The sequence below is a fragment of the Cynocephalus volans genome, chromosome X, assembly GCF_027409185.1.
Source record: "Cynocephalus volans isolate mCynVol1 chromosome X, mCynVol1.pri, whole genome shotgun sequence".
NCBI lineage: Eukaryota > Metazoa > Chordata > Mammalia > Dermoptera > Cynocephalidae > Cynocephalus > Cynocephalus volans.
Genome location: NC_084478.1, coordinates 92,601,398 through 93,754,830, shown reverse-complemented (window position 1 = coordinate 93,754,830; position 1,153,433 = coordinate 92,601,398). Strand labels below are relative to the sequence as shown.

Here is a 1,153,433-nt window from a genome sequence, read left to right as displayed (position 1 = left end):
ATTCCTTGGTTAAATGTATACCTAACCATTTAATTATTTTTGATGCTATTATAAAAGGAATGGTTTACTAATCTTATTTTCAGATTTTCCTTTGTAGTGTGTGGAAATACAGTTGGTTTTTGTATGTTAATCTTGTATACCACAACCTTGCTAAATTCATTTACTATTTTCTATAGTTTTATTTTCTGGATTCCTTAGGACTTTTAATACACAAAACAATTTTGTTTGAAATAGAGGTAGTTTTTCTTTTTTCTTTGCAATCTAGATGCATTTAATTTATTTTTCTTGTGTAATTTCCTTGGAGAACCTCGACTTAATGTTGTATAGAAATGGCAAGAACAGGTACCCTATTCTATTTACTTGTCTGATGGGAAAACCTCTCAATGTTTCACCATTAATTATGATGTTAGGGGTAGATCTTTTGTAGATACATTTTATTAGAGTAAGGAAGTTTTATACTGTCCTTAAATGGTTGGCTTTTCTTTTTTATCATGAATGGTATTGGACTTTGTTCAATAGATAAATCCCACTTGTCCACGCTGTATTACATGTGTATTATATAAATACATATACACATACACACCATATCTCTAAATACACACACAAATAAATATTTTATGGGGTCTTCAAAAAGTTCATGGAATTAAAAGATAATACAAATGTTTCCAGGAATTTTTTGAAGACCCCTTTCCATGAACTTTTGAAGACTCCTCATATACATATACCTATAAGGTGGATTCATTTTGCTAATATGTTGTTGAGGACATTTGTGCTTATATTAATAAAGAATATTGTTCTGCTGGGTTCTTTTTTCTCCTGATGTCCTTGTCTGGTTTTGGTATTAAAAGGTACTGTTCTCATAGAATGAGTTGGGCTGTGTTTCTCTCTTTTCTCCTTTCAAAGAATTTGTGAAAAAATTTTCCTTAAGTGGAAGAATTTATGAGTGAAGCCATATGATTTGGGGCTTTTCTTGGTGGGAAAATCTTTGTTTGTTTGATTGATTATTTTTCTAACTCAATCACTGTGCTTGTCACTATAATATTCAGAATTTTATTTCTTCTTAAATCAGTTTTGGTAGTGTCTTTCCAGGGACTTGTGGATCATCTGTAGGTTATCTAACAGTTTGGCATCCAATTCCCTTATAATTCTTTTTGTTTTTATAAGGTTAATAGTAATGTATTCTTTTTCATTACAGATTTTAGTGATGGGCATCTATTTTCTTGGTCCATCTAGCTGAAGCTTGGTCAGTTTGGTTGACCTTTTCAAACAGACAACTTTTGGTATTTTGCTTATTTTTCTATTGTTCTTATAATTATCTCCTTCATTTATTTTGGTCTTTATTATTTTCCTTCCTTTCTGTTTGCTTTGAAGTTAATTTGCTCTTCTTTTCTTAATTTCTTAAGTTGGAAGGTAGGTTATTTATTTTAAATCTTCTTCTTTAATATATGTATTTAGATCTGAAAATTTCCCACTAAGGACTGCTATATGTACATTCCATAAGGTTTGATATATTGTGTTTTCATTTTCATTTATCTCAAACTATTTTCTAAACAAAAGGAGAAAAAGGATCAAAAGATATTTAAAACATCTAAAAAAAAGAGCAATAAAATGACAGTAATAAAACAATACAGTCAATAGCAACCCTAAATGTGAATGGATTAAACTCCCCACTCAAAAGATACAGAATGACTGATTGGATTAAAAAGCTAGACCCACGTGTATGACGTCTTCAAGAGACTCACCTCACCTGTAAAGACACATACGGACTAAAAGGATGGAAAAAGATATACCATGCAAATGGAAGCCAAAATTGAGCATGAGTAACTATTCTATTACTTTGCAACATTAATCACTATCTAAATATCTATGAGAATTCCAAGGTAACAATACATGTGTATATACAAACTTAATTTAAAAACTGAAGATAATACTCAGCTATAGATTTCAAGCAAGATGGATCAGCACCAACTTTACCTGGTTTAAGACTAGAGGATGAATAATTACACGTTTTGAAAACAGCATTGTAACTATGCCAAGATGGTGCATCTTGACACATAAAGTTTTTGACCATAAATTTATAGCCTGAAGATAGGTCAGTGAACTCTACAAAGGTTCTTACCTGGATTTGATCATTTTCTTAATGAACATCCCTTCACTCTGCTCTTGAATAACTCCCATTTATCCCTCAAATCTCAGATCAAATGTTACTTCCTCAGGAATGTTTACCCTCACTCCAACCCCAATGCAAAATACATACCCATTCTTATTCTGTCCTATATCAGCCTGCTCCCTTTCTTCATGGCACTATCACAATTTGCAAATATATATTATTTGTATTTTTTAAGTATGTAATCCCTATTAGACTGTAAATCTTATAAAGAGCCCAGTATAGATTTATTTTACAAAGTACACCATTTCCTACCACAGTATAAGGCACAAATGTTTAATTATAGATTAATTAGATTAGTTCAATGAATATCTACTGAATAAATAAATTAGAAAATAAGTAATTGAGATAGAATGAAGTTTAATAACAATTAATAATACTATAATTGACTTTAAAATTGGAATAGCTATTCATATATCAGATAAAACAAACTTTAAAACAAAAACCATAAAAAGAGACAAAGAAGACCACTATATAGTGATAAAGGGATCTATCCAGCAAGAAAACACACAATCATAAATATGTATGCACCCAACACTGGAGCACCCAGATATATAAAACAAATACTCTTACACCTTAACAAAGAAATAGATCTCAATATGATAATAGTGAGTGACCTGATCATCCCTCTCTCAGCATTGGAAATAACCTCCAGGCAACAAATCAACAACAAAATGCAAGATTTAAATTACACCTTAGACCAGCTGGACCTGGTAGATATCTACAGAACATTTCATCCAGCAACTACAGAATTTACCATCTTCTCATCAGCACATGGAACATTTTCCAGGATAGACCACACGTTAGGTCACACAGAAATCAAGTCACAGCAAATTTTAAAAAATCAAAATCATTTCAAGTATCCTTTCAGATGACAATGGATTAAAACTGGAATTCAATAACAAGCAAAACTCTGGAAACTATACAAATACATGCAAACTGAACCACAGGCTCCTGAAGGACCTATGGGTAGAAGAAGAAATAAAGCAGGGAATTAAAAACTTTCTTGAAACTAATGAAAATGAAGGTACATTATACGAAAAACCTGTGAGGTACTGCAAAAGCAGTACTAAGAGGGAATTTTATTGCAATAAGCACTTACATAAAAAGAATAGTAAGACTTCAAATAAACAACCTAACTCTGCACCTCAAAGAAATAGAAATTTTGCCGAATGATTCTGCATCATTTGAGATAATCATATGGTTTTGTCCTTGATTTTGTTGATGTGATGTATCACATTTATGAACTTGGGCATGTTGAATCATCCTTGCATCCCCTGGGATGAATCCCACTTGATCATAGTGTATAATTTTTTAATGCACTGATGTATTCAGATTGCAAAGATTTTATTGAGAATTTTTGTGTCGAGGTTCATCAAGGATATGGGCCTGTAATTTTCTTTTTCTCTAGTATCTTTGTCTGGCCTTGGTATCAGGGTGATGCTGGCTTTATAGAATGAGGATAGCAGAAGGGCTTCTGTTTCAATTTTTCAGAATAGCTTGGAAAGAATCGGTACTAATTCTTCTTTAAAAGTTTGATAGAATTCAGCTGAAAAGCCATCTGATCCTGGACTTTTCTTTGTTGGAAGATTGCTGACTACTACTTCAATCTCATTGCTTGTTATTGGTCTGTTCAGGTTTTCTATTTCTTGGTCGTTCAGTCTTGGTAGTTAGTATATTTCCAGAAATTTATCCATTTCCTCCAAGTTTTCATATTTGTTGGCATACAGTTGTTTATAGTATTCTCTAATGATTCTTTGTATTTCTGTGGTACCAGTTGTAATGTCTCCCTTTTCATTTCTGATTTTTTTATTTGGGTCTTCTCTATTCTTCCTTTCTTTTTATTAACCTAGCCAATGGTTTGTCTATTTTATGTATCTTTTCACTAAAGAACAGTTTTTGTTTCACTGACCTTTTGTCTCATTTTTTGAGTCTCTATTTCATTTAATTTTGCTCTTATCTTAATCATTTCTTTCTGCCTATCATTTTTAAGATTGGATTGCTGTTGATTTTTTAGGTCGTTTATTTGAATCTTTTCTATTCTTTTGGTATAAATGTTTATTGCAATGCACTTCCCTCTTAGTACTACTTTTGCAATATCCCACAGATTTTTGGTATGATGTATCTTTATTTTCATTAGTTTCAAGAAATTTATTGATTTGCTGTTTTGTTTCTTCCTGGACCCACACGTCATTCAGGAGCCTTTTGTTCAGCTTCCATGCACTTATACACATTCCAGAGTTTCACTTGTTATTGATTTCCAGTTTTAACCATTGTGGTCTGAAAGGATACATGAAATGATTTTGATTTTTTAAAATTTGCTGTGACTTGATTTGCGACCTAACATGTAGTCTATCCTGGAGAACATTCCATGTGCTGATGAGAAGACCATATATTCTGTAGTTTCTGGATGAAATGTTCTATAGATATCTGTCAGGTCCAATTGGTAAGGTATAATTTAAATCTTGTTTTTCTTTGTTGACTTTTTGCCTGGAAGATCTGTCCAATGCTGAAAGAGGGTAGTTCAGGTCATGCAGTATTATTGTATTAAGGCCAATCTCTTTTTTTTTTTAGGTGTAAGAGTGTTTGCTTTATATATCTGGGTGCTCCAGTATTGGGGGCATATATATTTTTGATTATGTCTTCTTACTGAATAAATCCTGTTATCATTGTATAATGGCCTTTTTAGTCTCTTTTTCTACTCATTGGTTTAAATTCTATTTTATCTCATATAAGAATAGCTATTCCTGCTCATTTTTTTGCTTCCAATTCTTAAAGTATATCTTTTTCTATTTCTTCAGCTTTACTCTGTGTATATCATCATACCTAAGGTGAGTCTCTTGAAGACAGCATATATTTGTGTCTAGCTTTTTAATCCAATTAGTCAGTCTGTCTCTTGAACGGGGAGTTTAATCCATTTACATATAGGGTTGTTACTGATAGATATTGCTTTACTCCTGTCATTATATTGCTTTTTGTTTAGATGTTTTAAACATCTTTTGTTCCTTTCTTCCCCTTTTATTTTTCATCTTCAATGTTAGTTGGATTTTCGAGGTAGAACTATTCAGCTTCTTCCTCTTGTTCAATTTTTGTTTCCATATGAGGTTTTGCTCTTTCTTTTCTATCCATGATATTGATTATCATTTTTCAGATTCCAAATGCCGAACTTCTTTGAGACTTTCTTGCAGTGCTCGTCATGTGGTGATGAACTCCCACAATTTTTGTTTGTCTGGGAAATACACTATTTCACCCTCATTTCTGAAGGACAACCATGCTGGATAAAGTATTCTTTGCTGGCATTTTTTTCTTTTTGTGATTTGAATATTACACCATTTTGTTATGGCCTCTAAGGTTTCAGTTGAGAAGTTGGCTGCTAGTCTGATAGGGAGTCATTTATAGGTGACTTCAGGTTACTGGAAGCATAACACTTCCTGACTTCAAATAATGCCACAAAGTTATTGTAACCAAAACAGCATGGTACTGGCATAAAAACAGACACTTGAATTAATGAAACAGAAAAGAAAACCCAGGAATCAACCAACATATTTACAGCCAAATGAACTTTGACAAAGGCAACAAGAACATACATTGGAGAAAAGACTGCCTCAATAAATGGTGCAGAGAAAATTGGAAGTCCATATGCAGAAGAATGAAACTGGACCTGTACCTCTCACCACATACCAAAATCAACTCAAAACAGATTAAAGACTTTAACATGAAAACGAAAACCATAAAATTACTCAAAGAAAACATAGGGAAAACACTACAGGATGTAGGATGGAACAAAGATGTTATAAATAAGAGCTCAAAAGCACAGGCAACAAAAGAAAAAATAAACAAATGGGATTATATCAATCTGAAAAACTTCTGCCCAACAAAGGAAACAATCAACAGAATGGAAAGACAATCTATGGAATGGAAGAAAATAGTTGGAAACTCTATATTTGACATAGGATTAATATCCAGAATATGTAAGGAACTCAAACAGCTATATGGTAAAAAAAAAAAAAAAAAAAAGTAATCTAATTAAAAAATGGGCAAAGGAGCCAAACAGACATTTTTCAAAAGAAGACAAACAAATGGCCAACAGGTACATAAAGAAAATGCTCAGCATTACTAATCATCAGGGAAATGCAAATCAAAGCCAAACTGAGATATCATCTCACTACAGTTAGACTGGCCATTACTAAAAATACTGAGAGTAACAATGGCTGCCAAGCATGCAGGGAAAGGTGAACTCCTTTACACTGTTGATGGGACTGTAAATTACCACAGCTATTATGGAAAACAGTATGGAGGTTTCTCAAACAGCAGCAGATAGAACTACCACATGATCTAGCAATCCCACTACTGTGTATATATTTAAAGGAATGGAACTCATCATGTTGTAGGGATACCTGCACTCCCATGTTCAACACAGCTCTATTAACAATAGCCAAAATTTGGAACCAATCTAAATGTCTATTGACAGACAACTGGATAAGGAAAATGTGGTCTATATACACAATGGAATACTACTCAGCCATAAAAAAGAAAGAAATTCTGCCATTCACAGCAACGTGGATGAAACTTGAGATTACCTTAAGTGAAATAAGCCAGACACAGAAAGAGAAGTACTGCATGTTCTCACTCATAACTGGGTGCTAAGAAGGAAGGAAGGAAGGAAGGAAGGAAGGAAGGAAGGAAGGAAGGAAGGAAGGAAGGAAGGAAAGAAAGAAGGGAGGGAGGGAGGGAGGGAGGGAGGGAGGGAGGGAGGGAGGGAAAGAAAGAAAGAAAGAAAGAAAGAGAAAGAAAGAAAGAAAGAAAGAAAGAAAGAAAGAAAGAAAGAAAGAAAGAAAGAAAGAAAGAAAGAAAGAAAGAAAGAAAGAAAGAAAGAAAGAAAGAAAGAAAGAAAGCAAACTACCATAAAACACTGAACTTTCAGAAGGAGAGTACAAAGCTAAGGATACTAGAGATGGGGGTGAGAAAGGGAGGAGGGTTGGAGACCAATAGGTCAGATGGTGGGCATGGGGAATGATTATGATTTATAATGATGAATATGCTAAGAATAAGAATAAAAAATAAAAAAGAACTATAAATACAGCAACAATCCAATTCTAAAAGTAGTAGATGTAAAGAAATAATTAAGATCAGAGTAGAACTACATGAAATAGAGACCCAAAAATCAATTCAAAAGATCAATGAAATAAAAAGTTGTTTTTTTGAGAAAAGATACAAAAAATAGACAAACCATTAGCTAGATTATCAAAAAAATGTCAAGAGAAGACCCAAATAGAAAAAATCAGAAATGAAAAGGAGACATTACAGTCAATACCACAGAAATACAAAGATTCATTAGAGACCACTATGAACAACTATACAGAAGCAAATATGAAAACCTGGAAGAAATGGATAAATTTCTGGACACATACAGACTATCAGGACTGAACCAAGAAGACATAGAAACATGAACAGACCAATAACAAGCAATAGGATTGAAGCAGTAATCAGAAATCGTTCAAAAAAGAAAAGCCAAGGAGTCAATGGCTTTGGTGCTGAAGTCTACCAAACTCTTCATAAGGAATTAATACCAATTATCTTCAAAATGTTCCATAAAATAGAATCAGAAGGCATTCTTCCAAACTCATTCTGAGGCCAGCATCACCCTGATACCAAAGCCTGATGAAGATACAACAAAAGAAAAAGAAAATTACAGGCCAATATCCTTTATGAACACAGACACAAAAATCCTCAATTAAATATTAGCAATCACAATACAGCAACACAGCAAAAAAAACTTACACCATGATCTGATCATGTGGAATTCATCCTAGGGATGCAAGGATGGTTCAACATATGCAAGTCAATAAATACAATACAGCACATCAACAAAACCAAGCACAAAAAGCATATGATTATTTCAATAGACGCAGAAAAAGCATTCAACAAAGTTCATCTCCTCTTCATGATACTCTCAGCAAATTAGATGTAGAAGGGAATCATCTTAATACTAGAAAAACAAGTTGGACATCCATATACAGAACAATGAAACTAGACCTGTACCTCTCACTGTATACCAACATCAACTCGAAATGGATTAAAGACTTAAATATAAGGCCCTAAACCATAAAATTACTAAAAGAAAACATAGAAAAAATACTTCAGGAAGTAAGTCTGGGCAAAGACCTTATGAATAAGACCTCAAAAGCAAAAGCAACAACAAAAAAAACCAAACAAATCAGATTATATCAAACTAAGACCTTCTGCACAGCAAAGGAAACAATCAACAGAGTGGAAAGACAACCTACAGAATGGGAGAAAATAGTTGCAAACTCTCCATTCGACAAGGGATTAATATCCAGAATATATAAGGAACTCAAACACCTATATAGTATAAAAACAAATAATCCAATTAAAAAATGGGCAAAGGAGCTGAATAGACATTTTTCAAAGGAAGACATACAAATGGCCAACAGGTACATGACAAAATGCTCAACACCACTAATCATCAGAGAAATGAAAATCAAAACCACATTGAGTTATAATCTCACTACAGTTAGACTGGCCATTATTAAAATGACTGAGTATAACAAATGCTGGCAAGGATGCGGGGAAATGGCAACTTTTCTGTGCTGTTGGTAGAAATGTAAATTAGTACACCCATTATGGAGAACAGTATGGAGGTTTCTCAAACAACTATAGATAGAGCCACCATATGAGCCAGCTGTCTCACTACTGGGTATATAGCCAAAGGAATGGAAAACATCATGTCAAAAGAATACCTGCACTACCACATTCATCACAGCTGTTTACAACAGCCAAGATATGAAACCAACCTAAATGTCCATTGACTGATGACTGGATAAGGAAAATGTTGTCTATATACACAATGGAATACTACTCAGCCATAAAAAAATTCTGCCATTCGAAGCAACATGGGTAAGCCTGGAGAAAATTATTTTAAGTGAAATAAGCCAGACCCAGAAAGAGAAGTACCATATGTCTTCTCTCATAACTTGGTGCTAAGAAAAAGAAGGAAGGGAGGGAGGGAGGGAGGGAGGAAGGAAGGAAGGAAAGAAAAGAAAGAAGAAAGAATGAAAGAAAGAAAGAAAGTATGAAGGAAAGAAAAGACCACAATAATACATTTAATTTTCAGAAGGACAGAACAAACCTAAAGATATTAGAGATTCATGGGGAGAGAGAAGGGTTGCAGAGAGATTGGTAAGCTAAAGTGTATAAAGAATAGTTACAATTTGTAATAATGAGTGTACAAGTAAAAATAAATAATTTTAAAAAAAATTTTTCTAGTTTTCCATGTGATTTCTTCTTTGACCATTGGTTAAGATGATGTTGTTTAATTCCCACATATTTTGAATTTAAAACTTTTTTGTCTTTCTGTCTATCTCTTTCTTAGTACCTAGTTATGAGTGAGGACATGTGGTATTTCTCTTTCCTTGTCTGGCTTATCAATCCTTTTAAATTTATTGATATTTGTTTTACATCTAAGTTAATGGCACACTCTGGACAATATTCCATGTGCACCTGAGAAGAATGGATATTCTGCAGCTTTCGGATGGAGTTTTCTATAGATGTCTGTTAGATTTATTTTGTTTACACTGTTGTTCAAGACTTCTTATCTTTTTGATTTTCTGCATTGTTATTTTATCCATTGTTTAAAGAAGAAAAAATTATAAAATAAATACTAATTTTTATGATTACAGAATTACCCTTGCCAGTGCTCTTTTATTTTTTCATGTATATTTAAATTAGTTTTTAGTGTCCTTTCATTTCATCTTGAAGGACTTAAGTGTTTCATGTAGGCAGATTTGCTACTGACAGATTTTCTCTCTTTTATTATTCTGAAAACATTTTAATTTTGTCATTTTGGAAGGACTATTTTGCTGGACACAGAAATCTTTCTTTACAATCATTTTCTTTTACTGCTGTAAATATGTTATTCCACTGATTTATGAACTCCTAAATTTCTAATGAGAAATCAACTGTTAATATTATTGAAGGTAACTTGTACATGATGAGTTGTTTCTGCCTTGCTGCTTTAAAGATTCCTTCTTCGTAGTTTGTATTTTGATTTTGACAGTTTGATTATGATGTGTCTAGGTGTTATTCTCTTTAAGTTTATCCTCCTTGGACTTTTTGAGCTTTTTGGATGTAATGAAAATTTTTTAAATCAAATTTGGGAAGTTTTTGGTCATTATTTCTTCAAATTGTATTTCTGTTGCTTGCTCTTTCTCGTTTTCTGAAACTTCCACGTGTCTATATTGGTATGGTTAATTGTGTCCCACGTTACTCTGAGGCACTTCATTCTTTTTTAGTGCTTTTCTTCAACTGGAGAATCTCATTGAACTACCTTCACATTTGTAATTCATTCTTCTGCCTGGTAAAACCTGCTTTTGAGCCCCTTAGCAAATTTTTCACTTCAGTTATTGTAATTTTCAACTCCTCAATTTCTATATGACTCTTTTAAAAAAACAAATATCTGCCTCTTTATTGATATTTGCTACTTGTAGAGACAACATTCTCAAGCTTTCCTTCAGTATTTTATATATGGTTGCATTTAGTTATTTTAACATATGCAAAATGACTGACAATGTCTTTGTCTAGAAAGTACAATGTTGGAGTTTCATAAAGGGTATTTTTATTGATTTCTTCTTTCCTGAAAAAAATTGTATTTTGAAAAAATGTTCCTTGAAAAAATATTTCTTGTTTTTTTGCATGTCTCATAATTTTTTTTAATTGAAAACTGGATATTTTAAGTAACGTAAATGTGGCAACTTTAGAAATTGTAATTTACACTAATAAAACATTTAGATATAAATATAATAAAATATGTATAAGATCTGTATGAATAAAACTACAAAACTCTGATAGAATAACTCAAAGAAAATGTAATTAAATGGAGAAATATTTCATGTACATGGATAGGAAAAGTCAATATTATTAACGTGTTATTCCACCCAACTTGATCTATACATTTAACACAATCCCAATCAAAATCACAGCCACAGCCAGTTATTCTGTGGGTATTTATAAACACATCCTAAAGTTTATATAGAAAAGCAAAAGATCCAGAATAGCCACGAAAATACTGAAGGATAAGACACTACTCAACTTAAATACTTGCTCTAAAGCTACAGTAATGAGGACAGTCTAGTGTAAGCAAAAGAGCAGACAAATTAGATTAATGAAAAAGAATAAAGAGCCCAGAAATAGATTCACGCAAATGTAGTGAATTGATCTTTTACAAAGGAGCAAAGTCAATTAAATGGGGAAAGGATAACATTTCCAACAAATGGTGCTGGAGGAACTGCATATTCACATGCAAAAAAAAAAAAAAATGAGTCTAGACACAGACCTTACAACTTTCATAAAAATTAACTTTAAAAGGTCATGTATAAATATAAAATGCAAAACAATAAAAAAACTCTTGGATAACATAGGAGAAAATCTAGGTGACCTTCAGTTTGGTGATAACTTCTTAGATACAGCACCAAAAGTACAGTCTGTGAAAGAAAAATATGATAACTTGGACTCCATTAATATTAAAAACTTCTTTTCAACAAATGACACTGTTCAGAGAATGAAACAACAAGCATAAGACTAAAAACACTGTTTGCAAAACACATATCTAATAAGGGACTGTTACACAAGATATAAAATGAACTCTTAGAGCTTAAAAGTAAGAAAATGAACAACCCAATTTAAAAATGGATAAAATATTTGTTCATCTCATGAAATAGGATATACACATTGCTAATAATCATATGAAAATTTGTTCAATATTTTATATCAGTAAGGAATCGAAAATTAAAACAACAACAAGGTACCACCTCACTCCTATTAGAATGGCCAAACCCCCAAATACTGAGAACAGCAAATTCTGGTGAGGATGGGGAGCAACAGGAACTCTTACTCATTGCTGGTAGGAGTGCAAATAGTATAGCCACTTTGGAAGACAGTTTGGCGGTGTATTAGTCAGGGCTCTCCTGAGAAACTGAACAAATGGTATGTGTACATATAAAGAAATAAATTCTTTATAAAGAATTGGCTCACATGATTATGGAGGTTGACAAATCCCAATATCTATAGTCAGCAAGCTGGAGATCCAGAAGAGCCAATGGTGTAGATCCAGTAGAAGGGCTTATAGTCTCGAGACCCAGGAAGAGCCTATGTTTCAGTTCCAGCCTGAAAGCAGAAAAAAACTGATGTCTAACCTCAAAGACAACCAGGCAGGAGAACTCCCTCTTGTATTAGTCCACTCAAGCTGCTATAACAAAAATACCATAAGCTAGGTGGCTTAAAATAAACAGATAGTTATTTCTCAGAGTTCTAGAGGCTGCGATGTCCAAGATCAAGGTGCTGGCAGATTCTGGGTCTGGTCAGGGGCCAATCCTGACAGGTGGTGACTTCTTACTGTGTTTTCACGTAGTAAAAGGGGAAAGCTAGCTTCTTCAGTCCTCCATTCATGAGGGCTCCACTCTCATGATTTAATCACTGTCCAAAGGCCCCACCTCTTAAAACCATCATCTTTGGGGTTAGTATTTCAATGTATAAATTTGGGAGGCACACAAACATTCTTATTCACCCTTTTTATTCTATTCAAGCATTGAACTGATAAGACCCACCCACATTGGGGAGGGCAATCTGCTTTATTCAATCTACCATTTCAAATGTTAATATCACACAAAAACACTCTTACAGTCACACAAACATATTTGTTTGATCAAATATCTGGACAACCCATAGCCCTGTGAAGTTGACATATAAAATGAACCATCATGGGAAGTTTCTCACAAAGATAATCATACTCTTATCATATGATTCAGCAATTGTGTTCCTCTGTATTTTCCCAAATGAACTGAAAACAAGTCCACACCACAACTTGCACACAAATGTTTACAGCAGCTTCTTTTATAATTGCCAAAACTTGGAAGCAACCAAGATGCTCTTTAATAGGTGAATGGATAAACAAACTATGGTGTATTCGTACAGTGGAATATTGTTCAGTGATAAAGATAAATGAGCTATCAAGCCAGGAAAAGACATCGAGAAACTTTAAATGCATATCATTAATTGAAAAACTCAATCTGAAAAGGCTACATATTGTATAGTTCGAACAACTTGATATTCTGGAAAAGGCAAAATTATGGTAGTAAAAAGATCCATGATTTCCAAAGGTTCTGGGTGTATAGGTGGAACACAGGAATTTTTAGGTCAGTGAAACTATTATTCTATATGATACTATTTTGATAGATACATGTCATTATACATTTGTCAAATCCCATACAATATACAAGACCAAGGGTGAGCCCCAATGTAAACAATGGACTGTTAGTTAAAAATAATATATCACTATTGGCTCAATTGTAACAAATGAACCACACTAATGAAATATATTTAAAATAGGGAAAATTGTTGGAGAGGAGCTAAGAGAGCAGATGGAATACTTACTCAATTTTTTTTAATAAATCTAAGCCTACTCAAACAAAATAAAGTCTATTAACTAAAAAAAAAAAAAAAGAATGAATACATTTTTCCCATATTTCTACCAGCTTATTTTTTTGTTCCCAATCTACTCTTCGATCATGATAACTTACCTCTTTGCCTACCTTCAATGATGGGAATAAATATTCTTTGAATTGTGCTCCCCAACTCAGATAAAGACAGCCTTGGAAGTTGGGTCTTCCAGGGGACCACCAGATATTTCAAGTAATTATAATTCTCAAGGAATGAGGCTGTAATGCAATTCCAACCCTGTTCTCCCTCCTTCAGTGACTACCAGGCTACTGTTTTTACCATGATTGTGGGCTGTTTGTCTTCATGGCCACCATGGAGCTGGAAAGAGGACAAAGAAAATAAGGCAAGTTAAAAGACCACATAGGCTGCTATTCTTACCGAGATTATATATTTTTTCTTTAATAAATGCATCCCAGAATGCTTCATGCCCTTGGTTAATTTATAGTGTTCTAAAAAAATTCATTCTAGTATTTTTGCTAGTTTTTTCAGTGCTTTTATGGAAGAGAGAATTTTGGAAAGTCCTTACTCTGATATTTTCACAGATGTCACCTCCTAAAGTGCCTTTTAAATCCTGAAAGAATACAAAATAAATTATCACTAGAATTTTAGAAATATTTTTGGTTAATGAATTATCAATTCCAAATATGTAATTAATAGGAAAATTAATAGTTATTAATCATGACTCCAAAGTAGTTTTCTAAGCCTTAAAGTTTAAATTTTCCTGGTACTGTTGCATGTGTGAGTTATCAATCACTAGATTGTCTAACACTTTTCTGAATTCTAGCCAGTTGATAAAAGACTTATGGAGCCAGATGAGGACCAATATCATTTTTATTATTCAGGAGAAGAGTGTTGGAAGATATCTTTAGGCCTGAGGTCAAGTGGGGTTCCTCACACTTATGAAGAATTTGCAGAGCAGTGGCATGAAAGATTATTACTCACCTGACAAATTCAGTTGCCAAGAGAATGAAAAGGAAATAGGACAGGAAAGTCAAAGACAGAATACATTGCCTTTTGATAGAGAGATCCTTTTTCCTGGGCAGTATGGCCCAATTCATATCTCTGTCCCGAATTACAGAAGTTTCTCCTTTTACCATAGGGAGGAGTAAGTGAGGGAGAGAGAAGGACTGAAAATTTTCACTCTTAATACTGGTCTTTGCTGTAGAATAAAGCAAAAGTTCCATCCCTCTCTGAAATTTTTAGGGGAAGGCAGTAAATGTCCCTCCTCAACTCTTATGTTTATGTGATAATGATAGTGATCAAGGTAATAAGGTGATCACTATCTTAGTAGATAGTGATCAAGGTAAATTACCCTATTAAAAGTACTGGAAAGTCAGAAAACCAGACCATGGCAATGAAAAGTTTATGCCAGTTGAAAACAAAGAAAACCTGGAGTTTTTGCCACAACACCGTCACTTTCCTAATTATTCCATGTCAATTTTATGAGTCTTAGGAAATCAATTAAATTAGACTTTTTACACTTTTTCATTATTTGATTTACTCAATTATTTATTGAGTGACTACTATTTACCAGGCTCTATATTATGTTCTGGAACATAAGGAAAATAAGCAAAACACAATCCTTAACTTCAAAATATTTACGGTACACTTCATAATACAAGAGGAAATGGAATAGCATTCAACTACTTAAGGAATTGTTCTTCCTTCTCAATGACTACTGAGAACTACTCAAAAATTGGTTTTATAGGCACAAAGTTACTGATGGCCCCATTCTCGCAGAAGAGTTGGAGAGCTAAGAGTTGAATTGCTTAGTCTTTAAAAATTCAAAGTAGTTTCTTTTTTAAGAATGGAAATGTTGAAATTGAACATATTGCAACTTAAATGATTAACTTGTGTCTAATTTCCCTCTTTATTACAAGTTAAATAGAGTATTTTTTTTTCACTTTCTGCTGGGAGATGATAATACTGTTAGGGAGCTGCCATTTTCCAGATTCTAAGTCTATTAGTTTCTGCCCAAATTAAAAGGGACTTCCCCACTCTCACTTTCTGTTTGCCAGCTTTTTGGATCTAGAGACTTTTAAAATGCTAAATTATGCATGTATGCCAAGATATTTTCCTCTATGGGGTTGAAAGGAAAGCTCTAGAAACAATATCAAAGTAAAAATAAATAGACAATCAAATAGAGTTAGTGGGTATGTGTATAGGGGTGGGAAGTGTGATGGTAAGAAGAATTCACATTCAGGAAGCCATGCTAAAATTCACATTCAATGGCTTTGTTTTCTAAAATAATAAATCTGCTGTGGCTGCGTTTCCTGTTTCTGACTGATAATAACTAGGGTAAAAAAAACATTTTGGATGAGATTAATTTTCAATTTAACTTTATTGGCACCATTCCTTGACAGGGAAAGGATTCTTCAGATAAACATACACACCTGTGACAAAACAATAGATGCTGATTAATAACTAAATAAACAGACCCAAATTTATATTGGTTCCAGGAAGGCAATTGTCCATGAACTACTTGGTTCCAACAAAAGCTCTTTGATATTTACCTGCCATTCTTTACAGTGAAAGAGAGAGGAAGAATTCTTCTTGATTGAAATGGAATATATGTGTGTGGTGTGAATGCTGGATATGAAAGAAGATTAAATGGAATTTATAAAACATAGAATAATAAAGACATTGGCTTCAGGAAACAATCTGCACCAAAAACAAAGTGTGAATGGCAAAAGCAGAGGCAGAAATATTTTGTGAAATAAAGCATTTCCTGGTAGCCTAGAAAAAAATGTGTCAACTTTGCCACTGACTCACTAATATTAATGCTCTTCACTCCCTATTCCATATAGTGGATATAATTTATTCTTACCTAACTTATATTGATGCCGCTTTTAGTAACAGCAAGCTAATTATGTAATGTCTACTTGAATTACTGGAAAGGAAACCATCTTTCCATGGATCTCCTGAGCTAATACAATTTAAGTCGGGAGATGCCGAGAGCCATATTGTCATTCAGTGCAAAGAGTCAGCCTGAGAGTGATGCTAACACAGAGGACAGGACAGCCTTATGATAAGAGAGAAATTTATCATGACACTGTTTGAGAACCTGGATCTAGCATTTCCTGAAGTGAGAGATTCCTGGACTTTGCTGCTGCAGAACCAGATCAATCACTTAGAACTGAAAAATTTCCAATTACTATGGCTTCCTTATTCTTCACTTATCCTGGTTTTTCACCATGTCTGGTGCCAGCAAAAACTCAGCAGTCCAGCTCCAAAATCTCTATGAGTATATGGTCAAGTCCAAAACTTTAAGAATACACATGCATATGTATTACCTTCTCAAGAAATCAATTGGCCAAAATCTGAGTATGAACTAACTATTGCTAAAATTGTGAAGAGGATAATATGCATCCTAGTGTATATTTGCATCTTAATCTTAATGTTTTTCCATAAATTATTTTAATGTGTTAATTAAAAAAACACTAGAAATTACTCCTGAGTGGAAAGTAGGCTTAGAAGGATGGATTTCACTTATTGCATTGGAACGTCTAAAATTCTAACTACTCTTGTAGCTATGTGATCACCTACATCAGATATTAGGTTACACCTTTTTTCTGCCCTTAGTGATTCTCCCTATCTACGAGCTAAGGAAATGCCCCCAGAAGATATGCTCATGGAAGCTCTTACAAGAGTAATTCTTAACCCTGACTGCATATCAAAATCATCTGTGGTGCTTTTTAAAGTACAGATTTCTGAAACCCACTCCTAGAATTTCAATACATCTGAGGTAGGAACTAAGCAACTACCTTTAAACAATCTTCTCAGAAAACACTGCTGTCCACCCGTTGAAAATTTACTGATAAAGAAAATGATACGTCTAGTGGTGGAGAGAGTTCTAAGAGGCTTTACTATTAAAAAAAGAGAGAGAGAGAGAAAGAGGCGTGCAATGGTACATTCTATGCACTCTGACATTTCCTTCTACCTTCATTGCACTTGTGCTTTTCTTAGCTAGTTGTAAATTAGAAACGAGTTAGTATGCTAAAGATATGGAAGGATAACTGATTGATAATAACAAAGTTCCTCTCAGGGTATTTGTATATTAACACAGAATACTCCCTCAAAAGTAATGATTCTAATGTCAAACTTTTAGCATTGAAAGAATAAGTGGACTTTTAGGCCCCTTGCTAGGTCCTTCAAAACTATTCCATAAAGCAAGTCCTTTCCTCCATATTTTTCCATTCTGTAATTACGTAAACATTACTTTTTTTTCATATCTTAAGTGAGGTTTTCTATGGCATGTGGATATAGATTTGACACTTAAACGACTGGTTTCTTTAAGTATAAAACAAGATGTGATGATTTTAAAAAGATACAAAGATCAAGAACAGAGGCAGTTGCCTATTCTAAATACTCTAAATATTCTAAAGACCATTAAGAAATTTTCCAGACATTCTTTAACTTTGATTTTAATTGCATTGATTCAAGTGGCTTTCCATATAAAATAGCATCTGTTATGATGCTGTATATTTCTTAGTTGATGTGCTCCCTGTTTGTTATTTTGAATGTATTGCATTTTCATTGTTATTTACAAGGTAATATTTTAGATGACTTATTAAGATGACTCATAATATCAGATATTTTTTATGAATAAGATGATATTTTACAAATTACAGTATCATAATGTTGTTTTTGTTACTTATTTAGTAGGTCAAATCTTAAAGAAAAAACTTGATTTTCAAAAATTCCCCAAAACCCTTTTTAATTTTATACTTTTCTTGCATAAAGGAATATTTTTGAACAAAATATTTGACATAATTTTATCTTAGGTTTGAACATTATGGCATATATGGCTTATGCCAAGGGCCAGCAAACTTAAGGTTATGGGCCAAATATGGCATTCCGCCTGTTTTTGTTTGTAAAGTTTTATTGGAACACAACCATACTCATTCCTTTACACATAGTCTATGGCTCCTTTCATCTTCCAGTAGCACAGTTGAATAGTTGTGACAGAAAACTTATTGCATGCAAAGCCTCAAATATTTACTCTCTGGCCCTTTGCAGAATAAGTTTGCTGATCGACCCTGCTCCAAATAATTACAAAGTAATTGAGCTATTTATAGGGAAAATTTATTTGAGAAAAGTTAAATTAGAGTACTGAATGAATAGCTGCATATTGTTATTATCATTCAAATAATTAATAAACATTCTATTCCATTTGTCTCTGTAAAAGTGTTAAGTCTTCTCACACATTTTGAGTGTATATTCAAATGAAGCCTGCAACCACTTATTTCTAGCTGGATATTGGTATTTTGACATTCATAGCATGATAACTATTCTCCAGATCCTAAGCTAAGCCCCTTACCTGCATGAGATTATACTCATTTAATCTTTGTTAAAAACTGCACAAACGAACTAAAGTTCGATTATTGTTTCCTGTTGTTATGAGGAAACAATAGAGATCAGGAGCCCAATTCCCAAACCACTTAATCATTACATAGTAGAACTGGAAAAAAGCATTCAATATTTCTTCTCTAATGTAGTTTGTTCTCTAGAGAGGATATATAAACAATAAATAAAACAATAAATAAGATAAATAAGTAAAATTTATGCTGACTAATTGCTAAGGAAAAAAATATTTATTGTACATGGCTTATTTAACTTAGGAGAATTTTCTCTAACTTCATCCATGTTGCTACGAATGGCAATACTATTCTGCCATAAAAAAGAGGATGACATTTTATATAGGGTGATGTAATAGACACTATCAGTTCCCAACCCATATGCCCTCAGGTCTTATCATTTCATGCACTCTAGCTTGATTTCCAACTATGATCACCTGCATCTCAGTGCCAAATGAATTAACTTTCCCACAAACACAAAGCATCCCCACACTCTATTTAGTGGGATGAACTCTGTGTGCATGTTCTATACTGGCTCTCAGAGTTCTCCAGAGAGATTAAGATCCAATTGCCCATTGTAGTAAGTTGCCTGATAATTTTAATATTTACTCATATATATTTGTGGGGTGCAGTCTTGTTCAAATACATGCATATACTGCACAATGATTCACTTAGGGTAGATAGCAGATAGCATAGTTTTGTGCCCATTAGTCCACACTTCAGCACTCACCTCCTGCCTTCCCTCCCCTCCCAGCCTCTATTTCTATGAGAACCACTTTTTTTCTTTTCTTTGAGATTTTACACGTGAGTAAGATCATGTAGTATTTGCTTCTCTGTACCTGGCTTATTTCACTTAACATGATGATGTTTTGTTATATTTATACATTGTGAAGTGATCACCACAAACAGGCTAATATACATCACCTCACATATTTAAAGTCTTTTGTGTCTGTGTGGTAAGAACATTTAAGATATACTCTTGTAGCAAATTTCAATTATGTAATACATTATTGTTAACTGTAGTCACTTGCTATAGGTTAGATCTCCAGAATTTATTCACTTTGCATAATTAAAACTTTGTACACTTTGACCAACATTTCTCCGTTTCCACCAGCCCCTGGCAACCACCATTCTACTTCCTGGTTCTATGAGTTTTTTAATTTATTTTCCCTCCCTTTCTTCTCTTTCATACACATATCTCATATTCTCCTTTTCTGTCTACCCCTAGCTAAGTACGCATGATATGGAAAAAGTGTTTTGTCAGTTGAGCCTCTGGTAGGGGATGGGTAATGTTGGTTAAATCTGGATTTAAGTAGAGCAAAACTAATTCTGTGAAAACAAAACACTAACTGAACATGGTAAGGAGGAGAAAGGACTCATTACCATGCCTCTGAGTAGGATAATAATCATTTACATGATGATCATTTGTCTCAAGGCAATGGTATGAGAACCATAGGTGGTTTACCATTTTTTTGTAGGGTGAGGGCAAGTTCATTCATTCCTCTACCCATTAACTATTTAGTGATTATTTACTTGTCAAGAGCCGTCCTGCTATAGGGAACAGCTTGGGAGCCTGAGGAGTGACACCCCTTTTTCATTCATGTGAATGAACTTGCACTAGACATCTGTGGTCCGTGTCTTTCTTTTTCACTGAATCCACACCACCTATTCAGGTCCAAAGAATCCTGAGGAGCTGGTCTCCGGTATTTATTCAACAATACCTATGCATTCTATTTTAGATTCTACATTTAAGTGAGATGTGCAGTATTTTTTGTTCTGTGTCTTGCATATTTTAGCATAATGTCTTCCAGGCTCATCCATATTGTTTCAAATGACAGGACATCCTTTTTTCAGGATGAATAATATTCCATTTATAAATAACATTCTACTCATGAATAATATTTTATTCCATTGATGAAAATATTCCACATTTTCTTAATCCATTCATCCACTGACAGGCATTTAAGTTGTTTCTGTATCTCGGCTATTGTAAATAATGCTGTAATGAGTGTGGTATCTGATAAGGGGTTAATATTCAAAACATATAACTCGATTAAAATATGGGCAAAGGACTTGATAGACATTTTTCTAAACAAAATATATAAATGGCCAAGGTACTTAACTTTATTAATCATCAGGGATATGTAACTCAAAACCACTGTATTACCTCACATCTGTTAGAATGGCTATTATCAAAAAAAAAAAAGAAAGAAAGAAAGAAAGAAAGAAAGCAAAGCAAATTGTTGGTGACAATGTGGAGAAAAAGGAACTCTTCTACATTGTTGGTGGGAATGTAAATTGGTACAGGCATTATGGAAAATAGTATGGAGGTTCCTCAAAAAACTAATAGAACTACAATACGATCTAGCACGTCTACCTCTGGGCATATATCCAGAGGAAATTAAATCAGTATGTTGAAGAGATATCTGCAATCCCATGTTCATCACAGCATTATTTCAAAATGTGTCTAACTTTTAACCCAGCATATCTAGTTCTAGGGATTTATCAAATGTAAATAATTATGTATATGACCAAATGTTCTACATTCTCATTAGTAATGAGCAGGGATAACAAAAACCGCATTTGAACAATGGATGTTAGACTTTTTTCTAAGATTTTCAAAACTTAGAGAAGAAAATTATTTCAAAATTCAGTTGCAATTCACATTTCTATTATAACTAAGAGGGCTGAACTTTAAAAAAATTTTTGGCTACTCGTTTATCTTTTGCTCTTTCTTTAGTCATGTCTCATACATTTTCTATTTGGGTGATTAACTTTTATTAAATTTTTATGAATTTGTAAGAGCTATTTGTATACTAAAATTATTAGGCTTTATTTATATATGCCACAGGTATTAGATCCAGATTTTAAATTGCCTTTTGTATTTGTGCAAGTACTGGTTACCTTTTCTACATACCAGATCTATTGATCTATTACTTTGTTTTGACTTTAGTATTGTATTCAGAATGAACTACCTTAACTAGGATTATATAAGGTGAGATGTGTGCTTGTATATGTGTGTTTCTAGTAATTTTATTATTTCATCTTTTACATATGTATAGCATGTAGCAGAGATCTGACTTTTTTCCCCCAAATGATTTTATCACTTATGCAATAATCTGTACCTTACAATTTGATATAATTTCTTTTGATTAATGTTAGAACAAGGCCAAACTCAGCGTACGATCATTTCTTATGGGTTGGATAACCTCAAAATAATTCTTAAGAAATATAGAGCTGAGTCTCATCCAAATGTTCAAAAGTGTTTGTTATTGAATATGTGAGTCGTTGAATATGAGGAGCAGAAAGAATATGGATTCATTCCCATTACTCTGTCCTCAAAATAAAAAAGAAGTCAAATCTTTCCTATGATTTTTGTTTGTTTGTTTCCACAGACATTTTCTATCATTTTACTGCTACAGCAAAAATTACATTGAGGCAAACTGAAAGCAGATATTCAATAAATGTCAACAATTCAATCTATTTGAAAAACTTTTGTAGGAAAAAATGTCAATTTTTCTAAAATCAATTTCTTTGAGTAGTGAATGATTCAATGATCTATTTCCAGCAAAAGGAATCTTTTGTTATTAAAATTCTGCAATATATGATCCTAATAAATAACTCAAGTAGAGAACAGCTATTTTGACAGTTTACTTTAACATTATTCTAATCTTTCCACTTATCCAAATTAAAAGCCTTTATTATACTCTTTATTACCCCATTCGTTATTAATTAAGATAGCTTGTTATTCCATGTATGGAGAACAGAAGTCAGATGGGTAAAACAGGGGCAATGGCATTAAAAATAGTTTAAATATTATAAAAATTTGATTGGTATTTCAACATTATTAAAAAGCTGTGCTATGTGTGAGAGAATTAGTATACACTTTTGTATATACTACTTATTAATATAAGAGCATTACTAGTACTATCAAAGGAAACATAGTAAGATTGAAAACAATTTCATGGCCTAACAGTTTATTTTGAAATCTAATTTTTAAAAATGTGTGTAATTCAGAATTAAAAACTAGATGGTAAAATATGTTTTGTCTGATATTTCTTTACTTTTATTTCATTTTTGGCCTTTCTTATTGAAACATAATTGATTATGCATATTTGCTGGGTACAGAGTTGAATATCAATCCATGTGTACAATGGGTGATGATCAAACAGGATAATTAACAAGGTCATCATTACAAAACTTAATCATTCCTTGTGTACATTAACCTATTTCTCACTAACCCCCCCCCCACCTCGCCCTTTCCCATTTCTAGTAACCACAGTTCTGTGCTATCCTTCTGGAAGTTCAGCATATTATTGTGATTGCTGTTTCTTTCTTTCCCTTCTATTTATTTATTTATTTGTTTGTTTGTTTGTTTGTTTGTTTGTTTGTTCCCACTTACAAGTGAGGAAATGCAGTATTTCTCTTCTTGTGCCTTGATTATTTCACTTAACACAATTTTCTCCAATCTCATGCATGCTGCTGTAAATGGTAGAATTACATTCTTTTTCTATGGCTGAATAGTATTTTATTGTGTACATATTCCATATTTTTCGTATCCAGTCATCCTTTGATGGACATTTGGGTTGGTTTCATATCTTGGCTATTGAAAATAGAGCTACAATAATCATTAGAGTGCAGATATCCCTCCAACATGATGATTTCTAATCATTTGGGTATATAGCCAGTAGCGGTGTTGCTGGTAGTTATATCTGTAGTGGTATGGTAGTTCTGTCTGTAGTTGTTTGAGAAGATTTCATATAGTTTTCCATAATGGTTGCACTAACTTACAGTCCAACCAACAGTGTAGAAGAGTTCCCCTTTCTCCACATCCTTGCCAGCATTTGTAATTCTCTGTCTTTTAGGTAATAGGCATGAGATAACTCAATGTGGTTTTGATTTGCAATTCCCCCATGACTAGTGATGATGAGCATTTTTTCATGTACCTGTTGGCCATTTATATGCTTTCTTTGGGAAATGTCTATTCAGTTCCTCTAACCATTTTAGTAGGATTATTTGTGGGTTTTTTTTTTTAAGTTGTTTGAGTTCCTTGTTTATTCTCGATATTAATCCCTTGTCCAATATATAGTTTTTCAAATATTTTCTCACATTCTGTAAGTTGTCTTTTCATTCTGTTGATTGTTTCCTCTTCTGTTCAGAAAATTTTGATCGATATTATTTCATTTGTTTATTTTTTCTTCTGTTGTTTGTGCTTTTGGGGTCTTATTCATAAAGTCTTTGCCCTGTCCTACATCCTGAAGTGTTCCCCTTATGTTTTCTTCCTGGAGTTTTGTAGATTCAGGTCTTATATTTAAGTCTTTAACCATTTGGAGTTGATTTTGGTGTATGGTGAGATGTAAGGGTCTAGTTTCATTCTTCTGTGTATGGATATCCTGTTTGCCCAGCATCATTTGCTGAAAAGGCTGTCCTTTATCAAAGATCAGTTGGCTATAGTATGTTGGTTGATTCCTGGGATCTCTATTTTGTTCCATTTGTCCATGTGTCTGTTTTTATGCCAGTATCATACTGTTTTGGTTACTATTGCTCTGTAGTGTATTTGATGTTGGGTAGTGCAATGCCTCAGGCTTTATCTATTTTTTGCTCAGGATCACTTTGACAATTCGGGGTCTTTTGTTGTTCCATATACATGTTAACAAGGCAGTCGACAGATTCAGTTCAATCCCCATCAAAATACCAAAGGCATTGTTCACAGTAACAGAAAAATTTGAATTTACATTCTCTTTCCCTGCATCCTACAATATATACAGACCAAAACCAGGGCCACTGAGCCCCTTAATTTCATAGGTGTGTCATTTAGCTTTCCAGCTTCAAGGACTAGTTGAAAAGAGCAATGCATTTGGAAATCAAAATGTGTTGCTTTGTGAAGTGATTCAAATTGCCTTTCTTTAATTATTGAGAATTGAATGGATATAAAATCCAAACAAATCTCAATAGCCAAGAGAGAGAGACAGAGACAGAGAGAGACAGAGAAAAAGAGAGAAAGAGAGAGACTGAGTTTGGAAACAGGGATCTTAATGAAGTTCAATCTTAATTAAGCAATCCGTGCCTCTAGCCACTTGCCTGTGGTACAGGGTAAAATTGGTTGCAGAAATTCAAGCTGTGGAGGCTGATGACTTATTTCACACAGTAAGTGGTCAGACACCAAAGAGAGGACAGAAATCAAAAAAAGGAAACAAAAGTTCTTCTCAAAAACACTTAATGAAAGAATTGGAGACTTCCTTAACTCCCATACTGGTCTTCTCTCGACTTAAAGGGCTTGTAAGCAAAGAAGGCTGTTTTTTATATGCAATTTGCAGTTAGTTTTCCTAAGATTAAAGGGTTTTTATTTCTTCATTTTACAAATATGACATTTCTATGCTTATTGAATTTTTGAGAGATAACAGAATTATATCAGAACTATGTTTCTTTCATCAAAAATTTTCAGCCCCTCCCACTTACTTGGACACTGAGGGAGGCTCCAGGAACCTACAGCCCAGCCCACCCCACCAAAGGTGAGCTGAGGAGAGATGTACAGTGCAACTGACCCCTCACCTCTCCTTGGACCTGGAAGGAGGCACCAAGACTCATGGCCAGCCCTGCTCAAGTGAGCTGAGGAGACCTGCTGGGGGCTCTTTCTATGACCACAGATTCCAGAACAGGACCCAAGGTGGTATTATACAGCCACTACCACACTTACTTTAAAAAAAACCACAATTCACCAACACAGTAGCAGCCAGGGCCACTCCACAGGTAACCTACTGCTCACTCAGCAGCACTGATATAAGAAGAGTCACCAGCAAAACCTGAAAATAGAGGAAGAAATCTTTATCCTCATAGCCAAGCTCAGTATAATAGAAGAAGCAAACCCTCTACAAAATGACAAAACATCAATGAAAAAAATACTAGAACTACAAATAAACAAGAAGATATAACACCATTAAAAGATTAGAGTAAGGCTCAAATTTCAGACTGCATGGAACAGAGAATAATTGAAATAGCTGAAAAAGAATTCCAAGCAATGATCTTAAGGCTACTCAAAGGAAAAAAAAATAGACTCAATTACAGAACACAATGAAACAAGAAAAAATATCCAGAATATTAAGGAGGAAATTTACAAAGAGATTAATACCTTAAAAAAGAGTACAGCAGAACTCCTAGAAATGAAAGATTCACTCAAGGAAATAAAAAGACAACAGAGAGATTGAGCAGCAGGGTTGAGCAAGCAGAAGAATTCCAGATCTTGAAGATAGTCTTTTCAAAATAAGCCAGGCAGACAAAACAGAGAAAAAGGAAAAAATAATTGAAAATACTGAGGAAAATCTAAGAGAGATAGCAGACTATCTCAAGTGCTCTAACATCCGAATTGTGGGTATTCCAGAAGGGGAAGAGAAAGGAAAGGGTATTGAAAACATATTCTTGGAAATAGTAACAGAAAACTACCCAGGTGTGGAGAGAGAAACAGACCTTCAGATTAAGGAAGCTCAAAGGTCCCCAAACAGATTCAATCCAAAAAATATCATACACAAGACACATTATACTTAAATTTGCAAAACTCAAAGACAAAGAGAGAATCTTAAAAGCAGCAAGAGAAAAGCAGCAAGTTACCTATAGGGAAGTCCCCATCAGACTAACAGCAGACTTCTCAACTAAAACCCAGCAGAGCAGAAGAAAGTGGAATGATATACTCAAAATACTAAAAGAAAAAAATTGCCAGCCAATAATTCTTTACACAGCAAGGCTGTCCTTCAGAAATGAGGAAGAAACAGTATATTTCCCAGGAAAACAAAGTTGTGGAAGTTCACCACCACACAACCAGCCCTGCAAGAAATTCTCAAGGGAGTCCTTCATCTGGAGTCTGAATAATGGTGACCACTATCACAAATACACAAGAAAGGGCAAAACCCACAATTAAAACAAAAATGCCAGTGAGAAAGAGAAAGAAGCTAAATCACTCCACCTTAAATTCCCAACTAACATTGAAGAATAGAAATAAAAGGGGATTTAATGATCAAAAGATACTTAAATCATCTAAACAAGAAGCAATTAAATAACAGGAATTAAACAATATTTGTGAATAACTATCCTAAATGTGAATGGATTAAACACCCCATTCAAAAGACACAGACTGATTGATTGGATTAAAAAGCTAGACCCAAGTATATGCCATCTTCATGAGACCCACCTCACCTGTAGAGAAACACACAGACTAAAAGTGAAGGGATGGGAAAAGATATACCATGCAAATGGAAACTAAAAACAAGCAGGAGTAGCTATTCTTACATCAGACAAAAAAACTTTAGACAAAAAAACTTTAAACCAAAAAACATAAAAAAAACAAAGAAGGTCACTATACAATGATAAAAGGATCTATTCAGCTAGGAGACATAACAATCATAAATATATATGCACCCAACACTGGATCACCCAGATATATAAAGCAAACACTCTTTACCTAAAGAAAGAAATAGGCTGTAATACATTAATAGTGGGTGATCAGAGCACCTATCTCAGCATGGGACAGATCTTCCAGGAAATAAATCAACAAAGAGACATAGGATTTAATCTACACCTTTGACCAACTGGACCTGGCAGATATATACAGAACATTTCACCTTACAACTAAAGAATACACGTCTCATCAGCTCATGGAACATTCTCTATGACAGACCACATATTAGGTCACAAATCTAGTCTCAGCAAATTAAAAACAAATGAAATCATTCCAAATATCTTTTCAGACCACAAAGGACTAAAACTGAAAATTAATAATAAGCAGAACTCTGGAAACTATACAAGTACATGGAAACTGAACAATAGGCTCCTGAATGACCTATTGTTCTGTATTAGTCTGTTTTGTGTTGCTATAACAGAAATACCTGAGACTGGGTAATTTATGAAGAACAGATGTTTATTTGGCTTATGATTCTGGGACAGCTGTATTTGGCATGGGCCTCAGGCTGCTTCTATTCATGGTGGGAAGCAGGAGGCAACCGGTGGGTACAAGCAGATCACATGGTGAGAGGAAGCAACAGAGAGGAAGCAAGAGAGAGAGAGAGGGTGGGTTCCAGTGTGTATTTAAACAAAAAGCTCTTACAAGAACTAATAGAGTGAAAACTCAGTTTTTTAATCCCCCTTCCTCCAGGGAGAGCATTAATCCATTCATGAGCGATCCACACCCATGACTTAATCAGTTTCTAACCTTCCCACATTCAGGATTAAATTTCCACGAGTTTTGGAGGGGACAACAAATCCAAACTCTATCAGGGTCCAAGAAGAAATTAAACAGGAAATCAAAAAATTTTGTGAAACTAATGTAAATAAAGATACATCTTACCAAAACCTGTGGGATACTGCAAAAGCAATACTAAGAGAAAAATTCATTGCCATAAATGCTCATATCAAAAGAACAGAAGGACTTCAGATAAATGACCTAACACTATACCTCAAAGAACTTGAAAAAAAACCAAAAATGTAGTAGACAAACCTAAATGTAGTAGAGAGAAAGAAGTAATTAAGATCAGAGCAAACTAAATGAAATAGAGACCCAAAAAACAATAGAAAAGATCAACAAAACAAAAAGTTGGTTTTTTGAGAAGATAAATAAAATAGACAAACCATTAGGTAGGTTAACAAAAAAAAAAAAAAGCTAAGAAGACCCAAATAACAAAAATCAGAAATGAAAAGGGAGACATTTCAACTGAAACCACAAAAATATGAAGAATCATTAGACACTATTATAAACAATTGTATGACAATAAATATGAAAATCTGGAAGATATGGAAAACTTTCTAGACACATACAAACTACCCAGACTGAACCAAGGAGAGGTACAAAACCTGAACAGACCAATAATAAGCAATGAGATTGAAGTGGTAATAAGCAATCTTCCAACAAAAAAAGTCCAGGTCTGGATGGCTTTACAGCTGAATTCTATCAAACATTTAATGAGGAGCTGATACTAATTCTCCTCAAACTATTCCAAAAAATTGAAACAGATGCTACTCTCCCAAACACATTCTATGAGGCCAACATAACTCTGATACCAAAAAAAGATAAAGACACAACAAAAAAAGAAAATTACAGGCCAGTATCCTCAAAGAACATAGATGCAAAAATCCTCAACAAAATATTGGCAATCAGAATAAAGCAACAGGTTAAAAAATTATACACCATAATCAAGTGGGATTCATCCCAGGGATGTAGGGATGGTTCAAAATATGAAAGTCAATAAATGTGATACATCACATCAACAAACTCAAGGACAAAAACTATATGATTATCTCAATAGACGCAGAAAAAGCATTTGACAAAATTCAACAACTCCTTATGATCATGACTCTCAGAAAATTATGTAGAGAAGGAAAGTATCTCAACACAAGTAAAGCCATTTATGACAAGCCCACCACCAGTATCATTCTGAATGAGGAAAAACTGAGGGCATTTCCCTTAAGAACATGAACAAGACAAGGATGCCCACTCTCACCACTTCTATGGAACATAGTACTGGAAGTACTAGTCAGAGCAATCAGACAAGAAAAAGAAATAAAGGGAATCCAGACTGGAAAAGATGAACTCAAACTATCTCTATTTGCAGATGACAGTACTATATATAGAAAAAACAAACGACTCTATCAAAAACTCCTAGAGCTGGTTAATAATTTCAGTAACTTTTCAGGATACAAAATAAATGCCCCCAAATCAGCTGCATCTATATACTTAAATAATGACCTTACAGAAAGAGAAATAAGCCTCTTTAAAATTGTCACTAAAAAAATACAATACCTAGGGATCAATTTAAACAAGGAGGTGAAATATCTCTACAATAAGAAATACAAACCACTTCTGAAAAAAATTAAGGAAGACCTGAAAAGATGGAAAGATATTCCATGCTCTTGGATTAGAAAAATTAACATTGTGAAAATGTCAATACTACCCAAAGCAATCTACAGATTCAGTGCAATCCTCATCAAAATAACAATGTCATTCTTCAAAAATTGAAAAAAAATAATCTTAACTTTCATATGGAACAACAAAATACCCCAAATAGCAAAAGCAATCCTGAGGGGAAAAAAAAAATAAAACCAGAGGCATATCACCACCTAATTTCAAATTATACTACAAAGCTATTGTAACTAAAACAGCATGGTACTGGCATAAAAACAGACATGCAGACCAGTGGATCAGAATAGAGAACCCAGAAATTAACCCTCAGGCTTACAACCATCTGATATTGGACAATGGCAACATTGGGGAAAAGACTTCCTCTTCAAGAATTGGTGCTGGGAAAATTGGATATCCATATGCATAAGAATGAAACTAGATATGCGACTCTCACCATATCCTAAAATCAACTCAAAATGGATTAAAGACTTAAGGTTAAGACCTGAAACTGTAAACTTACTAAGGGAAAATACAGGTGAAATACTTCAGGGACTAGGTCTGGGCACAGACTTTATGAACATGAGCATGAAAGCACAATCAGCAAAAGAAAAAATAAACAAATGGGACTAAATCAAACAAAAAAGCTTTTGCTCAGCAAAGGAAACAATCAACAGTGTTAAACGACAACCTACAGAGCGGGAGAACATTTTTGCCAACTATGCATCCAACAAGGGACTAATGTACAGAATATACATAGAACTCAAGCAATTACACAATAAAAAAAACACAATTAAAAATGTGCAAAGGAATTGAATAGACATTTTTCAAAGGAAGACATACAAATGGCCAACAGGTTCATGAAAAAATGCTCAACATCACTAGTCATCAGGGAAATGCAAATTAAAACTGCACTGAGATACCACTTCACCCGGTTAGACTGGCAATAATCAAAAAGACAGTGAATGACAAATGCTGGTGAGGGTGTGGAGAGAAGGGAATGCTTTGGCACTATTGGTAGGACTGTAAATTAGTACAACCACTATGGAAACAGTATGGAGTTTTCTCAAACAACTACAGATTGATCTTCCATATGATCCAGCCATCCCACTTCTGGGCATATAACTAGAGGAATGGAAATCATCATGTCAAAGGGATACCTGCATTCCCATGTTCATGATAGCTCTGTTTACAATAGCCAAGACAAGGAACCAACCTAAATGTCAATCGATGGATGACTGGATAAGGAAACTGTGGTATATATACACCATGGAATAGTACTCTGCCATAAAAAAGAATGAAATTCTCCCATTTTCAATGACCTGGATGAACCTGGAGAAACTTATGTTGAGTAAAATAAGCAAAGCACAGAGATAAATACAGCAAATACTCACTCATAACTGGGAACTAAGAGAGAAAGAAGGAAGGAAAGACCACAGTGGTGCATTGGACTTACAGAGAGAGAAAACTTACCTTGGGATACAAAGTGGAGTAGGGGGACAAAGGGAGAGTAGGAGAGAGGTTGGGGATAATTGGGTGGGCTACACGCAGTACAAACACAGTTTGTGGTGATTGGCATGCTACCAGTATGAATCTGGCCTTCACATCTTGGGCACAAGTGGTGACAATCTCTCTGTATCTCATGAATATTCATAACCAATAAAAAAAAAAGAAAAAAGAAATTCAAAGGACAGAACTTCTACTTGATATTACACAGATGAATTTAAGGATGCTTTATTCACAGAAGACTGTGAATACAGTCTTCTCTGTGTCCAGACTAAATGTCTAACTTCAGGGCCTAGGTGCATATTCAGTATGAGAAATATGTGCAAATATAAGTGATACAAAGAGTAATTGCTATAGAAGTTAAAAAAAATGGTTACGTTAATGTAGACTGAAGTTATCATTGAAGATCTTATAAAAGAAGTAGGATTTAATGAGGACCTCAAGGTAATATACAGAAAGAGAAACATGAGTGAATAGTGTACGGGGAAAGAAAGTAGTGTAGGGTGGATAAGTTGGGCCACGTTTTGGAAGGTCTGCGTTCCAAGCAGAAGATTGTAAGATTGTGTGCTGCAATAAAAGAAAACTTAAATAAATAAATAAATAAAAAGACAAAGAAAACTAACCCAGTACCTAACATGTAAAAGTAAAAAGTTCATATGCATTATTACACTTGATATTCACAAAAACTCTCCCTATGAATTTGGAAATATTATTAACCTCATTTTGCAGCTAGTAGAACTGAGGCTCCAGGTCATCTAGCTAGTCAGTGGCAGAATCTGAATTTGAACCCAGATCTAATTAGATTTCTAATTCTATGCACAAAGCACTACACTAAGGCATCGAGGGGAAGACTTAGAGACATTTGAGAATATTTGATAAAAATCAATTTCTTACCTGGATTGTGTAGAGCTAGGGCTGGATCTGGAGCTCACAGACCCCTCAAGCCCATTGTCCAGACTGGGTCACAAACCCTTCACATGCAGGTCTATGAGCTAGGTAACTGGGAAAAAGGTCCTTGGAGCCTTAGTTGAAGAAAGAGTAGGCTTTATTTCTGCGCACACACATCTAGGAGCTAGGCAGTCTAAAGAGAAATGCAAAATTCAACTGCTACCAGCAAAGTCCAAAGAAAAACTGAGCAGCTGCCAGGAAAGCAAACATGCTCTATTTTTAGATGCGAGCTCTCTGCTGGCCAGCAGTTCAGGCTGCTCCACAGGACTCTCTAGAACACACAATAGCAACAAAACTAAGAAGATACATTGGTGCACACAAGCACTAACTCCACCTACACACACAATTTGTTTACAAGAATGCACTGCACCACACCCAATCAGACCTGAGGCAAGGGGGCCTGATTAAACTATTCTATTCTCCCAAAAGACTGGATGAAATAATAAAAGGTGGGGATAGAGACAACTATCAAGGCTCTTGCAATAAGTCTAGATCCTGAAGGTTTTCTTTAAAAGTTGTATAGTTTTGCCTTTTACAGTTAGGTACACAATCCATTTTGAGTCAATTTTTTATAGTGTGTGAGGTTTAGAATGACGTTTGTTTTCTGGTTTTGTCCCTATGGTTGTTCAATTACTCCATCACTATTTGTTGAAAAGGCTATTCTTACTTCATCAGATTACTTTTGCATACTTGTCAAAATTCAATTGATCGCATTTGTGTGGGTCTGCATCTCATCTGTTCATTTGGTTTCTTTAGTCTGTGTGCCTATTCCTTCTCCCATACACAGTTTTTATTACTGTAGATTTATTGTGAGTCCTGAAATCAAGAAGAGTGATTTATCCCATTGTAATCTACTTTTTCAACATTATTTTATCTATTTTAGTCTCATCTATTTTTATGAATTTTAGAAATAACTGTCCTACAAAAAATCTTGCTGGGATTTTGACAGGAATTACATTATAGTTTGAGTATATCAGTATAAAGAAAATTGGCATCTTTACTATGCTGTCTTCCAATTCATAAAAACAGTATGTGTTTATCTTTATTTAGATACCCTTCAATTTATTCCATCAGAATTTTTTTCTTTTTCATTATATGTGTTTTGTTTATTTTATATATAAGTATGTTTTAATTTGGGTTTAAATGTAAATGGTCTTGTATTTTTAACTTCAGTTTTTACATGTTTGTTGTTATTGTCTAGAAAGACACTTCTTTGTGTATGTTGAATTTTTATCATGCAACATCACTAAACTCAATTATAAATTCTTTCAATTTTTTTATTTAGATTTCTTAGAGATTTCTCCATACATCACTGTGTCTTCTGCAAATAAAGGCAGGTTCTTTCGTTCTTCCTTTTCCCCCTTATGCCTTGTATTTCCTTTTCTTACCTTATTGCACTGACTAGAATTACCAGAACTATGTTGAATAGTCATGATGAAGTGAACACCCTTGTCTTATTCTTCATGTTAGGGCTAATACCTTCAGCCTCTCACCAGTAAATTTTATTGTAATATATAAGTTCTTATAAATGTTCTTTATCAAATAAAGAAAATTCCCTTTTCTTCCTAGTTTGCTGAGTTTTTATCATGAATGGAGCTGACACATGTAAAGTGAAATTGCCTTTCTTATCCTTTTCAATGCTGTTATTCTTAGTTTTGTGCTCACTGGGGTACCACAACTTTTTACAGGATTCTGGACTTCTCATAAAGGCATTTTGGTTTGTAAGCCATTGTCAAATTAGTGTTTCTGTGGAAGGACAAGGACTGGGACTTCCTATTCTGCCATCTGGCTGATGTTACCCTTTAGTTCTTTGTCTAAGGTTTCCTTCAGCTCTTTGAGTATGTTAAAGACAGCTAATTTAAAGTCACTGTCTAGAAAGTCCAATGTTTGGGATTCATCAGGGATGGTTTGTATCAGTCCCTTTCTTTCCTGTGAATTGTCCATACTTTCCTGTTTCTTTGCATGTTTTATAAAGTTTGTTGAGAATTGGACATTCTGAGTATTATAATGTAACACTAGAAATATGTTTCTTCTTGTTGGAATGAGCAGGACTGAAGCCATGTTGGGACCTAAAGCTGCCAGGGCTGTAGAGGGGGCGAGGATTTTTAAAAGGACAGTTTTTTTCTCTCCACTTTTGCTTCCCATCCCCTGACTTTCTTATTTCGCTTGCTAAGTAGGAAAACAAGGCCGAGAAGCTAATTAGTACTTTGCAAAGCTAACAGTTCTTTCTTTGAGACCTGTAGAGTTTTGAGAAATGACCAAGGCCAAATGACTGAAGCTGACCTTGGGCACCGGCCAAGTACACTGGCGCAAATCAAAATCTTGCAGGGTCCTGAGATAACAGCAAAGATGAGAACAGAAACCAGATGAGGCCTTGGCAAGACCTTGTACCTGACCCATAGAAATGGACTCCTCATAACTCACATCTCCTGCTCTCCTGCTTTGCACCTCCCACATTCCATTCCCTCAACCCTTCCTTTAAAAACCCCTCAGTAAATGTAAATCTTTGAGATGGGCTAGCCTACCATCTCCTTCAGCTGAATACATCTGCTTTTCTCACACCAACCATTTGACTTCTGAGTTGTTTTTTTTTTTTTTTTTTCTTTCCTTCTCAAAGGGGCAGGAAGCCAGACCCGTGTCCGGTAACATTCTCCCTGCAACATTACTCTGTTAGGTAAAATGCAAAAATTCACCAAATTTATCATCTTCTTTCTTCATTGAGCACTACCCTGAAAGCTGCAGTTGTTCAACTAAACTCCCAAGTTTCAAAATAGTCAATTTAGACAATTCTTGTCAGCTCAATACTATTTTTAGGGGAGAAACAAAATCCTAGAGGGTACTACTCTATCATTTTCAGTGATATCATTTACATGACTTCTAAATACATTTGTAAATATGTTTAACCAATACTTTATTTTAAAAAATTACATGTGCAGTACAAACAAAATGTGCCTATACTTTCTGTTTTCTTACTACTGTTAATGACTTTGGGATTGACTTGCATTAACATCAATACGATAAGGTGAATGACTTCATTTTTTTATAATTTTTTTTAAAAAAATTCATAAGGAATGCCTGTAAAACTGAAGAATGCCAATAGAGGAGCTATAATTCCTGGTTTCAGATGAAATCTATGATACTTTCTCAGTGTTTAATAATGAACAATATTATCTTCTCTATTCTGCAGTTTCTTCATTTGAAAAAACAGAGAATAAAATAGTACCTTTTTTGTAGGAATTTTCTGATGATTAAATATGTTAGCATATGTACAGCTTTTAATAGAGTATTGGTTTAAACCCAACAATGTATAAAAGTAATTATAGCCCACCTCCAAGTGGGATTTACCAGAGTACACAAGGCTGGCTCAACATTATAAAATCAATTAATGTAAACCATCACATCAACTGGCAAAAGGAAAGAAAATCACATGATCATATCAATAGATTCAGAAAAAACATTCAACAAAATCCAACACCCATTTGTGATGAAAACTCTCAGCAATTAAGAATAGAGGGAGCTTTCTTAACTTTGAAAAGAGCATCAACAAAATTGTACAACTAATATTATACTCAATGATGAGAAACTAGAGGCTTTCCTGCTAAAATCAGAAGCAAAGTAAGAACATCCCCTCTCACCACTCTTCAACATCATACTGGAAAATCTACTAAATGCAATAAGATGATAAAAGTAAATAAAATATATACAGAAAGAAAAGAAGAAATAAAACTGCGTTTGCTTACATATGACACAATTTTCTATTTAGAAATCGGGAAATATTGACAAAAAAAAAACCCCTGCGACTAACAAGCAATTATAGCAAGGATGCAGTAGAAGATTAATATACAAAAATTAATCACTTTCCTATATAACAGCAATGAAAGAGAGGAATTTGAAACTAAAATCACACAACCATTGTTATGGAATAAATCCCTCCCCCCCCCAATTAATATGTTGAAGCTGGCTACCCTCCACTGTGACTGTATTTGGAGGTAAGTCCTTCAAACAAATAACTAAACTTAAATGAGATCATAGGGTCTTAGTCCACTATGACTAGTGACATTATAAAGAGATATAAAGACAGCAAGGATGTACACACACAGAGAAAAAGCTATGTAAGAAGACAGCCATCTGCAAGCCAGTAAGAGAGGCCTCAGAAGAAACCAACCCTGTAGGCACCTTGATCTTGAAGACTTTGATCTTGAAGACCTTCATCTTTTGGAGACTTCCAGTCTTCAAAGAAATCAGCAAATAAATTTCTGTTTTTTAAGCCACACAGCATGTGGTATTTTGTTATAACAGCTCTAGCAGCCTAATACAACCATTTACACTAGCATCCAAAAAAGTAAAATAAAATACTTAGGTATAAATCCAACAAAGTATGTGCAAGATATAGATGAAGAAAACTACAGAATTCTGATGAAAGAAATCAAAGAATTAAATAAATGGAGAGACATTCCATGTTCATGGATAGAAAGACTCAATACTATGAAGATGTCAGTTCTTCACAGCTTGACCCATAGATTCAATGCAATCCCAATTAAAATTCCAGCAAGTTATCCTGTGAATATTGACAAACTTTTTCTAAAGTTTATGTGGAGAATGAAAAGAAACAGAATGGTCAACAGAATATTGAATGAGAAGAACAAAGTTTTAGGACTGAAACTACCCAACTTCAAAAACTTACTGTAAAGCTGCAGTAATCAAGACACTGTGGCATTGGCAAAATAATAGATAAATAGATCAATGGAACAGAATAAGATGCCATAGATAGACCCACATAAGCATAGTTAACTGATCTTTCATAAAAGAGAAAATCAGTTCAATGGAAAAAGAATAGTCCTTTCAACAAACTGTGATAGAATAATTGGACATGCACATTAAAAAAAAAAGAATCTAGACACAAACCTTACATCCTTCACAAAAATTAACTCAAAATGTGTTATAGACCTAACTGTAAAATAAACAACCATAGAAATCCTACAAGATTACATAGGAGAAAATCTAGCTGATGTTGGGTATGGCAATCACTTTTTAAATGCAACACCAAAGTCATGATACATGAAAGAAATAATTTATAAGCTGGACTACATTAAAATTAAAAATGTCTGCTCTGTAAAAGACAATGTTAAGAGAATATGAAGACAAGCCACAGATGGAAAAAATATTTGCATATGACATATCTGATGAAGGACTTTACGAAGAACTCTTAAACCTCATAATAAGAAAATAAACTTACATTAAAATGGATAAAAGACCTGAGCAGACATCTCACCAAACAGATATACAGATAATAAGTAAGCTCATGAAAAGATGCTCAATATTAGATGCCATTAGTTAATTTCAAAGAAAAACAGCAATGAAGTACCCTTACAGGTCTATTAGAATGGCCAAAATCCAGAATACTGACAACACCAAATGGTAATAAGGATGTGGAGGAACAGGAACTCTCATTTATTGTTGGTGGGAATGCAAAATGGTACAGCCATTTTGGAAGATAGTTTGGTGGTTTCTTACAAAACTAAACACACTCTTTACCATACAACCCAGCAATTACACTCTTTATTATTTACCAAAATGAGTTAAAAACTTATGTTCACATAAAAACATACATACAGATGCTTATAGAAGCTTTATTCATAAATGTCAAAATATGGAAGCAACCAACATGTCCTTCAGTAAGTGAATGAATAAATAAACAATGGTGCATCCAGACAATAGAATATTGTTCAAGGCTAATAAGAAATGAGCTATGAAGCCATGAAAAGAAATGGAAAACCCTAAATTAATAATATTAACCAGAAGAAACCAATATGAAAAGGCTACATATCATGTGATTTCAACTACATGACATTCTGGAAAAGACAAAAAAAATGGAGACAGTAAAATGAACAGTGGTTACCAGGGTTTAGGGGTTAGACAGAGATGAATGGGTGTACAGAGGAATATTAGGGCAGTAAATCTATTCTGTATGATACAGTAATGATGAGCATGTGTCATTATGTATTTATCAAAACCCATAGAGTGTACAGCACTAGGAGTAAAGCCTAATGTAAACTATGTGCTTTGGGTGATAATGATGTGCCAATTTATGTCCAACAGCTGTAACAAATGGACCAGTCTGGTGTAGGATGTTGATAGTGGGGGAGTCTCTGAAAATGTGGGAGTGAACTTTTTGCTCACTGTTGTTTATTTCAGTGTATATAAAAATATTTGGCACCTGGTGAATATTCAAGATTTGTTAAATTCTTGAATAAATTAATGTGTCAATAAATTATTACACTGATAACTTAATTGTTTTATTATATTGATGAAAAACCCAGAGCTGTTTCAGGACTCACTTAGAAAGAGTTCCACTTAATTCTGGAGTTCTGGGAAATCTGTAATTTCCACTCAATTCACCTGTGAACATTTAACTTCTCCAAAAAAAAAAATTGTCTATTCTTTAAAAAATGAGTATTTCTTAGCTGAATCTCTGTAGCATGCAAATCAAGTAAATTTTAAAAACATTTTTTGTTATTGCTTTATCTATATTGTATTAAGTATCAAAAGCTCAGGACTGATCTAAATATTTAATCAGGTAATAATATGAATGTGTTTCTGCTTTTATTATTATTATTATTCATACATGTGGGGTGCAATGTTGATTTTCAATAACTGTGTAGAATGTGGTGGTTAGATCAGTATAGTTAGCTTATTCATCATTACAATACACAATCATTCATTATGTCCATTGACCAATTCCTCACTAGCCCCCTCCCTCTCACCCTCCTTTCCCCTTTTCCACCTCTAGTTTTCTGAAAGTTCAATGTATTACTGTGATTGCTGTTTCTTTCTCTATGTCTCTCTTTATTGTTTATTTATTTGTTTATGGATTCAGCTCCCAGTTATGAGTGAGAACATGTGGTATTTCTCTTTTTGTACTCAGGTTATTTCACTTAACGATATTTTTCTCCAGTCTCATCCATGTTGCTGCAAATGGTAGAATTTCTTTCTTTTCTTTATGGCTGAGTAGTATTCCATTGTGTATATAAACTACAATTTCCTTATCTAGTCATCCGTTGATGGACATTTAGGTTGGCTCCATCATCTAGCTATTGTAAAAAGAGCTACAATAAACATGGCCATGTAGGTATGCCTTCGACCTGATGATTTCCAATCCTCTAGATATATCCCCAGTAGTGGGACTGTTAGATCATATGCAAGTTCTATCTGTAGTTGTTTAAGGAACCTCCATACTGTTCTCCTTCATGGCTGTACTAATTTATAGTCCCACCAACAATGCAGGAGGGTTCCTCTCTCTACACATCCTTGTTAGCATTTGTTATTCTCTGTCGTTTGGGGGTCTGATTGGGGTGAGGTGATATCTCAGAGTGGTTTTGATTTGCACTTCCCTGATGATTAGTGATGTTGAGCATTTTTTTCATATACCTGTTGGCCATTTGTATGTCTTTCTTTGAGAAATGTCTATTCAGCTCCTTTGCCCATTTTTAATTGGATTTTTTGTTTTTTTACTTTGACATTGTCTGAGCTCTTTGCATATTCTGGTTGTTAATCCCTTGTCAGGTGAACTTTTTGCAAATATTTTCTCTGTAGGATGTCTTCACTCTATTGATTGTTTCCTTTGCTGTGCAGAAGCTTTTTAATTTGATATAATAACATTTGCTTATTTTTTCTTTTGCTGCCTGTACTTTTGGGGTGTTATTCATAAAGTCATTGCCCAATCCTAAATCCTGGAGTGTTTCCCCTATGCTTTCTTCTAAGAGTTTTAAAGTTTCAGGCCTTATATTTAGCTCTCTTATTCATTTTGAGTTGATTTTGGTATATGGTGAAAGATACAGATCAAGTTTCATTCTTCTACACATAGATATCCAGTTTTCCCAGCACCATTTATTGAAGAGGCAATCTTTTCCCCAATGTATATTCTTGGTGACTTTGTCGATGATCAGTTGGCTATAAATATGTGAGATGATTTCTGAGTTCTCTATTCTGTTCCATCGGTCCATGTGTCTGCTATTTTGATGGGAATCACATTGAATCCATAGATGGCTTTGGCTTGTACGGACATTTTTACTACATTGATTCTTCCAATCTACCAACAAGGAATGTCTTTCCATCTCTTAGTGTATTCTTTAATTTCTTTCAGAAGTTATTTGTAGTTCTCATTGTAGAGATCTTTCACCTCTTTGGTCAGATTTATTCCTAGGCATTTTATTTTTTTGGAGACTATTGTAAATGTGCTTCCTTTCTTGATCTCTTTTTCTTCTAGTTTGTTGTTGGAGTATAAAAATGCTACTGATTTTTGTATGTTGATTTTGTACCCTGCAACATTACTGAATTCTCGTATCAGCTCTAAGAGTTTTTTGGTAGAGTTTATTGGGTTTTCTATATATAGAATCATGTCATCTGAAAACAGGGACAATTTGATTCCCTCTTTACCTACTTGGATGTCCTTTATTTCTTTCTCTTGTTTAATTGCTCCAGCAAGTACTTCCACTACTATGTTCAAAAGGAGTGGAGAGAGCAGGCATCTTTGTCTTGTTCCTGATCTTAAAGGGAAAGCTTTCAGCTTTTCCCCATTCAAGATGATGCTGACAGTGGGTTTATTGTATATGGCTTTTATTATTTTGAGATACCTTCCCTCTATACATAATTTGTTGAGAGTCTGTATCATGAAGCACTGTTGAATTTTGTCAGATGCTTTTCCTGCATCTATTGAGATGATCATATGGTAATTGTTCTTCTCTTTGTTGATGGCGGAGTATCACATTTATTGACTTGCATATGTTGAACCGTCTTTGCATTCCTGGGATGAATCCCACTTGATCATGTATAATCGTTTTGGTATGTTGCTGTATTCTGTTTGCTAATATTTTGTTGAGAATTTCTGTTTTAATTTCTCTTGTTTGTAAAAGTATGCAAATACACCACCTAGTTTAACTTTGGTTTCTGCACTTTCCATGTCTTCATGGATAAAAAATAATTCAGTGTTTTTTTTAAACCAAAATACATATTGCCTAACACTTTTTAAAAAAATACGTACTTGGCACAAAACAAGCACCACTTATATATTAATTGTCATTAACCTAGAACAACCTAGATATAGTGGGTAGTGCTGGAGTTTGACTCCCAGTCTGTCATTTAGCAGCCTTGAAATCTCAGGAAAATTGCTTTATCTTTCTCTCCCTCAGTTTCCTAATCTGTAAAGTGGGGATAATTATACTGCTTACAACATTGGGTTATTTTGTGCATTATATTATATAACACATATAAAACCCCAAAATACTACATAGCTTATAGCAAGTCCTCAATTAAAGTTAGATAGGTTGTTGTTGTTTCTGTTGTCATTATCTTCCTCTGGCCCTTGTAGGCTCCCCTGATTTATTTTTCTTCGTTTGTACTTATTACAACCTCATACATATATTTTACTAATTTATATTGCTTCTTGTCTCTGTCCCCCCCTAGAACTTAAGATTTTCGAAGACACGGGTTTTTTTTTTAAATATTTGTTCATGGCTCATTTTAATATTTGTTCATGGCTCAATATCTGCAGCAACACTTGACATATAGTGGGTGATCAATAAATAATTTTTCAATAAATTGATGAAAAAATCTGACTATCTTCTCTTTGAGGCAAGAACATATCAGAAACTGTATCAGACATTTTGCCTTCTTTCTTTTGAATAGAGGTTATCAATTCTGGCTGTACATAAGAACCATTTGTAAAGCATTTACCAAATAGCAATGACCAATACTCTTCCCCAGAAATTCTGATTTAAATGTCTGTAGTGGGGATAAATGATGAGTATTTTTTCAAAGCTCATTAAGCCATGCTGATATGAAACTAACATTGAAAAACACCTCTCTGGAAAGCGATTTCAAGCATTTTACTGAGGGCAAAATTAGATGCGACCATAAGGAATACACACATGCTGAATAGGAAGGAGGTCATCTGTTTCATTATTGCCATTCCTTTTTGCCTAACCCTGTATATGTCAATGCACAGAAAAAATGTTTGGCATCTGGAAAATATTCAATTGCTAAATGCATGAATGAGTCAATGTGTCAATGAATTAATGTATTAATGAACCAATTATGTCAGTATATATTGATGGGCATTGGTATCCTTTCCATCCCTATTTTGATAGGGATTACACTGAATATATAAAAATTGAGAAATTATCATTTGAACCACTGTAAGTTGTGAACTGTCTGTATATACAACATTTTCTTTATCTATATATACATTGATGAACATTTAATTTTCTTCCCATATCTTGGCTATTGTGAGTAATGTTAAAATGAATGTGAAAGCACAGATACCTCCACAGTGGAATTGCTGGATCATATGGTAATTCTATTTTTAGTTTTTTTAGGAACTTCCATACTGTTTCCAAAATGGCTGTGCTAAACTACATTCCCAACAACAGGATATAAGTGTCCTCTTTTCTCCAAATCCTCACAAAAGCTTAACATTAGTCTTTTTGATAATAGACATGAAGTGATATCTCATTGTGATATTAATTTGCATTTCCTCAGTATTTAGAGATGTTGAGCTTTTTTATTATATTATTTGTGAAGGTTAATTCTAGGTGTCAACTTGGTTAGATGAAGGAATGCTGAGAAACCTGGTAGAGCCATCTTCTTAGGTTTGTCCATGAGGGTGTTTCCAGCAAAGATTAGTATGAGAGTCTGAGTGGACTGGGTGGGAAAGACCCACCCTCAAAGTGGGTGGGAACCATCCAATCTGCTGGGGGTCCAGAGAGAACAAATACAGAGGAAAGAGGTGAAGCTCTCTCTTGATCTGCTGGAGCTGGGATACACTCTTCTCTCCTGTCCATGGACATCAGAGCTTGAGACTCTTCAGCTTTTGGGTTCCAGAACTTACACCAAGGACACCATCAGCATCCCTGGTTCTGAGGCCTTTGGAATTGGACTGAGCCACACTACCGGCATCCAGTTTATAGACGGCCTATCGTGGGACTTTTCTTCATAGTCACGTGAGCTAATTCCCCTAATAAATCCCTCTCATATAATTATAACATACCCTATTGGTTTTGTCTCTCTGGAGAACCCTGACTAATACAATATTCAATGCAATCCTATTAAAATTCCCACGTCATTTTTTTAAAAAAAATTTGTATTATTTTTACTTATATATGTTTATGGGGCACAGAGTTGACTTTCAGTATTTGTGTAAAGTATGTGATGATCAAATCAATATTAGCATGTTCAACATTACAAATTGCAACTACTCTTTGTGTCCCTTATTCAGTTACTCCCTATCCCTTCTCCCCTTCCTCTTTCCCAACTCTAGTAACTATAGATCTGTTCTCTCCTTCTGAACGTTCAATGTTCCATTATGCTCTTTCTTTCTTTGTTTCTTAACTCCCACTTATGAGTGAGGACATATGGTATTTCTCTTTCTGTACCTGGATTATTTCACTTAACATAATTTTCACCAAGCTCGTCAATGTTGCTGTGAATGGCAGAATTTCTTAATGTTTTTATGGCTGAGTAGTATTCCATTGTGTATATAAACAACATTCTCCCTATTCTGTCATCAGTTGACAGACATTTCGGTTGTTCCATGTTTTAGCTATTGTAAACAGAGCTGCAATGAAAATGGGAGTGCAGGTATCCCTTCAGCATATTGATTTCCATTCCTTTGGGTATATACCCAGAAATGGGATTGCTGTATCATATGGCAGTTCTATATGTAATTGTTTGAGAAACCTCCAAACTATTTTCACACTGTCACATAATGGCTGTACTAATTTGCAGTCCCACCAACAGTGTAAAAGAGTTCCCTTTTCTCCACATCTTCCTCAGCATTTGCTACTCTCAGCCTTTTTGATAATAGCCCATCTAGCTGGGATGAGATAATACTTCAATGTGGCATTGATTTGCATTTCCCTAATGATTAGTGATGTTGAGCATTTTTTCATGCACCTGCTGGCCATTTGTATGTCTTCCTTTGAAAAATGTCTATTCAGCTCCTTTGCCCATTTTTTAATTGGATTATTTGTTTTTGTTTTTGTTTTTGTTTTTTACTGTGAAGTTGTTTGAGTTCCTTGTATATTTTGGATATTAATCCCTTTTCATATGTGTAGTTTGCAAATATTTTCTCCCATTCAGTGGGTTGTCTTTTAATTCTATTTATTGTTTCCTTTGCTGTGTGGAAGCCTTTTAGTTTGATATAATCCCATTTGTTTATTTGTTTCTTTCATCACTTGTGCTTTTGGGGTCTTATTCATAAAGTGTTTGCCCAGTCCTGCTTCCTGGAGTGTTCCCCTATGTTTTCCTTTAGTGATTGTACAGTTTTGAGTCTTATATTTAAATCCTTAATTGATTTTGAGTTGATTTTCATTTATGGTGAGAGATATGGGTCTAGATTTAATCTTTTACACATGGATATCCAGTTCTCCCAGCACCATTTACTGAAAAAGCTGTCTTTTCTCCAGTATATGTTCTTGGCACCTTTGTCAAAAATCAGTTGGCTGCAAAAACCTGGGTTAATTTCTGGGTTTTCTATTATATTCCATTGGCCCACGTGTCTGTTTTTATGCCAGTACCATGCTGTTTTGTTAACTATAGCTTTGTATAATAATTTGAAGCCAGGTAGTGTAATGCCTCTGGTTTTATTCATTTATTTGTTTATTGCTCAGGATTGCTTTGCTATTTGTTTGCTTTTGTTGTTCTATTTAAGTTTTACAATTGTTTTTTTCTATTTTTGAGAATATCGTTGGTATTTTGATACCAATTTCATAGAATCTGTAGATTGCTTAAGGTAGTATGGACATTTTCATAACATTAACTCTTTCAATCCATGAACAAGGAATGTCTTTCTGTCTTTTGATGTCCTCTTTGATTTCTTCCAGCAGAATTTTATACTTCAAATTGTGAATATCTTTCACTTCTTTGGTTAAAATTGTTCCTAGTATTTTATTCTTTGGTAGCATTGTAAACGGGATTGCTTTCTTGATTTCTCTTTCTGCATGTTCATTGTTGAATAAGAATTCTACTGACTTTTGTGTATTGGTTTTGTATGGTGCACTTTTACTAAATTTATTTACTAGCTCTAGGAGTTTTTTGGTAGAGGTTATGGTTTTTTTTCTGTATATAGGATCATGTTATTGGCAAACAGTGACAACTTGACTTCATCTTTTCCAGTTTGGATGCCCTTTATTTCTTTCTCTTGCCTGATTGCTCTAATACTTCCAATATTATGTTGAATAAAAGTAGTGAAAGTGTGCATCCTTGTCTTGTTTTTGTTCTTAAAGCGAATACTTTCAGTTTTTCCCCATTCAGGATAATGTTGGTGGTGGTTTTGTCATATATGGCCTTTATTATGTTGAGATACATTCCTTCTATCCCTAATTTGTTGAGAGTCTTTATCATGGTGGGATGCTGAATTTTGTAAGTTATATGCTGTTTTGATTACAATAGCTTTATAATAAATTTTGAAATCAATTTTGGTTCCTCTGTCTTTGTTCTTTCTGCTTTAGATTTCTATGGCTATTTGGGGCCTTTTCTGGTTCCCCAAGAATTTTAGGATTGTGCTTTCTATTTCTTGAAATTTTTCACAGAAATGGAAAGTCTAGTCCTAAAATTTGTATGGAACCAGAAAAGACCCCCATAGCAAAAGCAATCCTAAGCAAAAAGAACAAAGATAGAAGCATCACACTTCCTGATTTCAAAATTATAAAGCTATTTTAATCAAAACAACATAGAACTGGCATAAAAACAGATACATCGACCAGTGGAGCAGGAAAGAAAGCCCAGAAATAAATCCAAATATTTATGGTCAATTGATTTTTTACAATGGTGCCAAGAACACACAATGAGAAAAAGACAGTCTCTTCAATAAGTGGTGTTGAGAAAAATAGGTATCCACATACAGAAGAATTAAATTAGATGCTTATTTCACACCATATATAAAAATCAACTCAAAATGGATAAAACATTTAGATGTGTGACCTGAAACTGTAAAGCTACTAAAAGAAAACAGAGGAAGAGATCCACAACATTGTTCTGGTAAATTTCTTGATTAGGGTTCCAAAAGCACAGACAACAGAAGCAAAAATAGACAAATGGAATTTCGTCCAACTAAAAAACTTCTGCACAGCAAAGGAAACAATTAAAGAGTAAAGAGACAACCCAAGGATTTGGATAAAATATTTACCAACCATACATCTAATAAGGAGCTAATATCCAAACTGTTTGAGAATTCAAACAATTCGGTAGTAACAAAACAAATAATCTGATTAATAACAGGCAAAGGATATGAACATATATTTCTTAAAAGAAGACATACATAGGGCCAACATGTACATGACAAAATGCTCAACATCTCTAATCATCAGGTAAATGCAAATTAAAACTATAGTGAAATTTCCCCTTATGCCTGTGAGAATGGCTATTATCAAATAACAAGTGCTCACAAGGATGTAAAGAAAAGGGAACCCTTATGCATTATTGGTAGGAAGATAAATTTGTACAGCCACTTTGGAATATAGTATGAAGGTTCTTTAAAAAACTAAACATAGAATTACTGTATGATTCAGCCATCCCATTTCTGGGTATATATCCAAAGGAATTAAAATTGGTATTTCAAAGAGATATCTACACTCCCATGTTCATTTCAGTATCATTCACAATATCCAAGATATGAAAGCAACCTATGTGTCTATAAATAGATGAACGAATAAGAAAATGGGGTGTATATATATATATATATATATATATAATGAAATACTATACAGCGTTTAAAAATAAGAAAATTCTTTTATTTATGACATGAATGGAACTGGAGGACATTATGCTAAGAGAAATAAGTAAGGCACAGAAAGACAAATAACATATGATCACACTTATGGTGGAATCAAAAAAGTGAAACTCATAGAAAAAGAGAGTAGAAAGGTGGTTACCAGAGGCAGGGGTGGGAGCAGGGGTGGGAGGAAGAGGTGGGATGGGGAATGGATAGATTGTTGATCAAAGGGCACAAAGCTTCAGTTAGACTGCAGGAATAAGTCGTAGTGATCTATTGCATTGCACAGTGACCACAGTTGATAATATAGTACATATTTCAAAATTGGTAAAAATAGATTTTTGATGTCCTCAACACACACAAAAAGATTAATTGGTGAAGTAATGGATATATTCATTAGCTTGATTGAATCTTTCTATAATGTATACACAAATCAAAACCCCACACTGTACCCCATAAATATACACAATTATTATTTGTGAATTAAAAATAAAGAAAAATAAAGAAATTTTTAATAGCCTTAAAGTTTCGTTTGTAATCAAATGCAAGTTTACTTCAAAAAGTTTGTGGACAAATAGAATTAAAAGATAATAAGGATTTTTCAATGAACTTTGTGAAGCACCCTTGTATGTAACATTTTTTTAATAAATGGTCTATATGTATAGAAAAACAATTTGCACATGCTCTATCAAATAAAAATGTTTTCTATATATATTTGAATCAGGTCTATTTTTTTGCATTATGCAGTACTTCTGTGTCCACACACATTGTCATGTACTAGCTCTATCCCTTTCTGAAAGAAGTATATAATGCCTCGTTATAATTGTTTAAATCACCATCTCCTTTTGTTTCTGATTTTTTCTTTTTCTTTCTTTCTTTCTTCTTCTTTTTTTCTTTTTTTTTTTTTTGCTTTATTTACTTTACAGCTATATTCTTGGTATTTACCAGTTTATGACTATAATTTTATAAACAAATGCTGTTCATCATTACGTAATATCCATTTACAATTTACTACTTTTTACCTTAAACTCCACAGTGTGCAATACTAATACCACTACTTCTGCATTCTTCTTTTGATTATATTTGCCTAGTTTCTTTTTCCCATCCCATTATTTTCAACCTTTATTACATTTTAAAATTTGTTTATTGTAAACTACACGTTTCTTTTTACCCAAATCTAATATTATTTTTCATTTAGTTAGAATCTTCAGTCTGTTTATATTAGTATAGCTAATAAGAAATTTTCCATGACTCATTTCATATTTTTTAAATCTTGCAACAGTATAATTCTGTTTACCCTTACCATGGTTTGTACTTGTTACAGATTCTATTTTTGCCTGTGTTTTTTTTTTTTTTTTTTAATTTTATTTTGTCAATATACATTTTGGCTGATTATTGCTCCCCATCACCAAAACCTCCCTCCCTTCTCCCTCCCCCCTCCCCCCCAACAATGTCCTTTCTGTTTGCTTGTCGTATCACCTTCAAGTAATTGTGGTTGTTATATCTTCTTCCCTCCCCCCCCCCCGGTTTTGTGTGTGTGCGTGTGTGTGTGTGTGTGTGTGTGAATTTATACATTAATTTTTAGCTCCCACCAATAAGTGAGAACATGTGGTATTTCTCTTTCTGTGCCTGACTTGTTTCACTTAATATAATTCTCTCAAGGTCCATCCATGTTGTTGCAAATGGCAGTATTTCATTCGTTTTTATAGCTGAGTAGTATTCCATTGTGTAGATGTACCACATTTTCCGTATCCACTCATCTGATGATGGACATTTGGGCTGGTTCCAACTCTTGGCTATTGTAAAGAGTGCTGCGATGAACATTGGGGAACAGGTATACCTTCGACTTGATGATTTCCATTCCTCTGGGTATATTCCCAGCAGTGGGATAGCTGGGTGGTACGGTAGATCTATCTGCAATTGTTTGAGGAACCTCCATACTACAAAGCGATAATATCCAAAACAGTATGGTACTGGCATAAAAACAGACACACTGACCAATGGAATAGAATAGAGAATCCAGAAATCAACCCACACACTTACTGCCATCTGATCTTTGATAAAGGCACCAAGCCTATTCACTGGGGAAGGGACTGCCTCTTCAGCAAATGGTGCTGGGATAACTGGACATCCATATGCAGGAGAATGAAACTAGATCCATACCTCTCACCATATACTAAAATCAACTCAAAATGGATTAAGGATTTAAATATACACCCTGAAACAATAAAACTTCTTAAAGAAAACATAGGAGAAACACTTCGGGAAATAGGGCTGGACACAGACTTCATGAATACGACCCCAAAAGCACGGGCAACCAAAGGAAAAATAAACAAATGGGATTATATCAAACTAAAAAGCTTCTGCACAGCAAAAGAAACAATTAACAGAGTTAAAAGACAACCAACAGAGTTGCCTGTGTTTTAAATCCTACAATACATTATTATTTTTTCTTTAAATAAGAAAATGTTTGTCGTTTACTTTTTCTTCAGATTTATAAAGGCATGATTTACATGCAGTGAAATTCACCCTGTTATAGTGTACTATATGATGATTTGACAAACATACAGTAATGTAATCACCATCACAATCAGAAAGTCCTGTCATGCCCTTGTTCATTAAGGCCTTCTCACCACTCCCAAGCCCCCAAGCCCCTGATAACCATTGATCTGATTTCTGTCTCTATAGTCTTACCTTTTCCAGAATATCCAATAAATGCTGCTGCTCTGGTCTGAATGTGTGCCTGAGTCTTTTGGGATCATGATTAGGTCATGAGGGCAGAACCCTCATGAACGGGATTAGTGCCCTTATAAAAGAGGCCCGAGAGAGCTGCCCTGGCTCTTCTGCCATGTGAGGACACAGCTGGAATGTAAAGTGCCATCTATCAACCAGGAAATGCCCCTCACCAGACATTGAATCTGTCAGCACCTTGATTTTGGACTTTCCAGGTTCGAGAATTGTTAGAAATTATTTTCCACAGTTTATAAGCCACCCAGTCTATGCTACTGTTTTGGTTTTTTTTAATAGCAGCTTGAACGGACTAAAAGAGCAGCCATACAGTATGTGGTATTTCTATACGGTTTCTTTCATTTTGCATAATGCTTTTGAGATTCATCCATGCTGTTGTTTTCATCAATAGTACATTTGTTTTAATGCTGAGTAGAATTCCAATGTATAAATACAATACAGTTTGCTTCATTATTCACCACACATTAGGAATGTTTCCACTTTTTCAGTGTTGCTAATAAAGCTGCTACAAGCATCCACATGCAGTTTTTTGAGTAAACATGTTTTCATTTATTTTACTTAAATGCCTGAGTGTATGCTTAATTTTAAAAGAAACTACCACACTATTTCCCAGAATAACTTATCCATTTTATATTCCCACCAGCAACTACACAAAATTTTCAATGGTCAGTATCCTTGCAGTTTTTGCGTAACCATCCTAGTAGGCGTGAAGTGATATCGTATTGTAGTTTTAACTTGCATGTCTCTAATAACTAATGATATATTGAACATCTTTTGACATGCTTATTTGACATCTTTGTCTTTTTTTTCATAAAGTAGGTTTTGTCCATTTTTTGCTACATTTTTCATCTTTTTACTACTAAGTCATATGTAGTCTTTAGATATTCCAGCCACAAGCTCTTTCTTAGATAAATGCACTGGTTTGTGCTTTATGTTTCCTAACTAAGAAATATTTGCCACTGAGATCATTAAGATTTTTTCCTATGTTTTCTCTAAACAGTTTATAGCTTCAGAGTTATGCTAATCCTATGATCCACGTTTAGCTAATTTTTTAATTGTTCAAGGTGGGGCTTGAGGTCCTTTTTTAAATATATATGTCTAATTATTCCAGCTCCTGTTGTTTCAAACGCTGATCTTTTTTTTCCCACTGAACTACCTTGATAACTTTGTCAGAAATCAATTCACCATATGTGTAAAGGTCTATTTCTAGACTCTGTATGCTTCTCATTTCTTTAGGTATCTATACTTATGCTAATACCTCACATTTTTAATATTATACCTTTATAATATTAGATATCATATGGGTTGCACTCCTTTTCACTTCTTTTTCAAAACAGTGTTGGCTTTTTAAAATTTGTTTTTATATATTTATTTTTAGAACTATCTTGCCAAATTAGTTTTTAAAAAAGCCTCCTGATACTTTGACTGATATTGCCTTGAATGTACAGATCAGGTGGGGGAAAGTAGAGATCCTAACGTTATTAAGTCTTTCATTACATAAAGATGGCATATTTCTCTATTTATTTAGGTCTCTTTTAGTTTCTCTCATCGATGTTTGGTACTTTCCATCATACAAATCTTGAACACATATTCTTAGATTTGTCTCTAAGTATTACATGTGTTTTGGTTTTATTGTACATTGTCCTTTTTTAGCTTTTAATTTCCAGTTATTCTTTGCTAGTCTATAGAAATGCAATTAATTTTTGTATATTCACCTTGTATCCTGAGACCCTGCTAAACCAACTCATTACTTCAAGTAGGTTTTCAAGAATCTAAGAAAAGAAAGGAAAAAAGGCTTTTATAATTACCCACAAATTTACCATTTCCAGTGATCATAACTGATACCTGCAGATTTTAATTTCAATCTGGCATTTTTTTCCCTTATGCCTGAAGAAATTACTTAAGCATTTCTTTTAGCATAAGTGTGCTATTGATATATTTTCTCAGGTTTGTTTGTGTAAAAGTGTTTAATTATTGTCTGCTGACATGAAAGATATTTTTTTAGGTATAGAATCCTAAGTTGAAACTTACTTTTTAGCATTTTTAGTGTGTCATTCCATTGGCTTCTGGCTTCCACTCTTTCTACTAAAAATTATTAACAATTATTAATTTAAGAATTATTAAATAACATAATTATTACTGTTATTATTTCCCCCTACATAAATCATCCCATCATTCCTCTAGCAGATTTTAATGTTTCCTCTTTGTATTTGATTTTCAGAAATTTGACTAGTATCTAGATTCACCTTGTGTTCTGCTGAGCATTTTTTGAATACAATTTGAAAAAAAAAATTTTGGAGTCAAAATATTTCTTTATTACCTTTAGGGGCAAACTTGGAAGATGTGACCTCAGGTCTGTTAGCAACTTGGCTTTGCCATTATTTCCTCAAATAAATTTTAAGCCCCATTTCTCTCTCTTCTCCTTCTGGAATTCTGATCACAGGTATCTAAGGCTACTTGATATTGTTCCACAGATTTTTTTTTTTCTGTTAAACTTTTTAAATCTATTTTAACTATCCTTCAGTCAGATTAATTTCTAATGACCTGTCTTTATGTTTTCTAATTGTTTCTTGTGTGGCATCCAAACTTCCCTTAAGTCCATCTAATATTTTTTTAGATGTTATATAGGTTTCTATTTTAAGGTTTCCTTTCTTTCCTCAAATTCCCCATCTCTTGTTAATTATATCCACTTTTTCCTATAAATCATAGGAATAGTTTAAAAGCTATCTTAAAATATTTGGGCATAGTTTAAAAGCTATCTTAAAATATTTGTCTGTTAACGCCAACATCTGGCTTATCTTTTGGTCTCTTTGTATTAATCATTTCTATTGATTATAAGTCATATTTTCATGTGGATTAACATGTGTATTTCTTTATATTGTATAATGGACATTGTAGATGAATGGTTGTGGAGACTCTGATGGTCATTATCTCATTCTGAGCAGTACCGAATTTTTCTCCTTCCATATTTTTTCATTAATTTTGTATTGATTCTTTATTCTTTCTTATGTTTATTTTCATGGTTTAAGCAATGTCTTTTTTTATTCTTCTTTTATTTATGGAATATGTGCTTTAGTTTTTAATCCCAGTTATAAATATTGTACCTTTCCCTGAATAATTAGACACATATTTTCCAAAATATAAACTACAATTTTTTCCACTAATTTGTATTTTTCTATATCAAATTGTTGTATTTTCTATATACTTTCTCTTCCACTCTGAAGTGAAGGATCTTCTGGGCCACCTATTCCATATTGTTATTGTGCTCCTATGTGAAATATAGGTCAAAAGATGCAACTACTGAAAAAAAGTTTGAAAACTAACCATTTGGTCTATTATATTCCTTTTGTAAATGCTGAAACAGGCTCTGGATAATTAAATTATTTCATAAATCTATATGTTAGAGAAGTTAAGTTCTAGAACCTAGACCTAGTGATTTTCTAACCCTGTACTATATTTCTTTTAGTAAAGCACACTGCCAATAAAGTGAAATAAACTCAGGCAAGATATAAAGAGAACTTGATCATGCTTTATATAGAGTGAGATCAGTGAAAATCAAAAAACCACCTTTGCAGCATCCTAGGGTTTAGGTGACCATTTGTGACTGGAAAGCACTGCTAACAGTTACTTTCCCCTTCTTCCTCTCTGTCTTTTGGATCACTGGCCTTTAAAAGAAGTCCCCAGAATATGGTTACACTGTATTTGAATTGTATCAGCTCTTGAAGCACCCACACTACCTCCTTCTCTGTATGTGAAAGTCAGTGCCAATTGCAAAGCATGTTTTATAAAATAGTAACAAATGTTTTCAGGCTAAATTACATTTTTTTTTTTCTCTTCAGAGGCAGATGGGTAAGGAAGAGCTTTTTAATACAAGTAAATAGTAGTTATTTATGTGAACATAAAAAAGCAGTTGTTGCAATTGAGCAGTCGAGTATCAAAACTATTCACACAGCTGTCAAACTCCTTAAATAGTGTTTTTGAAAGAATTTGACTTTAGATGTCAGCTCCGTAAACCTGAATTTTCTGCTTATCTGCCTTTATTTCTCTCTTCTTTCTGTAAATGCATCCCCAGTTACCCAGCAGATTCAAACACAGATGGCTGCCTTATTGTGAGAGAAGCAAAGCATGCTACATTAATGTTTAACAGGATTAAAATTCCTCTTGGCAACAGTGACATATGTTACCAGTTAATTGTTGCACTGGAACCTGCCCTGCTGTTTTAAAACATGGACTCATTTTACATGCTTTCTACAGAGCAGTATGAAATGTCAAATTTGTTGACATAAATTTTAAATTTAGTTTGTCAAAAATTAGTCATAAAGAAGACAATGCTTCCATACTATCTGTTTGTGGGATTAAATAAAAGTTGATTGCAGTATCATTTCTAGTTAAAAGGAGCCTGAGTTTGCTCTGTATTCAGGCAGACTTATGTGAAGGGTGCTTCAGAGATGATCAATGATTTCAGCATTTTCTATATATGGTTTTATACTATTTTCACCATGACTACTGTAGCCTGGTGTATAATGGAAGTATTTCAGAATTCAAAACAAAATGATCTAAACCAGAAATTATGATAAAAGTGTCTTTAATGCCTTCCCAGCAATAACTGTTTGAAATATGGACTGAGGACATTCTACAATCCATATGGCCAGGTATTTAACATTGCAGTGAGTAACCTCATCCTTTAAAAATCTTTTTTCTCCTATTAGCTTTTCATAATAATTAGTGGTTTACAGGTGAGATATTGTCAACTCAATGAGATACTTCACACGGCCAAAATATAGGGAAATGTTTGGAAAGCTGAAAATTTGCTTTTAATCAACTCTGCTTCAATAGCCTGCATCTTTATTTCTCTCATTATTTCACCCACTTTATGTGGAATAGTTGCAGTCCCCATGCTCCTTTTCTTGGGTGCCAACTTTTTTTATGTACTTGTTATCTTAGGAAAGGAGAAGGCAGATTATTAAAATTTATAAGAATTCTGCTTCTGGCCAAGATAGACTAACAGGATAAACCTACCTACAAGCATTACAAAAACAGACAAAGTAATGCCATGAATGAACCAGATTGCTGGCTGGAAAAAGGTTCCAGTCAATCTCACAGGGAAGAAATATCAGGCCAATACTGGCAGCCTTTCTGAAATGCAAATAAAGAGCTGATAGTCTGAATAAGCCAAAGTGTCTAAAGTTAACAGAGTGGAGTATTAAAAGGAAAGAAATGCGCTGAGAGAAATCCAGAGATCTTCATAGATTTGCTGTATTCAGTTACATACTCACCAGTGCATGTAAGCAAGAAAGCTACCTAATTTCAAAGATGGAACCACTGTAAAAGTGTAGAGAAAGCTCTGCCTGGAGCTCACACAGGTCTTAAATTAGTGCCTGACAGCCAGAGTGGAAATCTTCATAATTCAGGGAACATGAGGTAAAATAACAAGAAAGATCTTTCCCCAGTAAGGGAGAAGAATTAATCCTAGATTAAATGAAACTCTGATTCTACATAACAAAGTTTAAAAGCAAGATCTGAAAGAATAAAACTATTTCCAAATGATTTAACTATGCCTCATAAAAAAGCTCAAGCATATATATGTGTATGCGTGTGTATGTATATGCACTGAAAAGAAAAAAGTTGTCAACCTGGAATTCTTTACCCAGCAAAAATATCTTTGAAAAATGAAGAGACAAAAACTTTTTCTGACATAAAACCTGGAAGAATTGATTACCAACAGACCTATATTACAAGAAATGTTAAAGAAAGTCCTTGAAGTGGAGGAAAAATGATACCAGAGAGAAATATGGATCTACACAAAAGAACAAAGAACACTGGAATGATAGTTACGTGGTGAAATATATAAAGCTTAGTATTTATATTTCACTTAATAAATTGTTCTTGGGTTTATTATATGTAAAATGTAAAACACAAAATCCGAGAAAAGAGGAAGTAGACTTTTGTAAGGTTGCTATACTGTAAGTGAAGTAGTATAATTTCACTTCCAAGTAGATTGCAATGAGTTTAAGAAGTATACCATTAACACTGAAGCAACCACTATAGTAACAGAATAAAGACTTGTAATTAATAACCCTACAGTGGATGTAAAAGCACAGAAAGTACTTAACTCTCCACAATCAAATGGAAATAAAAAAACAGACAAGACAAACAGAAAACTGACAAGATGACAGATTTAAAACCAATTATAACAATATTATTAAATGTAAATGGCCTAAGCACCTTCATTAAAAGTTATATATTATCAGCTTGGATTTAAAAAACAAGATTGGATTTCAAAAAGCGAATAAATTCTGCCTAGAAGGAATGTACCTCATATATACACAAAATTAAGTTAAAGTATAGAAAAAATACCTATCATGTTAATACTATTAAAATGAGAGCAGAAATGGCTATATTAATATCAATGTATAGTTCATAGGAAATAATATTACTGCAGACAAAGATGTTTATTTAATAGTGATAAAGGAGTCAATTCAACAGGGAGATATACCAATCGTATATGTTTATCCACTCAATATCATGGCTTTAAAAAACATAAAACAAAGTGATAGAACTACAAGTAGATATAGACAAATCCATAATTATAGTCCAAGATTTCAATCTTTCTCTCTCCATAATTGTTAGAACAAGTACACAAAAATTAAGAATATAGAAGTTATGAAAAAAAATTTAAGTAACTTGGCCTAATTGATAATTTATAGAACATTACACCCAACAACATCAATGTACACATTCTCTTCAAATGTACAAGAAATGTTTACCCAGACAGATCACATCATGGGCCATGAAACACTCTCAGTAAATTTTAAAGGATTCAAGTCATACAAAAAATATTTTCTTATTATCACAGAACTAAGTTACAAATCAACAAAGGAAAGATACCCAGAAAATGCCAAAATATTTGTAAACTAAAAAACACTTTTTAAAAAATTCCTGTCAAAGAAATCAACAGGAAATTAAAAATATTTTAAATAAGACCTGAAAAGCAGACAGTACTTATATTCTCTGTATCCTTCCAATTTTAGTACATATCCTGATTTGATCACCACATATTGTATACATGTATTTATATTCAATTCTATACCCCACATATATATATAATCAATTATGTTTCAATAAAAAACTAATTAATTAATTATTTAAAAACATATATTTTAACATTTATGTGTACATATTTGTGGGGTACAGTGTGTTTCAAATACATGCATATACTACACAATGATTCATGTCGGGTAGATAGCATAGCTTTGTATACTGTTTTTATGGCTGAATAGCATTGCATTTTATACATGCCTCACAGTTTTCTTCGTTGATTCATCCTTTGATGGAAAATTGGTGGTTGATTCTATCTTTTGGATATTGTGAATAGAAAAAAGTCCAAAAAGCACAAGCAACAAAAGAAAAAAATAAATAGATGGGATTTTATCAAACTAAAAAGCTCTGCACAGCAAAAGAAACAATTAACACAACAAAAAGACAATCTACAGAATGCATATGATAATAGATTAATATTCATAATATAAAAGGAACTCAAACAACTTAACAGTAAAAAAACAAGAAACCCAATTAGAAACTGGGCAAAGTGGCTGAATAGGCATTTCTCAAAGAAAGATATAAAAATGGCCAACAGATATGTAAAGATGTTCAATATCACTAATCATGAAGGGAATGCAAATCAAAACCACAGGGAGATATCATCTCACCCCAATAAGACTGGCTAGTATCAAAAAAACAAAGAATAACCAATGATGGTGAGGATGTGGAGAAAGTGGAATCCTTCTGCACTGTTGGTGGTACTGTAAAGTAGTGCAGCCATTATGGATAACAGTATGGAGTTTCCTCTAACAACTATAGGTTGAACTGCCATAAAATCCAGCACTCCCACTGTTGTGTATATATGCAAAGGAATGAAAATCATCATGTCAAAGGTATACCTGCACTCCTATGTTCCTCACAGCTCTAATTACAATAGCCGAAATATGGAATCAAATGAAATTTCTATTGATAAGTGACTGGATAAGTAAAATGTGTAATATATACACACTGGAATACTACTCAGCCATGACAAAGAAAGAAATTCTGCCATTTGCAGCAACATGGATGAATTTAGAGAAAATTATGAAAAGTGAAATAAACCAGGCACAGAAAGAGAAACACCACATGTCCTCACTCATACATGGGAGCTAAAAAATAAGAACAAAAGGAAGATAACAATAATCACAATAGTTTGTTGATCTTTCAAAAGTTGATAACATACATGATGCCAACAGAGGTGAGCAAGGAGGAGGAGGAGGGGGGATTAGAAAGAAATTGGTACAGGGCCACAAAAAAATGATTATAATCTGTAACATTGAATACACTAGTTATCCTGACTTGAGCCTCACATATTGTACACAGGTATTCATATTCAATGCTCTACCTCACAGATAAACCCAATCAATTATGTTCCAATAAAAAAAATCTAAAAAAAAAAAGTGACAGCATATATCAGAATTTATAGGGTGCTACTACTGTATTTCTAGGGAACTGCATAGCCCTAGAGTCCTATATTAGAAAAGGAGAAATGGTTGATATCAACTACCTCAGCCTCCACTATAAGAAACTACACAAGGCAGGACAAATTAAAACCAGTCAAAAGAAATGAAGTGGCGAAGATATGTCAAAGGGATACCTGCACTCCCATGTTTATCACAGCTCTATTTACCACAGATAAGAATTGGAACCAATCTAAATGTCCATCAGTGGAAGACTAGATAAGGAAAATGTGGTGGCCAAAGTGAGCTGAGCTCCATGCACCACTGGGGGCACAGAGTCCACGCCAGAGTGCCCCACCCACAGCCCCAGCAGGTGCCAAGGTGAGCTGAGCCTCATGCATGATCAGAGGCACAATCTCCAGCCTCAGAGGGCTCAGCCCACAGCCACTACAAGCACCAAGGTGAGACAAGCCCCATCTGCCAACAGGGGCACAGTTTCCAGCTCTGGAAAGCCCTGCCCACAGACCCAGCAGGTGCTGAGGTGACTGGAGCTCTGTGGGTCAAGAGGACACAGACTCAAGCCCCAGAAAGCCTCACCCAGAGCCCAAGCAACCACCAACGTGAGCAGAGTCCCACATGCCTTCAGGGGCTGTAGAGGGTTAGAAATCTTGATTCAGTGGGATTGCTGGATTTGATTTTTAGAATAGGGTTTTTAGGAATGCATATATGAAGCAAAAGTCACTGGCCAGGGGGCAAAAGCTCACAGCCACCTGGGCAACAGCCCATGTAACTCTAATACTTTATGATTTTAGAGCTAATAGGTGGTTGTCATACCGATCCTGTTAAGAGATTTTAAAGAATTACTGTAGGGAAAAATGTGAAAAAATGTAGTATGCTAAGAGCAAACTGTCTGTTGGTGGAAACTTTAGAGATAATTATACTTAGATTTAATCATAAAAATGTAATTTTGCTTCAATCATTTGAGGAGAGGTCATATTTTAGGTAATGATCGCAGTCTGACCTACTTAGCTTTTCACAAATTGTACTTTGGAATGAATGTCACATTGTTAATTTTACCAATGTTACTAGTTTCCATTGTTTAAGCTATACTTAGCCATAGATAACTTTTGTCACACTTCCCATGTCTTTGTGTTCTTTTGAGATGATTGAATAAACTTATTTTTCTTGTGAAACTTCCTTGTCTTGACAATAAAAAACAGAAGCTAACTTTGAATCAGGGCTGTACCCAGTTTTCTCCTTCCAACAGAGGAGTTGCTGAGGTGCAGTCCCTTCAGGCTTTTCATAGCATTCATAGTGCTTTGAATAATCCATTTTTCATCTCTGTTAAACAGTGAGAAGTGTAATGAGAGAGAGAGAGAGAGAGAGAAAGAGAGAGAAACCACAAAAATATGTTGAAATTTCAGAATGAGAGAACAAACCTAAGGATAATAGAGATGGGAAAGACAGAGGGGAGGGATGGGGATTAGGGAGTGATTGGTCAGGTAAGGGGCATAAAGAATAATTGTGATTTGTAATAATGAATATGCTAATTAACAAAATTTTTACAAAAGGAAAAACTGGTATATATACACAATGGAATAAAAAGAATGAAATTTTGCCATTCACATCAGCATGAACATTGAGAAAATTATGTTAAGTGAAATAAGCCAGGCACAGAAAGAGAAATACCACATGTCCTCACTTATGAGTGATAAAAAATAAATAAATAAATAAACACATAAAAAAGAAAGATGCAACAATCACAATAATTTGCAGAACTTTCAAAAGGACAGAATGGAACCAAAACCACCAGAGTAGGGAAAGAGGGAGGGGAAGGGGAGGTTAGTAAGATATTCGTAAAGGGCAACAAAAAAGGATGCAGTGTGCAAAAATAAATATATTAATATCCTGATTTGAACATCTCATAAGATACAAAGGTATTGATTTTAAATGCTGTTCACCACAGATATGTACAGTCAATTATTTTCAAATTAAAAGCCTAAAACTCTACAAAAAGAATTCTTAGAGTAAATAAACAATTTCAGCAAAATTGCAGGATATAAAATCAACACACAAAAATCAGTAGAATTTCTATACTCCATATATGAACTAGTAGAAAAAGAAAGAAGGAAGGCTAGCCCATTTACAATAGTCACCAAAAAAAATAAAATAAATAGGAATAAATTTAACAAAGGATGTGAAAAAATCTCTATGATAAGAACTACAAACCACTATTGAGAGAAATTAAAGAGGGTGCAAGAATATGGAAAGATATCCCATGCTGTTGGGTTGGAAAGAGTAACATAGTGAAAATGTCCATACTACCCAAAATGATCTACAGATTTAATGCAATCCCCATCAAAACTCCAAAGACATTTTTCTCAGAATGAGAAAAATCAATTCTAATTTTCATATGGAATAACAAAAGACCGCAAATAGCCAAAGCGATCCTGAGCAAAAAATAAATAAAGCTGGAGGCGTAATGCTACCTGACTTTAAACTATATTACAAGGCTATAGTAACCAAAACAGCATGGTACTGTAATAAAAACAGACACACTGGCTGATGGAACAGAATAGAGAATCCTGAAATCAAGCCATGCACCTACAGCCGCCTGATCTCTGACAACAGAACCAAGACTACACACAGGGGAGGAGACCACCTCATCAGTAAATGATGTTGTGAAGATTGGACATTCAGATGTAGGAGAATGAAACTAGACCCGTACCTCTCACCATCTCCAGAAATTAACTCAAAATGGATTAAAGAATTAAATATATGTCCTGAAACAATAAAACTCCTTAAAGAAAACATAGAGGAAACACTTCAGGAAGTAGGATTGTTACGGACTTTATGAATATAACCCCAAAAGCACAGGCAACAAAAACCAAAATAAACAAATGGGATTATATCAAACTAAAAAGTTTCTGCACAGCAAAAGAAACAATTAACAGGTGAAAAGACAACCAACAGAGTTGGAGAAAATATATGCAAAATATACATCAGACAAAAGATTAATAACCAGAACATACAGGGAACTCAGTCAACTTAACAGCAAAAAAAAAAAAAAAAAAAAAAAAATGTTACCCAATTAAAAAATGGGCAAAGGAGCTGAATAGGCATTTCTCAAAGGAAGATATATGGATGGCCAACAGACACACACAAAAAAATGCTCAACATCACTCAGCATTCAGGAATGCAAATCAAAACCACTTTGAGATAACATCTCTCTCCAGTTATGATGGCTAATATCTAAAAGACTGAGAATGACAAATGCTGATGAGGATACAGAGAAAAAGGAATCCTCCTACACTGTTGGTGGGACTGCAAAATGGTGCAGCCTTTATGGAAAATTGTATGGAGATTCCTCAAACAATTACAGACAGATCTACCATATGACCCAGACATTCCACTGTTGGGTATGTACCCAGAGGAATGGAAATCGTCATGTCGAAGGGATACCTGTACTCTCATGTTTATTTCAGCACTATTTACAATAGCCAAGAATTGGAACCAGCCCAAATGCCCATCATCAGATGAGTGGATACGGAAAATGTGATATATCTACACAATCGAATTCTACTCTGCTATAAAATAAAATGTAATAAAATACTACCAACCACAGCAACATGGATGGACTTAGAGAAAATTATATTAAGTGAAATAAGCCAGCACGGAAAAGGAATTACCGCATGCTTTCACTTATTTATGGGAGCTAATAAAAATAAATAAATAAATAAATAAATATACAAACAAATAAATGGGAGGGAGGAAAGGAAGGCACAACAATTACAAAAATTCCTTGAATCCTTGAACTTGTTAGGACAAGTAAACAGACATAAAGTTGATGGGGGGAAGGAGGGAGAGGGAGGGAGGAAAAAGAGGAATTGGTAAAGCGACATAAAAATCAACTTCATTGTACGTTGGTAAAATAAAATAAAAAATGAAATAAATTAGTCAACCACACAAAATTTTGTTCATAGCAAAAAAATAAAGAAAAAAAAGCTAAGTAATCATAACTCACATCAAAGTGACAGAAAAATGAAGCTGAAAAGTAGGAGCATACGTCAAAATTTTCATAGAAAAATGAAAGTAAAAGATAATGGAATCTTTCCATGAACTTTTGAAGGCCGCCCATATCTGTAAAATAAATACACATTTCATAGTTAAACAAAGCACAAACAAATATTGAGATCTATTTACTTTCCTCCCATGTTGGAATGAGTCTACTAGGGTAATTTTCTAAAACTAGAAAAAAATTCTTATTTCAAGGGGTTTCTATGGACCAATATTTGATCTTGTACTTTGTTTCTAATCACATCAAATCAAGTGAAGTGTTGGCTTGTCTGGATTCTGTGCATACACATCAAAGACACCTATTCTTCTACTCACAACTTCCTTGCCATGCCTAGCAGCTTGCTAAGATTAAATTGTCTAACCTTGATGAGCCACAGTTGTGGTTCTTGATGTTCACTTGCATATAAATCATTGATTTATTTGTGATGTTAGAAGAAAGAAAAGAAAACATCTAATTTCAAGGAACTATTATTTTCTGGGGTGATTTTGTAGATTTCTATCCAAGGAGTGAACTTGTAAAAGAAAAACTTGAGGTAGAAATGTATGAAGTCAAAGATGTTCAGAAGTGGCCCATTATCTAAACACATCACCTCTCAGAAGCTGTGACTCATGTGAATTCCATAAAGTGAGCTGAATGGCATGATAGCTTAAAGGGTACAAAGACTAGGCATCTAAGGAGACTTCTTGTTTCAAGGATATACCTAGCCTACTTTTAAAATATTCCTTGAATGGGGAGTTTAAAGGAAGTTTCTTCCTAATGTGAGGTCCATGGATCCTTAAGTGGATCTTTCCTTTGTCATTTTGGGTGACTTCAAATGGAATATTGTCATAATGTCTATAAACAGAAACTCTTTTCTTTGGCTTGCAAATAAATTAGAAGTTTATTACAATAAATGCTTACTTCAGAAGAATGGAAAGATGGCAAGTAAACAACCTAACACTTCACCTTAAAGAACTAGAAAAACAAGAAAAATCTGAACCAAAAGTTAGTAGATGAAAAGAAATAAGATCAGAGCAGAACTAAAAGTTGGTTTTTTGAGAAAATAAACCAAATTGACAAGCCATTAGCTAGGCTAACTAAAAAAAGAAGAGAGTGGACACAAATAACAAAGATTAGAAATGAAAAAGGAGATATTACAAACCAATACCTCAGAAGTAAAATGAATTGTTAGAGACTACTAAACAACAATATGCCAACAAATTTGAAAAACTGGAGAAAATGGATAAATTTCTGGACTCACACAAACTACAAAGACTGAGTCAAGAAGGCGTAGAAAATCTGAACAGACCAATAACCATCAAAGAGTTTGCAGTTATAATCAGCAGTCTCCCAACAAAGAAAAGCCCGGGACTGGATGGCTTCACTGCAGAATTCTACCAAATCTTTAAGGAAGAATTACTACCAATTCTCTACAAACTATTCCAGAAAATTTAAACATAGGCCATTCTACCAAACTCATTCTATGAGGCAAACATCACCATGATACCAAAAGCAGACAACCTACAACAAAAAAGAAAACTACAGGCCAATATCTTTGATGAATATAGAGGCAAAAATTCTCAATAAAATATTAAATAATAGAATACAGCAACACATACATAAAATTATACACCATGACCATGTGGGGTTCATCCTAGGGATGCAAGGTTGGTTCAACATATGCAGGTCAATAAATGTGATGTACCACATCAATAAGATCAAAGACAAAAACCATAAGATAGTTTCTATAGATGTTAAAACAGCATTTGACAAAATTCAACATTTCGTTCATGATAAAGACTCTCAGCAAATTAGGTACAGAAGGAAAGTATCTCAACACAATTAAAGCCATGTATGACAAACCCACCAACAATATCATCCTGAATGCGGAAAAGCTGAAAGCTTTTCCCTTAAGAACAGGAACTAGACAAGGATGACCACTCTCACCACTCCTATTCAACATAGTGCTGGAAGTAGTTGCCAGAGCAATCAGAGAAGAGAAGGAAATAAAGTGTATCCAGATTGGAAAAGATGAAGTCAAATTGTCCCTGTTTGCAGATGATACAATCCTATATATCAAACAGCCTAAAGCCTCTACAAAAAACCTCCTAGAGTTGGTAAATGATTTCAGCAAACTTTGAGGATACAAAATCAACACACAAAAATCAGTAGCATTTCTGTGAATAATGCTTCATTGAATGTGAGGATGCAGACATCTCTTCAAGATAGAGATTTTATTTACTTTGTATTTATACCAAGAAGTAGGATTGCTAGATCATATGGTAGTTCAATTTTTAGTTTTTTTGAGCAAACTTTATACTGTTTTCCATAAGACTGTACAAATATACATCCCCACCAACAGTGTGCAAAAGTTCCTTTTTCTCCATATCCTCAACAACACTTGTTATTTATTGACTTTTTGATATAGCCATCCTAACAGGTGCGAGGTGATATCTTACTATGATTTTAGTTTGCATTTCCCCACTGATTAGTGATACTGTACATCTTTTCACATGCTTGTCATTCAATATGTCTTCTTTGAGTAATGTCCGTCATGTCCTTTGAGCACTTTTAAATTGGGTTTTTTTTTTCATTTTTGCTCTTGAGTTGTAGGGGTTTCTTTTACTTTTTAGATTTTAACCCCTTATTAGATATACAAGGGTACTTCATAAAGTTCGTAGAAAAATAGAATTAAAGGATAATACAAACATTTCCATGAACCTTTTTTATGGGTGTTTATTGTATTATTAATTCTACTTTTATTGTATATTTGAGAATATTTTTTTAAATAGTTTTATTTATTTTTTTTTTACTTTAACATTTCTTTATCTGAAAACGTGTTGATCGTCTATTTATTTATTTATTTATTTATTTTTATTTTATTTTATTTTATTTTGTCAATATACAAAGTGGTTGATTATTGCGGCCCATTACCGAACCCTCCCTTCCTCCTACCTCCTCCCCCTCCCTCCCATCAACTTCATATCTGTTCGCTTGTCATATCAACTTCTTTTGAAGTATCCTCATACTGTTCAAAAATATTTTCTCTGATTCTGTAGGTTGCTTTTCCATTTTGCTCATTGTTTCCTTTGATGTGTAGAAACTTCTGTTTGATGCAGTCTGACTTGTTTGTTTTTGCTATTGTTGCCTGTGCTTTTGGTGTCAAATCCAAATCATTGGTGAGACCAATGCCAAGGAGATTTTCCACTACATCTTTTTTTAATGAGTTTTAGCTACAGGTCTTACATTTAAATTTTTAATTCACTTTGAATTAATTTTTATGTATGGTGTAAGAGAAGGGTTTGATTTGTTCCTTTTTGCATATGGGTATCCAGTTTTCCCATTACCAATTATTGAAGAGTATGTTGTTTCATCATTATGTATTCTTGGTTCCTTTGTCAAAAATTAGTTGACTATGTATGTGTGGGCTTATTTCTGGGTTCTCTATTGTGTTCTACTGGTCTATGTGCTTGGTTATGCCAATACTATACTGTTTTGATTACTACATCCTTACAAAATAGCTTGAAATCAAGAAGTGTGATGACTCCAGCTTTATTCTTTCTGCTCAAGATTTTTTAGCTATATGGAATTTTTATGGTTTGATACAAATTATAGGATTGCTTTTCATGTTTCCTTGAAAAATGTCATCTTTTAGTGATAGAAATATCATTATAACTGTAGATTGCTTTGGTTAGTGTTCTAGTTTGAATGTGTCCCCCAAAGTTTATGTGTTGGAAACTCAATCTTCAATGCAGCAGTATTGAGATGTAGGACTTTTAAGAAGTGAAAAAGAAAAGAAGGATCTGCCCTCATGAATGGACTAATGTTGTCATTGTGGGAGTGAATTAGTAATCCTAGGAGTGGGTTCCTTATAAAAAAGAAGAGAGTTTGACCCCTGACAAGTTGCTCTCTCTTGCCCTCTCTCACCTCACTTTCTGACATTGGCTGATGCAGCAAGAAGGCCTTCATAAGATGCTGGCACCTGTACATTGGACTTACCACCCTCCAGAAATGTGAGAAATATTTTTTTTCTTTCTAAATTATTCAGTCTGTATATTCTGCTATAGCAACACATAATGGACTAAACAGAAAATTTGTGCTGAGAAGTGGGAGTGTTGCTATAACAAATACATGAAAATGTGGAAGCAGCTTTGGAACTGGTTAATGGACAGAGGCTGGAAGAATATGGAAGAGCAGGATAGAAAAAGTCTAGATTGCCATAAATGGAGCATTAAGGGAAATTCTGGTAAGGGCGTAGAAGAAGAGAAGAAATGTAGGGAAAGTCTGAAAATTCTTAGAGATTACTTAAGTGATCGTGAACAAAATGTTGGTAGAAACATGGGTGGTTAAGGACATTCTGACAAGGTCTGAGATAGAACTGAGGAACAAAGTATTGAAAACTGGAGTAAAGCCCATCCATGTTGTACAGTTGCAGAGAACTTGGCTAAATTGTTTCCATGCTCAAGGGCTTTATGGAAGGCAGGGTTTAAGAACAATGAAGTAGAATATCTAGCAAAAGAAATTTTTAAGCAAAATACTGGAGGAGCTGTATAATTACTTTTCATTGCTCGTAAGATGCAAGAAGGAAGAAATAATTTAAACACAAATTTATAATTAAAAGGGAGGCATAATGTAAAAATTTGAAAAATCCTCAGACTGGCTACTTAAAGATTGAAAAGGTGTCTTTAGGAGAGTAAATCAAGGAGAGTAGCCAAGTGACCATTTGCTAAAGAGATGAGAATGAATAGAAGGGAGACAGGTGTTATTAATCAATATAATGGGAGAAATACCCAAAAGGCATTTTAGAGATCTTTGAGGATGTCCATCCAATCACAGGCTCAGAGAAATACCTTGAGGGCAAGCCTTCTAGAGAGGTATCTGTGGGACTTCAGTATTTGCTTCCCTGTGCTGTCTCAGGACTCTGCTCCCCAAATTCTGACCCAGTGCCTCTCAGCTGCCCCATCTATAGGTAAATTGGGTCGAGGTGTGGCTTAACTGCCAATCCAGAAGATACAAGCCACAAACCCTGGTGGTGTCCATGTCGTGCTAATTCTGCAGGCATGTAGAATGTAAGAAATGTGGGGTCATGGCAACCTCTTCCTAGATTTTAAAGGATATAGCAGACAGCCTGGGAGCCCAGGCAGAGACTTATCACAGCAGCAAAGCCAATGCCAAAAGCCCCCACTAGTACAATGCCCAGCAGAGCCATAGGGGCAATGCCACCCCAGAGAGTCCCCACTGAGGTAATGCCTAATGGAGCCATGGGAGTGGGGCAGCCCCTAGAACTCCAAAACTGTAGAGCTACCACTATGCAAATTCAGCCTGAGAAAGCTGCAGGAACAAGACTCCAACCCATAAGATCTGCTAGATGGACTATGCCCAGCAAAGCCATAAGAGTGTGGCTTCCTGAGGCCTTGGGGTCCACTCCTACCCCAGTGTGCCCAGGTTGTGGTACACAGAGTCAAAGGAGATTATGAACCAGTTTTAAGACTTAATATTGTTTTCTCTATTAGATTTTAGACTTACTTGGGATCAGTTACTCCTTTCTTCTTGTCTATTTCTCCCCTTTGGAATGGGAATGTTTATCTTATGCCACCTCCAACGTTGTGCTTTGGAAGTAGATAACATGTTTAATTTCACAGGCTCACAGCTGGAGAGGAATTTCCCTCAGGATGAATCTCTGCCTTCAGTCTCACCCATATCTGATTCAGATGAGACTCTGGACTTTAGATTTTTGAGTTGGTGCTTGAATGAGTTAAGACTTTTGGACTATTGAGATGGAATAAATGTATTTTGCATGTGAGAATTATATGAATTTGGGGATCCAAAATGGAATTCTATGGTTTGAATGTGTCTCCCAAAGTTTATGGGTTGGAAACTTAATTCCCAATGCAACAGTGTTGAGAGGTGAAACCTTTAAGAGGTGATTAGGTCATGAGGGCTCTGTTCTAATGAATGGATTTTTAGCATTATTATGGGAGTGAGTTCGTTTTCACAGGAGTGGATTCCTGATAAAAAGATGAAATCAGCCCCCTTCCCACTTGCTCTCTCACCCTATCTCACCCTCTCACCTTCCACTGTGGGATGACACAACATGAAGGTCCTTAACAGATGCTGGTGGCATGTTCTTAGATTTCCCAGCCTCCAGAACCATGAACCAAATAAATTTCTGTTCATTATAAATTACCCAGTATATGGTATTCTGCTATGGCAGCACAAAATGGACTAAGACAGCTAGTGTGGACATTGTAACATTATTAATTCTTCCAGTCCATGAACTTGGAATATGATTCCAATTATTTGAGTTTTCCTCAATTTCTTTCACCAACATTTTATAGTTTTCAGTGTCCATATCTTTCATCTCCTCAGTAAAATATATTTATAAGTATTTTATTATTTTTATGCTATTTTAAGTGGGATTATTTTCTTGATTTATTTTTGGATAGTTCATTGTTAATGTATAGAAATGCAACTGAATTTTGTTTGTTGATTTGTATTCTGCAATTTTACTCAATTCATATATTCTAAAAGTTTATTGAGCAGTCTACGTTTTTAGATATGCAAAATCATGTCATCTGAGAGTATTTTATTATAACAATGTTTAATTTTTTAAATGCTTTTACTGCATTTATTAAGATAATCACATTTTTGTTCTTTATTAATGTGGCTCATCACATTTATCAATTTTTGTTTATTGAAGCATATTTGCATCTCAGTGTTAAATCTCACTTGATCATGTTGTATGATCCTTTTAATGTGGTCTTAAATTTGGTTTTCCTGAATTTTGTTGAGGATATTTAAATCCATGTCCATAAGTCATATTGACCTGTAATTTTCCTATCTTATGGTGTTCTTTTCTGGCTTTGGTATCAAGGTAATGCTGGTCTTATTAAATAAGTTTGAAGTTTTTCCTTCCTCTTCAATTTTCAGAAGAGTTTGATAAGGATTGGTATTAATTCTTCTTCAGCCATGAAGCCATCAGGACATGGTCTCTCTTTGATGGGAGTTTTTTTTTATTAATTCAGTCTCTTAACTCATTATTGATCTGTTTATATTTTTGGTATTCATGATTCAATGTGGATTAGCTTGTATGCTTTTAGAAATTTATCCAATTCTTCTAGGTTATTCAATTTGTTGGCATCCAATTGTTCATAGTAGTATTCTGTGGTTCTTTAAATTTCTGTGATATCAGTTGTACTGGAGTCTCTTTCATTTCTGTTTTTATTAATTTCAGTATTCTTGCCTTCTCTCTTAGTCTAGTTAAAGGTTTGTTGATTTTGTTTACCTTTTCCAAAAATAAATTCTTAGTTTTGTTGACATTTTTTATTTTATTTTCTACTCTCTATTCCTTTATTTCTGCTCGAATCTTTATTATTTATTTTCTTCCTTTACTAACTTTGGGTTTAATTTATTTTTCTACAAGTTACTTGAGCTGTAATGTTAGGGTTTTTATTTCATATCCTTCTTTTTTGATACAGGCATTTATTAATATAAATTTATTTCTTAGAACTATTTTTGCTACATCCAATAAGTTTTGGTATGTTGTGTTTCCATTTTTGTTTGTCTTGAGATATTTTTAAATTTTCCTTCTTTTTATTGGTTATGAATATTCCTCTTAGAATGTATTGTTAATTTCTACATACTTGTGAATTTTCCAGGTTTCCTTTTTGTTACTGATTTCTAGTTTCATACCACTAATATCACAGAAGATAGTTAATATAATCTCAGTTTCTTAAATTTGATAGGATTTGTTTTGTGGCTTAACACATGATCTATTTCAAAGAATGTTTCATGTGCGCTTGAGAAGAATGCTGGTGAATGAAATCTTCTGTATAGGTCTGTTGTCTCCTTTTCCTCTAAAGTATAGTTCAATCCCAATGTTTCCTTACTGATTTTCTGTCTGAATGATCTGTTCATTGTTTAAAATGTGGTACCAAAGTGTTTTACTATTATCATATTTCAGTCTATTGTTCTTTTTACTTTATTTTTCATAGCTCTCCAGCTCAGGTAGGAAGGAAGAAGAGGGTGAGCCTGCAAGAACCAAGGCTCCCCTCTGCCTCTTGGTAAAGAACGGGTTCATTTCAGATGTCAGAATTCCGGCATTCCCCAAGGTGTGAGAGGCAGGTGTGGGGCTGTGGGTCAAAGCAAATTCTTGAATCCCAGCAAACTGAGGCTGGGTAAAATGGAGGATATAGAGGTGGACAGTAACTTCTGCTGAGGAATTGAGGGCTGTGGAGAAATAAGCCCTGGAAATTGCCAGAGGCCAGCAGAAACAGGGTTATTTAGATACAGAAGATCCAGTTCTCCAAAGGGAATCACCCAGACTCATACTCCAGAAGCCTCCTGGGACAATTCCCACCTACAAAGGAGCTTTCAGACTCTCCTGTATGGCCCTCTAAAATTTTTGGCCCAGGTGTGCTGTATATTGGCCTTTTACAGGAGATGGAATTCTTCCCTTAGCTATTCTTCCTGGAAATATTTAGAAGTTTATTTTTATTCATTTTTATTTGTTGAAACATAATTGGTTGAACATATCTGTGGAATGCTGAGTTGAATATCCATACCTATGTGCAATATGTATTTATCAAATCAAGATAATTAGTATATGCAACACTCCACAGAGCAATCATTCTCTGTGGACCATTACTAATTATGCACTAAGTCCCCCGCTCCACCTTTCCCATATCTTGCAAACTCAGTTCTGTTCTCCCTTTTTGAAAGTCCAACATATTATTGTGATTGCTATATCTTTCTTTCTTTTTAAAATTTTTATTTGTTTATTTAATTTTATTAGCTCCCACTTATGAGTGAGGGCATGCAGTATTTCTCTTTCTGTGCCTGGCTTATTTCACTTAATACCATTTTCTCAAAGTTCATACATGTTGCTGCAAATGGCAGAATTTCATTCTTTTTTATGACAGAGTAGTAATCCATTAAGGACGCATACAGCACTTTCTTTATCTAGTCATCCACTGATGAACATTTAAGTTGGTTCCAACTCTTGACTTATAAATAGACCTGTGGAAAATGTGGGAGTGCAGGTATCATTAATCATGCTGATAACCATTCTTTTGGGTATATAACCAGCAGTGGGATTACTGGATCATATGGCAGTTTTATCTATAGTTTCCTGATGAACCTCCAAACTGTTTCCCATAATGACTGTACTAATTTACACTCCCACCAACAGTGTAGAAGAGTTCCTGTTTCACCACATCCTCACCAGCATTTGTTATTCTCTGTATTTTTGGTAATGGCCAGGTAAACTGGTATGAGATGATATCTCAATGTGGTTTGATTTGCATTTTCCTGATGCTTAAAAATGTTGGGCATTTTATTTGTGTCTGTTGGCCATTTGTATATCTTCCTTTAGAAAATGCCCATTCAGATCCTCTGCTCAGTTTTACCAGGTTGCTTGTTTTTTTACTGTTAAGTTGTTTGAGTTCCTTGTATATTCTGGATATTAATCCCTGTTGGATGCATGGTTTGTAAATATGTTCTCCCATTCAGTAGGTTGCCTTCACTCTGTTAATTATTTCTTTGGCTGTGCAAAGGCTTTGTAGTTTGATGTACCCATTAATTTATTTCTTCTTTTGTTGTCTGTGCTTTTGGGGTCATATTCACAAAATCTTTGCACAGTCCTGCTTCCTGAAGTGATTCCCCTATGTTTTCTTTTGGTACTATTGTAGTTTCAGGTCTTACATCAAAGCCTTGAATCTATTTGGAGTTGATTTTGGTATATGGTGAGAGGTACAGGTCAGGTTTCATTCTTGTACTTATGGATTTCCAGTTTTTCCAGCACTGTCTATTGAAGAGACAGTTGTAATGGATTGAATGTCCCCCCTGAAACCCATCAAAGCTTGAATTGTTCCCCCAAGTTTTATGGATTGCAAACTTGACCCACACTGTGATTGTTGGGAAGGTGTGAAATGCTATTATGGTAGTTGAAAGGTGGTAGCTTAAAGAGGTGATTAGATTCTATAACCTTGTCGTAGTGAATGGATTAATAATGCTTCAGAGGTGCGGTTCGGAGGGCTTTAAAAGAAGAGTACATGAAAAGTTAGTTTCTCACTCCTCTGCCACTTTCTGCAGTGTGAGACAACTGAGTCACTGTTACCATCACCAAAGACTTCACCAGGTATGTTCCCTGAACTTTTGATTTCCCAACCAAAGAAACTGTAAACAGTAAATTTCATTTACTTTATAAACCACCTGGTTTTGAGTATTTTGTTACAATCAACAGAAACGGCCTAATATAGCAGTCTTTTCCCCACTGTGTGTTCTTGATGCCTTTGTCGAAGATCAGTTGACTGTAAGTAACTGGGTTAATTTCTGAGTTCTCTATTCTGTTCTATTGGTCTTGTGTCTGTTTTTATGCCAGTACCATGCTGTTTTGATTATTATAGCTTTATAGTATAAATTGATGTCAGGTAGTGTAATACCTCCAGATTTATTTTTTGTTTAATTTTAGATCTCTTCGGGTAGTTTGGACATTTTCACAATGTGGATTCTTCCAATAAAAGGGAATGGAATGTCATTCCATGTTTTTGTGTCCTCTTTAATTTCCTTCAGCAGTGATTTGTAGTTCTCATTGTAGAGATCTTTCTTTTCTTTTTCAGCTTATCTTTTTTATTATTATTTTAATTTATCAATATACAATATAGTTGATTTTCATGTCCCTTTAGCAATTCCTCCTTTTCCTCCCTCCCTTTCCCCCTTCCCCCATCAACATCATATCTGTTTACTTGTCTTAACAAGATCAAGGAATTTTTGTGATTGCTGTGTCTTCTTCTCTCCTCCCTTGTTCATTTGTATATTTACTTATTTATTGTTATTATGTCCAACAAATAACTGAGAACATGCAGTATATCTCTTTATGTGCCTAGCTTATATCACTTAGTATAATTTTCTCTAAATCCATCCATGTTGCTTTGAATGGGAGTATTTCATTTTTTTAGCAGTGGAGCAGTATTCCATTGTGTAGATGTACCAGAGTTTCCTTATCCACTTATCTGATGATGGGCATTTAGGCTGGTTCCAACTCTTGGCTATTGTAAATAGTGCTGCAATAAACATGGGAGTACAGATATCCCTTCGACATGATGATTTCTATTCCTCTGGGTACATACCCAACAGTGGAATATCTGGGTCATATGGTAGATCTGTCTGTAATTGTTTGAGGAACCTCCATACCATTTTCCATAAAGGCTTCACCATTTTGCAGCCCCACCAACAATGTAGGAGGGTTCCTTTTTCTCTGCATCCTCACCAGCATTTGTCATTCTCAGTCTTTTAGATATTAGCCATCCTAACTGGAGAGAGATGGTATCACAAAGTGGTTTTGATTTGCATTTCCTGAATGCTGAGTTATGCTGAGCAATTTTTCATGTTTCTGTTGGCCATTCACATATCTTCCTTTGAGAAATGCCTATTCAGCTCCTTTGCCCATTTTTTTAATTGGGTTATTTGTTTTTTGCTGTTAAGCTGATTGAGTCCCTTGTATATTCTGTTTATTAATCCTTCATCAGATGAATATTTTGCAAATATTTTCTCCCACTCTGTTCATTGTCTTTTCACTCTGTTGTTTCTTTTGCTCTGCAGAAACTTTTTAGTTTGATATAACCCCATTTTTTTGATTTTTCTTTTGGTTGCTTGTGCTTTGGGGGACATATTCATAAAGTCCATAATCAATCCTACTTCCTGGAGTGTTTCCCCTATGTTTTCTTTAAGGAGTTTTATTGTTTCGGGACATATATTTAATTCTTTAATCCATTTTGAGTTCATTTTGGTATATGATGAGGGGTACACGTCTAGTTTCATTCTACTACATAGAGATCTTTCATTTCCCTTGTTAAATTTATTCCAGGAACTTTTTGGGGTGGGGGCAGGGAGGCATTTTAAATGGGCTTGCTTTCTTCATTTCTTCTTGTGCTACTTCATTATCAGAGTATAAAAATGCTACTGAATTTTGCATTTTGATTTTGTACCTTGCAAATTTAATTAAATTGTTTATCAGCTCTAAGAGAATTTTTTGTATAGTCTTTAGATTTTCTATATATAAGATCATCTTATCTCCAAACAAGGACAGTTTGAGTTTGTCTTTTCCAATCTGGATGCCCTTTATTTCTTTCTCTTTCCTGATTGCTGTGGGTAGTACATCCAATACTATGTTATTAGTTTTGTTTGTTTGTTTCCAATACTATCTTAAATAGGAGTGGTAAGAGTGGTCATTCTTGTCTTGTCCCTGTTCTTAGGGGAAAAGCTTTCAGCTTTTCCTCATTCAGGATGATATTGGTGGTGGGTTTGTCATATATGGCTTTTATTGTGTTGAGGTGTTTTCCTTCTATACTTTATTTGCAGAGTGTTTTTATCATGAAGGTATGTTGAACTTTGTCAAATACTTTTTCTGCACCTATTGAAAAAATCATATGGTCTGTATCCTTGATTTTGTTGATGTGATGTATCGCATTAATCAATTTGCATATGTTAAACCATCTTTGCATCTCTGGGATAAATCCTAGTTGACCATGGTGTACAATTATTTGTGTGTTTCTGTATTCTGTTTGCTAATATTTTGTTTAGGATTTTTGTGTCCCTGCTAGTCAGAGACATTACCATGTAGGTTTCTTTTTTTTCTTTTCTTTTCTTTTTTTTTTTTTTGCTATATCTTTGTCAGATTTTTGTATCAGGGTGATGCTGGCCTCACAGAATGAGTTTGAGAGAATGGCCTCTGTTACAATGTTTTGGAATATTTTGAAAAAAAATTGTATGAATTCCTCTTTAAAGGTTTGGGAGAGTTCAGCAGTAAAGCTATCCATTCCTGGGCTTTTCTTTGTTGGGAGACTGCTGATTACTGCTTTAATCTCATCGCATTTTATTGGTATGTTCCAGTTTTCTAAGTCTTCTTGGTTCAGTCTTGGTAGTTTGAATGTGTTCAGATATATATTCCTTTCTTCCAGGTTTTCAAATTTGTTGGTGTATATTGTTGCTTATAGTAGTCTCTAATGTTTTTTTTGTATTTCTGTGGTGTCAATTGTAATGTCTCTGTTTTCATTTCTGATTTTTGTTTCTTGGGTCTCTCTCTCTCTCTCTCTCTCTCTCTCTCTCTCTCTCTCTCTCTCTCTCTCTTTCACCTAGCTACTGTCCATTATGGTTATCTTCTAAAACAAACTTTAACAGATATTTTGCACATTTTTTTGGTGGTCTCCATTTTAGTTAGTTCTGCTCTGTTTTTATTTCTCTCTATCTACTAATTTTGGGATTATATTGTTCATGTGTTTCTACTTCTTTGAGATGGAACATTAGGTTGTTTATTTGAAATATTTCTGTTCCTTTGATGTAAAAATAAATTTCCTTCATAGTACCATTTTTGTGGTATCCCAGATGTTTTGGTATGATGTGTCTTTATTTTCACTAGTTTCAAGAAATATTTTGATTTCCTGTTTAATTTCTTCTTGTACTGATTGGTCATTTGGGAGCTTGTTGTTTAATTTCCATGCATTTGCATTGTTTCCAGAGTTTCACTTTTTATTAATTTCTAGTTTTAAACCAATGTGGTCTGAAAGGATATTTGAAATGATTTCATTTTTTAAAAATTTGTTGAGACTTGTTTTGTTACACATGGTTCATCATGGAGATTCTTCCATCTGCTGGTGAGAATATATATACTGCAGTTGTTGGAAGAAATGTTCTGCAGATATCTGCCAGGTCCAATCGGTCTAAAGTGTAGTTTAAATCATGTGTTTCTCTGTTGATTTGTTGCCCAGATGTCTCTCCAGCATTGAGAGAAGATTGTTCATGTCCCCAACTATAATTGTATTGGGGTCTGTCTCTTTCTTTAGGTCTAGCAGTGTTTGCTTTACATACTTGGGTGCTCCAGTGTTGGATTCATGTTTATTTAAGATTGCTATGACTTCTTGCTGGATAGATCTCTTTATCATTATTGAATGGCCTTCTTTGTCTCTTTCTATGTTTTTAAAAATCTATTTTATCTGATATGAGTAGCTACTCCTGTTCATTTTTGGTTTTCATTTGTGTGGAATATCTTTTATATCTCTTCACTATTAGTCTGTGTATTAGTATGTCTTTACAGGTGAGGTAAGTATCTTGTAGACCGCTATAGTTGGGTATTGCTTTATAACCCAGTCAGTCTGTGTCTTTTGTTTGGGGAGTTTAATCCATTTACATTTAAGGTTATCATTGAAAGTTATTGTCTCATTCCTGGAATTTTATGAATTTTTGTTTGGATGTTTTAAGAATATTTTATTGATGGCAGACAGGGGCAAGGTGGCAGACTAGAGGTACCCAGCATGCAGTTCTCACAAAGAAGAGTTCCAGAATAGAGAGTGGACAGCAAAACCTGCAGCAGGAGAAATTTTCCTTTGAGACATGAAGAGTTGGAGCACTTCTTAGTGGTAACCCCCAATTACTCCTGCCTGAGCTCACCCTTTCCACTGCGGAGTTTGCCAGTGCCATTGTCTGGTGCCCAGCCAGGTATCCATCTTCCTCCATGGGAGTTCCTCTTGCTCCCTACAGCAGCCACTTGCACTCACTTCTGAGTGGCTTGCACCATCTAGAAGCCACAGCCCCAACCACTAGAACTGAGGGCCAGGCAAATCCAGCCACAGCCACTGCACAGCCCCTAACTCCCAACACTGGTGGGCCACCACAGTTTCTGGTGGGCCATCAGGGCTTCCCAACCCTGTGTGGCTTCCTTAGCAGCAGGCTGGAGGCAGTGGGTAGCAAACAATGCAGCCTCTCCCCTTTAGGCTTTTACTACTTGGAAATCAGAGCAGCTTGGCATCAACTGTGATTGCCCTGCTCCTTGTGGATCCCACCAAGAAGAACTACAACAGCTTTGCAGCAGACCCTAAAAGCCCCTTGATCATAGCTCCCACAGGGAATAACTTGAGCTCCTATTGACTTCATGCAGTCATTGTGAGTCCCACCCTCCTCACTTCTCCTGGGAGTAACTTGAGCTCCTACATGCTTACACTGTGAGTTTTGCCCTCCTCCCTTCTGCCAGGAGTGACTTGAGCTCTTTCACACAGGTGCCAGAAGCCCCACATTCCAGGACTCTGGCAAGGACAGGACTCAGCACCCAGGCAACAGCAATGGGAGCTTCACCACTTACAGTTTTCACTGGAAGAGGCCCTCACCTTACACCATCTCTGGGAGTTCCACCCCTTGGGATTCCTGCCAGGAGTGTCTTAAGCTCCTCCAAACTGACCCTGTGAGACCCACCCTCCACATTTATGCTGAGAGCAATATAAGCTCTTTCATGCTGTCCCTGTGATTCTCAATGTCCGTGCTTCTGCCGGGAGTGATTTGAGCTCTTTCTTACCAGCCCCAGAAGCCCCACATCCCATGGCTCTAGCAGGGAGAGGCCTCAGCACAATGGAAATAGCACTGGGAATTCTGCTTCTCATGGTTCTCACGTAGAGGGGCCCCAGCAGTCTGGCACCAAGCCCAAGAGCCCCGCTGCTTACTGTTCTCACTGGGAGTGATTTGGAAAACCCTTCACCAGCTCCAGGAACGCCACCTTCATGACTCCCACCAGGAACGACTTGAGCTCCTCCAAGCTGACCCCATGAGCCTCACCCTCTGTGCTTCTGGTGGGAGTGACTTCAGCTCATTCACACTGGCCCTAGAAGCCCCATATCCTTTGGCTCTTGCAGGGAGGGGACTCAGCACTGTGGCAACAGCACATGGAGCTCTGCCCCTTGCTGTCTTTGCAGGGAGAGGCACTAGCAGTTAGGCAGTGGGCGAAGAGCACCGTCACCCACTGCTCTCACTGGGACAGACTTGAGAGATTCCACATGAATTCCAGGAGCCCCTCCCCCTGCAGCTCTTGCCAGTAGAGTCTTGAGCACCTCTAGGCCACCCCCAGGACCCCACCCCCCACAGCTCTTGCAGGGAGAGGCCTCAGCACTCTGGCAATAGCACCTGAAGTCCCATTCTAAAAAAACTTTCATTGGGAGGGCCCCTAGCAGTCTGGCTCCAGCCCCAGAAGCCCTTCTTCTAGTGGCTCTTATTGGGAGTAACTTGATCACCTCTGTACTAGCCCTGGGAGTGACTTGAGCACCTCTACACCAGCCCTGGGAGTCCTGACTCCTATGGCTCGAGCTGGAAGAGGCCTCAGCACCCTGTCACAAGCCATGAGAGCTTCACTCCTCACAGCATTCACAAAGAGGGGCCTGAATGTTCCTACACCAGCTTTTGGAATCCCTCCCCTTGCAGCTTTCCCAGTGAGAGACCTCAGAGGCTCAGCACCAGCCCCAAGAATCTCACCTCTTGCAACTCCCATTCCAGGAAGTGTGAATCACCAGACAGCAGACCCATAAGTCTCCTCCCAACTGAAGTATATGTGGAATCAAAACAAAACCATCCTACCCAACAGGCAACATAAGACAAACCTTCAGGAGAGATTCTTTCCCTCCAAAAAAAACTCAAGTAACTAAAGAAGAAACTGCCTCACCAGATGACCAAACATCAATGTAGAGATACCAGAAATATGAAAAAAACAAGAAATTAGGACACCCCCAAAGGAATGTAATAACACTCAAACACAATATCTCAATCTACAAGAAGCCCTTGAATTGTATGAAAAAGAATTCTGAGCAACAATCATAAGGAAACTCATGAGATACAAGAAGAGACACATAGGCAACACAATGAAATGAGAAAAATAATCCAAGACATGAAGAAGAAAATCTGCAAAGAAATTAATGCCATAAAAAAGTATGTATCAGAACTCTTGGAACTGAAAGACTAATTCAATGAAATAAAAAAACATTTGCAAGCTCTAGCAACAGACTAGAGCAAGCAAAAGAAAGAATTTCTGACCTTAAAGCCACTGTTTTTGAAATAACCCAAGCAGACAAAAAGAAGAAAAAAGAATTTTTAAAAATGAGGGAAATCTCCAAGAACTATCAGACAGCTTCAATCATACCAATATCTGAATTATGGGTGTTCCAGAAGGGGAAGAAAAAGAAAAAAGCCATTGAGAACCTATTCAACAAGACAGAGCAGAAAATTTCCCTGGTATCTGTAAAGAAATGGATTTCCAGATACAAGAAGCACAAAGATCCCTGAACAAGTTCAATCCAAAAAGATCCTCTCCAAGACACACTGTAGTTAAACTAGCAAAAGTTACAGACAAATAGAGAATCCTAAAAATAGCAAGAGCAAAACATCAAGTCACCTATAAGGGAGTCCCCATCAGACTAATAGCAGACTTCTCAGCAGAAATACAATGGGCCAGAAGAGAATGGGATGGTGTATTTAAAGTGCTAAAAGAAAAAAACTGCCAACCAAGAATACTATACCCAGCAAGGCTATCCTTTAGATAACAAAGAGATATAATATATTTCCCAGATAAACAAAAAGTTTGGGAATTCTGTGCCACATGACCTGCCCTACAAGAACCCTCAAGGGAGTCCTACACCAGGAACACCCCCAAAAATAATCCCCACTCTGAACACACTGGGAAGAAAGAATTCCACTGATAAAAGACATAGGTAAGTGAAAAAAAGGAAGAAACAAAAAACAAAAAAAACTATACCATCCACTTCAGAAACCCAACAAACTGTGAAGTCAAAGAACAGCAGAGAAAGGAACAAAAGACACAAAACAACCACACAAAAGCAATTAAATGACAGGAATCAGACAATATCTTTCAATAGCAATGCTAAAGGTTAACAGATTGAACTCCCCACTCAAAAGACATCAGATGGATGGATTAAAAAACTAGACCCAACTATATGCTGCCTACAAGAAATCCACCTCACCTGTAAAGACTCTCACAGACTAAAAGTGAAAGGATGGAAAAAGATATACCACACAAATAGAAAACAAAAACAAGCAGGAGTAGCTATTCTTACATCAGATTAAAAAGACTTTAAACAAAAAACTATAAAAAGAGACAAAGAAAGCCATTATATAATGAAAAAAGTATCTATCCACCAAGAAGACATATTGTAAATATATAGGTTCCCAACTTTGGTGCAGCCAGATTTATAAAGCACACATTACTACACCTAGAGAGAGAGAGAGACCTCAGTGCTGTAATACGTGGGGACCTGAACATCACTCTCTGAACATTGGGCAGACCATCTAGGCAAAAAAACAATAGGGAAACATAGGATTTAAACTCCACCTTAGACCAATTGGACTTGGTGGATATATATATAGAACATTTCACCCAACAACCAGAGAATATACATTCTTCTCATCAGCACATGGAACATTCTCCAAGACAGATCACATATTAGGTCACAAATCAAGTATCAACAAATTGTGAAAAATTGAAATCACTCAATGCACCTTCTCAGACAACAATTGATTAAAACTAGTAATTAACTACAAAAGAAACTGGACATGATACAAATACTTGGAAATTAAACACCATGCTTCAAAAAGACATATGGGTTAAAAAAGAAATCAAACACAAAACCAAAAAATTTCTCAAATCAAATGATAAAAGAACACATCATACCAAAACCTATGAGATACTGCAAAAGCAGTACTAAGAGGAAACTTTATTGCAATAAATGCTTACATCAAGAGAATAGAAAAATTTCAAATAAACAGCCTAAATTTATACCTCAAGGAACTAGAGAAAAAAGAAAAATCCAATCCAAAAGTTAGTAGGCAGAAATAATTCAAATCAGAGCAGAACTAAATGAAATAGAGACTAAAAATATGATTAAAAAGATCAATGAAACAAAAACTTGGTTTTTTTGAGAAGATCAACAAAATAGACAAACTACTAGCCAGACTTACTAGAAAAAGAAGAGAGAAAACCCAAATAACAAAAATCAGAAATGGAAAAGGGTATATCACCACCAGTACTGCAGAAATACGAAGAATCATTAGAGATTACTGTGAACAACCATATACCAACAAATTTGAAAATCTCAGGAATTGGGAAAATTTCTTGATGCATACAAACTATCAAGATTGAAACAATAAGACATAGAAAAACTGAAAAGACCAATAACAATCAAAAAGATTGAAGCAGTAATCAGAAATTCTCCAAAAAAGAAAAGCCCAGGAGTGGATAGCTTCAATGCTGAATTCTACCAAATCTGTAAAGAAGAATTAATACTAGTTCTTTCAAAACTATTCCAAAAAAATTGAAACAGAAACAATTCTCACAAATTCATTCTATGAAGCCAGCATCACCCTGATACCAAGGCAAGAAAGAGATATAACAAGAAAAAAAAAAAACTACAGGCTGATATCCTTGATGAATTTAGATGCTGAAATCCTCAACAAAATGCTAGCAAACAATACAGCAACATATCAAAAAGATTATACATCATGATTAAGTGGGATTCATCCCAGGAATGCAAGTGTCCTGACCCGCAGGATATTCAACGCAGACCCTGGAGGGGGGAGTGGGAATTGGATGGGACAAGAGACATGAGAAATGGAGACAAGACAGTATTCTGATCAAGTCTCGTTTATTAGCCAGAAGGTCACAGCTTATATAGCCAGCAGGAGGGAATCAGCAGATAAGGAAGTATGCAGATGTTTTCTGGGAAAAATCACAGGGCAAATCGTTCTGGGAAATGGAACATTTCTCAGCTATCTAAAGCAAAGCAGCGGTGATCTACGCCTAGGGCTGTGCAAGCAGTAAGAAGTAGAAAAGGGCGGAAAGGTCACAGCATTTATATCTTTAGTGCCAGAGGGCTATTGGCAGGGCTTCATGACCCTGGGCAGGCTATGACCGGGCTCTTTGGCCCTGGACATGCAAGGATGGTTCAACATATGCAAGTCAATAAATGTGATACACCACATTAAAAAAAAGAACAAAAACCATATGATCATCTCAATAGATGCAGAAAAAGCATCTGACAAAATTCAACAGTGCTTCATGATGCAGACTCTCAACAAATCAGGTATAGAGGGAAGGTATCTCAAAATAATAAAAGGTATGTACAATAAACCCACTGCCAATATCATCCTGAATGGGGAAAAGCTGAAAGCTTGCACCTTAAAATCAGAAACAAGAGAAGAATGCCTCTTCTCCCCACTCCTTTTTAATATAGCATTGGAAGTACTTGCTGGAGCAATTAAACAAGAGAAAGAAATAAAGGGCATCCAAGTAGGTAAAGAAGAACTCAAATTATCACTATTTGCAGATGACATGATTCTATATATAGAAAACCCAAAAAACTCTTAGAGCTGATAAATGAATTCAGTAATGTTGCAGGATACAAAATCAATGTACAAAAATTGGTAGCATTTTTATACTAAAAGAAAAAGATCAATAAAGCAAGTGCACTTGCAATAGTCTCCAAAAAAATAAAATACCTAGGAATAAAACTAACCAAACAGGTGAAAGATCTCTACACTGAGAATTATAAATCACTTCTGAAAGAAATTAAAGAATACACTAAGAGATGGAAAGACATCCCTTGTTGGTGGACTGGAAGAATCAATGTAGTAAAAATGTCCATACTACCTGAACACATCTACAGATTCAATGCAATCCCCATCAAAATTACAATAAAATTCTTCACAGAAATAGAAAAGGTGATCCTAATATTCATACAGCACAACAAATGATCTCAAACAGCCAAAGCAATCCTGAGCAAAAAAAGTAAAGCTGGAGGCATTACAATTCCTGACTTCATACTATATTACAAATCTGTAGTAACAAAAACAGCATGGTACTGGCATAAAAACAGACACATAGACCGATGGAACAGAATAGAGAACTCAGACATCATCTGACATATTTACAGCCAACTGATCTTTGACAAATGCACCAAGAACATACATTGGGGAAAAGACTGCCTCTTCAATAAATGGTGCTGGGAAAACTGCATATCCATTTGTAGAAGAATGAAGCTTGATCTGTACCTTTCACCATATACCAAAATCAACTCAAAATGGATTAGAGAGCTAAATACAAGGCCTGAAACTTGAAAACTCCTATAAGAAAACATAGGGGAAGTGCTCCAGGATTTAGGATTGGACAATAACTTTATGAATAACACACCAAAAGCATAGGCAACAAAAGAAAAAATAAACAAATAGGATTATATCAAACTAGAAAGCTTCTGCACAGCAAAGGAAACAGTCAATAGAGTGAAAACACATCCTACAGAAGGAAAGAAACTATTGCTAACCTGCATCTGACAAGGGATTTATATTCAGAATATACAATGAGCTCAGACAACTTTACAGTAAATAAACTAAATAATCCAATTAAAAAATAGGCAAAGGAGCTGAATAGACATTTCTCAAAGGAAGACATACAAATGGCCAACAGGTACATGAAAAAATGTTCAACATCACTAATCGTCAGAGAAATGCAAATCAAAACCAGTCTGAGATATCACCTCACCCCAATCAGACTGCCTATTATAAAAAAGACAGAGAATAACAAATGCTGGTGAGGATGTGGAGAAAGAGGAACCCTCCTGCATTGTTGGTGGGACTGTAAATTAGTACAGCCATGAAGGAGAACAGTATGGAAGTTCCTCAAACAACTACAGATAGAACTTCCATATGATCCAGCAATCTCACTATTGGGGATATATCCAGAGAATTGGAAAACATTAGGCCAAATTCATACCTACACATCCATGTTTACTGCAGCTCTATTTACAATAGCTAGGTGATGGAACCTACCTAAATGTCCATCAGTGGATAACTGGATAAGGAAATTGTGGTACATATACACAATGGAATACTACTCAGCCATAAAAAAGAAAGAAATTCTACCATTTGCAACAGCATGGATGAGCCTGGAGAAAATTATCATAAGTGAAACAAGTCAGGTACAAAAAGAAAAATATCACGTGTTCTCACTCATAACTGGGAGCTGAATCCATAAATAAACAAATGAGCAATAACGAGAGATACAGAGAAAGAGAGAAAAAACCATCACAGTAATACGCTGAACTTTTAGAAAACTAGAGGTGGAAAAGTGGAGGGGAGAGGGGAGAGGGAGGGGGACTAATGAGGAATTGGTCAATGGACACAAAAAATGATTGCATATTATAATGATGAATAAGCTAACTATACTGATCTAACCACCATACATTCTACACAATTATTGAAAATCAATGTTGTACCCCACATATATGTATAATAAAAAATAAAAATTAAATTATTTTTTTTAAAAGATCTTTTGTTCCTTTCTTCTCTTTTCAGTGTTTGTCTTCATTGTTTGAATTTTTGTTGCATCAGTGGGTTTTGTTCTTTCTTGTGTGTTCATAATAGTGATTATCATTTTTTGGATTCCAGATTTCCAGATGCAAGACTCCCTTCATGATTTTTTGCAGGGCTAGTCAATTGGTGGTGAACTAATACAGGGTTTTTGTTGTTGTTGTTTGTTTGTTTGTTTTTACTGGGTAGAACACTATTTCTCCCTCGTCTCTGAAGGATAGCCTTGCAGGTTATAGTGTTCAGGTTTTTTGTGTGTGTGTTTGTGTTGGGGGTGGTGGGGGTATTTTTGTATTTTTAATTTATCATCCCATTCCCTTCTGCCCTGTAGAGTTTCTGTTGAAAAGTCTGCTGTTAATCTGGTGGGCTCTCCCTTATAGGTGTTTTGATGCTTGATGCTCTTCTTATGCTGTTTTTAAGATTCTCTCTTTGTCTTTGACGTTTGCCAGTTTGATTATAATGAATAAAAGAGGACCTTTTGGGACTGAATCTGTTTGGGTATCTTTGAGCCTCCTGGATCTGAATATCCATGTCTCTTTCTACACCTGGGAAGTTTTCCATTATTGTTTCATTAAATAAATTTACAAAACTTTTCCTTTCTCCTCTCCATAACGAAAACCCATGATTTGTATGTTTGTGCACTTAATGTTGTCTGCTGGCTCTCTTAGATCTCTTCTTTTTTTATTTTATTATTGCTTTGTCTGCCATGGATTTGTCACCCCTTTTCCCCTGGGTGATGGAGCTGCCAAAGATTATTCAAAGCCCATCTCTTCAGAGCAGTGAGAAGCCCTGAAAAGGGGTTAATTTCCTGGAACCCTCAAGATAAAGGCATTCCTTCCATTTGGGAAATTAACCACAAATTGGGGTTCTCTTCCCGCATAGCTATTTCTTCTCTCTCTCTCTCTCTCTCTCTTTTTTTTTTTTTTTGGTTCCATTTGCATGAAATACCTTTTTCTATCCCTTCACTTTCAGTCTATATGTGTCCTTAATGTTGAAGTGAGTCTCTTGCAGGCAACATATAGTAGAAGGTTTTTTTTTTTAGTTCATTCAGCCATTCTATGCCTTTGATTAAATTAGTCTATTTGTTGAGCATGCACAGTGTGGCTCTACCGGTTTTTCAGCAGCAATATTTGCTGAGGTTCTCTGTGGAGTAGGTTCTTGTAGAGTCCTCAGCAGTGAAAGCTTCAGGGGATACATGGCAGCTGTGAGGTCTGTTGTGGCATCTGAGAAGGCTGCTGTGGTCCTATGAAAAGCAGGCCCCTGCAGACAACAATGGTTCCCACCATAAGGCTAATACTAAGAGACCCAACCTTATGCTTTTTTCCCAACTGTCTCCATATTTTTCAGCTATGCCAGTCTCTTCAGAAGTCTGGGTGGGGTGAAACTGAAGTGGGTCTTTCAGGCAGTGCTCTGAAAGGCTGGGAAAGCCGGTTATTCACCATGCTCGCATTTTCCTAGTGACGGTGACTCACAAGCCAGAGATGATGCAGGCAAAATAAAACTGTTTTTCTCTACCTTTATGTGTGGTTATTCTTGGGTTTTTTCTTCCACTGCGTTGCTGGGGCTTCTTAAGTGGCTTCCGGTGCTCTCCTGAAGCTACTTTTTTGTTTGTGAATAACTATCCAATTGTTGTTCTTTGTGGTGGAAATAAAGGCTGGGATATTTTGCATCACCATCTTGCTGACTTTACTCCCATCTGCTTTCATCTTCCTTTTTCACTTGCTCTTTTGCTAGAACACTGCATATGACTTCTCCATATTGGTAAAATCAGCGTATAATACTTGACTATATCTCATTCAAAACTTGTAAGAAGTTGTTCGTACAATTTTAAATTTAAAACTGTTAGTAGAACAAGATGCTTTCAACTGTGATTCAAGAAATTTTTTATAATGCCAACTTGCTATTTGTCATCTATGTGATTTTTGACAAATCATGCAACCACTGGGACCTCAATTTTATTACTTGCATAATAATGAGACTCATTTAAACTTAATGATACTTCTGCTTATATATTATAGAAAATTATTTTCAGAATATAATGAATATATTACTATATTATCTGCATAATATTTTTAAAGTAAATACTCATATTTCATTAACTAGAAGAAATTATGTATATAAATCAAATTATTTTGAATCAAAATTGCTAAAAGAAAATTGTTCTCACTTTCTAATATTTCAAAGATGTGGCCTGTTCAGTGTATTACATAGAATATCTCTTTAAACATTGTTTTCCTATGAAGATAAAGATTTTGACATCCTTGATGACCTCATAGTCATCACTCTCTCCCCAATTCATGATGCTGTGTTTGCCATATAAAAGAGATGTATTTTATAAATGTTTGCCATGAACCTTTATCCACACTGACCAAGTTTGTTCTGGCAAAAAACATGGCACAAGAGAGAGGAAATACCATGCAGTAAACAAGTTAATCATGAATATCCTTTCAAAAGTATAAAATATGAATGGTTTTCGTTTAAGGAAAGGAAAATATACAGATAAACACTAGAAATGGTAGGTACTGAAAAGATGCCATCCCCTGAATGTGTTTCAGCCCCTGAATTTTTAGTTTTCATGACTCTATTTTTATCTTGTTGCTGTGACCTCCAGGAGTGCCCGGATAACTTTAATAAGTATAGCAACTACCTAATTTTGAAAATAATAGGTTATTTGTCAGATTATTTTTAGATTAGCTGTCCATGAAATGATCATACTGGATTATTATTAAGAAATGTGTAAAATGAATAGAAAGGAGTCTTGGAATAATCTTCAGGAAATTACATGAGAAACTGCATTTAGAACAGCTGTGTCAGTAACTCACTACATCCTTTCACATTTATTCTGAGCATAAAATAGTATAGTGTGTGTATTATGGATTAAATTGTGTTCCCTTAGAACTCATATGTTGAAACCTTAACCCTCAATGCAACTGTATTTAGACATATGGCTTTTAGGAGGTAATTAGGACTGAATGAAGTCACAAGGGTGGGGTCCTAATATGGTAAAATTGGTGGCTTTATAAGAGGAAGAGGGTGAGAGAAATCTCTTTCTCTCTCCACACAAATGCATTGAGGAAATGCCACGTGAGAACACAGTTCTCAGACATTGGCAACCCAGGAAGAGGGCCCTCATCAGAATGTGACTATGCTGGCATCCTGATCTCAGACTTCAAACCTCCAAAATTGTGAGACAATAAATTTCTGTTTTAAATAACCCAATCTGTGGTATTTTTTAGTGGCAGCCTGAACTACAACTGTGTGTGTGTATGAATGTACGTGCGTTAATGACTAAAAGAGGGAGCGTGAATACTTAGAGCAGAAATACAAGGCAATACTTCATGTGGCTGCTGACCCACAAATTGAGAATGCATGCACCTAAAATATAAATTACTAGCATATTTCACCTAAAAAGCAAGGTCTAGATCTATATTAACACTGAAGATAGGCTACAGTTTTAAAAAATAACAATAACAACCAGCATCAATATACATGCAACAAAGAATTGTCAAATACAAAGATTTATGAACAATCTCCAAATATTTGAATAAAACAAGCATTGTAAAAAATAGAGGCCTCCTACTGCCCTAGTCAAAAATCAAACATCTGAGGAAATGATAGGTTAATAAAAGCCACTTTTAAAATAAGTATACTGAATATCTTCAGTACAATTTGGATTTCACATTCATAAAAATTAGTATTTTGAAAATAAAGCAAATATGCAAAATTAAAAGCATATTAGATAGGCTTAATAGAAAGACACAGCTAAAATGTGAATTATTTTCTTGACAAATAAGTTTTAAAAGCTTTCATAGTACACTAAACAAGAGGGCCATAAGATGGAATATGTGAGAAAAAGTTAAGAGATATGTAGGATAAATACAAATGTTCCAACTGTCATTTGAAAAGTGTTTCAGAAAGAAAGGAGAGATCAGCAGAGCAACAATTTTTAAAACATATAGTAGAAGAAAATATACTTGAAGTGAAGTCTTTAAAATAAAGGGAATCACCTGGTGGTGAGCAACATAAAAGAAAAAAAGAAGCATTCTAAGAAGTAAGCAATTTCGAACAAACAAGGGTAACGAAAACATCTTTAAGCTTCTAAACATAGAGAATTTTTTTTAAAAAGGTTAATGATGAAAGGAAGTGAATTAGATGGACACCACACAATTAATTTACATCATTGTGTAGTTCCCCAAGCTCTGTCTACCTGAATTTTTCAAACAATTAAAACCTATTTGAATATTAGCAATGAGTGAACTACTTATGAAATCTTTGAGTGTATAATTAAAGAAGTATTCAGAGAAAAATAACTAAGCCAGTACCTAAAGAGGTTAGAAAATAAAAAAAATAAACCCAAAATGATTAGAAAAAATAAAAGTATAGAAAATATCAAAAATGCAGAATTGATCAGTGGAAAGAAAATACATTTCTTTGAAAAGGCCAATAAATAGACTAACTGCTGACAAATTTGATTAAAACAAAAAATAAACTAATGCAAGATAAGCAATCTGAAAAGAAGACACCACACAAGTTATGTAGAGGAAAACAAAAATAATGTTCTGTACAACTTTATGCCAAAAAGTTCAGAATCTAGACAAAAGTTAAGATTTTGTGGAAAATGGAAAGTATTACAATGGTTCAAAAAGAGGTAGTACATCTGAACATATTGATAATTATAAAGTAAATTGAAAGAAAAATTTTAAATCTATTTCAAAAAAAGTGAGCAGTGCTGGATACAAGGCCAATATACAAAAAAGATCAATTTTATTTATCTATACTCTCAACAAGCAAAGATAAATCAAAATTTTAAAAATATCATGTGCAATAGCATCAAAAATCTTCAAATTTCCAAGAATAAATCTAACAAAAAATGTGAAGGACATCTATATTGAAAACTATAAGACATTAGTGAGAGGAAATAAAAAGATGTAAAGAAATAGAGGGATATACCTTGCTTGTGTATTATAACACTTACTATTGTAAATATGCCAGTTCTCTTTAAGTTGATCTAAATACTCAGTACAAATCCAACCAAAATTCCAGGGTTATTTTCAGTGGTCATTAAGAAGGACAAAAATGGCCAAAACAAATATGAAGAGCAAAGCTGGACAATATAAACTACCAGTTATTAGGAAAGCCATGGTCATTAAGACTGTTTGTTGTAAGTGTAAGGTCACCAAGCAGGAAATGCTAAGGATGGAAAAAATCACATTTTATTAGCCAGGCTGAGCCAAAAAATGGTGTCAGCGTGAAGAAGAAGTTGAGTGTACTCTTTTACAGGGTTAAGATTAGCATATGGCCTAACCAAGGAAGATGGTTACAATGTTCCATTCCGGGTACAGCCTGCTCATGGGAACAGAGATTTAGGGAAACAGAAACTTAGAAAAATGACAATGAAGGGCAGGGACTTTCTAAAATTCAGGGTCTCAGTTCCAAGGACTTAACATTCCTCTTTGTTTTATGTTTGGGAAGGGGAAAATGATTCTCCTCTCTTCTTGTAACTACTACCTGCCGTACAGGTGCATCGTGATTATGGGGTGGGGGTAGGAGGAAGTGAATAGGGTCCCAGTAGGTTTTTGAGGTATTGATAGTCCCATTGCAGAAGAAGCATCTCATATACCATGTGGTCGGTGAATGCCAGTAGCCAGTCCTGGGCTGTAAAGGGTTAGAAATCTTGATTCTCATTTGATTTTTAGAATAGGGTTTTTAGGTAATGCATGTATGGGGTAAAAACCCTCGATTAAGAAACAAAAGTCTACAGCCAGCAGGCAAAAGCCTGTCTAATCAATTCTAATCAAGTTTATGTTGAGTCTCAGTTGATTTTTAGATAGGGTTTTTAGGTAATGCACCATGAGACAGAAGTCTCTGGCCAGGGGACAAAAGTCCACAGATACCGTGGCAAAAGCCTATCTAATCAATTCTAATCACTGTTTAGGGATGACATTGTGTACTTTGACTATTTAATGTACAGGTTGTTGTTAAAATATGTTGAAGGAATCACTGTAGGGAAAAAATATGAAAAAAATGTTTGCTAAGGGCAAGCTGTTTGTTGATGGAAACTTCAGAGTTTTTCAAACTTTTGCTTAAATCATGTGGGGAGAGGTTATATTTTGGGTTAAATAATGATTGCAGTCTTATCAATTTAGCTTTTCACAAATCATATTTTGGAATGTCACCTTGTTAATTTAAATGATGTTACTAGTTTCCATTGTTTAAGCTATACTTAGCCATAGATAACTTTTGTCACATTGCCCATGTCTTTGTGTCCTTTTGAAATGACTGAATCAACTGATTTTTCCTATGAAACTTTCTTGTCTTTACAATAAAAAACAGAAGCTAACTTTGAATTGGGCTGTACCCAGTTTTCTCCTTCTAACAGATGTCCCTTTGGGCTTCTCATTGCATTCGTGTTGCTTTGGGTAATCTTTTGTTCATCTCCGTTACACAGTGAGAAGTGTAACACTGGACAAAGTTTGAAAGAAGCTTAAGTAAACATGGGCCAAAAGATAAAATTACAAAAGGGCAGGTAAGGGGGTAAGAAATAGAAGAATCCATTGTGAAAACAAAGAAGAAAAGGGAGATGTACCTGTTCTGTCCAGGAGGTGTGTAGCCCTATCCCTCAGTCATGCCACTCCATCCTGAACCAAACCAGACTTATTGGTATGGAAGCAGTATTCCTCCTGGAGGAGAGCACAAGATCCCCCCTCTCCCCACTCCCCCGGGCTGCTGTGAGGAGGTCCAGTGCTCTGTGGTTTTGTAGGACTACTGCTGCCAGGGAGTTGACCTGATCTTGAAGATTATCTAGTTGATCCAAAATTTCTCTTAGGCTTTGGCTAGCTCCTGCTCATGAGTCATTGTCTGGATGGTCATGTAGAGAAGCCAGGAGAATTGTTATAGAAGTATATCCCGTGGATAGCAGAAGGAAAATTATTACAAAGGGAATTAGAATGTGGAGCAAAATGAGTAATAGTCATGAGCCCTTAGACCATTCAATTGGTGGAATTTTTAGGTTTGTAGCCTTTTCAAGAATATTTTGGATATTTTCTTGGATTTTGTCAGACTAGTTAATGTGGAAACAACAGCTTTCTGTAAGGCATAAACATGTGCTGCCTTCTACAGCAGTAAGTAGGTCTAAGACCCTCTATTCTGTCGGACCACCTCTGCAAGTGAGTCTAGCTGATGTTGTAGGATTTTTAAGGTTTCTCCAGTTGTTTGTAATATCTTAGCTATCTGTTGGGACAGTCTGTGTTGTATCCCAATTGACACTCCACCCGTGATGGCCACAGAGGTTCCTGCTAGTCATGTTTGGAAAAGGCCTAAGGGTACTAAGGGAGCAGCGCTTTTATGGAGTTTGCTTCAAGCCCTCATGGGAAAGGGGAAGCTTGTATTATCCCAAGCCATGGTGATGTCAAGAGTGATATAGCCCAGTGAACATGTGCCCACCCAATTGAGAGGTAAGTAAAGGTTTTCCCGATGCCTGCAATTCCAGAAAACTCCCAGTGTTGGTGGCAAGTAGACACCAATATTTGTTGAGATGAAATATTGAGGATTTGTTTCCTGGAAGGCATGGGGATCTTGTAGCGCCATTCTCTCTTTGTGTCTGTTTGTTGAATAAGGAGTCCCACCTCTGTTAAATTTAGTGTCTAGGATTTGAAAACCTTGGGCTGCAGAGGAAATCACCAGAAGAGATTTAATAGCATGCTGGGGACTAAAAAGGGGTCCTTTAAGAATCATAGTATCTAAGGATGATTAATCTTTTACTTCCAGCCATTGGGTTATTTGACTTCACAAGAAGTCCCTGAAGTCCTCTTGTAGGTAGCAGTTCCAAAGAAAAGATAGAAGTGTGCTCTAGGAGGCTATGACTCTGAGTGGGTTTGTAAGGAGATATAGAATGAGATCATAGAAATCTCCTGGAGCTGATATAGGCATCAGCCAGGAGCACTTCATGACCAGGCATATGCTGGCTGGAGTAGTTAGGTTTCTGTGGTTCTGGATTTTGACTCTGCCATGGGTTCTTTAGGTATCCTTGTCAGCCTTTTTTTAACCCTGGGTTCAGTCTTGCCAGTGGTCACAGTGGGGGCACCTGATCCCAGACAGTGTGTAGAAGGGGCCAGTGGTGGCTCCAAGGGGTTAATATCCTTGTGCCATCACCATCTTGATGTGGAATTGTTGTAGCCTGGAAGAAACAAGCTTTACTAACAAATTAAAAGACAGAGCTAGAATCTAATAACAAGTATACTAATTGTTTCCTCCTGAAACATAATTTTTTCTCTCCAAGTTTTCCAGTTTTACCAAAGATATTAAGACTAACTTATTTGCAAAATAAGTTTAGCTTTTGGCCAGATTATTTCCATAAAGTGCAGCAAGAATAATAGTTTATCATACAAGCTTTTTTTGAGTTAGCTTTGCTGGGATTTTTGTAAGGAATCTCAGGTTAGACCTTTAGAAGCCTCTCAGGCCTTAGGAAGCCAAGCCAAGAATTTAACTTACTCTGATTACCTGTATGAGTTGGGTGAATTCCTCTCTTCAGGAGGTCCCCAAAATATCTAAGTTCTGGCCTGTCAGAAAGTTACATTCTTTATTTACCGCAAGGCCAGGAACCTTGTAATCATGCAGGCAAGGCATCAGGCCAGTCTTTCCAAGGGGCTTTTTATTGGCTCCATAAAAAGGTAAACCTCAATTCCTTGACGGAGTCTGGTCATATCTGAAACCAAGACATTTTAGTCAAAGCCTTGGTAAAACAACCAGTGTGTCCTATTGTGTCTTGTTACAAGAAGAACAGATTCTTATTGAACTTATGCAAATAACTATATTGCCATAAAATAACAATACTCGTGAATAGTTTTAAAATCCTGGAGGGATCAAGTAGAGAGAAAAGTAAATGCTTCAATTTTTGCTCATAAATGTATTATTTCAGCAAGCAGTTATACCTTAAAAGATTTTCTTAAATCTGGAAAACAAAGTATTGAAAGAACCAGCATTGTTTCAAAATAAAGAAATTGTAAAAACCCATAATTGTTTATAAGTTTGGTTTTATGTGATTAGCTTTTGTTCTTTTGACCTTGGTTAGCAATTTTATAAACCCAACAGTTTTTCTTTTTCCTTAGAATTTTGGAAATTTAGTCCAATGGTATGAACTCAAAATTTTCAGGAACCTATAACTGTCAGTTTTTCCATGAAATTTTTTTGAAGACATAACACTGTAAAATTATAATTGTACCAAGATTATGACAGATAGCATTTACATCAAGAGGTAGATTTCTAAGAAGCTTACACAATTTTGGAACATGTATTAATAACATCTCAGTATAACACAATGGAGGTCAAACATTATTTCTTGTTTTGACAGTGCTTCCCATATAGTCTAATTTATCAAATAAGCCAATTGGTTTTGATACGTCTCTTTTATATATCCTTTCAAAAGCTCCAGGGCCATTGGAACCTTTCAAAGTTACTTCAAGTCAAAAGTTTGAGTTTTCAGAATTTGGTTTTATAAAGTTTGTTAAATAAGATCACAAATCACTATAAAAGAAAACCAAAATGACAAAGGTTTTCAAAGGCAGAGAGCACAAGGAATTGTCTTGGTAAAACACAGAATAAGTTTCCTAGGTCAATTATCTAAAAGATAAAAAAACCTTACCATTTTTTATTAAGAACAGTTAAGTGCTTTCAGGAAATCTGGTTGTTCCAACATCAGAGAGCCAACTCTAACCATGCATCAGAGTGTTACTGACAGACCAGGCTCGGCTTGCCCTCTCGCATTAAACAAATGACCTGAAAGTCCAAAAGTTGGTGCAAAGATTGGAAGGTTTATTCAGATTACCAGTACTCAACTAAATGTCTAACCAAGCAAACAAACAAAGAGAAAAGAGGAGCAGTGGGGTCCTGTTTATCCTAGTCCCAATCAGTAGGGCCAACCTATTCTACTGACAGTAAGAGCAATTCTCCCCACTGTTGTTGGCATAAAGAAGAAAATTATAGACTAGATTTAAATCAGAGAGACAAAGCAGAGCCAGGAGCCCTCCAAGGTGCACCTATACAGAACAGCAGAAGAGGGCTTGGAAAATCAGAAACAAAGCATAGCTGCAGGGAACTCTCCAGGGTGCACCTACATAGTAGTGGATACAATCCAACCAAACAGCAGAAGAGGGCTCAGAAAAACAGAGGAAGGTAAAGAGAATAAAGCATTGCCTTGTCAGAATTTAGGCCAGGGACTCCAGGAGAGATCTACCAGCAGCAGAGACGCGGGAACAAAATAGTCCCAGTGGCCACTTTCCTCCTGCAGCTAGAGTCTTCTCTGGTGGCCAAAGCTTTCCAATTTTCACCAGTGATTAAATTAGGCTCTCGGATTCCAATGAACAATGTACCCAGCAGTAAAGCAAGCAATGCTTTATTAAAAGAGAAGATAGACTTATGCATAAGGGGGTAGCAACAGTAAAGCTAGCCCCCCGAAGGGAGCTGTTCAGAGTCTTTTATAGGGAAAGGAGTTAAGGGGTACAGGCCAGCATCACTGGAGTTGGTCCATTCTGTTCTTCCTGGTTGCATCATGGGTGCATGTTCAGTAGGTCCAAAATGGTAGTGGTGTTCATCATTGTCACCCCAGGAGGGTCATTGTAGCAGTCACTGTGATGCTTTATGCACAGGTGGGAATTCCTAAAGGGGTCTTAAGGTTAATCTGTAGCTTTTACAACTATGGTAAAACAAGCCTTGGGGAGGGGTTTTGCAACTCAGTAAATATCTGTTTCCTCTCTTTAGGTCTATTTTGTCAGGGCAGCCCATCGGGTAATCATTTGCCCTGGGAGTCTCATGACTGAGGAGTGGAAAAGTAACAAAGTGTCCTCTGCAGGAAAAATGGGATCAGTTTGGTTCACAGGCCAAGCCTTACTCTGTTTCAAGAGTACTTTTGATATTAATGGTTAATTTTTAGAAAAATATATCTAATTTGGTTTTAATTATAGCCAATTTTTATAATTCCTTTCATAAATTTACCCTTTACAAACTATTATCATGACTCAGACTTTGTTTTTTTGTCCTATACTCCTAAATCCTAGATAGCCAGTTACTTTACTGTAGGACAAAAATAACACTGCATCAATTGCTTTCTCACACAAAAATTATTTTTTTTCCTGTATAGTCTTTCTAAACACAACTACATCCTGTATACATAGCTTTTTCATATCTCCTCTTCTCCTACATACTTGCTTATTTTTTATCAGTGTTAAATTGGCCTCATTTGACTAAGAATTGTATACAAATGATCTGTCTGTTTTTGGAGGGGTTCACAACTGTAACCTTAAAAGCCTTTAGCAAAGTGAAATGTAATTCTGTTTGATTAGTAAACCCAGGCAAAGATGTGTGCTGATAATTCTGAAAACATTTCTCATAGTGATATGATTTTAAACTTTGATCCCCTTTTTTTCTTTAGCAGTCTTCTGCTTTAACTTTTACAGAACTCTGTGCACAGATACATTTCATCCAGATATATAGCCAATTGTAATTTTGCAGATCAATTTCTGTTTCGCAAACTTGCCTAGAGAAACTCGGTGAGAAAACTTTTCGATCGCCAGATTTTAAATGACCAAAAGGCACAAACTTAGTTGCTCAAATCCAAGCATACAGACCATTTCCAAGTATACAAAATGTTGGCTTTTTTATCTTTAAGTCATTTTTCACACCCAAATGGTACTTTTTAAACAAACATTGTAAAAGAGTGTTATAGAAAGAGAAGACGCTTGAAGAGGGATACGACAGAAAAGCGAGGAAGAATGTAAAGCGCACAATGTTCAGCGTAAGTAGGTAGCAAAGCAAGTGGTGAAGGAACACAAAAAGGAGATGGTTGCCTGTTATGCCTGCACTAGTTTGGCTGCTGTAGTTACTCCTGTTAAGCCGTTAGGCTATGTCTTAGCTACTGAGATCCACTGTAAGCTAAAAGTTGAAACTTGCAGTCACTGCAGGAAATACTCCACATTCCACTTTTAGCTCAGAATGTTACACATACAATGTTGCTAAATGAGCCCTGCGGTTTCTAAACAAACCCTGCCAGACTGGCTCCTTTTAACTTTTTTTTTTTTTTTTTCCCTTTGCCTGTAAGACTGTGTGATGCGAGTATGTAGCCTAATTTGCTGTATATTCTTTGTATATCCTAGTAGCCTAATGCAAAGTGGCATGGTTTGTGATCCAGTGACAGAATGATCAGTTCTGCCATGGCCACATGGCATTATACCAAGACAGGGAGTGATATTGTATGATTAGCAAAGGGAGGGTGTAGAACAGAGAGTACAGAAAGCCTGAACATAGGGAATTTCTGACCATTTTCCATTTTGATGACAAAAATTGTCAAGATCCTGGGGAGTATTAAAATTGAAAGTGCCGTATTTAGGCCACTGAGAGTCGCTGTCTAATTTGTACTGTGGACAAACAGAATTGCAGTAGAAGTTAAGTTCTTTTGGCCATATGTCTGCCTTGAGACCCAAGGCGTCAAGACTTTAAGTAGGCACCCCAAAGGGGTGGTGTTTAGGGTGGTTGACTGATTATTCCACATTAAATGAGCTTTGAAAAGGTGAGGGCAAAAGAACCCAGGAGAAGGGCAGGGAGAAAGAGAATCTTGCGTCTCACTGTCAATCTCCATAGAGAAATATAGGATGCTGTCCCAAGAGGGCATTCCCAAACACGGAAGACCTGGGGCTGCAGCCGAGGAGATCTCTGACCTAGCGCTAGGATTTCAATGCCCAAGAGTGGCAGAAAGTCCCAGAGACATGGGAAACTCCTGCTTTACTCACCCTTATTGCAGCTCCTATGAAAAATTTTGTGGGATCCATGGAGAAATGGCAGGGAAAGTCGCTGAGGGCACCCTTCTTGGCAGGTTCCGGAGGAGGAGTCAGATGATGGATCAAAGTCCCAAGAAGGAATTGGCAAGGGAGTCCTGCCTGAGAGGTCCAGCCATTATAATTTTGGCTGCAGTTTCCCGAGGGGCACTGGGGAGGGTGCCGGATGCTCATGGTCACTTCTCCCCAGGGCGCACCTCGGTTAGGCTCAGAGAAGGAAGAAAGGGGTTGGCGGGGGGAAGGCTGATCCAACCACCTCTGAGAGCCTCCTCCAGGGTTTCAGCACCAAAATGTGAGGTTGCTGAGGAAGGAGATGCTAGCTGGGCAAAGGATAGAAGAAAAGATTTTATTAGCAAGCAGCAAGAAGACCTGCCAGGCTGAGCGGAAAAAATGATGTCAGCACTGAGAGGCAGTTGGGGGTCCTCTTTTATAGGGTTAAGATTAGCATCTGGCCTAACCGAGGAACACGGTTGCAATGTTTCATTCCAGGTACAGCCTGCTCATGGGAACAGAGACTTAGGGAAACAGAAACTTAAGGAAATGAAAATGAAGGGCAGGGACTTTCTAAAAGTCAGGCTGTCAGTTCCAGAGACCAACCAATTAGCACAAGAATATACAGAACAGTGCAACTAAAGTAAAAGTCTGCAAACAAACCCACACAAGTATGTTGGCTTGATTTTTTTTAAAAGTGACATTGCACAGTAGTAGGAGGAAAGGAATGGGATTTTCCATAATGGTGATTGGTCAGTTGGATGTTTATGTGGAACAAGATGAACCTTGACCCCTACATTATATCCTACACAAAAATTAATTCCAGATGAATTGTAGTTCTAAATGTGAAATGTAAACAAATGAAAACTTTAGAAGAAATTTTAAGAAAATATCATTATGACCTGAGGTGAAATATTTCTTAGGCAGACACCAAAGACATGTAGTATAAAGGTAAAAAATCATAATATGGACTATATTAATATTAGGACCCACTAAAATTAAAAAGATGGAAAATAGCCAGTATTTACAAGTGTATGCTGCAATTGGAACTCTTGCACACTGCTAGGAGAAGTGTAAATTGGTACAAAATACTTTGAAAAACTTATTATATCTACTAAAGTTGAATATATACAGACACTATGACACAAAAATCCATGTCTAGGTATATGCCTAATAGAAATGAATAGATAGATAAATAGATAGATTGATTTATTGATTGATGGATTTTATGCATCAAAAGACATGAAAAAGCTGTTTATCACAGCATTATTACTTGTATTTTTCGTTTTTACCATTCTGATAATTTTATAATGACATTTTATTGTGTTTTTTTCAGATTTTTAAAAATTTATTTTGATACATTGTAATTGTACATGCTTATGGGGTACAATCCAATGTTTTGATACATACATGTTGTATTATAATCCAGTCAGAGTGTTTAGTGTATCAATCACCGCATATTATTTATCGTTTCTTTGTGGCCAAAGCATTCAAATATCTATTATGTAATATATAAAACTTAACTGTTAACTATAGTCACCCAACCGTACAATGGAACACCAGGACTTTTTCCTCTTAATTCTAATTTTTTACCCACTGGCCAACCTCTCTCTGTTTTCCCTTCTCCCCTCCACTCCCCAGTCTCTGGTAACCACTGCTCTACTCTCCGCCTCTATAATATCAACCTTTTTTTTTTTTTAAGATTCCACATATGAGTGAGATCATGAGGTATCTGTCTGTGTCTGGATTATTCACTTGACATAATTTCCTCCAGGTCCATCCACATAGCTGCGAATGACAGGTTGAATAGTATTCCATTGTGCATATATACCACATTTTTTATCCATTCATCTACCTTTGAACACTTAGGTTGATTCCATACCTTGGCTATTGCAAATAGTGCTTCAATAAACATAGGAATGCACATATCTTTTTGACATACTGATTTCACTTCCTATAGGTACATACGCAGTAGTGGGATTGCTGGATCATATGGTATCTTTATTTTTAATTTTGTAAGGAATTTCCATACTGTTTTTCATAATGACGATACTAGTTTATACTCCCATCCACAGTGTGCAGGTGTTCCCTTTTCTCCACATCCTTATCAATGCTTATTTTTTTGTGTGTGTGTCTTTTTATTACCAACCACCATTCTAACTGGAGTGAAGTGGTACCTCATTGTTGCTTTGATTTGCATTCCTCTAATGATTAGTGATGTTGAGCACTTTTCCTTATGCCTATTGGTCATGTGTGTATCTTCTTTTGTGAAATATCTATTAAGATCCTTTGCCCATTACTTAATTGGGTTATTTGTCTTTCTGTTGTGTTGTCTAAATTCCTTACATGTTCTTGATATTAGCCCCTTGTCAAATGTATTGGTTGTAAATATTTCCTCTAGCTCTGTAGGTTGTCTCTTTGCTCTGTTAATGGTTTCCTCTGATGTACAAAAGCTTTTCAGTTTGAAGTAATCCCACTTGTCTATTTTTGCTTTAATTGTTTGTGTTTTGAAGTCTTATTTAAAAAATCCCTGCCCAGACCAATGTCATAAATCATTTTGTCTATGTTTCCTTCTAGTATTTCAGAATTTCAGATTTTACATTTAAATCTTTAGTCCATTCTGAGTTAATTTTTGTATGTGATGAGAGATAGGGATCTAGTCTCATTCTTTTGCATGTGGATATCTAGTTTTTCCAGCACCATTTTTTGAAGAGACTGTCTTTTCCTCAGTGTATGTTCTCAGCCCCTTTGTCAAAGATCAGTTGGCTGTAGGCGTTAATTTATTCCCAGGCTCTTTATTCTGTTCCATTGGTCTGTGTGTCTGTTTTTATGCCAGTACCATGCAGTTTTTCTTCCTATAGCTTTGTAGTCAAATTTCAAGTCAGGTAGCCTGATTCATCCATCTTTGTTCATTTTTCTCAGGATTGCTTTGTGTATTGGGGGTCATTTTTTATTTTACATGAATTTTAGGATTTTTTTTCCATTTTTTGGAAGAACATCACTGATATGGATTGTATCCCCCAAGTTGTATGTATTAGTAGCTTGATCCCCACTGTGACTGTTAAGAGGGTGGAAAATCCTATTATGGTAATTGAAAGGTGGAGCCTTGAAGAGCTGATTAGAATCTGAGGACCCTGCCTAATGAGTTGATTTAAAATGGTGATCATGGGTGTGGTTCTGAGGGCTTTAACTGGAGAGTGTATGAGAAACTCTTTCTCTCTCTTCATTCTGCTATTTTCTGCCATGTGAGAACCCTGGGTCACTGTTGCCGACACAAAGACCTTCACTAGATGTGTTCCCTCGACTTTGGACTTCCCAGCCTCAGAAACTATAAGCAATAAATTTTGTTTTCTTACAAATCACCCAGTTCCAGGTATTCAGTTATAAGCAACAGAAACGGACTAATATAGTCATTGATATTCTGGTAGGGATTGCTTAAATCTGTAGATAACATTGGGTAGAATGGCCATTTTTTTTTTTTAAGATACCATTTTTTACCTTTATTGGCAGTAATCCAAATTTTTTTTTTTTCAAACATTGTGCCTGTACATTTTTTTTTTTAATTTTATTTTCTCGATATACATTGTGGCTGATTATTGCTCCCCATCAACAAAACCTCCCTCCCTTCTCCCTCCCCACCTCCCCCCCAACAATGTCCTTTCTGTTTGCTTCTCGTATCAACTTCAAGTAATTGTGGTTGTTGTATCTTCTCCCCCCACCCCCGGTTTTCTGTGTGTGTGTGTGTGTGTGTGTGTGTGTGTGTGTGTGTGTGTGTGTGTGTGAATTTATATATTAATTTTTACCTCCCACCAATAAGTGAGAACATGTGGTGTTTCTCTTTCTGTGCCTGACTTGTTTCACTTAATATAATTCTCTCGAGGTCCATGAATGTTGTTGCAAATGGCAGTATTTCATTCGTTTTTATAGCTGAGTAGTATTCCATTCTGTAGATGTACCACATTTTCCGTATCCACTCATCTGATGATGGGCATTTGGGCTGGTTCCAACTCTTGGCTATTGTAAAGAGTGCTGCGATAAACATTGGGAAACAGGTATACCTTCGACTTGATGATTTCCATTCCTCTGGGTATATTCCCAACAGTGGGATAGCTGGGTCGTATGGTAGATCTATCTGCAGTTGTTTGAGGAATCTCCATACCATTTTCCATAGAGGCTGCACCATTTTGCAGTCCCACCAACAATGTATGAGAGTTCCTTTTTCTCTGCAACTTCGCCAGCATTTATCGTTCAGAGTCTTTTGGATTTTAGCCATCCTAACTGGGGTTAGGTGGTATCTCAGTGTGGTTTTGATTTGCATTTCCCGGATGCTGAGTGATGTTGAGAATTTTTTCATATGTCTGTTGGTCATTTGTATATCTTCCTTAGAGAAATGCCTACTTAGCTGTTTTGCCCATTTTTTAATTGGGTTGCTTGTTTTCTTCTTGTAAAGTTGTTTGAGTTCCTTGTATATTCTGGATATTAATCCTTTGTCAGATATATATTTTGCAAATATTTTCTCCCACTCTGTTGGTTGTCTTTTAACTCTGTTAATTGTTTCTTTTGCTGTGCAGAAGCTTTTTAGTTTGATATAATCCCATTTGTTTATTTTTCCTTTGGTTGCCCGTGCTTTTGGGGTCGTGTTCAAGAAGTCTGTGTCCAGTCCTATTTCCTGAAGTGTTTCTCCTATGTTTTCTTTAAGAAGTTTTATTGTTTCAGGGTGTATATTTAAATCCTTAATCCATTTTGAGTTGATTTTAGTATACGGTGAGAGGTATGGATCTAGATTCATTCTCCTGCATATGGATATCCAGTTATCCCAGCACCATTTGCTGAAGAGGCAGTCTCTTCCCCAGTGAATAGGCTTGGTGCCTTTGTCAAAGATCAGATGGCAGTAAGTGTGTGGGTTGATTTCTGGATGGTCTATTCTATTCCATTGATCAGTTTGTCTGTTTTTATGCCAGTACAATACTGTTTTGGTTATTATAGCTTTGTAGTATAGCTTAAAGTCCGGTAGTGTTATGCCTCCAGCTTTATTTTTTTTGCTCAGCATTGCTTTGGCTATGCGTGGTCTTTTATTGTTCCATATAAATGACTGGATAGTTTTTCCATTTCTGTGAAAAATGTCTTTGGAATTTTGATGGGGATTGCATTGAATTTGTATATCACTTTAGGTAGTATGGACATTTTCACTATGTTGATTCTTCCAATCCAAGAGCATGGGATATCTTTCCATCTTCTTGTATCCTCTCTAATTTCTCTCAGCAGTGGTTTGTAGTTCTCATTATAGAGATTTTTCACCTCTTTGGTTAACTCAATTCCTAAGTATTTTATTTTTTTGGTAGCTATTGTAAATGGGCAGGCTTTCTTGATTTCTCGTTCTGCATGTTCACTATTGGAGAAAAGAAATGCTATTGATTTTTGTGTGTTGATTTTGTATCCTGCTACTGTGCTGAAATCATTTATCAATTCCAAGAGTTTTTTTGTAGAGGTCTTAGGCTGTTCGATATATAGGATCATGTTATCTGCAAACAGGGACAGTTTGACTTCATCTTTTCCCATCTGGATGCCCTTTATTTCCTTCTCTTCTCTGATTGCTCTGGCTAGTACTTCCAACACTATGTTGAATAGGAGTGGTGAGAGTGGGCATCCTTGTCTAGTTCCTGTTCTTAAAGGAAAAGCTTTCAGCTTTTCCCCATTCAGGATGATATTGGCAGTGGGTTTGGCATATATGGCTTTAATTATGTTGAGATACTTTCCCTCTATACCTAACTTATAGAGGGTCTTTGTCAAGAATGAGTGCTGAACTTTATCAAATGCTTTTTCAGCATCTATAGAGATGATCATATGGTCCTTGTGTTTGAGTTTATTAATATGGTGTATCACATTTATTGATTTGCATATGTTGAACTAAACTTGCATCCCTGGAATGAATCCCACTTGATCGTGATGAATAATTTTTCGTATGTGTTGCTGTATTCTGTTTGCTAGTATTTTAGTGAGGATTTTTGCATCTATATTCATCAAGGATATCGGCCTGTAGTTTTCTTTTTTGGTTATATCTTTACCTGGTTTTGGTATCAGGATTATGTTTGCTTCATAGAATGAGTTTGGGAGATTTGCGTCCGTTTCAATCTTTTGGAATAGTTTGTAAAGAATCGGTGTCAATTCCTCTTTGAATGTTTGGTAAAATTCTGCTGTGAATCCAACTGGTCCTGGGCTTTTCTTTGTTGGGAGCCTTCTGATAACAGCTTCAATCTCCTTTATTGTTATTGGTCTGTTCAAATTTTCTACGTCTTCATGGTTCAGTTTTGGGAGCTTGTGTGTGTCCAGAAATTTATCCATTTCCTCCAGATTTTCAAATTTGTTGGCGTATAGTTGTTTATAGTAGTCTCGAATGATTCCTTGTATTTCAGATGAATCAGTTGTAATATCGCCTTTTTCATTTCTAATTTTTGTTATTTGAGTCTTCTCTCTTCTTTTTTTTGTTAGCCATGGTAATGGTTTGTCAATTTTATTTATCTTTTCAAAAAACCAACATTTTGATTCATTGGTCTTTTGAATTGTTTTTTGGGTTTCAATTTCATTTAGTTCTGCTCTGATCTTAATGATTTCTTTCCGTCTGCTAACTTTAGGTTTGGATTGTTCTTGTTTTTCTAGTTCTTTAAGGTGAAGTGTTAGGTTGTTCACTTGCCATCTTTCCATTCTTCTGAAGTGAGCGTTTAATGCAATAAATTTTCCCCTCAATACTGCTTTTGCAGTATCCCACAGGTTTTGGTATGATGTATCATTGTTTTCATTAGTTTCAATAAATTTTTTCATTTCCTGCTTGATTTCTTCTTGGACCCATATGTCATTAAGTAGAATGCTGTTTAATTTCCATGTGTTTGTATAGTTTCCAGAGTTTTGTTTGTTATTAATTTCTAGTTTTAATCCATTGTGGTCTGAGAAGATACATGGGATAATTCCAATTTTTTTGAATTTATTGAGACTTGATTTGTGACCTAATATGTGATCTATCCTGGAGAATGATCCAGGTGCTGATGAGAAGAATGAATATTCTGAGGTTGTTGGGTGGAATGTTCTGTAGATATCTGCCAATTCCAATTGGTCTAGAGTCTTGTTGAGATCTTGTGTTTCTCTACTGATTCTTTGCCTAGATGATCTGTCTAATATTGACAGTGGGGTGTTCAGGTCCCCTGCTATTATGGTATTAGTGTCTATTTCCTTCTTTAGGTCTAATAGAGTTTGTTTTATAAATCTGGCTGCTCCAACATTGGGTGCGTACATATTTATGATTGTTATGTCTTCTTGATGGATCAGTCCTTTTATCATTAAGTAGTGTCCCTCATTGTCTCTTTTTATGGTTTTTAGTTTAAAGTCTATTTTGTCAGATATAAGAATAGCTACTCCAGCTCGTTTTTCTTTTCTGTTTGCATGGTAAATCTTTTTCCATCCTTTCACTCTTAGTCTGTGTTAATCTTTATGGGTGAGGTGGGTCTCTTGTAGGCAGCATATAGTTGGGTCCTCCTTTTTGATCCAGTCAGCCAATCTGTGTCTTTTGATTGGGGAATTTAAGCCTTTTACATTAAGAGTTGTTATTGAAAGGTGTTGATTTGTTCCTAGCATTTTGTTGGTTGTTTGGTTGTCTTAGGTGTCTTTTGTTCCTTGCTTTCTGATTTACTGTTTGGTTTCTGTGTTTGTTGGTTCCTTAGGTTTTAGATAGCGTTTTTGTTTGCTTGTTTTCTCTTCATGAATGCCATTTTTATTATACTAGTGGGTTTTGATTTTTCTTAGGTTTTTAGTGCAGTGGTAGTTATTTTTCAGAAACCAAACCCAGTACTCCCTTGAGGATTTCTTGTAAGGGTGGTCGTGTGGTAGTGAACTCCCGCAGTTTATGTTTGTCTGAGAAATATACTATTTGCCCTTCATTTCGGAAGGATAGCCTTGCAGGGTAAAGTATTCTTGGCTGGCAATCTTTGTCTTTTAGTATTTTGAAAATATCATCCCATTCCTTTCTAGCTTTTAGGGTTTGTGATGAAAAGTCTGATGTTAGCCTGATTGGGGCTCCCTTATAGGTGGTTTGACGCTTCTCTCTTGCAGCTTTTAAGATTCTCTCTTTGTCTCTGAGTTTTGCCAATTTGACTATGACATGTCTTGGAGAAGGCCTTTTTGGGTTGAATACATTTGGAGATCATTGAGCCTCCTGTATCTGAAGATCTGTGACTTTTCCTATACCTGGGAAGTTTTCTGCCACTATTTCGTTGAATATGTTTTCAATGGAATCTCCATTTTCCTCCCCTTCTGGAATACCCATGACTCGGATATTTGAGCGCTTAAGGTTGTCTGATATCTCTCTCAGATTTTCATCCATGTCCTTGATTCTTTTTTCTTTCTTTTTGTCTGCTTGTGTTATTTGAAACAGCCCATCTTCAAGTTCAGAGGTTCTCTCTTCAACTTCGACGAGCCTGCTGGTTAAACTCTCCGTTGTGTTTTTTATTTCGCTGAATAACTTCTTCAGTTCAGCAAGTTCTGCTACATTTTTTTTCAGGACATTGATTTCTTTGTACATTTCCTCTTTCAGATCCTGTATACTTTTCCTCATTTCATCATGATGTCTAGCTGAGTTTTCTTGTATCTCATTCAGTTTCCTTAGAATTATCACTCGAAATTCCTTGTCAGTCATTTCAAGGGCTTCTTGTTCTATAGGATCTAGAGTTTGAGATTTATTAACTTTTGGTGGTGTACTTTCTTGATTTTTTGTATTTCTGGTATCTTTTTTTTTTTATGTTTATTCTTTGTGGCAGTGGGTTTCACAGTCCACCGGTTTGAGACTAATGAATAACTAGGATGTTGCTGTGGTTGCCAATTTCGTATGGCTACCTCCGTGGCTGCTCAGTTGGCCTCTAGTGCCTTGTGTGTGTGGTTGCCTCGCTTCTTGGGCTTCTCTGGGGAGCCACCTTTCTGGTCAGCTTGGACTCTGCTGGGCTGGTGGATCATGTACCACAGGGTGTGTGATCACTGTTGAGCTTTCACTTCCTGTGCAGGTCTTCTCCCTTTTCCATGTTCTCTGGCCCAGGCTGTTGGATCGTGGAGTGGCGACCCTACAGGGTGTGTGGTTTCTGTCTAGTCTCCGCCTCCCTGGCCGCACGTCTCCCCCCTCTGTGCGCACTGTGCTGGGCTGGGGCGTGTCTTCTGCAACCCTCGTCTATCAGCTGAGCCTTCAAGACCCTGCTCGGCACCGCCTCGCCCAGGAAGTCTGCCAGGTTTCTGCTAGGCACAGATGACCGGTCGCTCTGGGTGCCTTTGTAGCACTATGTAGATCTTTCTCGGGACTTGTTCACCTTTGTATTCCCCCGGTATAAACCACGTCTAGCGCCCGCCTGCAGCCAGCTCTCCGGCAGATTGAAGCGGACCTGGGAACTCTCCTACCACACTATTCCCAACCAGAAATTGGTTAGGCTTTTTTCCGAACTGGTGGCCGTAGAGATGGTATCTGCCTCCCAGTAACAGGAAGTTTACCGGGGGCCAGAGTCCAGGGTGCGGTGGAGTGAGAGTCGGCCCGCCCGTACTTCTTTGCCCTCCCAACACTGGCCGGGGACCCCCCACGCCAAAGCCCGGCCAGAGAACTGCTGAGGGAGTGAGAGGGGAGGCCGGCCCGCAGGCTCTGGAAAGCCCCGCGCCAGGCCAAGCAAGTGGGAGGGCTCAGTGGCGGCCGAGCCGGGCGGAGCTGCCCGGACTTGGGAAAATGGAGGGAGCCCCGGTGCGGTGAGTGGCCTGGTGATGCAGGCGGGAGTCGGTTGGGTGTCTGCCGCCCACAGAACTGGTCCAGGGGTCACTCACAGGGTTGTGCCAGGTCGGGCGCTCACTCTCTGTCTCTGGTTTGCTGCCTTTCCCGTTCTCAGCCGCTGCCGCCTCGGGCTGTTCAGTCGCGGCGCGGCTCGGGCGCTCCCAGAAATCTTCTTTAATGTCGGCCTGACACCTCGAATCCTGAATAGGGCAGCTGGCCACCTTCAGCGCGGCCCCGGCCTCCGGGATCCTGTTTGCATCCACAGCAGCCCTGGTGCCATGTTCCCTGTTTCGAGACTCGCTTTTGCAGCTAAGAAACAGTTCTTTTCCTGCTCCACACTTCAGAGCTGTTGCCTGTAAATGAGGCAGCCTCTCCTGCCGAGGGCACAGTGGCGGTCACCCCCCACGACCGGCCAGCAGCAGCGGTCCTCCCTTAAGAGATGGCAAGAGGAAGGTCCACAAGTTTCCCGGCTGCCTGAGGCCCAGTGGCCGCCTTTTCCACCTCAGCTACTCCGCGCCAGCCTCCGCAGCCACCGCCATCTTGAAAGTCTAGAATGGCCATTTTAACGATATGAATTTTTCCATTCCATAAACACCTGATATCTTTTGATTTATTTGTGTTCTCTTCAAATTTTTATAGATTTCGGTGTAGCAGTCTTTCACTTCCTTGGTTAAGTCTATTCCTAAGTAACTTTTTTGTAGTTATTGTAAAGGAATTGTTTTCTTGATTCCTTTTTAAGATAGTTTGCTATCAATATATAGAAATACTACTGACTTTTGTATGTTGATTTTGTATCCTGCAAATTTACTGAATTTGTTTATTAGTTCTAACAGTGTTTTGGTGGAGTATTTAGGGTTTTCTATATATAAAATCATATCTTTTGCAAACAGGGACATTTTGACTTCCTCCTTTCCAATTTGGGTGCCTTTTATTCCTTCCTCTTATCTAAGAGCTCTGGCTAGGACTTTCAGTACTGTGTTGAATAGAAGTGATGAAAGTGGGCATCCTTGTCTTGTGTCTGATCTAAAAGGAAAAGATTTCAGCTTTTCCCCATTCAGTATGATGTTAGCTGTAGGTTTGTCATATATGGCATTTATTGTGTTGAGGAACATACCTTCTATACCTCGTTTGTTAACAGTTTTTATCATGGGGCCGACCCCATGGCTCACTCAGGAGAGTGCAGCGCTGGGAGCGCAGCAGCCGCGGGTTCCGATCCTATATAGGGGTGGCCAGTGCACTCACTGGCTGAGTGCGGTGCAGCTGACACCAAGCCAAGGGTTACAATCCCCTTACCGGTCCCCAAAAAATAAATAAAAAAGAGTTTTTATCATGAAGGAATGTTGAATTTTGTCCAATGCTTTTTCTGCATCATTTGAAATGATCATATGTTTTTTCTCTTTCTTTCTGTTAATGAAGTGTATCATATTTCATTGTGGTTTAATTAGCAGCTTCCAAATAACTACTGAAATATACAGCTTTTTGTATTTGTATTATCCATTTGACTATTTACTTTTGTGAAGTGCCTTCTCATGACTTCTTCTTCTTCTTATTTTTTTTTTAATTTGGATTGTCTATCTTTTTCTTATTGATTTGTTGGCATTTTTTGCATATTCCAGATATGTCTTTTGTTTATTACATTGTTTACATCTATCTTGTAAGTTTGGCTTTTAAATCATTCTTGGGTTTTATTGAACAAAAGCTTTTATATTAATGGAGTCTAAATTATTCACTTGTTTCTCTTACAGTCATCATTATCTCGCTGTGATTGAAAAATCATTGCCTACACCAAGATAATAAAGATATTTTCCTATGTTATTGTTTTGACTTTGGATTGCTTTGTCCTGCATTATGTGAGTGAGAGTTTAATATTCATGTACTTAAACCACTTTATTGACATAGAAAAAACTGTAGTTATTTAATGTATACAACTTGATGTTTTTAGAGATAAGTGTACACCCTTGAAACCATCACCATAATGCGATAAACTTATCTATCACCTCCAAAAGTTTCCTCCCATCCACTTTGTTTTATCTTTTTTATTTTCCTTTTATGATAAGAGCACTCAACACAAGATTTACCCTCTTAGCAAATGGTTAGGTATACAATATAGTATTGTTAATCATAAACTCTGTGTTGTACAGTAGATTTCCAGAACTTATTTATCTTGCATAATTGACACCTTGTACTTTGTGACCAACCCTTTCCTATTTTTCCTTCCTTCCAGCCTCAGCAACCACCATTCTGCTCTCTGCTTCTATGAGTTTGACTATTTTATATATGTAGGTGAGACAATGTAGTGTTTGTCCTTCTCAGTCTGACTTATTTCACTGAGCGTAATGTCCTCCAGGTTTACCCATGTTGTCACAATCACAGGATTTCTTACCATTTTAAAGGCTGAATCATATTCCTTTTTACATCTATGCCACATTTTTATTATCCATTTACGCACTGATGGACATTTAGTTGTTTTCCGTATCTTGCCTATTTTGAGTAATGCTGCAATGAACATGAAAGTACAGATATCTTTTCAAGATCTGCATTTCAATTCCTGTTGATATGTATCCAGAAGTGCTATTAATGGATCAAATGGTAACTCTATTTTTAATTTTATGCGAACCCTCCATATTGTTTTTTATTGGTTGCACCAATTAACATTCCTGTCAACAGTGTAGATGAGTTTCCTTTCCTCCACATTCTGGCCAAGATATTTATTTTAAATATGGTCCTTTATCCACTTCTCTATAGGGCCACCTTTAAAATAAATCAAGTGTCCATCTATGTATTGTCTATTTCCAAATTATATTTTATTCAAATCATCTATTTGACTATCCACTCCTCAATCTCACACTCTCATACTTACTGCAGGTATATAATCAGTTTGATATCTGTTAATTCATCCTTCACAACTTTATTTCTAGTCCTTTGTGTTTCCACATAGATTCTAAAATTATCTTGTTAATTTTCACAAAAACCTAATAGGATTTTAATTGGCATTGCATGGAAATAACAGATCACTTTAGGAGAACCAACATCATCACAATATTTAGTCTTCTAATCCACAAATATGTCACATCCCTCCATTTATTTCATTTTTCAAAATATTTGCTGCTGTGATATAAAATGCAATTGATTTTTGTATATTGACCTTGCAACTAGCAGTGTTGCTTAATTTACTTATTTATTCTAAAAATTTTTCCGCAGATTGTTTTGAATTTTTACATACTCAGCCATGTCATCTCTGAATAATAAGTGTATTATTTCTCACTTTCTGATCCTTACTTTTCATTTTCTTTTTCTCACTTTATGGCGAGAAAACCACAAAGTTTTTCAGGCTAGAACCTGAAGTACAATGTTAAATAGAAGAATTTATAGTGGGCATCTTTGACTCATAGTAATTCAGGAAAAAACTTTTAATATTTCATCATTACAAAGGGTTAAGTTTTTTTAGAGAAACTCTTTTATATATTAATGAAAAATTCTAATTCCACCATTCAAATTCTAGTTCCTAAGCTTTTTGTTCACGAATGGATGTTAAATTTTATTACATGAATTTTCTGCATCTGTTGAGATTCTCATATGTTTTTCCTTTACTGTTAATGTAATGAGTTACACTGATTTTCTAATGTTAAATCAACCTTTTATTTGTAGTATGAACTACACTTGATCATGATGTATTTCTTTTATAAATGATTCCATTTGGTTTTCTAGTATATTTTGGATTTTTGCATCTATGTTCAAAAGAGAGATTTGCGTGTAATTTTCCTTTCTTTCAATGTCTCTATCAGGCTTTGGCATCATAAATTAATTATAAAATTCCCCATTTTACTTTTTATTCTCTGGAAATGTTTAGGTTATGATTGGCATTATTTCTTCCTTATGTGTTTGTGACTGATGAAGTCATCTAAGCCAGGAGTTTTCTTTGTACGAACCTATAATTTGATTTCTTTTATATACATGAAATTATGCAGACATCCTTTCTTCTGTGTCAGTCAGGTATATTGTACTTTCCTAGGCAATTGTTCATTTATCTAGATGTTTGAATTTATTGACAAAGTAGTTAATATTTTCCAGTCATTGTATTTTAAATGTTCCTGTGATCAGTCATATTCATAATATTGCCAATTTGTGCTTTTTACCTTATCAGTCTTGCGAGATGATTAAAAACTGTTGTCAAAGGAATAACATTTTTATTTTTCAACTTCTTAATGTGTGTTTTCTAGTTCAGTAATTTCTGATCTTAATTTTATTTCCTCATCTTTACTGGACTTTGCTTAAATCACTGTTCTCTTTATCACATTATTAAGATGAATACTTAATCTTTCCTAATATATTAATTTAAGCCTATAAATTTACCTCCAAGCATGACTATAGCTATATCTCACGAGTTTTGATATGTTTAATTTTTATTAATTTCAAAATATTTTCTAACTTTCATTATGATTTCTTCTTTAAAATTATTTAAGATAGTTCCTGGTTATATATCTGTGCACATGTCCTGTACAATGCAAGAAACTTAGAATCCTTATTGTCAACTTATACCCTCCTACCATTGGAGCTATTTTTATCATGTGTTTGCTTCACCCCATTTTCTGAAAGAAGAAACGTTATTTCATGGAGACACATAGCAAAGTTCCACACTCTAAGCAAATAGGTATTGAGCAATGATCAAGCAGTTACTTACAGGACTATGTACGGCCATTCTCCTATCACACTTTCACCCTCACCCACATGCAAAAACAACACTGTTAATGTCAGCATTGACATTTGTCTCTAGAGTAAACTCGAGATGTCGTCTCTAAAGAAAGGGAATGACTGGTATTTCTAATTTGACTGTGACATAAAAGGAAAGAAAAACAGAAAAAAGGCTGAGGTATAGCTCACTACCCACAATAGAAATGAAGTAGGAAAATAAATTGCAATTTTACTCAAGAGGTAAATAACGTAAAAACTGTCAGCACTCAAAATCTCCTTTTATGATTTTTGGAAACTTTTGAGTCTATCTAACTACTACCACACATCACACACCATAAAGTGAAGCCTACCTCTGAGAAAAATGCATATAACATGAAGTAAATTATGTTTAAATGTGTATTAATAATGTACATTTATTGAGATGCAAATGCTTATATAAATGGCTACAAAAAGTAATATCCTTAACTATTCACACTGGTGACTTCCGTGCAGAAAAGTAGGAGTTACTGGAAAGTGACAGAGAACCTTTATGTTTTACTCTATTTCTTTCTTCCTGAAATCTTTTGCAACCAAAATGACTTAATAGATCCATATGTTATTTGTCTAAAATAGCTTGGGAATAGCATGACAACTTTTCTAAAATTTACGGAGCAACTAGCATTTTCTAGCTACTGTTTTAGAAGCTAGATTGATTATCATTGTCATATTTTAGTTGGTTAAAAGAAAAAAAAATTGCTATATTTAATCCCAGAGATTGAGGCTGATCCCTGTTGAGTACAAATAAGCTGTTTCATCTTATAGATATGTTGTACTAACTCTTTCCTTCCAAAACATTTTGGCAAATTTTTATGTTACCAATCAGAAGGCTCTGTTTGTGAAGGATTTATTTGATCACTCTAACAAGAAATCCAACTTGAAATGCTTAAACAAAAAATAAATTAAATTTCATGATCTATGTAATCAGATTTTGCAAGTAGGTCACTGGCAGATCTCGTCTTAGGAAATTAGGGCCTTGAATGGTTTAAGGAATCTCTTTTGCCTGTGTGGAAAGGAGCATAGTCTTGGACAATTTCTAGACTAACCTTACAACCAGAGAGGCAAACATAGTTTCAAAAGTTCAGAAAATAAATGTTATGGACTACAGATCTATTGCTGTGGGGGGTGGGAGTAATTATTATCAGAAGAACTACAATTGCTGCTATAACGTATAAAAATAACATACACCCTTTAGAATATTTCTGTGAGTCAGAACAGCAAGAAACAGAAATCTAGCCCTATCTCAAGAAAACAAAGGGGTGTTATTCGATAGATACTGGTATAATTCACAGAATTGGGAAAGAAACTACTAAAACTACATGTCTGAAATGTGGACCTGACTTCAAACCATGAAATATACTGCTTTTAGGACACTGTCTATGATTATCTTTGTTCACTGCTCTATTTTAACCATTTTTTCCTCCACAGGGTAGCAGATATAGATGCTGCCAGGTCCTGGCTCTTACTTTTGAAGCTTTGTGGCCAGAAAGGAAGAGACTATTTTTTCCTAGACTCAGTGTGAAAACATCTCAGTAAATTACCCTTAATGTACTGGCTTCTGTTATACCTTTTGTGTCATCCACTTTGCATGAAAGTTTGGCAAGATCCTACAGTAAGTCTGTATTCAGTATTATGATTGCCCTGGTGATAAGAAATGTTGGGCCCATTTTTAGGAGCAAACATTATCTGTGAGCCACATGGTGCCTATGAGTGGAGGATGAAGATGGTGCCGGCGGGAAGGAGGGGAGGCGTAACCCAAGATAGCTCCAAAAGGTTTTTATTGGTCCTCAGTATTTCTGCACTCGTGAACCCTGTGTGATCGCTATGCTCAACATGTTAGTACAAAATGCATGCCCACGTGATCCTTTATTTGACTGGTTAGTTCTTGGAAAGCCCCTACTTGCTTGCTTATATAAATTGCAGTGTAACGGCAATAAAGTGGAGCTGCCCTGACAGAACCCCTGCAGCGTCTGAGTGTCTCTTTCACGGTGGGCAACGGGCTCACTTTTCCCCAAGATTCCTTGGTCCCAACACCGGGGGTAATCCTGTCGGCTCCTTCTCCTTCTGGGTCTGTGGGAGGACCCACAAAGAAAGAGTGAATAGGCATGTGTGAACAAAAATCAGTAGATGCACACTACACATATGCCAGTAAAGTTTAAGTCTTAAAATGTACAATAAATCAAAGTAAATGATTTAAATATAAAAACACTATTAGGATGATTTGAAACTAGTTGAAGTTTCCACCAAAATGTTTTTAGCTATCCTTAGAGATTATTGCCTCTAGGATGGAAATAAATATTTTGAGGCAGAAATCAAAGTTTCATTCTACATGCTATATTCATCATTTTAATTTTGTGACTTATGAGTAGAAGGCTATTAATTTGTTGCTTTATCAATTATTATTTTCCTTTTATAATGCCTAAATTATATTTTATTCTTAATTATTCCTTTTTATGTCTATTTGCCAACCCATATTCCTTGAGACTATATCTTTAGTTTTATAACTCAGTTACTGGTAAAATATTATCCTCTTGACCTAACAATGCTTCATAGCACCCTGCTAGAATTCATCTATTCTGTCAAGTAAGTATTATATGTAATTTGTTAAAAGACCTAGTTATTGACTCATCTTAACCCGACTAGGTTTCATATGGCCACCACTAAGTGGCAGCGTAGCAACATTCTTATGCATAGTATTGATACCACATATCCTACTTCATATTTGGTTTCCTTTAAGAGTTTCGAACTGTTCATTAATTCCATGTTTTAAATGGGTCGGGCAGTGGTATTGCTGTTCTTAATTTCTGTTTTTAGCTATGAAAAAAGGCATGGGGATTTCTGCAATCATGCAAGTAAAGTAACGTATCAATTTTATTTAGAGAAATAAACTGGTCAGTCTGGTCTGTCAACTGTTTTTCCCAACCTGATCATGACGATGAGATAATTAATTTTAAGCTGATTTTGTTGCTGTCTTAGGGTCATCGCCTAAGTTATTGCTCCAGTTAGTAGAACCCATATGCACGGTAGCCAGAAGCTTGGGTTCAAAGTTTTATTCATCACATGACATTACCCCTGGAAAAGCTTGCTGGTACACTTCACTAAATTAGAGTTTCTTTGCTAAAACATCGCCAAGTCTCCTCTCTGACACACTCCGCGTGCCAGAAGACACTCTACAGTTTGTCCAATAGTCCAATCACTTCCATTTATAATGAGATTTGATTTTCAAAAGATTCAGATTATTTGCGACATTCACATATTCATTTTGTGTCAAAACAAAAACTAGGGCTGAGATCCTTTCTTAGTCCAGATGTTTTTATAATTTTGATCTCTTTGAAACTCAGGCTATGATTATGTGATCCCAAATAACATAAAATTAACAAATGTAGTCAGCTATCTGAATTTGTACAATTAGTCATATATTTGTCATATTAACCATCAGATTAATTTTTGTCGTATTGACCTTCAGACTAATTTTTTCCCTATTGGAGTTATCAATGTTGTGTAAGCATATGCAGAAAGATCTAATTTGTCATCCAAGTTGAGTATAATTTATTCTTAAGTGACTATCATAATGTTCAAGCTTATCATTAGGCTTCACAAAGGTGCTTTTGTAAAGTGTTTAAATAGACTAAACTACAAATAAAGAGTAAATATAGTTGTCCTAAATGTGTTACTATTACAGTAAAAACAATTTGTCCTCTTCAACAGGTAGTGGTTAGATGCTCCCACTCCTATGTGGCAAGGGAGAGTGTTTCCATTCTGTTACACTGCTGCAGCTCTCACCTTGTCACAATTTCATCCCAGCAAACAATCAATGGGTTGAGTTTTCAGTTTTAAGGCCTTAAACTTGTAGAAAAAGCAATAGATATTTTAAACTAACAGCAAGTCTTAATGAAACTTAGATTGTTCCTCCTAACGTACCTATCTTGGTGTAAAATATATAAATTTATTTTCCAGACCCTTAAGGGAAAAATTCAAAAAAAGATTCTTTACCCCTTACTGCAAGATAGAAACTCCAGCAAAGGGATGAAGAATATGATTGTTTTTGTGAATCACTTCAGAGTAACAATAGCAAAATACCAAGAGGAAGAAAATTGCTTAAGGAAAAAAAAAATTGCAGTTTTATGTTTACTATATAATAATTCATACTGTAATGAATTCAATCTAACAAAATTTGTTGTATCATTGTTTGTAGTGATGAAGGAGTTTGATATATGTTACTCAAGTTTTTGAAAATTTCAAGGGTTTATATTGCTGTCTGTACTTCGTCACTGTTCATTTACCTTGAATTCAATTTCTGTACTATTTTAGATTCTTCTCCTTGCTTGGATCCAAACTGTCAATATATAAAAGTTAAATAGCTTCCAAAAAGTGATTGCATACAAATTCTACCAAAAAAAAATCAATCAAGTCGCAAGGATTTCTAAATTACTGACAGTATATTATGCACATAGCATAGTTCAAATTTTAAAAAATATTCTCTATATTAAATTTGCTTATAATTATGTTATGATTAAGTGTAGTTCCATGTCCACATAAGCCTAGCAGTATCTGTCATGTCCCAAATGAATAAAGTGGATGGTAGATGAAAACGTATGCAGAAAAATAAGCCACTTCAGGCTGAAGTGGACAAAGATGTCCTTCAAAATATTTTTTCTCTACCTACCTCTTACGTGTTGACATCCTCCTAGTTTCAACATGACCCTTTTTCCTCCTCATTCTACCTGTACTGCTCCACACAGTAGCCACTAGGCACAAGCATCTATTTAAATTTAACTTTTTATGAATTAAAAATAAATAAAAATAAGTATTCGACTCCAGTGACGCTAGTCATATTTCAAGTTCTCAATGATCGCATGTGACTAGTGACTTCTGTATAAGAAAATGCAGATTATAGAACTTTTCCGGTTTTGTAGAAAGTTCTATTAGATTTTTCTGTGAGTTCACCCACTTAGCTGAAGCAACCTCATCTACACATAGCTCACCTAACACTATTGACTATTCGGGAATCTCTGTCTCTATGCCTCAATTTCTTCACATATTAAATGGGGATAATAATAATACCAGGATTTGGTGGAAAATGAAATAAAATAATACATATAAATGTTTTGAAAAGAACTAGACCCATAGTAGGCCCTAAATTATTTTTAATAAACAAAAAATATGGTAAATGATAATATTCTCCTGATCTTTGGAACTGTATATTTAACAACCTATTGGACATTTACATTTGAATTTCACACAGAAACCACAAAATCAGTATAGCCAAAGCCAAACAACACAGTACAAGGCTATATTTTGCACAAAAACTATTTGCATATTTGAAGACAGTTGTCTTTTCCACATTTGGATTGCTCTGGGTGAAAATTACTTAGTCCCGGGTTTCAAGTTGGCGGTGGCTGCGGTAGCTGGCGTGGAGTAGCTGAGGTGGAAAAGGCAGCCACTGGGACTCAGGCAGCCGGGAAACTTGTGGACCTTCCTCTCGCCAGCTCTTAAGGGAGGACCGCTGCTGCTGGCCGGTCATGGGGGGTGACCGCCACTTTACCCCCGGCAGGAGAGGCTGCCTCACTTACAGGCAACAGCTTTGAAGTGTGGAGCAGGAAAAGAACTGTTTCTTAGCTGCAAAAGCGAGTCTCAAAACAGGGAACACGGCACCAGGGCTGCTGTGGATGCAGACAGGATACCGGAGGCCAGGGCCGCACTGAAGGCGGCCAGCTGCCCTATTCAGGATTCGAGGTTTCAGGCTGGCATTAAAGGAGATTCCTGGGAGCGCCCGAGCCATGCTGCGACTGAACAGCCCGAGGCGGCAGCGGCCGAGAATGGGGAAGGCGACAAACCAGAGACAGAGAGTGAGCACAGGACCTGGCACAGCACTGTGAGTGACCCCTGGCCCAGCTCTGTGCAGGGGGCTGACGCCCACCCGGCTCCCGCCAGCATCACCAGGCCACTCACCGCCCCAGGGCTGCCTCCATTTTCCCAGGTGCTGGCAGCTCCGCCTGGCTTGGCCGTCACTGAGCCTTCCCACTTGCTTGGCCCGGTGAGGGGCTTTCCAGAGCCTGTGGGCCAGCCTCCCCTTCCACTCCCTCCACGGTTCTCTGGCGGGGCTGGTGGCATGGGGAGTCCACGGCCAGTGTCAGAAGGGCAAGGAAGTACGGGTGGGCTGACTGTCACTCCACCACACCCTGGACTCTAACCCCCGGTAAACTTCCTGTTACTGGGAGGCAGATACCATCTCTGTGGCCACCAGTTTGGAAAAAATCCTAACCAATTTCTGGTTGGGAATAGTGTGGTAGGAGAGTTCCCAGGTCCGCTTGAACCTGCCAGAGAGCTGGCTGCAGGTGGGTGCTAGATTCGGTCTATGCCGGGGGGATACAAAGGTGCACAAAACCTGAGAAAGATCTACACAGTGCTACAAAGACACCCAGAGCGACTGGTCATCTGTGCCTAGCAGAAACCTGGCAGACTTCCTGGGTGAGGCGGTGCCGAGCAGGGTCTTGAAGGCCCAGCTGATAGACGAGGTTTGCAGAAGACACGCCCCAGCCCAGCACAGTGCACACAGAGTGGGGAGACTTGCGGCCAGGGAGGCGGAGACTCAACAGAAACCACACACCCTGTGGGGTCACCACTGCAAGATCCAACAGCCTGGGCCAGAGCACACGGAACAGGGAGAAGTCCTGCACAGGAAGTGAAAGCTCAACAGAGATCACACACCCCGTGTTATGTGATCCACCAGCCCAGCAGAGTCCAAGCTGACCAGAAAGGTGGCTCCCCGGAGAATCCGAAGACCCGAGGCAACCACACACACAAGGCACTAGAGGCCAACTGAGCAGTCACAGAGGGATCCATACGAAATTGGCAACCACAAGCAACATCCTAGTTATTCATTAGTATCAAACCGGTGGACTGTGAAACCCCCTGCCACAATGAATAAACACCAAAAAACAGATACCAGAAATACAAAAAATCAAGAAAGTACACCACCAAAAGTTAATAAATCTCAAACTCTAGATCCTATACAACAAGAAGCCCTTGAAATAACTGACAAGGAATTTCGAGTGATAATTCTAAGGAAACTGAATGAGATACAAGAAAACTCAGCTAGACATCATGACGAAATGAGGAAAAGTATACAGGATCTGAAAGAGGAAATGTACAAAGAAATCAATGTCCTGAAAAAAAAGGTAGCAGAACTTGCTGAACTGAAGAAGTTATTCAGCGAAATAAAAAACACAACGGAGAGTTTAACCAGCAGGCTTGTCGAAGTTGAAGAGAGAACCTCTGAACTTGAAGATGGGCTGTTTGAAATAACACAAGCAGACAAAAAGAAAGAAAAAAGAATCAAGGAAAATGAAGAAAATCTGAGAGAGATATCAGACAACCTTAAGCGCTCAAATATCCGAGTCATGGGTATTCCAGAAGGGGAGGAAAATGGAGATTCCATTGAAAACATATTCAACAAAATAGTGGCAGAAAACTTCCCAGGTATAGGAAAAATCACACATCTTCAGATACAGGAAGCTCAATGATCTCCAAATGTATTCAACCCAAAAAAGCCTTCTCCAAGACATGTCATAGTCAAATTGGCAAAACTCAGAGACAAAGAGAGAATCTTAAAAGCTGCAAGAGAGAAGTGTCAAATCACCTATAAGGGAGCCCCAATCAGGCTAACATCAGACTTTTCATCACAAACCCTAAAAGCTAGAAAGGAATGGGGTGAGATTTTCAAAATATTAAAAGACAAAGATTGCCAGCCAAGAATACTCTACCCTGCAAGGCTATCCTTCCGAAATGAAGGGCAAATAGTATATTTCTCAGACAAACAAAAACTGCGGGAGTTCACTACCACACGACCACCCTTACAAGAAATCCTCAAGGGAGTACTGGGTTTGGTTCCTGAAAAATAACTACCACTGCCATAAAAACCCAAGAAAAATCTATACCCGATAGTATAATAAAAATGGCATTCATGAAGAGAAAACAAGCTGACAAAAATGCTATCTAAAACCTAAGGAACCAACAAACACAGAAACCAAACAGTAAATCAGAAAGCAAGGAACAAAAGACACCTAGGACAACCAAACAACCAATAAAATGTTAGGAATAAATCAACACCTTTCAATAACAACTCTTAATGTAAAAGGCTTAAATTCCCTAATCAAAAGACACAGACTGGCTGACTGGATCAAAAAGGAGGACCCAACTATATGCTGCCTACAAGAGACCCACCTCACCCATAAAGATTCACACAGACTAAGAGTGAAAGGATGGAAAAAGATTTACCATGCAAATAGAAAAGAAAAACGAGCTGGAGTAGCTATTCTTATATCTGACAAAATAGACTTTAAACTAAAAACCATAAAAAGAGACAATGAGGGACACTACTTAATGATAAAAGGACTGATCCATCAAGAAGACATAACAATCATAAATATGTACGCACCCAATGTTGGAGCAGCCAGATTTATAAAACAAACTCTATTAGACCTAAAGAAGGAAATAGACACTAATACCATAATAGCAGGGGACCTGAACACCCCACTGTCGATATTAGACAGATCATCTAGGCAAAGAATCAGTAGAGAAACACAAGATCTAAACAAGACTCTAGACCAATTGGAATTGGCAGATATCTACAGAACATTCCACCCAACAACCTCAGAATATTCATTCTTCTCATCAGCACCTGGATCATTCTCCAGGATAGATCACATATTAGGTCACAAATCAAGTCTCAATAAATTCAAAAAAATTGGAATTATCCCATGTATCTTCTCAGACCGCAATGGATTAAAACTAGAAATTAATAACAAACGAAACTCTGGAAACTATACAAACACATGGAAATTAAACAGCATTCTACTTAATGACATATGGGTCCAAGAAGAAATCAAGCAGGAAATCAAAAAATTTATTGAAACTAATGAAAACAATGATACATCATACCAAAACCTGTGGGATACTGCAAAAGCAGTACTGCAGGGGAAATTTATTGCATTAAACGCTCACTTCAGAAGAATGGAAAGATGGCAAGTGAACAACCTAACACTTCACCTTAAAGAACTAGAAAAACAAGAACAATCCAAACCTAAAGTTAGCAGACGGAAAGAAATCATTAAGATCAGAGCAGAACTAAATGAAATTGAAACCCAAAAAACAATTCAAAAGATCAATGAATCAAAATGTTGGTTTTTTGAAAAGATAAATAAAATTGACAAACCATTAGCATGGCTAACAAAAAAAAGAAGAGAGAAGACTCAAATAACAAAAATTAGAAATGAAAAAGGCGATATTACAACTGATTCATCTGAAATACAAGGAATCATTCGAGACTACTATAAACAACTATACGCCAACAAATTTGAAAATCTGGAGGAAATGGATAAATTTCTGGACACACACAAGCTCCCAAAACTGAACCATGAAGACGTAGAAAATTTGAACAGACCAATAACAATAAAGGAGATTGAAGCTGTTATCAGAAGGCTCCCAACAAAGAAAAGCCCAGGACCAGTTGTATTCACAGCAGAATTTTACCAAACATTCAAAGAGGAATTGACACCGATTCTTTACAAACTATTCCAAAAGATTGAAACGGACGCAAATCTCCCAAACTCATTCTATGAAGCAAACATCATCCTGATACCAAAACCAGGTAAAGATATAACCAAAAAAGAAAACTACAGGCCGATATCCTTGATGAATATAGATGCAAAAATCCTCACTAAAATACTAGCAAACAGAATACAGCCACACATACTTAAAATTATTCATCACGATCAAGTGGGATTCATCCCAGGGATGCAAGGCTGGTTCAACATACGCAAATCAATAAATGTGATACACCATATTAATAAAGTCAAACACGAGGACCATATGATCATCTCTATAGATGCTGAAAAAGCATTTGATAAAGTTCAGCACTCATTCATGACAAAGACCCTCTATAAGTTAGGTATAGAGGGAAAGTATCTTAACATAATTAAAGCCATATATGCCAAACCCACTGCCAATATCATCCTGAATGGGGAAAAGCTGAAAGCTTTTCCTTTAAGAACAGGAACTAGACAAGGATGTCCACTCTCACCACTCCTATTCAACATAGTGTTGGAAGTACTAGGCAGAGCAATCAGAGAACAGAAGGAAATAAAGGGCATCCGGATTGGAAAAGATGAAGTCAAACTGTCCCTCTTTGCAAATGACATGATCCTATATATAGAAAAGCCTAAAACCTCTACAAAAATACTCTTGGAACTGATAAATGATTTCAGCACAGTAGCAGGATACAAAATCAACACACAAAAATCAGTAGCATTTCTTTTCTCCAATAGTGAACATGCAGAACGAGAAATGAAGAAAGCCTGCCCATTTACAATAACCACCGAAAATATAAAATATTCCTAGTATCTCTCCATTGGTTTTTAATCATCTGGTAGAGAAGTTGCTTTTTATCATACTCTGGAGTGTGGTTTGCATAGAAGGAGGTCTTCTTGTGGATCTGTTTTATAATGCCATTTGAATGGTGTGTTTTAGTATTGATTCCAGGTAGATGCAGTAGTGTAACCTCTGTGTAAGTACTTTGGTCGAATTCAGTGTTGGAGTTGTGTGAGAGTGCCTCTGTGACCTAGTCCCTGGAACACATTATATTTCCTTGCTGAGGTTAGTGACACTATGTTGGCTCATCAGGACACAGGCATACTCTCAAATTTTGGAGGGTAGTGCCTTGGAGTCTTGTGACTCTTAGGTTATTGTGGGTGTTCTTGGGCAGGACTGTTGGCACCATAACTAGCTTGCCCTGACCGTTAGGAGTGCACTTTGGTATACTAATGCTCCTTGATTTGAATGGGTGACTCTGGATGGGTTTTCTCTTTTTTCTTTCCTCTTTCCCCAGGCTGTGCTGGTGACTCTTCTGTCCATACCAATGAGTGGTCACCAGGTAACCTGTGAGGTAGTGGTGGCTGTTGTTATGGCAGCAAGCTGTCTTTGTGGCAGCAGTTGCTTTGGTGGTGGATGCCATGGCCCACGCATTCCTCACTGGTGTCTGCACCAGTGGCACAGAGTGTTGCTGATGGCTTCTGGGGCTCCAGCAGTGGCTGGGTGGGTCTCTCAGGGGAAGGGCTCACTTGCTTGGGTTCTGCATGGCTGCCTGTCTCTCCTGTGGGGCCTAGGCAGTGGCTGCATGGGTCTCTTGGGGACAGGGCTTGCTTGCCTGGGTTCTGCATGGCCACCTGTCACAATTGCATTCTTTTTGCTGCATGGGAAGTTTTGCCTTTCTGTTCATTTCTATCACTAGAACACAAGCTACTTAACCATGAGAGCTATTTCTTATCATTGCATTCCTAACTGATAGCACAGATTTTGGCACAGAGTAAGGACTAGCCAAACCCTGTCTGAATAAATATTTCACAGAAGAGAGGATCTTTGAACTATGGGCTAAAAGGTGAATAGAGTTTATATGGTGGAGAGAAGGGCAAAAACAGCAGTAGTGAAGCCATCAGGGTGTGTAAGTGCAAGATGCTTTTGGGCGGAGGGAGAGACCAGGCTAATTTGATTGAAGAAGAAAATTTATTTTCTGATAAATTGTAAGATGAGTATGAAAACATTTTCTGAATTTGAAAGACAGGACTACATTATTCTAAAAACGGTGGGGATATTGAGATGGGGAAAGGGATAGTATCAAAGCAAGATTTCAGCAAGATTAATCTGTAAATATCCCACGGGATAGACTAGGTTGGGGAAGAACTAGATGTGGTAAGATCTGTTAGGAGACTGTATTAGTCCATTTTTGTGAAGAATACCTGAAACTGGGTAACTTATAAAGAAAAGAGGTTTATTTGGCTCATGATTCTGGGACAGCTGCATCTGGTGCAGGCCTGAGGCTGCTTCTACTCATGGCAGAAAGTGGCAGGCAGCCAGCAGGTACAAGCAGATCACATGGTGAGAGGAAGCAGAAGAGAGAGGAGGGTAGGTGCCAGGGTCCTATAAGCAACCAGGTTTTGCAGGAACTAGTAAAGTGAGAACTCACTCACTACCCCCACTCCATAGGAAGAGCATTAATCCATTCATGAGGGATCTGCCCCTATGACCCAAAAAGCTCCTAACACTGCCACATTGGGGATCAGATTTCCACATGAGTTTTGGGGGGAAACACATCCAAACTCTGTCAGAGACTATTGCAGTAATTGAGGCATGAGGTCATGAAGTCCTAAAATAAGGTGATTGTGACGAGAAATGTGGAATGAGAAGAGAGATTGATAGACATAGTAAAAAGAGTCCAAGATAATGGAAATTGAAGTGCCTGATAAGGAATATGGTTGCAAAATGAAGGGAAATGTTTGGCTTTGCAAACACTTTGAGGTACCCAGTGGTAAGAGCTATGAAAAAAAAAAAATGTTCCACATGTTGGACATATGCTGGACTGAAGCTTGGAAAACAAATTTGGCCTAGAGATATGTATTTGAGAATAGATTGTCTGTGTTAAAAATTATTGAAACCATAAAAATATAGGTGAGATGTGAAGGTAAGAGCATGGAAAGAAAAATGGGCCTAGTAATGGATCTTGGAGAATGCCCATAGTTAGGATGTGGGGTTTAGAACATGAGTCAGTGGAAACTGAGAAGGAACATGAGAGGTAGGCACGACTTTGTGTTAAGTGTACTGCAGATGTTTCACTCTCCAAAGGCAATGATTCTCATTCTATTGTGCTTGATGAAAATCTTATGTTGTTGGCTTTGTTTTTTAACAATGAGAAAACTCTCCACAGAACTAGTTATAATACCTTTAGTAAGCTGACCAAAATATATCTGCTGTGTATGCATTTATCTTCCCACTTCCCTGTACTATTTGTTATCCATGCTATGATTTTTTCCTCTCAATGATTTTCTAGATTGCCGGGTTTTTCTTTCTTAACACTTTAAATATTTCACTCCACTGTCTTCTTGCTTGTGTGATTTCTGAGGAGTAAGATGTAACTCTTATCATTGTTCTTCCGTAGGTCAGGTATTTTACCCCCTCTGACTTTCAAGACTTTTTTATCTTGATTTCCTCAAGTTTGAATATAATATGTTTAAATGTAGGGTTATTTTCCCCATTCATTGTGTTTGGTTTTCTCTGAGCTTTTTAGATCTGTGGTTTAGTGTCTGACATTAATTTGGGGAAATTCTCAATCATTTTTGCTTCTGTTCCTGTTTTAGTCCATTTTGTGTTGCTATAACAGAACTACCTAAAACTGGGTAATTTATAAAGAAGAGAGGTTTATTTGGCTTACGATTCTGGGACAGCTGCATGTGGCATGGGCCTCAGGCTGCTTCTACTTATGTCAGAAAAGTAGCAGGCAGCCTGTGGGTACAAGCAGATCACATGGCGAGAGGAAGCAAGAGAGGGACAGAGTGGAGGTGCCAGGGTCCTATAAACAACAAGCTCTCATGGGAACTAATAGAGCAAGAACTCACTCACTACCCCTCCTCCCCCAGGGAGAGCATTAATCCATTTATGAGGGATCCTCCCCCATGACTCAATTTCCAACACTGCCACATTGGAGGTCAAATTTCCACATGAATTTTGGAGGGGAAAACACATCCAAACTCCATCATTCCACACCTGGCTCCCCAAAACTCATGTCACTCTCACATACAAAATACATTCATTCTGTCCCAATAGTCCCAAAAGTCTTAGCTTGCTCCAGCACCAACTTAAAAGTCCAAAGTCTCCTCTGAGACCAAAAGCATAAGTCCTTCCAGTTGTGAGCCTGTAAATGTCAAAACCAAATTTATCTACTGCCAAGATACAATGGTGGAACAGACATTGGGTATACATTCCCATTCCAAAAGGGAGGAATAGGCCAAAAGAAAGGAAAAACTGGTCCCAGACAAGTCCAAAACCCAGCAGGGCAGACATTATGTTTTCAAGCTCCAAAATAATGTTCTTTGACACCAAGTCCTGCATCCTGGGCACAATTGGGCATCTGGGTCCCCAAAGCATCAGGCAGCCTTGTTCCCACAGCTCTGCCAGGCAGAGCCCAGTGGGCCACGCTGGTGCCTGTGGCTTTTCCAGGCCTGCATTGCATGTTACCAGTGACCCTGAAGTTCTGGGGTCCTGGTGGCAGCCCTGCTGCATTGGCTCTACTAGACATTTCCCTGGTGGGGCTCTCTGTGGGGGATTGGACCGCACTTTCCTGCTTGGCATTGGTCTAGTAGATGGCCTCTGCAGTGGCTCCACCCCTGTGGCAGGTCTCTGCCTGGGCTTCCAGGCTTTTCCATACATCCTCTAGAATCTGGGTGGAGGCTGCCATGCCTCCACTGCTCTCACATCCTGCCAGCCTGCAGACTTAACACATCGTGAATACCACTGAGATTTCAGGCCTCTACTCTCCAGGGCTGCTGCATGAACCACACTTGGGGCCACTCCAACTGGAGCAGCTGGGATGCAGGGAGCAGGATCCCAAGGGCAGCTGTGCCCCAGGTCTATCCTCCAGGATAACTCAGTCCTTCTAGGCCTCAGGGTCTTTCATGGATGGGGAACCCTTCCAGACCTCTCAAATGCCTTTAGGGCATTTTTTCCATTGTCCTGGTTATTAGCATCTGGTGCCTCACTGTCAAGATATAATGTCTTTAGCAACAAGTTTATCTTCTTCACCCTTGCATTTTTCTCCTGCTCTCTACTTCTCTACCACAGGGCCAGGCTTCAAATTTTCCAAATCTTTACACTCTGCTTCCGTTTTAAATTCTGGCTTTACATCATGCCTTTGCCACCATAACTCAGATTAGGTTGTTAAAAGTAGCCATGCAGCTTCCTTAATGCTTTGCTGCTTAGAAATTTCTTCTGCCAGATACTCTGGTTCACATCTCTTAAGTTGCAACTTCCACAAATTCCTAAAGCATGGACACGATGCAGCCAAATTCTTTGCCTGTTCACAGAAAGGGTTATCTGTGCCCCAGTTTCTAATAAACTCCTTCTGATTTCTACCTAAGACCTCCTTAGAATGGTCTTTACTGTCCATATTTCTATCAGCATTTTGCTCACCAACACCATTTAACCAATCTCTAAAATGTTCCAAACATTCTCTCATCTTTTTGTCTTCTTCTAAGTCCTCCAAACTCCTCCAACCTTCTCCCATTACTCAGTTCCAAAGCTTCATCCACATTTTCAGATATCTGTATAGCAACACCCCACTCCTCAGTACCAATTTTCTGTTTTAGTCTGTTTTCTGTTGCTATAACAGAACTACCTGAAACTGAGTAATTTATGAAGAAGAGAGGTTTATTTGGCTTATGATTCTGGGACGGCTGCATGTGGCATGGGGCTCAGACTGCTTCTATGCATGGCGGAAAAGTGGCAGACAGCTGGCAAGTATGAGCACATCACATTGCAAGAGGAAGCAGGAGAGAGACAGAGAGGAGGTGCCAGAATCCTATAAACAACAAGCTCTCATGGGAACTAACGGAGCGAGAACTCACTCACTACCCCCCCTCACCCAGGGAGAGCATTACTCCATTCATGAGGGATCCGCCCCCATGACTCAATCAGTTTCCAACACTGCCACATTGGAGACCAAATTTCCACATGAGTTTTGGAGGGTACAATGCATCCAAACTCCGTAAGTTCCTTTCTCTCTGTGTTTTCCTTCTGATATTCCCATTTTCATAAATGGTTCACCTTTTGTAGTTGTTCCATGGTTCTTGGACATTCCATTCTGTTTCTTTCAGTCATTTTTCATTTTACTTTTCAGTTTTGAAAGTTTCTTTTAAAATATCCTCAAGCTCACTGATTCTTTTTTCAGTTGTGTCTATTCTACTAAAACACCCATCAAAGGTATTCTTCATTTTTGTTACAATGTTTTTGAACTCTAGCATTTATTTTTGATTCTTTCTTAGAATTTACATTTCTCTGCTTACATTATCCATTTGTTCTTCCATGTTGTCTACTTTTTCCATTAGAGCCTTTAGCATATTTATCATAGTTATTTTAAATCCCTGATCTGATAATTCCAGCATCTCTTCTATATCTAAATCTGTTTTTTATTATTGCTCTTCAAACTGTGCTTTTTGCTTTTTAGTATGCTTTCTAGTTTTTTGATGAAAGCCAGCCGTAATATACTGGGTAGAAGAATTGCAGTAAATAGGCCTTTAGTGGTGTGGTACTAAGGTGCTGGGGGAAAGGAAGAGTCCTATAGTCCTATGATTAGGTCTCTTAGTGAACCTGTGCCCACTGACTGTGACCTTCACAAATGCTTCTCAGTCCCTCCCTTAGGTGATACAAGAAGGTTAGAAAGGGCTAAAATTGGGTATTTCTGTTCCCTCAGATCATTTAGGTTCTGGAAGAATAGTGACTTTTGAGGGAAGTCTTTATTAAAAAGAACAGAATGCTCTTGGTATATTTCAAAATAGCCACTTTTGATTGCTCTGGCTAGTACTTCCAACACTATGTTGAATAGGAGTGGTGAGAGTGGGCATCCTTGTCTAGTTCCTGTTCTTAAAGGAAAAGCTTTCAGCTTTTCCCCATTCAGGATGATATTGGCAGTGGGTTTGGCATATATGGCTTTAATTATGTTGAGATACTTTCCCTCTATACCTAACTTATAGAGGGTCTTTGTCATGAATGAGTGCTGAACTTTATCAAATGCTTTTTAGGATCTATAGAGATGATCATATGGTCCTTGTGTTTGATTTTATTAATATGGTGTATCACATTTATTGATTTGCGTATGTTGAACCAACCTTGCATCCCTGGGATGAATCCTACTTGATCGTGGTGAACAATTTTACGTATCTGTTGCTGTATTCTGTTTGCTAGTATTTTAGTGAGGATTTTTGCATCTATATTCATCAAGGATATCGGCCTGTAGTTTTCTTTTTTGGTTATATCTTTACCTGGTTTTGGTATCAGGATGATGTTTGCTTCATAGAATGAGTTTGGGAGATTTGTGTCTGTTTCAATCTTTTGGAATAGTTTGTAAAGAATCGGTGTCAATTCCTCTTTGAATGTTTGGTAAAATTCTGCTGTGAATCCATCTGGTCCTGGGCTTTTCTTTGTTGGGAGCCTTCTGATAACAGCTTCAATCTCCTTTATTGTTATTGGTCTGTTCAAATTTTCTACGTCTTCATGGTTCAGTTTTGGGAGCTTGTGTGTGTCCAGAAATTTATCCATTTCCTCCAGATTTTCAAATTTGTTGGCGTATAGTTGTTTATAGTAGTCTCAAATGATTCCTTGTATTTCAGATGAATCAGTTGTAATATCGCCCTTTCCTTTTCTAATTTTTGTTAACAGAAGGAAATAAAGGGCATCCAGATTGGAAAAGATGAAATCAAACTGTCCCTGTTTGCACATGACATGATCCTATATATCAAAGAGCCTAAAACCTCTACAAAAAAACTCTTGGAATTGATAAATGATTTCAGCACAGTAGCAGGATACAAAATCAACACACAAAAATCAGTAGCATTTCTTTTCTCCAATAGTGAACATGCAGAACAAGAAATCAAGAAAGCCTGCCCACTTACAATAGCCACCAAAAAAATAAAATACTTAGGAATTAACCAAGGAGGTGAAAAATCTCTATAATGAGAACTACAAACCACTGCTGAGAGAAATTAGAGAGGATACAAGAAGATGGAAAGATATCCCATGCTCTTGGATTGGAAGAATCAACATAGTGAAAATGTCCATACTACCCAAAGTGATATACAAATTCAATGCAATCCCCATCAAAATTCCAAAGACATTTTTCTCAGAAATGGAAAGAACTATCCAGACATTTATGTGGAATAATAAAAGACCACACGTAGCCAAAGCAATGCTGAGCAAAAAAAATAAAGCTGGAGGCATAATACTACCTGAATATAAGCTATACTACAAAACTATAATAACCAAAACAGTATGCTAGTGGCATTAAAACAGACACACTGATCAATGGAATAGACTAGAGAATCCAGAAATCAACCCACACACTTACTGCCATCTGATCTTTGACAAAGGCACCAAGCCTATTCACTGGGGAAGGGACTGCCTCTTCAGCTAATGGTGCTGGGATAACTGGATATCCATATGCAGGAGAATGAATCTAGATCCATACTTCTCACCATATACTAAAATCAACTCAAAATGGATTAAGGATTTAAATATACGCCCTGAAACAATAAAACTTCTTAAAGAAAACATAGGAGAAACACTTCAGGAAATAGGACTGGACACAGACTTCATGAATACGACCCCAAAAGCACGGGCAACCAAAGAAAAAATAAACAAATGGGATTATATCAAACTAAAAAGCTTCTGCACAGCAAAAGAAACAATTAAAAGAGTTAAAAGACAACCAACAGAGTGGGAGAAAATATTTGCAAAATATACATCTGACAAAGGATTAATATCCAGAATATATAAGGAACTCAAACAACTTTACAAGAAAAAAACAAGCAACCCAATTAAAAAATGGGCAAAAGAGCTAAGTAGGCATTTCTCTAAGGAAGATATCCAAATGGCCAACAGACATATGAAAGAATGGTCAACACCACTCAGCATCCGGGAAATGCAAATCAAAACTACAGTGTGATACCATCTCCCCCCAGTTAGGATGGCTAATATCCAAAAGACTGTGAATGATAAATGCTGGCGAGGTTGCGGAGAAAAAGGCACTCTCATACATTGTTGGTGGGACTGCAAAATGGTGCAGCCTCTATGGAAAATGGTATGGAGGTTCCTCAAACAATTGCAGATAGATCTACCATACGACCCAGCTATCCCACTGTTGGGAATATACCCAGAGGAATGGAAATCACCAAGTCGAAGGTACACCTGTTCCCCAATGTTCATCGCAGCACTCTTTACAATAGCCAAGAGTTGGAGCCAGCCCAAATGCCCATCATCAGATGAGTGGATACGGAAAATATGGTACATCTACACAATGGGATACTACTCAGCTATAAAAACGAACGAAATACTGCCATTTGCCACAACATGGATGGACCTCAAGAGAATTATATTAAGTGAAACGAGTCAGGCACAGAAAGAGAAATACCACATGTTCTCACTTATTTGTGGGAGGTAAAAATTAATGTATAAATTCACACACACACACACACAAAAAAAAATGGGGGTGGGGGAAGAAGATACAACAACCACAATTACTTGAAGTTGATACGACAAGCAAACAGAGGAGACATCGGTGGGGGGATGGGGGAGGGAGGAGGGAGGGAGGTTTCGGTGATGGGCAACAATAATCAGCCACAATGTATATCGACAAAATAAAGTTTTTAAAAAAATAGAAAAAAAATAACATTTAAAATTTTTTTAAAAAATAGCCACTTTTCTCCTACCCTGCCAGAAGCACTAAGGAACTTTCCTTCAGTCTTCTCTGTGAAGATCTGGTAGGGGTCCCAGAGGTAAGACTGACAAAAGTATAAAGTCCTCCTAAGAATGACCCCCTCCCTCAGAGATTTTAATTCTCAGACTTGTCCACATTGAGCCTCCAGCAATTCATCAATTAAAGTTAGGTTTTCCCCCACAGGTGCTGGTTCCCATAAAGGAAGTTTCTCTTAGGAAGTTGCTGCTTATGAATTTCTGCTCCAGTAAGTTATGATTCTCTGTATCCACCTGTTTATCTCTCCAATTTTGGCAGCAGCCATTTGCCTTGTGATCACAATTCTCTGATGGATCTGGAAGAGTAATTTATTTTCAGTTTGTACAGCTTTTTACTGGTAGTTAGAATGGAGTGGTGACTTCCAAGGTCCTTAGGTGCTAAACCAGAAATCAGAAGTTCCTGTAAAGGTATTTTTTAGATGTCAATATTTGTAATAAATACGTGTACTTATAAAACATATACAATTTTCTATATGCTAATTCCTAAATGAGGTATTCAATAATTTTTATCATTTAATTTTACCAGTAAATTACTTCATGACCATCTTTGTGCAGGAAATTTTGAGAACAGAAAAGCATAGAAATTTGTGAAAAATCACCGTAGATTCTACTAAGCAAGAAAAAAATATTGTTAATGTTTTAGCATGTATGGTTGTCTTTTCTTCTATATTTAGAAATATAGTTGGAACCATACTGTACATACAATTTTTAAAATATATGGTTCTTTTTCTCAACCCAAAAGCAGTGCATATTCTTTGTAGACAATGTATAAACTACTTAAGAAGAATGAGAAAGTATAAATCACGATATTCTTTCCAAACAAGAAAAAATATGTAATTAGTATTTATGAATATGTATATCTTTCCAGGTGTGTAACTGTAATGGATGTATTATGTAACACACTTTCCCCCATACTATTGTACTTAATAATTTTTAGTGTAGGCAATACAAAAATATCTCTAAGTTCTGTGGGAAATAATGCAAAGAGAAGGTTGATTATCTATGACTGTGTAATCTATTAGTTTTTCTAACTAAATAAAAAAAAAAGACAATTCAGGTTGGAATTTTAAGATGCCAGAAATTATTATCCAATTTACTTGCCAATAAAATTGATTATTGCTTTGATCAGGATAGGGAGATATTTCTTTACTTTTAGCAATTCCACACATTATGTATCTCAATAATGAAAATTTTTAGCCACTGTAAAACAAGTGCCAACCATGTATCAAATTCAGTCTCTGGGCTCTCTATTATCCACTTGGATGAGACAAGTCTTGTGGGCATTAGGCCCAAAGCTTAGGGATCTCTCCAGCTCAGAGAAGTTTTTAAAACTAAACCCACAATGTCTCTCATTTCCATTTTTATCAGTGACTAAATCGAGCACCTACCCTCCACACTCTGGGCATTTCTAATTCCTACGGTGTACTTACTTATATCTGCTACTATGACTCCCATATCTCTCAGCTCCAAAGCTTTTGGAATACTTACTATGTCCCTGCAGTCTCAGTCTTTTCTCAGAAAGCATTGGTTTCTTTGAAGCTCTTGTTACCAGCACCAAAAGTTTGGCAGCTCTCCACTCAGAAACAAAAAATTCATCAGTCCTAAATTTTGTTGCAAAGCAAGAAGTTTATTATCAGATGTCTGAGAAGACAGCTAAACTACAACTGTCTTGGAGTCTTAGGGTTTCTGGGGGTAGGAGGGATTATATAAGAGAAAAGGACAAAGGGAGAAGTGTATTGAAAAATGCCACAAGAATAGGGTAGGTGACTATATGAAAATCAGGATGTTTTCATCTCTGTCCTTGTGCTCAATCCTGTGAAGCCTGGTGTCAAGCTTATTGGCTTGACTTTATCTTCTTTCTGGAACATCTGCAAGTTCAAACAAGACTGCTAGTTTTGCAAGTTGCTGAGTTATGGCCTTGCTTTATTACCTCTCCAAACTGTAGTTATTGTTCATTGTTCAAGCAGAATTCTTTTCCTCAGCATTAAGCTCTAACATGGCTGCCCTTATGCTAAGCTAATATTTGTGAGGCTCTATCACTCTCTTCAGAGGTGACTGTTCATTTTCTCTCAGCTCATGATGTCCTTCTTGATCCCTATTACAGTTTTCTCTGCATTTTATTAAAGCAAAAAACTTTGTCCCTTAAAGCCCTTGCCATTTGGCCAGACAATTTTCTCCCTCTTACAATCACTATGATCTACCATCTTGATCAATCATCTGCATTTATCTGAAGACTCGTTCATTTATTCAACAAAAGTTTGAACTCCATATTCTTGGTCAGCAACCATATTAGACACTAGGCATTCAGCAGAAAACAAAACAGATTAAATTGCTTTTCCTTTGATTTTCATAACAACACTTTCTTTCATTCCCTCCCTCCCTCACTTTTGTCATTAATGTTGAAATTATTTAAATCTGGTGCTAAGCCCTCTTTCTCTTCTCAGTTTTAACTCTTGCTCTATGTAGTCTTGCATGCTGTTCACTCCCAAATTAAAAAACTTCATTAAGAATTAAGTATTTTCAAGAAATTTGTGGGACTTAGTCTATGAATTTTGTGGTTTTCCAAAAACTAATAATTATATCTATCTTCCTTATAATGTTCACACCCACCTGTGTCATAAACAACATCTTCAGATTGACCCTGATGGGCACCACTTAATGTGTTCCCACTACTTCCCCTTGTATACATAAGACCACATTGTGGTCTTATCCATATGATAGAACTGGAATTAACCTGAGATTCATGCATTTTTCATATACTATTAATGAGTTTCTCACAATTAATGTTATTATTTATGCATAAATATTGATTATTCCTTAGAACATTAAAAAAAACTCAATTAAGTCAATGTTTTCTGAACATAGAAGCATGGGTTGACTCAGTAGAGGATGAAACCACCTTGGTTACCACCATGTTTTTTTTTTATATAAGAGACAATGTTTTATCAGACTTTCGAGAGGTACTGATGGCAGCTGGTCAAATATCCACGCTGCTCTGGAGTACATACAACATTATATCGTGAACAGATCAGAGTAGGAGTGGAAATCATTTTCAGGCTTATTCGCAGACCCTTGTCCAGCTCACATAACTCAGAGTGCATGGGAGATCTGGCTGAGTAGATAAGTTAATCTAGCTACCACCATTTTAAATTGACAAAGCATTTTTTTAATCATTCAATAATTAGATTACCCTGTTGATTTTTTTTAATTAATTTGGGTCTTCAGGAGAAAGATCATCCTTTCTCATTGTTTTTAATGAAAAGTGTTAAATTAGCTGTCTTCTTTACAACGTAATCCAGATCAAAGGGTAAATGCTAAAGTACCTATTGTATGAGTAATGTTGTATTAACAGTTAATGGTACCAAAACAAAACAAAGAATTATCTTGATAAGTTCAGTGAGGTAGAAGAGTTTAAATTTACCCTTATAATTATCTTTTAATTGTTAATCATTTTTTCAGCTACTGAAAAGCTATGACACTAAACTCATCTTGTGTTTTTCAACATTGAGAGCTGGAAAAGATATAGATCAAAAGTAAATCTCAGAGAACAGTTAAGAACAGTGATTTTGTGGAAATTTTCAATAATTTTATGTCCTTTTTCTTTAATTGCACCCTAGCTATCAAAATAACTTTTCATGAGCAATCTGAGGATATGTTTAGATCCTAATGTTGATGTGTGTTTAATCATATCCAGTAATTTGAACAGGTTTTATGTATAGAATTCTTGGCCTTCTCAGTTAGTCCACATATGACAGTTCCGACTCAAGCTATTATAATGTTTTTTAAATATAGGCAGGTCAATCAACACATTTGCCCTTTGATTACACAGTGAGATTATTTTCTGTTCTCTCATCATTTTGGGGCAAAATTTATGTGGGCTTAACAAAATACTCTTAAGCATCCTCAGTGACCCTTCTGATTATGCAAAAATTTTCCTCGAGGCTTTCATAGGACAGAATCTCATTTTAGGTTGTTTTTGTTTTTTACTGAATAAAATTACAATATTGAACTTAACATGGATAGGATTGCCACATATTTTTTTCATTAATTCAACTGCCTTTTATGATTGCCTTTAACCAATGAGGATTTTCTGAGATAAAAAGCAAGTTTTTATAAAATTGTGATATCTGTTCTAAATACACCTAAATATTTAGATACCCATATTTATTGTTTGGACATTTTGTTTATATTATGGGCTTCACTCATTTTTTCTTTTCATTTCCCCACAAATATTATTTTTATCAAATAATTTATTAACACACTGAACTGTCAGACTGTGCATTTGGCTTGCTTTATTGAATATTTGCACTCAAATAAATGTCTTAGCCTAATTTAAAACCCAGAACAAGATATACAAATATTAGTCTAAGCATAAGCTGATATGAAGTTGTAATAAATCTGTTAAATATTTAAGCAAAGCTATTTAAAAATTGTAACTTTGATTTTGTAATGTTATACTATAAATATGACTCAAACTTGATGGATGATTACTGTGCACTGAAATCATGTCTTAGGTATAAAATGTTTTTAATTAATTGTCTCCTGATCAATAATATCTTTGTTTCCAGAGAGTACAATGGTGCTTACCAGGGGCTTAGGATTGGGAGGGTGAGGTGTTGGGGGGTGCTGGTCAAAGTGTACAAAATTTCAGTTAGACAGAAGGAATCAGTTCTGGAGATCTATTACACAACATGGTGATTATAGTTAATAGTGTATTGTATACTAAACAATTGCTGAGAGTAGATTTTACATATTCTCATCACAAAAAAAATGATAAGTTTAGGTGATGATGATTACGTTAATTAGTTTGAATTAACCATTCCACAATGTATACATATATTAAAATACCACATTGGACACCATAAATATATCCAATGTTTATTTTTCAATTAAAAATTAGTTAATAAAAAAAGTAAATAAATAAAATGATTCCACAGTAAAGAAGCTTATTTAAAAAGAAACTGATTTGATAGAAAGAGAAAGGTAGGAGGGTAAAAGGAAAAGAAGAGAAAAGGTAAAAAAGGAAGAAATTAGAAAACAGCACAGAAAATCATTTAATTCGCACATTTCACAGGTGAGGAAATTGAAGCCTAAGGTCAGGGATGCCCAGTAAGATAGTGGCCTAGTTGGAACTAAAGCCCAAGTCAGTGCAACCAAATCACTTTCTGCATGCAGATGCAGATGCTTCAGAATGAGAGGAACAACAGACCATGGGACAGGGACACCTGCGACTGAGCTCTGGGTGGAGGTAATTGTTGCTGGGGCCATTCAGCTCTACGTTGTGCATCCTGGATGCTGGGTTTGGTTTTCTTCTCCTTTTCCTGCTTCTCAATTTTTCTTTTTTTTTTTTTTTTTATTTGAGGTGCTTGACCTCCTTGCACAGGTCGGAGATGACTTATGAACTGCACCATGCAATAGAAGACATTCAGTAAGTTGTGATTGACCTGGTGGAGTGGGACAAATGGCCCAGGTCAAATGTAGCTGAAACTGGCCCAAATGGAAAATTCTGAAAGGCAATGTAATTACACCACTAATACACAAACACACTTTTGCTATAAAAATTCAAATCAAATAAATACTATTCACCCTTAAAAAGTAAAGAAAGTCTGACATGCTAAAACATGGATGAACCTTGAGGACATTGTTAAGTGAAATAAAAAAAAGGACAAAAAGTGTGATTCTACTTTTATCAGTCAAGTTCATAGAGTCAGAAAGTACAATGGTGACAACCAGGGGCTGAGATAGAGGGAAATGAGGAGATAGTGTTTAATGGATACAGAGTTTCAGTTTGGGAAATTTAAAAATTTCCAAAGACGGATTGTGCTGATGGTTGCCCAATAATGTGAATGTACTTAATGCCACAAACTGCACGCTTAGAAATGGTTAAGATGGTAAATTTTATTTTATTCACACTTTTATCCCAGTAAAACAGTTCAAATAAAAAGAATATATTTGTTTCAGTTTCTACTTGAGCCGGAGACCAGCTCCGCAGGATTCGTTGGACCTGAATAGGTGGTGTGGCATCTGCGAGGAAAAAAGAGAAAGGCAGACCACAAATGTCTAGTGCAAGTGTGGACAACAACCACATGAATCTTGCTTTATTTATATTTTTTTACTTAATTTTTTACATGATGATTTATCTTTTAATCAAAACATTTTTATTTTGTTTCTATCGAAAAGGAAAGGTCAAAATGTTTTAAAGCACTAATGCTGTGACAAAAACACCTACTCATGCATCAGTACTTCACCCTAAAGCCTGTGGCTTGTGGCCAGGAAACTATACAATAGCAACATGCTTGGCTTTAAAACGTCAGACTTTCAGTCTGAATCATAAACCTTAACCTTCTTAGCTTACAATTTAACCCCTTTTTAATCTTACTTATACTTACTACACTTAATTTTAATAACATTCAGCAGTTATCGTTAACAATTTAATATTGCTTATACTCTATATTGATCATTTTAATTTATAATCAAAATCACAATACTTATACCTTTTATTTCCCTGCTAATAGACTCCAGGAACAGCACAGGGGACAAAGTGAAAAATTAAATGATCCTACTCAAACTAACAAAAACACACTATATCATTCTTATTATTACTAGGCAAACAACATGTTCTTGGTAAATCAAGTGAAACTGTGGGAATGGGAAAAAAACAAAGAAATCTGTAACTGGTTATTACTAATTAGTTGTAAACAAACAGGAAATTCCACGGAGCCATGTCAAACATACAGGACCCCCTGCAGCCTAGCTGAAAAAGGGGTATCACTCCTCAGGCTCCCATGCCCTTCCCTATAGCAGGATGGCTCATGGCATCACCCCCTTTTTTATTTTTTTAAAATAAAAGCAAAAGCTATTAATCAGGTTAGCACAGTTAAGACAAAAAGCATCTTGTTAAAACAAAATTAGTATCATTTAGCCTGGCAAGTCCTTTTAATTTACTTCAGGTGAGGCCTGGTGATCTCATCTTCTCAGGGTGGCTGCAGCGGCATCACTCCAGGTGCTGTGAATTGGATGTAATTACCAGTTGTTGAAACTCCAGAATGGGACTATTTGCTCCATATAGTAGTTGATTCAGAGTCCAAAGAGTTTGTTAATGTTAAAACTGTGCAGGACATTACCATCTCCAGAGCATCTAGTCTTTTGTAAAATTTTTGATCAATTACAAGTCTTTTGTTTAAGAACAGGATGTCTCATCCAAGTTACAAACACCCTCTTTAAGGCCAGGAAAATTTAGAGAACTGCTTTTGTAGAGAAGATGTTATTTCCCCCTTATGATCAAGGCATTCCTCATAAAAGCATTGATGATCAATATCTAGGTTGAAAAGGTCTTACTTTTCTTTGCATAAATCTCAGTGTTGGGAAGGCTCTTTCCCAGGTGGTGACTGAAAGAAGCATCTCGGCTCACTTTCTTTCAGTGATCTGTCCCACATTGCTGGGAAGACCGTTTCCCAGGTGAAGATCTGTCTGTCCCATGTTGGGGGGAAAGATGAACAGTAGGATGAAGCAGCAGTTTTGGCCACATATATGGCAAACATAAAGAAAGATCAGCAACATGGAAATGAGACATGCTATCCTGTATTCAAAGTTTTAAATTATATCCTGTTATAAAGAAAGAGAGAGTTAATTTTTATTGAACTTATAAAAATATAGCCATATTGCTGTAATAATCATGAGAATACTCAAAGTTACTAAATTTGGGGAGGGATCCAATAAAGAAAAACAGATGCTTTTATCTTTGTTTTAAATGACATTTTACCAAAGTGTTGTTAGTTATAGATAACTGAAAAAAGAGGGAGAGTTTTCTTACATTTGGAAAACATTAAAACCAGCAGTGTTTTACAAATAAGGAAATTGCAAAAACCCATAATATCTTTTAATTAATTTACCAATCACCTTTTTTGTTTTGACCTTTGTGAACAATATCACAAACCCATCAGTTTCTTCATTAGAATTTTGAAACTTCAATTTAAAGCTATGAACTTAAAGCTTGTCAGGAAACTGTATCAGAGATTTTTTATGAAATATTTGAAGACATAACATTTTAAAATTTTAATTAAACCAAAATTATGACTGGTAACATTTCTATTAAGACAAAGATATTTAAAAACCTTACAAAATTTTGGAACACATATCCATAACACCTTCGGTATTGACAATGCTTTCCAATATAGTCAAATTTATTAAATAAGCCAATTAGTTTTGATACATCTTTATATATCCTTTGAGAAACTCCAGGGCCCTTGGAATTTCCCAAAGTTATTTTAAAGTTTCAGAATTTAATGTTGGAAAGCTATGTTAAATAATAAAAGGCTTAAAACATTTAATTGAATAAAATCACAAATTACTACAAAAAATAAAACCAAACTGACAAAGGGTTTTAAAGGCAGAGAGCACAAGAACTTATTATGAAATAAGTTTTTTAAACCAATTATCTGAGGGACAAAACAAACAAGCAAAAAAACCTTTTACAGCTTTGCATCAAGAACAGTTAAGTGAAAAAACCTTTAGTAACCCAGTTTGATTAGTAAACCCAAGCAACAATGTGTGTTGAAAAGAACATCTTTATACATTTAGGTTAATAAATAGGCATCCAATTATCAAAGCAGATTACACAAAACCCAATTTTAGTTTTAACTAAATTAATCAAATATATATTCATGGTTTCTTAGCCAAAAACTTGGTGTATTAAATCTATACCCTTATCAATTAATGCTAACCAGGGCCTATGCGATATTCAGCATAGGTTTCTTTTCACTAGCCAGTTTAGGTCCCAGGTTTCCATGTGGCATTTAAAGCCAAGTGGAATCCAGAGAGGCAGAGGGCAGTATTTTCTTTTTATGTCTAAAAGATATTGTTTTTCCCAACATGGCCAGGAGGCAGAGTTGAGATAACGAGGAGACATATAGACCTAGAGACAAATTTAGGTAAAAGGTTTTAATTAAATTTTGAAAATATATTTATCAAAACTTTTTTTAAAATTAAGTCACGTGAACTTGAAAAGCATACTTATTTATTCAATGAGCACACATTAATTATAAGCCAGTTAGGTACTTGCATATAAAACAATTACGTAAACAGACATGAACATACAGACATAACATACAGCTCACACATGCATATATGCAGACATAAGCAACAAGAACAAACAAGGATCTTATAAGTTTTGTTTAAGATGTAAAAAAAGCACACTAATAAAAAGGACAGTCAGGTTTAGAATGTGTTTTTTCGAAAAAACTTATTGATGAAGCTTCACCTTGTCTTAAAGAAAGCAGGATAACAAATTTACATTGTAAAGCAAAGTTTGCAAGCCTTTTCAAGAAGATGCAGAGAAGATTTTCTTTCTTTAAGAAGACAGCATAGAATTCTACCATAGAATTTTGTGAAGAAATACATAGATGAAACTAGAAGAGAATCAGAAGTCTGTTTAAGATAACCAAGTGGATGTGAGAAAATTTGAGACCATCTAGTTAAACAGGTAGATCTTAGTCTAATTTTTGTTTCTCAAATGAGTTACCAAGCTCAAGAGCTGAGCCACCAATCAGAGATGAAACCATTGGACTCTTGACGTTTTTAGGAGAAGAGCAGTAGACCCAAAACAGGTCTGGTTGGTGCCATGGCTGCTTTTCTTCATAAAACTCTAGAGTCTTCAAAAAAAAAAAAGAGTAGCACATGCAGTTAGAAAAAGAACCACTGCTTTTAAGAGAGGAAAGAAGCATCGTGCAAATAAGAAAGAAAAACATGATCAAACTTAAATTTTCTCTGGAACCACCTTAACGCCAAAAAAACCCAGCAAATCAAAAATCAATTGAGTAAAAGCATCCTGTAAATAGGCCCTTGTCCTTCTAAAACAAAAGAATATGATCTATAAATGAATTAAATACATTGAGGGAAATTGTTCGAAAGCCAAATCTACAAATTTCTGACGCAATGTAGGACTATAATCTGTAACTGCATGTTTTAACTCTTTAAATAACTTGTAAGGTAGTGGCTCCCGTCTAGGCTCATCCCCGTCAAAGGACACAGGAAAATAAAAGAAATCGCCCTCCTTTTGAGCCTGCTTTATGGACCCTTGAAAACCAACCTCCTCAAGTTTTGGGGGATTCTTTCTTTTTAGGAAAAGGATGACAAAGAAAAAATTTACTAGGAGGCCATTCTTCTTGATGATATTTAGCTGCCTCCTCATCTACCTTCTCCTGCTCTTCAGGGGTTAAAGGACCATCATCAGACTCCTTAGTGCTTTCCTTATCCAATGGATTATTAGGTGTTAAATTGAGCTTTTGCTTAGAGGCTGCAACTGGGAATAAGCTGTCTTGGGACCCATAAGTTGGTCCCTTTTTGTCTGATAACAAAGGGATCTTCTTGGGGAGTCATTTCCCGGTGCAGAAAACTCATTTATATTTAACGCCTGTGTAATGCGCTCCAGATGGAAATGGTGGACACTGGCATATCAGCTCCCCCATGACTTTGATACCAACACTTCATGTTGTTTCCCACCTGATCCCAAGTTTCCAAATCTAATGTTCCTTCATCGGGAAACCATGGGCTCACTGTCTGAACAAACTGAACAAATTCCATCAACTGTTTCTTACTAACCTTAATGCCCTTCTTACATAAAGTATACTTAATAATATCTGCATAGAGACTCCAATCATTGGAGGTGGTCTGTCCCATTTTCCATGACAGATGAAATTTAACTTATTCAAGATAAGTTCTGCCTTGTAAGCACTCTGTCCTATTCTTTCCAGGACAGAGGGTACTAACTTCTCAAGTTACGACAGCTTCTCACCTTTCTTTTCCTGGTCTAACTACTGGGGGGTCTGCAGCACCCATGAGTGAGGGCCTATCCACACTGAATTCAAAGAAAAGAAGACTTACCTAATTCAGGTTCCTTGTTTGGGCACCACTTGCCAGAAAACAGCTCCACAGGATTCGTTGGACCTGAATAAGTGGTGTGGCATCAGCGAGGAAAAAAGAGAAAGGCAGACCACAAATGTCTAGTGCAAGTGTGGACAACAACCACATGAATCTTGCTTTATTTATATTTTTTTACTTAATTTTTTACATGATGATTTATCTTTTAATCAAAACATTTTTATTTTGTTTCTATCGAAAAGGAAAGGTCAAAATGTTTTAAAGCACTAATGCTGTGACAAAAACACCTACTCATGCATCAGTAGTTCACCCCAAAGCCTGTGGCTTGTGTCCAGGAAACTATACAATAACAACATGCTTGGCTTTAAAACATCAGACTTTCGGTCTGAATCATAAACCTTAACCTTCTTAGCTTACAATTTAACCCCCTTTTAATCTTACTTATACTTACTACACTTAATTTTAATAACATTCATCAGTTATGGTTAACAATTTAATATTGCTTATACTCTATATTGATCATTTTAATTTATAATCAAAATCACAATACTTATACCTTTTATTTCTCAGCCAATAGACTCCAGGAACAGCACAGGGGACAAAGTGAAAAGTTAAATGATCCTACTCAAACTAACAAAAACACACTATATCATTCTTATTATTACTAGGGAAACAACATGTTCTTGGTAAATCAAGTGAAACTGTGGGAATGGGGAAAAACAAAGAAATCTGTAACTGGTTATTATTAATTAGTTGTAAACAAACAGGAAATTCCACGGAGCCATGTCAAACATACAGGAACCCCTGCGGCCTAGCTGAAAAAGGGGTATCACTCCTCAGGCTCCCATGCCATTCCTTATAGCAGGATGGCTCACAGCATACTTGACCCTTATTTATTTTAACAAGATCTTCTCTTTTATCTAATGCCTGAACTTAATTTTGCCATTTACTTAATTGTTTGCTTGTATCTGCTATTCTATCTAGTCCACAATTATAAGGGAAAAATGCTCTGATTTTATATATGAAAAAATGTTTGTGTTTAAGTGGCTGCAGCATGCATGTATGCTTTCTTTCTCCAATTAAGTGTATTGTTTTTAAAAAGTATCTTCAAAAAATGTGTTTGTGTGTTTTGTCTTTTTTCTTTCTTTTCTTTCACACCATTGGTATCTCTCCTCTTTCCTCATGTTTTGTTTGTCTAGGAAACAATACCCCCATTTCAAGTAAGCATCTGGGAACGTACTAGGAGCCCCAGGAGCCCCCGGATGTTTCTGTTTGGGATGGATAGATAGGCTGGTTATGCCTGAGAGACTATTATAACTATTTTATTGCCAAATGCCCTATAGTTTAACACGTGAAGTGTGTATATACATTGACCTGAAAAGATCATACAGAGTACTGCTCTTCATGAGGATGCCTAATTGGTCTCATACACAAAAGAATGACTGAGGAACTGACCTCTCTCCTCTCAAATAAAAAGACTGTAGGGCAAGGATTGAAACAGGTAAATATCTTGTACCCAGCAAATTTTAAAATGTAACTCAAGAAGGTGAAAACTAGGTTGAGATGTTTTTTGAAGGATACATTAACCATCTGTCAAATGCAAATTAATGTGGGCACTAAAAAGCATATATTCTTAGCAAGCAGAAGATGATGAATTGAATTGTATAGCAACTGCAAATTAGAGTAACAAAAATGATGAGTAGACAAATGAATATTTTTAGTGAAGTTTTTTTTTTTTTAATCAGTTATTTTGGGTAAGCTGGCCAATTATAGAATCTTATTTGTTTATTTTTTATTTTTTTGTAATTTTAATTGACAATAATTGTATACATTATATATTTACGGGATACAATGTGATGTTTTTATATGTTTACACTGTGGAATGATTAAATCAAGCTAATTAACAAATCCATCACCTCACATACTTACCATTTTTTGTGATAAAATTATTTAAATTCTACTCTTTTAGTAGTTTTGAATTATATAACGCATTATTTTCATTATAATCACTATTCTATGCAGTGGATCACTAAAGCATATTCCTACTGTCTAACTAAAATTTTGTACCCTTTGACCAACATGTACCCTATCTCCATCTATACTGCTCCAACAGCCCCTACTAATCACCATTCTTTTCTCTATTTCTATGAGTTCTACTTTCTCATATTCTACATATAAGTAAGATCATGTGGTATTTGTCTTTCTGTGCCTAGCTTATTTCAATTAGCACAGAGTCTTTCAGATTCACCTATGTTGTCACAAATATTCACTATAAAGCAGAATTGTTAGTACAAGTGTCAGTAAACATTTTCTGTAATTGTCCAGATAGTTAATATTTTTGGCTTTGTGGACCGTGCAGTCTTTGTTACAACACAACTCTGCCATGGTAGTACAAAAGCCCACAGGTAGTATAAAAACACATGACTATATTCCAACATAAGTTTATTCACTGCAAGTATAGGCAATAGGCTGGATTTGGCCCACAGGCCATAGTTTGTAGAAAAACAATGGATGACTTAATAGGTGGCAAGTATATTTCTAACTTGCTAAAATATTGCTGTAGGTTAAGATTATGAGCAAACTAATTTCAGTGTTGATTTCTAGCATTGGCTCTTTGAAGTGTTATCATAAGAAATTTCATAAAATATACACTGTTAATTATATCAGTGTTACATTGTCTTTTCAATGTTGATTAAAACTAATATGATGTGTAAAACTATATAAAACTGAATTTTATGAAAGCAAATTATAAATATGTACCAAAAAGCAAATAGACTGCATAAGTTCAGTTCAAAGAGGTAGATTCTACTCTGTAAACTTCATTGTTAAACTCTAAGCATGGTTTTGGTCTTACTTAAAGGTAAACTACTAAGCAAAAATAGAGATATTTTCCTGTGGAACAGAATAGAGAACCCAAAAATCAACTCACAGACTTACAGCCAATTGATATTTGACAAGGACACCAAAAACATGGTTTGGAGAAAAGACTGCCTCTTCAGCAAGTGATGCTGGGAAAATTGGATATCCATATGCAGAAGAATGAAACTAGACCCGCACCTCTGACCATATACCAAAATCAACTCAAAATGGATTAAAGACTTAAGTATATGACCTGAGACTGTAAAAGTACTAAGGGAAAATATAGGGGAAACACTTCAGGAACTAGGACTGGGCATAGACTTTATGAACAAGAGCCCCAAAGCACAAGCAACCAAAGAAAAACCAAACAAATGGAACTATATAAAACTAAAAACTTTCTGCACAGCAAAGAAAACAATCAACAGAGTGAAATGACAGCCTACAGAGTGGGAGAAAATATTTGCAAGTTATACATCTAACAAGGGATTAATATCCAGAATATACAAGGAACTCAAGCAATTACACAGTAAAAAACTAAATAACCCAATTAAAAAATGGGCAAAGGATCTGAATAGACATTTTTCTAAATAAGACAAAAACAGACAACAGGCACTTAAAAAATGCTCACTATCACTAATCATCAGGGAAACACAAATTAAAACCACATTGAGGAATCAGTCCATCCCAGTTAGACTGGTTATAATAAAAAAGATGGAGAATAAGAAATGCTGACGAGGATGTGGAGAGAAGTGAACAATCCTACACTGTTGTTGAGACTGTAATTTAGTATAACTACTATGGAAAACAGTATGGAGGTTTTTCAAACTACAGATAGATCTACCATACGATCCAGCATTTCTACTTCTAAGTATATACCCAAAGAAATGGAAATCATCACGTTGAAGGGATATTTACCCTCCCATGTTCATCGCAGCTCTATTTACAATAGCCAAGATATGGAACCAACCTAAATGTCCATCGACAGACAGCTGGATAAGGAAAACGTGGTGTATATATACACCATGGACTACTCTGCCTTAAAAAAGAATGAAATTCTGCCATTCACAGCAGCATGGATGGGTTTGGAGAAAATTATGTTGAGTGAAATAAGCCAGGCACAGAAAGAGAAATACAGCATGTCCTCACTCATAAGTGGGAGCTAAGAGAGAAAGAAGGAAGGAAAGAAAGACCACAGTGGTGTGTTGGACTTGCAGAGGGAAAGAGCATACTTAAGGTAGCAAAGTGGGGTGGGGGGAGAAAGGGAGGGAAGTTGAGGATTAATCGGGTGGGGGACATGGGGAATAATCACAATTTGTGGTACTGGGCATGCTGATAGTATTGAGCTGGCCATCACATCTTGAGTACAAGTGGTGATGGTCAGCTTTGTACTTCATGAATATGCATAACCAATAAAATTTTTAAAAATAAAGATATTCTTTTTTAAAAAATGTCTTAGATAGGAATGTTTTGAAATTACATGATAATCACAGTTCTCTTTCCAGTTCCATCGGGTGCATAAGACTAGGAGCAAGGAAGGTAAAATAAAACCTGTTGTTATTCTTACTGTAACGAATTTGTAAAAAAAAATAAATAAAAGTAATAATAATATATAAATGTGAGAAGTTAGCTATCAGAAACAGACAACTTTGCTTTACAAAGATCTCTATTGTGTTGCTGAAGGATAGAGTGTTGAATAGCACTTTGCTAGAAGAATATTCTTCCTGGAGACATTGCCAGAAAACCTAGAAAAGAGCAAGAAAATGTATGGCAGTGATAATAATACACAGGCAGGGAAATGGAGTAGATAATCCAATAGATCTTTTCATACTCTAGTGTATTTATCATTATCTCTGTATTTTTTAATTTAAAGATGTTATAGGACTGATTTATTTTTTATTTCATTATAAAAGGAGACATAGGGACAAGTATAAAAAGAGGAAAAACAATTTGCACATTCTTGACTACTGAAAATATATATGACTATTAACAGTCTCCACATGATATAGAAGCAAATATTTCTTCTAGAAAATATTCTTCTAGAATGTCTTTATACTGAAAGAACTAGAATGGTCCTCTTGTAGGGTACATGGGGAATATAAATGACAGAGAAGAACAAAGATGACACATTGGACTTTATATCTTTTTATCAAATGAACTCCTTAGCTTTCCCCACCTACCAGTCTGCTTTTAGAGTAATTACAGTGATATCTATAGTCCTGAGCAGAAACTCAATGTAAATTATAGTCATTCTTAGAAATTTTTAATGTCAGAAATTTCATCTACTTCCTTTTTGTTTCTTACCTATGCAACATTAGAATTTGTTGAATTTTAACTTTTGAAAGACTTCATAATGTACATGGGTAATTCTTTCAAATAGTACAATAAAATTTTCTACTCTCTCTAGGGCTATTATAAAGACATTTTGAAATTACCTATGATTTGTCCAAGCCCTAAGATCATATTTCACGCTTTTACTACAGGTGCTCTTCACTGACAGGATTCAGAGAATGGTCCTTTTTTCTTTCTTTTTATGTGTAACTTATTAAATAATGTCGAGAACATAAAAGATTTTGTGGTACATGGCCTCGGGTGTAAAATAAAAAGGGATAAAGAGCTTTGCAAATAAGTCTACATTCTGCAAGATGTGCTCAATAAGCAATAATTTAATACTAAAGTAGTTTTTAAAAACTTAGTTTTTTTAATACTTTGATAAAAGTATGAAAAAGATGGGCATCTCTGACATATGCTTACATACACCACAAACTATATGTCAGATGGTTGTCCAAATGTGTAACTATATTGTAGATGACAGATCAACTGCTATGGCCTACTAATATTCATTCTGATATGTAAGAATCTATTAAAGAATTGTATATATAGTGCTATTCATTCACATATTAACATCTATGTGATCTTCAGCAAAAGAGCAAAGCATTAAAAATTCTTGTTTGCCTTCCTGTTCTCTTTAGTAACTATGAGTACATATACACTATAAACTTGCTTAGAGCAATAATATTTATGCTTCAGATGCACAAAACTCAACAAGAGGAAAAATATCTGATGCAAAAAGAAGGTACAGAAAATGTTGACTGTAGCTTTAAATAAGATTTCTCCAAATATTTTTTCTTTATGAAAGTAACAAGAGCTTAAGCATCTCCTGCTGTCTTGTTGTTCAATATCCACTATTGTTCATCTGCCGATTTGATTGGTAGGAAACTCCAAATGGGAATTTTATCTCATTAATCATGTCATAACACAAGGATTAGGACAAAAAAATTCATTTTATACCACATAGCAGACACCTACTGCCCAGTAAGACAAGTGAACAAATATAATATGGATAGAATAAATTCACACTAATTAAAGGTCATTTGCCATAAAATTGCTCATAAGAATTGCTTAGATTATGTTATAATCTGTTTCCACTCTCTCCATAATGAAAAATATGAAAACATTTCAGTCTTTACATTTTCTATTATTTTCTCATTACCCAGAACTGTGATTATTAAAAATCCATGCAAAAATAAATTCAACATGTATATTTTTAAGTATCACATCATCACATTAAGCTATACAACATTTTGAATAAAATTATGAAATGACATTATACTTTCTTTTGGAATTTGACTTTGCATGATTTTTCATATAAGAAGACATTCTAAACTCAGAAGATGAAAACCAAATTCAAGTGTACAAAACTAAAGTTATGATGATATATTTATATAATAATCAGTGGCACTTAGCATCTTTTTCATATGAAGTTTCAGTAATTTATACACCACAGTCTAAATTCAGACCCCAAGAAGAACACTTGTCAACCCAATGTTAATTATCTTGGTTATTGGAGGCCGCCGGGATTATGGACAGAGCTCCTATCAATCCTCCATTGGTATCTCAAAGACATTGCATCTATGAGATATAGTTACTGGTTTCACAACTACCTCTCAGCTGCCTCACAACTGCCTTTATTTCCTCTTTCACCTCCAGTGTCTTATTCAACAAGACTGTGGACAGAAATAATTGAATGTTCTCCCTTAATCAGCTGGTAATGTTATCAAACATGTCTGAAGATGAGAAGTTTTAAGTACAAAGAGTTATCTACAAAATACTAGTATTGTAAGTATAATTTAGACCCTATTCATTAATACTTTCTGACCACTAGTGTACCATTAAGCATGCTACAACATTTTTGCTGTGTGATACATTAAGTTGTATATGTGTCAATTCAAAAGTACTCTGTAAGAAAAAAATGACAGATGTAGTAAGAAATATATTGGCCTTAAAAAAGCTCAAAATGTCTGACAGAAAGCTGGAACACCTACAAAAATAATGTAAATATACCCTATAGTTTAACCATGCTTGTACATGCTTACACATATGCACACACACATGCACAACACATACACACACTGTGAAATGCAGAATTATAAGATGACCCCAAAGATGCCTGCTCCCATGTTGTACACACCCTGTGTAATCACCTTCTTCCTTTGAGTGTGAGTGGAAACTGTGAATGTAATGGAGTATAACTTCCGTGATTGTGTTACATTGTATGCAAAAGGGATTTTGGAAATGTTATTAACATCTCTGATCAGTTGACATTGAATTAATAAAAAGGAAAATTATATTGAGGGGGTATGACCTAATCAGGTGAACCCATAAAAAACAGAAGCAGCAGCAGGTGCTCTCTTGTCTTCAAGAAGAAAACTGCCACATTGTAGGGAGAGTCACATGGTAGGGAACAATGAGAAGCTCCTATGAGCTACAGGCCACAGTCTTACAACCAAAAAGAAGTAAATTCTGCTATCACCCAGTGAGCTTGGAAGAGAACTCCAAGCATCAAATGAGAACACACCCTCAACCAATATGTTTGCGATGGCTTGAAGGTGTCCTCCAAAAGTTTATGTGTTGGAAACTTACTCCCCTCTATAATAGTATTAATAGGTGGGGAGTTTAAGAAGCGATTAGGTCATAAGGGTTCTGCCTTCATGAATGGATTAATGCCATTGTAGTAGAAGTGGATTAGTTATCATGAGGCTGTTTGTTATAAAAGTAAGTTTGGAACAATTTCCTTTTCCTGTCTCATTTATCCATCCTCCATGTTATGACACAGTATGAAGGCCCTCCCCAGATGCTGGCACCATGCTCTTGAACTTCCCAGCCTCCAGAATTGTGAGCCAAATAAACTCCTTTTCTTTATATCTTCTTTTCTTTCTATATACCCATGCTCAGGTATTCTTTTATAGCAGAAGAAAAATGAACTAAGACAGAAGATTGGTGCCAAGGAGTGGAATTGTTCTTATAAAAAATACCAGAAAGCGTGGAAGTGACATTGGAACTGGATAATGGGTAGAGACTGGAAGAACTTGGAGGAGCAAGTGAGAAAGAGCCTGTATTGCCATACACAAAGAATTAGGGATGATTCTGATGAGGGCTCAGAAAAAGAGAAAACTAGAGAAAGTTGGAATCTTTTTAGAAATCATTTAAGTTGTTGTGACCAAACTCTTGATAGAAATATGGACAGTAAAGGCCATTCTGACAAAATCTCATGTGTAACTGAAGAACAAGGTATTGGAATCTGGATGAAAGGCCATTCTTCTTATAAAGTAGCAAAGAATTTAGCTGAACTATGTCCATGCCCAAAGGATTTATGGAATGTAAAATTTAAGAGTGAAAATTTAGGATGTCTGGCAAAAAAAAAAATATCTAAGCAGCGAAGCATCTAGGATGCTGCATGGCTACTTTCATTGTTTATAGTAAGATGTAAAAGGAAACAGAGAGGAAAAAAATTGGAAAATTTCCTACCTGACCATGTAAAGAGTGAAAATGCAAGTTTGAATGTGGCCCAGAAACCCTTTTTAAAAGAAATTTGTACATATAGAAAGAAGCCAGAGGGTGTTCATCAAGACAATGGGAGAAAGATGCCCAAAGGCATTTCAAAAATCTTTGAGACTGCTTCTCCCATCAGAGACCCAGAGCACTAGGAGGGCAGAATGGTTTCAGGGGATGGCCCTGGGGTACCCTCCATGGGCTCACTGCCCAGAGCCACTTTAGATCTCTGTTTTCCACATTCCAGAGCAGCACTCCTTGGCTGCCATAGTCATGGCTCAAGTGGGCTTAGGCGTGGCTCGACCCACCTATAGAATTGACTCCAACAAAATAGTAGGGGACATGAACACCACTCTCTCAGCACTTGACAGATCATTTAGGTAACATATCAACAGAGAAACACAGGAATTAAACTACACTTTAGACCAATTGGACCTGGCGGATATCTACACAACATTTCATGCAACAAGTACAGAACATATACTCTTCTCATCAGCACACGGAACACTCTCCAATAAAGACCACATATTAGGGCACAAATCAATTCTCAAGAAATTTTTTTAAATTGAAATCATTTCAAATATATTTTTGGACAATGGATTAAAACTAGAAATCAATAGCAAATGAAACTCTGAAACCTATACAAATACAAGGAAATTAAACAATGTGCTCCTGAATGACCTACAGGTCCAAGAAGAAATTAAACAGGAAATCAAGAAATTTCTTGAAACTAATGAAAATAAAGATACATCATACCAAAACCAGTGGATGGTATGAATCAGTACTAAGAGGGAAGTTTATTGCAATAAATACATCAAAAGAATGGAAAGACTTCATGTAAACAACCTCAAATGCTACACCTCAAAGAACTAGAACCACAAGAACAATCCAATCTCATAATTAGTAGATGGAAAGAAATAATTAAGATAGGAGCAGAACTAAATGAAATAGAGACACAAAAAAATGATAGAAATGATCAATGAAGGGCCGACCCCGTGGCTCACTCAGGAGAGTGCAGCACTGGGAGCACAGCGGCGCTCCGGCCGCGGGTTCGGATCCTATATAGGGATGGCCAGTGCACTCACCGGCTGAGCACAGTGCGGGCGACACCAAGCTAAGGGTTGCAATCCCCTTACTGGTCACAAAAAAAAAGGACAAAAAAAAAAAAAAAAAGAAATGATCAATGAAACAAAAAGACAGACAAAATAGACAAGCCATTAGCTAGGCAAACTACAAAAAAGAAGAGAGAAGACCCAAATAAAAAAATCAGAAATGTAAAAGGATGCAATATAACCAATATCACAGAAATCCAATGAATTATTAGAGACTATTATAAACAATTATATGCCAACAAATTTGAAAACCTGGAGGAAATGGATGAATTTTTGGAAGCATACAAACCACCAAGACTGAACCAAGAAGTAATAGAAAACCTGAACTGACCAATAATAAACAATGAGATTGAATTAGTAATCAGCAGTCTCCCAACAAAGAACAGCCCTGAACTGGATGGCTTCACTGCTGAATTCTACAAAACCTTTAAAGAGGAATTGATGCCAATTCTCTTGAAACTATTCCAAAAAATTGAAACAGAGGCCATTCCCACAAATTCATTCTACGAGGCCAGCATCACATTGATACCAAAACCAGACAAAGATGCAACATAAAAAGAAAACTACAGGCCAATATCTCTGATGCACAAAGATATAAAAATCTTTAATAAAATATTAGCAATCTTTTTTATTATTTATTATAAACATATTATTATTACAAATTATGATTTTTGTTTATGCCTTTGCTGAAGTATCCTTCCCAAATCCACACCCTGGCTGCCTCCCCCACATCTCTAGTATTAGGTTTGTTTTCCCTTTCTGAAAGTTCAACGTATTGTTTTGGTGTTTTCCTTCCTTCCTTCCTTCCTTCCTTCCTTCCTTCCTTCCTTCCTTCCTTCCTTCCTTCCTGCCTGCCTGCCTGCCTGCCTGCCTGCCTTCCTTCGCACCCAGCTATAAGTGACAAAATGTGGTATTTCTCTTTCTTTCTGTGGCTTATTTCGCTTAACCTATTTTTTTTTGACTCATCCATGTTGCTGCAAATGGTAGAATTTTATTCATTTTTATGGCTGAGTAGTATTCTATTGAGTATATATACCACATCTTCCTTATCCAGTTGTCTGTCAATGGCCATTTAGGTTGACCCAACTTTTGCCTACTGTAAATAGAGCTGCAACAAACATGGGAGTGCAGGTATCCCTTTGACATGATGATTTCCATTCCTTTGGGTATATACCCAGCAGTGCTATTGCTGAGTTGTATGGCAGTTCTCTCTGTAGTTGTTTGAGGAAACTCCAAACTGTTTTCTGTAATGGCTGCACTAATTTACAGTCCCAAACTGGTAAGAAAGTTCCCTTTTCTCCACAGTCTCGCCAAAATTTGTTATTCTCTGTTTTTTTGATAATTTCCAGTCTAACTGGGGTGAGATGATATCTCAATGTGATTTTGATTTGCATTTCCCTGACGACTAGTGATGTTGAGCATTATTTCATTGTCTGTTGGCTATTCATATATCTTCCTTTGAGAAATGCCTATTCAGCTCCTTTGCTAATTTTTTAAGTCGGTTACTTGTTCTCTTACTGTTGAGTTGCTTAGGTTTTTTTTTTTTTTTTTGTATATTCTGGATATTAATCCCTTGTTGGTTGCATAGTTTGCATTTTGTTTAAATGAAAGTGTATGGTTAAGAGAAGAAGAAAAAGGAAAAAATGAAAGAAAGAGATAAAGAGAGAAAGATAGTGAAGAAACAAAGACTGAGTGATCGTTGCTGTGTTGCTTACTTCAAGCAGCTGTCAGCTTCTCCACTTAGGTCATGGGAATGGTAAATTCAGAATCAAATCTCTTTTTCTTCCTACTTTCTGTGATTTTTTTTTTTTTTTATCTTCAGCTACATTTTTCAGCTTTATGAGAAACCTTATCATCAAACACAGTGACCAGCAATGTTACCAACAAGAAAGATTCTCTCTCAATGAACTCCTGTGTATTCATTGGGAATTTCAACACTAGTGTCAGGAAGTCTACTGTGAAGGCATTCTGCTCAAAGTATAGTAAAACTGTGGTTTGCTATGCTCATAAGAGTTTTTCATTAGTTCAGTATGTTGAGAGAAAAGCTCAAACTGCTGTAGCAGGAAAGGATGGCAGAATGATTGTTGGCCAGGTTTTAGATATTAATCTGGCTACATAGTCAAAATTGAACAGAGGAAAAACAGGTGTGAATGATCTGCAGAGATGTACGTCTCTTCTTTTGACTTGGTCTATGACTTTCAAGGGATTATTATGACAGGATATACAGTTACACAGCACATGGTCCTCTTCCTCCTCCTTTTGCTCAGTGCTTTGGAAATGCTGGCATGTATCAGGGAATACCTCAAGAAGGGGCAAAAGTGGCTTCAACTTTAAGAATGATCAGCAGGGATCTTCTTTCCAGTCTGGAAAATTGAAAAGAGATTACCTTCAGACCATTAAGAAAGAGTTGACCTAGATAAAACAAAAAGTGCATTCTTTACTGGAAAGCCAGGAAAAATCTAAAAGGAACAGAGCAAACAAGGAAAGATAGAGAATGACATATCAGAAAAGAAGCAGCACCCTGAAGAAAGATGAGACTAATGTGAAGATGGAGCCAAGGGGATGCAGATGACTCTGCTGAGAAGGGGAACCTACTGGATGATGATGATAATAAAGATAGGGAGATGACCAGCAGTTGATCAAGGATGATGAAAAAGAGGCTGAGGAAGGAGAGGATGACAGAGAGCACCAATGGCGAGGATGACTCTGAAGTACATAGTGGGGTTTAGAAACCTTATCCCATTACTTTTTTACCTAGGTACTTATCTAAGGTAAACATTTTCACCAGATCCTCCCCTCTATTATCTTCAGGAGTTGCTCACTGTTCTCCTCACCTTGTCCTTCCCATGTTCATTAATTCATATTGTCCTGAGCCTAGTGCCAATCTCACTTCCTTAGATGTTCCTAGTAGTTTTGTTATCTTAGCATGTAATTTTTGCTGTTAATTTTGATATCCTTTTATAACTTAATAATAAAAAGGATGTATGGTTTTAATCAACCGCCTCCAAAATAATCTCTTGTTATGCAGGGAGGATAGTTTTTTCTATTCATACAAGAGTTCAGTGGTGGTTTCCCTAACTGCAAAGGCAATCTCATTTAGTTGAGTAGAACCTGAGAGCAGCTTTGAATAGGAGAAATGCATGCTATACTGCACATAAGAGTGCTGTGTGGGGCTGTTCAACACAAATGTAACAATGCATTTTTGTGAATGATAGTTGGGATGTCAAATGTGTCCTCTAGAAAAATAGTGTAATATTCTTAAGATTTTTTTTCTAAAGTTAATATTGTAAGTTCTTTTTGTGAACAGCCTGATGTTTGGGACCTTTTTTCCTCAAAATTAGCAAATCTTTTTTAAACCAGGAATTTGGAGGGAAAAAAAGAAGGAAGATGAACTAAGAAAGGAAGGAAGGAAAGGAGAGGGAACTTCATTTAGAAATGGAACAGCAGAGGTTTCAGTAAAGATATTATAATGCGGCATTTGATGTCCTATTGGGATTAGAACAAGTTCTGAATGATCAAATTCCATTAAGAAGCTGGCCTTCTTTGAAGGATGTGTGTGTCTCTCTCATCTGCCATGGTGTCCTCACTGTAAGAAAGCCTCACTTCACCTGCTCAATCATAGCATGACATTTATAATTGCTTTCTTTTTGCTTATTAGCACCAAACTGGTCCAGATAAAATCAGAACTTTAAATACATTATTATTCATCACAAGTAGAGAGAAAAGTTAAAGGACAAAAAGCATAACTCTACCTTCTTTCAAGATAATAATAAATTAATATTTAATTATTATTATGTATTTCATTTCCCAATTAGAATGTGAATTATAAAGAAAGGATCAACGTATTCTTTTGATCTGAATAACCCACCGCACCTTGTCCACAGTAGTGTTTGTGATCTAAATAAATGAATTCTAATAATGCTGTAAATTCTGTACTTATTCTGACCTAGTTGCAAGTTACTGGCCAATGGTTTTTACTATATTTTCCTCTAATTTGGTCTGAGGTCTTTCTCAGGAGAGTGGTTATAAACTCTAGCCTGGCCCTGATAGCGCTCCAGGGGATTTGGTCGTGGATGTTTACAGTGTGCCTGTCCCTGGATGCTTCTTCAACCTGGTGCGTGGCCTAATGCCTAAGTGTCCAACCCGTGACTAGATATCCCTCTCACAAGAAACTTCTTTATACTGGCAGACTCCCTTGTGTTTCTTGTCTGACCTGTGTCCAGTTTATTTCTATCAAAATAGCCACTCTTAAGGACAGCCCTGACCAGGAGTCAAGTAAGGTTCAGGTGTGTTGGTCAGTTGAGTCACAGAAGAGGCAACACAACAAAACACATGAAATCACATAAGTAGTGTACTATTTACAGATATGGTAGAGAAGAGGGCAGCACATCTTGCAAGGACAGTGGGAAGTTGAGAGCTGTGCATGATATGCACTCTCAACCTGTGAGTGGGAAGCAAGAGACAGAAAGTGAAGGACAGTGGGCCAAAGTCTTTACTGGGATTCAGAGTGTTACCCAAGCAGGTTTTCTGCAAGGAAATCTAACTGGTAGATTTTGAGTAAGCACACATGAGTTCCATGGATTCACACTGTGACCAAGAGGCAGTCTCTGTGGCATACCTGCACAGTCCATAGGGTGGGGTGGGGGGTCAGTGGAGCGAATCAAGTGGGTTGTACGTAGCTGTCCCATAGCAAAGTGGCCACCAGAAGGTGGCTGTATCAGGCAGATACCTGGATCAACCACATTAGGGAACTGGGAGGAAACAGAGAACTAGAAACTGTCGAGGGTAACTAAACACTTCTTCTGGTATGAGAAAGTTAAATCTATATTCAAAATGGATGCTGAGGTAACATAAAATTATAAGAATTCACTATAGTTCTCAATCTGTTTCAGTTCCTGTATAATCAAGTTATACAATATACTTCCATCAATAACAGCTGCTCACTAGGCAGTAATTTACATGCATGAAGTGTGAAGAGTGAGGGCAGGTGTGCACAGGGCCTTTGTGGGTGCATCAGAATCTGGGGAAGAAAGGGTTATGCAGTTTGATAATTCACTCTTCTCAAGTGATTCTGATATGTTTCCCTACAACTCATCTGTACCCATTTTGGAATTATTGCTATGCCCATTTGCCTGTTTTTCCAAAGATAAACTTTAACAGGCAACCAACTTATTTTAAATTTTCATAAGCTGAAGACTTAAAATAAATTAGAGTATGTCAAATGATGATTTAAATAAATTCTCAAGCCAAAAAAGGAAGGAGTCAGTAGGAGGGAAGAAAGAGCAATAGACAGGTTTGGGTCAGGGACTGGGCCTTGTTCCTCTGGAATTGTAGCTAGCTGGCAATACTACTCAAGATTAGGGGCAGCAAGTTTAAGTTCAGGTTAGGCTATTAGAGAACTGCAGCAGTATGATGCAAAACCAGGGAAATAAGAAGCAGAGTGGAGACAAGGAAAGAAATTGACAGGTATCAAGAGGGAAAAGTGCTCTGAATATATGTTTGGATTCCTCCCAGACCCTAGAGTCCTTAGGCGATAGAGAAAGCCCTAATACCAAAGGTCACTAAAGTTAAAATTGCTAGTTAGGTAGATTTACCTCTTCATGAGCCGAGAAAAAAGAGAAAGCTAATTCCAAGTAATATGCTCCAAATGCACTAACCAGTCAAGAGAGAATGAATATTCTGCTTGAATGGGGTTGATTGGGTCACAGAAGAGCGTTGGAGTGCCTTTAGAAAGTTAGATTCTCATGCTGTGTAATGGGGTGGATAGTAGGTTCAGGACAGACAAGAGTTAATACCACAGGGTAGAGAAATTCATTTCCCAGAGCTAAACAATGATATAATCTCCACTTATACCCTGTATTCAGAAACAATTTTCAATGACATAACAGTATTATGTACAATATTTAACTTTTTCCCTTCATTCAATTAACTAAATACTCACTTCCTTTGCTGTAAAACATTTCCATGGAACTTATGAGACCTACACATTTTTCACTAGTATGAGCACTTTAATTTTCCCACTTCCTACCTATTTTTATATAGAAAAGTATAATAATAAAATATTTAGGTAACTCCACATTCTCTATAGACAAAAACAGCAAGCCTTCCCCAACTGGACCAAACCTTTGGCTGGCAACTATATATATAAAAGTCTGAATCTGATATATAAAAGGAAGATCAAAAGCATAACTTATTATACACAAACGTGAAATACATTTGAAAGTTGATTTCATGGAAGTTAAAAACTTTTCATACAAAAATACATAACATATGTGCAGAATATGCTTAGACGAACATTTCCCAAATTGTTTTCCTCAGAACACTAGCATTTTGTTTTGTTTTGTTCTGATTGCTTCTTTGTTAATAAAATATTAATAGTAGGTCTGAGATAAAAATATTTCTGCAGCCAGTTAAGTTTAACCAGCTACCCAGCATATCTCCCTCTTTGAGAGTTAGAATTTACATTACTATAATAGAATCTCTTAGAAATCTTCCCGTAAAGAAACCTGTTTATCTTTGAACTATTACTTCGCCAACTTCCGTGACCATAGAAACCTTTTTAACAGAAAACATATTGTGGCTGACATTTATGGAGACCTATCCAACAACAGGGCTCTGATCCCCTTTCTTCTATGCAAATAGAAGCCACCTTCAGTTAGCAAGATAGAAAATGCCAGTTATCACTGTTTCTGACTTTCCCTGCAACTAAGGCATGGGCTGATGGTTGTGATCCAATTCTGGACTACAGGATTTGAAGGGAAGTGTTCTGGTGGCTTCGGGGAAAAGTTTTTTCTCTCTAACAGATACAGTTGTATAAGAGTAACTGCTTCCCCCACTCTCTTTTCATTGATTATGTTGCTGTCTTCATATGACATCTAGACTTTCTGTAATCATTTTGTGATTATGAAGGGAAACATAACTAGTGTGTGGAAGATGGCAAGCCAGAATTGGAAAGAACTTAAGTCTTTCATGTCGTTGAACTCATTAACCATTTCAGGAGTTTCCTACCTTACGACTTCTAGTTACATATGATATTATCTTGGGCACAAGTGGTGACAGTCAGCTTTGTACCCCATGAATATGCATAACCAGTAAAATGTAAAAAATATGATATTAAATTCTTTCTTGTTTAAGTCATAGTTATTTGAGCCAGTCAGTTGATATTAATGGCCCAAAGCATTCCAACTAATGCACCTTTTGAAGTCCTAAGTATATTTTGGGAAATATTGGCTAGATGGAACTATAAGGCAGCCACAATTTTATGATATTATGTGTATTATTGCTCTCCACTGTTTACTAGGGGAAATTTTCCATGGAAGAATGTTAGTGTAAACACATCAATTTTAAGAATATTGTTAGATATGAAGGATGAAGAATAATATGAATACTCAGGATGAAAGACATATTCAATTTATTGGAAATAATGTAAAAAATAAATGGATTAGTATATCAGAGAGCAAATAAAGGTGTCCCCCCAAAAAGGAAAATATTTATTAAGATATATCAATTTACTTTTTACACTATACACAGGAAAGAAAATCTCTAAATGGAACAGCAATCAAAATGTAAAAATATGAAACCAAACTACTACTGGATGAAAACATGGGTGAATTCTTTTATAAACTGCATATATATAAAGAATTTCTATTTGTAACTATGACTCAAACTGTGTGGCTTGTGGGAGGAGGTCCAGGAAATTAGGGGTGATATACAGAAAACAATTATGTTGAGGTGTTTCTTGATGTTGTATTTGCTGGTGGAAATGGTGTTTTAAGAAAATCGATTTTGAAACCTGTCTGTGTTAGATGGTAAAAAAGTAAGAATAATGAAAAATGGGACAATAAAAAGAAGAAAAAAAGAGAAAGGAAAAGGAGGATAGATGATGATATAAAATTCAATTTAATATATGAGAACCTACTATCTGGAAAATACTATGTTGGGTGTATGTATTATTAAAGGATACACAAGTCACAGTCCCTGATTTGTACGGGCTTTTGTTCTGCTGAAGGAAACCAATACACAACATATTTTGAAAGGTAGACTTGATAAGTATTGTAGTGTAGTTGAGGTGCAAATAATTTAGTGATTAGGAAAGGGAGGGATTAGGCTATCAGAGGAAGAATTTATGGAAGATTTGTGGGTTTAGATGGGCCTTAAATACCTCAGAGATAGTTATGGGTTTGGGGGGAAGATATGATATCCTTCAAAAAAAGATTTTCTTAAGCAAAAGCACAGAAACAGAAAGTAGAGGATTTTTTTTTTTTTTAATGGCAAGATGATCAACATGACAGAAATGCTGTTCACTGAAAGGTAAAGCACATTTGGAATTGGGGGATGTAAAATTGGAAATACACATTCAGACCTACATATGGAAGCCATAATAGTATTAAAAGAAATCTTGGAAGAATTTATTTAAAACCTCGTAATGGAGAAAGCCTTCCAAATTATGACTCAAAATCTATGAGCCATGAAAGAAAAGATTCATAATTAAGCTATATTTTTAAAAATACTGTCATGGCTAAAAATACCATAACCAAACTTTAAATACAGGTGGCCCAGCTGGAAAACTACTTGCAGTTCTTAGGATCAAGAGCTAATTTCTAATTTCTCTAGTATATAAGTAGCTTCAAAAATAAAAAAATAAAAAGAACAATGACCTAATGGAACGTAGGCAAAGAATATGAATAAAGAGTTCCTGAAAAAGGAAATGCAGAAAATTCTCAAACTTAAGAATAGTTGCTCAACCAAACTTATGTACGTAAGAGAAAGGCAAATCAAACAATATTGGTCTAGCATTTTTTCCTTATAATATACCAAAAATTCATGAAGGTTTGATAACATACCCTGCTGTCCAGACTGTGAGGAAACTGATACTCTTTACTATTGGTAGGAATGTAAACTAGTATAAGACTTGATAATAATAATCAAAATTTCAAATTTATCTATCCTTTGATAAAGCTTTTTTATTTCTGGGAATTTAATGCACATCTCAATAGCACACATGCAAAATGGCATATATACAAAATTATTCATTGCAGCTTTGTTTCTTTTTTTTTTTTTTTTGCCAAATTACCTATTTTATTTGCTTTTTTTTTTTTTTTTTTTTTGATTTGGCACATAACTGATTATACATATTTATGAGGTACAGATTTGAATATCAGTATTTGTGTAAGGTATGTGATGATCAAATCAATATTATTAGCATGTACACCTTTACAGGTCATAATTATTCTTTGTGTCCCTTAACCAATTACTCCCTAATTCCCTTCCCCCTTTCCCACTTCCAGTAACTATAGGTCTATTCTCTCCCTCTGAACGTTCAACATTGTAATGTGGTCGGTCTTCCTTCCTCCCTCTCTCCCTTCTTCCTTCCTTCCTTCTTTCCTTTGCTCCCACTTATGCATAAGGACATGTGGTATTACTATTTATGTACCTGGCTTAATTCATTTAATATAATTTTCTCCAAGTTCATCCATGTTGCTGCGAATGGCAGAATTTCATTATTTTTTATGGCCATTGCAGCTTTGTTTCTAATAGGAAAACATCAGAAATAATCAAAATTCTGCCAAAGGAGTACCGTTTATGTTACAGTGCATGTGTAAAATGGAATATTATTCAGCTGTAATAAAAGAACGAAGATGTTCTCAATGTACTGCTTAGAAAATAATACCAAGATATATTATTAAGAGAAGAGCAAGCTACTAGTTAATGTATAGGTAAGCTATGTTTTCTTGTAAAAATTGAGGAAAATGAGAATAGATTTCCATATTTTCTTGTGTGCATAATGAAATTCTAGGAGAATATAGAATAAATTAATAAAAATGGTCACTTGTGTAGGATGGGATAAAGTAGAACTGGGAAGATGTGGGATGGAGATAGCAGGGAGACTTTTCACTGTATAACCTGAGTTTTTTATTTGAACTAAGTGTACTTATTAGTTATTCAAATTTTAAAATAAATAAAACTTCTGATAAATTCTATATAAAATTATAACGAGAGATTTGGAACTTATGTGCATAAAAGGATGATAATGCTGCTGACCAAGAGAGAAAATAAATTTGGTCAGCAAAATTTGGCCTGTTTGAAGAAAACCTGACTGAGTTCTGCTTTGGATATGTTGATCTGAGGTACCTAGGCTTATACGCACATGGAGATGCCCAGCAGACAGGGCAAGTGGAAATAGGTGTCTTAGGAGATTTTAATTTGAGGGAGGAAATATGAACATAAAATCAGAAAGAACACAATAACCGGTACTTATTATCTGTGTCAGTGTTGCCTGAGTAAGAGAAGTTGAAGAAGCCATTTGAAAGGATGAAGCTATTTGAATAAAACCTTTATTTGAATCCTATGAGATCTTACTATGAAATCAATGATTGCCTCAAGGGCATTTCTGTAGTTTCTCATATATGTGATTTACAGAATAGTTTGACTTAAAATTCCCGGTCAAATTTTAAATAATATTATGGAGAAAGTGAAGGTAATAGGGTACATTAGTGATTTCTCTAAATAAAGTATTCCCTTCACATACAAACAAACAAACAAACAAAGCAAAACAAAAATTGTTGGCTTTCCTCTTTGGTCCCATCTTTCGTGTATTTGAAGCAGATTTTAAAGGCCAAGGAAAGCATTCTGCAGATGTGTAAGAATGAACAATATGTACATTGTATCAATTCCCTTCAGAAATGGCTATTTAAGGATTAAGACACCTATCAAACACAGATACTCAGTAATATATCAGGTATAAAGCATGGAAAGCTCATAATAAAAGTGTATATGTGAGTGTATCTTAATTTTCTACTGCTACGTAACAAATTACTGCAATCTGAGCAGCTTGACATAACACAAATTTATTATCTTCTGTGGGTCTGGTGCCTGGGATGAGTTAGCTGGGCCCTCTGCATAGGATCTCATTAGGCTGCATTCAACATTGTCTTAGTCTGTCTTCCGCTCTTAGAATAGAATACCACAAACTGGATAATCTGTAAAGAATATGAGATTACTTGGCTCATGGTTCTGAAGGGTGGGAAGTCCAAGAGCATGGCACTAGCATCTGGCAGGGGTCATCCCAGAGTGGAAGGCAAACGGCAGAGGCAAGCACATGAGTCAGAGAGAAAGCCAGAGAGGCCAAGGTCACTTTGACCACAGCTTACTCTCATGATAACTGATCCACTCCTGTGATAACTTTGTTAATATGTTCACAAGGGCTTTGCCCTCATGACCCAATCACCTCTTATTAGGCCCCACCTCCCAGTACTGTTGCATTGAAGATTAAATTTCTAACACATAAACTTTGGAGGACACATTCAACCCATGGAGTTTTGTCCTTATCCCTTTCACAAAGAAAAATATATTTATTCCACCCCAATATTACCCAGTCTTAACTTGTTCCAGCATCAACTCAAAATTCCAAAGTTTGAAGTCTCATCTAAATCAGGCTCAAGGCCCAATTCACCTTGAGGAAAATTCCTTCCAGCTGTAAGCCTGTGAAATTCAACCAATTATCTAGTTCCAATATAAAATGGTGAGACAGGTATAGGACAGACATTCCTATTCCCAAAGGGGAAATAGGCAAGAAGAAAGGGGTAGCAGAACTTAAATAAGTACAAAATCCCACAGGGAAAACAACATTAAGTCTAAAAGCTGGAAAATAATTTTTGACTCCATGTCTGCCAACCTGGGCATAGTGGTGTGAGGTTAGAGTCTCATGCCTGTAGCTTTCCCAGGCTGATGCTGCAAGCTGGTAGCTCTACAATTTTCAGGTCTTGGTGGTAGCCCCACTCCCATGGCTGCACTAGGCATTGCCCTAGTAGAGACTCTCTGTGGTGGCTCAGACTGCACAATTCCACTGAGCACTGCTGTGGCAAGGATTCTCTGCAGTGGCTCTGCCCTTGCGACAAGTCTCTGTGTAGGCCCCCAGGTAGTCTGCAAAATCCTTTGAAGTCTAGGTAGAGGCAATAATGCCCCCACAGTTCTTGCATTCTGTGTGTCTTAACACCATTTAGGTGCCCCCAAAGCTTACTGCTTGTGCTCTCCTAAGTGGTGGGTCGAGCCACGCCTAAGCCCACTTGAGCCATGACTGCGGCAGCCAAGGAGTGCTGCTCTGGAATGTGGAAAACAGAGGTCTAATAATTGTTAGGTTTTCTTGCTGGATAGATCCCTTTATTATTGTAAATGGCTTTCTTTGTCGCTTTTTATGTTTTTTGGTTTAAAGTCCATTTTATTTGATATAAGAATATCGACTCCTGCTCATTTTTTGTTTCCATTTACATGGTATACCTTTTTTCATCCCTTCACTATTAGTCTGTGTGCATCATTATCTCTTGAAGATAGCATACAGTTGGGTCTAGGTTTTTAATCCAACCAGTTAGTCTGTGCCTTTTCAGTGAAGAGTTTAATCAATTTACATTTAGGATTGTTATTGAAAAGTAGTGTCTTAGTCTTGGCATTTTATTGATTTTGTTTGGATGTTTTTAATATCTTTTGTCTCTTTCTTCCCCCTTTATTGTTTATCTTAAATGTCTGTTGTTTTTTTAAGGTAGTAAAATTTAGATTTTTTCTCTATCACATTTGCACTTTTGTTCTACCATTGGGTTATGTTCTCTTGTGTATTCATGGTAGTGATTATTATTTTTCAGGTTCCAGATGCAGGACTTCCTTGAGGATTTCTTGTGGTGCTGATCACATAGTAGTGAACTCTCATAGTTTTTGTTTGACTGGGAAATACACTATTTCTCCTTCATTTCTGAAGTATAACCTTGCTGGGTATAGTATTCTTGGCTGGCAGGTTTTTTCTTTTAGTATTTTGAACAAATCATCTCATTTTGTTATTGTCCTATACAGTTTCTGTTGAGAAGTCTGCCGTTAGTCTATTGTGGGCACTCTCATACATACCTTGACACTTTTCTCTTGTTGTTTGTAACTTTGCCATTTTGACTATAATATGTTTCAGAGAGGATATTTTAGGATTGAAACAGTTTCGGGATCTGTGAGTCTCCTGGATCTGAAGGTCCATGTTTCTCCCCAAACTTAGGAAGTTTTCCATTTTATATTGTTTAATAAGTTTCCATTGCCTTTTCCTTTCTCTTCCTTTACTGAAGACTGATGATCCAGATGCTTGTGCACTTAAGGTTGTCTGCTGGCTCTCTTAGATTTTCTTTTTTTTAAAAAAAAATTCCTTTTTCCTTCTTTTTTATTTATTTTTTTTTTTTTCCTGCCTGGGTTATGTCAAAAAGATCATCTTTGAGACCAAAAATCTTTTCTTCTCCTTGCTCTAGCTTGCTGCTTAGGCTCTCAGTTGTGTTTTGTATTTCACTGAATAAATCCTTCAGTTCTAGGACTTCTGCTACTTTCTTTTTAAGGTATTCATCTCCTTATAAATTTCATCCTTCATGTCCTGGATATTTTTCCTCATTTCACTGTGCTGTCTAACTGAGTCTTCTTGTATCTAATTGAGCTTCTTTAAAATTGTTGCTTGGAATTCCTTTTCAGCCATTTCAGAGGTTTCCTGGTCTATGTGGTCTGGTACTTGAGAATGACTATATTCCTTTGTAATGTCATATCTTGGTTTTTCATATTTATGGTATCCCTACATTGGTATCTGGTCACCTGGTAGAGCAGACGCTTAGCTTCTATTACTCTGGAGTGGGCTTTGAGGAGAGAGATTTCCTCTTCTTTTTTCAATTATGCTGGTGACTCCCCTTGTGTCAATGCAGTCAAGTGGGCAGTGGACCTCCCTCACAGTGGCTGTTGCTGTCAGTGTAGTGGCAAGCTGCCCTTGTGGCAGCAGTGGCTGTACCAGTGGCTGTGGTGGTCCATCCATATGGAAGTGGTGTTTTTGGTATGCTCCTGCCTTCTTCCATGTGGTGGGGGCTGCCTGTGGCTCTTTCCCGGTTTTCTGGGCAGGTTTCTGCCTTCTGCTGTGTGGTGGGGACTGCTTGTGGTTCCTTCTTAGAACCCCGTGCATGTTCCTCCCTTCTGCTGGGTGGCATGGGCATATTTCTGCCTTTTTCAGGGTGGGGGGTGCTGCCCATGGCTCCTACCCAGGTTCCCAGGTGTGTTCCTGCCTTCTGCCTAGTTCAAACCATTTTAAATGTTGATATTGACAATAGAGAGAAGGGATAATGACCCCAAAACACTGATTTATTATGACCAAGCAAAAAGAAGAAGCCCAATTACCTGACTTCAGAAGATACCTGTTGCTACTTCCTCCTCTGCATACCAGCTCTATAAAATTATTTTCTAATTAGTATGATTTATATTTTGATGGTAGAATTTTATTATTACCCCATGTGAACCAAATTTTTTAGTAGTCTCTACTAAAAGATTTCCTTGCTTTTCTTAACTTTAATAAATCTGCTTTTGAAATATTTATATAATACATTAAACTATAGCGTATTCTTTCTTGCCATTAAAAACAAAGGAAAATATCATCACTTACTCATAATAATTACAAAGCTAAAGTTCTTCACATTTTGACCAATCAATATCATAAAATAATTGTATGCAGAAAGACAGCACTTAGTGAAACCTGAAGAGCTACATGGTAAATTCTTTGAGCTCAGATCTTAAAAAGACTTTTATACACACCTCAGATCTATCTAATCCGTTAGCAAGTCTTGTCAACTCTACCTCCTTCCTTAATGCAGTCTTTCTCCATATCAGCCAACATCACTCTACTCCAAGCCACCATTATCTCTCACTTGAACTACTACAACATCCTCCTAACTTGTCATCTCACATCTGATTTTAGTTCCTTCTAATCTATTCTCCAAAAAGCATCCAAAGTAATTTTAAAGAAAATGTAAATTAGGCCATATCACTCTCCAGTGGTTTCACACTTGAAAATCCGAAGTCTCTACTATGTCTTGCTCACAAAAGCCCTCCATGATATGGCACCTGCCAAACTCTGCCCTTGTCTTATGCCACTCTCTCTGTCATTTATTGTGGGCTAATGGCACCCATCTTCTTTCTCTTCCTCCAAAATGTCAATCTTTCTCCCTTCTTGAGGTTTATGTACTAACTTTTTCCTCTGCTTGGAACAAACTTACCCATGAATCTTTTTATAATTCACTGATCACAGGAAATATCACTTCCTCAGGGAGACCAACCCTCACCTAAAGTAGCCACCTAGGTACTCTCTATCTTATCACACATTTTAATTCTCTACACAGCACTTATATCTGTTACTTTTCTTGAATATGTATTTAACTATTTGTTTATCTTCTGTCCAGCCCCCATAGATTAAAATGTAAGCTTCATGAAATCAAGGATATTTTTCTCTCTTCTTTACCACTATGTAATCCTTAACATCTGAGATTTCCTGGCATCCAGTAGGTACTCAATCAATATTTCCTAAATGAAAGAATGTAATTAAAATATATAGGGATTACCAAAATTCAATAGGAGGTAGACAGACATTTTTGAGGCATCCTAAATAAACATAACTCCTCATTCCTCCCAATTCTTTTCTTCTCAGGCATCACCATTTCAATAAGTGGTGTCCTCAGCCATTGAGTTGCTCATAACCAAAAATAAAGCATACGTCATATCAAATTCATCAGCAAATCCTATCTAATATACCTTCAAAATATATCACATATACATCTACTTCCTTTGCTTTCTGCTTCTACACCCAGTTTATCCAAACTATCACTTAATCCTGACACAGAACACTGTAATTAGTTGCTGATGGGCTCCCTGCTTCTGCTCTTACTCTTGCCCGCCCTCTTTACCAATCTATCATTTACACAACCACCCAAATTATATTTTATAAAATACAAATCTGATCACATAATTCCCTTCCTGAAAATCAAGGTCTTTCATCCATACCTTAAATAAAATTAATTTTAAATTCTTTACCATGGCTTACAAGGTCCTACCTAATCAAGCCCTGACCTACTGTGATCCCATCTTGAACCAAGCTTCTCTGTAACTCCCTCTTCTTACAAGCAAACATGCATACACTATGTTATAGCTATACTGGTTTCCTTCTTTCTATTCTTTAATTTGACTCAGATAATTCTTCCTCTAGAGATCTAAGTTCCCCTCTCCCAGCATCACTTTGTGTCCTGTAATTCTGTTTAATTTTCTTCTTAGAATTTATGAATCATAAATTATCTTGTTAACTTTTTTTATTGTTTTATTAATTGTCACCACCATTATGATATATGCCCCAAGAGAAGAGTGTCAATGTCTGTCTTGTTCACTATCAAATCCCTAGCTCATAGGAAAGTGCCTAGCACATAAAAGTATTCAATAAATATTTTTTCAGAATAATTAATAAATTAAATGCTTTCAATATGTCAGTTGTCTTCTATCCTTAATTTTATTTAATCCTCACCACAATAGTAGTTACTATTATTATCTTCATTGTACATATGAGGAAATCATTGCTTAGAGAAGTTAAATAATTTTCCCAAGTTCACACAGTCAGTAAGTAGTGTAATTGGGATTCAGTCCTGAGCTGTTTGACTAAAAATTTCATATTTTTAACCACTCCACTCTACAATAAACATAAACCTAGTGTAATTTCACAGGGTTCTTTCCTAGTTTTTCCTCTCAATGAGTTAAAAGATTGTGTAAATGGATCACTTAACCTAATTTCAGCTAATAAAAATAGATAGTAGAAACTTCCAGTCCAAGCAATATGATGTAGGCTCATTTCTCTCTGATCCTCTCTGCTAAGTAAAATATATAAACCCCAAAAATAACACAATAAGTTACCCATAAAGAACTCTGAAAAGAGTAAGACAAAGGTGAACTCAAAGGTCCCAGGGCTGGAGAAACAGCACAGTGGCAGGGAGTCTGCCACTTGCCCCACCAAACAGAAAAAGATGACCTAGACTTGGCATTTACCTAACCCCAATTTAGCAACAAGAGTTGACCCTGGTAGTCTCATTTCTCACTTAGATCAATAAGAGTCCCTCTAAGAACAGTAAGCAAGTGTGGCAGATCTAGAAAGGAAGATCAGTTGGGAGCCCCAATAACTGTAAGTATACAGAGGTGTCTTCCTCCTCAGCTAGGCCTGAATTTCCTCTTTCTTTGACAGACTGGATTTTCTGGGTTGCACTGGAAAGAGGGACCTCACTACAACATGAAGTCTAACATGAAATGCCTCTTTGTCCCCCAGACCTGAAACTTCTTTTCCCCACCAAGAAACACCAGGTTGCCTGGCCTTGGGAAACTACCTAACACAGCACCATCACAGACCAGTTGAAGCTCCAGCAGCACCATATAAATTAAGCAGACCAAAATAACAACAAAAGTCTCTAAAAATGAAACTTTTGAAAACACAGCTCAAAAGTGTAGGCCAAGACCCAAAGCTAACCCTAAAAATAATGATTTTATCACTTATAACTAGAACACATAAGAGTGACATCAGGAAAATAGCACAGTTGGCAACTCCAAACTGTTGTTGCCCTAAAAAACATCAAAAACAACCAGAAACCATCAGACCTCTGGAAAGCAGTCAAAGGTTACAGCAACCAAGCAAAACTGAATCAATGAAAAAGTAAGTTCAAAATGGGAGGAAAGCTTTGTGGCATGTTTACTTGCCTTTGCCCCACTCCTTGTCTGGCACAGCAGCATTCCTGAAGATGGAAGCCCCCGTTTCCAATGTGGAACCCTGGTCCCTGGTTCAAGAGGGAATAGAGACAATTTTACTCACAAATTATTGTGTATGTCTCTTCTAAACTGTCTGGAGGTTACCCAGAGGACTGTTGAGAGGGACTCAACTTTGTTTTGTCTAACTTTGAAGTAGGCTAGAAAAGAAGCAATAATTAATTGCTCAAAACACTGCAAATAGGACTAACAACCTGCAGATAACTGAGACAAAATATTATGGCTAAAACATAAAATAAACTACCTAAGCCTGGGAGCTAAAGCTGGACCAATTGAGAAATTACAACACTCTAAAGCATCCATGTATATGAGGGGTTTTTGAAAGCCACACACATGCCTAGAGCAAGAAAAGACTTGAGAATTCCTTGCACTCTCACTGTGGGCTAATCCCTAGGCTCAGTACAAGTGCGGCTAAGTGGCGAAGTAGTGGTTCAGCAAAGACCCAATCTGCAAATAATGCAAGATGGTTTTTGTTTTGTTTTGTTTTTCTTTTTAACTCCTGGTTTTCAAAGACATTTCTGTCAAACCACTAAATGAGCACAAAATAAAGAACAGAGGCTTTAATGACCATACATGACAAGGAACACAGTCTTTGAAAAATACTTTGGGAAAGTAATGAAACACACATATTACTACAGGTTACAATAATCAAAAAAGGGAAATATAAAACAGCAAGCCCTAAGAAAATCAGAAATTCTGATTTCCAGAGATATCACATTATAATGTTCAAATATTCAGCTTTCAAACTGTGGAAAGCCAAAAGCAAAGAAAAATTTTGAAAGAAGTGAGAGAGAAGCAAACATTGACCAAATAGAAGGGAGAAATAAATAACTCAGAAATAACTCAATAAACCACCCTCAATAATAAATAAAACTTTTAGATAGACAATAAGGAAACAGAGATCTTGAACAAAAAATAAACCAACTAGATCTAACAAACATATACTAAACACTTCACCAGGGCCGGCCCGTGGCTCACTCGGGAGAGTGCGGTGCTGATAACACCAAGGCCCCGGGTTCGGATCCCATATACGGATGGCCGGTTTGCTCACTGGCTGAGCGTGGTGCTGACTAAACACTTCACCAAAAAGTAACAGAATACATATTTTTCTCAAGTGCACATGGAACATTCTCCAGGATAAGCCATATGTTAGGCTACAAACAAGTCTTTCCTAATAAACTTAAACAGAATAAAAATATATACTCATTTTCTCTGACCAAAACAGAAAAAAATAAGAATTCAATAATAGGATATTTTGAAAATTTACAAATACATGCAAAATAGACAATACATGAGTAACCAATGGGTCAAAGAAGGATTTAGAAGGGAAATTAAAAATACTTATAGGTGAATGAAAACTAAAACACAGCACATATAAACTTATGGGGTGCTGTGAAAGCAATGCTCAGAGAAAGATGTATAAATGTGAATACATATATAAACAAAAGAAAGATCTCAAATTAATAACCAAACTTTGTACCTTGAGGAACCCCCCATAAAAACCCAAGCAAAATCCAAAGCTAGCAAAAGAAAGAGAATAATAAAGATTAGAGCAGAAATAAATAAAATAGTTAAAAAACAAGAGAGAAAATCGATTAAACCAAATCTTGGCTCTTTAAAGAGATCAAAAGAATTTACAACACTTTAGAACCCATCTGGAGGGAGAAGGGAGGGAGGTTTTGGTGATGGGGAGCAATAATCAGCCACAATGTATATCGACAAAATAAAAAAAAATTAATTAATTAATTAATTTAAAAAAAAAAAAAAAGAACCCATCTGGACATCAGCAAGATGTCAGAATATGACTTTCCAGTGCTAATCTCCCCACAGAAACATCAATTTGAACGACTGTGCATGCCCCAAAATGTCTTCAAAATAGCTAAGGAAACCAGTTGGGAGATTACAGCATCTGGGTGTAGCACAGAGATAACAAAAGTTGCATTGAAGAGAGTATAATGAACAGTTTTACATTACCCAAGCAACCCCTCCCCAAGCACCAGACAGCATAGCATGGAGAGAGATACCCTCCACTTGGGGGAAGGAGAGGAAAGTGAGCACCGTACTTTGCCTTGGACCCCAACACTGGACCTTCCCTAATAAAACCTAGTACCAAGCAGGCCCACATGACCCCAGACTCCAGGCTAGTATCCTTGGAATGAGCCTCAGTTGCCAGTTTGGATTCCACACCCCTAGGCATGAAGCATGAAGTTTCCATCCCCACCTCTGGCACCAGGTTGGCACCTTCAGACAGAAACTTCAGGCCTACCAAGTACCAGGCCAGTTCCTGCAGCCTCGCAATCCAGCCCAGAGCCCAGGCTTGCCCCAGCAGATTCAGGGTCCAAATCTTGGCTCTTTAAAGGCCAATCCCAGTAGATCCCAGTACTGGACCAGCCCCCATAGACTCAGGCTCCCAGATCATCCCTGTGGAGCCAGGTTCCATGCTGGCCCCCATGGCTTCAGGACTCAAACCAAACCTCAAGTACCCAGCCTCCAGGCCAGCACCTGCCCACTCAGCCTCCAGGCCGGCCCCAAAGGACACGGGATCCCAGCCAGTATTCCTGGACCTAGGCTGTAGGCCAGCCTCTGTGGTTGTAGGCACCAGATGCATCCAGGCCCCAGAACAGACCTCACAGACTGCAGCTGTACACTTGCCCCAGAATCAGGCTAGTACCAGACTCCAGTGAAACCAGGGTCCAGGCATGCTCTAGCAGAACCAGTGTTGAGGCCCACCTAGTACACCCCAGTGCCAGGCCAGCCCCATTGGACCAAGGATGCAGGATCACCCTCACAGACCCAGGTTTCAGGCCAGCACCAGTGTCAATCCAGCTCCTGTGAACTCAGGCTTCAGCCCTGTGCCCATGGACTCAGGTTCCAGACTCTTCCCAACACCTTGTAAGCCCCTACAAAATCAGTCTCAAGGCCCCAGTGCCGGGTCACCAACTGTCAACCCAGGCTTTAGACCAACCCCTACAGAAACAAGCTCCAGGCTTACTCTTGTAAACACAGGCTCCAGGCCCACCCCCATGGACCTAATCAATGCGTCCACCCTAGTGGATCCTGGTTCCTGACTAACCCCACAGATCCAGGCACCAGGCACACCCACCTGCTGACCCAGGCACCACGCCAGTCTGCTCAAGGACTCCAGGAACAGGCCAACCCCCACACTATGCCAGGAAGACAGGCCAGAATCTCTGAACAGGTTGACTTGTGAAGAGTTTTCACAGACAAAGCCAGTTTACAGACTAAAATAATACCTTACTTTGTCAAATGGGCAGACAACAATGCATGGTCAAAGGGTCAAGAATAATCAAAGAAAAATGACATCACCAAAGGAACAAAATAAAGCACCAGTAACCAATTCTAAAGAAATGGATATTTATGAATTGCCTAAGATTTCAAAATAATTATTTTAAGGAAGCACAGAGATGAACAAAATACAGCCATCCACTGCACAACAAACTTTTAGTCAATGATGGACTACATATATGATGGTGGTCATAGCAATAGTCTACACCATGTAGCATGAGTGTATAGTAGGCTATAACATCTAGGTTTGCACATGAACTGATGTTAGAGCAACAACAAAATTGCCTAAGAGCGCATTTCTAAGAATGTATTCCTTTCATTAAGTGACGCATGACTGTACAGAGATACAATTTTAAAATATCAGGAAAATAATAAATGACTAAAAGTATAAATTAAAAAATAAATTGAAATTATAAAAAATAATTAAACAAATTCTGAAGCTAAAAGTACAATAAATGAAATGAAAAATGCAATGGAGTCAACAGAATAATTGATCATGCACAAGACAGAATCTGTGAACTCAAATGCAGGTTATTTGAAAATATACAATCCGAGGGAAAAAAAAGAAAAATACATGAAAAAATAAGAAAGCTTATGGGACTTATGTGACAGCATGAAAAAAACAAATATTTGAGTTATAGTAGTATGCAAAGGAGAAGAGAAAGTTAAATGGGATAGCAAGCTTTTATTTTTTAAAAAATAGCAGAACACTTTCCCAATTTAAGAAACATATAAATATCAAAGTAAGGAAAGGCAAAGGTCTCCAATCAGATTAAATATAAACAAGACACCAAGACATATTATAATCAAACTGTCAAAAATCAAAGACAAAGAAAGTATCCTGAAAGCAGCAAGAGAAAAGAAGTAAATAACATGTAAGGGAGCTCCAACAAGGTTAGCAGAGTTTTCAGCAAAGACCTTACAGGCCAGGAGAGGGAGGGATCACGTATTCAATGTGCTGAAGGAAAAGAAAATGCTAACCAAAGATACTGTACCCATCAAATCTGTCCTCCAGAAGTGAAGGAATGATAAAGACGTTCCCAGACAAAAAAACAAAAAAGCTGAGGGAGTTCAGCACCACTAGACTTGTCTTACAAAAAATGTTAAAGGAAGTTCTTCAGGTTAAAAGGAAAGGATGCTATCAAGTTAAACAAAAGCAATTGAAAGTGTAAACCTCATTAGTAAAAGTAATTACACAGTCAAATTCAGAATACTTTAATATGATAATTCTGGCATGTAAATCATTTACATCAATTAGCATAAAAATTAAAAGACAGAACTATTAAAATAATAATAGCCAAAATAATTTGTTAAGGGATATGCAATATAATAGAATGTAAATTGTGAGATTAAAAAATGTAAAATGTAGAAGGGGTATAGAAAATTGTAGAAACTTGTATGTGATCAAAGTCGTTATTATCAGCCTACTATAGCCTGTTATAACTATGAGATGTTTTATGTAAGCTTCATAGTAATCACAAAGCAAAAACCTATATTAGAGGCATAAAAGAAAAAAAGTAAAGAATCAAAAATACCTCTAGAGAAAATCACTCAGGAATACACTAAGAGTAAAAGAAATCACAAAGGAATACACCAAGAGAAAAGGAAATAATAAAAGAATCTCCAGAACAACCAGAAAACTATTAACAAAAGGAGAATAGTAAAGTTTATTTTTTAATTCTACATGTTTATGGGGTACAGTCTGTTGTTTCAATATATGTATAAATTGTTTAATTATTTAATCAGAACTGCTAGCATATCTATCGCCTAAACATTTATCATTTCTTTGTGGTTATAGCATTCAAGAATCTCTTTTCTAACTATCTTGAAAATATGCAGTACAATATCATTAACTATTGCCACTATAGAACACCAAAACCTATTCTTTCTATCTAACTGTAACTTTGTAACTTTGTACCCATCTACCAATCTTTCCCTCGCCAACCCTCCTTCCTCCTTTCTCTGCCTCTGGTAGCCATTATCCTACTATTTCTCTCTTTTTAATTTATTTTTCTTAATTGACCCATGATAATTCTGTATATTTGTGGAATAAATATATAATATTTGGGTAAATTCATACTGTGTGCAATGGTCATATCAAGGCACTTAGTATACCCATCACCTCAAATGTTTGTCACCTCTTTAGTTTGGAAACATCCAACATGATCTTGACTAGCTACTCAAATATACACAATACTCTGTTGTTGATTGTAGTCTCCCTACATTGCTATAGAACACTAGATCACATTCTTCCTATCTCTCTATATCTTCATATCCATTGACCAACCTCTTCTCAACCATCCCTTCCCCTCCCCCCCCCACCAGTCTCTAGTAACCACTATTCTACACTCTACTTCTATGAGATCAACTTTTTTAGTTTCCACATATTTCACTCTCTGTACCTGGTTTATTTCACTTAATATAATTTTCTCCAAGCTCATCCATGTTGCTGTGAATGGCAGAATATCATTTTTTTTATGACTGAGTAGTATTTCATCATGTATATATACCACATTTTATTAACTCATCCACTGAGAGACATTTAGGTCAGTTCCAAATCTTGGCTATTGTGAATAGAGCTGTTATAAAGATGGAGTGCAAATATCCATTTGACTTGTTGATTTCCATTCCTTTGGCTATATGCCCATCATTGTGATTGCTGGATCATATGGTAGTTTTATCTGTGGTTGTTTGAGAAATCTCATACTGTTTCCCATAATGGCTGTACTAAATTTACATTCTCACCAACAGTCTATAAGTGTTCCTCTTTCCCTGCAACCTTGCCAGCATCTGTTATTTTTCTCCCTTTTTGGTGATAGCCACTCTAACTGGGGTCAGATGACATCTCATTGTGGCTTTGATTTGTATTCTCTTATGGTTAGTGATGTTGAGTGTTATTTCATACCTGTTGGCCATTTGTGTTTCTTCATTGGAAAAATGTGTATTCAGCTCCTTTGCCCATTTCTTAATTAAATTATTTGTTATTTTTACTATTGAGTTGAGTTCTTTGTATATTCTGGATATTAATCCCTTGTCAGATATATAGTTTGCAAATATTTTCTCCCACTCTCCAGGCTGTCTTTTCATTCTGTTAATAGTTTCCTTTGCTGTGAAGAAACTTTTTAGTTTGATATAATCCCATTTGTTAATTATTGCATTTCTTTTCTGTGCTTCGGAATTATTATTCATAAAATCTTTTCTCAGTCCTATGTCCTGAAGTGTTCCCCCTATGTTTTCCTGTAGGAGTTTTATACTTATTGGCCTTACATTTAAGACTTTAATCAAGTTTGGCTTGATATTTAAGCATGGTGAGAGACAGGGGTCTAGTTTCATTTTCTGCATATGGATCTGTAATTTTCCCAGCAGCATTTATTGAAGAGGCAGTCTTTCCCACAATGTAAGTTCTTGGCTACTTTGTAAAAAATAAGTGGCTGTAGGTATGTGGATTTATTTCTGAATTTTCCATTTTGTTTCACTGGTCTATTTGTCTGTTTTGGTGCCAGTGCCATGCTGTTTTGATTACTATAGTTTTATAGTATATTTTGAAGTCAGAGTGTGTTACCCTTGCTTTGTTCCTTTTGCTCAGGACTGCTTTAGGTACATTGAGACTCTTGTTGTTTCATGTAATTTTTTTTGCATTTCTTTTCTATTTCTGTAAAGTATGTCATTGGTAGCTTAATGGGGATTCCATTGAACTGTAGATCGTTTTAAGTAATATGATCATTTTGGCAATATTGATTCTTCCAGTCCATGAACATGGGATGTCTTTCCATTTTTTGTGTGTCTTTAATTTTTTTAATGGGTGTTTTATAGTTTTCAATGTAAAGATCTTTCACCTCTTTGGTTAAATTTATTCTTAGGTACTTTATTTGTTGTTGTTATTGTAAACGGGAAAGCATTCTTTATTTCTTTTTCTTCAGGTTCATGGTTGGTGTATACAAAAGCTACTGATTTCTCTGTGTTGATTTGTATTATGCAACTTTACTGAATTTGTTTATCAGGCCCAGGAGTTTTTTTGGGAGAGTCTTTAGGATTCTCTCTACTTAAAATCATGTCATCTGGCAACAGAGACAACTTGACTTCCTCTTTTTCAATTTGTATGCCCTTTATTTCTTTCTCTTGCCTAATTGCTCTGACTAGGGCTTCCAGTACTATGTTGAATAAAAGTGGTAAGATGGGGCCTCTTTGTTTGTTCCAGTTCTTAGGGGAAAATCTTTCAGCTTTTCCCCATTCTGTATGAGGTTAGCTGTATGTTTGTGATCTATAGCCTTTATTAAATTAAGATATTTTCCTTCTAAAACTAATTTGTTGAGAATCTTTATCATGAAGGGAGGGATGGTGAATACATCAAATGCTTTTTCTGCATTTATCAAGATTATCATATGTTTTTAATTTCTTTCTTTATGTTGATGTGATAAATTGCATTTATTGATTTGCACTTGTTGAACCATCCTTGTATCCCTAGGGTAAATCCCACTTGATCATGGTGTGCAATCTTTTTGTTGTGCTGTTGGGTTTGGCTTGCTAGTATTTTATTGAGGATTTTTGCATCTGTGTTCATTAGGGATATTGGCCTGTAGTTTTCTTTTTTTGTTGTTGTTGTGAACTTGCCTGACTTTACTATCAGGGTGATACAGGCCTCAGAGTATGAGATTGGAAGAATTTCATGTACTTCAAATTTTTGAAATACTTTAAGAAATATTAGTATTAGTTCTTCTTAAATGTTTAATAGAATTCAAAATTAAAGCCATCTGCTCAAAGGCTTATGTTTGTTGGGAGATTTTTTTTTTTTTTGTCGCTTTTTTTTCGTGACCGGCACTCAGCCAGTGAGTGCACTGGTCATTCCTATATAGGATCCGAACCCGCGGCAGGAGCGTCGCCGCGCTCCCAGCGCCACACTCTACCGAGTGCGCCATGGGCTCGGCCCGGGAGATTTTTTTTTATTACTGATTCATTTCATTATTGTTACTGGTCAGTTTATGTTTTCTATTTATTCTTGGTTCAGTGTTGGTAGGTCATATTTGTTTAAGAATTTATCCATTTTTCCCTGGGTTTTCATAAATATTGGCATATAGTTGTTTGCAATATTATCTGACAATCCTTTGTATTTCGTTACTATCTGTTGTAATGTCTCCATTTGCATTTCTGATTTAATTTATTCAGGTTTTTCCACTTTTTATCTTGGTTAGTCTTACTAATGGTTTCTCAATTTTATCTTTTCAAAGAGCCAATTTTTTGTTTGATTGATCCTTTGTTATATTTTTAGCCTCAATTTTATTTCTTTCTACTCTACTTTTTATTATTTCTTTTTTTCTATTTATTTTGGGTTTAGCTTGCACTTGCTTTTCTAGTTCCTTGAGGTGCATTTTTAGGCTGTTTATTTGAAAATTGTCTGTTTTTTGTTTTGTTTTGTTTTATGTAGGTATTTATTGCTATAAATTTCCTTCTTAATTCTGCCTTGGCTGTATCCCATAGGTTTTGTTATGTTGTGTTTCTGTCCTCATTAGATTCAAGAAATCTTTTTATTTCCTTCTTTATTTATTTTTTTATTGAAACATAATTGATTTTACATATTTGTGGGGTAAAAAGTTGATTATCAATGCTTCTGTACAATATGCATGTGATGGTCAAATCAGAATAGTTAGCTTATTCATCATTACACTATGTAATCATTCTGTATATCTATTAACCAATTTCTCCTTCTTTTCTCATTATACCCCTCCCTCTTCCCTTCCCCATCACACTTTCCATATCTACTAACAACAATTCTGTTCTCTCCTAAAAGTTCAATGTATTATTGTGATTGTTACTTTGACACATTGGTCATTCAGGAACATGTTTTTTTATTTTTATTTTTATTTTTTTATTTTATTTTATTTTTTTTAATTTTATTTTGTCGATATACATTATGGCTGATTATTGCTCCCCATCACCAAAACCTCCCTCCCTTCTCCCTCCCCCCTCCCCCCCAACAATGTCCTTTCTGTTTTCTTGTCGTATCAACTTCAAATAATTGTGGTTGTTATATCTTCTCCCCCCCCCCAGTTTGTGTGTGTGTGTGTGTGTGCGTGTGTGTGTGTGTGAATTTATATATTAATTTTTAGCTCCCACCAATAAGTGTGAACATGTGGTATTTCTCTTTCTGTGCCTGACTTGTTTCACTTAATATAATTCTCTCAAGGTCCATCCATGTTGTTGCAAATGGCAGTATTTCATTTGTTTTTATAGCTGAGTAGTATTCCATTGTGTAGATGTACCACATTTTCCATATCCACTCATCTGATGATGGGCATTTGGGCTGGTTCCAACTCTTGGCTATTGTAAAGAGTGCTGCGATAAACATTGGGGAACAGGTATACCTTCGACTTGATGATTTCCATTACTCTGGGTATATTCTCAACAGTGGGATAGCTGGGTCGTATGGTAGATCTATCTGCAATTGTTTGAGGAACCTCCATACCATTTTCCATAGAGGCTGCACCATTTTGCAGTCCCACCAACAATGTATGAGAGTTCCTTTTTCTCCGCAGCCTCGCCAGCATTTATTGTTCAGAGTCTTTTGGATTTTAGCTATCCTAACTGGGGTTAGATGGTATCTCAATGTGGTTTTGATTTGCATTTCCCGGATGCTGAGTGATGTTGAGCATTTTTTCATATGTCTGTTGGCCATTTGGATATCTTCCTTAGAGAAATGCCTACTTAGCTCTTTTGCCCATTTTTTAATTGGGTTGCTTGTTTTCTTCTTGTAAAGTTGTTTGAGTTCCTTATATATTCTGGATATTAATCCTTTGTCGGATATATATTTTGCAAATATTTTCTCCCACTCTGTTGGTTGTCTTTTAACTCTATTAATTGTTTCTTTTGCTGTGCAGAGCTTTTTAGTTTGATATAATCCCATTTGTTTATTTTTCCTTTGGTTGAACGTGCTTTTGGGGTCGTATTCATGAAGTCTGTGCCCAGTCCTATTTCCTGAAGTGTTTCCAGGAGCATGTTTTTTAATTTCCATGTATTTCTGTAGTTTCACAAGTTCCCCTTGCTATTGATTTCAAGTTTTATTTCATTATGGTCAGAAAAAATATATCATAATATTTCAAGTTTTTTGAACCTGCTGAGACTTTTTGTGACCTAACATATGGTCTATTCTGGATAATGTTCAATATGCTGATGAAAATAATGTGTATTCTGCAGCTGTTGGAGGAAATGCTCTGTATATGTCCATTAGATCCATCTGGTCTACGGTGCCATTTAAATTTGATGTTTCCTTTTTGATTTTCTTTCTTAATGGTCAGATTATGAGAGTGGGGTTTTAAATTCCCCAACTATTATTGAATTGGTGTCTATCTCTCTGTCTATATCTGATAATATTTGCTTTATGTATCTGGGTGCTCTGGTGTTGGATGCATATATATTTATAATTGTTATATTCTCAAGAGACTTCTGATCAAAATGGCAGAATAGATGGTACTCAGCATCACCCTTTTCCACAATTGACCAATTTACAACTATTAAAAAGTGATGAGGAGCACTGGAGGGGCACACACAAGCCCACCTGCCCACCATTTGGAGGCCCATGTGAGCACACAGGACCAGCACCTCATGTGGGGATAGATACAGGAACAGGGCCCTGCCCACACCCAAGCACTGGAGGAGTGTATGCAGGCCCACACAGCCACCATGCGACAGCACAGGTGAGTGTGCATAGAACATAGAACATTCTCCAGGAAAAACCACGTACTAGTTCACAATTCAAGTCTTAACAAATTTTAGAAAGTTGAAATCATCTCAAGTATCTTCTAAGACCACAATGGATTAAAACTGGAAATCAATAACAAGCAAAATTCTTGTAACTACTCAAGTGCATGGAAACTTAATGACAGACTCCTGAATGACCTATAGGTCTAAGAAGAAATTAAACAGGAAATTGAAAAATTTCTTGAAAATAATGAAAATAAAGATAAATCATACCAAAACTTATGATAATGTTAGATCAGTACTAAGAGGGAAGTTTATTGCAATAAACACTTACATCAAAAGAATGGAAAGACTTCTAATAAATGACCTAAGACTCCACCTCAAAGAATTTAGAAAAACAACAACTATCAATCCCAAAAGTAGTAGACGTAAAGTAATACTTAAATGAAAAGGTAGATATTAGAACTGAAACCACAGAAATATGAAGAATCATCAGAGATTATTATAAACAACTGTATGCCAACAAATATGAAAACCTGGAGGAAATGGACAAATTTCTGGACACATACAAACTACCAAGATTGAACCAAGGAGAAACAGAAAACCTGAACAGTTCATAAAATCCAATGAGATTGAAGCAGAAATCAGCAATGTTCCAGCAAAGAAAAGCTCAGGACCAGATGGCTTTATAGCTGAATTCTATCAAACCTTTAACAAAGAATTAATACCACTTCTCTTTAAACTTTTCCAAAAAATTGAAACAGATGCAATTCTCTCAAACTCATTCTATTAGGCTTGGTTTATACCAAAACCAGATAAAGATACAACAGATATGAAAACTACAGGCCAATATCCTTGGTGAACACACATGCAAAAGTCCTCAACAAAATACTAGCAATCAGAATACTTCAACACATCAAAAATGTTATACAACATGATCAAGTGGGACTCATCCCAGGGATGCAAGGTTGGTTCAACATGCACACATAAATAAATGTGATACACCACATCAACAAAACCAAGGACAAAAACCATGTGATTATCTCAATTGATGCAGAAAAGACATTTGACAAAATTCAACATCCCTTCATGATTAAGACTCTCAGCAAATTGTACAGAAGGAAATTATCTCAATACAATAAATGCCATTTATCAAAAACCAATCACAAATATCCTGAATGGGGAAAAGCAGAAAGCTTTTCCCTTAAGAACAGGGACAAGACAAGGATGATGACTCTCACTACTCCTATTTAACAGAGTATTGGAAGTACTAGCCAGAGCAATAAGGCAAGAGAAAGGAATAAAGGACATCCAGATTACAAAAGAAGGAGTCAAACTGTCCCTGTTTGCAGATGGCATAATCTTATATATAGAAAAACATATAGACTCTAATTCAAAATTCTTGCAGCTAACAATTTCAGTAATGTTGTGAGATACAAAATCAACATCCAAAAATCAATAGTGATTTTACAGTCCAATAACAAACTAGCAGAAAATGAATTCAAGAAAGCAAGCCCATTTACAATAGTCATCAAAAAAATGAAATGCCTAGGTATGAATTTAACCAACGAAGTGAAAGAACTCTACAATGAGAATTACAAAACACTACTGAACAAAGTTAAAGAGGACAAGAAAAGGAAGAAAGACATACCACAATCTTTGATGGGAAGAATTAACATCAAGGAAAAAGTCCATTCTACCCAAAGCAATCTACAGATTTAATGTAATCCCCATCAAATTACTGATGACTTTTTTCACAGAATTAGATAAAGCAATCCTAGCATTCATATTGAACAACAAAAGACCTCGAATAGCCAAAGCTATCCTGAGCAAGAAAAAAAAATAAATAACACCAGAGGCATAATGCTACACAACTTCAAATTATATTACAAACCTATTGCAACCTAAACAGCATGGTACAGGCATAAAAACAGACATGCAGATCAATAGAAAAGAATAGAAATCCCAAGAATCAACTCACATAATTACAGCCAACTGATCTTTGACAAAGGTAGCAAAAACATACTTTGGGTAAAAACTGCTTCTTCAATATATGGTGCTTGGAAAATTGGACATCCATATACAGAACAATGAAACTGGACCTGTACCTCTCACCATATACCAAAATCAACAAAAATGGATTAGAGACTTAAAACCTAAGACCCAAAACCATTAAATTACTAAAGGAAAATATAGGGAAAATACTCCAGATAGTAGGACTGGGCAAATACTTTATGAACAAAACCCCAAAAGTACAAACAACAAAAGAAAAAAATAAATAAATGGGATTATATCAACTAAAGAGCTTCTGCAAAGCAAAGGAACCAATCAACAGAGTAGAAAGACAGCCTAAAGAATGGGAGAAAATATTTGCAAACTGTACATCTGAAAAGGGATTAATATCCAGAATATAAAAAGAACTCAAACAACTACACAGTAAGAAAACAAATAATACAATTAAAAAATGGGCAAAGGAGTTGAATGCACATTTCTCAAAGGAAAACTTACAAATGTCCAGCAAGTACATGAAAAAATGCTCAATATCACTAGTCATCAGAGAAATGCAAATCAAAACCACACTGAGATATCATCTCATTACAGTTAGACTGGCCATTATGAAAAAGACCGAGAATAACAAATGCTGGTGAGGATGCAGGGAAATGAGAACTCTTCTACACTGTTGGTGAGACTGTAAATTATTATAGCCATTATAGAAAACAGTATGGAGGTTTCTCAAACAACTACAGATAGAAGTACCATATGACCAGCAATCCCACTACTTGGCATATGTCCAAAGCAATGGAAATCATCATGTCAAAGGGCTACCTGCACTCCTATGTTCACAGCAGCTCTATTTACAATGGCCACAATATTGAGCCAACCTATGTGTCCATCGATGGATGAGTGGATAAAGAAAATGTGATATATATACACAATGGAATACTACTTATCCATAAAAATGAATGACATTCTGCCATTTGCAACAACATAGATGAGTCTGGAGAAAACTATTATAAGTGAAATAAGCCAGACAAAGAAACAGAAATACCACATATTCGCACTCATAACTGGCTTCTAAGAAGGAAAGAAGAGAGAGAGGGATGGATGAAGGGGGGTGAGGGAAGGAGGGAAGAAGGAAGGAATGAGGGAAAGAGAGAAAGAAAAGACCACAACAATATGTTGAACTTTCAGTAGGAAAAAACAAACCTAAGGATACTAGAGATGGTGGGGAGGGAGGGAGGAGGTTTGGGAAATGATAGATCAGGTAAAGGGCATAAAGAAAAAACACAATTTGTAAGAATGAATATGATAATAAATGAAAAAGCTTAATCTATAAAAAAAATTTAAAAGTCACTGACAAGAAAATACAAATAGTTCTTAAACATATGCAAAATATTCCACTTTATTCTTAATAAAATAAATGCAAATTAAAAATAAATAAAAGAAACAACTGAAAAAATACAAGAATAAAATTAAGAACTAAGAAATATAAGCAAAAAAGAAATAAAACTACCTTAACAAGATCTAAAACTAGGCACGCACATTATCATGGTGTTATACCAGAAATTTAACTGCCTGGGAGAAAAAAGAATTCCTTGCAGAAAGATAACAAAATCTACAAATACAGTGTATCATCTGCACATACAATGAAGTTTGGTCAATGTGAGATGAAAAGAAATACGATTTATATTCAACAAAGAAAAAAATCAATTGAAGCAGACTGAGGTATCCCAGATGCTGAAATTTGGAAAAATACTTTAAAATAGTTATTACAGAAATAGGAAATATTTACAAGAAAAGATGGACAGAATAAGTGAATGATGTGGAATCTGAGTAGAGGAAAGAAAGTATAAATAAAACAACCAAGTGGGAACACTTAACTAAAATGTAATATATCTAAATTTTTTTTAGGAAATTATTGAAGAGACTAAGCAGATTGGACACTGCTGAAGAAAGCTCAATGATGTGAATTTTCCCAATCTAAAACATGGAGGAAAAATTCAATAAAAAATGCATAATGCCTCTGACTTCTGGGACAATAAGAAATGAACTAATATATTTACAATTGGAGTACCAGAAAAAGAAGTGAAACAGAACTGGGCAAAAATTACTTGAAGAAATAATGTCCAAGATGTTTGGTGGAAAACATCAACCCAAAATTCCAAAATTTTAGTGAGCCATAAGCAAGACCACTATAGATTAACCACACCTAGGTTTGTTATAGTCAAACTGCTGAAAACCACAGATAAAAAGAAAATCTTATGTCAGAAAAAATGACACAATTCAGAGGAAAGATGTCAGAGTGATAACTAATTTTCATAGTAATCTATGGAAACTAGAAGAAAATGAAATGGCATCTTAAAGTGCTGAATGATAAGAAATGCCAACTTAGAATTCAACATCCAGCAAAATATCCTTCAAAAACAAAATCAAAATAATTTTTAGGTAAATAAAAATTGATGGAATGTGCTGCCAGCAAACCCTCATTACAAAATATACTAAAGGAAATTCATGAGATTAAAAGGAAATGATACCAGAATGAAATTTGAATCTACAAAAGGATTCTACAAAAGAGCACTAAAAATAGTAAATATGTAAGTAAATATAAAAGTTTATTTCATTTCTTTATTTTTAAAGATAGAACTTTGTGTTTAAGAGAAAAACAAGTATACTATAAATTTTTAATTTAGAGAGAAGTAAATTACCTGAAAACAACCCAAGAGATTGATGGCAATGAAATAATTACCCAGTTATAGATTCTTGCAGACATGAATTGATATAATTTTAATTCAAATATTCTATGATATGAATACATATTGTAATCCTTAGAGCAACCACAAAAAAGAATATAAAAATAGATTGCTGATCATCCAGTAAAGAAAATAAAATGGAAAAAGAGGGAGAGAATAAGAGCAAAAGAGAGACTTAACTAACATATTAAAAGAACAAGAAAACGAAGACAAAAAACAGACAACAAAAAGAACCATACCATGTATGGATGTAACAGTGCAATAAAAATGCAGAACTGACAGATTAAATAAAAACAAGACCCAACTATGTTATTTTAAAAAGATTCACTCTAAACATGAAGACACAAACAAGTTAACATAACAGGCCTGAGACTGCTATACTTTGAAATGTCTGATTGCAAGACTGGCCCTTGACTGCTGTCTGGGAGCTTGGATTTTTTAGTGTGCTTAAATTGTTTGTGCAAACAATGTGGTTTATACTGAACAGATGCTTCTCTTCTGGGAGTCTAAAATTTTGGTGCATGCTAGATAGAGGATGCCTGTGTGACAAGCCCCCAATAATAAATCTGGGCACTGAGTCTCTATTGAGCTTTCTCGGTAAACAATATTTCACATGTGCTATATGTATTCAGTGCTGAAAGAACTACACATTCTTTGGGATTCCATTGGACTCTCGGAAGCTTGTTCCAGGCTTCCTCTGGACTTCACCCCATGTGTTTTCTTTTTGCTAATTGTTCTCTATATCCTTTCACTGTAATAAATCATAGTCATAAGGACAACTATATGCTTCATCCCATGAATCCTCCTAGTAAATCACAGAATCTGGGGGTGGTCTTGGCGAACCATGACACACCATTAAAACAGAAATCCTGGGAGAGCTAGAGTGGATGCATTAACATCAGACAGCATAGACTTCAAGACATGTGTTTCTAGATAAAAAAGGGACAATTCATAATGATAAAAAGGTCAATTCGTCAGGAAAACAAGTGTTTGCAATGAAGAACAGAGCACCAAATTATATGCAGCAAGTAATGACAGAACTAAAGGATAAAATGGGCATATCCACAATAACAGTTGAACATAGAAGCACCCCTTAATTCAGTAATGGATAGAACAAGTTGACAAAATATTAGTAAAAATATAAAAGATTTGAACAACACTATTTATCAACATAACATTGATAGAGCACATCATGGAACAACTGCAAAGAATGCACTTTTTTAATTAACAAAAAAAATTGAATATATTTATGATATGCAACATGACGTTTTGATATATGTATACATTATGAAATAGCTAAATCAAGCTAATTGACATATCATTACCTCTAGCCAACATATGGAATCAACCTAAATGTCCATTAATGGATGAATGGATAAAGAAAATGTGGTATATATACACAGTGGAATGCTTATGATTCAGCCTTAAAATAAAAGGAAATTCTGTGCCAGGAACAGAAAGACAAATGCTTCATGCTCTCACTTATATATGAAATACATCCTTTTCAAGTACACATGAAATGCTCAAGTATACATGGAACAATTGCAGAAAGTACATCCTTTTAAGTGCACATGGAAGATAGACAATATGATGGGCTACAAAGCAAGTCATGGTGAATTTGAATGGAATAAAATCATACAGAGATGTGCTAAGAATATTTTTAAAAAATTTAGAAATCTATGAAAGTATGATATTTATGAAATTGTAAATATTTGGACTGTAAAAAATATTTCTCAACATGTCATGTGACAAGAACAATTCATAAGGAATTTTCTAAATATCTAGAATTGAAAAATAATAAAAATAAAACATCAACATTTAAGGGATTTTACTAAAGGAGAATTACAGTGTGAATACTCATATTAGATAAGAAGAAAGTTTTAAAACCCATTATCTAAGTAAGTAAAGGAAAAGAAATAGTAAAGATTAGAGCAAAATGAAAACTTAACAAAAAGGTAGAAAAATAAAAACAGCAAAGCCTAATGTTGATTCTTAAAGTGGTTAGTAAGACCAATACACACCTACTGAGACTGATTAAGAAAAAAGAGAGAAAACAAATTATCAGTCTCAAGAAGTAAATGGGGACATCTCTACAGACCTTGAAGACATTGAAAATATAAGAGGATATAATGGAAAATTTTAGGCCAATAAATTCAACAAAGTAGATGTGATGAGTAATTCTTAAAAAAACTAATTTGTCATCACAGAAACAAGTAGAAACAGAAAATGTGACTAGCCTTATACTTGTTACAGCATTTGAGTTTGTAATTTAACATCTTCTGACAAAATACCTTGAGGCCCGGAAGGCTTTACTAATGGGTTTTTTCAAACATTTATGGAAGAATCAATACCAATTTACACATTCTTTCAGAAAAGAGATTTCACCCAACTTATTTTGTGATGCCAGAATAAATCTGATACTAAAATCTGACATGAATAATATTTTTTTAAATGGAAAGTACTTGATAATACCTAATAGTACACACAAAATTCCCTCATGAACATAGACACAAAACAAATTTAACAAAAATATTAGCCAATCAAATCCAACATGTAAAAAGGATAACACATCAAAATCAAGTTAAATTTATTCCAGGCAATCAAGGTTGGCTTAAAAATTGAAAATCAAAACGATGTTTTTAGTAGAGTCTGACACCATTTGGGGTTAAGGAATTCTGGGGATCTCTTGTCTTACAGATATCTAAAATAAAATCAAGGTCACATATACATCTCTACACCTACAAGCCACAAAACAAGACCTCACCCATACTCTCCCATACCTTTTGTAATTCCAGACATCTTTGACACTCATTTCACTTCTGATCACACAAAATGCTGAGCTCTTGAACAAGACATTCAACAACACTTTCATTTACCTAAAGGCCTCAGGCTGGCCTCCTAGAGTGCCATAATGACCCAAACAAATTCAAATTTGATTACATGAAACATGGCACATTTCAGTCATCAGACCAACACCAGGGGTGAATTACAATGAAGAGTCTGACTCCATTTTTTTCAGGTATGACTGCTCACAGCTTGGCTTTTAAGTCTCACCCCTCCCTCTTTTGCCCTACAACTGGGAAAGCAAGTACAACAGCCTGGATGCTAACTCTGTTGGTGGTGCTGTTAAGAAGTGTAAATCACTAAGGGGAAGCCTCACACCAGCCCCATCCCCTAACTATTCTAAAATCCTCAAGCCAGTCTCTTTTCCTTGCTCTCTAAAACCGTTTTTAACCCTGCTTGGGAGCTACCCTGCTCTGCTCAGAAGGCTCCATTATGTGAATATGAAAACTTTTCATACCCTATTGATGTGAATGTGGCATCTTCAGTCTCAATATTTAACCTGAATGTTGGATAGTGGCCCATACTGATTCTGTGGAGGGACCACAATATTAACCACATTCACAGAATAAAGTAGAACAATTATATGATCATTCTCAGCAGATGAAATGAAAGCATTTAAAGAAAACTCAATACCAAATAACAATAAAACCTCTCAACAAACTAATAGAAGGAAACATTGTCAATCTGAAAAGGGCATCTATGAAAATCCTCTTGCTAATATCATACTTAGTGATAAAAGTTGTATGCTTTTCTCCTAAGTTCTGGAACAAGGCAAGGATATGTGCTCTCATCACTTTTATTCAATATTTTACTGGAAATCCTAACCTATAAAATAAGCAAAGAAAATATATAAGATTTAAAGATTGCAAAGGAAGAGTCTCTATTTGCAAATGACACGACTGATTACATAGAAAAGTCTAGAAACTTACAAAAGATCTACTAAAATTAATCAGCTAATTTATCAGGTTACTGGACACAAGGTTAACATAGAAATTTCCATTTTATTTTTATATTAGAGTAATAAAAATTTTAAAACAATATTTTATATTATGTTTTTAACATAATATTTTTAAATTATATAAAATGGCCATTAACAATAGCATGAAAAATTATTACATACTTAGGAATAAAGATAATAAAAGTGTGTAAACACACAAAACTGAAATATACATAATATTTCTGAAGGAATTTTAAAAACTATATTAATGGAGATATTCCCATGTTCATGGATTACAAGATTCAATATTGTTAAATCAATTTTACCCTAATTTATCTATATTCCATGCAGTACCAATTGGAATCCCAACAGGATTTTTGTGTGTGTGTGTATAAAATGACAAAAATTATTCAAAAGTTTATATACAAATAAAACGAAGCTAGAATAACCAATACTATCATGGAAAGAATAATAAAATTTCACAATTGAAATTACTAGATTTCAAGATACACAATACAACAATAATACTTAAGAAAGTGTGATGATGTCACAAAGAAAAACAGGTACAGTCATGTGTTGCTTAAGTACAGATATATGTTCTGAGAAATGTGCCATTAGGCAATTTCATCACTGAAGAAACATCATAGAGTGTATTTACAGAAACCTAGAAGGTATAGCCTATATACGTAGGCTATATGATATAGCCTATTGTTCCTATGCTATAAGCCTGTACAGCATGTTACTGTAGTGAATACCGTAGGCAATTGTAACACAATGGTAAGTATCTGTGTATCTAGACATATCTAAACACAGAAAAAGTAGTGTTTTGCACTAGGATGCTGCAATGGCCATGATATCACTACGTGATAGGAATTTTTCAGCTCCACTATAATCTTATGGAACCACTGTGATATATGCAGTCCATCATTGACCAAACATCATTATGCAACACATGACTGTAGATCAATAAACAAGTCCAAAAATATATTCATGCTTATACGGTCATTTTAACAGCTTTTTAGTTATTATCGACAGGTGACAAAATTCACGAAAATGTACAATTAAGTGATTTTTAGTATATTCACTGAATTATACGACCATCACCACCATCTAATTTTTGAACGTTATTGTGGTTTTACCCCCTCTCCTCCCCTTTTCCACCTCTAGTAACCACTGTCCTTTTCTTTTTCTAAAAGTTCTATGTATTACTATGATTGTTGTTTCTCTCTCTCTCTCTCTCTATTGTTGTTTTGTTTGTTTATGGATTCAGCTCCCAGTTATGAGTGAGAATATGCAATATTTCTCTTTCTGTACCTGGGTTGTTTCACTTAGGATAATTTTCTCCAGGCTCATCCACATTGCTGCAAATGGTAGAATTTCGTTATTTTTTATGGCTGAGTAGTATTCCATTGTGTATATATACCACAATTTCCTTTTCCAATCATGGACATTTAGGTTGGTTCCATCACCTGGCTATTGTAAACAGAGCTGCAATAAACATGGGAGTGCAGGTATCCCATCTACCTGATGTTTTCAAATCCTCTGGATATATCCCTAGTAGTGGGATTGCTGAATCATATGGTAGTTCTATCTGTACTTGTTTGAGGAACCTCCATACCGTTTTCCACAATGGCTGTACTAATTTACAGTCCCACCAACAGTGCAGAAGTGTTCCTCTCTCTCCACATCCTCGCCAGCATTCGTTATTCTCTGTCTTTTTTATAATAGCTAGTTTGATTGGGATGAGGTGATATCTCGAAGTGGTTTTGATTTGCATTTCCCTGCTGTTTAGTGATGTTGAGCATTTTTTCATATACCTGTTGGCAATTTGTATGTCTTCATTTGAGAAGTGTCTATTCAGTTCCTCTGACCATTTTTTAATTGGATTATTTGGGGGTTATTTTGCTGTAAAGTTGTCTGAGCTGTTTGTATATTCTGGATATTAATCCCTTTTCAGATGCGTAGTTTGCAAATATTTTCTCCCATTCTGTAGGTTGCCTTTTCACTCTATTGATTGTTTCCTTTGCTGTGCAGAAACTTTTTAGTTTGATATAATCCCATTTGTTTACTTTTCCTTTGGTTGCCCGTGCTTTTGGGGTCATATTCATGAGGTCTGTGTCCAGTCCTACTTCCTGAAGTGTTTCTCCTATGTATTCTTTAAGAAGTTTTATTGTTTCAGGGTGTATATTTAGATCTTTAATCCATTTTGAGTTGATTTTGGTATATAATGAGAGGTACAGATCAAGTTTCATTTTTCTACATATGGATATCCAGTTTTCCCAGTACCATTTATTGAAGAGGCAGTCTTTACCCCAATGTATGTTCTTGGTGACCTTGTCGAAGATCAGTTGGCTGTAAATAAACCTGGGTTGATTTCTGGGTTCTCTGTTATTTTCCATTGATCCATGTGTCTGTTTTTATGACAGTACCATGCTGTTTTTGTTAGTACAGATTTGTAATATAGTTTGAAGTCAGGAAGTGTAATGCCTCTTGCTTTACTTTTTTTGCTCAGGATTTCTTTGGCTATTTGGGAACTTTTGTTATTCCATATGAATGTTGGGATTGTTTATTCTATTTCTGTGAAGAATGACATAAGCATTTTAATGGGGATTGCATTGGATCTGTAGATGGCTTTGGGTAGTATGGACATTTTTCCTACATTTATTCTTCCAATCCAAGGACAAGGAATGTTTTTCCATCTTTTTATGCCTTCTTTAATTCCTTTCAGCAGTGATTTGTAGTTCTTATTGTAGAGGTCTTTCACCTCTTTGGTTAGATTTATTCCTAGGTATTTTATTATAACCATAAAATAAAGTCATACATAGTAGAAGTCACTTTCTACTAATGCAACATGCCAGAACTAGGCAACAACTAGTCTATTTTCTGTCTCCATATATTGCATATTCTGGGCATTTTATATAAATGGGATTGTACAATATATGGCCTAATATGACTGGTTTCTTTCATTCAGTATGATGTCTTCAAGGTTCATCCATGTTGTACCACATATCAGTATATCATTTCTTTTCATTGCCAAATAATATACCATTGTACAGATATACCAGATTTTATTTTTTCATTAATCAATTGATGGACATTGGGTGCTTGCTTTCACTTTTTGGCTATTATAATGTTATGATGAACATTTATGTACAAATTTTGTGTGCCCATATGTTTCATTTCTCTTGGATCTATAGCTAGTAATGGAATAGTGTGGTCAGATGGAAACTGTATGTTTTAACTTTTGAGGACATGCTGAAAAGTTTTCTAAAGTGGCTGCTTCATTGTACATTCCAACAGCAGAAAATGAGGCTTTCAATTTCTCTACATCCTCACCAACTCTGTTAATATGTCCATTTTAGCCATCCTAGGATTTGTGAAGTAATATCATATTGTGATTTTAATTTGCAGTTTGCTGATGGCTAATTGTGTCAAGCATCTTTTCCTGTGCTAATTGGCCATTTGCATATCTTTTTTGGAGACATGACTATTTATACTTTGACCATTTTAATTGGGTTATTTATATTTTTATTACTGAGCTATAAGAGTTGGTTATATTATGGATAGTAAATACTTATTAGATTTTTGATTTGAAAATATATTCTCTCATTTTATGGGCTATCTCTACACTGCCTTGATGGTATGATCTGAGGCACAAAGTTTTTTAATTTAATGAAGTTCTATTTACCTATATTTTTCTTTTGTCACTTGTGCTCTTTTTAAAATGGGGTAAAAATCACAGAAAGTAAAATGAACTATTTTAAGGAATACAATTCAGTGTCATTTAGTACATTCAAAATGTTGTGCAAAAATCACTGCTCTCTAAGTTCCAAAACATTTTCATCACCCCCAAACAAAACACCATATTCTTAGCAGTATCCACTCCTCCACTTTCCCCAGTCTCTGGGAAACATTAATATGCTTTCTGTTTCTATGTATTTATCTGTTCCGGATATTTCATATAAACATAATCATATGTGGCTTTTTGTGTCTGACTTCTTTCACTTATGATATTTTTGAGGTTCACTCATGTTGTAGCATATATCTGTACCTCATTTGTTTTTATGGCTAAATAATTTTTTGTTGCACATTTTTTAATACATTCATCATGATGGATATTTGGGTTGTTCCCCCTTTTGGTTATTGTGAATAATGTTGCTATGAATATCCAAGAACAAGTTTTTGTTTGAACACCTGTTTTTAACATCTTTGACTATATACCTAGCAGTAGAATTGTTCAGTCATATACTAATGCTATGTTTGACTTTTTAAGGAATGGCCATACTGTTTTCCACAGTGGCTGAACTATTTTATAGTGCTACCAGCAATGTAAAAATTTTCAAATTTCTCCATATCTTCACCAGAACTTTTCTATTTTTCTTACTAATTATAGTCATCTTAGTGTATGTGAAGTGGTAAGTCATTGCAATTTTAATTTACATTTTTCCAGTGACTAATGAGGTTGGGCATATTTTCATATGCTTATTGCCCCTTTGTGTTTTTGTTTTTGAGTTGAGAGATTTCTTTATATATTCTGGATACTAAGCTTTCATCTAATATATGCTTTGAAAATTTTTTCTCCCACTCCATAGGTTGTCTTTTCACTTTCTTGATAGTGTCCTTTGATGTACAAAAGTTTATCGTTTTGAGGATGTCCAATTTTTCTATTTTTTTTTATTTTTCTGCTAATGCTTTTGGTGTCATATCTAAGAATCTATTGCCAAATACAAGGTCATGAAAATTTACCTCTATATTTCCTTCTAAATTTTAGCTCATATTTAGAGTGTCAGTAGATTTTAATTTAATTTTTGTATATGGTGTCAGTTAGGAATCCAACTTCATTCTTTTTCATGTGGATATCTAATTGTCCCCACACCACTTGTTAAAGAGACTATTCTTTCCCCACTGAATGGACTTGGCACCCATGTTGAAAATCACTTGACTATAGATGTATGGGTATATTTCTGGATTCCCTATTTGCAGATGACATGATACTATATATAGAAAAACCTAAAGACTCTATCAAAAAACTTCTAGAGCTGGTTAACAACTTCAGTAACATTGCAGGAAACAAAATATTTCTGGATTCTCAATTCTCTTTAATGATCTATATACCTGTGCATATGCCAGTACCATACTGTTTTGATTATTGTAGCTTTATAATAAGTTTTAATTAGGGAACTTTGTTTTTCCTTTTCAAGATAGTTTTGTCTATTCAGGGTCCTCTACAATTCCATATGAATCTTAAAATCAGCCTTATTACTTGTGCAAAAAAAAAGCCATTGAGATTTTTATAGAGATTCCATTGAATCTATAGATTACTTTAGGTAGTATTGCCATCTCAAAAATAATGTCTCTCATCTGTGAACACGGGATATCTCTCCATTTACTTAGATGTTTTTAAAATAATTCCAACACTGTATTTTAGTTTTTAGTGTAAAGTATTGCACCTTCTTGATTAAATTGATTCCTATGTATTTTATTAGTTTTGATGAAATTGTAAATGGAATTTTTAAAAAATTTCATATTCATCACTTGTTCTTTGGTTTCATCTAAGAGGACTTTTTCTAGCCCAAGTCAGGAATATTTATTCCCATAATTTTCTTCTAAGAGTGCTGTAGTTTGAACTCTTATATACAGATCTAAGATCCATTTTGAGTTAGTAGTTTTGTATGCTGTGGGGAAGGAGTCCAAGTTCATTCTTCTGCATAGAGATATCCAGTTGCCCCAGTATCATTTGTTTAAAAGTCTATCCTTTCACAATTCTAATGTCTTGGCACCGTAGGTAAAAATCAATTGACCATAAATGTGAGGATTTATTTCTGAACTTTTAATTCTATTCCATGGACCTGTATGGATATTGTCATTCCATAGCAAACTGTCTTGATTACTTTAACCTTGCAGTAATTTTGAAATAAGGAAATGCTAGACCTTCTTCTTTGTAATTCTTTTAAAGATTGCTTTGGGTGTTCTGAGTCCCTTGAATTTCCATAAGAATTCTATAATTAGCTTGCTAATTTCTGCAATAAAGCCAGTTGAGATTTAATTAAATCTGTACATCATTTTTGGAAGCATTGCCATGTCACCAATATTAAGGCTTTCAATCTGTGAACATGAGATAAATTTCCCCTTAATCTATATACATCTTCCTTAAATTTTTTTCAGAAAAGCTTTGCAATTTTCATTTTCTAAATTTTGCACTTTTTTCTAAATGTATTACTGAATATTTCATTTTTGTGATGTTATTGTAAATTAAATGGTTTTCTTAATTTTTTGCATTATTTATTGGTATTGTGTAGAAATACATTTTTATTGTGTATTGATCTTGTATCCTGAAAACTTGCAAAACATTTAATAATTCTAATAAGGTATTTTTTTTTAATACCTGGCTCGCTTTTCAAAATTGGACTATTTGTCTTTTTACTGAGTTATTAGAGATTTTTTGATGAGTTCCTTAAGACTTTCTACATATTAGATCATGTCATCTGAAAATAGAGATAGTTTCACATCATCCTTTGTAATCTAGATTCATTTTATTGTATTTCTTAACTAATTCTCTGGCTAGAAACTCCAGCATAATGTTGTATAAAAGTGGAAGGGCAGACATACTTGTCTTCTTCCTGATGTTAGGGGGATAGTATTCAGTCTTTTGCCATTGAGTATGATGTGAGCTGTGGGTTTTTCATAGTTGCCTTTTTATCAGTGTCTGATTAAGGAGTTTTTTTAATTTTTGGCATCTATTTACATGACCATGTGATTTTAGTTCTTGATGTTATTGATATGGTGTACTACATTAATTTTTGTATGTTAAATCAACCTTAGGATAAACCCCACTTGATCATACTATATAACCACTTTTACATATTGTTAAATTTGGTTTGTTAGAGATTTCTTGAAGATTTTTACATTAGTATGTATAAGAAATATTGGTACTTTTTTCTTCTAAGACTTTTCTTCTGGTATTGGAGTTCCATTGGTCTCATAGAATGAGTTAAAAAATGGTGTTTCCTCTTCTATTTTTCAGAAGAGTCTGACAAACTGATATTAATTCTTCTTTAAATGCTTGGTAGATTCACCAGTGAAACCATCTAGACCTGGATTTTGGTTTTTGAAAGTTTTTTAAAATTTATTTTATTATGAATATTCATGAGATACAAAGATGATTGTTAACCCGTGTGGCATGATGTGAGGGCCAGATTCATACTGCCCGCATACACATTACCAGAAATTGCTTTTGTACCCCGTGTCCCCAACCCAATTATCCCCTCCGCCCTCCCCCTCCCCCTTTACCCCCAATATACTTTGTAGCCCAAGAAATGTTCTCTCCCTCTAAAATACCAGCACACTACTGTGGTCTTTCTTTCCTTTCTTCTTTTTCTCTTAGCTCCCACTTATGAGTGAGTACATGTGGTATTTATCCATCTGTGCTTTGCTTATTTCACTCAACATAAATTTCTCTAGGTTCATCCATGTTGTTGCAAATGGGAGTATTTCATTCTTTTTTATGGCATAGTAGTATACCATGGTATGCATATACCACAGTTTCCTTATCCAATCACCCAGCAATGGACATTTAGGTTGTTGGTTCCATGTCTTGGCTATATAAATAGAGTTGTAATGAACATGTGAGTGCAGGTGTCCCTTCGACATGATGATTTCCACTCCTCTGGGTATATACCCATAAGTGGGATTGCTAGATCACATGGAAGATCTATCTGTAGTTGTTTGACAAACCTCCATACTATTTTCCATAGTGGTTGTACTAAATTACCGTCTCACCAACAGTATAGGAGTGTTCCGTTCTCTCCACACCCTTGTCAGCATTTGTTATTCACCATCTTTTTGATTATAGCCAGTCTAACTGGGGTGAGGTATGATCTCAATATAGTCTTAATTTGCATTTCCCTGATGCCTAGTGATGTTGAGCATTTTTTCATGTACCTGTTGGCCATTTGTAGGTCTTTCTTTAAAGTATGTCTATTCAGTTCCTTTGCCCATTTTTTAATTGTATTATTTGTTTTGTTGTTGTTGTTGTCGTATAAGTGCTTGAGTTCTATGAATATTCTGGAAATTAATCCCTTGTCGGATGCATAGTTAGCAGACATTTTCTCCCATTCTTCAGGTTGTCATTTCACTCTGTTGATTGTTTCCTTTGCTGTGCAGAAGCATTTTAATTTGATATAGTCCCATTTGTTTAATTTTTCTTTTGCTGCTTGTGCTTTTGGACTCATGTTCATAAAGCCTGTGCCCCAACCTAATCGCTGAGGTGTTTTACCTATATTTTCCCTTAATAATGCTACAGTTTCAAGTCTTATATTTATGTCTTTTATCCGTTTTGAGTTGATTTTAGTGTATGGTGAGAGATGCACATCTAGCTTCGTTCTTCTGCATATGGGTATCCGGTTCTCCCAGCACCACTTGTTGAAGAGACAATCTTTTCCCCAATGTAGATTTTTTTTGCCTTTGTCCAATATCAGATGGATGTAAACATGAGGGGTGATTTCTGGTTTCTTAATTCCACTCCATTGCTCTGAATGTCTATTTTTAAACCAGTACCATGCTGTTTTGTTTACAATAGCTATGTAGTATAATTTGAAGTCAGGTAAAGTTATGCCACCGGGGTTATTTTATTTGCTCAGGATTGCTTTTGCTTTTCAAGGTCTTTTGTTGATTCTATTTCTATGAAGAATGTCATTGGTATTGGGATGGGCATTGCATTGAATGTGTAGATCACTTTGAGTAATATAGATATTTTTACAATGTTAATTCTTCCAGTCCAAGAGCATGGAATAATTTTCTATCTTTTTGTGTCTTCTTTAATTTCTTTCAGAAGTGATTTGTAGTTCTCATTGTACAGGTCTTTCACCTCCTTGGTTTAATTGATTCCTAGGTATTTTATTCTCTTTGTGACAATTGTAACTGGGCTTACTTTATTTCCCTTTCTGTTAGTTCATTATTTGAGTATATAAATGGAAATGAATTTGGGGCATTTATTTTGTATCCTGCAACATTACTGAAATTATTATCCAGCTCTAGGAGTTTTTTGATTGAGTCTTCCGGTTTTTCTATATATAGTGTCATGTAATCTGCAAATAGGTAAAGTTTGACTTCATCTTTTCAAATCTGGATTCCCTTAATTTCTTTCTCTTGCCTGAATGCTCTGGCTAGTACCTCTAGTACTGTGTTAAATACCAATGGTGAAAGTGGGCATCCTTGTCTTGTTCCTGGTTTTAAGGGAAAGGCCCTCAGTTTTTCCCCATTCATTATGATACTGGCAGTGGGCTTGCATAAATGGCTTTTATTGTGTTGAGATATTTTCCTTCTATACCTAATTTGCTGAGAGTGTCTATCATGAAGGAATGGTTAATTTTGTCAAATTCTTTTTCAGCATCTATTGAGATAATCATATGGTCTTTGTCCTTGAGTTTGTTTCTCTGAGGTATCACATTTATTGACTTTCATAAGTTGAACCATTCTTGCATCCCTGGGATGAATCCCACTTGATCATAGAGTATAATTTTTTTAATATGTTGTGATACTCTGATTGCTAATATTTTATTGAGGATTTTAGCATCTAGGTTCATCAAGGATATTGGCTGAGTGCACCGGCCATTCCTATATAGGATCCGAACCTGTGGCGGAAGCGTCGCAGCGCTCCCAGCGCCACACTCTCCCAAGTGCGCCATGGGCTCGGCCCTATCTGGTTTTGGTATGAGTTATGTTGGACTCATAGAATGAGTTTTGGAGAATAGTTTCTGTTTTAAGTGCTTGAATAGTCTGAGGAGAATTGATATTAATTCCTCTTTAAAAGTATAATAGAATTCATCTGTAAAATGATCTGGATGTAGACATTTTTTTGTTGGAAGATTGCTAATTACTGCTTCAATCTCCTTTCTTGATATTGGTCTGTTCAGGTTTTCTGTCTCTAATTGGTTCAGTCTGAGTAGTTTGTATGTGTCTAGAAACTTATCCATATCATCCAGATTTTCGTATTTGTTCTCATACAGTTGTTTATAATGGTCTCTAATGATTCTTTGCATTTCTGTGGTATCAGTTATAATGCCTCCCTTTTCATTTCTGATTTTTGTTATTTGGGTCTTCTCTCTACTTTTTTTTTTGTGAACATAGCTAATGGTTTGTCTATTTTTTTCATCTTCTCAAAAAACCAACTTTTTGGTTTTTTGATCTGTTCTATTGTTTGGGGGTCTCTATTTCATTTAGGTCTACTCTGATCTTAATTACTTCCTTCTGCCTATTACCTTTAGTTTGGATTGTTGTTGTTTTTCAAGTTCTTTGAGGCATAGCAATAGGTCATTTATGTGAAGTCTTTCCATTCTTTTGATGTAAGCATTTATTGCAATATATTTGCCTCTTATTACTGCTTTTGCCATATCCCACAGGTTTTGGTATGATGTACCTTTATTTTCATTATTTTCTAGAAATTTTTTGATTTCCTGTTTAATTTCTTCTTGGACCCATAGGTAATTCAGGAGCCTATTATTTAGTTTCCATGTATTTTTATAGCTTCCAGTGTTTTGCCTATTGTTTATTTCTAATTTTAGTTCACTGTGGTCTGAAAAGATACTTAGAATGATTTTGCTTTTTTTAAATTTGCTGATTCTAGATTTGTGGCCTAATATGTGGTCTATCCTGGAGAATATACCATGAGCTGATGAGAAGAAAGTGTGTTCTATAGTTGTTGGGTGAAATGTTCTGTAAATATCTGCCAGGTCCAGGTGGTCTAGGGTGTAGATCAAATCCTGTGTCTCTTGAATTGTTGCCTGGAAGATCTGTCCCATACAGAGAGAGGGGTGTTGAGATCACCCATTATTACTGTATTAGAGCCTATTTCTTTCTTTAGGTCTAAGGCAGTTTGCTTTATATATCTGGGTGCTCCAGTATTGGGTACATACATGTTTGTGCTTGTTATGTCTTCTAGGTGGATGGATCCCTTTATCATTACAGAAAGACCTTCTTTGTCTCTTTTTATGTTTTTTGGGTTAATAGCTACTCCTGCTCATTTTTGGTTTCCATTTTCATGGTATATCTCATTCACTTTTTGTCCATGTATGTCTACCGATGAGATGGGTCTCTTGAAGACAGCATAAATGTGTCTAGCTTTTTAATCCAATCAGTCTGTCAGTGTCTTTCGAATGGGGAGTTTAGTCTGTTCACATTATTTATTTATTTATTCATTCATTCATTCATTCATTCATTCATTCATTTTTATTTGTTAATTTTATTTTTTTGTCAGTATACTATGTGGTTGATTATTGTGGCCCATTACCAAAGCCTCCCTTCCTCCTCCCTCTCCCACCTCCCTCCCAACAAGCCTTTCCTCCATGTTATCATGTACTTAAATTTGCTTCTTATCTATACATGCTCAGTTCCTTGCTCTTTCTAGTTTATTTATTAATTATATAAATATGTTTTGACCCTTGATTTATTATTGTGTGCCAACCATCTCATTTTTTTTTCTCATCTTTTAGCTCTTTATTTTATTTAAGCTAAGTTTTTCCATAGTACAAAGAATTTGCATGGACTTCCTTTGTGTTCCTTTGGTTATATTTTCTTCTGTATAGTTTCTTTCTCTGTCCTTTATATTGAAAGCATATCACTTTTTTATCTTCTTTTGCTATAACCCACTAGCATAATTTTCATGCCAAATCTTTTTATTCTGTTCACATTATGAAAGCCTTACAGCTCTGTCCAGAACTTTTAATTTTTTTACTTTTATATAATATAGGTGATTTTAACTCTCTTGCCAATGCTTCAGAGACTTAAGCATTTTCCCCTAAGAACAGTTATTTTAGGCTGCTTTTTAAATGTTCTATTCACTTTTTCTGTAGCTTGCAGTCATAGAGAGAAGAAAAGACATTTCTGAGCTCTGCTTTTCTTTCACAGATTTTCTTATATCTGCTATATCAAGATGTACTCCACCTAGTTGTGAGGTATATTCCATCCCCTTGGCGTATCTTTTAATTTAAAATACATTCCACTGACTCATCATTTAGCCTTATAACCTTCACGTCTGTCAGAGAAATTCAGTCCCTTTGTTAACTTCTTCTGTCATATGTATATCTACCTAGCATCCATTTTTCCTATTACCTCTTCAGAGGAGTCAACTTAACAATACCAAATTAATTTTTTAATTCACATTTGGTAATAGTAGTTAAAATTCTCATGCTTTTCTCTTGAATAAATGGTGCTGGAAAAACTGGACATCCTTATGTTAAAGAATGAAATCAGACCCTTACCTCTTGCCATACACAAAAATCAACTCAAAATGGATTGAAAGCTTAAATATAAGATCTGAAACTATAAAACTCCTAGAAGAAAATATAGGAGAAACACAGCATGAAGTAGGAGTAGGCAAAAACTTTATGAATAATATACCAAAAGCACAGACATCAAAAGAAAAAAATAAACAAATGGGACTATATCAAACTAAAAAGCTTCTGCAAAGCAAATAATAATAATAATAATAATAATAATAATAATAATAATAATAATAACAGAACAGAAAGATAACCTGCAAAATGGGAGAAAATATTTGCAAACTATGCATCTGACAAGGGATTAATACCCAGAATATAAAAGGGATTCAAACAACTTAACAGTAAAAAAAGAAGTAACCCAATTAAAAATGGGCAAAGGAGACAAAAAGACATTTTTTGTTCAAAGGAAGATATACAAATGGCCATTAGACACATGAAAAAGTCCTCAACATCACTCAGCATCAGGGAAATACAAATCAAAACCATACTGAAATATCATCTCACACCAGTTAGACTGGCCAGTATCCAAAAAGACAGAGAATGACAAATGCTGGTGAGGATGTGGAGAAAGGGGAACCCTCCTACACTGTTGGTGGGACAGTGAATTAGTGCAGCCATATGGAAAGCAGTATGGAGGCTCCTCAAACAACTACAGATAGAACTTCAATCTGATACAGCAATCCCACTGCTGGGTGTACACCCAAAAGAATGGAAATCATCGTATTGAAGTGATACCTGCACTCCCAAGTTTATTGCAACTCTATTTACAATAGCCAAGAGTTGGAACCAACTCAAATGTCAACAAGTGGATGACTGGATAAGGAAAATGTGGTATATATACACAATGCCATGAATAGGAATTAAATTCTGCCATTCACAGCAACATAAATGAACTTAGAGAAAATTATGTTATGTGAAGTAAGCTAGGCACAGAAAGAGAAATACAGCATGTCCTCACTCATAAGTGGGAGCTAAAAAATTAAAGAAATAAATTTAAAAAGAAAGATAAAACAATCACAATAATTTGTTAAGCTTTCAAAAAGAGAGAACAGAACTGAGGCCACCAGTGGTGGGAAAGGGAGAGGTGGAGGGGTGTTAATGCAAAATTGGTAAACAGCCACAAAAAATGATTACATTGTATAATGTTGAATATACTAATTATCCTGATTTGAGCATCACATATTGCACACAGGTATTGATATTCACTACTGTGCCCCACAGATATGTACATTCAATTATGTTTCAATAAAATTTTTAAAAAATTTTTAAATTATCAGGCTTTTGTGGAATCACTATTATGGTTTCTAAAGGATAGGGGTTGGATGGGCCTTTTCAAGTTCCTCTCTAATATCTGCTCTGCCACATTATCATCAGTTCCTTTTCTTGGCTGCCATTTTTTAAGCTAATTACATTGTGCTCTGCCTTTTACATTGTTTGCATTTTTATATCTTTTGCTTTTTATTATTAATTTTCTGTTTTTTTCTAATTGTTTTTGCTGTTTTTCTTATTAACTTTTGCTTTTTAAAATTAGTTGTTCTTTTTATTAGGAATTACAGGAAAATTAGAGGAGAAATATAATGCTAAGCAATTTTTTTCTCTTCCTTTTAAAACTAAAACTCTGAAAATTTGCTTTTATGTGGCCCAAGTCTAGAATTATTGGGAAATGAGATAAGAACTTTATGTTCCCATGGCTGAGTAATTTTATATGTGCAAATATTGTTAGAAGTCTTATTTAAGGCCAAAAACCAAAAGAACTATAATGTCTTCCTTGAAATAATTTATATTTATTGTTTATTATAATTTCATTTTTTTCTCATCCACTGTATTACTCATATTAAAATATTAAAATTTCTTCATGTGGTATCATTTTTGGTCTTTTCATATAACCTAATATGACATTAATGTGAACAAAGATCTACCACATAACCATATAAATTAGAGATGAAAAAGACATGTTGGTCATCTTGTCCAGCCTCTATTTTTTCTAAATATACATTTTGTTTTAAGAAAAGTCATGATTTTGCTATGAAACAGGATACACATTCATTTAGTTTTATGCTGATGGTTTAAATGAAAATTTATCTTTAATGAGAGAGTACAAAATCCTGTTTTAAGTTCATGATCTTCAGATGATCTCATGCATTATTAGATTTTGTATTCCTAGGAGTCATGTGTACATTTTATCATTTTTTTCAGTGATAAAGTGCTGTATGTAAGTTACAAGTTATTTCAAAGTTATTTAAAGCTTGATTCAGTAAAAATTCTGGCAGGAAGAGAGTTGGGCCTAATTGCATTTGACATGACTCTTATAACTAATAACAAATTGTATTTTCGTGTTATAAATATAAATAAAACATATTCCTAAGGAGTGTTTTAATAACCAAAAATTTATAGTTTTTAAATTTATCTTTCACATTCTTTTTCATCCACTACCATTTCGTTTGCACATACCCAGCTCTATTAGTCTGTGTTCTGTTGCTTATAACAAAATACCTGAAACTGGGTCACTTATAAAGAAGTAAGATTAATTTCTTACAGTTTTGGAGGCTGGGAAATTCAGGGTCCTTGGGGCACACCTGGTGAGGGGTTTTCTTCTTGATGGGGCCTCTGTACAAAGTCCTCGGGTGACATAGGGTATCACATGGAGAGTATTGCGTGAACTCTTTAACATGCTCACTTGCTCTCCTTATAAATCCAAAACTGCCAGTCCTGTGACAGCCTACTGAACCATTAACCCATTACTCCATGAATGCATTAATCCATTCACAAGGCATAGTCATCACCATCCAATCACTTCTGGAAGTCCCCAACTTTCAACACTGCCATAGTCTGATTTCCCATCCTTTCACACTGTTAAATAATGGGGATCAAGTTTCAATGAGTATTAATTAGGTGGACATTCACGCCACAGCATCAGCTAACATTGAATATTCACTGGCATAAATAGAAGACCTTGAAATTGTGAAAACACATTATTTATAAATATAAAGTCAGAATTAAGAGCTTAAAAGTTCGTAGTTATATGTATATACATTAAATGCAGAAGCAAAAAGAGTTCAGAAATAATTGGGGATGTATAATATCACATAGGCAGTTAAAATTCAGGAAAAAATACTCACCAAATAAGACATAGATGGGGAACTAGAATAAATTATGTTAAAATGGAGTTGATAAAATCTGGAGGCAAAGAAATAGTGGTTGTAATAAACAGTATTACCCTATAGAACTAGATATAATCTGATGGGAAACTGGAGTTCTATGATTTTTACATTAAAATTACCTGTGGTTTAGTATAATAATAATTTAAAAATTTATGTTTTTAGCTTGTACATTGTTTTACTGTGTAAATTTTTATTCTTCACACATAGATACACAAAGGAATGTTTTATGAATTGGTCTCCTAAATAACAAATAAGTTGCTTACTTTATTTGACAAGTCTTTATGTTTCTTCATGCAGTGCACTGGAGAAGTATACAAATATTTTTATATGATGGAAAATCCTAATTTTTCTTTAAAAAATTGGCAACATTCTGAGTCAAAAACATAAAACATCACAGTCTATTTCTAAATGCTTTGCATTTTAATATGTTTGAAGTTAAAGCAAGTTAAAGCAGTAAGTAATTTCAGAGATTTTCCCTCGAGTTGCATAGCTCTTTTCATTTGTAATTATTCTCTGAGTGCATTAGATAAGTTCCCACAGCTGTATACACACCTATAAATCATTAATGAGGCAGTTAACTGAAACAAAACTATAAAAGATCTGCGTTACCCAGCAGAACCCTGCTTTAATCGACTTCTAGTTATTTACAATTAATTTTTCCTTTTGGAGTAATAATTGTTAAGTAATTAAGGGTTTTTTGTCTTTTTTTTGCACATAAATTAGATGTCTATTCATAGAAAGTTTTCCTTTTTTATTTTCCTCCCTCTGTGTAACAGAGAGTCTGTCAGTGACCAATATGAAGCCTGGGGTGCCAATGTTTTACTAGATGAAACCCCCTCCCTCTCTCTATTCCTAACCTCTCTGTTTGCCTCTCTCCCACCTAAAAGGGCAGGGACAGCTAGGAAAGTCCAGAAATGAAAGAAACATTGTTAAAAACCATGTTCTAAACACTTGCATACAGAGTTCGCTGTTTGGTAAACAGTTCAATTCACTGAAGTAAAGCAGGTAGCAACACATCTGTGAAGATACAGTTTTTGATTTTTATGGTTTTTTAAAATACTTTTTAAATTTTTTAATTCATAAAAATAATTCAATGTTAAAAAATAAAAACCAAATGAAAGTTTTTTCAATGTGTATGATATAAGTATAAATGAATCATAATACTATGTAAAAATGAGAGCTACCAACAAAAGAATTACTTTTCAGATATAGTAAAAATGCTTTGGCATTTATCATCTCATTTTATATTGCTCTATCTATATGTAATACTGTAATGATATTATTCATTTGCCACACTTTTATATTATCGTTTCTCTGTAAATAATCATCCCCGCAAACCACTGATATGCAATAAACAGTCTGTTCATTCCAAAAGGATTATTCTTCCCCTGTTCGATGCCCACTAATAATGGAAGCATCATGGAGAAAGAGAGAGAGAGAGACAGAGAGAGAGTTGATTATTGCTAAGAAACATCTAAGGAAATTAAATAATCAAAAGTTTTATTTCAATTTTAATATAAATTCTAAGAAAAACTATTTCCTCTTTTCAACTTTATTCTTAATGACTATCATTATGAATGAAACCTGACTCCCAGATTTCCATCCACTTGAAATTAAACTTTAATAGTCTGCCACTTGGCCTATGATATAGATTCTCATGTTATTGCCTCCAGCAGCTCAGAAAATTTTCTTAGGGAAGCAGAAGACTAGTTGGGCTGCATTTTAGTTTAAGTATAGTTATTATTGCATCCCATCTTGGAAATTCAAGTGAAACATGGAAACTTTAAGGGTTAACTAGAGGCCATCACAGATGCAAGGGATTTCCTGAGGTGGAGGGGGTGGAAAAGTGAACTGCTTCCTTTTATAAGTATCAGCATTCAACCACCGCAGTGAATGTCCAGATAGTAGGTATGTCTATTTCTTTTCCCTGGTATAATTTGCAATTCAGTTAACAGAAGAGTAAATATTTGGAACAATAGCAATTATCTTTGACAAGAAAATATTAAAACATCACTTTAAGTAGGGCTTCTCTAGAAAAAAGTGTGAAAAGAAATTTTTCTCATTATTTCCCCAATTTTCCCATTCTTTACCCTTCACTTGGACTCAATAGCGACCATGCCTTCATTATCTACATAATTGTCTCCTCATAAATTTTCTCTAAGAATTTTTCTTTCACTAAGAGTAACAACCAAAATAATTGCACTTCTTCATGGTAATTTTATTTTAACATAGATTGATACACTAAGCCTCCCTTCCTTGTCTCATTCCTGCTCCTTGGAACTGAACTACTTAATAAATTGTTAGCATTTTTATTTTTGTGCAATTTAAGCAAATGCAATTTTATTGTTTTAATAGATTTCAATTTTTCAAGCAGTTTAGGTTCACAGCAAAATTTAGTGGAAAGTACAGAGACAGATTTTTCATATATTCCCTACGCCAGCACATGCATAGCCTCTCATTATCAACATTACCCACTTCATGGTCTTGGACAAATGTACACTGATACGTATTCATGATTATAGTACCATACAGGGTAGTTTCACTGCCTGAAAATCTGTGCTCTGCCTATTCATCCTTCCCTCCCCCCGATCCCTTACAACTGATATTTTTACTGTCTTCATAATTTGCCTTTTCCAAAATGTCATATACTATAGTTGAAATCATACAGTATGTAGACTTTTAAGATCATCTTCTTTCACTTAGTAATACCTATTTAATTTTCCTCAATTTTTTTTTTTTTTTTTTTTTTTTTTTTTTTTTTTTTTTTGTGGCCTGACGGTTCATTCCTTTTTAGTGCTGAATAAAATTCCATTGTCTGGATATACTGCACATATGTTTTTGCCTCAAACACTACTTCCTGGAGTACACAAGCTAAGGAAAAAACTTAATAATATTAAGATCTATTTTAAATACAAAATCTTTTTATTTTTACTTTCTTATATGGAACTCAACATACAAATCACTGACTCTTTCTTAAAGGTAACCTGGATGGAAGCTAAATTATGCTACCCCAGGATATTGTGTATGTCCAAGATCTCCAGGTAAATAACAGGTGGTCTGCAAATGAGTAAATACCCAACCTTTTAGATTTGGGATCTGTTTCAATCTATACAGTAATTCACTCATTCATTCCACAAAAAAGTTTGAAACCTTAACAAGTGCCAGGCACTATTCCAGATGGTGGGAATTTAGCAGTTCACAGTAACACACAAAGTTCTTGCTCTCATGAAGTTTACATTTTTGTAGGGTATGTAGAAAATAAACATATGCATGCATATATATATATAATGTCAGCTACTTATAAGCTCCATGAACCAAATAAAGCAAAATAAAGGCATTGAGATGGGCAGTGTTATATTATTTATACAGGATAGTTAGGGTAGGTCTTTCTGATAAAGCTTCTCCCTCACGGTCTGTCATGCTCTCTCTCTCTGTGTGTGTCTTACTTCTGCATCCCCGTTGCAGAAGTGAGTGGTTTCTGGCCCCGGGATCAAAAGGTAGAGCACTGGGGAATTGAAAGTACTTGGGAAATACTGTAAAGGAAGAACATTATGGAAGTAACTCTATAAGGTTGTTTATTAATTCCTGGGTTCACCAACAACCTGTCCATGTGTGGATCGCAACCACATTGTATATTGACAAAATAAAATAAAATTTGGAAGAAAAAAATTTTTTTTAAATCTCTAGCTAAATTAATTACTGAAATAATAAATAATAAAAATAATAAATAATAATAAATAAATAATAAATAATAAATAAATTAGCACAGCAAAGTTCTTGAATAGTAAGCTAACAGATAGAATTCCACCTAAGTTCCAGAATGGCCACTAGGTGGTGCACATGCAGGCCAGATCCAAACAACACTGCAAAGACGGGAAATGGAACAGATTTTGAAACCACAGCCCACAATAGGCAGTTTGGAACTTTTCCCCCGAACTAAAAATCTCAATTCCCTATTAAAACAAAAATATTGGTTTGCTCCACATGATTCACACAAGACCCAAGGCAATGTAATGTAGTATTCAAAATGTACAAGATACAATCCAAAATTACTTGGCGTGCAATACCCCACAAAAATATCACTTAACATGGAATAAAAGAGACACCAACAATGAACTAGAAACAGATGGTCGATTTGTCTGATTAAGACTATAAAGCAGTTATTGTATAAATACTTGAATAACTAATCATGAAACAAATGGTAAAATAGGAAGTTTTAGTAAAGAAATAGAAGATATAAAAAGGAATCAAATTAAAATTTAGAATTGAAAAATACAATAACTGAAAAATATTCACTGGATGGACATAATAGCAGATGTATGTGACAGAAGAAAGAGTAAGTGAATTTGAAGGTAAGTGAATAGAATGTATCTAGTTTGAAGAACAGAGTGAAAAAATATTAAAATAAAAAGAAAGGTTCAGAAACATGTGGAACATCAACAGAAAGTCTAGTAGTTATGTTATTGGAGTTCCAGAAAGGGATTAAAAAGTATTTGAAGAGACAACGGCCAAGCCATCCCAAGTTTGACAAAAGACATAAATCTACATATAAAGGAAGCTACTAAGCAAACCCCAAAGAGGATTAACTTCCCTCCAAAAATACATCCATGCACAGACATATCACAATAAACTTGTTAAAAACAAACAAAAAGAAAAATTCTGGAATAAATTTGGAGAAAAAGATGCATTACCGCTAAGGAAATGATGACATGGATGACATAAGTTTTTTTTAAATCAAAGACTAGAGGTGATAAGAAAAAGGCTAAATATTTTTATATTGATAAAAGAAAAGAACTATCAACTGAAAATTCTACATCAAAGGAAAACAAACTTCAGGGAAAAGGTGAGATAAAGACAATCACAAATAAAGAAAATTAATAAAATTTGTTGTCAAAAGATCTGCTGTAATAGAATTACTAAAGGAAGTTCTTTAAACAGGAAAAAGAAAAGGACACCAGAAAAACAACTACAACAACAACAAAAAAACTTGGAACATCAGGAATAAAGGAAGAGCAACTGGAATGGTAAATATTTGAGTAAATAAAATAGATTATTATTCTTATTTTGACTTTTACTTTCAATTGAAATAAAAATTATAACACTGACTAATGTGATTTTCAAAGCATGTTTAAAAACTACAGATAGATCTTCCATATGATCCAGCAATCCCACTTCTGGGTATACACCCAGAGGAATGGAAATCATCATGTTGAAGGGATACCTGCACTCGCATGTTCATCACAGCTCTGTTTACAATAGCCAAGACATGGAACCAACCTAAATGTCCATCAATGGATGATTAGATAAGGAAACTGTGGTATACTTGCACCATGGAATATTACTCTGCCATAAAAAAGAATGAAATACTCCTATTTGCAACAACATGAATGAGTCTCAAGAAACTTATGTTGAATAAAATAAGCAAAGCACAGAGGGATAAATACCACATGTACTCACTCATATGTAAGAGCTAAGAGAGAAAGAATGACGGAAAGAAAGGCCACAGTAGAGCATTGGACTTGCAGAGGGAGAGAGCATCCTTTGGGCTACAAAGTGGAGTGGGGGGGAGAGGTTGCAGATAATTGGGTGGGGGACATGGGGTAAAAATGCAATTTGTAGTAATGGGTATACAGCCAGTATGAACCTGGCCCCCACGTCATGGCCACAAAGAGTGACAATCATTTTTGTATCTCATGAATATTCATAACCAATAAAAATAATAATAATGAAAAATAAATGAAATAAAAAACATATGAGAGAACTAAAATATAGAGGAAGAGTGTAAAAAAGACCTTATGATATTAATACTTCTATTGTCCAATTGAAGAGGTAGTGTGGAGTATACTATAAAGGAAATATATTTCACAGAGCCTAGTTTCTAGTAGTTTCAGGTTTAGCCTTACTTCTTAAAATTATGTATAGAAATGTTAACCTTGTAAAAGACAGGAAACTTCTTCAGGCTAGGGTCTCTGATGTGGATGGAGAGTTGTGGCACAGCAAGGTTGCTGGCTCAAGGACAGACAAGTTACTCATTGATATGTAAAGATACTGGGAAATTGCTGCAAGGAAAAACAGTGTTTGCTAAGATCAAGCTTTTATTGGTGGATTGACTTAACCTTTTGCAAACTACATTATGGAATATCTCTTTGCTTATTTCAGTAATGCTACTAGCTTTCCATTTGTTAGCCATAATTCTGATGATATCCTTGTGTCTTTGTAATGGTTAAATCAACTGAATTTTCTTGTAAAACCCCCTTGTCTTTGCAATAAAAGAGAGAGGCTTAATTTGGAGGAGGCTGCCACCTTCAGTTTTGCTCCTCCTAATGGAGAAATTACTAAAGTGCAGTCCATCTGGGCCTCAATGTGTACAGAGTGCTTAAGTATTCACATTATTCTTTTCTTTGTATCCGTTACACAGGGAAAAGAGGTGTAAAAAGGTACAATATTGTTTCAAATTAGACTATGAAAATTAAGCAAGCATATTTTAATCCCTAATACAACCACTAAAATCTATACAAAGATTCATAGAAACACAATAGACAAATGAAAAATTATTATTTAAAAACTATTCAAATTAACCAAAAGAAGACAGAAAAAGGAAATAGCATAAATATGTGTATAATTATTATGTGTCAATTAAAAATAAAAATATTTAACAAGAAGAAAAAAACAGAGAGCAAAGAAAATACAAATAATAAAACAGTAAAACTAAATACAAACATATCAATAATTACATTAAATTGAAATAGTCTAAATATGTCAATGATGTTACAGAGATTACCAGAATGGATGAATAAACATGACCCAATTCTATGTCCTCTACAAGAAACTCACTTGAAATATAATAATATAGGAAGGCTGAAATTAAAAGAGTGGGAAAGATATACTATGCTTACATTCATCAAAAGAAAGCTGGAGTGGTTATATTAACATCAAAGTAGACTTCAAAGCATAGAAAATTACCAGAGATAACAAGGGACATTACAAAATTATTAAACAGTCAATTCACCAAGAAAACATAATAATCCTAAGTGTGTATCTACCTAACAACAGAGTTTTAAATTATAAGAAGCATTTGATTTTTGACAATGTTGCAAAAGAAATTCAATGGAAAGAGAATGTTCTTTTCAACAAATGCTGGAAAAAATAAACTTCAATCTAAAATCCATGCCTTATACAAAAATTAACTCAAAATGGATTGTAGAATCATACAGTATTTTCTACTTATATGAGGTACCCAGAGTAGTCAAAATCAGACAGAAAGTAGAATTATATCAGGGGCTGACAGGAGGGTGGAGTTGTTTAATGGTACAGCATTTCACTTTTGTAAGATAAAGAATTCTGGGAATTGTTTGCACAACAATGTGAATATACTTACAACAGAACTGTACACTTAAAAATCATTTTAAGATGGTAAATTTTATTTTATATGTATTTTATCACAATTAAAAAATGTTTAAAACCACAAAAAAAAGGATTGTAGATAGAAATGTAATACATAAAACTAAAATATTTTATAAGAATGGGGCTGGCCTGTTAGCTCAGTTGGTTAGAGCACAGCCCTCTAATACCAAGGTCAAGGGTTCAGATCCTCATATGGGCCAGCTGCCAAAAAATAAAAGATAAATAAAAACTTTTATAAGAAAATATGGGAGAAAATCTTTATTGCACCAAAATCTCAATCCCTGAAAGAAAAGATAGATAATGTGGACTTAATAAAATTTTAAAAATTTGCTCTGAGAAATACATTGTAAAGAAGAGGGACAGACAAGTCACAGACATAGGAGAAAATTTTACAAATTACGCATCCAATAAAGTAAATCTACCCAGAATAAATAAAAAATGCCCAAAATTCAACAACAAAAAAATAAACAATCTAATTAAAAATTGACAAAGAACTTAAACAGACACTTTATCAAACAGGAAATAAGGATGACAAATAAGCATAACGTAAAACAGTGTTGAACAGCATTAGGCATTCATTAAATCCATGAAAGAATACACTACACACCTACTAAAATGCCTAAAAAGTAATTGACAATACCAAGTGTCACTAAGCATGCAGAGTAAATTGATCTCTCATTAATTACTGGTGGGAATGCAAAATGTCAATGCCCCTCTGTAAAATAGTTTGGCAGTTTATTATAAAGTTAAAGATTCACAATTGTTAGTCTCTGTCTTGGATATTTACACTAGAAAAGACTAACGCTTACACAAAAGCCTGTACATAAATGATTACAGCAGCTTTATTCATATTGTCCAAAAACTATAAAAATCCGAATGTCCTTCAACTATTCAATGAATAAATCAACTGCAGTACATCCATACAATGGAATATAGCTTAGCAATAAAAATAAAGGAACAATTGATACAATGAAATAACTTTCTTGAAACTCAAAGTCATTATGCTGAGTGGAAAAAAAGCCATTCTCAAAAAGATAACATACTCTGTGATTCAAATTGTTTGGTGTATTAGTTATGGTTCTCCAGAGAAACAGAACCAATGAGATGTGTTTGTGTGTGTTTGTATGTGTGTCAGTGGGTAGTTGTGCATATTACAAGATTTTTTTTATGAGGAATTGGCTTAACATGGTTATGGAGGTGAGCAAGTTCCAAAATCTACAGGGTGAGTTAGCAAACTAGAGATCCCGGAAAGCCATCAGCTTTGTTTCAGTCTAAGTCTGAAGGTCTGAGACCCAGGGGAGCTGATGATGTAGTTCCTGTCTGATATTTGTCAGGCTTGAGACTCAGGAAGAGCTGATGTTCCAGTTTGAAAGCAATCTGGCAAGAAAGAATTATCTCTAACTCAGGGGAAGGTCAGCCTTTGTGTTCTATTCAGACCTTTAATTGAATCTGTCTGAATAGACTTAGTAAAGCATATTTCCCTCCCTAACGTGGGTGATGAAACACTCCCATAATAGGGAAGGCAATCTGCTTTATTTGGTCTATAAATTTAGATATTAAAATCATCCAAAAACATCCACACAGAAACACCCTAAATAATGTTTGATCAAATATCTGAGCACTGTATGGCCGAGTCAAGTTGACACAAAGTTAACTATCATAAGTCTGCCCCTCGTCAACTTTGTACTTACATACATCTGTTTAACCCATAGTTAATCTCTGAATAAAGGCAATATGAATACATCCATTCTATTGTGCATTCTGGAACTGAGGAAATAACAAGATTAGTTCAGAAACTCACTGGATCTACTGTGAGATAGCCCCAGACTAAAACTCCATTGATCTCCTGACCTGTTTCAGCCCCTTCTCTGACTGGTGGACCACAGTAACATTTTGGGTCTCCTGGAATTAGTGTCAGTTTAGAACTAGTGTCTAGTTATCCCTGAAAATTCTGATTATTACCTCTCCACAAATGTACAGTAACCATGGTAAAAGGCCACAGGTCTCTATGGGGTAGCCTGGAAAAGAGATTAAGGGTATAATTTTTTGGCAATGTAGCAGTGTCCATCCTCAAGTTTACTTATCTTCCCTTTCATTCAAGGGATTCTTGGTCTATAAACTAGATCAAGTCTGGGAATTAATTGAGGGGCTATGATTCTGTTTTTATGGCTCAAGTTAGACTTTTGTTTACCTGACCTCAACGCTTCTGATTAAAGAGATAGACCAAGTAACAATTTAAGGTTTCACATCTATTTCTGTTCTAGCAACACCATGGTCAACTAGCCATTGCCATACATCTATGTTGTTCAGACTATTCCTTTTATTTACTTTTTAAATAAATGAATAGCATTATAAAATTTTATTTTGAAATTCAAGTTGACAAAACACTATCCTTTATTTTTTGTTTTATTTATTTTTTAATTGAAATATAATTGATTATACATATGTATGGGGTACAGAATTGACTATCAGTATTGTGTACAATATGTGATGGTCAAATCAGTATTATTAGCATGTTCATCATTAAAAATAGTAATTATTCATTGTGTCCATTAAATTTCTCCCTAACCTCCTCCCCCTCCACCTTTCCCACCTCCAGTAACCACAGTTCTGTTCTCTCCTTCTGAAAGTTCAAAGTATTTTGTGGTTGTTTCTTTCTTTCTTTCTATTCTTTCTTTCTTTCTTTCTTTCTTTCCTTTCCTTTTCTCTTTCTCTCTCTCTTTCTCTCTCTCTTTCTCTCTCTTTCTCTCTCTCTTTCTATCTTTCTTTCTTTCTTATCCTTCCTTCCTTTCTTCTTTCCATCCTTCTTTCTTAGCTCCCACTTATGAGTGAGGATATGTGCTATTTCTCTTTCTGTGCCTTACTTATTTCACTTATCATAATTTTATCCAAGCTCATCCATGTTGCTGTGAATGGCAGAATTTCATGCTTTTGATGACTGAGTACTATTCCACTGTATATGTATACCACATTTTCCTTATCCACTCGTCATTGATGGACATTTAGGTTGGTTCCATATCTTAGCTAGGAGTTTTATAGTTTCAGGTCTTATACTTAAGTCTTTAATCCATTTTGAGTTGATTTTGGTATAAAGTGGGATATATGGGTCTAGTTTTAATCTTCTACACATAGATATCCAGTTTTCCCAGCACAATTTACTGAAGAGGTTGTCTTTCCCCAATGTATGTTCTTGGTGCCTTTGTTGAAGATCAGTTGACTGTTAGTACATGGGTTGATTTCTGGGTTGTATTTGGATTCTGGTTGTCTAATGGATTCTGTTCCATTGTTGCATGTGTCCATTTTTAAGCCAGTGCCACACTGTTTGGGTTACATAACTTTGTAGTATAGTTTGAAGTCAGATTGTGCAATGCCTCCAGTTTTATTTGTTGCTCAGAATTACGTTGCCTATTTGGGATCTTTTTTGTTCCATATAAATGTTAGGTTTGTTTTTCGTATTTCTGTGAAGAATGTTATTGGTATTTTGGCTACTTTGGACATTTTCACAACATTAATTCTTCCAGTCTATGAACATGGAACGTCTTCCCATCATTTAGTGTCCTCTTTAACTTTTTTCAGCAGTGTCTTTCAGTTCTCACTGTAGAGATGTTTTACCTCTTTAGTTAAATTTATTCCTAGGTATTTTATTCTTTTGGTAGATATTGTAAATGGGTTTGATTTCTTGACTTCTTTTTCTGCATGTTCATTGTTTGTGTATAAGAATGCTGCTGCTTTTTGTGTATTGATTTTGTATCCTGCACCTTTAGTGAATTTGTTTATCAGCTCTAGGAGCTCTCTGTGGAGGTTATGGGTTCTTATGTATATAGGATCATGTCATCTGCAAACAAGGACAATTAGACTTTGTATTTTCGAATTTGGATGCCCTTTATTTCTCTTGCCTGATTGCTGTGGCTAATACTTCTAGTACTATGTTGAATAGGAGTGGTGTAGTGAGCATCCTTGTCTTGTTATTTATCTTAAAGGAAAAGCTGCAAGCTTTTCCCAATTCAGGATGATGTTGGTGGTGGGTTTGTCATAGATGGCTTTTATTTTGTTGAGATACTTTCCTTCCACACCTATTTGTTGAGAGTCTTTATCATAAAGAGATGCTGAATCTTTTCAAATGCTTTTCCTGTGTCTATTGAAATAACCATACTGTTTTTGTCTTTACTTTTGTTGATGTGGTGTGTCACAATTATTGATTTGCATACATTGACCCATCCTTTCATCCCTGGGATGAATCCCCCTTGATCATGGTGTATAATCTTTTTGATGTGCTGTTTTATTATTTTGCTAATATCTTGTTGAGTATTTTTGCATCTATGTTCATCAAGGATATTTACCTGTAGCTTTCTTTTTTTGTTGTTGTGTCTTTGTCTGATTTTGGTATCAGTCTGATGCTGGCCTCACAGAATGAGTTTGGAAGAACGGTCTGTGTTTCAATTTTTTGAAATAGTTCAAAAAGTGTTATTGTTAATTCTTCTTTCAAGGTTTGGTAGAATTCAGCAGTGAAGCTATCTGGTCCTGGGCTTTTCTTTGTTGGGAGACAGCTTATTACTGCTTCAATCTCATTGTTCATTATTGTTCTATTCAGGTTTTCTATTCCTTCTTGGCTCAGTCTTGGTAGTTTGTATGTGTCCAGAAGCTTATCCATTTGCTCTAGATTTTCAAATTTGTTGGGGTATAGTTGCTCATAATAGTCTCCAATGATTCTTTCTATTTCTGTGGTATCAGTTGTAATGTCTTCTTTTTCATTTCTGATTTTTGTTATTTGGATCATCTCTCTTCTTTTTTAGTTAGTTTGGTCAGACTATGCTGATTCGTGCTTTGACTCTGCTGTTCATTATGATAACCAAGCCCACCTTGCTCCTGGCAGTTGAGTGCTGCCACATCAGGATTTAATTATTCCCATTACATTAGGGTTTTCCAATTTATCATGGCTGTTTCCACTGTAATTTCTGACCTACAGAGAAGAGTGATCACAAAGTTTTTCAAAGATGCTGAGACTCCCCTCACAGATTAACTTCTCCTAGTCATGGTGAAAGGTATGTCACCTGGACCCTCTCAGGGTAGATGAGCAGGTTTTAAGTAATAAATCCACTCTAAAATTACAATGTCTTTAAGCCTTTGGATCTCTTTCCCTATAATATACCAAGGCAGTTCTGATATTTCAACTTCATTTACTGTAGACCAATTTTTGGTCCGAGTTTCAAGTAGCCAAACAAACAAACTACTATAGTGCTTTCTAATATGCTGAGTTAACAAGACCCATTGAAATGTCCAATATGTTATTGTGTGTGTGTGTGTCTGTGTGTGTGTATGTATTACATATTTGTAGGAGTCAGTATGTTATTATATCAACTGGCCTAGTACCTGACATTCTCATGATGAATATATAGACAAGAGTGACACATTTTGGTGGGAATGTTTGGTTTGTAAAGGGAACATTTCAAAGCAAGAGAGACAATCTCAGAATTGTAGGCACAAGTGAAGTACTACAGTAGAGTTTTCTGGAACACCAGGAAGTAGCTTGAGAAAACAGAGTGTTGAGGGTAGAATGTGTATAAGGGACAGTAAAACAGTAATGTTAAAGCAAAAAGAATTGTAAAGTAGATTAAGTTTTTTAGTATACCTTCTTTTCCTTTTCTTTGTTTTTCTTCCCTTCCTCATTCCTCTTTCTTCTTACCCATTTCAATGCATTATGATGCTCATGATTCCATATTTCTGTCTCTGTATGTAGCTTTCTTCCATGGCCTTAAGTGGGATCTAAAGAAGTCACCTTTCTTTTTACTTTAGACACAATTGACTATACATATTTGTGGGGTACTGAGTTGACTTGTGTGAAATATTTGATGATCAAATCAGGATAATTAGCATATTCATCATTGCGACCCATAATCATTCTTTGTGTCCACTAACCAATTTCTCTCTAATCTCCCTCCCCTTCACCCTTTCCCACCTCTGGTAACCACAGTTCTATTCTTTCCTTCTGGAAGTTCGATGTATTATTGTTAATGTTGTTTGTTTGTTTGTTTCTCTCTCTCTTCTTTGTATATTTTTTTATTCTTTAGCTCCCACTTATATGAGAGGACAAGCAGTATTTCTTTTTCTGTGAATTGCTTATTTCTTTTTTAAAACGTATTTTTTAATTGAAACATAATTTATTATACATATTTATGGGATACAGTGTTGAATATCAGTATTTGTATGCAATATGTGATGATCGAATCAATATTAATAATCAATCAATATTAAGTCTGTTCTCTCCTTCTGAAAATTCAACATATTGTGGTTTTCTTTCTTTCCTTCTTCCTTAGCCCTTACTTATGAGTGACAACGTGGTATTTCTCTTTCTGTGCCTGGCTTACATCACTTAACATAATTTTCTCAAAGCTCAGCCATGTTGCTGTGGTCAGAACGTCATTCTATTTTATGGCAGAGTGGTATTCCATATATATACCATATTTTCTTTATCCAGTCATCCACTGATGGACATTTGGGTTGATTCCATATCCTGGCTATTGTAAAGAGCTATGATAAGCAATTAGAGGGCAGGTATCCCTTCAACAAGATGATTTCCATTCCTCTATATGGAAGTGGGACTGTTGGATAGTATGGTAGTTTTATCTGTAATTGTTTGAGACACCTCCATACTGTTTTCCACAATGGCTGTACTAATTTACAGTCTCATCAACAGTGTAGAAGGGTTCACCTTTCTTTGTATCTTCACCAGAATATGTTATTCTCTGTTTTTTTGATAATAGCCAGTCTAACTGGGGTGAGATGATATTTCACTGTGGTTTTGATTTCCACTTCCCTGATGATTAGTGATGTTGAGCACTTTTTTCATGTACTTTTTGACCATACGTACGTCTTCCTTTGAGAAATGTCTATTCAGTTCCTTTGTGCATTTTTTAAATGGATTATTTGCTTTTTACTAAGTTGTTTGAGTTTCTTGTATATTCTGGATATTACTCCTTTATCGGATGTATAATTTGCAAATATTTTCTCCCATTCTGTAGGCTGTCTTTTCACTCTGTTGATTGTTTCATTTACTGTGCAGAAGCTTTTCAGTTTGGTATAATCCTACTTGTTTATTTTGTTGTTGTTTTTGCCTGTACTTTTGGGGTCTTATTTTTAAACTCTTTGCCCAATACTACATCCTGATGTCTTTCCCCTATGATTCTAAGAGTTTTATAGTTCAAAGTCTTATATTTAAGTATTTAATCCATTTTGAGTTGATTTTGGTATATGATGAGAAGAGGTACAAGTCTAGTTTCATTCTTCTACATGTGGATATCTAGTTTTCCCAGCACCATTTATTGAAGAGGTTTTCCTTTATCCGTGTATGTTCTAGGTTCCTTTTCCAAAGATCAATTGGCTGTAAGTACATGGATTGATTTCTTGGTTATCTGTTATGTTCCACTGGTCCATGTGTCTGTTTTTAAGCCAGTACTATGGTGTTTTGGTTACCATAGCTGGGTAGTAGCTTGAAGTCAGGTAGTGTGATGCCTCTGGCTTTATTTGTTTGCTCAGAATTGCTTTGCCCATTTGGGGATCTTTTGTTATATATGAATGTTATGATTGTGTTTTCTGTTTCTGTGAAGAAAGTCATTGGCATTTTTTTTATTTTTTTATTTCTTATTAATATATTCATTCTTAAAAATCATGATATTTATTTATGCCCTTTGCCCGACCTGTCACGTCCCAAACCCCCTCCCTCCCTGTCCCCCATCTCTAGTATTCTAGCTTTGTTCTCTCCTTCTGAAAGTTCAATGTATTGTTGTGGTCTTATCTTTCTTTCTTTCCTTCATTCCTTCCTTCTTCTCTCCTTCCCCCCCTTCCTTCCCAGGAACTAGATGGGGACTGCATTGAATCATTTTGTGTAGTATGGACATTTTCACATTAATTCTTCCAATCGAGGAACACGGGATGTTTTTCCAGATTTTTCTGTCCTCTTTAATTTCCTTCAGCAGTAATTTGTAGTTCTTATTGTAGAGATCTTTCACTTAGTTAAATTAATTCCAAGTTGTTGTATTTTTGTGTAGCTGTTGTGAATAGGTCTTCTTACTTGATTTCTTTTCCAACTAATTCATTGTTGGAATATAAAAAAGATTCTGATTTTTGTGTATTGATTTTGGATCCTGCAACTTTAGTGAACTTGTTTATAAGTTCCAGAAGTTTTCTGGTATTCTTTAGGTTTTTTAAAGAATTAATCTTTCTGTATAATGATATATTTTCTTTCCGTGGCATGTGTTCTTGCCATTTGTTTTTACAATATACATACATTCATTTTTAATTAAAAAAGCATGCAACTTAAAATGGCAACAACAATAAAGGGCAATTTCTAATGATAAAATTTGAGATAATTTGAGACTAAGAGGTAGGATCTCCTGGTAGCCTTCCTGTCATTTCATTTAGTCAACTGTTTACTTTGCCAGCATATGGAGCATTGGAAACAAACTTCACCTACATCACATTTTCACCTCATGCCAAATTTTTTAGACATAACGGATGACAGATTTTCTAATTCCGAATCACAATTTTAATATAGATACTTTAAAAGGAAAATATCATATCTTTCATTATAAGAGGTTTAGAAATACTGTTAACTTTGAAAAGTGTATTTCAATTTCTGAATAAGTTAATTTCATTAAGTGGTCTTTTTTTGGCATGTAGTTGGCTGTACGTATCTGTGGGAAACAGCATTGAATATCAATGCCTGTGTGCAATATGTGGTGATGAAATCAGGATAATTAATATATTCTACATTATACAATGTAATTGATTTTTGTGGCCCTTTACCAGTTCTTCCCTATCCCCTCCTTCTCCACTTTTCTCACCACAGTTCTATTTTACTCTCTTAATAGTTCAACATATTATTGTGATTGCTGTATCTTTCTATTTACTAGTTTATTTATTTTTTATTAGCTCCCACATATATGCAAGGACATGTGGTATTTCTCTTTCTCTGGCTTATTTCATTCAACATAATTTTTTCTGAGTTCATCCACGTTGCTGCAAATGGAAGTATTTCATTCTTTTTTATGGCAGTGTAGTATTCCATTGTATAAATATCCCACATTTTCCTTTTCCAGTCATTTGATAATGGACATTTAGGTTGGTTCCTACTCTTGGATATTGTAAAAGAGCTGCAATAAACATGAGAGTACAGATGTCTCTTTGACATGATGATTTCCAATCCTTTGTGTATATAAACAGCAGTGGGATTACTGGGTCATATGACAATACCATCTGTAGTTGTTTGAGGAAGCTCCATACCATTTTCCATAATAGCTGCACTATTTTGCAGTCCCATAGGAGTGCCCACCATTCTCTGCATCTTTACCAACATTTGTTATTCAGTGTCTTTCTGATAAGAGGCAGACAACCTGGAATGAGATGATATCTCAATGTGGTTTCGATTTGCATTTCCTGGATGCTAAGTGAAGTTGAACGTTTTTTCATGTGTCTATTGGCCATTCATATATCTTCCTTTGAGAAATGCCTATTCAGCACCTTAGCCCAATTTTAATCAGGTTACTTGTTTTCTTACTGTTAAGTTATTTGAGTTCCTTGTATATTCTGGATATTGATCCCTTTACAGATGCAAAGTTTGCAAGTATTTTCTCCTACTCTGTAGGGTTGTCTTTTTGCTCTGTTGTTTCTTTTCCTTTGCAGAAGCTTTGTAGTTGGATATAATCCCATTTGCTTATTTTCCTTTGATAGCCTGTGCTTTTGGTATTACATTCATAAAGTTTTTGTCCAGTCCTACCTCTTGAAGTATTTCCCCTACGCTTTCTTTTAGGAGACTTAGTTTCAGGTATTATATTCAAGTATTTAATCCATTTGGAATTGATTTTGGTTGTTGTGTAAATGATAATTATATATATTTAAAGTAATTTCAAAAAATTTGTTGAAAAGCAATTTTTTTTGCATATTAATTCCATATTGATCATTAAATATAAATTCTTACAGAAGGAGTATTTTCAATATTCATAGGATTATTTATAATCAAGTATGTCTGGGGTAGTTGTGATTGGTTATCAAGCATCATGGAATTTTTAAAAATAAAGTAAAATTGCTCCTTGACTTTTATCAACTGTGGGTTTTTTTGGATGTCTGATATTTTGAGGCTGATGATACACTCAGATTATGTCTTTTCAACTATATAACAATAAATAAACCTTTGCTCAATTCACATTTCCAAAGTGGCTAGAATCAAAAGAAACTAAGTTTTCATATGGTCCTTGTGTTTCACTTTATTAAAATGCTGTATCACATTTATTGGTTTGCGTATGTTGAACCAAACTTGCATCCCTGGGATGAATCCCACTTGATCGTGGTGAATAATTTTCCGTATGTGTTGCTGTATTCTGTTTGCTAGTATTTTCGTGAGGATTTTTGCATCTATATTCATCAAGGATATCGGCCTGTAGTTTTCTTTTTTGGTTATATCTTTACCTGGTTTTGGTATCAGGATGATGTTTGCTTCATAGAATGAGATTGGGAGAATTGCCTCTGTTTCAATCTTTTTGAATAGTTTGTAAAGAATCGGTGTCAATTCCTGTTTGAATGTTTGGTAAAATTCTGCTGTGAATCCATCTGGTCCTGGGATTTTCTTTGTTGGGAGCCTTCTGATAACAGCTTCAATCTCCTTTATTGTTATTGGTCTGTTTAAATTTTCTACGTCTTCATGGTTCAGTTTTGGGAGCTTGTGTGTGTCCAGAAATTTATCCATTTCCTCCAGATTTTCAAATTTGTTGACGAATAGTTGTTTATAGTAGACTCGAATGATTCCTTGTATTTCAGATAAATCAGATGCAATATCGACTTTCTCATTTCTAAATTTGTTATTTGAATCTTCCCCCTTCTTTTTTTTTTTTTTGTTAGCCATGCTAATGGTTTGTTAATTTTATTCATCTTTTCAAAAAACCAACTTTTTAATTCATTGATCTTTGTATTGTTTTTTTGGGTTTCAATTTCATTAAGTTCTGCTCTGATATTAAGGATTTCTTTCCGTCTGCTAGCTTTAGGTTTGGATTGTTCTTGTTTTTCTAGTTCTTTAAGGTGAAGTGTTAGGTTGTTCACTTGCCATCTTTCCATTCTTCTGAGGTGAGCATTTAATGCAATAAATTTCCCCCTTAATACTGCTTTTACAGTATCTCACAGGTTTGGGTATGATGTATCATTATTTTCATTAGTTTCAAGAAATTTTTGATTTCCTGCTTGATTTCTTCTTGGACCCATATGTCATTAAGTAGAATGCTGTTTAATTTCCATGTGTTTGGATAGTTTCCAGAGTTTCGTTTGTTATTCATTTCTAGTTTTAATCCATTGTGGTCTGAGAAGATACATGGGATAATTCCAATTTTTTTGAATTTATTGAGACTTGATTTGTGACCTAATATGTGATCTATCCTGGAGAATGATCCATGTGCTGATGAGAAGAATGAATATTCTGAGATTGTTGGATGGAATGTTCTGTAGATATCTGCCAAGTCAAATTGGTCTAAAGTATTGTTTAGATCTTGTGTTTCTCTATGGATGCTGAAAAAGCATTTGATAAAATTCAGCACTCATTCATGACAAACACCCTCTATAAGTTAGGTATCGATGGAAATTATCTCAACATAATTAAAGTCATATATGATAAACCCACTGCCAATATCATCCTGAATTGGGAAAAGCTGAAAGCGATTCCTTTAAGAACAGGAACTAGACAAGGATGCCCACTCTCACCACTCCTATTCAACATAATGTTGGAAGTACTAGCCAGAGCAATCACAGAAGAGAAGGAAATAAAGGGCATCCAGATTGGAAAAGATGAAGTCAAACTGTCCCTGTTTGCAGATGACATAATCCTATATATCAAACAACCTAAAGCCTCTACGAAAAAAATCTTGGAGTTGATAAATGATTTCAGCACAGTAGCAGGATACAAAATTAACACACAAAAATCAATAGCATTTCTTTTCTACAATAGTGAACATGCAGAACGAGAAATCAAGAAAGCCTGCCCATTTACAATAGCCACCAAAAAAATAAAATACTTAGGAATTGAGTTAACCAAGGATGTGAAAAAATCTCTATAATGAGAACTACAAACGTCTGCTGAGAGAAATTAGAGACGAAACAAGAAGATGGAAAGTAATCCCATGATCTTGGATTGGAAGAATTAACATAGTGAAAATGTCCATACTACCCAAAGTGATATACAAATTCAATGCAATCCCCATCAAAATTCCAATGACATTTTTTTCAGAAAAGGAAAGAACTATCCAGACATTTATATGGAATAATAAAAGATCACGCATAGCCAAAGCAATGCCGAGCAAAAAAAATAAAGCTGGAGGCATAACACTACCTGACTTTAAACTATACTACAAAGCTATAATAAACAAAACAGTATGGTACTGGCATAAAAGCAGACACACTGATCAAGGGAATGGAACAAAGAATCCAGATATCAACCCACACACCTACTGCCATCTGATCTTTGACAAAGGCACCAAGCCTATACACCAGGGAAGAGACTGCCTCTTCAGCAAATGGTGCTGGGATAACTGGATATCCATATGCAGGAGAATGAAACTAGACCCATACCTCTCACCATATACTAAAATCAACTCAAAATGGATTAAGGATTTAAATATACACCCTGAAACAATAAAACGTCTTCTTCTTTTTTTTTTTTTTGTCTCTTTGTGACTGGCCGCACCATGCTCAGCCAGTGAGCACACTGGCCATCCTTCTATAGGATCCAAACCCACAGCGGGAACACTGCTGAGCTCCCAGCACTGCACTCTCCTGAGTGCGCCACGGGGTCGGCCCAACAATAAAACTTCTTAAAGAAAACATAGGAGAAACACTTCAGGTAATAGGACTGGACATAGACTTCATGAATACAATCTCAAAACATGGGCAACCAAAGGAAAAATAAACAAATGGGATTATATCAAACTAAAAAGCTTCTGCACAAGAAAAGAAACAATTAGCAGAGTTAAAAGACAACCAACAGAGTGGGAGAAAATATTTGCAAAATATACATCTGACAAACGATTAATATCCAGAGTATACAAGGAATTCAAACAACTTCACAAGAAAAAAACAAGCAACCCAATTAAAAAATGGGCTAAAGAGCTAACTAGGCATTTCTCTAAGGAAGTTATACAAATGGCCAACAGACATTTGAAAAAATGCTCAACATCACTCAGTATCCGGGAAATGCAAATCAAAACTACACTGAGATACCATCTCACCCCAGTTAGGATGGCTAAAATCCAAAAGACTCTGAATGATAAATGCTGGCGAGGTTGCGGAGAAAAGGGAACTCTCAGACATTGTTGGTGGGACTGCAAAATGGTGCAGCCTCTATGGAAAATGGTATGGAGGTTCCTCAAACAGTTGCAGATAGATCTACCATACGACCCAGCTGTCCAACTGTTGGGAATATACCCAGAGGAATGGAAATCATCAAGTCGAAGGTATACCTGTTCCCCAATGTTTATCGCAGCACTCTTTACAATAGCCAAGAGTTGGAACCAGCCCAAATGCCCATCATCAGATGAGTGGATACGGAAAATGTGGTACATCTACACAATGGAATACTACTCAGCTATAAAAACGAATGAAATACTGCCATTTGCAACAACATGGATGGACCTTGAGAGAATTATATTAAGTGAAACAAGTCAGGCACAGGAAGAGAAATACCACATGTTCTCACTTATTGGTGGGAGCTAAAAATAAATAAATAAATTCACACACACACACACACAAAAAACGGGGGGGTGGGGGAAGAAGACATAACAACTACAATTCCTTGAAGTTGATATGACAAGCAAACAGAAAGGACATTGTTGGGTGGGAGGGAGGAGAGGGAGGAGGGAGGGAGGTTTCAGTAATGGGCCACAATAATCAACCACATTGTATATTGACAAAATAAAATTTTAAAGAAAATAAATTTTAAAAAAAGAAACTAAGTTTTCAAATTGTCAGAATATAAAACATTTTTATTACATGTCACTACAGTATACAAAGTACCCTGAAATGGAATTACTCGTAATTTCTGTCTCCTGGAATTCAAAGGAGAGAAATGAATACTTGAGGCCATCTTATTGCATAAGAGTTATTTTAAAGTGCGTTTCTAAATAAAGCAAACACACATTTGGGAAATCCCATTAAGCCATGAGAAACATCACAAACTAAACTAATACAACATCATAAAGGGAAAAACCTATGTATATGAATGGTCTTCAAAAAATTCATGGAAATCTTCATATTGTCTTTTTTTTTTTCTTTTTTTCAAAGTGTAATCCTTTATTTTTATTTTTAATTTTATTTTACGATATACAATGTGGCTGACTGTTGCTCCCCATCACCAAAACCTCCCTCCCTTCTCCCTCCCCCCCTCCCCCCCAACAATGTCCTTTCTGTTTGCTTGTCGTATCAACTTCAAGTAATTGTGGTTGTTATATCTTCTTCCCCCGCCCCGGTTATTTGTGTGTGTGTGTGTGTGTGTGTGTGTGTGTGTGTGTGTGTGTGTGTGTGTGTGTGTGTGTGAATTTATATATCAATTTTTAGCTCCCACCAATAAGTGAGAACATGTGGTATTTCTCTTTCTGTGCCTGACTTGTTTCACTTAATATAATTCTCTCAAGGTCCATCCATGTTGTTGCAAATGGCAGTATTTCATTCGTTTTTATAGCTGAGTAGTATTCCATTGTGTAGATGTACCACATTTTCCGTATCCACTCATCTGATGATGGACATTTGGGCTGGTTCCAACTCTTGGCTATTGTAAAGAGTGCTGCAATGAACATTGGGGAACAGGTATACCTTCGACTTGATGATTTCCATTCCTCTGGGTATATTCCCAACAGTGGGATAGCTGGGTCTTAGGGTAGATCTATCTGCAATTGTTTGAGGAACCTCCATATCATTTTCCATAGAGGCTGCACCATTTTGCAGTCCAACCAACAATGTATGAGAGTTCCTTTTTCTCCGCAACCTCGCCAGCATTTATCGTTCAGAGTCTTTTGGATTTTAGCCATCCTAACTGGGGTTAGATGGTATCTCAGTGTGGTTTTGATTTGCATTTCCCGGATGATGAGTGATGTTGAGCATTTTTTCATATGTCTGTTGGCCATTTGTATATCTTCCTAAGAGAAATGCCTAGTTAGCTCTTTAGCCCATTTTTTAATTGGGTTGCTTGTTTTCTTCTTGTAAAGTTGAGTTCCTTATATATTCTGGATATTAATCCTTTGTCAGATGTATATTTTGCAAATATTTTCTCCCACTCTGTTGGTTGTCTTTTAACTCTGATAATTGTTTCTTTTCTTGTGCAGAAGCTTTTTAGTTTGATATAATCCCATTTGTTTATTTTTCCTTTGGTTGCCCGTGCTTTTGGGGTCGTATTCATGAAGTCTGTGTCCAGTCCTATTTCCTGAAGTGTTTCTCCTATGTTTTCTTTAAGAAGTTTTATTGTTTCAGGGTGTATATTTAAATCCTTAATCAATTTTGAGTTGATTTTAGTATACGGTGAGAGGTATGGATCTAGTTTCATTCTCCTGCATATGGATATCCAGTTATCCCAGCACCATTTGCTGAAGAGGCAGTCCCTTCCCCAGTAAATAGGCTTGGTTCCATTGTCAAAGATCAGATGGAAGTAAGCGTGTGGGTTGATTTCTGGATTCCCTATTCTATTCCATTGGTCAGTGTGTCTGTTTTTATGCCAGTTCCATACTGTTTTGGTTATTATAGCTTTGTAGTATAGCTTAAAGTCAGGTAGTGTTATGCCTCCAGCTTTATTTTTTTTGCTCGGCATTGCTTTGGCTATGTGTGGTCTTTTTTTGTTCCATAAAAATGTCTGGATAGTTTTTTCCATTTCTGAGAAAAATGTCTTTGGAATTTTGATGGGGATTGCATTGAATTTGTATATCACTTTGGGTAGTATGGACATTTTCACTATGTTGATTCTTCCAATCCAAGAGCATGGAATATCTTTACATCTTCTTGTATACTCTCTAAATTCTCTCAGCAGTGGTTTGTAGTTCTCATTATAGAGATTTTTCACCTCCTTGGTTAACTCAATTCCTAAGTATTTTATTTTTTTGGTGGCTATTGTATATGGGCAGGCTTTCTTGATTTCTCATTCTGCATGTTCACTCTTGGAGAAAAGAAATGCTACTGATTTTTGTGTGTTGATTTTGTATCCTGCTACTGTGCTGAAGTCATTTATCAATTCCAACAGTTTTTTTGTAGAGGTTTTAGGCTGTTCGATATATAGGATCATGTCATCTGCAAACAGGGACAGTATGACTTCATCTTTTCCAATCTTGATGCCCTTTATTTCCTTCTCTTCTGTGATTGCTCTGGCTAGTTCTTCCAACATTATGTTGAATAGGAGTGCTGAGAGTGGGCATCCTTGTCTAGTTCCTGTTCTTAAAGGAAAAGTTTTCAGCTTTTCCTCATTCAGGATGATATTGGCAGTGTGTTTGTCATATATGGCTTTAATTATGTTGAGATACTTTCCCTCTATACCTAACTTATAGAGGGTCTTTGTCATGAATGAGTGCTGAACTTTATCAAATGCTTTTTCAGCATCTATAGAGATGATCATATGGTCCTTGTGTTTGAGTTTATTAATATGGTGTATCACATTTATTGATTTGCATATGTTGAACAAACCTTGCATCCATGGGATGAATCCCACTTGATCGTGGTGAATAATTTTACGTATGTGTTGCTGTATTATGTTTGCTAGTATTTTCGTGAGGATTTTTGTATCTATATTCATCTAGGATATCGGCCTGTAGTTTTCTTTTTTGGTTATATCTTTACCTGGTTTTGGTGTCAGGATGATGTTTGCTTCATAGAATGAGTTTGGGAGATTTGCGTCAGTTTCAGTCTTTTGAAATAGTTTGTAAAGAATTGGTGTCAATTCCTCTTCGAATGTTTGGTAAAATTCTGCTGTGAATCCATCTGGTCCTGGGATTTTCTTTGTTGGGAGCCTTCTGATAACAGCTTCAATCTCCTTTATTGTTATTGGTCTGTTCAAATTTTCTACGTCTTCATGGTTCAGTTTTGGGAGCTTGTGTGTTTCCAGAAATTTATCCATTTCCTCCAGATTTTCAAATTTGTTGGCATATAGTTGTTTATAGGAGTCTCGAATGATTCCTTGTATTTCAGATGAATCAGTTGTAATGTCACCTTTTTCATTTCTAATTTTTGTTATTTGAGTCTTCTCTCTTCTTTTTTTTGTTAGCCATGCTAATGGTTTGTCAATTTTATTTATCTTTTCAAAAAACCAACTTTTTGATTCATTGATCTTTTGAATTGTTTTTTGGTTTTCAATTTCATTCAGTTCTGCTCTGATCTTAATGATTTCTTTCCATCTGCTAACTTTAGGTTTGGATTGTTCATGTGTTTGTAGTTCTTTAAGGTGAAGTGTTAGGTTGTTCACTTGCCATCTTTCCATTCTTCTGAAGTGAGCATTTAATGCAATAAATTTCCCCCTTAATACTGCTTTTGCAGTATCCCACAGGTTTTGGTATGATGTATCATTGTTTTCATTAGTTTCAATAAATTTTTTGATTTCCTGCTTGATTTCTTCTTGGACCCATATGTCATTAAGTAGAATGCTGTTTAATTTCCATGTGTTTGTATACTGTCCAGAGTTTCATTTGTTATTAATTTCTAGTTTTAATCCATTGTGGTCTGAGAAAATACATGGGATAATTCCAATTTTTTTGAATTTATTGAGACTTGATTTGTGACCTAATATGTGATCTATCCTGGAGAATGATCCAGGTGCTGATGAGAAGAATGAATATTCTGAGGTTGTTGGGTGGAATGTTCTGTATATATCTGCCAATTCCAATTGGTCTAGAGTCTTGTTTAGATCTTGTGTTTCTCTACTGATTCTTTGCCTAGATGATCTGTCTAATATTGACAGTGGGGTGTTCAGGTCCCCTACTATTATGGTATTAGTGTCTATTCCCTTCTTTAGGTCTAATAGAGTTTGTTTTATAAATCTGGCTGCTCCAACATTGGGTGCGTACGTATTTTTGATTGTTATGTCTTCTTGATGGATCAGTCCTTTTATCATTAAGTAGTGTCCCTCATTGTCTCTTTTTATGGTTTTTAGTTTAAAGTCTATTTTGTCAGATATAAGAATAGCTACTCCAGCTCGTTTTTCTTTTCTGTTTGCATGGTAAATCTTTTTCCATCCTTTCACTCTTAGTCAATGTGAATCTTTATGGGTGAGGTGGGTCTCTTGTAGGCAGCATATAGTTGGGTCCTGCTTTTTGATCCAGTCAGCCAGTCTGTGTCTTTTAATTGGGGAATTTAAGCCTTTAACATTAAGAGTTGTTATTGAAAGGTGTTGATTTATTCTTAGCATTTTATTGGTTGTTTGGTTGTCTTAGGTGTCTTTTGTTCCTTGCTTTCTGATTTACTGTTTGGTTTCTGTGTTTGTTGGTTCCTTAAGTTTTAGATAGCATTTTGGTTTGCTTGTTTTCTCTTCATGAATGCCATTTTTATTATACTAGTGGGTATTGATTTTTCTTGGGTTTTTAGTGCAGTGGTAGTTATTTTTCAGGAACCAAACCCAGTACTCCCTTGAGGATTTCTTGTAAGGGTGGTCGTGTGGTAGTGAACTCCCGCAGTTTTTGTTTGTCTGAGAAATATACTATTTGCCCTTCATTTCGGAAGGATAGCCTTGCAGGGTAGAATATTCTTGGCTGGCAATCTTTGTCTTTTAGTATTTTGAATAAATGATCCCATTCCTTTCTAGCTTTTAGGGTTTGTGATGAAAAGTCTGATGTTAGCCTGATTGGGGCTCCCTTATAGGTGATTTGATGCTTCTCTCTTGCAGCTTTTAAGATGCTCTCTTTGTCTCTGAGTTTTTCTAATTTGACTGTAACATGTCTTGGAGAAGGCCTTTTTGGGTTGAATACATTTGGAAATCATTGAGCTTCCTGAATCTGATGATCTGTGATTTTTCCTATACCTGGGAAGTTTTCTGCCACTATTTTTTTGAATATGTTTTCAATGGAATCTCCATTTTCCTCCCCTTCTGGAATACCCATGATTCGGATATTTGATCGCTTAAGGTTATCTGACATCTCTCTCAGATTTTCTTCAATGTCTTTGATTCTTTTTTCTTTCTTTTTGTCTGCTTGTGTTATTTCAAACAGCCCATCTTCAAGTTCAGAGGTTCTCTCTCCAACTTCGACGAGCCTGCTGGTTAAACTCTCCATTGTGTTTTTTATTTCGCTGAATAACTTCTTCAGTTCAGCAAGTTCTGCTACATTTTCTTTCAGGACATTGATTTCCTTGTACATTTCCTCTTTCAGATCCTGTATACTTTTCCTCATTTCATCATGATGTCTAGCTGAGTTTTCTTGTATCTCATTCAGTTTCCTTAGAATTATCACTCAAAATTCCTTGTCAGTCATTTCAAGGGCTTCTTGTTCTATAGGATCTAGAGTTTGAGATTTATTAACTTTTGGTGGTGTACTTTCTTGATTTTTTGTATTTCTGGTATCTTTTTTTGATGTTTATTCATTGTGGCAGGGGGTTTCACAGTCCCCCGGTTTGAGACTAATGACTAACTAGTTTGTTGCTGTGGTTGCCAATTTCGTATGGCTACCTCCGTGACTGCTCAGTTTGCCTCTAGTGCCTTGTGTGTATGGTTGCCTTGGGTCTTGGGCCCAGAGACAGGCTTGTAGAAGGCAGAATTGTATGGTCCAATGTTTGGTTTTGCCTTGTGCCTATGAGTTAGAGTGGATATAAGTCTTTTTTGAAGGGGAATCCTGGTCCTGTTAGCTGTTACTTCCTTACCCCAGCTCTGCAGAGCTGGGATGTCTCTCCATGCAAGCAGGTGTGATTGTTAAATTACTCTATTTTCACAAGTGCTGATGAATTTTGTCTTTGTTCAGAAGTCTATAAAGTTGATTTCTTAATCTCTCTGGATTTGTTTGCCCATAGTTTCAGAGGCCGATAGTCCAAAGTCTGGGGAACACATCCGGGGAAGGCTTTCCTTGTTGGTGACTTCAGTGATCGCAGGGAATCACAATGCAAAATGGCAGAAGCAGAGAGCCATATTGTCTTTTAATTCTATTTTTTTTATTTTTTTATTTTAACTTCACAATATACATTGTAGTTGATTTTCATGACCGTTTACCTATTTCTCTTTCCCGCTCCCTCTCTCCCCTCCCCCACATCATATATATTCACTTGTCTTAAAAAATTCAACGATTCATGAAGTCTGTGCCCAGTCCTATTTCCTGAAGTGTTTCTTCTATGTTTTCTTTAAGAAGTTTTATTGTTTCAGGGTGTATATTTAAATCCTTAATCCATTTTGAGTTGATTTTAGAATACGGTGAGAGGTATGGATCTAGTTTCATTCTCCTGCATATGGATATCCAGTTATCCCAGCACCATTTGCTGAAGAGGCAGTCCCTTCCCCAGTGAATAGGCTTGGTGCCTTTGTCAAAGATCAGATGGCAGTAAGTGTGTGGGTTGATTTCTGGATTCTCTATTCTATTCCATTGGTCTGTGTGTCTGTTTTTATGCCAGTACCATACTGTTTTGGTTATTATAGCTTTGTAGTATAGCTTAAAGTCAGGTAGTGTTATGCTTCCAGCTTTGTTTTTTTTGCCCAGGATTGCTTTGGCTATTCATGGACTTTTGTTATTCCATATAAATATCTGGGTAGCTTTTTCCCTTACTAAGAAAAATGTCATTGGAATTTTGTTGGGGATTGCATTGAACCTGTAGATCACTTTGAGTAATATGGACATTTTCACAATGTTAATTCTTCCAATCCAACAGCATGAGATATCTTTCCATTTTCTTCTGTCCTCCTTAATTCCTCTCAGCAATTGTTTATAGTTCTCTTCATAGAGATATTTCACATCCGTGGTTAACTTTATTCCTAAGTATTTTATCTTTTGGGTGGCTATTGTAAATGCGCTAGCTACTTGATTTCTTTTTCTGCATGTTCACTGTTGGAGTATAGAAATGCTACCGATTTTTGTGTGTTGATATGGTATCCTGCAACACTGCTGACATCATTTATCAACTCTAGGAGTTTTTTTGTATAGGCTTTAGGCTGTTCAGTGTATAAGATCATATCATCTGCAAACACAGACAGTAAGACTTTATCTTTTCCAACCTGGATGCCCTTTATTTCCTTCTCTTCTCTGATTGCTCTGGCTAATACTTCCAACACTATGTTGAATAGGAGTGGTGAGAGTGGGCATCCTTGTCTAGTTCCTGTTCTTAAAGGAAAAGCTTGCAGGTTTTCTGCATTCAGAAAGGTATTAGCAGAGGGATTATCATCCATGGCTTTAATTGTGTTAAGTTGCTTTCCATCTATACCTAACTTGTAGATAGTCTTTATTACCAAAGAATGTTGAATTTTGCCAAATTCTTTTTCAGCATCTGTAGAGATGATCGTACGGCTTTTCACTTTGCTTTTATTGATATGGTGTATCACATTTATGGATTTGAGTATGTTGAACCAACTTTGCATCCCTGGGATGAATCTCACTTGATCATGGTGTATAATTTTCCGTACATGTTGCTCTATTCTATTAGTTAGTATTGTGTTGAGGAGTTTTGCATCTATATTCTTCAAGGACATTGGTGTTGATTTGCCTCCCATGGATTTGTCACCCCTCTTCACCTGGGTGATAGGGCCTCAAAGGATTACTCAAAGCCCATCTCTTCCGAGCGGTGAGAGACCCTGAAGGGGATAATCTCCTGGAACCCTCAAAAGTGAAGCATTCTTTCCTTGGGAAATTAACCAAGAACTGGGATTCTCACCCCACATTTATTCTCCAGACCAGGAAGTTACAGGAAAAGAACATAGGTGGAGTTATAGTTCAACAATATAGGCTGGTAACATCAGTCAAACAAGTAAAGTGACATTCCATAATGTAATTAGCAAGAGGTTAATTTGATCCACCAACAAAAGCTTGATCTTAGCAAACATTCTCTCTCCCTACAAAAATTTCCCAGTATCTTTACATATTAATCAGTAAACTGCCTGTCCTTGAGCCAGCAAAGTTCCTGTGGTCCAATTCTTTATCTTACAACATTGTTTTAGTCCATTTTGTGTTGCTATAACAGAAATACCTCACCCTGGTAATTTATAAGGAAAAGAGCTTTATTTGGCTTACAATTCTGGGACAGCTGCATCTTCCATGGGCCTCAGGCTGCTTCTACTCATGGCAGAAAGTGGCAGTCTGCCAGTGGGTACAAGCAGATCACATGGTGAGAGAGTAAGCAAGAGAGAGAGAGGAGGTACCAGTGTCCTTTAAACAACCAGCTCTCATGGGAACTAATAGAGTGAGAACTCACTCTCTAACCCTCCTCCCCCAGGGAGATCATGAATCCATTCATGAAGGATCCGCTCCCATTACTCAATCCGTTTCCAACACTGCCACATTGGATCAAATTTCCAGATGAGTTTTGGAAGGGAAAACACATCCAAACTCTATCATTCTGTCCCTGCCCCCCCCAAAAAAAACTCATGTCACTCTCACATACAGAATACAATCATTCTATCCCAACAGTCCCAAAAGTCTTAGCTTACTCCAGCACCAACTTAAATGTCCAAAGCACAAAGTCTCATTTGAGACCAAAAGCAAAAGGCCTTCCAGCTGTAAACCTGTAAAAGTTAAAACCAAATTAATCTACTGCCAAGATGGAATGGTGGAAAAGTCATTGGGTACACATTTCCATTCCAAAAGGGAGGAATAGGCCAGAAGAAAAGAAAAACAGGCCTCAAACAAGTCCAAAACCTAGCAGGGCAGACATTATGTCTTAAAGCTCCAAAATAATCTTCTTTGGCTCCAAGTCCTGCATCCTGGGCACAATTGGGCATCTGGACCCCAAAAGTTTCAGGCAGCCTCACTTCCACAGCTCTTCCAGGCATAGCCCACTGAGCTGCGCTGGTGCCTGCAGCTTTTCCAGACCTGTGTTGCATGTTGCCAGTGGGCCTGCAGTTCTGGGTTCCTGGCGGCAGCCCTGCTGCCGTGGCTCTACTAGACATTTCCCTGCTGGGGGCTCCCTGTGGGTGCTCTGACCCCACATTCCTGCTTGGCATTTCTCTAGTAGATGACCTCTGCAGTGGCCCTGCCCCTTTGGTAGGTCTCTGCCTGGGCCCCCAGGCTTTTTCATACATCCTCTGGAATCTGGGTGGAGGCTGCCATGCCTCCACTGCTCTCACATCCTGCCAGCCTGCAGACTTAATACAATGTGGATGCCACCAAGGTTTCAGGCTTCTACTCTCCAGGGCTGCTGCATGAGCCACACTTGAGGCCACTCTAGCCAGGACAGCTGGCATGTAGGGAACAGGTTCCTGAGGGCAGCTGCACCCCAGATCTGTCCTCTGGGACTACTTAGTCCTTCTAGACCTCAGGACCTGTGATGGGTGGGGCACCCTTCCAGACTTCTCCAATGCCTTTAGGGCATTTATTCCATTGTTCTGGTTCTTGGCATCTGGCTGCCTCACTGCCAAGATAATATCTTTAGCAACCAGTTTATGTGCTTAACCCTTGTGTTTTTCTCCTGCTCTCTGCTTCTCTACTGCATGGCCAGGCTGCAAATATTCCAAAACTTTACTCTATGCATCGCTCTTAATTTCTAGCTTTATTTACATCATGCCTTTGCTGCCATAACTCAGAGTAGGCTGTTAGAAGCAGCCATGCAGTGTCCTTAATGCTTTGCTGCTTAGAAATTTCTTCTGCCAGATACTCTGTTTCACAGCTCCTAAGTTCCAACTTCCACAAAGTCCAAGGGCATGGACACAATGCAGCCAGTTTCCTTGCTATGGTGTAGCAAGGGTTATTTTTTGTCAAATTCCCAATAAGTACCTCATTTCTATCTGAGACCTCATCATCCACATGGCCTTTACTGTCCATATTTCAATCAGAATTCTGCTCACCACCACATAAGTCTCTAAAGCATTCCAAATTTTCTCTTGTCTTTTTCTCTTCTTCGAAGTCCTCCAAACTCCTCCAACCTTTACCCATTACCCAGTTCCAAGGCTGCATCCATATTTTCAAGTATCTGTATATCAAAACCCTACTCCTCATTGCCAATTTTCTCTATTAGTCCACTTTGTGTTGCTAAAACAGAAAAAACCTGAAACTGGTAACTTATCAGGAAGAGAGGTTTATTTGGCTTATGATTCTGGGACAGCTGCATCTGGCAAGAGCCTCAGGCTACTTCTACTCATGGTGGAAATTGGCAGGCAGCTGGCAGGTACAAACAGATCACATGGTGAGAGGAAGCAAGAGAGAGAGAGAAGAGGTGCTAGGGTCTATTAAACAACAAGCTCTCATGGGAACTAATAGACCAGGAACTCACTCATTCATCCTTCCTACCCCAGGGAGAACATGAATCCATGCATGAGGGATCTGCCCCATGATTCAATCAGTTTCCAACACTACCACATTGGGGATCAAATTTACACATGAGTTTTGGTGGGGACAACACATCCAAACTCCATCAAACAGAGACTAGCCTGGGGAAAGTTTCCTGTCTTTTGCAAGGTCATCACCTCCATATGTACCATATGTACTTTTGGGAGGCTAAACCTGAAACTGCAGGGCTCTGGAGGCCCTGTGAAATACGTTTGCTTCATAAATATTGGTATACACCAAATCTCCCCAATTTTATTTAATTAAAAGAAAAAGCAGAGGCTATAGATCAGGTTTTCACAGTTAAGACAAAGGCATTTTGTTAAAGCAAAGTTAGTATCATTTAGCATGGCAAGTCCTTTTAATTTATTTCAGGTGAGGACTGATGATGTCATCATCTCTCAGGGTGGTTGCATTGGCATCATCCCCGGTGCTGTGAATTGGGTGTAATTACAAATTGTTGAAACTCTGGAATGGGATTCTACTCCATAGCGTAATTGATTTTGAGTCCAGATAGTTTGTTGATATACACCCACCAGTACATCACTGTTTCCAAAGCATCAAGTCTTTGTAAAATTTTTGATTAATTACAAGTCTTTTTTTTTTAAGAACAAGATGTCTCATCCAAGTTACAAACACCCTCTTTAAGGCCAAGAAAATTTAGAGAACTGCTTCTGTAAACAAGATATTATTTCCTCCTTTATGATCAAGGCATTCCTCATAAAGCATTGATGATCAATATTTTGATTGAAAAGGTCTTATTTTTCTTTGTATAAATCCCATGGAGCTGGGAGAGTTGATTCCCAGGTTATCTGGTCCCATGTCAGGGGGAAAGATGAAGCAGCAAGATGAAGCAACAGTTACGTCAAATTAAGGTAACATGAAGGAGGAGTCAGCAACTTAGAAGTGAGACATGCTATTTTATATCCAGAGTATTAAATTATATCCTGTTATAAAGAGAGAGAGTTAATTTTTATTGAACTTATAAAAATAGCCATATTGTCATAATAAACATAAGGATACTTTAAGTTATTAAATTTGGGGGGATCAAATAGGGAGAAAACAAATGCTTTAATTTCTGTTTTTAAATGACATTTTATCAAACTCTTGTCAGTTATAGATAGCTTAAAAGAGAGAGTTTTCTTAAATCTGGAAAACAAAACATTAAGAGAAACAGCAGTGTTTCAAAATAAGGAAATTGTAAAAACCCATAAATTTTTTAATTAGTTCATTAATTAACTTTTGTTGTTTTTGCCTTGGTGAGCAATTCCACAAACCCATCAGTTTCTTCATTAGAATTCTGCAAATTTAGTTTAAAGGTATGAACTCAAAGTTTGTCAGGAAACTGTACCTATCAGAGTTTTTTTAATGAAATATTTGAAGACATAACCTTTTAAAATTATAATTGAACCAAGATTATGACCAGTAGCATTTATATCAAGATGCAGATTTTTTAAGAACCTTACAAGATTTTGGAACACATATCCATAACACCTTCAGTACTGACAATGTTTTCCCAAATAGTCTAATTTATGAAATAAGCCGATTAGTTTTAATACATCTTTTATATATCTTTTGAGAAGTTCCAGGGCCCTTGGAACTCCTCAAAGTTAATTTAAGTCAAAATGTTGAGTTTTTAGAATTTCGTTTTGGAAAATTTGTTAAATAACAAAGGCTTAAAACACTTAGTTGAATAAGATCACAAATTACTACAAAAAATAAAACCAAGTTGACAAAGGATTTCAAAGGCAGAGAGCACAAGAACTTATCATGCACAACTTAAAAGACCTCTAGAAAAGACAAATGTATTCCTGTTTGAGTAGTAAACCCAGGCAAAGATGTGTGCTAATAAGAACAATTTTAAACATTCAGGTTAGTAAATAGGCATCCATTTGTCAGAGCAAATTACACAAAGCCCAGTTTGAGTTTTAGCTGTTTCTACCAAATAAATATTTATGGTGCTCCAGCCAAAACTTTGCGCATTAAATCTATACCCTTATCAGTTAATGTTAACTAGGGCCTATGTGATATTGGGCACAGGTTTCTTTTCACTAGCCATTTCGGGCCCCAGGTTTCCATGTGGCATTTAGGGCCATGTGGAATCCAGCAAGGCAGAGGGCAGTATTCACAAAGATAATGTCTATGAGATATTGTTTCTCCCAGCAAGGCCAGGAGGTAGAGCTGATGTAAGGAAGAGGCATATTGACCTTTAGCCAAATTTAGATAGAAGGTTTAAATCAAATTTTGAAGATTTATTTATTTTATCAAAACTTTAGAAAATTTGTCACGTGAACTTGAAAAGTATACTTATTCATTTAATGACTGAACATTAATTATAAGCCAATTTGGTACCATGTAGACAATACAAATATACATACAGACATGCACAGGCAGACATAACATACAGCTTACACACGCATATATGCAGACATAAACAACAAGAACAAATAAGGATCTTATAGTTTTTGTTCAAAATGTAATAAAAAAGCTCACTAGTAAAAAGTACAGTCAGATTTAGGCTGGGGATTTTTTAAAGACTTATCAGGTGAAGCCTCACCCTGTTTTAAAGAAAGCAAGATAACGAATTTACATTGCAAAGCAAAGTATGCAAGACTTTTCAAGAAGATGCAGAGAAGATTTTCTTCCTTTTAAGAAAATAACATAGCATTCTACCATAGGATTTTGTGAAGTACATGGATGAGACTAGAAGAGAATTTAGAAGTCTGTTTAAGAAAACCAGCTGGGTATCAGAAAATTTGAGACCACCTAGTTAAACAGGTAGATTTTAGCCTAGCTTTTGTTTCCCAAATGAGTTAGTGAGTATAAGAGTTGAGCCACCAATCAGAGATGAAACCATTTGACTCAGGGCTTCAAGAGAAAAACAGCACACCCAAAGGAGGTGTGGTTGGTGCGCCATGGCTGTGTTTCTCACATAGCATCAGAGCTGAGATAAGAACCACTGCTTTAAAAAGAGAAGAGAAGCATTGTGGCGATAAGAAAGAAAAGCATGTGTTTCTTTTAAAAGTAAAGCTTTTAAACGTAAAGAAAAGGGATACATACCTTTGGGATTGAAAAGACCTAACTTTGACCTGCCACAGGTGTGGACCCCTTACTGAGCTCAGCCTGTGACCCCCCATTTACTCAGGTGACTCTTCCTTACCAGGGCCTCCCTTTTGTTGGGATGAGTGGTGGATGTCCTTTTCTTTTCTTTCCTTTCCAAGGCTTGGCAGGTCAGTCTCCAATCTGTGGAGCAAGAAGTCCTCACATGGGGCACAATTTTGTTGCTTTTCCTCCCACGGATTTGTCACCCCTCTTCCCCTGGGTGATGGAGCTTCAAAGGATTACTCAAAGCCCATCTTCCAAGCAGTGAGAGACCCCGAGGGGGTTAATCTCCCGGAACTCTCAAGAGTGAGGCCTTGCTTCCTTGGGAAATTAACCAAGAACTGGGGTTTGCACAAAACATTTATTCTCCAGACCAGGAAGTTACAGGATAAGAACATAAGTGGGGTTATAGTTTAACAATATAGACTGGAAACAACAGTCAAACAAGCAAAGTGACATTCCATAATGCAATTTCAAGAGTATAAGTTAATCCACCAACAAAAGCTTGATCTTAGCAAACATTTGCTCTCCTTACAGCAATTTCCCATTATCTTTACATATCAATCAGTAACCTGTCTGTCCTTGAGTCAGCAACCTTGCTGTGTTACAATTCTTTATCTTACAACAGAGACTAGCCTGGGGAAAGTTTCCTGTCTTCTGCAAGGTCAACACCTCTATATGTACTTTGGGAGGCTAAACCTGAAACTGCAGGGCTCTGGAGGCCCTGTGAAATACATTTGCCTCATAAATATTGATATACTCCACATATTGGCCTGTAGTTTTCTATTCTAGATGTATCTTTGTCTGGTTTTGGTATCAGGGTGATGTTTCCCTCATCAAATGAGTTTGGGACAATGGCCTCTGTATCAATCTTTTGGAACAGTTTGTAGAGAATTGGTATCAGTTCCTCTTTGAAGGTTTGGTAGAACTCGGCAGTGAACCCATCCAGTCCTGGGCGCTTTTCTTTGTTGGGAGCCTTCTGATAACAGCTTCAATCTCTTTTATTGTTATAGCTCTGTTCAGATTTCCTATATCTTCTTGCCTCCGTCTTGGTAGTTTGTATGTGTCCAGAAATTTATCCATCTCTTCCAGATTTTCAAATTTGTTGGTATATAGTTGTTTATAGTAGTCTCTAATGATTTCTTGTATTTCTGAGGTATCAGTTGTAATATTATCTTTTCATTTCTAATTTTTGTTATTTGGGTCTTCTCTCTTCTTTTCTTAGTTAGCCTTGCAAAAAGTTTGTCAATTTTATTTATCTTTTCAAAAACCCAAACTTTTGTTTCATTGATCTTTTGTATTGTTTTTTCAGGTTTCTATTTCATTTAGTTGTGCTCTGATCTTAATTATTTCTTTCTATTTACTAACTATGGGTTTGGATTGTTCTTGTTTTTCTAGATCGTTAAGGTGAATTGTTAGGTTGTTTATTTGCCATCATTCCATTCTTCTGAAGTAAGCATTTAATGCAATAAATTTCCTCCTTACTACTGCTTTTGCAGTACTTTATTGTTAGCATTTTTGTTTTGCCCGTAGGTTTTGTTCTTTCTTGAGTATTCATGGCAGTGATGGTTGTTTTGGGGGTATCGAAACCAGTACTTTCTTGAGAAATTCTTGTAAGTCTGGTCATGTGTTAGTGAACTCCTGCAGTTTTCATTTGTCTGAGGAATATACTATTTGACCTTCATTTTGGAAGAATAGCCTTGCTGGGTAAAGGATTCTTGGCTGGCAATTTTTGTCCCGTAGTATTTTGAATATATCATCCTATTCTTTTCTGGCTTTTGGGGTTTCTGATGAAAAGTCTGATGTTCTTCTGATTGGGGCTCACTTATAGGTGACTTGCCACTTCTCTCTTGCAGCTTTTAAGATTCTCTCTTTGTCTTTGAGTTTTGCCAGGTTGACTATCAGATGTCTTGGAGAGTACCTTTTTGGGCTGAATATGTTAGTGGATCTTTGGACCTCCTGAATCTGGAGATCTGTGACTTTCCCTATACCTGGGAAGTTTTCTGCTATTATTTTATTGAATATGCTTTCAATGCCATTTCCTTTAGCCACTCCTTCTAGAATACCCTGATTTGGATACTTGAGTGACTAAGGTTGTCTATTATCTCTCTTAGATTTTCTTCAATTTTTTAAAATTCTTTTTTCTTTTTTCTGGTCTGCCTGCATTAATTCAAACAGCTTGTCTTCAAGGTCAGAAATTCTCTCTTCTGCTTCTTCCAGGCTGCTGGTTAGACTCTCTGTTGTGTTTTTTATTTCGGTGAATGAATCCTTCAGCTCTACAAGCTCTGCTACATTTTTTTCAAGGCATTGATTTCTTTGTACATTTCTTTTTTCAGATCCTGTATATTTTTTCTTATTTCATTGCGTTGTCTAACTGAGTTTTTTTATATCTCATTTAGTTTCCTTAGAATTGTTGCTCTAAATTCTTTGTCAGTCATTTCAAATATTTCCTGATCTATAGGATCTAGAGCTTGAGAGTTATTATTTTCCTTTGGTGGTGATGTACTTTCTTGATTTTGCCTATTTCTGTTATCTTTCCTTCGGTGTTTTGTCATTGTGGCAGGAGGTATCACAGTCCACTTGTTTCACCTTGATGTCTGGCTTGGATCCTGAAGCAACTGCCAATTTTGGGCAGCAGGAACTAGCTTGGGATGGGGGGTCCCATGACACCTGTCTTTTCCAGCATGGCTGTTATGGGGAGTGTAGGCCCAGAGGCTCTTAATTCTCTCTAAGTGGTGGGGATTGACCTGGGCTGGAGGTCCCATAGCACCTGCCTTTTTCAGCATGGCTGTCTCTGGGTGTGTGAGCCCAGAGGCTCTTAAATCTCTCTTAGTGGCAGGGACCAATCTGGGCTGGATGTCCTGCAGCACCTGCCTTTTCCAGTGCTGCTGTCTCAGGGCATGAGGGCCCCACAATTCTTATGTCTCTCTCTTTTAATTTTATTTTTCCATGAACTTTTGAAGTACCCTCATATTAGGTTCCATATAGATATATCAAAATAAACTTATGGACATACGTTATTTGAAATAATCCACTACAAATACTTTATCAGGCAGGAAGGTATATGTAAACTGCAAAGGAAGAGAGGACTCTAGAGAGGTTTAATTTCAGTATAAACTTTACTTAAAATGTTAATACAATATACTTTTAATGTGAAAAACACACAATTATTACTTTTCTTTTGAAACAAAAGGAAAGGAGAAATTGAGCTTTCTGAAAAATTAAAACATTGAGTCAATAAGACTTAATTCATTAGAATAAGCTTAATATTATTTAGATGAATGTGTATACTTGATGTCCTGAGACAAAATTGAATTATATTTTCAAAATCATGTAAAATATTTCTTGAAATATTTACTTAATGTGTCCAAAATTATATGTTTTTCTAATCACAGCCATTTTTCCCTTTATTGGTAAAATGTATCAGTGTTTGTTATTGAACAGAGAGCCAGAGAAGAAATCTTAGGAGAAAAAGACCCTCAGCTTAAATCAAGAAAATCATGGTACATAAAAAAGGCATATTATAACATTAAGCCACATAATTTATGGTCTTCGTTTTATTCTTCTTAATTAGATCCCTGAAGGGAAAATGTTACAGGCCCACTAAATGAGTATGAAGTGAATTTTCTAGAGATATTAAACACAGAGTGAGAGTTCCATACTGAAAGATACATCAAATTCCACATAGTAAATAACAATAGAAAAAAGACTGAAATTAACTTCTAAGAGACACATATCCATTTATAACCCAATTCAAAATCAAATTCAAGATCACTTCACTTGAATCACTGATATTTTTACTCCCAAATGAACAAAAATACCTCTGTCTTCTAACAACAAATGAATCAGCCATGAAGTAATCAAAGTTATTTTCCTTTTAAATCCAGTGGTGTAATAATAGTGGCATATATAAGTGGAGTTACAACTCAAATTAACAGTTTAGAAAGGACACACCTGGAAGTGGTGTTATTTAATAGGTAGCAATTAAGTAATTGTAGAATTCTTATCGAACATCTACCAGGTATTAGGAGGTGAATTAATCCATAACTACTTATTGAGAACCTACAATGATTATGATATGTACCTTGAAGTATACAAAAGAAGTAAGTGAACTTCTATTCTCTAAAGAAATTTCTATCTTGATAGTGACATAGGAATTAGTTAGTGATCAAGACCTGGTTAAACTGTTTAATGGAAACAAATGTGATAAGAATATTAAGGCCTTCTCTTCCATTAGATCTGCACATTAAATTGTTTGACCTTCCCTTTTCTAGAGCTTAATTCTGTCTTTTCTTTTTTAAAAAAGTCTCATTTAGTGGGCATAAGAAAACGAGGATACCAAGCAAATCTAAAATTGTTTTATTGCAAAATTCTGATTTCTAGATTTTGATTTTATTATTTTACTGTTTGGGAATGATATGAGATGGTTGAGCAGTAGTTTCCGCCCTCAAGCAACCCTTTCTCCCACTTGGCAGCTCTGATTAGCACTGCTGCTGCAGCATAAGGGTGAGGGAGAGGAGGTAGAAGTGTTAGAAGGAATGAGAAGAGATAGGGAGAGAGAGAGAAAAAAATGTAAAATTGAACAAGTATACAGGTATAAAGACAAATCTTATCCAAGAATGACAACAGAACTTAGTCTTTGAAATCCAGAGCTATAAAGGAAAATGAAGCAGTATATATCTCAAACTAATGAAAATGTCATCAAAAGTTATTTTAAATGTGAGGGAGTTGACTAAAATATGTGAATTAAAGGGAGGATTAGTTGAGGCTTTAAAAGTAGACAATTTGACTTTCAAGATAGCGGTGGCTGCGGTGGCTGCGGTGGCTGGCGCGGAGAAGCTGAGGTGGAAAAGGCGGCCACTGGGCCTCAGGCAGCCAGGAAACTTGTGGACCTTCCTCTTGCCATCTCTTAAGGGAGGACCGCAGCTGGTGGCCGGTCGTGGGGGGTGACCGCCACTTTGCCCCCGGCAGGAGAGGCTGCCTCAATTACAGGCAACAGCTTTGAAGTGTGGAGCAGGAAAAGAACTGTTTCTTAGCTGCAAAAGCGAGTCTCGAAACAGGGAACAGGGCGCCAGGGCTGCTGTGGATGCAGCCAGGATCCCGGAGGCCGGGGCCGCGCTGAAGGCGGCCAGCTGCCCTATTCAGGATTCGAGGTTTCAGGCCGGCATTAAAGAAGATTCCTGGGAGCGCCCGAGCCACGCCGCGACTGAACAGCCCGAGGCGGCAGTGGCCGAGAACAGGGAAGGCGGCAAACCAGAGGCAGAGAGTGAGCACCCGACCTGGCACAACCCTGTGAGTGACACCTGGACCAGTCCTGTGGGCGGCAGACACCCACCCAGCTCCCGCCTGCATCACCAGGCCACTTACTGCCCCGGGGTTGCCTCCATTTTCCCAGGTCCGGGCAGCTCCGCCCGGCTCGGCAGCCACTGAGCCCTCCCACTTGCTTGGCCCGGCACAGGGCTTTCTGGAGCCTGCAGGCCGGCCTCCCCTCCCACTCCCTCCGCGGTTCTCTGGCGGGTTGGTGGCGTGGGGCGTCCCCAGCCAGTGTTAGGAGGGCAAGGAAGTACGGGCGGGCCGACTGTCAGTCCACCGCACCCTGGACTCCGGCCCCCAGTAAACTTCCTGTTACTGGGAGGCAGATACCATCTCTGCGGCCACCAGTTCAGAAAAAAAGCCTAACCAATTTCTGGTTGGGAATAGTGTGGTAGGAGAGTTCCCAAGTCCACTTGAACCTGCCGGAGAGCTGGCTGCAGGCGGGCGCAAGACTTGGTTTATACCGGGGGGATACAAAGGTGAACAAGTCCCGAGAAAGATCTACACAGTGCTACAAAGGCACCCAGAGAGACCGGTCGTCTGTGCCTAGCAGAAACCTGGTAGACTTTCCGGGCGAGGTGGTGCCGAGCAGGGTCTTGAAAACCCAGCTGATAGACAAGGGTTGCATAAGACACGCCCCAGCCCAGCACAGTGCGCACAGAGTGGGGAGAGGTGCAGCCAGGGAGGCGGAGACTCAACAGAAACCACACACCCTGTGGGGTCGCCACTGCATGATCCAACAGCCTGGGCCAGAGCACACGGAACAGGGAGAAGTCCTGCACAGGAAGTAAAAGCTCAACAGTGATCACACACCCTGTGGTACATGATCAACTACCCAGCAGAGTCCAAGCTGACCAGAAAGGTGGCTCCCCAGAGAAGCCCAAGACCCGAGGCAACCACACACACAAGGCAATAGAGGCCAACTGAGCAGCCACGGAGGTAGCCATATGAAATTGGCAATCACAGCAACATCCTAGTTATTCATGAGTCTCAAACCGGTGGACTGTGAAACCCCCTGCCACAATGAATAAACATCAAAAAAAAGATACCAGAAATACAAAAAATCAAGAAAGTACACCACCAAAAGTTAATAAATCTCAAACTCTAGATCCTATAGAACAAGAAGCCCTTGAAATGACTGACAAGGAATTTCGACTGATAATTCTAAGGAAACTGAATGAGATACAAGAAAACTCAGCTAGACATCATGATGAAATGAGGAAAAGTATACAGGATCCGAAAGAGGAAATGTACAAAGAAATCAATGTCCTGAAAAAAAATGTAGCAGAACTTGCTGAACTGAAGAAGTTATTCAGCGAAATAAAAAACACAACGGAGAGTTTAACCAGCAGGCTTGTCAAAGTTGAAGAGAGAACCTCTGAACTTGAAGATGGGCTGTTTGAAATAACACAAGCAGACAAAAAGAAAGAAAAAAGAATCAAGGACATGGAAGAAAATCTGAGAGAGATATCAGACAACCTTAAGCACTCAAATATCCGAATCATGGGTATTCCAGAAGGGGAGGAAAATGGAGATTCCATTGAAAACATATTCAACAAAATAGTGGCAGAAAACTTCCCAGGTATAGGAAAACTCACAGATCTTCAGATACAGGAAGCTCAATGATCTCCAAATGTATTCAACCCAAAAAGGCCTTCTCCAAGTCATGTCATAGTCAAATTGGCAAAACTCAGAGACAAAGAGAGAATCTTAAAAGCTGCAAGAGAGAAGCGTCAAACCACCTATAAGGGAGCACCAATCAGGCTAACATCAGACTTTCATCACAAACCCTAAAAGCTAGAAAGGAATGGGATGATATTTCCAAAATACTAAAAGACAAAGATTGCCAGTGAAGAATACTTTACCCTGCAAGGCTATCCTTCCGAAATGAGGGGCAAATAGAATATTTCTCAGACAACAAAAACTGCGGGAGTTCACTACCACACAACCACCCTTACAAGAAATCCTCAAGGGAGTACTGGGTTTGCTTCCTGAAAAATAACTACCACTGCACTAAAAACCCAAGAAAAATCAATACCCACTAGTATAATAAAAATGGCATTCATGAAGAGAAAACAAGCAAACCAAAATGCTATGTACAACCTAAGGAACCAACAAACACAGAAACCAAACAGTAAATCAGAAATCAAGGAACAAAAGACACCTAAGACAACCAAACAACCTATAAAATGCTAGGAATAAATCAACACCTTTCAATAACAACTCGTAATGTAAAAGGCTTAAATTCCCCAATCAAAAGACACAGACTGGCTGACTGGATCAAAAAGGAGGACCCAACTATATGCTGCCTACAAGAGACCCACCTCACCCATAAAGATTCACACAGACTAAGAGTGAAAGGATGGAAAAAGATTTACCATGCAAACAAAAAAGAAAAACGAGCTGAAGTAGCTATTCTTACATCTGACAAAATAGACTTTAAACTAAAAACCATAAAAAGAGACAATGAGGGACACTACTTAATGATAAAAGGACTGATCCATCAAGAAGACATAACAATCATGAATACGTACGCACCCAATGTTGGAGCAGCCAGATTTATAAAACAAACTCTATTAGACCTAAAGAAGGAAATAGACACTAATACCATAATAGTAGGGGACCTGAACACCCCACTGTCAATATTAGACAGATCATCTAGGCAAAGAATCAGTAGAGAAACACAAGATCTAAACAAGACTCTAGACCAATTGGAATTGGCAGATATCTACAGAACATTCCACCCAACAACCTCAGAATATTCATTCTTCTCATCAGCACATGGATCATTCTCCAGGATAGATCACATATTAGGTCACAAATCAAGTCTCAACAAATTCAAAAGAATTGGAATTATCCCATGTATCTTCTCAGACCACAATGGATTAAAACTAGAAATTAATAACAAACGAAACTCTGGAAACTATACAAACACATGGAAATTAAACAGCATTCTACTCAATGACATATGGGTCCAAGAAGAAATCAAGCAGGAAATCAAAAAATTTATTGAAACTAATGAAAACAATGATACATCATATCAAAACCTGTGGGATACTGCAAAAGCAGTATTGAGGGGGAAATTTATTGCATTAAACGCTCACTTCAGAAGAATGGAAAGACGGCAAGTGAACAACCTAACACTTCACCTTAAAGAACTAGAAAAACAAGAACAATCCAAACCTAAAGTTAGCAGACAGAAAGAAATCATTAAGATCAGAGCAGAATTAAATGAAATTGAAAACCAAAAAACAATTCAAAAGATCAATGAATCAAAAAGTTGGTTTTTTGAAAAGATAAATAAAATTGACAAACCATTAGCATGGCTAACAAAAAAAAGAAGAGAGAAGACTCAAATAACAAAAATTAGAAATGAAAAAGGTGACATTACAACTGATTCATCTGAAATACAAGGAATCATTCGAGACTACTATAAACAACTATATGCCAACAAATTTGAAAATCTTGAGGAAATGGATAAATTTCTGGACACACACAACCTCCCAAAACTGAACCATGAAGATGTAGAAAATTTGAACAGGCCAATAACAATAAAGGAGATTGAAGCTGTTATCAAAAGGCTCCCAACAAAGAAAAGCCCAGGACTAGATGGATTCACAGCAGAATTTTACCAAACATTTAAAGAGGAATTGACACCAATTCTTTACAAACTATTCCAAAAGATTGAAACGGACGCAAATCTCCCAAACTCATTCTATGAAGCAAACATCATCCTGATACCAAAACCAGGTAAAGATATAACCAAAAAAGAAAACTACAGGCCGATATCCTTGATGAATATAGATGCAAAAATCCTCACTAAAATACTAGCAAACAGAATACAGCAACACATACGAAAAATTATTCATCACGATCAAGTGGGATTCATCCCAGGGATGCAAGGTTGGTTCAACATACGCAAATCAATAAATGTGATACACCATATTAATAAACTCAAACACAAGGACCATATGATCATCTCTATAGATGCTGAAAAAGCATTTGATAAAGTTCAGCACTCATTCATGACAAAGACCCTCTATAAGTTAGGTATAGAGGGAAAGTATCTCAACATAATTAAAGCCATATATGACAAACCCACTGCCAATATCATCCTGAATGGGGAAAAGCTGAAAGCTTTTCCTTTAAGAACAGGAACTAGACAAGGATGCCCACTCTCACCACTCCTATTCAACATAGTGTTGGAAGTACTAGCCAGAGCAATCAGAGAAGAGAAGGAAATAAAGGGCATCCAGATTGGAAAAGATGAAGTCAAACTGTCCCTGTTTGCAGATGACATGATCCTATATATCGAACAGCCTAAAACCTCTACAAAAAAACTGCTGGAATTGATAAATGATTTCAGCACAGTAGCAGGATACAAAATCAACACACAAAAATCAGTAGTATTTCTTTTCTCCAATAGTGAACATGCAGAACGAGAAATCAAGAAAGCCTGCCCATTTACAATAGCCACCAAAAAATAAAATACTTAGGAATTGAGTTAACCAAGGAGGTGAAAAATCTCTATAATGAGAACTACAAACCACTGCTGAGAGAAATTAGAGAGGATACAAGAAGATGGAAAGATATCCCATGCTCTTGGATTGGAAGAATCAACATAGTGAAAATGTCCATACTACCCAAAGTGATATACAAATTCAATGCAATCCCCATCAAAATTCCAAAGACATTTTTCTCAGAAATGGAAAAATCTATCCAGACATTTATATGGAACACAAAAAACCACGCATAGCCAAAGCAATGCTGAGCAAAAAAAATAAAGCTGGAGGCATAACACTACCTGACTTTAAGCTATAGTACAAAGCTATAATAACCAAAACAGTATGGTACTGGCATAAAAACAGACACACTGACCAATGGAATAGAATAGAGAATCCAGAAATCAACCCACACACTTACTGCCATCTGATCTTTGACAAAGGCACCAAGCCTATTCACTGGGGAAGGGACTGCCTCTTCAGCAAATGGTGCTGGGATAAGTGGATATACATATGCAGGAGAATGAAACTAGATCCATACCTCTCACCATATACTAAAATCAACTCAAAATGGATTAAGGATTTAAATATACACCCTGAAACAATAAAACTTCTTAAAGAAAACATAGGAGAAACACTTCAGGAAATAGGACTGGACACAGACTTCATGAACACGACCCCCAAAGCACGGGCAACCAAAGGAAAAATAAACAAATGAGATTATATCAAACTAAAAAGCTTCTGCACAGCAAAAGAAACAATTAACAGAGTTAAAAGACAACCAAGAGAGTGGGAGAAAATATTTGCAAAATATACATCTGACAAAGGATTAATATCCAGAATATACAAGGAACTCAAACAACTTTACAAGAAGAAAACAAGAAACCCAATTAAAAAATGGGGAAAAGAGCTAAGCAGGCATTTCTCTAAGGAAGATATCCAAATGGCCAACAGACATATGAAAAAATGCTCAACATCACTCAGCATCCGGGAAATGCAAATCAAAACCACATTGAGATACCATCTAACTCCAGTTAGGATGGCTAAAATCCAAAAGACTGTGAACGATAAATGCTGGCGAGGCTGTGGAGAAAAAGGAACTCTCATACATTGTTGGTGGGACTGCAAAATGGTGCAGCCTCTATGGAAAATGGTATGGAGGTTCCTCAAACAATTGCAGATAGATCTACCATACGACCCAGCTATCCCACTGCTGGGAATATACCCAGAGGAATGGAAATCATCAAGTCGAAGGTATACCTGTTTCCCAATGTTTATCGCAGCACTCTTTACAATAGCCAAGAGTTGGAACCAGCCCAAATGCCCATCATCAGATGAGTGGATACGGAAAATGTGGTACATCTACACAATGGAATACTACTCAGCTATAAAAACAAATGAAATACTGCCATTTGCAACAACATGGATGGACCTTGAGAGAATTATATGAAGTGAAACAAGTCAGGCACAGAAAGAGAAATACCACATGTTCTCACTTATTGGTGGGAGCTAAAAATTAAGATATAAATTCACACACACACACACACACACACACACACAAAACCGGGGGGGGGGAAGAAGATATAACAACCACAATTATTTGAAGTTGATACGACAAGCAAACAGAAAGGACATTGTTGGGGGGGAGGGGTGGAGGGAGAAGGGAGGGAGATTTTGGTGATGGGGAGCAATAATCAGCCACAATGTATATCGAGAAAATAAAATTTAAAAAAAAAAAATACGAAAAAAGTCAAAAAAAAAGTAGACAATTTGTTTTCTATTTTCATTTTCTAATATTTGCATTTCCATGTTGTCTGTCTTTGTTTTAATATACTTAATGAATTTGTAGGGAAATATATTTTTGACAAAACATTTTTTGTTTCAGTGTTTTTACTTCCAGTATTTGTAAATGTACCTTTTAATCCAAACATCTATCAACCTGGAGTAATTTATATTATCCACCTAATATACCTTCAAGCACCAGTGTGCTTAGAGCCTTCTAGTTTTCATAGTATAATTCCAAACGGGTCAACCCATAAAGGGTGTTTTTTATGCAATTTCAATGAAATTTTTCTTTTCAAGTGACCTGAACATAATGTCTTGAAAATGGGACATAAAAAGATTCAATCACTCAAACATCACTAATTTTTATGAGTTGAAAATTGTCAAAACATACAAAAAAATCCTCCCAGCGCAATGCCATGTGCGTTTGGAAAAGTGCATAGCTAATAAATGTGGCAAACATTAATTGATCTAGAACTAGTCATCAGCATGAGATGATTCACAAGATAAATGTACTTTTTTATATTAGGAAGAATCCATGAGTCACCACAGTTCTGAAGAAAATTAGTGTCTTGGTGTAGTGGTCCGTTTCTCTTGCTTATAACAAAATACTTGGAACTGGGTGATTTATAAGGAAATAAAATTTATTGCTTACAGTTTCAGAGGTTGGAAGTCCCAAGTCCACGGAACACATCTGGTGAAGGCTTTCTTTAGTGGTGACTTCAGTGATGGCAGTGTATCACATCGCAAAAGTGGCATAGCAGAGAGCAGAAGAGAGCATATTCAGAAGAAAAATACAATGGTGCTAAGAAGATTAGTACAAAAGAAAGGGATTATCAAGAGAAGGCAGGAAAGGCTCTGAAGATATTGCAGAAGTTTCTTAGGCAAACCGTTCTATTTCAGGCTTTAAGGCCTAGGGAGACAATGGTCTTGGGGAACAGGCCTGAGAAGCCCTCCATGGGCTCACTACCCAGGGCCACCTTGGGAAGCTGCTTCCAACACCAGCACCCCAGCTGCTTTGGCTGCTCCAGGCATGGCTAAATTAGTCCCAGGTGTGGCTGGACCTGCAGCTTTGGAAAATACAAGCCAGAAGCCTTGGCAACTTCCACATGGTGTTAGGTCTGCAGGCTTTTAGAATGACAGAACTGTGAAGGCTTGGGAGCCTCTGCCCCAATTTCAAAGGATGTATGGAAACATCTGGGGGCCCAAGAAGAGATCTGATGCAGGGACAGAGTCACCACAGACAGTCTTTGCTAGAGCAATGCCCAGTGGAAATGTGGAGTCAGAGCAGCAGCAGAGAAACCCCATCAGTGCCATGCCCAGTGCAGCCATGAGAGTGGGATCGCCATGGAAAACCCAGACTTATGTAGCTACCAGAGTAGAACCCTGGCCTGTGAGAGCTGAAGCGTGGCCTGAGACCATGAAAGCCATAAGAGTGAAGATGCACCTGACGACTATGTACCCTACCCCCACACCAGCATGCAGATGACATCTAACATGGAGTCAAGGCACATGATTTGCCAGCTTTGAGATTTAATGCCTGCCCTGCTGGGTTTTGGACTTGTTTGGGACCTGTTACCCCTTTCGGTTGGCCTGTTTCTCCCTTTTTGTATGGGAATATGTACCCTATACTTGTCCCACCATTGTATCTTAAAGGTAGATAATTTGTGTTGTTCTCACATGGGCCTTCGAACTTTGGACTTTTGAGTTGAAATAAACTGAGACTTTGGGGATGAAATGAATGTATTTGCACGTGAAAAGGATATGAGTTTTGGGGAGGCTGAGGCAGAATGTAGTGGATCAAATGTCCTCCCCAAACTCATTGAAGCTTGAATTGTGTCCCCCAAGTTTTATGTATTAGAAACTCGGCCCCCGCTGTAACTGTTAAGAGGGTAGGAAATCTTATTATGGTCACTGAGAAGTGGGGCCTTGAAGAGGTGATTAGATTGTAGGACCGTGGCATAGTGAATGGATTAAAAATGGGGGCATAGGTGTGGTTTGTAGGGCTTTAAAACGAGAGTGAATGAGGAGGTTACTCTCTGTCTGCTCCACCACTTTTCACAATGTGATACTCTGCCATTACTGTCACCACCACCAAGGCTCTCACCAAATGTGTTCCCTGGACTTTGGACTTCCCAGACTCAGAAACTGTAAGCAATAAATTTCATTTTCTTTATAAATCACCCAGTTCCAGGTATTTTGTTATAAGCAACATAAACAGACTAATAGACTTGGGGACAGATATTCTTACATATAAATAATAAAGACTTCATTTGATGCAGCATAAATAACACCAGAAGCTTTGTGTTAAAAAATATCTCTTTAGCTCTATATTATGCAAATATATGCTTATGGAAGATGCAACATAGGTGAGCTTTTATACACATGGCGATGGTGAACTGGACTGCCAAAAATGCTCCTAACATTCAGAATTCATAAAAAAGTGCTGGATAATATATAACAACAACAAAATTTTAATACAGTTGCGAGTTTGGAAAAAGAAAGATAAATTCCTAGTGTTTAAAAACAACGAGGAGATTCAGAGTCAGGAAATCAGATACACTAACAGATACTACAGCAATTCAAAAAATAATCAACATAATCGAAGACATTAATGGCTAAGGGTTTATCTTTTAACAACCACAAAGGACCAGGATATGTGATCTTCAGTACAGGAGAGAAGGAGAGCTGAACTGAAACCTTCGCATAAAGACTGGAATCTGGAAGATCTGAACTTTCTGTAAAAAGTGACCGCAAAATCTCTACCTACTGGGCCAGGGAAGCAGCAAGAAATTTGTCTTCCCTAGGTCTAAATGGAGAAATGGAATTGTTTATAAAAAATTGTAAATCAAAACCTGTATCACATACAATTACAAGGTTGAAAATCATACTGCTACATGAGTTTGAAATCTTGAGCCATGAAATTATAAAGTCTGGTCCCAGATCAGAGCAACCCCTAGAACCCCTGGCAAAAGCAAATGAAATGCCAAGCTGTAGAGACACTTCTACAACTGGGAGTAAAGAAAATGCCCAGAAGGGAAAATATCCCTACAACAGAATAACTTATGATAAAATATTACTGTGATCATGATTAGAGCATTTTGACATATATTTTTGATTCTCAGGCACATGACAGAATTTTTTATTGAAACATAGTTAACTGTACATATCTGTGGGATACAGAATTAAATATCAATACCTGTGTGCAATATGTGATGCTCAAATTGGGATAATTAGTATATTCAACATTATACAATGTAATCATTTTTTATAGCCCTTTACCAATTCCTCCCTTATCACATGACAGAATTGCAGTTCCTTGTCCCCTTGGATAGAAGTGTGCCTATATAACTTGCTTTGACCAATTAAATGTGATCAGAAGTATCACGTTTAGCTGGAAGATTTAAAAACTGGCCTTCAATTGCCATGCTTTGTCTTTCTTTTTTACCTATTTATGGTTATACATAAGTCCCTAAATAATAGACACTCCGTCAGCCTGAGTGCCAAGGAAGAGCCTCCAGTTCAACTGCAAAGGAAATGCAAAGTGAGCAAGAAAGAAACCTTTGTTGTTTTAAGCCAGTGAGACAGTAGGATTGTTCATTATTGCAAAATAATAGTCTGAAGTAGAAATTATGGGAAGCTTCTTAAGAAAAGCCCAAAATATCTGGCATTAAGTTAGTCATTGGTCAGTGGGCAACAAAGGAGTTATTAGCAGAGGCTGGAAAGGTGGTTACCTCTGTTCTGCAGGAGAAAAACATGTAAATATCTTCCCTGCAATAACATGAATGATGGAAGAACTGTGATTCCTGAGGAAGAGGTCAGAAAACAGAATATTAGTAGCATGTGTTACTTGTTGTTGGCTGTATTTAGAAAGAAAGAGATAAGCTCAGAAAAAAATTGGCCAAATTGAAAACTGAAGTGAAAAGGATTAGAAAGAACATTCAAGGTATTTATAGGATTAGAGGAGATAACTACTTCTCAAACTCAAAGAATAAAAGAGTAAAACCAAAATTGAGAAATGCTCTAAGCTGGTTAAAACTTTTCTTTTCAGTAAGAATCAAATCAAATGTATGGTCTTCACTCCCATTGTTAAAAATCCTCTGATGAGATTAGCGTGGCTAGAAAGCAATTATATATATGCATATATAATATATATGTGTATATGTAAATATATTTTATATATACACATACATACACACATACATGTATATTTGTGTGTGTATACATGTGTATATGTATGTATATATGTATTCTGGTGTTCAATTTGCCATAGTTTGTCATTGTTCTTTTCTTACTGTAACAAAGTTGATTGTACATATCTGTGGGGTATAGAGTTGAACATCAATACTCGTGTGCAATACATGATGCTCACATCAGAATGATTATTATATTCAATAATATGCACAATCACTGCTATTTGTGACACTTTACCCATTCCTCCCTCCCCCCTCCCTTCCTGCTTCTAGTAACCTCAGTTGTGCGTTTGAAAGTTCAATGTGTTATTCTGAATGTTGCATCTTTTTTTATTTCTTTTATTTATATATTATTTTAGTTCCAACTTATGAGTGAAAACATATGGTATTTCTCTTTCCATGCCTGGCTTATTTCACCTAATACGATTTTCTCTAAGTTCATCCATGTTGCAGCGAATGGCAATATTTCATTCTTTTTTATAGCTGAGTAATATTCCATTGTGTACATATACCACATTTTCCTCATCCAGTCATCTGTCGATGGGCATTTACACTGGTTCCAACTCTTGGCTACTATAAATAGAACTGCAATAAACATGTGAGTGCAGATATCACTTCGACTTAATTTCCATTCCTTTGGGTATATACCCAGCAGGGGAATTGCTGGATCATATGGCAGTTCTATCTGAAGTTGTTTAAGGAATATCCATACCATTTTCCATAATGGTTGCACCAATTTACAGTCCCACCAACAGTGTAGGAAGGTTCCCTTTTCTCCAGGTCCTCATAAGCATTTCTTGTTCTCCATCTTTTTGATGACAGTCAGTCTAACTGGGGTGAGATGGTCTCTTAATGTGGTTTTGATTTGTATTTCCCAGATGCTGAGTGATGTTGAGCATTTTTTCATGTGTCTGTTGGCTACTTGTATGTCTTCCTTTGAGAAATGCCTATTCAGCTCTTTTGACCATTTCATAATCAGGTTATTTGATTTTTTTTTACTGTTAAGTGGTTTGAGTTCCTTGTATATTCTGGATATTAGTCCTTTGTCAGATGTGTAGTTTGCAAATGTTTTCTCCCATTCTGTAGGTTGTCTTTTTGCTCTCTTAATTGTTTCCTTTGCTGTGCAGAAGCTTTGTAGTTTGATATAATCCCATTTGTTTATTTTTCCTTTTGTTGTCTGTGCTTTGGGGGTCATATTCAGGAATTCTTTGGCCAGTCCTACTTCCTGAAGTGCTTCTCCTGTGTTTTCTTTTAAGGGCTTTAGAGTTTCAGGTCTTATGTTTAGATCTTTAATCCATTTTGAGTTGATTTTGGTATATGATGAGAGGTACAGGTCTAGTTTCATTTTTCTACACATGGATGTCCAGTTTTCCCAGCACCATTTATTGAAGAGGCAGTCTTTTCCCCAATGTATGTTCTTGTTGCCTTTGTGGGTTGATTTCTGGGCTCTCTATTCTGTTCCATTGGTCTGAGTGTCTGTTTTTAAGCTAGTATCATACAGTTTTGGTAACTATAGCTATGAGTATAGTTTGAATTCAGGTAGTGTTATGCTTCTGACTTTATTTTTCTTAGTAGAGACTACTTTGGCTATTCAGGGTCTTTTGTTAATCCTTATGAGTGTTAAGATTGTTTTTTTCTGTTTCTGTGAAGAATGTCATTGATATTTTGGTAGGTATTGAATTGAACTTGTAGATTGCTTTGGGAATTATGGACATTTTCACAATGTTAATTCTTCCAATCCAGGACCAAGGAACGTCTTTCAATCTGTTTGTGTACTCTTTACTTTCTTTCAACAATGATTTGTAGCATTCATTTTACAGATCTCTCACCTCCTTGGTTAAGTTGATTCCTAGGGGTTTTATGTGCATGACTATTGTAAATGGGCTTGCTTCCTTGATTTCTTTTTCTGCTACTTTGTTGTTGGTGCAGTATAACAATGCTGCCAATTTCTGAGTGCTGATTTTGTATCTTGCTCCTTTACTAAAGTTGTGTATCAACTCTAAGAGGTTTTTGTAGAGTTTTGGGCCATTCTGCATACAGGATCATGTCATCTGCAAACAGGGACAATTTGATTTCATCTTCTCCAATCTGGATTCCCTTTATTTGTCTTGCCTGATTGCTCTGGCTAGTACTTCCAATACTATGCTGAATAGGACTGGTGAGAGTGGGCATCCTTGTCTTATTCCCATTCTCAAGGGAAAAGCTTTCAACTTTTCCTCATTCAGGATGATATAGGCAGAGGGTTTGTCATATATGGCTTTTGGTATGTGGAGATACTTTCCTTCAATACGTAATATGCTGAGAGTCTTTATCATGAAAAGAAGTTGAATTTTGTCAAATGCTATTTCTGCATCTATTGAGATAATCATATGGTTTTTGTTCTTGATTTTGTTGATGTGGTGTATCACATTTATTGATTTCTGTATGTTGAACCATCCTTAAATCCCTGGGATTAATCCCAAATATCATAGTGTATAATTTTTTGATGTGTTGCTATATTCTGCTTGCTAATATTTTGTTGAGAATTTTTGTGTCCATGTTCATTAAGGATATTGGTTTGCAGTTTTCTTTTTTTGTTGAATCTTTGTCTGGCTTTCATATTAAGGTGATACTGGCCTCATTATAGAATGAGTAGGGGAGAAATGCCTCTGTTTCAATTTTTTGGAATAGTTTGAAAAGAATTGGTATTAATTCCTCCTTAAATGTTTGGGAGAATTCAGCAGTAAAATCATCTGGTCCTGGGCTTTTCTTTGTTGGAAGACTTCTGATTACTGCTTCAATGTCTTTGCTTGTTATTGGTCTGTTCAGGTTTCCCAGTTCTTCTTGGTTTAGTCTTGGTAGCTTGTTTATGTCCAGAAATTTATCCATTTCCTCTGTTTTCAAATCTGTTGTTGTATAGTTATTCATGGTAGTGTCTAATGATTCTTTGTATTTCTGTGGTTGTTATCTCTCTTTTTCACCTCTTATTTCTGTTATTTGGGTCTTCTCTCTTCTTTTTTAGTTAGTCTGGCTAATGGCTTTTCTATTTTATTTATCTTATTGAAAAAAACAGCTTTTTGTTTGATTGATCTTTTGCATTGTTTTGGGGGGTTTCTATTTCATTTAGTTCTGCTCTGATCTTAATTGTTTCATTCCCTTTGCTACATTTGGGATTGGATTGTTCTTGTTTTTCTCATTGTTTGAGGTGCAGTGTTAGGTTGCTTTTCTGAAAACTTTCCATTCTTTTGATGTAAGCATTTAATACAACAAATTTTCCTGTTAGAACTCCTTTTACAGCATCCCACATGTTTTGGTGTCTCACTCTTGTCTGCAGTGGTCCCAGTGACTTCAGGGTGAATTTGCTGCAGGGCAGTGGAAATGGGGTCTGCCCCTTCTTTGCTTACTCCTTCGGGGGCCATGGCAGTTGTGGGGTTAGTTTGCTGCAGGAGCTGAGTGTGGTTCTGGGGATTTCAGCTGTCTCACTAACTCCTTCTGGGTCTTTGGAAGTTGGAGGGTTAATTCATGGAGGGATCAGCAGTGCTGGGTTCTGCCATTTCCTCACTCACTCTCTCAATCAACAGCAGGTCCTGCTGGTGCAATGGTAATGGCAGCAGCAGCTGCACTGCATGCAACTATGGCAGGGGGACCCACAAGAAGATGAGCTGGCTGTTGAGGCTGCTTGGGCAGGGGTCCCAAGAATGGTTGATCTGGCTGGTGCAGGAGTGTAGCTGGTAGCAAAGGCTGTTGAACTGCAGGAGGCTGTGGCAGGGGATCCTCACACAGCCGGGCTGACTGGTATAGCAGTGTGAGCAGGGATCCTATGCATGTCTGGCCTGGTTAGAGCTGTAGTGTTGGTTGTGTGGCTTCCAGCAACAGCAGAGGCTGGAGCCACATTGCAGGCAACAGTAGTGTGGATGCAGTGAAACTCTCAGTGGGAAGACAGGTGAAGATCTCGGTTTCTGACAATTTCACTGGCAAGTGCAGTGCTGGCAGTGTAGGGCCTGTTCTGGTCTTCTTCTGTGGGAGAAACATGTCCTAGATTTCTGTAGTCTGCCGTCTTCCCTCATTTCTTGTTCTTTCAAAAAGTATTTTTTACAAAGTATTGCTTTGGAAGAACTACTTACATTTATAGGTAGAAAGGGATCTAAGTAAATTGTTGAGTCCCCAAGTGTGAAAATTACTCTAAGTGCTTCAGATGCATTCAAGCACATAATGGAAAAGAAAAAGTTCCCCAAAGAATAGAGCTACAGGCCATGGAGGAAAATGAAAAAAGGAACCACTTCCAGGAAATAGTTTTAGGAGTGAATCATAGAACATTTCCTACCTGTAGAGGGTTAGAAATCTTGATTCTTATTTGATTTTTAGAATAGGGTTTTTAGGTAATGCATGTATGGGGCAAAAGCCTCCAGCCAGGGGGCGAAAGACCACAGATACTGTGGCAACAGCCCTTCTAATCAACTCTATTCCCTGCTTAGGTATGGGATTGTATACTTTGATGATTTTAGAGCTAACAGGTGGTTAACATACCAAACGTTAAGAGATTTTAAAGAATTTCTGTAGGGGAAAATGTGAAAAAATGTTTGCTAAGGGCAAGCAGTTTACTGGCAGAAACTTTAGAGACAATTATACATAGATTTAATAATAAGAATGTAACTTTTGCTTAAATCATTTAAAGAGAGGTTATATTTTAGATAATGATCACAGTTTGACCAACTTAGCTTTTAACAAATTGTACTTTGGAATCTCACATTGTTAATTTTACTGATGTTACTAGTTTCCATTGTTTAAGCTATACGTAGCTATAGATAACTTTTGTCACACTAACCATGTCTTTGTGTCCTTTTGAAATGATTGAATCCACTGATTTTTCTTGTGAAACTTCCTTGTCTTTATAATAAAAAATAGAAGCTAACTTTGAATTGGGGCTGTACCCAGTTTTCTCCTTCTAACAGAGGAGTTGCTGAGGTGCAGTCCCTTTGGGGTTCTCAAACCATTCATATTGCTTTGGGAAATCCTTTTTTGCCTCTCTGTTACACAAAAAGAAGTGTAACACCTACCCACAAAGTAGAGAGTACTCACAACATCTGTCTAGCAGGATTTCAGAATCACTATAAACCACCAACTGCTATGTAATTTCCATTCTTCCTCTTGATGAATGTGAGGGGTGATGTAGCTATTCTGTTCCCGTTTTGCTATTATGCATCGAGTGGATAGTAGGCAAATAATCTAGTCAAATTAAAACTTAGACTTGTGTAAAACCTTAAATCAAGAGTGTACTTTGCATTTTTTTGTAAACTTCTGAATGAATTAAGTTTCTTAGAATAAAAGTCTAACAAAGGGTGTCATGCTCAGAAAATCATTCAAAATATACAAAGTGGTTCCCCAGTCCTACATCCTAAAGTGTTTCCCCTGTGTTATCTTGTAGCAATTTTATAGTTTCGGATCTTGAAGTTAAGTTTTTAATCAATTTTGAGTTGATTTGGGTATATGGCAAGAGGTAAGGGTCTAGTTTCTTCTTCTACACATGGATATCCAGTTTTCCCAGCACTATTTACTGAAGAGGCTATCTTTTATCCAATTTGTGTTCTTGGCATCTTTGTTGAAGATTAACTCAACAAAGTACATGGTTATAAGTACATAGATTGATATTTGGGTTCTATATTATGTTCCATTTGTCCATGTGCCTGTTCTTATGCCAGCACCATGCTGTTTTGGCTATTATGGCCTTGTAGCATAATTTAAAGCCAGGTAGTGTGATGCCTTTGGCTTTTTTTAAATTTTTTACTCAGGATTGTTTTGGCTATTTAAGGTCTTTTGTGGTTGCGTATAAATTTTAGGATTGTTTTTTCTATATCTGTAAAGTATGTCATTCATATCTTGATGGGTATTGCACTGAATCTGTAAATTGCTTTAGATAATATGGACATTTCCATGACATTAATTCTTCCAATTAATGCACATGGAATGTCTTTCCAACTTTAGGTGTCTTATTTAATTTATTTCATCAGTGTTTTGTGGTTTTTGTTATACAAATCTTTTACTTCTTTGGTTAAATTAAATCCTAGGTATTTTGTTTTCTGGGTAGCTATTGTAAATAGGATCCCTTTCTTGATTTCTTTTTCTGCTAGTTTGCTGTTGGTGTATAATAATGCTACTGACTTTTGTATACCGATTTTGTATCCTGAAACTTTACTGAATTCATTTAACAGATCTAGGAGTTTTGGGGGGAGTCTTTAGGTTTTATATATATATAGGATAATGTCATCTGCAAAGAGTGACAATTTCTTTATTCCAATTTGAATACCCTTTATTTCTTTCTTTTGACTGAATTCTCTCTGTAGTACTTCAAATACTATGTCAAATAGAAGTAGTGAAAGAGGGCATCCTTGTGTTTTTACTGTTGTTAAAGGAAAGCTTTCAGCTTTTCCCCATTCAGCATAATGTTGGCAGTGTGTTTGTCATACATGGCTTTTATTGTGCTAAGATACCTAATTGGTTGAGAGTCTTTATCATGAAGGGATGCTGAATTTTGTCAAATGCTTTCCCTGCATCAATTGAGATAACCATATTATTTTTGTCCCTGCTTTTGTTGATGTGGTGTATCACATTTATTGATTTGCTTATGTTGACCCATCCTTTCATCTCTGGGATTAATCCCACTTTATTATGGTGTATAATCTTTTTGATGTCCAGTTGGATGCTATTTGCTAGTAATTTTTTTTAAATTTATTTCAAAAATTCATGACATACAAAGCTGATTGTCCCTACTCCTGCCCGTGATGTGAGGGCCAGATTCATATTGGGGGAATACCCATTACCAGAAATTACTTTTGTACCCTTTGCCCCCTTCCAATTATACCCCTACCTCTCTTTTCTTCCCCCTCTCTCCTCAACTCCAATTTGTAGCCCTAGGAATGTTCCCTCCCTCTGTTGGACCATGAGACTATGGTGGTCTTCCTTTCCTGCCTTTCTTTCTCTCTTAGCTCCCACATATGAGTGAGCACATGCGGTATTTATCCCTCGGTGCTTTGCTTGTTTCGCTCAATGTAATTTTCTCCAGGTTCATCCATGTTGTTGCAAATGGGAGTATTTCATTCTTTTTTATGGCAGAGTAGAATTCCATAGAGCATATATACCACAGTTTCCTTATATAATCATCTATTAATGGACATTTAGGTTCGTTCCATATCTTGGCGATTGTAAACAGAGCTGCAATAAATATAGGAGTGGAGGGATCTCTTCAACATGATGATTTCCATTCATCTGGATATATACTCAGAAGAGGGATTGCTGGATCATATGGAAGATGTATCTGTAGTTGTTTGACCTCCAAATTTTTTTCCAAAGTGGTTGTACTAATTTACATTCCCACCAATAGTGCAGTAGTGTTTCCTTCTCTCCACACCTTTGCCAGCATTTGTTATTCACCGTCATTTTGATCATAGCCAGTCTAACTGGGGTGAGGTGGTATCTCAATGTAGTTTTAATTTGCATTTTCCTGATAACTAGTGATGTCAAGCATTTTTTTCATGCACCTGTTGGCCATTTGTCTGTCTTCCTTTGAAAAATTTCTATTCATCTCCTTTGCCCATTTTTTAATTGGGTCATTTATTTTTTTACTGTATAATTGCTTGAGTTGTACGCATACTGTGGATATTAGTCCCTTGTTGGATGTATAGTTGGCAAAAATTTTCTCCCGCTATGTAGGTTGTCTCTTCACTCTGTTGACTGTTTCTTTTGCTCTGCAGAGATTTTTAGTTTGATATAGTCCCATTTGTTTATTTTTTCTTTTGCTGCTTGTGCTTTAGGTCTCATGTTCATAAAGACCGTGCCCTGACCTAAATGCTAAAGTGCTTCAACTATATTTTCCCTTAGTAATTTTACAGTTTCAGGTCTTATACCTAGGTCTTTAATCCATTTTCAGTTGATTTTAGTGTATGGTAAGAGATGCATATCTAGTTTCATTCTTCTGCATATGGATATCCAGTTTTCTGAGCTTCACATGTTGAAGAGGCAATCTTTTCCCCAATGCAGATTTTTGTTGCCTTTGTCTAATATCAGATGGCTATAAGCCTGACAAGTGATTTCTGGGTTCTCAATTCTACTCCACTGGTCTGAATGTCTATTTTTATACCAGTACCATGCTGTTTTGGTTACAACAGCTTTGTAGTATAATTTGAAGTCAGGCACAGTTATGCCTCTGGCTTTGTTTTCTTTTTCCTCAGGATTGCTTTGGCCATTTGGGGTCTTTTGTTTTTCCATATGAAAGGTAAGATTGTTTTTTTTTTTTTTTTTTCCATTTCTGTGAAGAATGTCATTGATAGTTTGACGGGGATTGCATTGTATCTGTAGATCACTTTGGGAAGTATAGACATTTTCACAATGCTAATTCTTCCTATCGAAAAGCAAGGAATATCTTCCCATATTTTTATGTCCTCTTTAATTTCTTTCAGAACTGGTTTGTAGTTCTCATTGTAGAGGTCTTTAACCTCCTTGGTTAAATTAATCCCTAAGTATCATGTTTTTCTTTTTTTGGTGACTATTGTCAATGGGCTTACTTTCTTTATTTATCTTTCTGTTAATTCATTATTTGAGTATTTAAATGCTACTGATTTGGGGGCAGTTATTTTGTACCCTGCAACATTGCTGAAGTTATTAACCAGCTCTAGGAGTTTTTTGATAGAGTCTTTAGGCTTTTCTGTTTATAGTACATCTCATCTACAAATAGGTAAAGTTAGGCTTGATCTTTTTCAATCTGGATTCCCTTTATTTCTTTCTCTTGCCTTACTGCTCTGGCTGGTACCTCCAGTACTATGTTAAGTAGAAGTGGTGCACTGGGTATCCTTGTCTTGTTTCTGTTCTTAAGAGAAAGGCCCTCAGTCTTTCCCCATTCAGAATGATACTGGTGGTGGGCTTGTCATAAATGGCTTTTATTGTGTTGAGATATTTTCCTTCTATACCTGATTTGTTGAGAGACTTTATCTTGAAGGGATGCTGAATTTTGTCAAATGCTTTTTCAGCATCTATTGAGATAATCATATGGTCTTTGTCCTTGAGTTTGTTGATGTGATGTATGACATTTATTGACTTTCTTATGTTGAACCATCCTTGCATCCCTGGGATGAATCCTACTTGATCACAGTGTATAATTTTTTAATATGTTGCTGTATTCTAATTACTAACACTTTGTTGAAGATTTTAGCATTTAGGTTCGTCAAGGATTTTCACCTATAATTTTCTTTTTTTTTTTTTTTTGTTGGGTCTTTATATTGTTTTGGTATCAGAGCTATGTTGGCCTCACAGAATAATTTTGGGAGAGGAGAGTCTGTTTCACTTGTTTGCAACAGTTTCATGAAAATTGGCATTAAATCCTCTTTAAAAGTTTAATAGAATTCAGCTGTAAAACCATCTGAACCTGGACATTTTTTTGATGGAAGATGGCTAATTATTGCTTCAATCTCCTTGCTTGTTATTGGTCTGTTCAGGTTTTCTATCTCTTTTTGGTTCAATCTTGGTAATTTATATGTGTCTAGAAACTTATCCATGTGTTCCAGATTTTCAAATTTGTTGTCATACAGTTGTTTATAATATTCTCTATTGGTTCTTTGTATTTATGTGGTGTCAGTGGTAATGTCTCCCTTTTCATTTCTGATTTTTGTTATTTGGGTCTTTGTGCTTCTTCTTCTTCTTTTTTTTTTTTTTTTTTTTTTTAGTTAATCTAGCTAATAGTGTGTCTATTTTGTTTATCTTCTCAAAATACCAACTTTTAGTTTTGTTAATCTATTCTATTGTTTTTTGGGTCTCTATTTCATTGAGGTCTGCTCTGATATTAATTATTTCTTTCCATCTACTGCCTTTAGGTTTGGATTGTGGTTGTTTTTCAAGTTCTTTGAGGTGTAGCCTTAGGTCGTTTATTTGGAGTCTTTCCATTTTTTTGATATAAGCATTTACTGTAATAAATTTTCCTCTTAGTACTGCTTTTTCAGTATCCCACAAGTTATGATATGATGTATCTTTGTTTTCATTACTTTCTAGAATTTTTTTATTTCCTGTTTAATTTCTTCTTGGACCCATAGGTCATTCTGGAGCCTATTATTTATTTTCCATGTATTTGTATATCTTCCAGTGATTTGCTTATTGTTTATCTCCAGTTTTATTCTATTGTGGTCTGAAAAGACTGTTGGAATGATTTCAATTATTTTAAATTTGATGAGACTAGATTTGTGGCCTGATATGTGATCTATCCTGGAGAATGTACCATGAGCTGATGAGAAGAAAGTGTATTCTTTATCTGTTGGGTGAAATGTTCTTTTTATATCTGCCAGGTTGATTTGGTCTAGGGTGTAGATTAAATCCTGTGTCTCTTGAATTGTTGCCTGGAAGATCTGTCCTGTACAGAGAGGGGAGTTCAGATCACCCATTATTAATATATTAGGACCTATCTCCTTCTTTAGGTCTAAGAGTGTTTGCTTGATATATCTGGGTGCTCCAGTATTGGTTGCATACATGTTTATGATAGTTATGTCTTCTAGCTGGATAGTTCCCTTTATCACTATATAATGGCCTTCTTTTTCTTTTTTAATGTTTTGTGTTTTAAAGTCTATTTTGTCCAATATAAGAATAGCTACTCCTGCTTGTTTTTGGTTCCCATTTGCATGGCATATCATTTTCCATCCCTTCACTTTTAGTCTATGTGTGTCATTACAGGTCAGGTGCATCTCTTGATGACAGCATACACTTGGGTCTATCTTTTTAATCCAGTCAGTTAGTCTGTGTCTTTTGAATGGGGAGTTTAGTCCATTCACATGTAGCATAGTTAGTGAGAAGTGTTGTTTAATTCCTGTCATTTAATTGCTATTTAGGTAGTTTAAATATCTTTTGATCATTAATTCCCCTTTTATTTCTCTTCTTCAATGTGAGTTGGGGATTTAAGGTGGAATGGTTTAGGTTCTTTCTCTTTCTTCCTGGCATTTTTGTTTTAACTGTGGGTTTTGCTCTTTCTTGTGTATTCATAATGATGGTCACCATTATTCAGATTCCAGATGAATGACTCCCTTGAGAATTTCTTGCAAGGCTGGTCATGTGGTGGTGAACTCCCACAACTTTTGTTTGTCTGGGAAATACACTATTTCTCCCTCATTTCTGAAGGAGAGGCTTGCTGGGTAAATAATACTTGGCTGGCAGTTTTTTTCATTCCACTTTCTTATGGCCTTTAGGGTTTTAGTTGAGAAATCTGCTGTTAATTTGATGGGGGTTCCCCTCTAAGTGACCTTTTCTCTTGCTGCTAGTAGAATTCTCTCTTGGTCTTTGAGCTTTGCAGATTTAACTATAATATGTCTTGTGGGATCTTTTTGGGTTGAATCTGTTTGGGGACTTTTGAGCTTCTTGGATCTGAAGGTCTGGATCTGGTCCTACACCTGGGAAGTTTTCTGTTACTATTTCCATGCATAGGTTTTTGATACATTTTCCCTTCTCCTGTCCTTCAAGAATACCCACAATTTAGATGTCAGAGCACTTGAGTTTGTCTGCTATCTCTCTTAGGTTTTCCTCATTATTTTAAATTCTTTTTTTCCTTTTTTATTCTGCCTGACTTATTTCAAAAAGACCATCTTCAAGCTCTGAAATTCGTTCTTCCACTTGCTCTACTCTGCTGCTCAAGCTCTTAATCATTTTTTTTATTTTGTTGAGTGAGTCTTTCATTTCTAGAAGTTCTGCTGCACTCTTTTTTATGGTATTAATCTCTTTATGGATTTCCTCCTTCATATTCGTCCAGAATATGAAGAACATTCCTCTAGATGTTTTTTTCTTATTTCATTGTGTTCTCTAATTCAGTCTTCCTTTATTTCTTCAAGTTTTCTTAAGATCAGTATTCAAATTTCTTTTTCAGACATATCAAGTATTCCCTATTCCATGGAGTCTGACTTTGGGGCATTACTGTATCCTTTCAGTGGTGTTGTTTCTTCTTTATTGTTTTTACTTCTAGTTTTTTGTTTGTTTGTTTGTTTGTTTGTTTGTTTGTTTGCTTATGCTTGGTCATTTGGTTGGGGTTTGCTGCTTCTGTTACACTGAGGTGACTGTGGAGTGGTATTGGTTGTTAGAGCAGGCAGTGAACTGTCTTACTTGACAGTAGGTGTGATGGTGGTTATGTTAAATCAACTTAGTTCCTGCTCAAGACTCTGTGGATATAGAATGAGCCCCTAACATGTGGAGTTCTGCTGAGTCAAACTCAGTGTGTCAGATCCATAGGCTGGTTCTCCCCCCTGGGTCTGAGATGGGATGAGGGGCCACGTGGAGCCACACGGTTCTGTTGGCTGGCTGGTACTGATGCTGTTCTGGTTCAGGGCAGTGGGGTGGGGCCTGGAGCTCCCCCCATGCATGGATTCAATGTGGCAGGGTGGGGGGGGACTGCATGGAGCCGTGCAGTTTCACTAGCTGGCTGGCACTGGCAGAGTCACCTTGCTAATACTTTTTTGATAATTTTTGCATCTAGGATATTAGCCTGTAGTTTTCTTTCTTTTTTTTCCATTATGTCTTTGATTTTGTATCAGGGTGGTACTGGCCTCATAGAATGAGTTTGGGAGAATGGCTTCTGTTTCAATTTTTTGGAATAGTTTGAAAAATATTGGTATTAATTACTCTTAAAAGATTTGGTAGAATTCAGCAGTGAAGCCATCTGGTCCTGGGCTTTTCTTTGTTGGGAGACTGCTGATTACTGCTTCAATCTCATTGCTCATTATCGGTCTGTTCAGGTTTTCTATTTCTTCTTGGCTCAGTCTTGGTAATATGTATGGGCCCAGAAATTTGTTCATTTGCTCTAAATTTTCAAATTTGTTGGCATACAGTTGTTCATAATAGTCTCTAATGATTGTATTTCTGTGTTATCAGTTGTAAAGTCGTCTTTTTCACTTTTGATTTTTGTTGATTGTGTCTTCTTTTTTTAGTTAGTCTAGCTAATGGTTTATCTGTTTTTATAATCTGAAATAATTAACCTACTGTTCCATTGATTTTTTTTTTTTGGTTTCTATTTTATTTATGAATAAGACCTAAAAAGCACAGGTAACAAAAGAAACAGTAAACAAATAGAATTATGTCAAACTAAAAATCTTCTGCAGAGCAAAGGAAACAATCAACAGAGTAAATATACAACCTACAAAATGGGAGAAAATATTTCCAAATTTTATCTGATAAGGGATTAATATCCAGAATGCACAAGGAACTCAAACAACTTAACAGTAAAAAAATGAAAATTAAAAAATAATCTGATTAGAAAATGATGAGAGCAAAATACACATTTCTCAAAAGAAGACATGCAAATGGCCAACAGGCACTTGAAAAACCACGCTCAACATCAGTAATTATCAGGAAAGTGCAAATCAAAACCACATTGACATATCATTTCACCCCAGTTAGACTGGCTATTACTAAAAAGACAGAAGATAACAAATTCTGGAGAATGCTGAGAAAGGGGAACCCCGATTTACTGTTGGTGGGATGTAAATTAGGATTGTCATTATGGAAAACAATATGGGTATTTCTCAAAGAACTGAAGATACACTACTCTATGATCCAGCAACAGCACTTCTTGGTACAAACCCAAAAGAATGGAAATCATTGTGTTGAAGGGATACATGCCCCCCCTTGTTTATTGCAGATCTATTTAAAATAGCCAAGACATGTAACAAACCTCAGTGTCCACTGACAGATGACGGGATAAGGAAAACATGGTCTATATACAAAATGGAGTAGTACTCAGCAACAGAGAAGGATGAAATTCTGTCATTCACTGCAGCATAGATGGGCTTGGAGAAAATTTTGTTACATGAAATAAGCCAGGGTCAGAAAGAAAAGTACCACACATTCTCACTCTTAAGTGGGAGCTAATAAATAAATCAAAAAGAGAGAAAGAAAGAATAAACATAATATGTCAAATTTTCAGAAGGAGAGAACAGAACTGTGTTATAAGAGGTTAGAAAGAGGGAAGTGGAAGGGGAATAATAAGAAGTGGGTTAATAGACACAAAACAGTTAGTAAAAGTAAGTTTTATGGATATTCCATTGAGCTAGGCACCTATAATAAACATTAATTTACTGCATGTTATCAAATAACTAGAAGGGAGGCGAATGAATGTCCTTAACATAAAGAAATGATTGTTTATTGTAATTATGAATATGCTAATTATCCTGACTTGATCATTACACAGTGTACACAGATATTGATATTCGACTCTGTACCCCACAAATATGTATAACACATTACATTTCAATAAAAGAGAAAAATCTAAAAAAAAAAACAACTCACAAATACACAAAGTGGTTGAGGAAAGAAGGTCTAAGGGTATGAATCAACCATCAAATCACTGATAAGCCCAAGGTACCCGTAATTATGTTGGAGATATGCAAAGACACGGGAGTGAGAAAACTGAAGGATGTATATAAGTAAGATGGAAATTGTGTTTAAAGATATTTGGGATGCAAGAAATAATGGTAAGCTAAAAAAATTAGTACACATGAGAATAATTTGTAAAGGCATTGACTATAAAATAATTCAAAGTAATAAAGAGTAACAGGAGAGTAAAAAACTTGATAAAACTAAATAGTCGGTAATAATAACATAGAAATTGGTGAAAGATAATCAGAATTAGAGAGTTTTAAGAAGGACTGACATGTTTACTAACTTTATTGACTTTTTAAGCATGCAAAATTTCAAGGTTTATCACTAGAAAGATAGAAATCATAACTATCACATAGTGAGCCTTGATATTCTAAATGTTTCATACAATTGTTTAATTCCTACAATCACCCTAATATGTAGATATCACCAAAATCTAAATTTAATAGGAAGGAAACTGAGATAGAGTTTAATTAATTTGCCCAGGTTTTATAACTGTGAAATAGCCTAAATAGTTTCAAACTCAGGTAGTCTGACTTCAGAAATGATGCTCTTAGTTACTATTTTAAACTGCTTTTGCAACGCTGTACTTTCAAACCAATAAAAGGAAAAAAAATAGATCAAATTTATTCATCCAAAAGAAGCCATAAATAGAGAAAAATATCAATAAGGAGCCCAATAAGCAGAAAACACAAAATAATGGGTAGAAATGAGTCAAAATATACAATTAAACACAGTAAATTTGACAAGATTAAACTAATCTACTAAAGACAGAGATCCCAATTGGATAAATAACAAAAATTTAGTTATAAACTGTAAACAAGAGATATACCCATAACAAATGGATGAGGAAGTATGAATTAAGTGGCTAGGAAAAAATATACCAGGGAGATAATTATTAACTGAGAGACATCTGTCATGCAACACCACTATCAAACTATAGCAAAGGTTGTTGGCGTCCCTGCCAGATCCCCTTTACCAAATTGTAGCACTCCAGCTGCAATAGCATTGACTGCTAAAAGCTCTCACATGCATCCTTTTCCAGAAAATTGACCTTAACTGAAGAGAGATTATGAAAACTCTATGGTTTATTCTGGTGACTGACTAATATGTAGTTATAAAAGCCCACGCCCTTATTCAAGAAAATACAAACTCTGTGGTGCAATTTATACTCCAGAAATTCTCATGGAAATAGACTGAAACTAGACATCTCTGGGAAGTGTATTTTCCCTTGCTTCATCCACTGCCCAATTTTGATTCCTTCTCTCCATTTCAGATTCTACCTAAGAACACTCTTTCAAATAATTACTTGCACTGGAACCTCCATCTTAGGCTCTAGTTATAGAAAACCCAACTAAAACATACACAAATGAATTTTTAAAAAAGAAAAATATGACCGATGATAGAGATAATTATTAATTAGTGATAAATTAATCCTTTCAAGAGGAATATGACAATCTCAAAATTGTCATCCCAAAAATACAGAAAACTTTGGCACAAGTATAATGAAAATGTTTAAAAATCTATAAAGTTGAACATTTAAATACAAATTTGTTTAGAATTAAGAGTCAACAAAACATTGCTAAGGGAATAGAAGATTTGAACAACACAAGAAAATTGATCTAATGGACATGTATTGAATGCTGAAAAAAACAATTTAAAAATACATTTTCTGTTCAAAGAAATTATTGCAAAATTGACCATATACTAAGCTACAAAAGTTTTCACATATTCTTAAGAATAAAAACAGATTCCTGAACAAATAGCCAAAAAATAAAATCCATGAATTTGTAAATTTAAGAGTACATGTCTAAATAGTACTTGGTTGAGAAAAGAAATCTTGATGGATTATATTAATAACTTGAACTGAAGTTCAACCAAAATACTGCATATAAAAACTAGTGCAACACAGGAAAGACAGAACTCAGAAGGAAGTTTACAGTTTTAAGTTCATAAATACAATTTTAAAATTATTGAATAATTATTAAGCTATGTTTTTATTTCAAAACTTTGTAAAACGAACAGGTACAGCATTGTCTAGAACAAATTTAGAAAGTAGACTTACTCTATCAATATAAGATAGAGGCAAATGTGAGCACTCTGTCTTACATGTGACACATACATGATAAAAATAATAAAAACATCTCAACAATGTGAAAGCAAAAGAGTAGAATACACTAAAATAGAAGGAAATAAATAAGAGTAGAACCAATGAACTAGGAAACCAAAAAAAATAGACAATCAACACACTAAAGGTTGGTTCTTCGGATGAATAATAGGCACACCTATGTAAAATGTTGTGAGGGTAAAAAAAAAAAAGACACAAATAATATTAAGAATTGAAAAGGTACAAATACAGCATATATTTTCAGAAGAAGAAAATGCTGTGACAAATTTTCAAAAATAAGTTAGAGGAAATAAAAAAAAATTCTAGAAAAATATAACAAAAACTGAATCAAGAAAAATTAGATGTTCCTGAAAATATAGAAGAAAAGATATTCTGAAAGATTATCTCAGTGGAAAAAAACTAAAAATTTAATAAAATAATATCTAATGTTTTTCTGGACTGGCAGAGAATTGTCAGAGCACCGCATCTCTGCCGAAGTAAGCTCAAATCAAAGCAGGCAGCAGGAAGAAAACACGAGAGGTGATATTTTCCTGAGAGAAAATATCCAGGTCAATACTATAGATGATTTAGAGACTAACTGGCAATTTTATGAAAATAAACATAAGACACCCACAAAATCTGGGAAGTGAAGGAAGCTAAAGTGGTTCCAGGTCTGTAGCACCTTCTGTCTCCCAGCAGCTCAATGGAGAAAAACATCCTCCTAATGCAAGATATCACAGATTAAGAATAATGCAGTTATCAATAAAAATCACCAAACAGAAAAATAACTTATACATTTATATCCTCAGTGTTTCATTTATTGGTATTATCAACTAAACAACATAAAATATTTACATATTAAACATTTCAAGAATTAAGAAATAAATTTCCCGAAATGAGTGAGCAAAAATATACCGTACAAAAAGACAAAACAAATTAGGGGAACATTATTTCTTTTTTTTTTTTTTTTTTTTTTTTTTTTTTTTTTTAAGTTTTAATAAGATTTTATTGATAAAATTAGCTAAGTAATGGAGTAGGCAGTATTCTTAGAATATGTTTTTGATATAATCATAACTAAATTAAGTGAGATATAATATGTGGTGCAGCATGATCTCTATCACATAAATTAAAAATGCAACAGGAGAAATAAGGCCAAAAGAAAATATGACTCTCAAATAAAATAAAATATTTTATTTTATTTTATTTTATTATTTTTTTTTAATTTTATTTTGTCGATATACATTGTAGCTGATTAATGCTCCCCATCACCAAAACCTCCCTCCCTTCTCCCTCCCCCCTCCCCCCCAACAATGTCCTTTCTGTTTGTTTGTTGTATCAACTTCAAATAATTGTGGTTGTTATATCTTCTTCCCCCCCCCCCGGTTTGTGTGTGTGTGTGTGTATGTGTGTGTGTGAATTTATATATTAATTTTTAGCTCCCTCCAATAAGTGAGAACATGTGGTATTTCTCTTTCTGTGCCTGACTTGTTTCACTTAATATAATTCTCTCAAGGTCCATCCATGTTGTTGCAAATGGCAGTATTTCATTCGTTTTTATAGCTGAGTAGTATTCCATTGTGTAGATGTACCACATTTTCCGTATCCACTCATCTGATGATGGGCATTTGGGCTGGTTCCAACTCTTGGCTATTGTAAAGAGTGCTGTGATGAACATTGGGGAACAGGTATACCTTCGACTTGATGATTTCCATTCCTCTGGGTATATTCCCAACAGTGGGATGGCTGGGAGGGGAACATTATTTCTTGATATATATAAAAAAATCCTTTTTTAAAAAAATTGGTTGGTTAAACAATAAATTAGGTACATCTGAAGAATCAACTAGAAGATAGAACTAAAGAAATCATTCAGAATATAGATGTGAGTGTTAAGAAAATGGAAAATATGAAAAATATATGAAGAGTTATGAGGCTAGAATAAGATGTTTTAACAATTGTCTAATTATGGTTCCAGCAATAGATAATAATAATAATAATAAAAGTTCAGGGAAAGCAATATTTTTTTTAAAAATTGGAGGACAACCATCAAAAAAGCAAGAAAGAAGTATAATTGGAATGTTAAGAAAGGAGAGAAAATGGAATCATATTAAAAGCACAAGAAGTATGAAAAACAAGAAGGAACAAAAAATTATGGTAAAAAAAATCCCAGAAAAAAGTAACAAATATGGTAGATGTTACTCTAACTATTTCAATATTCACTTTAAACATCAATGGTCTAGACACACAAATTAATAGACAGAGATTGCCAGAGTGGATCAGAAAACAAGATCCATTTATGTCTACAGGAAAACCCACCTTAAATACAAAGACATATATATATTAAAAGTCAAAAAAAATAGAGAAAGTTATACTATGCCAACACTAATGAAAAGAAAGCTGGAGGGCTATATTAATTTCAGACACAGCAGATTTCAGAGCAAGGAAAGTTATCAGGGTTAAAGAGGGGCATTACACAATGATAAATGTGTCAATAATCTAAGAAGATAAAACAATCCTTTATATCTATGTGTGTATGTAAGCATAACAATGGAGAATTAAAATAAAAAAGGAAAATAATGATAGAAGAGCAAAGAGAAATAGACGAATCCACTATTAAAGTTTAAGACTTTAGGTGGCGGATATACTAAATATCCTCATATGATGATTGCACACTATATGAATGTACCCAAATATTTCATTGTACTCCATAAATATGTGCAACTATCATAGGTCAATTAAGAAAATATAAATTAAAAAGAAAAACAAAATTTCAGAGACAGAAGTAGATTAGAGGTTACCAGAAACTGGGGGTAAGAAATCATGAGAAGTTATTGCTTAATGGGTGTAGAGTTTATGTTTAGGATGACAAAAATATTTTGGAAATAGGTAGGGGTGATGGTCACATAGCATTAATTAATTCCATGCAATTGTATGTTTAAAAATGCTTAAAATGTCAATCTTTATGTAACATATATTTCACCACAGTAAAAATAAATAAATAAAATTTAAAAAATAAATACTTTAATACACTTCTATCAGAAATGAACAGATACAACAGGCAGAAAAATCAATAGGGAAAAATAAGTTGAACACAACAGCACCATCATTTGAGTAGATATAATTGACATCTATTGACTTCTTCATCCAATAAGAGTAGATTACATATTCTTAGCAAGCTCACACAGAACATTCACTAAGAAAGACTACATCCTTCACCATAAAACACACCTTAACATATTTAAATGAATGGAAACTATACAATGTTTGCTCTCGTATCACAGTGGAATTTAAATTCTGTTGTGCTTGCCTATACACCTACATCCCTGCCACTTCTACACTTTTATAATTAACATGGATTTCTAGTATGATTTTGAATTGCAGGAAAGGTATTCAATATTGTTCTTCTTTCTCAGGATTCTTTTGACTATTTAGGGCCTTTTGCAAATTCATATCAATTTGAGGATTGGATTTTCAATATCTGTAAAACTAAAAAGAGGGCTGTTTGGAATTTTGATAGGGATTGTGTTAAACCTATAGATTGCTTGGGTAGTATTAACACTTTAACAAAATTAAGCCTTCCAAGCCATGAATTTGGGCTTTCTTTCCATAAATTTAAGTCTTATTTTTTTAAAGCAATGTTTTCTAGTTTGAAGTGTACTGTCTTTCACCTCTTTGGTTAAATGTATACCTAGGTATTTTGATGATTTGAGTGCTATATTGCTTTCTTAACTTTCTTTTGGATTGTTCATTGCTGGTGTTTAGAAACACAACTGATTTTTGTATGTCCATATGGTACCATAAAAGTTTGTTGAATTTATTTATTAGCATGCTTTGGGATTTTTCTATATCTAGGATCAGGTCATCTGCAAATGAAGATAGATTTTCTTCTTTTTCAACTTAGATCACATTTACTTCTTTTTCTTGTCTTATTTCTCTTGCTAAAACTTAAATGGTACAATGTTAAATAGCAGTAGTGAAAGCAAGCATCTTTGTCTTCTTTCTGACATTAGAAGAGAAATATTTCCATTTTTTTCACCATTGAGTATGATGTTAGCCATGGGGTTTTCATAAATGCTTTTTGTCACATTGAAGAAGTACACTTCTATTGCTAGTGTTTTGAGTGTTTATATAATGAAAGGGTGTTGTACTGTGTCAAATAAATGCTTTTTCTCTGTCAATTGAGATAATCATGTGTTTTTTCCATTTGATCTCTTATGTGTTATATTACATTGATTTTCTTAAGTAGAGCCACCCTTCCATGTCTTGGCTGAACCTCACTTTGTCAGCGTATAATCCTTTTAATATGCTGTTGGATTCCATTTGCTAGTATTTTACTGAGGATTTTTGCTTCTGTATTATTAAGACATAGGTGTGCAATTTTTTTTTTTCTTGTGATGTCTTTATCTCGCTGTGGTATGAGGGTAATTCTGGCCTCACAGAATGAGTTGGGCAGTGTTTCCTCGTCTTCGACTTCTTGGAAGAGTTTGAGTAGAATTGGTGTTAATTATTTTTTTAAATGTGGGAGAATTCACTAGTAGAGCCTTCTCATACCAGAGTTTTCTTTACTGAGAGGTTTTTGATTACTGATTCAATTTCTTTACTTGGAAAAGTATTGTTGAAATTTTCTGGTTTTTCTTTTATTAATTTTATTATTTATTATTAGCATAATCATTTCTACAAATTGTGATTTTTTCTTTATGCACTTTAACTGACCTATCACTCCCCAAACCCCCTCCCTTCCTCCCTCCATCTCTGGTATCCTTAGGTTTGTTCTCTCCTTCTGCAAGTTCAATGTATTGTTGTGGCATTTTCTTTCTGACTTTCTTTCTCTCTTTCTCTCTTTCTCTCTTTCTCTCTCTCTTTCTTTCTTTCTTTCTTTCTTTCTTTCTTTCTTTCTTTCTTCCTCTCTTTCTTCATTAGCACTCAGTTATGAATGAGAACATGTGGTATTTCTCTTTCTTTGTCTGCCTTATATCACTTAACACAATCTTCTCCAGGCTCATAGTGCTGAAAATGGCAAAATTTCATTCTTTTTATGGCTGAGTAGTATTCATTTGTGTATATATACCACATTTTCCTTATCCAGTCATCCTTCAATGGACACTTTAGTTGATTCCAACATTTGGCTATTGTAAATACAGCTGCAATGAACATAGGAGTGCAGGTATCCCTTCGGCATGATGATTTCCATTACTTTGGATATATACCCTGTAGTAGAAATGCTGAATCATATGGTAGTTCTATCAGTATTTGAGGAAACTCCATACCATTTTCCATAATGACTGTGATAATTTACAGTCCCAGCAACAGTGCAGAAGAGTTCCCTTTCCCCCACATCCTTGCCAGCATTCATTATTTTTGGTTTCTTTAATAATGGCCAGGTTAACTGGAGTGAGATGGTATCTCAATGTAGTTTTGATTTGCATTTCTCTGACAACTAGTGATGCTGAGCATTTTTTCATATACCTGTTGGCCATTTGTATGTCTTCCTTTGAAAAATGTCTATTAAGCTCCTTTGCCCATTTTAATTGGATTATCTGCTTTTTAATGTAGAGTTTTTTGAGTTCACTGTACATTGTGGGTATTAATCCCTTGTTGGATGTATAGCTTTTATACTCCAGTAACAAACTAGCAGAAAATGAAATCAAGAAAGCAAACCCATTTACAATAGTCACCAAAAACATAAAATACCTAGGAATCAATTTAACCAAGGAGATGAAAGATCTCTATACTGAGAACTACAAAACACTCCTGAAAGAAATTAAAGAGGACACAAAAACATAGAAAAACATACCATGCTCTCCTATGGGAAGAATTAACATTGTGAGAATGTCCATTCTACCCAAAGCAATGTACACATTTGATGCAATCCCCATCAAAATACCAATGACATTCTTCATAGAAATAGAAAAAGCAATCCTAACATTTATATGGAATAACAAAAGACCCTGAATAGCCCAAAGCAACCCTGAGCAAAAAAATAAATAAATAAAGCTGGAGGCATAACACTACCTGACTTCAGATTATACTACAAAGATACAGTAACCAAAACAGCATGATACTGGCATAAAAATAGTCATTTGGACCAGTGGAGCAGAATAGAAAACACAGCAATCACCCTTCCTCTCAGGCTTACAGCCATCAGATATTTGACAAAGGGAACAAAAATACACATCAGACAAAAGACCGCCTCTTCAATAAGTGGTGCTGGGAAAATTGGATATCCATATGCATAAGAATGAACCTAGACATGCACCTCCCACCATATACTAAAGTCAACTCATAATGGATTAAAGACTTAAGTATAAGACCTGAAACTGTAAAATTTTTAAGGGAAAATATAGGTGAAACACTTCAAGAACTAGGTCTGAGAACAGACTTTATGCACATGAACCCCAAAGCACAAGCAACAACAGAAAAATAAATTGGACTTTATTAAAACCACAAATTTTTGTATGAAATAGCAGTACAAAGAAGTGAAATGATAATCCACAGAACAGGAGAAAATATTTGCATACCATATATATAATAATAAGCTAGTATTTAGAATGTGCAAAGAACCAATACAACTAAACAACAAAAAGGCAAAAAAATAATTAAAATTTGGGCAATGAATTTGATTAGAATTTCTCCAAAGAAGATATACAAATGCCTAATAAGCACATTTCACAACAATACTCAATATGATTAATTATTAGGGAATTGAAAATCAAAAATAGAGTGAGATACCAATTTACAATTATTAGATTGGGTACAATTAATAAAAGGAAATAAGTTTTGCCAAGGATATGTCAAAATTGTGACTCATATATTGCTGATGGAAAGGTAAAACGGTGCAGCCATTGTGGAAAGCAGTTTGTAGATTTCTCAAACCGTTAGAGTTATTATATGATACAACAATTTCACTCCTAGATATATAACAAAAGATTGAAAAAAAAGTGTTCAAAACAAAAAGTTGCCCACAAACATTTTTTGTGACATTACTCATAAATAGCCAAAATGTGGAAACAACACAAATGTCCATCAACTGATGAATAAAGTGTATATCCATAAAATAGCACATTATTCAGCAATAAAAAAGTACAAGGAAGTAATATATGCTACAAGTTGAATGAACATTGAAAACATTATGCTAAGTGAAAGAAGCTGGACACAAAAGGTCACATATTCAATATGCAGAAGAGGCAAATTAATAGAGACAAAAAGCGGATTGGTTATTGCCAGGGGCTGTGAAGAGGAGGAATTGGGAGTGAATGTTAAAATATATGGGGTTTTTTGGGGGGGAAGATGTATTAGTCCATTTCTGTTGCTTATAACAAAAATACTTGGAACTGGGTAATTTATAAAGAAAATGAAATTTATCGCTGACAATTTTGGAGGCTGGAAAGTCCAAAGTCCAGGGAACACATCCGGTGAAGGCCTTGGTGGTAGCGACAGTGACCCAGGAGTTTCATGTGGCACAAGTGATGGAGCGGAGAGAGAGAGAGAGAGATTCTTACATACTCTCCTTTTAAAACCGTTAGAACCACACCTTATTACCACCATTATTAATCCATTCGTTAGGGTATTTTCCTCAGAATCTAATCATTTTTTCAAGACCCCACCTTTCAATTACTGTAATAGGATTTCCCACCCTCTTAACACTGTCACGGTGGGGGTCAAGTTTTGGGGGCACATTCAATACAAGGCAGGGGATTAATGAAAATGTTATGGAATCAGATAGTGGTCATGGTTGCATAACATTGTGAGTATACTAAAACTCACTGAATTGTACCCTTTAAATTTGTTAAAATTGTGAATTTTAGTCATGCGTACTTTATCTCAAGCAAATATAAATAAACAATGTTCATAAATTTAATACAGTGATTACACTTCTAAGACTTTTTCTATAGATATGCACAGGGATTTACATTTATAGAATGATATCATTTTGCACAACCTAAGTGTATAACAATATGGGATTAGTTAAATTATTGTACCTCCATGGAATACAATGTATTTGTTAGAAAACATGTTGCAGAGCAAAAAAGTGATGTTACACATTGTTATGCACAATAGTTTTTACAAGGAGATTTCTTGTTTCTGGTCTGGCATATAAAGAGCTTACAAGTCATAACCGCTGTCCTTGCAACAACAACAACAACAAAAAAAAACTGAACTGAACATCAACAACTATTTTTAGATGCATCAGAGAATTGAGGTCAGAGAACAAACCACTGCTCCAAATACTAGAGAGAGAGGTGGATACTGAGAGTCGAAGCTTACCAGGACCAGAAACCCAGGAGCAGAAGCCTGTCACTGGTGCCAGTACTGGTAGGAACATGAACTCTGATGAATTGCTGGAGGCTTGAGGTGAACTAGCTTGAGAGTTAAAAGCTCTGCGGTGCCAATCTTAATGGGGCCTTCACAATTTTGTAAATTTTACCTACAGGAGCCCTACCAAATTCTAAGGATGAATATTAAAGAAAAATCCTTGTGTGCTTCTGGCAGGAGGAAGGGGAAAGTAATCAGCTTGAAATACAGTCAGAGCATTCTGTTCTCCTTAGCCACAGACCATCCTCAAAAGAAATTATTTACCAGAGACTAACTCACATGGTTTTAACCAGAGCCCAACTGGCTTGGGGGAAGGGAAATATCCAACTCCAACCCCCCAGCTATCCTGCCTTACCTGAGCGAGAAAAATCTAAGAAGCACTTATAAGGGTCACAGCCCAGGGACACGTGATCCTGAAAGACTGAGACCTAATCATAGACTTATAGAATGCTTCCTCTCCCCACACCTTGCTACCACATCAATAATTAGAGTAGATTATAACTTAAAGAACTACAAGGCTCAGACTCTATTTAAAAAGGCTCTCTATGGAAACCAACAACGGAAACAAAAACAAGGACACTAGAGAAAATTTTAGTATCTGACTACAGCTACAACAAACAGTAAACACAGACTAACTTTCAGCTAGAATAACATAAAACTTCACACTAATGTTTATTCACTTCTGTTATTTTTACCCAGTATATCACATCTGGCTTTCAAAAAAAATTACACAGTATGCTAAAAGGAAAAAAACACAGTATAAAGGGGCAATGCAGGTATAAGAATTAGACTAAGATGCGGCAGAGACTTAGAGATCACAACTGGATTTCAAATAATTATCATTAATATGCTAAGAATTTTAATGGAAAACGTGGACAACACGCAAGAGCACATGGGTAATGTCAGCAGATGGATGGAAACTGTAAGAAAGAATCAAAATGATATGCTAAAAATCAACAACACTGTAAAAAGAAATTTAAAAAATGCCTTTGATGGGCTCATCTGTAAAGTGGAGATAGCCAAGGAAAGAACTGGTGAGCTTGGAGATAGGGCTAAAAGAAAAGAAAAGAAAAGAACTTCCAAAACTGAAATGCAAAAAGAAAAATAATGGAACAGAATGTCCAAGAACTGTGGGACAATTACAAAAGGTATAATATATGCATAATGGAAATTCTAGAAGAAAGAAAGAACGGAAGAAATATTTGAAAGACAGAATTTTCCAAAACTAATGACAGACACCAGACTACAGATTCAGGAAGCTAAGGGAGGACCAAGCAAGATAAATACCAAAAAATATACACCTATGTATACAATATTCAACTGTAGAAAATCAAAGACAAAGAGAAAATCTTGAAAGAAGACAAAGGGGAAAAAGCACCTCACCAAGGATAAGAATTACATTGGACTTCTCTTTAGAAACCAGGCAAGAAAAGGAGAGTGGAGTAAAGTATTTAATGTGTTGAAAGAAAAAAACAACAACCTAAAACTCTGTCTGGTGAAATTATCCTTCAAAAGTGAAGGAGAAATAGGGACTTTCTCAGACAAGCAAAAATTGAGAGAATTTGTTGCCAATAGAACTATCTTACAAGAAATGTTGAAATTTCTTCAGAGAGAAGAAAAATCATATAGGTCAGAAACTCAGATCTATATAAAGAAAACAAGCTTGTTAGAAAAGGGATCAATAAAGATAAAATAATTTTTTAATTTTTTTTCGTAATTTATTTAATAGAATAAGTGATATGAATGACAAAACTATTATAAGGGATGGGAGAGAGAGGAATTGGGTTTATTCTGTTATAAGGTACTTGCACTACCCATGAATAGGTTTAGTGTTATTTGAAAGTGGTCTTAGATTAATTGTAAATGTAAATGAGGATACTTCAAAAAATTTGTGGAAAAATAAAAGATAATACAAATCTTTCCATAAACTTTTGCAGTATTGAAAACTCTACAGCATCCACTTAACATTTTAAAAAATAAGTTTAATTGAAATGCTAAGGAGGAAAAAGTGGAATCATATAAAATGCTCAATTAAAACCAGAAAGTAGAAAAAGAATAGAAGACAAAATGAGAAACAAATGACAAGGGCAATGAATTGAACATAGTTACAAATATGGTAGATACTAAACCAAGTACATTAATAATCACTTTAAATGGAAATAGTCCAAATGTACCAATTAAAAGACAGAGATTGTCAGAGCAAATTAAAAAGAAGACCCAACTATGTGTTTTCTTCAAAAAAAGTATGTACAATATCATTCCAATTTTGTAAAAGATTTAGTTCCCAATCCATATCCTTATTTTAATAAACAGAAACAGGATGAAAAGAGCATTTCAGAAGTTATCATTATTATGTACTGGTAATAAAATTGTAGGCAAAATTTTATTTTAGTTTTCCTTTTACATCTTTTAAAAAATACCTATAATGAGATTTTATTCTTTTTTTAACCAGGAAAGAACAATACATTTTATTGACAAAACAATGCAATTGGGAATCTTTGGGCATTTTATAAATTGATGTGTAACTTTTATGGGCGAAGTTATCTATAATTTAGTCAGGACCCAAGCTGAATAATAAAATATGGCTGACCCTAGTTCTCGATTTTTTCAGTCATAATGCTTTATTGTGTATTTTTGTTTTCAAAAAGCTTTAAATATGTATAATAACATTCCATATTTACGGTAGCTACTTAGAAAACCCAAGGAAACAAAAAATCAACTCTATTTACAGTATCACTTCCAATTTTCCAGTTTGTGTGTTTGCATGTGTGTGTGTGTATGTGTGTGATTGTCGTGTGATTATGGTACACATAATTTTGTTGCTTGATTTTTTTCCTCTTCTTAAGCCCCTTATCACATAGGATTAATAGCTACAGAGCAGCACCCTAAATGAAGATGCCATTTATTTAACTTATACCTACTATTGTACATTTAAAATGTATTCGGTTTTCTTTTGACACAAAAAAAATGCTGCTGTGAACAACCTTATAAGTTCATTTTTGTACAGTTATGGCAAGGATATTGCATAGTAGATTTATAAAAGAGGAATTACTAAGTCAAAGAATATGAACATTTATAAGGCTTTTGAAACATGTTGACAAATTGTCCTCCAAAAAGTTTGACAATAAACAGCATCAACTGCAGTGTGTGACTTTTCCACATACTTAGTTACTCTAGCCATAGTTATTATTTTTCATTCTTGTCAATATTATAGGGAAAAGAAGCTTTCTCATTTCAGTTTGCATTTTATTATAAGTAAAGTTTGATAAGTTTCAATTTTGCATCTCAGTAAATTGGTTAATCTGCCCATTTTTCATTAGACTGTTTCTTATTGATCAGCAATGACTCTCTCTATATTTAAATTATTAACCCTTGGTCAGTCTATATTGGAAAAATCTTACCTGTTGTTTTCCTTTAACTTTTGTTTAATGGTATTTTTAATATGCAGGTATGGTTGATTGGTAAGAGTCAAAGTCATCAGTCTTTTCCTTTATGGCTTCTGCCTCAAGGGTTGCTTCAACGGGCCTTCCTCTTCACATCACAATACGGATATTAATCTATTTTAGTTTAATTACTTTTATGGTTTCTTTCAAAAATTAGACTTTCAAATTAACAGTCATTACATTTGAAAATTCTGTCTAGGCACATTTTAACATATCTTCTAATAAAGCAAATTATTGTTAATTTTGAAGAGAATGTTTCATTAGTATATTTTTCTAATATTCTACAACTACAAACTTAAGATTCTGCAGAGATACAGATATGCATTTACATGTGCATATATGTAAACAAATCAACTCTTTTGTCTCTCCTTTAGAAGCATCTATATTGTCTGTGTAGTGATACGTGTACATGCATGTTAATGATGTGTGGGTTTATCAGATAATTGAATTTTTACTGTATCATCATGGCTATATCCTAAAACTACTTACAGCAGCTGTTTTTTAAAACATTCCTGGATTTGTACAGTATGGCATTAATCTTCTTACACACATTTGAGGACTGGTGATATAAAATCATATTAATACTTTTATGTATATTGTTATACTGCACAGTAGCCAAAATAGACCATGTGATTGGTGGGTGTACTCTTGTTAGCTGCCATATGTCTTTTGTATCAACTATCAACCAAAATTTCCTTTAGTACCTACTTTGGATCATTTGTAGTTCCAATAAGCCTGTCCTGATGATGACAATGATGCTGATGATTGCCTTTTAGTTAGAGAAACCTGATGTCAAGCAGGTGCTTATGTGTTTTAATCTTTATGAGGTAACTAGAATCACTTTAATTTTCAAAGTGGAATCACTTAGTATCAGTATTAGATAAGTGATTCTACTTTGTCCTCGGTTTTTTCAATGAAGATTGTTGCCCCGAGAAGAAACTCGTCTTTTTTAGAAAAATGCATCTAAATGCATTCAGTAGCACTACATTGTTGCAATTTGTCATTAGGCATCATGAGACAGGCCATGTTAAAAATGAATATTTTAAATATTAAATTGCATAATAAGTAATGCTGTGCAGATGGCCATTGGACTTACGCTTTTATGACATGAAAGTTGCTGTGATGCCTTACAGTTTCTACATATGATCTCTCTGGACTGCAATTACAGATATACACTTTACCTTTTCTATATTCATCACTGGGGACTCCCTTGATAGGGGGATTTTCACCCTGAAAGAAAACGCTGCTGAGAAATATTCCTATTCTGCAGCTCTTTGGCATCCCTGAAATGGAAGTACTATTCATCGTGTAGGGATGTTTTCCAGCAGCCTGATTCACATGGGAGATAGTATGTGGGCTCTTATTAATTAATTTGAATGTCATATTTTAGAATCAGTGGTTGCTCACTGATAATCCTAATTTGCTCATATTGAGACTATGGAAAACCTCAGCAAAACAAAGCATTAGTTACAAGCCATTTGATTAGGTAAAGCTGAGATATTTATACTTCATATCCTGGCCTTTCAGTATTTATCAGTAGCAAGTTAATAAAAACTTAGCAACAGATTTCTTCTGTAAAGCTTATCAATTCTCAGTTCCCTAAATTTTATTTGCCCGTAGTTTGACATTTAAAATTCTTCTTGGAAGGACAAATTAGAAATCAATGACATACTCACCAAGCTACTATCATCAGTGCAGTTTAAAGAAATATAAAGTAGGTTTTAAGGAAAAGTACTAAGTACTAAGATTACAGTTGTGGGATGTTAAAAAATGCAGGCACTTGGTTTTCAAAGTTCTCTTTGAAACATCTACCATTAAGCTTCGCTTTTAATCCTTACATTATGCCAGGGTAAATTCATTGGGCATTTAATCATAAGAGGAAATAGTATTGTTCCTTCTAATAATCAGCTCTGTGAGAACTGAGACACTTGTGCCTAGGAGCTTCATGCTAACAGTTTATGGAAGGATAATGATTCAGATGGTCCTGAACTGACATTCTAGGTGTGTTGAAAAAGTTGACCGCATCAGATCTTATCCCATCAGTATCGTCTTCTTCTATGGAATATAACAGGAACACTGATAATCTGGAATTCAAAATGATAATTTATACTGTCTATTTATTTTATTATGGAACTCAAAGAGCTAGCCTCAATAAGAGAAGAAAAGTCTTCCATAGGGCACCTGATGCTATGGTATGTATAAAAAACCTTGGCCCAAATCAGAAATACTTTTTAAAACTCCAGCATCCTCCAGGTCTAAGATAGGAATAACCAGAAACATTTGATAGGGAATCTCCTCTCCTTAATATTTTCCTTTTAAAAATTGGAATACAGAGTGAAATTTCTGCTTCTTGTTTCCCCCAACCTCGTCACTTTCTTTCTAATTTTGGCTGCAACCAAGAACTCTGATTTTAGCTAAGTCCAGGAGGTAAATGAATAACTACTTCCATGAGTTCTAGAAAATTATTTGTTTTGAGCAGAAGGGAACACAATTGGAATTTACTATGTACCTGCAGTAGTCAATATCAGCTTCAACTGGAATGCAAGTCAAGGTTGTTAAAACATTCAAACACTCCTTCACGCATAATACAACAAGCACTAAAAAAATGAGTACTGTGTACCAGGCACCATGCTAAGTGCTTCATAAAAGCATTAGTTCGTTCATTCACCATAATTTTATTCAGTGTGCTGGGTATTATGGTAGATATTGTGGGAGTTACAGAGTAATAAAGACAATCTGTAGACTAATGGAGAAACAAATACCACCAAAAATAATTCTAGTATAATGTCATTTGCTAATAATAATTATAAAAGTTACCATTTAGTGGATGCCTCCTCTGTGCTAGGCACTGTTCAAATTATTTAAGACTTTAACTCTTTTAAGCTTCATATCAGTCCTGGGAAGTGGGTACTATTATCTACATTTCAGACAAGGAAATTAAGGCTTACGGTGATTAAATATGTTTTCTGATGTCACAGAGACAGAGCCGGAATTCAAACATAAGTTTGTCTCTTTCCAAGGCCTGTGTTCATTCACAGGGAAAAATGCAAAGTGTTATGAAGCAGAAAAGAGAAATGGGCCTTGGGAAGAATTCATAGAAAGAAAAATAATTGTTCTGGGTCTCAAAGCATGAGGTAAGTGTTCACCAGGTAGAGAAAGAGGTGCCAGCAGGACTGGCTTTCACATTCAAAACTGATCTTACAAAAAATAAAATTGAATGGCAAGATCCACACTAAGAATTTATATTTTTTCAGAGAATGGCATTAAATAGCCCACGTGCCCCCCGAGGCACCCATGCTGGAGAACGTGGGCTCCACCATAGGACACCCCCAGCCCAAGCCAGTGTGTGCCACCCAAAGGGGGCCCCCAAAGAGGCCCAGAGTGCTACCAGGCCCATGTGCCCCCCAAGGCAACTGCGCTGGAGCAGGTGGGTACCACCATGGGGCACCCCCAGCCCAGGCCAGTGCACACTGCCCAGAGAGGCAGTAAAGCTGCCAGGCCCACAGGGCCCCAGGCTACCCACATCAGAACAGGTGGGCACCACTGCGGAAATTCAAGCCCAGGCCCATCCCTACAGCTCAGAGAGGCCTGAGCCTCCCACCCATAGGCACCAAGGCAGCTGTCCCAAATTGGCAGTCCCGGCAGGATCCTAGGCAGACATTAGAGCCTAAAAAGTGGACTGTGAAATCCTCTGCCACAATGACTAAACACCAAAGGAAAGATGCCAGAAATATGAAAAATCAAGAAAGTACACCACCAAAGGGTAATAATAACTCTCAAGTTCTAGATCCTATAGAACAGGAAATCCTTGAAAAAACTGACAAGTAATTTCGAGCAATAATTCTGAGGAAACTAAATGAGAAACAAGAAAACTCAAGTAAGACAATACAATGAAATGAGAAAAAGTAAACAGGACCTGAAAGAAGAAATGTACAAAGAAATCAATGCCCTGGAAAAGAATGTAGAACAGCTTGTGGAGCTAAAGAATTCACTCAACCAAATGAAAAACACAACAGAGAGTTTAACCAGCAGGCTAGAACAAGCAGAAGAGAGAATTTCTGACCTTGAAGATGGGCTGTTTCAAATAACACAGGTGGACAAGAAAAAAGATATTAAAACATCAAAGAAAATCTAAGAGAGATAACAGACAAAGTTAAGCGTTCAAATATCCGAACCATGGGTCCAAAAAGAAATTAAACAGGAAATCAAAAAATTTATTGAAACTAATGAAAATAATGATACATCATACCAAAACCTGTGGGATACTGCAAAAGCAGTAAAAGGGGGGAAATTATTGCACTAAATAGTTACTTCAGAAGAATGGAAAGATGGCAAGTAAACAACCTAACACTTCACCTTAATGAATTAGAAAAATAAGAACAATCCAAACCCAAAGTTAGCAGACGGAAAGAAATAATTAAGATCAGAGCAGAACTTAACCCCCAAAATGGCACAAAAATGACACAAAAGATCAATGAATCAAAAAGTTGGTTTTTTGAAAAGATAAATAAAATTGACAAACTGTTAGCAAGGCTAACTAAAAAAAGAATAGAGAAGACACAAATAACAAAAATTAGAAAAGAAAAAGGTAATTTTTTAAAATTTTATTTTATTTTATTAATATGCAATGTGGTTGACTTTTGTGGCCCATTACCGAAGCCTCCCTCCCCCCTTCTTTCCCCCTCCCTCCCAAAAACCTCATATCTGTTCACTTGTCATAACAGCTTCAAGGAATTGTGATTGTTGTGTCTGCTTCCCTCCCTCCCCAGCGTATTTGTGTACTTATTTATTTATTTTTAGCTCCCACAAATAAGTGAGAACATGTGATATTTCTCTTTCTCTGCCTGACTCATTTCACTTAACATAATTTTCTCTAGGTCCATCCATGTTGTTGCAAATGGCAGTATTTCATTCTTTTTTACAGCAGAGTAGTACTCCATTGTGTAGATGTACCACAGTTTCCTTATCCACTCATCTGATGATGAACATTTCAGCTGGTTCCAACTCTTGGCTATTGTAAATACTGCTGCAATGAACATTGGAGAACAGGTATACCTTCGACTTGAAGATTTCCATTCCTCTGGGTATATTCTCAGCAGTGGGATAGCTGGGTCATATGGTAGGTCTATCTGCAATTGTTTGAGGAACTTCCATACCATTTTCTGATGAGGCTGCACCATTTTGCAGTCCCACCAGCAGTGTTGGAAGGTTCCTTTTTCTCTGCAACCTCGCCAGCATTTATGATTCACAGACTTTTGGATATTAGCCATCTTACCTCGAGTGAGATGGTATCTCAGAGTGGTTTTGATTTGCATTTCCCGAATGCTGACTGATATTGAACATTTTCCCATGTGCCTCTTGGCCATTCCTATATCTTCCTTTGAGAAATGCCTATTTAGTTCCTTTGCCCATTTTTAAATTGGAAATTTGGTTACTTGTTTTTTGTTGTAAAGTTGTTTCAGTTCCTTGTATATTCTGGATACTAATCCTTTGTCAGACGTATGTTTTGCAAATATTTTCTCCCGCTCTGTTGCTGTCTTTTAACTCTGTTAATTTTTTCTTTTGCTGTGCAGCATCTGAACATGGTGATATTATAACTGATACCTCAGAAATACAAGAAATCATTAGAGACTACTGTAAAAAACTATATGCCAACAAATTTGAATATCTGGAGGAAATGGAAAAGTTTCTGGACACATACAAACTACCAAAACTAAGCCAAGAACATGCAGAAAATCTGAACAGACAAATAACAATAAAGAAGATTGAAGCTATTATCAGAAGCCTCCCAACAAAGAAAAGCCCAGGACCTGATGGGTTCACTGCAGAATTCTACCAAACCTTCAAAGAGAAATTGATACCAATTCTATACAAACTATTCTAAAAGACTGAGACAGAGGCCATTCTCCCAAACTCATTCTATGAAGCAAACATCACCCTGATACCAAAATCAGACAAAGATACAACAAAAAAAGAAATCCACAGGCCAATATTCTTGATGAATATAGATGCAAAGATCCTCAATAAAATACTAACCAACAGAATACAGCAACACATACACAAAATTATACACCATGTTCAAGTGGGATTCATCCCAGGGATGCAAGGTTTGTTCAATGTACGCAAATCAATAAATGTGATACACTACATCAATAAAATGAAAGACAAAGACCATATGATCATCTCTATAGATGCTGAAAAAGCATTTGACAAAATTCAACACATTCATCATAAAGACTCTCTACAAGTTAGGTATAGACAGAAAGAATCTCAACATAGTTAAAGCCATATATGATAAGCCCACTGCCAATATCATCCTGCCAATTTCAAAAGTTTCTGTTAAGAACAGAAACTAAACAAGGATGCCCACTCTCACCACTCCTATACAACATAGTGTTGGAATTGCTAGTCAGAGCAATCAGAGTAGAGAAGGAAATAAATGGCATCCAGATTGGAAAAGATGAAGTCAAACTGTCCCTATTTGCAGATGATATGATCCTATATATCAAACATCCTAAGGCCTCTGTAACAAAACTCTTAGAGTTGATAAATGGTTTCAGCTATGTTGCAAGATACAAAATCAACACACAAAAATCAGTAGCATTTCTATATTCCAACAGTGAACATGCAGAAAAAGAAATCAAGAAAGTTAGCCCATTTACAATAGCCACCAAAAAAATAAAATTCTTAGGAATAGAGTTAACCAAGGATGTGAAAATCTCTGTAATGAGAATTACAAACTACTGTTGAGAGAAATTAAAGAGGACACAAGAAGATGGAAAGATATACCATGCTCTTGCATTGGAAGAATTAAAATTGTGAAAACGTCCATACTACCCAAAGTGATCTACAAATTCAATGCAATCCCCATCAAAATTACAATGACATTTTTCTCTGAACTGGAAAAAACTATCCTAACATTTATATGAAATAACAAAAGACCATGAATAGCCAAAGCAATTCTGAGCCAAAAAAAAAAAAATAGAGCTGGAGGCATAACACTATTTGACTTTAAACTATGCTACAAAGCTATAATAACCAAAACAGCATGGTACTGGCATAAAAACAGACACATGGATGAATGGAATAGAATAGAGAATCCAGAAATCAATCCATACACCTATAGCCATCTGATCTTTGACAAAGGCACCAAGTCTACACATTAGGGAAGAGACTGCCTCTTTAGCTAACGATGCTTGGAAAACCGGATATTCATATGCAGAAGAATGAAACTAGACCCATACTACTCACCATTTACCAAAATCAACTCAAAATGGATTAAAGAATTAAATACACACCCTGAAACAATAAAACTCCTTAAAGAAAACATAGGGGAAACACTCCAGGAAGTAGGATTGGGCACAAACTTCAAGAATATGACCCCCAAATCATGGGCAGCCAAAGGAAAAATAAACAAATGGAATTATATCAAACTAAAAGTCTTCTGCACAGCAAAAGAAACAACAGAGTGAAAAGACAACCAACAGAGAGGGAGAGAATATTTGTAAAATATACATCTGACAAAGGATTAATTTCCAGGATATACGAGGAACTCAAACCACTTTACAGCAAAAAAATAAGTAACCACATTAAAAAATGGGCAAAGGAACTGAATAGGAATTTCTCAAAGGAAGATATACGAATTGCTAACAGACACATGAAAAAATGCTCAACATCACTCAGCATTCGGGAAATGCAAATCAAAACCACACTGAGATACCATCTCACTCCAGTTAGGATGGCTAATATACAAAAGTCTGTGAATGACAAATGCCGGCAAGGTTGCAGAGAAAAAGGAAACTTTCTACACTGTTGGTGGGACTCCAAAATGGTGCAGCCTTTATGGGAAATGGTATGGAGGTTCGTCAAACTATTACAGATAGATCTACTACATGACCCAGCTATCCCACTGCCTGGAATATACCCAGAGGAATGGAAATCATCATGCCAAAGGGATACCTGTACTCCAGTGTTTATTGAAGCATTATTTAGAACTGCCAAGACTTGGAACCATCCCAAATGTCCATCATCAGATGACTGGATAAGGAAACTGTGGTATATCTACACAATGGAATACTACTCTGCTATAAAAAATAATGAAATACTACCATTCGCAACAACTTGAATGGACTTAAAGAAAATTATATTAAGTGAAATAAGACAGTCACAGAAAGAAATGCCACTTGTTCTCACTTATTTGTGGGAGCTGAAAATAAATAAATAAATACAGAAACAATTGGGGGGTCAGGGAAGAAGACACAACTGTTACAATTCCTTGAACTTATTAAGACAAGCAAACAGATATAATATTGATGGAGGGGGGAGTGGGATGGGGGAGTGAGGATTTGGTAAAGGGACACGACAATCAACTACATTGCATATTGATAAATTTAAATTAAACTTTAAAAAGAGAGAGAATGACATTAAATAAATAAAAGAACTGTCACGTCAAGATGAGAAAGAGACAACAGAAGAAAGAAATACCTTTATGTATACCTTTAATGGCAATTCTTTTCTTCTTTTTGAGCAAGGCATCCAACATATTCATTTCGCACTAGGCCCCAGGAATTATGTACCTAGGCCTGGGTCCTGACCATTTTATGCAAAGAGAGCATGAAATATAAGGAAATGGAAACATGAAATGTTATGTATTGCTTAGGTTTTAGGTGTATGTTTGGAATGTAAGGAAATGTAGTAGGAATTGAGCTGGAGAAAGTAAGACTGCCTTGTATGCCATCCTCCATTATGGAGGAGGCACTGAAGGATTAAGAGAATAATGTGACCCAAATAGAATCCCAGAAAGATCCATCTAGTAGTTGGGTTTATGATGAAATACAGTTAGAGAGAAGTACCTGAGGGGGGTGGGGAAGAACCATAAAAACAAACAGGCTCTTAAATTCTCTAGGTAGGTAGGTAGGAGATAACAGGGGTTTGAACTAAGACTGGCAATTTGGAAGGGAAATGATTATGAAAGATATTTCTGAGGTAGAACTGACAGGATTTGATGACTGGGTAGATGGCAGTAAGAAAGAAAAGGAAAGATTCAGGATGTCTCTGGGGTTTGTATCTTGAGATATCCAATGATGGTTATGAATTAACTAAGAAGAGGATCGTACTAGAAGGAACATGTTTGAAAGAGAAGATAAAAAACATCTTTGGGAATATATTTCATGCCCTAGGTATGTTATTCCAAATGAATGTATCTAGCAGATACTTGAAAATATGAGACCAAAAATATTTGTGTTCCAGTAAGACCACACATATTGTTACTTTGTATTATTACTTTGGTAACAATTTTGAATTATCTGACTCTTTGATTTCTAGTCATACACATTCTTCAGAACTAGCATCTAAGTGCAGAAATAAGTAAATCAGCCTGAGGGTCTAAAATATTGTTCACAAAATCTCTAGACTAAAACCACATGATGTATTCCTTTAGTCTCTGACATAAGGTGTTACTTTTACTAATGTTTAATCAGCCTGAGTATCTATCCCTGAGACCCATGTTACTCATGCCATACTTCCTAGAGAAGGGTTCCGAGAAGCATCAAGGATATATTACAGAGGAATATATAAAAATGAAGTAAGGTATATCCCCTTAGGAACATATTGAAGAGTTTACATAAATAAAATGATTTATGGAAAGACAACTTGTTAAATTTAAATTGCTCCACAAATATCTGCTATGGTTTTAGTCGCTCAGTGTAAAACTGGTCCACAATGACCAACAACAGAACAAAGCATTTTTCCTTTCTCATATTTGCAGATATCAAAGGAACTAAAGATGGGTGGCTTAACCTGGAAGAGATGTTTGGGCCCTTAAAGGACTGGAAACTTGTAGGGGCTCAGAACCCCTCAAGTCCTATGCATTATGGAGTAAGCACCTTATACCTAGGGTCACTTTTAATCCTTTATTTTGTTTTATCTTATTTTATTTTATTTTATTTTATTTACTTTTTATTGGTTATGAATATTCATGAGATAAAGCTGATTGTCACCCCTCATGCCCATGATGTGGATGCCAGATTCATACTGGCAGTTTACCCATTACCAGAAATTGCATTTGTACCTCATGTCTCCCACCCAGTTGTACCCAACCTCCTTCGCCCACCCCCTTTCCCACCCACTCCACTTTGTAGCCTAAGGAATGTTCTCTTCCTCTGCCAGACCAATGCACTACTGTGTTCTTTCTTTCTTTCCTTTTCTTGCTCTTAGCTCCCTCATATGAGTGAGCACATGCGGTATTTATCCCTCTCTGCTTTGCTTATTTCACTCAACATAAGTTTCTCCAAGTTCATCCATGTTGTTGTAAATGGGAGTATTTCATTTTTTTTTTCTTTATGGCAGAGTAGTATTCCATAGTGTATATATACCAGTTTCTTTATCCAATCATTCATCAATGGACATTTAGGTTGGTTCCATATCTTGGCTATTGTAAACAGAGTATGATGAACATGGGAGTGCAGGTATCCCTTCAACATGATGGTTTCCATTCCTCTGTGTATATATGCAGAAGAGGGATTGCTGGATCATATGGAAGATCAGTCTGTAGTTGTTTGAAAAACCTCCATACTGATTTCCATAGTGGTTGTACTAACTGGGTGAGGTGGTATCTCAATGAAGTTTTGATTTGCATTTTCCTGATGACTAGTGATGTTGAGCATTTTTTCATGTATCTGTTGACAATTTGTATGTCACCCTTTGAGAAATGTCTATTCAGCTCCTTTGACCATTTTTTGATTGGGTTATTTTCTTTTCTTTTCTTTTTTTTTTTTTTTACTGCATAATTGCTTCAGTTCTATGTATATTCTGAATATTAATCCCTTATCGAACATGTAGTTACCAAATATTTTCTCCCACTCTGTAGGTTGTTGTTTTACTCTGTTGATTGTTTCCTTTGGTGTGTGAAAGCTTTTTAATTTAATATAGTCCCATTTGTTTATTTTTTCTTTTGCTGCTTGTGCTTTCAAGCTCATGTTCATAAGGCCTGTGCCCAGACCTAATTGCTGAAGTGTTTCACCTATATTTTCCCTTAGTAATTTTCAGGTCTTATACTTAATTCTTTAATCCATTTTGAGTTGATTTGAATGCAAGGTGAGAGATGCATATCTAGTTTCATTCTTCTGCATATGGATATCCAGTTTTCCCAGCACCACTTGTTGAAGAGGCAGTCTTTTCCCCAACGAAGATCTTTGTTGCCTTTGTCCAATATCAGATGGCTGTAAGCTTTGAGGAGTGATTTCTGGGTTCTCAATTCTACTTCACTGGTCTGAATGTCTATTTTTATACCAGTACCATGCTGTTTTGGTTACAACAGCTTTGTGATATAATTTGAAGTCAGGCACAGTTATGTCTCTGGCTTTGTTTTCTTTTTGCTCAAGATAGCTTTGGCTATTTGTGGTCTTTTGTTTTTCCATATGAAAGGTAAGATTGTTTTTTCCATTTCTGTGAAGAATGTCATTGGTATTTTGATGGGGATTGCATTGAATCTGTAGATCAATGGGAAGTATAGACATTTTCACAATGTTAATCCTTCTAAGCTTGGAGCATGGAATATCATTCTAACTTTTTGTGTTTTCTTTAATTTCTGTCAGAAGTGGTTTGTAGTTCTCATTGTAGAGGTCTTTCACCTCCTTGGTTAAATTGATCCCTAGGTACTTTAATTTTTGTGTGACAATTGCAAATAGGCTTACTTTCTCTATTTCTCTTTCTTTTAGTTCATTATTTGACTAAATAAATGCAACTGATTTGGGGGCACTTATTTGTATCCTGCAACATTACTGAAGTTATTAACCAGCTCTAGGAGTTATTTGATAGAGTCTTTAGATTTTTCTATATATATTATCATGCCATCTACAAATAGAGACACTTTGACTTCTATTTTTCCAATCTGGATTACCTTTAATTCTGTCTCTTGCCTGATTGCTCTGGCTAGTACCTACAGTACTATGTTAAATAGTGGTGGAGAGAGTGGGCACCCTTGTCTTGTTCCTGCTCTTAAGGAAAAGGCTCTCAGTTTTTCTCCATTCAGGATGATACTGGCAGTGGGTTGGTAATAAATGGCTTTTATTTTGTTGAGATACTTTCCTTCTACACCTAATTTGTTGAGAGTCTTTATCATGAAGGGATATTACATTTTGCCAAATGCTTAATGGAAACCAAAAATGAGCAGGAGTAGCTATTCTTATACCAGACAAAATAGACTTTAAACTGAAAGACATAAAAAGAGACAAAGAAGGCCACTATATAATGTTAAAAGGATCTATCCAGCTAAGAGACATAACAATTATAAATATATATGCACCCAATACTGGAGCACCCAGACATATAAAGCAAATAATCTTAGACCTAAAGAAAGAAATAGGCCCTGATACATTAGTAGTGGGTGATCAGAACACTCCTCTCTCAGTATGGGACAGATCTTCCAGGCAACAGGTCAGCAAAGAAACACAGGATTTAATCAACACCTTAGACCAACTGGACCTGGCAGATATATACGGAACATTTCACCCAAAACTAAAAAATATACTTCCTTCTTATCAGCTCAGGAACATTCTCCAGGATTGACCACATATTAGGTCCCAAATCTACTCTCAGCAAATTTTAAAAAATTGAAATCATTCCAAGTATCTTCTCAGACCACAATGGACTAAAATTCAGAATTAATAATAAGAGAAACTCTGGAAACTGTACAAATACATGGAAACTAAATAATAGGCTCCTGAATGACCTATGAGTCCAACAAGAAACAAAACAGGAAATAAAAAATTTCTTGAAACTACTGAAAATAAAGATACATCATATGAAAACCTGTGGGATACTGCAAAAGCAGTACTAAGAGGCAAATTTATTGCAATAAATATTTACTTGAAAAGAATGGAAAGACTTCAAATAAATGACCCAACACTACACCTCAAAGAACTTGATAAACAGCAATTATCCAAACCTAAAGGTAATAGATGGAAAGAAATAACTAAGATCAGAGCAGAAATAAATGAAATAGAGACCCAAAAAGCAATAGAAAGGATCAACCAAACAAAAAGTTTGTTTTTCGAGAAGATAAATAAAATAGACAAAACATTAGCTAGGCTAACAGAAAAAGAAGAGAGAAGACCTAAATAACAAAAATCACAAATGGAGAGGGAGACATAACAACTGATACCACAGAAATACAAGGAATCATTTGAGACTATTATGAACAACTGTATGACAACAAATATGAAAATCTGAAAGATATGGATAAGTTTCTAGACACCTACAAACTATCAAGACTGAACCAAGAGGAGATAGAAAACCTGAACAGAAAAATAACAGGCAAGGAGATTGAAGTGGTAATTATCAGTCCTCCAACAAAGAAAAGTCTGGGTCTGGATGGCTTTATAGCTGAATTCTATCAAACTTTTTTTTTTTTTTTTTTTTTTTTTGTCGTTTTTCGTGACCGTCACTCAGCCAGTGAGTGCACCGGTCATTCCTATATAGGATCCGAACCTATATAGGATCCGAACCTGCGGCGGGAGCGTCGCCGCGCTCCCAGCGCAGCACTCTACCAAGTGCGCCACGGGCTCGGCCTATCAAACTTTTAAAGAGGAGTTACTACCAGTTCTCTTCAAACTATTCCAAACAATTGAAACAGATGCTACTCTCCCAAACTCATTCTATGAGGCCAACATAACGCTCATACCAAAACCAGATAAAGACACAACAAAAAAAGAAAATTACAGGCCAATGTCCTTGATGAATATAGATGCAAAAATCTTCAGCAAAATATTAGGAATCAGAATACAGCAACACCTTAAAAAAATTATACACAATGATCAGTGGGATTAATTCCAGGGATGAAAGGATGGTTCAACATACGAAAGTCAATAAATGTGATACATCACAGTAACAAACTCAAGGACAAAGACCTTATGATTATCTCAATAGATGCTGAAAAAGCATTGGACAAATTTCTTTATTTTATTTTTAATTGGAAAATAATAATTATATATATTATGGGGTACGATGTAATGTTTTGATATGTGTATACATTGTGGAATGGCTAAATCAATCTGATTAACATATCCATCACCTCAGCTACTTATTTTTTTGTGGTGAGAGTATTTAACATTTACCATTTTAGAAATTTTATGACATACAATACATTATTAATTATCTATTGCTAGGCAATAGATAACTCAAACTTATTTTTCCTGTTTAACTGAAAGTCTGTACTCTTTGACCAACATCTCCCCTTTCCTCATCCCCTTGCCCCCAACACCCAGCCTCTGGTAATCACCTTTCTATTCTCTACTTCTATAAGTTCAAAATAGTGGATCAATGAGGAGGGGAAAATCAAGGAAGAAATTGAGATCACAGGATATCGTAGGTTTCTTGCTTCCTGCAGTTACTAAGATACTAAAAAATGAAAGATTTTAGGGGAATAAAGGTAGGGTTTTTCTGGAACTAAATTATAGCTTTGCTTGAAGGTGGAGTAATCTCTGTTCTCCTGGCTGTGCGTATCCCTCAAGTTGCAAGTGAAATGTCATTTTCTCCAGGAATCCTTCCTTGACTCCCAGGTCTTCATTAGGTGTTTCCCCTCTGTGCTCCCACAGAAACCCTTATTTCTCCCATAAAATCACAGAAAATAAGGCAATTATCTGTAAGTACTGTGAAGTCCCTGAAGACAAGATCCTTTATTTGTTGTATAAATGAATGAATAGATGAATGAAATTAATTAATTAATTAATGGTCTATTTGGGGGGCATCTGAGTCTTTATGTGAATGGGCATATTAGAGGATTAGGGACCCACAACAGGAGATTTTGAAGCCAACAGGAGAATGCAAATAGCAAACAAGTAGGTGAGGAACAGTGGACATTGTTAGCTGCTCAGCTATCTACTGGATGTATAAGGAATCTACTAGGCTGAAAAAATGACCTCAGAGCATGTTAGTCCATAGGAACAAAATTGAAATTATAATCCTGAATCATGAAGAAAATATAAATTAGTCATAAGAAGTTGTGGAAGTAGAGAATATATGGTATATATGTAGTTGGTATTTTTACCTCAAATAATTCCCCCTCACCCAATATTTTAGTTATTGGAAAAATTCACTTATGTGTCCCACCTTGTCCCCTGTCAAAGTCTAATTGTGTGGTATTACTATTAGGTAACCCCTGATTTCCAGCTGGAATGTGTTCAAGAGTTTCATTGTTGACCTGGTTGTTTAGAATAAAAATTACATTTTTCTACACCAACCCTGTCATTTACCTTCTTAAACCAAAACAAACAAACAAAAACTACCATTACACTCATAAGATAGCTCATCAATAGAATGATCTGCAATTTAAAACCCCCAACTGTCTATCAAATCTAACAATCTTGTCCATGGGGAAAAAAATCACCATCATTATGTGTTCTGTGTTAGACTCAAAAGATATAGCAACCAGTGTACATTTAGTAGCAGCATACAAAATGATTTCTTCCTCATTTCAGTCTGCTGGGCGGTGAGAGCAAGTTATTTCATGAGAATGTGAAATTGTAGGAGCACTGACTTTGGGGACAGTCTGGACAGGGACACATATGTGGTAAGGGTTGGGTAAGAGTTCAGCGGCAGCTTGTCCTCTCAGGTGGCTGAACAATGTGCATCTAACACACTAGGGCATGAAACCTCGGAGGGTAGGTAGAAGGGGAGATGAGGCCTATCTGGAGCCATGGTTTATATATAAAGGACGTTGCTTTGTCCTGCCATTAAAATTCATGGGTTGCCTGTATTAGTAAAGGTGAAAGAATTAGGTTGACTGAGTCTTCAACTGAAATATTTTATTTCAAATAAAATAAGTTTATGGCTTATGATTTTATTGATGTTTACAGAAGCTTAAATCCAAATACTAAACCTTGCTTGGAACATTTTCTTCATATTGATTGAACCACGGAATACGTAGTTAAGATTGTAATCATCTGTGAAAATTGATAGCATGTGTGCCATCCTGAGTTATAACAAATACTACTTTCAGATTGGAAATATGTAGAGGAAAATATGAAAGTGCTATTTTATGACATACAATTGTCCCTCTTCCTGCATCGTTTCCATTTAATCCATCCTACACTGCTCTCAGATTACTCTTCTAAATGGGTTTCTGTTATATGCTCATTGCTACTTAGTCAGGGTGCTCCATAATATAGTCCCATGTTAACTATTAAATGTTATCTGCCATTAAAGCTGGACAAGAATTCTGTGCTTCCTTACGGTGGATTCCTTTCTTTTCCGTGAACTGTACACACCACTGCACTTTCTTATTCTGGGGCTTGGTTGATGCTGGTCCCTTACCTTTGCCCTCCTCCCCTCCATCTTACTTGTTCTTTAGGGCTCTATTCAAGTTTCACAAAACCTACCCATTATCCTTGCATATAACATGTTCTTCCTTCTTTATCTTTGTATCATACATATTGGCATTTAATTATTTTTCATTTATAGTGACTTCTAATTGTTTGCAACGTAAACTCTGTTGTCTCAATTCTATTGAAATCTTCTTACTATATATAGTACCCTTTTTAATGCTAGACACTGAATTGTACCTAAATACTTACTTTTAATTTTAATTCTCCCCTTTGATAAATTAAGATAGATTTTTAGGTGTGGTCACGTTGCTCTGAAGCTTCTAAAATTTTCATATCCTGCTAATCTCATAAATGGCAAGGCAACCCGAGTCCAGCTCTACCATAGTTTTTTTAGCACAAATTTTATCAAAAAGATTATGGGTTTAACTAATTTTTAAAAAATTGTCATCCAAAGGTAAAGAAATATTCCCCTTATTAGAACACAATGAATAAATGAATAATTATGGCATCCCCTGAGAAGTTCATTAGTTTAGTTCAACTCCATTTTTGGTTATTGTAGCATTCTGATTTGAATAAGTGAGGAAGCTGACGATGGAGCTCAGGTCAATTTCAGAGATTTCAATGAATATGCTTAGGCGGTCTTACCATTGCTAAATTAGTACATTTGTCTTCTTGGCGATTCTACTTCCCATACTTCTAATGTATCAGGACTTAAAACAGGGTTCCAGGTTTGTGTACTCATCTCTACTAGAAACTGTACAGAAGGATTATAAGAAAACAGAGAAGCTGTAAGAAAGAGAACTCTTAAATGGCCAGTGTGGGGTTCAGAGAGTGGACTTTTTGTTTAATCAAAGAGCTGAACTTCAGAATTATCATAATGTAGACATTTATACTCAAAATGACTTACCGTCCCTCCCAATGATAGCCAACTATCTTCATACCTGACTTTTGTTTTATTTTCATTTCTTTTCATTTTGTTAGCTCTCAAATGTTTCAAGAGAGACTTGAACCAGGTGAAACCAGAAAAATGCCAGATTTGATTTCAGTAATTCATTGACAAAGAAAAGAAGGAGTGTTTTGTGTGTATATAGGTTGTGTGTGCACACATGCATGCACAAGAGTGCAAACAAATGAAAACTATGACAATTCATTTCGTATTACTTGTAACATCTGACAGATTTCTATAATTTTAAATAATGGACTCACTCAGCTATGTGTGTAATTGGGGATAGTTTTTCTCCAAGTTCAAGCTGAAGTGACAAAATTTTGGGCTTGATATATTTTGATCTTTATAATACTGAAAGCTAACAAAATAAGCAGCTCCTTGCCATTATAATTGTTCAAATAGTAATTGCATTCTTACCTTTGAGATATCAGACTTTTTACGGTCTTTGAAGACCCTCCCACTCACTCCTTAATCTCAGATGCTATTTTAAATTATTTTTGAGACACCATCCAGAAACACATTTCCCCGAGTAAGAAGGCAGAATGCTGGTGTTTGCTGGAGGAGAAAGCCCTTCATGACCAAAGCCATTGGAGTTCATTTATACATGAGTGGAACTGTATGTGAATGGCCTTATACATGAATGGCCTACATTGGGAAGAATGGCAACAGTTGAATCCCCCAAAAGGTTAGTCAACTTAAAAGGTATAAAAAGACACTCTTATACTAGGGTTGTATTATGGATGACAACGCCTTCAGTATGTCTGGCTGGTGGAAGCAGCTGTGTTCCCCCACCACAGCTCCACAAGCAGTGAAGTTAAAGTCAGAGACCCTGAAGTTTGTATGAGGCTGATCCAGCTCTTGCAGCTACACCCCCAGGGTGAATGTAAACTCTTTCTCCAAAAAGAGTGAGAAGGGAAATAATTTAACACTCATCCTCCCAACCCATTCTTATATTTGAGAAAGAATTGATATACATTGAAATCAATGCCCTGTACCCAGTTTATTTTCTTTCTTTTCTTTATTTGTTAAGCATATCATGGGGTTCAAAGTTGACCATCACCACCTGTGTCCAAGATGTGACAGTCAGATCAATACTATCACTAAGCCCATTACTACAAATTGCCATTATTCCCTGTTTTCCACAACCAACCCCTCTCCGACCTCCCTCCTTCTCCACTTCTCCACCCTTGGCAACCCTGGGTATGGTCTCTCCCTCTGCAAGTCCAAAGCACCACTGTGGTCTTTCTTTCCTTCTTTCTCTCTTAGCTCTGACTATGAGTGAGGACATGTGGTATTTTTTCCTCTGTGTCTCAACATAATTTTCTCCAAGCTCATCCATGTTTCTGCAAATGGCAGAATTCCCAGTTTCTTTTCTTAAGTCTAAGGTTTTTATGTTGTTTGGGGAGAGAGGTGGCGGTGAGGAGGGGGATATGGAAGGGTGGTCAACAGTTTGCTTTGAAATGGCAAGAAATCATATTCCAGGAAACATGGAGGAGCAGAGTAGGCCTCACTCCTGGTATCTTCCTGGCTCAGTCTCTTCAGATGGGCCAATGAAGTGGGCTTCAAATAATGAGTGTCCTATAGTTGCTTCCACTTCCCTAGAAGTTCTAACCATCCACAGGACCCAGAGTCAAATTACCCCCATCAATGCTAAGCCAGTGTGGATAACGGGTACAAGGTAAGGTTAAATCACAGACAGTATTGGGCACATGGACACCTGGGAGTTGGGCTGTCAATGGCATAGGCTTTTTCTGGTCATTATACTAACCCTTCAAATGATGCAAGTCTGCATATCATATGATTGACTCTTGGGATGCTGCTTCTTGTGTTATGGTGGGGTATAGTATACTACCAGAGCAGGCCTGCTTAACCAACAAAAACCCTTAGGGATCTTTCTCCTCTACAGCAGAGAAAGAGTTTTTAGTCCTATCAGGACTCTCAAGACTTCCGTAAATGAGGATGGTGAGGAGGTGATAGTGAGAGGAAAACATCTGTGAAAGTAGCAACATGGCTCTAAACTAGAAAATTTACAGTCACTAGGTGGCCAGCTAGAAGTACTGTGGGATACAACACATGTTTTACAAGGCAGGCAAGGAGTAGAAGTGTGCAGGAAAAACAGAGAGAGGTTCCTTGGTAAACCAGAATTTGGGTAGACTCTAGGATTTTACTAAAAATAAACCAAAGGAAAGGTGAAAAAAGAGATTAGATCAATTGTAGGGCAGGGCTATAATTGGTCTTGCTTTTTTACTAGGATCCGATGGACATTTGGACATACAGAGAGACCTGGAGTACTGAGAGACCTAGACACATACCCCTTTGATGTTTTTGTTCTCCACTGAAAGTGGCTCGAGAAGAAACCTTTTGAAAATAATAAATATTCAGTAAAGATTTTCTAGTTCTTGGTTTACCACATTTTTCTTGCTTCCAAGTGTAACTCTTCCTCCTGGAAGCAGGTTCAATAAGTATGCACAGCCAGGAAAAGGCAATACAGTGTGAATCAACAGAACAATTGAGGGCAAGAATATCCATCTCCTTAAACAGATTAACTGAAATAAGATTTATGTTCATATTTGTTTGGAAATAACAAAACTGGAGCAAGCTTTGCAAACACCTTCCTAGTTCCTCTATTTGTATTTTCACTGACTCTACAGGATATTTCAATAACTGTAGTAGTGAATTTGAAAATAAAAACTCAGTGACAATTGACAAAGTCAAAATGCTTTTATTTATACTGAAGTTTAGCAAGTACATTTTTATCAAAGAAGGTGTACCTTAACTTAATATATGGTAGAACAAAGAAACAATACATATAATTTTCTAGTCTCTAACACACTACTGCATTTTATTCCTTAAAACACAAAAAAGCCAAGCTGAAATGAACATAGAAAAGCATCCAATATGGTCAAGTTACTTTAGCCATTAGGATTTAACTCATATTCTTAAACTGGTCAATCTAATGCAAGGACAAAGTTTACATCATTGCTTTTAAAATGTACACAGGTTCTTTTTTTATTAACATCACATAGATTGAATAGCTGCTTCAGTAAACAAAGCTTTGCTGATAAACACAATTGAAATAACTCCATGTTGAATAGTTTCAGAGTTAAACTGGAATCACAAGCATCTTCATTTATGTAAAGCCAGCGAGGACCTTTCAGGCTGAATAAAACTGTTGTGCCATTGCTAAATAGTAATAGTTACCTCCTTTAAAAAAAAGAAAACAAGTTAGTTCTTCTGAGGAATAATTCTGATATGTGCTTCAAAATACTAAAACTTCTATCTTCAGGAAACTAAAATAATCTGATGTAACAGACTCAACTCAGTGTTGGTAAAATTTAATATTTCTTAACATTTCTATATGTTAATGTGTCAGTTTTCAAAGACCCTTCAAGTTTCATTGTACAGCTTCTGTTCTTCTTTCCACAGCACTGAAGACATCGAAGACTGATAAAGACTCTTTATGGACTATGCTATAAGGTACACAGCGATTTACTTTTTCCTTTTGTACATAATGGTACATTTGATGTCCCTATGGTTTACCAAAACAGGAGTAAAGGAGTATCTGATTATGATCCAAAGTAATGACAGCTTAGTACATTTAGAATGTCCTCTCCCCAGGGTAACCCTGAGACTGTGTATACTGCATGAAGGGAGACTAGTTCTGTAAATCATTTCAACCAGAGTGTTTGGTCAAACTAGTATCAATTTAAACACTGGTAATCAAGAGTCCATACCATCCTAGAGTTAGATTATATTTTGTTGGTGTGGGTAAAAGTTATAGTTGGAAAAACATCTTTTAAATCTCTTTTTGTCTGTCATTGCTCCTTTTCATAGCAATGGCTTATGACATGAATCTCTAACTGGCTGCATCAAAAAAGTTGGGCTTTGGCTACAAAAGAAGCAGAAGGAAAAAAATTGTGGATGAATCAGGACAAATCTGTCACCTGTGTTTGAGAAGCACTTAAAGTCCATATTTGTGAATCAAATGTATCATGTTCACATATAAAGGATTATTGGACTGATATGCCTAGTCTAAAATATTAACTCAGCCTGGCCAAAGCTTAGCATTGTCAAGTTTTTAAAACTTGTTCATAATATCTTTAAAATATTTATTCTTTCTGTATAGAAGGTTTCATGGTGAGTCCATGGAATTTTCTGGATAATACCTCAGAACCAAAGCTAAAGATGTGGTAAGGTAATAGAAGAATAAAAGAGTTTGGGTCTGTGTCAGTCAGACTACTTTGAGGGTCAGATGTCTTGACGAGGGCAATCAGACATTTCATTTCCCAAGAATACCATGAAATGCACCTGAACTTTTCCAAGGACCAGAAGAAAACAAAGCTTGAGTTTTTGGAAACTGTCTGGTAATCTGTCACCCCAGAGAATAGCTCAGACTCCTTTGTGGAGTATGAGAATATTTATTCTAATGAAATTGACCAGATAGATGCTCAGTTCTCCAGTCTACCTCATCCTCTGTATACACAGCCTAAATGTCAAAGGAAAGCTCCTCAACATCAAATGCAGACAGTTATTTTATCAGAATTGAAATTTATACAACATAGCTAAAGCTTAAATCATGCAATACAAATTGTGAACATTACAAACTTGAAAGTGTTGGCAAAACAAGTTATGTCCTCTAAAATAAGGTACATAAACACAGCAACGAATGACAAAAGATAATCACCATTTGTTTTTTTAGAAAAACATAGGTTCTGAAAAACCTCCTCATTTTTTGTGTTTAATTCTTGTTTTTATTAAAAGACAAACATATCTGTCCACATCCTTCATTAAATATGCCTGCTTACAAGGCCTATCAGGAACAGTTTCCACAGCAGCTGGAAAATCCAAAGAAAAACTAGGCTAGCAAGAAGAAGACAGTATTAATATGAATCAATTTTTCTACCCAGAATACAGTAAAGTTGATATGTAATAGCAGTAAAAATTTTTCTCCCAATTTTGAGGATAGTATCGAAATAGACTCCTGTGTAGCATGCTGTATAATGTTGACACATATTCTGTAACTGTTTTACATATGCCATTACTGAATGATCATAAGGAAGGGGTCAATATTGACCAGCTGACACTGATCCTTGGAGCAATCTCAAAGTTTGCCACATTTCAGTTTCAAAATGCATTTCAGCTATAATATGAGTGATTTATCATTTAGTAGTAGCTGTCAAAGTGAACTCCTAGATAAAACAAGAACATCTGGAACCGTAAACAGAGCAGAGCAGTGGTTGAATTTTAATCCAAACCTGGTGTGCTCACTTCATTAGGAACAGGAAACAACTAATTAGTAATTGAATGTTTCATGTTTTTAAGAGGGTTAGTACTTGAGCTCTAAACAAAGATGATGATCTCATATGCATTCTGGATGTAAACAAGATTAAAGATCAGGAAGAGCAATGAACGAAGCCTCTCAGGGGGAATGTTAGGGAGCTTGGGAGCTTACAAGGAGGGACACACACTGACACTCGGGGAGAGTTGACAGAGTTTATTGCTTTAAGATTTCTCAGATAGGTAAAAAGGAGAATTCGATATATACAAATGTAACCATTTTTAAAGTCAGAATGCAAGCCATGCAGTCCTTCCCTTAGCACAGCACTGCCCGACTTGGGCATACCCCGTGGTGTGGCCCCCTCCATACAGGAGACAAGTCTTTGCTATCAGAGTTATCTTCAACTCTGAGTTACCTCCGACAGCAGCCACAATTAGCTGCTCCAAACTCAAGTTAAGTGTGAGACTTGCCTTCTGCGGTATATATCGGGAGCTTATACAAAGCAGATATTGGGAAAAGGCCAGAAAAAAATGATTCCTTATAGTTCAACAACAGTAAGTTAAATATATCTATTTGTAAAAAAAGACACTATTTTGTTTTTATGTGACTTAAATTTGAAAATGCTTTAACCTATATTTCAATTTCCCTTATCGTTCAATATATATTGTTTGACCAAATAATGATGACATATTTTTGGATGTTGCATTTTTGGTCACACCTCATTGTTATTAGTTCAGATGTTTGATATTATTAAAAGTTTTGATTTGATTTACCTAAGTGCTTCTCCATGATTTATTTCTAATTTGTATTATTTCATGGAATTGGGCTCAAACAGCCTATATAAGCAGACTTCTACAGTCCGTGAGGAGCAACAGAAGCCAAATGCCCGCACCTTAGAAGAAATTCCTTTAGAACATGGAATGACTGAATTCTCACATTGATATGAATTAATGTAAAATTTTCAAGTGTGTAGGGTTGTGGCCATTCCAGCAGAAATTGCATATGCTATCACAGAGAATGGATAAAAACTCAGTTGGCCTTTGGCATAAGATGAGTGGTTTTTTAGGTCAGATCAGAAATAAAATCTAGAGCAGATGTGAAAATAACACCATGGATTAGATTTTGCTTGGTGTAAGGAGTGCACATTAAGAGGGACAATAAATATTTTTGATCACTAGAGTACCATTTAGTATATTGAAATACTGCTCTATTAGATTCTTAGGGGGCATGAAAATAATGGTGACAAGTATCTGCCATTAGCCTGTGGCCAGGTCTCCACTGAGTAAACACTTAAAAATATTTGAGGCCATTTCCTAGACAATTCAAGCCAAATGACCCACTTGTTTCTAATCACATGAACATGTTAGGCATCTGACCATGTCTAAACCAGAGGGTGAATAGTGAAAAATGTCCACGATGTGATTGATCCATCATATCTGCCTTTCTCTCTTTTCTTATGTCTATAGATTTTTCATTATTTGTTTGTTGATAGCTTAATAAAGAGAAAGCAAGATTGGGATTGAGTGAAAAGAATAAAGGGGGTACTTTTAGTAGCTTGGGTGTCTGATTTTATCGTTGCCTTGTTTACAGATAAGGAATGTACTAGTGACGGTCAGCTTTGTACCCCATGCATATTCATAACCAATAAAAAGAAAGAAAGAAAGAAAAAGGAATGTGCTAGTAGAAAGGGGTTAAGTGACTTCTTCTACCATCAACAGTTCAAGGAAAAATCAAAGTGTGGTAAAATCTAAAAACTAGAGCTCCCTACGTTCCCTTAGACAACACTACAGGCAAAGTGTTTCTTTTAGAAAGGTGAGTTCCAAAGCAGTGATAATGAATACTGATCACTCGCACAAATGAATTACCTCCTGATATAATTTCTGTTAAATCCCAGGTCAGACAGATATAAAGCTATATCATAGTAATCACAGCTTAAAGTGGGTGTGTCTACATTTTGATTTCTCTTACACCATTTTAATAGCATTTTCTCTGTCTTAAAAATTCTTCCACCTACTTACCCCACTAGGATGCTGTGTGGATTAATGTGATAATATTTGTGAAGCACTATGAACTCCTTGAAAGAAAGGAGTTAAAGTAGTGTAAAGTATCACGTTCATTCATCATTATGATTAACCTCTAAAATCTTGTGAAGCCCATTCTCTACCACATTTTTCCTGTACGTTCAAGGTTCTACTTCTCAGTACTGAACAAATAGTAATTGAAGGTTCCGTATTTTAAGAATTTGAACATGAATTTTAAAGAATTACAACACTAGATAAAGCAGGTAACTGCTACAGCACCCTAATTCGTGCCTATGATCAGTTGGAGTTCCGGCATCAGTGTTCAGGCTGCACAGAAAAAACAATAAGACCTGGTCAAAATTTTATTCCAACAAAAGAATATCCAAAGTCTAGTCAATGCACTTCACTGAAACCCACAGCGTCACTTTATAGTATTTTGCTGTACTGTATATGTTTAAGATTTGAATAAGTCTGTGTGCAATAGATGTATCATTTTACAATGTTTATCCCTTAATCAAATATTCATGTATATGTCTCATTCTATTAAAAATGAAATTATACAAAGGTGAGCAAAACTGTACATTTACAATAATTTAAAGCTTAATTTTATTCTCTAGGGGTGATATTGACAATATAAAAATGGTGTAAATGTTATTCCTTAACTCTAAAATATGCTTATGAGCCCCTTGTGCATGTTCTACTGCTTTACAACCTACAGCAAAATGCATGACTAGCTTAATAAGCAAGGCATTTAGGAAGGTTTTTTTTCCTCCACAGTCTAAAACATAAGTAAAGATCTGCACTATTTTCCGTGAGTCAAAATCTTTGTTAATGATTGCAATTTCTTCTCAGGATGAGAATTTCTTTTCTGACAGGGTGGTGATTTGAAAGAAACTGCTGACTTTTTATTTGTTAAGAACTACAAACAAGTGTGTCTATAATATATAATGTTTTTGGAGGTTTAATTTATATCTAGAATAAAATGCAGTTATGATTTTTCCTACCCATGGCTCATGTTTTCTTACAACTCTTTCCTCACCACTTGCTCACTTATGGAAACAATGGGACTTTCTTAAAATCTAATAGGCCTCATCACAGGCATACTTTAGGCTATCAAACCTTTCTTTGGGGGTAGCTAACTTATTCTTGAACTAATAGAAATATTTTATAAATGAATTATCGAGCTAAGTAGCAAGTTCCATGTTTTCTTTAAGTTGCTTAATTAGTGATGTGTTTCTTATTTTCAAATGAGCACCGTATTATTTGGCACCAAGTAATATCACCTCTAGAGGTCATGTTTTCCTACTGAATAATAGAGATAAAATAATGTGCTTGTTCACACTCCACTTCAGTATTAGATTTAATCCAAATTAAATGTTGAATTAATTATATGAACTGTACGTAGTCTTAGAAACATGTTTAGAATGTGGCATTCTCAAATCAAATCAGCAAGAGTAGTGAGGTTAGTTTGTGGTCCAGTTAGTTATTAGTGCGGTAGTATAAATATGGAGCTACTAATCTGAGAGTAGGAAAAGTAGACTATTGCAAGCTAGGGGTAAATAATAAAATAGTATAGCATTTGTTTCCTCTTTGTGTAGAGAAGAGCATTATTTTGAAGTCATTTTTTCAGAAGAGTCTGGTGCTTATTTTTAGAATGTGACACACACAAAAAAGAAGTTTCTTGAAAATAAAAACCACTTGACCTATCAATCCTAAAAATATTCTGACTTATAATTTAATCCAAAGACAAATACAGGTTGTCTTTTCTTTGAAAATGGTATCATAATGGTGTTATCAACCTCTCTCACTCACTTTCAATTCACACTGTTTTTGTGAATTAATTGTTTAATACACCCTTTTCCCCTTTATTGAATCTCTAGTTCTTATAAGACCCACTTTAAAAAGGGAGTATGAATATCCTTATGTTCTCACACGGAGATAAAATACAGAGATATATTTATCATAAATATATACTGAAAAACATCTATTTTAGATAAAGTTTTATATACCAATTATATGCCAAATACTTCATCCCTCCTGAAATTTACATTTATAAACACAAATGCTAACTTCATGTGCATTTTGTAGGGCATAGTAATAATGATATCTTGTACTTGTTACACTCTTCAGAGAGTATGGACCTAACTTTTTGAAGAGGAAGATTAAAAAAAGCATTATGATAACTATTTTACTAAAATTAAGGCAGAGAAGTTTAATGACTTCTCAAGGTTAGTAACTGAGTTAACCAGTTAATAACTGAGGAATCTTGGCTAATAGACCAGTGCTCTTTCTGCCTCTTCATTGTGCTTCCTATATACCTGTTATAAAGTGGCAATATAAGCACATGAGTCCAGTACAGAGACCTGCAACTTTTGAGCAGATTTTAAGAGATTTAGAAGTACTTGAATTCTACTTTTTGGCAGGGAATAGAAAGGAAAAGAAAGGAAAGTAAATGTAAGCTAGTATTTATGGAACACCGACTACCTCAGGAGCCACTCTAAGTACATGTCACATGTGAAATGCCATCTTCTTTCACTATTTTCTTGTTAATGTTAATAATGCTACAGTGAAAAGTGCTGCTTACGTTTCTATGCCATTCCCCTAAAGAATCTAAGGTAATATCCCCCACCTTCCATAAGTATGTAAGTTACAGAATGGTTCATAAATGTCAAATTTATTTGAATTCTGTAGAGGATGCATATTGGAAATATTTTCATGTAATATTTAAAAGCATAATTAAATTCTTTTTGTAATAACTTTTAACTACTTCTTTTGTCTGCTAAACTGATAGAAAAACACTATAATATGTGATTTCAAAGTAATCTAAATATGGGAAAAAATGAAAAATGGAAGTAATGGAAAAGCATTAAACGATAATTTGTCCAATGTTAACAATGACAACATCCAACATTCTCCCATAGAAGGCTGAAATACAGTTACCACGAGACCGTAATATTTGACTATTTATTAGCTCTCTCTGTTGCAGGTTTTGTCTCATTATTAAATGGTTGCTCGCAGATGCTGAGATCAGCATTGCATTTACTCATTTTTATTATTTTAAAGAAAATAAGAGCACAAACATTTGTCAGAGAATAGGAAGATAGGAAAAAAATGTTTGTAAAAAAAAATAATGCTTTCTTGAGAGCTATTAGAGGAATTAGTGAAGATGTTGCCCCAATATTCATTTGCATTATTGACAAAAAGCAGATTGCAGCTTAAGTATGTGGATAATTACTAATGTTAATTTTCAAACATTAATAAAGTAAAACATAATCTTGGAGGGGGTGTGGGTGTCAACAGATTAGGGGATTTCAAGAAAGTCTGCATAAAATTGCAAATTTTTTTCTTTAAATTCACTTTAATTTCTAAAATTGAATGTTATATGGCTATTATAAATGAAAAAGAACTTGCCCAGAGCAAACACATATAACTTTATGCTAATACCCTACAATAAGGAATTCCAACCTAAAATTAGATAATTGAGGATCTGTTAAAGTCTTTTTCTGACAGAGGGATGTGAGTTTAACTACAAATAAAAAAGTTTTTTTCTATTACTATTTCAGATGTTCTGCATAGTTTTAAATAGAAAAGAGAGATATATGGTATATATTTAATTTTTGTAAATATTTCTCCAATCTCTACAAGCTTTTAAGGCAGAAGTGCTTACTATAGTTGGTTTTAAACTATTTTGGTTAATTAACAACAAACTGGATAAGCCTTTTTCCTGACCCACCCCCCACCCCCCAACATGCATGTTTGCCTGGAATAATACTATAGTCTTATTAAATGTCCTAACTGGCTAGCTAACATATGAGAGATTCTTACAGATATGGATCGATAGTTATAAGTTAAGATTCCTGTGTTTTAGTTTCCACTGTCAATAGTAAGCCACTTAACTTCTCTTCAATTATTCTCATACTTACAAAACAGAGGTTAATCACACCTTTCCAAACTGCCACACAGGGATAATCCTGCTACAGAGTATTTGCTTAAGAATGACACGAAGTTCACCAAGCTATACATATACTGGTATTGCCTTTTATTTTTTCACTACTTCAGTTTTAGGCTACTCATTCCTTATTGCAAGAATGTTAAGTATCTTGGCACAGAACCACCACACATTCATATGGCTGCAATATAATAACTCTAACTTTTTTTAAAGTGGTGTGATGACAATGGCATATGATTACAACCTTCTATGAAAATGCTGTGTGTTTTATTTATTAAAACATAAATGTGAAAGTGAAAAATAAAATAACTTGAACTTTTAATCAGAGAAACACTTTTCCTTTTGCATGTTCCTCAGGTATATCTAGGTTGGGAGTTGGGTAGGGTGAATCCCACGCTTAAAAAATTGTATATGTAAACTGGATGGGGCATAAAGTAACTGGTTGAGAAGTTATCAGAGTTCAACCTTTCCTAGATTATAGTAAAAAAAGACCTGTTGATTAATGAATTATTCCTGTAGACTCAAAATCCTGAGTAGCAGAACAACCTATCTTGACTTGCAAGTCTCACTGTCTTGCTATCATTGCAATTTCATCTGTTATGTAAGTGAGATGTAGCTGGAATTGTAAGTCTTAGATCCACATATGAGATTTTATGCTATCTTCATAATTAGTGTGACAACCTTTCAGTCACTGCACATAATTCTGTTAGCAACGCAAGTAAGTGGTGCAAGCTACCCCATGACAACCAGGCCCTATATGATCAAGTAATGTAAGCTCTTCACATCCTCCTGAGGTAAAACTAGAAGCATGACGTGTGCTATGGTTTGACAGGTATTTCACAGCAGATAGGTATGATATGGTCTGTGAGGTACCACCAATCAAGATAAAAATCCTGTGGAGGATAAAGAAAATAAGAAACAAATGCTTCCTTAGGAAAAAGTAAAGACTCAAGATATCTAATGAACCTTATAGGAACAACAACAAAAAATTCGCTGCTTTAGAGAAAGATGCTGGGACCTCCTCTGTGAGGTGTGTGCTAGAGCCTTTTCCCACCCTATGATGGCACTTGTAGTAAAGTTTCTCTAGGTAGTAAAAGGCTCCTACTCTCAAAGGAAGCATATAATGGAAAATATTTAAGAAGACCTACTTTCCACAATCCCTCTAGCCTCTGATTTACTATATATCTTCACTTTACAAGAGAACATCTCTGCTTTACAAAGAGAACATTAGAGTGCCTGTGTATATCTTCCAACACATACAAGACATCAAAGGGAGGGAAATTAATGGCTGGTGAGGTTGGGGCAGTGGAACTCTAAGAAGAAGATGGAGACCACACTGTGGTGGAAGTCAGTAGAAAAACCAATAGAAAAATTCCATCTGCTTTCCTTTTAATTTTTCTTATCATATCATATACCTGGCCAGAAGTCATATGTGATTTACCTTTTCCTGTCCCCTTTCGTGCCCTTGCCATCATTTTCCTTACTATTCTTCCAAATTCTACAAAGATAATCCTGTCCCAAGGGTGTTTTTTCCAGTAAATATTGGCATGGAATCTTAAGATCTTTGAAGGAATGTTGTTCTAACTTAGTAAGCAAGCAGCAAAGAGAAAAGATAATAACGAGGTCTCAAGGATCAAGGAAGAACAGACACTGCTCAAACTGATTTTGAGAGAATGGATAAGAATATACATATTCATATAAATTTCATATTATAAATATATATTAAATGTTCTATACTATATGTATATTAAATTATGTTGTAAAATATAATGGGTTTTTTTAACATGTAAATGTTAAAATTGTATCTGCTGCTTTTAAAGTCAAGTGATTCTTTAGTCACTTTGCTTTTAATTCATCAGTGGTAACTTCTCCAGCTCCTGCATAGAGAAGATCATGAATTTTATATATTTGAGTGTCAACCTATACTCTGAATAAGCTCCCACATTTTTTTCTGAACAAAAATGGTTCAGAGAGAAGAAAAGTTTTAGTACATTTACTTTTATATCAAATTTTGGCTTACTTTGGCATGTAGGTTAGATTTAATATCCACTTTTAGCGTGTTAGTGGCAAAAAAAGGAAATATTATTTAAGATTACACCACATTTATGGACAAAATACCAGAGGAAAAATATATTCCAGTGTTAAATCACCTTGTGTCTTTGTGAAACATGTAGGCAAAAAAGCAAATGTAAAAATCATTCACAGAGTTCGACATTCCACTTGCAAAAAATCAGGTCCTACTTTTTGTTTGTTTGTTTGTTTTCCCAAAACAAATTCAGTGACAATAACAGGAGCAATGTGTCACTGTGACCTTGTACTTTATGATGTTATCTCCCCTGAACATTTTTTTCTATCATTTATTGTATTATTAGAAAGTCAGTCCATGGAGGCCGTTGTCTATTTTCTAAAATTTAGGAGCTTCACATTCTGCGCTTGTTTTACCTGTTGTTATTAATATGATGATGTCAATTTTTAAAAATTTAAGGAACATGCACTGTCAACTGTACCAGTAGACCCTAACAATGAAATATAGTCATACAAAAGTTAACTAAGGTATAAACATGCAAAAAGAGAAGTCTCCCTGCGATCATAAAATGATGTTATTTTCTGCTCAGCAGTTCATGTTACTGCTGTTCATGCTAATTAATTAAAGGAGCTGTTGCAGTAATGTGCAAGCAGGGAATCTGAGAAACTGAGAGGGCTTTTAGGTCTCCGAGTGAAGTTAAGTCAATCTGGGCGCAGGCAATCAAATGTAATGAAATCACTTGTCAGTGCTAAGCTTGCAAAAACTGTGAAGTTTGACTAGGGAGTAAAAGGATTATAATTAGATTTCCAATAGGATAATAACTAAATGGCAGAACGCAGTAAAGAGAAAATATTACTTTGTTAGCTAATGGTACTGCTGTTCGGTTTTAGTTTTTATCAGCGCACTTGTAGTTGTGCTAATTTAATTTGCTTTTATCAGCAAAAATGCACTACGCAAATGACACTTGAATGTCATTTGCAAAAATCATTGATCTGAAGGTGCACTTAATGACACCCAGTATGTTTATTTTATGTGAAATGGAGATTGGTTGGCAAGACAGTTGATGTGCTGTCTTGCAGGTCCCCATCCAAGTTATAGGAATCTGGATGGCACCATATTAGTGTATATGATCCATGGAATCCTTCACCTTCAGAGATAGTGGACACAGCCATGGGAGTGAATATGTATATTCATTGTGTGATCATCTGAAGATGTTCAGGAGGAGTTGCTATGGTAAACTGCTAAAGTATAAGGGATACAGATGTCCTTTAATTTGAAAGTGGTCTATGCATGATATCTTGTCTGTCAAACAACATTTAAAGCATAAAATACATGAAATAACAGAGCTGAAGAGTTTTAAAATATACATAAGAATCCTAGAGCATGAGCAGTTTGCTTGCACTAAAATCCACGCGGAAATCATCATAAAAGTGGATATGACTTTATTGCTTCTAAGGGTGGCCATCCAACATTTTTCCACGTCCCCTTTAAATTCTTTTAAGGAGATGTCACAGTGGAACTAATTGAATTTCAAAGGAAGAGCAGTAGGTGAACGATAGATTTCTATCCAACAGAGCTATTGGCAATAGGAAGAGAAAAGACTTCACTGACGCTGGAATTGTTTGATGTGATGGAGATGAGTTTTGGAAATGTCATTGTATTGGCATGCATGAATTGACCCTCACAAAACACTGGTGGGAAATAATCTTCCAAGTTAAAAAATGGCTAACTGCAGGAAGTGCAAAAGATTAAAACATTATCAAAATAAGTCACAAAAGAAAAGAACCATAACCCACAAAAGCTAAATTATTAGGAAGAATGAAAAAATAATGGTTAAGCTTGTATTTTTATGTTTTTTAAGCATTATAAACTTTCTGAGGTTCATAGATACATATACTCATAAAAGTAATCTTTCAATTCTGAGCAAATAATAGGCAAAATGATTGGAATTCTTTAGGTTAATTATTTAACCTGATTGATTTGGTGAACTATATTTAAGTTTAGTTGTGATAATATTTTCAGGCATCTATCCCCCTGGCAACAGAGTAAATAGTTTTTGCTCAAAAAGTAACCTGTTTTTGACAATGATCATAATTCCTTGAACTTGTTAAGACAAGTGAACAGATATGATGTTGATGGGTGGGACGGGGGAGGAGAGGGAGAGGGGGAGGGAGGAATTGGTAAAGGGACACGAAAATCAACTACAGTGTATATTGATAAATTAAAATAAAATTTAAAAAGGCAACCTCTTTATGATATTAAATTGTTATTCTACTGTCATATTAACACAAGACATTCACTCTATTTTTCCATAAAGTGATGATGGAAGCTTAAATGTTGTGCTAAGAGAGGGGAGAATGTATACTTTTCCATTTTTATCACATTCATCAAGGATATTTTTTAACATAATCTAAAAGACAGGCATTTAATAAGAAATTATTAACCCACCATATTTTACTATATATGGACAACATTAACCAAAAATACTAGTCAACCTAATTTTTAATTTGGAAAAACAAGCATGATAAAAATCAATTACCTTTCAAATATATCCCATCTCAACCCTTTTAAAGGTGTTTCTAATTCTCCAATGTTTAGCCAGCAAAAACTAGAAGAATTATTAGAAGTATGCTAAGTGAAAACAAATATTAAATGTGTCCTTCCCTAAGTACAGGTTAGCATGCAAAAGCCATTCTTTGCAGATTTCACAAAAAAAAAAAAAAAAAGGAGCCAAATGGAGAATGAATCTACCTTTTGCTTAGATCACCTAATTGACTGCCCATGAATAAGGTGTCTGTTGTTTGTTGTATGGAAATGAAGTACATAACTTTAGAACACTTCAAAAGCTGGTATTTATCTCAGAGATGGGAAAGATGCTACTACTGTGAACTAAAGGCATCATATAAATTAAATAAACAGCACCCACTGGCGATGTGTTTGGTTTACCCCTCCAGTTAAAAGCTGACCTTACATCCCACTCTAATCAGGGGTACAATCAAACTTAATGCTCCTTAAAGACTGTGTCTGTATTTGCGAGTCACTGATTCATAAGGGATCAAATGTTTCAGGCTATTCATCCCTACCATGGCCCTGGTATCTGATGGCAACCTCAAATACCAGGCCCACAATTAATGGGACTTTCTTCATGAATTTTGCTGTTGTGAATTGAATGGACAAATACTGAATCCCCTTAGAATTGACTTTGCTCTTATAGACGGAGTCTCTAAGTTGAGGGAAGAAAGCAGGAAAGCAAAAAAGGGTTAAGAAACAGCAAAAACTTCATTAAATGAGCTAAGCGTGCACGCTTTCTCATAACAGTTAATGCATTAGTTAGATCTACCCAGTTGCAGCAGAATCAGGCATTACCAGAAGATCCATGAGCTCTGACGCTCCTGGTTTCGTAAAGATGATTTGCAAAGCTACATGAATGGACATTTCCAAATTTTCTGAAAGGGTCATATAAAATGATGACCCTCAGATGAACCTAAATGTATTTTTTGGTCACATCCAATTCTGTTGCCTTTATGTAGCTGGAGTCAGCACACAGTCGAAAGGCATTGATTAGTTAAACCTCCAGCAAGCAACATATTCATGGTTGTCTTTGTTTTTTCAAAGTTAGGAAATAGTTTTCTCATGGAAATGTCTTTTTTTTTTTTTTTTATTAGAGTGAGGCATTTTTTTCACAATAAATAAGAAAATAAATGTGACCTGCATATAAAGAGCTAGAAAACTGCATTAGGATCACAGGGGAAAATTTCCAGTGGTCAGATTTAATTCTTATTTTTAGATGCTTTTGCATTCCTAACATTATATTGATTTGTTTCATCTGTTTTCTTACCACTAAATATTTTTAAATATTTTAAAGGATCTAAGCGTTTTGGGGAACCCTATAAATAATGAATTACAAGTTGTGCTCTTAATTCCATGTTTGGGTTGTTTCTAAAATTAGCATGGAAATTTAAAGATTGATTAAAAATGTTGTCTACAACACCTTTAAAATACAGGTAGGTTGCTATTACTGTATCTGTGGCCTTTATAAACAGTAATGAAGTTAAACAAAATTCATGGCATTATATACTTCTGAAAGGTAAATTACATTCACATTTATGCATTTTTAGAATATGCCTAACATAAATGTACAGCCTTTTAACAGCTAAACATACAAGAAATTTGCTCACGCTGTGATTAGTCCCTAAGTATCTGTACTATTATTCGGTTTTCAAAGACATATTAAGTATATACGTTTTCTTATAAAAACACGGAAAAGTGCTTTCTCTGTCATAAAGTAAGAAGAGTTAAACTTATTTACTTTACTTTTATGAAGAGTATCAACATAGGTGTTCATCCCCACCCCACCTCTAGGGTCACATATTAAGCAGTTGTGGAAAGAACTATGCTGTTGTTTACTATACCTTGCATAGCAGCACTATCATGAGGAGTCCCATTGTTTTCTGTTTCAATATCTGGCATTCCAGTATCTGAAAGAAGTGACATTCGAGATTAAGGTACAATTCTGTGTTTCCTGATTACACTTAAAGGGAAAACTCCAGTAAGCCAGTACTTTGGTCCTATAGATAACACAAGATCTCTTGTATGTCTGCTTTTTTTAATGGTAGGAGGGAGGATTATAAATGATAGCTGAACTTTACAATTGGGCATATATTTCTAGGTACATAGTAAATACTTCTTTATTCATTTCATTCTCTAAAGAGAAATCTCTGTCCATAAAAATCCCCTAAGACTGTCAGGTTAGCCTGCCCTGACTGCGGAACAAGAAAAAGATGAAAGACACAATTGCATAAGTGGAAATGTCCCATCTTTATGGTGTATTTTCCACTTGTAAGAAGTGATATATGATGACATTATCTCTATGCTAAGTGCAAACGAAGACCAAAATACACATTATGGTTTGTGGTCTATAGTACTGGCTCTAGGGGCAAATGTTTTACTATTGTGCTCTTTAGATGAGTTCCAAAGGCTAATAATTGTGATGTAAAAACGTTGTGTGTGTGTGTGTGTGTGTGTGTGTGTGTGTGTGTGTGTGTGTGTGTGTGTGTGTGTGTGTGTGTACTGCAAATTGGCTCTAAATGAGATGAAACAATGTTATGGGGTTTCAAAATTTAAAATGGAATCAGAAAAGTTAGGAATTAAGAGATTCCGTGATGTAAGCATCTCTTCCCACAGGATCTCCAGGGATTTACTTAGGATACTCTTTTTCAACCAGGCATTCCTTAAACATCTCAACACAAATGCAATCTGCATAAAAGGAACCAGCATAATATAGTTGATCAAAGCAGAGTTCACCAAACATTGGCATATTCTAACATGAATAAAGCACTTACATTTTAGGTGCAGGAAGGTTATCAGAGCTCCTACTTCTATGCAAAAATCAGTGGGATTTCCTGTCACTGCTAGGCTATTTGTATCTCCCACAATAGAGATTACTTTGGTTTAATTCATGAACTAAAATACTTGGTCTCAATTGATTTTTTAATTACTCCTAGACAAAGTCCATCTTTCTTCTTCTTCTTTTTTTTTTTTCTTCTCTTTTTCTTTCTTTTAAAATCGGGTTTTGCTTTGTTTACCTTGAGTGTGAAAATCCAAATCAGACGTTACCTTTCAACATCCTCAGGCCACTGTCACTACTGGCTTGCTTAAGTGCCTGCTCCACTTGCTCCCGGCGCTTTGATTCAAATTCCAAGGCTTCCTGCAGTTTTCTCTTGGCTTTTTTCTCTTTTTTCAGGCGCTTTTGCATGGTAGCTGAAATGTGAAGAGGTAATTTGCAAAGGCCTGGTCAATGCAATAGGGTTACCAGTTTTTATTAATTATAAGCCATAGATGTAGGTATACAGAGAGGCATATAAATGTCTCAGTTGACACTTGATTAGCTTCTTTTGGTCCCAATTCTCATTAGGCTCATCTAAAGTGTGCTTTGTTTACTGTAGTTCAATCACACAACCAGCTTCTTTTGATTTTCTCATTTCCAGTGTGTATTCTCTTTAATATACATGCATTTGTATGGTGGTGGCAGTGGGGGTTGAGAATTGTTTTCTATTTTGACTCAACTACATGCATTTAATGATAGCATTAAATAATTTATGCCTTTCTTAAGAAAGATATTATTATTATTAATCAAGGTATTGCTATTTATATTTCAAAAGGCAAAAAAAAAAAAAAACCATTCAAAATATCTAATGTTTTGCAAGACAAAATCTTTCAAACCGAAACTGGCAAGTGTTTCTCTGAAATGTTACCAGTTGTAAAGGCAAATATCTATTCAATCTGCTTAAATAATGCAGAAATCAGTTTCTCTCTCTTTCTCTCTCTCTCTCTCTCTCTTTCTCGATGTGTGTGTGTATACATATATATGCATACATTTTAAAGAGAATAAATTTCAACAATGATTATAAAAGCAAGCTATACAAACACAACCACGACAATGTTTCTTTGCTATGCGGAAAAGGTAAAGAAAAGCTAAAGAATAGCTACACTTCAACTCTCAGGGCTTCATGTCTCAACTAGAAACTTTAACTGCCCTGTTGCGCAATTGCTTCTAAACTCTGAAATCTTGAAATCTGTGATAGTTTCGCAAATAGTATTATTGGGCTCCAGCAGTATATTGGTTCATAGCAGAGTTGTAAAAAGATTGACCTTCACATTTTTCCTAAATCAGTTTTTGAAAATTAAGATATTGATGTTGTGGCAATAAAAAAACACTCAAGGAACATTAAGCAAAGTAATAAATCATGTGACATTTAAAAAATGTTAAATGCATTCATATATAATTAAAATATTTCTACTGAACTGAATACGATGCTAATTTGAGTTTCAAGTGTATTCATTTCACAGTTCAATGTCTTTTCATATAAATGACCTTGAGCAACTTAAAGAGAATCAATTGCCCAGGTAAATTTCTGTTCACTTAAGACAAAAATTCAGAGGTCTATGGTAATAACAAAATGGAATTCTTTGTACAAAGATACCGAGAATGTGTGGTTTTTGTTATTTTTGATGAAAGACTGTTGAATAAGTTTTAATGTAAAAGTATTTTACTATCATAATTGTACTTATCATTCAAATAAAGCAATAAACAAATTATTTAAATCAGAAATCTAAATTTATTCAAATTAGTGCATAACTTAATGTCCTTGATAAAACAAAATTTTGCTTTCCACTCTTTACCTCTTTCCGTATTTTGGGCTTTGCGACCCTTCCATCAAAGGGTAAGGAGGGAAAGGAAAGAAGCTGAAATTCACAAAAATCACTTTTGCTGCTGTTTAGGATTTTATGGTAAATGTGGGGAAGATGTGGAAATTATTGACTAAAATGAGGTTATAAATTTTCTCTGATTTTGATATGAGCTAGCCTCACTTATTCATTACTGTGGGTAATCTAATGGCTACCCACAATTGGAAAGTTAGTTCTATTTTTGAACAATCAATAGTTCTCCATTCTCTCCCCTTTGTCTCCATGCCTACTCCCACTACCCTAATTCAGTACTTATCGCCACTGCCCGGTGATCTCATTTTGCATAGATTTTTTGTTTTCAGTCTTACACCAACCCCTCCCCCCCCAATCTATTCCTAACACCAGACTGATCTATCCGGTTGAAATCAGGCTCTCATCCCTCGGCATATCTTTTAAGATCTCCTATCACCTATAGGATAAAGTCCAAGCTAACCTTTTACATAGTTAAAAACATCCTTCATAATTTAGCTTTTATTCCCAACTTTCTGCATCATCTCCCCCCATTCACTTCATAAAACCCAAAGTCATTGTAATAACAAACCATATATAATCGCCCATGTATGAAGTTTCTTGTCCTTATGCCTATGCTGATACCTCTGTCTAGAATGCCCAAATCACTCAGGTACCTGCATTCCCTTTTCCAGCCTATTGATTCTTTAAGACACAGATTCAGGTCAGGAAGTCTTCCTTAAGCACCTCACCACCACCAGCAAACTAAGCTAACTACCCCCTTTCTATATAATCATATAGACTGTGCATGACTGTCACTTTGTTGTGAAATTAACTGGTTGTGCTAGCCCTCTAAAATGTAAATCCCTCAAGGACAGGGGCTGAGTTTTATTCATTTTATATTCCCAGAATCTAGCACTGTGCCTGGCAAAGAGTAAGCATTTCATATATTAGGAATTGTTAGATTATTTATATCCAGATGTATTTCATGAAATTGGGAGAGAACTATGAATATTCATGTTTCCAAATCTGCCACTGGTCCAAAGTGCAGATTTAGTGCATTATTTTTTAGTATACTAAGAGAAATAGTATACATTTCTTACCTTGTAGCTTACACACAGTATTTCATTCTTAGCTTGTCATCTGTTCTCAGCAATTCCAAACTACCACTGAGAATATTTCTACTACTATTGAAAATATCTCCAAAACAATATTCACTCTGTAATTGAACTTATTAAACTTACTTCTGCTCTGCAGCTCAACTGCAAGTTGTCTTTCAAGGTTTTCTCTAATTTCTCTCTCTCTATAGAGCTCTATTCGCAGTTCCTTCTTTTCTTGTTGAATCTGCTTCTCCTGGATGCGAGCATTATCCAAAGCCACTTTCAGTAGACCCTGTCAAAGTACAGCAAATGACATGCAGTTCATATTATCTGTTTTAATTTCCCAAATATGAAATAATTTATGTAGGTGCTAATGTCTTGTATTACATTTATTTTGTTTATAGAAATATTGTTGACCTGAATGTTGGTCAACAGAGTCTCCACGGAGGATAGACTATCAGCAAAAATGAATGGTCCTGGGAATCCAGGGGGCAATGCCTGCCCCTGAGTCAATTGGATCTTGTCCAAGGGTGACTTCATCATTGGAATTTGAACTGGTACCTCTTCTGCAAAAACAAAATTAATATAAGAATGTTCACAAATTAACTGCTCAAAAGTTTCACTAAGTCATCTCTAATAGGCCTGTAAAAAGATTTTGTTTCTAAAACTAAATGATGGACAAATAATTAAAAGTCATACCTATTCTCCAGCTACCTCTAATTTCTCTTAATAAATGTTTAAGAACCCATGAAACTGAAACAACATTTACTGTTAAAGAGACACGAAATCTAAAGAAACAAATTTAAGATACATACACTTGACATATACGTTTATGAATATCTATAAATTGAATAATCAGATCACTTCCTGGAAAAGCATATGCTGCCTTTTATTTTTTTTCTCTGCAAATCTATCTATCATCCATCTATTTTCATTATTTTTAACAGCTTTATTGAGGTATAATTTACATACAATAAAATTCACCTATTTTTAAGTGTACACGTTTTTTTGGTAAATTTACAGATTTGTCTCACCATCACCATAAATTTATTTTAGAATATCTCAATTCCCGCCCCCCCAAGACTCCTTATGCTCATTTACAGTTAATCTCCTTTCCCATCCCAGCCCCAGCCCCTGGCAACCACGAATCTACTTTCTGTCTCTAAAGATTTTCCTTTTCTGGATATTTCATATAAACAGAATCATACAATGCGTGCAGTCTTTTGTGTCTGGCTTCTTTCACTTAGCATAATGTTTTTGAGGTTTATACATGCCATGGCATATATCAGTAGTTTCTTTCTTTTTACTGCTGAATAGTATTCCATTGCATTAATATACCACCTTTTGTTTAAACATTACCTAGCTGATGGGCATTTAGATTGCTTCCAGTGCTACTTTTTATTTTGAGGAATATTTCTTATGAAAAAAAAAAAAATCACCTGTGACATAAAAACACGATCTATTTTGTATGTATTTTCCCCCTTTATTTTTACATTACGATCTCTCACATTCACATTACTTTAATGAGATTCTCTCTTAGTGTCAGATAGAGACACCAATACAATTTTTGTCTATTAAGATGCTTCAGATTTGTTTTGGACAGATACATCTAATTAAAAAGGGAATCTCCTCTTACTTTGAGAAGCCTAACTACTTGGCTATCCACTTGAATTCTACCTGACAATATTTTATGTGAAATGTATGAAATAGATAGCAAAGTTTCCTCTGCATCTAGGAAAGGGGGCATTTTATGACATACGTGAAAAGAAACTGCTACAGAGAGGTAATCTTGAGATGTAACCGAACATGCTCAGTTACTCTCAATTGTGGTGAATCATAGTACTTCAAACAGTTATTCTATTCACCAACAGTCTTTCAATTTCAGTAACAGGGCACAAGAAAAATTTGAAAAACATGCATCTCTAGCGAGAAAAATTTTCAGAGACTCCATATATTCTTATGCGACTCATGCAAGAAAAAGACTAGGCTTGAATCTAGACCTTACCAATTTTCACGTAGTTTGGAAACAAAAGAACCCCCCAAAATCTAGCTATTGGCTCTAGTTCCTGTAGGGATGCAAATACGAATTTGTCATATAGTTAGACTTCATTTTTCAATTGCAAGCAGCAATATACATGTAGTGTGCAGAATCTTGAACCCCATTGATTTCACAGTCATCATGGTTTGCTGTGGGATTTCTTTTGTGGGAAGTAGTGACATACAGTTGCGGGAAACGTCAGTGAGATTACTTAATGCGATAGCATTATCTCTGAAAAAAAATGCTCTTAACATAGATCACTTTTACATTTCCTATTTTCCCAAAACAAATAGGGATGAAACAAGCTAAATGATTATTTTAGACAATCAACAGTTTCACATTATTTGAATCCAAATGTTAAAAAGAGTATTTGTTTATTGGTCTTTAAAATTTCAATAAAATGCATAAAACATCCCATTAATTTTCTTTGGCACAGGAAGCTATGATGAATATCTTCCTAGGAATTATTTTTTAGTAAAATTTTAAAAAATAGTATTTTAATCATAGGTGCATGATGTATGTGTTTTCTACAACTTTGTTGTAGTTTTATTTCCATAATATTGTTATAATAATTTGGATATTTTAAATTGACTCTAACCTCTTATAGAACATTTCTCTTTTTTTTTTTTTTTTTTTTAAGTCAGTGATAGGTCTGGAAGTGAAGTATTCCAGAGGGAATCAGCACATTATCACAAATTCTGTGACCTTATTCAACTATATGGTTTCATTTGAAATATCTCATAAAAAAGCTGAATCCTAAAACATGTCTTAGCTAGAAGCTCTTATGTTTCTAAAGTATATTTCTCAATAACCAAGCAATGGTATGCTTTATTTGTATTGTTTGGTGTCTGTATGTAAACATCTAGTATTCTGTCTTCTCCACATTAAGTGGATGGAATGACTTCATAATGATCCATCAACATTAATAGTAGCTGGAGAGGTTCTACACCTTTATATTGATGTTTTTAATCTTAAAATATAAATTTATGTAGCCTGAAAGATCTATTTTTACAAAATGAACTGCTATGGAGTTAGAATATTGACTTCCTGCTCATTCAAAGACAATATAATATTTCCCTGAATAAATATTTTGTATCAGAAACAGATTTCTCAAAATTAATGGATTCTTTATTATGTATCACTCTACACACACATGTAATCTCAGTGGTGAGAATATGAGGGGCACTTTACAAACAAGATACCTGAAAAGAAAGCAATACATTCAGTATGCATAAAATAAAATTATAACTACGTTAAAATCCCTGCTAGGAGTCTTCTATTCAGAGATTAAAGAAATGCCATTAAATTGGATGAAAGGAAAATTACTATTGACTATGAAGACAGGTTGCATGGTCTATGGTTTGTAATGTTGCCGTACAGTAGATTGAAGTTTCAAAATAGTATTACTCTTCTTTAAAGAGATAGACACAGCTGAATTAGGTGTTGCTTGTTGCAGTGAGGATCAAATGCAAAAAGAATCATATTTCACCAGACCTAGTCAACACCAGGAAAATAAATAGAAATATAAGAGGTATGCAGGCAATGATTCATTTTGATAATCTGGCCCAAGAGAGACACATAGAGACAGCACACAGATCTAAGCTTCTATCAAAAGACAAATAGGACACAGAGGGTGGGAACTGGGATGACAGTGTAGCAGAGGTCACATCGATTTTCAGCAGCAGTTTTCACACAGATGAGATAACCCTGGACTCTATTTGGCCCATTGTTCATATCCTACCTGTCCTGCAAGCAATAAATTTCCTAGTCCTAGAAAAAGGGCAGTAAAGAAGAAGGATTCTACTTATGACTTCTCATGATTAAGTTTCTGTGCTAACCAAACATGCTTTTCAGACCAAGGTCACATTGCATGTTAAGGTCCATAATAGCCCAAAACTAGTAGAAGTGTAATTTTAGTGTATATGAGTGGAAACTGCCAAACTATTCATCAGGGTTTTTTTTCTGATTTAAATCACATGGCACAAAAATAAATGATAACTGCATTAGAAATTGATTTCAATCTTGTAATAGGTCTTCACATCTGAATGGCATCTACATTTTGCTCAGCATTTGAATAAATGCACTGTTACATGGGAATTTATTAGGCAGGCTTGAGAAATCCTAACTGGCAATGAAATTAAAAATGGGCAAGTACTAGAAACATAGATTGTCAGTTAAATGAGAGCATCTCCTTTTAAACCTGGGAGAAAGGGTTTGTTTCAGTATTCTATTTTGATTTAAAAGTCTGGTGCTCAGAGTGTACATGTTAAAACTTTTATTAGCACATATTACACAATGGTATAATCTAAAAAATATAGGACAATTGCTATCTAGTCAAGGACAGGAACAACCTCTCCATTTATTTAAGCAAAGTGGAGACCGCTTTTATTGAGCCTGTTTGTTAAACCTGCCATACTTTGTAACAGCACTTAGAGGAATAAGCTCTTTATTTTAATTTCTTGCGTAGGAGCCAGATGAATAGATGTAAAAGTTGACAAGAATTTTATTTGTAGAAAAAGATAAATATAAGGTAAATGCTCCGAATGGAAAAGTTCCCCTGAAAATTAACATCAAGGCTGCTAGAGACTTTCTATATGCCTCTAGTGCTTATTCTCTAACTTTTTCATGGAGTTAAGTGTTTCCTTTTTTCTCTGGGTTTTGAGGATCGTGATACAGGAATAGAAACCGAACACAGCTGACTCACCCAGCGATGGAAAAATGCAGCTACCTACAGGTCATTAGTTTTATTCTTTAACAAGTAAATTATATTCCATTATTTGATTTGAGAGCTTTCCCCTAAATACAGCTGGCCCAGGGGACTCTCCTTTGTCGATGTCATTAGTATTACATTCAGCACAAGCAAGACACCTGCTTCCCTCCTCCAAACTGAGGAACAATAACAAGATGACCAACTACTGTGTAATGATGTGACCTGCATGAACAAAGGAAGTATCCATAGTCTCAGTTGAACAATGACTCCTCAACTGTTGCCATCATCAAATGTGAAAAGGAAAAACTTGATCCCAAATTGTTACATTTCCTTAGGAAGATGAAATATAAACAATGCAGACAAATGGAAACAGAAAGCTAGTAGCAAAGGAACGAAGGGCCCCAGTCTGAGAAAGTGAGGTAGAATACTGCTAAAACCAATTATATGTCTCTGTTTTGCTCTGAATCCTTAGATTAGTAATTTGGCATAGTAGTCTCTCATATAAAGTATGAATTAGAATTAAATTACCTTTAAGATAAAATATTATGCCCAAAACAAATATTATGTCCAGTGGAAGAAGTGTGTGTAAGGAAAATATAGGAAAATGGTCAGGGCCCCTCGGATGTTCAGAATCTTGCCAAGCATTTGATGTAAACATGCACGTGCACCCAGTTGTTCATTGGCTATTGACTAATATAATTGTGCATGTGCATCCAGCTGTCCTGGGTTATGGACTTCAGTATAAAGGACAAGCAGCTCTGATCCACAGGGACCGCCGCCCACGAGATGCCCCTCCGGTGGGGGGGGGGTACCATGGGGAGGCTGCTACTGCTGCTGCAGGCTGTTGCTGCCAGGGTCCCCAAGATGCCCCAAGAGGCAACCACTGCTGAGGACTGAGCTCGTGTCGTCTGCCAATGACTCCCAGAATCTTTCTCAATTATCTAGCATGGACCTGTGTGTGAGGGGTCTCTATGATCCAGCCTGGCTTGTGAGGGGTCTGGTGACCCAGTCTGTACAATGGGTCTGAAGGGTCTGTGGGCCCTAACCTCATAGCCTGGACAAGTGGAAACTTAGTATAACTAAAATAATGAAACATTTTGGCTTTAGCGTTATTGCCTCAACCCAACAAGTGGTGTAGTCATGTAGGTTTACACTAGGTTTGCCAGATATATTATAGGGGGTCTCTGCAATTTGAATTTCAGACAAATAGCAAATCATTTTTTTAAATATAAGTATGTCCAAAATACTCTGAGACATCTTTTTTTAAAATTTATTTTATTGAGTCAAAATCGATTATACATATTTTGGGTGTTGAACATTGAGATATGTTGATTAAATCAATATTACTAGCATATATATTGTTACAAATCATAATTATTCTTTATGCTCCTTGTCTAATCTCTCCCCTTCCCCATTCTCTCCCCCTCCCCCCTCTAATTACCCTAGATTTCTTCTCTCCTTCTGAAAGAATAATGGTTACTCTGTTAACTTGTTGCCTAGATGATCTGTCCAATGCTGAGAGCTGTGATCAGTTCCCCCAATATTATCATAGAGCAGATGCTTCTTCTGTCACTCTGAAATGGGTTTTGTGGAAAGAGACATCCTCTTCTTTTCTTTGTCTCTGCTGGTGACTCTTCTTCTATGAATGCACTCCAGTGGTTGGCGGACCATCTGCACCGTGGTTGTGGTGTCTAGCCGCTTTTGTGGCAGCCATGGTTATTGTGGTGGTGGTGGTGGGCCACCCATGTGGAGGTGCTGTTTTGGGTATGCTCCTTGGCACTGGCGGTGTGCCTGGTTGTGGGGTGTGTTTGGTCCCCTTCTTCATGCCTCTGGTCCCTGGGCAGGCCCCAAGGTGCTGGCGCCATGTGCCTGGTTGTGAGAAGGGTGGCCAGTCCCTTTTTCCATGCCTCAGGTCACCGGGTGAGACCCAAGGAGTTGGCTTGGTGTGGCTGCTTGTGAGAGAGGGATCCAGTCCCCTTCTCCATGCTCTGGGTCCCTGGGCAGGCCCCAAGGTGCTGGCGCGATGTGTCTGATTGAGGGAGGGCGGTCTGGTCCCCTTCTCCATGCCCCGAGTCTCTGGGCAGGCCCCAAGGCACTGGTGCCATGTGCCTGGTTGTGGAAGGAGGGTCTGGTTCCCTTCTCCATGCCTCGGGTACCCAGGTGAGCCCCAAGGTGCTGGCGTTTCGTGCCTGGTGTGGGAGGAGGGTCTGGTCCCTGGCTCCATACCTCAGGTCACTGAGCAGGACCTGAGGCACTGGCTTGATGTGCCTGGTTGTGGGAGAGAGGTTCGGTCCACTTCTCCATACCTTGGGTGCCCAGGTGGACCCCGAGACACTGTTGTCATGTGCCTGGTTGTGGGAGGGAGGTCCAGTCCCCTTCTGCATGCCTCTGGACTGGGTGGACCCTGAGGTGCTGGCACAATGTGCCTGGTTGTGGGAGAGAGGTCTGGTCCCCTTCTCCTTGCCTCGGGTCCCTAGGTGGGCCCGGAGGTGTTGGTGTGGTGTGTCTTGTTGTGGGAGGAGGGTCCAGTTCCTGGCTCTGTTCTTCAGGTCACTGGGCAGGACCCAAGGTGCTGGTTTGGTGTGCCTGGTTGTGGGAAGGGGGTCCAGTCCCCTTCTCCGTTCCTCAGGTCCCCAGGCAGGGCCCAAGGCCCTGGCGTGGTGTGCCTGGTTGTGGGAGAAAGGTCCCCTTCTCCATGCCCTGGGCCCCTGGGTGGGCTCTGAGGTGCTGGCATGGTGTGCCTGGTTTGGGAGGGTGGTCTGGTCCCCTTCTCCATGCCTCGGGTCCCTGGATGGGCCTTGAATTGCTGGCATGGTGTGCCTGGTTGTGGGAGAGAGGTCCATTCCCCTTCTCCTTGCCTCGGGTCCCCAGGCAGGCCCCAATGAGCTGGCATCATGTGCCTGGTTGTGGGAGGGGGGTCCAGTCCCCTTCTCCATGCCTGGGGTCCCTGGGCTGGCCCCTAGGCATTGGCATAGTTTGCCTGGAAATGGTAGTGGGGTCTGGTCCCCAGATCCAAGCCTCCAGTTCCCAGGCAGGCCCCAAGGTGCTGGTGGTGTGCCTAGGCCAGAACTAATTTTTTGTCCTTTGCTTCTAACACGGGGGTACTTCCTGTGTGAACCATTACTTGAGCTGTGTGGTTGTTTAAATTGCTGCTTTGCTGCTGTTTCCCTAGGGAAGGCTTTCTGTGCAGCTCAGGGTTTAATGGTTGACCTTATAGGTACTTCCGGCTCTCCAGAGACCCGGTGGATCTGTGTTCTGTAGAATCTCTGATCTGGGCCTGAGTTTTTTTATCAAACTGCACCCCATGCAATTCTGCATTCCTGACCAGTCTCCTCTGAGTGGTCCTGTGCTGATTGGGGGGCAGTTCGGCTGTCCTTGCTGTGTCCCAGTGTTCTCATCTCGCCCACCGCCCATGCTCCAAACACTTCCCATGGGATGGGCCCTGCACTGGTCCCTTGCAATGACTCACCGGCCTCTGAATAGCTCCCTTTTTTCAGTTGTTCTGGCTCCTTGCTCCTGCGTGGGTCCATGGGAAACCTATTAGTGGTCTTGCTATCCTGGGGGTCGCCAAGACCCTCTTCTCTCCTGCTGCCTCCAAGTAACTCCATCTGAAGGACACAGCTGTGTCTTCTGCCGTCTCCTGCTCCATGGACTCATCAGCTTGAGCCTTAAAGCAGCTGCGGCCTGAAATGCTCAGAACAGCTTTTTCTTTCTCTCATCATAGTTTCTCCCACCTTCATGAACTCTGTAGGTCTCTCTTCCTCTTGCATGAGCTCCAGCAGCCCCAGCTTGGCTGATGTTACATTTTTATAGTTGTAAATTTGGTTGATTTGTGGGAGAGAGTGACGCTGGGAACCATCCATTCTGCCATCTTGACCGGAACCTATGAGACATCTTTGTACTAAAAGAATGATTTGTCATTCACCTGACATGCAAATTTCACAGGGCACACTTTTCTTTTTTTTCTTATTTGCTAAATCTTTTAAAGCAAAACATCTCAGTGCCTTTAAAATGCTAATGCTAAATAATAGCATATGCTACATGTTAAGATAAACAGCAGAGAACATGGTGATGAAGAGGGAAAGACACTGGAGCCAGACAGCCTGGGTTTGGATCCCTGCTCTGTGTTTTGAAAGCCCTTGGGAAATTTACCGAAACTTTCCGTACCTCAGTCTCCTCATCTGTAAAGTTAAGATAATTATAATAATACCTACCTCCTAGGGTTGTTATAAAGATTAATGAACTACTATTTGTAAAGTTCATAGAACAATGCTTGGCCCAAAGTAAACGCAATATAAGTGTTTGTGAAATAAATTAAATGGTAATTGAAAATATCCAGAAGTGGGAGAGGGGAATATAGTAATGTATTTTACCACCTAAGTGCCTATTAACACCTCGTGATATACCATGTTTGGAAAGATCCTTTTCTAGGTTTAATTGGATGAAGTCAAATCAGTGATTTAGAACTAACAAAGTACTTTACAAGGTATGTTTTAGAGTTCTTATGCATTTTACTTGAGGTCACTGCCTTCATTCTTTGCTCAGATGTCACATTCTTAGTGAAACCTATACTGACCACCCTATTTGACATTGCAACTGCACTCCTATTCCCAGTCCTTTAACATACTTTTTTTTATCACCATTTTATATACAATCTAACTTACTTATTTATTATTTTCATTAAATATTTCATCCTACTACAATATAATCTCCATGAGACCAGGGACATTTGTCTGGTTTTAATTTTCTTACTGCTGTCTCCTCAGTATCTAGAACAGTAACTGTCTTGAGTCCATAATCAAGAGTCCATAACTTGAGTCCATGACTTTGGATATGCAGACTGGTAATCTTAAAGCCATGTAAAATTTCTAATCATCAGATTGATTCTGTTTTTTTCTATTCAATTCTTGTCAAAAGACAAGATTGTACATGAATATATAATTTTAAAAGTTTTTTACAAGTATGTGGTGGGAAGAAGGAAGAAAGAGGTGATGGAGGTGAAGAATTTATGGCCAACCCTCAGTCTTCTTAATAAGATCAATAATTACTATAATCCACAAATATTGTTACAAATTGAAATATTACAATCTTGAAAAATAGCATATATAGTTGTCACAAACTGCCTAGAGTGCACTAATCGAACTTGTCTACATATCATAGAGCTTTGAGCAAAAAAGAGCAAAATATAAATCTTTCTGGACCACTCACATACTTTCCCATTATCTCTGAGATGATTTATTATTACATCAGAGATAAAGCAAACCTGACTATTATTGAAGTACCTCTATATTCTCTAGAGCCTAGAAATAGAAGAAAGGTGAGGTTCCAGATTAGAAAGAAGTTTCATACAGAGACTAGAATTTGATCTAAAAACTGAAAGGAGAACAAGAATTTCTGATATAAACGACCAAACAACACCAGAGGCAGTACAAGTCCCTGCTCCAGAAAACCAGCCTGGCTACCTCTACGTAAAAGGCTGCAAAGAGAAGAACATTTCATGACTGGGAAGTAATAATATAACAGTATGCATCATAAACTGGCAAAGAAGAGGCAGAATTGGGAGTAGGAGTAAAGTGAGAATGAAGCTGATGTTTAAAAGAGGTGCATTTAGAATAAATGGGGGAGGGGCACACATTTCCATCAATTAACTGACCCTTCCAGGTTTTGTCATCCTGGGTTATCTGTAAAATGGCCTCAGAGTTCCAATACAGGCCTGCTGTTAGCATTATCGGGGATTCAGTCATCTGGCTGACTGCAGATGCTGTCAAGCAGATTTCTCATTTCGCTTCCCTGCCAGAAGATAGGTAGTCCTTTCCATCCACCAAAGGAAAAAAACCTCTTCTTAATCTGGCGCAAATCAGAAGGAGAAATTTACTGCTTTGCTCTGGCAATTCAGGTGACAACTTTAAAACCACGGCTTGTTTTTTCTTTGCTTAGTCAACATATCTGAGTAGAGAGGGTCAGTCGAAGGTACAAAGGAGCAGGTTATTAATCGAGTACCTGAGAGCAGTGGTTCTCAAACTTTCTAATGCATAAGAATGTCCTGGAGGTCTTTAAAAAACATTCCCCAATCCCAGAGTTTCTGATTAAGTAGGTCTAGAGCAGGGCCTGGTAATTTGAATTTCTAATAAATGCCCAATTGATGCTGATGTTGCTGGTGGGGGAATCACACTTTGCGAAACCACTAGGTGATATGAAAATCAATGAGATGATTAGTATTGTTTCCTATCACAATATCTTTTCAACTAGTTGTCTCATATTTCAAGAGTCATTTCAAAATGATAATTAGTTTTAAGTATGTATTGTCAAAGCTTCAAGAAATTGCATAAAATTAAAGAGGCACATCAACCAGCCTGTTCTATAGATTTGGAGATTCTAAATATCAATATACATTGCCAAAAAAGAATGAACAATGGGCCTATTTATAACACAGAATTACGAAACAAAATAGTAAATACACGAGACTACACAGGTAAAGGCAAAATATTTTTCCCAAAATGAATTTAACCTAAGCAATTGCTTAATAAAAAGAAAAAAAAAAAAAAACAGTTATGTGGATTAATCCTTAGATACTATTTACTTGTATAAAGAAAGGTGGAAAAGAGGTATTTTGGCAGGATTAAGATTAAAGATTAAAGATGATTCAAAATCAGAATGACACTGTCATAGAAAATTTGGCAAGAACAGCCTATATAATACTTTACAATTTTTCACCTATAAACTCTTTAATGAGGAAGGTGCAGATAATTATACAATTTTGCATTTGTATGAATATGCTTACTAATAACTCTATGCAATGATGAAAGTGTGCTTTCTACTAAGAAAACAGGAAAAATCCACATTAAAATTTTTCTTGGCAAATTCGGCCTTATTTTATAAATGTTGAAATTCCTTCACCCTCTATTTGTTACAAATATTTATGGATCCATATGAAATGGCAGATGTTAAAGCAGAGACACTGCAGACATTTTTCACTTTTGCTAATAATGCTAGTATTTGAGGATTTTTCCCTCATCTTTACCATAAGAGTTTTGGTTTAAAAGGAGATTCTAAAATGTTCACAAACTTTAAAATTTAGAATTATTTTGTCTTTGCTGAGGCTGGGTCTATGCAGACAGTGTAGAGTTTGATGCTTTTATTAACCTTCAGATATAAATATATATATATATGTATTACATATCATATGATGTATAAAAACAAATATATATTTATACAACACGTTTAATATGTTTCAAAGCTTGAAACATAAAGGGAAAAATTGTTTGGTCACTTCTTAACTTCCAGTCACATTTTAGATCACTAAGATTTTCTCTTTTCTTTCCCTATCTGATCCTATCCTCATACATATAGTAGTGTCCCCTTATTCACAGTTTTACATTCCATGGTTTTAGTTACCCTTGGTCAACTGTGGTCCAAAAATAGGTGAGTATAGTACAATAAGATTTTGAGAAAGGGTGGGAAGGAGGGAGAGAGAGAGACACTACATTCACATAACTTTTATTACAGTACATTGTTATAATTGTTCTAATTTATTATGTTGTTTTTGTTCATCTCCTATTTATGCTTATTTATAAATTAAATGTTATCACAGGTATGTATGTACAGGAAAATCATAGTTTGTATCGGTTTCAGTACTATCTGCAGTTTCAGGTATCCACTGGGGGTCTTAGAAAGTATCCCTCACAGATAAGGGGAGAAGAAAGGAAGATAAAGAGGAAATTAATAACAAATATCTTTCAATACTAATATCTCGTAATCAGACTTTTAAACTCACCCAAGCTTTTTGTCCTATATTCCAATTATGTGAAATTGGTATATTTTTATGATTCACTTACTTGGATAAAGTGCTTTAAGAATCAACATAACGTTTGATTCCAATGAAGTTATTTTCACGTAGTATCATATGTGCTTTGGATGGACCCTTAAGGAACATGCCTCCATCACCTGAGAAGCCATAGCTATCCAGATCCCTGAAAGATTGTCATTTTCCTAAGCCTATTTGATCACTGGGGAGGGTCACTTTGCTTACTGCTTTTGTGTCCACTGTCACCTCCCTTCCATTATTCATTTCCCCTTTGGCATTTTTTCAGTGTGAATGTCTAAATACCACATACTTTACACAACATTGAAATTACCTCCTGTTCTTGGTTACTGATAATGGATTCCACCTTACCTTCAGCAAAAATACCTGTAATAACAGATGGTGAAATGTGCCACAGTTAACCTATGATTCTCAAGCACAATTAGTATCACGGTTTCTTGGGAGAATTTACTAATAACCCATGTAACCATCTAACCTTACCTACCACTGTCTCTGAGACAGACTGCATGTTTTAAGAAAAATTATCTGAGTAAAAGGCAATACAACAAGCTATTCAAGTTTGGACACTGAAGTGTATTGCTTTATTGCTCACCTATAACCTTCCAGAAGATACTTTCTTTTTTTGTTGTTTTGGGTGTTTTGTTGTTGTTGTTGTTGTTGTTTGGCAGCTGGCAGGTAGAGGGACCCGAATCCTTGACTTTGGTGTTATAACACTGCACTCTAACCAGCCGGGCTAAACTGCTAGCCCACTCAGAAGATACTTTCTTATAATATGTGTTATCTTCCCCCATTTGCCTAAAAAGTGGGCTCTTTGGTTAGCAAAATTCTACTATTGACACGTCATAGCTATTTAAAATTTGTCAGCTGTTTCAAACCTTTGGAGCACACAGAGGCAGCATTTTCAGGTCCTAGGTAACTATTTGTTATTTACTTTTCAATGGAATAAAATGTATTATAAAAGAATATTTTGCTATGTCTTCCCCTGCTTAGACTCCACAAATATCATATCCCACACCACCACTAAAGCCAAAGGGTGCACACACAATAGTGGTAGTACCTCACAGATGTAAAATATCCCCTAATAAAATAAAGATATAAAATATGAACAATTACTCAGGTCTACTTTAATATAAGGGTGGTCTTAAAACTGTATTACTTTTGTGATACTGACATTCCCATTGGTACTTTGTGTATAGCTTTCTGAGCTGTATACCCTGTTCAAATGGCATTGTGTCTTTTTCCAGTACAGTACTGTTTGTATGCAAGCAGATACAAGGTTTGTAGAGAATGCATCTAGGGAGCCATAAAACTGGTGGAAAACATATTTCTCCTTGGTATTTTAGTACTTTGAAAAATTCAATCACAGGGAAAAATGTTTTGCTGTAAACATTTTAAAAGCCATATAAAGTCAATGGCTTCCCACTGCACCCGTTTAAATAATATTAAGAGCTAGAATAGGTCTTCTTATTTACCCAAGCTCAAATTCTTTTAATTTCCTTGATTTTCACAGGCCTTGTTCTTGAAATTTAAAAAAGGATTTAAGTGCAATGCAATCTGTGTGCTAGTATAATAATAAATAATCTGGTTGCCAATTTGCAATACTACAATGTTTTCCAAAAGGAAGCCAGAAAACGCATTTTTCCTTCAGCATAGGTTTTACTCTTTCTGTAAAAGGTATTGTTTGATTACCATAATTCAGCAAAGAAAGATGACATTTTACATGCTTAATGTGCTGTATACGTTTGTGTAAGTTTAGAATAAGCAGAGTGGGAACAAATGCCCTCAAGGTAGAGAACATTAGGATTTAAATTAGAAGCAAAAGCAGTTGAATCCTAAATTCAGGATTTTTGGTGTTGAAATGTGGGAATATTTGTTTTTGTTTTTATGCTTTTTCAATTTTTCAGAAAATCTTAGGAATTAAGGATTAAATTCCTTACTACTATACATTGTCTTTTACTCAGTCAGTCCCTATAAATCCCATTTCTATGTTTGTGAATGAGAAGCATGTGTGGGGTTTGTGTGTGTGTTCTTCCTTCCTACCACTCAAAATAGAGTAAAAGGATACGTCCAGCATCTCTGCTTCATCCCAAACAGGGTATTCTGTTTTATGCATTGTAATAATTAATTTGATTAACGAGCATCTTTCCTCAAAATTTACTAGCAGTTTCCAAATGTCCAAAGAATACAATTATGATAATAGAATGTAAAATCTCTACCAACTACTTGTTATCCAGCTGTCTTTTTTTTCTCAATTATATTATATGCCTGCCAAAATATTGAAGTCTGTTAAACATCGCATAAACATTAATTATTCTTTCCTGCCTCTTAAAGATATCCACACTTTTTTAAAAAGCAAAAGTATAGCACAATTTTTGTTTTTCTTTGTAAGATAAAGAGTTAATAAGGAAAGTCTACTCTAATCTATGTTTTTAGCAATTACTTTCACTCTTAGCTCCAGTCTTGCACCTCTGACTCTTTACTTCCACCGGACATTCCCTCACGACATGAAACTACTGAGAAAGCAAGCCTAACACTTTATTCAGGCCACTTACCATCTAACGATAGGCCTCAACCAATGTGACTTCATATTGTGATTCTTATTTTTGTCATTTTCATCTCTTACCAAGGTTGAATCTTCACTTTGACTCTTTTCTCTCTTTTGCCTCGCTCGTATCTTATCTGTAAACAGGTCCTCTTAATACTTCCATTACAATATCTCAACTTCCAACCACCTCATACCCGACTATAGTTAAAATAGCTTCATTAACTGGAGTCTGTAGCTTTGGTCTTTCCCTGGACTATTTCATTTTGGACAATAATGATAGATTAAGTTGCCCAAAATCAATGTCATCCCTGTGAACAAATCGAAACGCCCTCAAGCAACTTTAGAGTTATACCCCATCTTTTGTGCTTTATCCACAAATACTCCACTATAAAAGTTTCAGCTGTTGTGAACCCGTTTGACTCCCTGGCATCTATTACTCATAAATCTTTCTCATTTCTATATTTTTTTTATTCAACACACATTTCTAAACACCCAACCCTTTTAAGATCTTAAATTAATTTTTAATTAATCCTTTAAGAACTTAATGTTCTCCAGTCAAGCTTTTGCTGACTACCTTAGCCCACAATAACTTTTGACTTCTCTGAAAAATTACACAGAATAAATTTACTGACCACTAATATAGAATATTGTACTATCTACTAAAATATGTTTATCAGTAATTAAATTTTCAGATGGTAAAGTCTTAAATCCCTATTTAAGCATTCAATTATTTGAGGGTGGGGACTATTTGTAGTTTGTTTCCTAAATTACGTAGGACAAAAAGCCATAAGAACATTTAAAAGAGGCTAGACGTGCCTAGAGAGCACATATAAAGTCTTAAAACACAGAAGCATAAAAGTAAATAGATCCCTAAACTCTGAATCTTTGGAAATTTCCCATGATGCCCAATTCAGGGAAAGAGCACTCAACAATATAACATCCACTCTGTGGCTGGAGTGGGATTGTTACAAATTGTGTACATGTTTACTGGTCAAAAAGTCAGCAATGAGAATGAGATTTTGGTTCTTCCCTGATCAAATCCCTATTCCCTAAATCCAGAATGAATGAGTTTCTATAGGAGGAAAAGAAAATATGTGATTATCCTATCATTATTATTTGAAAACATTTCTTTAAGTAGATGTCTATGCTTGGTGTGAGATAGATTCTTGTTCTCTTAGAATTAATTACCTAAGTGTCTTCCATCCTCAGTAACAACATACTATTTATAATTTAAGTGACGGTTATTCTTCAATTTAATTTTTAACATTTGGAAAAACTGAATTTTAAATTTGTGGATCCTAAGCTCTTGTGTACTTGTTCTTTATTACGTACAACAAATGCAATTTAATCTTAAATGCTGTACTTTCAAAAGAGACCAGCCATAGCAGTATACAACTTGAGCTGTGCCTACACATAAAACTATGTTGATCCTTTTTCGTTGAAACATTTTGGTATAAAACTTTTAGTAAATTCAGAGAAAAAGAAACGAAATCAATTACCTTGCAGAGTTGACATGTTTTCAGGTTGAATTGATTGTCCAGTTCAATTTTAATAACCAAACTCTGTGTGCATATGTGTGGTATGTGATAGTCAAGTGCATGTAAAACTTAAAACTACCCTCTACATTTCTACCAAGAAATATAGCACACGTGTAAAATATTTTTTCTTTGCAAAATGGAAGAATTTCTGTAGCACTGAAGTATTATACAAAATTAAACTACAACTAGGAAATTCAATTATTTTTGGCTGTTTTCCTTTGGTTAATTCTACCTCTCTACCTTTGTCAAATTGTACATCATTTGGAAAATTGATGATATCTATTTCTAGTATTTTATGAAAAAAGTAGCTTTGTGAGTCCTTTTGGCATCGTATTTTATATGCATAAGTAAATGTTAATTCTATGCTGCAATATCTCTATAAATAAACAAGGCATTTACACAAAAATGTATAGTATTTAACTGCCTTTTGTCTCCTTATCTCTTTTCAGTGTTGTGCATTTGGCAATATCATATACCTTGTTCAAAATAATTTAGAAGAACCAGAATAGAGCTGTACACTGTTATTTAAGGCTTCATAGATATCTGACTGTTTTTTACACCATCTGAATAAACACACTAACTTTCAACATTTTAATTGAAGATAATCAAAAGGCAGGGATACGTTTTCTAAATTGTACACAGCATTTTATTTTATTTTATTTTATTTTATTTTATTTTATTTTATTTTTATTTTTTTTATTTTTTTTTAAATTTTATTTTGTCTATATACATTGTGGTTGATTATTGCTCCCCATCACCAAAACCTCCCTCCCTCCTCCCTCTCCTCCCTCCCCCCCAACAATGTCCTTTCTGTTTGCTTGTCGTATCAACTTCAAGTAGTTGTAGTTGTTATATTTTCTCCCCCCCCCGTTTTTTTTTGTGTGTGTGTGTGTGTGTGAATTTATATACTAATTTTTAGCTCCCACCAATAAGTGAGAACATGGTACACAGCATTTTAAATCGGCTCCATCTATTGTCTTTTAGATTAAAAGAATTATTGATACCAGCTGTAACCTTTTGGACTTCAACAGTTTTCAAGACGTTTTTGCAACCTAAAAGTTAGAGTAAATGTACCTGTGTTAGCCATGCTAACAAAACACAATCCGAATAGTCAATCATTCTTTAAAGACCTAACCCACAATTAAATACTGAAAGCTGGAAAGACACATAAAAATATCTATCAGACATGAGGGTGATTCTCTGCTTTCATGAGGAAGATAAAATTACTTCATGGAACCCACTGTCCTTTTCCATGAAAGAAACCACAGAGAAGCCTCTAAAATGCAACCACCCATTTACAATAACAATATCAACTTTGTGCTTGTTTCATGAATCATTAATCATAGTTAATACATATTTTTACATACATGGTAAAAATGATCTAGAGTAATTGAGAAGAAATATTTAGCTAAAGAAAAAAAAACCTCCTAAAAATAGATATATGATTGATTTTTCAAAAAGATCTCTTGAAATTATCATAAGGTAGATGGCTAACCCCACACGTAAGGACAAATCAGAAAGGGGAAAGTGTAATTAGACTTACCTTCGGATTAGAGCCTCCTATGTTAAAAAGCGAGTAACTTCTAGATATTATTAGAGCCTCAATCAACTTTAAATTTAAAATGATGTCTTATCAGGTGGGTAAAAAGAACAAAGGAGAAACTTAAAGTGAGTCTCCAATGACTTAAAGTTGCCTTCTGTGTAATGTGAATATAAATACGTTTCCTTTACTGACTGATTGTTTCTAAGCTATTTTCCCCTCACCTCTGTAATTTAGCCATTGGTGTGAGGGAAATCTCCATTAATTAACAGTAAGAGAAAAGGGAAATCATCATTATCTTAATAAAATAAATCATCATGGAGAAGATGAAAATGGGAAAGTGGTATAATTACAAATAATGTTTTGCATATCATTGCAGTCCAACAATTGTGACGAGGCATGCAACATGTAAAAGCAAATTCAATTCCATTGACTAGGGTCTCAAATAACATGTTTTACTACAGTGACGTGCTTTGGATCAAAAAATACTACTTGTTATGTATCACATTTTAGCTAGTGCATCTATATTTATTTTACTTTGTAAAATAAACACTAACTCATTTCCTAGCCCTGACAGAGTAAACTGAATCTTTTAATTTTCACTCAAAAGTGTCAGATCACAAAATTATTTTTTCCCAGTTAAATCTCTAGAGACATATTTCTATATTGGCACCAGATTTTGGTGAAGGAAAATTATTTTTAGAGGGAAATATTATTTATTGCATTAGTCTTAAATTTGTTCACAGCTCCAGTTCACTAATTTAAAAAAAAAAAAATGTTACGTTGGAATTGGCACATGAAGTACTAACAGGAAAATGTTACTTGAAAATCTTTATAAGTGGTTTGTAAACAATTAACCAACACTACTGTGAATGTTTGAGATGCCACCTTTTTTTGTTTGTTTTCTTTTATCATAAGATCAGTAAGAATTTTCATCAAACCAATTTGGACATGCTGTTTCCATCCACATCCTCATCCATCACTAGAGTAATTAGTTTGGCTGCCTCCTTATCATTATGACAACCACGACACCAGCACTGACTGCTCGTGGCTTGGTCCCTGCAGGTTGCACATGTATCAGCTATGATATAATCACTACCAAGCACTCACAACCTAATGGGCAGCAGCTGGCTCTTTAGGTCATATATGCATGTGCATCTCCACTCTCCTTCTTACTGTTCAGAAACTTCTGGTATTGTTCTCTGTGCTCCAGTTTGAAGAGAGAGGAAATAGAGCCAACATGCATGTTTTGTTGATTTCAGTTCTGTCACACTGCTTCCAAATGGTTATCTATCTGCCTCTCTTTTACTCTGTCTCTTCTCTCCTACCTTTCTTCAGGGTTTATATGGTGGGGGTGGTGTTAGAGAGTAGCTACGGTCTGTATTTGAGATTATGGAAGGAGGAAGGGTTGTTCCAATTTCTTCTCTCTATGGTTCCTCCTGTATATTCTTAAAAATACTCCTCGAATATGTCTATGAAGAGTTGCTTTTTGTGAAGTGACAGCCAAATTTTGAGATAGAAATCATTGGATCTTGTTCATAGCCATGTTTGTGACCTAGTTATCTTAGCTTGTCTTCTTAAAACTTATGAGAAGAACATTCTCTGAATTATAATTTAGGAAAGCATATATGAAGCATACGTGGCATATATGTAGCATATATGAAGCAAAGCCTTTGGAATTTACAGTTTTTCAAACTCAATCTCTACAATTCTAGCTGTTGTCCTCTTGTCTTTAAATTATAAATTGTGCTTTTAAAATTTTCACGTATTAAAAAGGACCTTCTCTTGACCATACTCCCTCCAACTACCACATCACCCCTCTCACCACTCGTAGCACAACTCCTTGGAAGAGTTACCTATTTTTGCTTGACTCTCTCATGAATTTAACTTCAGTTAAGATTTTGCTCCCATCTGTCCACAGACAGTACTCTTATAAAGGTGGCAAATTATTCACATTGCTAAATCAAAAGGACAATTCTCAGTTTTGATATTACTTGGATTCTCAGCAATTTTTGACACAATAGATCATGCTCTCTTTCTTAAAATACTTCCTTCATTTAAGCCCCAGGACCCCTCTTTCTCTTAGTTTTCTTCCCACTTTATTTACTCCTCCTTCTGATTTTCCTCCACAATTTTCTCTTCATCTCCCAAACCTATTTTGGAAAGCTTGAGGGTTCAGTCCTTGGACCTCTTGTGTTTTCTCTTTAATCATTTTCTTGGTGATTTGTCCAATTTTATGGCTTTAAACACCATCTAGAAGCTGATTATTCCCAAATTTATATTTCTAGCCTGTATCTTTCTCCTAAATTCCAGGCTGTATATCCCACTACTTTACTTTTTTACCGGGTGTCTAATAGGTAGCTCAAAATTTACATGATTACCTCCTTCTTAAATGCTTCTTCTGGAGACTTTCCATGTTAGGTCATAACAATGCCATCCTTCCAAATGCTCAGAACAAAAAACTTTGGAGTCATTCTTGACTCCTGTCTTTTTCTCACACCAAATAACAAATCTATCAGCAAATGTTTTTGTCTTTACTTTCAAAATATATCCAGAATCAGGCCATTTTTTTACCACTTCCATTGCTACCACCCTGGTCCTAGCCATTACAGTCTTGCATCACAACGTTGCAGTTGGGTCCTGACTATTTTTTCTGGCTCAGCCCTTCATTTCCTTGAGATTATTCTTAACCAGTATTCAAGGTGATCCTTTAAAACAGAAGTCAAGTTGTGTCTATTCTCCGTTCAAAACCCTCCAGTGGCTTCCCATCTCAGAGGAAAGGCCAAGATCCTTAACATATCCTATAAGGTTTTCCATGGTCTGGCCCTCTTTACCTCTTTGGCTTATCTCCCACTCACTCGCTCTGCTTCAGCCACACTCCATCATCATGGTCCTTACATTTACTCTTCTCTGGCTACAATGATCTTCCCTCAAATATCAGCATGGCTAGCTCCTCACCTGCTCCAGCTCTTTATTCAAATGTTACCTTTTGTGATGCTTTTTATGGCCATCTTATTTTGAATGAAATGGCTTTTGTCTCTTCCAACACAAACCACCCCTCTTTTCTGGTTTATTTTTTCCATAGCACTTATCACCACGTAACATTAAGTAAACAGATGATAGATAGATAGACATAAATATGCATATGTTATATATACATGTATATACATATGAGGGGTCTTCAGAAAGTTTATGGAAAGATTTGTATTTTCTTTTAATTCCATTTTTCACACTTTTTAAAGTATCCTTAAATTATTTAACATTACCTATCTCCTCTAACTAAAATAATCTCCACAGGAGTAGGGAATTTTGCCTCTTACTTATTGCTGTATATTTAGCACCTAGAATATTGCCTGGTACATAGTAGGAAGTCAATAAATGTATGTTAAATGAACAAAAGAAAAATAAAAACATTACTATGGTTCTAGTCAATTTGGGCATAATGAAGCTCTGTGGCATTTACACAGAGTATTATTCATTTTTATAATTCATATGTTGGGTTGTGACTTTCTTTTCTATATTCTTAAACCAGTAGTTAGTTCTTTCATTATTACTTAACATTGTGTTTGAATTATTTCCTTTAAAAAGCTGTAAATTTATTGAAGAAAAAGACTGTTTCTTCCACTTTTTTGCATTACACTTTTGGTGTCTTTATACAGCATGCTTAATGACTATTTGATGATGCATATAACTTAAAGGCAACTCAAATTCACATGCCTGTCTGAGTTTTACTCCTCTTTTAAAAAGCTTGAATTTTGAATGAAATTTCTATATGTTATCTGAGGCATCCTTATAGATATTGTCCATTTGTATGTTCATACGAAAATAGGCATTATTGTCATTGGAGTTACAGAGCAGACTTCAGACACTCAAAGGAATGTGGCAAGGGCTGACAGCAGAAAATGGGTTTGACAAGCTATTTATTTCAAAACTGAAAACTGAAAATTCTCTAAGTAACCCATTTTAATATGCCATTTTTATTTAGAGAGACACAAAATAACATCTCACGGGATTTATTTAAGCTATTTAAAAGACATAAACGTAAATATTATAAATGTGTATGCGCGTAGGCAAATCTATATTTATATCTATATTTTCATGCATTTTTCATCTAAACACTGATATTTAAGGAAATAGGACATATCTGAAATAGAAAACAGAAACTGGAGAGTCCCTTAATATCAGGAAATGTCTTTCAATAAATTATCAAATTGTGGCAATGCTTTTTCCCATGGACCAGTGAGAACCCTCTCCTCTAGGAATTTTTTAATGTACAGAAACAGGTATGAAGGTATACGCAAGAACTTTATTTCCATATGTTTTCCTTCACTAAAGGGAAAAGTCTAAGAAGATGTACTTGTTCAAGATAAACCAGAGAATTTCCATTCATGTACCATTCTCCGTTGTTTTAAAGTATATGCCATGCTATCAACTAAACGTTTGTGTCCCCCCCAAAATAATATGTTAATGTCTTAATTCCTAATGTGAGTGTATTTGGAGTTGGGGCCTTTTGAAGGTAATTAGGTTTGACTGAGGTCATGTGGGTGAAGCCCCTATGATGGGGTTGGTGCCCTTATAATACGTGGGTGAAATAACCTGAGCTCTCTCTCTCTACTACTGCATGAGGAAATCTGAAACCAGGCCCTCAGCAGACACTGAATCTGCCAGCACCTTGATCATGGACTTGCCAGCCTCCAGAACTGTGAGAAACAAATGTTTGCTGTTTAAGTCACCCAGTTTATGGTATTCTTGTTACAACAGCCTGAACTAAGACATGCTATTTGTATCAGTCCGTTTTGTGTTGCTATAACAGAATACCTGAGACTGGGTGATTTATAAGGAAAAACAAAATTTATTCCTTACAGTTTCTGAGGCTGGGAAGTCCAAGGTCCATCTGGTGGTGGCAACAGTGACCCAGGGATCTCATATTGCAAGAGAGTGGAAGCAGAGAGAGCAGAGAGAGAGAGAGAGACAGACTCTCCTTTTAAAGCCCTCAGAACCACACCCCTGACGACCGTTTTTAATGCATTCACTACAGCACAGTCCTACAATCCAATCACCTCTTCAAGGCTCCACCTTTCTTTCAATTACCAGAATAGGATTTCCCACCCTCTTAACAGTCACAGAGGGGGCCAAGTTTCTGATATGTAAAACTTGGGGGACATGACTCAAGTTTCAGTGAGTTTTGAGGGGACATAATTCAATCCACTACACTATTTTGGTATTTTTATGAAAGTAGTATATGATTTCCTTTCCCTCTTAAGTTTGGTGCCTAGGCCAGACAGTCTAGAAAGAAGCATGTTATAGTTATTAAGTATACAGACTTTAAAATCGGATGGCCCAGGATCAAATTAAGGTCCCACCACTTACCAAGTGACCTTGGGCAATTTCTTTCTCTCTGTGCCTCAGTTTTATCATCTGCAAAATGGGGATAAAAATAGTACCTACTTCATAAGGTGGACTTGAAGTTTAAATGAGTTAATACTTATACAGCCCTTAGAGCCATACCTGGCCCAGGGTCAGATTTCATTAGGTTTTTGTAGTTATTAATCATATTTTAAAAAATACTTTGGAAGGGAGAGTACATAAGAAGAACAAAGTCTAAATACAAATTCAGCATTTCCCTGTAGCAGCACTGTACTTTAGAAGTTTTCTATTGCCATTAATTTTTTTTTAAGTTATGGATTCAAAATTATTTTTTAATTACATTGTCTAATATTTTTGTAGTACTTTACAGATTTTAAACCATTTCTCATTGTTCTTAATTTTTTTTCATTGTATGTTTCTATGGGGTACAGTTTGCTGTTTCAATACATGCATATATTATATAATAATCCAATCAGAATAGTTAGCATATCTATCACTAAACATTTATCATTTCTTTGTGATTATAAAGGATCTTGAATGCTATTACCATTACATTTCTATTGTTCTATTCTGCTTAATCACAATATGAACTCAGCAGATTACTATCTACTCTACATTTATTCTTGTCACCTGGAACACCTCATAGATTCACTCTGCTTAATCAAAATATACTCTTCCTTCAATACTTAACTCAAGTCCCACCTCTTCTATAAAGCCTTTTGGGACTATTCCACCTGCACACACAGCATTAATTGCCTATACTAGTCATTTGCAAAGTAATGCTTTACTGCCTTGTGATATTCCCTTTTCCGCTGTTCTTATTGTTTCTAAATATACTGCAAGGTGCCTATAGGGAGGGCCCTGTATTAAACCTCTTTACATTCCTATTGCACCTAGAACACTGCTTTGCATAAATGGTGGATTCACAATGATTATTTGTTGATTATGTTTTAACTCATTCTCTTTTGTACATGGTAATAATGCAATAAGATTGATTTGTATGAGGTTCATATACAAAAATGTTTTATAAGCTTACAATCATCACAGACACATATGCATATGGTCATTTGTGTGCATTTAAGTATGCGTGCACACATACTTAAAAATAATGTCATGAATATAGTTGCTTTTATCAATGAACTTCCATGAAATAGAACACTACTAATGCCTCCCACTTACCATTTCCACTGAAAATATAGTTTGCAGCTTGTTAGTGAGAAAGTACGATGTAAAGGATTCAAACTACTGTGTTCAGAAATGCCACTGATTGTCTTTATTACTGAATAACAAACCCCCCAAAATATAATAGCAAGTAATGTGATTATTGCCCTTGGCAGCACCATTAAACTGGGCAGTGAACTACTTCAAATAGCTGTGAGTGTTAAACATTAGTTCAGCCTTAAGTAACTGGCTGATTTTAACAGCCAAATGTGCACTGCAGTCTATCTGAACATTAAAAGCACCTTTCAAACTTAATTTTACAAAAATGTTAATGATCAGAACAAACTATTGAAGGCAAAAAGAAAAGTAATTATTTCAATAGATGAAAGGAAACAATAAATGAAGTTTCATGTTTTAAAAGGGAGGCAGTAATTTATCTTTTTTTAAGGAAATATTCTAAGCTCAAAACACCATGAAGATATTTAAGCTGTTGTTTACGTAGAGATTATTTTCATTTGCAAATACAATTGTTGGGTGGAAAATTAACAGCTTTTCTAAATGAAAGTTATTAAGTGAAACACCATAGGAATATTTGCTTTTAAAATGGAACTTAATTAGTTCCTAAATGCCTAAGTTACACATTTTCTACAATGACGAGGAATAGGAATAAATCACAAAGAAATAAATGAGCACGATAAGAAAGGGAAAAGAAAATTATAAAAGGTGATGTGAAAAGGCTCTGATGTGTGGTGGTGGAGTGGTAGTAAAGGTGGTGATTGTACATTTTAAGTCTAATGAATTTTATTGTCTTTTCCTGAAGCCACCTATGGGTGACTCTGAGAATGTGTTGAAATATTAAACAGATAGACAAAGAACATAAATATTGGAAAAAAATCACATTCTTAAAATTGTTCTCATTAATACTATGTTGATATTTACAAGTTCAAGGTGTAATTTAAATCATAAAACTGTCAAAATAATCAAATCATGATGTTGAAAAAAGACTTCTAAAGAAAAGGAAGAATTATTTGCTAATAAAATACGCTTGGTCAAAATCAGATCTGTGGCAAACCAAGCCTCAAGCATATGCATTATATATAAACAAAATAATTTCAGCACTTAATTCTATAAGAATTATTTTCCTTCAGGAACAATGTAATTTTGCTGCACTAAAACCAATATCTAAATTTGATTCAACATTCCATACAGAAATGCAAGCAATGAAAACTAAGCTAATACATAGGTGTTCTTGTCTCCCAGGCATTCTTATCTCCAGCCGAGATTTATGATTCTTTGTTAAACAGGATGAGAAACTTTTTCAGTTCCTACTAAGTTGCCAGTAAAAAAAAGAAAGAACCTTATTTATAGAGCATTAAATGGGTTCTAGTTGCTTAAAAAAATTAAAATAAGGCAAGCTGACCACAATTTAATCAGGTCCTTTGTGTTAGGAAGAATCACCACCATAGTTACAAATAATTTAAGTTTGGATATGTGGAGGAAACTTTCGTTTTCTCAGTTGGATTTTACGCTCCTGGAAAGTTGGAGATAGACCTGTGTAGTTCATGTACGTCCACAGAAGCACGTGGAATGTTCAATGTCTATAAGCTCACAGGATATTTTCCTTAAAACAATAGCACAAATATGACTATCTTATATAGTAGACAAGAAAATCTGTCCTCAAGGGGCTTAAGAATTTTATAAATGTCTTTTACTGATTATGGTGTGACTCCCCTAAGGCAATTCAGCCCAGGATTTCATTTCACACTGTGTGTTTAGTGAAGCCATTTCAGAACACTACTTCTATACAGTGGGCATAGAAATATGTCCTGCCATACTTCTAGCAATTAAAGAGGGAAAAAATAAGTCTGACAGTGTCTTTTCTTTTATGTTTTCCACACTTCCCAAATATAGTATTCTATTTCCACTCTTCTCAGATGAAGGGAAAATCACCCATGCCTTCTTTTTAACGATTTCAAAATCTCCATGTTTCCATGATTTCATCAATTATATATAATGAAGATGACATATGATCTTTGCACTTTGCTTCTACAACATGGATATGTCTATAAGGTTGAAACTGGGAACATCAAAAAATAAACTAGGCTTGTAAACTCAGCAGAAGTAATTTAGGCTGACCTCTATCTTCTTATTTGTAGGACAACTAAGCAACCTAAGAAAAATAGTTATTCTACTAATTCAAAAAGTCTCCAAGCATTCTTGGCTGGTTTTGGTGAGCAAAAAAATTGTATTAAGCACAATAGTAATAATAATGACTGAGGTGCCAAGTCTTGTGCTAAGCACTCTACATTCATTGTTTCATTTCATCCTCATACCTACAGAATAAGATAGGTACCACTATTCCTCCATTTTCTAGCTAAGGGAGGAAACAGGCTTTGAGAAATTAAAGATACTTGCCCAAACCTCACAGCAAAGCTCAGAAGGGAACCCCGTTCAGTCTGACTCTAGATTCTGAGCTCTTAAAAACTGTCTCTTAACTACACAGCATAATGCCTGGATATTGGCGCACTGAACTAATATGTCAACATTTCACAAACATATCAAGTCGTATTCCGAAAAAGATAAGACACTAAAACGATGCAGCTTTGGTTTTTGAATTTTCTTTGCAGCAAAGATTTTCAGTTGTGGTTGCTAATAGGAATATACCTAAACCACGTGTGTAAGGAGGTGAACGGAATTCAGGAAGCCAATAGACAAAAACCATAAGGTTTCGTCGTATCTAGCAGTGTATACATTTATTTAAAAACAATGTAAAATGCAGTCTTCCACAGAAGAAGCAGTGTCATGAGAAAACTTAGGTTTCAAGTTTTGTAAACGCTGCAGTTTCAATATTATGGTGTCAGTCTTCATTCACTGTTTGACAAGGTTGTCAATCAAATAGCAATCTAGTCTTGTAAGACTTTAAACAAAGATCAAAGCAATGATACTGCTGAGTTAACAATATCTTCCCATTTAAGCACTTTCATACTTGAGCATCAATATTAACTTCGAACTCTTTTTTCAAAGCAAACAAATGGTAAAAATCTTAGTATCTCTCTTGCCCACAGAAACCATAATTTCTCTCTCTACTTCAAATATTTTTGAAACACTGGTTTCAATTTATATTTTTAAGGAATTGTAATGTAGAAAGCCTTTGAGTCTCTTTCTTTAAATATTTTGTGTATTTTGTTTAGCAGTAAGATATGATGCAGCTAAACATGGAATATTATTATTTTAATTCTCATTTAGAACAGTGGCAAATGAAAGGAATTAAAAGTCAATTTAATCAGTAAAGAAACTCAGCAAACACAGTGGAAACACAACTTTTGCAGTCTCATCATCAAGCTGCCTTATAAGCAAAACTTGATACTATGTTATCACAGACCTCAATTCTAAGCAAGCCATGTGACATTTCTATGATGCTCATATGAAAAGGCTATGAATATTTTTGCCCTGATTTTCAAAAGTGTGACCTGGTAAATGTCACCATAAGCCCAAAAATCTATCACAAAAATAAAATAGATAAAATGTGGGATGTAAACATGCACTGTTATGTAACATCCTTTTCCTGGGAATTACGCACTGAATGCTTTACAAGGTTCTCTTTACTTAATAGCATTCGGTGAGTACCATCAGGGGACATAACATTGTATTAGGTGTTACTACGTCAACTGAAAAAAAGGACATAGTTCTCAAGTAATTTGTATTTTAACTGTGCTTGTTATTAGGGCCTGAGAATATTTCAGAACTAAAACAAACAAAAAAAATGTCAAATTGAGTCTTTGGTTGCGGTTAAAATATGCCCCCAATGTGTTATTTTTCCTCTGAAAAATAAGGCATGTATATGGTTATATTTGAGAATTTGACCTTGTCACCTGACCAACTAGTGATAGAAACTGGCAGGTGAGACACACCCTCTGGCTATCTCTGAGTAAAAAACTGATAGATTTATAAATGTCTCATTTGTCCTCATGTACCATCTGGAAGTAAGAGTTGGGTAAGGAGGAAAGGCAGAATTTTGTTTTATGTTTGAAATTGACTAGGAAAAATGAGCTAATCTGAGGCGGAGAAACCAGAGGCATTTCAAGTAAATTGCTTACAACTACATCAAGTCAAAATCAGCCAAGAGCTTGTCCATGATTCTTCAAAAGATTTTCTGAAGCTGAGGGGCTAGCATGTGAGTATCTTTTAACACCTTGAACTTAGGGTGCTTCCTTGGGCTCCAGTTTTCATAGAGTCAGGGATGACTTACCACAATAATCTTGCTGGGACAATGTAGCCACCCAAATGAATATATTGGCACATTAGTGCCTGAATAAAAATAAGACATGACTGGCTCATATTCAGTCACTGATGAGTGTGCATTTGTGAATGTATGTGTGCTTTAAAATTCCTGGTGACAGTACTGAGCATTCTTCATATGAAATGACAGTAGACTCGGGACCATTGTAATTATAGTTTTCTACCATTGGAATACCAGAGGAATCTCACAGAGCTTCTGTATCATTTTGGGTGACAAAATCAATAACAGCATTGTGTCATAAATTAATGTGTGATCTTTAAGGTGAAATGACTTTACCCCAACCTACTCTGATACAGCCAAGAATAAGAGAATGTCTATGTCTTTGATTCTTAAATGATTATATGTCTATCTGCCTATATGACTACAGATACATGCTCCTAGAATTTAAAAAAAAAATCATAAAGTAAAATTATAATGCTCCAAGTCACCTCATAAATAAGCTAGTAATATACATACCTTGGCACTTTTCCAAAAGTTACTTGGAAAATATTCAAAATAATATGATTTTCAGATCTATAAATTTATCATCCAAGTACATTTTATCATAAGGCTACTGAAGCTTCTGCAATATAAATTCTTTCAAATAATTGCAAGAAAAGTCTTTTTAGATTCTACTGAAGTTTTCTTCCACATAGAAGCAATTTGAAAAACATGGACTCTACTTCAATTTAAATACAATTGGCAGTTTTCAGTGTTTTAACTGGAATGAATTTGAGAAACTTGTGGCCTTAAAAGGGAAATGTAAATATGATTCCTTTGCGAACTTGACATTACTAATCATGAAATTCCTCTGAACATACACACCGTTCTCTTTGCTGCTATATTGATAATTTAGTGATTCTACAAAAAAAATCCATTAATCACTTTAGAAATATTAAACATGATAAGAGAATTCATGCCTAAGTTTGGACTGAAGCTCTGTGAATGATCTGTTACTTAGAAATACTATCCCATATACTACCCTACAGGGATAATATTTGTTATGATATACAAGGGTACTTCAAAATGTTCATGGGAAAAAAAATGAAATTTTCCCGTTTGCAACAACATGGATGAGCTTGAAGAAACTTACGTTGAGTGAAACAAGCAAAGCACAGAGGGATAATTGTTGCATGTATTCACTCCTAAGTGGGAGTTGAGAGAGAAAGAAGGAAAGAAAGACCACAGTGGTACATTGGACTTGTAGAGAGAGAAAGCATACCTAGGGATACAAAGTGGAGTGGGGGAAAGGGTGATGGGGAGTGAGGTCAAGGATAACTGGGTGTAGGACACGGGGTATAATCATCATTTGTGGCAATGGGCATGCTGCCAGTATGTATCTGGCCATCACACCTTGGGCATAAGTGGTGAAAATCAGCTTTGTATCCCACGAGTATTCATAACCAGTAAAAAATAATGTTCATGGAAAAATATTATTAAAAGATAATATGAATTTTTTCATGAACTTTCTGAAGTACCCTTGTATTACAGAGCTGATTCTTAATTATCCATACAAAGGGACAACACCAAAGAAGAAAAAATCCAACACGAGGAATTACCCAAAGCAGTAAATTCTTTTGATTTTGGAATATATGATTTCAAGAGAATTTTCTTTTTCTTAAACATGCCCCCAAATCTCAATTTTCTGAGCAAACACAGGCTTAGGTTTTAACTCTTCTAATCCATCCTGCTAATGGCCAAAACATTTCTCTTCCAAAAGCAGTGTTTTGATCACATTACGCTAAGACCTGGAAAATAAAATATTAATCCTTTATACTGACCATCTTGACACTCTACTGAATCCCCCTGACTCTTCCTGCCATTTCACCTAGAAGTCACTAATGGATGAATTCTTTTTAACACAGAAAAGTTGCAGGCCCACTGTCCAAAACATACTTTAGGAAGATAGGCAGTGTGGTATAGGGGAAAGAACATGGCACACCTGGGTTCAAATTCTGGTTTTATGCTTATTAGTTGTGTCAAGTTGGTAAATTCCCTAACCTTTCTGTTCCCCAATTTCCTCACCTAGTTCTTTGAACAAAATCTACCTATTAAGCATTTTATATGTATTTGTTGATTGCTTAATTTATTCAATGTAGGTAAAGATAGACTAGACCACCTGAGATAGCCTGAGGTTTAAATTTGACCAAGAGAATTCAGAGTGGCAAATAACAGAAAAGGACAAATTAAGAGTTGACAACAGTGCCTCACTCTATAATTCAGTTAAGAGTACCTGGAGGAGAAAACTCTAAAAGCCTGCACTCTAATTATTTACGAAAATAGATTCTCAGAGTACCCACTCACCCACATTTCTGGCAGCTGCCTTGCTTCCTTGATACTTTTTTAAAAAAATGCAAATATTGTTGGAATACTTAAGGGACATTTCTTTCTTTGTGATATTTTGCTTAAACTAGGGAGAAAAGAGAGAAACATATGTTTAAATAGTTGTACAAGTAAAATCCAAATTAGCAGCATTATAGAAAATAAATACTGCTTCAGAGATTCTTGCCAATGAATTAACACCCTATTCCTAACTTATGCAGACCATAAATAGATGAAGTAGAGGGGTTCAAGCCTCACTGATATTGATTTTCCCACAATAGTGAAATTCTATGGTCAACTAAATCTGTCATTCTTAATTAATTATTAAAGACTTCACTGCAATGATTTGTTGGATAGATGTCAGGTCTACACAAGATTTAACAACTGGTTCATTTGGATGTGAGTGATGGTTCCAGAAAAACTTGTTTCTGCAACTTTATAAAATGGGGAGGGGGGAGGCTTAAATGTACCACTAGACTACATCAAAACATAATGGCCAGCTACAAGTGAGGGGTAAGTTTGCTCTTTGGCTATCAATTTGCTTCAACTGTGGGTATCAAGGATCTAAGCAAGACTCTAGACTGAGTGCTGCTGGGAGGAAGAACAAATCCCTAGATTCAAAATGTTTAGAATCTAGTTGGTGGAAAAAGATAGGGAGATTTGGAATTAGTAAGAGCAACTCACAGAAGGATATAGCCTGGAGTAAGTTAGTGTGGATACCAGGAAAATCTCCAAGTAATTGGGCCTTGAAAAGCTGATTAGACTTCCAAAAGTAAAGGTGGGGTATGAGGCTTTTCCAAATTTAATCAATAGCAAGAACAAAATAGCAATCTATAAGACATAAACGTGTCGTGCACATTCAGCAAACAGTTTTTAATCTAATTTGGTGCAGGAAGAAAGCATAAGACTGAATATAGAATTTGAAGACATGGCAAAAACAGTGTTGGAACTGGCTCACATCAGCTTGTGAGAGCTAATTAATAGCATTTTTCCCATATCCGCATTCAGTGACATCATGCTATTAGCTTGAAATTGGTCATGATAAGAGAATTAACATCACAGAATTCATCAGACCCTACAAATCAGGACTATTTATTTATTTATTTATTTACTGGGAGGAGAGAGAGTTCATAAATACTTTTCAGTATACTACTGTGTTTAAGAATTTGAATGCCAAGGTCACAAAAATATTTATCTCAGGAGACAATTAGAAGCTATTGAAGAACATTTAACAGAGAAATAATGTGTTTTGAAAGTCATCTACCTAGAGTTGAAAGTTAAAGCCATGGTCATGGACAGGATTTGCAAGAAAGAAAATATTTAGTGATGGAAGAGTTTTGAGGAAAGAATGTTGGGAAACATCTAGACTTGGAGAAGGAGGAAAAGAAGCCTACCAATGAAATATAGAAAATTAGTAGCCAGAAAGAAAGGGGGGAAATTAGAACTGATACAAGTCATAGTAGAAAGAAATAAGTTTCAAGAATGAAGTATTGGTGGTGAAAGATATTAGATTGCAAGCACTGTTAAGATTCAAAAAAGGCCCAAGAAAAAATATAAGCAAAATGATATGCTATGCGTCACATGGGTCACATAGGCCACTTCGTTTCTGTACATTTGGTATATAACACATAGCTATGCACATATTTTACATATTGAAAACCTAAAGATTATTGTGAACTAAATATAAAATGGATTTTTTTAGAATGTGTGGTGTATACATAAAACAAATGTATTTCACAGGGCCTGGTTTTCCAAAGCCTTGCAGTTTCAAATGTTAACCTTGCAAAAGACAGGAAATATTCCCCAGGCTATAGTCTCTGTTGTAAGATAAAGAATTGTAACATAGCAATGTTTCTGGTTCAAGGATATACAAGTTACTGATTTATATGCAAAAATACTGGGAAATTGCTGTTAAGAAGAGAATGTTTACTAAGATCAAGCTATTGTGGATGGATCGACTTAACTTCTTGCAAATTGCATTATGGAATGTCACCTTGTTTGATTTACTGAATGTTACCAGCTTCTATTGTTAAACTTGTTAAACTATACTTAGCAAAAACCCCACCTGTGTTCTCTTCCTATAACTTCCTGGTCTGGAGAATAAATGCAGGAAGAAAACTCCAATTTGGGGTTAATTTCCCAAATGGAAGGAATGCCTTGCTCTCAAGGGTTCTGGGAGATTAACCCCTTTTGGGGTTTCTCACTGCTCAGAAGAGATGGGCTTTGAGTAATCTTTTGCAGCTCCATCACCCAGGGAAAAGGGGTGACAAATCCATGGGAGGCAAAGCAACAGAATGTGATTAAGGTCTAGAATAATCTCATTTTAAATAGTAATTCATATATCAAAGTATGGGAAAAAGAAAGGAAAAAACTCAATGGCTTAGTGCCATAACTTTAAATACCATGCATTTAATATGGTGTCACTGTGGATTTATCCTGGAATAAATTCTCTGACGGAGTTTGGATGTATCGTCTTCCCAGAACTCATGTGGAAACCTGATCCCCAATGTGGCAGTGTTGGAAGCTGTTTGAGTCATAGGGGTTAATCCAGCATGAGTGGATTCATGCTCTCCCTGGGGGGTAGGAGTAGTGAGTGAGTTCTCACTCTATTAGTTCCCATGAGAGCTGGATGTTTAAAAGACCATGGAATCTCCTCTCTCTCTCTCTTGCTTCCTCTTGCCACGTGATTTGCATGTACCCACTGGCTGTCTGCCACTTTCCACGAGGAGTAGATGCTACCTGAGGCCTGCACCAGATGCAGCTGTCCCAGAATCGTGAGTCAAATAAACCTCTGTTCTTTATAAATTACCCAACTTTAGGTATTCTGTTATAGCAACACAAAACGGAATAATACATACTCTGATAGTGACAATGAGCCTCCACCCAACATTTTTACAGGTTCATAATTGATATCTAATATGTGTATCATGCAAAGTACTTTCATCTGCATCATTTCATTTAACATTCCTAGCAACACAGTGAGGTAGGTATTACTCCCATTTTATCAATGAGGTAACCAAGACTATGATATATTAAGTGATTTATCCAAGGTTACACATCTGGCAAGGGAAGAATATGAGACTGGAACCCAAACCTTTTGATTCCAAGACTAGAATTATTTCCCCTACAATATGCTGTTTCATATCTTCCCCTTTGTCTTAGCACTTATTAAACTGTGGGGCCATTCTCTTTAATCTAATCAACACCTAAATCTGATGATTTCATACAGTTCCTTGATATATTAGGAGTGACTGACATACTGTTGCATAGTACCTAAGAATGAGTCCGTTGACCTGAGAATGAAACCTGACTCTTCTTGTATGTGACTTTGGGCAAGAAATTTGACCTCTCTGGACCTCATTTCTCTCATATGTAATTGGGAGTAGTAATTGTTCCTACCTCAAAAAGTTATTGTGAATATCTAATGAAATAATCTATGTAAAGCACATAGAACAACGCATGGCACATTGTAAGTTTTTAATATATATTAGATATGTTTATTGCATCATGGAAAGCAAAGAACATTTGCTGATATGCAACAGTTAACTACGTTTGTGGTGTGGGGCTGAGATCTTTCTGGACTGATGGCAGTCTGAGACTGATGGTGCTAGAATTACACAAAACCATTCCTTGTAAAGTAAATTAGTGATCTATGGTCATCTTACTATATTCTCCCTCTATTTATGTTGGGCCAGCGGAACCGGACGACCGGAAAGCGGCAACAAAGTAGTGAGGGAGCCTCCATCTTGTGACTTCCACCCCTCCCCACCATCTTGTTAAACTCCATCCCCCTTCCCTCTCCCTCTCCCTTCCTGGAAGGTAGGAACCAGAAACTGAACCCTGCTCAATTCCTTACCATATATGAGCAAAAAACTCACCAACAGCCCTCCCCTATACATACCCGCTTGTATCCACCCTGGGCGCGACTTCCCTGGCTTCACTCCCTTGTGGGCCACGGAACCTCACCCGAGAGCGCTTCCATTAACGCTTGCCTTGAACCATTTGCCTGGATCCTCTTGTTACTTGCCACCACCGATTCAAACCGGACAATTTACACTTTATCTAAGTGTAAATAATCCCCCTTTTTAAAGGCCTGTCATTTAAAAAGTAGAGTCTACACGTTTTTGAAACAGCTATAACAGATGTCTTGCTATTCTAAATTATAATTAGAAACCACAATAACAAGGAATAAAGTTTCAAATAAAATTAGGAGGAGTATTTTATGGGCATATACTTTAGAATGATTAAAAACTGTTTTAAAAATGCAAGCAGAGCTATTTTTACATACATATAATACATTTTCAATAACTTAAATGTAGCCGTTGAAAGAGACAAAAAAGATCCAGTCTTTTAAAATTATTTTCAGCAAAATCATTTTTATAGGAAACATCATTATTGATTATTTTTGAAAATAGATCAACTGCTAACACTGGAAAGGCACAAATCTTGGCACACAATATAGAGAATGTTAATCTCTCCCCATTTCAAAAACAGTTTTCCATCAATTTTACACATTTGTCAAGTTCTTATCTCAAAGCCCACGTAATCTTAACCATGTCTTTCAGAAATTATACACTATTACTATCCTGCAACCTTACGGAGTTCATTTATCAGCTCTAAGAGTTTTATAGTAGAGTCTCTTGGGGTTTCTACATATAGAATCATGTCATCTGTGAACAGGGACAATTTGATTTCCTCTTTACCTGTTCGGATGCCCTTTATTTCTTTCTCTTATCTAATTGTTCTGGAAAGTACTTCCAATACTATGTTAAACAGGAGTGGAGAGAGTGGGCATCCTTGTCTAGTTCCTGATCTGAAAGGGAAAGCTTTCAGCTTTTCCCCATTCAGGATGATACTGGCAGTGGATTTATTGTATATGGCTTTTTATTATGTTGAGATACCGGCCTTCTATACCTAATTTGTTGAGAGTTTTTATCATGAAGTACTGTTGAATTTTGTCAAATGTTTTTTTCATCATCTATTGAGATGATCACATGGTGTTTGTTCTCCACTTTGTTGATGTGGTATATCAAATTTATTGACTTGCATATGTTTATACATCCTTGCATTCCTGGGATGAATCCCACTTGATCATGATGTATATAATCTTTTTGATATGGTGTTGTATTCTGTTTGCTAGCATTTTGCTGAGGATTTTAGTGACTAAATTCATCAAGACAAGGGATTAATATCCAGAATATACAAAGAGCTCAGACAACTTTACAGCAAAAAAACAAATAATCCAATTAAAAAATGGGCAAAGGAGCTGAACAGACATTTCTCAAAGGAAGATGCACAAATGGCCAATAGGTACATGAAAAACTCCTCAACATCACTAATCATCAGGGAAATGCAAATCAAAAGCACTTTGAGATATCATCTCACCCCAATCAGACTGTCTATTACAAAAAAGACAAAGAATATCAAATGCTGGTGAGAATGTGGAGAAAGAAGAACGTTCCTACACTGTTGGTGGGACTGTAAATTAGTACAGCCATTATGGAGAACAGTACGGAGGTTCCTTAAACAACTACAGATAGAACTTCCATATGATCCAACAATCCCACTACTGGGAATATATCTAGAGGATTGGAAAACATCAGGTTGAAGGGATACCTGCACTCCCATGTTTATTGCAGCTCTGTTTACAACAGCTAGCTGATGGAACCAACATAAATCTCCATGAATGGAGGACTGGATAAGGAAATTGTGATATATATACACAATGGAATACTACTCAGCCATAAAAAAGAATGAAATTCTACCATTTGCAGCAACATGGATGAGCCTGGTGAAAATTATTCTAAGTGAAATACCCAGGTATAGAAAGAGAAATACCACATGTTCTCACTCAAAACTGGAAGCTGAATCCATAAATAAACAAATGAACAATAAAGAGAGACAGAGAGAAAGAAAGAAATTATACACTATTTCTAATAATTTCCTGGTAACTGATTTGGTAACAGAAAATAAAACATTAATTGCTACCAGATGCTGCTACTTATTACCTAAGTATCACACACAAAAATGGACCCAAGGGATTGAAAAAAAAACTATAGCTATTACATTTTTTTTCCATTTTCTGTTCTCGCCCTTACATTGTGGCATCATTTGTCTGTTTTTAGATGTCCAATCTAATGTTAGGAAGTGGTTGCTCGTTTTTACTCTATCTTTGGAAAAAGAATCAATCTCTCTCTCTTTCTCTCTCTCTCAGAATAATGCCTCTACCCCAAACATGCCTAGATCGTAATTTCTGAAACCTGTGAATATGTTACATTACATGGTAAAAGGGACATAAGTATGATTAAGTTTAAGGATTTGAGATGGGGAGGTTATCCTGGATTATCAGGATGTGCCCAGTGTAATTATATGAGACTTTAAATAGGAAGGCAGAAGAGTGGGTCAGGGAGATGTAATGTGAGGCCTATTCCCACCACTGCTGGCTTTGAAGATGAAGGAACTGGGACATGAGCCTAGAAATGCTGGTGGTCTCTAGAGACTTGGAACAGCCCTCAGTTAACAGCAAACAAGAACACATGGATATTAGTCCTACAACCACACACAACTGAATTCTGCCAGTGATCTGAATGAAAAGGAAACGGAATCTCTCCCAGAGCCTCCAGAAAGGAAGACAGACTGCCAATGTCTTGATTTTCATCTACTGAGATTGTACCAGATTTCTGATCTACAGAAGTCTAAGATAATAAATTTGTATTATTTCAAACCACTAAGTTTGAGGTGATTTGTTATGGCAGCAGTAGAAAACGAACATGCTCTTTATTATAAATTATTTTATTCAAAAGTTAATCAAAGGTTTCGCTTTAATTTTCCTTAAAAATATGAATAAAGAGAAATAACGCTCGGGCCTATTAAGGATTATCTCTCTGCTGTATGTGACTGTAAAAAATTGCAGCTATTCGTACTTGCTATGTGCTTCACTGAGGAAACTATCATATATAATTATCTGAGATGGGTCAATTAAAATATATGAACAATAGATATTTCAAAACAAGCTGGAATCTAACCCACAGGCTTAAATATAAAGGTTTTCCTGTTTTCTGAAATTCAGCTTCAAAGGGTATCATAGTATTTCTAAGTACTCAAAATACTTAAGTGTCCTGGTATTATACTAGAATGCTAGTATCCTAGTATTGAAAACACCTAAGTATTTTTCAAACAGAAACAGCTAAACTGGCCAGACATTGTGGATATCTATCTACTTGGACTGATGTAAGGCAGTGGAAAGGAGACCTTAAGGGATATAAATCTATTTCTATTTGTTTCTTAGGGCTCAAAAATCAGATTTTAATAGTTTATTTTATTTTACTAATAATTATGAAATAATTCTAATAATAATAATTATGGAAAATCCTATCTTTATGTTTCATCTTTAAAACGAAAAGAACAATACTATTCCACATATATATAATCATAAATTGACAATTTAAAAAATAGTCTCATATGCATCATTGCAACTGATTTTCAGACAAAGTCTGAGAGGCCACATATTATTATCATTTTACACATAAGGAAACTAAGGCTCAGAGAGATTAAAGAACTTGTCTAATGTGTCATTAACTACTTAACTAACTCATTCTATATCATCAAGGGCCAAATATGTATCAAATAAAATAGCTCATAGTTAGGAGAGCTGTGAGAAGGACTTAGAGCTTTTATGCCCAATGTTAGTTTCCCACTCTAGTTTGTTTCTGATAATATTTTAAAAGTAGGAGGTTGACATCTTAAAAAAGATTATGCCCTCCTTACTCTGGATTAGCAACATGTAGAAGGATCTCTAATATTTCTACTCATTACAGAAAACAGAAAATATGCAATTTTCCCAATTACCTGGGAGCTGGCTGCCCAATTCCAGGGACTAGCAAAGCACCTTACAAATGGAAAGCATTCAAAAACAGAATTTGTAGGGATGGTGAATAAAATTGCTTTTCTCTCCTCATTTTCACATCCATTGATTAGCACAGATTATGGGAATTTATATAAAAAGAAACTGTAATTATTTGAAAATAACTGCTTGAATGAGTAGATACCAGTTTAGAGAGATAAGGTCTCTTGGTTCTAATTTTGTTCACTAATCTAAGGAATGACTTTTAGGGTACAGTTGTTTGAGAGAGCTTTGGCAGGGAGTTCATGAGCTGACTTAGTCACTTCTCCCTCTTGATCCATTTGCAGTTAAATATTCATGATCATTTGAAAGTTCTGTCCATCTGTTTTTACCTTTAACAAGTGTGTGTTCAACAAAAAAAGCCTTCAAAATAATTTCCTATATTTCCCTTCCACCTAAATCCCTTTTAATCTGTAAATCCTGAGTCATGATGACAAGTGTGTCAAAAGATCAATAATAACTTACATTCATCTTTTAGTATGTGTGGTTTGCCTTTCTTTTCCTAAGAAGGCAGGATATTAGACATACAGATATAAATGTACATAAAAAGATACCAGGCTTAGCACAGATTTATAATGTATACCTACAAAAATATATCTATATGAACATTCTTTTCTTATAACATCCTTTATTTTAAATAGAGTTGTCGGTTTAACCCCATATTTAAAGCTGTTAATGTCTTTATTAACATTTATTTAACTACCACCTGTTTTCTATGAGAGGAAATGTACTCCATCAAACAAAAAAATTGGTGCTAAAATCCTGTATAGACTAAAACAGTAAAAGAAGTAAACAAATTAGTGTTTTCAGGGCAGCATACTGAATACAAATTTGATCAAATGAGAGTGTCAGAGATTAAATTAGTTGAAATAGTAATTGGCATTTTAGCTTCTCTCTTCAGTAGCTCTTAATTTCTACATCTTTTTCAGAACAGTAAAGATTAGTTTTCCGTATACGGTTCTATTTTGTAACATTCTCTGTATTTGTCTGTTTTGTGGAAGTCTCATAAATAAATCCAACAGAATAGCTGTCTAACAACATGTGTTCTCAGAAGTAAATCATTAGCCACGTTAAGGTTACTGAATTCACCCAAGATAAACATTCTAAATGTAGAGGAGAGTTAATACACAGATGTAAAAATATTGGATTCTCACTTTATGTGGCCTAATCTGGCTAGGCTATTAGGAAATTGTGGGATTCCTTTTACCTAGGATTTGGGTACACCAAACATTTACTGGGCACAGATACATTAGCTAGATAACTTTGATGTATACTATTTCTTTACAGTGGCTTCCATCCCTCAATCAAGACCCAGAGGAATGGAAATTATCATGTTGAAGGGATACCTGCACTCCCCTGTTCATCGCAGCTCTATTTACAATAGCCAAGATATGGAACCAACCTAAATGCCCATCAACGGACAACTGGATGGAAAATGTGGCATATATACCCAATGGAATACTACTGAGCCATAAAAAATAATGAAATTCTGCCATTCGCAGCAACATGGATGACCTTGGAGAAAATTATGTTAAGTGAAATAAGCCAGTCACAGAAAGAGAAATGCCACATATTCTCACTCATAAGTGGGAGATGGATGGATGGAAGGAAGGAAGGAAGGAAGGAAGGAAGGAAGGAAGGAAGGAAGGAAGGAAGGAAGGACCACAATAAAATATTGAACTTTCAAAGAAGGAGAGAACAGATCTATTGTTCTAGAGGTGGGAAAGGGGGAGGGGGAAGGGATTAGGGAGTAATTGGGTAAGGGACACAAAGAATAATTACAATTTGTAATGATGAACATGCTAATAATATTGATATGATCATCACATACTGTACACAAATACTGAAAGTCGACTCTGTACCCCATAAATATGCATAATGAAAAATAAAGAAATAAAAATAAAAATAAGAAATGTTAAGATTCTCTATTCCAGGAAATAAAAAAGCATTCTCTGAAGTTTATTAGTCCCTCATGACACTATTCATTCTCTCCTTCCCATAACTGCAAAACTTTTTGAATTGTAGCCTACATATGCTACTTCCACTTGCAGACAACACAGTTATTCGATTACTTTCATTCTGGATCCAGAGACACTAGAAATTCTGGAAAATTTCTTAGCCATTTTCTCTTCCAATATTACTTTTCTTATATATGCTCTCTATACCCTTTTAGGACACCACCTAGACAGATGTTAAAACTTCTTGCCCTATCCTCGTCTATCTTCAACGCTCATATTTTCCATCTCCTTGTCTATCTGTACTGCATCCTAGATAATTTCCTCAGATCTATCTTCCAGTTCACTATTTCTCTCTTTAGTTTTGTCTCATCTGTTGTTTAACCCATTCATCAAGCTTTTAATTTTAAGGTTTATATTATTTTATTTCTAACAGTTATAATTGGTACTTTAAAAAATCTTTCTGGCAATTTTGGTAATCTAGTTTCTTGTTTGTTAAGTTTAATCACATCTTTTAATTCTCTAAGCAGATCATAAAAAGTATAAAATCACTATATTTCTAAAGTCTTTAAGGGTTCAAATCTATGGTTTCTTGTTTCTGTGATTCTCTCATGGTGGCTGATTTCTTGGGTGTTTGGAGATTTTTTTTCTTTCTTATGAGCTCATATTTACTTAAATTTAATTGTAAGAATCACAAGGGCTTAAAACAGAGATGCTTTCCTTCAGAGAAAAGTTGTGTTTGTTTATGCTAGAAACTAGGTGGTGCTATGACCTGAGTATCCTGGCTCCATGCAGGAGTATCAAGTTCAGCATCTTCATCTTGCTGTGGGCTCAAGGCTTTATCACTTGATCTCACTGCCATTCTGGGTATTTATCTCTGCAGCAACCTAACTTTCCAACTCATCTATTACTTACTGTTTATAGCAGCTTTCTTGAACTCTTGGTTTTCAATTCCAGGCATACTTTCTTTTATTATTTCCTTTTTTCCTTTCTTCCTCCTTTCCTCCCTCCCTTCCTTCCTCCCTGTAGACTTATTTTCTTTCTGTCAGTGTTTTTCTCTTATTTTAGTTCGCCAACATTTTGTGAGTCCAACAATGCACTAAAAGGTATGTTAATTTAGCTAGGATCTAATTATATTGTAGCAGGATGGCACTTCAGTGAATCTAATTCGACATAATGTTGAAAGCAGCATTCTCAATATATGTTTACCAATAAATGAATATATGCTGTGTCATTGTGTTTGAGTTTACTATACATTTTAATACATTTATGCAAAATATTACTTTAGAAGATAACTACCAAAATTCTGGGGAAACGGTTTTAAGTATTCCAGAAATAAACACTATTAAACTATGTATTAGAAATGGTCACGTGAATGGACAGACTCTTATACTAAATACTAAAACAACAATCTCTATTTGAAGAATATGCCACTTAACTTCAATAGGAATACAGCATTATCTGTGAGTTCCTTGAGGGCAGGAATAACATCCTTCATTATTACATTCCTAGTACCTGAAATAATGTAGGGCACAAAAAACATTATTTACAAAAGTAATTAATTGAAATTATAGTAAGGACCCAAATTATGGCCCTTAAAAAATGTCCATGTAAAAACTGTTCTTGTTATTCTACCACTGCCATATAAAATGCTAATTAGATTTTTATAACATTTACTATCATAGTACAGCTCTAACCTATTGTTATCATTGAAATCAACTATATTACTCTGTTTATGATAATCTACACAGTAAATAAATACATTTAACTGTAATTTCATACATAATAAGAAATTTTTAAATACTCATTTTTTATTTGTTTTACCTGGGGACTTATATAGAGCAGTTATCCAAATATTTCCAGAATAAATAAATAAATAAATACATATCTTGACAAAAGTAATTATTAGAAGACTAGACATAAAACATGAAGTTTTGAGTTTAAAAATGCATATGATCATTCTATGATTATAATAATTACTATGGATGTTATTCTCTTCACAAACAAATTTTAAAGGACCAGGATAACTAAATTATAATACTTAGAATAACGTGACTATGACTATTTGATTTGTCACTAGAATCACAGATAAATTATTTTGGGACAGAACATATCAGTTTTTTAAATACTAACTGAAGATTATATATTTGCATAACAAATATTGCTAGATTGATGGGCAACTATGGAAGTCTAAAATAAAGAAAGATAGTAAATTGTATTTTAAAAGTGCAATGTTTTATAATAAGGAACAATCACATAAATTGATTTTTTTTGCACTTACATTCAAATGACTATATTTTCAATTAGCTTAATCCTGAATATAAACCATGAAATCACTATACTAATAACATCACAGGAAGTTTATTGGACCAATTTTATAAATATGACTGTGGTACTATTAATATAAAATTAGCAATAAGTAAGTTTATCTTATTTGAGCTTTCATATTTTAATTCAATACTATCTCAAATGTTGCTTTTAGAATTTAGCTCTCTTAGAAATACACACATATACATACACATCATAGCTCATTCATTGTTTTAAAGAGGCTGTTGATTCAAAGAACAGAAAACACTGATTATTTCCAGTTTGTTGTATGTGTTATTAAAAGTGAAATCCTGCATGTTGATTAAAACAGTTCAGATAGATTAAAAGTGTTGTAGCTGGTCTTGATAAGTTTCGATATCATGTTTTAAAAAGACCCAAAATAGAAGATATAAACCACTAGATTGGTCTGTCTCATTTGGGATTGTCAAGTTATTCCCAGAGGTTTTCTTCATAGGGCCACATCCTTATCAACAGCATCAGACCCTGTTCTAACATAAATTTCAGGTACAGGTAATAGAAATTGAGGTAAAGTTAGTTTTAAGTTATTTTAAAATTCCTTGTCATTTCAATCAGTAATGCTAAAATAGTAATATTAAAGGCTTTACTTTGCCATGACCTTACAGCATGGGGGGGGGGGGAAATGGTTGATTTTTAATTGGGATATATGATTATAATGGAAATACAGATAAAGATATATATATAGAATAAAAACATCATTGAGGACAAATATAAAACCATGCCTTAAGCTATTTACCTCAAAAATGGCATGGTAAAAGTCTAACTCATAATTCATGACTGATCCAGAATAACAGTAGGCTAAACTGCAGGTGTTTTGAAATAACATTGCATTTTAAAATCTTTAAATTTAACGTATGCTTTGGTTTCTTAGCTCATTGCTTGCACTTTGTTCACCCATCTGAATGCTTTCAGTTTAATTGTCAGAAAACTTCTGGAGAATTAATCCCCATATCACATTTGCCTATTGCTGTCTCAGGTGTTGTGCACCTGCTTCATCTATCTTTTTTTCTTCACTGTAAAAAAATTTATTTTCTTTTCTCAAAGTAATACCTCAAATAGTAGAATATGTTTCCACTAATGAAATCTGTTAGACTAAAATAAAGGCAAAGAACACTTCTCAACTAATGCTATGAGACCAGTATTTCACTGATAGCAAAACCAGACAAAGACATCAAAAGAAAACTATTGACCAATATATATTATGAATATATATGCAAAAATATTCTTAAAATACAATCAATCAAATTTCAGCAACAAATAAAAAGGATTACACATTATGACTAAGATGGATTTATCAAAAAACTCCACAAAGTTAGTTCAATATAAAAAACAGTAAGATTATGTTCACAAAAATACTACTAAAATTAATAAATGAATTCAGTAATGTCGCAGAGTACAAAGTCAACATACAAAAATCAGTTGCAAACTATGTAAAAGGGATATTGAGAACACAATCTAATTTATAATAGCAACAAAAATGAATAAAACACTTAGGAATAAACTTAACCAAGGAGATGTAAGACTTGTACACTGGAGACTACAAAACGTTGAGGAAAGAAATTAAAGAAGACACAAATAAATGGAAAGACATCCCACGTTAAAGTGTCCATGCTACCCAAAGTGATCTACAGATTCATTTCAATCCCTACCAAAATTCCCATGACATTTTTTTCCAAAAATATAAAAAATATTCAAAGGTTCATATGGAACCACAAAAGACTTGGTATAGCCACAGCAATCTTGAGAAAGAAAAACAAAGCTGGAGGGATCAAACATCCTAATTTCAAAACATATTACAAAGTTACAGTAATTAAAACAGTATTGTACGGCCATAAAAATAGAATTATAATCTAATGGAACAGAATAGAGAGCCCAAAAATAAACCAATGTATATACAATCAACTGAGTTTTGACAATGGTTCCAAGAATACACAATGGGGAAAGGATAGTTTCATAACAAATGGTATTGGTAAAACTAGATATCCACATGCAAAAGAATGAAAATGGACCCTTTTCTTACACTACACACAAAAATTGACTGCAGATTTAAACATAAGACCTGAAAGGTAAAACTCCTAGGAAAAAACATAAAAGTTTCATGATGCTGATCTTGGCAATAATTTCTTAAATGTGACACCAAGAGCACAAGCAGCAAAAGCAAAAACAGACAATTGGGACAACATCAAACTAAAAAGCTCTGCAGTGAAAAGAAAATGATCAATATAGTTAAAAAGCAACTGATGAAATGGGAAAAAAATGTTTTCAAATCTGGTAAGGAGTTAATTTCCATAATATTTAAGAAAAACCTACAACTCCATAGCAAAAAAGAACAAAAGAAAGAAAAGAAAATCGAAAAAAAATGATTTTAAAAATAGCAAAGGACTTGAATAGAAATTTTGTGAAAGAAGACATATAAACAGCCAATAGATATGTAAAACGATGCTCAACATTACTAATCATCAAGGAAATGCAAATAAAAATCACAATGAAATATTAACTCACATCTGCTAGGATAACTTTACCAAAAAAATTAAAAAGATAACAAGTGTTGGCAAGGATGTGTGTAGAGAAATTAGAACCCTTGTACACTGTAGGTGGGACTGTAAAATAGTGCAGTTGCTGTGGAAAACACTATGGAGGTTCCTCAAAATATTAAACATAGAATTATCATATGATCTAACAATTCCACTTCTGGTTATATATCCAAAAGATTTGAAAGCAGGAACTTAAACTGGTATTTGTACACCTATGTTCATAGTAGTATTATACAGCAGCGAAGAAATGGAAACAACCTAAATGTCCGTCAGTGGATGAATAGATAAAGATTACTTGATATATGTGACAACATGGGTGAACCAGGGGGACAAATAATGCATCATTCTACTCATATGTGGTATCTAAAATAGTCGAAGTCCATTCTTCACAAAAAATGGAAAAAACAATATTACCTTTCACATGGAACAACAAAAGACCCTGAATAGCCAAAGCAATCTTGAGCAAAAAAAATAAAGCTGGAGGCACAACTCTACCTGACTTCAAATTACACTACAAAGCTATTGTAACCAAAACAGCATGGTATTGGTTTAAAAATAGACATTCAGAAAAGTGGAGTAGAGTTTAGACACCAGAAAGCACCCCTCAGGCTTACAGCCATCTGATATTGGACAAAGGCAACAAAAATCTACATTATGGAAAAGACTGCCTTTTCAACAAGTGGTGCTTGGAAAACTGGATATCCATATGCAGAAGAATGAAACTAGATATGCATCTCTCACCATACACTAAAATCAACGAAAAATTGACTAAAGACTTAACTATAAGACCTGAAACTGTAAAACTACTCAGGGAAAATATCAGTGAAACACTTCAGGAACTAGGTCTGGGCACAGGCTTTATGAACATGAGCCTGAAAGCACAAGCAGCAAAAGAAAAAATAAACAAATGGGACTATATCAAACTAAAAAGCTTCTGCACAGCAAAGGAAACAATCAACAGAGTGAAACGACAACCTACAGAGTGGGAGAAAATTTTTGCAAACTATGCATCTGGGATTAATATCCAGAATATACAAAGAACTCAAGCAATTATACACTAAAAAAAAACAACAAATAACTCAATTAAAAAATGGGCAAAGGAACTGAATAGACATTTTTCAAAAGAAGACATACAAATGGCCAACAGGTACATGAAAAAATGCTCAACATCACTAGTCATCAGAGAAATGCATATTAATTTTTTTTTTTTTTTTGGGGGGGCTTTAAGTACTTTTATTAGAATTTATCTTTGTTTTTTTTTTTTTTTTAATTTTATTTTGTCGATATACATTGTAGCTGATTAATGCTCCCCATCACCAAAACCTCCCTCCCTTCTCCCTCCCCCCCTCCCCCCCCAACCATGTCCTTTCTGTTTGTTTGTTGTATCAACTTCAAATAATTGTGGTTGTTATATCTTCTTCCCCCCCCCCCCCGGTTTGTGTGCGTGTATGTGTGTGTGTGTGTCTGTGTGTGTGTGTGTGTGTGTGTGTGTGAATTTATATATTAATTTTTAGCTCCCACCAATAAGTGAGAACACGTGGTATTTCTCTTTCTGTGCCTGACTTGTCTCACTTAATATAATTCTCTCGAGGTCCATCCATGTTGTTGCAAATGGCAGTAGAGAAATGCATATTAAAATGACACTGAGATACCACCTCACCCCAGTTAGACTGGCTATAATAAACAAAACAAAACAAACAAACAAAAAAAAACAGTGAGTAAGTGAGTAACAAATGCTGGTGAGGGTGTGGAAAGAAGGGAGCACTCCTACACTGTTGGTGGGACTGTAAATTAGTACAACCATGATGGAAAACAGTATGGAGGTTTCTCAAACAGCTACAGATAGATGTTCCATACGATCCAGCAATCCCACTTCTGGCTACATACCCAGAGGACTGGAAATGATCATGTCGAAGTGATACCTGCACTCCCATGTTCATCACAGTTCTGTTTACAATAGCCAGGACATGGAACCAAGCTAAATGTCCATCAGTGGATGGTTGGATAAGGAAACTGTGGTTTATATACACCATGCATTACTACTCTGCCATAAAAAAGAATGAAATTCTTCCATTCGCAACAACATGGACGAGCCTCGGTGAAATAAGCAAAGCACAGAGGGATAAATGCTGCATGTACTCACTCATAAGTGGGAGCTAAGAGAGAAAGAACTAAGGAAAGAAAGACCACAGTAGTGCATCGGACTTGCAGAGGGAGAGAACATACCTTGGGCTACAATGTGCAGGGGGGAAAGGAGAGGGGGAGGGAGGTGGAGATAATTGGGTGGGGGACACGGGGTACAAAAGCAATTTCTGGTAATGGCTATGCTGCCAGTATGAATATGCCCCCCGCATCATGCCACGAGGGGTGACACTCAGCTTTGTATCTCATGAATATTCATAATAAAAATATATTTATTGAGTCTGCACTGTTGTAGGCTAAGTATGTGTATCAGGTGTCTTTTTTGGCATTTAAATTCATCATAAGATGTCTTCAGTTTTAACGAGAGAATACAAGGAAATAAAAATATGAAATGCCCCCAAAATAAATAAATAATAAAATAAAATAAAATTGTCAAAGTCATAAAAACAGGGTAGAATAGCAATTGGGAGGGGATAGGGGAAGAGGGAAATGGGGAGTTGATGTTCAACTGATATAAAGTTTCAGTTAAGGAAGATGAATACTTTCTAGAGATCTACTGTACAACACTGTGCCTACAGTTAACAATACTGTGCACTTAAACATTTCTTAAGAGCGTAGATCTCACATTAAGTTTTCTTACCACTATAAAAATAATAATAAAAAATAGAACTTACTTTAAAAATTTTAAAGATTTAATATAATGCAATGAAATAATAAGGGACAAATTTCATAGGATCATCTAAATATATGCAGAAAAAAATGTGACAAATCTAACATGTTTTCATGGTAGAAACACAAAACAAACTAGCTGTAGAATGGGACTTCCTCAACCTAATAAAGGGCATCTGTGAAAAACCCACTGATAACATCATATTTAATGGTGAAACCTGAAATCTTTCCTCCTACGATCCAGAATAAGACAGGGATGCCCACTCTCACCACTTCTATTCAACATTGTACTGGAGGATCTAGCCACAGAATTGAGCAAGAAATGGAAATAAGAGGCATAGAGAATAAAGAAAAAAAATCTCTATTTGCAGATGACATCTTATTCGTAGATATATCATAAAGTAACTACAGAAAAATATCTTAAACAATCTTCAGAAAAACCATTAAAACTAATAAATAAGTTCAATAAGGTTGAAGACTATAAATATATAGAAAAATTAATTGTATTTCTGTACATTATTAGTGAACACCCCTAACAAAACAATTCCATTTAAAATTGAATTTGAAAGCATTAAAAATAGGGCCGAGCCCGTGGCGCACTCGGTAGAGTGCTGCGCTGGGAGCGCGGCGACGCTCCCGCCGCGGGTTCGGATCCTATATAGGAATGACCGGTGCACTCACTGGCTGAGTGCCGGTCACGAAAAACCGACAAAAAAAAAAAAAAAAAGAAAGCATTAAAAATACATACGAATGTGTGGAATATGTACTTCACACAGGGCCTGGTTTTCCAAAGCCTTGCAGTTTCAAATATTGACCTTGCAAGGACAGGAAATTTCCCTCAGGCTATAAGTCTCTGTTGCAAGATAAGGATTGTGGCACAGCAGGTTGCTGGCTCAAAGACAGACTAGTTACTGATTGTTTTGTAAAGATACTGAGAAAGTGCTGTTAAGAAGGAATGTTTGCTAAGATCAAACTGTTGTTGATAGGGCCACTTAATTGTCTACTGGAATGTCATCTGACTTGTTTCACTGAAAGTTACCAGCCTATATTGTTAAACTATAACCCCACCTATGTTCTCTTCCTGTAACTTCCTGGTCTGGAAAATAAATGCAGGAAGAGAACCCCAATTTGGCATTAATTTCCCAAGGAAGGGATGGCTCTCGCTTGAGCATCCCAAAGGGAGGTTAAGCACTTTGGGGCCTCTCACTGCTCAGAAGAGATGGGCTTTGAGTAATCCTTTACATCTCCATCACCCAGGGGAAGTGGGGTGACAAATCCGTGGGGGGCAAAGCAACGCAAAGCAACAGGAATAAACTTAAAAGAAGTGCAAAACATATATAGATATACCTTGTTTCTTTGTGCTTCGTTTTATTTTGCCTCGCAGATGTTGCATTTTTTACAAATTGAAGATTTCTGTCAGCCCTGTGTGAAACAAGTCTTTTGGCACCACTTTTCATATAGTATATGCACACTTCATGTCTCTGTGTCAAATTTTGGTAATTTCTCACAATACTACAATCATTATTATTATTATTGCATTATTTCATTATTATTATATCTGTTATGTTGATCTGTGGTCAGTAATCTTTGTTGTTACTATTGTAATTGTTTTGGGGTACCACAAACCATGCCCACATAAGGCAACAACTTAATAAACATTGTGCATGTTCTGACTGCTCTGTCAAACAGCTGCTCCCCTTCTCTCTTTCTCTCCTCAGGTCACCCTATTCCCTGAGACACAACCATATTGAAATTAGGCCAATTAATAACCCTATAATGGTCTCTGAGTGTTCAAGTGAAAAAAAAAAGAGTTCCCGAGTGGATACTGGAAAATCTGGCAAGCCAAAAACACCAATGGACACAGACCAAAACAAACAAACAAACAAACAAACAAAAAACCCCAAACCCTAATAAAGTATGTTCTCTCTAGCTAAAGGACAAGGAATGGGTAACTTAGGAAGACCAAAATCTTATAGACAATAAATAATTCCTCTACTTCACCCAAACATCACAGAAAAATCTTCAGTCCAAACCCTACCCAACTAGCAAAAGCCAAGTGGGAAGCCTAAATTTCACCCTTGCCAGGCTGTGGCGAGGTATGCCAAATCCCTTCACTGGCCCTCTCTTTGCCCCCACGAGCTACGGTGGTGTCAGATAAGAAGGCTTAATGGAGTTTCAGGATTTTAATCAGTGCTCAGCAGTAATGAGGCCACCCCCCTCAAGTGAGGTGTCAATAGAGAGAACATGGCAAGTCTGGACTGCAACTCCCCCATTCAGTATTCTTGACCTCACCTGAGGTGGTGCCAGAGAGGGGATTTTGGAAAGTCAGGACTTTCACCACTGCTCAGGGGGAAGGAGGTCACACACCCCACCACTACAGTGTAAGGAATACCACATGGAGAAAACATGTCCCTTCCAGACAGAGTGGTATCAACAGAAAAGAGAGCCCAGACTCTTATCCACACTGAGCACTAATATGAAACCACTATACCCCTGGGTGTCAATAAAGGCAGACTGGAGAATCTAGACTCCCAAACACATCTGGTAGACATGAGGCAGTGCCCCCCCCCCCTTACCCCACTGGAGCTATGTTAGAAGAGGCCAGAGACAACATAATGTGTAAATAAAATCCAAAGTCTCAAAATATTTAAAATGTCCAGGTTTCAATAAAAAGTCACCTGTCAAACCAGGAATCAGAAATTTCTCAATCTGAATGACAGAAGACAATGAGCAGTCACCAACAGCAAGATTCCAGATGTTGGAATTATTTGAAAAAGATTTTAGACAACCATCATAAAAATTTTTCAATGAGCAATGAAAAAGATACATGAAACGAATAAAAGAATAGAAAATCTCAGCAAAGAAACAGAAAATCACAGTAAAGATCAAGAAGCAAATGGAAATTTTAGAACTGAAAACTACGATATGCAAAATAAAAAAAAACCTCAGTGGATGGGCTCAACATCAGACTGGAGAGAGCAAAAAAAAAAAAAAAAAAAAAAAAAAATAGAATTGGTGAACTTAAAGATAGAAAAATAGAAATTACCCAAACAGGGACTAAATGTACTTATAAAAAAAAAAAAAGCACAGTGAAAGAGTCACACAGGCATGAGGTACTTTGTCACATGATATGACATTTGTGTTACCAGAGTCCCAGAAAAAGAAGAGAAAAATGACAAGGCTGAAAAGGTACTTAAAAATAAGGTATGAAATCTTCCCAAATTTGTCAAAAAACATAACCTACAAATTCAAGAAACTGAGAAAACCCCAGTATGTAGAATATATCCAAAGAAATCTTCACCAAGACAGCACAGCCAAACTTTTCAAACTAAAAGGAAAGAAAAATCTTAAAAGTAGCTAGAGAAAAAACCCATTACCTATCACAGGAAAAGCTGCTCAAGTAGCAGTGGATTTCTCTTCAGAAACCATGAACAACTGAAAGAAAAGCTACATTTTTTTCAAGTGCTGAAAAAGATAACTGCAAACCCAATATTGTGTATCCAGTGAAAATGTGCTTCAGGAATGAAGGGTCAATGAAGATATTCACCCTCATGCTTCAGTTTAGAAATTAAAATTCTCCAAGGGCTCTCACAACTTCATGGGATACCCTGGATATCTTATAAGATTTTGGACTTGAATTTCAATTATTTAAAATCTATCCAAATGCCTTTTCCCTGCTGACAGCTCCACACTGCCAACTTATATAAAAAGACTCACTAAGAATAAATTATTTCTTCCCTTCTCAAAAAAAAAAAAAAAAAAGGATATTCTCAGATGAAGGAAAACTAAGAGAATGTGTTACCAGCAGACCTACCATAAATGAATGGCTAAAAAAGTCTCTAAACGGAAAGGAAATGATAAAAGAAGGAAACTTTGAATATCTGGAAAAAATATAAGTTAATACTTATGAAATACCTTGAATTAAATTTAAATGAAAATTTAACATATCAAAACTAGTGGAACTCAGCTAAACAGTGCTGAAAAGAAATATTATGGCACTAAATAATTACATTAGAAAAAAGCAGTAAAATCAATTATCTAAGCTCCCACCTTAAGAAAGCAGAAAAAAGGAGAGCAAAATTAAACTAAAGCAAGCAGGAAAAAAGAAAATCATGAAGATAAGGGTAGAAATCAATGAAATTATAAACAGAGGAACAATACAGAAAATCAAAAACAAAGGAGATTCTTTGAAAAAATCTGTAAAATTTAAACCTCTAACTAGCATGGCAAAGAAAAAAGAGAAAATAAAAATTACGAATATTAGGATTTAAACAGGAGATGCTACTACACACCCTGAAGACATGAAAAGGATAATAAGAAAATATCACAAGTAATACTAAGCACACAAATTCAACAGGTCAGATAAAACAGAGCAATTTCTCAAAAAGCACAAACTACCAAAACTTACCCACCATGACAAAAATAATCTTAATATTCCTAAAACTATTAAGGAAATCGAATCCATAATTTCAGAAATTCTAAAAATAAAATATCTGTACAAAGATGTTTTCTTGAATAATTCTACCAAGCATTTTAAAAAGAACTGACAATAAAATAGATGAAACATTTCCCAATTCATTTTATGAGGCCAGTGTTACTCTGATACTAATAAACACCATTACAAAAATAAGACTGCAGGCCAATAACCCTTCTTTTTTTAATAGCAAATTCATTATTACAAATCATGATTATTCCTTATGTCCCTTACCTGACCTAGCACTCCCTAACCCCTCTCACTCCCTTTGTTCTCTCCTTTAGAAAGTTTAATGTATTATTGTGGTTCTTTCTTTTCTTTTCTTGTTTCTTTTTTTCTCTTTTCTTTTCTTTTCTTTCCTCCCTCCCTCCCTTTCTTTCTTTTCTTTCTTTCCTTTCCTTCCCTTCCTCCTTCTCTCCTCCTCTCTCCCCCCTTCTCTCTCTCTCTCTCTCTCTCTCTCTCTGCACCCAGTTATGAATGAGAACATGTGGTATTTTTCTTTCTGTGCCTGGCTTATTTCCCTTAACATAATTTTCCCCTGGCTCATCCATGTTGCTGCAAATGGCAGAATTTCATTCTTTTTTATGGCTGAGTAGTATTCCATGGTACGTATGTACCACATTTTCTTTATCTAGTCATCCGTTGATGGACATTTATGTTGGTTCAATATTTTGGCTCCTGTAAATAGAGCTGAGATGAACATCAGAGTGCAGGTATCCCTTCAACATGATGATATCCATTCCTTTGGATATATACCCAGTAGTGGGATTGCTGGATCATATGGTCATTCTATCTGTAGTTGTTTGAGGAACCTCCATACTGTTTTCCATAATGGCTGTACTAATTTACAGTCCCACCAACAGTGTAGAAAAGTTCTCCTTTCCCCACATCCTTGCCACCATTTGTTATTCTCAATCATTTTAATAATGGTCAGTCTAACTGGGGTGAGGTGATATCTCAATGTGATTTTGATTTGCATTTCCCTGATGATTAGTGATGTTGAGCATTTTTTATGTACCTGTTGGCCATTTGTATGTCTTCCTTTGAAAAATGACTTTTTATCCCTTTGCCCATTTTTTAATTGGATTATTTGTTTGAGTTCCTTATATATTCTGAATATCCCTTCTGAACATAGATGCACAATTCCCAACAAAATGTTAGCAAACTAAATCCAACAATGTATAAAAATAGTTATACCCAGTGACCAAGTGTGATTTACTCCAGGTATGCATGGCTGGCTTAGCATTGGAAAATCAATCACCATACCAACATGCTAAAAACAAAAAATCATGTGATCCTATAAACATATACAAAAAATGCATTTGGCAAAATCCAATAGCCAGTCAGGAAAAAAACTCAGCAAGTTAGCAATAGGGGTAAATTACCCAAATATGATAAAAGATTATCTACAAAAAACTTACTGCTAACATCGTACATAATTTTGAAAGACTGAAAGCTCTCCTCCTAAAATCAGGAAGAAGTCAAGAAAAGATGTTCATTTTTGCCACTCTTATTAAACTTAGTACTGAAAGTCCTAGATAGCACAATAAGGCAAGAAAATGAAATAAAAGGCATACAAATCCAAAGGCAGAAATAAAATTGTCTGTATTTGCAGATGGTATATGGTCTGATTATGTAGAAAATCCCAAGGATTAAAAAAAAAAACTCACAAGGATCTAGAGAAGCCTAACTACTCATATATGGATAGTGGGAATATAAAATGTACAGCCACTCTGGGAAATAGTTTGGCAGTTTGTTATCAAACTAAACATAAACTTACCACATGACCCAGGAATTGCACTCTTGGGCATTTGTCCCAGACAAATTAAAAGTTAAATCCACACAAAAACTTGTACATGAGTGTTTATAGAAGCTTTATTCATAATAGCCAAAACCTGGAAACAATGAGATGTCCTACAGTGGATGAATGGTTACACACTGTGGTACATCCATACTATCAAACACTATTCAGCAATAAAAAGGAAAAATTACATGCAACAATTTGGATGGAATGGTAGAATTAAAGAGATATATAGCAGATTAGTGGCTCTCAGGGATTAGGGATTTTGGACGGAGCAGGTGGGTGAGAAAATTAAGGAATAGTAGGAGACATACCCTTTGGTTATGGAACCATTTTATATCTTTTTTGTGATGGTAGTTACACAAATCTACACATGTGATGAAATTCCATAGAAGAATACACACATACACCAGTGAGTACATGTAAAACTTATGAGGTCTGCATGAGGCCCGTCAATCATACCAATGCAAATTCTCTGATTTTGATATTGTATTATAGGTATATAAGATACTGCCATTGTAAGAAACTGAGTGAAGGGCGCATAGAGCAGGGAGAAGTCCAGAAAGGTAGGCGGAAGCTCTGCAGAAACCACACACCCTGTGGTGCCACTGCCGTGTGATCGAGCAGGTAGGCCTCACCACCGCCAAGCGTCTCCATCCCCAGCCTGGCCCAGAGCTCACAGAGCAGGGAGACATCCAGCAGGGGAGGCTGAAGCTCTGCAGAGACCATACACCCTGCGGTGTTGGTGCCACGTGAGCCAGCAGGTAGGCCTCACTGCCACCACCCATCTCCATCCCCAGCCCAGCCCAGTGTGCATGGAGCAGGGAGAAGTCCAGCAGGGGAGACAAAAGCTCCGCAGAGACCACACGCTCTGTGGTGCCACCATGAGACCCAGCAGCCCGGCTCAGTGCATGCAGAGCAGGGAAAAGTCTAGCAGGGGAGGGAGAAGCTCTGCAGAGACCACACGCCCTGCGGTGCCACTGCAGCGCAATCCAGCAGGTAGGCCTCACTGCTGCCACCCATCTCCATAGCCAGATCAGCCCAGTGTGCACGGAGCAGGGAGATGTCCAGCAGGGGAGGTGTAAGCTCCGCAGAGATCACACGCCCTGTGGTGCCACAGCACAACCCAACAGCCCGGCCAAGGGTGCACACAGCAGGGAGACATCCAGCAGGGGAGGTGGAAGCTTGGCAGAGACCACACACCCTGCAGTGCTGCCAAATGACCCAGCAGCCCAACCGAGTGCATGCTGACAAGAGAGGTGGCTCCCCGGAGAGGCCCAAGACCTGAGGAAACCACATATGCAAGGCACTTGTGGCCAACTGAGCAGACACTGAGGTAGCCATACCAAATTGGCAACCCCAGCAACATCCTAGCCAGACAATAGTGTCAAACCTGTGGACTGTGAAACCCCCTGCCACCATTACTAAACACCAAAGAAAAGATCCCAGAAATATGAAAAATCAAGAAAGTACACCACCAAAGGGTAGTAACTCTCAAGATCTAGATCCTATAGAACAAGAAGCCCTTGAAATGTCTGACAAAGAATTTCAAGTAATAATTGTAAGGAAACTGAATGAGATACAAGAAAACTCAGCTATACAACATGATAAAACAAGGAAAAGTATACAGGACCTGAACAAAGAAATGTACAAGGAAATCAATGCCCTGAAAAAGAATGTAGCAGAGCTTGCCAAACTGAAGAATTCATTCAATGAAATAAAAAACACAACAGAGAGTTTAACCAGCAGGCTGGCAGAAGTAGAAGAGAGAACTTCTGACTTGAAGATGGGCTGTCTGAAATAACAAAGGCAGATAAAAAAAAAAAGAAAAGAAAAAAGAATTAAAGGCATTGAAGAAAATCTGAGAGAGATATCATACAACCTTAAGCGCTCAAATATCTGAGTCATGGATATTCCAGAAGGGGAGGAAAAAGGAGATTTCATTGAAAACATATTCAACAAATTAGTGGCAGAAGACTTCCCAGGTATAGGAAAAGTCACAGATCTTCAGATTCAGGAAGCTCAAAGATCCCCAAACGTATTCAACCCAAAAAGGTCTTCTCCAAGACATGTTATAGTCAAATTGGCAAAACTCAAAGACAAGGAGTGAATCTTAAAAGCTGCAAGACAGAAGCATCAAATCACCTATAAGGGAGCCCCAATCAGACTAACATCAGACTTTTCATCACAAACCCTAAAAGCCAGCAAGGAATGGGATGATATAGTCAAAATACTAAACGACAGAGATTGCCAGGCAAGAATACTCTACCCTGCAAGGCTATGCTTCTGAACTGAAGGGCAAATAGCATATTTCAACAACAACAAAAAAAAACTGTGGGAGTTCACTACCACACAACCACCCTTACAAGAAATTCTCAAGTGAGTACTGGGTTTGGTACCTGAAAAATAACTACCACTGCCATAAAACCCCCCAAAATCAAAACCGACTAGTATAATAAAAATGGCATTCATGAAGAGAAAACAAACAAAAAGGCTATCTACAACCCAGAAAACCAACAAATGCAGAAAACAGTAAATAAGAAAGAAAGAACAAAACACTCCTAAGACATCCAAACAATAATCAATAAAATGCTAGGATTAAATCAACACTTTTCAATAACAACTCTTAACGGAAAAGGCTTCAATTCCCCAATCAAAAGACACAGACTGGCTGACTGGATTAAAAAGGAGGACCCAACCATATGCTGCCTTCAAGAGATCCACCTCACCCATAAAGACTCACATAGACTAAGAGTGAAAGGATGGAAAAAGATTTACCACACAAACAGAAATGAAAAACGAGCTGGAGAAGCTATTCTTATATCAGATAAAATAGACTTTAAACTAAAAACCACAAAAAGAGATAATGAGGGACATTACATACCGATAAAAGGATTGATCCATCAAGAAGACATAGCAATCATAAACATATACGAACCTAATGTCGGAGCAGCCAGATTTATAAAACAAACTCTATTAGACCTAAAGAAGGAAATAGACACTAATACCATAATAGCAGGGGACCTGAACACCCCACTGTCAATATTGGACAGATTATCTAGGCAAAGAATCAGCAGAGAAACACAAGATCTAAACAACATACTAGACCAATTAGACTTGGCAGATATCTACAGAACATTCCATCCAACAACCTCAGAATATTCATTCCTCTCAGCAGCACATGGATCATTCTCCAGGATAGATCACATATTAGGTCACAAATCAAGTCTCAACAAATTCAAAATAATTGGAATTATCCCATGTGTTTTTTCAGACCATAATGGATTAAAGTTAGAAATCAATAACAAATGAAATTCTGGAAACTATACAAACACATGGAAATTAAACAGCATTCTACTTAATGACATATGGGTCCAAGAATAAATCAAACAGGAAATCAAAAAATTTACTGAAACTAATGAAAATAATGATACATCATACCAAAACCTGTGGGATACTGCAAAAGCAGTACTAAGGGGAAAATTTATCGCATTAAATACTTACTTCAGAAGAATGGAAAGATGGCAAGTGAACAACCTAACACTTCACCTTAAAGAACTAGAAAAACAAGAACAATCCAAACCTAAAGTTAGCAGACGGAAAGAAATCATTAAGATCAGAGCAGAACTTAATAAAATTGAAACCCCAAAAAACAATACAAAAGATCGATGAGTCAAAAAGTTGGTTTTTTGAAAAGATAAATAAAATTGACAAACCGTTAGCATGGCTAACTATAAAAAGAAGAGAGAAGATTCAAATAACACAAAATAGAAATGAAAAAGGTGATATTACAACTGATACATCTGAAATACAAGGAATCATTCAAGACTACTATAAACAATTATATGCCAACAAATTTGAAAATCTGGATGAAATTGATAAATTTCTGGACACACACAAGCTCCCAAAACTGAGCCAAGAAGACGCAGAAAATCTGAACAGACCAATAAAAATAAAGGAGATTGAAGCTGTTATCAGAAGGCTCCCAACAAAGAAAAGCCTAGGACCAGACAGACTCACAGCAGAATTTTACCAAATACTCAAAGAGGGATTGACACCAGTTCTTTACAAAGTATTCCAAAAGATTGAAACAGAGGCAAATCTCCCAAACTCATTCTTTGAAGCAAACATCATCCTGATACCAAAACCAAGTAAAGATTCAACTAAAAAAGAAAACTACAGGACAATAACCTTGATGAATATACATGCAAAAATCCTCAATAAAATAAATAGCTAACAGAATACAGCAGCACATACGTAAAATTATTCACCACGGTCATGTGGGATTCATCCCAGGGACGCAAGGTTGGTTCAACATACGCAAATCAATAAATGTGATACACCATATTAATAAAATCAAACAGAAGGACCATATGATCATCTCTATAGATGCTGAAAAAGCATTTGATAAAATTCATCATTCATTCATGACAAAGACCCTCTATAAGTTAGGTATAGATGGAAGTTATCTCAACATAATTAAAGCCATATATGATAAATCCACTGCCAATATCATCCTGAATGGGGAAAAGATGAAAGCTTTTCTTTTAAGAACAGGAACTAGACAAGGATGCCCACTCTCACCACTCCTATTCAACATAGTGTTGGAAGTACTAGCCAGAGCAATCAGAGAAGAGAAAGAAATAAAGGGCATCCAGATTGGAAAAGATGAAGTCAAACTGTCCCTCTTTGAAGATGACATGATCCTATATATTGAACAGCCTAAATCCTCTACAAAAAAACTCTTGGAATTGATAAATGATTTCAGCACAGTAGCAGGATACAAAATCAACACATAAAAATCAGTAGCATTTCTATTCTCCAATAGTGAACATGCAGAAACAGTAATAAAGAATGCTTGCCCATTTACAATAGCCACCAAAAAAATAAAATACTTAGGAATTGAGTTAACCAAGGATGTGAAAAATCTCTATAATGAGAAATACAAACCACTGCTGAGAGAAATTAGAGAGGATACAAGAAGATAGAAAGATATCCCATCCTCTTGGATTTGAAGAATCAACATTGTGAAAATGTCCATACTACCCAATGTGACATACAAATTCAATACAATCCCCACCAAAACTCCAATGATATTTTTCTCAGAAATGGAGAAAATTATCCAGACATTTATATGGAATAACAAAAGACCACACATAGCCAAAGCAATGCTGAGCAAAAAAAATTAAGCTGGAGGCATAACACTACCTGACTTTAAACTGTACTACAAAGCTATAATAACCAAAACAGCATGGTACTGGCATAAAAACAGACATACTGATCAATTGAATAGAATAGAGAATCCAGAAATCAACCCACACACCTACAGCCATCTTATGTTTTTCAAAGGCACCAAGCCTATACACTGGGGAAGAGACTGCCTCTTCAGCAAATGATGCTGGGATAACTGGATATCCATATGCAGGAGAATGAAACTAGACCCATACCTGTCACCATATACTAAAGTCATCTCAAAATGGATTAACGAATTAAATATAGACCCTGAAACAATAAATCCTCTTAGAGAAAACATAGGAGAAACACTTCAGGAAGTAGGACTGGACATAGACTTCATGAATATGACCCCAAAAGCACGGGCAACCAAAGGAAAAATAAACAAATGGGATTTTATCAAACTAAAAAGCTTCTGCACAGCAAAAGAAACAATTAACAGATTTAAAAGACCACCCACAGAGTGGGAGAAAATATTTGCAAAATATACATCTGACAAAGGATTAATATCCAGAATATACAAGGAACTCAAACAGCCTTACAAAAAAAAACAAGCAACCCAATTAAAAATGGGCAAAAGCGCTAAATAGGCATTTCTCAAAAGAAAATATGAATGGCCAACTCACATATGGAAAAATGCTGAACATCACTCAGAATTCAGGAAATGCAAGTCAAAAACCACACTGAGATACCATCTCACCCCAGTTAGGATGGCTAATATCCAAAAGTCTCTGAATGATAAATGCTGGTGAGGTTGCAGGGAAAAAGGAACTCTCATACGTTGTTGGTGGGACTGCAAAATGGTGCAGCCTCTATGGAAAATGGTATGGAGCTTCCTCAAACAATTGCAGATAGATCTACCATGTGACCCAGGTATGCCACTGCTGGGAATATACCCAGAGGAATGGAAATCTTCAAGTCAAAGGTACACGTGTTCTCCATTGTTAATCGCAGCACTCTTTACAATAGCTAAGAGTTGGAACCAGCCCAAATGTCCATCATCAGATGAGTGGATATGGAAAATGTGGTATATCTACACAATGGAATACTACTCAGCTATAAAAAAGAATGAAATACTGCCGTTTGCAATGACATGGATGGACCTAGAGAGAATTATATTAAGTGAAACAAGTCAGGCATAGAAAGAGAAATATCACATGTTCTCGCGTATTTGTGGGAGCTAAAAATAAATAAATAAATACACAGAAAAACCGGGGGTTTGGGGAGGGAAGAAGACACAACAATTACAATTCCTTGAAATTGATACTACAAGCATACAGAAAGGACATTGTTAGGAGGGAGGGGGGAGAGAGAGAGGTTTAGGTAATTGGCCTCAATCATCAACCATATTGTATATTGACAAAGTAAACTAAACTAAACTAAACTAAAATAAAATAAAATAAAAAAGAAGAGTAGTAATAAAAAAAAAGAAAAAGGAATTGAGTGAAGGGTACAAGGGGTCCCTCTGTATTATTTTTGCAACTTATTGTGAATCTACAATTGTTTCTAAATAAAAAGTTTTTTAAAAAAAATGCAATTCAAAGAAAATCTCCAGTAAGATATATTCTTTGTTTCTCTCATTTTAATTAAGAATCAGTGAATAGCATAAAATGCACAAAATTGTTCTTTCACATTCTTGTATATATTTCAAGTTCACCATAATGAGTATTTGTAACGATCTTTGTATTTTAGTTGGTCCAATACGTAAGTCTCTCTTATTTGAGAAAACACAATATTCAGAACACACATTTTCCATTGTAAGTAGGGTCAATAATCATTCCCAAACACCTAAATAGTTTAAAGCACCACTAGGTCTGAAAGATTTATTGCCAATATAAGATTGTCTCAGGAATAAAAAAAGAGAAACATTTGACTGAACAGAGAATACTTACACTACTACTGTGCCAATATATAGCCCCCCCAAACCAAAATTCATTACTGTTTGCATAAACAGAAATATGATGATACTTTTATTCTAGGTGAGATATACTTTAGATTCTTATGATGTTAAATGTTAAAACTATTAGTCCTTCATCTGCCTCTAGATTGATTTAAAATGTAATATTTCTTCAGCAAGCTCAAGTCGTGGGCCAGATGATAATTTTATTGTTCCACTCTTTCTATAGCACACCAGATTTGATCATCGGTGTGTTTCAGTATATTGCACATAGAAAGTTTTCGATAAATACATTTGATACCAAATGAAAAATATCAAAAATCCCCTATTCCTGCTAGCAGTCTTGGAAATCAGTGGATGTCAAGTAAAAAGTGTTTTGGTTTGTGCCTTTGCTTCCACAAGGGCAAACTAGAGTGGATTTACATTTCCAAATACTCTATTCTAAAGATTTCAAGAAATGACTATTAAAGACCATGTAACACAATATCATAATATGCAATTGATTTGGTCAATTTATTTGACAAAGTCTTTGGAAAAAAATAAAAGGCTTAATTTAACTGACCAGTCAGTTTAGTAAAAATACTTGATTCAAAACTAAAATACCAATTTTGGTAAGTTATTTTTGACACAGTCTAAATGGACATAACTGCCAGGGAAACCCAGATAATATAGACTTTTACATGTCTACATATTAAATTCAATGCAAAGTGTAAATTATCAGTTGAGACATGTATTACACTAACTGTCACCCATTTTTACAAGGTGTGGTAAGGGGCAGGCTACATGAAGCATACTGTAATGGTATTTCTTCATTTTCTGAAAATTTCTTCATAACAGCAAAGCTGGCATTTTATAATTTCCAGAGCTATAAATCATTTTTAAAATCATGATGATATTACCCAAAACAGATGTGAAAACATATGTTTGCCCCAGTTGTATAAACTGCTTACTTGTCATACTTAATAAATGTTGAGACTTCTACTTTAACTAGCTTCCTTTTAATAACTAAAATCTATTTGAGGAAAATATATTTTGTCTTACTATCTACAAATATAACTGGTAGAACTCAACATAGAAAATCCCATTTAAAAGAAAGCCTTCTACTCTAACTGGGGTGCAGTATAGTATGTCACTCCTGTTTATTAATGTCCTCATCAGAATGTGTGATCAACCTATTTGATTGAAATGAGTAAAACTGTGCCATTCCACAGCAAGAGATTCAGAAATGCCAGTATATACCACTGTGTATTTTATGAAAATCAGTTACTGTACATCTGTACTAGTGCTCCAGCTGATTTTTCATAAGACACAGCAGTGTGTACTTGAGTGCTACAGCACACAAGCCAGCCCTAAATGCCATTTTGACTTATGGGGTTTGCAGTTCTGATGGAATCATATGTGTCATGTACAGCTTGAGATTTTCCTAGAAAAGCTGCTTTACTACCAAGTTATCCTTCAAATAGTCATGACTTGGTGGGAAAGAGGTCTCAGGAACAATTGTTGCTTGGTTATGAATGAAGTTTCATCTTTAACTAGAATTTCATTACCTGAATTAGAGTTTGGGTAGTTTAATATACTGAACCTAACTTCTTCCATTCTGATGACTACTCTGGAAATCAATCATTTGCATCTTGGAGCCCCATGGTGTATAGAGTTTCAGTGTCTGGCTAAAAAGGAGACTAAACATGTGGCAAGGAAACCAACCATGGATCAACGTAATTAAAATCATACATTATTCCAAATTCCAAATAATATGCTCATCTAGGTAATTATGAAGCAAGTTCAGTCTAGAGAACAAAGAAAAAATTCTCCATTAACTTTTCAGCTTATGGAGTCTTTTTTCTATATACTATGAGCATCTTTAGTAGAGATAGAACAATGCACCCTATGGTGAACTAAAAACAGACCATGTGATGATCTTATAAATTACATATTAGCTATCATCGAATTCAAGGTGACATCAACGATGCATAGCCTATAACATATGATTATACATTTTCCTTTTCTCTTAACTTTTCAGCCTTTTTTATTGAAATATAATTGTACGTATCTGTAGGGTATAGCATTAAATATCAATACCTGTGTGCAATATGTGATGCTCAGCTCAGGATATTTACTGTATTTATAAACAATGTATTGAATACACAATATATTCATTTTTTGTGGCCCTTAACCAATTTCTTGCTAACCCTTTCCCTCCTCTGGTGACTTCAGTTTTGTTCTCAGCCTTTTTCAGCCTTTTAAACAAAAAGTTGTACTCAGCTTTCATATCAGGAGAGCATCACTTTGAAATTCTTATTTACACTACTGTCTTCAAACAGATATCCTAACACAAAACTGGGTGCTGTGCAGAGGTGACACATGTCCCTCAGCAGATCAAAAGCCAGACTCAGGTCATATCTACCAGTATTCCTGGTAAATACTTGATGGATTAACTTGCTAAGCTTTCATTTGTAATGTTCAACTTAGCATATATTTTTAAATTGCTCTAGAGGGTTAAGGGGAGCATCTCTCCCCCATGACAGCAATCAGTTTTTTCAAATATAAACAATCAAATTGTAAGTCATTTAAATGTAGTTAATAAAATACATACATGATACAAAGAAAGTCAGATGTTTCTGAGCAGGCATAATAAAAGAGCTGAGGGTGAAGTTTCCAACCACATGCACAGACAAATTTCAGACTGATATGTAATTTATAACACCAAATAAATAAGCTCCAGGTAAACATCGTTTTTATTTTACTAATAAAAGGATTTATCCAAAGCCAGTATGAATCTATTCCAACTTAAGGAAATTTGGATGCAACATAAAACACTTGGATGTTAATTGAGTTAGTATCTGATCTTTATGTATACATCAAATAAGCAAAAATCATTTTACCTTTATGATCCCTTTGGAATTTTTTGATGGTTGGTCCATTATCCTGATCAACAATAAGTTCCTCTCTATTGTTGGGCATCATAACTATAAATAAAAGATGTAACTGAGTAAATTTCCATGCAAAACATCCAAAAGAAAGGCAGAAAAGCATCACATAAGTGGCTAATATTCTCCAATAACGAAACATGAATTATATATACTTCTACTTCTGAAACAGTGAAAGATTTTTGTTGGTCTGACGATCACATAATTTAAAAATCAATAAGCTGCTTAATTATGTGAACTTTAAAGTATAATTAACATATAGTACATGTATAATTGCCAACATATTTTCTTTAAAGCATTTTAATTATTTCCTCTTTTTAAATCCATATGCAAATTATTTGCCTCCATTATTAAGAATATATTTTTCAAAATGCTTCTGAAAATAATTTATCACTTGATAAATCATGAATTTAAAATAATAATGCATTTTAGTCACTTTGTGGAAGTTTTTGCAAATATATATAGCAATATTAATAGATAAAATATAATTTTCTGTTAATTATTGTGATTATTCATGAAACATTTATACTGAAAGAGGAAAAACATGCTAATTTTCAGAATTTATCATATCATTCATTTTAGTCATATTTTATTGAAACATTAGATAGCTCTATATATAAAATATCTTCACTTTAAAGCTAAGAACCATCAACTCTTTTTATTCATTCATAGACAATCTCACTATTGTGCTTGGACAACTGTGGAATGTACATATAGAGCCTAATTACCACCAGTGGAATTAGAAATATACTGTGTTGTCAAGATTTTTTTCCTAGGATATTACATTGCTTTGGAAATATTTGATTTTACTTCCAAGTGTAAGTCACCCATTCTCTTATGATGTATATATCACTGAGTATATTTCCTTATGTGCTCTGCTTTTAGCCAGCATTCAATAAATAATTTTCTCTATATATCCCTTTCCCCCTTCTCTCTCCCTTCCCTTACCCTCATCAATACAAAGACTACCCCAACAGAAGAATGTGTGCTTTCGTTTCTTGATTCATTAATGAACATATAACTGTAGCCTCTTGCCTTGCTCAGACTCCCTTGAATCAGTTGCACACAATGTTGTAACAACCAGGTAGTCTGTGTCCATAGAACAGAGTGAAGCTAGAAAACCTCTGTTACTTCTTCCAGAAATTAAGTTTACTCCTTCAGGGCCATTAGCCTCAAGCTCTAATTCATTGGTTCTTAACCCTTGCTGCACATTAGAATCTCCTGAGGAGATACTGAAAACAAACCAAAATACTGCTGTATTCCAGACCAAGTGACTCAAACTCTGATTGTATGTCCTGGGCATCCATATTTGTAAAAACTCCACAGGTGATTACAATGGGGAGCAGGGTTTGAAGAACCACTGAGATCACTGGTAAGTTAAAGAGTCATAAACAATATACAACATTGACAAGCTAAGTGAGACTTGGGCAATTTTCCACAAGGGAAAAATCACCTTTACCCTTCCCTGACACAAATTCCCCACATCCCCCTCCTCACCCCCAAAACACATTTTTTTGAAGAGGCTGGAAGTAAGCACTATTATGAGCTATAAAAATTAAGAGTCACAAAAAGGAAGTCCCTATAGTAACAATAAAAGAATAGCAGAAATTATTTTCACTGAAGAAAATGGATACATAGAAAATGGGATTGTGTAGGTACAGAAGGTTAAGGAAGATTTAATCTAGCTCAATTGATCCATAACTATTATATACTAAATGATAATTTGTGACAGCTGAATGCACCTGGTAACTTCTGTATAGCTGAGTAGGATCAGAGAGCCGGAGATGATAAGCAAGGAAGGTAAAGTTACAGAGAGAAAAGTCATGTTTATCCTTCACAGTTCCTTAGCACTTTAAACTCCTGAAGTGTTTTTTTCAAATATTATTTCATTTGACCTCAAAATAACACAGTGTATTTGGCAAGGCGGTAATGAGTTCCATATAATAGATAATGTGACATACCCAAGATATTAGAGCTAGTTAGTGCAGGACCTATGGCTAGATTCAAGTCTCCAATATGCCACATCACTGCCAACTTTTGGAATAGTGTCCATAGTGTAAGACTTCTGAGACAATACATGTAGGAAAAACCATTTTAAATATTTGTGATCCAAGTTGTTGAGATTGTGGCAAATCATATAATGATTCACTTTTTAACCGCTTTCAAATGTCAGCTACCTGCAAGATATTTTATCGTCCAATATTCTAAAGGATGCTGTGAATGCAACAAGTGTATTGTATCACATTATCTGTTTATATACCAACATATCAAACTAACACATTCTCTACAGAAATTCCATCATATCATTCCCATGAGATTGTCTTATACAATAAAGGAAGGCCTTCGCAGAGAACAAACTTCTAACATTAAGTTTCATGCCATTGTTCATATTGCTTGAGCAATAAAAATTGACCACTTCAAAAAGCCATATATATTAATCAGGTGTCAGCTCCCCCAGCTTCTTTCTCCCCTCTCTGTTGCCTAATGAGGACTTTCCTGAAAGAGTATATTCGAATTACTTGTTTCAGGGAAGATACTCACCCATTCTCTCCGAATGATGATCCATCTGAGAGGGAGAGCTGGACACACTGCTGCTGGGGTGGGAGGAAGTCTGGCTCCCAGGGCGATGACTTTCTTCCAGAGAGGGAGCAGGAGAAGGACTCTCCGGGATCCGCTCCTGACACAAAGGAAACACAAAAGGAAATGCCATCTGTGTGCATCTTTCATGTTGATTTAGTCCATAACATTTGAATGTTGACCTCTCATCCGTAAAGCGTACATATTCACAATATCTGGTCTTAAATACATATCTTTAGGCAAAAACATATATTTGGTTCTTGTGAAATTAATGTGATATTGTGAGGGTTAAATAAGAAAAAAAAGGTGAAAGGGCCCAGTGTCATGCTGGATACATGGCAGAGGCTCAAAAATGGTAGTTACCATTTTCTTTCCCAGAAAATTCATAAATGATTATAAACATAGTTGTGTAGTGAAACTTATTGTTACTGCGAGCTTCTAGATTGATGTAAAGTTCATGCTAAGGCCTGGAGGATGATACTACTATCTGATTGAGAAGATCTCTCAAATGTAAGACTTGAGAGCCCTGGAATAAAACTCACAAATAGTGGCACCTGGTACATATTAAGGTTTTCTACACAAAAAGTATGGAAATAGTAGACCTGTAACCTATTACACCTTAGGAACTTACGTTAAATTCTGACAACAAAACATTTTGATAGTCCCAGGGCACAATGACGGGTTTTTCAAACTGACACTAAGATCTATCAATGCCAATTCTTTAGTATTGCTTAGATTGCTATAGTTTAAATAATGAATTTGAATAAAAATCAAAAATTTTTACATATCTCTACAGTAATTATTATGGCTCTCAAGACTCCTGTGATTATGAAAATTGCTATAAAACACCAAACTTATTCACAATGTTTATGCATCACAAATTGATGAATAAATCTGAATCATTCAGTTAATTTGATCAATAAAAGAACCAAATTGCAGTGTTTATGCACATATGCAATAAATATGACTGGATGATAGACATACTGGGACAGAAAATGTTTGTCCTATAAAATGTTTCACTCATCCATAATAAAATTTCTTAAATTAAATATTATGTCTAATTATCTGTAATCACATCAGTATTCTAATCATCATAACATTAAGAATTAGATTGTCAAATATGTGCTTGTATATTTTTACATTGATTTTGCATGAGAAGTCCAAAATTTATAAACCCCTAAAAAAAACTGTGTTTGCCTAATGCCCAAAAGTGATAGCATGAGAGTTAAAAGTTATTATTTCATTAGTAGTAGTTAATATTTTGCAATGTCCATCATTGCGCAGACAGAAAGATGCCTCCCCCACTCCAGAGACGTCCAGTTCACATCCTAATTGCTGGAGCCTGTGAATACATTATCTTGCATGGCCAAAAGGGCTTTGAAGATGTGATTGAGAACCCTGAGATAGTGAGATTATACTGGATTCTCTTGGTGGGTCCAATCTGATCACAAGGTTCTTAAAAGTGGAAGACAGAGGCAGAAAAGAATATTGGAGGGAGATACGACTGCAGAATAACGGTCAGAGAGATGCAACATTTCTGGCTTTGACAATGGAGAAAGGGAGCCATAAGCGAAGAAATGTGTTTGGCCTCTGGAAGCTTGAAAAGTCAAGGAAACAGATTCTTTCCTGGAACCAACAGAAAACTTTGCTTTTAGCCCTGTGGACCCATGTCTGACTTCTGACCTACAGAACTGTAAGATAATAAATTAGCATGTTTAAAGCCACCAAATGTGTGTTAATTTGTTACAGCAGCATTAGAACACTAATACAATCATCAATGTACTATGCTAATTTTTAAATGGTGTTTTACATTATCACTTAGCATTTAATTAACATTCAATAACTTTACTGAAATGAATAGAAGACTTTGAGTATATTAGCTGCAGTATTATATACTAATTAAATTCCAGTAATTGTAAATATATATTACATTTTAAAGACTTTATAGCTGTTGTCATGCCTCAAAAATGTTTTATTTATTCATTTATTTTTTAAATTTTATTTGTGTATTTATTTATTATTATTATTTACATTCTAAGATGTTGTGGAACAGTTGGGGGAGAAGGGAAAGGGGAGGAGGTTAGGGTGGGAGAAGGAAGAAGGAGGGAGGGGAGCATGGTTGAGGCCCGCGGCAATGCTTTAAAACAGAGTGATGTACTGATACATTTCATTTATATTTAGTATGCAAGAAAATATCTACTTGTAGCACAGTGAATGCAAGGCAAAATCTAAGGAAATATATAAGTAAAGCAAAAGAAAATAATCAAGTTTTTTTCCTCCAGTAATTCTGCTTGTATTTTGGAGGGATGGTACGGGGATGGACAGCAAGATCTATCATATGGCCCTTGTACCACATCCTTTTGCTTTTAGAAAAGTCTAGTATAGTAGTCAATCGGTTGTGAAATTCAACCTAAACTATCATGTTTGAAATATATTCTCTAAGTAGTATGTGTGCATGCGCATGCACGCACACACACACACACACACACACACACAAATGAAAAAAATTTCATATATGAGGCCAAAATTATTTTTGCCTCTTACTGTTGTGTAGTTTCATTGATTCTATGCCAAAATATGTGCAGAAAGCGTAAAACATTCAGTATTTGTCTTTGAATTCTAACATTGGAAGTTTGCTGAAAAAAATGTGCAATTCAATGAACTACATTTATCCCTAATGGACCTCTGAATGAAAGCACAGTGACAAAGTATAGCAGTTACTGTGCAAAAATAGAACTGCAGAAACAAAAATCACTGTATAGTGGCAAACAGGAATCACATACAGCAATACATCCTGTCATAATAATGGAAAAATTTTGAGTGATTCCTACAGCTGATGGTTTGGAAAAACAAGAGAATCCAACTGACAATGATACTTGGTCTTGCTCATTCTGTCTAACAAAAAATGAAAACTTATTCTGAATAAAAATTTGGAAGAATTTCTACACAAATGGAGAATGCTATAAATAATGAGAATACAATTCTATGATAACGGATTCCCCCAATATATCTTGAATTAATATGTGATCACACAATTTAACTCGAATAATTTACCTTATACTCCTTCTCTACCATCTTCAACAGCATATAAGGTGAACAATAAACTAACTTGGAGAACATGATTGAGAGAGTAAATATTGAGTGACAGTAACATTTTGCATGAAGCAATATTTCTGCTTTAAGATTTTGTAGCTTGCACTTACCATATTTAATCAAGGTTCAATTCATCGTTATTATTTTCCTAAGGCAGCACCGAAGTCAGATTTTTTCACCATGTAAGCCATGTTAGATGAGTCCAGTATCTTATATTGACTAAGAATTAGGTGTGTTAAAAAAAAATACCTGTGTGGAACTGAAATTTTTAATTTCTCCTAAAATAATGAATAGTTCTATGAACAATTTCTTCTTTGCAAGTAAACAGATCCATTTTTCAGCCCTGTAATCAGTATGCATCTATTTAGCTACTTAACTGCAATGTGCTTTGGTTCATTAGGTGGCTACTGTTGTGTCTCAGCCTAGTTAAAATTTCACAGCAAGTTAATCTGTTTTATTACAAATGAGAACACAAGTGATTATGTCCTCACCATTTGCCAAATACAGGGTTAACAGTATTCGCAACAAATTAATAAGCGCATTTAAAAAAGAAAATTGCAAATCTAAAACCCCAATCATTTTTATTCATTGATGACTTCATTTTATGTGGCATTTATGACTTTTACAACCCTGTTACTGTTCATGTATTTCATTCCTGCCCCATCAAAAACAGCTGCAGCTCTTCTGAAATACTATAGAAGTCTTCTTCAGATTCAATGTAGTAAAGGAAGGAAATTTCCAAAATGTATACATTCTAACACACCTAAATCCCTGTTTTCTTCAAAATTTGTAAAATTATTTTCAATAATATCTCAAATTCTAACATGTACTTATACAGTTCAGAGTTTATGCCTAAAGAGTCATTAAAGAAAATGTTACTAATTGATACAAACTATTCCCTCCTCTATCATACAATTTTTTCTCAGAAATATCACAAATGTTCAAAGGATACATTCATCACATTAAATTATCAGAAAGTACATTTGAACCTTCATAAAAAGCAGGGGCAACGCTTAGAAAATTCAGTTTTTTACAGCGTTTAACACAGTCAATTTGGTTTAGTATTTTTATTGGCACTAGATTATCAACTCTGACCATTTTCATGGAGATCATTTATTTTATCTCACTATATTCCTTTATATCCTTGAAAATATGGTAGTATACACAGAATTTATGAAGTATTAATATGTGTTTATTACACATCTTTACCATGTGGTTATATGTATATGTACATGTGTTTTGTTGCCTTTTAACAACAGCCATCTTAATGTTGACTTGTTGCCTCTGAAATTTTATTTTATTGATTCTTATCAAGCATTCATTGGGATTATGTATTATACAATTTGTCTTTTATTTTTATTTAATTTCAATTCAACTCCCACTGTAATTACTTTTTGAAATGTTTTCTATTAATGAGTTCCTAAAGGATTTAATGGCATTTCACTGCTGAGGAGTGGCTTTTGGAAGTTTATCTGAATACTGGATATTTTATTCATGTTTTTGTCTTGCTATTTCATATTTAATTGATGTGCTCTTTCTGTACTGTCACTAGAGTTCTGCAGAAGCAGAACAGATTGTAACTTGACAGACTTTAATAATAAAACCAGGGATGGGAAAATAAAAAGTTTGTTCATTATTGCTACTAACTTGGCTTACCACTAACTAAAGGGAAGAATTTGATACCCAAACTTGGTATCTCTGAATACCATTAGAAGCATGACACTTCATGGATCTTTATGAACCAATTTAAGAATTATTTTGTGTTTCACAATCACCGATTTACCATTTTATTTAAGTTAACATAGATGAAGATAGCAGAGTTTTTATGAACTAAGAAAAAAAAACAAATAAGGAGGCTCTCAAGGTTAAAAAAAAATTTAATGCAATTTAGTAATTGTTAAATTCCTTATTCCAGGCTAAGAGTTATAGCCATATATGTATTTCAGGAATCTATGAAACAGTGATTCCACAAGACTCTTATATTTTCTCTCCAAGAGTGATTATGTAATTTATCACTTGGAGAAAATATTCTAAATAATGGGAGTTTTCACTCTGCAGTAGTTTTGGAGGCATGTTATCAATCCTGAATTACAAGAGGAGGCAATATAATATTGTGCATAAGAAATGAGGCCAGATTGGGAATTCAGTTGGAACATGTTACCATGAAAGAGTACAAATTCATAGGCACACCCTACGTGTGACCTATGTGATTGGACAGAGGAAACTTTCACCTCTTCAGTGTGATCAACTTGTGCTGGAAGAAGCTGACAGATTAAGGAAATCAGCCATAATATCTGCTCATAGCATGTAAATGCCCTCAAGCGAGAAAATGGATAGTTCAGTGGGAAAATGCATGCTTTCTAAATTATGTTGTGGGTTTGGAACTATGCCATCCACCCACCCAAACAAACACACACAAGCAACCCTCAATTCTCACTTAATGCATCTTCATCTCATGTTATAATAGACAGTAATAGCTTTGTCTTTCCTTAGAGCAGTTAAAATAAGACTTAAGAAGTGATTTTTCAGTGAATTTGAATTATCACGAAAAAACCCTCTTTGTGTTGACTAATTTTAATACCAGATGTTCACATGCTAATGCCACTGCCTTGTGACCATTTCCTATCAATTCATTAATTGCCAGCTGCTCAGCCAAACAAGAAACACAGCTAATCAGATGATATTGGTAAACAGCCAAATAACAGCTTCCTACTTAAATTTCTTAAATTTGTTATCAGAGAAAACTATGGCATACTGGCATTACAAAATTTCTCAAAAATACAGAATAAACATATATTACAAAATACTTAACTGCCAAATACAAAATAGACTTTCATACCAGTCAGGTATTTTACCTATTTTTGCCTTCAGGATTTTGCCACATTTCGTGATATAACTGAAGGATGAATAGTCCTGCAAGCCTAATGATCATAATGCAATTTCCAATTCAAGTTATGGCTATATTAGTTATTAGCTACAAATGCTAGTAGCTGAGCCAATACTAAAGGGATCTGAGCCAGAACTAAAAGCTACTATGTGCCTGGAGTAGCAATATCCTCAAACTAGTTTCTGGCAAAACAACAACAACAACAACCATTTGTTTGCAATTTTAATGTCTTTTCCACTTTTGGAATTAAAGCCTGTATTACTAATGATCATTTGTGCTGGAAACACTCCCCAAAGTTTAATATCCAGTGAATCCTTAGCTTTCATTCATTCATGCAACAAATATTCTATTGAATGCCTAATGTACCCCAATGGGGATGGAAGGAAGGCCTATGGGTGTTTTCATAGAGCATATAGATCCCATACTCAAATTAGACTAAATAATCCACATGTAAACATTCAAACATAATATTTTATTTTAAATAATTTATTTAAAATACTAATAATTATTATTTATTTAAAATGATTTTCTTTTTAAATACTTATTTAAAATATTAAATTATTTAAATAATTATTTAAAATAAAATACAGATCAGATCGACTTTGATATTATAATGGGCACCCCTCTCCAGCCCCCACCAGCCCCTAATCCTTCCTTTGTGGCATCAAGATCAAAGCAGCCATAATAAGTGAACGAATCCTCTCTAGAGAAAAAAGAGAGAAAAGCCAATACCTGTAGGTGAATCTAATGGTGGGGGCATCCTTGGTCCTGGTACTGATAAGAGAGTATGCAGAAGAACCTATATAGAGGAAGCTACTTCTGTTTCAGGCTAGCTCTTTGCCATTATATTGGTTACTACTTATTACTATTTCTATATGGATTCTTTTGTTGTTGTTGTTGTTGTTGTTTTGTATTTATTTTATTTTTTATTATACATACATGTGGGGTACAACATTGATTTTTTCAATAATTGCCTTGAGTGTAAAACATAAATAAAATATTAGCTAATATACACTGAGTACTTACTTGGTGCCAAACATTGCTCTAAGTGTGTTAACATGCTTTATCTCATTTAGCCTCATGCTAATACTATGAGGGAGGTACAAACATCCCCATTTCATTGGGAGGTGAGGCAAACTGAGACACAGGTAGGTTAATTAATTTACCTAAGGTCACAGAAAAAGGAATGGTGAAACCAGGATTCAAATATACCACATATTCTACACATGTATTGATATCTGATTCTGTACCTGACAAATGTATATAATCAATTATCTTTCAATAAAAAACTGTCCAAAAAAAGCCCACAGACAAACAGCCATTATGCCATACCGCCTGCACTGAAATCTGCTTCTGAATGTATCTATCTTACTTAGCTGACAAATTAGGATGGCTCTAGCCAGAAATGGTGCATAATTTTATAAATCCTTTTGGGGGTGGGGCCTATGTCTGTTTCATTTTTGCGCTTTTTGACAGGGCAATGTAACATAGTCCTTTGTACACATTAAACATTTCCTAAATCAGTGAATTTCATGTTCTCTGTCTCTGTTTTATAACAAAATGATGACAATGATAATAATGTAAGCCAATATTCAGCATAATTATCCTTTCTGGGCACTGCAAGAATAATTGCAGTACACTTACCGATTGTTTAATCTGTATTATCTTTTTTTACTTTCAAATATTACTGATGGTTCTGGACCTTTCATCAACCCTACTTAATGCCATGCTTTCTAACAGAACTTTCTGCAATGATGGAAATGTTCTGTAACTGTGCTGTCTAATATAGTAGCCACAAGTAACATGTGGCTATTCAGCACTTCAAATGTGAACAATTGCAGGAACTGGAGAAACTAGAGTTTTAATTTTATTTAATTAATTTAAATTGAAATAGCCACACATGGCTGATGGCTAAAATACTGGGCAGTGTTGCTGTAGCAGGTAAGTTCTATGCATGTAAGATTCATTGTTAATTGTTTAAATCCATGGAGATGGGGAAATCTGTCAAACTATAAGAAATATATATTTTCTTTAGAAGTCAAAGCTTCTAAAAGTCATATCACTTCTTAGAGCCCTAAACAGCATATGGTTTTCTCTCCTACCTGTGAAAATAAAATAAATAATAATAATGAAAAAAAGACAACATCAGTTGTGACTACGCTAGCCAGGTCTGTTTTCACTTGTGATAGCTTTCACTATTTAAGGAAATTCAGAGGTGTAAATATCTCTAATCATCAAACTTTTTTCAAACTTGGGTGGAAATATTTACACATTGATCAAAGAAAGTGGCCGAAGTGCAATTATGCTCAACTACCTTCCAATTTGACATCGTTCTGTGTTAAAGTGGTATAATTTAAATTGGAAAATAAACTCCATATTATTTCATTTTTGTAGAGATTCCTCAAACTTTTAGTTCACTTATTACAATTTTATGAAGGAATATAAATTGATAGGTAAACTGGTAGGAAATTTTATGTTCTTTGTCTTGTTTAAAGAATATGAGACGAGATCGGCATGTAGAGTTTGATCTGATAAACATTTTACGTTTGGTGTAATGCTCTAAAGGGAGAGTATTGTCTTGGAGTTTGCTCAAACCAGAGACAATTGTTAAATATTACATAATTTTGTAAGCCACCTATTAAACTGCTGGTAACTTGAAATCAGCCAAGGTGGGAACATTTACACCAAGGAAATTGGTGAAGGTTATAAAACAGAGGTTTTCTTTTTTATTTTGATTTATCTTGGTTTTGAAGAGCTGGTTGGTGTACAGGCACATCACTGGATGCTGGCCCAAATATAAAATCTTTTTTTTTTTTTTTTTTGGTGGCTGGCTGGTATGGGGATCCAATCCCTTGACTTTGGCAATACAACACCATGCTCTAACCAAGTGAGCTAACCAGCCAGCCCCCAAATATAAAATCTAAAACACTGGACATGTAAGTCCATTATAAGAATTTGAGGTTTTTATTTCATTCTGATGTTCAACATTATCTGACTAAGCAAATACTAAGTTCATGAATAAGCACAGTAAGTGCTGTGTACATTTGAGTCTATGAGCATTCAAACAAACACAATCAGACTGTCAGATTATAAAAAATACATATATTCTGTTAGTATGCACACAATCACAGTTGTCTGCCTTCCACAATGGGTACACGAAAAAATGCTCAGCATCACTCATCATCAGGGAAATGCAAATTAAAACTACATTGAGATACCACCTCACCCCAGTTAGACTGGCTATAATCAAAAAGTCAGTGAATAACAAATGCTGGTGAGGGTGTGGAGAGAAGGAAACACTCCTACACTGTTGGGACTGTAAATTAGTGCAACCACTATGGAAAACAGTATGGAGGTTACTCAAACAACTACAGATAGATCTTCCATATGATCCAGCAATTCCACTTCTGGTTATACACCCAGAGGAATGGAAAATCATCATGTCAAAGGGATACCTGCACTGCCATGTTCATCACAGCTCTATTTACAATAGCCAAGATATGGAACCAACCTAAATGTCCATCGATGGATGTTTGGATAAGGAAACTGGTATATATACACTATGGAATATTACTCTGCCATAAAAAAGAATGAAATTCTCCCATTTGCAACAACGTGGATGAGCTTGGAGAAACATGTTGAGTGAATTAAGCAAAGCACAGAGGGATAAATACTGCATGTCCTCACTCTTAAGTGGGAGCTAAGAGAGAAAGAAAGAAGGAAAGAAAGAGTGCAGTGGTGTGTTAGACTTGCAGAGGGAGAGACCATACCTAGGTATACAAAGTGGAGTAGGGGAAAGGGGGAGGGGGAGGGAGATTGGTGATAATTGGGTGGAGGACACGGGGTACAATGGCAATTTGTGGTAATGGGCATGCTGCTAGTACGGATCTGGGCTTCACATCTTGGGCACGAAGGGTGACGATCACCTTTGTATCTCATGAATATTCATAACCAAGAAAAAAAAATTCTTTCTTTTTTTTTTTTAAAGATGACCGGTAAGGGGATCTTAACCCTTGACTTGGTGTTGTCAGCACCATGCTCACCCAGTGAGCCAACCAGCCATCCCTATGTGGGATCCGAACCCGTGGCCTTGGTGTTATCAGCACCACACTCTCCCGAGTGAGCCACGGGCCTGCCCGTAAATATAAATTCTATATGTTAATATAGACAGAAAGTATTAAAGAATGTAAGATCTATTTTGCAGAAAGGAAAACTGAAGCACAGAAAGAGGAAAACAGTTGTTCTCGGGCCATTTGATTAGAAATGCTAAATATTGGAAATAAGTATGGTTTGTATAGCCAGTCATTCACTAACTTGATATCCTCAGTGTATCATGTAATCCTAATGTTCAGAGCATGTACTGCAAGAGCAGTTTCTAATGGAAATTGTGATTAGAGCGTCATGATCATCAGTGACAGCATTAGCACAAATATCAGCTTAACACAAACCATACTCAAGAAGAGGGGCAAGTGTTTAGAAGGACTCTGAAAATTTGGTTCAACACTACATTTCTTTTTAATCCAGGGACTTTGTTTAATGATATGGGAAAAACAAGGAAAGTTTTACCTGAAAGTTATATTTATTTATTTTTATATATACATATATATAAACAATAATTTAAACACACCGATAAGTTTAGTAACTCTTTTTTTGAATTTTCACAAATTTTAATATAACTAAACATGTATTTTGGACTTGTTTTTTAATGTGTATTAGTCTCTTACTGTGTATATCAACTTGTTGTTTGGTTTTTTTTGTAGCTGTGTTTTAAATTGATTATATTTATGCACAGCAAGGGGGCTTTGTAAATCAGGCCATTGTGACTTTTCCTAATTTATAGTGGACTTGTCAAAAATAAATCAAATTGACATTTCTTTCTAAATATTAAATATTAAATTTTCTGACCATGCATACTTTGGAAGGACAGTTTACTTCTAAATGGTAAATACAAGATAAAAGATCCGATGACTTCAAGTCAGATATTTTGTAAAACAATGAGTAATGCTAATTTAAATATTTGTGTTTTCTGTCAAAATTCTAGGATAAAAACTTTTTTTAATATAAACAAACTAAATGTGTTTTTGTTTGAATAGTTCCTATATCCCCCAAGTAGTATTACATAAAAAATTTTCAATACATAGGTTTACCCAATGCTTACGGGATTCTAATAGGTTAACTTTGAAACTATGCTTTACCAAGAAGCACACTGAAAGCAAATTCTGTTGAAATATATGAGATCAACAGAGGTATGAAATTTATGTCCTTATAATTTGGTATCTCATGGCTGGTAACTGATACTGATAACTGTTCTTGAAAGGAGAGTCAAGTTTTAACATATAATCACCTTTTTATCAATTACTTGGAATATTTTTACTACGGTATTTCCTATGAATTACTATTTAAAAGCTAATAATGTTATTATTGTACAATAGCACTTTTGCAAAAACAAACAAAACTTGACAACTTTATTAAAACCTCTCACTATTTACTGAAATCAACTGTTTTTATAATTTTTTCTTTATTTCCCTATCATCCTCCAATGGCGATGTACTTCTGATAGATCTGTAAAGAAATTTTATCAAAGGGCATTTGAATTAAATCAAATCTCTTTCAACTTACTTTAATCAAAATAACTACCTATGAAAGTATATTTAATTTCTCCTCAGCATAAAATGGTTTCTGTGCATAGGAAAGCATGTGATCTCATGTTAACTTTTAAAAAGCAGTGTAAAATTGTATGTTTGTGACAGTTCCTACTTTCTTTTCAAAGAGGTTGCATATAAAATAGATTAATAAGCAATAAACAAAATGATAGTTATATTACTTTAATAAATTAACAATAAAACAATATTTGTATTAAGGATAAGATAATTATCCTTTCCATTTTCAAGGCCATAATCATCACCGCCAATGACCAATGGTAGTCATAAGCCCCATTCCCAAGTGTTCTTAACTCCAAACTTTTCACAAAACTACCCAAAGTCCCAAACATTCAATTAAAGTGTAACCAATTCAGTCTGAGTAATGGTCCTTATGAAAAGGTACTTTTGAAGAGCCGTATGCTTGCCTCTATTAAGAGTATACTTCAATCATTTCAGAGCAAGTGTGACAATACCATTACTTTGAAGTGTGTGTTTTGATTCTTAATAGAATTTCTCAATTTGTGTATGACTATTTTCTTAGTAGCAATCCAGTTTCAAAATTATGAGAAACTTATTCCATCTTTTAATGTTCATGGGTGATTTTGTCCTCCGAGACAACTCTAATTCCCGGTTTACACTCTGATAAAATATTCAAATATCAGGGCTCTGATTAACTAGGGTAGAATAATCCATTAAGAGCCACAATTTTTACAGGAAGCACACTTCCACTTGGCCATTGAAATATACGTGGAATTTTATAAAAACCATCACTTTTTCCTTTCCTACAAAGGTTATGTTTAAAATTTTCTTCAGTGTTTTAAAAGCCCCCAAAACTGGAAGCTAATTTTAAAATGGAACAGAATGTCTGGTTTCCTCTGCCTTCAATTCTCTCACTCCCATACATATCTATTACAATTGTATCAGTATTGCAAGGCTCAGTTCAAATCCTTCAACTCTAATGCCTTTTTTGATCCCTGTCCTCTCTCTTCTCCAAGCTAGGTATGATTCTCTCCCTTCTCTAAATTCCTGTAATACTTGGTGGTTCTCTTATGTTATCCATCACAGTCTGTCTTGTTGCTACAAGTTAAATGGGTACTTTTCTTTCTCACATTTAGTTTGTGAGTTCCTGGTAGTCCAGGAGTATGGCTTATTTATCAGTTTCCCATATTGCCCAATACAAATACATATCTCAAGGGTACAATGTTTGTTAAATAAATGAAGAATCAAAGGAAAAAATCAATGTGCTGTTGCAATCAATTATACTCTTAGGATTCTATATATCATTATATCACCTCCTCATCAAAAGGAAAAAATATTCAAAAGCCTAGATCTTACAATGCTTGGAAGGAGGGCAGAGAGGCCATGTGCCAACCGAATAGGAAACAGAAGATAAAATTATAAAATATCCTTTGTGTTTCATTATCCAATGGCCATAAACTTTGAAAAACAGTACTCAATTAATGATAATGATAATGTAATAAATTATTGTAAATATGTGTTTAATGTGTCACAGGTTTTAACATATATTTTACTCACATTATCTCCAGACAGCCAATGAAAGAAGTGGCATAGATTATCTCTGTGATCTTCATTTTACAGTTGAGGAAACACATTCAGGTGGAATAAGTATCATACCCAAGGTCATTCAGCTAAAAAGTGCCAAATTAGGATTGGAACCCAAGTGTGTCTGACTGTAAGTCCTGTATGGTATGTCATACCTCACAACTGCCTCTCAAACTCCAAAAGGATGCAGCATGTAGGTTGTTTTACCCCAGCAATGGGAACGGTTTTTGCACATTCTTCTACTCTGTCATTAGTCTGGCCATGCCTCCCAAACACTGTGCACATGATTGCAAAATAGGAAGCTAGAATTAAAAGTGGATCTGTGCTCATGGAATGAAAACAAATCAACAAAAGCAACAATAAGTCTGGCAGGTCTAGTCAGAAACCAAACTCATCAATACTGTATGCTAACCAACTGAGTCAATGAACTGTGTGTTACTACTGAAGTTTCAGTGGTATTGTTAATAGTTTATCAAAATTTACACGTAATTAACACCTTTGTCCTCTTCTAAATCATGATTCTTACCTTTATAACAGAGGCACCAGCTCTGGAGAGTGGACTGTGAATCTGGGCTGCAGCAGCCATATTGGCAATAGTATTGAGATGGTTCATCTGATTCATTGCCATGGCAACTGATGCAGGAGGTAAGCTGACTGGAATTAGGGGATGAGGCATCATCATAAATGGCAGATCCAGTCCTAAAAGAAACAGTGCCTGTTAAACTTGTTACATTATGGTGTTATGACCTAGATTTTTAAAAAGTATCTAAATTCAATGCATTTAAGTAATAAGAAGTAACTTTCTTTTTAAAATTTATTTTTAATCATTGTAATATGTTGATGTGTTGATAATTTCTAGTTTAACACTTCTTTAAGAGACTTAACAGGGATACTGGCAAGGTAGGATGTAGATTCTCTAAGCTTCAGAACTATTGAAGAAAATAACACTTGGAGTATACTATACCTTCTTAGATATAAAACTCCAGAATGAATGCTTATAGCTCTAATTTGAAGTCTTTGTCAAAAAAGAATAACTTCTCTATCCAACTGTTTTCCAGTTTAATAACAAATAGCAATATTGTTGAACAGTATCAGTAATTCCATTTGTTTTCATATGCAAATTGAAATAATTTTTACACATTTTAATATCTTAAAGTCTATCTCTCAAGTATTATCCACATTCCATTCGTGCCAGCCACAGATATGTCATCATGTAAAAGGTAGCGAATTGAGATAGTTGTCTACTTACACCTTATCAGGTTGGGATTTGTGAGAGGAAATGGCTTTGAGCAGAGACTAGGGAAAGTTACCCTAATGTTATGAATGTTAACACTTTACAATGTATTTTAAATTAAACTATTGCCTCTGCAGTAATCTTGCCTTATTTTGGACAGAAGCCCAGAAACCAGTAATTTTTAACAGATGTTCCAAAACATCCTGGCCTATAATTTTCCTAAATTATTACAAACTACAGAAGTTCTATGATGGGCAACATATACATTAACCCTACACACAAATATCAACTATTTATAACATCCCGTTTTCCTCTTTGCCATCCCTTCCCTTCACTTTTTCTTTCTTCCCATATCACAACAGAGAAAAACAGTGAATCTATAAAAAGTATATATACTTTGGCCCCCTAAATCCCATCGCTCAAAACAACAGTGGCAGTAATACAAACACTCCAGACACATTTTTTTTAGGACAAAGATATTCTCCCATTTGGTGGCTTGTTTTTTTTTTTCTTCTCTTAACACTGTGTTTTACAAATCAGTTTTTAATTTTAATAAAGTCCAATTTTAATAAAGACTAGAAGGAAGAAGTGATGTTAATTTATTTGAGGCCCATCTCCTGATTTTAACTATGATGGTTGATTTAAAGCTGTTAACAAGAAAGTGCAAAGGCAGCCCAATAAAATAAAATATACTTCCAGATAGGACAGGTCTCATACAATACCGAAGTGATCACCTCAGTTAAAGGAATTCCTAAATCAAAAACACATCAGTCACCAATGTTTCTGATAAAGACAGCCACAAAATGCACTGTGATTAGAAACACACAAGGATCCAAACAAACTTAGAAACTTAAATTCTGTATGGAACTCAAGCAAAGGAACATTCTATGTACTATCTATGATTCCATATCCCAGAGAATATTATAAAATATTTTAAACTTTTCCCTTATCAGTGTTCACTTATGGCTCATTGTCTCTAAATCCTTTTCACGAGCAATGTGCCAAACCAATCTTACCAGCTACGAAACATTTTTCCTGGGATTATTAATTCATCAGAGTAGTCTCAACACAAGGCTTACAACACTGAATTCAAAATGGCCTTCCCCACTCCATTTTATTTGTTTTTATTCATATATATTTTTAAAATTTTACTGTAAATTGACAACTTATAATTGTATATATTTATGAGACATAAAGTGATGTTATGATATATACATACAATCTGGAATGATTAAATAAAGCTAATTAACATATCCATCACCACAAATACATTCTGAAGGACATATGTTAAGTAAAATAAGCCAGGCACAGAAAGACAAATACTGCATGAGTTCCCCAATATGTGGAACCCATCCCCTTTTAAACTAGAATTTTTTTTCAGTTAGCCTTCCAAAATTACTTAGATACATATGCATTTTAATGCTTTATTCATCATATAGCTTATGCTATAATGATGGAATATTTTATAATGTATATTAAATTAATCACTGTTTATCTTTCCCCCAAAACCTTCACATTATGCTCAACATAATAGCAACCATCAAGGACCTAAATAGGTTTCTATATAAGGCTCATTTACCACAAACCCAAGATAGTTATTGACTGCAATTTTTTGTGCACACAGTGTTTTAGTCGTGAATTGATCAAACTGTACATAAAAAGTAGCCATCAGTGCCTCCCTTCACCTTTCAAATGCTGAAATAAGCCTTTGTTCATTTTACACTTTCCTTAACAGTGTAATAATCTTTCCTCATTCTCCAAAGATTTTCAGCATCACCCAAACACCATCTGGCCATATCAAGAAATATGCCTACTTAAAGTCCAATTGACATGCAAACTAAATGCAAACTAAAAACAGAATTTAGCAGCCCATTGACAGTTTTAAAATAAAATTCATCAAACGCTTCAAATAACCATGAAGGACTTACAAGTCACACTTTCAGGTCATGACCTGCAATATCTAACCATCAATTAATACAATGCCCTAGACTCTAAGGTAATATTTACATTATAGGCCAGTTTAACAGTGACCCCACATGAGCTCCACATGCAAAGCATATGCAAATACTGAATTATGTAAGTCAACCTTTTCCCAAAGCTGAAAACATTAAATGAAAAGCCATCAATAGAACACAACACTCCAGCAATCCGGCTCATTCACATGCCAGATAAGTATGTAGACTTTTAATAGTATGGTAATGAAGACAAATCCTTTTTAAAAAATCACCAAAATGGATCATCTCTTTTCTGTCAACCTCAAGGACATTATGCAAGCTACCATAAGCATCACTTCTACTGCATGCTGGTATTCCAGCAACTCCTATAATTTTTATGAAAGTGCATGGCATCACCTCCTCATAGCCATAAAGGGTATGAACTTCTGTAATCCTCTAGTTCTCCCTCTAAATCCCACAGTGATTTGATTCCCAAGTCACGTTGACCTCTGTAATATCTTGCCATTTCTACAATGATTTCCAGGCACTAATTTCCTTATGCCAGTGCCCTGTCTTCCTGTTTGGTCTTCCTATGCCTTTTCATTTGCCTTTCTACTCAAATTTTGAAAGTACTCAGCCATAAAAAAGAATGAAATTCTGCCATTTGCAGCAACATGGATGAGCCTGGAGAAAATTATGGTAAGTGAAATAAGCCAGACACAGAAAGAAATACCGCATGTTCTCCCTCATACCTGGGTGCTAAGAAAGAAAGAAAGAAAGAAAGATAGTAAAAGAGAAAGAAAGAAAAAAGATAATAAGGGGAGGAGGGAGGGAGAGGGAGGGAAGGAAGGGTAGAGAGTGAGAGAGTGAGAGAGAGAGAGAGAGAGAGACAGAGAGAGAAACCACAAAACTTTCAGAAAGAGATAAACCTAAGGATACTAGAGATGGAGGCGAGGGAGGTAGGGGGTTTGGAGAGTGGTAGGTCGGGTGGAGGGCGTGGTGAAAGACTGATTTGTAATGATGAGTATGCTAATAATAAAATAAAATAAAATGTCCAGTGACTACTTACTACCTCTAGAAACAAATAATCAAATAAAATCTCTTTGATTTAATACAGAATTGCCTTTCTAGTTTTGATATCTAGTATTTTTCTATGTATGTTCTCCTCTAGCCAGATCCACGGGACTATTTGCAGTTCCCCACAGTTTTAATTCACCTTAGCCTTCACTCATATTGATGCCTCTCTCTGGAATCTGCCCCTCTAAATCAAATTATTTGCCTACACTAAAGTCCACTCCCTTCTGTTTTAAATTAACAGACTTTGTTTTTAGAGAAGTTTTACGTTTACTGAAAAAAAATGAGCAGAAATAACAGAGAATTTTCTTTTGCCTTCACTCTGCCAGCAAACAGTTGCCCCTCTTATTAATATTTTACATTAATATTAATGTGTTATATTGTTACAATTGACAAATCAATATTGGTATCGTATTAAATATAGTCCATAGTTTGCATGAGAATTCACTTTTTGTGTTGTACAATACATGGATTTTCATAAATGCATAATATTATGTATCTACCAGTATGGTATCATACAGAATAGTTTCACTACCCTAAAAATTCTTTGTGCTCTGCCTGTTCATCCCTCCCTCCCCCCAACTTCTGGCAACCACTGATCTGTCAACTGTCTCTGCAGATTTGCCTTTTCCTGAATGCCACATAGTTGGAATCAAACAGTATTTAACCTTTTCAGACTGGCTTTTTCACTTACCAATATGCACTTAAAATTATTACAACTCTTTTCAAGGTTTGATAGCTCATTTGTCCTTATTGCTAAAAATTGTTCCATGCTTTCAATGTACCACAGCTGGTTTATGAATTCACCTATTGAAGGAAACATTGGTTTCTTCTAATTTCTAGCAAATATGAATAATGCTGCTATGAACATTGGTGTGTAGGTTGTTGTGTGGACATAAAGCTTTAAATTAATAGGGAAGACATTGATTAGCTTTATAAAAAATAGCCTAAATTTCTTCAAAAGTGGCTATACCATTTTGCATTCCCACCAGCAGTGAGTTGAAAGTTCCTGTTGCTCTACATCCTTGACAGTAATTGATATTGACAGAGTTTCAGATTTTAGCTATTCCAATAGGTGTGTAGGAGTATCACACTGTTTTAATTTACAATTTCTTGAAGACATACAATGTTGAGAATGTTTTCATATGCTTATTTGCCATCTGTATATCTTATCTGGTGAGGCATTTGTTCAAGTCTTTTCCCCACTATTAACTGGATTTTTTATTTCTTAATGTTGAGTTTTAAGAGTTCTCTGTATATATTCTCTCTGTTTTTATCATACATGTGTTTTGCAAAGATTTTCTCCCACTCTATGCCTTCTCTTTTCATTCTCTTGTCAGTATGTTTCACAGAACAGTTTTAATTTTATCAAATTCCAACTTATTATTTATTTTTTTCTTTTAAAGGATCATGCTTTTGGTTTTGTATCTTAAAATGCATTGTTAATCCCAAGAGCACCTAGAGTTTCTCTGATGTTATCTTATTAGTTTTGGAGATTTGCAATTTACATTTAAGTTTGTGACACATTTTGAGTTAATTTTTGTGAAAGGCATAAGATCTGTGTCTAGGTTCATTTTTTTTGCATGTGGATTTCTGTTTGTTCCAGTGAGATTTGTTGAAAAGACTATCATCTCTCCTTTGAATTGTCTTTGCTCCTTCGTCAAATATTAATTCATTATATTTCTGTGGATCTATTTCTAGGCTCTCTATTCTATTTTATTGATCTATTTGTCTATTCTTTTGACAATATCACACTCTTTGGATTACTGTAGTTTTATAGTAAATCATAAAATATGGTAGTATCACTACAGTGATTTTGTTCTTCTTCAATATTGTGTTCGCTATTTGGGGTCTTTTGCTTTCCATATAAATGCTAGGATCGGTTTGTCAATATCCACAAAATAATGTCCTTGGATTTTGATTGAGATTGCATTAAATCTATAGATCAAGTTGGGAAGAACTGACATCTTAGTGATATTGAGTCTTCCCATCCATGAACATGGAATCTCTCTCCATTGACTAAAATATTCATTAATTTCTTTCCTCAGAGCTTTGTAGTATTCCTTTTATACATCCTATACATATTTTGTTAGGTTTAGACATAAGTAATTCAATTTCTTTGTTGCTGATGTAAATAATGCTTTTTAATTTCAAATTGTAATTTTTCATTGCTGCTACATAGAAAATCAATTGATTTTTGTATATTAATTTTGTATCATGCAACCTTGCTATAATCCCTTATTAGTTCTAGGAAAATTTTTTTGAGAAATCTTTGGAATTTTTTAAAAGGACAAAAATGTCATTTTTAAACAAAGACAATTTCTTCTTTCTCAATCTGTGTAACTTTTATTTAATTTTCTTGTCATATTGTATTAGCTAGAACTTCCAGTACAATGATAAATATGAGTGGTAAGAAGGGGCATCCTTGTCTTGTCCTGATCTTAGGGAAAAAGGATCTAACTTCTCAACATAAAGAATGATGTTAGCAGTAGGTTTTTGTAGATGTTCTTTATCAAGTCAAGGCAGTACCCCTGTATTATTTCTGAGAGTGTTTATTATGAATGAGTATTGTATTTTGTCAGATGTTTTTTTCTGATCTATATTTAGGATCATATATTTTTTCTTCATTAGCCTGCTGATATAAATGATTACTTTAATTGATTTTCAGATGTTGAACTAGCCTTGAATATCTGGAATAAATCTTACTTTGTCATGGTGTGCAATTCTTTTTATACATTGCAGGATTCATATGTTAATATTTTATTGAAGATTTTTGAATTACATTCATGAAAGACATTGGTCTGTAGTTTCCCTTTCTTCTGATGTTTTTGTCTGGTTTTCATATTTGAGCAATGCTGGCATCATAGAATTAGTTGGGACATATTCCCTCTGCTTCGATGTTCTTGTAGAGATTATACATAATTGGTATAATCTTCCTAAAATGTTTGGTAAAATTCAGCCATGAATCCATCTGGACCTGGTACTGTTTGGGAAGGTTATTAATTATAGATTTATTATATATATATATATATATACACACACACTAATATATATATATATACATATGTCTATTTCTTCTTGTATGAGTATTGGTAGATGATATCTGTCAATAAATTGGCCTATTTCATTTAGGTTATCAAATTTGTGGGCATGAATTTGTTCAGAATATTCCTCTGTTATCCTTTTAATGTCCATGGGATCAGTGCTGATGGCCCCTCTTTCATTACTGATATTTGTAATTTGTGTCTTCTCCCTTTTTCTTAGTTAGTTTTACTAGAGGTATATCAATTTCATTGATTTTTGTCAAAGATCAGCTTTGGGGTTCATTGTTTTTCTCTATCAATTCCCTGTTTTCTATTTCATTGGTTTCTGCACTAATTTCTGCTATATCTTCTGCTTACTTTAGATTTAATTTGCTCATCTTTTTAGTTTCCTAAAGTAGAGGCTGATTTTATCTCTTTCTTCTTTTAATACACTAATTCAGTGCTATAATTTCCCTCCAAGCACTGCTTTTGCTGCATCCCACAAATTTTGATAAGTTGTATTTTCACTTTCATTTACTTTAAAATATTTTAAAATTTCTCTTGAGAGTTATTTTTTTACCCATATGTTATTTAGATGTGTGCTATTTAATCTCCAAGTATTTTTGGATGTTATAGCTATCCTGCTGTTATTGATTTCTATTAATGCCATTATGGCCAAAAGCATACTTTATATGTGTCCATTCTTTTAAATTTGTTAAAGTGTGTTTGACACTTTTTAACACAAGGTAGGCCCAGAATGGGCTTTACCTTGTTTAATTTTTTATATAATTTTGAGAAGAATATGTATTATTCTGCTGTTGGATGAAGTATTCTAAAATGCCCATTAGATCCAGTTGATTGATGGCGATGTTAGTTCAACTATCCCCCTTTTGATTTTCTCCCTGCTGTATTTATCAATTACTGATAGATCGGCATTAAAGTCTCCAACTATAATAGTGGATTCATATATTTTTCCTTGCAGTCCTATCAGATTTTGCCTCACATTTTTTAATAAAGGAATTTCTTTTTAATTGAAATGTATTGATTGTGCAATTTTATGGAAGCCAAAGCTATATTTTAATATGTGTCTGCAATATGTGATGATCAAATCAGGGTAACTTCTTTGTGATAAGAACATTTGATTTCCTCTCCTTTAGACATTTGAGAACATACAATAAATTATTGTTAATTATAGATGCCTAGCACAACTGTACACATATTTTGACACTCAGGTGCAAACATTTTAAGGTTTGTCATCTCTTCTTGGAGAATTGGCCCCTGTATCATCATGTAATGCCCCTCTTTATTCCTGATAATTTTTGTTGCTCTGAAGTGTGCTTTTTCTGAAATTAATATTGGTACTCCACTTTCTATTGATTAGTTAGTATACTATATATTTCTCTATCCCTTTACTTTTGATCAGTGTGTGTCTTTATATTTAAACTCAGCTTCTCATAGACAACATATTGCTGGGTCTTGTTTTGTTATCCACTATTACAGTATCTGGGGTTTTCCTGTTATTGTTTTGTTTTGTTTTTATTTTTATTGTGCTCAACACAAAATTTTATAGAAAGTGTGTTCACAGTTAAGTAAAGACAAAAAAATGTTTTTTGACATTTGTGGTTACTAGAACACACAAGCCAATATCTGTCTTTTAATTGGTGTATTTAGACCATTCACATTTAAAGTTATTATTGATATAGTTGGATAAATAGCTCCCATATTGTTACTATTTTTTTATTTGTTGCCCTGTTTATTTTTTCTTTTTCTTTCTCCTTGTCTTCCACACTTTTGTTGCCTTTTCTGGTATTAATTGAGCATTTTAGGTGATTCTATTTTCTCTCTTTTTTTTAGCATATCAATTACGCTTAATTTTAAAATTAGTTAGAGGTTGTCTTAGAGTTTTCAATACAAATTTACAACTAATCTAAGTTCACTTTTACAAATATCACTATACCCCTTCATGGGTAATGCAAGTACCATGTAAGACAGTATTTTCAATTCCTCCTTATCATCCCTTGCACCATATTGCTGTCATTTTTAAAATTATCCTTAAGATATAATCACCAACACATTGCTGCTATTATTTTGAATGGACTATTAGATTAATTAACAATAAGAAGATAGTATTTTAATTTACCTTAATTTATTCCTTCTTTAATGCTTGTCCTTTCTTTATGCAGATTGAAGTTTCTAATCTATATAATTTTCCTTCTCTCTGGGACCTTTCAGCATTTTTGGCAAGACACAGCTACTGGTATGGTAACAAATTCCCTCAATTTTTGTTTGCCTGAGGAAGTCTTCTTTCTTTTTCACTTTTAAAGGGAAATTTCACTGGATACAAAATTCTAGGTTGGTGAAGGGTATTTTTTCAACATTCTAAATATTTCACACCACTGTCTTCTTGCTTGCCTGGTTTCTGAAGAGAAGCCCACTGTAATTCTTGTCTTTGATCCTGTATGGAAAGGAAGCATTTTTTTTTTTTAACCTTTGTCCTTTTTCAAGATTTTCTCTTTGTCTTTGATTTTCTGCAGTTTCTATATGATATGCCTAGTTGCAGTTTTTTGGTATTTATCCTGCTTAGTGTTCTCTGAGCTTCTTGAATCTGTGATTTGGTGTCTCACATTAATTTTGGAAAATTCTCAGTCATTGTTACTCCAAATATTTCTGTTACTCTTTTCTATTTTTCTAGTATTCCCATTACTCCATTACATTAGTATTCCCATTACCCCATTAATGTCTCACATTAATTTTGGAAAATTCTCAGTCGTTGTTACTTCAAATATTTCTATTACTCCTTTCTATTTTTCTAGTATTCCCATTACCCCATTACATGTTCACTGTACCTTTTGTAATTGTCATGTGTTTCTTAGATAGTCCGTTCTTTTTTTTTTTTCCTCCACCCTTTCTTCACTTTGGTTTTCAGTTTGGGAAGATTTTCTTGACATATCTTCAAACTCACTTATTCATCCCTGGGCTGTGTTCATTTTATAGATGATCCCATAAAAGGAATTCTTCATTTTGTTAGAGCGTTTATTTCTAGCATTTCCTTTTGATTCTTTCTTAGAGTTTCCATTTCTCTGCTTAAATCTCCCATGTGTTCTTGTATACTATATACTTTTTTTATTCCCTTAGTATCAGTTATTTTAAATTCCCAGTCTAAGAATACTAAAATATTTGCTATGCCTGAATGTGATTCTGATGCTTGATCTGCCCCTTTGGACTGTGTTTTGTTTGTCTTTTATGCCTTGTAATTTTTTGTTTAAAGCCACAAATAATGCATCAGGTAAAAGGGACTGAGATAAATAGGCCATTAGTGGTAAGTTTAGGTTGATGTGGCTGAGAGTTAACCTGTCTTAACTGTTTTCCATATCTGTGGTTTTTGAGGTTAAATTTTCCTCTAGTGTTCTTATTTCCATCCCCCTTATATTTGGCTCTCTCTAGAGTAAACATCTTAAATAGGATCTGAGGCTTGCAGTTCTTTTAGCTGTAATCCCCTTTTATTGTATTGCCATATTGTGGTGGTGGTAAAATGTGAAGAGAGAAGCATTCTATAACCCTATGATTAAGTCTCACTCCCTTAGCAAGCCTGTATCCCTGGGCTGTGACTTTCACTAGTGTTTTTCAGTTTGCACCCACCTTAAGTGAGACTGGAAGGCTCAAGGGGGCTAGAATTGTATGTCCCTCCAGCTTTTGGAGTGGTGCTGCCCTGTGTGTGATCTCAGTCTCTAATCAGTCTAAAAAAGAGTTGGTGATTTTCAGATTGTTCAGTTTTTTTCTTGTTTCAGGGATGGGAGAAATTACTTCTAAGGTCTTTGTACGTCAGACTGAAAACCAGAAGTCCTCTAAGTCACTCTCCTTTATGACATACCTTAATCACTCTTTTTCTAATTTCTCATAACATAATATTTACAACTTTTCTGACATTCATTTTATTTGCTGTTGCTTAATATTTCACTTTGTTAAGATTTTACCCTTATAACTTCTTTAAAGTAAAACATCATAACTTATTTTTGTATGCTTAATAACTGATGAATTTCATTAAGATTTGGGACATCACAATAAAATATCTCAGATTTCCTTTGTTGTTGTAATCCCAGGGTTTAATGGAAGAATGAAAGTCTCAGGGAAAGGAGTAATGGGACTCTTCTCCCAGATTTTCTGTTTGTAAGAAAAGTATGATTTTAGCCAAATAATATATACAAGACCCACTTTGCTGCAGAAAGACTTCTGAGTCTTTGAAGCCACTAAAAACATCATCTAAACCTGAATTTGTATACATTAGCCATAGTTTGATTATTAAGTAATAATAATACTTATAATTTATACAGTATCTACTATATGCAACTCACTGTCTAAGTATTTTATCACTTTTAGCCCTCACAATAATCTTAAGTGCGTGTATTTTTATCCCCATTTTGTAGCTCTGGAAACTGAGACTGAAAAGTTAGGTGACTTCTCCAAAGCCAAACAGTGATGTGGAATTCAAAAGATGTGGAATTCAAACCCAAGTTCATGTGATTCCAGCTAACATTCTTAACAATTATGCTACGTAGCCTCCCATGTACCTTTACTCTGCTATATGACCTCCCAAGCTACCTTTGCCCTCTGAGTCCTACACGTTTAAATGAGTCCCTTTTTACTTCCCTTTTTGAATTCAAAATGTTAAATCTTATTAAATAAAAATAGACTAAGTCCTGCCAGCCCAAGGTCTACAGTGGCTCTTATATGGTATTTTTCTCAACATACCCAGTTTTGAGAGAACAGTATACATACTATTGGTTAGCAGGTGGTTCTGCTGCAGTGGATTGAGGGTAGGGCCACCCCCAAGGCCAGGCTGACTAGCCAGGGCTGCATGAGCAATTCCATGTTGGGGTCCAGGAGCAGTAAGAGGAGACTGCATCTTATCCTTATCCCAAGAGGATTCACTTCCACCTGAAAAATATTCATATAAACAGATTGTGATTTGATTACTTTTTATGAGAAGGCTTTCTAAATTTCTTTTTAGGGTTGTAATCATTAATACTACCTCTTAGAAAATTATTATTGAACACAGGTAACTCATTTGTTATGATGGCTTCAAAACCTTTTGATAGTCTAGGGATTTAAGCTACCTCTGGGAAGTCTAAATAAACCATTCTCACTAATAATATTGGCTCTCTTGCTTTAATGGTAATCTCAACAAACCTGGAATCATAATGAATAGCTTTTGGAAGCACTCATATGTTGAAGACCACTAACTGATCACCTCTGCCTTTTATTCCAAACTTCTAACATGCATAGGCTACATTTTAAAGAAAAACAGTTACGGTACACTCAAAAAGAAAACACTCATTTTTAAGAGCATGGTAACATGTAAAACACATGGTAAGAAACAGAATTATCACTTATTTTGTTCTCATATTCATGTCAAAGAAGCAAATCTATTTATATTATACACAGAAGACTTTTGTACAGAAGTTGGATAAAACATGAAACCATGGCTTCCAATTGGAAATTGTACTTTACTTGGATCGTCCACACTAGAGAGTGAAGTGTGCTTTGGTGCAGACTACTATATCACCATAATCTATAATGCCATAGCTATTTCATCTGGCACTTAGCATACTCGAGGGGCAGAACCATTGCTTAAAACCACACAGGAAGCAACCACAGAATGATTTCCAGGGCATTCTTTTAAAGAGAATACTTTAAACTGACGAGTGAGAGGTTGAATTCTAATCACTGTAATAGCAGATAGTCTGGCTTTAGAAAACAAAATGGTTGTGTGGGCAGCTCTATCTACTTGCTTGATGTGCTTCATTCGTTCAGGGGTCAGTGTTTCCTCCCTCATTGCCATGGTGGGACTGTGACATTAGCATCTCCACTGGGTTGAAACTATCCTATCTGCTGCCAAAAACTCTGACCCTGTTTTGTGTGGGGTTTAGGCCTTAGGATTCTTGAGCACTCTGTAAAATATGTACATCTACTGGTTTGAAAAAATAAGTAGGAAAAAATCAACATGCTCATATTCCCAACATTCAGCACTGTTCTCTTCTTTAAATTCCCTGCCAGACCTTGCTCATATGGATACCCATTTTTACATTGTAAATAAACACTCTGCCATGTTGCTTCAGGTATCATATTTACAAAGCTATCATGGCTACATGGAAGTCGTCTGAGTTAATATATTATAATTTATCAAACATCAGACTTTCAGTTTGTTTCAAATTTGTCACTATTGTAAATTACTTTGTAATAAAAACATTCATTTGAATTATTTCCTTAGAATCAATTAATTCCCTGAAGTAGGATTTCTGGGTCAAAGGGGACAAGCATTTTCATACTTTTTCTTTCAAATACCACATTTGCAAAAGTAGTTTTATGAGTTGTAGACTTTGCAAGGAAATGTTTTCAAGCCCAATTGGTATTTCCCTTCAAGATTTAAAAATTACTTAATTAAACTGCCTGCTAGAATCTTTGAGATGATTTTTTAACCTTTCTACACATTCATTCACTCTTACCCAAGGTCTGAGAATCTACCTCCTCCTCGGGACTCTTCCAAGCTCTTTTGTGGCCAATGTTAATCTCTAATCCAAAAGTGGGAGTCTTGACCAGTCAACTAGACGATTTCAGAAAAGGAAAAACCAAATTCTCTAGTAGTATACGTAAAGTTTGAGGGGTACCTGGCCCTGACTATATGAACAAAGTTTTTCCAATAAAATGGAGAAGAAATAAGTAGCTAAGTGTTCAGATCCTGCTATAAGCCATTCAGTTAACATGCATGGAATCTTAGAAGGTAGGAGATTTGGTTGAATTTGATAGACTGCCTTAATGGACCAGAAATCATTCCCTTGATCATGTTGAAGTTTGGTATGTTCATAGAGAACATGCAATACTCCTATGATTACACCAATTGTTCTCTTTTCATCCAGATGTTTGCTGTTGTACAGTCACTGCCTAAGAACAAGGAGGTAATTTATGGTTTGGAGCATTGACATAATTTAGCATTCACAAATTTGAAATTCGAATTAAAATCAATAAGACATTGTTATGCTGTAATGAAGAAGGATGGTGGGGGGAAGGGAGTACCTTAATAAAAGACGAAAATAACCACATTGCAACATTGAGAATTCTTTATAGTAACATTGGGCCAATAAACATGATTAATACCAGAAAATGCAAAATTTTGAAAGATCAATTGCTGAGCAAAAATGGAACCACTCCATCATCTTAGCACTATGTTCAGGATATAAATTACTTCACCATTACAGAACTGTAATTTGTAAAATGATAAGCAAAACATTGACAAAGAAAGATACATTTAGAAGACACTAAATTATACCATATAATATTAGTATAGTATTGCACTGTCACAGTAGCAATAGCACACAGCAATACTAGGACTGAGACTATGTCAATATTTATTTTATAAATTGAAAACCTGTTAGTCTACATTCAATATTAAATAGTACATTAAGTATTTGTCTAATGTTTTATGCATCACATATTCCAAATAAACTTGAGTAGAAATAGAAACTTGAATAGAAATAGAAATCCTCATTAAAGGATTCCAAAGTGTTTCTGTGTATACTTTGACGAGAGCTTTGGATGAACTTTTCCCAACAACTCTCATCTTTGTTAACTACTGTGTTAATGACAGAATGAAGGTGGATTCTGGCTGCTCCCATCTTCACTGAATATGGATATAAGATGCTGTTCTACCCTCTGAAGACAACTGTATATGAAGCAAGTGACTGAGGAGCATGGGACATTCTTGATATTTGGATTAGAAGGTGTTAATGCTCTGGACACACTTTTGTCTTTTGACCTAAAACTCTTACCATTTTTAAGTGTAAACATATTGATTTATGACTCTATCTGGAGTGTGTGATGGCCCCAAACTTTGTATTGCCCTATGTCCCTTTGCCAAGATCCACTGCCATTAAAGCTAACAAAGCATTTTTATTAATCTAATCTAGGGTCAGCCTTTTTTAACCACTACATGGAAGGCTTGGAGTATCCACCTTTCTTACCCTATCGATCTTTCTATTTCTCAATGTATTAGTTTACCAGGACTGCCATAAAAATATATCATAGACGGGATAGCTTAAACAACAAGAATTTTATTTTCTCAGTTTTCGAGGTTAGAAGTCCAAGATCATGGTTTTGGCAGGTTTGGTTTCTCCTGAGACCTCTGTCCTTGGTTTGCAGATGGCTGCCTTCTCCCTGTGTCCTCACATGGTCTTTTTTCTGTGAGAGCTCACCCTAGTGTCTCTTTGCGTGTTCTAATTTCTTATAATGACTCCAGTCAGATTAGATTAGGACCCACCCTAGGTCTCATTTTAACTTAATTACCTTAAAGTTCTTATCTCCAAATACAATCACATTCTCAAGTAAGTGGGGGTGAAGACTTCAATTTATGAATTTTAGGGGAACATAATTCAGCCCATAACACTAGAGAGTGCACCGGTCACTGAACTAGACAATACTAGCTTTGTGAGGGAATTCCTCCAGTAAAGAAGAGAGAACCTGGATAGCATTTTCAACAAGGCATGTCTAAGAGCCCAAGAACACAGTGGGTTTGGGAAAATAGAGAAACCTCATTAAATCTTTACTTCGTGAAACTTTGTATTAAGTATAAACCTAACCCAACACAGTCCTAAGGATATAAAGCTAGTGTAGAAAATGCAGCATATCCTCAAGAATTAAATAATTTGAGCTTTATATATCAGCTATTTATCACTATTTTAGCTTAATGTTTAGTGAAACTAAAGCTATGACAATAAACAGAATATGATGATAAAGAGTATAACAATAAACTATCACTACATTAATACTGTAGTTGATTAGTTAATTCCAACCCAACCTTACCAATGTGAAAGCTAGAGAGATTTCCATTTTTGATAAGCCCCTAACTAGTAGAAATATGTATTCTTACTTCAAATCAGTGTAAGAACAATGAAATGATAAACTATGGGGAAATATTAATTTGACAAAGCATCCTACAGACTTTTATTGCCTTCGTTAAAAACTCTTAAGTTCACAGTTTAGAATTTTTCTTCAAAACTCATTCTAAAATGTTAAAGTTCCCAGAAGTTTGTTTATTTTTGCTGCATTTGTTTTTGTGGGATAAGTGGGCAGAAGGCAGAGACCTGTAAATCATGGGAAGTCTACAATAGAAACATGGAATTTCAGAGATGAAGAGAACCTTTATACTGATTTACATATAAATAATAATTTAGAAAAGGAGCAGGAGCATAATATAGGGAGGAACCGAAGCAATTTTTTATGTTTTAATTCACCAAAATTTTGCCTAAGTAGCAATCCTCAAACTCCCATTCTTCTGAAACATCTCTTAACAGAATGCTAACTATGGTCAGGTTTGTGAAAAGTAATGGCAAATATAATTATGATGTGCTTCAAGCAAATCAACATGAGCCTACAAGCCAAAATGCCAAGTAATTCAAATGGATATAAAAGAAAGCCAATAGAAAGGCTCTAAATATAAATACCCAACATCATTCTTAACCTCAGCACTCTCATTTTATCAGACTACCGGCCCTCTCTTTCTTAATGTACTTTGCTGTTAAGAATGAGTGAAGAGAGCTAATAAAACATTGGCTGAAATCACAGTGAAGGGTATCAGTATAATTTAGTAATCAGTCTTCATCATCCACCTGTAGGGGTCAGTGATCCTCTTTGTAAATGCATAAACTACAATTTCTGTGGGTTTGAGTTTCTGAGAACTAGGTATAAGTGAGTCATATGCAAGGGTATCATAATTAAAAAGGATCTCTCTTTTCTGAACTCAAGTTGAATGTATCTTTTGAAGTTAGCAGGAGTTTCTATTATAGATTGGAAAGCACAAATTTCAAAGCCACCTATGAGAAAAAAATATAAGGTAAGTATTAAATTCAATATCAAAAATATAAATGTTTCTAATAGCTGTCCTTATTTTGAATCTTTTGTAGCTACAACAAAACACATAAGTCAGATTATTTGAAAATATGGATCTAAATTGATCATGTCTCTAGTAATTGCATACATATAAGGCAAAGAGCAAGCAGCCAAATGGGAAACAGTCTATGTAGCATATGGCCTAAATCAAGTTTGTTCTCGCAGTCATAGAATATGTGGTTTAGCTAGAATCCTAGATAAACATGCATTGTTTGATGAGTCTAAACAGCATGTAGCCTTCTGCAGCAGGAAAATATTTTAAGTCATAATTAAATTGTTAAAGTGTTTATTGATTTTTCTAAAAAATAATATGGTATGTGTATGTGTGTGGAGGGGTGTATACACATCCACATACATATAGAGTCATGCATTTAGGGTTTAGAACATTCTAAAGTGCCAATATATGAATTGAAAACTAAGGATGTGTGTGAGGAGGTGCAATAATCTACAAACTTTATCACATTATGCTTTAATTTGATTTTCCTATATGCATTCACAAAATAGAATTTTTAGCAACTTTCCAGATGGTACAGACAGATCAGTAATGCAATACGTGCACTGTATCTAAAATTTGAGCTGATATCTATAGAAAATAGATAACGATTAATCTAAAAATGTTGAAGAGGTCTTCTAGCCAGTTTGTCTTCTCTTTTGCTTTAAAATGTTGCCTAGGAACAGCCGCATCCTACAGTAATGGGCTAGCAGTTTCAGGTTTAATCAAAGGCACAATAGTAGCTCATTGATGAGCCTCTAGGGCTGCACTCTACAATACAGTAGTCGCTAATCACATGTCGCTATTTAATTTTAATTTTAATTAATTAAAATGGAATAAAATGAAAAATTCAGCTTCTCAGTTGCACTAGTCACATTTCAAGTGCTCAAAAGCAACATATCGCTAGTGACTACCATATTGGGCAGTGCAGATATTGATCATTTTCTTTGCAGGAAGTTATATTACTGCTACTTTACAGTACAATAAGTCACAAATTAGTATATTTAAAACAATTTAAAAATAAAGATATCTATAGCATTTTCAATTCAGCATATCCCAAACTGAATAAACATAATTAAATGGAAGAAATCTTCTTTTTTTAATTTATTTTTTTACTATGAGTATTCATGAGATACAAAGCTGATTGTCACCCCTTGTGCCCATGATGCGAGCGCCATGTCCCCCACCCAATTATCCCCAACCTCCCTCCCCCTCCCCCTTTCCTTCCCCACTCCACTTTGTAGCCAAAAATCTTGCTCCTTTATTACATATATCTGTTAGTAGCATAATTCAATTATTTCAACTAAAAATTTTTGAGTTCTTAACATGTGTCAGGTGCTATTCTCAGGTACTGAGAATACAGAGACAAGTGACAGAGCCCTTGCTCTCAAAGATCTCTCAGTCTAAGTATTGCCATCTCTTTACCCTTCACTGCCTGCTAAAGTGGCCAGATTCTCTGGAATGAACTTTACATTGGTTTCCATTCCATTCCCACTGTCACTGCCTTCATTGGGACCTTCATTAATTTCTCACTTATACTATCCCAAGAGCCTCTTAACTGAATTTCCTGCCACTAGGTTCTACTACTCCAATTGACCCTTGTCGTTGCTGTCAAAATAAACTATCAAAATCAAAAATAATGAAGGTGGAGTATCAGAAAGGACAATTGGAAAGTAGGGGAAAAAAAAACTGAGATGAGGAGTATCTAGGAAGCAAAAAGAGAATATCTTGGTTCCATGACCAAAATGTTTACATAAAATAAACACTGCTCAAAGGATTCCAAAGAGTGTTCTTAGACCCTGAGAGAGTGTGGTGAATGGACCAAAATACTGTATGTACAACTGCTGTTGTATTGATGTATGAGCATCACTCTAATAGCCAAACAAACAAACAAACAAGCAAACAAAAAACCTAAACAAACTACACTTTTATCATTACCATCATCCTACAGGACCTGGAGTCAAGCCCAAAGTTTCAAAAATTAATTGTGAAAAATTCAGTTTCTGGATTTACTAGGAACTCATTGATTAAAAGTATACTTAATAATTAAAAATTAAGTATCCACCATAGGCTTACTCAAATAAGTTGCACCTGACTCATACATCTTTCTAAGAATTATGCTGACATGTTTCACTAAGTAAATGTAAAACTCAAACAAAGTCCCAGTACATTTGTTGCTAAATTAAAATGCAGCATGACGTAAGTATTCCCTGCATGTAATTTTAAGGCACAGTGGCTAAAATATGAACATTGCATTATTGAGTGTCAAAGATTAGTTTATATGTATAGAGAATTAAATCACATATAATGAAGGCACAGTGCAATCCTAAATGACCTGCTGAGTGTGATGACAGGGTTGAATAAACTCTTGCAAACTGTTAGTTTGCATAACTTGAAAAATACTCTGGTTAAAAGGAAATTTTCTCTGAACAAGAAGAAAATGGGGTTTTATCTGCCATTATTTTGCAATTCCAAATGATAAACTTATCTTAATCACTCTCCTATGAACCCCACAGATTTTAAAACAGTCTTCATATTTACCTCGTTATTATGTTGTGTTTTCTGGAGCGAATTAAATATATATATATGTAATGCAATATATATAATAATATATATATTTAATTTTATATATATAATATATGCATATATATCCTTCAATTCCATATAAGCTATGTGCTATGGCTAGTAAAGAAGACTTTTGTGTGTGTGTGACAAGACACTTTTTTGAAGTTTAAATTCATGTCTTGCTAGGATATCTCAAGTTAAAAGATCCTCAAAAACTAATATAAGTTCAAGCCAGTGACAGCATTTTCTTATGTGAATTTGAGTTATTTCTGTCATCCTTAATAGCATACAGTCTGTCTAAATGGCAAACATATTATCAAGTCACTTTGCAGTAAATAATCATATAACACCACCATCTATCCCTTCCCCTTTTCATCATATTTCTGAAATATTGAACATCAACTGCTGAGAATACATGCTAAGGATTCACTTTAAAGAGCTAGTTCCTAGAATTTATAAGCTGTGACATATGTGCTTGTGCAATATACCTCAAATTGGAGGTCTCTAAAGTAAGGTATGCATGCCCCAGAAAATACAAAAGATGGTCTATGAAGACAGAACAAGATATCAGAGTTTTGATTTCTATTTTATATTTTAATTAAAAAGTAAGTACAACATTATGTTTCACTAATATTTAAGATATCTATAATCACTGCTGCCCTCACCAGTCAAGAATTAGAGGAATCCCAAAGGAAGAGAGGGAGTTCTCACCGGGCAAGTGGCTGGCCATTGGCAGCCCTAGCCTTTCATTTATTCTGACCTCATTGTGATGTGTTCTATGTATGCCCAATTGAGTGGATTTATAAGCTATTTATTTTTAACTCTATTAACTCCTACTAAGTGGATAGCACCACACAACCTCAGACTGAAGATAATAATGCGAGCACAGGAGAAGAACAGTAAGATAGCAGAGTTGATACTTTTCCCACCCCTTGTAGGAATTCTTTGTTACTTTCATTAAGAGGTAAAGATGTTGTAAAGGTCATTAAATTTGACCTATTAGTCACATTTCTCTCACTGATACTAACAATATACAGTACTTGTCTAAAGGTTTTATATCACTAATAAATAAAATACATTAAAAGGGCATAAAGAAAAAAATCACAATTTGTAATAATGAATATGCTAATAATAAAAAATAAAAATTAAAAATATCCTGTTTTTTAAACTTGGTCTCACCATTTAATTTCTATCTTGTATACATACATTAAGACATGTATATAGCTCATAATTCAGCTTAGGCATCCTAAGGGAGCGTGTTCATTATTTACCTGATGGGGCACATGAGAAAAAGCTTTCAGACAAGTGCCTTAAATGAACAAAAAAAAAAAATGTAAAAAAGGGCACAAATTCAAATTTCTTTTCATAATCAATCAGAAATTCTCTCAAAATACACATTCACTATGTTACATTTTCATAGCCCTTATTTTTCATCTTCCTTCTCACTAAATCTATGGTCTAAAAACGTACCAATAACATAATTTAAATACTTTTTCTATTACACTGTTAATTTTACCAAATAAGCCATGCCTTTGAAGCTAATGAGTTAGATCAAAAAGCAAAGGACAAGACTGCCACGCACAATGAGGCAGAATAATGCATCTTCTCTGTCTTTTTGTTCCCTCAGTGGACAAAATACACACAAATTAATATCATCCTTACAAGTATAAATACTTTCCTGTCACTGTAATCCTTACAAGTATCAAAATTTATTTAGGGGAACTATAAAGTAGTCTCTAGACAATAGAATTAATTTTGCCCAATAAATTGAAATGAAGTCATTATGATTTTTTGTAGCAAATGGTGAGAGTTAATTATTACTTACATGACAAATTTTCTGGTTGGGATTTCAGCCTATCTAACTGTATGTCTTGAAGTGGTAAGGTTAGAGTGATCTTATTTGACTGGAGGTTGTCAACTGGCAAAGGTCTATGAAATAAAGTGGCAGATAGTAACAAACGCAAAATAGAGATGGAAGGACTGTATACTCCCAAAATCATAATAGCATAGTGGAAAGGGCATCAGACAGACTTGGGATTGAATTCTGGCTCCTCTGGGTTTTGGAACAGATACTAAAGCTCTTTGAGTCTCCGTTTCCTAATATGTAATATGGGTATAATATTATCTACATATCCTATGGTTGTTGTAAGGATTAAATCAGAAAGAACATGTAAAACACTTAGTGAAATATTTGTACATATTAAGTGCCAAATAAGTGTAAGCTATTATAAATTAAATTATTTTAGAATATGAGACAAAGTAAAACATTTTTAGTTATTAACTTCATTAACTTGTCCATAAGATAAATATTTTTTAACAATATTACCAACACAAGATGATGAAGACCACTAGTGACCCCAAGAATTAAATAAACAATTCACAAAGGCAAAACCCCATTATTTTTGCAGTTAGCACATTTATTTGCATGGCCATGTGCATTTTAACATATTGCTCTTAACATAAACTGTATAATCAGGTATGTTAAAGCATTGAAAATGGAGAACTCCAGATATGGCCTTACTGGGCTACTTCCAACAATTTATCAAGTGGTTCAGCAGATGTAATTACTTCCAAGCATTGCCAAGGATTTGAAATGTGCCCATTAATTCAGCAATTCCCAATCTGTCCGTCAGTCAGTCATACTTAAAAAATATGCCTGTCACAATGTAGGTGAAGGAATCTATTGATAATTATACAATAAAATCCCTTTGAATATGTAAATCTATACTCCAAACTTTTTTTAAAGGTATCATATTAGCTAAATCAAACTTGTTTCAGAAGCAGAAACAAGAAGCAGATAAAGAAAATAGTGGGCATCTCAGAAAGTTTATCATCATATACATACACACACACACATAAACATACATATATTTATAAAACAAGTGGGTGTATTAAAGAGAGTAAGTGAGATCTAAACAACTATGCATAGCCTGGTCTCCTCTTGGGAAAGGAGAAGCAGATGGTTCTTTTTTTCTTTCCCTCTCTGTACAGAGGAGACTGGGTTTGGCTGTCTGAAAGTGGCTACTAACCCTAGGACTTCTTAAAAGAAGAGCCATATGAAAGAACAACATATTAAGATGAAATAAGCACTAAAATGACAAGAATGTTGGTAGAAAAAAATGGAGAATAACTCTTTTCAATTTTTTTTATGTCACTAAAAAATGAACACAAAATATAATAAAAGATAGGAGAGGAAAGAAGGCAGGCAACATAAAAGTGCAAAATGCTAAGAGAAAAGGAAACTTTCAACAGGAAAAAAAATCATAACTTTACCCAAATAAAGACAAAATCAGTAGACCCAAATTTACAGAAAGCTACAAAACTGGGCAAAATATGATAAAGTGAAGTACAAGGCAGAGTCTAGGATAAGAATGAAGAGGCAAAGAAACATATTTTGTTAAGCTGAGGCAATAAAGTGAATACACCAAAATCTCTTCTAGGTGGAAAGAAGATCAGGTAGAGAAACACAGTTTTTTAAAAAATAAAAAAAATTTTTAAAAAGGAAGGAGGAAATGGAGTACAAGGGATACGAATAATTATAGAATCAAAGTATTAGTAAATAAGAATTATAGATTTTTGAAGAAACATTTATGTTTCTTAGAACCATTATGGGTTCTTAGTGCCTACAGATGTAAGAAATGAATCTTTCATTTCTGTTACACTGAGACTTGTGAGCTACTGCTGATGGTATCATAAATGGACTTCATCACTATGTTGAGTAATTAAAACTACAATTATCACTTTCAGACCACTACTTTGAAAAATTTACAACATACAAGTCAAACACCTGTGGGAATAACATTAATTGAACACTTACTATGTGCCAGAAAAATGTCAAACTCACTGTTACACCCCTATGTGGAAGGTACTATAAATAGACACATTTTAAAGAGAAAACTGAGGCTCAAAATGACTGAGTAATTTGCCCAAGCTCATACCACCAGTAAGGAATTGAACCAAGAAAGGCTGTAAAACACACACACTAAACCACTATCCTCCACTGTTGCTTATAGGAGGCATATTGACATAAGTACTCTTAAGTGAGGCTTTGATTGTGAATGTGTTAAGGCTGTGAGGAACAAAATGAGGCACTTCAGTGAAGAGAATCGAGAGAGTGATAGATTCAAAGACAGGCTTGCTTGTCTAGACTGAAATCTGTGGTGTGCAGACCTGTGAGTTATGAAGTGTGAAGGCTGTCAAAAAGAAACCCCTTTATTGAAAGCAGGCAGGAAAGCTACTTTCTTATTCAGGTCCCTCTTTTAAAAGGAAATCTTCAAAAAATATAAATGATGTGAGACCACCTGTGGGTAGTGTTTTCTCTATCTTTTTAAAACAAGGGTGAGGCTGCAAAGCAGAAGGAAAAAGGCCAAGTTGATGCCTAAAGAGAAAAAAGAGTGGAAAACATAATGGAATTTCTTGGAAGTCAATCACTGAAAACAGAACAGAACTTAGAAGGCCTAATGCCACAACTGAAAAAGATAACTTGAGTGGAAAGGGAGCATTACTGCATCCAACATGATTGCCAACACTTGTTTAATCATCAGAAAAAAATACTGAAAGCCATGGGCTTAAAGTAATACAAATATTTTCAATTCACTACAATAAAAATGCCATAAGTAGAGAGAACTTAACCCTCTTTTTAACCAGCTGATGTTATTTTTCGTGTACTGTACTAGACAGACATTAGAAATAAGACTGTTTTTCTTGACAAAAAAAAGCACATCCTTTTTGTAGTTGCAATCTTTTGATATTACATGCTTACCATGTCATAAAGAAACAAATTCAAGAAAATTATATCAAGCATGACAGAACAGAGTCAGACGTATACATAGATTTCTCCATGTGAAAGGCATGGTCTCCACTCCCTATGAACTGATCCTAGATAAAGAAATGTCCTGTTTTTTAAACCTAGAAAAATGAGTCATTATGGATTCAATAATTAAAATAAATTCACTAGTTGGAAAAGCCACTAAAAGTTTTTTAAAGAGAAAAATGATGAGTGTTGTTAAGATATGCACCAAATTTTCAAGTGATCAAGGAGAGACACTGATTTACTCTCCAAATGGCCATTCAGTGCACCATAAGCAGAGTAGTAAAAAAGTAATGTCTGATAATTTGTTCTGATTCCAGATTTTTCCTTTGAATACTTTTTCCAAAGAAAAAATCAAACATTGCATAAAGGTATTTAATACATTAATAATTTAGCCACATTTTTTTCTACACATATACACACGTAATAGGCAGATGTTTCCAAAATATGATTTTATATTCTGCACTAATGGCTGACTGACCCTTAGTTATCTTTAACAACTTTTAGCTTTTTAGGAGGAATTGCTATAGTTGGAAATGTTTTAGAATCATTCAGTTATGTTTCAATATTCAGTTATAAAATTCAGTAAGATTTGTAAGAGAGAGATTAACTTAAAATATCTGCTTTTTTTTAAAAAATGTAAAATTTTGCTGTCATTAAATTCTTTTTTTTATTATTCACTATAAAATAGAAATAGAAATTTATTCCAAATGACGACAATTAATTATTATCTCTTTTTTTGCTGTTTAATTTACCAGTTTTAGTCTATTTAGTAAAGCTTTCCTACATAACCTATATTCAGTATTATAAGGAAGGAATAAAACTGTATAGAAATATATATATTTGGCCCTAGTTGGTTTTTTTTTGTTGTTTGTTGTTTGTTTTTTGCTGTCATTAAATTCTTTAAATTGGTCTTTTCACCATATGTATGGTGTGATCAGAGAGGAGGGTGGAATTTAAACAAATGAGTCTATTTTGCCTAAACATGTGTTTTTTAAAATCTTGAGAATTATTAGATTACATATTCTTTTACATATGAGTCTCGATTCAGTTGCATAATATTACTTAGTATGAGATTATCCACTGTCCACAGGGTACCAAATCCCAACACACAACCACCATTAAGCTGAGACTCTGCCTGTAAGGATGAAAGGTTAAATATGCACTGGCACACCACACAGGCTCAGCTTACTAGGGATGGCAGTACAGCAAAGGTAGCAAAGACATAGCCAAAGAATGTCTGGTGCTTTTGGCCAATATACTGACTTTCATTTCCAAGGATGACAATCTGGCATGATGAATACATTTGGAAAAAAACAATATATTACCTATGCCTGGAACTGAAAGTGAAGTCTGTGTGCTAAATTTTAAAATTAACTTTTTGAAATTTCATAATAGTAGTTTCAAAGTTAATAACATATCAAACTATAAGCATCTTAAAATCTTCATTTGTCTACAATATTTTTGCATTAACTTGTCAACAGTAGTAATATAGCAGTAATATATATTTTTCAGAAGTTATAGGACAGAAAACAGCACAGATCCAAATTTAAGCTCTAAATTTAAAAACTGTGATGAGCTCCTGATAGATCTGTGTGGGGACAATTCATACTTATGCATTTACACAAACTTACTAAACTGCCACCCTATACACTCTATACAGAGTACCGCAGGAAATTGGGTTTCAAATTAAGGAGCCTTAAATGCAAGTTTGGAAAAAAAGCTAAAAATTATTATTTTCCATGTTCAATTAGCAACTCAATTCATACATGTTTACTTCCTACAGTCTAGATAGTTCAGGCACATTTTATAAACTATGAAAAATTTAAATTATTGTAGAAACTAAGATCAGAAGGAACATTTCTGGTATGTAATTTGGAAAGGACTGTGTAGGAGAGGGAAGATGACTGTAAGATAAAGTTGTCCAGGTGTAGCCAAAGAAGGGGAAGAGAAAAGGACACGGAGATCTGGAACCTAGGATGCCAAGGGAGCAAGCAACTCCACCATTTTTTCCACTTTTCCCCTTCTCAGTCACTGACCAAAGGGGTCTAATTTGCAATCATGAAATTGAATTCAGCATCCAGGATGTAAATGACAAAGAGGAAAGAGATATCCACTCCTTAAAGTAGGGCTCTCTCTATTACAGAAAAGATCAAAGATAAATCCACCAGCTATTTTAAAAATATTTTTGACTTGATAATAAAATATACTGCAGTGGCTTATTTTATTATTTTACGTTTATTTTTAAAGGTTGTTCTTATATATTTATTCATTCATTCCACGCATTGCATCTATGTGATAATATCTATAGATCATTTGCTTCTCAAAGTTAAACTCATAAAAACATACTTACGTGGTTATTTCTGCAAAATTGCCAAATTTGTTGTTAGACTGAAAATCAATTATTTAGATTTCTATTATTGATATTTTTGTAAATGATACCAAAAAATGAATTCTTATTCTGTCTCATCTTTACCAAGTAAAAAATTGAATAATTGTAAATGTTTCCAAACATTGTTTACTCACTACTATGTTTTCTTTTTTTCTGCTTAGTTTGCTTTCTAATTTTGAAGCATATTTCCACTTTGGCTATAGACACTATAAATATTACACGGTCTGTTATTTGATTGAAAAGGAAAATAAATGATATTTTGTCTTTGTATACAGAACATGTGTAGCTTGCTTCAAATGGAAATAGGCCACTTATTACCACAAAATATCACAGCCTGAAAAGATTTCATAGCTACAGTGCTCAGTGGAAACACACCATCTAAAAATGTATTAATCTTTTGAGTTTTGAACAACTACACCTTTGTATTTTTTCTTTAATATATGGGTTATGTTTTTACCATGTACCACCTTGATTACCTTTTTAAAAAAAATATTAACAGCTTGCATCCTCATACCAATGCCCAGTTACAAATTCCAAATGTTTTGTCACATTTCTTGTGAGAAATGCCATCTGCCAGAGGTGGCATTTCATGGCTGTTTACCCTGACTCCCTCCAAGAATTCATCTGCCACTATCTAATGCTGCCTGAATAAAGGGGATTAAGACTCTGATGCAACAGAGACTATTGATAATTTGATATAATTGGGAAGAAATGAAGATAAATGAGGTTGAGGATGGAAAGGCAATTAGTTGAGCCGCCTGTACAGCTGTGTTCTCTGCCTAGCTCCCCTGGCCTTTTCTTCACTGAGGTATGTGCAAATTAACCATAATGACAAATACACACTTCCAAAAGCTCTTGAACTTCGTAAAAGTTGAGAATTCACTTTTCACTTCTGATAACTGAGTTAGTTGTTTGGTAAAGTTATTTTTTACACAACCTCCTAAAGTCCTCATCACACAGGGCTACTGTACCTGGTGTACTTTACGAATAATCACTCTCTTGTTTTCAGTTAATGTCAGCTTCTGTTTACAACCTGAGTACACTGAGGATGCAAAGCCTACTTTACCTTAATTTAGGTCCAGTGTTTAGAGCAGAGTGGCAATGCTTTCGTTTTTACGTGACTAGAAGCCGAGAGAACTCTTTAGAGTCAATAAAAAGAAGCTTCTCTTTTAACTTTAGAAGAATAGTCTGCAAACAGCATTCTTTTTTATAGTTTGCAAAGACAAGGACAGCTTTATAAACAAGCTGTAAAACATCTTTGGAGATTGGCAAAAAAAAAATTTTTTGAAGGATAAAATTTACATATTCATATTAAGGCTGTTATTGTCATTATTATTATGCTTCCTAAATGAAAATGGCAATTCAGTGAAAAGCTAACCACTAACATGTTTAGGCAATGACTAGCTTAAAGCTAACATCCTTTTTTCCAACCTCAGTAATGGTTATGCTGTGTACTCAGTTAAGAATGCTGTCACAGAAATTAAAATATTTTCAAGATCAGTATCTTTATTGGTAGTTTTTCCTCTATTTTCCCATGTGAAAATTATTGTTATTATCTCTTGTGTTTAATGAAAATAATATCACTGCGTGCCTTTCAGTTGTTACTCCTTGTGAGAAAACAATAAAACAACATTAATAAACTTAGAAAACGCAACTGTACTAATAAAGTATGGTGATGATGTCCTTGCCCACTCTATTAAAAGGAGTGTGACAAGAAGATAAACACTTTTTAAATTTTTGATTTGTTTCACTCACATAAGAAACCAGCATAAAAGTATTTCAAAACAAACAGCATGCTAATTATAAGTGCTTATCAAGTCAGGCAAATATGTCCAGTAAATCAACTTTTCATGATTACACCCTTATTTTTTGAAAACTGCCAAATTACCATTTTAATAGTTTTTATCTGAGCTGAGCAATATGGTAGTCACTAGACACATATGGCCATTTAAATTTAAATTAATTAAACAAATAAAATTAAAAATTTAGTTAATCACACTAGCCACATATCAAATGCTATATACCTGGAGGCACAGGTATCCTTTCGACATGATGATTTCCAATCCTACGGATATATCCCCAGCAGTGAGATTGCTGGGTCATACGGCAGTTCTATCTGTAGTAGTTTGAGGAACCTTCATACTGTTTTCCATAATGGCTGTACTAATTTACAGTCCCACCAACAGTGCAGAAGAATTCCCCATTCCCCTCATCCTCACCAGCATTTGTTATTCTCTGTCTTTTTTATAATAACCAGTCTGACTGGGGTGACGTGATATCTCAAAGTGGTTTTTGATTTGCATTTCTCTGATGATTAGTGATGTCGAGCATTTTTTCATATACCTGTTGGCCATTTGTACGTCTTATTTTGAGAAATGTCCATGCAGTTCCTTTGCCCATTTTTTAATTGGATTTTATTTATTTATTTATTTATTTATCTATCTATCTATTTATTTATTATTTAGATTTTTTGCTGTAAAGTTGCTTGAGCAATTTGAATATTCTAGATATTAATCTAGGATTATTTTATTTTCCTATTAATTATTTTATTTATTTAATTTTATTTTTTGTTGTAAATTTGTTTGAGCAATTTATATTCTAGATATTAATCTCTTGTCAGATGGGTAGTTTGCAGATATGTTCTCCCATTCTGTAGGTTATCTTTTCACTCTGTTGATTGTTTCTTTAGCTGTGAAGAAGCTTTTTAGTTTGATATAACCCCATTTGTTTATTTTTTCCTTTTGTTGCCTGTGCTATTGGGGTCTTATGCATAAAATCTTTGCCCAGTCCTACATCCTGAAGTATTTCCTCTATGTTTTCCTCTAGAAGTGTTATAGTTTCAGATCTTATATTGAAGTTGTTAATCGGTTTTGAGTCGATTTTGGTATATGGCAAGAGGTACAGGCCTAATTTCATTTTTCTACATATGGATTTCCAGTTTTCCCAGCACCATTTATTGAAGAAGCAGTCTTTTCCCCAATGTATGTTCTTGTTGCCTTTGTCAAAGATCAGTTGGCTGTAAGCTTGTGGGTTGATTTCTGGGATTTCTATTGTTCCATTGGTCCCAGTGTCTGTTTTTATGACAGCAACATTCTGTTTTGGTTACTATAGCTTTGTACTATAATTTGAAGTCCAGTAGTGTTATGCCTCCAGCTTTATTTTTATTTTGCTCAGGATTGTTTTGTCTATTCTGGGTCTTTTGTTGTTCCATATGAATGTTAGGATTGTTTTTTCTATTTGTGTGAAGAATGTCATTGGTATTTTGATGGGGATTGCATCAAATCTTAGATCACTTTGAGAAGTACAGACATTTTCACAATGTTAATTCCTACAATCCAAGAGCATGGAGTGTCTTTCCATCTTTTAGTGTCCTCTTTAATTTCTTTCAACAGTGGTTTGTGTTTTTCATTGTAGAGATCTTTCACCTCTTTGGTTAAATTTATTCATAGGTTTTTAAATTTTGTGTGTGTGTGTGTGTGTGTGTGTGTGTGTGTGTGTGTGTGACTATTGTGAATGGGCTAGCTTTCTTGATTTCTTTTTCTGCTAGTTTGTTGTTGGAGTATAAAAGCACTACTGATTTTTGTGTGTTGATTTTGTGTCCTGCAACTTTACTGAAATAATTTATCAATTCTAAGAGTTATTTTGTAGAGTGTTTAGGCTTGTCTATGTATAGGATTTTGTCATCTACAAACAGGGACAATTTGACTTCATCTTTTCCAATCTGGATGCCCTTTATTTCTTTCTCTTCCCTGATTGCTCTGGATAGTACTTCTAATACTATGTTAAATAAAAGTGGTGAGAATAGGCATCCTTGTCTTGTTCCTATTCATTCAGGATGATATTGGCAGTGAGCTTGTCATATATGGTTTTTATTGTGTTAAGATACTTTCCTTGTATACCTAACTTGCTGAGAGTCTTTATTTACCATGAAGGATACTGAATTTAGTCAAATGCTTTTTCTGTCAATTGAGATAATCCTATGGTCTTTGTCCTTGATTTTGTTGATGTGATGTATCACATGTATTGATTTGCATATGTTCAATCATGCTTGCATCCCTGGGATGAATCCCACTTGATCATGATGTATAATCTTTTTGATCTGTTACTGCATTCTATTTGCTAATATTTTATTTAGGATTTTGGGGTCTATGTTCATCAAAGTTATTGGCCTATAGTTTGCTTTTTTTGTTGTATGTTTGTCTGGGTTTGGTATCATGGTGGTGCTGGCCTCATAGAATGATCTCTGTTTCAGTTTTTTGGAATAGTTTGATGAGAACTGGTATTAATTCTTCTGTAAAGCTTTGGTAGAAATCAGCAGTAAAGCCATCCAGACCAGGGCTTTTCTTTGTTGGGAGACTGCTGATTAGTGCTTCAATCTCATTGCTTATTATTTGTCTGTTCAGGTTTTCCTTTTATCATTGTTGTTGTTCAGGTTTTCTCTTTCTTCTGGATTCAGTCTAGGTAGTTTGTATGTGTTCAGAAATTTGACCACTTCCTCTAGGTTTTCAAATTTGTTGGCATATAGCTGTTTATAATAGTCTGTAATGGTACTTTGTATTTCTGTGGAATTGGTTGTGATGTCTCTTTTTTTGTTTGCAATATTTGTTATTTGGGTTTTCTCTCTTCTTTTTTAATTAGCCCACCTAATACTTTGTCTATTTTGTTTATCTTCTTGAAAAAACAACTTTTTGTTTCATCAATTTTATGTGTCATTCCTTGGGTTTCTATTTCATTTAGTTCTGCTCTGATCTTAATTATTTCTTTCCATCTACTAACTTTGGGATTGGATTGTTCTTGTTTTTCTAGTACTTTGAGGTGTAGTGTTAAGATGATTATTTAAAATCTTTCTATTCTTTTGATATAGGTGTTTATTGCAATACATTTACCTCGTCGTGCTGCTTTTGCAGTATCCCACAGGTTTTGGTATGATGCGTCTTTATTTTCATTAGTTTCAAGAAAGTTTTTGATTTCCTGTTTAATTTCTTCTTGGACCCTTATGTCATTAAGGAGTATGTTCTTTAATTTCCACGTGTTTGCATAGTTTCCACAGTTTTGCTTGTTACTGATTTGTAGTTTAAATCTGTTGGTATCTGAGAAGATACTTGAAATGATTTCAATTTTTAAAAATTTGTTGAAGCTTGATTTGTGACCTAATATATGGTCTATCCTGGAGAATATTCCATGTGCTGATGAGAAGAATGCATATTCTGCAGTTGTTGAATGAAACGTGCTGTAGGTATCTGACAATTCTAATCGGTCTAAAGTGTGGTTCAAATCCTGTGTTTCTCTGTTGATTTGTTGCCTAGATGATCTGTCCAACACTGTGAGAGGGGTGCAGTCCCCCACTATTATCGTATTGGGGTTTATCTCTTTCTTTAGGTCTAATAGTGTTCGCTTTATATATCTCGGTGCTCCAATGTTGGGTGCATAAATATTTATTACTGTTATGTCTTCTTGCTGGAAAGATCCCTTTGCTTTTATATAGTAACCTTCTTTGTCTCTTTTTATAGTTTTTGGTTTAAAGTCTATTTTACCCATTATAAGAATAACTACTACTGTTTGTTTTATATTCCTATTTGCATGGTATGTATTTTCCATCTCTTCAGTCTTAGTCTGTGTATGTCTTTACAGGTGAGGTGAATCTCCTGTAGACAGCATATAGTTGGGTCTAGCTTTTTAATCCAATCAGACAGTCTGTGTCTTTTGAGTGGGATTTTAATCCATTTACCTTGAGGGTTGGTACTAAAAGGTATTGTCTTAATTTTGGCATTTTATTGATTTTCCTTTGGAAATTTTAAATATCTTTTGCTTATTTCTTTCCCTTTTATTGTTTGCTTTTAGTGTTTACTTGATTTTTAAGGGCAAGGTCTAGTTTCTTTCTCTTTCTCATTTACACATATGCTCTATCAATGGGTTTTGTTCTTTCTTGTGTATTCACAGTAGTGATTATTGTTTTTTTGGATTCCAGATGCAGGACTCCCCTGAGAATTTCTTTCAGGGCTGGCTCTATGTTGATGTACTCATACAGTTTTTGTTTGTCTGGGAAAAACACTATTTTTCAACACTTCTGAAAGATAGTCTTGCTGGGTACAGTATTCTTGGCTGGCAGTTTTATTCTTTTAGTGTTTTGAACATATCATCCCATTTTTTTCTGGCATGTAGAGTTTCTGTTGAGAAGTCTGCTGTTAGCCCGATAGGAGCTCCCTCATAGGTGACTTCACACTTTTCTCTTGCTTCTTTTAAGATTCTCTCTGTCTTTGAGCTTTGCCAGTTTGACTATAATGTGTCTTGGAAAGGATCTTTTGGGATTGAATCTTTTTGGGGAAGTTTTCTGCTATTATTTTATTGAATATGTTCTCAGCAATTTTTCCTTTCACCTCCCCTTCAGGAATACCCATGATTCAGATGTTTGTGCACTTAAGGTTGTCTGCTATCTCTCAGACTTTCTTCATATTTTTTAATACTTTTTTTTTTTTTTTTGGTCTACCTGAGTTATTTCAAAGAGGTTGTCTTCAGGATCAGAAATTATTTCTTCTTCTTGCTCTAGCCTGCTGTTTAAGCTCTCAGTTGTGTTTTTTATTTCATTGAATGACTTCTTTAGTTCCATGAGTTCTACATTCTTTTTTAAAATATTAATCTCTTTGGAAATTTCCTCCTTCATATCCTGGACAGCTCTCCTCATTTCATTGTGTCATTTAACTGTGTCTTCTTATATCTCATTGAGTTTCCTTAAGAGTTTTACTCAGAATTCCGTTTCAGTCATTTCAAGATTTTCCTGCTCTAAGGGGTCTGGAACTTGAGAGTTATTGTGCTCCTTTGTTGGACTCAGGTTTTCTTGTGTTTTCATATTTCTAGTAACTCTACATTGATTTCTGGTCATCTGGTATAGCAGTTGCTTCTTCTATTACTCTCCTTCCCCAGACCTTGCTGGTGACCCTCCTTGTGTCAATGTAGTTGAGTGTTCGGTGATCCACCTGCACAGTGCCAGTGGCTGCTATGGCTACTGCTGTGGTAGCAGGCCACTCTTGCAGTGGTTGTGGCTGTGGAGGTGGCTTTGGTGGGCTGCCCGCGTGGCACCAGTGGCTCCAGCATCTGTGGGCTGCTTGCACAGTGATAGTGGCTGCCTGACAGTACCAGTCATGGCAGCAACTGCAGCAATGGCAGTTGCAGCAGCCTCCTCCTTGGCTGTGGTGTCCACAGTGGCAGCCCGTGTAGTTAGTGTGTCTGCAGTGGAAGCAGGATTACCTTGTGCTGGTGGTAATGGTGGCAGTGGCTGCAACTTACTCCCTCACTTCTCTGGTGTCTGCAGCAGCAGTGTGGTCACCTTGTTGGGGCAGCAGAAACACTGTCAGCCTCAACCACTTCCCTCATGTGTGCCATATCTGCAGCAACAGTGGAGATACCTCGTGGGAGTGGTAGCAGTGCCTATGGCTGCAACTGCCTCCATTGCATCTGTGGTGTCTTGCAATGGCAGTGTGGTTACCTTGTCATGGCAGCAGCAGCACTGGTGGCTGCAGCCACCTCCTTTGCATCTGCAATGTCTATGGCAGCAGCGAGGTTACCTTGTGGGAACAGCAGTGGCACTGGTGGCTGCAACTGCCTCCCTTGTCTCTGCACTGTCCTTGGTGGCAGCAGGGTTAACTTGTGGCTGTGGCAGTGGTGGTTGTAGCTGCCTCCTTCATATCTGCAGAGTTAGCAGCTGAAGTGACAGGCCACCTGAAAGACTGCTGCTCTATGGGGAGCTGCTCTGCAATGGGTGATGGCTCTAGAACCAGATAATGGGTCCAGCAACAGCAGCAGGAGTGGTGGTGGGCCCATTTCAATCTTTCTCTAATAGAGGAATGAGCCCTGGGCACTTCTAGTCTGCCATCTTCCTGGAAGTCCAGCACTGTGTCTTCAGCATCGTCCTCCCCATTTTCATCATCTCCCAACGACAGAGTACCTGCTGTTCTCCACAGAACACACTGCTTCATGCTGGGGGCTCCAAAGCAGCACCGGTCATGACAGCAATGTGACCAATATGCAGTGTGGGAGGGCACAGGCATGGCTGCCTGTGACAGGGTGTCCTTAGGCAGCACTGCAGGCATGGTTCCACCACTGCCTGATAGACGCTGGCAGGAGGAGGGCACTGTTGCAGAGACTGGTGGTCATGGAGCCTGGCTTTCTGAATGGGCTCCCACCCCAGCTAGCTACCCACTGGTCCAGCACTCACCAGGTCCCTCTGGTGGTTGGCCTGTTGGTATGTCCATGCAATGGTGGGCCTGAGTGGGACTGCAGGGCACTGTGCACACTCTCTGGCTGTTTCATTTCTAACTTATGTTTCATTCCTATCTTTAGGATTATTTTAATTCAGCATAATTTGTATACTTGAACTCAACTCAGACATGATGAAATTCTATGAGTGCTTCTACAAATGGGTAAAGAATGTAGGTATGCCTACACTTGTTCTTGCATATTTTTTTATTTGCTTATTTTATTGACCATTCTAATCCAGCATCCCTGGGTTTTATTTTATTTTATCCTCTTTTACATGCAATATCATGACTTTCCACAGATGACCTCATGATGGAGTTTGGATGTGTTGTCCCCTCCAAAACTCATGTGGAAATTAGATCTCCAATGTGGCAGTGTTGGAAACTGATTGAGTCATGCGGGTGGATCCCTCATGAATGGATTCATGCTCTCCCTGGAGGAGGGGGAATTAATGAGTGAGTTCTTGTTTTATTAGTTCCCATGAGAGCTTGTTGCTTAAAAAGACCGTGGCACCTTCTCTCTCTCTCTCTTGCTCTCTCTCTTGCTTCCTCTCGCCATGTGATCTGCTTGTACCTGCCAGCTGCCTGCCACTTTTCCACCATGAGTAGAAGCAGCCTGGGGCCCATGCCAGATGCAGCTGTTCCAGAATCGTAAGCCAAATAAACCTCTTTTCCTTATAAATTACCCAGTCTTAGGTATTCTGTTATAGCAACACAAAACAGACTAAAACACCCCATTTCAACCATTACTTAACTTTTGTTCTGAAATATCCAGATCCTGTTAGTTTGGTTTATGTTGTTCCAATTCCTTCTAGCTTTGTATCTACTCACCAAACACCCATCACTGGCCTCTTCCATCTACTCTGACACATGCTAGCAAAACTATCAGCAGCTTGTCAAAGCATCTTACCCTTCAGTGCTCTCAGTTGTTTGAATTTTCTCCAAATTCCGTATGATCACCTAAACATTCTATGATCACCTATTTGTTACTTACTATGCCTAATACCTGAATTTCCCTGAATTAATACTGCCTTAACTGAGACAAAGCTTATCTTTCAAGTTAAAAGTGATCCAAATAAAGTCATTGATAAGAACAGCTGTGACTGACTTTGCAGTAGTAAATCACAGCAACAAATTTCATGTTTTCTGTGGAAGTTTGTAAGTTGAAACTTATCACAGATTTATTTATTATAACTGTTTTACCTCTAAGCACATTTTCCAGTAGGCTGTTTAGAAGAGAAAACTATGATGTTACTAGCCATAGCAATCAGAGAAGAGAAAGAAATAAAGGGCATCAAGATTGGAAAAAAATGAAGTCAGACTGTTCCTGTTTGCAGATGACATGATCCTATACATCGAACAGCCTAACGCCTCTCCAAAAAACTCTTAGAGTTGATAAATGATTTCAATAAAGTTGTAGGATACAAAATCAACACACAAAAATCAGCATTTCTATACTTCAACATGCAGTTCTCCAGTGAACATGCAGAAAAAGAAATCAAGAAAGCAATTCTTTGTTTTTATTGACAAAAAAGTTTTTGTTGATAATGAGGACAGAGCTAGAATTACAGCATGTCCTATAATATATAGTAATCCATAGGACTCTTAGAATAATGTATAGAATACAATGGCACACTACACAATCAGGATTCAGCATATACTGGTATTTGTTGAGTATCTACTCTATGCCAGGAAAATCTGTTAAAGTTGATTTAATTGATCTATCCTTTATTTATTTATCATAGCAAATTTATGTAAGATGCCATTCTAGACTAATAAATATAAACAGGGAAACTAGACAAGTATAATGTTGCTGCATAACTGTAGTATTTTCTAATATTTTGTAATGAAAGAGCTACAATCCCTACATTTGATTGTACATTTGAGCTCAAACAGGTCATTTTTATTAGCCCTGATAGCTAACAGATCATGTGTACAAAGAACAAAGAAATTGATTTTTAAAAGCAGGAAAAGAAAATCTACTGAAAATCTCCAATACCAATATTTTGATGTTTGCAATATACTGCAACAGGGGAGGTAAATTGCATGTGCCTTATGTTTAATCTTAAGAAACAGGATTTTATAATTGTCGCTTTGTCAGTGATATGATCTTTGATTTCCTTTACAAGGAGAAAGTAGAGAACCTCATGATGGTCCTATGTTTCATTAAAAAAAAAAAGTAATGCTAGTTATCATAGCAAATAAAAGATTCTGTTCACCATCACCAAACTAAAATCCACTCTACTTCTTTTCAATGTGAGCAGAGTCATGAACCTGTGGTTTGGCGAAATTTCCATTCTAATTACATTGTGTTCTTACCCATTATGATGTCACAAAAATCTATTAACCTGTATATTGATGGAACCATATGTGTTCTCAACTTAATTTATACACAGTAAGTTATTTTTCCATGAAAGAATGTAGGTTTTGGAGTTAAAAGTCTTGTATTGGACCATATAGTATCTATTTGAATTCCACCAAATCACTGCATCTCTTTGAGTCTTGGTATATTCTACTACCAAAGAGGGATCATGGTAATACTTGCTCTACTTACCTTACAGGATTTTCATGACAATCAAAGGAAATAAGTAGATGTGAAACTGCTTTGTAAACTAAACTGCTAAAGAAATGCCAGCTTCCAAGGAAATGACCAATAATGATTTTTTTTCTCTTTTGCCAAGTCTTGTATCTACTAAGAAGGGTCCAACACATGAACTGAAAAGCAAAGGAATTCAATAACACCTAAATTGATCATCACACATTGAAATACATACAATCAGAATCTCCACCAAGAATATATTAGTACATCCAAGCATTCTTACTACCATCAATGGTAATAACACATGTGTTTTGAAGGGATGATGAAACCTCTTCATAATGCATATAACTTCTTTGTAGTCTACTTTTTGTGGCCCTTTGGAGTCCATTAGAATTAAACTGGAAAAAAATCTAAGACCTGCAAATATTACTAAATCTTTAGTGACCAGAATGATTTGTGACAGTAGCACTTACTGACAATGAGGAACACGATGTACAGAACAGCTGTGACATTCAGTCTGTCCACTCCTTAAATTCTTTGTTTGAATATAAAATTGTTCTTTAAAAAAACGATATTAATTATTTTGTATAATCATGCTAAAGTATCATGCTTCAATGATATGATCTCTATCACTTAATTAAACTTCTCTACCTAGTCTTTGCAATAACATTCAAAGATCATTATCAGGAACAAAGCAACAAATCTAAAACCCTTGTTTTCTAAATTAAAAAAAGATACATGCTCTTTCTTTCCCCCACTGCAACATATTGAAAGTAGCACTAAAATATTTGGATTGGAAGGTTTTATTAGATCTTATTTTCCTCCTTTTTAAAATCAATTTCTTTGTTCCTTGCACACATCTCCTGTCAATAAAATGAAAAATGATATAGATTTAGGAGGATAGTGGTCTCAGTGTAGCATCTCTCATATTATTATTCCAGTATCATCTGTTACAAAGTAAGACCAATTCCCACATCTAATTACAAACAGGATTTCAGAGTCATTAAACAAAATACATTTCCATTAGTGCTGCTGTAAGAAGATAGGGGAAAAATGAAGATTAGTTCATGCTGCACCTCTGTTTTTCAAGCTTTGAAGATTTAGACCTCTGTACTCAGAGACTATAAATTTGTAGAAGATCAGCAAAGTGAAAGACATGTGAAAATGTTTCATTCTAAGCAGTTTAGGCTGTGCTACTTGTGTTTTGTCAGTAGTTTTCATTGTGTTGCATTTAGATCTTATAGTAAATATAACAAAAACTGAAAAGTTTTTTCCCTGTTACTTGGCAGGTGCCTAGAGATATTCCCTTGTACTCTACAAAGACATGTTCCTTACACTTCACAGTAAGTTTGCTACAACAAAGCTTACATATGAAAATAGATTACTTGCAAGTAGGTAATTTTGATTCAAGGAGACAAAGTTTTTGTGGTTTTGTTGTTGTTGTTGTTTTATTTTCTGCTATTAAAACACAGGGCTAGTTCTTAGAATGCAGGGAAGGTTACAGATTAGATAAATCAAGCAAAGTAGATCATGCAATATCCCTTAATGGCTGAAATACAAACTAAGAGGTACATATTTTCCTTCCATGAATGCATGAGGTTCCCATTAACATTAATGCATCCAGGGAAGACTATATCCTGAAGCACCGCTGAATGCCAAATCACACAATCTCTCACACCTTATTTAGTTACAACTTTCCTTATGGTAAGTTTATCTCAAGTAGTCCATACAGAGCTTTAGAGTGTTGCCGTTCATTGTAATTTAAGCCATATAGCTCACGGAGATCAAAGCTATTTTAAACTGAAAGAAGATAAATATAATCGATCTGGTCCTCTAGGCACAGGAGAAAAAAGGCTTCTAATTTGGGTTTTAACTGTTTCAAGAACAATGACAAATCCAATATATTACATTTATGCTTTTACTCTTTTATTGTGGGGGTAAGGGGATTAGAACCAGGGCCACTTCTTTCTTCACCAAGTACCACTGAGATGCATTACATAGCAATTCAGTGTTTTCTAATACGTATAAAAGAAGATGTATTTTAGTTACTCTAGAATTCTAGAAGAAAATGGAGATTTGACATATCTGGATTATTAACTTTCTAAGCTATATTTACAGGAAGTCCCTGAACTACATGGCCACCCCCACCTATGTGTACAACACCACTCTTTCCCCCTCCTGCAATTAGAGTGACAGGGATAACCACTTACCCTATGCATGAAGGGAGAATTGTCACAGCTGGACTTGTCCTTAAAAGTAATCTAACGCCACTTCTTATTTTTAAACATTGAAAAACTAAGGCTCAGGTACAGCAAGAGACTTGCCTAATGTCTCACAGCTACTTCTTGGCACAGATGGTTCCAGAATCCAGATCTCCTAACACCTAATATCAGCTTGTGTTTTAGTCCATTTTGGGTTGCTATAACAGAAATACCTGAGACTGGGTAATTTATAAAGAAGAGAGGTTTATTTGGCTTACGATTCTGTGACAGCTGCATCTGGCACAGGCCTCAGGCTGCTTCTACTCATGGCGGAAAGTGGCAGCCAGCCAGTGGGTACAAGCAGATCACATGGTGAGAGGAAGGAAGAGAGAGGAGCAAGAGAGAGAGAGAAGGTGCCAGGGTCTTTTTAAGCAACGAGCTCTCGCGGGAACTAACAGAACAGAACTCACTCATTAATCCCCCCTCCCCCAGGGAGAGCATTAATCCACTCAGGAGGGATCCGCCCCCATGACTCAATCAGTTTCCAACACTGCCACGTTGGGGATCAAATTTCCACATGAGTTTTGGAGGGGACAACACATCCAAACTCCATCAGCTTGCTTCCTTTGCAACTTTCCAACTTAAATTCATATGCACCCTCTTATTTTTCCTCTGTCTCTAACCATCCTGGGAATTCTTGTTTCTTGCTTGAGGGCAGGGCTTCAGCCTGATCAGCTGTAATCCAATTATCTCCAATCAACACAACCACTTCATAAAGAGCAGTATGTGACAAATGCATTTTCATAAATAAGCATAACAGATAATTATACCATCCAATGTGGGTAATATCCGGGAATAATCAAGAAGACTTTGCCTGGGAAGAACATCCTTCCTGGAATATAACTGTACAGATGCTTATGCAGGTAAACCTGCATTTGTGCTCAAGCATGCATGTGCTCATTCCCCCCCCCCTCTTTCTAAATCTCTCTCCCCCCCAACTCTCTCTCTCTCACACACACACACAACCCTCCAGAAACATTATTGCAGTATATGAAATGATTTTATTAATTTATTAATGTATCCGGCTGATCAATCCAGAGGTAGACCAGAAGAAAAGTAAATAGCCCAGAAGAGTAAAAAGAGGCTGGTGGAGGGGAAAAGGAGAGGATAGATTTGGAAAACACCATCAAGAGGCAAACAAAGAAGATGGGCAAAAGCAGTAATTTAGACCTCAGACTATTCCACCAGCTGGCTGAAAATATTAATTTAGTTCCTTGAGTTATTCACTTATTGTAATTTTCTCAGTAGAAGTTGCAGATAATGGTGATGATGACGAGTTTCTTGAAAATAAAAATGTGTAAATTGATACCTCTCCCAAAGGAGCCCTGTATGCAATACAAAATCCACAAGAACTTATAAAAGAAAGTTTAACTAACCATCTATATGTCAAATATGTACATATCTCTCCATGGAAAAACTAGAAACCCAGAAATCAGGGAATAACGTGTTTTATAAATTGCTCCTATTCATTTATTTCCAGCAGAAATCATATCAGAAGGTTTACAGTGTTCTAACAAAGTAACATGCAATTTTGAATTGGACCCTTTTCATCAGCAATTCAACTTCTGCAACCTTTTTGGACAGACTTTTTCAAAACAGATAACACCAAAAGTCTTATATTCCAATTATATATCATTGCTCCTGATTGTCTGGTTATGTGATTTTTTCCTTCATTGGCTATAAATTAGCAGCCACACGGAATAGAAGATTTTTATTAAATCTTTTCTGGCTTAGAGACAATTTAACACCTATAAATGCACAGTGATGTACAGAGAAAAGTTGGGATGCAGCAATAGAGTAGATAGCACACTAGGCTCACTTCACTGCACATGCAAGATCGTGGCTCTCTTACCACTAATTTTCTCTTGTTGTTAAAATGTACAATCTTAAGGAAAGCACTGAATTTTTTTGTGCCTCTCTTGTCTCTTCTATGATAATAGGAAGAACATTGGCTTTTTACTTGACTGTCAGGAGTAATACAAAGGCATAGATAGGTCAAGAGCTATGTTTCGCCAAGAAGGTACTAAAGAGATGCCACCTGTGTGCTTTCAATAAAATTGGTAAAAAGGCTTATATGTATGTGCCTATATACTCATTTTTATATTAGTAGAAAATAAAACCTTCCATGTTTATAAATGGTATGCTGGTGTGGTTAAATCACTAAAACAAAGTGTTTCTTTATGCTTGTTGAAACCAAAGTGGTTAAGAAAATACTTTGTTCATGGGATAAATGCGTAAAAATAGTTCCTACTGTAACAACCCCAAAACACTCCTTGGAAACCTGCACAGCACTCAAAAAGATGAAAAACAATCTTTCTTTGGTCCTGCCATCTTTACTCTAATACTAAAATAATAGCCTAGACATTTTGCTTTTTTAGAATAGAAGACCTATCTCTTTTGCCTTTCGAAGCACTTGAAAATTTAAAAGAGAAAAACTCAAAAATGCTGACCACGTAATAGCTGAGTATTCGTGGTGGGTGTAGAACATGAAAAGTTACAATATGGATCTGTGCCTATGTGTTTCTTTTCAACTTGAACAGCATCCTCCTGCTTCTGCTAAGTCGGCACTCATACAGCTGACAGATTTCTGGGTTTTCTAAATAATGCATGGGCTTTTCTTTTAACATGTCAGTGCAGAAGTATCAATTCTGCCCCAATGTTGTTCATGATGTTGATTTGCCTTGACAGCATTCCATTAAACCAATGAGTTTTTCCCCTCCTGATGGTTCCTTAAATATTCCTCTGAGTGATGTACTTGTGGTTTTTAAACAGATTGTGAAGGATGTTTGCATTTATGAGAAAACTCCACAGCAGATATAGTTAGAAAAAAGGTATAACAACAATAAAACTGTACAACAGGACACTTTTCCACTTTTGCTTGATTCCTCAAATGCTACCCCCAATACCACCCCAGCGCCTCCTCCCCCGCAAAAAAGGTCTACCCTTAAAACATTTGAACTTCCTAAAGAAATACCACTGAAATATTTAGTACTGCTTGATATTTCTCCTGGGAGAGCAAAAACACATTTATTAAATCATGAATGTTAACTTCAGAGTCTACACAAGGAAAACAAATGCTTTGTTCTTTGCTGTCTTTTATGGGAGCAAGTACTGTCTCCAGTACAATGCATTGATGCTCCATTATGTCCCAGCAGGAAAAAGCAGTCTAAAAGCCAGAAAGTTTGAAGGAAAGAATATTTGTGCCCTATTTTTATAATGAGGTATATATTTTTCATAGAGGCTGCTGCCCCATAAAAGGCAAACCTTGAGCATCTGCAGATAAGAACTTCTGCTTCCTGGTTAAAAATGATTTAGATGCAAATCAGTTCTGGGGGTTTCTAGAGGTGTCTCTGCAAATTTCTGCAAGCCATTTAAGATAAATATTAGGATCTTATAATGATCACCTACAGGAGGCACTTGTAACCATTCATGACCCAGCTACAGAGGTTTGACAAATTAATTCACATAGAAAAAAAGACCAGGTCTAAGAATGCATTAGGTTAAGTAGACATGGGGTCAATTTTCATGTGGAGAATAATCCTTGTGAAGGGAAAACTTCCATTTTTTTTTTGTTTTTTTGCCAAGAAAGAGAAGTTAGACATCTTCAATAAAGTTTAGAAATACCATTCTTGAGAAAATGTGGGTTTAGAAAGGAACAAGATAAAATTTGAAACAGGCAGAGTTTGTGTTTGGGCCTCTAACCTTCAGCTCTCTTTTCTCCTGATTGTACACAATCCCTATTCCTTAAACTTTGCCCAGGGAACTTCTGCCTTTCATCAGCGCCAGTTCTCAAACTTTCATTCACACTAAGATGTAAACAACTGATAAGCGTGACAATTCTAACACTCTGGAGATCTTTGAAAAGAACTTTGTACTTTTCATTAGACTCACCCTAGGAGAGTGGGGATGGCAGAAATACTGCAGTTTCCCAGGGTCCATGAAATCACCCTACTTACAGATAAGGCCAGTTCTGAGGAAGTGTCCTATATGGCTTGATTAAGTATATCTAATTCTGCTAAAGGAAGCATGCTCACTGAGAATTTGTGTCCCATCAACTTCCCTCAGTAAGTTAAAAACCAAAACTATCACACATGAGTGAAATAAATATTTCCTACCATGAATGGTTACATTAAGTTTCTATATTGAATTCTTACCCTAAGAGCTAGTGGCCTTTATAGTGGTTTCTAGAAAGTTTCTCCAACTATATTCTTTTATTCCTAAAGAGCTACTGATTTTCACTGTGTGTACTTGGGTTTTGTTTTTTTCTCTTTACTTTACATTTTACTGCCTGATCATTTGTTAATACAATTTAAGCAGAAATATATTGAGTATTTTTGCTAAACATGTAGTTATCTTATGTGTAATCATTATCCTTTTATCATTAACATGGTTTGTTTATGTACAGATAAGGAACATATGTGTGTGTGATACATAAATATAAATATGTGTGTGTGTAATTTTGGGTGGGATAATTCCTTTGGAAGGGCTCTTATTTAACTGTTTTAAGGTTTAAGATTCTGGCCCAATTCTCCATGGTAAGCCAGGAGAAAAGGGGAAAATCCTAAGAAGATGTAATAACTCCCTTGAGAACTTATCTGAACCTGTGAATGGTGTACTCTAAGACAGTTCACCCAGTGACAGCCCCTGCAGGATTTGTTCTTTCTTCTCTCCTTGTACCCCTATTTACACTATTTCAAGAGGAAAAGCTTTCAAACCCCTACCTCCCACCCTTTGGAGCCAAATAGACATGACTTTATCCCAGCTAGTAATACCTTCCCACTCTTCTCTGCCGTTCTTCCCTCTGAACAATCTTAACTCCATATGTGACCATTAGCCAAGAGTTAGAATGCCAAGCTAATTCTACAAGAACTATATCTACAAAAACACTGGTTTTGATGACAATACTTCTATGATGACCTCTTTGAGGCCTGATTTATTTTCCCACTCTATATTGATATACTATCAACTTTAGAAAACTCAGAGGTCAATGTCCCTCTCCCTATATCAACCAAACTATAATATTTCACTTCTTAAATTTTAAGTCACAACTTTTGTTCTTCTTAACATTCCTAGGGGCACTAGATTTTCTGCTACTTGGCAGGATCAGCTTGCCTTTAAAATGTGGAACTATAATATTGGAATGTCATGAAATTTGCACAACAAAGACCATAGAATGCAGGTTATCCAGGAAATGCATGGCAAATCAAATTTAATTTTTGAAACCAATCAGTGAATATATAATCCACAAAATTCACTTTGGATTAATTTTTGAAACAAATCTATGAATATATATAATCCACAAAATTCATGTAAAATGTTGCAGCCACTTTGGAAAACTGGCATTTCCTCAGTGTTAAGGACAGTTATCATTTGATCCAGCAATTCCTCTCTTAAATCTATACTCAAGAGAAATAAAAACGTATGTTCACACAAATACTTGTACACGGATGTTGATAGCAGCATTATTTATAATAGCTCAAAAATGGAAACAATTAAAAAGTCTGTTAACAGATGAATTGATAAACAAAATGTGTATATTCATACAATGGAATATTATTCCGGGATTAAAAGTAATGAAGTTCTGATACATGCTACAACATGAATGAACCTTGAAAACATTACAACAAATGAAAAAAGCCAGACACAAGAGGTCACATATATTGTATGATTCCACTTGTATGAAATATCCAGAATAGGTAAATGCATGGAGACAGTACAATGCACTAGTAGATTAGTGGTTTCTAGGGGTAGGGGTAAATAGGGAGTCAGCCCTAATGAGTTCGGGGTTTCTTTTTGGAGTGACAAAAAATTTATAGAATTAGATCATGGTAATAGTTATATAATTCTGGGAATACACTAAAACCACTGAATTACACACTTTTCAGGGGTGAATTTTGTGGTATGTGAGTTATATGTGGTATGGCCTCAGTAAAACTCACAATTTTCACTTTCGATGCTAGAGAACTTTCAAACTTTCAATAAGGGCACAAGTTTTTATTGAACTTCAATGCATACACTAGGTTCATTTTATATACAAGCAATATCCACAACTGCAGTATTGATGATATCCAAGTATTATAGAACTACAGAGAATTAGAATTCAGAAAAAACAGTAATTATTTCCAAGTCCCTTACACTAATATGTCCGCTATAAAGTGGAGTCCATTAAATATGGGAGAGTATTTAATATGCCTTACTCTAAGTAAAACTATATGCTTATTAAACTGCCTTTTATAAAGGAAATAGGAACAATCACGATAGTGCATAATGAGTTATCTTCATTTTTAGATACACATATACTTGTAAGAGATAGATACTCAAAATCAATACATGCTGTAAATCAGCCTTTGAAATCTGGCACTGTACTAAGCAGATTACTATTGAATTTTTGTCAAGTTCCAACCAATTCATAAGTGAACATTTTAAAATGATAAAATATACCAAGTTAGTTACTGTAAACTCCATTTATAAACACAATCTTTCAACTCACTTAGATATGACAACTCATTTACAATAATTGCCTCAAAGGTTTTAGAGAAAGGAATTAAAATCTTATATTTCTTGGCCTAGTTTAAGAACCATTGCTCACTATTCCCTTTCTGTAACTTTTTACCTGTTTGTAATTAATCTGTAAAGATAACATGTCTGTCCTGGAAGATACTGCAAATCAATTTGCAAATACCTTGAAGGAACAGTATGCTGGGTAATATCCAGCACAGCTTCCTAAAGATCAAGTCTTGTCAGGCAAATCTAATCTCCTTCTATGACAGAATGACAGCCTGAGAGACAGTGGAGAAGCAATAAATGTAATTTATTTTCACTTTATCAAGGTTTCTGAGACTAGTCTAAACAATTGGCTCATCAATAAACTATGAAAATCCAGGCAGGTCCCTCACCTGGAGAGAGTTCCCAGGAGGCAGAGGACACTCAAATAATGGTCACCCATGGATCAATATTAATTTGAGATGATGATACTAAAAGATCTCCTAGATGCCAAGGGTAGATAAAACATTCACTTGTATCAGTGCCTGAAACAAGGACATAAGCATATTTTGATCAGGTGACACCAATCTAAAACTTCTGAAGATGGGTTCAGAATCTAAAATAACCTCACTAAACGGAACACTCAGTAAGAAATAAACTGTATAGACTATGAGAGCACCAGATTTAGGAGAGCACCCTTTAAGTGAAAACAATACAAACAGAAAACAGAGATGGAATGATGATGTTCAAGAATCATAAAAATAAAGATTAGAATTCAAAGGCAATATGATTATCCCAACCACCTTTATTGTAACTAAGGCACAAAGAGAGGAAGAGATTTGTTCAAAATCATAGAACAAAATGACAGCAGATCTAGGTATTTAGCATTAATGTACAAAAACTCCAGAAACACTCAAGGAGTATACTATGTAGGAACCAAGACAGTAGAGTCAACACAGATTAGGTCTTCCCTTGGAAGTGAAGTTCTGCCGTTAGGTCTAATGATAGCCTAGTTGGAGGCAGGAGAAACGTTGAAGATTAGGAAAAAAGACCAGAATAATTATAGATTATAGGTTGGCAAATAAGATCTATAAGGATAATGGTTAACTCTGAGTTGCTTTTTTTTTCAGCTTCTCACAGTTTATTTTTTATTTTTATTTCTTCATTTTATTTTTTTATTGAAGCATAATTGATTATACATATTTTTATTTCTAATGTAGAAATAAAATAATGAATATAACTATTATCTTGAGACTTCCAACTGAGCTTAAGAAGAATGACATAACAAGAAGTCCTTAATCCACTGTACAAAGTCCTAAAAGTAGACATACTAAACAATTCCCCATAATAAACAAGCGTGAGTTGCTTACTCCTGAAATAAGTTTTTAAAAGGGTCTTGAAGAATACAATAGGTTCTCCTGGCTTACATTGCTTTTTAAAGGGCCATAGTCACACAAGAAAGACGGATAGAATAGTAAAAGTTCACAATTCTATGAGAAAACTCTGAAAACAGTTTTTGGTATCAGGATCTACAAAAAACAACCATGCCTCATTTGATTCTCTAGAAACATGTTGTTCCATATCTAATGAGGTGTTTGGATAACATGAAGAAAGAAGGTGATCTTGGGATTTTCTAACTCAACTTTGCAAGTTAATCAATGATACATACTTTGGTTCTTTCCACTATAAACTATATTTCAAAAAGTTAAAATACTCAACATCTGCTCCACAGAAGCTAAACAAAAACAAAAGTCAGAACAAGCAGGGACTCAGAGGATAAAGATTTACACAGTTTTCATCTTGGATTCTCCAGAGGAAGTCTGTGCACAGTTCTTAAAATAAGTAACACAGTTTAAAAAATATTCCACTTATTTGTACAAGTAAATGGGCAACCCTCGAAGTCTTTGTTATGGATAAAAAAAATGAACCTGCTGCTCTATAACTATATTTCTGATTTGACAGCTACAATTATAATCGTTCAGGCATCCATTTCCCACAAACTCTCCACAGCCATAACCTTTAGTGATTAATTATAAAGCTCCAGGAGCAATAGTACACAGGCTAATTTCCTAAAACAATAAAAGACAGAATTTCTCATTTGGACCTAAATGAAACACAAACAGGTTGTTATTCATGCTGAAATCTTGATGCAGAGTCATGGTGCAGCCATTATAGCAGCTATTAAACAAAACCTTGAATCGAAGAAGCTATAGGTCTGTCTTCAAAAGCGAAAATGCTATTCTTGCCTAAGAATCTTCTAACATCTATGTTTGCTTTTCCTTTTTAAGCCTGACGTTATTAATTCTATTTTCATCTTCTCCTGCCACTGCTCTTACAGAATCATCCAAAAATATCAATTTAAGCAAAATAGGAGGAGATGTAAGAACTCCCAGAAGGAAAATTCCTTTTCACCCACATTAGAACATCTCAACTAAATACAGCCTTCCTGTATTTTGGGGTCAGTGTCATGCTCATTTCAAGATGTGTCAACGGATTTGGAAATTTCCTTAGGTCATGGAATATGGGCTCTGTGACAATTCTGGTTAGTTTTTGTGAAGAGCAAAATGCACAGCAGTTGATCTCATACCCTCTTGGAAAATGTTACATATCTGCACATCTTCCTCTTGAGTTCAAGTGTGGAGAAGTTGATGTTTCAATTCATATTTTGTTGAAACCTATTACAAACAAATAAAAGCTAGGACTTCCACAATTAAATGGCAAGAGTCAATGGGTAATGGGTAATTGGAATAAGATGTTACTAGGAATGCAGAGAAAATAAAATGTGATCCTTTTAAAAATGACAAGATACATAAACATATTAACACCAACAGAAAATTTTAATTGAATATGTGATATATTTTTATAGTTGCCATACTTTGCCTTCTGAGGATTTAGCAAGTAATAACAATGATGAAATTGAATAGCAATCCTGCCCACAGCATGGCATTTAAAATAGAAGCACACTCCTTCTGAAACTTAAAAAAAAAAAAAAAAAAACCTCCTTTTTAAAGTTTTCTGGTAACATAGATCAGTGTGAAAATGGCTTATAAGAGCCAAAAATCTTTCTCTCAGCAAAATTTTCATATGACCACAAATAAACGGGATGAAGAGAGATCATTCATTTCTATGTACAATTGTGCCTTATAAAAACAAATGTTGCCCATGAAGGACAAAAATAAAATATTTACTCAGCTAGATTTGGGAGCTGGAATCAGTTACCAAGATTATACTTAAAAATGATAGAAAATTCTAAATCATATTGAATCATTTGGAATATTTGTGGGTCTAGCATGATTTTTAAGGCTTGATTAATTGGACACAGTGTCAGAACTCCAAGTGAAACATTTGTTTTCTATATCTCACGTAATTGAAAAGAAAGAAGATAATATCAAGAAAGAAAGCCTTTCAGAGGTATAGTTAAAATAGTAATGCCCAGAGTAGATCTTGTATTTAGTTTAGATCTGACCTGAGGTCTGGTACCTACCTTGTGAACAGAACTTTGGTCAGACCAAATTAAGGACAGTCTCCTTTACCAGCTTACATCTCCATCTCTAATCTTATTGATTGAGACTCAATATCAAAGAAAGAAATCCCATTGTGTACCTTAGACTATAAGTATTAGGAAATCTACTCAAACATTATAGGCATAATGTTGTAGCAGAAAGATGAAGAAACTATAAATTAGTGCCAACTCTTTTGTTACCTAAATGTGTGACAACAAGCCAATTTCTCATCTTTCAAGCATCATCTGTAGTATAAGGGTATTGGACTTAATTATCTCAAGTTACCTAGAACTCTAAATTTTAATTTTAGAAATCATTGTCAATAAGATTATAATAACAGGTGCTTTATAGTTAACTCGAGAATGCAATTAATCAAGATTTTCTAGTCATCAAACATAGCATTTCCTCAGGCCATACCCTCAGCTCTTACCTAACTCCTAGAGATGGTCTAAGGGATCTGAGAATCACTATGACTGGCAAAAAATGTCAGTTTAACACATCATTCAAAGCCATCCTTGGGCCGAGCCCCTGGCGCACTCGGGAGAGTGCGGCGCTGGGGGCGCAGCGACGCTCCCGCAGCGGGTTCGGATCCTATATAGGAATGGCCGGTGCACTCACTGGCTGAGTGCCGGTCACAAAAAAGACCAAAAAAAAACAAAGCCATCCTTTTTCTGAATTTTCTCTTTCACATCCTTCAAAGACCAGTTTAAATGATACACCCTACACTTGAATCTCTTCCCAATTCTCTTAGGAGATTTTTTTTGTTCTCTATATTCTCACAATACTTTGTTCCTCTTGTTGCTTTTATCACATCCCATCTCAGAGTATAGTCTTTTATATATTGATTCATTGTTTTATCTCCTCTCCTAGATCATAAACATTTGTAATCCAGTGATTTTTGTTTTCTTTTCTCAGAATAGCAACATATTTCCTTTTTCACTGCTGGAATACTGTACACTGTAGAGGCTTAATAAATATGAAAAATCATTTTTTGAGAATTATATTCAAGAATTACTCTAATCTTCATAGAGTAGCTTAGAAATGGTCACTATCCAAACTTTATTTTATTCACACACTTGCCTTTTAGGGAATATCTATTATCTGCTAGTCACTACAAATATACAACTGGAATTCTGGGTAAGAATGCTGAAAATAATTGCATTAGATCATAATCTGACACTCACTTCTATACAAATGGTGAAAACGTTCAATGTGTTTTCCTCATAAAATACCTCACAACCCACTTGATTGAATATTATTACAGAATTGACTGATTTTCCTTTGCTTGTTTGGATCTGGTACTACCATATAAATAAAGTCTTAGTGATTCTCCAAGATGTAGTGCTTTATTGGGTTAAATATGTAATTTTCCAGTCCTACTTGAACCACAAGCATTCAGGATGACCATGCCAATAACTGTTAAGTGTGATTTCCCTTGAAATATTATCTGCTGCTTTTACTTTCTTGGAAGGCACTAAGTAATCTTGAGGAAGAAAAAAAAATAAAGCCAGAGACATAACTCTGCCTGACTTCAAATTACACTACAAAGCTATTGTAACCAAAACAGCATGGTATTGGTTTAAAAATAGACATTCAGAAAAGTGGAGTAGAATTGAGACACCAGAAAGCACCCCTCAGGCTTACAGCCATCTGATATTGGACAAATGCAACAAAAATCTACAGTGCAGAAAAGACTGCCTTTCCAAGTGGTGCTTGGAAAACTGGATATCCATATGCAGAAGAATGAAACTAGATATGCATCTCTCACCATACACTAAAATCAACGAAAAATTGATTAAAGACTTAACTATAAGGCCTAAAACTGTAAAACTACTAAGGGAAAATATCAGTGAAACACTTCAGGAACTAGGTCTGGGCACAGGCTTTATGAACATGAGCCTGAAAGCACAAGCAGCAAAAGAAAAAATAAACAAATGGGACTATATCAAACTAAAAAGCTTCTGCACAGCAAAGGAAACAATCAACAGAGTGAAATGACAACCTACAGAGTGGGAGAAAATTTTTGCAAACTATGCATCTGGGATTAATATCCAGAATATACAAAGAACTCAAGCAATTATACACTAAAAAAACAACAAATAACTCAATTAAAAAATGGGCAAAGGAACTGAATAGACATTTTTCAAAAGAAGACGTAAAAATGGCCAACATGTACATGAAAAAATGCTCCACATCACTAGTTATCAGAGAAATGCATATTAAAATGACACTGAGATACCACCTCACCCCAGTTAGACTGGCTATAATAAACAAAACAAAACAAACAACCAAAAAAAACAGTGAGTAAGTGAGTAACAAATGCTGGTGAGGGTGTGGAAAGAAGGGAGCACTCCTACACTGTTGGTGGGACTGTAAATTAGTACAACCATGATGGAAAACAGTATGGAGGTTTCTCAAACAGCTACAGATAGATGTTCCATACGATCCAGCAATCCCACTTCTGGCTACATACCCAGAGGACTGGAAATGATCATGTCGAAGTGATACCTGCACTCCCATGTTCATCACAGTTCTGTTTACAATAGCCAGGACATGGAACCAAGCTAAATGTCCATCAGTGGATGGTTGGATAAGGAAACTGTGGTATATATACACCATGGAATACTACTCTGCCATAAAAAAGAATGAAATTCTTCCATTTGTAACAACATGGATGAACCTGGAGACACTTAAGTTGAGTGAAATAAACAAAGCACAGAGGGATAAATACCACATGTACTCACTCATATGTGGGAGCTAAGAGAGAAAGAAGGAAGGAAAGAAAGACCACAGTGGTGTGTTGGATTTGCAAAGGGAGAGAACATTCCTTGGGCTACAAAGTGGGGTGGGGAGGGTGGCAAAGGGAGGGGGAGGGTGGTTGGGGATAATTGGGTGCAGGACACAGGCTACAAATGCAATTTCTGGTAATGGGTGTGGCCCCAATTTGAATCTGGCCCTCACATCATGGGCACAAGGGGTGACAATCAGCTTTGTATCTCATGAATATTCACAATAAAAATAAAAATAAAATAAAAAATACATAAATAAATAAAGTAGATTAAAATAGAAACCAGAGAAATCAAGCCAAGTCTTTGATCTCAGTTTAAATCATGAGATAGGAGACCCGAAGGGCATCAAAGACATACTAGTTCCCCACATTACCCAAAATTTTCAGACCTAAAATTCTTTTTTTTGTTTGTTTGTTTTTTTGTTGTTGTTGTTTGTACCACTCATATATGTGGGGTACAACTTTGATTTTCAATAATTGTGTAGAATGTGTGGTGGTTAAATCAGTATAGTTAGCTTATTCATCATTACAATACCTAATCATTCTTTGTGTCCATTGACCAATTCCTAATTAGCCCCCTCCTTCTCCTACTCCCCTCCACTTTGCCACCTCTAGTTTTCTAAAAGTTCAACATATTACTATGATTGCTGTTTCTTTCTTCCTCTCTGTCTCTATTGTTCATTTGTTTATTTATGGATTCAGCTCGCAGTTATGAGTGAGATCATGCAGTATTTCTGTTTCTGTAACTGGGTTGTTTCACTTAGAATAATTTTCTCCAGGCTCATCCATGTTGCTGCAAATGGTAAAATTTCATTCTTTTTTATGGCTGAGTAGTATTCCATTGTGCATATATACCACAATTTCCTTATCCAGTCATCCATTGATGGACACTTAGGTTGGTTCGATCATCTAGCTATTGTAAATAGAGCTGCAATAAACATGGGAGTGCAGGTATCTCTTTTACCTGAAGTTTTTCAGTCCTCTGGATGTAACAACAGCAGTGGGACTGCTGGATCATATGGAAGTTCTATCTGTAGTTGTTTAAGGAACCTCCATACCATTCTCCATAATGGTTGTACTAATTTACAGTCCTCCCAACAGTGCAGGGGGGCAAATTTCCATTTTAAAATGATCACTTGTGAAACTGTATTTTATTATTTTCTAGTAGAGAAGGGATTTCATCTACCCAGACTTTGAGAAACCTCAGAAAATCTATTTAAATCTATATACAAATGATAATATCATTATTATTATTTCAAGTCTACTTCCCTTCATTACATGAAGATAAGGCTAATTAGATTGCAATTTCTGCATGGTCAAGGACAGTGGCTACTATCATTCTATTTCTATAGCACAAAGTATAACATCATATACCATATAGATGGAAGTTTTCTTTTATCATAATGATGCATATCTGGAGTTAGGCTAGGTTATACCTAGCCAGAAAAAATTACTAACTGTTTGGTAAGTTAGAAATTAGGCTACTAATATACCTCTCAAAATATTTAATGATGTCTTGTTATACAAGAGAAACATAGAAACTTTGTAGAAAGTCTTTTTCAGAAACTGGTATCCCTAAGACAAACATTACAGAAATTACTGCCTGAGCTCTCACTAATTTTTATTGGTACAGAACATTCCTTTATAACATGGAATCACAACAGGCTTCCTGTCAAATATTGGTCTAAGATACTTTAAGATTTGAAAGCCAGTATGAGTTAAAAGAAATTAGGACCTGGAAACTGATCATCAGTTTTCTCAATGTATCCTTATTTTATAAATTTTTACTCCAGGGGTTTGATAAAGTCAAATTCGCATTACAAAACAGCATTGAAGAGGAGGCGGAATGTGGAAAGAGCACTTTGGACTTAACCAGACATGAGATTGAAACTTAGGTCTGCAATTTACTAGCTTTACAACTATGGGCAAAGCTGAACCACTCTGTACCTGTGTTTCCTGGTCTGTAAAATGGGAGTATTGGAAATGCCCTTTCCTTGGGATTTTGGTAAGAATTAAATGAATAAATGTAAAAATCTTAGTGCATAGAAACTGGAAATTGTTCTTACTGTTGTTGTTATTCTTTGCTTAGTTCTAATTTTAGTCGTATCTATGGGTTGTTTCCATTTACTGTTAATCCAGTAAAAATGTGCACTTTTCTTTGATTACCCAATAAATTGCACCAAGGCTATGTAGAAATAAAGTACTGTGAGCACTGTTTGGAGAGCAATTGTTATTCTATAATTCACCATGAACATTGCAATTTTAGATAAAGAGATCTAGAGTGTATGAAAGTCACAGTATTTTCTCATGCCAATTTGATTCAATAATTTCTCTCTTTAATTCTGCTTCACATTTCCCTCAAAAATAAGGCCCCACCATGCTTGAATTTCTAGGAGCGTAGAAGAAGAGAGGTAAGGCAGCTACCAATCTACCTATCACATTACACTGAATCTAACTGCAGAGTTAGCTTGGAAAACCTGTGGCTCCTAAGAACATTATTGGTTGCCTCTTATTATTCTTCACTACAATTAAAACTTACTTATTTATTTATCCATTCATTCATGTATGTGCATAGTTATAAGCCCACTTACTTCCAAAAGAGATCTGAACGGCCATATGATCAAGGCCAATATACAATTATCACAGTGTAAAGGACGAAAAACAAGAAGTATGAAGGAAGGAGACATGCTATCCCACAGGTATCTTTCTCTTCTCTCCCTTTCTTCCATCTGTCCTTCTTTGCCTGCTCCCTGTTCTTTAGCCCCTGTCAATAATGCTTGGAGTGTGCCAGCACCTTTATTTACTTAAGGAAATAACACTCCAGCTGAAAAGACTGCAGCCCAGCCAACCTGAATTCTCAGCTTTGCCTTTCAGTGGTAAATTATTTAGAGAATATGGAGTGAGAAGCCTGGGGTGAAGCTGGAGTGGAGCAGCCTTTATCAAGAAGAGAGTGCAGTGGATAGCATTATAAGAATTAGAATTTAATTCCATGGCAACAAAACAATGGAAATAACTAAATGTTTCCAAAATAGGATTCTGACATACTATGGTTTTCTAGTTTCAGTGTACAAGTTAGCAATAGGGTTAAGCATTCTTCTGGAGTAACTGTTTATAATCAAAGTACACATATTATTCTCCCCTCGCCCCCATCCCTTCTCTCTCCCACTCGCAAATAAAACAGAAAGAGTCACCTGACTGCGATTCCTGAAGATGCTCACCTGTGTTAGAATTAAGTTCATCAGGCTCTGATTCAGTCCCATTTTGGCTTCCATTTCCCTGAAGAGTGTTCATAGCCATAAGTTTCATCTTCTGCAGCTTCATCGCCTCAGCCATTGCTGCAGCTGTTATACCTAAAACCAGAACCATCCCTTTTAAAATGGGGCCCATTTCTTAATGTAATTGAAAGCTAGCTACATTTATTTAACAGGGCTATGCTGCACAGTACAAACCAAAAGTAAATCAAAGTCAAATTTATGAATATTTTTAACAAAGTAATTTTCAACTCTTCATTCCTTCATTTTACAATGGACAGTTTGAAAATATAGAAAAGGATTGAATATGGGCCTGATCCCCTACTCAAAACACACACACTCACACACACACACACACACACACACACACACACACACACACACACACTAAAACAAAGATAGTAAAATGAAAATTATTTGAAAATATCGAAGACTTTTGCTAATGTATTCTAGTGATTGCTAAAAACCTTGTACTGTTGTTTTAGACAGAACTCATAGTGTACTAAATTCCATCTGAAACAACATTTTCAGAAGAAACACTCTAAAATGCTAGAAGGAACACCTTTCTAGTACATATCCTCATTGGCCTTTCTGCTTAAGGACTGTCTTGCCTGTGACAGTCAGCTTAGAGAGGAAGGGGAGGGGAGGAAATGAATTCAGGTAGCCTTTGTACTCTTTTACCCTCCTCATATTATACACTGAGGGTCCAAATAAATGAAAACATGGCATGCCACATGCTGTGGCTTGAATGTCCCTCCTAAACTCATTGAAGCTTAAATTTTGTCCCCCAAAGTTCCAGGTGTTGGAAATGTGGCTCCTACAGTTACAGGGTTGAGAGGGTGAGAAATCCTAATAAGACAATTAAAAGGTCAGGCCTTGATGATGTGATTAGATTATACGACCATCCCGTAGTGAATGGATTAATAATGGTGGTCAGGGGCGTGATTCTGAGGGCTTTAAAAGGAGAGTGCATGAGGAGTTATCTATCTCTCTCTGCTCCACCATTGTCTGCCATGTGAGACACCTGCATTGCTGTAAAGCCACCACCAAGAAGGCCCTCAGCAAATGTGTTCCCTTAACTTTGAACTTTACAGCCTCAGAAATTGTAAGCAATAAGGTTTTTTCACAAAAAGTACCCAGTTCCAGGTATTTTGTTATAAGCAACAGAAATGGACTAATCCACCACCTCTACAGCCAGCCCCTATAGTAAAATTATATATTTTTATACTTTTTTGCATTTTTTTGTATCAATATAAAGCAGTTATTAAAAAAAATCCTCTCCACATAGTAGTATAAAGAGGTAGGGGGAAAATGACCACAGAGAAAAAGTGAGTTTGAAATTCTTTCTTTCTCCTAGGAAGTCTATATCAGGCAGCACCACAAAAATATATAAGAAAATCTGTACTAAAAATAGAATAATCCATACTCCAACAATGTTTCCCAAAATGTCTAGTGAAATCAACTTAATTATTTTTAGGTAATGTCCAAATCACTATTTATTGGTGCACTGGTATGCCATGGCCAAAAAGGGAAAAAAAAATATCTGGCAGATTTTAAAGCAGTAATTCAGAATTCAGTGAAATCCATTCTACCATGCACATGCGACTGAAGGAAAAGAAGGCAGATATTGGTTGTTCCAAAAAGAAAACATAACTGCCACTAGAAGATCCTGATTCTAAGAGGTAGGCTGAATCCTTATCAAAGGTTTAAGGGGAAGTAAATATGGCCTAGAACATACAACTGTGTATGTTCAGAAGAATAGCTTAGGTTCTATTTTGCCACTCTGTACTCTTAACAATGCAAAGAAAACTCATAATGAAGCAAACTTTTCACCATATTAGCTTATCTCTAAATCATGGCAAAGAGAGGATATGAAACCTTAAATCCTATTTGTTCAGTCTTCAGTACAGCTTTAGTCTCTATACTGATGATATACATTTCTACATTTTCTAGATGGTCCCAGAAATTTTCTTGACATATCTAATTTAGATTTACTGAATTTCAGTTCCCCAAATGATCTGTCCAACTCACAAGGGTAAGAAGTCTGGTAATAAAATATGATGACAATGACTTAAACAAAGGGACCCTGCTCAGAACTGCCAGGCTGAGTGCCTCATAATCAAAATTATTTCAGTGCATGTTTCCAGAATTTATATCAGCTCCTCAGAACTGGTTCCTGACTATGATAATCATTGAATTAATAGTTAACTCATTATTTGTAGTGTAAATAATGGATTTCTGTGAACAATATATGACTTCTTATTCTATGAAAAATAAAAGTTGACAAAATAAACCATCTGATAGACAGGGATTTCTAGATAAAATGTGTGTCTCATACAATGATGTTAAGAGAATCGATCAGCCAGAGTCCTTACTTATTTTAATTCATAGAAAAAATGGGAAGTTCCAATATCTATGTATTATTGTAAGCAAATGTTATCTGTATGACATCACTGAAAAAAAAGTCAGTGGGCAAATTTAGAAAGTAATACTAAGGTAGTAAAGAATCATAAAACAATAGCACTACAAAGAAATTTAGGAACCATCGCCTGATAAGGAGGTCATCTGTCATAGATCAGTTATTTAGGGGAAGATATCGAGCGAAAGTTCAGGTTTCCTGATGGAACCTAGATGTATTTGTTAAAGTCTTAAAATTGCTTAAACATGAGCTAATAAAAATCTCTAAAGGATAAGATTCCCTCACCATATACAGTCATGTTTTGTTAGTTTTATTTCTGTATCTCCTTCTGCTTGATTTAAAGTTTAGAGGCCTGCCCTATAACTCACATATTCTATATCACCTCATGGTCTGTATTGCAGTGACTTTAAACTTATGAAACCCTTAAATCCTATTTTTTTTGGTTTTCACTACAGCACATGAATTTTTATGTCTTCAGATAAAACCACAAGCACAGAAAAACAGTGGATCATGCTCAAAGTATACCTGCACCCCCATGTTTATTGCAGATCTGTTTACAGTAGCCAAGATTTGGAACCAACCTAAATGTCCCTCATCTGATGAGGAAAATGTGGTATATATACACAATGGAATACTATTCTGCCATGAAAAAGAATGAAATACTGCCATTTGCAGCAACATGGATGAACTTAGAGAAATTTGTGTTAAGTAAAATAAGCCAGGCACACAAAGAAAAATACCACATGTCCACGCTCACAAGTGAGAGTTAAAAAATAAGCAAATAAATTTTTAAAAAAGAAGAAAGATAAAACAATCACAATAATATGTTGAACTTTCAAAAGGAGAGAACAGAACTGAGGTTACCAGAGATGGGAAAGAGGGAGGGAAAAGGGGGAAAGGGAAGAATTGGTAAACGGCCAGGAAAAATGATTACATTGTATAATGCTGAATGTACTAATTATCCTGATTTGAGCATCACATATTGCACACAGGTAATGATATTCAACTCTGCACCCCACAGATATGTGCAATCAACTATGTTATGACAGAAAAAAGATATGATTTATTTGACCTTTGGATAGCAATTTGACCTTTTATTGAACCGTTCAGTTAAATTCTTATCCTCGGGATGTTTCTCAGTGTAACACTGGTGGATTTAAAACAGCAAATCAGCACCTGGCCACAAGCTCTCAAAATGTAGCCCTGGAATAGTACATATAGAGGGCAGTACTTAAAGCTGATTTGCGAGTTGCTTGAATTTTACTTGGGAACCAGAATTTCAGCTTGCATCAGACAATTAGGAAATGGTAAGTTTAATGAGAATGAAAATATGCCTTTAAAAGTGAAAGTGCTACAATTATAGGTAAATATCCATACATACATCTAGAAGAATAAAAGTTGTCCTTTTCAGTCACTGAATGTGCAAATAACATATTGGGTTCAAACTGTATATGTTTAAATGATTTCAATAGATTTGGGAAGGCAGAGATTTAGTGTTGCTGGTAAAACATTCACATTTTGCTTTTACACATATTTGAGCATTTGCTTCTGTGACTTTGGTACCTTACATTCTTGTTCACTTAGTAACGTTACTGGCTCAATGCCTGGTCACTATTTACTGACCAAATTATAATGTACAGCTCTTGTAGTACTCTACATCCTCTTCTTTTTATCATTAACAATATATTTATTAAATTATTTGGTTTGCTATTTCTCTTTTTAAAAGAACACTTTATTGAGGTACAATTGACATACAAAAGGCTGAAAATATATACAATTTGATGAGTGTGGAGATCAGTGTACACTTGTGAAACTATTAACACAATCTATGCCATAAACATATCCATCACCTCCGTAAGTTTCTTCTTACCCACTTTAGTTATTATTTTTGTGTGTGTGATAAGACTTAATATAAAATCTACTTTCTTAGCAAAATTTTAAGTACGTGATACAGTGTTGCTAACTATAAACACTATGCTGTACAGTAGATCTCTAGGACTTATTCATCTTGTACATCTGAAATTTTGTACCGTTTGACTAATAAGCTCTCTGTTTCCTCCTACCCACCAGTTCATAGCAGCCACCATTCTACTCTGCTTCTATGGATTTGACTATTTTTGATTCATTAAATAAGTGGTATCATGTAGTATGTGTCCTTCTGTCTGGCTTATTTCACTTAGCATAATGTGCTCCAGATTTATCCATCTTTCACAAATAGCAGGATTTCCTTCATTTGTCAGGCTAAATAATATTCCACTGTGTGTGTGTTCATGTGTGTGTGTACCACATTTTCCTTATCCATTCATCCATAGGTGGATATTAGGTTGTTCCCATATCTTTGCTATTCTGAATAATGCTGCAATGGACATAGGAATGCAGATATCTCTTCAAGATCTTGGTTTCAATTCCTCTGGATATATACCCAGAAGTGGAATTGCTGGATCATATGGTAGCTGTTTTTAATTTTTTGAGAAACCTCTATACTATTTTCCATAACGGTTTCACCAGTTTACATTCTCACCAACAGTGTGCAAGGGTTCCCTTTTCTCCACATCCTTGCTAACATTTATCTTTTTTTTTAATCATAGTCATTCTAACAGGTGTGAGGTGATATATCAATGTGGTTTTGATTTGCATTTCCCTTAAGATTAGTGATGTTGAGCATTTTTTCTTATACATAGTGTTGGCCATTTGTATGCATTCTTTTGAGAAAAGTCTATTCAGTTCCTTTACTTATATCTTAACCAGTTTTTTGTTGTTGTTATTATTGAGTTGTAGGAATTCCTTATATATTCTGGATATTAGCCCTTTATCAGATATATAGTTTGAAAATATTTTCTCCTATTCCACAAGTTGCCTTTTCACTCTGTTGATTGTTTTCTTTGCTGTTCAGAAACTTTTTAGTTTAATGTAGTCCCATTTGTCTATTTTTGCTTTTTTTGCCTGTGCTTTTGGTATCATATCCAAGACATCATTGCCAAGGTCAATGTCAGGAAGATTTTTCTGTATGTTTTCTTCTAGTTTTATGGTTTCTGGTCTTATGTTTATGTTTTTAATCCATTTTGAGTTGATTTCTATGTTTGGTGAAGGTAAGAGTCCAGTTTCATTCTTCATGTGGATATCCAGTTTCCCTAACACCATATATTGAAGAGACTACCCTTTCCCCATTGTCTATTCTTTTCACAACCTCTTCTTAACCTAAAATTCAACATAAAATATAAAAATGCTCATGTCATAATTATGTGTGTGTATGACTATTATTATTGTTAGTAAGTATACAAGGTCCAACTTCAGGCTTAGAGTGCTAACAAAAGTTCACTTTTTAATTAACTAATTTATTATTATTATTATTATTATTATTTACATCCTAAGATGTTGCAGAGCAGTTCAGGGAAGGGGGAGAGAGGAAAGGGGAGGGAGATAACGTAAAAGGAGGAGGAAGTGGGGGGCACAGTTGAGGCCCATGGCATCCCCCCCATTCCAGCAGGGGAGTCCAGGGGGCTTCTGGTGGCAGCACAGTTGTGGCTGGGCTGGATGTGGACTTTGGGGAGATGTGGCTGAGGCCCTTGGACCCCCCTACCCTGGGAGCCTGAGGTGCTTCTGGCAGCAGCGCAGTGGTCGTCCCTGGGCTAGATGTGGACATCAGAGTGCATGGCTGAGGCCCTCAGCCTCCCATTGCCCCAGCTCGGGAGCCGAGGGTGCTCCCAGCAGTACCTCATTGATCATCACTGGGCTGGATGCAGAGGGGGCATGGCTGAGGCCCTTGGCCCCTTGCACCAACCCAGCTCAGGAGCTCGGGGGACTTCTGGTTCTTTCAGGTTTTATAGGTCTTCTTTGGTGGTGGTAGACCTTTACTGGTTAATATAAAAACGTTGTCTCTGATCTGTGGATGTTTTGTTTTTTATTTCAGTCCTATGTTGGATTCCTTGCTGTTTCCACCACTTAAACTGCATTGGATCTAATTGATTGTCCTTTGCGTACTTCAAAATGGGAGAACTTCCTGTGGGAACCAGCACCTGAGCCCTGTGATTAAGCTAAATTGCTGCTGAATCTCTGTGGAAGGTTTTTTGTGCAGTTCAGGTTTTAATTGTTGACCTTGTAAGCACTTCTGGGTCTTGTGAGATCCACTACACCTAGATTGTGTGGAAACTCTGGTCTGGGCCTGAGTTTTTTCAGCAAACTGGACCCCCTGCAGTTCTATATTCCTGACCAGTCTCAACTGAGTGGTCCTGAGCTGATTGGAGGACAGATCAGCTGTCCATGCTGTGCCCCAGTGTTCCCCTGGTGGGCCCATATCCCTGACTGCCCACACTCAAAACACTTCCCATGGGCCATGTGCTGGTCCCTTGCAATGACTCACCGGCCTCTGAGCGGCTCCTTTTTTCCATTGTCTGTGTGGCCCCTCGCTCCTTTGTGGATTCACAGGAACCCCATTAGTGTTCTTGCTAGCCTGGGGGCCACCAAGGCCCTCTTTGCCCCTGCCGCCTCCAAGCAACTTCATATAAAGGGCACAGCTGCAGCTTTTGCCAGCTCTTGCTCTGTGTGCTCACCAGGGCCACACTTGAAGTCGTCAGGGCTCGAAATGGTGGGAGCAGTCCTTTCTTTCTCTCACGTGGCTTCTCCTGCCTTCATGAACTCCATAGGTCTCTCTTCCTTTTTCCCTGAGCTCCAGCAGTCCCAGCTTGGGAGTTGTTGCTTTTTCATAGTTGTAAATTGGTTAATTGTGGGAGAGGGTGACGCTGGGTATCATCTATTCTACCATCTTTCAAAAATTGTTAAGAGTCAGGAAAACTTTAATATGTAACTAGACCAACCTGTGCATTTTATTGATTAAAAATTCTGAGTCCTAGAGAGGAAGAGTGAGGAAGGGGCTTAAGATAACACAGCAAGTCAATGGTAGGGTTAGGAGGAAAACTCATGTCTCCTGACTTTTTGCCCAAGTGCTTTGTCTACTAATGACCACATTCATAATCTCGATTTTAACGTCTTAAAAACTTTCTAAAATGGATCTGCAGAAATGCTGTAGGTTACTGACCACAACAAGGGAGAAACTGTGTCATATAACTTTTCTGGGCCTCAGTTTATTAGTACACAAAATGAAGGAGTTGAACTAGATTGTTTTTAAGGTCCTTTATGAAGCAATGATTCTGTCTAGATTTACTTTGTACTATATAGTTTTCTAAACCCCTATGGTTTTTTATTATACATGCATGTTCTAAAAAGAAATTTTTCTTGTACTCCTTTCTCACGAGTAAACAAGCATTAGACTGGCGACCTTATGTTATCTAAGTCCTATAACTAGCAGTGTGGAAAAAAAAATCCATGGCTTGAAATAAAATTTATAAAAAAAAAAAATAGTGAGTTTCTGTTCTCAACAGAATCTGAACAAAAGTAAGTCAATTTACAATTTCCTAATTGGTTATACTGTGCCTATCCCTTTATATTAGTTTGAAAGCTTTTCTGTCAAAACTGTGAACAAGTAAATTAACTAAAAGAGAACTATAAGTAATCAAATCTTGAGGTTTACAATTAATTAAATGAAATAGTGAGTCAGTTCACTACAATACGGTTTTATATTTTAAAATAACATTTAATTAAATTAACAATCAAGGCATTGCAATTAATAATATCTCCCCAGAAAATGAAAGGCAGTTTAGATCTGCCACATGATTTCAGTCTACCTATCAAGTACTTAGTGCGTTGGCTTGTTTATTTGCATTCAAAGCTACTTTGGGTCAAGTATGATGGACTAAAACATGAATAATGAAACAGCTGGTGGTATGAAATGTTAATGTGATATACCACATTGAATCTAGTGGAAGCAGCTTTGAAATTCACTATAAATCAACTGGGAAGATGTAAATCTTTCCAAACAGAGGTAGTATTCAGTTCATTTTTAGAAGATGTTTATGCTGTAAACTGTGTTCAGAAAAACATTTGGACTATAAAAGATTCAGAAAGCAACTAAGGAAAAAGCTATAAGGATCTAAGAGTAAAAGAACAAAAGAGCAGAGAAGCCACGTGTGAGTAGTTACAGGCTACACAAATGGGAAGCAAATATTACAGTGGTATTTAGGAATCACCATTCAGGGATGGACATAACATTAACAATTACTCAGCTCAGCTCTACTACTATGAGGGAAAGATTGACAAAATACAGCTATGGGAAGTTCTCAAAACACTAGATAGCAGCGGCATTTGGCCAGACATTGGCAAAGCCATAAAATGATGTGGGCTCTAGAAATCAACTATGTTGGCACAGAAATTTCACAAACTTGGTTGAATTACAGATAGATATTAAGAGAAGATACACTCAATCTGTGCTAATGTTCAACTTGCCCTACAAAAACAACAGATTGGAGGACGAACAATAAGGCAGTAAATTTGCAGTTTAGAATGGAGCCAGAGACAGGAAAACTATAATTAGGAACGGTTGGCAGGGCAAGCAGCAAAGCATCGTAGAGAGTACAAACAAAACAGAGCCCAGGAAAAGGCTGGCTACTACTTTGAGCAAACTGTTGTTCCATAGCCTGAAATGCCTAACAAAATTCCAGGTTGCCAAGCAACTGCTTATTTTGCTGTAGACTCTTCTGAAATTAATAGGCATTTAAAAGTTTGAAAGTCTAATAATGTCTTCAAATACTCATATTACATCACTGTTAAAAGACTGAAAGCAAGAGAGAAACGTCTTACCGAACCTGTCTTATATCAACATTTTCCAAACTAAACCCATTTGATTACTTTTTCCACAAAATGTTAAAAGAGAATCAGTTAAAAAAAATAGTGGGGTGGTAACAAAAAGTAAAAAAGGGGGGGCGGGGTAAGGGAGTTCCAAGGCCAAATTAGGCAACACTGGGTCAAACACAAAAAACCTTATATAGCACTTACCATATGCCACACACTCTTGAATGTTCCTTATATTTACTAACTCTAATATTCATAACAACATTAAGAGGGAAATACCATTACTATTCCTACTTTTCAGATGAGGAAACTGAGAGATGAATACTGAATAATTTATCTAATGTCACATAGCTAATTAACCTTGAAGATAGGGTTTAAACCTAGGTACTCCAGGTAGCTCCAGGTTTCTTTACTGAAGATGTTTTCCAAAGCTTTTCATGCATAATATTTATTACGAATTTCCAAAAGAGGTATAGAATGGAATTCTGAGCAAAAAGAGGAAAGCTGGAGGCATTACATTACCTGACTTCAAAATATACTACAAAGCTATAGTAATCAAAACAGAATGGTAATGGCATAAAAACAGACACATGGACCAATAGAACAGAATAGAGAACACAGAAATAAATCCATGTCTCTACAGCTAACTGATGTTTGACAAAGGTTACAAGAACACCAACTGGAGAAAGGACAACCTTTTCAACAAATGGTATTGGGAAAACTAGATATCCATGTGTAGAAAAAAGAAAATAGACCCCTATCTCTCACCATATACCAAAATCAACTCAAAATGTATTAAAGACATAAATGTAAGACCTGAAACTATAAATTTACTAGAAGAAAACATAGGGGTAAAATTCCAAGACATTGGACTGGACAAAAATTTTATGTAGTAGATTTCTACAGCACAGGCAACAAAAGCAAAAATGGGATTACATCAAATTAAAAAGCTTCTGTGCAGCTGAAGAGTCAATCAACAAAGAGGAAACCATCAGAATGGAAGAAAATATTTGCAAACTATTCATCGAACAAGGGATTAATATCCAGAATATACAAGGAACTTAAACAATTCAGGAGCAATAATAATAATAATAATAATAATAATAATAATAATAATAATAATAATAATAATAATAAATAATAATAATAATCTGATTAAAAAATGGGCAAATACCTGAATAGACATTTCTCAAAAGAAGACTTACAAATGGCCAAGAGGTGTAATTTAAAAATACTCAACATCACTAATCATCAAATAAATGCAAATCAAAACCACATGAGATATCATCATACCCCAGTTAGAATAGCTATTATTAAAAAGACAAAAAATAACAAATGTTAGTGAGGATGCAGAGAAAAGGGAACTCTTATATACTGCTGGTAGGAAAGTAAATTAGTACAGCTGTTACAGGAACAGTGTGACGTTCCTCACAAAACTAAAAATAGAATTATCATATGATCCAGCAATCCCACTGCTAGGTATTTATGCAGAGAAAAGGAAATTAGCATACTAAGAGATATTTGAAAATATTTTCTCCCACTCTGTTGGTTGTCTTTTAACTCTGTTAATTGTTTCTTTTGCTGTGCAGAAGCTTTTTAGTTTGATATAATCCCATTTGTTTATTTTTCCTTTGGTTGCCCGTGCTTTTGGGGTCGTATTCATGAAGTCTGTCTCCAGTCCTATTTCCTGAAGTGCTTCTCCTATGTTTTCTTTAAGAAGATTTATTGTTTCAGGGTGTATATTTAAATCCTTAATCCATTTTGAGTTGATTTTAGTATATGGTTGCAAAATATACATCTGACAAAGGATTAATATCCAGAATATATAAGGAACTCAAACAACTTTACAAGAAAAAAACAAGCAACCCAATTAAAAAATGGGCAAAAGAGCTAAGTAGGCATTTCTCTACGGAAGATATACAAATGGCCAACAGACATATGAAAAATGCTCAACATCACTCAGCATCTGGGAAATGCAAATCAAAACTACACTGAGATACCATCTAACCCCAGTTAGGATGGCTAAAATACAAAAGACTCTGAACGATAAATACTGGCGAGGTTGTGGAGAAAAAGGAACTCTCATACATTGTTGGTGGGACTACAAAATGGTGCAGCCTCTATGGAAAATGGTATGGAGGTTCCTCAAACAATTGCCGATAGATCTACCGTACGACCCAGCTATCCCACTGCTGGGAATATACCCAGAGGAATGGAAATCATCAAGTCGAAGGTATACCTGTTCCCCAATGTTCGTCGCAGCACTCTTTACAATAGCCAAGAGTTGGAACCAGCCCAGATGTCCATTATCAGATGAGTGGATATGGAAAATGTGGTACATCTACACAATGGGATACTACTCAGCTATAAAAACAAATGAAATATTGCCATTTGCAACAACATGGATGGACCTTGAGAGAATTATATTAAGTGAAACAAGTCAGGCACAGAAAGAGAAATACCACATGTTCTCACTTATTGGTGGGAGCTAAAAATTAATATATAAATTCACACACACACACAAAAAAAAAAACTGGGGGGGGGGAGAAGATATAACAACTACAATTACTTGAAGTTGATACGACAAGCAAACAGAAAGGACATTGTTGGGGGGGGAGGGAGGAGAGGGAGGAGGGAGGGCAGTTTTGGTAAGGGGCAACAATAATCAACCACAATGTATATCGACAAAATAAAATTTAAAAAATAAATAAATAAAAAAATTTTTTAAAAGAGATATTTGCACCCCCATGTTTATTGCAGCACTATTCATGATAGCCAAGATATAAAATCAACATAGATGTCCATAGAGAGATGAATGGATAAAGAATATGTGGCATATATACCTAATGGAATACTAATCAGCCATGAAAAAGAATAAAATCCTGTAATTTGTGGCAATATGGGTGAGCCTAGAAGACATTATGTTAAGTGAAATAAGTCAATCACAGAAAGGTAAATATCACATGTTCTCACTCATATGTGGAAGCTAAAAAAACAAAAACAAAAAACGCTGCGCTTATAGAAGTAGAGAGTATAATCATGGTTACTAGAGGCTGGGAAAGGAAGGGGGTGGAGAGATAGGGAGAGGTTGTTTAATGGACACAAAATTCCAGCTAGATAGGAAACATATGTTCTAGTGGTGTACAATAGTGCTAGCCGTCTATAATTTAAAATAATTTATTGTATGTTCTCAAATTGCTAGAAGAGAGGAGATCAAATGCTCTCATCACAAAGAAATGATAAAGTTTTGTGATGATAAAAATGCTAATTACCCTGATCAGATCATCACACATTTTATACATGTATTGAAATACAACTCTTTACCCCATAAATATGTATAATCAATATGTGTCAAATAAAAAATATATATTTCTTTAAAAATAAAAAAGAGATTTGGGGCACTTTAAGAAAACATATTTGGGTGCCAGCTTCAGCAGCACATATACTAAAATTGGAACAATACAGAGAAAAATGGCATGGCCCCTGCCTAAGGATGACACACAAATATGTAAAGCGTTTCATGTTTTTGGTGATGGTTACACCGCAACGTGAATGTATTTAATGCCACTTAAGTGTATACTTAAGAATGGTTAAGGTGTACATTGTACCACAATAAAAAAAGCATACTTGGTCAAGTCAGTGATCACCTATAATCAAAAACTGGTAACAAGGATATAAAAGAAGTAAAGGATTATTAGCTTCTGGTATTCTGCCAAATTCTTGACTATTTTTCTCCCATAATTTCTCAAAGAAGGCATTTAAGTTTCAGTTCAAACATGTTAACCAAAATTAATTTTTATTTTAAAACGTGCTTGACTATAGCAGATGTGTTAGAGTACATACAGTGAAACATTTAGCATCTGAACTTACAACGTTTAGAGACAGACACCCACAGAAAAGAGTCACATTTTTAGAAGAAAGCTGAAAAAAAATACTGATCCATTAACTCAATTCACTTTGGATTTGCAAATCAATAATAACAGTAATTAATTGAAGTGATGCCTATATTTGTATGATCTGGTTATTGCTCTGTAGCAGGGATCACTACTAAATAGAAGTGAGAGAGAGAACAAATTAGTATGAACAACATGCTTCTCCAAGCTCATCCATGTTGTTGCAAATGGGAGAATTTCATTCTTTCTTATGGCAGAGTAGTATTCCATGGTGTATATATATCACATTTTCCTTATCCAATCGTCCATCAAAGCACAGAGGGATAAATACCACATGTATTCACTCATAAGTGAGAGCTAAGAAAAAAAGAAGGAAGGAAAGAAAGACCACAGTGGTGCATTGGACTTGCAGAGGGAGAGAGCATACCTAGGGATACAAAGTGGAGTGGGGAAAGGGGGACAGGGAAGGAGGTTGGGGATAATTGGGGCGATAACTGGGTGGGGGACATGGGGTATAATCACAATTTGTGGTAACAGACATGCTGCCAGTATGGATCTGGCCATGACATCTTGGGTACGAGTGCTGACAATTAGCTTTGTACCCCACAAATATTCATAACCAATAAAAAAAATAAATCACAATTCCTTGAAGTTGTTAAGACAAGCGAACAGATATGATGTTGATGGGTGGGAGGGGGGAAAGGGTAGGGGAGGTAGGATTCAGTAAAGGGACACGAAAATCTACTACATTGTATATTGATAAAATAAAATAAAATAAGAAAAAAAAGAAAAAAGGAAAAAAGAAAAATAAATAATATTAACAGCACTAATAGTAGAGAAAAGGGAGGAAAAGGGAAAACAACTGCTATGGGTTGAATGTTGAAACTTAATTTCACCTGCTAGAAACTTAATTCCTAATGCAACATTGTTGGGAGTTGGAGCCTAATAAGATTGTCATGTGGGCTCTGTCTCATGCATTAGTTAGCACAAGAGAGGTTTGTTATAAAAACGAGTTTGGCTCCCTCTTGCTCACTTGCGTGTTGTCTTGCCCTTCCATCTTCCTCCATGGGATGATGCAGCAAAAAGGCCCTCACCAGATGGGGCCCCTTGAACATGGACTTCCCAGACTCCAAAACTGTAAGAAATAAATCTCTGTTCTTTATAAATTACCCAGTCTGGGGTATTCTTTTATAGCAACACGAAACAGGCTAAGACAACAACCTGGCTAAATTCAAATATAGAACAAAAATCAAGTTTGCCTTAAGATAGCTTCCAGAATGGAGAGGAGATTCTAATCATTACACGTGTTTTTAAAATATGCATTTCAGGCAATAAGAAGATGTTTAGGAAGACACACTTTAAGACTTCTTATTGAGGATATTAATATAAAAAGTAATGGCTAATTTCTGTGGAAGTTCATTGTCTCCACATAGTTTGACCTGCTCATTGCAGCTTTAAGACACATACTCCTGCTGCTTTTTGGAAAGTAAGTTCTGCTTGAGTGGAAAACCAGCAATATTTTTCAAAATAAAGTAAAATGAAATATATTTTTGTTTAGAAAGCAAATTCAGGAAGAAAAATGCCTATCCGTTTCTCTTTACAAATAGAATAAATAGTAAATTAGCATCACATAAAAAATCTATTTTGGTCTAAAATTAAACGGTAGTGCTAACTTCTGTACAGCAGCTGGTGAAAATTCAATTGTGTTTTGTGTTAGTTAAAAGGTACCAAACCGTCACTAGGAGAATATTAAACATTGACAATGAACTACCTTCCCAAAAGGGAATTGACTTCCTGAAGATTACTGCCTCTTGTCACTTTTCAGTAGCCGGTCTTCCTTTGGATGCACCATACAAGTGCCAGAGAATCAACTGTGCAATCAATTCTCCACTTTTCAGGATAGTGGTTCTCAACCACTGTCATGCTCTGTTGCCCCAGAGAGCTACTACTATGATTCTTTGTTGTTTTTATTCAACACTATGACATTTTTGTATTCCAAATATTTATATATTACTTAAATGAAGACCAAGAAAAATCCAGCAAAACATGTTGAAATGTTGACTGTCTCAAAAAAACTTTATTTTTCATGTTGTCTGTGTCATATTTATGATAATCAAATGTGTAGTTCAGAACATCAAGAAGGAGCTGAGAAAATAGCAAGGATAGTGCTTGTCTGACCCAAATTATGATGTAAAGAATACTGCACGAGGAATCGGAAGGCGTGGATATTAAAACTGGATTTATCTATAGCTAGCTATAGGCCTATCTTAATTACCTTATAAATCAATTTTCTTATCTTTACAATGAAGTTCAATCCACTGTTAGCCTTCAATGTGTCTATGTGGAACGAGATACTTCCCCAAAAAACACATTGACTTGTTGTTTACTAATTTTATATTTTAGTCATGTCTCCCTTACCAAGGCGGCAAGCTCCTTACTGGCAAAAACTATGTGTAATTCTTAACTTTTATGTTCCCAGGTGCCTGACACAGTAGTGGGTCCATGGTGGTGCCCGGTAAATGACTGTAGAACAACCAAAGATGTGTTGAGAAGGAGCAACACCAGGAGGAAGAAAAGGGCTCCTTGCCCAACACTAGCGTTAGCTTCTCGAGTAGCAGGTCTATTTTGCATTCTCCCCACAGTCACATTCCGCCTGACCTTCCTGCTGAGACATAACAATAGTGAGAAGTGGGCAAGGACAAACATGGTTCAGTCAAACACTAAAAGTTCCAATAGTTCTACCGTTGTTTTACTCTTCGACTGCCTGATGGTTCCATTCTTTATCAGCTTGTGCTTCTGCATACTATACATCAATCATCTGTTTAAAACAAACAATATGTTATATTGAACATAATTCTGTGAAAATCTTGTGACAGAACTTCTCTTTTTCTCAACTTAAGGAGTACACGAAGTTGACTATAGGTGTGTTAATGTAAGTGTATGAACAGTCTTATGGACACATGTCAGAGGTTTCCGTTTGTACAATATGTAAGAAAATGTGAATCCTAATTCTTTTAAATCTAAAACTTTTAAGAGACTAATTCTCAATCTCCAGAAAACAGGCGATTTAAGAGAAGGGCTAAATTATGCCCAATATGATAATTGTATTTAATTACTGTTGTCTCTTGGTATCTGTGAGGGATTGGTTCCAGGACCCCAGTGGATACCAAAATCTACGGATGCTCAAGTCTCTGATATAAAATGACATAGTATTTGCATATAACCTGCCCATATTTTTCTGTAGATTTTAAATCATCTCTAGATTATTTACAATACCTAATGCAATGTAAATAGTCATTTCATTGTATTGTTTAGGGAATAATGACTAGAAAAAAGTTTGTACATGTTCAGTACAGATGCAATTTTTTTAAAAAAGATTATTTTTAATACATGGTTGGTTGATTCACAAATGCAGAACCCACAGATACAGAGGGCCAACTGTATATGTGTACATTGCTACATGTTTTGAGAAATAATATTGATAACTATGTCTCTATTAACTATCAGAATGTATAGTTAATATACTTGAAGCTACCTGAAACAACCAACATGAACAACTGTTATATGAGTTACAAGGGACAGTAAATAGATGACATGAGAATATGGCTCTTATTCTTGAGTCTTCAATGGACACAAGGTATCTAGCAAAATTATCTTTCAAAGTCTATGTTATTTTACCTAATAAAATGTAGTGTGATAACTCAAGAATTCTGTCACCTTTGAAACTCACCAGCATTTTAATAGTTGAATATAATAAAAAATTTTTCTTATTGTTATTTTCATGTTAAAACTACATCTTCTAAATTTCTAAGACCAGAAAAATATGGCTGTCAGAATGACATGGACAAGAATTCTCCTACATTATATATAGTGTTACTTTAAATAAAGCTGCCTTTCTTCTTAGAGCAGTATCATTTCCAGGATGGGTGGGGTTTGGGGATTAGGTGTTATTGCCTCTAACAATTAAAAAATATCTTACAGGCGTGATTTTCTCTTAAATTGCTGTGGAGAATATTATTATCAGTTAAGGCACTAAAATGACACGTTTGAACTACAAGTGTCCAGTATTTCATTATGGCCCAGTAGAATAGATAAGTGCAAAGGAAAATTCTGACCCCTGCTCAAAAGTGTCATAATCTGATATATATAAGTTAGTGCTCAGGTAACAAAAAAATAGGTATAGATTAAATAATTAGGCCAGATCATCAGCGAAGGAAATATCCCTCTTCATACCCCCCATCCCAACACACACATGCACACACACACACATAATAAGAAAAATATTTATGGAGATAGGGGCTGGTTGGGTGATTTACAAGGAGGCACATTCTTTCTGGTTTTCTGAATTCTGTCACAGTACTATTAACAATAAATTCAGAAAGAGATACAAACCATTTTTTCTACCTGCAACCAACAGCTTGAGGTTGCTAAAGGGACACACTAACTCAAATGGATCAAATGATACAGAGGCCGTAAAGAAATTTATCTCTTTCCTAACCTTTTTTCAGTCAGAATTTCAAACATTTTGGTAATAATATGCCTGACCTCAGAACTGCTAGAGCTAAAGATAAACAAACATACACAGCTGGGAGATAGATTAGGATGGAATTGGCCCAGCACAATGTTAGGAATGCTACACTATCTTGGTGGTGAGATAATAAACTCCAACTCTTGCAGCTCTGCAAATTTCTATGAGTATTTTTCCTGTGAATAAGATAGTACATGTTCAGAACAAATAAAATGAGAACAGAAATATCACCCCATATTGATTTGTTCCTTTTCCCATTTTATTTTTTTAGGCCTTTGATATTGTTGGAAGGCTGTGTTTTCCAGAAAGACTGTAGTAACTTATATGGATTGGCATCAATCATGGAGTTTCTAGAGTCAGAGTTATAATTTCGAGATGATCTATACCACCATTCCTCCTGTTGGTGATCCTAGTAATGAACACAGGATCTTAGTTTAGTTATATGTGCTATACTTTTTAAACAATCACCATGTATCTCAGGTAAGACTGATGCATTATTTAAAAAATCAATTTGCTCTGGTTGGTTTCAATTGCACTGGGAGCATAGGAATTTTAAGGAGTTCCACATGAAATAATAGGATTGTATAGATAAAGTGTATTTTACTTTTTAATTTGGATTTCTGCTATCAGTAATTTCAAACACAACATGAATTTTATAAAGCAGATTTTAAATAGTATTACTTCCAAGACATACATTATGTAAGTTTAAAGGGTATATATTGACTCTGTAAAAGGAACTATGGATTGCACAGCCACTTTTTAATTTGTCTGCATTCCTTCTCAGATGGACTTCTTGAAGAACTTTCTGAGTGATCTCCCTGACTCTAACTCTTCCCCTCTCCAGTCTATGCTATACCCCCTTATTAGTGATATTTTCATAAAGAGCAAGATTTTCACATGCCTCACCTGCACAAAAGTGTTTAGTGGCTTGCATTGCCTGTACAATAAAGTTCAAAACTTTTAATGTGGCATTTACACTTTCCTACAATCTGCTACCACCCATCTTCACAGGCAGAACTCCTACGCTTTTCCATCACATACCCAGTACTCTAGGTAGACTGAGCACTCTGTTACCCATACAAACTTGGTACTTGCTCATCTTGACACCTTTGATGATTTGTCTCTTTTGCCTGGAACACTTTTATCCCTGTTCTGCCAACTGCAGCCTAACTAACCTTTAAGGCACAGTTTACATGCCACCAACTCGAAAAAGATTTCTTTAATTCCCACAACTAGAAGTAATTCTTCTCTTCTTTGAACTTTCCCGTAGTACTTTACATAGACATATTTATGTGAACACATTTATCACATTCTGTGTTTTATTTTTATTATGTCTACAAGTAGGTCTCACCTTACAATCTAAAACAAACACTGTGAAGGCTGCTATAGCACACTGACTAGCCTTACTCAGTTTTGTTTTGTTAGCAGAATCTAGAATAGTGTTAAACATGCAGGTTGTACTTGATAAATATATGCCTAATGAATTTGCCATTCTATAAAATAGAAGTTTAATAAAGGTAATGGAAAGATCTTCAATACTTAGAACATAATCTTACACATGGGTAAAGAGTATTCACATACACATGTATACACTTACATCAAACACCGTTTTTTTTCTTTTTAGATCAACTAATCATCATGTGCTGTCATGTCTCTTGTGTCTTTAATATATCATGAAAATTTCCCTATACTGTACTTAATCGATGATAGGAAGAATGAAAAATGTATAATCCTTCCTAAAGGTATTAAGATATTTCTTAAACAAAGTTTTTTTTTTTTTAATATCTAAGTTGAAAGAAGTATTTGCCCCTGATTAACCATGGAATAGCTATGACTGGTGAGAGGGAAATTACATTACAAATGAGCAGATACCTGTTATCAAATTACAAGGCATTTTCATCAAAAGACCTAAAAGGCAGCAGATTGACCAGTTAACATGTTTCCACTGACCTGGGGGAATTTTTTTTTTCCCAGTTAATAGCTCCTGAAGAATGCTTCCTTTTGATTCTTGTCTCTGACACAAAAATGATTGTCCCATTTAACCAGTCTTCTATCACATATATCAGAGAATCCTATTTACTCACACACTACTGGAACATTAAAACACAATAGAGTGATTGTCTCTAAAAGAAAAATTTAAAGATTGGCTTTTTTTTTTTTTGCCCCAAAAGGGGGCTGAAATCAAAAGCTAACTTTAATAGATGTTTGACTAAGGTCATACTCCTAGGAAATGGAACACTGAAGATGAAAGAAAAGGAACAGGTTTGGCTTTTGATCTCAGCCAAATCCATTTGGCATTGTTTAGCTTTTATATAATACTTCAGTTTTAGGTGATATCATGACTGAAATGAATTGGCTTTCTTCCTGAGGCCTTAATAGCTCTGTATTACTTTGGCATTTAGCAAAGTTTAGTAAAAGATTCCTACTTTCTGAACTGTTATTCCAGTATTAGTTGTAAACAGATTTTCTTCATTATAAGTACCACTATCATATGATATCCATGATAGATATTCAAAACTATAAAAGGCAGCTCAGAAACTAATTCTTATAAAATATTCTTCAAAGAAAATCATCACTGAAGTCACTACAATTTGTAAATAGTGAAGGGCCTTCTTAATTTTAATCTACATTACTTTGAATGTACATTTTCCACGAACTAGAACAATTTGATTGCTACTTTGTAGTTCAGCATTGGAGAGAGCCAATGTAAGAGAAAAAAGAGAACTGTTTAGAAATGTTACATACATTATCTCATTTAATCTTCAAAACAACTCTATGAAAATGAAAGAACTATTATGCCAATTACACAGATCAGGAAAGTGAGCAAGGAAGAGATTGACTAACATGGGAAAGATCACATAGCAAATAAGTAATAAGGCAGAAATTTGAACCAAGCTTCATCTAATTCCAAAGTTTTATTCTTTCCATGATACTATTTAATTATTAAAATGCAAGAAAAAAAACCAGTTTCTTTTTTTTTAGTTCCATGAATTAAGTGATTCTAAAAACTGTAGCAATAATTTAGTTAGGCTTGTATATCCAGTATGGGGCATTATTTAAGATGTGAAGGAAGATCTATACCACTTAATTTATCAAGCACTTGTCTAAATAACTCATGCCTTCCCAAATTATGTTTTCTCTAATGTTTACAAATTATCACTGTGAAAGTTTAGGATATTGTGTCTTATTTCTTGAATTATCCTAATAATTGTCTCAATGTGCCACTTCTCTTTGCAGGTGAAAGCTGTCTGTAACTATCTACATCTTCAATGATTTGGAAAAAAAAAATAGAACACGTGCTTTCTAGGTGACAGCTTCCCATCATTTATTAAAAGGCTTTACTCAGGAATCTTTTAAAGACAATGATCACTGCTAAGCTCAATGATTCTAATGAGAAGCTGTAGCTTACAAATTAATAGATTAACAAACGCTTTTAGAAGGAAATAGAAAAAGGTCAAAATGAATACCATATATAACAGCCTCTTCTTAATATATCTTAAACATTTCCACTTTATTAAAAGACAGACCCACAGTTCTTATGTCCCACTAGCATCTAAAAAAGGGGATGTCAATCAAAAAGATTAAGGACTCTGTACTGAAAACTGACGGCTACGCAGAATTGGAGATACCCCTCAAATCAACTTGTCTTTGAAAAACATGGGGTAGATTAGGATATCCTCTTTCTCTCTTTTCTTCTATTTTCCTTGCTTGTCAAAAGATTATTTACTGCCATTTATTCCTCTCCTGCATTGATCGCACTCCTCAATCCGCCACCCTATCCCTTTCACAGTCCTTCTCAATCACAAACAGAAGGCACAGGAGAAAAAATAATAAGAGAACTGTGTAAATGCTATCTGGGATAAATCAAAATTTAAATTTAAAGGATAGAAGGCTCAGATTAAAATATTTTTGAGACTCAGAGGATTTACAGTATGTTTGGCATTCCAGCTTCAAAGAGAAAACAGACCAATACGTCAAGGGAATATTGAGGGTGTTTTTCTATCTTTTGAGGTAAAAAGCTCTGTAAGGAGAAGCATGTCAAATTCAGAAAGCATGTCATTAAGATTTAGCAGTTATTGTCTCTTGCCTTTTTATGAGTGTGAGTGTGAGGAAGCTAGAGAAAGCTGATGATCATGTTGTCCCTGGAAAATGAAGGTGCTTACCCCATGTTTCAAAACAATTAGCCAACTCCAGTCCTGAAAGTGAGAGAACCAAGCACAGTGGAGAGTCTCAGCAGTTACCTGATTAAAGAGGCTGTCCTAGTTGATGTCTTTTGTCTACATACAATTTTAAAAGCAACTAACTTTTTCCATTTTAAAATGTATGACCATAAAATACTACTTAACAGTTGACTGGATACACCTTACCTTTACTGCCAAAGGGTGAAGGTAGAGGAAGAGCGAACAGAACATTTCAGTAACTGAAGGCTGAAATAAAGTAAAATTTAACCACTTTAATTCTGTGGATATCTAATAGAATAAGTTTGTAAAGTCACCCTTCGAATAGTCATGGCTATGTTTCTCATATCAATAAGAGTTAATTTCAAGTTGGCAACCTATGTAGAACAGTCAGTGAATAAAAAGAAACATATTTTAGATTTGTCATAATTTTTCCCAGTGAAACTCATCTTTAGGGAGCTACATATATCAAAGACTGAAATAAGTTCATTTTAGATTAAAATATTTCTTAATGTTAAAATTATGATGAAAAAATTGTGACTAATAAAAGCATGCTTTTTAAAACCTTTTTGACCTGCATTTAATTGAAATATTTTATATTTCAGCTGCTAGAGCCTTAACAAATAGAACACTGTTTCTCCTTGCATCTACCTTCTAAATGCATTGTAATTTTTTTTTGTTTATAATGACTTGGTATTGTAAGCATTTAATGAATGCCTACATTAGCACAACTCTAAGCATTTTCATTTTTAAAATGTGATTAAACTATCAGGGTAATGTAACTATAGGCATAGCATTGTATTATCAGCCTGAGCACAACTGATACTATATCTTTTGTTCATTCAGCAATACACTTGCACAGCTAGTGTGGGGGAAAAGCTGATAGGTGGGTATTATGCAGCATCTGAAATCCTAAAGACCATGGTTTACTTAATAGCACTGTTAGTCAGGATCTATGGCAAAGAAATCTCAAGAGTTGATTGTTAATGTCACAAAGTGCATAGGATGACTTTTTAAAAAGTTTCTTCCTTATAGGTAGAAAATCTTGGGGTAAATAAATTGGTGTAATTTACACTATATTAAAACTCTTTCTCTCATATATTCCCTGTACCCACTGACTTCTTTAAGAAGAAATTCACAAACAATATTGGCCTAGAGATGCTTTTCTGGCTTCACAAATACTCGGTTAAATGTTTTTTGTTTTGTATTGTTACATAGGTCAGTTGCCCAAGTCTAAACCATAGATATTCAACTATAACAAACATAGCTTTTTCAAAGGAAATTTTTACATAGACTTATTTTATACTTTTATGTGGTAGGGTTCCTGAAAGACCTACTAAAACAGGTATTTGAATATTTCATCTTCATTTTTACAAAAAATATTTTTAAGATCCTGATTAGATTTGATGATCAAGTATCTTTTTCAGCATTGACATAGAAACTTCTAGTTGAAGAAAATTCATTTTAGACTATCAAGTACATTTTCATGGAAAGTTATAAATCAATATGAACAGCTGGACTACGTGGGAAAAAATATAACAGAAAGTATGGTATTTTAAAAGCTAGAACTGAACCCAAGTCATCATGAGACATGATTCTATACAAATTTTAAAAAGTTAGTGAGTAAATAAAATTTTTTAAAATAATTCTTAAAAAAATTAGTAGGTAGATATTTTCAGTCAAGTCAAAAATATAGCTGGTAGGTCAACTCCAGTGTGATAGACCATGTAGTTTACATAAATGAGCAAGTATAAATTCTTCTTCCTTCCCCAAATTCCCAAAACTTTCCATTTTGAAATTATGCATTTAGAAATAACTGAAGTATAATTGAGAGCTAAATAAAATATAAGGCAACTGAAAGAAATCTAATGTAAAGGACAAAAAAAAACTGCTTATGAAAAATCTGAAACTCAAAATATTGTCTTTTAACTTTGCATATTATCATCTATATATCTATTTGGCTATTTAAAATATCAATATAAATAATAGTTTACATCTATATATAGATTCATAGTTTATATTAAAAAATTGCACATATATTTAATCATCAGGAAATTTACACAAAGTAGTATAGTCTAAACGTAGATCATGTCAATAAGTTTATATTATGAACACCTACTATGTACAAGACACATTTATCCATTTTATATTGCTATGATAGTAAAGACTATAAAGAAAAGCAACAAAAAATATGGAAAAGTTTTTTAAAAATTATGACTCATTCTTCCATTTTTCTATTTTATTCATAATTAACAGAATATAGTAATACTTTGCATGGAAGCACTAAAATAAGGTTCATTGAGCTCATAAACTGTGTCTCTCAGTATAATAGTTTGTTTAATATACATTATCTCAGTCAATTCTCCCAATAATTCTAAGAAATTGAAAATTATCTCATTTCATAGGTAAGGAAAGAGAAACAAAGAAATGTTAAGTACGTTGGCCCATTCAAATCGCTAAGTGATGGTGGAAAGAGAATTCATCGCAAGGCTTTAATTACAAGCTAATGATGTTATATATCGGACTGCTTCAGGATACATTGTCCAAAATGGAATCTTTTTAAAAGTCAGAAAAATCCTTATTGTACATTGAAAAATCACATTTGTTATGGTACTGGTATTCGAGAATTTTTTGATAGTAGAAAAGGCACGAAATATTTGGTTACTTCATGCATCTTTAACATGTACTGTATGAGGGTCAATATAAATGTTACTAATATTTGTAGAAAACAAAGTGTTACCAATGTTTGTAGAAAACAAACTTCTTATGCTATAAGCTTTAGGCAGTTAAGTGATTGCTGTCTATAAAGTCAATGTGGTATAGAGGAAAGATTATAGGCTGAGGGGGCAGAGGGATTTATATTCAAATACTACTTTAGTTACTCCCTAGGTGTATGATCATGTGCAAATTCTCAGCATTCTCACTTATAAGATAAAGTAAATGATATTTTACAACTTGTGGGGTTGCTGTGAGAATTAAGATAGATCATGAAAATAATACCTCTGCATACGCTGGGCAGTCAGTAAATATAGCATATTATTATTAGTTTTTGAACTATGAAGTCCAGTTTCCACCTCCAGACCATGGTGATCTGCAGACACATAAACCTGGTTTTAAATTTTACCTCTACCACCTACTATGGCCAAGTCACTTTATCTGTCAGAACTCCAATTCTCCATATATAAAATGGAGCAACAATATCCATTCAAAGTATTGTTGTAAGAATTAAAAAAGATGAAGAGATGGTAGTCTGACTCATAAAGGATCTGCATCTGCTAATTATGTCCTAGAAAGATGTGAAATGTCACTTCAAAGGAGAAAAGAAACCAAAAATACAGTTGAATTGCTTTATACAACTCAAATCCACACTCTGGTAACAACAGAAATGGTCTGTCTTCAGATGAAGAGATTCTACAATTCTGATTTGCCTTAAGGTCTCTTTCAGAAAGGACTAATAGGAATAGGTTATATTAGGCACTTTAAAAGCTTTCAAGGTGTTCTAACATTTTATGAACCTATTTGTTTTGTTCCTCTCACAAAGAAGGCTTTGTATGAGAAAAAAAACTTAGAACTGTAAGGAATAGACACTTACAAGAAACTTGCTATTCCTTTACAAATGTTGGGTGGGAACTTGTATTAGCAAAATTAAAGTAATTATATATATAAATATATATAACTATATATATATATATGTATTTTTCCTTTTGTAGGTTCAAGCATTCTAAGCTCCTTTTGGAAACTATCCTCAGTACAGTTCACCATAAATGAGGGTATGAATTAACCCATTTTTGCTGATGAACAATGATGACTTGAGTTGTGTTTCCATCAAAATCTTCTGGGCAGCAAGATTTGTAGGATTTTCCACAACCATCCTAAGCCTTCTGCTATGGCACAAATAGCAATGGCCTGTTTTCTACTGTCAATGTCAACAGAATTAAAATGTCAACAAACTAAAATATCCATTGTGAAAGTAGCAGAAAGGACACTGACCAAAGAATCAGGAGAATAATGGTAAACACTGAGCATCAATTTTCTCACCTCTGAAATGGGACTAATAGCTTCTCTGCAGAGATTTTGCAAAGTGTCAATGAGATAAAAGATATGAAAACTACTTTTGCAAATATTAAAGTTTCCAAGAGAGTCGTTTATCTCAAGGCCTTTTTAAATGGTCCCAATATCATATTTTTCTTTTTTCTATTTTTCCAATATCATTTTAAGAATTACTTATCAAAAGTCTGAGTACAATTGCAAATGAATTCTGTTACCCATTAACAAGCTTGCTTGTTTGGGTATTCCAAGATTCCCTAAACACTATCAAGTTAAATCCAAGATAATGAACCTCAACATACTTATAGTTAAATAGTGATGAGTATTCATTTATCTCTCTAGATCATATAGGCATTTGGTCAAGGAGCCTGCGGGGGGGAAAAAAACAACATTCAAAAAACAAACAACATTCAAAATGTTTTCTTTACAATGAGAACTACAAATCACTACTGAAAGAAATTAAAGAGGGCACAAAAAGGTGGAAAAACATACCATGCATTTGGATGGGAAGAATTAACGTTGTGAAAATGTCTATACTACCCAAAGCAATCCATAGATTCAATGCAATTCCATATCAAAATACCAATGACATTCTTCACATAAACAACAACAAAAAAATCCTAACATTCACAGAGAACAACAAAAGACACCGAATGGCCAAAGCAATCCTGAGCAAAAAAAAAAAAAAAAAGCCAGAGGAGTAACATTACCTGATTTCAAATTATATTACAAAGCTATTGTAACGAAAACAGCATAGTACTGACATAAAAATAGAAACTCAGATCAGTGGAACAGAATAGAAAACCCGGGAATCAACCCACATACTTACAGCCAACTGGTCTTTGACAAAGCCAACAAGAACATAAATTGGAGAAAAGACAGCCTCTTCAATGAATGGTGCTAGGAAAACTGGACATCCATATGCAGAAGAATGGAACCAGACATGCACCTCCTGCCATATACCCAAATCAATTCAGAACGGATTAAAGACTTAAATATAAGACCTGAAACCAAAAAATTACTAAAAGAAAACATAGGGGAAACACTCCAGGAAGTAGGGCTGGACAAAGACTTCATGAATAAGACCCCAAATGCACAAGCAACAAAAGAAAAAAATAAACAAATGAGATTATATCAAACTAAAACACTTCTGCACAGCAAAAGAAACAATCAACAGAGCAGAAAGACAACCTACAGAATGGGAGAAAATATTTGCAAACTATACATCTGACAAGGAATTAATATCCAGAATATATAAGGAATTCAACTACATAATGAAAAAACAAATAATCCAATTAAAAATTGGGCAAAGGAGATGAATCGACATTTTTCAAAGAAGACATACAAATGGCCAACAGGTACATGAAAAAATGCTCAACACCACTAACCATCAGAGAAACGCAAGTCAAAACCACATTGGGATATCATCTCATCCTAGTTAGACTGGTCATTTAAAAGACTGAAAATAACAAATGCTGGTGAAGATATGGGGAAAAGGGAACCCTTCTACACTGTTGGTGGGACTGTAAATTAGTAAAACCACTATGAAAAACAGTATGGAGGTTTCTCAAGCAACTACAGATAGAAACTACCACATAATCCAGCAATCCCAGTGCTGGGTATACATCCAAAGGAATGGAAATTATCATGTCAAAGGGACACCTGCACTCCTATGTTCATCATAGCTCTATTTATAGTAGCCAAAATATGGAGCCAACCTAAATGTCCATTGACAAACAACTGGATAAGGAAAATGTGGTATATATACACCATGGAATACCACTTAGCCATAAAAAGAATGAAATTCTGCTATTTACAGCAACATGGATGAGCCTGGAGAAAATAATGTTAAGTGAAATAAGCCAGACACAGAAAGAGAAATACCGTATGTCCTTACTCATAACTGGGTCGGTGGAAGGAAGGAACAAAGGAACGAAGGGGGGGGGGGGAGGGAAAGAAACCACCATAATACCTTGAACTTTCAAAAGTAGACAATAAACCTAAGGATACTAGAGATGGGGGGAGGGAGGAAGGGGGATTGGGGAGTGACTGGTCAGATAGGGGCATAAAGAATAATTATGATTGGTAATAATGAATATGCTAATAAAAAAACTAAAAAAAAAATGTTTTCTTTAACAGATAAGGTTTCTTGCGTGAAAAATTGAAGCAGGTTTCTTCAAGAAAATTATATTGCCATACTATAGTTTCCCTTTGAGTAAAATGCTGAGCTGTGCTAACTCATCTTTGATATTTGTATAATGTGCACAGTAATAAGTTTGTCAGAAGACTCAACATCAATTTATAACAAAAAGTGTATTCTGCACTTTGCCTTTATGAAGTATATGAGAATTATGTAGAAATAGGTTGAATAATATTTTATGTTAGGTCTTAAGCATGAAAATTGAAGGACCTGCCCCATCTGCTGAAACAGACCATGCGACTGATTTATGCCATGGGTCCTGAATTATTGATGCATATGCTTATATATTATATTTTATAAGAGGTATCAAGGGATCACACCATCTGGCAAGAAAGCATCAATGATAGCACCTTATTCTCAGCAAACACTAGAATCCAGATAACCCAATAACATAACCATTTTTTTATTAAGAGTTTCTACGGATACAGGTAAAACAAAAAACTGGAGATGCTTTGTTTCAACTCCCCAAATCCAAGAAGTTATCCACTGAAAAAAAAAGGTGAGAGTTAGAGGAGTATCAGCACTGACAGGAGTGAGAAGTTGAAAAGACCCTGAGGGTCTTCCATCTAAGAAACACAGACTTTTTTATTAACTATAAATAAATTATAGATTATTTAAAAAATAAAACTACTGAAAGAACAAAGCTTATAATTTTAGGTGAGAAATTAGCACATCATATCCATTTAAGAAATAAAGAGCTTTCTTGTAGAAAACTTTTATATAACAAATTATGTTCAACTGCTTTTTCATGTTAACACGCATTTGACTTCCAATATGCAAACCTAGATGTTTAGCTAGGAAAAAAATGTAGAAAAACAAAAATTTAGATCACTTATAAAGATGTGTTTCCTGTTATTTTCCTAAGTATCGTGAAGCTTTGGAAAACTATTTCAAGTCCTAGAACAATGGATAAAATGTGAACTATCTTTTAAAACTAGCTGCAATAACATAAGCTCTGACACTGCAAATACAGAGCCTGGTATATAGCAGGCTCTCAATAAATAGTTCCCTTGCTTCCATCTATTCTTCTTTTAAATAGAGAAGAGATTTCTCAGGAATAAATTTGGCTATTTTAATAGTATATTAACTCTTCTAGGTGCCTCTGGATCATGTAGTAGTAAATTATTTCTACCAATACCAGAGAGTGTCAAAGAACTTTGAGGAATATCCAAAAAGTAAAATGCACTGGGAGAATTTGGCCACTTCTTATAAGGAAAAAATTTGTCATATGATCACTCATCCAAGAATTAAGATTATTCCAAATAAACTACTACTATTTCCCCACAATAGCAGAAGAAATGCTATAGAAGAAAATATTTTCAACTGACACTACACATGAATGCTAGTCTCTGCTTGGCCATCGATTCAACCTTTAAACTTGGGCAAGTTACAATTCCCTATGTGGGCCTTGATGGCCTGATCTGGAATATGAGATGGGTGAATTAGATGAGTTCAAGTTTACTTTCCAGTTCCAACACATTACAGGTATAATATTTTACTTTTACCATAGAAACCAAGTTCCATTATCATAAATAACTGACAAGTGAATCATCTCAACTTCTAATCTTCTCATACAAAAAGACAGTGCTTCTGATAAATGATAGTTTGAAGGAAAAAACCTGCGATAAGAATGAACCATAAAGGGCCGACCCCGTGGCGCACTCGGGAGAGTGCAGCACTGGGAGCGCAGCAGTGCTCCCACCGCGGGTTCGGATCCTATATAAGGATGGCCGGTGTGCTGACTGGCTGAGAGTGGTGCGGCTGGTCACAAAAAGACTAAAAAAAAAAAAAAAAAAAAAGAATGAACCATAAAGGACTATTTCTGTAATTCTAAAGCTTGGATGGACTTGGCCATTGAAACCTTTAAATTTACCTGGTTTTTTTTAAACACAAATAAAAATTATATTAGATTTTTATATCAGTTTATATTTCTCACCACCATTTAAAAAAATTACAGTTTAATCTAACATTCTTGCCACAACGTTTCAAAAGAGAAATAATCTTTCAAATAAACGTTTATTCGGGGCGTTTCAAGATGGCGGTGGCTGCGGCGGTTGGCGCGGAGTAGCGGAGGTGGAAAAGGTGGCCACTGGGCCTCAGGCAGCCGAGAAACTTGTGGAACTTCCTCTTGCCATCTCTTAAGGGAGGACCGCAGCTGCTGGCCGGTCGTGGGGCTGACCGCCACTTTGCCCCCGGCAGGAGAGGCTGCCTCATTTACAGGCAACAGCTTTGAACTGTGGAGCAGGAAAAGAACTGTTTCTTAGCTGCAAAAGTGAGTCTCGAAACAGGGAACACGGCGCCAGGGCTGCTGTGGATGCAGACAGCATCCCGGAGGCCGGGGCCGCGCTGAAGGCAGCCAGCTGCCCTATTCAGGATTCGAGGTTTCAGGCCAACATTAAAGAAGATTCCTCGGAGCGCCCGACCTGCACCGCGACTGAACAGCCCGAGGCGGCAGCGGCCGAGAACGGGGAATGCGACAAACCAACCCCCAGCCACAATGAATAAACACCAAGAAAAAGATACCAGAAATACAAAAAATCAAGAAAGTACACCACCAAAAGTTAAAAAATCTAGAACTCTAGATCCTGTAGAACAAGAAGCCCTTGAAATGACTGACAAGGAATTTCGAGTGATAATTCTAAGGAAACTGAATGAGATACAAGAAAACTCAGCTAGACATCATGATGAAATGAGGAAAAGTATACAGGACCTGAAAGAGGAAATGTACAAGGAAATCAATGTCCTGAAAAAAAATGTAGCAGAACTTGCTGAACTGAAGAAGTTATTCAGCGAAATAAAAAACACAACGGAGAGTTTAACCAGCAGGCTTGTCGAAGTTGAAGAGAGAACCTCTGAACTTGAAGATGGGCTGTTTGAAATAACACAAGCAGACAAAAAGAAAGAAAAAAGAATCAAGGACATGGAAGAAAATCTGAGAGAGATATCAGACAACCTCAAGCGCTCAAATATCCGAGTCATGGGTATTCCAGAAGGGAAGGAAAATGGAGATTCCATTGAAAACATATTCAACAAAATAGTGGCAGAAAACTTCCCAGGTATAGGAAAAACCACACATTTTCAGATCCAGGAAGTTCAACGATCTCCAAACGTATTCAACCCAAAAAGGCCTTCTCCAAGACATGTCATAGTCAAATTGGCAAAACTCAGAGACAAAGAGAGAATCTTAAAAGCTGCAAGAGAGAAGAGTCAAATCACCTATAAGGGAGCCCCAATCAGGCTAACATCAGACTTTTCATCACAAACCCTAAAAGCTAGAAAGGAATGCGATGATATATTCAAAATACTAAAAGACAAAGATTGCCAGCCAAGAATACTCTACCCTGCAAGGCTATCCTTCCGAAATGAAGGGCAAATAGTATATTTCTCAGACAAACAAAAACTGCGGGAGTTCACTACCACATGACCACCCATACCAGAAATCCTCAAGGGAGTACTGGGTTTGGTTCCTGAAAAATAACTACCACTGCAACAAAAACCCAAGAAAAATCAATACCCACTAGTATAATAAAAATGGCATTCATGAAGAGAAAACAAGCAAACAAAAACGCTATCTACAACCTAAGGAACCAACAAACACAGAAATCAAACAGTAAATCAGAAAGCAAGGAACAAAAGACACCTAAGACTACCAAACAACCAATAAAATGCTAGGAATAAATCAACACCTTTCAATAACAACTCTTAATGTAAAAGGCTTAAATTCCCCAATCAAAAGACACAGACTGGCTGACTGGATCAAAAAGGAGGACCCAACTATATGCTGCCTACAAGAGACCCACCACACCCATAAAGATTCACACAGACTAAGAGTGAAAGGATGGAAAAAGATTTACCATGCAAACAGAAAAGAAAAACGAGCTGGAGTAGCTATTCTTATATCTGACAAAATAGACTTTAAACTAAAAACCATAAAAAGAGACAATGAGGGACACTACGTAATGATAAAAGGACTGATCCATCAAGAAGAGATAACAATCATAAATATGTACGCACCCAATGTTGGAGCAGCCAGATTTATAAGACAAACTCTATTAGACCTAAAGAAGGAAATAGACACTAATACCATAATAGCAGGGGACCTGAACACCCCACTGTCAATATTAGACAGATCATCTAGGCAAAGAATCAGTAGAGAAACACAAGATCTAAACAAGACTCTAGACCAATTGGAATTGGCAGATATCTACAGAACATTCCACCCAACAACCTCAGAATATTCATTCTTCTCATCAGCACATGGATCATTCTCCAGGATAGATCACATATTAGGTCACAAATCAACTCTCAATGAAATCAAAAAGATTGGAATCATCCCATGTATCTTCTCAGACCACAATGGATTAAAACTAGAAATTAATAACAAACGAAACTCTGGAAACTATACAAACACATGGAAATTAAACAGCATTCTACTTAATGACATATGGGTCCAAGACGAAATCAAGCAGGAAATCAAAAAATTTATTGAAACTAATGAAAACAATGATACATCATACCAAAACCTGTGGGATACTGCAAAAGCAGTATTGAGGGGGAAATTTATTGCATTAAACGCTCACTTCAGAAGAATGGAAAGATGGCAAGTGAACAACCGAACACTTCACCTTAAAGAACTAGAAAAACAAGAACAATCCAAACCTAAAGTAAGCAGACGGAAAGAAATCATTAAGATCAGAGCAGAACTGAATGAAATTGAAAACCAAAAAACAATTCAAAAGATCAATGAGTCAAAAAGTTGGTTTTTTGAAAAGATAAATAAAATTGACAAACCATTAGCATGGCTAACAAAAAAAAGAAGAGAGAAGACTCAAATAACAAAAATTAGAAATGAAAAAGGCGATATTACAACTGATTCATCTGAAATACAAGGAATCATTCGAGACTACTATAAACAACTATACACCAACAAATTTGAAAATCTGGAGGAAATGGATAAATTTCTGGACACACACAAGCTCCCAAAACTTAACCGTGAAGACGTAGAAAATTTGAACAGACCAATAACAATAAAGGAGATTGAAGCTGTTATCAGAAGGCTCCCAACAAAGAAAAGCCCAGGACCAGATGGATTCACAGCAGAATTTTACCAAACATTCAAACAGGAATTGACACCGATTCTTTACAAACTATTCCAAAAGATTGAAACGGACGCAAATCTCCCAAACTCATTCTATGAAGCAAACATCATCCTGATACCAAAACCAGGTAAAGATATAACCAAAAAAGAAAACTACAGGCCGATATCCTTGATGAATATAGATGCAAAAATCCTCACTAAAATACTAGCAAACAGAATACAGCAACACATACGTAAAATTATTCATCACGATCAAGTGGGATTCATCCCAGGGATGCAAGGTTGGTTCAACATACACAAATCAATAAATGTGATACACCATATTAATAAACTCAAACACAAGGACCATATGATCATCTGTATAGATGCTGAAAAAGCATTTGATAAAGTTCAGCACTCATTCATGACAAAGACCCTCTATAAGTTGGGTATAGAGGGAAAGTATCTCAACACAATTGAAGCCGTATATGCCAAACCCACTGCCAATATCATCCTGAATGGGGAAAAGCTGAAAGCTTTTCCTTTAAGAACAGGAACTAGACAAGGATGCCCACTCTCACCACTCCTATTCAACATAGTGTTGGAAGTACTAGCCAGAGCAATCAGAGAGGAGAAGGAAATAAAGGACATCCAGATTGGAAAAGATGAAGTCAAACTGTCCCTGTTTGCAGATGACATGATTCTATATATCGAACAGCCTAAAACCTCTACAAAAAAACTGTTGGAATTGATAAATGATTTCAGCACAGTAGCAGGATACAAAATCAACACACAAAAATCAGTAGCATTTCTTTTCTCCAATAGTGAACATGCAGAAAGAGAAATCAAGAAAGCCTGCCCATTTACAATAGCCACCAAAAAAATAAAATTCTTAGGAATTGAGTTCACCAAGGAGGTGAAAAATCTCTATAATGAGAACTACAAACCATTGCTGAGAGAAATTAGAGAGGATACAAGAAGATGGAAAGATATCCCATGCTCTTGGATTGGAAGAATCAACATAGTGAAAATGTCCATACTACCCAAAGTGATATACACATTCAATGCAATCCCCATCAAAATTCCAAAGACATTTTTCTCAGAAATGGAAAGAACTATCCAGACATTTATATGGAAGTATAAAAGACCACGCATAGCCAAGCAATGCTGAGCAAAAAAAATAAAGCTGGAGGCATAACACTACCTGACTTTAAGCTATACTACAAAGCTATAATAACCAAAACAGTATGGTACTGGCATAAAAACAGACACACTGACCAATGGAATATAATAGAGAATCCAGAAATCAACCCACACACTTACTGCCATCTGATCTTTGACAAAGGCACCAAGCCTATTCACTGGGGAAGGGACTGCCTCTTCAGCAAATGGTGCTGGGACAACTGGATATCCATATGCAGGAGAATGAAACTAGATCCATACCTCTCACCATATACTAAAATCAACTCAAAATGGATTAAGTATTTAAATATACACCCTGAAACAATAAAACTTCTTAAAGAAAACATAGGTGAAACACTTCAGGAAATAGGACTGGGTACAGACTTCATGAATACGACCCCAAAAGCATGGGCAACCAAAGGAAAAATAAACAAATGGGATTATATCAAACTAAAAAGCTTCTGCACAGCAAAAGATACAATTAACAGAGTTAAAAGACAACCAACAGAGTGGGAGAAAATATTTGCAAAATATACATCTGACAAAGGATTAATATCCAGAATATATAAGGAACTCAAACAACTTTACATGAAGAAAACAAGCAACCCAATTAAAAAATGGGCAAAAGAGCTAAGTAGGCATTTCTCTAAGGAAGATATACAAATGTCCAACAGACATATGAAAAAATGCTCAACATCATTCAGCATCCGGGAAATGCAAATCAAAACCACACTGAGATACCATCTAACCCCAGTTAGGATGGCTAAAATCCAAAAGACGCTGAACGATAAATGCTGGCGAGGTTGCGGAGAAAAAGGAACTGTCATACATTGTTGGTGGGACTGCAAAATGGTGCAGCCTCTATGGAAAATGGTATGGAGGTTCCTCAAACAATTGCAGATAGATCTACCATATGACCCAGCTATCCCACTGCTGGGAATATACCCAGAGGAATGGAAATCATCAAGTCGAAGGTATACCTGTTCCCCAATGTTCATCGCAGCACTCTTTACAATAGCCAAGAGTTGGAACCAGCCCAAATGTCCATCATCAGATGAGTGGATACGGAAAATGTGGTACATCTACACAATGGAATACTACTCAGCTATAAAAACGAATGAAATACTGCCATTTGCAACAACATGGATGGACCTTGAGAGAATTATATTAAGTGAAACAAGTCAGGCACAGAAAGAGAAATACCACATGTTCTCACTTATTGGTGGGAGCTAAAAATTAATATATAAATTCACACACACACACACACACACAAAAAAAAAACGGGGGGGGGAGAAGATATAACAACCACAATTACTTGAAGTTGATACGACAAGCAAACAGAAAGGACATTGTTGGGGGGGAGGGGGGAGGGAGAAGGGAGGGAGGTTTTGGTCATGGGGAGCAATAATCAGCCACAATGTATATCGACAAAATAAAATTTTAAAGAAAATTGTACTCACAAGTTGTAAAATCCCTTTGTACCTCACAAATTTATACAATTATAAATTGCCAATTTGCAATAAAAAAAAAATGAAAAAGACTTTAAGGAAAGTACAAAAGCACATGCAAATTTCCCAAAGTATAAAAAAATAAAAATAAAAAAATAAACGTTTATTCAGTTAATCTTAATCATGGAAATTAGGTAGGGATAGGGATAAGCAACTAAAGATGTTACATAGTATCATTGTCACCAATTGGTTAAGCACCAACCCAAACACACAAACACACACATCTCCTATATCAGTTAGCTTGGATAACAGCTCAAAACTACTTACATGTCCCTCGATGATGCCCTACTTTTGTCTGCCTTAATGAATTCAAGGGCTCAAGCTGACAGCTCTCAGAAAGAATGACATGTTAAAACTAAGAATATAAAACTGGTAAAACCCAGTTCCCCACACAAATTTGTGGTTTTAAAAGAGTCAAGAATAAAAAATGGTTTCCACAATCAGTCAATATCACCAGACAGCCAAAATAATTGACTACTGTAAAAAACTAGTTTAAGGGGACTGCAAACCCTTTTTCAACAGCTGCTGATAAAGAGTTCCCCAAGAAAGGTTCACAGCTCTTTACTGAGAAGCAGAGAAAAAACTTAGTGGCCATCCACAGGGCAGTAGAATTAATGAGACCACGTGTGGCACATATCAGAATTCAAGTTTCCACGAAAATTCAAATTGACTCCATTTAAAGAGCTTAAATTTAAATCAATTTTGAGCAGAAATTTGGACAAACTCATGCTCCTCAAAATGTTTTTGTCAGTCCTTTCATTACTATCTAATTGTCAAAGTAATAAAATACTTAAAATCTTTTCATTTCTGATTTTCATTATGTTCATTATTTTGGTCTTCTCTGTTCTTTTTCTTGTTAACCTAGCTAATGGTTGGTCTACTTTATTTATCTCAAAAACAAACTTGTTTCACTGATTTTTGCATCGATTTTTGGGTCTCTATTTCATTTAGTTCTGCCCTTTCTTAATTACTTATTTTTGTCTATTATCTTTAGGATTGGATTCTTGGTGCATTTCTACTACTTTGAGGTGTGGCGATAGGAAGCTTATTTGAAATCTTTCTATTCTTTTGATATAAGTGTTTATTGCAATAAACTTCCCTATTAGTATGGCTATTGCAGTATCCCACAGGTTTTAGTATGATGTGTATTTATGATCTTTAGTTTCAAGAAATTTTCTGATTTCCCATTTAATTTCTTCTTAGATCTGTAGGTCATTGAGGAGTCTGTTGTTTAGTTTCCATGCACTTGAGTAGTTTGCAGAATTTTGTTTGTAATTGATTTCCAGTTTTAATCCATTCTGGTCTGAAAAGATACTTGGAATGATTTCAATTTTTAAAAATTTACTGAGACTTGATTTGTGACCTAAAATGTGGTCTACCCTGGAGAATGTTCCATGCGCTGATGAGAAGAATTGTGTATACTCTTGCTGGATGAAATGTTCTGTAGATGTCTGCCAGGTCCAATTAAATGGTCTTAGGTGTCGTTTAAGTCGTGTGTTTCTTTGTTGATTTGTTGCCTGGAAAATCTGTCTAACGCTGAGATGCAGGTACTCAGGTCACCCACTATTATTGTATTAGGGTCTATCTCTTTTTTAGGTCTAAGAGTGTTTGCTTTACATATCTAGGTGCTCCATTTGGGGTGCATACATATTTATGATTCTGATGTCTTCTAACTGGATGGATCTCTTTATCATTATATAATGGCCTTCTTTGTCTCTTTTTATGGTTTTTGGTTTAAAGTCTATTTTATCCAGTAGAAGATTAGCTACTCTTGCTCATGTTTGGTTTCAATTTGCATCATATATTTTTTTCTATCCTTTCACTTTTAGTCTGTGTGGTCTTTGTAATTGAGGTGGGTCTCTTGAAGATTGCATATAGTTGGGTCTAGCTTTTTAATCCAATAAGTCACTCTGTGTTTTTTGGATTGGAAGTTTAATCCATTTACATTTAGGGTTGTTAATGACAGGAACTGCTTTACTCCTGACATTATATTACGTTTACTTTGGTGTTTTAAATATTTGTTCTTTTCTTCCCCTTTTATTTTTCATCTTTGATGTTAGTTGGATTTCTGAGGTGACATGATTTAGCTTCTCTTTATTGTTTGCATTTTGGTTTTAATGGTGGATTTTGTTCTTTCTTGTACATCTGTGATAACGAATATCATTTTTCACATTCTGGATGCAGACCTCCATTGAGTACTTCCTGCAGGACTGATTGTATGGCAGTGAACTCCCACAATATTTGTTTGGGAAATACACTCATTTTCCCTCGTTTTTTAAAAATTTTAATTTATCAATATACAATATAGTTGATTTTTGTGTCCCTTTACAAATTCTTCCTTATCATCCCTCCCTCTTTCCTGTCCCCCCATCAACACAGTATCTGCTTGTCTTAATTAAATCAAGGAATTGTTGTGATTGTTGTGTCTTAATCCCCATCCCCATTCATTTCTATAGTTACTTATTTATTTTTATTAGCACCCACAAATAAGTGAGAAAATGCGGTAATTCTCTTTCTCTGCTTGGCTTATAATACTTAATATAATTTTCTCTAAGTCCATCCATATTGTTGCAAATGGTAGTACTTCATTTTTTTAATAGCAGAGCAGTATTCCATTGTGTAGATACACCACATTTTCCTTATCCACTCATCCGATGATGGGCATTTGGGCTGGTTCCAACTCCTGACTATTGTAAATAGTGCTGCAATAAACATGGGAGTACAGGTGCCCCTTTGACATGATGATTTCCATTCCTCTGGGTATATACCCAGCAGTGGAATAGCTAAGTCATATGGTAGATCTATCTGTAATTGTTTGAGGAACCTCCATACCATTTTCCATTATGGCTGCACCATTTTGCAGTGCCACCAACAGTGTAGGAGAGTTCTTTTTCTCTGCATCCTTGCCAGTATTTGTCATTCTGAGTCTTTTGGATATTAGCCATCCCAATTGAGTGAGATCATATCTCAAAGTGGTTTCGATTTGTATTTCCTGAATGCTGAGTGATGTTGAGCATTTTTTCGTGTGTCTGTTGGCCATTCTATATCTTCCTTTGAGAAATGCCTACTCAGCTCCTTTGTCAATTATTTAATTAGGTTACTTGTTGTTATGTTGTTAAGTTGCTTGAGTTCCTAGTATATTCTGGTTATTAATCCTCTGTCAGATGTACATTTTGCAAATATTTTCTCCCACTCTGTTGGTTGTCTTTTTGCTCTGTTAATTGTTTCTTATGCTGTGTAGAAGCCTTTTAGTTTGATATAATCCCATTGTTTATTTTCCTTTGGTTGCCTGTGCTTTGGGGGTCATGTTCATAAAGTCTTTACCTAATCCTACTTCCTGGAGTGCTTCCCCTATATTTTCATTAAGGAGTTTTATTGTTTCAGGATGTATATTTAATTCTTTAATCCATTTTTAGTTGATTTTTGGTATATGATGAGAGGTATGGATCTAGTTTCATTCTCCTACATAGGAATGTCCAATTTTCTATTTCTTAAAGAGGCAGTCTCTTCCCCAGTGTGTAGTCTTGGGGCTTTTGTCAAAGATCAGATGACTGTAGGTGCATGGGTTGATTTCTTGATTCTCTGTCCTGTTCCATTGGTCCATGTGTCTGTTTGTATGCCTGTACCATGCTGTTTTTGTTACTATAACTTTGTAGTATAGTTTAAAGTCAGGTAGTGTGATGCCACCAGCTTTTGTTTTTTTCTTTTTGCTCAGAATTGCTTTGGATATTCATGGTCTCTTGTTCTTCCATGTGAATATTAGGATTGTTTGCTCCAGTTCTGAGAAAAATGTCATTGGAATGCTGATGGGGATTGCATTGAATCTGTAGATCACTTTGGGTAGTATGGACATTTTCACAATGTTGATTCTTCCAATCCAAGAGCATGGGATATCTTTCCATCTTCTTGTGTCCTCTTCAATTTCTCTCAGCAGTGGTTTGTAGTTCTCATTATAGAGATTTTTCATATTCTTGGTTAAATTTATTCCTAGGTATTTTACTTTTTTTGTGGTTATTGTAAATGGGCTAGCTATCCTGAGTTCTTTTCCTGCAAGTTCATTGTCAGAATATAGAAATGTTACTGATTTTTGCTTGTTGATTTTGTATCCTGAAACTTTTCTGAAATCATTTATAAATCCTAAGAGTTTTTTTGTAGAGTGTTTAGGCTGTTGTATATATAGAATAATGTCATCTGTAAACAGGGACAGTTTGAACTAATCTTTTCCAATCTGGATACCCTTTATTTCCTTCTCTTCCCTTATTGCTCTGGCTAGTACTTCCAACACTATGATGAATAGGAGTGGTAAGAGTGGGTATCCTTGTCTTGTTCCTGCTCTTAAGGGAAAAGCTTTCAATTTTTCTCCATTCAGGATGTTATTGGCAGTGGGTTTGTCATATATAGCTTTAATTGTTTTGAGACACTTTCTTTCTATACCCAATTTATACAGTCTTTATCAAGAATGAATGTTGAATTTTCTCAAATGCTTTTACAGTGTCTATAGAGATGATCATATGGATTTTGTGTTTGATTTTATTGATGTGGTGTATCACATTTATTGATTTGCATATGTTGAACCAACCTTGCATCACTGGGATGAACCGCACTTGATGATGGTGTATAATTTTATGTATATGTTGCTGTATTCTACTAGGTAGTATTTTATTGAGGATTTTTGCATCTATATTCATTAACAATATTGGCATGCAGTTTTCTTTTTTTGTTGTATCTTTGGTTTTGGTATGAGGGTGATGTTTGCCTCACAGAATCAGTTTGAGAGAGTGGCTTCTGTTTCAATTTTTTGGAATAGTTTGTAGAGAATTGGTATTAATTCTTCTTTAAAGGTTTGGTAGAATTCTGCAGTGAAGCCATCTAATGTGGGCTTTTCTTTGTTCGGAGACTGCTGATAACAACTTCAATATCTTTGATCATTATTGGTTTGTTCAGATTTTCTGTGTCTTCTTGGCTCAGTCCTGGTAGTTTGTGTGTGTCCAGAAATTTATCCATTTCCTCCAGATTTTCAAATTTGTTGGTGTATAGTTGTTTATATTAGTCTCTAATGTTTCCTTGTATTTCTGAAGTATCAGTTGTAATATCACCATTTTCATTTGAATTTTTATTTGTGTCTTCTCCCTTCGTTTTTTAGTTAGCCTTGCTAATTGTTTGTCAATTTTATTTAACTTTTAAAAAACCATCTTTTGTTTCATTGATCTGTTGTATCATTTGGGGGGGTTCTATTCCATTTAGTTCTGCTCTGATCTGAATTATTTCTTTCCATCTACTAAATTTGGGTTTGGATTGTTCTTCTTTTCCTTATTGTTTAAGACAAAGTGTAAGGTGGTTTATTTGCAATTTTTCCATTTTTCTGAAGCAAGCACTTAGTGCAATAAATTTACCCCTTAGTATTTCTTTTGTGGTATCCCACAGGTTTTGGTATGATATGTCATTGTTTTCATTAGTTTTAATAAATTTTTTGATTTCCTGTTTAATTTCTTCTCAGAGCCATATGTCATTAAGTAAAACGTTCTTTAATTTCCATGTATTTATACAGTTTCCAGAGTTTCATTTGTCATTGATTTTTAGTTTCAATCCATTGTGGTCTGAAAAAATACCTGGAATAATTACAATTTTTTGAATTTGTTGAGACTTGATTTTTGACCTAACATGTGGTCAATCGTGGAGAATAGTCCATGTATAGAAGAGAAGAATGAATATACTGATACTTTTGGATGAAATGTTCTGTATGTATCTGCCAAGTCCAATTGGTCTAAAGTGTTATCTAGGTCTTCTGTTTCTCTGTTGATTTTTTGCCTAGATGATCTATCCAATGTTGAGAGTGGGGTGTTCAGACCCTCAATTATTACAGTAATAGTGTCTATCTCTTTCTTTAGGTCTAATAGTGTTTGCTTTATAAATATGGATGCTCCAATGTTGGGTGCATAAATATTTATGATTATTATGTCTCCTTGTGTGATAGATCCTTTTATCATTATATAGTGGCCTTCTTTATCTCTTTTTATGGTTTTTGGTTTAAAGTCTATTTTATCTGATATAAGAATAGCTACTCTATCTCTTTTTTCATTTCTATTTGCATGGTATATATTTTTCTGTCCTTTCACTCTTAGTCTATGGTGTCTTTACAGGTGAGATTAGTCTCTTGAAGGCAGCATATTGTTGGGTTCATCTTTTTAATCAAATCAGTCAGTCTGTGACTTTTGATTGGGGAATTTAATCCTTCTACATTAAGAGTTATTATTGAAATTTATTGATTTATTCCTGGCATTATGTTGATTTTTGTTTGGATGTTTTAAATGTCTTAGCTATAAAAACGAATGAAATACTGCCATTTGCAACAACATGGATGGACCTTGAGAGAATTATATTAAGTGAAACGAGTCAGGCACAGAAAGAGAAATACCACATGTTCTCACTTATTAGTGGGAGCTAAAAATTAATATATATATTCACACACACACATACACACAAAACAAACCAGGGGGGGGAGAAGATATAACAACCACAATTACTTGAAGTTGATACGACAAGCAAACAGAAAGGACATTGTTGGGGGGGGAGGGAGGAGAGGGAGGAGGGAGGGAGGTTTTGGTAAGGGGCAACAATAATCAACCACAATGCATATCGACAAAATAAAATTTAAATAAATAAATAAATGTCTTTTGTTCCTTTCTTTCTGATTTACGGATTGTCTTGTGTTTGTTGGCTTCTTGGAATAGTACATAAACTTTTTTATTCTCTTTATTGTTAACATTTTATTTTACTGGTGTGTTTTGTTATTTCTTGAGTATTGATGGTAGCAATGGTTGTTTTTCCTGTACCAGACCCAGTACTCCCTTGAAAATTTCTTGTAAGTCTGATTGGGTCGTTGTGAACTCCCAGTTTTTGCTTGTCTGGGAAATATACTATTTGTCCTTCCTTTTGGAAGGATAGCCTTGCTGGGTAAAGCATTCTTGGCTGGCAACTTTTGTCTTTTATTATTTTGAATATATCATCCCATTCTTTTCTGGCTTTTAGGGTTTCTGATGAAAAGTCTGATATTAGCCTGATAGGGGTTCCCTTATAGGTGACTTAACACTTCTCTGTTGCAGGTTTTAAGCTTCTGTTTTTGTCTTTGAGTTTTGCCAGTTTGACTATAACATGTCTTGGAGAGGACCTTTTTGGGTTGAATATGTTGAGAGATGTTTGAGCTTCCTGTATCCGAAGATCCATATCTCTCCATATACCTGGGAATTTTTCTGCTATTATTTCATTATATATGTTTTCAATGCCATGTGCTTTTTCCTCCCTGCCTGGAATACCCATGATTCAGATATTTGAGCACTTGAGGTTGTCTGTTATCTCTCTTAGATTTTCTTCAAGTTTTTTAATTGTGTTTTTCCCCCACCTGTGTTATCTTGAACAAGCTGTCTTCATGGTCAGATATTCTCTCTTCTGATTGATCTAGCCTCCTAGTTAAGCTCTCTGTTGTGTTTTTTATTTCATTGAATGAATCATTCAACTCCATAAGCTCTGCTACTTCTTTATCAGGGCATTGATTCATTTGTACATTTCCTCTTTCAAGTCCTGTATGCTTTTTAAAATTTCATTGTGCTGTCTATCTGAGTCTTCTTGTATCTTATTTTCTCTCCTTAGGATTGTCACTCAAAATTTTTTGCCAATCATTTCAGGGATTTCCTGTTCTATAGGTTCTAGAACTTGAGAGTTATTATATTCCTTTGGTGGTACTGTACTTTTTTGGTTTTTCATATTTCTAGTATCTCTCCATTGGTGTTTAGTCATTGTGGGTAAAGCTATCACAGTCTACTTGTTCCACCCTGGTGTCTGGAGCAATATTAGGGAGTTTTGTTGATGCTCAGTTGCCTGTTGCTGCTTCAGGCTCCAGGGGTTGGTGGTGGCTGGGGCCTCTCTCGGGGTTGGGGACTCACCCGACAGTGGCCTGGGGGTCCTGCGTGGGGATTGCTGGGAACTCTGTGGCGCCACAGACTTAGTTCCTGGGGGTCAGTGGTGGCTGGGGCCTCTCTTAGGGGCAGGGACTCACCTGGCATTGGTCCCACACAGGGATTGCTGGGAACTCCATGGTTCTGCTTTCTCCCTCATTTCTGAAGGATAATCTTGCTGGATATATAATTCTTGGCTGGCAATTTTTATCTTTTTGTATTTTGAATATATCACCCCATTATTTTGGCTTTTTTTCTTTTTTTCTGTAAGGTTTCAGTTGAGATGTCTGCTGTTAGTCTGAGGGGAGCTCCCTTACCATTGACATAATGCTTTCCTCTTGCTGCTTTTAGAATTCTCTCTTTGTTTTTGAGCTTTGCCAGTTTGACTACAATGTGTCTTGGAGAGGATCTTTTTGGACTGAATTTGTTTGGGGATCTTTGGGCTTCATGGATCTGAAGGTATGCATCTCTCCCCATACGTGGGAAGTTGCCTGTTATTATTTCCTTGAATACATTTTCAATGCCTATTCCTTTCTCCTCCCCTTCTGGAATACCCATGATTTGGATGTTTGTGTGCTTGTGGTTGTCTGCTAGCTCTCTTAGATTTTCTTCATTTTTTAAAATTTTCTTTTCCTTTTTTTTTGTCTGCCTAGGTTATTTAAAAAGACCATCTTTGAGGTCTGAAATTCTTCCTTCTGCTAGCTCTAGACTGCTGCTCAAGCTTTCTGTTCTGTTTTTGTATGTCATTGATCGAATCCTTCAGTTCTAGGAGTTCTGTTACATTCTTTTTTAAGGTATTAAACTCTTTGTAAATTTCTTCCTTCATTTCCTGGATATTTTTTTCTTATTTCATTGTGTTGTCTAATTGATTCTTCTCTTATCTCTTTGGTTTTCTTAAGATCAGTGCTTGGAATTCTTTTTCAGACATAAATGTTTCCCGATCTATGAAGTCTGATACTTGAGAATTACCATATTCCTTTGGTGGTGTGGTGGTGTCACATCTTCTTGTTTATTTGTAGTTCTAGAATTTGTTCATTGATGTTTGGTTATCTGGGAAGACACTTATTTCTTCTGTTCCTCTGGATTGTGCTATGAGGGGAAAGACTTCCTCCTCTATTTGTAGGTTCTCCTGGTGACTCTTCTTGTATCAGTATCATTGGGTATGCAGTGGGCAGCCACCGCTCCTCCTTGGTCAGTGGGTGTGCCTTCTCTGGGACTCAGGGTGGCATGGTCCAGCACCTGGAGTTGGGGCCAGGTGACAGGGAGTGAGCAGCACTCACCTGGGTAGCCTCTGTGGTCAGTCGCTGGGTGTGCCTTCTTATATATTTTTAAATCAGAATTCTTATAAGCAACTAAGAGAGCCAAAAGACATAGGAATGATGTCTTTATAGAAATGAAAGAAAAACTGCCAACACAGAATTCCATATCCACAAAAACTTATATTTCAAAAAAACAAAGGCAAAATAAAAATTTTTTTCACATACAAAAATCTAAGAGAACTAAGTGTCAGCAAACCAGTACTATAAGAAATGTTAAAGGATACTTTTTTCAGATAGAAGAAATATGATACCAGACAGAAATTTGCATATAAACAAAGAAATTAAAAGAAGTGGAAATAACTAAAACAAAAATGCATTAGTTTTATAATTAATTTGCTGCTGTAACAAATTATAGCAGCCTTAGCAGCTTAAAACAACACAAATTAATTATCTTACAGTTTCTGTAGGTAAGAAGTCTGACATAGGACTCAATGCACTGGAATCAAGGTGTCAGAAAAGCTTCATTCAAGGCTCTGGGGAAGAAACCACTTCCAAGTTCATTCAGGTGATTATTTGAATTAAGTTTCTTGCAGCTATAGGACCAAGATCTCATTCGTTTGTCTGGCTGTCAGCCAGTAAACGGTCTTAGCTTCTAAAGGCCTCTCTTCAGCCCTCCTAAATCTCAAAACTAGCAACGGAGCTTCAAATCCTTCTCATACTTGTAATAGCTCTGACTTCCCCTTCTGATTCATCTCTTTCACCTTCTTCTTTCACTACATCCCTTTGACTGATACTTCTGCCTTTCTCATATGCTTTCAGAGATTCATGTGATTGCATTCGGTCCACCTGGATAATCCATTATAATCTTTCTATTTTAAGGTCAGCTGATTAGTAATTTTATTACATCTTTAAATCCCTTCACTACAGGACCTAGATTAGTGTTTGAATAATCTGGAGACAGAAATAATGGGGGGAAATTTTTGGAATTCTACCTACTACACAAGGTAAATATAAAAGGTATTTCTTCTAATATTTGATCACTCTAAAAGATAATCACCAGTCTAAAGCAAAAACATTAACAATGTATTATGATTTATAGCATATTTAAAAGCATAATGTATTAAAGCAATATAGCAAAAAGTCAAAGAGAGAAATTAGAAGGATACTCTTGTAAGATTCTTGAATTATATATGAATAAGTACAATATTCTTAAAAGATAAATAGTTTAAAAGTAAGATATATAATCTAAATCCTAGCAAAACCTCTAAAAGAAATAAGAGGTATATATAATAAACCACTAGCGGAAATAAAACATAATGATGAACTATATTCAATCCAAATGTTGAAAAAAAGGAGGGAAGTAACAAGGAACTAATAGAATAAATTTAAAAATGCACCAAAAGGTTTTGGATTTAATCCAACCTTATGAATAATAACCATATCAACATAATGATATAAATATGAAAATTAAATACAAAAACTGACAGCTTTTTTAAAAAAAGAGAATAACCCAACTATATGCTATGTACAAGAAACCCACTCAAAATATATAGACGAAGTTACTTTTAAGATAAATAAATGGGGAAAGGTGTAACCTACAAAGAATAAAAAGAAAGCTGGACCTGCTATACTAATTTCAGACAAAGTAGAGCAAATATGATAGAAATGAAAGGTTAAAAAAAAAATCTATGATTATAATTGGAAACTTCAACACTCCTCTCTCAGTAAAAAATTGAACAAGTATACAGAAAATCAGTAATGATATATAAATTTATGTATATGAATATGTAAATGATACATAACACTATCAAAAATGACCTATTTCTCATTAATAGAAAATCCATCCAATAGCAGCAGAATACACTTTATTTTCAAGAACACATGGACATTCTCCAAAATTTACCATTTTCTAAGCCAAAAAGAAACCTCATTTATAAAAGATATAAATTTAAAGATAGAATACTGTCTAATTGTAACAGAATTTAACTAGAGACTAGTAACAGAAAAATATCTAGAAAATCCCTAAGTATTTGGAAAATAAACACCACACTTCTAAATAACCCATGGATCAAAGAGAAAGTAAAATAGGAAATTAGAAACTGTGGTACATACACACACACACACACACACACACACACACACACACACACACACACACACACACACAATAAAATACTATTCAGCCATAAAAAAGAATAATGTCCTGTCTTCATTTGTACCTATATAGATGAACCTGGAAGACATTATGTTAAATGCAATAAGTCAAGAATAGAAAGATAAATACCTCAAGTTCTCACTCATATGTGGAGCTAAAAAAAGTTGAGCTCACAGAAGTAGGGAGTATAAGTGTGGTTACTAGAGGATGGGAAAGGTAGGGAGGAGGAGTGGGAGAAGGAGAGGTTGGTTAATGGATACAAACATACAGCTAGACAGGAAGAATAAATTCTAGTGTACTATAGTAGTGCTAGGTGTCTATAATTAACAATTTATTGCATATTTTCAAATGGCTAGAAGAGAAGAGTTCAAACATTCTCAACACAAAGAAATGATAAATGTTTGCAGTGATGGAAATGCTAATTACTCTGATTTGATCATTACACATTATATACATGTATCAAAATATCATTCTGTACCCCATAAGTATGTACAATTAATTGTACATATTTTAATTGTGTTTCAATTAAAAATTACAATAAACAAATTTTTAAGAAAAGAAAATATTTTAAACTGATCAAAAATAAAAAGGGAACAGAGTAAAACGTTGATTAGAGGGAAATTTACAACATTAATGCATATACTAAGAGAAAGATTTAAAATTATTTCACTTTAAGGCTCAAGAAAAAGAAGAACACATCAAGCCTAGTGCAAGAGGAATAAAAGCAAAAAGTAGAGATGAGAGAATTTGGTGAAAATGGAAACAGAAAAACAATGGTAGAAAAAATGAAACCAAGAACTAGGTCATTAAAAAAAATCATTAGAATTAATAAAACCAGTTAGATAACTTATTTTTTGGCTTCACAGGTTCACAGCTAGAAAGGAATTTTGCCTCAGTATGAATCATACCCAGAGTCTCACCCATAACTTATTTAGGTGAGATTTAAATGAGATTTTCTAGTTAGAATTGATGCTGACATGGGCTAAGACTTTTGAGATGTTCGGATGGGGTGAATGCATTTTGCATTTGAGAAGGACATGAATTTTGCGGGGTCAGAGTGTTATAAGCTGAATTTTGCCCCCCAAAATTCATATGTTTAAGTCCTAACCCCCAGTAACTCAGAATGTAACCTTGTTTACAATGGAGTCTTTATAAAGGTAATCAAGTTAAAATGAGATCATTAGTGTGGGTCCTCGTCCAATATGGCTGCTGTCCTTACCAAAAGGGTAAATCTGACACAGAAACACACAGAGAGGAAAGACAATGTAAAAGGACAGAGAAAGAAGGCTATTTACAAGCCCAGGAAACAGGCGTAGAATAGATCCTTCCCTCACAGCCCTCAGAAGGAACCAATACCAATGCAGCTGCCATCTTAAGTTTTGACTTCCAGCCTCCAGAACTGGCAGAAAGTAAATTCCTGTTGTTTAAGCCAACCAATTTGTGATACTCTGTTATGACAGCCCTAGCAAACTAATACAATAGACCTAAAATTATAAATATTTTAGAAAAAAAAAATACAAGAAAACCTTATGAACTTGAATCAGGCAAAATATTCTTAGACAAAATGAAAAGAGCATGATCCTTAAAATTAGTTGAAGTTGGGCTTCATCAAAACTAAAAACTTCAGGATTAGGGAGCCTGGCCTGTGACCTGTCCAGTACAGCAAGGATGCACACTCGAGCTTGTCCCTCCTTATGCCCCCATGCTCCTCGCAGGTTCTGGCCATCCAGCCTCCCCCTGCTTCTCCCTGCACCTTGGCTGCTGACTCCACCGGTTCCCTAGCTTCACTCCAACTGGTTCGTCCCAGAGCCTGTGCTGTCTCTTCAGCCACTCTGGTATTTCTTTTACCCCTGTCCTCTCAGAACCTCTGAACATGACTCCTCTGGATCAGTCCAAACACCTGCCTTGTCCAATTTCTAACTGGGCTGCTGAGCGCTGCTGGGAAAACAACACTGGCCAATAAGCGGTGACCAAGAGCCCTGCAGGTGGCCAGGATCGCTCATGGCTGCATCTCCAGCCTCAGCTCTCTCAGGCCTCACAGCCTATTCCCTCCCCCGGCAGAGGCCATGGCATGGGGCACAGGATTTCCACCTCACACTGTCCTGCCCCAAATCAGTCTCTCCCATCCACCCTCTCCCCACGGTGTAGACTTCAAAAAGCTCATGGGAAACTAGAATTAAAAGGTAATGCAAATCTTTTCGTGAACTTTTTGAAGCACCCTTATATATCAAAACATCACATTGTACCCCATAAATGTATACAACTATTATATGTCAATCAAAAATCAAAATGAAAATAAAATAATATAGCCACTTTTAGGACAAAAAATGTTTTAACTTTGATTCTTAAAAAGGCATTATTGAAAAATGAAAAGACAACCCAAAAACTGTGAGAAAATATTTTCTAAGGGACATATCTGATAAAGGAATTGTATTATCAACTCAACAATAAGAAAAAATTAACTAAGTAAGACATTAGAAAGGATCTGAACAGACAGTTCATATAAAGATGGTAAGCAAGCACACAAATAGATGCTTAGCATTATTAGTCATTCGGGAAATGCCACAAATAAATACCACAATTAGATAGCAAAACATACCTGTAAGAATGCCAAAAATTCAAAATAACTGACATACCAATTTCTGACAAGGATGTGAATCAAGTAATATTCATTGCCAAGGGAAATGCAAAATTATACAGCCACTCAGGAAAACAGTTTGTCATATAACCCAACAATCCTAGTCATGGGTATCTATCCACAGCATACAAGAGTATTTGCACAAGAACCTGTACACAGATGTTTATATAAAAAGTATCATAATTGCCAAAAACTGGAAACAACAAAAATGGTTTCCAATCTATGAGTAAATAAACAAATACAGCTATGTTCATACAATGGAACATTACACAGCAATAAAAAAGAATCAGCTACTGATAAAGGCAACAACATTGATGAATGTAAAGAAGCCAGACTCAAAAAAGCTACTCATAACATATTTCTGTGTATAAGATTTTCTTTAATAGGCAAAATTATAGGGACAGAAAAACAAATCAGCAGTTGCTGAGGTTGAGTGGATGGGTTTGCAAAGGGGCAGGAATGAATTTTTCAAGTGATGGAAATATTCTATGTTTACTTTGGTGGTGATTGTTACACAGCTATATGCATTTGTGAAACTGCACAGAACGGTATACTCTAAATGGCGAATTTTACTTATGTAAATTGTACTTCAACATAACTGACAAACAATAAACAGTGCAGGCTTAAAAAAAGGCTCTTAAATAATACATACTTGAGTATATAGCCAAAATTTTGCTGTTCAATAACTGTGTGACTTTAGAAAAATTAATTTACTTCTCTGGAACACAGTTTCTTCTGTTATAAACAGTATCATGATAAGGAGGTTGTAATGAATAATGAGATAAATCAACATAAAATGTGAATTCAACGTGTAATATATAATAACTACTAACTCATTATTAGCAGTAATATTTGTGTTTTCAATAATGGCTGGAAACGCAGTGTACAGTATCACAGTCTCTAGATAGCTCCTCAGTCAAACTTGCCACATTTCAAGTTCTCAATAATTACATATGGCTAGTGGCTACCGCATTGGCCAGTACACATATAAAACATTTACATCATCAAAAAAGTTTCCAGTGTACAATGCTGGATTAGAACAAGACTTTGATAATTACAGATATGCAGTAAGTGCTTACTGAATGGAACAAAAGTTGAAATCAGAGCAGTGATTTTCTTTCCTGTAACTAACAATACTTTTTAAAAATAGACTATTACAGAATTCTGAATGTCTTAGTATATGTTTTATTAAGTTTTTTAAATATCTTTTTTATACTGTAAGGATTTTTATTATTTATTTTTAATTATACATATTTGTTGAGTACAGTGTGTTGTTTTAACACATGCATATATTGTACAATGATTCACTTAGGGTAGACAGCATATCCATCACTAAACATTTATCTCTTCTTTGTGGTGCTTATGTTCAAGATTTTCAAATTTCTTAAACCAATATTTGTCTTAAGAGAAAGTCAGGAAACATTTTTGTAATACCTAACAACTTCTCAATTTTCAGAAATAAAATGTATGTTTGAGATATATGTATTTCCATAGATATGGCTTTCAAAAGGACATTGAGAATATCATCCTTGCATTTTCTCAGAAAGGAATACTTTTATTTATTTATCTGTACTTCACCTTTTTACAAATGGATTTAAGGCAGCAAATTAGATCTTTGTTTTTCTACATGCAGAGAACTGCAATTCCAAACTAGGAAAACAACAATCTTTAGGTAGCACAACATAAACTTCTTTTAAAATGAGGATAAATCACATTTTGATTAAAATATATATACATATGTACACACACACACACACACACACACACACACACACATCACCAAATTCCCTAAAAGCCATTACCAAAATGTTATGGAACAAAAGAAACACAGGCAACAAGTGGTTGTGGAGTAAATGACAAGGAGGAAGAGGATGAAAGAACAATAAAGTAAGACAAATGGGCAAATGGAGTCCTGGGGTGTTTTCAACAAGAGAATAGAGTTCTACAATTTCAAAGATACACACAAAAAAGAACACTTTATTCTACCCATTCATTTTGAAATAGGTATGGGGTCTCTGGATGTTAGCATTCTAATTTGCCTCCTATTAAATGCTTATTCAAAATACAAAAAAAAAAAGAAAAGAAAAAAGGCATTCTGTGCTAGAGATTGAAAAACAACAGCAACAGTAGCAGCATACTCTCCTAAAGAAATAATCCTTCTTAGAAAAGAACTTATATGATGATCCTAGAATCCCCAATAAGGAAAGGAAACTGCATTGTACACCTGTAAAAGCAACAAACCTATTATGAATTGAGGAGTTCTGTCATGAAGAACTCCAAACAGAAATTTTAAAAAGTGCTCAGTTGACTGACCACTTTTATTTTATTTAACCAGAATTTTTAAAAATTAAAAGAAAAGGCTCTATGCCTGGGTTCCTATTGGCCTCAATCATAACTTCCAATTGCATTCATTCACAGATAACTACATGTTGCCCATTCCTGTCTTTTCCATTTGGCCAGTCTGAACAGAATGCAAAGTCGTCTGCTGTCCCTTGACACATTAATATTTATTACACTGAAAAGTAAATAATAACTATTTTATTCAGATTATTATCCTAAGATATTAAAATCTAATAACAATATTAATGTCACATTACAGTTCTTTAACATGTAACAGCAATAATGGTGTCTATTTAAATAAAAATACACACTAAAATAAACATTTGGGATGCAAACTTTTAAGAATTGCAAACATCCCTAGAAGCAAACGAAATAAATTTCAAGAGAGTGTAAATTCTAAAGCATAAAACTATCAGTTCAATTGTACTTCACAGTAGTATGTTTCCCCCCCATCCTTATGACTACTAGGGAAAACTGGTAGATTAGTGGGCAATTCTAACCAAAGTTCATAAAACCTCAGGACCTCTGTTACAAGTATAACAGGGACTAATGTGGTCCTGTATCAAGATTTAACTGAGTGAATATTGGTATAGAAATGGCATACCTCAGCTTACAAGGAAGGGCCGAAATACTTGCTATACCAAAATTGATGATGGTTCCAGATAAAATGAAGTAAACATATGCCACTGTTTCTCTCTCACACAACACAATGAAGACCAGAGAGAATGCATGATGCAGCTACTAGAGAATTCTAAAAAGTACACGTCAGCAGGAAGATCGAGGAAGAACACCAGAATTCAAAGTACCAATGAATGAGTAGTGAGCCTGAATAATTTTCCCATTTGTATCACCTAGCCTGAACTCAATACAGCCCAAAACATATAAATGGGCACTGGGGTCCAGATAGAGAGGATATAGGAGAAGCCCTCTAATTCTGGCTCAAGGAGAGAAAAAGGTAATGTCCCCTGTTCAGAGAGTGTAGAAATCCCACATTCTTTCTTTTTTGCTTAATTTTTCTTTCTCCATTCCTTCATATCCTAGGTCCCAAGTGATCTGTAGTGTGGAAACGGGTGTAAAGAAATCTCCCTCTCTGACCAAAGGAGCTCTGGTACAAAAAAGGAGGAGACAACTACACTGATTTATTTCTTGTTGTTCTCTGATTTCCTACCACTTGATCTAGTATACAGGCAAAGGAGTGGAAATTCACAGTACAGTGAGATAATAAGTTCCATGTGTCCAGCCAAAAGACTGAAAAGAGAAGACCCATGAGGACAACTGGAAGGCATAGGAGACATCAGAAAAAAAAAAGCACTAAGAACAGTGAACCTATAAAGGTGTCTATGAAATCGTGGAATCAGTCCTGAGCTGTGTAAGCATAGGGATCTGATCTTCATCTGCATCTAAAAACATTGAGATCTAAACTAACGTATACCATTGCCCAGGTATGTAATGCACACAAAAGAGACATCTAAAAGTCATTGAAAATCAACACACAAAAATCAGTAGCACTTCTAATCTCCAAAAGTGAACATGCAGAAAGAGAAATCAAGAAAGTTTGCTCATTTATAATAGCCATGAAAAAAATAAAATACTTAGGAATAGAGTTAACCAAGGATGTGAAAAATCTCTATAATGAGAACTACAAACCACTGCTGAGAGAAATTTAAGAGGACACAAGAAGATGGAAGGATATCCCATGTACTTAGATTGGAGGTTGCGGAGGAAAAGGAACTCTCATACTTTGTTGGTGGGACTGCAAAATGGTGCAGCCTCTATGGAAAATTGTATGGAGGTTCCTCAAACAATTGCAGATAGATCTACCATATGAACCACCCATCCCGCTGCTGGGAATATACCCAGAGGAATGGAAATCTTCAAGTCAAAGGTACACCTGTTCTCCATTGTTCATCGCAGCACTCTTTACAATAGCTAAGAGTTGGAACCAGCCCAAATGTCCATCATCAGATGAGTGGATATGGAAAATGTGGTATATCTACAAATGGAATACTACTCTGCTATAAAACAGAATGAAATGCTGCCATTTGCAACAACATGGATGGACCTAGAGAGAATTATATTAAGTGAAATGAGTCAGGCACAGAAAGAGAAATATCACATGTTCTCACTTATTTGTGGGAGCTAAAAATAAATAAGTAAACACACAAATAACCTGGGGTGGGGAGGGAAGAAGACACAACAGTTACAATTCCTTGAAGTTGATACAACAAGCAAACAGAAAGGAGGTTGTTGGGAGGGAGGGGGAGAGGCAGGAGGGAGGGAGGTTTTGGTAATGGGCCACAATAATCAACCACATTGTATATTGACAAAGTAATTTTTAAAAAATTGACAAGCAAACTTTTATAAAAACAAAAAATAAAAGAATAAAAAATAAATAAAAGTCACTGAAAAGAATCTGCAAATAGCAATTATATTGAAAACATAACATACACAATGTGGATGAGAAATTGTGGCCTAACCATAAACAGGTCAATTCCCTGATAAAACAAAAATGCCAACATTCTACACAGACAACACTCTGAACATGCTTTAATCAAAGCCTGAATAATATTCAAAATATACAGGATACAATTAAAAATTGTTAGGCCCACAAAGAAACAGTAAAGGCTGAACGTACATGGAAAAAATAACCCAAAAGAGAGATGAACTCCAGAATGGCGATATTAGGAGCTCTACAGATCTGCTCCCCAGGGAAATACCATAGTTGGTTAGAAAAATTTGAAAACAAACATTCAAAGGCCTTGAAAATAGTCCTAACGGCATAGCAACGGGAGATACATTTATCAAAAAAATTTTATTATATCCCAATAAGAATAGCAAGAGTCTGTGACAATTGAGCCAAGAAATGCTCTATCCTTCTTCTCTGCCTCAATTCAGCAAGGCAGGAGCTCCACTCTGGGTGGATGTGACAAAAAGCACAGGGCTCTTTCTCCAGTTCTCAGTTGAGGGCTACAATATCTCCTAGGAGAGAAAAGCCATTTCTTATTCCTCATCATCTTCAGTCCCATGTTGCAAAATCTCTATTCCAGTTAAGAGTAGCTGAGAGCTCTGGGGCTCCATCCTTTCATCTACACACATCTCATAAGGCAGAAGCTCTAATATAGGTGCAGTAAGACAAGAACAATGGGGACTGAACCACTCTTGCTCATCTCATTCAAAGGGTAGAGGTTCCATTCTGAGAAAGGCAAACCAAGAAGAAGAGAGGATAACTGCTTTTTTCTATTCTAAGGCAAATAACCACCCTCATGCCCCCAACTCCAGAGCAGTGTTGCAGGGTTTTTTCCCAGAAAGAGAGAGGTGAGCTATAATAACAGAAAACTAAGAAGCTCTTCCCAAGAGAACTGATTTTATTTAGAACAGAGTGTAGAAAAGTTCAAACTAAAGGGTATTCTTTAATACAATGGAGATTTTAGATGTAGGGAACAAAGAGGAGACTAGTAGCTCCATGAGAGCAATAAGCTAAACCACAGACAATCTTATTAACCAAGGACAACCACAGAAAAGTCATAATTAAAAAGATCCCTCCTGGGATTGAAATAAACCTCCAAGACTAGCATATAAAAACCACAGCTGCATAGATAATGAATGGACTATAATTGGATCAGACTATCTAGCATTTTTACCCCAATGCATTGTCAAAAACAGTAGAATAATCAGCTGCCTACTACTCAGAGCTAGGGGCTGGGTTTGATACCAGAGGCAAACAGCTTAACACACGTAACAGAGAAAGTGACAGTCAAAGAGAACCATGCTAAAATCTTGTCACTCCATGGTGACTATACTTATGCCAAAGACTGCACCCTCTGAGGAGAGACAAAATAGACACTAAAAACAATGCTAACACTACAGAGTGACATTTTATAGTTACAATAGTCAGTACATCAGGAAAATATAATGATTACAAGCGTATGTGCACCTAAAACCGAGCCCCCAGATCATGATGCAAAGTCTGATAAAATGAAGAGGAAGATAGACAATTCAAATAATAGTTGGAGACGTCAATACTTCACTTACTATACAGATAGAACAACTAGGCAGATGATCAAGAAGAAAATATAAAATTTGAGCAACAGTATAAAGCAGTTATACTTAAAAGACATCTATAGACTACTGCACCCAAAATCAGCACAGAACACATTCTTCTCAAGTGCATACAGAACATTTTCCATGATAAATCATATGTTGGTCAATAAAACAAACCTCAATAAATTATAAGTAACTGAAATCATGCAAAGTATATTCTCTGGCAACAATATCATAAAATTAGAAATTAAAAACATGAATAAATTTGGGAAATTCACAAATATGAGTAAATTGGAAAGCACACTCCTAAAAAACCAATGTCTGAAAGAAGAGATCCCAAGGGAAGTTAGAAAGTAGTTAAGATGAATGAAAGTGAAAGTACAACACATCAGAATGTGTGAAATGGAGATAAAGAAGTACCGAAGGGAGAAATTATAGCTGTAAAGTACTATATTAAAAATGAAAATAAAAAGACACCTTGTTTTCATGGATTGGAAGACTTAATATTTTTAAGGTGGCAATACTCACCAAAGTAATCTACGGATTCAATGCAATCCTTATCAATATCCCAACAGCCTTTTCTGCAAAAATGAAAAACCCAATCCTAAAATTCATATGGAATTCATAGGGGCCCTGAATAGCCAAAACATGTTGAAAAAGAAAAACAAAGTTGGAGGACTCAAACTTCCCGATTTCAAAACTTACTATAAAACTGCATTAATCAAGACAGTCTAAAACTTCAGTAAGGATAGACATGTAGAACAATGTGATAAAATTAAGAATCCAGAAATAGACCTATACGTCTATGGTCAATCAATTTTTGACAATGGTAACAAGGTCATTCAAGGGAAATGAACAGTCACTTCAACAAATGGTGCTGGCGCAACTAGAGCTAAAGCTGTAAAACTCTTAGAAGAAATTGTGAGGATAAATCTTGAAGATCTTGGATATGACATTGGTTTCTTGGATATGACACTGAGAGCACAAGGAGCAAAAGGCAAAATAGGTAAATTGAAATTCATCAAAATAAAAAATTCTATGCATCCAAAAACACTATCAAGAGAGTGAAAAGAAAACTGACAAAATAGGAAAAAATATTTACAAATCATATATCTGATAAGTCTAGTATCCAGAATATGTAAAAACAAATAAACAAACAACTCTTACAACTGAAAAGCAGACAAATACTTAAACAATTAAACTAATTAAATAATGGGCAAAGGAGTTGAATAGATATTTCTCCAAAGAAAATATACAAATGATCAATAAGAACATGAAAATATGCTAAACATCATTAGTCATTAGCAAAATGTAAATCAAAATCACAATGAGATATCACTTCACATCCACGAGGAGGGTCATAATGAACAAAGCAGAAAATACGTGCTGGCAAGCATATGGAGAAATCAGAACCTACATACATTGCTGGCAAGAATGTAAAATGGTTCAATCACTGTGTAAAACAGCTTGGAAGATCCTGAGAAAGTTAAACAGGGAATTACCATATGGCCTGGCAATTCCACTCCTCAGCACATACTCCTTAAAATTAAAAACAGGTATTAAAACAAAAATGCATACACGAATGTTCATAGCAGCACTTTAACACTAGACAAAAGGTGGGAATAACTCAAATGTCCATGAACTGATAAATGGATAACAAACTGTGGCATATCTACACAATGGAATGTTATTCAGCCATGGAAAAGAATGAGTATTGATACTACAACATAAAAATAACCTTGAAAACATTAAATGAAAGAAGCCAGACACAAAATGCCACATATTGTATGATTCCATTTATATGAAATATCCAGAATAGATAAATATTCAGAATTCAAGACAGAAAGCAGATTAGTGGTAGGAGAGGCTGGAATGAGAAGGCAAGGGAAGTAACTGCTTAATGGACATGGCGTTTTCACTTTGGGGTCATAAAAAAGTTCTGGAACTACATAGTAGTGATAGCTGTACAACATTGTCACTTGACTTAATGTCCCTGAATTGCACACATTAAAATGCCTAAAATGGTCAATTTTATGTTTTGTGTATTTTACCACAATAAAGAAAAATGAAGATCTCAAAACAATAACCTAATTATCCATCATATGAAACTAGAATATAAAAAAAGAGCAAACAATCCAAAGCAAGTAGAAAAAAAGAAAATGGTAAAGTTTGGAATGGAAATGAATGAAATAGACAATAGAAAAACACTATAGAAAATCAAAAGTTGATTTTTTAAAAGATCAACAAAATTGGCAAACTTTTAGCTAGACTGATAAGAAAGAGAGAAAGAGAGAAAGATTCAACTTAAATAAACCAGAATAAAAAATGAGACATTACTAACATTCTTATAAAAATAAAAAGGATTATAAGGGAATGCTATGAACAATTTTATGAAAACAAAAGATGAAACTGACATATTCTTAGAAAGACACAAACTACTAAAATGGACTTAAGAAGAAATAGAAAATGTGAATAGATCTACAACAAAAAAAGAGATAAAATAAACCTCTCCCAAAGAAAAAGCAGAACCAGATAGCTTCCCTGGTGAATACTATCAAGCTTTTAAAGAAGAACTAACACCAATCCATCAAACATTTTCCAGAAACAGAAGAGAAGGGAACACTTTCCAACTCACTCTATGAGGTTGGTATTATCCTGATACCAAAATCAAACAAAGACATTACAAGAAAATAAAACTACAGAACAATATATCTTATGAATCTAGATGCAAAATTCTCAACAAAATGCTAGCAAACCAAATCCAGCAACACATAAAAAACATTATCTCTGAAATTGTAATTTATTTATCTCTGAAATGCAAGAATAATTTAATACCCAAAATTAATTAATAAAATACATCATATAAATAGAATAAAAGACAAAACTCACATTATCATCTCAATAGAAACAAAATACATTTGACAAAATCCAACGCCTCTTCTTCGTACAAACATTCCACAACCAGAAATAAAAGGGAACTTATTCAACCTGATAAAGGGCATATACAAAATACTCACAAGAACATCACAGTTAGTAGTGAAATACTGAATGCTTTCCCCTTGACATCAGGGAAGAGAAAAGAATGTCTGCTCTCACTACTTCTATTCAAAAGTATACTAAATGTTTTAGCTATAGAAATTATGAAAGTAAATGAAATAAAAGTAAAACAGATTGAAAAAGGAAAAGATAAACCAATCTCTATTTGCAGATGATACTATCTTTTATGTAGAAAATCCTAAAGAATACAATAAAAACCTAGTAGAATTGATAAACTAAGTCAACAAGATTGCAGAACACAAAATCAATATATAAAACAATTGAACTTCTATACACTTACAAAAATATCACAAAATGAAATTAAAAGAACAATTTCATTTACAATAGCATCAAAAGGAATACAATACTTAGAAATAAATTTAATAAAAGAAGTAAAAAACATATTCTCTAAAAACTACAGCTTTTACACCTCAATAATTAATAAAACAAATAATTCAGTTAAAACATGGGCAAAGGATATGTACAATCAACTATGTTACAATAAAAAATAAAAAGAGGATTTAAAAAAACGGGCAAAGGGTCTGAATAGACTATTCTCCAATTAATCACATACAAATGGCCAATAAACACATGAAAACATATTCTACATTATTAGCCATCAGGGAAATGTAAATCAAAACAATGAGAGACTTTCTGGAAGTCTGAAAGTACTCACTCCCATCTTAACAACAGGAAAAAACCTGAACAAACTGAAAATCAAGATTTCTATTTAAATCCATCAGAGAATTAAGGTTACAGGGTGAAAGTCTGCCCTCAGTATTAGAAAGACAAGTGGAATATACAGAATCAGAGCTGTCAGGAGGAGTAGCCTAGGAAAAGCAGTCTACCATTAGAGCCATTACCAAGGTAAAACAATTAAACTGTAATTGAAAAATTGCTGAATGCTCAGTGTGGACAAGATTGAGAGTTAAAAACTATAGGAAGGGCCAGTCTTAAAGGGGCACCCATACTTTCAGGAATTTTACCCCCAGGAGACTTACCAGGTTCACTCAGTGAAAACTGGAGAAAAATCCCCTTGTGCTTTTGGCACATGAAGGGGAAAAGTAATAATTCGAAATGCTCCCAGACCATTTCGTTCTTCTAGCAATGAATGCCCTCAGAGAAACTATTTTACCAGAGACTAACCATACAGGGTTTAAACAGAATCAAATCAACCTAGGGAAAGGTAAATACGCAATTTTAGCCCTCCCCCCACCTCTTAACAACTACATGTCTCAGACCTTATTTAAGAATTCTCTAGATAAACTCGAAGTCCAGAGGACAGAAAAAAATATATATATATAGGAAATTTTAGATTCTGATACCTACAAAAACAGCAGAAATTAAATACAGCCTAACATCTAGCCAGATAAAAATAAAATCTCACACTGAAGCCCTATTTACCTCAGTTCCTTTATCTACTACATCATATCCACCTTTCAACAAATAATATAAGGCATATTAAAAGACAAAATAACACAGTTTGAGGACACAGAGAAAGCATCAAAAGCAGAAACATATGTCAGAGATCTGGGAATTATTAGACAAGGAATTATAACTACGATTTATATGCAAAAGTTACTAATGAAAAAAATGAACAACACACTAGAGAAGGTGGATAATATAGGCAGAGAGATGGAAACTCTAAAATATAAAAAAGGAAATGCTAACAATAAAAAAAATACTAGCAAAAAGTGATGAATACCTTTGACAGGATCATCTATGTATTGTACATGGACAAAGAAGGAATCAAAGAGCATGACAGTCACCACAAAAAATGGTTAGGTATATGAGGTGATGGATATGTGCATAAGCCTTGATTAATCATTTCACCATGTATACATGTATCAAAATGCCACACTGGACATAATAAATATATTTAATATTTCTTTGTCAATTATACCTTAATAAAGCTGAGAGGGGGGAATTAATGAGCATGAAGAGATGTAGATAGAAACTTCCCAAAGAGAAAAATGAATAAGATGGGACACGATATCCAAGAAGAGTAAAAAAAAACCATTTTTTTATTGCCTATGAATAGTCATGTGATACAAAGCTGATTGTCACCACTTGTGCCCATGATGTGGGGGCCACATTCATACTGACAGAATACCCATTACAAAAATGGCATTTGTACCCAGTGTCCCGCATCTAATTATCCCCAACCTCCCTCCACCTACCCCATTCCCCCCACTCCACTTTGTAGCCCAAGGAATGTGCTGTCCCTCTGAAAGTCCAATGCAATACTCTGCTCTCTCTTTCCTTCCTTCTTTCTCTCTTAGCTCCCACATATGAGTGAGTACATGTGGTTTTTATCCCTCTGTGCTTTGCTTATCTAACTCAACATAAGTTTCTCCAAGCTCATCCATGTTGTTGCAAATGGAAGAATTTCATTCTTTTTTAAGGCAGAGTAGTATTCCGTGGTGTATGTATACCACAGTTTCCTTATCCAGTCATCCATCAATGGACATTTAGTTTGGTTCCATGCCTTGGCTATTGTAAACTGAGCTGTAATCAACATGGGGGTGCAGGTATCCCTTCGACATGATGATTTTCATTCCTCTGGGTATATACCCAGAAGGGGGAATGCTGGATCGTATGAAAGACCTATCTGTAGTTGTTTGAAAAACATCCATACTGTTTTTCATAGTGTTTGTACTAATTTACATTCCCACCAACAGTGAAGGAGTGGTCCCTTCTCTCAAGACCCTTGCCAGCATATGTTCACCGTCTTCTTGATTACAGCCTGCCTAAATGGGGTGAGGTGGTATCTCAGTGTAGCTTTAAATTGCACTTCCCTGGTAACTAGTGATGTTGAGCATTTTTTCATGTACCTGTTGGCCATTTGTATGTCTTCCTTTGAAAAATATCTATTCAGATCCTTTGCCCATTTCTTAATTGGGTTATTTGTTTTTTTACTGTGTAATTGTTAGAGTTCCTTCTATATTCTGGATATTAATCCCTTGTCAGATGCATAGTTAGCAAAACGTTTTTCCCAGTCTGTAGGTTGTCAGTTCACTCTGTTTATTGTTTCCTTTCCTGTACAGAAGCTTTTTAATTTGATATAGTCCCACTTGTTTACTTTTTCTTTTGCTGCTTGTGCTTTCAGGCTCATGTTCATATAGTCTATGTCCAGATCTACTTACTAAAGTGTTTCACTGATATTTTCCTTTAGTAAGTTTACAGTTTCAGGTCTTATACTTAAGTTTTTAATCTATTTTAAGTTGAATTTATTGAATGGTGAGAGAGGCATATCAACTTTCATTCTTCTGCATATGGATATCCAGTTTTCCCAGCACCACTTTTTGAAGAGGCAGTCTTTCAGTAATGTAGATTTTTGTTCCCTTTGTACAATATCAGATGGCAGTAAGCCCAAGGAGTGATTTCCAGGGTCTCGATTCTACTCCACTGGTCTGAATGTCCATTTTTATACCAGTACCATGCTGTTTTGATTAAAACAGCTTTGTAGTATAATCTGAAGTTAGGCAGACTTATGCCTCTGGCTTAGTTTTTTTTTTTTTTCCCCCTTCAGGATTGCTTTGGCTAATCAGGGTCTTTTGTTGTTCCATTTAAATGCTGAGGTTGTTTTTTCCATTTCTGAGATGAATGTCCTTGGTATTTTGATGGGTATTGCATTGAATCTGTAGATTGCTTTGGATAGTATAGACATTATCAAAATGTTAATTCTTCCAATCCAAGAGCATGGAATATCTTTCTATCTTTTTGTGTCTTTTTAATTTCTTTCAAAAGTGGTTTGTAATTCTCATTGTAGAGGTTTTTTTTACCTCCTTGGTTAAATTGATCCCTGGGTCTCATATTTTTTTGGTGACAATTGTAAATGGGCTTACTTTATTTCTCTTTCTGCTAATTCATTATTTGAGTATATGAATGCTACTGATTTGGGGGCATTTATTTTTTATCCTGCAACATTTTTGAGGTTATTAACCAGCTCCAGGAGTTTTTTCGTATAGTCTATAGGCTTTTCTATATATAGTACCACGTCATCTGCAAAGAGGGAATGTTTGATGTCATCTTTTCCAATCTGGATTCCCTTTATTTCTTTCTCTTCCTGATTGCTCTAGCTAGTTCCTCCAGTACTACATTGAATAGAAGTGGTGAAAGTGGACATCCTTGTCTTGTTCCTGTCCTTAAAGGGGAAGGCCTTCAATTTTTCCCCATTCAGAGTAATACTGGCAATGGCCTTGTCATAAATGGCTTTTATTGTGTTAAGATATTTTTCTTTTATAACTAATTTGTTGAGTCTTTATCATGAAGGAATGTTGAATTTTGTCAAATGCTTTTTCAGAATATATTGAGATAATCATATGGTCTTTGTCCTTGAGCTTGTTGATGTGATGTATCACATTTACTGACTTTCGTATGTTGAACCATCCTTGCATCCCTGGATGAATCCCACTTGATCACAGCATATAATTTTTTTCATATGTTGCTGTATTCTAATTGCTAATATTTTTTTGAGGATTTTCACATCTAGGTTCATCAAGGATATTGGCCTCTTATTTTCTGTTTGGTGTGTCTTTATCTGGTTTTGGTATCAGAGATATGTTGGCCTCATAGAATGAGTTTGGGAGAGTAGCGTCTTTTTCAATCATTTGGAATAGTTTCATGAGAATTGGTATTAAATCCTCTTTAAAAGTTTGATAGAATTGAGTTGTAAAGCCTTCCAGGCCTGGACTTTTTCTTGCTAGAAGATTGCTAATTACCACTTCAATCTCCTTGCTTCTTATTGGTCTGTTCAGGTTTTCTATCTCCTCTTGGCTCAGTCTTGGGAATTTATATGTGTCTAAAAACTTATCCATATCTTCCAGATTATCAAATTTGTTGTCATACAGTTGTTTATAATTAGTTTCTAATGATTCCTTGTATTTCTGTGGTATCAGTTGTAATGTCTTCCTTTTCATTTCTAATTTTTGTTATTTGGATCTTCTCTTTCTTTCTTTCTTTTTTTTTTTTTCTTAATCTAGCTAATGGTGTGTCTATTTTGTTTATATTCTCGAAAAACCAACTTTCAGGTTTGTTGATCTTTTCTATTGTTTTTTGGTCTCTATTTAATTTAGTTCTGCTCTGATCTTAATTATTTCTTTCCACCTCCTGCCTTTAGGTTTGAATTGTTGTTGTTTTTCAAGTTCTTTGAGGCATAGTGTTAGGTCGTTTACATGAAGTCTTTCAATTTTTTTTTTATATAAGCATTTACTGCAATAAATTTTGCAGTATCCCACAAGATTTAGTATCATGTATCTTTATTTTCAATAGTTTCTAGAAATTTTTTGATTTCCTGTTTAAGTTCTTCTTGGACCCATAGGTCACTCAGGAGCCTATTATTTAGTTTCGATATATTTGTGTACCTTCCAGCATTTCCTTATTGTTTATCTCCAGTTTTAGTCCATTGTGGTCTAAAAAGTTGGCAGGAATGATTTCAATTTTTTAAAAATTTGCTGAGACTAGATTTGTGACCTAATATGTGGTCTGTCTTGGAGAATGTACTATGAGCCGATGAGAAGAAAGTGTATTCTTTAGTTGTTAGGTGAAATGTTCTGTATATATCTGCCAAGTCCAGTTGGTCTAAGGTGTAGATTAAATCCTGTGGCTCTGTTTACTTGTTGCCTAGAAGTCCTGTCCCATACTGAGAGAGGGGTGTTCAGATCACCCACTATTAATGTATTAGGTCCTATCACCATTTTTGTTCTAAGAGTGTTTGCTTGATATATGTGAGTGCTCCAGTATTGGGTGCATATATGTTTATGATTGTTATGTCTTCTAGCTGGATAGTTCCCTTTATCATTATATAATGGCCCTCTTTGTCTTTTTTAATATTATTTGGTTTAAAGTCTATTTTGTCTGATATAAGAATAGTTACTCCTGCTTGTTTTTGGTTTCCATTTCCATCCCTTCACTTTTAGTTTATCAGTGTCTTTACAGGTGAGGTAGGTCTGTTGAAGACAGCATATAATTCGGTCTAACTTTTTATTCTACTCAGTTAGTCTGTGTCTTTTGAATGGAGAGTATATTCCATTCACATTTAGGGTAGTTATTGACAAGTGTTGCTTAATTCCTGTCATTTAAATGGTTCTTGTTTAGGTGGTTTAAATAATTCCTAATAATTATTTCCCCTTTAACCTCTCTTCTTCAATGTTAGCTGGAAATTTAAGGTGGGATGATTTAGCTTCTTTGTCTTTATTGTTGGCATTTTTGTTTTAATGGTGGGTTTGCTCTTTCTTCTGTATTTGTGATAGCGGACACTGTTATTCAGATTCCAGATGAAGGACTCCATTGAGAATTTCTTGCATTGCTGGTCGTGTGGTGGTGAACTCCCACAACTTTTGTTGGTCTGGGAAATACACTATTTCTCCCTCATTTCTGAAGGAGAGCCTTGCTGGGTAAAGAAATGTTGGCTGGCAATATTTTTCTTTTACTATTTTGAATGTATTATTCCACTTTCTTCAGGCCTGTAGGGTTTCAGTTGAGAAGTCTGCTGTTAGTCTGATGAGGGTTCCCCTATAAGTGACCATACACTTTTCTCTTGCTGCTTTTAGAATTCTCTGTCTTAGACCTTTGCATATTTAATTATAACGTGACTTGGGGAGGATTTTTGGATTCAATCTGTTTGGGGACCTTTGAGCTTCCTGGATCCGAAGGTCTTTATCTTACCATACACCTTGGAAATTTTCTGTTACTATTTCCTTGAATAGATTTTCAATGCCTTTTCCTTTATCCTCCCTTTCTGGAAGACCCACAATTTGGATGTTAGAGGACTTGAGGTTGTCGTCTATCTCTTAGATTTTCTTAATTATTTTTATTTCTTTTTTTCCTATTTTGTGTCTACCTAAGTTAATTCAAAAAGACTTTGTTCAAGACCTGAAATTCTTTTTTTGTGCTTGCTCTACCCTGGTGCTCAAGCTCTCAGTTTTGTTTTTTATTTCTTTTTTTTTTTTAATTTTATACTGTCGATATACATTGTGGCTGATTATTGTTGCCCATCACCAAAACCTCCCTCCCGCCTCCCTCTCCGACCTGCCCCACAACAATGTGCTTTCTGTTTGCTTGTCGTATCAACTTCAAGTACTTGTGGTTGTTATATCTTCTGCCCCAACCCCCGGCTTTTTCTCTGTGTCTCTGTATGTGTGAATTTATATATTAATTTATAGCTCCCACCAATAAGTGAGAACATGTGGTATTTCTCTTTCTGTGCCTGACTTGGTTCACTTAATATAATTCTCTCAAGGTCCATCCATGTTGTTGCAAATGGCAGTATTTCATTCGTTTTTATAGCTGAGTAGTATTCCATGGTGTAGATGTACCACATTTTCCGTATCCACTCATCCGATGATGGACATTTGGGCTGGTTCCAACTCTTGGCTATTGTAAAGAGTGCTGCGATGAACATTGGGGAACAGGTATACTTTCGACTTGATGACTTCCATTCCTCTGGGTATATTCCCAGCAGTGGGATACCTGGTTCATATGGTAGATCTATCTGCAATTCTTTGAGGAACCTGCATACCATTTTCCATAGAGGCTGCACCATTTTGCAGTCCCACCAACAACGTAAGAGAGTTCCTTTTTCTCCGCAACCTCGCCAGCATTTATCACTCATAGTCTTTTGGATTTCAGCCATCCTAACCGGGGTGAGATGGTATCTCAGTGTGGTTTTGATTTGCATTTCCAAGATGCTGAGTGATGTTGAGCATTTTTTCATATGTCTGTTGGCCATTTGTATATCATCCATAGAGAAATGCCTACTTAGCTCTTTTGCCCATTTTTTAATTGGGTTGCTTGTTTTCTTCTTGTAAAGTTGTTTGAGTTCCTTCTATATTCTGGATATTAATCCTTTGTCAGATGTATATTTTGCAAATATTTTCTCCCACTCTGTTGGTTGTCTTTTAACTCTGTTAAATTGTTTCTTTTGCTGTGCAGAAGCTTTTTAGTTTGATATAATCCCATTTGTTTATTTTTCCTTTGGTTGCCCATGCTTTTGGGGTCGTATTCATGAAGTCTGTGCCCAGTCCTATTTCCTGAAGTGTTTCTCCTATGTTTTCTTTAAGAAGTTTTATTGTTTCAGGGTGTATATTTAAATCCTTAATCCATTGTGAGTTGATTTTAGTATACGGTGAGAGGTATGGATCTAGTTTCATTCTCCTGCATGTGGATATCCAGTTATCCCAGCACCATTTGCTGAAGAGGCAGTCCCTTCCCCAGTGAATAAGCTTGGTGCCTTTGTCAAAGATCAGATGGAAGTAAGTGTGTGGGTTGATTTCTGGATTCTCTATTCTATTCCACTGATCAGGGTGTCTGTTTTTATGCCAGTACCATACTGTTTTCGTTATTATAGCTTTGTAGTATAGCTTAAAGAAAGGTAGTGTTATGCCTTCAGCTTTTTTTTTTTTGCTCAGCATTGCTTCGCTATGCATGGTCTTTTATAATTCCATATAAATGTCTGGATACTTCTATCCATTTCTCAGAAAAATGTCTTTGGAATTTTGATGGGGATTGCATTGAATTTGTATATCACTTTGGGTAGTATGGACATTTTCACTATGTTGATTCTTCCAATCCAAGAGCATGGGATATCTTTCCATCTTCTTGTATCCCCTCTAATTTCTCTCAGAAGTGGTTTGGAGTTCTCATTATAGAGATTTTTCACCTCCTTGGTTAACTCAATTCCTAAGTATTTTATTTTTTTGGTGGCTATTGTAAATGGGCAGGCTTTCTTGATTTCTCTTTCTGCATGTTCACTATTGGAGATTAGAAGTGCTACTGATTTTTGTGTGTTGATTTTGTATCCTGCTACTGTGCTGAAATCATTTCTAAATTCCAAGAGTATTTTGTAGAGGTTTTAGGCTGTTCGATATATAGGATCATGTCATCTGCAAACAGGGACAGTTTAACTTCAACTTTTCCAATCTGGATACCCTCTATTTCCTTCTCTTCTCTTATTGCTCTGGCTAGTACTTCCAACACTATGTTGAAAAGGAGTGGTGAGAGTGGGCATCCTTGTCTAGTTCCTGCTCTTAAAGGAAAAGCTTTCAACTTTTCCCCATTCAGGATGGTATTGGCAGTGGGTTTGTCATATATGGCTTTAATTATGTTGAGATACTTTCCCTCTATACCTAACTTATACAGGGTCTTTGTCATGAATGAGTGCTGAACTTTATCAAATACTTTTTCAGCATCTATACAGATGATCATATGGTCCTTGGGTTTGACTTTATTAAGATGGTGTATCACATTTATTGATTTGCAAATGTTGAACCAACCTGGCATCCCTGAGGTGAATCCCACTTGATCGTGGTGAATAATTTTACATATGTGTTGCTGAATTCTGTTTGCTAGTATTTTAGTGAGGATTTTTGCATCTATATTCATCAAGGATATCGGCCTGTAGTTTTCTTTTTGGGTTATATCTTTACCAGGTTTTGGTATCAGGATGATGTTTGCTTCATAGAATGAGTTTGGGAGATTTGCATCTGTTTCAATATTTTGGAATAGATTGTAAAGAATCACTGTCAATGCCTCTTTGAATGTTTGGTTAAATTCTGCTGTGAATCCATCTGGTCCTGGGATTTTCTTTGTTGGGAGCCTTCTGATAGCAGCTTCAATCTCCTTTATTGTTGTTGGTCTGTTCAAATTTTTCACATCTTCATGGTTCAGTTTTGGGAGCTTGTGTGTGTCCAGAAATTTATCCATTTCCTCCAGATTTTCAAATTTCTTGGCGTAGAGTTGTTTATAGTACTTTCGAATGATTCCTTGTATTTCAGATGAATCAGTTGTAATATCGCCTTTTTCATTTCTAATTTTTGTGATTTGAATCTTCTCTCTTCTTTTTTTTGTGAGACATGCTAATGGTTTGTCAATATTATTTATCTTTTCAAAAAACCAACTTTTTGATTCATTGATCTTTTGTATTGTTTTTTGGGTTTCAAATTCATTCAGTTCTGCTCTGATCTTAATGATTTCTTTCCGTCTGCTAACTTTAGGTTTGGATTGTTCTTGTTTTTCTAGTTCTTTAAGGTGAAGTGTTAGGTTGTTCACTTGCCATCTTTCCATTCTTCTGAGGTGAGCATTTAATGCAATAAATTTCCCCCTTAATACTGCTTTTGCAGTATCCCACAGGTTTTGGTATGATGTATCATTATTTTCATTAGTTTCAATAAATTTTTTGATTTCCTGCTTGATTTCTTCTTGGACCCATATGTCATTAAGTAGAATGCTGTTTAATTTCCATGTATCTGTATAGTTTCCAGAGTTTCATTTGTTATTAATTTCTAGTTTTAATCCATTGTGGTCTGAGAAAATACATGGGATAATTCCAATTCTTTTGAATTTATTGAGACTTGATTTGTGACCTAATATGTGATCTATCCTGGAGAATGATCCATGTGCTGATGAGAAGAATGAATATTCTGAGGTTGTTGGATGGAATGTTCTGTAGATATCTGCCAATTCCAATTGGTCTAGAGTATTGTTTAGATCATGTGTTTCTCTACTGATTCTTTGCCTAGATGATCTGTCTAATATTGACAGTGGGGTGTTTGGGTCCCCTGCTATTACGGTATTAGTGTCTATTTTCTTCTTTAGTTCTAATAGAGTTTGTTTTATAAATCTGGCTGCTCCAACATTGGGTGCGTACATATTTATGATTGTTATGTCTTCTTGATGCATCAGTCCTTTTATCATTAAGTAGTGTCCCTCATTGTCTCCTTTTATGGTTTTTAGTTTAAAGTCTATTTTGTCAGATAAAAGAATAGCTACTCCAACTCGTTTTTCTTTTCTGTTTGCATGGTAAATCTTTTTCCATCCTTTCACTCTTAGTCTATGTGAGTCTTTATGGGTGAGGTGGGTCTCTTGTAGGCAGCATATAGTTGGGTCCTCCTTTTTAATCTAGTCAGCCAGTCTGTGTCTTCTGATTGGGGAATTTAAGCCTTTTACATTAAGAGTTGTTATTGAAAGGTGTTGATTTATTCCTAGCATTTTATTGGTTGTTTGGTTGTCTTAGGTGTCTTTTGTTCCTTGCTTTCTGATTTACTGTTTGGTTTCTGTGTTTGTTGGTTCCTGAGGTTGTAGATAGCATTTTTGTTTGTTTGTTTTCTCTTCATGAATGCCATTTTTATTATACTAGTGGGTATTGATTTTTCTTGGGTTTTTATGGCAGTGGTAGTTATTTTTCAGGAACCAAACCCAGTACTCCCTTGAGGATTTCTTGTAAGGGTGGTTGTGTGGTAGTGAACTCCCGCAGTTTTTGTTTGTCTGAGAAATATACTATTTGCCCTTCATTTCGGAAGGATAGCCTTGCAGGGTAGAGTATTCTTGGCTGGCAATCTTTGTCTTTTAGTATTTTGAAAATATCATCCCATTCCTTTCTAGCTTTTAGGGTTTGTGATGAAAAGTCTGATGTTAGCCTGATTGGGGCTCCCTTATAGGTGATTTGACGCTTCTCTCTTGCAGCTTTTAAGATTCTCTCTTTGTCTCTGAGTTTTGCCAATTTGAGTATAACATGTCTTGGAGAAGGCCTTTTTGGGTTGAATACGTTTGGAGATCATTGGAGATCCTGGATCTGAAGATCTGTGATTTTACCTATACCTGGGACGTTTTTGGTCACTATTTTGTTGAATATGTTTTCAATGGAATCTCCATTTTCCTCCCCTTCTCGAATACCCATGACTCAGATATTTGTGCGCTTAAGGTTGTCTGATATCTATCTCGGATTTTCTTCAATGTCTTTGATTCTTTTTTCTTTCTTTTTGCCTGCTTGTGTTTTTTCAAACAGCCCATCTTCAAGTTCAGAGGTTCTCTCTTCAACTTGGACAAGCCTGCAGATTAAACTCTATGTTGTGTTTTTATTTCACTGAATAACTTCTTCAGTTCAGCAAGTTCTGCTACGTTTTTTTTCAGGGCATGGATTTCCTTGTACATTTCCTCTTTCAGATCTTGTATACTTTTCCTCATTTCATCATGATGTCTAGCTGAGTTTTCTTGTATCTCATTCAGTTTCCTTAAAATTATCACTCGAAATTCCTTGTCAGTCATTTCAAGGGCTTCTTGTTCTATAGGATCTAGAATTTGAGATTTATTAACTTTTGATGGTGTACTTTCTTGATTTTTGTATTTCTGGTATCTTTTTTTTGGTGTTTATTCATTGTGGCAGGGGGTTTCACAGTCCAGTGGTTTGAGACTATTGACTAAGTAAGATGTTGCTGTGGTTGCCAATTTCGTATGGCTACCTCCGTGACTGCTCAGTTGGCCTCTAGTCCCTTGTGTGTATGGTTGCCTTGGGTCTTGGGCCTCTCTGGGGAGCCACCTCTCTGGTCCGCTTGGACTCTCCTGGGCTGCTGGATCACTGGGTGGTACCACAGGGTGTGTGGTCTCTGCTGAGCTTCCACTTCTCGTGCAGGACTTCTCCCTGTTCCGTGCGCTCTGGCCCGGGCTGTTGGATAGTGCAGTGGCTACCCCACAGGGTGTGTGGTTTCTGTCGAGTCTCCGCCTCCCTAGCCGGACGTCTCCCCGCTCTGTGTGCACTGGGCTGGGCTGGGACGTGTCTTCTTCAACACTCATCTATCAGCTGGGCCTTCAAGACCCTGCTTGGCACTGCCTCGCCAAGGAAGTCTACCAGGTTTCTGCTAGGCACAGACGACCGGCCGCTCTGGGTGCCTTTGTAGCACTGTGTAGATCTTTCTCGGGACTTATCACCTTCCTCCTCGTATCGCGGTTATTTGTGTACTTCTCTTATCTCCCACACCAGAGCGTGACCTCCTCGGGGGAGGAGCCCACAGCACACGGTGCACCTTTGAATCCCCCTGGCATGGACCGAATCCGGTGCCCACCTGCAGTCAGCTCTTCAGCAGGCTCAAGAGAACTTGGGAACTCTCCGACCACACTATGCCTAAACAGAAATCAGTTAGGTGTTTTTCCGAATTGGTGGCCGCAGAGATGGTATCTGCCTCCCACTAACAGGAAGTTTACCGGGGGCTGGAGCCCAGGGTGTGGTGGAGTGATAGTCAGCCCAGCCCATACATCCTTGCCCTCCTGACGCTGGCTGGGGACGCCCCACACCACCAGCCCTGCCAGAGTACAGCGGAGGGAGTGGGAGGGGAGGCCTGTTCGCAGGCCCCGGGAAGCCCCACGCCGGGGCAAGGAAGTAGGAAGGCTCAGTGAGGAGCCGAGCCGGGTAAGGATGACAGGCTTGGCCGAGCCAGGCCAGAGCTGCCACCACCTGAGAAAATGGAGGGAGCCCCGGGAGCGGTGAGTGGCCTGGTGGGGCAGGTGAAAGCCAGGCGGGCATCTGCCCCCCGAGCAGGGCCAGGCCAGGGGTCACTCACAGGGCTCTGCTGGTTTGGGCAGCTCCCTCTCTGCCTGTGCTTTGTCGCCGTCCCTGTTCTCGGTCACCGCCGCCTCGGGCTTCTCAGTGAGTCCTGCCTCAGTGTTGTTTTTTATTTCACTGAGTGAGTCTTTTATTTCTTGGAGTTCTGCTACACTCTTTTATAAGGTATTAATCTCTTTGTAGATTTCCTCTTTCATATTGTAGGTATTTTTTCTTGTTTCATTGTGTACTCTAACTGAGTCTTCCTTTATTTCTTCACATTTTCTTAAAATCATTTCTTTAAATTCTTTTTCAGGCATTTCAAGATTCCCTGTTCCATGGAGTCTGACATAGGAGCATTACTGTATTCTTGCAGTGGTGTCATTTGTTCTTGTTTATTTGTAGTTCTGGTATTTTTTCATTGACATTTGCTCATTTTGTAGAGGGTTTGCTGCTTCTATTAAAGTGACATTGGCTGTGGAGTGGCCTTGGCTGCTACTGTGGTGGTGAATTGTCTTTCCTCAACAGTAGGTGTGGTGGTGGTTATGTTAAACCACCTTGGGTCCTGTTCCAGAATTTGTGGTTATAGAATGAGTCCCTCTGCAGGTCAGGTGGTGGGAGCTGGCACTCCTCTCCAGGTCCAAGGAGTGGGGAAGGGTTGCCAGCACTGTATGGGTCTGCCAGGCTCACCTCAATGGGTCAGGCAGTGGGAGCTGGTGCTCCCCTGTGGGTCCAAGTAGTGGAGATGGGTCTCCAGTGCTGCACAGGTCTGCTGCGCTCACCTTGGCAGGTCAGGTGGCAGGGGCTGGCATTCCCCTCCATGTTGTGGAAAAATTTTAAAAGGTGTAACATATATATAATGAAAATACCAGAAGAAAAAGAAAGCGAGTCAGGAACACAGAAAAAAATTTGAAGAACAAATGACTGTGAATTTTGGAATTTATTGCAGACACCTAACTTCAGATCCAGAAGGTAAGAGAACAACAAACAGGAAAAATACCAAAAAACAAACAAAACAAACAAAAAACAAAAACAAAAACTACACATAGACAGATCATACTCAAATTGCAGAAAATTAAAAACAATGAGAAAATCTTGAAAGATGCAAGAGGGAAAAAAAAACATACCTGTAGAGGAGCAATGATACTATTTACATCAGACTTACCTTCTGGACCCGTTTAACTAAAAGACAGTGAAGTGAAATATTTAAACTGTTGAAAGAAAAATAATAATAAACACCAACTTAGACTTTTTTATCTGGTGACATTATTCTTCAAAATGAAGTAGAAATAAAGAATCTGTGAAATGAAAATTACAGTAATTTTTTTTCCTGTAGATTAGCTGTGCAGGAAATGTCAAAAGGAGTTCTTCACAATGAAGAATGATACAAGTCTGAAACATCTATAGATATTAAGGAAGGAAAGAGTATTAGACAATGAATAAATAAAGGAAAAACCAAATCTTTTCTTTTCCTTATTAATTAATCTAATAGTTAATAATATGTTTAAAATCACAAAAGGAAAAATGTATTTGGTAATTTATAACATAAGTATGAGTAAAATAAATGACAGAAATGTTATAAGGGATAGGAAAATGGAATTGAGAGTACTTGGTTTATAAGGTAACTGAACTAAAAATAAAGTAGTAAAGTACTATTTGAAAATGGATGTGGGCAAGTTGTAAATCTATATTGCAATCTTTAGGGGAACCAATAAACAGCAAAATAAGAAGTATAATTAATATGATAAGAGAAACAATAAAGCGGAATTATATATTATGCTCAATTGAAACCAGAGAAAGCAGAAAAAGAATGAAAGGTAAAAACAGAAACAAAGAATAAGGGCAACAAATAAAAAATAATTAAAAATTTATTTGAAATTAATCCAACTACATCAATAATCACTTTAAAAGTCAATGGTTTCAATACACCAGTTAAAAAACAAACACAGTTATTAGTGGATAAAAAAGCACACAACTTCATGTTATCTACAAGAAACCAACTTTAAATATAAAGATACAAGTAGATTAAAAGAAAAGGGATGGAGAAATATATATTATCCTATTACCAATCAAAAGAAAACTGGAATGGCTATCTTAATTTCAGAAAAAGGAGACTTCAGAACAAGAAAAATTACAGGGATAAAGAAAACAATTACATATTAATAAAGGAGTCATTTCTCTATGAAGAATAAACAATTCTTAAGGTGAATGTGCCTAACAGAACATTAAGATACATGAGGCAAAACAGATAGAATTTCAATGCAAAAAATACATATAGTATTATAGTTGGACATACATCCATCAGTGATTGACAGAGCTAGCAGGCAGAAAATCAGGACAGAGTACAACTGAATAGCACCATCAATCAACTGGATCTAATTGACATTTATAAATTTTTCATCCAACAACAGCACAATACACATTCTTCTTAAATTCACTTGGATTATTTGTCAAAATTTACCATAATCTGGGCCCTAAAATACACCTGAACAAATTAAAAAAATAGTAATCAAAGTATGCTCCAAGACCCTAATGAAATTATACTAGAAATCAATAACAGAAAGATAGCTGAGAAATCCCAATATGGGGAAATTAAATGGCACACTGACATATAATATATTGGCAAAAATAGAATGCTCAAGGTAAATTAAAAATGTTTTGAAAAAATTAAAATGAAAATACAACTTATCACAATTTATGGGATGCAATAAATGCAGTGTCTAGAGAGAAATTTGTAGAGTGACATGAATATATTAAAAAGAAGAGATAAAATCAATTATCCCAGCTTTCATCCAAGAAAATTAGAAAAAGATCATATTAAACTTACAGTAAACAGAACAAAAGTGATAATAAAAATTAAAGCAGAAATCAATGAATTTCAAAACAAGAAATCAATGAAAAAACTGGACTCTTCAAAAAGTACAATAAAATTGATAAAACTCTAGACAGGCTAATTAACAAAGAGAGAGAAGACATAAATTGCTAACACCAGAAATGAAAGTAGGGCCATCACTACAACTGCTAAAAACATTTAAAAAATAATGAAGGAATATTATAAATACCGTATGCCCACTAATTTGATAACTAACAAACACTGTGTGTGTGTGTGTGTGTGTGTGTGTGTGTGTGTGTGTGTGTGTCTCAAAGGAACACAGTACAGAACCAAGAAACAGACCCACACCCACACAAATATAGTGAACTGATCTTTGCTAAAAGGCAAAGCCAATTCAATGAAGAAATCATAGACTTTTTAACAAATGATGCTGGAACAACTGGACATCCACAATCAAAAATAAATGAATCTAGACACAGGCCTTACATCATTCATAAGAATTTAATTAAAAATGGATTGTAGACCTAAATGTAAAATACAAAATTATAAGACTTCTCGAAGATAACATAGGAGAAAATCTAGGCTACTTTGGGTATGGTGATGACTTTTTAGACATAATACTAAACGCACAATCTATGAAAAAATAATTTATGATTCGGACTTCATTAAGATTTAAAACTTTTGTGCCAAAAAGGCTGTTATGAGAATGAAAAGACAAACCATAGACCTGGAACAAATCTTGCAAATCACATATGTGGTATAAGGCTTTTTCCAAACTATACAAAGATCTCTTAAATCACAACAATAAGAAAAGAAAATTGCAATTAAAAAATTGGCAAAAAACCTGAACAGACACCTAACCAAAAAAGATATACAAATGGCAAATAACCATATGAAACTAAGCTCAACATCTTATATCATTAGAGAATTACAAATTTTTTAAAAATTAGATAACACTATGCATGTATTAGAATGGCTAGACTCCAAAATACTGACAACATCAAATGCTGACAAGGATATAGAGCAACAGAAACTCATATTCACAGCTAGTGAAAATGCAAAATGGTACAGCCATCTTGGAAAACGTAGTTCAGTTTCTTTCTAAACTTAATATGCTCTCTCACTACATGATCCAGCAATTGTGCTTCTTAGTACATAGGACACACCCAAAAAACCAAAACTACAGGCTAATATCACCGATGAAAATAGATGCAAAAATTGTCAGCAAAATACTAGGAAACTGAATCGAACACCACATCAAACAGATTATACAACATGATCAAGTGGGACCCAGAAATGCAAGGATGAGTCAACATACACAAATCCATATTTGTGGCACATCACATCAGCAGAATGAAAGAAAAAAAAATCATCTCAATACATGCAGAAAAAGCATTTGATAAAAGTCAACATCTCTTCATGATAATAATTCTCAATAAATTAGGTATAGAAGGAATGAGCCTCAACACAGTAAAGGCCATAAATGACAAATTCACAGCTAACATCTTACTGAACAGAAAAGTTTTCAGCTTAACTGGAGCAAAAGAAGATGTCCATTCTCAATACTCTGGAAGTCTTAGCCAGAGAAATAAGGCAAGAGAAAGAAATAAAGCACATCTGTATTGGAAAGGAGGAAGTCAAATTGTCCCTGTTTGCAGACAACATGATTTTTTATATATAGAATAACCTAAAGACTTCACAAAAAAACTCCTAAAAATGATAAAGATATTCAGCAGTTCCAGGATAGAAAATCAACATACAAAAATCAGTAGTGTTTTACACACAACAAAAAACTAGTTGAAAAAGAAATCAATGTGATATATCACAGTAATTGACTTTTGTATGTTAAACCATCCTTGCATCCCTGGGATGAATCCCACTTGATCACAGTGCATTTATTTTTTGATGTGTGCTATATTCTGACTGATAATATTTCGTTGAGGATTTTTGCATCTATGTTTATCAAGGATATTGGCCTGTAATTATTGGCTTGTCGTGTCTTTATCTGGTTTTGGTATCAGAGTTATGTTGGCCTCATAGAATGAGTTTCAGAGAATGGCTTGTGTTTGAATTTTTTGGAATAGTTTGAGGAGAATTGGTATTAATTCCTCTTTAAAGGTTTGTTGGAATTCAGCTGTACAGCCATCCGGACCTGGGCTTTTCTTTGTTGGAAGACTGCTGATTACTGCTTCTCTCGTTGCTTGTTATTGGTCTGTTCACATTTTCTACCTGTTCTTGGTTCAGTCTGAGTAGTTTGTATGTGTCCAGAAACTTATCCATATCTTCCCAGGTTTTCATATGTATTGTCATACAGTTGTTTATAATAGTCTCTAATTATTCTTCATAATTTTCTGGTATCAGTTGTAATGTCTCCTTTTTCATTTCTGATTTTTGTTATTTGGGTCTTCTCTCTGTGTGTTTTTTTGTTAACCTGGCTAATGGTTTGTCTATTTTATGTATCTTCTCAAAAAACCAACTTTTTGTTTTGTTGAACTTTTCTATCATTTTTTGGTTCTCTATTTCATTTAGTTCTGCTCTGATCTTAATTATTTCTTTCCATCTACTACCTTTAGGATTGTATTGTTGTTGTTTATCAAGTTCTTAGAGGCATAGTGTTAGGTCATTTATTAGAAGTCTTTCCATTTTTTTGATGTAGGTGTTTATTAAAATAACTTTGCCTCTTAGTACTGCTTTCACAGTATCCCACAAGGTTTGGTATGATGTATCTTTATTTTCATTATTTTCTAGAATTTTTTTGATTTCCAGTTTAATTTCTCATTGGACCTATAGGTCATTCAGGAGCCTATTGTTTAGTTTCCATGTATTTGTATACTTTCCAGAGTTTTGCTTGTTATTGCTTTCCAGTTTTAGTCCATTGTGGCCTGAAAAGATACTTGGAATGATTTCAATTTTTTAAAATTTGCTGAAACTAGATTTGTGACCTAATATGTGGTCTATCCTGGAGAATGTTCCATGCGCTGATGAGAAGAAAGTATATTCTTTAGCTGTTGGGTGAAATCTTCCATATATACCTTCCAGGTCCAGTTTGTCTAAAATGTAGTTTAAATCCTATGTATCTTTGTTGATTTGTTGCCTGGAAGATCTGTCTCATACTGAGAGAGTGATGTTCAGGTCGCCCACTATTAATGCATTAGGGCCTATTTCTTTTTGTAGGTCTAAGAGTGTTTACATTATATGTCTGCGTGCTCCAGTATTGGGTGCATATATATTTATAAACTCAAGTACAAAAGCCATATGACTATCTCAATAGATGCGGAAAAAACATTTGACAAAATTCAACATCCTGTCATGATAAAGACTCTCACCAAATTAGGTATAGAAGGAAAGTATCTCAACAAAATAAAAGCATTTATGACAAGTCCACCACCAGTATCATTCTAAATGGGGATAAACTGAAGGCTTTCCCTTAAGAACAAGAACCAGACAAGGATACGCACTCTCACCACTTCTATTTAACATTGTACTGGAGGTACTAGCCAGAGCAATCAGGAAGAGAAAGAAATAAAGGGCATCCAGTTTGGAAAATATGAAGAGAAATGGTCCCTATTTACCAATGACATGATACTATATACAGAAAAACCTAAGGACTCTACCAAAAACTTCCTAGAGCTGGTTAATAATTTCTGAAATATTGCAGGATACAAAATAAATGCCCCAAATCAGTAGAACTTATATTCATCAATAATAAGCTAACAGAAAGAGAAATCATGAAAGTAAGCCCATTTACCACAGTCACCAAAAAAATATATATAGGATTCAATTTAACCAAGGAGGTGAAAGATCTCTACAATGAGAACTACTACAAATCATTAGTGAAAAAAATTTAAAGAAGACACAAATTATGAATAGACATTCCATGCTCTTGGATTGGAAGAATTAACATTGTGAAAATGTCTATACTACCCCAGATATCTTTAGATTCAATGCAATCCCCAACATAATACCAACGACATTCTTCACAGAAATGGAAAAAACAATCTCAATATTCAGATGGAACAACAAAAGAACCTGAATAGCCAAAGCAATCCTGAACAAAAAACATAAAGCTGGAGGCATAACACTACCCAACTTCAAATTATACTACCAAGCTATAGTAATGAAAAAAGCATGGTACTGGCATCAAAATAGACACTAGGACCAGTGGAGCAGGATAGAGAACCCAGAAATCACGCCTCAGAAATCACAAATATCACAACCATCAGATATTTGTCAAAGGGACTGAAAACATGCATTGGGGAAAAGACTGCCTCTTCAATAAATTGTGCTGGGAAACTTAGATATCCATATTTAGAAGAATGAAACAAGACATGCACCTCTCACCATATACTAAAATCAACTCAAAATGGATTAAAGACTTAAGTATAAGAACTGAAATTGTAAAATTACTAAGGGAAAATATCGGTGAAACACATCAGGAACTAGGTATGGGCAAAGACTTTACAAACATGACCCTGAAAGCACAAGCAACAAAAGAAAAAAATAAACCAATGGTACTATATCAAACTAAAACCTTCTGCACAGCAAAGGAAACAATCAACAGAGTGAAACAACAACCTACAGAGTGGGAGAAAAATTTTGCTAACTATGCATCCAACAAGGGATTAATATCCATAATATACAAGCAACTCAAGCAATTATATAGTAAAAAAACCCTAATAACCCAATTAAAAAATGGGCAAAGGAACTGAATAGACATTTTTCAAAGGAAGACATACGGATGGCCAATATGTACATGAAAAAATGCTCAACATCACTAGTCATCAAGGAAATGCAAATTAAAAACACATTGAGATATCATCTCACCCCAGTTAGACTGGCTATAATCAAAATGAATGAGACTAACAAATGCTGGCAAGGATGAAGAGAGAAGGGTACATTCCTACACTGTTGGTGGGAGTGTAAATTAGTACAGCCACTATGGAAAACACTATGGAGGTTTCACAAATAAATAGAGATAGATCTTCCATACAATCCAGCAATTCCACTTCTGGATATATACCCAGAGGAATGGAAATCATCATGTTGAAGGGATACCTGTACTCTCATGTTCATTGCAGCTCTGTTCACAGTAGCTAAGATATGTAACCAACCTAAATGTCCATCAATGGATGATTGGATAAGGAAACTGTGGTATATATACACCATGGAATACTACTCTGCCATAAAAAAGAATGAAATTCTTCCATTTGCAACAACATGGATGAGCTTGAAGAAACTTATGTTGACTGAAATAAGCAAAGCACAGAGGAATAAATACTGTATGCAATCTCTCATAAGTGGGAGCTAAGAGAAAGAAGAAAGGAAAGAAAGAGTAGAGTGGTGCATTGGACTTGCAGAGGTTGATAATGTACCTAAGCATACAAAGTGGAGTGGGGAAAGGGGATGGGAAGGGAGGTTGGGGATAACTGAGGGTATAATTTGATTGGGGACACAGGGTATAATCACATTTTGTCATAATCAACTTGTTGCCAGTATGGATCTGGCCATCACATCTTAGGAACAAGTGGTGAAAATTTGCTTTGTACCCCATGAATATTCATAACCAATAAAAACAAAACAAACAATCTTAAAAAATATGAAAAAACAAATCAGGAAAGCAATCCCACTTACAACACCTACAAAAAAAACCCTAGAAATAAATTTAAACAGAGAAGTTAAATATCTCTACCAGTAAAACCATAAAACAATAATGAAAGAAATTGAAGAGGACACACAAATAATGAAGAGACATCCTATGTTCATGGACTAGAAGAATCAAAATTGTTATAATGATTGTACTACCCAAAGCAATCTAAAGATTCAATGCGATCCCTATTAAAATTACCAATGACATTCTTCACAGAAATATTTTAAAAATCCTAAAATTCATACGGAATCACAAAAAAATACTGAGTAGCCAATGCAGTTCTGAGCAAAATGAACACAGCTGTAGATATTACACCATCTGACTTCAAAATATACTACAAAGCTATAGTAATAAAAATAGCATGACACTGGCACAAAAACAGACACACAAACCACGGGAACAGAATAAAGAATCCAGATATAAATCCACGTATCTACACCCAACTGATTTGCAACATAAGCATGAAGAACATACATTGGGGAAAGGACAGTCTCTTCAACAAATGGTCTGGGAAAATGAATGTCCATTTGCAGAAGAATAAAACTAGACCCCCATTTATCAAAACATACAAAAATCAACTCAAAATGGATTAAAGACGTAACTGTAACACCTGTTAAAACTACTAGAAGAAAACATGGAAGAAACACTTCAGGATATTGGTCTGGGCAGAGATTTCCAGAATAAGACCTCGAAATCACAGGCAACAAAACAAAAATAGACAGATAGAATTACATAGAACTAAAAAGGTTCTGTATAACAAAGGAAAGAATCAACAGAGCAAGGAGACAACCTGTAGAACAGAAGAACATATTTGCAAACTATTCAGTCAATAAGGGATTAATATTGAGAATATACAAGGAACACAAACAACTTAATAACAAAAAACAAAAAATCCAGTTTTATAAATGGGCAATGATCTGAATGGACACTTCTGAAAAGAAGGAATATAAATAGCCAACAAAAACAAGAAAAAATGTTCAACATCACTAATCATCAGGAAAATGCAAATCAAGCCAGAATGAGATAATATCTCACCCCAGTCAGAATGGCTATTATTAAAAAATAATATTAAAAAAAATAACAAATGCTGGTGAAGATGTGGAGAAAGGGGAACTCTTACACACTGTTGGTGGGAATGTAAATAGTGTACATTATAGCAAATAGTATGCAGATTCCTCAGAAAACTACAAATATAACTGCCATATGACCCAGCAATTCCATTGCTGTGTATATATACCCAAAGGAATGGAAATCATCATGTTGAAGGAATATGTGCATCCCCATGTTTATCACAGCTCTATTCACAATAGCCAAGACATAGAATCAGCCTAGGTGTTCATCAACTGATGGTTGGATATACATACAATAAAGTACTATACAGCATAACAAAGAATGAAATCCTGTCATTCACAGCAACATGGTTGAGCCTGGAGGACATTATATTAAGCAAATTTAGCCAGGCACAGAAAGATAAATACCACATGTTCTCATTTGTATGTGGAAGAAAAAAATACTGATCTCATAGAAGCAGAGAATAAAATAATAGGAGAGCCTAGGAAGTGTAGGGAGGAGAAGGTGATAGGGAAATGTTTGTGAATGGATACAAAAGTACAGCTAGAAAGAAAGAACAAGTACTACTGTTCTAGAGCATTGTAGGATGGCTATAGTTAACACCACTTTATTGTACAATTTCAAATAGCTAGAAGAGAGGATGCTGAATGTTCCCAGTGAAAAGAAATGACAAATGTATGAAGTGATGGATATGCTAATCACCTTGATTAGATCATTGTAAATTGTATACATGTATCCAAATATCACATTGTACTCCATAAAAATGTACAACTATTGTGTGGCAATTAAAAATAAGTGAGTTAATTTTTTTAAAAAAATATACCAAATAAAGATTTATTGGCAAAAAAAGAATAAAGGAGTTTCATTTATAATTGCTAAAACTTGGAAGCAACCAAGATGTCCATCCATAGGTGAACAGATAAACTGTGGCACATCAATACAATGGAATGTTATTCAGCAATAAAAAGAAATGAGGTATCAACCTATAAAAAGACATGAAGGAATCTCACATGCATATTGCTAAGTGAGAAAATCCAGGCTTAACATGCTACATACTGTATGATTTTGATACATAACACTTCAGAAAAGGCAAAACTATAGAGGCGGTACAAAAATCAGTTGTTGCCAGATGTTCAGGGCAAGTGAAGAAGGGATGAATAAGTGGAGCACAGGGGATTGAAACTATTTTCAGGGCAGTAAAACTATTCTGTATGATACTCTAATGATAGATTTATGATATTACACATTTGTGAAAATCCATAGAACAATATAACACTAACACTGAACCCTTACATAAACTATTAAGTTTATTTAATAAGGTTTCAATATTGGCTCATCAATTGTAACAAATCTACTACACTAATGCAAATAGTTAATAATAGGGGAAACTGTGCATGAGAGGACAGGAGTATATGGGAATTCTCTACATTTTCCAATTTTTCTGTAAGCTTAAAACTGCCTTACTAAATTAAGTATATTAATTTTAAAAATACAGTATAATGACACTTCACACCCACTAGGTTAGATATATTCAAAATGACATGAAATTTGTACACACAGGTTCGTACCTTTATATATAATGGTCACAACATGAAAAAAAAAAACCCTAATGTCTACCAATTCATAAATGGATAAAAAAAACATGGTATATCTATGCAATAGAATGTTATTTGTCCAAAAAGGGAATGAAGTACTTATATATGCTACAACATGAATGAGCCTTGATGACATTATGTTATATCGAAGAAATCACTCACAAGATACTACCTATTGTATTATTCCACTTATATGAAACATACAGAATTAGCTAATCTACATACCGAAAGAAAGTAAATTAGTGTTTGCTTAGCCCAATGGAGATAAGAGAGGGAATAGGGATTGGCTCCTAATGGGTACAGGATTTCTTTTGGGAATGATAAAAGCATCCTAAAATTATATCATAGTGAAGGTTGCACAACTATGTGAATATACTAAAAATAATTGAATTGTACAGTATGAATAGGCAAAATGTAAGTGAATTGTATCTCAATAAAGCTAATTAAAAATTCGATAATCAATAGATGCCAATGCCAAGATCATACAGTTGTGGGAATTCTCTAAAACATTACAGCAGCTATTATAAAATTGCTCCTACGGAATTATCATGAATACTCTTAAAACAAATACAAAAATTAAAACTATCAGGAAAGAAATAAAATATAAATAGAAAAATAAAATGAAAATTTTAGAATTTACAAATGTAATAACCAAAATTTAAAAGTCATCGAATGGCCTCAATAGCAGAATGGAGATTACAAATAAAATAGAAGATGAACTTTAAACTAGATCAACAGAACTTATCCAATCTGAACAGAGAAAAAAATATTGAAAAAAGTTTAACAGAATCTGAAATATCTGTGGAATAATAACAAAAGGTGTAAAACTCATGTCAAGTGAGTCACAGAGAGGAGAAAGTGAGCAGTGCTGAAAAATATGTGAGTAAATAATGGCTGAAAACTTCCCAGGTTGGTCAAAATATATAAACCTACTGGGTCAAAAAGCTTAATGAACTTTAAATATGATAAACCCAAAGACATCCATGCCAGACACATCATAATCAAACTACTGAAAAGGAAAGACCAAGACAAAAAATTGAAAGCACCCACATGAAAACTATGTATTATATGTATTACTTAAACAGGAACCACTATTTGAATAACTGTGGATTTCCTATCAGAAACTATGAAGAGTTTAATGAAGTGGCACATTTATAGATGCAGAAAGAAAAAGCATCTTCTCAATTCGTAATCCTATATAATTCTGCATCCACTGAAAACGTCCCTCACTTAAATGGAAATAAAGATATTTCCACATGAAAAAAAAATAAGAGAAATTATTGTCAGTAGATCTGCTCTGAAAGAACTGCTAAAGGAAATTATAGAAAAGGAAATTTTTAACAGAAAGAAACTTGAAATATCAAGAATTAAGAAATAACAGAAATGCTAACTATATGGGTAAATATAATAGGCAATTATTCCTGTTTTGAGTCATTTTAAATAGGTTTAAAGGATAAAAGCAAAAATTGGAAGTTGTCTCATGATATTTTTCATGTATATAAATATAATATGTATGTATAAAGAAATATAAAGGGAGATGGCAAAGGAAACTATCTGCTAGAAAAGACTCTATGCTGGAGACTTCAACAACCCTCTCTTAGATATCAAAAGAACAAGTAAAAAGAAAATCAGCAAGAATATAGAAAAAATGAACACTATCATCAACCTACTAGATCTGATTGACTTTTATAGAACTTCCCACCCTACAATAGCAGAAAACACATACTTTTAAAATATGAATGGAACATTCACCAAGACAGAACATATTCTGGGTCATAAAGCAAACATCAACACATTTAACATGATTGAAATCACACAATTATTGTTTCTTATCATAATGGAATGAAACTAGAAATTGGTATCAGAATGATAATAGGAAAATCTCAAAACACTTGAAAACAACATACCTCTAAATAATCCATGGATCAAAGATAAACTATAGAGGGAAATTAGAGAATATTTGAAACCAAACAAAAACAAAAATACGACACACCAAAATTAGTGGCATGCTACTAAAGCAGTGGTGAGAGAAAAATTATAGCATTAAATGTGTGTGTTGTAAAAGAAAAATGATCTCAAATTAACAATCTAAACTTCTACCTTAAGAATATGGGATTTGAGAATCACATAACACATACAGGTGTCAATATTCAACACTGTACCCCATACCTACATACAATCAATTATGTTTCCAAAATAAAACTAAATATTAAAATAAGAATATAGGGGAAAAGCAATATAGTAAAAGAAGAGAAAAATAAACCCAAATAAAGCAGTAGTAAAGGGTCATGTTAAAATAAGAGTAGAAACAGAAAACATAAAACAACAGAGAAAATGGACAATTAATCAATGAAATGGGAAAGCATAAAGCAAAGGAAAAAAAAAGTAAGAGTTGGCACAAATACCAGGGATGAAAGGGGGAATATCTTAAACACACCGAAGACTTTAACATAATAATAATGAATAGTATGAACAATTCTATGCACATAAATTTGAAAACATACACCTAAACCTTATACAAAAAATAAATCACATTTGATCATTGATCTAAAGATTTTTTAAAAATCAAACTTTTAGGCTGACGTGGCCACCATCAGAGCCACCATCTTGTGGGAGCGAAACTAACGCCTGGCTCGGACTAGTAGTAGCCGCTGAGGTTTCTCTGGCTAGTGTCGCTTCCACCCATCCACAAGAATGGGGAATATCTTTGCGAACCTCTTCAAAGGCCTTTTCGGCAAAAAGAAATGCGCGTCCTCATGGTGGGTCTGGATGCTGCAGGGAAGACGACGATTCTGTACAAACTGAAGCTCGGTGAAATTGTGACTACCATTCCTACCATAGGTTTCAACGTGGAGACCGTAGAGTACAAGAACATCAGTCTCACTGTCTGGGATGTGGGCGGCCAGGACAAGATCCGGCCACTGTGGCGCCACTACTTCCAGAATACACAAGGTTTGATCTTCGTGGTGGACAGCAATGACCGGGAGCGTGTGAATGAGGCCCGCGAGGAGCTCAAGAGGATGCTGGCCGAGGACGAGCTCCGGGTCGCACTCCTTCTTGTGTTTGCCAACAAGCAGGACCTTCCCAATGCCATGAACGCAGCCGAAATCACAGACAAGCTGGGGCTGCACTCTCTGCGCCACAGGAACTGGTACATTCAGGCCACCTGTGTCACCAGTGGGGACGGGCTCTATGAAGGACTGGACTGGCTGTCCAATCAGCACCGGAACCAGAAGTGAACGTGAACACTCCCCTCCCCCTCTTCTTTCTGCCCTCTGCTTTACTATCATGTGGCAAATGTGCGACTCTGTGGTATTGAGTGCCAGAAGCTGTCTCCATGGTTTTGGTCACAGTGTGCATGGCACCATGCTGTAAATATGGCAGACGCAGCCTGCAGCCAGGTTTTTTATTTAATGTAAATAGTTTTTGTTTCCAATGAGGCAGCTTCTGGTACTCCTATGCAATATTACTCAGCTTTTTTTATTGTAAAAAGAAAAATCAACTTACTGTTCAGTACTGAGAAGGGATGTAGGCACATGGGCACCTGGCCTCCAGGTGCTGTTGTGTTAGATGAGCTGGATGCTCCTCCTGGCTTATATCTGTGTTGAGATCCATTTTGGTGGTTGGTTTTTAACCCAAACTCAGTGCATTTTTTACAATAGTTAAAAATACAAGATAAGGAGAACACTTGAACACACAGAAGGGAGACTATGCCTAGTGTAGGTTTTGCAGTAATGGTCTGAGTACTAGTCCATTGGCTCGACTGTCCCCCTTTGGGAATGTGAGGCAATGACAAAAGCAACGGAATCCACCCTGCATGGTCACAGTAGAGGCCCCGTGACTTGCTCGTCTTTGGGTCACCCTGCGTTCCATAACCTTGTGCTTGTATCTGTGCTCACACGGTCACTAAGGGGATGGACTGGGAGGCCACAGGGGGCCAGCCTTCCCCTGGGTCAGCGTGTGGCCGCAGCTGAGCCCCTGCCATTCCCAGAGCTCACTCACACGCTCAGACACATTGGCGGCCTGTCTGGCATCTCACCAGCAGGAGTGTGCGTGCGCTGGGAGAGTGATCCATTCTAGTGTCACCGCCCTCGGGATCACCCCCATCTCCGTGTGTGAAGTAGCTTTCTCTCCCTCAGCCTGCAAGGGTCCGATTTGCCATCGAAAACGACGACCTCTACTTTTTTCTTTTGTATTTTGATAAACACTGAAGAAGCTGGAGCTGTTAAATTTATCTTGGGGAAAACCTCAAAACTGGTTTATTTGGTGTTGTGGAACCTCTTACTGCTTTCAATACACGATTAGTAATCAACTGTTTTGTATACTTGTTTTCAGTTTTCATTTCGACAAACAAGCACTGTAATTATGGCTATTAGAATAAAATCTCTTCAGTATTTAAAAAAATAAAATAAAATAAAAATCAAACTTTTAGAGATTAGATGAGGATTTCTTAGAAATGATGCCAAAAGCATGATAAATAAAGAAAAGAATAATAAATTGGAGTTCATCAAAATTAAAAACTGTTGCTCTGTGAAGTTCATTCATGTTTATCTCTGAATAGTATTCCACTGTATGGATGCATCACAGTTTGTTTTGTCCATTGACCTACTGAAGAACATATATTATATACAGAATATATAAGGAGCTCTCAAAAACTCAAGTGTAAGATAAAAAACAAAACTTAAAAAAAGAACAACAGACTTGAACAGACACTTCACCAAGTATTACACACAGGTGGAAAATAAGCACATGAAAAGATAATTAATCTCTCAGTTAGCAAAATGCAAATTAAATCTATGAGGAGATGCCATGATATCTATTAGAAAGGCTAAAATGTAAAAATATATATATTGAAAATAAAAAATGCTGTCAAGGATGAAGAGCAAGTAGAACTCTCTAAAATTGCTGTGGAAATGCAAAATGGTATATATCCACTTTGAAAGAAAATATGGCAATTTTTTTTATAATTTTTGAGAATATGACAATCTCTTATCACGCTAAATATACCATGCAATGCAGTAACCATGCTCCTTTATAGTTACTCACACGAATTGGAAACTTACCTACATACAAAAATAAGTGCTATAATGTTTAGAGCAGCTTTACTGATAATCACCAAAAATTGAAAGCAACCATGATATCTTCAATAGGTGAATGGATAAACTGTGGTATATCCATACAATGGAATGCTATCCAGAAACAATGAAGGAATGAGCTACCAAACCACTATTTACTTTACATAGTAAAAAGTAAATATTTCTTGAATACAACCAGTAAGATAATGATTAAAGTAAATCCATGCAACAATATGGATGAATCATAAACGCATAATGCTAAATGACAGAAGCCAGTCTGAGAAGACTAGATACTCTGTGAATTCAATTATATAACATTCTTGAAGTGACAAAACAAGGAAGTCAGAATTTAACACTCAGGAAATCTGAATAAAGGATAGATTTTGGTTAATAATAATGTATCAATATTGGTTTAAGAGCATTGAATGTCTTTGAATTTCTGTGTCTTGTTTAATTTCTTTCAGTAGTGGTTTGCAGTTCTCATTGTAGAGATCTTTCACCTCGTTAGTTAAATTGATTCCTAGGTATTTTACTTTTTTACTGACTGTTGTAAATGAGCTTACTTTCTTAATTTCTCTTTCTGTTAGCTCATTATTTGAGAATATAAACGTAACTGATTTTTGAGTGTTGATTTTGTATCCTGTAACATTACTGAAATGAACCAGCTCTGAGTTTTTTGATAGAGCCTTCAGGTTTTTCTATATATAGTATCACGTCATCTGGAAACAGGGACAGTTTGACTTCATCTTTTACAATCTGGATGCCCTTTATTTCTTTCTCTTGCTTGATTCCTCTGGGTAGTACCTCTAGTATTATGTCTGATAGAAGTGGTGAGACTGGGCATACTTGCCTCGTTTCTGTTCTTAGGGGAAAAACAATCAGTTTTTCTCCACTCAGGATATTGGTGGTGGGCTTGTCATATACGGCTTTTATTGCATTGAGGAACTTTCCCTCTATATCTAATTTGTTGAGAGTTTTTTTTATGAAGGGATGTTGAATTTTGTCAAATGCTTTTTCTGCATTTACTGAGATAATCATATGGTTCTTGTTCTTGATTTTGTTGATGTTGTGTACCACATTTATTGACTTTCATATGTTGAAACATCCTTGCACTCCTGGGATGAATCCCACTTGATCATGGATTATTGTGAAAATGTCCCTATTACCCAAAGTGATCTACAGATTAAATACAATTCCCATCAAAATACCAATGGCATTCTTCACACAATTGGAAAAAACAATCATAACATTATATGGAACAACAAAAGACCCTGAATAGCCAAAGCAATCCTGAACAAAAAGAACAAAAAAGCTGGAGACATAACACTACCTGACTTTAAATTATACCACAAAGCTATAGTAACCAAAGCAGCAAGGTACAGGCATAAAATAGACACTCTGACCAGTGGAACAGAATAGAGAACCCAGAAATCAACCCACAGGCTTAAAGCCATTTGATATTTGACAAAGACAACAAAAACTTACATTGGGAAAAAGAATGCCTCTTCAATAAGTGGTGCTGAGAAAATTGGATATCCATATGCAGAAGAATTAAACTAGATGTGCACCTCTCACCATACACTACAATCAACTCAAAATGAATTAAAGACTTAAGTATATGATCAGAAACTGTAAAACTGCTAATGGAAAATATAGGGGAAATTCTTCAGTAACTAAGTCTAGACTCAGAATTCATGAGCAAGAGCCCAAAAGTACAAGCAACAAAAGAAAAAATAAACAAATTGGACTGTATCAAACCAAAAAGCTTCTGCACAAAGGAAACAATCAACAGAGTGAAACGATAACCTAGGGAGTGGGAGAAAAATTTTGTAAGCTATACATCCAACAAGAGATTAATATCCAGAATATACAAGGAACTCAAGCAATTACACAGTAAAAAAACAAATAACCCAATTAAGGAGCTGAATAGACATTTTTCTAAGAAAGGCATACAAATGGCCAAAAGGTCCGGAAAAAAATGCTCCATAAATACACAAATGAATAAGAAAGACAGAAAGAAAAAAACAAAAGAAACAACAATACAACAATACAACAACAACAACAACAACAGTAACACATTGAACTTTTAGAAAACTACAGGTAGAAAAGGGGAGGGGAGGTAGAGGTGAAGGCGAACTAATGAAGAATTGTTTAACTAACACAAAAAATGATTGAATATCATCACAATAAATAAGCTAACTACACTGATCTAACCACCACACATTGTACACAATTATTGAAAATCAATGTTGTACCACACATGTAAATAAATGAATAATTTCTAAAAAATGCTCCACATCACTGATCATCAGGGAAATGCAAATTAAAACCACATTGAGATATCACCTCACCCCAGTTAGACTGGCTAAAATCAAGAAGACTGAGAATAACAAATGCTGGCGAGGAGTTGGAGAGAAGGGAATGCTCCTACACTCTTGGTTGGACTGTAAATTAGTACAGCCACTATGGAAAGCAGTATGGAGATCTCTCAAACAACTACAGATAGATCTACCATATGATCCAGAATCCCACTTCTGGGTATAAACCTAAAGGGATGCAAATCATCATGTCGAAGGGACACCTGCACTCCCATGTTCATCGCAGCTCTATTTACAATAGTCAATACATGGAACCAACGTAAATGTCCATCAACAGATGACTGGATAAGGAAAATGTGGTATATATACACCATAGAATACTACTCCGTCATAAAAAGAAATGACTGAGTAGTATTCCATTGTGTAGATGTACCACATTTTCCGTATCCACTCATCCGATGATGGACATTTGGGCTGGTTCCAACTCTTGGCTACTGTAAAGAGTGCTGCAATGAACACTGGGGAACAGGTATACCTTCAGCTTGATGATTTCCATTCCTCTGGGTATATTCCCATCAGTGGGATAGCTGGGTCATATGGTAGATCTATCTGCAATTGTTTGAGGAACCTCCATACCATTTTCCATAGAGGCTGCACCATTTTGCAGTCCTACCAACAATGTATGAGAGTTCCTTTTTCTCCGCAACCTCGCCAGCATTTATCGTTCAAGGTCTTTTGGATTTTAGCCATCCTAACTGGGGTTAGATGGTATCTCAGTGTGGTTTTGACCTTGAGAGAATTATATTAAGTGAAACGAGTCAGGCACAGAAAGAGAAATACCACATGTTCTCACTTATTGGTGGGAGCTAAAAATTAATATATAAATTCACACACACACACACAAAAACCGGGGGGTAGGGAGAAGATATAACAACCACAATTACTTGAAGTTGATACGACAATCAAACAGAAAGGACATTGTTGGGGGGGAGGGAGGAGAAGGAGGAGGGAGGGAGGTTTTGGTGATGGGCAACAATAATCAACCACAATGTATATCGACAAAATAAAAGTTAAAAAAAATAAATAAAAAATTAAAAAAATAAAAAAATGAAATTCTAACATTTGAAACAACATGAGTGAGCTTGGGGAAACTTATGTTGGGTGAAATAAGCGAAGCACAGAGGGAAAAGTACCACATGTCCTCACTCATAAATGGGAGCTAAGAGAGAAAGAAGGGAGGAAAGAGCACAGAAGTGCACTGGACTTTCAGAGGGAGAGAGCACACTTACTGCTGCACAGTGGGGGGGGGGGATGAGGGGCGGGAGGTTGGGGATTAATTGGGTGTGGGACACGGGGAATAATCCCAATTAGTGGTAATGGGAATGCTCCTAGTATTGATTTGGCCATCATATCTTGAGCACAAGGGGTGATGATCGGCTTTGTACCACATGAATATTCATAACCAATAAAAATAAAATAAAATGAAAAATCAAACAGTAAAAAACAATATAGATAGATAGATAGATTGGTTTAAACGTTGTACCGTAGTAATGTATGATGCTAACAACACAAGAATTGAATGTGGGGTATAAGGGAACTTTCTGTACTATCTTTGCAACATTTCTATAAATCTAAAAATATTTTTAGATCCTTTATTTAAAATATTCACAAATCTCTATACCGAAAAAGCCAATTCTACCATATTTTTTAAAAATAAATTTTTAAAAATTTAAATATTGATGGAGGAACACAGCAGATCAAGATCTAAGTAATACATAATTTTTCTATAAAAGGGCTATAGTACTAATTATAATAGCCTACCTCAAAAACCTGACAAACATTTACTCCATTCCTACTTCCTCCCACCATGACTAATCCTTTCTTTCCTGCTCCAAAACACACAAACACAAACACTCAAAAACAAAGTCATATGCATCCCGAAAACCTTTAGAAAATAAAGTTAATAGCATCTGCCATTTGTTTGCTGAATTATTTCATTGTAAATTAGATGTTACGTCCATTACAGTACCTGGTGTACAGTAAGAAGAAATATTTCTTGAATATAGCCAGTAGGATAATGACAGAAGTAAATCATGTCTAGTATTTGGTATGAATCTCAAATTTACTTTGGAAAAAGAAATTTTAAAATGTTTTTGAGATAAGACCAATTATGCAGATGAGGGAACAGAAAGGCTAGATTAAAAAGAATCAATTGCAATAAAAATTTCCTAACCCCAAGAACATTCTACATATTTTATGTTGTATTCTATGTTGCACATGAATTCAGGGAAAGGCTATATATTTTAACAAATGCCAATAAAAATGTATGTTTTAAAAAAAGATTCCTCTGTAATGTTACAGTAAAACATGTTAATGTTTGTATTTGTTATTACATATTATGCAAAGTCAGGTACCATTTTCTTATACTTACCATTAGCATATCTCCTATGTCTTGACTCCCCCACAAAAATGTGATCTCACTCTTTTCTTTTCTCTCTGATAGTATTTATACTCAATGCCGGTTATTTGTGAATGGTCTTAGACACCTGAAGATTTTTAGCTCATTAAGGATAAACAATATCTTCTTTATCAGAGTGTTTGGACCTTAAAAGGTATAAAATATTTATTGAGGAAATAGATGAGTGGATGAAAAAAGAAATAATTACAAATTAATGGCATTGTTCCTTTTGAAAATTAGACTTCAAGAAGTAACATCTTGAAGCTTCATTGTGCATCTGCACGTGCATATATGTAACCAGTAGGTGGTTTTTACGACTGGTGGAGAGAGATTTCAATTGTTCCATCTATAGGTTATACAGCCCAGTTTTCTGTGACCATGGAACTAACTACCACCAAGGTCTTACAACCCGTATATTACTTGTAAGGTACAAAACCTATCTCAACTGCCAGCCACACTCTAAAATCCAACTACAATAGAGCTTCAGTTTAATATTGCAAATCAGTCAACCAGTACTTATTTAGCACTTGCTTATGTGAGCGGCCTTGTATTTCTAATGTGTTCTGATGTGATTTTACTTTTATTACTTTAACAATAACTCTTCCGTTCCAGGCATAAGAGAGATTCAGATTTAACTGAATTCTGCCCTAATGAACAATTATGTTATTGCATATTTTCAAGGAATTTTAAAAAGGCTAAGGGCACCACATAAAGTTTATTTGCAAATTAGGTAGAGTATTCTTCAAGGTTAAAAGCTCCTTCTTAGGCCCCTTCCGTTAAATGGCACATACAATCAAACCAAAACTGTGGACTAGTCACTTGCCAACTTGTATTGAAATCATAGTCATTGTTTGGGGTTTATAAGCACCCCCAAATTGCAGCTGAACATAATTAACAATTTGTTCTAATTTGCTGTATCCCAAAAGCAAGCCAGATCAATTTTTTGGTTATTAAAATTTGTAAAGGAAAAATTACTCTCAAGTGCCAAATCTATTATAGAAAGAGTTTAAAGTTGGCATCAGTCCTCATAGATTATTTTTTTTAAACTCTCTAAAATAATGTTTTTAATAGAAACACAGTTCTTAACTAGCAAGTGCTTAACAACACACATCAGTGAACCAATGACCCAAATTCAGATAAAAACCTCCTTCCTTCTATTAAAATATTATTTACCTATCTCTCATATTTGTGTAAGAATTACTGTAAAATATTAGTTATGAAATAATTAGTTAACAAATATTTATGTGCTGTTTTGGTACCATGAGAAATTTTTTAACTTGAGATTTCTTGTACTTCCAACCAGCTACTAATAAAGATATTTTAAAGAAGGAAAGAATCATTAACTGAGTTTATCAGAAAGCTTCTGATCAGTCTCTACTGCCATCGATTATCTGTCTTAATCACCACCTTACACTTCTTGATATTTCAAAGGATGGGACATTTTGGGCAATAGTGACATTGAATTTGGAAATGAAAGCAGGTCTAAACTTATGTTTGATAGCTTCATTAACAAAAAAAGTAAATACTTATCAGGTCTTGAAGGAGTGTAAGTAAAATGAGAGGGAAATAGCAGTGTTCAACCTTACCATTCAAACTTCTATGCTTTGGGGGGACATTTCACAATAAAATGAGCAAACTTTTAAAAGTTTTGCATAACAATTTCCTTGCCTGTATCCACTTGAAAAAATTTGCTTTCATAAAGTAACTGTGGCATAGGAAAATAAGCTATAATTTTCTCCCACTTCTGCAAATGACAACAATTTGCACTAGATCACGCCACCATGGGATCTTTAGTGTGTTCTCTGTCTAGTGAGGCTTCAATGTGCACACTTCAGCTCATCAATACTTGGTGTATTCTTGATAAGAAAGAGTTCAGGGATGGACTTCTGATCAAAATGGCAGAATAGATGGTCTCCAGCATCACCCCCTCCCAAAATCAACAAATATACAACTATTAAAAAGCAACAACTGCCAAGCTAGGGTTACTAGAGCTCAGGAGAAGAGAAGAGACCTACAGAGTTCATGAAGGCAGGAGAAGCCACAATAAGAGAAAGAAAGGACCACTCCAACTGTTTTGAGCCCCAACCACTTAAAAGCTGACAGTGGTGAGCACACAGAGCAAGAGCTAGGAAAAACCTCAGCTGTGTTCTTCGTATAAAGTTGCTTGGAGGCTGCAGGGGAGAAGAGGGCTTTCGTGGACCCCAGGCTAGTGAGACCACTAACAGGTTACCATGGACCCACATAGGAACAAGGGGCCACAGACAACAGAAAAAAAGAGCCACTCAGAGGCTGATGAGTCATTGCAAGGGATCAGCGCATGGCCCATCCCATGGGAAGTGTTTACAGTGTAGGGAGTGTGGGACACTGGCCCACCAGTGGAACAATGGGGAACAGCATGGACAGCTGATCTGCCCTCCAGTCTGCACAGAACCACTCGGTAGAGACTGGTCAGGAATTTAGAATCACAGTGGGTTGCAGTTTGCTGAAAAGACTCAGACCCAGATCATAGTTTCCACACAACCCAGGTGTACTGGACCTCACAAGACCTGGAAGTGCTTACATGGTCAACAATTAAAACCTGAGCTACAAAAAAAATCATTCCCCAGAGAATCAGCCACAAAGCAGCAATTTAGCTCAATCACAGGGCTCAAGTGCCAGTTCCCACAGGCAGTTTCCCCATTTTAGAAGTAAGCAAAGAACAACAAATTAGTTCCAGTGCAGAGTTTAAGTGCTGGGAATAGCAAATAACCTAATGTAGGACTGAAAGAAAAAACAAAACACCCACAGATCAGAGACAAAGTTCTGACGTTAACCAGTAAAAGTCTAACACTACCTAAGAAGACCTATAAAACCTAGAAGGACTGGACGCCCCCTGGCTCCTAAGCCATGGCAGGGGCAGGGCCAAGGGCCTCAGCCACACCATGCTTACGTCTGCATCCAGCCGAGCAACAACCACCAGGTCGCTGCCAAAAGCATCCCCAGCCCTCAATCCAGGGCAGTGAGGGGCTAAAGGTCTCAGCCATGCCACCCCAATATCTGCAACCAGCCCAGTGACAATCACGAGGCTGCTGCCAGAAACCCCTCAGGCTCCCAAGCTGAGGCAGTGAGGGGCTGAGGGCCTCAGCAATGTCCCCCCACACACACCCCACGAAGTCTGCATCCAGCCTAACCATGACCAAGCCACTGCCAGAAGCCCTCTGGGCTCCCTTACTGAACTGAGGAGGGTGCCATGAACCTCGATCATGCCCATCCCTTCTTCCTCCTTCTCTCACCCTATCCACCCCCCTTTCCTTTCTCCCCCTCCCTGCCAACTGTTCTGCAACAACAACTTAGAAGGTAAAAAAATAACAATAATAAAAAATAAATTAAAAAAGAGAGAGAGTTCAGGTTTGTGCGGGATGGTTAACTTGGTTGATTACAATGTGGTATTATAACAATAAGGTCAAGGGTTCAGATCCCCCTACTGACCAGGCACCATTAAAAAATAATAATAAATAAATAAATAAAAGAGTTCCATTTTGAGGGATTGAACTTAAAATCTTTTAACCTTCTGCACTGAAACACTGCTGCAGCATAAATAGATTCCCCAACCTGATTAGAAATACATATTTAATATAAAATGCAAAACTTTCATATGTAATGCTACATTCTTTTATTTTAATATTAAAAATACCTATTTCAAGCTTTAAATGTGCCGTATGTATGTGTAGAGCTCTTAATGCCTGCCTGGGCATAGATAGATTGCCATGAAAAAGAAGAGAAGGCACACATTGAAAATCTCAGAAATGAAAATATATATATCTGTATGGTACATGCATTTGATAATTTAAGGGATATCTGTAGGGGTACCTTTTGGCTTGTCATTTTAAATATCATAGGGTCAGGGTAATAATGGTAGTGGCTCAGGCAGGCCTCCAATTAAATGTCATCAAACTAAGCACTAGTGAGGCATATTTTAAAACGGGCTGGTAAAACTAGGGCAACTGAAAGAGATTGTTTATATTGCTACTAAAGAAGACCTGATTGGGACACAGCTGCCTAAAATCTGTTGCCACAGGTTTAGATGCCAGAGGCCTGTGGGGCTAATCAAAATTTTGTGTATATTTTGAGAAAAAACCCACCCAATTTGAAGAACCATTCTACTCTATTCTTTGTAATGAATTCATTCCCCACATGGCAGAATACAGGATTATGCCCTAACTGAAGAAGTTGCATGGGGCACCACATCACACTTCCTAAACACATGGGTCATATGAACCTATCCAGAATATAAGCAAACAGAAAGCAAGATTTTTCAACCATACTCTGCTTTCCACTTTGGTTAGCATATGCTGAATTTGGGTTTTAGATGAGGGGAAGGAGATGCATTACTGAAATCTCCTTTAAGGATAGCATGGTGTTTAAAGCATGTACTTATTGTACGACTGTATTGAGAAGAGGTTAAAGCACTGCAACTGATGTAGAAGTAATATGGTATAAAAACTGGTAAAATTGGAAAGAAGTAGTTTGGCAAAAAGTAAACACACAGTAATTGCTCTATATTTCTAAATAATGTTTATAGTTTTTCTTTTTTTGGCAACATGGTTATTCTTGAGAGCAATAGATGTATGCGGGAAAGAACTTCAGTTCAGAGCTCTAACAATAACCACACAGTTGAAGACTGGTCATTTCATACAGTCTGTCATTTTAGAAGATGTCACAAGCCTAGACTGAGTGTCAGTAGCACCAGCCTAAGCCAAGCAATGAACTAACACTATGACTTCTAGGGGTATAACACTCCTACCCAACAGGCAATCTCTCTGAATTCCTTTACACCAATTATTTTTAGAAAACTTCCTAGTGCATTGGAGAACCCTAGAGGATTAATGATGATGACAGATATTTGCAAAGATTGAGGTTTCCAATTTCTGATACAGATGTGGAAGTGAGTCAAATCCAGGCCTCCTGTAGGAGCACACACTTTCCAGTTCTCTTGCCATCAGTTATAATTGCCAATAGTCATCTCTACTGAAAACATCTTTACCTTTTCCTCTCCTTCTCTTCTCCTCCTCCCCCTCCTTTCTTTCTTTCTTTCTTTATTCCCTCCCTTCCTCTCTTCCTCACTTCCTTCCATCTTTCCTTTCCTTATTTTATTCTAATGATTATTGAACATCTTCTATGTGTTTGGCCCTGAAAATACAGAGATAAAAACCAAGGTCCTTGACTTCAGTAACCTAAGTCTAATAAGAGAAAAAAGAAAACATAATTACCAAAATAATGAGGGCTAGACTTATATGGTACTCAGGGACGACAAAGGAAGAACACTTAATACAGCTGGGAGTAGAGAATGGAGAGGCAGGTGGGAAGAGGAGACATCAACTGAAATCACTAAAGCTTTCCCCCCAAAAAAGAAGCTTCCTGAAACTAGTACTAAAGAATTTAATATTAGCTAGGTGAAGCTTGGGTCATAACATTTTAAACAAGCAGATCAATGAATGTGTGTAAGTGAAGAAGATTTGAAGCAATATGGCATGTTCAGGAGAACTACAATCTTATATATATAAGTAAAGCATAGAGCTCTGACAAGGGAACGAATGGTGGAAAGGATGAAATTTAAGAGTTACACAGAATTTGGATCAAGAAGGGCCTTACAAAAACCATAACTGACCAAAGGGGAAAAAAAAAAGAAAACATGAATAGCTCTATATTTTAAAAATAAATCTGAACAGGAAATCTTACTAAAAACAAAATGTCACGCCAAGAACATCACTGGTGAATTTAATAACAATCCAACCCAAACTTTTCAGAATATAAAGGAAGCCTAGACACTGTCTAACTGATTTTATGAGCCCAATCTTACTTCAATAACAAAATCGAAGACATCACAAGAAATCTACAGACCAATTCTCCCATGATATAAATACAAAATGTCCTCAATGAAATATGAGCAAATCAAGTCTAGCCTTATTAAAAAGGATAATCCATCATAACCAAGTGGGATTTATCCCAAAAACACAAGGTTGGTTTAACCTCAGAAAAACCATCAATGTGATTCACTACATTGGTAGAATAAATGAGAAAATTCACATAATCATTTAAATAGATGCAGAAAAAAATCTGTAAAATACCAACACCCTTTCATGATAAAAACTTTAAGCAAACTGGAAATACAAGAAAACATATTCAACCTGATTAACAGCATCTAAAATCCCAACAGGTAATTTCATATTCCATGGCTAAATACTGAACGCTTTCCAGCTAAGATCAGGAAAAATGCAAGGATGTGTACTCTCACAATTTCTATTCAATATTGTACTGGAAGTCATAGCCAGTTCATTAAGGTGAAAAATAAAAGTTATCCAGAATTTTTAAAAAGACATTTAACTGGTGTTATTTATAAATAACATGATCATGAATGTGGAAATTACTAAGAATTCTACAAAAAAATCACTAAAATGAATAAGTGAAACTAGCAAGCTCACAGTATATGAGGTCAATATACAAAAAATATCATATTCCTACATACTGGTAATGAACATAGAAATAATTAAATTTCTTAAAATTGTATTTACAATTGCATCAAAAATATACAGAAGTAAATTTAGTGAAATATGTGCAAGTCTTGTACCATAAAAAGCATAAAACGGTTCTGAAGGAAATGAAATAATACCTAAATAAAGGGAGAAATATATATGTTCATGAATTGAAAGATTCAATATTGTTAAGATGGTAATTCTCCCCAAATCGATCTGTAGATTTGACATAATTCCAATCACATTGTCAGTAAACTTTCTTAGAAGAAATTAAGTTGAATTTAAATTTATATGGAAAGGCAAAGGACCTAAGATTGCCTCAGCATATGGATCATTACCCAGGAAAGACCAAGTGCTATCCCACAAATCAAGTTGCAACAAATTTAGAAAACATTCAAATCATATCAAAAATCTTTTCTGACCACAATGGAATAAAACTAGAAATCAATAACAAGTGATACTTTGGAAACTGTACAAATACATGGAAATTAAACAACATGCTCCTTAATGACCAATGGGTTGAAGAAATTAGGCAGAAAACCAGAAAATTACTTGAAATAAACAGAATTAGAGGCACAACTTACCAAAACCTAAGGGATAGTGCAGAAGCACTACTAAGAGGGAATATACTGCAATACATGCTTACATCAAAAAAGTAGGAAGATCCGAAATAAACAACCTAACATTGAGCCTCAAGAAACTAGAAAAGCAAGAACAATCCAATACCAACATTAGCAAATGAAAAGAAATAATAATTATTAGAGCAGAACTAATGAAATACAGACAAAAAGCTACAAAGATCAAAAAAACAAAAAGTTGAAAAGAAAAAAATAGAGAAGACCTAGACCCAAATTACAAAAATTAGAAATGAAAATGGAGACATTACAACTGATTCCACACAAATACAAAGAATCTTTAGAAACTATTATGAATAACTATATGCTAACAAATTGGAAAATCTGAAGGAAATGGATAAATTCCTGGACACATGCAAACTACCAACACTGAACCAAGAAGATATAGAAAACCTGAACAGACCAATAGCAAATATTGAGACTAAATCAGTAATCAGTAGTCTACAAGCAAAGAAAAGCCCAGGAACAGATGGCTTCACTGCTGAATTCCACCAATCTTTCAAAGAAGGATTAAAACCAATTTTTCTCAAACTATTCCAAAAAATTATGGCACAGGGTATTCTCCCAAACTCATTCTATGAGGCCAGAATCACCCTGATGCCAAAATTAGACAAAGACACAATAATAACAACAACAACAAACTATAGGCCAATATCCCTGAAGACCACAGATGCAAAAACTCTCAACAACATACTATCAAACAGAATTCAATGGTATATCAAAAAGATTATATAAAATAATCAAGTGGAATTTATCCCAGGGATGCAAAGAAAGTTCAATGTACACAAATCAATAAATGTGATACACCACATCAACAAAATCAAGGAGAAAAACTAAGTGATTAACTCAATAGGTGCAGAAAAAGAACCTGATGAAATTCAAAATCCATTTGTGATAAAGACTCTCAACAAATTAGGTATAGAAGGAAAGTATCTCCACACAATAAAAAGTATCCATGGCAAACTCACAGCTATCATCATCCTAAACAGGGAAAAGTTGAAATCTTTTCCTCTAAGAACAACACAAGGATGCCCACTCTCACCACTTTTATTTAACATACTACTGGAAGTTCTAGCCACAGCAATTCAGCAAGAGAAAGAAATAAAGGGCATCCAAATAGAAAAAGAGGAAGTCTAATTGTCCCTGTTACCAAATGTCATGATATTATATATAGAACTAAAGACTCCACCAAAAAACTCCTGCAACTGAAAAATGAATTCAGTAAAGTTGCAGGATACAAAATCAATATATAAAAATCATTACCATTTCTACACACTAACCATTAATTAGTGGAAAAGGAAATCAAGAAACCAATCCCATTTACAATACTACCAAAGAAAATAAAATACCTTGAAATACATTTAACCTAAGAGGGGAAAGATCTCTACAATGAATATTAAAAACACTGATGAAAGAAATTAAAGAGAACACAAAAAAATGGAGACATTCCAAGTTCATGGATTTGAATAATTAATATTGTCAAAATGATCATACAACCCAAAGTGATCTATGGACTCAACCCATTTCCTACCAAAATACTAATGACAGTCTTCACAGAATTAGAAAAATCAATCCTAACACATATATGAAACCACAAAAGACCTTGAATAGCCAAAGCAACCCAGAACAAAAAGCACAAATCTGGAGGCAAACACTACCAGACTTCAAAATACATTACAAAGCTGTAGTAATCAAAACAGCATGGTACAGGCATAAGAGCAGATACATCAATCAATGGAACAGAATAGAGAATTCAGAAATATATTCACTTATCTACAACCAACTGATCTTTGACAAAGTACCAAGAACATACACTGGAGAAAGGACAGCCTTTTCAATAAATGGTGCTTGAAAAACTGGATATCCATATTCAAATGAAAGAAATTAGACCCCTGTCCCTCACCATTAACCAAAATCAACTCAAAATGGATTAAAAACTTAAACATAAGGCCTAAAACTATAAAACTATGAAACTACTAGAAGAAAACATAGGGGAAACAGTCAAAGATGTTGGTCTGGGCAAAAATTTTATGGAGAAGAATTCTAAAGCACAGGCAACAAAGCAAAAACAGACAAATACAATTACATCAAACTAAAATGTTTCTGCACAGCAAAAAAAAAAAAAGCAATCAACAGAGTAAAGAGGCAACAAGCAGAATGGAAGAAAATATTTGCAATCTATTCAGCTGACAAATGATTGATATCCAGAATATACAAGGAACTTAAAACACTCAATAGTAAAAAAACAAATAATCCAATTAAAAGAAGACATATAAACTTCCAAAGAAGATGGCAGAATAGACAGTACCCAGCATCACTGTCTCCCACAATCAACAAATTTACAAGTATTAAAAAGCAATAACTGACAAGCTGGGGCTGCTAGAGCTCAGGGGAAGAGGAGGAGAGACCTATGTAGGTCATGAAGGCAGGAGAAGCCATGATGAGAGAAAGAAAGGACCGCTCCGACCATTTCAAGCCCCAGGCACTTCAAGCCTAGCCCTGGTGAGCACAGAGAGCAAGACCTGACAAAAGCTACTGCTGTGCCCTTCATATGAAGTTGCTTGGAGGCTGCAGGGGAGAAGAGGGCCTTGGTGGCCCCCGGGCCAGCAAGATCACTAAATGGGATCCCGTGGACCCACATTGGAGCGAGGAGCCACAGACAACTGAAAAAAAGAGCCACTTGAGGCCAGTGAGTCATCACAAAGTACTGGATCATGGCCTGTCCCATGGGAAGTGTTTGGAGTGTGGGAGGTGGTAGAGACAGGCCCACCAGGAAACACTGAGGAACAGCATGGACAGCTGATCTGCCCTCCAATCACTACACTCTCAGTGGAAACTGTTTAGGGATTTAGAAGCGCAGGGAGTGCTGTTAGCTGAAAAGACTTAGACTCAGACCAGGTTTTCCAAGCAACCCAGGTGTTCTGGACCTCACAAGACCTGATGGTGCTTACAAGATCAACAATTAAAACCTGAGCTGCATAAAAATCTTCCTCTATGGAATTGGCAGCAAAGCAGCAATTTAGCTCAACCACAAAGATCAAGTGCCAGTTCCCACAGGAAGTTCCCCCCATTTTAGAAGTAAACGAAGGACAACAAAATAGTCCCAGTGCAGAGTTTAAGTGCAGGAAATAGAGAATAATCCAATACATAACTGAAGGAAAAAACAAAAAGACCCACAGATCACAGACAAGTTCTGATATTAACCAGTAAAGGTCTAACACCACCAAAGAATACCTGTAAAACCTAGAAGGACCAGAAGACCCCTTGGATCCCAAGCTGGGGTGGGGGGAGGGCCAAGGTCCTCAGCCACATCCCCCCAATGTCCACATCATGCCCAGCAATGGCCAAGCTGCAGCTGGAAGCGCCCCAGGCTCCCAAGCCAGAGTGGGGGGTGCCGAGGGCCTCAGCCACACACCTGCAATGTCCACTTCCAGCCCAGTGAAGATCAACAGGGAAAAACAAGAAGTGCTCCAGGCTCCTGAGCCAGGGTGGTGGAGGGCAGAGTGCCTCAGTCATGTCTGCTGATGTCCACATCAACCTAGCAACGACCATTGAGACACCACTGGAAGCACCTAGGGTTCCCAAGATGGGGCAGTGGGGGGCCAAGGGGCTCAGCCATGCCCCCCAACATCCACTTCCAGCCAAGAGATGACCTCTGACGCACCTCTGGAAGCAGCCCAGACTCCTGAGCTGGGGCAGTGGGGGACCAAGGGCCTCAGCCATGCCCCCGCCAGACATCTGCATACAGGCCAGCCTTGATGGAGCCCCTGACAGAAGCCTCCTGGGCTCTCTTGCTGGATTGAGGGGTTACAATGGGCCTCAACAATGCCCTGTTGCCTCCTTCCTCCTCTTCCCACCCTCCCCCCTCCCCCTCCCCTCTCCCCCTCCCCCCAACAGCTCCACAACAATAATTTTTAGAATGTAAAATAATAATAATAATTAATTTTTTAAAAAGAAGACATATTAATGGCCAATAGGCACATGAAAAAATGTTTAACATAACTAATCATAAGGGAAATGCTAGTGAAAACCACAATGAAATTTCATCTCACCCCAATTAGAATGGCTATTATTAAAAAGACAAAAAATAACAAATGCTGATGATGATGCAGAGAAAAGGGAATACTTATACACTGTTGGTGAGAAGGTAAATTAGTACAGCCATTAAGGAAAACTGTTTCGAGTTTCCTCACAAAACTAAAAATAGAACTATCATATGATCCAGTGAACCCACTGCTCAGTATATATCCAGTGGAAAGGAAATTAGCATACTTAAGAGATATCTGCAACCCCATGTTTATTGCAGCACTATTCACAATAGCCAAAATATGGATTCAACCTAGGTGTCCATCAACGGATGAATAGATAAAGAAAATGCGGTATGTATACACAATGGAATACTTTGTGAACAAGAGCCCCAAAGCACAAGCAACAAAAGAAAAAAATGAATAAATGGGATTATATCAAACTAAACAGCTTCTGCACAGCAAAGGAAACAATCAACAGAGTGAAATGACAACCTACAGAATGGGAGAAAATATTTGCAAACTATACGTCGGACGAGGGATTAATATTCAGGATATACAAGGAACTCAAGCAACTACACAGTAAAGAAACAAATAGCCCAATTAAAAAATGGTCAAAGGAGCTGAATATACATTTTTCTGTGGAAGACATACAAATGGCCAACAGGCACTTAAAAAATGCTCAACATCACTAATCATTAGGTAAATGCAAATTAAAACCACATCGAGCTATCACCTCACCCCAGTTAGACTGGCTATGATCATAAAGATGGTGAAGGACAAATGCTGGCAAGGATCTGGAGAGAAGGGAACGTTTCTACACTGTTGGTGGAACTATAAATTACTACCGCCACTATGGAAAACAGTACGGAGATTTTTCAAGCAACTACAGATAAATCTATTGTATGATCGAGCAATCTCACTTCTGGGTATATACCTAAAGGAATGGAAATCATCATGTCGAAGGAATACCTGCACTCCCATGTTCATCGCAGCCCTATTTATAACAGCCAACATATGGAACCAACCTAAATGTTCATCAATGGATGACGGGATAAAGAAAATGTGGTATATATACACTATGGAATACTACTCTGCCATAAAAACAAATGAAATTCTGCCATTTACAGAAACTTGGATGAGCTTGGAAAAAATTATGTTAGGTGAAAAAAGCCAGGCACAGAAAAAGAAATACTGTCTGTCCTCACTCATAAGTGGGAGCTAAGAGAGAAAGAAAGAAGGAAAGAAATACAACAGTGGTGTGTTGGACTTTCAGAGAGAGAGAGAGCATACCTAGGGGTTCTGGAGTGGGACGGGGGAAGAGGGTAGGGGGAGAGAGGCCAGGGATTTAATTGAGTGGGGGACATGAGGAACAACTGCAATTTGTGTTAATGGGCATGCTGATAGTATTGCTCTGGCCATCCCATCTTGGGCGTAGGTGGTGACGGACAGCTTTGTACCCCAGGAGTATGCATAATCAATTTCAAAAAAAGAAAATGTGGTATAAATACACAATGGAATACAACTCAGTCATGAAAAGAATGAAATCCTGTCATTTGTGGCAACATTGATGAGCATAAAAGACATTATGGTAAGTGAAATAACTCAGGTAGAGAAACATAAACACCATATGTTTTTACTCATATTTGGGAGCTAAAATAAAAATAAAAAAATAATATGTTGAACTTTCAGAAATACTAGTACTATGGTTACTACAGCCTGGAATGAGAAGTGGGGAGGAGGTTAGTGAGAAGTTCGTTAATGTAAACAAAATTTCAGCTAGATAAGAAACATAAGTTCTAGTGGTGTACAGTAATGCTACACATCTGTAATTAATAGTAATTTATTACATGTTCTCAAATGACTAGAAGAGAGGAGCCAAATATTGTCATCACAAAGAAATAATAAATTTTTGCGGTGATGAATTTGCTTATACCCTGATTTGATTATTATATGTACCAAATACGTTGTATATGCATATTGAAATATAACTCTGTACCCCATAAATATGTACAACCAATACATTTCAATTAAAAGATAAATTTCTTTAAAAAAGAAAAAGAAATGTAGCTAAATGAAGATGGAGGCTATGTAAATGACTAGATTAAAAGCTCTTTTAGAGAGGCCTAAGAGCCACCAGACTGACAGGCCCCAAGCCAGCCGTACCAGAACAGGCAGGCACTGCACGGCAGGACTCCCAGCCCAGGACAGTCCCCACTACTCAGAGAGGCCTGAGAGCCACCGGGTCAATAGGCCCTGAGCCAGCCATGCCAGAACAGGCAGGCACCGTGCCACAGAATCCTCAGACCAAGCCAGTCTCCACCACCCAGAGAGGCCTGAGAGATGCTGGACCCACAGGCCCTGAGCCAGCCATGCCAGAACTGGCAAGTACCGTGCTCTGGGACCCCCAGCGTAGGTGAGGCCCCACCACACAGAGCAGCCTGAGACACACCAGGTCCACAGGCCCTGACGCAGCTGTGATGGAACCAGCAGGCACCATGCTGCAGGACCCTCAGCTCAGGCAAGTCCCCACCACACAGAGAGGCCTGAGCTGCCAGCCCACAGGCCCCAAGACAGCTGTGCTGAATTGACAGTCCCTGAGGGATCCAAGGCAGACACCAGGGTGGAACGAGTGGACCATGAAACCCCCTGCCATAATGACAAAACACCAAAGGAAAGATACCAGAAACATGAAAAACCAAGAAAGTGTGACACTACCAAAGGAAAATAATAACTCTCACGTTCTAGATCCTATAGAACAGGAAGATCCTTGAAATGACTGACAAGAAAATCCAAGCAACAATTCTAAGGAAACTAAATGAGATACAAGAAAACTCAGACAACACAATGAAATGAGAAAAAGTATACAGAACCTGAAAGAAGCAATGTACAATGAAATCAATGCCCTGAAAGAGAATGTAGCAGAGCATGTGGAGCTGAAGAATTCATTCAATGAAATGAAAAACACAACAGAGAGTTTAACCAGCAGGCTAACACAAGCAGAAGACAGAATTTCTGACCTTGAAGACAGTCTGCTCAAAATAACACAGGCAGACCAAAAAAAGAGAGAAAAGCATTTCAAAAATTGAAGAAAATCTAAGAGAGGTAACAGACAACTGTAAGCACTCAAATATCTGTATAATGGGTATTCCAGAAGGGGAGGAAAAAGGAAAAGGCATTAAAAACATATTCAACAAAATAATAGCAGAAAACTTCCCAGGTATAGGGAAAGACAAAGATCTTCAGATTCAGGAGGCTCAAAGATCCCCAAAGATATTCAACTCAAAAAGGTCCACTCGAAGACATGTTACAGTCAAATTGGCAAAACTCAAAAACAAAGAGAGAATCTGAAAAGCTGCAAGAGAGAAACATCAAGTCACCTATAAGAGAGCCCAATTGGACTAACATCGGACCTTTCATCACAAACCCTAAAAGCCAGAAAGGAATGGGATGATATATTCAAAATACTAAAAGACAAAAATTGACAGCCAAGAATACTTTACCTAGCAAAGCTATCCTTCCAAAATGAAGGAAAAAACAGGATGTTTCTCAGACAAAAAAAAACTGCAACAGTTCTATTCCACATGACCAAACTTACAAGAAATTCTCAAGTGAAAACTGGGTTTGGAATGAGAAAACCAAGGACCACTGCCTTGAATACTCAAGAAAGAACAAACCCCACCAGTAAAATAAAAATGCTAACAATAAAGAGAAAAAAAATTATCTACCATGCCAAGAAACCAACAAATACAGAAGACAATCAGAAAGAAAGGGACGAAAGATACTTAAGACAACCAAACAAAAATCAGTAAAATGCAAGGAGTAAATCAACAGATTTCAATAATCACTCTTAATATGAAAGGATTAAATTCCTCATTAAAAAGACACAGAAAGACTGACTGGATTTAAAAGATGGACACAATAATCTGCTGCCTTCAAGAGACTTACCTCACCTTTAAATACACATATAAATGAAGAGTGAAAGGATAGAAAAAGATATACCATGTGAAGAGAAATGAAAAACAAGCAGGAGCAGCTATTCTTACATCAGATAATAGACTTTAAACCAAAAACCATAAAAAGAGATAAAGAAGGCCACTACATAATGACAAAAGGATCTATCCATCAAGAAGACATAACAATGGTAAATATATAGCACCCAACATTAGATTAGCCAGATTTATAAAGCATACACTTTTAGACCAAAAGAATGAGATAGACACTAATACCATAATAGCAGGGAACCTGAACACCCCACTTTCAACATTGGACAGATCACCTAAGCAAAAAATCAACAGAGAAACACAAGATCTAAACAACACTTTAGACCAATTGGACTTGGCTGATATCTACAGAATATTCTATCCAACAACCTCAGAATATTCATTCTTCTCATCAGCACATGGAACATTCTAGACGATAGACCACATTAGTTCACAAATCAAGTCTCAGCAAATTTTAAAAAATTAGAATTATTCCATGTAATTTTTCTAATCACAGTAGATTAAAATTAGAAATCAATAACAAGCAAAACTCTGGAAACTATACAAACATAGGAAAATTAAACAACATTCTAGTTAATGACATATGGCTCCAAGAAGAAATTAAACAGGAAATAAAAAAACTTCTTGAAACTAATGAAAATAATGACATATCATACCAAAACCTGTGGGATACTGAAAAAGCAATACTAAGGGAGAAATTTATTGCATTAAATGCTTACTTCAGAAGAATGGAAAGATGGCAAGTAAACAAACTAATACTTCACCTTAAATAACAAGAAAAACAAAAACAATCCAAACCCAAAGTTAGTAGAAGGTTAGAAATAATTAAGATCAGAGCAGAACTAAAAGTAGAAACCTGAAAAATGATACAAAAGATCAATGAAACAAAAAGTTGGTTTTTTGAAAAGAAAAATAAAATTGACAAACCTTTAGCAAGGATAACTAAGAAAAGAAGAGAGAAGAGCCAAATAATAAAAGTTAGAATCAAAAAGGTGATACCACAACTGATACCTCAAAAGTACAAGGAATCATTAGAGACCTACTATAAACAACTATATTCCAACAAATTTGAAAATCTGGAGGAAATGGATGAATTTCTGGACACGTACAAACTACCAAATCTGAGAAAAGAAAATATACAAAATTGGAATAGACCAATAACAATAAGAGATTGAAGCTGTTATCAGAAGTCTCCCAAAAGGAAAAGCACAGGACTGGATAGGTTCACTGCTGAAATCTACCAAACCTTCAAAGACAAATTGATACAATTTCTCTACAAACTACTGCAAAAGTTTGAAACAGAGGTCATTCTCCCAATCTCATTCCCTGAGGCAAACATCACCCTGAAGCCAAAACCAGACAAAGATACAACAAAAAAAGACAACTACAGGACAATATCCTTAATGAATAAAGATGCAAAAATCCTCAATACAATACTAGCTAACAGAATACAGCAACACATGCACAAAATTATACGTCATGATCAAGTGGGATTCATCCCAGGGATGCAAGGTTGGTTCAACATATGCAAATCAATAAATGTTATACACCACATCAATAAAATCAAAGGCAAAGAACATATGATCATCTCTATAGATGCTGAAAAAGAATTTGAAAAATTCAACACTCATTCATGATAAAGACTCTCTAAAAGTTGGGTATAGATGGAAAGTATCTCAACACAATTAGAGCCATATATGATAAGCCCAGTGCCGATATCATCCTGAAACTAGGAACTAGACAAGGATGACCACTCTCTCCACTCCTATTCAACGTAGTGCTGGAAGTAATAATCAGAGCAATCAGAGAAGAGAAGGAAATAAAGGGCATCCAGACTGGAAAAGATGAAGTCAAACTGTCCCTGTTTGTAGATGATATGATCCTATATATAGAACAGCCTAAAGCCTCAACAAAAAAACTCTTAGAGTTGATAAATGATATCAGCAAAGTTGCAGGATACAATATCAACACACCCAAATCAGTAGCATTTCTATACTCCGACAGTGAACATGCAGAAAAAGAAATCAAGAAAGCTAGCCCATTTATAATAGCCACCAAAAAAATAAAATACTTAGGAATAGAGTTAACCAAGGATGTGAAAAATCTCTATGACAAGAACTACAAACCAATGTTGAGAGAAATTACAGAGGACACAAGAAGACGGAAAGATAGCCCATGCTCTTGGATCAGAAGAAATAAAATTGCAAAAATGTCCATACTACCCAAAGATATCTACAAATTCAATGCAATCACCATCAAAATTCCAATGACATTTTTCTCTGAAATGGAGAAAACCGTTCTAATATTTATATGGAATAACAAAAGACCATGAATAGCCAAAGCAATTCTGAGCAAAAAAATAAAACTGGAGGCATAACACTGCCAGACTATAAACTATACTACAAAGCTATAATAACTAAAACAGCATGGTACTGGCATAAAAAAAGACACAGAGATCAATGGACTAGAATAGAGAATCCAGAAATCAACCCATACACCTGCAGCCATCTTATCTTTGACAAAGGCACCAAGCCTATACACTGGGGAAGAGACTGCCTCTTCAGCAAATGGTGCTGGGAAAACTGGATATTCATATGTAGGAGAATGAAACTAGAACCATACATTTCACCATATAAAAAAATAAACTCAAAATAGATTAAACAATTAAATATACACCCTGAAACAATAAAACTCCTCAAAGAAAACATAGGGGAAACACTTGAGGAAGTAGGGTTGGGTACAGACTTCATGAATATGACCCCAAAAGCACAGGCAACCAAAGGAAAAATAAATAAATGGGATTATATCAAACTAAAAAGCTTTCACACAGCAAAAGAAACAATTAACAGAGTGAAAAGACAACCAACAGAGTGGGAGAAAATACTTGCAAAATATACATTTGACAAAGGATTAATATCCAGAATATACAAGGTACTCAAATAACTTTACAGCAAAAAAAAGTAACCCAACTAAAAAATGGGCGAAGGAGCTGAATAGGCATTTCTCAATGGAAGATATACAAATGACCAAGAGACACATGAAAAATGCTCAACATCACTCAGCATTCAGGAAATGCAAATCAAAACCACTTTGAGATAACATCTCACTCCAATTAGGATGGCTAATATCCAAAAGACTGGGAATGATACATGCTGGCATGGTTGCAGAGAAAAAGGAACCCTTGTACACTGTTGGTGGGACTGCAAAATGGTAGCCTTTATGGAAAATGGTATGAAGGTTCCTCAAACAATTTACAGATATATCTACCATATGACCCAACTATTCCACTGCTGGCTATATACACAGAGGAATGAAAATCATCATGTCGAAGAGATACCTGTACTCCAATGTGTATTGCAGCACTATTTACAATAGCCAAGAGTTGGAACCAGCCCTAATGTCCATCATCAGATGAGTGGATGAGGAAACCATGGTATATCCACACAATGAAATACTACTCTGCTATAAAAAAGAATGAAATACTACCATTTGCAGCAACATGGATGAACTTAGAGAAAATTATATAGAGTTAAACAAGTCAGGAAGAGAAAGAGAAATGCCACATGTTCTCACTTATTTGTGGGAGCTAAAAATAAATAAATAAATAAATATACAAACTAATAAATGGGGGGTGGGGGGAAGAAGACACAATGATCACAACAATTCCTTGAACTTGTTAAGACAAGTAAAGAGATATGATGTCGATGGGGGAGTGGTGGGAGGGGGGGAAGAGGAATTGGTAAAGGGACGTGAAAATCAACTACATTGTATAATGATAAATTAAAATAAACAAATAAATAGACAGATTGAACCAAAAATAAATAAAAGCTCTTTTACAGAGACATGTATTATTCCTCAAACACTTGCTGAAACTCCTGTCTGCCCTGCTATGTGCTATGCACTGGAGTTACAAAGATGAATAAGCCATGACTTGTGCTATAAACGGACTATATGAGTTAATATATAGAACAGTGCTTGGCACAGAGTAGGGCTCAATAAATGTAAAGTTTACTAGTGTAATAAACACATTTTCATCCATACAAACTATAGAAAATCTAGGAAAGTTTAATATTACTTTTCTAAAAACAGGGAACTCAAACACTCACTGTAACTTTCCACTCTAATATTCCTGTCTCTTGAATCATATGTTAACTAAAACCAAGCACTGAAAGTTTCAATAAAAAATGGACTTTATAAAACTCAACAACAAAGCCCAATCCTAAATTTATAACAATAAATGTCACTGGCCGGTTAGCTCTGTTGGTTAGAGCACTGTGTTGTAACACCAAAGTGAAAGGGGTTCGGATCCCTGTACTGGCCAGCTGCAAACAAACAAACAAACAAAAAAACAATAAATGTCATGACAACTTCAACTACTTTAAACACCATGAATGTTTCATACAGGTGTCTAGTTAATAATATTTATCAGGCACCTACAATAAGCAAAGCACTGTACTTGCCAAACTGTGTGAAATATATGTAGAAATTTACAATCTATACATAGGAACTAGCAAGAATCTTATGAACAGGGGAGAGTCAGCACACTCCACCTACATACACAGGAGGAATGCACATAGCACTCTTTTCTATTGCCACTGCTTATATTATAGCTCAGTCCTCATCTCCTGAAAATGAGATTATTGCAAACTTTAATTAGAGCCCAAGCTCCACACATTCCTTATATCTACCCTCCTGCTCCAATATAACCACCTAGAGCTGCCAGATAAATCTACTTAAAATTCCTATTCCAGCATCCTCTGTTCAAAAGAGCTTCATTGGCTTCCTATTGGCTACAGAATAAAGTTCAAACTCCAATTTGGAAAAGGATGCTCAACCTATCTTTTCAAAATCATCTTCCCTTCCTCTCCAAAGTAAATTACTCATTCATTACCCATTCTTCAATATGTCTTGGCTTAAACCACATCTGTTCTTATTATGTTCTCACTCCATCCTAGACTTTACTTTTTACTTACTGTATTAGTCAGTTTTGTGTTGCTATTAACAGAAATACCTGAGACTGGGTAATTTATAAAGAACAGAGGTTTATTTGGCTTACGATGCTGGGACAGCTTCATTTGGAACGGGCCTCAGGCTGCTTCTACTCATGGAGGATAGTAGCAGGTACAAGCAGATCACATGGCAAGAGGAGGCGAGAGAGAGAGCGAGAGCGAGAGAGAGAGAGGAGGTGCAGAGTCTTTTTAAGCAACGAGCTCTCACGGGAACTAATAGAGCAGGAACTCACTCATGAATCCCCCCTCCCCCAGGGAGAGCATTAGTCCATTCATGAGGGACCCGCCCCCATGACTCAATCAGTTTCCGACACTGCCACATTGCAGACCAAATTTCCACATGAGTTTTGAAGGGGACAACACATCCAAACTCTATCACTTGCCAACTGCCCAAGTATTACCCATCCTTTGAGACATTCATTGGAACGTATCCCGCCCAAATAAACCCAAGCATAGTGTCTGACATGTAGTAGTCACACCATACATGTTTGGTCAATGGAATTGAATTCATACAAGTGTGAGAGAAGTGTGATAAAGAAGAAGGAGCACTTGACTAGAATTCAGGCAACCTGGGTTCTAATTTCAACTTTGTCATTCCTTTCAGTTATCTGGTTCTTGGTTTCTTTATGTGTGAAATAAGGATAAGATCTGCTTTGACTATCTTATAGAATATTTGTGAGGATGAAATAAGAAATTGAATGTGAGACTATTCTGAAACATAAAGGTTTTATTATGACATGACGATGATGTACATGTCCATATACAGAATTTTCTATTTTTTAAATATCTCCTCATTTAAGGTCCCAATAAATGTAACCACGAGGTATGAACATACACATAAATTCATATCCCACAACTGTCTGTTCTCACATACATCTACATGAGCTGTATAATGTATGATGCTCCTACACAATAGCTAACACTTTTTAATCTACCAAGGCTTATTTTCTGTTCCTGAGAAGGACATACATTCTCTAGATGGAATAAGAAAAAGGTTGCATTATAACATCACTTGAGTTTGGCTTTTCTACCTGATAGAACTCCTCTCAAAAGATATTACAGTTCTAAGAAATGCATTAAAATCCCAGAGGAGGCCGCTCAATAAGATTCATGTGATAAACAAATGTTATAAGCAATAGTGGGGAATAAAAAACACTTAACTCTTGTTAACATCTAACACAGTGGAATAACAACATACATCACTTACTCCTATAATTGGGATTCATATACTATAGGAGGTAAAAATTTACTTTTAAATGACTTCATTAAGAGAAATTCAGAAAGTTGTTTTTACTGGTCTCATTTGTCTGTATGTTACTTATCTATATTAATGTACTAAATAACATTTCAATTTTCACAAGTTTAGTGTCCACAGCCAAAATGCCAGGAATATACAACATATGCTATTCCATGTAATACTCAGGTGTTAGCTAAAAGTTATGAGTTTTTTTTAAAAAGAGTAATAATTATAACATTTCAAAGAATTAGATAGACCATATTGGCTGCATAAGATGGTCTAAAAATGTTCCACCCAAACATTACTTCCAAAGAGAGAAGAAGCTAGATTAACCTTTTGAAAATATCAGTTGTCATACAAGCATACTTCTGTGGGATTTATCTTTTGTTACACAAAAGAAATTGACATATTGATAATTTTTGATCTTCAAATGTCTCACTATTTAGAATAAAGAACCTACTCTCTTAGATAAACATATGAGGGTACTTCAAAAAGTTTGTGGAAAAAAAGAATTAAAAGAATAAAATTGCTGGCGAGGATGCAGAGAAAAAATGAAATTTATGTTGCTGGTGGGAGTGTAAATTGTTACAGCCACTGGAACAAAGTAGGGAGGTGCCTCACAGAACTGAAATAAATTTACCCTATGACCCAGCTATCCCACTGCTGCGTATGTATATACCCAAAGGAAATAAAATGAATGCATCGAAAAGACACCTGCACTCCCATGTTCATTGCAGCACTATTCATAACAGCCAAAAGGTGGAATCAACCTAAATGTCTATCAACGGATTAATGGATAAAAAAAACAGTGGTATATGCCCAATGGAATACTACTCTGATATTTAAATAAATGATACCCTATCATTTGCAACAAAATGGATGGAATTGGAAACCATCATGTTATGTGAAGTCAGGCACAAAAAGACAAATACCACATAATGTCACTCATATGTGGAATCTTTTTTAAAAAAGTGGTTCTCATAGAAGTAAAGAGTAGAATCATGGTTACTAGAGGCCAAGAGGGGAGAGGGGAGAGGAGGAGAATTGGTGGTCTAGTGAGTACAAAACTATGCTGTCTACCCTAAGTGAATCATTATGCAGTATATGCATGTATTGAAACAACACGCTGTACCCCACAAAAATGTACAAGTAAATGTTAAAATATTTCGAATTTAAGAAAGAAAATATTAATCTTTCCATGAACTTTTTGAAGACCTCTCGTAGATTTTGCATTTTAATGGAACAAAGGGGCAACTTGGAAGTTACTTGCATTTCCAGTGTCTCTAGATTTGGCATTTTTGCATGCCATTATCCCACAATCCCATAACTCATTCATTAAAAACACACTTTTGAGTACCTACTATGAGCTATAACTGGCCAGATGAAGAAGATTAAAAAACGAATAAGCCGTTACCTATATTCCGAAGGTGCTCACAGTCTAGAAAGGTTCTCGAAGTTTATTATCCATCAGAATCGCCCGGAGGGCTTGTTGAAACAGATTGCTGGGCCCTATTCCCAGAGTTTCTGATTTGTAGGTCTGTGATGAAGACGGAGATTTTGCATTTCTAATAAGTTCTCAGGTGATGCTGATGCTGCTGGTCTGGGGACCACACTTTGAAAACCGCTAGTTTGTTGTGTGGTTTAGTATGCTAACAAGTGAAAGGAAATGCAATAAGTGAAATGATAGATGAATGTTAAAGAGAATGTAAAGACGAATGTAAAAAGAAACAGGAAAGGGAGTGACTAAATTTTCAAGATAAGTGTCAAAGAAAACATCACATAGTAGATGGCAGATAAACATGGAAAGCGTGCAGGCAGAAGAATTTATCTTTTTCATTCATTTTTCAAGTCGATAAATAAGGTTTGAATGGTAGATTGGGGCCACAACATAAAAGGACTTTTACGTCATACTAGGGATTTTCAACTTCATCCTGTTGACAATAGGTAGTAAATGAAGGTTTTCATCCACGAGGTTTACATGATGAGATTTGTGCAGCTGGTTACACAGAGGATGGGTTGGAGTGAGAAGGGGCCAGAGAAACTACATAGATTTGTGCAAGCGTCCAAGTAAGAAGAAATGATAGCTATGCTAAGACGGTGGCAGTAGAGATGGGATGGATTGATCCATCACCTATCTTCCCTGTGCTTCCCTATATGAAGCCAACGCAATGCTTACTTTTCACATGACACACCTATTTCCTAGAACTAGGTGGAACAATTAAATGCAGTTTAAATCTAAAATGCAACCCCTGCTTGTGTGGTAATATACATGGTTGCTGCTGTTGGAAGATTTCATATTACATCTTTAATTGTAGGCATTTAGCAGACAGCCTTTTATTATTAAGATACTGCTGACTTTTATTGTCAATATGGCCACAGGACAAAGCTAATAATTACTAGCACCAGAAGCAGCTTGTGGTTTTATATTACATTGAGGTAAATTACACTGGAATTAGAGTGGATTACTTTTATCAAATGGGGAATAAGCTGTTAATTAACTCCCTGCTGTAGCAATCTTTTTCTGAGCTTGCAACTGTTATTAGGTCTAGATTAAACTGTTGAATTAATTTCCCACTTACTTACTATTTCAAGAGTTTTTAATTTACCTGGCAGCAGTTTTAATGGGAAATTGTATTAGTGAGCATAAATTGTTTTGGGAAAGGGTAAACAGTTTGTGATAATGTTTATTAAGTCGTTTTGTTTGAGCAAAAATATAATTGCAGTTTTAATTAGTGCATGGTTGTTGGAGTATTAGGTTTGAGATTACATTATGGCTTTCAGAGAAAACAATCGCTCAGGTAATCCCAGCATTTATAACTGATAGCAAACAGAAAAGCTATGTCAATATGGCACTGACTTGGATTTTGCACCATATTTGAGGAAGGAAGATGGGAAATTATCTGTGTTCTTTCTCCCATTATCTTAAGGTTTATTGGCTGTTCCTGAATCACTGTCTGCTGTGACAGGTATATATTGATGTTATACATATGAAGGGTTAACTGAGACAATTAAAAAATTAAGATTCTTTTAAGATAATACAAAAATCTGGAAATAAGGCAACTTATTTACATAATCAACACAGTTTTTGTGATTTATTAGTTATAATGCCAGTGATACTATTTGTCTTCTAACCAACAATAATCATGCATTATGTTTGTATGGTGTTTTACAGAGGTGGACCAATGGAAATTGAACTTAGGAGGGACTTGAGAGACAACAATGCATATCGCAAACTGAAGTCTAAAGGACTTGCCCAAGGACATAGAGCTGCTAAGTGACTGAATTAAGACAACATGGGCTGTTTACATGACAACATGTGGTCTCTTGATCCAACTTTTTATGTTTCATTTATTCCTCAATTTAAATTATGGTGGCTTGCCTTGTAAATAACAAACATTGCATATTTGCAAACTATTATATTCCAAAACATTCTCAATTTTCCCCTGATATCCTTTTAATATTACATTTTCAAACTAATATTACACTTGCTTTCAATAATACAATTACCTCATTTACACAAAAAAATGTTATCTTATAGCCAAACCCTTTATAATAACTAATGGAACTTTCAAAGTGGCAATATACATTTAAGACCATAAAATTAATATAGTATTCTTTCTTTAACATTTATTTTTAATCCAAAAATAATTGTGATGACATTTCTTAATTGGTTCAGTAAGCACACACAAAATGTCCTTAAAATTAGGTCAAAGGCAGCTTTGACTCCATGAAAACTACCTACTATTTTGCAGAAATACAATGGGCAGTCTCTCCTGAGTACCCATACTATACATTATAAAATGCTGTCTTGACTGGCCAGTTAGCTCAGTTGGTTAGAGCATGGTGTTATAACACCAAGGTCAAGGGTTCAGATCCGTGTACCAGCCAGCTGCCCCCTGAAATAAAATAAAATACTCTATTTCAGAAAAAAAGATAATCCTTCTACATAAGATGAACATGAAACAAATCTAGATTTCCCTTACTCCTGTCTTTGAGAAACCCAGATCAATCTAAATCCGTGTGCAGTCATGAAGTCCAAACCTTCTGCAAATGCCTTTCAGGTTATCATTTGGCCATTTATAATTCCTATCTTCTAACACTAAAAAAAAGTATATACAATCATATTTTTGTTACTGATTTCTTTTCATCTACTTGCCAATAAATGTTGGATTTTGAATAAGGAAATAAAACAAGAAACATGCATTCATGATGCAATACAGTTATGATACCACCAATATACCCTGTATTCATAGGAATAATAACTTGCCAAAGCACAATTCTGGAAGACTATGTGCCCTTTTTTGAACTGCATATTCATGAGCTTTATTCAGATGAAGACCTCTTAAGATTAGATATAAACTCTTAAATTAAAAACTAGAAAACCGAATTTATATACACACACATATAAAATATCTCTATGCACACATAGACACAGAGAAACCTACTAGATTAATCTGGTGTAGATGTATATGGATTATAGTATACACAATTTTAAGTAACATTAAATAGGTAGTTCAAAGATGAAATGCAGACCATTTATGTTAAGACTTTTCTTAAACGTCGATATGATTAGATATACTGTCTAGTTAAAATGAGAAAAGCTTTTCACTCCTCCCGACTTTCATAATCCTTCTTTTAAAGTTATGCACAATTCCTAAAAACCACATAATTAGGTAAGCACCCAAAATTGTTTCAAACAAAGTGAAATAGTATTGTCTCTCCCTAATAAACAATCTCATTGTCACAGATAAATTGAGGAGGAAAGGAAGAAGGAGGAGGAGGAGGAGGGGGAGTGGGATGAGGAGGTGGAAGAGGAAGAAGAAGAAGAGGAAGAGGAAGAGGAAGAGGAAGAAGAAGAAGAAGAAGAAGAAGAAGAAGAAGAAGAAGAAGAAGAAGAAGAAGAAGAAGAAGAAGAAGAAGAAGAAGAAGAAGAAGAGGAGGAAGAGGAAGAGGAGGAAGAAGAAGAGGAAGAAGAAGAAGAAGAAAAGACAAAAATAAATCTTACAGGCAAAGAAATGTGCCTTCTTGAAAACTCAACCATCCAGACAGGCAGCAACACAACAGTTCCTACTACTTCTTGGCCATCCCCATAAAAAGAAAAATAAGAAAATACCACCTCCCTACCAAATGTTGAAAAATGAAGAAAATAAAGCACATATGTGTTAGTGGGAAAGTTTGCCTTCTGAATATGAATTTATTTGTATAGCATCTTAAAACTGTTTTTTCAAAGCCCACTCACACGTGGTGATGGTTATTTTTATTTGTGTACTTGACTGTGTCAAGAGATACCCAGATAGCTGGTAAATCATTATTTTGGGGTGTGTCTGTGAGGATGCTCCCAGAAAAAAATAGCATTTGAATCAACAGACTGAATAAAGAAGATCCACCCTCACCAATGTGGGCTAGCATTATCCACTGAGGGCCCAGATAGAATAAAAAGGCAGAGGACAAGTGAATTTGCTTCTGTTTAAGTGGGAACATCCATCTCCTGTCCTCAGCTACCTGAGCTCCTTGTTCTAGGGCCTTAACACTCCTGGACTTACAAGGGCCCCTTTCAGTTCTCAGGCCTTAAACTGGAAGTTACACCATAAGCTCCCCTTGTTCTTAGGCCTTTGGACTTAGACTGAATTATACCACTGGCTTTTCTGGTTTTCCATCTTGCAGACAGCAAGCATATCATAGGACATCTCAACCATCATAATCACGTGAGCCAATTCCCAAAATAAATTTCCTCTCATAATGTATCTATTCATATCTTATTGGTTCTCTTTCTCTGGAGAACCCTGACTAATATACATCTCTCACCTATTTTTATTCTCTCAGTGACCTATAGGCAGAGACTATCATCCCCATTTGACAGATGAGGAAATGTGGCACAATAAAGTTAAATGATTTACCCCAGTTCAAAATCTGGCTGGAGGCACATCGGGGACTAGAAACATCCCTCACTCTTTCTGCAATTCCTATTTTCAACACTGACTAGTAGATGCCATAGCTGGGACTTTCCATTGGCCAACATTTAGAACCTGAGAAAGGTAGTAAGTGTGGCCCAGCAGTTGATAGTATGGTCTTGGAAAAGCCAGATAGAGTTGGCATTGATTTACCAGCAGTGCAACGTCTCTGAACCTCTGTTTCCCCATCTGTAAAACAAGGATAATGAATATCTACCTCATAAACTTCTTATGGGAGTTAAATAAGATAACAAATGTAAGCACATCAAGCTGCTTCTATTATTGCTATATGACCATATTAACATTTTTAAAATTAAAAAGAATTGCCTATTCTGGCTCCAAAGCAGGCAACAATTTTCTTTCTAGGCCAGAAATGAGATTTAACCCCTCCCCACAACCATTATATGCTCCTATGGAGTGGCTTCCTTGTGTGAAAACCAGGAGAGCGTCCCCTGTTGTGGGCTTCCATCGCCCCGTTCTCAGCTGCTGGAGTATGGCATTGTGTTGAACACTGAAACCACACGCGTATGCAAACCCTTGATTTCTAGGATTCTATGAGTTCAATTATTAAAATGAATAAAGGCATCATAAGCATATAGAAAGGGTGGATTTAAATTGGCAAATGCCTCACTTTTATTCATTACCACTTAAGGTATTTTGGAAGCCTGTGGGATGAAATAGCTACTGCACAAATCATAGTTTCTGTATGGGTTGGAAAATCACGCTAGTAAAATCTAATTTAGATATCATAGATGCTGGCTTTAAAGTGTATATTAACTTAGTAAACACGTTGGGTTTAAAAACCAAAAATAAATGGTGCTTCACACGACATCAGCATTATTTTCCCTTGCACTGCATTAAAATTGGGAGGGACAGACACGTTAGCCACTGTCACCAGCTCTGAGAAGTTTACAACACACTTTTTAAAATGCATACAAAAACAAAAAAACATTCAACTGGAGTTTATTTAATTAATTTTAGTTTCTAATTTATAAAGTTTTTACTATTTAAGCAAAGGAAAATGAGAATTAAAATGTGTTTGAGAACACAATGTGCTGACACCCAGCACAATTTTACAGCCTTTTTAATACTCAAGTAATTTTAAAACTAATAGGGTTAAAATAGTAAAAAAATCAAAACTAACAGTTTTGCTAAATTGCACTTTTATTACATGGTTTCAATTAGCATTTTTCCTCTCAAAGATACAAATTATGCTTTAATTTTTACTGGAGTAAATTATTAGACGATAGAAATAAGGAGACTTTTTCCAAATGGTAGCTGACTGCCCAACTGACAGCCTACATAGCACTTATGGTATCCAGAATGTTTTGCTCTTGAAAATATTGAAAACATTAACTCCTGAGAGCGTATGTGAGCTTCAAAACATATTTCTCACACATGGAAAGACATATCTTTCTACAAAATTCATTACTTTTACTTTTAATATAGACAAACCCAAGAATTACAAATAATAAAATGCTTTTAACATGCACGTGATTTTGGATAGCTTTGAAGTCATTAGAAGTATGCAATGGTATTAAGATATTACGCTACAGCATGAGGAACCTGTTACAACACAGGTGTATAGAAGATTTATTCCATATGTTTATTAGCCATCTGGGTAAGAAACAGTGGATATATAGTATTTTTTTTTTGTAGTAATGAAAATATATTTCATAGGTCAGGAAGAAAATCATGGAACTCATGAGCTAGTGTATTATACCCACAAAATCAAAATATTTTCCAAGAAAATCTGTGTCTTAATTTCATAATGTAGCATACATTAATATTAAAGCATTAACTGACAAAGGCAACGAAATCCAAAGCACAATAACAATAGTACCAAATACAGTATTTTACATCATTCAAAGCACTTTCATATACAATTCACACATTCATATGCACCTAAGAAATAAATAGGGCAAGCATGACTATTTACATCTTACAGATGAGAAAAATATTCCTTGGAGAAGATAAATGATTTTTTAGAAATGATAGAATTGGTCATTAGCTGGTACCCAATCCAGTCTTATTCATGACATCATGCTGCCATAACTAAGTCAAAAGAAAAGAAATATCATAATACTCTCAAACTTAAAATAAAAGCAAGGCTAACTATTTCCTCTTGTTGAGCTCTCTCCCAATCCATAATTTATAGGTAGAATAATAAATGTCATCGTTTATTTCATAAAAGTCATACTACTATAGGCTAATAATACACTATAAAAAATTTGTAGAAGTAGAACTTTCTATATAATATATTATTTTCATCTTTGGTATATGCATGGTAAACAATTTACTAATCAAATGAATCAACCATTTAAAATCCTGAGAGTAAAACAGAAAATACAAAAAAAAAAAAAAACCCAGAAAATACATTTCCAATAAGAACATAGCTACACTTTGTACAATATATTGTTGTTGTTGTTATTATATATATAGACAGATTGTTGTTGTTATTACACACAGACAGCTTCTTGGTGACCCTATTACACCATTCTACCTGATACTTATGAAAACAATAACAAACCCAACTAAAGCATCAAAACTATTGCATTAATTTATCATTAATATTTATAAAACTTATATACAATACAAAATATATCAATCACCAAATGTTTCTAAATTAGCTGCATTAGAGAAATGAAATACAACGCGCACACACAAAGAAACTTGTTTTAAAGCACATTGTCAAACAAAAACCAATTCTTCTGAGCAATCACTGAATGAGGTGCTCAGGCGTCAGTACTCAGACATGTGTTGTGGGATTTTTTTGTATAGTTACCCATGAATCATTTGTACTTGGCAAATATGGTTAAAGAGTGTTTTTTAACTGATGGTCAAGAAGGCTATTTGCCACTAGGGAGATCTATGCAACCTGAAAATAGGAGTCAATAGTTTACCACATTTGGCCTTTATAGTTGACTGTGTGAAATTAATCTCCCCAATTCATTTGACTTCTAAACTGACCTACCTACATATTAAACTTTCCTATTCACCTACTAAGTGTCTAAACTCACCTACTTATCTACCATTGCTATGGACATTTATTTATTTGTTTGTTTGTTTGTTTGTTTGCTCTTTACAAAAAACTCTGTTCCCTAAATGGGTCTGTTGCTTGGTCCTTGATTATATACTATACATTGTAGCATCTGATACATATTTAGTCATTAAAATGTATTATCTAAATAACAATAAATGCCATTATATTGGGAACATATTTGTTTTCCTATGGGACTTTCAATGCTGTCAAGCTGCTATCATATATTGAATATAGAAGCTGGCAAAGTCTGTTAAAAAAAAAAAAAAGAGGAAGAAAAAGAAGAATTAACACAATTGGATTAGATTAGATTCACATTAGCTCTAAAGCTAATGTGTGTAACAAATCTTGCTATAAATTTAATGAAGGCATTTCTCAATCAAATTATAGTACAGTTTACTCCATATGCAGCTATAGTCAAGCATACTATGCATTTTCATAGCATGAATGGCATTGTTACTTATAAATTTTTTAAATGTTCAAAATTTCTGATTAAAGCAATTCAAAGTTGTTTTGCATTTTAATCTTTCCTAAGAAAAGGCCCATCCTTACCTCCTTCATTAGTTGTGCTGCCTGGGGTGTTTTGCAATAGTGCCAGTGCCTAATACAGTGAATAGAAACATAAAATTAAATGTCTTAGTGCCTCACATTGTGATGATAAAGAGGAAAACGGGTACATGAAGTGCTAGTTTACAGCTATTTTAGCCATGGAAAGGGTGAGGACCAACGGTTGGTACAACAATGCTTTAAACTTTTTATACCCAATTTAATATTACAATTGTCTACATACAAGAACATATGAAATGAGGTGGCCTGCTATGTATTATATGCCTCTTTATTTTCAAGTCAGGAAAGTGCTGAATTGAAAGGTATTAGCTACGGAATGGAGAAGGCCAAAACATAATGTTAGAATTCGTTTCTATACAGGTTAAATGCCAAAAGACATTCACAAATCAATTTTCTCCTATAAAGATTAGCTGATTTAATAACTAAGATAAGTGTATAGTTTACCTTTCAAACAGGAACACTTTGAGAGTAATAAAACACTAAACCAGGAAGGGCATCAAAACTGGCATAAACCAAGATATCCCAGGAAAATGAATCACCCTTGTTACAAAACATAGAGATTCTCCTAAAATTTAACTGACAGGGAATCAGGAAGCACTTGGAACCAGGCCTTCAAAAGTTGAAAGCTTCAGGGTTTCACAACCTGGAGAAAGCACTCTCGGATCACATTTTCTGCTAAACGCTATTTTCACAAGATAAAAATTAATAAACACATTCGATTTAAGCCATCAGGAAAAAAAATCATATATTCAGGTAAGAAGGAAATAGTAACAGAAAACAGAAGTTACTGATTTGCTGAAAGAATAAAATTGATCTGCTACAGAAAGAATGTATTTAGAATTGCCTGTATAAGAGGCTTAGCATCTAAAATGATGCCTTTCTAATGTAACTCAAGAGGGAAAAGAAGTGTTAAAGTAGTTAGACACAAATTATTGACAGAAATTCTCCCTGGTGACATTTAACAATACTAGAAATCCTCAAGGGACAGAGACATCACTCTTATGTCTTGATGTAAATTTATTGACTCAATTGATTTCTAATTTTCAATTAGTTTATCAATTATGAGTTTCCTAAGTTAGTCACCGAGTGACAGTCAAGGCCATGGGGCAAAAAGCTGAAAACATAATTCATAATCAGCAATATTCTCTATAAGTCAGGTATGCTGTAACATTTCAATGATGCCTTTAAATTCTAATGATTTCAAGCTGTTCCAAACTTCTGCAGCAATCAAAAATAATCTGTCATGGGACCAAGGGCTATGAACATCATGTCGTAGCCACTCTACTATTAGATTTATTGGAGGATAAAGCATGTCATTTATGCATCAACTCACAGGAAAAAAAGCAATCCCTATGTAGTTAATCTAATAATAGACTGGAAAGCAATGATTACCGTTTCATGTACACTAGCTATTTGTAGCAGTGGTTGGCCTAATTCTGCAGGCCTCACTTGTCAGAGCTTTGGGATTAACAAGCATTTAGCTCAAAATCTATTGGGAAACATCAAGAAATGGTTTAATGAGGAACAAATCTTTCATTTATTGCCACCGAGAAGACTCTGAAACCATACTTCCCCCTCTTCAACCTTCACTTTTTAAAAGCTGGTTGCAAGAGTCATATTTTCCATGTAAAACAAACCTTTGGGAATCGAGTTTAGCGGGTACACAATAACTAGACCATTTTTCCAAGTAGTACCCACTAGTTTCCATAACAGTGATCTAAGTTTTAGTTAGTCGTTCAGTTGCAGAACCCAAACACTTGATGAAGGTGTTCACCACTGACCTCTTCACGGGGCATTTTCTTCTCCTTGTAAACTCTGATAAAGTGAAAGCAAATAGCATTGCCCACAGACTGCTTTTTACCAAAAAAAAATCTCTTGGTGTAGGATTGTTTTTACCTTCAGGAAGGCCAACAGCATCAGATTGTCACAACCTGAGGATAGCACAGGAACATCACAACATGGACCCAGCATGAAGAAAAATAAAGAACTATAAACTATATATTTTTTTGGCCTTTTCATTCAATAGGGTTGGGCCAATTATGCTACAGAACTTCATTACATCTATCTAATAGTTTAATCCTAGAAGCTATTATTCTACACTTAGAATATACAAACATATTTATACCACCTTGCCATGGAAAGAAAAAACAAGCATACTCATTTCAAATAAAACTTCACATAAATAAAACTCAATTTTCTTTTATAAGATAATGCAAAATTCCAAAAATTTAAAACCAAATCATTCAAAATTACCCTCTCTATATTGCCTTGAATATTTTTTAGTAGTCTTCGTATGATTCATTTTAGTTTAAAAAGATCAAAATAAATATTTCAATATGATTTTCATAGTATTGCCAAGAAATTTGCAACACCCAAGGTCTATCTCACTAATGTATAAAATTTTGCATACAGAGGTGACATCCATTAGACTCCAAAGACTCCAATTACCAATACAAATATTATTGCAATTATCTTTACAGATACACACACTTATGAGCCAAGAAAATAAGTCTCATCTTTTGTTGATAAAAAACAGTTTTCAAAGAAACTGATGATTGAGGACTATTTACATTAATCAGTATAAATCTAGTCATTTATTAAAGGTAAGTACTGATTGATTGATTGATAATTAGCTTTAATTAATGTATTCTTTGACTACAAAAATTATTCATGGAAATTAAGTTGAAAAGGGAAAGCTAAAATTAATTAAACACATTAATATGCAAATACATTTGGCTCCAATTAACTGTTCTTAAGGATATACCAGTAATGCCAGACGTAGATTTAATAGAATATAAGTGGTAATTTTGACTACACTTTTAGTGATTTTTTAGGTTAAAAAAAGCCTTCATAATCCCAAAATTGTCCTGAAAAAAAATTCTTAATTTACACCTGAAAGAATATTTTTAAGTCTTTTTCTCCTAATTTCTTATATTTTTTAATGTAAATTTTTAAAATTCATTCACTGTCTACCTAACAGAATCAATGAAGGTTTTAATTGATTGTTAAATCAGAGCACAATGTGGGAAGTAATCATATGTTTTAAAGATTTTATATATTCCTTGTATGACACTAAAATTCTATTAAACATGCCAAAGACTATTTCTTAATAACCACCTAATAGAAATTTAAAACATTTATACTAAGGACAAAGCATACCTTATAGATCGATCTAAACTGTGCTATCTCAAGGGAAAAAAATTAACATTATCATTACTACAAAAAAATGTATTATTTGGATACACCATTCCAAGAAAAAAGGACTCATACCTGTATATCTCAAAATACACAAATGCCTCTTGAGATGTCAAACAAAATATGTAGAACATGGGATTTTGGTTCCCAGCTGTCAATGTAAAGAAATGTAAGTGTGTGACATCTGATATGTGACATCTAACGTCCTACATTATAGCTCATCTATTTCTCCAAGTATAATCTAATTTTGCTAGGTAAATATGCATAGGCAAAAAATCCGCAACAATTCAACTGCAATTCCCCCCCTCCCCCTCCACCCCCCCCTAGAAAAACGTAAGGGACATTATGTAGTAGGAGAACAGTTATTCACAGAATCTACCATGTCATTAAAAAATTGCTCCCGATCACAGTAATATATGCCAATGTTGACTATTCTTTAAAACATTGATCTCAAGTTCAGATTTTCAATTGCTATTAAAAAAGTACATTTTCCAATTATTATAAGCAATAAACAGAAGTGGACAGAAAATTGCATGCTACACACATTTTTTGTTAAATATTTTAAGATAGTTGGTATGAATACTTTGTCTCATCCAAGTGACAAATAAAGGTTGAAATGCATATAAAGATTTTAATCTGCACCTTCAGTTTCCACACACATGCACACAATAACGCCATCCTTTGGTATTCTCTAAGTTAGAGAAAGATGGGTTCAATATGTCAGTACTATTCACGAATAAAGATTCCCAGCTTGCTAATAACAACTATAACAGTGATTCTGTTAAAGCATTAAATCTGGTCTAGAAATTCGAAAGTGTGCAGGGAACTGCATGAAGATGTGCTTCAGAGATGGACAGGAGGAACTATTTGAGTAACCAACGGTAAATTATTTCTCATTTAAGAATAACCTCACTTAAGAATTTAACCAAAGTCATGTCCCATTTTCTAAAGCTTAAATGTCTGTACTTCCATTAAGAAAAATTTAGTAGAACTAAAATTTTATTAAAGCTTATCTTATTTAATCTTTTTTCCCCATCGTGCCACATTTTTAAATCATAAATACTGCTTTGTGCCTGCTAGCAATATGGATAATAATAAGTGTTGGATGTTTTCTAAATGAATTGCAAATCTAAAATATTTCAACACTGCTAAATCAGTAGGTTGCATATCTAAACCTGACCAAGTACATTGGCTGAAACACATACACATTAAGTGGATTAGCTGAAATAAGCATAATAAATGAAAGAGAATAAAATAAAAAAACAATCTCACATTAAGTGAAGTCTTGACTTATAGGAAGTGGCAGTTCTGATAGCCCAAGGCGTAGAATTAGTTTTGCCACCCAATAATTTGACTGATTCACTCGAGTGGCCAGAAGAGGACATTTTCTGCCTGATTTCAGTGTAATCAAGTCACCTGCTCAGCAATTGCTGGGGCCAAGTCAATTGCACTCCACTGAGCACTGAGTGTGTGCAGGGAGTAACAAGAAGAGCATCTTTCTGCATATATGTGCAGAACTACTGAGTGTTAATGATAGTGGGAATTAACTCTTCCTAATGCATATTGTGCTTTCCTTTCCATATAAAATGTCATGTGAAAAGGAATTAGCCAACTTACTTCCTTGAGTAACCGCCCATTCCAATCAGTGCTAATGGTATGATCTTTACCCTTACTGATAGATTTTAAGCTACGTATTTAAAATCAAACAAAAAGTTTACAAAAGAAAGCAATTTTAAGCGATACTATGTATCCTACAAAATTAAATCATTTAAATAATAGTTTCACTGCAGGCAGCTGTCAGGTGTATGTGTGCATGAGCATACATGTGTGTGTTACAGAACTATAGGTTTCATATTTTCCAACAGGGGACTGAAACAGCAATATCCCAACATAAAGCAAGACAATACATCAAGTGACAAGCTTGAAATGATCTTAAGAAAAACAACAATGACTTACAGATCCAAATTCTGACTCATAAAAATTGACCTTTGCAAAATTTATTTCCATTTATTACCAATACATAAAAGACAGTCCTACTGACAAATGAAATTATAAATTCCATCTACGGAAAGTTGTATGGTTTCATTTAATTGCCATGCACATTGCAGGTATTCAATAAAGTTTTATTAATGCATATGCAGTTGTTTCCACAAGTTGACCTCTTTCTTTTACATAATGGGGATTCTCTCTGACATGTCAAGGAAGCATCAGGCAAAGCAATTGTATTGGAGCATTGGATGATTTTACATTGTTTTCACTCCTACACTAAAAACAGGAGCATCTAATCCACAGGGGCGTGGCCTGAATTTGTCTACACTCTACAGGTCCAGTGGGTACAGGTAAAGGGAATTAGAAGGTGAAGATGGCACAACTGGGGCAAGGGAGGAGTGTTAATCATTAAGGAAAGTGAAAATGGGTATAGTTCAATTGGTTTATAACCTGGAAAAAAAAAGTAGATAAGCAGATATTTATAAACAGTAGTCCAGAGGCATCTGCCCCACGATCCACAGTTTGAAAGGGAGATGTTAGGGAAATCTCAGATGCAAGGGGATCAGCTCACCAACCCAAACAATGAACATTGACTGCTTTGGGTTGAATCCACCTGCTGGTGGAATTTTGAAAGTAGTTGACTTAAAAGTCATAGCCAATCAATCTGTACATGAATTATTCCCACATTAATTGAGCCATTCAAGAGAAAAAATACCTGTTGAAAAATAACAAATATTACTAAATTCCATCTAAATTACTATTATTTCAGCCCCTGTTTTGTTTCATATTCTATGATATGGTTCATACACTTTTTTTCTTAGAAATAACTAGGCATACAACCTTGCAAACCATCTACAACAGTAAAATGAAAAGATAATCTTGCTTAATAAGACAATGTAGAAATACTCTTTCAATATGCTAAGACTTATGAAATATTATCATATCTTTCATTTTTTGAGGTTATTCTTTCCTTTCAGGGTTTGCTTTTTAATCTGTGCATATTTTTCTCAGTCACAGAAAAATTGTAGTATGATCTGCTCTTAATAAAGTTCTTTTTTCTAACAAATGTCTCATTTCTAATTTGAAATGCATGCAAATGACAGTAACATTATGTATCTCTCTTCCCAGAACAGACTGAGAGTAGGAAGAAAACTTTGGTGTTTACAAAAAAGACCATAGAATCTAAACCACTTTAAAATCCTTGCCCTTAGTTATGTTCTTAAGACTGGAGGGATTATATTAAATTCTAGATTATCTGTGTTATTGAGTGGAAGGGTTATTGAAATGCCAGGATAAATCTGATACCTTTTTCTTGCTCCAGGGAATTTCTCTTTCTTTTTCTATCCTAACCTGTCTGGTGGAGAAGCAAACAAGCAGAGATATGGACAAAGGGCAGACAATAAGAGGTAAGATAGAATGACAGAATATCCTACATCTTTATATCACTGTCACTGTAAGAAAACAAACAAACGAATTGTTTAAAGTGAAATAATAGGAAATGTATTGGCTGGAGATGGGGATTTTATTCTAAAGTGTAAATATTTCCTAATTTTTCAGGTATTGATTGTCTCCTAATCCTCAAAAAAAAATTTTTTTTTAACCACTGACATGTTAAAGAATACAAGCTCTGGAATCAGACCTCCTTGGCTGAAATCTCATGACCAACATTTATGGCAGATTGACTCTTGGAAAAGTCACATCATCTCCCCCCCACACACACACACAAACACAGACTCCCATGACACCAAGTTCTTCATGTATAAAATCAGAGTAATAAAAGTACATATTTCATATGGTTCTTGTGAAGATTAAATAAGGTAATGTACAGTAGTGGGCATATAGAGTCTTCAGTGAATGTTATCTATTATTTTTTTTCTCCTAAACATAATCTCAAATTAATTTAGTATTATTGATCTCATTGCTCTACTTTTCTGTAATAATTTTTAGGCTAAAATCGGACATTTCCTTCTTCCATTTGTCAAACTAAGGTGTATAAATGTTAACGCAAGGAGGCCTGGGTTCTCTATCAAGGAAAAACAGTTCATCAGTGACCACGTTTCACCTCTTTTTTGTCTCCGCTATTCAATCACATAACTTTATAAGCATATTTCAGTTTAACAATACCATATTCAGCACCTATTAAAGGCAATACACTGTGCTAGACACGGAGGAGAAGGGATGGGAAGAAATAAAATTCATACTCAGACCACAATGAGTCTATAAACTGGAGTGAGAGGAAAGCAACTATTACTCAGTATAGAGTTAAAGAAGCACTATCACAGAAGCCAAAACCCTGGTATGGAACACATATTCTAAAACTATCCAGTAACACTTATATATTCTCCTGCATCTTGAAAATTCAATACAATAGGAATTAGAACCTGATATGTCTTCAGTGAAACACATGTTGAAGCAAGAAAGGAAATCTGCTTTGCACACAAATATGTTTCTGATTTATAGGTTTAACCAAACACTGTAATCATTATATTAGCACCCACATTTTTGCCACACACAGCTTTTTCACAGGTAAGCATTTGGTCATGAATATTTCAGTCCCTTGGCTCATAAGGACTAAAAAGTGAGAGATGATGTTCATTATTGGATGGAAACTTTGTTTAGTCCTAACATTCCTGGATGCCAACCAGGCATCCCATCAGCATTCATAAACATATGGACTATTACTTCTCCAGCACAGTAGTTTCCGTTAATTTATTGCATTTTTATGTAGTAAAAACCCACATCTTTTTCACAGCCTGTCAGAGTAGCAACAAATTATAGCAATCATAACACTAAAAATTACAACATAAAGCAAATATTTATCTAATTTGGAGTTTGTAAATTTGAGACTATGTGAATCAGCTCTAGTCTCCAAAATAAATAAATAACTCTTGCTGCATTCCAACTGAGAAACAGCTATCAGTCCAGCTATTTAATTTCCAGATGAGCAGCCACAATTTGGATATTCACCAGAAGATGTGACCTACTGAATGTGTCAGCAGAAGAGATCAAGACACATGTTGTTGTTCTTTATATTTGACAATGACTCTGCTGATTGGACTACTTCCTGTGCATACAAATGTGGTTAAAAAGCTGGATCTGAAACTTGTAATGCCTCTCACATGGGTTATGTGATACATATTTTCTTGGCATGATGGTTGCAGCCTCTGTCTGCACACTCTTTCACATTTAACCTCCTACTTCTCTATTTGTATCTTACTGGCATTTTATTTCAGATAGCAGGCCCAACATAGAGTGCTAAATATCCACATGGGCTACCTGCTCCTGATTTCCCTCAAATATAGAAAGTTCAATTGGGAGGTATTTAGGACTACCTGAAAATCAGCAGGCGGCAACTATCCAGTAGCAGAAAAATGATGAATCAAATGCATTCTCTATAACGCCCAGACAAAAATCAAATAATATTATGTTCAAATATAAATTTGTAAAGATGGACTGAGATTATCATAGCTAAATACAACATTCTTTTGAAACTTTTTTTTAGGTTGAGAAAAATTACACTGCTTTATAACTATAATTTTGCAATCATTCACCCTTTTAATAAATTAGTCGAACTGATTTTTAAACCTTCCAAATCATGCTGAAGATCGGGAGGCACCCTATCAAATGAGTCAACTGTAATATAGAATCTATATGTCATGGCTACATGATTTTAAATCACATTTCCCAAATAATAATTTTAATAGTAGTAGCTAACCATTATTGAATACTTACCATGTCAGACACCATGCTAAGTTATTTACATACACAATCTTATTTAACTCTTAAAACAAATTTATGAGGCTGACACTTATTATCTTCATTTTACAGATAAGGAAATTCAGGCACAGAAAGGAGAACATAATATGCTCAGTCATCTAGTTAGTTGTATAACACCCTCTTGTGCCTCACTTTTAAATGCATTTACTCACTGTGAGTTCTCGATATAGCAGTCTTTTATCTTTTTGCCACTGTAAAAGCATTAAACATGAAATCAGAAGTTACATTTCTATTTTGATTCTACTGTTGTTTCACTGTGTATTCTTGAGCAAATCATGCAACATCTCAAGCCCTCAGTTTCTTCATGAGTAAAAATGAATGTCCATTCAGTCTATCTTGAAGAATTTAATTTGATAAAATTCACCAAAGTTCTTTAAAATCTTTGAAGTGTTAGGCACACTTAAGAAAGTAATTATCATCAACAATAGCAAAATAAACAGTTTCAACTTATTATAAAATGAAAATGGGAAGGTGATACACTCAAGATCTTCTTTCTGGAGCTTTCCTCAAAATGAAACACAGCTGTAATGAAGACTGACATCTTTCATCTGGAAGGTATTTTATCAGCTTCTCCATTTTGCACTCATTATATTTATACTCTCAAAATGTGCCCCACTTCTTGCTGTGGTAAACTCTTTCGACCCCCTACACCTTCAAAGATTTCTACCTTATAATTATTGCTTTGGTCTGAAGCATTCAAAGTCTCTTTTCTTTCCTTCACATGCAAAGAGACTTAAATAAAATTATCTAATAACTGCTTACTTATTAGAACATTCTCTGCTGTGATTCGAATGTGTCCCCCAAAAAGCTTGTACTGGAAACAATTCTCAATGCAATAGTGTTGGGAGGTGGGGCTAAGCAGAAGTGTATGTCATGAGGGCTCTGCCCTCATGAATGTATCAATGCCAATTACAAAAAGGGCTCAGATCAAGGCTTCTAGTTCTCTCTCTTGCCTTCTATTGCCCTCTCAACTTCTGTCATGTGATGATGCAGCAAGAAGAACTTTGCATAGGCTGGCCTCTCTCTCTTAGACTTCTCAGCCTCCATAACTGTGAGACAATAAATTTCTGTTCATTATAAATTACCCAGTCATGGATATTCTGTTATAGCAGCAAAAACGGATTAAGACGGAAGATTGGTGCTGAAAAATGCGGCTGTTGCAATAATAAATACCTGAAAATGAGGAGGTGATGTTGGAACTGAATAATATGTATAAGTTGGAAGAATTTGGAGGAGCAGGCTATAAAAAAGCTTACATTGGCATAAACAGAGCATTAAGGGTGATTATGGTGAAGGCTCAGCAGAAAACAACTATAGGAAAAGTCTGAAATTTCTTAGAGACTCCTTAAGTGGTCATGATCAGAATATTGGCAGAAATACTTACAGTAAAGGCAATTCTGATGAGATCTCAGACAGAAATGAGGAAGAAGATATTGAAAACGAGTTAAGACCATTCTTTTTATAAACTGGAAAATAACTTGGCTGAATTGTGTCCACACCAAAGGGATTTGCAGAAGGCAGAATTTAAGCACATTGAACTAGGATATCTATCAGAAGAAATATGTAAGCCCAAAACATTCAGGCTGCTGCATGGCTTCTTTTAACTGCTTATAGTAAAATTTGAGAATAAATGATTTAAACACTAAATTAGGAAACAGAATTGAGAGATTGGAAGGATTATCACCCTGGCCATGTGGTAGAGAATAGAAGAGAATTTCCAGGAAAGGAAACCAAGGGTGTGGCAAAGCCACCATTTCATAAAAAGATTAGCATGGATAAAACAAAGCCAGAGGCTCTTCCTCAGGACAATGGGAAAATTACACTAAATGCACTTCAAAGATTACTGGGTGCCTACCACCCCTTCCATACCAGGCTCAAAGTGCCAAGGCCTAGGGAAGAAAATATGTCAAAAGAGAGGCCCGGGGTGCCCTCAAGTCCTTGGAGCTCCCTGCTCAGGTCCACGTCAAGTCTTTGCTCCCTGCATTCTGATACAGCATTCCTCAGTCACCCAAATTATGAGCCAAGCATGTCCAGGTGCAGCTTGACACACCACTTCAGAAAATACAAGTTGTAAACCTTGGTAGCATCCACATCCACATGCTGCTAATTCTGCAGGCAGGAAGAATGCAACAGCTGTAGGGGCATGGCTTCCTCCACCCAGATTTCAAAAAATGTTGCAAACAGTCGGGGGTCCAGGCAGAGACATGTTACAAAGGCAGAACCACCATGTAAAGTCCCCACTAAGGTGATGCCTTGTAGAGGCATATGGGCAGGGCTACCCCTTATGCCCCAGAATTGTGAGCCAATAAATTTCTGTTTATTATAAGTTACCCAGTCTCAGATAATCTGTTACAGCAGCATAGACTATGACACTGTCCCAATCTGGAGGATGGGTTACTGAAGGCAGGGCTCATGTCATATTAAATTTTCTTTTCTTTTCTTTTATTACTAGCACATTCATTATTACAAATCATGATTTTTCGTTATGCCCTTTACCCACCAGTCCCTCCCCAAACCTCTTCCCTCCCTCCCTCCCACCATCTCTAGTAACCTTAGATTTGTTCTCTCCTTCTGAAATTTCAGTACATTGTTGTGGTCTTTTCTTTCTCCTTCCTTCCTTCCTTCCTTCCTCCCTCCCTCCCTCCCTCCCTCCCTCCCTCCCTCCCTCCCTCCCTCCTTCCTTCCTTCCTTCCTTCCTTCCTTCCTTTCCTCCTTTCATTCTTCCCTCTATTTCCCTTCCCTCCTCTCCTCTCCTATCCTTCTCTCTCTCTTTTTCTTTCCTTCTTTCTTAGCACCCAGTTATAAGTGAGAACATGGGGTATTTCTCTTTCCTAGTATGGATTATTTCACTTAAAATAATCTTCTCCAGAGTCATCCATGTTGCTGCAAATGTCAGAATTTCATTATTTTTTATGGCTGAGTAGTATTCCATCATGTATATATACCACATCCTTATCCAGTCATCTGTCGAAGGACACTTAGGTTGGTTCCATATTTCAGCAATTGTAAATAGAGCTGCAATGAACATGGGAGTGCAGGTATCCCTTAGACAAGATGATTTCCATTCCTTTGGATATTTACCCAGTAGTGGGATAGCTGGGTCATATGGTAGTTCTATCTGTAGTTGTTTGAGGAACCTCCATACTGGTTTCCACAATGGCTGTGCTAATTTACAGTCCCACCAACAGTGTAGGAGAGTTCTCTTTTCCCCACATCCTCAACAGCATTTGTTATTCATGGTCTTTTCAATAATGGTCACTCTAACTGGGGTGAGATGATATCTCAATGTGGTTTTGATTTTCATTTCCCTGATGACTAGTGATGTTGAGCACTTTTTCATGTAACTGTTGGTCATTTGGATGTCTTCCTTTGGGAAATGTCTATTCATCTCCTTTGCCCATTTTTTAATTGGATTACTTGTTTTTACTGCATAGTTGCTTGAGTTCTTTGTATATTCTGGATATTAAACCTTTGTCAGATGTATAGTTTGCAAATATTTTCTCCCATTCCATAGGTTGTTTTTCTGCTCTGTTGATTGTTTCCTGTGCTGTGCAGAAGTTTTGTAGTTTGATATAATCCCATTTGTTTATTCTTTCTTCTGTTGCTTGTGCTTTTGGGGTCTTATTCATAAAGTCTTTGCCCAGTCCTAGTTCCTGGAGTGTTATCCCTATGTTTTGCTTTAGTAATATTATGGTTTCAGGTCTTATATTCAGGTCTTTAATCCACTTTGAGTTGATTCTGGAATACGGTGAGAGGTACAGGTCCAGTTTCATTGTTCTGCATATGGATGTCCAATTTTCCCAACACCATTTAATGAAGAGGCAGTCTTTTCACCAATGTATGTTCTTGTTGCCTTTGTCAAAGATCAATTGGCTGTAAGTATGTGGATTGATTCCTGGGTTTTCTACTCTGTTCCATTGGCCCAAGGGTCTGTTTTCTGTGCCAATATGATGCTGTTTGGGTTACAATAGCTTCAAAATATAATTTGAAAGCAGGTAGTCTTATGCCTCCAGCTTTACTTTTTTTGCTCAGGATTGCTTTGGCTACTCATGGTCTTTTGATATTTCATATTAATGTTAGCTTTGCTTTTTCTGTTTCTGTGAATAAGGTTGTTGGTTTTGTAATGGGGATTGCTTTGGGTAGTATGGACATTTTCATGTTGTTAATTCTTCCCATCCAAGAGCATGGAAGGTCTTTCCACCTTTTTGTGTCCTTTTTAATCTTTTTCAGTAGTGCTTTATAGTTCTCATTGTAGGGTTCTTTCACCTTCCTGAATAAATTGATTCCTAGGAATTTTAATTTTTTGTCAACTATTTTAAATTGGCTTGTTTTCTTGATTTCTTTATCTGATAGTTCGTTACTAGTGTATAAAAACTCTACAGATTTGTGGGTGTTTAATTTGTACCCTGCAAATTACTGAAATTGTTAATCAGCTCTAACAGTTTTTTAGTAGAATCTTTAGGTTTTTCTACATATAGGATCATGTCATCTGCAAACAGGGATAGTTTGACTTTGTCCTTTCCAATCTGGATGCCCTTTATTTCTTTCTCTTACCTTATTGCTCTTGCTAATACATCCAGTACTATGTTAAATAGCAGTGGTTGAGAGTGCAACCTTGTCTTGTTCCTGTTCTTAAGGGAAAAGTTTTCAGCGTTTTCCCATTCAGGAAGATACTGGCGATTGGTTTGACAAATGTGGTTTTTATTGTGTTGAGATAATTTCCTTCTATACTCAGTTTGCTGAGAGTCCTTATCATGAAGGGATGTTGGATTTTGTCAAGTGCTTTTCCTGCATCTACTGAGATAATCATATGGTTTTTGTCCTTGGTGTTTTTCATGTGGTGTATCACATTTGTTGACTTGCGTATGTTGAACCAGCCCTGCATCCCTGGGATGAATCCCACTTAATCATGGTGCATAATTCTTTTGATGTGTTGTTGTATTCTGGTTGCTAATATTATATTGAGGATTTTTGCATCTATATTCATCAAGAATATTGATCTGCAATTTTTTTGTTGTTGTACATTTATCTGGTTTTGGTAATAGGATGATGCTGGCCTCATAGAATGCTTTTGGGAGAATGGCTTCTCTTTCAATTTGTTGGCAAAGTTTGAAGAGAAGTGGTATTAATTCTTCTTTAAAGGCTTGATAGAATTCAACTGTAAAACCGACCAGTCCTGGGCTTTTCTTTGTTGGCAGACTGCAGATAATTGCTTCAATCTCCTTGCTTTTTATTGGTTTATTCAGGTTGTCTATTTCTTCTTGTTTCAGTGGTGGTAGTTTGTATGTATCCAGAAATTTATCCATTTCCTCCAGGTTTTCATATTTGTTGCTGTACAGTTGTTTATAATAATCTCTAAACATTCTTCATATTTCTGTGGTATTGGTTGTAATGTCTCCCTTATCATTTCTGATTTTTGTTATCTGGATCTTCTCTCTTCTTTATTTTGTTAACCTAGCTAATGGTTTATCCGTTTTATTTATCTTCTCAAAAAACCTCATTTTGTTTCATTGAACTTTTGTATTGCTTTTTGGGTCTCTATTTTACTTAATTCTTCCATGATCTTAATTATTTCTTTCCATCTACTACTTTTAGGATTGGTTAGTTGTTGTTTTTCTAGTTCTTTGAGGTGTAGTGTTAGGTCATTTATTTGAAGTCTTTCCATTCTTTTGATGTAAGCATTTATTGTAGTAAACTTCCCTCTTAGTACTGCTTTTGCAGTATCCTACTGGTTTTAATATGATATATCTTTATTCCCATTAAGTTCAAGAAATTTTTTGATTTCTTATTTAACTTCTTCTTGGATCCATTGGTCATTCAGGCGTCTGTTGTTTGGTTTCCATGCACTTGAGTAGTTTCCAGAATTTTGCTTGTTATTGATTTCCAGTTTTAGCCCATTATGGTCAAAAAGATACTAGGAATGCTTTCAAATTTTTTTTTTTTTTACATTTGCTGAGACTTCTTTTGTGACCTAATATGTGATCTATCCTGGAGAATGCTCCATGGGCTGATGAGAAGAATGTTGTATTTTCTAGCTGTTGGATGGCATGTTTTATACATGTCTGCCAGGTCAAATTGGTCTAAGGTATAGTTTAAATCCTTTGTTTCTTTGTTGATTTGTTGTCTGGAAGATCTGTCCAATGCTGAGAAGTGGATATTTAGGTCACCCACTCTTATTGGGTTTGGGTCTATCTCTTTTTTTAGGTCTAAGAGTGCTTGCTTTACTTATGCGGGTGCTCCAGTGTTGGGTGCATACATAATTACGATTCTTATGTCTTCTAACTGGATAGATCCCTTTATTATTATGTAATAACTTTCTTTGCTTCTTTTTATGGATTTTGGTTTGAGATCTATTTTATCTGATATAAAAATAGCTACTCTTGCTCATTTTTGGTTTCCATTTGCATGGTATATCTTTTTCCATTCTTTCACTTTTAGTCTGTGTGACTTTATAGGTGAGGTAGGTCTCTTGAAGAGAGCAAGTAGTTGGGTCTAGCTTCTTAATCAACTCAGTCAATCTGTGTTTTTCGTGTGGGGAGTTTAGTCCATTTACATATATGATTGTTATTGATAAGTATTGCTTTACTCCTGTCATTATATTGCTTTTTGCTTAGATGTTTTAAATATCCTCTGTTGCTTTCTTCTGCTTTTATTTTTCATCTCTGATGTTAGTTGGATTTTTGAGGTGACATGATTTAGCTTCTTTCTCTTTCTCATTTGCATTTTGGTTTTAATGGTGGGTATTGTTCTTTCTTGTAAACCCTTGATAGTGATTATCATTTTTCAGATTCTGGATTCAGGACTCCTTTGAGAATTTCTTGCAAAGATAGTCGTGAGGTGGTGAACTCCCATAATTTTTGTTTGTCTGGGAAATACACTATTTCTCCCTCATTTCTGAAGGATAACCTTGCTGAATATAGAATTCTTGGCTGGAATTTTCTTTCTTTAAGTATTTAAAATATATCATTCCATTTTCTTCTGGCCTGTAAGGTTTCAGTGGAGAAGGCTGCTGTTAGTCTGAGGAGGGCTCCCTTATGTGTGACTCGACAGTTTTCTCTTGTAGCTTTTAGAATTCCTTGTCTTTGAGATTTGCCGGTTTGACTATAATGTTTCTTGAGGAGAATCTTTCTGGATTGAATCTGTTTGGGATCTCTGGATGTGAAGGTCTGCATCTCTCACTATACCTGGGAAGTTTTCTGTTATCACTTCCTTGAATAGGTTTTCAATGCCTATTCCTTTTTCCTCACCTTCTGGAATGTCCATGATTTGGATGTTCATGTGCTTGAAGTTGTCTGCTAGCTCTTGTAGATTTTCATTTTTTTAAATTCTTTTATTCTTTTTTTCCTTTTTTTTTTTTTTTTTGTCTGCCTGGGTTGTTTCAAAAAGGCCATCTTTGAGGTCTGAGATTCTTTCTTCTGCTTGATCTAGCCTGCTGCTCAAGCTTTCTGTCCTGTTTTTTATTTCATTAAGTGAATCCTTCATTTCTAGGAGTTCTGTGACATTCTTTATTAAGGTATTAATTTCTTTGTAAATTTCCTCCTTCATTTCCTGAATATTTTTTCTTGTTTCATTTTGTTCTCTAATTGATTCTTCTCTTATCTCTTGAGTTTTCTTAAGACCAGTGCTCGTAATTCCTCTTCAAATATCACAAGGGTTTCCTGCTCTATGGAGTCTGGTACTTTAGAATTACCATGTTCCTTTGGTAGTGTCATATCTTCTTGTTTATTTGTAGTGTCAGTATTTTTTCACTGATGTTTGGTCATCTGGTAGGACACTTGTTTCTTCTATTATCCTGTTGTGGGCTATGAGGAGAAAGACTTCTTACTGTATTTGCTGGCTCTGCTGGTGACTCATCTTGTATCAATGCAGTTGAATGTACAATGGGCTGCCTCAGCTCCTGTTTGGTTGGTGTGCTGGCCCTCCGGGAATTGGGCAGGTCTGGGCAGGCCTGTGGCTACATCAATGATCAGCCACATGGGAGCCTGTGCTCACCTGGGCACCAGCTCAGTTGTTCATCCCCTCTGGGTCTCAGGCAGGAGCCGGAGTTCACCTGGGTGCTGGCTTGGTTGGTCTGTGACCCCTGCAGGGCTTGGGTGGGCCCAGGCAGGCCTACAGCTGTGTTGGGAGTTGGCCATTCAGAAGCCTATGCTCACCTGGGCACTGACTTGGTTGGTGTTTGTCCCCTCTGGGGCTTGGGCAGGAGCCTGTGCTTACCTGGGTGCCAGCTGGGCAGGCCTGGATGGGCCTGCAGCTGTATCAGATGTCAGCCATACGTGAGCCTGCACTCACCTGGGTACCAGCCTCATATTAAATTTTTAATCCTCATTTCCATGGACATAACAGATGCTAATTAAATAAGTGAATTAGTTGAATGAATGAGACATTACACAGATGAAATTACTACTTCCACTCCTATTTAACTCAAAAAACATAAAATTAATGCTTTCCAAATAACTTTTAATTAAGAAATATCTACATATTGGCTGTCCATTCTATCTCTTTGCTTATTCTAAGGAAATTTGTGGATAGGAAAATTATAAATGTGTTCGATGTAAGCAGATAACTGGATTGCTTTGTTTTAAATTTAGTTGAGAATCAATGCAAATTTGATAAAATAAATTGAAAATTTAAGATTAATTATTTTGAAAAAACAAATTCAATTTAAGCTAGCATATGGTTATTAAATTCCTTGAAAGTCCATTTAAAAGGTAACAATGAAGTAAACAGCAAATAGGACACATCAGTAGAAAAACCAAGACAGTGTAAAATCATAAAGCCAAATAACATATAATCATAGGGCCAAAAGCATACTAGCATTAAAAAAGAAATCCATAGTCAAATAGTGAAGATCCATAAAGGAAAATAAACAATTAAGAGAAACATTTTAGTAAAATTATGAAGCTATGTGAAATATAATTTTAGGTCATACTTGGAAGGTTCAGATATAGAATGGAAGGGGGTACTTCTGAATCTAGAAAGAAGGACAAGTGTAGTCTAATGCATGATTTTTCTCAAGCCAAGTATGGTCTGACCAGTAGCGCTAGATTTCAAGCTGTTGGAGTCTTCAATGCACATAGCTTTTATTTTTGTTTGATTGATATGGCAGATCTTAGCGAAAAAGAAGACACGATGTCTCTTTCAAATAATTTGCCAATTCCTTGTCTAGTTATGTGTCATCTTAATATACCCAACACAGGTGATAAAACTCAGAAATAATCTTTCAGCTTTCTACCCTATGAACAGAAACAGTTCATGCAACCCACAATTTATTCAGACAAATACAATGGCCAATTAACTTCTTCCTTCTCTTCCTATAACAACATACAACTGTAGCCATACTATGATGAAGCTTCAATTTGGGGCACTTTACCTCCTACCATTCTGATTTCTACTTGCCTTCCAGCTGCTCTCCATTTTTAAGGAAAATAAAAATGATTGTATACAATTAATACTTTATATACTAATTCAGAATTTATCATGTCAAAAGAGATTCCGATTTAATAAGCTATTGCTCACCTTCATAAACAGTGCAGAGTGGAGGGAAGAGCATACACAAAGTCATGGAAGTGTGAAAGAACATGAGTTATCTGAAGAACAGAGAGAAGTTTAATGAGATTATACAGTAAGTGGTATCTGAGAAAGGAGCTGTGGAAGATGATGATAAAAAGTTGTGATGAGGAAGAACAGAAAAAGTCTTTTTCCATGTTAAGGAATTTGAACTTTATTTTGCTGTCAATGACAATGCATAGAAGAGTTTCAAGCAAGGGACTGATACTAAGAAATTTGTACATATTTCTGGAAGATCAGACTAGTGTTAGAGGAGGTCTGATCTGTTGACTACATGGAGAATTAATGTTAAAGCAATGTCCTATTTGAATTTTAATGAGGACACTATGGAAGCTATATGTTTTATCATCAGCTAATTTTTATGTTTTATGTTTTGGAAAGTCACAACATATCAGAAGAAGCTATCTAAAAGTTCAGTTAATATTTGTTGTAAATTACTGACATAAAATTAGATATAAAATAAATTTGGCCCACATAAGTTATTAAAGAATTGTCCATTGCTGGTCAAATGAACAAAACTGAAAGGTAAGCAAATGTGTTGTTTTAGTCAGAATTCCTCAAGAAACACACAAAAGGAAAAAGATAACTTTATTTTACATACTTCTTTTAAACAATGCTATACTTTTAGAACTCAACAATGTAAGTAATGTCATACAAAATTGAGCTTTCATATTGTTCTGTGTCTATTAGAACACCCAAGAATGACTTGTGAGAAATTGGGATCATTAACTTCAACAGATGTCACCTTCGGCAAGAAGCAGGCTTGTGAATATCTCTAAGGTTATTTAATCACTCTCTCTGACTTTGCTATCTCAGTAAGTACCTCTAACAAAAGTTGAACTGGACTATGATTGGGACAAACACACTTCTGAACCAGAAAACCAATATCTCCCTCTCCCTTTCAGCCTATATAGTTTTCAAGTATTATTACTCCTATTCCTTCCTCTAGTCTTGGAGATGTTTATTTCATATTCTGTAAACTAGTGACAAGTCTTTAATCACTCGGTGCATGTCTTTAATGGGCTAATATATTCCCACGTTCCCTTTTAAATTTTATCTATATTTCCTAAAGTGTGTTTGCTTTTTATGCATCTTTTAGCTTCCGTCATATGCAAGCTTCTCTGTGCCCTTGGTCAGTTCAGTTATCTTTCACAAACACTCAAAAAACTCAACAAATGTTCTGATCCTAAATTAAAAAAAAAAAATCAAGTCTATAGACCCCAAACATCAGCGTGGGCCCCAATTAAAAAAAAAAAAAAAAGTATGCTTTTGATTTGCATTTCCCGAATCTGAGCATGAGGCATAGAGGTTATGCTCTGAAAATGAAAAGATCCACTTCCACAAATCACATATTCTTCATTAAAATACACGCCATAAAATATTTGACTTCAAATTTGGGTTTTTGATAGTGTGATGGAATACCACACATACCTAACAGTTTAAGGACCATGTCCTTTCCCATTATTTCTCCATTTATGCTATTACTTTAATTAAGCTTTTAATTCAACGCACACTTTCACAATGAGGCACGATATCTTGAGAATTTTACCCTGGAAACTGGACATGGGTCCTTATCCCTTGTTGCCAAAGTAGCCTAAGACAAAAATTTACACTGTTTTTTATAAAGCCTTTCTCATAAGCAGATATGAGGAAAATTATTTTTCTTCTTTAGTCTTGTAGGAAGTTGATTTTTCTCCCCAGAAATATCTATTACAGCTTTCAAGTGTGATCTTAATCAAAAAGACAATTGTATGAAAACTAGAAAGTCATTAGTAGTATGCAAACAGCTTTTAGTTTGCAAATATTTGTCTGTTTCTACACTAGGCTGATTAGGCAAAAGCGTGAGGTAGGAAACATTTGTTTGTGTCACCTTTCCACTTTCTCTATCATTGGCTTCTCTCCCCTGCTCCTTTTCTGTTCCTCTTCACAATGTTAAGGTCCACGATGCTGCAGCAAACTAAATGGCTGATAACTCCCATATGATATGCCCTTCACTCTGCTCCTCAGCCTCTATTCCTCATTGACTATTAACCTGCATTTAAGGCAGAAATAGATATCCATTTATACTAAAGTCATGTGATTAAATAAAGCATGACTTACTTTAACTCAAGGATTAACCTTTAAACAGGAGACTGTTTGGGTGAAACGTCTGAATTCAGGCGGGATAGTGTGCAAAAATGTATTTCTAAGACTGACACATCAAGTGTTGGCAATGATTTGGAACAAATGGAACTCTCACACCCAGCTAATGGGAATGTAAAATGGTACAGTGGAAAACAATTTTGAAGTTTCCTAACATGCACTTACCGTACAACCCAGCAATCTCACTCTTATTTTTATTCAAGAGAAATGAAAACAATTTCACATTGAAAATATGTACATGAAGGTTTAAAGCTGTATCATTCACAATAGTGAAAAACTGTGAAACAACTCAAATGTTTGCAACAGAAAAAAATATAAACGAATTGTGGTATATTCATACCACAAGGTACTTACTACTCAGAAATAAAAATGAATAAACTGTGATGCACACAACTTGGAATCTCAACATAATTATGCTAAAAAAAAAAAAAAAAGAAGTCAGACAGAAAATAATGCATTCTCTATGGCTCCCTATATTTAAAATTTTAGAGAATACAAACTAATCTATAACGACAAATCAGTGGTTGCCTGGGGGGCAGACAGGGAAGGAGTGGTGGGGCACTAGGGAAGTTGGGGAAATAGATCTGCTCACTATCTTGTTTGTGGTGATGGTTTTGTGATTGTGCACGTATGTGAAAACTTACCAAATTGTACACTTTAATGCACAGTTTATTCCATGCCCATTATACCTCAGTAAAACTTTTTTTCAAAAAAGGTATTTTTTAGCAAGGGCCTTCCTCAGTCTTTCTCAAATAATTATAGATACGCAGCCATCCACAATTGCGTATGATTACCCACTCTCTATCAGCTGATAAATACAAATTGCCCTTTTTCACCTAATGTTCGTGCTAGATGAGGAACTTTCTCCTTTCTTACCCTGACTTCAATTTAATGCTCATTACTTCCCTGCATGGCCCATTTCAGTTACTCTTATTACAGTTGTTCAGGTAACTTCATGTACTTTCACATAGGGTGCAATGGGAAAAGGGTCTTTCACATGATGAAAAATATAGTTCTTCTCTGTTGGTCCTAGGGTTATGCAAGTAACACTACTGAAAAAGAAAACGTCATTACTGTCGAGGATTCAAAGAAAAGAGAAAACTAAGTCAGAGTTTAACTGCCCTTTTCTGTGTTGTCATTTGAAGTGGGAATTCTAGTTTTTATTTCTGGTGATCATGTAAGAAGTATGAGGGTACCTCAAAAAGTTTGTGGAAAATAGAATTAAAATATAATATGAATATTATTGTACTACAGAATGATTTTAAAAACTCCCTCACCTAGCACTTTCAGATATACATTAAAGGGATTAAATAAGAGCACTCTGGGGGGAAAATCACGAAATAACATTTTAAGCTCTATGTTTGGCCATTGTCTATTTTGACTCAGGTATGCGTACAAGTGTGTAATAAAAATTTTGCCATTTTGAGAACTCACAGGATTTTGCCTACATTCAATATAAACTGAAAATGAGTTCAAAACATGATACAGAGTTTATACATTGCAAGAAGAAGAGCAAAGAAGTCACACATAACATTTTCACCACCACTGCTACAGTAGCCAATCCCTACCCCTCAACCTTTGGTTGATAATAAAGGCAGGATACCTTATGGTCTATCAGTTTTTTAAAGGTGGGTTCTAGGTATCGAGGCTACTTTTTGTTACCCGTTTTTGGTCAGGATATGCAGATAACGTCTGTAGATGCTAAATATTTTTCCTTGTACCCCTTTAACAGGGAATGATAGGAAATGTATTTTGCTCTGCAGGATTCCTTACATGAACGATACTCAGTGTATCTTGTTTAATAAGTATACAGAATATCTTTTGATAAACCTAACTGCTCTCTTCAGTATAATGGCTTATTTCAGTACAGCTACCCACTTTATCCAATAAAATAAAGTAGTGGCAGGCAGCTTATCATCTGTCAGACATATTATACAATGGAAAGTTTTATTGTGCTCTTTAAATGTATTCTTTCTTCCCTGGAAATAAAGCAAGCCAGTATAAAGATCATACAGTAAAGGAGTAACACAAAGAGTAGGTGAAGAGTTCTGTATTTCATGTAAGTTGTGTATAGTGGGGAAAATGGGGTTGGATGATAGGCCCTGGAGATGGAAATGTCTTTCTATAACCCAATACATTTGGCTTGTGACTATGTGGTTTTTATAAGAGATCTCTCATATGAGGATGGTTTGAGGATTGACTAGATGGAAAGCAGGGCACTGTGGGATATATCATTTATCACAATGACAGTGTGTAGGCATCAGTGACCCTCTCAACACAGGGGGAAGCTAGAACTGCAAATGTGCAGCGGCACTGTAGCCAGACTGGGGAAGTTTGGCAACACGTGTATTACTCATTAACTTAATCATATTAATTCATTAGCCATATATATCAAAAAAATTCACTCAAGGATTGTCACAAGGAACAACTTATAACTGTTACTTTTCTTTATGCAAAAATTAGGTTGCAATCATTCAGAAGATTGTTTTTATACTTCTTGGAAGGAAAAAGTATAGCCATACCTAATAATACCAATGATCATCAACTATTTTTATACTAGCTGCCCTACACAGTAAATTACTATAAGAATCATTAAAAATAATCAAACTTTAATTTTATTGTAGTTATAAAATAACCTACAGTTAATTAGATGGATTATTCCAAGGATATCCTACTTCTGAAACACCAAACATCTGATCTTTTATATTTAACTTAAGCATTTCTGATATGACCCTGAATATTTATAGCCTAAACTTTCAATACCCATTTTTTATGTGAGAGAGAGTTCAGTGTATTTGGAAATGTATGGTATTTATGGTCAAAAGACTTGGTTTTTGAAATTCTATGACCAAGATTTACTGTTACTGAGATTTAGGGCAAGTCATTGAACTTTCTGAAAACTCATTTTCTTCATCTGTTACTCAGAAATAGTAATAATGGTAACCTCATAGGGTTGCTGAGAGAATCAAATGAGAAAACAATTGAAAATAGGGTTTTTTTAAACTTATAGTTTAGCTACATGCATGCACATACACACGCAAAAGATGTGGGAGTGCTCTGCAAAGCACTGTATAGATTATCATCACTGTATCATCACTATCATCATCATTATCACCACCGCCACCACCACAACCACCATCACCATCATCCTGTAAGGTCTGCTTAAATTCCAAGTTTCTCCCCTCCACCCTACATTGGAAATAAAGCAATGACTTCTGCTCTATGAGGCACGCATGGCAAAAATTATTGGCAGAAGCTTAAAAAAATTGGTAGATATATTTTTAGGTTAAAATAATTATACTACATATAGAAAAAAAAAAAAGCACTGACAGACATTAACACAGAAATAGGGGTTTGTAAAACCCAGATTCAGCTAATATACTGAATGGAGTTCAAATTACTAAATTGATATATTTAAGATTTTTATTTGGTAAAGAAACTGCAAATGCATGTTAATCTAAACCTCACCCTGTGCTAGAAATATTAGTAATTTGATTTCTAGCTATTAGGCCAGTGGTTCTTCCTGAGCACACAAGAAATAACTTAAAGGAAATGCAATGACATAAAAGACAGCACTTACTATTTTTGTGATATGAAGCACACTTTACAATATTGCTCATTGAAAAACCCAAAGACAGTCTTAAAACAGACATGTTTTTAAATCAACCATCACAAAGGTTGGGTTGCTTTTTCTAGAATGAGGGCTCGATCTCTCCTTTTTGCATTCTGAATGGCCTAGGACCTCTCTTTATGACGACTTCTTAGCATCCAAACTAAACGAGTGAGATTATGAAATGCATCCAGAAAAGAGAGGGACACTGATTCCAATGATGCGATCAGGCTAATTGGCATTACAACATACTATGAAGTTGACATCACACTGCCAGGACTAGGCATAATCCTACTTTTGGCTCTGCTAATCCTGAGATGAGTGTTGTAGCTACTAATATTAGATTAGATCTTCATGGTCTCAGTTACCCAAGGATTTCGATGGCAGCTGACATTCTTAAAAATATTTTGCCACAGTACAGCTAGAAGAGAAAAGTACCTGAAGAATCTTCTACCTTTTAAGGAATGAACACTACAGGAAGCACTTTATTACTTCCTTGTAAGCGGTCAGTTTATATCCCTCTCAGGCCAGATTCCACATCTGTCTATTTGAAATGCTTCATAAGCTGAGGAAAGGGGAACAGTTATCTTCTGGGAAATTCAAAGGCACATATGACTAGTCCATCCCTTCAGTGTGATCCAGGGATATTAGCACTTCTGCAGATATGCGGAGAAAGATGGGGCTAATATTTCCCTTTCTTTTGTCCCCTATAGCTAAAAGATTATGCAGAAAATACTAGAAAATAGGATTTCTATGTATTAATGTCCTATCAGGGAATTAAGATATTCATTATACAATAGAAACAGAGACAGAAACATATGAGATGAGAATATCAGTAGTTCAAGAATATGAAGGCAAAATGCAGTCAAACTTCATCATCTTGGGATAACTAGAGAAAAGGCTAGGTAGAATTTGGGAAAACTCTGACTCACAAAATGAATTTTATTTTAATCTGTTATAATTTTTTTATATTGTTTGGTACAGAGTAGATGTTCAATAAATACATGTTAAATGGAAGAATGAATGCATATATATTTCCATGTATCTATACGTACAAGGGGTCTTCAAAAAGTTCACGGAGGGATTCATGTTATCTTCGAGTTCATTTTTCCATGACCTTTTTGAAGTACACTAGTATACATATTTAGATATTATACCCATTTGTCTATAATTATATAGATAAAATATCTAAATAAATATTTGACAACACTGTCAAGAATAGATCCTATGGGACCTACCTTAGTGAATAAAGACCAATCATCGGTAATTAGTATGTTGATTATTTGTATAACAGATCTTGCTAAAGTGCTTTTAGGTACTTAAATACCCACCAAGTATTTTAATGACCCTGTAGTCATGCACACACACACACACACACACACACACACACACACACATACACACTTCTTGTTCATACATTTAATTTGCTAAATAAGATATTTTCATTAATACCAGAGACTGTAGCATAACCGGTCTGAATTATCACAAATTCTAAACTAGGAGAGTTTGAATAAATCAGGTTTCATTATGTAGGGGAAATATAACCAAGAGTAAAATAAACATCTTTCACATTAAAACAAAGATACAAATTACAAAAAGAAATAAAAATCAGACAAAAACAGAAAATATTTAACCGTTATACTGAGCAAATAAAACAATATGGCATGCTTGATATTATACTTCACTTTTAAAGATTTACATGTCAAGCTATATAAATTGAAGGTCTATTCTTAAATAAATGTAAGAATGATGCCTTAACCATTTGTAACCCTTTTCACTGGCATTTTTTCCTTACAACTGTTGAGGGAGAAGACAACAATTTAAAGGCAAAAATAATATACAAAACATCACAATATCTGAAAAAATACCATGATCATTCTTTTTTGTTGTACTTAGTCCTCACTTTCAAGTTATAAATGGAAAGAGATAATATAAATTTAGAAAAATTCCATGGCTCAGGGAAACCTGGTAGGGTTCAAACATGCTTTTCCACTTATGACGTTGAATGTAGGAAGCAGCAGATTCTTTTCAATAATTAGTCAGTTGTATGCAAAATTATACACAGATAGATAACATTATCTCTTACTTTACAAAAAATATTTTGAGACATAAGAACCTGAAACCAGAAAGTACTGTAAAACATTTCAGTAATCATTGGGGGGAAAAAAAGAATAATTCTAGACCTTTGACAGACCAAATTAAAAATATCAACTGAATTCCACAAAAGCATTTTTTTTTAATAATGACATTTAAGTTTGTAAACCATGGTAAATATATAAAATATGAAACTCACTAAACTGATTTTATCTCAATTATATTTGCTAATAGAGCAGTGAAGTGGTTCATCTAATCCAAAATATTGCATATCCCCAAATTATTTCTACTTGGCTTTAAGGAGCATTTTTCTTCTAACATTTGACTATATAGGTGAGTAAGATATTCTTGGGCATATCAAACAAATTCATATAAGTTAAGGAGGGGAATTACTCTGAAGTTGTGTAGATACCTCCACCTTCCCCTGACTACCTTTTTTTCTACTGTCTGCATCTTCGACGGATGTGCTTTTCCCCGTTCAACCCTCTGTCTATCTCTACCACCCCATTGAAGGTGCAAGCAAAGGGTTAAAAATTGAGGAGTTTTGTTTCCATGGCTCACTTGGTGAAAAATCCAAGTTGTAGGAGGGAAGGTCAAGCTTGAATCCAAGGATTCAAGCTCCATTGTCTTGCAGGAGGTGAATTATATATGTCACATAAATTAGGAGGAGATGAAAGCCTCAAACTGGCTTTTCACATGTGTTATAAATATCATGATGAGAAAAGTGTATGGGCTCTGGGTTTGAAACTCAGCTCTGCCACCCACTTGCTTTGTGACCTTAAGCAATTAATTTAAACTATTGAGCCATAGATTGTTTCCTTGAAAAATGAAGACAATATCCATGAGGCTACTATGAAGATTAAATGAATTGTATATAAAACACTCAGCACCCATGCCTGGTACATAATAGGAATTTAATATATATTAGAGCTTTTCCTCAGCAGATAAGCTACTAATGTTTACTCAAGAGTGGATTAGCTTCAAGGCAATTTTAAAATCTTTTTTTCCTTTCACTTACAGATTCCCTCAAAACCAGGACACAGAGTTGATCATATACAGGGTGCCATTTCTAGGCTCTAGCAATGTATTTTAGAAGGCAAGAAATCAATTATCATTTATCGATATATTTCAGGCACTGTTATACTTTCTATATTCCTTTATATGCACAGGGTTACTTTCTTCTTGTATCAGACTTTGTTTATAAATACTTAAAAGTCATCAAATTCATTATCTTTTCGCCCACAGTCTGAGTCTCTTCCTAAGTTCTCTGTTTTAGCTAATGATACAATCATCTAGCGTGTCAACCAAGCTAGACATGAATCATTCTTGACTCTACCCTCTCACCCTCTACATTTAATCAATATTCAAGTGTGATTAATTCTAATTACTAAAGCATTCTTAACCTCTTTTCCACTCAATTGAATTTGCCTTAGTACAGGCCCTCAGTATTTCTCCCCTGAACTGTAGCAACTGACCTTCTTTCCTTTCATCACCTTCATTGCTCTCTACCCTCCACAGCAATTGTTTTTAGAACATTTACTCACTTAGCAGTGATTCCTTTTATAGACATTTTTTAAATTCTATATAGACTAGAACATATGAAATTTTAACTGGAGCAAAAGTGTGGAGCCTGGAATACTTCCCTAAGTCCCTGTCAGCCAGTAAGGAAAGTCCTGAAAGACACATTTGAAACCAATCATCTATAGGCGAAAACTTAAAATGCTTAACATGGTAAATCAAAATCTGGCTTCATAAGCTGGCTTTTCCTTTCCTTTCTATTCTGACCATGTTGCCCATAAGTCTCTCACCTCAAATCCCTGTTCCAGTCTCTTCTACTTAATTGCTGTTCCCCCTAACACACTGGGCTCTTTCTCATCAGTCTATATCTGTACTCTTCTCTCTGCCTGGAATGCTCTTTTCCTGATTCTCCATCTTTCCAACGCTCAGCATTCAAGATATAGCTACAAAGTCTCCATCTCTCTGAGCATTACCCAACTTACCAAATGAATTTAGCTGCTTACGTCTCTGTGATCTATGAACTTGCATTATAGTCCCTATCACACTTTAATGCAATTATTAGTTTACATTCTTTTCTCCCTAATTCTACTGTGCCAAGGACCACTATTCATATATTTTTGCATTACCTAGCAATTAATACCCAAAGCACAACAGATGCTTTATAAAATTTTGCATCATTGAAGGTTGATATAAAGATCACATTGTCATTACATTCATTTTTTACCATGTAGTAGCTTTAATGATTTTAAAGGTTGATTTAGAGAAATAGTAAACTTATTTTTCAATGTTTTTGTGTACTTTTAGGTACATTTTTAGAGAATCAAGAAAGTCCAGTGCTAATTTACAAGTGGTATTTTTACCAGTTTATCACAGAGTTCAATGAAAAACACTAAGACATTATTCAGAACAGCGATCACCTGCACTTTTTTCTTTTCTAATCATATGGTTTCTCTACAAGGGATGCATTTTCTTTCTACTTTTTAACCTAGGGTAATAACTTGGACAACATACACGAATGTCCAAAACCCCTAAAAACAAAAAGAATATTACTGAAACGTACAAGTCAGCAGATGTGCTGCACCCTACAGGAGGCTTTAGGATGATGCTGCTTTGACTAGTGCTCCCATCCCTGCCCCCAACACAAACATATACATCCATATGTACAATAAGGCCTTGAAAGGTGGTTCCTGCAGATATGGCAGTTGTGTTTTTTTCAAATCATGTCCATTTTATTTGAGACGCTGGAGTAACAAAACTTGCTTTCATGAATACTTGAAAAATTCAATAATGTAACCTCTAGTAGAGCTTGAAAGGCTCTGAAGGACAAAGGCAGTTAGATCAATATTAGTTTATTTCAAATGCTGGGCAGTGTGAAGAGACAAGGCTGATCATGGGATGGATTTTATTACCTGTCGGAGTGATGAGTCCTGGCGATAAGAGGCCTGGGACTGCATGGGGCAGAAGGCGGGCATTGTCCTGCAACACTCCCAAAGAACGCTTAGGGGGCCTGCCAGGCCGTGAACTGTTGAGAAACAAACAAAGAGCAGGTTAAAAAGGTACATCTACACAATGGAATACTACTCAGCTATAAAAACGAATGAAATACTGCCATTTGCAACAACATGGATGGACCTTGAGAGAATTATATTAAGTGAAACAAGTCAGGCACAGAAAGAGAAATACCACATGTTCTCACTTATTGGAGGGAGCTAAAAATTAAAAAATTAATATATAAATTCACACACACACACATACACACACACACACACAAACCGGGGCGGGGGGGAAGAAGATATAACAACAACAATTATTTGAAGTTGATACAACAAGCAAACAGAAAGGACATTGTTGGGGGGGAGGGGGGAGGGAGAAGGGAGGGAGGTTTTGGTGATGGGGAGCATTAATCAGCTACAATGTATATCGACAAAATAAAATTAAAAAAAAAAAAAAAAAATGTACTTGTTTTAGAAACACTATCACTTGCTACATTCATATTCTAAATCTTGTTTAATTGCCAAGAGTGATAGAATTTTACATTAAAGACTATTTTCATGGATTACTAAGAGAATAATGGTTTCCTTTCCACTGAATTTCCTGACATAGTTATGGCAAACATTAAAACCATAAAGGGTCAATTTCTAGTTTAGATTCCATTTACAGGCCAGCACTTTGCAATACAGCTCATCTGTTGTGAGAAACCCTAAGTTACCCCTGTTCTTAAAGCTACGCTTTATCCCCAGGATTAATATATACTACTGAGATCTTAGACAGTGACTCACAGAATTAAGATTGTATAGAATGTGAAATTACTAAGTCTCTGACCAGAATGCCAGAGGTGAGTAGTAAAGAGCTGAGAGATGTAGAATAAAACCTGATGTTTACTAGCATTTCCACAGCTGTTGGGAGCCAATGAGGAACAAAGGTCCCCCACCCTCAGGGGGTTTTTTATCTACCTATTTTTTAAACCAGGCTATGCAACCAGCAGCACACTCTCTTGGAGTTGCTGTACCAACAAAACCTGACACCTTTGTAATCTAGGCTGTCTTGTCTCTCAGATGTATTTAACTGATGAGTTGAAGCTAAATTTATAACATAGACCTAAACTATTGCCTTTGCACATTCTTCACTAACGTGAATAGTTCAAAAATTGCAATTGCAAATGCTAATCCATAAAATAATGAAAGAAAAAGTCAGTATCTTTTGCCTCCATTTTGTACCCTAATACAGTTAGCGTAACGAAAACATCATTTGGAAACTGTCACCACGTGAAGAAACTTATAAGTTATAGAATTTTGGGATCAAGTTGTTCTCAAGTCACCCAATATATTTCAAATATTACTTTCTAATGTTGCCTAAGATATTGCTGTTGCCTTTTAATAGAAATTTATTTTACAAAGCTGAATAATAGGGCTTTTTACAAAATACTACCTTAAATAACCTAAGCGGCAAAAATGTATGAGGTTCAGATAGAGAATATATCCAAAAATGACTTTTGGTTCACAAAGAAATTTAAGTTAGACCTCGCTCTATCAACTTTGCAGTAGCAAAGTGCTCCATCAATGTAAGACAAACTCTGCTTTTAAATCAAGACAACTTCTAGCAACCTTTCACAGAGGTACTATTACCCAGTTCATTTTTCATGCACTGTGCTGGTGTTTTCTTCCATTGTACATCAATACTGTCTATCAATCTAGCACAAAATATTCTGGTTTTCTCACTTAAGGTTTCAATTTCATAAACTCACTCTCTTTCTTTCTACTCAATTCTGGGCCATAACTTATTTTATATAATTCAGTGTTGTTATCCTGTTCACACTTGCCCTGTTTTAAGGCTTCCTCACTCTTTTAAGAAATGCTGATAAGAGAAATATGCTACTTACTGCAAATGTCTTAAAGGATGCCAAGATCACCTAATAATGTTCATCAGAGTATATCCAGTTGTTAGAAGGCACATTATTTTGTTGTATAATAGACAACAAATCTATACTTTCTAAGTGCTTCTTTGTATACTCCTACTTGTCAGAACTCAAGCCTACTAAATTTATCTAAATCCACCTGATTGTTCTTTGTACTTTTCCAGTGTAAATGCTACAGTGCTGTCTGCAAGCTCACAATCACTTTCAGACAGGCTGTCTTCAGAAGTAAGCAGACTGATGCTCCCTGTACTTCTACGTGCTGAGCCACGTCACTGCCAGCTGTTAACAGTACACTTTGGAAGATATAAGGCTTTACTAGTTCTGTTCCAAAGTTCCTGGTCAGACCTTGTTATTTGAAGCAGCTCTTTTCCAATAAGCTGACCCAGGCTTCGGAGGCATTAGACGCCTCCTAGTCTAGTGGTTCCACCTTAAATTCCAATATTTGAAAAAATTGGTCAAATTTCTTACCATCAGACTTATATGGGAGAATTTACAGCTTAGGTCAGAAATGGCTTGGTAATATCTACTACAAATGTTATAAACTCCAGAAGGGCCACACTCTCCATCCTAATATTCTTCTCAGTTTGTGTTCTTGGTATGATGAATTGTGGGTCTCTAAGCTCCGTGAAGGCAGCATACATGTCTGGATTTGTTAGTCACTGTATCCTAAGCAATTCTCATGATTTCTAGCACACAGTGAGGTCCAGTAAATGGTTAATTAAATCAATTACTTAATATAGATAAGAAATGTTCTTTCTCTGTTTCTATAGTTTCCAAATATTCCCTAGATTTCTCTGTTCTCCTTGACCACATAAATAGAGAGCCAGTTGCATAATTTAATCACCAAGCAATCAGTTTTTAAATCATGGACTTCAAAACAATTACAAGATCTTCAAAATATGATCCACTCAAATCTGACTATGTTCAAGGTTAAAGAAGGCTAAAGATAGTGGCCACTGTCTTCCTCTCTTAGAAGTCATACAAGCTTCAAGATCCATTTAAGGACCAAAGGCCCCTGCAGTCACACATATGCAGTGATAATATCACCCATTCAGTCTTCTAGTAAACAAACATGCACTAGGTGTCCACTCAGTGTATATCTAGCATTATGCTAGGTATCAGCAACACAGAGATTAAAATGTAAGCTGGACCAGAGTAAGGGTTTTGGTCTGTTTGTTTCATTGATATATTGTGGGAACCTAGAACACATTCTGCCTTTGGAGAGCTTGTGGTCTAGTGATAGAGATGTGTGTTTGTCCTGTTATTTAAAATTTTTGTTTGACTCCTTAGTAAGTATAGTTGTGTGATATCTGCTTCCCAAACTTGTTTAAATTTATCAGTGAGCAAAAATCACATTCAGATGCCTTTAATTTTAGAACAAAGACTTAGGCCCCTAAAGTAAATTAATTAGAATTAAGTTTGTGAATTAAGTTTATAATCAATAAAGCCCATAAAAATATAAGATAGCTTTATTCTTACTTTTAGACCTAATGACCCTCTGTAGTAAGACATTCCTGGCACTAAAGTTCTTGCATTTCATTTCATCATTTTACTTATTTATTTATTTATTGGTGGTTGGCCGGCATAGGGATCCAAACCCTTGACCTCGGTGATATAACACTGGGCTTCCATCTCTGCATTTCATTTCAAAGAACACAAACCTGACAACATGATGAAAGACTATGGAGGACTCTGTAGAAAGTTGGAAAAGATCATTCTTGATAGATGATCCTGCCATACTTCTTATCTTTAAGAGCTTTATTAGCATCAGGCAGATATTTACATGTTAATCAAGACAAATAAACATGTGGTGATCTAACTAGGAAACTGTTATTTGGATGACAATTTAATCAGCATAGACTGAAAGGTCCACCATCGCAGCATCCTGTTTCTGCTAAAATATTGATTGCATTACTGATCTCAGTAACGCTTTATTTTACAGGGCACAAATAACCATGTAATTACTCTTTAATTGAATGATAATTGCTTCTTGGCAATTATTTGTTTTCGGTTTAATTACAAGGTTATTTGTACTCTGTAAAATAAAACAGGCCTTTTTTTAAAGTTCGCACCCAAATGGCTCTGCCGATGTACATTGTAAAGGAAAGTTGTTAAGGTACAAGGCAAACAACCCCATAAAATAGTGAAACATCTATTAAATAACTCAGCTAGGCTTTGGAGGTTGGAGCTCTGCCGGGCGCGGCAAGTGGCCCAGCAAACTGCAAGGGGAGGGTGTTCCAGCTGTAGCCAGCGTGAACTTGGGTGACCAGGAAAAACTCCCGGCCCGAACCCAAAAATCTGCCCCGACCAAGGTAGCGACAAACTCTGCCTCGAATACTCTGTCTTACTTGTACCATTTCTCTTCCTTTTCCCTGGGGTGCCTTTGGTCTCTCCCTGTCTGCGCATTCAGAAAGGAGGATTTCGAGGATACTCCGCTCAGAGGAGAAAATTTTGCTGGGAATTTAGTCCTTGTTTTTGTTAGTCGGTAGTTAATTGATGGGAGGTGCTGAAAATCACTTGGTGTGGCGACAAGTTATCTTACTACTGCTAAGTTCGAGAACTTTAACGTGTTGGGGGAGATAACTTCCTGCAAACCTAGAACTTATGGATCCTTCTGAGCTTGAAGGAGAGGCTGCCTCATTTACAGGCAACAGCTTTGAAGTATGGAGCAGGAAAAGAACTGTTTCTTAGCTGCAAAAGCCAGTCTCTAAACAGGGAACACGGCACCAGGGCTGCTGTTGACGTTGCCGGGATCCCGGAGGCCGGGGCCGCGCTGAAGGCGGCCAGCTGCCCTATTCAGGATTCGAGGTTTCAGGCCAGCATAAAAGAAGATTCCTGGGAGCGCCCGAGCCGCGCCGCAGGACTGAGTGAGCAGCCCGAGGCAGCGGAGGCCGAGACAAGAACGGTACGGCGACAACACAGAGGCAGAGGGAGCCGTCGGACCCGGCACAGCCCCGTGAGTGACCCCCGGCCCAGCCCTGCTCGGGGAGCGGATGCCCGCCGGGCTTCCGCCAGCCCCACCGGGCCACTCACCGGCCCCGGGGCTGCCTCCATTTTCTCAGGTGGTGCCGGCTCCGGGCCGGCTCTGCCAAGCCTGTCCTCCTCACCCGGCTTGGCTCCTCACTGAGCCTTCCCACTTGCTTGCCCAGGCACGGGGCTTCCCGGGGCCTGCGGGCCGGCCTCCCCTCCCAATCCCTCTGTGTTTCTCTGGCAGGGCTGGTGGCGTGGGGCGCCCCTGGCCAGCATTGGGAGGGCAAGGAAGTACTGGCTGGGCCAACTGTCACTCCACCGCAACCTGGGCTCTGGCCCCGGGTAAACTTCCTGTTACCGGGAGGCAGATACCATCTCTGCGGCCACCAGTTCGGAAAAATGCCTAACCGATTTCTGGTTAGGAATAGTGTGGTCAGAGAGTTCCGGAGTTTGCTTGAACCTGCTGGAGAGCTGACTGCGGGCGGGCACCGGACTCGGTCCGTGCTGGGGGAATTCAAAGGTGAAACGTGTGCTGCGGGCTCCTCCAAAGAGGAGCTCACGCTCTGGTGTGGGAGATAAGACAAGTACACAAATAACCGTGATACCAGGAGGAAGGTGATAAGTCCCAAGAAAGATCTACACAGTGCTACAAAGCCACCCAGAGCGACCCGTCGTCTGCGCCTAGCAGAAACCTGGTAGACTTCCTGGGCGACGCGGTGCTGAGCAGGGCCTTGAAGGCCCAGCTGATAGACAAGGGTTGCAGAAGACACGTCCTAGGCCAGCCCAGTGCGCACAGAGCGGGGAGACGTGCGGCAAGGGAGGCGGAGACTTGACAGAAACCACACACCCTGTGGGGTCGCCACTGCGTGATCCAACAGCCCAGACCAGAGCACACGGAACAGGGAGAAGTCCTGCACAGGAAGTGGAAGCTCAGCAGAGACCACACACCCTGCGGTACCACCCCGAGAACCAGCAGCCCAGCAGAGTCCAAGCTGACCAAAAGGTGGCTCCCCGGAGAGGCCCAAGACCGAAGGCAACCACACACACAAGGCACTAGAGGCCAACTGATCAGTCAAGGAGGTAGCCATACCAAATTGGCAACCATAGCAACATCTTAGTTAGTCAATAGTCTCAAACCGGTGGACTGTGAAACCCACTGCCACAATGAATAAACATCAAAAAAAAGATACCAGAAATACAAAAAATCAAGAAAGTACACAACCAAAAGTTAAAAAATCTAGAACTCTAGATCCTGTAGAACAAGAAGCCCTTGAAATGACTGACAAGGAATTTCGAGTGATAATTCTAAGGAAACTGAATGAGATACAAGAAAACTCAGCTAGACATCATGATGAAATGAGGAAAAGTATACAGGACCTGAAAGAGGAAATGTACAAGGAAATCAATGTCCTGAAAAAAAATGTAGCAGAACTTGCTGAACTGAAGAAGTTATTCAGCGAAATAAAAACACAACGGAGAGTTTAATCAGCAGGCTTGTCGAAGTTCAAGAGAGAACCTCTGAACTTGAAGATGGGCTGTTTGAAATAACAGAAGCAGACAAAAAGAAAGAAAAAAGAATCAAAGACGTTGAAGAAAATCTGAGAGAGATATCAGACAACCTTAAGCACTCAAATATATGAGTCATGGGTATTCCAGAAAGGGAGGAAAACGGAGATTGAATTGAAAACATATTCAACAAAATAATGACCGAAAACTTCCCAGGTATAGGTAAAGTCACAGATCTTCAGATACAGGAAGCTCAACGATCTCCAAACGTATTCAACCCAAAAAGGCCTTCTCCAAGACATGTTATACTCAAATTGGCAAAACTCAGAGACAAAGAGAGAATCTTAAAAGCTGCAAGAGAGAAGCGTCAAATCACCTATAAGGGAGCCCCAATCAGGCTAACATCAGACTTTTCATCACAAACCCTAAAAGCTAGAAAGGAATGGGATGATATTTTCAAAATACTAAAAGACAAAGATTGCCAGCCAAGAATATTCTACCCTGCAAGGCTATCCTTCCGAAATGAAGGGCAAATAGTATATTTCTCAGACAAACAAAAACTGCAGGAGTTCACTACCACACGACCACCCTTACAAGAAATCCTCAAGGGAGTACTGGGTTTGGTTCCTGAAAAATAACTACCACTGCCATAAAAACCCAAGAAAAATCAAAACCCACTAGTATAATAAAAATGGCATTCATGAAGAGAAAACAAACAAACAAAAACACTATCTACAACCTAAGGAACCAACGAACACAGAAACCAAACAGTAAATCAGAAAGCAAGGAACAAAAGACACCTAAGACAACCAAACAACCTATAAAATGCTAGGAATAAATCAACACCTTTCAATAACAACTCTTAATGTAAAAGGCTTAAATTCCCCAATCAAAAGACACAGACTGGCTGACTGGATCAAAAAGGAGGACCCAACTATATGCTGCCTACAAGAGAACCACCTCACCCATAAAGATTCACATAGACTAAGAGTGAAAGGATGGAAAAAGATTTACCATGCAAACAGAAAAGAAAAACGAGCTGGAGTAGCTATTCTTATATCTGACAAAACAGACTTTAAACTAAAAAACATAAAAAGAGACAATGAGGGACACTACTTAATGATAAAAGGACTGATCCATCAAGAAGACATAACAATCATAAATATGTACGCACCCAATGTTGGAGCAGCCAGATTTATAAAAAAAACTCTATTAGAACTAAAGAAGGAAATAGACACTAATACCATAATAGCAGGGGACCTGAACACCCCACTGTCAATATTAGACAGATCATCTAGGCAAAGAAACAGTAGAGAAACACAAGATCTAAACAAGAGTCTAGACCAATTGGAATTGGCAGATATCTACAAAACATTCCATCCAACAACCTCAGAATATTCATTGCTCTCATCATCACATTCATCATTCTCCAGGATAGATCACATATTAGGTCACAAATCAAGTCCCAACAAATTCAAAAAAATTGGAATTATCCGATGTATTTTCTCAGACCATGATAGATTAAAACTAGAAATTAATAACAAACAAAACTCTGGAAACTATACAAACACATGGAAATTAAACAGCATTCTACTTAATGACATATGGGTCCAAGAAGAAATCAAGCAGGAAATCAAAAAATTTATTGAAACTAATGAAAATAATGATAGATCATACCAAAACCTGTGGGATACTGAAAAAGCAGTATTAAGGGGGAAATTTATTGCACTAAATGCTCACCTCAGAAGAATGGAAAGATGGCAAGTGAACAACCTAACACTTCACCTTAAAGAACTAGAAAAACAAGAATAATCCAAGCCTAAAGTTAGCAGATGGAAAGAAATCATTAAGATCAGAGCAGAACTGAAAGAATTTGAAACCCACAAAACAATACAAAAGATCAATGAATCAAAAAGTTGGTTTTTTGAAAAGATAAATAAAATAGACAAACCATTAGCATGGCTAATAAAAAAAAGAAGAGAGAAGATTCAAATAACAAAAATTAGAAATGAAAAAGGCGATATTACAACTGATTCATCTGAAATACAAGGAATCATTCGAGACTACTATAAACAACTCTACGCCAACAAATTTGAAAATCTGGAGGAAATGGATAAATTTCTGGACACACACAAGCTCCCAAAACTGAACCATGAAGACGTAGAAAATTGGAACAGACCAATGACAATAAAGGAGATTGAAGCTGTTATCAGAAGGCTCCCAACAAAGAAAAGCCCAGGACCAGATGGATTCCCAGCAGAATTTTACAAACATTCAAAGAGGAATTGACACCAATTCTCTACAAAGTATTCCAAAAGATTGAAACAGACGCAAATCTCCCAAACTCATTCTATGAAGCAAACATCATCCTGATACCAAAACCAGGTAAAGATGTAACCAAAAAAGAAAACTACAGGCCAATATCCTTGATGAATATAGATGCAAAAATCCTCACTAAAATACTAGCAAACAGAATACAGCAACACATACGTAAAATTATTCACCACGATCAAGTGGGATTCATCCCAGGGATGCAACGTTGGTTCAACATACGCAAATCAATAAATGTGATACAACATATTAATAAAGTCAAACACAAGGACCATATGATCATCTCTATAGATGCTGAAAAAGCATTTGATAAAATTCAACATTCATTCATGACAAAGACCCCCTATAAGTTAGGTATAGAGGAAAAGTATCTCAACATAATTAAAGCCATATATGCCAAACCCACTGCCAATATCATCCTGAATGGGGAAAAGCTGAAAGCTTTTCCTTTAAGAACAGGAACTAGACAAGGATGCCCACTCTCACCACTCCTATTCAACATAGTGTTGGAAGTACTAGCCAGAGCAATCAGAGAAGAGAAGGAAATAAAGGGCATCCAGATTGGAAAAGATGAAGTCAAATTGTCCGTATTTGCAGATGACATGATCCTATATATCGAACAGCCTAAACCTCTACAAAAAACTCTTGGAATTGATAAATTATTTCAGCACAGTAGCAGGATACAAAATCAACACACAAAAATCAGCAGCATTTCTTTTCTCCAATAGTGAACATGCAGAAAGAGAAATCAAGAAAGCCTGCCCATTTACAATAGCCACCAAAAAAATGAAATACTTAGGAATTGAGTTAACCAAGGAGGTGAAAAATCTCTATAATGAGAACTACAAACCACTGCTGAGAGAAATTAGAGAGGATACAAGAAGATGGAAAGATATCCCATGCTCTTGGGTTGGAAGAATCAACATAGTGAAAATGTCCATACTACCCAAAGTGATATACAAATTCAATGCAATCCCCATCAAAATTCCAAAGACATTTTTCTCAGAAATGGAAAGAACTATCCAGACATTTATATGGAATAATAAAAGACCATGTGTAGCCAAAGCAATGCTGAGCAAAAAAATGAAGCTGGAGGCATAACACTACCCGACTTTAAGCTATACTACAAAGCTATAATAACCAAAACAGTATGGTACTGGCATAAAAACAGACACACTGATCAATGGAATAGAATAGAGAATCCAGAAATCAACCCACACACTTACTGCCATCTGATCTTTGACAAAGGCACCAAGCCTATTTACTGGGGAAGGGACTGCCTCTTCAGCAAATGGTGCTGGGATAACTGGATATTCATATGCAGGAGAATGAAACTAGACCTATACCTCTCACCATACACTAAAATCAACTCAAAATGGATTAAGGATTTAAATATACACCCTGAAACAATAAAACTTCTTAAAGAAAACATAGGAGAAACACTTCAGGAAATAGGACTGGACACAGACTTCATGAATACGACCCCAAAAGCACGGGCAACCAAAGGAAAAATAAACAAATGGGATTATATCAAACTAAAAAGCTTCTGGACAGCAAAAGAAACAATTAACAGAATTAAAAGACAACCAACAGAGTGGGAGAAAATATTTGCAAAATATACATCTGACAAAGGATTAATACCCAGAATATACAAGGAACTCAAACAACGTTACAGCAAAAAAACAAGCAACCCAATTAGAAAATGGGCAAAAGAGCTAAGTAGGCATTTCTCTAAGGAAGATATACAAATGGCCAACAGACATATGAAAAAATGCTCAACATCACTCAGCATCCGGGAAATGCAAATCAAAACCACACTGAGATACCATCTAACCCCAGTTAGGATGGCTAAAATCCAAAAGACTCTGAACGATAAATGCTGGCGAGGTTGCGGAGAAAAAGGAACTCTCATACATTGTTGGTGGGACTGCAAAATGGTGCAGCCTCTATGGAAAATGGTATGCAGGTTCCTCAAACAATTGCAGATAGATCTCCCATATGACCCAGCTATCCCACTGCTGGGAATATACCCAGAGGAATGGAAATCATCAAGTCGAAGGTATAACTGTTCCCCAATGTTCATTGCAGCACTCTTTACAATAGCCAAGAGTTGGAACCAGCCCAAATGTCCATCATCGGATGAGTGGATACGGAAAATGTGGTACATCTACACAATGGAATACTACTCTGCTATAAAAACGAATGAAATACTGCCATTTGCAACAACATGGTTGGACCTTGAGAGAATTATATTCAGTGAACGATTCAGGCACAGAAAGAGAAATACCACATGTTCTTACTTATTGGTGGGAGCTAAAAATTAATATATAAATTCACACACACACACACACAATAAAAAAAAACGGGGGGCGGGGGGGAAGAAGATATAACAACTACAATTACTTGAAGTTGATACGACAAGCAAACAGAAAGGACATTGTTGGGGGGGGAAGGAGGAGCGGGAGGAGGGAGGGAGGTTTTGGTGAGGGGCAACAATATTCAACCACAATGTATATCGACAAAATAAAATTTAAAAAAAATAAAAAAAAGAAAAGTCATAAAGACAGAAAATATATAAATAAATAAATAACTCAGCTAAATCTTTGAGAGCTTCGGCTTTATAGAACTAACATTAGGTGTAACATTTATAAATGATTTGGTGGAAAATATACCAAAGAATCATGATTTTCTCTGGGTCCATGTCATCCTTTTACATAATTTATCTTGATTTATTTTTCCCCTTCATCCTGTAAACTTCTTTAGAAAAAATAAAATAGTAACTAAGCTTTCGGAGATTAAAGACTAAACCAACTTGAAATATATAACATCAGTACTTCATATTTCTGCAGCTGAAGTGGATTACCATCAGAGCATTACCTTGCAGCTTACAAACTTTGTATAGTTGGCAGTTCCCTAAGAATCTCTGGTATTCTCTGGTGTCAACAAGGTATGACACATTCTGTGATATTTTCTATTCCAAGTTGTAATTAACAAAGAAGCTGATACTTTGCTAATTAAGATTATGAAATTTCACTTTTTTTTATTATTGATTATGCATATTCATGGGCTACAAAGTTGACCACCACCACCAAGATGTGATGATCAGACCGGTACTATCAGTAAGCCCATTACCACAAATTGCCATTATTCCCCATGTCCTCCACCCAACTCCTCCCTGACCTCTCTCCCCCTCCACCTCTCATCATTGGACAGATCATCCAGGCAACAAATCAACAAACACAGGAGTTAAACTACACTTTAGGCCAATTGGACCTGGCAGATATCTACAAAACATTTCATCCAACAACTACAGAATATACATTCTTCTCATCAGCACATGGATTTATTTTTATTTCATGTCATCACCCATTTATGATTCAAGGAGTAAGCAACTAAGATGAGTGATTTTGTTGCTCTAAAGAAAAAAATCCAGTTAATAAATTAATTAATGATGTCATAAGCCTTCAAGATATTTAATATGTCATATATGAACAGTACTTGATTTAGTGAGGAATCACAAGTCACATCCTCCTCTTCAATTAAAACATGTCTTACTACTCCTTAAAGAAAGACAACATTCTGGGACATACTGAGAAAATTGCTGAGGATATAGTAGCAGTTAAGGGCGATATCAGCAGCAACTTGTAAAGACCACTGCAATTGAATTCCTGAAGTGGGAGCCATTAACAATGACCTGGGACTCACTTTTCATTTTTCAGAGTTATCACATATTTAAAATCCTTTCCTGAATGTGTCATTTTTTAGTTTACATTAGAAGCCAGAAAACCAAGAATGACATTAGCTTTGAAAGTGTTGTTTACCTGCCTGTGAGAATGCTGCTCTGAGTTGCAATGTACTTGCTAAATTAAATAAGAATCTTTTTTTTTTTACCAGAACAGTAACACTTTTAATTGCATCATGGATTAATAATAATCTCTTAGGTATGACATTTATTACAACATTGCAAGGATGCCAGTGGTAGTTAAACTCTATCTGACCTTTCTGTGTTTATGAAGAGAAACAAACTCTGACCTCACAGCAACCTGAATCCATCTTTTCTCAGTGTTGGCAAACTGATCACTTGTCTAACTATTGCACTGGATTGTTTTCCCAAACAGATCAAAGGCAGCAGCAACCAATTCAGCAATTGGGAAAAAGTCATCCATGCAAAATGGGCAATTAATCATATATGAAGTTGTTCAAGCTGATAAATAAAGTGAACCTGGTCACTATGCTAACTCATATAAAATGGTGCTTATGTTAAACTGGGCATCAATCTGCCCTTGGTTCATGGGAACTTAGTATGGTTCATCCTGTCTCTACGAGTTATCAATACAAGGAACAAAAGACACACGAGAGGCAAAATCATTTAGATTTTTATTATAATTTATTCCCTTTTTCAGATCTTATAAGCATATCCCAAACTTAAATGTAAATATATTAAAAACATGAACACCAGCATTCCATCATAGTTAGAAAAGTTAAGGAAAATATCTTTAACATAAGGACATTGATGGAATGAAAAAAAACCACTTGTTAATGGGTCATGCATCACAATATCAAGGCTCATGGAGAACAGCTCACGTTTACACATTAATCTTATAATTGTAATAAACTGAATTATTTATAGCTATTACTTAAAATTGTGATGTTTCATTCCCTTCCTCACGCTAAGTTTTTGTTTTTTCCTTCAATAAAGAAACCTGATGGCAGAGACAATTTAAGGGTTGACTACTCACTTGATAGAAAGTATAACTGTGAAGCTATTTTATGTGCTCTAGGCTTGGTGTTAGCACCTTGAAACAAGTTTACTTTTGTCATAAATTGAATGAATTCTAACAAATATCTTAACATAATTAAAAAAGATTGTATAACAGAAATGTTGATGTATGACTTGAATTCTTAGCAGCCTCTTCTCTTTCTGCTTGTACAATTCCTGTTAACATCAATAGAATCGATGCAACTTAGTAAATCTTAGCGTAACTCAAATTAAATAAACATTTCCACTTATAATGTGTATCATTTCAGTGTCAGACACAATATTTGTAAAATAAAGACATTCTTGACTTTACAGAGCATATCACTATGGAAAACTTCTGATACTGAGGGAATGAATAAACAGTTAACATTCACATTTGGATACATTCCACTGGCATCTCAAATTCAGCATATGCCTCCCCAAATCACACCCTCCACTCCTTTTTTCTCTCATTCTGTCAGCAAGCTAGGCATGCTCTCAGTTGCCAAATCTATAAACTTCTCCCCGTACCCTCTACTTTCATTTTCAGTCTCCCATATTTTTGTTCCCTTGTATAACGTGTTGCAATATTCCACCTCTCTCTATTCCTACTACAAACACCCAAATTCATGTTCTGATTATTTGTAATAGGTTGCTTCATTGTGCTCCAATCCATTCTATATAATTTGTGCTATGAATTTTGGTAAAATACCCCTTTCATCATGCTATCTTTTGCTCTAGAACCTTCAATACTTCCTGGCTGCATACAAAATAAAGCAAAATAAAGTGTAAATGCCTTAATCTGACAACCTTCCCCAATATATCTTTCTTGCCTTTTCTCCAATTACTTTAAATCACTCTTCTCCAGCTGCACTAGTCAATTCACTGTGTGCTAAGAATAGTATTTGACCTTAGAACCCTTTCACTGTGGAACATCCCAAGGTATTAGGGTTCCTGGGGCCATGTTTTGTTAAGCTCCACAGCCTTGGGAAATCTTCAACGTAATCTGCTATAACTGCTGCTGTTTTTCTGAAAGGCCACTGCCTTTTACTTTATATCATCATATAGGCTTTCTTTAATGGTTATTGCAAAAGACACTTTAGTACCAGCATTAGGAAGCCTATCACAACTAGCCAAAATATTGTTTTTTATGTCCAGCAAATTAAGTCCCATCTGTAATTGACAGTCTGTGTATAATTCCATGATCTCAATAGTTAACATTTCAAAGTTTGAAAGTCAATCAGAAAATTAAGCAGCATGGTGTTAATATCACAATTTGGGAGATTTTGAAGTTGAGAAAGTCCTTAGGAAGGTGATCACTATTAACCTTGCTGCATTAATCTCCATAGATAGGGATAAAGCCTGGAAGTACACATTCAATTGATAAACACAGAAGCCAGTTTCCTTGATGATTTCAAATCCTTTTAAAATTTTACTCCTCATGAACAAATATTAGCAACTCATCAAAAAGTACTTTAATCATCTTGGATATTCAGTGTGGTGCAGTGGAAAGCACTGAAAGTTAAACCTGAGTTCTAATCCCAGTTGTGGTAGGAAGAATTCCAAAATTCTCCTCCATCCCAATATTTCCAGCCCTAATTGCTAGAACTGTGAATATGATGAGCTATCATGCCTAAGATTATGTTACATTACATGGCAAAAGGGATTTTGCAGATGTGATTAAGGTAACTACTTAGTTGACTCTGAATTCATCAAAAAGGAGATTATTCAGGTGGACCCAATCTAATATCATGAGCCCTTCAAAAATGAAGAGGAAGTCATTACTGGCTTGAAGATGTAAGGGGCCAGGTCAAGGAGTGCAGGTGGCTTTTGGAAGCCAAGAGCAGCCGTGCACTGACATTCAGCAAGGAAACAGGGACATAAATCCTACAATTACAAAGAACTAGATTCTGCCAGCAATGAGTTTGTGAGCAGGTTCTTCCCTAGAGTTTCCAGTAAAAAACTAGTCTCACCAACACCTTGATTTTGGCCTTACAAGCCTCTGAAAAGAGAACCCAGACAAGCCTATCCAGACTTCTGACATACAAAACAGAGATATTAATAAATGAGTGTCATTTTAAGTTGCTCTTAGTCACAATTAGTTGTGTTGCAACAGAAATCTAATATACCAGTTGTTCCATTAGTGAGCTATATGGCCTTAGGCAAATCACATGACTATTCTAGAAGTGTTTTCTCATGTTAAGATTAAAGGTGTAACCTAAATAATCTATGAATTTGACCGTTAGAACCATGTTACATCTCTGGTCAAATGCAGATGACTCATTAAGTTCAAAGTGTACTGACTTTTTCACTTTCTCATCTATTTTTGTTTATGTTTTAAGTTCTATTAAGTCGTAGGATAAGTTCTATGGAAAGTTGCAAAAAAATAACTAAAATACAAATTGTATGCATAATACCACAGCATTAACCTCACCTGATAATTGTGTTCAATTAGTCAATATATCCGAACACTGGTTTGAAAAGTTAAAAATGCTATAACACTTAAAAAGAAAGGAAATTATGACACATGGACCTTATGCTAAGTGAAACAGGGCAGTCACAGAAAGACAAATACTGCATTATTCCATTTATGTGAAGTATCTAAAGTGTCAAATTCATAGAAACAAAAAGTAAAAATGTAGTTGCCAGGGGCAGAGGGGAGAGGAAAATGGAGAGTTGTTGCTACATGGATATAGTTTCAGTTTTGCAAGATGAAAAAGTTCCAGAGGTCTGTTGCACAACAATGTGAACATAGTTAACACGAGGGAACTGTACTCAAAAATAGTTACGAAGGTACATTTTATATTATGTGTAATTTACTACAATATTAAAACAAATAGTAAAATGGTTAAGATGGTAACTTTTATATGTATGTTTTACCACAATTCTTAAAAAGTTATATACAAATGTAAGAGAGTATTGTTACCATGCTTTCACTTATTAATAAAGTTACAATTTCCACTGAAATCATTTGAATGCCAGAAAAAATATCTAGACAGAGAAATACATCCTGACGTTTACATGTTGGAGAAATAGTTTTCTCACCAGAATGCTAGTACTGAAAGAAATACCAACTCTCCCAACCATTTTCTGTATTTTTCCCACATACTTAATTTACATCCTGAGACGTCCTTACTTTTAAAGCAGAATTCAGGAGTTTAAGCTTTGTGTTTTAATTTCACTGCTGTTATTTTTCTTATAACTATAATACATTTTCATGTTTATGCACATGAAAAATTTCTTTCTTAGAATTTTCCCTTCCCCATTTCTTAACTTTGACAGGAAAAAATGTTTAAGGCATTTCCCTCCCCCCGCAAAAAATCTTTGCCCCTCACTTCTTTCTTTCTTTGAAATAATAAAGACAATTTTCATCAAAGACAGAATATATCATAGCGGTTGACTGAGAAATAGAGAACTAATTGCTCTGTCACTGATTATGGCATAATTATAGATAAGTTTCTAGACTTTAGTAAATGAGCTTGAAGATCTTTAAGGTTGCCATGGCAGTGGACATGCTTATGAGCAATTGGATGTTGCAAGATGAAAAAGTTCCAGATATCTGCTGCACAACAATATGAATATAGTTAACACTACTGAACTGTACACTTAAAGATAGTTAAAATAGTACATTTTATGTTATGCGTATTTTACTGTGATTTCAAAATAAGTAAATAAAATAATTATGTTATCTTTTCTCCCTCACTTTTATTTTGAAGTCAGGTAAATTTTGGTAGATTCAAATATCACAGGTAAATCTTGAGACAGTGCAGCCCAGATAAATGGATACAGACTAACACACATAAAAAATCATTTATCTTCCTAAATCATGGTTTCCAGGACGCAGCAATGCAATAGGCCAGCAATGGACTGTGGACTTAGGAACGCTGCATGAATTTCCCTGTGCTATTGCTCAGTTTGTGTCCCTGAAAAACTCAACATCTCTATACTTCAGTTTCACTATCTGTTAATGGGTACCAAAATGATTCGACTCAAGGAATTATGAGGAATTTGCAAATCCTCTGTATAAAATCCTCCATAATAAAATAATGTGCAAAAAGAAAAATGAAACAGCCAACATGTGAGCATCTTTGAACAGAATTTTCCAGTGTAAATCGATTATCATTTTATAGAGTAGTGGTGGCACCATACAATGACTTTGATAATGTTTTTATAGGGGTGTCCCTGAAGCTATTTTTTTTAGCTTTTCCAAGTCAACAACAGTATCACTTCCAATTATTCAATTCTTCAAAATCTCCTTTTCCTTCACTGTCTTCTTTAAGTAAATAAACGTACCAAAATCCAACAGCTGACAAAGATTATTTTCATATTTCCTTCTAGCTTCCGATGACCCAATATGAATAAACTCTTCCTATAAAAAAGAATCTTTTCCTAAAAATACCTACAACATGTATTTTGTTTAACCACAGAAAAATATAAAAAACAATGCAATTTGCTTACTTAAGATTCTGCTTTTTTAATAATCCCTCATGAGTACTTTTGAATTACAATAAAATGTTTTGCTATTTTTGGAAGCTAAATTAAATCAATAGAGGCCATGGCTAATGTGAGTCTCCACTGCAGGTGGGAATCTCTTTGATGCTACCAATGATAATTTGATATTATATTTCCTACTAACAACAAGAGAGTGTTGCAAAAAGGGCAGTGTGATCGAAGTACCTAAAATTGACTTCCAATACAAGATAAACTTGAAACCAAATTTCATCAGTTTATACCCCAGTTAAGCATACATTCAAATCCTGTACAGGCCTATCAGAATAGAATATGCTATCCTAGGCATGTTCATAATGGCTAAACCTACAGTTCAGTTCAAGGTTAGAAAAATACCCTGGCACAAATCACAAAACCATAGTTTTATTGTGAATAAATGAATGAATACACACGCGCGTGCGCACACACTCATGTTCATTGTTTAATACCTGAAAACACAAAATTTATTCTTAAATATAGGCAGGGGAAGAAAGTAAAAAGCACAGTAAAAACCTCTTCAGAGTTTACATGAGGGAATTGAACTTATAAATGAGAAATAGGATTATGCATTTTTTCTGTTTTTTTGCTTTTGTTTTTATCATGACTTTATATAGTATATTGATTGTATTTTAATACTATTATAATTATTGTACTAGAAAATAATTTCTGTAACAGAATCCCATAGCGCATATATTTGTTGTCCTTAGACTTTCTCTTTCTGGGGGTTATTTATTTTCTGCTTTTAGAGAATGCTATTTGGGGGCACAGCAGGCTGGATAATGACAAAAATGTTGGTAAATAACACCCCCTCAAGGCGGGAGGAGACAGAGAGAAACACACCTTTATATCCTGAAATGAAGTGTTTCATCACTGGTAACTTTTTCTAAGACAAATTCAACTAACATGCTCCTATTACATAATTGCTTAATAGAATTTAAAGCCTGTCCTACCTAGTAAAAACCTAGAATTGTTGATTGTTGATTGTTTTTCTTTTTCAAGAAGAGATAATATTTCTCAAGGTCAAAACCATGGAAGATTTAAAGTTCCTAAACATCTCTGGCAATTGATGCCATCAGTGGGGTGGACTGAGCAAGGAAACCTCCACCTCATGAAAGAGCTTGAATCCTCTTTCCATCTTCAGAACAGTCAAGCACTCCCTGCATGTGTACAGCACTTCCATCCTTTCAGGCATTTTGTGAATATAAATTAACTCATCTCAGCACTTTGGTAAAGCTAGCAGTTTGTCCCATTCTGCCTACTGTAAAAAATTAAATGTAAATAGGATATAGCTACTTGTCCAGACTCTAAGCTCCTTATTCATAGGGACTCTATCTTACTGCATAAATATTGCTTGATTGTGTGCCTAACAACGTTTTTGGTACAAAGTAAACATCAACAGGAAGGAAAGGGAGGGAGGGAGGGAGGGAGGGAGGACAGAAGGAAGGAAGGTAAGAGAATTGCTCAGAATGTTTTGCCAGGATACTTTGTACTGTGCTATTGTAAGCACTTCCTGAGTTTCCTTTGGAGCCTTGGACCTCGGAGGTAGAAAAGCTGAATATATTGATTTTCTCATGAACATCCCTAACTGGTTAATAGACCGGAATTAACAGGTGACAGGGTTACCAATTAGTACAGCAGAAGAGAAGCACACTGAATATATTTGCAGTCTAAATTTAGAAGGAAAACTTTTTTGAAAAATGGCACGATATAAAACTAAAAAATGTTTTTCTTTAGTTTCCTATTTACATGAAAGGATTGATTCTGCTTCGAGTGCATTTGGTTAGAAAAGTCATACACAAGTTCAGCTTGAAAAGTGGGGAAGCAAGGTCAGTTGGTTAGCAAGGTCAGCAAGGTAACAGTTTCTATTTAATTCTCAATTTACATTAAGCCACAGGAAAATTAATCATTCCAAATAAGCTTCGAAGTAACAGTGAGGAAGGAAGGGGTTTTTGCATTTTCCTAAAGTCTTGCTGAGAAACTATTGTATACCTTTATCTTTCTGTCTTCTAGAAAGTTAGTGGTTGTGTTTAACTTAAACTATTCATTTATCCTTCAGATATAACATATTATGAAATGTTTTTCAATGACTATTAGCCACTAAAGAGTACAAACTCACTGACAGCTTCCTTTAAATTCTTGTGGTTACATGAGCATCTCACAACCTCTCTTCACAACTGCACACGTTATAATTTACACATTAAATACAACAGAGTTTCACCTTAGGCCTTCTGCCAAGAATAATCACTTTAAATCTTTTTATCCTTTTGTAAAAGGATAATTATAAATGTGAAAGTGGCTGCAAAGGAAAGGTGTTAAGAAAGCATTTAGAATAATCTCCATTTGAATACAGGAAGGCTGATGAAGAAGAGAAATAGATGGTGGGGGGAGGATGAGACAAATCAATTTTTTTCACGAGCCACAACATGTCGAGTGCAAAGCATGACACATTAAACTGAAGGTGTCCTAGATCTGTCTAATCGTCCCAAGCACAACCAGCCTGCCTTTGTGCTGGAAGGACAGGAAAGTTCACAAACATTCCTCACTGGCATTTATTGGTGAAAAGCCAGCAGTGAAACATACATGCAAAAAGTTACTTACTGCTTGCACTTCCCATGAGTTGAGGCAATCTAACAATTTAGCAACTATATTTTCCCCGAAGATAAACAGTATGCTCATTTAATTTGTCTTTTGTTATAACCTGCATGTGTATAGTCTAATCTTGGAGTCTCTTCCTCCACACTACAGGTGCTTCCCTTTTGCTAATTAAACATTAACATTGTGCAATTGTTGGTGCTCTAAAATTGGTGGCTAATCACCTCTGACTAAGAGAACCACAGAAAGTCTCAGTAAGTTGTGTTCCAGATAAATCTCAATGAATACAAGATGTTTCCGTCGTCTGAAACATTACACTGGAAGTGTATAGTTTATTTTTCAATATTTCTACTTCAAATGGCATTGTTTTCTACAGTTTTATTCCTTGAAGGAGTGAGTACAAGTGTGGGATGTGGATAAAAGATGTTCGTTAAGGAAGTATGTCATATTATTGAGGACCTAAAGGCAAAGGCAAAGGCAAAGGCATGGGGATTTTGCCTAAACCTTGCTACATGTATTGTTAGGAAATTCCTTCTCTTTTGTTTTGTTTTTTTCCTCCTGAAATGTACTGATTAATGTTTGGGTTTACATCCTCCTATGAATAAGCTGTTAATAACTCAAAGTAATACCTTTAGATATGGAGAAATAATAATCTGTTACCAATGCAATGGATACCGTTTTTAAAGAGAATGCAAAAAAAACCCATGAAATTCAGGGGTCAAATGTATGTATGAGTGTGTGTATATGTACATAAACTGAAAATTAGGACCCAAATGGCATATAAAGACCCTGAATTGGATCCCCAGTTTGTTGCTTGTGCTCTAAAAGCAGTGATGTCCTTGAACTAGCTAGCTAGTACCTACTCGCAAGCACGGATTGTGTGCAACAACTCCAAACTTCACATGGAGGACGTCATGTTGGTAGCTTGAAATTGGCCATAGTAGGAGTATTTACACCACACAAATTATCAAATACTACAAATCAGGGCTTCATTCCTCAGCCAGTTGTGAACATTTATCAGCACATAACTGTCTGAAAGGAAAGCATTATAGTCATGTTTTCTAAATCAAAACTTTTTGAGCTTCCCATTTTCATTTTTCCTATAATTAAAAATTAAACCATTATGTCTGCAATGAAAAATCATGAAGGAAGACATTGTAAAGTATCTGATTTTAGCAAAACTTAGCTATGAAAAACATATCTATGTATCAAGACACATGAAAAGCTGTTTTCCTAAACATTTAGTTGTTGTGAAAATGAGCATAGTTAAATACATGAGCGTGTTAACAAAAGATTTGGAACGAGCATTATTATTTCTACAGTCTTGAGCAAGTCATCTATCTAACCCCTCTGGACCCCATCCCTCTATATTTGTAAGACGAAGATATTAGCCTAAATGACCTCATCTATTCCTTTTGGTTTAATATTATAGAATCTTTGTGATAATACCATGGAGCCTTTCACTTGCCTGCATACTGGTCAATTTTTCCTGTCTTTTTGGGGGGAGGAATGCCAATCGGAATGCCTTATGGATAATTCAATAGCAACTCTCATCCTTTCAGAGTTTCAGTTTTCTCATTTACCTTCCTACATTATCAGGAATTCTTTTCTGTAAGTTAACTGTCCACGAATGTCAATTAATAGCATGCTAAACCAGTTGCATTTTAAGCAACAATATCCTTACTTCCACTTAAAATTGGCTATTTCAAAGCCGAAGTGGTTTTTTGATAAACTGGGTAGGAAAATTCAAAAGAAATAAATTGACTATGCATGCATTGGTAGTTAATGCACAATGTTGCCAGATAAGATTTTTGATAAGATGAAAACATTTAAAATGCTGATTACTTTTATTTTATTTATTTTTTTCTGACTTCCCTCCAACCATCATGCTATTCTGTCATAGCCACCACATCTACAAGGATGCCAATGAGGTCCTCTCTCTGGGTGCTCTATGATCCTCATTCTTTCTGTCCAGTAACAATTACCATGTGTTCTGGAAGTTTTCAGTTCATCTGTATATCTTCTCTTGAATTGTTCAAGAGCAGAAACAATGACATAAACATTGTTATCTGCACACTGCTGGGCACACATGTGCTCAGTAATGCTATTATTTTTATTTTAATTTGTCAATACGCAATGTCGTTGATTTTCGTGTCCCTTTACCAATTCCTCTTTCCTCCCTCCCCCTCCATCTACATCAACTTAACAATAACCCACAACGCTCGGACCAACTCCCCTCCATCTACATCATATCTGTTCACTTGTCTTAACAAGTTCAAGGAATTGTTGTGATTGTTTGTTATTGTGATTGTTGAGTCTTCTTCCCCACACACCGCCCCCCATTTGCAGCAACATGGATGGACTTAGAAAAAATTATATTAAGTGAAATAAGTCAGGCACAGAAAGAAAAATAGCACACGTCCTCACTTATTTGTGGGAGCTAAAAACGCTGATTACTTTTAAAGGTCTCTAACTATACATGGTTGAACAAATACAAAGCAACTAAATTAGCCTCTATAACCAGAAACAAATATTTATAAGTACTCCATAATCAAAACTAAATAGACTGGAAGTGACAAAGACAAGACTTAATTGACTTAAGTATTTCAGAATCTAAGACCATACACTTTTGAGAGAAATGTTTATTCAGCAGGCAGGCAAAAATTAAATATTTAACTACTAAAGAGAAAATATTGGCAGATGAGTAAAATGCTTTAGGTCATCTTTCCATAATTTGATATTTCATGAAAATTTCTGGCAATTCATAACTATAGAACAGGTACGATTATTTGAAAGATTTACTTATTAAAAATCCAAAGTAAAAAGAGAAAATCAAAGATGACTGCTAAGTAACTGCCAGTTTCCTAAGCAGGAACAGTTCTGAGGAATGATTCACAGCATGTATGTTCCCACATTGGAAAGTACAGATAATGTGACCTACAGAAATAGGAAGCATGTCTAAAACATGAAAATGTTAATACCATGTCTACACCAGGAACATAACGATCAATGTTCTTGTAAATCATCTGCCTGTGATGCAAATATATCTGCAGTGTTATTATTCAACCATATGCTAAAACTATGATCCCTCGCTCTTATCTGCCTGTTTAGTAGAGATGGATTAGTGTATTACAGAAGTAGTTTATTATAGTTCTAAGTTTGATAACCATGCCACTTTTTTGATTTAAACCGTACTTTTCCATTTCAAAGATCTATTTTAATAATAGCTATAAACGAAATATGGAAGTGTATACACCAATATATACCTTATTTTATAATATTGTGTAGTGTACAATAGTAATAATAACCAATAATGATTGCTAACACTGAGCACTTATTATGTCCCAAGCACTGTTCTGAATCTTTATATACATTCACTTTATTTAATCCCAATTTTATGATTTAGATACTCTTATTGTCCCATTTTCCAGAAGAGAAGCATGAAGCAGAGATAGGTTAAATAGCTTGTGCAGGCTCACACACCTTCAATTTTTATTTACCTATATAAGTTCAGAGCTCTGCTGCCCAATAAGGTAACTACCAGCCTCATGTGGCTATTGAGCATCTGAAATGTGGTGAGTCCAAATTGAAAATGTTGTGCAACTGTAAAATACACACCGGATTTTGAAGTCTTAGTACAAAAAAAAAAAAACTCATTAATATATATTATTACGTGTTACAATATTATTTTGAATATATATTGGGTTAAAAAACATATTATTAAAATTAATTTCATCTGTTTCTTTTTACTTTTGAAATGTGGCCAATAGAAATCTTAAAATTACAAACAACATTTGTGGCTTATATTTCTGTTGTACAATGCAATTCAGAATATATGTACTCATATCTGTAAATACTGGTGCATCATTACAATTGATGCTCTTCTGAGTGAGACAAAATAAAATGAAGAGAGATAAAGGTATCACTTGTTGATTCAAAGGTGGAAAAGAATTATGCATAGTAGTTTACACCAGAAAAAATACAAGATTAAGTATATTGTTGAGAAGATGTCAATGTTAGGAGATAGGTGCCCAAATCACAGCTCTGAAATTACAACACTTTTTGTCCATTGTGACATTTCTTATATTCTTATCTGATATTCTCATGTTACTCCCCAATTTAAAATTTAATTATGTTTTATTTTCTTAACTGCATTTCAAGTTCTTTGAGCATGGATGCATGCATCTTTATGCTTACTTACCTCCATCGACGACGTTTAATAAAAGTGTTGGGCTTATCGTAGGCACTCATTAACTATCTGTGAGTTTTAAAAGTTGGCTCAGAAAGGAAAGGTTTTAATTTAGAAGCAATTACAAATCAAAAGCAGTACTTAAAATCAAATTTTTAAAGACCACTTCCTGATAACTTCTTTCATTTGCTGAAGCCTGTTCCATGTATGTAAAATGTCACAGCTACATCTTTCTGTAACTTTGTTATATTATTTGCTCACTTGCAGCCATATGGGTTTCACTACCATTCAGAACTAAAAACAACCATGGCCAGGCCACAGCAGGGCCAGCACTATCTCCATTTAAGCCACACTCATTAGTGAGAGCATCCTGTGGCCTTCTAAATCATAAGGCACCAAATAGATCTGCAAGAATTATGATCAGAGTTTGACTTTGGGGCCTAGCTTCGGACAGATCATGTCTCAGGGCAATCAAGATTGCTTCTATCCTAGTCACATTGTAAAGTCCGAGTGAACAGGTATCTAGGAACTCATGAAACTGTCCAGCTTATACCCTTTACCTGTCTATTGCATTACTATTGTAAAGGTTATTACTTGCTGCAGTTGTGTGTGTGACAAAGAAACACAAAAGCAGTTTTAAATTCTTACAATATCAGGCAAACCAGGTTTTGAACCTATTACCAGCTGTACCAGCTGTTTGACACTAGGCAAGTCATTTAACTTCTATAGGTGTCAGATTCCTAATCTGCAGTATTAACACCTATCACAGAGAGTTGTAGTAAAGACACACACACACACACACACGCAGACACACACGCACATGCACACACAAACACACACGCACACACAGGAGAGAGACAAAATATGCCTGCAGAGTAGTGCCTGGTATGTAGTCTTTAATAATGGCGCTTAATAACTTGGCAGCTATGACTGGTATTAGTGATCTAATTAAAAATCTTAAAACAGTTAACTTGGTATAGTTTGTTTAATTGTTGCTTTCACTGCAGTGAAACTTCTTATCAGTACTGTTTGAGTAAAAGTCCCTAGAACTCCATAAACAGCTTAACAGTTTTAAACCACAAATGATAGTATAGGGGAAAAATAACTATCATGATTCACTTAGTATTTATATTCATTTTTTTTCTCGTAATCAAATTTAAATCACGATAAATTAAGTTATTTTTACTTATTCAGTCTGGAAAACTGAGGGAGGGAGGGAAATAGTTTAAATTGGTTTTAAAGGTGATTGTGTCATAGTGGAAAAAGTTTAAATTGATCCATAGCTAACAGATGATACAGTATACATAGCTGGCAAGACTCAATCCAGGTTTTAGAATGTTATGTTTGTTTTATTTGTATGTTTGATTTTATTTTTTTTAAATAAAACACAAAGGTAAGAGAATTTGCCATTAGAAAAAACAAAAATATGATACTGGTCATTTGTAATCTGTAATATGCAACAACATGGATGAACCTGAAGGACATTATGTTAAGTGAAATAAGCCAGGCACAGGACAAATACCGCATCATCTCACTTACATGAGTTATATAAAACAGTCAAACTCATATAATCCGGGGAGGGGAGAGGGGGAAATGGTGACTTATTCAATGGGCATGAAATTTCAGTTATGCAAGGTGACTAAGTTCTAGTGATCTGCTGTACGACATTGTGCCTATAGTTAACAATACTGTATTGTACACTTAAAATTTCTTAAGAGGATAGATCTCACATTGTGTTCTTATCACAATAAAAGAAAATTTAAAAATAGAGAGAGAGGATATTTTGATGTTAAAAGACACATATTCATTATATGAGTATCGTTTTTATGGGAAGGAAATACAAAATGAGATTAGATGACATTTACTACAACTCCCTCATCTTGCTGATTAACAAACAGAAAGTCAAGAAAGGTGAGGTGATCAGTTAAAGTCACCCAGCAACTAAGCTGCAGATTCTAAGACAGAACCTAGTTCTGTTGCTTCTACTGTTCTTTCAACTACACCATACTGTCATTTCTTGTTTTCTCTTAAACTTTGAAAGCATACTATTAACACTTATAAAGACAATATTTTCAAAATGTTTTCACTGTTTTCATGATCAAAATACGTTCTGAAAATATTTCCATAGGGTAATGGGTGGGAAGGAGAGACACTCTCTCTGTGAAAATAAAGGGTGGAAACATTTTGAAAGTTCTATGAAAACATTTGGCTGCCTTAACAGCCTAAAAGAAAACATTTATTTTGGCCACAGTGTCTAAAACATTTGCTTCCTTTGGAAATGCTTGCTGCCAAAATAAGGGTTTGTTTCTTTTTTCATATAGAAGCAAACATTTTGTTAAATAAAATATTTTTTTTGTATAAATCATTATTTGTATATTGATTTTAACCATTCTTACTGACATCATTGTGCATAAAGGTTGTTTTGTAAAGGAATACAAAATATCCTTGTATTTCAAAACTCCCCTTCCTACCCACATATAACATCCTGAGGTGACAACTGTGTTGCAACAAAATACCCACATGAGTAATGAGAAATTCAGCCATTCTGTTGAGTGTGTCCTGTATAATTGTTATGTCCATGCAACTGAAACATCTGGAATAAAAGGCATTGTGTACAGCAAGTAGCAAGAAGACAGACTGGCTGACTGAATTTTTCATGTTTTTAGGATTTCATGTAGAACTATTCTAAGGATTTATATCTGCTGAGTGCATAATATATATTCAAAAACTCAATTTTCTTCTCCTTGGAGTTTATTTCTGGTATCTAGGATGATTTTAACATACGTTATGTTGTCATTTGGCTAATGGTCCCCAACTCTATTCCTCCAAATCCAGTCATATGCTTATATTGATTAATTTACACATGCATCCATTGAAAGGACCTGTCTACCTGTACAAGAGATGGGCTACAACTCTCTATCCAAAATGTCCAATAATGTTAATATTCCAATGTTCACAGCATACCACTGTCCACTAAATTAATAGGCTCTCACTGGGAAAGCAGTTTCATCCTGAAAAAAATAGAAAACGGAGACAATTTTTATCCTAGAGAAGAGTAACTTGGTAATTCTCAATCTACACATCAGAATTATCTATGAGGCTATTAAAAATCACAATTGCCTAGGCCTTACTCCAGACCTACTGAAAAAAGGAAGGTGAATTTTAAGCCACAGGAAATCATAGGATAGCACATAGCCAGATCAAACCCAGATAACTCAAAGGGACTGAAGTCTCTAACTTTGGACTGATTGTACTAGAATTGAACAAAATTGACCAAAGGCAATTGCTGTTTTCCAGCATTACATTTCTTGGTATTACTATTCATATACAGTCAGACTATCTGACTATCCATTTCTATTTCTGAGGGCCATATCCTGCACTGCTTCCAGTTTATGGGACCAGTGATGGCACATAACTCTACAATCCACAACGGCTCCAAGCACAGGGATGAGTAGTGAAAGTTTACTCTCACTTCTTTCCTATCACGTTCTGCAAAATTAGCCTGGGCTCAGTTTGTTTTCACAATGAGACATCAACATTTTGCTTAGAATGAATTGAATGTTGACCAAACAAGGCAAAAGGAGATATCTGTACTTGCTTTTTCTTCTTATTAGGATGAAAGAATAAAAAATAAGTTGTCTCCATTTTACAATATACACAATGTGTTTGCTCTAAAATTAAAATGTAAGGAGGTAAAAATGAATTACAAAGTGAATAAGAAAGCCCAAGGATGCACTCTGCATCGAGGTCCAAATGGTGGTAGGCAAAAAAGTTTAATATTTCTTCTAAAGTATACTGTGACTTCCTGGCTTTCATTACATATCTTTTTCTTAAGTAAACATTAAGGGCAGAGTAAATATCCTTGATGTCCAAAGAGGTTATTTGCTACTTATTTTGTAGTATATTTGTTTTAAGCCTGCATGCAAACCATGCTAGTTATACATTCTAATTAATTATAAAGAATAGATTTACAGAGACTTTCAGATTACATCAACAAAAGGATTTTCTTCTGCAAACCAAAACATATTTTTCCCATCTTTAATGCACAACAATGAGGATTTGACATCTAGGAAGATAATATATGAAGACAGATTATTTGAAAAGAAAATCCATTAGAAAAGTGACAGTTAAAGCAATTTAGCCTAAAATGTAATTTATGAAGTGAGATTAAAAAGAAAATTACAGGCCAATATCCTTAATGAACATAGACGAAAAAACCTTAACAAAATTAGCAACCAGAATACAGCAACACATCAAAAAAAACTATACAACATGATCAAGTGGGTTCATCCCTGGGATGCAAGGATGGTTCATCATATGAAAATCAATAAATGTGATACACCACATCAACAAAACCAAGGACAAAACCCATATGATTATCTCAATAGATGCAGAAAAAGCATTTGACAAAAATTCAACATCCCTTCATGATTAAAAACTCTCAGTAAATTAGGTACAGAAGGAAGTTATCACAGCACAATAAAAGCCACATGACAAACAAATCACCAATATCATCCTGAATGGGAAAAAGCTGAAAGCTTTTTTCTTAAGAACAGGAAAAAGACAAGGATGCCCACTCTCACCACTCCTTTTTAACATAGTATTGGAAGTACTAGCAACAGCAGTCAGGCAAGAGAAAGAAATAAGGGGAATTCAGATTGGAAAGGATGAAGTCAAACTATCCCTGTTTGCAGATGACATGATCCTATATATAGAAAAACCTAAAGATTCTACCAAAAAATTCTCAGAGCTGATTAACAATTTCAGTAATGCTGCATGATACAAAATCAACACCCACAAATCAGTAGCATTTTTATCTTCTAGTAATGAACTATCCAAAAAAGAAATCAAGAAAGCAAGCCCATTTGCAATAGTCACCAAAAAAATAAAACACCTAGAAATCAATTTAACCAAGGAGGTGAACAATCTCTACAATGAGAACTACAAAACACTACTGAAAGAAAGTAAAGAGGACACAAAAAGATGGAAAGACATACCATGCTCTTGGATGGGAAGAATTAACATCATGAAAATGTCCATATTACCAAAAGCAATCTACAGATTCCATCCAATCCCATCAAAATACCAATGACATTCTTCACAAAAATAGAAAAAAACAATCCTAATATTCACATGGAACAAGAAAAGACACTGAATGGCCAAAGCAATTCTGAGCAAAAAATAAATAAATAAATAAAGCCAGAGGCATAACACTACCCAATTTCAAATTACATTACAAAGCTACAAAGCTACTGTAACCAAAACAGCATGATAATAGCAAAAAAAAAAAAAAAAAAAAAAACCAGACACACAGGCCAATACAGCAGAATAGAAAACCCAGGAATCAACCCACATACTTACAGCCAACTGATCTTTGACAAAGCCAACAAGAATATATATTGGGGGAAAGACTGCCTCTTCAATAAATAGTGCTGGGTAAACTGGACATCCATATGCAGAAAAATGAAACTGGACCTGTACCGCTCACCCTATACCAAAATCAACTCAAAATGGATTAAACACTTAAATCTAAGACCTGAAACCATAAAATTACAATGAGAAAACATAGGGGAAACCACTCTATGAAGTAGGACTAGGCAAGGACTTTATGAATAAGACCCCAAAAGCACAAGCCACAAATGAAAAAATAAGCAAATGGGATTATATCAAACTAAAAAGCCTCTGCACAGCAAAGCAAACAATCAGCAGAGTGAAAAGACAACCTACAGAATGAGAGAAAATATTTACAAACTATACATCCAACAAGGGATTAATATACAGAATATACAAAGAACTTAAACAACTACACAGTAAAAAAACAAATAACCCCATTAAAAAATGAGCAAAGAAGATGAATAGACATTTTTCAAAGGAAGACATACATATGGCCAACTGATACATGAAAAAATGTTCGGTATCACCAATCATCAGGGAAATGCTAATCGAAACCACACTGCGATATCATTTCCCCCAGTTAGACTGGGTATTACTAAAAAGACTGAGAATAACAAATGCTGGTGAGAATGAGGAGAAAGGGGAACTGTTTTACACTGTTGGTGCGACTGTATGTTAGCACAACCATATGGAAAACATGGAGGCTTCTCAAACAACTACAGGTAGAACTACCATATGATCTAGCAATCCCACTACTGGGTATATATCCAAAGTAATCTAAATCATCATGTCAAAGGAATACCTGCACTCCCATGTTTATTGCAGTGCTATTTACAATAGCCAAAATATGGAACCAACCTATGTCCATTGACAGATGACTGGATAAGGAAAATGTGGTACATATACAGAAAGGAATACTACTCAACCATAAAAAAGAATGAAATTCTGCCATTTTCAGCAACATGGATGAGCCTGGAGAAAATTGTTTTAGGTGAAATAAACTAGACACAGAAAGAGAAATACCACATGTTCTCAATCATAACTTGGTGGAATGAAAGAAAGAGAGAGAGAGAGAGAGGGAGGATGGAAGGAAGGAACAAAGAAAGAAAAGCCCATAATAACACACTGAACTTTCCAAGGAGAGAACAAACTGAAGGATACTAGAGATAGGAGGAAGGGAAGGAAGGGGCTGGGGAGTGATCAGTCAGGTAAGGAGCATAAAGAATAATTACAATTTGAATAGTGAAAATGAATATAATAATGAATAAGCTAATATTAAAAAGTGACAGTGAAAACAGTTTAGCATAAAACATAAATTAGGAAGTGAAATTATCTGTAATCTTTTTATTTATTTAACAAATAAAAATTATATATTTATGGTGCACAACATGATGTTTTGATATATATATACATACATTATAGAATAGCTAATTAACATATGCCTTACCTCAAATACTAATCACTTTTTGTGCTGAGAATACTTAAAATGCACTCTCCTAGCGATTTTCAAGTATACAATATATTGTTATTAACTGTAGCCACCATGATGTACAATAGAGATCACCTATAATTTTTATTTTCCATATTTTCTGATATTATTTGATCATCATGATTCAGTCTGCATTCTCCCATAAATATGTATCTGAGGATTTACTAAACTTAAAAACGAGAATTTGGAGTTTTTTTTAAATGCAGCTATCCTGGAAGAATTAAAAACCTGTATCATCCATCAATTGTTAATGAACATCTACTAGGTGCAAGGTCCAATGTCAGGTGATCTGAATGAGGGATAATAGGAAGTATAAGACAGAATTCCTCAAATACTTTGGAAATTTAGATATAAATTCATGAACAGATGCCTAAAAATGCAGGGAAATATAACATTAGCCTAAATAGAGATCATTCAGTTCTATGTGAATTCAAAATAAAAAGATCTCAATATAGGAACAGATGGATGAGGTATGATGCTTGATTACTGGCTATAGTCACCGACCAACTCCCTTGTGGATATGTGGTTGCATCATCACGATTTGAAATAAGAGGGACATATTTCATTAGTCACACCTCCGCAGTTTTAGGTAATAATAATACGTAATGTTTAGGGAATACTTACTATGTACTTCACATTCTTCTAAGTTCTTTATATATATTGACTCATCTAACTATTATGGTAATAGTAGTGCATGCTTCGTACTGTCAACAACACTATGAAGTATGTACTACCATTACCATGCTCATTTTAATGATAAGAAAACTGTGGCTCAAGGGGTATAAAAGGTTGCCCAAATGATACAGCTATTATGCTGGAAAACTGAAATTACAGCCCACGCGATCTGAATCTAGACCCAGCACACTGACTCACTATGCTATGTAATCTCAAGAGTCAAGGAATCCAAAAAATTCTAGAATGTTAAAGCTGAAAGGAACCTTAGAGAAAAATCAGTTAAAATTCTTATTTGTACAGATAGGGAAGCAAAAGCTCAAAGAGGTGAAATGACTTGTCTATTTAGGATCTCACAGATTGCTGGGGAAAAACCATGACTGCAACTCATGTCTACTAACTTCTAATCCATGGTTCCTTCCATAACAATCACTGTAATACCTTTAAACGTTTCTCCTTACGCTTCAGTTTTTCCAGTCTGACCTGTTGAAAATGATGCATGTCTATAATTATCTGAGTTGAATTTGATTGTTCAGGAGCAAAAGTAAATGGAAACATTGAGATATAAAGTGTGATAGACAGACAGATAGAGATAAGGATATAATATGTATAATACCTACCAAAACTCTGCCAGTAGACATTATTATCCCCAGTTTATAAATTAAGAAACTACGGCTCATAGACTTTAGATAAGAAGGCTAATGTCACACAGCTAGTAAAAGAATTAAAAATCAGGTTTGCTTAACTCTAAACTCCTGTGTTATTTGTACTTACTATTCAAAAACATTTCACAACTTTTACTCCATGGAAAAAGATCGTTTGTGTTTATCTTTTACATCAAGATCATAACTTATTTTTCTCGTGTTTATGTTATTGGTAAGAATGGTTGGAATTAAGAGACCATTTATTATTAAACATTGCATTACTTTTTTAAAAAGTATTTGTCACTAAAATGTATGATACAGAAGAGAAGTTGTTAAAATTAAAATTTCATTAAGTATTTTACAATATGACTGTCATTTACAAACTAGTTATCTTGAAAAGTAAATACAAGTAATGATTTTACATTTTAATATGCACTGTGACCGAGCTCTACTCTCTAGCAATTGAAATATCAAGTTAAATAAATACTTAGTGAGCACCCAGCTGGTGCAAAGTGCTCTGAAGATCTCCTCACCACATCAGGCCCATTTGGCCAGTGTTGTGTGGGGCTTACCAATTTCATCTTTGAGCCTACCACAGTTCCTGGAATATCACCTTACACACAAATGTAGGTTGACTTACATTACAGAAAAAGTTATATCTGTTTCGCAAATTAAACAAGAAAGAGTACATAACAGGCTGTTGCCAGAGCTGAAAGTACTACAGCCAGAGAAATTACACTTAACGTGAGTCCAATTTCAAGGCACCCACAGTTGAATAGTTTATCTTCTGCTGTGAAAGCTGGGACAACTTAAGTGTTTATGTTTAGCTAACTTCCATGTTCTGATCGAAAAAGCCCAAAACAGATACATCCTGATCTCAGTCCTTATTATTTCCTTTTAAAAAATAATACTGCATGTTAAAATTAGGTATCTATACATTCTGGTCCCATCAGAGAAGAAATTAGAAAACTTAGTCACACACTGCTCCTGGATAAACCCTTCACTGTTCCTTCCGTTTCAGATCTCAGTTAAGGTAGGGCTTTGATTTCATTGCATGGCTCATTATTATGAATTTTGTTACAACAGCTGGATGATTAAAGGGGATAAAAAGTACTGGTGAATTAACAGCTTCTATGTGTCTAGCACTATGCTAATGTTCACATCAACTTTAATTCTCTAAATAGTTCCACAAAATGGGTACTATTATCCCTATTTTTATGAGAAACTAAGTCTCAGAGAAGCTAACTTGGTGAAAGCCAGCCAACAGAGCCAGAATTTTAGCCCTCATCTGTCTGACTCTATACCTACTATATTGTATGCATTTTTTCTCAACATGAGACAAATGACCTTTTCTTCTTTAATTTCTAATAAACAGAAAAGCACTTCCTCAGAATGGAATAAATAATTTCAACCATAACAGAACCAGAATAAGCAGGGGACTGAAGAGGAAAATTGTACATGGCCATCTCACTTGAATATTGCAACATCCTGTATCTCTGTGATTTACCAATCCTAGAGAAAGGCAAATCAGAGAAAGGAAGCTAGGGCTTCACACTAACAGTAATTTTTAAGTCAACATTTTTGACAGAAACCAAATAAACAGGCTATATAAGTGGAATAATAAGTGGCAGCTTGGTGCAAACAAAATAAATAAGAATATGATTACACAACAAATGCTATAATAGAAGAAAACTAAAGAAAAATGGAGCTGGTTCAGAGAAAGGATTCAGTGAAGACTTCATGAAGGAAAGGAGCTTTTAGTCAGGTCTCAAGATTGGATAGGAGTTAGGCAGGAAGAGGATGCAAGGTAGACACTTTACAGATAAAATCATGGAGATGCAAATGAAGCTGTCTTGGGGCCAACGAGTGAGGAAAAAGGCATGTCAGGTGAAAATGAGGGTATTATGAGAACAGCAGACATGAGTAACAGCAGTAAGTTGCATACAGCTTACCAAGGTCCAGGCACTCTTCTAGGTTCTTTAATTTAAGTGACGTAATTCTAACAACAATCCAGAAACTTAAGCACAGTTAAATGCTCTGCCCAAGGTCACACAGCAGATAGCAGCAGAGCCGGGATTTAGAACCTATGAAGTATGATTCCAGAGTCTGTGCAACTAAGCACTACAATGATACATCAGAGAAGAAACATTCAAGTGAAGCGGAATCAGTAGCCATTTTGCTATAGTCAAAAATTAAGCTCTTGAATGTAAATTAAGAGAAGGGAAGTATGTAGGAAAAACAAGTAAAAAGTCAACTACATTGTATAATGATAAATTAAGAAATAAATTTAAAAAATAAGATAAAATCTACATATGTAAAAAAAAGTAGGCATTACTCGTCAAGAGATTATATTTTATCACTTATGGGCAATGTGATTTATTATAAACTACAAATAGTTTGAAAGATATTTTTTAAATACTTAACAACATTTCTAGCACACTTTAAGTGGATCTACTAAACTCATTTTTATAAATTCCTTATCTGGTCACATAGGAAGATTAAAAGGAAAAAGTGTAAATTTCAAAGATTTTTAATTAGCCTCTTTTTATCCTATTCTGCATATTACATAAAGATTAAAATGCTATTATCTCACATAGGTTAAAACTACACACACATACACACACACAGAGAGCTGGATCTATACATACCACATATCTAAAAGCAAAGGGGAGGAGACAGCTCTTTCTCCATTAACTCTTTATTTTAGTTATTTTTAAGGTAATAATGTTTTGAAAGTCACATGCAGTATTAACATTCTAAAAATCTGTACTAAGAAATTTTATCTGCAATTATCACTATTTAATTTGGTATACTAAAAGATATGGTAGTATTCAAAATATGTTTAAGAATTAAATTTGAAGTTAAAGACATTCATTTTCAACCACACATATTTTTCCTGTATCTATCATATATGACAAGATTCAACCATTGTACTATAATAGCAGTGTTTTTATAATTAAAGAAAAATGCCTTACTTCTTTAAATACCTTGATTTTTATATGAAACAATGACCACTTAGTAGAAAAATGAGAATGATGTGTGTAAAATTATGATTTAAACCTTCCTCCCTTCTTTCTGAAGATAGCAGCCAAAAAAACTGAATAAGTCAGGGTGCCTTTGAAGATATTTAATTAAAATCTAATCCCACATTCTTAAAAGCTCACATAAATTAAGCTGTCATTCAGGAGATTTATGCATTCACATTTGCATATTACATACAATTCATCAATTACTCATGTTTGAAAGCAATGTCTTTCCCAGGGTACTGAACTGCCAACAGTGCCAACAGGCACACTGCAACACACAAAACCATACCCACTGGTACCTTGGAGAAAACAACTTCCATATGGTCCTTCCTTTGCACATCCACAGAGCTCCAGGCACGCTTCGAGAACTATGACTATATTTTGATAGATTCCGTTCAGCTAAATCTGTTTGACAGAGATGAACATTTTACTTAATCTTGATGCAACTGTATAGCAGTGGCAATTCAACAGTTCTTCTCTCGCTCATGGCAAGTTTTAAAGTTACAGTAAAGATACAGAATCATTGCTGAGTTTCAGCATAGCCACACAAAGTTGTCAAACTAAAAATATTCTCTCCAACCTGATAGAAGGCAACTATTTGTTTAGCATGGCATATATGAATAAGTAAATATGTATAGAGATATACATATATATATACACCTGTGTGTGTACACACATAAATACACATACATGTATAACACATACGTATATCTACACACAGATAGACAGACGGAGGTAAAAATATCAGTGTGCAGAGGCTCATTCAGAACACTTGGAAAGCTTTAGATGCGGCAAAAATAAGATGCCCATAACTTTTCCAGACTGCATTTTTTTCCCAAAGACTATTTTTAGAAAAAAATGACAATTCTTTAATAGCACCATTACTACAAGCAAACAGATGCAAAGACACATTTTCTCTATGAGCTATAAGATGTTACAAGATACCTTTAACCCTTTTATACATACTGTGAAGAGATGCTATTCCAGTGCTACACATGCCTTGTAAAGGAGCCATGCTAATCTTTCTCTGTATCATTGCAATTTTTAGTATATGTGCTCCTGAACAAGCCCATAATTAAAACTAGCTTGAGAATTTGTCTAATGTTCAAGGAAGGAAAAAAAAAACTAATAAGAATTTCTCCATTTTTATGTGAAATAAACATTGTATTTCATAATTATCTACTATTTTCCATAGTTTACCCAACTGGTTTAGTATAACCTGTGCTTTTACATACGTCGAATATTGACCATTAGCCAATCTTAAAGCTTATTGCCACTGGGTATCAGCCTGAGCTGAACATCAACTGGAATATAAAGATAGCAATATTAGTGAATTTACTTTATCAAAAAAGAAGACTACTTGGTTTTTATTCCTACCATCCTCTTTAATTTGCAAAATCCTGATTTCCTTAAATAGGTAATATGCCTGTATTATATTTCTCATATAAATTTAATGTAAAATATTCTTACAAGAGGCAGTATTTCTTACTATCCAGAATGAGGGTAAATATTTAGTACTGTAGAATAAAATATTAAAAGTGTGTGTGGGGGGGTTAATGTCACTCCTGTGGCTATAATTTAATCATGAGAAAAAATATTTGAGTTTGGTTGTGAGCAAAAGGATCTCTCATGGATTATCGGGTTCAGTTAACAATTCTGGCAAACCCATTGATATTCAATGTGTCCAATGCTCCAGCATTTGGAGTTCATTTATCAAGCCTTCTTCAACTCCTCCACCTCTAACCCTATTAAACCTACATGGATTTTAATTATGACCCTTAACTAACTGTAGTTGTATTATAGTCAGAAAAGAAAAATCCATAAGAACAGATTTTTAGAATAATTATTATTGGTACTAATTCAACTAATTAATGTCTGAAACATTTTACTTTAAATAATGCCCTATGCACTGTAGTGGGGATATGTGCAACAGAAGAGTACTGTATCTGGATAGTTAGTGATCATATCATTATAATGTTTCTGCCTTACAAGACACAGGTTTTTTGTTGATTGTTTTAGTGGCCTACAACAACACAAATTTATTATCTTATAGTTTTAGAAGTCAGAAGTCTGAAATGGGCTTCACTGAGCTCAATTCAAGGTGTCAGCAGGATTGAATTCCTTCTGGATGCTCTAGAAAAGACTGCATTCCCTTGCCTTTTCTGCCTTCTAGAGGCCACCTGCATTCCTTGGCTCATGGCCATTCCTCCATCTTCAAAGCCAGCAATCACACCACTCCAACATCTGCTTCCATTGTCAGATCTCCTTCGCTGACTCTCCTGTCCCCTTCTTTCTCCTTTAATGGCCCCTCTGGTTACATTGGGCCCACCCAGATAATGTGTGTGTAGGTAGGTGCTGTTACTCCCATTTTATGAGTAGGAAAGTGCAGCTCAAAGAGCCCTTGCTGTTTCCAGTGTCTCATTTCTCTTAAGAACAGTGAATAACAGAATAATCCATATTCGTTCTGGGTTTCTTTCCTTTTTCTTTTTTAATTAATTAATTGTTTTTTAGTTGACAAATAAAAATGGTGTATATTTACCATGTACAACATGACGTTTTGAAATATCTATACATTGTGGAATGACTAAGTCAAACTAATTAACATATGAATTATGCCACATACTTATTTTTTGTGGTGAGAACACAAAATCTACTCTCTTAGCAATTTTCAAGAATATAATTAATTGCTATTAACTATAGTCACCATATTGTACATTAGATCTCTTGAACTTATTCCTTCTATCTAACTGAAATTTTCAGGGCACAGGTAGCTTTTTACTTAAATAGTAACTGTTATTTACAACTAAAGATTGTCTCATTACAATATCTCTCCATAAATGAAGACTAATGTATCATACCTGACAACTGTCTCTCTTCAAGAAAGATATATTTCTCCTCTCTTTCAGGAAAAAAAGAACACTACCCCCCCCCCCCAACTTTGTTTTGGTTATTTATCTTTCATAGGCAAACAGCTCTAACATTACATGATGTCTTATTGAATGATTAGAAAACAGGTCTTCCTTTCCTGTGCTTACTGTGATAAATTCTCAATTTCATAAAGAGAGGAAAGTATTTCCTAGGTGAAAAAGCACATAAGAATTAAACCAAAGAAAATCCAAGTTCTGTTAATAAATAAAACTGCCAAAAATCCAAATAACAAGACTGATATTTTCTAAGTTGTATATCAATCTATTCTAAGCTACTCAGTATTCTAAACATTAATTAAAACTAGTGAAGTAAGACCTATTGTAAGCCAGAAGTAAAGAGAAAAAAGTTTCTCAGGCAGCAACTATAAGTAAAATATCACGGTGGCAAACCTCACAACATTGTCAGTGTTCTAAGTTTGCTTTAAAACATATGTTAAGGATGGTATAAAAATATTTTATGCTAGGAATGTATAAATTGAATGATATATCTGCTGAGGTTGAAGAATATTTTGATATACTGGTTTTGTTCTAGTTCAATAGTCATAGAAAATACATACTTTCAATTCCAGTTTTAACTGCATCACTAGATTAAAAAACCTTAAACTCAGCTTGTGGTTTAGTAAAGACAATAATGATAATAATTTGGGGGGTGGATCCTGTAAATTAATGAGGTTTACTGTGTTTTTAGTTCATTATATGGTTCAGTTCAAATCTTTAGATAACATCAAAGGGCTAGACTAATGACTAAATTATAGCATTGCAAAAAGTATCTTTTATCTTTGACATATAACGTGTACTTTAAGGATAACACCCTTCCACATTGTATTAATTTTTAATTTATTTCCTCCTTATATTCCATATCTAACAAAACTGTCCTAAAATTACCTTGTGCAATAAATATGCTACGTGTGATTTACCTTCAAGAATCTGATGATATTATAGGACATGACTAGTTGTGCATCTTCTATGTTGGAAAAGACATCTCCTAACAAGAAAGATAAGTGCCCTGTCCATTGGGAAACTCTGTAATATGTTGCTTAGGCAAGAAAATCATTGAAAATGACAAAGAGTTGTCAATCAAAATGTAGATATTAAAAGTACTTAAATAAACAGATTGATAATCCAAACATTGTTTTTTTTAAAATTACATACAATAAGTAGAGAATTTTCTAAATTATAACTTTAAGGAAGGTCATAATTCTTGCCCTCATGAACACCTAAATATGAAGGCTTTTTACCACTTTTTTGTAACACTCTCACTGTAAGCACCCATCAATTTTCCTGTCCAGAACCCTGTTTCAATCAAAATAAGATCAACAGTGCCACAGCAGAATATCAATAAAATCTCTAACTGACTGTGAGCATCTGTCAGGACAGAAAGAGACAGAGTTTAGGCAGGAAACAGACATTGTTAAATTCCCATTCTCAAGGTTGGAGGATAAGTCAATACTAACGATCTCAATTCAATTTGATATGGCAAGTATTTATAGAATTATTAATGTTTGCTGTTGATTAGCATTCATTATATATCTAGTAGAATTTGGAAACTTCGCCCCCCCCAACACACATACATACACAATATGTGTATACATACATTTCCACATTGGCAAACCTAGTACAATGCATACCACATGGCAAATTCTTAATCAGCGTCTATCGAATGACTTCATGACTGATCCATTTTAATTTTACATAAGTAACTCTCTATAAATTTATTGTCGTATCTCCTCTACTTCAATTGTCATATCTCCTCAATGTTATCTGTATGACGCTCATTGGTGACTGGTGGTTAGAATGGAGAACACTAAAATATCTTCATCCAACTACTATTTCTTATCACTTTATTCCCTACCCTTCCCTTCCTAAACCACCTGGGCTAGATAAAGAGGCAAGTCTTAATTTCTAACATATTGGATAATATCAAATTATGTGTCTTTTAGGCTTTGTGGGACTTTGTTTCTTTTCATTAACAAGTAAAAATTGTATACATTTATGGTGTACAACATGATTTTTTGATATATGCATATATTGTAGAATGGCTAGATCATGCTAAATAACAAATGGATTACCTTACATACTTACTTTTTGGTGGTGAAAAGACTTAAAATTTACTCTCTTAGCAATTTTCATATATATAATATATTATTAACTGTAGTCATCATGACATACAATAGATCTCTTGAACTTGTTCCTCCTACCTAAACTGAAATTTTGTGTCCTTTGACCAACATCTCCCCAGTCCCCTCACCCCCAGCCTCTGGTAGACACCACGTTACTCTCTGTTTCTATGAGCTTGACTTTTTTACACTCCACATATAAATAAAATCATGTGGTATTTGTGTTTCTGCACCTGGCTTATTTTTCTTAACACAATGTACTCCGGGTTCATCCATGTTCTTGCAAATGACAGAATGTCCTTCTTTTTTAAGGCTGAATAGTATTCCATTGTGTATATATACAACATTTTCTTTATCCATTCACCCACTGATGGACACTTAGGTTGATTCCATATCTTGGCTGTTGTTAATAGAGCTGCAATGGACATGAAAGTGCAGATATCTCTTCAACACACTAATCTCATATCCTTTGGATATATCCCCAGTAGTGGGATTGCTTGATCATATGGTAGTTCTATTTTTAACTTATTGTGGAACCACTGCACTGTTTTCCACAATGGCTGTACTAATTTATATTCCTACCATAAGCTTTGGTGTACCTTGAATACATGACTTGAACATGCTGGGAGGATTTGCTCCCTGACCTTGTTTGGTGGGTGCATAAATTCTTGGAAATAACATGCTTGGAATCAGCATACAGAATGGTATTCTACAGATGTCTTCACTGGAAATTAGATGAGTTTATATCTTTAGCAAGAAGCTCAAAAAGGAATTAGAAGTATTCTCACTATACTTTCAGTTGACATCAAAATTAACAGTCTCTACCACCTTTAAAGAAGAAATTGGACTTAAATAAGTAAGTGGGACATGGCCAGTTAAAAATGGTATATTGAGGGCCAGCCCATGGCTCACTGGGGAAAGTGTGGTGCTGACAACACCAAGGCCACGGGTTCGGATCCCTATATAGGGATGGCCGGTTAGCTCACTGGGTGAGCGTGGTGCTGACAACACCAAGTCAAGGGTTCAGATCCCCTTACCGGTCATCTTTTAAAAAAATAAATAAATAAAACAAGCAAATAAATAAATAAGTAAAAAAATTAAAATGATATATTGAGAAGTTAAAATTTAAAAAATTAAAATTAAAAATAAATGGAATAAGGACAAATGACAGGTGATACACCAAGAAATAATAACAAGAAGAGAATCAGGTGAATAAAATGGGGAACAGCTTTTTAAGTCACAAATACAGTCAATGAAAGAGGAGAGCTCCCCAAGTGATAGCCAAGTATTTAGAACATTACTGTAGTCAGCAATACTGTAACACCAGATTTAAATCAATGGCTCTATTCTGTTTAATTATCCAAGCACTAATGAACTTGACCCAAAACCATTCAACATGTACTAAACATTTCTAGATTGAAGTATTATCCAAATAAGAATGCTGTAACCAAGGGTTGCTATGGCAATTCTTTCAAATCTTTCATTCTCAAGCAGAATTGGAGTTTTCTAATCACTTCTGGCTGCTGATAACATAAAACAATAGGTTAGTTAGAAAAGAGGTTTCAGCATCATTTCTGCTGGCAACATAATTTTACCCTTAGAAGATTTTTTAAACTACATGATTAGGTATTTGAAACCAGTTCCCCCAACATGCAGAAAGTAACATAAGACAACAGCTGTATGAATTCAAAGAAAGCTTGCCAACCATATTCTGTCTGTCATTGCAAAAGTACCTACACCACTTCTACTATCCAGCAATCAATTCATGAACTGGAGACTACTTATCTCACCCAAATGCTAGATTTGCATATAGATTGTGCAGCTGTGGGGAATCACATAGCACAGTCTTGAACCACTCCAAAATTCTTGCCCAAAATTAGCAGAATAAAATGAGTCTTGCAAGGTCTTTGTGGTTATGTTCAAGGGTCATGCTATAGAAAAGCAATAACATACAAGCAAAACAAATACATGACCCATACTTCTATTCTACCATACAGAGAGCCCCAACTGCAAGGATCTTCAGGTCATCCATTCTAAAAAAGCATAAAGAAAGAATATATTAAAGCAAACTTTTTATTGAAATCAAAAGGAGGGAACTCTTTCTGAGGTAATACATATTCTAAACCATCTTTTAAAAGTCATTATGACTCAAGTTAGGGCATGGAAGGCTTAAGGCATCAACTTGATATCCCATAACATATGAACACATCTCTCCCACACTGTCAAAATTTTGGTCAATTTCATTGGATTTGAGGCCCCTTATATCAAAGAACTTCAAAGTATCTGTGGTATCTGGATGTGAACCTCACTACTTAGGAATGTCACAAGTCCAAAGACCTACTCTTGGCTGCTACAAGCATCTAAACATGATGTGATGGTCACCCCGGGTGGCTTTCAAAGATATACTGCTGGAACCATGCAAGGACCTCTGGCAGTATCAAGACAAGGGTGTTGCAAAGGATGAGAATATATTTCAACTTTTGGGGGGACATGGGCATCCATGCAAATCTCTGTCTCTACTTCTTTTCTTGAAAGGATAGAAGAGTTCCACATATACCAAAAATCTACATTAGTAGATTCTGTTTTAGTGGAATTTTATGACATCATCAAATATTTTGCTATTTGTATCCCTGAATTTAAAGCTATACTGTATTTCAAGTTTTTCACTTTAAATAAAGTAAAAAATCACATACTGTCATAGACTGTCATAGAAAATCCCAGAGAAAAACCATTCATATTCTTTCTTACAGAGAAACAAAAAAATAATTTTTAAAGATTATTTAGTTGGATTTATGCTTTGTAGAAAATTGGGAATCAAGAAAAAGCGTAATATTGAGTTCAGCTCTGTTCTTTTTTTTAATAGAATATATTTAATGATTTTTATTTAGAAACTGACTTCAGTCATTTTTCTTTTTTGTAAGCCTTCCTCTTCTTAGCAGACAAAAGCTATTCATCCCTCTACGACCTCTCTACCTGTTACCTCAGATCTTTATATCTATCTTGAGGCATTTACACTTCTTACCTTTTATTTAAGTAATCAATACATAAATATATTATTTTTTTCTCCTATTGGATTCATCAAAGGACAAACAGGAACTAAACCTGTGCCTACAAATACTCACACAATATTTAGTACAGTTCTTTGAATATTATCATACACATGACAATATAATCAGACATATACAATAAGTTGAAAGATAGTGACATGTTTCTCAAAGTACAAGAGTGAACAGAAATGGTCAGGGAATTAATTATCTAATTAATCTCTATCATAGAGCTTTGTCATCAGAATCTGTTCAAAAATGACCATTTAAATTATGTTGAAAGCCCTGTAGTTTAATATCTATACAAAATACATTAGAACAATTTCCTACTTTTGAAAATAGAAGTTTATAAATGAAATGGGATCTTTCTCAGATAATCAGAGATATTGCTATAGCTTAGGGTCATCACCGGGAACGTAACTACCCACGGTACCATACTAGAAATGCAGAGAGAAAATAAAATTAAAAAGAAACGTGCACTGATCCCAAAATGCTTCTTGGACTGTTGTATCTTGCCATGTCCTCTTCAAAGCTCAGCACAACTCCCCAGAAAAATTTGTTTATTTGAGGATTTAAAGTAGTTGTTTTCCAGTTAATTATGGTTTTGCTGTATCATTACTAAGAATTTCCTACCAGCTTCACAGAATGAGCAAAGTGTCCAAGCACCATTTGAAAATACATACTATGCAAAGATATATATATATATAACCATTGTGATAGGAAACGGCCTGTACTGATGATTAGGCATCCTGCAATTCTTCATAGTAATTGTGGACTCCTGCAATTATTTGCAAAAAGGAATTAAGAATGTATCAATTAGTTGAACAACAAAGGCACAAAACTCCCTTCCCGCCAACTGCAAAATTTTTCTCATTTTAATGGGAGAACTTTACTGATGCCTACTGATTTTCAAATTTCTGTTTTGTATTTTCTACTATTCATTTCCCATTCATCATTGGTATTGATTTCACTCTATTCGTTCTGCTTTAGTCTCAATGTAATGCAAAAATATAACAACCAAAACATCCCTCCCAAGGAAGGAATATGCTCTATTCTAAGGATAATATTAGTTTTATACAAAAATGCATCAAAAAGAAATATAAAGGAACTATTCAGTTCACAGTGAGCCACTAAGGTACTCTTTCTATATGATATTTATAGTTTAATCTGTTATTTTTCATCTCTTTTATTCTCTATCTTATAACACTTGTTTTTATGTCATTAATGTTTTCAAATAAATGAAAGCTCAACAATGCTTTTTTGTCTACATGTGTAGATGATAACTCTTCAATTACATATCTACGTTGATAGCCCCCTATAATTTGTAAATACAGTTTTTGGTCAAGGTTCTGCTAATACTTTCCAAAATAATTACCTTTTTTTAAAGAAGTTCTGAGCCTATATTATTTTTTCCCTAGGTGATAGAGAAAACTTATCCAATGAATAAGAGACCAAAGCTTTAAAAGGGTAAATGTCAAAAGCAAATTAGACCTCTGATGACATGAACTCCAAGGAAAATCAAATACAATACTTCTTCTATGAATTTGTAATTGCATACCAGAAAGCAAAGAATAAGATAAACATTTTTCTCCTTGTTTTTCACTTTCACAGAAACTCCATCCTTATATGCTTTTAGATGGTCACATTTTGCTGACATTTACAAACATTTCATGTTGATCTTACATGGGTCACATCAATCATCTATACAGTTTCAATGACACTTTGTTAAATAAACTGTCATGAAAGATTTATAGAGAATTTGATAAAAGTAAAGAAGATGTAGTTTAGCTTTTAAAGATGCATTACCCCTTTTCTGAGGTGTAATATCACTTCTAAAACACCATTAAGCTTTTCTGGCAATAAGTAAAGAAAGAAAAAAATCTCTTTCTCCCACACTTTTATTTACATAGCATTCTTCTTCCTCTGAACATTGGAGGTGAGGGGGGAAGAAGAATCCCCTCCCATCAAATTCAGTATTTTTTGGATTTAATGGTTATTTATTGACACCATTTTCATGACCATTTTAATGTTCATTTTAATGAACATTCATATAACAGCATTCAGAATTTATTCACTAAATAATAATTAAATAATTATGATTTCTTAATCCATTCATCCTAACAAGTGCTTCTCTCGACAGGTGAATTCTTGTATTCTCAATTGGGTGGTGTATGATGACAAAGACGACACATTCCTCACACATCATTGAGGGATTCAAGGGAAGGAGAGTTATTAAAAGTCTACACTGGAATTCAGGGGTTTTTAACATGAATAATTGCAATATGAGACCATTTAATTCAATGTTAAGCTAGTAGGTGCCTTAAGCACTTGGCTAGGTTTGTTGTTTGTTTTTTGTAAAATTAAAAACGGGTGTTACTTTGAACTAGACTTGCAAAAAGTCACTCAGTCTCTATTAATTTGTGCAAGGCAAGTAATAAAGAAGCCATGTTGCAATTATGTTTGCAATTATATACATCGTTGTGATGGGGATAGATAATAAGGATTTTGTTAACATTATGGATCTAAATTTTTTCATTTTCCACATGAATTTGTTGAAAAGGTACCAACTAAGAATATAATATTCCAAGTTGTGACACTGTTCTAGTCCCCCTTGTAAGTTTCCTTGCTTTTTTGTCACTACCGGCTGACAAATCTAGGCTATCTCTTTTGGCATCATTTCTCAGGAAAAATTTAAAATCTTTTAGACCACTGAGTTTTGTTGCTTATTAAACAAGAATACACTGCAGTCATGAATAATTTATAATCTAAAAATTGTAGACCTTTATATTTCAAAAAGCAAGCAATATATGCTATTTATACTAAAACACGAGTGTAAGTGCTCAGTACAGTATCTTATATATAAGTGCATAATATTTATTCAATTTTAAAGTACATATTGGATATGTATCTACAGATGAGATTTGACCTGTAGGATAATCAAATATGTGTTTAAAAAAATAAACTCTGCTATAATAGAATAGAACTCTACAAATGGTAAGAGTACATGAAGCATTCTTCATGAAAGAAGGCCCAGAGAAAACACATTTTAAACATAACATTCATAATTCATTTACACATAACATTTTGAAATTTAGAATTTTATAGAGACAGAAATATTTTTCTATTTCAGAGGCTACATTTCTTCTTTAATAACATTTAATTATTGTTACACCTTTTAATATCAGAATATCTTTTTTTATGTTGCTTTCTTTAAGAAATCACAGTGATTTCTATCTTGTTTTAGTCAAATGATAGCAGGCTGAGGTTTTCAGCTTTTGATCCTCTTTTATTTCCTTTTTTTTTTATTGGTTATGAATACTCATGGGGTACAAAGCTGACTGTTACCACTCGTGCCCAAGATGTGATGGCCAGATCAAGAATAGCAGCATGCCCATTACCACGGATTGCAATTATTCCCCATGTCCCCCTCCATTAATCCCTGACCTCCCTCCCACTCCCCCTTTCCCCCACCCCACTCTGCAACCCTAAGAATGTTCTCTCCCTCTGCAAGTCCAATGCACCACTGTGGTCTTTCTTCCCTTTCTTCTTTCTCTCTTAGCTCCCACTTATGTGTGAGGACATGTAGTATTTTTCCCTCTGTGCTTGGCTTATTTTACTCAACATAAGTTTCTCCTAACTTATCAATGTTATTGTGAATGGCAGAATTTCATTCCTTTTTATGACAGAGTGGTATTCGATGGTGTATATATACCACATTTTCCTTATCCAGTCATCCATCGATGGACATTTAGGTTGGTTCCATATCTTGGCTACTGTAACCAGAGTTGCGATGAACATGGGAGGGCAAGTATCCCTTCGACGTGTTGATTTCCATTCCTGTGGGTATATACCCAGACGTGGGATTGCTGGATCATATGGTAGATCTATCTGTAGTTGTTTGAGAATCCTCCATACTGTTTTCCATAGTGGCTGTACTAATTTACAGTCCCACCAACAGTGCAGGAGTGTTCCCTTCTCTCCACGCCCTCACCAGCATTTGTTATTCTCAGTCTTTTTGATTATAGCCAGTCTCACTGGGGTGAAATGATATCTCAGTGTGGTTTTAATTAGCATTTCCCTGATGATTAGTGATGTTGAGCATTTTTTTAAGTGCCTGTTGGCCATTTGTATGTCTTCCTTAGAAAAATATCTGTTCAGCTCCTTTGCCCATTTTTTATTGGATTATTTGGTTTTCTGCTTTGTAATTGCTTGAGTTCCTTATATATTCTGGATATTAATCCCTTGTCAGACATAGCTTGCAAAAATTTTCTCCCACTCTGTAGGTTGTCATTTCACTCTGTTGATTGTTTCCTCTGCTGTGAAGAAGCTTTTTAGTATGATATAGTTCCATTTGTTTATTTTTACTTTTGTTCATTGTGCTTTTGGGCTCTGGTTCATAAATCCGGTGCCCAGACCTAGTTCCTGAAGATTTTCCCCTATATTTTCCCTTAGTAGTTTTACAGTTTCGGGTCTTATACTTAAGTCTTTAATCTGTTTTGAGTTGATTTTGGTATACGGCAAGAGGTGCATGTCTTGATCCTCTTTTATTTTCAAGTAACCAACTCTTCATTTGTTATAAAAAAGATAAGATTCTTAGTTGTTAAGAATTAATAGTCTAATAATAAATAAAAATTTTAAATAAAAAATTAAATTATATTTAAAATATCAAAAGTTTACTATATTTCTTATATAATTGTAAATGGCATGTAATTATTTCCAAAAATGGAAGTTTATAAATAGCTGTTTGTTATGGTTTTGCCCTTTTCCCTAAATATATAAAAAATAAATGTCTGTCAAAAAAAAAAAAGACTGAAGGGGGAGCAAACTTGATTAACTCTTCACTAGCAATTGGGTTGTGAAAACACATTTTGAGAATCACTGGATGATTTTACAGTAGTTAAAGAGTAATTAATGAGAAAATTAATAATATAATAAAAAGACAGCTTCATATATAGTTCTATAAAAAAGTTAAAGATCCCATTAATGGTGTTTTTATTTTATCAGAGAAAATGTGAGTAAAGGATGTTCACTTTGGGAATAGAAATGCTAAACACTCTACTTTATAGCAACAGGTTTACACACTTACTAACAAGTCAGAGCTGTTTTCATTACAAAATTATTGCTGTGCCAATGGCCAGATTTGGTACTAAAAACTTAAGAGCCTCTCATGCCCTAAGTGAAACTAAACATTATCTAAGAAAGTAGAGACAACAAAAAAGAAACCAGGGCATTTTAATTATCTTTAATATTTACAAGTTAAGTTTACTAGCTTAAAGTTCAGTAAAATATATTTACATCCTACATTAGTTTGTCAAACTTAGAAGGTAGTAAAATACATTTGAATCCTCATAAATCCAAATGAGCAAACAGATAAAGCCTACAAAATGGTGCCAAGTATACAGTGGGTGCTCGGAGGTTGTTTGTAAATAACCAAAAGGATTCTGTCCAAAAGCATTTTAAAGCAACAGTTAAAGTTCTCACAAAAGTATAATTAACCTTTTTATAAACTGATTTCAAGAAGGATCTAGAAGACTTATAATGGTCTCTGAGTGTTCATAGTCTATAAATATCCCCTTTAATCTACAACTTGAACTCACATGAAAACCAGTTTTTCATGGGTAAAACATGTTGTAAAATAATAGAAGAGCAAAATAGCATGTTATTTTTATATTTTGGGTGAAGAGAAAATGTTTATTCTTGGAATGTTTACATAACTTGAAACCAATTATTTATGATTAGAAACATCACTCCATTTTATTTTAAAATAGTTTAAGTTCTTAAACCATAAGCAATGCCTTTGTATGGTAAGTTCTATCTCACGTGCTTAAGTCTTTATCTTCAAAGAAATCTTTATAAATGTTTCCATTTATACTATATCTGGCTCTTTATATTATAAATTCATTGGTACAGATTTAACATGAAGCCAAATCCTACAATCCATTATGAGTATGTCCTATTTATACAAACTGAGTATTCATTAATAATCAAAATGCTATATTGTTTCATGATCACATCTTCACTATCAGAAGTCCTAAAATGACCTACTATTATTTTCTCCTTTTGGATAAAACTGTATTCTTTAGCTTGCATCAAAAAACAGGGCTCATTCAAGACAAGTATCCACTGTTGCTATATTTCTTCAGTCCATCATCTCCTTCATCAATCACATTCTATCAGCCCCTGACACTGGGTGAGCAGCTTTATTTCCAGATTGCATGTTACCCTTTCACATTAATAACAGGGTCTTAATCTAGTATTCTTTAAAGACCCACAATTAAGGGCCGGCCCGTGGCTCACTCGGGAGAGTGTGGTGCTGATAACACCAAGGCCCCGGGTTCGGATCCCATATACAGATGGCCGGTTCGCTCACAACACCAAGTCAAGGGTTAAGATCCCCTTACCGGTCATCTTTAAAAAAAAAAAAAAAAAAAAAAAAAAAGACCCACAATTAATATCAATGAATGTCAAATTGAAGAATCACTTTTGACTTGAAGTTTTTACCAATACTTACTCTTTTAACAGAAATTTTATTATGTAAATACAATGCAAAAAGAGTATGAACTACAAAATTTCCCTAGAAGTAAAAAGAGATTACATGGTTCAATTCTAAGTTTAGACTCTGAGAAGATGAATAGCACTGGATAAGAAAGGATTTGTCTTTCATCTTACTTGTGAATTACATTTCCCAAAACAATCTAGAATTGAATAAAATATAGTCACTAAGTGAAGTGAGGTATTGTATTTAAACTTGACTACTGTACTGTTTCATATTTCATAGATGTATTGGTAATTATTGCCAAGGACAATCCACTTTTGGGATCTGCCAACCCCCAAACAAATACCAATGGGCAAAAATCTTTCGCCCTTCCCTCAGCAAACTAGACCTGACATTTTAACAGCAGTTTCAGGACCTTTGCAACTTGTTGTTCCCTCTGCTTAAAATACTCATTATTTAGGTTGCCTGCTCACTCATTTATTCAGGCTCAAATGCCACCTGTATTAGAAAGGCCTTCCCTGACCACCCTAATTGAAAGAGCACCCCAAAGTCATTCTCATTTGTTTTCTCTGTCTTGCTTTTCTTCATAGCATTTATCCCATATGACTTATAATTTATTTGTTTACTTGTTTATCATCTGTCTTTCCCAATTATAAATTTCATTGTCTTATTATTGCACTTCTTGTGCCTAGAACAAAACCTAGCATGCTGTTGTCAATAAATATTTTTAAATTAATAAATGAATAAACTTGAATTTAGTAGGTTGTATTTAGGCACACACACTACATTTAAATTTATGCAACAGTATAATTTAAATTGTTTGGTGAGATGCATGTGGGTGACTTTGCCGCCGAATGCATAGCTGCTCTCAATCAGTCAAAATTAGGCACAGTTAGTCCCACAATAGGTAATGCCTCATGTTCTTTTCTCTTGGTCTGGCTGAGATAACAGGCCATGAGATACTCTGGTTCCTGCCATTGCTATTACTCATAGAACTGCTATCCATCCTCCTGACCCAGAACTCCTTGAGTCTCACAGGCCATTGGGGTGATCTCACTCTTTCCTCCTTTTGCCATCAGCCTAGGGCTGGCATTCTGACGAAAACTGAGACAACTCCCAAGCCCCACCATCATATCATATTTCATAGTTATAGGGAGGCAGAAGACCATAGCATTAAAAATACATTTGACTACACCTAGGTATATCATATTTAAACTGCACAAAGTCAAAGATAAAGAAAAATCATGATAGAAGACAGATGAAAAGAAAACACCTTACCTACAGAGGAGCAAAGATAAAAATTACATCTAACTTCTCCTCAAAAACTATACAAGCAAGAAGAGAATGGAGTTAATATTTAAAGTGTTGACAGAAAAACAAAAACAAAAACACCAACCTAGAATTCTGTAACCTGAGAAATTGTCCTTCAAAAGTGAAGGAGAAATAAAGAGGCTCTTAGACAAACAAATATTTAGGGAATTTGTTGCCAATAGATCTTCCTTGCAAAAAAAAGTTAAAAGAAGTTCATCAGAGAGAAGGAAAATTATATAGGTCAGAAATTCAGATCTACCTTTAAAAAGAAAGAGCATCACAGAAGGAATAAGTGAAGGTAAAATAAAGACTTATTTTCCTCACTCTTAATTGATCTTTCTTCTCTTAATTTTTGTTCAAAATAACAACAACATTGTATTTGATTACACTGTTACACTACCTGTGAAGTGGTACAGTGTTATTTGAAAGTGAATTGGATTAGTTCTAAATGTATATTTCAAACTCTAGGGCAACCATTAAACAGTGTAAAAATAAGTATAACTGATATGCTAAGAAGTCAGAGAAAACAGAATGATATGAAATCCTCAGTTAAAACTGCAAAAGGCTGAAAAAGGATGGAAGACAAAAATAGAAACAAAAGACAAGGGCAACAAATAGAAAACAGTAACAAATATGGTAGATATTAATCCAACTTCAATGTTTTAAATACACCAATTAAAAGAAAAATTTTTGTTGTGGATCAAAAAAACAAGACCCAACTATATGTTGCCTACAAGATCTGCTTTAAATATAAAGACACATACAAATTAAAAGTAAAGGGGTGAATAAAGATATACCATGCTAACAAAAAATCAAAAGAAAGCTGGAGAAGCTATATTAATTTCAGACAGAGGAGACTTCAGAGCAAGGAAAATTATCAGAGATAAAGAGGGCCATTACATAATGATAGAGGAGTCAATTCTCTAAGAACACTTAAAAATCCTTAATGTGTATACAACAAAGAAACAAAGCATCATTTGATACAACAGAGCATCAAAATACCTGAGGCAAAAACTGACAGAACTTCAAAGAGAAATAGATAAACCCACTATTACAGTTGATTTTAAAACCCCTCTATCAGTAATAGACAGATCCAGCAGGCAGAAATTCAGTCAGGATACAATTGAACTCAACAAAAACATAAATCAACTGAACATAATCTACATATATAGATTACTTCATCAAGCAACAGCAGATTACACATTTTTTCTCAAGATCACTTTAGACATTCAAGATATATCACATTCTGGTTCATGAAAAACACCTTAACAAAGTTAAAAGAATAGAAATTATACAATGTCTGCTCACAGATCACAATGAAATTAAACTAGAAATCAACAGCAGAAAGATAGCTAAAAAAAACTTAAATACTTGGAGATTAAACAGCACACTTCTAACCAGCACACGGGTGAAAGAAGAACTGTCAAAAGAAATTTTAAAATATTTTGAACTAAATAAAAGTAAAAAATACAACATCAAAATGTGTGGTATGCAGCAAAAGCAGTGCTTAAAACAAAATTTGCAGCATTGAATGCATAATGTATCACTAGGCATACTATTATATCCTCCATGGTTACACATCTGTTAGTTTTTAAAGAGTCTGATTCTGTAAATACACTTAAAAATATATAAAATTAACTCAAATTTAAATTTTTTTTAAAGTTTGTGAAAAATAGAATTAAAAGATAATACGAATCTTTCCGTGAACTTTTTGAAGTACCCTTATATTGGAAAGGACGAAAAACACAAAATAAATAATCTAATCTTCCATCTTAGGAAACTAGAAAAAGAAAAAAACTTAAATCCAAGGTAAACAGAAGAAAAGAAAGTATAAAATTAGAGTGGAAATAAATGATGCTGAAAATGGGAAATTAATAGAGAAAAACAATGAAATCAAAAGCTGGTTCTTTGAAAAGAGCAATAAAATCAATAAGCCTCTAGCCAGGCAAACTAAGAAAAAAAGAGAGAAGACACAAATTACTAATATCAGAAATGAAAGAGAGGACATCACTGCAGATCCCATGGACAATATAAAAGTCATACAGGAATATTATGAACAACTATATGCTCACGAATTTGATAACCTAGATGAAATGGACCAATTCCTTGAAAGACACAATGTTCCAAAAATCATAGAAGAAAAAATAGACAATCTGAAAAGGTCTATATGTGTTAAAGAAATTGAATCAATAAGTAACAACCTACTAAAACAGAAAACACCAGACCCAGATGGGGTCATTGGTGAATTCTACCAAATATTTAAAGAAGAAATTATACCAATTCTCTACAGTCTCTTCCTAACAGTAGAAGCAAAGAGAATATTTCCTAACTCACTCTATAAGATCAGCATTACCCTAAAATCAAAACCAAAGAAAGACATTACAAGCAAAGTAAACTACAGACCAAATTTGTCAACAAAATATTAGAAAATCAAATTCAACAAGGTATAAAAATAATTGTACACCACGACCAAGTGAGATTTTTTTCCAGGTATGCAAGGTTGTTTAAACTTTCAAAAATGAATTAATGTTATTGATCACATTAACAGGCTAAAGAAGAAAACAATATTTGTTCTATTTACACTTGTGTTTTCTTTATTTAAAAAAGCAACAATCTCAGGTAAAGGAAAATGCATCTGGTCTAAGTTCCACTTTAGCCACACGAATTCAGTCTTGAACAAATTGAAAACAAGAGTTGACTGATTCTAACAAAATGCATAACACTACCAAAGGGTTCCAGTTAAGATCCTTGAATTAAAATGGCAGTTGATAAAAGTATTTTTATGAGCATAAATTCTGAATTGTTAATCAATAGAGATTTCAGGATTATGAGATAGCCTTGTGGGAGGTCTATAAGTCAAAGGACTGTTCTTATTTTATAATATATTGTAAACTAATAAAGTGTTGATTGATGCACTATACATCTCCCTCAGGGGAATTACTGAAGATATGCATATGAAGACATTCTGGAACATACTTATCAGTATATAAAAATTCAGTCAGAATTAAAAATCAGTAATTGAAAACCTCTCAGTTCTCTTATAAATTATTATGGAATAAAGATATTCACAAATACAAAATGCCACAAATTGAGAAAAAAGAGATTTCGCTTCTTTGGAGTACCATGCATAACCCGTTTCATGTTATTCTTTACGTGCAGAGTATCATGTATTTGTAAAAAGCATAGATGAACTGCTTTAAGAATGAATGCACAATCTCATTCTGCCATTTCTAGCCAGTTTTCTGTAAGTAAATTATATAAACTAGCATTCTACTAAATTCAGACCCATTTACATACAATTGTACAGGATGGTAGGCCTTTAGAAATAATACAAATTCAACCTTACGCCTAAATCAGCAACTGTATTTTCACTTTAAAATGAATCCAAAATAGTCCCTATTTGGAGATGCCAAACCAAAAAAAGCAGTTGCGGAATTTTTTTTTAAAGTCACACTTCATATGATTTCAAGAACCTAATAATACTAAATAGATCATAATATGTGTTAGTCACATTTGCTCTGACTCAACTTGAATTTAAGTTTTAATATTTTATTATTTGACAAATTTCTGCTCATGAATAAACAGTACTAATAAATTCAAATGAACATAAGCTTGGAAATATATAGGTTTTCAATACAAGCTACTGACTATTTCTGAAAGAACCTTATATTTCACATGCTGAAAGCCCTTGACAGATATGGAAATTAATTGCCACAACAGAGGCCAGAATCAAAAAGGTAGATGTTTTTCAAAGATGTATAAAAATCATCAGATAATGAGTCACAACTCCTTTACCCACATAGCACTCCTTTCATTTAGCCCTCACTGACAATCCATATTTTCTCACCAAAGTCTGTTTGAAGAGAATTCAAGAAAAATAAAAACAGTGGTGGGAGGAAGGGGCTTGCATGGATACACAACAAAAACCAAAATGGGACCTATTAATACATAATGCAGATAGTTTAGGAGTTTCTGCACTGTACTTTAATCTTGTCAAATTGTGAAATGAGTTTAAATAATAAAATGTTTCTATACTTTTACTCGAATCACAGAAGTAAATAAGTATACCATCATGTATAACTGAGTCATCAAGATAAATGAAATATTTTATTCTGGGATAGACGGAGAAAACAATATACAGCAACCAATCAACATGTCATAAGTGAAGAAATTAGCTTAAGTTTTAAAAAGGCACACTTTTAAAAGTAGGCATAAAATTAGAAATAAAAAGTATAGTGTCTTTCATATACATTTTAAAGCATTAAAATCTAATAGATCAAATCTTGCGTGTTATAAAGTAGGATTGTTTTTCTCTCACACGGATATTGACCAAACATCAAAGGCATTAAAGAATTACAAACTGCATAACACAGTCACAATTAATAAATGCCTTCATGTGTGTCACGCCACCTGATGCTGCAGATTACCTTCCATGAACATTGCTCATCATTCACACACCTGTTCTCAATTGTGATAACAAATACATGGTTGATTTTCACTTTTTATGTCTTTATTTTGAAGTTCTGCACCCAGATAAACCTAAATTGGGCTAGGAAGTTAACCTTTCATTTAATTTCTCAATGGTGGCAGATTATCAGGTGTTTACTGTACTAAGAAATAAAGGCCAAGTATTGAAGAAAAATTTTCAAGAATTTACTGTATTTAACAAAGAAGGATCAAACAATGCAGAAAAAATATTATACCTTAATATTATATCTTTGAATATTTAAAACAGGAATATGTTTAATATTTTATATTTTAATATAAGAAGGATCTTTGGTAGACCCAAAGATTTGAAATAGGAATATGTTTAATATTTTTCTGCATTGCTTGATCCTTCTTTGTTAAATACAGTAAATTCTTGAAAATTTTTCTTCAATACTTGGCCTTTATTTCTTAGTACAGTAAACACCTGATAATCTGCCCCCATTGAGAAATTAAATGAAAGGTTAACTTCCTAGCCCAATTTAAGTTTATCTAGGTACAGAACTTCAAAATAAAGACATAAAAAGTGAAAATCAACCATGTATTTGTTATCACAATTGCAGTCTAAATGATTCCTCCCGTCAAGCCATCTATCAAAGCTACCAATAACTTGAAAAATGGAGCTTCAACTCTTTTTATTTTCTCTACCCATACTCTAGTGAAAGCTCCAACTGCCTAGCATTCTGCCTGGTATACAGAAGATGAATGAAAAAAGAGGGAAGGATAAAAAGGAATGTTACAAACATCACCTAAATTAATGAGAATTACCTGCTTTTTTTCTTACAACTAAACATTATTTTGGTTGCACATACCCTAAGACTTACCCTGGATAAATCTGAAGCATCCAGTAAATTTATCAAATAAATCCTAATACGATATGTGAGCTTTACATTTTGACCATGTAAACCTAATCAGGCAGATTTGTCTAGATACTACTACAGGAAATAAGAGCTTATAATTTCATCAGTAAGGGTTGAGGTTATTTCTTCCCACCATTTTATTCGTGTATTTAACAGACACATATGCTCTTTCTAAGTATCAGGTATTGTTCTAGGGACTTTATAAATAATAAATCCTTTAATTCTTAAAACAACCCTAGAGGTAAGTAGCATTATTATCATAATCTCCATTTTACAAATTAGGAAACTGAAGCACAGACAATTTAAGCAACTTTTCCAAGACCATGGCTAGCAAGTGATGAATCTAGGGTTAGAGTCTACACAGACTGGGTCTATAACATAGAATCCATGTGTTAAACCACCACACTATGCATCTTCTAAGTATGATTTTATTATTTTTCTCAAATTCCCCAATGGCAGAATTATGTCCTATAGTCTTAATAGTTTTGTTTTCATAACGTGACACAAATCCACAAGCACAAATTTTAATTAATGCCCAACTTTTAATTATTATCCAGCCATACAAATGTAAAATTCTGTAAACTTAAACATAAAACTCCAGAAATAAGGAATTTCATAGACGAGGTTCTTAAGATATTTACAGTAATAAATCCACTGGCTACAGCCAAGACAAACCTGCCTTACAACAAATTCCATTCTATAAATGAAATGTATCATTCTGAGTCTCCGATGTACAAGGGTACTTCAAAAGTTCGTGGAAAAATAGAATTAAAAGATAATGTGAATCCTTCCACGAACTTTTTGAAGAACCCATTATAGTGTTACAAGTAAGTCAGGCCCCAAAACTAAAATGTCTGCTAATCAAGATATCTGCCTTGGACATTTGGAACACCTGTGTGTTCTTCCAAGCCTCAGATGAACAGCATTTCTTCTCAGTCTGGAATTTCTGATCTATCCTATCTTTATCAATGTGCATTACAGGCTGTGGAGGAAACTACATAACAGGATATTGCATATTATTAATGGCAATAACTGTCTTTTGTCAGAGAGATGGCTGTCACTCAGTACCAGGGGAAACTGAGAATCCTGAGCTCATTTGTTGGTATTTATTTAATGTTCTACTTTGAAATCTATTTAAAACAGTAGCACTGCAAAATGTCAAATACTCACTGGATTCTTTTTTTTTTTTTTTTTGTACCTACAAAAAAAAAACCAAATGGAAGACATACAAACAAACAGAAAAAAACCAGTTCATTTCCTTTCACTAAAACTGTTCCAAGATTTTGATATTCTATCTTATTTAACATTTCAGCTGACCTTGGGGACTGTAGATTTCTCTGATGAGGCGTGTTTCAGTGGCAGCCAGCAGTATGTACTGGACCTGCTTGACAATCCAAATAAAATTAGCAGATTGATTTCTTTTTTGTTAAAATGAGTTGTCTCCAGACCTTAAAACTTCTTCTTTATTACAAACTTAACAGTCTAGAAAGAAAATATACATTTTTTCACTGAGACCATAAAAACTCAAACTAAATATGGAAAATTCTCTGTTAATCCTAACCCTCTTTCCCCAGTGTCATCATAGAAGATTTACCACAAATAGAATAATCAGTGCTACCTTTAGTAGTTCAACTTTATGAGTTGTTTAAAGAAGAATATAAAATCAAATGGATAACTAGCAAAAAATTCAAAACAGCCACTGTGTATTTGTGGCACAAATTAGACAATTGGTCTTGAGCAAACAATCTAATCATTCAGAAACTTAAATTTTAAGAGACTGTACAAATGACCACTGGTATTATTCTCATTACACTGTCATTATACTGTTTTTATTATTATTGTTAGGATGTTGTGGTAATGTAACCTATTATAATGGAGGAGCTCAGTCACTGTGTGTATGGTATTCAGACTCATGCATTTAAATAATTCTATGCCAGTCATCACGTTCAAACTCTATGTCTGATCTTTCATGTTCTCAGCTAGATACAAGTCCTCAAAAGCTCACATTATTCTTCCCTATAATTGCTGACTACGTATTATGACAAATTTCCTGGTAATTAAGTCCATTTGAACACAACCTTCTAAATGACATACCATTCGTTTCATTTGCTTTTTCGCCTCTTTCCTTCAATTTGCTTTAAAAAAGTATTCTGAGCATTACACAACCCATTACTTCATCCTTAAATAATTCAATGAAACCAATTTGGCTAAATAATAATGAGTCCAATTTTCCACGCACACAAAATTTGCGTAAAGCTGGCTACACACTTTTAACTCATAAAAAACATCATGAGAGGAATGTAATTTTGCTTTCTGCAGCTTCTGGCCTCTTAGAGAAACTATGAACCCATAAAAAATCACTATACGTGATTACTATGCCTAGTTTATTTACTCTCAAACCTAAAGAGCAGAGGAAATTTACTCAATGAAATCAATAGATAAAATGCAGACTTCAAGTCAGCAAACAATAGGGTTTAGTCACTCAAAACAGCAGAGTTAATGCTTACATAGAAGGCGACATACACAGTGGCTGCAACTTTAAATAGGACCATAAGCTAACAAAAAGTAGTTCATATTCTTATCAGTTTTATAAGACTTCAGCATAGCATAAAATGACTCATTGCCGTCCTCTTATCACTACTGTTGGAACAAAGGGATAGGTTGGGTCCATTATTTTGTGTAGCAGGGAGAGAAGAATGCTTTCTGCAGTCCTTAATTAGTATTCCACGTGTCATTGTTAGAGAAGGTAAATCAAGAAAAGATAAACACTCAACCAAATGTGAACAATACAATAATAGACATTTCCAGCTGGCTCTAGGCACTCATGGCTAAGACCTTCATGGTCAGTTGTCTTCTACAAAGCCAGTCTCTATCTTGTACCCACAGGGGAATTGCCAGATTTAGATACAATTGAATTAGAACAATTTGAGAAAGCACTGTCAAATAGAAAGGACTACTATGTGAGTAACATATGTAATTTTAAATTTTTTAGTAGCCACATTTTTAAAAGTACAAAGAAATCAGTTAATTTTAATAATATTTTAATTAACCCAGTATATCCAAAATGGTATAATTCTAATATACAATTTTTATTGAAAATTACTAATAAGATACATTACATTATTTTTCCATGCTAAATCTTTGAAACCCAGTGTGTGTTTTGCACTCACAGCACATCTCAATTTGAACTAGGCACATTTCAAAAGCTCAATAGCCACCACATAGGGCTAATGACTACCATATCAGACAGCGCAGGTTTACAACCTCACACTAACAAGACTATAATAGAAACTGCAAAATGTATTACAAAGTACACAAAAATATAATAAAAATTATAAAAAGAAGTTTAGGAATACCAGATAAGTTTGCCTAAACGTCCTCAAACCTTGCCACAATGTTATATAAATTGTAGGGAACCTGTCACTAGAGTTCATTGAAATCAGATGGATTCCATAAATGTCTGTTTGAAAATATTCTACATTCTGTTGCAGTACTAACACAATAAAAATTCAGATTTTCCACTTCAACATTTGACAGATTTATCTTTATGAAATTCTAGAAGTTCTGTTTCGGAAAAGAAATGGCATCAATTTAGAAATGCATTTCAGAACAGTCATTTTATTAACAATAATATGAAGTCCCTCAGGAGCCTTATCTTTTTACTTTGAATTATACTATTAAAAATTAGAACTTCTTCATCCTCCCAAACACCTGCAGTTTACATTTGGAATCAGTGTTTATTTCGATGCCCCAAGTGCATTTCTTTCCCAAATAAAAATCAGATTTTGCTTACTTCAATCTTGGTGGGGACAATTTATAGAAAGTATGGGGGAAAATACAATGGGGAGAAGAAAAAAATAATAAGACCAAGTGAAAGTGAATTCAGAGAGACTCTCTATTCTATCTAACTTTAAGATTTCAATTTTTGTGTTCATGAGAAAAGAGTATAAATGTCTCATCTGCATTTTCCCAAGTCCACAAAATCTTGAATTTTATAAATGACAAATTCAGAGAATATCTAAGCTGAACTTTATACATTCAACCATCTGTATATGACATGTCATGCACCACAGTAGGGGCTGAGGATACAATGAAAAGCAAGGTAGATCTGGCCTTGAATCAGTGGAGCCTGTAGCCACATACTTGGCTTTTAAATCTCCAACTTGCTCTTTATTTGCATAAAAAGAGAGAATTAAAAAGTGTATATACAATTTTATTGCAAGTAACGCCTTTGTTACTGAACTTTACAGCTCAATATTATATTCAAATTATAAAATATAGTAAGAAAAATAACAAGTTTAAGGATGAGCTCCCATAAACCACTATGTAATTCCAGATTATTAAAGAGTTTGAAGCCTTTTGAAAAAAAACAGTGAATCAGAGAGTTAAGAATAGAAATTAAAAGAACATACTGTATATTCTTGTCTCGTGCGAAATTCTATATCAACTAAGTTAGGTGTTTAAAAAAAATTAAGTAACTAAAGAGGAAAATGCAAAGATAGCTTTTCACCTGTAGGCCACTCATTTGAATATTTTCCAGTTCTCATAACAGACATTTTCAGTTGGCCACAGGAATTGTATCTGCAGAATTAGACCAGCCCATAATCCCAAAACATCATCAATAATAATTAGTCATCCATCTCAAGCAGACCAACAATCAAATGGGCATTAACAGTGCTGGCTTTTGTAAAAATAAAAATCAAACCAAACAGCACCTTAACACCTGAATTCAGTAACATTATGAGAAAATATGCAACTATAAATTATTATAAATTTAATATGTATTTATGTCCATCCCTTTATTTGAATTTTTGTACTGATATTTCTTGAAGTGAATACACATAATAGCAACTTCAAAAGCTACTATTTAATATAAAATTTTCTACCATTATTTGGGATACTATACAGTATGTTTATGTTACATTTAAGCTATTGTGTTATTAATTTGTAAATTGTATAATATGGGATCTAACAGTTCTATTTCATCTATTTTCCTAAAATTTTTACGTCTTTTAAATCCAACAATCTCACTGTAGTTAGTATAAATTTCATTCCAATTTTTAAATAGAACAAGTAGTTTTCTAACTTTTAGGTAATATACAAACTTCTGCTTAAGTAAATTGGTATTTGAAGAACACTCCAAGCCTTTTTGTTAACTAAAAAGTGTTCAAGGTCAATTTCTGACATTAAAAAAATACTTACACTACCCTCAATCTTTTGCTTTCTAAAATAATCCTCCAACCATCAGCCTTTCTGTGAGTAGAGCAAGGAGACTAAAGTCCAAATACATACATAAACATTTCCTGTAAATTGTCATCTAGGTCACTTGATTCATATTTACCTAGACTTAGTTGTTTTTCTTTCCATTTCCTGAAGCAAGTTGGTAAATAATGGTAGTTACTTCTTCCAGATTATATATTTAAGACTTTTCATTTATATTTGAAAGATTTACCATTATTTCATAACAACTGTGGTTAGAACACTTTTTTATAAGCAAATTATTCTTAGGGATCTAGAATCAGCTTTAGTTTCAGTGAAGAAAAACCTAAAGTTTAGAGCATTTCCAAGTAATAAGGCAGCCATAGTCTATGAGCCTCTGAAAATACATCAAGACTACAGAACTGCCATTTCTGCTGTTCCTAACATTTATACTCCCAGAATGGACTTCTTTTCTTCCACAGACAATCCATTGCAAAACAAATTTATTTCATCGAAATAAATTACTAAATAATAAATAAGAAAAAGTAGCAAAAATCTTTCCCTAGAGTAGCAGAACTAACCCTCAACAATTTTCTTTGATCAGATCCTCAAATCCTAAATTTATAAAAGATATTGCACTATTTCCAGCATTATTTCTGGAAAAAATCTAAAACCTGCATCTCTCCCTCAAACATAAGGCAATATTTTGTGAACCAATTAAGAAGTATGATCCATGTCCAATATACAACCAATCCAAGACTTCAATCTACAGCACAGCCTGTCTCTAAAGATAAAAGGCAGACTCGTTAAGGTAAAAGCAATTTGCTCTTGTAAGTTATTAAATATAACAAAGAGCTCCTATCATCTGGATTGACTTCTTTTGAATGATATAAGTGGAATCATCAGGCAAAAGAAATAACAAAAGAAAACTGACAAAAAGGGATGTATTCTAAATATTTTAATGCTGCTTCTGCATTTTGGCTGATAGGCACTCTCTAAATGAAATCTAAATAGGATTTAATTTGTTCTTATTAAATGTTTTTCTAGTTTTTTTTTACATATTTCTGTTTATTTCATTCTGTATATTTCATTTCTTTTTTATCCTGTTTGGTAAATAAAGGCAAATGAAAATGTTCAAAATGCAAAATACCTTGGGGAAGATCCTATATCTTCTCTCTTTGGGGTTAGATTGAGGAATGACTGTAAGCCTGAGAATGCTATTTCTATAAACCAGCATACTGGTAAGCATAGTGAATTGAAATATTAGAACCATAATGACAAGAAATTATCCTCTCTGTGTTTGCAAGGGAAAGCTGGAGGCAGACAAAGAAACAAAGGTACAATTTCTCTTTATTTTTCACACAAACAACTAAAAATGGGAAAAATTATATTGCCGTATAAGCTTAGCAAATGTTCGAGGTTAGGAATATATTACATTACAAAATCGTCTAATGAATCTTCTACAAAAGTTTTTCTTTGGTAATCATAACTTTAAAAAAATGGTTTTTAGTGATTAAAAAAAATTGTACAGTAACACCCCAGATGACATAGCCAAATCAACCCTCAGAACCGGCGTGTTCTTAGGTACAGAGAGAAAGCAAGTCAGAGTTGAAGGAAATCACACACAGAGTGGGGAAAAGATCTGATAGGTGTGCGCACACACACACCACATGCACATGTAATGTCAACTCCATCAACAGATGGAAATCGCAGCAGTGCTATCAACTTCAATATTATAATGAATATGCTTTTGCCTAGCTAACTTTATGCATACACAAAGTCCATATAGGAAAGAGGAAAGAATAGCTCCATGTTCATCATTCAATTTCATGGCTAAAATATTTGCCATTTTAACATCAGAATATTTTTACATACTTGTTCCTAAGCATGCGGTTTCAGGAATGCAAGCATTCCTTTCAACCAATTTAACTTTTGATACTAAACCACTCTACCACCTGGCTCATTCCAGCTCTTATTATTTCCAACTTGTTCTTCTACTAATTAGCACTACTTGTTCTACTGCTTAGCACTACTAAACATAGTTATTTGATGCTGTCAGGAAAACTTCACCCTAGCCCATCTGAGTCATACCATACATCAAACCTTACCTAATCTTAGTTCATCACTTCACTTAATAATTTGTGCTTCATACTTCTTCATCTAAACTCATTATACTAAGTAAAGCTGATCCTTTAACCCTATACTCTTAAATATAATTTAAGTCAAGAGTATGGCAAATTCCTTTCATCTCCTCTAAGGCTTTCACACAAATTGAACAATAAAAGCTCCTCCTAGGAATCCAAAGATTGCCAAACTATCACATTGCTATCCTTACTAATAACTCCTGAATATCCTTCCCTTTCTAGAAACCTTCTAGAAGAATCAGAGGAGAGATCGTTTTCCTATATGCAGATGCAATCAACATATAGAACTTTCAAAATTAATTGTACTTCTTTCTACCCCCAAAACAAATTATTCACTCTCCTCACACTTAAAATACATTTAGCCCTCCCGTATATATAATGTAGATATTTTACCTATTTGCATATTTTTTCAATGTTGTTATTCTGCCATATATCCTTTAGGTGTAGATGTACATAACACTACCCTTAATTTAGAATCCTTCAAAAAGAAATCACTGTATTCAGATTGGCATAACTCCTACCTAGCATGGAATGATGGGTAAATACATGCACACTTGAGGGTATTTTATATGATAAGCATGATAAACCTGATTATTATTGTTACTTTTCTATAGTACTCCATTCCAAACAGTATGAGATTATTTTTAAAATTTGCATGAACTCTTTGAGGCCCACAGGGAATTATAATAAGTAACTATTCAAGTACAAAAAGGGTGGGCTGATAATTCAAAAAAAGTTATTTGAAATTAAGCATTTGACTCATCATGAATACTGACTGTTAAGTTAGAACATTGGGCCTTGCTCACCACCCAAGCAAGAGACCAGGTGAGTGTTGGTCCTGCATGCACTACCAAGACCCAGACTGGACCACACACCACCCGAGTTGGAGACCAGGTGAGCACCAGTCCCACCTGCATGCCATTGCTGCTGCCACCAGCCCATGCTACCTGAGTCTCATAGAGACCCACTCACCACCCAAGCAGGAGCTGAGGCACGCCACCACACACTCCACTGCACTGATACAAAAAGAGTCACCAGCAGAGCCTTCAAACAGACTTTCCCCTCATAGCCCACTCCAGAGTAACAGAAGAAACAACAGCCCTACCAGATGACCAAACAGCAAAGAAAAAATACTAGAACTACAAATAAACAAGAAGATATGAAATCACTGAAGGAATATGGTAATTCTCAAGTACCAGACCCAACAGAGCAGGAAAACATTAAAATATCTGAAAAGGAATGCCAAATCTAAGAGAGCTAGCACACAATCTCAAGTACACAAATATCCGAATCATGGGCATTTGAGAAGGGAATGAAAAGGAAAATGCATTGAAAATGTATTCAAGGAAATAATAACAGAAAGCTTCCTAGGTATAGTGAGAGACGCAGACCTTCAGATCCAGGAAGCCCAAAGATTCCCAAACAGATTCAATCCAAAAATATCCTCTCCAAGACACATTGTAGTCAAACTGGCAAAGCTCAAAGACAAAGAGAGAATTCTAAAAGCAGCAAGAGAAAAGCATCAACTCAACTGCGAGAGAGCCCCATCAGACTAACAGCAGACTTCTCAACTGAAACATTACAAACCAGAAGAAAATAGGATGATATATTCAAAATACTAAATGAAAAAAATTGCCAGTAAAGAATTCTATACCCAGCAAGGTTATCCTTCAGAAATGAAGGAGAAGTAGTGTATTTCTCAGACAAACAAAAATTATGGGAGTTCACTACCACTCAACAAGCCCTGAAGAAATTCTCAAAGGAGTTCTGCATCCAGAATCTGAAAACTGATGATCACTATATGAATTCACAAGAAAAAAATGAAACATGCCGTTAAGTCCAAAATGCAAATGAGAAAGAGAAAGAAGGTAAATCATGTCAACTCAAAAATCCAAGTTACATTGAAGATGAAAAATAAAAGGGGAAGAGAGGAACAAAAGATATTTAAAACATCTAAACAAAAGTGATAATAAAATATCAGGAGTAAGACAATACCTCTCAATAACTACCTTAAATGTAAGTGGATTGAACTCTCCATTCAAAAGACACAAACTGCCAGAAAGACCCAAGAGCTGCCGGGCACATGTGCCCCAAGGCACCCGCACCACAACAGGTAGGCATCTCCTTGAGACTCCCAGCCCAGGCCAGTGTGTACCACCCAGAGACAGGCACTCAGAGAAGCCCAAGAGCTGCCAGGCCCACACACCCTGAGGCACCTGCACTGGATGAGGTAGGCACCACCACAGGACTCCCAGCCAAGGCCAGTGCATGCAACCAGAGAGAGGCCCCAGAGCTACCAGGAACATGTGCCCTGAGGCACCCATGCCGGAGCAGGTAGGTGCCACGATCGGACTCCAGCCCAGCCCACTGCACACCACCCAAAGAGGTCCTAAAGCCACCAGGCCCACAGGGCCCCGAGCCACCCCCATCAGAACAGGTACATGCCTCTGTGGGACTCCCAGCCCACGCCAGTCCCCGCGGCCCAGAGAGGTCCAAGCCTCATACCCACAGGCACTGAGGCAGCTATGCCAAATTGGCAGACCCTGCAGGATCCTATCCAGACATTAGGGTGAAATGAGGGAACCATGAAATCCCCTGCCACAATGACTAAACTCCAAAGGAAAGATAACAGAAATATGAAAAATCAAGAAAGGACAACACCACCAAAGGGTAATAATAACTCTCAAGCTCTAGATCCTATAGAACAGAAAGTCCTTGAAATGACTGGCAAGGAAATTCAAATAATAATTTTAAGGAAACTAAATGAGATACAAGAAAACTCAGACGACACAATGAAATGACAAAAAATATACAGGATCTGAAAGAAGAAATGTACAGAGAAAACAATGCCTTGAAAAAGAATGTAGCAGAGCTTGTGGAGCTGAAAGATTCACTCAATGAAATAAAAAACACAACAGAGAGTCTAACCAAAAGGCTAGAACAAGCAGAAGAGAGAATTTCTGACCTTGAAGACAGGCTGTTTGAATTAACACAGGCAGACTAGAAAAAAGAAAAAAGAATCAAAAATATTGAAGAAAATCTAAGAGAGATAACAGACAACCTTAAGGACTCAAATATCCAAATCATGGGTATTCCAGAAGGGGAGGTAAAAGGAAATGGCATTGAAAACATACTCAACAAAATAATGGCAGAAAACTTCCCAGGCATAGGGAAAGACACAGATCTTCAAATTCAGGAGGCTCAAAGATCCCCAAACATAGTCAACCCAAAAAGGTCCTCTCCAAGACATGTTACAGTCAAATTGGCAAAACACAAAGACAAACAGAGAATCTTAAAAGCTGCAAGAGAAAAGCCTCAAGTCACCTATAAGAGAGCTCCAATCATACCAACATCAGACTTTTCCTCAAAAACCCTAAAAGCCAGAAAAGGATGGGATGATATATTGAAAATACTAAAGGACAAAGACTGCCAGCCAAGAATACTTTACCCAACAAGGCTATTCTTCTGAAATGAAGGACAAATAGCATATTTATCAGACAAACAAAAACTGCAGGAGTTCACTATCACATGATCAGATTTACAAGAAATTCTCAAGAGAGCACTCGGTTTTGTACCTGAAAAACAACCACACCTGCCATAAATGCTCAAAAAAAAAAAAACCCCACTACCAAAATAAAAATGCTAACAATAAAGAGAAAAAAAGTTTATCTACCACCCCAAGAAACCAACAAATATAGAAGACAAACAGAAAATCAGAAAGAAAGGAATAAAAGATACTTAAGACATCCAAACAAAAATCAATGAAATGTTGGGAGTAAATCAACACTTTTCAATAAAAATAATAATGTAAAAAGATAAAATTCCCCACTCAAAAGACACAGACTGATTGACTGGTTTAAAAAGGTGGACCCAACTATATGCTGCCTTCAAGAGACTCATCTCACCTATAAAGACACACATAAGCTAAGAATGAAAGTATGTAAAAAGATACACCCTACAAATACAAATGAAAAACGAGCTGGAGTAGCTATTTTCATATCAGATAAAACAGACTTTAACCAAAAACCATAAAAAGAGATAAAGAAGGCCACTATATAATGATAAAAGGATTAATACATTAAGAAGACATAACAATCATAAATATATATGTACCGAATTTCAGATGAGCCAGATTTATAAAGCAAACACTATCAGATCTAAAGAATGACACAGACACTAATACCATAAAAGAAGGGGACCTGAACGCCCACTATCAATATTGGACAGATCATCTAGGCAAAGAATCAGCAGAGAAACACAAGATCTAAACAAAACTCTAAACCAATTGGACTTGGCAGATATCTACAGAACATTCTATCCAACGACCTCAGAATACTCATTCTTCTCATCAGCACATGGAACATTCTACAGGATAGATAGTGTTAGGTCAAAAATCAAGTCTCAATGAATTCAAAAAAATTGGAACTATTCCATATATTTTTTCAGATCACAATGGATTAAAATTAGAAACCAATAACAAACAAAACTCTGGAAACTATACAAAAACATGGAAATTAAACAGCATTCTACTTAATGACATATGGGTCTAAGAAGAAATTAAACAGGAAATCAAAAAATTTATTAAAACTAAAGAAAATAATGATACATCATACCAAAACCTGTGGGATACTGCAATAGCAGTACTAAGGGGGAAATTTGTCACATTAAGTGCTTATTTCAGAAGAACGGAAAAATGGCAAGTAAAAAAACCTAAAACTTCACCTTAAAGAACTAAAAAAACAAGAGCAATCCAAACCCAAAGTTAGCAGATGGAAAGAAATAATTAAGATCAGAGCAGAACTTAATGAAATAGAAACCCAATAAATGAACCAAAAGATCAATGAATCGAAAAGTCAGTTTTTTGAAAAGACAAATAAAATGGACAAACCATTAGCAAGGCTAACTAAAAAAAGAAGAGAAAAGATCAAAATAACAAAAATTAGAAACAAAAAAGGTGATATTACACCCAATACCTCAGAAATACAAGAAATCAGTAGAGAATACTATAAAAAACTATATACGAAAAATTTGAAAATCTGGAGGAAATGAATAAATTTCTGGATACACACAAGCTCCCAAAACTGAGCCAAGAAGATGTAGAAAGTCTGACCAGACCAATAACTAGAAAACAGACTGAAGCTGTTATCAGAAGGCTCCCAACAAAGAAAACCCAAGACCAGATGGGTTCACTGCAGAATTCTACCAAATGTTCAAAGAGGAGTTGACAACAATTCTCTACAAACTATTCCAAAAGATTGAAACAGAGGCAATTCTCCCAAACTCATTCTATGAAGCAAACATCACCCTGATACCAAAACCAAACAAAGATACAACAAAAAGAGAAAACAACAGGCCAATATCCTTGATGAATATAGATGCAATAATCCTCAATAAAATACCAGCTAACAGAATACTGCAACTTATACGCAAAAATATACACCATGCTTAAGTAGGATTCATCCCAGGGATGTAAGGTTGGTTCAATATATGCAAAACAATAAATGTGATAAACCACATCAATAAAATTGAAGACAGAGAACATATGATCATCTCTACAGATGCTGAAAAAGTATTTGACAAAATTCAACATTCGTTCACTATAAAGACTCTCTACAAGTTAGGTAAAGATGGGAAGTATCTCAAAATAATTAAAGCCATATATGATAGGCCCACCGCCAATATCATCCTGAATGGGATGACTATCATCAAGAACAAGAACTAGACAAGGATGCCCACTCTCACCACTCCTATTCAACATAGTGTTGGAAGTACTAGCCAGAGCAATCAGAGAAGAGAAGGAAATAAAGGGCATCCAGATTGGAAAAGATGAAGTCAAACTGTCCCTGTTTGCAGAAGACATGATCCTATATATCGAACAGCCTAAAGCCTCTACAAAAAAACTCTTGGAGTTGATAAAGGATTTCAGCAAAATAGCAGGATATAAAATCAACACACAAAAATCAGTAGCATTTCTATTCTCCAATAGTGAACATGCAGAAAGAGAAATCAGGAAAGCCTGCCCATTTACAATAGCCACCAAAAAAATAAAATACTTAGGAATTGAGTTAACCAAGGAGGTGAAAAATCTCTATAATGAGAACTACAAACCACTGCTGAGAGAAATTAGAGAGGATACAAGAAGATAGAAAGATATCCCATGCACTTGGATTGGAAGAATAAACGTAGTGAAAATGTCCATGCTACCCAAAGTGATATACAAATTCAATGCAATCCCCATGAAAATTCCAATGACATTTTCCTCAGAAATGGAAAGAACTATCCAGACATTTATATGGAATTACAGAAGACCACACATAGCCAAAGCAATTCTGAGCAAAAAAAAATAAAGCTGGAGGCATAACACTACCTGACTTTAAACTATACTACTAAGCTATAATAACCAAAACATGATGGTACTGGCATAAAAACAGACACACTGATCAATGGAATAGAATAGAGAATCCAGAAATCAACCCATACACGTACAGCCACATGATCTTTGACAAAGGCAGCATGTCTACACACTGGGGAAGAGATGGCCTCTTCAGCAAATGGTGCTGGAAAAACTGGATATCCATATGCAGGAGAATAAAACTAGACCGATACCTCTCACCATATACCAATCAACTCAAAATGTTTTAAAGAAATTAAATATACACCCTGAAACAATAAAACTCATTAAAGAAAACATAGAGGAAACACTCCAGGTAGTAGGATTGGGTGCACACTTCATGAATATGACCCCAGAAGCACAGGTAACCAAAGGAAAAATAAACAAATGGGATTATATCAAAGTAAAAAGTTTCGGCACAGCAAAAGAAACAATTAACAGAGTGAAAAGGCAACCATCACAGTGAGAGAAAATATTTGCAAAATATACGTCTGACAAAGGAGTAATATCCAGAATATACAAGGAACTCAAACAACTTTACAGCCAAAAAAAAAAAAAGTAACCCAATTAAAAAATGGGCAAAAGAGCTGAATAGGCATTCCTCAAAGGAAGATATATGAATGGCCAAAAGAAAAAATGCTCAACATCACTCAACATTCATGAAATGCAAATCAAAACCACACTGAGATACCATCTCACTCCAGTTAGGATGGCTAATATCCAAAAAACTGAGAATGATAAATGCTGGTGAGGTTGTGGAGAATAAGGAAGCCTCCTGCACTATTGGTGGTACTGCGAAATGGTGCAGACTTTATGGAAAATGGCATGGAGTTTCCGCAAACAATTTCAGATAGATCTACCATATGACCCAGCTCTCCCAATGCTGGGAATATACCCAGTGGAATGGAAATCATCATGTAGAAGGGATACTTGCACTCCAATGTTTTCTGCAGCACTATTTACAATAGCCAGGAGTTGAAACCTGCCAAAATGTCCATCACCAGATGTATGGATAAGGAAACTGTGGTATATCTACACAATGGACTTATACTCTGCTATAAAAAAAATGAAATACTACTATTCACAGCAACGTGGATGGACTTAGAAAAAATTATATTAAGTGAAAAATTCAGGCACTGAAAGAGTAATACCACATGTTCTCACCTATTTGTGGGAGCTAAAAATAAATAAATAAATACACAAACAGATGAGGGGTGGGGAAGAAGAAACAGTAATCATGATTCTTTGAACTTGTTAAGACAAGTGAAAAGATATGATGGTGATGGGTGGGAATGGGGAGAGGGAGGGGGAGGGAGGAAACGGCAAAGGGACACAAAAACCAAATACATTTTATATTGATAAAAATTAATTAATTAATTAATTAATTAATTAATTAATAATTAATTAATAATTAATTAAAACAAAAGACACAGACTGACTGGATTATAAAGCTATACTCAACTATATGCTGTCTTCATCAGACCCACCTCACCTATAAATACACACATAGACTAAAACTGAACGGATGGAAAAAGACATACCATGAAAATGGAAACCAAAAACAAGCAGGGGTAGCTATTATTATATTGGATAAAATAGACTTTAAACCAAAAACCATAAAAAGAGGAAAGGCCAATCATAAAGAGATCTATCCATCTTTGGAAGACATAGCAATCATAAATATGTATGCACCCAACACTACAGCACCCAGATATGTAAAGCATACATGCTTAGACCAAAAAAAGAGACAGACTCTGATATGATAAGAGTGCATTACCTGAACACCTCCCCTCTCTCAGCATTCAACAGATCTTTCAGGCAACAAATCAACAGAGACACATGATTTAAACTATACATACCAGTTGGACATGGCAGACAATGACAGAACCTTTCATCCAAAATCTAGAGAATACACATTCTCTCATCAGCACATGGAACATTCTCCAGGATAGACCATATTTTAGATCACAAATCAAGTCTCAGCAAATTTAAAAAATTAAAATCATTCCAAGTATTTTTCAGGCCCAATGGATTAAAAAAAGAAATCAACAGCAAGTAAAACTCTGGAAACTATATAAGTACATGGAAACTAAACAACAGACTCCTGAATTACCTATGGATCCAAGAAGAAATTAAACAGGACATCAAAAAATTTCTTGAAACTAATGAAAATAAAGATATATCATACCAAAACTTGTGGGAAACGGCAAAGGCAGTACTAAGAGGGAAGTTTATTGCAATAAATCCTTACATCAAAAGAATGGAAAGACTTCAAATAAATGACCTAACACTACACCTCAAAGAACTAGAAAAACAACAATAGTCCAATCCTAAAAGGGGTAAATGGAAAGAAATAATTAAGATCAGAGCAGAACTAAATGAAATAGAGACCCAAATAATGATGCAGAAGATCAATGAAACAAAAGGTTGGTTCTTTGAGAAGATAAATAAAATAGACAAACAATTAGCTAGGCTAACAAAGAAAAAGAAGAGGGAAAATGCAATTAACAAAAGTCAGAAATGATAAAGGAGACATTACAACTGATACCATAGAAATACAAATAATCATTTGAGATTATTATAAAAAATTGTTCACCAACAAATGTGAAAACGTGGAGGAAATGGATAAATTTCTGGACACATACAAATACCAAGACTGAACCAAGAAGAAATAGAAAACCTCAACAGACGAATAACAAGCAATGAGATTGAAGCAGGAATCAGCAATCTTCAAACAAAGAAAAGCCCAGGTCTTGATGGCTTTACAGTTGAATTCTACCAAACATTTAAAGAAGAATCAATGCCACTTATCTTCAAACTATTCCAAAAAATTGAAAGAGAAGCCATTCTCCAAAACTCGTTCTATGAGGCCAGCATCACTCTGATACCAAAACCCAGTAAAGATACAACCAAAAAAGAAAATTACAATCCAATATCCTTGATGAACATAGGTGCAAAAATTCTCATCAAAATATTAGCAATCAGAGTACAGCAATTCATCAAAAAAATTATGCACCATGATCAAGTGGGATGCAAGGATGGTTCAACATATGAAAGTCAATAAATGTAATACACCACATCAATAAAATTAAGGACAAAAATCATATGATTATCTCAATATGTGCCAAAAAAACATTTGACAAAATTCAACACTACTTCATGATAAAGACTCTCAGCAAATTAGGGATAGAAGGAAAGTATCTAAACACAATAAAACCACATATGATAAACCAATCACCTGTATCATCCTGAATGGGAAAAAGCTGAAAGTTTTTCCCTTAAGAACAAGAAAAACAGGGCTGTCCCACTCTTAACCACTCCTGTTTAATAAAGAATTGGAAGTACTAGTCAGAACAATCAGGCAAGAGAAAAATCTAAAGGGATCCAGGTTGGAAAGGATGGAGTCAAACTATCACTGTTTGCAGTGGACATGATCTTATACATAGAGAAACCTAAAGACTCTACCAAAAAACTCTTAGAGCTGATTATCAACTTCAGTAATGTTTCAGGATAAAAAATCAACACCCAAAAATCAGTAGCATTTTTACTCCAGTAACCAACTAGCAGAAAAAGAAATCAAGAAAGCAAGCCTATTTAAAATATTCAAACAAAAAACGACACCTAGGAACCCATTTAAACAAGGAGGTGAAAGATCTCTACAACGAGAACTACAAAACACTACTGAAAGAAATTAAAGAGGACACAGAAAGATGGAAAGACATACCATGCTCTTGGATGGGAAGAATTAACATCATGAAAATGTCCACACTACCCAAAGCAATCTACAGATTCAATGCAATCCTCACCAAAATTCCATGACATTCTTCAAAATAATATAAAAAGCAACCTTAACATTCAGATGGAACAACAAAAGACCCTGAATAGCCAAAGCAATCCTGAGAAAAAAAAATAAAGCCAAAGGAATAACACTACCCAACTTCAAATTATATTACAAAGCTATTATAACCAAAACAGCACGGTGCTGGCATAAAAACGGACCCTGTGATCAATGGAAAATAATAGAAAACCTGGGAATCAACCCACTTACTTACAGCCAATTGATCTTTGACAAAGGCAACAAGAACATACCTTGGGGAAAAGACTGCCTCTTCAATAAATGGTGCTGGGAAAATTGGACATCCATATGCAGAAGAATGAAACTGGACCTGGACCTCTCACTATATACTGAAGTCAACTCAAAATGGATTAAAGACTCAAATAAAAGACCCCAAACCATGAAATTACTAAAGGAAAACATAGGGGAAGCACTCCAGGAAGTGGGACTGGGCAAAGCCTTTAAGAATAAGACACCAAAAGCACAAGCAACTAAAAAAAATAAACAAATGGGATTATATCAAACTAAAAAGTTTCTGCACAGCAAAGGAAACAATCAACAGAGTGGAAAGACAACCTATGGAATGGGAGAAAATATTTGCAAAGTAGATATTCAACAGGAGATTAATATCCAGAATATATAAGGAACTCAAACCACTACACAGTAAAAACAAAAAAAAACAAATAATCCAATTAAAAAATGGGCAAAGGAGCTGAGTAGACATTTTTCAAAGGAAGACATATAAATTCCCAACAGGTACTTGAAAAATGCTCAGCATCACATATCATGAGAGAAATGCAAATCAAAACCACATTGAGATACCATCTAACCCCAGTTAGGATGGCTAAAATCCAAAAGACTATGAACGATAAATGCTGGCGAGGCTGCGGAGAAAAAGGAACTCTCATACATTGTTGGTGGGACTGCAAAATGGTGCAGCCTCTATGGAAAATGGTATGGAGGTTCCTTAAACAATTGCAAATAGATCTACCATACGACCCAGCCATCCCACTGTTGGGAATATACCCAGAGGAATGGAAATCATCAAGTCGAAGGTATACCTGTTCCCCAATGTTCATCGCAGCACTCTTTACAATAGCCAAGAGTTGGAACCAGCCCAAATGCCCATCATCAGATGAGTGGATACGGAAAATGTGGTACATCTACACAATGGAATACTACTCAGCTATAAAAACGAATGAAATACTGCCATTTGCAACAACATGGATGGACCTCGAGAGAATTATATTAAGTGAAACAAGTCAGGCACAGAAAGAGAAATACCACATGTTCTCACTTATTGGTGGGAGCTAACAATTAATATATAAATTCACACACACACATACACACATACACACACAAACGGGGGGGGGGTAAGAAGATATAACAACCACAATTATTTGAAGTTGATACAACAAACAAACTGAAAGGACATGGTTGGGGGGGAGGGGGGAGGGAGAAGGGAGGGAGGTTTTGGTGATGGGGAGCATTAATCAGCTACAATGTATATCGACAAAATAAAATTTAAAAAAAAAACAAAAAAAAAAAAAAAAAAAAAAAAACACTATGCCATTTGACAGGTAGTCTAAGCACCTTATAATAACAAAATAATCTTATTTCTTCTTTTTTATACCTGTATCACTGCAGTAATTCATATCATTTATACATAAGCATATATATATAAACATATATAATAAAATACATTGTTGCTATTGTTATTTTGAACACAGTTATACCTGTTAGATCAATTAAGAATAAAAAAATAAGTTTTTATTTTAAAAAAAAAAAAAAAAAAAAAAAAAAAAAAAAAAAAAAAAAAAGACTGGCCATATCAAAAAGCCCAAGAATAACAAATGCCAGTGAGGATGCTGGAAAAGTAGAACTCTTCTACACTGTTGGTGGGACTGTATATTAGTATAGCCACTATGGAAAACAGTATGGAGGTTGCTCAAATAACTATAGATAGAACTACCATATGATCCAGCAATCCCTCTACTAGGTATATACCCACAGGAATTGGAATCATCATGTCAAAGGGATACCTGCACCCCCATGTTCTTCACAGCTCTGTTTACAATAGTCAAAATATGGAACCAACCTACGAGTCCATCGACTGTATAAGGAAAATGTGGTATATATACACAATGGAATACTACTCAGTCATAAAAAAGAATGAAATTCTGCCATTCGTAGCAACGTGGGTGGGTCTAGAGAAAATTATGTTAAGTGAAATAACCCAGAGAAGGGAAGAGAATTTTCACATGTTCTCACTCATAACTGGGTGCGAAGGAAGGAAGGAAGGAAGGAAGGAGGGAGGGAGGGAGGGAGGGAGGGAGGGAGGGAGGGAGGGAGGGAAGGAAGGAAGGAAGGAAGGAAGGAAGGAAGGAAGGAAGGAAGGAGGGAGGGAGGGAGGGAGGGAGGGAGGGAGGGAGGGAGGGAGGGAGGGAGGGAAGGAAGGAAAGAAGGAAGGGAGGGAGGGAGGGAGGAGGGAAGGAAGGAAGGAAAGAAGGAAGGGAGGGAGGGAGGGAGGGAGGGAGGAAGGAGTGAGCACAAAAATACATTGAACTTTTAGAAGGAGAGAACAAACCTAAAGATACTAGAGATGGGAAGGAGGTAGGGAGGGGGTTTGGGAAGTGATAGGTCAGGTAAAGAAGGCATAAAGGAAAATTACAACTTGTAATAATGAATATGCTAATAATAAAAATAAAAGTTAAAGGAAAAAAGAATACCAAGCTAGGCCAAACAAAGGTTTTGATCGCTGCACAGGCAATGATTACAGAATGCCTCCTAATGTCTGTCAGATTTCTGCCAAGTTACATAATTGAAAAAAAATGAGACCTAGTTGAGATAACATAGACTAGGCTAAAACAAAACAAAATACTAATTGAAAAAAAAACCATCAAAACTAAGACGCAAAAGGGTGATTTTCATGAATTGAGATACAATTAGAGGGTAGACTTACCCCATAAGTATCACAAAATTTTGCAAATATGGCAATACTATTATCAACTGTCAGCTTCCTCTAGAAGAGGAAGGAAAACTATAGCCAAAGAAGGTAAATAATGGAATCAGAACATAAAACACACCAAGGACAAAATAGTATTTTGAAACTATCCTGTCAGTTGATTCGGAGGGTAAAAAAAAGATCAAATAAAAACTTGGATCTGCAACTTTTTTTCCTGTAGAATATTTATTTCACTCATTTCATCAAACTTACTATATATGTCAGTTCCTTTTTGTTCTGTACTAACTTTTTAAAGGCCTCTTTACCGTAAGTATGTCGTATCCTTAAATACCAACAAGCAATAAACTATATTTACACAGTAAGATAAATATAGTTTGTTTCCTGCAGTTTTCATTGTAGTTCCTACATGCACGTTACTTGGCACGAGTTAGTTTTTCAACTTTATTCTGACCCATTGCCTCAACTCTCACCAGGAGTTTTCCCTCATTTTGTATTTTCTATTAAACTATGAAGTTATTTACATAGCTGTAATGTCAATGGTAAGAATTTAAGTATTATGTTATCTTATATGACTAAGCAGGTCTTATTTCCAGTTCTTTCAAATGTCTAAGAATTTTCTCTCTCCAGCTAAAAGCTAAGTAGTATTCCAAAAACAGAAGTATTTTTGTAATAGAATTAGATTTAACAAAGGAAGGTGATATCAATATATTCATACTAGAAAAAGCTTTTTGAATTTATTTAGGAATTAGTTATATAAATCAATAATCTATGAAAAAAAATCCATCAACTAACCTCATTTCAAAATAATTACTTTCTGTGTTGGGAATTTGGATTTATCTTTAAAGAGATGAGAAAAGCAAAGAAAATGCTTCTATCAGATCCTCACTCAAAACCTTCAACTCATTTCTCTTTTTCTATCTTTCTAGCCAAATAGAATCGTTCTGTATTTCTCAAACACCCTATGCTTTCTCATCATTTCACTCTTGCTTGTGCCGTTCCCTCCACCTGGAATGCCTTTAATCCCAATCTACATCTATTCAAATCAATCACCATTCAAGGCACTGTTCAAATACTATGTCTTAAATTTTACACCAGCCATTACTAATCCTGGCATCCTTGATCTGTCACACTTAAGGGACTCTTTATTTAGCACCACCTAACTGTAAGGGCTGCTTCAAAGATCCAGTGAGATAACATGAGTTACATCACTCTCTAAACTACGAAGCACTATACAATTGTGAGCCATTGTTGTAAGCACTCAAAAATATTTGCTGGATACATAAATGAAGGCATCTGCTCATAACCATGGAATATTTTCTTAATCTTCAAGCTCTGTAAGGAGATGCCATGAAGTTCAGATTTATAGTTTATAATTTACTTATTCTGAAATTCTGGGTGCAAGTGTATATTATAAAGTATTGTGTACTTTTGTGCATGTCAAATAGAGAGAAAAGGAAAAGTCTAGAAGAGAAACATATATTTTATGCTTATATAAGTGGAAAATTAGCCTTCCACCATCAATTCCTAAAAACTCCTACATAATATACAATTATTTATATTGGGGGGTGGCTAATTCATTATATAAAAAGTCATTTAAAACCATTTAAGTGCAGCATACACTATGCTAAACTTCTTTAAAACCATTCAAAATGTTCTAGGAGTCAAAAAAGTAAAATATGATCAAGATTATTCAAATCCGAGAGACAGAATTCATAGGCTCAAAACCTTTATTAATTCATGTCTTAATGAAGCAAATAACTTTAAACGTTTACAATTTCTTGTGTTCTTTCAATTTTACATAAATGTAAATTAGGAATATTATTATTATTAACTTCTGACATTAAGCAATACACTTTAGGTGCATGTGAATATGATTAAAGGTTAGACAGAGGGTAAATTTTCTGTAGCGCAATTATAGCATAAAAACAAGCTGCTGGGAATATGTGACAGGTTCTGTTTTTTGTTCATGTAAATGTGTTCTGTTACGAAAAGAAAAATGCTTGGGTGCAAATACATGTACAGTACTTGTGATTTTATAAGACAAGGCATAAACTCCATGGAATATTTTAAGGAAGCCCTTTCTAAAGACGCTAATTTATAATTCTGTAAGGAAAAGACAGTGTGCATGTCTGCGTCTGTCACAAAAATTTATTAACAGTCTGCCTCCTCATTTATGCATCACAAGACAATAAAGTCATCACCAACGTTTATTTCTGGTCAAAAGAAAAATATCTTATTCAGAGACCTAGAGCATAATAAAATATAGACATACAGAAAGTGCAGTTGCTTATTTAACGGGTATATGGCACTGGCACCGTGCCTTCACTGGCATGCCTTCCCATCACTGAGGTAAGTGTGATTGACTAGCTGCTTTGCTTTATTCTCGAACTTTTTTTTTTTTTCTCTATCGGGACCTGAAACCAACAGGAAAACTTCATGACTAGGGGTGTTCACCGAAGGTAAGAATGCCATTTATTGAGCTCTGATATGTGCCAGGCCTCACCTAATCTCCATAATGACCCTTCAGGATACATATTATTTTAATTTTGTAGCTGAGAATCTGAGATCCAAGAGTTTGAGAAATTTGCCCATGTCACAATAGCTAAAAGTAATCTAAATATTGCCAGAACCCAAGCCTTTTCTGTTAAGACTTTGCTATCTCTTGAAGCTGGGTATCACCTGTATGGTCTTATAGCTGTCTCGTCTCAATTCAAGAATTGCAAACAAAAGCAACTACTTAGTGATTGGTACCACTCCACATAATTCTCTGAGACCACTCCTCCAACAGCTACAGTTTCATGAAATTCTCATTTCACATTGCAAAATCTAACCATGAGAAAGTAGCCTTTAAAACTGAGTAAATCTAGAGCTCTTCATTCTCACTTTGCTGATGAACAGATAATTCTACATCATTTTGCTACTGTTATAAACAAAAATAAAATTTGAAGGTACTCAAATCTGTTAAGTAACAGTAAGTCATTTATAATAAATGTGTGTGTGTGCGAACACACACACACACACACAGACCCCTTGGGTAGTCCTATTATTTACAATGCCATATGTAAACTACAACAAGAACCACACAGAATATTGACATCTATGCCATAAATTTCATTTAATGTATAGAAGGCATTAAAACTAGAGGATAAGTGACTTGAATACTCTCACTATTAAAGTCAATCATCTGAGCTGTACTTCTCTCATCCTATCCAGGCAATCTCTCCGGAATTTACACTGACCATTCATTTCTTCAAATAAATACAAAGTCACATTTATCTTCATCCCTCTATGGACTTTCATTTCAGATACAAAAGAATAGTTTTCCATGTTTACAATTTTGTTAAATCTTAACCCTAGGTTCTTCAGTTTCCCACATTTTGCTTGATTTTTCTCTTTCCCAGTTATGATTCTCATTTTGGTCCTCCACCTGCTTCTCAATAAAGAGCAGCAATTTGTCGTAACCAGTAATATAATCAGAAAAGGATTGAAGGTCTTGAATATAAAGGGGGAATAAAACTAATGAACCCCTTTTTATCCTTCCCCTCAGAAATCTGATGGGTTATAGAGGCAGTAATAATATATACATGACATTTTGGTAGTTTCTCAACACATCAGGTGGATAACTTCTCCCAGACATCCTCTAACTAACAATTCCATTGTGATTAGAAAAAATATTATACGGGCGGCTCCGTGGCTCACTCGGGAGAGTGCGGCACTGGTAGCGCCGAGGCCGTGGGTTCGGATCCTATTTATGGATGGCCAGTGCGCTCACTGGCTGAGTGCGGTGCAGACCACACCGTGCTGAGGGCTGCAATCTCCTTACCGGTCAAAAAATATATATATATTATTATTATTTCCCACTGGCTGGAAATTCTGGGATAGAGTCAAAGTACAGTGAAAGCCACACATTTTCTCCATATAAAGTTTGGTGATGAGTACAAATCACTGTGGCAATATTTTGTATTTTTTATAAATTTGGTGAGAATCTTCTTTAAAGTATTTTCACATGATGCAGAAACTGAATGCCAGTACCAAGAACGGAGGGGAGGGGAGACAGCAAAAGCAGGACTTCAAGAAAAAGCTGCACCAAGTCAAACACCAAAGCAAGATGATCTCCTGAATTAAAATAAAAATTAATCGTGATGGCCTGTTTTCTAAACTTAAAATGTTTTAGAAAATAGAATAGAAATACAAGGGAAATTACAATTCCCTTTTTCTTATTTGAGGAAAAATCAAGTAAAATGATCATTTGAAATTAGACAAAATGAAACACGTGACTGGTTTGCTTTCAATTGAGTTCTGTTTTCTAGTGACTGATACCACAAAGAGTAATGAGGAAATTACATAATTCTGACCAAGCACTTCTAACAATTTCTCCAAATACAGGCCCTAAATTGAAAAGAAAGTAAAGATCCCAACTTTAAGACTCTCAGAGATCCAGTCTGCTTTAAGTCCCAGTTTTTTCATCAATGCTAGGCAATTTAATAAGACACAGGTGCTCGGGACATATTGGTAATAAATCTAAACAAGAAGGAGAACATCATCTTCTGCAGACTAACACTTGATACTGTTGCCAAAGCCATATAGTTCATGAAACCTTTCTCATGTCCTGAGCACCACTTTGACAATAAACTGTGTGAGTAATATCGATGGATAGACCCAGCAAGGGTAGCAGAAAGGATGGGCTAGACCATTAATTAAATATTCTTAGAAACAGTACACAACAAGAACACTGTGGAGGTCAAGATAGCAAGGATGTCCTTCAGGGAAAATAGGGTAAATTAGGACATCCCTTGGGAAAGAAAAAGGTGAAAGGAATAAGCACAGTCAGGACTGGCATTCTAGCTCCAAACATATTTGGTTTGGGATTTGAAGCAACAAATTTCAAGGGCCAGCCCCGTGGCTCACTTGGTAGAGTGCAGTGCTGGGAGCGCCATAGGCCGCAGGTTCGGATCCTATATAGGGATGGCCGGTGCACTCACTGGCTGAGCGTGGTGCAATTGACACCATGCCGAGGGTTGCGGTCCCCTTACCGGTCCAAAAAAAAAAAAAATTTCAAATTGCCTTCAGAAATTAATCTAATATCAGGTGACCGACATCAGGATAATGGCAGGAAATCCATCAAGCAAAAAACCAAATTGTCTGAAAAGATGTTAGTAGATGGTTATTTTTCTAATTCCCAGATACAAAAAGATGAAACTGATTTACTTTCCCATATTTTAGTAGGAGCTTGTGAAATTCCTGCTGTATCCACAGAGTAGAAAGAAAACTGTTAGAAAAGCAAGTACTCAGTTCCAACCAGGAACAGCTGTTATTTTCGAATTAAAATTCACAAGACCAAAATATTAATTTATTAGGCAACCAAAGCAACATTTTCTAGCAAAGCATTATTTTTTAAAAGGAAGCTGTCATGATTATTTGGCATAAATATTTAATACGACAAAACATTTTATTGTCTGCTGTTGACATGCAAACAACTTCAGCCCATACTAAGAAATAGCTACTTAACATGAATCCAAGTGTAAAGGATTGTTCTTTGGTAAAAACCAAACTTCACTGATAGCTGGCCAAATATTTCACTTAGTAAAGTATTGCTCTTTTAGACAGTGGGAAGATTATCTTTCGCTATCAAAGGTACAAGTTAATAAAGTGACAATAACAAAGTGATGTATCTGTCAAAGTTTACAGATAAGGATGTCAAGCTACAGGTTATCAGCCTACAGCACTGACACTGTTCATATATCATAGCTCCCCGAAACACTCCGTCAGCATTGTTTATTTTCAGTAAAGGGTTAAATAATGACCATGTACTAAGAATGCCTTTGGGGAACTGCTTTGTCTTACATACTGTTCACCTGCTTACTTCAGAGAAAGTTTTCAGTTAATTCTGTTTAGGTTTTTTGTTTGGACAGATGACATTTATCAATTTGAAACAGGCTTTAGGTCAACTATATAAAACATACCAGTTTCACTCCCATTCCTACATTTGCTTATTACCCTTTGTATATCAGTATGAAGTGCTGCCATTCCCAGTACTACTCCAAGTGCTTCCGTCATCAATGGTCACTTAATTATGAGTAGTCTTACACAGTTGCCTTACACACTACATCTATGAAACCTGGAAAGGAGACAGTATGCGTAAAATTATTCACCCTTGTATGAATAACTTGACAAACCACCAGCAAAGAAGAATGATGGCTGATTCACTCTATTCAATAGATAATTGTTCAAATATTCCTCTCCCATCACTAACCTCAAAAATAAAACTATTCCCCTGCAGTATTCTGGAAGGATACAAGAAGGTAGGTTCTTGAAGGAAATGGGGTAAAGATTTAATGTACTTCTATTTAGTATCATTTTCTACCATAGTTTGACCATTTCTTTCACTTTATTCGTATGTATTCATTAATTAATTTATTTTACAGTTATTCATTGAGCATCTACTAATGTGCACAATATTGGACATATGGTAACAACACAAATTTATTGATGCATGTCCTCCGAAAGTTTACAGTATAGCCAGGGAAACAGAACATATATGTGTATATGACTAAGAGCGATTCAAAGGCCATCTTTTGTCCAGGTCTGAACAGGAATAGCTGGAAAGTACACATCTCAGAAGGAGAGCTCCTCCCAGATGATATTATTTTTTCTACTCCATTTCAACTCAACTCCTACTTCTCAAGTTCCAAGATCATAACAAAAATGCAGCTGGTTTACTTGTGAGGTTAGCATAACTAATTTCCAGTTGAAGCACCTATCCCAATCCTAGTAAAATGATCTAAGAGGCTATTTTTAGTGAAAAAGACTATATTTATTTAAGAATAATACTTTTATGAGAAGCGGCAGTGTTATTTACTCAATTTATGTTTGAGTTTTTTTCTAACTTTAAGGTGGAAGAAAAAATCCTTTCGCATGTTCCCACAGCACTTGAATCATACCACTAAAATTTATCACATTTTAAAAAATTGTCTCCCACCGCTTTCCACTCCCTTCTAGCTATCTGGCCCCAGCATTTACAATGCACTGAGCTACTTGAGAGTAGAGATAAGGAAGCATTCATGTTTGTATCACTGTTGTTTAACACAATCTCTGGCCCATATAACAGATGATTATCAAATATTTCTCATCGTACATTGCTGATTCTGGTCATAGTGTATTTAAATTCTATCATAGGCAAAGCTGTACAGTTTCTAATGGGTGCAATTGAGGATCTGTCACTAATAGTACATAGTTCCAACAGTATCATCTTGTTTTGAACCTGGGGCATTATGACTTTGCATAGCACTCAGTTGTGCAGTGTAGTGAAAAGGATAGTGCACTTTCAATCAAGTGGCATGTGTTTAAGTCCCAAATCTGCCATTCACTAATTACAGAACCTACAATGTTTGTTTCCTCATCTGAAAAAAAAGGAGAAAAAATAATATTTATTCTTGCCCTCTTCACATAGATGGTCTGAGAAACAAATAGGTTGGAAATCTCCGAAAGCTTTTAGTAGACGCATTACTAAAATATTGGAAAAATGCAAGTCAAAGAGAAGAATTATTTTCAATTACTCAACCAATTATCCCAGATTCTTCTGAAGAATTGTTTCAATCTGCTGCAAAATCACCATCCATCCTTGAGACTGAATGCTCTGCCTATCCTTTTCATACGTAATCCCCATGCTTTTAGAGCTTTGGGCCTTAAGACCCCAGAAAAAAATGCCTCAACTAACTTATCAAAACTTGTTGCCCTTTCTATCTCTGCATCTTTGGTTATGGTGTAGCCCCCTTGAGAAGTTCTTCCCCATCCATTAGCAATTGAATACAACTCAACATTCAATAAAAGCTCAATGTCAATCCCTCTTCCGTGGAGTCACAAAGTATTCTGGGCCATGGTGATCTGTCCCTCCACAAAACCTGTGTTTGTACTAATCATGTCTGGCTTTTAATCAAAGACAGTGGCTTGAAATTTAAAGATTTTGTGTGATAATAATAAGAAAAGCCACCCTTTGTTGAGTGAGTACAGAGGGATAGGTACTTTACATGCATTAAATCTTCTCACAACAAAGCCACAATGTAGGGAATATTATTTCCCTTTCTATAAATAGGGAAATTGGGACTCAACAAGACTATATAACTGGCAAAAGGTCACAAAGAAAGTGGAAGATTTGGGGATACAAATCCAGGTCTATCATGTTCCTTCAATTTTGCTGTTTTTTTCCAAAATAGATTTCCAAACTTCCAAGCTCTATTCCCTGCACTTAGCACAACAATATAGGTTCTCAATATTCTAGTTGAATACACCAATGTTTTATTTGATTGTTACATTATTATGTTAACTAAAATTTTTCAGGCTAAATCATGTTAGTTCAAGTTACTGTGTTCAAGTAGCTTTACTGTAGGTGGCCAGAAAAGCAAAAAAAGAAAATAACAATAATAATAATAATAATAATAATAATCCAGTCTGACACTAATTCAAAAGTTTGTGTTTCCTCAGCATCCGGGAAATGCAAATCAAAACCACACTGAGATACCATCTAACCCCAGTTAGGATGGCTAAAATCCAAAAGACTCTGAACGATAAATGCTGGCGAGGTTGCAGAGAAAAAGGAACTTTCATACATTGTTGGTGGGACTGCAAAATGGTGCAGCCTCTATGGAAAATGGTATGGAGGTTCCTCAAACAATTGCAGATAGATCTACCATACGACCCAGCTATCCCACTGCTGGGAATATACCCAGAGGAATGGAAATCATCAAGTCGAAGGTATACCTGTTCCCCAGTGTTCATTGCAGCACTCTTTACAATACCCAAGAGTTGGAACCAGCCCAAATGTCCATCATCAGATGAGTGGATACGGAAAATGTGGTACATCTACACAATGGAATACTACTCAGCTATAAAAACGAATGAAATACTGCCATTTGCAACAACATGGATGGACCTTGAGAGAATTATATTAAGTGAACCAAGTCAGGCACAGAAAGAGAAATACCACATGTTCTCACTTATTGGTGGGAGCTAAAAATTAATATATAAATTCACACACACACACACACACACACACACTCTCACACACACACACACACACACACACACACACACACACACAAACCGGGGGGGGGGGGGGGGGGGGAGAAGATATAACAACCACAACTACTTGAAGTTGATACGACAAGCAAACAGAAAGGACATTGTTGGGGGGGAGGGGGGAGGGAGAAGGGAGGGAGGTTTTGGTGATGGGGAGCAATAATCAGCCACAATGTATATCGACAAAATAAAACTTAAAAAAAATAAAAATAAAAATAAATAAAAAAAATTAAAAAGTTTGTGTTTCATATAGATTCACCCACATTTTTCTCTTTCCATTTACCTTTTAGGTTTTTAAAATTTTTCAGATTACAATAGAAAAAAAAAAAAACTGGAGTAACTCATTTTTTTAAAATTTCATTCTAAAACTATTCATTAGATCATGGATCAGAAGATACACATGCTATTCTCTGCAGAAACTTTGAAAATAAGGATATAGATCTATTTCTGATGTTAGAACATGAAAATCTGAAATATATTTTTCCCAGCACTCAGCTCAAAGCTTATTATAAGAATTAATCATTCTCTCATATATTCTGGACATATCCTAGTGATTCAGAACTAACATTGAGTTATTCCTGTGTCTTAAGTCATGTCAATCTAAACTGAAACCATGCCAGTTTCATTAGCAACATCTTAGCAGCCCTCTTAATTAAATTTACAATACTGTCAATACCATATTTTAATAGTGTTATTTTTAGTAATAAGAGCCCTGTGAGTATATTTTCCTCCTATAATTCTATTGTTTTCCCTAGCCATAGAATTTTAATGTGTTCTTTGGATAAAATATTTTCCTATTAAGAAAAATAAATCCCACATATAACAAATGTCTTATTGCTTAAACTTGCTTCAGACTCATATTGTTTTCAGTAACAGAGACCATTTTTACATTTATTTTTAATTACTTGAATAACTCATGGCAAAACCACTCTTTTTTACCAACCGTGACTTATCCTGTCCTCATAGGTTGTTAAGATGGTGTAAAGTACACTATTTTCAAATATTTTCATTATATCATTTAGTACATTAGATGAAAAAATTGCTCTGTCTGGGTTCTCTGTATGCTTATATAACTTCATTCTGTCATAATGGAATAATATTTTCTCATTTTTGCAGTCTGTACTACTAATATTTTTTAAAGTAACCTTGCCTCTCTGAAGAATGAACCAGGGATGTTATGACTCATCACTTTAAAAAGTGACTATTTGGGAAGTTTTGCTTCCTATACAAAGAACATTGAACTTACCCTTGTCCCCCAGGAGATTACACATACAGTGAGGAAAGTACTTTAATAACCTGGAGAGCTGTGCCTTCCCACCCTTATTCAATCCTACTTATAGGGCTTTACATTCTAGTTGAGTGAATAAAACCCACATAGAGCACAGTCATTATTACATGGTTAACAATATACGAGTAAGCTCTTTATTCTTGCACATCCTTCATACTACTGGACTAGAGGCAGGTAGATGTCTTTCTTCCTCATTGTTTTTTCCAAATCATTTTCACTCTCTCCTTCATAAAACACTCAGCTTTGAATACCATGATAACTAAATATATCACCAACCACCCTTTCTTTTTAGAGTCATCCACCGATTTACAGTATTTACAGGTCTTTCATTCCTTGAAGATTTTAGCCACCCAGATCATGCTCTGACTCTCTAACTATTCCTGTTATAATCCTTAATTTAAATATCCTTAATTTAAGATGAGATCCTTCCTCAGACTAATTCTGCTAAAACATAAGTAACATCATATCACTCCTTTTTTCAAAACCCACCAGTGGCTTCTCATTTCCTTAAAAGTAAAAACAATACCCGACACGTTCTGACCCCTTGTCACCTCTTTCTTCTAATCTCCTACTACTGATTCTTTCGTTCATTCTGTTCCAGCCACACGGCCTGCTGTAGACTGGATGACCCCAAAACCTCATTGAGGTTTTATCCTCACTGTAACTGTTAAGAGGGTGGGAAACACTATTATGATAATTGAAAGGTGGAGAATTGAAGATATGATTAGATTGTAGGACCATGCCATTGTGAATGGGTTAATAATGGTGGTGAGGGGCCCGGTTCTGATGGCTTGAAAAAGGAGGGTGCATGAGGAACTATCTCTGTCTCTGCTCTGCCATTTTCTGCCATGTGAGACCACGCATTTCTGTAAAGCCACCACCAAAGAAGACTCTCACCAGATGTGTTCCCTGGACTTTGGACTTCCTAGCCTCTGAAACTATAAGCAGTAACTTTTGTTTTCTTATAAACTACCCAGTTCCAGGTATTTTGTTATAAGCAACAGAAACGGAGTAATATACAGCCCTTCTTGCAGTTCTCTGACAGTCAAATCTCCTGCCTCAGGACCTTCATGTTTATTGTTCTTTTTGCTCAGGGTGTTTTTCTCCTAGATAACCACATGGCTGTTTCACTCAATTTTTTCAGGTCTTCCTCAAAAGTCACCTCAGTAAAGGCCTTCCCTGGCCACCTCATCCAAAATTTCAGCTCACCCCCTGCCTCGAATTTCAAATAACCCTTCCCACCTTTGCTTTTCTTTTTAGCACTTGGTACTATATAATATTCTACATATTTTCATAGTGTATCTTATCTATTTTCTGTCTCCACTCACTAGAACATAAGTCCCTTGTGTACAGGGACATTTTTCTACCTGTTTTGTTTATTACTGTATGCTCACTACCTAAAACACTGCCTGGAATATATTAGTGCTCAATAAATATTTTTTAATAAAACTGAAAGAAAGAATACATATGAGTGATGCACAACAAAACACGTAAGAAGATTTCAGAGGAGGGGGAATACTTTCAGGGAGAAGTTTAAGGAAGGGCTCTTAGAAGTAATTTAGAAACCAGGCCTTTAAAGATGGAGGAGGCAGAGAATAAAGGTAATTACAATAAAAGACACTTTTCCCATTATAATTCAAGAAGTTGAATTTAACTGTTTAAATATCATTTAAGTTGGTTAAGTAAAAGATTCAATAATAGGATGTTTTCTGATCTATCATATTTTTATGCATCTGTGAAATTACACTGATTTTTAGCCCTTGCCTATTACCTATTTTGAGGTAGTAAACCAAATATTGATAAATATTTATTAAAAAATACTGCCTCACCAGTTTATCCCTTTCGGTTAACTTTTGGCTAACTAAATGTCACTGCTTGTTGATGCATGTTCATGAATGGTGCAATAAATACTGATATTTTCTCATGCTACTTTTGCCTGTTTACGGAACAGTCAAGTAACTCCATCCTTTCTCTTCTTTGAAGCAACTGTCAACTTCATGTGAAAAATGTATATATGCTTAAAAGCTAACTGCATCAAAGAAATTATCCCAAATGTCTAAAATAACTGATTAATTATGTACACCTCAACTAAAGTGACTAAGCACTTGGAAGGTTCTGCTTTTATAAGATTAGAGTGAAATGGCTTAGGAGGAAATACTGTAATATATTAGAAGTTATTTCTTCCAAATGGGGTTTTGCCTAGTCCTTTGATGCTATATGTTAGAGATCATAGTTATAAATCAGAGAATATGCTCATGTAACCTTTAAGTTGATTCATTTATTATACTGCCCTGCTTACACATCTAAACCAAACAAGAAATGTATCCCTAAAATGTGCACTTAGAGACCCCACTGAATTTAATAACAGTTGAACTCACATCAATAGTAAAAGAAGGTTGGCCCAACTAGGGATCATGTCCATGTATAATAAATAAATTACAGGTATAAAACACTTCCCTAAGCACAGAACATTTTATTGAATCACCGAATCAAAGCACACTGTGTGCAAAAGACATTAAAGAATATCTCATACTAAAGTTTTTATGTACATAATGTAACTACAAAACTCTCCAGACATCCCTGGTCTGTATTTTCTGAACTTTGTTCTGAACACCTTACTTATATGATGTGTTATATCTTATATCTCAAGGGAAGCCAGAAGAGATGTTGCATTCTTACAAATTCATGGAGATTGCTTATTTCAATTTTAGAAATCCCTATTGTCTTTTATAGACCTTTTAATTTGTCTCTTCCTTCAAAGCTTTGGCATTAAAAATAAAAATGTTCTTTCATAGTTTATAAACAAAAGACCTTTCGCTATTAGTGAACAGCTTGAAAATATCTAATTTTTCCAAAGAAATACTCTTTCATCAGGAAGGCTTTCCTATAGTTATGAAACTTTAACATCAATTAAATATATTTTAAATTATTCAAATTACTTAGCATTTACTCGGTTTAAAATGATGCAGTGTTCTATTTCATAAAACAATTGAAGTTCTTTGAAAATATTGGGAGCATTGATATTGAATATAAATGGGAGAGCACATTAATTCTGAGCCAACTATCACACCTTGGTTGATAATTCCCCAATGGTAATAATAATGACAACTCATTATCATAACCTAATATTTATTTAGCACTTACTGTATGTCAGGAAAAGATGAGTATGTCAGTCCTACCCTTAAGGAACTTACAATGTAACAGGGATCATAATGTAAACACATATGCAATTGTAGGACTGGGCAGTATGTAAGAAGTGCTAAGAAAGTAGTTAAACTAAAACACTATAGGAGTTCAGAGGAGGGAGGTGATCACTGTTTCTCTGAATCATCATAAAAGGCTTCATGGAAAAGGTGGTTAGATGTACTGGAAGGTATAATTTCAAAATACAGAGACAAAGGAAGGAAGGGACATTTGTAACAATGGAAATAATGATTATAGCTAACATTTATTAAGTGTTAACTGCTTTACATGTATTAGCTCATCTAATCCTTACAACCACCCAATCAGGTAGGTGCATAAAGAGACTGAAGTTAAATGACTTGCCCACAGTTACGGAGCTAGCAAGTTCACCCAGACTGAATTCTATTTGTAGCTGCTTATAATCATCACCAAGTCAATGAAAATAGATTCTTATTATCTGACTCCTCAAAATTAAGCTTCCTTCCCAACTCCCCAATTTTTGTACCCATTCCCTCAGTTTACCTGGTATGTAGAAATCATCTTTAACTCTTCTGTCACAATCTACATCAAATAATTGACCAAGCTATGGGAATTCTCCCTTATAGTCTCCCTCAAATTTACCTCTTCCTCTTCATTACCACAGCCATTATATATAATCACCCAAACCCTTACTATCTTTGTTTAGCTTAGTATCCAAAGCCTCCACCAATCTGTGTACTATTTCTTTATCAAGCATTTATTGTGTCTCAAACAACATGCTCAACAATGGGGATACAAAGATGGATAAAATATGGTTCCTGCAAGAATAAATTCTGGTCTATTACATAGTAGGGTGACTATAGCTAATAACAATGTATTATATATTTTAAGATAGCTAGAAAAGAGGATCTTAGATGTTATCACCACAAAAAATGATGAAAGTTTGAGGTGATGAATATGCTAACTACCCTGATTTGGTCATTGTACATGTATACATGTATTGAAACATCACACTTTACCTTATAAACCTACATAAAGTGTCAATTATAAAGATTTTTTTTAAGAAACTCAGAAACAAAATATTAACACCCCCCCAAAAAAAAGAAATTATATCACTCAGCATAGTTTCTAAAGCTTTAGTTTTTTCCATAGACCTCTGGTCATCTAGTTAGTTTCTAAACACTTCTGTTGAAAAGGAAATCACCACTTGAAAAAACAGTCTATTCCACTTTTGGAGAGCCTTGGTTGTTGCAAGTCTAATCTATCTAATAAACTCAAACCTTCACTTAGAAAAGTGAAACAACAACAAAAAAACCCACATGATTCCTATATTCAAAAAATCTAGATTATAAGTATATATAGAATAATTAATTTAGTAGGTATGGGGATAAGGGGAACAGATGTGTATGTTCCAGGTAGAGAGAACAGCATTTATGAAATTCTGAAAGTGAGAGAGAAAATGGAATGTTCAACGGCACCAGTGATTGAATTGATATTGAATAAGGAAGAAAGTAGCTTGAGATGATATTTACAAGGTGGGCAGGGGTTAGATCACATAGGGTAGCATTTCTCATTTCTCACCCTCATCACTGTTGACATCTTAGAACAGATAGTTCTTCGTTTTGGGGGAGCTTCTCTAGGATGTTTAGCATCATTCCTGGCTGCTACCTGCTAGATGCAGCAGCACCACCACCAGCCAGTGTAACAACGAAAAATGTCTCCAAACATTGCCAAATGTCCTGTGGGAGCAAAATAAGCTCAGGTTGAGAACCACTGGCATAGGGCTTTGAAAGCCATGTCAAGATATGTGAACTTTACTCTAAGAGCAAGAAGAGTAGTGATGTGCACCAGTGTGGAGGAGGAAATAATTCTCAAAATTAGTCAAGAACGAAGGCAGAGAAGCAAATCAGGTGCAAATGCTATATGTAAGTGTTGCTCTTACTATTCCCTAGTGCTACCACTTCAGTGTTAAGTGGAACAGAGTTTTTAATGTTCCCATCATATGCCATAATTATTTATACCTCTCTGCCTTTGTTCAAGTGGGCTCTTAAAACCTAAAGTAACACTTTTTTGACAATTCAAATCTCCCAAATTCACTTAAGTTCTGAATTCAAATATTTTTACCTCCTGCCTTATCCTCTACAAAACCATTTCAGACTAACTTTATCCCTTACCGTAAATAGCTTTAATTCTGATGCCTGCAGTCTATATATAATACAATATCACACTTTCTTAAATTTAGTACTTTGGGCTTATTTTCTGGTTGATCCATGCTTATAGTTAGTATCTCCATCAACTAAATTATAAACTCCAAGAAAATAAAAACAATTTGTTCTATACCTTATATATTTTCCAGATCACTGAGTAGAATGTTCAGCCAAGAACAGATGTCATTTTAGTTAGATTCAGAATCATGCATTACTTATCAAAATGTATAATGTTTGTACCCTTCAACTAAGGAATCCTTCTAATAGAAATCTATTATCAAAGAGGATAAGAAAATAAATGTGATTGATAACTGAAATATTATCTGTTATAGCAAAATGTTGGACACAATATGTTTTCTTCAATAGAAGAAATTTTAAAAAATAGTGTCTATTGCAAAAAGAAAAGAATCATGTTCTATTGTGTGATTTCTCCACCATCAGGAAAAGGATTCGGAATCAAAATTAGCTTATTTTCTCATATTATCTGAGCTAAATCATTATTACATTGAATGGTAGACCGTTTTCTTAACTGTTAATTGGTATCAAAATTACCAAGTTTTAGCATAATCAGGGCTCCGAAACTAAGGATTTTATATCTTTTCCACTGCCTTGTAAGAAATGTATAAATAAAAACTATGACCAGAGATGCTACTTTTTATAACTGGCTTATCTGATCCTCTGAAAGAAATTAGTATTAAGGATTTTTATCCTGACAAAAGCTTAAATTAGACAAGAAATAAGTGTTTGGAACATTCACTACATGCATGTTTTTAAAAACCTCATGTGTATAAAAGCTAGATTAACTTTGATATACATTTTTATGTTACATTCATGACATGTAAATCTGGTAGTTTCAGTATTTTACATTCAATATCTCCAATTGTTGATGTTTCTACAACTCCTTATAAATCATAGTCTAATTCCACTGGAAAGGACCCCAAAATGATCATCTTATCTAGCCCTTTGTTGCAATCAAATAAGTGGCTGAATAATCCAGGAACCCTTCTAGAGGTCCAAATATCAAAATATTTTATTTCTTCGTAAGGTGACCATAAAACCAAGTCAGGAGAGTTACTATATTTTCAATATTTTAAATAAGCTACAATAGAAACACTGATAGATGATCACTTCTCAAAAATGGTAACAATGTTACTCTTGGCCTACCAAACACATTAATGCTATCATAGAATATCCAATTACACATTTATTGCACTTCTATAAAGACCATAACATTAAAATCAATTTTTAAAAAATCATCTTTCTTAGGAGTTCAAAGTAAGTCAAGGTGTACTACAATCTCTCCCGTTCTCCCATCTCCTATGTAAGGATATTATCAGACACCGTAACTTTAAACAACCTAACAGCTTGCAATCAAACTTAAGAGATTCATTACAGATTTGCTTCAGAAGGTTAAGTGACAGAAACAAACCTGTCCATTTTCAGCTACTGAACATGCTTAATCGTTTAGCAAATATATTTTTTTACCAAAGACATTGCCAGCTTTCACTTTGTCAGATGATTCTGAAAATCCTGATGTTTCCACACTGTGTTAAACAAGATCTAATGGATTAAGATATGAGTAGACCTTCTTGTATGTCATGTTGAGAACTTTTCACAGGCACCCGCAAGCTCCTGATATAAAAGTAACCAAGGGGTGCCAATGATGAAAGACTTTGTTGCCATGGTGTCATCTCATAAATCATCAATTATTGTCTGTTATTATGAATGTGACAGCCACATACTGTCATAAAGGGATTTGCATTTTCATCTAGTTTTAAAATTTTTTTCCAGACATCATTTGCTTTGTAAAAGAAATGTCATGACAACCACAGAGCACTTAGGCTTGTTTTCAAGTATTCAAGCATTCATTTGGACTTTGGCATTTCAGCATCCTGACCTCTTTTGCATTATTGAGTAGTTTATCTCTACAGTTCATAAATATATTTCTAAACATGGGTATATAGCATAATAGGCTAAACACAACAGAAACAAAGCAAATCTTTTGGTTGCTATGACAACCTAAACTGATCAATTTCCTGTCACTGTTTTAAAAGAGGCACTCTCCTGTGGCCATAAATACTAATTACAAAGGCAAGCCGTTTGCTAACATGTTCAGCTTACAGATTAAAGTAGTTCATGCCTAATTTATCATTTAACATGTCCTCCCACATTTGTAGTATGGTACAGAATGAATAATAACTTCACTTGTTTACAACATCTTCAACTTAATTTCACTAATTATTTTTGCAGTTGCTGGAATTTAGCTATGCTAAATTCAATAGATCTGTGAAGTGCAGGGAAAGATTTCTAAATGTAATTTGTGGATTAAGGTTAAAATGTTTGCTTAAAACTCTCTCCTGTAACTGCTCATTTAAAAGAAGATTGGTTATATTTTACCTAGGAAAGTTGCAAAATTTTTCTAGAGCATACATGAAAATTGTCTTGTCCTACCATCTATTCATTTCAATTAAATAAAGAACTAATATACTGGGATAAAAACCTGCAGTGAATAATTTAGTGAAAGTATAAGTTGGTACTCAGAGTGGGCAATCTAGCTTTTGAAAGAAGCAGTAGTTTCAGGAGAAAAACAAATAATAAATCTATCACGCGACACTGTCAAAGTACTACTCACGCACATATTTTATACAAGCCTTAAAATTTACACTTTGTCTTTTGAACAAGAGAGAAGGAGATGGGAGAGAATTTGTAACTATTTCAGAGTTAACAAGAGCAATGCTACAAAATCGTTAAACTATCACTAGAGAATTTCTATTTTTTTTTAACCTTTAGAAAAAAATTTTTTAAAATTTTTGTTATACATTTATTAAATTTTACTTCTCAATATACATTGTAGCTGATTTTCATGCCCCTTTACCTATTCCCTGCCATGTCATATCTTTTCACTTGACTTAAATAGTTCAAGGAATTTTTGTAGTTATTCTGTCTTCTTCCCCCTCACCCTTGATTTGTTTCTGTGTTTATTTATTTATTTATTTTTAGCTCTCACAAATAAGTGAGAACATGTGGTATTTCTCTTTCTGTGCCTGACTTGTTTCACTTAATACCATTTTCTCTAAGTCCATCCATGTTGTTGTAATGGTAGTATTTTGTTCTTTTTTATAGCAGAGTAGTATTCCATTGTGTAGATATACCACATTTTCCGTATCCACTCATCAGATGATGGACAATGGAATAGAATAAAGAAACCAGAAATCAATCCATATTCCTACAGCCATCTGATCTTTGACAAAGGCAGCAAATCTACATTCTAGGAAAGAGACTGCCTTTTCAACAAGTGGTGCTGGGAAAATTGGATACTCACATGTAGGAGAATGAAACTAGACCCATACCTTTCATACCAAAATCAACTCAAAATGGATTAAAGAATTAAATATACATTCTGAAACAATAAAACTCCTTAAAGAAAACATAGGGGAAACACTCCAGGAAGTAGGAGTGGGTACAGACTTCATGAATAAGACCCAGAAAGCACAGGCAACTATAGGAAAAATAAACAAATGGGATTATATAAAATTAAAAAGCTTCTGCACAGCAAAAGAAACAATCAACAGAGTAAAAAGACAACTAACAGAGTGGGAGAAAATATTTGCAAAATATACATCTGACAGAGGATTAATATGCAGAATATATAAGGAACTCAAACAACTTTACAGCAAAAAAAGCAAATAACCCAATTTAAAAATGTGCAAAGGAGCTGAATAAGCATTTCTCAAAGGAATATATAAGAATGGACAACAGACACCTGAAAAAATGCTCAATCTCACTCAGCATCTGGGAAATGCAAATCAAGACCACTTTGAGATACCATCTCACTCAAGTCAGGATGGCTAACATCCAAAAGACTGAGAACGATAAGTGCTAGACAGGTTGCAGAGAAAGAGGAACTCTCATACACTGTTGGTGGAGCTGCAAAATGGTGCAGCCTTTATGGAAAATGCTATGAAGGTTCCTCAAACAATTGCAGATAGATCTACTATATGACTCAGCTATTCCACTGTTGGGAATATACCCAGAGGAATGGAAATCATCATGCCGAAGGGATACCTGTACTACAATATTTACTGAAGCTCTATTTACAATAGCCAAGAGAATTTCTAACTCTAACCAAGACCTGTGGAAATGTTAAGACACCATTATCCCATACAGAGAGGTTTCTTTATTCACTAAAATATTTTTGTTTTTCATCATTCATGAATTACATGATGGACAAGTTATGCTAGTATATAACATTATGATTTAAATATTAAGAGAGGAAAGACTGTTAAACTGATCTTGTCCATTGTCTCACTAACTAACCCTGAAGCCTAAAATTTGATTTAAATATTGTTGCAATTTCCAAAGCTGAATGGGTTCTTCCTAGACTTCAAATATTCCCATAGAGTTTCTAAGAAGGCTTAACTTCTCAAATTCCAATATAATAAACATGTTCCAGTTGATTCTCTGAAAAGAGAAGCTGGAACCTAAAAAGTTTACCTCTGAGAATATATACAGAATGTATTGTTTTGTGGGGAATTACACAAAATGGAAGCTGTGAGGTCCCTACTATCTAAAGACTACTATTCTCACCAAAATATATCGCTTAACAGGGCATGCTTTGACACCCCAATCACAGCTCCACCCTGTCTTTCATTTCACAAGAGGGATCCTTCCCATAACTCCAGTTAATCAACACAAATTATACAACCAAAGAAAGCAAAAATCTTTTAGTAGGTCTCCTGTAGTTGCACAAGAAGGAATGACAAAGCACTTCCTACTGCTTCTCAGCCCAGCAGCTATAGCCTCAACATGCTAGTGTCAAACCACTGGACTGTGAAACCCCCTGCCACAATGACTAAAAATCAAAGGAAAGATACCAGAAATATGAAAAATCAAGACAGTACACCACCAAAAGGGTAATAACTCTCAAGCTCTAGATCCTATAGAACAAGAAGCCCTTGAAATGTCTGACAAGGAATTTCGAGTGATAATTCTAAGGAAACTAAATGAGATACAAGAAAACGCAGCTAGACAACATAATGAAACAAGGAAAAGTATACAGGATCTGAAAGATGAAATGTACAAGGAAATCAATGCCCTGAAAAAGAATGTAGCAGAGCTTACTGAGCTGAAGAATTCATTCAACGAAATAAAAAACACAACAGAGAGTTTAACCAGCAAGCTTGCAGAAGTAGATGAGAGAACTTCTGACCTTGAAGATGGGCTGTTTGAAATAACACAGGCAGACAAAAAAAAAAAAGAATTAAAAGCATTGAAGAAAATCTAAGAGAGATATCAGACAACCTTAAGCGCTCAAATATCAGAGTCATGGGCATTCCAGAAGGGGAGGAAAAACGAGATTGCATTGAAAACATATTCAACAAAATAGTGGCAGAAGACTTCCCAGTTATTGTAAAAGACACAGATCTTTAGATTCAGGAAGGTCAAAGATCCCCAAAAGTATTCAACCCAAAAAGGTATTCTCCAAGACATGTTATAGTCAAATTGGTGAAACTCAAAGACAAAGAGAAAATCTTAAAAGCTGCAAGAGAGAAACGTCAAATCACCTATAAGGGAGCCCCAATCAGACTAACACCAGACTTTTCATCACAAACCCTAAAAGCCAGAAAGGAATGGGATGATATATTCAAAATACTAAAAGACAGAGATTGCCAGCAAAAAATACTTTACCCTGCAAGGCTATGCTTCCAAAATGAAGCGCAAATAGTATATTTCTGAGACAAACAAAAACTGTGGGAGTTCACTACCACATGACCACCCTTACAAGAAATTCTCAAGGGAGTACTGGTTGTGGTACCTGAAAAATAACTAGCACTGCGATAAAAAGCCAAGAAAAATCAAAACCCACTAGTATAATAAAAATGGCATCCATAAAGAGAAAACAAACAAACAAAAAAGGTTATCTACAACCCAAGTAACCAACAAATACAGAAAACAAACAGTAAATCAGAAAGAAAAGAACAAAAGACACCGAAGACATCTAAACAATAATCAATAAAATGCTAGGATTAAATCAACACTTTTCAATAACAACTATTAATGGAAAAGACTTAAATTCCCAAATCAAAAGACACAGACTGGCTGACTGGATTAAAAAGGAGGATCCAACTATATGCTGCCTTCAAGAGACCCACCTCACACATAAAGACTCACATAGACTAAGAGTGAAAGGATGGAAAAAGATTTACCATGCAAACAGAAATGAAAAACGAGCTGGAGTAGCAATTCTTATATCTGATAAAATAGACTTTAAACTAAAAACCATCAAAAGAGATAATGAGGGACACTACTTAATGGTAAAAGGATTGATCCATCAAGAAGACATAACAATCATAAATATATATACACCAAATGTTGGAGCAGCCAGATTTATAAAACAAACTCTATTAGACCTAAAGAAGGAAATAGACACTAATACCATAATAGCAGGGGACCTGAACACCCCACTGTCAATATTGGACAGATCATCTAGGCAAAGAATCAGCAGAGAAACACAAGATCTAAACTACACACTAGACCAATTGGAATTGGCAGATATCTACAGAACATTCCATCCAACAACCTCAGAATATTCATTCTTCTCAGCAGCACATGGCTTATTCTCCAGGATAGATCACATGTTAGGTCACAAATCAAGTCTCAACAAATTCAAAAAAACTGGAATTATCCCATGTGTTTTTTCAGACCACAATGGATTAAAATTAGAAATCAATAACAAATGAAATTCTGGAAACTATACAAACACACAGAAATTTAACAGCATTCTACTTAATGACATATGGGTCCAAGAAGAAATCAAACAGGAAATCAAAAAAATTATTGAAACTAATGAAAATAATGATACATCATACCAAAACCTGTGGGATACTGCAAAAGCAGTACTAAGGGGGAAATTTATCACATTAAATGCTTACTTCAGAAGAATGGAAAAATGGCAAGTAAACAACCTGAAACTTCACCTTAAAGAACTAGAAAAACAAGAACAATCCAAACCCAAAGCTAGCAGATGGAAAGAAATCATTAAGATGAGAGCAGAACTTAATGAAATTGAAAGCCAAAAAACAATACAAAAGATCAATGATTCAAGAAGTTGGTTTTCTGAAAAGATAAATAAAATTGACAAACTGTTCGCATGGATAGCTAAAAAGAGAAGAGAAAAGATCCAAATAACAAAAATTAGAAATGAAAAAGGTGATATTACACCTGATACATCTGAAATACAAGGCATCATTCGAGACTACTATAAACAACTATTTGCCACCAAATTTGAAAATCTGGAAGAAATGGATAAATTTCTGGACACACAGAAGATACCAAAACTAAGCCAAGAAGATGTAGAAAATCTGAACAGACTAATAACAATAAAGGAGATTGAGGCTGTTATCAGAAGGCTCCCAACAAAGAAAAGCCCAGGACCAGATGGACTCACAGCAGAATTTTACCAAACATTCAAAGAGGAATTGACACCGATTGTTTACAAACTATTCCAAAAGATTGAAACATAGGCAATTCTCCCAAACTCATTCTATGAAGCAAACATCATCCTTATACCAAAACCAGGTAAAGGTACAACTAAAAAAGAAAATTACAGGCCGATGTCCTTGATGAACATAGATGCAGAAGTCCTCAATAAAATACTAGCTAACAGAATACAACAGCACATACATAAAATTATACACCACAATCAAGTGAGATTCATCCCAGGGGTGCAAGGTTGCTTCAACATATGCAAATCAATAAATGTGATACACCATATTAATAAAATCAAACACAAGAACCATACGATCATCTCTATAGGTGCTGAAAAAGCATTTGACAAAATTCAACATTCATTCATGACAAAGACCCTCTATAAGTTAGGTATAGAGGGAAAGTATCTCAACATAATTAAAGCCATATATGATAAACCCACTGCCAATATCATCCTGAATGGGGAAAAGCTGAAAGCTTTTCCTTTAAGAACAGGAACTAGACAAGGATGCCCACTCTCACCACTCCTATTCAACATAGTGTTGGAAGTACTAGCCAGAGCAATCAGAGAAGAGAAGGAAATAAAGGGCATCCAGATTGGAAAAGATGAAGTCAAACTGTCCCTCTTTGCAGATGACATGATCCTATATATCAAATAGCCTAAAGCCTCTACAAAAAAACTCTTGGACTTGATAAAGGATTTCAGCAAAGTAGCAGGATACAAAATCAACGCACAAAAATCAGTAGCATTTCTATTCTCCAATAGTGAACATGCAGAAAGGGAAATCAAGAAAGCTTGCCCATTTACAATAGCCACCAAAAAAATAAAATACTTAGGAATTGAGTTAACCAAGGATGTGAAAAATCTCTGTAATGAGAACTACAAACCACTGCTGAGGGAAATTAGAGAGGATACAAGAAGATAGAAGGATATCCCATGCTCTTGGATTGGAAGAATCAACATAGTGAAAATGTCCATACTACCCAAAGTGATATACAAATTCCACGCAATCTCCATCAAAATTCCAATGACATTTTTCTCAGATATGGAAAGAACTATCCGGCCATTTATATGGAATAACAAAAGACCACACATAGCCAAAGCAATGCTGAGCAAAAAAAATAAAGCTGGAGGCATAACACTACCTGACTTTAAACTATACTACAAAGCTATAATAACCAAAACATGATGGTACTGGCATAAAAACAGACACACTGATCAATGGAATAGAATAGAGAAACCAGAAATCAACCCACACACCTACAGTCATCTGATGTTTTTCAAAGGCACCAAGCCTATACACTGGCGAAGAGACTGCCTCTTCAGCAAATGGTGCTGGGATAACTGGAGATTCATATGCAGGAGAATGAAACTAGACCCATACCTGTCACCATATACTAAAGTCAACTCAAAATGGATTAAAGAATTAAGTATAGACCCTGAAGAAAATAAAATTTCTTAAAGAAAACATAGGAGAAACACTTCTGGAAGTAGTACTGGACACAGACTTCATGAATATGACCCCAAAAGCAAATTTTGTTTACTGCACGTCTTCTCAGAGCCTATAATTTGTTAATTTTCTCTATGAATCTATAGGGGAAAGTTTTTCAGTCTTTTTTGATTAAAGGAAACTTTTTTTCAGGAAACTAGGATTCCATAAAACACACTTTTGGGAATGCCTTTTGTTGGGCTAGAATCTCATATTCTTCTGCCCCTTCCTGTGCAGGTTGTGAGTCAGGTAATTGAAAGAAGATTCTGGAAGCTTTATGCAAGGTAGACATACTTTATACTTTAGATGTGAGATTCACAGACATGCTTTATCCTCAGACATGAGCTCTGCCCTACTCCACTGACCCTCCATGCTCTGTCGTTCTCCTCTGCTGCTCTGCTCACCTTCCATGCTCTGCTGACCAGCAGTTCAGAACGGTTGCCTTTATATTCTTAGTACACAATAGTGGCCACAAGCCAAGTGTATAATGTAACTACAACATGCTGAATCAATAAATGGGCACACACATGCAGTTACACTACTTTTATAATTTGTTTCTAATGAACGTGCTGAATCTTGCCCACTTGGAGTAGATGTAAGGCAAGAGATCCTGACTAAGCTTTTTCTACTTTCCTTACAGTGTTATAGTGGTAAGAGCCCTGAATTTGTAGTCATAAATCTTGTATTTAATCTCTCACTGTACCATCAAGTAGGTCTATGATCACAAGCAAATCACTAAACATCCAAAAGTCTCTGATTTTTTGTCCATAAAATGTATCTAAGAACATCTATCACAGAATTGTTGTGAAGAACAAAAAGGAATATTATGTGAGTAATGGGCAGATAAGTAAAATGAGAGAATGAGGCCTATGTGCATTATCAGGATGATAGAATGATGGAAATTTAGAGCACAAACAAGAAGATGGAACTGAGAAGAGTTTCTCGGATCCTCTTTCTTAGCTATCTCTAGCACTTCTTCAAGATTGAAAAGATCTAAAATTCTCCTAACCACTCCTTGGAGAAATGGCTGACTCCAGGCCTTGGGCAGGGGATATACAAGATGAGCCTGGAATACCTTCTAGTGCCAGAAAGTAAGGAAGTACACACAAAAGTCCACAATGTTAGGGGCATGTCAAAGGTACACAGGAGCCAACTGAATGACCTCTCAATGGCCAAAGCTGGAACAATTTAAACAATAAAATAAATATTGTATTACTGATTATGACCCGAACTATAAAATAAATACTTATGAGTCTATACTCATATAACTAAATGATTAAATAAATAAATAAATAAATGGGGGAGAAGAGACAAATCTCCCGTGAAGAAGAATTCTGAATAATTTTGCACATCATGACTATCTTCCAAAGACTTCCAGAGTACAGTACAGAAAGGAAGGGGAAAAAGTAACTTTCCAGTGGAGAAAGCTGACAAACACTACCTGAGCCAGGTATCAAGGTCAACCTCAGTAACAGTAAGTCATAATGTTAGTATGTACCCCTGATATGATGTGCTGAAAATGGCACTTTGCCTCTGTTGTCATCCTCCCCAAAACACATAACCCCAATTTAATCATGAGAAAAGCATCAAGACAAACCCCAACTGAGGGATATTCTACAAATACCTGGCCAGTATTCCTCAAAACTGTCAAGATCATCACAAACAAAGACAGAAACTGTCACAGCTAGAAGGAGTGTTAAAGGGACATGATGACTAAATGTAATGTGGTATCCTTCATTGTGGAACAGAAAAAGGACATTAGGGAAAACCTGGGGAAATCTGAATAAAGTATAAACTAATAATTAGTTCATTAGTTGTCAGAAATTGATTCATTAATTATAAGATATTAACGATAGAGGAAACTGGGTGCAGGGTATATGGAAACTCTGTAAAATCTTTTCAATTTTTCTGTAAATTTAAATCTGTTCTAAAATTAAAAGTTCATTTTAAAAAAAAAACCCACTCTGTCTCTAAACGCTTTTATTCAAAGTCAAACTTTATTAAAAAGTGCTTTACATCTACATTAATTGAAGTCTAATTTAGTTCCAAAAATCACTGACAGTAATTTCTGAAGAGGGAGAGCTGGAAAAACATAAACTAAGTAAAGCACAATTTGTTTTGGTGCTACTTTAAAGTAAAATATGTATAGGCCATTTAAATGGCTCTCTCAATCAGATGTCCCAAATCTCTTTACATAATATTCTGAATGCAATGGGTGCTTCATTACCAAATTTAATTTACAATAAAAAAAATGAAAACCACTATCTTCTTTATACTTGACATGTTAGATACATCAATATGTAATTCAATAGGCATCTGTAAAACTTACAGCATAAAGTATCTAACATCCCTATTTTGTAATTTAGACTAATTTCTTTTTAAAGCGGCATAACAATACGGATCGGTTGACCAACCATAATACAGTGATATACTGTTTGGCTAGAACTAACCAATTAAAAGAAAATGTCCAAATGGAATAAAAATATCTAAATGAAAATCAAAGAATAATTTTATTTATATATTTAAGTAAAAATATTCCCTATAGGAAGACTATTTTGTAATGATAAATCATCTGAAAATGCTTTTAAACTCTCCTAATTGTAAAGTATGGCAGCTGTTATTAACAAGCTTCCATATATATGTTTTAATAGCCTCTACACATTTTTTTTAAAAATCTGGAACACCATATATATCAGACAATCCATCACTTTGTATCATGAATTATGAATAATATATCACTTATATGAATCTATTGATTGAGTTACACATTTTCTACATCTTAACTTTCTAATGAATTTATTTAAAAACAACTTTTTTACATTTTATTGCTGACTCATTTTATACTTGCCCTCTTTTGAACATTAGAATTAGCTTAAAAACAAAAATAAAAACTCCAAATGATAATCTAAAGTAACAGCAGATCTTTGGAGTCCTAATACGCCCTTTGAGCAAAGTGAATTCTTTGTGCTAAAAACTCGGTGTTATCAAAAACAGAAAGCAGGACAGGTCTTTAGGGCACTTCACATGTATCGTCAGTACATTAGAGCACGTTGCCATGGAACATAATTCCTTCAAGGACTACAAACCAAAGAACGGCCATTTTGGCATAATAGTCCCATTTCTTAACAATATTTTGTAGCATTCATCAAGATGTATTACAAACCCTACCAATTTAGGGACAATGCATTGCCCTTTCAAACGCATTCACACTGGGTCTTAGAATCAACTCCTTTTTAGCAACTAATTAGTTACACTGACAAACTTTTAAGAATAGGGCTATACGATTTTAGAAAATGTCGCCACTCTCTTTGTAAATTAATGATATGTTCCCCATTGCACAATAATAGGTGGTTATCAGCCTTTCCTCTTCATCCTGTCTCAGTCATTTAGTTAAATCTACCCTGCACCCTCCAGAGAAATTCATGGTCTGTCACCCTACTCACTGGTATCTAGATTTATGGATATTTTAGAAGTCCCTTCATTTTCACATCACTAGGCAACTCTTCAGAGTTTAAAAGAAAGGACAGAATTCACCTGAATATTCAGACAAGTATCCTACTTCAAAAGTCTGTTTTCTTTCTATAATTCCACTTTACCTTCATTTTTAAAGAAACACACAGCCTGAGACGCAATGTATTGCACCTTTGCATTATTAAATGTAACATGCAGAACATTACATTATGATGCTAAACATGGCTAAGAAATTTTAGTATTCACGGGATTATGGTAATTAAGTCTTCCTTCACTTTGGGTGATGTGACACTTGCTTGACTATAATGTCACTCCACTTAAAGTCTGTGTAAACAACATTATCTTAGTCACTCTGCATTACATTTCCAACTGTGAGCAAAATTACAAGGTCAGAGTGGACAAGAATGTAGGTAATCCCAAGGAAACATCATGTAAATGACTTGCTTAAGGTTCAAACTGGGTTTTCAATAATAGCAAAAAGGAATATTTTCTATAGTAATATTATAGTGCTATTATCTAGATGCCACCCATGGCAAAGCATGTGGGTATTCTTGGAGACAGTAGTGAAGACAACAGTGTCCATGATTTTGATGTTTTGTGGATAAAAGATAAATGTTGTTTGCTAAAGCTTCATTCAGACTAACAAGTATAGATACTCGATAAGGTACATAGAATGACTGCAATTGGTTTTGTGAATAAAGATCCATCAACGTTCAAAACACATATAGTATTTTTTAAGAAATACAGGTGATAAAGGCAATACAACAATGCTTTTATTTCCTCCTTTCCTGTTTTCATATATATATATATATATATATATATATATATACACACTGAGCAGCTATAATATTTATTTTTTTTAAAAGGAGAGCACTGATTTTCCAATAGTCTTGTTAGTCACTTAGTAAACTATGTCCAAGAAGTGCTGTCTTGAAAATGCTCTGACCTACATCTTTGAAACTAGCTTAAAGGCTTTGGGATATCTTGTGTTTTAAGTGGTTTATTTAGTGCTTACTGAAAGAGTTAGATATCCTGATTAAATCTCCACAAAGGATAGGTAGGATCTAGGAAAAAATAGATTATCTTGGCTGAAATTTCTCTTCACTGAACTAGCAGAAGTTAACACAGTAAATAAAATAGCTGTTTCCAGAGTATGCTTAAACTGTAAAACAGGGTGCCGATTAGCAAGAATAGCAATGAAAGTTCTTAAAGATAATCTTCACAATCAGTTCAGAAAAGGGGCCAAAGTGGGTAAAAACCCTCAAAAGCAACTTGTGTGGAATTCTCTAGGCTTATTGTCACAATTGGACAATGAGGTATACACATGTGAATTAAGTATTGACCTGGAGATCATTTGAAAAAAAGTGTGTGAACCACAATTTTTTTGTAATATCTGATGTTAAAACTCTGTAGGAGGTCAATTCATTTTCTAGGAATGCCATAGTCAAAACATTTTCCCAGGACTACTTATACAAAGAGAGGCCTCTAAAAATATTTTCATCACAAGAGATTAACTGATTTATATTTCATCTGCCAGAATTTTCACCTTCCTGAAGTAGAAGCTGCATTCATAAAATAACCAATGTTCAATGTCCTCAATGGTAAACAGTGTTCTCTTTAAAAGTCATTGAAAATAATAGGTATTCTATGCTAGAGAGAGAATGTATTTTATGTGTGTGAGAGAGAAAGAGAAAAAGAGAGAGAAAGAATGTATGCGAGTGTGGTATATTTGCAACTCTGCGAGTTTAAATAAAATTGGTTTCAACTGATTCCCTTTTCTACTTTAATCTATTACAATATTAGACAGTTAGGTTTCTAACTGAATGTTCTTTCCAGTACACATAGAATCGAAGAAACGTTGAAATCTCTGTGTTAACCTCAGGGAAAAGAAGCAGATAGTTCTTATCAAAAGTCTCTCCAAACACAAATCCAATTACTTACCCCCTTATCCACAAAAAAAAAAAAAAAAAAAAATAGAGAATATACAGAATACTTGACCTGAGCCCTCCCTTTACTTTAAGTAGTTATGTGCAGCGCCATAAAAGCACTTCTGGAATCAAACACTGAGTGAGCTGAAAGTATTGAATATTCTCTTCTTTGAATCGGAAACGTGCATAAAATAAGCTTGAAAGCAAACACAAAGTTATAACAAATAGTGGTTGAGCTTTCACTGCAGCATTTGTAATGTGATGCTTCAGAGTGGGGAAAACTGAAAATGAATTCAAGATGGTGTGTTGCCAGTCTAATAATCCTCATAATGCTGAGATCCTGCTGCTCCCATCTTCTCCCCCACCATCCACCCCTAATTGTCCTTGAATTAAGAGAAACACAAAGATAAATAAAGTAAACTCATGATCGTAACTGAGCCAGGGGGCGTTACAACAGTTTTCATAAATTAATAAAATTCAATTTTGCCTTTATGTTTTATGCTCAAAAAGTAAATTATAGCTTCAAGGAAAAGAGAAGATACGTATCAATCAAAGGTTATAGCATTTCTCTGAGACTGTTTAGTCCAACACCCACCCCAACTTAAAAGATGCAGCAACTGAGGTCCAAAGCCAGAGTTATTTGCAGAGTTGTTTTATGACCATAAACTTCTGACTTTTTTCTCAGAGCTCTTCCTGCTATACCACACTATCTCATCAAATGAGGGTTTATGGGAAAGTGCTTTGTAACCTGGAAAATACTTTACAAATTTAAAATAGTATTTTTATGCTTATCTGAACTACACATGTTTTTAAATGAAAAATAGTAACACAAACAGTATCAGGAAACATTGTTATGTGCACTAGGTGATCAGAATCAATGTTTCATCTGTATGTGTATAATCATGAAGAGAATCAATAAAAAATAATAAAAATAGTTTTTCTCCAAAGGGGTTGTTTGTTCAAGATATCTACTATACAGGCTAGAATGTGGGGAAATGGGAACTCTTTTATAATGCTGGTGAGAGGGTAAATCAGAACAACTTTAAAGACCAATTTGGCAATAACTATTGAAGTAAAAGATGTGCATACCCCACAACCTAACAATTGTACTTTTAGGTTAGTACCTGAGACAAATATTTTCACATGGGCACAAGACAACATGATGTTCATTACAGCACTGTTCGTAACAACAAAATCTTTTAAACAACCTAAATGTCTGCAGATATAAGAAAGAATAATCAAACTGTGGTATACTCATACAAATAAATAGCATAATAAATAATTTAAAAATATCTGAACTAGATATACATGTATCAACATGGATAAATCTCAAAAACAGAAGGTAAAAACAATTACAAAGTATAGTACAATATCGTACCAGTTAGATACATTTTAAAAACACAAAAATCAATACTGCATGTTGTTTAAGTATAAATACACAATAATAAAAAAACCACACAGCAATGATACACATCGATTTTGAGATAGTGATTACCTCTGACGCGTGGAGTAGAAAGAAGATTATTGTTAGTCATATCATTAACTTTTACATATACAGCTATTTTTAATTAGCTCTGAATCAAATGTAGCAAAATGTAGACCTGAATATTGGTCCACAGGCATCTCTCATTATTCCCTGCTCTCTCTATTTGAACATTTTTATAATTTATCTTGACAATTTATTACACTATCAAAATAATGCTACCAAAATCGATTTCAGAATAGAAATGCCATTTTTCAATAAGTCAGAAATGTATATATGTAAAATATGAAATGAGGCACTTTGGTAATTTAGTCTGATTCCAGTTGACTTTTATAAAATATATTGGTCCAAAGCATATGAACTTTGAAATCAGAATGCCTTGATTCAAATGCTGACTCTGGTATTCGTAGGCTACATGGCCTTGGATAAGTTGCTTAACCCTCTCTGTGCCTCAGTATTACCATCTGTAAAATAGGAATCATAATAACAGCACCTACCTTGCAGGGTTGTTATGAGGATTAAATGAAGAAAAACATGAAAAATCACCTGAGATAATGTTTCGTGAATGTTAGATATTATTATGTCCTGGCCAAAAAAAAAAAGACTAGTCAAAATTTTCATCAAAATTTTATACTGAATTACCTTATTTATATGTCCACACTGGTCAAATCCATCAAATAATTACTCATTTCTTAAATTCTCTACCTTTGCGAACTAACCAATGAACTAAGAATCCCCAGTTGTTACAGTTTTTAGTTACTAGATTTCATTAATTAGTATATTTAGACATATTTCATCCCTATCATGCAACAAATTACTTGTGGTAAAAACTATCTGATGATTTGCAAAGGGCAGCACTGTCTACTCAAATTTTATTTAAGTAAAAATCAATTGTTTTGCACATTGTCACATGTGTTGACCAGTTGTCCAACAATTTCTCATCTTTCATATGCCTGTGTTAAATCTGTAACTAGAATAATTTGTCAACAAATTAGTTTTTTTCGAGTTCATTTAGGATTTGAGATCTTTTCTTTCTCTTTCTTTTTTACTTTTCAATTCTTCTTAAGTCCTCAAATTTCTCATCAGAAATGACAATGTTAATTTATGATCCTGACTAAGAATTTTTGGTGTAGATCATAGGGGTCATTAAAGCAGGTTTAGCAGTGGGGTATTTTTCCTTTTCTTTTTTTCTAGTGAGATTGAAATTTAATTGTTTCCTTTTTAGACAAATATTCGTTCGGATTGCCAGTGATGAAAGGGGCATACAGATATCAAAAGCATTGTAGCACAGTGGGATTATGTGCTAAGGTCCAGGGCAGGACAGACAAACAAGCAAAGTCTCAGATCAGTCAAATATTTGCCTCTTAATAAAATCTCAGATGACCAACTTTTGTTTTATCTTTGCCAATGTCCATCAAAAGTTCAAATCAATTTTTGTTGTGTTAACCACATACATTTATTCTATTTCTTATTTTAACCATTTGTAAAAATAAAGGAATTTCGCTAGATAGAATTGGGAATTTGTTTAAAGGCAAGCCAATTTAAAATAAAACATCACATGCTATACACATGGCTTTCTTCCTATTAAAGCAATATAAATTGGGCTTTAAATAGAAACCTTAATTATGTTATGTGACAGAACTATACTCAAATATTCTAGTTTGGACATGGCAGTAATGATCTGTTTTTGTTTCACACTGCATTTCATCAATAAACATGAAAACAAAAAATTAATGATTTTATTTTAATTTCTAACCCACTTTAAGGGAAAACTATATTGCTCTTTCTGTATAGTGAAAAAAAAAAATTACGAAGTGCTTAACCACCATTTTCAGCACCAGAAGAATTACTTACAAACACTCCACTTACTATTTGTTTCCTTTACATGAATTTTCTGTCATCAAGAGCTTCAGGTGCATTTATAACAAACAGTGATTTTTTTTTTTTTTTTTTTTTTTTTTGCTTTTTATTGAGTTAGTTACCAACATTTAAAAATTAGAGAATTTCATATAAAAATGTGGATTCCCAGCGACTCTTAAAAAATCGGATCTTAACAACACTGAGCCTGCATTTCCACATCGTAGCCATCAGCTGAGCTGAGCTTATCTTTGGAAAGAATAAATACTGTACTGTCTAGTTCATCATAATCCTCACCACTCCCTATTACTTATGGTCTTTTATTTATGTTATCAGCCATGCCTCAGTTGGCATTAGAGTCTGCAACTCTCCTGGCTTCTCTGTAGTTTGTGTGAGTGAAAATACATACACTTTCAAAAGCACTTCATGGTTTTTCTCAGATTGCAGTAAATGTAAAATCTTGTTATATGTATATGTACATATGTAATGTGTGTTTTTTCATTCAGAAATAAATCTATATGGTTAAAAACTATTGTTATGTTTAATTAAAAGAGAAGTTGACATCAATTTGCATGTCATTTTACTAGGAAATACAAATAAAGTGACAGCCAATTTCAATGCCTGAATTCAACTGCATTCATATAAAAATCAGAAACACAATATCCAAACCTAAACTCAAAACTCAATCCATTTAAAGTTTTTCAGTTAAAATCATTCATTAATAAAGTCTAGTGGGTTCTAGTCTCCCCAGCATTGATGTCACAGTCTGATAGAAAGTTTGGTACTTAAGGAGGCACATCCACTGCTTCAGGTCACATGGGTATTATTTAGTGTGCATGATATTTAAGATTAATTTTTAATATAGAAAATATCTCAGATATTAGAAACACCACCATAGTGATTTCCATTTTGAATACCCAGGATAAATCACATGGTGTGGTCCCCATCTCCCCCACAGCCCTGTGATATTTTTCTTGTGGAAAATTTGGATAAAATCTGAATTAAGGGCAGCCCTAAAGGAAGGTGAAAAAAAGTCACCAAAAGGTGACTTAACCTGAGAAAGTTGTGTGGAAGAGAAGAGAGGGCACAATTGCCAGGCAATATCAAAATGTAATCTCAGATCATGGGTTGCCCATTCTTTTTCCCATTACCACCTAAAAGCTATGGGTTCTGGAGAAACATGCTGTCTCTGCAATTTAGCTAAAATTTTCACAGATACTTGAGGTTTCAAGTGTAAATCTTCTTAGACTTCCAAATGTTTGTTAAAAATATATTCTTAGGAGAAAAAGAAATTCAAATGTTTCAGGCCTCCTAGCACACCTACAAAATACATCTATGCCTAATGCTTAGAACAACTCAGAAGATTAGAAGGCCTAATTCTTTTCCATTATTACCGTAGCACACTTAATAGCCTGTGCTGCCCTGCAAAAGTGAATGTACCTTCCTAAGCATTCCAGAGCCAAGGGGTGGGTGGGCATCTGAATTACTTTCCCATTATTTTACATAGATGTCACGGTTTTTATGTCAGTGACCCTCACTCAACCCGCTTCAACTTTGCAGCCTTTCTCTAAATTCTGCTTTAGTTCCCAGGGAGAGAGTTGCTCCCTGTGGCTGAAAGCCATCTCCCCACTGTATGGTCCTGGGATTCACTCCCCGTTGATAGATATAAATGATCACTAACTGGCAATAGTGAAACCGTGGAGACCCCAATTAACTAGAACCTTCAAATGAATGGGCAGGTTCTAATTAGCTACTTGGATTTCATTTTTCTTATTATTACTGAGAGTTAAGCAAGACTCAAGATTTGCTCCTAAAAATTTTAAATGACTCTACTTTCCTACCTTAGTAAGTATAGTACAGGGAACAAGATTATGGAAGTTGGGTTGAATCTGTACAGGCTCCAGGACATTCCCAGGAAGTTGATTTTTAAAAAATAAATACATAAATACCTGTTAACAGCTTGTTTTCTTGTCATTTGCCTCTTCCTTCTAAAAGGAGAGTGTAGCAAAAAATAAATAAATAAAACTGGTTAATTGAGAATTCTGGTTAGTTAACTTCCAATTAATCAAGGCTTTATTATATTTCACAAAAAAAAATCTTCTTAAATTCTGCAGATATTTGAGATAGGTTACACACAATGAAACACCAGCAGGGAAGAGCACAAAGAAGGTAGGAAAGCCTGAATTGCTATCAGATAGTGTTTTAAATACATGGATAATGTTATTACATTTCTAGTCTAATCCCCATTGAGTAAAGAATAATGTGAAATGCCATGTGTTTTAGGGCTTTTCTATATATGAAGGCAAGGAAATAAGGTTATAGATTTCTGTTGAAGAAAATGGCCTCGGGTCGTAACAATTCCAAAAAAAGATTCAGCAATATTATGTCGTTTCCCTTTCTCTCAAGAGCCTTCCTTCCCATCCCATTGGGTATTCCAATACTTTTGGGGGAGGGGGGCCGGGAGGAATCCCCTTTAATTTTTTTTTTTTAATTTGGCCAACAGAATGATGAAAGTAAGCCAATATCAATGTTGTGCCTATTTCCTAAACATGGAGTCATTAATCACACAGCTGACTATATACTTATTTCTGGAGTAATACTGAACTATCTTACATTTTCCCTGCAAGGGTTACACATGCACACGCTCGCACACACACACACAGTTATACACACACCCACACAAATAAATTAAACACATACAAAAGAGATTAATAAGAGAGGAGGTAGGAGTAAAGGTGAGCCTTTTTTCACCCATATAATTAGCTTAGTTAACAAAACAACATTCTTTCCAGTAGTGTAGTAATTCCCAGTATTCCCCAGCTCTTTAAGGAAGAACAGTTAAATCTAAAGTGACATACTAAAGAAAACTCCAGAGACTATAATCTGGCTCTTTTGAGTCTTAGTGCATTTCTTAGCAGGATGGAAACATGAACCTCCCTATAATGCCCACTACAAATATATGTACATGGTTCATCACCCCGGCGTAATCTCTTCTTCACATTCAATTATCTCTTCAATTCACAATTATTTTTGTGAAGAGTCTCCTTTCAGGATTTTTGTTGTTTTGTTTTGGTATTGTTTGTTTGTTTGTTTGTTTCTGAAAAGCAACTGCTTCTTTGCTCAAAGGTCTGTAGAAAAATGTTTAAATAAATAAGTGCAAACATGTACCTGGTGTTGCTGGAGAGAGGAGGTGGGAGTGAAGGTGAGCCTTTTTTCACCTACTTTTATGTCACTTCACTGCCAGAACTACTCGATCTTGCTTTACAGTTCATTCTGCCAATCTCTTTTGAGATGACACTTTTCTTAAATAGAACACACTCATATGTACCAAGTCAATGATAATGCATACTTCCTTAATTCAATGAGCTATAAATTACTGGATTGGAGGGCTTTTGTTTACTGTTACCAAAGATCCCCTTTTTTTACTTACAAAATTCAACAGACTTTTTTGTGGCTACCACTATATATATATATATATATATATATATATATATATATATAATTATTCTAAGCCCCCCAAAATGTAAAAAAATCATTTAAGTCTCCTATGGCATGGGCTTTATAGATTATTTAAACTTAGACTGTAAAATTACTGACTACTGAGAAACATTCTTGTTAGAATTATCTAATAAATATATAAATGCCCATGAGTTAACTGTCCTTTTATTAAGGATTTAATTATAAGTTTAGTTTGATATATGAAAATTTCTCATTTGCCTTGTCCAATATGAGGAATGTATTTTACAATACTGCTTAATGCTGGTTATAACTCTAGCACTGTAAGGCCTACAAGTTAAATATATATACTTTATTTTTGACATTCTAAATAAAATGTGACTTTAATATTTCTGAATTTGTTCTTTTTGTGATGTCAACTAGTTCATTTAAAAAATTTTTTTTTATTGTAACGTAGCTGATTGTACATATCTGTGGGGTGCAGCATTGAATATCAATACCTGTGTGCAATATGTGATGCTCAAATCAGGATAATTAGTATATTCAACGTTATACAATGTAATCTTTTTTTGTGGCCCTTTACCAATTCCTCCCTTACCCCCTTCCTCTCCCTTTCCCATCTCTAATACTGAGTTCTGTTCTCTCCTGTCAAAAGTTCAATGTTGTATTGTGATTGTTGTATCTTTCTTTCTTTCTTTCTTTTCTTAGCTCTCACTTATGAGTGAGGATATGCTGTATTTCTCTTTCTGTGCCTGGCTTATTTCACTCAAAATAATTTTCTCTAAGTTCATGGATGTTGCTGTGGATGACAGAATTTCACTTACTTCCTTGTACTTTACTAAAATAATCAACATTTTAGAAAATTTTATTAAAGAAGCAGATGATGCCACTAATATAATCAGGTCAGTACAGAATAGCTTATAATATTAAGAAAATCACTGTGGTTCCCTGGAGTCGGCCTACAATGTTTCATATCTCTTCTAGTTCCTCTTTTTCTACTAAAGTTTGCTTTTTGCTGCCTTTCCCCTCTTCTGAGTCTGGCTATAAAATAAAAGACATGAATAAGTGGATCTGAACTTCACTAAAACTTATCTTTGTGGCTAAAATATACATACACATTCTTATGAAGCCAGTAACAAAAAAGGGCTACACACAGTCAAGAACATTGGGTCAGATACTATACTCCACATACCACTATCAACAACAGAACTATAACCAACCAGCTCCTGTCACCATCACTGCTGCACTACAATAGGACACTGATTAACCTTACTTTAGATAGACCCTCCCCCTAGGTACAAGTGATGACCAGAAGGTGAGACACAAAAAGTTAATCATTGAAAGCACACTGTATTCTGAATTAGTCAAGATCATTTTTACCCTGTACCACTGAAAAATAAATTTTCATACTTGGATTCTTTCAACTTTTGGTGTGTGAATGCAAATCTCAACGAAGTTAATGGCAGTGATTGCTACCCAGTCTGCCCATCTTCAATTGGAGTCCGTTTAGAAGAAGAATCAGAGACATGTAATTCCCAGTTTTGAAACCTAAACTCAGACCACAGAATCACATTTAATAATACAGAGAAATAGCACACAAAATATATGACAAGAGGCAAAAAATACCACAAAGTAAGGAGTCCAGTTAAAAACTCAGACTCATTGGATTTAAGTATAGTATTTTAGTCTTTTTGAGGATAAGTTGAAACTTCACTATCACATTGAATAGTAAGTTCAACTTCTGATGTGAAGGTAACTAAACAGTGTGCTCCTTTCATTAATTCTTCAAACAGGAGTAAGTACTTAAAACAGAGCATTTTAAAGATACAGTCAACCTTTCAGTTTGCTATTGGTCAAATGTGTCCCCTAAAAGTTCATGTATTGGAGACTTGATCCCCATTGTAACAGTGTTAAGAAGGCGGGAAATCCTATTAGGGTATTTGAAGGGTGGGGCGTTTGAGAAGTGATTGGATCATGAAGACTGTGCCCTCCTGAATGGAGTTATCTATTCATGAACTAATGAGTTATCATAGGCGTGGTTATGATGACTTCTTTATAAGGAGAGCAAGGGAGAAAGTTAGCTCTCTTGTTCAGGCCATTCTGGCCATGTGATACCCTGCGTCACTATAGAGAGTCATCACCAAGAAGGCCCCCTGGACCTTGGACTTCTCAGCCTTCAAAATTATACGAAATAAATTTCATCTCTTTATAAATTACCCAGTTTCGGGTATTCTGTTATAGCAACAGAAACAGACTAATACAGAGGTTATCTCCAAAGGATTTCAAACCAAATTCTAAAAACTTTAGTGAAAGTGTTGGTGGGTAGTAGAAGGAAAGACAAGGGGGAGCCATTCCCTTCCATCCCTTCAATTAGTGCAGCTCTTCTCTTTCTTATGTGATGTATTAGGGGTGCCTGAATTGCTTTGGTTGACTACTTACCACCACCACCATTTAAAAGATGAGGAAATTAGCCCCTGATATGTTCCATTATTTGGCCAAGATCACAAAGCAAATTAGTGTCAGAGGTCTACTGATTCCTGATTCACAGCTACTGCTCCTAGATTTGTCACTCTGCTTACTCTACTGGACATTAGGAAACTACTTTTTGAACTCACCCCCCCAAAAAAGACTGTCATATCTATTTTATCCTCGACATAATAAAGTCGATAAACATGACAAACACATATACTTAGAAGACACGAGATTCGTAGCTTCCTTGATCTCTAGGCCAGCATTCTTTCTGTACTACACTGCTTTTAAGCAGAAGATATAAACTGGCAAACAAGGTCTGCCAAATATATTTTGTTTAGTCTGCGCAGTTTTGAAAATCTGGAAATTTTTTGAAAATCTATGAATTTCAAGATTCTCTTAAAAATTGAAAAATGAAAGAGCTGGCATTACTGGTTCACCACAGTTCCCCAAATTTCTTATGACCTTACACCTGGCCCTCTTAATGAATTTATGTTATCTCCCTGGCCCCAGTAGGAATTTGAGTTTTATGGCTACTATATTAAAGTTTGTGGGTTTATCTTACCCAAACATTAGTCAATTTTTCTAAAGAAAGTGTGGAATTTCTGGAAACTTCCATGCATGTGCACTCTACTGATTGAGAGTTTATTAAAAATGCTAGATCATTTATCTACCTAAAAAAATTGTACACACTTTCTTTAATGAAAAAAGACAAGCCTTTAACCCTTAAAATTGACAACATTACATACAGGAAAGCACCTAAAGCAAGTTGTGCTAGATGAAAATAGATTCAATAAGAAACAAATCCTGATTACATTCATAGAAACAGTATCATTCAATCAGAGTAGTAGCCATATACTTAAAATTTTGAAAGATTAATAAAAATATTTCCTATGCTTTGAAACAATAGTCAGCTGCTAATTTGGCATATACTGCCATATTTTGGAGACTATTAAATTAGGCTTTAGCTGTTCCTTACACAGATAAGATCCTTTAATCATGTAATTTATTTCTCTGGTCCAATACAATAAACAAAATTTGGTTTGGGAACAAATGTAATAAATGAAGAAAGCATAAGTCAAGCAAAGTCTCTCATCCTCACCCAACCTCATCAGCAGGAGATAAATTGCCAGTAAACATGTGTTGCCAAAACTTTTAAAGGTTATCTTCAGAGACATGATCAAATCACGTTAACTGTTGGGTTTCTACTGTTGGAGTGTTTAGGAGATTTTCCTCACTCTTAGTTGATAACTTTATTTTATATGTCAATTCTTGCTCCGTAGTACCTGGTTGAAACTATGTAATCTCATTAGGAATCCTAAAAATTCTTTGGCACACGTAGGTTAAAAAATAACAAACTAAAAACTAAAAATATCTTTCTTTTAAAAGTATACAAATAATAGCCTGCATATTTCAGGCTTATTTAAGTTTCTAGAAGGCACTCAAACTCTTGGCCAGTTAAATCTCCAAAGACACAACCTTCTGAATCAAGGTCCAAACAATTAAAACTGACCATTTTCCTCCTTTCAGAAATTTTTCTCCTAGAATTATTTCGGAATAACAAAAACTTTGATTATAACAAATATTTGCTTCTTCTGATGGTGCGTAAGTTTGAGTTGTTTACAAGTCAGTGAGATTTAAAGTCAGAGTACAGAGAAAAAAGAATAGGAAAATTTAATATGAAAAGGGGTGACAGTGAAGATAAATGAACCTATGGAATTTTTTTTTTATTCATTTGTAGGAAGTGGGGTTTAAGGATGTGTGTGTGTGTGTGTGTGTGTGTGTGTGTGTGTGTGTGTACTTTGAATGCAAGACTGTATGCCAATTGTCCCTGACAGATGATCCTTTATACAAACAGTATTTTATCAGTCCAGTCTGAGAAGCCTCAGCAGTTTCAATTATATTTCTCATATGTCCTACAATAACAAAGAATCTCAGAAATAGGATTACAGTTCATAGAATCGAATGTTTTTTTCAAGGCAATGTTCACAAAAAATTAGAATAACTTGTTATTCTCATGCTACAATAATAATTATTTATGTGTACAATATGTGTATATGCCCCATCAAGGATGACACAAGTTAGATATCTTTAGTGACACTCTGAATGCATCCCAAATATATTTTCAATAATATTCTTTCACATATTCAAACTTGGTAAATATCAGTCACATGCATGAACTCTGATTATTAGATAACCTACCTGAAATCATTTATACTGTATAAAGATTTTATGTTAAAATTCCTAAAAACCTTCATAAACTTTAAATTACTTAATGTTGTGGCATCTTTGTCCACAATGTTAATGTTGGAAATTTATCTCCTTACAGTCTTACTATCTCCTTGTAGGTTTGGCTAAATATACCACGGGTGACCCTGTGAATATTGTCCTTTGTTCTGTGTGTGGATTCTAACTAGCCTCTTGGAAGGGATTTTTTTCAGTACTGTTAACACTAGTTATATTTCGGGTTTTCCAGTTGATGATCATGTTTTGCTAGTGTATGTTCAGAATGACTCATGGAAAACGCTAAGGAAATGCTCCAAAAGCCAAACAAAACATTTATGTCAGATATATATTACAGCCCTTGAAACACTGAATACAGTCACTGATTTATCAGCTTTCAATTAGCTTTGGGTTTGATGGTTTGATATCATACTGAGATGATAATAAATTGGCTTGCTTCCTAAATAGTATGCTGCTTATGTGAAGAACTCAGTGTCAACCTCCAACTCTGAATTGTTGATTAAAATGGTGTTTCCTTCATAACGCTTATCACAATGTGTAATTATTTTATCTATTTACCTGATTTAGGTCTATCTTATTCATGAAAACGCAATCTCCATAAAAGAATAGGTTAGGTTTCTTGTTCACTGTTTCACTCCAACACTTAACACAGATCCTGGCATGTAGTAGTCCTCAGTAAATATTTGTCAAATGAAATGAACATTGGCCATGTGAAGGGACACTTTACTCTTATTCAAAATCATCGCTGCAGAGTTGTCAAGCTTATTTTCATAAAATATTTTTGAAAATATTTCATAAACCTGAAAACATTTCATAAAATATTTTAAGAATCTGTTTCTACTATGAAATACTGATTTACATCATCGATGATGGCACATGATTTGTATAAGGACAATAATGGTGTTTTAGAATCTGAGTAAACTTTCTCTGAGTAGACAAAGTTGATCAGAAACATTATGAGCTCAAATTTATTTGATGGCATCAAATATAATGAATTGTTGATGGGTGAAAAATATATAGATTCACTATAAAGTTATTCATAATGAGGAAAGTATTCTAAAATTTATTTTAATTATAACTTAACTTTTTCTAACATCTGGCCTATTTGTCTAATGAAGCCTAAAATAATGTGAAAAGTTGACAGTGCTGTAAGCAAAACTCAGCTAAGCTGTTTCTAAGAAAATGAGTTCATTTGCCAATTGATCATTCTGGTAATCCTATCTGGTTTACTCTAGCTGCAGATTAAAACAATCAAGCAGGGTCAGAGCAAAGGAATCTAGGCATGCTCTTAATGTATTACTGAGGGGTAAGAGTGGGAATGAAGAGGATTACTTATTTAAAAGTCTGATAAATCTCTTATGTTCATCCACTTACTTAATCCCCGACAACGACTACTCTACTATTTGAAAATAATAAAATAAAATTAAATTAAATTAAAATAGGACTTATGATCAAGATGGCAGAAAAGACGGTCCTCAGCGTCACCCTCTCTCACAATCAACAATTTACAACTATTAAAAAGCAACAACTGCCAAGCTGGGGCCACTAGAGCTCAAGGGAAGAAGAGGAGAGACCTATGGAGTTTATGAAGGCAGGAGAAGCCACAATGAGAGAAGGAAAGGACTGCTCCAACCATTTGGAGCCCTGATCACTTCAAGGCTGGCCCTGGTGAGCACACGGAGCAAGAGGTGGCAAAACCTCCTGCTTTGTCCTTCATGTGAAGTTGCTTGGAGGCTGCAGGGGAGAAGAAGGCCTTGGTGGCCCCCAGGCCAGCAAGACCACTAATAGGATTCCTGTGGACCCACATAGGAGTGAGGGCCACAGACAACTGAAAAAAGAAGCCACTCAGAGGCCAGTGAGTCATTGCAAGGGACCAGTGCATGGCCCATCCCATGGGAAGTGTTTGGAGTGCAGGGGTGGGGGAGACGGGCACAGCAGGGGAACATTGGGGCACAGCATGGGTAGCTGATCTGCCCCCCAATCAGCACAGGAACACACTCAATGGAGACTGGTCTGGAATATAGAACTGCAGGGGATGCACTTTGCTGAAAAGACTGAGGCTTAAACCAAAGTTTCCACACAACTCAGGTGTATTGAACCTCACAAGACCCAAAAGTGCTTACAAGGTCAACAATTAAAACCTGAGCTGCACAAAAAGCCTTCCCCAGGGAATCAGCAGCAAAGCAGCAATTTAGCTCAACCACAGGTTTCAAGTGCTGGTTCCACAGGAAGTTCTCCCATTTTAGAAGAAACCAAAGGACAACAAATTAGTTCCAGTGCAGAGTTTAAGTGGTGGGAATAGTGAATAATCCAACGCAGAACTGAAAGGAAAAACAAAAAACCCATGGATCAGAAACAAAGTTCTGATATTAACCGGTAAAGGTCTAACACCACCAAAGAACACTTATAAAACCTAGAAGGACTGAACGTCCCCTGGCTCCCAAGCTGGGGTGGGGAGGACTGAGGGCCTCAGCCATACCCCCACAATATGCACATCCAGCCTAGTGACAACCACGGAGCTGCTACCAGAGTGCCCCCGACTCCTGAGCCAGGGCAGTGGGGGTCTGAGGGCCTCAGCCATGCCCACCCCTGATGTCCACATCCAGCCCAGCCATGACCACTGAGCTGCTGCCAGAGAGTCCCATACTCCCGAGCCAGGGTGGGGGGGTGCTGAGGGCCTCATCCACAGCCCCCCAAAGTCCACATTCAGCCCAGCCATGACCACCCCACACCCAGAAGCCCCCTGGGCTCTACTGCTGGAATGAGGGGGGTGCCGTGGGCCTCGACCACACCCCCCTTCCTCCTTCCTCTTCCTCTCACCCTAACCCCCTCCGCTTTCTCTTCTCCCCCCTCCCCAACTGCTCTGCAACATCTTAGAATGTAAAAAAAAAAAGAATTAATTAATTAAATAAATAAAAATAAAATAAAATGCATGTTCCTTACCAATTAAGAGAACAGAGGCAGATACTAAAAATTACAAATGATTACCTTTTGAAACACTTGATATAGCTTGTTTACAGGTTCAAAAATCTCATTTTTAAATACTCAGTGTTGTATAGCTTTACAGTTAACAGAGCATTTTTCCTTCGTTAACTAATGAAGTGCAAATATTCTGTGCACAAAAGTAGGTTTGAAACATTGTCACACTTTTATGTATGTAGAAATTAAGACTGTAGGGCTTTTTATCTGATTTGGTGTTCCTCCATTTTTTGCTGACAATATTTGTCTGAACATGACTGAATTATCCTATTATCTTGATACTTTTTCCCTTCTAAACTGTGTTATTTTTATGTTATGCAAAGAAACAACTTCTTTAAGAATTGAAAAAAAGCTCTTCAAACATGCTTACAATTGCTAACAGTTTGTATACTGATCCCATAGAGGCTACATTTATCTCCTCATCCGATCATAGCAGCTTCTTAGTTCAATATTTATTCTACAAATGCTTACTGATCATCAGCTATGTACAAAAGGCTCTGTGCTATGGGCTATGGAGAATACAAAGATATTCAACCATAATCCCTGACAGCAAGAACATTGCAATCTAAAAAGAGATATTAATTATGGCCACAAATTGTTACATTGAAAGTCTGAGTGATAAGTACCACACAATTTCCTGGCACATAGTAGGCACTCAATCTATATGACTAACGAATGTTGAATCCATGGGTGATATAAACTACATGCTATAAGAATTTAGAATATGAAGGTATTACTTTTTCCTGGAGTGGTCAGTGAAATCATTATGGAGAAAATGAAATTTTATTTGGGTCTTGAAAGATAGCTTTTGAAGAACAAAGGCTGAAAGAGAACAATGCTTTAGGAAGTTGAAACTGCCAGGATGTACAGAATAAATTGTTATAAGAGAGTTGGGAGGCAAGGAGATCAAGCAGGAGTTTACTCCAGGATGGTGGGAATGAAAATCAAAAGGAAAGGACATGTGCAACAGGAAGTCAAAAGCCAGCATTAATATTAACTAAAGCTTAATTTAACATGAAAAACAAGTATAGGATGGAACAAAGGAAAACTCTGAGCTTATTACTTTGTCTCCATGAAAAATTACTTTCCAAGTTCCATAAAACCAAACTATAAGTGAACTTTTGAACAACCAATTCTGGAAGGAATGGTGTTAACAGAAAGAACACTAAACAAAGCTTAAGAATACTTAGGTATTAGTCCCAAGTAGGCAACTAACCAGCTGTGTGACCATGAGCAAATCACTTTCCATCTCTACGTCTGTGAGGAGAATGGAGTTGGTTTGGTCAGGCCCTCTCGCCTCATATCTGGCTGGGTATGACTCAGCACATCCGTTGTAAATAAGTTACGTAAGAGCAGAGCTGGTGCACGTGCACACCCGTGTACCCCTGGGCTTGTTGCCGCTATCGTGTACTTTGTATGGAAGTACAGTGGCTCTGAACCGCTGGTCGGCGGAGCTCATGTCTGAAGAATAAAGCATGTCCACTTTGCTGATGGCTACACAGTTTTTCTTTTGCTTACCTGACTCATGACCTGCACAGGACAGGGCAGAGGGGTCTGTGATCCGGCCTGACAATTGGCATAGTTTCAGCAGGATGAACAGGTAAGGGAGCCACGAGCCCTTCGGGAGAGGGAGATGTGGCTGCCCTCAAGCATGTGATACTTGGTGGCAGCGTTCCTGTGGACTTGGGCTCGACTGAAAACGTGGGACCGAGTGGATGGATCCCCCGAGAGTATAGAGGAAGCTCTCAGGGTACTGAGCTCCATGGTGAAAGATGAGGATTCCCAGAGAATGGCTGGCCAGATGGGCTGCACTGCAAGCCAGTACAGACTGGGCACTCCATGAGGCAGCACGGCAAAAGGCAGACATGCTAGAGAATGAAGTACAGCAACAGGTTACCCCCGTTCCTGAAGATGAGGATGATGACGACCCTGAGGGTGTGTTGGGAGAAATTGTGTGTCCTTGCACGACCTGTTGTGCATCAGAAACGGGCAAACCCCTAGCTGTTTTGCTCCTACAGTTGTGGGACCTAGGGGTGGATGACAAGTGTACAGCATGTGTTAGTGTTGGTGGACACCAGCACAGAACGTAGCCTGATACATGGCAACCCAGATAAGTTTCCAGGGGCCACAGTGAATGTTAATGGTTGTGGGGGACAGACTATTACAGTCAAAGATGTGTCTTTACTGCTGAGCATTGGACGATTGCCCCCTCATGTATATACTGTGTATGTATCTCCTGTATCCGAATACATCTTGGGTATAGATATACTTTCTGGGCTATACCTGCAAACAATGGTTGGAGAATTCCAGGTGCAGATACAGACAGTAAAGCCTGTGCTGCAGGGACGTGTCAAGTATGATCCACAGGTGTTACCAACGCCAAGGTGTGTGGTCAATGTGAAACGCTTTTTGGGAGGACGTGTGAAGATAGGTGCCACTATATTGGAGCTAGAAAAGGTCGGCATCATTCATCCCACACAGTCCCTTTAACACCCCATTATGGCCAGTGGAAAAACCTGATGGCACCTGGAGGGTGACTGTGGACTATCGGGAACTAAACAAAATACTGCCTCCTCTGCACATAGCTGTGCCTTCGGTTCACGACTTGACGGATCAGCTGACAACTCAGCCAGGAACTTATCATTATGTACTAGACCTTGCAAATGCTTTTTTCTCTATCCTGATCTCAGCTGATAGCCAAGATCAATTTGCCTTCACCTGGGAGGGAAGGCACTGGACTTTTCAGGTGTTACCCCAAGGCTACCTGCAAAGCCCAACCATCTGTCATGGTTTACTGGCTGGGGACCTAGCCAGGTGGACTAGGACCAGCATGGTTACAATGTTTCATTACATAGATGATGTCTTGACTAACCTCTGATTTTCTTGCAGATTTAACCAAGGCAGCTCCAATGCTGCTAGGCCATTTGGAACAATATGAGTGGGTCGTATATAAGGGTCTTACCCTTTGGATATGTACTTGGAAATATCAGTAGTGACTGGTAGGTCACCAACCCCTGTGGGGGCAAGCCATGTGGCAGGAATTATGGGATTTAGGACATGGAAAGGAAGTAAGTCTTTTCCATGTCACAGGACATTCCCCCTTAGCCAGTCCAGGCAATGATGAAGTTGATGCACTGGCTAAGGTAAGATGGCTGGAGAGAGCCCCAGCTACTGATGTAGCTGGGTGGCTACATAGGAGAATGCAACATGCTGGCTGCAAGATTGTGTGGCCAATGGCCCAACGGATGCCACATAAACCCGAGAAAGAATGCCCCTGATGGACAGATGTACCCTTGATGGCTCACCAGGTGCCACATGCAGATAGGGAGAAAACCCAAGAGGAAGATGCTCCTAACATGGTGGCAGGTGAATCTTGTGGGCTCACTGCCACAGTCAGAGAACTACAGGTATACTTTCACAGCCATTGATACGGCTACTGGTCTGTTTGTATGGTCTAGTAAGGCCCCAGACCAGGTAAGCACTATTAAGGTGTTGAATAGCCTTATGGCCATGTACGATCAGCCCCCGGTCATAGAAGTGATAATGAAACTCACTTTACTGAACATGAAGTACAGAAGCGGGCTTCTCAGTTGTCCATTCAGTGGAACTTACATGTGCTGTATCATCCCCAGGCAGTGAGAATGATTAACAGTACAATGGTCTTCTCGAAAAGGGAATAAGGCTATCCGCCCAACCCCATCCCTGAAGGGGTGGACACGGCAGTTATGACCAAAAGTCAGGATCTTAGTATATGTGCTGCCGAAGCGAGCACCAAAAGTCAGGATCTTAAATGAGAGACTCCGCAAGGGCAGGCCCTCTCCAGTGGAGGCTCTGTTGCACAGAGCCAAAGCACCTGTTCCTGCAACCATTCTTCCCAGGCTGGTAAGCTGGCACGTATTCTGCCAGAGGGACAAGAACTCCCTCTATTGGTGCCAATAACTTTTTTGTCTTTTTGCCCATAGTATTGTGGCTGCAGGGCCAGAGTCGACTGGACACATACATACATTCGTGTGGCCAATGTGTCAGCGTGCTGAATATGCACCAAGTTTCCTACCAGTGTGGCTGCAGGATTCCTGTGGAAAATCACCCCAATGACGACTACTAACTGGACATGTGTATGGGTGGGGTTTTCATAGCTAATAGTTGAAAGAATAGAGCTACGAGGACAAGCCTCAAGGTGTATTGAATGTACAATAAGTAGAGAGCTTATATGGATGCACGGGTCAGCCATCCTCAATAAGGGAACATCACGGAAGATCTCAGACACATAGATTGTACAGCGAGAGACCCTAAAGGAATGGAGTGTGAGGAAAGTGGAGTTGGTTTGGTCAGGCCCTCTCACTTCATATCCAGCTGCGTTAAGAGTAGAGTTAGTGCACATGTGCGCCCATGTACCCCTGGGCTTGTTGGAGCTTTTGTGTACTTCGATATGGAAGACAGTGGCTCTAAACCACTGGTCAATGGAGCTCGTGTCTGAAGAATAAAGCACTTTGCCGGTGGCTACTCGGTTTTTCTTTCACCTACCTGACTCAGGACCTGCACAGAACAGAGCAGAGGGGTCTGTGACACAGCCCAACAACACCCTACTATCCTTATTTGTAAAAGCAGGTTGGATAGGTTGACCTCTCCAGCCCACCAAAGCTCAAATACCCTATAGTTCTCTGATTCCTAAATTGTTGACTACCTGCCTACGATACAAGTAGATTACCCTGAAATTTCTCTGAGAAGTCAGTGGCTATTGCAGCTTAGTTACCACTCCTGAGACATATTGTTTTTTCTTTGATTCATAAATAGTTATTGCAATACCTGTTAGTGGTAGTCAACAAAAGGGCATATCTTTTCCACGTTTCAGAAAAGCACTGATGAAAATCCTTCAGACATTCTGCTTCACAGAAGACATCAGTAGAGCATTATTCTGTTTGCATGGTACGCAAAGATGGACTTGAAAAGCTGAGAAGCCTCAGTCCGTTTGTTTCAGCAAGTTTCTCTTCTGTTGGAATTTATGCATCTGTCTTACAATAATCTCTAATGTAATCAACAGTTGATATTATCTATCTATATGTATGTAGAAGTGAGTTTATATTATTTTCACTTAAATCTTCTTCAACCTTTGCTCTTTAAAGGTTACAGAAACTCAGGATTCTATCCTGTCTTCACAGCTCATACCTTGTAGTCCTAAGGTCAGTTTAATTCCCCTTTTCATGTGCTACATCTTTTTTAAAAAAAATATGGAAACCAGAACTAAACATAATATTCTAAGTGGGGTTATATGAATGTTATAATATCAAATATCCTGCAGATTTTTAGGTCTTTGTTAAAAGCGTGCATGCAGGTGAAAATAAGGCTGTCACTTATCAAGAAAGCCACTGTTATTTTCGCTTCTCCTCCAGGCAGCTAGTTTTATCTTGGACTTCCTGACTGGAAAATTCCTATAAGTAGAGAGAATGAATTAGATCATTTGCCTAACAGTTACATAGAGAAAAACATGCCACTCCTACTGACTGCTGTCTACCATCCCGCTTCACCTTGCTTATATGTGAAAGGACAAAAGTGAAAGGACATAGCAATATGTACATATTCATCTATTTATTAGTATGTTCAACATGACCTAACCCCATGAGTGTGTGCTGATTTTTATCATTTAAAATACAAACAACAAAAAGGAAGACCCCAAACTAATTAATAGCTCCTTGTAGTACCTAGCAAAAGACCATGTACACAAAAGCACCTGATTACAGTATAGTGAAAAAGTGGTTATAATGAACATTTAAAAGGGCTGTGAAACTTCCTGGCCCTTTCCTCTGCTGTGATTTGAATAAGTTACTGTATTCCTTTCTAATGGTAAAAATCAAGTCAAATAATATGCTAATCTTAATATTAACCCTGGCCACTTCTCTTTTTTCTCATTGTTTAAACATACAAGCTGACTTATGGCTCCTTCCTCTCTGCTCACCTAGGACTTTGTGTGTGCCCCTGTTACAGCTCTCCATCATATGTTCATCTCCCTCACTAGGCTGCAATTCCTTAAGAGCAACAAAACCCAGCTAAACACCCCCTGGATAACAAGATCCGCCTAAACATTATAAAAGAGTATTAAAGTCTTTGGAAGACACGTGTTTGATAAAAACTCTTTGGGATGATAGTATTGACTTAAAATGTACTGTCAAGATAAAAGCTCATGTTTGCCAGGTCCTATATTGTCTTCCCTATATCGTCATACCCTTTTCACTTTATGCAATGAAATATTGCTTTTTAATGGAAGTTTAAAAATAATCTTCATTCCTTTGTGTTTTTTATTCCCCAGATACTGATGAACACTACTAAAATCTTTAAGAACAAAGAGTTTGAATTTTTGACACTCTTTGATTTTAATATTTTTTATCTTGTTGCAGTGCAATAAATTTTGAATTACAGAAAATTTCCTCCAACTGAAATTTCCTTCCCTAAGGATTATTATATTCCTTCCACCCCCCTCTATATTTAGTTTTCTGTTGCCTCAAACGTGTACCACATTGTCTGGGGGTTTTTTATGCATTTTTTTGCCTCTATCTCTTGATCCCAATCTAATTAAGGAGTAATTTCCCTTTGGTGAAAATCAATATATTGACACTGTCTTCTATTTCAGGTGTCAACTTCAGTGTTTTAGCAGAATCAGACAGACCCACCAACTAGTCTCCAAATAAGACTTCGAATAAAAGGGTATCCAGGCAGCTTATTCAAATATAAGCCTCTTAGCTAAGTCCAAGTCAAGGGTTATGATTAGCACTAAACGAGTACCTATGAAGGCTGTTAGCTATTTCACTACCTAATATTTCCTGTTGGCCATTCTGTTTGTTTAAGTGACTAGTGGATGTAGTCTCCTTTTCAGAAGCTGTCTGTATTATTCCTTTCTATAATTACCCTTTTCAATTTATCAATTACTAGAGGTTACTCCCAGAACTGTCTTCTCAAAGAATGCATAAGCATCTTCATTATTCAAACATAGTGGTGTGTACACTCCATATGCTCCAATATGTGTTCCCTTATGTCTAAAACTTCACAAGGCATGCATCTTTTTCTCCTGAAGGTTCATCAGAAGTCATGCCACTGGGTTTTGGAGAAAACTCTTCCCATCACTGAGTTTCTTACTTCAAAAAAATTGTTAAAGGATGAAAACTTGAAAGAACAACAAAAGAACAAAGAATAAAAAGAACTCTCTCCTGTTAATTATGGGAATATAAATCATTGGTAATGGAGAAGACTGGATGCTCCCAGGCATGGGTTGTGGGTCCTTCCTACTCATTGCATCTCTTAATGTCTCTATAATCACCCCTTGCTTTGGACTCCCTAGCAATACATTCTTTCTCTCTCACACTGTATAAAGTGTGGCAGTTCTCACTCTGAAAATCGAGGGATTTCAGACTGCCTCCTCATTTCTCCACAGCAACTAGCCCATCCTTTTCTTCCTTCTACACATTGTAGCAATCCTATATGAAATTCGTAGTCTTTTACTGTGCTTATTTGTGAGGCTCTTGGTCTTATAGTAATCACATCTTGAAGAATGTCTTTGTATCTGTGAATGCCTTCTTCTAAAAATCACATGAAGTGACAAAGAAAGACCACCCAGTTATTTCTGAAGGTGCATTCGTAGTAGGAAACAATACATTTTTGCCATGCTCACAAATAGCGTGTCCTTATTACCTCACATTCACCATTACCCATTACAACTGCAGCAAACAAAAATGGAAAAAAGTCAATAACAATGTCACACAAAATAGGCAGACAGGCCTTAAAATCTTTACATACAAATTATAGAATACTTAGGAGATGGGGGAAAGCTCAAAGGTGTTCAAAGACTTGACTTTCTTTTAAAAGCATCATCTTCTTTAAAGGCTTTTAATAAAAAAGAAACTGATGTCCTATTTTAATAATCATTGAGTGCTAAAACCAAAAATTTAAATAAAAACCGTGAGCAGCAGCAGAAGGATAATTGGGTTTTCTTTTAATTATAGGAAACAAAAGTATTTTGCAAATTACAAAATCCTACTAAACAAATAGCTTTTAAAAATGTTCTCCAAATACTATTGTGGTTCCAACATTTCATCTGCTAAACATAATACATTTATAGAATGCAAATCTATACACAAATGTATATGTGCTCCACCCCAAGAAACAGAATCTTAATACCAGACCCCACGATTTTTCTGAATTATTTTCTGAGTAAAATATAGTTTTATAATTAATGGTCATCATTAAAATATTAATTTTAGTCTCACTAATAGGAAAAAAATATTAGTGAAAGCAACCATGTACATTTACAATTAAGTATAAGCAAGCTGTCTCTGCAGCAAACTTCTGAAAATCAATTATAATGTACTTTTGACAACTGTTCAAATGTTAGAATTACGAAATTTACTTCACCATATTGTCATATGACAGTATCAACTGGATCATTTACAAAATCAAAATATTTTAATACTAACCATATAAGATTTGAGTAAAAACTTTTAAAGGATATGGGGTTGTGAGAAGGATGATCGTGACACAGAAAATTTGCTTTGCAATCTATTTGAAGCACCAAGAACACCTTTAAAAAGAGAACAATAGACCAAAGTCAATTTCTTCTTTAATTCTATCTTTTAAAAAAAACTTATGAAAATCTGACTCCAATAAAGCACCTAAAAGGGACACTGTAACCCTAAATTACTTGATATGCTTAAAAATATAATCTAAACATATACTATATGTTTAACTGGGAAGTTTTTATTAAGGAAATATGCTACTAATTAGGAATAAACTCTAAGCAATCTGAACTTCTTGCCAAATAATTTTTCTCTAAAACCAGTTTTTTTTGGTTGAAAAAACAAAACCTACATTCAGCAACATAACCTACATTCTGTCGTTATTTTCCTATACTCAAAGTAACCAAAGTGCCAGGAAACAGAATTCAAACACTGAGTTTCAAGCCTATGCTACTTCACCACAGAATTTTTGCTAAATACTAGTGAACTGCTGCTAAGTATCATTATGATTTCTAGAATACAAGTATTGTCACAATTAAAAATAAGCCCAAATATTAAAACTAAAATATGGTACCATAAATCACCTATTTAGCAACTGGCACATCTACAATATTTTAGAGCCACTGTCTTTTCAAATTTCAGTAACTTGGTAACATATTGGAGTAATAAGCAGTTCTGTTTGCACTGGCTCTAGAAAAGGGAGAGATTAAGTGTCTAAGAAAACATGTAAGTGTACGTTTTCTTTCCACTTGAGACAATTATTATAAGGAAGTGGGAGAGTGTCACGGGATTAGGATTTTTTTCTGTCATTTGCAAAACAATTCCTCCAATTAATTCATGTCTTCATTGTACATCTCCTGTGAATATTTTTTCAAAACAATCCCTCTTTTTAAGCTTTTTAATTTTATTTAGTATATGACCTTAAATTTACTTTAATTTATTTTAATGGTTTTAGATAAAATTCATCACCTTTACATTTTAGCCAATTTTTATTAAAGCTTATTTTTTGGCTATCTGCTTTTTCTGTCAGCTGTGTGTGTGTGTGTGTGTGTGTGTGTGTGTGTGTGTGTGTGTGTGTTTTAACATAAAGATGCTCTCTCGCCCTTTCTCTTTGAATTTATACATCACAGTATAACTGAAATCCTGGACTCTAAATTCTACATTCATCTTGGCCCTGGGCTACAGTGACTTCTATACAATACTCCCAACTGGCTTTTTATTTGAATATTAAGGTTTAAACAGTATCTAGCATTGTTCCAAAGCCTAACACCTGTTAAACATGCAATAAATATTTGCTGAGTGAAAATCAACAGTCATCCAAGGATTTTTCTGACAAAATCTCAGTATGTTTTGCCATAGGTATAATTATTTGTAGGTATTAAAGATGTTTACTAATATGGATCAGATGTTTGTTTACTCTTTCATAACTATTACAATTGTAACCATCAAGATAACATCTGGTAACTCAATTTTCTTATTTCTGAACTTAAAATGAATGTGGAGGTCTCTATTATTATTTAAATGCTGATGCTTTTGCATCTGCCATACTTAACTCAATACCTAGAAGAGAAAAATCGATTTATCGATTTATTTTATTCTGTTTCCTCCTGTTCAATTCAATTTTTATTTAAAAATATTTGTCATTCTGCCAAATGATATAAGTTGAACAGCAATTGCATACATGTTAGGATATTTTACAAGAACAAAGTTTATTATGTTTATATCTCTATGTAATAGTGCAAATATGCTTGGATTTTTTAAATACAAAATTATTACGAAGTCTTAGTGGCATCAATTAAATTCACCGTATCTTGTCAACTTGCAAATAAAACCCCTAAACACTGTACTTAATCATGAAACTACCTTATTTTATTGAGAGGAAAAATATTAACAGAATGAGTGATAATCTTGCTATGATTAGATACATGGAAACACCATTAACTATCTTGAAGGGTACATCCTGTCATGAAATATCAAGAAAACTGTTGGAGTTTTCTTTTGGAAGCACTGGAATTAAATAATGAAATAAAAATTCTTCAAAAGCAAAATATCATATATAAACTTAAAAATGTATCATTATTCCAATAACCACCATTCTCAGGTAAAATCACATTTTTAATATCTATGATATTAAGTATTATTCACAATTTGCCTTTGGCAACCTTAAACATTCTAACTAAAACTAAAAATGATAAGCAATAGGTCTTCGCAAAAATAATAAAATTATGTACAATTATTCAAGTTATATATTGTTTGCTAAAAGTGTTTAAAAAGCAGGAACACGATTGCCAGATGGGGCAGAAAAAAGACAAGCTGTTCTTTCATTTCTGAGAGTTTATTTCAGGTTTATATGTATTTCAAGTCAACAATGTTTGTGTTCATGATGGGTTTTTCAAGGGTCCCTGAGAATAACCAAAGCATGTACCATAATTCAAAATATGCTCAGCAACAAAACACGCACATTATGGATCATCACTTCAAGGTAAATATTAAAGTGCCACTAAAGTAGAATTTAATTTGTAACTTTCGTTTCTCTTTTTGCCATTAGGGTAAAAGTGTTTGTTTGTTTTTTTTAAATAAATCATGTATTGTTTATATATCTGAGTTCGAATTTTCTGTTTGGGAAATCATTTAGCTTTGGCTTGTGAAAATTTTTCAGTACCAAAGAGATAAAGAGAGATTCAATGTCTGCTCAGGAAAAGATGAGAGATGCACTCAGATCAAAAAGAAATGTCCATTAACTGCAGGCATTGGTAAGAATGACATACAGTCACATAAATATCACTACAGAACTATTAACAGTAGGATGAAAGCACATATTGTGTGGATACAATAAAATGTGAAAGTGTGCTTTTTCCTTAAATATTTATAGTTTCCTCAAACATTGAAAAACTCATTGATCCTATTTTCTTGGGGGGAAAAAAAAAAGATGTTAATAAGAAATGTCCACTTTAATCCATGTGCTTGAATATGTGTATGTATGCAGGCATAATACTTTACCCTCATGCTCCATATATCACTTGCACAATGTTTTATAGAAAGATGCCCAACAGAATGGAAGTTTGTGGCAAAGGGGCAAAATCCTTGGGAAAGAGATCATTCTGCAGGGTAGCAGTGATGATGATACAGAAACATCTGATTCTATAGTATTGTCATACAAAGGCTTCTAGTGCCTAAAGGAACAAAAGATACACAGACATATAACACATTATTCTGGATGCCATATAAATGATGAATATTTAATTAGAGAAAAACAATCATAGAGGAACCGCAAATCTAAAATAAACAGAAGAATCAAATGTGCTCACTAGGCAGGCAGAAGGAACCATTCCAGCCAGGTAAAATCTGAATTTAACATCTTTGTACCTTCCTCTTAGTCTTCTATGTGACCATACAAGCTTATGCTTTCTTTCTCTGGTCTAATAATATTAGAAAATCATGTGTTCTAGGATAATATAAAATGTCACGGATTATGGAGGGTGAATATTTTTAATGTATAGTATCGAAATGTAGCTCAGCTCACAGGTGTCACTTCATATAAAACTAGTATTGCAATATATTTTCATCTAAACTTTTCATATGACCTTGTATTTTATTTTTAAGATGATAATAGCATTTATGTTACAAATCAGAATCAACATAAATTAATCTGAATTGCAATAAAATTACCTGTAAGAAACCAAAGTTACCCTTTTCAGTAAACACACACACACACAAGACAAAATACAGTGGTCTTATTTCTCCCTTTTTCTGACGGCACATTCTTGAACGCTATGTAACGTTCCTTAACGTGTCTCATTTCCCACTGCAACCTGCCTCTGTGACACTAGCTCAACATTTTCAAATCTGATCTGAAAGTTTTAAAAGTGAAAAATTCAGTGATATTCTGCAGGCCTAGCTTCTTATCTAAGGAGCTCAAGGTTCTCTCCAACCTCCATGAATCAGATGGTTGCTAGCATGTGTCAGATATAAGCCAGTGAAATTGACCTTCTATAGAAAGTACATCAAATTTTAGTCTTAAACAGCACGTTCATAGCATCCCTTCACCAGTCACTTGCAAAACTCAGACTAGCATTTTTTTCTCTTATCAATTAAGAATAATCAAAAATTAGCTGGAAGGAAGAAAGAGCTTCTAAAAGAGGCTTATTCACTACCTATTCTTACAACCTTGCCACTGGGCATTCTTTCTGGCCTAGATTCTCATATTGAGTCTGTTCAGCAGCATTTGCAGGTAGCCCAAAGAGAGACTGAAGACAGAAGAGGATTATCAGTTAGCAGCAGGGAAGGAGGAGCTTTTGCCACAACTCCATAATTGCTGCCCAGCTCTGGGGTGTGTGAGTGTGTTCGTGTGCTGGGGGTGGGGAGTTGCTGAGAGGGGATAATTTGGAAAACATATTTCTATCTCAGCTAAATCTAGTGTAAACTAAAGAACAAGCCCATTTATCCAATGGAGAAAGTGATGGGAAGAATCACACGTACTCAGAGAACCCTAGCTAGAATACAAATCTTCTAAACTGATTTTTTTTTTTTCTGTCTCTTACAACTTGGCTGAAAGAATTGTTTCCAGTGCGATCCTTTATATAGAGAAATATTAGTGTTCAGCAAATATTAAATAATAGACTATACTCGAGTTTGCTCAAATTATAAACTGTAACAAAATCCTGCAGAGGAAAAACGGGGTGGGGGAGGAGGGGAGCTGACAGGGAGGAGGAGGAAAGATAAAACAGGGTGGGTGAGGAGAAGAGCAATCCATAAATCTAGTGTCCCTCCTGCCTGTAATTCTACACTCACACACACATACACACATACCCCCACCCCACTTGTCTGCCCAGCAAACTTCTAATTGTCCTTAAAAACTCAGCTCAAGTGCCATCTCTATCTCTATAGGACTTATCTACACCCTGTATTGTAGAATGAAGGGAAGAAGATTGAGGTCAATACTTTTGCCTTGTGGGTATGTAGAATAAAAGTGGAAATACACAAACAAGATATCTAGTGGTATTCTTTAATCATCTCACTTCATCATTTAATCAAGTGTACATATGTGTACCAATTGGATTTCATCCTTTGGGTTGAAGGTGAAAGCAAGAGTGAGTTGAAACGTGTGGATGTAATACTAAAGCATTACCTTATAAGGCTATGTGTTTGGAAAAGCAATGAAAAATGCTTAATAAAAATGATATAGTAATTCTGTTCTATTCTGCTCTAATTTATTAAAATACATGAAGAATGCCCCATAATAAAATTTCACTCAGGGCTGGCCAGTTAGCTCAGTTGGTTAGAGCATGGTACTGATAACACCAAAGTACTGGGTTCAATCCCTGCATTGACCAGCCCCTTCCCCGCCCCCAATTGGATTTCACTCAAAGGATAAGAACATTACATCTGTGACCTGATCCTATAAGTTACACTGGCTTCTATAAGGGGTACACTTACCTATATGTTCTATATGTTTCCTTGTAGAGTGCTCAGATTGCTTAACATGTGTAAAACATTGTATATGCCCAACCAGTTTAAAGCTCTAAAAGGCAAGGTGCTTTTTTTTTTTTTTTTTTTTTTTTGCCTGTTCCTTAAAACTAAAACACAGAACCAAGTGTCAAACTACTTCTAATCTATGTTTTGTATATAATAAAAATAGTAAACGCAGGGGCTTAATAAATACAGATTTATTTATTTAACATAATAAGAGAAGGTTAATATAAGTAAGAAAAGGCACAGAGAAAATCTGTTCAGCTAAGCTTCCACAGTTCATTGGATCTTGGTTATGTTTTGTAAAATGACTGTACAGCATTAGATGCATTAAAATCATTATGAAAAGAATAACAGAAAAACAGAAAAGATTACTGTAAAATGCAGCTTCCCATTCAAATTTAACATCAATCTGAATGAGATCCATTTGATGCATAAAAGTATTTAACAAGATGTCTTGGAAAAGTCAACTTGCTCTTGTTCACTTTAATAATTAACAGGGTCCAGAGTTCATAGCTGACTAGACTAGAACTGTCATTATAATGACAAAAATATTAAAGAGGGAATACTATTGTAAAGTCCAAATTCTCAGGTTTACAGAAGCTAATATAAGTTATGTTCACCTTATTAAGAAAATGTTCTTTTTACTCCATTTTGAAGAAAACTGTTTTATTAGATTTTAAAAGAAAGAAAATGTTGCCTCCACCTCAAAATCCAAAATATACTACAATTTCTCTCAACAAATTCAGCAAAAAATGAATTTTGCAGCAATTATGTGTAGGGCTGAACAAATGATTCTGCAACAAAATAAAATGCCTTGATAATAGTATAGAAGTGGCATAAAAATTAAATATACTTCTTCACCCTATATGATTATAATTTTACAGGTCAGTTCTGAGGTACACTGGAAACAAAGGGTAAACTGTTTTATAAACAAGGGCTTTCAAAAGAAAATTTTAAACAGTGTAAAAATCATTGGAATGTTTAATCAGAAGAGTTCAAATTAAGGTTGCATCCATCTTCACATGTGAATTAACTCTGATGATGCCATGCACAATGGTTTGATGTCTTTTGCTTATCACCCAATAAATGTACTTCTAATAGTCAAGGTCAAAATGTATACATCCTGAGTGAAAATCACAAAGTACAGGTCTATCATGCAAAGTAAAGAAAAAAAATAACATCACTCATAAGCCTAGTGACAAAACATGTCAATTTTAGCAACATTCCAAGATGGAAAGGGTCTGAGCAGAAAGTTTATTCCCTAATTCTGACTGTACATGAGCTAGCCTTCAACTAAGGAAAAGACAGATGGTGGGACACTGACTTGTAAACGGTGCTGCCATAGTGGATGCCATGAGCTTGATTCTCTCTGGAAATATATCTGCATTCATTATAACGGGTGGTCTTATGAGTGCATCGATCTGAAGTGCCTTCCTGAATATACGTTCCAAAACTACGTGTGTATTTATGAAAACAAGCTGTCAATGGGCTTAAGTATCAATCCTTAACAACTGGAAGCAAAAGGTGAGTGGGGGAAAAAAAGATCTTAAACAGAAAGCTAACTTGTAAATTTTAAGGAACTTTTTCCTTTAGCATAAACTGTTTGGGGAAGGAAAGAAAAAAGCATGAAGTATTAGTGTCCCAAAGCTTTTGATACTGATTAATGGAATGAAACCTGTCTCTCTATTTGAATCCAAAATGCTGATATCTCAGCTGCAATAGCAACATTTATGTTTCTTTGAAAGGGGATGGCAAGTCTTTAATTATTAAACCAATTGTATTTAGCAGATGGTCAAAGAAAAGTACTTTTTTAAAGTTGCCCAGAGGGTTATATAAACCAACAAGCTAAAACAGCTGGCAGCTGGTGCATGAAATCAGTAATGAGAAAATGAGTTCTACTGTATCTTTGTTTTCATTGTCTGGTTGAAGACGGTGAAGACAAGAGAAAGAGCAAGAGAGAATCAACTTGTGAACTTCGAAAACGGGCTGAATCGATTATGTGTATCTAATTAAAAAGGGACAAACCTCCTTGGAGTGAGCCTGTAACAAAGGAAATGGTGTGTAAATTGCCCTTTCTGACTACTTCAGCTATTCTTTTTTTTTTTTTTTGTAATGATTTTTTATTTTCCTTTTTGTGTGAATTTGAACAAATATGGGCGATTCTATACAATTCTATGATTTTCTTAAATATAAAAAAATTAATTCCATAATAACATGGAAAATAATAAAGCAACTATTTATCCATCTCTAGCTTTGGCAAGTTTTAACATTTTCTTATAATTGATTCAGTTTCTTTTTTTAGAGAAAGAAAACATTACAGGAGATCAAAGTGCCCTGTGTTTCATTTCTTAGTCACATTCTCCTACCCTTCCTTCTTTCCCCAGAGGTATCTACTACCTTGAATTTGGCATTTATCATGCCCACGCCTGTTTGCATACATTTTATATATGTATATATCTGTAACTAATAATTATTACTTTATGTTTTAAATTTTATATAATTGGTATCATAATATCATTTTTGCTCAACATCGTTTTTGAGAATTATTCATAATAGTACATGGATACCATTCATTCATTTTTGCTATACTGTATTTCATTGTAGTAATATACAACAATTAATTTATGCATTTTTCTGTTGATGAAAATTTAGGTTGTTTCCAAAAATGATTTTTTTTTCAATTACAGTGTTGCTATGGTTGTTCCTGTCCATGGCTCCTTGTGTATATATTTCAAAGTTTCTTTAAGGCATATTCCTAGAAGTTGAATTGTTTAGTCATAAGATCTTCAGCTTACTACATATTGCCAAATCACTATCACAAATCTAAAATTGTACTAATTTATACTCCCACCAACGGTAGATCAGAGTTTTTTAACTATCTTATTTGTGTGCAATGGTTATCTTGTTTTAATTTGCAGTTTTCTGATTACTACTGGAGTTGAACATGTTTTATGTTGGTAGGCCATTTTGTCTCCTATCATTTATTTATTCAAAACTATTTTCTATAGGTTGTTTCTTATTTATTGGTTTTGTTACTTATTTATTGGATTTTTTACTTTTGTTACTTAACCTTTGTGGTTTTAGGTACTGCAAATATCTTTTCCTAGTTGGTATTATTTCTTTTGTTTGTAGTGCTTTTGTTATGAAAAATATTTAGTTTAAATGTATTTATATTTAGTTATCCTTTTTATGGTATGTGCTTTCATATATTTTGCTTTTTGTTGTTGTGAGTGATTCACTGGTTATTTTATAGCATGGGTGGGAAAATCCAAATTGCATTTAATCAGGGCAAAATACTTTGAAAGACAGAGTAAGCAGTACTATTGGAATAATAATAATTTAAATATTTATGGTTACCCTCACTTGCTATTTTTTAAGCAATTTCAATAGTTAGACTTGCTTGAACAAAAAAATTCCAGCTATGCATCATAGAATCCTTCTGAGACTGATCAGGAACTACTTCTACCAGAAGAATCACCACCCAAAATCTTGCTTTTTTTTTTTTTTACACTGATCAGTCTTTATTATATAAGAGAAATTGCAAAAGTGTACAGCTGTGTGTTTGAAATTACAAGCAACTTTCCATGAAAACATTGTCTGGAGAGCACTAAACCTTTACGACATAAAATTAAAATGTAAACTAAATGTACTCACTTTCCTAACCTTATATCATAGTGAAATATTATTGTAATAATTATTTGTAAAGGCACAGAGAGTATACTCAATTCTAAAATGAAATAGTCTGTGTTCCCAGTGACCGGATGTGGTCAAATTTCTCTCATAAGGTCTCAGAGCATAAAACCACCACAAAAAATACAGGGAATGTAAATTTTAATCATATTTACCTGAGAAATATGTTATTTGAATGGAAAAATAAGAGACCCATTGTAAAAACTTTATGAAGTGATGTTTCAGATATATAGCTAGAAAATAAGAAACAGATTTGTAGTATAGAGATAGCACACGCTGTTCCAGCTCAAGTCAGCTGTTTTATTTTATTAGATGTTATCTTAAGATGAAAGTGGTACATACCGTTCCAACCCATGTGCTGTTTTATTTTATACGATTTTATCTTCAGAAGCAAATGCTAATCTGGATTCTAACTTCCATCTTTTTTTTTTTAATGACATGGAATGGATAGTTTTCTATGAAATCAGAGGCTCTGAGTTTGTCCTGAGCTATGGAAGTGACACTTCCTGTGGGAATCAGAGTAACATTAGATTATTTGGTTTTTGCCAAGGAATGTTTGCTGTAGCAAATAAAACTCTGGCCTTCAGCCTGCAAAGACAGAAGGATGGTAACAAGATGAATTTACGCCCTGACTAGGGGTTGGGCATATTATTGTGCACTGTGCATTAGTATTCAAGTAAATATGTTTTATCATCACAGCAAATTTGACATAGATTGTATTAAAAGAAAGAGGAATGTCTTCTTTGATGTTACTGGCACTTGAGTTATAAAGTCATCACAGTCTGGCTTACATTTTTTAAAAAATGTAAACAAGTTTTTTTTCAGGAGCCTAATCTACCTTCTGTTGTTCACTCAGATTCTACATTAATAAAGCACAACCACCATTTTTAATTCTTTTTCTGCTGTCCAGCAATATTTACTTTCAACCATGTAATTTATGAAATGTAGATTGCTAGCACTGAGCATTATTTTTTCCTGTTTATATATTTAGGGATCTTGAAATAAGCTTCTAAAACACTGCTTACAGCAAAACTGTAAACTAAAATGCACTAGAATAATAAAGATAAGGCTGTCTCCTTACCTAAGGGAAATGTCTGCATTCTTGGGTAAACAGGAGACTCGCATAAATCCAGCCTTGCCTTGTCAGGCAGTCCTTGCAACCTGAGGCTGTATGGTCCATTATATTTTCGATGACACTTTATTAATTTATTGAATAATACTGAAGAAAACTTGAATATACGGAAGAATTGCTTTCACTTCTTAGAAAGGGAAAACTTGAAGATTCAAAATACTTTTTATTCCTTCTTTCTGTACTTACTTCACTGTTTTTTCTTTTGTTTCCTTCTTTCTTTCATTCTTTCCTCATACCTTGCTTTTCCCTCCCTCCATCTTTTCTTTCCATTCCTTTGTTTCCTGTTCCTTCTATTTTTTTCTGCAGTAAGTTTAAAAATACAATTTAATGCATGTCAGGAAATCTATCAATAAATGAAGAGGGTTTGCATTCTTACCTTTCATCATTTCATGTGTGAAATATTAAACTCACAAGGCTATTAAAATGTGGTTTTTTGGCTAGGAGTGGCACAACCATAACACTTCCCATTTCCTGAGGCCATAAGCATAAAGAAACCACAGTTGACATATCAACCTCATCCAGATAAGGACACTGATACCCAGCAACCCTGATCAGTTAATTAAAGTTCAGCCTCTGAATTGCCTGGTTTTTCTTTTTTGAGGTTTTTTTTTTGGGGGGGGGGGGGTTGTCTGTTTGTTTTTGTTTTCACAGAAAGAGGAGACAAACTTCACAGAAAAATAGGAAATAGCTTGGAAGGCTTAATGACTTAAGATGGAAGGAAAAGTAATACAGTCGTAATACTGTTAACTCATATAAGTCTCTGGAATTCCTCTAGCTACTCAAGAGTCTCTAAAGTATATCATCAGTAACTTGAAATCCAGAGCAAAAGAAAACACAAGCATTTACAATATAATACTCATTGAAGGTTGCTGAGTTTAATTAAGATTTATGGGCCTAGAAAAGAAAGCCTATAAAAAAGGAGTTAACCCAGAGAGGAAGTGGGTAAGATGTGTGTGTGCTCCCTTGGAGCAATGAGACAAAGGGGCTGTCAGAAAGCCCTGAAGATCAGGCAGAAGCGTTTGGATTTGTCACCATAGCTTCTTGAGCATAGAAATGATACGATGAAAATGGTATTTAGGCAAAAAGTATCTATCTGCAAGATTAGAAAGAAAATGTGACTGTGAACAGAAGCAAACACAATTAGAAGTTGGTAAAAGAAATTCCTGATATGAAGTGAAAAGAGCCTAAATCAGCATGAAAAGTAAGAAATTTAAACTAAAACATAGGATTTCTCTAAAACACATTGCAGAATAAAACTTGGTAGGTCTTGTTGGTATACTGGTTGAGAGCAAAGACGAGAAAGTAAAGGTAAGATTTCAAGCCCAGAGAATTAGAAAATTAATAATGTAGAGGAAATGGGCAAGGAGACCAAAGAGGATCTCAATTTTCAACACGATGCAGTTTTCAATATATATACTCACTTCCAAGTATCTTTTGACTGAGTCTACATCAAGACTTTGATGTTTGCTGCTTCTTTTTAGTGTGTTCTTCCAATGATAGAATTTTTTAAAATAGTGATCTGAGTTTGTACTATCTGTCCTCTATATAATAATGATAAACTTTTAAAATTACATCTTCCAAGGACATCAATACAATGAACACTAGTTCACAAAATCTGCATTTTCACTTGCTTATCTTTCTGATGCACAATCAGTCTACAGCGGAATCCTGAATTAAAGACCTTACCCTTATTCTTGAAGTCTCTAAGTCCAAACCCTAATGTGTAAAATGCCAAGGGTATTATTATCACTTTAGTTGTTATTCTTAACCTTTACTACTTCAGCTGCATTCTCTCTTTCTCTAGAAAATAAGTGACTCCAGCAGAATGCTGCCTTTAAAAAATGGACGCTTCTTCCATTGGAAATGATTAGAAGATTCTATGGATATAATTTACTAGACTCTAGTCTAGGTTCTGGGCAGATAATGCAAATTAGAATTGACACTGTAAACATACTCAGACCAGAGGCTGATAGGACTAAGTCTTCAATTTCCTGCTTGAGAACTCTTGTTAGAAGCTTACTATCTGAAGTACAGGAAAAGATGCCAAACAGCTCTCCCCACAACCACTTTCAGTAACTGGTAAATTAAATAGCTGTCCATTAGAAGCAGACTCTTTTTCCATTCGACAATGGATATCTGATTGATATTTATCTTCCTGGATAAAGAATAAGCCAGTGACCAAATCCAACAGTAGTATAAGGCATCCTAGGAAAATCCTCCAAGCCAAAAAAACACTTGTTGGGTGAAAAGTAAAAAACATTATTTTGGCTGATTTTTATTGACTGTGCTAAGGCGATGAAAAAAAAAAATCAAAATCCTTTCAAAAGGGATTTCGAAAAGGTTGGCAATTATTTAAAGATAATTTACAAAGTATATTAAAGCACTTCATGTTGTCAACAAGTTCTTCATGTAACATGAAAAAATCCCTGAGAAAAAATTTTAATTTTGTGGTATTAGGGTATTTCACGTCTTATTTTCTAGATTTAGGCTCAAGAAGAAAAGAAAAGCAAATACACATAGTGATTATGCATCTGATTAGCATTTTTAAAAGAATCTTTTATTAAAAAGTTTTAAAAGTTATTGAAGATCTTCAGACTTCCCTCCCTTTGTTTGATTTTCTGGCAAACTTGCAATAAACTTAAGAGGCAGTGTGGTGCAGGAATTAAATGTATGCATTTTAATGCCAAAATTCAAAAAAGCTAATTCAGGATCCCAACTCCACCACTTATCAGCTATGTAAACTTCAGCAAGCTGGTAATTCAACCTTGTGCCTCAATTTCTTCATCTGAAAAATGGGAATGATAATAGTACATATTTCATAGGATTGTGGTCTATATCCGATGAGTTCAAAATATATTAAAATGCTCAGGTTAGTGCCTGGAAAATAGTAAGGACTGTAAGTGTTAGCTATAATTATTATTCTGGTAAATCAAGTATCATTACAGTAAGATTGAAAGAAATTTCTTTCATTTGTCATAATGGGAGAGAAAGTCTATAAGATCTACCTATTAAATGAAACTTCAAAATTTCAAAAAGTGGACCAGTAAGTTCCCTTGCTCTGATTTCTTGAGAAACAACGCTATAAGGAATAAGTTTTTGATTGGTAGGTATTACAATTGTTCTTCAAGAGACAGTACCAGATTTAAAGATATCCCCTGTTTTATATTGTGCCTGCTAATTCAATTCATATTTATATTCACTTCAATTTAATTTTAAAATAATTATCAAGATGCTAACATTTTGATCAAGACTAACCTTACAGAATCTTATATTTAATTATTTTCTTCCTAATATCTATTGCTGTTTAATCAGTATTGAAAAAAGAGAGGCACATAAAGAAATGTCAGGCTTGTTTGATTGAAGTCATCAATGGCACTTTTTGCCTATGTTTGGACTTGTCCACTAGTTACTAATTCTCATTGTTAGCTTTCAGGCTCTCTTCACTACCCCCTTGTTTCCAGTTCAGACTAAATGACCACACTTGCTACTGTTAAGAGTGTGAGAAGGTCAACAAGGTCATTCTTTCCCATACGCTCACTAGAGAATTCACACAAAGATGGAGAGTGAGCCTCTTGCATTTTCCCTGCAGTAAAATGGACGCTTTCGGTGACACAGCCTTTTGAAATGAACCAGCAGGCTCATCTTTTTTTTTAAGTGTGTGTGATTTTAAAATATGTAATTGTTTCATCTTTCAAATTTTATTTCATTTAAGATTGAGGAAATGTTATTAAATGGTTACTGCTAAGTATAAAAGCTTCAAAAATTGGAAATCAACAGAATAAAATAGGAAAAATAAAAAATATAAGAAGTCTACATCTAGAGGCATTAAATCATAGGGTGGTTTATCCCTGGATTTTTGAATATTCTAAATCACAACATAATTTCTGTATGATGTTTTCTTTTATTTTCAAAAGAGTTAATATGGTATCAATTTATAAAGTACAAGTCACAGCAACATATTAGTAAAAATAAACTTAGACTTGTTAGAAGTTTACTTAAAACTTGTTTAAAATGGTAACATTAAGCAAAATACAACATGCACGAACACACACAGATGCTTTTCTTACTCTTGATATATTTTCTTTCTGTAATATAATTTTATAAATTTGATGGGATAAAATGAATTCGTTATGGTGTCTTGCACTGATGGAATTATCAAACCTGTCATTATGGAATTTTAGCCTTCTACTTCTAACCAAACACAAAAGACAAAGAGATATTCAATATTTTAATCTTTTTTTTAAAAATTATTCAGATGGGTATAATTGTTACTATTCTAGATAATTCTCTCTCATGATAACAGTACAACATTTTTTCAGGTCTTTGTGTTTTAGAGATTTTAGTGTTGTGTCTATGATAACATTTCTTTAAAGAACTCAAGATAGTTTTAATATATTATCTGAATCCATATATACAAAAATAGTAACTATAATCATTAATTTGCAGATTGACTCTCATTAAGAAATTGAGTTCAGTGGGAAAGATAGGATTGCAGTCAAAATCTGCCTTATTTTACCCTTTAGGGATTAAAATATTTATTGCCATGCACTGCTAAATACTAGATCTGATCATACATAAATAGAACCAATAGCTGATAGTCAGAGGCCACAACAATTATGATAATTAGAAACAATTTAGTATCCTTGAAAGTAGTATTTATTAATTGGACACTATCGATCTTGAAGAATCAAGGCATTTTCAAAATAAAAGCGTTTTATTTGCTACAAAAATAAAGTGAGAAATAAATAGCCCAGAGCACTAAGGCACATATATCAATATGCCATGAAAATTTTACCTATCACGTGCGACATTTTCTATATACCAAACTCAGTGACCACAGAACCATAAATTACAAACATTATCAGCATTTTATAATGAAACCTTAGCAACTATACTCTTCAAGCAAATCTGAGCTTTTGCTTAGCTTAATTTTCAAATTAACAAAGCATTAAAAGAAAACTCCCATGTTCATAAAAATCTTTTCAAACTGAGTCTTATAAACTTAGATAGGGAATGTAATTCAATCTTTCTCATGGCTCAGGACCTCCCAGGGCTTCAGGCACATGTATGATCACTAACATGAGCACCTGCACGGTGCAGAAGTGTAAGATCCTGGAATTGAGTCATATCTCCACTTCTCCTCCCCCAAACCATACACATCACACACACTGCAAGTTGAATGAGCTTACGCCTATAATAGTATATTTTTGAATATTAACCTATAATTTTTTAAATTGTGAGTGAAAGTAGATATTTGACAAAAATTCACGTACAGTCAATGGAAGTTTTGATAGTTTCAGTAATAATTGCCAATATGTATATTTTCCTACCATTTACCCCTTATGTAAAAGTGGGGTTCAGATAAAATCCTCTATATGATCGCAATGTTAGCCTGGAAGTCAGGCATCAGTCAGTGACAATTAGACCATAGACAGTTTTTCTTCCGAGATTTCCATTGTAGAATATTTAATATTCTAAAGCTAGAAGTAATATCAAAGTTTCAGAAATGGGCCCTTTTCTGGAATGTTATGCAAGTGACCTTGCTGTTATTTTAAAGCCCACTTGTCAACAAGCGGTATAACTGACTTCATTTGGTTAGTTTTTGTTGATGAGAGCCTACATTTACCAACACCAACAGCCTCACCTCTTTTAACTGTCTCTACTGTCTTTAACAGTAGTAAATTGCTAAAACCTTTCATCCAATGATGGATGACAGCAAAACCTCTTTGCTTTGACATGGGCAAACTCCATGGCGAGTGGATAGGTTTTGAAAGTGACTTTTCAAGTTCAAATACAAATACAAGATTGGCATTTTAGTCTTTCAGTCCAACTGGTTTGAATCATAATTGTGTAGTGAAGAATATACTCCTTTCTCATTCTCAGAGTAGCAATGAAATTGTCGTTTTTTAAATTAAATTTTATGTGTAAATAGTATATTTAGTTCAAATGAACTCTGCACATTTGAAATCACATTCTCTGTAGATGTTCAAATTATGATCTAGGGACTAAATCCACAAGGTCATGGCCAAAACAATTTAAATGATCCACCGCCAGTCACTAAATTAACACTTTCACCTCAAGGGAAAGTGCTTTCCATTGGGGTATTTCTTAAGCTCCCATATGTTACTGTCTAAAAGTATTGCAATAAGTCTGATTACTTCACAAAAACATACAAACATCCTCCATCAACTGCCATCCAAAGAAGACCAAAGTTAAATACCTTGATTATCTAGAATTTGATTAGCTAAGTGCAGTCAATTAACAGCACTTATTTAATTATATACTATCATTAGGAGAAAAATATTTAAAAATTATTAAGAGGTGTTATCTTTAAATTACTATTGTTTTGTAACACATTATTAATTTCGAAGCACATTTCAGGGCACAGCAAGATCAAACTCTCACACCTTCTATAACTTTATCCATATTGCTGTACAATCAAAATTGATGAGTAGAATGATGATTCTGAGATCCTAAGATTTCAATCACCCAAATAAAGTTGTATTTATGTTTACTGTACTATGCTAAGGCAGGGAACAAAATGAGCCAATATGTATTAATTTTCAACAAGGATTAACAACATAAACATCCGATTAACTTCAATTAGCTGGAACCTCCTTACCTTATAATTCTAAGTTAATTAAGTTTTTTGATGTAAGCAGTCCATATTTCACAAAAGCATTCTTATTTGGAACAAATAAGATTTTGATTATCTAAAATCAGCTATATGCTCTGCCAAGTCAATTCCTATGAGGGAAATAACCATCTAATTGTATCAAACGTGTTCTCTTTCTTAAAACAAGGATTAATGACAAGAAGTCTCTCACCCGAAGCAAATATTCTGTTTACTACAGTGGCAGGTGCCTGCTCAAGAAAGTTCCAATTTTGTTGCTCTTATCTGACTCAACAATGACTACTATTCTAATTGTTCTCTCATCAAACATGCAGTTTTCTCCATTTTCCAAGAAAATCACTTCTAAGTAGCTTTCAAACACTAGCCCACAATAAAACCATCCTAAGAGAGTTCTCGACACAGGAATCTCACACCAACTACAACGCTATAAATACCTTCTAAACACTCAGATCAACGTCAACAGCGGTTTACAATAAATGAATCCTAGTGAATCCTAATGGAGCTCCAAATCCCACTGGCTGCTGATAGGCTATCATCAAGTAAAAGTCCCATAACATGATCTGAAATAACTTATAGATTTCTGTTGTCTTAAAAGACTGCCTCCTCTTCATTGTACAGAATGCTCACACAGACTTACACAGCCCCCTACTCAACCACAACTATATCCAAAGCTCACCAATACTCATACACAGCAAGGTCAGAATTTTTTTCAAGAAAAAAATTCTTTGATTAATGCTGAGAGCTGCACCATGTTTAGACAGGGTCATGACCCCAGGCATCCATTTAATCAAATTTCTCTGCTGCCTGTCCCAGTGGAGCCATCGCAACAAGAAACTCTCTCAATGAAAAGGGAGGGGAGCGGGGGAAGTGTACTTCACATTTCACATTGTTTACACGCTGTTAAGTAATTATTTCACTCTTCCACCCCCACTGGCCATCAACAGACAAGTCACCTCCTTGGAGACTCTGAAAAGCCTATTCAGCTGTATATAGCTCATTTTGGTTTTTTTTGTTTGTTTTTTTTTTTTCCTTCATAGTGAAGCTAACTGCTTAGCTTAAAGACTTCTTTGTGGATTCTAAAGTATACTCTGTCCATGCTAATGATCTTGCTAATTATAAATGTATTTATCATATAGATGTTCTCAGCTTCTCTTCATGTTTCTCAACTATGCTAGAGCAATCATTTCTGTATAATTCCTCCACCCCCATCACACCACTTCAATCCTTCAAAATGAATACCCCTCCCATCCACGCATACACAGTAAAACCTGCTTTTCCAACGAATTGTGTCATTCATTGATTGAGTAGTGAAACAAGTTATTATTTTTCAGGAGTTTTCAATAACACTCTGATCTTTAATGTAGCTCTTCTCCAGGGCAAAGAGCAGAAATGAGGAACACAGATAATAAAGAGTAACAGTTTCTCCTTATTTAATAGCTTTATTAGTCAGAGTAATAGAGATGTATAAAACGGTAACCTATTCACCCAACCCTTCCTAATTGCTGTCCTAAAAAGCAAGAAGGGAAGTGGGGGCAAGAAAAAAAAATTATATGTAATTGCAAGTCAGGAATTAAAGGCTAATGACTCGAAAGCTAAGTATAGGCAGAATCCTCCCAAACCCAAATAGAAACAGACTACAGAACACTATGTGTGGAGACTCAAGAGAAAGCTGAAAAAAGCAGGAGTCCCAGGTATCAAAATCAAAGACCATTTTTCTTTCCTACTTTATTTTTTTCCAACTTCTGTTGAAGTAAACATATTCAGACCACTTTGTTCATCTTGGAAAATAAAGAGAAAAAGTTCAAAATGTTTATGGTTTAAAACAAAACCGCAAGGGAATTAATTTAAGGGGTTTTTTAGAATTCTTACTAGAAAATTTGATTTTAAGTGAGCACTATTCATTGTTTTAACTTCAATTTACACTTTCTGGTCATCTGTGAAAGTGAAATTCTATAAGTGAACGACTCCCCCAATGCGATGCTTCTATCATATTAGATTATTAATAATAAGCTCACAAGTACAAAACATGCTTCTCTCCCATGAAGGTTAATACACAGCACACAACTGGACCAGGACTTCCACCCTTTCAGTCCTTGTACTATATCAATTACCAAAAGGTTATGGGTACTCTACTTGATGAATAGATTAAAACCAAAGTTAACATGCTGGGCGTAAATGAAATTATTTTTGTGTTTTCAAATGTAGTTATAGTAAATAATATTTCCAGTGAGAAAGGAAAACATAAAGAAGAAAACCTGCTGACAAATAAAGTCATGAGTAAGACAGAAAAACATATTGTGAGAATGGGAAAAAGCAGTAAATTATAAGTAAAGATTGGGAAATATACAAATGCAGAAAGAAAAGTAAAAAAGAATACTAAAATGATCATTTAATGTGATTTTACAAGGAAGATTTATTCAAGATATCCCTTATACTCATGAAGATAAATGAAATAATTAAAAAAAGAAAACTGAGGAAAATAAGCTTGATGTGCCAGAAAGATCACTGGGCTGTCTCAAAAACAGGGTTCTAAAGGCGATTACTAAATATCTGAGCTACCAAAGGCAAGTTATTTCATTTTTCTAGATTTTCTTTCCTCATCTGTAAAACCAGAAGTCAAACTAAGTGATCTCTGATGTCCCTTCTCTTAAACATAGTGACAATTCTGAGATAACTGAAACCACTGAAAAACTTCTGTTTGCATTACTGATTTTTTCCTCTTTTTTTTTTTTTTTTACATTCATAACAGCTTCAATCTGTAACAGCCAAAGAGGAAAAATAATCCACCCTTGACACCTTTACTACTATTTGATATTGTCATTTAGTAAAGAACATTGATTCACCTGGAATTACCAATCAGAGAAAATTAGTAGGAATCTCAGTCTAACATTTCTTTTCTCTACAAATTTCTTAAAGCTTAAGGTGAAAGACTGGCTTGAGAATGATATATATGTGTGTCTTGATGAAAAGGAAAGCCAAAGGTGGGAAAAGCACCAGAATCTTCAACTGATTAGAAAGAGGGTATTTTTATTTACCATTTAATTTCCATCTGAGTTGCACCCTCATTTTTAGAAAATGTCCAGTATTTCATAGTGACAACTGAAGGAATATTGGGCAGATGTCTTGAGTGAAGAGAAAGTACAAAGATGATTTCCAGGTCTCTTACCTAGTTTGGATCTAATAGCAGAGAACCTGAATTTTAAAAAAGCAATTGTATAATTTTTATGCCTCAGGGTGTTTAGTTCAAACACACATTTTATTTTCATCCACTCACACAGATTTGAGTGTCTATGATGGTGCCTGGCACACAGCCAGTTCTTGAAAAATATCTATTAAATGAATGAATGGATGGGTGGAAGAGTAGATGGAGAGATGGACAGATCGATGCTATTTTCACTTGGTTTCTTCCCTACTCACAAAAGGTAGTACCATCGAGAATTGTTCTGAACACATCCCACCTGAAATTTACCTCTTTATTGTCTAGAAAGTAAAGCTCCCTTAAGAAACAGATTTTTAAAATACAAACAAGGGCTGCAGGTTGCACAACTCCAGGGAGTGCCATTCGTGTTGTATTCTGTGTAAATAAATGGTGACCCCTGGAGATGTTCAAAGGAGCAGCCTGACAAAGTTGGGAATTGAATTGTTCAAAAATAGTCGTTTGCATGAGAGTTGCTTTTTCTCCGCAACCTCGACAGCATTTATCGTTCACAGTCTTTTGGATATTAGCCATCCTAACTGGGGTTAGATGGTATCTCAGCGTGGTTTTGATTTGCATTTCCCAAATGCTGAGTGATGTTGAGCATTTTTTCATGTGTCTGTTGGCCATTTGTATATCTTCCTTTGAGAAATGCCTATTTAGCTCGTTTGCCCATTTTTTCATTGGGTTGCTTGTTTTTTTCTTGTAAAGTTGTTTGAGTTCCTTGTATATTCTTGATATTAATCCTTTGTCAGATGTATATTTTTCAAATATTTTCTCCCACTCTGTTTGTTGTCTTTTAACTCTGTTGTTTCTTTTGCTGTGCAGAAGTTTTTAGTTTGATATAATCCCATTTGTTTATTTTTCCTTTGGTTGCCCGTGCTTTTGGGGTCATATTCATGAACCAGCTATCCCACTGCTGGGAATACACCCAGAGGAATGGAAATCGTCAAGTCGAAGGTATACCTGTTCCCTAATGTTCATCGCAGCACTCTTTACAATAGCCAAGAGTTGGAACCAGCCCAAATGTCCATCATCAGATGAGTGGATATGGAAAATGTGGTATATCTACACAATGGAATACTACTCTGCTATAAAAAAGAATGAAATATTGCCATTTGCAATGACATGGATGGACCTAGAGAGAATTGTATTAAGTAAAACAAGTCAGGTGCAGAAAGAGAAATATCACATGTTCTCACTTATTTGTGGGAGCTAAAAATAAATAAATAAATACAAAAAAAAACAGAGGGGGAGAAGACATAAGGAAAAAAAATACTCGTTTGCATACAAACACTTGGCAGACATTTTACATGTATTTTTTAGTGAAGTTCTCAAACACTCATTTAGGAAGATATTATTAACCCAAATGAAAAATGGGGGCGGGGGGAACTGGGGCTCAGAAAAACTAAGAATTACCCAAAATCACAGCTAGCAAGTGGCCAAGAAAGGATCAGACTCACATTTATCTACTCTACTCCAAAGTTTCCATTCTTTCCACCATACTGTAATAGTCTCTACTGTATAAAGCAAAAACTCTGTTCACCTTGTTGTTATTATAAAATTTACCTAAATGCAGCAATATTCTATTTCTTTAAACCCAGGCTTTCCCCCACAATCAGTTAACAATAATGGCACCTTTAAAGTTGGAAATGTTGTGTGATATTTTAACTTCCAATTCACATTTGCAAATGATAAAATATTGATAAGTAGCAGTTGACCTAATTAAAATGGCACTAAGTTGATTATATAACATCCTTAAAACATCAAATAGTGACAATGAAAATTAAATTAAAATAATAAAAAATTGACAATTATAAAAATGATTTCATTAAAATAAATTCGGAATTGTCGTTCATGTGACTAAAAGTTCAATCCTCACTAAAAGCTGTGCCCCAAATATTAAATCACAATTCTGCAAAAGAATTTCCAAGGAAAATCAGATAATACATTACAGGTATGCTTTTCAAATCATACAGCTTGATATAAAAATGGCACTGAAAGATCCAAACTAATACATCATCTCTCTCTCTCTCTCTCTCTCTCTCTCTCTCTCTCTCTCTCTCTTTCTCTCTCTCTTCTCTCTGTCATTTCACTCATTTCTCTTGAACTTTTGGTGAAGCTATGGAGTACTAAATTAAGTATAAGCTCTCTGGCAAGTGTTTACAGTACAGATAGTAGTGTATGCTTGCATGAAAGCCATATGCTTTAGATACTAGATATTCATATAGCAATATTGACATTATGAGTCTTAAATATACCATCAATCTTCCACTACAATTTTTTTAAGTTGACATTGGATCATATTAAAAACCAAAACAGAAAGAATATAGATATAAAATAATATCTTAAATTGTATTAAATCATTTAATTCTAACAATAACCATAGGAGGCAGGTCTGTTATTGCCCTCAGTTTACAAATGATGAAAGTGAGATTTGAAATGGTTAAATTACTTCCCAAGTTTCACAGGTAGTAATGGTAGGGCCTGCATTCAAATTGGGACGTTTTCTCCAGAGCCCGTACTTATAGCTACTCTGTTGTTTGTAATTGAGAAATGAGGAAGTGTCAGTGGAGCACAACTTTTCCCAGGTGCCATTTTTTATGGAGTTTCATCTACCCCCAAAACATCTGTTTAGTAGGTAACTGAAACCTCCTGTGCAATGCCATCATTAAGCTATAAATCAATTTTCTTCCTAAACAGAAACATTGTAACCTTGTCTCTTTTTAAAATAAGCAAAATTGCCTCCTACAATTAGTAAGTTTATTTAGATCTAGAACATCTACAAGCTTTAATAGATGAAATTCATGCAAGATTCACTTGAATGAGATGTGTAGAATAATATAATCTTAAGGTAGAAAGGAACATTAAAAGTCACCCAGTTTATCCAACTCCCCAACTGATAAGTGAGTCCTTTCTTATGTACCTCACCAGGTGGTCGTCCAACCTCTACTTGAACATCTCCAGTTAATGGTATGTGCACCATATGCTTAAATCAGCCTATTCCATCTTTGGACAGCTCAACCTAATAAATTGTACATTACATTTGGACCAAACTCTCTTTTCCTTTCACTTCACTTGCCACAGCCGACATAACAAATGGTAAACACTGAAGCAGAACAGTCTCTTCATAACCCAAGATTATAAACCCCTGAACTCATCCATTTTTCAGTTGAGAAAACTTGGGACCAGAGAGTAGCCTTGTGCAAGATCATGGGACTATTTAGTAGCAGTAAGGCAAGACTAGAATTCAGGACTCCTGATTCCCAGTGCAGTGCTTTATAGCATATTTTCCTATGATATCCTTGGCGGTTTAAGAACATGGACTCTGGAGCCAGACTGTCTGGGTTTAAATCCAATCTTCACAACATACTAGCTGTGTAACCTGAGACAAGTTACTATCTTCTCCATGCCTCAGTTTCTTCATCTGCAAAATGAAGATAATAATACCTCTCTCATAAATTTTGGGAGAATTATATGTGTTACCATGTGTGATATCCTTAAAAGAATGCCAGGCAGGAACACAGTAAAATTACTCAGTAAATTTTGGTTATTATTATTATTATTAATCTTTTCAAACTTGCAAAACACTGCCAATTCACAATTATACTACGAATGAGTTCCTAAGGCTCTTTAGTCTCCCCTAAAACATATTTGATTCTGGAGCATTCCTCCTCCTCACTGAGAAAAAAACAATATAACCTTCCTGGTTATTTTATGTATTAATCTGTTTCTGTTGCTCACAACAGAATACTTGGAACTGGGTAATTTATAAAGAAAACAAAATTTATTGCTTACAGTTTCAGAGGCTGGGAAGTCCAAAGTCCAGGGAACACAGCTGGTAAAGGCCTCCTTTGGTGGTGACTTCAGTGATGCAGGTTATCACATTGTGAAAAATGGCAGAGCAGAGAGATTAACCTATCATGTGCTCTTCTTTTAAAGCCCACAGAACCATGCCCCTGACCATTTTTAATACATTCACTAAGCATGGTCCTCGGAATCTAATCACCTCTTCAAGGTCCCACTTTTTAATCACCACAATAGGAATTCCCACCCTCAACAGTTACAATGGGAATTAAACTTCCAATATATGGACTTTGGGGGATGCAATTCAATCAATTCAAGTATTTTATGTGTGTGTGTGTGTGTGTGTGATATATATGTAATATATATGTTATATATAAGTATATAATTAATATTATCTGTAATTATATGATCTGTAAGTTATTGTGTACTACTTTCAAACTGTTCCCAAATCAAACCTTTCAACATTTTATTGATTCTATGGCCATGACAGAGACTTAAGTGAACTTTCTGACTTTGGGTACCAAAAACTCCAGCACACCCTGGAGTTTTTAAGCACACCCTGGAGAAGATACAAAGAAAGAGTTGCAAGCAAATAAAAAAGAGTGAATCACCATTATAAAAGGTCCTCTTGCATCCCAGGAGATAGTTTGTAGAAGCATACAATTAATTCTCTATAATTCAAGTCAATGGAAACAGTAGCCATCTAAACATTTTTCCCCACCGGTTTTCCATACAAATAAATGTCCACCACCATGTACAAACTCATGGCTAGATCATTCCACACATAAATCTATTACTAGCCAAATCCTACAGCAGTCTGTTCTTTCTTAAATTAGATTAACTGGAAGACTTCACAAAAGAAAGAAGTTAGATACTAAAGAGATCTATTTTCTGGATTTATGCCAAGTTAGGCACTCAAACTTGTGTCTCCAGCTATTTAGATTGATCTAGATACTTAAACTGTATCTACAGCTACTTAGAAGTAATTTTGACATCATTTACTTTAACACAAAAAATGGATCACTCTATAAAACATTTGTGCAAAATGTTTGACTAAATACAATGTGTTCTCCCACAGAGTGAGGAAGGTGATAGAATAAAAGGAAAAAAAATATGTAAAACCCCATCCTTTTTTTTTTTTCTTTTTTCTTTTTTTTTTTGGATGTATTAAGTAGAAGACATGCAAGTCAAAATTTTCTTAAGAAGACAAAAGACAAAGCTTTGTGAGGTAATAGGAATAACTACACATGAACACTGGGTCAGGTAGTAATTACTAATTCTTCTTATTTATTTTAAGGCTTTGTAAAATAGCAGAAGAGAAAGAGGGGGGGAAAAGATAAGTGGGATCAAAAATGTGGATATACTGGCCTCTCATAAGTATAGACATGGCTTTTAAAAAATTTTTAGAAATCCTTCCATCTATGCCATATTGGGAACAATTAACACAATGCAGAGATATACAGATAAGATAAAAATTCCATCCAAGTAACAAAAATGCAGTTGACAACTTGTATATTATGCAATTATGACTGTCATTTTATTACTGTTATTAATTTATTAGTATAATTGCAATTTTTTTCAATGTCATAATGTGATAATAGAGGACTTGTCATTACTAAGTTAACCTCTGAACATCTCTGACCTCAGGGGAGGTAGTCGCACGCTTTCAGTCCAAAATGAGCTGTCAGTTACTGCAATGACATTTTGATGATTACATTATCTCGTAATTAAATGTCTCGACAAACTTCTGCTTTTGATTGACAAGTAGTTAAGACTATCATTGACCACAGGGCAGTTTCTTTATATTTCAAGAATAATTTTATAGCACTGAAGCAGAAAGACAAAGTTTTGAAAATTAAAATGTCTTCAATAATATATTTATTAATCTATATTTGGCACGGGTAAACAAAGAAAATTCTGCTAAATTATGTGTACCTGTTGCACAGTCCATTGTGTTACAGTGAAAACTTTAAGAAATTTCTGATGTTCTTTATCATTATAGAACATATAGAATAATTCTATCTATAAGCCATTTTGGAAACAACACAGTGCATGCCCAATTTTTCCATGATTGAAATAATTGAAAGCTACAAATAATGGATGCTTGTATATGCTTTATAATCATTATTTCTCCTATCATTCTTGAGTCCAGTGTATTAGTTCAATATTCTAAGGGCAAGATAGGTCACATATAACGCATACATTGTATTTGTTCTTTTTCCTGCTACCTTCCTTAATAAATGGACCACTAAAGGAATCCATTTCGTACTACATTGTTCACAATACTGACATTCACATTTGCACTGTTTCAGTTTAAAAGAAAACTTTCTTACCTGAGGCTACATATTTGTTCCATTATAATAATTTTAAATCACAGGAAACTAAATGAGCAGAGAAGCTAGCAAAATAAATCTTCATGTACCATACCCTAAGATTACATAAATTGTATAGTCAAGTATTTGAGTACCAAGCCACTGAGAAGATAAATTAAGATGACCCAGCTGGGTTTTATTTTGGTTATTTTTATTATGCTAGTAAAACATTTTTTTAAAAAAATTAAGATCTGGTATACTCATAAAAGAAATTTTTAAAAAATTTTAAAAAATCAGGATCTCTCATGATTAAAAATAAGAGTAACACAAAGCAAGAAATTCTACCAGTAAAGTGAAATCCCATTAAAACCCAACACTATCAGTATTAAAGATATAGTTTTCTTGAGCACCATTATGTGACTTTCTTTTACCAAGAAGTGAAGTTTCATTTCTTCAAGGTCCTTCATTAAGTGTTCCATCTGGGATGACTGTATATTAAAAAAATATATAGAATGATAATCTCTAAAATAGGTTTTACATTGTTACTGTCATCAAACTGTGAATTTTATGGATAGGCTACTTACATGCGAACACATATACCCTCCTCTAAAAGCTGACAGATGGAAGAGGCCAAAGGGGGAGAAATGATACAAATGGCCCTGATTTTAAGCTGAGCTCTATGTGGATGCATAATATTTGGAAACATTTGCTTCTTCATTTGAACAAGCACTAACATCTTTTTCAAGTTATGGAATAACCTGACCTCAGAATGTGAAACAAATTTTGGGTAGGTTGTCATACATTTTCCCCACTGTTAAGTAAAACAAACCCTAGCCTAAAGCAAATGTCACAGCTCCCAGTTGGCCTGAATATTACTTAAGTCACCATACCTCAACACACAAATCTTTATGATATACAAAAATAAATTCTCTGGCCACCTTAGATTCAGCAGAGAAGTACTGAGCATCTACCTGGTGCTGAGCCTTTTCGTGGCCACTGGGAGCTGCACATGATCATTACATGCACATGCTACTGGATATACGAAAGCAGAGCAGAATGAATATCCCTGTGCTGGGGCCGGGGGAAGTAGACAGGAGAACTCCATTGCAGTGTAACTTGAGAATCACAATAAAATTGTCTCTTATTTGTCACTGAAAGGCTGATCCAGAGTAACTTAATTTTAAATGCCAACTGTCGAGCTCTTTTACCTGCCGTTATCCTGCCAACTGGTCCAATTGTCGAGCTAGGGCTGGGTCTGGTGCTCACAGACCCCTCAAGCCCATTGTCCAGACTGGGTCACAAACCCTTCACACACCAGGCTGGGTCCCCAGACCCCTCACACGCAGGTCCATGAGCTAGGTAACCAGCAAACAGGTCCTTGGAAGCTGTAGGTTTGAGAGCATGGCCAAACAGGGTAGCGGTGCAGCCCATGTGCACTAACTCCACCCCACACACACACACACACACACACACACACAATTTGCTTACAAAGAATGCACCACACCACCCCCAAATGGATGGGCAGGTGAGGGGGCCTGATTAAATTATTCTATTTTCCCAACACCAACTATCCCGATTTGATCATCACATATTGTACACAAATACTGATAGTTAACTCTGTACTCCACAAATATGTATAATCAATTATGTTTCAATAAAAAAAGAAAAGAGAATAAAAAAATAAAGCAACTAACATTACCTGTTTTCCTTCAGAAAAGATACTGTATATTCACAAAAAAAAATTGTGTAGCTTACAAAATTAAAGCTTGAGGCTACTATAATATGTGGGCACAAAGTGGGAAACTAAAAGAAAGAAAGGTGACAGAGTAAAGAGGAACTTTCCAAACTCAACATATCTCAGAATCTAAAGATACAAATTAAGAAACAATGCAACTTGACAATGGATTGAACTAAGAGAATACATTGATGATTACATTTCCTCTTAGCCAATGAACAGGGTGGGGTTCCCTTTTCTTTCAACAACAGTTTCACAGCTACAAAACAATTTTAAACTTAACTGTGTTTTTTTCTCAAAATATTATGAAAATTATATAAACCTAGTTATACATTAAAGGTGCCGAAAGACAGAAAGCAAATATTAATTAGTCAAGCAGCTCACAGCTAAAATAATTTTTGCCACCATTTTACAAGTTGCACCTGAACTCTGAAACCTTTTCTATGAAAATAATTCAGAGACACCTGGAATGATTGATCTAATTAGGCCCTTTTCAAAATTGGAGAAATCTTCCTTACAAGTACATTTTGAACAGAGAATTAAAGAATTGTGGATGAATGTGTTTCACCTGAAAAGGACTTAGTTTGTGGCTCTATTGAAAAAATACTACTCCTTGTAGCTATATTGTCTTAAACAGCAAATCTAAGTAAGCCACATAAAATGCACTTCACCCAGTTTATTTTATTATACAACTTCATAAAGACATTAACGAAACCACTGGGTCGTTTGTCTAAGAGGGCACAGTGAGATATCATCAGAGCAAACAAGATAATCAAGAGCGTTTCTTTCAAGCTTCTCTTTTAACTACAATATTCATATTTGTCAGGTGTGCAGAAAAAATAGGGTCTGAAAAAGAAGCAAATAAAATATATAGCATGTTTTCTTAAATAGAAAATCATCCTCCAACAATAATTCTAAGGAGATTGAAATGGAAACTGGAAGTAGACCTAAAAGGTCAGAACACCAGGGGAAATTATGGAATGATATATCATTTTGGATGAGAGCCGTTGTAGCTGGCATTTCCATCTAATGATGCTGCAACATCCTACCGAACTTTCTTAGGGCTCAGAAGCAAAACCCATACAAACAACATTCTCTGGAACCATATTACATCCTCATGGTATGAAAGGGATACCTATTACATGGAAATCAGTTCATTTATACAAATGTCACTTTAGTACTACACAAATTACAATGAGCTTCCCTGTTGGCCAGGCCTGTGGAGTATCTTGTAAAATTTTATATCTCATTCTTTGAGTAACTATACATCCCAAGTTGCCTGAAACAGTGTTTCTTGGGTTTGCACCTGTTGTTACAATGTAATTATTAATAGTGCTCTCTTTGACTCTCAAAAGTATTCCAGTTTGGAAGATAAATTATATGGTCTCCCTATTAATATCTCATGGATCATATATAAATATCTACAATTATCTACAAGAGGAAATATCTTCACTTTCTTCTTTACTCAGAGATTGTTTTGACAACGTTATGAGTAGAGCATGAAAAATTGTCCAAGACAACATAATGTGGTGTGACCACGGAGCCTCATCACTCGTGACTCAGCTACCACCAATTTAACACACTTAGCCCCTGATTTACTTGCAGTGGAGTAACTTAACAGCCTTATACAATCTGACTGACTTGTTTCTATTAAGCTATCTTTTTGTCGTTATTCTTGTCAGAAAGAGATTTCATTTAGAAGGCTTCTGAAATGTTCTACATAGAATGAAAAATCGTAGAATCACCACCAATTCCTTGTACATCTAACCTCCTATGTTTGGGTTGCTATATATGCTTTGGCATTCAGACAGCTGCCCGCAGACCAAAGTGACTGACAAATTAATTTTTTACACCAGAAAGCAGAAAGGCACTTGCTATCATGGCATTGTGATAGAATGCCAAATCAGATTGGGAGCCACATAGGAACCATGGATTGTGAACTTGGTCTCGTTTGTCCCTGGACCATTGAAAAGAATGTATTTAGGAAAATCAAAGCTCTTTTTTGGTTTTTTAACCTCATAATATTCTGAAAATTGAGCTACTTATCACCCTACTATACAGTTGCCAGATTGACAGTTTGTATGTGTAGAATTGTAGGGTTTTTCATTGCCTTAACTACTCAAATGATAATATATTTCTGTATAGGACTGTACATGTTTCTGTGTATGACTCTGAAGCCAGAAAAAGCGTGTTTGAATATATGTGCACACATGTGTGTGTCATGAAACGTTTGTATTTACGTGCTGCGTCCCTGTTTCCTGGTTCACTATCTCCCAACCACATAATGCCAGTCATATCCATTATTTTATCTTCTTTGTGCAGTCTCTAAACATCCCCACAATCTGGATTTTCAAGAATGATCTACTATAATAAAATAAACAGTCCTAGTAAAATGATGTAATAAGTCCAGGATGTATGTAATGAATTTCACCAGATCCCTTTAAGAATAATTTTTAAGGAAAGCAATATATATTTGTAAATCTTAAAATCCATTTGAAATCAAAAGGATTCCATTTTCATTTAGCTTATGAACAAACCAAAAGAAAGCAAGCACAGTTTCAAAGAGGATCTAATAATTTAAAAGTGAGATTATTCATTGATATAAATTTACGAAAGACACTGCCAGTAATTCTTACATTCTATAGGCAAATTTGGATATGTGGTCTACTAAGAGTAAAGATTAAATTGGACTGATATAATTTAGGTGATATATTTGACACAAAATATACCAAATATGTCGTGAATTGAGCTGGCCAGTTAGTTCATTTGGAAGAGCATGGTGCTGGTAATACCAAGGTTATTCCATACCGGCCAGCTGCCACCAAAAAAGAAAAAGTGTGTGTGTGTGTGTGTGTGTGTGTGTGTGTGTGTGTGTAGTCATAAATTAATTTAATACATTTCACATATAACTTTCAAAAATAATTTCTTGGTAAAAAAAAGTTACCTTAAATTATTATTTCATCCAAAATTTTAACTAAATGATTCTAAATTAGTATCAAGCTATAATTAAAACATAAGTCCTTAAACATGAAATCATTTTTGAAAGGGTGATAGCAAAACATAGCTATGGCATTAACTTTCTGTAATTGAAAGTTTACTGAATTACAAAGAAGTTTTAAGTTACACAATAAAATCTGTGGTATAAACCGTTTGCGGTATATTGTTTCACTATGGGTAAACCAGAAGGAAAAAAATTAAACAGCTGCTGCAATACATTCTTCTTTATTCTGCCTGTTTAGTTCTCTCAACCCTGACTTACAATGATCACATACTCTGACTCTCTAAAATATGCCAGTAGAAATGTGCAAAGTCAAGTGTCTTATTTAGTTTTACTGTGTCCTACTGTGCTGCTTTCGATACCCTGTGCCACATGATTACCTCAATCCTGAAATCCTTTTGTATTCAATGAAGATGATTTTTATATTGATATATTGATTTTTGGTGCCCCTTATTGTTTTTATTAATTAATTCTTCCTCCAGCATCCCAACCTTATTAATATTATATGCCTCAGTACCTACATAGTTTTAATGTTAACGTGATTTAGAATTTAAAGTGTCAGCTCATTTTAAATCAATACTAAGACAATGCTACAACTCAGTTTTGCAAAAGAAATGGTGCCTCTAAATCTTTTTTTGGCCAGTATATTCAGCCTGAGTGGTCAGTTTTGCAATAATTTCCATAAAGTTTTGGAACTAGGCCTGGACTGAAGTTGCTTCCCATCTTGTCCAAAATTACATCAGTCAAAAGACACAACATATCGGGCTGTTTCCCAGTACAATGTAGGTTTCCTCCATTTCGAAAAGTGAAGTGATTCATCAGTAATTTAACCTATAGACATTTGAAGGTTGGAGAGTACCCCTAGGGGGCTGTTGACCTTCAGCAAGTGAAAGAACTGGAACTCCAGCCTCAGTCAATATATATTTATCTTTCTGTTGGGACTATTACAACTGTGCAAGTAATGCTGACCTTGAAACTTCTAGCACAGGATGCATGCGAATAATGTTCCCTAAAGGAAAAATATAAAAATACCTAAATAGGATACCTAGATCTAAAATGCACTTTCTATAGAGATAAAAAGTATTCTGGGGGGGGAGGGAGAAGGGAGGGAGGTTTTGGTGATGGGGAGCAATAATCAGCCACAATGTATATTGACAAAATAAAATTTAAAAAAAAAAAAAGTATTCTGAACACTAAAATCAATTCTAAAAGGAATAAGCATGTTATTTCTATGATCCACTGGTTTGCTCTTAAATATGAAACTGGGTGTAACCCCATTAGACCAAAATCATAAAATTTGGAAGTGCTAAAGCTTTCTGATTTTTCCAAAGATTACTAATATCAAGAGCCTAATCTTATTTTATTACCCACAGTACCATAATACTACAGATCTCTCAAAAATCATCATATCCCTTATTGACTAAATTGATATGAAAACATACTTTCATTTTTAATCTGTAGAAAATCTAAATGGTGATATGCTGAAACTCTTTTTAATGATTTTCCATTTTATCTGATGGAATATTTGCTTTGAAGAAGGCTTTTTCCCCCAAAATTAACCACAATACCACAACCCATCCCCCCACTGATAATCAATCCCAATCTGTTAGCCATGGTCTGATTCTTGTGAGGGACCAATGGGATATATGTACTCTTTCAGGACACTGACTAAGGCATCACTAAATATATAACAATTTAAGTGTGCTAAACAAAGGACAGAAGAGTAGGTTAAAATATAACTAACAACCAGTAAATCATGGAAATCCTAGGATAATTGGCTGGGCATCAAATTCAAATAAAGTAGGAGACTCAGGGGAAAAAAAAGAAATGCTCATTCTTTTATAAACAAATAGGAAATTAATGTATAGGACTAATGGAAAGATAAAGAGAAGTAAGATCTTATGAAAACAGACATAGCTGTATATTAGTGGTAAAAATATGTAACTTTATTTCTACAATCTAGTTCTTCTGAAATATACATATACATAACTGGGATACTATGAAAAAGATCTATGAATGGTAACAGAGACAAGAATGGCAGTGTGTTTTAAAAAAACAAAACTCACTGTTATCAAATAATTGGTTTGTCTGTTGAGTGGCATGGGGTCATTTGCATGTCTCCCATGTGGATGTCATCTTTGTTACAAAGGGCAACAACCACTTGGGGAGGAGGGGAAGCTCTTTTGTGGGCCTATCAGCATTAAATATCTTTAGATCTCTCTTCCCACAAAAAATTATTACATTACAGTCAACAGATACAACAGAAACCAAGACAGCCACAGACTTGCTGATACATTGATAAAAACCACATTATCCCATTGAGAGATCTGGCAGTATTTACAGCATTAGGGAAAGATTTTCTTTATTCAAAAAAGATTTTCAGCTAATCTTATGATATGGAATCATCAAGAAAACCTTTACAGAAACCTGTTTTCTCGGATGTATACCACCTCCCTTGAGTTGACTTCTAAATTGATCCATACAATTCAACTGAAAAGCAATCTAAACCTAGTTCCTCTTCAATGTTACTGGTTTATGCCATTTTTACTCTGCATCAGAGAGAACGAGAGATTGCTGCATTCTTTTCCTTAGATGTCTATTCTATCCCAATCTAAAATTATCTTAGAAGTGATCACACAAAGCTGTTCCTCCTAAAGGCTGTCTGATGTTGATGCTCTTATCTTACCTCTAAACACTAGCTACTTGCAGAGAGCGACCTCTACAATAAACTTCATGACTTTCTTGTCATTTACTCACCTGTTCTCTATGAATCCAAGTTTAATTTTGTCTCCCTTGACTTTTTTTCCCATTTTCCTCAAAATTCCCTCTTCTGTTAAAGCAGTATATTTAGCATAGCAGGCATTGTTTTAAGAAGGAAAATTGGAAATACACTGAGCCTTTTTATAAAACTATTTTAATAAGGACATGCAAAACTCTGGAAACTATACAAATACACGGAAATTAAACAACATGCTCCTGAACAACCTATAGATCCAAGAATAAATTAAACATGAAATCAGAAAATTTCTTGAAACTAATGAAAATAAAGACCCATCATACCTGTGGGATATTGCAAAAGCAGTACTAAGAGGAAAGTTTATTGCAATAAATGCTTACATCAAAAGAATAGAAAGATTTCAAATACACAACCTAATGCTACACCTCAAAGAACTACAAAAACAAAAATCCAAAAATTAGTAGACGGAAAGAAGTAATTAAGATCAGAGCAGAACTAAATGAAATAGAGACCCAAAAAATGATACAAAAGATCAATGAAACAAAAAGTTGGTTTTTTGAGAAGATAAATAAAATAGACAAACCATTAGATAGGTTTAAAAAAAAAAAAAAAGGAGAGAAGACCCAAATAACAAAAACTAGAAAACGAAAAAGGAGTCATTACAACCAGTACCACAGAAATACAAGAAATCATTAGAGACTATTATAAACAACTGTATGCCAACAAATTTGAAAACCTGGAGGAAATGGATAAATTTCTGGACACATACAAACTACCAAAACTGAATCCAGAAGAAATAGTGAACCTGAACAGACCAATAAAAAGCAACGAGATTGAAGCAGTAATCAGCAGTCTCCCAACAAAGAAAAGCCCAGGACCGGATGGCTTTACTGCTGAATTCTACCAAACCTTTAAGGAGGAATTAATATAATTCTCTACAAACTATTCCAAAAAAATTGAAACAGAGGCCATTCTCCCAAACTCACTCTATGAGACTAGCATCACCCTGATACCAAAACAAGACAGATACAACAAAAAAAGAAAACTACAAGCCAATTTCTCTGATGAACACAGACGCAAATATCCTCAACAAAATATTAGCAATCAGAATACAGCAACACGTCAAAAAAATTATACACCACGATCAAGTGGGATTCATCCCAGAGATGCAAGCATGGTTCAACACACAGAAGTTGATAAATGTGGTGCACCACATCAACAAAATCAAGGACAAAAACCATATGATTATCTCACTAGATGCAGAAAAAGCATTTGACAAAATTGAACATCCCTTCATGATAAAGATTCTCAGCATATTAGGTATAGAAAGAAAGTATCTCAACACAATAAAAGTCATATACAACAAACCCACCACCAATATCATCCTGAATTGATAAAAGCTGAAATCTAGGGCTGGCCTGTGGCTCACTCGTGAGAGTGTGGTGCTGATAAAACCAAGGCCATGGGTCAGATCCCTAATATAGAGATGGCCGGTTAGCTCACTTGGGAGAGGGTGGTGCTGACAATACCAAGGCAAGGGTTAATATCCCCTTACCGGTCATCTTTTACTTTAAAAAAAAAAAAAGCAGAAATTTTTTCCCTTAAAAATGGGAACAAGACAAGGATGCCCACTGTCACCACTCCCATTTAGCATAGTATTGGGCATGATAAAATTTAAGGTAGCATATTTTAACTCTTGTATTAAAATCCATTTGTTCTGAGGAATAGAATAGAAAGTTTAAAACTGCCTCTATTATACTCAAATAAAAATGTATATTTTATAATGCAGTTTTCTTACTGCTTCTACCATTGTCAAATTCATTTGCACCCCTATGATTGTGTTCCTCATTTGTCTCTGCCCAACCAATTCCTACTCATCTTTCATGGCTCAGCATCTTTATAATTCCCACCTTTGATATAATTTCATTGAATAAAACATTTATTGAAGTTCTGCTATGAGCAAAGCATTGTGATAGGTACTAAAGGCAAAAATAATAATAAAATATTGTGATACAATATTCTGTGCACAGAAAAGGGAAAAATAAGATCAAACTGTGGGGACTCCTGGAAAAGGTGGTACATTAATTCGCCTTGAAATATTATGAGGGGTCTTCAAAACCTTCACGGAAAGATTTGCGTTATCTTTTAATTCTATTTGTCCATGATCTTTTCCAAGTACCCTCATACAAGTAGAAATTAAAGAAGGGAACACTGAGGGGCTGACCTATAAAGCTGAAAGAACAGCATTAACATGGTCAGAGAGTCAAACGAACTAATTTTTGAGGAGCCTTGATGGACCTATGTTCTATCAATCTCTTCTGTTACCTCCTATAGCACTTATTCTCTATAGTACATGATTTTGCACTTATTTGCTGTAGGGTTGTTGTGTACTCTAAATTTTGAATGTCTTGACTCCTACAAGAGACTATAAGCTGTGTAAAAGACAAAACATCTCATATTTCTTATAAATTTCTCCCACAATATCTATTATAGGGTGGGCATGTAGTAGACAACCAGGATATAATTAATTGGTTGATTGATTCAAATGGAAGATTTTATAGTCATTTGACTAAATATTAATTTATTTTTTAAAAGAAAATATCTCTCTCTTTTGGGGACCTATGAGCACCTGCAAAAGGATATTTGTATTCATTATCACAATAAAATGAAACACAGATGAAATCCGCACTCCATCAAATCAGATGGAGAAACTATATTTCGAATACTGTGAGGTCTACACCCTGTCTTCCTACTATCCAAATATACCAACGCATTTGGCAAGAATGATAATCTATCAATTAGAAGAAAATACTGCTAAAGTATGCAAAAGTGTAAAGAGGGAAGATTTGATTACCTCCTTGTGGCACTGGAGCATCGAAATCAATGACTACTGAGGAATTAATCTCACAGGGGTTATAGAAAAATCTGACATACTAATCTCACCTCTAACCACGTCTTGTAATCCAAGTGACTTCTAGAGGGGCTGGCATATTACACCTGACTCATAAGTCTTTTATAAGAGTGAACTATTCACAAGTTTGTGGCCATTGTCTCATTTTCCCTTCCAACCTGCTCCATTCTCAGAGGTCCACTGCTGTGGTCTCAAAAAGCAATCTATTTGTTGTTTCTTTTCTATATTCAGTATCAGTGTAGAAACAAAGGCTTTATTTACCATTCAAAGCCATATTTTGTGTCAAAGTCTAAGGAAGAAAGTATTAGATTAGGAATCAGGAGAATAAGGTTTCAATATCAGCCTTCAAAGCTAAGCAAGTCGCTCAACGTTATTCTGACCAAAACATACCCATTTGGAAACAATATACAGGTATCTCCACCCTGCAAGCCAACTCAACCCAGTTGAAGAATCTTCCAAATTAAAAAATAGATGTGAAAGGTGGTTAACTCTTTAAGGAAAAAATATAATTAGAAGATGAATTTTATCTTAGTTTGTTTCCCACTTTGAGGATTGAGTGGAGAATTGATTCCTATTCACTTTTCTAAAAGCCTCACATTTTGAACAAATCATCTCACTAAGCTTAAACTTTTAACCTAATAGTTAATAACAATGAGTATATAAAACCAAACAGCAAAGCCCTAAAAGTCTCAGAGTAATTTTTAACACAAAATGACAAATCTCAAAGAACCCCATTAGAGAACAAAGGTTAGTTCTGTAGTTCCTGCCCATTCTACTACAGTTAAGCAGATTGACTCTTAACAGGTAAGTTCTACATAATATTTGTCCTATTGTAATATACTTCTAAGTTTCAGTCCTGCTTTTGGTAAAAGAAAATGCCAGGTCTTATGGATGAGGGTTAAAAAAAAAATAATGTACCCAGTCAATTGTTGAGTTCTTTATATGACTTCTTCAGAAAATTTTCTCCCTGCCCTTGCAGGAGACCAACATATTCTCTTAAGTGTGAAATTTGATTATTATCAGAGCTTTCACTGAAAGCAGGTTTTTAAAATCTATATTAGCCACGTGGCCAATGTACGGTGAAACTTAAGTCTATAAGAATTGAACTATAACATTTAGTGCCAGAAAACGGGGGGACGGGCAGGGGCGGAGCTTAATATACTAAGCCATGAATAGTTATAAACATTCAGACAATAAAGTATAAAAAACCTTTATTTAGCACACTACTGTGATGACATTATTATTGTATTAATATATTAATAATATAAAAACCATAGAACATTATGGCTGAAAGAGATCTTAAAACCATTGATTCTGACCACATCATTTTACAAATAAGGTAACTGAGTCCTTAAAAAGATTAAATGAATTTACCAAAGACACACAGGTAGCTAGGCCATGAAAAGACCTACAAAATTGTCTTTGAGAAGGCATTTCAATGATTAGTCACCACTCCAGGCACTGATTATCAAGAAACTAAAGATAACATAAACAAAAAAATTCAGGACAAATCAACAGTTTTTGAAATTTCCAGATTTCAAATTTTCAAATTTCATTTCTAAAATTTCATATTAATGCAAGATATATTTAAACAGTCAAGGCTGTCTTCAGATGCTTATTCATATTTAAATACATTATCTTCATAGACCTTTATATGGACACACACCTCAACGATATAGAGGATTCCAATGAATAAGGCTATTCTCATTGATCACAATTTATTTTCTAGCACATAATGGAATATTTTCTAACATTTAGATAACTGATTATTCAGATAACTGCATGTGTGTACATATGTATGCAGAAGGTTTCATCCACAGTAATAATTGATATATTCCTTTCGACAATTACAAATCAACATTGAGGCAGTCATCAGTGTAAAGTCATGGTCACTTACCAGTACAAAGATAATCAAACAATTAAATTGAATTGATTTAAATCTGGTTTCAAAGATTTAGAAAACGTTACTTAGAAGGTAGTATGATTATTTCAGACCATCTAACATTTTTTTCATCAATAGAATATATTGAATGTCAAAGACAATGAAGTTAATTCAATATTCTGTAAAACATTTTAAGGAAATAAATGATATAATCGGCAAATAATTTAGTAACTGATAGTTATATTCCACTTATTGTGGGTCAGAAACATGTTTTATGCACTTTGAATGTATAGTATAATTTATTCTTCATAACCCCATAAGGTAAGAGCCATATAACATGTTGAGAAAACTGAGGCACGGAGAAGTTAACCATGCCCAAGGTCGCACTCCTAGTTAGAGGCAAAGCCAGCACTCAAACACAGGTAGTCTGTTCAAGAACCTACACTACTAACTCCTAAACTATGCTGCCTCCAAATCATGCTACAAATTTGTGTGCAATATATTGCATGAAGCACTGCGTGAAGCACTGCATGCAGCCACGTGATACAGGTGTATACTTTGATATTATCAGTGCCATTATCTTACCTTGTTTTTAGAATGTCAGTTTTGTAGTGGCCTTCAAAATTATCCAAGTCTAATTTCTTCACTCTACGGTTAAGGAAACTAAGGTTCAAGAACGTCATTGTTTAAAATCATTTTGTTAAGGTAACACCCTTGTTTCCTACACAGTTAAAACAGATTAAAGATGAAAGTGGAATTTAATAGATTGATTTTAGAACAGTGCTTCTCAGTGTGGTCCCTGGACCAGCAGCATCAGCATCACCTGGGAACTTAGAGGGCGGGGCCCAGCAATCTGTTTTAATAAGCCCTCCAGGGGATTCTGATGCATAACAAAGGTTGAAAACTGCTGGTCTAGGAACCTGCTTTCTCTCTAAACTCAAGTTACAGTTTTGAACAAGCTCATTTTGTGAGTTGAAATCCCTTTAGTTTTACATGCAGAGTGAGAAAGTACCTCTTTCATCTACTCCCATACACACAAATCATATACAGTTGTCCCTCGGTATCCATGGGTGATTGATTCCAGGACCCCCCCCCCACCCAGATACCAAATCCGTGGATGCTTAAAGTCCCTTAAATAAAATGGGGTAATATTTGCATATAGTCTACTCATATCTTCCTGTATGCTTTAAATCATTCCTAGATTACTTATAATACCTAATACAATGTTAATGCTATGTAAGTAGCAGTTATACTATATTGTTTTTATTTGCATTATTTTTATTTCTGTATTGTTTTTTTGTTTGTTTTTTTGTTTGTTTGTTTGTTTGTTTGAGTATTTTCGATCCGCTGTTGGCTGGATCCACAGATGCGGAACCCACAGATACAGATACACACACACACACACACACACACAATACTATCTACATTACACACATTAGTAACATGCTCATAACTATAAATACAATTATAAAAACTAATTAATAAATAACACTATCTACAAAACACACATAAACAGGTATAATCATGTTATGGAAGTGTGTTATGTAGTAAGCTCTGCAATACCCCAGGCATGTTTCCATTTCAATCTCCATCCTCACCTCCATTTACAAAGAAATCTCTCCTCCACAAAAGTACCTCTTTAAGAGAATGAAATGTCTCCTCTTTCTCCCTGATGTCAACATATATAGGATTCACTTTAACAGGCACTACCTCTCTCATAAGATGCAAAGTTCCTAGAACACCAGGGACTCTAAGAAAAGTGCTGACATAAATAGAGACGCGTAATTAATGACTTAATCATTTATTTTCTGAGTTTGGATTGTGTGCAAATGTATTAACTCAACATTAAAGCATGGAAGTACGAGGAGCTTCCACACCTACTCTCCATAGGTTTTGTGTACATTTCAATCCTGAGTTTATCGGTTAAAACTTTTAAGATGGCTTTGAATTTAATGACCACGGATATTACCCACCCACCCCCAACTCCCCATGCACTTTTAGGACTGCAGATGTTAGTTACAGCCCCCTTATTATCCTACCCCCAGGTTTGTACTTCAGCAAAAAGCATGATAAAGGATGCTTCTCACAGAGAGCTGAGAACTTGGGAATTCTTTTTCTCCATTCCAAAAGAAACCAGTTAATTGGCCTTCACAGTGAGGGACAAGTCTATGTAGCACAGTGTCATGAACCTTAAAACAGGTCAAGCCCCCCAATCCGGTTAAAACACTATCACGTCTCTTTCAATGACACTATTTATAATATCCCAAGTTTTATAAAAATAGAATTCTTGGGAAAGATCTTGCATTGTCACACAAAAAGTCATGCATAGTAACACACTGTTGGTTCAGTTGTAAGAGAGCAGTTTTGTAACATCTTCAAGTTTTTAAAAGCTCATGAGTTCAAACTACCCATTTAACCTGGTTTGGGCAGAACTAGTGGAGATATCAGGCCTCTAATGTAAAGGATTTAACCTTACAGTTCCAAAGATAAAATGCTGAATATTTTTGTGTTATCTAATAAAAATAAGTTTGCAAAACTTGTTAAAATTAAAGGTGTTAATTAAACTGGCAGGTGAGCTTGTTTAACCCATCTGAGAGAGCAAGCTACTTAAGGATGTTGCACGATAATATTGCACGATAAATGTATGTAAATATCAGTTCGTTAGAATAGTCTCTGACAACTGCCAGAAAATAGTTACTGAATGTGCATGAAAAGGTGCAATTTTAAAAATTACCCTGTCACAAACTTTTCATGAATTCGGAATGTCCTCTCCCAGGTACAAGTTAGTAATATAATTTTACTTTTTATTTTGTGTACAAATTGGCCAGCTTTGCTCAAATCTAGGTGCATCCCTCTAAATGAATCCAGTTTTCCAAGTTGCTTGCAACATCTACATCAGAGAAATATTTATGCATACATTATACACAAATTATGTTCAGAAAAATTGTTTTGTTTCCATGTAACTAAAAAGCAAGGAAGAAGATGACTCCTTAGGTTTTTAAAATATTATTCAACCATCTATGCGTATTTTAAAAAATAATGCTAGGCTTGGCATGTGACAGTCAATTTCCTTTTGAATTTTACATCCAAAAGATCTAAAAGAGATGGAAGTTTTGGGGCAATGAGGGAAAAGAATAGATCTCCCTTTATTTGAACCAAAAGAGCTGTATCCAATCGTTTTCCACACGTCTTAAAAAGGTATCAGCCTGGGTTTCTACCTGATGTAAGCTTATTTGATTTGTACTCAGTGAGTAGTCATGGGTGAGAGTAGTAAGTTCTTAGATTAACACAGAGAATGGACAGCAAAGACAACGGCATCCTGCTGGCAGCCTGGGAGGAACCTAATCATTCTTATTCAATGAAATCCTCAAAGTCAAGATGCCATTTTTAGAAGCTTGCACTATCACAAAAATGGGAGTTTCTCTTTTACTCAACTTAATTCTGACTTAAAAAAAAATAAAAACATTAATATTAGATTTAACAAAATTTGAGAAAAATGCATCATCTTCCTATAAATGATTTTCATGTTGTTAATCTATTTGGTGGCTCCAATCTGAATATACACACGTGCTGCATTTAATTTAAAAAAAAACCAAAATTAAAGTAATTAAGACAAAATACTCCTGCAATAAGTATCCTTCTAACGTAATTCTTTAAAGCTATTTTAGATAAGTGAGATAAAGCCCATTTTAAAAGCATTGGCTACTTAGGTGTTAAACATAAGCAGTAAATTCGCCTTTCTAAATTGCCCCATTTATTACATTTAATCCTCCTTCTGTAATCAGCAGCACCGAAGTACACATTCATAGTTCCCTTCCTTTGACACGGTTCTTTTATTACTGTCTCTTTTCCTTACATAATGTCCTGCAGCAGCTGGCCTATTATTATGATGCTTTTTTCTCCTGTCTTTTTCTTTAACGGTTTTGCTAGCACAAATAATTAAAACATACTTACCTTCCACTGCTTTGGCTGCAACTAAGGGTGCTTTAGGTGCATATGTCTGGGAGTGGGGTGATGGGAGTGTTAATGTGGAGGGGAGCTGAATTGTTTGTTTCTTTTTATTTCATTTCTGAACAGTGACATATTGATGTTTCAGATAATAAATCATTCCAATTTGTTCATCCCTGCAAGCAATGGTTTTAATCTTCATTTATGACTTGCAAAGTCCGTTTTGTTAGAAGCATTTGATAAAATACTCAATTACCATTTTTTTACACTGTAGTTCAACTGCCGTGCTGATAAAAGGCTCCAGCTTAGAAGATAAACTGCAAATAATTCCTGAAGAACAAATGTCAGAGGCGGTATACAATGAATGGGATTTTTTTTTTTTTGAGCAGATTATTCTATCACCAATGTGACAGGATGGTTCAATATTTATTTTGTGGAGAATGTCATTTAAATATTGTTTGACACCTGCTACTCATTACATTACAATTTCAAGGGATTTAAAAGTGAAATTTAACTCTATGTCTACTAAGAAATAAGAAACTCATCTATAAACCAAGATGAGAATATGCTGTTAATATATGAAAATTATTTAAATAAATGGAAATGCAATTGATTCAGTTTTGTGGATCTATATGGGAGAAGAATATTTAAGCCTCAGTACCCTCTCCTGCCCTTAGCTTTCAAGTGTTTATTTTTGAGACCATATTTGAAATCTGGCCAAGAATGAACCTGCCTATTCATTCATTAAATTGCCTTTTTTCAGGCAATCTACTGTTGAAAATGATCACTTCACTCACCCTACTTCAATTTTCCTCCACATGCAAGTTCTAGGTGGCATTACTCATTGGCTAAGCTAACTTTTTCTTAATGGGAAGGAGCTTATTTTATTCACCTCCATTTGCTCAAGTTGAAAAGTTCCTATTAAGTGCTCAGCACCTGGAGATAGTTACCATTTTAAGTATGGGCTCCAGAATGCAATATACTCCATTAAGCATTTTTCTCCCAGGAATTCCTCTCCACCACCCACTCCTAGTCAGTCACTTTTGACAATTTTAAACGAAGCATTTTTCTCCCCGTGGATTTTAAATAGTCGGAAGATATCTCCAGATGAAATCAAGTCTTAATCCTTGCCTCACTCTTTGGAAAGCAGCAAGGCAGTAGAAAATGGCATGAAGAACGAAGGGGATAAGAACTATTAGGGTAAAAGGAATCAAAGAACTGACTCGCGAAATTTTCTGTTTCCTTTACCAATTGATTTGATGCTATGGCATTATTTTTTACTAAGTTTCTCTGTATTAGGTCATTTGATCACCTCAGGGATCCAACATATTTGCATATTACTTTCACTGAAAACAGGTTTTCATCTCTGAGTGAATCACAAGAAACTGCCACATTCAAGAAAAACACACAGACAATACTGAGTAAAGAAATGTGAAAAAATGTGAACATTTACTTACTAGTCATTTAACTCTTTGACTCATAGAACTTCCCTGAAGTACATGAGAGCTCTGAACATGACAAATAGCTGGATTTGGACCATTGACAAATGGCAATGCAGACAATGGAAGTAATCAATTCTGTGTACTAAGTAAAACAGTTAAAACTGATGGAATCATCACAGACCCCGTTAGACTGGGCAACATTAAGAGTGGAACCAACATTGCCAACAGTGAAGATTGAGCACCCTGGATTAGATCTTCCATTTTTACTTCTTGAGATACTTTAGGTACCTTTGTAAACACATTAACTCCATCCCTTAACAAGAGACAGCATGACGTGGAAGAAAAAGTCTTTGGAGCCGGTCGTACTTGGGCTGGAATCCTCATAAATTGGACCTGGGGCAAGCCATGTAAACTCTCAGAGGCTCAGATTTTTCATCTGCAAAATGGACTTAATAATATTTTATTGATGGATATGTGAGTATTAAATAAGATCTTTGGAGTATGTAAATGAACCTGGCATAAAGTAGGAATCAAATAAATGCATATTGAACAGATTTGTAAATTAAATTAAATTAATGGTGCCTAGGTTTTAGCATTATTTCAAGCCACTAAATTTCATTTCAAAAATCTCGTTCTTGCACTAGATGTTGACCCTAGTGGCTTGAAAAGGTACATGCCTAATGTAAAGATGTCCAAAGTAGTTTACCTATTGGGAGAACCTAGCTCAGTGACCAGTGAAAGCATTCTATAGTCTTTGCTGAACATTAATGGGTTTTACATCTGTACCTTCACATAGGAGAGATTCTTAAGAATATCAGGTTTGTAGGACATGATCTCCTTCTCGAGAACAAAACAAGGTCAATCTCCCAGCACTAAGTTACGAATTCTCCACAATAACTGCTGTTTCCTATTTAAAAGGAGCAAAATGAGGTGAGTTTGAGGACCACAAGTTGCTCCAGAAAATATAACTGTAACTATTAAGTTTTGTCTGGTCTAAGCTGATTAATCATAAGTTTTGATATTGCAAAAAAAGAGGGATATATACAGCATTCACTTATCTTAAATAAATCTTTTTTTTGAAATACAGTGAAAACTTCAAGTAGATCAATTTAAAGCTGACCTACGTGCACTTGGTGGTTTTTCTGTTGTTTTTCTTACGTAAAATAGCCTATTTCAATCCTTCAGATATATCAATATTTCTAACAAAAATAAGCAGAAAGAAAATATCTTATTTACTGTGATCTATATTTGACATTGCATCCAAGAACATCAGATTAAACTACATGAATAGATAAGAGGAGTTTTAAAATATGGGGGTGCTTGTCATGAAAAAACAAAGTCAATTAATGGAAGTCAGTTAAAGGGGATTTTCTTAAAGCTTCTCAAAGTTTAACATACATTTTATCCAGTCATAAAAATATATTATGATCCTCAAATTCAAGTCACTTCAATTTAACAAATATTTTAGTTCCTACTATGTGCAAGGTACAGTGCTAGGTGGTTAACTTCTCTCCTCCCCCACTCTTAATATTATCAGATGTGATCCTTTTAAAAATCCATTATTGCTTTTCACTTGCCTCTCAGAGAGTGTTAAAGATAATGAATCATTGTGTTTCCAAACCTTTCTTATTTTCCCCTCAACTTCCTGTGGTTCAATACAGACATCATTATTTCTCTGCTAGTATAGTGATTCCTTTCGTCATGCCAGAAACAACTACAGCACAAAGATTAAATACAATCTATATCCACATAAATCATTGAATAAATGAATCATGAAATTAATATGTAAATTGTGTGTTTAACCTCTATTTATACAGCACTGTCTGTCGCCGTATTGTAAATCTAAAACTAATTGCAAATTCACAACTCTGCAAAAAGAACGCTATGGTAAAAGCTTGACATATTTATTAACTAAATGTTGAACTACATTGAGTAAGTAATTAACAGTCATGCCAGAACAGGGAGAAAAAATTATATTTAAGCACAGATGTCACCTGTATGGAATGGCTAAAACTATTTTAGATTAGATTTTGATATTAATCAAAGAATACTGCTATCTAATTTTTGACAGACAAATCTGTTCCCATTCATTCAAGATTCCATTAAGCATTTCATTTTTAAATGTTCATGTCATGATCATCCACGGTAATAAAAGTTTGCTTTAATTTGTCTCTTGAAAGGAAAGACAGATTCCCAAAAGGTTAGATGACAATAAACCCGTTCAAAGATTAGCCAGAGTCTCAATTCAGCACATTAATAGCATTTTTAATTTGATATATGGATAAACAACCTAAAATAGACAATTTCTACATGAATAACACTGTTTAAACATTTAATAGGTCTTGTCACCACCAACATAGGTACCTTCTGAAAATTATTTTTATTTTGTTCTGTAAATAGCAAGTTATTCAAAGAATACAACTTTGAAGTTAAAGATGGCATATAAATATATACACAGGAATATGTATTAGACTAAGTGTTCTTGTCCCTTCATGCATTTAGGTCATAGGTTTTAGAACACAGTCTCACTTCTAGCCGCTATACTTCTAACCTGAGTTTCTATTAAGATGCTAGATTTAAAATGCATAATGCATAATTTAACTATGGGAAATGGTATTAAAATATTTACAATAGATAATCCTGATTGTAATAAAAATAATTACCTATTTCAATTGGTATTGCACATGCAGATGAGAGGCAAAATCTGACCCTTTGCCTCTGACTTCCCTAACTAATTTAATCCAACTCATATTTACAAAGGGCAAAACAGAACAGATTTTAAATTCAACTAAAGAAAACTGTTTCCCAGAGTTTTACACCTCAATAAACGTTGTGTGCTTTCAGTTTCCTCATGTCTGAGCCCTTTAGAATGTGCCTGAATACTTTCAAAAAAAGCTAACCTATAAAGCCAAGCTTAAAAAATATAAACATCTTTCTAATAAAAAATTTAAACAGAATTATATGAAAATGAGGCAATCAGTACTCATAGTTCATTATCCTGGAAAATATTTTTTGTCCAATATGCAAAAACATCATTACTACTCAATCATCCTTATGGATGGCTTATTCTAAGGTATTCGCATTTTCCTGCCTGATTGTACTAATAACCAATGTCATGCATTCTTAAGGAAGCAGACTGGAATTAGTAGTACACTGCATTTCTGTGAAATGGAATTTCTGTGAGTTTAAGGCTATCTGGCCCTTATCAGATCTGGACACATATCTCTAGTGTTTCTAACCAAACTAACTACAGCAAATTCCACCATCCCAAGAACCCTAAATGTAAAAGAGAGGGAAAGAGTCTTAGCTAATCAAATCAAACAGAAGCAGAAAAATAAAACCATAACCACAATATTTTTTATACAGACATTGTTCATTAGAATGAGTTAGATTGCAATAATTAGACATTTTTTTCCTTTGGTTCTTAATATATTAAGAGCATGAGATGGCCCAGTATGAGGGGTCTTCAAAAGGTTCAGGGAAAGATTCATATCATCTTTCAATTCCATTTTTCAATGAACTTTTTGAAGTACCCTTGTATATCTCACTCCCTTTCATATATGATCTGTCAACTAGATCCAACAACAGAAATAACTGAAGGAATAAAAGAAAAAGACCATTTATTAAAGGAAATAGCTAGATAACCCAAAAGTGAATTAAATGTAAAGAGGTTAGCATGGTGCCTAGAGCAAAATTAGAACCTAATAAATGTTAGACATGATGATAAGAATGATGATAATATGATAAATACAATACCTAAAAACATAATGTAATCGATATACTCATCAATAGAATGCTTAAGAATTTTATATGAGAGATCATTACACAGTCATTAAATAGCATGTTTTTGAAGATTATTAAAAACACTGCAAAAGTATTTGTGATATAAAGTTAAGTGAAAGAAAACGAATGCATAGAAGTCTATGCCTTATGATACTAATTTTCTTTAAATAAATATGTAGCTGTATGCATAGAAGAAATGAGGGAAGATAATGAAATACCTCTGGATTTTGGGAATATAGGGAATTTATATTTGACTTTATATAAATTCCCAAATATTCTCTAACACATATTTTCCTTTATAAGCAGAATACACATACATACACATAAATACAGTACACACACACGCACACACACACTTATAAATACAAACACACACATAAAGAGATTTAGATATAATCTCTAAACCCAAATTTTAAAATCTCATATTTCAAATCAGAAATTCTCAAAGGTTTTTGGTCTCAGGACCCTTTCCCACCTTATTTATAAATTCATCAAAAATAAAAATAAAACCATATCTGTTAACATAAATAACACATTATTATGAAAAATAATTATTTTCCAAAATAAAGAAATAAGGAAAAATATTTAGTGAGAAGAATGGCATTATTGTACATTTTTTGTAAATTCAGCAGAAAGCTGGATTCTCCCATGTGCTTCTGAATTCATTCTGATGCACTGTGTTGTTTTGGTTGAAATATAAGGAGAAAATCCAGCCTCACAGTTAGAAAAGGGAGGGACCTCTGGACCCCTTGGAAGCATCTTAGGGGTCTCCACGTTTACCTTAGACCATACTTTAAGAAGCACTGTCTTAATTCAATGTATTATTTTGTGGGGATTTTTTTTCTTTACTTTTACTATAATTCTCATCTTAGAGATCAGTGGCATCTTTCTTTGCAAAAGAAAGTTACACTCCACTATTTTGGTGAAAAATAGAGTAGGTAAAGTAACACCATGCCGCTCTTCAAGAAGTGATAATTCAGCATTTTATTGCTAACAAGTATAATATTAATTAGTATATAGATCAATTATTATGTTCACTGATGTTCTGTATGTTTCACTAAAAGAGATACCTCAGTCCATATCACACGCTTTTCTCCACTAGTTTTGTTTTCTGTTATTTTTTTTTTTTTCCAGAAAATTTCTAGGTGAATTTAGCTTGACCAATGACAAATTATATGAACCAAAAGCTGGAGTGCTGAATGGAAAGAAAGAAGATTTGCTGCACATTTCTACCTCAGTTAATAATCCTGTGTGGGGTTTTAGGCAGGTCATTCAATCGACTGGTTAAAATGATGACAATAAAGTTGTAACTCTCCCCATATAATTAACTCTAGATACTTTGTTGGAAATTTTTATTTTGTAAATTAGGTGTGTTTCCTTTCATTTTGATTATTAAAATGCAATCAGCTTTGGTAACTTGATGATTTACATAGAACTTTGCAAATATCATCTTGATGCAGTAAAATGAATTTTTTAAAATAATCAGGAAAAAAGTTATTTTTGTTCTTATTCAATTATTTCTAAGAAAAGATACATGTGGGCTTCAGAAGCAAATATAAACTGGTTGAAAGGAAAAGAGAGTAGCATTTTTCAAGAACTTGTTATATACAAGGCACTGGTTCCAGGTCATCTCATTTATGAGATCAGTATTATTACTCCCAGTTTCCTAATCAGGAGACCGACACTCACAGAGGATAGGTGTCTTGCCTAAAATCACAAGATTAGTTATGTGGGAGAAGTGGTTGGCCAGAAATCAAAACCTGGGCTCTGCAGGCTTTTCTATATACTCTGCCTTCTAACTGATTATCATCCCAGCTCAATGTCTTTCATTCCAAATCAAAAGTGTGAATTCATTAAAAGTTTTCTGGTTCTAATTTTTTAAAAAATTAACAACCAAATTATATCAAGAGAGTAGAGAATTCTTATTATAATCTACCTATTTTGTATGTTAGGATGGGAAGGAACGGCTAAAAAGGGGCATTTTCTTCACCTAATGTTTAAGCTGGAGATTGGCACTACACTGCCTGTTCCTCCTGGAGATTTATGTGAAGGAGAAAACTTTCTCCTACTTTTTTGTTTTCATGTGTTCCTTGCCTCTGTCCAACATTTCATTCTGGAAAGGAGAAAGAGCTGCTCATCTCAGTGGCAGGAAAGAACAATCTTCGATTTATCACACGCTAGGAACCCATCACTGTGATAGAGCAATCTTTCCCCTGGACATCTCTCCATTACCGAAGCTGATACCTCCCTGCCCTGATGCCACTTCGGTGCTGATCTGTCAGTCCCAACAGCAGGGCTAATGGCACCACCTGCCCCTATGTACATTTTTCATCTTTATCTCAGAAAAACTTCTTTTGTGGGCTCTTCTTTAAGTGAACTGTGAAAATATACTTTCCACAATTTTTGCTTTACAAACCTTCTCCCTTGCATATATATTTGAATGACACACCACATACACGGCAGAATATCTTAGGTTGTACTTGCTCTTTTCTTCCTTTTTCCTATGAATACTTCTTCAGTTCTTATGAAACAACCAAAAGTAAGTGAAGAAACTTCATTTTCAGAGTATTGCAGAAATAGTGAACCAAGATTTGGTTTAATTACTATTAGGAAGTCACTGAAATAGATGCAAGAATCCTTTGTTAAAAACCTCCTTGCTAGAGCTGAGTTTTATTCTTAGCTGTCATTTTTTAATTTGGTACATGATGTAAATTGGTTACTGAAATAAGCCTTTTAATTACTTTACAAAAAAATACTTGAGGGCAAACACAAAACAGAGGGTGAGAGCAACATATGAGAATCTCCAATTTCTAGAAAGGTAATAAATAAGAGAAAGAAAAGAGAGATAAATAGTAACCTATGGGCAGGCAGCCAGCAACAATTCTAAAGACTATATTTGCCTTACTCTGAAGTAGATGGAAGAATATTAAAGTGACACTGTTACACATATCTGTTTGTGTGATGATCTATAATACAGGGTCAAATTTATTTAAAAATATTAGAAAGTGTTAGCCAGTTGTCAGAAATGCCAATTTCCCCACGTTCTGAAATGTAGATATTATAGTCAAAGTAGAATACACTTTGACTAAAGCTGATCACCTAACAAGAGGTTTGATGTGCCCCTTATACCCAAGAATTGTGTTTGGAGATGATTCTTTTTTAACTTAGTATTCCACGACTTATAATACTCATAAGAGTTATTTAAAAATCTAATAAATCTTACAAAATGTCTGTGAGGATTTAATAGATTTTTTTCTGTAAATCTGGAAAGCATATCAACTAGATATGTCAAAAAGTACAGATAACATAATTTTCAAATAATTGTCTCACTTCCTTCCTGGAGTCATCTCCCTAATACAGAAGGCATGAAGAACCCAACCAGATCTCTGGGTGACATATTACGGCATTCATGGATTTAGATTTTCTTTATATTTTCCTTCCATTCCAGAGCTCCCTGGTTTTCAAAATCCATCTAGTTCTTAAACTAAAGACGAATACAAATAGAGGGTAAGGCAAAAAAAAATTTTGCAGACACAAGTAGCACAATCGTCTGGGAGCTATATGTTTATACTCAGTTCCCTTGGAATTCCTGAACTAAAGCCATAAAGATCTATTGTTTACCTCTTCTGTCAAGAATGGTTTAGAACTCTATATGCCAGGGCTATTTAGATGTTAAATTTGAATATCACTAGTTCTGTTGAAGGTGTTTAAGAAATTCTTGGATTTGTACACCAACATGCAAAAAGGCAATACATTCTGATCATTTGAGCAGCAGCAAGATAATAGGAGTGAATTTAGGAAGCAGTCTTTTAAAAGGTGATAAGATTGTCAATGAATGACAGAGAAGATTCCAAATGAGCTAAAGTCTATCTTCATTTAATGAAACTTAAGGAAATTTGCTGCTTTTACATCTTGGATATTTCCACGACACCATTAAGACAGACTATCTCCAAGCCTCATTTAATGTATGCATCTATTTTTAAGACAACTATGCTTCACATAGATTCTTTTAATAATATATCTTTTTAATACTCAGAGCAGATGTGGATACATTGTACTACTGGAAAGACAATGCAAGTAAGCATCTGATGCCTGCAGCGTCTGTAGAAGTTAGGAGTCAGGATTCCTTCAGCGAAACACGCTTTGTTGAAACTAACTGGAAACCCCACATTACAGCTCCAGTAAGTTAATTACCTGATTTAAAGGTAGGCTGAACTTTATTTTATCTTAGAAGTAAACTGACAGCAGTGAGGATTTTACAATGACAATGTTATGATCAATGCCATAGTCTCAGGTGTTAATGCTTCATTTACCTTTAAAAGCAGATGTAATAACACAGAAAGATCAATATAAGCTCTTTATTTGGTGTTAAATAACTGTGGATTCATTGCATCATTATATTGCAGAGTTGTATCAGTGGAATTAACTTAAAAACCAAATAAACGTTGTTTGAAATGATATATCCTAATTTCCCTACTCTTGGAACTTTGTGATTACCTGCAAAGGCAATTTATAATAAGAATGTAGAGAACTCACATAACATTTTCAGAATTTGTAATGATTTCAAGTGAAGAAAATGAGAAAATATGTAAAAAGCACTTTGAAATAGTATGAAGTGCCATAAAATATGTAGTATTATTAGTAATTGTTTTTATAACTCCAATTAATTTTATGTGCATCCATATAACAATATGGGCTTATTGGCCAAGAATAAAGCAATACTCTGAGATAGAAATCTCTAAGTGATAGGCACGTATTGATATTTCTCCTATTATACCAAAATAATAGACTCTCAGTTCTCAACTGAGAGTACCCAGCCACTGCATATAAAATGACCCCATTGACAACATTTTAATTAGCTTTTCTTTGATAATCTTGAATCTTCACATTTACTTTCATTCTTTTGCTATGGATGGGAAAAATGTGTGGCAGAGAATTCAGAGGTTTTTTTTTCAATTTTTCCTTAAAGTAAGACAGCTATAACAGTATCTTTGCTTTATTGGTTTTATCATTTTGTATCCTATATTATTTTCTTTAATAATCTTAATTTTGTTCTTATAGTTCTACATTAAATCCTTACTACATCGTACTGACAATGCAAAACCTTTTAAATAATTAAGATTGTGTCATCAGTATATAATTCAAGGTGGTAAATGTATTTTTCCAATTTATGTTTAATTATCTCACCAGTTATTATATACAAGTGTACTCATTGGAAACCAAGTTTTTCTTTGTATAATAATTTTTAGTGGCAATCTCTCTATCCTTGATTTATAAAATTCTAATAATAGTACTATGTTTACAGAGTATTATAAATTTGCAAAACATTTTAATGCATATGATGAATATATAAGGTGGTAACAGTGAATATTTCTTCTCATTTTACAGATGAAGAAGATAAGATCAAGAGAAGTAAAGTGACTTGTATAATATCACACATAGAGCAACTGGCCCAGTCAACCCAGGACTAGAAAATTTTTGCCACCTAGTCCATTTTTCCTTCTGCTACAACACACTGCTTCAACCTCAGTCTAATCAAACTATTGCTTCACCCATAAATTAGTTATAACTGTATGTTTTCAAGATTTTTATTCAGTATTAGAAGTAGTATTAGAATAATTAACTCAGAGGCTTCTGTCCCCTGGTCAAATTCAGTGTAGAAATGCAATAAACCCAGATCAGTGTAACCATTGTTCTTGATTGGCTTTCCAATGTGGCCTCACTTAGGGCCTAATAACAGAGAAAACTTTTTTAGGAACAATCCCCACCTCTTAATATAAAATAATTAATTATTAAAATGTATTATAGTGTAGGCCTGTTGTATAAATACTGCTTGGTGAATATAGAATATTCACTGAATTTCTCAGCTATAAAGAAAAATTTGAAAAAGGATTTCCCAGATAGTCATATATTGACATATGGTAAAATAAAAATAAATTATTCTAAACTATCAACGCAACAATATTATTATTCAAATATCAAATACAATGCTACAAAAATACTGCCAATTTCCTAATGTAAGGGTGATGGGGCAGAAATATAAATAGTATGGTGGTTTCAGACAGAAAAATCTAGATAGACTCCATGACCCTGAAAAAAATTCCACCTTAGAGTTAACTTACTTGATTGAATAGTCTATTATAAATTAGCCTTTATAAAAATGGTAATATATCTTTCAAATATCTCCTCTTTCCATGCATACTTACAGTCTTATTCTGATAAACTGAAAAAGATAACCAGAGATTGTGGAGAGCACACCTTTCTTGGAAGGAACTCTGAGTGGTGACAACACCAAAAAAATATATTCTCTGCTCCCGTATAAGTCCACTTTCTCTGAGTAGTGGGCAACCTATGACATGGAGATAATCTGTTTAATGCAGAAGAAAAATAATCACTCTTGAAGAGGTATTGATCAGAAAATGATGGTTGATAGAGCAACTATTTCTTCATGGTCATCTAGTTCTTTTGTTTAATAAATTTTATTATGCATGTTTGAGGTTTCCAACATGATGTTATGGGATACATATAGATAGTAAAGTGTTTACTATAGTGAAGCAAATTAACATGTCTATCATTTCACATAGTTACTTTTTGACAAAAGCAGCTAAAATCTACTTATTTAACCAAAATTCCTAACCCAATACAATTTTATTAACTCAAGTCCTCATGTTGTACATTAGATCTTTTGACTTGTTCATCCTACATATTTGCTCCTTCGTATCCTATGACTTACATCTCCCATGTCCTCCCCCACCTTTATTTTAAGCTTTAGTAGATGCTGCCAAAAATGCTTTGTACTTACACTAGTAAGCAGAGTATGAAAGTTCCAGTTTCTCCACATTATCATTAACGTTTGGTATTATCTGTCTTTTTCGTTTTAGCCATTCTCCTGGGTATGTAATGAAGGCTGTTAAAATTATTAGAAGAGAAAAATATGTATCTGCCTAGGGGTTTTTAAACACAGAACATTCTGCTCAGTGAACATCTGTAAGTGATAGCCCAGTATTAATTGTAGAGTCCCCTAGCTGAGAAGAACTAGTGTCAGAATATAGGTTGCCCCTTAGCAGGGTGGTAGTATCTAAAATGGGGTAAAAAGGGGGCTTCTGGGTGCTGATGATGTTCTAATTCTTGGTCTGGGTGCTGGCTACATGGTCACAGGTGTGTTGCCCTTGTGAACACCGATTAAGTTACATACTTATAATTTGTGCACTCCTCTATATGTATATTTCAAAAAAAGGGAAAAAAAGAAAATTAACAATCTAAATTACTTACTTCAAAACTCACACCAAAAGTCATGACTGCTTTATCCCATCACTCTTATCTGTAATAATACTATATCAACTACGATATAAACTATAATGGATAAGATCTGGTATTGTGACCTTGCTGTTTTCTCTATTAGCAGAGAAGTGGTTCACTGGCTGCAAAATGCAAAGCCTTGGCTTTTCTTTGATTTTTAGTACTTCTCACTTTCTAGCAGTCACCCCATTAATCCTCATAAATACAAACAAACTAAAATCATCCTGGAAGAGCTGAATTATCATGATTTACATTTGCTTTTTTGTTTAAAGAATAATGCTGATATTTTTAAATGAAAAACCCTTTTTATTAAATTTGAGTATAAAATTCAGTTATCCCACTAATCCACTGAACTCAAAGAGGAAAGAAAGCATACAGCCAATATTGGACACACACACACACAAAAAAAACCCTTATATTTTGATTAATTTCATGTTATTGCATTATGTATTGGTAGGGACACACATTCATTACACCATGCAAACTAGTATTACATCTGAATTGCTCTTTCACCCAAGTACAGATACAATCAGAGAAAAGCAGTGAGCAATTTCATTAAAGTAAACACTATCCAAATGTTGAGCTTTCAGTATGTAAATACAGTATTGTTGTAGTAGTTTAATAAACAGGCAATGACTTGCTGAAACATTATAAAGATTTTTACCTACATATACATCATTTTCAAAGGTTTCATAACCATAAAGGTGCTAGTTCGGCATTTGCTTCTTTGCTATGGAAGACTTGATTACTTCCTTGAAAGAATGTATCACATGTGTCTAGTGCCATGAAAATATTTAAAGGTCTTCAAAGAAGAATAAAGCTATATTTAAAAGTTGGTCAGCCCAGCAAAATATTAATCAAGACGAATGTCCTTTTTTTTTTTTTTTTTTTACTTTCCCTAGATTTCCAGAAACATACTATGAATGCTTCCTATATCATTAGGAGAAACCTGATGACAGGTAGGAGGGGGATCCCTCTAGATGCATCTTAAGATACATAAAAATGAGGCCAATGAGGTAAAAAGAATGATTAGGGATAAATCATTAAAATGAAAAAAAAAATTATTATTTTGAGTATGACCCTGCTAAAATCTGTCAAGTAAAATAAGTTGACCAGAATGATCAGAGAATGGGTTATTCCAATTAAGGAAAATCTGATAAACTCAGGATTAAGCTGAAAAGTGCTTTAGTCTCAAAACTTGATCAAAATTAATCTAAAAAAAGTAAGGATCTCACAAGTCCACAAGATCATAATTCTGCATGTCAATGACTATATCAAATGCAGAAAAAGGAGAAGACAAAATATGTACTGGCAAAGGACAGCCCAAAGCTATCTGTTCTTGTTTTTCACCAAATATCTGACTTTATTTTTTCCTTTACACAATAGGCCTCATTCTTAATAACGAATTATAGAGAACAGTAATTATATGAGATACATAATGTATAGATTTATGCTAAAAATTGTGTTTTCAACTTCATAGTTCTTTCACTCACTCCTTTATTCATTTATTCATTCAGTAAGCATTTACCATATGCCCACTGCTGGTTGAGGATACAAACACTAAAAAGACATAGTTCTTATCCTGGACCATACATCCAGTGGGAAAGTCAAACAAGTAAAAACAGCTATCATACAGCTTAATAAGTACTATATAGGAATATGGACAGTGTTATATTAGCAGAGAAGGGGGTCATCTAAATCTGATTAAGCAGAGACATCTCAGGGAAGGTGCTATATCTGAACGATAGGAATGCATGACCTAGGTGTAGACAGAAAATTAAGCAGAGGGAACACATGTCTAAAGTGGTGAAACAGCATGAAGTACATGTTGTCCAATATGGCTTCAGTGCAGGTTGATGATAGGAAATGGTGGAAAACTGGACAAGACATGAAGCTAAACCAAAGAGTTAAAACTTTATCCTGAAAGGTTAACATCAACATTTACAAATCATGTTAGTAAGTATGTACCCTTGATATGATGTGATAAAAATGGCACTTTACCTCTATGGTCTCCCTCACAATAACCCATAACCCCAGGCTTATCATGAGAAAAACATCAGACAAATTCCACTGAGGAACATTCTACAAAATACCCAACCAGTACTCCTCAAAATTGTGAAGGTCATCAAAAACAAGGCAAATCTGAGAAACTGTCACAGACAAGAGGAGCCTAAAGAGACATGAAAACTAAATGTAATGTTGTACCCTGGATGGAATCACAGAACAGAAAAAGGACATTAGGTAAAAACTAAGGAATTCTGAATAAAGTACAAACTTCAGTTAATAATAATGTACAAATGTCGGTTCATTAATTGCCAAAAAAAAATCACTGTACTAAGGTAAGATGGCAACAATAGGGGAAAGTGGGTAGAGAGTATATGAGAACTCACTGTACTATCATCTCGATTATTCTGTAAATCTAAAACTGCTCTAAAAAAGGAAGTCTATTAAAAAGGGGGTGGGGAGTGGGGCCAAGGTAAAAATTTGGTAGAAGGCAGTATGTGTTTAGGAAACATTGAGTAATTCAGATTAATTTGTCTGTACAGTTTATGTTGCAAAATAATGGTAGCTGAAATCAAAAAGGATCCCAATTGTGTTGGATCAGCTTGAACTTTCTCAAAACACATAAAATTATACTCAACCCTCTTGACCAGGTCACCATTCATTCCATATGCACATGTCATTGTCCACAGGCTCCAAATGGGGCAACTTGCCCCATCTTTTTAAATCCGCCTCGTTCAAAGTTTAATGTGCCCTTAATTCATCTCTGTGAAAAGAACATTCTTAAGTGAGATACACGCAGAGATGTTTGTCTACTATCCTGAATCACAGACACCTGCACAGAAGAACTGCTCACTCTCTACTTTCCAGCAAAGCATTTCCTCTACAAAGTTTCCCTCTAGCTTACCTTAAATTCTCCCAGAGACACAACGTTCTTTATTACACTAGGTTTATCCTCACTACTATCTCCCACCCTAGAGCAGATGAGATTTACTCTTGCTGGAACTTGGGACTCTTGCTTTCTTTTTTATTTGTACATGTTTGTGGGGTACAGTGTGTTGTTTCAATACGTGCATATACTGCACAATGATTCACTTAGGGGAGACAGCATAGTTTCGTACCTGTTAGTCCACAGAACTTGGGCTTTCAAGCCCCAATCTGGAAACGGGTTTAAGTGGATGGTCTGAAAAGAGCTGCGTTCTTGTGAACTCCGAAAAGGGTTCAAAATTTTCCAACTCACCACACCAACTGGTAATGAGTAAGCAAATTAATTCAGGCAAGTTTGTCCTTAGTATCTTGCAAGATGCTCAACTTGATTTTTCCCCATTGGCCTGCCCTCCACTGGTCATCCAAGGCCAACATGCCCAGGGTTGTTTGTAAACAATGGCACCCTATAATCCCTCGAGAATCTATCAGCATTTTAACAGAGGCATTAAGACCAACATCCTGGGGTAAAAAGGTCGGGGAGTAGTGCTGGGAATTTTGGGAACCAAGCCAGTTTATGTGGGGGGGGGGGGGTATTTTGGGTTGAATGAGTATGAGTACCTTTTGCTGTTCTTCAAAGCCTATTACAAAGGGTATGGCTGCAAGAATGCTTAATATAAACAGGGATGACACAAAATGAAAAAATTGTATATGATGGCTGGTGAGATAAATAAAATCAAGTAAAGAAGCTGATCAAATATACCAAAGGGTATAGGGGGAGAACTCTCTTTACAGAAGTAGGAAGTCAAGTCCTTGTAAACTAACATGGCACTTTCCATGTATCCAACTAGTCAAAAACATATGGAAGATAATCCCACATCACACATCATAAAATCCATTTCATATGGTTGATCTTGAACTTAAAATGCATATTGGTGTTGGGCACATAGGACATGTCCAATAAATGTGAATTATTATTTTTAAATGTCAAATAATTTCACCCATTAAATTATTTTCATAGTGACATATTTGAAAAAAAAAATACTGATCTCCACATTTGAAAAAGTAGGTAGGATATTTTTCTCTGAAATTAAATGACTAAATATACAACGATAGCCAAAAGACAAGGGCAAAAATTCTCAAAAAAGTCAAGTTCTTTTCATATTTCTATAACAGGATTTGTATCTAGTTAATATTAAAAGTATATTTTAATGAACGAGCAATTAATGTTATTTGCTAATGACAAAGTATATTGACACTACAATATATAGTCCAGTATTTGTAGTGAAAATAAGTAAACTTTTTCACATACAACATATGATGAATACAGACATTAGAAGTACATGGTACATATATATATAACTTCTTGACTTGGAATACTTGGCTTTTCTTTTTTTTCTAAATCCATTTGTCAGAACACCAAGAGAAAGAAAGAAAACTGCCAAATCCCAAATGGACTTGTGATTTTGTAAAGAAATGTGGATCTCTTTTCGCCAGTATTTTTCTCTTGCAAAGATTGCCTTACATGAAAAATGTATAAAAGTAATGCAACTCCAGACTGAGGCTTTAATCTCCAGTCACTACCATAAGAGAAGGGTAGATCAGAGAGTATAATTTGCCCTTATCATACAGCTCATCTCCTGTGTTGACAAAAAAAATCTTCATGTTAGTTTTTCTTAGACAAATGTGACCCCAATCTGATATGAAACTTTATTTTTTCAGCTGTGTAACAACACCTTAAAACCAGGTACTTTTTAAGCTACATTCTATCAATTCCTGAAACTTTTGCATTGATAGCTGTAAGCTTCCAGACATTTAAAAGACCAGTTTTTGTTCACTGCAAGATACAAGTCACCTAGATGAATACTTTTTTAATTGAATTATAAATAGCCTATCACTCAACTCTTTTATATTCAAAACTGCCTTCATCTTTATAGAGTTCTCAGGAAAACTTTTGAATGGTCCTGAAAGAAATACCAATTCTGATTCTGACAGTTCTTTGCCTTCTTATGTTCACGTTGAATAAGTGTATTTTTTAGTAAGGCATTAGTTCTTTCACTTCTAGCATGATGTTTCTCAGAGAGGGGGGAGAATTGTGCTTGTTCCTTTCTTCAACTATGAATATTCATCAGTTAAAACAATTTGAGAACCAGAGTCTTTGGCATCCTGTTTTAGTACCTGCTAGCTGTAGAATTTTGCACCATAGCTCTGGATTTATAGCCCTCATTTAGCCATCATGGTATTCAAAACCCTGGCTTTAAATATCTGCCACATAGATATGAGTAACAAAAAGAGACAGAGTATAGTTATTGTGCCTTCAAAGAAAAGCAATAAACCATTCTGCTTGCTCTCCTTCATGTTCTTTAATTCGTTTCATTTCATTTTAACTACCCAGAACAATTTCACCAGCCATTAGTCTGCAATGAAACCTTACAAAGGCTGATTGTTATCAAGATAGGTCCCAACACTCCCTCCCCCTCCTTTTCATACATTTTGGGGACAAATAGGCTGCTTTATAGCTCCAGACTTGGTTTTTTTGTTGTTGTTTAAGGAGAAACTTTGCAAAACAAAAAGTACACAAATTTCAGATCCACATTCAAAAACTTCAAAATAATATCCACCAAGAAGAATTTTGTGTTAAATTTTGTAAACTGAGACACTTTTGCAAAAAAGAATTGACCGGGGGAAAAACTCTTTGGCAAATTTTAAAACTAGGCAACTCCAGGCTGAATCTAAAATAAAAACACCTTGAACCATTAATTACCAGAATCATGAAAATAAGCTGGTTCAAGAATTTTTGTTTAAAAAGTCCTGGCTTCTGAAGATGGTAATGGTGGAAGGTATTTTGTGAATTTGAATTGAAACAAAATCATAGTAAAACTATGTATTGGAACTTGAATCAAGAATGATATATTTAAGCTCACTAAACTTCTCAATCAAGTGACAGCACATTTGGCAATACAAATTAGCTCTCATTTTAGAGTGTTCATGAATTTTTAGGAGAGTTTATGCAAAATATTTTTATTGGAAAAATATTAAGGCCAGGGATCACTAGGAAATGAAGAGCAAGTTATCTCTGACTTTGATAACAAAGAACATTTCCATTTCCTGTAAGCATTACCAGCTCTAACCAATCATTTAGAACCTCACTGAAGACTGATGCTACAGGCAGGAACTGACTCTCCAAGTATTACAGGGAAAAATACAGCAGGAGGGTTCATAGAAACAATAAAGCCCCTTTGTTGAATAAAGTGCATTATTTGTAATGCCAATAACAGGGGAACTCTGTAGCTTTCTTGAAGGCCATGCATTTTCCTATTCTTAAGCTATATAAAATGGCTGCATATTAAATTATCATTTCAGGGGTATGACTAACAGAATGATGAACTAGTTAAAAAGAAAACCCATTTTTCCTCTTTATAAATGTTTTATTAATAATATTTCCAAATTTTGACTCCCAATAAAATATAAAAAGAAAAATCCTAATTTTCAAAACAAGAATTGCCACATCACCTCACTTTTTAAGTTATTAACAGTCACTTCAAAAAGAAGAATAAGGATGGCTATTAATCTTATTCTGAAATTTCTAAATAATTTGGGACATCTACTGATATTTTTACAATTCAGTATGGAAAGTGCTGGCTTGTGGTTAATAAGTCACAGAACGCAAATGCATGAGTGTTAACCACCAGGTATGTGTGGAACAGGCTTCTCAGCCTAGAGATACTGGGCACGCTGGCAATACGATCATGAGAACCAAATAAATTCCCAGGACACTTCTCAATGTTTTTGTTTCTTAAAACAGATGACCAAAACTTCACAAGAAATGCACATGTTCTTAAATAACTTCTTAAAGTTGCACTCATTTCTAGATAAATGTGCATATCTCAGCCCATTTTCAGTTTCTAAGTGAAAAAACAAAAAAACCAAAAATCCTCATAACAAATAAACTTAAAAAGTCACATTATTTCTGAATGACAGCTTTCCTTTCTACAGGAAAGGGCAAAAACCAGATCAATAGCCCCATGACAAGACAGAAACAACATTCTAAACATGGAGAACAGACTGATGGAGAAAGATATGAAACTAGAATTTTAAAGAGAACGCTCTTTGATAAATGAAGAACCACTTTTCCATGTCACTAAGGCATACAAGGTACACAGCAATACACCAATGCCCTACTTCTCAAGAGATGGTTAGCACCTGGAAATGGGAACATTAGTGCAACCTTCAAAGCTTTAGAATGTGCACACAATGGAAGATAAATAACTACAACCTCAACAGTCAAATGAACAGCAAAGGGCTATTTCTCCTTACAGCTCAGGTCTATCTTTCCTTGTGGCAGGGAGAGAAACTGTGATGTCCCTTTCGATGTGGACCTTCCCTTGAAAACAGAAGTTGTCAGGATAATCTATGGGCTGATAGTAAGCTCGTCACTATAAAGACATCTCCCAATTCTATTTTCTGGTATAAGAAAAAGGGTTTTGTTTTATCTAGCACCAAATAAATGATAGAGAGAAAAAAGATGTTCTTTACTATACATATACACAAAAATAATACACATTTACTTGCATAATATACATAATTATATAAGGTCAATTATAGGCATCAAAATTCAGAGTATCCTCGACTGAGCTCAAGGAGTGGAATTCTTCATTGCTGGAACATTATGCTAATATAGGAGATTTGACAAGGAGGGTATCATGCTAAATTTTAAAAAGACACCAAGAGAAACCAAAATCTATAGGTAAAAAAAGAAAACTTATGTCTCTGAGGTTTGGTGTAAAAAGAAGCAGAGTTCTCTAGCAAGGATGTTACACTATACATGAAACACGTGAAGCTCACAATGTGCTTATACCTCAATCCCTTATTATGGACAGGATAAATGGCTAGAGTGAAGAGGCCTGTGATTGAATATCAGTAAGGTATTACTGAGTTCTTATTGTTTACAAGCCAACAAATTACTAACTCATCCATAAATTTCATTACAACCATTTAGTAATATGCACTTTTTTTTGAATAAGCCCCTTCATGAGCAGAAGTTGTAGTTTGTTTTGTAGTTTTTGAGGCAAGTTTACCAGGCAGGCATTATGTACCCTCTTCCCTAGATATTAAACTTTTCTCCCTGCTCCCACATGTATCACTTTTTAATTGTACATTTTGAAGTATTTTCTTCTTCTGTTTGTCATTTTCAACTTTGGCCCTTATAAATTGGACTCCCTTCATACAGAGCTAATGTAATTTCCCTTCTTTTTTTTCATGTCACTTTGCTCTCCCTTCCAATTCTCTCCTGTTTGGTGGTCATGTTCTTTGATCCAGCTCTCTTGATTAAGTAGGCTATTTTGTGTCCCATTCACTAGTGCTACATTCTCTTTATTAGACTTCTTTTTAGCACCCTTGGGTAAAATTGTGAAATTAAGCCTGCCTTTTGAGGTCCTTCAACCACCATTTTACTGCCAGCTCCCCCCCCCCAGTACTAGTTCCAGTGTCTTTCTGTTATCCCTGACTGCCTAAGCCCTCCCACCCAATAATTGACCCCATGCCCCAGAACTATCAACATCTAGTCCTAATATGGTTGTTTTGTATCTGATCACCAAAGGAATATAGTTATTACTAAGTGATACCAACCTTGATCCTTGCCTCGTACTGTTGGCTCTTGGGTTTGTTCATGTGTTGCTGTTAAACTAGATCTTGCCCATTTGGTATTTCCAGAATGGGTTTCTGAATATATATGCAGATCCTTGCTTTCATGTATCACAGGTCATCTTCTAAAACCAACCCATTAATGGTTGGTTTTATCCAGAATGTCAAATTATGAAGCAATAATTTTCAGAGATGCAACCTATTCTGCTAATATTTAAGAGGATTGAGAGAATCCTCTTCACATATTTTAATACAATCTAAAGCATTTTTATTATGTTCATGTACAGAAAACTTTATCTTTAATAAAAGACTTTGCCTAGTTTTATGGACTGAATTTTGCCCCCCCAAAATTAATATGTTGAAGACCTAATCCTCAATGTGACTGTCATTGAGCATTAAAGAGGTAATTAATGTTAAGCAAGGTCATAAGGATGCTGCTCCAATCCAATATGACTGGTGTCATTATAAGAAGAGGAAGAGACTCTAGAGATCTCTCTCTCCCTCCCTCTCTCAGTATGTGCAAACAAAGGAAAGGACATGTGAGGACACAGCAAGAAGGCAACCACGTGCAAGCTAAAGAGAGGCCTGAAGAGAAACTAAACCTGCTCAACACCTAATCTTAGACTTCCAGTCCCCAGAACTGTGAGAAAATAAATTTCTGTTGATTATGCCACCCAGTCTGTGGTACTTTGCTATGGTAGCTCTAGCAAACTAATACATCTGGCCTTATGGCTCTACTATTGCTCCAGTTTTCTATTTATGAATATAAATATACCACCTGTTGGATGACAGGGATCATAAATTCAGTTTCCCTCAGAGTCAATGCTATCCCCATTAAAAGCCCAGTGGCATTTTTTTGCAGAAATAGAAAAAAAAATCCTAAAATTCATGTGGAACCACAAAAGACCCACAACAGCCAAATCAATCTTGAGAAAGAAGAACAAAGCTGGAGGCCTCACATTTATTGATTTCAAAATATATTACAAAGCTACAGCAATTAAAACAGTATTGTTCTGGCATAAAAATAGACACATAGACCAATAGAACAGAATAGAGAGCCCAGAAATAAATTCATGCATATACAGTGAACTGATCTTCAACAAGGGTTCCAAGAATACACAATGGGGAAAGGATAGTCTCTTCAACAAATAGTGCTGTGAAAACTGGATATACACATGAAAAAGAATGAAATTGGACCCTTACCTTATACCACACACAAATATCAACTCAAAATTGATGAAAGACATAAATATAAAACCTAAAACTGTAAACTTCTAGAAGAAAACATAGGGGAAAATCTTCATGACACTGGTCTTGGCAATAATATGACACCCAAAACACAGGCAACAAAAGCAAAAAAAAAAAAAAAAAAAAAAAAAAAAGACAAGTTGGATTACATCAAACTTAAAATCTGCTGCAAAGAAAACAATCAACAGAGTGAAAAGGCAACTTATGAAATGGGAGAAAATATTTGCAAACCACATATCTGATAAAAGGTTAACATCCAAATTACATAAAACACTGCTACAACTCAACGGCAAAAAAGCAAACCAATTGAAAAATAGGCAAAGGACTTGAATAGACATTTCTCCAAAAAAGACATACAGATGGTCAAGAGGTATATGAAAAGGTGCTCAACATCACTAATTATCAGGAAAATGCAAATCAAAACCACATTGAGCTATCATCTCACACCTGTTAGGATGGCTATTAGCAAAAATTTTTTTAAAAAGATAGAAGAAGTGAGAATGTAGAGCAACTGGAACCCATATAACCCATATACACTGTTGATTGGAATGTAAAATGGTATAGCCACTATGAAAAACAGTATAGAGTTTCCTCAAAAAGTTAAAAATAGATGTATCATATGATCCAGTAATCACACTTCTGGGGATATATTCAAAAGAACTGAATGAAATCAGCATCTTGAAAAGCTATCTGCATTCCCATGTGCATAACAGCAATGTTTACAATAGCCAAGATATGGAATCAACCTAATGTTCATTGATAGATGAATGGATAAAGAATATGTGGTATATAAATACAGCCTAAGAAAATAAGGAAGTTCTACCATTTGTTACAACATGGATGAACCTAAAGGATATTATGCTAAGTGAAATAAGCCAGTAACAGAAGGACAAATACTGCATGATTCCACCTATATGAGATACTTAAAATAGTCAAACTCACAGAAGCAGGGAGTAGAATGGTGGTTACCAGAGTCTGAGGGGAGAGGGAAATGGGGAGCTGTTGAACAGGTATAAAGATTCGGTTATGCAAAATGAACATATTCTAGAGACGTGCTGTACCACATAGTGCCTATTGTAAACACTGCATTATACACTTAAAAATTTTTTAAGAGGAAAGATCTCAAGTTAAGTGTTCTTAATGAACATGCAAGTGTGCACACACACACACCAAAGGGCTATGAGGAAACTTTTGGAGGTGCTTGATATGTTTATTGCCTTGATTGTGATGATGATTTCAAGGGAGTATGCATATGTTCAAGCCCATCAAATGGTATACATTAAATATGTACGGTTTTCTATATAACAATTACACCTCAATAAAGGTGTTCTGTGTATAACAAAGAAAAACCTCTTTCACCATTCTGAAGTGTTTTAATTGTAATTTTAATTTGCCTTGGGCACCAAACAGTGGAACTGGGTGGCTCCACGTAGCTCCCTCACCCCGCCATCTTGGACCCTGAATAGGCTTCACGAAGGTGAGCCCACGGGGGTGGCTGGCAGCAACACCAGCCAGCGGAACCATGCAGCTCCATGCAGCCCCTCATCCCGCCTCAGACCTGGGGGGAGCACCAACCTACGGTGCTGACCCACTGTATTAGTCTGCCGTGTGTTGCTATAACAGAATTACCTGAGACTGGGTAATTTATAAAGGAAAGAGGTTTATTTGGCTTACTATTCTGGGACAGCTGCATCTGGCACAGGCCTCAGGCTGCTTCTACTCATGGCAGAAAGTGGCAGGCAGCTGGTGGGTAAAAGCAGATCACATGGCGAGAGGAAGAAAGAGAGAGAGAAGGTGCCAGGGTCTTTTTAAGCAACAAGCTCTTGCAGGACCTAATAGAGCGACAACTCACTCACTACCCCTCCTCCCCCAGGGAGGGTATTATTAATCCATTCATAAGGGATCCGCCCCCATGACTCAATCAGTTTCCAACACTGCTACATTGGAGATCAAATTTCCACATGAGTTTTGGAGGGAACAACACATCCATACTCCATTACCCACCGAGTTTGGCCCAGGAGAACTCCACGTGCTAGGGGCTCATCCTATGACCACAGAGTCTAGAATGGCAAATACGGTGATTTAACATAACCACCACCATACCTATTGTCAAGCAAAGACAATTCACCCCCCACAATAGCAACCAAAGCCACTCCACAGCCAACCTCAGTGTAATAGAAGAAGCAAACCCCCTACCAAATGACCAAGCATCAGCAAAAAAACACTAGAAACACAAACAATCAAGAAGAAATGACACCACCAAAAGGATACAGTAATGCCCCAAAGTCAAACTCCATGGAACAGGGAATCCTTGAAATGTCTGAAAAAGAATATCAAGCAATGATCTTAAGAAAACTTGAAGAAATAAAGGAAGACTCAATTAGGTAACACAATGAAACAAGAAAAAAACTCCAGAATATGAAAGAAGAAATCTATAAAGAGATTAATACCATAAAAAAGAGTGTAGCAGAACTTCTAGAAATGAAAGACACACTCAATGAAATAAAAAACACAACTGAGAGCTTAGGCAGCAGGGTAGAGCAAGCAGAAGAAAGAATTTCAGAGCTTGAAGATGGTCTTTTCGAAGTAAGTCAGGCAGACGAAAAAAAGGGAAAAAAAATTAAAAATAATGAGGAAAACCTACAAAAGATAGGAGACAACCTCAAGCCCTCTAACATCCAAATTGTGGGTATTCCTGAAGGGCAGGAGAAAAGAAAAGGTATTGAAAACCTACTCAAGGAAATAGTAACAGAAATAATCCCAGGTATAGGGCTAGATACTGACCTTCAGATCCAGGAAGCTCAAAGGTCCCCAAACAGATTCAACACAAAAAGATCCTCCCCAAGACATATTATGGTTAAATTCGCAAAGCTCAAAGACAAAGAGACAATTCTACAAGCAGCAAGAGAAAAGCATCAGGTCACTGACAGGGGAACCCCCATCAAACTAACAGCAGACTTTTCAACTGAAACTCTACAGGCCAGAGAAAGTGGAGTGACATATTCAAAATACTAAAAGAAAAGAACTGCCAGCTAAGAATTCTTTACCCAGCAAGGCTCTCCTTCAGAAAAGAGGTAGAAATAGTATATTTCCCAGATAAACAAAAGTTGTGGGAGTTCACCACCACATGACCAGCCCTACAAGAAATTCTCAAGGGAGTCATTCATCTGAAATCTGAATAATGGTGACCACCATGATGAATACACAAGACAGAGAAAAGCCCACAGTTAAAACAAAAATGCCAGCAAGAAAGAGAAAGAAGTTAAATCATTCTGCCTTAAATTCCCAACTAACATTGAAGAAGAGTAATAAAAGGGGAAATTATGATCAAAAGATATTTAAACCACCTGAACAAGAAGCAATTAAATGACAGGAATTAAACAACACTTCTTAATAACTACTCTGAATGTGAATGGACTAAATTCCCCATTCAAAAGACACAGACTAACTGAGTAGAATAAAAAGTTAGACCCAAGTATATGCTGTCTTCAGGAGACCCACCTCACCTGTAAAGACACTCATAGACTAAAAGTGAAGGGATGGAAAAACATATACCATGCAAATGGAAACCAAAAACAAGCAGGAGTAGCTATTCTTATATTGGACAAAATAGACTTTAACCCAAAAAACATTTAAAAAGACAAAGAAGGCCATTATATAATGATAAAGGGAACTATCCAGCTAGAAGACATAATAATCATAAACATGTATGCACCCAAAACCAGAGCACCCAGATATATTAAGCAAACACTCTAAGATATAAAGAAGGAGATAGGACCTAATACATTAATAGTGGGTGATCTGAACACCCCTCTCTCAGTATGGGACAGGACTTCCAGGCAAGAAGTCAACAAAGAGACACAGGATTTAATCTACACCCTAGACCAACTGGACTTGGCAGATATATACAAAACATTTCATCCAACAGCTAAAGAACACACTTTCTTCTCATCAGCTCATGGTACATTCTCCAGGATAGATGACATATTAGGTCACAAATCTAGTCTCAGCAAATTAAAATAATTGAAATCATTCCAACAACCTTTTCAGACCACAATGGAATAAAACTGGAGATAAACAATAAGCAAATCACTGGAAACTATACAAATGCATGGAAAATAAATAATAGGCTCCTGAATGACCTATGGGTCCAAGAAGAAATTAAACAGGACATCAAAAAATTTCTAGAAACTAATGAAAATAAAGATCATACCAAAACTTGTGGGATACTGCAAAAGCAGTACTAAGAGGCAAATTTATTGCAGTAAATGCTTATATCAAAAAAAGGGAAAGACTCCAAATAAACGACCTAATGCTACACCTCAAAGAACTTGAAAAACAACAATCCAAACCTAAAGGCAGTAGATGGAAAGAAATAATTAAGATTAGAGCAGAACAAAAAGATTAGAGCATTAACAAAAAAAAGGAGAAGAACCAAACCAAATAACAAAAATCAGAAATGAAAAGGGAGACATTACAACTGACACCACAGAAATACAAAGAATCATTAGAGACTATTATAAACAACTGTATGACAACAAATTTGAAAATCTGGAAGCTATGGATAAGTTTCTAGACACATATAAATTAACAAGACTGAACCAAGAAGAGATAGAAAACCTGAACAGACCAATAACAAGCAAAGAGATTGAAGCGGTAATTAGCAGTCTTCCAACAAAAAAAGTCCGAGTCCGGATGGCTTTACAGCTGAATTCTATCAAACTTTTAAAGAGGAGTTAATACCAATTCTCATGAAATTCTTCCAAGCAACTGAAACAGATGCTACTCCCCCAAACTCATTCTATGAGTCCAACATAATTCTGATACCAGAACCAGATAAAGACACAAGAAAAAAAGAAAATTACAGGCCAATATCCTTGATGAAACTAGATGTGAAAATCCTCAACAAAATATTTGCAATTAGAATACAGCAACATATTAAAAAAATTATACACTATGATCAAGTGGGATTCATCCCAGGGATGCAAGGATGGTTCAACATAAGAAAGTCAATAAATGTGATACATCCCATCAACAAGCTCAAGGACAAAGATCATATATATGATCATCTCAATAGATGCTAAAAAAGCATTTGACAAAATTCAACATTCCTTCATGAAAAAGACTCTCAACAAATTAGGTATACAAGGAAAATATCTTAACACAATAAAAGCTATTTATGACAAGCCCACCACCAGTATTATTTTGAATGGGGTAAAATTGAAGGCCTTCCCCTTAAGGACAGGAAAAAGACAAGGATGTTCACTCTCACCACTTGTATTCAACATAGTACTGGAGGTACTAGCCAGAGCAATCATGCAAGACAAAGAAATAAAGGGAATCTAGATTGGAAAAGATTAAGTCAAACTGTCTCTATCTGCAGATGACATGATACTATATACAGAAAAACCTAAAGACTGTATCAAAAAACTCCTAGAGCTGGTTAATAACTTCAGTAATATTGCAGGATACAAAATAAATGCTCCCAAATCAGTAGCATTTATATACTCAAATAATGAATTAACAGAAAGAGAAATAAAGTAAGCCCATTTACAATTGTCACCAAAACAATATGATACCTAGGGATCAATTTAACCAAGGAGGTGAAAGACCTCTACAATGAGAATTACAAACCACTTCTGAAATAAATTAAAGAAAACACAAAAAGATGGAAAGACATTCCATGCTCTTGAATTGGAAGAATTAACATTGTGAAAATGTCTATACTACCCAAAGTAATCTACAGATTCAATGCCATCCCCATCAAAATACCAATGACATTCTTCACAGAAATGGAAAAATCAATCTTACCTTTCATATGGAAAAACAAAAGACCCAGAATAGCCAAAGCAATCCTGAACAAAAAAAACAAAGCTGGAGGCATATCTCTGCCTGACTTCAAATTATACTACAAAGCTGTGCTAAACAAAACAGCTTGGTACTGGTATGAAAATAGACATTCAGACCAGCGGAGTAGAATAGAGAACCCAGAAATCACTCATCAGGCTTATAGCCATCTGATATTAGACAAAGGCAACAAAAATATACATTGGGGAAAAAATTGCCTCTTCAACAAGTGGTGCTGGGAAAACTGGACATCCATATGCAGAAAAACGAAACTAGATATGCATCTCTCATCATACACTAAAATCAACTCAAAATGGATTAAAGACCTAGGTATAAGACCTGAAACTGTAAAACTACTAAGGGAAAATATAGGTGAAACACTTCAGCAGTTAGGTCTGAGCACAGGCTTTATGAACACGAGCCCGAAAACACAAGCAGCAAAAGAAAAAATAAACAAACAGGACTATATCAAATTAAAAAGTTTCTGCACAGCAAAAGAAACAATCAACCAGGTGAAAAGACAACCTACAGAGTGGGAGAAAATTTTTACCAACTATGCATCCGACAAGGGACTAATATCCAGAATATACATAGAACTCAAGCAATTACACAGTAAAAAAAATTAATGACCCAATTAAAAAATGGGCAAAGGAGCTGAATAGACATTTTTCAAAGGAAGACATACAAATGGCCAACAGATACATGAAAAAATGCTCAACATCGCTAGTCATCAGGGAAATGCAAATTAAACCCACATTGAGATACCACCTCAGTCCAGTTAGACTGGCTATAATCAAAAAGAAGGTGAATAACAAATGCTGGTGAGGGTGTGGAGAGAAGGGAACACTACTCCACTGTCAGTGGGACTGTAAATTAGTATAACCATTTTGGAAAACAATTTGGAGGTTTCTCAAACAACTACAAATAGATCTGCCATATGCTCCAGCAATCCCATTTCTGGGTATATACCCAGAGGAATGGAAATCATCCTGTCGAAGAGATACCTGCACTCCCATGTTTATTGCAGCTCTGTTTATAGCAGCCAAGATATGGAACTAATCTAAATGTCCATCAATAGATGAGTGGATAAGGAAACTGTGGTATATATACACTATGGAATACTACTCTGCCATAAAAAAAGAATGAAATACTCCCATTTGCAACAACATGGATGAACCTGGAGAAACTTATGTTGAGTGAAACAAGCAAAGCACAGAAGGATAAATACCTCATGTGCTCACTCATATGTGGGAGCTAAGAGAGAAAGGAAGGCAGAAAAGAAAGATCACAGTAGTGCTGTGATCCAACAGAGGGAGGGAACATTCCCAGGGCTACAACTTGGAGTTGAGGGGAGAGGGGGAAGTGGAGGGAGGCTGGGGGATAATTGGGAGGGGACCAAGGGTACAAAATTAATTTCTGGTAATGGATATGCCCCCAGTATGAATCTGGCCCCCATGGGCAGGAGGAGGGGGGACAATCAGCTTTGTACCTCATGGATATTCGTAATATATAAGTAAATTAATAAATAAAAATAATTTGCCCTATATCATATGATACACACACACACACACTAATTTGCCCTATATCATATGATACACACACACACACACACTCACACACACACACACACACAGTCAGAAAAAAAAGAAAAGAAATAAGAACTAGAACTCACTATAGTGCTATATTCTTATTTAACTTTTTATTTTTATTTTAATGTAATGATCTTCTATGTCTTAATTTGATCCACAAATTCCATTAAATAAGATTTAATGTTAAGTTAAAATAGATAATTATTTCTATAATTTGTATCAACTTACCAAATATTTTTATTTAAAAGTGGTTTGGTCACAGGTCTTTTTTCACTAAATCTACGTAATATGAAAAATGATTCCATGGAAAGTTCTCTAGGGATCATAATCCCCCTTCTCAGCAAGTGTTACCAGGGGAGTCTATTTCCTATGAAGTGTCTGCACTTAAAAATAATGCCTAAATACAGGCCTAACATTCTAAATGCATCAACTCACATTCTGAGTTTGAACATACGTTTCATTAGAAAACTGACATTTAGTAGTTTATCATAAGACCAGTTATTACTAAAATCATGTATTAAAGGAAAAAATATAAATATGGATCAGACATCTTATTTCTATCAATGTGTATCTGATGTACATTCAAACTATTTCTCAGGATCTTTCAGGATATTAGAGAACTGAGAGCAGATAAACCTGTATGTATTTCTTGCAGCAACATAGAAGAACTTAGAGAAAATTATGTTAAGTGAAATAAGCCAGGCAGAGAAAGAGAAACACTGTATGTCTTCACTCATAAGTGGGAGCTAAAAAAGAAAGAATAAACAAATAAAGAAAAAAAAATCCTTTTATCACATTTTCAGTAATTACAACCCAGGGGAAAGGATTTAGCATTGGTGGGGCTGAAGTATTTCCCTTTAAGAACATTGACTATTATTAATAAAATGATTTTATGCTATATTATGGGGAATGCAAATAATATAAAAATTAATTGTCCTTTTTCAAATTTTAACTTATGTAATATGCAGATCCTAATGGGAAATCACAAAAAGAAAACAAGAGGTAGGGGCATTGTGGAAACCCTTAAGAATTTCAGAGTTTCACAAGTAAACTACAGCTTGTGATCCACTGAACTGTGCTTTATTCCTTTTTAGAATTCATGTAATTATACAGTCCAGTTTTACTATCAACCATCAAACTTTAACACAAAGCATAATCAGAAAGCATTAACCATAAAATAAATGAGATACTGCTGATAACAGCTACTTAAAAGTTAACCAATACAGCAGAATTTCACTAATTGTCACTAATGACAAGAAGACTTGCTGCTGATGAACAATCTTAGATAAAGTTTTCAACAATTAAGGGGAAATTAATAGGTAATTTAACAGTTATTTTGAGAAAACCATTTAAATAGTAATCACTAAAGACATTTACATTGGCTCCATATCTTGACTTTTGTAAATAGAGCTGAGATAAACACGGGAGTGCAGGTATCTCATCGACATGATTTCCATTCTTCTGGGTATATACCCAGAAGTGAGATTGCTGGATCATATGGTAATTCTATCTGTAGTTGTTTGAGGAACCTCCATACTGTTTTCCATAATGGCTGCACTCATTAACAGTCCTACCAACAGTATAAAAGAGTTCCTTTCCTTCACATCCTCATAAGCCTTTTAAAATCAATCAATCAAAATTCCAATGAAGTGAAAAAATTCACTCAAAATTAATAAGAAAAAAAGTCAGTAAAGATAATACAAAGCATTAGTATGACCTGGTAAATATTTATTAATAAGTCTTTTTAAAAAAATTATCAAAGAACTAAAATAATTAACAAACTTTTAAGATTTAAATGGTTTGAAGAACAATAAATTCATATATCCTCTTGGCTTCTTTGCTTCACACACTATCATAGCTGTAATATACAGCATAATGCTCATGCTTATTTTCCATACTAGCTGTGAGACCTTGGACCATCACTTGCCTTCTTTTTCGCAATTTCCTCATTTGTAAAATGAGGAAACTGGACTAAAATGAATAAATAGTATCATAGATAAAGACACTTAGAGCAGGTGTGAGAGTAGGAGAGGAAGAACCTAAATAATCCTACCTGGAAGCCCAACATGTAATACAGCTGGATCTACTTGAAACCTCTTTCTAACCATCAGACCCCCACCTATGGCTGTGTAACCCAGAAGTTTTCATGGCATTGTATTTGTTATCTGTACTATCCATTTTGCTTACAATGTCTAACCATTTTTTTTCTTCTGCTTTCCACGTGAACTTTCCTTCTCCATATATCTGATTTCTTCTATTACGTTACTTACCTTAAAATCTTTGTTTCTTTTTTCTAAACTACAAGCATTTTTTATCAGTTTCACATGTATCAAGGATTTCAATATTTCTATTTTTGTAGTTTTAATTCTATCTCTCTGTCCTTCTCATATCCAAGCCCATATTTCACTACCAGATTTGATCACTGACTTAACTAATATTTTATGCATTTTGCATGCATGTTGATATGTTCCCTGAAAAACTAGACTACCACTCAAATAAATTAATTTCATTCTCTACTTATGACTGTCTGGAGTTACCACTGTAAACATTTAGATGTGATAAGTGACATTTTCTGTAGTTTTCTTATTAATAATGAATTTAGAGCTTCACTCTAAAAAATTCACTCAAAATTAATAAAGAAAAAAGCACTCATTACTTTCCTAACAGGTCACTGTTTTATTTAAGAAATAGATGTTCTGATGCATAATTGTTTTCTTATTAGGTTAAGAATAGAAGAGTAGAATGGGGCAGAGTGACTGGCAAATCAACTTATTTTTTTACAAATAGGATGTTTATAGTACATGATACAGAATTTTACTGTGTTTATTTCATTTTTAAATTTTCTGTTCTGTTCTATTACTTTTTATGTTTTTTTATTATTGCATTATTCAAAGGTAAAATTTTGTATTTCAAGGCCATATTGAATAAAGAAGTCCCTGTATAGTTATAGCAGTCCTGTTACTTTTCAATGTTTATAACTATTGATATTCACATATGCTATCTGCCTCTCTTTTCTGCTATATTAATTTTTCCAAACCCCTCTTGAAAGTCCCTGGAGCAGTATTTGTTGAACTCAGCATTCAATTAATTACCCCTATAACAAATACAAACTACCAAACAGGTATCCAGATTAACAGTTACCTGCCAAAGTACGAATCTTTTTTATATATTTATATTTCCTAAAGTTATGATATCTCCATAGCAATATTTGGTGGTCACAAACTGTCCATATATGTTCAACCAAATATTGCATCAAATTTGAGATCAATAATATTTAAAGGTGGTTGTTACAATGCACACAAAATCATCTTATTGCTGAACTAGTCATAATATATTTAATTTAGAGTTTGATAAGCCTATATGTATTTACTCGTTCAGGAATGGAGGAAATACTCATTAGGCATAGTGAAAGTCTTTATAGAATGCAGATCCATATAGTCATACCTGAGAACTGCTAACAAAGTGTCCAAGAAGAAGTACTGACTTGATCAGCTATGGCTCATTTACAATTGTCATAATAAAAGGTTGTGTGTCTAACATATGTCAACCTTCTTTTTTGTAGAAATTTGGGTCAGGATTTATCCTTGCTCTATCCAGTTACTGCAAACAGCAGAACTTCCCTCACCTCCTCTCAAGGAGACAAAACCCTAGCACTTGTGCCTGTCTCCTCACCAACCTCTTCTCAGGCCACTCAGTTAGCAAGGGGCTGGTGCTCAGAACTGAAGTGACACAACCTCAAATAAATGTAACCTCAAACAAAAGAAACTGGGTGACTGGCAGACATGGGTCAATGGGAGGAAAATTTTCTTTTTGTGCCATACCCTCTCCTTTTGTAATTTTTCTTAACACATACACATATTTCTTAACACATATTACTTATTTTAAAAAACCTCGATTTTATAAAAAGTTTATATAAATTCTGCAAAAAAGGATAGCAAACCCTTTCCTTGTATATGACCAGCTATTGCTAAAATACTTGATAATGAATTATCTCTTGCATTGTTTTTTTTAAATAATACTTATCCAGTCTTACCATTGTTATTTTGCATAGCAAACTCTTCCCAAGGAGTATATATAAAAAAAAAAACTTCAGTCCATTCTAGGTAGTATATTGTCAAGAATTCTTAAAACTCAAAACCATAATGAGATGTCATCTCACTCCAGTTAGAATGACTATTATCAAAAAGACAAAAAATGACAAATAAGGGCTGGTGAGGATATGGAGAAAAGGGAACTCTTTTATATACAGTTGGTGGGAATGTAAATTAGTACAGCCATTATGGAAAACTGTATGAAGATATTTCCTTAAAAAACTAAAAATAGAACTACCATATAATCCAGCAATCCCAACACTGAATATTATTCATCCAAAGGAAATAAAATCAGTATATCAAAGAAATACCTGAAACTGCATGTTTACTGCAGCACTATTTACAATAGCTAAGATGTGGAACTAACCTAAGTGTCCATCAACAGATAAATGGATAACAAAAATGTGGTATATACACACAATGGAATATTATTCAACCATGAAAAAGATGAGTGAACAGATATGATGTTGTTGGGGGAGACAGGGAGGAGATGGGGGAAAAGGAGGAATTGGTAAAGGAACATGAAAATCAGCTACATCGTATATTGATAAATTAAAATTAAAATTAAAATTAAATAAATAAATAAACTACAAAGAAATTATGAGTTAGAGAAATGGCAGCATTGCTAATTTATATTCTGACAGATTTAGTCATTTTTTAAAGAATTGTTCATGAGGTGATCTGATTTTTGATGATTTGTTTTATTTATAATGATAGACTATGAATGTTTTCTTCTGCATTTTATGAAGGATGCATTTCTAATAGCATTGCAATGCAATATCTATATTGGTTGTTGTCTAGTTTATAATGTTCTATGGAAAAATAATGATTTTTAAGGCAGCAAAAATAGGATTAGCTCCCCAAAAATAAACAGAGGGGAAGATAAAAGTTTTTTTTTCCTTTTAATCTCAACATTGTCATCAAAATGTATTGGTTAACATGTATGAGACTTTCTCTACTAACAATTATCTGGTTGAGAAATAAACTATTCATTATGGAAGACAACCCCCCCCCCCCGAAAACCTAGAAATTTTATACAACTGAAAACTTTTTGAGTAGATAGTGAGAAAACCTGCAGACAGTATTTAGCCAGAGCTCACAGAAACATACTGAAGCTAGGGTGGCCACTTCTACTTACACTCCAGGACTTTGAGACCATAAGTCTGTCCATTTATCATACCATCTTTTTCTCCAACAGATCATAAATTACCTAGCAGAGTTAGACCTAGAATACTGGATATACCGAGAACAAGTCTAGAATTTCCTTTGTGTGACCTGGGAGCAGTCTTGCTGACTGCCCATGTAAATGCATAGGGAAAGATATTTTAAGTACATAACGTCAGAATGAATTGGTGTTTCTCTGTACGCACGCCATCCTACACCATGATGTGGCTATACGTGCAAAAGGCACTAAAAACACAGGATGACAATAAAGTACGTTTTTACTTCAAGTACAACTTATATTCTTTCTTTCCTGTCATATGATTAGATTTTGGCAGCTACCTGTCCAGGGGTATTATCCCATTTGAAAAGATTCCCGGTTGAAGAGGACCCACTACCAAATTGGAGAGATTTAATCTGCTCTCCCTAATCCTTTCATAGTGAAGAAATGAGCCAAATAAGATGTAAATTATATTTAAGTTTTATTCCAGCTGAAAATATTGCATGCAAATAAACTTTGAATGAAATGTTTTTTAAAAGTTTAGGGTTTTTCGAAGTTTGTAACCTGGGCATCAAAATCATGCTATATAGGTTTCATTCATTTATTCATTCGGCAATACCAAACTATTAGTTACTCAGAAACAAAAAAACATGGTTTCTTCACTTAGAAGTATACGTATGTCCTACTTTACCCTAGATATTCAATGAAAGACTGTAGACTTGAATACTATACACACCAAATACAATCTTTGCTTTTATTCAGATATGCTTTTTTCTCCATTTTTTAATTGTAATAAAACATACATAAAGATCGCCATTTAAGCATTTTTAAACATACGATTGTGTGGAATTAATTACATTCACAATGCTGTGTAACCACTACCTGAGTCTAGTTCCAAAACTTTTTTGTCGTCTTAAACACAAACTCTGTATCCATCAAGCAATGACTTCTAATTATTCCTTCTCTCCCCCCACCCTCCATTTCCGGTAACCTCTAATCTACTTCTGTCTCTGTCTTTTTTTTTTTTTTTAATTTAATTTTTCTCAATTAACCAATGATTGTTGTATATATTTATGGAGTAAAATGTGATATTCGGATACATTTATATGGTGTGCAATGATATCAGGGTATTTAGCATATCCATCATCTCAAACATTTGTCATCACTTTGTGTTGGTCAGATATGCCTTTTATACTTGTGTTAGAAAATCAATAAACAATCAGAACCACCACTAAAAAAAAGAAAAAGAAAATATGGTGTATATGTGTATATATATATATATATAGATATAGATATAGATATAGATATAGATATATTATACCCACGATGGAATACTATTCAGCCATAAAAAAGAATGAAATTCTGACATTCATGGCAACATGGATGAGCCTGGAAGTCACTGTGTTAACAAAGTCAGGCACAGAAAGATAAATACCACATTTTCTTACATATATGAAGGAGCTAAAAAAATGAGCTCATAAAAGTATAGAGTAGAATTAAGGTTACTAGAGGCTGGGAAGAAGAGAGGGTATAAGAATAGGGAGAGGTTGGTTAATGGACAAAGAATTATAGCTAGATAGGAAGAATAAGTTCTGATATTCTATAGTAGTGCTAGCTGTCTATAAGTAGTAATTTACTGTATATTTTCAAGTGGCTAAAAGAGAGGAGTTCAAGTGTTCTCGTCTCAGAGAAATGATAAATGTTTCTGGTGATGGATATGTTAATTACCCTGATTTGGTCATCACACGATGAATACGTATATTGAAATATTACTCTGCTCCCCATAAATATGTACAATTATTACATGTCAATTAAAAATAAAATTTTAAAATAATAAAATAAAAAGTAATTTAAAAGAATGTTAATGCCTTGAATAAAATAAACCCCATGTTCAATACTATAGAGTTAGGTTTCTCTTCTTCTATCCTGTACATGATAAAAGTGCTCAATTACTGTGTATCTTCCTTTACTCTAAATAGCTAAATAGACGTGAGAACGTTCTGTTCAACTACCAAATCCTTCACAGTGAACCCAAATGGTTCCAGCTAAGAAAGATGGTAATTTTTTATTATTTTGACTCTTACACAGACAATAAATAAAATCCCACTTAAATTTCTGAATTCAATAAATCTTACTAAGCCACTGTAAGAGGTAAGGTGCCCCCAAAAGAAAATTCAAACAAATAAAGAATTACTTCCAAATACATGCCATGTGTACATCAAGATTTTTAAAAGTGTCTCTAAAAAGAAATCAAACATGCACAAATTATAATAATGTTGGTATATTTCAAAATTGCTAAAAGAATAAATTTTTAACATTGTCACCACAAAATAAATTGTTGAGTTGATAGATATTTTAATTAGCTTGACTGAATCTTTCTACAATATATACATAGATCAAAATATCACATTGCATATCATAAACATACACAATTATTATTTGTTAACTACAAATAAAGAAGACACCAAACAGGTAGGGGAAATCAAGGATATGATTTCAGAGAAGACAAAAGAAGAATGCCCAGAAGTCAAAAAGTGCTCAACTCTGCTGAGAGGCTAAGGAAAATAAGGAATATTTTGAGAGTTAACTTTCTTCTCTTTGGCAAAAACAAACAACTTTTGTACATGTGATTAGAAAGAGTAGCTTTCTTCATGAAAAGAAAGTCACTTTCTTTTTTCATAAAGAAAACTACTCTTTTTGCGCATGTGATAACAATGAGTAGCTTGCATAAAGAAGATAATGTCATAATAAATTGAATAGAAATAAAGGGGTATTTAGAACTAATGCAGAAAAATTATCTGGATTTCACTATATTTGTGATATAGATGTTCTTCCATGAAAATAAAGACAGCTACTCTTAAATGGTCATATACAGAGAAAACACTGTTTATTTTAAGACAATATTTTAACTCTATCAACATTTATTAAGTGTCTCCTACATGTACAGACTTACCCACATTTGCTCAGCTAGAGGGAAAGCCAAGCAACCTGATTCACCAGTTTCATACTACTTCTACTACATCAAACTGAAAATATTAATTTGTGAATCACATGCCCCTGGGTTATAACTGAGGCTGTGAGAATTAAAATTCCAAAAGTCAAATAAACTTTTACAAGTAGGAGGTAATCAATTAATGTAAAAGACTGAATGCTTAGCTCCGGAGATTAAATTTGATACTAAGGGCAACTAAAGAGTCACTAAAGGATTCACTAAATATATTAAGGGTACTCACTCTCATCACTTCTATTTGACCTAGTATTGGAAGAACTAGCCAGAGCAGTCAGGCAAGAGAAAGAAATACAGGGCATCCAGATTGGAAAAGGTGAAGCCAAATTGTCTCTGTTTGCAGATGACATGATCCTATATAGAGAGAAGCCTAGAGACTCTACAAAAAAAATCTTAAAGTTGATAAATGATTTCAGCAAAGTAGCAGGATATAAAAACAACATGCAAAAATCAGTAGCATTTTTATACTCCAACAATGAACTAGCAGAAAAAGAAATCAAGAAAGCTAGCCCATTTACAGTAGTCACCAAAAAAATAAAATACTTAGGGATAAAGTTAATCAAGGATGTGAAAGATATCTACAGTGAGAACTACAAATCAATGTTGAAAGAAATTAGGATATTTCGTGCTCTTGGATTGGAAGAATTAACATTGTGAAAATGGCCATACTTCCCAAAGCAATCTACAGATTCAACACAATCATCATCAAAATACCAATAACATTCTTCACAGAAATAGAAAAAAACAATCCTAACATTCATATGGAACAACAAAAGACCCAAAGAGCCAAAGCAATCCTGAGCAAAATAAATAAATAAATAAAGCAGGAGGTGTAACATTACCCAACTTCAAATTATACTACAAAGCTATAGTACCCAAAACAGCATGGTACTGGCATAAAAACAGACACACAGACCAATGGAACAGAATAGAGAACCCAGAAATCAACCCATATACCTACAGCCAACTGAACTTCAACAAAGGCAACAGGAATGTAAACTGGGGAAAAGATCGCTTCTTCAATAAACCGTGCTGGGAAAACTGGACATACATATGTAGAACAATGTAACTGGACCTGTACCTCTTGCCATATACCAAAATCAACTCCAAATGGATTAAAGAATTAAATATTCATCTGGAAACTATAAAACCCCTAAAAGAAAACATGGGAAAACACTTCAGGAAGTAGGACTGGGCATAGACTTTATGAATATGACCCCAAAAGCACAGGCAACAAAAGGAAAAATCAACAAATGTGATTACATCAAAGTAAAAAGCTTCTGCACAGCAAAAGAAAAAATTAACAGAGTGAAAGACAACCTACAGAGTGGGAGAAAATATTTGCAAACCTTGCATCCAACAAAGGATTAATATCCAGAATAGACAAAGAACACAAACAACTTAACAGTAAGAAAACAAGTACCCCAATTAAAAAATAGGCAAAGGAGCTGAATAGATACTTCTCAAAGATAGATATATGAATGGGCAACAGACACATGAAAAAATAGTCAACATCACTAATCATCAGGGAAATGCAAATCAAAACCATATTGAGATATCATCTCACACCATTTGACTGGCCAGTATCAAAAAGACAAAGAATAACAAATGCTGGAGAAGATAAAGAGAAAGGAGAATCTTCCTACACTGTTTGTGGGGACTGTAAATTAGTACAACCATTGTGGAAAACAGTATGGCGGTTTCCCAAACAACTACAGATAGAACTACCATATGATCCAGCAATTCCAGTGCTGGGTATATACCCAGAGGAATGGAAATCATCATGTTGAAGAAATGCCTGTACTCCCATGTTTACTGTAGCTCTATTTATAATAGCCCAGAGTTGGAACCAACGTAAATGTGCATTGTCAGACAACTGGATAAGGAAAAGGTGGTATATATACACAATGGAATACTACCCTGCCATATAAAAGAATGAAATACTGCCATCCACAGCAACATGGATGAACTTAAGAGAAAATTATGTTAAGTGAAATAAGCCAGGCACAAAAACAGAAATACTGCATGTCCTTGCTTATGTGTAGGAGCGGGAGGAAGGGAGGGAGGGAGGGAGGGAGGGAGGGAGGAAGGAAGGAAGGAAGGGAAGGAAATAACCACAGTAATACATTGAACTTTAAAGAGAAGAAAACAGAACTGAGGTTACCAGGGGTGGGAAAGGGGAAGGGGGAAGGGGGATAGGAAAAAAATGGTAAAGGGCCATAAAAATTGATTACATTGTATAATGAAGAATATACTAATTATCCTGATTTGACCAGACATTGCACACAGGTATTAATATTCAATGCTGTACCTCACAGATATGTACAATCAACTATGTTCTACTAATTAATTAATTAATTTAAAGAATTTAGCTTGATGAAAGGTGTGAAATTCTAAGCTGTTGAATAACAAAGCTGCGACTTACGGTACACTCAATTTACATTTTTTAAAAAAAGATTCTTAAGGAGAATAACAGCATGCCATACAATTTCTGGGGGGGTATCCTAGAAGTAATGTTAAGGATAAATCAAAAGACTGGAAAAGCCAGAAGGTTATTGCAGCATTACAGTTGTGGTGTGTTACAGTGGCTGGAAATGGAAAATAGGGAAGGGGAGGAAAAAGGGGAAAATTTTGGGAAAAAAATGTTGTAAAGGAAAATTTGGGTGCATGACTGAAAATAAAGTCAAAAATCAGGAAAGTGTGAATGAGAACTGTAAGACTGTTAAATTGAAATCATAGAAATGCTATACACAGTTATAAAGAATATATGTAATTATTATATATGTAATTAATATTAATATGGACAATTATAAAGGCTGATTTGAAGATAAGAATTATGAGTTCAGTTTGGGATACATGAAGTAGACACTACTAATGGCAGCCAGAATTTAAGACAGGAAAAAAAAAGAAGACATTGTTTCTGGAGTTTGTGTATTATTTTCGAAGAGGTGATAGTTTAAGTCATGAACTCTTCAAGACAGTGAATATAGAGGTAGAAGAAAGAGAGCCAAGGACAGATTTTTATCATCCCTTAAGTATGGGGGTACAATGAGCCCAGCAAATGATGAAGAGTGATCAAAGAGGCAAAAGAAAACCAGAAAATTGTATTGCCACATAAGGCAAGGAAGAAAAGAGTTTCATTCTTCTCAGAGGCTGCAGAAAGGTCAAGAAAAATGAGATGTAGAAATACCTTATTTGAATTTTCCAGTTTTTCACTAATATCTAAATTTTATGATATTATAATAAAAAATAATCCATCCGAAAGGACAAGGATTATATTTAGAAAGTTGAATTATGGGAAATGTTTATATCTGAATTGTTTGGATAAATAAGCTCTGATGTGTTTATCAAATATGTCATTGTAGACACAATGCAAGGGCCACTGTCTAGCAGTGGACCCTTGATTATGCTCATTCCCTTGCTGAATCAACTTTTTTAAAGTATTAAATTTTGGTTCCTCAGTTTCACCACAGTAAATAAAATTTATGCCACTTACTTCTATGTTCTTTAGAGATTGGCCATTGAGGCTAATAGAATACTATTAGTAGATTGCACTGAAGAGTTTAAAGAGTATATGTAAAGTATATAAATAAAATGTATTCTATGGAAGCAAGTCACAAGCTTTGAAGGAAGTGCTGACTCGTGCTTCCTGGATAAAAATTGTGGTAAGAAAATTGTAATTTTATCCATTTCACCCTTTAACTAATGTGCTTGAACTTCCCAAAATACAGAACTTATGACCATGAGAATGTACTCATTGCTTTAAAACACACACTTGACATTTGTTAGTGTAACTAAACCTGTCCAAAATTAATAAGATGGGAAGTGAAACTTCTAGTTAATGAGACAATACAAAAATCTATATGTGGTTTATAGTGGTAAATCCACTATAGAAAAGTGCAAGACGGAAAAACAGTGTTTCCTCACTGAGAATATAAAACCATAAAACAGGCCCAAAAAAGCAGGTAAATCCCACTATGGCTATTATTTGATTTCTACTAAGCTCCAATTTTTAAAAATTCAAAACAATTTGGTTTTATAAATCAAAAAATGCCATAGTTTCATGAACACATACATTAGGTATACATTATAATTACACAATTTAGGGTGCTTCTTAGGTTGTAAATTCATTCTAAAATAGTCACAGATGTCATTAATCCTAAAATTTCCCACTCCAAAACATTCAGGATATTAGTTAATAAAATAATACTATAAATGAAATAGTTGAATTCGTTGGCACATGCATGCACATGCAGAGATAGAGATCCCATGCCTATTTATGTACACAAACATTTTTAACATTCTGGATTGTATAACTTTTTAGAAAACACTACAATCTTCACAAAGAAATTGCAGTGCCACTGCCTGTTAGATCTTCAAAAACAAAAGCAAAATAAGAAATAAATGCAATAAGATATAAAGCTTGCAAACGAAAATTAGTTGATTACTTTGGAACCGATTTGATCCTTACTTTCTCCAAACGAACTAGTAACAGGTTTATACACGTAAGTACCATCCAGTGAAATTCAGATCTTTTCTAAGAACCTTTGAGGTCCAGATGTTTTCTTACTTTGGTGACTTTTTAAATAGCTTGTAAACAGTAAACTATATTTATAAACCGGACAGGGTCAATGTTTTTTGCAAACAACTCTAACAGCCTGTAAATACAGAAATCACTGTGTTTGCCACGGAAGTCTGAATCACTTCTGTAAACTTCTAGTTAAAATAAAATAGGCAAAAGTGATGCTTTGGAGCTCAGACTTTTGAATTTATACTTTAGATGAAAGACTAAAACTACCACACATTTTAATTAAAAAAAAAAAAAAACATGCCATATTAACCCTACTTTGCCAAGATAAAAAATATACAAATAGCACCAGAAGTATCCAAAATTTAGTTATTTAGTTAACTTCAGGCAAATTTCTGAGATTAAAAAAGGGGAATTAATACAATGAATACAAATGATTGCTGTCTTTTTGACCTTTTGTTCTTCAATCTAGATTTTCTGTATCATTCATAAAAACAAGAAACTTCTGGTCACCATCACAACTATGTCAGAACCATAAATTCCCCTCTGACTCACAAGTCATATTATACAAATTAGCTATTATTTAATGAAACAGCTATGCTAGACATCCCAGGGTTCCATTCAATTCTGCCTCAACAGTTTATACTAATGACAGAAGTACACTAACAAATGCCAGTATGTAGTTAAAGAATTAGGGCTTGCTTAAAAGGAAAACTATAAAAATATAATTAAGAATAGAAATCAGCAGTAATTTATAAGCAACAAATATCCAGAGCAGCAAACTTTGTATGTGAGCAAGAATGTAGCTTCCACCCCAACAATGTATCTCAAATGACTTCATTGTATTCTAAGAACAGACAAGATACTTTCTGTTTGATTATTTCTTTTAAAACCTCCTTTTTTGGGATTTATCAGAAGAGAAAAGCCCCAAGGTCACCTGTCAATAACAGAACAAACCCTCAGTAAATCACAGTGCTTCACAAATAAATTCCTCATCAGTAATTAAAACCAGGCCTCTCTGGCCCTATGTTATCAGCTCATCAAATTCATTGCTCATCTAGAATAACAGATCCACATCTGTAGTCATTACAACACGCCAGATAAATCAATCCTCTCAATGATGCTTTGAGCCATCTCTGCTCCCTTTTAACCAGCCAGATATTTATTTCCCCCTGACACTTCTGACATTCTATTTACTGTAGGCAAATGGAACTCATACGGCACCTTGTAATGGCTTTACCAAATCCCATTGTGGGGCATATCTTAGAAGAGTGATGGTTGCAATAAACAAGGTTTTATGGTGTAAGTGTGAGCTTCCAACTTTTTTTTCCCCCAGAATTTGACTTCTGCAGTGAAGGTTTATTACACTTGATTGCAGGTGGAAAACTAGTAGCCATTTAGAGCTTTGTTACTAAAAGTCAGCAAAAAACTTTTGAGCTGATGTCAGTTCTTTTGAACTTTCTTGTCTTTCTTTTATTTTCTTTTAATTTAATTCTATGTTAAAGTAATCTTGAACCGAAGTCCATAGACTAACAACAACAAAGCTACCACTAATTCATTCCTTTGCTTTTCGAGATTTTTTTAAAATTAAACTATCACAAAGTTAAAAGGAGGTTTCTAAATTATTATTCTTAAAATGATATAATCACAATCAGAAAAATGTATACACATCCTAAACAAAAAAGTTCATTCATTTTAATACAAAATAGCTTTTGTGATCATGATATATTATGCAATTCAAGAAAAATATAGATAGCAATCATGCTTTGAACAAAATGGACATTTTTTAGAGAGGCTTTTTTAATGTTCAAAATTAAACCAATGCTGTGAAGAAAAATAAAACTAGACATTCTAACAGTTGTGTTACTCCACTCAGCCAAATTTTGGGTGGCTCTGCACAAACCATTCTTCACTGAGCTAGCTGCACTACCTATCATAGAAGCAATTATACAGGGTTCAAAAGGGACTCACATTAAATTAACGTCACAATGTTAGTAGAGCTCACTCTTGGCATTTATTAAACTTATCTCTTTATGCCACAATAACATTTGAAAGAAGCACCGTCACCTTCTTTTGTATTCCTTTTTTTCCTTCACAAGCACAAAGCTAAAGCACATAGTAGGCTGTGAATGTTGAGATCATCTTCTGAACATCGATTCAAAATTATAGGGTATAGTCTTTTCCTTAATGAAAATTCTATATTTATCACTCCATTGTTCCTGTGTACTGATCCTACCGCTCTCAGAGGCCAAAGTTTGAATATATTGAACTTTGAAATAATAGCCTAAAGCATTGAGTTGATGGGCCATGATTCACAAGCCTCCTGCCACTCACTCGTGTGAAGCAAGGAAAGAAAAATACAGATTCTAAGTTGAAACTTTAGGAAACCTGTGTTATCTGCACTGGGATGGAAATTATGCATGAGTTTTCTAAGGACTCCAAGGAGTACAAACAATAAGGACATTCTGAGTAAAATAAACTGCCTACTACAGAGATATAGTAAATCACATAAAGCCCTCTGTTTGAAAAATTAAAAAGTTTCATTTCTGCCTTCACTTAGTGCACATAGCAGTAACTTCAAAGTGTAGTTTGGTTCAACCTTCTAATTTAAAGGAATGTAATCTAAGAAGACAACAAACTTGGTTTAAGAGTTTGTTTGTGTTTACCATGGGCTAGATAGGATCACCAAGCTCTTCATTTCCCTTTACACAGACCAAAGGTGCTATTTATTCAAGGGTAGATAGGAGACCCTTCATCCCAGAGGGTCTTTCCCAATCTTGATTAACTAATGAGGCTCATCAAAAGAAACAACTCCCTCACTTTTTTAAACTGTTGTCATACCTATAGCTGGAAGAAAGAAACCACAGAAACTCAGAACTAAATGAGGTCTTAGATATTACAGATGAGAAAACTGAGATGCAAAGGAGCTGAGCTAACGTGCCCAAGATCTCACAGCTAGATAACGGATGAATGATAGAAGCTAAGAGTTAGCACCTCAAGCTTCACTCCTATGAAATAGTAGATATGATCATTAACAGCCTCAACTGACGTGCTTTGTTGGACCCTGTCATCATCCTGCTTTCTTGCACCATACCTAAAGCAACAGCAGAAGGGCTCAGATTGATCTATACTTCTAAGCCCTCTAAAAGCAAGGACAAGGACAGTACCATTTTTGAACTCCCAGCACCAAACTCAACTCCCAGCATGCAGTAGGTGTTCAATAACTATTTGTTTAATGAATGAAATGAATAATTTTTCAAGTTAAGTCGGGGGGGAGGGGGTCATGCAAGATCCTTCCTTCAAGTCCATGAGTGGGAGGAGGGAATATAAGGGAAAGATACCTGCAAAATTCTTTAATTACATACTGGAAAAGGAGAAGACTATACCTCTGTAATTTATTTATATGTGTTATGCTAAAACTGGCCCCCAAAATGCCAGTCAGAATAGTGTAGTGCTAATAATTGTTATGATCTGTTGAATTTAAGAATCTCAAAAAAGAAAAGTTAAGCTTCATAACATTCTGTATGATGTAGTTAATTACAATTACCACATTTTACAGAAGGTAACAAGAACAAAAGGCGTGAACTCAGATGTTCACAGTCAAATAAGAAGTTATGACAAAATTGACAATATAATCCATGAACCCTGATCTTCAATTCCTAACACAACCAATTGTACCATTTCTAATGGCTGTGCAATGATAACAAAAGCTACATTTTTGTAATGCCTTTCTTAGTAGTAGTTCAAAGTCCTCTACAAACACACTGTCTGCCCAGTCGTTTTGTGAATACCAATCTACAGATGGACAAATATAAGTAACCCTAGTCCCAAAACCCCATAGAGGTACTCTAAATTCCAAAAAAGTTATCATTTGTGATCAGGAGACTTTGATGACATAGTCAGACCTTATATTAGGAACTGTAATCTTTTCCAATTATAAATTACATGAATTTTGAGTATCAAAATATCACTACCACACTTGAAAAGTACTATAGAGGGCCAACTAAAATGCTTAACCCGCTAGGATAATTGTGGGGTTTTTTTCTTTAACCCAAAGCAAATAGACAGTTATAGTGCCTCTACCAAGTAATGAAAATAAAAATTATCATAAGCTAAACTAAAATAAACTAAAGTTTAAATAAGTAACATGGCGTAGAAAATGTTTAGGTCAAAATTTTTGCCCCAAAGCTATTTATCTTGTAACATGAATGAATATTTTTCTTCCTTTTTAGGATGTGTAAACAGATCATTACAGGCACAATTCTTCCTTACAAATGTTTTAAGTCAAAGCTTCAGCCCCAACACCCATTACCTATCTTTTCACATTGGCAAAACCGAATCACATTCTTTCTCAATTTTCTTACAGATCCACAAAAGTAGTTTTAATTTAAAATACAGAAAGAAGTTTGCTGGTGACCTGAACTTTCCAGACTCATTACTGTCTTCTATCAGAATCATAATGGGTAACAAAATCCTAAAAATCTATTTCAGTGTTCATATATTTTAGCATTCACCCAGTGAACTGTGCAGCCACACCAGATACATTAATAAAAAAAAATTGACAACTTGTGGATGGAATAAATCCACTAAAAAGATCCTGGCACCAGTGCCAAAGCAATATGATGTACAGAATTACACAAAGACTACTTAGATTGTAAAGTCTATTGAACCAGATTACAATGGATCTGTGTTCCAAAACATATGAGAATGCCACCCAATCTACTTCTCCCCCTTTTGGTAATAGAGGCAGGAGTGTGGCCTGAAACATAAAATAACGGACCCAGAACTGGGAACTTGTATATGTGACTGACTAATCTTCATGTTTGGATAAGTCATTTTACTTTATTTCCTTGGTCCTTGGTTTCTTCCTGATTAGAACAAGGTTTGTAACAGTAATTCTCCTACCCCAAACCACAAACTCCCCCGCAAACTATACTGATCTCCAAAGATTGAGAATTATTGGTTTATATGTTATCAAATGACATTATCGACTTAAAAATAAATTGCAATAAAGATTTAAGGGATTTAACTAATATTGCACTTTACTTCCCCTCCAAAAGTATGGGTACAAATATCCCATGTTATAAAAGCACATTAATCTTTTCAGGCCATAGAAGTCCATTTAATATGTGAGCTATGATCTAGGTTCGAAAACTGTGGTGGGGGAGGGTCCAAAGATGGACTTCCTGATAGTAAACTGAGGAAAACAAGACATCCAATGAGGCAAACAAGATTGTTATTATTATTCCCATATTATAGATGAGGAAAAAGATATAACAAAGTTAAATTACTTTGCCAGGGCTACATGTTGGTTAAATTGAGAGCCATGACTTGAATATGCAAATTATTTTACATTTTACAAATGCAGTACTTGCTTTACCAGCAATCTTCATTTAGACAGGCAATGGAATGGCAAAGTACTAAACAGACTCTGGCACAATCATCATCTGGTGGCAAAGATTCTCAGTGAAGTGCATTCTTCAGCATGTACCAACAAAACACTAACTAGGAGAAGCCTAGTTTGGGGGTTGGTGTTTTTTTGTTTTTCCTTTTGGAACATGCCCCAGTGAACACAACTCAAGAATAAGTTGAATGTATATACCAAGGAGTGCAAATTCAAATGTAATGCGGACTGAACAGAATGATAACATTGGTGTCGCACATCGGCCACAGCTTCCTAGCAAGGGACTGATCAGTATTAGGCTTTGCACACATATAGAACAGATTGCACTAGTCCTTCTATCGTTTATTAGTAGTAGGACCCCAAGCAGGTCATTTTCATTCCCTCTAAAATGAGAGAAAAGCCTGCTCTACGTAACTTACAGAGTTTTATGAAGATTCAGTGAGAGAACAGATGTAAAAGCACTTTGTAATGCACAAAAGCTACTGATTTGGAGTAGGCAGGAGGTAAGAGGTTATAACTCTATTACAATAACGTTTGAACATAGAAAACCACATCTTAGTTATCTTTGAAATTTCCACAATGCCTTGTTCAGATGGAACATCATACATGGCAGGCATTTTACTCATTCATGCATTTTTTCATTCACTCAACAAAGCTATTATTGAATTGAGTCGTTAAATTAAAAGAAATAAAATACTTCACACACAAAAAAATTCTCTACTCCCCAAGGCTATCATTTCAGTAACTTTCAACTCATTTTCAAATGACTATTTTAAGTATCCAAGGGCTAGAATATATATAGTTCTGTTTTTATAAGTAAAAATATAAATCATTTATGGATTGCCTTCCTTATAAATAAGGGGAAGGGAAAATTATGCTATAATATGTATAATTATATCCTATGCAAAAACATTAATTGCTTCTTTGTCAAGGTCAGCTACACAGGGCTTCCTTTCAAGTATATAGAATAGGCAGTTGTTCATGTACTACAATTTGAGAGGCCCTTAGGAATGCCCCTCTTGCCCTCCAAATACCTCCCCCAGCTTAAAACAAAAAATCCTTACATTAAGGACATTTTCTTTTGGACCCTGAAGATCTCAATCTTCAAGATTCTGATAATAAAATTCAAATAACTCTAGGAGAATCTACACCTTGAACTACCATGACAATGCTTTTTGACTTTGACAGCTCTCTGAGAGCAAGACCCTGAAACAGCACTTCCCAAAATAAGTTCTGAGAAACTCTAATCTCAGGAAATGCTCTGTAAAAAGTATTCTAAAATCAGTAAAGTTTGGAAAACTCTATTGCGTTTTCCACTTAGATATGTGAAAACATGAGGCACATTAGCATATTACAAGCTAAAGTTTGTTAAGTACTACCATTAAGAAATCTACCTAACTCGGTGTTTCCTACACTTATTTGAAAATGGAACTTCCCTCATTTGGAGGGATGGGAGAAATATTTTTAAATCCTCATTTTCTGTGTGACACGTTTGGAGAAATATACTTTATGGAAGTGGAACACAACTATTACCAGCTATGTAGCACTGGGTAAGTCACTTATTTTCTGAGAGCCACAGTTTTCTTACCAATAAAATAGGCATTATTTTAAGAATCCAGTGAAATAGGCATGTGAAAATACTTTGGGAATTATAAATTATTCTTCATTTTTCATTACTTTTAATTCTTATTATCTTTTATTATATTGGTGGACTTGTGCTAGGCAGCAAATTATTCCTTCTAACTGTACTCTTAACATGTATTGCTTTAACTCCAATTTGAAAAGTGTTTCTGAATTTATTTTTGTTGCTTTCAAAATTTACTAGTCACCCCTCGGTATCTGTGGGGGATTGGTTCCAGAACCCTCCCCCTGCCCCTGTGGATACCAAAATCTGCAGATGCTCAAATCTCTGATATAAAATGGCATAGTATCTGTATACAACCTATGCATATCTTCCCCGTATACTTTAAATCATCTCTAGTTTACTTATAATACCTAACACAATGTAAATGCTATATAAATAGCTGTTATACTGCATTTTTTTTTTTCAAAATACTTTCAGTTGGCAGTTGGTTGAATCTGCAGATGTGGAACCCACAGATATGGAGGGCCAACAGTATAAATTAAACATTGCCAAAGTGCAAACATCTTTAAGATAATGTCATAGCAATCCCCTGAACATCAATTTACCATTTTTCTAAACTGTAATTCAATTGAAACAACTCATTCTAAACGTAGCATCACTATGCTAGCCCACAAAGATTTATTTCTTGTGTAATACACCTGGAGTAATTGTTCTATTTCAGAAAGACCCAACTACCACGAAGATCAGGCCTTTCCAAACAGTGCTTAGCCCAGTCCTAGAAAATCCTTATGGAAATCCTCTAAACAGCAATGCAACCAAACAACTATTACTTTTATGTTACCTATCTCAGCCTCTTGAGAGTTCAATTACAGAAAGAGTGTCATTGCTTAACAACAACAAAGGTTTAAATTTTCCACAGGAAAATTGATTCAACAAAGATTTTTGTAGTACATAGTCTGTGGCAGACACAATCCTAGGTTCCAAGGATAGAACGATGAACAAAGCAGACAAAGGTCCTGCCTTCTTGGAGCTTATATTTTGCTGCAATATATGCATTCTGACTTTCACTCAGGGAAGCTATGAACACGTCTTCACCATTAGGTCCTGGTGGGAGAGGGCAGATACTATCATACTTAAATTTGCTCCACTTCTGCTTAACTTGACAGCTGCTTAAATAAACTAACAACAACAGCAGCAGCAGTAGCGGCAACAAACATTAACAATACTAATCACTGCTCCTTGTTTCTGAACTCAGGAATTGGGTTACGAGCTTAGAAGTTTGTCTCTTTCTGCACCTTTTCTGGACGGTACCTCACCCTCCTCCACAACCTCATTACAACCCCCTAGACACCTACTTCTATTTTAGATAGCCCCTCTCCCCTACTCCATTCTCATTTCCCACCCCCATTCTGGTTTACAAATGTAAAGATTGTCAAGTGCTATCTGCTACAGAGTAACCTGAGGAGCTTGTTAGGATACACATTCCTGGGTCTCACTCAGAAAATTGAAATTAAAAGATGAGGGCATAATGTCCTCCAGATTCACCCATGTTGCTGCAAAGGACAAGATTTTCTTTTTAATGGTTGAATAGTAGTCCACTGTGCATATATATGACATTTTCTTTATTTATTCATCCACTGATAGATACTTAGGTTGCTTCCATATCTTGGCTACTGTCCACAATGTGGACAGTATATATTTCAAAACATCATACTATATACAATAAATGCATACCATTTTATATGTAAATTTAAAAATAAATGAATTTGAAAAAAAAAAAGATGAAGACAATTCCTGACACTAAGATTTACAAACTGTCATATTTAGACAAATTATTTCACTTTTTCAAGCATCACTGCCTTCAGCTACTATATGGGTATAATATATTTTCTATCAATTTTAGAGGGCTTTTTTGAGAATTACCTAAGGTAATTACAATATTTTGCAAATGTAATCTTTTGATTAAGAATACTATAACTATGCCTAGTAAACCCTTTTATCAGTTGTATTGAAAAGAAAAACTTCAACCCAATTCTGTTCAAATGATAGCAAACAGCAAGTCTTTAACATTTCAACCTATTCTTCATCGTTCCCATGAAGAAGGAAGCCCATCTATAAATTCTTTATGCTTTTAGTTGAAAAACAGAATTGGTTTTTTGCCCGTGGAAACCTTAAAAATCATTTAATAGTGAATTTAATACTCCTGAAAGCTACTCGAATGGCAGCCCTGGAAACAAGAAAATAAAGCTGTATTTTTATGATAATATTATTAATATCTTCTAGTAAAGAGCTTTAATCAATATAATTAGACAACAATATAATGACCTCCTACTATGTACAAGGCACAATGCTTGGTTCTGAGTCCCAAGAGCTAAAAATGATCATTTTCCTTACTCTCTCTCTCTTAAATTATTAACTCAGTTACCAAATCTCGTCAATGTGAACTCAGCAATAGCTCTCAAACAAATCCCTTCTTCATTCCTATTGTCACTGTGAAGTCCTCAAAATCCCTTTCTCAGTGCACTACAGCAATCTTCTAGATAAATGACCAGTCCCTGGTCTCCTTTTCCTCCATTTAATCTTTCTTCTGAGAATATTTTCTCCAAGCTTTTAAAAACTTAACCATAGCCAACCTCTCTAGGATCCTCTCTAGCTAGTCCCCCATGCATCTACCATACACATCAATAACACGAAATCACCTAGTCTCTCCAGAACATGCAAAGTACTTCCACACATCTGTACTTTCTCCAGGTTGTTCTCTCTGTTTAGAATGCCCTCTTTTTCCAACTTTGCCTGAAAAATATCCTACCCATGCCTCAGGAACCAGTTCTAAAACCATCTTCTCTGGGAAACTATCTGATTCTCTGAGGTCAGGATCAGCAACTTCCCCATCTCTGTTGCCATGGCACTTTCTGTATTTTTTATACGCCCCTATTATATAGCTCTATAACATTATAATCGGTTGAATACTTGTCTACCACTCTCATTTAATCCCTTTCTCCCTCCCCATACAATGAAGTATAAGTTCTTCCAGCATAAGGACTATATTTTATTAATCTTTTTGTATCAGGTAGCTAGAACAGAGTCTAGCATGTTGTCAGTACTTAGTAAATGAAAATCAGGATTAGACAATAGGATGCAGTTTCTGTCCTCAAGTACTTTCTAATCTAATGAAGGGGTAAACAACAAATAAAAATATATAGTGATGCTTTGCAAACACACTTTCCCATTTTTTATTCAATTTTTCCAACTACTTAGAGAGGTAAGTAAGGCAATCTCGTATCCCTCTTTTACAAATAAATAGGGCTAAAGAAGGCTAAATGACTTGCTCTATGTTGCACAGCAAGTTAAAGGGAAACTAGAACCTTAGTCTCTTCACTCTTAGAGTAAGTATACTTCTACTCTGAAGAAAGTAAAAACCATAGCAAGCACTTGCCCAAGTTGTATAAATTTAGACTGAATTTAATAGGGATCATGGTAGAATTAGCCTACCCAAATAAAATCTATGTTAATCTAATAAAACTAAATATTACTAAATAAGTTATATATCTTATTTATTAGTCCATGAGTTTTCATTTTCATTCTATAAAATTTTTCTTATTAAATATTTAACAACTGCTCCCTTGAAAAGTAGTTTAAAAGGCTGCAATAATAGTAGATATTTTATGATGGAAAACAAACTGAAATAACTAATTTTAACTAGATGCATAAAGCGACATGTCAAATTTTTCTACTTAGTTATATCTTGAAGGGAGAATACATTTTAGTGAGTTTTTAAGTTTCTTCATGAAAAATATGTATGGGGCTGACCGGTTAGCTCAGTTGGTTAGAGCATGGTGCTGACAACACCAAGGTCCAGGGTTTAATCCCCGTACCAGCCAGCCGTTAAAAACAGAAGAAAAAAGATATGCAGGGTTTTTCTCAAGATGCACTAAATTCCCCAACATAAGATGGGTATTCACTTTGACCATGTTCTCTATGGCTCTGATATTTTTGCAAAAAAGCAACTCAATTCTAATTAGTCTCCCCCAGTCAAATTAGCAGAATTGGGGTAGCCTGGTTTCTTTCTATGTCACAAAGAATTCTAAACAATTCCATCAATCTGTCAGTTCAGAAGGGAGTTTCAAGTGATACACATAGAGGTTACTAGTGGGGCAGGAAGATCACATCACAATGATGTGAACAGCAAAGTTGGCTTATGAATAATTAGCAGAATCCACAATATATTCCCTTCAAGCTATGTCCACTTAAAAAATAAAAATTAATATACAAATGTCTTCATAAGTGCCATAATCAGGTCTCTAAAGAAAACAATAGAGTCATTCACAAATGGCAGATGGAACCTGAAGTTAGTTGTCTTGTGACTAACAGCACATATCTCTTAGTATATATAATTGTCTGAAGGAGTTCTTAGTACCTAGAATTTAAAAATCGGTAAGGACAATTACTGTTCTTTTAAGATAGTCACCTTTTTTGTTTTAGCAAAATTTGTTTTACTCCTTGGGAAAAGTCAAGAATTGAGCTGAAGTCATAAATAGTCTATATTCAAAAATCTGACAATATGTTTATCTAAAACAGCTATTCACCCAGTCATATCCAGAAAAAAAAAGCAGATTATATCTCACTAAGCAAGCATGTTGTGAAGAAAGGGTTAAGATAACTTCGTGGTTTAAATAACGGGGAAAATTAATGCAACCCAGTTTGACCTGTGATATTTGAGCCTAGAGGTCAAATGCTTTCCCATACAGAATGATACCGTCTTTAATTTTGTTGTATTTCATTGAGTTACCGGTATTAGTACAACCTCTTTATCTTTAAGAAATGCAAAAGTACCAACTGGCAATGCTATCAATAAATGCAGGGAGTTTAATCTACTTCACAGATAGGAGGGTGATTGAAGAAAGAAGGCAGACAAATTTTTGTTGTACTGAATAAAAGAAATCTATGTGGGCTTAAGTTATAATCATTTTACATTTTAAACTAAAAACCAGAATATTGTCTTTCTCTTATTCAGCATGTCATTATTTTCTGGACTAATGGGCAAACAGAACTTATTTTCCAGTAATTCTTCACGAAATGATAACTGATTTTACAAAAAAGTCAGAATAGAATTCTTATGTTGGAATAAACATTCACCAGAGGGCACCATACTGCATAAAAAAAGAGAAGCGAAATTCTTGCAGATACTGTATATAGTTCAAAAGTGTAAGGGTAAGGAGGCTATAACTCTTCACACAATTCCAAAATAAATGAAAAGCAGTCTTTCTTTCTAAAAAACTGAAAATATCAAGATCCCTTCCTTCTCTAAACTTCTACAGGACTTAAGAGTCTACATCACACGTTTTGAAATTAATCTTATTCTTTTTTTGTTTCATGTGTGTAAATTTTGTTTACCCAATAGGATTCCTTGAAGGTAGGAAACAGGAGCAGATCATGTACTTCCTGGTAATCCACCACTCCTGTCCTAGTGCTAAAATATTAGTGAACACTATTTGCTAAGTTTATTTTAGAAGGTTACATAGAGTTAACAAAGACAACAACTTATAACAACAACCTACCAAGTCTCTTTTTCATACCGCATAAAGGAAGACTGGCTCTTTTTCAAATATTACTGTGGTTAATTACCATTAACAGAACATTTACCATGTGACAGCACTGTGCTAGGCCACACACACACAATTTTATACAAAGTACTAAATTTTTCACAATATCATATGATTCAGGGCAATATTTTTCACTGTTAAAGTTAAGCTGGTGGCAAACAGGTTACAATGAGTAAATATTAAAAGCAGATATTTACATGATTTAATATTTAGTAGAATACTAATTATAATTTTTCAATTAAACTCAATACTTATTGAGCACCTTTATAAGGCATTGTTTTGTGGAAGGATCAAACCTCTAAGGCTTGTTGCTAATTTTAAGGAGGTAACAACCTAGAAATCAGATGCACAAAGTGCTCCTTTCCTTAGCTCCTTTCCTTTTTGACCTTTGTTCTGTTAAACTTGCCTCTGCGTAAATCTGAAACTGCATTAAAGAACATTGAACAGATACTACACAAATCTAGGACACTGACAGAGATGAGGCCAGCACCTAGAAACAAGAGTACCAGAGTGAGTATTGGCCAACACTGCCTCACCTACAAAGCACAAGTCGCAGAGTCAATAATTGTTGGAAACCATACTAAGATTAAAGAAGAATCAAAACTGAAACAGACTAATCAAGACGATTTTTTTAAAAAACATAAGTTTTAAGTAATCTTGAAATGGTAAGAAAAATGTATTTGTGGACAGGAGTAGGAAGGTCTTTCCAGGAAAGAATACATCTTGAGACAGGAAAATTGAAGCAAATTAAAATGCCTGAAGAAAAGTGTCCATGATGGAGAAAAATGAGTAATGAAATTGGTCATATAGGCAAAGGATGAATTAGTATAGGGGTTAATGGTGTCCTAAAAGAACAAATATAGAGATTTGCATGAGCATGCAGAAAAGAGACACTGAGTACAAAGAATTGGCAGGATTTGGTAGTTTAGATTTGAAAGACAGGAAGTGAAGTTTTTCTGAAATTACGATAAGGTTGGAAGCCCAGGGGATTAGGTGATACTGTGAAGATAGAAAAAGTAGGAAGAGTGACCTCAGATCATGGAAAGATAATAAATTTTATTTTTAAGATGTTTCAATGTCAGAAAGACATTTTAAAATATGAGTATTTTCTTTTTAACATCTTCTTTATTACTAACTGGCTGTAACCTATATAATAGTTTTACTGAGAATTTTGGTACCATAGCCTAAGAAAAGTCTTATTTTTATTCATTTGGTTTTATTACTTATTTAGTGACTAATGCACCCTTCTCGAGGGCCTTCAGACTAAACTAACAAACACACTACTTTATATTACTCATTTCGAGCACAAAAGGCTATTGCTATTTTTAACATGTCTGTGTGTGCTCCCGTCCATTATGAGAACCTATCAATACGATGGAGTCTAAACAGCAATTAAATATATAACATTTGTTCACTGACATGGTTTATGAAGGTGAATGCAACCAAAGACACCCGAACACCCTAAATTATTTTCTTCCTACTACTATATTTATATTTTTAATTCCAGTTACACAAATAGGAATGTGGATTGTATTCAGACATTTCTGCTACAACTAAAGGATAGCACACAATGTCAAATTTTCTAACTACTAACTTCCCACACTTTCTAAATATGTGTGCATCAATATGTAGGCCTACAGCACTTTGCAAAAAAAAAAAAAAAAAAAAATGAGCTATATTGATCCTTAATCTGCTCAAGGCAAATTCAAGCATTTTACAGAAATGTTGAAGATTTTCCAAATCCTTTTCAACAACTGTCCATTGATTATATAAAGACTCTCAGAGTCAGTTCTAGTTAATCTTCTCTGAGCTTTTCTGGTAAGACAGTCAACTAATAAGTGTTCACTATCTACCACATGTTATGTCATGTGCTAGATGGCACGGAGAGACAACGAAGCTTAAGGCGTGTATTAATTTCCTATTGCTGGTGTAATAAATTACCACAAATTTAGTGGCTTAAAACTGCACAAACTTATTCTCTTACAGCTCTAGAGGGCAGAAATCTTTTTTTAAAAAATTGATTTTTCTTATTTATTGAAACATAATTGTACATATCTATGGGGTACAACACTGAACAGCAATACCTGTGTTCAATAAGTGATGCTCAGATCAGGATAATTAGTATATTCAACATTACACAGTGTAATCATTTTTTGCAGCCCTTTACCAATTTCTTGCTAGCCCCCCTCCCTCTCCCCCTCCCTTTTCCCCTCCCACCTCTGGTGGCCTCAGTTCTGTTTTTGGAGGGCAGAAATCTAAACTCAAGTCTAAACTCAGGGCATAAGCAAGGAAGGCTCCTTTGGGGGAGAATCTGTTTACTCGCCTGTTTCAATTTATAGAGGCCACCTGTATTCCTTGGCTCATGACCCTTTCCTTGCATTACTCCAATCTCTTGCTTCTATCATATCTTCTACTACTGACTCTGATCCTCCTACCTCAGTCTTATAAGAATCCTTATGATTACACTGGGTCCACTCATATAATACAGGATAATCTCCCGATTTCAAAGTCCTTAACCCTAGCCACAACAGCAAAATTCCTTTTGCCATGCAAGGTAATATCCACAGGGGTTCCAGGGACTAGGAGGTTAACATCTTTGAGGAGCCATTATTCAGCCAACCATAGGGCACATCATATTAAAAAGAAACGAATGTCAAACACCCTATCTGATAAGATCAGTGGTGTAGCCACAGATACGTACTCTATCATAAGCACCATCAAAGAACGGCTCCTTACCTGTAATGAGACTGGAGGTTAGGAGTAAACAGCAACACAACTTTTCCCAACTACTGATTCACCCTGAGTTTCTATCACTATCTTCCCTTAGTTTTTGATTTACAGCAATTATACTGGGGACCAAAAAAAAGAGAATGGATTGAACGACTCGTGCCAGTTATACCCTCAGCAGAGATGGGCTTGTCTGGAATTGCCATTTGATGTCCCCTTCATTTTATCAATTGTCCAGATAAAAATACTTAAAACGTACCAGACAACATGAAATTTTATAAGCTCACTTTCTCTGGGGTTAAACAGGCTATCTAATCAATAAAATAACTCCCTTCACTACTGGCATAGCATTTCCTTATTAGTAGTCCCTAAAAGATAGGGCCAGCAGTTATCTGCAAACCATTATAGAAATATATGACAATAAATCAAATCTGGGATTCCATTATTTTTTTATTCCATGTCCTTAGCATATCTTTCCTCTAACACTACCACTACCCTTGCGACATTCTAAGTCCTACAGGTTCCTCCTTTTTTATAGCAAAATCCCAGATTTTGATACATTCTCATGCCTTCATCGTCTCAAATTGGGAGAAAAGTTTTGTAAAAATTGTTTTCCAAAAATTCATCTAAAGATGGCAAGCTACCTTATTAGTTACTATCGAATAGGAATATATCAACTAAAATATCTTGCAATTTCTCCTTTATATGATAAGATTTGCAAGTAGGAACCATATCTAAGCCTTTTTCTGTACACTTTAATAATGGTTATGCCATGCCAAAAATTTAGTGGGAAATTTTTCTCTGATAGCATCAATTATAATCTGCAGGTAGCTGACACCTGACCGTGTTTTCACAATATCTAGTCAAACATCTCATTCTGCTCATGAAATATCTCTCATTAAATTTTATTGTCATCCTATATAACCATAATACTTCATTACCCACTGTTAATAAGCTATTTCAAGATCCCTAATAGAGTTATATGAGAATGAAATGATATTATACGAAATATTATCCAGTGACTAGAAGACTCAGAATAAATACCTTCCCATTTCTTTTCCATCACTGCCAGTTTTGCTTTGATATAATACTTAATCCTTCTGAGACCAGGTTCCTCCATGTGCAAAATGAGATAGTACTAAGTTGACAAAGGTGTCATGAAAATATATATATGGAGAAGAAAGTCCACATGTGTCCTACAATTGAGATCACCACAATTATTAGTAAAATGTTAATTGACTGGCATATTCCATACCTTTGCCTGGGGGGTCTGGACCCCAATTTGTGTAGATTCTCATTACCCCTTTCCCCATTATGATTTCCTTGCAATATTATGTGAAACTGGTCTCTCATTCTTCCTTGAAGTCACAGCAAATTGCACAATTAAATCCTGAGCAGCAGAGATGTAAGACTTTTTCCAGTTTATAGTTTCCTATAAACATCCTACTTAACATTCAAAGGCCTGAATTATTTTTTAGAGGATTGTTACTACCCATCTTCAAAACACCACTTTATCATTTAAAGGCAATAGAGAAGAGAAACAGAACAATGGTAGGTTCAATGATACTATTTCCCTCTGAATTATATTCTTATTTTTGGAATGTTTACTGATAAGTTCAATGAATAAGTGACTTGTCAAAATAAATAGGTATTCATTATATGAGATGATAATCGCTATTCCATTTTATAATCAGAGTTTGATGGGAGTAGATTTGAAGAAAACTAGCATTTACCAATACTACCACATCTCTGAAATGCACTATTTTACACCAATGTTTAAAATGTTTTCTATATTCTTAGCAACCCAAAGTAGATAATTTCAATTTTATGTTCTTATTTATTTCAAATATCCTTTTCTCAAGCCTGATCCAATAGTGCTTTAATTTACAGATTTTTAGTTAACATATTATTTTGGTTAGTACAGGAGTATATTATCAGAAAGAGCATAGGTTTGGTGTCAGAGAATCCTTGGCTCTGCATTGACAGTTACTATGGGCAATTTACCTAATTTTCCTGATCTTTGGTTTTCTCAACTGTGAAAAGATGCTAGCAATAGCTAACTTGTAACATAGCTGTGAAGATTAAATTGGGTAATGAATGGAAAGTCCTAAACACAGTGTCTGGCTCATAGATGATGCTTAGTAAATGGAAACGATTATTATAGTTTCAAACCCTATAAAAAGATGGCAGTCTTCTTTTTATCTGGAAACAGAGTTTCGTTTTATTTAATAGCCATGTCTATGTTTGTGTATAGATATGCATAACAGATGCCATTTAATAAATCAAGTTTTAAAACTAAATAATGTTATGGGCAATTAGAAAGTTATGCAACATTTATTCAGTAATCACTATGCATAGAACATGTATGAAAGAAAGCTATATAATGCTCTATATTTAATAAATGTCACTCTGGATAGCTTAGTAGAACTGGGAAAATGAGTAAACTTCAAAAGTCCCTACAAAAAGACAGAAATTAATCACTACCAGCAAACTGGTTTCAACTAAGGGCAAGATTCTAGAGAACTGAGCATGCCAGGAGGTAAAGCATGTATTGGGTAAGGAATCAGGCCCTATAGCAAACTAAAAGGCAAGTTCTTTCCCTGCCTCAGCCTCTTGAACTAATTATGTAGAAATTACAGCCTGGGGTTAGACCCTGTCCTGTCTCATTAAGATTCCCTACCACTACACAGAATAAATGAAGGATTGGAGAAAAGAAAAAGTCATGGCAATGAGAGGAGCACTAAGAAAAGCTATTGACTTTGCTACCCTATATTCTGAAGAAACTGAAAAAGTTGCCTCTACAGGTAGGGTTTGCCAGAGGGATATTTTGTTTGCCATCTGATCATTTACTAAGGTTTGACATATACCAAGTTGCCATATACGCATGGCAACCTTGAGTTATTCAAAAGATCACTCACCATTCCCAATTATTAAAGAGGAAAAGAAATAAGACAGTAGCAGGTTAATCTTTCATACTTCTTATTCCTGAGTTTCCCTGAGGTGTATTAAAAGCCCAGCGGTGTTTTAAGAAATTTTAAGAAAGTGATATCATAATTCTGGCTATAATGCAACAGCAGATGATAAACTTCTCTGAGTTTCTTTTCAATTTTCAGAAAAGATAAGCCTCCTGTGTAGAGGGTACCTAATTCCTCATTTGATGGATAATCAGCTTGCTTTATGCATCCCTCATTTTAGTCCTTGAATAAAGAAAAAAATCCTGGCATTTTAAATTCAAATTGCTTTCCAACTTTCTTGATAATAATTACAAAGCACTTAATTGCACCATACTGTGTTTTAAAATCTGTTTCTTATAACCCTAGGATTCTGTAGAGATGTTTTAAGTGCTCAAGAGGTACAGGTTGCACTTGATGGTGTGACGGAATCAGAGGAAGTCTGGGAACTCTCCCGACCAACTAAAGCAGAGTTTTTAAAATCTTTTGTGCAAATAATAAATAGTAAAAATATGTATTTTACTATAATGAAATAATAAAAATGAGTTTATCTATCACTGTTTTATTGCCATGTACAAATGATATGTTGTGGAAAACTTATTAGAAGCCAAGGATTATAAAATCGATTACTACTATTCCCAAATATTCAAACCACTCTCTTTTGGCTCCTTTAAAACCAAAGGAATGTCTGTTTAACTTCTATATACTTGGAAAACCACAGTAATGACTTTGAGGACTAACTCAATCTCAAAAAAAGAATATATTAACAGAGGCACAGTCAGTACTTTGGGTTTTTTTTTAATTATATGATATGCTAATGCACCACTTTTGTTTGGGGAAATATAATAATCATGTTAGTTTCTAAGGAAAAAAGAGATAAAGATGAGATAGCAGTGGAATAAGTTCTAAAGGATTCACCCTTCACTTCCACAGGCTAAGTTGGCCCTTCTGAATTTGGTACAATCCTGGAGGCAGTGTTCTCTTCACTGTAGAAATCTATGAAAGACTGTTCTCCACAGGAATGCACATGCCAAATCTCCAGAGCAAAGTTAGACTCATTGGCTTCAATTGTGCAAATAAACAGCTTAAACATTAAAAAAAAAAAAAAAACCATAACACAGATAAACTGTCGTTTGATGCCTACCCTGAATAGGCAAAGATGTTGACTAAATCCCTATATAGTTGGCATCAGTACGAAGGTAATTTAAAAAGTTCACGGAAAGTTTTGTATTTATCTTTTAATTCTCAAAGATATCTTTTAATTCTAAAACTTTTAATTCAAAAAGTTCATGGGAAAATAGAATTAAAAGATAAATACAAAACCTTCCGTGAACTTTTTGAAATACCCTCATATAGTAAGGAACTGCCATACAACAATAGATAATAGCGGCTGGTGGTCTTCTTAGTGACGTGAACCAGCACATGCAGAAAAATAAACTACAAATAGTAACAGAATGACAGCACTGGTCTCAAAAACTTGACACAATTTATCTGGTACAATCCACAAATTTTTGTTTATGCTCTACTTAGTATACATTTCTTGAGGTTTTGTTCTCGAAAGCTTTGGGAAATGGTTTACACTACATAAAGAAAATACCCTGGAGTTAAATGTGAAAACCAGTTAAAGTACAGAATTCAAGTCAATAAAAGACTATATTAAAAGGACAGAAACATTATGATTTCTGAATCCCACGAATGTACCCATAAGAAAGAACTTTAGGAGACTCTAAAATACTCACAGTAAACTTATTTTATTTTGTTTCTATGGCCTGATTTATTACCATTTGTTTTACATTATTGTAAGAACCACACACATGTATAAAGTTTGACATGTTTCCTAACAACATTAATAATATTGTTTATTATAGTTATTAATTATTAATATGCTAATTATTATTGATAAAGAGACAACATCTATATTATATGAAATAATTATGTCTACAACGAAATAGGACTATTGTGCTAAAAACTCTTCAATCAGTGTCTGGAGGCAGAAGCACAATACTGAGGTAAGATCTTGGAAAAACATATTTGGAATGCTGCTTGAAATTGAATCCTGAGTTCCCCAGTAGGGGGACTACATTTGTTCTGTGTTTGTTGTCCTGACTTTGTTTAATTTGGGGGGAAAAAGTAAAAGGATTGCTTTTGTTGAAGGAGTAGTCTGAAAAACTTAGTGTATGTTCATAATCAAGGTGCAGTCCCATTCTTTTGCTGAAGATTATCCTTCATGGATTAACAGAGCAAGCCAACTCCTATACTGGGTAATATAATAAAAACTCTAGTTTCCTTGAATGTTCAAAGAATACAGGGAATCTAACATTTGCCTTACTAAGAATTTAAAGTTATTCTCAAAAAGATGTCATCAGAGATAAGGAATTACATTTCCTGCCAATAGATGACACATGTCAGGTCTATGGTTAATATATATTAGCCTTCCCATCTCTTTTTGTACCAAATACATAGATTTATCTACTATACATTACTGTACCTTCAGTGGTTTCATTGTCAGCTCCCATTTTCTGCTTCCTGCATTCATCCCTCTCCTGATTCAAAACCATCCCTTTAACACATCATTCCTAATTAGATGATTAGTGCTTGGAAGGGCAGGAGATAAGTCATTTGCATAATTTAATCATAAAAAGAAGTTAAAGATACAGATTTTGCTGTTCGTTTGTACAATTATCTTCTTCAGCCTGGGGGGCTGAGATATTAATGTGATTAAACAGTATTTCTGCAAACAGGCAACTGTGTGTCCTCTATTAAAGCAAGGCTGGAGGCAAATGAAAAATTAATTTTAGAAGACAATCAATTTTATTCTACATGACTGTAATAAATAACAGCCCATCTGCAGACATCTCATTAAGCCTTGGGAGGGTACATGTGTCACAAACTCTAAATGACACACAAGGCTGAATTTTCCACCAAAATAGAACTAGTAATAAATGGCCTACCAGCTGCCATATCAGCCTAGAAAGTCAACATACAAAAATTTCCTACAAAATGAAGTACATATAGTGTCACTCACAGTCAAGCAGATAATTTAGTCCTGGTTGCAAAAATTTCTGAAAACTGGTTCATTTTATTCTAAAATTTGCTATTTTTCTTGTGTTCTGAATGGATGTATATGTGTGTGTTCACATTTATTAGTGTGAGCACCACTTTCAGTAATGATAAGAGCTAACATTTACTAAACTCTTATTAAGTGTAAGCACTTCATGTACACAATCTCAATTGGTCTTAACAATCTCATAAGTTATATAAGTAATATTATCTTCATTAGATTAAAAAACTGGAGCTTAGATGGTCATATATCTAGAAAGTATTGGAATCAGGACAAGTGTGTCTATCTGAGACAGAACAGGAGTCCCTACGCTTAGATTGTTCAAGAAAGGCTGTCAATCAGAATCAGAAAAATATACCCCTAAAGTATAGCAATAAATTTTCTTAAAATATAAACATTTCCCAAAGTAAATACATTTAATTATAATAAATCATAGTTACACTGTCAAACTAACAAACTGAAAACATTTTGAGTACTTACATCCATGTACTATGTTTGGCACTGTGAGTGATAAAATGACACATCAGACTGTTCCTGAAGTTGAGGAATTTACAAGCTAGTTTGGGGAGAGAGAAAAGATAAACACCTTAAAACTCGACAATTTACAACAAAAAAAAATAGGCTATCTGCAGATAAAAGTTCAGAGAAGCAAATCACCATGCATGATGTGGGAAGTCATCATAGAGAAGGTAAGACTGCAGCTACATCTTTAAAGAGGGTTGTTTTCAACAAGACCTTCAGTAGAGCAATTATTCCTAGAAAGGAATCTCAACCTCACCATTTTCTGATATCAGTTTCCTCGGGCAGTTTACATTACATCAGCGCACTTCCATTCAGTTTTAACAAACCTGCCAATGACTCATGCTTGAATAAAATATTCATTTGAAGTTCTAATCGCATCAGATTTGAAATATCAGGAAGGATGAGTAATCACTTCTTTCCTTTGCTTTTGTGTAGCAGAGATTAGGGTCATAGTGACTAAAATAGTCTTTCTACAACACTTTGGACAGCCTCTCCTGATTGAGATAACCCAGTGTTTAGTGCTTACATATGTCTCTTTTCAGTGCTATATAAAGAGGGGAAACAAGATTTTTTTTAATCAGTCCAACAGAGCTAAAATCAAATTTTAACAATAGAACTGCCTTTTTTCCTCCTAAACAAGAGTCTTAGGAGCAGATGTTACTACATCTGGCTTCCCTTGCTATTCTCCAGCTGCAGAAATTAAAACTCACTCAGAATCAGTGACAGGATCTAATGGGAGTTTGCAAATGCTGACCAAACCTTTCTTACCAACTACTCTATTAAGATGCCAGGTGAATGTCTGGGCAAGCCCCACCAGAGAAAATTCCTTTCCTAGGTAATTAGCAAGGAATTAAGATCAAGATCACCAAATTCTTAGCTTTTTTCTGCAATAATTTCACATGAGAACCTGATTTAAAGCTTAACTATAACTTCATCACCAAACCTCCAAGATCACAAAAATCCCAAGACTAGCTGTGAGAAGTGGTGACTACAACAAGAGCTGTTTAAGTTACTTCCATGTGAGGTTAATAAAGCATGAATCAGAAAACAGCAGGTGTTAAAAATATATATTGATTTGGTTTCTGCCACTTTGAATGCTATGAACCACCGATAGGTAAAGAACCATTACTATTTCTTAGTTCTGCACTCTGTCTAACAGATTTGCAGTACTCTGTTTATAAAATAACGATGTGCTGAAATGAAAACAGGAGATTAATTTACTTTTCATGAACATACGACATACTAATAAGATCAACAAACACCACATCATGGGACAAATAATATTCCTGTTGTAAAATCAGTTTATAATAAAATGAAGCACATCTTCCATTGTAAAATAATGTTAACGCTAGATGAAGTAAACCAAACATTATTTCAATTATTTAGAAAACGTTATTTTTCACCATAGTCTTCAAAGAAAGCTTAGTTGAAGCACAGCACCCTCATAACAAATCAGAGATTGTTACTGTAAATATTCAAATCTTCATAATATAGTGAACGTGAGTTACTTTTAATACAATACATCAGTCACTTTGAGTTCCCAGAGTTAATTCCAACAACCTTAATTTTAAAATTTTAGAAGATAAGAATAGTTTTTTTTTTTAAAGCAAAGTCTGATAGCATTACTATATGTAGTACAAAACTTTAAATGCAATACATTGACACCTCTCTTAATCCACAGCAATTTCAATAAACAATGGACACGTAGACGATATTACCAACATTCTGGTCTTTCAGTTTCTTGAGCTCCTCTTGTCCAACAATCTTATCCTCTTCACTTCAGACCCTCAAGTCTATGGTCATACCCTAAACTTTGTAATTACCAATAACTGCAACTCTTCCATATTTTTAATTTGATGAATCCTACTCTTAGACCACCACTATCTCCCTAGTTCACTCCTTCTAGCACTCCAACTCCGACAATCTTTTGACCCCTTTTTGGAACCTCCAATTCATTGAAACTAACATCCTTTCACTGTCTCTCACCTCCTTGATATTCTTTTTAACTAAACAGTTTAAAACACATTCTCAGTCATTATAATCACTTTTTTCATAAACCCTCAACTCTCACCCCTCTCGCCTTATTATACTCATATTGCTTAGAAAAACCACAATTTTCATTAAATCCAATTATTTGCCTACTTTGCACCAGTACTATGCAACTCTACATGGTGAAAATAAAACACAACCACACTGACCATTTTGAATTTATGACCACAAATCTCAAAGGGCATTTAATGCTGCCTGGCAATCATAATAGTTCACTCTTTTACTTACCGAGAATGCTACTACACACTTTCTCTTTCTCCTCAAACCTCCAACATCTTCTTTCCAATGCTCACTCCCAAATGATGACCCTGTTCCCCACTTCACTGAGAAAATTGAAACAATCAGAAGAGGACTTCCACAGAGCCCCAATACTGTATCACCTAGAATCTCCATCCACATACTCAGCCTTCCCACCTGTTAACATAGATGCACTAATCTTACTCCTATCTAAAGCTGATGCCTCTACTTGTGCACTGGATCCTATCCACTTTCTCCTACTCAAGAATATCACTTCAGTAATAGTCCTTCCTCTTTCCTACAACATCGATTTATTTTATTTCTACTGAATTATTCCTGACAGCATATGCTGTTATTTCTTCCGCCCTAATAAAAACCAATAATCTCTTGACTCACCCACCCTGTGCCCGCTGCTCTCAAGCTACTTCCTCCCACACTGAATTGTTTGTTTGATATCTTTGTAGCAAATCCCTGGAAAGAGTTGTTTATACGCTGTCTCCAATTTCTCTCTTTCTATTCTCTCTTAAACGCATGCCACTTAGATTTTCATTCCCAACCCTCCACCAAAACTGCTCTCATCAAGGTAACCAGTGACTTCCATTGCCACATCCAATGGCCAATTCTCAGTCCTCACATTATTTGACTTAGCAGTGTTTGACAAAGTTGATCATTTCTTCCTTGTTAATACATTTTCTTTGCTTAGCTTTTGGAAAACCACTCTTTTGGTTTTCCTCCTACCTCACTGGATGTTCCTTCTTGGACTCTTTGCTGATTCTTCCTCTTCTCCCTAATCTCTTTATGTTGGTGTGACCCAAAATTCAGTCCCTGAAAACCCCTTCTTTTCTACTTACAGTCAGTCATTCATCTTCTAAATGTATATCTCCTGTCCAGACATCTCTCCCAAACACCAGACTCGTGTATCTACTGTCTACTCTACATTTTTGCTTAAAAGACTAAAAGATACCTAAAAACTAACACATACAAAACTGAACTCTTGAACTAACCCCCCTCCAAAAAAATCTGCTCTACCTTTAAGCTTTCCTCTTCTCAAATGATGGAAATTTCATCCTTTCAGTTGCTCATGCCAAAATCTTGGAGTTGTCCGTGACCCTTCTTTCTCTCACATCATGTCTAATCCATCGGGAAGTACTACTGGTTCTACCTTCAAGATCTATCCAGAATCTGACCAATTCTTACCACCTTTACTCTACCACTATGGTTTAAGCCACCACCATGTCTCTCCCAGTTCACTGCAACAGCATCGTAACTGCTGCTAGTCTTGCCCCATTGAAGCCTATTCTCAACTTAGAAGCCAGAGTCGTCCTGTAAAAACCCAAGTCACATTCTCTTACACGCTTGCTTAAAATGCTGCAATGACTCTCCATTTCATTCAGAGTAAAAGCCAAAGTCCTCAAAATGGCCTAAAAGGCCCTACATGATTTCCCAACATAACCATTATGATCTTTTTCCCGTTGCTCTCCCCTAACTCACTTCACTGCAGCCATACTCACCTCCTCAGTGTTCCTCAAACCTACCAGGTATGCTCCTGCTTTAGGGCTTCTGGTCAAACCATTTCCTCAACCTGAGACACTCTTTCCCCAGATTCTGCTTGGCTAACTCCCCTGCCTTTCAAGTCTGGGAGCAAATCTCACGTTCTCAATAAGGCCTGCAATGCCCGTCCTATTTAAAACTGCAGCTAACTCCAATCCCGCCATACGCTTACCTTACTCTACTAGCTCTACTTTTTCCTTCGCACTTACCACCTTCTAACACACAATGTGATTTCCTTCTTTAGTATGAATATTGTTTATTGTCTGCCCATATCCACAATACCACACTCTAGAATATAACCTCCTTTTCAAGGACAGGGACTAGTGCCTGTTTATTTTTAACAGATATATCCCAAGGACCTAGAAGAGTGCCTGACACAGAGTAGACAACCAATAGCTATTTGGTGAATGAATGAAGAAATAGTCATCTTTTTTGTGTGTATGCATTATCTCTACAATAGGATTTAAAGCTCTATGACGGCATTCATACATAGATCCTAGCATAGGATTTTGAACACAAAAGAAAACTCGTAATTTTTAGTAACTAGGTCCCAGTTTCACAAATTCTTTTGATATGATATTTTGATGAACTGCTGCCATCTCTACACACTTTTCATTCAAAATATTAAGCTTTTGTTGATTCTTAAAACCTTTCTGTACATGCATGTGGAACTGAGTCTCCATTAAAGGGAGTTTTGTTACTATATTTCTGAAGACATTATCATTCTCAAGGCAGTATTTCCCGTCAGGGCAATACCCTGAAGACATTATGGTGAAGCTTTTGTGTAGTACCACTTTCTCCTTCTAGTTTCTCTACTTCCTACCACTAGATTTTCTATAATTCCCTGACTACCTGGAACAATCCACCACCTAAATAAACTTGTTTGCTCACATCCATCATTCAAGACTTACCACTTTAAGAGAAGTGTAGAGAGCATAGTGTATCAGAGGAGGCAGAACAGAAGGCTTAGATTCAAGAAATGGCTATTCCTATACTAGTCTGTGTGGCCTTAGGTAATTCATTTTACTTGTCTACATTCCCATTTTCTTACCTAAGCTCCAGATCAGATTACCTGCCTCATAGAATTGCTATGAAAATAAATGCAGATAGTGTATGAACAAGCCTGTAAACTTCTGCACAAACATAAGATACTACTATTCCCTAGAAATATTGTAAGCTTCATTATAACTATGGATGATGCTGATTTAGCATTGAGTAAAAAAATTCTAAATGAGATTAGGTGATCCCCAGAAGTACCATGCTGTAAAGTGATCAGCCATATGTTTATAAAAATTTAGAAATTTCACAACAAAATTATAAAACAGACTCTTCTAAGGATCAGATTACATGAGCCAGTGTACGTGAAAGCACTATATAAACTGTAAACCAGTATACACATGCAAAGTTTTTACTATTACACCTTGCTAGTAATTTTAAACTTTCAGATATATTTTCAGACAAAAGGCATGTAGTAAATATATAAACTTTACTGTACCTATTAAAAACAAAAATGACAAAAATGCCACTTTGGTGTTCTTTAATTCAAATTTTAATATTCCTTAAATAATCTTGAATGCAGTGGCTCAAATTACTCCCTAAAATGCAAACTTAGGTACTACTGAATACAATAAAAACTTCACACATGTACCCAAAGGCAAAATTTAACCTCTTTTAAAAAACTCATACTCAACATGTGTTTCAAAAATGTCCTATGGCAAGCTAGAATCCAGCTAACAAGCCAGGAATAGTAAGAAAACTTACTAAAGATACGTAAGTGGACACTGTGCAATTTTTTTTAATTCAAGGAAAGTAACATTTATAGAAATATTATTTTAATGACAACATGTATACAAATGTCCTATTATGGTTTCTAATGCTACCAGTTCTCCTCAAAGGGAATAACATTTCCACATTTTGCCATTAGTGTTTTCATTTTTATTCACACCTAATATTTTTTATGCCTTCTGTTCCGCTTCATGAATCTGCTGAAGCTAGCCACTAAAATAAAATCAAGGCAATTAAGAAGATAATTCATTCAGGAACTCTATGGAAAGGTTTCCAACAGTATTCTCTATATTGCCTACCTCTCATCTACCTGCTAGTTCTCAATCCATTCTCTATTTCCAAGAGAAATCTTTTCTCGTCAAGTTTTTTCCGCCCTTATTTATCTTCATTTCTTTGCCCATACCCAACTAGAACTACATCAATGCTAACAGACCCAAATTATACTCCTCCTATCTTTAAAATCAAGAGGCTTCCTAACTGGACAGAAAACCAAATTATTGAGCTCCATTGCCCCTTCTCTGATGGAACATGAATCCATTTGAGACACTTTTACATTTTCTCCACTAATATAGAAAAACACTTTTAAAAAAGTAATTTCTTGGATTGTATTTACATTTAAAAACTGAGAGCCCTCTTGGAAACAAAAAACATATAAATAAAATAAAAACAGCAACAACAACAAGAACACCAAACGGAATACACCGCAGAGAAGTCATTCAATCCAAAGGGACTAAACCGCAAAGAATAATAAAAGCTTTAAACTCTGGCAGAATGTGGATTATATAAACATCATACAACCTCATGGAAAAGAACATGCCCCTAAAATAACACAAACCTAGAAATAAAAAGTCAGTCCTCTACTATGAAAAGGACCAATCCACAACAACTGCAAATGTAAGAAAGTGGCTATACCAAATGTCCTTGGACCAATTAAGCTCTGGAGTAGTTACTACCTTCTTCAGAGGTCACAACGTTCAACATGTGCCCATCATCAAAATGACTGCTCTTGCCAGGACATGATCAGTATCAAGACCATAATGTTCCTTTTCTTAATTGCAAGTTGAAAATCAATTAATTATTCCTTTCACAGAGTAGAAACACATCACAAAAATCCAATTGAGAGCTATATTCATCAGTGTGTTTTAACCCAAAAGCCATGATTCCTCTGGTATCAACATATTTATTTAACTTATGGAAGATGGTCATTTAGGGGTCCGAAACACAGGAAAGTGTGTTAAAGTCAACAACCGGCCTCATACAGTTTGCCAGGTTTTCATCTGCTAATAGCCTGTAGTGAGTAGTATAACCAATAAGAACATAAATCTTTCCACAGACAACATAAATGTAAATTCAAGCAAAATATGCTAATTTAGTAATGTAACTAACATACTTCTGTTAGCTATGACGTATATTCAGCATGTCTGCTTCAAGTATTTTCTAAACAAAGCATTTAATTTCAGGTTGAATTCAACCTTAGCATGTTTCTGAGTTATCTTTCCTTCTCGCCAGTGAATGCTCATAAAAGGTAAATAAAATTTAATATTAGAATAAGCAAAATGTATTTATACAAGTAAATATGTTGAGAATATTTTATAATGCATTGCAAAGCCTAATTACTGTTATTTTAATTTTCTATGTTTTTGAATTATATATGTCATTTACTGTTCCTTCCTTTAATGTAAGTTAGCTCAGAATTAACCACATAACAATAAAACTCTGCCTATGTAATCTGGAGATAAGACAATAAGAACATGGAGAGTCCTTAGGATCACTACTTTCCCCATAAGTAGCCTTGCAATAGTAGGTACTTATTAAATATTCATTGAAATGAAGTGACAAATGGGTCAAATTGGAAAATATCATATAATATAAATATGTGTTCAAACTGAATTCTAAATGGCTTATGATGTGAGACCTAAAGTTTGTGTACTATGCATAAAATGCACTGTGCAGTAATTTTTTTTTCTACGAATGAACTTCCCTTTTATCTTCCTTGAATAAAAGTCTAGAGAGTACCCATAAATTTTTCCACAAAATAAATTTATCAGTTAGCAGATTACAGGCTATTTTCAAAGTAGTGTGTTTAACATTAACATTAAATGTTTAATTATACATGTTTGCAAACAATCTTGTTTTCCAAAGTTATTTCTGTTTAAATATAATACACATAAAGGTCAATGTATCCTGAACAAATGAAAACAAATAAATTTCTCATCAATTTTAATTTTTGACATATAGTATCGTATAGGACCACATGCAAAGCAAATGAAGCTCTAAGCTTGAGGATCTGACTAGTTTTTTTTGTTGTTGTTGTTGTTTTTGAGGAAGTTTCCTTGACATTCTATTTTTTTTGACTAGTTTAAAACTCTAAGACAAATGGAAGCTAGTTTTGCAACATTAATAAAATTAGCCATTCTGTGAGACATATGTTTTTGTAATAAAATGTTCAATTGTAGATTAAATTTTTTTTAATTTTAAGGACTCATATCCCTTGCAGCAAATATATATCAGAGAAAAGATACTAAGGTCAATTAACTATGGTTATCCTTTTTAAAAAAATTGGTTACGAATATTCATGAGCTACAAAGCTGATTGTCACCCCTCATGCCCAAGATGTGAAGGCCAGATCCATACTGGCAGCACACCCATTATATAGTTATTCATAAGTGGAAATGCCTGTTTTATTCCAACCTCCTCTTCATGTGTACATTATTTATAACATAAGTACACGTTTCATATGCATAAAACTAAAATATCTTGTTTAATTTCTTAATAATTCTAACTTTTTAGTTGAAGCTCTCTGATATTAATCTGAAAACTGAAAAAGAATCTAGTGTTTACTGATACAACACATGAGGCAGATATGGTAAAAGAAATTTAAGGATTATTCAACAATAGATACGGCAATAATTTGTAATCTCAAAGATTTCATAATTTATTAAATTAATAGCAAGATAATATGGTTTATACCCCCTAAGCTAAAGATGGTATGATTGTAGAATGCAAGTTCCATGAAAGAAGAGACTGTTTTCTTCATTCAGTTCACAGCACGTAGATCCGTTGCCTGGCACTACACAGTATACCCTTAATAAGTGCTGGCTACACACACACACACACACACACACACACACACACACGCACACGCACACGCACACGCACACACACATCCATGCAGAGAGGCTATCATAACAATTCTAATCATGAGAGATCAAAATGATTGTGGAGAGGTTTTTTTAATTTTATTTAGTTAAATCCCAATAACTAAGCAGACAGAAATTAATTTTCCAAATGTCTACAGATTAAAGACAATATAGCAAAGAAGATACTCACTGGAGGTCTAACTTATGTTCTCAGAAGAACTGTTCCAGATGAGGTCAACTTGAGCTTTTATAATTAAACTTCCTTGAACTGAACTCAAGAAGAAAACCACATCATAAAGCATCCCACCCTATCCTTGGCAGTGTTATGTAGAACAAGTCTTAGTGTCTGTATGCTTATCCTTTCAGGAGCATCAAGGCCTAACGTACATATATAATAACATTTTATGGATGGTCTTATTGAAGTTTTTATATAGTTTCTGTGAATTTAGTATGCTTTAATACGGTATTAAACTCAAGATTCTTAAAATAGGTACTGTGTAAATTGCACCTAGGTACCCTACTACCAGAAGCCATTAAGAGATAGTATAGTTTTACATGCTAATTAAGCATGTTTTAAAAATGTTTTTACTTCAATACAGCAGGGTATCTCACAATTGATACATAATGTAGATAATGCATAAACAGTATAATAATAAAAATAACTTTATCTAAATATTGTTTGTGATGATAGTACGATACTTTTTAGACAAACATGTGAGAGAAAGATTCCTTCCCAAATAACTCAGAATCTAACATATTGCTGTAAGCTATAATGGTTATAACTGTTAATCCAATACACCTTTTATACAAACCCATAAACACATGAGTGGAAAAATAGCACAGATGTTCATCTCTAATGCAATTTCCATTCAATTTCCTAAGTGCGGTCCCTGTGTGCAAACTAGCTTAACGTTATGTTTAGCTTGCAAATTCTTTTAATAAATAATGAATGCAATAAAACTAGAAGATCAATGGCAAGCTGAGAAATCATAAAAAAAAAAAAAGGCCTTTTGTGTTCAGGCTGTTGCCCATTTCAAACTTTAATCCAGAGACAAATCAATATTACTTTTTCTTTTTAACCCATCACATAAATAGCAGATAGACTAAATGTAGCCTAAATGCTGTTACCAGCTAGCAGTTGCCAGCAAGCTGATAAGATCACTGGACACAATTGCAATTGAATGTTTTATACCTTAACATACCCACTACATTATACACTATTAAGCAGTCAGCTTGTTTAAAAATATAAAGGTTGCATGGCAATAAAAATACTGTGGCTCATTATTTTTTTTTTTAATTTTTCTGTACTATATATTTTTTCCAGTAGTGTAATTAGAAACTTTTCACCACAATTTGCTCTAATAAACTAAGTAATTGTAATGGGTCAAAAGAGTACATAGATACAAGTAGTTTCAACCTCAGGGGTCCTACATGAAAGGAAATTTTACTTGTCAAAATTAATTACACCTGAAAGAACTAAGCTATTCCTTTAAATGGGTAGTATGGAGGATACTTCATGCAAATTTGAGTTTCAGTTGGATTGGGCTTTAAGATTATCCAGGAAAAAACTAAATCATTCTTCTTAATATATATTTGTGTGTCTATTCTCATGTTCTAGAAAGAAGAGAGGAAAACTCTCTTCTTACCAACTCAATTTGGATAAATACACATTTACTATTTGAAAACAGGATCACAAGTCAACTGCCACAAGGGTTAGAGCTGATACCAAGTACTATAAATCTAAATCACTGAGAATCATTTTATTGTATTAAGCTTTTTTTATTTATAAATTCTTGCCTATTCATAATATTAGAACATCTCCCCTGGGTTTTCACTAAAAGGAAGTATCAAGAAGTCACACTTTCTCTGAAGATACATTTCATTTCAAATATTCTAATTTCATATATTAGGTTTTGATACCTTTACATATATATTTGTAAATAGTTTATGGCATGATTACAAATGGTTTTATATTGAGTTAAAATTTCAGGATTAGAGTCTTTTTTAATAACCACATACTTTATGTAACTATTTCTCACTTAGCTTTCTAAGAAACAATTAGTGCAAAGAATTCTGATAAGAAGAATGAATGTGTGTGTCTCTGTGTGTGTACGATTGTACTCATTTAACAAACGTCAATTAGGTGTGTAATATATACAAAATATTAGGCTTAATGAAGTTTTACAATAAATACTATGGAAGTTAAAAATGACTCCTCAGAAATTATTATCACAAAAGAAGATATTGTTTTATGTAACAAATTCAGTTCCCTTTTAAGGATATCAGGACAGGTACTGATAAAGATATCAATTTTCTCCTTAAATATATTATATTCGATTTTGCATAAAACGATTTATACTACATTTTATATTCACAGTCTCAGTATAATAATTTCACCAATTATAACATAAATTTAGTTTTAAAGAAGGATGTGGTGAGATCTCACCATGAAGACATTCACAAGTTTTAAACAAAATTAGAAAAGAAAGTTATCTGTTGTCCGTAACTTTTTTGAAGGTCATTATAAACTTCTCTTTAAACTGTACTGTAGATCATAGCATGTATCCTAAGCCTCCAAGATTAGCGTAACACAGAAGATAAAATTTTTCCTGAACAATTTGAGATCTAAACAGTATCACTTAGTATTTCCTATTTTCTTATTCTAATAAAAGTAACAATAAAATTATGGTTAAAGAAAACTGTAAAGGCCTGCAAAGGGGATCTGCTTCTAAAAGCTGATTTTTTAAAATACGTGTTCTTCAGAGAAATGAACAAGAGGAAAACTGAAACTCCTTTTTAACATTTCCGTTTTCAAATATCAGACATTAACTAAAAAGTTATATCACCTACAACATTAAATTCAAAATATTTCACATCAATTGACAACATTGTTTGTCTCCCAAAACCAAGATAATGAAGCCATGGGTTAAATGAAATAAGTATGGTAGTTATGACATTTGATTTAGGTAGGTAATAAATTTCACTAGAGTTCTATTAAAGTTCCTTTGGTATGAATATGCTTTTCTGTAGTCTAAGAAATTAAACTATATAAGTAGTATTTACTGTTATTGAATGATTTATGATTTACAAATAATTACCCAGAATATGAATAACTGAAATATACTAAAATGAAACAAACTTATCTAAGATTTTATGCATGACAAAGTGAGCAAATGATGAATACACAATGGACAGACTGTCTCCTTTCTACTAAAAAAAATGAAATCCTGAAGGAGTTCTAAATCCCTTGGTAAGTGTATATTGCAGCTGCATTAAGCCAACAAAAAACTTATTAGTAAGGATTTAAAAACTAACACCCTTAGGAAATCAATTTTGATACAGTATTATTCTATATATAATGATACTTTCAATGGGTCCCAATCATATATTACTAATTCTCATTTTTCCTTCAATGATTAAATATTAGTGTGAAGGCATTATTAAGCAGCAACACTATATTTTGGTTTTAATATATTGATTTCCATCATTTTGGAATAGTTAACAATATAACATGAGTATTAAGAACCTTTCCCATGAAGAATCTTACAACTGGTTTAATATTTTTCTCTGATTCCTAAATAAAACAAAATAAACTTAGTTGTTCTAGCAGAAAATGGAAAAAGGGATACCGCCACTTTAAAAGCTTCAATCTCTTTGACATTGCTGGCAGTGTATGGGAACATTAATGCATCTGTCATGATAACAAGCTAAGAATAACATCTAGACATCAAACCGAGCAGAGAATCCATCTGAAGTGATTCATTCAGATCTGTCTCATTGATTTATTAAACACAGGGCAACATCTGCAGCCTCACAGAGCTGCTTGGTGAAATTAATGCAAGATCAATTCAAATGGAAAAAAGTGTAAAAGAGATAAATCAAAACACAATTTGCATGCAGTTCCACAATCAGGCTTATTGGGTGCAAATGCTCAATTTCCCTTCCAAAGCCAATGTATTTAAATGTTGTTTTATCTTCCTAGAATTGTGTGATCTGAAGTGACAGTGAAGAGTTTTGCAGGTTGAGATGGTGAAAGGGAAGAAAAGGAGAAAAAAATGCTGCCAAAGACCTTTTGAATATGCAACAAGAATATCATTAATATCTAATCGTTTTGCTTTTGGGGAAAAAAAGGTTTGATGTCTTTTTTCCAAAAACATAATATTTTCAGTTTTGGATCAATTAGGGTAGTTTTAACACATATTTAAAATGTATAGAGTGGATATACCTAAATCATTTGTGTCTTTAAATGCACGAGATAAAATGCCACTGGAGATCTAGACTGCCGACTGAAATGTAATATATTTTTGATTAGGGACTCTCACAGTTATATTTGCCTACTAGAAGTATTTTGAAAACATCTAGGAAATTCATTAAGACAAAATAAGGTTACTTTAAAAAGCATCAAATAATTCAGACTTGATATCTTCTACAAGTATTAGAGATTTCCTGAGTAAGACCATATAAAACATTAATGTCTGAAGACCATCACGTCCTAATTATTTATTGGCATTCATGTGCTACACATTGAGGATAATACCATACATGAAAATCCAAAGATATACTCTATCATGTCATGGATCATTTCTTTAATGTAGTATCCATCATGTAATAAATGAGTGTTTGAGGCAAATATGAGTACCGGTTAAAGTATTTAGATAAATACAAAAATTTTTGGTTATGCAGAAGTGTACATTTAAAATGAATGTACACATGGAAGTTCTGTGCATTGACATGACTGGATTGCTTTAATTATAATCTTAACACCATTCTTCTAATAAAAGACAGAACATTGTTGACTATGAGACTGCTTTTAACAAACATGACGACTATCCCCTCATCATCCTATGAAATAAAATGTCTGCAATTACTGTCCAGATTCATTTCTAACACCTTTTTATCATTTCTGAAAATGTAAGTCATACAAAATATTAGCCCGGGAAAGTGATACAAGTTCTTCAAAAATTTGATTCTGCTTAACTTTACAGTAAATGCAACACATCAATTTTCAAAGTAAACTGTTACTTTGTATGGATCATGAACTATAAAGTATTTAGCAAGTATGAATACAAAGCCAAACTCATTGATTGCTTACAATAGTCATATTTCCAGTATTTGAACGTAGTTTTAAAATGTTGTAAAAATCATTATAATTTACAAAAAATTATTCTAATATAAAAGCACATTTATGTTCTGTTTATGTACTATGAAAATAACGATAAACTATTGGACCATTTCGAATTTTAATTCATAAAACTGAACCTTATTCATTTGAATATATGTTAAATCATGTCTTCAAATACATTATTAAAATGTTTTCTTAATCATACATTCTTGTTTCTTCAAGCATCCATTCAACTACATTTAAGTGACTGAATAACATTTAATCAGTAGGTCCTCAAACAAAATTGAATTGCTACTCATGAAATCTGACAATGTTACTTTTATACAGATAGGTAGACAAAAAGAGAACACTAAAATGTGTTGGTTGATCTTCATATTTTCATAGTGAAACCAATTTTTTATTTTGTATTTTGCTGCTACATTAAAGTTTGGGGAATTTAGTAAGGAAAATCCATTGTGTAAGAGTGAGAATTTTAGACATTTGCTTTCTGAATCTGCCTGCTCTCTCTCAAATTAAAACCTCCAAGTTTTCTTGTGCAAGAAATTAAACAAAAATCACAGTACTTTATCTGCAAAAGCAAAAATCTACAACAAGAGAATAAATTTTCCCATTTGGTTTTGAGTGTTTTTTGTCATCATTTTCTTAATAATCTTCAAAATAATTTCCCTAAATCAATTTCTGAAGTCAAAGGGCATGAAAGAAAAATATTGTACAGCCCTTTGAAACTGCAGTGATGGAAAGCTTGACTTATCTAATAGAATAATGAACGGTCAAAAGTTTTAGTCTTCCTATTCTCTAGTAGTTGAGTCAGATATCATTTCCCAACTTCTTTTCTGGGAAGACAACTTTGAATATTTCAATAATTGGCTAACAACAAAATAGTTAATACAAGGTACTGATAGAGTTCTTGCTGTGACTTTCAGTATCATCAAAGAAATAATCGTGTATATATTTTACTCATTCATTTTTCTTCAGTGCACATTAATAAAACTGTGCACTGAACCTAATCAAAATGCCTCTTAGTGGCAATATGTTAAGGTCCTTGAAAATGACCAATTTGAAAATAGACCATTTTGTGTGTTCTGGGATAGTGTTGGAAGCATTCCAAATTAAAATACCCTAAGTCATGACTTGTACTTTTCCCCACATATTCGACAGAGAGGGGACGAAATGTTCATTATACAGGAAAAGAAAATTACCAATGACACCATTACAAATAGGCCTTCCATTCAACAATACGTTATGAAAATTTATCCATCGAGAGATGAAGATGAATCTCTTCTTTCAATTAAGAACAGTATGTGAGAGTTTCCACTCATTGAACGTGTATTTTTTCCCTTGCATTTCCCTCCCCCACCTAGCTAGAGGGGTTAAGAAGTCATGAGTCCTGAAGGACAATCCTCTTTAGCCAGGTCTCCATTGGCATGTCACTCATCTTCTTTGGGCATCTCTATAAGCTCTTCTGCTCCATCTTTTCCTTCCTCTCATGGCATCATTCTGCTCTTTTCCTACATTTTTTCTCTCTTACAGGCCTCATGTCCCATCTACCTTATTTTTTCTCTCTTGGACCTTCTTCGTATTTACATCCCTCACATTTCTTTTCACTGAATAGAAAAGTCATAGAAATAATGTTGGTCTAAACACTAATTTCACTAAAAAATTCAGACTTTTGGAATGATTCAAAGTATACATTTCTGTAAATAATGTGACTTAAAGGTATAAAGCATCTACTATAAGCATTATCATATTTTATAATTTTTAACAGCATGATTATGAGGGCATTTTACATCAGTAAAATTTGATAATGTTATTTTATCATTAATTAGATTTTTCCCAGAAATTGTGTTTTTCCTACCTAAAAATTCCAATATAGGTGTATATATAGTAATATTCCTCATCTTCATTCATGGACTGCATTCACAGAATAATAAATAAATAAATAAATTTTTACAATTATATACTCACAATTATAGAAAATGCATGCAATAAATAAAATACTCATAAAGAAAAGAAAATGCAATAGAAGGCCCATGCATCATATCACAAATATATTTCTCCTACATATTTAATATTTCTGTATCACCTTTATACACACACGTATGCAAAAGTAATTCAAATTTTAAAAGTTAATGCAAATGCTGTGATAAGGAGTAAATTAAACCTAATTATATTAAAATAATAACCTAAAAACAGATTGTGTAACAGGATCCAAAAATAGTAAAGACCACCTGCCTCTGGATACAAAGTAATTTATCATTTTTCCCCTTAGTAAATGGCTCTAATAAAAATCAATTAAAGAAAAGTTTCTATTTATAGAGGAAACATCAAAATCACATTGAAATACTAATCTATTTATTTTTAAATGAAAGTCTTGGATTTTCCTCAAGAATTCATAAACTAATTATTAAGGAAGAAAGAATTTCCTAAGTGTAATAATTGTTCCACTTTCAGAATGGACATTTGTAAGAGAAGGGAGGGGAGGAAGGGAGAGAGGGAGAGAGAGAGATGGGTAAATAAGAGGATAGGTTTTCGTGTCTGTAATTATTTAAATGTGAATGTTTTTGAAGGACAACAAGTGAATTAGATGGCCCCCATCTGAGGTCCTTTGTAACCCTTTGAGTTTGTGTATTAGTAAAAGGCTTTGTGGTCAAAATAAAATTTTCTTTCTACTCTTACAACCCATAATTGCTTGTTTTATTGAGGGAGCCGTTATCCTTTGTGTTATAAGGCCATCTACCTTCTTTAAGAAAAGGTGATTTAGTAAACCAGGTTTGTAAGCCCTAAATATGAATCAGATAGGAGTTCTCATAGGAACAGGCTTCTGTTTAATTGCTTGAACACAGAACACTGCTCAAAGGGAAAAAGAAAACGTTCCCTTGTAAGTTCTGTAGCATTATCTTAGCAGTAAGCAACAGTTTGTCTACAAGTTGTCAGTATACTTCAACTATACATTGAAATTTGAGTTTTACAACAGATGTGGCAACCGAGTTACAGTTTTAGTGCATAGACCCAGAGATCTTATGATTTACAGTTGCATTTTGAGAAAGCGTACCTCGGCAGAAGTTTTTTGCAAAATGACAGTTATGTACTGTTTCACAACAAAACCCTTTGCTCCTTTTGACCTGATGATGGTGATTTTTTGGTTTGTATGACAATCCCATGTACCAAATGTATACTTCCTGAGATATTACCAGATTGGAGATGAAATAAATACTAAGAAGACTAATTTACAGGTGTTTTAAAAGTCAAATAACCTTGATATAGTTTCTCCCCTCCCCCTCCTTTTTTACTCAGAAACACTGAACACAATTTGCTTCTCATACGCAAATGGACATTCATTCCCCAATGTACTTCTAAACTGTTACATGAAGGAGGTACACTTACAACCAGGGAAGCTGGCCATCATCATTTAAGGAATCCTCTCTTTGGGGGAATGGGATCCTTCAAACTGTTTGCCTGGGAGGAAGAGCTGAGAGCATCCTCTCTAGAAAACCTTCCAACTTCTACACCAACCCCCAACCCAGTCCAGCCCAGTCCCAGCCCCAGCGTTTCATGCCCCACATTGGCTTCTGCATATAACCCAAAAGGGACGATCCCAGGAAAGTGATATCTGTCGTTGTCCTTTTAAAAAAATAGGATCCATCGACTTTCCTGTATCGTGTACTGGGGAGCTTTGCACAGCAGGCATGAGCAAACGTCCTCACACGCACCTGCACACACACATACACACACAACCACCACCACCAGCAACACCACACACCCCACGCACTCTCACAACAAACACACGGGATGGGGATCGAATCACCCTCTGGGATGGATTGTATACTTCCGACCCCCTGTATCCCCCAAATGCTGTGTTCTGGGTTGCCAGCTTAGGAGCCCAGTTTACAGCTCAGCCAGTCCCCCGAGAAAGCCCTTGGTGTCCGTGTTCAGGAGAAAACCTAACCGACCCGTACGGCCACAAAAGAGCAGGAAAAAAAAAAAAAAAAAACTAAATAGAGAAATTAACGAATAACCACAAGCAGCCAAAAAGCCATGCAAGATAAGGGCGAAAGGCTGGAAAGTTTCAGTAGAGGACTGCAAACTGAAGTTTGTGCGGGACTATTTTAGACCCAAGCCCTACCACTGAGCGCGAACTAGAAGAGACCCGCAATTAATGAGTCCTTCTAGTCCCCTTTCCCCACCGATTTACAGAGTGAAGAGTAGAGGCAAGCTAATTAAGACTCACACTCTACAGACAAAGTTGGGTGAGGGTGATGAAACATGCAGAAGAAGGCAAAGGGGTAAGAGAAGCGAGCTAGTCAAGGAACGAGTGTCTCACCTGGCATTGGTGCAATCGGTGAACAAAGTTTCGAAGTCTTTCCTGGTGATAAGTTTGCAGCGGTTCACCCCGGGCTGGATGGCCCCCAGCCCGCGGAGGATCCGGACCTGCTCGACAGTACACACCACGGGGGATATGTCCAGTCTCTTCAGCTTAGTGTATACCGTGTGCAACCCGCCCACTAGGTGCTTGAGGAAAAGATCAAAGACTTGCGGCAGGCAGATCAGTTCCTGGCCGTCCATGAGGAACGAAGCCACCTTCACTCCGTGCATGTCCACCATCCGACACTCGTTGGTGTTGGTGTTGCCGCCGCCGCCGCCGCCGCCACTACCAACCCCGGCGCTGCCGCTGTGGTTATTGGCCATGAAACTGTTGATCATATGGGGGGTGAGACGAGGGGGCTCTCCGGGAGTCGAATACAGGGGTTCAGCACGAAATAAACCCCCCGGGACGCCGGCGCCACTAGAAGTTGCAGAGATCACCGGAGGTGAGGAGACAGCCATGGTCACTCCGTCTCACTAGTGGGTCCTCTAGCCCTCGCTTACTCGCCCTGTCTCTTCTAGGTCCCCTCGCACTCACTCCCCTCACTCTGGCCCCCTCTCTGGTGCGCTCTCGTTTGCTCCGAACTGTTCGCAAGTCTCCAGCAGCTGGGATCACACTCAAGCTCACCCACCACCCAACAAACAGTGAGCAGCCCCGACCCGCGGCGGCCGGAGACCCCACCCCCACCACACCCCCTCCCGAGACTGGCAGCGCCCCCCAGCCAATGGGCCCCACCTTTCGGCGCCCAAGCGCGCCGAATGGCTGCCGCCGGCGAGGAGGTGGAGACTCCCTGGCCGGCCTCCGACTACCTGAGGTAGTTCAGGGCTCGCCAGTGAATGGAGATGGAGCCCTAGAAGGGGGCGGTGTGGTGCCTCCCCTTTTTGCCTCGGAGTCTAACGAGAGAAAGTCCCATTGTCACGGAGAGCTTTCAAAGTGGCCTACGCTACGAACCCATCCCCTCCACGCCCTACGAGTGTCGGGGAAGGAACACAAAGCGGAATTCCTGAACGTGCTTCCCCATCCCCCTCCCGCCACACTGCACCCGGGTTCAATCGAAGAAAGTGCGGTGGCAGCTCCAATTCCATTTACACATTGCTCCCAAACTCTGCGTGGGCTAAAGGGTAACTTCGCCCAGCTTCCAGGAGAAAGATTCCCCTGAGTTCAGAAGTAAACAGCTCAGCCCTTCTCCAGCCCACCTAGCGCGCTTGCTGTAATTCCTCACATATCCAGAGCACACAGCAACTAGCGTCCGAGATCGCACTCAGATAAGAGTTGCTGGTTGCTAACCCGCTCCCACGCACTGACATTCAGGAAGCTCGGTGAGCCTGTGAACACTTTGGAAACCAGAGACTTGGTTTGTGGGTGGCAGACGGACGCCTCATTTTACAGCACTTCCACCACTGTCCTGGAACAGACATGCATTTCTGTGTCTCCATTTCTCTGTCTCAGGATTGCCCTGCCCTACCTCCGCTAAAACTGATAGGGAAGGTCCTTTATGACTCAAAACAGTCATTACAGAACATGAGGGAAGAGCGAGAGTTTGCACTCTTGAATGTTGCATTTTCCTCCCTCGCCTATGGGCTTTGAAGGTCCAGTGATTAGAACCCCATGTCCTAAATGGTACATCAAGATTTCTCTTTCCTCACTTGTCATGTGCCCCAAAAGTACTACAAGAGCTCATAATGAGCAAAATTTGCAAGCAGTGTACGTTCCAGGGGAAAGGTATGGTCTTTCACACACAGCGTATGGTGGTTAGATCACCGTAGCAAAGTTGTTTTAAGTCTACTTGTCAAGGTTTTAATTCTCTGAAATGAAGGTATTTTCTTTCCTGTGCTCCTCTCCTCTAGAGGCTGGTAGTTATTCAGAAGGTGAAATCCAGGTTTCATTTCCTTACAAAACGTGACCAACTACATAGCCAAGGCAACTTCTCTAATGTTCTTCCAGAATGTAAATAATTTTATAAACTCACTGAATATTATTCGGCCCTCCTTGTACTTAGTAGAATCAAAGAGGAGGAGTGGGTTGGCTCTTTTTGCTCCCTTAATAAGTCATAAATGTCCTAAGTATGGTTTCTCTGCCTCTTTTTACATTTTTCTCCTTTTATCATTTCATCAACCAAATATTAAAAACTTCCCTTTGAATCTCTTCATACTGTTTTAATTCATACTGTTCGCATTATATGGGGTTAAAATGCTAAGAAGTTGTGATGATAGTTACTTCTGAAGTATATGGGGATAAGTGACTCTAACGCAATAGACTGGAATGTGTGCAGCCACAAAACATTTTTAAAAGACATCGAAATTCTTTTGCTATGTTGGTGCTATTGTGGGAAGAAGATAAGAAGGGACCAAAAGGGACAATTGAGAAGACACAGCAGAGGCAGAAAAAGATTCAACAAAAAGTAGAGGTTTTCAAAAAAAAAAAAAAAAGATTAGAATGGCACTGACAGAAATGATTGTATTCACCAGTATTTTAAAAAGAGAAATCCCAAATTGTATTCAACAGGTGTTCTGACAGAAATAGCTATTAAACTATGTGTTGAAATAAATTGCCTCTGATAATTTATTGTGATTGAAATTTCCGGGTGAATAAGTTTGACTGCAAAGAAAAGTTTTATTTTGAAATGTCTCTAATTTCATTAAAAATCCTAAGGCCGAGCTACTCCCTGTGTATGGCTGCACCTACATTATTAAGGCCTTTTTATTTGTAGAATGATTTGGGGTTTTCTGCAACAGGACATTACACAGATGTTTTCATGTTTCAAATTTAAGAAATTCTGAAATATGAAAAGGAAAGGCAGAACATTCATTGAGGCTGTAATCATTATTTGTGATATTGAAAAACAAACATACTGTGACGATTTTAGAAGAGGCATGAGTTAAATGTCTTCTATTTAATGTGATCTAACAGGTTTGTGGTAATATTTTAATTATTACCAGAGGATAAAGTTCAAATTCTAGTAGAAATACTAGAGATCATTGGCCATTGATAACTGAAGGGTTAAAGTCCCTTGGAAGATTTCAATACACAAAAATCCCTAGCCTTCATTACTTGAATTCCTTCTCTTTGCAGTCTTCTAGAAAATAAACTCGGTAATTTTCTTAAGTGATACTAGGAATTTAAAGATTTACTCATTTAGATCTAAGAGGCCAGGTGTTGTCCCCTTGGGCTTTCTTGATCTTTTGATTACTCTATTTCTACTGCTATTTCTATTATTTATTATTATTATTTATTATTATTATTATTATTATTATTATTATTATTATTATTATTAACTATGCTTTGAGATTGAGGCAATCAAATTCCATGGAGAGTTTGTTTTTATTCCTTTCTGACTTTAATGCCTTCCATAAACCAAACATATTTCTAAATAGGCCTGGGTTCCTACAAGGCCAGAGGAAGCCTTGCACATCAACACCCTGTAAGTTTGGAATTGCATGAAGCAATATAAAATCATAAAGGCTGCAGAAAACAGAGTACCCTTGGGAGATGACTCTCCATGGAGAGAAGCACTGCATTAAAACTAAGGAAACACTCAAGGTTTGTGAATTAATATGGGACAGGAACCAACTACTGGAGCAAATAAGAACAAAACTAGTACAAGTGGATACTGTATCTTATCAGAACAAGAAGTTGTAGATGCCACTAACTCCAGTGGAAAGATTTGGTGCCTACATGTATATTCTCATACACTGAAATGCTGTAAACTGCTTGGATTTTATTAGTAATTTACATTGCCTCCTAATTCATACACAATTTAGAGGGAAGGGTGCTCATCTATGACATGAGGAAAAATATTCCACTTTGACATATTGTCAGTGAAATCTAGGCACCATTTTAATCAAAAATAAAAATATATATATTGGCAAGCATGTTTTGCAGGACTGCAAAATATTCAGAACTATTTGAGGGAGCTGGTTTTCAGAATGGGCATTCAAGCAAATCCCAAGGTTAATAAATGGAATTATTTGAAACCTTCAGCCAACTGAGGTTACAACCTCTAATACGGCCTCTAATCAGAACCTCCCAGGAGCCCTCTAAGGCTCATTTTTAGGCAAACAGTAAAAAGAAATTGATTGGGCAAGGCAATAAATGTGAAATGAAAGCATTCATATAACTAAGAATTTAACTGGCTAAAGCCTATAGGCATATTCCACTCCATGTATTCCTAGAAAACTGGCTATAAAATGATCTATAATACAATTTTTTTCCTCATTCAGTCACAAAATTAAATTAAAGATGAGTTCCAAGGGAGGGGGGGGATGTGGAGAAGGGAACCACTGAAGTGAAAGGAAAATTGGTCGAAACCCAAGGAGTCACAGTTAAAATCAGATGCTTAAAGGAAAAATGAACATTTTCTAACTGAAATATAAAAAACAAATTCTCAGAGTACCTCATAAAGTATAAGCACTTACTAACTTTTAACATATGATACCCCATACTGCACTGTCCTAGGGGACAAAGATACACGGCCTCTTTAAATTCCATCTATGTCTCTCAATGTATTGTTCTCTTTCGAATTTTAGGCTTTTAACTGTTCATATTCAAGCCGTTCTAACTTCAGCTGGACTCCCACTGCTACTTAGTATCCTTTTATTCATTTTGTTGACTTCTGGTTGAATTCCCTGTAGCAACTACTCCAACTTTTTCTATTCTTTGCAAACCACCCTCCTTCTCAACTCTTATCAGCTACCGCCTCCCACTTCTCCGTGATTTTACCACAAAGCTATTCCTCGGGAGTTCCCTCAACCTCCTTTCTCTCCTCCTAAGAAGCTTTTTCCAGTGTGTTTCTGCAGTCAAATGCTCTGCCACTGAGCTATACCCCCGCTCCAGTGTGTTTCTTATCTTCTTTTCTCATCCCTCGGAAAATAAAAGGCCTCCTCCCCTGCCTTCATTGACATCCCCCCTTCATCCTCTCCATGTCACAAGTCTACCAATTTTATTCCCACCTCTCTCTTTTGCATCTCCACTCTCTTCCTCTCTACTTGATCTTTCCCCTCTTGCTGTAGAAAATGCTCAAGGCTATGAATCCTTAAGACAAACAAAAACGTTCTTCAACCCTAACCGGTAGTTCTCAGCGTGTGGTCCCTAAACCACCAGCATCAGCATATGTGGGTACTTGATAGAAATGCAAACTGTTTGGCCCTACCCAAGATCTACCAAATCAAAATTCTGGGGCTGAGGCCCAGCAATCTCTGTGTTAAGACGTCTGTGTAGATGATTACAATACAGGTGAAAATTGCTCTGAGATTCACTTGTCCTTGGGGCTACCACCCTTTCACAAACTTTTTGAAAATCTACAATCATTTCTCTTCTTCCTTACCACTTTTTTATGCCGTAACCTTTTGCAATTTGGTTTCTCCTACTAAATTGGCTGAAACTACTCTACTAGAAATGATTATCGACCTCCTAAAGGCCAAATCCAAAGTTGTTTTCTAAATCCTCATCCTTTGATATTCTGCAGCTTTTTACACTATTGACTTTCTTCTTGAACCCCTAACACTTGGCTTTTATGACTTTCCAACAATCTGTTTCTCCTCTTATCTCACACTCCTTTTCCTTTTCATGTCCTTGCTCTTGACCCTGAAATGTCAAAATTCTTAATGCCTACACTCTTACTTGTAGCAATTTCATCAACTCTCTGCAGCTCAACATTCACCACTTCATAGATCGTCCCAAATCTTATCTCTAGTCTTTTAAAACTCTCCTGTAGAACTGGACATCTCCACTTGGATGTCCCATAGTCACCTCAAATTCAACATGACCAAAACTGAATTCATTATCTTACCCTCTTCAAACATGATCTTTGTTTTTCGTTTCTGATTATTTCTTATTTTTTTTCCATGCAGCTAGTCACCTGAAATGGAAACTTCAAAGACTTTGATTTTTCCCTATCCATTACACCCCCCCATTCAATTAGTAAGTTTTGTGAATTCCCTCTCAGCAATCTCTCCCTTCCATTCATTTCCATTCTCAATGACACTTTAGTTTCCTTCATATCTGATTTTTGGACCATTACAATAATTACCTCTTAATATCCCTACTTTCAAGTATTTTCTCTTCCAATCTACCTAGTATACCAGGTTATTTCTTTCTAAAGTTTCAGTCTACTCTTTAGACATCTTTATTGCTACCTCTCTGGCTACCAAATTAGCCAGACTCCTTAGATTAACATTTAACTCCTTTGATTTACCTTTCATCCTCTCCTCCAATACTCTCTGACATGTGGCCTGTGCACCAGTCAATGGGTCTTACCTTCCATTATTCTTAAACTTCTTGTATCTTCCCACCCTTGTGTTAATGCTCATGTCATTCTTTCCACATAGAATATGTTGTTGCACACCTCTTCATCTCCACCCATCCAAATCCTAACCATGCTCTTAAACTAAAGTCCAATTCACTTCCATGAAGACTACCCTCATTCCGTTTCCCACCCAAAAATGGGTTCTCCTTCTTCTGAACTCTCATAGCAAGGCAGTTCAGACATTCGTCCTTGTATTACAGTTGTTTGTATCTTACAGTGCTAGGTCCTCTCCTAGAATAAGATTCAGTCAAGTTAGGGATCACGTGTATCTTAATCAGCATTTTATTTCAAGTGCTAACCACTGTGCCTAGTTCATAGTACGTGCCCATACGTGTTTATTCAATGAATGAATATGTGAATATGATCTATAAGCCGTTAAACTATATCGTTTGTTATTACTAATTCTGAAGCAGAGCCTAAGACGTTGGTGTGCATTAAAGATTTGTTTTTTTGTTAAAAGAATGATAATTTTGCTCATTGGTAGTTTCTGGACCTTTTTAGTCATGGCTGGCTTCTCAGATTACTTAAGCATTATGTCTATTTTTATTATCTAAGCATTAATTTCCTCACAAATGGTTCTTTGAAGTGTGATATATTTATATTGTATTATGTTTGCTTCCATAAACCCCAAGGAATTTATTTGTTATACATCTGTAATGAATATATTATAAAATTATAATGAAACATATTTAAATCTGTTTGAAACCTTATTAATTTTTTTATTATACATGTTTTGTTTTATATAATTGTATCTTAACTGAGGAAATATGCCACTGACATAACTACTTCAAATCATTGCTGGGAAATGTTAAAACTATACAGAGCTAATGTGTAAATTTACTATTGTTTGCTAAATAACCAGCTTTGACTTGAGAAAAAAGACAGATTATATCCTTCTTCATTATGGGTAGGAGGGAAATAGGTACTTTTCTCTGATTGGGGAAATACAAAAATGAGGGTGTTTATAATTCCAGCAGCATCAGAACACTAGGCAATTACTGTCTTTTGTTGTTGTTGTTTTCCTACTGCAAAAGATGGGTAAAGAAAGCAAGAACTGTAAGAGCTGTTTATTGAAAATACAGCTAAGGCTTTCCCTGAGTTTTACTGGAATAATTCAGACAGAATGACTGAATCATTTTTGGCTGAACTCACATAAATAAGCAGCTCTAGGCACTTCGTCACTAAGCCAGTCTAAAAGTTGACAATCAGCTCCTAGTAATATATAAATACAAGTACACACATATGACCTGAGGGTTGGGTGAGTTGTGTAAAAATGTAAAATATTTATAATAAAGTTACTGTGTTACTATTTATGTAACTAACATTTCTTCAATGCTTACTTTGTGCAGGCATTATGCTAAACACTTTCTATACTCCCTCTTATTTAATATTCATGACAGCTCTGTGAAGTAGATTCTATTATTATCCCCATTTCACAGACGAAGAAACTAAGGCTTAAAATGATTAACTTGTCAAAGGTCACACAGATTAAAACTGGCTGAGCTGGAAATAAAACTCAGACATGACTCTAGAAGCCCAAACCTTAACCCCGCTCTACTCAGACTTTAATTTCTTAATAAATATGGGCCGGCCCCGTGGCGCACTCGGGAGAGTGCAGCGCTTGGGAGTGCAGCGGCGCTCCCACCACGGGTTCGGATCCTATATAGGAATGGCCGGTGCGCTCACTGGCTGAGTGCGGTGCGAACGACACCAAGCCAAGGGCTGGTCACAAAAAGACAGGAAAAAAAATAAATAAATAAAATAAATAAATATTACTCTACACCAAATTTCTAAAAGAATTTTTAAAGTTCAGATGTTTTAAATATAAAGTTGTATCTTTAATAAATAAGATAGGAAAATATTTTAATAAATAGGAGAAGGGTTGTAGCATTAGAAAAAATAACCTTAGACAAAGCTTTTATCTTGGATTTTAAGCCATGAGATTGATCTGTTACTGGTAATTGATCTTTCATGGACTGGACCAGCAAAAGGAAAGGCAGAGAGAGAGAGAGAAATGGAACAGGATAGGGCTTTATTACCAAGCGAAGGTACATACCTAAGTTCACAGGCATCTCCGCCAGAGTACAGCACAATGCACCCCTAAACTTCTCCATCCTCTGTCCCCTGTGGAAACTCCTAATTGCCCCACCTCTGCCTCTCCTGTCCTGCCTGGTTCTCCTGTCCTCCCCTGTCTGATCCAGTCTGAATATTTATGAGCGGCCTCCCTGGGGCATATCCCTTCTCTGTCCTGCCGCAATCCTCCCCTGAGAGAGTTTGCTCCCCAAAATCTTTTTGGGGTGCTGAAGGCCATAGATCCCATCAGTCTTCCATGGCTGCTTCCTGCTGGATCAGGGAAGTTGTCCCTGCCTGTCCCTGGGAGCGCAACTCTCTACCCAGACTGTCGAGCTGCCCCAGGGAAGGCTCAGGTATGTAGAGGCACAAGGGTTTGCATCCTTGAAGCATCATGATGTATTTTTTGAATGGCAGTCACTCTGTGAGAACTTGGAGCAGGAGAGTTAATGCCCTCCTCAGAGACGGAGCCTGAACAACTCGGCTCTTGTGCAAAGTCTCACCAAGACTGCTTGGTCCCTGCGCCCATCCTTGTTGTCACCTCAAGGTCCTGCTGGAGGGGTGGGATCAACATAACTTTATTGATGTCTTCCTTGGCTTCCCAGGGTGTGCAAGTCTGCAGCCTCAGGCTACCTAGAAAACAACTCCACATTCATGTAAATAATGTCATCTTGTCATGGGAAAGAGGGAACTCAGAGAAATGTATGCTAACAAAAAAACAAAATAACTGTATTCTTTTTAAAATTTTTCCTACAGCCCGTGTGGTTTTAGGTCCCAAGATGGCTTCAGTCTTGCTCACTCCAGCAATTTCCTACTGTCAATACTTAGAGTTAACAAGCTACACATTAACTGGTACAACGACAATATCAAGAATTTACATCAATCCTTTTGCTTAGGAACACAATGTCTCATCCAAGTCATGAGCCCTGCCTTCAAGGCTGTGAATATTTTTAGAGAACTGCTTGTGTAGAGAAGACATCATTTCCCCCTTTTTGATCAATACAGTCCTCATGAAAACATTGATGATAAATTTTCTGACTGACAAGGTCTTACTTTTCTTTGTATTGGTCCCTTGGTGCTGGGAAGGCTCATTCCCAGATACACTGATCTGTTGAATCTGGGAAAGCTTATTCCCAGGAACTTATGTCCCACGTCAGGGGGAGAGATGAAACAGCAGTAGGCCAAATCAGGGCAACATGAAGTGGGGTCAGGAACTTAGAAGAGACATGCTATTTTACAAGCAATGGTTCCAATTGCATCCTGTTACAAAAGAGAGTAAGTTTCCATTGATCCTATGCAAATAACTATATTGTCATAAAAATCATAAAGATACTCATAAAAAGCTTTTTTCTTTTAATTCTAGAGGAATCAAATAGTGAAAAAAAGCAAACGTTTCCATCTCCACCTATAAGTTATATTTTACCAAATTCCTGTAAGTTATAGACAGCTTAAGAGAGAATAAGCTTCCTTAAATCTGGGGGGTGGGGGGGAGACGTTTACCCAAAGAACCAAAAATAAAAGTTACAAAATATTATGTTTATCAGTCACTTTGCTTGATCTTGATCAGCAGTTTCACAAACCTATCAGTTTCTCATTAGAGTTCTGAAAAACTTTTACTTTGTCCATAGATCTTAAACTTATTTGAAACCTGTTCTTAAGAGTTCTTTTCATTTTCACTGACTATGGGCAACAAGACATAAAATAACCATGACAATAAAATTTGGTTATTTTTGTGGCATACAACAATTTTAAATTACCAAATTATAATTGATAGCATTTATACCTAGACACACCAGTTTTCTAGGAACTTTATACAATTTTGGAACACATACTAATAACATCTCAGTATAACACAAAAAAGTCAAACATTATTTCTTGTTTTGTCAATGCTTCCCATATAGTTTAATATATCAAATGAGCCAATTGGTTTTAATACCTGTCTCTTACACATATCCTTTGAGAAGTTCCAGGACCCTTGGAAACTTTCAAAGTTAGTTGAAGTCAAAAAGACTGAATTTTCAGAATTTGGTTTTTTGGGAAGTTTGTTGAATAACAAAGGTTTGAAACAGTTAGTTAAATAGGATCACAAATCTCTGTAACATAAAACCAGAGTGACAAAAGATTTCAAAGGCACAACAGGCAAGAAATTGTCTTCATAAGACAAAGAATGCACTTCCTAGGCCAGTTACCTAAAAGATAAATTTAAAAACCCTTTCACAAATAAGTTTTTACTTAATTGGGGTAGATGCCCAAGAATGCAATTGCTGCATCTTAAGGTAGTTATGTGTTTAATTTTATAAGAAACTCCCAAGCTGTTTTCAGAGTGGCTGTGCCATTTTACATTCCCAACAATAATGTACGAATGAGCCAGTTTCTTTGCATCTTCACCAGCATTTAGTGTTGTTACTATTTTTTGTTTTATTAATTTTGATACATGTGTAGTGTGAATGTACGTTTTCAACTGCAAATTTTATGAAAACTGTAGAAATCAAGTACTTGTAGTAAAAATTTAGCATTCAAAATGAAATGTAGTATAAGTGTAAAATGAACACTGGATTTAGAAGACCTAGTACAAAAATAATCTCAATTGTTTATTTTTTATATTGATAACATATTGAAAGGATTATATGATACATTGGCTTAAATAAAATATATTATTTCAATTCAAAAATAAATAAATAAATAAACCTTTCACAATTTTCTATTAAGTGCAGTTCAATGCTTCCAGAAAACCTGGTTGGTCCAATATAGGAGAGCAAACTCTAGCCTCGCATCAGAGTATTTTTGATGTTATGCCCAATTCTTAGAAAATCTTATACATAAACTGCATTTAAATTTAGCCAATTTTTAATTTTTTTTCTTATGAATTTACCTTTCACAAAAAAAGTCTGAATGACTTACTCAGACTTTCTGTTTTTGTCCTATACTTCCTACTTCCTAACTAGCCAGTCATTTCACTCTAGGACAAAAATTCACTACACAAGATGCTTTCTCACACAAAAGTATTTTCTTTTCTTTTTAATCTTTCTAACCACAATCACATCTTCATATTCATAGCTTTCTTTATATCTCCTCTTCTCCTACATACTTGTTTCTTTTCTTATCAACACAATAAATTAGCCTCATTTTTCTAAGAACTGCATACAGAGGAATCTTTTTGTTTTAGGCTAGGATCCAACTTTAACTTCAAAAGCCTCTAGGAAAGACATCGTAATCCTATCTGAGTAGTAAACCCAGGCAAAGATGTATGCTGATAATTCTAAAAGCATTTTTCATACTTTTTTGACAAACAACAGAGCAGAGTGTTACAGAAGAGAAAAGATGCATGAAAAGGGATGCAACAGAAAAAGTGAGGAAGACTGCAAAGCAATGAGATTCAATATATTAGGAGATGAAACATACAGGAAGGGAACATAGAAAGGAGAGGCCGTCCCTTTGATTTGACTGTTGTTGCTACTCTTTCAAACAGTTAAGTTGTGTCTTAGCTACTGAGTTCCACTGCAGGCTATAAGTTGATACCGTTTCCGTCACTGCAGGAAATATTCCATCTTTCATCTTTAGCTCAGAATGTTACACAAACAACATTTCTAAATGAACCCTGTGGCTCTATTTAGGAGGGAGGGGGGGTCATCAAGGTTATCAGTCTGAGGGGGAGGGGGAGGCTTCACTTGGATTCCCACATAGCAAATCAGACAACTTCCTTTTGGTTTTGGATCCTGATATAAAGCCATAAAGGTCTGGACATATGGGACCTCAGTCCACTTACGGTCCCTGCAACACAAGAGATCCAATTGTAGGATGGTGTGGTAATTTAGAGAACCATTTTGGGGCCATTGTTCTCCATCATCTAACTTACAATCTAGTTTAATGCAGTTCCAGTTCTTTAATATTATTGGAGTATTTCCCGTCTTGTCTCCTATGGGCGGGAGAAAAAGAAAGCCAAAAAAAAAAAAAAAAAGTCAATCACCATGGAGAAAATATCCTTCTCCTGGTATACTCTCTGCTCAAGTAGATGTGGAAGTGTCCCTATGACTAGGACCCATCAGAAGGTGTCCCTCTCCGATGTGGCCATTTGTCCTTGAACGTCTCCAAGTCGGAGGAGCTCGATGCTCCATCCCCTCATCCCTAGGCATCCTGTAGGAGTATTGCTCCATGTAGACTTTTTTTCTCATGATAAAGCTGGTACCTAACAACAAGGTTAGGTGTGGCTCTAGGATGCAGGCCACTCGACTAGGCATCTGCATAGGAGAAAAAATGGGCTAACTGCCAGTTGGCCCTTTTACCACAGATTTTGGAGAACACTGAAAGTAAGGGCCACAAGTGGTGGGGGACCTATTTGTCATAGCAGATTACACAAGGCCCAGTCTGAGCCCCGGCCACTTCTACCAAATAGATATGTATGGTTTCCCAGCCAAAAACTTGGCATACTAAATTCCTAAGTTCTCTAACAAAGGTTAAAATCATGAGGCAGCAATCCTGGGTCTCTATAAATTTTACAGAAAATATCTCTTATTTATCGTTTACTTTTTTTGTAGTTTATTTAAAAGGTGAACAAAAATCTTTTATTACCTGCTATTAATATTACATGAGGGGCTGACCCCGTGGCGCACTCGGGAGAGTGCGGCGCTGGGAGCGCAGCAGTGCTCCCGCCGCGGGTTCGGATCCTATATAAGGTTGGCCGGTGCACTCACTGGCTGAGCGCGGTGCGGCCGGTCACAAAAAGACAAAAAATATATATATATATTACATGAGAATTTTATTTAAAAGAAGGAAACCAAATTTTACTTTTTGTACCATTGTACTGTTAATATTACAGCTAGTTTTAATAAAGTCTTATAAACAAATCTATCTAATCTCAGTTTTGACCACACAAGATTATTATAAATTTTTTAATTAATTTTTTTCCTTTATTATCAGCATATTCATTCTTATAAAACATGATATTTCTTTATGTCCCTTACCCAAACCCCCTCCCTTCCTCTCCCCCATCTCTAGTATCCTTAGGTTTGTTTTCTCCTTCTGAAAGTTCAACATATTGTTGTGGTCTTTTCTTTCTTTCTTTCCTTCATTCCTTCCTTCTTCCCTCCTTCTCTCCCCACTTCCTTCCAGAAACTGTGGTAGATCTACACAACGGAATACCACTCAGCCATAAAAAAGAATGAAATTCTGCCATTTGCAACAACATGGATGAGTCTGGAGAAAATTATTTTAAGTGAAATAAGCCAGACAAGGAAACAGAAATACCACATATTATAAACTTTTTACAAGCTCTTACAACCCTTTGAATACCTTTAAATCAGACAATTTTTTCTTTCAACAAAAAACATATTACATCTTCATGCCTTCTATAACATTTACCAAAAACACATCTTACTTTTCTCACATCCTACTTTCTTCAAACATTCCATATATAAAATCTTATACCTAGCAATTTGAATTGTATACTAAGTATAATTAACTCTTAGTAACCCTAATTTCCAGTGAAAAACCTAGGAAGCAAGCAATTTTGAGCTGTTTTATATTAATATATGTAGGTAAAAACCATTTCTAATTTCTGAAGGGACGTGTTTTTATTTTTCTTAAAAAACAGATCCAAATATATTTAGCTTTTTAAAATGTATCACATAAAAACAATGTTTCTGTACTGAAAAGCCTCAGACCTTTATGGTTACCAATTACTTAATTTAATATAACGTGACTTTGAGATTTCAAATAACCGAAAAGAATTTTGGACCTATGACAATTTCATTTATAAGCATTTAACCCATTTGTATTTGTCTAATTTACTTATACCAAGTTACACCCTTATCAGCCAGTAGTAACTAAGGCCTTGGAGCTATTGGATGTAGGTCCCTTTTTCCCTAGCCGTTCTGGGTCAGGGCCATGTGGCATCCAGGGTGACCATGTGGAGCCCAAGACAGAGGGCAGAGTACACAAAGATAATGTCCTTCCCAGCGTGGTCAGGAGGCAGAGCTGAGATAAGGAGGAGACCATATTGGGTTTTGTCCTGCAGCTGGTGGCCCATATGCTGTGGACACTATGTCCTTTAGCTTCACCATGGCTATCTGTTTAGACTCCAGAACTGAGAGGCTTAAAACCAAAGAGAAGCTAACAACAGAACATATGCAAGGCTTTGGAGAAAACCCAGCAGCCAGTTCTATTACAGCTTTTAGTTTATAAACAAATTAAGCAAGTATCAAATATATCACAAAATCAACAATCTTACACCTTTAAAATATCAGAGACAGTATAAATTTGTGCTGACCAAAAGATAAATCTCGGTTAAAAAAAAAAAAAAAAGTTTAAATCAAATTTTGGGAACACATCTCTTTTATCAATGATTTTATAAACTAAAATCGTGTGAACCTGAAAAGCATTTGCATTTATCCAGTTAGTCAGCACACATTATATATAAGCCAGTTTGGTACCATGTGGACAGTATACAAACACACATATAGAAATGAACATGTCGACATAACATACAGCTTACATATGTACATACGTAGACATAAACAGAAACAAAAATCTTATGGGTTTTGTTTAAAATGTTAGTAGTGAGACAGATAAAACATAAAACTCACTAGTTTAAAAAGGACAGTTGGATTTAAATCATCTGTGTAAAGGAAGCAAGTTAGAGTTTATCTGCCCCACGTAACAGAAGCCCACACTGAGTTTTCAAAGGAACCAAGGTAGCAAGTTTACATTGCAAAGCACAGAGAAAGAATGTAAGCCTTTTTAAGAAGGAGTTTGGGTGTCAAAGAAGACACAGAATTTTTTTTTTTTTTTTTAAAGAAATGGATGCCAAGATCAAATAAAATCATACAACTCCAGCATAGGATTTCCTTAACTGGGTTACTGAGCTAAGGGCTGAGCCAGTGAACAAATTAGAGGCAAAGCCATTCGACTTTGGGGACACCAAGAGGAAGGCAGCAGATCCAAAAAGGAGCGTGGGGTTGTGGCATGGCTGCATTTCTCAAGAGGCCTCAGAGTCTTTTGGCAAAATATTAACAAGAGAAGCAAGTAGAGGTTTAAGGTAAAAGGTTTTCAATTGTCTAAATAATTTCTTTGGGGAGAAGCAAAAATCCGGAGAGAAATGGGGGCCTAAAAGAAAAATACATTCCAAGAAGACCAAACAGTTGCAAAGTAACTGCCTCAGGCAAATGGCCCATTCATTTGGCTCAGAAAGAAGCGCACCTTCGCTGGAGCTGGAGCCAGAGCCGAGGCCGCATGCTTGGGGGTATGTTGCGACCCTAGGCCATCCAGACGTGCACTCTTTCTTCTCTCGCTGTTGGCGGTGGGAGAGAGCCAGATCTGAACCATGCTTTCCGGCAGTCATTTTAAGGAGAACGAAAGAGGAAATAGAGAAAGTAAAATAGAATAAAGAATTTCGTCAGAATTTAGGCTCCTCTGGTGCCTGACCCAGAGTTACCTTATCTCCTGGCTGGCTCGTGAATTTTGTTACTGTACGGCCTATCCAAGTTCTTGATTCATGAAAGATTCTTCATGGACTGGACGAACAAAAGAAAAGGAAGAGAAAGAGAGAAATGGAACATGATAGGGCTTTATTACCAAGCGAAGGTACATGCCTAAGTTCACAGGTATCTCCGCCAGAGCGCAGCACAACGCATCCCTGACCTTCTCCATCCTCTGTCAACCGTGAGAACTCCTAATTGCCCCACCTCTGCTCCTCCTGTCCTGCCTGGTGCACCGCCCCTGTCTGATCCAGTCTGAATATTTATGAGCAGCCTCCATGGGGCGTGTCCCTACTCTATCCTGCCTCAGATTCATTCTTCCTATGGTGACAAGAACCATAAATTGCAGGTTTAAGCTTTTTTGAAATGTTAATAAAACAACTTTCCAAGTTTACATTTGTAATCTCTAAATTCTGAGGTAAGAGAAAATGGCACCAAAATATATCTGCACATTGTAAAACTAATGACAAACTTTTGACATGTCCAAAACTTGCCTTACATTCAACCAATGAAGAGTACTTTTTGAAAATGAATATAAACCTAAGACATCCCATTGCGATATGAGCAGTACTTGTTCTGTTTTTTTCTTTTCAGTTCACTGTCTTATTCATTGATTGCTGCCTAATTACGATTCATGTAATACAGTAATCTCTTCATAATCACAAGATCTTTTCTGTCCATATTTTAGTTATTCCTCTCTGAGAAAGCATTCTAGCAGAGTGATTGAGGGAGTAGAATCTGCATCCAGACTGCCTGGGTCCAAAGTTTGGCTCCTCAATTTAATAGATTGGTGATCTTGGGCAAAATACTTAACTTCTCTGTGCCTCAGTTCCCTGATCTGTAAAATGCCTTCCTCATAGGGTTCTGTGAGATTGCAAGCATGACTATAGACAACATAACATATGTAAATTGCTTAGAATAGTGCCTGTCAGAGGGTAAGTGCTGTTTCTGTTAACTATTATCATTTACCTTTGAATATTTTTTTTCAAAATTTCAGTTATAGCATATACGAATTATTTTCTAATTATTCCTCCAACTGGGAATAATTAGGAAAGTTGTGGGAAGGCAATGCTGACAAGTGGCAACAGAAAAGAGGAACAGGTTGCAGACAAAGCCAGAGTATATATTTCTGCAATGCAGGTTGAAAAAGGTACAAGAAGCAGAGGAAAAGTAGCCCAGGCCTTAGAACTGTACTCAGGTATCTGGGATAAAGGAGGGAACCAAGACGCAGGCAAGAGGATCTGATAGCATGTTTCACAACTCACCTAAATGGGATCATTTTTAAAAGACTAGCACAAAGAATTTTTCATCTCGAACTTCCTTGTTTCTCTAGGATCTTCAGCTTGAGAAAACAACTCTGAGTCATAACACCTGAAAGGCCCCGAGCACTTGAATGGTGGACTAGACACAGAGAAGCACTGTTACCACCTGCTAATGTGCATATGACCAGCATCAAAGTGAAACAAAATGATAAGCTTCACCGTCAAACCCCAAGAGGGGAGGGGAGAAAGAAGCAAATCCCGAGCAATTAATTTCTTATGAATAAACTAGGACAAGTGAACACTGTGCAGTCCTCAGTACTGGTCACTTATAATGGGAAAATAACCATGGTAAGTCTGACTCACCATGTGCCAGCGTCATAGTCTCAGTTTAGTGTATTTAAAATCTATTTTTAAGGGCTTTGTAGGTGCACGCTTGGGTTTAATCCTTCTAAGTCTGGATGCCTAAAGTAAGTGCCTCAAACATGACTCCTCCTATTAAAGAGATTTTGTGGAACTTTGCCCTCGTGTTTGGAGAAGAATCAACTTACTTCACTTCTTGCCTACTTTACCTGCATATCAATGATTTTTGGTGATGTCAGAAGACATGATGGTAGCATTGCATATGCAGTCGGGATAGAATACACATGTTTCTTAAATTTTAATTTATGGTAAAGAATTTAAAATATAAATTCTCCAAGAACACATTATATTGAAAAGGAGGCCTACCCAGATCTTTCACCTAAGCACCTGGTTGTTGGCTGGGCCTCATCTTGTCCATTTATCTTGCAACTACTTAGTCTAAATTGGTTTTGTGCATGAAAATACACAGGAGGCCTTAGCTGATGCTGTACTCCTCCATGTTGTCTGCATTCCAGAATAGTGCTGATTTCATAGACATAACAGAATGAGCAATTTTGTCTGTGAAGTTCCACCCACAGATTAGCTGTCACCAGTTTCTATTTGCTGTTTCCTCTCACAGACATACTTAACCCAACAGCTACCTCAAGACCCCTAGAAATGCAGGCAAAGAAGATAGGAGATATATTTGTCAGAGAGAGCTTTTATCTAAAACCCTACTTCTCTACTCAGTTCCAATATTCCAGTCATCTCTGTCAAACGTATAAATGTATTTGTAGAAATAACAAGCCATACATATGCCTGGTCCATAAAAGAACTCAATTCTCAGTTAATATCCAAGTTAAATGTAGCACAAGAAATATTGCCTAATGTCTTAACTTGTCCAGGTGCAAAAGTAGAACTGATATTAAAAGTGGACTAGAAAGCCAAGAACAGCCAACTAGAATGTTGATTTCTCCTTTGCTTACACTTAGAGCCCGTCCATTTTCTAAAAGTGATTATAAAAATAATTTCCTATCAGGACCAAAAAAACTCCACAAAACTATGGTAGTATGGAATTCAAGTGATGGTACTAGAAACAGTTTGTAGTTTTGGTTTTACTAATATTATTGTAATGAAACCCAGTTTAATGGAAAGTTCAAGGTAGGAGAAATAGCGTCTTACAATGTAAGAAAGAAATAAGCCCCCTGCTGCCTCCCATGATCTACTGAATAGAATGATTTGCTTTTAAAAATTTATACACACACGCACACACACACACACAATACTAGGATGAGCCAGATACCAAGCTAAGGCACTACTTGGGGCCTATGGGAAGCCTATGGGAAGGTAGGAAAAAAGGTTATCCAGAGTCGTGATGCCAAATAATGGAATTTGCTAAATAATGTCCCCTCTTCTAGACATCCTGCTTACTCCAGCCTGCTCCCCAGCCTGGCCCCAGTAAATCATATTTTCTTCTCACTATTCTCCAACAATCGCCTGCACTGCAGTCCAACTGTTACAGTCAATATCCTCTAAGCCTACATCTCCAATGCTGTTCCTCTGCCTATAATCCCCTCTGCCTAAAATTCTTTCTCAGCTTATGATAAAAAACTGTCTTCCGAAATATTGTCTGCCTTAAAGTTTCTCTGACTGCTACAGACAGAGGTGACCCTACCTTTTCCAGAAACCTAAAGATTACATTTCTAACACAAATAGTTCTTATATTTTCTTCAAGACCAACATTTAGATAGCAAATAATTGTTGCATTCCTCCTATTACAAGACATTTTACTAGGCATTGTGCCGGGACTGTGATTAAGTGCTGAAAACTGTGCAGTTCTAGAAAGTGAAGAACCATTGGCCACCTCAGAGATATATAATTGAGCAGCATATTTAAATTAATGCAATCTTGCTCAAAAGCTTATATTTCTTAGGCAGTCTCTTAAAGGAGACTTTAAATCAGTTTGATATTAATATTCCACGTATTGTAATATTCCACTGAAACATTCTATTTCAGTTTGGATCAACACATATTACTCAAACTTAATTTTTTTGTGTTTTTACATAAAGCTGATGAGTTCAAATGTCTGCCTATCAACATAAAAACTATCCCCTCTTCTGCATAATTAAATGTATTGTATTAATGTGTGCGTAATGTAAAATCAATAAATACTTACCACTGATTGTAATGGAATGTTTTCATAATTTTATTGTCAGTCATGATAAATAATCAGTACATTTATACAGCACTAAATTAATTAGTGTGTCATTTCTATTACATACATCAGCAGTGAAGTAATGCAGTGACATCTGTTTTTAATGTTTTAAAGATGGCATATCCCTTATTAAGTAAAAGAAGGAGTTACTCGAGATGTTTTCAGTGATTGGCAATTATGGTGGTATCTTCAAGGAGCTCTAATAAAGGCATTTATATTTCTTACAATAACTACATTTCAATCCACTGTCAATTATGAGACATTACTCAGGCATGAACTCTTTCTCTCTTTGGAAATAAATTGAGGAACTCTTCTTCTGTTACATTGCTCTATCACACTGAATGCTTATCAATTAGCAATAATGGGCTGTTCCTCTGCCATACTTAGAAGTTGCATAGAGTAAAGACGCAAACATAGTGCAATCAGGCCAAAAAAGAACAATGGAGAATTTTGTGTTGAAAGCCAATTTGTATTAATCTAACTGCATTTTGTAATCAGCCCTTTCACAAAAGCCATACTCAATTTTTTTATAAGTATACTCCTACAAAGCCGACGATGATGGCGTTCTCATATGAAATTATTTGATATGGTCAATGAAACACTGCATTTTGGAAGTGACTAAAAAGGTCTTAATTAAGTTAGGGTTGCCAGATTTAGCAAATAAAATACAGGACCCAATATTTGGAACATACTTACACAAAAAATTGCTCATTGCCTGTCTGAAATTCAAATTTCACTGAGTTTCCTGTATCTCTATTTGCTAAATTTGGTAACCCTAACAAAGGGGGAATCGGGAAAGGCTTCTCAGGAGAGGCGATACTTGAGCCATCATGGAAGATCAGTTGAAGTTAACTAAGTGAAAGTGGGTGGAAGGTTGGGACAAGGATGGCCTTTGAGGCTGAGACATGGAGATATTAGTAAATATGGCTGAAGGATAGGAGCGTGAGTGAGTATTGAGAAATAGGGGTTAGCCCTTCAGTTTATCTAGAAAATTAACTTCTAAATTTGCCATGATAACAAATAAAAGAGACATTACTTCACTTGAATCTCCAACCCTTCTCTCCAAGTTCATAGTGAAGTCTGACAGTGTAAACACAGCAGCAGTTTATGTTTAAAAGAATACAAAGCTCTGCTCTGTCCAAAATTTTTTCTGTTCCTTCAGAAACTTCAAGTTTCACCTTGCTCTGTGAGAGCTAACCAGCCTTTGACTTTTTCGAGTAAGGAATCTGATCACTTCTCTTTTCTTTGAGTATGTCACATTCCTCATTCTATGCAACTGTTTCCACCTGTCAGGATGTCAGGTCTCAATGTAATTTTATGGTTAGAGTAGGAAATTTGAGTGTTCCAACAGGAAATTTTTCACCAATAACTAATGGTTGATGAAAGAACCAAATGCCCTTTAATGTCAACCGATGTTTGTATCCTGTTTGGATACTGACTTCTGAAAAATTTTGTTCCAAGCATGAACAGTTATTCATCATGCTACTCACTAAAATCTCTTAATATGAGGCCTTTACTGTGGCAAATCACACTCATCTCTATTGTCTTGGGAGGGCTCTTCATGCAAAGTATAAATTTCCATTGATATCACTCATTATCACTTGGAGTCTCAAAAATTCATTTCAAACACAATAAGACATACATTTTCAAATAATTTATCCAACCTCTCTAGATAAAATATGGAGTAATATGATGCATTTTTGAGCCCAAAATGTCTTAAAAGAAAGAAAACGTCAAATGTAAGATGTGACCTGCTCTTATATTAAAATTATGTGTCGTAGCTCTGCATCAACAAAAGGTGCTATAACCATTCACAGTGACTCATAAATCATTCTGTTTGAAATACAAATACTAGACGTCTGTATATAAGGGCAACATGTGAGAATGAAAATGTTCCATGTTTCATTATATGGCATTTTTCCCTTTTTCTAGTTCCACATTTGGTTTTCATTTCATTTTAATTCTCTTATAAGCAATGGACCATGTCCTCAACACAAAAAAAATCATACACGCTCACACACAAACATCCCCCCATCATCCCTTCCCCCACAAACACACACTCATTCTACCACCACCACTAAAATTTCTATTGGGTTACTATATATTTTTATCTTCGGTGTAAACAGAAATTTCCATTTTATTGCTTTTCTGCATGAGACCCACCCTGGAGTTACTGCCATCTAGTGACAAGTAGGAGTATTTAACTCTTATTTTTCAAACCTAAATTGCCTAAAAGTTTGAAAAGTAAAAAAAGTAGAAAAAAATCAAGACCATAAAGATTCTGAAATAAATTTTCAATCTACAGTATAGCTGTCACACTATTGTTTGACTATAAATGAAGGGTTTTTATGTGTTCAAATAAATTGGACTTCTTCCAGTTTTTCAGCATGTTCATGTTTTACTTTGTGATGAAAATGTAAACTATATAGATTATGTATTCTTTGCATCTAAAACTTATTGAAATTCTATGCTGAAATAATATTTCTTTTTTGCTGACCTACCGATTGTTTTCAATAATAATTTTCTTTTTATAGATTGTGCTTACATCTCTAGCTCTTATCTTGAGAAGTTTCTGTGTGTGCAGATTCCTGACATGTTGTCACAAATGATTTCCTTGCATTCATGACTACATAAATATTGCCTTGAAGGAAAAAAAATGAACATTTGGTCAAAATATTTTAGAATTCTTTTAGAAATAGGGTATTAAATAAGTTGTATAGGAGTTGGAAAGTTGTTTTTTTTTTTTAAACAGTTCCCCACTATCATCTTTCAGGGTCACACACATAGTAACCTCAGTCTGGAAAGTGGCCTCTTGTTTAAGCTAGGAAACAGAAATACTGCAGAACTTCAGTTTAGTTTTCTTAAGAATCAAATGCAGCCCTATTGACTACACTTGGGAATTTCCATGTAAATGTCCATAGTAAAATAACTACTATTTACTATCAAACAGTACTTATATAAAAATCATCTGCCCTGACTCTTAAAAATACAAAGAATTATGCATAATGTTTTGAATTAGTTCACTTTTTCTTCAGGAGCAGGATGAAAATACTGAACACTCCAAGTGGACAATTTAATCACTTCATCCAGTTGAAGAACTGCTGGGGTGCTTAGGCCAGTTCTTTTGTCTCTGCCAGTAAGGAAAATCCTTAAATATGAATGGGTGGGTTCTGGGTCTCTAGGTTAGCAACCACTTTTCATTTCCCAGAGTCACTGGAACCAAGTCTCATTAATCTATGTCATGTAAAAAGTTATAGAGGTCACATTAAAATGTGTGTGATACAACGGTTTCTCCATCTGGGCTAGAAAGAAAAATAAAAGAAACAGTAGATTTCTGAGATTTCTTAGGCTTAGATCTTTCATAATTAATATCAGACTTGAGTTCAAAAAGTGTCACAGTGATATTACTAAGTCATAATAATAGAAATGTTAAGTGTTCAGCTGATGCCTTAGAAATAGACATGTACTAATTGACTGAAATATTTGGTCTATGGTTGGAGTATATTTTATATGGTTTCTAGTTAAATACATATAATGTTGATTCAATTATGTCATTATTTAAGAATTATGAAAATTTATTTTCTTTATTTAAAAGGCAATCTATTTGTACCATGTAAAATATTCACAACGATATAAAATAGTCTTTGTTCCTGATCATCTTTCTCTATTTTCTTATTCGTGATTTTTACCCCAGAAGTGAAATCTAAGTTGAGAAATAGTTAATGAGTGCCCATGGTACACCATGGATATTATATAATACTACTTAATATGTGCAAATAAAGAATTTGATAGAAATTACATACTTATTTCAATATTAATAAAATCCGAGTATTGTATGTTTAATGTAAAAATAAATGGACCACTAAAAATGTATTAAATTGATTAAACTGAAACAAAGATACCTTAAACATCAGAAGTACATTTTCTCAGCTTGATTCTTGTGTGCCCATTGCTACATCTCTATTATGGGAATCTTAAAATTAAAAAAAAATGAGTAAGATTTATTAACCAAAGAAGATATTAATACAGCAAGAGGAATCATAAGAAGTAACATTTTTATTTAATTAGATAAACATGAAACATTTCTTTTTGGGTGTTCAATAATCACCCGTGAGAATTTTAAAGTAGAAATTTAAAGAACATTCACTTAATAAAAGACTTATTTCTCCAAATGTTTAGGTAAGTTACTTCAATTCTGAGCCATATATTTTGCTTCCAATTTAAAATGCATGTTTTGGATCCATTTAGCATTTCTTATTTAAGATGAGTGTATAGGTCAGAGGTTAGGCTACAGTAATCCATCAGTGGGAAACCTCCCACGTGTATACGCTGGAGTGGGAGATTTTGTGTAGTGTCCTGGGGAATCAGTGAAACCCTATATTATTGTGTCCTGTGGCATCATAAGGCAAGATTTAGATTGAGAGGTAATTTATAAATTTAATACCAAGACAAAAAATTTAAAATCAGGCAGCTCTGATTGTCTAAGTAACTTGAGGCAATCAAGTTTAGAGAAAATGATGTTATTATGAACCCATGGCCTGAGACCTTAATAGAGAAGCTGTATTAAGAAGGTGGGAAGTTCTCAAAAATGAAATTCTCACTATACAACTAAAAATAATCCCCAAGTAAAAAAAAAAAGGAGAATGAATCTGAAGATGATGTGACCCTCTAGGAAGTTCTCAGATGAGCTTAAATTAAAAAATGAAGCACACAAAAGATGGAAAAATAAACACACTCAAGGACAAATATTTTTAAATGGCATATATACTATTTATACACTATCAGGAAGGTTGAAGCCACGGAAGGGATGAGAACTGCAAAAATAGAAGAAAAATTTAAAACCACCAAAAGTGACTTTGAAAAAGGTATATTTGGAGTAAGCACAAAAAAGGGGCTACATTGATATGTTTCTCAAAGTTGGAATGTTTATTTAAAATGCAGATTTCTTCCCTTGTACTAAATAAATACAAATTTCCAAGGATGGGCTCAGGGATCTGCATTTTAATACCTCCCCGAAGTGAATTTGTTTAATTTTTCAAAGTACAAAGTGAATATAGTTTAAAAAGTCAAATAAGCTAAAAGACATCCAGTAAATAATAGTTCCTTTGGCCAATCCATTCCCAAACCTTCAAACTTGTTCCTCAAAGGCAACAACTTTCAAATGTTTTGGTTATCTCTTATTTCTACTGGCATTTACCTCCATGTTTCTAAATAATAGGCTTATATTGCTATTTCTCTATTAGCCACTTTTAAATATTATCTTTTGACTTCATATTATAGTAGATAAGGATTTAGGTCTCTTACACTCCCATTCCTACACTTCCCCTCTGCCTCACTCTTGATGTGGTTATATCACAATTTAGGAAAAATCAGTATTTACACTGAACCTTTTTTTATTCATAGTTGAGCCAATTAGTATATTGTAATTACGTTTTCTTTCTGTTACAATTTTTTGTTTTTCCAGGTGTTAATAATTGCCTCATTTTTCTTTATGCTTAGATTTTCATGTACCTATTGCTAATTCTACCCAAACATTCCATCGTTGTCTCAATACTATTTTCCACATGAGCAAACATCAGGTAATCCCTCCCTTTCTATTTTCCCAGAAGTCTTCCCTCCTGGAGTCCTACCTTTTTACTCTGCTTTGGGCTAGTTTCTCTACAGGCCTGTTGCATGTCTATTGTTCTGGAAGTTGCCTTTGCCATCATCTTGTACTAGATTCCCTATTCCTTTAGTCTTCCTCTTTCCTAAATTACTCCCTTGTTTGGTAGACCACATCCTCAAGTCATTTTCTGGATGCTCCATAGAAGGCACTATTTGAACCCTGAAATGTCTGAAAATATCTTTATAGCTACCAATAAGCTTTTCAGTGTCTCATTTTTAATATGAATGGTAATCCAAATATCACCATATATTTGAGGAAGGCCCCTGATATAAAAACAGAGGCCAAAATAAACAGAGAAGACTTGTAGAGGGGGAAAAAAGTGCCAAGGCTGAGAACAGAATAAAACTTACAGAACAGACAAATAATATGCTCAAGCAGATGAGAGATGTCACATCCGTGAAATTTAAAATATGACATAAAAGAGAATCAGTCCCATAGTCTTTCTCGTTGGTTAATATATCACATTGGTGGACATAGCCTAGTGTTCTCAAGGTTCAGTGTTTTCGAAAATCACCTGAGACTGTGGGTTGAACATGGTGGAATACACAAAGACATTTATCCACTCTCTCTCCTGAAACCCCATTAAAATAATAGTAAGGGATTTTTTTAAAAGCCTTTATGGTGACAGAGAACAAAACAAATGGAGAAAAAGAAGTAAGAGAAAACAAAGACAAGGATAGGAACAGAAGAACGCCTTACAAAAATTATAATTACCATCCTTAGAGAGATAAGGGAAGATGGAAAGTGGATAGAAGTGTGGCCAACTGTCTTAGCATATGGTGGAGAAAAATGCACATAGGCTCACTTCTCAGTGGACTACTGCGCAGTCATTACAGCTTTCTCCAAAAGCTTGTTGTTGTCTCATCATTTCCTTGTGTTCATGGGTAGAGCTTGTACACCCATAAGCTTCAATGTCAGCTGATTGACCAGTAAGGCAAGCAGATTCCCCAAATATCAGTATTTAGAGTTCTTCAAGGACAGACATTGTAATTTTGATGAAATTTAATTTATTAATCTTTTCCTTTATGGTTAGTGCTTTTTAGTGTCCTGCTGAAGAAATCATTGCCTATTCCAAGTGGTCATGAAGATATTTTCCCATGTTATATTCTACAAGTTTTATTGTTTTACCTTTCACTCACATTTATGTTTTCAATCCACTGAGAATTGATTTCTTTTTATGGTGTGAAATAAGGGTCTTTTTTTATATAAATGTCAAACTGATCCATTTATTTAAGCAAAACATTCCTTCCCCATTACATCTCGACTATGCCATAAATCATGTGGCCAAATATGTGTGCGTCTGTTTCTGGATTCTCTATTCCATCCCGTTATTCTATTTGTTTGTACATGGACCAATACCTCACTATCCTAGTCAATAAATATTAGTAATAGGCCTTGATATTCGGCAGTTTTATTTATTATTCCTCTGCTTTGGCTATTCTTGGGCTTTTGCATTTCCTATATAATTTTCAGAATCAACTTGTCAGCTTCTACATAAAACCTGCTAGGGAAGTTTCATGGGGAATCAAAATATATCAATTTGCAACTAATTGACATCTTCACAATATTGATTTTTTTGATTCTTGAACATGATATATTCCACCATTTATTTTGGTCTTCCTTAATTTTTCTCAATAATATTTTATAGTTTTCTATGTAGGGTTCTTGCACATCTCTTGCTATATTTGTTCTTAGGTATTCAAGGCTATTATAGAAGGTATCTTTTCTCTCAAATTCTAATATTGATTGATTTTTTTATATTGACCTTATATACAGTGAGCTTATTAAATACACATGTTATTTCTAACATATGTATATAGATGTTTTTAGGTCTTCCCATATATAACAGTGTCATATGCAAATAATAATGCCCTTATTTTTTCACTTCTAACTCTTACCTTTTATTTATTTTTCTTATTTTATTTCACTGGTTAGGACCTCCAGTCCAATGTTAAGTGTAAGTGATGACAGCAGGTGTTCTTGTTTTATTACCACTCTCAAGAGGAAATCTTTTAATATTTCACCATAAAATATGATGTTTGTTGTAAGGTTTTGTTTTATATACTATTTATCACAGTAATAAAGTGTTCTTCTATTACTGGTTTGCTAAAAAACATTTTTTTCAAACCACTACACTTTGGAACAGTTTATTATGTAGCAATAGATAATTGAACCCTAATGGACAGTACTCATAATTTCAGTTTTTTAAGAATTATTCATTTATTTTTAATTGACATGCAATAATAGTACATGTTGTGAGGTAGAGAGTGATATTTTGATACATGCATACAATGTGTAATGATCAAATCGGGGTAATTAGCATAACCATCACCTCAAACATTTATCATTTCTTTGTGCTGGGAACATTTGAATTCCTTTCTTCTTTTTTTTTTTTTTTTTGTCGTATTTTCCTGACCGGCACTCAGCCAGTGAGTGCACCGGCCATTCCTATATAGGATCCGAACCCGCAGCGGGAGCGTTGCTGCGCCCCAAGCGCCACACTCTCCCGAGTGCGCCACGGGCTCGGCCCCCTTTCTTCTAACTATTTGAAAATATACAATAAATTATTGTTAACTATAGTCACTTAACAGTGCTATAGAACACTAGAACTTCTTCCTACCTAGGTGTACCCATTAACCAAACTCTTCCTTCCCCCCTCCCAACACTTCTCAGCCTCTAATAACCACTATCCCACTCTCTAGCTAAAAGTTTTCTTAAAATTATAAACAAATATAGAATTTTAATCTTAACTCTAAACCCATCTATTGAGATTATGATAGACTTTCTAATTTCTTCCTCTTTTCTCATTTCTCCTTATCAATTTAATTAATTGATAATAAATTGATATTTCTTTACAAAAATTTAATTTTCAGTGTTATTATCATTAATGCAATATTCAATAAGCTCATATTAAGGTATTTTGAAAAAAATGTCAAATGTACCATAGGAAAAGGGAGAACTCTTAAAACTAGGGCTATTGAAACTTTGATACATTAATTGAATGATTTTTTGATTATCATATCACCTTTGAATTCTTGGAGTAAGCTCAATTTGGTCGTGATAATTATTCATTTTAATGACTGAATTCAATTTTATAATATTTTTTAAATTTATGTTTATTAACGAGATTGGCCTTTAAGGTTTCTTTCTTATAATGTTCTTGTCAGATTTTGTTATAAGTGTCATTCCAATCACATAAGATGAGTTGGGAAATATTCTCTCTCTTTCTATTCTCTACAAGAGTTTGTATAATACTGGTGCTATTTCTTCCTTAAATGTTTTGAAGAATTTAGTGTTATCTGGGGCTCGAGTTTTCTTTGTGGGAAAGTTTCTCATTACAAATTCAATTTCTTTAATAGATATAGTACTATTCAAATTTCCTGTTTCTTGCATTAGTTTTGGTAAGTTGTGTTTTTCAAGGAAGTTTTCTATTTTATCTAAAATTTTAATTTATTGTCATAAAGTTATAATAGTCTTTGAGTTGTTGGATTTACTGTAGTATATGTTTTCTTTCTATTTAATCAATTTCTGCTTTTATCCTTATTAGTTTCCATCTATTTTCATTGGGTTGAATTTGCTGGGTTTTTTCCGCATAATTTTTTGAGATGAATAGCTATATCAACAGAATCTTCCTCCCTCCAGTCTCCTGCCAGTATCTCACATTGGCGAATACAGTCAGGAGTCAGCCAACAAATGAGCCTGGAAAACACAACGTCACAGGTTAGCCCCTTGTGATTCAGAGCAGAACAAAGGAAGGACAAGAGATGAATACAACAATCAACTGACAAATTTCCAATTTTGAAGTACCCTTGTATGTGCATATGCTTTATATACACAGAAAAGCTCTAGAAAAATACACAAGAAACTACCAAGTGGTGAAGAAAGGAATCTTCATTTCTGCTTTCTTCAGCCCTTCTTCTTCTTCTTCTTCTTTTTTTTTGGCTGCTAACTAGTATGGGAATTCGAACCTGTGACCTTGGAGTTACAAGGCTGCACTCTAACCAACTAAGCTAACTGGCCAGCCCAGAAAAAAGAATCTTGAAGGCATAGATTATCTAAATTTCCATAGACCAAATGAGTTACAAAATTTCTACATTTCTAGTTACATTTTTATAGATAAAATGAAAGAATATCAGCTGGAAAACTGGGTGACTACTAATTAATGGATCAATAGCATCCACAAGTAAAGTCTCTGTATTGTGCCACAGAGCTCTATCCTTCTTTCTGCTCAGCCTGGGTAGGAATGACTTGTATGAGAATTTAGATTGCGAACTCAGCAATTGCCATTATATCAGAAAAGTCATAAAAATAACAAATACATTGGATTGTTAGTCAGTGTTCAGTGTTCTTATCAACCAAAGTTATCTACATTCTTTAAATTAGCTTTTGGATAGAAACTAAGTAAATAAGAGGAATTGTTATTTGTCATCAATTTCACATTTCAAAAATACAATCTGATTATTACTATTTTATCTGTACTTGCTAAGAATGAATTTGTTGAATTCCAAGTCAAATATGGAGTGTTAATTTTTAAAAATCTTAATAAGAAAGCTTTTTAAATGTTTATTTTTTATATCTTCCTGTAAGCATGTGAAAGAGATTATGGGGGGGGGAGATTTTAGTTATTTTCATTACCAAATGTCAATAAATGAAAACATATTTTGGACTACTTAATGGAGCTATCATACCTTATTAAAGAACATAGGAAATACTCTGTTGACCATCACACATTATACACATGTATTGAAATATCCCTCTGTACCCCATAAATATGTATAATCAATATATTTCAATAAATAAAGGAATAAGAACAAGGGACATATTAAAAATACACGTCTCCAGGATAACTATGTAGAGATTCAGTTTACCACAAAAATAATGATTTGCAGCTCTATGCCTTGCTATATTAAAACGCTCTTACAAATATTCACCTATGCCTCTCTTTTGAACCTAGGAAAAAGCAGATTGCGGCGAAGGAAAGCAGACACAGGATCCTTATTTCAAGACTGATGATTTTTTGAATAGCCTCACATGTACCCATCACATGGTCAAAGTAGGACTTTGCTAGTTGGCAGCCCCTTTCAGATTTAATTCTTATCAGCAATAACTATTCATCAATGCAAACTCTCAGTACAGCAGAAGCAATAGCCCACTTGCAAGAAAGAGCTATCTATTGTTCCCTGTGGGAGCACCAAAAGCCATTCAAGCAGACAACACATGGAAAAATAGATCTCTCTGTACAAAGTTATTTGTCTCAAAGGGGTATCTACGTAGAGTATTATAGAATTATTTTATTTACATAGGGTTTTACATGTCATCCCTCTCCCCTTCCATCAGCGTATATACTGTTATAACTTAACCTTTCTTGGATTTTAGTCATTTGTTCTATAGCCAGTAACATAATGTTCCCAGTAATGGTGTGGGAAAGCACTGACCGGTGAAATATCCAAATTATGCTCTGTATCAAGCATATATTGGATATAGCTTATTTTTCAGAAAAAAAATTAAGACTGTGAAGTAAATTTATTAAAAAATGAATCAATCCAAAACAGGAAATTTAATAATGCTTTCTTTTTAATAATGCTCCCTTTCCACACTTTTTTGTTTGTTGCTTGGGAAACATGCCTATAGATATCAGGTAATATTGTTAGGAAGATTTTAATATCTAACGAAGTATTTTTTTTTTTTTTTTTTTTTGTCGTATTTTCCTGACCGACACTCAGCCAGTGAGTGCACCGGCCATTCCTATATAGGATCCGAACCCGCGGCGGGAGCGTCGTCGCACTCCCAGCGCTGCACTCTACCGAGTGCGCCACGGGCTCGGCCCTAACGAAGTATTTTTAATCTATTAAAAGTGCCCACAATGTCAGGCCTACCACCCAAAGAAACCCTGTGAGTCCTCAAGCACTATTTATGGTTCACTCAGGTAGTTCTTGATCTTATTTGGGGCATCTAGCTGTCATGTTATTTACTGGTGCAAGTTATATTGCATTTGTTTGGAGAGAGATATTGGATTTGCAAATTAAAATTCCAGGTGAAAAGTGCTGTGTTGCTTTCTCCTAAGGAATACCTACTAAGGGCCTTTTTGCTCTCCACAGTGATTTCAAGTTTTTAACGTTGCTGGCAAAAAATTTAATTGCATACACTTAAAAAATGCATTTTTATGATAATGCTAACATGTAAAAATCAATTTTCCAAAATGTTTGTGAAGGGATTTGTAGTTTTATAAATAGTTCATCTCTGTAATACACTATCAAGTTTAGTTCTCTACTTGTAATTAAAAGTGATCCTTTAAATTCTCCTGGAGATGTAATATTACTAGCACTGATAACTGTACCCCTGTTACCTGGTTATCAAGTGAAGGGAGGCCTCTTGTTCACCTGATATGTTTACTCAGCGCCCACTAATGTGAATAGGCAATCCCCAAGGATAAGAAAAAAATTTAAAGGTCTGGCATGCAAAACACCAACTCGATAACTTTAGTTCTGCAAAGAGATGTGAAATTCCTCCTGACACTACAAGAACAGCAATTATAACAGGCTTTGGTAAATAGAGGGTGAAAGGATTGAAGATCAAAGAAAACAATGTCTCTATCAAATCCAGACAATAAAAGTCACCGAGATTATGGTAATCTGGCTTGAAAATTTTTGATAGTATTAATATACCACAATTTAACCGTAATACTAAAAGACAGTAAAACATGCTGTCAATTAAATTCAAAATGATGATAAATACAAAGGTGCTAATTGCTAATTGAATTATACAGAAGAGCATTTGTAAAATGGGAAATAATTTTAAACTCCCTTTTTTCCTATTGTTTGCAAGTTTTTAAAATAAAGAAAACCTTCAGGGTATATTTGGAATTCATTTTTCAAAATTCTAGAATAATTGGATTTCCAAACTAGTCTTTAGAAAGGATTTAGTTAGATGGATAAAATCGCTCAGCAATTCTGTCTCTACTCACATGGTGAGGGACCGAATAAGTTAACTTTTCCATGGCCCTGTCATCAGTCTATGGAGAATCTGCCAGACTATCAGGTACCCGCGTGCCTCTGAAGGAACACCTGTGTGAAAAGCCCATGGAATCTGCCTCTGCTTCTCACTCGCTAGGCAATGTTGGTCTGTTGACTTAATTAAACATTCTGGGACTCAGTTTCCTTATCCACAAAATGGAGATATCAGTCTTTGGTGAGGGTGAGGTAGAACATATTCAACTACCAGGTTTTACATGGGCTTGGAACAGCTACAGCTGTAGCTATTCTTAACACCTCTAAAAGAGAGAAAGGAATGGATTTTTTCCCCTCATGCATTAATTCCTTTCCTTTTTCATTACCTCTGTACAAACTCCTTTTTTCCCATGAGGAGAAAAATAGGTGCTAATTGTACTCTTAAATGCCTATAAATAGGCACTTGTATAATCTAGCTCAAATAAGGTGGACTACATGAACTTTCAAGGTTCCTGTTCTTTTCACTACAGTCTCTTCCCCACCACCCCAACCCCCACCAACACCCAATTTCCCTTAATGTTCAGCTCTGTCTAAAATTTCTTCAATCCTCATAATAAAAAAATTAATGTTTACGGATTTAAGGAATACCTTTTCACCACCTCTCACAGTATGTTTAAAATGGAAAAACAATTGCAACAATAAAGAAAACAATCAACAAAGTGATAAGGCAATGTACAGAAGGGGAAAAATATTTGCAAACCATATATCTGATAAGGGGTTAATATTCAAAATATACAAGGATCTCATACAACTCAGGAGCAAATATCACAAATACTCCAACTTAAAAGTGAACAAAGGAACTGAACAGACATTTTTCCAACGAAGATGTACAAATGATCAACAGGTATATGAAAAGGTGTTCAACATTACTAATCATCAGGGAAATGCAAATCAAAACCACAATGATGAGAATATCACCTCACACCTGTTAGTATGGCTATTATCAAAAAAAAACAAGAGATAAGTGTTGGTAAGGATGTGGAGAAAAGGGAACTTCCAACATTGGGGAAAACATTACACAGGTTCCTCAAAAAACTAAAAATAGAATGACCATAGGACCCAGAAATCCCACTTCTGGGTATACATCTGAAGGAAACAAAATTAGTAGCTCGAACAGATACCTGCACTCCCATGTTCACTGCAGCATTATTCACAATAGCCAAGACATGAAAATAATCAAAGTGTCCTTTGACAAATGAACGGATAAAGAAATCATTCTGTATATAATATATGATATATATATATATATATAAATAATATTCAGCCATAAAAAAGACGGAAATCCTGTCATTTGTGACATGAATGAATCTGGAGGACATTACACTAAGTGAAATAAGCCAGACACAGAAAAACAAATACTACATGATTTCACTTATATGTGGCATCAAAAAAAGTTGAACTTATAAAAACAGAGAGTTGAACAGTAGTTCCCAGGGGCTGGGGGTGAGGGAAATGGGGAGACATTGATCAAAGGGTACATACTTTCAGTTATAAGATGAACAAGATCTGGGGATCTAATTTACAGCATGGGTAGTGATATATGTGTGAATTAATTTGATTGTGATAATCATTACACAATGTATACATATATCAAATCATCATGTTGTACACCTTAGATATATATAATCTTTGTCAATTAAATATTTTAAAATTAAAAAAAGAAAAAACTAAAAACAACAAAAGACAATTACATGAAGACTCAATCTGCAGGTAAATTTAGCTGGGGTCTCTGTTGAGAACCTATGTTTTTTCTAGAAATCAGGCAAGTTTGGAGGTATGATGGAAGCCAGTTGGCTACGACATGTAAATCCTGGGGAGAAATTTAAACTAAAAGAAGAGGTAATCAAGGCACACAAGAACAGTACTAGAGCATGGATGGAGAAGTATAATTCTGAACATGACCTTTGATAGGTTGCCATTCAGCTTGGTCCTCTGACTCAACTCCAGTTGACCCATGGCTGAGGTTTCATTTATGGACAGTGCAACAAAAGAATAAAAAGAACTGCTTCAATAAAGTTTCTGTAGATCTTTACGAGTGCTGAGAAGAACTACTATGTACCCTACTTAGTAGAGTATCACACCAATGGAAGCAAATGGCACTTTCTCCACTGGGGTTAACTCCTGAACCACAGCATGGACAAAATATTGGTGCTTTTGGCAGGCTTCAGTGGGTATGGGTGCAGGTGCCTATGGCAGATATTGGAGTAACCTTATGTGTCACAATGTGCATATAAAACATTTAGCACAGTTTCTGACAAAAAATATGTGTTCAGGTAATGGCTGCTTACTAACATGGTTATTGCTAAGAGCAACACCCTTAGTGGGAGTATGGGATGGATTATGTCCTCCCCCAAAATTCATGTTGAACTCCTAACTCCTTGTACCTCAGGATGTGACTGTACTTACAGATAGGGCCTTTAAAGAGGTAAATAAGTTAAAATGAAGTATTAGGGTGGGCCCTAATCCAATATGACTAATATCCTTATAAGAAGAGGAAATTTGGACATAGACATGTATAAATAGAAGATGATGACACAGGGAGAGAATGGCCATCTACAAGCCAAGGAGAGAGGCCTGGAACAAATGCTTCCCACACAGTCCTAAGAAGGAACCAACCCTGCTGACACTTTGATCTTAAACTTTTAGCCTCCAGAACAATGAGAAAATAAATTTCTGCTTTTTAAGCCACCTAGTCTGTGGTACTTTGTTATGGCAGCCCAAGAAAACTAATATAGCGGGCATTAGCAAGACCAGGATACATCATGCCAGCAAGCTGGAGGAAAAGAAGAAAACAGTGACAGCTGATATAACTAGTTCCTAAGCATTCATTCAATAGATATTGGTTGGCCATTACAATGTGCCAGAAATTATGCGAAATGCTAGAAATTCAAAGCCAGACCAAGTGCAGTCATTGCCCATGAGGAACTTACAGTCTTGACTATGTGTGGTGGATTGGGAGTAGGAAAAGAGGAAGGAAAGCAGTGAGATGATGGGAAGGGCTTAGGGCAACAAATAAGTAAACCAACAATTGCAGTTCCATAATTAGTACTGTGAAAAGCAGGATATTGTTAGGCACAGGGTTTTATGGATGTGTAAATGTGGGCTATTTGAATACAATGGGGGTCAGGAAAGGCTTTCCAAAGAAAGTATCTCTTGAGCTAGGTGTTGATGTATGAATAGGAGTTAGCTAGAGAAAAATAGAGAGGAAAGCCATTCCTATTTAAGATACACCATGCCTTTCCCTTTTTCCTGAACTCCTTGAACTAGGTGGGGAAGTCCTGAAAATAGTGATAGGGGAAGTGTCAGAAAAATTTAGTTTGGTTAACGTCTGATGAAATTTTTTTCCTCAGGCTGGAATGGCCTAGAAAACTTAGGGTTTATACACATGTGTGGCAATGTTCAGTTTTATATTTAAACTAAAAACTGAAAGTTGTAGACACATGCAAACACACACATTTGTGAACATTAAGAAGCCCCATTTCATGAAATGTCATCCTTGTTTTATAATTACTATACTGAACCTTGAGAAAAAGAGACTAAACATAAATTTCAACTCATATTCCAATAAGTGATAAAAACAAGTGATATAAGTTTGTGTTTTTATGGTGCTTTTGCAAACCTCTATGTAATATCCACCTCTTGATTTCAGCAACTTATTTGTATCTAGCTTGAGCCACTATTTAAAATAGTCTTTTATAAGTTTAGTTATGAGGTCTGCATATACTACAAAATAGTATATGCATTAACATTTTCTAATATCTTATTTCATGTACAAGTAGTTTCCTATATGCTATGGAATCAACTAATATCTATATATATATATATCAGTTTTTTGTCTATAAAAAGATTGATAATTATTCTGTCAGCAAAAGTGATGAAATATATTTCAGCACAAAATAGCTGTTCTGGTTTTATATTATATTTGAACAGTGAATAATGTAGGTCTATGAACTGAAAAGAATAATAGCATCTTTGAATAGTTCAGAGAGCTAAAAAAAGCAAATTTTAAAAATGAAAGCATGACAGAAAAGAATTAAGGTGACATGTGAAATATACTAACATTCTATTCCAAATCAGTCATTTAGGCTTACAAAGATAATGATGATGATTATGATGATAATAATTACATGCAGCTAAAATATCAATTTTAATTCATCCATTTTCTTTTACAAATAGAAAAATCATTTCTTTCTCTTCCAAATAGGAATATAACCATTTAAAAATAGGTCTTCTTGCCAGTCTCCTTCTAATAACCTCTTTCAAAATGAAAAACTGAATAGTCATTCTTTCAGTGTCAAAGTTTTCACTGATGTTTCTGACTTCTATGGAAGACTGGAAATACTATCTGCATGACATGATGTCCTTGGAACTGCTAAAGTTAGGCTTATGGCGCATCTGAATATGTATTCTAGATACAGCCTGGCAAGATTTTTTCCATATCTATTAAGGTTCTAACCTACCATAATAACTTGTTCTTTTGTGGGGCAGACACTATTCACTATGAATGGATAGAGGGTGAAAACATCTGAACTCTTGAAAGTCTATTTCAGACAAAACCCTGGCAGCTTGGGATCTTCTAGACTCTTTCAAAAACCCAACAACAAAATACAGGCTGCTCCCAATCTGATTACGGACACAAGATTTAGTATCTGAAACAAAAAAGTAATACGTAAGAACTATTACAAATACTGAATCATATAAGATTTTTAAAAATTATGAGAATATCTCCTTTACCAATACAAGTGATAGGATAGACTTTCTGATGTCCAAAAAAAAAAATGCAAACAAAATTCAAATCATAGAAGATGAAGTGAGTTTTGAGGAAAAATATGTTCTCTTAAAGAGTTAATTTTTTAAGGGCACTTTTCCAAATGATGAAATAAAAATCTTGTTTTCATAGCTAAATTGGAAATTTTGGGAGAGAGTCCAAAATGGCGAGCTTTGTCTTGCTGTTTGTTATGGAAAGCAGACACACAAATGCCTGGCATGAAAGAAAACTTGTTTCTGTCAAATACATTCTGTTCAGGAAGAGTGCACCCGTGTGAAAATATGACCCCTATAATGCTGCCAAGTTTAGCAAAATCTAAGGTGATCTGTCGAGGAAGTGCTAAAAGAAGCTTTAACTTACACACCCAGTTTTTTAAAGCTTTCAAAAACAATCTCAAGGAGACACTTATAACATGCTCCATTGGTAATTCCCCTCTCTTTCTGACTTCCTTTGTCTCAATTCAGACACTAGATAAATATGTTGTTCCTGAAAGAACTGGAAACATGATGTTTAACCTGTAACTTACATTTCTCATCATTCTGGTTTGCATGTCCTGCACACTAATGTTTCATATTTGTTTATATCCCTTGTGAGTTTAAAATAAGTATCTTCTTCAACAAATTTGAGTTTGCAAGAATTCAGTTCATGTGATGTCTTTATGGCCTTTTGTTTATGGTTTCTCCTTAAAAAGTCCAAGTTAAAATATTGCATATGGGAGACATTGATGCTTTAGCTTTATGAACCACCTTAAACTCTTTTAATTTTGTGATGAAATGTATGGTAATATTCCTAAAGGAGTTACACCAGTTTTAAAACTTTGAGGATTGTCAAGATGTTTTTTTGGTCATATTAATTTTATTTTTCAGGTTATAGTTAAACAAAATTTCCCTAATTTTCTCATTTCTTAAAAAACACAGACAATGTAAGCTTTAAAATGGAACTCAGCTGTACACTGACACAGAGGTTTCAGCACACCAAAACTAGTTGTTATGTGGTTTAGATAAATGTGAGCTGACTACTGAGGGTAAGTTGACTACTGAGTGATCAGAGTTTTGGTACACCTATTATAATGGGTTGGGGAATATATTTATACTTAGTAGAAATCGCAAATTCATATGCTTAAAAGGGCCTGGCAATATAAATATAAATCAGTAATATAAATGAGTGAAGCTGTCTAGCATAAGATTAAATATCTGGAAACAGGAAGCAATTGATCTTACATTTTCTACTTTTGACTGAGAAACAGCTACAAAAGTTTTTTTTTTGTTTGTTTGTTTTCCTTTCAATTACCAAAGGAAAAACAACTGTGTAAGCAAAACAAGAAATAGCAACTGACACTCGAATTCAAATGTGTCTATGTGCAAGATTTGGCTATGTGTTGTCAACTTGTGACTTCTGGTTTAGAGTGAAACATAAAAATTGCTAGGTTATCCAGACACTGTGATATCAGGCACACAGCACCATCTGTGAAGTACTCTTGCCAGAAGTTTGAACTTGAATATAATCAAATCTAACTCTCGCTTACAGAAATATGGAGGATAGAGGAACAAGTCAAATGATACCTCAAGGAAGGAAACAGACAAATCCAGAATATGGGATAGTCCATAAGAACAAATTATGTAGTTTTTCCAACAAGTCAATGGCGGTTAAATAAAGGCAAAGAGAAAATACTCCTCTAGATTCAAAGAGACCAAAGAGGCATATCAATAAAATGCATTTTATAGATCTTGTTTAAATCCTAATTCAAGAACACATTTTTTAAATAATCAGGACCATTCGTTTATGAACTAGATTTCGACATTACCAAAAATTATTGTTAATTTTTTAGGTATGATAACAGCATTGTGGTTATATAAGAGAGTATCCATGACTTTTAGAAATGCATACAGAAATATGTAGAGGTGAAATAACATGGTGTCTGGGATTTATCTTAAATACTTAGGAAATATGAGAAAAAGCAATAAAAAAGAGAGATGAAGCAATTGAGGCATATCTTGATAATGATTGAGTCTGATGATTGGTATGTGGGGCTCATTGTACTATTTCCTAGTGTTTTTTAATGTTTGAAAGTTTTCACTTAAAAAATAAAAACTACAGAGAATTTCACTTCCAGGTATGACAGATTAAGACGCTACCTGAAAAGTCTTCACCTCCACCCCTCTAAAGAAAGTAACTATAAAACTGATAGAGTTTGGACGTGTTGTCCCCCCAAAACTCATGTGGAAATCCAATCCCCAATGTGACAGTGTTGGAAGCCATTTGAGTCATGGGGGCAGATCCCTCATGAATGGATTAATGCTCTCCCTAGGTGGGGGGAGTAATGAGTGAGATCTCGCTCTATTAATTCCCACAAGAACTGGTTGTTTAAAAGACTCTGGCACCTCCTCCCTCTCTCTCTTTCTTGCTTCCACTTGCCATGTGATCTGCTTGTACCTGCCAGCTGCCTGCCACTTTCTGTCATGAGTAGAAGCAGCCTGAGGCCCATGCCAGATGCAGCTGTTTATTTAAGTCAAATAAACCTCTGTTCTTTGTAAATTACCCAGTCTCAGGTATTTCTGTTATGTCAACACAAAAGGACTAATACAAAAATCTAGGCATAAAACAAAAATCAAGTAACTGAACATACTGGAGAGTAGACAGAAGTGTCTGCTGGGTTGGCAGTGCAGGTTCAGTTGGTAGAGGGAAGAGAAATAAATTTCTGCGTGTGGTTGTCAGCCTGGGGCTAAGTGCAGTCCATACCTGGGTGGGATTCATGTAGTTAAAAAACATCCTGTCTTCGGACCTGTAAAACCAGAAAATTGAACCCAAGAAACTGTGAATGCAAAGATAATGGGGGAATCCCACAATGGCAAGAACCAGAGAGCAGATCCCCAAACTCTGTCTACTCACATTTCTCAGTGACCTCTGAATCGGGCATGTGTGGAACAGACTAAAAGCATCTTACTCAAACATCATCACATTATAGGCCAGAGGTTGCAAACTGACAATTCACGGGTAATTCCTGCACGTAGACGTATTTAAGTTCAATCTGAACTGATAATGGAGCTGCTGCCCAAGAGACAAAGTTTGAAGTTCAAGCCCAGTGCCCCCCCATCACCCACTAAAACAAGGAAACAACACTCATCAGAGTAAATAACAGAATCCAAAATTTCCGCAATTTAACATTCAAAATATCCAGAATATAGTACAAAATTACCAGGCATATAAAGAACTAAGAAAATGGAAAATTGCCTAAAAGTAAAAATATCAACTGAGTCTGACCCCAAGATGAGCCAGCTGTTGGAATTATTAAACAAGGATTTTTAACTGGCTATAATAATCATCGTCAATGAAATAAACAAAATATGGTTTCAATAAGTAAAAACCTCGGCAGAAAAATAGGAAATCACAGCAGAGAAAGAGAAACAATAAAACAGAACTAAATGGATATTATAAAATTAGAAAATACACTTTCCAAAATTAAAAGTTCAGAATACACTTAGTCAAATGAAGTGACAGAGAAACGAGTAAATGAACTTGAAGATAGATCAATTAAAATTATCTACTGTGAAGTACAGACATCAAAAAGATTGAAAAATAATGAAATAAGGAACTGGCTGGTGCTCAATTGGTTAGAATGTGGTGTTTATAACACCAAGGTCAAGAGTTTGGATCCCCATACCAATCAGCGGCCAAAAAAAAAAAAAGAAAAAGAAAGAAAGAAAAATAATGGACCAAGATTCAGGGACCTGTTAGTTGGTATCAAATGATTTAACATATGTGTAAATGGAATACCAGAAGATGAAGGGGAACAGAATAGGGCAGAAAAATATGTGAAGAAATAATGGCTTAAAACTTTCCAAGTTCAATGAAAGACAGAAATTTAAAGATTTGAGATGCTCAATGAATACCATGTAGAATAAACAAAAAGAAACTCATGCCAAGGACCATCACAGTCAAGCTACTGAAAGTCAAAAATAAAGAGCAAATCTTGAAAGCAGCAAGAACAAGACAAAATAGGAAGGAGCAGGAGGAGGGTGGGGAAGGGAGATAATGATCCAATTAACACTCGACTTCATGAGAAATGAAGAGGGCCAGAAAAAAATGGAGCAAAAACTTTAAGTGCTGAAACAAGAAAACTATTAACCCAAATTCTATATCCAGCAAAAGTATTATTTAAAAATAAAGGAGAAATGAAGACATCTTCAGATAGAAGAAAACTAAGATAATTTTATTGCTAGCTGGTCTGCATTATAAGAAATGCTCAAGGAAGTTTTTTCAGGTTGAAGGGAAATAATACCAGATGGAAACTCAGATCATTAGAAAACAATAAAGGGTATCAAAAATGGTAAATACTGGGGTAAATGCAGGGGCTATTTCTTTTTGCTCTTTTCTTCTTAATTGCTTTATAAACCACATAACTGTTTAATGCAAAAATGATAACATTATCTTATGGCAACTATAATGCATATAGATATAATATATACAACAACTATAGAAAAAAGAACATTATTAATTGGACTGTAGAAGTTAAGAATTAATAATGTAAAACACAGGGAAATCACTCAGAAATAAAATGCAAAGGATTATAACTAAACATTTATCAGGAAATAGTAATGCAATTTTAAAAATTCAAATAACCCAATAAAAGGCAAGAAAGGGGAAAAGAGGAACAAAAAACAGAGGATGCAATTTTTTAAAAACTTTTATTGAATCATAATTGATTATACATATTTTGGGGGTTCAGCATTGACATATGTTGATCAAAACAATATTACTTGTGTATATATTGTTGCAAATTGTACTTATTCTTTATGTCCCTTGTCTAATCTCTCCCCATCCCCCTCTTCTTTCATCCTCCCACCTCTGATTTCTTCTCTCCTTCTGAAGGAGTAATGGTTACTGTGTTGATTTGTTGCCTAGACAAACTGTCCAGTGCTCAGAGGTGTGTTCAGTTCCCCCAATATTATTGTAGAGCAGATGCTTCTTCTGTCTCTCTGGAATGGGCTTTGTGGGAGAGACATCCTATCTTTTCTTTGGTCTCTGCTGCTGACTCTCCTTGTGTCAATGCACTCCAGTGGCTGGCGGACCATCTGCATGGTGGTTGTGGCATCTAGCTGCTTTTGCAGCAGCTATGGTTATTGTGGTGTCTGTAGCGGGCCACTCACATGGAGGTGATGTTTTTGGCATGCTCCTTACTTAGTTGCTAGTGGCTCCAAGATCCATGCCTCAGGACCCTGAGCAGGCCCCATAGTATTGGCAGTGTGCTTGGTTGTGGGAGCTGGTCCGGTCCCTGACTTCATGCCTCAGGACCCCGGGCAGGCCCAATGGTGGTGGTGGTGTGCCTGGTTGTGGGAGGAGGATCCAGTGTCTGACTCCATTCCTAAGGACCCTGGGCAGGCCCCGTGGCACTGGTAGTGTGCCTGGTTGTGGGTAGAGGGTCCAGTCCCTGGCTCCATACCCCAGGACCCCAGGCAGGCCCTGTGGCACTGGTGGTGTGCTTGGTTGTGAGTGGAGGTTCTGGTGTCCAGCTCCATGGGTGGGCCCCAAATGGTATTCTGTTTTTTTCTTTCAGTTCTGTGTTGGATTATTTGCTATTCCCATCACTTAAACTCTGCACTGGAACTAATTTGTCATCCTTTGCTTAATTCCAAAGTGGGGGAACTTCCTGTGGGGAACAGTACTTGAGCTCTGTGGTTGAGCTACTTACCGCTTTGAGCTGAGTCCCTGGGGAAGGTTTTTTGCACAGCACCAATTTTAATGGTTGACTTTATAGGTACTTATGGGTTCAGTGAAATCCAATGCACCTGGGTTGTGTAGACATACTGGTCGGGGTGTGAGTCTTTTCCTTATACTGCACCTTGTGCAACTGAATATTCCTGACCAGTCTCCTCTGAGAGGTCCTGCACTGATTGGGAGGCAGATCAGCCAACCTTGCTGTGCCCCAGCATTCTCCTGGTGGGCCCATCTCCCCAACTGCCTGTGCTCTAAACACTTCCCATGGGACAGGCTGTGCTCCGGTCCCTTATGATGATTCACTGGCCTCTGAGTGGCTCCTTTTTTTCAGTTGTTGTGGCTCCTTGGTCCTATGTGGGTCCACAGGAACCCTATTAGTGGTATTGCTGGCCTGTGGGCCACTGAGGCCCTCTTCTCCCCTGCTGTCTCCAAGCAACTTCATCTGAAGAGCACAGCTATAGCTTTTGCTGGCTCCTGCTCCACGCACTCAGCAGCTCCAGCCTGGAAATGGCCAGAGTGCTTTTTTCTTTCTCTCACCATGGCTTCTCCCACCTTCATCTACTCTGTAGATCTCTCCTCCTCTTTTCCTGAGCTCTAGTGGCCCCAGCTTTTCTGTCATTGTTTTTTAACAGTTGTAACTTAGTTGATTTGTGGGAGAGAGTGATGCTGGGGACTATCTATTCTGCCATCTTGACCAGAAGTTCTCCCACCCATGAGATCACTGGTTTATTATAAAGGATATTACAAAAGATACAGATGAAGAGATGCATACGGTGAGATATAGGAGAACATGCATGGAGCTTCCATGCCCTCCCTCAGTGCTCCACCCTTCTGGAACCTCCACAGTTTCAGCAATCCAGAAGCTCTGAGGATGCAAATTGAAAACAAAAAAATTGGTAGACTCAAACACATGTCAATAACATTACTTTAAAAATGACTGAATTATGCCCTCCCCCCTCCTTGGACCCAGAGGGAGGTGCCAGGACCCACAGCCTGCCCCACCAAGGTGAGCCAAGGAGACACACATGGCACAAGTGACCCCTCCACCCTCCTTGGATGCAGAGGGAGGCACCAGGATGCGCTGCCTGCCCCACCAAAGTGAGCTGAGGAGACATACATGGCATGAGGAACCCTCACTCCTAGGACTCAGAGGAAAGCACCAGGACCCATGGCCCACCCCACTGAGGTGAGCCAAGGAGACCAACTGGAGCTCATTCTATGGCCAAAGACTCTGGAACAGGACTCAAGGTGGTGTAATATAGCCACTACCACACCTACTGTCAAGTAAAGGCAATTCACCACGACAGTAGCAGCCACAGCCACTCCACAGGTAACCTACTGCTCACTTGACTACACTGATATAAGAGTCACCAGTAAAGCCTGCAAATAGAGGAAGAAATCATTATCCTCATAGCCAATCTCAGTGTAATAGAAGAAACAAACCCTCTACCAAATGAACAAACACTAAGAAAAAAATACTAGAACTACAAATAACCAAGAAGATATGACACTTCCAAAGGATTATAGTAATATTCAAATTTAATACTCCATGGAACAGGGAATCCTTGAAATGCCTGAAAAAGAATTCAGAGCAATGATCTTAAGAAAACTCAAAGAAATAAAAGAAGACTAAATCAGAGAACACAATGAAACAAGAAAAAATATCCAGAATATGAAGGAGAAAATTTACATATGGATTAATACCTTAAAAAAGAGTGCAACAGAACTCCTAGAAATGAAACATTCACTCAAGGAAATAAAAAACAACAGAGAGCTTGAGCAGCAGGGCAGAGCTAGAAGAAGAAAGAATTTCAGATCTTAAAGATGGTCTTTTCAAAATAACCCAGGCAGAAAAATAAAAGGAAAAAAGAATTAAAAATAATAAGGAAAATCTAAGAGAGAAAACAGATAACCTCAAGAACTCTAACATCCAAACTGTTGGTATTCTAGAAGGGGAGGAGAAAAGAAGAAGTATTGAAAACCTACTCAAGGAAATATTAACAGAAAACTTCCCAGATGTAGAGAGAGATATAAACCTTCAGATCCAGGAAACTCAAAGGTCCCCAAAAAGATTCAATCCAAAAATATCCACCCCAAGACACATTATAGTTAAATTAGCAAAGCTCATAGACAAAGGAAGATTTCTAAAAACAGCAACAGAAAAGTGACAAGTCACTTATAGGGGAGTTCCCATCAGACTAACAGCAGACTTCTCAACCAAAACTATACAGGCCAGAAGAAAGTGGAATGATATATTCAAAATACTTAAAGAAAGGGCCGACCCTGTGGCACACTCGGGAGAGTGCGGCGCTGGGAGCGCAGCAGTGCTCCCACCGCGGGTTCGGATCCTATATAAGGATGGCGGGGGCACTCACTGGCTGAGCGCAGTGCGGCCGGTCACAAAAATGATAAAAAAAAAAAAAAAAATACTAAAAGAAAAAAATTGCCAGCCAAGAATTCTTTATCCTAGAATCAGCAGAGAAACACAAGATCTAAACAACACTCTGGACCAATTGGACTTGGCAGATATCTACAGAACATTCCATCCAACAACCTCAGAATATTCATTCTTCTCATCAGCACATGGATCATTCTGCAGGATAGATCACATGTTAGGTAACAATAGCTAAGAGTTGGAACCAGCCCAAATGTCCATCATCAGATGAGTGGATATGGAAAATGTGATATATCTAACACAATGGAATATGACTCTGCTATAAAAAAAAAATGAAATACTGCCATTTGCAACAACATGGATGGAACTAAAGAGAATTATATTAAGTGAAATGAGTCAGGCACAAAAAGAGAAATATCACATGTTCTCACTTATTTGTGGGAGCTAAAAATAAATAAATAAATACACAAATAAACAGGGGGAAAAGAAGAATACACAACAATTACAATTCCTTGAAGTTGATATGAAAAGCAAACAGATATGAGGTTTTGGGGAGGGAAAGGGGAGAGGGTAGAGGGAGAGAGGTTTTGGTAATGGGCCACAATAATCACAACTTTGTATATTGACAAAATTAAATTAAATTAAAAATAAATAAATAAAGACCCAGTTAAAAAAAAAAAGAAGGAATTCTTTATCCTACAAGGCTCTTCTTCAAAAATGAGAGAGAAATATGTATTTACCTGAGAAACAAAAGTTGTGGGAGTTCTCCACCACATGTCCAGCCCTGCAAGAAATTCTCAAGGGAGTCCTTCATCTGGAATCTGAATAATGACGACCACTGTCACAAATACACAAGAAAGAGCAAAACCCACAATTAAAACAAAAATGCCAGCGAGAAAGAGAAAGAAGCTAAATTACGCCACCTTAAATTTCCAACTAACATTGAAGAAGGGAAATAAAAGGGGAAGTAGTGATCAAATGATATTTAAATCATCTAAAAAAGCAATTAAATGACAGGAATTAAACAATATTTGTCAATAACTACCCTAAATGTGAATGGATTAAACTCCCCATTCAAAGGACACAGACTGACTGATTGGATTAAAAAGCTAGAGCCAAGCATATGCTGTCTTCAAGAGACCCACCTCACCTGTAGAGACACACATAGAATAAAAGTGAAGGGGATGGAAAAAGATATACCGTGCAAATGGAAACCAAAAAACAAGCAGGAGTAGCTATTCTTATATCAGAAAAAATAGACTTTAAACCAAAAAACATAAAAAGAGACAAAGAAGGCCACTACATAATGATAAAGGGATCTATCCAGGTAGAAGACATAACAATCATAAACATGTATGCACCCAATACCTGAGTACCCAGATACATAAATCAAACACTCTTAGACCTAAAGAAAGAAATAGGCCCTAATACATTAATAGTGGGTGATCTGAACACCCCTCTCTCAGTATGGGACAGATCTTCCAGGCAAGAAATCAACAAAGAGACACAGGATTTAGTCTATATCTTAGACCAACTGGGCCTGGCAGATATATACAGAACATTTCACCCAACAACTAAAGAATACAGGTTCTTCTCATCAGCTCATGGAACATTCTCCAGGATAGACCACATATTAGGACACAAATCTAGTCTCAGCAAATTAAAAAAATTGAAATCATTCCAAGTAACTTTTCAGACCACAATTGACTAAAACTAGAAATTAATAATAAGTAAAACTCTGGAAACTATACAAATACATGGAAACTAAACAATAGGCTCCTGAATGACCTATGGGTCCAAGAAGAAATTAAACAGGAAATCAAAAAATTTCTAGAAACTAATGAAAATAAAGGTACATCATACCAAAACCTGTGGGATACTGCAAAAGCAGTACTGAGAGGCAAATTTATTGCAATAAATGCTTACATCAAAAGAATGGAAAGACTTTAAATAAACGACCTAACACTATGCCTCAAAGAACTTGAAAAACAACAATGATCCAAACCTAAAGGTAGTAGATGGAAAGAAATAACTAAGATCATAGCAGAACTAAATGAAATAGAGACCCAGAAAACAATAGAAAATATCAGTGAAACAAAAAGTTGGTTTTTCGAGAGGATAAACCAAATCGACAAACCATTAGATAGGTTAACAAAAAAAAAAAAAGAAGAAGAAGAGAGAAGACCCAAATAACATAAATCAGAAATGAAAAGGAAGACATTACAAGCAATACCACAGAAAAAATATGAAGAATCATTAGAGACTATTAGAAACAACTCTATGATAACAAATATGAAAACCTAGAAGATATGGATAAGTTTCTAGACACATACAAACTACCCAGACAGAGCCAAGAAGAGAGAGAAAACTTGACAGAACAATAACAAGTGACAAGATCGAATCGGTAATCAGCAGTCTTCCAGCAAAAAGAAGTCCAGGTCCAGATGGCTTTACAGCTGAATTCCATCAGACTTTTAAAGAGGAGTTAATACCAATTCTCCTCAAACTATTCCAAAAAATGAAACAGAAGCTATTCTCCCTAACTCCTTCTATGAGACCAACATAACTCTGATGCCGAAACCAGATAAAGACACAAGAAAAAAAGAAAATTACAGGCCAATATCCTTGCTGAACATAGATACAAAAATCCTCAACAAAATATTTGCAATCAGAATACAGCAACACATTTAAAAAAATTATACACCATGATCAAGTGGGATTCAACCCAGGGATGAAAGTATGGTTCAACATACGAAAGTCAATAAAAGTAATGCATCATATCAAGAAACAAGGACAAAGACCATGTGATTATCTCAATAGATGCTGAAAAAGCATTTGACAGACTTCAACATCCCTTTATGATAAAGACTCTCAGCAAATTAGGTATAGAAGGAAAGCATCTCAACACAATAAAAGCCATCTATGACAAGCCCACCAACAGTATCATTCTAAATGGGGAAAGACTGAGGGCCTTCCCCTTAAGAACAGGAACGAGACAAGGATGCCCACTCTCACCACTACTAGTTAACATAGTACTGGAGGTACTAGCCAGAGAAATCAGGCAATAGAAAGAAATAAAGGGAATTCAGATTGGAAAAGATGAAGTCAAACTGCCTCTATTTGCAGATGACATGACACTATACATAGAAAAACCTAAAGACTCTATCAAAAAACTCCTAGAGCTGGTTAATAATCACCCCTCAGGTTTACAGCAATCTAATATTGGACAAAGGCAACAAAAATCTACATTGAGGAAAAGACTGCCTCTTCAATGACTGGTGCTGGGAAAATTGGATATCCATATGAAGAAGAATGAAACTAGATATACGCTTCTCACCAAATACTAAAATCAACTCAAAATGGATTAAGATTTAAGTATAAGACCTGAAACTGTAAAATTACTAAGAGAAAATACAGGTGAAACACTTCAGGAACTAGGTCTGGGCCCAGACTTTATGAACATGAGCCTGAAAGCACAAGCAGCAAAAGAAAAAAATAAACATATGGGACTATATCAAACTAAAAGCTTCTGCACAGCAAAGGAAACAATCAACAGAGTGAAGCAACAACCTACAGAGTGGGAGAACATTTTTGCTAACTATGCATCTGACAAGGGATTAATACCCATAATATACAAGGAACTCAAGCAATTACATAGTAAAAAATCAAAAAACTCAATTAAAAAATGGGCAAAGGAGCTGAACAGACATTTTCTTTTTTTTTTTTTTCTTTAATTTTATTTTATGTTGTCAATATACAATGTGGTTGATTATTGTGGCCCATTACTGAAACTTCCCTCCCTCCCCCCCTCCTGCCTCCCTCCCAACAACCTCGAATCTGTTCACTTGTCATATCAACTTCAAGGAATTGTAATTGTTGTGTCTTCTGCCCTCCCCTGCCCAGTTTATTTGTGTATTTATTTATTTTTAGCTCCCACAAATAAGTGAGAACATGTGGTATTTCTCTTTCTGTGCCTGACTCGTTTCACTGAATATAATTCTCTTTAGGTCCATCCATGTTGTTGCAAATGGCAGCATTTCATTCTTTTTGAAAACTGAGTAGTATTCCATTGTGTAGATGTACCACATTTTCCATATCCACTCATCTGATGATAAACATTTGGGCTGGTTCCAACTCTTGGCTATTGTAAAGAGTGCTGCAATGAACACTGGAGAACAGGTATACCTCCGACTTGATGATTTCCATTCCTCTGGGTATATTCCCAGCAGTGGGATAGCTGGGTCATGTGGTAGATCTATCTTTAATTGTTTGAGGAACCTCCATACCGTTTTCCATAGAGGCTGCACCATTTTGCATTTCCCCGCAACCTCTCCAGCATTTATCATTCAGAGTCTTTTGGATATTAGCCATACTAACTGGGGTGAGATGGTATCTCAGTGTGGTTTTGATTTGTATTTCCTGAATGCTGAGTGATGTTGAGCATTTTTTCGTGTGTCTGTTGGCTATTCGTATATCTTACTTTGAGAAATGCCTATTTAACTCTTTTGCCCATTTTTTAACTGGGTTACTTGTTTTTTGTTGTAAAGTTATTTCAGTTCCTTGTATATTCTGGATATTAATCCTTTGTGAGATGTATACTTTGCAAATATTTTCTCCCAGTCTGTTGGTTGTCTTTTAACTCTGTGAATTGTTTCTTTTGCTGTGCAGAAGCTTTTTAGTTTGATATAATCCCATTTCTTTGTTTTTCCTTTGGCCGCCCATGCTTTTGAGGTCATATTCATGAAGTCCGTGCCCAGTCCTACTTCCTGAAGTGTTTCTCCTATGCTTTCTTTAAGCAGTTTGATTGTTTCCGGGTGTATATTTAATTCTTTAATCCATTTTGAGTTGATTTTTGAACAGACATTTTTCAAAAGAAGACATACAAATGGCCAACAGGTTCATGAAAAAATACTCAACATCACTAGTCAGCCGGGAAATGCAAATTAAAACTACATTGAGATACCACCTCACCCCAGTTAGACTGGCTATAATCAAAAAGACAGAGAATAACAAATGCGGGCAAGGGTGTGGAGAGAAGAGAATGCTCCTGCACCTTTGGTGGGACTGTAAATTAGTACGACCTCTATGGAAATCAGTGTGGAGGTTTCTCAAACAACTACAGATAGATCTTCCATATGATCCCACAATCCCACTTCTGGGTATATATCCAGAGGAATGGAAATCATCACGTCGAAGGGATACCTGCACTCCCACGTTCATTGCAGCTCTGTTTACAATAGCCAAGATAAGGAACCAACCTAAATGTCCATCAATGCATGATTGGATGAGGAAAATGTGGTATATATACACCATGGAATACTACTCTGTCATAAAATAGAATGAAATTCTCCCATTTGCAACAATATGGATGAGCTTGGAGAAACTTATGTTGAGTGAAATAAGCAAAGCATAGAGGGACATGTCCTCACTCATAAGTGGGAGCTAAGAGAGAAGGAAGGAAGGAAAGACCACATTGGTGCATTGGACTTGCAGAGGGAGAGAACATACCTTAGTATACAAAGTGGAGTTGGGGAGGAAGGGGGAGCAGGAGGGAGTTTGGGGATAATTGGGTTGGGGACACGGAGTACAAATGCAATTTGTGGTAATGGATATGCTGCCAGTATGAATCTGGCCTTCACATTTTGAGCATGAGGGGTGATAATCAGCTCTGTATCTCATGAATATTCATAACCAATAAAAAACCAAAATAAAATAAAATTTTAAAAATGGCTGAATTAAATACTCCAAGTAAAAAATAGAAATTGTCAAAATGGATAGAAAGAAAACAAGTCCCAACTATATGCCATCTAAGAGAGATGCATTTTAAAATAAAAAGACATAGGTTGAGGTTAAATGGATATCAGATTATATCCTTTACAAATAGTAAGCATGAGAAGACCAGAATGGTCTAGTAAAATAGATTTCAAGATGAAATATATTACATGAGATAAAGAAGGACGTTTCATAGTGATAAAATGTCAGCTCATCAAAGAGATGTAACAATAATAATAGATGTGTGTGTTTCATAAGAGAGCTTCAAAATATGTGAAGCAATAATTGTCAAAATTAAATGGCAAAATATATAATTCCACAATCATAGTTGGGGAAGAATTTAATAGTTTGTATTAGCTATCTATTGCTGCTTAACAAATTACCTCAAAATTTACTGGCTTAAAACAACAAATTTGTTTCACTATGGGTGAGGAATCTGGGCACAGCTTAACTGGGTCCTCTGTCTCTGGGTCTCTCACAAGGCTGCACTCAATGTGTTGGTTGGGCCTGCAGACATCTCAACATTTCACTGTGGGAGGATCCACTTCTAAGCTCACTCTCGTGACTATTGACAGGCCTTAGAACCTCTCTGGTTATTGGCCATTAGGAACATTAGTTCCTTGCTACCTGCTCCTCTCTATTGGCTACTCACAATATGTTAGCTTTCTTCTTTAAGAGCAAGGGGCCAGGGAGTGGGTGGGGAGGGCAGAGAGAGAGAGAGAGAGAGAGAGAAAGGTGGTCAGTGAACACTTATTATGCTGCTCCGTAAATAATTTCGTTTGATCTTTCCAAATTTCTCTTTCCATACTGTAAATTCCTCAACAGAAGAAACCATGCCCTTTCTTTGTTACATCCTTCCCCTGTTCTACCCTCTAGTGTTAACTCCATGGTTCTATAGTGTCACAAAATTCACAGCAGACTTAACATATCTAGTGTTATTCATGGCCTCAGGAAAGGCATATTGGCATGTGCAAAGCCATCTGAATAGAACATCAATTATGAAATAAAAGACCATAAACTGCACCTAGCTAACCATTCTGTAGTCAGTTCATGAAGTTTAGAATTTAAGATAGTGACAGGTTAACGATCTTAAAATATATTTCTAAGAATAATAATGGAAGTGGTACTTCAATTAATGGCTTCGGAAATTTTGACCTCTTGTCTCTGTACATTTGTGTTATGGGAGGGAATCAAGGGCACCTAACAATATAAAAATGGGATAGTGGATTCTCATCCAGCTCTATTCATTGGAAGTTGCAGGATGGAACTACAAGAACTACCTGAGTCTCAGTTGCTAAGGAAAATTGGAAATACAATTTCTGGAACAAACTCTCCCATTCCACGAATGGGTTCTGTATAACAGAGACTTAACCTGGGACTATTGATAATTGGGGCAAGTTAACTTTTTGTTGGGAGGTGAGATATGGGCCGTTCTGTGCATTGCAGGAGGTTTAACAGCATCTACAGCCTCTGCCTACTAGATACTAGTAGTTCTCCTCCCCTCCCCACCAAGTGCGAGAACCAAAAATGTTTCCAGATATTGCCAAATGTCCACTGGGGAGGCAAAATCACCTCTCTTTTGAGAAGCATTTCCTTCGACAGTATATTTCAAACTGAGGGCCACACCCATCACTGGGTACTGAAACCAATTTATTGGGTAACAGCTTTTCTGAATGAAATCAAATTTAATAGACAATATCAGTGCACTTAGACTATAATTAGAGTAGGCATATTTCATGAACTGTATATATAATGCATCATGTGTATACCATGTTGCTATTTAAAAGTCTATTTCTTACTGTGGGTTGCTGCGAAAAAGAATCTGGAAGCAACTGTTCTTAGAGTCCAGCTGAGAGCTTTCAACCACAACAGCTGCTAGAAGGTCACAGGCTTTATCCTAACTAATCTAACAGTTTATGATTACCAGTATGAACCTTCCCTCAAGCTGGAGGAAGTCCCACCGTTCCCTTCATAAATATGCTCAATCTTCCTCTCTTGATGTGTTTTCTCCTACAGTTCTGCTTGAACTCACATACTTACTAATACTACTCATCTTTCAAGGTCTCCCAAAGTCCTCTATGATGTAATATCTGCCATTCCAGTACAAAATTATCCCTCCCTTCTCTGAACTTTCTGCTTTTTGTCCATTCCATAGAAACCATACTAGGGAGGTTACTTTAAAAAATTAGTGAAAGAGGGATTGGCTGTATGTGAGAGTCCATACAGGAGGCTAAGAATATTGTACACAAAGACTTTTGATGTTCTTGAGCAAATCCCTAAAAATGCAGAATATGGAAAATATACAGAACAGATTACAAATGAGAAGCTGGGTATGCTTAAAGAGGAATCAGATGTAAAAAAATAAGACCAACTTTTGGGGTGGTCAAATACAAGAGGTGATTCTTCGGGCTGGAAATGAACTAAGTCTGGCAAGAAAAATGATGCAATAGAAACCATGGAAGCCATTAGTGGAAATGCCTCCTGCTAACCAGTGGAAATGGCCAATATAATCATCATTAAGTGAGTATGGTGGGTTGATAGAAAACTGATGTAATTAAGTGGTGTGTTGTATTAAAAATGTTATCATATTATTGACATCTTATAATCAAGAAAACTGATACAGAACATATTAAGGAGACATTAAAATTAGTGATTATGGTAATAGGGTCGTGTGAATCAGTTTTTGATTTGTAAAGTGTTCACTTAGATTATTTCAAAGATGATATTGCTTTGAACAGAGAAGTGGAAAGATTTGAAAGCTAACTAGAAAAATTCCTACAGATTTTCAGTGCAGAGGTCATAATTACAAGGTGAAGTATCTTTAGTAGTATTTTCAATACATCATTTAATTATTTTTTATTATCTTGAAAAAAAAGAGAAAAGGCATTTAATTATTATTCCCTAAACAAATTTATAGGTCACTGTTTGAAGTGAAGTAGTAAGAGTGAATATTTCCAAATGTAATAAAATGGCAAAAGTAGCTGATGATAAAAATTGAAATTGTGGTTAACCTTCTTGGCTGTGATCTTATGTACACACAGTAAAATTTGAATATATAATTACATACTGATTACCAAAAAAAAAAAAAATAGTAAAAGAGGTCACATATCTTAAACATTTTGTTGAAATATAAACAATACAAATGTACATTAACTTGCCAATCTTTTGACATACGGCCTAGGTTTTTTCTTTGAGTCATGTCTGCCAACTGAAGTTCTGTACAGTCAGTTACTATTTCAATTTGTTTCCTTAAAATAAAGAACAAGCTTAAAGACCTTTGTAAATAAGTCTAAGTGCAAAATTCTTCAAATTATTTTTTTCCATTCTGTGGTCATTTCTCCCCAATTTGTCAGAAGTCTTTTTTTTTTTTTTTTAAAGATGACCGGTAAGGGGATCTTAACCCTTGACTTGGTGTTGTGAGCACCACGCTCAGCCAGTGAGCGAACCGGCCATCCGTATTTGGGATCCGAACCCGGGGCCTTGGTGTTATCAGCACCGTACTCTCCCGAGTGAGCCACGGGCCGGCCCTTGTCAGAAGTCTTTTAAAGCAATTAAACTTTACTCAGTCCTTCTAAAGTATTCAACTTAGTTTTCATAGAAGCAACTACTTTTTACACTTATGTTCCATCAGTATGTATAATATTTAATCAAAGTACATTATAATAACAAGGACAACTAGAAACAAATACAACTAACTCTTGGAAAATATACAACTGGTAGAGCAGAGATATGTAGGTGTTCCAGAGTATCCTAGCTGTGAGCATTCAGTGTGGTGGGCATCAATCAGTATGTAGAGAGAATAAATAGCATGAGAAGGACAAGTATTTATAGCAATCACCATCCTCTTCTTTTCTGGCTTCTTACCATTCCTGCTATTGCCCCAAAGTAGAAACATGGCTAGAGAGAGAGAGCAGGGGAAGTGATTGCTCATGCTTGAGATCTGTCCTGCAAAGTAGCAGCTATCAACACTTTTAAACTGTATGTAGACCTAAAGATTGCTTAGACCAGTGCTTCTCAAGCCATCTGTTGTGAAGTAACTTTTAAAAGAATTTGCAATCAATTGCAGACTGATACTTTGTAAAATGCAACAAGAATTACTAGAAAAACGAAATGAAAAAAGACATAAAATACAAGCTCCAGGTTTTTTGTTTCTTTTAGCTTTATTGAGGTATTATTGACAAATAAAAATTGTACATATTTAAGATGTACAACTTGATGTTTTCATATATGTATATATTGTGAAATGATCATTGCAATCAAGCTAATGCACATATCCATCACCTCACTTAATTACCATTTGGGGTTTTAGTTTTGTTTTTTTGTTTTGTTTTGTTTTCTTTTGTTTGTGACAACACTCAAGATCTATCCTCATAGCAAATGTCAAGTATACAATACACTATTGTTAACTACAGTCACCATGCTGTACATTAGATTTCCAGAACTTATCTATCTTGCATTACTGAAACTAGGAAATGAAATCAAAATCTCAAAGAGATTATCTGCACTTTCGTGTTCATTGCATCATCATTCACAGTAGGCAAGATGTGGAAACAACCTAAATTTCAATTGATAGATGAATGGATAAAGAAAATGTGATATATATGGAAAATGGAAGTAAAAGGTAATAAAACTTTTTAAAGTGCCCTTATGAACTTTTAAAGTACCTTCCTATGAAAGTGGTCCCATAAGATTATAATGGAGCTGAAAAATTCCTATTGCCTAGTGATGTCGCAGCCATTTTAATGTCATAGTGTTTGTGGTGATGCTGATGTAAACAAACCTACTGCAAAATATGTTGAGAAGTGCCCAGCTTACCCACAGGGTTACCCTCTCAAAGACAGCTCAGACCTTTAAGATAGAAAGGCAAGTACTTGACACATTAGGTCTGGCCCCAAGTGAAAGGGTTGTTGTTTACTTTGGAATTCTTGCACTTTTAAATGATTCCCACCCATTCCGACAGCAAAATATTAGTTATAACAGTTAACTAACACTCACTGAGTGCTTGCTGAGTGCCAGGCACAATTCCTACCTGTGATTTAATTTTCATAACTTTGTGGGTGTGATGTTATTCTAATCCCCATTTAACAGATAAGAAAAGTGAGGCACAGAGAGACTTAGTAATATAATTATAGGGCCCATGTTCATGCAACCAGTGGCAAGTGTAGGCAATAGGAAATTTCATTGTTGTTCCCTTTCATAATACACTTTTGAACAATGACAAAATTGCCTAATGACACATTCCTCAGAATGTACTCCTGTTGTTAAGCAATGCGTGGCTGTGTGTGTATATATGTGTACATGCATGCATGTATGTTTGTATTTGTAAATATGTATACGTATGTAGGTGTATATATAGTTGTATGCATATAAATGTGTATATATGGAATATTATTCAACATTAAAAAAGAAGGAAATCCTGCCATTTGCAACAACATGGATGAACCTGAAGGACATTATGCTATGTGAAATAAGCCTGGCACAAAAAGACTAATACTGCATGATCTCACTTACATGTAGAATCTAAAATAGTAGAACTCACACAAGCACAGAGTGGAATGGTGGTTGCCAGGAGTGGGGAAATGGGGGAAATAGGGAAATGTTGGTCAAGTTGCAGTTTTTTATTATTATTATCAACATACATAAAATTACTCTGTCAAATTGTTATAGAGGTTTCTAAATGTTGACTGTCAATTTCTATACTTATCCCAGACCAGGAAGTTTGGGGACTGGTACTAGTCAAAGGACCTCACTTTGAGTATGTTAGAATATATTCATAACGACAAGAACTTAGAGAAAGTAATATGAATTATGCAGTTGAAAAATAAGTAGTAAGACACTGAGAAGAGTGTGAGTGGGTATATTTTTTAATGTCCTCCTTCACCCACTGACCAAAAAGCACAGTCTCTTGCCCATCCTCACATCCCTGTTGGAACCTGGCAAGTTCTGGCAAGGGAGGGAGATAGAGAGGTATCTTGGGTATAGCCCAGGGGCAATATTAATTAATGTTCATGTTAGAGCTTCTTTAAAATCTGACTCCTACCCTCATCTCTATTACTTACTTCAGAAATTGCTGATTCAATAGTTGCTTCTTTAAAATTGTCACTCTGCATAAAAGAAACCAGAAGAATTGACTGAACTAAGTCACATTAAAAAGCTTTCTTCTTGAAATTAACATGTATTTACTCTTCTTATGAAAATGTAAATATTTTAAGCACCTTTAAGCTTCTTTCTTTCAACTGTGTTTTCTCCCAGAAGTTTTTCTTCTTTAAAAAGATATACAGAAGGGCTGCAGTACCCTCCACCTGGAAGCAGGCAAGAGATAACGCCCAGGGTCCTAGGCAAGGAGCTGAGGGAGCCCCCTCTGCCCAGAAGCAGGCAAGCAAGCACACTGTAAACACCACTCCCATGCAGATGGCCTGTGACAGCCACCTCCACAGCTACAACTGACAAAAAAGCAGCTTCGGCCATCATGCAGGCAGTCTGCCAGACACCCAGCTGCACAAGAAGAATCACCTGTGGAGACTGGAAAAAGAAGAGAACATCTTTCTTCTCAAAAAGCCCACTCCAGAGTAATAGAGCAAGCAACTGCTCTACCAGATGACCAGACATCAATAGAGATACTAGAAGTATGAAAACCCAAGAAAATATGACACCACCAAAAGAATACAGTAATTCTCAAATACCAGACCCTATACAGCAGGAAACCCTTGAAATGACTGAAAAGGAATTCTCAGCAATAATCTTAAGGAAACTCACTGAGATATGAGAAGACTCAATTAGACAACACAATGAAACAAGAAAAAAAATCCAGGATACGAAGGAGGAAGTTTACAAAGAGATTAATACCTTTTTTTTAAAAGAATGTAGCAGAACTCATGGAACTGAAAGATTCACTCAATGAAATAAAAAACACAACCAATAGCGTAAGCAGCAGGGTAGAAGAAGCAGATGAAAGAATTTCTGATCTTGAAGGTAGTTTTTCTGAAATAACCAAGGCAGACAAAAAAAAAAAAAAAAGGAATAAAGAATATTAAAAAATGAAGAACACTTAAGAGAGATAGCAGACAATATTAAGCGCACAAACATTCCAATCTTGGGTGTTCCAGAAGGGGAGGAAAAAGGAAAAGGCATGGAAAACCTATTCAATAAAATAACAGAAAACTTCCCAGTTATAGGGAGAGACACTGACCTTCAGATCCAGGAGGCTCAAAGATCCCCAAACAGATTCAACCCAAAAAGTTTCTCTCCAAGACACATTATATTCAAACTGGCAAGGCTCAAAGACAAAGAGAGAATCTTTTCTTTGAGACAAAGAAAAGAAGCAAGAGATAAGCGTCAAGTCACCTATAAGGGAGCCCCTATCAGACTAAGAGCAGACTTCTCAGCAGAAACGCTATAGGCCAGAAGAAAATGGGATGATATGTTTAAAATAAAAAGAAAAAACTGCCAGCCAAGAATACTATACCTAGCAAGGCTATCCTTAAGAAATGAGGGGAAAAGAGTGTATTTACCAGACAAACAAAAGTTGTGGGAGTTCACCAGCACATGACCAGCCCTACAAAAAATCCTCAAAGAAGTCCTGGAACTGGAATCTGAAAAATGATAATCACTACTGTGAATACACAAGAAAGAACAAAACCCACAGTAGAACAAAAAATGCAAACAAGAAAGAAAGAAACTAAATATTACACCACAAAAAGCCATAGTGACAATGTAATAATGCCCATACTTTATTTTAGATTTTAGTAATTTTGACCTTCCCTCTTTTTTCTTGGTCAGTCTAGACAAAGGTTTGCAAATTTTTTGGATCTTTTTATTACATTTTTAATTTATTATTAGCATATTTATTCTTACGAAGTGATATTTCTTTATGTCCTTTACTCAACTTTTGGTTTTGTTGATTTTCTCTGTTGCTTTTTAATTCCCTATTTCATGTATTTCTGTTGTACTCTTTGTTATTTCCTACTTATATTTGCTTTCAATTTAGTTTGCTCTACTTTTCCTATTTTCTTAAGGTAGAAGTTTACAGTAGTGATTTGAGATTTTTCTTATTTTTGATATAGGTGTTTACAAGTATAAATTTTCCTCTAAGCACTGCATGAGCCCTGCATCCTATGAATTTTGATATGTTGTGCTTTGATCTTTATGTCGAAGTATTCTCCAATTTCCCTGTGACTTTCCTTTTTACACATTGTTTATTTAGGAGAGTATTGTTTAATTTCCACACATTTGTGAGTTTTCTAAATTTCCTTCCATTATTGTGGTCAGAGGACATATTTTCTATGATCTTAGTCTTTTTTAAAAAAAAAGAAAAAAGAAAAATTTAAATAAACAAAACAAAAATATTTCATGGAAAAAATTCCATTATCTTTTAATTCTATTTTTCCACAAATATTTTGAAGTGCCTTTGTGTTTCAATTGTTTTATTGATTTTTTAATGTAATTTATGTTGCTAAACTTAGGTATTAATTTTTGTTCTTGATTTTTTTTTATTAAATAGATTTGATTTGCTTAGAAATTAATTTGCCTTTGAAAAATTTATTCCTCTTCTGTTGAAATTCATTTGATATTTGCATGCTTTTGGCAGACTTTAGAGAGCTATTTCAAACAATTGTAGAGATTAAAATTTACATATTTCATTTCAAAACTTCAAATAAGTTTTACATCTCCAGGTTTTGTGAAAATTTGAAGCCCTATTCTCTACAGGGTATTTTGTTATTCATCTGTTACTCAGTTTATGTATTTTTATTTGAACAAATAAATATGCACATTCTTGTTAAAAAAATAATAGAAAAGAAAAACAAAAGTTAGGTTGTTTTTAAGACATGAGGATAATGCTGACTTTTAATTGTACTAATAAAGGTGTTCATAATAGTGGTATTTATTAACGTATTAAATTAACTATCATCTCTTAGACAAAAAAATAAGATACACAGAGAGTGAAGCCAATGAACTCTGTGTCTAGAAATGAGAGAACATTTATCTAAGAAATAGTGAGCATCCACACTGTTTCTAAATTTGAACACATAAGGTATTGGAGAGAGCCAGATAGACAATAATTACATCCACCCTAAATACTTGCAGTAAACATTAAATATATAGTAAATGTCAACAGATATAAATAAATAAATTTCATAATTGCAGTATTCCACTATGCTCCAAGACTTGTAAGGATAATTACTAGAAATTTTCTTTGAGTTTTAAAAACAATTTATGCTCTTTTAAAAATTTATTTATTTTTTATTGAAACATAGCTGATTGTACCTATCTGTGGGGAACAGAGTTGAATATCAATACCTGTGTGCAATATGTGATGCTCAAATCAGGCTAATTAGCATATTCAACATTTATACAATGTGATTGTTTTTCATGATCCTTTATCAACTCTCCCCTTAGCCCTCCTAATTTATGCTTTTTGCTGCTAATAGGTAAATCACTCACATAACAATTATTTCTTTTCTTTAAAATTATGTAAGCTCCAAGAAGGCAAGGACTATGTTTTTCTGGTTCACTGCTGTATCCCCAGCATCTGTCACAGTTCTTGACACATAGCAAGTGCTCCATAAATGAGTGGTGAATGAATAACGCCACATAATTTTAATAGGATGGCTATAATTTTTGTATCTGGAATGTAAGTTCTTAAAAGATGTGGGTTTTGGGGTCTGTGGAGTATCTAACCTTATGCACATATCAGCATTCAGTATTACTTGTAGGCAGTGGTGTGCTGGGAAATATGTGTGGTGTAAATTTCCCCACAAGGTTGATTTCAAGCCACCAATTTGTTGTCACTGAACTTGGAACTGGGAAGAGATGTAGACATTGTCTCTTGGGAGCTGGTATGGACAGGCTCCAGTGCACCACTGCTCAGTTCCCACTTGCTCTGCCCTATCAGAGTTTAGACACTGAGACCTTGAAACTATAGATTGAATATCTCCCCTTCTGTAGGGAAAGTGAAAGTAAATGGTCAGGCTCCCTGCGGGGTGGAGGGTGGGTTGGAATCTTGCCTAGCATTTGATGTAAATAGGCACTTCTGCCCAGGTGTTCCTTGATTACTGTCTAATGAATTGCTCATGTGCATCTAGGTGTTCTTTGGTTGTCTGACTCCACCCAGGTGTTCCTGGGTTATCGGACTTAAGTATAAAGGATGAGTGGCTCTGATCCACAGTGACCCTACCCCTGGGATGCCCTGGGGGACCACCCTGGCTGCTGCTGGAGGCTGCTGTCAGCTGCTGCTGTTGCTGAGAAAGCTGAGGACTGACCTTGCATTGGAATGAACTTGTCAACTCTGCCACTGGCTCCTAGGATCTTTCCCAATTACCAAGCTCAGGACCTGCACATGAGGGGTCTGTGACCCAGTCCGTACAATGGGTTTGAAGGGTCTGAGAGCCCTAGACCAACATCCTCCGAAAACAATGCTGACGAAGCCTGTTATTTTACCAGGGGCTCTATTTCCAGATGGGAGTCTGTAGTCTTGTTACTAAAATCTAGTAGCTCTCAAAGTGAAGACCCAAGAACAGCAGCATCAGCACTACCTGGGAACTTTGTAAAAAAAAATAATAATAATAAAAAAATAAACTCCCAGGCAAATACTCAGTCCCCACCACAGATCTATACAATCAGGAATCTTGTCACCTCTCACAAAGTGATGGAGATGCAAAAGATTACTCAGAGCCCATGTATTCAGAGCACTGAGAAGCCCAAGGAAAAACTCCTTCGAGAGAGGAGAGCTCAGGCACAGCCCTGAGTCAATTTTTGCTTCAGTTTTTATTGTAAAGACAAGAAAGTTACAGAAGAAAAACAGGTGGTTAATCAATCATAGTGAAAACATAAACAAACTGGCTATGTGACAATCTTCATTAAAGCAGGTGTAACTTAAAATAATTCAAGCAATTTACAATCAAAAGGAGTCATAAAGCTAAGCTATGTGACATACAAAAAGAAACAATGAGATAATCACCAAAGTGCCTAACTCCCTCCAAAATTCAAAGAAACAGCTTAGGGTAAGATGTGGAACGTCCCCCTAGCATAACTAGCAGAATATCCTTTAAGATTTTAGCTCACAGACTTTCCCAGCATCTAGGTTTAGCTGCACCAAGGGCAACTGCTCCCAGAGCAAACACTTCACTGTGCTTCAATTTTCTTATCTACATTACATCAAAGGCTTTAGTCCTGTGAAAGTTTTCTGGTCTTTCTTAATCTTAGCATTTCTATGTGTTTTCCTAAAGGGTTGGGCTTTGGCACCCTAAGCTAGAGGCTCTGGCCTCCTAAACTACAGAACTTTGGTCCTCTAAACTACAGGCTTTGGCCTTCTAAGCTACAGGCTTTGGTCCTGTGAAATACATGTGTTTTATTTCTATCTCATTGATAACTTCTTAGTCAATATCCTCCACATTATCTTTGCTTTATTTATTTATTTATTTATTTTTGTCTTTTTCGTGACCGGCACTCAGCCAGTGAGTGCACCGGCCATTCCTATATAGGATCCGAACCCGCGGCGGGAGCGTCGCCGCGCTCCCAGCGCCGCACTCTCCCGAGTGAGCCACGGGCTCGGCCCATCTTTGCTTTAACAAGTGTTCTAGGTGATTCTGATGCATGTGCATGCTGAGAACCCTTGCCCTAAAATCAAAATTAGGTCTGAGGCAATCTCCACAGGCACCAGCAATTTTTTTACCACCTGCAATCTTTTCCTCTAATATTCACATATAATTTCAGTCCATTTGACTTGGTTTCTGCCCCTTTTACTGAAACTTTATTCCACTTTTCTGAAGGCCCTTGTAAGGAAAATGAAAAATGGTCAGGCTCCCTTAGCTGTTCATAATCTTGCTGAGCATGACCTAGTCTTTTTGGTGTAAATATGTTAACTGTATACGTGTGCCCAGGTGTTCCTTGGCTATTGTCTGATGTAATTGTGTACGTGTACTCAGGTGTTCCTTGGTTATCTGACTTAAGGAAAAAGGACAAACAGCTCTATTCACAGTGGCCCTGGGACACTCTGAGAGGCCACAAGGGTGGCTGTGGCTGCTGCTAGTTACCTGAGCTTGCATCTGAATAAAGCCTATCAACTTTATCCATGGCTCCCAGGATCTTTTCCAATTACCTAGCTCATGACCTCATATACATATGAGGGGTGTTGGGAAAATACAGGAAAATGGTCAGGGCCCCTCAGATATTCAGAATCTTGCTGAGCATTTGATGTAGGTAGGCACGTGTGCCCAGGGGTTCTTTGCTTATTATCTAATGTAATTGTGCATGTGCACTCAGGTGTCCTGGGTTATGGACTTAAGTATAAAGAATGAGTGGCTCTGATCCACAGTGCCTCTCACCCCTGGGATGTCCCCAGGGGGGGCATGGGGAGGCCGCTACTGCTGCTGGAGGCTGTTGCTGCCGGGGCCTCCGGGACCCTCTGTGAGACCACCGCCACCACCAGACCTGTAAGCTGCTGCTGCCATTGCTGAGGATTGAGTTCATGGAAGCCAATGGCTTCCGGCATCTTTCTCAATTACCTAGCGTGGACCTGCATGTGAGGGGTCTGGTGACCCAGCCTGGCATATGAGGGGTCTGGTGACCCAGCCTGGCATGTGAGGGGTTTGTGACCCAGTCTGTACAATGGGCTTTAAGGGTTTGTGAGCCCTAGCCCTGACAATACAAATGGAAACTTACTATAACTAAAATAATGAAACATTTTGGCTTTAGTTATGAAATGCCTAGCCATACAGTTAGCATAGCTATTGCCTCAACCCAACAACTGGCATAGTTGTGTAGCTTTACAAGGGGTCTGTGACCCAGCCTGCATATGAGGGTTCTGTGACCCATTCTGCACAGAATGGGTTAGAAGGGTCTGTGACCCAGCAATAGCCCTATTGTCTTGGCCTACAACCATAAACAGAATCTTGAGAATTAGAGACACATGCCAGCTGAGATGAAACCAGTTACCCATACCCAGGACAACAATGTTAGTCTTCCTAGCCAATTGCAAATCTTTCCCCAGTAGCCCTCCAGTAAGCTTTCTGCTTAGACCCCACAGATTTTGTTCTAGGCTCAAAGATCTGAAAAATTTAAGTGACAAGCATAATATTATTTTTTTCCCTGTTCACCTTTTCTCACAAACACTATAAAAAGGTGATTTAGGCATGATTTTAGTTTTGAGAGCCTCTGAAAATGTAGGCTTAAAAAGTATGCCCTTAAGGCAGTTATAGAAAGATTAAAATATAAGAAGCCATCTCTCCAATGATGATTTTCTTAGTTGTCATGTTATTTAAGCACTAAATCCTAGGCCTTCTTCCTGAGAAAGCACTTCCCAGGGGCTCTTTCCTTTCCTGTCTAGGTCAATGACAGGAGTATAGGATACACGCTAACAGAATGTATGAAAATAGAGCACCGAGAAAAAGAGAAAATCACACTTACATTTTAAATCACCAGAAACCAAAAGCAATAATGTAATTAGTAAAGGCCTTGAATTTTGAGATGTGAAAGAAAGTAACAAGATCTTAAAGAAATTAGGTTATATGTAACTTTAAAATGTCAATAGAAATAGAAAACATAACCCAATATATTTCCCCACTATCAAAATGCTGTAGTGAACATCATTCACCACTCAGTTTGTGACAAAATGTACCATAATTTTGGGGGGGATAACTATCCCCTCTTCTACTCTCAGTTTATGTACTTAGGGTAGAGCTGAGTCTATCCTAAACTCCAGGGGAGGACACTTACATCACTAGATCCTCACTATGCAGAACATCACATTTCCACAATGATTGCTTCAGAGATGACCATATGACCCAGTTGGAGCTAGTGAGACTTTTACTGGGTTGACTAGAAAAAAAAAGTGATTTTCCCTATTAGATGCTTGCTACTCGAGGAGCTGCGGCAGACATTTTGTCACTAGAAGGGGAGAGCCTAGAGTCACTGGGGGCCACCACAGTCTGAAAAAGAAGTGGACACAGCAGGAAGTAGAGCTAAAAAAGAGAGTTCTGGTGACATTGTTTAGACTATCCTCCTTGATATTCACTTGTGTAAGTCAATAAATTCTCCTTTAGACTTCAAGGAGTTTGATTTTGATTTTCTGTCTGATAGAAATGCATCATCATGAAGTCTGTGAGGAATAATAAGCTGTGACCTTACATCTTACCCCACTCACCATAATGTTCTGAAGGAAGAGTTCCAAAAAACTTCAAGGACACTCAATAAAGTATGCAGAACAAAGTAAGATGCCTCCACAGAACACGCTGAACAAATAAGCTGACAGATTTAAAAGCTGGAAGAAACTGGGGGCACGTGAAAAACAACTCTTCTGAAGATAACAGTGGGCGGTCGAGGTTAGCGGACATCCTGTTTTTCCTGAAGACTTTTGAAAGCTAAGCCATTTGGGAAGAATTCAAACAATTTATAAGTTCTATTGGTAAATAATGGAAAATATTTTTATGGATTTTTAAAGCCTTATGTGGGAAACTAATTTTCACTTTTTGGAAATAAGTTCTATACTTCAAATTTTCAAAAATAATAAATCAGAAAATGGATAAAATGGACATTTCCTGATGAGCTATTTATTTCATTCTGTCAAAGAATTGATAGATATTTCAATATAAGGAGTGTGTGTGTGTGTGTCTGTGTGTCTGTGTGTGTGTGTGTGTGTGTGAAATGAATTAATAACTTTAAGAATGAATCATAAACTCAAATACCACAGAGGTTTAGCAGATTACATAAATGAAGGAAGTGAGACAAACGGCCAGTGGAGACTGGTGAACTGTAAAGCAAATATACTACTCAATTCATTTGCCACATAGAAACATGGATCCAGTGTTGCCATATCCTCTGAGTTTTAAAGAAAACTTCAAAATCTGGTTTTTTTACAGGAAAGCCTCCAATTAAAAAATATTGGCAACTACTCTTTTGTTATTGTTAGTGGTCGTGGTGTTTAAACAGTGTGAACCAAACAAAATAGAAACTAGGTTATTAGCCATAAATTTAAATTCTAGCATTTATTCATGTAATAAATATTTATTGAGTTCTTACTATGTTCCAGACCCTAGTCTAATCACTGAGGATAAAATCAGTCAACAAATAGTCAAAATATCTGCCTTCCTGGAGCTTACATTCTCAAGGCACAGAGCAGGCAACACAATGTATAGTAATGCTTCTCATGGCCTTGTTCATAAAAATTGACAAATACAGAGAGTTTCAATGGAACAAATATGGAAATGCACATGTGTTTCCACACACATAATTTTTCATCTTCTCCAGTAAATGAATATTAATTCAAGTTATGTTTCAATGTTGTTATATTATTGTGTAAAAGGAACAATTATTATGTTTTCTAATTTCCCACTGCTTTCTACGGAGGGTGGATACTGAATTTAGGGACGTTTATTTGGTGAGTTCCTGGGTATGTGTATGTGAAATATTGTGAACTAATATGAGATATTTTATCTCTGCTGCCTCTCTTCCTTATATCCATTACCCTTTTCCACCAATTGAGTAACAGAGATAGCTTTCTAATGCTCCACCTTTACTTGCAGAATGGCAATGTCTTAGAACAAAGAAGTCAATTGAGTTGCTGACTGGATTTTGCAGCATAGCAGGTGTGAAAATCTAAAAGCCAAAGCATTTTGATTTATAAGAGCCAAGTATGGTTGATAAAGAAAAAATTTTTGGAATTCTGAAATTTATGTATGGAGCCAAAGCTGAGAACATAGACTTTGTATCATGAACCATTGAGGTTTATTTTTTTGTTTTTTTTGGAGAGTGGGATGCAGAGCACAGGAGACCACTGTCTACTTCTCAAGGCATACTATCCTGAAAACTAAGTCTCACAGGGATGTACCGTGGCAGTAGATTAGTAATGGGGGTGGGAGGTATTTAGGAATATAGGCCTCTGATAGCCTGCATACCTCATACGTACCTCAACATAGTGCATGGAAAGCAGCTAAGTGCCCCAGAGCCCCCAAGAAGGAGTCAAGAGAATGCTATTGGAACCACCTTTGAAGATAAAAAGAGAAGGAGGAAGTGATAAATTAAAATCCTGTGCTGATCACATTTAAAACTAGAGGTGACTGAGTTATATTAAATTGACTGGTTTAAATTTTCTGCCAGGTGAAAAAATGGGATTCATGAGTTAATTTGAGTTATAGTAAAATAAAAGTTCTGAAGCTTCATATCTGACTTTTGGGACAATGTAATTTATACCCGCTGTACGAGTTTAGAAGAGCTGAGGCAGACTTCAACAGTGCTCCTTTAAAAAGGAGCAACATTTAAAGGTCCATGGGGAAAGATCTTGGATCAGAGAAGATCCATGTCAGCAAGACTGGAAACTAAAGAGGAAGACTGAAAGTGAGAAGGAAAAATGGAATGGAAGAACCAAGACCCATCTTGTGCTCCCCTCCCCACATGCACACACATTAATGGTGCAACCAGGGAAATTTGGAAGCAGACATATGTCCACTGAGGAATTTAGTCATTAAATGCTATGCAATGCAATTTGATCCTCCCTGTGTTTCAACAAATGCTTAGTAAAACTCAAAACAAAACAGTAAACAAAAACGTCTGGTACAATTGGAATTGTTGTGAAAGCCAGTGAAAGAATCAAGTCTTGTGTCAAGGTTTGTGGGAGGCCAAAATATGGTCACACTGTACAAACGGGGTGTGTAGTCAATAAGTGAGCTTTAAAAAGTTAATTATATGTGATGGAGTTTAATATAGAAATTGTCTCAAATGACTTTGTACCTCTCTGAACCACAGCTCCCTAATCTATAAAATGAAGACGAAGATATCTACCTTGTAAAGTTGCTCAAAGAATTAGAGATAATATATTTAAAGTACCTAGGATAGTGTCTGGCACAGCAACCCCTTAAAAAATAGTGGCAATTACAATATTATTATTAATACACCTAATTGCATTTAGCTTTTAAAATCAATATGTATTTAAAATTAGACATTATTCTACCATTTAAAACTCTGCCCAACTTACATGATATAAAAAACCTAGTTTAAATCTGCCTTTATCAATGTCTTAATCGGCATTCTGTGTATACATTTTTAATGAACTATGTAAGAATTTACCTGTTGATTACATCAAAGAAAAATATCATCTTTTTCACCCAACAATTATAAAGATATCAGAATATATATTTTATTACTTAAATAATCTTTATTGAGGAAGTTTAGACGAGTTTATTTAGCTACAGCCACACAGACCTCATCCTTATTCAAACATATCTAGACTTTTATGATTAAATCTTCTTGAAGATTTCTTTCAGTCCTCTGAGCAGAAGCAAGAGTTCCTTCCTTTGCATGTCCATGACATTTTGTTCATTCTTTTGTAACGGCATTTACCATCTAATACCTGGAATTTGTGTGTCACTTCTTTCAAAGAATACATCCATGTCTTATTTATCTTTATTTGCTCTGCTAGTGTCTTGTATATAGTAGACCTACTCAGTATACATTTTATTTAACAATTTTCTATTAATTTCTCATTCACATACTCAAAGAAATGGTGCAAATAAACTGATATCAAGATTTAAAAAAAACAACTTTGCTTTATCCTAAACTTCAGAATATTAGTTTGAAAGCCTATTAGCCCCAGTGAGTTACTAGAGAAACACAAATCAAAACCACAATGTGCTGCTATTTCACACCCAGTAGGATATCTAGAATTAGAAAGTTAGATAATAACAAGTGTTGCTGAAGATGTGGAAAAATCGGAACCCTCTTACACTACTGGTGAGAATGTAAAATGGTGCAATTATTTTGAAAAAAAGTCTGAGCATTAAACACCAAGTTACCACATGACCTATCAATTCCATTCCCAGGTATATACCTAAGAGAAATGAAAACATATGCCCACTCAAATACAAATGTTTATAGCAACATTATTCATAATAGCCAAAAGATAGAAACAACCCAAATGTCTATCAACTGATGAGTAGATAAACTGTGGTTGATATATCTGTACAACATAATATTACTGACACACAAAAAGGAACAAAGTACTGGTACATGCTGTAACATGTATGAACCTTTAAAACATTATGCTAAATGAAAGAAGCCAGTCTCTAAAGACCACATATTGTATGATTCCATTCACACAAAATGACAAGAACAGAGAAATCTATAGAGACAGAAAGTAGATTAGTCATTGCTAGAGGCTGGGAGTGAGAGATACTGAGAGGGGAAAGAGGGTGATAGCTAAAAGGTATGAGGTTTCTTTTTGGGGTGATGAAAATATTCTAAAATTGGCTGTGTTGATGGTTTCATAACTGTGAATATATTACAACCATTGAATTGTACACTTTAAATGAGTGAATTGTATGGTATTTCAACTATATCTCAATAAAGCTGTTGAAACAAACAAACCCTGAGGATATTAGTTTGAAAGCCTGCAATTTGTACCAAACAACTGCTTTTTGTATAATACAAATGAAACAGTGTAGTAAACTATACTTAAATATCTAAAAATACGGCCCTAGTCACTTTGTTGGATTTATTATTCAATTTAACTTGTTTACGTGCTGTTACCTAAATTTTATTCTCTTACTTTTTTTTTTAACTATATGGGTTACTCATCATCTCAGAAATTAGTGTCATTAAAATGTCTATTGGTTAGCAATAGAAAATGGCATAATCTTATTACAGAAAGGAGTCAGAAGCTGGGACCACTGCTTATGGCTGTGCAGGCTATGTGCTGCACAACTCCAGGGGGTGTCATTTACATGGACTTCAATGTGAATGGTGCCTCCTAGAACTGGGTAACACAGTAGTCTTGATCAATTCTTCTTTGGTGTCATTGCCATCCTCTAATTTATTTAGTGATGGAGTTTGGATGTGTTGTCCCCAGCAAAACTCATGTGGAAATTTGATCTCCAGTGTGACAGTGTTGGAAACTGATTGAGTCATGTGGGCGGATCCCTCATAAACGAATTAATGCTCTCCCTGGGGGAGGGGGGATTAATAAGTGAGTTCTTGCTCTATTAGTTCCCGTGAGAGCTGGTTGTTTAAAAGGCCCTGGCACCTCTCCTCTCTCTCTCTCTTGCTTCCTCTCACCATGTGATCTGCCTGTACTCACTTGCTTCCTGCCACTTTCTGCCATGAGTAGAAGCAGGCTAAGGCCTGTGCCAGATGCAGCTGTCCCAGAATCGTAAGCCAAATAAACCTCTGTTCTTTATAAATTACCCAGTCTCAGGTATTTCTGTTATAGCAACACAAAACTGACTAATACATTTAGGATCAAGTTTGACTTCATTCTTATCCTCACATCCACTCCCCAATATATTGATTGGCCTATTACTTCTACTGATGAGTCTCCCAAATCCATTCTCACTGCCTTTGCCTAGCTTTGTCATTCATTTTCCCTTTCTACATTATTGTACTAGCCTCCCAACTGATCTTCCTGCCTCTAATTTTCTCTCTATATCTTTTATACCACCACCAGAATTTTCTTCTAAAGATACAATTATGCCTTTCCCTGTACAAAATCTCCCAATGCTTCCAGTTACCTAAAATGTCCCAAAATCCTTAGCCTGCCATTAAAAGCCTCTTAGGACCTCACTGCAACCCACTTTACAAAACTCACATTTGACCAGTTCTTCCCCATGTTCCATACTACAGCCACACAGGTATATTCTGTTCCTCAAACCCATCAATGCATGTTGATGTCTCCACAACTTAGATCATGTTGTCACTCTTTTTATAATGCCCTTTCCATTCATTTCTATCTGCTTAAGTTCTTTTTATTTATTTATTTTAATTGACACATTGTATTTGTACATGATTACGGGGTACAATCTGATGTTTTGATACATATATATGTTATATAATAATCAGTTAAGGGTAGTTAATGTATCTATCACCTCATGCATTTATTATTATTTTTTGTAGCAAAAACATCCAAAAGCCTTTCCTCTAGATATTATGTATTATGCAAAACTTAACTGTTAATTGCTGCTGTGCAATAGAACATTAGGAATTATTTCTCCTATCTAATCATGATTTTGTACTCATTGGCCAAACTCCCCCTGTTTTCCCTTCCCCTCCTCTCCTCCTCAGTCTCTGTTAACCACTGTTCTACTCTCTCTGTCTGTATAGTATCATTTTTTTTCATTTACATATCAGTGAGACCATGTTGTATTTGCCTTTCTGTGCCTGGCTTACTTAACATAATGACCTCCAAGTCCATCCCTGTTGCTGCAAATGACAGGATTTCATTCTTTTTCATGGCTGAATATTATTCTATTGTGTATATATACCACATTATTTTAATCCATTTATCTGTTGTTGGACACTTAGGTTGATTCTATATCTTGGCTATTGTAAATAGTTCTATAATAAACATGGGAGTCTAGCTAAGGGTTTGTCAATTTTGTTTATCTCTCAACAAACCATCTCTTCATTTCACTGATCTTTTCAATTTTTTTCTGTTTCTATTTCATTTATTTCTGCTCTGATCATCATTCTTTCTTTCCTTCTGCCAATTTTGCGTTTAGTTTGTTTTTGTTTTTCTAGTTCCTTTAGGTGCCTTATTAGGTTGTTTGTTTATTAAAAGTCTTTTTTCTTTTTTGACATAGGCATTTATTGCTATAGACTTTCCTCTTAGAACTTATTTTGCTGTATCCCATAGATTTTGATGATATGTTGTTTCTATTCTTGAATGTCCCAAGGAATTTTTAAATTTCCCTTTTAATTTATTTATTAATTCATTGGCTGTTTAATTTCCATGTATTTGTAAAGTTTCCAAAGTTTTTCTTGTTGTTGATTTCTGTTTTTATACCATTGTGGTCAGAAAAGATACTTGATATGATCTCCATCGTATTAAATTTGTGTTGACTTGTTTTGTGACCTAACATGATTTATCCTGGAGAATGTTCCATGTACAGTTGAGAAGAATGTGTATTCTGCAGCTGTTGGATGGAATGTTCTGTTAAGGTCCATTTGGTCTATGGTGCAGTTTAAGTCAGATGTTTCTTTATTTTCTTTCTTGATGATCTGTCCATTGTTGAAAGTGGGATGTTAAAAGTCTCCTACTATTATTGAATTGCAATCTATTTCTCCCTTTAGGTCTAATAATGTTTTCCTTATATATCTGGGTGCTCTGGTGTTGGGTGATATATATTAACAATTGGTATATCCTCTTGATGTATTGATCCCTTTTGCATTATATAATGACCTTTGTCATGGTTTTTGATTTAAAGTCTATTTTATCAGATGTAAATATGGCTACTCCTGCTTGGTTTTGATTTCCATTTGCATGGAATATCTTTCTCAAGCTCTTCACTTTCAGTCTATGTTTGTGTTTAATAGTTGACTTTCTAGTAGGCAGCATATGGTTGGGTCTTGCTTTTTTTAGTCCATTCAGCCACTCTATGTCTTTTAATTGGAGAGTTTAACCCATTTACATTCAAGATTATTGCTGGTATGTGGGAATTAATTCCTGCCATTTTAAAAATTGTTTTCTGGCTGTTTTGTATATCCTTAGTTCCTTAGTTCCTTTTTTTTCTCTTGTTGTTTACCTCTGTGAATTGGTTTTTTTGTGGTGCTAAGTTTTTTTTTCTTTCTCTTTATCATTTGTTTATCTGCTATAATTTCCTTTTATGTGGTCACTTTAAGGCTAACATAAAAGTCTTAGATTTATAATAGACTATTTTAAGCTGAGCGCAACTTAACTTTGGTTGCACGAAAATACTCTAGGTGCTCCTCCTGCCCCACACCAACTACATTTTTGTTGCCTTACTTTACATTTGTATCTACTGTATGTTCCTTAGCCACTAATTGTAGCCGTTATTGATTTTTGACCATTTGGACTTTAAATCTTACTAGAGAATTTAAGGATTTACATAACACCATTACTTCACTTTGGTGTTCTGAATTTGAATTATGCATTTACCTCTATAGGTGAGTATTATGCTTTTTTATGTTTTCATGATAGTAATTATCATCTTTTCACTTCTTAAGTAGCACTCCCTTAAGCATTTCTTGTAAGAGTGGTCTGGTAGTGATGAATTCTCTCAGATTTGCTTGTCTGGGAAAGTCTTTATTTCTTGCTCATTTTGGAAGGATGCTTTGCTGGATAAAGTATTCTTGGATGACAGTGTTTTTTAAAAATTTATTTCAAGACTTTAAATATATCATCCCATTCTTTCCTGGACTGTAAGGTTTCTGCTGAGAAATCTGCTGATGGTCTAATGGGGATTTCCTTATATGTGACTCGACACTTTTCTTTTGTAGCTTTTAGAATTGTTTGTCTGAATCTGAATGTTCATATATTTCCCAATATTTGGGAAGTTTTCAGCTATTATTTTATTAAATAGGTTTTCTGTGCCTTTCTCAATCTCTTCAATCTCTGGAACACATTTTTTTTTTTTTAACAATGGACCTAATTATTTATTAACATCCTATTCAACTCCAGACAGCAAACTAGACTCTCCCTCACCCAGCTACCATTTTCTGTACCTACATATTCTGGTGCTGTGCCAATTATCATTCATTTTGAGGTAGAAGAATAAGAACTGTCAATTCTTTGTGTTTTAAAGTTACAGCAGGACTTTACACACAATTTTGCTGTGGAGAATCCTTATATACAGGAAATAATCATTCCCAATAGGTGTGTGCAATACATTGGTCATAGGAGTATGCTCGCATTTTCTTTAAAGAGAATCTAAACTGTATTTTAACCTCTACATGTTGCTAATTAAGCATTTTCCACCAACTCAGTGGGGAGATGCTTTCACAGACTTTACAGTCTTTTGCTTCAGTCCTGCCTTTGTAGGACTCCTGAAAGATAAGGAGCCTATCGATTTTGCTTAATCATCTTTGCTTACAGGGCAGACTTGATAGATTCTCACTGAACATTTTTTTCTTATATATATTTGTGGAGTACAGAATCAAATATCAATACATGTGTACAATATCAAGTGATCAAATCAGGATAATTAGTATACTCACATTTACAAAATGTAACTGCTCTTTGTGACTCTTAACTAGTTTCTTGCCAACCCCCCACCCCTTCCCCTGTCCTATTCCTAATAATCACAATTCTATTCTCTATTTTTTTGAAATTTTAATATATTATTCTCCTTCCTTCCTTCCTTCCTTCCTTCCTTCCTTCCTTCCTTCCTTCCTTCCTTCCTTCCTTCCTTTCTTTCTTTCCTTCCTTCCTTCCTTTTCACTCCCACTTATGAGTAAGGAAATGTAGTTTTTCTCTTTCTGTGTCTGGCTTATTTCATTTAACATAATTTTCTCCAAGTTCATCTATGTTGCTGCAAATGGCAGAATTTCATTCATTTTATGGCAGAGTAGTATTCCATTGAGTATATATACCACATTTTCCTTATCCAGCAATCTATCAAAGGACATTTAGGCTGATTCCAACTTTTGACTATTGTAAGCAGAGCTGCAATAAACATGGGATTGCAGGTATTCCTTCAACATGATGATTTTCATTCCTTTGGGTATACACCCAGCAATGAGATTGCTGAGTCATATGGCAGTTCTAACCATAGTTGTTTCAGGAAACTCCATACTGTTTTCCATTGTGGCTGCACTACTCCATGGTCCCAACAACAGTGTAGGAGAATTCCCCTTTCTCCACATCCTCACCAGCATTTGTTATTCTCTGTCTTTATGATAAAAGCCATTCTAACTGAGATGAGATGATATCTCAGTGTGGTTTTGATTTGCATTTTCCTGATGCTGAGTGATATTGAGCATTTTTTCATGTGTCTGTAGCCATTTGTATATCTTCATATAAGAAATGTCTGTTCAGCTCCTTTGCCCATTTTTTAATTAGGTTACTTATTTTTTACTGTTGAATTATTTGAGTTCTTTGTATATTCTGGATATTAATCCCTTGTCAGATGCATTGTTTGCAAATATTTTCTCTCATTCTGTAGGCTGTCTTTTCATTCTGTTAATTGTTTCTTTTGCTGTATAGAAGCTTTTTAGTTTGATATAATCCCATTTGTTTGTTTTTAATTTTGTTGCCTGTGCTTTTGGGGTCATATTCATAAAGGCTTTGCCTAGTCCTATATCATGAAGTGTTTCCTCTATGCTGTCTTTTAGGAGTTTTATATTTTCAGGTCTTATATTTAAGTCATTAATTCATGTTGAGTTGATTTTGGTATATGGTGAAAGGTATGGGTCTAGTTTCATTTTTCAACATATGGATGTCCAGTTTTCCTAGCACCATTTATTGAAGAGGGAGTCTTTTTCCTAATGCATGTTCTTGTTGCCTTTGTCAATTACCAGTTGGCTGTAAGTATGTGATTTGATTTCTGGGTTCTCTGTTACATTGGTCTCGGTGTCTGTTTTTATGCCAGTAACATGCTGTTTTGGTGTCTATAGCTTTATAGTATAGTTTGAAGTCAGGTTGTATTAGGCTTCCAGCTTTTTTTTTTTTGCTCAGGATTACTTGGCTATTTGGGGTCTTTTGTTGTTCCATATGAATGTTTGAATTGCTTTTTCTATTTCTGTCAAGAACATTATTGGTATTTTGACAGGGATTGCCTTGAACCTGTACATTGCTTTGGGTAGAATGGACATTTTCAGAATGTTAATTCTTCCAATCCAAAAGCATGGAATATCTTTCCAACTTTTTGCGTCCTCTTTAATTTCTTTCAGCAGTGATTTGTAGTTAATATTGTGGAAATTTTTTATCTCCTTGGTTAAATCAATTGGGAGGTATTTCTTTTCTTTTCTTTTCTTTTTTTTTTTTTGGAGGCTATTTTAAATGGGCTTGCTTTCTTGATTTCTTTTTCTGCTTTCTTATTGGGGTATAAAAACCCTACTGATTTTTGTGTGTTGATTTTGTATGCTGCAACTTTACTGAACTTGTTTACCAGCTGGAAGAGTTCTTGGTAGAGTCTTTAGGTATTCTATATATAGCCTCATGTCATCTGCAAACAGGGACAGGTTGACTTCATCTTTTCCAATCTGGATTCCCTTATTTCTTTCTCTTGCCTGATTATTCTGGCTAGTACTTCCGATACTATGTTAAATTGGAGTGGTGATAGTTGGCATCCTTGTCTTGGGTCCAAGAAGAAATTAAACAGGAAATCAAAAAATTTCTTGACACTAATGAAAATAAAGACACATCCTACCAAAACCTGTAGGATACAGCAAAACCAGTACTGAGGGAAGTTACTGCAATAAATCCACCAAAAGAATAGAAAGTTTTCAAATAAACAACCTAATGCTACACCTCAAAGACATAGAAAAACAAGAGCAATCTAATCCCAAAATTAGTAACAGAAAGAAATAATTAAGATGAGAGCAGAACTAAATGCAACAGAGACCCCCCAATGATACAAAAGATCAGTGAAAACAAATGTTGGTTATTTAAGAAGATAAACAAAATAGACCAACCAGTAGCAAGGCTAACTAAAAAAAGAAGACAGAAGACCCAAATAACAAAAATCAGAAATGAACGAGGAGACATTACAACTGACAACACAGAAATACAAAGAATCATTAGAGACTGTTACAAACAAATATATGCCAACAAATTTGAAAACCTGGAGGAAATGGATAAATTTCTGGACACAAACAAATTAGCACAACTGAACCAAGAAGACATAGAAAACTTGAACAGACCAATAACTGTTGCTTTGCCTCCCATGGATTTGTCATGAGCATTGTCAATTTGTCTAGTTACAGCAACTTGAAGAAAATTAATAAAATCTATATAAGGCTCAGTGGGTGCCTGTCTAACAGTAGCAAAAGATTTAGTGGGAGTATTCCAGGGACTATGCCATGGCTCTAAATGTCCCATTTGTAACTGTTGTTTAACCAGTAAGGTAGCTTGATTTAATTTCTCCCCTTTAAGAGGCCACTGTTCCACCCAAACCAGAGGACCAGGGGTCCATTGTAATTTGAATGGTGGGAGTGTGGCCGTGGCCATCATGATAAATTTTGAAGGTGATGTACCAATATAAATACCCCATGGAGCAGGGAAGTCTTGGCCCCATAGGGTTTGAGGTAGATCTGGAACAAAAGGCATAATAGAGGCAGTTTGTCCTTCAGGGCCAGTACACAACAAAGGATTTTTACTTTGATAAGGGACTTTGAACCTACCTAATCCAGTAAATGTAACTGGTGAAGAAGTTACTTTCCATAATGGAATTCAATCCTTTTTAGCAATTATGGTAGGATCAGCCCCCGAATCTATAATTAATTTTTGTTCAACAGATAATGTCAACAGTGGCTGATTCTTATTTAATCTTTGTATCAAAAATGCATCAGGGGAAGCAAGAGGTTGAAGTTTAGATTTTGTTGCAGAAATTTTGTCCCAAGTCTTTATGGCTGCTCTAGTTGTTTGATTGAGTAACATGTCCACGCTAATTTGAACCTCATTTCATAAATTTTCGAGTGAAATAGCATGTAAGGCTTCCCAATATCCTTGTAGCCATATAGTATACTGAGCAGGAGTTAAAACAGTTTGTCCAAGTGTTTTCCAATAACAAGGGGTCATATTATACCCATTAGCAATTGATTCTAAGTATACTTAGTAAAAGTACTATGTAAGCCATTTTCTGTGATGCTCTTTTTAAATCTTTCAAACAAGGAGAATGGAAGGTTTTCATGTCTCGACTGAGTCCCAGTTCTTACAACAGGAAAGACATCATGAGCACCAACTCCCATATTATGTCCTTCTTTAAGACAGGACTCCATCAAGGGAACAAATGAATTGTTTGCCTCCAAAGGTGGAGGTGGGGGGAGAGGAGGAGGAGAAGGAGGAGAGGATTGTTTTTCATCCTCTTTAATGGCATTAACACATTTTTTCCTTTTGTTAAGGTTCAGAATAATTTTTAAAGCAATTCGACAAAATTTCCAAACCACTATAATCAATAATAATTTAGTTAGATAACAGTTAGTTACTTTATAACCTACTGCCTTAAGGAAACATAGAAGAACTGTACTATGTTGAACTTCCCTCCTAAACAGTAAACTACCCATAATCACAAGAATAGATAGAGAGTTGAGAGAGTAAGAAAGCAAAACTTCTGGACAAAGCTCTAGCTAAATACTGCAGCAGGCATGCAATCGCTTTATCGAAAGGCACCCCTATGATCCCTGGTACCAGGGTAAGTCCCCCTTACTGGGATTTCCCTCTTGATGGGATGAGTAGTCCTCTTATTTTTTCCAGGCATCTTTTCTCTTCCCCCCCTTTTGTCAGGGCCTCCCTTTTGTTGAAATGAGTGGCAGATGTCCTCTTTCTTTTGCCCCTTTTGTCGGGGCCCCCCTTTTGTCGGGACCTCCCTTTTGTCAGGATGAGTGGTGGATGTACTCTTTCTTTTCCATTCCAAGGCTTGGCAGGTCAGTCTCCAATCTGTGGACCCAGAATTTATCACATCGTGGTCATCATTTGTAAGATAAAGAATTGTGAAACAGCAAGGTTGTTGGCTCAAAGACAGACAGGTTACTAGCTGATATGTTAAAATACTGGGAAACTGCTGTAAGAAGAGAATGTTTGCTAAAATCAAGCTTTTGTTAGTGGATCGACTTAATTGCATGGTACCAGCTTCTATTATTAAACTTGTTAAACAATACTTAGCAAAAACCCCCCACCCATGTTCTCTTCTTGTAACTTACTGGTCTGAAGAATAAATGTGGGAAGAGAACCCCAATTCATGGTTAATTTCCCAAATGGAAGGAATGCCTCGCTCTTGAGGGTTCTGGGAGATTAACCCCTTTTTGAGGTTTCTCACTTCTCAGAAGAGATGGGCTTTGAGTAATCTTTGGTGGCACCATCACCGAGGGAAAAAAGGGTGCCAAATCCATGGGAGGCAAAGCAACAAATGGTGACCCTGATGTGATGCTGATGCAGCCACTCTGACATGATGACATCATCAGTCCTCACCTGAAGCAAATTAAAAGGACTTGCCATGTTAATGATACCAATTTTGCTTTAAATGCTTTTGTCTTAACTGTGAAACCTGATCTATAGCTTTTGCTTTTTCTTTCAAATAAATAAAATGGGGGGAGATGTAGAGTATGCATAAATCAGATGTACTTCACTGGGCCTGGTTTTCCAAAGCCTTGCAGTTTCAAATATTGGCCTCGCAAAGGACAGGAAATTTTCCCCAGGCTATATAGTCTCTGTTGTAAGATAAAGAATTGTAACACAGCAAGGTTGCTGGCTCAAAGACAGACAGGTTACTGATTGATATGTAAAGATACTGGGAAATTGCTGTAAGAAGAGAATGTTTGCTAAGATCAAGCTTTTGTTGGTGGATCAACTTAAGTTCTTGAAAATTGCATTATGGAATGTCTATTGTTAAACTTGTTAAACTGTACTTAGAAAAAACCCCACCTACGTTCTCTTCCTGTAACTTCCTGGCCTGGAGAATAAATGTGGGAAGAGAACCCAAACTCATGGTTAATTTCTCAAATTGAAGGAATGCCTCATTCTTGAGGGTTCTGGGAGCTTAACCCCTTTATGAGGCTTCTCACTGCTCAGAAGTGATGGGCTTTGAGTAATCTTTGGTCGTTCCATCACCCAGGGGAAAAAGGGTGACAAATCCATGGGAGGCAAAACAACAAATAACAAACAAGGAAATTGAAGCAGAAATCAGAAATCAATCAACAAAGAAAAGTCCAAGACCAGATGGCTTTACTGCAGACCTCTACCAAATATTTAAAGAGGAATTAATACCAATTCTCTTCAAATTATTCCAAAAAATTGAAACAGAATCCATTATCCCAAACTCTTTCTATGAGGCCAGCATCACCACGATACCAAAACCTGACAAAATTTGAAAGAGACCCTTCTCGCAAACTCATTCTATGAGGTCAGCTTCACTAAGATACCAAAACCAGAAAAAGATACAATAAAAAAAGAAAACTACAGTCCAATATCTTTGATGAACATAGACACAAAAATCCTCAACCAAATATTAGCAATCAGAATACAGCAACACATCAAAAAAATTATGCACCACGATCAAGTGGAATTCATACCAGAGATGCAGTTATGGTTCATCATATGCAAGTTAATAAACATGATACATCACATCGACCAAATCAAGGACAAAAAAAACATGATTATCTCAACAGATGCAGAAAATTCATTAGACAAAATTCAACATCACTTCATGGTGAAGACTCTGAGCAAATTAGGTATAGATGGAACACCTATTATTCAAACCATTTGTTCACTTAATGGTATTCCATAAGTCTCATAAGATTTCTTTATTCTTTTTAATTCCTATTTCTTTTTTTACCTCTGACTGGGCAATTTCAAAAGATCTGCCTTCAAGTTCAGAAATTCTCTCTTCTGCTTGATTTAGTCTATTGTTGAAGTGCTCAATTTTATTTTTTATTTCATTCATTAAATTGTTCATCTCTAAAATTTGTTTTTTTATGATATCTATATCTTTGTTAAATTTCCAATTCAGATCATGAATTGTTTTCCTGATTTCATTGAATTGTTTGTCTATGTTCTGTGGTACCTCATTGAGTTTCCTTAAGATCGTTATTTAAAATTCCCTTACAGCCATTTCATAACTGTTCTTTTCTTTGATGTCTATTACTGGAGACTTATTGTGTTCTTTTTGGGGTGGCATGTTTCCTCGCATTTAATGTTTCTTGTGTCTCTTCATTGATATCTGTACATTTAGTGGAGTAGTTGATTTTCCCAATTTTGTGGAGTAGATTACATAGAAATAACTTTTTCCTGTATATGGATCCTAAGGTGTCTGCTGGATATGTTACATTGGCTTTGGTTTTGGGTAGACTCAGTAGAATAGTCTCTGTGAAGTTTCTTTGGTTGTAATCCTCTTCAGTGATGTCTTCAAATGCCTCAGTGGCATAGACTGTGGGAGTTTGTGCCAATACTGGCTCTATTTTGCTGTATCGGAGACTCTGGGCTGCTTGTTAGGCTAGGCATGTGTGGGCAAAGAGGGCCAAGCAGCTGTTTGGTGGTCTCTCTGAGACAAAATCACTGTGCAACTGGCTATCAGGCCAGGGATGGGCACACAGCTCTGAGGTTGTCTGTCACAGGATGCGGTATGCTGCCTTACCAGCTTTGAGGCTGGATACAGGTGTGCCTAGCTGCAGGATAGGGGGGTCATATTGGCTCTGTGAAGGTCTGTAAGAAGAGTGGATGCCACTGTCTGGCCAGGAGCTGGTGTGCCTGGGCACAATTGGGCCAGGAGGCTCTATGGGGACCTGCCAGAGGAGGCAAAGCCACTACCCAATCCACTGTTAACTAGGGAACAGGAACGCACTGGTGCTGCAGGGCCTGGCATCTCTGTGGCCCAGAATCTCTGTTGAGAGCTGCCTAGTAGAAGTGGAACTGCCACCTGATCCAATGTCCAGTAGGGGGCAGGTGTGCACTGGTGCAACAAGGCTTGGCTGCTCCATTGAGGGCCACTGGATCAGCTGTCTAGCCTGGAGCAGGCCTGCAAGGGTACAGAAGGGCCCAGCAGCTCTTAGAGGCCCCCCTGGGGGAGGCAAACTGCTGATCAGTCCACTGTCAGGCAAGGGATAGGCATGCACTGGTGCAACAGGGCCCAGCAGTTTAGTTGAGTGTCTTTGGATCAGCTGTTGAGCCTGGAGCAAGACTGCAAGGATGCTGCCAAGCCCTACACCCCTGTGGAGGCCTCTGATAGGAGGCAAAGCCACCACCCTATCACTGTTGCCAATCTATATTTCTGAAGGTTCTGTTAATTATTGTGCCACCTTGCTCCCACCTCAAACTCACCCCCAAAGTGATCATGTGACCCAAGCTGGTCAATAACATTAGCCTGTCTTGTGCCACAGTGATTGCTCTATATGTGGGCACATGACCCAAGTACTGTGTCCTGGATATTTTTCCTTTGTCACTCCAGATCTATTATCTATTCTTGTCTACTCTGCACTGATCTCTGGGAGGCTGACCTTTATAAAATATACCAATGGATTTCTTTCCTTCTGTATTCTTGTTGGATTCAGCTAATGGGGAGCCTTGGAGAGAAAATAAAAGAAGGGAGGAAAATGAGGCCATGGTGTTTACTCCTTTGGTTCTTTCCTTCCAAGTTTGCTGTAAATTGGCTACATTCCAATACTGAAGACACACTACCTGTCAGGTGGCCTTCTCCATGCAGCTACTCTCTCTGGGCTCAGATAACTGTTCCCACCCCGTACCCCTCTTGGCCTTAGGGTGATAACAGCTCTCTTTTGTTGTTATTACTGCATAAGAATTTGTTGGTTCCCCCAAACCTTGCCAACAAATTACCCAGGTTGAGTGTGCCCTCAATTCATGCTGGGACCCTGATAAATAGGAACAATTAGAGTTTTCCCTGATATATGGATCTGAAGAGAGAGAGAGGCTCTCTGGTTTTGGTTTTCGAGGAACGAAGTATAAGATTTAGTGTGTGTTTCCAACAGCTATTTTCCCTCACAATTAGAGAGACTGCCTATGGAATGAAGCAAGTCCCTTCATAGGGAATCAGGGAAGCAGGACCAAGAGATGAAAGCGGGGGAGCGGGGGGAGAAATGACGGCATGGTTTGAGCCTCAGAATCCAGTCAAGCTTAAGCCATCTCTACCCCTGGCTATCCCAGTTATGTGGAACCAATAAATTCTCTTTTCGTTTAAGCTGGGTTGAGTTGGGATTCTGTCACTTGCAACTAAAATAGTCCTGACTAATACAGGGCTTAAAAGGAAGAAGATATATCATTCAGTTTGGGAGATCAATAAAGCTTATATGAAGTGAATGGCAGCTAAGAGGGATTTTGAAGGAAGTGTATGATTTTTATAGCAAAGATAGGAAAAAACAATACTTTTCAGTGAGTGGAAATAATTTGAACAAAGACATGGAGACATACAACATTCAGGGAAAAGTGAATAGACCAGTTTTGCTACAACATAGAGTATAGGTAGGGAAGTAGTCATGGTAGATAAAGCTGAAACAATGAGATTAGGCCTTAACTTGAGTAAAACACTTGGTATCAGATAGGGATATAGATTTCTTGGATGTAGCAGTGGCAGTTATCTCTCACACTAAAAGTTAGTGTCTTAAAATAATAAACATTTATTATTTCCCAGTTTCTGTGGGTTGGGAATTCGGAGGCAACTTAGCTGAGTGGGTCTGTCTTAAGGTCTCTCATGAGGTTGTAGTCAAGATGTCAGCTGAGGCTGCAGTCATCTGAAGGCTTAACTGGGCCTGGATGATCTGCTTTCAAGACGGCTTACACACATGGCTGTTGGTAGGAAGCCTTTGTTTCTTGTTGCATGTGGGTATAAGGTCTTGCCATGTAGACCTCTCCGCAGAGATGCTTGAATGTCCTCATGAACTGGTTGGTAGCTGGCTTTTCCCAGAGTGAGTGATCCCAGAAAGAGTAAGGTGAAAATTGCAATGTCTTAAAAGACCTGTCCTCTGAAGACAGATTCCATCATTTTCACAAAATCCTATTTGTACACAGGCCAGCTGGTTTGATGTAGGAAGGGACTATATAAGGACATTAATGCCAGGATGTGGGGACCATGAAGGCCACTTTGGAAGCTAGCTGCCACCATTTCTATTTTTCAGTCTTAATGAAAATTAGTAATTTGTACACTGCTGCAGGGTAATTAGGACTGTGACTGATAATTCACTATTAATGTGTTTTGTGTATTCATGTGTTTTGATAGTTCTATAATATTTCTCATAGTGACATTTTATTTTCTTCCCTGCAAAGCCAGGGGAGCCCATGATTCTCCCTTAGTTGACCCCTTATGATACCATGCTTATATCGGGACCACTGTATGGAGGGTTTTGAATGCTAGGCTGAATTGGCTTTAGTTGTTTTATTTTCCATCATTTCATGATATGACATTAATATGATACTAATACATCATTTATAATGCCAAACTTAATATTAAAAATTATAGAAACAAATATTGCAGTAGCATCTTTTCCTAACACTGAAGAAATCAGCAAAAAAGAAGGAAATATAATTCTCCAGGGGTTTTCAAAATAGCATAGCTTTTTCTAGCTGCCTGCAATAAATTGGCTATGAACTGGACTGAAGGCAAGGGATAAACAGATCACATTGGGGAAAAGACTGCCTCTTCAGTAAATGATGCTGGAAAAACTGGACATCCATATATAGAAGAATGAAACTAGATCCATACCTCTCTCCATATTTCAAAATCAAGTCAAAATGGATTAAAGACAAATATAAGTCCTGAAACTATACAACTTCTAAAAGAAAACATAGGGGAAACAATTCAGGATGTAGGATTGGGCAAAGACATTATGAATATGACCCAAAAGCACAGACAAAAAAAGAAAAAAAAAAACAAATGAGATTATATCAAACAAAGAAGTTTCTTCACAGCAAAAGAAACAATTAACAGAGTGAAAAGACAACCTACAGAATGGGAGAAACTATTTGCAAACTATTCATCCAAAAAAGGATTAGATCCAGAATATACAAGGAACTAAAACAACGTAACAGTAAGAAAACAAGTAACCTGATTAAAAATGGGCAAAGAAGATGAAAACGCATTTCTCAAAGGAAGATATAAGAATGGCCAACAGACGCATGAAAAAATGCTCAACATCACTAAGCATCAAGGAAATGCAAATTAAAACCACATTGAAATATCATCTCACTCCAAATAGATCAGCTATTATCAAAAAGACAAAGAATAACAAATGCTGACAAGGATGCAGAGAAAGGGAAACACTGCTACACTGTTGATGCAACTGTAAAATGGTGCAGCCATTATGGAAAACAATAAGGAGGATCCTCAAACAACTACAGATAGAACTACCATAAAATTCAGCAATTCCACTGCTGGATATAGATCAAACGAATGGAAATCATCATGTTGAAGGGACACCTGTGCTCCCATGTTTATTGCAGCTCTATTTACAGTAGCCAAGAGTTGGAATAAACCTAAATGTCCACTGACAGATAATTGGATAAGGAAAATGTGGTATATATACTCAATGGAATACTACTCTGCCATAAAAAGAATGAAATTCTGCCATTTGCTGCAACATGGATGAACTTAGAGAAAATTATGTTAAGAGAAATAAGCCAGACACAGAAAGAGAATACCACATGTCCTCACTCATAAATGGGAGTTAAAAAAATAAATAAATAAGATAAGGAAGAAAAAAAGAAAAAGTAGAAACAACAATTACAATAATATGCTGAATTTTCCCCCCAAAAAGAGTACAGAACTGTGGTTATTAGTGGTGGGAGGGGGGGGGTAGCAAGAAATTGGTTAACAGTCACAAAGATTGATTACTATTTTGAAAACTTATACTGAGAGAGGCGCCCAGCCAGAAAGGCCCAAGATCCACAGAGACCACACGCCCTGTGGTGCCAGTGCATGACCCAGGAGGTAGGCCTCATCACCACTGCCTGACTCCATCCCCAGCCCAGCTGAGTGTGTGCCATTCAGAGAGGTGCCCAGCTGGAGAGGCCCAAGATCTGCAGAGAGTACGCACCCTGCAGTGACAGCATGTTCCTAGCAGTTAGGCCTCACCACTGCTGCCTGACTCCATCCCCAGCCTGGCTGACTGCATGCTGACCAGAGAGGTGCCTCCCCAGAGAGGCCCAAGACCCAAGGCGACCATGCACCTGAGGCACCAGTAGGCAACTGAGCAGACACTAAGGCAGCTGCGCCAAATTGGCAGCCCTAGCAGCATCCTAGCCAGACAATAGTGTTGAACCAGTGGACCATGAAATCCCCTGCCACAATGACTAAACATCAAAGGAAAGATACCAGAAATATGAAAAATCAAGAAAGTACACCACCAAAAGGTAGTAACTCTCAAGCTCTAGATCCTATAGAACAAGAAGCCCTTGAAATATCTGACGAAAAATTTCGAGTGATAATTCTAAGGGAACTAAATAAGACACAAGAAAACTCAGTTAGACAACATGATGAAATGAGGAACAGTATACAGGACCTGAAAGAAGAAATGTACAAGGAAATGAATGCCCTGAAAAAGAATGTAGCAGAGCTTGCCGAGCTGAAGAATTCATTCCGCAAAATAAAACACAACACAGAGTTTAACCAGCAGGCTTGCTGAAGCAGAAGAGAAAACTTCTGACCATGAAGATGGACTGTTTGAAAGAACACAGGCAGACAAAAAAGAAAAGAAAAAAGAATTTAAAAAATTGAAGAAAGTCTGAGAGATATCAGACGACCTTAAGTGCTCAAATATCCGAGTCATGGGTATTCCAGAAGGGGAGGAAAAAGGAGATTGAATTGAAAACATATTCAACAAAACACTGGCAGAAAACTTCCCAGGTATAGGAAAAGACACAGTTCTTCAGATTCAGGAAGCTCAAAGATGCCCAAATGAATTCAACCAAAAAGCTCTTCTCCAAAACATGTTATAGTAACATTGGCAAAACTCAAAGACAAAGAGAGAATCTTAAAAGCTGTAAGAGAGAAGCATCAAATCACCTATAAGGGAGCCCCAATCAGACTAACATCAGACTTTTCATCACAAACCCTAAAAGTCAGAAAGGAATGGGATGATATAGTCAAAATACTAAAAGACAGAGATTGCCAGCCAAGAATACTCTACCCTGCAAGGCTATCCTTCCAAAATGAAGGGCAAATAGTATATTTCTGAGACAAACAAAAACTGCGGGAGTTCACTCCCACACGACCAACCTTACAAGAAATTCTCAAGCGAGTACTGGGTTTGGTACCTGAAAAATAACTACCACTGCCATAAAAACTCAAGAAAAATCAAAACCCACTAGTAAAATAAAAATGCCAACAATGAAGAGGGAAAAAAAAGTTTATCTACAACCCAGGAAAGCAAGAAATACACAAGACAAAGAGTAAATCAGAAAGGAACAAAAGACACTTAAGACATACAAACAAAAATCAATAAAATGCTAGGAGTAAATCAACACTTTTCAGTAATGACTCTTAATGTACAAGGATTAAATTCCCAATCGAAAGACACAGACTGGCTGACTGGATTAAAAAGGAGGACCCAACTATATGCTGCCTTCAAGAGACACACCTTACCTACAAAGACTCACAAAGACTAAGAGCAAAAGGATGGAAAAAGATTTACCATGCAAACAGAAATGAAAAACAAGCTGGAGGAGTTATTCTTATATCTGATAAAATAGACTTTAAACTAAAAACCATAAAAAGAGATAATGAGGGCCACTACATAATGATAAAAAGATTGATCCATCAAGAAGACATAACATTCATAAATATACACGCGCCTAATGTTGGAGCAGACAGATTTATAAAGCAAACACTATTAGACGTAAAGAAGGAAACAGACACTAATACCATAATAGCAGGGGAACGGAACATCCCACTCTCAATATTGGACAGATCATCTAGGCAAAGAATCAGCAGAGAAACACAAGATCTAAACAAAACTCTAGACCAATTGGACTTCGCAGATATCTACAGAACATTCCACCCAACAACCTCAGAATATTCATTCTTCTCATCAGCACATGGATCATTCTCCAGGATAGATCACATGTTAGGTTACAAATCAAGTCTTAACAAATTCAAAATAAATGGAATTATCTCATGTACTTTTTCAGACCACAATGGATTAAAATTAGAAAGCAATAACAAATGAAATTCTGGAAACTATACAAACACATGGAAATTAAACAGCATTCTACTTAATGACATATGGGTCCAAGAAGAAATCAAACAGGAAATCAAAAAATTTATTGATACTAATGAAAACAATGATACATCATTCCAAAACCTGTGGGACACTGCAAAAGCAGTACTAGGGGGGAAATTTATCATATTAAATGCTTACTTCAGAAGAATGGAAAGATTGCAAGTGAAAAACCTAATAATTCACCTTAAAGATCTAGGAAAACAAGACCAATCCAAAACCAAAGTAAGCAGATGGAAAGAAATCATTAAGATCAGAGCAGAACTTAATGAAATTGAATCCCCAAAAATGATACAAAGGATCAATGAATCAAAAAGTTGGTTTTTTAAAAAGATAAATAAAATTGACAAACCATTAGCATGGCTAACTAAAAAAAAGAAGAGAGAAGACCCAAATAACAAAAGAAGATCCAATAACAAAAATTAGAAGATCCAAATAACAAAAATCCAAATATCACAAAGGTGATATTACAACTGATACCTCTGAAATACAAGGAATAATTTGAGAGTACTATAAACAAATATATGCCAACAAATTTGAAAATCTGGAGGAAATGGATAAATTTCTGGACACACACAAACTACCAAAACTGAGCCAAGATGATGTAAAAAATCTGAAAAGACCAATACCAATAAAAGAGATTGAAGCTGTTATCAGAAGGCTCCCAACAAAGAAAAGCCCAGGACCAGATAGATTTACAGCAGAATTCTACCAAATGTTCAAAGAGGAGTTGACACCAATTCTCTACAAACTATTCCAAAAGATTGAAACAGAGGCAATTCTCCCAAACTCATTCTATGAAGCAAACATCACCCTGATACCAAAACCAGATAAAGATACAACTAAAAGAGAAAACTATGGGCCAATATCCTTGATGAATATAGATGCAAAAATCCTCACTAAAATACTAGTTAACAGAATACAGCAACACATACGCAAAATTATACACCATGATCAAGTGGGATTCATCCCAGGGGATGCAAGGTTGGTTCAACATATGCAAATCAATAAATGTGATACACCATATCAATAAACTCAAACACAAGGACTATATGATCATCTCTATCGATGCTGAAAAAGCATTTGATAAACTTCTACACTCGTTCACGACAAAGACTCTCTATAAGTTAGGTATAGAGGGAAAGTATCTCAACATAATTAAAGCCATATATGCCAAACCCACTGCCAATATCATCCTGAATGGGGAAAAGCTGAAAGCTTTTCCTTTAAGAACAGGAACTAGACAAGGATGCCCAGTATCACCACTCCTATTCAACATAGTGTTGGAAGTACTAGCCAGAGCAATCAGAGAAGAGAAGGAAATAAAGGGCATCTAGATTGGAAAAAATGAAGTCAAACTGTCCCTGTTTGCAGATGACATGATCCTATATGTCGAACAGCCTAGAGCCTCTACAAGAAAACTCTTGGAGTTTATGAATGATTTCAGTAAAGTAGCAGGATACAAAATCAACACAGAAAAATCAGTAGCTTTTCTATTCTCCAATAGTGAACATGCAGAAAGAGAAATCGAGAAAGTTTACAATAGCCGCCAAAAAATTAAAATACTTAGGAATAGAGTTAACCAAGGATGTGAAAATTCTCTGTAATGAGAACTACAAACCACTGCTGAGAGAAATTAAAGAGGACATAAAAAGATGGAAAGATATCCCATGCTCTTGGATTGGAAGAATCAACATTGTGAAAATGTCCATACCACCCAAATCCAATGCAATCCCCATCAAGATTCCAGTAACATTTTTCTCAGAAATGGAAAATCTATCCAGACATTTACATGAAATAACAAAAGACCACGCATAGCCAAAGCAATGCTGAGCAAAAAAAATAAAGCTGGAGGCATAACACTACCTGACTTTAAACTATACTACAAAACTATAATAACCAAGACAGCATGGTACTGGCATAAAAACAGACACACTGATCAATGGAATAGAATAGAGAATCCAGAAATCAACCCACACACCTACAGCCATCTGATCTTTGACAAAGGCACCAATTCTGTACACTGGGGAAGATACTGCCTCTTCAGCAAATGGTGCTGGGATTACTGGATATCCATATGCAGGAGAATGAAACTAGATCCATACCTCTCCCCATATACCAAAATCAACTCAAAATGGATTAAAGAATTAAATATACACCCTGAAACAATAAAACTTCTTAAAGAAAACACAGGATAAACACTTCAGGAAGTAGGACTGGGCACAGACTTCATCAATATGACCCCAAAAGCAAGGGCAACCAAAGGAAAAATAAACAAATGGGATTATATGAAACTAAAAAGCTTCTGCACAGCAAAAGAAACAATTAACAGAGTAAAAAGAAAACCAATGTAGTGAGAGAAAATATTTGCAAAATATACATGTGACAAATCATTAATATCCAGAATATACAAGGAACTGAAATAACTTTACAACAAAGAACAAGTAACCCAATTAAAAAACTGGGCAAAAGAGCTAAATAGGCATTTCTCAAAGGAAGATATAGGAATGGCCAACAGATACATGAAAAAATGCTCAACATCACTCAGCATTCAGGAAATCCAAATCAAAACCACACTGAAAATCCATCTCATCCCAGTTAGGATGGCTAATATCCAAAAGACTGTGAATGATAAATGCTGACAAGGTTGTGGAGAAAAAGGAACTCTCATACATTGTTGGTGGGACTGCAAAATGGTGCAGCCTCTATGGAAAATGGTATGGAGGTTCCTCAAACAATTGGAGATAGATCTACCATATGACCGAGCTCTTCCACTCCTGGGAATATACCCTGAGGAATGGAAATCATCAAGTCGAAGGTATACCTGTTCTCCAATGTTCATTGCAGCACTCTTTACAATAGCTAAGAGTTGGAACCAGCCCAAATGTCCATCATCAGATGAGTGGATACGGAAAATGTGGTATATCTAAACAATGGAATACTACTCTGCTATAATGAAATACTGCCATTTGCAACAACATTGATGGACCTAGAGAGAATTATATTAAGTGAACCAAGTCAGGCACAGAAAGAGAAATATCACACGTTCTCACTTATTTGTGGGAACTAAATATAAATAAATAAATACACAAATAACCCGGGGGAGGGGGGGAGGGAAAAAGACACAACAATTAAAGTTCCTTGAAGTTGATACAGCAAGCTAACAGAAAGGAGGTTGTTGGGAGGGACAGGGGAGAGGGAAGAGGGAGGGAGATTTTGGTAATGGGCCCCAATAATCAACCTCATTGTATATTGACAAAATGAAATAAAATTTAAAAAAATAAATAAATAAAATAAAGTCAATATATGCCAAATATCAAACACAAACAATATAAAAATAAATCAATATATGAAAAATATTATTATAAATTAAAATTACTATTTAAATATATTGTAAATATATATAATAAATGTATAGTATTATTATCTAAATAGCTATATAATTATCTCCCCCCTCCGCTTTTCTACCTCTAGTTTTCTAAAAATTTAGTGTATTACTGTGATTGTTTCTTTCTTTCTTTCTCTCTGTCTCTCTATTGATCATTTGTTTATTTATAGATTCAGTTCCCAGTTATGAGTGAGAACGTGCAGTATTTCTCTTTTTGTACCGGGGTTGTTTCACTTAGAATAATTTTCTCCAGGCTCATCCACATTGTTGCAAATGGATGAATTTCATTCTTTTTTTATGGCTTAGTAGTATTCCATTGTATATATATACCACAATATACTTATCCAGAAATCAATTGATGGGCACTTAGGTTGGTTCCATTGCCTGGTTATTGTAAATAGAGCTGCAATAAACATGGGAGTATAGGTGTCCCTTTGACACGATAATTTCCATTCTGGGTATATACCCAGCTGTGGGACAGCTGGGTCATATGGCAGTTCTATCTGTACTTGTTTGAGGAACTTCCATACCACTTTTCTATAATGGCTGCACCATTTTACGGTCCTACCAACAATGTAGGAGGGGTCCCCTTTCTCCACATCCTTGCCAGTATTTGTTGTTCTCAGTTTTTTTGATAATAGTCAGCCTAACTGGAGTAAGATAATATCCCAATGTGCTTTTGACTTGCCTTTCCTGGATGCTGAGTGATCTTGAGCATTTTCTAATGTGTCTGCTGGCCATTCTTATATCTTCCTTCGAGAAATACTTATTCAGCTCCTTTGCCCATTTTTTAATTGGTTTACTTTTTTTTTTTTTTAACTGTTAAGTTGTTGGAGTTCCTGTTATATTCTGGATATTAATCCTTTGTTAGATGCATATTTTGCAAATATTTTCTACCATTCTGTTGGTTGTCTTTCACTCTGTTAATTGTTTCTTTTGCTGTGTAGAAGCATTTTACTTTGATATAATCTCATTTTTTTTTTCTTTTGTCACCTGTGCTTTTGGGGTCATATTCATAAAGTCTATGCCCAATCCTACTTCCTGAAGTGTTTCCCCTGTTTTCTTTTAGGAGTTTTATAGTTTCAGGATGTATGTTTAATTCTTTAATCAATTTTGAGTTGGGTTTGGTATATGGCAAGAAGTACTGGTCCAGTTTCATTCTTCTGCATGTAGATGTCCAATTTTCCCACAACCATTTATCAAAGAGGCACTCTTTTCCCCAGTGCATGTTCTTGGTGCCTTTGTTGAAGATCAAATGGCTGTAGGTATATGAGCTGTTTCTGGATTCTCTATTCTGTTCCATTGGCCCATGTGTCTATTTTTATCCAGTACCATGGTGTTTGGTTACTATAGCTTTGTAATATAATTTGAAGCCAAGGTAGTGGTATGCCTCCAGCTTTATTTATTTACTTTTTGCTCAGGATTGCTTTGGCTAATTGGGGTCTTTTGCTGTTCCATATGAATGTAATGACTGTTCTTTCCATTCCTGTGAAGAATGTCATTAGTATTTTGATAGGAATTGCATTGCATCTATAGATCACTTTGGGTGGTATGGACATTTTAATAATGTTAATCTTCCAAAAAAGAGCATGGAATATCTTTCCATTTCCTTGTGTCCTCTTTAATTTCTCTGAACAGTGATTTGTAGTTCTCATTGTAGAGATCTTTCATCTCCTTGGTTAACTTTATTCCTAGGTATTTTATTTTTTTGATAACTATTGTAAATGGGCTAGCTTTCTGGATTTCTTTTTCTGCTAGTTCATTGTTGGAGTACTAAAATTCTACTGATTTTTCGTGTTGACTTTATATTCTGCTACTTTGCTGAAATCATTTATCAACTCTAAGAAGTTTTTTAAAGAAACTTTAGGCTTCTCCATATATAGGATCGTGTCATCTGCAAACAGGGACAATTTGACTTCATCTTTTCCAATCTGGATGTCCTTTATTTCTTTCTCTTCCCTGATTGTTCTGGCTAGTACTTCCAATGCTATGTTGAATATGAGTGGAGAGAGTGGGCATCCTTGTCTTGTTTCCTTTCTTAAGGGAAAAGCTTCAACTTTTCTCCATTCTGGATGATACTGGCAGTAGGTTTGTCATATATGGCTTTGTGTTGAGATACTCTCCTTCTATACCCAATTTGCTGAGAGTCTATCATGAAGGGATGTTTAATTTTGTCAGATGCTTTTTCATTGTCTATTGAGATACCGCATGGTTTTTGTTGTTGATTTTGTTGATGTGGTGTATCACATTTATTGATTTGCATGTGTTGAATCATCCTTGCATCCTTGGGATGAATCCCACCTGACCATGATGTATAATTTTTTGATATTTTGCTGTATCCTATTTGCTAATATTTTATTGAGGATTTTTGCGTCTATATTCATGAAAGATATTGGCCTGTAGTTTTCATTTATTGTTGTATCTTTGTCTGGTTTTGGTATCAGGGTGATGTTTGCCTCATAGAATGAGTTTGGGACAATGGCCTCTCTTTCAATTTTTTGGAATAATTTGAAGAAAATTGGTATTAATTCCTCTTTATACGTTTGGTAGAATTCAGCAGTAAAGCCACCCAGTCCTGGGCTTTTCTTTTTTGGGAGACTGCTGATTATAGCTTCAATCTCTTTTATTGTTATTTGTCTGTTCAGGTTTTCTATGTCTTCTCATTTCAGTCTTAGTAGTTTTTATGTTTCCAGAAATTTGTCCATTTCCTCCAGTTTTTCAAATTTGTTCGTGTGTAGTTGTTTGTTTATAGTAATCTGTAATGATTCATTGTATTTTAGCATTATTGGTTGTAATGTCTCCTTTTCCATTTCTAATTTTTGTTATTTGTGTCTTCTCTCTTATTTTTTTAGTTAGCCTAGCCAATGGCTTGTCTATTTTATCTTCTCAAAAAACCAACTTTTTGTTTCATTGATCTTTTGTATTGTTTTTTCCATTTCTATTTCATGTATTTCTGCTCTGATCTTAATTATTTCTCTCTATTTACTAAATTTAGGGTTGGATTGTTCTTGTTTTTCTAGTTCTTTGAGGTGAAGCATTAGGATTTTTTTTTTTTTGCAATCTTTCTATTCTTCTGATATAAGCATTTATTGTGATAAACTTCCCTCTCGTTCTTGCTTTTGAAGTATCACACAGGTTTGGGTATGATGTGTCATTATTTTTATTATTTTTAATAATTTTTTGGATTTCCTGTTTAATTTCTTCTTGGACCCATACGTCATTTGGTAGAATGCTGTTTAATTTCCATGTGTTTGTATAGTTTCCACAGTTTCTTTTGTTTTTGATTTCTAATTTTAATCCATTGTGGACTGAAAAAGCACATGAAATAATTTCAATTTTCAAAATTTGTTAAGACTTAATTTGTGACTTAACACGTGGTCTATCCTGGAGAATGTTCCATTTCATCCTACAGGTGTTGGATGAAATTTTCTATAGATGTCTGGTAAATCCAATTTGTCTAAAGTGTTGCCTAGATCATGTGTTTCCATGTTGATTTTTTGCCTTGATTATCTGTCCAAATGTTGAGAAATGGGTGTTCAGGTAGAGGTACTATTATGATATTTGGGTCTTTCTCTTTCTTTTGGTCTAACAGTGCTTGCTTTACATATCTGGCTGCTCCAATGTTGGGTGCATATATATTTATGATTGTTGTGTTTTGCTGTATAGATCCCTTTATCATTATACAGTGGCCTCTTTGTCTCCTTACATGGTTTTCGGTTTACAGTCTATTTTATCCAATAAGGAATAGTTACTCCTGCTCATTTTTGGTTTCTATTTGCATGGTATATCCTTTCCATCCTTTCACTCTTAATCTGTATGTTTCTTTAGAGGCGAGGTGAATCTCTTGAAGATAGCGTATTTGGGGGTTTATCTTCTAAATATAATCAGTCATTCTGTGTCTTTTAGTGGGGAATTTAATTCTTTTATATTCAGAGTTATTATTGAACAGTGTTGATTTACTCCTGGCATTTTATTGATTTTTGTTTGGATATTTTAAATATATTTTTTTCCTTTCTATTTTACTGTTTATCTTCTGTGTTTGTTGGCTTCTTGAGGTGGTTAGATAAAGTCCTTTTCTCTTTATCATTTGTATTTCTGCTTGACTGGCAGGTTTTGTTCTTTCTTGTATATTCACAGTCGTGATGGTTGTTTTTCAGATATCAGGTGCATTAATCCATTGAGAGTTTCTTGTAGGGCTTGTTGTGTTGTAGTGAACTCCTGCAGTTTTTGTTGTCTTAGAAATATACTATTTGTCCCTCATTTCTGAAGGACAGCCTTGCTGGGTATAGTATTCTTGGCTGGCAGTTTTTTTATTTTAGTATTTTGAATACATTATCCCATTATCTTCTGGCCTTTAGGGTTTCTGATGAAATGTCTGCTAGTCTGATAGGGGCTCCCTTATAGGTGACTTGACACTTTTCTCTTGCTGCTTTTAGGATTCTTTCTTTGTCTTTGAATTTTGCCAATTTGACTATAACATGTCTTGGAGATGACTTTTCTGGATTGAATCTATCTGGGGACCTTTGTACCTCCTGGATTGGAAGGTCCTTATCTCTCCTTATATCCGGAACGTTTTCTGCTATTATTTTGTTCAATGTATTTTCAATGCCTTTTCCTTTTTCCTCCCCTTCTGGAACACCCATGATTAGGATATTTCTGCACTTAAAGTTGTCTGCTATCTCTCTTAAATTTTCTTAATTTGTTATAATTCCTTTTTCTTTTTTTTTTCATCTGCCAAGTTATTTTGAAAAGGCCATCTTCAAGATCATAAATTCTCCTTTCTGCTTGTTCTAGCATGCTGTTTAAGCTCTCTGTTGTGTTTTTTATTTCATTGAATGAAGAATCCTTCAGTTCCACAAGCTCTGCTACTTTCTTTTTTAGGGCATTAATTTCTATGTTCGTTTCCTCTTTCAGGTTCTGGATACTTTTTCTCATTTCTTTGTGTCATCTGACTGAGTTTTCTTGTATCTCATTGAGTTTCCTTAGGTTATTGCTCGAAATTCCTTTTCAGTCATTTCAAGGACTTCCTGTTCTATAGGATCTGGCATTTGAGAATTATTATGTACCTTTGGTGGAGTCATACTTTCTTGTTTTTCATATTCCTAGTATCTCTACATTGCTGTTTAGTCATCTGGTAGAGTTGTTTTTTCTAGTACTGTGGAATGGGGGTTGAGGAGAGGGAGTTTCTCTTATGTTTTATGATGATGGTTGAATGGGGTGTTTTAGTATTGGTTCCAGGTAAACACAGTAGTAGTCTCCAGGTAGGTACTTTGGCTGAGTTCAGTGTTGGAGTTGCGTGAGTGTGCTTCTGTGACCTAGTCCCTAGGACACTTAGTATCTCCTTGCTGAGTTTGGTGACACTATTTTGGTTTGTCAGGACATAGGCAAGCTCTCAAATTTTGGGGGGTAGCACCTTGGAGTCTTGTCCCTCTTAGGTTATGGTGGGTGCTCATGGGCGGGACTGTTGGCACCCTGGCCAGATCTCCCTGACTCTGGTGGGTGCACTTGGGTATACTAGTGCTCCTAGATTTGAATGGGTGACTACGGGTGGGTTTTCTCTTTCTTTCTTCTTTCCCTGGGATCTGCTGGTGGTGCTCCTTCTGTCTGTGCTGATGAGTGGTCAGCAGTCACCTATTAGGTAGAGTGGATCCTGGTGAGGCAGCGAGCTGTCCCTGTGGCAGCAATTGCTTTGGCAGTGACTGTCATGGCCCACTCATTCTGCACTGGTGTTTGCAGCAGTGGCAGGGAGTGTTGCTGACAGTGTGGCTGCCTGTTGCTCTGGCGGGGCCTCAGTGGTGGCAGATTGAGCTCTCAGGGGTGGGACCCACTTGCCAGGGTCCTGCACAGCTCGCCATCACTCTGGCAGGGCCTCAGCAGTGGCTAGGTCAGGTTGTCAAGGGCGGGGCCTACTTGCTGGGGTCCTGTGTGGCTCTCTGTCCTGATTACATTTTGTAAACATGAGTGTATTAGTTATCCTAATTTGATCACCACATATTGTACACAGGTATTGATATTCAAATCTGTACCCCAGAAATATGTATATTTGATTGTTTCTATAAAAAAAGAAACTGTCAAAATAAATAAATAAAATATTTTTTAAAAAAAGATCTGTTCTCATCCTATGATTTCCTGATAAATATTTAGATTGGAATGAATATTTCTCGTATTTGAATAGTGATTTCGAAAAACACCTTTTTCAGCTGTAATTTTTACATGAAGAAACAGTTTGTAAAGAACCATCTGGGGCCGACCTCGTGGCGCACTCAGGAGAGTGCAGCGCTGGGAGCACAGCGGCGCTCCCGCCGCGGGTTCGGATCCTATATAGGGATGGCCGGTGAGCTCACTGGCTGAGCGCGGTGTGGGTGACACCAAGCCAAGGGTTGCAATCCCCTTACCGGTCACAAAAAAGACAAAAAAAAAAAAAAGAACCATCTGTAATTGTCTCTTATTTTGTAGGCCCTGTGTGCTAATTTGTGCTTGGCTACATGGGTGTTTTAGAACCTTTTAATCAAAACTCTTTGGGTTGCACTATTCACACAGGCTAGCTGAAGAAAAGCAGGTGTTATTGAAAGGACACACCAGAGTTTGCAGGAATCGAAGGACAGAAAACAAACTACAGCCAGTCTTCATGGGACAGAGATGGAAGCTCTTCACTCACAAGAGCAGACACTTGCTCTTACTGTCATGAAAATTATACATCTGTCTGTAGGTCTACTCTACTTTCCTTTCTCTCTACCAGTTGATTTCCTCTGGTATTCATCTTGACTCTGGTTCATATATAAGATGGATGCCTCATATAATGTCTGCTCCAGCCCACTTTACATCAGGACAAATGTTAATCCTTTCTTTCAGCTTCTGTCATATCGCATCTTTTATATATGTCATTTATTTAGAATTTCCTGGAAAGAAAATCATATTGGCTCAGATTATATGTTTAAAACAGGCCACAAGTCTAGGCATAAGTCATTGCAAGCCACGGATTTTCTTGGGTTGGCTTTATTCTTTGTCCTACAATAAGCTGTGGTTAAAGGCTTGAAGTCATGTAGTATTTAAAACATGGCTGCTGCTTTTTGGCAGGGCTGTGGGAAGGGCAGCTTCCATGAGAAGGTACCAAGACAATGATAGACATTTATATTACAGAAAGAGGACAGTCCATGCTTTTTAGTAAGCATGTCATCTATTTCTCTCCAAACTGCTATTCTGTACATATACAGAATATAAAATATGGCTCAAATGACCTTATATTCAAACTTATCACAAAGTTAGTCCAAATATAAAGTGATTCTTTCTGTTCTTAATGGTTTGAGTCATACATGGCTAAGAAAACATTATCCTTGAGGGTTAGAGAATAAAAAGCTTGGAATCGTGGGTTATTCAGACATTTCCTGGTAAAGACTAATTAAAAATACTTTTTCATTGAAATAAAACATGAATGTATTATAGTAAAAATAAGCTGAACTAGTCAAACACAAATAATAGGAGAGACTACTTGTACAAAAATAGTGGACTATTTTAAACTTTTACTATAAATAGCCATATAATAAATTCTGGTGTGAGGTTTTCTCAGCAAATTTGGGGAAAATAGTGAATTATTTTGAGATAGAAATTTCTCTTTAAATAATAATTTTCTTATCAAAAATGAAAAATTGAATAAAATTGAACGTGAAACCACCCCATACTGCAAATTTCCATTGTGTTAGAACTTTTTTTTTTTTTTAAAGATGACTGGTAAGGGGATCTTAACCCTTGACTTGATTTTGTCAGCACCATGCTCTCTCAGTGAGCAATCGGCCATCCCTACATAGGGATCTGAACCCATGGCCTTGGTGCTGTCAGTACCACACTCTCCCAAGAGAGCCACGGGCCGGTCCTTATGTGTTTGAACTTTTTACTACGTGTAACCATACAGAAAATTTACTACATTCAAACTTTGGGGATAATAAAACAGAAGAAAACAAATTAATGTATTGAATGATGAAATGCAAATGAATAATGTTTATACTTAATCTTTTCAATATGTATGCCTGAATTTGTTTAGGCAATTCTAATTAACTGGATGTTAGTTTGATAAAATATTGGGAAACTTTGCAATCAGGCCACTGAATATTCAGTTTAATTATGTTGGTGTGCACTTTTATTTGCTTCTAATGCCAAGGATCCATTGGTACAATGAATGCCCATTTTGTGGTCTGTTATGCAGAAAATGTTTAATCCGGTGTTTGATTTACTCTGTTAAATCTTCCTTATTGAATGTGCTTATTCATCCATGCAGAATCGGGTATGCTACTTTCTGTTACTATGACATTACAATTAAACAGCTAAAAGAAGAACAGCAAGACTTTCTGTAAAGGTTCATGAAATTCCCACAAAATTATTCACAGTTTTTTTTGTTTTGTTTTGTTTTGGTTTGCAAGGACTATGAAAAAATGCAAATGTGTTCTAAATATTTCTGTATTGATGAAGCTGACAAATATAATAGTACAAATAATCATTTGATTACTAAATCTAGCACTTAAAACATATTTCTGATATAGTGGAAATGATTGCTGTCATGACATTATCTTTTAAAGATGGAAATGAACGTGAACTCAAAGAACCTGTTATAAACAGAAAATGGTACGATGCCATAGTGTTTGTACAAGTTTGAAATAGGAAAATTTAAGTTGACTTCATCTGGGTATACTGTAATATTCCTCAAGGGGTTTGTATGCTCACAAAAGTACTACTTCATGCAATCTGAGGATATTCTTCCGTAGACTAGACTTTCTCCATTTTTAGCTACGTTTCATTGTCCAGAGTATTTGTGCTGATGAATTTTTACCACCATTGCAACCACAGGCTTAGAGACTGAAGATTTTTAATTCAAAGAAAGTTCTAACACTAGTTCTGCAATTAACACAAATAATTTTCTTTTAAAGTGTGGAACTTGTAATAAGGAGTTAATAAGCTACTTCCTGAATTGTTATTGCTTATTTTTCATGGTGTTAAGAGACACACATTCATACAGACATAACTATTTTCTAAGAAGGTCTCGTAAAGAATTTAGGATGTCAACAGTTCGTCTGACACGCTTGCTTTTGATTATGCTAGGAGATCAGCATCTGATTAGTTTGCTTGTACGATATAGTGACAATGAGATTCCATGGTAGTGGATTCAATATGCATGTGTGTGTGCATGTGCGTGCATGTGTGTGTGTAAACTCATGTGACTGCTGGATCATAAACTGTACTCTAACACGGACATCCAGGAAGAGTACGTAATAATTCTAGTTCATCTGGCTCATTACTGCTACTAAAAAAACATTTTACTCTGCACGTCCTGCTGATTATGGGACAATAACATCACCTATGAAAACATGACAAATATCATTCTGGACCAGACCAATAGTCCAGCCTCGTGTTTTCCAAAGTGTGTTCTGTGGTTTAAAAGTCATTATGAAATCCTCATAGTTCACATGTGTATTTATTACAGAAGAGTTGAAGAGTCCTCCAGTAAAGAAACCATTTACCTTTAATTGCTTCCTAAACGTATTCGACCATGAAACCCCTGTTATTATTCTGCAGAATTACTTTCCCCCAGAACACATTTGGGAAAAGGCTAACCATGGTATTTAAAAAAGTTTTCGTAGTGGAGTATTATAGATCTCTAGCCTTTGACATTCAAGATATATTTATTAGGCTCATATTCTATTACAGGTGTTCTTCCAGATGCCTGGGATAGTTCGGTGAACAAATATGCCTGCCCTCCTACTACTAACTTTCACGATCTTTGAATTAATATAAACCTTTCTTAAATACTTTTATATTTAAAAAAGCATTCTTTGGTCACATGAATTTAAAACCCAAAAGTCAGCAAAATATTGAAATGCTATATGGTGTTATATCCTTGGAAATATGAGTAAACAAAGTTAGGGTTAGGATAAATTGCAAATGAGAAAATGCTGAACCATCAAGTATACGCATTTTATATTTTGACAGACACTGCCAAATTGCCGTCCAAAGAAATTGTACCAATTTACACTCCCACGAGCAGTACGTGTATGTATCTGCTTCGCCATACTTTTACCAATACTGTGTGTTATCAAATCTTTTTATTTTTGCCATTTGACTGGTAAAAGTTGGTATATCCCACATGCTCACAATGACTACTGCTACTACTACTATTACTAACAACAAGTGCTTACTACCAGCCGAATATAGTTCTAAGTACGTTATTTAACATATTTACCTCTCATGATTACCTTGGAGGTAAGTAATATTATTGTCACCATTTTACAGATGGGGAAACTGAGGTTCAGAGAGGTTAAATAACTTGCTTGAGGCCATTCAGTCAGTAAATGATGGAATTGTGACTCAAACCTAGGAAGTCTGTACAAGAGTCTGAACTCATATGCATTATCCCATACTTCCTCTCTAAGAAAAGAATATTCATTGCAGCATTATTTGTAGCAGAAAAAGACTAGAAAAATACTAATAGAACATAAAATAAATCATGATGTATCTATATAATTGAATTTTAGGAAGCCATTAAAAAAGAGGCATCCCTACATGTACTAAGAGCACAGGACCTTTATGATATAATAAGTAGGAAAAAATAAAGGTATAAAGTTCAGAATAATGTTTATAGCATGCTACCACACACAGACACACACAGACACATACACAATCTCTAGAAGGATTCACAAGAAACTGGAAATAAATAGTGTTTATCTCTCTGGAACACAACTGGGGGTCAGGAAGGGTATGGAAACTTAATAATCTTACTAGTTGTTTTAGTCCATTTTGTGTTGCTATAACAGAACTACCTGAGACTGGGTGATTTATAAAGAAGAGAGGTTTATTTGGCTTATGATTCTGGGACAGCTGCATCTGGAACGGGCCTCAGGCTGCTTCTACTTATGGCAGAAAGTGGCAGGCAGCCAGCGAGTACAAGCAGATCACATGGCGAGAAGAAGCAAGAGAGAGAGAGAGAAGGTGCCAGGGTCTTTTTAAGCAACGAGCTCTCGCAGGAACTAATAGAGTGAGAACTCACTCATTACTCCCCCCTCCCCCAGGGAGAGCATTAATCCATTCATGAGGGATCCGCCCCCATGACTCAATCAGTTTCCAACACTGCCACACTGGGGTCAAATTTCCACATGAGTTCTGGAGGGGACAACACATCCAAACTCCATCACTAGTCTTTGTATGACCTTTTGTTCTAATTGAATTTTTTTATTCATCATGTCCATATTACTTGTTCAATTACAAATGCAAAACCAGATAATGAAACAAGTTTACTGGGCAACCAACTCATTTTATTTCCATTTAAAAGAGTATTAAAGACTATAACTTGTGTGTTGTTTCCTGAAGATGTCATATATTTTATTATTCATACATTCATTCAGCTGATATTTTTGAGTGCCTGTTATGTACTAGGCACTGAACTATGTACTAGGAATATAATGATGAACAATATAATCACAGTCCTTGCCTTTGTGGAGTTTAGCTTATAGCAGGATGAAACAAATAATTACATACGTAATTGAATATTTTCAATCATGATAAATTCAACAAAGGAGAAGTATAGGGTGATAGGAGACCTAAGCTAGACTGGAGATTCAACAAAGACTTGCCAGAGCACGTGAAGTTTCAAATTAACAACTGCAAAGGATGAGCAGGATTAAGCTAGGAGAAAAGGAAGAAGAAGCATAAAAGTGCACTTTAGGCACATGGAAAGGCATATGTGAAGGCCCTGAAGCAGGAAGGAACATGGCAGCAGGAAGGAGACATGAAGGAGAACCAGTATGGCTGGAGCTTAGATAAAGAGGGCTAAGAGATATGAGATGAGACTGGAGAGTTAAGCAGGACATTTTAGACCATGTTTAAGATTTTGGACTGTATCTTAAGAGCAATGGGAAATCATGAAGGGTTTTAGGTAGAGAAAGACACGATCAAATTTGAGTTTTAGAAAGTTTACTCTGAACGCAGTACGGAGAGTGGACTGGAGAGAAGCAAGCATGAATGCGGGGGTCCAGCTAGGACCTATTGTAGTCGTCTAGGCGAGAAATTATGGTGGCAGCCCAGATTGAGATAAGTGGATATAATTACAATATTTTTTTGAGATGAAAGTGGCAAAAGTTACTGATGAATTGGTTTAAGGGTGAAAGAAGGTTGGTCAAGGATGATTCTTTGGTTTCTGACTACAGCAACTGAGTAGAAGGTGGTACTTTTTCTATGATAGAGAATACTGAATGAAGAGAAGGTTTGGGAGTGGGGTTGGGATGTTCAGGAGTTCAGTATTGGACATGTTCAGAAGAGATGTTGAGTAAGGAGTTGGATATATAGGTCTGGAACTCAAAGGAAAGGGCCCAGAGATAGAAACCATTAAATTACTGGTTTTTAAAAAGATAATAGTCAAATCTCACAGTCAAGTAAACTTCTGCATACAGTGTAAATGTTCAGGGAATGGTGATGATTCAACTCAGGAAACCATTAAGTACAAAATTATTGCCACGGTGATTTAACAGTCCAGTCAATTTTTAGGTATCCATCATCTCATTGTACTGTGACTTATCCAAATAAAATATTTCAGCTCTCAAAAATAGATGTCCTTAGAATAATAGAATAGATAGCAATTCAGCTGTGTTGCTTTACACTTTTTTACTGACATTACCAACTCCTATATCCATCTTTACTTTGTATAAAACCTACAAAAATATATTAGAAAGAAAAGGTATTTTGAGCATTTTCTCCATGCAGAGGGTTTAAATTTTCCTAGTGTAATAATCTTTTCCATGCCTAGAGAAGGTATGAATGAGTCACATGAGAACTTTAGAGAAAGGACAGCTAAATACAGATTGGTAATATGATGTTTCTGAGGATTGTGCTTTCTATCCTCAGGGAAAAAAAGGGAGGTTTTCAAATCCAGGCAGGGCAGATTGGAAAATTAGTACTACGGAGTAATTCATTGTTTTGTTTTACCCCACTAGATGTAGACTTCATAAAGATATGGGTTTTTGACTGTTTTGTTTACTGCTATAATACCATCACCTAAACCAGTGCCTTGCATTATAGGTGCTCAATGAATATTTGAGGAATAAATAAATTAATGAATTGTATATTCACAGTATGATTGTTAGAAAATTTCTGAATCTCTAGAAAGTTAGAGATACTCATATTGAAAAAGATATGAGTATATATGAGGGTACTTCAAAAAGTTTGTGGAAAACTGGAAGTAAAAGATAATACAAATCCTTACAGGCACACATGTATATACATATTCCTCCAAAGTAAAATAGAAATACTTTTATTTATCATGTTTTAAACCATTCATCAGTGGTTTCTCACTGTTAGAGAAGATTTTGGAATAGATTTCCTGGGAAATCTATTAATTTCTATTTCCACTGGTGTATGAGGAGTCTCACAGGTAAGATCTATTTCACTTCTGATAACACTCAAAACTTTCTTTTCCTACCAAGGCAAATGGCAGAGTGATTTATTGAACAATACATTATACTTCTCAGTGGAATCTCTTTTACACGTAATATTCATCAGAGGACCATATCACCTGAGAATTGTTTAATACAACAGGATAATCCGTAAAAGAAATTAATGAAACATGCACAATGTTGCTAACGATCATGGCAAAACACAACAAAAATGCAGCAAAAAAACCCCCAAAACCAAAAAACAGCACCTCCCCCACAAAAAGTAAAACGCATTTTAAAGGGTTTTCATGGAACTTTTCAAAATTAACAAAGTCATCATACGACTTCAAAATATAAGACACGTGATAGTGGTGGGCAGATATAAAGGTCAAGATAACGGAGTCCTGTCCTCATAGAGCTTACCATCTATTAGGGGAGTTAGAACTATGTTAAGTTCAGCAAACATTTATTGAATTCCTAAGCACCAGGCTTAGGTTAGGTGCAGGGAACAGAGTGAGAGTGGTCACGAAGACAGGAAAGAAAAAAAATGTATCTGGGGAACCACAGCAGCTTGGAGGACAGGTGGTGTAAGGGAAGGTCTGTTATTGCATCCTCCCTGATTTATTTTGAAACCTTTGTAAAATAATTACACACGTAATTTCTTGGATCAAAAGAGTACGCTCCCCACTCCTATATACTCCTCCCTTTATTGCTTTGGTGTTGCCAGACAGCAAAAAATTTTAAATAATGGGGGGCGGGAGGCGAGACCTTGAAAATACTCAAGAGAGGGCCGGCCCGTGCTCACTCAGGAGAGTGTGGTGCTGATAACACCAAGGCCCCGGGTTCGGATCCCATATACAGATGGCCGGTTCGCTCACTGGCTGAGCGTGGTGCTCACAACACCAAGTCAAGGGTTAAGATCCCCTTACTGGTCATCTTTAAAAAAAAAAAAAAAAAAAAAAAAAAGAAAATACTCAAGAGAGCTATGTTAGCTGCTTGGCATAGACAACCTAAGCCTCTCATTAAATACAATCACTTTAATATAAAGGCCATTTTACCTTAATAATTTTTGCAGTAGTTTAGGAGAACCGTGTATGGACTCATCTTATTTGTGCAGAAAATCAGATTCAGACTCAACAAACGCTTATCAAGCATCTACTATGCTTTCCTTTCTTTTTTTCCTTCCCGCAAGGCAAGGCGAATTTGCAAATATATATTGCTAGGGCTGCTGTGAGGATTAATTAGAACAAATACGGACGCGGTGAGAGTTCCATTCCGGCGAAACTAGGGCGAGAGGTTTTTCGTAGGTTTTCTTTGGGGAGACATAGAGACGAAAAAGATAGGGAAAGTACTGTTATAAAAACCATGCATCGGTGGCCAAAACAGAAGCACAGACACGCTGGAGGAAACGGTTTTCCAGGTTGTAATGAAAATCTCTTTTGTTCACAGAATAAGTTCCTTTCAATTTCACTCCGCCCTCCCTGTCTCCTAACAATTCTTGTTTCATCATCGAACCCAAGTCTTCCCGTATTCATCCTGGCCAGCGAAGTAAAAAAAAAATCTACATTTCTTCCTTATCTTACACCTTCATGCTAATTGAGTTACTGTACTCAGCCTGGAAAATGAATTGAGCTTTTAATGTTTGCGTAAACATTTCAAATACGAATATATCGCTGTAGTCGCCTACCAGGACCCTCCACCTAAGAACTACATTACCCAGAATGCACTGTTTCCCCTTCCGCCTTCTACTGAGGGAATACCTAACTTGATCTCATTTTCACAAGCAATAGTCACATGACACGTTTCCTGTCAAGATGGCGGATAATCTCCCTTCGGAGTTCGATGTGATCGTAATAGGGACGGGTATGTGTGCCCCTGGTACTCCCTGGACAAAGTGTAGGAAGTCTGTCTTGTCCCTACCGTTTTTGTCCATGGCGAGGGTTGGTGAGAAATGCCGGGCGTCGAGCATGGGAGGGAGGACGGAAAGGAAGTGAGGTAGTCTGGAGTCAGCGCGGGACTTGGCAGCTCCAGGGAGGGGCTTGGACCCGCAGTGCTTAGCGCCATTTGAGTAGGGGTCGATCTGGTCGATGCTGATTTCTGAGGTTGGTTGCTGCGGTGATTCCTGTTAATTTCCTTGGGAGGTGGGTTTGCACTATCATGAGAATGGAGTGTCGGGATTTTATCAATGGAGGCGCCTTTGGCATGACATTATGATACCCTCGTAGATTTCAAGGTGATAGTCCCCATCATTTTGTCTCGCCGTTTTGTAGGACTTTTTTATTTATACGATCCTAGGGTACAGTGCAGTTCAGATACAGCTTAATCCTCGGTTTTACAGGAAGGACGCTCAGATATAGCCCGTATGCGTATTAGCTTACTAGGAAAAGGAAACGTATTCTTTTCTATTGTGTTGAGAAGCCTAGGGAATTGTATTTTGTTGAGGTAGCCATTATTCCTGCTTCATGGTACTGAAAGCAAGCATCTTGCTTTCTACTACTCACCTATCCACGCACAACTAAATGTACTGAGAACAAGCGGCCGAGTTCCAGTTCAGGTGTGTTACTTTATCTTCCACTTGTTTTTCCCTCGTTTGTTCTCCATGTTTTGGGTGGAGCCAGAAAACCCCTTTCAATTTGTAGTTGACAAATTCAACGTAGGACACGTGGCAGAAGACATTTGGCAGCAATTGGTATTTTGTTTTTATTAACAGCGTAAGGGATGAATTTTAGATGGGACATAGGTTGTAGAGTGGGAGTTTCTCCTGCCTATAGAATGTGGGGGGCTGGAGAAGTTCTGGTGGGTGGTACCCTGTCCATGTTGTTAATTAATTCAGTTCGTTGTCTTCTCAAACAGTAGGAGCAGCCATGTTTCCAGGGTGGGAATAAAAATTTAGCTTCTTGTTTTCCAGTGCTTATTATTTCCTAATCAGTATGCTAAGCATTTTACAAATCATTTCGACGACCTTGTTAGAGTAGGCATTCTCTACATTTTACAGAAGAGGAAAAGTGGGCTTAGAAAGGTTGTAATTTGCTCAAGATCACACAGCTGGTAAATTTCCAAAGATCCATTCCATCCTAGGAGAATCAATTGTTCTGACCTTCAGAGTTGACCCATATTAGTAGAAACAATTGGGAAATCTTGGTTCTAGACCTTGTTTGGCTATTAACTAGCTGTGTGAATTGGGAGGGCTAGACACTCTGAGCCTGTTTCCTTACTTTTGAATATAGGGAGGGTAAACTAGATAGCCTTTAAGGTGTTGTCTAATCCAAAATTCTCTTACTCTAGTTGTACCTTGGTAAATGTTCTCAGAACAGCAAGGACATGTTTATGCCCAGCCTGAAAATAACTGCATGGCTGCAGATGACCTGGCTGTAGCTGCTATGAACAGATGTTGGATGAGTGGAAAGAGCATATAGACTATTCATTTTTTCTTTCCAGTCTATCCTGAAACTTAGAACAACCATCATTTTAGAAAAGTTATTATATCATACTTGAGTTCTATATTCTTGCCTTTCTTTTTTGTTACCTTGGAACTTGGGGAGTTTTAAAAAATTTTATTGATTTTTTTTTTTTCTTATCTGGATTCAAATTTTAATTGACAAGTGTTAATTCTTATTATTAAGTTCTGGTAATTCTTTTAATAAATATTTTGCCTTCTGGTACAGTTCGAAATATGGAATATATCCATCCTGTTGGAGTCTGTAATGGTAGAGGTAGGAAGATACAATGAGTGATCCAGAAAATTGCATCAGGAAGCAGCTCTTGTATTTGTAAAAAGATTCATTTTAGACTTATTCCAATGAGTGTAATGTTATCTCTTAATGTGTGGGAAGAACTTATTTAATCTTAAAAGTTATGTTTTTCATACCGCTTAATGGCGACACATTCTGGATTTTATCAAGCACATTGCTTAAATGTATGATGTGAAACTTTGTGTCAGAAGTGGAAAATTTTAATAAAAATGTCATTTCCCAAATAAATGATAAACAATTCCAGTAATTACGTAATTGGACTTTTTTAAAATGTGAACTAGTTCGCTGAAAGTCGCCTTTAAAATGGGTTTGCTTTATTAAATGTAGAACCTTGAGTAAGTCATAGGAAAAGCTGTTTTTCATAGATTCAGTTTTATTAACAAAACCAGAATTAATCATGCATATATCAGAAACATGAAGAAATATACTATGAGATGTAATTTTTCTTTTACGAGATTTAGTTCTAGTTAAAATGTCGTCAACAGACAGTTGCTTCATCAAGTAGAATCATCTGAGGATAAGATTTTAAAGTCACTTTGACCTTGATTAATTTGTATTCTCATTTTCTGTAAGAGAAGGTGAAAGCTTTTTCTTAAGATCATTTTCAAAAGATTATGGGAAAAATAAAGTTTTGTATGTGTTTTCTTAGTTAAGCCCATTTCCTTCTGATTAGAAAATACAGGAAATATCTCTTGAACACCCAAAGACAGAGGAATAAGACTGAGAACTTGAACTGTAGAAAAAATAGAAGAAAATGGAATAAAGGAGGGCCAACTGGAGTCTCAAGGAAGAGTACAAAAATGGATCTGTGATAAGTGTCAAGAAAGTGGTCTTGGGTAGATAATTGTCATTGTCAGGATATTTTGCCATTTAGAAAGTCATCTGAATGATAATTTTGTGGGATGTGGAGAAAAGTATCACTGGCTTCAGGTTAAAAATAGACCCAGTAATGTAACATCTCACTGGAGGTGACTTATCTGGCAGCCTGTATAATCTGCAGCACAGCCAACAATTTAACAGAACGACAGGCAAGATGGAAGTTATAAGAGTTATGTGATAATATCAACATGCTTCCTACACAGGGGAATCTTTCAGGTCTTCACTTAGAACACATTCATTCTTATTTTAGAAATAATTCTAACATGCTCAGAGCATATTAGAACCATCTTGTTAGAACTATAGGGAGAGTTATCAACTTCTGCAAAGACTGTTGGGGGGGCGGGTGCTATTAGACATACAAGTGACAGTTCATATCTGTATAGGAAAGGGAAGAGACAAACACCTGTAATGCAAACCTGAATCAAACAGCACAGTGGCCTGGCACCAGCTAGTGTAGTGGTACACACTCATTTTTCAGGGTATTCAATCCATATTTATTGAGAACCTAGACCCTGCCCTTGTGAAATTTACTGTATTGCCTATTCTCAGGAACTTTTGGGGCTTCCTGACAGTCACATCCCCAAAGCTATCCTTAAGACAATGTGGGCTTTTCATTGCATCTTTCTTGCTTTCTGAAGACCATATAGAGTTTCAGTCTGCATCCTTTTCCTTTTTTTTTTTTTTTTTTTAAAAGATGACCGGTAAGGGGATCTTAACCCTTGACTGGGTGTTGTCAGCACCACGCTCAGCCAGTGAGCAAACCGGCCATCCCTATATAGGATCCGAACCCGTGGCCTTGGTGTTATCAGCACCACACTCTCCTGAGTGAGCCACGGGCCGGCCCATGCATCCTTTTCCTTTTTAAAGCACCCCACACACATTATCTTTTGGGATTCTTCCCCTAAGATGGGCTGTTGAGTAGGCTACTTAATTTTTTTCCTGCAGCGGGTAAACATAGATGTTTTTTGATTTAAGTTTTATTGTGGGGGAAGAGAAGGGATAACAAGAATAACAAACATGGGGGAAATTGCAAGGGCACTGCTGCAAATCCTTATTACCATGCTAAATAGTGCTCAGTGTACTACAGTTATAGAAGTAAGTAGCATGGTATATGGTAATCACGTGATCGTTGTACTGTGTGACTTTGGGTAAATTGCAAAACCTCTTGGGACATCAGTTTGCTCATCTGTAAAGTAAGGGATTTGAATTAGGTGATGTGTAAGGTAGGGATCTTCCACCTCTAAAATTGCCACTGTGCGTGTGCCTGATTATGATCCTGTGCCCTTGAGAAAAAGCTCAATAGTCCTTTGAAGAAGTCAAGTTAGTGTTAAAAGACATTTTAATGAAAACGATGAGCTGCTTTTCTCAGGAAACTTCACATAGGTAGCACAGTCTCATTCCTTGATGTTAGAGAATTGAAAGGTAGTTAACCTCGTCTGGCAGCTCTGACTATAATGCTTATGGTAGTGGAGGAGTAGCTTCATTTCTCTAAGCCTTGGAATATGGTAATGTTGCAGGAAGTGTCATGAAAACTGATATTTTCCAGATAGCCGTTTGTACCAGAGTCAACACAAGTGATTTCCAAGAAATGTATCTCAATTAATCCTCTCCCAGATGCCTGTATGTGGTTCTAACATCATAGGATGTCCATACTTCCTCCCTCTGTATTTCCAAACATCCATGCACCTATTATTTACAGCAGGGTTTTCTTTTTAATTGCAAGAAGCCACCTATTTGTGGGTCCTGAAATTAATTCCAACATTAAAATAAAGAGGTAGAGTATATCAGAATTCACATAGTAAGGATGAGTGTTGTTTTTACACACACACACAGTCTTCCAAAAGTTCATAGAAAGAATCCTATTATTTTTCAATTCTATTTTTCCAAGAACATTTTGAAGTACCCTTATAAATATATTTTGGAGGGGGCAGAGGCAAAAATTTTGAAGTCTGGAGAATATTGATCAACTGAATTACATAGTGAGTAGGTCTGAAAATTGTATTTCAGAAGTCTTTTAGTTTTATAAATGCTGTATCTTCCATGTATTTAACTTACTTTGACTTGCTTGTATTTCATTTGAGCAGTACAGAGTAGCGATTGACAGTGTGGCTCTGGAATCAGGTAAGACTGGGTTTGAATTCCAGCTCTGCCACCATAGGCATGTTCCTTAACCTCTTTAAGTTTCAATTTTCTTATCTTTAAATAAGATAATCTTCATAGAAATGTGTTGAGGATTCAATATGCTTAGTAAGTGCTCAGAATATGTAGTTGGTTTTTGTGGTCCATAATACCATACTGAGGTGCTTTTATTACCACTACTGTTGCCTGAATGCTTGCCCAGAAGGGCTCATGATTTCCATGGAGTGGGGTGGAAGAATTCAGGTGTCTGATTCACCTTCCTTCTCTTCCCATTTTGGCTGCTTGGTGGAAAAGACCTTTTGTGTCTGTCACCACTGTTTCTACCAGATTTCTTACCTGGTGGTTTACAGGTTTTCCCTCTTTCTTTCCTCCTCCTTCCTTCCTCCTTTGTCTTTTCTCTCCTTCTGTTTTGTTTACCAGTTTGCATTATTTATCATTTGTTTTGGCAATAGTTTTTTAACAGATTTAGCATTTGTCTTATTTGGGGTATAGAATGAAATGCTTCCCTGTCAGTGTAAGAAATGCTAAAGGAGCTAAAGAAAGCCTTCAGATTTTGCTGTTCTGAAAAATGCTTTGTATTTCTTCAGGCATTTATTGATGGAAAATTGTCTTTTCTGCTCTCAATACTTAGAAAAGTAAAGGGAGTTATCTAACTCTGGAGAAGACTGTCTGGGAGATGCTTACCCTTCTCTGTAAATCATAAATTTGAGCCAATCCCTTAGAGAGAGCCGCATCTGTTACCAGAGTTCCCTCTGCAGCATCATTTTCATCTCCCATGCCTCATGTCATTTTTCTCATTTTCTCCAGTGTTCTCATGGTGTTTTGGGTAACTCAGGCCACAGCAATTAAAATCAAATGCGGCTGCTCACCATCACATTCTCATGTTTAACATAAAATCCCAATGCACAGAAACAATTATGATTCCATATAATTGACCTGTTACTCATGCGACATCATCTGCTATTCAGTTTCAGTGAATAGCAGTCTTTTAACTGAAAACTTTTCAGTTTTTTAATTGAAAAGTTAGGCTGTGCCTGTTATGTATGTAAATAGATTTTAAAGTAAAATAGGCTAAAAATCACAATCAGTACCCAGTTTGTAATATATAGTGTGGAGAGTTTGGAAACATTTTGGGGATGTTTAGTTGTGGCTGACAAAATAGGGATACTTTGGAAGGTTGATTTATTGTCTTTTTGCTTTTCTAATAATAATTTCATTAAAGAGCAATGTGAAAAGAGACGATAATTTACCACAGATATTCATTTATCAGAGCATGATTATGAGAGCTAGCATGTTATATTGAAGCTATTTAAAAAAAAAAAAAAAAGTTTGCAAATGGGTGAAGAGACCAGGGGCAACTTGGTCAGTGTGGTGCTTAATGTAAGTGTTTCATTTCGTATTGAATTTTACCAAGAGCTTAAGTTGGAAATGTCATGCTACTTAACTGATTTAGTTTTTATCACATTTAGGAAAGTTACTAACATCTACTTTTTCTTCTCAGTAGTGTTCTCATATGTCTTTTTTGTCCGGGCCAGTGTCCCTGTTGAGTTATAATGGCTACTAGTTAATGGCAATTTCAGTCATTTTATATTGCTTTGAGATATTTTGGATCATATTTCTATGATCCAAACTTACACATTTGTTAAATTACTTTTCTATATATGGATTTAAAATCATTATCATGGAAAAGTTTATACAAACGATAGAGAAATAAGGTTTAACACACAAATATAAGGCGTATTAGGAAGATGCTGAGCTGTGAGTTCAAATTCTTATTTTATTTTTTATTTTTCTTTTTTAAAAAATATTTTATTTTATTTTGTCAGTATACAATGTGGTTGATTATTGTGGCCAAATTCAGTGTTAACAGTTTGACCTAGGTCAACCTAGCTAAGCCTCAGGCAAATTCTTATTTTATATAAATTGTGTTGCTGTTTGTGAGCTACCTAAGTAAAATAGATGACAGTTAAAGAATTAATTTTAGTACCTACAACACACTGTCAAACAAATACATGAAAAATATTTTTTAGCATTTGTTATATTCCAAGCTCGGTGCTAATCTCTTAAAATGCATTATCTCATTTGATTCTCACAATAACCCTGTCTGTGGCAGATACTATATCATCTCCATTTTAGAAATGTGTGGAGCCTGAGGCTTAGCTAGGTTGACCTAGGTCAAACTGTTAACACTGAATTTGCTCTGGTGAAAGGTGAGGTATTAGATTGAGCTTGTTGAATTCTTCCAAGTGAGAAAATACGTTATACTATCAATATTAGATTACTATGCCCTAGGTTTATGGTTGGCAGTTGTTTCATTTTAGGGGGTTACCATTGTTGGCATTAAAATCTTGATGCCAGCAATATCCTCATGATGTCAGCTTCTTATTATAGACAGCATCATGACATCTGTGTCAGCTTACAAACCTTCTTTGGATCAGGGTGAACAGAATGACTTGGTTGTGTTTATCCCTTAAAACTGAAAAAAGACTCACAGCCACTAAAGCAATGGCCAAAAAATGGATCGGAGATCACAGTCACATATAATTTGTTTCAGTAGCAATTCTTCATTGATTCCAAGATATATAATTTCCCACTGAAATAATCTTTGCATGTGCTGGGGTTTGTCATTCGTGTCTTTTTTTTAGTGTTCTTCACTTGCAAATTAAATTTTCAAGATCAGATCTGTGGGGCTCATTGTCCTGTTTATGAACCATTTCTGTTTTGGTTGACTATTCTTTTGGTTCCTACAGTCTTCAACAACTGTCAGCACTTACAATGGATGCATCATGCATCTTAATTTGACAGGACGGATATGGGAATATCTTTTTTCTTGAAGGCCCCTCTTATTAAGAAAAAATAATAACACTTTTATGCATCTACTTTCAGACCTTTTCTCTCTTTGTGTCTATACATGTTTGTGTACTTTTATTTACACAAATGTATCTTATTTTAGATGCTATTTTGAAACCCGTTTTTCACTTCACAGTATGTCATGAACGTCATTCCTTGTCAGCCAAATATTCTTCTTCAGTATCCTCTTTTAAAAAACTTTTTATTCGAAGATACCTATAGACTCACATGTAGTTGTAAGAAATAATACCGGAAGATCCTGTGTAATATTTACCCAGTTTTCGCCAGTGGTAACATCTGGCATAATAACTATAGCACAATCAGGAAATGTACCTTATCCACTGATCTTACTCAGATTTCACCAGTTTTACATGTACTTGTATGTCTGTGTGTGTATTAAGTTTTCTGCGTTTTTTTTTTTTTTTTTTTTTATCACATGCAGATTTGTGTGAATACCACCATGGTCAAGATACAGAATACAGTTTCATCATAAGGATCTCTAATGGTACCTTTTCATAGCCACAGACTCCTTCCTCCTTCCGCCATCCCTAAGCTCTGGCAACCCCTAATCTGTTCTTCATCTCTTTAATTATTTTATTTCAAAAATCTTATTCAATGTCATTTTATGTATTTATTTTATGTTGGAGTTTTTTTAAAAAATATAATTTTATTAATATTTTTTTACATTCTTGGATGTTGTTGTGGAGCAGTTGGGAGGGAGGGGGAGAGGGGAAAGGGGAAGGAAATGGGATGGAAGAAGGAGGGAGGAGGAGGGGCGAGATTGAGCGGAGATTCCCACAGGGGAGACCAGGGGGCTTCCAGTGGTGGCTTGGTCATTGCTGGGCTGGGTGCGGATGTTAGGGGGGTGTAGCGAAAGCCCTCGCCCCCCACCATCCCAGCTCAGGAATCCAGGGCCCTTCTTGCTGCAGCTTGGTGGTCAGCTTGGTGATGGTTGCTGGGCTGGCTGCACATGTCAGGGTGTGGCTTGGGCCCTCAGCCCCCCATTGCCATGGGTCAGGAGAGCCTGGGGCACTTCCTGCTGCAGCTCAGTAGTCACCACCAGGCTGACTGTGGGTGCTGGGGGGTGTGGCTGAGGCCCCCCATCACCCTGGCTGGGAGAGCCCAGGGTGCTTTCTGCCGTGGCTTGGTGGTTGTTGCTGGGCTGGCTGCATGTGTTGGGGGGGGGGCGTGGCTGAGGCCCTCATCCCTCACCCTTGGAATTGGTTGGGAGTGTCAGGAGAGCATTGCTGAGGCCCCTGGCCCTCCCTCCTTTCTGGCTTGGTAGTCTAGGGGACTTCTGGTCCTTCTAGGTGTTATAAGTGTTCTTTGGTGAAATGAGACTTTTGCTAGTTAATATGAAACTTTGTCTTTGGTTGTGGGTACTTTGTTTTTTTCTTTCAGTTCTGTGTTGGGTTATTTGTGGTTCCCATCACTTAAACTCTGCCCTGGAACTAATTTGTTGTCCTTTGCTTACTTCTAAAATGGGGGAACTTCCTGTGGGGACCAGCACTTGAGCTCTGTGGTTGAGCTAAATTGCTGCTTTGCTGCTGATTGCCCAGGGAAGGCTTTCGTGTGGCACAGGTTTGAATGGTTGACTTTATAGGTACTTGTGGCTCTCAAGAGATACAGTGCAACTGGGTTGTGTAGAAACTCTGGTCTAGGCCCAAGTGTTCTCATCAAACTGCACCCCATGCTATTCTGTATTCCTGACCAGTCTCCTCTGAGTGGTCCTACACTGATTGGGGTGCAGATCTGCTGTCCTTCCTGAGTCCCAGTGTTTTTTCCGGTGGGCCCGTCTTCCTGACCGCCCATACTGTAAACACTTCAGATGGGACGGGCCGTATGCCGGTCCCTTGTGATGACTCACTGGCTTCTGAGTGGCTCCTTTTTTTCAGTTGTTGTGGCTACTCACTCCTATGTAGGTCCACAGGAACCCTATTACTGGTCTTGCTGGCTTGGGGGCCACCAAGGCCCTCTTCTCCCCTGCCGCCTCCAACCAACTTCATCCAAAGGGCAGAGCTGTGGCTTTTGCTGGCTCCTGCTCTGAGTGCTCAGCAGCTCCAGCCTGGAAGCAGCTGGGGCTTGAAATGGTCAGAGCAGTTTTTTCTTTCTCTCATCATGGCTTTTCCCGCCTGCATGCATTCCGTTCGTCTCCCCTTCTCTTCCTCTGAGCTCTAGCGTCCCCAGCTTGGCTGTCGTTGCTTTTTTATAGTTGTAAATTGGTTGATTTGTGGGAGAGAGTGACGTTGGGGACCATCTATTCTGCCATCTTGACCAGCAGTCCCTCAATGTAATTTTAAATAGCTGTCTGAGTAAATACTCTTTTATACGGATGGTCTGTCATTTATTTAAACAGTTGACTTTTGTTAGACATTTCAGGTTTTTAGTTTTTTACTTTTATAAACTAATGATGTGATGAATATGTTGTACCGAAATCTTGTACTTACCTGTATTATTTCCTTAGTATAAGTCTCTATAACTGTAATTTTTGATTTGAGTTTTTAGAGGGTGGTTTGGTAATGCTTCTGATTCATATTGACTTCAGGAAACTTCCCCAATCTATAACCTTACCAACTGAGTATGAGAATGTTTATTTCCCCATATTCTTTTAACATTGGCTGTGACTGTCTTATGTTTAAGTACTCTCCATTTGATAGACAAATAATGTTATTCCTTCATTTGAATTTGCCTTTTAAGATCATAAGTGAGGTGGCTGTTTAACTAATATATATTTTGGTCCCTTAGGTTTCCTTTATAAATTGCTTTAATCTATTTTTCCATTGAGTCATTAATTTCTTATCAGTATGTAATAATTCTTTATATACTGAAGACCTTAATTTTTTGTCATATGGATTTTCCAAGTTTGCCTTCTATTTTTATGGTGGTTTCTGGTGTGAAGTTTATAATTTTTGTGTTGTCAAATCTATCAAACTTTTCCTTTTATGGTTTCTGCCTTTGGAGATATGCATAGAAATCCCTTCCCCTCCTCCAAGATTAAGTAAATATTAATTCTGATTTTCTGTTTCAATATTTGATTTTTTACATTTAAATTTTTATTTATCTGAAATTTGTTGTAGAATATGAGGTTTTCCCTCTTAAATTGTTATCCAGTTATTCCAGCACCATTGAGCTAATAATCAGTTTTTATGCCACTGAATTGAAATATCTCCTTAATTTTTTCCTATGTGATTGATTTTTGGACTTCCTCTTCTGCCAATAATCTGAATGTCTCTTTCAGTGTAGTCTGTTTTAAAGTGGGAAGTATAAAGTGGGAATAGAGAGGGTCACCTGATCTGTAAGGAAATGGTAACTTTCTCTTTGAAACTGTAGAAATCACAAAAAAACCAAAGGTAACATTGAATATGTAAAACATTATAGTATCTACTATGAAAAATTGCAAACTAAAAGAAAAAGGAAAACAGAGTGGAGGTATTTGCAATTCATAACATAGGATTAATTACATATAAAGAATTCCTTCAAATTACTATGAAAAATATCAAGATCTCTGTAGATAAATGGGCAGAGAGTATAAACAGACAAGAGACGAGAAAATACAGTCAACAAACTGCTGGGAAAACATTTTTTCTTATTAATAGTCAAATGCAAAATAATCTGATAGTTAAATTTATAGAGTAATAACTAATTGCTGACAAAGTTGTATTCAGTTGGTATGCTAATGATACCATATATTGGGACACTTTGGCAAAGCAATATGACAGCTTGTTCTAAGAGTTGTAAATATATAAATTCCCTTAGACTCGGTAACTCCAGATCTGAGAATTCTAAGGAAATCATTCAGTAGAGATAAAAGACTAAAAGGATGACGAACACCCATTTTAGAACCGCTTATCTTAGTAAAATTTGAAAAAATTATAAATGTTTGTTGTATATTAAAGAACCACCATATCTCGAGGCTGGCTGGCTGGTGTAGTACAACGTGGCCCAGAATCTGGTCCAAAGGTTTCTTTTTTGTTATTATAAAATACCATACCTACGAATGAAATATATATATTTCAGTGAACAATAATAAAATGAATGTCCATGTATGTATGACAGCTTAAGAAAAAAACATTGCCAGAACATTACCAGTACATTAAAATCTCCCCGGGTATCCACTCATCATTGTACTCTCCTTTCCTGAAGATGTAACCATTATGGTGAATTGTATTAATTGTTCCCTTGTATTTTGTGAAGTGGTTTTATCATGTGTGTATGTATCTCTAAACAATATATTGTTAGTTTTACCTGTTTTTGACCCTAGCCTAACTCAGAATTCTACTGTATTATTGTTTGTGTGACTTGCTTTTCTTGATCAGTGTTATGATTGTGATATTCATTCATACAGATGCATATAGCTATGATTTACCCTCCCCCATTATATAGTATTCTAGGTTTGCAAATTTTCAACTTCACTAGGTTATACTGGTTTACCAAAGTAAATGTATTTATTTGCCCTTTGGTTCTCAGATTTTCAAGGCACCTCCCCACCTCCACCCCTCTGTGAAATATCACAGACTCTGGAAATGTGTCACAAAATCACACATTCATGCTGAAATAAGATTATTCTGTACATTGTACAGCTTTTTTCAATCAACAGTCCTTACCTTTCTGTCCATTTCAGTACATTTTTTTCTTATCTAGTGTACAGACTATATTTAACTTTCCCCAACACCCCCCTCCCCCACTACCCTTTACAGCCGATACGTACAAACTTGTGTCCAATTCAGTATCTTGCATTTTTTCTGGTTATTATGTCCTATAATATCTGTTTTATTGTAGTGTAGTTCTCCCCCCCCCGCCCATGATGCATGTTGAAGAGGCTGGGCCAGTGACCCTACAGAGTGTTCTGCCTTTGGGATTTGGATGATTTCTTCCTTGTAATATTTACCTTATTCCTCTATCCCATGTTTTTTCTTGTAAGCTCTAAGTTATATCTAAAGGCTTGATGGATTCAAGGTTAACATTTTTGGCTAGAATACATCTTAGGTGACGTGAATGTCATGTTGGAGCATACCAGAAGACACGTAATATCTGGTTGATCCACCCCGAGTGTTGCTAAGATTGACCCTGGATTGGGATGATAATTTTCTGATGCTTCTATTGTATGGATATGTTTTCCCCCCATGTATTAAAAATAATCTGTATATTGTTAATTTGGCACTGTACAGATGTTCAGTTTGATACCACCATTCACGTAATTGTTTTAACGTCAATTACTAATCCTTATATAAATGTTTTCATTAGGACTTGCAAAATGATGTTTTTTTAAAATTCTTTGATTCCTTCTATGTTTCTCAGGTGCTGCTGAATGTGTTTCTCAATTTACAAAACAGAACATATCTTTGTAGCATTTTTGACATCCAACAGAGTACTTACTTTCTAGATTCAGATCATTTGAAAAACAAGTAATTGTGAGGTCGATTGATGGGGATGAATGAAGAGATATCCTGAGGCAGTATAGTTCTTAAGAGAACAGACTTTGGATTGAGATTGTCTAGGTTTCTATCTTAACTGGATACGTGACTTTGGACAAATAACTTCTCTGTGTTTCAGTTTTCCCACCCTCTACTGCTGTATGTATACATGGGGGCAAAGACTGGAAAATAATGGAAAAACAAAAACATTTTTAGTTAGGGATCAGGTTATGGGTGACTCAAATGTTTTATTTTTATTTATTTATTTTTTGGTGGCTGGCCGGTACAGGGATCTGAACCTTTGGCCGTGGTGTTACAACACCACGCTGTAACTAAGTGAGCTAACTGGTCAGCCCTCAAATGTTTTTTTTTGCAATGCATCATGTTTACAATGTAAGAGAAGAAATGAAAAGTAACTGTCAGGATGTTTCTTAAGTATTTCTAATAAGTATTTTAAAGTGCAAACACAAAAGATTCATGAATCTTTTATATTGATTTTGATTTATCCTTCTTGAGATAGTGTTTAAGAAATTTTCTTTTTTTCTTTTTTGGTTGGCCAGTACAGGGATCGAATCTCAGACCTGGTGTTATCAGCACCACACTCTAACCAACTGAGCTAATTGGTGTTTAAGAAAGTCTTAATGCAATAAAATTGTAATTTTCATTAGACGAAATTTTATTCTTTAACTGTTTTATTTTAATAAACTCAGTGTAATCACTGTTCAGCTTTTTAATATGCAGGATGAAATAATCGTCCTCTATTTTCTCAGTGATATGTAGCCAATTTTCTCTTAAATACGTAATGAAACTACATTTAAGACTTAATTTGAAGTGTTTGTACCTCAAGGAATGTTATATAGTTAAAAAGAACAAATTCATAGGTACTTTGCAATTTTGTTTATAAGACTCTGTTTTAGTCCGTTTTGTGTTGCTGTAACAGAAATACCTGAGACTGGGTAATTTATAAAGGAAAGAGGTTTATTTGGCTTATGATTCTGGGACAGTTGCATCTGGCACAGGCCTCAGGCTGCTTCTACTCGTGGCGGAAAGTGGCAGGCTGCTGGTGGGTATGAGCAGATCACATGGCGAGAGGAAGCAAGAGAGCCAGAGAGGAGGTGCCGGGGTCATATAAACAACAAGCTCTGGCAGGAACTAATAGAGTGAGAACTCACTCATTAATTCCCCCTCCCCCAGGGAGAGCAATAATCCATTCATAAGGGATCCACCCCCATGACTCAACACTGCCACATTGGGGATCAAATTTCCACATGAATTTTGGATGGGACAACATATCCAAACTCCATCAGGATCATAAGTTTTTGTCTATACTTTAACAAAAATGGATGTTATGGTAGGATTTCCTATGAGGGGGATGGTTATTTTTTGTGTGATTTTATATCATTCTTGGAATGAACACTCAGTCTCTTTCATCATCTATTTTAGACTGATAGCTTTAGAAGTAATACAATAAAGGTCATGTTTCTTCTGTGGCACATAAGTAAAATATGTTCTGAACAAAGAAACTTTATTTTTCTCATCATAAGTTAAATATTAAGTTTGAAAAGAACTCAGCTGGGGTATCCTTTACTGTGAAATGGTAATTTTGTTCACTTAAATGGATACAACAGAAATATTAATGTTCAGAAAATTAAGTAAAAATTAATTATGGTGGAGACTGCTTATTTCATTTCCTGGCATGGACAAGGCCTTCAGCAAATATTTATATTACTTAATAAAACTTTAGGAGAATTTGAATTGATACAGTTTTCTCAACTTAGATAAAAATCAGGGAATTATTGAATTTTGTAGGTCCAATCTTTCATTGGCTCTCTAAAATTTGTTCTTATATTTTATTTTTTAAGCTTTTTATTATGGAAAATTTTAAACATAAAAAAGTAGAGTAAAATAATCCCTCATGTACCAATCTCCTACTTTCAACAGTTACCAAATCATGGGTACGCTTGTTTTCTATCTCCCACTTTCAGCAGTTATCAAATCACGGGTAGGCTTGTTTTCTCTCTCCTTTATCTTCTCTCTCATTTCACGTTCCAACCCTGGATTATTTTGAAGCAAATCCCAGATATCATGTCATTCTATCTGTAAATATTTCAACATACGTCTAAAAGATAAGGGCTCTCATTTTAAACGTAACCACAGTGCCTTCATCATGTGCCTCTGCATCTTCAGTTTTTCCTAAGGCATTTCTCCATTGTGTTTTTTTGCTCTTGTGTTCCTTCTAGTTTTGTTTTTACTTCTGAAATGATTTTTTCTTTAATTTCTTCTACACTCATTTCACTTTTTAAAATGTTACTGTTCTCTAATCACCTCATTTGAATTTTTCTAATTGATGATTTACGTTCTGTCAAAGCTGCTACCATTTTCTGAATTTCTTTTTGCTCATATTACCATAGTTAGGTTATAGTTTTCATCTAATTTGTGAGGATGCTTTCCTGATATTCTTTCATTGTCTTTTGGGATGTTACTTTGCTCCTTACATTCTCTTTTATCTTAATGTACATTGAATGGTATTCAACAGAGATCCTTTTGTGTTGCTCACTTTAATTTATTTTTTTGTGGCTGGCCAGTAAGGGGATCCGAATCCTTGACCTTGTTGTTACAAGGCTGCGTGCTAACCTGCACAGCCAAACGGCCTGCCCGCTTATTTTTAAATGAAATGAGTTTTCCCTGTGTTTTTAATGCAGAGGATGGGCCAGGATAGCTTTTCTAACTTCACTGCTCTAGATCTCTGTTTTCATGAAGTAATCAAACGTGTAGCCTGAGATCTGCTGGCTCTGTTATCCTCCCCCAGTTTTGCCTAGATCTTCTCTTTCCTTTGTCCCATTTTCCCTGTTCTGCTGAATTTGGATTAAGTTCCCATAAGTTACTCAGTGCAGGGATTTGTCTAGAAGGAGCCTTTGGTTTGTCAGTTTCCTAAATTTATCTCCTCCTTCCCTGCCCCCCCAACCCCCCCCAACACACCTAGGGATTCCTTTGCACTTATTCGCAAGTTGAAGCAAGCAAAGTCTCCTCCTGGTTTCTGTTACTGTTCTCAGAATAGCCTGCCATATTTCCAGTGCGTACCTGGTAGTAATTTTGGGATTTTCTGGCTCTCAGTGCTGTCCCAAATTTTGTTGTCTTCCCTTCATTTCCTTTTGCACACTTTCTGATACCACGTGGGTTTTATAGCTATTGGTGGTTTATAACGATTCACTTGTATTTTGTGGTTCATGGTGATATTTGATCACCTGGCTTTGTTGTCCCTGGGTGTTTAGTTTTGTTGTCCCGGTTGCATTGTCTTTTTACAGGGTCTTGGGGGAGATTTGACAGCCTTTCTGCTGTTGCCATCTTCCCAGAATCCTATTTTTATTTTTATTTTATTTTTTTTTTTTTCGTGACCGGCACTCAGCCCGTGAGTGCACCGGCCATTCCTATATAGGATCCGAACCCGCGGCGGGAGTGTCGCCGCGCTGCTAGCGCAGCACGCTACCGAGTGCGCCACGGGCTCGGCCCCTATTTTTATTTTTTAATTCAAGCCATTTGCTCAAGAAGAGACGCCAAGTTGTTGGTCTAGCATTAACATTCACCTTTCAGAACTTGAAAACAAACCTTTGGTCACTTACTCCAAGCCCTTCATTTTATCTAACAAGGATATCTATAAGGTAGCTGAATTCCAGAGACGTTAAGTGACTTGCCCAAGGTCACAGCTGTTAGTTACTGAAATCTTCTATTAGTTACTGAAGTCTTCTTTTAAGTTTCTCAATGAATATTAGCATTTTTTTTCTTATAGGTTTTAGATATTTCTTATTTATTTTCATTGTATTTTTTTGGCAGCTTGCTAGTAAGGGGATCCGAACTGTTGACCTTGGTGTCATAAACACCACGCTCTAACCAACTGAGCTAACCAGTCAGCCCACAACTATTAGTATAAACCTGAAAACAGGAAGCCAGTCCTCTTGACTCTCAGTTCAGTACTCTGGATACTGAAATAGTGTTCTTGTTATTAGCCATTCCTAAAAACTTATACTATGTTGAATTTTTAAAAATTAACAGAAACTTTCCAAATTAATATTTCAATGGATAGTATATTTTTCTAGAATTCTAAAAATTACGTAGATATAAATATAGTGTTTTCTCCCATGAGGACAAAATCCATAGATTTTTAGATTACATTGACTAATATTATGGGGGGAGGTCAAAATGAATGAAAATAATTGTCAACTTAAACACTATTTTTATCTGTAAGTCTTGGTAGTCTAGGCTACTTCCCTGGCAGTCCCCCCGCCCGCCCTTTTTTTAAGGTAGTCACTAAGAGTAGACTTAAGATATAAACTTTCAATGTAGAATTTAAGGTAGGAATCAGACTACTTGAACCTGGGTTGAAATCCAGTTTCTGCCTAATTTTGTGATGTCATTGTTTTGAGTGGCTGCAGCATGAGTCACACCTGTGCATTGCTTAATCAAGTCTGTTCTGTACTTAGTGTTCTTTAAGCTTTGTTTACAGTGGCAGAAGGTCTTCACCTAGCGTTTAGTAAAATAAAGGATGTGGCTCTCTAAAAGCCTGTATTCACAAGTTTTTCCTTGCCAGAATTCTATTTTTTTCCTAAAAAAAGAGAAGTTATTCTTTATAGATGCAGTCACAGTAAAATTTCTAGTTCTATGTAATTGTCTTTCCATTCTGGTCTTCACTGGTTATAAATAACACATGAAATGACTTTCAAGGTAAAAAGCAGGAATCCATTTTGAAATGTTCTATAAAATAAAGTGTGATTTATGGTTTCATATGATTTGAGCTGAAAGCACTCGGGCTTTGCCAGGTCATCAAAGTCCTGTCAGGGGAACCTATTATTTATTGTTCGATATGGTAGGAGTGGTGTAAGTACTTTATTTTATGTTTATCTTATGTAAGTATAGTATCAGGAAAAATCAATTTCAGATACTAATGCAGTTTTAAGAATATATCATGGAGAACTAACCTAAATATTATAGTTGTAATTGATGAGGTTCAACATTAAGGATTTGGAATAAAGGGTGATTTTGAAAAATGAAAGAATAATGATTTCATTCCTATAAAGTATTTTAGGTGAGATTCTTGAACATATTAATTTCATACCTTTTTCGTCCTCATTTTAGCCTTTTTGGTCCCCCTTTATTTGTTAATGATACATCTGTATTTTATCTAGACAGGTTTTGGAAAATTACAGAAAGCTGGGACCATACATGTTGGTATATGATCATAAAACATTCTATCAACTTCTAATATATATATATATATATATATATATATATATATATATATTTTTTTTTTTTTTTTTTTTTTTTTCCTAGTTGCCCACTTTATAACAGAACCTGAACTGAGAAGGGCAAGATGGAGCAAACCTCAATTTCCCCCATTACAACTGTTATGGGATGCTAAATACTTCATATTTACCTGTGTTAATAAAAATGACTGGCCAGTCTAAGTTGTTGGTCTTACATCAAAATTATATTTGTTTCCTGTAATTCTGTGGCAGAGCAAGTTCTTTGTTACAGCCTCACTAATGGATTTAATAATCATATTTAATAATGTGAAATCTTTAAATGATATTAAATGTTTGGTGACCTTCTATAGTGTGCATATAGGAAAGGCTGTTAGACTTTAAAAAAAATAATTTTTAGTTGTTAGATCTTTGGAGATAAGTAAATAGTAAGCAAATGATAGCCTTTTCCCCCTTTCAAGTATATAATCTTCCTGAAGGGGTAGGAAGAGCAGGGATAGAATAAACATTTATCAAATATCAGCAATATGCCAGGAGGTACTGTGTAAGGTGTTTCATACCATTTTGTACCTATTCCTCCCTACACCCCTATGAGATGTCTTATTAGCCCCATTTTACGGTTGAAAACCCTGTACTTGTGTATTTGTGCTCACACATTTTTACAGAGTATTTCCAGTGAAGTGCTATGTGATTTGACCCAGATCTAGGTTATCTGTTTCTATCTCATATCTGGCTTTTCCTCGTTGGAGAGACTGTATAATTCATTTTAAACCTATATTTGTCTTATATAAATGCCTCCCAGAAAGTTGGGTGAATTTGAGTAATAATTCAGACGTTCACTTTTTTAAGTGTTAAAAGAGATTTCATTTTGAAATTAGTCAAGGTTTTAAGTGCTATTGAAATTGAGCTTATAAATATTAAACAAAACAATCAGTCATTTTACTTACTTTACTAAATTATCGATAAGACCAAAAAGATTAAATATGTTAACTTTTCCTAAATAAGAATTTTTAAAAAACACCCTGAAACTTACAGCTCTGGTTTTATACAAGTTTATCCTCCATGCTGTGACTAGAGGATTTAGGGTTTTTTTGTTGTTTTCTTTTGTTTTGTTTTTCTTCTCTAAAACACTGATTTGACCATGCTCTTCTGGCTAAAATCCTTTTAAGACTCCCTGTTGCTTAGAGGTTCAAGTTCAGACTCCACAATTTGGCTTCAACCACTCTTTTTTTTTTTTTTTTTTTAAATTGTTTTATTGTGGTAAGAACACTTTACATGAGATCTTCCCTCTTAAATTTTTAAGTGTACAATACTGCGTTGTTAACTATAGGTACAGAGTTGTACAGCAGATCTCTAGGACTTATTCATCTTGCATAACTGATACTTTATGCCTGTTGCTTAGCAACCACCCATTTCTCTCTCCTCCAAACCCATGGTAACCACACTTTGATTCTATGAATTTGCCTGTTCTAGATACCTCATATAGATGAAATCATGCATTATTGGTCGTTCTGTGACTGGCTTTAGGTTCATTGCAGCAATGTTCACAACAGCCAGGATGTGAAAACGACTTACATGTCTGTTGATGGAAGAATGGATAAAGAAAACATGATTTACCCATATAATGGAATGTTACTCAGTAATGAAAAGTAACGAAGTACTGATTCATGTTACAATATGGATGACCTTAGAAAACATTATGCTAAGTGAAACAGGCCAGTCCAACCACTCTTTTTTAAAGCATCACCTTTTGGTTGTCCCTTCCTTTACTGGGAATGCTCCCTTCACTTTCCTTTTTCCTTCTACACTTTTCAGTTTGGGTTGTTACACATCCTGAAAGACCCAGCTAGTGTCTCCTATTCTTTGGAGCTTTCCATGAATCCCTTCTATAGAGGGACTGTTTCTTTCCATTGCATTCCTATAACAATTTAAATATACTTATTATTTTAATCCCTTTAAATTCTTGTTCTTTAGACTCTGAGCTCTGTTAGGCAAGGAATTGCCTTAATCTTTTTTTCTCAACACTTACGACTGTCTGCTTTATCCCTCCCTTCTCTCCTTTCCCCATTTTTGCTTTCCTCTTTTCTTTTCTTCAATTGATATCTATTGTGAGTCTACTACGTGTCTCCTGTGTTCAAGGAACTCTTTATTGAATGAGTGGGAAAAAAATACGAAGTCTTGGCCAGGGAGACATTGTTAACTCTATTATTAGTCTGCTATTTTAGTCATTCTAAACATGAAGATAAGTAGACCCTTGCCATTTAACATTGGAACAGCCTATCAATTTCACAAACTTGTGGGAATGTCTGGATGGAAGTATTAAGGAAAAACACATATGATAGTCATTTTGGTTTTATGTAATTTGGAATGAAATCATGTTGAGTATTGAAATCCATTCTTGGCTTTGCTTTATCAGCAGTGACTTGACTTCTGACAGTGTTGATAGCAGCCATGGAAATAACCACATGCATATCTGCTTAACCAAAGTAACAGCTATTTAGGGCAAAATAGAGAAGAATAATTTTATTATTGTTTGTCATTGTAGTTGGCATCTGGTGCTTCTAAAATATCTTTCTGAAGGATGGTGAGAGTAGATAGTGTACATAGGGCAAGTACTCTTGCTAACAGCTGAACAGTCCAATGAGGTACATGATGATATTTCCATTGATGGATGAAGAAACAAAGGCCCAGAGAAGTCAAGATACTTGTCCAAGGTTGCACAGCTAGTTAAGCAGCAAACCTAAGATTCAAGCCTAGGTGTATCTGATTGAGACCATGCCTGTTCCATTACGTTGCTGTACTGCCCATAAAATCCTCATTCTCAAACTTGTGTCCAAGTCAGAGATAGTGAATTACCATGGTAATTTGAATTGCTGATACCAAATTACTTGGTACTTTGTAAGTTATTTAACCTTTCTGAAACCATTTTCTCATATGGATAATACTGACTGCCTTCCAGGATTGTAATGAGGAATAAATGGGATGATATATGTGAAAATACAGTGCTAAGCATAAAACCCAAACTAATGTTTGGTGGTATTTATTCTGTTATTACATGTCAGAGCACTAATTTTTAATGTGCTAATTCTGCTTCCTGAGTATTTCTTTGCTGTTGTCCTTTTAACTAAGCTGCTTATTAGCTTTTAAAGTACTGTAGTGACTGCATTTCACTAACAACGGAAGTTATTTTACTCTAGCAAAAAGTTCAGATAGTCTTGGGATAAAAGACATTAGAATAATACTGTTTTAACTGAAGAAGTAAGTATGCTTAACTATTTAAAACTTTTTTTCTTTCTCCTATTTCCCTCTATTCTGAAAATTCCCATTTTTTTTTTCTTGAATTATATCCAAAGTTAAGGTTGGAACTTTATGATGGCTTGTTTCCAATAATTGATATTTAATGGTTATATTCAGTACATTTGGTCAGAACTTTTTTTTTTTGAATCAAACGTTATATACCCACGAAGTGTTCAGTACTCGAACACTAGTTCCTCTGTGAAGGCAGCTGGAGCTTTGTTTAATGTGGTTTTTAACTAGAGTTTGACTATGTCAGTTGCTTGCATATGCATATTACTTTTTACATAAAGAAGATAACTGCTCTCTTAAAATCCTTGATGCTTAGTGTGTAGTATACACACATGCCAAAAGAATAGTGCTGTTTCTACTTACTAGGTAAAAATGCAGGAGGATCAGATTGTTTCACTGTAGCGAAACAGTAGTAGCACTATAGAATTGCACTAAACTTTCAAAACATGCTTTATTTGTATTACTATTATAAAAAGATTTAATAGCCTCTATTGAAATAGTAGATCTAATGATAGAAAATTATGGAAGAATCTTGAACATACAACATAGGGTGTTAATTATCAAATATGGGTGGAAACCTGAATTTTTTTTATTATAAAAGTATTATCTTTGGTACTTTAAAATTTTTTGTTGGTACTGGTAGTAGTAATATATATTTACTTTTATGATAATCAGCTTTATGATATGACTAAATTCAATTCCAAAGTAGTCATGTTTTCTTTATAAACTGCTGTATTTGACCAAACAGCAGAATAATATATTTTTTAAATAGCCTCTTTTTAAACTAGCTAACATATTTCTTTAAACTAAGAAAATGAATGCCATTTCCCCTGAGAGGCATTGTGGCTTTGTTCAACTCTAGGGTGTTGTGTTTTTTTTTTTTTGTTGTTGTTGTTTTTAAAGCATTGAGCAACAAGTTAACATATTTGTGTCCCAGTTTCTTTTTCATCTCTAAAATGCCTATACTTACCTCTCTGTGTACTTGGGGGGATCAGATGAGCTAGTGTGTGACCATGGTTCCTAAAAAAAGGTGCTGTATGAATAATATGTTTGCAGTTGCTCATTTATGCTAATTTGCAGACAAAAAGAAGTTAAGTACTTTTAAAAAAATATCTTTTACATATTAAAATTTTTAGTATTAGTGGCATATGTTTAAGAAACATCTAACAATGTAATTAATATAAACTTTATAATTTCTAATACAAAGATGGGTCTCTTATTAAACTATATTATACAGCAATGGCATGAATTGAACATTTTGTGTAAAATATATGTATTTCTACATTCTAAATGATATAGGTTTGTGTTTTTATAGGTTTGCCTGAATCCATCATTGCAGCTGCATGTTCAAGAAGTGGCCAAAGGGTTCTGCATGTTGATTCGTAAGTTTATCAATGGCAGCATTTAATATTTCCTAAATATTTCTTTCTAAGATTAAAATTAAACACACACATACATATATGTTTATACATATGTATGCATATATATATCTATACATATGTATGCATATATATATAAAATATATAAACTTCTGAAGTTGTAAAATGATTGGAATTATTTAATTTTCACCAATAACATGTGAAATATATAACATACAAGGTTTATGTCTTTAAATTGAAACATAGTTGATTATACATGTATGTGAGGTACAGAGTTGAATATCAGTACCTGTGTACAATATGTGATGATCATAGCAAGATAATTAGCATATTCATCATTACTAAATATAATCATTCTTTGTGTCCATTAACCAATTTCTCTTCAAACCTCCCCTTCCCACCTCTAGTAACCACAGTTCTGTTCTTTCCTTCTGAAAGTTCAACCTATTATTGTGATTCTTTTCCTTCTTTCTGTCTTTCTTTTTCTCTTTCTCTTTTTCTTTCTTTTACTTTCTTTCTCTTTCTCTCTCTGTCTCTCTCTCACTCACTCACTTTCTTTCTTATTTAATTATATTTTAGCTCCCAATTTTGAGTGAGGACATGCAGTATTTCTCTTTCTGCCAGGCTTTTTTCACTTAACACAATTTTCTCCAAGCTCATCCCAGTTGCTATGAATGGCAGGATTTCATTCTTTTTAAAGGCTGAGTAGTATTCTGTTGTGTAAATATACCACATATTCCTTATCCAGTCATCTGTAGATGGACATTTCAGTTGGTCCCAACTCTCAGCTGTTGTAAAGAGAGCTGCAATAAACATGGGAGTGAAGATATCCCTTTGACATGATGATTTCCATTCCTTTGGGTATACACCCAGCAGCGGGATTGCTGGTTCCTATTGCAGTTCTATCTGTAGTTGTTTTAGGAACCTTCATACTGTTTTCCATAATGGCTGCACTAATTTACAATCCCGCCAACAGTGTAGGAGGGTTCCACTTTCTCAGCATTCTTGCCAGCATTTGGTATTCTCTGTCTTTTTGATATTGGCCAGTCTAACTGGCATGAGATAATATCTCACTGTGGTTTTGATTTGTATTTCCCCATTGCTGAGTCATGTTGAGCATTTTTTCATGTGTCTATTGGCCATTTGTATATCTTCCTTTGAGAAATGCCTATTCAGCTCCTTTGTGCATTTTTTAATCAGGTTACTTTTGCTTTTTTACTGTGAAGTTGTTTGAGTTCCTTGTATATTCTGAATATTAATCTCTTATTGGATCCATAGTTTGTGAAAATTTTCTCCCATTCTGTAGGTTTTCTTTTTGCTCTGTTAACTTTCTTTTGCTGTACTTTTTAGTTGGTTATAATCCCATTTGTTATTTTTTCTTTGGTTCCCTGTGCTTTTGGGTGTTCTCATTCATAAAGTCTGCCCAGTTCTTCTTCCTGAAGTGTTCCCCCTAGGTTTTCTTTTCGTAGTGTTATAGTTTTGGGTCTTATATATGTCTGTAATTCATTTTGAGTTGATTTTGGTATATGGCGAGAGGGACAGGTCGACTTTCATTCTTCTACATACTGATGTCTGATTTTCACAGCACCACTTGTTAAAGAGGCAGTCCTTTCCCCAGTGTATGCTCCTGCTACCCTTGTCAAACACCAGTTGCCTATATGTATGTGGGTTGATTTTTGGTTACTCTACTGTGTTCTACTGGTCTGAGTGTCTTTTTTATGCCAGTGTTACGCTGTTTTGGTAGCTGTAGCTACATAGGATAATTTGAAGTCAGGTAGTGTAATGCCTTTGGCTTTAACTTTTTTTTTTTTTTTCCTGCTAAGGATTGCTTTGGCTATTCAGGGTCTTTTGTTGTTCCATATGAATATTAGGATTGTTTTTCTGTTTCTGTGAAGAATGTCATTGATATTTTGGTGGGAATTGCATTGAGTCTATAAATAGCTTTAGATAGTATGGACATGTTCACAATGTTAATTCTTCCAATCCAAGAGCATGCAATGTTTCTCCATCTTTTTGTGTCCTCTTTAACTTCTTTCAGCAGTCATTTGCAGTTCTCACTGTAGAGATGTTTCACCTCCTTGGATAAATTGATTCCTATGTATTTTTATTTTTTTGTAACTATTTTAAATGGGCTTGCTTTCTTGATTTCTTTTTCTGCTTGTTAGTCATTGGAGTATAAAAACCCTACTTATTTTTGTGTGTTGATTTTGTATCCTGCAGCTTTACTGAAATTGTTTATCAGCTGTAAGAGTTTTTTGGTACAGTCTTTAGGTTTTTCTATATGTAGAATCATGTCATCTGCAAACAGGGACAGTTTGACTTCCTCGTTTCCAATCTGGATTCCCTTTATTTCTTTCTCTTGCCTGATTGCTCTGGCTAGTACTTTTAATATTATGATTAATAGGAGTGGTGAGAGTATGCATCCTTGTCTTTTTCCTGTCTTTAAGGGAAAAGCTGAAAGCTTTTCCCCATTCAGGATGGTATTGGCCGCAGGATTGTCGTATGTGGTTTTTATTGTGTTGAGATACTTTCCTTCTATACCTAATTTGCTGAGAGTCTTTATCATAAAGCAGTGTTGAATTTTCTTAAATGCTTTTCCTGCATCGATTGAGATAATCATATGGCTTTTGTCTTTGATTTTGTTTATGTGGTGTATCATATTTATTGACTTGTGTATGTTGAACCAACCTTGCATCCCTGGGATGAATCCTACTTGATCATGGTGTATAATTTTTCTAATGTGTTGCTGTAGTCTGATTGCTAATATTTTGTTGAGGATTTTTGTGCCTAAATTTATCAGAGATATTGGCCTTCAGTTTTCTTTTTTTTTGTTGTACCTTTGTCTGGTTTTGGTATCAGGGTGCTCCTGTCCTCATAGAATGAGTTTGGGAGAATGACCTCTGTTTCAACGTTTTGGAATAGTTTGAAGATAATTGCTATTAATTCCTCTTTAAAAGTTTTGTAGAATTCAGCAGTAAAGACATCTGGTCCTCAGCTTTTCCTTGTTGGAAGACTGATGATTATTGCTTCAATGTCATTGCTTGTTATTGGTTTGTTCAGGTGTTTTATTTCTTCTGGAATAATTCTTGGTAGTTTGTATGTGTCCAAAAATGTATCAGTTTCCTCCAGGTTTTCAGGTATGTTGTTGTATAGTTGTTCATAATAGTCTGTAATGATTGTTTGTATTTCTGTGGTATTGGTTATAATGTCTCCTTTTTGCTTTCTCATTTTTGTTGTTTGGATCTTCTCTCTTCTTTTTGTAGCTAGCCTAGCTAATGGCTTGTCTCTTGTTTATCTTCTCAAAGCAACTTTTTCTTTCATTTATCTTTTGTATCATTTTTGGGGTCTCTGTTGCATTTAGTTCTGCTCTGATCTTACTTATTTCTTTCTATCTACCAATTTTGGGAGTGGATTGTTGTTTTTCTAGTTCTTTGAAGTATGACATTTGGTTCTTTGTTTGAAGTCTTTCTATTCTTTTGACGTAAGGGTTTATTGCAGTAATCTTCCCTGTTGGTGCTGCTTTTGCAGTATCCCACAGGTTTTGATATAATGTGTCTTCATTTTTGTTAATTTCAAGAAATTTTTTGATTTCCTGTTTAATTTCTTCTTGGACCCATAGGTCATTCAGGAGCATGTTATTTAATATCCATGTATTTGTATAGTTTCTTGAGTTTTGCTTGTTACTGATTTCTAGTTTTAATTATTGTGGTCTGAATAGATACATGAAATGGTTTCAGTTTTTTTTAATATTTGTTGAGACTTGATTTGAGACCTAACACATGTCTATCCTTGATAATGTTCTATGTGCTGCTGAGAAGAGGGTATATTCTGCAGTTGTTGGATGAAATGTTCTGTAGATATCTGCCAGGTCCACTTGATCTAAAGCTTAGGTTAATTCCTGTGTTTCTCTGTTGATTTATTTCCTGGATGATCTGTCCAATGTTGAGAGAGTGTTGGTAAAAACCCCAACTGGCATTGTATTGTGATCTATCTCTCCATGTAGGCCTAAAAGTGTTTGCTTTGTATATCAGTGTGCTCCAGTGTTGGGTGTGTATATATTTATGATTGTTATATCCTCTTGCTGGATACATCCCTTTATTATTGTATAATGGCCTTCTTTGTTTCTTTTTACAGACTTTAGTTTAAAGTCTATTTTATCCAAGATAAGAATAGCTGCTCCTGTTCATTTTTGTTTTCTATTTCCATGGTATACCTTTTCATCCCTTTACTGTTAGTTTCTGTGAGTCTTTATAGGTGACATGAGTTTCTTGTAGGCAGCATATAGTTGGTTCTAGTTTATAAATCAATTTAGTCAGGGTTTGTGTTTTAAATGGGCAGTTCAATCTACTTACCTTTAGGTTGTTATTCAAAGGTGTTGTTTTTCTCCTGGCATTTTTATTATTTTTTATTATTTTATTTTATTTATTTTTTTAAATTTAATTTTATTTTATTTTACTTCTCAAAATACATCGTACTTGATTTTCATGCCCCTTTATCCATTCCTCTCACCCCCCCTCCCCTCCCCCGACACATCGTATATGTGCACTTGGTTTAAATACTTCAAGGAATTTTTGTGGTTATTCTGTCCTCTTCCCCTTACTCTTTATTTGTTTGTGTGTTTATTTATTAATTTTTAGCTCCCACAAATAAGTGAGAACATGTGGTATTTCTCTTTCTGTGCCTGACTTGTTTCACTTATTATAATTTTCTCTAAGTCCATTGATGTTGTTGTGAATAGTAGTATTTCGTTCTTTTTTATAGCAGAGTAGTATACCATTGTGTAGATATACCACCGTTTCCTTATCCATGCATCAGATGATGGAAATTTCAGCTGGTTCCAGCTCTTGGCTATTGTATATAGAGCTGCAATAAACATTGGAGTACAGGTATCCCTTCGGCATGATGATTTCCATTCTTCTGGGTATATTCCCAGCAGTGGGATCACTAGGTCATATGGTAGATCTATCTGTAATTGTTTGAGGAACCTCCATATCGTTTTCCATAAAGGCGGCACCATTTTGCAGTCCCACCAACAGTGGATAAGAGTTCCTTTTTATCTGCAACCTCTCCAGCACTTACCGTTCTCAGTCTTTTGTATGTTAGCTATCCTAACTGGAGTGAGATGGTATCTCAGTGTGGTTTTGATTTGCATTTTCCAGATGCTGAGTGATAATGAGCACCTTTTAATGTGTCTGTTGGCCATTTGTATATCTTTCTTTGAGAAATGTCTGTTCAGCTCCTTGGCCTAATTTTTAAAAGGGTTATTTGTTTTTTTGTTGTAAAGTTGTTTGAGTTCCTTGTATGTTCTGGATATTAATGCTTTGTCAAATGTATATTTAGCAAATATTTTTTCCCACTCTGTTGGTTTTTTAATTCTGTTGATTGTTTCTTTTGCTGTGTAGAAGCTTTTTAGTTTGATATAATCCCATTTGTTTATTTTATCTTTAGTTGCCTGTGCTTTTTGGGCCCTATTAATGAACTCTGTACCCATTCCTATTTCCTGGAGTGTTTCCCCTATGTTTTCTTTAAGGAGTTTTATTGTTTCAGGATGTATATTTAATTCTTTAATCCATTTTGAGTTGATTTTGGTATATGTTGAAAGATACGTGTCTAGTTTCATTCTCCTACATGTGATTATTCAGTTTTCCCAGCACCATTTGTTGAAAAGGCAGTCTTCCCCAGTATGTAGACTTGCTACCTTTGTGAAAGTTCAGATGGCTGTAGGCATATAGGTTAATTTCTGCGTTCTCTATTCTGTTCCATTGATCCGTGTGTCTGTTTTTATGCCAGTACCATGCTGTTTTGGTTATTATAGCTTTGTAATATAGTTTAAAGTCAGGAAGTGTTATGCCAGCAGCTTTATATTTTTTGCCAGGATTGCTTTGGCTATGCGTGGTCTTTTGTTGTTCCATATAAATATCTGGATAGCTTTTTCCATCTCAGAGAAAAATGTCATTGGAATTTTGATGGGGATTGCATTGAATTTGTAGGTCAGTTTTGGTAATATGGACATTTTCACAATGTTAATTCTTCCAATCCAAGATGGATGTCTTTCCATCTTCTTGTGTCCTATTTAATTTCTCTCAACAGTGGTTTGTCGTTCTCTTTGTAGAGATTTTTCACATCCTTGGTCAGCTTTAAACCTAAATATTTTATTTTTTTGGTGACTACTTTAAGTGGGATAGCTTTCTTGATTTCTTTTTCTGCATGTTCACTGTTGGAGTATAGGAATGCTACTGATTTTTCTTTGTTGATTTTGTCTCCTGCAACTTTGCTGAAATTGTTTATCAATTCTAGGAGTTTTTTTTATAGAAGCTTTAGGCTGTTCAATATATAGGATCATATCATCTGCAAAAAGGGACAGCTTGACTTCATTCTTTCCAATCTGGATGCCCTTTATTTCCTTCTCTTCTCTGATTGCTCTGGCTAGTACTTCCAACACTATGTTGAGTAGGAGTGGTGAGAGTGGGCATCCTTGTCTAGTTCATGTTTTTAAGGGAAAAGCCTTCAGCTTTTCCCCATTCAAGTTGATACTGGCAGTGGGCTTATTGTATATGGCTTTAATTATGTTGAGATACTTTCTGTCTGTGCCTAACTTGTAGAGAGTCTTTATCATGAAAGGATGTTGGATTTTGTCAAATGCTTTTTCAGCATCAATAGAGATGATCATGTGTTTTTTGTTTTTGCTTTTCTTAATGTAGTGTATCACATTTATTGATTTGCGTATGTTGAACCAACCTTGCATCCCTGGGATGAATCCCACTTGATCATGGTGTATAATTTTCCGTATGTGTTGCTGTATTCTGTCAGCTAGTATTTTATTGAGGATTTTTGCATCTATATTTATCAATGATATTGGCCTGTAGTTTTCTGTTTTTGATGCATCCTTGTCTGGTTTTGGAATCAGGGTGATATTTGCCTCATAGAATGAGTTTGGGAGAATGACCTCTGTTTCAGTCTTTTGGCACAGTTTGTAGAGAATTGGTATCAGTTCCTCTTTGAAGATTTGATACAACTCTGCAGTGAACCTGTCCGGTCCTGGTCTTTTCTTTGTTGGGAGCCTTCTGATAACAGCTTCAGTCTCCTTTATTGTTAATTGGTCTGTTCAGATTTTCTATGTCTTCTTGGCTCAGTTTTGGAAATTTGTATGCATCCAGAAATTTATTCATTTCCTCCAGATTTTCAAATTTGTTGGCATATAGATGTTTATAGAAGTCTCTAATGATTCCTTGTATTTCTGAGGTGTCAGTGGTAATATCACCTTTTTTGTTTCTAATTTTTGTTATTTGGGTCTTCTCTCTTCTTAGTCTTGCTAAAGGTTTGCCGATTTTATTAATCTTTTCAAAGAACGAGGTTTTTGTTTCATCTTTTGTATTTTTTGTGTGTTTCTATTTCATTTAGTTCTGCTCTGATCTTAATTATTTCTTTCTGTCTACCAACTTTAGGTTTTGTTTGTTCTTGTTTTTCTAGATCTTTAAGGTGAAGTATTAGGTTGGTTATTTGCCATCTTTCTATTCTTCTGATGTTAGCTTTTAAGGCAATAGCTTTCCCCCTTAAAACTGCTTTTGCATCATCCCACAGGTTTTGGTATGATGTGTCATTCTTTTCATTAGTCGAGAAACTTTTTGGTTTCCTGTTTAATTTCTTCTTGGACCCACATGTCATTAAGTAGAATGTTTAATTTCCATGAGTTTGTATAGTTTTCAGAGTTTCGTTTATTATTGATTTCTAATTTTAATCCAGTGTGATCAGAAAAGATACATGGAATAATTCCAGACTTTTTGAATTTGTTAAGACTTGCTTTGTGACCTAACATGTGGTCTATCCTGGAGAATGTTCCATGTGCTGATGAGAAGAATGAATATTCTGAGGTTGTTGGGTGCAATGTTCTGTAGATATATGCCAAATCCTATTGCTCTAAAGTATTGTGTAGATCTTGCGTTTCTCTTTTGGTTTTTTGCCTAGATGATCTGTCCAATGATGAGAGTGAGGTGTTCAGATCCCCCACTATTATGGTGTTAGTGTCTATTTCTTTTTTTTAGATCTAATAATGTTTGCTTTGTAAATCTGGCTGTTCCAATATTGGGTGTGTATATATTTATGATTGTTATGTCATCTTGATGGATAGATCATCTTATCATTATATATTGGCCATCTTCATCTCTTAATGGTTTTTGCTTTAAAGTCTGTTTTATCTGATATTAGAATAGCTACTCCAACTCGTTTTTCATTTCTACTTGCATGATGTATCTTTTTCCGTCCTTTTACTCTTAGTCTGTGTGTGTCTTTACAGGTCGAGTGAGTCTCTTGGAGACAGCATATTGTTGGGTCCATCTTTTTAATCCAGTCAGTCAGTCTGTGTCTTTTGAATGGGGCATTTAGTCCCTTTACATTCAGAGTTATTATTGAAAGGTGTTGATTTACTCCTAGCATTATACTGATTTTTGTTTAGATGTCTTAAGTATCTTTTGTTCCTTTCTTTCAAATTTTCTGTTTGTCTTCTGTATTTGTTGGTTTCTTGGGGTGATAGATAAACTATTTTTTCTCTCTTTTGTTAGCATTTTTGTTTTGCTGGTAGGTATTGTTCTTTCTTGTATATTCATGGTAGTGATGGTTGTTTTTGTAGTATCAAACCCAGTACTTCCTCTAGAATTTCTTGTAGGTCCGATCATGTGGTAGTGAACTCCCGCAGTTTTTGTTCGTCTGAGAAATACACTATTTGCCTTTCATTTCGGAAGGATAGCCTTGCTGGGCAAAGTATTCTTGGCTGGCACTGTTTGTCCTTTAGTGTTTTGAATATATCATCCCATTATTTTCTGGCTTTTAGAGTTTCTGATGAAAAATCTGATATTGTTCTTATTGGAGCTCCCTTATAAGTGACTTGCTGCTCCTCTCTTGCAGCTTTTAAGATTTTCTCTTTGTCTTTGATTTTTGTCAGTTTGATTTATCACATTTGTTGGAGAGGACCCTTTTGGGTTGAATGTGTTTGGTGATCTTTGGGCTTCCTGAATCGGGATCTGTGACTTTCCCTATACCTGGGAAATTTTCTGCTATTATCTCGTTGAGTATGTTTTCAATGCCATTTCCTTTTTCCTCCTCTTCTGAAATAACCATGATTTGTATATTTGAGCGCTTAAGGTTTTCAGTTGTTTCTCTTAAATTTTCTTCAATTAAAAAAAATTTTTTTTTCTTTTTTCTGGTCTGCCTGTGATAATTCAAACAGCCTGTCTTCAGGGTCAGAAATTCTCTCTTCTGCTTATTCAAGTCTGCTGGTTAAACTCTCTGTTGTATTTTTTATTTCGTTGAATGAATCCTTCAGCTCCACAAGCTCAGCTACATTCTTTTTCAAGGCATTGATTTCTTTGTACATTTCTTCTTTCAGATCTTGTATGTTTTTTCTCATTTTATTGAGTTGTTTCACTAAGTTTTCTGGTATCTCATTTAGTTTCCTTAGAATAGTTACTCTAAATTCCTTGTCTGTCATTTCATAGACTTCCTGTTCTATAGGATCTAGCACTTGTATGTTATTAATTTCCTTTGGTGGCGATGTACTTTCTTGATTTTTCATATTTCTGGTTTCTTTCCTTTGGTGTTTTGTCATTGTGGCTGGGGGTATTATAGTTCACTCGTTTCGTCCGGATGTCTGGCTTGGATCCTGAAGGGTCTGCTGCTTCTGGACAGCAGAAACTAGCCTGGACCAGAATTCCCACCCCAACTGCCTTCACCGGCTGGTTGGGTGGCGTGGGAGTACAGAGCCTCTAAAGTCACTCACAGAGACAGACGGCCTGGGCTGGAAGTCCCGCCCCGCCTGCGTTCACCAGCTTGTGTGGCTTAGGGCTTGGGAACCCCTGCCGCTCAGGTTGCTCAGGGAGATGGACGGCCTGGGCTGGAAGTCCCGCCCCGCCTGCGTTCACCAGCTTTTCTGACTTGGGGCTTAGGATCCCAGAGCCTCTCAGGCCACTCACAGAGATGGGACTGCCTGGGCCGAAATTCACACCCCCTCTGCCTTCACTGGCTCGTCTGGCTCAGGGCTTGAGAACCAGTGTCTCACGTGGCTCACAGAGACGGGACAGCCTGCGCCGAAAGTCCCGCCCCTGCCCTGTTTGACTTCTCTGGATGGCAGGTTCCGGGAGTATGGGCCCAAAAGCTCTAAAGTCTCTCTACAAAATGGGGAGCAGCCTGAACTGGGTCCCACAGCGGGTGGCTCCTGTCTGTTGCAGTACAGATTTTGGGTCGTCTGTCGCTGCTCCTTAAAAGCTGCAAATTGGTTGCTCTGTGGGAGAGAGCGACACCAGGAACTGACTACTCTGCCATCTTCCTGGCATTTTTATTGATTTTTTTATGGTTGTTTTTTATGTTTTTTCTTCCTTTCTTTCCCTTTTATGGTTTGTTTTTGGTGTTGGTTTTTTGTAATGGCAAGGTCTAGTTTCTTTCTCTTTTCCGTTTACATATATGTGCTATTAGTGGGTTTTATTCTTTCTTCTGTAGTCATGGTGGTGATTTTTGTTTCTTTTGTATTCCAGATGTAGGACTCCCTGGAGGATTTCTTGTAGGGCTGGTCACGTGGTGGTAAATTCCTGCAGTTTTTTTTTTTTTTTTGTCTGGGAAATACACTATTTCCCCTTCATTTCTGAAGGATAGCCTTTCTGGGTATTGTATTCTTAGCTGGCAGTTTTTTTTCTTTTAGTGCTTCAAATATGTCATCCCATTCTCTTTTGGCCTGTGAGGTTTCTCCTCAGAAATCTGCTCTTAGTCTAATGGAGATTGCCTTATATGTGACTTGACTCTTTTCTCTTGCTGTTTTTAGGATTCTTCCTTTGTCTTTGAGTTTTGACAGTTTGACTACAGTGTGTCTTAGAGAGGACCCTTTTGGATTGAATCTGTTTGGGGATCTTTGAGCCCCTTGGATCTGGAGGTCTGTGTCTTTCCCTATACTTGGGAGGTTTTCTACTCTTATTTTATTGAATAGGTTTTCAATGCCTTTTTCTTTCTCCTCCCCTTCTGACACTCTCATAATTCAGATGTTTGTTTGCTTAAGGTTATCTGATAGCTCTCATAAATATTCTTCATGTTTTTAATTTTTTTTGTTTTGTTTTGTTTTTTTTTTTTTTTTTTTTTGGTCCGCTTGGGTTATCTCAAAAAGACTGTCTTTAAGATCAGAAATTCTTTCTTCTGCTTGCTCTAGTCTGTTGCTTAAGCTCTTGGCTATACTTTTTACTTCATTGAATGAGTCCTTCAGTTCTAGGAGTTTCAGTATACTGTTTTTTAGGGTATCTCTCTCTTTCCACAATTCTTAATTCAGATCCTGGGTTCTCATTTCATTGTGTCATGAGTGTTTTTGTAGGTCATTGAGTTTAAGATTTTGTTCTGATTTCCTTTTCAGACATTTCAAAGGTTTCTTGCTTTTTGGTGTCTAACACTAGAGAATTATTGTATTCCTTTTGGTGGTGTAATATTTTCTTTCTTTTTTCTTGTCTTTTTTTTTTTTTTTTTTTTAATGTTTCTAGTATTCCTGCATTGATGTCTTGACATCTGGTGAAGCAGTTGCTTTTGAGGAGAGAGACTCCTTTCTGTCAATTGTTTTACATTGACTGTTGGGTAGGGTGTCTTAGTTTTGGTTCTGTTTAAGAGTAGTAATGTAGTCTCCGCATGGTTACTTTGGTTGTATTTAATTTTGGAGTTGTCTGTACGTTCCTCTGTGTCCTAAGTACTGGGGTACTCAGTGGTTCCTTGCTGATGTGAGGGTCACTTTATTGTATTGTTGAAGTTATGGTCAAGAGCCCAAGCTCTTGGGAGAAGCGCCCTGTCTCTTCTTGGCTGAGTTGGGTGACCCTGAGCAGACTTGTTGGCACCTTGACTAGTGTCCCTTGACCCTTATAGGTGCACTGTGGGGTACTGAAGTTCCTCAACTTTTATGGATGACCCTGGGTGGGGTTTCTCTTTCCTCTTTCCTATAGCAGAGGCTTCTCTTTGGTCCTTGCTTCTTCCTCTTTCCTCCTGCCTTTTCGCTGCAAGGGAAAATTCTTCCTGTGCCATTCCTGGTGTCAGAGACATGATAGCTGAGGCCTTGTGCCTCTTTCCACTCTCTATGCTACCATCCTTGGTTTTCATGCTCCACAGTGATCTCACCAGTATCCTACTGCACTCCCACTCTGTCCCACAAATGCTCCTGTCAGTAATTAGCTGTCTGTCTGTTGTTCTGGTCCTTTTCTGTGGGAGGAACACCTCTTGGGCACCTCTATTCTGACATCTAGCCCCACCCTCCTGTGGTCCTAGTTTTACTTATTATATTCTGTAAAATAATGATCTGTTTTCTTTTAGAATAAACCAAGTGCATTATAATTTTATTTTTATAATGTGTGATCTGGTTTTTAAATAATTAATAATTCTCCAAGAGCCTTGGAAACCTCACAGCTACCCTTTTTGTTATATAATCATGTGCTGTGTAGTAATGTTTTGGTCAATGATGGATGTCATATATGATGGTGGTCTCATGAGATCATAAGAGCTATACCATATAACCTAGGTGTGTAGTAGGCTACACAATCTTGGTTTCTGTAAGCATACTCTATGTTGTTCACCCAACAATGAAATTGCCTAATGACACTTTTCTCAGAATGTATTCCCATCCTTAACTGACACATGACTGTATATGTGTGTGGGTATATACACCTTACATATGCTGTTGTATATTAGGCTTCATGTTTGATTGTTGTAACATTCAGCCAATAGATTTTAAGTGTGTGGTTTTCTTAAAATTCATCAAAATTGAAACATAGAGCAATCTTAACTGGGATTACGTAGAATTATATCTTCTCTTTTTTCCCTTGAATGTGATGATAAAAGGAAGTTAGTAGAAAACCCATGTTTAAGATAAAATGTAGTATTTCTCTCCATTCCTTCATCCTCTCCAGAACAAACTCCTAATCTTCCACCTAGCTCTTCAGTGCTTTTGAACATTGTATCTTGGCACTTTAATAGGGGTCAAAAAGAAAGAAATGGACTTTCTGTTTTCCATTAGATATTAAATGCAGTGTTTTCCAGAGTGTCAGAATACAAAGAATAACTAGATTTGTCATAATTTATAGTGCCTTCCCATATATTATCCCATTGTAAATATGTAGGAATTCAAAAAGTAGCATTAAGGGCCGGCCCGTGGCTCACTTGGGAGAGCGTGGTGCTGACCACACCAAGTCAAGGGTTAAGATCCCCTTACTGGTCATATAAAAAAAAAAAAAAAAAGTAGCATTAGTTAGTTTACATTTAACCCTTTCTAAATTTATTTTGAAAGCATATTAACTCCTCTGCTATTAAGTGGAATTTCTAAATTGGATTTGATTTTCATAAAAATCCTGCCTTTATAATTCTCTTTCATTATTGTATGCAGGTCTCATTATGTTAATCTCTCAATTTAATCTTTTTGAAATATTATGGATTCAAAAAATCTACCACCTTGAAAGCCCAGGTGTTGGACCAGTATGCTTTAAAAGGCTTAATAAAAATATAAATTCGAATTTATTTCTGATGACCTTAGTTAACCTAAAATTGAAATTATTTTCTGAAAATTTCTTAAAGGTAGAGGGATGGTAATAGTTACTTGTTGTGCTCACACTATGTGCTAGTCACCGCATTAGTTTCCCTACATATGTTATGTAATTTAATTTCCATCACACCCACATAAAGTAGGTGGTGTTATCTCAATTTAGTAAAAGGGGACTATGAGACAGAGAGAGGTATAGAGAGGTGAAGTAATTTTTCTAACTGTACTTAGATAGTACATGTCTAACTTTAGATTCAAATTTATTTTGTGTTTTCTTATTCCAAAACCTGAAGTCGTCCCAGAATTAAGACTATTTTAGAAATCACATAGGGTTTGCTGATATTCCAATCATAAAGTTTGATTAGGGAAATAAGAAGCTAGATCCTACTTTGATAAACAGTGAATCAGTTAGAAAAGCTTAATAATGTGGCTGCCTTGAGACCTTATAAGCTTAATAAAAATAGCATTTCAAAGTGACAAAACTTTTTTCTTCTTCTGTTCTGCATCCTCAGGCTTGGTTGCTTTTGAGAGTTTAGATACACCTGAGTATTGATTCCCCCCCCCTCTTAAGCTTAGATTTGGGAGCTGAAACAGGTACCATTATTTGAGGGTAATGGTTGTCTGCTATGTTATTGATATCTCCTTGTCTGAATCTGTCTAGAGCCCCAGCTCCGTATATCCTACAGTCAGACATTTTCACCTAGATGTTCTACAGGCACCTTAAACTTAGTATGGCAGTACTGAATCCATCCTCTCCATCCTCGCCTCAAAATCCACAAAACGCCTAAACAACAGCATCCTACTTCTAGTCTTTTGGAATGGCAATATCATGTACCCAATTGCTCAACTCAGACACTTGGAGACTTCTCTTGATTTTCTCTCCTTATCCCCCAAATTTATTCTGTCACCAGGTTCTGTAAATGAGGATGATGATGATGATGGTAATTGCTAACATTTATTGAGCTATTTCATGCACTGTGCTATATAATTTGAACACACAATTTTACTTACCTCCCCTAACTTTATAATATCTTTTTACCATATCCCCCGTCTCTCCATCTCACTGTACTTCTCTAGTTCGGACTCTAGTCATTTCTTAGCTTGGTAAGCCCACAACCTGCTGACTAATGTCCAGCCCTCCAGTCCATTTACCACAGTGTAGCCAGTCATATCACTCTACTGTATGAAATTCTTCAGTTTCTCTCTGCTGCCTATATTAGTGATTTTTCAACTTAGAGAAAATCTTATGAGGAAACGTAAACAACTTAAAAAGGTGAAAATAGGGCTGCTGTGGTTGAAATGAGTGGATCTGGGGTCAGTTTAGACATAACTGGCTTATAAGAGAAAATCTAAATTTTCTGTATGTCGTACGGTGGGTGGTCTCTATGGTCTGGCCTTGCTCATACCTTCAGCCTCATCTCTTATCACTTCTTCTGCTGTAGACACCAGTGATTCTGAAATTTGCAACAGCTGTGCATGTCATATTTCTTTTTTCCATCTTTCCACTTTCTGTTGGGGGTTTGCATAAGCTGTTCTCAGCCTGGATTGCCCTTCTCTACCCCTAAGCCTGGCTAACTTCTCTTTGTCTTTCCACATTCAGCTTATATACCACCACCTCAGAGAAGTTCTCCTTGCTCAAACCCCACTGTGTTATGTGTCACAACTATGTTTGGGTCCTCATAACACTGTTTCCAGGTATTAGAGTATCACAGCACTTATCACACTCTTCATTGTTCACTTCCTTGTCTCCCCTACTACACTTTAAGCTCTTAAATCACAGGTCTTACTTGTTTTTGTATCTCTAGAACCTGACACAGTTGCTGGTATACATTAGTTATTCGATGAATGGATGGATAAGTATTAGTGTATATGTGTGTGTGTAATTTTTTTTTTTTGATAATGCTCAGTTTGGTGATGAATAACCTTTATTAACAACACACACATTTTAGATACATGGCTTTTGTCAGAGATACAGTCTAGCTAAAAATTAAGGTATACAGTCAATAACCTTGACTTTTACTCTTATTAAGCTTTTACACTGTCACTACTCATCCATCTTTATTGAACATTTACTTTGTGCAAGGAATTGTGCTAGATGTTAAGGATTCAAAGATGAATAATAAGATACCGATTCACAATCTAGTAAGGGAAATAAAGAAGTAAACAGATAATTACATGTACTATAGTAAGTTATTTGATGTAGGGATATATAAGGTGCTCTAGGGGGACACCTCATTCAGGGAGAGAGCTTCCTATAGAAGTTGGCACCTTAGCTAAGTCTTGAAGGACAAGTAGGAGTTCATCAGATGAGATGTAATTTTAGGGGCTGGAGCTGGGAAGGATATCGTAGACAGATGGAGCAACATGTGGAAAGACTTAGGAGATTAAAGAGAACATGACATGTTTGGGAAACTACAGTTAGTTGAGTATGACTGGCACAGAGATTATATGCTTGTTCAGATGGGGACAGGTTGGAGAGTGGGATAGGAAGATGAGGCTACAAAGTTAGGTGGGTCTCAGGTTAAGGAATTAGGTGGGTCTCAGGTTAAGGAATTCATTTCTATAGGCATCAGGGAGCTATTGAATGGTCTTAAGCAGGAGAGTGAAATGATCACAGAGGTATGTTTTATGACTACTCAGTGGGGAGTGGATTGGAGAAGGGTAGGAACCGTGAAGGGTGGGTGGCTGTTTGCAGTGATCTAGCAGAGAGATAATGATCTGAATTAGGATGCAATCAGGATGATTAAAAGTAGAAGGATTTGAGGTTATATCAAGAATTTTTGGTGGTGGATCAGATAGGGAATGGAAGGAATTACGGATGACACCCAGGATTCCGGTTTGAGCAGTTTGGTGGATGGTGGTGCCAATTTTATTTACTCGAGTGAGGAATTCAAGAGACTGTTCAGGCTTAGGGACAGAGCTGGGGTAAAGGAAGGTGATGTATTCAGAATTGTAGGTGTTGAGTTTGAGGTGCCGGTAGTATATCTAGGTGAAGAGATCCAGTTGGGCATGCGTATTAGGAGCCTAAGTGGGATATCTAGAGCTGGAGATAAGAGATTAGGGCATTGTCTGTGAATAGATAGTGGTTGAAACCAATGAATTAAATATAATCACTTGAAAGTGGGTATAGTGAAACAAAACAGGCAAAGATGGAAACCTGGACAAGAGCAACTATTAAGGCATGGGCAAATGGAGAGAAGCTGTCAAAGGAGATTGAGAAGAAACAGCCAGAGGTTCAGGAGAAAGGCATGAGGGTGTGGAATTTCACTCCTTGAAAGCCTTAATATCTCTTCGTCCTGTAGATGAGGAAGTCTGAAGGAAAGGAACATTTATGAAATGTTTTCCTGCTATGAGCCAGGTTTAAATCTTTTCTCATTTAATATTCATTTTAACATTTATGACTTTTCATAATCAGGTTCAATCTTCTTCCCCATTTCTTCTATACATGTAAAATGGTACCATATATCTCTTCTGTGGAAATGCCTTTCCATGCTTTTTAAAAAATAAATTTTTAAAAATTGTGGTTAAAAACCATAAAATTTGACCATCTTAACCATTTTAAGCATAGAGTTTAAGTGCTGAGTATATTCCAGAACTCTTTGTCTTGTAAAACTGTGACTCTGTACTCATGAACCAGTAACTGCTCATTCTGTACTGCTCCCCACCCTGCTGCTGGCAGCCATCATTCTACTTTCTGTCTCCATGAATGTGACTACTCTAGATACTTGACGTAAGTTAAATCACATTGTATTTATCTTTTTGTGACTGGCTCATTTCACTCAGTACAATGTCTTCAAGGTTTATCCATGTTGTCACATATTGCAAAATTTCCTTCATTTTTAAGACTGAATAATATCCCACTGTATGTGTATACCACATTTTGTTTATCCATTCATCTGTTGATAGACATTTTGGCTGCTTCCACTTCTTGGCTATTGTGGATAATGCTGCTATGAGCACAGGTGTGCAAATATCTCTTCAAGATCTTGATTGCAGTTCTTTGGGATAAATACCCAGAAGTGAGATTGCTGGATCATGTGATAGTTGATTTTTAATTTTTTGAGGGACTGCCATACTGTTTTCCACTCCATAGAGCCAAATCAACTTCCTGTGATTTGGCTCTATGGGGATGTTGTATGTGGGCTTTTAAGCCACAATGCCTGTGTTCAAATCTTGGCTTCTCCACTTACTAGGTGTGTAACCTTTGGCAAGTTATTTAATCTTTGTATACCTCAGTTTCTTTATAAAAAAGGTGTAATATATAATATATTAAGATATGTAATCTTAATATAATAAGATATATAATAATATATATCTTATATAATACATAAGATATAGTCTTAATATATAAGATTGTTGATGGGATTATGTCAAATAATCTATGTAATGAGTTTATAACAGTGCCTTGTAGTGAGCCCTCTCAGTAATGACAGCATCTACTACTCTAACAATGCTGCCGCTCCTATTGCACTGCTACTACTGGTAGATACAAAAAGTGGGAAGCCAGAAAAGGAGTGACTAATTATGCCTGTGAGATTTGTTGAAAGCTTCACAAAGGTGACATTGGAGCTGAGCCTTGAAAGGTGACTAGGGGTTTAATGGGGAGTTAGAGCATTCCTGAAAGAGAGAACGTATTAAAAGGGATGGCACACTAGGTGAATGTGAGAATTTTAATATGACTGGAAGGTAGGTTAAGTTACTTGGATTCATGAGAGTTGAAACTTGTAGAATTAGACTGGAGCCATATTGTGAAGGCCTTTATGCCGAAGTAGGCAGTATTGACTTTTTCCTTAATAATTATCTTTAACCTGTTTCTGTCTGTCCTTGAAACCCATATTCAGTACTTCAGCATATCTTTGTAGTTTTACTTCCCAAACAGCCCAAACTGAACTAGTTTTCCCCATCTTCACTCCTCCTAACAGTTCATTCCACCATCATTTACCATTGAACTACTCTAGTAGCCTCCTTATTGACCTGTTTCCACTACTGCCCCCAGTATTTGGCCTGTCCCTTCTTTCTAACTGCATTACATATGACTGTATCCTTTGTTCACTCTACTCTGCTATAGCTATCATTATGTACTCTTTTTTTCATTCTTAATATTATTTGTGCCTTTTCTCTGTTTTCTTTCTCCTTGATCTTTCTTGCCAGAGATTTGTCTGTTTTATTAGTTTTTTTCAAAGAACCAGCTTTTGCTTCGTTGACTTCTTCAGTGGTATCTTTGTTTTTTATCTAATTAATATTTACTTTTATCTTTATTATTTCCTTCTTTGTACTTTTTTTGGCTTGGAATCACTGTTGTTCTTTTTCTAACTTCTTGAATTAAGTTCTTAGTTCTTTATTTTTAAGTCTTCCTTTTTGCTTAATATAATCATTTATGACTATATAGTTCCCTCTCAGGACCACATTAACTGTCTTCCATGAGTTCTAAGTATTTTCTAAGAGCCATTATGATTTGTTCTTTGTTCCGTTGTTTGTTAAGGGGTATGTTTTTAAATTTCCAAATATATTTTTAAAATTTCAACACCTTTATGGAGTTTATAATTCCAGTGCTCATGACAAAACATGCAAATAATACAAATAAAGTAAAAAAGTTCTAGTGTGCCCCCTCTTTCTTCCTGCTTGCATCCAACCCTCTACCCTGAGTCCCACCTCCCAGAAGCAGCTACTTGTTAACCTTTTATATATGTCCTACAGTATACTGTCTGGAGAAGGAAGTTGCAGAAAAAATATGTATTTATAATATGTATATTAGATTCAGTGTAGAAAAATTTACAAGATACCGAGCAGTTAACACCAAAGATCCCTCATGTTGTCTTTTAGTAACCATATCTACCTCCCTACCCCCCCTACCCCCGGCAATTCCTAACCCCAGCAACCACCTATCTGTTTTTCAACTCTGTATTTTGTCATTTCAAGTATGGAACTATACAATATGTAAATTTTTGGCATTCACTTTTTTCACTCAGTATAATTCCCTAGAGATTAATCCAGGTTATTGCATATATCAATAGTTTGTTGTTTTTATTGCTGAGTAGTATTTCATATTATGTATGTATCATAGTTTGTTTAACCATTTTCCTGTTGAAGGGCATCTGGGCTGATTCCAGTTTTTGGCTATTACAAATAAAACTTCTGTATGAACATTCATATAAAGAATTTTGTGTGTGTGTGTGAGTTTAAGTTTTTATTTTTCTGGGATAAATTTCTAGGAGTTCAATTGCTGGGTCATGTGGTAATTATATATTTAGCTTTTTAAAAAACTGCCAAACTATTTTCCAGAGTTCCTATACCATTTTACATTCCCACTAGTATTGTGTGAGTGATCCAGTTCCCCTGCATATTTGCCAGAATTATATGTTGTCACTTTTTTTTCTTTTTTGGGGGGGTAATTGTGATAGGTGTGTAGTGATGTCTCATTGTGGTTTTAACTCACATTTCCTTAATGGCTAATGATGTTGAAATTTTTCATATGCTTATTTGCCATCTGTATATCTTCTTCGATAAAATGTTTTCCTGTCTTCCGCCTTTTTTCTAATTGGATTTTTTGTTTTAGTATTGAGTTTGAGAGTCCGGTATACATACAATCTAAGCAAATATATTTTTAAACTATCTTTTAAAAATTTTTAAAATTAATTAATTAATTATTTTTTAAAAGATGGCCAGTAAGGGGATCTTAACCTTTGACTTGGTGTTGTGAGCACCACACTCTCCCAAGTGAGCTAACCGGCCATCCCTATATAGGGATCTGAACCCATGGCCTTGGTGTTATCAGCACCATACTCTCCCAAGTGAGCCACAGGTCAGCCCTTAACTGTCTTTTTTTAATAATTAGTTTGTAACTTAATTATGTTATCAGAGAATGAACTCTGTATGATATCAGTTATTTGGCATTTTTGGGAATTGCTTTATGGTTTGGAACTATATGGTTCCATGTGGATTAAAAATAATGTGTTTTCTCTTAATTGTTGGATATGGAGTTTTATATATTCATTAGATCAAGCTTGTTAATTTCGTTGTTCAAAACTTCTGTTATCTGATTGATCTGTTAATTTTAGAGGAGTATATTAAAATCTCTCCTCATTGTGGAATTCTTATTTTTCCTTGCAATTCCGTTAATTTTTGCTTTACATATTCTGAGTATATATATTAATGGGGGCTTATAGGTTTAGAATTGTGATATTCTTGTGTAGTTACTCCTTTTTCCCAGGTAATGCTTTTTGTTTTAAAAACTATTTTATGTGACTTTAACATATGACATTAGGTTTCCTTGCTTTTCCCCCCTGATATCTTTTTTGGCCTTTTATTTTCAATCTTTCTCCATCTTCATATTATAGCTATGCCCCTTGAAAACAGCATATAACTGATTTCTATTGTCTTAATTGAATCTGGCAACTTATCTTTTAACTGAATTTAGTCCATTTCAATTTATTGTGATTCACTAATAATTTGAATATATTTCTACCGTCTTACTTTATGCTTTCTATTTACCCTGCCTTTGCTTTTCTTATCTCCTCTTTTAGCCTTCTATTGAATAGATAGAAGTATGTTTATACCCTTTTTTCCCTCCCTACACCTGGTTTGGAGTTACATGTGAAATTTCTATTCCTTTAGAATAGAAAAAAACCTTAAATTATATATATATTCATACTAAACTCCCAAGCTAATCAAAATGTTTATTCTTCTCAAGCAATACAAGGACCACCTCTCTCCAAGGACCACCTCTCTCTCATGTTTATTGTTATTTAGCATTTTAGCAACACTTTGATTTTATATCCCTTTTGGTTATTGTTGTTGTTATTTTAATTTTTAACAGCCAATGCTTATCTAGATCTTCTCTCATGTTTACCCGTTTCTTTGCTTAATCTTTATTCGGGTTCCAGTGTCATGCTTCCTGAGGTTCTTTCAACCTGAATCTGTTAGTGGTTTGTCAGTGTCTTTATATCATCCTCAATCTTAAACTATAGTTTAGTTGGTTTTGTAATTACGCGTTAGTAGTGATTTTCTTTCAGCACTTTCTCTTCTAGCTTCTTTTGTTGCTTTTTGAGAAGTCTGCCCTTAGTCTAATGTCATTCTTTTGCAGGCGAATTCTCTTTTCTTTCTGACTGCTTTAACATTTTATGTTTGGTTTTTGTACTTAGGCAGTCTCACTCTTACCCGTCTAGGTATGGACTTTTTTTCCCATTTATCCTTCTCAGGACTTGTTTATCCTGCTTAGGACTTCATGAACTCAGATGATTTATGCCTTAATTATTGGCAAGAAAATTGCCAGCTGTTTCTTCAAACATTACTTCTCTCTTATTCTTCCTTATGGAAATTCTCTCAGAGATATATTGGATCTTCTTATTCTTTTACTCCTCTTAACATCTCTTGCCTATTTCTCTTTTATACTGCATTCTGGGTAATTTCCTCAGCTTTATTTTCTCATTCTGGGGTTGCAAATTGTGGCCCACAATTTGGCCACTTGTTTTTGTAAATAAGGTCTTTTTGGAGCACAGCCATGCTTACATATACATACATATACATGTTTGCATATTGACTATGGCTGCTTTCATACTACAAAGGCAGAGTTAACTACAGGAGACACTGTGTGGCCTGCAAAGCCTAAAATATTTACTATCTGGCTCTTTATAAAAAATGTTTGCAGAACTCTTTTCTAGTTCATTAATCCTCTCTTCAGATATGTCAGATTTTCTATTTAAACTAGCTGTCTTTTTTTTTTTAAGCTATCATTTTTTTCCAGTGACTTTTACTTCTAGAAGTTCTGTTTGCTTATGTTTTAAAGCTGTCATGTTCTTTCCTTATGTTTCTATTCATTCTTTCATTATTTTAACATACTTGTTTTTTTAACATGTAAAACATTTATTTTATATCTTTTATCACATACTTCTGTTATATAAAGTTCTTGGAAGGTTTAATACTGTTTGTTATTTTCTCTCTGGCTTCAGGGTTGGTATTTTTTCATCTTTTTCTCCCCGGAAATGTTGAATTTTAAGTTTTTCTTAAGTAGGGCTTTATCTGTGGGATTTCTGCATTTCTGCTGAGTAGTTTGGCTTGTCACCCAGTGCTGTCATTGACTGTGTTAGTTTTCTATTGCTGCTGTAATTAATTACCAAAAATGCAGTGGCTTAAAACAGTACAAATTTATTCTTTTACAGTTTTTTAGGCCAGTAGTCTGAAATGAGTCTCGTAGGGCTGAAGTCAAGGTATAGGCAGTGCTGTGTTCCTTTCATAGGTTCCAGGGGAAATTCTGTTTTCTTGTCTTTTCTAGCTTCTAGAGGTCACCTGCATTCCTTGGCTCATGGCCCCTTCCTCCATCTTCAAAATGCACTTCAGCCTCTGCTTCTGTCTTCCTATCTCTTCCTTTTGTCTTTGACTTTCTTGCCTCCCTTTGGGATTACATTAGAGCCCACCTGGATAATCCATGATAATCTTCCCATATCAATATCCTTAATCACATTAGCATAATTTCTTTTGCCTTGTAAGATAACATATTCACAGTTTCTGGGAATTAAGACATAGACATCTTTGTGGAGCCATTATTCTGTCTGTCACACAGGCTGAAAGCATTGTAATGTTAATTTCTAGGCTTGAGGGGTTCCTGGTTTATCTGAGTAGTATAAATTAGAGCACCTTGTTCACTTTTGGTACAAGTTTGCAGTTATAAATTCTCAGACAAAATTTCCCTTCCATCTACAGTCATGCTTCAGCAGCATCCGACCATGCACTCTCTCTGAATATGCAATATTCTCTCATATACTTATGCTTTTTTTCATGCTGATCCACACTGTGTAAACAATTCTTTCTCCTCCTTCAGGTACCACCTAAAATACTCCTTTTTAGTGAAGCCTTTCTTGGTAATCCCAGTAGTATTAGTATTTTTATTTGTATTTTCAAGTATGTACACTTTTATAATATAACATTTTTCACATTGTATCATTGTTTATAGATCTTTTCTTCATATTAGACTCTTGAAGGTTAGGAACTATGTCTTATTCTTTATATATCCCCAGTGCCTAAGAGTGCCTGGAATATAGCAGTCCCTTAGTAAACATTTGATAAGTGAATAAAGTTGAAGAATATTTATATGTGCCAAGCTACTGTGCTATTGTTGGGAATTTACAACTGCCTAGTACATTCTCAGTGAGCCATTGGTCCCTTGCTGATAGTGTGTATATTCATAAATTGATGATTTTTGAGAAGGAAGTTATTTGTTGATGAGAAAGTTGAGGTTTGCCCAGGGTCGAACAGCAAATAACCGCAAGACTGGGGCCAAAACTAAAATCTTCTTATTCCTATTTCAGCATTCTTTGAAACATACCACACTAACTTTGTTGTTGATGATGATTTGTATTCCTCCAACTAATTCTAATTTGTAGACACAGTACAAAATCATTACCTTATATATTCGGTTATTCGTCAATTAATGTTTATTGTCGAGTGGGTTAGAACCATGCTTCTCAATTTATAGTGGTGTTCTGGCACTTGGTGCGGTGATGGAGGAAGGAATATGAAGCCATAGGATAAACACTGGAGCATCTGCCTGGTGTATAAATTTTATTAAATTGAAAACATTAAAAATTTTTTGAACTAATTTTAGGCTGCTATGGTTTGTATATTTGTCCCCATGAAAGTTCATGTTGAAATTTAATCCCTATTGTAACAGTACTGAGAGGGTGGGAAATCCAACTGTGGTATTTTGAAAGGTGGAGCCTTTAAGAGGTAATTGTATCATGACAGCTCTGTCCTCATTAATGAATTAATCTATTCATGGAGTAATGGGTTATCACCAGAGTAGACTGGTGGCTTTATGAGGAGAGGAAGAGAGCGCTTTAGCATGCTCAGTTCCTTTGCCACTCTGCAGAGTTTCTACCAGTAAGAGGACCCTCACCAGGTGTGCCTCCTTGACCTTGAACTTCCCAGCCTCCAAAACAAATAGATTCCGTTTCTTTATCAATTACCCAGTTTCAGGAATTTTGTTATAAGCAACAGAAAACTAATATATAGACTTACAGAAAAGTTGTGAAATTAGTGCTTTTGTATATACTTCATTTAGCTTCCCCTGTTAATATCTTATGTATCTATAATATAATTATCAAAACTCAGAAATCAATATTGGTGGAATTCTATTAATTAAACTGCAGACCTTATTTTAATTTTACCAGTTTTTCCAAAAATGTTATTCTGTTCCAAGATCTGGCGCAGGATCCCACGTTACATTTAGTTGTTAATAGTCTCCAATTATCTTCCCTAAGATACACTGGGGTGTTTGTCTAATGGTGGTTTTCTATTTTCCTTTCCCCATGTCCATATATTTAGTGCAGTTCTTCTGTAAAGAAGAGCTGTCTCTTTTCCCCTATTTATTTATTTATTCAATTATTTATATCAGTATGGACTCATGGGTATGTATTTTATCCTGTGGGTTATAATCCAATACTGCTGTTGTTTATTTCATTGTTTAAATAATTCCAGCTTTGGCCATTGTGAGTTTCTTACAGTTGGTTCCTGTGTCCTTTTGAAATGTCCCATTCCTGTTTGCGTACTTTCTTTTTGACCTTACAAGATGCTCCAGGCTCATTCTGTATTTTCCCTGCTCTAGTCCTAGAGTCTCATGATTTTTTTCTTTTTCTCCAGTTTAAACAACTGTTACAAAGTCATTTTGACTTAATGACCTTGTATAACTCCTGTGCTTCAATAAAACTGGATGTTTTGGTAAGGAATTAGGTGAAATTCACTTTTTTTGCAGGAAGATTTATTTAGGTAGCCAGTAGAATAGTAACTTGAACTGATAAAATATAACTTCATTCTGATGCACTGTTGAGTAGTGTTATTTTTGTTATTTTGATTAAAGTCTTTCTTACGTTAAAACATTGAATATTAAATGAGACAAAAGCTATAAGTAACAGCAAACAAAAATGCACTTTGAGTTTTGTATGTACATGTATTGCATTCATAACTTTGTGAATATTAACTTAGTACTTAAGCCTTCTACCATTGTTCGCATTTATGTTGCATTGAAGTGATGATGGTTGATGGTTCTGAAGTGGTCCATTATAAAATACCAAGTACAGTCTTTGTTGATTTATAAATACTGTCCAAGCATCACTATCAGCAGCTTTGTTGATTTATAAACACTGCCCAAGCATCACTATCAGCAGCAGCTAATCTTATTCAAAATAGTCACTTCATTGTTGTATTGCCCTAAATTTCTGTAGACAGATTTTAAACTAAAGTTAACTTCTGCCAAATTGTAATTGAAGGAGCTCTATTTTTGTGTGCCAGCTATCTGTCTCAATAAATGTAAAATTTGTGGTTCTTTTCAGAGAGCTACATTTACTGTAGATATTAATGAGCTGTTGACATGTGAAATTTCAAAAATAGATGTTGTGATTTAGAAGAGCAATTTGCAATTCAGAATGTAGAGATTGGCATTTACTTTAAGCTTGAATTCCTAAAGGGAGGCGCAACAAGACCAGAAGTTTATACTTGAACAAAATCTACTTCTATCAGTAATTGTTCATATTCATGGCCTTGGTCAAAATTTTTCCTGTTCATATATCATTGTTTGGTTTTATTTCTTTTCGTATCAGTCTTCACTTTCTACTATAAACTGCTTTAGATAAAGAGAAAAAATACACTAAATCAATTGAAAACAATGGTGTTACCTCATTGAATTAATTTAAATTCAGTATTTTTTAGAGTCCTTATTAAAAAGAGTGTACTCAATGTTGGGGCCTTTAAATCTCATATTATTTAGTGGATTTATGATGTGGGTCCAGATAATTGTCATAAATACAGTTGTTGATATTTTAAAATCTTATTTAATAACCATATTATTATTCCTAAAAGTTGAAAACATTGTTATATTTTAATAATTTGACCAAAGAAGCATATTCATCTAAATAGTATTATCTCATGAGGTTAAGAACTGATGATGTCACTATTACATGTCTGTCAGTTTCTAAGCTAGGTTTCATTTCAATAAAAGAAAATTTTTTTCTAGGTAGGAATTGTGTCTAGTTAGGAATTGTTTAGGAATTCTGATCAATGACCAATTATCTTTGTCTCTGGAGTTGTTTTTTGTTTGAATTTTTTTTTTCACTAATTACAAAAATATACATATGCTTGTCTTGAGAACTCAAGCAATGTAAATGTCTATATATTACATGCACACATACATATATACATGAAAAAAGAGACATGTCATCCTTCCCACACACCACTCCCAAGAGACTGCTAATAGTTTGGCTTATTCTGTCCTGAGGATTTAAGGGGTAAATAAAGTTCCATGACAGAAGAATGAATTCAAGAGTGGAAGGATAAAATGAAGTGAATCTATGTAGTGAAAATATGCGGTTATAGTGTCTCACCATTTTTACTGTTAAAATGATTTAGCACTAATAGCAAAAGAACAATTAAAAATATTTATTTATTTCATTTTTTTACAAATAGTTGCCCAAAATTACAAAACTAAATGAGATCGTATAGGAATGTATAAGAGAAATTCATCCCAGTAGATTTATTTGGAGTTATAGAGCTATGGCAAACAGTGTAGCTTGAATCCCCATTATGCTATTGAAGAGTATCAAGATTTCTAGTAGTTTCTCTATATTTAAAAGAGAGTTAGAATTTCTTCCTTCAGGGCTCTCTAAGGTAGGGTAGATAGTAGTGGTGGGGAGAAAATGAGGGCTTTTTGTCCTCACTGTTTCTCCACCATTAACCCTTTCTCTGTGTTATTGTTCATTATTACATTGTGGCACTGAGGTGGGAGACCCTAAAATTTGTCATGAATTGTCACTTCTCAAGAAGTATGTACATTATAATTAAATTAGAAGCCAGTTGTAAAACCAAATGAGATTAGGTGCTTTGCTAGGTGAACAACAAAACAAACTATGACCCCTGCCCTCATGATGGACCTTGGTCTCTAATAGGGGATAAGTACGTTAAACATGCTCAAATATATTATAAATTGTACTATGAAGGAAAAAAGCAGAGTACTACAAAAGAATAATATGGGCATCATTTAGATTTGGTGGTAGGAGGGTGGGGTGAGTGGGAGTGGACACAATAATCCCTTATTGACTACTCACCATGGATATGAGACTATATGAAAATCTTTGAGAGCTAACATCATTTCCCCCCTTAATCCTTTTATAGAGAAATTTAATTGATTTCCTAGTAGAGGCAGATTTTCTTGGCTTAATAAAGCTCTACCTCATTGAGTCACATTAGAAATTGCATCTGCAGTTGTCTGTCAAATCAATTTTACGGTATTTTTCTGCCTTGGAAATTAACTGTACATTTGTAAAGTTAAGTGAAAAATTTAGGTCTGATGCCCTGCTTCTGAAATGAAAGGAAAAAAAAAAAAAAACTCTATGTGGATGGTCAAAGATTATTAACTCTTATGAAAAGAAACCGGTATTGATTCAACAGCTACTCCTACTGTGAAGTTTCTTTTTAGTTTGTGGAAATTGAAGTCGGCTTGTTTATGTTTTCTTTAATGCACAAATAAAATAACATGGCTTCCTCTTCTACCAAAACACTTGCATATGTATGTCAATAAGGTAGCTCAAAGATAAGTATTTTAAAGGTTTTAGATACAAGACTAAATAAAAAAGGGATAGGGAAATAAAACATAACCTCACTTAGAAGAAAATTATCTATTATTTAGATAAAATAAACAGTGCTCTCTTGTAAGGGTGAGACAAATGTATAAGTGTCAAAGAATCAAGCGTTACCCTAGTTTTCTCTTTCCCTATTTTCTCATGTTGAAGACAGACTTCATGATATCTATGGAACTAATTTATGGGTGAAAGTGATTTTCATTTGCTTAACCTAATCTACTACTCAAGATGTTGTATGCTATTAGAGACAATATGATGTAATAATAGCTACTGTTTACTGAATATTTCCTTGGTTCTATGCTGGGTACTTTACAAATGTTAATTTATTTAATTCTTACTGCATTTCTTTAAAAGAAGTATAACTTCCCTCCTTTTGCAGATGAGGAAACATCATCAGATAATTGAAATAACTTGTTCAGTGTCACATGTCTATTAAGGGAAAGAGCCAGGTTTTAAACTTAGGTCCATTTGGCTGCAAAGCCTGTGGTCTTTTCACTAAAATAAAACTGTAGGATTGGAATACAAATGAACATTGGGCTTGATGGTCAAGAGACCTGGTTCAAGTCATGACTCTGTCACTAATAAGTTGTGACTTATGTTGTTTTCTTTGGCTATAAAATGGATCTGTTGTACAAACTACCTTGAAGAGTCCTTGTGAGGGTCCGGTGGGTTACACATATAAAGTTGAGAAGTGGTAATAAAGTTCTGATGATAAAATGTAGTGGTTCAACAAAAGCTTTTTCTTCGGAATAGTAAGGAATATGTTTAGCCTCTATTTTGGAGGATAGAATAGGGAAAAAAAAAGTACTTGGAAGCAATTTATGAATTTGTATTGTCTTGAACAAAAATGTCACATTCTTTTTAGGTCACTGAAATCTATGTGACAGAAGCTTCATTTGCAAATGACAATTCTTGCATAAGGATGATATTTTTTTCCCATAGAGCTCAAACAGAGGCTGGATTGATTGAGACAGCTCTTTGCAGAAATCATGAAACATCAGTTTCTCTCTAGATATTACTAACTTTGGCTTGTTTTATTCAGTGGGTTTGAATTAGAGTAGTTTTCACATGAACTGGAAAACTACAAATATAATAATTGAGTGTACTATTTCTGCCTCCCCAACCCCTTCCCCTTGAGCAATTTCTTTATGATCCTTACTGTTTTGAGAAGAAAGTAAAGAGAAATGTTTTTCTTTTATAGGAGTATTTTTCCTTCTTTTTGTTTTGCTGGTTTGTTGGTTTGCTTTGACTTTGAAATGAATGGCAACTATCCCTACCAGCTCCTTGGGGGTTTGAAGAATATCATTCTGCTTCATAGGTGGAAGTGGAGTGATCTACAGCAGGAAAGCTTTAACCTTTTTACTGTCACTCTAATACCCCCCCACCCGTTTTTCCCATTAATGAAAACAGAGTTTGATTTGCCTTTCCATGGCAAAGGAAGGGTTAAATTTAAGAAGCTGCAAATACTCTGAAGTAGAGGATAGGGAAAAAGGGAGAAGGAATCAGCAGTCCTCAGTCCTTTGATCTGTCAGTTCTGTCCTCTCACCTGTGTCCCCATTCTTGTCTGTGTCTCTTTTCTTCCTTCTTCGGGTTGCCAGTGAACCTAGCAATGCGTGGCTGACATTGTACTGTGTTTATTGCCAGCAAAAGGCACTGTAGACTCCTGTGGGTATGTTCTCCTGTGTCCTCACTTTGGAAGAAGAAGAGGATGGTGATGATAATGTTGATAACTTACTATGAGCTAGGCACTGCTTTAAGTGCTTTTATTCCTATTTTACAGATAAACAGATTTTAAAGAATAACCTCTGTGAGATGATTGACTGAGATCATGCTGTTAGTAAGAGACACATCTGGGATTTGAACTCAGGGCTGTCTGGTCCCCAAACCTTGATTAATAGCAATGCATTAAGGGTACTAATTCCCTTAGTTAACAATTATTACCATGCATGAAGGGTTCAAAAATGATCAAGCTGCTGTCCTTGCCCTTAAGTTGCTCTTAGTCTAGTTGGAGGAAGCATTCATACAATCTAATTACCAGAAAGTGTACCAAAACTCTTATAGAAGCATGTACAAAGCTGTGGAAGCAATAAAATCAGTTCTTTTGGTTATATGTTGGAGAGTTGAAGGCTTCACAGAGGAGATGATACTGAATTTGCGTAGTTCTGACTGATTTGACTAGTTCCAACTGATTTCACTAGTTCCATCATTAGTTTTGTGATAGAATAGAATTTTGGGCATAGGCAGTGACACTAATAAAAGCAGAAAGCCATGCAGGCACTTGGCTCACTCAGGCAATGTTGAGTGTGTGATTGTGGCTGATGCATGGCAAAGAAGGGCAATGTTCAGACGTAAGGCTGGAGAGTTAGTTTGGCACTGAGTTTTGAAGGGTCATGTAGTGATGTTAAGGATTTTGTCCTCAACTGTTGAAGTATTAGTGAACCATAAAACATCTTTAAGCCAGGGAGTGGTGTAATGGTCTGTCTTGTCTTGGTCACAATGGCAGTAATGTGGAGGTTGAATTGGAAGGGGGGAGAAACTAGAGGCAGGAAAACCTTTGATGAGACTAATGCAGTAGACAGGATAAGAGATAGTGAGGGCCTGAAATACAGCAGCAGTGGAAAGGATGGCAAGGATAGAAGGTTTGAGAAATGAACCAGAATTAATGTGTGCGGAAATAATGATGAACAAGTTCAAGATTTTTTTTTTTTTTTTTTTTTTTTTAGTGTGGGCACCTGTAAGGATAATATTGCCATTTTCTCAGATGGGGAGACCAAGAGGAAGACCAAGTTTGAGGGTGGGGGACAGATAGTAAATTTGTCTTTTGGACATATAGAGATTAAAGTGCATTTGGGACATTTAGGGAAGGGAGACGTCCAATAAGCTGATGACTCATGATCTGTATTTTCAACCAACTAGAAATAGATTTGAGCCTGGAGCTCTCCAGAGGGGCCCAGACTAGAGATACCAATTTGTGAGTTATCAGCAGAGATGTGATAATTGAATCAGTGGGAGTAGATAAAATCACAGAGGGAAACAAGAATTAATTATGATATGTAATGATGAACATGTTAATGTTAATAGTATTGATTTGATCATCACATACTGTGCACAAATACTGTTATTCAGCTCTGTACCCCATAAATATGTATAACTAGAAGTAAATTAAAAAAAAAATAATACACAAAGGTTGCCCTTAATTTTTTTTTTTTTTTTTTTTTTTTAATCTACTCATCTGCCTGCTTTGGTTGTCTATAAGTAGATTTAAATGGGTGGACTAGTATGGAATAACTAGTAACTCCAGACATATAGAAAGGTCTCTGTCCAGCTCTAAGGACTGGGAACACAGCCTGTTATTTCTTTCTGGCAGACTGATCTGATTGCCAAAGCAACTTCCTGTAGCTTCATGAGACTCTTTTAAAACCAAGTAACATTTCAAAACAACATGTCATGCATGATAAATATATACTTTGTCAATTAAAAAAAGCCAAACCACCAAGTAAGGGCCTGGCCTTTCACCCTGTCTCTAGAATTACATCTGCATACTCTGTCATGGAGTATCTGCATACTCTATCATTGGTCTTAAGCAGGTATGTGGAACTTTTAGCAAATGAGAATTTGTGTAGGGGGTAAGTTTAATATATTTCCTAGCCTGTTCTGTTATTTGTCACCAGGAAGATAGTGACATGTCATGACTCTTTGTAGTACTCCAAACAAATTTAAATAGAATGGAACCTCTTTTAATGTACACAATAATAGCTGGCAAATTGATACTAGTAGACATACCAGACTGTTATCTTCCTATTTCTACCATATATATAAAGGTATTTGTGCACATTAAATATGATATATATGGTAAAATTGGTTGTATTTTAGGTCCTAGAAATGAATAGTCCCCCCAGCTCTGACATTAGTGTAAACATAGTCATGAAGTTATTATCCCATTTTCATTATCCAGATGAATTGGGACAGCAAAACAAAAATTAGACTTTATTCCATCTTGTGTTTGTAACCAGATCCCACTGCCATTACTTACAGTAAGTCAAATTCCGGGATTTGTATTATAGGCTTATGTTAATAATTTTAAAGATTCCAGTCTTGTAGGTTATAGGAGACAGTGTTACATAGTGGAAGGAGCATAGGCTTTGGGGCCTGATATGCCCTGGGCTTAAATCCAGGTTTTGCCGTTTCCTAGTTGAGTGAGCTAGACAAGATACTCAACTTCACAGTTGTGGTGGTTATTTTCCCTAATAGTAAAATGGCAACAATTATATCACTTATCTCTCAGGATTCTTACTGTCCTATTTTTCTCATTCCCCTTAACATGAATTAAGCCAGCATTTCTCAAAATATGTTCTGTTCAACCCTAATTTCTCAACATGCTTTTTCAAAAAAAGTGCTCATTGATCAACTGAATTTGTAAAATGCTGCATACTACTATAGTTCCCTCTTAGAGGCTACTGCAGACATGAACACGTTTAATGGTGCTAAGAAGCCATGCCATGAACAAACCATTTTGTTCTTGTTTATCTTTTTTAAAACTAGCATTTTCCAAATTGCCTTTTTTCCCCCCTTGGAACACTTATTAACAGCCCATGTTATTGATGGGATACATTTTGGAAAAGGTGAATTTTGTAATCAGGGCCAGGTGCTATTTGATACCTTAGTGTTTGGCTCCATTGAACCACAGCCACCGTTACAGTATCCTGTGGACTAAATGATGCTAGCCAGCTTAAAAGTTTGGGAATTTGTATGTTGCAATGGACAGGATTAGAGTTCAGGAGGGCTGAGTTTCAGTTACAGTTCTACCATTTACTGTGTGGCCCTGACTACTGACTGATCTTTACATGGGCAGGTCTCAGTGTCCTCATCTATAAAATAACACTCTTTTCATATGCCTCACGAGATTGGAAGAATCTATGAGAAAATAGTAGTGAAAACAACTTAGAAAAATTAAAAATGCTATCAGTGAAAGTGGTATTACTACTACTCTAGGAAAAGGAATTGTAGGAGCAGTGAATGTTAAATAGGGCAGTTTAGAGGTTGAGCTATGCTGCTTCCCTTTCCCCCTGAGCAACCTTGGATCCCATTGGCTACCTGCCTGAAACATTTTCTACTCCTGAGCGTCTTAATAATTAAAACGATTCCCAGGTGCTTGTGCCTTAATGTCAGTGGCTCCATCGTTTGTCAGTGTTCTTAGACTTGCTTACAGAAGCCGTTTCACAATACAATGTGTAGTTTAGCATTGTGTACCTATGCCTGCTGTCGAATATTCAATACTGAATTGTAATTATGATGCACAATGGGAAAGAAGATTGTTAGGATTTGATTAATAGGCTCTAGCTAATGGGTTTAATGCTCAGCATTCTCATACAATTCAGCTTTCTTTGTGTCTACCTATAATATATTTCTTTTCTGTTAGAAGATATTAAGCGAGGTGATATTGCTTTAACATTAAACAATATGTAAAAGATGAAAAATATCTTGAGTTACTGTTTCAATCCTATTTTTTTCCTGTTGTCTTATTGATTAATGTTAATGGAGACAGTTGTATAACTCATTTCCTTATTGAGTGTGGAAAAACTTAGGTCGGAGTCTCTGAGTAAGTTATGTGAAGCTACAGAAAGATTAAAACCATGTTTTCTATAGTTTTAAGGCCAAACATCTCACACAACGGAGAACTATGCCTCAGCATTGTAATTATTTAACTTTTCTGTCTTTGGAAGTAAAAATGTCCCATTTCTGATTTTTACTATTTTAGCTGAAAATTTTAGGTCACTTTGCCATTGTGAAATGTTAGCGAGCTTAGAAATTAGTTTTACGTTTGCTTTTTAAAAACTGTTAACTACTCATTTTCTAGTTCCACAGAGAGACTTTCAGTTTTAAGGGTTTTTTTTTTTTTTTTTTTTTTCCATCTTGTGAAACTGTGTTCCTGGCAATAGAGATAAACTTCATCCTTCATCATAAAGTACTTCTTCTTTTACTTGATATACAGAGGCAGTTATGACACAGAATTGGCAGAGAATGTGCCATATTCTTTTTTCTTATTTTTTTCTGTCAGGATGTTCTCACGTTGTCCTTAAAATAAATCATCTCTCTGATGTTTTAAAAACAAAATCAATAAGCTAGCTTTATTATTCCCTACAGAAGGTGATTTTAAAGACAGTGGAAATAATATTTTATAAATTTAATTTGAATGTCAGAGTTCTAAAACTGTGTCTTTAAAGATAAAATTGAGAAAATATTTTGTGGCCTTTAATTTTTACTATGTCTGTTACAGTATTGTTTCTGGGAACATATTAGAATGTCATATTGATTTTGATACCTAAAATCTTTGGCTTTGTCTTTAAGGGATATTATAAACTGTATTTAGAACCATACAAATACAAAAATGAATTTAGTTAAAATCTGTGCTGGTTTTATAGTGAATTTACTAATAATTATGTTACCAATTTGTCAGAAACACCACGTAATGAAAACATTGTTTCACCTTTTACATATATAATTGGATAAGATCACCAGATGCTGATTTTAAGAGCACATCAACAGGAAAAGTTGAAAATGGAAGCTGCATGGGAAAATACTAGAACCAATTAGCTCTGTCAAAAACCATATGACTAAGAATAGGGGAGAAAAATATATTTTGACCATGAACTGACTTCAATTCAGTTAATAATGGAAAGAAACAGTAAGATGGCCTTTGCTGGAGTTTTCTTAGGCTTTTGATAATAGCAGAAAATACCTTGGAAATTGACACGTCACAGTCAGTGTTTGAAAACCCATGTTAGGTTACTTTTGTTTTTCTAACATTTTATTTTGATAATTTTCAAACATACAGAAAAATTGAAAAAAATTAAACTGCGAACACCCATGTATCCACTACTTAGCTTGTACAATTAACATTTTGGTGTATTTGCTTTATCACATAACTGTCCATGTAATCATTCTGTTATCTGTTGGTCATTCTATCTTATTGTTTTATGTATTTTCATGTAAGCTGTACATATCCAGTAAGTTCAGTCCTGAACACTTGAGCATACATATCATTAACTAGAGTTCAATATTTGTTTATGGTTCTTTTTTTGAAATAAAATTTACATAGAGTGAAATGCACAGAACTTAAGTGTACCATTTAATAAGCTTTGAAAAATTCATTCACTCGTGTAATTAAGAACCTTATCGAGATAAAGAACAAAATTCCCTCATTCATGCCTTTTTACAGTCAAGTCTTGTCCCCACTCCCACTCTCAGAGGTAACTGCACTTGTGAAATTTTTCATCATAGATTTATTAATTGAGCTTGTTCTAGAACTTCATATAAATGGAATGATCCAGTATGTACTCTTTTTGGCTAAGGCTTTCACTCAACGTTTTTTGGGGTTTTTTATTTTTTTGTTTTTTTTGTTTTTTAAAAATTTATTTTTTATTATAACAAGTTGATTGTACATATCTATGGGGTAAAGAGTTGAATATCAGTATCTGTGTGCAATATGTGATGCTCACATCAGTATAATTATATATTCAACATTATACAGTATAATTGTTTTTCATGTCCCTTTACCAATTTCACCCTTACCCCCCCCTTCCCACCTCTGGTAACCTCAGTTCTGTTCTTTCCTTTTGAAAGTTCAACATATTATTGTGATAGCTGTATTTTTTTTTTCAATTTATTTATTTTTAGTTCCCACTTATGAGTGAGGACATGTGGTATTTCTCTTTCTGTGCCTGGCTTACTTCACTTGACATGAGTTTCTCTGAGTTCATCCATGTTGCTGCGAATGGCAGTATTTCATTCTTCTTTATGGCAGAGTAGTATTCCACTGTGTATATATACCACATTTTTCTTATCCAGTCATCCAATGGTGGGCATTTAGGTTGGTACCAACTCTTGGCTATTCTAAATAGAGCTGCTACAATAAACATGGGGGTGCAGGTATCCTTTTGACGTGATGATTTCCATTCCTTTGGCTATATACCCAGCAGTGGAATTGCTGGATCATATGGCAATTCTATCTGTAGTTGTTTGAGGAAGCTCCATACCATTTTCTGTAATGGGTGTATCAATTTACAGTCCCAACAGCAGTGTCGGAGGGTTCCCCTTTATCTGTATCCTCGCCAGCATTTGTTATTCTGTCTTTTTGATATTAGCCAGTCTAACTGGGGTGTGATGATATCTCAGTGTGGTTTTGATTTGCATTTCCTTGATGCTGAGTGATAAGCATTTTTTCATGTGTCCGTTGGCTAGTATAGCTGAAATTCTAAATTTTGAAGCCCACTAGACATTCCGGACAATGTATGGATTTACATTATCCCTGAGAGAGCCATCAGATTAAATTAGCGGTCTAAAGTACCTTTCACAGGTGTTTGATTTTACCCTTTTCTTTGTTTGAGCAAAGCAGCTATTATTTAAATAATTGAGTCTAAAATCGGACTGTTCTTCAGGCCCATCTCAACAGTTGATTGAGAGGAAATATATCAGAATTTTGAGCCAATATCCAGTAGCATTATGGGAGAATAATTTTAGATATCATGTTAAAGGTTTTATTTGTGTTTAATTTTACAAAGAGCTTTTATGGATTCTTATTTAATTACAGAAAGAAACAGAGAAGCAAAAATGAAAATGAAAACAAAACCAAGAATCCCTCCTGCCCAGAGCCAGAATTAGTGTTGTAGGTGGGATCAAGTGTACTTTGGAGCTCATCATACAGAGTCAATAAATGTGAATAGTTTTGCAAGGACTGGGAAACCCAGTATGCTGTGCAGAATTAGAGAGCTCTGGTTGCCAGAAATCTCCACTTAAGAAAATTAATGAGAAGTCCAGGGTCTATGAGGTTTACCTGATCCTAGTCAGGAGCCCTCTGGGTTCTCCAAAAGACAGAGATCTTCACAGGACTGTGGAATGAAGAATAGCTCACCCAGTTAGTGGGAATTTTGTTCCTATTTTACTTATCACAGAAGTCTTGATGTGAATAACTGTGTCCCACGATCTACTTTTATTTTTGGCCCTGAAGATTAACATTAGCAAAGGGCCTTCCACTTTACCTAGAGCAGCCAATTGTGTGTATGTGTGTGTCCTCTCTCATGCATGCATTTGCTGTGGGAGATGTGTTTGGTGGTGGACATTTAACTGCTTAACAGAAAGCAGTTTTTCAGTAGCTTTCTTTGAGAGCTATCAAGATTTTCTTCCTAGCCATTTTTATTAATCCAAAAGTCATATGTTCATGTTACCTGCTCAGTTCCTGGGTCAAGCTGTTCACTTGATCACTGGAGAAAGCTCTAAGGAGGCCAAAGATATCTTTAACTACTTATATACTGAAAACTTTCCTTTGGGATCTGAGAGGCCCACTTTTATTTCAGCCTGTCATTTCCTCTTATGTCAACATTCCAATTATGTGTGCTTTTGAATTCTTGAGGTAGCAATATTAGAAAATGAAATGAGTTTAAGGGTCAAGAATAGTTTGATGAAAATTGGTGACTTGATTTTTATACCGTTTTCTTTACTCTTATTTTTTATTGTTACAGAAGAAGCTACTATGGAGGAAACTGGGCCAGTTTTAGCTTTTCAGGACTGTTGTCCTGGCTAAAGGAATATCAGGTAAAGTTCTTATCAATCTTTTAATTTGACAGGTTGTATTTTGTGTCACATAATAACCCCACATTTAAGAAAACCCTAAGCTTGATCTATACTACAGGATTATTCACTGTGAAACAAAAAATATTCACAGTCATCTTTTCAGCTAATGTTTTTTGATATCACTTGTTATATATAAATAGACATGTTGGTGGAAGAGTAAATTGTATATATGAGGGTACTTTGAAAAGCTCATGGAAGAATAGAATTAAAAGATAATACAAATCTTTCTGTGAAGTTTTTGAAGTATCCTCGTACTTGATACCATTCTTAACTACTCTGTATGCCCAAATATAAGGCAAAATTTTTCCCCTAAAATCATCTTTCAGATGAAATACCCCCATTCTTATAAAATCTCACAAATTACCAGTTTATCTTTGTCAGTATATTTTGAACCAAAAACGAAAAAATACAACTATTTGGGGTAGATACATTAATTTGAAATGTCAGTGGTGGTTTTGCATGTTTATAAAAGTCACTTTACAGAATCAGTAAAAAGAAATAGCAAGAGAAGAGATTTAGTATAAATTCAGTAATTTTTTCCTAAGGGTAGGATCTCACTACTACAGCTGTTGAATACTATTATAAAGAAGCTTTTTAGAGATCACCTATGGCATTATATGGATAGTTGGTTATGTTATGGAGTTTACCAATTTTTATAAGATTTTTAAAAAACTGTCCTAATTCTATGCAAATGGGTACATGTGGCTTGAAATGAAATTCCTGCTGAGAGCATCATACGTGGCATCAGAAATTGCTATATCTCAAAAGAGTTTAGACTGTTGGGAAATGAGGATGATATATTCCAGAAAATTGTATTCAGTTAGCTAAGAATTAAGATTGCTAAGACTTATTAAGCACTATGTGCCAAGCACCATACTAAGCGCTGTAGTTGTATTGATTGATTTAATGGTGTTTGTGACTCAAAAAGTGACTCTCATGACGACAAAGGCATTGATGTTGAAGATGCAGTTTAAATATCATTGCATAAAATGGGAGTGTGGAGAAACAAGCAAGATTTGTAAAGTAGCATATCATGTAAGAACTCAAACTATGTGTAAGTCAAGAGAGTAAATGTTATAAGTAGACATTTAACTGTTTTCTCTGTATTCCTAAAATATTCATATATTTAACTTGATTAGAAAATCTACTTTGTACCTATCTTTGGGAAGTATGTGTGAGGGTCACCTTATATTTAGGCATATTTAGTACTTCCATGAGACGATTTTGGCTAGATTATCAGAATAACAACAACAAAAAATATCCTGTCTGAATGGAAAACTTCTGGTGAGCGAAGAGATTTTTAAAAATAAATTTTGGTAGTAGGATTAGATTTATTAAAATAAAATTATTTTTGTAGATGTTTCTTTTATTTTAATGCTTGTTTTACTCCAGAATCTTGACTTTGTCACTGTATCCTTTCCCCCTTCACTTTCCCTCCCTAGTCCACAGTTCTTTTCTCAGGCTGGTGACCTTAAGTGTACACATTCAGAGTTCTTGTACTTTACTTCCTCTTCTACTTATGGGATGTTTCATACTATCTAATATTACACTTGATGATAAGAGTTGTCTGTCACTACTTTTCTTTAGTTTAAAATGTTAAATTTGAGACAATTAAATCTTTTAAAAATAATTATTGTCCTACTTTATGAAATTTGTAAGTTTAGAAATTTTCTAGGACAAATTTCCTTAAAACAAAGTATTGTGATTATATTTCACTACTAGTTACTTGAGTATATATAATACATTTTCAAGAAGTTTTCTCTGAGAAAGATGTGTAATATCAAACAGCTTAAAATTTTACACAGATTAAAAATTGATCCTTGGCATTTGGAAAAGGTATATCTTGACATGTTCAAAAATCCCCTGTATTCAAATACTACTGTATCGTGTAATTTTTTCCATAAAATGTAATTAGAACATTTTAAGGGAATGTTTACTGAACATTTTCAATCCTTAGTTGAAAGGGAAAACTTTCAACCCTTAGTGAATATTTACGTGCCTTATTACACATTCTTATTTCGACTGTTTTTCTGAATATAAAATATTGAGGGATTATTATAAAATCCTTAGTTATATTGTGCTGAGTACTTTTCAAAAATACTTTTATATATAATCAAAATTTGACGTGACTAGTGACCAGTCTTAAAAGATGTGAAGATAAGGAGAATGAAGGAAGTTTTTGACCCCACTGCTTTGAAAACAAAATTTGAAAAACACTTTTTATTGACAACTAATATGTACAATAGATGTGCTTGATTCTTAGCAGGTAGATGGTTAGTTGTCCTAGTTCTTAAGCAGTGTTAAAACAGCCACATCCAATGACCATATCAAAATGTCACATATCCTGATAGAGATCTATAAACCAGAGCTAGTTTTTGATAGTATAAATTTTACGCTTTGTTTTCCTATTCTTCCTTTGAAGTTGGCACATTCTGTTGGAGTTGCTTCAGTGACTCAGAAATAATGTCTTTGAATTTGATGGCATGAAAGGAAAAGCATGCATTTAGATGAGAAAAATTTTCTCAGAAAATTACGGGTTCATATTGCTCAATTTAATTAAAACTTCTCCTCTGTGTTTTATTTAGGAAAATAGTGACATTGTAAATGAAAGCCCAGTGTGGCAAGAGCAGATACTTGAAAATGAAGAAGCCATTGCTCTTAGCAGGAAGGACAAAACTATTCAACATGTGGAAGTATTTTGTTATGCCAGGTATGAAAAGTATTTATTTAGGATAAGCTAAGTTAATAACTTCTTTTTCACACTTCAGAAGAAGCAGCCAACAATAAGGATTTATATGGCATTGGTCACTACAAGTCAAATTGATATGCTGGTTTTGCCTTTTTTAAAACATAATTTTGTGTTTTCTCTGTTTAGGTAATAACAATAAACTCTTACATTAATGCTTTACAATTTATCAAGCTTTTTAAAATACGTTATCTCATTAAATCTTTAGAATAATCCTGTGCTAGGATAGGGCAGATAGTATTAGTTGTATTTTTAACAAAATCCTCAATGGACCTCAAAGAGATTAAGAAATTTGCTGAAGGTCACATGGCTTGGTGAATGGCAGGGCCACAGCTAATCTAAAGAATAAGCCCAAGATTAAATCCTGGGGTTTTTTATTCCTACTCCAGTGTTCTTCCCACTATACTATCCTTCTTAGATAATATTCAGTACAGCAAAATGGAAGATTATAATTTTGAATTAAAAAAAATTGAGTGGTCATAACATTTGGGTACATATTTTTGTAAGTTAGAAAAGTGGGAAGTAAGAATGTTTTAGGGTGCCTCCCTCTCCGTGAGAGATTGTTTTAAAACAATTGGAAAAGTTTATTTTTTCAAATGACATATAGTTGACAGGTCGAAAGGTAACAATTATACAGTTAAGTGCAAACATTCAAGTAGTAATAGAGTCTAGAGGTTTAGAAAATTAGACTGTCAGGTATTTTAATAGTAATTAAAACCTGCAGTCAGTACACCAGACATTCTTCAGGATACTCTGTCATTTTACACTTCCTTGTTGTGGTAGTGTGATAAGTGTGACCTGAGCCTGTGAAAAGTTTGGGGACTTGAGCTTGATTTCTTAACCTATGTTCATATCTTTCAGGTAACCAGCATTTTCCCCCACAAATATACAGTTAATGTTCTTTGATTTTCTGCAAAAGCACAGGCTTTGAAATGTCAGATATAGATTATAATTTACATGATGCTAAATGCCATTCAGAATGAAAAAGTACAGCTCACTGACATTGTTCCGAGCCAGTGTAGAAAGATTTACAACAGAAGGTGATTTCAACTGAAAAGTCATATGCTTTAATGAAACCAGGAATAAGTATTTGGTAACTTTCTTAAGTGATATCGTGTGCCCATGAATATTACATGACTATAGTGTAGTGGCAGTCACAATGTGGTCCTTTGAGAGGTACTTTTTGGTATTTCAAGGCTTCTGATTTCTCTATTTTTTATGACAATTGAGGTTCGTAGTTTCTAATGGCTGAACTGACACATTTTGAGTGCAGAGGAAATCATCTCATTTTCAGTTCCTGATCTCTTCAGTTTCATTTTTGGAACTTCTCAAAGTGAGAAAGTAAAAGGTTGATGGTGTAAGGTTTGCTTTAAAACAGTGAAATGGGGGCCGGCCCCGTGGCTCACTCGGGAGAGTGCGGTGCGGGTAGCGCCGAGGCCGTGGGTTCGGATCCTATATAGGGATGGCCGGTGCGCTCACTGGCTGAGCGTGGTACAGACAACACCATGCTGAGGGTTGTGATCCCCTTACCGGTCAAACAAAACAAAACAAAACAAAAAACAGTGAAATAGGACTCTGCTATTTTCAGTGCCAATTAGAGTGTGGAACAAGAGGTGAACTGGGATAATGTTTTATGTCTTCATTCACTTGGGAAAGTTAGCTGTCATAGTAAGCAGGAAGAGCCTTGAGAGCATGCAGGGAAGTCGAGGACTGTACGGAAAATCAACTTGTCTATAAGTGCTAACGTTTGGGTAGACATGAATAACAGTACCTCACTTAGCCCCAGCCCGACTGTGGCATCCTTAATCTTTTGAATCATGGCAACAATGTGGAATTATATGAAAGGGGCTGGGCCAAAATAGCTGTTACAATGATTTACTTTATATGAGAGGGCATCAAAAACCTTATGTAATACATATTTCTGACAACCTTATTTTTTGGTTTTTCTACCATAGTAGTTTAAAGCAGCAAATAGAAAAGGGGTATCTGCTAGCGGCTGGCACACTGAGAACCACACTGAGACCAGGGTTATAGTCCTGCCTTCACCATTCACCTTGCTGTATGATACTGAGCACAAGATGTCTCCACTTTGGGTCTCTGTTTCACCATCAGTAAAATATGAAAGGTTTGGACTAAGTGATCTTAAAAGTCCCTCTGGGCTCTAACATGCTATTAGGTTTTAGTTGATAGACTAACAAAGATGACGACAGCATCAGCAAGCTGAGAGTATACTTTTGGCCATTTAGTGTAGAAGTAAATGGCTTTTCATACTAGAAAATCCCTCAAGGCCATCACTATATTATAGTACAGTATAACAATTGATGATCATAATTATATCCCAGTGTCTTCAGGCAAAAGTTAGATAATGTTCTCTATCCTTCACTTGAAAATGTAGGGGGGTTTGAAGTACATTTTAGAAAGATGAGTGTAAAAAATGGTTAGAATAAAAGATTTGTCATTTTAAGAAATGAGCTTTAGTTAGTTATCTAGGAAATTCTCTCATTTCCTCCTTAGTAAGTAACGTTATCACTATGTGGTAGGTCTTTGACATTCCTGAGGAGTACATCACAAAATCTTCGTGTATACCTTTTGTAAATAATGAAAAATAGGGTACGGGTCCTGGCTTTTTGTTGTTGCTTTTTTACATACATGGTATTGATGTTAATGTTACGTTTTGTGGACATAAGTTTTGTGTATGTGTGTGTATTTAGTTCTATACAATTCTATCACGTGTAGATTCATGTATCCACTGCCACAATCAATTTACAGAATACTTCCATCACCACAGGGATCCCTCCTGTTGCCTTTTTGTAACCACACCTTATGTCCTCCTTCCCCCTCCTTCCCCCTCCTTCCCCCATCCCCATCCCCACCATCCCTAACTCCTGGCAATCACTAATCTGTTTTCTGTTTCTATAACCTGGTCATTTTGAGAATGTTATATAAGTGGAACTTTATGTATATAGTATGTAACCTTTTGGCATTGGCTTTTTTCACTCAGTATAATTCCCTGGAGATTCATTCAGGTTGTTGTGTGCATGAATAGTGTGTTCTTTTTTTATTGCTGAGTAGTATTCCATGATATGGATGTACCATAGTTTGTTTAATCATTCACCCATTGAAAAACATATGGGCTGTTTCCAATTTTTGGCTATTACCAATAAAGCTGCTATGCAATTTTGTGTACATGTTTTTATGTGAACATTTCTTTGGGATAAATGATTTTGTGGGATAAAAATTTTCATTTTCCTGGGATAAATAACCAAATGTACAACTGCTGAGTCATATGGTAATTGTATGTTTAGTTTTAAAAGGAATTGCCAAACTGTTTTCCAGAGGGCCTATACCATTTTACATTCCCACCAGAAATGCATGAGTAATCCAGATACTCCATATCCTCACTTGCATTTGGTGTCATCACTTACTTATTTTAGCCATTCTGATAGGTGTGTAGTGATATCTCGTTGTAGTTTTAATTTGCATTTCCCTGATGGCTGATTTTGAATATCTTTCCTTGTGCTTATTTGCCATCCATATTTTTTTTGGTGAAATGTCTGTTCATGTCTTTTGCTTGCTTTTTATTTGGACTGGCTCTTTTAGTGTTGAGTTTTCAGAGTTCTTTATCTATTTTAGATTTGTGGCTTTTGTCAGATATGTGATTTAAAAGTATTTTTCCCGGTCTGCATGTTGTCTTTTCATCTTTAAACAAGATATTTTGCAGAGCAAGTCTTTTTAATTTTCATGAGGTCCAATTTATCAGTTTTTTTTTTTTTGTGGATTATGTTTTTGGTGTCAAGTCTGAGAACTCTTTGCCTAGCTATAGATCCAGAAGATTTTCTTGTTTTTTAAAAAATGTCTGTAGTTTCATGTTGTACATTGAAGTCCCTCATCCACTTTGAGTTAATTTTTGTATAAGGTATGATGTTTGGGTTGATGATCATTTTTTTTTTTTTTTTTTTAAATTCAGATGCTTCAGCACCATTTATTGAAAAGTTTATTCTTCCTCCATTGAATTACTATTGCACCTTTGTCAAAAATCAGTTGGTTGTACTTGGGTGGGTCTATTTTTGGATTCTTATTTGGTTCCATTGATCTATATGTCTTTTCCTCTATCAATACCACAGTATATTATACAGCTATGTGATAGACCTTAATATCAGAATGATTCTTCCCAATTTATTTTTTTTGTTGAGATTGTTTTAGCTATTCTGGAGTTTGTGCCTTTCCATATAAATGTTTTAATAAGCTTGTCTATGTCTAAAAAAAAAAATTGCTGGGATTTTGAAGGAATTACATTAAACTTACAGATCAATTTAGGAAGAATTGACATCTTTATTATTTCAGTCCTTCTAGTTTATGAACATGGTATGTCTCTCCATTTGTGGAAGTTGTCTTTGATTTCTTTCAACAGAATTTTTAATTTTCAGCACACTGTTCCTATACATGTTTTGTTAATTGTATACCTCAATATTTATTTTTTTTGGAGCAGTCATAAATGGCGTTATCTTTTTAATTTTGGTTTTCACCTGTTTATTGTTAGTATCTAGAAATGCAGTTAATTTTTAATGTGTGGATCTTGATTGTATCCCGAAATCTTGCTGAACTCTTTAGTTCTGGGAAGTTTTTTGTGTAGATTCCTTGAAATTTTCTACCTAGAAAAACATGTCTTTTGCAAAGAGGAGCAGTTTTGTATCTTCCTTTCCACTGATTGTTTTTTCTTTTTTTAAAAAGAATCTATTTTCTGTTGAGAATCATGTGTTTTCTGTTCATAGTCATACACCACAGGTTAATTTATTGTGTTTTCTGCTTATCCCTAGTCTCACTTAATGAGCCTTTTTTTCCCCTTCCAGAAAGGAAGTTATTTTCATTTCCTGAGGGCTTTGTAATTATACACTAATGCCGAGCAGTTATTTAGGGTCTCTCATTTGCTAAATATATTATTCTTGCGTGCTACTCTCTCAGCATATGCAGTTCAAATCCACAATCTGGCCAATGACAAATTACCAAAAGTCCTACGCTTTAATGGTCATTCATGCCAAGAGTATACTGTATTTAAGTTGTATGAAACAAATAGAAATCAAGCTTGAATCCTCGGTGCACTACATATATGGAATATTGTTTTAAATGTTTTTGTAAATTTTCAAAATATCACGTAAAGACAACTTTATAATGATGTGAAGGCTGAAATGCAAGGGTACTTCAAAAGTTCATGGAAAGATTCATATTATCTTTCAATTCTGTTTTTCCACGAACTTTTTGAAGTATCCTTGTATTATGACTTGGCTTCACATTTTAGACCAGATGAGTTAGCATGTTTTATAGAGTTTGTATTCGTTAGGTCAAAGTCTATGGTTTGATTGACATATATGCCACTCGGTTATTTAACATCAAGGAAGAATAAAGTATGTATCTCTTGTCCATTAATAATATTATAGCCTTATCAGTAGCCTCCTGGCTTTTATCTTTGATTGCAAGGAGTCCTGGTTCAGAATGCAAATGGATCAGTACAAACCCACCGTCACTGCTTGGAAAATACCTCAAAGCACATGGCAAGTCAATAACACTATATTCTAATGGAACATATAGGATAGTTATTTTTTGATTGCTGTTGACTTTACTTATTTTCAAAAAATATTCTGAAGTGTTCAACCTAAAGGTTTTAGTGATGATGTGAACAATACAGTTAATATTTTGGGCTATTGCAAAATTAGACTAAATGCTAAAACATAAATTGTAATGATTAGTCTATTATCATAGGGTAAGTCCAGGTATAACAAACTCTTAAGAACTATCTAGATGGTTTTATCAGAACTTTGTTATCCTCAGTGCTGCTTAAAATAAGTGGGCTAATTTCTCATTTGGACCTAGAAATATTTTTGCTATGCAAAGATTATTTTCCATTGAAAGGATTTTTTGTGATTACATGATTAACTTATGAAAGGGAGATGAAAAAGAACTAGCATTTATTGAATATTATATTTGTGGCAACTTCTGTAACCTGGAGCTTTACATATTTTATTACAATTGATTTCATTTATTCTGTGCAACAGCCATGTACATGAGCCATATGTAAATCTTGTTGGCAAATAAACTGAAGCTCAGGGAGACCCAGAGATAGCAGAGCCAGGATTTTTTAAACATAACAGAGCCATGTTTATCTTACTCAAAAGCCTGTGCTGTTTCCATTGTATCATGTCTATTTCAGATAGCGGGTAAATACATGTATGCTTATCAAGGGAACCATCCCACCAAGCGAATAAAGTATTTCCTTTTTGAAGACTAGCACCTGAAGAAGTGCATTTACTTCTTTGCTAGAATGCCATATAGTATTATAAAGTAGTCATATCTGTAATGTGAAATTAAAGTGCCTAACTTTCAGTGTTAGGAAGGTATGGGATGAATCCAGTATCCTTTAGTTGTTATGACTATAGTTTATATGCCATGGAATGTTTTTGTGGTTTATTATGGGGGAATCAAAGTAGCTATTATTTCTAGTTTTAAATCTTCAACGGACTATGAAAAGGCACAATACATTAATTCACACTTAAGTCACAGAAACTTAAATAATTCTTAGGTGAAAGTTTGTTGCTTGTTAACTACATAATGTCATGTACATAGTTTCTTTAGTGAGAAGAGATTTTATCTTTCTGAAGTATTGACAATAACTTGTACCTTTTCTGCCTTTTTTTTGGGGGGGGGGCATATCATTGAACATTGTTTCCCCTTTTCTGGTATAATGTTAAAGCAGGATAACAACTTGCTTCTTAGTTTCAAATGAACCAACTTTCTAGTTGGTTGACAACAAAAATGAAGATTTTATTGTAACAGGAATGTAAAATTCGACTTATTTTGAATTCTAAAATTTTAACTTAAAAATTATATAAGGGATATGAGCTTCTTGAGCAATAATATCAATAGGAGAATACCAATAAGAAGAAAGGAATAATAAAAAGTTCTGTGAAATCACCAATTTTTTTTTTTTTAAACAATTTAAAAGAAGCTACTCATCACTATGTACAGGTAGGTTTGTTTTAGGCTGCAGGTGACACCATTCACAACTAAAAGTGGTTTAAAAAAGTAGATAGGTGGGTAGGTGAGTAGGTAGGTAGAGGATTTGTTTATAGTGTAGCATAAGCACATCAGGGCTTTAGGCAGCTGCACTGCACTGCTCTTGGCTTCCCATCCAGGGTTTCAAGGTGGCTGCCACAATTCCAAACAGTTTTTCATACAAGAAAAGTCTCTAAACACAGAAAGAAGGGAGAAGAGTTTATCCTAACGTGTATGCTTTTTTTTTTTTTATCATACTGGAAAGTCTTTACCAACAGCCCTAGCTCATTGGCTAAAACTGGATAATGTGCTTACCCCTAAATCAATCATCAACAAAGGCAAGTAAAATTACCGTAATTGCTTTTGATCAGTCATGATCCATCACCTATGACTGGGCACCTTCTGCCTGATATTGGAGCAGAATTGGGGCTTTTGTAGCAAGGAGGAAGGGTGGGTAATGGTTGTTGAGTAGGCAGCCAACAGTACCTTCTCTATACCACCTGATGAAATTTGTTTTTGAAGAAATATGGCAAGAGGTTGATATTTCAACTATATTCTGCACTATGTGTTAATGTCTTAGGTTGGTAACAAATAGGGAAATATATCTACCAATATATTATATTGCAGTGATTCAAAATTAATTACACTGGTTTTTTTTATATTGCTGTTCTCTAGGACAATGATTTTTGCATAGTCTGATTTTTGTAATTCTAATGAACAACCATTAAACATTTATTTTAGGAATAAATGGCTGGATAGCAGTATAACATATACTGTGCAAGTCAGAAATGAATGACCTTAGAACAAAGTTCCTACATCAAAATAATAGAATACAATTTCTGCCACAGGCTGTATTGGGGGGAAAAAGGTGCAAATGGCTTAAAAAAAAAAAAAAAAAGTGAACACCTGTGCTGAATAAATTAACCGACTGGTTGGCAGTTTTCATTTGACTCATCTGAAAGGGTGACTGTTACAAAGCATAAGACACATTCACTTGGAGGTATTCCTTTGTTAGTACCAGTAAATTGATCAGCACTACTAGATAATATAAGAATTTGCACCCCTAAATTCTCAGGGTTATATACAGATTTTGGCAATTAGTAAAAAATATATTTACACAAAGCAGTATTCAGCAGTTGTGGGTAAGAAAAAATTATCTCAAAAATATTGTTACACTGTATTGCAAATAACCCTTGGAATTTAAATTAGCAGTATTATAAATGACAGACTTAACTTGGGAAATCTATTTTGACAGTGAAAAATTTTATAAGAACCTATGATGCAGATTATTCTCCTTTATATGTTAAAGTCATTGTAATATTTTAGAAATCAAAGGTGCTTTTGAGGGCTTGTAATCCAGCCACGTTATTTTCTAATTGACAAGTGCATTTTTATAGTTTTCAAATACTTTAATAAAATTGAGCTATTGTATTCTGAAGTTTTCTTTGAAAGATGGAATATCATTTTAAGAAAATATTATTTCCACAATATAAAGTTTTAAATATGGAGGAAGATAGCTCTTTTCAGTGAACAGAATTTTGTTTACTGAGGAATAAAGTGGAGTTTTAGTTTTCTTGTGTCTTTGTAACTTCTCATTAGGTATTAACATTGGGAGAACTCCAGAAATACTGTGGTTGTGTTAGTGCTAGAAATTTCACCAAATTACGATGTTGAGGACAGTAAAACTTAATAGTTCATGGAGGCAGAACAAATTCCTAAAGATTAATTTGTTTTCTTACACTTATACCTTTAATTAAGGATTTTGATTTGTATCTTCCAGATTGTCCAGCACTGAATTAATTCATTTCATTTGCTCTGCAAATCCTCCTTTCACCACTGACTAGGTCAGTTGCTATGCTCAGTTTCCACAGTGTCATCATCATGGCCTGTAATAAGAGAAGTTGCCATAGTCTGTCTTATCTGAAAAGTGTAATTAATTATCCTGTCATTTATTAGTTTAATCTTTAGGCGTGGAACTTTTGCTGAAAGTTGTTACCTTAGATTCCTCATGGGACACACTTTAGTTTTACTGACTTTTTCAGAGTAATGAAAGTGAATACAGACCATGAACAATTCTATAGAAAATGTACAAATCACATTTTATATTATTGCTCTTCATTTTTAATTTTGTTAATGGCAGTGGTGCTATTGTGTGTTTATGTGGCAAAAGAGCTTTCATCATGTGAACACAGAAAACCTAAGTACACATGTTTTGAGGTGCCTGTTGACCTGCAGGCAGTTTAACAGTGTTTTCTATTTGTTTAACATCTTATATCTCATTAACCTTTTAGAGTTTATAAAATACTTTTCACATATGTTCGCTCATTTATCTCATAACAGTCTCATGAAAGGTAAGGCAGATGGACTGATCCCATTTTGTAGTTGGGGAATCTGAGAGATTAAGTGACTTGCCTAATATCTCCTAAGTAATGTATGTAGAAGTAGAACTTGGGTGCTTTCTCCACTATAGTTTCCTAGCTCTGTAAAGCATTGCTGTAATATTAATGATATCAGCACATTTTTTCACTAGATTTCGTTAAAATTGCTAGGCTAGAAGAGTAAATGTGGAATTTTATTTCTTGACATTTAAGTATTATTTTATTCTTTCATTGTCCCCTTTATTGTTGTAGTGTTTATTGTGCTAATTTTAATCAGGCATTTCTTTTTTTCACTGTAACGATGTTTTTGAATTTGCAATACACTGTTTTCCTGGCCTAATTATTTTTTTGAGTTTTTTGTATTGAAAGATAATTGATTATATATATTTGTGGGGTACAGAAACGAATATCAATACATGTGTACAATTTGTGATAATCAAATCAGGATAATTAGTATACTCATGTTTACAAAACGTAATCAGTCTTTGTGGCCTTAACTATTTCTCGCCAATCCCCCTCCCCCTCCCCCTTTCCTACCTCTAATAATCACAGTTCTCTCTCTCCTTTTTTTTTGAAAGTTTAATGTATTATTATGATTGTTTGTTTCTTTCCTTTCTTTTCCTTCTTTCTTTATTTTAGCTCCCACTTATGAGTGAGTACATGCAATATTTCTCTTTCTGTGCCTGGCTTATTTTACTTAATATCATTTTCTCTAAGTTCATCCATGTTGCTGTGAATTGGCAGTATTTCATTCTTTTTTTTTATAACAGAGTAGTATTCCATTGAGTGTATATACCACATTTTCCTTATCCAGTCATTTGTTGTGGACATTGAAGTTGATTCCAACTCTTGGCTATTGTAAATAGAGCTGAAATAAACATGAGAGTGCAGGTATTCCTTTGACATGATTTCCATTCCTTTGGGTGTGTACCCAGCAATGAGATTGCTGGGTCATATGGCAGTTCTATCTGTAGTTGTTTAAGGAACCTTCATACTGTTTTGCATAATGGCTGCACTAATTTACAGTTCTAACAACAGTGTAAGAGGATTCCGCCTTCTCCACATCCTCGCCAGCATTTGTTATTCTCTGTCTTTTTGATAATAGCCAGTCTAACTGGGGTGAGATGATATCTCTTTGTGGTTTTGATTTGTATTTCCCTGATGCTGAGTGATGTGCATTTTTTCATGTGTCTGTTGGCCATTTGTATATCTTCATATGAAAAATGTCTATTCAGCTCCTTTGCTCATTTTTAAATTAGGTTACTTTTTTTTTTTTTTTTTTACTGTTGTTTGAGTTCTTTCTTTGTATATGCTGGATATTAATCCCTTGTTGGATGCATAGTTTGCAAATATTTCCTACCATTCTGTAGGTTATCTTTTTGCTCTGTAAATTGTTTCTTTTGCTGTGCAGAAGTTTTTTAGTTTGATATAATTCCATTTGTTTATTTTTTCTTTTGTTGCCTATGGTTTTGGGGTCATATTCATAAAATCTTTGCCCAGTCCTATATCCTGAAATGTTTCCCCTATGTTTTCTTCTAGGAGTTTTATAGTTTCAGGTATTATATTTAAGTCTTTAATCTATTTTGAGTTGATTTTGGTATGTGGTGAGAGGTATGGGTCTAGTTTTATTTTTCTACATATGGATTTCCAGTTTTCCCAGCACCATTTATTGAAGAAGCAGTTTTTTCCCCAGTGCGTGTTCTTGTTGCCTTCATCAAAGATCAGTTGGCTGTAAGTGTGTGGGTTGATTTCTGGGTTCTCTATTCTATTCCATTGGTCTGAGTGTTTTTATTGCCAGTAACATGCTGTTTTGGTTACTATATCTTTGAAGTATAGTATAGTTTGAATTCAGGGAGTGTTATGCCTCTGGTTTTATTTTTGTTGTTGTTCAGGATTGCTTTGGCCATTCAGGGCCTTTTGTTATTCCATATGAATGTTAGGATTGTTTTTTCTATTTCTGTGAAGAATGTCATTGGCATTTTGATGGGGATTGCATTGAACTGTTGATTTCTTTGGGTAGGATGGATATTTTTAGAATGTTAATTCTTCCAATCCAAGAGCATGGAATGTCTTTCCATCTTTTTGTATACTCTTTAATTTCTTTCAGCAATGATTTGTTCTTTTCATTGTAGAGATCTTTCATTTCTTTGGTGGAATTGATTCCTAGGTATTTCATTTTTTTGGTGACTATTTTAAATGGGCTTACTTTCTTGATTTCTTTTTCTGCTAGTTTGTTGTTGGAGTATAAAAACGTACTGGTTTTTGCATGTTGATTTATATCCTGCAACTTTACTGAAATCACTTACCAGCTCTAAGAGTTTTTTGTAGAGTCTTTAGGTTTTTCTATATACAGTATGATGTCATATGCAAACAGGGATAGTTTGACTTCTTTTCCAATCTGGATACCCTTTATTTCTTTCTCTTCCCTGATTGCTCTGGATAGTACTTCCAATACTATGTTAAATAGGAGTGGTCATAGCAGTCATCCTTATCTTTTTTCTTTCCTTAAGAGAAAAGCTTTTAGCTTTTCCCCATTCAGGATGATATTGGCAGTGGGTTGTTATATATGGCTTCTATTGTGTTGAGATACTTTCCTTCTCTGCCTAATTTGTTGAGTGTTTATCATGAAGGGACATCGAATTTTGTCAAATGCATTTTCTGTGTCTATTGAGGTAATCATATGGTTTTTGTCGTTGATTTAGTTGATGTGGTGTATTACATTTATTGGCTTGTGGATGTTGAACCATCCTTGCATCTCTAGGATGAATCCCACTTGATCATGGTGCATAATTTTTTTGATGTGTTGCTGTATTCTGATTGCTAATATTTTGTTGAGAATTTTTGCAGCTATGTTCATCAAAGATATTGTCCTGGCCTATTTTTTTACATTTTCTATGAATAAGTTTGTTTCATATTTTTTAAAAAATTATTTGCATTTACAAACCATTTATCCATCAAGCATTTATCAGATACTACATCTATAGAGCAGTGCAGTAGGTGTTGTGAGGGGCACACAAGAAGAGGTGTTAGGGTCTTCCCTCAAGGAAATTAAAGTCTAATTCTGAAGATAAAGAATATGATGGACAACCAAAGGACTATTAAGAAGGAATTGATAAATAAATGCAAGGTGGACTGCATGTGTGTATTATGGGAACATAGAGTTATAAGTGTGGTTGGGATAAGGAAGACTTCTTAGAAGTAAAATATAAGCTTTTTCTTAGATAGTTCTTAGGTAGTTTGTTAAAGTATGTGATTATGTTTGGAAATGGGTGGATTGTGATATTATGGGGAGTGCCAAGAATAGACCAGAAGAAATAAATGGTATGGGCCAAAACATGGAGATTAGAGTTGATAAAGTAATAGTTAGAAATGCCATGTTGGAAAATAGGTGGAGATGATTTTATGGGGTGGGGTTTAGATCTGATATAAGGAAGGGCTACTGTTAGTTCTTAAGCGATCAATTCGGAGATGTTTACTTGCAAAGACCTATCTCATTTCAAGATATTGGGTCAGGTATTGAGCAGTGAGACAACTCAGTGAAAATAGTGCGTTCTGTGAAAGATAAAATGTCATGGAAAAATTCATGATGTAGGCAGACCAAATGGGAGCCTGTTGTATCAATCAAGACAATGTTGGACTGAGATTGTTAACTCTAGTAATAACTTTGGAAATCGGGCTTCCAGTAGAGCAGTAGACCTTAGTAAAACAATATATGGCAGGAAAGAATACAGAAAAATCCTGTTAAATATGACATTGTGCTAGGCCAACATAAACTTTTCATGGCAAATTTTTCCCCACTTTACTGAAGGTACCTTTGTCACACCACCAAGTTAAGAATTACTCAATAATAATCATCTTTGGTAACTATCTTTATTAAGCATTTACTGTGTCCCAGGCACTGTGCCAGGTTCTTTGCATGTAATACCTTATTTAATCTTCAAAACAACCTTGTGAGGCAGGTGGTATTATCCCTGTGTTATAAGTTCCGTTTCTCATAGAAAATAAATAACTTGTCTGAGTTCACAGAGCTAACTAGGCTTAGGGTCAGGGTTTGAACACAGATATGTTAATTCTGAAGGCTGTGCTCTTAACCATTGTGTTGATTTGCTTCTAAAATACAATACTCCTGTCTGCCTTGAATTCTCATGTACATGTAACATGTACATGTACATGTAACATTACCTCCTAAACCCTGAAATCTTTGTGTGGACTTTTCAAATTTTAATTATGTTTTATATTGTATGGATACCTTAACAGATGAATGTTTAATGTCTAGGTAACATAAGGCAAAGTATATACTGAACTTGATAAGATAAAAGGGTTCAAGGAATAAAAATTGACATGAAAAGTTAAAGCAATATAAAAATGTAGCAGGGTAGAATTATCAAAAGCATGGTGTTGATTATTATTATAATTTCTTATTAGTCAAGATTTGCATGAAGATGTTGAAGAAGCTGGTGCACTGCAGAAAAATCATGCTTCTGTAACATCTACAAACTCCATGGAAGCTGCAGATTCTGCCTGCCTGCCTACAGAAGATAAGTCATTAAGCACTGTGAGCTGTGAAATGCCCGCAGACCAAACTTCAAGCAGTGATCCAGAGAGTGCCCTAGAAGTAAATGATGCTGAGGTGACAGGGGAGAAAGAAAACCATTGTGATGATAAAACTTGTGTGCCGTCAACTTCAGAAGAAGAAACAAGTGAAAATGTGCCTCCAGCAGAAGATACTGCAGAGCAACCAAAGAAAAATAGGATTACTTACTCGCAAATTATTAAAGAAGGCAGGAGATTTAATATTGATTTGGTATCAAAGGTAAATATCAATTTTAGCCATCTTATCATGGAACAACACTAACTTCTAATTAATTGAAAATAGCATCTGGACCCATACATTCAGTTTTCATAATTTTATTCTCTGAGGTGCAGAGCATTTGTTTTATAAAGAAATAGCCAGAAGTTTATAATCAATTAAAATATTTTTAAATATAGATTAAAAACATTAAAATGCCCACATTAAAATGCTTTCAATGTGTTTTTAATCAATAATTAAATAATACTTTTGTACTTGAAGAATACTTTTCTTCTAGAGCACATAGTCCATCCTGATAGTCTCCTAGTGCATGGACACTATGAATTCTGTCAAAAGAAGAAATCTAATGAACCTGTTTACAAATCCATCTTATTTACAGTTAATTTACATCAATGTTGTTTAGCCTTTATGTGTAGTAAGTGTTTTAGCATCTGTGTGATGATGAATATTCTGAACAAACCAGTGCAATTTTGAAAATCATGTATTCAGGTTTGAGGGCTTCAGAGGAAATGTAATAGTGGTGGGGTAGGGAGTCTGGGAAGAATGCCACTGTCTGCAGTTATGTTTCTATCCTGAACTCTATCATTAGTTCATTGTGACTTCAGAGGAGGTCCCTGGGTCTTAGAAGAGTACAGTGTTGCATTGGGTTTATAGGAAGCAAGTCTATTTTAGTGCAAATGAATAGAAAACCAGTAAAATAAAGGATCACGGGCCTTAAAGGGTTACAGTACAGGGCTGGGTAAAAGTAGAGAAAAACAGAGACCAAATCCAGTCTCATAAATTGAGGGCAAACAGCGAGGAATTAAAAAGTGAGAGAAAGTAGTGAATAACATCAGAGTTGCCTCAAAACTAGGCTTCTCTGTTTAATGTGCTTTCTTCAAGTTCCAAGTGATAGGAGAAAGAGAGGGATCAATGAATGTATGCCCCTCACAGTTTGCTGACACAGTCCCATGTCCTCATATTTCTGTTCTCTTTGAACTTGATGCCTGCTAATATGAATATCTTTTTACTGTCCATTTTTCTTTCTATCATATAGCACTCTGTGTCTGTGTCAAGGTCTGAGTTGGCTACTGCCTTGGTCCTACTTCATATTTCTACACCATCTGTTCCATCTTCTCCATATGCTTTGATACTGCCAAACTTTGAAATCTAGCATTCTTTCCATGTTACCTTGGCTGTTTGTCTCTGGATAGAAATTTAATCCTAGCTCACTAATTATTTTCTTGTTATAAACAGTGCTCCATGAAATAAGTTAAAAAACAAAACAAACTGAAGTAGTCAAATAACAACTGGGCTCTGTTCTGAAATTTTCATTTTGAATTACACGGTAGTTACTTGGGATTTGAAATGCCTTACCTAAGAAATGATGATGTAAATGTGGTTGAAAATCAAGGCTATTTCATAAAAGTCTGTAGCCCTTATGTTAGCTGAAATATAGCATATGTCTGGCAAAGGAAAATGGTGGAAGATTGTGCTGTTTCAGTTGTAAAAATTAGTGTAGAAAATTATTCAGTTGTATAAGAAAATGAGCACTGGTTGTGGGCGGAAAAAGACAATTTAATTAGAAGCTGAGACATGTGAGGAGACTGAAGGAGATTTCTGGATATTTTCATGGGTTTGAATAATTAGTAATTCTGATTTTCTTGGGTTAAATAAAAAACAAATGTGTCTAAAGGCAGTTGACTTAGGCAGTTGTGCTTTGTCATGCATAGTTTTCATGGGTTCATATATCTAAAAAGAAACCAATTCTCATGTATTGTACGCATTCTACAAAAGTAGAAGTATCTAAAGAATGTAAAACCATAGTAATATAGGAGGTTTATTGTCATTTTTTAAAATGTTAGTCATTTAGTGAACATTTATTCAGTGCCTACTGGATGGAAAGCAGTTTATTTATTCCATGTTATTGGGGCAGTTGATCACTTCTTGGAAATTTCATTTGTTCTGATAATTGCAGTTATCACATTTAAGTTTAGGATGATTGCCAAATATCTATTTTACATCCTACCCTCTCTCCTAAAATCTAGTTTGATATCTACAAACTACTTGACATTTCTACAAGCAATCCACCTCAAAGGTATCATGGTATAATCAACAAATACTGTGGGACTTTACCCTTTACATAACACATCTGTGTATATATCCTTTTTAAAAAGTAATAGTTGAGGGTTGGTTAAAGAAAATACATACAAGTATAGTGTTATACTTCTCAGACTAATAGAGAAGATGATCAATGATGAAATTATTACAGACAATTAAAACTCATTTCTGAGTAAATCCAGACCCTTAATAATTATGTAACCAACATGCCAAGTGAAGCAAAAATTGTTAATTATTAAATGTAGTTCCCATTATTTTAATCAAATTGAAGTTTCTTTAGCATCTCATCACTGCAAAATTGCTATGGTAGATCCCTCAGAGAGTGGTGAAAAAGAGGCTTCGGTTTAAGTATGGTATACATTTGTTATTTCTGAGCTTCAAAAACAAACCTAGTATAATTTTAATTGAAATTTGTTTTCACTCCAGTGATATCTTAAATGCATTGTTTTTAAGCTGTCATTAAATCTTAAGCTTTATTAGATCTTAGTAAATGAAAATACATTTTTATGCTTTATATATTTTGTATATATGTATTTAATTATTATGCCTACTGAACAATCTTTGAATCTTAAGTGTTTGTTTTTAAACAAATGAGGTTTTTGAAGTATTTCTTTTTTATATTGTAGAATTAAGACTTGGTAATGTATTCTTAAAAACATGGGGTGTATAATTTGTGTAGTGTGTTAGGCAGAAGGTAATGAAGTAACATGCCGTATTTAGTCAGGGTATTCGGATTAGTTTCAAAAATAGTGATGTCAATTTTGTTTGTTCTACACAATGCTGAACTAATATAACAGTTTCTAAAATTTCACTTAACTAATATTGATTTATGGAAAGTCTTTAATGTCCTCTTGGATACTCAGATTAATGGTTTAGATTGGTTTTTGAGATTCTCTTTTTCTTTATATAATAAACCTAATTTTATTTTATTTTTCCCACTTATTATAGATGTAACATTTACATTTTTAACATGTATTGAGTTATAGACATTATTTAAAGGTATCTTGATAGTGGAAATAGCCAAATCGAGATAGTACTGTTTAAATGATTGTTTTTGTCTCTCTAGTATTAGTTATGAGAGACGTTGAAAGATTAAATGAATCACTCACGTACATGCCAGCAATAACCATCATCCTCACTTCTTGAGAAAGACATATCTCATATAAACCTAGAATGCTTAGGAATTCAGAAGGACCTTACAATTTTATTCTTTCAGTGAAAATGTATCACAAATCTATTCCTGTTTTGGTGGGGGGGGGGGGGGGGGAATCCACCAGGCTGATTTCTTATAACCACCTGGTTTTATATAGGTCTACAATCCCTTAGCTAAAACCCTTAGGGCCTGGTGTGTTCTGTCATTCAGATTTTTAAAAAATATTTTAGAAAGTAATACAGTGTAGGGGCTGGCCAGTTAGCTCACTTGGTGCTAATAACACCAAGGTCAAGGGTTTGGATCCCCATACTAGCCAGATGTCAAAAAAAAAAAAAAAAAAAAAAGTAGGTAATACAGTGCATATGCTGATATGCTGTGCATTATGTAACATTCTTAGCAGTCTGAGTTTCTCTATAAGTAAACACATTACTATTTCTGTGGTGAGATGTATTCACATTAAGTGGGACAAACAAAGAAGAGGCTTGTAACAGTTTGGATCAGGTTTTGCTGCTGAACAAATGATGAAAAACTTGGATTGCAGAGTTTTTTGGATTTTGAATTTCAGATAATCAATTGTGAACCCGTAATAAATTGAGTTATGTATTATGTATACCTATAATATTTATAGGTAATACTTTTTACAAGTAATTTAAAATATAAAAAATTATATTTAGTGTTTACTAATTTTTCCACTGTTTCACCTTTTATCTTATCCTCTGAAATATTTTCTTTGTACAGCTGCTGTATTCTCGAGGATTGCTAATTGATCTTCTAATCAAATCTAATGTTAGTCGATATGCAGAGTTTAAAAATGTTACCAGGATTCTTGCATTTCGAGAAGGAAGAGTGGAACAGGTACTATGCTTATCAAGTATTGTAACTGAATATGAGCTTAAGTTATTATGGTTCACTTTGGAAGAGTAAGCAAATAAGATTGTGATTTTCCTGGTAAAGCAGTAAATTCTAATCCTGCATTGTGATTTACAAATGTTAATGGTTAGGTCTGCTCAATTAAAATTTCTAGTGCTGATTTTCTCATGAGTTATTCCACAGCTTTATGTGTTGGTATTGAGCAAGTGTTAGTTTCAGGTACCACTGCTAGATCTGAGCTGTTGTTGTTCCCTGTTAGGGGTGACATGCCATTGGCCTTTTAATGGCATGAGGAGCAACTTGGCAGAATTAAGAAAGCTTGCATGTTAATTAGCTCTGAAGTTAACAGAGATGCCATTAGAACTGATGGAAGGTAATGTGAAGCAGCCTGACTAGAATGGAAATAATAATCCTGTTATACGTAAAGGAAAAAAATGTAATTTGGAATACTTGTTATCACTAGGAAGCAGTTTTTTAACTTACAGTCTTAATATTTTTCAGGTTCCTTGTTCCAGAGCAGATGTCTTTAATAGCAAACAGCTTACTATGGTAGAAAAGCGAATGCTAATGAAATTTCTTACATTTTGTATGGAGTATGAGGAACATCCTGATGACTATAAAGGTATATTGTTTTCCATTAAATTGTGTTCTCCAGTTATATGAACTTTCTTATTAATATGCTTGCTCTGATTTAGTGAACTACTTATTAGTGTTTTAAAATGCATCCTAACTCTGCATTATCTAATTGATTAGCCATTAGCAACATGTAGCTATTTAAATTATTTAAAGTTAATATTAAAAATTCATTTTTTCAATCATACTAGCTACATTTCAAGTGCTCAATAGCCACATGTGGCTAGTGGCTACTGTAGCTACGGTGCAGATATTTTCATCATTGCAGGAATGCTGTGCTAGATTTTAATTTTTATTCATGTTAATTAAATATTGCTGCCAACTGGTTCTTCATAAATGGTATTCCTTTTTCGTTATTGCATTATTTTTTCTCATCAGTAAGAAAAAAAAGAACTGTACCTTGTCATTATTCAGGAATGCTTTTGCTTGGAATCTTGAGCTATTTGTTTTGATTGATTTTTTTAAAAAAGGCTAGATGGTTTATGGGGAAAATTACTGTATTCAGAGAAGACATGGCTTCTGGTCTTGGCTTTGACCCATCCCAACGTATGATCTGGGGCCAGTTACTTCACAGATTGTTGAAAATTGAGTATACCATTTTTAGTATCAGAGCTATATGCTTTAAGTGTATACCTTATTGCAGGGGGATACATTATCCAAAATTGGAATACGCTGTTGATAATTCATTTATAAAGTTACAATGAGAACTGCAGCAGTATGTTTTTTCTCAATGGAATAATTCTTGCTCTGAGTCTAATTATTGCTCTGAAAGTTTTAAGTCCACTAGATACTACCAAGTTGTTCTCCATGGTGGCTGTGTAAACTTATATTCTCTCAGTAAATTTTTAAAAATTTATTTAAATTATTTTCATAATTGTCATGGGATTGTATTTCCTACCACTGACAGTCCAATTACATTGTTTTCTGTTCTTGGTTTAAAGGAGTAGTTTTTATAGGTCTCTTATGTTTTGATATATCAGTAAGACTGATTCCAGTAGCCACACAAATTAATTTCATTACTTTTTAGTGATAGTTCATTGTTCTAAGTTTTAGTAAGAAGTATACATTTTACAAAAGTCACATATTACTTTGTTATTTTCATCAATAAATTTCTTTTTTATTTAATTTGCAAATGCAGTTACTGGAATTCTACAGTTTTAATAATAAAGTGAGATTATTGCCCACCATAGTAACTCATTGAGTTATTTCATTAACTCTAGTTTTTTAAATCTGAAAATATTAAACAAAAGATTCATCATTTAAAGCTTGAAAATTGTGCCGTCAGTCCAGTTAGGATAGTGAGATTGTTTCTAGTTTTTTCCTAAGATCAATGGTCACTATCAAAAATTGAATAATAATACCACCTCTGTCCTTTGTGAAATCTTTTAAACAGCCTTGATCTCATTTTTGTGTGGGTGGTTTTAGGTAGAAATTTAGTTCTGATTTTAATTGATAAATTTTCATCTATCTTTTCATAGCCTGCGAGGAGATGACATTTTCTGAATATTTAAAAACTCAAAAATTAACCCCCAACCTCCAATATTTTGTCCTGCATTCTATTGCAATGATATCAGAGACAGCCAGCAGTACCATAGATGGTCTCAAAGCTACCAAAAACTTTCTCCACTGTCTTGGGCGGTATGGCAACACTCCATTTTTATTTCCTTTATATGGCCAAGGAGAACTCCCCCAGTGTTTCTGCAGGTAAGTTTGGCATTCATTCTCTTGTCTCTTCTGCAGGTGATACTTGAATAATAGGTGAAAATTAGATAGATAAAAATAAGATTTATTCAAGATTTAGTACTGAAAGCATAGACTTCTACTTTTTTTTTTTTTTTTTTGTGACCGGTAAGGGGATCACAACCCTTGGCTTGGTGTCCTCACACTGCGCTCAGCCAGTGAGTGCACTGGCCATCCCTATATAGGATCCGAACCAGCGGCGGGAGCGCCGCTGCGCTCCCAGCGCCGCACTCTCCCGAGTGAGCCACCTAGACTTCTACTTTTTTATAATCTGTTTACCTGCCTACCTACCCACCTAAATGATATATTCAGTATAGCTTGATTTTGAGCTTTATGAAAATAGAGCTTTATAAAATTACTGTAAATTCCTTTTTGTACTCAATATTATGTTTCAAAACACTATCCAAAGCATCATTCTTATGTATAATTATAGTTAATTTTCATTGCTCTATAGCATTCCATTGTGAATACACCACAGTCTTTTATTCCATTTTTCTGTTGATGCACACGTTTCCAGGTTTTTTTGTTGTTAACATCCTTGTGTATGTTTTAAGATATACATGTTCAAGAGTTTCTCTAGGATACATGTCTTGGATTGGAATTCCTGAGTCATGGGGTATGTGAATGTTTAACACTTCATAACATAGTACCCAATTATTTCTCCAGAGGGTCGTACCAGTTACATCCTTCAAGCAATATATAAGAATATCAATAGCTCTATGTATTTGCCAACATTTTTTAATTTTTGTCAATCTAATTCACATAAAATATCATTGCATTGTATTTTTAAATTTTTTTTCTTACTGAAACGTATTGATTGTATATATTTTGGGGGTAGAGAGTTATATTTCAATACATGTACACAATGTATGATCTATTAAGGGTAATTAGCATATTCATCATTGCAAACTTACTCATATTTCCTTGTTGTGTGAACATTTGCCCTCCTCTCTGCTGTCGTTTGGTAACATGCAGTAAATCATTGTTAATTATAGATTCCTGGGTCGACTGCACACCGTAGACTTATTTTTCCTATCTAGTTGTGATTTTGCGCCCATTAGCCAGCCTCTTACTGTCCTCCCCTTTCCTGCCTCTGGTAACCACAGTGCTTCTCTCTCTCCTACTAATAGTTCAACTTATTATTATCATTTATTTGGTGTTTTTTGTTTTCTTTGTTTTTTGTTCTCTCTCTCTTTTTTTTTTTTTTAGCTCCCACATATGAGTGAGGACATGTGGTATTTTTCTTTCTGTGCCTGGCTTATTTCACTTAGTATAATTTTCTTCAAGCTCATCCATGTTGCAGCAATTGGCAGAATTACATTCTTTTTTGATGGCTGAGTAGTATTCTATTGTGTATATGTACCATATTTTCTTTATCCAGTAATCTGTCAGTGGACATTTTAGTTTGGTTCCATATCTTGGCCATTTTGAACAGAGCTGCAATACACATTGCATTGTATTTTTACTTTGCATTTCCCTGATTACCTATGAGGTTGAGCCTCTTCTCATGTTTTTATTGGCCATTCATGTGTTCTTTTCTGGGGAATACTTGTCTTTTACCCATTTGTTGTTATTTTCTTACTGATTTATAGGAGGGTGTTTTTTTTTCTTCCGGTAAATTCTGAATACTGATCTTTTTCTCAGTTACATGTGTTGCATGTATTTTTGTCTTATAGTATTTATGATCTGCAGAAGTCATTAAGATTCAAATAGTCAAATAGAGCAAGCTGCCCCCCCCCCCCCCCCCCCCCCCCACTTAGCCTTTTTAGGAGGTAGTACAGCATAGAAGTTAAGAACCTGGACTATGGAGACAGACTGCCCGGTTTTAAATCTTGGCTTCTCCGTTTATTAGCCATGTAACCTCGGGCAGCTTTTATAGCCTCACTTGTATGTTTTCTAAGAATCAACTTTGGGTTTTTTTTGATTCTCTTTATTGTAGCTTTGTGTCCTAGTTCATTAGTTTCTGCTTTCTATTATCTCCTTTATTTTGCTTTCTTTGGGTTTTATTCATCTCCTTCCCTCCCTTCACCTGCCCTTGCCAATTCTTAGGCTGAAACTCAATGTTTAGTATTCGTCTTTTTATTTTCTAACACAAGCATTTAAGATTATAAAGTTCTCTCTGCTGTTCTACATCTTACACATTTCTTATGTATTATTTTCAATATTTTTTTGTTCTTAGTACGTAATTTCCATTACGATTTCTTCATTGACCTGTGTGTTACTATGAGGTGTTTTAAAATACCTAGTTTGGTTGATTTCTCTGCTTTTAGCATAGAATTTAATTGCATTATGGCTAGAAAATATGCTTTTATGGTACTCATTCTTTGAATGTTGTTGATATTTGTTTTATGACCTAAGATACCATCAATTTTTGTAATTTTTCTATGTGTGCTCGATAATATCTTTATCTAGTTGTGGGGTATGGTTTCTCTAATTATTGGTTTCAGGGTCCAATAAATCAAGCTTCAATCTGTAATTTTGCAACTTTATTTTTATTGAAGTTTTCCCTTGATCTATCTGTAATAAAGAAATGTATTTTGAAATTTCTCATTATGATATTGGGTTTGCCCATTTCTCACTATAATTCTATCAGTTTTTACTTTATTTTGAGGAAATGTATTAAGGTGGTAGAAATTTACAATTGTTTAGTCTTCCTGATGAATTTAATATTTTACATCATCTGACTTTATCTCTAATAATGCCGTTTTTTTCTTAAAGTCTACTTTGCCTTATATTCAAACAGCTTTTTAGTATTTCCCTGTTATATGTTTCTCCATCCTTTTAATTTTCAACTTTTCTGAATCTATATTTGGAACTCTAAATAGCATTTTATTGTATGCTTTAAACCCATCTGACAATCTCTGTCTTTTACCAAGCAGGATGATTTCTGTCAACAGGAGTCTGTTCCCTTTGTGCGTGCATGCGTGCGTGCATGTGTGTGTGTGTTATGGTTCTGCATGCTATTTAAGTATGAGAAGGCTATATCAGGTTTCAGGGAACAAGACAGTGGAGAGAACAAGTCATCCTGACTGGGAGCATTAATGCTACATTTTGTGCACCCGGCCACCTCTTGCAATCCCAGCTTCATTCTGGGCCTGAGGGACATGGGGAACACGACTGGAGACTCTTGTACAGTGGGCAGAGGTGGGGCAGAAGGCCGCAAATTCTCAGTCCATCCAGCTCCCATACTTTCCTGCTTAAATGGACTGTAGTGGAGTGTGTTTTGAGTGGTCACCTACCCTCGTCCACGTCTTACCTCAATAGGCATGTGGTTCCCGACCTCCTAACTCTTGAGATCACAAAGACAGGTGCACAGCAGCTACTGGCACCCGCAACTTGACATGAAGTAATTTCCATCTCTGGCGTTCCCAGAATACTCTACATCTCACAGCAAATGCCACCCACAGAGAAGAGTTCCTTGTTTTTAGAGTACATAACTTAAAAAGTTTTTCTAGTTTACCTCTTTTGGTAGTAAATGCTTCCTAGTTTGTGTGTATCTGAAAATAGCTTTTTTTCCTTTTTGGCTTGAGTGAAGGTTTACTAGGTAAATAATTCTAGGTTGGCAATTCCTTTCTTTCAGTACTGTTGAAAAGTTTGATGTCAGCCTAATTTGTTATTTCCTTTTAAAAAGTTTTTCCTTAACTTTTTATTTTTAAATTTTTATTGTTGACAAATCATAGTCTTTATAAATGGGTGATACCTTTTTTCCCTCAGGCTGTTTTTAAGATCGTTTGTCTTTGGTGTTCTGCAGTTTCACTACAGTGAATGTTAGATGTTGGTTTCTTTGTATTTATCTGGCTTAGTATAGGTTGAACCATATGAAATTAACAATATCCAACCATTTTTGACCTACAGTTCCATATGGTTCAACCTAATACTCGTACATTGTGTTTCTTTTATCTGTGAATTTGTCATTTATAATTTCAGAAAATTATCAGCCAATATCTGTACGTGTTTTTATTCCTCTGTTGATTTTCTTCTTACCTTTTCAGAACCCCAAATAGATAGTTTTAAAACTTAGCATTCTTTATTCTATATCTCTTAATCTCTCTTTCATATTTTCTATCTCCTTGTCTTTCTGGCTATATTCTGAATACTTTACTAAGATCTTTTTCTGGTGTATTAATTCTCTTTACCTGTGACTAATCTGCAGTTTAACCCATTTCTATTTCAAATTCAATATATTTACCTTTCATTTTTAGACATTTTGTCCGCCGCCTTCCTTGTCATTGGTATTTTCTTTTGCTTGTTCATTTGAGATTCCTTCTGTTTCCTTAAACATTTCATATATATAGATATTTTACATTCTCCTTCTGATAACTTTAATATTTAAAGTTTATAATGATCTAATACTGCCATGTGTTGTTTCCACTGATTCATCTTAATGGTTTATCTTCTTGGGCAATGCTTATCTTTGAGTGTTTATATTTGATTGATTTTAGTCTGGGGACCCAAATAAAGGGTGCTTTCATTCAGGGATTATTTGTATTTGCCTCATCCACAAGCCACTATATACTTAGGACAATTTTTAACCCTTTCAGGAGGTCCTCACTCAGCAATGAAACCCCAGATACAGCTCCCACCCGGGGATACTGGCACAAGGCTTTTTTTTTTTTTTTTTTTAATTGCAGTGTTTATTGCTCAAAGCTTTGATTTCAGCTCAGGGTTTGTGTTGTATATATGTGGGTGTGTTTGGGGATGAGGTGTTTCCTGTGGACATTTTTCTTCCTTCACTTCATCAATACCAAGGTCTGGGTTATTTTGGTATTAACAGAAGGTCTCTTCATGGTATATAGTTCATTATACCGCTGGAAGTAGGTATTCTCAATTTTAGGTTTCTTAAGTATGTGATTTTATGAATGAAGGTGAAAATGTTACAAATTTGAGAGTAACTTATTTTTGAATACGATAGGTCTGTGTATTTCCAGGCAAGCTTTTTCTCCTCCGATTACTGGTTAAAGTAAGGATGAATAAGAAGTGTCATGTCCCCCAGGACCAGAGGTCCTTCTTTCAATCAAAACTAAGAGGGGAGTTCTGTGGTTTTCTTAATCATTCTTTCCCTATTCCATGCTGTTTTCTCTCATGTTGCTGCTTGCTACTCACTCCTACAGAGCCAGTGGTAAGGAATAGGGACAGAATGAACAGATCACCAGGAAGTGATCAGAAGTTTCCTTACTAGGGCTATATGAAAATGGAATATTTAACCTCATGCCTCTTTTTCCACTAAATTCCTATATTTCTTTTCTAATTCATACATTTTTTAAATATGTATTTGGTTTTTGTTTGTTTTTAAGGGAAAAGACATTTAAGTTTTGTTTGTCCCGTACTGATCTAAAATTTCAGAATGAGATCTTTATGTATTGAATCCTAGACAAAGAAAACATTTCTCCCCAAAGATGGTTGTAACTTCCTTAAGGCTGAAATTTTATCAGCCTTCCATATCTTTTTCTCCTCTGCAGAACCTATTTCACTATTGTGTATGTGGCTCAGATTTAATGTTTGTTATAAAAATTATACCTCATCCTCTTCAATTTGAAGTATAATTTCAAGGAATGATGAAATTAAATGTATATATAGTAAAAACAACAAAAAGACCCTTTTTCTGTTGTGTTCGAAATAATATATTAAACTTTTGAGTGATTCTTTGGTAATTAAGGCAACTCTGAGTTCTTCCCACAATTTTATATACACGAGTCTCTATGTGAATTATAATAAAAATGCATTTACTTGGCCTAGGGATATTAACTTTTAATTTTATTTTGGATTCCCTGCATAATGCTTTATAATTTCATGTAAATATTGTTCTGTTTATATCCTAAAGTAGTAACACTACCACCATCTATACATCATAGCCTACACTTTTTATCACCAGGTTATCAGAATAAGGTGTCACCTGTTCTGTGATTTCTAACCATCATTCTATATTCTGTTTTAATATAAGCCTCTTAAGTGTTTCTTACAGCCAGTTACAGTGTGTTCTCATCAAGGCTACTGTTATAAATGGCATGCATGCATATTTATGTGAAGGATTCAAAGACATTTGTAAGTCATATCCTTGCATTCTAAATGAATTCTGCATAAGCAGTATAACATTTTAACTACTAGAGATAACTTTCAGGAATAAATGCCCTTTGAGGCTTTTATCAATTTAAATAGGTAGATTTTTTTTTTCTTTAGCAAAGAAAATAAAGCTTATTTATTGTGCTACCTAGTACCCATTAATATGTCAGGATATATAAATTGGACCATACTGGAAGAAAAGTCATTGGAACCTATATATTTTTCTAGTCTAGCAAGCCTTAGAGTTTTTCTTACTATATATTAGTTGGTTAATATTTTTTCTGGCGTGCTGGACAGGATATGTATGCAGTATATAGGTTTTTAAACTCTCACAATATATCTTCCAAACAGAAATCCTTTTTAAGGCCTAACTGACTAATTTATTTCTGTTGTCTATGTGGTTGGTAACATAAGTAGCCTTTAGAACTACTTTCTAATTCAGAATAGGTTTTATATACTGTGCCATGTTTTCATAACCTGTGAAATGGAGCAGTGCCAGTGGGAGCAAATAAAGTTTACTTTTTTTAATAAGTAGACCTGGACTGCCTAGAGATTGTCACTTGATTTTGTAAAAAGAGGTCGTTTAACTGTTAGTTTAGTAGGTAATTCAATCTTTCATTCTTCAGTGGCCTAGATTTGATCTTACTTTTTCTTTTGATGATAGGTGAAGGATGAGTATGTTTCACTTTTAGCATGTAATGTAAATTATATGTAAAAATATATAAATCATATAAATGATCACCAGCAAATACTTTTTACAAAGTATTCGGACTCAAATGACATTTTCTTGAATATTACATGTTTAAAATCAAATAGATATGAGATCTACCTTAGGAAAATGTGTAACACAAGCTGATTTCTAACTTACAGCTTTTAAAAAGAATGAGAGAAGACCAAAAGTACAAAATATATAAATGGATATATGTATCTTTAAAAAGCTTGCTCAATATTAAAGTGCAGCATGAAGGGAACAGAAAGGGAATCTCTCATTTGATGCACTCAGTAATGACAAAAAGAACTATGCCCAAAATGGGACACACAGATGCCACTGAGATTTTGTCATACACATGGAATTTGTGTTTTTAAATATAGACCGTAAGGTACTTTATGTTGTTTTGACTTTTTCCTCTGCTTTTTAAAACCCCCTTCTTCAGTTCAAAGTCCAAGATCAGAAGGTCAGTACATTTTACTGAATGTTTTATAGTTCAATTTGAAGAAATCATAATAGAAAACATCTCTCACACCAAACCAACCTGTTTATTTTATTCTGTAATAACCAGGTTTTTTTTTTTTTTTTCCCCCCCCTTCAGAGAATTTTTGGAAACCTGGGACATTTGTTAACCTGGATCAATCTATTACAAAACCAAGGGAAGTCTTAAAATTGGCCAAAGATTATACTGTTGGAAGATGTAAAGAGTTTATATACTTAATTGCATGTGAAGTCAGAAAGAACAAAGTTGAGATGAGTTTTTGGTGTCTGTCTGCAATGTTCTTGCTTCTCTACCCCAACAAATTGGAGTTAGATTATGGATCTAGATTCTTCAAGAGTATAGCATTATTATTTTTTTCTTCAACAGAATTCTTTTTAATCTCCTTTCTTGCAAAAATCACCCTACTATTCTGGTAGTAATACAAAAATAATTTGAGTTGAAAGAACTCTTTTATATTGTTTTGACTGGTTTTTAATTTTACAAATGAGAAAAGTTAAGATAAAAAGAGTCTGAGGCTAGAAAACCAGATTTCCTAAGGTGCATTCTTCATGACTCACCTATTGTACATTTTTTAAACAACTTTTTCTGAAGAAAAATTAAGGAAGATAGTAAAAAATATATGTTTTTCTGGATTTTGTTATATTTGTGGTATTTGTCAGCTTTTAACAACTTGTAATTTGATAGGATTTCTTTTCTCATTGTCGATGCATATTCACTTTCAAAAAAAATTGGAGAGAATAAGGGCCATTCTTACAGTGTTCTGGAAACGTCTGAATTCTGTGCCTGATAGGAAATACCAGTTTAGATGAATTAAAGATATTCTTTCAACTTCCCACCTTTTACCTACTTTATAAAGGTAAAAGGAAAAACAGGCTATGACCAAACTGATCTCCCTGCCTTCCTTATAACCTGAATGTGTGTACATTTGATAAATACTAATGCTGATGAGACCATTAGTGGTTAGATTTTATACCCTTTGAAGACTAGTTAGCATTGATCGGTTTAATGCCCCCAAACCTTTTGGTTTCCTCCACAATGTCACAGAACCATATGATATACTTAAATATAGGTGCAGAAACTGACTCTTATCTAATTGGTAGGTTTGACTAGTCCAAGTGTGTGTAAAGCTTGATTATTGAATCACGGCACACTGTTGTTTTGCAACACTACTGAGGAGAGCTGCATTGAGATATGCCAAAGGTTCTTAATCTAGGGACCATAGGTCCTTGGAAGTCATAAACAGAATGTTATATATGTGTCTTTATAAAAGGAGTCCATAGTTTGATCAGATTTTCAGAGGCATCCATGATTTAAAAACAGGGACTGAGAACCATTGTTATGAATTTTCATTAATTTATTTTTTACTCAGATAATCATTCCTTAAAAGCTTATAAAAAGAAGAGGTCCTAAAGAGTGGATGTAAGAGTGTTTCTGGGATCTAAAGATTGGGAATAGGGGGAAGACAGGGGAAAACTTGGAAATTGTTGCTGTTGGGATTATAGTTACAGGCAACTCTTCAGATAAGATGCAAATGGATATCTATGCCCTAGTCGTGTGGGGGAGAGATAATAAGTATAATATTGTGAATAATAGGGTACATTTTGGGGCCAGACCAATGGGGTCAAATCCTTATTCTGCTATGTACTAGCTGTGTATCCTTCAGCAAGTTATCTAACCTCTTTGTGCTCGTTTTTTATGGGGATAGTAATAATACTTACCTCATATGTTGTGAGGATTAAAATGAGTTAATATCTAGAAAGTGCTTATAATAGTGCCTGCCTTAGTTGTACTACATAAGCGTTAGCTGTTATTACTATTATTGTTGTTGTTACTATGATTATTTTAATTGTTGCTGCTGCTGCTGCTGCTGTTATAGAATGCAACCAGGGCAAATGTGAGGCAGAGTTAGAGACTTAGCCAGATTTAATGTCCTAATTTAGGGGTCAGCAAATTTCATTCATGAAGGGTCAGACTTCAGAAATAGTTTAGGCTTTGCAGGCCGTATGGTCTCTGTTGAAAGTATTTGCAGCCATACACAATATGTAAAAGAATGGATGTGGCTGTGTTCCAAAAAAACTCTATAAAAATTGATGGCAGGTTTTCTGACCCTGGTTTAATAAGTTAAATAGTCTTTTGTCTTCAAAATATAATAATACTTTTTAGAAACCCAAATATTAGGAGATTATATAGGAATGCCTCAATGCAATGTCTGGTGTATATTAGTCATTCACTAAGTATTTGGTGGATAAATGAGTGAATAATAGGTTATTTATAACTGTCGGAATTGTGTGATAAAGAAGTGATATAGCAGTGTTTCTGAAGCTTTCACGTGTGTCAGAAATATGTACATATATTTTGGCAGCTTGCTGGTATGGGGATCCAAACCCTTGGCCTTGGTTTTACAAGACTGTGCTGTAACTGAGCTAACTGGCTAGCCCGTGTGTCAGAAATTAACCCATGGATTATTGGGTTCCATCCCCAGAGTTTCTGACGTGTAGCTCTGGGGTCAAATATGAAAATGTGCATTTCTAACAAGTTTCTGGGTGTTGCTGGTGCTGCCTTAGAGGAAGCAACCAGGGAAATTGCTCTCGGGGCCCAGTTCTGATTCACAATAGCAAAAAAAAAAAAAAAAAAAAAAAAAGATTTAGTTAAAGTGACCAAAAACTCATTAAGAAGCATCTGTGCCATTTTTGTAAATTTGATTTTTATTTATTTCTTCCCATTTAACTCAACAGCTATTTTAAAGCCTAGTACTCTTCTAGTATAGTGGATGAATATGAAAAAGAATGACATAGTCCTTAATATCAGTGTTAAGTGTCTAATCTAGTTGAGAAAATAAAATGTGCACTCATGGACCAATTAGACAATAAGAAAATACAGAGTCTTAAAAAAGTTCATGGTGAAATTTGTATTATCTTTTAATTCTATATTCCACAAACTTTTTGAAGTACCCTCATATATCCTATCAGGTTCCAAAATGTGTTGTGTAGGTATGAATGCCATCAGTACTCAGAAATGATTGGAAGGAGCCTAAGCAGATGTGAGATGAAATTAATTTAAGCAAAGTAGGCTGACTACACTTAGATGAAGTTGTAGGAATCTCAGACTGCTGTTAACCCATCCATTCTCATAAAAGAGCAAAAAGATTAGGCTCCATTCTGAGCCAAGAACATCAGTGGTCTGACCCTACCTGTTATTTAACATGGTACATTCATATGAGATACATAGTTGTACTAGAGGCTCTTAGTTTAGACCAGACTTTCTCAGTCTCAGCACTATCAACATTTTTGGCAGGATAATTTTTTTTCCATTTTGGGGGAAGGGCTGTCCTGTGCATTGCAGCATTTTTACCAGCATCCCTGGCCTCTACCCACTAGATGCCTCTATCCCACTAGATGCCTCTACCCCACTAGATGTCTCTACCCCACTAGATGCCACCACCTTCAACCCCCCAACTTGTGACAGACAAAAAATGTCTCCAGATACTGCTGAATGTCCTATAGAGGCAAAACCAAGAGCCCTCAAACCAGTCAAATGTTGAAAGGCAGTTAAGTTTAAATAAGAATAAAATTTTCTTGCAGTCCTTTCTTAGAATCTTATTATACAATTTTTGATTCTATAATCTAGAGCAATGTAAAATTTCTATAAGGAACAGAGCAGTCTAAAGTATCTTGGTGTTTGAATCAGTGGAATAATTCATGAGAGTCATTTAGCAAAGTGTCTGGCATATAGGAGATGCTAAATAGCCATTTAAAAGCAATTATTGGATAACATACAATCTTAGTAGTTAGAAAAAAATGAAAATACTGGAAAACACCCCCACACACTGCCACCCTCAATTTTATAAAGAAGTGCAAGCCCCATTCCCCACCCTCAAATTCCACTCCTGGTGTTAACCATTGTTAAATTGGTTGCATATCTCTGCACCTTTTCCATGCTTATATAGACATCTCTGTATAAATGTGCATATATATACATATTTTTAAAATTTTAATTGGCTGAATAGTCTGGTATTTAACCATTTTTCTATTGTTGGTGTCATCATTTTACAGTTAAAATTATGTCTTTATTATGAAGAAATATAATTTCATATGCAGGAATTTAGAAAACCAGAACAAAAGTATTATTTATTATTATTATAAGAATTAACTTAAATTCCATCACATGTCAACAATAACACACTGAAAATTTTGTTATAATTTCTTCTCCTTTTTTTTTCAATCCGACAATTTTAAAAAGTGTCTTTTAAAATTATTCTTTTGTTTGGCCATCTTCAATTATAGCATAAGCAAACTTATAGCCATCATTTTTAAAACATAGCTTAAAATAGACAGCAGTAGAGGTCTGGGTATAGTAAGAGGAGTTCTTCAGATTCAGGGATTTTTAATCTAGCTTTCAGTGTTTGGAATCAGTCACTTGGGTTTCAGGAATTTGAGGGTAAGTAAATACCCTGAAATTGCATGTCAAATTTGTGTATATAATGTACATAGTTGCATTTTTTCTTGGAAGAGGGATATAGTTTTTCTCAGTGTCTCAAAGGAGTCTATGACCGCCCCCATCCCACTGCCATAAAAAAGATTAGGAATCACTGAGATGTACTGTCTCAGTTGAGAACTATCCTTATTAAATTAGAAGAGCAGTGTGGAGTAGATTAACGAAAGCCCTGCATCCTAAAAGTTCGAGGACTGCTATTTGAATAGAATTTTTATAAAATGTAGACTTCTGTAGAATAAGATAAGCACAGCAACATACCTCATTTTCTGAATCATTTGTATATGACTTTAAAGACAGGTTTCTCTCTGGTTAATAGTTTATATTGGCTTAGAGATGATACGTAAAGTACAGAGGATAAGCATGATTATGTTTGTATGATCATTTGTTTTTCCCTTGAGGAGAGAGTGTTGTGTGGGATAAACAGCAGGCTGGTGAGATAATCCATCATTTTGAAACCTGTACTCTAGTGATGGATGGATAGATTGGTAAAGTAACTCAATAATCTTCATTTTTTCCCAGGTTATTCACAGATCAGTGAGCATTGTCGTTAATAAAGCAATGGAATGCTTTTGTGTCCTTGCCTGCATTATTCCTCAGGTTTTGACAGGCAAAGACTTTTAATTTGGGAATAACCTCTCATTAAAACTTATATTTAAGTATATGGTGTGGAGGATTTATTGCAACTCTTATGAGTATATTATAATTACATTGGTTACACAAATTATGCAGTTTGAGTTTCTATTTTAGTAATAGCCTCCTTCAGTGCTAATTCAGATACTAGATTATCCTTATAGATAGGCACACAAACTCACCCAATCCAGTTTTCTCCCCGTGTTACATGTGTATACTACTCCAAATCTTAAAATTTTAATAATTTGTATTAGAATGAAAAGTGGCTGGCTCCTTTTAGGGCAAGGCTGATATTTGAATTAAGGTCAGTGTTTGGAGCTGAAATTTTACTTTGATTAAACTGAAAGGTAATACTATATTATTACACAGACTAAATTTTTAAGAATCATTCAAAACAAGTCTAGACCCATCTTTTGGAACCGATATACTATGGTGCAGGTGTAATAGAAATAATATGGGTAGTGTATTTATTTTCAAGCTAAATTGAGGGTTGTCAATAAAAAACAAAAACAAAAGCAAAACAAAAAATAAAAGCAAAACAAAACCAAGGCAGCCAGATACAAAGATCTAAGGCTTTACTTGCTGGCAATTATAAGTCTATGTTAGATAGCTAAGTTTCCATGTGTTCTCTACTGTTCCCCTCTTTGTTTTTATTCCAGATGAACATAACACAATTAATGTGATTTTATACAATTGTAATGAAGCTATTCATTTTCAGTTCTTCATCAGTTTATCTCCTACTTTCAAAGGGAATGCTCAACACTGAATCTTTTTATAAAATTCCTTGTCATGTTTCATGAACTTTATAAGATTTTCCATTTGTTACAAAAGTACCAGTCTCAGAATTGGGTTCCGATTCTAGCTCTATCCTATTATTATTTGCATGGACTTGAGCACGCCATTTAAGTTCACAGAGCCTTATTTGTCTTGCCTATATTATGGAAAGGGTGATAACCTAATCTTACCTACTACCCTGAGCTACTTCGAGACTCAAATGCGATAATGTAAGGGAAAGTGCGTTGAATGTTGTCCAACACCAGTGTAGTCACATGACTTCACAGTCTTGATATTCAGAATGAGTGTTTTGGTGATTACTGAAACATTAATTTTTGTATGAAAGACTATTCATTTAGTTTATACAAACTGGATATGATATTAAAACTATGTTGATAGATATATTTGTTATATAAAATTTTAGTCATCTCTGTCTCTCCAGTAGTTCCTACAGCATAACCTTTTACAAGATGAGTGTTCCATTATTTTTTTTCTTACTATCAAATTATGTATATTTTACTCATACACAGTCAAATGCTTAGAACTTAGGCTGGCACAAAATAGGTGCTTAATAAATTAAATTAAAAAAAAATTATTTAGAATTACCATAGAAAGAAATTAAATACTGCAGGACAGATACTATTTTTCTTTCATGCATTAGAGAAATAATTTGCAAAAGAGCTCTTTTGGAACTGAAATAATTAATATAGCTTTTTAGCCATTTCTCCTCCTTATTTCTCTATTCCTTCATGCTTCATCCTCTCCCCTCCCCTCCCCTTAAATTAGATGATAGGTTCACACTTGCATAATATAATGAAATAGAATAAAAGTTTTGCCAGAAAAATATTTTTATATGGTAAAACTTCTCTGCTTTTAATCTCACCAATTTGGAATTCATAACAATTTGAATGTTTTTACTTTGTACTCTGTACATAAACTGTTTGGTAACCAAATGAATAGCATGAGCAGGAAGGTATGTTACCTTCTTATTATACCTACTCAGAAAACCAAAGTAGTTTCAACCATTTTCTAGAATGACTTCTGTAACTTGTGGCAACACTGGAAAGTCATAAACCTCTATTTTATAATATACGCTTAGACTTGGTATCCTTCAATTATTTCATACAGATTAGATTTTGCTGTACAGATGGACGTGTATTTATAAACAGCCATATTTTTCGAACTTTTTGCTTTCTCATCTGGGTTTTTTTTTTGACCCCCACCCCATCCCAGGTTTGTATTTATTGAATACCTATTTGCCAGACCCCATGTTGCCTACTGGGAATATATCCGTGAACAGGACAGGTCTCTGCTTCGGATCTTTCCCTTTTCCCCCAATGCAGCCCATCCTCCACAGGCTCCACAGAGATCCAGAGCAATCTTTATAGATGCAGTTCTGATCATGTCCTGTCAGTGTTACCAGGCTGTGGGTTTTCAGATACAAGAGACCACATGTGTATGATTTACTGTTATATCCTGATGATCGATTTTAAAAGCAAAGTTTGACTCTGTGTGGCTATTTTTCTTAAGTAAATCTCTCTTAACAGTATTAGAATTTGAAAATATTCTTTCTTGAACCCACAGTCTGTAATCATGATCCTGTGTTCATAGACCCATTTTCTTCAGGTGCATTTAAAGAGGGAATTAACTCTAAAATAACATCTTTTGAATAGTACACATTTCTTGAATGAATGACCAACTGTGATCCTAACTTTAACTTCTTACAGTGTATAGTATAGTGGTTAAGTGCACATAGCCTGGGGCCAGATTTTGAGTTTGAATCCTAGCTCTGCTACTTGCCTACTGCTTAACCTCTCTGTTTTCCATTTTCCTCCTTTACAAAAAGGGAATAATAATAGTACCTACCTTATAGGGTTTTTATAAGGATTAAGGAAGTTAATATTTGCAAAACTCTTAAAACGGTACCTGGCATATAATAAGCACTATTTGAGCCATTGTTAATTGAAATAATTTCCAAACTGTGTTGTGAATATATGAATTCAGATTCTTAGGTATAGTAGAGTAGTCCTAAATGCCTAATGAATTGAGAACCAGACTTCTTGCTGGAGTGTTTCCACCTCCCATGATGTTTTTATTTTTTTAATTTTTATTTTTTTCAAAAGATGACCGGTAAGGGGATCTTAACCCTTGACTTGGTGTTGTCAGCACCAACGCTCACCCGGTGAGCTAACCGGCCATCCCTGTATGGGATCCGAACCTGTGGCCTTGGTGTTATCAGCACCACACTCTCCCGAGTGAGCCACAGGCCGGCTCCCCCATGATGTTTTTAAAATCAGCACTTAACTGTCAGGCTGTACTAGTCCTATAACAAAGATGGATATACCAGGATCAGAACTGCTACTGTCTCCATTTGAGCCATAGTACCTACTCCCCTCCCTAGAATTAACTTTCTTGCTTGTCCTTTTTTGTGAAGTTAGACCTCACTCTTTTCCCTGCATTGTGGTACTGTGTGCTATGATGTTCTTCTTTCACAAGCAGATACAGATGAAAACAAGCATTAGTTTTCTTTGCACTCCAAAAGAAAAAATAAAAATCACCGTTTAATGTTTAAAATTTACTCTGTAAGACCAAACTAAGGCAGTGCCTGTATGGTACAGATAAATCAAGTGTCAGAAGCATTTGGTCATCTGTTTTTACATTTCGACTGAAATATTCTGGCCAAAATGAGAATGCACTACTTATCTCCAGTACAGTTTCTGTTTTATAATAGAGAGCTAATAATTAAAACTGTTATGAGAAAAGAAATATTGTTTTATTTCTGCATAATTACTGTGGTAGAAAATAATTTTTCTCGGATATGTGAACTTTGAAACTTGTATTTTTAAGGCCCCAGTAAACACACTGATGCTTATTGATATTCACAGCTAATTGAACAAACTGGATGTTTCTGATGATTTAGCCATTCTTTATGGTGATGGTCTTAATCACAGAAACATACTAATAAAATTGGCCTGATCACTGCATTCAGAAAGGTTTTAAAAGTACCCTTATGTAATGAGATTAAGAAATATTAATCTTTCAACCTTGCAGATTAAATTTGAGCTTCTATGCAGTTTGTTCCCCCTGGAAGATATCAAAGGAACCATGAGTAAAATCTCTCTATAAATATGAATATTTGCTCTAGTGGTACAAAGCTAAGTTTGCACACTTATGTGAGTTTAATTCCTTTATGCTAGTTTGGAACATATAGTTTATTTGTTGAAACAGCTTGAAGAAAACACTTGTCTGTCAGAAATCAAGCTAGCAAAAAAGAGGTTACCAAAGACAGCAAAGGACAAAAACATAGCTCAAGGTAGTTGGGCAGCTTTGAGTTGTCTTTTTGGCAAGATGTCCTCTTGTTCTTCTAAGAATTCAACAAACAATCAGCAGTTCTCAACTCCTTTCTATTTCAGCACACACAATGGATGCGTTTGTATGTTTGGCCCATTTCCAAGGATATACCCAGACTTTTTATAGGCTTTGGTAGATAAGAGAGGCTGTAGGCTCTGCATAGGTCCCACTGTGACACCACTTTTTTCTCCCACAGACTTAAGGCATACTGTGCCTCTCAGACCACCAACGTTGAGAACCACTGTTTTAGTGAACTCAGCATGGAATTCGTAATAGATCTGTAAGTCATCTAGGAGTGATGGCTTTTACTGATCTTGTTAGATGGAAATTGGCTTATTTATAGGCAGTATGTATGTTTCCTTATGTTTTAAAGAAAAAAGAAAATTAATTTTAGATGTCTTGTTAGGAAGAAAAAGATAGTATCTAAGATATATGGACTATAGCGCTCTTTGGTTCTGGATTTTTGTGTCTTTTAGTTTTGTAAAGAAAATTGAAAAGCTGTATTTTTGGCAATGCATACATTAGGTAAACATAGTATTTCATTTATTCTTTTGCTATTTTCTTTCTTAACCTGCTCCTGCACAGTTTCTGGTTGTACCTTGCAGCAAGTTGACTTTTTTTTTTCCTTGAAATACTTTTTTCTTTTTCCTTTAAAAATAATACATGCTTATGATAAGGAATTTGTATAGTACAGAAGGTATGAAGAACATAAAAATTAAGTTGATAATTATTTTTATCAGAATTACCTCGATTCATTTTGGTTTGTTTTTAAAAGGGCTTACATAAGCCTCATCATCTTTATTTTGACCATCGTGTTACTTACTTAGTATCCCAACCTTAATTTATGCACAGTGTCAATACTACTCTAGTGCTTGAAAACTTAAATTCCTCCAGATTGCTCAATATGGTATCATTTTGTAAACAAGTTTGTTGTTTGTTTGAAAATTCTAAAGCTTTTTTCCCCCTACCATAGCCTCTAGTATCACAAGTACATTTTACCTTTTCAGTATTTACATAGTTTGTTGACAAAGGAAAAAACTCTGATCCTTCTGCAAATAACTTGATAAAAGCTTGAATTTCCTTTGAGAGGAAGAGTTACAAGAGGTAATAAACTTGAGTCCATGTATTAGGAAAATTAAGTTATGGGAAAGGATTACTCTCTCTCTCTTTCTTTCTTTCTTTTTCTTTTTTGAGTGTTATCACAAGGTTCCAGTGAGGACTAGGGCTAAGAGAGTAGATTTCAAAAGTCAAGCCATTAAAGTTGAGGCTTTTTTCCCAAGAAAGTCGGAATAGAAAACATTTTAATGTTTATATGCTACTTTCTGCAAGAGTGAAGAATACTAGTGATTATGACTATTAAATTAGAAAGTAGGCGTTTCAGTGAAATAAACCTTTTCTACATTAGGGGTTTTTAAGAACAAACCTGTAAAAGACATACAACAAGGAACTTAGACCGTGGCAACTTGTACTGGTTCTGATCTCACTTTCTTCTCCCTGTTGACTATCTCCCCTTTGAAATGGATCTCTTCCCCGGCCAAAGATTGAGCCCCTAAACCTGTCTTGCAAATATGAACTCTTGGTCACCAGAGGAACCTAGTAGGAGCGGAGATAGTTCATTGTCTGTTACTACCTATACATTTGCAACAATCTGACATTCTTTGGTAGCCATATGAGTTTTGTCCATTATCCATACACGTACTCTAACACTCAAAGCATGTTAGGTATGGGTGTCAGTAAGGGAGTTTTTCACCAAAGACCTAAAATTGATATTACATGAAAAATTAGGGGAGCAATTGACTGTAAACTCAGGCTCTCTGTTTTAGCATATGCAAATTTAGAATAAAAATTATAATTCATTAAATAAGTACATATTAAATGTATTTATCCTAGCTCTTTTGGAGATGTTAGAGATACCCTGTTGAAAACAGAAAATCTCTTGTTGGGGATGATGTTGAGGGCTATGGGACAGAGAGACAGTAGACAAATATGATTTAAGAGAGTGAATGTTCTGTGAAGAAAAGGAAATAGAGTAATAGGCCAAGAGTGACTGTTGGCAGGGCTAGGGAGGGATGCTCCTTTAGAGGGGGCAATGGTCAGATAAGACCACTCAGGGTAGCATTTGAGTGTGTAGTGATACCAGAATATGATAGTAAGATGTGAGCTTTTGAAAATTTGAGGGAAGAGCTCCCTAGGCAGCAGGAACTAAGGTGAAATCTTTAGATACGCAGAAAGGTTAATGTGACCGGAGCAGTGGGAGGGAGTTAATCAGTAGTGGTTTTTGTGACAATACCCCAAGTGAGGCCATTGGTGAGCATACAAATCATTGCTACCTGTTTCTTTCCAGCATCACTGTACCTCCATAATTTCTTATTTTCAAACTTTATGTCTTTTGAAATATGATTTCCTGAGTTTGAGGATTACATTTTACTTTTGTGTGAACATATTCATCATATTTAATTTGTTTTATTGGTTTGATGTAGTTCTATGATTAAACAGCTTTGATGATAGGACCTCAGCTGAAGGGCTGGGGAACTTTTAAAAAAAATAAAATGAAGCATTAAACCCAGGACACAGAATGTTCTGTGTGTAAAAATAGATTAAATGAGACTAATATATTAATATGAGCCCTTACCATTTTTCCTCTGATCTCCCTCCAACCCGTCAGGGCCTTGTGCCCAGTATTTATCTTAAGGGGCAGAGGTGGTCTCTTGCCACCTTCAGAAAAAACTCTGGGTAAGGCAAAGACCTACTATTCCTTTTTCATATACAGAACCCCACATATATAATTTTAGAAATGATAACATTGCCTTGCATTTTACATTTATGAATTTGGGGAATATTTTTAAAGATTCTTTTATGTTATTAATTTCTAATGCATTAATATAGTTCAGTTTTTATTTTTGTAATTTCAAGATTAGTACAAATGAATATGTATAAAGTAGCTCTTCTATTTTGAAAATACAGTGAAGAAGAGATACTTTCTGTTTTGTTGGATTATTTTGGATGCATTATATCCACATAGTATATTTCTCTTGTAGCAACAGATGCGGTAACCCTGACACCTATCTTCTTTCTTGTTACATTAGTTTTTAATTAAAGAAAACAACTAGTTGAAGGTGGTTACATTCTGTGTAATGTAATGAAGATTTATTTTGGAAGTGACCTTCACTTTATTAGCTGAAGCAGTAATCAGCAGAATTAATAGAATAATCAAATTATATACAAACTCATAAATCATGTTGAATTGTGCTGTCAAAAGTTCAGCTATTAATGGGTCCTATTGTTTTGCCGCTGTATTAAAAAATTACAACTGCTGATTCCTACCTTGATAGAACTAAAATTGCCTTTTTAGAGGCTATCTAGGATGGGGGCTACCAGCCAAAAATTTTCACAACTCTTAATTTATCTGTAATACAATTTGATGTCACTAGGGCAAAGTTGAAATTCAGTACAGTGTTGGTATGCTCTTTTTCAGTAAATTCTGACTTATTGTTGGAAGTAGTACTCAATTAATTAGAGTTATATTGGTCTAAATGTCTGTTGTTTGGGGTTAATAGCATCAAAGAGTTAGGTTATCCTCCAGATATATATAATTATCTGAATAATACTTTATGTGGATATTATGTTGTTTTTGTGAATTTTTCTAGAGCTTGTTCTAAACAAGTAATTGAAGTGACAGTTTAATAATTGAAACTTAAACAGAAAAAGTATCTCATTATACTCAGTACTTCATATATCTCAAAAACTATTTGCATGGATTCCCATGTTCTTTGTAGCTTTAATTATAGTGGGACAAATGGGAAATTGCTTGCTGCTGAGCTTTGTATATTTGTAGTTGCATCTATGGGAATGGTAGGTCTTGACCACTCCTGTCATAGACTTAGTGAAACTTAAAAACAAGTTTTTGTCACAGCTTTGTGCAGTCAAGCATTACACTTTCTCAGAGCCTATTAAAATAAACTAAATTTATTTTTTTTTAAATCCAAGACTTTGTGAAGTTAGAAAAGAAGTTGTCATTTTTTAAATTAACGTGCAGTATAATTATGTTATTTTGTATACTTAAGAGTGACATTTTCATTTTTTTAACTCTAATTTTGACGAAAGACATGCTCACAAGTGAGGAAAATTGTCTTTAATCTGAGTTATTAGTCAGACAAAGATATTAATTTTAAATAAATGACCATTGCTTTTTTTTTTTTTTCAAATTTGTGTTTCCATTGTGTTAATTACAGAATGCTCCAAAACTTCTGTGAACTTTCTGAGGAGTGTGAAGATTATCTCAGTATTAAATGGTAAATAGATGAGGTATGAAATGTGTGAGCATTCTAAATAAGAGGAATTCAGAATAAGGTTTAAATTTTCATTTATCACTGGCTTTCCTAGGTGGGTTCCCCCCCAGATCTAAGGAAAGAAGCCTCTCTAAATTCACAGGCTTTCCCAAGATACATTTATTACTTGTTACAGTTGATTGGAATGGAAACACCCCACTAGTTTTCAGAAAAATAAATTGTGACCACTTCAGAGCATCAGATACCTTGCTCTCTTTCCATATTTTCTAAAGCTAGTAAAATGAATGGGCACTCTCAGAATTCTACCAACTCTGTTAATATTTGCATTTTGCTGACTTTGACTGTTGTCCTCTTCTTTTAGAAGATCCATATTTTAAATTTTAATGCTAAATATTGTTGAGCGTAGAACATTCATGACAAGGTAGACAAAAATATCAAACTGAAACTTAGAGGGGTTGCAATCACAAGTGTCTACAGGGGCCAGGTAGGTCACAGAAAAGAAGTGAAGTGGGCTGGAAGAAGGCAATAGGGAGTGGTAGAGACCATGGCAAACTGCAGAGCACATGACCTATCAAAGGGAGCAGCTACTATGTGACTGTAGGTCTTGATCACAGACCCAGTGTTGCCAGATCCAGATTTTCCTTTTTTTCAAAGAAGCCAGAGATTCAGATTATTTATGCAAAGGTAACTTTTTTTCTTAAACTGTCAGGTCAAACACAACTTATCTGTGGTCTGGGTTTATCCCGTGGACTGCCAGTTGGCAAGTCCTTGCTATAGTTAAACAATTTTTATTTTTATATTTAAGAGGATGATATCTTTCATCATACTTTTAAAAATAAATTATTATTATGGCCATTCTAAAATACTTCTTCATTACATCGAACTCATAGTTAGCAACTATGTTGGGTAGTAAATTTATACCATACATACACCACCTGAGAAGTCTAGACTTGGATTTTGACTTACTGTATATATTGAACATTCCAGTGGTATTTTTCATGTTACAAGTTGACAGCCTAGAAATTCTGGGATTAACCTTTGACTCTGTCCTAATTACTGTGTCATTTCTTTTTAATTTGTTGGAGTATGCTTTTCTCAGTTTCCACTCTTCTGCCATGGTCCAGGGCTTATCATTCCTGGATTTTTTCTATAACCCCTAGCCGCTCTCCTGCTTCCATTGTCTGCCTCCTTCATCCTCCTTCACTGAGCCAACATGTCACTTCCAGTTGCAAATCCAAACACTTCTACCTACTTTTTAACCCACTTCCATAATTATTTCATCCTTTAACTCCTCCCTGTCATTTCGCAATTTGTACATCCATTCAGTCATTCAGGTATCCATGTACATTCACATCTTTCTGCCTTTTCTCATATTTTCCCACTTCCTAAAATCTGCCCCCAGCAATCTAACCTGTTTCTCTTCAAGGCTTTACTCAGGCCAGTCATAAGATCTTCTTCCACTACCTAAGGCTACTAGAAGCTGTGTGCTTTTGTTTTTTTCTTTCTGGCAGCTGGCCAGTACGGGGATCGAACCCTGGACCTTGGTGTTATCAGCACCGTGCTCTCACCAGCTGAGCTAACCGGCCAGCCCAGAAGCTGTGTGCTTTTAAGCAAGTAGTTTGACCTCTCTGATGTTCTGTAACAGAGAATTAAGTCTAGCTCTTTTAAAGGTTTCTCTGGTTCTGAAATACTGTAACTCCTTCTCCAGTGCATGCTGTCTTCTCTCTTCTCTGAACTCCTTTATTATTGTTCTAATCTCTACTACATAGTTTAGTTTTTAATTCTTCTCCAATTGTTACTTACATCATTTGTCTCATATGCTTAGCAGAGGGCTAAATCCAGGACTTATGTTTTTGCATCTAACGCAGTGCAGGACCCTTAATAGGTGGCTAGTTGGTTGGTTTGTGCAATTTCAGTCCTACACACAGCCCTAGGTGAATCATGGCTGACAGCTGTACCTTCAGTTCCTAGCTAGTACCATTAACCTTTGAAATGAAAAGGCTTGCAGGCCTTTCCTAGAATTTGCCTAACTTAACTGAGTATCCTTCATTTTATTTCACTATATAAGTTGGCACATGCCCACAAAGGAAAAAAAGTGAAGTATCTAGGATCACAGACAGCTGGGTCATTTTGCACATGAACCATCTCAGTTTAAAATGTAGCAGGCAGTCCTGAACAGGGGTTCCTTTTGGAAGGGGACAGTTAAAATGAGTTGATCTGGGGAGTGAAGAAGGGGCAGAAGGTACATAGTTTCAAGAAGCAGCCTAGGAAGCACAGAGCAGTGGGGCTAAATGTTACTTTGGCCTGACAGTCAAATTTGTCGTAAATAGCTAAAGGGTGAAATTCTTGAACATATAACCCACAGGAGGAAAGAACATGGTTTTTGTGAGGTAATTATACCTCAGCCATCTGACAGAGTTCCTTGAGAGGGGTAAATAAGGTGTGAACAAGGGGGAGCCCGTAAACATTTGGATTTTCAGGAAGTCTTTGATAAGATTTTATATCAAAGACTGCTTTAAAAAATAGATGTTCATTCACCATGGGGTCAGGGATAATGTTTAGTCGTGTGTAGAGAGCTAGTTTAAACACAGGAAGGAGGTGGTTTAAATGAGCTCTTACTTGCGTGAAGAGAGTTTATAGTATGCTTTCCCGAGAATCAACGTTTAGTCTTTAGTTTTTGGTTTTTGGGTTTTTTTAAACATTTTTATAAATGATTAGAGAGTCAGCATAGTATCTCCCCATCCCACTCCCAGCCACTTTCCAGTGAGCTTATAGATGATAAAATGCTAGGTTGAAGAGGATTCTCTGAAGGACTGTTTCACAATGGCCGTACGTAAAAGCAGAATAGCACAATTGGCTGTGTCTCTAAGACGATGATCTCTGCACATATTTTTCAACCCATGAAAGGGATCTAGGAGTCATTACATAGGGCTCTCTGAAGTCATTAGTTTTGGGTATTCTTGTTTCTGCATTCAAAAAGACTCACATAATACTGGACATAGCCATGAAGGGCATTAGAAATAAAAGAGAGGAGTATATTCTTATTTGGATTTGAAACGGATGCCTTTTTTTCCTGTGTATTATTTATGCAATTTGAGTTTTCAAGGCTAGGCAGCAAAGTGGAAGAAGGATTTAAATAAGGTTTCAGAAATATATCAGGTACAGAGTGTCAAACCAGAGAAAGAGGCTGAAAAGGAGATTGATCACAAGAAATCTCCCAGAGAGTCTAGGTAGGTTTACTACAGACTTGTCTGCTGCGTCCCCAAAGTTTGAACCTAGGGCTTCCTTGTAAATTTGCTTAAGTAGATGTGTGGTAGATAATAAAGACTGGGTTGTTAGCCTTAGTTTTCAGAATGAAATTTTAATTTTTTTTAAGAGTTTAGCTTAAATTATAATCTGTTTAAAGGGTTGTCAGGAAACACCAGTGTTTTCCCGTCAAAAGTTCTGTTGTTTCATTGTGATAAGCTATATTGAGGAATCACTGAGTTGGCATGGTACTTCTGGCCCTTATACAAACCAGGGAGCCACTGTTCATGTCAACTGTAGATATGGAGCCTATGTTGTGACCCAAGCATATAAATTGACCCCCAATATTTTGGAAAGCTTTAGTTTTTAAAGATTGAATGATGTCTTGTACAATTTATGCTAATTTATTCTGACCTCCTGGTGCAGTTATTAATACAGATCTGTTTCTGTCATCCAATACATAGTTTTATTGTGACTTTCCTATAGAAGGTTAAATTTAAGGACAGCTAAAAAGGTGAAAAAAATGAATATATCATCTACAGAATGTCACCAAGAACAGAGGAAGCTAGATATATGGCTAAGATCTATAAAATAGAGGAAGTTTCTGGGAGTGAGTTTTCTGAAGGCTGTGTATTGCTTTTTGACAGCTTTTTCTAAGTTAAGCATGATGAGTATGCCTTCCAAGAGTGACAGCAGTGCCTAAAGGGCAATCTATCTGCCCACACCTTTCCTTGAGTGTGAAATCTGAATTGGAAGCATTGAACTCAGATGCTTGTGCCACATAATTTCTCTAGTTATCAACAGTGCTGTGTTCTTCCAGGTCCATAGTAATTCCTTGAAGGCATAGAAACTGATTTGTTCCTTGTGTCCTCTTATCTAGAAATTAGTACCGAGAGTATTAAGTAGTAATCTTGATGAAAGGTCAGAAGATAGTGGTTGTTGAGGTTGGTAACAATTAGCTGTCTCTAGTAATCACCCAGCCCTCCCCAAACATGTGGAGTAAGGGTGCTTCCAGAGTACCCCTTGAAAGCAATACCTGTATAGGAAGATTGTCAGGCTCGAGTGGTTACATTTTGGGGGTGAGACTGCTCGCATATGTGAATTACATTAAACTTGTTTTCAGAAAGACATCTTTCTGTTACATCCAGTCCATCAGCAATTCTTGTCACCTTTATGTCTTAACTATGTCCCCAATCTCTCCACTTGTTCATCTGCACTGCTACCACCTTGCTTCAGGTCACTGTCATCTCTTGCTTGGTCTACGGCAGACATAACTGGCCTCTTCTCTTCCACTCTTGTCCCTTTGACAATTCTCTACACAGCAGCCAGGCCCATCTTTTAAAAAATACAAATCAGATCATGTCGCTGCCCTGCTCAAACACCTTGTGGTGGCTTCTCATTGTACTTAGAATGAAATTCAAAGTCTTCACCCTGGTCTTCAAAATTTTGCATTATCAGGCCCTTGACTGTCTCTGTGATCTCATTTCATACTACATCTCTATCTATATACTATGTTCCAGCCCCACTGGCTGCCTCTCTCTTCTTCAAATACACTGAGCTAGTTTGCACTTCAAGTTTTGAAATTTGCTGTTCCTTCTGGTTGGGATGTACTTCCTCCACATCTTCACGTGGTTGGTTTCTTCTGGTCACATGGGTCTCAAATATCAGTTCTTCAAAGAGGCTTTCCCTGGTTACCCTAACATTCCAACCACAGTATCACCCTCACATTATCCTGTTTTATTGTCTTCAGAAAACTTATCATTATCTACTATTACCTTATTTCTTGTTTATTGTCTCTCTTTTGCACTAGTTAAGTTATATGACAGCAAGGACAGCTATTGTTATTGTTTAATTTTGTATCCACAGTGCCCACAACTACATTTGGTGCATAGTACCCCTAGTTCCATAAATATTTGGGAATGAAGGAGTAAATCTCGGTGCATGTCACTCTCAGCTTGAACAGTTCTTTTAGAACAGGTCCCTCCTCGGAAGGTAGTCGAATTGACCAGGTGTCTGCATTGCTTAAATTCTGTTAGAACAAACTACAGACCTTGAACACCTGGAGGCAGATTCTCGCACAGTCGGTAAGAGCAGTGTAACGTACAAACCTCACATGGGTGGTACAGTCTGTAATCATTGTCCCTGTTGCTGCAGAAGGTGATAGCTAACAAAAGCTACAACGAATTGAACACTTACCATGTACCAGGCACAGAGTAAACACTTCATGTGGTTTAACTAATCGATGTGGCAACCCTATGTGATAGGTATTACTATCCCAATTTTATAGTCTTGAGAACTGAAGCACAGTCACATAGCTAGTATGTGTGGGAACCAGGAAAGGAATCTAGGCAGTCTGACTCCAGAGTTAGAATGCCCACATTGATTTCACAACCACCTCCAAGGACTTGATCTCTGTGCAATTTGCACATCATGACAGATTATGCACTTGACTTCTAGTGACCTGGTAGTTTTGATTTTGGTGATCACTGCTTGCCAAATAAACTCCCTTGGGTTCTGGCACCATGACCAGTATCAGGTAGGGCTCATCATTTTGGCCATACTGGATCAGTGTGAATGAGGCCATGTCATAGTGGAGCATTTGTTCAAGGGCTTTTTTTGGTGTCTTGTTGAATAGAGTCAAACCTCATAGATAATGAATCCCAAAAGCTTATAGCAAGGGATGAGGCCTGGCTTGGGATTGTTTTGAACATTACTGTTTCCTGAAGCTGCAGGAGTCATTGCCTATTATTTAGCTCTTGCTCTTGAGAAGGCATTTCATTTTGGCCCAGTAGGAAGTCTGTGCTGAGTTGGATGACAATAGCTTGAATCTTAGCAGAGATCTTGGGGAGAGATGACGCTGTGACTTATATGCTTCCTTCCCAGGAGGCAGACCCACCAAAGCAAAAATGCAGCGTCTGCTTCTGACACCCACCATACAAATACTTCCCTTTCCTCTACTTCCTGCTCAAAGAAAGATGCCAAACACAGAAAAAAAAAAGGTGGTAGTGTAAGTGAACACTCTGCTAAGTGATATAAAATGTGACCAGTAAACATGATGTAGTAATATAAATATGCAATATAAATATATAACCCATAAACATGGTATATGATATATATATATATATATATAAACTGCATTTATGGTGCATATGCACACATGCGTATGTGTAAACCGCACTGAGACTTTTGGGGACCCCACCCAAGTGAGTGTGTATATTTAAGCATATCAAAATAAGCACACACATACATGTAGGTCTTTCTATACACATTTTGCAGACCAGCAGGCACTGGCTAAACATGATAGATATCTCAATATGGTGTTTTAAACGTAGTGCTATGATAAATGTATATGTATGTACATATAGTTACAAGTAACACAGTTGAGCTTTGTATAGGTAGATGCAATCACTGAAGCCTTACTGCATCTCACGACTCTTAGACACGCCTGATTTCTGTGGAATGGAACTGCTGCTTTGTCAGTTTACAGTTTAAGCACGGTGATGATGATCAATGGCCATTCAGATTTTTCTCTTGTGACAGACCTTTTTTGTTTGGTTTGTTTTTAGTGGCATTTGATAAAGTGTTCAAATGTATTTTTGTAGTGACTTTTTGAGGCAGTATTACCTACTGTCTTTAGTACATTTGTAGATTTCTTTTTAGATAAGTCTCATAAAATTTATACTTGCTTGACTCTGGGCCCCATATTGCCCTATAGAAGGGAAGTGTACAGAGTTGCCTTGCCAAGCATTATGTTAGCACCAGGACGGCTGCTATAAATTGCACCGAAGCTGGGGCCTAACTGGAATCTCAGAGGTATTTTTTTGCCCTCTTCAGTCACTTAAATGTCTATCACTAAGGTATGTTAACCCTTGGGTCGCTAGGCTGCCATTTAATGCACTGGAAGGTGTGGAGCCTTATTACCTCCAAAAAGTTCATGGTAAAGTGTTTACCTTCTACTCACAGCATTTTATTTATTTAAAAATTAGCTTGCCAATATGCTATATAAATTACTTTTTAAAGTGTAGATTGCAGGGTTTTCCTAATTTGCCAGGTATTCTAAAGAAAAGCATTCCCAGGGTTATACTTACTTTGAGCTTATACTTTGTCTAAAATGAAGTCACATATAATCCGTTTAACATGTACAGACAGAAAATAAACATGTATTTTTTTCATAGACAAGAATGTATAGTAGAAATTGAGGGATTATTTTACTCTCTGAAATACTCTTTGCAACTTGACAGGAATTAGAACAACTCTGAGAGTATCTTTGATCATCTGACTCTATGTTGCTTTCCTTCATAATGTCATAAAAGATGATACTGACAATGAGGCAGGTTAGTGTGATGGTTGGTAAACAGAGAAGCCTCTGGGAACAGATCATTTGGATTTTTACACCAGCTGAAATGTCATTTACTAAATGGCCTTGAGCAAGTCTCTTGACTTCTTCCTTCCGCAGTTTCCAAATCTGTAGGGTTGTTATAGGATACAGTGTGTTAATACCTGTAAAGCATCTGGCATGTAGTAAGCATTCAGTGCTAGCCGTGATTATTATTTGTATTGTTGTTGTAATTATTGGCTGTGTGCCCCAAAGAGCAGTGTGTAGCCAGCAGTTATTTCCCCACATGTAATTCCCTACTTCTGATGTAAATGACTGCTATTTGAGTTTTGAATGGAGGTGTCATGAACTCCTTACTATTGTGCTTTTCCCCACTTACAAAAGGTTTCTTCTGTTGTCCATTACCACCAAATAGCAACCCCCCATCAAAAAGGTTTTTATAAATATTAAGTATGGGAATGACTGATAAGAATAGCATACAGAAGAGTCTATCAATGCCCTCATTTCACCTGGTACTTCTTACAAACTGGTTTTTGTCACTTGGGCATAAGATACATGAAGAAAATACACAGAGGTGAGAGAAAGAATAAGTGCCACCATTGTGAGCTACACATATCTCCCCCTTTCTAACAGCCAAGACTGGTATGGGGGAAAAACCCAAGTAGAAACAGTATGGAAAACATACATGCACATGTAACTGTACGCCTTTGCAGTTGCAGAAATTTATAATAGATATCAAGTCATTCTTTCCAGGAGCACAAAATACTTCTTATATTAATTATACTTATATACTTCTTATTTTGTGCTTATTTAAAATTAAGAGGAAATTTGGTTGGATTATCATGACTGTCTCATTATTAGACTTATTCCTCTATAATATTGTAATATGCCCCATCATCCACATTAACCAGTTCTTAACATTCTTTACATTCTTGTGCTTCTTCCGTATAGTATATATGCACTGTTATTAAATCATATTGTTAAAAACCAGATGATTTTTTGATGGCTTACTAAAATAAGTACTTATAGATGCCTCAATTACAGTTTATATTTAAATGTATTTTTCAGAGACCCCATTTAGCCTCAAAAAACTTCATAAAAATTAATTTTCCAAACAAAAGAATAATCGATAATTTATATACTAATGTAACAATACATTTCATAAACATTGTCATATATAATGAAAGGGGGTCTTTATTGAAAATTACATTTAATTTTAGTTACATGGATTTCTCAGGCTTTTGATAATATGGTGATAGTCTGTGGCCTAATGTTTTATAATTTTTTAACCTTATTTAACTTCCTTATCGAACTTGATTCTGAATTAGGTTCCTTTGTTTTCATTGGAATCTGGGAAGACATTTAAAAATTGTTGTTCCCCAATGGGGAATTGATGCAATAAGATTGTTTTCTCTAATGCAGATAGTGTGTGTGTGCGCGCACATGCGCGTGCTTAGCATCATCCAATCTGACTGAAATGAAAAACTCAGTAGGTCAGATAATTGCTCATCTTTAGTTGCTTACGAAGAGCTTGGAAACAGTGGTGCTACCACTCACATGTTGTAAAGATATCCCCAAGCAAATGGGAACATTGATTGTGTGGTCCATAGTTTTAACTTGCTTGTCCATTTTGGGGCCTTAACCTAAATTAGCCTGTTTATGTGGAGTGTGCCAGCAATATATATCATGTGCATATGGGCTGTTTCAGTATCAGCAGGAAATTTATCGGGCTGATTGTCTTGATCACATCAACTTCCTCTGTATCAGTATTCCCCATCAACAACAGGAAGCAGAGTACCACTTTGCAAATTTAGCTAATCAGTCTAACAGAAAGATAATTTTTTCTAACCTTCTTTAGAATCTGATATAGTGTAACTTAAATAATATTAGGTGTACCAGCACAATTAATAAATATTGTTCCTTAATTTCATATAACTGGTAAACAAGACTAACAAGAATGGAAGATGTCTTGGAGCTGGTGTCCTGGGTAAAATTCATAGTCTTAACAGTTTTTCAAGCCCATGAAATTTTGCTCGCTTGCTCTAATATGCCCTTTATTGTATTATTTTAAATTTTTCAGTGGAAAAAATGCTGATTTCCTTATAACAGTGGTGTTCTGTAACAGAAAGAATTATTACCTATGCTCTATCAAAGCTAGCTTGGTCATGTCCACTAAAGTGATTAAATTTAGAAAAACAATAGAAATGTTATGCCATACTTGGAGAATGTCACTGATCTCTACCATTCATTCATATTTTTGTACTATTTAGATTATGAAATAATTTAAGAATATTTTAGAAAGTGCAGAGAATATAAAGAACATCCATCTACTCACTCAGTTTTGTCAAATCTTAATATTTTGCCATATATTTACTTTAAGTATTTTTTTTAAAGAAACTGAGCAATTGAAATATCTGGTATAATTTTTATTCTTTTCCTTCCCAGAGGAACTACTGTCCTGAATTTGGTGTTTATAATTTTCTTAAATGTTTGTACACTATATATATGTACAAATGATATATAGTATTATTTAAATGATATATAGTATTATTTTACATATAAAGTTTTTGAATCTTTTTATAAATATCATCAATCTGAAGGTATTCTTCAACCCAGGTGTTATGTTTTTGACATTTATCCATGTTGACGGATGGTGCTGTAGTTTATTCATTTAAATTGCTTAAAGTATTCTCTTGTCTGATGTGAGAGGCTAGACAATTATACAGTTAGAGGGTGTAGGCCCCATAAAGACTGTCCACATTTCTGACACCAAGTGCAAGTTAGGGAGTTTTGCAAAACCAGACTCAGGTTTGATAAGTTGCTAGAAGGGCTCACGGGACTCATTGAAACAGTTATGGTTTGTTACAGGGAATGGATATAGATTGAAACAGTCAAGGGAAGATGTGCTTGAAACAAACCACATGGGGGTTCCAAATGTGGTGTTTCCCGTTGTCTTCTCACCAGAGTCAGAACAGTGTTACTCTCCAAATGTTGATTTGTGACCAACCAAGGAAACTCACGTGAACCTCAGTGTTCAGAGATTTATTGGAGCTCCATCACTTAGGCATGACTGATGGCCCTTGGGGCTGATCTCAGTCTCTAGCCCCTCTGGAGGTTGACTGATATATACCATGTAACCCAAAGCCCCCACCCCAAATCACATTGTTGGTCTTTCTGACATGGCCAGCCCCTACCCTAAGACTATCTGGTGTGGCCAGCCGTCACCCTAAATCATATTGTCAGACTGGCTGGTGACCTAATTCCACCAGGCTAACAGAGACACTTCTTTCAGACATGGCATTCCAAAGGCTTAGAGATCACCTCCCAGAAGCCAAGGACAAAGGCTAGACCTTTTGGGATAGGGTGAAATTATTTACTATACATATGAATATACCATATCTCCTCTTGATGGATATTTGGGTTGGGTGTTATATATATTTATAACTTCTTTATAAATATTCATTTAATTCACCAATGAACCCTATATGAATAAATGGTATTATTCTTATTCTGCAGTTGAGGAAAATAGGATACAGAGAGGCTGAATATCTTGTTCAAGGTCACACAGCTAGTAGGTAGAGTAGTTGGCATATAAATCCAGGTAGTCCAAAATCCTTTCTCTTAACCACTATGCTATGCTGCCTTAAAACAGTGCAGCAACAAATGTTTTTTTGTACATCTTCTTGTACACATGTATGAGAGTTTTTCTAAGATACATACCTAACAAGAGGATTGCTACACTGTAGAAGTATATACATCTTCAACTGTACTACGTACTGCCAAATCGATATCCAAAATGATATTTTTAAGCACTTACTAATATATCTGCACATCTCTTTCCCAGTCTGTAGCTTGTCTTTTCACTTTCTTTTGTTGTCCAGATGTTTATAATTTTAAAGTACTACATTTTTTTCAAAATTTTTCCGTATGATTTTTGCATCTTTTTGAAGAAATTTCTTTCCCCGAGCTCATAAATATATCCTCATGTTATCCTCATGTTATCCTTCTAAAAGTTTTCCTTTTTATATTTATGCCTTTCTTCTACATGGAATTGATTTTGAATATGGTATAAAACAGGGATATACTTATTTCCCCCATATGGATAATCTGTTATACCCAAACATTTTTTTTCAATGGTCTGTTTTTCCCCCATAGTTTGTAATGCCACTTCTGTCATAATTATTTCCATGTATGTCTGGGTCTTTCTATTAGTCTCTTATTGCTGCTGGAACAAACTTAGTAGCTTAAAACAACTCTAATTATCTTGCAGTCCTGGAGGTCAGAAGTTTAAAGGGTTGGCACGGCTGTGTTCCTACTCAGGGGTCTAGGGGAGAACCTGTTCCTTTCCTTTTCCGATTTATAGAGACTGCCTGCATTCCTTGTCATGTGTCCTTCTTCCAGCAGTGGCATCACTCTGACCTCTGCTCCCATTTCCACATCTTTTTCTCTGTCTTTGATCTTCCTGCCTACTTTTTTTAAAGGATTCTTGTGATTACCTTGCATCCACCAGGATAATCTAGCCATCTCGAGAACATTAATTTAATCACATTTGTGGAGTCCTTCTTGCCATGTAAGGTAACATATTCACAGTTTCTGAGGATTAGAATGTGGACATCTTGGTGGGGGGTGGCGATTATTCATCCTAATAAAGTCTCCTTTCTAGACATTCCATTATTCTATTCTTACGTTTTTGATTTATCTATTTTAAGCATACTCTTTTTATAATCTGTATCTCACAATTCTATCCGAATAAAGTTTTTTTGGGGGGGGGTGGTTAATCCTGCTGTTTGTTGTGTATGCTAATTCTCACTCAGGGTAAGATATGTTTATTCATGTATTATATAATTGTAGAATATAAGCTATCGGGAGACTCGGTCTGTGGCAGTCTCATGTGGCCTGGGTTGAAGACATATCCCACCAGAAAGCTTTAGCAATTGCTTCCACCAAGGCTCTGGAGTACCACTGACCCAGAGCCACTTTTCATATTTTATTGGATAAGGATTTCTTGGTTCATGTAGTGATGTAATTTTAAACCCCCAACCTGTATGAGGGCAGACCACTGGTTATAAATACAGAGGTGCAATCTTCCTTCACCCAGGGCTTAAGATGAAACAAATTTTTTTTTTCCCCCTCCCTCTTTTAGCAAGTTGATCTCTTTCCTGGGTCGCCCTTTAAGTGAGGTGTAGCCCTTTCAGAATCCTCTCCGTGTGTGGGCGTTAAAACTCAAGTGCTAAAATTACTGAGGTAGGCACTCTTTAGCGCTTCTGCTGCATCAGCTCATATGCTTACTGTGCTAGTTTTCAGCTCCCAGTTTAGTTTTGGCTCCTGGAGATTTTGCTTATATTTATGGTGAAGTAAAATCTCTAGGGATCTCCCGAAGTCTTCACCGCTTGGTTCCTCCTTAACACTTCTCTATGGGGATTTTTGTTTGGTGTCTCATACATTACCTCTTGAGGCTATTTGTGGTCTGTGTACCTTAGGTAGGCAGGAGCTGATTTGGGGGTGGTATCCGACCCTTGCTTAGGGACACTTTTGGCTTGGTCACAATTCTAGGCTTCAGTATGGTATTATTAACACTAGTACCTCTGCTGTGTCATGATATTGCTAATCTTACCTCTGAGAGCTTCTTAATACTATGATAGAGAAAGTAATAAATTATCAAAACACATTTTCTGTAACACCAGTTATTAAATGTAAGATACTTAAAATACTCTTACCCTAATTCTTTCTTTTTTTTTTTTTTAACATTTGTACGTTTTTGTGGGGTACAGTGTGTTTCAATACATGCATATTTGTATATTCAATACATGTACAGTGATGATTCACTTAGGGTAGATAGCATAGCTTTGTACCCATTAGTCTACCACTTCCCTTCCCTCTCACCCTCTCCCCTCCCAGCCCCTGGTAACAATTATTCTACTCTGTACTTCTGTGAGAACCACTTTAAAAAAAAAATTTCCATGTATTGTTACCCTAATTTTCAACTCAGGTATTCTAATTCTCATTTTCCTATTCTCCTCCTAGGATGTGTGCTGTGTTTGGTGGAATCTATTGTCTTCGCCATTTAGTACAGTGCCTTGTGGTGGACAAAGAATCTGGAAAGTAAGGATGATATACATAACCTTCCTATATTTATACCCCAAGCACAGGTGAAAAATACTAAAGTCGATTTAAAAAAAATGATTCTTCAAAGATTCTCCTTGGTATTAATAACATATCAACCTTGATTAAAAGTAATTTGTGTTTCGGTCCTCCAGAACAAGGAAAGTGAGTTCAGAATATAGAAACTAAATTAATTTCCCTGCAATATGACTATAGCTCCTGATCATCCAAGCTTGGAAGACAAATCATTTCAGCTGCCGGGGGTGGGTGATGAGTGATGTTAGTTTTCCTTGTGGCCTTACCTCCTCTAATTGATTTTCATCAGATGACAACAAAGCCCTCTGTTATTGCATTTTTAAAAATGGAACTCACCTAAAGACTCATCAGATTAATCTCTGCTGATAATGCATGTCACTCTAAGAGAAAAGACTTTAATGAATTTTTAGGTAGATTGTTGTCATAAACTATGCTGCCCTGTTATCTGAGGATAAATTCTTTTACAACAGTATCAGGCCTACAGACTGGTTTAGGATTGAAGTAAGAATTTACGTGGTTTTTAAAGAAGCTGAGCACCATCTATTTATCTGTGTATTTTTATATTTTAATTATTATTTTTAGGATTTGTTATTAGTTACTAAGATATGTACTTGTATGAATTACACTAAATAAAATATTATTCTATGATTTCTAGGTTTTACATTGAAACTTAAATGGGTCAGCTGGATCAAGTTTTAGGAGTTGTTTACATTGCTGTGTACTTTTCTTTTTTGTTATGTGTTCTTAAGCATCTACTGGTTTATATTTCTTGGATGACTCTTTTTAGGGGTATATAAAGAAATAGTATTAAGGTCATAAAATACCTTAAAAACTTGAACTTCAAGCTTATGTAATATAAATTTTAAGCTGTTTCTCATTTTGCAGTAGTTTTGCATAGTCTAAGTGGCATAAAATATCTATTAACTTCTCACAGACTGCTTACAATGTAGTAACTACCATTTTGAGATATGGTGAAGAAAAAACTCAACTCTAGAAAAGTACTTAGAAAGTGAATTTCCTTTAGAAAAGTAATTCTGTAATGTAAGATAAAATTGGCACGTGGTATAAAAGGCTTGTAAAGTACCTTTAGCACTACATAAATGAAACATGATAATCTACAGTGAAAAATCTATCCTTAAAGACCCAGGATATTCATATCTTGGCCCATGAAGAGCTCTGTGATGTTCATGACTCCTAGAGTCTTTCTTTATGCATTCATGTTGAAGCAAGATAATGAATTGCTTGTTTGGTGTTTATTTGCCTAGATCTTTTTATCCTTTTTGGGACCCATTCCAGCCCCACATGTTACACTCAGTGACGTGAAGAATTTGTATGGCTCATGTTTGTTTTTATTTATTTTATTTAAAAAAAAAAAAAAAGTATGCTAGTACAGTAATAGCATTTGTTGAAGTAAAGGCTACATTTGCCTTTTTGACTTAGTTTTTATGATGTACTCCAAATAGAGAAACTCTTTTTTATGATTTGCTGCAGATTCCAGTTGCAACAGATAACTGAACACTAAAGGTCTAGATACCAAAAGAACCTTTAGTCTGGTAGTTTTCAAACTTTAATGTGCCTGAGAATCACCAGGTAAACTTGTTTAAAAAAAAAAAAAAAGATTTCTGTGCCTCACCCTCAAAGAGTGAAATTGGGTAGTAAGCTTAGGATGGAGCCAGGGAATTTGTACTTCTAAGGAACACCCCAAATGAATCTAATATAGGTGGTCCTTAGATGTCACAGAGAAACATTGATCTGTAAAGTAAAAGTTGGGGATTGAGCCAAGGGTACTCTGTTCCATGATGGACTAATGCTCTAGGTCTTAATGCTTTCTAAGGCCTTATCAAGATGAACCTGTCAGATAGCTTAGCAGTCAAATATGAATTTTACATAGTAGGCAGACTGCTTCTAATTTAACATTTCTTATGTAGAAAGTCCTCAAACGTAACATTTGTTGGTTAACAACTCCTGAAGCATGTATAAAGGCTGGGTAGCCCTGGAATGAGAGAAGACTTGGAATTCCATCACTGCCATGAATGGCAGTGGGCAAATCCTCTTTCTCTGGGCCAATTCCTTTATCTGGAAGGTGATTTAGATGGACTCTGTAGTAATCTCCGGATCTTCCAGATCTGGCATGCTTTGGTTGAGTTATTTAAAGTTCCTAGAAAGTACTTAGCTTTTCCTAAACATTTAGAAATAAATGATCTTAAAATATTTTATATGCTCTAATGGAAGCCATTCTCACATAATTGATAATCTTCAGTCCCAGTGAGAAATTAAAAAAATTTTTTCTGAACAACCTGTATGTGTCCACTTTTATGAATATAAATGAAATAGCACAATATCTACTTATTTATTATTTTATTGTATTACTAGAACTCCAGTTTTTCAGTGAACATCATCATCTTGTACACCTTTTTTTTTTTTTTTTTTTTTTTGAGCAGTAAGGGGATCGCAACCCTCAGCAGGGCGTTGTCTGCACCACGCTCAGCCAGTGAGTGCACCGGCCATCCCTATATAGGATCCGAACCTGCGGCCTCGGCACTACCAGAGCCACACTCTCCCGAGTGAGCCATGGGGCCAGCCCACACCTTGTTTTTTTTTTTTTTTAAGAAAGATTTTGGATTCTGTGATTTTTCTTACTGAAAAATTTATTCTAAGCCTTAACTATTTGTTTCTGTAATAATAGGACAGTTTTTTTAATTTGACAGTTGACCAGCATTTGTAGTATTCCTGATATTTACAGTATTCTCAAAATACTGGATTGCTTAAGTGATCTTTAAAAGTTTTATTTGAGACAAGCAATACATGAAAATTGTGAATTTATACTTCCAATAATAATTATCAAATTTATATTAACTTCTGCCTCTTTTAAAAAAATCTATCAAGTCAAATAGCCTCTATAAATATTTAAAGCTAGCATTAATTGAAGTTGGCTCAAGGTAATGTATCTTTCTCAAACACGACTTTGTCATTCAAAATCAAATAATTGAGAAAGATACCAGTAATAGGGGATATTTTGTCAGGACTTGAATATAAAGTGAGAATTAATTTTTTGAGGGAAAAACCTTTACCTCATAGTGAAGCATACATTTCTAGCATACACTTCTTTTTAAGGAGTCCAGGTTTACTTAGACAACTGTATGTTCTAACTATACTTAGAATATTAAGTAAAGAATCTGCAAAAATTTGCATTTGCCCCCTTATGGTTTTAGTTTGCCTTTCTTTCCTATTTTTCTATGTGGAACACTTGACATCTACTCTCACCTTTTGTGTAGTTAAGAGCTACTCATGCTTCAGGTCAATGTTCTAAGATTATTTCCTGATCCCACAAACTGTATCAAAACCCTCTGCCAGCCCCTGACTCCCAAGTCAGGTAGCCTTGTATGATTATTTGATAAACTCTCTGTAAGAAAAGGCAGGATCTCACTATTATCTCCAGAAGCAGTACAGGTTCTTAGCACCCATTATACTCAATAACTTTGAGTTAAATGAATGAATGAAGATTAAAGACTGATTATAGCCTTTTTAATGTGCTTTTCTTTTTACCTTCCATTTAGGAAAGCTGATAGAAGCATAAGTGAACATAGCATTGAGTTTAATGTTTTGATTGCACATCAAAGTACTGTACAAACTTTGAGAGAAGAAACAGAGCATTGAGGAGGCACATGAAATAATGGTATATCGAATAAGTAACCAAATGCATGCCTGTTTTCAGCTAGATCTTATTTTTCATTTGTGTTTAATTTGGTTTTACTGAGATACCCATTGCCAGTGCTTTCTTCACAATATTCTCCATTGGCTCTGCTTTCTTAATTTGAGAGGATATAGGTATGTATTAGTGCTTTTTTCCTATACCTTTCTCAATAAATTCTAATACTGTTGCCTTCTGTTGACTGTTTTGGAAACACTGCGTGCTCTTGTTGAACACCTTTCTTTTCCTTTCCAGCTATGCTGACCATGCAAAATTCCTGTAAATCAGATTTGGCCATTTAGCATTACAGTTTTTGACATGTGGGTAGGATAGGGATGACCTTGGATCAGATACATCTGAAACCAGTAGTCCTAATCTAATTACTTCAGCTAGTATTGCATGTGTACTTCAGCTGTCTCACTCACTACATTTCCTGCTGTAACGATTTCTTGGAGATATCTTTTTCTTATGTCAGCAGAAACTATGCCTTTCCCAGATACGTGGAAGTTAGTAATGAATAGTATGCTAGACCAAGCATGAGGTGACTCTTAATACCAGTTGTCACTGCTGAAGCTCTGATTTTAGCATGTCCCATTTGCAAAACAGTAGTGATCATATTCTGGATATTTAACCCCTGCCAACCCCCATGCTAATTGCTATGGGGATAGAAAGGTGAAAAAACATAGACCTTGCCTTGTATACAAAGAGATTTCAGTAAAGAGTGCATAGTCTAAAGTCAGGTAGACTTGATTTTGATCCTGACTTTGTGACGTACTAGCTGTGTGAAGTTGAACAAGTTGTTTAACCTCTCTGTGCCTCAGATTCTTTACCTAGAAAGTGGCCAATTGGCGATACCTACCTCATAGGGTTATTATGAGTATTAATAGATAGTTTGCAGAACCATTTCTTACATATAGCAAGAGTTCAATACATGTTAACTAGTAGCAATTATTAATGTACTTGGAGACCTTTGGAATCTAGTGGAGGGAGACCTATGCTATGCTAAGGAGTTTGGACTGTAATGGGTGGTAGTTTTAAACAAAATGAGATTTGCTGCTTTTAATTTAGTAATTCTGGCAGTGATTTAGAAGAAGCACTATGCCAGAAAGATTCTTTACCTCCTAAATCAGAGATTTTGTGTCTTTTTTTTGTCCTGTCTTTATTCACACGCATAGAATACTTCCGTCATCCATTCACCCATTCATCCATGCAACAAGTATTAATTTTTTTCTGTGTGCCGGGAACTGGGAACACAGCAGAGAAGACAATCAGGGTCTTTGTTCTCATGGAGCTTACAGTCTAGTGGGGAACATTAAAGAACAAATAAGTTAATGAGATAATTGCACATTAAGATCTGTTCAGTATGCAGATCTGGCTCTCTCCCTCCCTATTTAAAAAGCCCCAGTGGCTTTATATAACCTCAGTATAAAGTCTAAGACCTTTTCATATGACACGTGAGACTCTACTATCTAGCTTCTGCCTGCCTCTCTAGGCTCATCTCTCTTCCCTCCTAGCTTCCCATTTTATTGTCAGTAAATACTGAACTCCTCGTGGGTCTCTGTATCTGCTCTTCTTTTAACTTGCCTCCCTACGCCTGCAAATGCTTCCCTTCATCTTGAGCTGTTCTTCTCCTTATTTGCTTGCTTAACTGTATTTGATCCTTTAAAAGCAGTGAATGTATCACTTCCTCCAAAGAGCATTTCCTGATACTCCACCATTCCACCCTAAGCTGAGTTAGTATATATTCCACCCTTATTACTCTACAATGCCTTGTCCTTATCTCTTATCACTGGACTTTGCCATTGTCTTAAAATTGCCTGTGTCTGAATCTTCATTATTTTGGGAGCTCCTTTAGAGCAAGACATTTTTATTCTTACTTCTTAGGACAGTGCTTGACACATGGTTGTTATGCCATACATTTTTGTTGAACAAATGAGCTAAAAGCTTGCTAGCAGTCCATTGTTTTATTTGACGTAATGAGTCTAAGGCAGTGTCCGTTGAGATGAGAGAAGAGTCTAGTTTCAAGAAATATTTACAGGTGGAATCAAAATTTGGTAGCAGATTGGATGTGGGAAGAGAGATCTGAGGTAGGGAAGCTCTAACTGCTGGTTGTTCCATTACTTGATATAGGGATTGCAAGGGGGGGAAGCAAGTGAGGAGCCATGAATCTCAGCTTGGGGCATGCTACTTTTAAAAAGGCCTTGGTTAATAATGCTGCATTGTTTGTTTGAAATTTGATAAGAACAGATTTTGAGTGTCCTTACCCCCCACCCCCTACACACGGTAACTATGGGTGTGATGAATTTGTTAATTAATTTGACTGTGGTAATCATTGCACAGTGTGTATGCATATGAAATCATCACGTATACCTTGAATATATACAATTTTTTTGTTAACTAATTTTATTTTAAAAGGGGGCTTAGAGTCTATCCAGAAAATAAATAGATAATAGTTAAAAATATGGATATAGAGCTTGGGAGAGGTCAGATCAGAAAACCATAGATTTGAAATTATCTACCTATTAATTCTACTTCAAACTGTTGGAGTGAATTTCACTCAAGAAAAATGAGTGGGAAGCATTTTGAGATGGCATAGTGAGCAGAGAGAATTATTTTATTTCAGTGAATGGGAATTTTCTAATTTCTATAATTACTGTGTTTTCCTTTTAACTATTTCACATGTGATTTCTGCTTTCTTTTCCATACAATTAGTTGGATATTAATTCTGAAGATCATAGAGATTGGATACCTTTTTTAATGTGCTTTTTTTTCTTTTTTTTTCCCTCTTCTGGGCCAAATTCCAGATATGTAGTTTTCATCTTGCTAATTGTTTTCTTCCTTATTGTCATTTTGCTATTTATGCCCTTGTATTATTGAACCAAGAACTGAATAACTGTTGTGATTTGTTGATTTAGAAAGCTTAGCTGTAGAAACGTTCTGTCTGGCTTCGGTGATTCTTATGATCAGCTTGGTCATTGTGTCCCTATAGTTGGGAACTCCTATCATGTTCCTCCTCAGTTTACTATTTATGAGACTCAGTAAGGCCCTCAACTAAATCCTAAATGCTGTTAATCTTTAATGGCTTCCTCAGGTTTTTGGGAGGGGGGGTAGGAGGGTATTTTAATGTTTTTTGGCAGCATTGTTTCATTTTGCTGTTTTCCATTACTTGAATGTCCTTTTCTTCATTATTCCCCCAATTAGATTGAATATATGACAGTAAGTCAAGTATCTGAGGGGAAAATACGTATTATCACTTGTTTAAACATGTTTTGGTTTGAACAGCTTTGCTTAGGCCTAGAGCTGTAGGACTTCAAAGTGGGACCATCAGGTGAGTCATATTGTCATCGTCTACCAGGCTGAGACTGGACGTATGTGATTGTCACTTCATTTTCTGCAGAAATAAATATTTTCTCTGTACCAGTAGCTCTTGACTTTTCTGCACCTAGCACAACGTAAAGATACAACAGTAGCAGTGGCACGTTTGACAGTGATACTTTCCTGGGATTTGGGAGCTTATCAGAATCTCCAGGGGTACTTATAATTTAAAGAAGTCCCCCAGGTGTGATTCTGATTTGCTTCCTTCTCCTCCGCCTCCTTTGAGAATCACTGTTTCATCAGTGGCTTCAGCGTAAATAGGCACATTTATTAGTATCTTGTCCTCATATGGTTGAGCTCCCTAATACTTCCCTTTGGAGTGATCCCCAATAGTTTTTTCTAATTCCATAACTTCTGAAACCCATGTCTACCTGCCACCAAAGTTGTAACTACCATCAAAGCAGCCCTATTAGTATTTGGAAGCCTACAAAGCAAGGAGAGCTCCAAAAGCTTGAGGGCCAGGTTTAATTATGCAATTTATTTAAATAGGAACCCTTTGCAAAGACTTATACTTGAGGCCGGGATTTGTACTAACCACTTTACCCCATCCCCCCAGTTTTTTTCCAACATTTTATGATGAGAATGTTCAAACCTACACCAAAGTTGAATGAATTTCAGAGTGAACACTTGTATATCCACCACCTAGGTTCTACAATTAACATTTTAATATACTTAATCACACGTCTACTCAAATATTCATCCCATTATCCATCTATTAATTCGTCTTTTTTATGCATTTCACAGTAAATTTCACATAGTAAAAATCCCCCAAATACTTCAGCATGTGTATCATTAACTAGAGTTTAGTATTTATTATTTTTCTTTTGATATAAAATTTACATATACTGAAGTATCCAAATCTTACGTGCTCATTAGCTGAGTTTTAACAAATAATAAAACTATAACCTAAACCCCTGTCAAGATATAGAGCATATAACACCCTCTTTTTTCTGCCCAAATTATTTTCTCTTGACTTTCTATATTCTGTGAATTAAAGGTAAGAAAAAGGCTTGTCAGTGCTTGCAGGACAAATAGGGATCAATGTTTAATGACAGATCAGTAGATTTCTCTTTTTCATTGCCTAAAGTACTTTGTGTTTCAAATCTTATATGAATATTTTAGAACAGGAGATTGAGTTCACTTTTCAGTTTTTAAATAATTATTTCAGAAAATATCTAGGTATAAATACCTGTGATCTATTTAGTTAAGTGTTTTATGAAGCAAGAGTTCTAGTTTAATGAAATGTGAGAAGGTGTGGGTAGAAACAAGTGGGGAAGAGAACGGAAGTGGAGATGAGATGGGAAAAATCACAGAAATATTAATGTAATCTGAATGTTATATTAAAATGTGGTTATTGGTTAAAATATATATTATGTACATATAATATCACTATACATCATAATTTATCCTGATAACAGTGGTATGCCATTTATTTTAAAAAAATAGCATATTATAATCTGCCTTTAGGAAATACAAATTAAATTCCTCTAACTATTGGTCTTGGTTGTTAGTCATTTTATTTTTAATGCCTTTATGCCTGGTGAATATCACTTACTTGGTTTATTTTTAGGGTTATTGAGCATATTTTAATTTATACCAGTATATTTTAAATAGGGTGCTTGCATTTTATGAGTAGCAACATATAAGTGTATTTCTAATAAAATAATTCTGGTCTCAAAGGAGAAGCTGTGACAAAAGTAAACTGATACTTCCATAATAAAAAGATATAGCAAACATATAGTCATTTGCATATAGTTCCTGAAATATTGCATACTGGCTTTGTCAGTGCTGGTAAGTCCATTTCAAGGATGTCGCCCTTAGTCCATTAGTTTGGATAATGAGCCCTATAAAGTACATTTATAACTTGTGGCACTGCAAGGAGATGGATTCTAATTTTCATCCTTTTATCTAGACACATTGAAAGAAGGTCAATGGAGGGTCCTATATGATTCATTGTCCCAACACATATCAGATGACAGAGACCTGATAATGTCCGTGCATAAGTGTTTTCCTTATTTGGAAACAGCACTTAAAAGAAATCTTTCTGAGTTCATCCTTTGAAGTAAAGTGGAAACAGATATTAAAAGAAGCTCTATCCCTTTTTTTTCCTGTTTAAAACATTATCAAACACATGACCAGATAGCTATTCTTGAACAAAAGAGAAAGCAACACTTAACAGAAAAATAAAAAGCCTTTAGTGGCTTTTACAGGCTGTGAATTATATAACAAGATGTTTAATCAACTTTTCTCTCCTTTTCTTAGAGCTGTTAAAGAAGAAAATAAAAGAGAGCCTGTGTTCTAGACAAAGGAAAAGCTATGTTTCTAAACATTAGGAAAGCTTATGATTATACTATAATACTTGTTTTGAATTTACTCTTACGTATTAATGGCATTTAAAATATTTAAGTTGTATTCTATGTTCATTTTGTAGTTTAAAAGACTTCAAAATAGCAACAAGAATATGTTCTGTAATTTAGTGTCAGTTTTGTGTTAGAAAATGTGGAATTGTAGGCAATTTTTTAATCTTCACAAAAAATTGGTTTTAGAATCAAAATTGATAGATGATTGTTTATTTTCTCAATTATTTAATCATTAATGTGAACTTTTTTGCTATGCTTATCTTCCTTATAGATGTAAAGCAATCATAGATCAGTTTGGTCAGAGAATAATCTCTAAACATTTCCTTGTGGAGGACAGTTACTTTTCTGAGAACACTTGCTCACATGTGCAGTACAGGTAAGGTACCCCCTTCACCCACTAGCCAAGGGAAAGTGAAACTTAGGAAAATTTAGCTGTGTGTTTATACTGACATTTCTATATGATTCTGTTCTTCAAGTATCATGCAAATGTATACCAAACCAAAGATATATTCAGTATTCATTATAATATTTGTAGGGTCTGGTTTTTGGGGAGCCTAGCATAGTTTCAAGTCCTTTGCTTCAGCTGGGGTTTGTCTGTAGGTCACACATCCTTCTTTCATGAGCCAAGAAAAGATTAAAGCAGAACTTGACTTGGTTCTGGGAGGCGACACTTTTATCCTGACTTAAATCTTTGAAACAGGCCTTCTGGTGGTTATGTAACTACAAATGAAACATGTCCATGGAATCTGAATCACTGCTTTACTGTTTTGTGCTTTACAGGCAGATCTCCAGGGCAGTCCTGATTACAGACAGATCTGTACTAAAAACAGATTCAGATCAGCAGGTAAATTCAGTCAGATATTTTTATATAGAAGTTATATGTGTTAAGGTGTACAACGTGATGTTTTGATATACATGGTGAACTGATTACTATAACAAAGCTAATTAACATATTTATATCTTCACAGTTACCTTTTTTTGTGGTGAGAACTCGTAAGATCTACTCTCTTAGAAATTTTAAGTATACAGTACAGTATTATGAACTCTAGTCCCCATACTGCACATCAGATCTCTAGAACTTATTCATCTTTCATAACTAAAAGTTTACACATATTGATTAGTATATACCAATTTCCTCTTCCCCCAGCTCCTGGCAACCACCATTCTACTCTCTGCTTCTATGAATTTGACTTTTTTGGATTCCACCTATAAGTGAGTTCATCCAAAATTCAAAATGCTCCAGAATTCAAAACTTTATGAGCACTGATGTGATACTCAAAGGAAATTCTCAGTGAAGCATTTGCATTTCAGATTTTCAGATTAGGGATGCTCAACTGGTTAATCTGCAAATATTTCAAAATCAGAGACACTTCTGGTCCCAAGCATTTCAGATTAGGGATACTCAACCAGTATATTCCTTTCCATGACACTGGCTTGTTTCACTTAGCATAATATCTTCCAGGTTTGTCTGTGTTGTCACAAATGGCAGAATTTCCTTCTTTTTTAAGGCTGGACAATATTCTTGCATGTGTGTGTACTGTATTTTCTTTATTCATTCATTCATCAACAGACACTTAGATTGTTTCCATATTTTGGCTCCAACTAGTACTGCTGCAGTGAACATCCTAACAGGTTGTGAGGCAATAACTCAAGGAGTCCTGTACTTTTTAACAACATTGTTGCCAATTTAATTTACGTGGTAATATGTATGAGTCAATATTGGTGAAATAAAGTATATTAAGCCATATGTACTAGTACTTTCAATGCATTTTTTAAAATACGTAATAGAAATAATGGCCTTGGTTTCTTAAGGATTTCCATCGAGCGGAACAAATAATTGTGTCTTATATAACAGAGTTATTCTAGGAAAATTGGACTAAATCCTAGTTTTTGACAACTATTCTCATGAAATTATAAATATATTGTTATGGGAAGAAAAAGAGAATCTCCAGAGAATACATTTAAAAGTCTTGGAGAATAAGGCTTTATGGTAGCCTACCCTACAGCAGTGGTGATAAGCCCACCATTAGGCCTGGTATAAATGAATTTCAACTCATTCCCAGTTATGATATGTCCTCACCACCACTGTTCATTTCACTACCCTCTTCCTCCTCCTCACCCCCAGTTCCATAAGGATGTCTTTATGCCTCTGATTTTCCTCAGTCTGATCACTTAAATTCCAGAGGTATATATCTCTTCGGACCATATTTTACAGTGAGTGATAAAATCAGCTTACTCAGTAGGTGTGACTGTCTGATCTGTATGCTACTGTTAAAAGTAGGCTCCTAAAACTTAAGTTGGAAGGCTTCTATTATATAAAACAAGTATGTAAGAGAATAAAGTCAATTAATGGCCTCCATTTTTTTTTGCTAATAAATGAACATTATATACAAAAACCCCACCAAACACATTTGTTATACATGTAAGCATAAATCCTTTCATTTAATCATTCAGCAAACAAAGAGTGCCTTTTACCTGCCTGCCAGTGTGCTGGGTTCTGAGGAGATAGTGGTAACCACGATAGCATCTCTGCCCTCAAATAGCTTGAAGTCTGGAGGATATAGATATAGACAAATAAATAGCAACTACAGTTCAGTGCAACAAGTGTGGGCATGGGTGTACTATAAGGAACAGTACAGCAACTATTGTGTCACTTATCACACTGTCCTGTAATTGCTGGTTGACGTCTGTATCTCCCAGTAAACCATAACCTTTGTGAGTGCATTAAAGAGCAACAAGGAGGCAGGAAAGTGAAAAGAGCAAATAGGAGACAACTCTTTGAAGAATCTAAGCTGTGAAGAGTAAGAGAGGTCCCTGAAGAGGGATGTGGCGGTGAAGAAGGCTTTTCTTTTCTTTTCAATTTTAGAGTATATTTCATCTGACGGGATGGATCCAGTAGAGGGAGAGGTTGAAGAAACTAAGGAGAGAAGGAAAATGATTTAGCAAGGTCCAGGCAAGGGCTGGGGAGGATGAGGTTCAAAGAACAGGTGAAAGCATTGCCCTTAGATGGGATGTGAGACATGTTGAAATAAGAGGGTGAATTCAGGGTCATTTGTAGATTTGGAAGTTCCCATTTGATGGGTTCTATTTATTCTTTAAATTACAGGGTGAGGTCATCTCCTGAGAATGGGGGTGTGTGAGTGGGGATAGATCAAAGCTCAAGGAAAGGTGTAAATTAATCACTGTGGGGAGTTGGAGAGTGACCTATCTTGTGGTCAGATTGCTGGGCAGTATTAATGGCCCAGTTGAGTCTGAAGGTCATGCCACTGTAAAGTGGCATTAATCTGCTCCTGTCCTTTCAGCTGTTTCATTTTCTTAGCCCCCACCCAGCCTGTTAAGAGACCCATAGTTACTTGTCCCCTCTGTTTCTTCCCCATTTATCATCTCTCTTCTGCTCTCTTCCTCTTCCCTGCCCTAGACCCTGTGGTGGATCTTCTGAACTGTCCTTTCTCCAACACCTTCTATTTCCGTGTCACCATGTCTTTCCACTGCACCTGGAGAGGAAAATCCCATCCATGGGTCAGGCTATGATCTGTTCCTGGGTCACTGATGGTTACTTAAGAAAACTGTACACCAGACAGACTGGCCCTGCCACAGAGTCATGGGCACCAGCCTCATTCAGCTGCACCCTCAGCACCCACCACCAGTAAGCTCTTTCATTGGCCTCGGACAGCTCCCTCTCCCTTTCTCCTCAGTGCTTAGTCCAAGTCTTCACTATTTTACCCACTCTTCTCATCCCCTGCCCCTTTTGCCCCCTCAACCCCACTTCACTGAGAAAAGTGAGGTCACCCATCATCCACAGTGGCCCTTGACTTCCTGCCCCATCGCCTACGATGTATGCACACCAGCCCCAGGATGAACGAGGGGACTCCCCACCTTGTCCAAAGCCAACCTCTTTCACAAGTGGCCTTCACACATCCCCTACCCTTCATTGGTTGTGCTCCCTCCTGCATCTTCAACCTCTCCCTACTCCTGGCACCTTCCTTTCAACCTATATGTATGTACTAGCATTTTCTACTCCAAACGTAAAAATTCAAACAAACAAACAAAAAACAACAAAACGACAAACCCACTGCCTTGACTCTGCCCCCGTCTCTAACTAGTATCCAGTCTCTCCCCTCCTCTTACCAGCATTTTCAAGACAGTATCTGTACTTGCTGCCTCTAGCTCCTTACCTCCCTCCCATTCATTTCTAAACCACACCAACCTGGCTTCTTCCTCACATTTCTGCTACAATTTATCTTGCTGAGTTCATTAATCACTTAATAGTCAAGGCCAGGGGGACATTTTTTGGTTCTCGTCTACTAAGACTTTTCTGGTGCATTTGGCAATGTTGTTTTTCCCTTCCTCTTGAAACTCTGTATTCTGGCTTCCGTGGCACTGCTCTCATGGTTCCCCTCATGACCAACTATTCCCTCTCTGCTTCTTTTATGGGCTCTTCTTCCTCTACTTTGTCCTTAAATATCAGGGCTCCTCAGGGTTCTTGCCTCAGTCCACAGTACGTCTTGCTCTGTGCACACTTGCTAAATGATTCAGTCTGCTCTCATGGTTTCATGTCCACAAAAATCTTGGTGACAGTCACTTCTCTATCTCCCAGGAGTGTCTGGCCTACATGCCAAACTTCCTGCTAGACATCTTTCAAATGGAGCATACTCAAAGCTGAACTTACCATCTTCCCTCCCAAAACTGCTCCTTATCCAGCGCTCCCTACCTCTGTGAAGAGCGCTGATATCCTTCTGGGAACAACTTCTGCCTCCCCCTCTGACATCTCAGCAGCTTTCAGGTCCTGTCAGTGTACTTCCTGAAAGTTGCTTTGCTCTGCCTTTCCTTCCAGTCCTTATTCTCACTATTCCAGTTACGGGACTCATCACCTCTCCCTTTTAACTGGCCGCCCTGCCTCTCATCTTATCTCCTTCATAGCGTCCTCCACACAGCCATCAGGGTGATCACTCCAAAGTGGACATGTGGCCTGCCTTGCTTTGTTTCCTATAGAGAGTTCCCTCCTCCTACTTTCTTTTTTATTTTTTGAGTTTTGAAGCATAGATCAAATGATGAGACTTAAAAAGAGGAAAGAATAGGTGTGAGTCCAGGTAAATTTTTTGAAAGTGGTGTTAGAGGGTTGAGGATATTCTTTTTTGATGGCTTTTATAATCTCTGAGGTTTGAGAGTTACCTTCTCAGAGTTCAGGTGAGGGAGATACTGTGGTCCAACGTTACTTTTGTCTCTGTTAAAAACCCAAAAAACACAACAGTGATAGTTGTAGGAACCAAAAGAAGTTCTTACATATTGCTGCAGGCCTTAAGATACTTTTCCAATTATGGTCATGTTTTTAGTCATAATCATTTAATTATTACAGTACAATCAATGTCTTAGTGCCTTCTCTCTGTGTAATGTGAAAGGACAACATTTTCTATCATGAACAGCAGCAAAGGGAGTTAAAAGGAACATGGAGAACTGAGTTTTTGAGGCATCTTGAGCCCCCAAATGCTCATACTAGTAGGATAATCATGGTTATCAAAATAATTTCTATTTTTAGAGTTTGTCGTAGGCATTTGCTGTGTAGGCTGTCAATGTGGCATTCCCAGTCAAAATCTAGCATAGCATTTACAGGGAGAAGGAAGAATGGGGCTTTCCCTTTTGTCAGGTATTTCCTATGTGAGGGGATATAATCGTCAAGTTGAAGGTGAGATTGAGGATTAATATTGGAACTTTAGGCTTTACAGAGAAATATTGACCTGATGGTCATTTAAAATCTTGTAAATATAAAGCCATGTAGCATATCAGTAGTGCCTAGGACAGTGTGCTGTATTTAATAATAATTTTATACTTCACTTTTGATTTTAAATTTCTACTTTTATTAATCGAGTCCTGAAATTAATTTGAAATCATTCATTTTGAAACATTTTGGTATATATTTGCTTTGACTGCTTGTTTCGATATCTTCAGGATTGGTAACATCTTTAATTTTTAGGGCTTTCTAACTGCTATTTTTAGCATTATGAATAATCAAAATTGATTTAATGTGGTCTGATTTCAAACACCAGAGTGCATATATCTCAGAAGTAATAAGTCATAATTTCATTCTTTGAAAATAGTGAATAATATTAAAGATATTTGAAATATTTATCGTCTATGAGAGTTATTTTTATATAAACACAATACATATGATACAAATAATGCACAATTTGGGTATCAAGACACATATATGCATGTTATATGTTTCAAATTCTGTTCCAAAATTAAACCCTTACAAGCCAAATGTTTTCAATCATCAGGGGATGTTTGAAAAAAGATAATCAGTTTGGGAGTTAACAGTACTATAATGATAGAAGAATGAAAATGAGATGTAACAGCTATGCCTCATATTTTGTTTCTGCTTTTTTAGATTTCCATTTTGACAGTACCAGCAGAGGAACCAGGATCTTTTGCTGTTCGGGTGATTGAGTTATGTTCTTCAACAATGACATGCATGAAAGGCACCTGTAAGCACAGTCGAGTCTGGTTATTTGTCTTTTGTGTTTGTTCAGGGAGTAAAGGGGGCAGTTATTACAGTTGTCAAGGTTGTGTTTATAGAGGGTACACTTTTTTTTTTAATCATTCACAGTATTTGTTCATACAGTATATGGTCACACAGAAAATCATTTCATACCTTTTCCTTGCTTCTAACATTTCTGTGGCTAAATCTTCACAGGCATGATTTTTTAATTCTCCAATGGAGGAATTTCTGTGACTTTCCAATGTGTTCTGTAATTTTTCTTTAGCTTATTGGAAGGCTACTTTCACAAAATTTCTTTTCTTTTTTTTTTTCTGATTGGTTATGAATATTCATGAGATACAAAGCTGATTGTCACCCCTCGTGCCCAAGATGTGAAGGCCAGATCCATACTGGCCACATGCTCATTACCACAAATTGCGATTGTACCCCGTGTCCCCCACCCAATTATCCCCCAACTTGCCTCCCCCTCCCTTCCCCCCCCCCCCCTCCATTTTGTATCCCAAGATATGTTCTCTCCCTCTGCAAGTCCGATGCACCACTGTGGTATTTCTTTCCTTCTCTCTCTCTTAGCTCCCACATATAAGTGAGTACATGCAGTATTTATCCTTCTGTGCTTTGCTTACAGAGTGGGAGAAAATTTTTGCTAACTCTGCATCCGACAAGGTATTAATATCCATAATATACAGGGAACTCAAAATGTATCTTCTTTACTGCTAATTTTCTTCTTTACTTTCTCTCTTAGTCCCTTTGGGCTGCTATAACAAAGTAGTTTAGACTGGGTAATTTATAAACCACAGAAACTTATTTCTCACAGTTCTGGAGGCTGGGAAGTCCAATATCGTGGTGTCGGCAGATTTGGTGTCTGGGCAAAGGTTCATTCCTCATAAATGGAGCCTTTTACGTCTCCTCACATGGTGGAAGTGGCAAACTAGCTCCCTTAGGCCTCTCTCATAAGGGGACTAGTGGAATTAGTGAGTCCACATGACCTAATCACCTCCTAAGGGCCTGACCTCTTAATACTGTTGCATCGGGGATTAGGTTTTAACATATGAATTGTGAGAGGACACAGTACTCACACCATAGGATTTTCCTTCGAATTCTAAATCCAGTTACTGAACTTTGTTTAAATCCTCGCTTTCTTTTATTTAGGAGACTAAAGTTAAGGACTAGTTTTTCCCTCTGTTCTTTAACCTATATGTATCAAAACTTCCGTCTGCAACACCATTAGATATCATGCCTTCTACAACATATTTCCTAAAGGTATTTCAGTAAGTAGGAATCAGCAAGTGTATATTATACAGCATTCTACCTAGACCTTAACTGAACACTTAAGGCATTATAAAGAAGCAGAAGCTGAGATGCCTGATTTGAAATGTTCATAATCTTATTGCTCACCTTATGGAACAAGACAATTTATTTGTTACTGAGCGCAACATACTAGGCATTTCATAGTAGGTAAAGATGAATAAAATATAGACCCTGACCTTAGGGGACTCACAATCTAGTTGGACAGATAAGACAAACTCAGAAGTAGCTGTGAGATGCAGAATATGAAAGTACCACAAGAGGGGTACTAACAAACACCGCACTCTAAGGATTCATAGGAGGGAAACATAATATCATTAGCTAGAAAATATTTCTTTTTAATTTTGTAAACTTATATTAACTGTTGCCCAGACTGTTACATGGATTCCGAGAATCAGAAGACTAATCTGGTTTGGCATAGTGAAAGAAAACTTAAATGGGGAAGTGTAGAGCTACTACTAAAACGTGGAAAAATGTGGTTAGTTGAGGAAAAGTGGGGATCTTGATGCCAGCAGGAAGAGTGAAGAAAATTTGTTCATTGCTGTGATCCCAAATTTCTATTGGAAAAGAAGCTCAAAGGAGGCTTTTCTCCTTTTATAGTAATTTCTGGTACAGGTAAATCTTTACCATGACGGTTGTTATTATTTTATCCTATTGCTTTAACCATTTTTTTCATTTCTTTTCATCCGTGTTAGCTTCTAGATATAAAACTGCACCTATCATGGCTTTTGTATATTACATTTATTGTATGTTGTGAATATATTTGTAATTTATTTTTATAAATTAGTTTTCTGTGTGACATATTTTTATATCCCCAGTTTAATAATACATGTTCACTATTGACAATTTGGAAGATGTGAAAAAGAAAATTACTATAATCCTTCTACATAGAGATGATAAATACTCTTAGTGTTTGGTTCTTAGTCGTTTTTTCTTTGTATGAGCACACACATATATTTCTATAAAAATGGAATACTGTTTTATATACTGTTTTGTAATTTGCTTTTTAAAAGAATGCAATACAACAAAAACATTTTTGCATGTCTATGATATTTTCAGTGATTGTGGATAGATATGGGACTTTTAACATTTAAAACTGAGGTTGGGCCTCAGTTTTTTCTGCGGTCTTTGGCTGGAGTAGTACCGTTATTGTCTAAAAGTTTTCTGTCTTGCAAGGCTGCCCCTTTCCTGGCCCTTTGCTGGAAAGAGCAAGCTTTTGTTGGGGCTTTTTAGATCTGAGTCCATTGGTGTTTTTAGGTTGTCAGTTTCTCTGGCTCCCAGTCTGGGATATATAAGGCAAAAAGATAACCTAGGTAACCGCCATTTTGGTCTGTTCTTTTGGTCCCAAGGTCCCTAGACAGTCTGCTTTCTTCTTTCCACTTTTCAGAATCATATGTTTGTTTTATATATTATGTCCAAGATTTTTAGCTGTACTCAGGAAGTATTTGGAAAAGTTCCTGTATTCGTTCTGAAAGTGGAAATCCCAAAGTGTCTAGAGTTTTGAGGCTTTTGATTTATAATGTCAAAGTGCTCTCCCCCCGAAGGTGTACCAACTTACATGTCCATTAGCAGCTTATAAGTAAGCATGTTTGTTTCTCCAGTCACTCAAGAGTACAAGGTATTAGCTTATCAAAACTTTTTTGCCAATTTGAGAATTGAAAAAATGGTATTTTGTTTCATTTGCATCTAATAAATCATGAAGTTGAACATCCTTTCCTGTTTATTGGATATTTATGCTTCTTTTTGTGAATCCCATGTTCATTTCAATTACCTATTGGATTGCTTGTCTTTTTCTTATCCACTTAAAAGAGCAGTATAAATATTAAGGATGTCAACCCTTGGTCTTATGTGTCGCAAGTATATGTCTTAGTTTATTAAGCATTTTTTTAAAAGTATAGACCACAGGGCATTATCATAGGTCTTGGGGACAAGACAGAAAGAGATAAAAGATAAAAAATGTAATTTTTGAATTCACAAAGCTTTCAATGTTCTGGAGAAGAGAAAAACAAAAACATAATTAAATTAAAAGCCAACAAACACAGCAAATCAAGGTAGCATAAACTAAGGATACAAGCAGTGAGTGTTAAATAGGGGACAGATCATTGTGTTCTAAAATAATTTAGGAATGTTTCAAGAAAAATATGGGATATGATCCTGGCCTTAGGAATTATATGTAAGAAGCTTTATAGTTTCATATTATAATGATGATGTGAGGTTTGCTGTTCTGAATAAAAATTTTTTAACTCATTTTATACTGTAAGGGGCAAATGTATTTCTGTGTGTGTGTATGTCCATATGTACACACATATATGTGCATTTATAGGGACATCAGTGTATAGGAAGCAAATTCCAAAGAGTTTACACAAAAATGTTAGCAGCAGCTGTCATTCCTAAATGGTGGGAATACAGGTAACTTATTTTTTAGGTTTTTCTGTTTGTTTACCTTGATTTCTGGTTCCTCTACAATATGAATTAAAAGCCGACATTTAAGCCACACGGATAAAAGACCATATTAAAGACATTTGACATACTATCCCACATGTCTTACTGTTATAATTTTGATTATGTATAATTGAATCCACAGTTTGTGGTGTTTATTCCCAGGCTGTTATGATATATGAATGTCTCAAGTGGTCATTAAATTTGACCATTTTTCTTTCTCTTTCATTTTTATCAAATCTTCTTACTTTATTATATTATTTCCTGAAACTTAAAGCACTTTTCCAAATTGCCCTGCAACATACTAATCAGCGACCCATCTTAAGCAGGTCAGCCCTTTCTCACATGGCTCCTTCCTTATTTATCATCTGGATTCTGTTCCTGCTTAGTTCATTTATTTATGTGTGTATGTATATTCTCCCATCCCAAACATTTTCTTCAGGTCAGCTGATTCAGGAAAGTCTTTCTACTGATTGGGAAGGACAAAGCATACCTCTTGTGTTCTATAGTCATATGTAGCATGAAGTCATTCTGTGATCATCACATTTTCTAAGTAATATAATTATTTTAAACACCCCCTGGACGTTTCTCTGGAAGTTTGACATTGTTTAATTGCCAGTATGTTCTCTGAGGGAAACACTAATACACATTTCACATCTGTGTGTTTGTCTTAGTAGCTTTCTCATATAATTATATTTATTCACAGAATCACTACAAAGAGATCAAAGAATTTCCCTCATATTCTTAAATTCATCAGAGTACAGTGTCATGTGGCAAGAAATGGTGGAAGAGCGTCTTTGCCCTGTCCAAATATAGAGATCGACTGCTTTTGGATGAAGTGTATTCCTTGGCAACATCTGTTAAAGCAGTTTGTGATGAGGCAAACTTTTTTTTTTTCCCCATTGTTTTTACCTGTTTTTTTTTTTTTTTTTTTTTTTTTGGTGGCTGGCCAGTACAGGGATATCAAACCCTGGACCTTGTTAGCAGCACCATGTTCTAACCAACTGAGTTAACCAGCTAGCCTTCAAACTTTTGTTTGATCATTCCCACATTGCACACAGGGACTTTCAGTCAACTGAGTAAGGGGATTCTAAAGTTCTCTATAGGTCTTTAGGCCTGCCTGGAGGAAAACTGAACCAGAGAGATAGCAAGGTCACTTGCCCAAGGTCATATGGTGATGTTTGTCTTTGAAACATAATAATGATGGCTATCATTGAGGATTTGCCAGGAGCCAGGTAATGGGCTAAGCACTTCCATTCATTATTTCATATAGTTCTCAACATAACCCTATGAAGTGTAGGTACCTTATTAGATGAGGAAACCGAGGCTTAAGGAGTTTAATTAGATTGCCTAAGATTACACATCTTAGTAAATGGCAGAGCAGGGATTCAAACATATTTTTTTCTGATTCAGGACCCGCACAGCCTACCACTGTAGTGAAGCCGAAAATTTAAAATATAATAATGCTGCCCTTATATACTTTTCTTTTTCTGGTCATAAATCATAAACATTGTGCTTTTTCCTGTCATACAATAAGAAAACAATATCCTAACATTCTGGGATGATTGTCATTTAACAGATATTTATTGAACTCCTACTAAAAGCTGTGTACCAAATGGATATAAATGTATTGGGGCTGTTGTAAATATTCAGTGTTTATAAAGCATTTAACACAATGTCTGGCAAAGAGTAAGCATAAAATAAATGGCAGCTGCTATTAAGAATAATAAGAATTCATTGCTAATATACTGGGTTATGGATACTACATATAGCAAAACATTCTTTTTAATATTACCATGTTTTCTTTTGCCTTTGTGTCTTTGCACATACCGTTCCCTTGACCTGTAGTGGCCGTGCCAACCAGTTAAATGCCTCTTCATCCTTCAAATGCTAGTTTAAATATTACCACCTTGCCCAAGCCTTTCCATGCCTGACTCATTCATGCCATTAGGCTTTCGCTCTTCTGTTTAGATAGAACTCTGTACTTTACTCTAGGTTACCATTTATACTGTTTTAATGTTATGATTGCTAACATGTATTAAGCTTTCACTATATGCAGGCACTGTTCTAAGTACTTTACATGAGTTAGTTCAATATATTCTTCACAACAACTCTGTGAGATATAGATCCCATTGTCTTCTCTGTTATTCAGATTAGGAAACTGAGTCAAAAGAGAGGTAAATAACTTCTCCAAGGTCACAGAACTAGTATAAGGGAGAAGCAAAATTTGAACCCACGCTTTCTGGCTCTAGAGCATACACTTTTAACCACCATACTATACTGCTTCTCAGAGAAATTATAGCATAATTATCTTTGTACTTCTTATCCAAAATGAGGAACAGGACCATGGGTTACCATTTCTTTCCCTAGTACTTAAGCAGGTATGTTATGCGCTGTTGAATAAATGAAAATGAACTATATGCAGAGTCCTGTTTCTTTTTTTGTTTATGAGGATGAACAAGTTTTTAAAATTTTATTTTTAATTGACAAATAAGTGTATATAATTATGGGCAACAATGTAATGTTTTGATATGTTTACTGAAAATTGCCAAAAGAGTAGATTTTTTTTTTTTTTTTTTTTTTAATTTTATTTTGTCGATATACATTGTAGCTGATTATTGCTTCCCATCACCAAAACCTCCCTCCCTTCTCCCTCCCCCCCTCCCCCCCGACAATGTCCTTTCTGTTTGCTTGTTGTATCAACTTCAAATAATTGTGGTTGTTATATCTTCTTCCCCCCCCCCCCGGTTTGTGTGTGTGTGTGTATGTGTGTGTGTGAATTTATATATTAATTTTTAGCTCCCTCCAATAAGTGAGAACATGTGGTATTTCTCTTTCTGTGCCTGACTTGTTTCACTTAATATAATTCTCTCAAGGTCCATCCAAGTTGTTGCAAATGGCAGTATTTCATTCGTTTTTATAGCTGAGTAGTATTCCATTGTGTAGATGTACCACATTAAAAGAGTAGATTTTTAATGTTTCCCCCCCCCAAAAAAATTGTAAATATGTGAAGTGATGGATTTGTCATTTAGCTTGATGTAATTATTCCACAATGTAAACACATCAAAGTCTTGTTTCTAAAGTGACATTTTCTAACTTTAAAGTTGAAAACTAAAGTTTCTGGGAAACCAACTCATTAGTAAACGAGAAAACAAAGAATTTTAAAGCACACTATCTTAATATGTCATAAAATTAAAAAGAAAAAATACGTTAAGTTTTTTTTTTTGTGTGTGTGTGTGTGTGTGTGTGTGTGCCTAATGTTGTGGGAATCAATTTCTAGCTTGACTTTCAAGGAAATTTAAAGAGAATACTAGTACAGTGGAAAGAATATTGGCCCAGGAGTCTACAGAATTACCTCAAATTAGTTATTTAACCTTGGATAAGTTTCTTAATTTCTTGAGACTTTGTTTCTTCATTAGAAATTTCTAGTTCTTCACTGGAAATTAGTCCAAATGATCTTGAAAGATCCCATACAAATCAAACACCCTCAGTGGTCCAGATTTTCCATGTGTGTGAGAAAAGCCACCAGTTCTACATACATGTTTGATAATGTATGACTTTATTTTAGACAAATGGCTAAGATTCTTTTTCTTCTAAAGCCCTGTCTGATTCCAGCTTTCTCACTTGTTTCTTCCATGATAAAATTATCTCCCTGAGCTTTACTATAGCTTAATCAGTTTATCAGTACAAAGCCAGCAGTATAGACAAATGGATTGGCTTTGGTTTTTTAGTCTCAATAGTAAGGCTTATAACAAGAAGGTTGACTAAAAGGGTTAAGTTTGAATTTATCATTTACACTTTGCCTTGTTCCAGAGGAAAAAAGAAGCTCATGTTCATTTTTAAGTCTTTTATGCATTCTTCCTATAATAACATGCATTATGTTAAGAGTCCTAGTTAATATAATAGAGTTATGGTTGATATAATATGTACAGGATTTCAGAAATACACTGAAATGGAAACTGACATTTTTATCATTCACTTCTATTACTTAAAGTTTGGCCTCTTTTTTTCCTTCTCCTTTTCTTATGCTTTGGGCCTGTTCACAGACATTCAGGAGCACTTTCTAACTTGGACATTAAAGGTCTTTAATGGTGTATTTTCCTGCTGCTGCCCTCATTGAGAGTCATTGATGTCATAAATAGTTGCAAGCTGTTACATTCTCAGTCTGTCATCTGAAACAGAGTTAGTCTGATAATATCATGGAAGGCTTTAAACCACCTTGTCCCGTTCTATTGATTTTTTTTTTTTCTGTTTCAAGTCAGAAAAAAGAAAAAGGTGAATATACCATGTGTTTATTTTATGTATCCAAATCTGTTCCCAGCTTGTTTATTTTCCTCTTTTGAAGCTCCTTGATTATAGGCAAATAAGTTAGTTTGAATGTTACATAATCATTCTCTTCCCCAAAGACTTTTACGTCTAAATCTATTTTAAAGGTTTTGTCTTTTTTCCTGAAGCTATTGAATAGAGCATGTCTTGAACACAGTAGAACAGGTTGTTAAATTTTACATAATTCCTTATTCACAGAATAATTTAGAAACGTAATTTCATTATTCCCCATATCAAGCACCAAAAACTGAAAATGCTGAATATGATTATTTGTGGTGTAAGATCCTCCCTTTTCAGGGAGGGGTGTTTGGAATTTGATATTACTCGTACTTGGGAAAAAAAGCATCTTCAGAAGAATTTGTTTCAATTAGAATTCTTGAAGACTTTTTACCATTCAGTCTGAATGTTCTTGTTTTTATATATCTAGATTAGCTATGTTGTGGATTTCCCATATTTATACTAACTATGATGTTAAACTATTAATGATTATCCATTTGTTCGTGGTTTTGTTTAGTATTCTTCCTAAATACTATATCTTATGTCTAAATGTTGTGTCAATTTTATATTTAAAAAACAATCATTAACTCTAACTTTGGTGTGGTGCCGCCATTCCTTCTGTGTTTGGTCTCTGCACCTTTCACAGAGCTTCCAATGGCACCGTGCTGGGACAGGTTATGTGGAGGTTCACAACTTCTGTGGTCCATAGGAGGCACTATGAGGAGGGTCCAGGGAAGAATTTGCCATTTTCAGTGGAAAACAAGTGGTGGTTACTAATTATGATTACTTTGTACTTTGGATCTGGATTTGCTGCACCTTTATAGTAAGACGCCAACTGCTTAAGAAATAAGGATATTTTGGTTTATCCATTCAACAGATACGAAGAATGTTTTAAGAGGCGCAGTCTCTTTGAAAAATAGATCAAACTCGAACTCATAGTATACTAGATATATTTGTTAAATAAACTTATGACATGAAATAAATAATTTTTTCCAAACCCGGTGGGAAAAAAAAATCATTAACTCTAGATGGGCTTTGTTGTGACTTATTTTCCCTTCAATTACTTAAGATAAGTAGACAAATACATCTAAACTTTGGTCCCATTTTATAAGTGGCGGGCATGTAATCAGTATAGCCAGCTGAGTGGAACCAGGTGCCTTCACTTGCCATAAAAATTGAGACTGTAATGATGAAATCATGAACTAAACTCATCATTCTTCCTGTTGGAAGAATCACTTGACAAATGTTGGCAAACAGTGTAACTAATGCAGTTATACCTGAGTAAATCAAATGTAATCAAAATATATACCAATGAGACTGTGACTTTTACCCATTCCTCAAAGGTAATAAAATGAAATTTATAGAAAGTAAATGATGTTAACTTTTGTGATTTAGAGTTCAGTTTAACAAAGAAATACATATAAAAGATATATTAATCATGAGCAAATTAGCTTGTTTGTAGATGTACTTATTACAAAATTATGGCTTTTAGGGAAAAGATGCAAATTCATTAGTAAAGTGCCGTACACTGTTCATATGAATTTGATCCTGTGAACAATCCTGATAAAAATCTCTATAGATAGGGAAGCGGAGGCCTAGAGAGATTAAATAACTCTTTACGTCTCTTGATACATTTTTATAATCTTAATTTTATTGCTTTTTGTTATTTTTTAAAATTTATTTTTAATCGACAAATAATTATGTATTTATGGGGTACAATATTATGTTTTGATCTTTGTATACATTGTATAAAAATTCAGTCTGGCTAATATAACCATCACCTCACCAACTTATTTTTTTGTGGTGAGACCATTAAAAATCTATTCTTTTAGCAGTTTCAAAATATGCATTATTAACAACTGTGGTACCATGCAGTATAGTAGATCCCTAAAACTTATTTCTCCAGTCTAACTGAAACTTTGTACCTTTGTTCAACATCTTCCCTTTCCCCAACCCTCTCCTCACAACCTCTGGTAACCACCTTTCTATTCTGTCTCTGTGAGATTAACTGTTTTCTAGATCCTACATGTAAGTGAGGTCATGCAGCATTTGTCATTCTGTGCCTGGCTTATTTCACTTAGCATAACGTTTTGCAGTTCCATCCATGTTGTTGCAAATGCCAGAATTTCCTTCCTTTTTAAGGCTGTATAGTGTTTCATTGTGTATATCTACCACATTTTCTTTATCCATTCATTTGCTGATGGATGCTTAGGTTGCTTCCATATCTTAACTATTGTGAATAGTGTTGTAATGAACATGGGAGTGCACACATCTCTTTGACATACCTATTTACATTCCTTTGGATATATACCAGAAATGGGACTTCTGGATCATACTGGATTTCATCCATGTCTAAATCTAGTATTAACCATAGAATAGTATAGTATTAGTATTAGCCAAAAAATCTGAGATGAGGAAATTTGAATTTGTCACAGGTCCTCTGCTCTTAGCTTATGTTATTCTTTCTGAACACATACTAAATACACACTTGTTGACTAATTCTGATTTTCAGTTTATCTTCACCTTTTCAGTATCTACTGCTCAAATTTGTCCGTTCTTGAATCAGCACAAGCTTTTACTTTCTTCCCATTGAGAATGGGGTAGAAATTTGTGGCCTTTTTCGGTGTAATTCAGGGTTGACCAATATTACAGTACTTTATATTAAATATTATTCAAATACTTTGTCACATTCAGTGGAATATAATATATAAAATTCATTCTGTAGTCTTTGTGAAAGAGGATCTTATATTAATGTTTTAGGCATCATGTAATAAGATAGAATGTATAATTCTCTCAGTACTTTCAGTTTTTCAGGAATTTTAATTTTTCTTTTTACAAATCACACTTTTTAGATTTTTTATTCTTCATCCTGTGCTATGCAAATACTGCACTGTAGTCCTAAGTGTGTGACCAAGAATGTACTTAAGACATAGAAATACCTTGTAGTTCACTTTCACTTTTTAGTCTCTTTAATAACTTTTCATGTTATCACATAAGTATGCAACTGATATCACGTAAGTATACCTCCATATCATATGGGAATGGTATCTGTGAAAGACTCTTGCAAGGTAAATAAATAGTTCAGTTAACAAGGGAGATGCATTCTGTCGACATACTATTGTATAGTGGTGGAGAACATAGGTTTGGTTCAAATCCCAGCTTTTTACTTACTACGTGACTGACTTTAAAGAAGTTACTTAATCTCTATATGCCTCAGCTTTCCTATCTATAAAATAGGTATAATGATAGTGTCTACCTCAGGATTATTATCAGGACCAAATTCATATGAACAGTGTATGGCACAAGTATGCAATAAATATTAGTTTTTACTTTAAAATGAACCACTAGAGTTAGAACTCTAGGAGCAGTAGAGGTGTGTTCCAGAACATGGGTAGATGCCCTTGGAGACATATCTTAGTGGGCTGAGCCAGTCAGTGATTGTCCTCATTTATTTCAGAAGAATTTTTTGCTGCAAAAGCAGACTTCTTACCTGTATAACAGAAGCCTCTAGCAGAGATGCCTCTTAAGGAAACCAGAAATGCCTTTTGTTCAAAATAAAAATGTTTTATATAATTCGTTAAATGAGTTTTCCTTACAGTGGAAATGACGTTGGATAGGAAAGATCTGAAAGATGTTTAGAAATATCCATTTGCATATAAACGCTGTTCAATAATACATTATTTAGCACCCCGCAGTATGCTGTAGTCTTCCCAAATCCATTCTTCAGGTAGCTGAAATGTATTCTTTTAGAACTGAAATTTTATCTTAGCAATTTTTTAATAGTTAACCTTTCTAGCATGTATCACACACTTTCTCACCATCCTGTACTGAATATACTAAACATATTTTAACCTTTTCTTTATAACTAGGGGTATTGTGAACATTATTTCAGCCCATTATAATCCAGCAATGCCCTTGAGGCTTATTGAGGCATTTCAGCCTGTTTGCTTCTATGTTAAATGACCCCCTACTGTTGCGCTTTTAATGTTTCTTGCATCTACATTTTATATGTCTTCCTCCTTTCCCTCTGTCGGGCTGTTTTCATGCAACTGGTAGGATGCTCTTTCTGGTATCCTTTCTTTCTGCTAATCTCCCTTCCCCCTTATTTCCTGCTCATAACCTGCAGAGGGCCAGAAAACCAGGTAACTAAACTTGTTAAAATTGCATGTGATATTAATGTAAACAAATTCTGAGCAGTGGCTGTATTAGTCTAACTTGGGTGCTAAAAAGGCCCCCCCCCAAGTGGTGAGGGAGGGCAGGTACACTTATTTCCTGGTTCTTGGTTGTATGTGAAAGAAAGACCTCTGAATAAGTGAGATACTACTTGTTGGGAAAATAGAACAATTTAATTAGGCCCTCTAGCCTCAGGACCGGTTTGGAGTGGTTCAGTAAACAAATTGTGTGTGTGGGTGGGTGGAGTTGGTGCAGCGCTGAGGCTTGGCTGGCGCCTGCCTCCCGTGGCCGCCGCCACACCAAACCGCCATGCTCTTGGACCTATGGCTTCCAAGGCCCTGTGTGCCGGTTACCTAGCTCATTGACCTGTGTGTGAGGGGTCTGGGGACCCAGCCTGGCATGTGAAGGATTTGTGACCCAGTCTGTGAACGGGCTTGAGGGGTCTGTGAGCTCCAGACCCAGCCCTAGCTGGACAATTGGCCCAGTCAGCAGGATTAGGGGCAGATAAAAGAGACTGACAACTGGTGTAGTCGAGTAGCTCTACAATTGGTGAAGTCGGCAGGATTCTGACATAAGCCTAGTGCGATACTCTATAATTACAGCATAAAAAGAGACCAATATTGCTTAAGCTGGGATTTTGATACACTGATAGGAAGTCATTGTTATCCAGTAATGCAGAACTTTTCTAAGCAACCCTGGGTTAGCTTAGTTTTTGTATCTTTTTTATAGTAGTAAAATTACATTTTTTTAATGTGTAAATCAACTTAAATCTTCCTCAGCTAATTTGGTTCAAGTTATTGAGATTGTAAATATTTGCAATTTATTTATTGTTTTATTCAAAGTTAAACAAGTCATTTTTTTTCAGAAACATTTTGTTTTTCAGGATATACCATATATATTTATTTTCTTACTCTTCTTTTATCCTAAATAAATTTACTATGGGATTTATTTTCCTTTTAAATTATTTGTAAATGAACAAAACATTTTCTCTGCAGTTCTTTCATTTGACTTTCAGATTCATACTCTTTACGATATTCATATTCTAGACATTTTGAAATCTTTTTTTTTGTACATAATAATCAGGCAGTAACTTTTATTCTGGGATTTGATATTACGGGATGTTATTTATCTATGATTTGATTCTATATTTGTGAATATAGAATGAAAATGTATATATAATAAAGAATATATATAATAATGAATAACCCAGAATTTTATGTAGGTACTGGTTTATATACTCTCTTCTACTTTTATGACCCTATTAAGACAATGTTATATGCCTTTCATAAAAATGAGTTTAGATAATGGTTTAAAACAATTATCAGTGCCTTTTTTCTTTTCTCTCATTTGCTTTTTGAAAATGTGATATTTTAAAACTTTTATTGGTATTGTCTTGAAGCACAGATTTGATTTTACAAGTAAACTGATTTTTCCTTGTGATCTTAAGTTGACATTGTAGGGTTTTTTTCCTTAATTTCTACTGAGAAAGTATAAGCTAACGCTGTAGTTTTTCATTGTTAGATTCAAGAACCAAATTGTGTGCCATATGCTATATCAAACTCAGTTCCTCACTTGGTACCACAAAGAAAATGTGTTTCTGACCTTTTCTATCTTATTAGCAGTCATGTATTCTTACATATGCTATATTACATAAATTACATTTGGTCTTTATGCCTATATGAAAGATAAGTTATGAACCATATCAATCCCTATATATATAAATTATGTATTCCTAGTTACACAACAAAACATACTTGTCTAGCCTGTACTTAAAGATTCTTTAAATGCATTTGGAACAGTTTCGCCTACTTGTATGGAGACTTCTGTATGAGGCAACTTCAGAAGCCTGAGGAATAGACTTCCTACCTTTTTCAGCAAGCATTTGCATATGTTTTATATTTACATTTGTAATGCCATCAGTTTTTGGTTTAAAATCTGTCATAACTGAAAGAATCATGGCTGATGAGTAGAGAATTAGCTTTATAAAACTTTAGACTAGAAGAAGTCATGAAAATGAACTAATAACCCCACCCTTTCTGTTTAATCATGAGGACACTGAGGCCAGAGAGAGAAACTAACTTGGCCAAGTAGAAATAGAGAACAGAAGTAATACCAGACCCAAGTGACCATCCTCTTATTGTCACTCTGCTACTGTCACATTAGACTTGCCACTTTTAAATGTGCTCATTATTATAGTTGTGTAACTCCTTAGTAGAAATCCCACTTCTCATGTGTTTCAAAACAACTCTTAAAGAGAGATTGGTGTTCCAAACTAAGTCTTGGAGAGCTGAAAGTGTATTATTTCTAGTTTTGTGCTGAATGATTTCTGACTTCTAAATTTCAGGTGCTCTTTTTTCAGTGATGCTGATTGTGACTGGCACTCCATTCATCAAAGTTTTTGAAGGATTATGCCTACATTCTGGGAATTAAAGCTTAGTTTGCATTGAGGTTTCTTTTATGCCAATACAAATCTGAGTATATTGCCAACGGCAGAATTGTGATAGAGAATACATTTTGTCATCTTTTTAGCCCATTAGCCTTTATGTAGTTTCTAAATGAAGTAAAGGGGCATAGTTTATAAGAGGTAGAATTAAGATTTAAATTTTTTCAGTCAATTATAATCTTACATGATGCTTGTGGGAAATGTTTTCGCTTCTATTGCGTCTTCCACAATCATAGTAATAGTCAATTGGTACTAATGAAATGTAATACTTTTAGGAAAGCATTTATCCTATCTGATCTAATGTGTGGTTGTTGTTTTTATTGAGTAAGTTAATTCTGTGAAAAATTAAAGTCACGGGATGCAAAGAAGTATTTTATGTAGAGTTAAATTTTTGTAGAAATGTGACAACACATTTACAGGTTTGGTTTTAAGTTTACCTTACAGCCTTAAGGTCTTTAAACATTTTGCTCTTATACACTTATACTCTTGAACACTTGTAAGTTGACATATACAATTTTTTATCAGAAGGTTCAAATAATTGCAAAGAATATCATTTCTAGCATTGTAAATATTGATTTGTAGTAGTAAAATTGTAACATCACTCTTTTAACTATATTCAGTGCAATCTAAGTACTAGGGATATTTGATACGTACCATCACCCATTTAGAAAACACATGGACATAGAATTTTTGTTTTTAATTCCTTGTGGTAATAAGCTTCTAAGTATTAAATTCTTCTGGATAATTAAATATAATTATTATTTGTACAAAATTAATTTAACTATCATAAATATATTGCAATTTTGATTAATAATTATTAAGCATAAAAAGTAAATTGTATTGAACTGTATCACTTAATGAAGTGGAAGGAGGTGGAGATGAGCATCTGAACGACAACTTTCTTACAGTTGTTGTACCTTGCAAAAAGTCCTTGTGTATCCTCGTGCGTATCTCAGTTTGAAGACTGCTGCCTTAAGCGGATGGCTGCACGTCTGCAGGAAATTATTCCAGTCACACATATCATTTAGTGACCAATGGCAGGCTCTCTGCAGGAAGACCACCTGGGCTTCAATTCCAGCTCTGAGTCCCAGGTTTTCCCTTTACTGATTGTATAACTATGGGAAATCTGCTGAACCCCTCTGTCCCTGTTTTCTTATCGGTAAAATGAGGATAGCAGTTGTCTGTTGCACAGATGAAATGAAATAATACTTGTAACATGCTTAGAATAGTGTCTGACAGATGTGTTAGCTGTATAGCCCATACTAAATATTCTTTAAAAATTCTTCTGAGAATTTTTTTTGAATGCGTAGTACTTTTTCATATACATATTGAACATTACTTTATCACTTTGTAAAATGCATAAATATTTTGCCCATTTAGGGGTGGATTGTCTGTCTTATTAATTTATAGGAGTTAGTTACGTATCCTAGATATGAGGCTTTTGTAACTTGAAAATATGGTAACTGTTTATTACCACACTAATCTTGCCTTTTTACTCTCTTAAAGGTGTGTTTGAAGAGAAAGGTTTTTTTTCCTCAACAAGATTTTTATTTATTTTTTACTGAAGCATAATTGATTATACATATTGTTGGGATACAGCGTTGACTATCATCACCTGTGTACAACATTTGTTGATCAAATCAATATTATCAGCATGTTCATTATTACAAATTGTAATTATTCTTTATGCACCTTATGCAATCTCTCCTCAACCCCCTGTCTCTCCCCCCCCCATCTCTGGTAGCTAACCATAGATTTGTTCATTCCTGAAAGATCAACGTTTTATTGTGGTCTTTTCTTCTTTCCTTCTACCTTAGCACTCACCTAGGAGTGAGGACATGTGGGATTTCTCTTTCTGTGTCTGGCTCATTTCACTTAACATAATTTTTTCCAAGCTCATCCATGTTACTGCAAATGGCAGAATTTCATTCTTTTTTAAGGCTGAGTAGTATTGCGTTGTGTATATATACCACAATTTCCTTATCAAGTCATTCATTGATGGACATTGAGGTTGTTTCTATATTTTGGCTATTGTAAATAGAGCTGCAGTGAACATGGGAGTGCAGGTATCCCTTTGACATTATGATTTCCATTACTTTGTGTATATATGCAGAAGTGGGATTGCTGGATCATATGGCCGTTCTATCTGTAGTTGTTTGAGAAACCTCCATACTGTTTTCTGTAATGGCTGTGCTATTTTACAGTCTTATTAACAGTGTAGGAGTGTTCCCCTTTCTCCACATCCTGGCCAGCATTTGTTATTCTTGGTCTTTTTAATAATGGCCAGTCTAACTAGGGTGAGATGATATCTCAGTGTGGTTTTGATTTGCATTTCCCTGATGATTAGTGATATTGAGCATTTTTTCATGTGCCTGTTGGCCATTTGTACGTTTTCCTTTGAAAAATGTCTCTTCAGCTCCTTTGCTCATTTTTAAATTGGATTATTTGGTTTTTTTTTACTGTGAAGTTGAATTCCTAATATATTCTGGATATTAATCTATTATCAGATGTATAGTTTGCGATTCTCCCATTCCTTAGGTTACTTTTATGCTCTGTTGATTGTTTCCTTTGCTGTGCAGGAGTTTTTTAGTTTGTTATAATCCCATTTGTTTATTTTTTTCTTTTGTTGCTTGTGCTTTTGGGGTCTTATTCATAAAGTCTTTGCCCACTCCTAACTCCTACTCCCTGAAGTGTTTCCCCTATGTTTTCTTTTAGTAACTTTATGGTTTTGGTCCTTATACTTAAGTCTTTAATCCATTTTGTCTTGATTTTGTTATATGGTGAGAGGTACAGGTCTAGTTTCATTCTTCTTTGTGTAGATGTCCAATTTTACCAGCACCATTTATTGAATAGGCAATCTTTCCCCCAGTGTATGTTCTTGTTGCCTTTTTCAAACATCAGTTGGCTATAAGTTTGTGGGTTGATTTCTGGGTTCTCTATTCTGTTCCATTTATCTCAGTGTCTTTTTATTACAGTACCATGCTATTTTGGTTACAATAGCTTTGTATTATAATTTGAAGTTGAGTAGTGTTATGTCTCTGGCTTTATTTTGTTTGCTCAAAATTGTTTTGAGTATTTATGATCATTTGTTGTTCCATATGAATGTTAGGATTGTTTTTTCCATTTTTGTGAAGAATTTCATTGGCTTTGATGGGGATTTTACAGAATCTATAGATTGCTTTGGGTGGTATGGACATTTTCACACTGTTAAGTCTTCCAGTCCAAGACCATGGAATGTCTTTCCACCTTTTGTGTCCTCTTTAATTTCTTCCAGTAGTGTTTTGTAGTTCTGTTGTAGAGATCTTTCATCGCCTTGGTTAAATTGATTCTTAGATTTTTTTGGAGGGGGGGGGGTGACTGTTATAAATGGGCTTGATTTCTTGATTTCTTTTTCTCTTCTGCTGGTTTGTTTTTAGAGTACAAAAACACTACTGAATTTTGGATGTTGATTTTTTATCCTGCAGCTTTACTGAAATTGTTAATCAGCTCTAAGAGTTTTTTGGTAGAGTCTTTAGATTTTTCCATATATAAGATCATGTCATCTGCAAACAGGGACAGTTTGACTTGGTCCTTTCCAATTTGGATGTGCTTTCTTTCTTTCTCTTGCCTGATTACTCTGGCTAGTACTTCCAATACTATGTTAAACATGAGTGGTGAGAGTGGGCATCCTTGTCTCGTTCCTGTTCTTAATGGAAAAGCTTTTAGCTTTTCCCCATTCAGGATGATATTGCCAGTGGGTTTGTCATATGTGGCTTTTGTTATGTTGAGATACCTTCCTTCTATACCTAATTTGTTGAGAGTCTTTATCATGAAGCACTGTTGAATTTTGTTAAATGCTTTTTCTGCATCTATTGAGATGATATGGTTTTTGTTCTTGACTTTGTTGATGTGGTGTATCACATTTACTGATTCATGTATGTTGAACCATCCCTGCATCACTGGGTTGAATCCCACTTGATCATGGTGTATATATTTTTTTGATGTGTTGCTGTATTCTAATTGCTAATATTTTGTTGAGGATATTTGTGTGTGTGTTCATCAGAATTATTGGCCTGTAGTTTTCTCTTTTTTTATTGTGTCTTTGTCTGGTTTTGGTATCAGGGTGATGCTGGCTTCATAGAATGAGTTTGTGAGAGTGGCCTCTGTTTCAACTTTTTGGAATAGTTTGAAGAGAATTGATATTAATTGCTCTTTAAAGGTTTGATAGAATTCAGCAGTAAAGCTATCTGATCCTAGGCTTTTCGTTCTTGGGACACTGCTGATTACTGCTTCAATCTCGTTGCTTGTTATTGGTCTGTTTAGGTTTTTTATTTCTTCTTCGTTCAGTCTTGATAGTTTGTATGTGCCAAGGAATTTTTCCATTTCCTCGAGAGTTTCATATTTGTTGGCATATACTTGTTTATAATAGTTGAATGGTTCTTTGTATTTCTGTGGTATTGGTTTTAATGTCCCCTTTTTCATTTCTGATTTTATGTTCTTTGGGTCTTCTCCTTTTTATTTTATTAACCTAGCTAATGGATTGTCTATTTTTTATCTTCTTAAAAAACCAACTATTTTTAAATTGATTTTATTGTATCATTTTGGGGATCTCTTTCATTTAGTTCTGCTCTGATCTTAATTATTCATCTGCTACTTTTAGGATTGAATTGTTCTTGTTTTTCTAGTTCTTTGAGGTATAGCTTTAGGTCATTATTTGAAGTCTTTCTATTCTTTTGGTATGATGTGTCTTTATTTTCACTAGTTTCAAGGAATTTTTTGATTTCCTGTTTAATTTCTTCTCGGACCCATAGGTCTTTTAAGAGCCTTTTGTTTAGTTTCCATGTATTTGTATAGTTTCCAGTGTTCTGCTCATTATTCATTTCCAATTTAATTGAAATAATGTGAATTTTAAAAAATTTGTTGAGACTTGATTTGTGACCTAACATGTGGTCTGTTCTGGAGAATGTTCTATGTGTTGATGAAAAGAATGTATGTTCTTTTGTGTTTCTCTCTTGATTTGTTGCCTAGATGATAAGTCCAGTGCTGATAGAAGGGTGTTCAGGTTCCCAACTGTTATTTTATTGGGGCCTATCTCCTTTGTTAGGTCTAATAGTGTTTGCTTTATATATCTTGGTCCTCTGGTGTTGGGTGCATACATATTTGTGATTGTTATGTCTTCTTGCTGGATAGATCCCTTTATCATTATATAGTGGCCTTCTTTGTCTCTTTTTATGGTTTTTGGTTTAAAGTCTATTTTATCCAGTATAAGAGTAACTACTGCTCATTTTTGGCTTCAATTTGCATGGTATATCTTTTTCCGTTCGTTTACTTTTAGTCTGTGTTTGTCTTTACAGGTAAGGGTAAGTCTCTTGAAGATAGCATATAGTTGGGTCTAGCTTTGTAATCCAATCAGTTGGATTATTTATATTTTTGGTTATTATTGACAGGTATTGTTTTAGTCCTGGTATTTTAGTGCTCTTTGGTTAGATGCTTTAAATATCTTTTGTTCCTTCTTTAATTATTTATCTTCAATGTTTGCTGTTTTTTGGGGGGGGTTCATTTAATTTCTATCTCTTTCTCATTTGCCTTTTTGTTTTAATACTGCTTTTTGTTTTTTCTTGTATATTCGTAGTAGGGATTATTGTTTTTGGATTCCAGATGGTAGGACTCCCTTCAGAATTTCTTGCAGGGCTGATCATGTGGTAGTGAATGCCTGCAGTTTTCTTCGTCTGGGAAATCCACTATTTCTCCCTCATTTCTGAAGTATAGCTTTGCTGGGGGAAGTATTCTTGGCTGGAAATTTTTCTTTTAGTAGTTTGAATATATTATCCCATGTGTTTTCTGGCCTGTAGAGTTTCAGTTGAGAAATCTGCTGTTAGTCTGATAGGGGCTCCCTTTTACGTGACTAGATGTTTTTCACTTGTTGCTTTTAGGATTCTTTCTTTGTCTTTGAGTTTTGCCACTTTTACTAAAATGTGTGTTGGGGAAGATCTTTTTGGATTGAATCTGTTTGGGGATCTTTGGGCTTCCTTGATGTTGCTTTGCATTGCTTTGCCCCCCACTGATTTGTCACCCCACTTCCCCTGGGTGACAGAGATGCAAAGGATTACTCAAAGCTCATCTCTTCTGAGCAGTGAGAGGCCCCAAAGTGGTTAATCTCCCGCTGGAACCCCGAAGCGAGAGGGATCCCTTCCTTGGGAAATTAATGCAGAATTGGGGTTATCTTCCTGTATTTATTTTCCAGACCGGGAAGTTACAGGAAGAGACATAGGGGGTTTATAGTTTAACAGTATAGGCTGGTAACTTTCAGTGAAACAAGCCAGATGACATTCCAGTAAGGCAGTTAAGTGGTCCTATCAATAACAGTTTGATCTAGTAAACATTCCTTCCTATAGCAATTTCTCAGTATCTTTACATAACAATCAGTAACTAGTCTGTCTTTGAGCCAGCAACCTGCTGTGCCACAATCCTTATCTTGCAACAGAGACTTATAGCCTGAGGGAAATTTCCAGTCCTCCGCAAGGTCAGTATTTGAAACTGCAAGGCTTTGGAAAACCAGGCCCTATGAAGTACATATGCTTTTTAGCACATGACCACACCTTGATTAGAAGGTCCATGTGTCTCCCTCTACATGGGAGGTTTTCTATTATTATTTCCTTGAATAGGTTTTCAATGCTTTCGCTTGTCTTCCCCTCTGGAATGCCCATGTTTTGGACATTTGTGTGCTTAAGGTTGTCTACCAGCTCTGTTAAATTTTGTTCATTTTTAAAATTCTTTTTTCCTTTTTTTTGTATGCCTGGGTTATTTTGAAAAGACTCTCTTCAAAATCTGAAATTCTTCTGCTTGCTCTGTCCTGCTGCTTAAGCTCTCATTTGTGTTTTTTTGTTTGTTTGTTTGTTTGTTTTGTTTTATTGTTGTTTTGTTTAATTGAATGAATCCTTCAGTTCCAGGAGTTCTGCAACATTCTTTTTTAAGGTGTTAATCTCCTTGTAAATTTCCTCTTTGATATCCTGGATGCTTTTTCTCATTTCATTGTGTTCTCTAATTGAGTCTTATCTGTTTGAGTTTTCTTTTCTTTTCTTTTAAGATAATTTATTGTATATGTATATGAGGTACAAAGTTGACTTTCAGTAGTTGTGTACAATGTGTGATGGTCACATCAGGATTGTTAGCTTAGTCATCATTACAGTATATAATCGTTCTTTGAGTCCATTAACCAATTTCTCATTAACCCCTACCTCCTCCCACTCCCCTCCTGTTTTCCACCTCTAGTAACCACAGTTCTTTTCTCTCCTTCTAAAAGTTATAGAGAGAAAGGAAGAAACAGACAACAATCTTTGAGTTTTCTCAAGATCATTGCTCAGAATTTCTTTTCAGACATTTCAAGGGTTTCCTGTTCTATGGGTTCTGGTACTTGACAATTCCTGTGTTCCTTTGGGGGTGTCATATTTTCTTGTTTATTTATATTTCTAGTGTCTCTTTGTTGATGACTGGTCATCTGGTAGAGCAGTTGTTTCTTCTATTCTCTGGAGTGGGCTTTGAGGAGAAAGACTTCCTCCTCTATTTACAGGCTCTACTGGTGACTCTCCTTGTGTCAGTGTAGTCATTAGTGCAGTGGGCTGCCTGCAGCATGGTCCTGGCTGTTACTGTGGCAGTGGGCTGTCCTTGTGGCGGCAGTATGTATGGTGGTGGCTGTGGTGGACCACCTGCATGGAAAGTAGTTGTGGCACTGCCTAGTCATGGGACATTCATTCACCTCCTATTTGGGCAGGAAGAGGGTCTACTGGGGGCTTCTGGCTGGGTGCCAGCTCAAAGGAGGCTCACCTGGCTCCTGCTTGGATCTGCAGGAGACAGCCAGTGGGGGCTTCCAGCTGGGTGCTGGGTTGTGCGGGTCACTCTTTTGGCTCCTGTTTGGGGTGGTGGGAGGGGGCTGGTGTAATCTTCTGGCTGGGTGCCAGGTCATTCAGGTTGCTCCCTTGGCTCCTGCTCAGGGTGGCAGGAGGGGGCTGGTGGCAGATTCCAGCTGTGTACCTGAGAATTTTATAAATATATCTTAATGTGTCTGTGAGCATTTCTCAGGCAGATTTAAATAATTTGAGGATTATCTGTTGGTACCTCCCTTGTCTCCATCATGGTAGTCCAGATACTTTAGTACATTTCATACAAGAAACTAGTCAGATTTTCACCATGCATTTGTATGCATAGATATATTGGTGTGCACACGCATGTCTGTCAGGCATGTGAGTACTTGATGTTTGCCCATGACTAGGGAAGCAAATTATCACTAGCAACAAACATTTATTGAACACCCACTGTAAGTAAAAGTTGTATTTGACAAACAAAAAAAAGAAAAATTGACTCTAAAGTTTGCCCCTGCAAAGGACTTAAAACAGGTATAAAGATTAATAAACCGATCTTGAAGATAATTTGAATTTTAAAAGTAATACAATCGAAAATCTCTGATTTGAAGAAAACTAAAATGAATTCAGAGTAACCTATACAAGTAGGTGGTCTAGGCAACAGAAAAAGCAATGTATAGGGGGGAAAATAGTTGTTCATACCTTAAATTCGTAGATCAATTAATAATATAGCACCTAAGCAGAGTCGAAGTATAGACATTACAATTCAGGTTATGAATGTCTTTGTCTTTCTAAGAATTGCTATGTAACTTAAGTACAAGATGGTAATCTGATTTCACTACTAGAAATTTTTGCTAGCATTGCCTAAACCAAACTCTGTTATATTTATACTTAAGTGTACTTCTTTAAAATATATGTCCTATTTAACAGAACCAATAGTTTAGCTCTTAAGATATTTTTCAAAATATACCATCTTATTTATATGTGTTCATCTCCTTTTTCCCTAGTAAACATTAATTGAATAGGAGAGAACTGGAAAATTGAGAACTCTGGCATGAGCATTGGTATTTTGTGAGACTGTAGGATGAAGGACAAGACAGTTTTTCTTGCACATTAGGTATTTCTGACCTTTGTAATTGCATACTCTGTTTAATTCAGTAATTATGTAGGAAGTTTAAGCCCCATCCCCACCAAAGTTATATAGCATTTGAAACATTTAAGTTAATTAGGAATAATTTTAATGTGAAATTTATTATACCTTTGGAATTAGTACTATATATACATTCTGCAATATCCCAGAAGCAATGGGAATCATTGCTAAATTCATGTAAAAACAACGTTCGAATCAGGTAGATATTTTATAAGGTCATAAATAATTCCAAAACCTTGCTAGAAAATTACTTTCTTCAGTGGGGCTGAGGGAAAAACCTACAAAATATGATTTTATCTCAGGTGGTTATTAAGAGTCCCTCAATTTATGCTTAAATATATTTTAGAGTAGTTGAATGAGGAATAAATTTTGATAATGAAAATCTTATTCTGATGTTGGCTTCCACGATAAAATTTAAACCATCTTCCTGAGGTTAAAAAAAAGAAAAATTCTGGTAGTCTGAAATAAACTCTTGAAAAAGAAATGGGTGTATCTTTCTACTGGTGTGGTAGGGAGAGGAATTTCTCAGTACCTACTGTTCTCTAATATATTCTTTCTGCCCATATTCTGCCCCACCCCAAGCAAGTCCTTTTCAGGACAATAATAACTTCTCTCATTTAGAAATCCCCCATTATTTTTCTCTTTCAATACGTAGAACTTTTTGCCCTTCCTTTACCTTTGTTCATAAGCCTTTAGGAGTTCTAACAGAGGCTACAGTATTTCACTTCTGTGAAGGGCCTTTTTTGTACATGATATTCTCTAACCTAAACCTTCTCCAAGGTCAAGGCCCCATGAATCTGTAAATGCAAAAGGAAAGTGATTTGGAGTTCCTGAAAATATTTATAGACTGTTTTGACCTGTGCCATTTTAGGGACTTTCAAGTATGTTCATGATTCAAACTAAGCCAAGAGTGTTTCTCCAAAAGGTTTATAGAGAACCCTGTAATGAGTAGATGATTTCTTATTAACTTAATAAAGTGTGTAGTAATGGATTCTTCTGTCCGAAGTATATGAAGTGTGTTCTTTTACATAAATAAATACTCCACTTTTGGTCCTTTTTTACACAATTATTTTGTTTAGTAATCATTTATGTATCTTCATTACAGATGTCATGAGGATAACTTAAGCTCTTTTCTGTGAATAAATGGTTTCCTAAGCCTTTCAACTCTGTTAGTTTTGCAAAATAACCTCTATTGCTGCTACTTGGGTCTTGGTGTGATTTCTTTTATTAGTTAACCCTTGTTATTAGTTAACCCATGTTAACTAATTATGTTTTTTTGATTTCTGATGTTGAGAAATCATGTTTTCGTGATTTCTTTTATTAGTTAACATGTGTTATTAGTTAACACATATTTTAGCTACTTGTTTATCATATGTAGCATAATGATAGGGTTTTTACATGTCCCCCATCACTAGATTACAAACTCTTTGAAGTCCCAGCTCTTTTATTACCCATGATACAGCTTAGGGCCTTGAATATGAATAAAACAGATTTATGATAAGCAGGAACTCAAGAATATTTTCTTTTTTAACAGATTTGGTTCATTTGACTTGTACATCTTCTAAAACAGCAAGAGAAGATTTAGAACCAGTTGTGCAGAAATTATTTACTCCTTATACTGAAATGGAGATAGGTAAGAAAAATAATTGGTGATGGAAAGGTAATGTAACCATCATACTCCTCTTAGATATCTCATGAAGGTTTCTGAATCCTGAACTGAAATGTGATGTATTCAGCAAAAACTCTCACATGTTTTACTAATATGGTTGAGCACAGTGTCTGCCTAAACGTGGGGGAAAATGTTCACATCACACACACATGCACACACACAGACATATAATTGTGAAAGTGTACATTTATATGCATACATACACACACAGAATGAAGACTGGCAGGAAACTCTCAATTAATTTTGGTGGGATTATGGACATTTATTCTTATAATTTTCTTTATGTTGCAGGTGTTATATGAAGAGCATATATTCCTTTATTAGAAAAAGTTATCTTCCTTTAGGAAAAAAAGTTGGTTTAACTGACAGAAGATTAAATTACTAATTGGCAAATGTAGGAAACCTCCTTAAGTATTCATTGTCACTCAATGCATAGCGTGCTAGTGATGTGATGAATACTCATCTCTCAAAAGTATATATGCTACTTATTCATGGTGGAAAAATGATATTCCACCATGAATTTTTAAACTTTTCTCTCCACATAATAGGGTTGCTCTTGCAGCTGTGAATGGGGCGAATGTGGCATATTTTGTGTGTAAGTTACCAAAAAATAGCCTAATGGATCGTCTTCATTTATATAATGTAAAGGTGATTTTCATTATAGGATTTGCATGTCCACTTGAATCTTGATCACTTTCTTCCATCGATTTGTATGTCTTCATTTTCTTTGGATGTTATGTTTGTTCAGACACCCATTTATTTCCTTCTACCTATTTCCTTTTATCTCATCTCCCTTGTGTGTTTTTTTTCTTAATGCAGAGATGGTGCATAGTGGGTATTTATATTTACATAAGGAAAAAACTGTTTTATTCTCAGGAGCCAATATCAGTACACTTAATTTCTTTGTGAGCTGTCTTAATAAAGTTCTCCAATCTGAAGACTTCACTTTAGTTTGGAATTTAATTCATGTCATATTTTCATTTGGAAATCTCTCATAAATGTTTGGATTATTGTTAAACAATTGGTCACAAAGTTATGGTACATAATAATATTCCTCAACCTAATATGGAGTCATAGTTTTATTCTTTAGCTTTTACTAACAAGATGTAGATGTAATTAAACTCCGAATTTCTTAGTCATTTCTGAAATTTTTCACAAATTTTCTGTTGTAATTTCATTATATGGTGTTCCCAAATAATACACTAAATTTGAATCTTGTATCATTATTCTTCACTTTTGAAGTGCATTTGATTTCCCTTTTTTCAAATATCAAGCTGGGGGAAATTACACATTCATTACTTAGTATCCTCTAGCCATTTTACATTTTTAAACATTAATCTTAATGGTTAAAGTGATCCCATTTTGAAATGATGTATTGTTTAGAACCTGAGTGAAATTCTTTAGTAAGAACTATGTGCTCAGAGGGGTTCTCAGGTGCACCGAGGCACTGAAAAGCTAGTTTTCACTGACACATAGGCCTTTTTATCATCAGGATGAGGTAGTGGTCATATTTTAATTAAAATGTCAGAACAAATACTGTTGGAGTTATTGAAAATGAATCACCAGATAAAGTGAGCACTGGGCCATGGCAGGTCAAAGAGGCAAAGTCACCTGGAGAAGAGAACTCAATTCATTTTCCTGCCTAAACGAGGAATAAGGAACTTTATGAACAATATGAACTTTTAATACATTTAAAGCACATTCTTCTCTGTAGCAGAAGCCCATATTTCCTCAGATTGATGACTTTCATTATTATGTTTTGATTATTTAACAATCATATGGAACCTTATGCTTTAGAGCATTGTAAATATTTTATTTTAAAACATGTACCAAAGCAATAACATTATTTGGGCTTATTTTCTCTCATAATTTGAATTCTACATTCTGTGTGGTACTATGCTTTATAAGTCTTTGTGAAAGTCAGCTTAGTCACCTTGCAAGGAAGTTCATTTCTTGGAAAACATGATATTCTCTTCTCAACTACAGTGCTACTTTGCCAGTGTATCTCAGAAATTCTGGTAGGGCTCTGAATTCAGTTGGGTTACTTTTAAGGTATCAGCCAGAGCTCTTGAGATATGCTCTGGCACAAGAAGCAGTTGTACTAATACCTCGAACCCTACCTGATGGGCTCCTTTAAGAACATCAAAGATCTCTAAACCCTTCTCTCCTTCCTAGTCCAAAGAAATATGAGGAGTCTTCGAAAGTTCATGGAAAGATTCATATATTAATTCCATTTTTCCAGAACTTTTTTGAAGTACCTCCATATTAGATGTTTTATGCTTAATGACCCGATTCTGCGGGTGAGAAAATGAGGTGATTGCTTACAATTCATATGTGCATTAATTCTTCCAGGCTCCAGAATATCCTTCTAAGCACTGAGAGATTTGTAAAGTAAGCAGTATATTCCAGTTTCAGTGATAGAACTATACTAAGTGGTTTCTTATTTTGCTGAGAAACAGATTTTCAGTGTGAATTGAAGCAATAATTTAATTAGTACTATATCTTGAAATGTCTAAAATGTAATATCAAGGCACCCCCTTCTTTCTCTTTGTCCCCCCATTGTGCATGGTATATGGAGTTATCTCATTCAGTCTCATTCTTTTCTTATCTCAAAGAGCAGCATTGCCAAAAAAACAGAAATTCCCTTTATGGGTGTAGTTTGAAGTTGGTGGCCGGTGAGAGTGTTAAGTAATTGTTGGGCTGGGAAGCCAAATGTCTTATCTTAATTCCTTTTTGTAATGTGTTGTTTCCAAACTCAGTCCACACAGTCTCCACTACTCTGCCATATTATTAAAATAGTTTACTCTTTCCCTAAATATGGCATGCAGCTGTAGACCATTTCTTGGTTTTATTTGATGTGCCATAGTTGCTTTTCTTTTGCCTACTTATTCTGTACTTACCCCAGTTTAATGCCCAAGATCTTATTCTAAATTACCTGTTACTTTAGTCCTTCATACTATCTAATTGAATGAAATGAGCTATCAAAGAAAACCAATTCTACACCTGGCAACTTGTGATGCACTCCTAGTCAAAGCTCAGCAGCTTTAATATTTTTTGACAATTGTGCACTTTCTAACTGCGTGTTATTTTTACACCCATTTCCCTGCCTTTCAGCTGACCTCAAAGATGAAGCAATTATATGTCTCGTTGAAGGTTTTAAGGTCAAAGCCTAATAACTCCCTTGTATCCAGAGCATTTATCTTCAGCCTCTGTCAATGTTTCATCTTCCTCATGGTTTCTTTTCAAAGCCTCAACCTCTATGAAATTTCATTCCTATGATCTGTTGGATTATTCATTTTCCCTGAGTTGGAACTTTTGTGAAATACAAGATAAGCTCTCCTAGTATACACTTAGAAATGGGCTGGGCAGTATTAAAGGCTTTCCAGACCCTAGCCCACTTCTGTGTAATGCTTCCCAAGTTAAGTGTCACAAACCATAGGCAGTATGTTTAAGTATCTTCCTGTCAGATTTTGTGAAACTAAACTCACCAATCAATTTACTAAGAGCCATATAGTTTTAGCTGTGAAATATGAGTTCCTTGTGTTCCTTATTTTGTCAGTAAATAGGTTTTGCCACTTAATGTGTGCCTAGATGAAGTTAATGTTACCTTAGACTCATAGATCTCAGCAATAGAAAGGATCACCTTAAGAGATCACTTTTTCCACTCAGAGTTTCTTTGTCCTGTCATGCTAATAATTATGGATTATGCAGGATGAACTAGAAAGGTAACTTTTGGTATTTTTGCAGTAAGAGTATTTTAAATTAAACATATTAAATCCTATTTATCTTGAATTGGGGAATAGGGTATTCTTATTAAATTTAATACTTCAATTAGCTGAAAATTTCTCTATGCTGTTTACCAATTTAACAATAACAGTAAGAAACTAGATAATTATACCTTTAGCATTTAAAGATTAAAGATAATTATACCTTTAGCATTTAGAGATTTAGCATATCTTTGATTCACGAGGTGCCTCATAGTCTTGGGTAATCTTCATAAACATCCATTATTATCTTGTACAGAATTTGAATTTTCGGTCATATTCAGAATAAAGAAAGCTTTGTACTCAATAAATACACTAACACCAGTATTTTCTGATTTCAATGAAAGAAATTATAATATTTCTAAAGAAGAGAGGCAGAGAACTAATTATTAAGACAGCAAGAAATAGGCTTTAGGAATTGAGGTTAATAAGGTTTGACCTTTTTATAAGCATATCATACTTTGATTATACCTGAATACAGGATTAAAATCAATTCAGAAATTATTTATTGTTTGTTGTGTGCTAGGCCCTGTATTAGGGAACAAAAAGGAGGAGAGTAGTGCCATTAAATGAGAGAACATGTGCTCAAAATGACTTTCAGTCTCACGATCTTATTTTTGTTATTTGCTTGTTGGTTGCCATTAACTTTGTAATTAAGTATGACAGAGCATTACAATGTGAGCTAGGATATCAAAGTTTTAAATCTGTATGTACTATTTTTTAGTAATAGCTTTATTGAGATATTCATATACATATGATTCACCCATTTAAAGTGTAAAATTCAATTTTTTTTAGTATATTCACAGAATTATCCAAACATCACTACAGTCAATTTTAGAATATTTCCATTACTCTCAAAAGAAACCCTATACCCATTAGAAGTCACTCCCCATTTACCCCAGTTACCTCCAGCCCTAGGCAACCACCAGTCTACTTCCTGTCTCTATAGATTTGCTTATTCTAGACATCTCATATGTATATACTGTTGACTTAGTCATCTACAGTTTATCAAGTTGGTTTGTCCATTTGAAACATAAGAAATCAATTTATGTAAACTTCTCAGCTCCCGGGGGTAATTTTAAAATGAATGTGATCATAAGCACTTTGATACTGCTGAGGAAAAGTAATAGAAACCCAAGGGAGCATGATTGGAGTTAAATTTAATTAATTTAGTAATCAAAGCAATTTTTAAAATCTAACTTTTCTTTGGTTGAAAAGCTATCATTGCTTGAAATCTCATACACATATATCAGAGTGTGTGGATGCAAATTTGCTAATTATTTATGTAAAAACTGATTTACTACAATGTCTAGTCATGGCTTTAATGGTAATTAGCCACATAATGTAGTAATTGATAAGCAACACACATTGTGTTTTAGAATGTAAATAAATTTATTTCTACATTTAGAAAATGAAGAAGTTGAAAAGCCAAGACTTCTATGGGCTCTTTACTTCAATATGAGAGATTCTTCAGACATCAGCAGGAACTGTTACAATGATTTACCATCCAATGTTTATGTCTGCTCTGGCCCAGACTGTGGTTTAGGAAATGATAATGCTGTCAAACAGGTAAGGCTGTTGTTTCTTAGTTTTGTATTAAGAAATTGGTGTGGTAGGGAAAGTGAATTGTTTTTTCCTCTGGGAGGAGGGAAAGAAGACTAGAAAATCATCTCTCTCATTTAATACCATCTCTGCAATTTGCCTGCTATGGCTCGACTATGTCTCCCTAAAGTCCATGTATTGGAAGCTTGAACCCTATTGTAGCAGTGCTAAGAGGGTAGGAAATACGATTATGGTATTTGAAAGGTAGAGCCTTTAAGAGAGATGATTAGATTGTGAGGACTGTGCCCTTGTGAATGGGTTGATCCATTCATGGAGTAATGGGTGTGGTTCTGATGGCTTTGTAAGGAGAGCAAGTGAAAAGTTTAGCTCTCTTGCTCAGCCCATTCTTATTCTCTCCATGTGATACCCTGCATTGTTGTGGAGAGTTTCCACCAAGAACAAGGCCCTCACCAGATGCACCCCTTGGACTGCGGACTTCCCAGCTTCCAAAACTGTAAGAAATAAATTTTATTTCTTTATAAATCACCCAGCTTCAGGTGTTCTAAGCAACAGAGACATACTAATGCATTGAGCCTATTTTTTTTCTATGAACTGCAAAACTAACTTAAATATAGTTTAAATATAGTATCAGATTTTTTCACTTCTCAAATATAATGTTAGAAATACAACAGATTATTTATGAGTTCCTTTTGGGAATAAGAATGGAAGATGGAAGATGTTAGAAATACATATAAAAAAATGACTTTCTAATGCCACTATTCTAAAGAACTTTGCTTCTAATTTAAACAGTTAACTTATCTATATTATTTTGGAATAAACAAACCTTTTTCCCCTGATAACCTGAGCCATTTTAAAAAGGGTATAACTAGTAAGGCATACAAAATGTAATTTTACAGCGATCTTAACGCATTTTTTTTTTATCTTGGAAAAGAATATAAAACATAGTTTTTAACAATTAACATGATTCCATTAACGTTTTGACACAAGCTTATATCCCAACAGCTACTATTACAGTTGCTGAGAAGTATGGTAAGTTGAGGTGGAAGTTTGAGACTGCCATTCTGGGCAGGGCTATGGAGAGATATAGGCTGATACAAGCTGCCAGAAGTGAACTATGATTCCATTAAGCAGAAGAGTCATATGCATATACAAAAATACTTCTCGGCCCTTGATGGGAAGAAAAAAGTAGAAAATCTTTTCTGAGGCACAAGTCTAAACTTTTCAGTTAGAGTTGGCATATCTGTCTATTGATTCAATAAATGGGTAATTTAACATTGTCCTAAGACCACAGATGGAACTTTCATTCCCACCAGGGGCAGGGATCTTATAGTAGCTAATGGCCTCATTGACACTTTAATCTAATTTTTAGTCATAGCAGCAAAGCTATGACTATGACTGTAATCCAGACATCTACAGTTTTTAGCCAAAATTCTTTGTGTCTCATCTTCAGAGTCTAATGGTGATCCTTGGATAACTATATTCAACCAGTGACACCAAAAAAAAAGCAAGAATTCACATCTCTCATTCATCATTTATTAAGTTAGTTTAATAGGAACCCAGGATTGCTCAAGCTCTGCATTTATGGCTTAAAATGATCAAGACATTTTTACTTTGAATCTGATTTTTTTGCAGCCAGAAATTGCCAGCAAGTTTTCAGCCAGGTCATTTTTTAGGTTTTAGTTTTTTGGTCATTTTTTATCCCTGAATGAACTTTAATATTTTTTTTTTTTAACAAAAATGGAAGGCCTTTTAAATAACGACTTATAATACAAGTTCTGATGTGATCTAAACTACATACTAGAAGATTGTAATTAAGGGATAATTTTATCATGAGGTAATTTGCTTCTCAAGATGATAACCTTTGAGAGTAAAGTGTTATCAGAGCAGAAAAAAGTATAATGCTAGTTTTGGCACTGATTATTATATGCTATTAAATGTAAGTAGTTTTAAATTTGTTATATAGCTTTTAACCTCATATGTCAATTTTGGGAGAAATATTATAATGCCATCTTTAAAGAACATTGATAATATTTATAAATAGTTTATTCAGATAAACTGAGTTCTAATTTCAGTATATCATCCTATAATTATCCCAGTTACCGATTGGTTATTTATGTGTTCCAAATGAAGAATATTATCTATAAAAGCTCTCAGAACTTCACCTAGGCTTTGCCCATATAGAAAACACAAGCCTCTGCAGAGTTGTTTTCTTTTTCTTTTTTTTCCTTACCAAAAAAATGCTTCATTTTACCAGTTGGCAAGTTTGCATCTTTTCTTATTGGTAAGTGTATAGAGGTTGAATAATGTAGGCCTGACTCCCTTATATCCTATAAGGAACTAGTTATGATTTGAAGGCATAACTGAAAATATAAGGTGATCTGTGTTTAATACAAGTTAAAATTGTGTGCAGGAGCACACCAAGATGTTCCCTATTGTCACCACAATGATGCTAGCCTAAGTGATAGTTGTGATTTTTTTTTTTGTGACTTGCTAGTTTTTGTAGTTTACGTTACTTTAATTTTTTCTGAACCTGACATACGACATCTCTTTTCTTGATACAGATTGTATTCCATTTACCCACACATACTGATGAACAGAGTGGCTCATAGTCCCCACTCCCAAGATATTGATAGCTCACTCCTCCTTCAGGAGCCCCCACCCACTAGGAGTTGTCACTACTGTGGGAACAAGAATAATTAACTAGTGCCGTACTGTTTGTATTGTATGTCAGGTATAAAATGGCTGATGTTGGGCTGGGCTGGCAACCTAACCATCATTTACAGCAATGTTTTATGGACAAATTAGCAAATCATTTATGACTTTTGGTACACTGTCCATTTGTAAATTGAGGGCTAGCTTTATAGATTGTATGAACTATAAAGTTGCTCACATATTGCAGTGCTATTTGCTTTCTCCTGCCATTGAGGGAGAGGGCAATTTTAGATGTCATATTTTCTGTAGCTTCCATTAATTTGAGCATTTTCTGTGTGTCAGATACTATCCTTAGCATCTCTGTATTAGTCAGTTTTTTGTCATTTACAGCAGAATACCTGAAACTGGGTAATTTATAAAGATATGAAATTTATTTATTACAGTTTTGAATGCTAGAAAGTCCAAGGTCCAAGGAACATATCTGGTGAGGGGCTTCTTCTTGGTGGTGACTCTACGGCATCGCAGGGTGTCACATGGCGAGAATGGCAAGAGCTCTTGTGCTCTCCTCGTAAAGTCACCAGTCTACACCTATGATAACCTATTAAACCACTAACCCATTACTCCGTGAATAAATTAATCCTTTCATGAGGGCACAGTTCTTACAATCCAATCACCTCTTAAAGGCCCTACCTTTCAAATACCATGATAGGATTGCCCACCCTCTTGACACTGTTACAATGGGGGTCAAGTTTTCAACACATGAACTCTGGAGGATGTTCAACCCATAGCAGTCTCATATAATCTTATTTGATCCTCAAAACAACCCCATGAGGTAAGTATTTGTGACATCCTCATTTGCCAGATGAGGAAGCTAAGGCCCAAAGGCCCTAAATAACTTGTCTAATGATCACATAGCTAATAAGTTTTTGAGCCAAGATTTAAATTCAAGTCTGTTGGATCCCAGTGGTTGTACACTCATCCAGTGTACTGTGCTACTTCTAACTTGTGAATAAGGATACATCCTAAATACATTAAAGTGCCAGATTGACAACAAGTTTATTTTTGTTTTACATAGATGTATTTAAATACATTTTAAAAAATAGGAATATTTTAAATAATTCATCTTGTCCTTTCTGTACTTCCCAGTATAAAGAAACCAGGTCACAATATGATTAGCCCTTTTTAATGTTTTTAACCACATGAAACTCTTCACCCTTTGCACTAACTTCTGGCTTAAAAAGGGTGAGGAGGATTAAAAGTTGACAATCAGTTATTCTGGGATTAGAACTGGATTTAGTTAGCAAATGAAATGCAGCAGATCAAGAAGAGTTAGATATACCTTTCAGAGCATGAGAGTTGACCCTAAAAGGTTCCAACAGTTAGAGAGAAGAGAGACTTAGGAAAGGCTGGAGTCTGGCTATAGGACGTTGGTGTCAGCAAGGGCCAGTGGCTGATGGGCTGAAGGTGGGGCAGGCAGAGCGTAAGTAAGGGTAGAGTGGCAGCCTCAGGAGGCAGGGTATTCATGACTGGGATATATGGAAGCAGAGTAGGATCCAGCCACATGGCAGGGGTGAAGGGGGAACTTTGTCCTACAGGGAGGAGACAAAGGTGTTAGACAGAGGAGCTGGCTTACGATGGGGTTACCCATCCTAAGTTGAAAATGTCATTAGGTCGAAAATGCATTTAGTACACCTGACCTACCGAACATCATAGCTTAGCCTAGCCTACCTTAAAAGTTCTCAGAACACTTACATTAGCTTAAAATTGGGCAAAATCATCTAACACAAAGCTTATTTTATAATACTGTGTTGAATATCTCACATAAGCATATTGTACTGCACATTGCTAGCCCAGGAAAAGATCAAAATTCAAAATTTGAAGTATGGTTTCTACTACATGCGTATCACTTTCGCACCATTGTGAAGTCGAAAAATCTAAGTCAAACCATCATAAGTTGGGGACCGTCTATATAATTATTATATTTATACCTAATATTTGTATGATGTACAGTTTTAAATGTTCTTCTATTTGTATAATTAAAAAAATTATTGGCATTCTATTCCATGTCAGGCACTTTAAGAGTTGACTAAAAGTCCTTGTCATCCTGGAGGGATCACTGTCTAATAAAGGAGAAAAGCGTGTAAACAAATGATAGTGTAGTGTGGTGTATACATTAATATAATACCCAAAGTCTGGAAGTAACATAAGAGTAGTGATGCACTCTATCTAGGAGTCAGAGAACTGTACAAAGAGATGAGTAGCAATTCTCCATCCAAATCAAAGACAGTAGAGTTGAAGCCTTCCTGGTGTAAAGAATAGCATCTGTACTAGCTCAGGATGTAAACATCAAGGTGTGGTTAGGAAAGTACAAATAAACAGGTATTAGTGAAGCAAAAGGTCTGAGAGATGGAGGTTGGACAAAGTGATACATGATAAGAGCAGAGAATGTAGGCCTGAAGGGTTTTGTATGCCATAGTAAGGACCTTGGATTATATCCCTTTGGTAATAGGGAGTCAGTGAAGAGTTTTAAGCTGGAAAGTGGAATAAACAGAATTTCATTTTCCATAGACCCTTCTGAAAGTGGCATGGAAATGGATTGCAGGGGAAACCATAGAAACAAGGACACCAGTCCATATCTGAGACTGTTGCAGTTGTCTGGGTGAAAGATGGTTGGTACATGCCTGGGCTATGTCACTGGAGAAGGAGCAGATAGAGTCAAGAAATAGAAGATAAAATTGATAGAATTTGGCAATTTTTAACATGCAGAGAGTAAAGGGGAGGGAGAATTTCTACAGTCAAGATAAAGATATAAGCCAAAAAGACTATTAGGGGAACTGAAGGGTGAGGTGGAGGCTTTGTCTGATATAGGACCTCCTGCTTCTACACTAGGGACTCAGTATCTGCAGTAAAGAGGTATGGTGAGTTCCTGGGGTGGAGAGCAAAGCAGGCATCTCTAATGTTTAATTTCAAAATATCTGTAGTACACAATGCAGTACTGTTAACTTTAGTCACCATGTTGGACATTACATCCCCAGAACTTACTCGTCTTATAAATGAAAGTTTGTACCCTTTGACCAACATCTCCCCATTTCCCCCAACCCCTGGCAACCACCCTTTTACTTCTTGTTTCTATGAGTTTGACTTGTTTAGATTCCACATATAAGTGAGATCATGCACTATTTTTCTTTTTGTGTCTGGCTTATTTCATTTAGCATAATGTCCTCCAGATTGATCCATGTTGTCTCAAATGACAGGATTGTTTACTTGAAATTTGATAAGACAGCAGATTTAAATGTCCTTACTGCAGGCGCACGCGCGTGCACGCGCACGCGCACACACACACACACACACACACACACACACACACACACAATCACTCACACAATGGTAACTATGGGTGGTGATAAATGTGTTAAATTTTGATCCTGGGAATCATGACATTGTATAAAAATATCAAATCATCATGTTGTACACCCTGAATATATACAATTTTTATTTGTCAATGAAATGTTTTAAAATTTATAAAATATATCTTTAGTAAACAGCATGTTCAAAAATATACCCTTGAAACATACCCAAGAGGGGATAAAAAACTATTCTCCTCTCTCTGTCCTTCTTTCAAATCTACATCAAAGCTCAGAAGCTTCTGTTTATTACCCCTCTACTCACCCCCAAAGAATATCCATTTTAATCACCTGATGCAGGAGTCTGCCAATTGTAGACAACCACATGGTAAATATTTTAGGTTTTCCAGCCTGTTTGGTCTCTATTGCAACTACCCAACTCTGCAGTTGTAGTTCCAAAGCAGCCATAGACATTAGATAAACAAATGATGTGACTGTTCCAATAAAACTTTATTTACAAAAACAGGCAGCAAGCTGGATTTGTCAGTTTTGTCAACTCTTGGCCTAATGAATGACCTTGTGTGATTGGGAAGAAGGATGAAGCAGTACAAAACATCATTATAGCTTTGTAAATAAGCATATATCTAACAACCCTTTAATGACTCCCTTTTACCAATAGGATGTAGTGCCCCTAGCGTGGCAGGGATCCTTATCAACAGTGAGTTGTAGTCATCTTAATAAAAGTAGGAATATGTTTAGAATAGAACAGCGATTCTACCTGCTACATTTACTTCATATATATAGGAGGGTACTTCAGAAAGTTTGTGGTTATCACAGCTGGCAGTGCATCAGTCTCATAATCTGAAGGTCCCAAAACGTTCTTGGAAAAATAGAAAGAGTCAGCCTGATGCCAGCGGGAAGTCTGAAATACTGGCCAGGGCCTCAGCCCGGCCCCCAACACTGGCCAGGAAGGAAGCCAGCCTGATGCCTGCCCAGGGGTCCTGAGAGACGGCGCCGTGGGCCTCAGCCCTGCTGTCACACATTCAGGCCAGCAGTGGGGTCAGCCCGTCGCCCTCCCTGTGGTCCCGAGAAACGGGGGCGTGGGCCTCAGCCCTGCTGCTGCACATCCGGACCAGCAACTGAGCCAGCTTGACGCCCAGGGGTCCTGAGAGGGGGTGTGGGGGTCATGGGCCTTAGCCCCACCCCTGCCGCACATCTAGGCCAGCAGGGGAAACAGTCAACCTAGGATCCTGAGATGGGGGCTGGCCAGCCCCAACCCCGCCCGCAACCAAATCCTAGAATGTACTTATTAACCACGTGTATTTCTTTGGGGTGTGTGACTCATCTGTTCATGTCCTTCACCAAATGTCTGCTTAGGTTTTTCTAATTCATTTTTAAGAGGTCTTTTTGCAATAAGGATGTTAATCTTTGTGTGTTTAAAAAAAAAAAAATGTAGAATAATGGTTACCAGAAGCCGGGAGGGGTGGGGATGGGGCCGAAAACTAGAGGTGAACTGATGGGGATAAGACTATGCTGTCTACCCGAAGTGAATCATTGTGCAGAATATGCATGTACTGAAACAATGCTGTGAACCCCACAAAAATAAATAAAATTGAATATATATATATATATATGTATGTATATATATATATATATATATATATATATATATATATGTATGTATATATATAAAATCAAGTTTGGGGACTGTTTTGTAAATGGCTTTATTACTATCATTTGATACTTTTCTCCCTCAATACTTTTTTGTGGCTGCAAGGTAGTCCAATTCTGTAAGACTTGCTAAGTGGTCATTTTTTGTCTCCAGAAAAAAAATCATACAGATCTTTCCATGAACTTTTTGATGTACCCTCAACACACACAGACACACACACACACACTCTCACTCTCACTCTCTCTCTCTCTCTCTTTCTCTCCTTTTTCTTGTTAAGATCATATTTACTTTTTTATTTTCTTACCCTGCCATACTTAGCTACCGCATATAGAGGCTTACTATTTTATAGATCAGGAAGCCAAGGCTTAGAAGTTGAGTAAGCATTCCTTAAACCACATAGCTGCTAAGTGACAGAGCCAGCATTTGCACTGAGGCCATGTATTTGAAGTCCATCAGCTGAAATACTGTGGTGTACTTTTTAAAGCCCAGGGACAGGGGAGGGAAATTATATCGCAAAACAAATGGTTGAGCAAATAGTAAAGAATTTTTTTGATTGGAGCAATGACATTAAAATTATATGCTAAAGACTATACAAATATTACAAATAGACTTTATGGGAAATTATATAAAGAATTTCAAGGAAAATTGTATATCTGTTGATGTGAAGAATGAATGTGCTTAGATTCTCATTGATTTCAACACTTGATAATAAACCTAATCAAGTACTGTCCAGCCATCCTTGAAGAATACAGCTAAGTGCATGTATAGAATTAGAAGGAGAAAAGTCATAGCATTCTGAAAGCAGACTTTTAAAAGTTCATGTATAGTGGTAAAGTGCTATAACCTGGTTAAAGACATTTTTAAGGGTGACACTTTAAATGTTTTTAGATAGTGCCAGAAATGCACATACATTTTAAGCTGATGTCCAAAGTCTATTTTGTTCTTTCTTCCCTGGCCAGGCTGAAACACTTTTCCAGCAAATCTGCCCCAATGAAGACTTCTGTCCACCCCCACCAAATCCTGAAGACATTGTCCTTGATGGAGACAGTTTACAACCAGAGGCTCCAGAATCTAGTGCCATACAAGAGGTCAACTTAGAGCCTCCCAAGGAAAGTGCAAACCTGGGAAACCCAGAGGAACCCTCTGAATAATGGATTTATACCATACTGGATACCCCACTTTGGAAATCCCTACTGGCCTTAGTCCTCTTGATGGACTGTTTGAAAAATGTTAGAAAGCAGCAGCCAGTTGACGTACAGAATCAGGAGAAGTAGGTCATAGAAATCCAAAAGGAGATTTTCTTTAATGAGTACATTCCAAGAACACAAAACACTCGTAAAGCACATTGACTTGTCTGTTTTAGGATACCAAACCTGTGGGATTAGCAGATGAAAATTATAAATGGATTCCCAGCAATATAGCTATAGACATGAAAGTGATCCCTATGCACTGTTAATTATTCTCTAGTATTAGGACAACTTTTGTTTGCAACTTAGGATTTTCGGATTGAAAGCTACATCTTCAGAATCAGCTCACATACTTCCTTTGATTATTTAAATAATATTTTCTTTATGATTATGAGCATCATGACATAATTGATAAAAGCATATGCAAATTCAGTTGAAAAAAACTAAAGTATCATGACCCAGGCAAGAACCTGTATTTGTTTTCTTTCATTTTCTATGTTGAGAAGTATTGAAAATGCTAATATTAAGGTGTTTAGAACTTAATTTTTACTAACAACTTGTGAGTCTATTGCTTAGTAATTTTTTTTTTAATATTAGTAGTTGAAAGGAAAAGCCCCAGCCTGAGCACAAAAATAAAACCCACCAGGAGACAGGGACTCAACCAAAGTGTGTTAGGCAGGCAAAATGAGCAAGCGGGCTGCCCTCTCAGAAGTGGGAGCAGCAGCAGGGAGAGTCGGGTTGGGCCTTTTATATCCAGTTAGGCTGAGCTGGACTGTTCCTATTGGCTAAGAAGGAAGGGGTGGGAAGCGAGAGGGGTTTAAGCTGAGTTGGGATTTTTCTGTAGGTGGAGAAATTCGCACGTGCAGGAAAGGGATGTGATTGTGAGGAAGAAGGGAAGGGGTTTTTTTTGTGATTCTCAGAAAACGTGCTGTTCTAGGGACCTGAAACTCTCTGCAGCCATTTTGGGTGTTCCTCCCGACCGCCCGCCGCCGTCTTAGACATCCGCTAAAACATAATTGCCTAACATTCCCCCCTCTTTGGTTTAGATAGAAAAATGGGCATCGCCATCATCTCTGGCTACTTCCTGCTGAATGAGGGGCATCGTAGGGGTTGCTGGAAGTGGGCACAATTGTAGTAAGTTGCACCAGTAAAGATATTGTACTTTGTTGTAGTCTTAGAGTTAAGGCCTCTTGAATGCAGCATGCACATTTATGTAAACAGACAATCAGGATAGGCCTAGAATTACTAGAAAAATTCTGATAGCCTTACTGCAGGTATATGTAGAACAATGAAAGAGAGATTTTATGGTCTCATGGCCCAGCTCATATTGTACCCTGTTTCATCCATTAGCCAGCATCAGAATCTCTCTTCCAGATCATTTACTGAATACTGTTGAAAAGCTCCTGAATATGATTAGTGGTGATTAAAGTATTACACAACTGCTAATAACCTTGTTAGAAAATTTAGATATATCCTGTTGCCTCAGAATGTAACAAATTACTCTAAGAGCTTTCTTTTAAGCTATCTTAATTACTGCAAATAAATATTTATTTTCATAGTTTTAAGTCAAAAAAAGAAAAACCTTTTGGTTTTGTTGTAAAACCTTGAGCCTGAAGTCATATGAATGAAATTAATATGTTGTACATAATGCAAAAGTTTCAATAGCCAATTTGAAGTTTTGAAAATTGCTATTATCAGAGAATTTGGATCAGGTGTTTAAATTTAGTTGTGCATGCTTCTTATTAACCAAAAATGATAATACCATTCAGTTTAGTAATCAGTATGAAAACCAATTAGTTATTGGTTTGTGTTTTTCTAGTTGCTGTGCCTGCCTAGAAAAACATATATATAGTAAAAGTCGATTGATATATTTTTCTATACAAAAATGGGGTTATAGTTTTCCCCATCTTCTATAATATTTAGTTGTCCATAGTAAAAGCCACAGTAATGGGTAACTTGTAGGACAGTCCTAGTATCTGAGATTGGCAGCCCTTTGTCTAAAATAGTGGCCATGAGTTTCCTGGATTGGCAGCCCTTGGTCTAAAGTCCTAAAAACTTCCAGAAAAAATTGTTGAAATTTAATTGCTAAATAGTGATATTTTAAAGCAGGAATTCTAACAATTTTCTTGGAAATAAGCTATTTACTGCTATTGGTATTGAGTAATTTGTCTTTTACTCAGTTAATTTTATATATATTTCCAAAAAGCATGAATATATGATTATTCATAAATTTGCACACTGTCACAGTAAGTTTTCAGAAGAAATAAAGACTCTTTTCAATGCCTTTTAGGTGTGGTATCCTACTTTTTTAATATTAAAGTTTTGTATATATGCCAAGAAACTGAAGATTGTTTAGTTTGATTTATTTGGACCTGATTTATTTTTTGATATTAGGCTATTACTTAAATGCTCAGCTGTATGTTTGGTGTTGTTTCTGGTCATCTGACAACTGTGTTAAGTTTGTGAGAAAAACTTTCAAATAATACGTGGGTTTGATTTACCTAACAAACTTCTAGATGGCAGCATCAAGGTCAATATCAAACAGGGGGATGGGACCTTATTCTGTTCGAAATCAGCGCTGTGGAGGCTGTGAGGCATGGGCTATGACTTTACAGTACATTTATTGCCTACAAATTGTTTTCACATCTCATTTAGAAAATGAGAATCTGAAATGATTTTCATATTTGTTTGGTGAATGACAATCTGAAATGTTTTTCTCTAAGATGTTTGAGTCCTCGGCAGTTTACTTGCAAAAGACAAGATACTGCTGATGTTCTTTTTATGTAGAAATCATTCATTGAACTGTGATTTGTTCTTGAATCAAATAATTAAAGCACACTGACATTTTCTGTCAATTCCAAGTAGTTTCTAAAGCTCCTCAGACAAGATGCATTCAAAAGCTAACAGGACTCTTTCAAAACTGGCAGTTTATATATGAGATTATTAATAAATCAAGTTTAAGAAAGATAAGTTTAATTGAATTTTTAAACAAGTAGCTGTATTATCCTTCAAGCACCTTCAAGCTCATACATATTCACACTTTTTTTTTTAAACAAGTGCTTTGATACGTTTGAATTCTTCTCTTTAATGATGGGTTTTTTTTTTTTAAACACAAGTGGTTTAACACTTAGCATCCCAAGTCATATTTTGAAAGCCACTTTTCTTTCCATTAATGCACGGTTTAGCTGTAGGGCTGCAATGAGATGCCCTTGCCATCCAAGTTGTCACGTCTGCTTTTTCTGGTGATGATGACTCTTAGGACTGTTTGACAGGTAATCATTAGAACTTGGATCCTAGTAGACTAGAGGGTCTTTTCACCCATCACTGCAGGGGGATTTATGTGGGTAACTCCTATTAATGTTAATAGGACTTGCAAGTGTAAGTCCTCCTCCTATCAATGAGACAGTTGACCCCTAAAAGAAATATTCTTTAGTGATGGACACTGTAGCTGATCTAGAAGCATCAGTGAATTGTTCTATTCAGGATTTTCATATGTGGAAAAGAAATTAGCAAGAGTGTACCAATCCAGTGGAGGATTTGTTTGTAGAGCTTGAAAATACTAGCTCTTACTTTTCTACTCCCATTTCTAATATATGTTAGAAACTATTGCTCTTGTGTGTATTATCAACATAGCATTTTCTCTTATTTTTACAGGATAAAATAATTTTGCCCAAGGTTTCATTGAAGTCACATTTTAATGTGCCAGTACTATCCTAAAAAT

The 1,153,433-nt window shown here is 35.5% G+C and overlaps 2 protein-coding genes, 2 non-coding genes and 3 pseudogenes across 4 annotated transcripts; 5 read left to right on the top strand and 2 right to left on the bottom strand.

The window, feature by feature from the left end:
* The first annotated feature begins 150,367 nt into the window (after positions 1-150,367).
* Positions 150,368-154,692, top strand: LOC134368140 (heterogeneous nuclear ribonucleoprotein C-like; annotated as a pseudogene).
* Positions 154,693-318,424: 163,732 nt separating this feature from the next.
* Positions 318,425-869,580, bottom strand: DACH2 (dachshund family transcription factor 2). The gene is made up of 12 exons (XM_063084695.1): positions 869,078-869,580; positions 726,302-726,340; positions 613,085-613,197; positions 459,322-459,453; positions 415,356-415,514; positions 403,841-404,013; positions 390,094-390,229; positions 387,508-387,591; positions 322,768-322,916; positions 322,495-322,642; positions 319,670-319,813; positions 318,425-318,531 (listed from the first exon to the last, which is right to left on the bottom strand). The coding sequence occupies exons 1-12, from the start codon at positions 869,578-869,580 to the stop codon at positions 318,425-318,427; spliced, it is 1,887 nt and encodes a 628-aa protein (XP_062940765.1).
* On the top strand, positions 471,879-471,985 carry LOC134368775 (U6 spliceosomal RNA). The gene has a single exon (XR_010022484.1). It is a non-coding gene; the product is annotated as a U6 spliceosomal RNA (small nuclear RNA).
* Positions 545,647-546,216, top strand: LOC134366991 (ADP-ribosylation factor 1-like; annotated as a pseudogene).
* A 51,784-nt stretch (positions 869,581-921,364) lies between the features above and the next one.
* On the top strand, positions 921,365-922,613 carry LOC134368138 (NADH dehydrogenase [ubiquinone] 1 alpha subcomplex subunit 5-like; annotated as a pseudogene).
* A 52,682-nt stretch (positions 922,614-975,295) lies between these two features.
* CHM (CHM Rab escort protein) lies at positions 975,296-1,151,974 on the top strand. The gene is made up of 15 exons (XM_063083178.1): positions 975,296-975,357; positions 998,405-998,471; positions 1,036,151-1,036,223; positions 1,038,848-1,038,972; positions 1,052,859-1,053,246; positions 1,057,235-1,057,351; positions 1,057,868-1,057,988; positions 1,059,478-1,059,703; positions 1,094,155-1,094,232; positions 1,103,966-1,104,070; positions 1,104,475-1,104,538; positions 1,110,080-1,110,176; positions 1,135,396-1,135,494; positions 1,140,703-1,140,863; positions 1,149,485-1,151,974. The coding sequence occupies exons 1-15, from the start codon at positions 975,309-975,311 to the stop codon at positions 1,149,674-1,149,676; spliced, it is 1,962 nt and encodes a 653-aa protein (XP_062939248.1). The 5' UTR covers positions 975,296-975,308; the 3' UTR covers positions 1,149,677-1,151,974.
* TRNAI-GAU (transfer RNA isoleucine (anticodon GAU)) lies at positions 1,082,061-1,082,134 on the bottom strand. Its single transcript has one exon. It is a non-coding gene; the product is annotated as a tRNA-Ile (tRNA).
* Positions 1,151,975-1,153,433: the final 1,459 nt, after the last annotated feature.

Coding starts and splice junctions, on each gene's coding strand:
- DACH2 (XM_063084695.1), bottom strand. CDS start 869,580: ATGGCTGTCTCCTCACCTCCGGTGATCTCTGCAACTTCTAGTGGCGCC. Junction 613,198..726,301: donor AGAAAACAAGCTGTTAACAG/GTATTTATGTAT, acceptor GTTTCTCAACAG/TTCACGGCCTGGCAGGCCCC. Junction 404,014..415,355: donor GAACCACCTGCTAACCAATA/GTATGTATACTG, acceptor TGTTTCTTTTAG/GACTGGATCTGCCATTTATG.
- CHM (XM_063083178.1), top strand. CDS start 975,309: ATGGCGGATAATCTCCCTTCGGAGTTCGATGTGATCGTAATAGGGACG. Junction 1,053,247..1,057,234: donor ATATTGATTTGGTATCAAAG/GTAAATATCAAT, acceptor TTCTTTGTACAG/CTGCTGTATTCTCGAGGATT. Junction 1,110,177..1,135,395: donor GACATGCATGAAAGGCACCT/GTAAGCACAGTC, acceptor CTTTTTTAACAG/ATTTGGTTCATTTGACTTGT.